The 1,153,433-nt window shown below is 39.2% G+C and overlaps 2 protein-coding genes, 5 long non-coding RNA genes, 1 other non-coding gene and 4 pseudogenes across 108 annotated transcripts, besides 52 other annotated features; 6 read left to right on the top strand and 6 right to left on the bottom strand.

The window, feature by feature from the left end:
- Window positions 114,867-115,368: an enhancer, noted in NCBI's record as "H3K4me1 hESC enhancer chr8:62906743-62907244 (GRCh37/hg19 assembly coordinates)". NCBI's record gives its function as "activates a minimal SCP1, AML or CMV promoter by ChIP-STARR-seq in primed H9 embryonic stem cells {active_cell/tissue: H9 hESC(primed)}" and the evidence as "EXISTENCE:reporter gene assay evidence [ECO:0000049][PMID:30033119]".
- Window positions 129,033-129,575: an enhancer, noted in NCBI's record as "OCT4 hESC enhancer chr8:62892536-62893078 (GRCh37/hg19 assembly coordinates)". NCBI's record gives its function as "activates a minimal SCP1, AML or CMV promoter by ChIP-STARR-seq in primed H9 embryonic stem cells {active_cell/tissue: H9 hESC(primed)}" and the evidence as "EXISTENCE:reporter gene assay evidence [ECO:0000049][PMID:30033119]".
- C1GALT1P3 (C1GALT1 pseudogene 3) lies at window positions 198,750-199,568 on the top strand (annotated as a pseudogene).
- LINC02155 (long intergenic non-protein coding RNA 2155) lies at window positions 215,346-219,713 on the bottom strand. The gene is made up of 4 exons (NR_149085.1): window positions 219,677-219,713; window positions 216,711-216,849; window positions 216,078-216,218; window positions 215,346-215,435 (listed from the first exon to the last, which is right to left on the bottom strand). It is a non-coding gene; the product is annotated as a long intergenic non-protein coding RNA 2155 (long non-coding RNA).
- Window positions 232,530-232,674: an enhancer, noted in NCBI's record as "145 bp enhancer 61 fragment used in the MPRA reporter construct; PK_construct_3919". NCBI's record gives its function as "activates an SV40 promoter by MPRA in HepG2 cells {active_cell/tissue: HepG2}" and the evidence as "EXISTENCE:reporter gene assay evidence [ECO:0000049][PMID:23512712]".
- Window positions 232,597-232,607: a transcriptional cis regulatory region, noted in NCBI's record as "NFE2L2 motif; enhancer activity is reduced when this motif is scrambled". NCBI's record gives its function as "necessary for full MPRA enhancer 61 activity {active_cell/tissue: HepG2}" and the evidence as "EXISTENCE:site-directed mutagenesis evidence [ECO:0005528][PMID:23512712]".
- On the bottom strand, window positions 247,298-324,505 carry LINC02842 (long intergenic non-protein coding RNA 2842). Of its 2 annotated transcripts, none has more exons than NR_187554.1 (5): window positions 324,396-324,505; window positions 284,020-284,214; window positions 274,556-274,679; window positions 256,776-256,893; window positions 247,298-247,814 (listed from the first exon to the last, which is right to left on the bottom strand). It is a non-coding gene; the product is annotated as a long intergenic non-protein coding RNA 2842 (long non-coding RNA). The 2 variants fall into 2 exon arrangements; NR_187553.1 differs by having other exon boundaries at window positions 247,298-247,782.
- Window positions 284,314-299,072, top strand: LOC105375871 (uncharacterized). 4 transcript variants are annotated; one of them, XR_928971.4, is made up of 4 exons: window positions 284,314-284,542; window positions 287,709-290,099; window positions 291,214-291,260; window positions 299,033-299,061. It is a non-coding gene; the product is annotated as an uncharacterized LOC105375871 (long non-coding RNA). The 4 variants fall into 4 exon arrangements; XR_928972.4 differs by lacking the exon at window positions 291,214-291,260 and having other exon boundaries at window positions 299,033-299,072; XR_928970.4 differs by lacking the exon at window positions 299,033-299,061 and having other exon boundaries at window positions 291,214-292,214.
- Window positions 341,846-341,990: an enhancer, noted in NCBI's record as "145 bp enhancer 71 fragment used in the MPRA reporter construct; PK_construct_5211". NCBI's record gives its function as "activates an SV40 promoter by MPRA in HepG2 cells {active_cell/tissue: HepG2}" and the evidence as "EXISTENCE:reporter gene assay evidence [ECO:0000049][PMID:23512712]".
- Window positions 341,912-341,925: a transcriptional cis regulatory region, noted in NCBI's record as "HNF1 motif; enhancer activity is reduced when this motif is scrambled". NCBI's record gives its function as "necessary for full MPRA enhancer 71 activity {active_cell/tissue: HepG2}" and the evidence as "EXISTENCE:site-directed mutagenesis evidence [ECO:0005528][PMID:23512712]".
- Window positions 348,576-349,775: an enhancer, noted in NCBI's record as "P300/CBP strongly-dependent group 1 enhancer chr8:62672336-62673535 (GRCh37/hg19 assembly coordinates)". NCBI's record gives its function as "activates an origin of replication core promoter dependent on BRD2, BRD4, P300/CBP, MED14 and CDK7 cofactors, with strong dependence on P300/CBP, by STARR-seq in HCT116 cells {active_cell/tissue: HCT116}" and the evidence as "EXISTENCE:reporter gene assay evidence [ECO:0000049][PMID:35650434]".
- Window positions 360,883-360,962: a silencer, noted in NCBI's record as "silent region_19237". NCBI's record gives its function as "represses an Ori minimal core promoter by ATAC-STARR-seq in GM12878 lymphoblastoid cells {active_cell/tissue: GM12878}" and the evidence as "EXISTENCE:reporter gene assay evidence [ECO:0000049][PMID:35858748]".
- Window positions 386,741-387,940: an enhancer, noted in NCBI's record as "P300/CBP strongly-dependent group 1 enhancer chr8:62634171-62635370 (GRCh37/hg19 assembly coordinates)". NCBI's record gives its function as "activates an origin of replication core promoter dependent on BRD2, BRD4, P300/CBP, MED14 and CDK7 cofactors, with strong dependence on P300/CBP, by STARR-seq in HCT116 cells {active_cell/tissue: HCT116}" and the evidence as "EXISTENCE:reporter gene assay evidence [ECO:0000049][PMID:35650434]".
- Window positions 386,741-388,330: a biological region, named in NCBI's record as "P300/CBP strongly-dependent group 1 enhancer GRCh37_chr8:62634171-62635370".
- Window positions 387,704-388,088: a CAGE cluster, noted in NCBI's record as "CAGE cluster; bidirectional CAGE region". NCBI's record gives the evidence for it as "EXISTENCE:cap analysis of gene expression evidence [ECO:0000309][PMID:24670763]".
- Window positions 387,734-388,330: an enhancer, noted in NCBI's record as "amplified fragment containing most of the chr8:62634023-62634407 (GRCh37) CAGE region". NCBI's record gives its function as "mid-level expression transcribed enhancer in HepG2 cells {active_cell/tissue: HepG2}" and the evidence as "EXISTENCE:reporter gene assay evidence [ECO:0000049][PMID:24670763]".
- Window positions 394,693-394,764, bottom strand: MIR4470 (microRNA 4470). The gene has a single exon (NR_039680.1). It is a non-coding gene; the product is annotated as a microRNA 4470 (primary transcript).
- Window positions 394,751-395,120: a silencer, noted in NCBI's record as "silent region_19236". NCBI's record gives its function as "represses an Ori minimal core promoter by ATAC-STARR-seq in GM12878 lymphoblastoid cells {active_cell/tissue: GM12878}" and the evidence as "EXISTENCE:reporter gene assay evidence [ECO:0000049][PMID:35858748]".
- Window positions 394,960-608,996, top strand: ASPH (aspartate beta-hydroxylase). 94 transcript variants are annotated; one of them, XM_017013420.2, is made up of 27 exons: window positions 394,960-395,283; window positions 425,364-425,513; window positions 427,069-427,113; window positions 428,516-428,584; window positions 455,892-455,984; window positions 458,428-458,502; window positions 462,674-462,802; window positions 464,920-464,952; window positions 465,551-465,607; window positions 466,119-466,166; window positions 466,632-466,664; window positions 471,192-471,230; window positions 471,549-471,605; window positions 475,825-475,869; window positions 490,533-490,574; window positions 525,523-525,608; window positions 532,694-532,780; window positions 542,234-542,384; window positions 546,672-546,808; window positions 553,530-553,628; window positions 556,432-556,521; window positions 561,344-561,481; window positions 583,440-583,575; window positions 591,429-591,520; window positions 591,891-592,024; window positions 599,479-599,559; window positions 606,043-608,996. In XM_017013420.2, exons 1-27 carry the CDS (start codon window positions 395,181-395,183, stop codon window positions 606,191-606,193), a joined length of 2,400 nt encoding a protein of 799 aa, XP_016868909.1. In that variant the 5' UTR covers window positions 394,960-395,180; the 3' UTR covers window positions 606,194-608,996. The 94 variants fall into 94 exon arrangements, with proteins under 94 accessions (XP_016868909.1, XP_016868908.1, NP_001400773.1 ...); XM_017013419.2 differs by having other exon boundaries at window positions 471,189-471,230; XM_017013427.2 differs by lacking the exon at window positions 394,960-395,283 and adding an exon at window positions 419,741-419,879.
- Window positions 395,161-395,590: a silencer, noted in NCBI's record as "silent region_19235". NCBI's record gives its function as "represses an Ori minimal core promoter by ATAC-STARR-seq in GM12878 lymphoblastoid cells {active_cell/tissue: GM12878}" and the evidence as "EXISTENCE:reporter gene assay evidence [ECO:0000049][PMID:35858748]".
- Window positions 472,891-472,990: an enhancer, noted in NCBI's record as "active region_27447". NCBI's record gives its function as "activates an Ori minimal core promoter by ATAC-STARR-seq in GM12878 lymphoblastoid cells {active_cell/tissue: GM12878}" and the evidence as "EXISTENCE:reporter gene assay evidence [ECO:0000049][PMID:35858748]".
- Window positions 473,071-473,240: an enhancer, noted in NCBI's record as "active region_27446". NCBI's record gives its function as "activates an Ori minimal core promoter by ATAC-STARR-seq in GM12878 lymphoblastoid cells {active_cell/tissue: GM12878}" and the evidence as "EXISTENCE:reporter gene assay evidence [ECO:0000049][PMID:35858748]".
- Window positions 473,321-473,570: an enhancer, noted in NCBI's record as "active region_27445". NCBI's record gives its function as "activates an Ori minimal core promoter by ATAC-STARR-seq in GM12878 lymphoblastoid cells {active_cell/tissue: GM12878}" and the evidence as "EXISTENCE:reporter gene assay evidence [ECO:0000049][PMID:35858748]".
- On the top strand, window positions 477,540-477,872 carry RN7SKP97 (RN7SK pseudogene 97; annotated as a pseudogene).
- On the bottom strand, window positions 529,647-531,408 carry KRT8P3 (keratin 8 pseudogene 3; annotated as a pseudogene).
- Window positions 607,923-1,144,704, bottom strand: CLVS1 (clavesin 1). 4 transcript variants are annotated; one of them, XM_024447079.2, is made up of 9 exons: window positions 1,144,191-1,144,704; window positions 1,143,315-1,143,382; window positions 977,692-977,782; window positions 817,098-817,234; window positions 809,270-809,875; window positions 732,773-732,947; window positions 655,301-655,411; window positions 651,010-651,245; window positions 607,923-610,097 (listed from the first exon to the last, which is right to left on the bottom strand). In XM_024447079.2, exons 5-9 carry the CDS (start codon window positions 809,722-809,724, stop codon window positions 610,010-610,012), a joined length of 1,065 nt encoding a protein of 354 aa, XP_024302847.1. In that variant the 5' UTR covers window positions 809,725-809,875; window positions 817,098-817,234; window positions 977,692-977,782; window positions 1,143,315-1,143,382; window positions 1,144,191-1,144,704; the 3' UTR covers window positions 607,923-610,009. The 4 variants fall into 4 exon arrangements, with proteins under 4 accessions (XP_024302847.1, XP_016868630.1, XP_016868631.1 ...); XM_017013141.2 differs by lacking the exons at window positions 817,098-817,234; window positions 1,143,315-1,143,382; window positions 1,144,191-1,144,704 and adding an exon at window positions 1,052,322-1,052,394; XM_017013142.3 differs by lacking the exons at window positions 977,692-977,782; window positions 1,143,315-1,143,382; window positions 1,144,191-1,144,704 and adding an exon at window positions 821,414-821,582.
- Window positions 629,107-629,300: a silencer, noted in NCBI's record as "fragment chr8:62392811-62393004 (GRCh37/hg19 assembly coordinates)". NCBI's record gives its function as "represses an EF-1alpha promoter that drives an FKBP-Casp9 reporter gene in an ReSE screen in HepG2 liver carcinoma cells {active_cell/tissue: HepG2}" and the evidence as "EXISTENCE:reporter gene assay evidence [ECO:0000049][PMID:32094911]".
- Window positions 640,528-640,822: an enhancer, noted in NCBI's record as "tiled region #11405; K562 Activating DNase unmatched - State 12:CtcfO". NCBI's record gives its function as "activates a minimal TATA promoter and a strong SV40 promoter by Sharpr-MPRA in K562 cells {active_cell/tissue: K562}" and the evidence as "EXISTENCE:reporter gene assay evidence [ECO:0000049][PMID:27701403]".
- Window positions 686,260-686,777: an enhancer, noted in NCBI's record as "NANOG hESC enhancer chr8:62335334-62335851 (GRCh37/hg19 assembly coordinates)". NCBI's record gives its function as "activates a minimal SCP1, AML or CMV promoter by ChIP-STARR-seq in naive H9 embryonic stem cells {active_cell/tissue: H9 hESC(naive)}" and the evidence as "EXISTENCE:reporter gene assay evidence [ECO:0000049][PMID:30033119]".
- Window positions 730,054-759,144, top strand: LOC105375870 (uncharacterized). Its single transcript, XR_928951.3, has 3 exons — window positions 730,054-730,130; window positions 756,552-756,617; window positions 758,371-759,144. It is a non-coding gene; the product is annotated as an uncharacterized LOC105375870 (long non-coding RNA).
- Window positions 742,075-742,591: an enhancer, noted in NCBI's record as "NANOG hESC enhancer chr8:62279520-62280036 (GRCh37/hg19 assembly coordinates)". NCBI's record gives its function as "activates a minimal SCP1, AML or CMV promoter by ChIP-STARR-seq in naive H9 embryonic stem cells {active_cell/tissue: H9 hESC(naive)}" and the evidence as "EXISTENCE:reporter gene assay evidence [ECO:0000049][PMID:30033119]".
- Window positions 835,179-835,799: an enhancer, noted in NCBI's record as "NANOG-H3K27ac-H3K4me1 hESC enhancer chr8:62186312-62186932 (GRCh37/hg19 assembly coordinates)". NCBI's record gives its function as "activates a minimal SCP1, AML or CMV promoter by ChIP-STARR-seq in naive H9 embryonic stem cells {active_cell/tissue: H9 hESC(naive)}" and the evidence as "EXISTENCE:reporter gene assay evidence [ECO:0000049][PMID:30033119]".
- Window positions 835,800-836,421: an enhancer, noted in NCBI's record as "NANOG-H3K27ac-H3K4me1 hESC enhancer chr8:62185690-62186311 (GRCh37/hg19 assembly coordinates)". NCBI's record gives its function as "activates a minimal SCP1, AML or CMV promoter by ChIP-STARR-seq in naive H9 embryonic stem cells {active_cell/tissue: H9 hESC(naive)}" and the evidence as "EXISTENCE:reporter gene assay evidence [ECO:0000049][PMID:30033119]".
- NPM1P6 (nucleophosmin 1 pseudogene 6) lies at window positions 906,007-907,217 on the bottom strand (annotated as a pseudogene).
- Window positions 945,627-946,128: an enhancer, noted in NCBI's record as "H3K27ac hESC enhancer chr8:62075983-62076484 (GRCh37/hg19 assembly coordinates)". NCBI's record gives its function as "activates a minimal SCP1, AML or CMV promoter by ChIP-STARR-seq in naive H9 embryonic stem cells {active_cell/tissue: H9 hESC(naive)}" and the evidence as "EXISTENCE:reporter gene assay evidence [ECO:0000049][PMID:30033119]".
- Window positions 969,931-970,090: a silencer, noted in NCBI's record as "silent region_19234". NCBI's record gives its function as "represses an Ori minimal core promoter by ATAC-STARR-seq in GM12878 lymphoblastoid cells {active_cell/tissue: GM12878}" and the evidence as "EXISTENCE:reporter gene assay evidence [ECO:0000049][PMID:35858748]".
- Window positions 970,531-970,670: an enhancer, noted in NCBI's record as "active region_27444". NCBI's record gives its function as "activates an Ori minimal core promoter by ATAC-STARR-seq in GM12878 lymphoblastoid cells {active_cell/tissue: GM12878}" and the evidence as "EXISTENCE:reporter gene assay evidence [ECO:0000049][PMID:35858748]".
- Window positions 983,827-984,006: an enhancer, noted in NCBI's record as "active region_27443". NCBI's record gives its function as "activates an Ori minimal core promoter by ATAC-STARR-seq in GM12878 lymphoblastoid cells {active_cell/tissue: GM12878}" and the evidence as "EXISTENCE:reporter gene assay evidence [ECO:0000049][PMID:35858748]".
- Window positions 984,347-984,396: an enhancer, noted in NCBI's record as "active region_27442". NCBI's record gives its function as "activates an Ori minimal core promoter by ATAC-STARR-seq in GM12878 lymphoblastoid cells {active_cell/tissue: GM12878}" and the evidence as "EXISTENCE:reporter gene assay evidence [ECO:0000049][PMID:35858748]".
- Window positions 984,417-984,466: an enhancer, noted in NCBI's record as "active region_27441". NCBI's record gives its function as "activates an Ori minimal core promoter by ATAC-STARR-seq in GM12878 lymphoblastoid cells {active_cell/tissue: GM12878}" and the evidence as "EXISTENCE:reporter gene assay evidence [ECO:0000049][PMID:35858748]".
- Window positions 986,584-986,753: an enhancer, noted in NCBI's record as "active region_27440". NCBI's record gives its function as "activates an Ori minimal core promoter by ATAC-STARR-seq in GM12878 lymphoblastoid cells {active_cell/tissue: GM12878}" and the evidence as "EXISTENCE:reporter gene assay evidence [ECO:0000049][PMID:35858748]".
- Window positions 988,465-989,096: an enhancer, noted in NCBI's record as "NANOG-H3K27ac-H3K4me1 hESC enhancer chr8:62033015-62033646 (GRCh37/hg19 assembly coordinates)". NCBI's record gives its function as "activates a minimal SCP1, AML or CMV promoter by ChIP-STARR-seq in naive H9 embryonic stem cells {active_cell/tissue: H9 hESC(naive)}" and the evidence as "EXISTENCE:reporter gene assay evidence [ECO:0000049][PMID:30033119]".
- Window positions 1,014,385-1,019,521: a meiotic recombination region, noted in NCBI's record as "this region was identified as a recombination hotspot within the HapMap CEU population". NCBI's record gives the evidence for it as "EXISTENCE:nucleotide sequencing assay evidence [ECO:0000219][PMID:20981099]".
- Window positions 1,015,305-1,016,747: a meiotic recombination region, noted in NCBI's record as "G2 sub-region meiotic double-strand break mapped by DNA meiotic recombinase 1 chromatin immunoprecipitation followed by single-stranded DNA enrichment and sequencing in the germ cells of some male individuals with the PRDM9 A/A, PRDM9 A/B and PRDM9 A/C genotypes". NCBI's record gives the evidence for it as "EXISTENCE:chromatin immunoprecipitation-seq evidence [ECO:0000229][PMID:25395542]".
- Window positions 1,015,442-1,016,642: a meiotic recombination region, noted in NCBI's record as "hotspot G2 sub-region crossovers mapped in sperm cells of males of European ancestry". NCBI's record gives the evidence for it as "EXISTENCE:DNA detection assay evidence [ECO:0005519][PMID:18650392]".
- Window positions 1,015,863-1,019,210: a meiotic recombination region, noted in NCBI's record as "this region was identified as a recombination hotspot within the HapMap YRI population". NCBI's record gives the evidence for it as "EXISTENCE:nucleotide sequencing assay evidence [ECO:0000219][PMID:20981099]".
- Window positions 1,017,581-1,019,015: a meiotic recombination region, noted in NCBI's record as "G1 sub-region meiotic double-strand break mapped by DNA meiotic recombinase 1 chromatin immunoprecipitation followed by single-stranded DNA enrichment and sequencing in the germ cells of some male individuals with the PRDM9 A/A and PRDM9 A/C genotypes". NCBI's record gives the evidence for it as "EXISTENCE:chromatin immunoprecipitation-seq evidence [ECO:0000229][PMID:25395542]".
- Window positions 1,017,682-1,018,981: a meiotic recombination region, noted in NCBI's record as "hotspot G1 sub-region, crossovers mapped in sperm cells of males of European ancestry". NCBI's record gives the evidence for it as "EXISTENCE:DNA detection assay evidence [ECO:0005519][PMID:18650392]".
- Window positions 1,030,868-1,031,541: an enhancer, noted in NCBI's record as "NANOG-H3K27ac-H3K4me1 hESC enhancer chr8:61990570-61991243 (GRCh37/hg19 assembly coordinates)". NCBI's record gives its function as "activates a minimal SCP1, AML or CMV promoter by ChIP-STARR-seq in naive H9 embryonic stem cells {active_cell/tissue: H9 hESC(naive)}" and the evidence as "EXISTENCE:reporter gene assay evidence [ECO:0000049][PMID:30033119]".
- Window positions 1,031,542-1,032,216: an enhancer, noted in NCBI's record as "NANOG-H3K27ac-H3K4me1 hESC enhancer chr8:61989895-61990569 (GRCh37/hg19 assembly coordinates)". NCBI's record gives its function as "activates a minimal SCP1, AML or CMV promoter by ChIP-STARR-seq in primed H9 embryonic stem cells {active_cell/tissue: H9 hESC(primed)}" and the evidence as "EXISTENCE:reporter gene assay evidence [ECO:0000049][PMID:30033119]".
- Window positions 1,032,731-1,032,971: a silencer, noted in NCBI's record as "fragment chr8:61989140-61989380 (GRCh37/hg19 assembly coordinates)". NCBI's record gives its function as "represses an EF-1alpha promoter that drives an FKBP-Casp9 reporter gene in an ReSE screen in phorbol 12-myristate 13-acetate-treated (for megakaryocytic differentiation) K562 erythroleukemia cells {active_cell/tissue: K562(+PMA)}" and the evidence as "EXISTENCE:reporter gene assay evidence [ECO:0000049][PMID:32094911]".
- Window positions 1,057,136-1,057,658: an enhancer, noted in NCBI's record as "H3K4me1 hESC enhancer chr8:61964453-61964975 (GRCh37/hg19 assembly coordinates)". NCBI's record gives its function as "activates a minimal SCP1, AML or CMV promoter by ChIP-STARR-seq in naive H9 embryonic stem cells {active_cell/tissue: H9 hESC(naive)}" and the evidence as "EXISTENCE:reporter gene assay evidence [ECO:0000049][PMID:30033119]".
- Window positions 1,085,771-1,085,820: a silencer, noted in NCBI's record as "silent region_19233". NCBI's record gives its function as "represses an Ori minimal core promoter by ATAC-STARR-seq in GM12878 lymphoblastoid cells {active_cell/tissue: GM12878}" and the evidence as "EXISTENCE:reporter gene assay evidence [ECO:0000049][PMID:35858748]".
- Window positions 1,090,939-1,092,138: an enhancer, noted in NCBI's record as "CDK7 strongly-dependent group 2 enhancer chr8:61929973-61931172 (GRCh37/hg19 assembly coordinates)". NCBI's record gives its function as "activates an origin of replication core promoter dependent on BRD2, BRD4, P300/CBP, MED14 and CDK7 cofactors, with strong dependence on CDK7, by STARR-seq in HCT116 cells {active_cell/tissue: HCT116}" and the evidence as "EXISTENCE:reporter gene assay evidence [ECO:0000049][PMID:35650434]".
- Window positions 1,095,643-1,096,352: an enhancer, noted in NCBI's record as "H3K4me1 hESC enhancer chr8:61925759-61926468 (GRCh37/hg19 assembly coordinates)". NCBI's record gives its function as "activates a minimal SCP1, AML or CMV promoter by ChIP-STARR-seq in primed H9 embryonic stem cells {active_cell/tissue: H9 hESC(primed)}" and the evidence as "EXISTENCE:reporter gene assay evidence [ECO:0000049][PMID:30033119]".
- Window positions 1,096,396-1,096,983: an enhancer, noted in NCBI's record as "OCT4-NANOG hESC enhancer chr8:61925128-61925715 (GRCh37/hg19 assembly coordinates)". NCBI's record gives its function as "activates a minimal SCP1, AML or CMV promoter by ChIP-STARR-seq in primed H9 embryonic stem cells {active_cell/tissue: H9 hESC(primed)}" and the evidence as "EXISTENCE:reporter gene assay evidence [ECO:0000049][PMID:30033119]".
- Window positions 1,104,748-1,105,042: an enhancer, noted in NCBI's record as "tiled region #12445; HepG2 Activating non-DNase unmatched - State 21:Repr, and K562 Activating DNase matched - State 5:Enh". NCBI's record gives its function as "activates a minimal TATA promoter and a strong SV40 promoter by Sharpr-MPRA in HepG2 and K562 cells {active_cell/tissue: HepG2 | K562}" and the evidence as "EXISTENCE:reporter gene assay evidence [ECO:0000049][PMID:27701403]".
- Window positions 1,105,059-1,105,128: an enhancer, noted in NCBI's record as "active region_27439". NCBI's record gives its function as "activates an Ori minimal core promoter by ATAC-STARR-seq in GM12878 lymphoblastoid cells {active_cell/tissue: GM12878}" and the evidence as "EXISTENCE:reporter gene assay evidence [ECO:0000049][PMID:35858748]".
- Window positions 1,109,937-1,110,006: an enhancer, noted in NCBI's record as "active region_27438". NCBI's record gives its function as "activates an Ori minimal core promoter by ATAC-STARR-seq in GM12878 lymphoblastoid cells {active_cell/tissue: GM12878}" and the evidence as "EXISTENCE:reporter gene assay evidence [ECO:0000049][PMID:35858748]".
- Window positions 1,110,247-1,110,356: an enhancer, noted in NCBI's record as "active region_27437". NCBI's record gives its function as "activates an Ori minimal core promoter by ATAC-STARR-seq in GM12878 lymphoblastoid cells {active_cell/tissue: GM12878}" and the evidence as "EXISTENCE:reporter gene assay evidence [ECO:0000049][PMID:35858748]".
- Window positions 1,129,787-1,129,846: an enhancer, noted in NCBI's record as "active region_27436". NCBI's record gives its function as "activates an Ori minimal core promoter by ATAC-STARR-seq in GM12878 lymphoblastoid cells {active_cell/tissue: GM12878}" and the evidence as "EXISTENCE:reporter gene assay evidence [ECO:0000049][PMID:35858748]".
- LOC100130298 (hCG1816373-like) lies at window positions 1,141,804-1,143,431 on the top strand. Its single transcript, NR_034003.1, has 2 exons — window positions 1,141,804-1,141,979; window positions 1,143,095-1,143,431. It is a non-coding gene; the product is annotated as an hCG1816373-like (long non-coding RNA).
- Window positions 1,142,113-1,142,172: an enhancer, noted in NCBI's record as "active region_27435". NCBI's record gives its function as "activates an Ori minimal core promoter by ATAC-STARR-seq in GM12878 lymphoblastoid cells {active_cell/tissue: GM12878}" and the evidence as "EXISTENCE:reporter gene assay evidence [ECO:0000049][PMID:35858748]".
- Window positions 1,142,233-1,142,282: an enhancer, noted in NCBI's record as "active region_27434". NCBI's record gives its function as "activates an Ori minimal core promoter by ATAC-STARR-seq in GM12878 lymphoblastoid cells {active_cell/tissue: GM12878}" and the evidence as "EXISTENCE:reporter gene assay evidence [ECO:0000049][PMID:35858748]".
- Window positions 1,144,705-1,153,433: the final 8,729 nt, after the last annotated feature.

Raw genomic sequence — 1,153,433 nt, 5'->3', positions numbered from 1 at the left:
TTGCCACCCACCCCACCTTCCCACTGTTCTTCAGAGTATGTTTTGTTCCTGGTCTACATATCCTGGCAATCCCTCTGTCCTCTGCAGGCATCCACCAGCAGTGGTCCTCAAACTTAAATCTGCAGCAAATTTCCCTGGAGGGCTTATTAGAACAGAGACTGCTGGGCCCACTCCTAGAGTTTCTGATTCAGTAGGTCTGGAACAGGGTCTGAGAATCTATCTCCCTTTCTTACATGATACCAGCTTATGCCGATTCTGCTGGTCAGGGAACATGCATTAAGAACCACTGCCCAAAGGCATACTTTGCATGTACTGCTCTTTTCTTTGTTGAGACTATTGCTGAAGACAATTCAGTAGGTCAGTGCCACACCCAAATCCTTTGTAGAGTCATGGGAGAATTTCTTAGGCACTCTACTTTCCACGGACACAGAGGATTCCAGGAACTGGTATTTTCCGTTTGCCTCCCCGTGGCTAGCCACTTTTTTTTGTATATTTGTTACTGCAACCTCTGCTGCAACTTGATGTCACTAAGGAAATGGGACCCAGGTCCCATGTACTTTTAGACTGTCTTCCACCTTTAAAAAATGTTGAAGGGATCTTTTATTCTCACCTCCTCCCATTGGGGCATTGACTGGAGGAAGAAGAAAGCAGATTACTTTTGTCCTCCGGAGCTAAATTCCTCCCTCCCATGGAGTTTCATCTTCTCTGAAGAAACTAAAAGTACAAAGATGGCAAGAAATTCATCCTTTCTAAAAATTTTTCCAACTTTTATTTTAGATACAGGGGGTACATATACAGGTTTGTTACATGAGAATATTGTATTATGCTGAGGTTTGGGGTACAGATCCTATCACCCAGGTAGTGAGCATAGTGTCCAGTAGGTAGCTTGACAAAACACACCCGACTTCCTTCCTCTCCTCTCTAGTAGTCTTCAGTGTCTATTGTTCCCATGTGTATGTCCAGTTGTGCTCAATGTTTAGCTTTCACTTGTAAGTGAGAATATGCGGTATTTGGTTTTCTGTTCCTTCATTAATTTGCTTAGTATTATGGCCTCCAACTGCATCCATGTTGTTACATAGAATATGATTGTATTCTTTTATATGGCTGCATAATATTAGATGAAGTATATGTATTATATTTTCTTTCCAATGGCCAATCCACCATTGATGGGCACCTAAGTTGACTCCTTGTCTTTGCTACTATGAATAGCACCACAATGAACATAGAGTGCATGTGTCTTTATGGTAGAATGATTTATTTTCTTTTGGGTATATACCCAGTAGTGGCACTGCTGGATCAACTGGTAGTTATATTTATAGTTCTTTGAAAATTCTAAAACCTGCTTTCTACAGGGACTGAACTAAATTACATTCCACCAGCAACATACAAGTGTTCTCTTTTCTCCAAAACCTTGCCAACATCTGTTATTTTTTGACATTTTAATAGCAGCCATTCTGACTGGTATGAGATAGTATCTCATCATAATTTTGATTTGCATCTTTCTGATGATTAGTGATGATGAGTATATTTTTCATGAGTTGATTGGCCACTTGTATGTCTTCTTTAGAGAAGTATCTATTCATGTCCTTTGCCCATCTTTAATGGAGTTATTTGTTTTTCTCTTGTTAATTTAAGTTCCTTATAGATTCTGGATGTTAAATCATTGTCAGATGGACAGTTTGTAAATAGCTTCTCCTGGTCTATAGGTTGTCTGTTTACTCTGTTGGTAATTTCTTTTTTCTCTGCAAAAGCTGTTCAGTTTAATTAGGTCCCAGTTGTCAATTTTGGTTTTTGTTGCAATTGCTTTCGGGGACTAATCCAAAAATTATTTGCCAGGGTCAATTAGGAAGGGCATTTCCCAGGTTTTCTTCTAGGATTTTTATAGTTTGCGGTTTTACATTTAAATCTTTAATCCTTGAGTTAATTTTTATATGTGGTGAAAGCTAGGGGTCCAGTTTCCTTCTTCTTATGGCTAGCCAATTATCCAAGAAGTATTTATTGAATAGGGAGTCATTTCCTCACTGCTTGTTTTTTGTTGGTTTTGTTGAAGAGCAGATGATTGTAGGTGTGCAGCTCCATTTCTGAGTTTTCTATTCTGTTTCATTGGTGTATGTGTCTATTTTTGTACCAGTACCCTGCTGTTTTGGTTATTGCAGATTTATAGTATAGTTTGAAGTCAGATAGTATGATATCTTTGACTTTGTTCTTCTTGCTTAGAATTGTTAAGTTATTTTGGGTTCTTTTTGGTCTCATATGAACTTTAGAATAGTTTTTTCCTAATTCCATGAAGAATGACATTGGTAGTTACACAGGAATGGCAATAAATCTGTAAATTCCTTTGGGAGTATAGCTGTTTCTACAATATTGCTTCTTCTAATCCATGAACATGGATTTTTTTCCCATTTATTTGTATTGTCTATGATTTCTTTCAGCAGCATTTTGTAGTTCTCTTTGTAGAGATCTTTCACCTCCGTGGTTAGATGTATTTCTCAGTATTTCATTTTCTTTGTGGCTGTTGTAAATGGGATTGTGTTCTTGATTTGACTCAGCCTGGATCCTGGATGTTAATGGTGTATAGAAATGCTACTGATTTTTGAACATTGTTTTTGCATCCTGAGACTTTACTAAATTCATTTATCAGTTGTAAGAACATTTTGGTGAAGTGTTTTGTGTTTTCTAGGTATAGAATCATACCATCTATAAAGATAGGTAGTTTGGCTTCTTCTTTTCCTATTTGGATTCCTTTAATTTCTTTGTCTTACCTGATTACTCTGGCAAAGACTTCCAGTACTATGTTGAGTAGGAGTGGTGACAGTAAGCACTCTTGCCTTTTTGCCCATTCAGTATGATGTTGGCTGTGGGTTTGTCATACACGGCTCTTATTATCTTGAGGTATGTTTCTTTGATGCCTACCTAGTCTTTTGAGGGTTTTTATCATCAAAGGATGGTAGATTTTATTGAATGTTTTTTCTGCATCTATTGAGATGATCATAAGGTTTTTGTTTTTAATCATGTTTGTATGGTAGATCATATTTATTGATTTGCATATGTTGAATCATCTTTGCATCCCAGGAATAAAGCCTACTTGATCATGTAGGCTTGGTAATTATGGTGTGCTGCTGAATTCAGTTTACTAGTATTTTGTTGAAGATTTTTGTGTCTACATTAATCAGGGATATCAGCCTGAAGTTTTCTTTTTTAATTGTGTCTCTGCCAGATTTTGGTATCAGGCTAATGCTGGCTTCATAGAAAGGGAGAAGCCCCACATCCCCAAGTGTTCAGAATGGTTTCAGTAGAATTGATACCAGTTCCTCTTTGTGCATCTGGTAGAATTTTGCTGTGAATCCATCTATTCCAGGGCTTTTTTGCTTGGTAAGTTTATTATTATTATTATTATTACTGATTCAATTTCTGAATTTGATATTGGTCTATTGGGAGTTTCAATCTCTTCCTGATTCAATCTTGGAAGATTTTCTGTTTCCAGACATTTATCCATTTCCTCTAGATTTTTTAAGTTGTGTGCATAGAGTTGTTCATAGTAGTCGCTGATGATCTCTTGTAGTTATATGGAATCAGTTGGAATGTCACCTTTGTCATTTTTTATTGCTCTTATTTGGATCTCCTGGGTGTTTTATTTTCCTTTGTTAATCTAGCTAGTGGTCTATCAATCTTATTTATTCTTTCAAAAAAATTATTGGTTTCACGTATCTTTTTTATGGATTTTTGTGTCTCAATTTCTTCTCTAATTTTAGTTATTTCTTTTCTTTTGCTAGCTTTGGGGTTGGTTTATTCTTTTCTTTCTAGCTCCTTTAGATATAATGTTTGTTGTTAATTTGAGATCTTTCTATTTTCTTGATGAAGACATTTAGTGCTATAAACTTTCCTTTTAACACTGCTTTAGCTGCATTCCAGAGATTTGGGTAAGTTGTGTCCTATTTTCATTAATTTCAAAGTATTTTTTGAATTCTGCCTCAATTTGGGGGTTTATCCAGGAGTTAATCAGGATCAACTTAATTTTCATGTATATTTGTAATTTTGAGATATCTTCTTGATACTGATATCCATTTTTATTGCATTGTGGTCTGAGTGTGGTTGACATGATTTCAATTTTTTTTAATTTGTTGAGATTGATTTATGACTGAGTATGTGGTTGATCTTAGAATATATTCTGTGTGCAGATGAAAGGAATGTATATGCTGTGTATGTTGGGTGGAGTGTTCAGTAGATGTCTATTAGGTGCAATTAGTCAAGTGTTGAGGTTAAGTCCAGAGTTTCTTTGTTAGTTTTCTGCCTTAGTGATCTGTCTAAGACTGTCAATGGGGTGTTGAAGTCTCCTACTATTAGTGTGTGACTGTCTAATTCTTTTCATACAGTAAGAAGAACTTGTTTTATGAATGTGGGTGTTCCAATGTTGGGTGTGTGTATGCTTAGAATAAGTCATTTTGTTGGATTGCACCCTTTATCATTATGTACTGCCCTTTTTGTTCTTCATAATTGTTATTGGTTTAAAGTTTGTTTTTATCTGATATAAGAATAGTGACTCTTGCTGTTTTTTGTTTGCATGGTACATCTTTCCCCATCCTTTTACTTTGAGCCTTTTGATATTGTTACATGTGAAATGGGTCTCTTGAAGAGATAAGATGGTTGGGTCTTGTCTTTTTATCCAGATTGTCACTAACGTCTTTTAAGTTGGGCATTTAGCCCATTTACATTCAGGGTTAGCAATGATATGTCAGATTTTGATTCTCTCATTGTGTTGTTAGCTGGTTGGTATGTAGAAATGATTATTTATCACAGACACTGTTGCTTTATAGTGTCTGTGAGCTATGTGCTTAAATGTGTTTTTGTGGTAGTAGGTGTTATTCTTTTAATTCCGTGTTTACCCCACTACTTTAACTTTGTTCCCATTTGCACCAAAAATACTTACTGGTGGCACTTGCAGCCACAGCGTTTACCCTGAGATAACTTTGCCAAAAGATCTCTCACTTTTATTACCATTTTTGCATCATTTTAATATATTGTCTTTGGAAACAAAATACATCATGCTATTTATAGCATTCTGTTTTTAGTAGTGGTATTTCCATTTACAACATATAGTAAATTCCAAATGCTGGAAATGTCAGATCCTAGAAAATGTAACATTCCTACATATGATGTTAACATTGTTCTTGAACAGTCATTGACCAAAGATGTATTTGATGAATCTGATTTTTTCTGAAGTAGATGATTCTGATGATTCAGATGATTCTGATGTTAGTTCTGTTTAGAAATAACTCCAAGAACAGTTTTTATATTGTATTTTCACATTGAAAATCAGTCAAATTTGCTTCAGCCTCAAAGAGCATGTTTATGTAAAATTAAATGAGCAGTGGCAGTGAGCGTCACATTTTTTTGTTGTTGTTTTTTCTTAACCAGAAAAGGGTTAGGGACTTCTTCTAAGGTTGGTCTAGTTGAAATGAATTCCCTCAGCATTTGCTTGTCTGAGAAGGAATGTATTTCTCCATCACTTAGGAAACTTAGACTGTTGAAACATAAAATTCTTGGTTGTAATTTCTTTTCTTTTTTTTTTTTATGTAGGCTGAAAATAGGCCCCCAGTCTCTTCTGGCTTGTAAGATTTCTGTTGAGAGTTCTGCTGCTAGCCTGATGGAGTTTCCTGTGTATGTGACCTGATGCTTTTCTCTACTGCCTTTAAGATTTTTTTTTTTATTTTGTGTTGACCTTGGTGAATCTTATGACTATGTGCCTTGGAGACAGTCATTTTGTTTAGTATCTAGTGCAGGTTCTCTGTATTTCTTGAATTTGTGTGTCAACCTCTCTAGCAAAATTAGGGAAATTTTCATGGACTATATCCTCATATATATTTTCCAAATTGTTTATTTCCCCTCCTCCTCTCTCAGAAATGCCAATGAATCATAGATATAGTCTCTATACAATAATCCTTTAATTATGTGAGGTTTTGGTCATTTTTTAAAATCATTTTTTTCTTTATTTTTATCTGAGTTGATTCAAAGCACTGGTCTTCAAGCTCTAAGATTCTGTCCTTGTTTATTATCCTGTTAATATTTAGATTGTATTATGAAATACTTGCAGTGAATTTTTTTAAGCTCTAGAAGTTCAGTTGGTTCTTACTTAAAATGACAATTTCATCTTTCAGCTCTTTGTTTTACTGTATTCCTTGGATTCCTTATATTGGGTTTCAACTTTCACCTCAATCTCAATGAACTTCCTTGTCATCCAGATTCTAAATTTTATGTCTGTCATTTCAGTCATTTCAGACTTGTTAAAAATCATTGCTGGGGAGCTAATGGACTCACTTGGAGGTAGGAGATACTTTGTCTTTTTGAATTGCCAGAGTTCTCTTTTGAATTGCTCATTTTTTCTCATCTGGGAGGGTCAGTGTTCCTTTAACTGTAGTGTAAGTTGAGTATAGTCAGTTGGCTTTCTTTCTGGATGTTTTCAAAGGGCCAAGGCTCTGTACGTGGTCTTTATTTGTGGCTGAATTATTGCCCTTGGTTTCATTGGAGGGTGTATTAGCAAAATATTTTTGATATTGTAGTTTGAGCTGTGGTCCAGTAGATGGAGACTAAGAGTAATGGCCAGTAGATACGCTCTTAGCCACGTGGCTCTCTTGTATTTCCTCATAGTAGCATGTGCTCTGTGATGCAGTGGGGAGAGAGATCTCTTCACCAAGTCCTTTCCTGGGCCTTGAAGGACCCCCTTCTGATTCCTGACACTGTTCCCGCATTTCTTTTATTAGGTGTTACAGGCCATGGGGCTCTCTCAAGCAGAGGCCTTGGCAGGGAGATAGGCCACACCCTTTCTGGACCAGCCCTGTGGAAAGATGCACACCCTGCTCTTGTACCAGCCCATGAACATGCATGTCTTACCCTTCTCAGTACTCTGAGAATGTGGGCTTCTTCCCCACTTGAGTGCCAGCAACAGATGTTGTCTCAGCACTCATAAGCTGCATGCCTCAGGCCTGGGACTCTAGGATCAGCTGTGGCTTTAATAGTTACAGACAAAAAGTAAACATAAAAGTCTATCACTGAGTCTGCTAGGACTTTTTATTGGGTTTGGTAATACATCACACCCTTTAGCTCCTACAGTATCAGCCGTGGCACATTTATACGGCAGAACTAATTGCTGGGTCTGTCCTGAGCAGTTTGTTTAGTTCAATAACACTAAGGAAGCTCTTGATGACCTGGAACTTATTGTCTTAGGAACCCCTTTATTAGCTTTATCTTTAACCATTAAACAACTAGTCAGGCATAAATGGAACATGGTATGGGAGAACTTTCAACTGGGTAACTAACTCCTCCTAGGAAAACACTTCACCCCTGCTGCCAGGAAACTATTCCCCAAAAGATAAGCTTCATATCTTCGTATTAGGAAAAGTTGACCAGGCAATAGCAAATTCCTCCCTCTGCTTTAAAAGCAGGGGAAAAAGGACCATACCTGGGAGATCTCAAATACTGTAACACCACACATGTAATCGCTGAAAGCTCAAAAGTTTGGAGAAAGAAAACGCTATAGGGAAGATCTAAGAAAATTGGAAGCCCTATATGGGGGCTTTTAGAATCTGGCCTTTCTTCCTGCTTTGGAAGTCCCAATGGGAATGGTAGGCTCTGGATAACTGCCTTGACACATGGTACTATGATGTAGAAAATAACACATAGGCTTCCCCAAGCATGTCCCTTCATGTAATTCCAGACCCTTGTATGATGTTTGCTAATACTAGTGGCCTGCAAATTTGTAGGCAAACAGGTGATGTCTGGGCTGTCATCCCCTGCCACAAGAATTATCTTAGATATTGGCCAGGACATATTGTGTCTCTAATCTTTCAAAACTCCATATGTCATGTGGGTCCTTCTCATTTAGCATGTAAAATTCCAAATGGCTTCGTGAGTGATTATCTGAGTATGGATATCCCTATCCCAAAGATGCTCCTATTATATACAAAAATAGAAAGCTTCTAAGAGATGAGAAAGATTTATCTGTGTTTTTCATAAGTAACAACTTAGAACTGTCCCTTTGAGGGACAGGGCTGTATTTCCTTTGTGGATTTTGGCTATACTTAATCTTCCCTGGTCACTGGAAGGGAACCTACACTATAGTAGCAGTGGTCCCAGATGTATTATTTTAAAATTCCACTAACATGGCAGCATCACCTGGGGACATCCCTAACTTAGGCTCTTTTCTAGAGAGTGCACTATCTCAGATACACTGAACAAAGATCTATTAGTTCCATGCCCTCACATGGAGATTTAACTGAAAGAGAAGACTGGGGAAGACATGCACATGACAATCCTATCTTAGAAAAGCCCTGGAAAGGGGATCTATAGCCAGAGGCCTTTTCTGGTTTGCTCATATTCTTCTCCTTGAAAGATCAGTACTTAATATTTCCATTATGATGCAACAAAGGTGGAAGGCAATGGTAGGAGCCATAGAAGCACAACAGTAATCTATAGACTCTTTAGCCTCAATAGTAGCACAAAATAGACAGGCCCTAGATTACCTTATGGCTGAAGTACGGGATACATGTGCACTTTTTTTTTTTTTTTTTTTTTTGAGACAGAGTCTCACTCTGTCACCCAGGCTGGAGTGCAGTGGTGCAATGTTGGCTCACTGCAACCTCCACCTCCTGGGTTCAAGCAATTCTGGTGTCTCAGCCTCCCAAGCAGCTGGGATTATAGGTGCCTGCCACCAAATCTCGTTAATTTTTGTATTTTTAGTAGAGATGATGTTTCACCATGTTGGCCAGGCTGGTCTTGAACTCCTGACCTCAAGTGATCCACCTGCTTGGCCTCCCAAAGTTCTGGGATTACAGGCGTGAGGCACCATGCCTCTAGCCCCAGGTGGCTACAATCCCTCCTTAATGGATTCCGGTCTTCTTTACAGTACTGGTTAGCTCCTTTATTAGTCCCCCTTTTGCTCATGTGTTTTCTACTAATATTTGGACCTTGTATACTCAATACAATAACTTGAATTGTTTCCTCTTACCTAGAAGCTATTAAAGTCCAAATGGTGCTGCAAATGGAAGCACACATGGATATGTCGTTCTTCTGAGGACCCTTAGATTGACCCCAGGAGGAAACCTAGTTGCTGTTCTCCACACAACGCCCCTCTCCAGCAGGAAGTATTTAGAAGAGTCATTGTTCAACACCCCCTAACAGCAGTTAGGGTTTCCACTCCTGAGGGGGGGAAATGATACAGGAGATAGAAAGAAATTATTTAGGCAGGTAGTGAGGGGAATAGGGTCATTGGCAGAACTTCCCTCTAACAAAAAGCAGCAGTAGAAATTACTTCTTTTCTATCAAAGAGAAGCCTGAAAGATCGAACCGCAAACATAGATAAGGAAGCTGGAAGCTTGCTCAAAGGGATGCTGGCAGCTGCACCAAACAATGGACTACCTGGGGCCAGGCATGTCCATCACGGGGCCTCCACGTTCTCTTTTTTGTTTTGTTAACATGTGTACAGTAAGAAATAAATGACCAACATGGAGTACCTCAGGCTGAAAACCCACTTGCATAATAAAAGATTGGGGTTGGGGCTGCCAGAGATTCATGCCCTATGCAGATGGCACACCTGGTCCTAACCATTTTTTCATGCCCTACGTAGATCAGACACCACCTCCCCACTAGCTCATCTATAAAATCCCCTGCATTTCACCATGGATTAGCAAACTATTATTTCCAGGACCCCTCTCTGTAGCAGAAAGTTATTCTCTTTCTTTTGCCTATTAAATTTCTTCTCTAACTTCATCCTTCGTGTGTGTCTGCACCCTTGATCTCCACAGCTGTGAGACCAGAACTTTGGGTGTCACCCCAGACAATGAGGCCACTTCAGCTTCATCTTCCAGACATGTGGGGTCAGGTTCCAGGTGCACTAGGGAATCCAAAGTGCCTCCAGGCTGCTGGAAACGTACCCAGATGGACTAAAGCACCAAGGCTGGGCAGCAGAGGCTGTGCTATGTACACACTTCTGTGGGTTGGCCAGGCAGGGGCCCTGGGAGAAGCAGTCAGGCAGTAGGGCCTGCAGAACAGACATGGTTCCACATGAAAGTTGGCCTCACTTTCTCCTGCCCCAGCAGTGATCTGGGGCTAGAGCTTTCTGGAGGACCTAGAGCTTCCTGAAGGAGCTCCCTGGAGGGAGATGGGGATCCCTGGGGGATTGACACCTGTGGCTGCACTTTGCAGAGCTGACACCTACATAAAGTTCCCCAACTCCAAGCTGGCTGAAACCTACTCTTCAGGCAGATCCCCTGCCAGACCAAATGTCCATGATAGATGTGGGGTCCCCTGTAGCTAGGATCCCAGAAGTCTGTGGCGAGAGTAGGCTGTCCCACAGTCCCTTCACTCACCCCTTCCTCAGGAGCCATTCAGGACTAGGAACCAGCCCCAGAATTTTTGTATCCTATGCAGAGTTCCCAGTTTTCTCCCTCTTCAGCTTCAGTGACTACATCACTTCTCCATCCACTCTCAGTGTTTTCTCTACAAAGATCTGTTCAAATTATGTTTCTCTACTCAAAATTTTGGTCTCTTTCAGTGGGAGTGACATGTCATAAGGTCCTAATCTCAAACTCCTTTCTTATAAGGAGTCAGTCATAAGGTCATAATCTCAAACTCCTTTCTTATATCATTATGCATTCTTCTCAAACATTTGTTCTTATTTTTTCATGCATTTAGCATTTTGGGGATTCGGAAATCTTTCTTCCAAGAAAAGCATAATTCCTAAGCTATTAAAATTGATGCTTAAAATGTTATCTGATATTGCATTTAAGGCCTATTTTACAGATTAAAAACTAAATTTACATTTTTAAGATTTTATATTATCTACTCCTGTGAAGGGATTAGCCTCAATTTTAAATCTAATTTTAATTATGAGAAATCCACAAGGGGTGGGAACAACTAAATCATCAGTTCTCTTTTAAAAAGTTAAAATTTCAAGATAATCAGCTTGCTTACATTTGGTTTGTATTTTTGTGGAATGCCATGTTTGCCATCTTTGTCCTTTTGGCCAAAATTTACTGATGCCCACCGAAGTAAAAAAAAAAAAAAAAAAAAAGTACCTCTATGGGCCATTGCTCAAATTTCTTTTGTCATTTTAAGAGTCATACTCAGGAGGTCTAATTATAAGGATGTGAAAGGTGTCATAATCCCTTCTCCAGAGATGACCACTTGGATGCTCAGGTTGCCATGCCTGTCATGCCTGAACAGAGGGCTCATGTTCAGATTCTCTCAGTTCTACCTTCAGATCTATTTTAGTCACTGAACAAAGAGCCTGAGGAAGCCAGAGCTTGGAGGTATTGCTTTTCAACAAAGTTACCCTGAATCTAATTTGGCTGCACTTTGTGTATTTAAAATATAAGCGTTGTCAGTTGAGCATAGACTATTATGTGAATTAATATATACATTTAAAAAATAATAAACAGGACTAAGATCTAGTGGAAAAATAAGCTAATCTGTCCACTGCCTACATTCTTTCTAATATAGGAAAATGACAGACCAAAGCTAACTGGACAGAGAATTAATAGCATGATCATGAGATGAGGAATGCTTACATAAGAAGAGACCTCAAGGTTACAGCGTTTCAAAAAAGTAATCTGTTGATAACTAAAACTCAAACAGCATATATTTGCATGTAAATAACCACAGCACATATACATGTATGTATATGTCTATATATATAATCATTTGTTTCCTTTTGTTCCCATTTGATTATATTAATAGCTACAACTCATTAAGTACTTACTATGCTTTAAGCCTTCAATGATGTGTCCTTTATATATTATGTGATATGATTTAGCTGTGTATTCACTCAAATCTCATCTTGAATTTTACCTCCCAAAATCCTCATACATCATGAGAGGGACCCAGGGAGACATAATTGAATCATAGGGGTGGGTTTTCCCATGCTGTTCTCATGATAGTTAATAAGTCTTATGAGATCCAGTGGTTTTACAAAGGGCAGTTCCTCTGCACATGCTCTCTTGCCTGCTACCATGTAAGACACGACTTTGCTCCTCCTTTGCCTTCTGCCATGATTGTGAGGCCTCCACAGTCATGTGGAACTATGACTCCATTAAACCTCGTTTTCTTTAGAAATTACCCTGTCTCAGATATTTCTTCATAGTAGTAAGAAAATGAACTAATACACTAAATTAGTACGAGTAGAATGGGGTATTGCTATTAAGATACCCCAAAATGTGGAAGCAACTTTGGAACTGGGTAACAGGCAGAGGTTGGAACAGTTTGAAGGGCTCACAAAAAGACAGGAAGATATGGAAAAATTTGGAGCTTCCTAGAAACTTGTTGAATGGTTCTGACCAAAAAATCCAGGCTGAGGTAATCTCAGATGGAGATGAGTAACTCATTGGGAATTGGAGCAAAGGTGATTCTTGCTATGCTTTAGCAAAGAGACTGGTGGCATTTTGCCCCTGCCCTAGAGATCTGTGGAACATTGAACTTGAGAGAAATGATTTTTTTTTTTGAGATGGAGTTTAGCTCTTGTTGCCCAGGCTGGAATGCAATGGCACTATCTCGGTTCACTGCAACCTCCGCCTCCCAGGATCAAGCGATTCTCCTGCCTCAGCCTCCCAAGTAGCTGCAATTACAGGCATGTGCCACCATACCCAGCTAATTTTGTATTTTGTTTTTTTTTTTTTAGTAGAGACAGGGTTTCTCCATGTTGGTCAGGCTGGCCTTGAACACCCGACCTTAGGTGATCCACCCTCCTCGGCCTCCCAAACTGTTGGGATTACAGGTGGGAGCCACAGCACCCGGCCTATGGAGATAAATGATTTAGGGTATCTGGAGGAAGAAATTTCTAGCAGCAAAGTGTTCAAGATGTGACTTGGGTGATCTTAAAAGCATTCAGTTTTATTCATTCACAAAGATATGGTTTGGAATTGGAACTTATGTTTAAAAGGAAAGCAGAGCATAAAAGTTTGGAAAATTTGCAGCCTGATGATACAATAGAAAAGAAAAACCCATTTTCTGGGGAGAAATTCAAGTCAGCTGCAGAAATTTGCCTAAGTATCAAGGAGCTGAATGTTAATTGCCAAGGCAATGGGAAAAATGTCTCTGGGGCATGTCAGAGGTCTTCACAGAAGCCCTTCTCATCACAGGCCCAGAGGCCAAAAAGGAAAAAATGGTTTTATGGGCCAGGTCCAACATCTTGCTGTTTTGTGCAGTCTCAGGAATTGGTGCCTTGCATCCTAGCCATGGCTAAAATGGGCCAACGTACAGGTCAGGCCATTGCTTCAGAGGGAGCAACCCCCAAGCCTTGGTGGCTTACATGTAGTGTTGGGCCTACAGGTGCCCAGAAGTCAAGAATTAAGGTTTGGAGATGTCCACCTAGATTTCAAATGCTGTATAGAAATATACAGATGTCCAGGCAGAGGTGTGCTACAGAGGAGGGACCCTCATAGAGAACCTCTGCTAGGGCAGTGTGGAAGGGAAATGTGGGGTGGGAGCCTCCACACAGAATCCCTGGGGCACTGCCTAGAGGAGCTGTGAGAAGAGGGCCACTATCCTCTAGACCCCAGAATGGTAGATCCATCAATAGCTTGCACCGTGCACCTGGAAAAGCTGCAAACACTCAAAGCCAGCCCATGAAAGCAGCCAGGAGTGGGGCTGTATCCTGCAAAGCCACAGAGCAGCCCAAGACCATGGGAACCCCCCTCTTACATTAGCACAAGCTGGATGTGAGGCATGGAGTCAAAGTGGATCATTTTGGAGATTTAAGTTTTAATGATTGCCCCACTGGATTTCAGACTTGCATGTGGCCTGTTGCCCCTTCATTTTAGCCAATTTCTCCCATTCAAAATGGGTGTATTTACCCAATGCCTGCACACCCATCATAACTTGGAAGTAACTAACTTACTTTTGATTTTACAGACTCATAGGCAGAAGGGAATTTCCTTGTCTCAGATGAGACTTTGGAGTGTGTACTGTTCGGTTAATATTGAAATGAGTTAAGACTTTGGGGGACTGTTGGGAAGGCATGATTGGTTTTGAAATGTAAGGACATGAGATTTGGGAGGGCCAGAGACAGAATGATATGGTTTGGCTGTGTCCTGACCCAAGTCTCATCTTAAATTTTAGCTCCCATAATCCTCATGTGTTGTGGCAGGGACCTAGTGGGAGGTAACTGAATCATGGGGTTAAGTTTTCTCATGCTGTTCTCATAATAGTGAATAAGTCTCATGAGATTTGATGGTTTTATAAAGGGCAGTTCCCCTGCACATGCTCTCTTGCCTGCCACCATGTAAGATATGCCTTGGTCTTCCTTTGCCTTCCACCATGATTGTGAGGCCTTCCCTGCCATGTGGAACTGTGAGTCCATTAAACCTCATTTTCTTTATGAATTACCCAGTCTAAGGTATTTCTTCATAGCAGTATGAAGTGCACTAATACATTATGTCTGTAAAGCAGAGATTATGATCCAAATTTTATAGATGAGGAAACTGAAACTCCAATGAGTAAAGTAAATTTTAGTCTGGAAAGTAGCTAATCATGGATTCATATCTAGATTTGTTTAAATTCAGAATTTTCATAACATTGTTAGTTAAGATTCTCCAATTTATCTATGGTTTTTTAAATTAAAACATGTATTCATTCAAATGTTCTAAATGTGATATGGTTTGGCTGTGTTCCAACCCAAATTTCATCTTGAATTGTAGTTCCCATAGTCCCTGCATGTCATGGGAGGGACTTGGTGGGAGGTAATTTAATCGTGGTGCGGTTACCCTCATGCTGTTCTTGCTATGGTGAGTTCTCACAAGAGCTGGTGGGGTTTGTTTTGTTTTGTTTTTTTGAGATGGAGTCTCACTCTGTCGCCAAGGCTAGAGTGCAATGGCATGATATCTGTTCACTGAAACCTCCCCCTCCCAGGTTCAAGTGATTCTCCTGCCTCAGCCTCCCAAGTAGCTGGGACTACAGGCATGCACCACCACACCTGGCTAATTTTTATATTTTTAGTACAGACAAGGTTTCACCTTGTTGGCCAGGCTGGTCTTGAACTCCTGACCTCAAGTGATTCACCTTCCTTGGTTTCCCAAAGTGCTGGGATCACAGGTGTGAGCCACTGTGCCCAGCTTATCTGATGGTTTTATAAGAGGCTTTTCCCCCCTTTGCTCAGCATTTCTCCTTCCTACAGACATGTGAAGGAAATGTTTGCTTCACCTTATGCAATGATTGTAAGTGTCCTGAGGCTTCCCCAGCCATGCTGAACTATGAGTCAATTAAACCTCTTTTCTTTATAAATTACCTTGTCCCAGGTATGTCTTTATTAGTAGTGTGAGAATGGACTAATACAAAATGCTAGTAGGATGTCATGGGAAATTGAAGAAATTACCCTCCAAGCCAAGAGAAAAGCCTAAGGCTAGAAGAGCCTCATATTTGAAGAGCACAGAGGCATCCAGTGTGACCTGAGTGTTCTGAATACAGAGGAAATAAATGGAGGCAGTCAGGGAGGTGGCTGGAATTAGATTGTGTAGGGCCGACATTGGATTTATTTTAAGTACAATAGGAAGCCACTGGAATGTGATAACCAGAGGCTTGATGTAATCTAGTCTAATCTATTAAAGGATTGCTGTCTAGTTCGTGATAAATGGAGCCATGACCTTGGTGTCAAGAAATTGTCCTTGATACCAGCAAGGCCAATTTGGAGGTTATTGCCATTCTGAGATGAGAAGCAGTAATGACTTGGTGTTTATTTGAGATAGAAAGCAAGTAAAATAGAAACATTTTCTGGTAGTAGAGGCAAGAAAACTTGGTGTTAATATTATCAAAGCAGATAATAAGAAATTGTTACTGGGTTGTAGTAATTATCTCACTGATATTTAAACCCTTGGGTTTATTGGACTGGGTGGCCGATGTTTGGGTAAGAAGGAAATGAGAAGTGTTTTTAATATGGGAGATACCTTAGCATATTTATAAACAAAAACAGTGATAAACAAGGACAAAGCTTGCACTTATGGTCACGGTGAAGTAACTGATACTGGCCGTGTTTTCTCTCCATTAACAACTAGAAATCTGGTTGCATACCCAAGAAGCTGGCTCTGATCCACACTAATAAAATTGTAAAAAATACAAGGCTTTAATGATTCTAGGATACCCAAAAGTAGTGTGGTCAAAGCAAAATCCAAAAGTCTTTTAAGGAAGACCAAAAATCTAACAATGTAGCATTCTCAAGTTTAAGTACAGAATTAAAAAATACTAGACGTGTGAAGAGCACAAAATAATATGACCCATAACTAGGAAAGACAGAGAAGGATAAATGATGGACAGGTTGCTGAGGAGCTAGGAGGACATTGGACCCTGAGCAGAGATGGAAGAATTAGCCTTAAAGATATGACATGAAAGATTAATAGATTCTTCCCTTCTACTAAAAGTAAAAGATTTAGAACAAATCACAATTAAGGCCAGTTGGCAGTAGTCAATTGGGATAGTTTCTTCATGACAGGATCTATATTTTTTCTATGAATCAGGTATTTGCTGACAGTGATTTGAATAATTACTCTAGGAATGGGGAGAGAGAATGGGCTCGGAAGTATAAGAAAATTGCCGGAGAATGCTGGTGTTCCATTTAAAGACTAGAAAAATAAATTCATAGAGGCACTGTTCTGCAGAGGCATAGGCTTTCCTCAAGTATGGAGAAGGAAATTGTGTGATTAGTCCAGAGTTGGGACATGGAGCCCCAGAGTAGAATAGGTCATTCTGTCAACACTGAAACCCAAGTGGAACTTCCATGGAAAGTAATACTATAAGCCAGCAAGAAAGTTTTTAGTATATAAGGGGCAAAGAAAGGAATAATAGAAATAGATATAAGAATTTAATGCAAATTGAAAATAAAAAAAAAGAAATGTAGATGATTAACAACAACAACAAAAAACTTTAACCAAAATGCTCAGCAAAAGTATTGATTTTTTTAAATTACAGATGGTTGTCTTTCTAGTCCTCTTTTCTTTATAAATGAAAGCTTAAAAAATACAGCAAAAATATTCTTATGGATCTAATGTTATGCTATCAAATTAAAAAGAGTATCTAAAATATTGTTATTTACTGAAATCATGAGATGTATCACTGTCTTATGTACATTTTTACATAAATAAATTATTTTGCACATGTACCCTGTGCCCTGAGAAAAACTGGACTTGGCAACTGATTATTTCTCTAAATCCCTTTATGAAACTCAGTAACAAGCATAAGTAATTAGTTATTTAATCTTAAATATAAATATTATGCAATATATCATATTATGAAAATCTAATAAATGTTAAATAGATATCATGGCTATTTTCTTGATAATATCCCCATAATATAATTATTTAAGTATAGTTTAAAATAACTAAATTTTATTCAATTATTTGGGAAAATAATCAAAAAAACACATAAGTTTTTTGCTGGGTTTGGAATTTTGGAAATTTTAAATATATTTTATTCTTTTTTAATCTGATTTATTTTTCATATATCTTTCAGCTAAAATCTAAGTCTTACTTTGATGTTTAAGAATGTAAGTATGTATTTTCAACAAAAGTTAAAAACAATTTTTTTTACATCAGCAATTTGCATTGCAATGCTGACATTGCTAGGTATTCAAGTTCATGATTCCTTGGAGAATGATATTTACATTTCTGCATCACTAATTAGACAATAGGAAATAGTTTGCATGAAGGCTTCATTAATGCAAAACAAACTCATCCTACTTTCGCATATTTTGTATTTATCTTACTTTCACATATTTTAATATTTATAACAATATGCCTTAAATTGTTCACATTTCAGTGTCAGTAAAATTGATAGGTGGAACAAGATTTGACTGTAAATAAACAAACAAGACATTCACAGTTTTTCACAGGCTAATCATTGGGGAATCACAGGTGTTTCTGTGATGAAAAGTACTGAATAGGGTACATACGCAAGGGGAACAATCACAGTAGACTTGATTGCTTGAGTACCAAATGTTGCTGTCTGGAGTAAGGACACAATTAATGTGGAATCAGTTTTCAATATGACATTTCATAGACATTTAAATATATTTCCCACAGGCAAATCTCATGGCCAAATAATTTGCAGGAGAAAAAAAGGACAGTTATTCTCACTATGTTCCATTTAACAAATAACACATTTTGCATCTACTCTGTGCCCAGCACTGTGCTAGGAGCAAAGAATATAAAGAAAATTTAAGACCCAGTGTCTTATTATAAAGCAATTACAGTTGTAGGAGCTTATGGACTAAATTTAAGCCAATTTGTACAACATAGGCAAATAATTTTTCATTCATTATGGTCTGCAAATTCAAAAATTAGAATAAAATTATTTGAGTTGTTTGATGAATACTTTTGTGAAGGTGGTCAAATCTGATTACACATTCCCAAAAAACTTTACACTGGGCCCTGAACTGTCTGAACTTCTTAATAGCGATCGTCATATTTAGTTTTGTGTTTGGCATATAATAATGATCTTCCTGCTTAATTTGTCTATGGCAAGGGCATCTTGCACATAGTAGAATATATATAAATTTGGCTAAACAAATGAACAAGAATTACTCAATATTGATGTTTTAAATTATTCTTCTGAGATATTGGTAGCATAATACAAAATGATTTTCTTATGTAAATGGAAGGCAAATTACAATGATCTGAGATAAAAAGTAATTACTAAGAGCCCTGGCTGGTATGAATGAATGGTTTGATTGAATCTGACTACTTTACCTTTCATGAAGCATAATTTAGCATATCTGCACCTGAATAGAAGAGAAAAAATTAAATCGATTTATTTCAAAGGGATAATTATGGAAGAGTTCACAACTGAAGTAGTCTCGCTAGTGGAAAAAAAAAATGTCTTCTGAAATTTGTGAAATGCTCAATATCTTGTGGAAGAGATAGTGTCATTTGACCCAGGATTTGCCTCTTTGACTAGCACTGAGCCATTGCATAATTCATTCAATGTGGGTCCTAACTGTTGGATTAAAAACTGTAGCAGGAATCCTCCATTCATCAGCAATCCTTTTATTTACCCCAGTTGTCACCTCACTGTTGTGTAGATGTGGCTTAGTTGTAGCCTGGGTTACTTCAGTTTCCATGTTTTGATCACTGTGTAACAGAGAGCATTACCTACTTAACACTCTTCCAGACCCCTCCAGTCTCTCATGATAAAGTCTATCCTTTTAACAAAGATTAGCTTTTTCTACCTTCCAGCCTCCACTCTGGTCCATGCTTCTCTTTACACAGCAATGCTGCCCCTCTTTCTGTGTCTCCAACAGACTCAGCTCCCTCTCAATTCTGGGTCTAGTCATTCCATAATCCACCTTTCGAGAAAACTCTTACTCATACTCTGCTGGTGGAATTTCTTGCTGTTCTTTGAGTGTCATTTTACATTATTTCCCTGAGGAGAAAGTGACCACAGGCTACAGATGGAAGACAGGTACTATGCCTACCTTAATGAATCCATACCAGTAGAAAAGAAAACTCTAGCCTGTAAATTTCATTCATTCTGTCAACCACTCACTCACTATTCAACAAATATCATGGATCATCTATTACATGTCAGACATTGTTCTAGAGATGGGAAATGCAAAAGCAAGGTAAGGCAAAGCTTCTTCCCCCCAAGGCTTACACACTTGTAATTAATAGTCAATTGAGACCTAAAGACAAAAGACAATTTCAGAAAGTGATGAAAACTACAAAGAAAATAAATCATGGGTTAGGAATAAGGATTCTTGGAGGAAATTTCCTCCAAGTTGGGTCCTATATAATGAAAAGGGGAAACCATGCCAAACTGTGAAGAAAGAGCATTCTAGTGAGAGGAAACTCAAGTGCAAAGCCCCAAGATGGGGTGAACTTAGCATATCCATGGGAAAATGAAAGACCAGTGTGCCCAGAAAATAGTGAAAAAAATGGAACATTATGGCTAATAAGAACTGAGCTTAGTCAGGAACCAAATCGTGTGACATATTGCATGCCACGGTTTGCAGTTGAATTTGACTTTAAATCCAAAAGGAAGCTTGAGGATCTGGAGTAGGGGAGGTTCCTATCCTTATTTAGGCTTTGGAAAGATTACACTTCAACTAATAAAATCTAGGAGGAACAAGAATAGCAGCAGAAATGATGATGGCTTGACCTAAAACTTAGAGTGATAATTGTTAGGATCCAGGATCTGATTTGAAAACTAGAGTCCTAGAGCCACCTGATAGTTTGAATGTAGAAGGAGAAAGAAAACGAAAAATTAATAAGTATTTATTAAAGTTGATTTTATTATATCCCTTTAACAGTGATTCAAAGAAGAATTTTAGATCACATCATGGTTTCTCAACCTCAGAATATAGATATTTTGATCTGCATAATTCTTTGTTGTAGGGACTGTCTTATGCTTTGTAGGATGTTTAGCAGCATGACTGGCCTCAATCTACTAGATACTAGTAGCACTCTTCATTTTGACAACCAACAGTCTCAACATTGCCAGATGTCCCCAGGGGCAAAGTCTTCCATGGTTGAGAAGCTCTGGATTAGATACATAAAATAATCCTTAATTTGTAATAATATTACAAATATTAGACAATATTTACCAAGGAAAGTAGTATTTTCTTTTCTGAAAACTTTCTGATGATAAGCATATTCTCTGAATGACTTTTTTGTAACTTTTTTGAATGAGAATCTCTTAAAATGCATTATTCAGCAATAAACATTTATTATTTTGTTTAGAGCAAGGAATCTGCATTAGACTGGAAATAAATCTTCCTATGCTGTTCACTATCTGGGGTTAGTGAAGATTTTAGTACAACGCTTCTCATGTTTTTTTTTTTTTTTTTTTTTACATGTAAAACCCTCAAAGCACTTAGATCAATGCCTGGCATATAGTAGGCACTCAATAAACAGTTGTTGCTGCTGTTGTTGTTGTTATAATTACCCAGTCAGAGAAAATTACTGTGATCTTTGGGGGAATTCCATAAAGAAAAATATTTTCTCCTCTCGAAGAATCATACCTGTACTCCCAATGAAATAACAGTAATATAAGAGCTAATTGGATTGACCGTGTTTTATTTCAGGGTCTCTGTCAGAATGAGATAAGTCACAGTAGAGAGTCTTATCTAGAGGCTGTTCTAGATCGGTCTCAGATGGATGAGGGACATTTCTGCCTATCCTCATTCCCTTTCTCTTCTCAGTTTAGAGACATTTCTACAGTAGGATGATTAGGAATGCAGTGGGTGGCTACTATCCCATGTCTTTGGAAGGCGTGTAGGATCTGAATCCTCTTCAGAGATAAGGGGTATGCAAAAGCTAAACAGTGACATTGATTAGTCTTTGAACTCACGATAGACTTAAGAGATGCATTTTTGTAGCAAATATCACAGTAAAAACTAGACTATTCACTTTATAACTCAAATGAGTCATGCGATCCAGTCTCAGAGCAGGGTTATGGCAAAGAAGACAGAGACGAACAACTGCAAACAACAAAATAGCTCAGGAAGGCCAGGTAAGGTGGCTCATGCCTGTAATCCCAGCACTTTGGGAGGCCAAGGTGGGTGGATCACTTGAGGTCAGTAGTTCAAGACCAGCCTGGCCAATATGGTGAAACCCCATCTCTACTAAAATACAAAAAATTAGCCGGACATGGTGTTACACTCCTGTAATCCCAGCTTCTTGGGAGGCTGAGGCAGGAGAATCGCTTGATCCTGGGAGGTGAAGGTTGCAGTGAGCTGCGATCATGCCATTGCACTCCAGCCTGGGCAACACAGTGAGACTTCATCTCAAAAAAAAAAAAAAAAAATTAGCTCAGGTATTCTTTCTGGTTTTCACTTGTAATGAATATAGACATAGTTCATATCAATACTTAACTATCTTTCCTTTCTTTTTCACATAAATCTCTTATACCTCACATCTTATATCTATCTCCTCCAAAGTTTCTTCCCCAGTCCAGTTCTACCCATCTCTTTTCTTCTAGTGTCCTCTCTCATTTTCAGTTTGCAACACAAAATTCAAAAGAATGAATTTTGTAAGTAAGAGAAAAAAAAAATAAGTAGGGAAGGCCAGTGTACTCACTGACGGACAAAAGGCAACAAAATATGGATGGATCATACATTAACGTATTTTGTCTAGTTTCAGCAGTATATGATTTTGCCACACTATTTCCTTCTTTCCTAAATTTATTCTCATGCCTTAGATTTATCATTTGTGTGTCAATTCAAGGATCAACTGGTACATTTATCCACTAAAATCCTAATACTTTCTCCACTTGCTCCATTGCCCTGGCTTTCCAGTGCTGTTCATCAGCCTCAGGTTAAGTAGCCTTTGTCCATTCACTTCAGGTCACACTGGCAAATTCTCTATGAGTTATGGGCCAAACGGTTTTAACACAAATTAAATTGCTAATATAAGTATGCTCAGGTTATGTTAATATTTGGTATAATTAAACTTATTTAATTTATCTATGTCTTCAACTACTCTAAAGACCCATCATTTTTGCCCTCTGCGTATGCTCATCTCCACCTCTATGCCATGATACTTATATGCTCTTCCTTAGCCAACCCCTTCATCATTTTTCTTCTATCTACCACAGTTTCACTGAGGTTTAAGGCTTAATTCAAGTATTTCCAATGATGCCTTCCTGTTCTGTTAATGCACACTAACTCCTCTATTCTAACAAATGAAGCATTCATAATTTATATTATACAAGATGTCACTTGACTATAAATTAGTTTGTACTAATTAGTAATTGTTTCTACTTTATAAGCCTCATTTCCTCCATAAGATTGCAAGATCTTTAATCAATGGGACTCATAAGAGTTCAACTAGAAAAGATTTATCTTAGTCACCACAAATAATAAATGTCATTTTGATGTCTTTCTTAGGGAAGGTATACTTATCCTCATTCCATGTCTCCTAATGCCTAGTACTTAAGTGGGTACATACAAGATACCCCAAACTACATGTTGACTTGACATGGCAAATATGTAAATAATTTTATTACTTATACTTTTAATAACGTAAAACATAACAAAAAAGAGGAATGGTGTACCCTACTAAAGATTGTATTTGCCTATAACATATGAACTGTGTATCTGAGATCTTAGTAGGCAGAGCTTTATATAATTTTCAAAAATACATTAAATTTTAAAGATTTTTAAAAAATTGATGCTGAAGACATTTTTCCTAATCAAGAAAAATGAAGCCAAAAGTTGCTCAAGGTAAAATTTAAGCAGTAGTTTTTAAACTTTGTCATGAATGAGAATCAATTGGAAAGGTTGGCAGATAAATTTCTGAGCCCATCCTCAAGAGTTTTTGATTCAATAGGCTCGGGCTGAAACCCAAGAATTTGCATTTCTAACAAGTTTTCTGGAGATACAGATGCTGCTGTCCCTAGAAACGCACTTTGAGAGCTGATGTGTGAAGCATTCCTCCCTCTAAAGAGAAAAGTCATCTCCTTCAGTCACACCACTGCCATGTTCGAAGAAGAAAGGCAAAAATATCCAAGGAGATACATATTCATGATCATTTCCTTCAAGGCAAGGTATTCAAACAAAGGGAGGCTAATTTTCTCAGAAAAACAGGAGAGAAGGTTGTTTTCACTGGCTAAAGAGTACTTATTAGAGTGACCAAGAGGCCTCAGCTTCATTTAAGTCTACCCAGATGTCCCCATTCCAAATCTTAGGGTCTCACACTTTCCCAATGATATCTTCACTTTCAGATAAAAAACTTGACAATACTTTCAATCCAACTTGTGTTGTAGCTCTGCAACTTTCACCATTAAAGTCTGTATTTGTTTTTCAGAAATATTATCCCTGTGGCTTCATAAATAAGAGATTCTTCTTGGGCTACTAAAGAAGCTCTGTGCTTTTCTGGTCATTAGATAAGAGGTTGCACAGTTGAGTTTGTCATTTTCTTGGAAAGAATCCAGTATAGTCAGAAAAATCCATCTCATGTAGCCATGTGTTGGAACTGGCTCATACCAGTTAGCAGAAAATGATACAAGCATCCCTTCTCATCTCCACGTTCAGTGGCATCACATTCATAGCTTGATATTGGCCATGGTGGGAATCTTTAGACCAAGGAAATTGGCCATGCCTACAAATAATGTTTCATTTTTTAAAAAAGTAATTAGTTGTTATATATTTACCAGCTTAAAACTGATTTCATGACACTATTTTTATCATCAACATTTCTATAATAAGACTAATCACAGAAACCCTATAGTCCTCAAGACCTCTACTTGAGAAGGCACTTCCTTGAAATTAACTACAGGTGATCACTCATCATTCTGCATCATCATAACTAATGGCATCACATTTCCCATTGGCAAGGAGCTGGGATTGTGCTTAAGCTCTGAGACATCATGAAGCCAATACCCAAGCCCAATCTTTGAGAAACCATTTCCTGGACCACTCTCAATAAAAATTTATAGATTAGTCAGCATCCAGTCAGGAGACTGGTATTACAGCAGTTATTTTAACAGAGAATTTTATAAAGTGAAGAAAGTCATTGGTAGCTTGATGGTGATGGCATTGAATCTATAAATTACCTTGGGCAGTATGGCCATTTTCACAATATTGATTCTTCCTACCCATGAACATGGAATGTTCTTCCATTTGTTTGTATCCTCTTTTATTTCATTGAGCAGTGGTTTGTAGTTCTCCTTGAAGAGGTCCTTCACGTCCCTTGTAAGTTGGATTCCTAGGTATTTTATTCTCTTTGAAGCAATTGTGAATGGGAGTTCACTCATGATTTGGCTGTTTGTCTGTTATTGGTGTATAAGAATGCTTGTGATTTTTGCACATTGATTTTGTATCCTGAGACTTTGCTGAAGTTGCCTATCAGCTTAAGGAGATTTGGGGCTGAGATGATGGGGTTTTCTAAATATACAATCATGTCATCTGCAAACAGGGACAATTTGACTTCCTCTTTTCCTAATTGAATACCCTTTATTTCCTTCTCCTGCCTGATTGCCCTCGCCAGAACTTCCAACACTATGTTGAATAGGAGTGGTGAGAGAGAGCATCCTTATCTTGTGCCAGTTTTCAAAGGGAATGCTTCCAGCTTTTGCCCATTCAGTATGATGGGAATTTTTAGATAATTACTGAGAATGGTTTTAGTAATACTTATATAGATGAATAGAATGCTGTGAAATTATAATCAAGAACATATAATCTGATGTCACATTTATTAATAAGCCTTGGTTTTGGGGGAGACTGTCTTTGATGAAAAATACATAAACATGTTTTTTGAGTCTTATTTTAATGTTTTGTCAAGAGCCAATATAATGAAACCTTGGACTGAAAAATGATTTCTGAAAAAAACCTGTGTCTTCCACCTAAGACTATTTGCATTAAATATTTCCGTAATATAGAACATATGTCTCCCTGATTACTGAAAATGGAATACTGCATTATTTATTTATTTATTTATTTGTTTATTTATTTATTTATTTTTGAAACGGAATCTTGTTCTGTCGCCCAGGCTAGAGTGCAGTGGCGCTATCTTGGCTCACTGCAACCTCTGCCTCCCAGGTTCAAGCGATTCTTCGGTCTCAGCCTATATAATTTAGACATAGTTAAATCTTGTGAAAAAATTATTTCAATTTCTACAATGTTTGGGTAGCTTTTGGCGATGTAGTTTTCCTATATTGACATCTAAATATGTATCTTTTGGGTTAAAAGTTTAAACAATAAAGCATTCATATTATCCCAGTTTTTAAACAACCACTAAATTAAAGATAAAGAAAATAAAAGAAAAAGAGCCCTGCATATATTTAAAAAACAGTATTTAAGGCACTAATTGAGTGAAAAGAACTGAAAAGAGATATTCAGGAATCTTTCTTTTTCAGATCAAAGCAAATATATTATTGCAGAGAAGTTTTAAAAAAGAATTTTGATGTCAAGTAGATCCACGTTTAAATTCTGGCTTTCCCATTTGCATGTTATGGACTTACTTAGGTGTTCTACTTAAATCTTCAAGTTTTTCTGTTGTTTTTTGTTTCCCTGTAAACTGGAAATAATACCTGGCTTCCAATGCACCATGTGCTGTATTTGTTACCTAGAATGTTCTTCTGTTCTTCATCAACCACTTCACCCGGTATCCTATAGTTTGCAGTTTTAGTATTACTTCTTCAGCAAAGTCTTCCCTTATCTCTTGAACTCATCCTTTACATCTTTGACCACAATGGGAATTAATTAAGGATGATTATTGTTTAATTTTTCTCCCCATCATTAGTCTGATTTTGAGAGCAAGGGTCACTTCTGTGTTGATAATGGCACCACCTTAGTAGATACTCAATATATGCCCATAGGATGAATGAATGAATATCTTATAAAGCACCTGACTAAAGGAGAAGCAAAAAAGTGTATTCATCACTTGTATTTCTATATTATAATTAATATAATTTACAGTGAAATTTTTAATAAAATCTGCCATAATGTTACTTTGTTCAGTGATTTTTCTTTGTTCTACAGAATTAGAAACTATAGGATAAACATCAAAGGGCAAATTTTATTACATCCTCAGGTGAATATGTTGGGTTTTATTTATCTGTAGTGATACATGGGAGACTTTAGAGCAGGAAGTTTCCCTTCCTACACAAGAAAAAAAATGCTGATATCCTCTTTTGTTTCTATTCAGAATTCAATAATTTTAAAGCAATCCATATTTGGCTGTACATATGATCATTAACACATGGCACATGATCCACTTAGCATGTTCATTCTCCTTGCCTGAATGGCTAGCAAACTTATCACAGAGGGTTAAAGGTCATAACACAAAGCATCCAGGTGGCCAAAGATCATCTTTGTTTCAAATTATACCTTTGTTCCAGCTCTCTGGAATTATGAAGGCCATTGTCAATTTGTTTGTGCCTGTGCAAATTGACCTGGCATCCACTTAGCCAGAGCAGTATTTGCAAAAGGACAGGTGACTATTCTTGCAAGACCACCTCCCTCAGGATCCTTGACTTTTACCACACAAAGGGTTTATATAAAAAAGTTGCACAGAAGGGTTAAATTTTCTCCTTGGCGGTGCCAGGATCACTGCCCTAATGAAGATTGAGGATAAATAATGTGAGCCTCTTTAAAAGTATTAGGATCCTGACATATGCAGCATTACTGAAAAGAAAGGAAGCACTGGTCACATACCAAGTGTTTTTTCCCTCAAAAAAGTCAAAAAAATTTATTGTAAAAATTTGAGAAAATATAGATAAACATAATGACACTATCCACTAATAACCATTGTCAATAGTGGTTTTTAGTACAGATCTGTTCAGACCTATTTGAGACGTGTGTGCATGTGTATGTGTAAACTTATAAATAAGTAGATTAAATTTAAGATCTTCTCTACTTCGTGGATATAAAATAAATATAAAATATGACTACTGTAATATTTTATGAACATCCTTCTATGGTATTATAAATTATTCTGTGATATAACTTTATTGATTATGTAATATTCTCATCTATTAAAAAAATAACCTAGTTGTTGGGAAAATTACATATTAACTCTATCATTGATCGTATCTACAGTTTTACTTCTTTACACATAAAACTCTGGTATTCTATATATATCTGCATATACAACTGATTATTTTATTGCAAAATAGTTCTGAAAGCATAATTTCTTAGTAAAATGTATACAAATCTTAAGTGATATTTGTGACATTCAAAAATGTTATGTATTCAAGGATACACATATTGCCATACTTGCATGCAAAATATTTACCAATTTCTACTCCTATTAGTGTTGCTAAAAGATAAACTTTAAACACATTAATTTCGTTTTATTACACTTTAAGTTCTAGGGTACATGTGCACAACATGCAAGTTTGTTACCTATATATAAATGTGCCATGTTGGTGTGCTGCACCCATTAACTCATCATTTACATTGGGTATATCTCTTAATGCTTTCCCTCCCCCCTCCCCCCACCCCACAACAGGCCCCAGTGTGTGATGTTCCCCTTCCTGTAAACACATTAATTTTAACAGAGTTTATTTGAACAATAAAAGGATTCATGAATTGGGCAGCATCCTGAATCAGTAGATGCTCATAGAGCTCCACCTAGCAATGTGGCAAGGCACTATTAATAGACAGAAAAAGGAAGTGACATATAAAAACAGCATGATTAGCATTTGCCTCACTGGGGAATGGTATGATGAGGCATTTGCCGTATGTGGACACAGTCTGACCAGTGGGCAGCATGTGATTGACTGAAGCTTGGCTACTGTGATTGGCTGAGCCTTGGTTCTTTGTTACAAGAATATACTCTTAAATTAGGGTACAGTTATGTACACAGGCAGCTTTGGGCCAAATTTAAGTTAATTTAACAATATGTATAAAGGGATCTGTTCCCTGGCACCCTCTCAAACACCAATTACTTAGCTTAACATTAAATACATTATGCTTCAGTGGTTCAAGGAAAATGTCCGATGCCCCAGGTCTTTGCTCTTTGCAAAAGCGGTCAGTTTGGGTAACATTGCCCCACCTGCTTTGAAATAGAATTTAATTTTTTGAGGCAACTGCCAAAGCATCCAAAGGACTTTCTCTTCGTGGATGTCTTTCTCCCTCTCTGAATTTGCCTGTGGATGTAGATCTTCTGAATTTCTCTGTTTCATAGCTAATATGTTGAATGGTACAATGTGTTTTATATTTATACAATTTATTGTTTACAATTACCTTATAACATAGCTACTATTACCCTCGGTTTTCAAATGGGAAAATGAGATGGAGTGAAGTTAATTACGTTATAGCTTATACGTTTTGCAGCTAGTAAGTGATAAAGCTGAGACTCGAACAAAGTCGGTTCAGACATTAAAACTTTTTACACTATTGGTGGAAATGTAAAATGGTGCAGCTGCTATAGAAAACATTTTAATGATTTCTCAAAAAATTAAAAATGAAATGACCATATGATCCAGCAATGCCGCTTCTGAAAATGTATCTGAAAGAATTGAAATCATGATCTCAAAGAGATATATTCATTCTCATGTTCATTACAGCATTTTTTACAATAGCCAATATATAAAAACAATTTAAATGTCCATTAACAGATAAATGAATAAAGAAAATGTGTTACATACTATAATGGAATATTATTCTGCCTAAAAAGGAGGGAAATCATGCCACATGTGACAATACGTATGAACCTGGAGAACATTATGCAAAGTGAAATAAATCAATCGAAGAACAAATACTGTATGATTCCATTTATATTAAAAAAAAAAAAGATAAACTCCTAGAAACAGAGAGTAGATTTGTGGTTGTCAGGGGCTAGGGAGAGGGGAAAATGGGGAGTTGCTATTTAATGAGTATAAAGTTTCAGTTATGAAAGATAAATAAATTCCATCAATCTTCTGTATAGCACTGTGAATATATTTAACACTGTATTGTACATGTAAAAATATGTTAAGAAGATACAGCACATGTTAAGTGTTCTTACCACAATTAGAAGAAAAACACATCAAAAAACTAAGCTGTTCTAGTCCCAGAATGTCTACTCTTCTGCTCTGTTACATGTCTACAGAAAAAAGGGGTGATGAGTGGGAATTTTATATTATTTATCTAGGAAGTTTTTATTTATATAAGTAGAAAATAATGAACTTACGTCACTAGTCAAAGATATACGCAGGTCAAAAAGTTTTTTTTTTTATTATACTTTAAGTTTTAGGGTGCATGTGCACAATGTGCAGGTTAGTTACATATGTATACATGTGCCATGCTGGTGTGCTGCACCCATTAACTCATCATTTAGCATTAGGTATATCTCCTAATGCTATCCTTCCCCCCTCCCCCCACCCCACAACAGTCCCCGGTGTGTGATGTTCCCCTTCCTGTGTCCATGTGTTCTCATTGTTCAATTCCCACCTATGAGTGAGAATATGTGGTGTTTGGTTTTTTGTTCTTGCGATAGTTTACTGAGAATGATGATTTCCAATTTCATCCATGTCCCTACAAAGGACATGAACTCGTCATTTTTTATGGCTGCCTAGTATTCCGTGGTGTATATGTGCCACATTTTCTTAATCCAATCTATCATTGTTGAACATTTGGGTTGGTTCCAAGTCTTTGCTATTGTGAATAGTGCCGCAATAAACATACGTGTGCATGTGTCTTTATAGCAGCATGATTTGTAGTCCTTTGGGTATATACCCAGTAATGGGATGGCTGGGTCAAATGGTATTTCTAGTTCTCGATCCCTGAGGAATCACCTCACTGACTTCCACAATGGTTGAACTAGTTTACAGTCCCACCAACAGTGTAAAAGTATTCCTATTTCTCCACATCCTCTCCAGCACCTGTTGTTTCCTGACTTTTTAATGATTGCCATTCTAACTGGTGTGAGATGGTATCTCAGTGTGGTTTTGATTTGCATTTCTCTGATGGCCAGTGATGGTGAGCATTTTTTCATGTGTTTTTTCGCTGCATAAATGTCTTCTTTTGAGAAGTGTCTGTTCATGAAAAATTGTCAATTGAACTGAGATTACAGAATGTTCAGTAGGGATATAATAAACGAGGTGAGCTTAAACTCAGTCTTGAATAATGAATGTGCTTACCAGGCAGGTGTGGTGCAGTGCCAATAGATTGACAAGGGCCTTTCAAATGGAAGGGCAGTTGAGCAAAAAGCATGAGGTGTGAAGCAGATGATTCACCCACTGTTGCAATTGCATATAGCTTACATTGACCTTATGGGGAGTGGCTGTCTAGTTGTTTGCCTTGCTTTTCTATGCCAGGCTAGAAGTAATGTTTTCTACTTCCTATGCATAGATTTCAAAGGCAGAGGTAAAGATTTTTTCCAATTGTCACTTAATGAAAATTTCCCAGGGAGAGACAGATTACTCCAGACAATTGTCTGGTAAATGAATGAATTCTGTGTACAAGTATATGGATTTCCAGTTTAAATTTTAAAAATCAGGAATGGAAATGTCTGTCCTTCATTTGATTTGGGTGTAGATCAAAGGAACACATTCTACTTTCTCTAAATGTTTTTAGAGTTACCAATTATGAAAAGTTTTTTTCTGAATAAGCCAACATTTTTATAAAATTTATTAGTATAACCACTTGAAACAGAATTATGAATGGACATAAATGCATCAAACAGTCTGTTCTTGCAGTTAAATATAGCTTACATATAATTTAAAATAATTTTTTTTAACCTGTGACAACCATATTTTATATGCCTGGGGTTATATTGAACTGATTTGTGCTAAATTGATTGAGACATAAAACTTAGAGTAAAGAAGCATGGCATTTGAACTTGTGAATTCTGAAATGTGAATGGTAAGAAAATGCTTAATTTCATGTATATAGGCCTATTGACAGATAGATTGAACGATAGCAAAATGAAATAAATGACATCTCTGTGTTTTCTCTACCTTCTGCTTTGGTCTGAAAAGCATCATTCCTGTAGTAATTGATATTATCATACTCAAACATAACAAAGCCTTTGAAAAACTACTCTGTTAACCTACAAAAAGGGGAATTTTTTTCTGCTGCCTTGTTAGCAATCAATGGTAACAAAGACAGTAAAAATGCCTTAGAGAATGCTTAATTATCTTTTTGAGGTCCTCTGAGAACAACAGAAAGAAAGGCTTATAAAAATGAGTTAATTAACTTGTCCTTAGAACTATGCTCATCCAACCAAAGTATAACTAAAATACAGTTAACTTGCTTTAAGGTATTGGATATATGAGAGTTGTTATGCAAGAAGAAGAAATTAAGCAATATAAAATATTTTAGAACCAACTAGCTACCTTACCTCAATTGGTTCCCTTAAAACCTCTATTTTAATAATTACTCCTTATTTTCTCTTTATCAATTGTTCTTTCTTAGAAGGTAGGCAAATTGCTCAAAATCATCCACACGAATGCACAAAAGTGATCTCTGTGTTACAAAGATACTCAGAAAAGCTAGACCATTTTGATGGTTATTTGCAAGTCTGAAATAATCACAAACTACTGAATAAATGTCCCTCTACATATTTTATTTAATTTCCCAACTCAGTATTGCTTTTTTAATAAAGGAAAACTCAGTCAAAGTCCTCTTAAATCATTTTGAGGGTCTTAAATTAAAAAAGTATGCGTTACTATAGAATTACTTTAGTGAACTACTTCTAAGTAAGAAGAAAGAATTATCCCCTAGAATACATTCCGTGACACTGATGTAAATTGAGGGCATACACTTCAAAATAGCCTAGGAAAGATATGTTACAGTGGGATAATTTTTTATTCCTTGTAATACTGCACATTATATTGTGTTATTCTATCTCTGATCTTTTCATGGGGAATAGCCTAACTGAATATTGACTCCAAAGATTAGATTATGTCTCAACATGACAAATGCAGCAATAAAACTATGAAAGAATGACTATTATGTTCTTTGCTATTGCTACTTAGAAGACTGCATGTGTTTTAGACTTTCTTGGCAGTCTTATCTCCACAGTGTTTTGTATTTGATCAAGGCTCAATACCAACCACTATAGAATCCCCTAAGTTTCATGTGATGGTTTGGTACACATGGAACTGGAGAATTAAATAGCTTTCAGTGAGAGACATGCAAGCTAACCACTACCCACTCTTACAGCAGAGTGGTACAATCCCAACTGGAATAAAACTTATAATATGATGGAAACCTTTATATTTTTGAGAGTTTAATAAATAGTAGTAGTACTGATTTCTACTTCCAGTAGGAGACAAAAAGATTAAGGAGGCTGCTCTTCTAAAATTTTTATAATGAGAATATGCAAGAAAAGCTGTAAAATCACAGGCAGCCTATTGGAATAACTGGTATCAAACTTTACCCCTTAGTATAAACAAGTAGTAAAACCATTTGAAACAATGTAAGAAACAGTTGATTTTATACATTAGACAACAGGCAGTGCAGGACTATAATCACTGAGAAAATTAAAGAAAACTAAGAAGTTTATAAATCACCTGAGGTTTTATGTAGAGGTACTTTTAGCATCAGAGTATAGAGTAGACCATGAAAGTTTTGCTGAATTATGGAGACAAAAGTTGCATTTTGATGGGGCCTGGAGCTGACTGTTTTAGGGCAGAGTATTGGAGAGAAGGCAATTATGCTGAGAAAGACATCCAAAAATCTGCGTAGAGTGCCACTTAAGTTTATTGCTGATCATTAATTTCTTCACATATAGAGTAAATACCTTGCAGCCAGGAAAAGACATATTCTGTGTTACAGCGAAACAATTACCAGAGCTCACCCACAGCTAGAGGATGTTCAGGTTACAACCTGCTATAATGGAGATGTTCAGGTTACAACCTGCTAGAAATGGAGATGGACACTCAAGGCATTCAGTAGAAAAACCAGGAGCACGATGCCTCAGCAATGAGATTAATCTATATTTAGAATATACCTAGTCCTTAATAACCCTTAAAAGTTTTAAAAAGAAGCTCCTAAAGGACTAAGCTGCTCTAAAAATAATTTGACTATCAAAATAAACTTCAAAATTTTTTAAAGAAAGGTAAAACCACTTAGTCAAAAATGTGATAGACAAACTAACCAGAATCCAATTAAAATGCATTAGAATTTGAAAAACACGAAAGTATTATCTATAGGTAGAAGAAATATAAGACTATAGAAATAACCAAATATGATAGAGAAGACAGAATCAAGTGAAAAGGACTCTAACATAGGAATTACAAACAAAAAATATTTTAGCCAAAAAAACAAGACAGGCAGAATTTATGAATATGAATAAAATATTACTTATAAACAAGAAAAATATAATAAGGAAATTGAAAAATCCTCAATATGCTTAACAGGTTATTAGATACTGATAAAAATGTTTGATAAACTTGAAGACATAGCAAAAATTAAACAAGTGGACATAAATAGATAGGTGGGTAGGTAGAGAGAGAGAGAGAGACAGAGAGAGAGAGATACACAGGGATAAAAACCACTTTAAAAACTAAACAAGACTGCAAACACCTATTGAAAAATATAAAACAGTCTAACAAATGTTTAATTAAAGTCCCCAAAATGAAAGAAAGCGAAAAATATTTGAAGAAATAATGACTTGATACTTTCAAAATTTGATACAACTACAACCTTAAATGCAACCACAAAGGGACAAAAATAAGACTTGATCCCAGACTCTTAATCAATGCAAAAACAAAAAACAAGCAAACAAACAAAAACCAGGAAACAATGAAATGGTATTAAAAAAACTTTTACATTTTAAACAAATTTTTTAAATAATTGTCAGCCTAGAGTTCTATGTCCAGCAAAAAACATCCTTCAACAATAAAGGCAAAATAAAGACATCTTCAGACAATGAATGAAATAAAACCTGGATAAATTTACACTGAGTGGAATTGCATTACAATATCTGCTGAAGCAAGTTATTGAGGCTGAATAAAAATAAGACATTTTGGATATACACAACTAATTAGGAGCACCAAAACTGGTAAATATGTAGATAATCATAAATATTTTCACTTTAAAAAATAAAATATAATTTAGAGTTTTAAAATAACAACAATAAATTGTGTGGTTTATAATACACGTAGAAGTAAAATGCATACAGAAAGGCAGGCATAATATGAGATAACGAAACTAAATTGGCAGGTAAATACATGAGAAGGTATCACATTATTTACAGATTGCTTACTATGTTAAAGGTACTGTTTTTAACTATAGTATTACCACTGCAAACATACAACACAAAAGACATCGTTACAAGGCAACAGAGTAGATGAAAAGGGATACTAAAAATAATCATGCATTTATAAGATAGAAGGAGAAACAAAGAAGACATTGGACAGAAATAAATAGCAAGATGGTAGATTTGAATTCTACCATACCAATAATTATGTTAAATATACAAGCTGTTTAAGTTAATTAAAGTTAAATTATACAAAACATCCGTTTCTAAGTTGCTCAAACCACATTTCAAGTGCTCAATAGATGCATGTGGCTTATGGCTGTGGTTTAAGACAGTGAAGATATAGAACAATTATATTATCATAGAAAGATCTATTGGACAATATTCTGAACACTTGAAGTAAAAGGCAGAGGTTACCACGCTGGGGAAAAACCAAGTCTAAACTACGTATCATGCAAGAAAAACACTTTTAGTATACAGACATATAAAGTTTAAAAGCAAAAGTATAGAAAAGATATACCATGCAAGCACTAATTCTACAAAAGTGGAAATGCCTGTGTTAATACCAAAGTGGAGTTCAGCAAAAAGAATAGCACCAGGGAAATGATGGATATAACATAATGATAAAAGTTTAGTTTTTTAATAATAAAGAAAAATAATGGTAAAAATGTATGCACCTAATAACAAAACTTCAAATTAAATGTTCAAAAATTGGCAACAAAAAGGAGAAATAGACAAATATACACACTTACAGTGGTAAGCTTTAACACTCCTGTCTTATTAACTGATAAAAAAAAGTAGACAGAAATATCATTGAGGATCTACAAGACCAGATATCACTGTCAACCAATTTGACCTAATTGACATTTATACAAACATTTTGTCTAGGGCAGAATTCATTTTTTTAAGTGCTCTTGGAACATTCATCAAGAAAGAACATACAAAGGCTATAAAATTACATCTGTATATTTGAAGGGATTGAAATCTTACAAATATGTAATCTAGTAACAATAGTACAAAATTAGAAATCAAAACAAAATAAAGATATTAGGAAATTAAATACTTCTAAATAAAACCTATTCAAAAGAAATCACAAAGAAATTGGAAAATACTTGAAGTAAAATGTAATCAAAGCAGCATAATTTGTGAGATATAGCTAAACAGTGATTAGAGAACTTTATAGCTTTAGTTGTGTACGTTAGAAGATGTTGCGGGAAGTCAGGGACCCCAAACGGAGGGACCAATTGAAGCCATGGCAGAAGAACATGGATTGTGAAGATTTCATGGACATTTATTAGTTCCCCAAATTAATACTTTTATAATTTCTCATGCCTGTCTTTACTGCAATCTCTAAACATAAATTGTAAAGATTTCATGGACACTTATCACTTCCCCAATCAATACCCTTGTGATTTCCTAAACCTGTCTTTAATCTCTTAATCCTATCATCTCCTAAGCCGAGGAGGATGTATGTCACCTCAGAACCCTGTGATAATTGCATTAACTGCACAAATTGTAGAGCATGTGTGTTTGAGCAATATGAAATCTGGGCACCTTGAAAAAAGAACAGGATAACAGCAATGTTTAGGGAACAAGAGAGATAACCTTAAACTCTCACCGCTGGTGAACCGGGCGGAACAGAGCCATATTTCTCTTCTTTCAAAAGCAAATGGGAGAAGTATGGCTGAATTCTTTTTCTCAGCAAGGAACATCCCTGGGAAAGAGAATACGCGCCTGGGGGTATAGGTCTATAGATGGCCCCCCTGGGCGTGCGCATCTTTTATGGTCTGTAGACCGTAGGGGTGAAATAGACCCCAGTCTCCCATATCGCTCCCAGGCTTATTAGGAAGAGGCAATTCCCGCCTAATAAATTTTGGTCAGACTGGTTGCTCTCAAAACCCTGTCTCCTGATAAGATGTTATCAATGACAATGGTGCCCAAAACTTCATTAGCAATTTTAATTTTGCCCCAGTCCTGTGGTCCTGTGATCTTTCCCTGCCTCCATTTGCCTTGTGATATTCTATTACCTTGTAAAGTACGTGATCTCTGTGACCCACGCCCTGTTCGCACACTCCCTCCCCTTTTGAAACTCCCTAATAAAAACTTGCTGGTTTTTGTGGCTTGTGGGGCATCACGGAACCTACCGACATGTGATGTCTCCCCCGGACGCCCAGCTTTAAAATTTCCCTCTTTTGTACTCTGTCCCTTTATTTCGCAAGCCGGCCGATGCTTAAGGAAAACAGAAAAGAACCTACGTGACTATTGGGGCAGGTTCCCCAATAAGAAATGAAGAAACTTTGGAATAAATGATGTAAATTTTCACTTTAAGCAGTTGGAAAAAAAGAGCAAGTAAATCTAATATAATTAGAAGGATAAAGAATAAAGAAAAAAGTCACATAAGGAGGGAATATTATAAACAATTTTATACAAACAAATATAACAAATAAAATAAAACAGTTACTTGTCTGCCAATGTTTTATAGAAGCATTATTCACAATAGCCAAATGGTGGAAACAACCTAAGCTTCCGTCAGTAGATCAACAGATAAACAAGATGTGTCATATACATCTTGCTTTGTGGAATATTATTTCACCATAAAAATAACAAAGTTCTAATACATGAATGAACCTTATACTGAATGAAATAAGCCAGGTAAAAAGGGCAAATATTGTTTGATTCCACTTACAGGAAGTAAGCAAATTCATACAGACAGAAAGCTAGTTAGAGGCTGGCAGAGACTGGGGAGAGGGGCAGTAAATAGGAAATTGTTGCTTAGGATAATGCAAAATTTGAGAAATAAATGTGGTGATGGTTGCATAACATTGTGAATGTAATTAATGCCTGTGAACTGTACACTTAAAGTGGTTAAAATGGTGTTATGTTTTATATGTACCACAATAAAAAATAGTTTTAAAAAGTGAAATATTTTTTGAAAACAAATTACCAAAACACACAGAAAGAAACAAAGAATTCTATATCCAAATGGCTTTATCAATTTGTATATTTAAGGAAGAAATAATATCTGTCTTACATAAACATTTTCAGGAAGTAGAAAAGAAAGTATTTTCCAATGCATTTCATGAGGACACCATTAAATTGTCATTAAAAAAAAATAGCCACCCAGCTAGGTATGAAGTAATATCTCATTGTGGCTTTGATTTGCATTTTTCTGGTAGACAATAGTTTTCCATTTCCTGGCCCTCTCCCCAGCCCCTGGTAGCCTCCAACCTACTTTCTGTATGTTAGTGACAGCAACCAGCTTTACATAACCTGTGTCCATTTGTATGTCTTTTTTGGAGAAATGTCTGTTCAAGTCCTTAGCCCATATTTAAATTGGATTACTCTCTTTTGTTATTAAGCTGCATCATTTCTTCAAATATCTTTGGATATTAAACCCTTCTTAGATGTAAGTTTTGCAAATATAGTCTCTCATTTCATAGGCTGTCTTTTGTCTTTCTGTTGTTTCCTTAAGGCCATTTGACTGTTACTGTTCTTAGTCAAGTTCTGTTTCCTTATTGATCTTCTGTCTGAGTGTTCTATTCAGGATTGAAAGTAAAGTATTGAAGTCTACTACTATGATTTCATTGCTGTGTACCTCTTCCTCCAGTTCTGTTAATGTTTTCTTTGTATATTTACGTGCTCTAAAGTTGGGTGCACATATATTTATAATTGTTATATCTTCCTGATGTATTAACCCTTTTTCATTGTGGAATATCCTTCTTTGTCTCTTGTGACAGTTTTGACTTAAACTTTATTTCATCTGCTATAAATATAGTGACCCCTACTCTCTTTTCAATCTCATTTGGAGGTAATATCTTTTTCTATGCCTTCATTTTCAGCCTATATGTGTCCTAACACCTAAAGAGAGGTTCATGGAGGCAGCATATAGCTTAATTCTGATTTTTTGTGGGTTTTTTAGCTATTCAACTACTCTTTGTCTTTTGATTAGAAAATATTTAAATTTTTATGGAAAAATATTTATTATTTACATTTTGTTAGTTGTTTTCATTTAGTCTTGTAGTTGTATTGTCTGCCTTTTTTTTCTCTTGTGTCTTCCTCTGTGTTCTGTTGGGTTTTTTTAATTGATGTGCTTTGATTCCTTTCTATGTTCTGTAGGGTTTTTTTCTGTGGTTATTTTGGTACTTACATAAGATATCATAACAGCCATGACACCTTACTTTTGATCACATGAAAAAATAACACTTTAACTCCTCCTTCTCTCATTTTATGTTGTCACAATTTGCATCTGTTCATATTATGTGCCTTTAAACATATTTTGTTAGTTATTTTAATAGTTTTTTCTTTTAGCTTTTGTATGTGAATCAAAAGTGATTTATCCACTGCCATTACAGAAAAATAATATTCTGCATTTTTCTAGATATATATACCTGTACCAAAAAGTTGCAAATTTTTTTATGCTATCGTGTTGCTGTATAGCACTCTTTAAGCTTAAAGAATTCCCTTTTGCATTTTTTGTAAACAAGTATAGTTGTGATGAATTCCCTCTGCTTTAGTTTGTCTGAGGAATTCTTTATCTTTCCTTTATTATTGAATGACAATTTTGTCGGGCATAGTAATTTTGGTGACAGTTTTTTTCTTACTGTACTTTGAATAAATCGTCCCTCTACCTTCTGGACTGTAAAGTTTCTGCTGAAAAAAATCTATTGATAGTATTGTGGAGTTTCCATTGTATCTAACCAGTCATTTTTCTCTCACTGCTTTCAAAATTCTCTCAGTCTTTGACTTTCAACAAGTTGATTATAATGTGTTTTGGTGTTGATTTTTATTTTTATTTTTTATTTGATGACTTTTGAGATTCTTGGATCTGGATGTTCATTTCCTTCTTCAGATGTATGAAGTTTTCATCCATTATTTCATGGAATAAGATCTCTGGTTCTTTCTCTTGTCTCTCTGAGATCCCCATAATATTTATATTGGTCCCCTTGTTGGTATTCCATAAGCCGCTAAAGCTTTCTTCACTCTTTTGCTTTTTTTTCTTTTGTTTCTCTAACTGAATCATTTTATAACTTTTCTTCAAATTTGCCAGTTCTTTCTTCTTCTTGATATAGTCTGCTCTTAAACATATCTGGTAAATTTTTCAGTTTAATTATTATATTTGTAAGCCTTCTAATTTCTGTTTGATATTTCTTACATATAAATTTTCTATATCTTTGTTGAAATCCTCCCTTTGTTCATGCATTCTTCTCTTGACTTCAGTGAACATCGTTATGAAAGTTATTTTGAATTCTCTGTCAAGTAAATCACATTACTTCATTTCATTAGAGCTAGTTTCTGGGGATTTATCTTACCCTTTTGTTTGAGGCATCTTCTCTTAATTCTTCATTTTTCTTGATTTTCTGTGATTATATAAAGCAAGCACCATTCCTGGTCTGCAATACTGGAATTCTACCATACACATAGTTCTATGTTTTTATTTTCTCTACAGGGGAAAGCTGAGAGTTGAACCTTTTTAACTGATTGTTCTGTACTCAGGAGAGGAAGAAGTTATTGTGTTTATAAGCCCAAGCCCAAGCTCCTATCTCCATTCTCCTCCAAGCTGGATACACCTGTCTGAGATTTAACACTGGGAGGACAGAGGTCAGTCCTCTGGGAAGCCCCGTTAGGAAAGTCAGGGCACTGGATGCACAGAAAAACTCCCTCTATCTTTTGGGAGAAGCTGCTAGCTTGGGAGCTCTTTCTGATCATATGGCACTGATTTGATAGGGGCAGGGACTCTGGTGCACGTGTGTCCCAAGTGAGTGGGAAAACTCAACCCCATGAATCAATTACCTCCCACTGGGTCCCTCCCACAACACATGAGGATTATGGGAGCTAAAATTCAAGATGAGATTTGTGTCAGGACACAGCCAAACCATATAATTCTCTCCCTGGCCCCTCCTAAATCTCATGTCCTCACTTTTCAAAACCAATCATGCCTTCCCAAAAGTCTCCCAAAGTCATAACTCATTCTAGCATTAACACAAAAGTCCAAGTCAAAAGTCTCATCTGAGAAAAGGCAAGTCCCTCTGGCTTGTGAGCCTGTAAAATCAAAATCAAGTTAGTTACTTCCTAGATACAATGGAGTAAAGGCATTGGGTAAATACACCCATTCCAAATGGGAGAAATTGGCCAAACAGAGGAGCGACGACAGGCTCTATGCAAGTTCAAAATCCAATGGGACAGTCATTAAACCTTATGGTTCCAAACGGATCTCCTTTGACTATATGTCTCACATCCAGGTCATGCTGATGCAAGAGATGGACTCCCATGGCCTTGGGTAGCTCTGCCCCTGTGACTTTGCAGGGTACAGCCCCACTCCCGGCAGCTGTCATGGGCTTCCACTGAGTGTCTGCAGCTTTTCCAGGCACATGGTGCAAGCTGTCAGTGTATCTACCATTCTGGGGTCTGGAGGATGGTAGTCCTCTTCTCACAGCTTCATTAGGCAGTACCCCAGTAGGGACTATTTCTTCTGCCAGATACCCAAAATCATTTCTCTCAAGTTCAAAGTTTCCCAGATCTCTAGGGCAGGGGCAAATATGCTGCCAGTCTCTTTGCATATCAAGAGTGACCTTTACTCCAGTTCCCAACAAGTTCCCCATCTCCATCGGAGACCACCTCTGCCTGGACTTCATCATCTATATCACTATCAGCATTATGGTTAAAGCCCTTCAACGAGTCTCTAGGATGTTCCAAACTTTCCCACATCTTCCTGCCTTCTGAGACTTCCAAGTCTCTAGGAAGTTCCAAACTTTCCCACAATTTCCTGTCTTCTTCTGAGACCTCCAAACTGTCCCAATCTCTGCCTGTTACCCAGTTCCAAAGTCATTTTCACATTTCCATGTATCTTTATAGCAGCACCCCACTCTCTGCAGTACGAATTTACTGTTTTAGTCCGTTCTCACACTGCTGCTAATAAAGGCATACCCGAGACTGGGTAATTTATAAAGGAAAGATGTTAATTGAATCACAGTTCAGCATGTCTGGGGAGGCCTCAGGAAGTTGATAATCATGGTACAAGGGGAAGCAAACATGTCCTTCTTCACATGGTAGCAGCAAGGAGGTGAATTAGTGCTCAGAAAAGGGGGAACCCCTTATAAAACCATCAGATCTTGTGAGAACTAACTCATCATCATGAGATCAGAATGGGGGAAATCATCCCCATTATTCAATTATCTCTACCTGGTCCTTCCCATGACACTTGGGGATTATGGAAACTACAATTCAAGGTGAGATTTGGGACACAGCCAAACCATATCATTGAATCTGGATTACATTGAGTCTGTAGATTGCTTTGGGCAGTATGGACATTTTAACAATACTGATTCTCCCAATCCATAAATATGGAATATTTTTCCATATGTTGGTATCCTCTTCAATTTCTTTCATCAGTGTTGTATAGTTTCATTATAAAGATCTGTCACATCTTTGGTTAATTCCTAGGTATTTAATTTTATGTGTATGTGTGCTTATCATAAATGAGATTACTTTTTAAATTTATTTTTCACATTGTTCACAGTTGGCATATAGGAATGCTACTGTTTTTTGTACATTGACTTTGCATCCTGTAACTTTACTGAACTTATTTATCAGTTCTAATAGTTTTCTTGTGGAGTTTTTAGGTTTTTCCAAATATAAGATTATATCACATGCAAACAAAGTTAATTTGACTTTTTCCTTTCCAAATTGGACACTCTTTGTATCTTTCTCTTGTCTGATTGCTCTACCTAGGACTTCCAGTATTATGTTGAATAATAGTGGTGACAATGAGCATTCTTGCAATACTCCAGATCATAGGGGAAAGGCTTTCAATTTTCTTCCTATTCAGTATGATACTAGCTGTGGGTCTGTCATATTTGGCTTTTATTATGTTGAGGTATGTTCCTTCTATACCGAGGTTTGTTTGTTTGTTTGTTTGTTTGAGATGGAGTCTCACTCTGTCACCAAGGCTGGAGTATAGTGGCACGATCTTGGCTCACTGCAACCTCTGCCTCCCGGGTTCAAGCAATTCTCTGCCTCAGCCTCCTGAGTAGCTGGGATTACAGGCACCCACCACCACGCCTGGCTACTTTTTTGTATTTTTAGTAGAGACAGGGTTTCACCATGTTGGCCAGTCTGGTCTTGAACTCCTGACCTTGTGATCCACCCGCCTCGGCCTCCCAAAGTGTTGGGATTACAGGCGTGAGCCACTGCATCCAGCCCTGAGTTTTTATGGTATTTATGATGAAGTGATGTTAAATTTTATCGAAAGTTTTTTTTAGCATCAAGTGAAATATCACATGATTTTTATCCTTCATTCTGTTCATATGATATATCACAATGATTGATTTGCATGTGTTAAACTGTCTTTGTATCCCAGGGATAAATGCCACTTAGCCCACTTAGTCATGATGAATGTTCTTCTCATGTATTGTTGGATTTGGTTTGGTAGTATTTTGTTAAGGGTTTTTGCATCAATATTCATCAGAGATATTGGCCTGTAGTTTTCTTTTTTTGATGTGTCTTTGTCTGGTTTTGGTATCAGGGTAATATTAGCCACATAGAATGAGTTTGGAAGTATCTCCCCTCTCCTATTTTTCTGAATAGTTTGAGTAGGGTTAGTATTAGTTCTTTAAATGTTTGGTAGAATTCATCAGTGAAGCTTTTAGGTCCCAGGCTTTTCTTTACTGGGAGATATTTTATTACAGCTTTGATCTCATTACTTGTTATTGGTCTGTTAAGGTTTTGGATTTCTTCCTGGTTCAATCTTGGTAGGTTGTACGTATTAGGGAATTTGTCTATTTCTTCTAGATTTTCAAATTTATTGACATATATTAATGGTTGCTCATAGCAGTCACTAATGATCCTTTGATTTCTATAGTATACATTATAATGTCTCCATTTTCATTTCTGATTTTATTTACTTCAATCTTATCAAAATTCTCAACTTAACACTATTTGCATAAACAAACAAGTAAAAAGAAAACTAATAAAAACTCTATAACTTAACTTCTTGGCTCTGCTTTTTAATGGCTTGCTGTTTATATTTATATCTACTTGTACTGACTATGTCTTAAAAAGTTATTATAGTTATTATTTTTTTATTTTTTTATTATACTTTCTGTTCTAGGGTACATGTGCACAACATGCAGGTTTGTTACGTATGTATACATGTGCCATGTTGGTGTGCTGCACCCATTAACTCGTCATTTACATTAGGTATATCTCCTAATGCTATCCCTCCCCCCTCTCCCCACCCCATGACAGGCCCCAGTGTGTGATGTTCCCACTCTGTGTCCAAGTGTTCTCATTGTTCAATTCCCACCTATGAGTGAGAACATGCGGTGTTTGGTTTTCTGTCCTTGCCATGGTTTGCTCAGAATTGATGTAGTCATTATTTTTTATTGGTTCATTGTTTAGTCTTTCTAGTTAGAATAAAAGTAGTTTGCACACCATACATACAGTGTTATAATATTCTGTGTTTTTTTATGTATTTACTATTACCGGTGAGTTTTGTACCTTCAGGCTCTTATTAATTGCTCATTAATGTCCTTTTCTTTCTGATTAAAGTACTCACTTTAGCATTTCTTGTAGGACAGGTATGGTATTGATGAAATCCCTCAGCTTTTATTTGCCTGGGAAAGTTTTTATTTTTCCTTCAAGAAAATATACTTTCCTTGAAGTATATTATCACCAAATATACTATTCTAGGGTAAAAGGTTTTTCCTTTAGCACTTTAAATATGTCCTGCCACTCCCTCCTGGCCTGTAAGGTTTCCACTCAAAAGTCTGCTGCCAGACTTATTCAAGCTTCATTGTATGCTATGTTTTCCTAATTTTTTTTTTTTCTACTTTCAGGATCCTTTCGTTATCCTTGACTTTGGGGAGTTTGATTATTAAATGCCCTTTAAATGTCTTCTAAATCTGCTTGGTGTACTACAACCTTCTTATACTTTAATGTAGATATTTGTTTCTATATTTGGAAAGTTTGCTGTTATTATTACTCTCAATAAACTTTCCACCCCTATCTCTTTCCTGCCTTCTCTTTAAGGTGAGTAACTGTCAGTTTTGCCCTTTTGAGGCTATTTTTTTTCATATCCTGTAGGTGAGCTTCATTGTTTTTTATTCTTTTTTTGTCTCCTCTGTGTATTTTCAAATTGCCTGTTTTCCAGCTCACTAATTCTTTCTTCTGCTTGATCAATTCTGCTATGAAAGGAGACTGATGCATTCTTCAGTGTCAGTTGCATTTTTCAGCTCCAGAATTTCTGCTTGATATTTTTAAGCATTGTAATCCTTTGTTAAATTTATCTGATAGAATTCTGAATTCCTTCTCTGTGTTATCTTGAATTTCTTTGAGTTTCCTCAACACAGCTATTTTGAATTCTCTGTCTGAAAGGTCACATATTTCAGTTTCTCCAGGACTTGTCCCTGGTACCTTTAGTTCCTTTGGTGAGGTCATGTTTTCCTGGATGGTCTTGATGCTAGTAGATGTTTTTTGGTGTCTGGGCATTGAAGAGTTATTTATTTATTGTAGTCTTTGCTATCTGGGTTTATTTGTAGCCATCCTTCTTGGGAAGGCTTTCTAGATATTTAAAAGCCCTTGGGTGTTGTGATCTAAACTGTATGTGCTTTAGGGGCACTCCAAGCCCAGTAACACTGTGGTTTTTGCAGACTTGTAGAAGTACAACTTGATGGTCTTGGACAAGATCTGGGAGAATTCTCTGGATTACCAGGCAGAGAGTCTTGTTCTCTTCCCTCACTTTCTCTCAAACATATAGACTCTCTCTCTCCTCTGACCACCTAAATCTGGGGATGGGATGACACAAGCACCCATGTGGCCACCACCATGAAGACTGTGCTGGGTCAGACCTGAAGTAAGCAAATCACTGGGTCTCACCCAAGGCCTTCTGTAACCACTCCCTGGCTACTCTATATGTTTGCTAAAATCTCTGGGGCTCTACAATCAGTAGGCCAGCTAGGTCTATGTTCTTCCTTTTAGGGTGGTGAGATCCCTCAGGCACTGGGTGGGTCCAGAAGTGCTGTCCTGGAGTGAGGGACTAGAGTTAAAAACCTTAGAAGTCTACTTGGTGTTCTATTGTACTGTGGGTGAGCTGGCACTCAGACCACAAGACACAGTTCCTTCCACTCTTTTCTAACTTTTCCAATGGCAGAGGAGCCTCCTATCATAGCCCTCACCAACCCTGGTCATAAGGAGTACTGTCAGACCACTGCCAATGTTCCCTTAAGGCCCAAGGGCTCTTCCATCAGCTTGCTGTGAATGCTGCCTGGCCCAGGACTCGCCCTTCAGACAGTGGGCTCCCTTCTGGCCCAGGAAAGATCCAGAAATGCCAGGTCCTGGGTTTGGGGACCCCAAGAGCAAGGTCCTGGGGTTCAGTACCCCAAGAGCCCACTTGGTGCTCCATCCCCCTGTGCTTGTGATGGCATCTAATGTATAAGACAAAATCCTCTTTACTTTACTCTTTGCTTTTCTCGAGCAGAAGGAGATTTGCCCTGCAGCCACCATAGCTGGTAATGTGCTGAGTCTCACCTGAAGCCAACAAGTCTTAGAGGCTCATCCAAGTTCCTCAATGTAGTACCTTGGTATCACTGCTGGTCCTTCAGGGCCCAAGGGCTCTTCAGTTAGCAGGTGATGAATGCTATCAGGACCGGGCCCTTTCCTTCAAGGCAGTGTATTCCCTTCTGCCCCAGGCCAGGGTGTGTCTAGAAATGTCATGTGAGAGCTATGGCCCGGAACAGAGGCCTCATGACTCTGACCAGTGCCCTATTCTCCTGTGACTGAACTGGTATCCTAGATGCAAGACAAAGTCCTCCCAACTCTTCCCTCTCCTCTCCTCTAGCAGAAGAAAGGGGTCTCTTTTGGAGCTGTGATCTGTGCAGCCTGGGGTGAGGGTGATGCCGTCTCCCTTTGCTGCCATAATTTGTGTCTCAGTATGTCATGTCTCCCCCTAACACCCCAACATGTGCTGTAGCCCCCTGTGGCAAGGTTTGCAGTCACTCAAGTTCCATTCAGTGAGATTGGTGATTCCCCTAGGGCTAGGGCTGGTTTAAATGCTCCCTCTGTTGGTGGGTGTCAGCTGAGTTTGGTCCGATTTTCCTTTCTGCTCTAATGGGACAGCACTGAGCTCAATGCCTCACAATTGCTGTATTCTCCCTCCTCCAGTGCCCAGAGAGGCTCTCACGCTGCTGCTGCCAGGGGGTGGGGGAAGGGTGGCATTGTGATTCAGGACTATTTTTCCTATCTCTTCAGTGCCTCTTTCAGGGATATAAAGTTAAATCTACATACTGTGAGTCCTCATCTGATTTTTGGTTCTCATGAAGGTTTTTTTCTGTGTAGATAGTTGTTAACTTGGTGTCCTATTAGGGGGATGATTGGTGGAGCTTTCCATCATCTTGCTCCACCTCTGAGATCTAGGGCTTTTATTTTTTTGGGAGATTTATTTTGTGCCTTTGATTGAGGCATATTTTTCTGTTTCTTTGTATGCCTTGTGCTTATTTGCTGAAATTTGGGCGTTTGAGAAAACAGTCATTTCTCCCAGCCTTTATAGGCTGCCTTCATGCAGGGAAGACCTTTACTAATAGGCCCAGCATAGAGGCCTTGAGTCTTCTTGAACCTTTTCTGGGGACATCTTCCCGGGCCTGTATGGGTGATTTAATTCCAGTATATATGACAGATTTTAAGTGTTTTGATTTCCGCAAGAATCTCACTTCTGCTTCTTCTTAGAAGCCTTAGGATTTCTACTTTGTTACTCTGCCTGTAATCTCTTGCCTCTTGGCCCTGTGAGACTGCCAATCCACTGTAGCCCTAACGTGCCATGGAGACTACTGCTGTTTTTAGTGTCTTCTAATGTGGCATCCAAGCCATGCCACCAATCCATCAGTACTAGGAGTCTTGTGAGACAGAAGCCAGTCTCTCAGGTAGCCCCCATACAAGCCAGAATGTTAAATGCATTTTCCACTCTTTTCTTTCCATATCAAGGGAGGAGCTGGGAGTTAGGTTGCTTCCACCCAATCACAGTGTACTGCACTCTGAAGGAATGGGGCAAATACAGGCAAAACGCCAGGTCATTTCCTACTGTTTAAATGCATTTTTATATTGATGTTAGCTGGGATCCTGCAGCTTCTTAACTGGTTTCTAGGGTTTTCCTAAGAGTATTTTGATCCACATATATTTTTATTAATTTTATGTCTTCGTGAGGAATAAGAGCCTGGAGCTTCCTAGTCCACCATCTTGCTGACCCACATTATTTTCCTATGCATCCTTATTTTCCTGTAAAATTACTACTGCTACTACTACTACTACTAGTACTAATGAGTTAGAAAGTTGAGTGGTACCATCATTAATTGTAAAATTTCAGAGAATAGAAAAGCTTTATAGCTTTCTCTTGGCACAGATTAAATACATTAAAATAAACAAATAAAAAAAGGCCATTAGGGGAAGGGTACATTTAAAGTGTTCAATAATACGTATAGAACAGTCACTCTAACAGGACTGCCTATAGGACTGTAATTTACCTTCATCCTTTGTACCATGAAAAAGTTTCTCTTGTATGGAAAAAAATTATAAAGAATTTAAACATACCTGTTTGGAGAAAGAAAACTTAGACCTGATTTTCCAAAATATCTTCATGTTTAAAATATATGTACAGCTTTGGTATATGTGTGAAATTTCTTAGTTGTGCAAATATATTTAGGTGTTTCATTCACTAATGGTCTTTACTTACCATTATAAATATGAAAAGACTAAAATGATTAACTGATTATTTTATTTCATTTCCAGAACATGTTTGAGATGCTGCAGGAATAAATTTACTTATATTACTGTACATTTCCATTGGTCCTAGGAGAGCACAAATTACTACCTCCCTTTATATAATCAGTACAATATTTGAAATATCAAAGTTAGTCCTTCACAATAATACATAATGACCAAAACATTGCCAGACTAACTATGTAAGTATGTACAAACTGAAAATAATTAAAATATCAGGAAGAAGATTTGGGTGAGTACATAATGGCACATCCACCAGGTGAGACAAATTTAGTAATCTAAAAAAGACTTTAGGAAAATATTATCTTTGGAAAATGCTATAAAAAGAGAAGAATGCAAGTAACATATACAACTAAGAGATTATCTATATAAGCCAAATAAAAGAAAACTAAAAACTTTATAAGAAAACTAACAACTCTATAACTCTTGGGAGTAAGTTACTTTTTTTTTTTTTTTTTGAGATGGAGTCTCTTTCTGTCACCCAGGCTAGAGTGCACTGGCATGATCTCGGCTCACTGCAACCTCTGCCTCCTGGGTTCAAGTGATTCTCCTGCCCCAGCCTCCCGAGCAGCTGGGATTACAGGCCTGTGCCACCACACCTGGCTAATTTTTGTATTTTTAGTAGAAATGGAGTTTCACCATGTTGGCCAGGCTGGTCTCGAACTCCTGACCTCAAGTGATCTACCGCCTCGGCCTCCAAAAGTGCTGGGATTACAGATGTGAGCCACCGCGCCCTGCTGGGAGTAAGTAACATATGTATAAGGGTATGTGGAATATGAGTCATTCTCTTTTTTTTTCTACTTTGCTGATTTTTACAATTTTCTACAGGAACATATCCTAATTACTTTTATAATACAAAAGTTTCTAAATTCGAAACATATTGTAGGTTCCAAGAGCAAAAGCACACTAAGAGCCAACGCAGTACATCTTACAAAAGTGGCTGCATCTGGGTCCACGTTCCCCATTCCCCCACTCAGCCATCCCACTCTGCCATTTCTCCCTTCCTGTCAGCCCCCTTATCTGTGCTTCTTTCTTAAACTTTCACATTTATCCTTGTATGTGTCTATGGATCCTATCTTTGTTTGCAGAAAATAATTAAATAAATTGTATTAACTATTTTGCAATTAATTTTTTCCAGAACAGTTTTAGATTTCAGAAAAAGTGAAGATATTACATACAGTTTCTAAAACACTCTGTATCTAGTTTATTTTATTTTTAACGTATATTAGTATGGCAATTTGTTAGAATTAATGAATAAATATTGATACATTATTATTAACTAAACTTCATGTTTGACTCAGATTTCCTTAGTTTTTACCTAATATCCTTTTTCTGTTCCAGGATCTCATCCAGGGACACCACATTATATTTCATCATCATTTCTCCTCTGGCTTATCTTGGCCATGACATTTCCTCAGACTTGTCTTGTTTTTGATGACACTGACAGTTTTGAGGAATTACTGGTCAAGTATTGTGTAGAATTTGTTTGATGTTTTTCTTACAACTAGACTGACAATAGGAGGAAGGCACAAAATTAAAGTATAATTTTTATTACATTGTTTCAAGGGTACATGTTAGCAACATGATTTATCATTGTTGATGCTGAGCTTGATCATTGGCTAATATAGTGTTTGTCAGGTGTCTCCAATGTAAACTCATTTTTTTCTGTCTTCCTTTACATATTACATTAATTAAAAGAAAGTCACTAATGTTCAGCACACACCAGAGTGGAGAGTTATGCTCCAGCCCCTCAAGTACAATTACATAAATTATTTGGAATTCTTCTGCATAGAAATCGATCTCCCTCTCATTTATTTATTTGTGTGTTTATTCATTCATCTATTCATTTATTTCAGTATAGACACTATGTGCTTCAAAATATTTTATCTTAGTCTGTGGCTTTTAATTTCATTCCCTTAATAATATTTTTCATAGACTAGAAGTTTTTTTGTTAATATTAATACAATTCAAATTATCCATTTTTCTTTCATGATTTGTGCTTTTGATGTTGTATGTTAACACTCATGGTGAAAACAAGGCCATGAGACTTCCTCCTATATTTTCTTCTATAAATTTTATAATAATTATAATATTATAATATAATACAATTATAAGTTTTATAATAATTAGGGTTACAACTCATATTTAATCCATTTTTGTGAAATATAAAGTCTATCTCTAGAATTTTTCTCTCTCTTTGAATATAGTCATCCTATTTTCCATCATCATTTGTTGATAAAACTACACTCCATTGAATTTCATATGTCTTACATAAAAAATAAGTTGATAATATTTGTGTGTATCTATTCCTTGGTCCTCTATTATTATCCATTTATTTTTGTGCTTATTTTTTTGCTAATATTATGCTGTCTTGATTTTAGTAGCTTTATAGTCTTGAAATTAGGTAGTGTAAATCCTCAACTTTTTTTCTGTAGTGCGTTAAATATTTCAGTTCTTTCACTTTTTATGTAACTTTTAGAATCAGTTTGTCAATATAAAAAATAGCTTGCTGGTAATTTGATTGAGATTATGTTGAATATATTTGATCAAGTTTGGAAGTATGGACACCATAAACAGCACTGAGTTTTCTAATCTATGAACACATTCTTAATTCATTTAGATAATGTTTTAATGTTTTTTCCAACAGATTTTGTAGTATTCCATGAATAGAACCTGTATAAATTTTGTTAGATTTATATCTAATATTTTATTATTTTGGTGCTACTGCAAAAGGTATTTAAAAAAATATTTCAAATTCCAATCATTCATTGTTGGTATATAGGAAAGAAATTTACTTTAGATGTTAACCTTTTATCATGGGATGTTGCTACACTTGCAATTAGATCCAGAAATTTTGTTGATTCTTTGGAGCTTTATACATAAATAATGATGCCATCTGTGAACAAAGACACTTTTATTTCTACTTTCCTAATCTGAGTATCTCTTCTTTATTTCTCTTACTTCAGTATCTTGGAATTCTAGTACAATGTAAAATAGGAGTGGTAACAAAGAACATTTCTTTCTCATCCCTAATCACAGCAGAAAAATATTTATTTTCTCATTATTAAGTACAATGTTGGTTGTAGTTTTTTTTTTTTTTCTTAAGAATGCTTTTTTATCGCCCAGCACGGTGGCTCATGCCTGTAATCCCAGCACTTTGGGAGGCCAAGGCGTGTGCATCACCTGAGGTCAGGAGTTCAAGACCAGCCTGGACAACATGGTGAAACCCCGTTTCTACTAAAAATATTAAAAAAATAGCTGGGCGTGGCGGCTGGCACCTGTAATCCCAGCTACTTGGGAGGCTGAGGCAAGAGAATCGCTTGAACCTGGGAGGTGGAGGCTGCAGTGAGCTGAGATCGCGCAATTAGACTCCAGCCTGGGCAACAAGAGTGAAACTCCACCTAAAAAAAACAAAACAAAAGAATTCTTTTTTATCAAACTGAGGATGCTTCACTCTATTCCTAGTTATCTGGAAGGTTTTACCATGAATAGATATTGAATATTGTCATAACATTTTCTGCATCATATGATGCAATCTGTAATTTTTCTTTTTGGTCCTGTTGATAGGTAAATTCTATTAATTAATTTTCAAATGTTGAACCAGCTTCACATAACGGTAATAAATTTCAATTCCTTTTATGCAATGTTAGATTCAACTTGCTAACATTTTATTGAGGAATTTTGTATCTATCTTCATGAGAGATACTGGTCTTCAGTTTTATTTCTTATATCTTTATCTGGCATTCATATTAGCATAATGGTAGATGGAATGAATTTGAAAGTGTTCCCTTTGCCTCTATTTTCTGGCTGAGATTGTGGAGAATTGATATCAATCCTTCCTTAACTATTTGGTAGAATTTAACAGTAAAACTATTTGCGCTTAGTGTTTTCTTTCTTTTTTGAAAGATTTTAAATTATTGATTCAATTTATGCAATAAATACACATCTATTCAGATCTATTTCTTTTTGTGTGCATTCTGGTAGTTTGTGTTTTTCAAGCACTTGGTCCATTGCATTTGTCAAGTTTAGGGGCATGGAGTTGTTTATAGTATTCCTTTATTATTTTTTAAAAATTCCGTAAGATTATTAATGCTAAACCCTCTTATATTTTTGTTATTGCCTGTGTCTTTTCTCCTTTTTTTTTTTTTTTTTTTTTTTGGTTAATCTAGCAAAGACTTACCATTTTTTTTTTTTTTTGGCCTTTCTTTTAAAGAACCAGATTTTGGGTTTATTGATTTTCTCTATTGCTTTTCTGTTTTTGTTTTCACTAATTTCTGCTTTAATTTTTAATACTTCTTTTCTTCTATCTGCTTTAAATGTAAATTGCTCTTCTTTCTACAGCTTTCTATGGTGGAAGTATAGATTATTGATTCCAGCATTTTTTCCTTTTCTGATTATGCATTTAATGCTATAAATTTCTCCCAAAGCATTGTTTTTGTAGCATCACACAAATTTTGACTAGTTGTTTTTTCATTTTAATTTACTTCAAAATATTTTGAAATTTTTTCGGAGACTATTTTGACTCATGTTAATTAGTTGCTTAAACTTCATATATCTGAAGCTATTTCTGCCATCTTTCTGTTATTGATATCTAGTTCAATTTCATAATGTTTTGAAAAGACACTTTGTATGATTTCTATTCTTTTAAATGTGTCAAGTATATTTTAAAGGTTTCTATTCTTTTAAATGTGTTAAGTATATGATCCAGAATCACATCTATCTTGGTGGATGTGTAAGACTGACAATATGTGTATTCTGCTGTTGTTCAAGAACATTGTGTACAAATATCAATTATGTTCATTTGATTCATTGTGTTATTCAGGTCAATTATATTTGTAAATATTTCTTGTCTGTTTTACCTTTCAATATGGAAAGTGTGGTATTTAAATCTCCAACTGGTATAATTAAATTGTCTATTTCTCCTTTCGCTTCTATCAGTTTTTGCCGCACATATTTTGACAATCTGCTGTTTGGTGCATACACATTTAGGATTGTTAGGCTTTTTTGGTGAATTGACACCTTTATCATTAGGCAATGCCACTCTTTAGCCCTGAAAATATCCCTTGTTCTGGAGTCTTATTCATCTTAAATTAATATAGCTACTCCAAATTCTTTAGATTGTTGTTATTGCAGAATGTTTTTCTCCATCTCTTTACTTTGAAACCCTCTGAAACTTTGTATTTCAAATGAGTTTCTTGAAAATATATAGTTGGGTCTTGTTTTTTATTATAGATTTCAATAATATGTCTTTTTTAAATTTTATTTATTTATTTATTTATTTATTTATTTGAGACAGAGTCTCACTCTGTTGCCCAGGCCCGAGTTCAAGCGATTCTCATGCCTCAGTTTCTGGAGTAGCTGGGACTACAGGAGTGCACCACTGCGCCCAGCTAATTTTTTGTATTTAGGGTAGAGACAGGGTTTCGCCATGTTGCCCAGGCTGGTCTCAAACTTCTGAGCTCAGGCAATCCACCCGCCTCGACCTTACAAAGTGCTGGGATTACAGACATGAGCCACCATGCCCAGCTGACAATATGTCTTTTAATTGGTGTTTTCAGATCATTAACTTTTAAGGAATTTTAAAAATACTTGGCTTAATAGTTTCTAACCTTCTATTCATTGCATTTGTTCTTTGATTTCCTCCTTTTGCCTACCTTCTCTGATTTTAACTGAGCATTTTTATGATCGAGCTTATCTCCTCTCAACATAACTTTACTTTTTTTTTTTACAATTTTTAATGGTTTTTTTCTTGAATTTGCAGTATCTATTAACACAAATCCATATTTGACATAAATAACACTGGGCTGCTTTACATATTACACAGATAACTTAGGATACTCCACATTCCTCCATCCCATCCCTTATTACATTGTTGCCATTTATTTTACTTTTCCACCTGCTGTAATCATCTAATACTCAGTCGTTATTTTTACTTTAAAAAATCTTTTAGATGAATTGAGAATTAGGGAAATATACTTTATTTTAGCTTCATTTATTATTTATTTGATGCTCTTTTTCAATGGAATTATTTGCGTTTCTGACTGTGTAATTTTCCTTCTTTCTGAAGGACTTCTTTTAACCACTTCTTGCAGACCAGGTCTATTTTAAAGAATTTCTTCTGTTTTTGTTCGTCTGAAAAAGCCTTTATTTCTCCCTTAATTTCAAAAGATAATTTCCCTGGATATAGAATTCTAGGAAGTAATTTTTTTCTTTCAACACTTGAAATAATTTACTCTCTTATTACTTGCATGGCTTCTACTGAGAAATCTGCTGAAATTTTCATTTATTTACTTATATTTTATTTACCGGGGTAAGTAGGTCTTCAGTGTGAGGTTTTGTTAATCTGGCTAGGAGTGCATGTTTACTACTTACTGTAGCCTTTGGAGTAAGAGATTTCATTTTCTCCACTGTCTTGATTTTTGTCTTCCTTGTTGCCTTTGGGCCTTCTCACAGACCCCTTCTTGGGTAGAATTTGCATCTTGCAGCTGAGCGAATTGCTACTGTTACTGTGTCTGAGTGCTGTCAGTGGGGTGATAATGCATCAAAATATCTTTGACAACATTTGCCTGAAAATACTCAGTACATCCTACTGAGAAGCATTTCACAATGCTGCAATGCTGGGAAGAGAAGCATTCTACAATCTTAAGCTTGAATCTCAGTCTTTTAGTAGGACTGTGTCACTGGGATGTGGCCTTCACTAGTGTGTCTTAGCTTTCCTGCCCCCTTTAGGTTAGATAGGAAAGCAAGGGCAGACTGGAGTTAGAGAAATGCCCTTTTCAGGTGGAGTAGTTATTGAGAATGTTTTGGTCATATTTTAAAATGGTTACTCATCCCTTCCCACTGCCTGACTTCACTTTAGGAAGTGCCACACAACCAACACCAGGAGTCCTTCTGCTGTGATAGATGATTGTGGCCATTGTGGAAAGGACAATGTTTGTTATGAAACTGTTGTTACTTGATGTTTCCAAGGTTTCCTATCTTTAGAATACCAGAGAAGGGCTGAGGCTGTGGGGACTAAAAACAGACTAGGGTGGCTGTGCTACAAAAATTAAACTGTTGGATAGCCCAAATTATATTGTAGAGGTAGACACAACCTTGTAGAACATACTAAGGAAGCTTATTGGGAAACTCTGGAAAGATTTTCAGTAAAAAAAGTGAGATCTTCCAATGTGCTATGGTCGAATGTGACCCAACAGTTGAAGAATATACAAGATTTTTATTCAAGGTCCACTATTTTTAAAGATGTATTCTCTTTCCACAAGGAAGGCTCTCTAAGTGCAATGCAGTATTCATAAACCTAGTAATAAGGCAGGAGTGCATTTGGAAAGACTATTAGGACAATTACCATGGAGATCCAACTGTCCTGTTAATATTATTTTGACTCCTTTCAGCCCAACCTCTTCAGTTCATAAAAAGACTAAACTTTGCAATGTTTGAGCATAAAATCAGCCCATATTAAAACACAAGCACCACTGCATGTCTATCCAATCTGTTTCCCTTGCAGTTCTTTTCATGCAGCTTTCAAACTGAAGAAAAATATATTCTGTATACAGAGTCTATCTCCCTCACCCCATACTATCTAGGTAAGACATGGAAGTCTCCATTCACTTCAGTCTAACTCAGAAACATTAACACTGGCTCTTATTCATACTGATTCAGATGTTGAATATACTGAGTATTTTCAGGCACATGTTGTCAAAAGATATTTTGTCACAGTTCTCTCATAAATTTGCATAAAACAATCATTGCTACTGAAAAAGAGGTACAGTTAACAAAGAAACAATTTGTGTTTGCCCTTCAAATCTGAAAATATACCTATATTAAGAAAGAATTGTTTCTTTACTGCATCAAAATGCTTTTAACATTTAAAAAGTACTTTTAGGTGGCTCATGCCGGTAATCCCAGCACTTTGGGAGGCGAAGGCGGGTGGATCACTTGAGGCCAGGAGTTCGAGACCAGCGTGGTCAACATGGAAAAACTCTGTCTCCACTAGAAATGCAAAAATTAGCCGAGCATGGTTGTGCATGCCTGTAGTCCCAGCTACTCAGGAGGCTGAGGCAGGAGAATTGCTTGAACCCAGGAGGTGGAGGTTGCAGTGAGCCAATATCACGCCACTGCACTCCAGCCTGGGTGACAGGGCGAGACTTTGTCTCAAAAAAAATAAAAATAAATTAAAAAAAAATTGTAAAAACATTCCAACAAAATTTTTGCATTTAATCTGAACACACACACACACACATGCACACACACACACACACAGATATTGTAGGTTTAGTTTCCAGATCACCACAATAAATTGAATATTGCAATAAAGTGAGGCACATGAATTTTTTTATTTCCCATTGCATATAAAAGTTATGCTTGCACTACACTGCAGCCTATTAAGTGTGCAATAGCATTATGTCTAAAAATAATGCATACATTGTTTACAAATATCTTATTGCTAAAAAATGCTAACAATCATCTGAGCCTTCAGTGAGTCATAGTCATTTTGCTGGTGGAGGGTCTTGCCTCAATACTGATGGCTGCTGACTGATCAGGGTGGTGGTTGCTGAAGGTTGGAATGGTGGTGACAACTTCTTAAAATAAGACAGTAATAAAGTTTGCCACCCTCATTGACTCTTTCTTCACAGAAAATTTCTATGTTATTTGCAATGCTGTTTGATAGCATTTTACCCACAGTAGAACTTCTCACAAAACTGGAGTCAATCCTCTCAAATCCAGCTACTGCTTTTTCAACTGAGTTTATATAATATTTTGAGTCCTTTGCTGTCATCTCAACAGTGTTCACAGCATCTTTGCCAGGAGTAGATTCCATTTCAAGAAACCACTTTCTTTGTTCATTTACAAGAAGTAACTCCTCATCCTTCAAATTTGATCATGAGATTAAAACAATTCAGTCTCATCTTCCGGCTCCATTTCTCATTCTGGTTCTCTTGTTATTTCTTTCACATCTGCAGTTACTTCCTCCACTGAAGTCTTGAACCCCTAAAAGGCATCCATGAGTACTGGAATTAACTTCATCTAAACTTCTGTTAATGTTGATATTTTGATATTCTCCACGAATCATGAATTTCTTTTTAATAAACAAATCTCTATGCTACTAGGTACAATAGCATGGAAATTGAGAGAACACCAAAGGTAAGACTCTAAAGAATCTATGTATAAATAACACATTATTGAATATTGACTGTTAAAGGTACAGAAATCATTTTCTATACAATTAACATTTTAGGAAGTCTGTATGATCTTGCGCCAAAAAGGAAAACTGCAGTTAACATGAAATTATGCAGAAAAATTTAGTTTCTATTGCTATGGTTTTAATCTCCAAATTAATTAGCATAGTTAACCTATAAAACCTCTGAAGGCCCACCCTACCAGAGCCCAGCCAAACTGCAGTTTTTCTTTAATGTAAGCCTATCTTTGTGTTCATTAAAATGCTTTCTGATATTGGTGATTTTTAAAGGCCTCTCAAACACTTCAAATCTGTGGATTTATGGAGCAGCATTAGCCAGCAGCCAGTTTCTATTCCCTGGCAGAGCTTTGAAACTGAATTGTGACAGAAGCATTCAACATTATCGGGGTAGTGGTTAGGGAAAGTCCAAATCTCTGCCAGTCCCAAATCCATTCAGTTGTCATTTCATTCAAGAGAATTAAATCGTTTACTGATTACACATGATAATAAATGGTACACAAATTTCTTTCCCATCTATAATTTTATCTGGTACCATTATTCAATTTAGATATATTGCGTAGGATGTGCCAACAATCATTTTTATAACCAATAATTCCATGATTTTGCTTGGGTAATCTCTTTTAATGGTGAACTTCAGGTCACAACAGTAACTATCAGTTCAACTACACCAAGGTTTCTGAAGACAATGGCTTCTCCACCCAAGCAGGTTATATTTAAATTCCAAATAGAACCTGGCATCACCCTGAAGGAATTCTAACTTCACACTGTTGGGGAAATTTACCAAGACAGCTTCAGAGTAGACTAACTTTACACAGCACATTTTTAAAAAAGACATTTATTCAGCATCATGATCGCCCTATTACATTTAGCAATCAACAGCGTGGGAGCAAAAAAAAATCGATCATAAATGTTTTTAATGGAATCTAGCACTAGCATGATGAATCTCTTCTGGAATTGAAGAGATTTAGGGACTACTCTGAATTAGGCTTTGGCTTAAGGGAATGCTATGATTGGTTTGATCTATCCAGACCACTAAAACTTTCTTCATATCAGCAACAGGTTGTTTTTCTTTCTTATCATTCATGTGCTTACTGGATTATCACATTTAATTTCCTTCAAAAACTTTCCTTTGAATTCACAACTTGACTAACTGGCACAAAAAGCCTACCTTTCAGCCTGTGTTGGCTTTCAACATGCCTTCCTCACTAAGCTTAATCATTTCTTGCTTCTTTTTTGTTTTTTTTTTTAGACAGAGTTTCACTCTTGTTGCCTCCCCAGGCTGGAGTGCAATGGCGTGATCTTGGCTGACTGCAACCTCCTCCTCCCAGGCTCAAGCAATTCTCCTGCCTCAGCATCCCAAGTAGCTGGGATTATAGGCATGTGCCACCACATCTGGCTAACTTTGTACTTTTAGTAGAGATGGGGTTTCACCATGTTGGTCAGGCTGGTCTCGAACTCCTGACCTCAGGTGATCCTCCCACCTCAAGTGAGAGAAGTCCAACTCCTCCTTTCACTTGAATACTTACAGGCCATGATAACATTATTAATTGACCTAGTTTTTATTTGCTACATATTAGTGAATGGGAGGATTGAGGAAAGGGAGAGGGACAGGGGAATAATAGCTGGTTGGTGGAGCAGTCAGAACACAAACAACATGTATGAAGTAAGTTCGCTGTCTTATATCTGCATGGCTACTGATGCTTCAAAACAATGACAGTAGTAACATCAAAGATCACTGATCACAGATCACCATAAGAGATACAATGATAATGGAAAAGTGTGAAATTTTAAGAGAATTATCAACATGTAACATAGACATTAGAAAAAAGGTGCCAGTGGACTTGCTTCATTCAGGGTTGCAGCAAATCTTCAATTTGTAAAAAATGCAGTGTCCATGAAGTACAATAAAGTAAAGTGATATAAGACAAGGTGTGCCTGTATATATAAACTTTCTCCTTTGCTGCCCCCCAATTCTCCTCTAAATGGCATATGATCTCTTTCCTTTCTTTTTCCCATGAAGCGAGAAGAAAACTGGGATAAAACTTATGCATCTGGTAAGTATTTAAAAGGTCACAAGAAGTCATAATTCTTACTGTAACAATTTTAATGGATAATTTTAAATGTCAGTTTAAAAAAAATTATTAGAAGTCTAAAGATGCAAATAATTTTAAATGAACCAAACTCCAGAGAGAAATCAGCACTACCTAGAAGAGAAGAAACTGCTAGTTAATTTTATGCCTGCAGTTATATCCTCTGTGGACAAAGGATATAATTTTCCATAGACAAGGAATGTTTATAATTTAAGGAGAAACTTTTAATGGACACATATTGGGGGGCAAGATAGATTCGATTCCAAAAAGTCCCAGAAAAAAAGTACATCATCATCTGTTCGCCAAGTCTTTCACAGACAGACTTTAAATACATGGAAGCATACTAAATATTGGAGCCAAACCAGAAGGCAAGGTAAGAACTCCTGAGTTGCATAATGCTGGACAGATGGTGGCTGGAGAATTCACCAGTAACCTCAAAATCTGCCTGTAAAGCATAAAAAGTTCTAGAGATTCTCATAATTCTTAAATACTAAGTCCTTCTGAAATTAGGAGTCCAGATCTCACCCCCAAAGGATTTGAAGCCAGGGGTAAACTCAAACACAAGCTGCAACCCATACCAGATCTAGTTCAATAAGAACTTAGATCAGGTCTGGCAGAAGAAGGGGCTTTCTCTGTTCCAAAATTATTTTATATATAAGATTCAACATACAATAAAACATAACATTATATGAGAAACAAAACAAAATGTAAATATCAGAAAACTATGACCAAAAAAGGTTATATAGCATAGAATCAAAACTGAACCAAGCATGAATTTTAACAGGCAAACACATTAATATAACTACTTTAAAGACACCTCAGAGATGTTGCCTGCATGACCTCCAATGCACTCACAGAACAAGAGGCAAAGGGTTCGATTCTCACTGGTTCAAAGTGCTTAAGCGCAAACTCTAATCAATTATTAACTAATTCCTCAGCTATACTAACCAAGAGTAATATCTAAGCTTCTAGGTTTACAAAAAAAACAAAAAACAAACAAAAAAAAACAAGAAAAGAAATAACTTAGCAGAGACATGAGTGGCTGCATATTAAATAGGAGACAGAATTAGTCCAGGCAAGGGTAAAAATAAAGAAAAAAATTAAGTAACAACAAAATAATCTCATTTGGGGAATCAGAATCTGTTATCCAAAATGTCATGTCTTATTTTCAACAGAAGAGAAGAAACAGGAAAGCACGCCTCATTGACATGGGGAAAAAAGCAGCAAGCAGAAACTATCTGTGAGGGATCTCAGATGTTGGACTTAGTACACAAAGAGTTCAAAGCATCCATTATAAATATATAGAACTAAAGCAAAGTGTATTTTTAACAATTAAAAGTAAGTATAATGACAATTACTTATTAAATAGAGAACATTAGTGTAAACATAGAAAGTATAATTACTATTACATATGTGTACATATATGAACACATATATGAATCCAATGGAAATTCAGTACAATCATTTAAATGAAAAAGACACTAGAGGAGCTCAACAGCAGATATGAACCATCAAAAAACAACAACAAAAACACACTGAACTTGAAGCTAGATGAATAGAGACTGTCGAGTCTGAAGAACAGAAAGAAAATTTAAGAAAATAAGCAGAGCTTTAGAGATCTGTTGGAACAATTAACATATTGATAAATACACAGTGGGAATCTTAGAAAGAGAAGAAAGGAGGCCGGGCGCGGTGGCTCACGCCTGTTATCCCAACACTTTGGGAGGCCGAGGCGGGCGGATCACGAGGTCAGGAGATCGAGACCATCCTGGTTAACACGGTGAAGCCCCGTCTCTACTAAAAATACAAAAAATTAGCTGGGTGTGGCGGCGGGCACCTGCAGTCCCAGCTACTCAGGAGGCTGAGGCAGGAGAATGGCGTGAACCCGGGAGGCAGAGCTTTCAGTGAGCCAAGATCACGCCACTGCACTCCAGCCTGGGCGACACAGCGAGACTCCGTCTCAAAAAAAAAAAAAAAGCAAAAAAAAAAAAAGAGAAGAAAGGAGAAAGAAGGAAGGAAAGACAGACAGAGAAATAAAACAAATAGTTTTTTTAAAAGCTAAAACACTTCCTAAATGTGAAGAAAAGCATTAATCTACACTTGTAAAAAGCTCAAGAGACTCCAAGTAGAATAATAGTCAGAGTCAAACATTTCAAATCTAAAGATTAAGAAACAATTCGGAAAGCACAAGAACAAGGCAACTGAATATGTACAAGAGAATCATAATAAGATTAATAGGTGACTTCTCTTGAGAAACAATGAGGAAAATAGAATGACATATTGAAGAGAATGACCTATTAAAAGAGCTGACAGGAAAAAACTGTCAATCAAGATTATTGTATTCAATAAAACTATCCTTTGATGATGAATAGAAATAAAGTTATTTCCAGGTAAACAAAGAGTGCATTGCTAACAGATCTGTCTTATAAGAAATGCTAAAGAAAGACCTTCAAGTCAAAGGAAATACAAGAGGGTAACTTGAGTCCACACAAAGAATTACATTTCACAGATAAAGGTAATTACCTAAGTATATTATCTATCTCTCTCTCTCTATATGTGTGTGTGTGTTTCCAAACTGATTTTTTAAAAATTACATAAAACAATATTCATAAACATTGCTGTGATGCACTTAAAACATATATGTCAATAATACCACAAAGGTAGAGGGAGGAAATGGAGCTATATAGAAGCAAATTTTCATATTATCATGGAATTAAGTTATTATTAATCTGAATTAGATTATAATGAATTAAGATCTCTTGAGGAAACATGAAGTAACTAAAAAATGTAGTTTAAAGAAACCAACAAAGGAATTAAAATGATATGCGAGAAAATAACACAAAAGAGAGGAGGAACAGAGAAACAAAAGAGACATGGGATATATAGAAAACAAATAGAAAAATGGTTGCAGTCAGTCAAACCATATCAATAATCACATTAAATGTAAATAGATTTTACGCTTAATGGTGAATGCTATCTCCTTAAGATCAGGAACAAGGCAAAGATGATCTCTGTCACCACACCTATTCAAAATAATACTGGAAGTCCTAGCCAATATAATAAGGCACATAGCCAATGAAATAAGTCAAATAAAAGTAAAATTAAAGAAAGGGAAAATAAAAGAAATGAGCACACAAATTGGAAAGGAAGCAATAAAACCTTCTTTATTTGCAAATTACATGATTATCTCTCTTGGAAACCATAAAGAATCTACACACAGACAAACAAACCAAGTTAAACTCCTAGAACTAACACGTGAGTAGCAAGGTCACAGGATACAGAGTTAAAATACAAAAGTCAATTATGTTCCTACATACCAACAAGAAAAAACAACACATCTTAAACTTTCACCAAAATATAATGAAGCATTTGTGTATAAATATAACAAAATGTGTGTAGGATCTGTGTGCTCAAAAGTATAAAACATTGAAGGAAGAATTCAAAGATGATCTAAACAAATGAAGAGAGATTTTGTGTTTATGGATTAGAAGGCTCCATATTATGAAGATGTCAGTTTTCCACAATCTGACCTGTAAACTTTTTTGATCAAAATCCCAGCAAAATATTTGGAGAGAATGTGGTTCTAAGATTTATACAGAAAGGCAAAGAAGTTAGAAGAGCTGAAATCATTCTGAGAAAGATGAATAAACTTAGAGGAGTTAAATTATCCAATTTCAAAATTGACCATAAATCTACAGTAATCAAGACAGTGTAATATTAGCAAAATAAGTACATAGATGAATGGAAAAGAATGGTGGTGGGTCCAAACATACACACACACACACACACACACACACACATACATTTTCAGCTTATTAACAGAGGCAAAGACAATTCAATGAAGAAATAATGGTCTTTCAAACAAACGGTGCTAGAACCATTAGATATCCACATGCAAAAATATAGACCTTGATACATACCTTACATCTTATACAAAAATTCACCCAAAATGGATCGTAGACCTAAATGCCAAACATAAAACTGTAAACTTGGAGGAAAAAAAGCATAAGAAAAATTGCGTAACTTTGAGTTTGACAATGAGTTTTTCAATATGATAAAAGCTCTACCCACAAAAGAAAATATTACTAAATTGCACTTAAACAAGATTTTTGCTTTTTGAAAGACATTGTTAAGAGATAAAAAAAACAAGTTAGCTGGGTGCAGAGGCTCCTGTAATCCCAGCATTTTGGGAGGCCCAGGCAGGCATATCACTTGAGCCCAGGAGTTCAAGACCAGCTGGGGCAGCATGGTAAAACCCCATTTCTACAAAAAAATACAAAAATTATCCGGGCATGATGGCACATGCCTGTAGCCCCAGCTACTCGGGAAGCAGAGATGGGGGGATCACTTGAGCCCAGGAGGTTGGGGCTGTAGTGAACCATGAACCCTCCACTGCACTCCAGCATGGATGACAAAGTGAGACTGTCTCAGAAAGAGACAAAAACAAAATCAAAACCAAGCTACAGATTAGAAGAAAACACTTGCAAAAAACATGTCTATAAAAAAGAACCTGTGCCCAGAATATATGAAAAACTCTTAAAAATTCAGTAATTGCTAAACAAATTAGAAATGTGTCAACAGTCTGAATAAACACTTAACAACATATGGATAAGCAAATGAATAGATGCTCAACATCATTTGTCATTAGGGTAACACAAAACTACAATGAAATATCACTACACACCTAATAGAATTGATAAAAATAATAATGAAAGACAATGCAAATTACTGGGGTGGGGGCGAGGGGTTGTAGGGCAACAGGAACTCTCACTGCTGGTGGGAATACAAAACAGTATTTGTACTACTGTATTTGTACATTGTGTCTATATTTAAGACAGTATTGTGTAGTTAAAATTTTGTTAAGAGAATAGATCTCATTTTGAGTGTTCTCACACAGTTTAAAAAATACTCATGTATCTGCTCACTTACCCAAAAACATATTACTGGAAGGATAAAACAGAAACTAAAGAGATTGATTGCTTAAGCGGGTAGGTGAGAAAGGAAAAAATGACAATTGATTATTAGAAGTGAAAAGGGGGCCGGATGCAGTGGCTCATGCCTGTAATCCCAACACTTTGGGAGGCCGAGGCAGGGGGATTGCACGAGCTCAGGGGTTCGAGACCAGCCTGGGCAACACGGTGAAACCCCCACCTCTACTAAAATACAAAAAAATTAGCCGGGCGTGGAGGCCTGCACCTGTCATCCTAGCTTACACGGGAGGCTGAGACAAGAGAATCACTTGAACCTGGGAGGCGAAAGTTGCAGTGAGCCGAGATTGTGCCACTGTACTCCAGCCTGGGCAACAGAGGGAGACTCCCTCTCACATATACGTATACAGTTGGTTCCAACTTATGATGGTTTGACTTAATAATTTTTCAACTTCATGATGGGCTTATAAGGAAGTAACCGCATGGTAAGTCGAGACGCATCTGTATGTAGCTTATAAGGAAGTAACTGCATGGTAAGTCGAGACGCATCTGTATGTAGCATGTGTGGGTGTTTGCGCATATGTGTGTCCACAAGCATATGCGCATGCAGGTAGAATATATTTCCTGGCTCTGTCCACTGAAAAGCACTAGGAGCAATTCCACCTTTGTTGGAATGATAAATCAGTTATATTATGGTCCAGATCTTGGTTTCTAAGTACAATTGTCCAATAAAAGGAGCCTGAGCTCCTTGGAGATCTAGTCAAGTCAGTTCTAGGGCTGGAGTGGGAATATGCAAGGCAAGCCTAGAACATCTTGTAATGCCAGCAAATAAGGAGGCACTTGAAGAAGCAAAGGCAATGGTCAAACATACACGGAAGCCAACTGGAGGGAGCTACCGTTGGCCAAAGCTGTAACAATGTAACCAATAAAATAAGTATGATTGTATTGTGTTATAACTCATAGAATCAAATAAATTTCGGTGAGTCAATAGATATTCACAGGAAATGAATAAATAATAAAATTGAGAATAGATATTTCTTCTTTACAAAAGAATTCCGATTGCAAAGTGTAGAAGAAATGAGGGAAATACAGAATTGTAAAATACAAAAATGAGGAAAATTTAAAATTAGGAAAATACCACAGTAATAATTGTTAGAGGCAAGATTCACATATGGATGCTAAAATCCATGGGGACAAATTTATAAAGAAACAAGATATTAGTATTATATTAAAATATTTCCCCATGACATTAATTACAAAAAAAAATAGTAACTTTAGAGTGGAGAAACCTAGCAGACATCTTCTTATCTTAGAGACTGAGGTTAACATCCCTATTAATAAGACATATGGACATCATGCAACACCTGACATGATTCACTGGGAAGAGCAAGCATCACTTCCGTGGTATTCTTGCCGAATACATAACCCCAGTATAATTATAAGAAAACATTAGACAAACTTAAATTGAAAGGCATTCTGAAAAATAACTGACCAGTACTCATAAAAAGTGTCAAAATCATGAAAGAAAAGGCGAGAATGAAGAACTGTAACAGATGGGAGGAGAATAAAGAGACAACAATTTATTGCATTCTAGGGTCCTGAATTTGATCCAGGAATAGAAAAAAGGAACATTAGGGGAAAAACTGATTGAATTTGAGTAATGCCTGTAGTTTAATTAATTGTTTTTTTTTTTCTTTTTTTTTTCCAATGTTAATTTCCATTCTGACAATTGGACCATGTTTATGTAAGTTGATAATATCAAAGGAAACTGGGTGAAGGGTGTATATGGAATTTCTGTACCATTCTGCAACTTTGGTATAAGTCTAAAACAGATCTTTTGGCTATAACATAGAAAGCTATGTAATAAATTAAATTTTAAAAGCAATTTCCAAAGTAGAATCTATAATGCAGTTGCTTCATGTATAAATAGAAAATTGACTTGAACAACCTGAGTTTGAAATGTGCAGATCCACTTATGTATGGACTTTTTTCTTCTCCCTCTGCCACTGCTGAGACAGTAAGACCAATCCCTTCTCTTTCTCCTCTTCTGTCTACTCAACATGATGATGATGAGGATAAAGAATGAAGATGAAAACTTTTATTATTATTCATTTTCATGTAATGAATAGTAAATATATGTTCACTTCTTTATAATTTTCTAAGATTTTATCTTCTCTAGCTTACTTTGTTATAAACATATAATATATAATACATATAACATAGATGTTTTCATGGACTGTTTATGTAATTGGTACAGCTTGTCAACAGTAGGCTATTAGTAGTTAAGTTCTGGGAGATTCAGATGTTATCTGGGGATCTTGGACTATATAGGGCCTCAGCACCCTTAACTTCTGAGTTCTTCAAGGATCAACTTCATATATACATTTATATATAAATGTATACACATACATTTATATGTAATGTATATTTATGTTTATATTAACATTGATATATGTATATAAAAACGCTGTAACATTATATTCTAAGTTGTTGATTGTTTTTTTCTTATTGGAATAGAAGAGTGGGTAACCAAAGAGGTCATATTTGGTCAATATTTATATATTTTATATTTTTCTCTCATGCTTGAGTTTTCGTAATAGGGATAGATTCATTTTGGACAAAACAATAAAGGTATTAGAGTTTTATAAAAAGGAGACATTTGAAAAATATGTGAGTAAAAGCCAACTTTAGAAACTAAACTTACTTTACCCATAGTCCATTAAATGCATGCCTGATTTCCCAAGCCATAGCTCCAGCCAGCCTGCTGCATTCTAATTTATATCCATGTTTGACTGGAAACATCAACAAATAAGGAAGGTATAAAATATTTAAAGCCCAGGCAGCACTTTGGACTGTCAGAATGATCTATTCACACATGCAGCACTGTGCCATGCTTTCCGGTCATTGTTGCCTATTTATGTTAGCTATAACTACAGTGCTCTTTCCTTGTATTCCATTTAGGACTGCCATAAAGCTAAGAATACACTTTGATACATACTTAAAGCTTATTTTATTCTCTGCTCTTCAGATCATATGCAAATGATTTAGAGTGGCAAATTATATTCTGTCAGGAATAATTTTTAAGTATTAAAACAGCTAGAAAATACTTTGCAATTTAAGGGAGAAAGCTACATTTCATGTTAAATTCCCCCTCCATGCTTATTTAAATCTTGCTGATGTCATGTCTTGCTGAGTTGTCAGAAAGAACTAAACTTGTGGTTATTCAAACTTCTAATGAGTCGCACAAGGTTTCTCAATTTCTGTATGGACCACAAGTAAAGACATCACTGCCCATGTGGTCCTTGTATTCCGGGACTGCCACCTGTCAATCATGCAGTGACATGACTTTGACTTAGTGCATCTCAAAAGGGATGGGTATACACAGTATCTTGAAACAGGATCTCCAGGAGATACAAAATAATGTAACTTTAATTTCAATCTTCTTTGCATTTAGATTTCTAGTGAGTTGGTATGCTTATGAGGTGTTTCATGCGGCAATTATATCTTGCTTTGGATTTCTGTATTTTTCAGTCCTTCCTTCATAGTTGTGTCTCACATCTGCCATGACACAATTTGGTAATTCATGAAGAAAGTCATGGTGCTTCAAATAAACTAAAGCTGTGAAACCATATTAGAGTGGCATAGTAATGTTTTCTCTAAAAATTTAATCTGTAAAATCACTCTCTTAACTAGAAAATTTATTGAATATATCATTATCTTCTTCAGTTCTGAAAAATGATTTTTTGGTATTGTGATTAATTAAAGCCCACTTATGCCTAGTGTTCCATTATTGGAACGCTAAGCATGTGGGAGTTATTTATATCCTCCTGCTCAAGGTCATCACCAAGGTCTGATTTTTCACTCATGCAAAAATTCAAAAAATTGCTAACTCTGGCATAAATGAGTTAATTTGAGTTAAGGAAGGTATTACTGGGCATTGAAAGTGCTAACTGGTTGTACCTGTTACAAAGGAATAATATATGGATTAGCAGGAACATAAGAAAAGTGATGTGCTAAAGATGAGTTCCTGGATAACCTCAATAAGTCAGCAAAAAAAAGTGCTATTTTAAGTTAGGAACAAACTTAATTTGAATCCCAGGGCTCCATGCCAAATCCATTACTATGACATGCTTTAAAAATGTAAATTTAAAGGATTTTTTATTTGGAAAACTGTTTAAGGATTTGGAAAACTTCTGGAGTACCTAGGTTCAACCAGAGTATTTCAAACTAAGAATGGGAATTTCTGAGGATTTTTACATTCAGGTTGTGGTTTTGACCTTTTTTGCTCCAAATTAGAGACTGACAAACTTTTTTTGCAAAGGGACAGAAGGTAAATATTTTAAGCTTTGTGGCACTATGGTTTCTGCCTCAACTGCTCACATCTGCCATGCAGAAGAGCAGCCATGAGTGATATACAAAGGAAGGGCACAGCTGTGTTCCAACAAAGCTTTGTTTACAAAAACAGGGAGCAGTCTAAATCGTCCCACAGAACATCACTTTGTATACCTTCCTAATAAAATACTGCTGAATCAGAAAAAAAATGTTTTAATGGACAGCAATGGAAAATTAATGGATATAAATGAAAGAATTATTTGCAAACTGAAAAAAAAACTATGTACAGTCATGTATCACTTAATGATAGGGATACATTCTGAGAAATGCATCTTTAGGTGATTTCATTACCCTGGGAACATCATAGAATGCACTTACACAAACCTAGATGATAGAACCTACTATACACCTAGGCTATATGGTATAGCCTATTGGTCCTAGGCTATTACTGTACTGGACAGCATATTACTGTACTGTATACTGTAGGCAATTGCAGCATATGGGAAGCAGTTGTGTATCGAAATACACCTAACATAGAAAAGGTACGGTAAAAGCACTACATAAGAGATAAAAATGATACAACTTAAAGGACATTTACCATGAATTGAGCTTGCAGGACTGGAAGTTGTTCTGGGTGAGTGAGTGAGTGAGTGAATGTGAAGGCCTAGGATGTTACTAGACATTACTGTAGACTTCAAAAGCAATGTATACTTAGGCTACAGTACATTTATTTAAAACTTTTTTCTTCAATATTAAATTAACATTAGATTACTGTAACTATGTTACTTTATAAACTTTTTATTTTTTTAACTTTTTGACTCTTATAATAACACTTAGTTTAAAACATAAGCATATTGTACAATTGTCCAAGATTATTTTCTTTATTTATCCCTTCTTTCTATATCCTTATTATACAAGCTTTTTTGATAAGAACATTTTACTTTTTTTATTTTCTAAACTATTTTGTTAAAAACTAAGACACAAACACATTATCCTAGGCCTACACAGGGTCAGGATCAGCAAGACATCACTAAGGGATAGGAAGCTTTCAGCTCCATTATCATCTTCTGGGACCACCATTGTATATGCAAACTCTTGTTGACATAAAGGTTTTTGTATGGTGCATGACTGTATATGCTTTATAAAAACATCTTTGAAGTCACATAATCTCCAAACTGATGACGTTACTAAAATAATTAAAGCATTCCACAGTTTATCTTTAGAAATAAAATGCAGACATTAGAAGTGATCTAGTATGACATGTATACATTACATTTAAGTTGTTAGCCATTCAGATGGTTAGACCTGCCCAGAGTCTCATAGGTAGTAAGAGCCAAGCTACAATCCAAATGTTATATCCTCTGCTCTTGTCCTCTTTGTATATAATAATGCTACCATTTAAATGTTAAACTAACAGCTTTGTGGTGTCTACAGAGTATCTTTGTGGTATCTACAGTATTTATACTTTCTGGCCTTTATGGTTAAACATCCAGGGAAATGTCAATTACATTGAAAGATGTGCACAAATGAATTAACAAAGCACTTTTGTGACTTAAGGAAGGCTGGCACTTTCCCTTTCACAAGTCTTTTCTCCAAAAATATAAAAAATACAACTCAAAACACACTAAAGACTATAGTTATTAAAGAGAACTGTCATTAAAGGTTAAGTATAATGATTAAAGAGAACAAATTACAAGCCTAATTCAAGTAAAGGATTTTGCCTCCCAGGTAATGTTTGTGTCCAAAGGCAAAGATACATAGAAGAAAAATGTAATATTATTAAACAAAGTAAAGCCAACTTTATGACTAAAAGCTGACTACCAAACTATGCCACAGGCTTGCCCACATTCAAGGGTAGAAGGAATAGAGTCTATTTCTTGATGGGGAGTGACAAGACCACATGGCAAAAAGGCACATGGGGTGAAGGATGTTACTGCAGCCACCTTTGGAAAATGCACGCTGCTACAATTCACATGCCTGAATACACAATTTAATTACTGCCACATGGTAACAGAGACACATTTGTGAATTATCTATCGTAACAATTTAAATCAATGGAAATCAAAATTTTCAAAAAAAGGAGGCTATCTTTCACATTTGAAAATGTAATGAGAATATTTTTAATAGAGTAATTTACCATGTAAAGATAAATTTTAGTTTCTTTTGAAAAATTTTTAATTTACATTGTATCCACTTGGGAAAAAATTAGGCAGATAAGATATAGTACATTCAAAGAGTAAAGAGAGAAGTTAACGCCCTACAGTGATTATCTTGAGAATATTTGAGGTCAAATTAATAGTACTCAATATTCTAAGTTTGTAATATGTCATTACATTGCCACTACTCTATCTATTGTCATCAATATAAAATCTTCATATTTGTTTTATAATTATATGCTTTAAATGTATAATTATTATAATTTAACCTCTTTATAAAGATCTAACAGCAAAGTATCATAACTATTTAAATGCATGTTAATCAGTAAGAAATTACTTAAGTAAAATAAGGAAATTAACACAAGGGTAGAAAATAAACTTCTGCAGAAGAATAATTTCAGAAACTATATCTCCAACAATAAATAATAAATGCAACTAATTTAAATATTTCTTCCTTCCCATTCAGATTTTAGATGTGGCCAGAATTGGTCCAATGCACATTTTTATTTGTTTATTTATTTTCTTAAATTTTTAATTTAGAGACAGGGTCTCCCTCTGGTTAGAGTGCAGTGGCCTGATCATAGCTCACTGCAGCCTTGAACTCTGGCTCAAGCAATCTTCCTGCCTCAGGCTTCCAAATACTTGGAGCTACAGGTTCATGCCATCATGCCCAGCTATTTTTATTATTATTATTATTTCTTGTAGAGATGGAGTCTCACTATGTTGCCCACAGGGGTTTTGTCCTTGTTTTGTTCACTATGCCTGGAAGTCAGGCTCTTGCTCCTCTCTCCCTAAGTTCCACAAAGGTCAGAGATTCTAGGTGGCACTTTCTTTGTACAACTTCCATATATGTATAAAAAACTGCATCACTTAAGGAAGGCTGACACTTTCCCTTTCACAAGTCTTTTCTCCAAAAACATAAAAAATACAACTCACAACACTCTAAAGGGAACACATATTTTCACAGAAAAATAATTGAGGCATTTATGACCATAATAAATAAATATTATGATTAAAAATGTTATAAGAACAAGGACCTGTGTAACAAACCTGCACATCCTGTATATCTACCCCTGAACTTAAAAGTTAAAGAAAAATATTAAAAAAAAAGGCTCTATCGATTATAAATCCCTATACGCATTTTAATATATGCTGAAATACTACTAAGTTGCAACTCCTTATTTAATCAGTGTATAGATTAAATACTGTATGTCAAAAATACAATTTTCTCTGTACTAAATCTAATCCACATTCAACCAGAAAGCTAAAATCAGCATTTAACATAAATTACCTGTTATTTCTATTGCTTCAAATCTATAAGAGTTTGGCAAAACTCTTACAGGAGTGTCATTAACAAGCTCCTAATGGAAGCTTGTGCTTAGATCTTCATTTTCAGTCACTTTCTTGGCAACAAGAAGATAGTGAAGATTCTCAAATGTGTTTCTCCCATGGAGAGAGGTGTTTTTTTTGTTCGTTTTTGTTTTTTGTTTTTGAGACGTAGTTTCATTCTTGTCACTCAGGCTGGAGTGCAATGGCGCAATCTCCACTCATTGCAATCTCCACCTCTTGGGTTCAAGGTATTCTCCTGCCTCAGACTCACAAGTAGATGGGATTACAGGCATACACCACCACATCCAGCTAATTTTTGTATTTTTAGTAGAAACAGAGTTTCACCATGTTGGCTAGGCTGGTCTCAAACTTCTGACCTTAGATGACCTACCCTCCTCGGCCTCCCAAAGTGCTGGGATTACAGGCGTGAGCCACCGCTCCTGGTCGAGAGAGTTTTTAAAAATAAAACTGACTCAAGATTTTTTTCTTTTCATACTTGCTTACTTAATTATTCAAGATCGCAGTACAGTCTCTTAGTGTTTTACTGGATTCCTGTGTTACTAAGAACTAGTTATGTGACTTCAGAAAAATCGTTATATGTATACACTTAATATCTGACATTTTCTTAACATATATTTGAGATAGCCTATAACCCTTAAGTTAATTGAACAGACAGAAATAAAAATAAGGACATTTTAAAAAGAGAAAGAAAACATGGTAACCAGGAAAGCGGCAATAATTGGCTGTCGGTTTTAGGGAGAAAAGTTTAACCCCTTGAGGTCTCAGTTTTCTCACATGGAGAGGTTGATTTATATCAGCAAAGGTGAGTAGATCCTCCTGTATGAGCCAAATCTGATTGGCCAGGAGAGGTTGCTGCACTGTTTTGTGGATGGTTCTGAGATCATCCATAGGCTCACCAATGTGGAATGCCCACATAATTCCATGAGGTCTGCCAAAGTCACAGCACCAGGAAGTGGCAACATGTGTGCCATTTATTGCCCATTTCTTGACAAGATTATGGCCATTAGGGATTTGTTTAAGTGTCTTCACTGTTTTTGCATAATTTCTCACTTGTAGTGACAAATTCTTTGCAAATAATAAAATATCATCTATTGTGCATACTCACTGACACCACTGGTTTGAATTAGTTTCAGTGAATGTATTCCCCTCATTGCTCTTTTTGGAGGTCTTCAGAAACTTGAGTGTGGTCTCTAATTTCATCCAGCTAGTGCCTTGCAGAGGAGGAAAATGTTAACCAAGTAATTGTACAAATAACTGTGTAATTGCTATTGTAATAAGCTCTACCAGGGAAGAGTATAATGCACAGCAAAACAGACCAGGCCTATTCCTGCAGGTCCAAGAATTGCTGCTGTACCTTACCAACTGGAGGTGGAGGACACAATATTTATTCTCTGACTCCACAGGTACTTCCTCCCCTGTGTGAAGTGTTAGTGAATATTTATTCTTTAACATATTTCAAGCTGCTATTAGCTTATCAGACATCTGCTTTATTGAAATACTGGACAATATTGTTTTATTGATTGTGTACCTACTGACAGTAACAATATGCAAGCATGCATTATTCTCATACCACTACAGCTTTAATAGTCTGAATGTAATACTGAAAATAATTTACTGCTGTATACGTATGGCAGTTTAGATGCTGCAATAGTTAGAGCTGCCAGGTTGGAAATGTACACAAATGAGTCATCTATAACCTTTGCAAAACTAAGCTGCTGTATCAAGATGCTAAGAGAGCCCAAGCTTCTAAAAAGCATCAATAATCTGATTACTCTTCGCAGCTAAAGTAAACGGAAACAGTTTTCTAAAATTAAAAACTAGAGTTTTTTACATTTCTTAGTATAGTTAATGAAAAGGAATGGATTAGGTTTTGCTAACAAGTTGACTTATTGCAATGTCTAGACCTTGCATCCTTCAGGTGATGTAAGATTTAAACATGAACTGAATGGTTTATAGGTATTCAGATACAGAAAATATTTATGCCAATAGCTTTTTGAATGAAGTTATCTAATATTTTATATTATGCAGGAAGTAGTCTTTGAACAATAGAGAATTTTCAAGAAACATTTTACATATGTAGTTTATTTTATTTATTCATTTTGGCTGCTAGGGAGCATTCCATTTAATTGATAAAATGGTTTTATTTATATTAACCCATGTCGGGGTGATTACCTTTTTTATAAACTTTTACACTCTTATATGCCATGCTGTGGTAAAAATTCTTGTATACATCTTGGGAACAACTAGTTTCTCTAGCATGGACACCAAGAAAACCTCAGAAATGAAGTTTAAAAAAATAGGTACAGTAGAACACAATTGAAATAAATTTTTATATTACTAAATTTTTTATAGTTATAGTTTTTATTGAAGAGAGTTAGCAAAGTGCATGGGAATGATTTATTCTAGCTTCAGGATGGCAGTCACCTTTGGGAGTGAAGGAGGGCAAAGGAATTAGGGTAAAGCTTAGCTGTATTCTTATCTTTTCTTCTTTAAAACTAATAAAACAAACAAGAAAAAGTGATAAATGTCTGTTTGATTTTGGTGGTAGCTATATAGGTGCCTGGTTTACTGCGGACTGTACTTTTCTATTTGCTTGAACATTTCATAATTGTAAAAAGCTTTAAACATGTTTAAACAAGTTTAAACAAATTTCTATAAAACATGTTTAGAGTACTCTATCAAACACAAAAATTCTGTATCTATTCTAAGTGCATTAGAGTCACAGATAAAAGGATCTATCAATGCACATATCTAATTGCCTCATATAAAAGAAGTTAGCTATAAGTTTTAAAATTGCAGCCATGAAAAAAAAATGACATACAACAGGAAGGTTTACATAATTAAAAAACTAAACAGCACTCTACAGTAAGTCCTCACTTAACAATGTGGATAGGTTGTTAGAAACTGACTTTAAGTAAAATGATATAATCAAACCAATTCTACCATAGGTTAATTGATATAAACAAAAGTTAAGTTCCTATGACATATTTCTGGTCACAAAAGCATCACAAAACTTCTAAATAAAGACGAGAAACACTTTTAATATTCAACATGAAAATAATTGTGAGCTATCCACCAATTTAAGAGACATTAACTTAAAAAGTAGATATTATTTACCCAATTTTTGGTGAAGCAGTGACAGCACTCATAGGGATGAGGGGTTAAGTTAGAAAATAAATGTTTACAAAGAAAAATTGTCAGGAGCACCTCCTTTTACCAAAAAGTTCAAAAACAATCACAAACATGGGAGGCTTGTGGAGTGCTTTCAGACTGCATCATTTATTGTCATGCATTTGTGTGATTAGCATAGACTTTACACATTTTTGCCTTACAATCATTTGTATTCATTCATTTATTCATTTTATAAGCTTCTTGTTCTAGCTCAGGGCTGGGTGACCAGAGTGTGTTTCTGCAGCCTAGGGCATGAGGTGGGAACCAGCCCTGAGCAGGACACTGTCCCATCAGGGTGCACTCACACCCACATCCCACTCACTCACACTGGGGCCATGTAGACACACCAATGAACCTTACAGGCACAACTTTGGGATGCAAGCTGAACCTGACCCAGGGAAAACCCATGTAGACATGTAGACATGAGGAGAACATGCAAACTCCTCACAGACAGTGGCCTGGCAGGAAATTGATTTTTTTGTCCCCATCAACATTATAATGAAGCAATGAAAAACAAAATGACTGTATTACAAGACCTGCTGTACTGTTGAGAATAGTATCCCCCTCAAACTCATGTCCACCTGGAACCTCAGAATGTGAGCTTGTTTGGAAATCAGGTCTTTGTGAATGTAATCAGTAAAGATTAGGTCATATTGGAATAGGATGGGCTTGAATTCCAAAGACTGGTATCCTTAAACAAAGAGAGCATGCACAGAGACACAGTTATACACAGAGTTAAACAGCCACGTCAAGATGGAGGCAGAAACTGGAGTGATGTAGCCACAAGTCAGGGAATGGCAAGGATTGCTGGCCACCATCAAAAGGTAGGAAGAGGCTAGACAGGGCTCTTCTCTGGAGCTGACAAAGGCAGCATCGATCTGTCAACACCTTCACTTGAATTTTCAGCCTCCAAACTGAGAGAATCAATTTCTGTTGTTAAAGCCACCAAGTTTGTAGTACTTTGTTACCGCAGCCATGGGAAATAAATACAGACTTTCTCCCTCAACTCTCTGGTGCTTGGGGCTGGGGAAGCACACGGGAATCCTCAGTGTCCAAGGGAATCAGGTAACAGACCCTGAGAGGTCCCCTCAACCACAATCCATCTCATTTCCAGGAGTAGTAGATTAAATTACAGTCAGCCCTCAACTGAGGTGAAAAGGAAGCTGTGTCTTTCACTTTACATTAAATCAGAAATGGCCCAGGGATAAAATAAAAATAGAATCAGAGCTCTTCTGGTGAGAAATGCACAGGAGGTCGGCTCATGAGGCAGAACACTCATGCAGTTGGATTGGATGTCATAAACCTGGATTTGAATTTTCAGGGACTCAGTTTCTTGAGTTTGAATATATTTTTGTGGAGATTTAATGAAAAAAACATGGGTAAAGATTTTGGCACCACAGTAAAAGATTCCTCCCACAACCATAAAAGCCAAAACAAAATTATAGATGAGATAGAGAGGAGATAAGCCAGTCTGGAATATTTATCTGAAGGTCTCTCTTAGAAGGATTCAAGAAAAACTCAATGTCGGTTGCTTCTTCTGAACTTGGGATGCAAAAATTATCATTCATGTTGTTGCTACTCAATGGATCCTGAGGACATTCCTCCAATTTTCAAGATAACCATTGCAAGTGGCTGGTATGTAATTTGCTTCAGTTATATAAGCTTACAGGAAGCCGGGCTGTTCAGATGCTGTCCCATAAAGTCATCCTCATTCATGTGTTGCCACTTGTGGGGCCCTAATAAATAAATAAGTTAACATAACCTGAAAACAAACCAGGCTGGCAGAACAGAGACTTAACCTGGTTTGCATCCCTTTTGTGTGGAAAAAAAACCACAGCCACTATGTTGCAACTCCAGAAATGGAAGGCAGGCAGGTTGCTAAGAACAGCAGAGCATTTCTTTTGGGCACCTTGAGAGAAAAGGACTGGCAGTTAAACATTACCCCAACATATTCTTAGCAAACAACACAAACTCACTTGCTCATCGTCCCTTCCAGCATGACCTTATAAAACTTCCCTCCAGCCCCTGACTCTTTGCAGACAGCCCCTTCTCTGCTGTGCTGCCCATTGCTTTCTTACAACCTATCTTTGTACTTTCTCTAATAAACCTGCCTTTGTTTATTCATGACTGTCTTGGTAAATTCCTTTACCACCCAAGACAATGCCAGCCCCAGCTAGTCACACCCAGGACACTACTGACCAGAAATACCCTGGTAGCTTTACCAAGGCAGAATTAGAGTGATGTCTTTCCTTGCTGGTATTTACAATGTAAGGCTCCTTTAATTTTTTTTTTAATCCCAATACAAATCTTCAAGTAGGCAATTTTGAAATTGAAAAAGAACCATTTAGGTAGGCATACTCTATCTGCTGATACTCTTGCTAACTGCTGCCCTTTAATTCTTCTATTGTTCAAATTAAATACCTTGCAGCCTTTCAGAAACTGTGAATCAAGTTGCCACATCTTCCTACTGCCAGAGCAGTTAATTAGCTCCTGGCAGATCTGAATGTCTGAGAAGATTGCAAGGAGGATTTATAATTGTCCACTGAAGTACACCAAATTACTTAGATGTCTTTTGCTCAGCATTTACAATTTCTACACCATTTAGATTTTCAGTTATCTGATAGAAAATAGAAAACTTTATTTGTTTCACATTCCTGATGGTGTCATCATCATAATTCTTTTAGCTGGATAAAAGGGAAACAAACGTTGGACCTTATTGAAGCAAAGAGCTCTAAACAAATCTGAAGACTTCTCTAAGGAAAGTTTATAGCACAACATTTATTCTGATTGTTACTGATAACTTGAAAGGGGCCAAATTTGAGGAATTTACTGAAAAAGCCTTCTTTGTATCCTTTGACAGCAAAATACAGATTATTATTTTTGTACTTATACTAACATTCATAAACCTCAACAGTTTTTGAACTTGACAGATAAGTTCTCTGATCATTTTTCCTCATACTTCTTCTCTGTGTATTATATGCCGATTAAATAGGACTTCTCATGATTTTTTTCTTTCAAATTATTTTCATCTTTAGCAGTCCAACTCAATTTTTGTCTCCTCTTGGATCCTTTCTGAACTTACTACTGCTTTTTCTTTTTAAACTCCTTTGAAATTCTGTGATGCGTAGCATATGCACTTGTCATTCATCACCTCTTATTTTCAAGCTAGTTTAGTATTACAGCCTCAGTCAGACTTCTCAGCTTATGGAAAATAGAAATAATGTCTTCCTGTTTTCTCCTAGGAATATGTTATTTTATTTTTCATAGGTGAGTTTAAAAAAATCCATCCTGTATTTCTTTTTGTTTTTTTTTTTTTGTTTTTTTATTTTTGTTTTTGTTTTTTGAGACAGAGTCTCGCTCTTTCTCCAGGCTGGAGTGCAGTGGCACAATCTCGGCTCACTGCAACCTCTGCCTCCTGGGTTCAAGCGATTCTTCTGTCTCAGCCTCCCGAGTAGCTGGGATTACAGGAACCCACCACCACGCCCTGCTAATTTTTGTATTATTAGTAGAGATGAGGTATCTCTATGAACGCCAAGCTAGTCTCGAACTCCTGACCTCGTGATCTGCCCACCTCGGCCTCCCAAAGTGCTAGGATTACAGTCATGAGCCACTGGGGCCTTTTTGGTTTTTTGGGTTTTTTTGACATGGAGTCTCACTGTCACCCAGGCCAGAGTGCAGTGTCCTGATCTCGGCTCACTGCAACTTCTGCCTCCCAGGTTCAAGCTATTCTCCTGCCTCAGCCTCCCATGTAGCTAGGACTATAGGAACGTGCCACCACACCTGGCTATTTTTTTCTATTTTTAATAGAGACAGGGTTTTACCTTGTTAACCAGGATAGTCTCGATCTCCTGACCTCATGATCTGCCCTCCTCGGCCTCCTAAAGTGCTGGGATTACAGGTGTGAGCCACCGTGCCTGGACACAATACTGTATTTCTAAAGGCCATCTATCTACCTAGAGTGAATTATGTTTCTTTTCTAAAAGGTGGAGGCTTTAAAAATCTTTTTCACTATTTATTTAGCCTAAACCCTTTAGTACTTCCTTGGGTCCTGTATCTGTCCATTGGTAGTCATGTTCAATTATCCATTAAAAATATTACAAATTGGAATCTAAAAGCAAATTATACTTTCTTTTTCTGTGTTATCTCTTGTGGGTATATTGGGTTGTGGACATACTGACTCTAGAGGCTGGGATCCTCTAGAGAAACCATATTTAAGGCACAGGGATCAGAAGGGAGACTTAGTGTCTAAAGAGAGAACCTGAAATATTAAGCAAAACAAAAAAGCAAGATAACTGAGATGATGACACAAATTTAATGGACACTAAAATGTGAGGTTTGAGCCCAGAAATCTTCATGTTTTACTAGAGTTGAAGAACTGCATCAACTCTTCTCCCTTCTAACCAAAGTTTCATTGCCTTTTACCTCTTTATTAGTCCTTAGAAACTCAGAAGTATTCTTATGGTAAGAACAATGTCACAGTAATTTCCTTGTGTGCTGAAGGCCCTATTGTGGAAAATCTCCAAGAAGCATAATGCATGTTGTGTTTATAAGGGTATGGGGGTACAATTGTTTGCCCTAGTTAAACTCAAGTTGATTTAAACAGAAAATATCATTCTAAAGAATATCAACGATAATGTAGCTTATTATTAATACCAAAGAGTTGCATAAAAATGTGGTCAAGAGCAATAGCTCTATGGTTTGATTCCCCCAGGCAAATTATGTTTCTGCCTTGTGTCTTACTGAGTAACTTAGATAAATGACCCAAACTCTTTGTGCCTCAATTTACTCAACTGTATTAATACATAACTGAAACACTATGTGACAATACAATAACTATAACAATACAAGGCTGCAATGAGACCTAAATGAAACAAATAAATAATGTGCTTGGACGTATGCCTGCCACATGGTAAGTACTCCATAAATATTTGTTACTATTATCATTGTAAATTATAATTATGAAATTGCCGATTAGATTTGCATCAGCAGCAATTTAAAGCATTGTGTTGCTCTGCATCAGCATCAAATAAGAAGGCACAAAATTTTAGGACCACTACCATGACACGTATTTCATGACTATTGAGCCTCTGAGGAATAGATTTATGAAAACACAGAGGGAAATATCAAGCGAGTAAATTACTCACTTTTTCTTTCAGATGAGAGAACAGAGAAGTCTCTGCATTTAAAAAGGAAAGGAATGACATCTGTATTTGTACTGTGTGTGCATTGCTGTTTAAGTGTGCAGATTTGTGTAGAGGTGTATGTTTCCCTAGTAGCTCTAAAAATACATGAAATGCTTCCCTCACTGCTCCCATTTGTTTCTTTTTGGCAATTTATATTTAACTTTTCTCTCTTTGTCCCTGTCTCCTTTCTCCTCTTTCATAAATAATATACTGCTTTTCTCTGTCATTCTAAAGGAGTCACGGGGACTTTAAATTGATACAGCTGTAAAGGAGGAAATGAGAGGCAAGGGAATACACTGTGACTTTAGGATGGAAAGATATGCAGTTTGACTGCAAAACGCAGAGACAGCTTTGATTGAGGTGAAACATAGGAAAAGTCCAAGAAGAATCAGAGGAAACCATTACAGATCTCCTGGGCAAAGGGAAAACTTAGAGGGGAAAATGTTTTTGCAGAGGGATGATGAGGAAACAGCTGATTAAGACAGAGAGTGTCAATCATGTGGGGAAATAGACACGGAACTGAGCCAGGTGGGAGTGCGGGCTCCTTGCAGGGCTGGAATGAGGGCAAGGTTGGGCTCAGATTTACATACTGATTCATACCCACGCACTCATGCACGCACATGCACATGAACACACACACATTTTAAGGGTCCTCTGAAAGTGGCAACCGCACATCCATGTTCCCCTGGCAGTGGGCAATGTGAACGGCATAGGCTATTCCCCAGTACCCATACATTAGACCTGATGGACTTTCCCTGAGCACCTCCACCTTGCCTTGTCCCTTCATGTTCTGTGGCTTTCCTGTTCATAGCCTCTGAAGGTGAGGAGCCTCAGCCTGGGTTCTGCCATCAGCAAGGACTCATTTCTTTGCTCTCTAAGGCTAACTGTTGCTCACATACTGGCCAGAAGCCAAAGAAACAATTTCCATGTGAATGGTATTTTAAGGCTATCACTTTCACACTCCTCAAACTCTAGTATTTTGGGTTTTGGAAGCAGCGCTGCATACAGACAAGGGTTCTGGCTTCATTTGCAACAGTGAGAGCTGCAGAAGGGCATCTTGGGGGCGGAGGGCATTTTTTTTTGAGGTTTCAGGAAGCACCACAGAGAAACGGAAGGTGAATTAATGGAATGCCGGAATTCTGTGGAGAAGCATGGAGCAGACCTGCGACATCCGATGAAATGTATACAAAGGAGAAGATTATGAAACTGACTGAAAATCGTCTATAAAGTCGGGAGTAAAAGGAATGACGTATGGGAACTGGGGGAGGAGAATGTCTCTTTAGTAAATCAGAGACTGAGAAACTACCAAAGAAAAGCTGTTAGTTTTGTTTGTATAACATGAATCTAGTCTAAGGGAATTAAACCAAAAAGAAATACATGATTCCTTTATATTTTAGTAGAAAATTCTAAAGAGAAAAAACTATGAAATACAAGCATTGTGCATTTCAATGTGCAAGCTCTAAAGAGAAAACTCTAAAATACAAGCATTGTGTAGGAAGGAATATGAACACTGACAAGAGGAAATGATAAAAGGAGAAAGAGTCTATGTTTCATTGCAGTCTGTGTGTAATACAATATGACAAAAGACAGGGAATAGGCTGGCTTTTGTGAACATAAGATCTCACTATATCTGAGACTTCTCACTATATCTGTATTCTGTAAGTGACATCGCTGCACAAGAGAGGAGATTGGGTAAGAAATAGGTCACAAAATATGTCTGCATGCTGTAAGTTTTTTGGGGAAAATACTAGGAAAAAATTAAATCTCACTAGAGGCAGTAAGTGAGAGTAAGTCCAAGACTAAGGTAATACATGATACTACAAAAGAAAAAGTCATACAATAGCCATTTTTCCAAGGAAGATATGAAATGGTCAATTAGCATATGAAAAGATTCTCAACATCATCAGTTGTCAGGGCAAACCACAATGAGATACCACTTCACACCTTCTAAGTAGGCTGGAATCCAATAGTCAAATAACAACATATTTTGATGAGAATGCAGAAAAAATGGAGCACTCATATATTGCTAGTGGAAATATAAAATGGCAAAACCATTTTGAAAAACTCTCTGGCCATTCCTCAAATAATTAAATATTGAATTATTGTCTGACCCAGCAATTCTACTCCTAGGTATATACCCAAGAGTAATGAAAACACATGTTCACATAAAGCCTTGTACATAAATGTTAAGCAGCCTTGTTCATCATGATAGTCAAAAGGTGGAAACAACCCAAATGTCCATCAATACACAACAATAATAAGCAAAATGTGGTATATCCATAAAATAGAATATTATTGACCATAAAAAGAATGAAGTATTAATGTATTCTATCACATGGATAAAACTTCAAAACACTATGCTGAGTTTTAAAAGTCAGCCACAAAAGATTAGATACTATATAACTCCATTAATATAAAAATGCAGAATGAGGAAATATACAGAAACAAAGTAAATTAGTGGTTGCTTATGGCTGATGGAAAAAATGAGGGCTTGTAGGGTAATAGCTAAAGGGTTGGGGTTTTCTTTTTCAGGTTGTGAAAATGTACTAAAATTGACTGGTGATGTTTGCACATATTTGTGAATATAGTAAAATCTGCTGAATTGTACACTTTAAATTAGGTGAATTGCGTGGTATGTAAATAATATCTCAATAAAACTCTGGTAAATAAATTAATAAATTACTATTAAATAAGTATTTAATTAATAATTGTGAAATAAATATTTAATTAATAAAGTATTATGAAATAGGTAAATAGAAAAAAATGAGGATAAGAAGACACTAAGATGTTTGAAAAAATAAGCTAAAAAATCTTTCCATTGTTTTTTGCAATCGATAATACAATTAAAGGGGCACACATCTCAACGCCAGCATTTGTGCATAAAGTAACAAGAACAGGAGCATTAAAATAAAAATGTAACCCATCAAAGTCTCCAGACCAGGATGGTTGTAGCTAGAAAACTCTTCTAAACATTTTTAAAAGACTCCTTAGCTAAGGAGTGAGGTCAGAAATAGAGATCAAATTGTATTCTATTAATTTTTAGCTTATCATTGAAGCTGTATGGAAGGAATATAATCACAAGTACAGAGCAGAATAGAAACAGAAAAAAGCTGATTACAGAATCCTAAGAACAGAAGTATTTAAGAGGCGGGATAAAGAAAAAAGCCAGCAAAGAAAGTTAAGAAAGCCAGACAGGTGGGCGAGCAGGCGAGAGTAGTACTAGGAGGCTATGAGAAGACTATCAAGAAGTGGAGTTTCAGCTTGTCTTATTAAAGGAAAAACAAAATCAGTGGATTGAGGTAGTCAGTAGAGTGAAGAGGACAGAAGGTTTTGGAAAGTCAGTACTGTGCTGAAGGACACAGTTATGCAGGGAAGGCAATTCATTGCATTATTAGCTCAGGGTCACGGTGTTTCTTAACTATATTTTTAAAAACTTTTTGAGATATTTAAAAAAATGCTGCCCAAATAATGTATTAGATATTTCAAGGGAGTACTAGGGAAACTTGAAATATTGCTCAAATTAAATTTAGAAGCAAGATTTACCTCTTGCACTGCTAACAAGAATGGGACATTTTGATCATTTGCATTGGATTTTTGACATGGAATCATTGACCTAAACCAATGAGAAAAGCAATATTCTTTATTACAGCTTCACAAAATGCCCTAGACCACACGAATGGAAAAGAGAGAAAGATGTTGTCAGTTCTATTCCTAGTACTGCTTTGCATTGTCTCAAGGCTTAGTAAACGGTGACTGGCAACAACTTCATCCCACATCCTTTCTCTGAGGAAAGTTTGTAAATTGGAAGACAGGAAGAGTGTGGTGGGTCATGTAAACCAGGGTTGATACAATTCTGAAATTTATCTTGCTGCTATTTAAATATCCAATGGTGCAGTGTAATGGTCTTCTAGATAAGGGACAACACTCTGGAAAAATCCAGTCATTTCATGCCGTCCAAGACTGAATCTCAGGAGCACTAACATCTTTTCTTTTTCTTTATTTCAATTGAACCAGTAGCCAGAATACCTCCATTCCCTGGCCTTGCCAGCTTAGAGAGTTCTCTATAGTTAATTATAATAAGAGCTTAATAACTTAAAATATCTTAAAGGTAATAATTATCCTCCTTATGCTGTGGACTCATCTGTGTGTTAGACAGTCACTTGGGGATGGGTATTGTAATCGGAGCAGGGCTGCAGCATCTGATGAGCTGGAGATTGGAGAGTGGGGTTTCTGATACACACATTTAGTTTCCAAGGTGACACAGAATGTGCTAAGGAATTGAAAAGATCTACGCCTCTCTTTTAAGCATAATAAACTCAGAACTACGGCAATCAGTCCAGGGGATGAAGGATAGCAATGGGCCACTCAGGGATGACAAGATGGCGAAAGGTTTGATGAGATGTGGCACACTGAGGCAATATATCCAATTTACAGAGGTTCCATTAATTTCTTTAGGAGTAATTTCTAGAACGTAAATCACCTTTTATAAAATGTTTAAAATGGCATATTGGTACTTTTTGAGGATACAACAGCATTTCATATTGTAATTCAAAGTAATGTTGCAAATATGAGGAGTCATGGTTAAATTTCCGTATGGCATTAATGTTTTTCTGCTAGTCTCATTAAAGTTCACTTTTTCAAGATCATGAGATATCTGTATTGTCAAATGTGATGACAAACATATATATTTCTAGCTCACTAATTTACAAAAAGCTGGAGGATGTGGATTATTCTGAAGTATTAATACTTGAATAATTCACAACCCCATTATTACTACACATCTTGTAAACCAATCACATTCTCTTGATATGTGCAGCACATCACTCTCTATAAAAGCTGCACTTAACTTATTTACAGTGTTTGGTCACTAGCCACACATGACTCAGGAGAATTGAGTTAGGCAGTAAATCAAGAGAATAACAACAACAACGAAAACAGTATATCTCTTGAGGGATCCTGGTAATATTAACAAATGTAAGAACTTCATTTTAGTAGCTGTGAGATTTCTAGGAAGGCACCTGAATCACTAAGGAATCCACCTTCAATTTTCAAGAGATTTATTGGCCCACTTCATTCTTGGCAATGTGCTATGAGAATTTTCATCTTTATTTGTATAACTTAAAGCATTGCATTTTTACACTGAAACTTTATAACATTTAAGCATTTAAGCTCCAATAAAATACAGTGATGTAATTATTCGTCAATAATCTATGTAAATGTAAGCTCAACCTCCTGAGAATCCAAAGTTATCACCTGTAAGTCATCCAGAAACTTCATCGTGTACTGTCCTCTTGCTTTTGGTCATACACAGAGAGCATCTACTCTTTGGAAAACCTATTCTTTTTTTAATATCTATTTTATTATACTTTACATTCTGAGACACATGTGTGGAACGTGCAGGTTTGTTAAATAGGTATACACATGCCATGGTGGTTTGCTGCAGCCATCAACCTGTCATCTACATTAGGTATTTCTCCTAATGCTATTCCTCCCCTAGCACTCCACCTCCAGACAGGCCTCGCTGTGTGATGTTCCCCTCCCTCTGTCCATGTGTTCTCATTGTTCAACTCCCACTTATGAGTGAGAACATGTGGTGTTTGGTTTTCTGTTCCTTTGTTAGTTTGCTGAGAATGATGGTTTCCAGCTTCATCCATGTCCCTCCAAAGGACAAAACTCTTCATTTTTTATGGCTGCATAGTATTCCATGGTGTATATGTGCCATATTTTCTTTATGCAGTCTATCATTGATGGGCATTTGGGTTGGTTCCAAATCTTTGCTATTGTGAATAGTGCTGCAATAACCATATGTGTGCATGTGTCTTTATAGTAGAATGATTTCTAATCATTTGGGTGTATACCCAGTAATGGGATTGCTGGGTCAAATGGTATTTCTGGTTCTAGATCCTTGAGGAATCACCACACTGTCTTCCACAATGATTGAACTAATTCACACTCCTACCAGCAGTGTAAAAGCGTTCCTACTTCTCCACATCCTCTCTAGCATCTGTTGTTTCCTGAATTTTTAATGATCGCCATTCTAACTGGAATGAGATGGTATCTCGGTTTTTATTTGCATTTCTCTACTGACCAATGATGAGCTTTTTTCATATGTTTGTTGGATACATAAATGCCTTCTTTTGATAAGTGTCTGTTCATATTCTGCTCCCACTTTTTGATGAGGTTGTTTGTTTGTTTCTTGTAAATTTGTTTAAGTTCCTTGTAGATTCTGGATATTAGCCCTTTGTCAGATGGACAGATTGCAAAAATTTTCTCCCATTCTGTAGGTTGCCTGTTCACTCTGATGATAGTTTCTTTTTCTGTGCAGAAGCTCTTTAGTTTAATTAGATCCCATTTGTCAATTTCGGCTTTTGTTGCCATTGCTTTTGGTGTTTTAGTCACGAAGTCTTTGCCCATGCCTATGTCCTGAATGGTATTAACTAGATTTTCTTCTAAGGTTTTCATGGTTTTAGGTCTTGACGTTTAAGTCTTTAATCCATCTTGAGTTAATTTTTGTATAAAGTGTAAGGAATGGATCTAGTTTCAGTTTTCTGCATATGGCTAGCCAGTTTTCCCAACACCATTTATTAAATAGGGAATCCTTTCCCCATTGCTTGTTTTTGTCAGGTTTTTCAAAGATCAGATAAGGTTGTAGATGTATGGCGTTATTTCTGAGGCCTCTGTTCTGTTCCGTTGGTCTATATATCTGTTTTGGTACCAGCACATTGCTGTTTTGGTTACTGTAGCCAAAACAGCATGGAAAACATATTCTTTTATGTGTTCTGAAGTTATTATTTTGTTATTCTGAGTAATTCTACCGCATCTGTCAAGGATAAGCTCAGATGTCACTTCCCCGGAAGTGACATCTAGATTTTTTCAATAATTGTCTCTAGCTCCTCCTATCTCCCAAAGCATATGCTTGTGCCTTTATTATAACACCTATCATTGCACATAATTATCTACTCCTCAACATACACTCACCAGACATCAAGTTCCTCAAGAACAGAGATTCCTTCTTGCCCATCGCTGTGTCCTTAGTACATACATGAGCATGGCACATTAATCCAATAATGTCTATTATAAATGAATGAATATGTGAGTTCATGACTCAAGAATGTCGTGTGCTGGAGACATTTTACAGAAGCTTTTAGGGGAAGTTACCAAAGTACGGTCCTATTATAACATGGAAGAAAATGAATTAAATAAAAAGATATAAGAATGATTAAAAGGGCTGCACTGGTAGTATAGATAGAACAGCATGCTACCATGAGCAAGACAGAAACTGTAGAAACTGATTTTTTTTTAAGTCCATCAGGCTGCATTGACTGGAGAGGCAGTATGGCTGGTGGGGCTAAGAACATAGGCTCTAGACTCAAATCCTTAGTTTTAATTGTGGCACTGCTATTTCCCAGCCAAGCTAAATTTTAACATAAGTCTCAGTCTCTTCTATAAAGCCAACCTCCTAATGTTTAGGGCATTATTAAAAAGATGAATGTCACATAAAGTGCTTTCTAAGGTGCCTGGCACATGCTAAGTGCTGAATTGTAGCTATTATTATTATACCTTTTATGTATGGTTTTTACTTCTATCCTATTGCTGCTCTTTTGAGTTTTCAAGGTAAACATGCTTCTCTGAGGCTTGAATAAATATTTGCATCCACAATCACTCAATTAAAAATGTGCTCTAAAATATTTCATCACTTATGTATTACACTGGGAGAGATACCAGCTAGACTAAAACTCTAATGATCTCTGATGTTCTTTGTAACCTTAGGCACACCTTGCTCTGTTTTTGTTATCTGGCAAATAGAGAGAAAAATTAAAACTTAACTATAGATAGGTTTTTAGAAATAGCAAATAGCAAAAATAATAATGAAGCACTTAATCTTTAAAGTGTCACAAGGTGGAATTGTATTTTATGACCTTTTATCAGAAAAAAAAAAAAAAAGCAAAACAAAATCAATAAACCCAGGGCATAATTCACTGAATTTAAAAGTGGTCTGAAAATATTATCTGAGGCAAACTGCAAATTGCAGCATTAGCACTACCCCTTTGTGAATATTGCCCAGGGCCATGGGTGAATAATTAATGCATTGGCCTCCATCAAAAGGTGACTGCAAAAGCAGGCATGGGATCAAGTACCACCTTCATTGTGGGCTAACTCAGTGACCCTGGACATGTTATCTAAGTCTTCAGATCCTCGGTTTCTTCTGTAACTTAGGGATAATCAACTCTCTTCCTACTACCTCAGAGATCTTTCAAGGATTAGAATGAGCATGGTACAAATAAACTTAAATGAATTATTGGCACTAAAAATAATAATAATAGAATGTCACTCACGTGCTTTCTTTTAGATAAGATAATGATGGAAAGCCCAGATGAAAATAGGATGAGATAAAGGCTTATCAATGGGGACTAGAACTTCCCTGAGAAGTTACAGTGAGAGGGACCACATTGGAAGATGACAAAATAAGCAATGATCAATTTAGCTATGTGGTGCTGGGCTCAATCACTAAATAGCAGATGTTCAGCAATGTATATCAGGTGATCCTAGAAGACAAGGGATGTCTCATTCTGCCAATCAAGCTATAAGGCTGTTGTCATGGTAAAGGCAGCATGTCGTTCAAAAGGAAGAGGTCTTGAAGGCTGGCACGTCTGAGTAGAAATCCTGCTAGGGAAATATCAGCTGCCTATTCTTGCTGAGTCTCAACATCTTTTAAAGTAAATTGGGGATATTAATACTTACCTTATGGGTGGTTATGAGAATCGAAGGACATAATGCACGTGCAGGGTCTAAGATATGGTAAGTTCGCACTGAAGTAAGCATAGCTTATTGTTAATCCTGTGAAACTGAGTATTGTCTATGCGCTGTTTCCTCATTGATTGCAGGAACTTCTTACTAGGAACATGCACAGGGCAGTAGGCTTCTTTACTAGTGCTCATCATCCTCTGCTGCCATCAGTCATGCATTCCTTGTTTGTTTGTTTTGTCACAAAAAGGAGGGAATGTTAAATATCTAAAAAATAACCCTTCAGGGGCCAGGCAGTGTGGCTGATGCCTGTAATCCCAGCACTTTGGGAGGCTGAGGCGGGTGGATCACTTGAGGTAAGGTGTTTGAGACCAGCATGGTCAACACTGTGAAACCCCATCTCCACTAAACATACAAAAATTAGCCAGGTGTGGTGGCACACGCCTGTAATATCAGCTACTTGAGAGACTGAGGCAGGAGAATTGCTTGAACCTGGGAGGTGGAGGTTGCAGTGAGCCGAGATCGTGCTACTATACTCCAACCTTAGCGACAGAGCAAGACTCTGTCATGAAAAAAAGAATAACCCTTCAGGGTAAGTTTCTCAGATCTGTTGACCTAATAATCCCTGATGTCATCATTACTATTGCTTTCATCTTTTATCACTTTTCAACTACTTGTTATTAATATAAAGTGTAATTAATATAATAGAAGAGGAAAGAGAGCCTCACCTCTGTTTTTCTTTCAAACTACCCACTTTAAATCTGAAAACTTTGCTTTTATGTTCACAGCAGAGTACCTTGTCAGCTTACTTTAAGTGGAATATATTTATGACAATAATAAAAATACCATTAAAAAACTATCCTTTAACGTGGATGGTAATGTTCTACTCACATTATATAACAGATGAAAATTTCACTTATATTTTCAAATTGAGATTTTTGTGAAAATAACCACCCATGTTAAAAAAAAAACCAATAATCTAGATAGAACCTAAATCATTTTCAAGGTATACTATTTTATATACCTAAAATCCTTGAATTAAAAAATGTAATTTTGATTTGTTATAAATTAAGTTTGTGAGGATTCATAGAGAATGCTTAGTTTATACAAAGCTATATGCTCAGGGAAAAACTAGACTTTCTTTTCCATTTCATATAGTGAACACTTGCTTTTGTACTACTAAGTACCCATGCCCATATCTTAGGCTAAAGCATCCTTATTGCCATTTGCCTTTTGAGCAATCACTCTTTTTGTGCAGGATGGTGGTAGTACCCAAATAAAGTGGTCAGTCATGGACCTTTGGTCTCAGTGTGGACATGTGGCCCATGGCAAACCAATTGGACTATGTCTCCTGCGATTTTGAAACATGAATAGATTAATGCCAATATAGAAAAAAAAACAATTGGAGCCAATTCATCTAAATGTTGGGGCCCAAGTTTAGTAAACCAGTGGCTCAATTGTTTCCCTAAGGATCCAGAATCTTTCCACTTTGTTTCTACAGTCACAGAGTGTAGACCCATCTTCTATAGCAGCCTCCTCTAATGGTCCCATGATGGCAGCTTGGATCCAGGTGTTACAAGACAATGTGATTCTACAGAGTGGTGATTCAGTCAGGGCTCACCTGGACAGCTCACCTCTATGATGGTGCCAGCTGAGCTTAGTCATGTGGTTAAATAAGTAAGTACACACCAGCAATAATTATGTGGCTCTATATTTTCAAATATTCTTATTTACATCACAAATCTATAAAAGTATCCCAAATACAATTTCTACTAATTTGCAGTTATGCCTTTTGAAGCTGCCTTTGTGTGCCAGAGTATTCTTTCAGTGACTTTTTTTGGAGCGATTTTGAAGGCAAGAGAAAAAAATATCTACTCAGCACTACTCAGAATTCCTTTAGTTTTATTTTCAGTTTCTCACCATACAGAATCCCCTCCAGCTAGAGCAGCTGTAACTAAAAGTCTGCTTGATGCTGCACTGGGGTTTTGCTTTCTCACTCTCCTGTGCCCACTTAGGTTTAAGATATGGGGCTCACCATTAAATGTTTTCTGAATTAGTAACTGAGAATAGATTAAATGAGGAAATGAAATTATTATGATGAGAGCATGGGAGAGTGGTTACCATAAACAACAAGAATATGGCCGGGCGTGGTGGCTCACGCCTGTAATCCCAGCACTTTGGGAGGCCGAGGCGGGCGGATCACGAGGTCAGGAGATCGAGACCATCCCGGCTAAAATGGTGAAACCCCGTCTCTACTAAAAATACAAAAAATTAGCCGGGCGTAGTGGCGGGCGCCTGTAGTCCCAGCTACTTGGGAGGCTGAGGCAGGAGAATGGCGTGAACCCGGGAGGCGGAGCTTGCAGTGAGCCGAGATCCCGCCACTGCACTCCAGCCTGGGCGACAGAGCGAGACTCCGTCTCAAAAAAAAAAAAAAAAAAAAAAAAAGAATATAATGGACATGACTCCAGCAAAAGAAAAGGGAATATATAGCTGAGATTATAACAGTGAGAGATGGCAGAATATGAGGTGCGTGTTAAAAATACGACTGTCTTGAGATCCATAAGATTTGGCTCTGAGAGTTGTGGGAATCTCTCAGGCGCACATTCTTGACAATAAACAATTGATGTTTCTGGTATTTTTTCTTTGTTATAAAATTTACTCAGTCGACACTATCTCTGGGAAGAATACATAAGAAATCGTCTCTGTTTTTGGTATACAATCTAGTAAGAAGCCTGTCAAGTATACAGACTTACAATCAGAAAGACCCAAAATTGTTTTTTAATCTAACTTGTTCATTTTATAAATAAAAAGACTGGAGTATAAAGAGGTTCAACAAGCCCATTATATATGTATGTATATATTTTTTTAATTTTTATTTTTATTTCAATCGTTTTTGGGTACATGAATAAGTGGTGATTTCTGAGATTTTAGTGTACCTGTCATCGGAGCAGTGTACACTATACCCAATATGTAGTCTTTTGTCCTTCACCACCCCCTCCCAACCTTCTCCCATGAGTCTCCAAAGTCCATTATATAAATCTTATGCCTTTGTGTCTCATAGCTGAGCTTCCACTTGTAAGAGAGAACATACGATATTCAGTTTTCCATTCCTGAGTTACTTCACTTAGAATAATGCTCACCTAAACCTCTGAACCCAATTGCTCCATCCACATTGCTGCAAAAGACACTATTTAATTCTTTTTTATGGCTGAGTAATACTCCACACATTTTCTTTATCCACTTGTTCGTTGATGGGCACTTAGCTTCGTCCCATATCTTTGCAGTTGTGAATTATGCTGCTATAGACATATGTGTGCATGTGTCTTTTTCATATAATGACTTCTTTTCCTTTGAGTAGATACCTAGTGGTGGGATTGTTGGATCAAATGGTAGTTCTATTCTTAATTATTTAAAGAATATCCATACTGTTTTCCATAATGGTTGTACTAATTTACATTCTTACCAACAGTGTAAAAGTGTTCCCTTTTTACCACATTCACACCAACATCTATTATTTTTTGACTTTTTGATTATAGTCGTTCTTGCAGGAGTAAGATGGTGTCTCATTGTGGTTTTAATTTGTATTTCCCTGATGATTAATGATGTTGAACATTTTTTCATGTGTTTGTTGGCTGTTTGTATATAGTTTGCATATATTTTTCTCACTGTTAGACCATAGTATTTTTAATACCATCCATTAATCACTTGTGATGTATTGCCTTAAGTCATTTACACACATTATACACACATTATCTTATTTAATACTCTCAACAATGTTTAGAAACAAGAGTCCCAATTTATGGATCGGGCAACTGAAATTCAGCAAGATTAATTAACTTCTCCAAGGTCACATAGCCATGCTGCTTATCAGCAATGGGGTCCAGCTCTGTTGACTCCCAGCCTAATACTCACTCTACAGTACTGATAACCAGTGCCTGAGCCTCTGAAACAGCCTAAATTGGGAATCTGGAGCCCAGTAACTAGGCAGAGAGGTTTAGGTGGCCTTTATGTGTACATTGTTTTATATGGTTATGTGGTTTTATTAAAAGTATCATGCACTATTAATTCAACAGCTTTTAATACTGTGCTTACTGCTTACAAATGTAAACACAAATGGAAAGACAAAAGTTATGAAGATACACCTAATGAAATAGGTCATCTTAAGCTAGAGCAGTAAGTGCATTCAAGTCAGCATGAAAAGCTGCCAAAATTCCTAATACAGCATAACCAGGCTGGGAGGGGGCAGGTGAGGGAGATTGAGATTACTCATTCTAATGATGCCAATTTCTATTTCTATCTCAATGATGTTGAAAGTGCAGAGTATTGAGACATGGCCAGAACGTCATATGAGGTCATTAGAGACTGACAGGGCTCCTCCAAAGTCACTAAAACTGTATGGGAAATAATGCCATTCATTGTCATTTCACCCACTGGCTCTGTCAGTGCAGTGCAATGAGTTCAGCAGAAAGCACCTCTGGCATTCCGTGTTCAAAGCTAGGACTAGTCATTGATTAATTCATGCATGCATTTATTCACCCTCATCATGATTGAGATCATATGGTTGGTAACTTGCAATTGTGGCAGAAAATATGGGAAGAGTTCTGAGAGACAACTAGGGATCCCCTTTCCAAGAAGAAAAGTTAAAATGTGTTGGGAACATAATTAGAGAAGATAAGACTCACTTTCGTTTTTGTTCTTTCTAGAGGTAGAAGTTTCATTTTTCTGTATTTTTATGTAATTAGTGTCCTAGCCAGAAATGTTCTATTTTTGTTCAGTGATCTCAGTTTCTGGCCTCTTTTCCAGGACAGCAATTCCTGGTATCTTAATAAGTACAATGGGATGGCTACACCCTGCTTAATGGATATGAGCTTTAGAGAATAATGTCATTTCTGAACACCTAACAAATTTCACAATTAAGAAGGTACTGAAGTTCAAGCTCTTATCAAAAAGACATTTTCCTAATCATAACGTTATTTGAGTTAGTAATCCAAGTAGTCTTTTTTTCTGATTTAAGACTCAAAGTCATTAATTTATTCTTATTTCTACCTGGTCTTGACATAATTCAAATATGTGAAATACTGTTGGACTACTATCACTGAAAACTACTATGTATGTGTGTTTGTGAATGTGTATATGAAATATTAAATATAGTATAGCATAATATACATAATACAGATTCAGAACATATCTAAATCTACTATATCATATATATGGCAGAGCATCTGTATTTATATTGACTATGATATATATTATATATTATAGTAGGTATAGATGTACTTTAATATATAATCATTTTAAAATTATTAGTAAAACATTGTTTAAGGAAGAAAAAAGTGACAAGTTTTAAAGAATGAACTAATACACATATAAATCCTGTTTTTAGTGTCAACTAGAAGGATTAGTAATAGTGAAAGGGTTGATTATATTTCTTTTCTGTTTCAGTAATAGAATTGAAGCAATCCTTTCAAAGTTATACTCAATACAATGTGTGGTACTTGGGTAGCTACCATAAGTACACTCTGAATTTCTTTCTCACTCATCTAACAGGAATTGCAAAGTTGTGCCTGCAGTTCATCAAGCAGCCTGATTGGAATAGATGCTCATTACAGGAAAAATCCTATCTGCTGATCCTAAATTCACTTCCTCTAAGACCCTGGTGGGTTCCAGATGGCTTCAATGGAGACTCCTGTCATCAGGAATTGTCTTTGTATTGTAAGAGACCTCTTCCAGTTTGTAGAGGATTCTAAATATCAAATACAGACCAAATATCATTTCTGATTAGAATACTCTGAGACATCAATTTGAACTTGAGCTAAAGTCTAACTGTCCTCCACCATGGACTGACGACTTTACTCTGACACTTCAGTTATGTCCAGGTATTCAGCCAGCCTAGGCTTATTGTCTATAAAAGCCTTTATATTAACCTTGGTAACTCTTTTGACATGCACTGCTTGAAGTGGTTGTGTGATTAACATGATAAGTGGCTAATGCCTTTTACTTGGCACAGTGAAGTTAAATTCTCTATTGTTGCTTGGTTACTTTTATTTGGTTTGTAGAATGGCGCCAGACACTCAGCGTGCTTTTTAATAAATATGTGTTGCTAGCTATCACTATTAAGTGATGTTGGGCAGTCACTAGGCTTTTTGATTAAATTGAATGTGAATAACATTTAGCCAAGATCAAATTTAGAATAATAATTGGTATATGTGCCATAATGGAGATCTATGGGTTTTGCCAAAGTAAGGGGATAGAAAGACAGTGAATCAAGGCTCTTTTTTCATGAGCATTGCAGAATTTTATGAAAAAATAGTTTACTGCTGCAGCCTCTAGTTTCTGACCTTATTTTACTCCATTTTAAACGCAGTGTTTCTATCATTTCATTCATTTTAATCCACAAATTCCCCATTGAAATACAAATTGTTCAACTTGGTCTCCAAGACAATCTCTTGATTGCTCTGCCCTGGACCCATTCTGAACTCTCCAACACACACACAAACACACACACAGAAATACAATCATAGTTCTATTTCATCATGTTGTTTCTAAAGGCCTCATCAGTTTTCACAGTCAATCTATTGTTTATATCATATACAGATGTGGAATCTGTTACCTGTCAGTTAGTGCTGCATAACAAACAACCTCAAAATCTCAGTGGCATATGATGATGAGCATTGATTTTTCCCTACTAATGTACTAGGTGGACAAGGAAGCTGGGCTTCAGGTTGCAGTCATGGGAGTGGGTCATTTCTATGTCTCTTATCTTGACTCTGGGACCATCAGGATAATTGGGATATTCTTCTCATGAAAATGGAAAAAGTACAAGACAGTAAGACCCACTGTGCAAGCTCATATCAAGCCTCCACTTGCATCACAACTAGAAATAACATATTGGCCAAAGAAAGTTACGTAGATAAGTCAAATTCAAAAGATGGGAGAGTACACTTGGCCTTTTATGGGCAGAAAGTATAAGGTAAAGGATGTAGATAAAGGGAGGCATGAAGGATTGTGTCCAATAACTCAGTCTACCACAAGTGATGAGATGATATGTGCCCTTTAACATACGCAACATACATTTGCTGCCATCTCTATCTACTAGGACTTAAAATTGCAGCTATAAATAAAAATGTGTCCAGGGAATGTGGCTAGAGCAGAAAGTTCCTCCTGCATATGACTTATTTAGCATCATGTGGGAAAAATTGTGATTTGCTTTGCCTAAACTTATGATAAAAGGAGAGATTAACATTTCTCTTAATTTTGAGAAAATGAAGAACAAATGTATCAGTAACCTTCTGGGTAAAAATGAGCGTTCCTTTATGTTGCCAATTAATACCACTGAACAAATGCCATGGATTTTCTATTTCCAACAAGACTGTAATTGTGAGATTGTAAGGAAGAAACCATTTTGACTTTATCTTGTATTATTTCCAAAATAGCCCAGATTTATGTTATAAATATAATATTCAAAATATTAAATATACTTCACACATGTTAGAATGGATAAATTTTTAAAATCTTAAAAATACCAAGCACTGTGAAGATACAGAATGAACAGAGCTCTCATACATTGCTAGTAGGGGTACAAAATGGTTCAGCCACTTTAGAAAACAGTTTCAGTTTTTTGTTTCATTCTGTTTTGTTTTTGAGATAGGGTCTTCCTCTGTCACCCAGGCTGGAGTGCAGTGGCACAATCACTGCTCACTGCAACCTTGACCTCCCTGGCTCAGGTGATCCTCCCACCTTAGCCTTCTGCCGGAGTAGCTGGGACTATAGGTGTGTGCAACCATACCTGGCTAATTTTGTGTGTGTGTGTGTGTGTGTGTGTGTGTGTGTGTGTAGATGGGATTTCACAATGTTGCCTAGGCTGGTCTTGAACTCCTGGGCGGAAGCAATTCACCTGCCTTAGCCTCCCAAAGTGATGGGATTACAGATACGAGCCCATCAGTTTCTTATGAAGTGAAGCACACATTCTAAGACATGGCAATCCCATTCCTAGAAATCCTTTGCTATTTTTATCTAGGATGGAACAAAATTTTTGTTTTGGGGACTTCCCTTTAGGGCTGCTGTGTTTGTTTTGCAATATTCTAATTTGCTCTTTCAATTTCTTCTCAAATTACTAGGCATTCTGTTTACTCATGTCTTTTTATATTCTCCTCATTTCCCATAATTTCAAAGTTGCTGATTCCAAAAATGTTGATAAATCTCTTCTTTTAGAGCCAAATTATCATATATTCTACTCACTCTGTTATGTCTAGTGATTATGCAAAATGCATAGTCTTGCTCTTGTGTGTACTGCTTGACATCAACTAGACCAAGAGCCTGTGACCCTTACAGATAGTCTTCTCAGGGTAGTTAATTCTTTTTTCACTGCTAGATATTTATTTTATAATCACTTATTTTAAAGATTGAATATAGAGATTCTTGTGGCAAACCTAAGCTACTGGTAGCCACTCTTTACTATCAAAATAAGTGCTTTTACATGTGCTCTTATAATACAATCATACGCTTGAGGAAACATCTTTAGTATTTCCTAATGGTATAAACATGCTAAACAGTGAGTCATGTCTGAGATACAGAATTTCTCACAGTGGATGCATTTTACATGCCAGAAAACTTAATCAGCTATGATGTTAAAGTTACGGAGGGTTCATGTTGTTCCAGTTTGCTGCGTTTGTCATTCAGCTGCCACACTGCTCTGTCTGCAGTTCACCACATCAGAGGCCATGTAGCTAGAGCCCAGGATTACACATCTTCTTTCATTTTCTCTCTCTCTCTTCCTCCTATTTTTGATATCTCTTTCACAGCTTCCTTTTTACACTTTAACACATCTTCGTTATAGCCAAAGAAAAACAAAAATCAAAATAATTTCAATAACTTCACTATAGTCAATAAGAAAGGAAAACAAATATCAAAACAATTAACATAAAACCTCATCACAATGTGCCCTATCCCCAGCTTCTTTTCCACCTCTATTTTTTATCACTGCCAAATATCACAAATAAAAAGCCTTTAGTTTTTTCCTGCATCTTCATCCCTCCATTCTCAGAAGAGCTGCTTCTGAGTTTTATAGTCTCTAATACGTAAATGCTGCTGTTCAGAGTCCCTGATTAATTTCTCCTCCCAGCATTAGGTGCCTTTTCCTGAATCTCATGCTCATGTGACTTTCTGCAGTATTGACACTGCTGATCACCGATTAATTTCTCCTCCCAGCATTAGGTGCCTTTTCCTGGATCTCATGCTCATGTGACTTTCTGCAGTATTGACACTGCTGATCACCCATTCCCTTTTGACCTACTACTTAATTTTAACCTCCTCATTCTAATTTCCTTGTTGAACAGCCTTCTCTATGGCCTCTTTTTCTCCACCTGCCTTATAGGTGTAACTTTCTCAAGGTTAAATTCTTGGTTTTCCCACACATGCTCCCCTTAGTGATTTCAGCCCCCAATATGCTTTCAACTTTCACCTCCCTTCAGATGGTTCAAATTCTGTTCTCCCAGCCTAGCTCTTCTCCTGGGCACCACGTCTGCATTTGCAACCTGCATCTGCATTTGCTGGATGGGGATGGTCCTCTTATACTTGACTCGGCATATTCAAAACAAAAGTGGACAGTGAGGAACTGTGCACAGAGCATGGCCTTTGGACTCTGACAAACCTGAGGGTTACAATTTTTCCTTGGCCACTTGTCCACTGTGTATTTATGGAAAAGATACTCAAATAGTATATGCAGCTATAATTTAGAGGAAAGTACCCTGCCTTACAGAGTTACAGGGAAGATTAAATACCTAACATACTACCTGAAATATGAGTGCCATTATATTTCAGGCAGTATGTTTGATAAAATAACTATTTAGCAGTCAAAAAGGAATAAAAGACCCTAAGAAGACTACCTGCAAGGGTCACAGGATTTTGGCCTAGTTGATGTCAAGCAGTATGCACAGTAACACCTGCGTGATAGTCTGTGTTATTCTGTGTTATTGTCTCCTTTCAATGGCTTTTCACTTGTTGGATCCCTCTGTCCTTAAATAGTCCCATTGCAGTCCCATCATGAATTCTTTTCACTGTTTATCTTCATATCCCCTTAGTGGCCTAGTCATCTTTTTTTTTTTTTTTTGAATTTTTATTTTTTCTTTGAATCCATATCTGTATTCTCTGTATCTTATTATCTAAACCTTCCAATTGTTTCTTCTGCTTTAAGTCTCTTATTTCTCCAAATCATCCATCATACTCCCATGTAAGTTATCTTCTTAAGGAATAACAACAATGCCTTTAGATTTTTCCTCATCTAGCTTCAGTGGCTCCTAACTGTGCAATTTAATGATCAAACTCTTAAGCCAGGGGTTCCCAATCCCTGAGCCACAGACTGGTACCGCTCCATGGCCTGTTAGGAACCAGGCTGCACCACAGGAGGTGAGTGGCGAGCCAGCCAGCATGACTGCCTGAGCTCCACCTCCTGTCAGATCAGCGGCAGCATTAGTTTTTCATAGGAGCCTGACCCCTATTGTAAACTGCACATGTGAGGGATCTAGGTTGCGTGCTCCTTAGAGGAATCTTAATGACTGATGATCTGAGGTGGAACAGTTCCATCCCAAAACCAACACCCCACCTCAATCCCTGGAAAAATTGTCTTCCATGAAACCATTCCCTGGTGCTAAAAAAGTTGGGGACCACTGTCTTAAGGTACCATTCACCATCCTTCTCAGTCTGATTTGTAGTTGCCTTTTTAGTTTTATCTCCTACTTTTTCTCCTTATAAAATCTCTGCTCGATAATTAACATGCCATGAATGCTCAAGACGCATCTTCCCTTCTCAATGTCTCTATTTCCTTAACAAATTCCAGCTAGACTCACCTGCTTCTTCCTCAGTGATCATGTAACATGTTGCTTGTACCTTTGCTAAATGTATTTTTTTCTTTCTCTCTTATGTTGTTGTTAGGTATGTGGGTTTCTTTCTTCACCACAGTTGAAGCTCACCGGAAGCAGCAATGACTATACAATGAAGCCAGTAAAATATAAATAAAAATGGAAAACTAGGATTGAGGAAAATAAATATGCCAACATTATGGCCCAATATGATTGTGATCATCGCCATTATTTCTTAGTAAACAAAATTTAATTATTTATTTTTTCATCCATTTCACAAATACATTTCACAAATGCCTTCCTTCCTTAAGTCCTGTACTATGTTAGATCCTTGAGACACAAATGTCAAGTTCATAGGGACTTAAGGTGGCAAGTTATGTACTTCAAATTTTTTCAAGAGGAAGATACAGATTATTCTTCAAAAAAGAAAAATTTCTCTCACTACTAATGTTTAAGAAAAGTTTATTGGGACCTTATGAAGAATCGAATAAAGTGATGGGCATGAGTCTCAACAATTTTCTCACAAAAATATAGATGCAAAGCTCCATAGAGAATCAAAAAGCAGTTTACCTCACTACATTACAAGTAACACGCAACAGCAACGGTGTCTTTGTTCATCAGCATCATAATCAAGTATAGCCAAACCCATTGACAACAGTAGCTTTGAAACATTACTCAAATTTGTTCTATACATTTTCTTAATAATTAGTACTAAGTGATTCTCAACTGTCAACTCCTATCACTGGCATGTCCCAATTTATTGTGTGGATTGTGACTGTAACTCCTAATTAAACATTCAAATGAGCAAACTCTATGAAATAAATCTGCACCCAGTTCTTGGAACAAAGAGTCTTATTCTTCCTTAAATTCATAGGTAATCATATAAATACATGTGTATCTTTAATTTAGGACACAAGCATTATTTTTCTTGACTTTTGATGTCAATCTTTGGAATCAGAAGAGAGCAGCTGGTGTGTTCTGCCTGTCTGTCAAGATTCTGTTTTCCTTTTAGTTATTATTGTATTCATTTCCTTCTGAGCTATCTCTTTTCATTTTTCTGCCTTTCCTCATCTGATGTGTAATGTATAATAGGTTGCAAGCATCTGTTCCATTTCTTTGCCCAAAGCAAAGTGAAACAATAATACTAATATCTATCAACAGTGGTTAGCTCTTAGATAAACAAGTGACTTTATTCTTGTGGTAAAATGTTTTTAGTTGTGAACATGCTGTTTATGTGATCTGCTGAATAAACATAATTAAAGAATATAAATGGTTAGTAAACATTGCTATTTTGAGTCCACTGGCTTCACTTTAGAAAATTTTAACAAACTTAAATATTGTGGATAAAAATCCAGTTAGATGAAGATTTTTTGACTTGAGACTTGAATGTGAACAAAGCATAAAATATTTTTCTGGATTATGAAATACTTACTGAGACGTATTAAAAACTCATTGAGTCACTGCCTCAGCAACTGTCTAGTTTTGTGCACATAGCAGAGACTCAGTAGATGCTTAATATCTAAATAGTAGAAGTATTTTCTACTCTCCTTTTCACTAGTCATCTTTATGTCCTTGCCAAGTGACAGATATGTTAAACAGGTAGAGATAATTGGCATTCTCAATTAGATTAATGCTTATTATTCCTGTTGTTCATGCCATTCTGGAGCTCATACCCCCACTAAGACACCAATTATTGCTCTATAGAGTACAGAATACTAGACTCTTTTCTGAATGCTGTTAGTGTTATCACCCTCCTCGATAATGTTAAAATTATACCCCACCACATTAGAACCATAAGCCTGATACTGGATTTCTTTTTTCTTTTGGTTGGGACAGGGATTGGCTACTAATTAGATGAAAGACAGTATTAATAGCATTCTTTCTTCCTTTACAATATTCTTATTTACACGTATATAATTGACACAAATTACTCAACAGATTAAAAACTTGATGTAATTTTCCAAAGTCATGATGTCTGTACTAGACTGTCCATACCAACTGTCAGAAAAGGAATAACTTGCAGAGAGACTCATGCAAAGAAATGGGAGGGCAGAGTGGTGATGAGAGTGAAGAGATCCCTTCACCTCATATGCTGGTGTCAAAAAATGCCAGGTTTCAGCTCAAAGGCGTAACAGTGTTAAAAAAAACATTCTGATGTGTACAAGACAGGCTCCACTGAGACAAACATCTCTGTTACAACTTCATTAATTGGATTATCTAAAGGAATGTGATATCTTATTACTTCCAGAGAACAATCTTTCATATATCCTGTTCCCTAAGAGGCCTCTCTTCAAATTCAAATAAGTCACATGATATTGAAGAACATGCCCTAGATTTCAATCCCAGCTCTACCAATTATTAGTGTTATTTTGGTTAATCATCAGCTGACTTTTTTATTTCAATAGTTATTGGGGAACGGGTGGTGATTAGAAAAGTTATTTAGCAGTGCGTTCTGAGATTTTGGTGCTATCAGTTATGATGTGACTTTCAACATGTCAGTCCATTTCATTTTTCACAAAATGGGAATACTCTCAGCCCTGCCAACTTAACTCAGTAGCTTTCTTCCTGCCCTTGGGTGTCCCTTCCATCATCTCACAAATGGGACTTAGCTTTTTGCTCTGAATAGTCTTTCAGAACAATGTAAGGTCAGGCATTCTGCAACATGTTTGCTCAATTTAACCTCTTCCCTGTTGCCAGTTTGCCTTGGGAGTCATTTTTCCTCTTGCTCCCCTCTTTCTTCCAACCTTTCAGGGTCTGATTTTCATGAGAAGCGAAGTTTCCCTTTGCTCCACATGTTGAATCCCAGTCACTCCCAAAGTGACCACAGCACCTGGAACACCAGCCTGAGACAATTCCCTAAGCACCTTGTTTGCTAATGAAGGCCAGTTAGACATGCCAGTTCCACAGATGTATTTGGAGAACCCAATGAGACAATGTGTTTACATATGCTTGTTAAATTCCGTAACATTAGCGGTAACCTTCCTACCCAGATTCAGTGATGTACACTGATTTGGCTTCCTCATCTTCTCTCATTCAGACCTTTACTAGGTTTTTAAAACACACACACACACACACACACACACACACACGTACAATCTATATTATTAATATATAATGTTTGCATGGCATATCATTTTCATCATTTCATTTCAAGCTACCTATGTTGTTGAATTTGAGGTGACCTTCTTGTAAACAGTATATAGTTAGTTCATGTTTTTTCATCCACTTTGCAAATCTCTTTGTCTTTTTACAGGTAAATTTAGATTATTTATATTTAAGGTAATTATTGATATGCTAGAGCTTAAGTCTGCCATTTAATTTTGTATTTTATGTTATTTCTCTCTGGTTTTTATTACTCTGTTTTCCTTTTCTTATCTTCCCAAGAGTTATTTAGAAATTATTTAGAATTCCATTTTGATTAATTTATATTTTGAATGCATCTGTTTGTGTCACTTTTATAGTTGTTTCACAGGGTATAACAATATACATACGTGGCATCACATTCTACTAGGAATCAACATTTTTTCACTTCATATAGAGAGCGGAAATCTAACTTTCTTTTAGGTTCCTTTGCTATGCTTCCAGTTAAATACCATTTTCTTGAGTATCAGATGGTGTGATAATTTTGATTCAGTTAGGTAATCAATTAATAAAACTCATGAAAGAAATTATAGTCTACTGTATGAACCCACTTGTGCTCCTTCTTCCTTCCTTATGCTCCCAGAATCTTTACTTTTAAAGATTCTCTCTGAAGACATTCCTTTGGCCAGTTTTTGAGGGTAGATTTGACAAATTCTTTTAGTTATTCTTTATCAGAGAATGCCTTTATTTCCCCTTTACTCCTTAGGAATAGTTTTGCCACATATATAGTTCACAGTTGACAGTTCTTATCTTAGCACTTGAAAAATGTGTCACTTCCATCTGGCCTTAATAGTTTCAGAAGAGAAATCCGCTATCACTTAAATTAGTGTAACCCCATGAGTAATGAGTCATTTCTTCTTGGCTGCATTCATGATTTTTCTTTGTCTTTTGTTTTTAAAAGTTTAATTATAATGTGTCTTGGCATGAATATTTTGGGTTTATTCTTTCCCAGATTTGCCCACCTTGAATCTGGAGGCTTGTGCCTTTTGCCAAGTTTGGAAAGTATGGAGCTTTTTTCTTAAATACTCTTTCAGCCCCAAACACTCTGTTTTTCCTTTTTTCTGAGATGCTGTATTAGTCCGTTTTTACACTGCTGATAAAGATATATCTGAGACTGGGAAGAAAAAGAGGTTTAATTTGACTTACAGCTCCACATGGCTAGGGAGATCTCATAATCATGGTGGAGGGTAAAAGGCACTTCTTACTTGGTGGCGGTGGCAGCAATAGAGAAATGAGGAAGAAGCAAAAGCAGAAACCCCTGATAAACCCATCAGATCTCAAGAGACTTATTCACTATCATGAGAATATCATGGGAAAGACTGGCCCCCAAGATTCAATTACCTCCCCCTGGATCCTTCCCACAACATGTGCAATTCTGGGAGATACAAATTAAGTTGAGATCTGGATGAGGACACAGCCAAACCATATTAGATCCTAATGATACAAAGGTTAGGTCTTTTGTTATTGTTCTATAGAGCTCTGAGACTCTTACTCATTTTGAGGGGTAAAACAGTTTATTTCTGTTTTTCAGATTGGGTAAATGTTATTGATTTTGAGAAGTGAAGCCAGGTGGACTTCCTGGGTCGAGCGTGGACTTGGAGAACTATTCTGTCTTACAAGAGGTTTGTAAAATGCACCAATCAGTGTTCTGTAAAAATGCACTAATCAGCACTCTGTAGCTAACTAGAGGTTTATACAATGGACCAATCAGCACCCTGTAAAATGGACCAATCAGCACTCTGTAAAATGGACCAATCAGCAGGACATGAGCAGGGACAAATAAGGGAATGAAAGCTGGCCACCCCAGCCTGCAGCAGCAACCCGCTCTGGCCCCCTTCCATGCTGTGGAAGCTTTGTTCTTTTGCTCTTCACAATAAATCTTGCTGCTGCTCACTCTTTGGGTCTGTGCCACCTTTAAGAGCTGTAACACTCACCGTGAAGGTCTGCGGCTTCATTCTTGAAGTCAGCGAGACCATGAACCCACCGGAAGGAACCAACTCCAGACACAATTTGACCTCAAGTTCACTGATTCTATCCTCTATAATTTCCACTGTACTATTGAGCTCCCAGTGAGGTTTTTTTTTTTTTTAAATTTTAATTATTTTGTTTTTTGTTCCATAATTCTTATTTAGGTCTTTTTTATAACATTTCTTTTTTGGGATTTTCTATCTTTTTGCTTCAAGAGAATTTATAAGTCAGTGTTGAAGCATTTTTATGTTTGCTTTAAAATTCTCATTAGATAATTCCAATACACGATTCATCTTGGCGTGAATTGATTGTATTTCTCTTTCAAGTTTGATTTTCCTGATTCTTGATATGATGGGTATTGTATCCTGCTCATTTTGTCTATTACATTAGGAGACTCTGAGTCTGATTTAAATCTCTTATTTTAGTAAGAGTCACCCTGTTTAGATGTATTATGTGGGTCTAGAGCTACTTTTAAATTTTCAGAACCTTTGTGGTGTCATTTTGGTCTGCTTGGATAATCTGCTGTCGCTGGGGCTCCCACTAGTCCTTCTTGTTAGTACTGCCTGAAGAGACAAAAAGGGTTTCCCTGGGCCAGGCAGCCTGATATCTCTCAGTGGGGAAGAGGAGTCTCAGGCCTGGTCCATAAACACCAGGAAGCTTCCCTGGTCTGATTGGTTGTTGGGGTGAAATCTGTCCTGCCACTGTTGCCTGTTCCACCCCCATGTCTTCCACTGGGGAGAGGAGAAAAGAGATTCCCGTGCTGTTAACTGTTAGTGGGGCTCTGATAATCGCCCGTTCTCGTGGTGCAGGGCTCCCCCACTGTTGTAGGAGGGACTTCCATTCAACCTGAGATATAATGAGTCTACTTGGGCTGCCTGCTGTTGCTAGGTTGTGGTGGGGAAGTGCCAAGCCAGATCATCTTTTTCCCTTTTTCTGATAGGTGTTCTTCCTTCAGTCTTGGTTCCAAAGCACGCTTTCTCTCTCCACCCTTGAGAGCTCTCCTTTGGTTTTCTCTTACATTATTTCCAGTGTTTATAGTTGTACTTACCAAGGATGTGCAGGGAGAAATGAGTCTATGCCATCTCATTATATCATACTAATCGAATTAGTTTTTCAAAAAGAATCTCTTCCTAATTCAGTTTTTCACTGAAGGCCCATGTATTGTTCACTCATAGTATGCAGAGTTCTACACTAGGTTTAGGGTGGCGGGGGTGGTGGTGCTTTCTACACCATTATCAGGCAATAGTTCCTACCCCTGGATTTTTTGTAATCTTATTGAGGGCAATGATGCCAACAAACAGGGACAGAAAAGTAAAGGAAACAAGTAAAATATAATAGTGGCAAATAACTATACATGTACAAAGTGATAGTGCACATGATAAACTTTATATGTAGGGGATGAAATATTGATCAAAGACAATAAAGGAAAGAATAGAATGAGAAAATTTAAGGAAGTTTTGCCACAATATTAAAATTAGGAGCAGAAAGACATTTAATAAGACATCTCCTTTTAAGTTTACATATCACTTTGTAGCTCATGCCCCAGGCTCTGCCTCACTTCATCAGAGTGAGCTTGAGTATCCACCATACCATCTGTCCTGGGAAAGGTCTTATCTGGTGAGATTTGTGGCTCTTGTTCATCACATCCTTTATCTGCCACTTTCATTTATGACTGTGCTTCTATGCACCCTTCCTTTATTGTCTATACTGTGTGTCCCTGATGGGACAAAAATCATCTGATGTTTGGTATTTTTGATTTATGGCCTATTAGTGAAATTCAGCAGTGATTGCACTTTCATATTTAAGTACATTAAGCATCCAAGGAATAGAGGCTAATATAATTACCAGGTTTCCATGAGACCTGGAACCATAATCACAAAATTCTTAAGTAGCTTTACCTGGTTCTTCTAATTTTGTTTCTTTTGAGAGAAATTTATTCCTTGCTGTAATTTTCCTAAGTATAACATTATCTATTTTCCTCTTTTACCAGTCTTATTCATATAGAGACATCTCTAGACATACCATTTGGACATTTCACTAACAGAATCATTATTTTTTATGGAGGAATTGCTATGGGTAAAGCATCGTGTTAAGTATTGGATATAACTTATACATGGATTCTGCCCTTATTTGTCTACCATCTAATAATGTTTGTCAGAATATTTACATAAATGCCTTTGTTTTAAGTATCCAAAGAGGAATTACACAAAAGAGTATTCAGGGGGAGAGAGAGATTCCTTTGGACTGGGTAGAGAAGTGAATATCTCAAAGCAGGACTGGCATTTATAATATGCCTTTCTGTATGTCAGGAAACAACAGATGCTGGAGAGGATGTGGAGAAATAGGAATGCTTTTATACTCTTGGTGGGAGTCTAAGTTAGTTCAACCATTGTGGAAGACAGTGTGGTGATTCCTTAAGGATCTAGAAACAGAAATACCATTTGACCCAGCAATCCCATTAGATATACCCAAAGGATTATAAATCACTCTACTATAAAGAAACATGCACATGTATGTTTGTTGCAGCACTGTTCACAATAGCAAAGACTTGGAACCAACCCAAATGCCCATCAATGATAGACCGCATAAAGAAAATGTGGCACGTATACACCATGGAATACTATGCAGCCATAAAAAATGAGTTCATGTCCTTTGCAGGGACTTGGATGAAGCTGGAAACCATCATTCTCAGCAAACTAACACAGGAACAGAAATCCAAACACCACATGTTCTCACTCGTAAGTGGGAGTTGAACAATGAGAACACATGTACACAGAGAGGGGAACATCACACACAGGGGCCTGTCAGGGAGTGAAGGGGAAGGAGAGGGAGAGCATTAGGACAAATACCTAATGCCTACAGGGCTTAAAACCTAGATGATGGGTTGATGGGTGCAGCAAACCACCAGGGCACATGTATACCTATGTAAAAAACCTGCACGTTCTGCACATGTATCCCAGAATTTAAAGTAAATTTTTTTTTAAAAAGAATGAAAGCTCAAACATTGCTATGGATCCTGAATATCAAAAAGACAATAAAGACATATTGTGAACAACTTTATTCCATTTAGTTCAACAGCTTAAATAAAACAGGCAAATTCTAGATAGATACAAATTTTTCAGACTCACTAATGAATAGAGAAATATGAATAGCTACATATCTATTAAACAATTGAATTCATAATGATAAACATTCTCATTCTGAAATTTTCAGGACCAGAGAGGTTTCTTGTTGAATATTCCTGGGAAGAAATAAATAATACCAATTCTTCACAAAATATTTTAAAAACATGGAGAAACATGTTCCTACTCATTTTAAGAGGTCAGTATTGCTGTGATATCAAAACATTGAGGAGATATTCTAAGAAAAGAAAATTATGGACAGTATCTTTCAAGGTTGTAGATGCAAAAATTCATAAGAAAATGTTAGCAAATCACATCTACTATTATTATGTATGTTAATAATTTGTGACTTTTTCAACAAATGGTACTAGGACAACTGGATATCCACGTGCAAAAGAATGAAGTTGGACCCTTACTTTATGCAATATATAAAACTCAGCTAAAAATTGAATAAAAGCTTAAATGTAAGAGATAATACTCTTAGAAGAAAGTATAGGGTTAAATCTGCATGACTTCAAATTTGGAAATGTATTTTTAGACATGACATCAATGTATAAACAACAGCAATTACAAAACAGATAACCATAAGAAATTAAAACTTTTTTCTTTTTTTTTAAGTTTTTTTTCTTTTATTATTATACTTTAAGTTGTAGGGTACATGTGCACATTGTGCAGGTTAGTTACATATGTATACATGTGCCATGCTGGTGCACTGCACCCACTAACTGGTCATCTAGCATTAGGTATATCTCCCAATGCTATCCCTCCCCCCTCCCCCGACCCCACAACAGTCCCCAGAGTGTGATGTTCCCCTTCCTGTGTCCATGTGATCTCATTGTTCAATTCCCACCTGTGAGTGAGAATATGCGGTGTTTGGTTTTTTGTTCTTGCGATAGTTTACTGAGAATGATGATTTCCAATTTCATCCATGTCCCTACAAAGGACATGAACTCATCATTTTTTATGGCTGCATAGTATTCCAAGGTGTATATGTGCCAAATTTTCTTAATCCAGTCTATCATTGTTGGACATTTGGGTTGGTTCCAAATCTTTGCTATTGTGAATAATGCCACAATAAACATACATGTGCATGTGTCTTTATAGCAGCATGATTTATAGTCCTTTGGGTATATACTCAGTAATGGGATGGCTGGGTCAAATGGTATTTCTAGTTCTAGATCCCTGAGGAATCGCCACACTGACTTCCACAATGGTTGAACTAGTTTACAGTCTCACCAACAGTGCAAAAGTGTTCCTATTTCTCCACATCCTCTCCAGCACCTGTTGTTTCCTGACTTTTTAATGATCACCATTCTAACTGTTGTCAGATGGTATCTCATTGTGGTTTTGATTTGCATTCCTCTGATGGCCAGTGATGATGAGCATTTTTTCATGTGTTTTTTCGCTGCATAAATGTCTTCTTTTGAGAAGTGTCTGTTCATGTCCTTTGCCCACTTTTTGACGGGGTTGTTTGTTTTTTTCTTGTAAATTTGTTTGAGTTCATTGTAGATTCTGGATATTAGCCCTTTGTCAGATGAGTAGGTTGCAAAAATTTTCTCCCATTTTGTAAGTTGCCTGTTCACTCTGATGGTAGTTTCTTTTGCTGTGCAGAAGCTCTTTAGTTTAATTAGATCCCATTTGTCAATTTTGTTTTTTGTTGCCATTAATTTTGGTGTTTTAGACATGAAGTCCTTGCCCATGCCTATGTCCTGAATGGTAATGCCTAGGTTTTCTTCTAGGGTTTTTATGGTTTTAGGTCTAATGTTTAAGTCTTTAATCCATCTTGAATTGATTTTTGTATAAGGTGTAAGGAAGGGATCCAGTTTCAGCTTTCTACATATGGCTAGCCAGTTTTCCCAGCACCATTTATTAAATAGGGAATCCTTTCCCTATTGCTTGTTTTTCTCAGGTTTGTCAAAGATAAGATAGTTGTAGAAATGCGACGTTATTTCTGAGGGCTCTGTTCTGTTCCATTGATCTATATCTCTGTTTTGGTACCACTACCATGCTGTTTTGGTTACTGTAGCCTTGTAGAGTAGTTTGAGGTCAGGTAGTGTGATGCCTCCAGCTTTGTTCTTTTGGCTTAGGATTGACTTGGCGATGCGGGCTCTTTTTTGGTTCCATATGAACATTAAAGTAGATTTTTCCAATTCTGTGAATAAAGTCATTGGTAGCTTGATGGGGATGGCATTAAATCTGTAAATTACCTTGGGCAGTATGGCCATTTTCACAATATTGATTCTTCCTACCCATGAGCATGGAATGTTCTTCCATTTGTTTGTATCCTCTTTTATTTCCTTGAGCAGTGGTTTGTAGTTCTCCTTGAAGAGGTCCTTCACATCCCTTGTAAGTTGGATTCCTAGGTATTTTATTCTCTTTGAAGCAATTGTGAATGGGAGTTCACTCATGATTTGGCTCTCTGTTTGTCTGTTGTTGGTGTATAAGAATGCTTGTGATTTTTGTACATCGATTTTGTATCCTGAGACTTTGCTGAAGTTGCTTATCAGCTTAAGGAGATTTTGGGCTGAGACAATGGGGTTTTCTAGATATATAATCATGTTGTCTGCAAACAGGGATAATTTGACTTCCTCTTTTCCTAATTGAATACCCTTTATTTCCTTCTCCTGCCTAATTGCCCTGGCCAGAACTTCCAACACTATATTGAATAGGAGTGGTGAGAGAGGGCATCCCTGTCTTGTGGCAGTTTTCAAAGGGAATGCTTCCAGTTTTTGCCCATTCAGTTTGATATTGGCTGTGGGTTTGTCATAGATAGCTCTTATTATTTTGAAATACGTCCCATCAATACCTAATTTATTGAGAGTTTTTAGCATGAAGGGTTGTTGAATTTTGTCAAAGGCCTTTTCTGCATCTATTGAGATAATCATGTGGTTTTTGTCTTTGGCTCTGTTTATATGCTGGATTACATTTATTGATTTGCGTATATTGAACCAGCCTTGCATCCCAGGGATGAAGCCCACTTGATCATGGTGGATAAGCTTTTTGATGTGCTGCTGGATTCGGTTTGCCAGTATTTTATTGAGGATTTTTGCATCAATGTTCATCAGGGATATTGGTCTAAAATTCTCTTTTTTTGTTGTGTCTCTGCCCAGCTTTGGTATCAGAATGATGCTGGCCTCATAAAATGAGTTAGGGAGGATTCCCTCTTTTTCTATTGATTGGAATAGTTTCAGAAGGAATGGTACCAGTTCCTCCTTGTACCTCTGGTAGAATTCGGCTGTGAATCCATCTGGTCCTGGACTCTTTTTGGTTGGTAAGCTATTGATTATTGCCACAATTTCAGATCCTGTTATTGGTCTATTCAGAGATTCAACTTCTTCCTGGTTTAGTCTTGGGAGAGTGTATGTGTCCAGGAATTTATCCATTTCTTCTAGATTTTCTAGTTTATTTGCATAGAGGTGTTTGTAGTATTCTCTGATGGTAGTTTGTATTTCTGTGGGATCGGTGGTGATATCCCCTTTATCATTTTTTATTGCGTCTATTTGATTCTTCTTTTTTTCTTTATCAGTCTTGCTAATGGTCTATCTATTTTGTTGATCCTTTCAAAAAACCAGCTCCTGGATTCATTAATTTTTTGAAGGGTTTTTTGTGTCTCTATTTCCTTCAGTTCTGCTCTGATTTTAGTTATTTCTTGCCTTCTGCTAGGTTTTGAATGTGTTTGCTCTTGCTTTTCTAGTTCTTTTAATTGTGATGTTAGGGTGTCAATTTTGGATCTTTCCTGCTTTCTCTTGTGGGCATTTAGTGCTATAAATTTCCCTCTACACACTGCTTTGAATGCGTCCCAGAGATTCTGGTATGTTGTGTCTTTGTTCTCGTTGGTTTCAAAGATCTTTATTTCTGCCTTCATTTCGTTATGTACCCTGTAGTCATTCAGGAGCAGGTTGTTCAACTTCCATGTAGTTGAGCGGTTTTGAGTGAGATTCTTAATCCTGAGTTCTAGTTTGATTGCACTGTGGTCTGAGAGATAGTTTGTTATAATTTCTGTTCTTTTACATTTGCTGAGGAGAGCTTTACTTCCAAGTATGTGGTCAATTTTGGAATAGGTGTGGTGTGGTGCTGAAAAAAAATGTATATTCTGTTGATTTGGGGTGGAGAGTTCTGTAGATGTCTATTAGGTCCACTTGGTGCAGAGCTGAGTTCAATTCCTGGGTATCCTTGTTGACTTTCTGTCTCGTTGATCTGTCTAATGTTGACAGTGGGGTGTTAAAGTCTCCCATTATTAATCTGTGGGAGCCTAAGTCTCTTTGTAGGTCACTCAGGACTTGCTTTATGAATCTGGGTGCTCCTGTGTTGGGTGCATATATATTTAGGATAGTTAGCTCTTCTTGTTGAATTGATCCCTTCACCATTATGTAATGGCCTTCTTTGTCTCTTTTGATCTTTGTTGGTTTAAAGTCTGTCTTATCAGAGACTAGGATTGCAACCCCTGCCTTTTTTCATTTTCCATTTGCTTGGTAGATTTTCCTCCATCCTTTTATTTTGAGCCTATGTGTGTCTCTGCACATGAGATGGGTTTCCTGAATACAGCACACTGATGGGTCTTGACTCTTTATCCAATTTGCCAGTCTGTGTCTTTTAATTGGAGCATTTAGTCCATTTACTTTTAAAGTTAATATTGTTATGTGTGAATTTGATCCTGTCATTATGATGTTAGCTGGTTATTTTGCTTGTTAGTTGATGCAGTTTCTTCCTAGTCTCGATGGTCTTTACATTTTGGCATGATTTTGCAGCGGCTGGTACCTGTTGTTCCTTTCCATGTTTAGCACTTCCTTCAGGAGCTCTTTTAGGGCAGGCCTGGTGGTGACAAAATCTCTCAGCATTTGCTTGTCTGTAAAGTATTTTATTTCTCCTTCACTTATGAAGCTTAGTTTGGCTGGATATGAAATTCTGGGTTGAAAATTCTTTTCCTTAAGAATGTTGAATATTGGCCCCTACTGTCTTCTGGCTTGTAGGGTTTCTGCTGAGAGATCCGATGTTAGTCTGATGGGTTTCCCTTTGAGGGTAACCCGACCTTTCTCTCTGGCTGCCCTTAACATTTTTTCCTTCATTTCAACTTTGGTGAATCTGATAATTACGTGTCTTGGAGTTGCTCTTCTCAAGGAGTATCTTTGTGGCGTTCTCTGTATTTCCTGAATCTGAACATTGGCCTGCCTTGCTAGATTGGGGAAGTTCTCCTGGATAATATCCTGCAGACTGTTTTCCAACTTGGTTCCATTCTCCCCGTCACTTTTAGGTACACCAATCAGACGTAGATTTGGTCTTTTCACATAGTCCCATATTTCTTGGAGGCTTTGCTCATTTCTTTTTATTCTTTTTTCTCTAAACTTCCCTTCTCGCTTCATTTCATTCATTTCATCTTCCATCACTGATACCCTTTCTTCCAGTTGATTGCATCGGCTCCTGAGGCCTCTGCATTCTTTACGTAGTTCTCGAGCCTTGGTTTTCAGCTCCATCAGCTCCTTTAAGCACTTATCTCTATTGGTTATTCTAGTTATATATTCTTTAAATTTTTTTCAAAGTTTTCAACTTCTTTGCCTTTGGTTTGAATGTCCTCCCGTAGCTCAGAGTAATTTGATCATCTGAAACCTTCTTCTCTCAGCTCGTCGAAGTCATTCTCCATCCAGCTTTGTTCCGTTGCTGGTGAGGAGCTGCGTTCCTTTGGAGGAGGAAAGGCGCTTTGCTTTTTAGAGTTTCCAGTTTTTCTATTCTGTTTTTCCCCCATCTTTGTGGTTTTATCTACTTTTGGTCTTTGATGATGGTGATGTACAGATGGGTTTTTGGTGTGGATGTTCTTTCTGTTTGTTAGTTTTCCTTCTAACAGAGAGGACCCTCAGCTGCAGGTCTGTTGGAGTACCCTGCCGTGTGAGGTGTCAGTGTGCCCCTGTTGGGGGGTGCCTCCCAGTTAGGCTGCTAGGGGGTCAGGGGTCAGGCACCCACTTGAGGAGGCAGTCTGCCCCTTCTCAGATCTCCAGCTGCATGCTGGGAGAACCAGTGATCTCTTCAAAGCTGTCAGACAGGGACATTTAAGTCTGCAGAGGTTACTGCTGTCTTTTTGTTTGTCTGTGCCCTGCCCTCAGTGGTGGAGCCTACAGAGGCAGGCAGGCCTCCTTGAGCTGTGGTGGGCTCCACCCAGCTAGAGCTTCCCGGCTGCTGTGTTTACCTAAGCAAGCCTGGGCAATGGTGGGCGCCCCTCGTCCAGCCTCGCTGCCGCCTTGCAGTTTGATCACAGACTGCTGTGCTAGCAATCAGCGAGACTCCGTGGGTGTAGGACCTTCCGAGCCAGGTGTGGGATATAATCTCGTGGTGCGCCGTTTTTTAAGCCCATGGGAAAAGTGCAGCATTCGGGTGGGAGTGACCCGATTTTCCAGGTGCTGTCCGTCACCCCTTTCTTTGACTAGGAAAGGGAACTCCCTGACCCCTTGTGCTTCCTGAGTGAGGCAATGCCTCTCTCTGCTTCGGCTCACGCAGTGCTGCGCACACCCACTGACCTGTGCCCACTGTCTGGCACTCCTAGTGAGATGAACCTGGTACCTCAGATGGAAATGCAGAAATCACCCGTCTTCTGCATTGCTCACGCTGGGAGCTGTAGACTGGAGCTGTTCCTATTCGGCCATCTTGGCTGCTCCCCTAAAACTTTTTTTCTTCAAGTGATACTATCAAAAACTTGAAAACATAACCGACAATATAGGAGAAAATATTTGTAAATCATGTATCTGATGGGGGACTTGTATCTAGGATATATAAAGAATTCTTATGAATGCAAATGCAAATCAAGACATCAATGAAACACCAATTCAGAAGCACTAGGATGACGACAATCAAAAAGACGTGATATTTCTGGTTCTAGATCCTTGAGGAATCGCCACACTGTCTTCCACTATGGTTGAACTAATTTACATTCCCACCAACAGTGTAAAAGCATTCCGATTTCTCCACATCCTTGCCAGCATCTGTTGTTTCCTGACTTTTTACTGATTGCCATTCTAACTGGTGTGAGATGGCATCTCATCGTGGTTTTGATTTGCATTTCTCTAATGACCAGTGATGATGAGCTTTTTTCATATGTTTGTTGGCTTCATAAATATCTTCTTTTGAGAAGTGTCTGTTCATATCCTTCACCCATTTTTTGATGGGGTTGTTTGTTTGTTTCTTGTAAATTTGTTTATGTTCCTTGTAGATTCTGGATATTAGACCTTGTCAGATAGATAGATTGCAAACATTTTCTCTCATTCTGTATGTTGCCTGTTCAGTCTGATGATAGTTTCTTTTGCTATGCAGAAACTCTTTAGTTTAATTATAACCCATTTGTCAATTTTGGCTTTTGTTGCCCTTGCTTTTGGTGTTTTAGTCATGAAGTCTTTGCCCATGCCTATGTCCTGAATGGTATTGCCTATGTTTTCTTCCAGGGTTTTTACTGTTTTAGGTCTTACATTTAAGTCTTTAATTCATCTTGAGAATTTTTGTGTAAGGTGTAAGGAGGGGGTCCAGTTTCTGTTTCCTGCATATGGCTAGCCAGTTTTCCCAACACCATTTATTAAATAGGGAATCCTTTCCCCATTGCTTGTTTTTGTCAGGTTTGTCAAAGATCAGATGGTTGTACATGTATGGCATTATTTATGAGGCACTGTTCTCTTCCACTCATCTATATATCTGTTTTGGTACCAATACCATGCTGTTTTGGTACCAATACCATGCTGTTTTGGTTACTGTAGCCTTGTAGTATAGGTTGAAGTCACATGGAATGATGCCTCCAGCTTTGTTCTTTTTGCTTAGGGTTATCTTGGCTATGTGAGCTCTTTTTGATTCCATATGAAATTTAAAGTAGTTTTTTCTAGTTCTGTGAAGAAAGTCAATGGTAGCTTGATGGGAATGCCATTGAATCTATAAATTACTTTGTCCATTTTCATGATATTGATTCTTCCTATCCATGAGCATGGATTGTTTTTCCATTTGTATCCTCTCTTATTTCATTGAGCAGTGGTTTGTAGTTCTCCTTGAAGAGGTCCTTCACATCCCTTGTAAGTTGTATTTTTAGGTATTTTATTCTTGGTAGCAGTTGTGAATGGGAGTTCATTCATGGTTTGGCTCTCTGTTTGTCTATTATTGGTGTATAAAAATGCTTGTGATTTTTGCACATTGATTTTGTATCCTGAGACTTTGCTGAAATTTCTTACCAGCTTAAGAAGATTTTGGGCTGAGACAATGGGGTTTTCTAAATATCCAATCATGTCATCTGCAAACAGAGACAATTTGACTTCCTCTCTTCCTGTTTGAATACCCTTTGTTTCTTCCTCTTCCCTGATTGCCCTAACTAGAACTTCCCATACTATGTTGAATAGGAGTGGTGAGAGAGGGCATCCTTGTCTTGTGCCGGTTTTCAAAGGGAATGTTTCCAGCTTTTGCCCATTTAGTATGATATTGGCTGTGGGTTTGTCATAAATAGCTCTTAATGTTTTGAGATACATTCCATCAATACCTAGTTTATTGAGAGTTTTTTAGCATGAAAGGGTGTTGAATTTTATTGAAGGCTTTTCTATGTCTGTTGAGATAATCATGTGGTTTTTGTCATTGGTTCTGTTTATTTGATGGATTATGTTTATTGATATGTGTCTGTTGAACCAGCTTTGCATCCCAGGTATGAAGCCAACTTGATCGTGGTTGATAAGGATTTTGATGTGCTGCTGGATTCGGTTTGCCAGTATTTTATTGAGGATTTTCACATCGATGTTCATCAGGGATATTGGCCTGAAATTTTCTTTTTTGTTGTGTCTCTGCCAGGTTTTGGTATCAGGATGATGCCGTCCTCATAAAATGAGTTAGGAAGGATTTCCTGTTTTTCTATTGTTTGGAATCATTTCAGAAGAAATGGTACCAGCTCCTCTTTGTATCTCTGGTAGAATTCGTCTATGAATCTGTCTGGTCCCGGAATCCCATAACAGGGTATGTACCCAAAGGATTATAAATCATTCTACTATAAAGACACATGCACACGTATGTTTATTCCAGCACTATTCACAATAGCAAAGACTTGGAACCAACCTGAATGTCCATCAATGATAGACTGGATAAAGAAAATGTGGCACATATACACCATGGAATAGTATGCAGCCATGAAAAATGATGAGTGCATGTCCTTTGCAGGGATATGGATGAAGCTGGAAACCATCATTCTCAGCAAACTAACACAGGAAAACACCACATGTTCTCACTCATAAGTGGGAGTTGAACAATGAGAACACATGGACACAGGGAGAGGAATATCACACAACAGGGCCTGTCGGGGAGTGGAGGGCTAGGGGAAGGATAGCATTAGGAGAAATACCTAATATGGATGACAGGTTGATGGGTGCAGCAAACCACCATGACATGTGTATACCTATGTAACAAACCTGCACGTTCTGCACAAAAAAAGACAGATGATTACAAATGTTGAGTATGTGGAATATCAGAAGTGTTTTACTTTGTGGGCCTGAATGTAAAATGATGCAGACACTTAGAAAAATACTCTGGTAATTTCTCAAATAGTAAACATAGAATTACCCTATGACCAAGCATTCCCACTTTTATGTGTATATTCAAGAGAAAATAATATATGTCTACACAAACACTTGTACACAACTGTTCATAACCACATTATTCATAATAGCCAAATGGTGGAAACAACCCAAATGTTCACCAACTGATTAATTGATAAATAAAAGGTGGCATATCTATACAATGGGGGTAATTTGCTACAACATGGATGAACCCTGGAAACATCATGCCAAGTGAAATAAGCCACTAATGAAAGACCACATATTATATGATTTACTATATGACATATTTAGAATAGGCAAATCAATAGAGACAGAAAATAGATGAATGATTACTTCTGTCTGGAGAGGTTGGGAGAATAGAAATAGTAACTAAACAGTACTGGCTTGCTTTTTGAGGCGGTAAAAATGTTGCCAAATAGACTGTGGTGATGGTTGCACAACCCAGTGAGTATACTAAAAACCACTAAACTGTACACTTTAGGTGAATTTTATAGCACATGAAGTTTATCTTATAAAGCTGGCATAGGAATAATAATGATTTTCCTAATGACTGAAAATACTGAGCAAACTTTTTATTCACTTATTTGCCATTCCTGCATCCTTTTTGGTGGAGTGTCTGTCCAAACCTTTAACCTATTTTCTTAATTGTGCGTTTTGTCTTCTATTATTGATTTGCAAGAATTTCATGTTCTTTGTTTATTGTAGATACAAGTTTATTATCACCTATACTCTTTTGCAAATATTTTCTCCCATTTGTGGCTTTTATTTCCTTTTATTAATAGTGCCTTTAATGAGAAAAAGCTTTAAATTATGAAATACAATTTATCATGTAAGACTTCTTGGCCTCTATAGTTGCATGGGCCAATTCTCATAATCAAACTTCTCTTGTATATCTATATATATTCTATTGGTTCTGTTTCTCTTAAAAATCCTAAGATATGTATAAACATATGCATATATGTGCATACATACATTTCATCCTATTTTTGTGTGCACATACATTTCCACAGACAGATAGGCTTAAAGACTTTAAGATTACAAACTTATAGATTTTTAAAAATCTTTAAGCCTATAAATATGTGTTTATAAATGTATGCACATATGTTTATACATGTATTTGTACACAAATACTATATTTGTATAAATGTATGTACAAATAGTTTCTATCCTTGATACACACATACATATGTACATGTATATATGCAGAGAAGACAGAAAACATTAAAACAAATAAAACAAAATACAAACAATTGTTGAATTTCCTAAATTGATTATTTTTAATTGACAAAAATTGTACGTATTTATTGTGTACGGCATATTTTGAAATATGTATAAATCATAGAATGGCTAAATCAAGCAAATTAACATGCGTATTACCTCACATAGTTACCATTTTTTGAGGGGACAATACTTAAAATCTACTCGCTTAGAGATTTTCAAGAATACAATATGTTGTTATTAGCTATAGTCACCGTGTTGTACAATAATCTCTTGACCTTATTCCTCCTATCTAACTGGAATTTCATACCCTTTGACCAACCTCTCCCCAACTTCCCCACTCCCAACCCCTGATCACCATCTTTGTACTCTATGCTTCTATGAGATCCACTTTGTTAGATTCTACATTTAAGTGAGATCTTTGTATGCCTGGCTTATTTCATTAACATGATGGCTTATTTTATTAACATGATGTCCTCCAGGTTCATCCATCTTGTCTCAAATGACAAGCCTTTTTTTAAAGGCTGATTAGTATTCCTCTGTGTATATATAACACATTTTCTTTATCCTTTCATCCATTGATGAACATTTAGGTTGATTCCATATTCTGGTTACTGTGAAGAGTGCTGCAATGAACATGGGAGAGCAGATATCTCTCCAACATACTAATTTCATTTCCTTTACAGATGCACTCATGAATGGGATTTCTGGATCATATGATAGTTCTATTTTTCATATTTTGAGGAACCTCCATACTGTTTTCCATAATGACTGTGCTAGTTTTTACCTTCCCACCAAGAGTGTGCAAGAGTCCCCTTTTCTCTACAATTGCTGAATTTGATTTAAAAATATGAGATTTCTTTGTGCTATATTCCAGGTTTCTATACATTTAAAATCATATCAAAGTTTTTAAAGTCTGATATAGATCCTAGACTTATATAGGAAGCAAAAGTCAATTATCTTGAGAATGGAGAAGACAGATTCACACACTGAAATCTATTCAGTAAGAAATAATGAACTATATAATATACATTTGTCTGAGTCCACTCAGGCTGCTATAACAAAATACCTGACACCAGGTAATTTATAAAGAACAGAAATGTATCTCTCACTGTTCTGGAGGCTGGGCATCCGAGGACAAGGCACTGGCAGCTTTAGTTTTCTGGCACGGGCTGCTCTCTGCTTCACAGTTGGAGGAAAGAACACCGTGTACTCACGTGATGAAAGGCAAAAGGGTAAGAGCACCAAAGAAATACCGTGTGAAGCCTTTTTTATAAGGACCCTTATAGTCCTTATAAGGAATTAACCTCATGACCGAATTACCTCCTAAAGGCCCCATCTCTTAATACTATGACAACAACCATTGTTTCAACACTTGCATTTTGGAGGGGACCCATTCAAACCATAGCAATGTTGCAACAGGATAAACCCCCAAAATCTTATGTTGTATGAAACAAACAGATGTAAAATTCATACTGTATGATTTCATTTATGTATGACTCAAGAACAGGTAAAATGAATTAACTTATGAAGATGAAAATTAGAAGTTTTTGCCTAAAGGGAATAGGGACTTAATGGCAAGACAGCATGAAGGAACATTCTGAGGTGATGAAAATATTCCATCCTCACAGGAATAGTGGTTACCCTGGTGTGTAAATTCATCAAAACATCAAATTGTATGCTAAAAATCTGTACATTTCAGTACACATGAATTTAATCTACTTTTTAAAAAGTCACTATACAATGTTCACAATTAAAAGCAGAAAGAGAGGACTGGGCGCGGTGGCTCATGCCTGTAATCCCAGCACTTTGGGAGGATGAGGTGGGTGGTTCACGAGGTCAGGAGATCGAGACCATCCTGGCTGACACAGTGAAACCCCGTCTTCACTAAAAATACAAAAAAAACTAGCCAGGCGGGGTGGCACGTGCCTGTAATCCCAGTTACTTGGGAGGCTGAGGCAGGAGAATAGCTTGAACCCAGGAGGAGGAGGTTGCAGTGAGCTGAGATTGCACCATTGCGCTCCAGCCTGGTGACAGAGAGAGACTCTGTCTAAAAAAGAGAAGAAGAAAAAAAAAGCAGAAAGAGAAAATTAAACATTAAACAGTTTTAGCCATGCTTTTGAGTTATTCGTGAAACTTCACCTTTATAACCTCAGGTAATGTTTCCCTAACCTGTGTTTAATTCTGATTATTGGCTTATTCTCAGCTCTATTCCGTGAGTTACCACTTTAAATACATTATTTGTAGTAGCACTAGCTACTTATATTAATAGCACAAGCTACTACTATATTCATAGGCAGACTAACTTTAAAAATTGCCTTTTAACTTTTCTAGCAGTCAGGAACTGATATTCTTAATCTCAATGCTTACTAGCTTTGGGATTTGGAAACAGCCTAACATGCTTGGACCACAGCTCTCCTGAGATTTAAGTAGGTCAGCTCTAGGATTATTTACAGTTTCCAATACTAATACTTAATTTCAACCTCAAAGTATCACGTGGAAAGTGTTCCTCTTAGAGTCTCAGTCATAATACTTCACGTAGACCATCATTCCTGAATAGAACATATACACACTAGGATTTTTGCATGAAAAAAATAAGTTGAATTCAACATTACTTCCCTTGAAGAGGTTCCAATACCCTTGTAGTTAAGGCTGCTGCAGTGTTAACACATTACAGACAGAAAAAGTAAAACATCGCTAGCATTACAAAATGTCTAGGAAGAGACAAAGAGGTAAGCTGACTTGCTGAAGTTCTCTAGATGATTCACTTACAGAACTGAGAGCAGAAATTTTGTATCTTCTGTTTGATTCCCTCTAGTGGTGTAGTGTCCTCTCAGAAGGGTCAGATTCAATGTTCAGATTCTTAGAAAGGTGTCATCATGAAAAACAAAACAAAACAAAAATATTCACATCAACAAGGAGCCACCTGTCACTCCACATTTTATTTTCTCTGCAGATTAGAATCTATACGAACACACCTATGATTCATGCATGTCACCCTAGAGGGAGCCACCTAGCATGTGCCTGGTGTCATGAAAGGACACTCTCAAGGAGATGTCCAAGGAGACAAACAGAAATCTTCTACACTTGGTGATGGAAGTGAATGTCTTCATGGAAGGCATGAAAAACTCCACATTGCTGTGGGTATCTCTGACTGATCAGCTTCCACCTGCCTGTGTGGGATTCTGATAATGGGCCTATTTTCAGGTCTAACCCACGATCTGTAACTTAAAAAAAAAAACTTTTCAAGATTATTCTGAATTTAATATTTTCATTTCCAGGCAGCTGTTTCCAAAATTACTGTCTGAGCTTTCAATTAGTCAGAAACTTGATATGAATTTAGCCTTTGAATCTCAAGACACAAGTCACAGACCTGTTCTTTTATGTCATAATTAGCATAGCTCTCTGCAGATAGGCCTAATTCTGGAAACCTTCCCAGACTAGCTATATATCCTGAGGAATTCAAAAATTCCTTTTTCAGTATTCTTTTATTCACATTGCATCTCCTGGTGTACCATTTTCAAATCTGGAACAAAAGATAAAGGAGAAACCTTGAAGACATTATGCTGAGTGAAATAAGACAGACCAAAGAGAACAAATAGTATATGATTCTGTTTAGATGAGGTACCTAGAATAGTGAAATACATAGAAACAAAAAGTAGAATAGTGGTTATCAGAAACTAGGAGAGAGGAAATGAGGAGTTACTGTTTAATGGGTTCAGAGTTTCAGTGTGGGATGATGAAAAAGTTCCAAATATACATTGTGGAGATGGTTGCACAACAATGCGAATGTAATTAATGCCACTGAACTATAAACTTAAATGATTAGAGTAATAAATTTTATGTTATGTACATTTTATCACAACAAAAGGGAAGAAATTTAAATTAGCTTATTCATATACATTAGCTGTCCCACTACCTTCGATTTGTAAAAAGCTGCTGATGGTGCTGCTTTGGGTGCTGCTGATGTTTGGGTAATTTTCATTGCGTGGCATCTTTACACTGCCAAGTTTATATGTAGAAATGTTTTTATCACTTACATAATAAAAAATGTTCATCAGGTAATATAATCAGTAGTGAAAATGTACACACGGGGCTCATACATTGCTAATGTGCTAAGAAGGTAGAAAATGAGCATAGACATGTCTTAAATCTCAAGAATTTGTATTACAAAGTTTCAAGAACACACCTTTCAAATATTCTATATATGACCAACCCATATGAAAACAAAAAATGCGTACGTGGAGAAAAAAATGTCATCTAAGATGTAGATCTTCACCCTCCCCATCACTGGTTAGAACCCTACTGGAAAATGATATATATTTCTAGATTATGGAACTGAAGAGGAGTGGAGATACATTCTAGAAAGATGAGAGGGTCATCACAGAGGTTTAAAAGTGTTTAAAGGTGTTTTTAAAGTTTTGGAAACAACATCCATGAGGACAAAATTGATTCAAATTCTTGTAGAACCAGCCACCTATAATCCCAGCTACTCGGGAGACTGACGTGGGCAGAGAGTTTGAAGCCAAAAGTTCAGGAACAGCCTGGTCAAGATAGCAACGTCCTGTCTCTTAAAATACTTAATTAAAAAATACGTAAGTTCATGTGGAAAGAGTACATGACATAAACATGGTTGGAGGAGTCCTTCTCTAATGCAAACAATAGCCAGACGCAGATAAATGGAGTTTGGCTCTAATGAGAGAGATTGTTTAGCTGTAAGAAAGGATTTCTCTCTATTCAGAATAGGAAGTCTCAAGAGCTCTGTCTCTGGAGCTCATCAAAATTAGGGGAAATGTGCTTCTGTCTGGGATGATTTAGTTGCAGCCCTTCCTGAGGGATGGGGGATTGCACCAATCTTCTCTCAGGGTCTCTTCCTGCTCTATGATTCTAGGATAACCCATGGGTAGAGAGGCCACACTACCAGCTGTTTTAAAATATTGTTAGGAAAGCAAATAGTTTGTGTGATTACATGACTAATGTTATAGAATTTGTTGATTTTTTTTGCTTGAAAATGTGCTGATAAACTGAGTAGTATCTTCACTATAAAAATGGGAAAACTCAGCTAGTAGGGAAATTCTTTTCGTAGAAACAATTGTACTCATATTTAATACACATTAAATTATACGTCTATCTTTGAGGGGCATACAAACACCCCATTTAAATGACCAGCAGAGAGCTTCTGAGGCCAGGGACACACTCATGTTAAATTAATTGCAGAGGGGGGTGCCCATGGACCACATTTATGAATAATTATCCTTTGCAAATGATTGGAAATAATCTATAGCATGGCTGAATTATGCACAAAAAGGATCATCTTAAGTTTGTACCTGGGTTGTAGTATCTCATTATTTACTCCATAATTTCTAGCAGTCAGGAACTGATATTCTTAATCTCAATGCTTACTAGCTTTGGGATTTGGAAACAGCCTAACATGCTTGGACCACAGCTCTCCTGAGATTTAAGTAGGTCAGCTCTAGGATTATTTACAGTTTCCAATACTAATACTTAATTTCAACCTCAAAGTATCACGTGGAAAGTGTTTGAGGAATGGGAGAAGGTAGAGGAGGATGAAGCAGACGAAGAGGCAGTTTCATAACTGGAGGAGAAGGTAATATCAGAAGAATCCTGGTAAACCTGTGAAGGCATGCCACGGGGCGAGCATCTCTTTATGTTCTGTTTTGCACATCAGTTTCTTGCTCTTTTTGAGAATATAATAGGCACTGGAACTAGCCTGAGTTATTTACATCAGAAGCTTTTCAACTTACAGTGTTCCCATAGTCTTGTGGCATGTAAGTCATTACAAAAGCATTTGTTCTCATTTATTTGTTCAGCCCATAATTTGTCTACTAATAATGTAATCTGTTTACCATTCAATTTAACCTGAGTGAGTAGCCAATTTCAAGATATTTTAGGTAAATTTATCTTTTGTTAGGTAAGTTATCAACATGTATAGGTCCCTATAGCAATACACATGGAAGATGATCTTTACATGTAACACAATTCAACATTTGGGTTCCCACACCTGCGATCACCCCTGGCATGTCAACATCATGTCCTTTGTAAATCCAGAGAGGACATAGAAGCACAATTGCTTCATAGGTACAATTTTGAATTTGTTCTACTAAAGTTTCAAACTTGCACAACTTAAATCTTTAATATTTAGGAAATACATCTTATGAGCATGTCACAAGTAATAGAACAAGATATGAAGTCAATAATTATGGAGCCATGAATGAGTAGCATTTGTGCTACATACGAATGGAAAGACACTTCAAAGAGCATCTGGTAGTGACCCACAGCCCACCCTACGTAATGACATTTGGTGAAGGAATTCTCTACCTTCAAAGAGTCCAATTGCAAGTGCCAATCATCTGTCTCTTCTTTGTATATAGAAATCTGAACTGTTGTCCTGAAAGAATATGATTCCTCAGAGTCTACTTACATAATCACAATGATGCCTCCTCTATTTGTCAAGACTGTAAACATAGACTTGCCAAGTCCCATTGGAAAGTTAGGCATATTACTTCACTTTCATGACCTTGGCACTTTTGAAGCTTAAAGCTATTTATTTGTGGAATTTGTTTCAACAGGAGTTTTACTGATGCTTTATCTAATTATTTTTAGTTTATTCATATTGGGCAGGGATATCAGAGAAATGATGTTAAGTATGTTTGTTATTGTATTCTATCAGGTGGTACACGTTTTTTTATGTGCACCTTTACTGATGGTGTGAGATCTGCCAGGGTCCACTGTAAAGTAACTTCCTTTCTCTATAATCAATAAGCATTTTGTAGTAGGTTAGTTTCATGTGTCAATGTGGCTAGGCTATAGTACCCAGGTATTTAATCAAATACTAATCTAGGTGTTGCTGTGAAGGTATTTCATAGATGTGGTTAACATCTAAAATCAGTTGACTTTAAGGAGATTACCTCACTAGTGTGGGTTGGACTCGTTCAATCAGGAGAAAGCCTTTTAGAGCAAAACTGTGGAAGAAGAAATTCAGCCTCAGGACTTATCGACTCCTGCCTGAATTTCCATCCCACTGACCTTCCCTGTGTGTTCTGTACTTCCCAGCCCACACAATCTAATGATCCAATTCCTTGAAATAAATCTCTTAATACATGTGTATAATATATTAGTAACAATTAATTATATATCTATTCCTTTAGTTCTGTTTCTTTGGAGAACCCTGATCTGACTGGTAGAGATTTGGATACTGGAAGTGATTTACAAGGAACAGAATCTTAGAGATGAGTTTTCTAAATTGGATCTGTGAAGGTACTTTGAGGTTATGAAATGTTCTGTTCCTCATCAAACTGTGAATTGATCCATTCCTTCATTTCTATCAATATGAATTCATGGTTTTCTAATTTACTGAATGGCTTATAGTATATTTTTGTAACAGTTTTATTGAGATATAATTCATATAGTGTACAATTCACCCACTTAAAGTATACAGTTCACTGGTTTTTAGTGTATTCATAGAATTGTGCAGCCATCTGAATATTTTCCTGGTCATAAAACAAAGTCCTGTACAACTTTAGCTTGCACTGTACCACATTCCCTCTTCTCATCGAGGCTTGGCAAACACTGATTGACTTTGTCTTTAGAGATTTGCCTTTTCCAGACGTTTTATATACATGAAGTCATATAATATGAAGTCTTTGTGACTGGCTTCTTTCACTTCACATTATGTTTTCAAGGTTCATCTGTATTGTAGCATGTATCACTGTGTTGCCAAATGCCAGGGGTTTGGCCTATGTCCAGCTGCTCGCCTCACAGAAAGCCAATCACTGAGACAATGAGTATTGGCAAGGAAGAAAGGCTTTAATGCGGGTGATGTCAGCTGGGAGACTGGAGACCAGTCTCAAACACATCTCCAAAACTGACTTAAGTTAGTGGTTTATATAGCAAAGAATTAGGAAGAGGTAAGAAGAGGAGTTGGTCAGTAGGCAGCAGGTGCATTTCATTGTCCGGATGTTGTGACCTGGGAAGGCTCAATTCATTGCTACTGTCTGGGAGCCCTGATGGTCGGTTTCTTGAGAAAGGAACTTACATAAAACAAATGTGTATTTCTCAAGTCTCAGTTCTATGGGAAAATTGGGCCAATTTCAACTTTATCACTCTTATTTATGTTCAAATGATATTTCATTGTATAGAAAATCACATTTTGTTTATCTTTTAATTACTTGATGGAAATTCAGGTTGTTTCACCTTTTGGCTACTATGGATAATGCTGCTAAAAACATTTGCATCTAAGTTTTTGTGTGGACATATGCTTCCAATTCTGTTGGGTATATGACTATGAGTGGTGTGTATATGCCTATGGTATTGGTGTGTAAAATGGTAACTGTACGTCTAACTTTCTGAGGACCTGCCAGACTGTTTTTCAAAGTGGCTCCATCATTTTATATTCCACAAGCAATGTGTGAGAATTACAATTTCTCCACATTCTCACCAACATTTTCTATTTCGGACCTTTTTATTATAGTCATTATTATACTCATCTTATAATTATAATGGAAATTAAAATACGGTATCTTGCGGTTTTTATTTGCATTTTCCTAATGACTAAAAGCATTGAGCATCTTTCATGCATCATTTATATCTTATTGGCCATTTGTATATTTTCCTTGAAGACTATCTATATAGATCATTAGCTCAATTTTTAATAGTTACTTGTCTTTGTTACTGATTTCTAAGAGTTTTTATATATTCTACATACAAGTCCCTCATAAGATGCTTGATTTGAAAATATCTTCTCCCATTCTGTGAGTTGTCTTTCTTTTTTCTGATAGCACCCATTTAAACACAAAAGCATTTCATATTTTTAAGCCCCAATTTGTATACTTTTTCTTTTGTTGTTTGTGCTTACTGTGTCAAAGCTAAAAACTCAATGCCAAATTTATGGTCCCAAAGATTTACTCCTATGTTTCCTTCTAAGAATTGTATAGTTTTAGTTCTTACATGAGGCCTTCAAGTTTGAGCCAATTTTTGTATTTTGCGTAAAATAAGGTTCAACTTCATATTTTTTGCATGTGGATATCCAGATGCCCCAGCATCACTTATTGAAACGTCTATTCTCCCTTTGTTGAATTGAATGGTGATGTCATAGAAAATGGTGGAGTTGGAAACTAGAAGAATCAGGGCCTTAACTGAACCAACCATTAAGCTGGAAAATCTTACAGAATCAACTTTTCTCGAACTCTTAAATCTAAACAAAAACTTACAGGTGAGTTTTTAATAAAGACAAAAAAAAAGAAAAAGACTGCTGAGTGTCACTGTGGCATTTCTGCTTACTTGTCTACCATCCATCATTCTCCAGTTCAGGAGTGGCTGGATGGACAGCAGCTGACATCACTGGTGAAAGTTGCTGGGGTGAAGGGGAGCAATGTAGATCTTATTTTCCAAAAGTTTTGGTTGTAAATTTTGACCTTTCTGGATATTCCCTGAAGGATTAGCATAGCCTGAATGGGACAAAGGAAAGTTTATCCTCTGGAGCAGCTGGAGCAGCTTTCCAAACATGGCAACATCCACAGTTGCCTGGGGCAAACAATGGCAGATTGGACAAGTATCAGACAGACTCAACAGGCTGGGAAGGAGGTTGAGGAGGAAAATTCTTGGGGGAATAAGGTATTTGAAGGGTTACTATGTACACCAGGGAAGCCAGAATGCAATGCACATAGGGCCAGATGTATGCTCAGAAAATACCTGAGAAGAGCATCAGCTTGCACCTCTGGCTAGTCTGTGAGTTCCATGCAAGCAGGAGGTGAAGCATAAAGCAGAGGTGTATGTAGCCTGGATTAGGGTTGAAGAAGTGCCACAAGTCAGAAGCAATCTGCAGACAGGGAGACAGATTTCTTTTGGTTGGCTGGCTGATTGGTTGGTTGGTTTTGTTTTCCTCCAGGCACTTAAGAAAATCTCTTTCAGCTGTTGGGTTACCGGCTGACATCTGAGGTCACAGAACAGAGGCTTCAGTGACTGCGCATGACAAAGAATACAGCTTTTGCAAAAATAGTTTGCAAAAGTCACTAAACAAATAGATGACTTCAGCCCTCAATCAACAACAGCAAACCTGAAGGAAGGGAAAATCTTATTTACGGAGTTACCTCATTATGATATTCAACATGTCTAGTTTTCAACAACAACAACAAAAAAATGCAAGGTGTAGAAATAGGAAAATACAGGCCATTCACAGGGGAGAAAAAAAGAAAGAAATGGAGAGAAGCTATTTTTTGACGAAGTCCAAGCACTGGATTTATAGAAAAGACTTTAAGTCAACCATAGTGTGAGGTGATTAGAAAATATCATTGGCAATAAACTTTTAATTATATGCTCAGTGTAAAACATTTGAAACTATTTTCATGAGACTGACAATGCCACCAACTCTACTTTTTATTTTTAACGAGTTCTTTTTCTAATTATTGTCTTATATTCAGTTTTGGAAACAAAGCCTTCAACTCTTCCCTTACTCCAGAGAAGGGATAAAGGATAGTTCTCTTAAAATTTGTGTTCTGCATTAGTCTAAAGGGCAATTTCATCTATGCTCTGATTACATAATTGAAAAAATATGAATTTGTAAAGAAAAAAATGGCAATGCTACCAGACCAGTGCAACTGTAAGTGCTGGCTTCTGGCCTGTGTGTGCACTAGTCCACAATGAGGTTAAAAAAAATTGAGAGTAAATGTTTAGAAAATTTTACAACAATTTCACAGAGTAGTTCTATGTCTGTTGGATATAATAATGAAAGACTTGGTGGTATTTCCAATGCTTTCCATTTCATTTGTCTACTCATTTACTTTTATTTTACTTTACAGAAGTACTGATCCACAACATATTTGGCAAAATTTTCTTAAAACTAGTCCTTTATTTAAAAACTAGCACTGTTTAAGACACACTGTGCCAAGCATATTTACCAAGGCTTCTGAATCAGCTTTTATTTGAGAGGAGAACAATTATTTCCTCTGGTACCAAAATACTTAGATCTCAACCCAAGGACAAAGCTGACAAACAATTAACTACATTGACAAAAAAAAAAAAAAAATCTCAAATTACTACAATCAGGAGTGAAACAGGGGACATGACTACCATTTGGGGGGCCCCCTTTTTCTTTCTCAGATAACCACTTTAGGTTTTTTTTATTCTCTCTGATTTTCTGTTATCTATTCTGTTTCTTGATGCTGTCATCTTGAGCTAATTTTTCTTCTATCTCGCTGCTTTGAATTTAGTTTGCTCTTCTTTTTCTAGTTTTAAGGTAGACAGGTTGTTGTTTGAGATTTTTTTTATTTTTTAAGGTAGGCTTTTAAAATTCTTAATGTCCAGCTGAGCATTGCTTTTGCTGTGTTCTATAAGTTTTAGTATGTTATGTTGTCATTTTCATTTATCTCAAAATATGTTCTAATTTCCCTTGTGATTTCTTCTTTGCCCCACTGGTTACCTAGGAGTTTGGTGTAATGTTCGCATATTTGTGAATTTTTCAAATTTCATTCTGTTATTGCCTTTTAATTTAGGTTCTTTGTGATTGGAGAGCGTACTCTGAATGATTTAAATCTATTTAGGTTTATCCTAATTTGTTTTGTGGCCGAACATATGGTCTGTGCTAGAAAATGTTTCATGTGCATATTATTAGAACACACATTCTGCTGTCCTTTCTGAAGTGATCTGTAGATGTGTTTAGGTCTAGCAGATATACAATACTATTCAAGTAACCTATTTTCTTGTTGATCTTATGTCTAGTTGTTCTTTACATCAATGAAAATGGGGTACAAAAGTTTCCAACTCTCATTGGAACTGTCATTTATCTCTTCAATTCTGTCAGTTTTGCTTCATGTATTTTGAGGTTCTGATGTTCAGTGCAGATGTTTATATTTGTGATGTCTTCTTGATGGATTATCCTTTTATCATTACATAATGTCACTTTGTCTCTCATAACAATTTTTATCTTAAAGTCTACTTTTTCTGACATTAGTATAGTCACTCAATTTCTTTTCTTTCTTTCTTTCTTTTTTTTTTAGATGGAGTTTAGCTGTTGTTGCCCAGGCTGGAGTGCAATGGCATGGTCTCGGCTCACTGCAACTTCAACTTTCGCCTTCCAGTTTGAAGCAATTCTCCTGCCTCAGCCTCCCAAGTAACTGGGATTACAGGCACCCAGCACCATGCCCAGCTGATTTTTGTATCTTTAGTAGAGACAGGGTTTCACCATGTTAGCCAGGCTGGTCTCAAACTCCTGACCTCAGGTGATCTGCCTGCTTCGGCCTCCCAAAGTGCTGGGATTACAGGCATGAGCCACTGCACCTGGCAACTCTATCTCTTTTTTTTTTTTTTTTTTTTTTTGGTTACTGTTTGTGTGAAATACCCTTTTCCATCCTTTGACTTTCAATCTCTTTGTGTTTTTGAACTAAAATTAGACTCTTACAGACGGCATATAGTTGGGTATTGTTTTGTAATTCATTCTGCCAATCTCTGCCTATTAAAGAGTCTAATATTAATTGATATATATCTAATGTAATCACTAATAAAGAACTTCTTTCTGCCTTTTGCTATACATTTTTCTATATGTCTTATCTTTTTTTCTCCTTGGTTTTTCCATTTTTCTCTTCTTTTGGTTAAATAGATATTTTTTAGTGAACTACTTTAATTCCTTTGTTATTTATTTTACTATATTTTCACATCATTTCATTTGTAGTTGCTCTGGAGATGAGAACTGACACCTTATTTTAGAACAATGAAGTGCAGACTAATATATTTTCCTCCCTATTGTTTATCTCACATTTCCCGCTTTTTTTCCTCCTCTGATTGTACTGGCCCAAACTTTCCAAATGTCATTAAATGAAAATAGTGATCACTGGTGCCTTTATTTTGTGCTAATCTTTTCTTTTTAAATGATAATCGTATCATAAGTTAGGTCTACCACAGAGAAGTGAAACATAGTGGGGCACCAGATAAGCACAAATCCCCTGCCTGGTGTAGAGTATGTGCTCATTAAACATTTTTGAAAAACTGATACTCTTTTCATGTGTGGTCTACTGCTATGATAGACCAAATTCAGTTCCTGACATTCTCCTCATCCTCACCTAATAACCACCCCCCACAAACATGCCAAACTTTTACCTGATTGTGCTTTTGTGTGTGTTTTGCAGTTTGAAATGTATTACTCTCTAATCTGCCTATGAAGATACCATTTATCCTTATAGGTAGTTTAACAGCAAATCCTTTTAAAAATATTACTGATTTCTCCCTTGAGAATGAGATTGCCTTTGTTGTTCCCTCTCATTAACCCAGAACACTTGTCTTGCTCATATTGCCTTGCACTATAAGGATATATTTAATTATCTGTTACATTGTAGTCTTTTGTATTGCAAGGATATGTTTGTCTTTTCCCCCCCTTTCTTCCTTAAAATTAAGGGATATATTTATACATCTTTTCTCCCAATTCATTAGTCAGCTACTTATGGGTAGAGATCAGGATATTTCCTGTATTTGTATCTTAAGCATAGTATCTATTCAATTGATGGGTGATAGATGTGTGTTGAACAAAGAAAGAAAGTGATGATTCTATTCATCATGTACTTCACAATGTAAAGAACCCAGAGATGGACTGAAGTGAATGACCAACAGTCATCTCATGGTTTGTTTTCCCAGGACATTGCAATGATGAAGCCTGATTCTGAAGTCTAGTTGGAGATGGGGAAGAAAGTTTAGCTAAAATAACCAGACCTCTGTACTCTTCTGCATCACCAACAGCACCCATTGCTGTAGTATGAATGCCGTGTGTAGGTGCACAAAACTCCATGCATGTAGGTCCTTGCTAAGTGCTATCATGACTGCCTAGTTCTCTCGGATTACAGTGAGGAAGCTGGGGATTAATATATCAATACTTGACATGTCTGGGTAATTATATTGTCATTAAAAAGCACTGTATAAGCCCCAACAGACACACTTTGTCATCTACATTCTTGGATTAGGAATGGCATGAGGCTCTGGTAAGCTAGTATGTATTCAGAGTGTCCATGTAAAATAAGACAATTGTTTAACATACCATACGTGGTCACACTGATTGTGGCTGGTTACTTGAAGAAGAAGGATGACTGCATACTACCAGGTAAGATAAGTAAAAAGACAAAGGCTTGGCGCAGAGAGGCAGAGTGCTCCATCTATGTCAAGGCTGTGATGTGCTTTCACTCAGCCTCTGCTGTCTTCCCTGGGCTAAGGCTTTGTAATTTGTGATTCAGCCCAAAAGACAACATCTATATTTAGACTAAAGACTCAGGGGGAAAACTACAACATAATGAATGTGTGCTTTATAAATTTGATGCTCTAATTATCTATGTTTCCATAGATCTTAATCTTTTAAAAAAGAATTAGTGTCCCTGTCAAGCAGGCTCAGGATTTTGCATTTGTTTAGTAATGATACAGTTTCGCATTGGATTTCTTCCTATCAGCATATACAGCAATATATTGTACAGCATATTTGGCAATATACTGTTTAACAGTACACTGTACTTTGTCTGATTACCTTATTGTTATCTATATTGAAATAGAAGAAAAAATAAAAATAAAACCATAGTTCTGTGGTCCAGCTCTGCCATGTGATTCCACCCTATGTAAGTTTCAAAATGTAGCCAAAATTTACGGGAATCTTCCCCACCAACATCTCTGTCTTCCTCCCCATTCTAGGTGAAGTTAACTACCTGGCTGAGGTGGTTGTTTTCAGGGACTAAGTAGGACAAACTTAACAGTTCACTCAATATTATTGCTAGGTATGGTCTTGACATCCTGGCATTACTGAGAGAATATTTGTAATCTAAATGATTTTACCTTCTGGTTCATTTATTCATTCACTCATTCCACAGAGATGTATGAGTGGCTCAATTTGATAGACATTTTTCAAAATCCTGTGGATACAGCAGGTCACAAAAGAAAAAAAAAAACACTCCTTCCTGGAGCGTGCATTCTTTTGAAGAAAGGCAGATAGTAAATCAAGTAAATGCATAAAATCTAATGATCTTGCACAGTATTATCAAAAATAGCAGGGAAAAGGATTAGAAGAAAGAGAGAGTTTGAAATAGTGGCTTGGCTTTATCTTCAATTGTTTGGTCAGGAAAAGTTCCAATGTGACTGAGACAATTGAATGATTAGTCAGTTAAAAACACCTAATTATCTCAAGCCAAAAAAACTAAATGTATTTTAATTATGAATAACATATGTTTGAAGGTTTTAACCCTTTCTTGGAAAGCAAGGCTCCAGTGAGATAGAATAAGATAAAGGATCCAGTTGGGCTTAGAGATTCTAAGTGTAGCCATGAAATTTAGACAAACTGTTTCATAGTTTTAACTAAGAAAAATTTAACTCCCATCCTCCTATCTTCCAAACCAGAGTTTCCTGGTGCCTGGATGAGGGGATTATTATTTGGCAGGCACATATTACAGGTGGAAGGCAGAATTCCCTCCATGTTGGGTTTTGATAGCTTTCCCTCTTAAGCCTATTAATATTATTGTCCTTTGTAGGTGGGATGGTGGCTTAATTCTAATTTCTAAAATTGACCTCACTTTTTCCTGAAAAATCTTTATCATTCGTTAGATAAAACTAGAAAGGTACTGGGGATAAAGTATATTTTCTTCATAGAAATGTGAACTATATCTGGATTTATTTAAGTCTTTTCCCTCCGGACTCAGAGTAAATGAAACTCCACCACCACGGAATTACAGAAAACAGAGTTGTGATAATAGTTATTCTTCAATATCATCCAGACTTGCAAGTTGTTAGACATGGAAAAAAACAGGCATCAGACTGGAATTGAGAACTGGCACACAATAAAGAGCATGCAGCTTGCAGAGGGCACTGCAAGTCCCCGGACTCTGATCCTCCCTGACTTCAGATGCATTATCACCAGGGCAACTTCGTGAAAATCACAAGAGTAGGCTGAGTTTCAGTGGACTACTGGTATTTGTGAAGATTGATACACAGATCTGGTGTAATCCCTAAACACGTCATATTTTCCCCTATTTCTCTTGGCCAATGGTCATGGTCATGAAATAAGGGCTGGCTTAATGAGAGAGTATATCAGAGTCAATTTAGCACCAATAAGAGCAAGCACCAGAAGCTGGCTCTGGGTTAAAGCCCAAGCACAATGTGGGCAGGACTGAACCGATGTCTTTGAAACATAGACTAGAAATGTCAGAAGGAAATACCATATGATGAATGCTAATAGACAGCATAGCTTTTCTGCTATTCTTAATGTTTCTCCCACAATTCTGTCTAGCTGTGTTCTAGAATAATGAGACCATGACTATCCATCCCTTTCCATTTTTATAATTTTGATCACAGTTAAATATGAGATTATTCAGCTTCTCATCGAGGTAGGCTAAATCCTCCGGTGAACTGTAAAACATAACACCCTTTCCTTATGCTTGATATCAAAGAGCTGAGCCCTTTATCTGATGTATTTAAGTTTCCAGATGGAGGACTCTGCCATCCCCTGTCTGGTAAAGGGTTTGTTCTTCATGGAAGAGTTTTATTAACATCCAAATTATTTTTCTTTCTTCATGGATAGTCTAGTTATCTAAATGTCACATAGATGGTTCCAAGGGAGAGTGCATAAACAGTTCCTTAGGCAAACAAGGTAAGTGAAACAACTCTACCCATAAGCATATATGTGTGTGTATGTATATAAGATTTTAACTTCACTTGTGTGCCTCTTTACTTCTGAGTAGCATCACTTATAAAATAAGGATAAGGCTCCCTTCACAGAGTCATTTCCACCACTCAGAGAGTCACTATGTGATTTCTCTATTCAGAATTGGTAGAACCAACAAATAAGCACTCAGTGGAATCTGTAAATTCTTTGTAGTACATGCGGCATCTCTACTTTTTTTTCTTTTGACATTTAAGTTTCCTTGTACCAGTATTAAATGTTTCAGAGACCTTTTGGCAGAATTTTTAAAAAGTGACCTTAAGTAATTTTTTAGTAATTTATAAATTAAAACTCATTTAAAATTACAATTTTGGTTTTATTACCTTTAAAAGTTAGGCTTGACAAGCTCTTTTCATGACAGACTATTAGCCTAAGTACAGAGATGTGGCATATCCTTATTGCTTTTACTCTTGGTTTTAAAAAAATATATCAGTGGCATAAACACCCAACACCATTTATTAAATACTATGTGCACGATGCAAGGTACCCTCTAGGCTGATGCAAAATTGTTATTTATATACAGTCCCTTCTCCCAAAGAGCTATCTCCATATTGCAGGTGATAGAACCTAATAAAGAGATTTACAGGATAATATAGGCTTTGGCTACATTTTTTGTAAAAATTAGATATGGGAATAGTAAAACAGTAGGAGACATTTGCCCTGAATGTTCTCCGTCCTCATCTGGCTTACAAGGAACTCTGGACGCAAACCTAAGAAAGCCTTGGAAAACATGTATCCAGGAAAAGCTTCTGTGGCCATAGATTTCCCCAGAACAATGTATTTAGCACTCTTGTAGCATTTGCCATTTCTTCATTTCTTCCCTTTTATTTTTGGCATTCATTTCGCCCAGGAGGCAGTTACATTTCAATTAGGCAACTTGCCTAGCTTCTCTGATGTTAGCCACAATGGCATTAGAACCCAGTTGGAGTATTCGTTACCTCCATTGCAAACAAAAACATCTCAGCCTAAACTCTGATACCTACCAGACTCTCATAATAACATGGATGTAATCTATTCACTCTGCCAGCATCACCGAGAACTTCTATTTTCCTTATGCTACACTCAGAGGGAGGGAAGCAAAAGACAGGCACATGATTACTAATAGACATGGCACTACATCATTTAGTTTGAGATTTTTATGGTAAGTACTCTGATAGCTCAGAAGAAAAACAACGAACAAAAGCTTTTACCTCTGACTTTACTTTGGAATGAATTCTGGGTAAGGGCATATTTCCAATGATGGCAAAATGCAAATACATCCTAGCAATTAGAAAGAACACTTTTTGTAACTTTTGTCATTGAATCAAGAGATATTCCAGAATTTCTGTAAAAGTTAAACACAAAACGATCTGCTTGGAAGAAAATGCTAAGTGACTTCTGAAATACATGTGCAGTTTTTATTTGGGATATATTAATAAGGTTCCCTAAAACTGCTTCATGTATAATTTATAGAATATGATCTATATTATACACTTATAATTTATATAATATAAACATATAAATAACATTAAAGTATATAAAATCATATATATATCTATAAATTTTTTTCTTTCTGTGTGAGGCAGCTGGGGATATTGATGGAAATTACTGAGGGTATAAAGAATTCCCCAAATCCACCCCTTGGTGTTGCTATTATGAATAAGGAGATACAAACTGAGTCTCAGGCTTTTGTTCAACAATTTTTAATACCCCAAATGAAAGAATGTTTCCAATCAAAACCAAATTATTCCCCAGTTTTACTTCTCAGGACATCTTGTCTTACTTTAACTTCTTCATTCTTGGCCCTTCTACCTAACTGAATCTCATTACACTTAGTAATGTTCTGATCCTTTGTCTCCTTTTATATCTTTAATACAACAGCGCTTTATATATCATATATAATATATGTAATGGGCAGTTCCACAGAGGCTGTTATAAATTCTTCAGGAATATAGGGAAACTATGGTGAAGAAATACAAGAGCTTTATCAAGTACAAATGGAACTGGTGGCTTTTAAAGTTGACTTGCTTTTTCCTGAACAACTTTGGTCAGATTTCTTTCTTAAAAATGCCCTGCTGAACTGGAATTTACAGAACCTTATGCAAGATACTGAATGTTCTACATTTCCTGGCACAACCTATGAGAAGTCAAGATCGGGGATGGAGCTGTGTCTTTTTTTGTGCCTGGCCTCACAGTGATGGCAACTGTGATTACTGCACAAACTCCCTGGAGTCCAGGGTCTCTGCCAGGAACTGCTTCCCTTGACAGAAAGCAGGTGCCAAGAACAGGGAAAGGGGCAGGAAAACAGAGCTCCAAGGAAGCTTGGAAAAATTATAGGTCTGGCTTGATCTGTAAACAAGTACTTTCCAAGAATAGTCCTTATTGCAGAATGGGTTGTATATTTTTCTCTTTCCTTGCTTATGTTGCTTTCTCCAAAATAGATTTAGAGTGGATATCAGGAGAGAAGCAGTTTCAGAATGAATGTTATTGTCATAAAGTTCACATTAGTTAGCTACAGCAACAAAAGTGATTCCTTTTGGATTTCTGCAGTGTGGAGTTATAAGGAAGTTTCTCTACTGCTAATTTCAAATAATTTATAGCACTATATATGGTTTCAACCATGGAGAGTTAAAATTAATGATGATTTCTCTGTCTTTTGTCATTAATATTCTTTTGTACAAACTCTTTGTAATACCTTGTTGCCTAGTGAAATTCTGTATTATCCAGCTTTTATAATTTGAACCAATAATAAGAAATAAAAGACAAAGAAGAAGGAAGAAGAAAAGGAGAAGGGAAAGGAGAGGGTATAGGACTTACTCACATGCACTTAAGAAGTCAATAAAATGTAAGACAGCATCTGCCTTTGTCATACCACACTTTATTCCATGTGACATGCTACACACTTACTATAAGGTCCATGAAAATTGAAATTTTATTCCCCTCCCTTAGCAGCTACAGCAATATTAGGCACAGAGAAGGATTTCAATAGATGTTTGTTGAAGGAATGGGTGAAACGGTAGCCTTTCCAGTTCTCCTGGCTTTTAAGCCTGATACACTCTACACACTACTTTTAGTCTTTGCCATCAAATGTATGTGTCATTTTCACAACGGTTTTTAAACCATCCCAACTGATCATCACTTCTTTTTATGTAGGAGTAAAAATTAGCCACACAATAAGGAAATATGGCACTGTGAGGATTAATTTCTTGTTTGAATAATTGAATCATCATGAGGAAATTTACAGGAACTATAAAACGTAAATATTAGATATTTGATTGAGAATCAAAGCAGGGAAGTTAAAATTTTGTATTGAAATAGATTTACTTCCAACATCTGAAAGGTTGAACTGTAAAACTGGCAGAAACAAGGGTAGTGATTTATTTCAGGTCCCCTACAACATGAAATTGGCTATCTGTCATAGATAGACTCTCACTAAAAATCACCAAGATCTGAGAAACATGTTGCACAGATGATTAAAAGCCTAAAGGATGATTTCTGACTGAATCACGTGAATATATCTGGGCAAACTGACACTCTGTAGCAAACTGACACTCTACTTCTCTCAGGAAGAAACATTCCAATGTGTATTGTTTACCAGTCAACCACATTCAAAATAAAGGCAACCAATGATCTAAAACTTGCTTCATTTTCTGTTTATAAATATTGAATCAACTTTAACATGTGAGTAGTAATGAATGATGTGCTCATGAGTAGTTTATAATATTTAACTGATTTTTAAACTTCTTATCAAATATACTTATGTAATTTAAAAATCAACCACTTCAACAATGCTTGTAAGAAATAATGTCAGCTCCTTACCCACATTTGTTCCTAATTCCTGCTCTCCAAAAGAAACCATTTATGAAATTTCTACTTAACCATTTTTACCTATAAAATGGCCATTTCAAACGACTAAATTTAATACTTTTACTGTGTATATGGCCAAGTCATAGGAAATGTCTGCTTGTTATTTAAACATGGAACTGTTTATTCAACATTGTTTTTAAGAAAAATTTGTATGTATAAATCTTGTTCATTCATTGTAGACTTTAGTATATCATATATGTATCCATTTTGCTATTGATAGACATTTGGGTTGTATTTATTATTTGTTTCTTTACAAACAGCACTGCTACAGTTTTATTCATGCATTCAGGTGTATATATTTTATAATTTTCCTAGGCTATATATTTAGAAATGGAATTTCTGGATCACAAGGTGTATGCATGTTCACCTTTACTCAATGTGGACGAGTCATTTCCAAAGGAGTTTTATCAATGTACTTTCCCAGTGGCAGTACAGAAATTTTCTGGTGGTCCGTTCCAAGATGGCCGAATAGGAACAGCTCCAGTCTGCAGCTCTCAGCGTGATCGACGCAGAAGATGAGTCATTTCTGCATTTCCAACTAAGGTACCTGGTTCATCTCACTGGGACTGGTTGGACAGTGTGTGCAGCCCACAGAGGGCGAGCTGAAGCAGGGCAGGGCATCACCTCACCCAGGAAGCACAAGGAGTCGAGGGATTTCCCTTTCCTAGCCAAGGGAAGCTGTGACAGACTGTACCTGGAAAAACGGGACACTCCCACCCAAATACTGTGCTTTTCCCAAGGACTTAGCAACTGGCAGACAAGGAGATTCTCTCCCGTGCCTGCCTTGGCAGGTTCCATGACCACAGAGCCTTGCTCACTGCTAGCACAGCAGTCTGAGATCAACCTGCAAGGTGACAGCCTGACTAGGGGAGGGGCATCCGCCATTGCTGAGGCTTGAGTTGGTAAACAAAGTGGCTGGGAAGCTTGAACTGGGTGGAGCCCATCGCAGCTCAGCAAGGCCTACTGCATATATGGACTCCATCTCTGTGGGCAGGACATAGCTGAAAAAGAGGCAGCAGACAACTTCTGCAGACTTAAACGTCCCTGTCTGACAGCTCTGAAGAGAGCAGTGGTTCTCCCAGTACAGTGTTTGAGCTCTGAGAAGAGACAGACAACTTCCTCAAGTGGGTCCCTGAGCCCTGTGTAGCATAACTGGGAGAAACTTCCCAGTAGGGGCCGACAGACACTTCATATAGGTGGGTGCCCCTCTGGGCCAAATTGTAAAGACCATCAATGCTATGAAGAAGCTGCATCAATTAACAGGCAAAATAACCAGCTAACATCATAATGACAGGATCAAATTCACACATAACAATATTAACCTTAAATGTAAATGGGCTAAATGCTCCAATTAAAAGACACGGACTGGCAAATTGGATAGAGTGAAGACCCAATAGTGTGCTGTATTCAGGAGACCCATCTCACATACAGAGACACACATAGGCTCAAAATAAAGGGATGGAGGAAGATCTACCAAGCAAGTGGAAAGCAAAAAAAAGCAGGGGTTGCAATTCTAGTCTCTAATAAAACAGACTTTAAACCAACAATGATCAAAAGAGACATAGAAGGCCATTACATAATGGTAAAGGGATCATTCAACAAGAAGTGGTAACAATCCTAAATATATATGCACCCAATACAGGAGCACCCAGATTCATAAAGCAAGTCCTTAGAGACCTACAAAGAGACTTAGACTTCCACACAATAGTAATGGGGGACTTTAACACCTCACTGTCATTATTAGACAGATCAAGGAGACAGAAGGTTAAGAAGGATATCCAGGACTTGAACTCAGCTCTGCACCAAGCAGACCTAATAGACATCTACAGAACTCTCTATGCCAAATACACATTCTTCTCAGCACCACATCACACTTGTTCTAAAATTGACCACATAATTGGAAGTAAAGCACTCCTCGGCAAATGTAAAAGAGAAATCACAATAAACTGTCTCTCAGACCACAGGGCAATCAAATTAGAACTCAGGAATAAGAAACTCACTCAAAACCATACAACTACATGGAAACTGAAAAACCTGCTCCTGAATGACTACTGGGTAAATAACGAAATGAAGGCAGAAATAAAGATGTTCTTTGAAACTGATGACAACAAGGAAACAAAGTGCCAGAATTTTTTGAGACACATTTAAAGCAGTGTGTAGAGGGAAATTTATAGCACTAAATGCCCACAAGAGAAAGCAGGAAAGTTCTAAAATCAACACCTTAACATCACAATTAAAAGAACTGGAGAAGCAAGAGCAAACGAATTCAAAGGCTAGCAGAAGGCAAGAGATAACTAAGATCAGAGCAGAACTGAAAGAGATAGAGACACACAAAAAAAAACCCTTCAAAAAATCAATGATTCCAGGAGCTGGTTTTTTGAAAAGATCAACAAAATAAACAGACTGCTAGCAAGACTAATAAAGAAGAAAAGAGAGAAGAATCAAATAGATGCAACAAAAAATGATAAAGGGGATATCACCACTGATCCCACAGAAATACAAACTATCATCAGAGAACACTATAAACACCTCTATGCAAATAAATTAAAAAATCTAGAAGAAAGGGATAAGTTCCTGGACACATACAACCTCCCAAGACTAAACCAGGAAGAAGTTGAATCTCTGAATAGACCAATAACAGGCTCTGAAAATGAGGCAATAATTAATAGCCTACCAACCAGAAAAAGTCCAGGACCAGATGGATTCACAGCCGAATTCTACCAGAGGTACAAAGAGAAACTGGTACCATTCCTTCTGAAACTATCCCAATCAATAGAAAAAGAGGGAATCCTCCCTAACTCATTTTATGAGGCCAGTATTATCCTGATACCAAAACCTGGCAGAGACAACAACAAAAAAAGAGAATTTTAGGCAAATATCCCTGATGAACATCAATGCAAAAATCCTCAGTAAAATACTGGCAAATCGAATCCAGCAGCACATCAAAAAGCTTATCCACCACAATCAAGTTGGCTTCATCCCTGGGATGCAAGGCTGGTTCAACATACACAAATCAATAAACATAATAAATCACATAAACAGAACCAATGACAAACACCACATGATTATCTCAATAGATGCAGAAAATGCCTTCATCAAATTTCAACAACCCTTCATGCTAAAAACTCTCAATAAACTAGGTACTGATGGAATGTATCTCAAAATAATAAGAGCTATCTATGACAAACCCACAGCCAATATCATACTGAATGGGCAAAAACTGGAAGCATTCCCTTTGAAAACTGGCACAAGACAGGGATGCCCTCTCTCACCACTCCTATTCAACATAGTGTTGGAAATTCTGCCCAGGGCAATCAGGCAGGAGAAAGAAGTAAAGTGTATTCAATTAGGAAAAGAGGAAGTCAAATTGTCCCTGCTTGCAGATGACATGATTGTATATTTAGAAAACCCCATCATCTCAGCCCAAAATCTCCCTAAGTTGATAAGCAACTTCAGCAAAGTCTCAGGATACAAAATCAATGTGCAAAAATCACAAGCATTACTGTACACCAAAAACAGACAGAGAGCCAAATCATGAGTGAATTCCCATTCACAATTGCTACAAAGAGAATAAAATACCTAGGAACCCAAATTACAAGGGATGTGAAGGACTTCCTCAAGGAGAACTAGAAACCACTGCTCAGCAAAATAAAAGAGGACACAAACAAATGGAAGAACATTCCATGCTCATGGATAGGAAGAATCAATATAGTGAAAATGGCCACACCGCCCAAGGTAATTTATAGATTCCATGCCATCCCCATCAAGCTACCAATGACTTTCTTCAAAGACTTGGAAAGAAACTACTTTAAATTTCATATGGAATCAAAAACAGCCTGCATTGCTAAGACAATCCTAAGCAAAAAGAACAAAGCTGGAGGCATCACGCTACCTGACTTCAAACTATACTACAACGCTACAGTAACAAAAACAGCATGGTACTGGTACCAAAACAGAGATATAGACCAATGGAACAGAACACAGGCCTCAGAAATAACACCACACATGTACAACTATATGATCTTTGACAAACCTGACAAAAACAAGCGATGGGGAAAGGATTACCTGTTTAATAAATGGTGCTGGGGAAACTGGCTAGCCATATGTAGAAAGCTGAAACTGGATCCATTCCTTACACCTTACACAAAAATTAATTCAAGATGGATTAAAGACTTAAATGTTAGACTTAAAACCATAAAAACCCTAGAAGAAAACCTAGGCAATACCATTCAGGTCATAGGCATAGGCAAGGACTTCATGACTAAAACACCAAAAGCAATGGAAACAAAAGTCAAAATAGACAAATGGGATCTAATGAAAGCAAAGAGCTGCTGCACAGCAAAAGAAACTACCATCAGAGTGAAAGGCAACCTATAGAATGGGAGAAATTTTTTCAATATACCTATCTGACAAAGAGCTAATATCCAGAATCTACAAAGAACTCAAAGAAATTTACAAGAAAAGAGAAAAAAAACATCAAAAAGTGAGCAAAGGATATGGGCAGACACTTTTCAAAAGAAGACATTTATGCAGCCAACAGACACATGAAAAAACGCTCATCATCACTGGTCATCAGAGAAATGCAAATCAAAACCAAAATGAGATACCATCTCATGCCAGTTAGAATGGTGATCATTAAAAAGTCAGGAAACTACAGATGCTCATGAGGATGTGGAGAAATAGGAACACTTTTACACTGTTGGTGGGAGTGTAAATTAGTTCAACCATTGTGGAAGACAGTGTAGCGGTTCCTCAAGGATCTAGAACTAGAAATATCATTTGACCCAGCAATCCCATTACTGGATATATAGCCAAAGGATTATAAATCATGCTGCTATAAAGACACATGCACACGTATGTTTATTGTGGCACTATTCACAATAGCAAAGACTTGGAACCAACCCAAATGTCCATCAACGATAGACTGGATTAAGAAAATGTGGCACATATACACCATGCAATACTATGCAGCCATAAAAAAAGGATGAGTCCATGTCCTTTGCAGGGACATGGATTAAGCTGGAAACTATTATTCTCAGCAAACTATCACGTGGACAGAAAACCAAACACCACATGTTCACACACCTAGGTGGGAACTGAACAATGAGAACACTTGGACACAGGGTGGTGAACATCACACACCGGGGCCTGTCGGGGGGTAGGGGGTCGGGGAGGGATAGCATTAGGAGAAATACCTAATGTAAATGACGAGTTGATGGGTGCAGCAAACCACCCATCATGTATACCTATGTATGGCACATGTATACCTATGTATCAAACCTGCACATTGTGCACATGTACCCTAGAACTTAAAGTATAATTTAAAAAAAAGAAATTTTCCTTTGCTATACATCCATAAGACTATGCCTGTAAATAAAAGTATAATAAGACATTAACAATAAATAATGTTCTTTTGATCCTTCGCTTTAAATCTTGAAAATGTTTGGTGTTGTCAGATGTCTTTTCCAAAATTGCTTATGTCAATTCTTCTACTTCACCACATGCCCATCTTCCCAAGAGATATCTGAGAATGCCAATTCCTGAGCTTTTCTGAGGTTCTGTGATGCAGGTTGAGTTACTTCTTTCTACAATGGCTGCTTTGATTCCAGTTTTCTCTGATCCATCATATCAGTTCCTGTTTGTCCTCCTCTTTCCAGCTTACCAAATTTGGTTGCTATCATCTTCACTTATATTTTGTCTTTGTGGATTTATACCTTTATTGATCTTTCAATTTTTTTTATTTTAGTGAAGTTTCAACCAGGAATTTAGATAAACTCATGTACTTATCAATATCTTTAACTGGAAGCTGTTTTACAGTGTTTTATTTGCATACACATCCATGTGTCTTGCAACTACTCAACTCTGTGTTACAGCACAAAGCAGCCATAGGCAATGTATAAATGAATGGGCATGGGTGTGCTTTAATAAGACATTATTTACAAAAACAGACAGGGAACTACATTTGGCCCACTAGTTATCTTTTTCTGACCTCTAATATAAATCAGGGGCTGGTTATCTCACATTGTGAATAGTACATGAAATATGTCCCCCAATATGCATTGCTTCCAGGACTTGTCTATGTTATACTCCCGCTAATAATATTATTGTGGGACTCTATAACTTACAAACAAAGATTTGAGAGATTTCCACAGCCCACTGTCAATCCCAACTTTTTCTGGGCATTGCAATCTGAATGGAGGCAGACTTGAAGAGGCTGATACAGCACATGGACTGCCTCCAAAAGCCAAAGTCAGTTGTATACTTGAACTAATGCGTAACTCAGGAACAGCAGCTAAAGCAGTATTGAGGATAGCTCTCTATAAACTTTTTTCAAACTTTCATATTTGGTTGTTTTCTAAGCAACAAGTTCATGTACACCACCAATTGTGTTTTTAATTACAGAATTTCAGGCCAGATGTAGTAGCTCACACCTGTAATCCCAACACTTTGAGAGCCGAAAATGGGAGGATTGCTTGTGACCAGGAGTTCAAGACCAGCTTGGACAACATAGCAAGGCATCTGTCTCTGTAAAAATTAGCCAGACATGATGGCAGGCACCTGTAGTCTTAGCTACTCAGGGAGCTGACGTGGAAGGATCGCTTCAGCCCAAGAGTTTGAGGCTGCAGTGAGTCTTGATAGCGCCACTGCCCTCTTGCTTTGTGGCCTGGGCCACAGAGCAAGACCCCATCTCAAAAAAATAATAATAATGAAACAAATTACAGAATTTTGAGAGAGGACATTGTAAACTAGAATTCTCTGCGTTATTTTTTGAGATGGAATATTTGTCATTTTCTTTCCATTTAAGTATAAACTTTAAGTGTGTGGGAAAATATTAAAAGAGGAAAATACCATTTCAGATCTTTAAGGCTTGGTGCACACTTAGCATTCCATGCCCAGGATTCTGACACGGGGTGTCACAAGAGCCAGAATAGCTTTAAATATTGAAAATGAGATTTACGCCAATGCAGTATATTGTTTTATACAAACAACAAATATTCTGTTTTCTAGTGTGTGGTGCCAGGGAGGAAATGAGTTTGCAGAGGCCTGGTGTAGCTCAGCTGATGTCATAGACTACTCTTTTCATCATTGATGTCTATGGTCTAAAGATGGATTCAAGGACTCACTTGAAGAAGACAGACAAGGAAGAATGAATGCTATGGTTTGAATGTGTCAGCTCTATAATTCAGGTGTTTCCAATGTGATAACATCAAGAGGTGGGGTCTTTAAGAGGTGATTAAGTCATGAGGGCTCCTCCCTGCTGCATGGGGTTAGTGACCTTTATAAATGGCTTGATGGAGGTAGTTCATCTCTCTTGCCCTTCCACCTTCTGCCATGTAAGGACATAGCAAAAAAGGCCCTCACCAGATGCCAGTGCCTGGGTCTTGGACGTATAGTGTAATATATTTATTACAAGATATTGGCTCACACTATTATGAAAGTTGAGAAGCCCCATGAATTGCCACCTGCAAGCAGGAGACCCAGGAAAGCCAGTGGTGTGGTTTGAAGGCTTGAGAGCCAGAGTGCCAGTGGCAGGAGAAGACTGATGATGTGTTAGCCCAATCATTTAGGTGGAGGGAGTGTGGATCCAAAATTCCTCTACCTTTGTGTTCTATTCAGGCCCTCAAGGGATTGGAGGATGCTCAACCGCACTCAGGGGGCCATCTGCTATACTCAGTCCACTAATTCAAATGCTCATGTCTTCAGGAAATCTCACAGGCAAACCTGGAATTAACATTTAACCAGCTGTCTTGGCATCCCATGGCCCAGTCAAGCTGACACATTAAAATTAACCATCACAGACTGGACACAGTATCTCACATCTGTAATCCCAGCACTTTGGGAGGCCAAGGTAGGTGGATCACTTGAGGTCAGGAGTTTGAGACCAGCCTGGCCAACATGGTGAAACCCGGTCTCTACCAAAAAAATACAAAGATTAGCTGGGCATAGTGGTGAGTGCCTGTAATCCCAGCTACTTGGGAAACTGAGGCAGGAGAATCCCTTGAACCTGGGAGGCGGAGGTTGCAGTGAACAAGATTGTGCCACTGTACTCCAGCCTGGGTGACAGAGTGGGACTCTGTCTCAAAAAAAAAAAATCACAATATAAAATGTGTGTATATGTATATATATATATATATATATATATATATATATATATATATATATGCATACATGTATACACACATACACATACAAAAACACTTGTACATATGTGTTTCTACTTTATGAATTTCCCAAAAGCAAAATAGCAATTCCAACTTCATTAAAAGATTATTTGTTAAGAAACAAATTTCACTGACATTTAGTAAAAATAAGGTTTCAACTTTGGGTGGCTTCAGCGGATGTCCAGGGCCTTCTTGCCCTACCTGGTCACTGATTCCTGGTCAAGCAGGTGCTCTCTCTACAGCCAAGAAGGAGAACTCAGGGAGTGGTACTCTAGTCATAAGGAGAAACACAAGTCTATATTCCTTGACCCTAGTGCCCAGAAAAGCTCTAATGTTTGATGCTGTTTTAAATTAGTTGAAGAGTTCCTGAGTACTAGCTCAATGATGATCTAAAAGAGTAAAATTGGTACTCCAATTACAGCAAGCAGAATCTTGTGGGGGCATAAGCTCTGCTTGGCTTCAGTCTGTGGGGTAGGTCAGGAGTCACTTTATTGATTGCTGTACAATTGGCATGGAAGGGAAATGAAGAGGTCTTCTGAGATGGCAGTTTTCAAATTTGTATATTATACGCATTATATATATATACACACACACACACACACATTGTGTGTGTGTAATCACCTGACATCCTGTTAAATGCAGATTCTCATTAACTGGGTCTGAGGTAGAATTCAACATTCTGCACTTCTCTGGTAATATTCCCTGGTAATGCTATGGTGCTGGGCTACAACCCACAATTAGAGAGGTGAAGCTATTTGGAACCAGTGGTCCAAGAGAATAATACATCCCTGTCCTATATCAATTACTGGGAGATCTCCCCTTGATCTCTTAAGCTGAGAATCACTTTTCTAGTTTTAAAGACAAACTTGTTAGTGGAAAAGCAGTATGAATATGTCAGCCTAGGCATTTGATGTGGCTGCCTTCTAGCTTTTGTGCATATGACTGTGTGTTTCAAGTGTTTGGAATCGGTTCTGCAGATACACAGATAATTGTGCCATTGTTTCAGAAAGATTATTATAGTTTCTGGATGCTGTAAAGCCTGGAACTATTTTTTGAAGTGATACTTTAAATTAGTTTAAGCTATTAAGTCATATGTATTATAGGACCTTGTGTTATAATCTCATAATTCTGTAGTGTCTTGTAATTTTTTCTTTATACTGCATATCATACTAAAGACAAATTTAAACAGTTGTCTTTTGCACTCACATATATTTTGAAGTTAAATTTATTATAACCATAAGCCCAATTTTTATAAAGTACATATTTGCATCTAAACTAAATTAATAAAATATAATATAAAAGAAGTAATATTATATTTATCACTTTTATATTCAGTCTCATGTTCCTGCAAATATTTACAAATTAGTTACTATGGACCAAGATTCATATTAGGAACTATACAAATACACAGGAATACAAAGATAAGTGAAAATGTTCCTTTTCTCATCCAGCATAGACAGATAATTTAACGAGTAAACACTGCATGTTGTAGTAAGTGTCATATCAGGGAAAGTGCAGAGCTATGAAACCACGTAGTTGGAACAACTTACTTAACTTGTTTCCAGCCTTTCCATTTCTACAAATTCTCTGGCACTAGATTTACTAGGTCCTTAAACATACTGACTATATTTATTTTAAAGTCCCTATCTGATCAATTATAGCATTCAGTGTATTTCTGAGTCAGTTTCTCTTTATTGGTTTATCACTTGACAGCAGGTTATTTTCCTTTTTAATATATTAATATTTCATAATTTTTATTGAAGGTCAGACATCATGTGAAAAGAGAGGTAGGAAAGCTGAATAATGTGAATATCTGAAATTGGGCATGCCTACTTTTCTTCCAGGTCCCTGGCGTGAGGAGCCGAATCAATCTAGAAGTTGAGCTGTGTTTTGGGGTGTTTGGGGTGTTTTATTGCCATTATTATCTTCAGTGTGTCAAAAACTTAACATTCTGATGATGGATTGTTGTGACCTTGGGCTTCATGCAGGGCCTGAGATGCTTGAAAGTATTTCTTAGTTTTGGTTTTCAGTGTGGCTTGAATGACTGTGACACGGAAGGGGCACTCCAGATGCCTTTGCATCTTCTTTACAACCAGTCAGCTGTTGCTTATCAGTTGGTGCTAGAATAGTGGTAAGAGGGAGGTGGGGATTCTTTGCTCTCATGGTTAAGTCCCAGACCCAGTTAAGCCCTGTGAGCCTGGGCCTTATGGGTATGGCTTTCTCAGCATCCTTTCTCCTACTTTCATAGGATGGCAAACCCTATGATGAGTCTTGAGAATTTCCTGCCTCCACCCAAAGGTATCAGATCTCTGCCTTATAAACTGTACTGGAAGCTGGATCTAAGGAGCCTCCCTGTCTGTCTTCCAGAGAAGGACAAGTTTTTCCTCTATTCCTCCTGGAGTAGATCCTTACTTGGCCTCTTGTTTCCTCTTTTAATGCCTCACTTAAAGGACATATATGTCCATATGTAATTTTTCTTCTTCATATATCTGCATATTCTCACATTTTTGACAGCACAGTAGAGATCTATTACTTTTATAAACAATACAATTAACTATTGACATATCTCTAGATGCCTAAAAAGGTCTGGCACCCCATGATTTGTGCAAAATACTTGCTTCCGCAATTCACATCCTGGAATATTGGATGGCAAAGTAAACTACAACTTCCCATCCCATGGATTTTCTTGAGAGAAAATGATAGCATCTTGAATTTGTTCAATGCCAGTAAAGTGATTTGAAGATGAAAACTGCTACATAAGTGCTAAGTATTGTTATTGATCATTAAGAATCACTCAACATAGCACAAGTGATTCTCTTCATTACTGGCATGAAAGTCATTTTCTCTAGGCAAAGGGTAAGGACTTACTCATAATATTGACATTTTAAAAAGTGTGTTACTAGGAGACATGGTGTGCTGGAAACACTTATCTTTCCTTTCATTTACGCCCTGATCTTGGAAATTTATATCTTGTGGAGTCAGACCTGCATTTATTTGTGTCAAATGCTAATGTTGCTATATTATAAATTTTACATGAAACTGCTGTATCAATGAAATTTTCAAGAAACAATGATTCATTTTAACAAGAATGTCTTTGGTGCAGGTAAGTTTTTGTGAACTGTTGGTCTACACAATACTGGATTGATGACAATGGAATCTGGAAAGGATGATGTTAACTCAGACAAATAATTTTAGGGTTGAGAGAGGAGAAAGGTGGGTATCGATTTTGCGTGGGTTGGTGTGGAGTTTTGCCATCTAGATTGATTGTCCTCTGTGTGTTTTATAGATATTCAATTGCTAATGATTACCTGCAAGGCAAGGATTACTGTTATACATATTTGACCGATAAACTAAAGCTGAGAGGTTGTTACTTGATGGTTGTCACACAGGAGATAAATTTCTAAAAAGTGCCATGTTACTCTACTGAAGGATAGGGAGATTTTGCTTTGCCCACCTTGGCGATTAGGATTAAGCTGAGGAAGTAAAGAGATCAAATGGGGCAAAGCCCTATCATTTCTAATTGCTTCCTATGTTATTTCTACCTCTGATAATGCGTTTATTTTGGAATTCAATCTTACTAAATAAAGAGCTTTTTGCTGCAGGATTTCAGTGTGGTATGATGGAAATGAAATAGGATCAAGACATTAAATTTCTATTCTTAGCTCTGTCTCCAATTAGTGACTGTTATTTTTTCTCATATACTCAGTAGGATAACAATATATTTCATACTTTTATTAGAATCGTATGAGATTAACAGATGTGGAAAAATTAAAGTGGTAAATTACTTCTTATCCATACTATCGCCTTGGAGCATTTCTTTAACACTTGGGTTTATTCCCTGACATATTGAGAAGTTGATGAAATAGTCATCACATGTTTCCTATGTTTTCATTATCACTCTGCCAGTGGATTGCTAAGTCAGTGCACAGTACACTTGAAAGAACCTTTCTGAGTGCATGTGTTGTACACGCCCTTCACATACAGTCTTTCAACTCCTCAGCCTCTGTAGATCTGTCTATTCACAATGAAGCATGTGCTTCTTGGCTGTCAACACAGCTGTGAATGGCCTTGTATTGATTCTCAGGTTGCAATCATTTTATTGTTTCTGCTTCTAGTCAGCAGGAAGAATAAGAATAAAAGGCAGCTCACTTTATTTACAAGAAAATTTAGTTTCCAAGAATAGGTTACTCCATTCTTAAGAAAAAACTTTCTTACTGTTTCAATTTGGACGAAGCTCATTCTACGAATTCATCCTAGGTAAGGATCCAGAAATATACTCTGTTTGGGGGAGTTTTAAAAGCTATTTAAGTAAAAATTGAATTTCATCAATATAAACAAAATACAATGCAAAGTACTATATTAGGCATTTAGGTGCGGCAAAGATTAATAAAAAGACTACTTTGAAGAGTGAGTGTGTGTAAGTGTGTGTGTGTGTGTGTGTTTAACTTGGACATAACATGGCACAGTAAGTCCATCTTCTGAGGAATTTGAAAAATTTACTGATTTATATCAAGGCAAATACATTGGTGTTCAATGAGGAAAGTCATTTGCTCCTTTGTGCTAGATGAGGAAATGCCTGACATTGTGAAAAGAGTTAAAAACGCCTTCCACTTGTGCTCACATGCATGATACAGCATAGAACTGTCAGCACCTCATACCCCTTGTTTGACAGGCTTTTATGTTGTTGAATGTGTAGGCACTTCCATTCTTTTCCCTCACTATAATGAAGTTTTTAATGTTTTTTCTGTAGGTTGATTCTCAATGTTACAAACCAATAATGGCATTAATTTTGTAATGACATAATATACTCAATGCAGAAGCAGGTAATAAGGTCACATTCCCCCTCCATGGTACCAACATCAAGACCCATGTGTCCACGTACTATACATTCATACACACTAAATTAGGACAATGTTAGCATGCTTTTTACGTGAATCACATCTTTCAAGTAACATTTGCCTTGGTTTCCTTTATTCTTTTCTTCCTCTTTTACTTTTCAATAATATTAATTTAATTTCATATTTTTATCTTGAAAAAATGAGACATATGTATTCTTCATTATATGCCTAATAACTTCTGGTTACTATGCATCCTACCTATCAAATAGGATCATTCCATTGTTCTTCTTTAAGGTCCTGCCTCCTGTTCAGACAAGTTGACTGACTGCTACACATTCAGCTTTTTAAAAAATTTCCTGGAGTGTCTAACTGCCCTCTTTTTATTGACCTCTGTGACTTTATTGTACCCTCCAATTCTTCAGCTGCCAACATCAGGAATTGGCAAACTTTTCCTGTATCAAGGCAGATAGCAAATAACTTTAGCCGTTGCAAGACATTCACTCTCTGTTGCTACTACTCAACCCTGTTGCTGTGTTACAAAAGTAGCCATAGACCATATGTAAATGATTGAGTGTGGCTGTATTCTAATAAAACTTGATTTATAAAAACAAGAGATGAGACAAATTTGGCCAATGGGCCATGGTTTGAAAACCTCTGGGGTACACTATTCTTTCATTTGCATGGAATCTGTGGTGTCATTCCTCTCAGATCCCTCTTTTCTTCTGCTCTCTCTAGAGTGGTTATTTCCTACTTGGCTTAATTACTGTTAACCAGTGGCTGATACTGACTGCTCTCCTGAGTTAGAGCCACTATTTTGTGAAGCTTGTATTTTCATTTCTCCTGACTTACTCCTTAATTGTTATGTCATCAGGTAATTAACCAATAAAAGTACACTTGTGATTTTTCTGATTCCTTAGTCTGGAATATCTTTATTTTGCGTTCATCTCTTGATTGGCAGTTTATCTAAATACCGAATTTCACGTTGAATATAGTTTTCCCTCAGAACTCTGACCACATTGCGGAGTCAGTGTCGAAGCACTCTGACAATCTTGCTGAAGAGAAGTCTGATGTTGGTCTAAATGTTAGTCCTTTATTTCTGTTTTGCTTTTTCGTCTGGGAAAATTTTAGAGCATTCTTCTTACTACAGGAATTGTGGAATAATATAAGGTTGTGTCTACATATGGGTCATTTTCATTCAGACTGTTCTTCACTCAGTAAAACATTTAAATCTAAAGTTAGTGTCCCTTTCTTTCCTAGAAAATCTGTTTTAATTATTTGGCCATTTCTTCTTATGTTTCCCTTTTATTTTGGGGATTTCTATTAGCAGAAAATGTACTTGATTATTGCTTTGTGTTTCTCATCAATTATCTTAAAATTTTGATCCCTTACTGTGTTGAGGATGATTTTTATAATATTAACTTCCAAATATCTGAATTGTTTATTTCAGCATATTTCTAGTGCCTAACAGTCCTTTTGCATTCTCCAACTCTCCATTTTGTACAGTACCCTTTTATTCTAATAAGGCTAAAATAGCTTTGTGGCACTCTCTGAAGATACCAGACACGCTGTAAAAAGTGACTTTGCATGACCTCTCTGCTTCCCCCAGAACTATGTGTGTCTCTGTGCACTTGGTCTTGCTCTTAGATCCCTCTTTTCTTCTGCTGTGCTCTAGACTGTCCTCCATTGACTGGTAAGCCTTGAGTGTTTGTTCATCACCACAATAGGGCAGTTGCCAAATAGAATGGGAAGTCAGCTTACACGGGCAGGCTGTGTTGTCTGGCATACCTGGCAACATAGGTGACTGAGTGTGCAAGAATCTGGTTATTACTATGGAGGGAGCTAAATATTTGAACAACTGAAGTTTATCTCCAGGATGCCTATTCATACACCAGACATACTGTCCATTATAGTTCTTATCATGTAGTTCATTCTGTTTGTGCACAGAAGAGTGTGTGTGTGTGTGTGTGTGGTGTGTATGTGTGTGTGACAGAGAGAGAGAGAGAGACAGAGACAGAGACAGAGAGCAGTGGGAGAAGTAGTAAAAGGAAATCTGTGGGATTCTGCATGCAGGTGAGGTGTGGAGAGAATTTTTATGGGCAGAGCATTAACTGAGTCTCCTGTCTCCAGCCAGGTTTTTCATGGCCAGCTTCTGTGGTCCTTCCTGTTTAGAATCTCTGACTCTTAAGGGTTCCTCTGGTCAGGTTTAATCACCTGTCAGCCCACTTCTATCTGCTCTGTTTTCAAGTTATTTGACATAATTTCTCATGTACATATAGGCACCCCTGTCATTCTCTTCACTGTTATCATAGTATAGCTTTTCAATTCCTACTTTAGTTTTTGGAGAGGGCCATGGAAGGAAAGGTTACAAACATACATTATCAACTTCAATATGAATCTAGAAACCCTGATTCACATTTTTAAGATTGAGGAAAGTCTTTATAGTTTATTCTTTCGTGATCAGTGTATTAAAATGCCGGTTTTCTATGCCTTTCAATTTATGAGATAAATGGAATCATTGGCCAATATCATGGATAAAATAGTTGTATCTCAGTAATAGCCTGTAAATGACAAAATCCATTTTGTCCTCCAAACTATCATCTAACCTAAAACCAGAAAATCATTAAGCTCATTCTGAACTGGTTCTGTAATCTGTTAATTTTGCATAAATATCCTACAGAAATGAGGGTCCAGAATCAGCATACCTCAAATATTAAACACAAACTTTCACTCCTCTCCTGTGGATCCAAATAGATTCTCAATAGTACATCAGAGGTTCAAGAAAAGAAAACAGCTGGAAGTTTTAAATCAATAGTCCTCCATTTATATGATAGAATCTGGGAATTATATTTTTCTTGAGCAAGTAGCAATACACTTATAACAGCCTTGGTGTTACTGTTAGCTTTTAAGTCTTACGAATTTGAATTTCAGAAAAAGCAATTTTGCAAATTATTCATGGCATAAATATACTCATGATTTTGGGAAATGAGTTTATCTGTAATAGCATGAATGTTTCATAATTCTTCTAGCATTTATGGGCACAAAAAAACTTATCTAAATTTCTACTATTTTCAGAATTATTTTTCTACGGTTTAAACTATTTGCTTTCCTTTCCAGCACAAGAAAATTTAAGACCCAAGAAATACATGTATTTGAAAGTTAGGAGAATATATGTATTTCAGGTACTTTTGTCCCAATAGTATTGAAGTTTATCTTCCCTTAGATGGTGATTATAGGATTTAATACAAGATAGATAGATATAGATAGATAGACAGTTTCTATCTATATATATACATATACACAGGCTATATTTATATACAGAGAGAGTGAGAGATGGATATAGATAGATTTTTAAATTTTGTGTCAGTCCATGACCTTGTTATATTCTAGATTATTTGAATGATACTGTGTCAGAGCTTGAAATATATGTTTATTAGAAATATTTGCTTGTCAGAAAATGTATAGAACAAGAAATCAATATTTGTTCATTGTTGATATGTAATCAGTTGATAAATTTACTGTCCTTTTGACAGTAAATTAAGCATACTGATTAACTCTACTTTGTATTATAACCATTTTTACAGAACTATTTGCAGTATATATTTCAAACTCCTTCTGAGCTAAGAGAGCTATAGGTATATATTTTAATTCCAATGTAATAAAATAATGTCATCACACAGGTTATAAAGTATAGAGATACTTTTGCTGGGAATCTGAATGAATAAGTGGTCTGAAAGATTTTAGAAGTTTTTTGTTTGTTTCCTTTTTGTTGTGTATAGTTTGTTTCTTAAAGTGCAGCACTCAAATATACTTTCAATAGATTTTATAGCAGCTATTATTATAGGTTTTCTTTGGCTAGTCTGCTTCTTGACATAATTCGCTTCCTTCAATTTCTATCATTTGGTTTCTTTTTATGTGTTAATTATTTTAGGAGTTCTTATTTCAAGCCACCTAAAATGTATATTAGGGTATTCATAGAATAGATAAATGGATGATAGATAGATGATTCATAGATAGATAGATAGATAATCTTCCTCAGTAAAGAATACAGATCTCCTAATAAGCGTCATTAATTTGTAGTCTGTCTCATTATATACTTTTTGTTTAACACCATAAAATGAAATGTTACTCATGCATTTTCTGACAGAACAGGTTATTGTGTTATTATCTGTTTGAAAACTTTACCTTAAACATTTTGTCCTACATGATAGCTTTAAAATATTGTTTCTTTTCAGAATGTGTTGCCTGCAGCTGCTCTTCAGGGATCTTTTTCTCTGAGCAGAGCACTTGTGTTTGTACCCTTGTGCCACACATAGATGGAGAAACAAATGGCTGTATTTTTAGTGTAGCGTTCCTGGGAACTAATTACAATCATAAGCAGAGAGAAACAGAGAATTGCAAGACTGCCCTTTCACTTACATTACTCTGATCATTTTGCTTTGTTATCATTTCTACACATCTTTCAATCTGTGGATGCAGGAGATGGTGACGAGTCAATAATTAGGAGGCACCCATGAAATGAATGTGCTTCTGGTGTGGTTGTCTTCAGGCATTTTTCTCTGTTCTCTTCTCTGCAGCTTACTGAAGGAGAATCTTAACCAAGGTAAATTCAGCTTGCTGGATGAAGGGCATTTCTTTTTGTCAAAGGAGATTAAAGCTATTCAAGCCAAACACCTGCCGCGCATATCTAGCAAAATACTTTGAGTGTCATTTTCACTTCTAATCTGTGGCTCATACTGCTATCAGTAGAGCTAATCATTGGTTCATTTTGTTGGAATATTATTTCATCAATGTAAATCTGATGAGGAGGGGGAATGCCTGAAATATGACATGTAGTCCCACTACAGCAGATGGGATTATAAAAATTATATATATATAATTAAAATGGTCTTTTTTACATGATTATAATCTTGTTGATCATCACTGAATTTGATGTAATTCAGTTGCATCATCATACACGATATATATAAATGCATACTTTAGCATATTCTCAATTGTTCAACAGTGTTGCATATACAATGAAAACAAGCTTACTGAAAACTCTTATGGCTCTGTGATTTTCACTTTAATATTTGAAAAGAATTTTACTTCCTCTAAGAGAAATTTTCCTGTAAGCGTTAGTTCTCAACAAAATGGGGTTCAAAGGAACTGCTTTCCACCAATTTTGCATTAGGACCCTTAGGCCATAGCAAGTAATAGAAAACTTTGCTTTTAATACATGGTTAGTACTCATCAAAATTGCCATTCTCGGGAAAACAATTAAAACCATGTGTATTTACTCATAGCAAGACAATAATGTGACTTTTTCTTCATGCAGTACTAAATATATTATTGCTAGCCTGAAGTTATTATTCAAATATCGTAAGCCAATCATTTTATCAAGCATAGTAGTATGTAAATTATGTTCTTCTAGATTTTCTATATGATTTTACCATCACTTATTCTTTCTCTTTGTGTAGATTTTTCTTTCTTCTTTTTTTGAGATGGAGTCTCACTCTGTCTCCCAGGCTAAAATGGAGTGACGTGATCTTGGCTCGCTGCAACCTCAACCTCCTGGGTTCAAGCAATTTTCCTGCTTCAGCCTCCTGAGTAGCTGGGATTACAAGGGCCCGCCACCACACCCAGCTAATTTTTGTATTTCTAGTAGAGACAGGGTTTCACCATGTTGATCAGGCTTGTCTCGAACTCCTGGCCTCAGGTGATCCACCCACATTGGCCTCCCAAAGTGGATTATGGGCGTGAGCCACCACGCCTGGCCCTCCTTTCTTTATGTAGACCAAGTTTCTGATATTTTCCTCCTGTCTGAGAAACATTTTTAACATTTCTTGCCCGGCAAGTCTGTTTTCATTAATTTCCTTCAGTTTTTTTTTTTTTTTTTCTAATCTGAGAAACATTTTCTTCATCATTTTTCAAAGACAATTTTACTGGATATAGAATTAAGGTTCATGTTTTTTTCTTTAACATCTTAAATGTTTTATTCGACTCTTGCTTACATGTTTTAGATGATAAGTCTGCCACTGGAGAGCTATTGGTGTGGTGACAAGGCATGAGGGAGGGTGAGTGTCTTACAATCTTCCAACTAAATCTGTCTTTTAGTAAGTCTGTGTCTCAGGCTTTCACAAGTGTTTCTCCAGTTGTATTAACCCCCGCTCCTCCCATCCCTTCATTTATATTGCCTAGTTCTTTTCCTGGGCTGCAGTGTTTCCAATCCATTTTCTTGGAGAACAGAACTTTGGTGGATGTGTTTTTTCACCTTACTAGACCCTAGAAGTCTGGAGAAGGTTGGAGTGGAGAGGAATCCTCTTGTCCCAGATGAGATAATGCTCTGGCAAAATTCTTTCCTCCATAGAAGGCTTTGCTATGGAGAAGGCTATGGGTATATTTCACAGTGGTTACTCCTTCCCACTCCCCACCCTTCAAGAGAGCCATAAAGGGATCTTTCTCAGATTCTTACATAAGAACCTGATGGGGTTCCTGTAGGAAAAGGCCACGGAAGCATGGGAGCCCTCAAGACTGTGGACCTATGCAGCTTCTCTCTCTCAAGTTATTTCACATTCAGCATCCAGCGATTCATCAGAATCAACATTAGAGGTCCTACTAGTTTATGGCTCCAGCAGCTTCTGCTCCAGGTAAACAGATTTCAGCTCTATCTCTCAGGATATGCCTGCCCCTCCAAATGTAAGGGTGGCAGTTTGTCCTGGAATCTCCATTTTCTGATTGGTTCAGTACAAGTTATTGATTTTCAGTTTGTAAAGCTTTTCCTTTTACAACAATGGGATGGATGATTTCCAATTTCTTTATATGTGGGAGCTGAAGCTAGAAGCCTCCTCAACCTATTTTTAAATTTCTACTTATATTAGCCAACTTTTCTATATCTCCAGAGTCAGGAGCTCTGGGTCATTTTTGCAGTTTTATGGTCCTTTAAAAATAAGTTATACCAGGAAAACTTCCACTTCAAAGTCAAAATGAGAAGTATGACATCAAATGCAATCAACTATGGGACTACACTTTCAGAAAAAATCATGAATGACAAAACAGAGGGAATGTAAATGAAATTGTGTGACTATCATGAGCTGCTGAGTGACTTATGATTACTGTAACCATTCATAAATATCACCCACATTGCATAATTCTATCATTGGGTAGATTATAAAATTACTTAAAGAAATACATTTAATCAATATAATATCTTTGTACTTTTATTTCCCTTAAAACTCATTTCTTATCACTGATAGAAAGCCATAATATAACTAGTGTGCCTATATAATGAATATTAAGGAATTAAGAATTTATGAACTTTTATAGTAAAGTAAATAGCAACTAGTGTATTTAATTGTGGTGACATTCTCCCAAGGAAGTTATCATTCTCAGTAATTCAAGCTTCTCTATAGTTAAGTTCTCTGTGGCAAAATTTATCTAAATCTAAAAGTGACTGGATTAGATGAGCTCTAAGATCTCCATCTGGGGCTAACCAGTGAAGTTAAAGCTAACCAATTGCGGTGGGCTGGGGGTAGGGAAATGGGGAGATGTGGGTCAAAGAATACAATGATGAATAAGTTTTAGGGATCTGATATACAGTATGAGAGGTGATGGGTATATTAACTAATTTTATTTTCATAATCATTACACAATTTATACAAATATCAAGTCATCATACTGCATGCTTTGAATATATGCAGTCGTTTTTGTCAATTAAATATTTTAAATAAAAAGGTGATTCCCTTAAAAAAAACCCACCAAATTAGTAATTATAGCATTTTCTAATACAAAGGAGCCATTAATAAAAACCATTTCATCTGTGGTGTCAACAGATTCATAAGCTGCTGAGTTTGATTAGAAGGGTTTCCATCATTATGGAAATCTGCTGTTAATTTATTCATCCTAATTCTATTCATTAAATTGTCATAGCTTTTTTAGTTAATATTTTTGGCCTCAGTTAATATTATGATTCACAGAAAGCACACTTTCTATTTTTATCAGATGAACCAAGAAAGTACACTATACTCACTTAAGACCACATCTCTGTTTTTAGAACTAGCCTACTATTAGGGGTATGGGAGTGTTGTCATTTACTATCTCTAGTCCTGACAGTTTACTAGCATAATTTATTTTGATTTTACGGGTGGCATGATAGAAAATTTGTATAATGTTATTTGTAACAAAATGAGAATACTCAGAAAACAGTAGTCAATTCAGCATTTAAAATAAAGTTATATCTTCAGGCCAATAAAACACTTTAAAAATAAATCGAATTTTATTGGCATGTACTACAAGTGGCAGAAACTATTGGTCTTTGAAATTTTAAAGATCCTATCAGACATTGTAAAGCTCACACTTTTCTGGGTGCCCTGTCTCTTTTTTTCTAGATTTAAACTTATTGACATTTTTATTATTGACTTGTTTCCAATAAATGCCTTTAATCGCCACATTTTTCTCCTCTCTTTTTATTTTATTTTTTTCTTATGTACAATGCGGACTGCCCTTTGCATCACCTGGAATGTTTTTATTATCTATTTTGATCTGGAAGTAGGTAACATTTCTATGGGTAGTTTATCATACTATTTATTATACTGTTGCTAAGTAGAAATATGTTTATAAATTATTATGCTTATACATTATTGTTTATATAATAATCAAAATAATATGATAAAAGAAATGCCCATTTAAATGCTAAATAATGAGTTTGGAAATATGTAAATATAATAAAGCTTCAAGACAATAGCCTTATGTTTTGGTTTTTTTATGCTGAAGTGGGAGTTGGTTTCTAATCTCTATACTTATAAAAGAATAACATCAGCATACCACAGCTCCAAATGACTAAAAAAAAATATTTTAAACATGCTTGTTATTGAAACAATAAAAGGAATTGACTAAGAATTTTAATGCAACAATACACATAGCAAATTGGTATCACAGATCATATGGCAATTCTGGAAAATGAATTATAACAAAGAATGGCATATGTACATATTGAAGTGGAACACTTATTTACGACCAGCTAAATGTTTTAGTGTGGTGACTCATCTTTCTAATTCCTGATTAGATGGCATAGCATTGTCAGGATGAACTCTTAGACAAGGGTTATATCAGTCTACCTAGAACAAATGTCAGAAGAGCACAGAATTGTTATTATAATTCCTGCAGAAACATTTTTTGATTGCCATCCAAATAGAAGAGCAGCTTGGGTTGAATTTTTATTTAAGTGATTTAAATATTTTCTTGTATACAGCATAATTTGTTATTGTAAAGAAGAATTTAAAACAGTATGATTAAATAAAAAGCCACATCTATTTTTTAAACTTCTCATTTGCAATTATAGTTTTCAAATGTATGCTGATGTTTAAGTCACTCTCAAAGCTCTCTGAGTACCACAAAGGACCTCTACTTGCCCTTGTGGTTTAGATCTTAGAAAATCTGCCTGGCTGTCTAAGATTTTTAAGGAATTTGTCTAACAAAGACTCCAGAGAGGCCTAATGTGTGGCAAAGGACATTTGATTCAGTCAAAGAGTAAGAAATCCCCAAGGATTTCCTCTAGTGCCTCTGGAGGTGGTTTCTATTTATTCTACCTTATAATCACTTTATAGTCAGAACCTGTTACTGTTTCTCACATCAATGAATTTGTGAGAGAACCAGACATGAAATTTCCCACACTAAGTTCTATACCTATAAACTAATATTTCTCTTTAATAGTGTGCTAGTATTTCAATAATTGCCCAACTATCTTCTATCACATGCAAGTTATAAAACAACTTCAGATTTTATAAATAAAATAATTATAAACATTGTTTTATGTTGTCCTTCAACTCATTTTGTGGGCTGTAATTTGAATTTACTTTATTTGCTTCCATTTAATGTGATGTGAAATCAATCATCGATTCGACTAGAGATGGCATTCCCTGTAGAATAAATACCCTGTTAACCTGTTTTCTGCTGCAATTAGGTTTTCCATTGTCACTCTCAGCTTCCCAGGAGGCTCTCCCTCTTCCAGCTCACTTCCTCAGTGCTTGAAAATCACATAAACACAGGGCCTTTGTCTATAGAAGACCCTAACTGAAGACTTGGTGATTTAAAAGGATGACCACAGCACATTATGAATAGAACGTGACTTGAGCATTAGACATCAGTGATCCTGGGCCATCTCCTCCACAGGGAATTTCTCATTTGCCATTTTTTTCCTCAAACGTTTCCATGTGCCACTATTTCAGAGGTCTCTTTCCTCGTTTCTCCATACATACCTGATTTCCGAGTTTTTTTCTTCTTCTTATCCGGACTGTGGAAAACAAAATTTCTGCCCCTATATATTGGAATAAAACAGTTCTTCATTTCTCTTGGTCTTGCCCTTAGCCAAAGATATATAAAAACAAAACATTCTACTCTACAGATGTGTTATGCCACATCTCCAGTAGGCAGAAGCAGCTGCATAGAGATTTTACTCATATATTTATCCCTCCTACTATATTTGAGTAAGTTTTGAAGTATTGTTCTTGATGACTTTTTTTGCATTCAGAAGACCTCTCTAATTAAGGAGGTCAGATATGCAAGATGCTTCCATACGTGATTTGACTTCCATTGATGATTTGGATAAAACTATCCAAAGAGAACTGCTATTAATATTTTGAAACATTTTATTTCATTTCTCTGGTTTTGATATCCTTTTTATTTTTTACTTTTTCACATTTAGCCTCCTGTTTGAAATTTCCAAATGACTTTCTTGTGGATCCAAATTTCAATCTGATTTTCTTCTCTTTTTTAAAAAATCTTGTATAGTATTTATTTTAGTATATATCTACTAGCAACAAATTTTTTCACTTTCATTTATCTAAAAATGTTTTAATTTTTCCTTATTTCTGAAGAAAATTTCACAAAATACAGAATTCTGAGATGGCAGAATTTTCTTTTAGCATTTCAAAGATGTTGCTCCATTGTGTTCTTGCCTTCACTGTTTCTGATAACATGACAACTGCTCTTATTAACAGTTTAACTGTATGTAATGCATTCTTTTTCTCTGAGCATTTTATTAAGGTACGTTTCCTTTATCTTCCTTTTGCAGCAGTTTATAATATAGCTAAGTGTGTTTACTGTATGTTTATCTTGCTTGGAAGTTTGTTTGACTTCTCTGATCTGTAAACTGGAGCATTTTACTAACTTTAAGAATTTTTTGCTATTATTAGTTTAATATGAAAAAAAATCTCTCTCTGGGATTCTAATTGCATATATGTCAGAATTTGAGGCACTAGCCTCTCCCTCTGCCCCCTCCCCATCTTTTTATCTCTAGGTTCTTTAGACTGGATAATGTCTACTAGTTTGTCTTCAAGGTCAGCATTGCTTGTTTCTGTAGTCTTCAATCTTTTCCTCAGCCTATCCAATTAATGTATCATTTCACATATTGCACTTTTCTGTTACAATTTCTAATTTTTATGTTTCCCATTTTTCTCGTGACATTCTCTATCTCTTCATTCATTATTATTTTATTATTCTTTCAGTCCTTGAACATATTCATAATATAGCATTTTAAAATCCTGGTCTGAAATGTTTGCACCACAAAAAAATAAATATGTAAGGTGATGAACTTGTTAACTAGCCTGATTTAAATGATTTCATAATTTATATGCATATATTGAAATATTGTATTGCTTTCCATAAATATATACAATTATTATTTGTCAATTCAAAATAAAATTCTTAAAAAGACAACACCAACAGACGACCAGCTTAAAAAAGTATAATAAATCAAGTGCTAGCCTATTAATGTTAGCATCTGAGTCATCTTGAGGTATTTTACTTTTTCCATAGTAGGCCATATTTTCTCACTTATTCGTGTATTTTTTTAACTTTTCATTGCATGCAGAACAGTGTTGATGATATATTATAGGGAGTTTAGATATGTTGCCCTGCTTTACAGGGGTGCTGAGTTGTGTTTTGGCAGGCAGTTAACTATTGGAAAATCCTTTGTTCTGTAAGTCTTGGTTTTACTCTTGGCTAGAAGAGATCTATTTCAGCCTTCAACTTAGTCCTGCAACATGGCTATTCCTTGAGAGCATGCTTCCTACTTCTAAGACATGTCCTTTCTGGAGTCTCAGATGAATGTCCAAGGTATTCAGTAAAGTCTTTCAACTCTGGATAAACCAGAATGCTAAATCTCCCAGTCTAGATCTCTAGTAACACTTCGTCTCTCAGCCCCAGAGAAGGTTATCTTTGCTACACTTCATAGAAAGCCATCTTGTGCACGTGCATGTGCATTGTAATGCTTGGCCACTAAAATGTTATGAATCTTCATGAAAACTTCTGCCGTCTCTTACTTATTCCTTCCCTCCCTTATTTTCAGTCTCTGTCACATAAATTTTCACCATGTCAAAAATCCAGTGTCTTAGTCCATTTTGTGTTGCTATAACAAAATACTGCAGATTGGGTGATTTAAAATGAATAGAAATGTATTGACTCACAGTTTTGTAGGCTGGGAAATCTAATATCAAGTTGCTGGCATCTGGCAAGGGCCTTCCTGCTGTGTCAACCCACGGTGGAAGAGTGGAAGGGAAAAGTCAAAGTGAGAGAGAGCAACAGATCAAACCTGCAGCCTTAAATCCTTTTATAATTTGTGTTAATCCATTTAGGAAGGTGGATCCCTCATGATCTAAACACATGCCATTTGACCTCGCCTCCCAACACTCTGGCAATGGGGATTAAGTTTCCAACACATAAATTTTAGAGAACACATTAACACCATGGCACTCAAAAACCCAACCATCTTCCTCCAATAAGTAACACTGGTCCATAGCAAGAAAGTGTCTCTGGTCAAAAAGCTAGGATGATCTATTTTGTGTATCACATTTTATATTTTCATGCTTTCAAGGATCAGATTGCTGATCTGCCTGATGTTTAATGCCTGAAAAGTTACTTTATATATTTTGTTATTTTACTGTTATTTTCATCAAAAGGACAATTCCAGTAGCAGTTTACTATGCCATGGCCAGAAGTGTCAGTCTTTTATTTTAAGTTGTTAAAACATTGTCATCATGTAGATATGATACATAATTCTCTTTTTTTGTCAATTATGTTCCCTCCAAAGTCACTGTAATAATTAATGAGATAATGAAAATCATTAGTTTTTTTGTTTAAATTTGTTTTACCTATTACAATTCCAGAACCGAAATTATGGACTTAAAAATATGTACATTTAAAAGGCTCATAATGCATTTTTACTAATTTTTTTCAAATAAAAAAATTGTGATGGTTTAAAAATACATGGACAAAGTCCCTGACACTTTCCTTTGAATGTTGACTACACTTAGTAACATGCTTCTAATAAATAGCATATTATGGAAGTGACTGTGTGTGACTTTCAAATTTAGCTCATAAAAGGCATTACAGGTTCCACTCTATTCTCTCAGATTACTGGCCCAGGGGGAGGTGAGACACCAGATAGTGAGGAACCTCAAGTAGCCCTATGAAGAAGCCCACATGGTAAGAAACTGAACTAGCCATGTGTGTAAACCATCTCAGAAGGCCCTCCAACTCTAGTAGGCTTTCACCCTCAACAAAATCCTGATTACAAATTCATGAGTGATCCCAAACCAACTAAACTGCTCCCAGTGTCCTGACCCATAGAAAATGCTGAGGTAGTAAATTTTAATTGATATTTGAAGTCACTAACTTTTGGGATAATTTGTGAGGCAGCAATAGGTAATCAATATAAATGGCATCATAGCAATATATAAATTGTCACACTGTCATTAACACTGTCTGATGTCATTTCTTACTTTTGATATTTTGGTAGTTAAAAAAATCTTTATTTTCAAGACTGGGTACTTCTATGATTATGTCTATAGTTGAAGATCTTCCTGTATACTTAATAAACAGCTCATTTTGTTTTTATATTTGCTATGTGTTTGTGTATTTTAACATATTTCCTTTGGCAATGTAGTATTTTGTTTGGTTTTGCTTGATTTCTTGGCAGTTTAATTTCACAACATGTTGTAAAACGAAGATTAAAATAGATGCTGCTAATAGTTAGGCAATCATATGAACAATATTTACTTAGCAATATTTCCATTGATTTGTCATTCATTTTAAATGATATACTAAGTTTTATAAGTCCTTTTTCTAAGGTACCCATTTGATTTCATTGATTTTTTTAATGATTATGTCAACAGTATTATTTATAATTATTTTAATTTTGTAAATGATGTTTTAATATATGATAAGGTTTACCTGTCTATATACTTCTTTCACTAAACTTACTGTTGTGTTTTCTATTTGCTTTTCCATACAATCTTTAGAGTAATGTTGCCAGTGTTCTAAAAGCACATATAAATATCTATGCTTTCATACATCCCATTCCACATTCTCTCCTTTCCATGTGATGTTGACAGTCCTCCATAGAGAATTGGATTTTATGCTCCCTCCTCTTGTATCTGGGCGTGGGGGACTGTGGCTATGGTGGAAGTGATATATGACTTCTGAGTTTAGGTTTAAAAGCCAATCAAGCTTCTTCCTGGTATTTCCTCTCTTTCTCTCTCTCTCTCTCCTTTCTTTTTTCAACATACGTATCTTGGAATCCCTGAGTCCACAGCTTAAGAGATCACATGGAGAGACATAAAAGATGAGAAAGATGCCCTGCTGTTTGGGTCTTTTCAACCTAAGTACCAGGTATATAAATAAAAAATAATCCCAGCCCCCAGTTCTCATGCCTCCCTACCTGATACTGACATGGAACAGAGACAAACTATACCCAGAGAGCCTTGCCCAGATTGCAGATTGAGAGAAAAATAAATATTGTTCTTATTCTAAACAACTAAGTTTTGGGGTGTCTTTTTATGTAACCATGGTACCCAAAGCATCCAACTTGTATTTTGTTTGGTGTTTATTATATTTACTTTTGCAATAATTAGGAAAAATTGACAGAAAGTTGTTTCATAGAACTCCAGAAAAAGCATTAGAGCAACTGTGTTGAATGCCCATGGGATATCATGTAAGGTGAGAACTAAACCAGTCACAGACACGATTGACATCTGCCCAATAGCCATTCTCCTTTTCTTCCTCGTTAAGAGAACTCTGATATTTTCAGATATTGGAGCTTTTCTATGTCACCTTGTTTTGCATAAAATGCTCATCCCTGGTGAACCACTGCAGATTCAGGGGATGAATCTGTCTTTGCTCAATTAATTATGGTCATCCTATTCCCTTTCCCTGCTTAGAAATGGTTGTATGATCCAAATCTGGCCAATGAGACATAATGTCAAGTTTGCCTAGGGAAGTTTTTAGGGATATTTTCTTAGCTAATAAAAATAGATAAAAGAAAGTGTTATCTCGTTATTTTTTTCCTGCTACTAGACACTGATGCGAATGAGGATATGATGGCTGGATCCACCTTGAGATATTGAGAAAATCACTCAATTGGGGGTAACAGAACAGAAAAACAGAAGGCATTATATTAAGGCATCCTTAATGTAACAGTACGTATTGAACCATAGAATTGAACAAACCCATGTCACTTACCTCCAGATTTTTTATCAAATGACACCATAAATTCCATATTATTTGAGAAGATGAATTTTACCGGGATTTTCTGTTGTTTACTGCTGAAAGCAACCTAATTGATAGAGGTGAGTTACTTCTTCATATTTCCTCCTAGTCAATTATTTACCACCCTGTATATTATTAGGATGAAGAGCAAGTTCTGTGTACTCTTACATTTCTACTGTTCATCCCAATGCCTAACACATAGCAGTCAACAATTTGTGGAATGATTATCACTACGTCCTTCTCCAACTCCAAGGTGATCTCATAGCATCTCCCAGCAATATGTCCATAATGCAGTATAGCATGCTGGTTAATGAATATGGTCTTGAGTCAGACATGCGTTTGAATCTCTTATCTGATATTTTCTAGCTTATCAATTTGATAAGAGTGTTACTTACTGTTTTTTGGCTCTTAAGTAAACCAGATCTCAATCACAAATAACTCTCATTTCAAAAGGAATTTTTAGTCACAAAATAAGAAGTCCAGAAGTAAGATGGTTGGATAATTCAGGGGTTCAATGGTCCAGGTTCGTTCTACTGTTTACACCCTTCCATATTCAGCAGAGCCTCTCCTTTGTCAGGCATAGTTCTAGGTGATCAAGAAATATCAGTAAAACAGACACAGAAGCCCTGCTTTTGTGGAATTTGCACTGTTGCCAGAGGGGAAAGCTATAAAGAGTATAATAGATTATAAAATATATAAATAATAAATAGATGATAATGTATAATAAATAATAAATATAATAAAAGAAAATCATATGGTACACTAAAAAGCAATGAGTTTTATGGGGAAAAATAGAACAGAGAATTGGAAGTTGGGGGGTGGCTTGAGGGCTTCATCTTGAGGTTCAATCATCTTCACAAGATGCTAATAGCAGATGTTGGTCTTACATCCACACAACATCCAAAGTCTTGAAGACAGAGCACAGATTTTTTTGTTTCTTTTAAAAAGGTAGACTATTTTCCCATAAGTAATGCAGCGAAAATATCCCTAACTGTTCCTTCAGAGATATGTGTCCATTCTCACCTCTCAATCAATCACAAGGGGGACAGAAGGACTGTGCCAGAGTGACATCGCTCAAAGTCAGACCCTGGGACTGGACAAGCACTGAGACTCTCTACATGTTCTCGTGCTTGAAAGAAATGTATATTCTTTGCAAGTTTATAGGGGAACAGTAAGGAGTGGCAATTGGGTATTTAAACAAAAGCACCCTCCATAGCAAATTACTCAGTCTTCTAAATCCTTAGTTTCTTTTCTACAAGATAGAGAAAATAATAGTATCCATTTAGTTGAGTTGCTGAGAAGATAAGATAATGCATAAAAAGTACTTAGTAAAGGACCCAGCATATTGTGAGGCTTTAATAAATGACAGTTATCATCATGGTCATTATTGCTGTTATTATTAACAGTCATCACAACACCCAGCAAATACTTTGGGGTATATATTAATTGTGATGCATTAAAGCAAAAGGGGAAAATGGAGGACTAAGTGACACATTAAATATATATAATGGTCCCTTTTGATAGAATCTCAGATCTGCACATTAACTTCAACACAGCTGTACCACTATTAATTACATTCTATGCTTTAACATGTAAATAGCTTTTTTAATATACGTCTACCATCAGATTCTCCTGGTATCCCTATTGCTCCCCGTAGGCATACTTTGGACATCTCTAGAAGTCTCCAAGACTGTTTTTCATGCTGCACTTTAAGATCAGCAGGGGTCCAGTGAAGTTATTGTTGCTTCCTTGGAAATAACATGACTTGGAATCATCTTCCTTCTGAATAATACATGCAGCACATAAATACGAAAGCTTCTTTCATCTGGCACATTTAAGATACCAAGAAATATATTGAAAATCCAAATCATATTTTTGTTTTCCTAAGGAATGAGTGTGACATTATTCTGTTATTTTGGTGATGACTAACATTATAGGCTAATTTTCTTTATTATTTACTTTTCTTGAGAGAAGTGGAACTTTTCCTCTGATCCCAGAGTGTTTTCAATGTTTCAAAATCTCCAAGTACTCAACATATGTACAATTATACATAAACAAACTTAGGCATAGAAATAGGACAGGTAAATGTGAAGAAATCTGTAGATTTATCTCACATTAATCATGAACTTAAATTAGCAACCTTCTAAAAGTAATGATAGAAAAAGAGGGCTTTCCTATCACATCACATATAGGTACTGATTGCCTACTGTGTATATGTTCTTTACATTTATATTTTTTGTTCTATTCTTACAGCAACCCTTTGAGGTGAATATTATTTTCCTTATTCTATGGAGAACTATGGTTCAAAGAGTCTAAGTAATGTGCTAAGAGGACACATTTAGTGAATAGAGGAAATAGACTTTATCCTGTCAACTTAAAAAAACACAATTTATGAATTTAGAAGAGGAGACTTTATTTCTGTCAACTTAAGATAATACAATTTATAAATTTAGAAGAGGAGACTTTATTTATCATAAAGAGTTGCAGCCTACAGCCATTCTGATAGGCTGGGAAGCATAGACTCTGACCAGAAGCTCAAAACAGATATTTCAAGGCAGGGGCAAAGGCAACAGGAATATGTTAAGTGGGGTGACCAAATATACATCTTCAATAAGCTACAGAAGGAGTCATGAATGTTTATGAAAGGAGAAACATGTACATGCACAATGGAGCTCCCTGTGTCTCTCTGTTCAAAAAACGGTGGTGATCTGAGGGCATTTTTGGCCTTCTGGTATCAAAAGGTAAAGCAGAAGACATGAAAACCCTCACTGTGCATTCTCTGTAGACTGGCCAGACAGTAGTGGTCAGTGGTCACTTATCAGGCAAAAAAGGATGGGTAGCATCAGGTGGTTGGTTGATATCAGTGGTGGAGTTTTTCAGAAAAGCTGGTTTCCATTAGGCCCTTAGGGAAGAAAGTCTAATTATGGTTAGCAAAGGAGGTAGTCTGACTCCCTCATCCCATAATGGCCAAGAATTCAGTTTTCGGGGTTATTCTGGGGTCTTCTTGCCTAAGAGATGGTTCATTCAGTCAGTTGGTGGGTTTAGAATTTCATTTTTAGTTTACAATTCCCAGGTCTTGACTATAAGATTTTTGCCTGATCCATCACATAGCTTAGTCCACAAATCATCTATATTATCAAATATGGGTTTTCAAGTATGTATTTTTCTTTTTTTCTGTTATGTACAATGTTTTGTGATCTTTTTCTATAGTGGCCTGATTTGCCATTGTTTTGAATCCGTAAACCAAAAAGTATCTGAGACAAATCTCAACCAGTTTAGAAGTTTATTTTTCCAAGGCTAGGGACATGCCCATGACACAGCCTCTGGAAATCCTGAGAATATGTGCCCAAGATGGTCAGGTTGCAGCCTGATTTTATAGATTTTAGGGAGGCATAAGACATCAATCAATACATGTAAAATGCACATTGGTTTGGTCTGGAAAGGCAGGACAACTCGAAGTGGAGGCTTCCAGGTCATAGGTGGATTCAAAGATATTCTGATGGCAATTGGTGAAAGAGTTTATCTACAGACCTGGAATCGAAATGTTTAGGTTGAAATAAGAGGTTGTGGAGACCAAGGTTCTTATTATGCAGGCAAAGCCTCCAGGTAGCAAGCTTCAGAGAGAATAGATTGTAAATGTTTCTTATCAGACTTAAAAATGTGCCAGACTCTTAGTTAATCCTCTCCTGCGTAAGGAAAAAGATCTAGAAAGGAAAGGAGATTCTCTATAGAATGTATTTCCTCCATAAGAGACAGCTTTGCAGGGCCATTTCAAAATATGCTGAAGAAACATATTTGCTTTTTATTTCTCTCAGGGCCGCTATCTGTCATTGGGTATCTTATTGCTACAAAGAGTCAGGTTTGTCCCTCTTAAGATTTCTGTTTTAATGTTAATGCTGATCAGTTGTGCCTGAATTCCAAAGGAAGAAGGGTATGATAAGGCATGTCCAACCCTCCTTCCCATCATAACCTGAACTCACGTTTTGAGTTAACTTTGGAATGCCCTTGGCCAAGAGGAGTCATCCATTCAGTTGGTTGGAGGCTTAGAATTTTATTTTTGGTTTCCAATTCTTTAAGAAAGTTAAGCAATTTTTCAAAGTACCAGCAATAGAACCTTATTTAGCTATTTTGACTTGACATCACTACCCATGAGAGCTCATTTTTCCCATGAAATATTTCACCTGTGTATTTCACCTGAGGAGTCAGGCAGGGTCAGTGAAATAATTCTTCTTTGTCAGGAATTCTTATACCTAGTTTAAATTCTTCCTCAGAGCATTGCTGGGAAAACATTTTGTCTAGCTCAAGATTTACCTTTTTTTTTTCTAATCTTCAATCTTTTTTGTGCCAGGAATGTAGGAAACCCCAAATCCCAGTTTCCTCCAGGTGGCTACAATATATCTATTACATTTAATAAACTATTTAATAATTTTTTTTACCTCACAGGTTTCTTTTTATTTTCAGATGGTGAAACTTAGGCAACCCTGCTTTGTATATTTTTATTATTATTTAAACATATACAACTAACTTAAATCTAGTAATTAGTTTTATCTTTTATAATTTACTTTTATCTTTTCTTTTGTATATTTTCTTCCTGCATGAGCAATCACTGAAAGAAATCTTGAACTTTTTTATTTTTGGAGTTCTGGAGGCTGCTAATACCTACATTCAAGAATAATGTCTCAAGGAAATAATCTGGACGCCTTTACCGAAATAGCATTCTAAAAACACAGCAAAGGCTATGCCTTATTTAGGATCTACAAGAATGGCATCTTCTTTAATAATCTAGTATCATTGTCAATTAGGCACTTTTTGGAGGATGAGGGGAATTTACCTAGGTTATTTAGGTTTATAAGCCTCTAGGCAATACTTCTACTTGTTTGTTAACCATATTGTCAATGCTCAACAAATAGTACAATTGGGCATTTTTTTAAATGCATAAACGCTTTTACATCAGTAGGGGAAAATGAAGCTCTGTATGTATTCTACTTTTCTGTTTTTATTCTCAAACACTGTTTGCAGAGCAGACTGAAAGAAGGGAGGTGATGGGGACAGACGTTTGTCTAGATTTGGAAGATCTCTATAATTAAATTCGACTTTGGGTCTTGATTGTAAAAAATCTAAAGTCCTATGGACAGTAGATGCTATGTTTTGTTGCTTCACAAAACTTTTCCAAGGGATGCAATTATATTTCAGAAAATGGAACAAGTCATCTTAGAGATATTTCTTATTCCAAAGACCTTAAAGTTTGAAGTGAATATAATTCCTGAAAAATTAAGTTCCAATATTCTCTCACTGATATGGTGACCTAATTTTTCCTTCTGCCTGTTTTCCACAATGAAGGAAATCTATGAAATTTGAAGCCTGTATTTTATTTATCATGATGTTTAATGCAAATACAAAGATTTGGGAATCTTTTCTCAGAAAATTTAGTTTACTGCGGGGTTATACAATCTAGTGACAAACAGAAACCATCTAAATTTTTAAGTAATCAATGTGGCTGATGTTTTATTAATAGCTGTTAATCAGAAATTTGTGTAACAACAATATGTCTCTCTTTGCAGACAAATAGGTTGCCAATAGGTTTTATTTTTGTCTTTTTTCAAAAGCAATTGGGTTTCCAAAAAGCAGTTGCTCTTTTAGAGTTGCTCTTTTAGAGTCACTGTATTGAGCAAGGTATGTGCAAAAATAAGCAAATATCTACGCAGAAATACATGGTTTCTGTTATTTTTCTTCTATATCGTATTATCCCTCCAATCAAATACGAGAAAACAATTTTTAAAGAAAAGTAAGTGTTTTACCTGTGTCATTCATTTATTTCATAGTTTCAATTCAGAAGTATAAATATGAAATGATCTTAGTTTCTCCAACAACTCACTCCCCAACTCTTCTGTATTGAATCCCCTTTTCTAATTCTTTAACACCTCATAATTCTGTACTAACTTTAACTGTTTGAACTGAGTTCTTAAAACTTGTTCTCATGTCTCCATCTCTGGTCAAAGAAAACCACACTTGTGACTTGTGGCTTGAAGGTTTTCTATCTTTCCCAGCCATTGACTTCCAGACTTTACTGCCTGAGTGTGGGAAGATATGGGCTGTGGTGGTCATCTCACCCTGCCAGAAAAAGCCGGGAGGAGGCTGGGAGGTGACCCTATTCTCATTCAACTTCTCCAGTGCCCCTGGGAGCCCTGCTGATACAATGGTCTCCAAATTTGCCCAGTTCTTGTACGTGCTTCTATAGAAACATTTCTTTCTCAATGAAGCTATACCTATTCTAATAAGTGAGAGTTAGTTGGGCCACAGATTGCGAACATTAAACCATTAAAGGTAGGTCATGGCTGCCAAACTTCAATGAAAGTAGTTTTGTGCTCCAGAGAAAACAGCTTGAATAGCTTCTAATGAAAAGTGTTGCTGTGCGTTTTAGAAGGAATTTCAAATATACGAGTGTAATTCTTGATGGAGCAATCTGAATATAAGGTCATTCTAGAACAATATGTAGAACAAATAGAACACCAGTAAATGCCATTAAGATCATGAATTATCTTGCTGTGATGTTAGTGCATTTCATGGATACAATCTCATGGTTGAGAAACTTCAATTAAGAGTAAAATCTGAATGATGAAGAATTTTAGGTGAGATTTGCAATGGTTCATAGATGATAAAAGAAAGCCTGATAAACAGATTTATTTGCATGTCATCTTTTTTGTAACTGAATAGCAATGTATGCCTCTGTGTAGTTTTACGCAATAAAACAGAATACTACTACACAATTAAATGATCTGAATGAACATTTTGTTGAAGTGTCTTGCAGGAACAGAGGAGCTTAAGATACAATTATGTAACACTACCTTCTGCGATGTTGTAAAGGAAAAAAAACCCTAAATTACTACAAAAATTTACCTCTGTAACTCCTTTTTTAAAAACTAGATATATCTTGTAGGTATATCTAAAAACTTTTCTCTTTGCACAGAGAAAGTTTATTGTTGATGTCATGAGAAATTATGGGTTAAATGCTTTGGAGTGACCTTGAACATGAGAGGCACTATAATGGTCATGCATTTGATTTATGATTTGACTGAGATGACCATGACAGGGTGCGACGAAGTGCCCTTAAGGTTAGCACAAGCATTCTAGATCCCTCACCCAAAAAGGATAAGTCTGAGACTTCAAGTTAAGCAGGATTATGGGGGAAAGCAAAGCAATTATATAAGGAAAGATGGAAAAAAAGATTGGTTGAGGCCAGCACAGCACACTTGGGCCAAAAGATAACCTTGAGAAGATAAGTAATTGATTAGGATAATAGAGAAGAAAGATGGGAGAGCCTGAGACCTTATATCTTTGTGGAGATATTACATTATCTCTAGTCTGCCTAATATTGAATTTATTTTATATGATAGAATATCTTTTAAGCCATTGTTTTGGGGCTTTTCTGTGATATATAACCCAGCCTAATGCAAACTGACACACAAATTTTAGTTTAGAACTTATGAGCATAGAAATTGGAACATAAGAATATACCAGATAGCTCTGTTCTCATGAAATTTTCTACACAATGGGAAACATAAGTAATAATAAATTTAAGTAATAATAATAATAGAATATAAAAATGTTATGATCAAGGACTTCCCTTAGAACTTTGAGCACATAGGGCAAGAGTGTTAAATACATCAAGATGAGCAAAGGTCTCCCTGAGGAAAACGTGATGGGTTTATGCATTACTGTGTTTAAGACAATACAGCCTTAATGTTTAATATTTAATGCTGATATTCACGTATTCGGACAATGTTCATGACCAATAACATGTGAGAAAAGCAGTTTGTTTTTCTATCAATTGCGATGAATTGTGTTCATCTGTCAATCACCATCAAACACTCCTTCTCCAGACTCTTTTTCTACATGCAGTTTATTTTTATTTTTATTTTTATTTTATTTTATTTTATTTTATTTTTTGAGACAGAGTCTCTCTCTGTCGCCCAGGCTGTAATGCAGTGGCGCCATCTTGGCTCACTGCAAGCTCCGCCTCCCGGGTTCACGCCATTCTCCCGCCTCAGCCTCCCGAGTAGCTGGGACTACAGGGGCCCGCCACGCCCGGCTAATTTTTGTATTTTTAGTAGAAACGGGGTTTCACCGTGTTAACCAGGATGGTCTTGATCTCCTGACCTCGGTATCTGCCCGCCTCAGCCTCCCAAAGTGCTGGGATTACAGGCGTGAGCCACCGCGCCCGGCCACTACATTCAGTTTATATTTGTGATTACACACTATCATAGATTACTGTCCTTAGAAGGTAGTCCTCCAGAAACACACTCTAAACAAAACTACTGAGTTTTGATGTTATAGACAAGAACAGCAGTAACATGCTTTCCTCCTGGGGTGCCTTTTGAGATGCCCGGAAATCATTTTTCCTAAGCACATATGGACAGATGTACTTTTCAAATACAAGACTCCTATATGGCACAAGTATATTAGTTTAGAGCCAGTGATGATTCAAAAAGTGCTTCAAGGAAGGATAAATATGCTTCCAGAAAATTCCCCTTTAAAAAGTATGCTTCTAGAAAAGAAAATGGCATTAAGAAATCTTTTTAGAACAAATACCATATCCCAAAGCTTATTTTAGGAATAAAAATTCTCTTTGGTTGTTTTAAGATATGATCTCATCTTTATGTCTAGAATAATGTGCAATGGGGTAATAGTACCATTTCATAATGGGCCATCTGATGTTTTAGTTTGTACATATAATTAATCATTTTTTGGTCTCCTGTAATTATAGAATTAATGGAAATAAAATTTCCTCTGTGTATTTAAAATACTAAAGGACATTAAAGCTATTAGTCCTACTTTACAGTAGCATACGACAATTAGTGTAGTGTAGTGAGCTGTGTTCACCTTTAACTGAAATACCGAGACAGAGGGTATAGTTATTTTTCCTGCTTACAGTTTTAATTTTACATCTGAATAAAATGGAAACAATCAGGTGACATATTTTTCTTCCCTATAAAAGAGAGAATTACAGTTCCCTAAAATCAATAGCTGTCAATCAAGGCCTAGACATAGTGTGATGTGCATGAATAATTAAAGACTGATTTGTTAACCGTGCAGAAGTGAAGTTAGCCATGCAAAGAGACACATTGTCAATTGCCAGCAATTTACTATGTTTTTGAAAACCGCAGGCAGCAATTTATAGAAAAGATTAGGCCAGTTACTGTACACATGTGACATTTTCTTGATTTAAGATGTCAATCTGAAAAGCTGTAAACTGACACCTGGAGTTTGGATTGAGGTTATAAAGTTTACAAAGAGCTGCTTTTTGCTGAAAATGTCTATGTTTCTGCTCTGGGAGACCCCTGAATGCACACCCCTGCTGGGGCTAACCATGTGTATGCAAATGAGCTCTGTCACAGAAGGGTGACACACCTTCTCTCGGGACCATTAAGTACCTACCTTTGCATCATTCACTGCTCAAATGCACTTGGCATCCATAAGAAAGCATGCCCAGGGGCTTTTATTTCTTAGGGCTGATATTATTAGAATGAAAGCACTATGAATGCATTTTAATAGTCCCAAACCATCCCAGCAGATATAGTTACTTTAATCTTGCATCAGGATTCCTATTTTTTAGTTGCTCTTATAAAGAATATGGTATGAGCAAAGTGGAACATCACCACTGAATAGCGCAGTAATAATTGCCGCAGGCAAGATCCACTGATGAGTGCTAAAATTAATGGGTCAGTCTTTAAGGAGAAACAGGTTATCTGTATAGCCTCAAAGTATCTTCCTCAAGATATTTATTAATTACTCTAATGGTTTTAACACATGTCCCCAGATTATTTGATATTCCCTTCTTCCAGAAGGTGAAACTTAATTCTACTTACTCTCCATGTTGCTGGATTTATTGACTTGCTTCCAAAGAATAGAGCATGTAAAGGGAAAATGGTAACTTTCCCATAGAGAAACCTGACATACGGCACTTTATCAAGGGGATCAAGATTAGCATCATCTAGAATAAGCCATGTTGATATCATGTACCCCCAATATAATGTGATGGGTAGAGGATTTCCCCTCTAAAATATCTTTCCCAAAATTCATAATGTCAGTCTAATCTAAGGAAAAAATCAGGAAAAAATCAGAAAGAAATCGAAATGAAAACATTCTACAAAGTATCTGTCCAGTATTCTTCAAAGTCTCTATGGCAAGTTCGTGAAAACCAGGGAAACACAAAAGATTGTCACAGATTGGAGGTGCGACAAAGTTGACTAAATGAAACTTGGTGTTCTGGGTTGAATTCTGGAACAACAACAACAAAAACAAAAATAGGCGTTAGTGAAAAAATTAGTGAAATACAAATAAAGTTTCTGGCTTAATTAATAGTAGCATGGATATGAAAGTTGCTAACATTAGAAGCTGGGTGAAGGATGTATGAGAATGCTCTGTACTATCTTTGTAACTTCTGTGTACATCTAAACAGTTTCAATACCAAAGGGTTTTTTTTTTTTAATTTAAAGAAAAAAATGATCAATGGATGATATGGGTTGAATTGTGTCTCCCCCAAAAGACATGTTGAGCCCTAACCCCCAATACCTCAGAATGTAAACTTATTTGGAAATAGTGTCTTTGCAGATGTAATTCGTTAGTAAGATGAGGTCATACTGGAGTAGGGTAAAGCCTTAATCCAGTATGGCTGGTGTCTTCATGAGAAGACACAGGCATGCAAGGGAAGAACACCACATGACATGGGAGGCAAAGACTGAAGTGCTGCGTCAGCAAGCCAAGAACACCAAGGACTGCCAGCCTCCACTAGAAGCGAGGGAGAAGAAAAAGGTTGCTTTCTTGCAGAATTCAGAGGGAGCACAACTCTGCTAAAACCGTGACTTTAGACTTTGGACTCCATAATTGTGAGATTGTTTTCTGTTGCTTTAAGCTGCCCTATCTGCTGCTTTGATGTAACTTTGTCACACTAGAAAAGTAGTACAATTGAAAACTAAACTTCTATCCACTATTTTTTCTTATTATAAGCCATTTAAATCTGTCTTTTATTGATATTGAAGTTAGAAACAAATTCTTTTCCCTTGAATTTTAGAGGAAACTACATAAAGCTACATTTCCAGTAAAAATTGTAAACTTCAACATGTCCTGAAAAATGGTGGCTACTCAAAGAGAATCTATGGGACAAAGATTCCATAATTCAAATGCAATGGTATATAGTGTGTGGTTGATAATTTCTCTGTGCTTTAGAAAAAAAAATAAACTTCGTGTATATTTCTAAATTTATTCTTAGTGTTTACATTAATTTATTAAACCCGTCAACATTTTCCTGGGAGTCCAAACTTTGTAAACCAGGGTTCTTCTTGTAATTCGTACTCTAAGATTGTGTATGCCAATCGTCATCATAAAATACAGGTTGAAGCTTTGTTTTCCATATGAGAAACTAGACAACATTTCCTTTTTGTTTAGCACTAAAATAAATCTGAAGAGTGATTCTAACATCTTCTTCTGTCTTACGCAGTTTGATATGTTTCCATCATTTTTCTCTATATTTTTTCTTAAAGGGGAGAAGAATGAAGACTTTAATAAATTATTTTCTTATTTTTTTATCTCAGATTTTCAAGGGTAAAATGTAAAATGGTAGAAGTCAACACTGAAGTGGTTTGTGAATAGAAATTATTATTAGACCGTTGCCCTGACTTAAGGATTTTTTTTTCTATTTCAATAAGTGGCGCTTTTTTTTTTCCCCGTTTCTAGTGGGGCTGGAAATGAGTGACTCTTGTTTGTTGAAAGCAAATCATCTAAGTTTACATTCCCCTGGACAATGTATAAGATGGATCATATCCCCAGATAAGTGAAGAGGCCCCAAACAGTTTCTCAGATTACAGGCATGAAGGCTACCAACAGTCAGGGAAGAGCAGGAGCTTAGGCTTCTGAGTCTCCTGACTCCAAGTCCTCACTCTACTGCCTACTAGCGGGTGACTGAGCAAGTTTTCTAACATCTCTGAGCCTCAATGTGTGATTCATTATTTGAAAGATAAAGTACATTACATACTAAACCTTTGTGGTTCTTGTCTGTCAATAGTTTATAAATGAATACTAAAATCATTTCAGAGGATATACATTCCTACTCGTCTTACTCTCCATGGACAATCTCTTTGATGATTTCTTCTGCGTTTTTATTTCTAATTTCACCTCTCACTATTTCAGGGAAATGAACTCCCTAATCAATGCTAGACTTTCTTCATCAGGAACCTCATATTTTCAGATGGAGATTTCACATACAAAAAGTCAAATCTATGTCTGTTCTGACTCTTCTCTGAAGTACCATATTTCTTGCAATGGACAAAATAATAATGTTTGAACTGCTTGTCATCAACAAAAATGAAGTGCACACTTACATCGTGTCCAGCCTTGCTGTGGACCTTCTTCCCTCTGCTGTTGGACAGTTTGAATAAGCTGTGAATTCCTTGAGAACAGAAACCCTGTCATTTTCACCTTTATTCCTAGGGCCTGAGAAAAGTGTATGTCTTAGTCCATTTGCACTGCTCTGAAGGAATACCTGAAGCTGGGTAATTTATAGAGAAAAGGGGTTTATTTGGCTCACAGTTCTGCAGACTGTACAAGAAGTATGACACTGTGCCTGCATCTGATGAAGCCCTCAGACTGCTTCCACAAGTGGTGAAAGGCAAAGGGTTGCCGGTGTGTGCAGATCTTTTTGACATACTTTTTTCTTTTCCTTTGGGTAGATGCCAAGATTTCAACACAAAACTTGGCAGAGCCAAATAAATTATATCCAAACCATAGCACTGCATAATATATAGTAGGTGATCAATAAATAGTTGTTGAATACATAAGTAAATGAATGATTGAAGAATGAAAGATTTTTTTCAGATTGGAAAGGTTACCTACAGTGGAAAGAGATGGGAAATCAAAGTAATAAGTGTTGTCACTAGTTGCCTGCCAGGCCCTTGCATGTATTATTTCTAATCTGTACAAGAGCCTCACTGGGTAGGCGTCAGTGGCTGCAGGAGAGAGGGACACTGCAGATAACAGAGAAGAATACTGAGCCGAAGGGCAGTCCATGCAATGCCTGGTACAGTCATGCCCATTGCCCCTTGGGAATGAAGCTGCCAAAAGCTCACCTCATCTTTGAGCACAGCTGCCATGCTCTCTGCCATGGACACCTTCAACAGCAGCCATGTGCTTGGAGGCTTCGGTGCCTAGCCCAGAGGCAGCCACACAGGGATACTGGCAGGCCCCCCCCGGGAGAAAGCCCACCAGACGTGCGCTTAGCTCCTGGAGGGGTTGAGAATATGGAGAGGACAGGCATCCTTCTAGGAGCCGCCTGTCATTCCTGGTGACCTCCACTCTTCTCTATTCCTTTATGTCTGAGAGAGCACAACTAATACAAGTAAGAGGGGCGGGAGGGCTTAGTATTCACTTTTGGAGTTGGGACTCTCATCCCTCTTCTCTCAAAATAAAAATGTAGGATGGATTAAGCTACCCATGTTCAACTTAACTGAAGTCAAGAACTTGGAATTACCTGTCTGTGCTTTCCTTCATCTCTCTAAAATAAAAGAGGTGACCCATGGTGGGAGACATGCCAGGGACAGTGGAGAGGGAAGGGACAAAGGTAGGAAGAAACAAGACCTGGACATCTTAGTTTTGTCAAACATCTTTCAAATTTCCTACAGGGGGAGTGAAAAAGAGACAGAAATGAAAGGATGAGCAAAATGAAAACACAAGCAAGAACCAAAGGGCTGCTCTAATGGCCTGTGACAGCATGACGAATATGTTAGGATGAAGGACACAGAGGAGGAAAAAGTAGAGAAAGGAGAAGAGGGAATGTGGAAGGAAGGACGAAAGAGGGAATCCCCAGTGTTGTTCTTTGTTGGAGACTCAGGGAGCCTAAAAGATAGAAAACTCAGAATTCAGATATAGATTACACAACTGGTGAGAAATCCTAGTTCAGTTTGGGAGGAATTTGTACTGCCTAAAATGTGGGAATCTTGGGAGGATAAAAATAATCCTTCTTCTCCATAGGACTAGATCTGAAGACGAAAGAAGAACATAAAGATGAGACTATCTTACAAAGATATTTAAACACTTTATATGCCTGGTAGGTTATATACCATGAAATTGTGCCATTGTGTCATCAGAGTTATATATAGTTTATTCTACATTAACTGTTATTCTAAGTTTTGCACAAATTGTTTTGTTTTTTTTTTAATTTACACATTTGAAGAAAATTTGAGGATACCAAAATACAAAGTTTGACATGTAGAGGCCAGTGTCACAGATTAGGGTACTCCCAGGTGGTGACCACAGGAACTTGCCTCTATCCAAAGAAGGTAGGGTAGTCTTAGATTTGGGAGCTGTCTTAGGATAATTTTATCATATTTGCACATATTAATATTTTAGTGATATGAATTGGAGATAAAATTGCTACAGAAATCACATGGTAGTGTGCATAAGTACACCCCAAAGGAAATAAGTGAGTAAAGTCCTATCCTCAGGTTAGTGTAAAATAGACCTACCTATACAATATCATATGCCCTGTATTCATTCTCTAGGGCTACTGTTACAAATCACCACAAACTGGGTGGCTTAAGACAATAGAAATTTATTCTTTCACAGTTCTGGAGGCCAAAAGTCTGAAATCAAGCTGTCAGCAAGGCCACACTCCTTCCAAAGTTTCTAAAAAATAGTCCATTCCTTGCCTCGTCCAGCTTCTGGCAGTTCCAGCCATTTCTTGGTCAATCTCTGCCTCCTCTCTGTGTCTTTATGTCTCAAATGTCTTCTGCCTTTCTCTCATAAGGGCACTTGTCACTGGATTTGGGGCCCATCTGGATATTCCAGGATGATCTCATCTCAGGGCCCTTAACCTAATAACATCTGCAGTGATCCTTTTTCCAAATATGGTCCCATTTACAGGTTCTGAGTGGAGAATCTTTGGGGAGTGGAAGCACCATTCAACCCACTACTTGTACCAAGTTAAGAATCCACCCAATCAATAAGGTGATGCAGAGTAAAAGGGTTTTTAGATTGCAACTTTTTAAATGTTGGTTTTTATTTTTTACTTTGTTTTCCTCTTAAGCACCAAAAAGTTGGAGGTTAGGAATTGTGACTGGGAATGCCAAGTTTTCAATTCTATTAATAGTCGACACATAGGCAGTACCCATTTCACAACTGTGACATATCTATCCCCCAAATATTCTATAGCAATATATCATCATGCGAGTTTCTTGAGAAAGTCTCAAGAAAAAGAAATACAGGATTTACGTATTTCAAAAATTCCAAAGACCTTAAATAATTTAGCCTCTAGGGTGACACGAGAACATCCCCGCACAAACCCTGACACACAGGTACCACCACCACCTGCATTGCCTACTACGATTCCCTGCTCAAGTAGGGCCAGAGTAAATAAATATCTTCCTACCTTCGAAAGATGAAATGTGCAGTAGCACAGACCAGCTTTTAAAATATAAATTTCTCAGAAATTTAGAAAAGTCACATCCTTAGCAGTTCTAAGAAAAATGTGTCAGCTTGAATATAAAACCCTCTCTTTGAAATTAATAAGACATTTGAGTACATGTAAATTGTAGCTGCCTATGTGACAGTATTTCAGTTGGTATCCATCAGTAACTCCATTGTCACTGATTGAATCATTTTTTCTCCTCCGGGGCCTTTCTCATACACTAGAATGCATTTATGAAAGTGTGGTTGACAAGTCCTAGAGAAATAAATTATTTATAAGTTTTCCAGTGCATTGATTTTTTAAATAGGAGGAAACCATGCTGTGGCGTAAATTCTGCTACAAAGAACTACATGACAGAACTAAGTATGTTTAATTAATCTTAAATTCATATAGTATAATGACAGTAAATCATTATCATTGTTGGTAAATTACACAATTGTTAGCAAATCTCACTGATGCATTTTGAGTAAGTGAAACACAGAACTATACACTCTCTATTTTTTTAAGAAAATTTGATTTGCAACGAAGTCTCTTCATTTTTAGAAATTTTATTTTTATACACACCAACAAAAATCAGGTTCTTTAAAAAAATTAAATAAAATTCAGTATATTATTGAGAAAACATTGTTTAAAGTTTATTATTCTAGTGAGGAATATCTTAATAACAAAATTAATAGCAGTTAAAGACAGACATAAAACAAATATTTCCCACTTTCATGGACTATATCTTTGAAGAGCATCCCTGAGGCTGTTCAAAGGCTTCCTAGCAATTGTCACCTCTCTGTTATATGACACAAGCAAGCTTTAGAGAGATGCCTGGTACACTGTGCAGTAGGACACACATGCAAATGAGATTCCAGTCTCAGCCAGCCTTTCTGGACTGGGTTATCCCTGCCTACATTCCACCATATCCCACCACACAGGAAAGCTCCAATAGGAAGACAGTAATAAGGTCACTGCTGGACAATGAAAATGAAGTCTGAAGTTTCCTGCCTAGAAAGGAAATAAAGAGCTCAATCGACTGGCAGATCCCACAGAAAGTGTTCTTCAGGGCTCCATTTAGCGCTTCAGAAAAAGGAAATTTCTGTGTCCACCTTTCTTGCCCTTTGAATTCTTATTAATTGAGGCTGGATGGACATCCAGGTCTTCCTAGTCCTATGAAGGGAATATAACTCCAAGAGTTCATGGTGAACCCATTCTCTAAGTCAGGATGTGTTGTGACAGTACAAAGAGTAGGATGGAAGGGGGCCTCCCAGAGGGTGAATCTCAAGGACTGGGGGAGTCACACTGGACTTAAGGGATCCAAAATCTTCTGTCTTGGGCAAGATGGTGAGAACCAGAAAGGGGACATAAGGAACAAGAATGCACAGTAGAATCTAAGTCTAGTTTTCTACAAGATAAAATATGCTAACTGCATTGTGTTGGCCCCTCAGCCCATGACAAATTATAAATGCTGTCCTAGTATACCTAGAAATGTACTTATAACAGTACATTTCAAAATTGCCAAGTACATTTCACTAACTACTGACAATACTATAATGTTTTTAAAAGGTAAGACACCACATAGAATAGTAATAAGTTCTGCCTTTTCGAAATTATGTAAAATCTCAGAAATAGGCTTTCCTCCAAATAAATGAGCCTAGAAAAGCTTCAAGTGATTGACTTATACTAAAAGGAGCTAAAATCTCATGAAAGAAAAGGGCCACATTAAGGTAAGTGTTTTTGGTAGTTATTATTGTTATTATACATGTAGAAATAGACATTCAAACAGGGAAAAGGTACAAAACAAAGAGTTAAAATTGCCTAGTCCTACTCCGCAGACACTGTTTTAATTCCGGTATTTATCCAGAATTATTGGATAATTCTAAATTGGTTATTTATCTCAGAAAAAAACACATATTTTAGAAGCTTATTAAGACCTTGAATCGTGTACAAAAAGGTATGGCATATTGTGTTACTTTTAGTATTTAAAATAGAATGAGGCTGGGTGTGGTGGCTCATGCATGTAATCCTAGCACTTTGGGAGGCTAAGGCAGGAGGATCACCTGAGGTCAGGAGTTCAAGACCATCCTGGCCAACATGGTGAAACCCCATCTCTACTAAAAATACATAAATTAGCTGGGCGTGGTGGTGGGTGCCTGTAATCCCAGCTACTCAGGAAGCTGAGGCATGAGAATCGCTTGAACCTGGAAGGTGGAGGTTGCAGTGAGCCGAGATCATACCACTGCACTCCAGCCTGGGCGACAGAGTGAGACTCCATCTCAAAAATACATAAATTAATTAATTAAATAAAATACAAAGAAAAAATAGAACAAAAGGTATCATGGGCACATAAAGGGCTTGGGAGCTTTTTAAACTCCTTTTAATATGGGTCAATCACTCGAAGCTTTTCAAGGCTGATTTATTTGGAGGAAAGCCTATTTCTGAGATTTTACATGATTTTGAAAAGACAGAATTTATTACTATTCTGTGTAGTATCTTACCTGTTAAAAACATCATAGTATCATCAGTAGTCAGTTAAATGTACTTGGCAGTTCTTTTGGACTGAATAAAACCTGCCATAAGTACATTTCTGGTCATTAGCATGGCGTTTATAATGTTTCATGGGCTAAGGGGTGCAGTGGTGCAATCATAGCTCACTGCACCCTCAAACTGCTGGGCTCAAGTCATCCTCCTGACTCAGCCTCTGGAATAACTGAATTATAGTCGTGCACCACCATGCCTGGCTGGCACATTAAGGTTTATAAAGTAATCATGGGTCAGAGAGGGGAATCATTTTACCAAACACAGAAACAAAAACAACACAAGTAAATAAACTTGGAATATCTCATCTGAAAGTTTTTCTCAAATTTATCACTTTTAAAAGCACTTTTCTCTTCCATTCTCCTTATGAATCTATGGCCATATACTTAGGTCTTCCTCACCAGGGAGTTACCTCCTGCATCCGGGCACTGAAGGTGAGAGGAGGATACCTGGAAATGAGAGAAACATAGAATTGGGCAGACACGGAGACCGCTAAGAGATGTGTCATAATATGTTAATTATTCCCACCTAGAATTTATTTGATGCAGAGCATCATCCTCTAAGTTGCCCAAGAGGACCCTCTGATCTGCAAGCGAGAGGGCCTGGTGAAATCCCAGAGCAGTAGATTGAATGAGTGGAGCAAGGCTTTAAGTGCCTGTGAATGCAGCTCTGATTGCCAAAAATGGCAACACCTGTGAATATTTCTGGTAGCTTCTTTTTCTCAAACCTGCCCCAAGTTAATGCTCACAACAAAAGGCAGCCCAATTTTAATTGTTCCACACCAGACTTCTTGTCAAATGCTTCTGATTCTACCCTCACTCCACAATCAAATGCTATCTAGCCATTTTTCCAAAAGTAGAACCACTTTTTACATAGAGATAATCAATCATCAGTCCCCACATAGTACAGCCTGAATAGTTCAGATTCCTGCAAATTTATATGAAGGAACTTGGGTGCCCTGCATTTTCCCCAAAGTCAACTCTATTCTCATTCTTAGTTCTCCTTTGAACCATCTTGATGTTGAGTGATCCCAACACTCTTGCCCCCTGTGACATAGCACTCTCGTACCAAAACTGGGCTTGCTTAGAAATTGGCCCTGGAGAAGTTAATGACTTTGTTCTCAGCAATGTGCTCTCTTAGCTGAAATCTCTTCACTATTCTGTCACCTCCAGAGGCAGGAAAAATGACTCAGTCAGACTTTCACACCATCCTAATGAAGATGGTATTTAAAATCAGGGGACCAGATGAGATCACCTGAGGCTTAAAAGTAGAAAAAAAAAAAAAAGAATTAAGGCTTGGGCCCTGGGAATTCTAACACATAAAAGCTGATCTGAGAAAGGAAACCAATGAAGGAGCTGAAAGAGACCTGGAGACAGGGAAGCCTGAGACAAGCCAGGAGGGCAGCGTCATGAAGAGAATAAAGCATTTCAAGAGGGAGGGGCCTTGTGAGCCAGGCCAGATACTACTAAGAATTCAAATAAGATAGAGAGGGAGAACTGACCATTGGTTCTGGCAGAATGGAAATCTCTGTTGTTTTTAATAACAGCCCGGCAATGCACAGGCCAGGAGAGAAGCTCCCTAACACTGTATGGAAGAAAGAAGGACCAGGAGGCCTTGGAGACTGAGCCTGGCGAATGCTCCCATTTTGCTGCCAAGGTAAACAGGAAAATCAAGTAGTAACTGAAGGAAGACCAAGAATCAAGGGAGCATTGGATTTTTGTTTCTGTTGTTTGAAATATAGAAAATGTTAAAATTAAAATGCATTTGTATGTCAATGGAAATGATCAGTTTGGGAGAAAAATGATTTTTTCAAGGGAGGGGAGCTAATTCCAGAGTATGGTCTCGAGTAGACTAAAATAGGTCCATCTAAAGCACAAGTGGAGGGATTCAGCTTAGGCAGGCACAGGAGCATTTACCAAAGTGAAAGAAGAGAATGTGTGTGCAGGAGGTGTACGGAATTAGATTTGGTGATTGGAAGATGCAGTGATGTTTCTATTCTTGTTGCTTTTATATTCTCAACGATGAATGAGATGATGTCAATAAATGAGAATGAGACAGGTATTTAGAGATTTTCAGCAGAGAAAAGAAGTTGTCGTTCTAGGGAATCTTCGTTGTAGTTACTAGAGAATGTTAATAGGATTGCTGGGCTACACTTCGCATCTCAGCAGAAATTTGTGATTTAAAAATAATGCAGCCTCTACATTTGGTCTCTAATTTGACCTTTATCTTCTTCTAAATAACTTTATTAATAACTATTTTCTATGTGTAAATCAAGTCTTCACAAATTGATTACAAGTTCCTCGAAGTCAAGGTGATGATAGTTCTTAGTATTATATCCAGGGCATATTTTAGTGTCCTGGCCAGTTAATATTGTTCTCATGAACATTTGTGAAATTTAACATTGAATAAACTGAATAAAATACTTCAGGAAATGCATCTAGCACTTCTCTTTGTCCTGTCCCTTGTTAACAAAAATGGTTATACAAATTCATTGTCATGTCTCTTGTGCACATACACAGAGCATGGGTTTTGGTTATGCCAGAGGCACTTGTGTCACCAAAGGAATCCAATGGATCCCTTCTGAGACCCCTGGAACAGGTTCAAGTTAGATATGTTATTTGCTTGTCGAACTTCTGGAGCATGAAGAAGCACCTGTATGGGTGTCAGTTTCCAGTTTACTTCCTTGGAACATTATATCAAAGTATGTCAAATTCTTTTCTAACTCTCAACAATATGGTAGAAAAAGCCATATATGGTAGACTTTGCCTTAGAAATGGAAAAAAACAGCTTCATCTTCCTAAGATGAAAAAAGTCCCCAAACAAGGTTATAAAATTATACTAAAGGTTCCACAAAAATATTTAAATGTTTAATGATTTTTAAATCAATCTTCATAAAGTGGAAACATATAGTACCATTGCATTTCTGCTAGGCAAATACTGACCTAAGATATAAGAAGGTTTTAATTTAAAAGTAATTGTTAGGCCAACTGACCCCTATTGAAAGGAGCTGCATTTGTCCACATGGATGGATCTTTGTAGCTAAGAAATACCTAATCACAATAACGAAAATGTTTTCAGTAATCTATTAACATTTTGTACCATGTCTGCAGGCTTGCAATAAATTGGTCTGAGGACAGCTGTCATTCAGGAAAATTTTATCTGTGTCACTTAAAGGCTATTTCTGGTACCATACTCCTAGGCACAGAAAAACTTTTCTAGGATAGATTAAGGCACAAATTCACGATCACTTTTGAACATGGAAATCACAAGAGTTATTTTCCTGAAAATACTTAGTGTGACTAATAATTGGAAACCTTTATATATGATTTTCCTCTTTGCTACAAATCCGACCCATTTCTTCAGTCTTTAAAGAATTATTTTCCACTTAATTATATGACATGTTATTCTAAGGTTGATGTAATCCCCTCGGTGTCTTTAAACTCATACGTGGAAATGCCTGGCAGCCACAGAGCAGGCCTTCCCTCCCTCCCTGTTGGTGGCCAGAAGTCTCATGATCATGTGTGGGAGGTTTCATAGGGGGCGCAATGTCATGATAGGCTTACAACCACACTGTGCTGTGAGGAAGACAACTTTTTAAAATAAGGGTAATTCAATTGTACTCTCAAAATCTTGAAAACTTTGAAAAGTATACAAAAGATTATAAGAAATTATAGAAGATAAGAAATTATAGAAAACAAGAAAAATTATAAGAAAGATCACCCAAAATATGACCCTGATGGCTGAGTGTCCCCCAGAGGTCACTGCTCCTCTCAGTCTCACCTTCACTAAGGGACTGTTTCCTTCTACATGTCACTAACCTCTCCCTCTTTCAGATCCAACGATGACAACCGCTGGCTGTTCTTCATGTCCCAGAACTAACCTGTGTGGTTCTTTATACCATCTCCCTACTTTCTAATTATTTCCTTTGTGCATGAAAACTACTTCAACATATCCTAATTTCAATGTGCCATCTGTTTCCTCTTGGGATCTCGACTGATACAAATGTCAAAGTTTTACATAATTGTTTTTACTAGGGAAAACTCAGGCCTGTTGGTCTTCAGATAGGAAATAAAAATGTTTTGTGTTTATTTCCTTGGTTGGAAAGTGGGTGGGTCAACAGCTAACTCCTTCAAAATGGCATCCGCAAACAAGTTTCTGTCATCTCTCTGACTCTGTTCCACTTACTAAACATTTGAGTTTCCTGCTCATAGAGCCTTTTGAAAGATTAAGTGAATCACACATTCACCTAATAAAGTCAGAGGATCACAGAAAACAAATATAAAACAGAAATGTCGGTCACTACTAAAAGCAAAATAATGGCTATGTATTGATTTTAAATATTGATCTTGCCTTTTACTTTCTGAATGATTTTATGACGTTTATTTTAAAATAGTTTCCCAGAAATCAATATAAATTTTAAAGGCCTTCATTCTGCCTTGTCCATGGCACCTAACACAGTATTAGGCATAGGCAGATGATTTATTTCCATAATTATACATGCAGTTGTCTACATATAGCTGTGTAGCTGTACATGAAGACTGCTATTCATAGCTTTATCATTTTTAAAAATTGTATTTTCAAATATTTCTCACTACATTGATTAAAATAACATCCAAAGGATAATTATGTGGTAAGTACTACTCATAGAAAGAGTCCTCCTTATTCTTTTGATTGTGAAACACTCATATAAGTCAAATCATAGCAGAATTTTATTGTCCCCAATAATAATTAGAAGTTGTGGGACAAGGGGAAGCTGTTCAGTATAGGAATAGAGCTTGGGTAGCTACTACTAAAAGCAATTCACCCCCTAATGATTTTGCAACATAACATTGAGTATCACAAGACCAGGGATAACTTCTTGGAAAAGCAGACAATGCAATTTTTTGAGGATGTTATTTGCTTCATACTTAGCAGGAACTCAACCTAAGTCCCTGTGTTTATCCAAAATTATTACTTTATATCTAACACCTTTTAAAGGAGAGAGAAACAGCTAAATTCTACCAAGTAATATGTGAATGACACTGTTTATTAATTTACATTTGATAAATATATTGAAGTCAGGATATTTTCTTAGAAGAAGGTGGTATCAGTAAAAAGAAAACCTGTTTTTTTAATGGCATCTTATTTAAATGTGAATGTGGATAACTATACTTAAAGTAATGAAGAGGCAAGGATATTGCCTACACTCACACACACACACACACAAATACACTCGTGTACACATATACACACATACACAGACACTTAGATCCAAGTTTTTCAAATATTTTTCCATATTAAAGATAAATGAATATACTGATTTGAGTATTTGTTAAATATGAAGCTGATATTGAAGCTCGAAGATTTACTTTTCTTTAGTAGATCTAGGGTCTAATTTAAAATGCATTACTACTGTCATATCTGGTTTAGTTTGGACAATTAGAGTTCTGTTGGAATTTTCACTCTATACTTCTATTTTGTGACCATAAGACCAATTTTGTGATATAAAACATCAGTAACTAAGATTTCTAAATGTGAAGGCTTGGACCAAAACAACTTTCAATAATCACATTTTCCATCTAGTCTAAAGCCATTTACATGTACACAAGAAATTAGCGTGATCATTTCCCAAGATGTTAGTGTTCTCCAAAGCTCTTTCTTGTTTTATAATTAATTCTTGAAAAGTATTACTTTAGAGTGAATTAAAAGATTTTTTTGGGATGAAACATCTTATCTGTTAAATACATTTTTTACAATTAAAACTAACCATAATAGAACAAAATAATGTAGCCATAGTTTAATAGTAGTTTATATTTAAAAATATACATTAATATGGCAACCTACCAATCTCAGTCTTTGGTTTCCTAATCAGTAGTCTCCAGAGAGGCCTTTTTAATTGTCCTCTACCACTCAGCATATATTCATTAATTTTCTACAATATGACTGGCATTGTGCTAGACCCAAGGCTACCAAGAAAAAGAACATGCAGTCCCCTGCTCTTGAAGTACTCCCAGTCCAAATGGGGGAGGGAAGTGAGTGAATCTGATCACAGAGGTATTTCCAAGAGCCATAGGTGCAGATCTGTGGAACTAGATTTGCCTAGAGAGATGAGATGGGGCAAGTTCATCAGAGGCACAACCGTTGACCTGTTGTTGAGCTAGAAGAGGCAGGTAAGTCTGGAGATTGAAGAAAACACTAATTTGTGTTATTTTTTTTATCTACTGCTCTATCCAAAGAGCTTTTTATTGTTGCAAAAGCCTAAAATTCAAAGTCATTTTTCTTATACTTTGGGGAAAGTAGTTATAGGAATTGTTGGCTGACGGGAGTTTTTTGATTATATGTCTCCTAGACAGTTTAATTTCGGAAGCCCAGATTAATTTAGAGGTATAAATAAAATAAAGCTTAGAAGATGATTTTCAGGGAATTAAGCCAACTCTTTGCATAATATATGAAAAACTTATTTACATTTAAAACTGGAAAACAGTGTACAAAATAAAGAATTGTGTCTGTCTTTTGGTGCCTTGGCCTCTTTTTTTTCATTGCCTTCCAAAATTCCCAACTGAGACATTTAAACACTAAAGAGAAAGCAATTCTAGGAGGTAATATGCTTAGACAATAAAAAATCTTTGCTGAGTACATAGTGCTTGCTCTAGACATAGAACTGACACATGGAAGTTCCTAAAGGGCAGACCACTCCTTGTGCCACCCAGCTCCTGCGGAACACCATGCTGAAAGTTAATTCATGTATTTCTAATGCTTAGAGTTTACAGTTATGGCTATAATGCTTATACAGCATTATATTTATCATTTCCAATGCACTTATTTATTAATTTTGATTTCTTTGAAAATTTATTAAATTTTCTAAATTTTCATTTTGTATAAGCCTTCAGTCTATTTCATAGTCCTATGAATCACTATAAGCAATTTCTGTTGAAGAGATGACAAATTATACATATAGCAACATATAAAATGGAAACAATGCATGTTCCCATATAAAGTAACAAAGAAGCACCCAAAAAGATCATAAAGAATAATGAGTCAAAAACTTTTCAAAAAGAACAGAAGATTAAACCTTGCCAATTTCAATCATGAAATAAAACCCAGAGAGCACTGTGACCAAACACAGCAATGATTGTTAACACTAAGAGACTCACATGTGTATGAATGCAATGTATTTCCTGGCAACATCTGCACAAGTGATAGACCACGCCCTGCCAGCAATCCATCCCAAATGTTCCATCACTCACTTCCTGTGAAATCAAGTCTTTAAAACTTCAAGACTGTGAGTTTTAAACTCTATATTTAGTCATATCCAGCATGCAAGCAGAAAACAGAAAATCTCTGAAAATGTAATTGCAATTACATTCATATCTTTGTGGTTTTATTTCTTAAAGAAGGTGATAATATATTCTACATTAGATGCCAATGTCATAAAAGTCATTAAAATGAGGCTGAGTGCAGTGGCTCACACCTATAATTCCAGCACTTTGGGAGGCCGAGGTGGGCAGATCACTAGGTCAAGAGATTGAGATCATCCTGGCTAACATGGTGAAACCCCATGTCTACTAAAAATACAAAAAATTAGCCAGGCATGGTGGCACATGCCTGTAGTCCCAGCTACTCAGGAGGCCGAGGCAGGATAATCGCTTGCACCCAGGAGGTGGAGGCTGCAGTGAGCCGAGATTGTGCCACTGCACTCCAGCTTGGCAATAGAGTGAGAGTCCATCTCAAAAAAAAAAGTCATTAAAATGCCATGTCCTATAATTTTGTTAAGGAGAGCTAATAACACAAACAAAGCAAGACTATGCACCTTCGTTTTTTGAAATTCAGAGAATTTGCTATCCAGGAAAAAAAAATAAGATTTTAAATGAGGGTTTTAAGTAAGTCCACTCACTGTGTCAGGTTCTGGGGAAGGCAATTTTAAGCATAGTGGATAGAGGCCTGCCTTTATACAAAAATGAAAAGGACAATTAAATAGCCTTTCTGATTAAATGGTAGAGTGCAGTGAGAGCAGACATACAGGTAGAGTGGGAGCCATGGTAAGAACCCTGGACCTGGACTGAGAAACAGATAGGGATCCAAAGGACGTTCTGGGGGAAGAGGCATTTAGGCTGAGGCCTGAAGAACAAGTATAAGTTAGCAAGGTGAAGAAGAGAAAGAAGACTATTTCAAGTAGAGGAAAAATAGACTCAGAGGTAAGAAAGATCCTGGGGTCATGAAAAAATAAAAATTCAGTAGGACTGGATTCTAGATGCATAAACAAGAAATATAGCTGGAAAGACATGCCAAAGTAAATACAATAAATAATATTTAAGAATAAGAGAAAATCTTTGAGAGGTGTGTTTTACAAGGATCGCTCTCTAAAGAACACACTGGAAAAATGCAGGAGAGACAGAAAAACAGCTTAAAGAGGTTGTCGTGATGGAGATGGAATAAAGATGGTGAGGCTGAGGTGGACTTACGAGATGGACATGCCAGGCCTGGTGAGAGATCGAATGTGCACAATGAGAAGTAAGAAGGAGCGAGGAGTCAGGCTTGATTCTCAGATATCCGATTCAGGCAACTTAGTGCACAACGATGTCATTCACAGATATGAAATGGCAAAACATGAGCAATTTGGGGCAGGCTGGGCGTAGAAATGTCCATGACTTAAATGTTAGGCATGTTGCAATTGAACACCTGTGAAGCATCTAAGAAGTGATGTCCACCAAGATCTGGATCCTTGGTTCTGGAGCTCAGGAAAGAAGCCTAGGATGGACATCTGGGAGTCCTCAATAACGGGAATCATGAGAGTCAATGAGATCTCCCCCGCAGAACATGGGTCATGAGGAAAAAGGAGGACCTGGAAAGTACCCCAACGAATGCCAAATTCGAGTGATGGGCAGAGAAGTCTTGTGTCATATAACAAGTTTGCCAGCAAGTAAAGCTTGAGGAAAAGCTGTGTCCTAACACCGTATTTCCGGTGGAAGTCTGGGAGAATTCAATGAGGGTGAAACAGAAGTTAAGGAAGGTGATGCACCTCCATGCTAGCCACAGCCCCACAGGATAAAGTGGCCAACTGCTACTTCACACAGGGCATCTCCAAAAAGGCCATACAAAGCCCATGAAACAGTTTTGGGTGTGTGGTTTCTGTTGTTGTTGTTGTTGTTGTTGTTGTTGTTGTTTCAGGGTAAGAAAGGGCAAACAATTTATCTGCTCACTTTTTCCAGTTTCCAGTTTCTTGCTGATCAAAGTTCAGTCCCTGTGTGTTAACACTGCATATTTCTAGGTTCCAAGCATTCCGTTACCTTGTTCTCTCAAGCAGCTGCTTGGAAAACCCGAGTTCCCAGGGGTTCACTGGGTTAAATGGGTCACTGGAGCTGCTGCCATTCCCCCATGGCAGGCCCCAGGCAGACTTTGCTGAAATCAGGTCCTTGTCCCCAGAAGACGCAAAAACAAGAGTAGGTGACAGGAGATGAAGCAATAGCAGGGGCAGCCAGGACTTTATAATCGCTGTCATGATGCAAGCCACCACTGGGCTTATCTAGTCTAAGATCAGTGTACGTTGCTGAGACTAAGGACGAAGGTTTTTCCAAACAAACCTGGTTACCAGTGTAAGAACTGTGAATCGTATATCCCGTAAGGAAGTCTGGCCTGGAGGGTGGATGAAAAATTAAGTAATGTCAAAGAAGGCAAAGAAAGAGTGTCTCATGGAGGAGTCATCTATGTCAAACATTTCTGATAAATCAAATAGGATAAAACCTGTAGTTAATTTTAATGCATGGTCCCTTCTTGTGGCAAGGCAATTAACATTTCCTGTGGGAAACTACACTTCTTTTACTCTGGGTCATGTGCTCTGAATTGAGTGTAATCTATCTAGTGGCCCCAGGATTGGAAGATGATCCCAACACAGCCATTACAAATTCATCTTCGTGGTCACAGGGAGGACGTGTACCAAGCCAGGTCAATGAGGCACAATTTCGTGACTTTTGCAAGAACAATTGGGAAAAAGCTATAAGCCTAGACTTTTCAATTGTGTAATGTAAATGTTCCTTTTTTCTCAAAGCCAGTTTTAGCTGGATTTCTGTCACTTGTAACTGAGAGATTCCTGATAATTATAAGGACAGAAAAGTGTCCAGTGGATTAAGCATTGGGGCACTAATGGCCTTGAGAGAACAGTTGCAGTGGTGCAATGCTGGAAGAAATCAAGGTTATTTTTTGTCCTTTTTCAACTCATCAGACGTAACTCACCTACTGGAAAAGCATTAAGAAGAATGACTTTAAAATGTTTAAAGTACCTGTACGAGAATGCAGAATTAACAGCCACATGTGTGTTCTGCTTTGTGTGTCTACACAATTGTCTTTTTGTTAACATCTGAGACATCACCTTTCAGGTCAGCGAGTGGGAATATCTCAACTGCTACTGGATTCCTGCTCCATCCACTGCAGTTTCACAAACCTAAGCCTGGGAAGTATTTCCTTTGTAAATAAAACCCTTCTTTAAGTATGCTAATTTGATCATTCCACCTCTTTCCTCTTGGGATCCTGACTGATTCAAATGTCAAACTTTCATATGTTAATATTTTAAAAAGATTTGAAATCACTATATTCTGGTTAAGGAGTAGGGCTAGTTTATTCTTCCTGTTTTTTTGTTTGTTTGTTTGTTTTATTTTCAAGGAAGCATTTGAAACAGCCAAATCCTTCAAAATGGTACTCTTAGACAACCAGAAGAATATATCACTATTCATCTGTCTGTCTTTCTAACTAATATCACCCATGTATACCCCAAAGTTCATTAAAGAGTCAGGTTTGTGATATTTAGGACTCTTTGTAGCATTAAATATATCAGATATTTACCTAGTAAAATCAGTGAAAAGGAAAACAATAGAGTGTATATTTTTGGTTATGGCTGAATACTAAATAATGGCTACATATTCATTTTTAAATATCAATTTGCCTTTTATTTTAAATAACATTTAATGGTTTTTCCCCAAAATAGTTACTTAGCAATTAATGTATATTTGGAAGGCCTTTATATTACATCATTTACACCACCTAGGACACTGCTAAGTACAGAATAGGTCAGTAATAACTGCTGGCTGATTAATTTGTTTGTATAATTAATTGTTTATACAGTCATCTACATTTAGTATTACAGTTGCATATGCAAGCAGGTCATCCTTACATACATTCCTCTGAAAAACATAAACATTTCTGCATTATCTTATTAGAAGGATGAAAATAACATCTAGAAATGGGCTGTGTGGCAAATACAACTTTGAGGAAAGGTCTTTAATTTGATCACCCTTCTTCCACTCCTATAATCAACTCAATTCACACATTTAAATAACTTAAGACCTAGAAATAATTTTCAGGCCTTAATCCAATCCAACTACCAATAAAGAAAAAAATCAGTTTAAAAGATTATATGTTTCCACATAAAAATGTTCTTATTAAACCTGTAATAGCTTTTTCTGAACATAAAACTGAAAGACCAAAGTTAATTTACACATTGCTAATGTTTATTAAAAGATATTGTAAAATCCATTCTTAACATACTTATCTATTTTTTTTAGGTTGATTTCTTTGGAAACCCACTCCATTTTTAAAATTCTCATTATGATCTAAGCCCATATTACATTTAATAACCCTAAAAATTGCCATCAGCAACTCCGATTCAACAGATGATAAACTTTACAGTTTTTACAGCTGTTACAGAGCAACAAAAGTAATGGAAATCATGTACAGAACCTCACACACATGCGTGAACACAAACGGACCATTAAAACTAGCGCTGCAGGCCGCAGCGCGGACGGGAGCTCTCAATGCAATCTCCGCAGGAGCCGCTGCAGTGAAGCTGCAGGGACCACCTGGGCACCCGAGCACCTGCAGCTTTGGAGAAAGCCGAGGGTCCTGGCTGCGTCGCCGCCCCAACTTCCCCCTCGAGGAGCCAGAGAGAACCACCCCTGTCCGAAATACACTCTAAAATGGCTTTGAACGGTTGGGGACGGTCCTTTAATCTTCCTCTGGATCACCAGTCGGATTTTTTTTTTCTTAGCTATTCAGTATTTTATTGGAAGAACAAGGTGACAGCTAGCCTAATATTATTAATAATTATTCTTTTTTTTTTTTTTGAAGGAGTTTTGCTCTGTCGCCAGGATGGAGTGCTGTGGCGCGATCTCGGCTCACTGCAATCTCCGCCTCCCGGGTTCAAGAGATTCCCCTGCCTCAGCCTCCCAAGTAGCTGGGACTACAGGCGTGTGCCAACACACTAGGCTAATTTTTTTGTATTTTAGTGGAGACGGGGTTTCACCATGTTGGCCAGGATTATCTCGGTCTCCTGACCTCGTGATCCACCTGCCTCGGCCTCCCCAAGTGCTGGGATTACAGGTGTGAGCCACCACTCCCTGCCCATTAATAATTATTCTTACGTGAGGCCTTCAGATGATACTGGGCAGAATCATCTAAAAAGACTGATGAAGTTGATTGCAAATGCTAGTCATCATAAATACCAGAACACAGGTGTCACTGACAAACTCTATCAAAAGATGAAAATTCTTTGCTGGATTATGACAGGACCTCAAAATCTAGAAAAAAAAGATCAGACGCATCAGAGATACATGGGCCCAGGGTTGCAATAAAGCGTTGTTTATGAGCTCAAAAGAAAATAAAGACTTCTCTACTGTGGGATTACACACCAAAGAAGACAGAAACCAACTGTCCTGGAAAATAGTTAAAGCTTTTCTATATGCTCATGACCATTATCTGGAATACATGGATTGGTTCATGAAAGCAGATGATGATATATGTATATATATCACATTGGACAACTTGAAATGGCTTCTCACAAACTATAACCCTGATGAATCCACTTACTTTGGGAAAAGATTTAAGCACTGCAGAAAACAGGACTACATGACTGGAGGAGCAGGATATGTACTGAGCAAAGAAGCCTCAAGGAGATTAATTGTTGTGGTCAAAACAAAAACGGGCACACCTGTGTCCTTCTCTGAATACATGGCACTGGGGAGATGCATGGACATTGTAAAGGTGGAACCAGAGGATTCCAGATATCACACTGGAAAAGAGACTTTTCATCCCTTTTTAGCAAAACAGCCATTAATTACAGATTTTCTACTAGAACCTTTTGTACTGGAAATATAACTATTATCCTTCTGTAGAGGATCCCAGTTGCTGTTCTGATTTTGCCATTTCTTTTCACTATGTTGATGCTACAGCTATATATGGGTTAGAATACCTCATTTATCATCTTTATCTTTATGGTTATTTATACAGATATCAACCTGCCTTACCTGAGGATCTGTTAAAGGAAATAAGCAAAGCAAACAAAAGAGAAGATCCAAAAGAAGACCTAAGAAACCCTCAAAAGACACACATGAGAAAACAAAGATAGCATGACTAACACTGCAGGGAGGAAAGGTCTTCCCATCTTTGAAGAGAACACTAGGGTCCCAGTGAGCAATTCTTCCTAAAGTGAACACTCCATATTATTAGAAAACTTCATAGGAGCGACTGTAAACTAAAGCATTAGCAGGAGCAGTGAAGTATGTTAAAATGTGTTTTTAATAGATAGATAGATAGATAGATAGATAGATAGATAGATAATTGATGGATATTATTACATTTTAAAACAATGGTCACATAGAGGAAGATTTTTTTTTGCCTTATTATATGAAATAGAAACACTGAGAAGATAAAGCTATTAAACTTGCTAAAAACTACACTGCACCAAGTTAGTAAAACACACGAGGCTGAACAAATTTGCCTTAATGAAAATTCTAGAAAGAAACATTTATGGTAGGTTGTTTTTTAAACTCAGAACATGAGCTTATATTGCAGTATGACATAAATGAGCCAAACTCTCCTCCATTCACACTGCTTTTGTCTTATGGAAATATCTGTGATTACTTATAAATGGCTGCATTTCTTCCAGAAAAAGGTGGAATAAGAATGCCTCTTGTCCTAAAATGCACTAATAAAATCACATTTTGAAATTATTGTGTCTTGACTATGTCATATATTTGTTTTGTTTTTTTTTATCTGCTTGTTTTGTTTTGTTTTTGAGACGGAGTCTTGCTGCTATGCCCAGGCTGGAGTGCAGTGGCACGATCTTGGCTCACTGCAACCTCCACCTCCCAGATTCAAGCAATTCTCCTGCCCCACCCCAGCCTCCCAAGCAGCTGGGATTATAGGCACCTGCCACCACGCCTGGCTAATTTTTGTATTTTTAGTAGAGACAGGGTTTCGCCATATTGGCCAGGCTGGTCTTGAACTTCTGACCCGCCTCAGCCTCCCAAAGTGCTGAGATTACAGGCATAAGCCACCGCGCCTAGCATATACTTGGTTTTAATTAGTGGTTAATCTTTTATCAGAATGAGTAATATTCACTGAGCCCCTGTGGTCTCTTTCGTACATATGTTTAACCAAGTCTCTTGAGTATCATTCTTATCCACTCATATTTCTTTACTCAAAGCATTAGTAGCCTTCTATAAATATGCATGTTAAAATGTTCTGTCCCAAATCTACTTGTTAATTACGGTTACAAATAAATAGTAAATGTAATGCTATTTTTTACATTCACGCATTCAATTCTTTTCTTTAATCAGTGCCACTCTCAAACTCCTAAGTGACATTTGATTGATTAATTGAAACACTTCCAACTACATAATTATATTTCAACTATCATCATGTTGAGAAGTGAGAACTTATTTGGGTCTTTCATGACTTGTTTAAAGTTATTTTTAAAATCCTTCCTTCTTAGTATCTACTGTGGCCATTAGTTATTTTGACAAAATAGTTTGAATGCAAGATTTTGACAAAATTTTATACAAAATGTGAGAAAATGTTGAACGCTTAAACAAACCAAGATAAATATCGGAAATAAAACGACCAAATACTTCAATGGCTATGAAAAATAGTAGGGAAGTTTCTCAAACAATTAGAAATAGAACTACTATATGATCCAGCAATTCTACTTCTGGGTAATTTATACAAAAGAATTTAAGTCTCAAACAGTTTTGAGACTCTGTCTCAAAAATAAACACACAAACAACCAAACAGACCAAACAGTCTTTCTATAAGACATTTAAAGTAATAGATGAAAAATCTCTCATATGTTTGTCATATTACTAATTTTAAATGGTTGAATGAATTGTATTCATTTGTCAAAACTTGTCAAAACCATGACCACTTTGGATGGCACATTTGAGAAAGAATATTCGTTTTAGTGACTAATGGTAGAATCCTTTCTCCACATGCTAAAAATATTCACCACTATTTACCTATTACATTTGTCATATTGTTTTCATGATGGTAACTTCCACCAAAATTTGTTAGGATTTGTTTCCATTTTTAACAACTCTTTACATTAATGTGGGCATCAATTTATTTATTTGTACTTATTTTTAACTGTATGTATTTTGACATAGTCAAGTCTTATAATAATTTCAGTTGACAACCCAAGTGCCCATGATGATAAATGGATAAACAAAATGTGGTGTATATGTACAAGGGAATATTATTTAATATTTTGCCTTAAAAGGGAAGATAATTCTGACATGTTATAGCATGGATAAACTTTGAGGACATTATGCTGAGTAAATCGAGCCAGTCACAAAAATATGACTAGTATATGATTCCACTTACATGAGGTATCTAAAGTCATTAAACTCACAGAAACAGAGAGTAGGATGGTTGTTACTAGGAATTTGGAGGGCAAGTAAAAGGGCAGTTGTTTAATGGGTGTAGAATTTCAGATTTACAAGATGAAAATGTTCTGGAGATCTCTTGTACAACAATGTGAATATGCGTTAACACTACTGAACTGTATGTACTCTTCGAAACGGTTGTGATGGTAAATTTTTTATGTCTTTTTTTTAACCCCTGACCCTCACTGCCAAACACACACAAGAATAAAAGCCAGAATTAAAATGCTCAGTGAGGTAGTTGCAAGCTAAACATGATTAGCATCCTCACAGGTGAAACTCTTTCAGTTACTAGAAGGTGAAAATGTAGTACCTATTTGACTTGAGTGCTTATTTTCTTCCACAAGAAACTGGTTCTATAAACTATTTCATGTTTTCCATCTTTAATGTTAATTTTTTAAAGTTGTAAATTAAAAAGTATAAAGTTATGCATTTTTACATTACATTTAAGCTTAATTAATATTATTTCCAGAAAATGGAAACAGCTGAAAATCACAGTGGACCTTTGTTATAATTAATCTAAACTATATATGAAAATTATTGATTTTTGTAGGAAAATGCCAAAATATAATGTTTGGTTGTTAAGGTCTTTTCTTAGACACATAAAAACCAAATATTCAACTAAATATATACAGCTTTCTATTTGAGTATTTTTATAGGTATCATTCCATTTTAACACATACAATAGCAAAAAATACCAAATTATTTATGAATAATAGTCTAAAGTTTGCTGATATTTACTCTTTGAAAATTAAGTTTTGCTAATAGATAACTGTAATAAAGTAGAATATTCATTAGTCATTCAAAATTATCTTCCAAAATACATTCACAAATATTTCCATCGATTTTACTGATCCTCTAAAGTTTCTAGAAAAAAAATGAAATTTCAATTCTCCTTTCATTTAGCAATAACATCCAAGTATGTCATAACAGAATAATTTACAGTCTTTCTATAAGATATTTAAAGTAATAGATGAAAAGTCTCTCATATGTTTGTCATATTACTAATTTTAAATGGTTGAATAAATTGTATTTATTTGTTGAAACTTGTCAAAACCATGACCACTTTGGATGGCACATTTGAGAAAGAATATTCATTTTAGTGACTAATGGTAGAATCCTTTCTTCACATGATAAAAATATTCACCACTATTTACCTATTATATTTGTTATATTGTTTTCATGATGGTAACTTCCACCAAAATTTGTTAGTATTTCCATTTTTAACAACTCTTTACATTAATGTAGACACCAATTTATTTATTTGTATTTATTTTTAACTGTAGGTGTACACAGTTTCTGTTAAACATCTAAAAATATCTTTAAACATATATACAGGAAGTTAATATGTGGGCAGCATCCTTGAGCAATTTGCTTGAGCTCTGCGTGCCCCCATTTCCTCTCCTGTAATTAGAGATAATAATGATACCCACCTCACAGGCTGTGTATGAGAATTATGAGCTAACATATGTAAGGATCTTAGAGCCCTATCTGGCCCACAGTAGGTACTCAATAAATATAAGCTTGTATTATTATGCTATTGCCCTCAGGTATAACTCATTTAAATTGAAAAACCTACTTTGATCAAATCAGATACTAAAGAAAATATTTTTTGCACTTCATATAACAATTAATAGCATTTATTGAGTGCCTACTGTATGCCAAGCATTATAGTTGGGCAAAATACCTTTATTTCTCTCAAAGTGGATATGACTTCATATTACAGATGAAGACTGAGGATCAGATGACTTGGGCAACTTGCCCCATGTTACAAAAGTGGAAAATAGCTGAACTAAGGTTCATACTTGAAACCCTGTATGTTTTTTTCAGCATGCCAGGCTTAGGGTTAGTCATACAGAATTATTTCCATCCTCATGTGTCATGCATATGGCATCAGACAAGGCCAGTGATAGTGAAATTAACCTGACAGATTTTCACATTGGTTCTCCAATTGTGATTTTCAAACTCTCACCTGGGCTTGTTCAAATGAAGATCTCAGAGACCCCAATTTCGGAAATTCTAGTTCTAGTATGGGGTGTATAGGTGCCTGCCAGATACCCGAGGTCAGTGGTTTTCAAAGTGTGGTTCCAACCAGCAGCAACAGCAAGAGCGTCAGGGAACTTGTTAGAAATGCGAATCTTTAGACTCCATGCCAGACTTAAAAAAAGCTCTAGAGACTGGTGCCGAAACCAGGGTATTAGCAAGCAGTCCAAGTGAGGCTTATTCTTGCTAAGGTTTGAGAGCCATTTCCCTGTGCAGTTCTGATGCAAAGAATCCTTGAACCACATTGAGGATTACTGACCATTAGGTTAGAAATTTTTCAAAGACGTAAAGCATGTTTTAAATCAATGCAGTATAAGATCACACTATATTAAATGTAAAATATTTTTGTTTTTTATTTTTTTATTTTTAGAGAAGGTGTCTTGCTCTGCCGCCAGCAGCATGATCATAGGACCCTACAGCCTCTAACTCCTAACTCCCAGACTCAAATGATTTTCCCACCTCAGCCTCCCGAGGAGCTAGGACTACAGGCACCCAGCTCTGTAAAAGACTTTGGAGATAATTTTACTTAAAGGGTAAGGGAACATTCATTTTGGCAAAATTATTTAACTTCTCATTTTTCCCCACGCTCTCAGTTGGTATGTTAATACTAACTCTGGAATGACTAATACTAGGGGCATCAGTAAAATCTATGTCTTGAAAGTTAGGAATTCCACATTGGGGCAAGAAGGGTGTTTTACAGCACTAAACACATATTAATTCATTAAAAGAATATATAAATGAGTTTCATCTAAAAATACCCACAGTTGTTAGATAAAAATTTAAACAGAGATAGCTGTAAGAACAATTTAAAATTAAAATTAAGAGGCTTATCTATTGATAAGAAAGGAAGAGACTTCTTCACTCTCTCTTTTCCTATAAAACATGTAATATTAAGCATTTTTTCTTTGTCTTGGAAATGTGTGAAAATCTTTCAAGAAGCTAAATAAGCCTCTTGCCAGCTTTTGACCCAGAAATGTTTTTCTCAAGGACCTAACAGCCATCTCTTTAAAATGTAAACATCAAGGGAGATGTTTATTCCTGTTTCTCAGTTTCTGTGCAAGAATGGGACCCCAACATCAGGTATGCACCCCACTCCCAGTTGCAAAACAACCTCCTTTCATAAAGATAGGAAAAATGAATTTTCCTTTGTATAAAACCAACTAACACAGATGATTACTCCAATTCCCAGGTTAATTTATGATGAACTATTTAATAAATGCTAGTCAAGTCCTCTTATTTGAGAACTAGTTATCGTGTACCTTGAAAATATGTATGTTATGGGTTGTATCTCACAGGCTATATAAAAGAGTGAGATTCCTTTCTGTTTTTGTAATCTCTTACTAGATTGCCTGTGATGCCCATCGCATTGTGATTTAATGCTTATTCAATAATAAAACTGTTTTCTTTCTCTACTACCATCAGGGAAAAGATTTGGGGGTTGGGAAAAGATTTTTCTTTTAATTAGTTATATTGCTCCCACATAGCAAAACCCTGTTTTGTAATATGCACGTTTTCTGCTAATTAATATTATCAATGAAAAAATTCATCACTTTCAAGAATCAGTTGACTTTCCTATACAACCTAATAAAGCAAATAAAAAAGCTACAAATCTCATGAAGCACAAAAAAACAAATTTCCTGATAGTAATATTTTTTTTATCATCTCTTGGACATAGAAGATATTTCTCACTTGTATACATAATTTTAGTGCGGTCTCAAGACAAAAGGCTTTTGCTGCCTTGTATTTTCTATTAACAATAGACTTGTATGTTCTAGTGAAAAGTACATACATTAAAAAGTAGGTTTTTGTCTCAGAGTTTGATTATTTACTGTCAAATACCTTGAGTTACTGAGGACATCTAGATACTGTAATAAAATTCAAAGTAAATTAGTGATATATATATTTAATATTTTAAAATGTGATAATTGGACTTTAGCATTGAATTTCCCAAGTGGTTATTTCAACTTGAGTAATATTTATTGAGTATTATTCATAATAAATTAAGTATAATTTTTCATTTCCATGAGCCTATTGTTACAGTAGGTAGTCAGGCCCACCTGAGCAGGGCGGGAAAGGGCACCCGCCACACACCAAGAATGTCAGGTAATGATCAGTTCATGGTCAGGCGAACTGTCTCTCTAAAGTAATAATTGGTCATAGCGGCACCGGGAAAGGCAGTCTCCTAATAGATGGAAAAACCTGAAACTGGTGACCAGCTTTCCGATAAGATCTCAGGAGTTGGGCGAGTAGGCTCAAGCATGTGCACTAAGAGGCAAAATGGCGGAATTTAACTGGTATATGACCTTACTCTAGGTACGCTCGACAGGTAAGGGAACATGTGAGCATGTGCACAATTTTTGTAAACACTATGCATGCGGCGCCTCCCAAGTGCTGGCAGGCCATTGCACATGCGGTCAGCCCACCCCAAGGGAAAAATCAGGGGAGAAGTAACGCAAGACCCCAGAAGTGTGCCCACGTATAAAACCCCAAATCAAAAGGTCAAACCGTGCACCTGACTCTCTCACGTTACCTGCTTCACCCTCTTCTATGTGTACTTTACTTCCTTTCATTCTTGCCCTAAAACTTTTAAATGAACTTTCACTCCTGCTTTAAATTTGCTTCAGTCTCTCATTCGGCCTTATGCGTCTCAGTCAAATTCTTTCTTCTGAGGAAGCAAAAAGTGATGTTGGGGCAGACCGATACGGATTTGGTACCATTAACATACTTGGATACCATGTGACTCAGATATGTCCCGTTGCTAACATATTTTGGTGCCACATGATTTAGATACATTCCACAGTGGGTAAGACACTTCTCTGCCTCACCTTCTTTGGCTGGAGGCGTTCAACCCCCGTATGTGGTTTTCCTTCTCCACTTCTGCTCTCCTGCTTACTAACCAGCCTTCAGATCGATTCCTCTCAGCCACAGGGGCTCTGCTCCCCCTGGCTCTGCCAGCTCCTAATGGCTTCCCATACACTTTTTGTCCCTGATATGCCCCAGGGCTAAGTTTTTCAGTGGCTTTTAAGCAGATTGTCTGCCTGAATAGGGCCTCACTCTGTGGCCCTTTAAGGACCCTATCTACTTGCTTTTTTTGAGTTACCACCCCTTTGGGAGGAGGGAAAATTCTTCCTTTGCCATTTATGAGTGCTTACCCCAAGCTCTAAGTCCTCTAGAGGTTACTACTTTAGATCAAAAGGGCAAATAAACATTGCCCTCTTGAATCCAAGGGCTGCTGTTTTTGTGAGCATAGGAAGGCTTTCCATGAGTATTCCTCTCACTTCCTCCTGTATCCTCCATTTGCCTAACCACTTCCATGCCCTTCTCAATATGCATCAAGACCTTCAAGCTCCTATTCAAATGGAGGGAAGTTCAGGCCCCTTGCAACAGCTAACTGAAAAACAGGCTTCTCGTCTAGTGAAAGAACGTGGGAAAAGGGAATCTGAGAAAGGAGATAATCATTTTGTTGCTAGAATGCTCTGAGCAAGAGTCACTACAAGGTCATGGAGACAAGGATAGAGGCCGGCCTATATCCTTACCTATATAGGTAAGGCCTGGAGACATACAGAGTTGTCTGCTATGGGTTGCATTTCTTAGGCTATGTAAAAGAGTGAGGTTCCTTTCTGTCTTTGTAATCTCTTACTGGATTGCCAGTGATGCCCATCAAATTCTGGTTTAATGCTTACTCAATAATAAAACTGTTCTTTTTCTCTATTATCTTCGGGGAGAGGATTGGGGATTGAGAAAAGATTTTGCTTTTCCTAACATAGCAAACCCCTGTTTTGTAATATGCAGATGTTTTCTAATAATTAATATTATCAATGAAAAAATTCATCATTTTCAAGAATCAGTTAACTGTCCTATGCAACCTAATAAAGCAAACAAGAAAAATCCAAATCTTATGGAGCTATGCTGGACAGAGTCAAACCTCATCTGCACTTCTGTCTAGTGTCCTAAGCTTGACTTCTAGTACATAGAGTCGCTTACTTACCATGTTTTTCATCAAAAGTAAAAGTCACTAAGAGTTAACAGTGCAACATGTACTTGAGACTACTGGAAAAACAGTTTTACATACAATGCATGTAAGGAAAGTAAAATATGCTTTGGTAAAAGATTTTAAGAAAGCATGGGAATGTGGATTTTTTGCTAAGTTTAGAGGTTTAAAGGATTGTTTTAAGTTAGGTAGGATAAAGCTGAAGGTTTAAGCAAGATGTGGAAGGTCTGTAAAAGATTAATCTTGTAAAAGAAATTCTATATGTAAACATATTGGCTACGGTTAAAGGGGTATTATTCAGTTTTTCTAAAATTGAACATTGGAATAAAAGCACAGCACCGTTTTCTTAGAGCCTTGTTCTGCTGGGTTTCTTTGTTTTTTGTTTTTTTTTTTGGAGATGGAGTTTTGCTCTGTTGCCCGGGCTGGAGTGCAATGGTATGATCTCAGCTCACTGCAACCTCCGCCTACTGGGTTCAAGTGATTCTCCTGCCTCAGCCTCCTGAGTAGCTAGGATTACAGGCATGCACCACTATGCCTGGCTAATTTTTGTATTTTTAGTAGAGTCGGGAGTTTGCCATGTTGGCCAGGCTGGTCTTGAACTCCTGAAATCAAGTGATCCTCCCACCTCGGCCTCCCAAAGTGCTGGGATTACAGGCATGAGCCACCATGCCTAGCCTTGGTCTGCTCTTTAACAGAAAATTGTAAAGGGTTACAAAAGGCTTAAGAGAATCTTACCTTATGGTCAAACTGATTAAGATTGGAAGATTTGTCTATAAAGTTTTATTAAGAACTGAGTTTGACATCAATAGTACACTAATGCAAAGGTCAAATCTGGCTTTCTTTAGACTGTTTTTATATAAATGTATTATTGGTATATGTTCTAAAGTTGTGCAAAACTTCTATAATTCTGATATGACTCAGTATACATTATCAGTAATAATTACAATTGTTATGTTAAATTATTGTGTATTAGAGAGGTAACAAATTTCCTTGTCAATTGTGTCTTTGACCGTGGCTGCCCTTAGATATTTGTCATCCATATGCCAATGTCTTGTTTTAATCCTCTTTAAAAGGTGGTTTTATAATCAGCTATAGGGTTAACTTCAGGTTTCTGATAACTTTGGAGATTGTGACATTAGAATAGAAGAAAAACTTTCTGGATTCTCGAGGAAAGTTGAAATGCTCATGAATATCAAGCAGAACAGGAGTTAATGGCATGGACTGAAGTAATAAAGACTGAAATAATCATTGTATGACTTTTTGTTTAAAATGTTGCTGATCCTTTGTGTGTTTTTCAGAGCCAAGAACACTTTTGAGCTATTTACAGCTTTTAACAAATCAGTAAAGTATACTCCCATACCCAAAATTTAAAGCATATTTGTTTCTCTCTACCTGATGTCTCCAGAATTTGGAAACTATTTGTGAGTATTCTTAAATTATGGCAATATAATTATTTGCATAAGTGCAATAACAATCTGTTTCCTTTTGCAATAGGACACAATTCAAGAAACTGGTTATTTTACCCAGGCTTTGACTGGCATGGTATAATTTCCTTTATGGAATCCAATTTGACTTACAGAGTGAATAAAAGCCCCTTGGGAAACCTAGCCTCATACCTTGTCTACACAGTTCCTGTACAGGGTCCTTGACCTGTGGTAAGTAAAGAATGTCACTTTCTGACAGGCCCAGAAGCCCCAGATTATCTTGGGACCCCAAGAGGAGAGGAATTTATCCTCTTTTTAAAGCTTTATGAAAGTCTGATCTAAGATGCCTTATGGAACAAAGTTCTATCAATGCCAGTTTAAAAAGGAGCCTATATGGCAAATAATTATTCTTGCTGCACAATCACAGGTTGTGCAGTGTGATTATTTATGCAAATAATCAGGCCAAGGAAATAAGACTAAAGCTTATTTTGCAAACAAATCAGTCCCATCATTATTTGTTTTTAATAAAAATGAGGACTGGAGAGAGAAAAATTATGTTTCAAAAACTATGGTACATTTATTATTAGATTCTAGTCTCGTGAGTTGTTTTTGAGTTTTTGTCTGCAATTTAGACTAACCCTGTTTATCCCTGTGAACCAACCAGTGATCACTGGCTGCAGCTCAGAACAAACAAAAGAGATAGGTAATGTAAAAATATAGATCTAGCTTTTCTTCCTCATCTAAGTTTTTGATTTACTAGACTATTTCTCTAACAACTTAAATCTTTTTGTTTGCAGTCCTCCTTTACTGCCTTCCTAATTAATTTCCATTTTCTACTCTTAATACTGCCTTCACAAGATTAATTTGAGTGATATTAGTATGATTAGAATTTGTCCAACCTACTGACAACTTTTTAACAATGAACTTTAGGTTTCACTGTGAGATTGAAACTAAAAAGATCTCTTAAGAAAAATGCCTGCTAAAATTTAGAACATTTGTCCTACCTTGACAATCTACCATTTTAAACTGATTCTAGATAGACAATCATTAAAAAATAGAGATTTCTCCTGCCTGCCTTTTCTTTTAAAAACCAAAATTTATTTGCTTCATGTATCTACTTCTTTATGTAGGTATTTAGAAATACACTTAAGGAAACTAGAGGGTAAGTCGTGGTTTCATTTATGCAAAATATAGCCTCTCTTGATTTTAAAAGTAGAGTTATAAATCAAAATTGAAACAAAAATTTATCACAGATTGGTATAAGAAATTTTACAAATTCTCCTTAGAGAAACCAAATCTAAAAACAGCTTTAGAGTTGAATTATGCTGTATTTCAACTCTCTTACCTCTGGTATTCAGTTTATATTAGTAAAATTTAAATAACTTTTCTAGACCCTGCAAATTAATGGTCTATATTAACCTAATACATTTTTAGAGAGAAATTTATCTTGCTGCTAAGCAGTGTGTTATACAACATGGTGAATGTTTACGTGTTGGAATTTTTTAATATGTAATTTTATAGCACCACAAATATTTTTTAAAGAGTCTGGAGACTTGCTCATTTTAAGAGAAAAAGTATTTTTTAGAAATGTTTTAAGTGTCTTTTGGCTGTTTTTAATCAACAAATTTAAACTACCATAGACTATTTAGCATGATAAAAATTTAATGCTACATGAATGAATCTTTAAAGTTATATTAGATTAGGCTAATCACACAAACAAAAAAATAAAATAAACTCCAAGAGAGACATGGTTGAAAATGCCTGCACTGTAAGTGTATACAAGGCTCCCTGTGCACAAGTGATAGTCCCCGGAAAGCAATAAAGATGAGTGTTTAGTCAACTCAATTGCAGTGAAATCGATTCTTAAACTGTAGGTTTTAAGCCATATATTTCAGAAAAACCAGAATGTAGAATGCAAAGCAGGAAACAGATCTTGAAATATGTAATAGGGATTTCATTCACATCCTTGTGCTCATATTTCTTAGAAGTTTAAGACACCTAGCTAAAAGTTTAGTGTCTTAAAAGTCATTATAATACCATCTCATATAATTCTGTAAGAAAAGCTGTTAAAAGACTCTGCAAAAGCAGGATAGCATATACTAGATTTGTGAACTTCCTGCAAGACAAAACTGCATGTTCTAGATTTGCCAAAATGTCAAGAAACAAGAACACTTATAAATGTGTTTATATATTAGATATATTTTTAAGCCAATCACTAGGCCAGGTTCTGAGAAAAGTGACCATGAACACAGTAGGCAAAGGCCTGACCTTATACGGAAATGAAAAGGATAATGAAACGGCCCCTCTGATTAAGTGCTGTAAAGTAATGAATGACAGCAGACATACAGGTGCAGTGGGAATCATGGCAAGAACTCCTGAACTGGACTGGAGGAATGGTTGGGATCCAGAAGGACTTCCTGGAGGAAGGGGAATGTAGGCTGATAGCTGAAGGATGAGTGTAAGTTAACAAGGTGAAGAGAAGAGGGAGGACTCTTTCAAGCAGAGGAAATAGCTTACGTGAAGACTTAGAGGTAAGAGAGAACATAGGGCCCCCGGCCCCCACAACTCAAAGTTCAACAGGGCTGGAACCTACACCCATTAGATTGTTGAGAGGCAAGCAATGAACCTGAAAATATATAGGTGGAAACTACAGGTGGAGCATACAAAGCAGACTACAAAACATCAAAAAATATTCACCTAAGGAGGACAAAAAGCCTTTAGAATTGATATTTCAAAGAGACTGCTATATGCATGATGGACTGGAGGAATGCAGGTGAGGTTAAGTGGATGGCTTGCAGAGGTTTGGTGGTGGAGACAGAATGAAGTTAATAAGGCTGGGGTGGATTTAGAGGTAGAATTGTCAAGGCCTGAAGAGAGACAGGTTATGCAGAGTGAGCAGTAGGAAAGAGTAAAGAATCAAGGTGATTCTCAGATGTCTGACTTAGACAGCTGGGTGCGTGGTGGTGCCAGTCACTAAGAAAAAAAAAAAAATCAAGGAAAGAGCAGTTTGAGTTTGGCATGTGGATAAGCTTTGTGCATGTTGAACTGGAGATACCTGTGAGCCTTCTAAGTAGTGATGTACAGAAACAGCTGAATCTGTGGATCTGGAGCTCAGGAGCAGAACCCAAAGGAGATGAAGATATGGGCATCATCAGATTATGGTTGGTGATTGAAATCTCAGGCATGAGTGATGCTCCCAAGAAAAATGTGTGCTGTGAGAAGATAGCTGACCTTGGAATAACCCTACAGAGCACTGTAAATGTGTGATGATCAGAGAAAGATGGTCCTGTGTCTAAGCCCAGACTTCCTATGGGGAGTGGTGGTGGGGCTGAGGGGTGTGCCATAGCAGGCAGTAAGAATAAGAGAAAAATAAAAGTGAGATAGGAAAGGCAGGAAATCAAATACATGGTGATGTGTTACATATTTTGCCACAGCCTCAAAAGAAACACAGTGTGGTGTTTTGGTTATGCAAGACATCTCCAAAGAGATTTTGTGTAACCACTGCCCTTGGAAATAGTCTCTTGGGCAGAGGAAGAGTGTGCAGTGTCTCTTCTGGCTCTCTCTTATTTGCTGCCTTTCATTGATCACTCCAGCTTCCTGTGCATTAGCTTTCCCGCATTTCTTGGTTGTGCTAACCAGCCCTTCTAGGCAGCCATCAAGAAAGCAGAAGCTTCTGTGGGAGTATTTAGCACTAATCCTGGTAGGAACTTCTAGTACTCCCTCCACAGTGGGCACAGCTGAGGCTTTCCAAAACTTAAATGCTGGGAGATCTGAGAGAGATGGCAGTGGGGAGAGATGCAGTCCTGGTGACAGGACCTGGAGTTTTGCAAATGATTAAATAATGTAGCTTTCATCTGGCCTCTCTAGCTAGGAGTCAAGGTGAATGGCTGAATCAATTTCTAAAATTACATAATGAATTTTTTAAAATGCAAAGTGAAATCAGGTCTAGTACATCCTGTAAGGAAAACTGAGAGGATAGAAAAGTGGAAGAAAGCAAAATGATGTCACAGATAGCAAGGAAAGAGTATGTCTACTGTTCCTGTCAAGTCAAACAAAATAAAAACTGTAGTAGATATGTATGGATTCCCATGCTTCTGAGAATGTAGCTTTCCTGTGGGGGAATAATGGCTCCTCTACTTTTAGTTCATTCAGTTTGGTTTGAGCAAACTCCACCCAATGGGTCTTACGGTGGCCCAGGTACAAGCATTCCACCTGTGAACCCCCAGCCACCCCACACACACTGAGCACAGTAGAGGCCTGTGAGTCAGTGAGGCCAATGGGACTCCATGCTAGGGATTTTGCTGGAACAACTGGTACACAGCTGGAAGTCTGGGAATTTCAAATTTTGTAAACCAATGAATAAATGTCCTTTCTTTGATTATACCAGTTTGAGTTGTTTTTTTTTTCTATTATTCTGCCATTTCTGTTCCTCCCAACTGCTACAGAGGCAGAGAAGTGTCCACTGGATTTAGTTACAGAGACGCTGTGGCCTCAGTGAGGATGGTGTCAGTGGAGTGGCGCTGGCAGAAATTGAGGTGATTCTGGCCAGGCACGGTGGCTCACACTTGTAATCCCAGCACTTTGGGAGGCCAAAGCTGGCAGATCACAAGGTCGGGAGTTCGAGACCAGCCTGGCCAACATGGCGAAACCCCATCTCTACTAAAAATACAAACATTACCCGGGCGTGGTGGTGGGTGCCTGTAATCCCAGCTACTCGGGAGGCTGAGGCAGGAGAATTGCTTGAACCCAGGAGGCAGAGGTTGCAGTGAGCTGAGATCGCACCACTGCACTCCAGCATGGATGACAGAGCAAGACTCCATCTCAAAAAAAAAAAAAAGAAGAAGAAGAAGAAGTTGGGGTGATTCTCACTACTGCTTTATCCTCTTTCTTCAACCCTTAAAATGTTGTTTTATCTACTTAAGAGGGGAGGACAATGATTAGAGAAGCAGAAATGACCAGCACAGACTGCATGTTACCTTTCTGCCTTTTGGTCTGGACCTCACCTGGCAGCTGGGGCTACCTCTTCCTGGGTGCCAAAGCACCTCCAGAACATAGCAGATGCCCATTAATTTTCAAAAGTTGCAAGGACTCAATCATAATGAAGAGGTTTGATCTGAATTTGTGTTTTTTTCAAGTGTCTAATTTTGTACCAGTTGCATAGATAACTTTTATTAAATACAAAAGATTCATTTGAGATGCCTGACCCACCTAGGCAAGGAGCAGCCCAGAGAAGGTACTAGATCTACAATTTCTACAGAAGACAGTGTCCTTCTGATGGCTGAAGAGGCTTATATTTTGGTCAAATTTTGAAAATCCGATTACTCTTAAGACTGTAGATGTAAAAATCTTCATATTAATTTTATGACTCATTCCTTCATCTCAACTCTTTTCCTTTAGGATGGCAAGAAATCTTTTACTCAAACCTCAGATTCCCCTCACAATATGTCTTGTATCTGCCCATTCTTTCCTATTCAAATCATATTCGCAGATTCAGGTGTTCATTAACTCTGGCCTAGAATAAAGAAACAACGTTCTAATTGGTCGTTGTGCCTCCAGTGCCTCCAGTCACTACCTGTTTTTATGCATCATTATACACATTACTAGTAGACTAATAATTGTATAATTTTATCAAATGTCTGAGCCTTGTTAAAGCAGAGGCACTGACCGTATACCTATAGAGTGTTTTTACTTGTGTTGTAGCATATATGATACCCAGTGTTTTATTACAATTAGTTGTAGACTATCTTAGATCATTTTGTGCTGCTATAACAGAATACCTAAGACGGAGTAATTGATAATGAACATAAATTTATTGGCTCACAGTTATGGGGGGCTGAGGAGTCCAAGATTGAGAGGCCAGTATCTGGCAAGGGCTTTCTTGCTGCAACATTCCATGGTGGAAGGGCACAAAGAGAGGGAGGAAAAGCAAGAAAGGGCCAAACACATTTACAACAAAACCCCTCTATAACAAAATCAATCCCAAGATAACAGCATTAATCCATTCAAGAGGGCAGAGCCCTCATGACCTAAGCACCTTTTAAAGGTCCCAACTCTCAACAGTATTGCATTGCATTAAACTATTGCATTGCACTACTGCATTAAAACTTAATCAGTTTTCTACACATGAACTTTTGAGGATACATTCAAATCATGGCATAGGTATTTGTGTCTTTATATTTATTTGTCAGTTTTCTTTAAAACATAGTAAATTTTTTGGAGGCTGCAGGATAATTCAATGAGCATCAACTCATGTATATGGCCAGAAGGCAATTAAGTGGAGATTTCCTTAAATGCTGGCATATGGCAGGTAGATATTGATTTCCAAGTTAGCTACTGGAAATGTGGTCTGAGACATGGCATCGGTTTACTTATTATTTACAGACTTGGTCAATATGGACCAAAATATCCGTCCTGTTTCTATATTTTTAATACATTCAATAATAATGTGATATAGAATTGATATGAGAACTAACAGTGATAACTAAAACATTCTTTTGGTGAATATTTTTTCTTTACCATGTACCTTTTTGCTTGGTATTTTTGCGGTATCTTGGTTGAGCCTTTATGCTTTTTCAAACTCAGAGAATATCTATAGTAAACAATCAAGTGCATATGTTTAAAATTAAAATGCTTTTGAATATATTTTCTGATTTCCCATCTGCACCTGCAAAAAAAATAAATTCTTTTCTGAAGGGAAAAGGAAATGTATTTACAAGGTTAATTTCTTGGGGGAAAAGTGGGGTTTTTAGAGCAACTTTAATTTATTTTTTTCTTCAATAAAATAAAACTAAAATAAAAAATAATTTAGTTTTTATTTTTCTTCAACTTACAGCTTATGATTTAATTTTATTCACATTTTATATTCAGATTTGCATGATAAAGAGATGCTATGTCATTTTTAAACACCTCTTCATCATCTGAAATGCTGAAGAAAGAGAACTAAGGAATAAAATAGAGAAAGGATTTTAAAAATCTCATATTGGATCAATTTCTCTAATCCTCTAATATTCAGCACTAATTAGCAGTGGCACATAACTGTGTTTCTTGTAGAAGGTTTGAAATGAGTATTTATCACAATTTTCAGATTTTCATCTTAGCTCAATAATGTCATCTCATCCCTTTTTTCTTTCTTTCTTTCTTTCTTAAATAGAATCACCTGTGTAATGGAAGTCGGGATCTTCAGTGTAAAGAATAAATATCCAAATTTTCTCTGAACAGAAGTCAGCATTAGCTTGGCTAGCATGTAATCCAAAAGCTCTCCTTTCAATTTTGATCCTGTAACTTTGTCAAAGACACTGCCAGACATATGTAGAACCAACATTACTGCCCAAGTGTGATAAAAGCTTTCTAGAAGGATAAGAAAAATTTCTCATCCAAAAATGTTAGGACACAAATAAAGCTCTAAAACCATCTTTTTCCCTTTTTGGTCAATCTATTTGCAAAATGTATCTGAGAACATTTAAAAGATGTGGGCTATTTGGAAGAATGAGCAGTGGCTCAGTGTGTGCCAAGCCCTTATTCCTTGTGTGGAGTTACCCCATAGAAGTGAGTGAATGTGAAGAATGGCACTACCATTTGGGAAGCAATTCCTATTTGCCACATCTCCACTAAGCACTTTACACACATTACTTTCTTATGTTATTCTTCCTAACACATTGAAGGATGACCATTGTACATTTTTTTAAGAGATGAAAATTGAATCACGGTTTCATTACAAGAAATTTAGGTCAAATGCAAAGGATCACAATTTAGAATATCTTCAGATTTTTCAAAAGTTAATGTAAAAGATAGCTGTGGAAAGATACTTTCAAAATTTGGCAGGCAAAATATCCCTTACTCAGATTACATACCCAGGCAAACTATGAATCAGGTGAGAACAGAATAAGGACATTTTCAAGCAAGAGTGGTAAAATGACAACAAAAATAAACAAAAGTCCCACCATTTCTTAAAAGGCTGTGGTCCAACAAAAAGATAAAATGGAAAAGGAAAAGAAAAGGAGAAACTTATGGGCTACAGAAAACAGAATATAGAAAAAAAAAAAAGGAAGATATTTCTCCACCCCTCTTGAATCTGGACTGGCTGTGATTGTCTTAGGACAATGAAATGGTGACAAAAGTAACACAAGTGGAAGCTTTGAAGGGTTTGCATGCTAGAGCTTCCTCCATACTGTTCGTAGGAGCCCTGCCATCTCGCTGTGTAGAAAAGTCTGAGCTTGACTGCCAGGTAATGAAAAACACATGGCCCAGTCATGGCCCCAATTAACCTGCCCAGCCAGTTAACTCCAAAAGCAAAGTTTTTAGCTCAAATGCACTCAGACACATGAGTGAATGCAACAAAAGACCAGCAAAAAACCACTTGGCTGAGCACAGCTCAAACTGCTGACCCACAAAATTGTAATAGTGATGGTTGTTTAAAGCAGCCACGTTTTGCAGTAGCTTTTATGCTAGAAGAGCTAACTGATAATAAAATTGGAAATCCAATGTGGCCTGCTATCAAAAGAAAACTTGAAATATATGTCACTGGCTTTGAGACCAGGCAACAGACAGAAGCTGAAAAAGCAGTGAAGAAGTTATTTGCAAAGTTTGGCAAATGGTGAGTGGAGTTCTACAGGAGCAAAACAATTGGCAGAACTTACAGCTGCAGCAACTCTGAAAAGTGCAAGCACCCAATACATTTTCAGATTTGCTAAGGAGACCACCAGCCAGAATCTTGAAAGTGCTATTTCAATTCTCTTATGATAAGAGGCAGGAAGAAAGAGATGAGTTAAAGAAAAAATTGTTTCATTTATATGCAGAATTTAGAAAGAATATAGAAGGCTCAGCATTTACTGGGTTAGAAAATAAAATCTCATGTTCTGCCTCTTCAATTAGTAAAACATTCTTAATGGTAAATATCAAATCAAAAGTGTGTCTGCAGGCCGGTGTGGTGGCTCACTGTAATCCCAGCACTTTGGGAGGCCAATGGGAGCGGATTACTGGAGGCCAGGAGTTCAAGACTAGTCTGGTGAAAGGGCTTCTTTTTTTTTGAGACAGAGTCTCGCTTTGTCTCCCAGGCTGGAGTGCAGTGGTGCCATCTCAGCTCACTGCAAGCTCCGCCTCCCAGGTTCACACCATTCTCCTGCCTCAGCCTCCCGAGTAGCTGGGACTACAGGCAAAAATACAAAAATTACCTGGGTGTGATGGCGGGCACCTGTAGTCCCAGCCACTTGGGAGGCTGAGGTATAAGAATCACTTGAACTCATGAGGCAGAAGTTGCAGTGAGCCAAGATCATGCTACTGCACTCCAGCTTGGGTGACAGAGTGAGACTCTGTCTCAAATAAATAAATAAATATAAATACAAGTGTGACTGAAAAGCCAATTGTAAGACCTCTAAAATATTTAGAGTAGTGCTAGAAATACCTTTCAACTAAATGAAAGGACTTCTGAGAAACTTATCGAAGCAAAAGAGCTACTACATTTGACCTAAAGGGACTGAAATTATTCACATTTCAGAAAGGATCTCTGAGATCCCAAAATTCCACTTGAAGAAAGCAGATTTAGACAGCTGCTCTCCTGCAAAATGGGCCTTTTTTTTTAATAAGGAGAAAATGACATTTCCCAAAAGGTACCATAAGCCCAAGAGATGGAGCCAACAGCCATGAATTAGCAATAGATTAGGAAGCCATTAATCTTGAATTAGCAATAGATTAGGAAGCAACAGATTGGAAGACCATTCCCAGGGAGCAGAAAAGCTCTAATTAAGGAACATCTGCTGCCAATAGAGCAAGGAATTTGGCATATTTATCTTGCAGGATTTCAAAATTCTTATGAACCAGTGAATGCCTGTTTTGATTGAGAGTGTCTATTATGGAATGTTATAACTATATGGTAGAGTATGGCACAGCATGATTTGTATGGGGTATCTATATGCATACAGAGAGTGTGTGTGGTAGGGAGCATATACCTTCTCTTAATTCATTAGTATCTGGATATAAAGGATGCATATCTGAGGGGGTACTGAGACCCTGGACTTTTGGGGGATCTAAATTAGGGAGCATTTCTTACAAGTGAGAGTAATATAAGTTATTGTGGCCAGAAAGTAGACTGTGGTAGATGGCAAAAATATCCACAATGCTTTGTACCTCTGCCATCAAATGTTGAATCTTCCTCTACCTCCATGGGTCTGGTCTGATCTTGTAACTTGTTTTGGCTAATGGAATACAAATAAATATTATGCAGGCAAATAATGGAAATAGTGCATGTGCATTGGGGATTCTTCTCTTGCTGCTTTTGAGTCTGCATGAAGAAATCTGAGCTAGACTACTGGTTAATCAGAAATGTGTGGTACAATCACCACCTTTGCCCCAGCTGAACCGTCAGCCCCAGGAAGCCCTAGAAGCTGAAACATCTAGCTGACAGGCAGCTACTGAAGATATATACATAAGTCAGAGATCTCAGAGAAAGCCAGCAAAAGAACCACCCAGCTGAGCCCAGACCAATTTGCTGATTCATGGGCCATAAGCTAAATAAATGACTGATCTGTGGTAATTTGTTACTTGATTGCTAACTGATAAACTCACCACACAGCAATTGGCTTATGAACCATTTATTCTACAGTTTAGAAAGTAACACATTACTCACTCACTCCTCTCCTTTATGCTTACTGGCAACACTTTAATTTGAACCTGCCCCAGTTTCAATGGGCATATTTTTAAGTGCCAGGATATACTGCATATTTATGCTGGAGCTTGTCTGTGGTTCTTCAATGCCTTTAAAATAAAAAGTAGTAATGCCTTGATAGGCAGATAAAAATTCAGAATCCAAATCTATTTGAAAGACAAATTTCCGTGTGTTCCCTCCTCTGTGAGGATATTCATCATTATTCCATCCCCTCACATCTGTTGTGCTTAAAAATCATTTCAATCTGTGTGGAATCTCTTTGACAATGGACTTCACTATGCCAAGATCACAAAATTAAATTAGTACTACAGCCAAGAGTTAACCTGAGGCGCATTCATTCCACTTAACCTCTCCATCCCTAGTGATTTACATAAATGTCTCTCCCACCCCCATGAGTGACAGTGACCTGTTTTGTGAGGCTCTGCCTTCATGCCACCTCCTGTTCTAATAATGGGAGGCTGGAGATACACAGACTTGGGTTTAGATATTTGCTCTGGCACTTACGTGTTTTGTGTCAGCATGATTATATGTACCTCATTATATTTTATAAGGATTAAATGAGATAATCCATGAGAAATACCTTAGGACCTTCCATGTATTAAACTCTCTATTTTTTTAAAAAAAAAATATTAATGTGACTGACAGGTACATAACACCTCTGCTTTTTCTGTCATTGTAACAAGGAGTTTATAAGGCTGAGGTGCTCCATCAGGGTTCATTGCACTGGATAAAGATGAGGGCTGCTTCTTGGTCATTGTGTAATCTCTTTAGCATATGCTATTATTTGGTTGAAGGGTGAGAACAGATTTGACCATGCAGTAGGTTGCATCCTCTCTGTGTAGCTGAACATAAGGGGGAGGTCTGCCTGTTTAGCTTACATGGAGCCATTCCTGAGAGAGCATCATGCTCTGGGAGGCAGCAGGGCTTTCTGGGTTGAGCACAGGAGCAGGAATCATGGGACTCGAGCTTCAAGCTGCCAAGTTTTAGTGCTAATTTGATCAGTGACCTTGTGCAAACCACTTCCCTCCTTTTCTTTTTATTAGAGAAAAATAATTGATCTGATGACCACATCACAAAGATGTAGTGAAGGTGAATGTAGACTATCTGGAGCAGCTTCAGAGGGAAAAACCACAGAGTGCATAATTAGTTTTATAATCTATAATTAACTCTATAAATAGTGAAGAGGTATCCACACCTGAATTATACAATTAAAAATTAGACTTTTATCTTTCTAAGGAAAATTAAGACCAATTACTTGGTAATATTAGTAGAGTTGACAAACTGAAAATAAAGATCATGGCCTGAACACAGCCTTAATGCATCTGGACTCTGTAGATAAGATGAGCTCCTAGAGGAGACTGTAACATGCACATCTGAAGGCAAATGATGGTCAGATAAACATCAGCAAGATGTTAGAATAGAATTCTCCAAAATTCATCCCACTGCAGAAACATCAATTTGAATCACTATCCATGCACAAAAATATCTTCACAAGGTCTAGGGAAATGAGGTGAGAGATTACACACCTAGGTATAGCATGAAAAAAAGAAGAGACAGAAGATACCCAACATTTGAAGGAAAGAGAGATAAGTTAGCACTGACCTTTGCTTCAGACCCCAACACTGGATCCACCCCAGTAAAACCCAGCACTGGGCATGCGCCCACAGCCCCAGGCTCTAGGTCAGTATCTGTAGACTGAGCATCCAAGCCTGCTCTTATGCCTTATGCCAGATCCCACAGCCTCAAGCTTCAGGCCTGCCTAGTAGACTCGGTCTCCATCTCCTTAATGCTGACCCTAGGCCAGCTCTCACATAGTAAGGTTCTAGGCCCAGCCTAGGCGATACCAGGCTAGCCCCAGCAGCCCTGGGCTCCAGACAACTCCAAGCCATGGGCTGGTCCCCATGATCCCAGCCTCCACAATCCTAGTCAACAGGCTGGCACCTATGGACCCAGCCAATAGGCCAGACCCTGCAGAAACAGAAAATAGGCCCATTCAGCACAAAACCAGACCCTGTGCCCCCAGGATTCAGGCATACCCTAGCACCAAGTCAACACTGCTGGCCTCTAATACCAGGTGGGCACCTGCAGATACAGTTTCCAGGCCTGCCCAGTGCCAGGCCAGTCCTCACAGACCCACTGTCCAGATTGGCCCCTGCAGCCTCACACATCAGCAGACCCAGTGTTCAGGATGGTCTTAGCAGACCCCAGGATTGATTGATCACCACAGACCCAGGCTGCAGGACTGCCCCTGTGTACCCAAGTTCTAGACTGGTTCCCAAGGACCCAGGACCAAGGCCAACACTTAAGGACCTAGCCTGCAGGCCAGCATTTGCAGATCCAGTCTCCAGGCCAGCACTAATGGACACAAGCTCCAGGTCAATCCCCACAACCCCATGCTACAGGCCAACCCCAGTGACTCCAGACACCAGGCAAGAACCTAAAATCCTAGGTTAGAGACCAGTCCATTTGGACCCACATTCTATGCCAGCTCCAGCACCAGGCCAGCCCAGGCCACAGGCCAGTCCCTGTGGCCCCTGACTTGAGAGGATTCAGAGGCCAGGCCTGCTCTAGGAGATCCAGGGCCCAAGCCCACCCAATACATCCAGTGCCAGGCTGGACCCTATGGACTGAGGCTCCAAGACCACCCCATGTGAAAGCAGGCTCCAAGCCAGCACATGTGGACTCAGGGCCCAGGTCCATTCCAGTGATCCCAGGCACTAGGCCCATCCCAGATCTTGGTCTGCCCCTGGAGACTCAGAATTAAGGCCCATCCCTGTACCAGTTTACTCCCTGTGAACCCAGGGTCCAGGCCATCCCCACACACTCAATTAACAGGTCCACCTTAGTGGATCCAGGCTTCAGCCTCAATTCTGCAGACTCAGACATCAGGCCACCCACCTGCTAAGTCAGGCTCAAGGTCAGCCTGATTGAGGACTCCAGCAGTAAACCCACCTTTGGACTATACCAGACAACCTGTTCAAAATCTCTGGGCAGGCTGACTGGTAAAGGGCTTTCCCAGACAAAGCCACTCTTCAAACACTGAAATAAGTCCCTGCTTCTTCCAAAAGTGTAGACATCAACATAAGGCAACAAGAAATATGAAAAACCAAGGAGACATAACACCACCAAAAGAACACAACAATCTCACAATAATTGACTCCAAAAGAAATGAAGATAAAAAAATGGCCTGATAGATAACTAAAAATAATTGTTTTAAGAAAGCTTAATAACCTGAAAAAAAATCAAACAATTAACTGAAATTAGAAAAAGAACAAATGACCAAAATAGGATATTTAACAGAGAGATTGAAATTATTTTTTAAAAAATTAAATAGAAATTCTGAAGCTGAAAAATACAATGAATGAAATTTTAAAATGCAATAGAGAGAATCAACAACAGAACTGATCAAGCAAAAGAAAGAATTTGGGAACATGAAAGATTGATTGAAAATATACAGTTAGAGGAGAAAAAAAGAATGAAAAAATGTGAAGAAAACTTATGGGATGTATAGGACAGCATCAAAAGGGCAAGTGTTATAGTAGTAAGAATATGTAAAAGAGAAAAGAAAGACAATGTAGAAACCTTTTTTAAAGAAATAAGAGTAGAAAACTTTCCAAATTTTGGAGAGGAATATAAATAGTACACTTATAGAAAGGTCAAAGTTCTCCAATCAAATTCAATCCAAACAAGACTATACAAAGTTTTAGTCAAGCTATCATGTTATAGTCAAGCTATCAAAAACCAAGGACAAAGAGAAAATCCTGAAAGCAATGAGAAAAATGATGCAAATAATATTTAATGAAGTTCCAGTAAAGTAGAACGTAAAATTTCTCAGGAGAGATCTTATAGGCCAGGAGAAAGTGCGATGACGTATACAAAGTGATGAAGTAAAAATAATAATTAAACTGCCAACTAAGAACACTATATCCAAAAATAAGATAAATTTCTTCTTCATTTCTTCTTCAGAGGAAGATCATGGCTCGAACACAGCCTTAATGCATCTGGACTCTGTAGTAAGATAAAGCTTCTGGTGGAGACTGTGACAGGCACATCTGATGGCAAAAGATGATCAGATAAACATCAGCAAGATGTTAGAATAGAATTCTTCAGATTTCATCCCACTGCAGAAATTTTAAAATGCAATAGAGAGGATCAAGAGCAGAACTTATCAAGCAAAAGAACCCATTTGCGAATTTGGAAGATTGAATGTCTTCTTCAGAAATGAAGAAGACATCAAAACTCCCACAAAAGCAAAAGCTATTTTCTCTAGCTGATTCAATTCCTCCTCACCAGCCACCACTTCTCTAGGCTGAGACCAAGAGGGTGAGGGAGACGTAAACTTAGCAGTCTCCCAGGTTATTTCAAGTAGTTTACTGTTGCAGAGTCTCACTCTAACAGACCTGTTCCTCCCAACTTCTACCCTCTTGATTGCCCATATGGCTGTTAGCTGTAGGAAAAGCTTCTTACCCTCCTGATATCAGGATGAAGAAAGGGATCTTAGGTCTCATAGGAGGTCTTGGGCTCATCTCTTCTGTATCAAGTCTTTGATCCTCACCGTCTGCTGACTATGTATGCTAAAACCTGGTTTATCTAGTCTTAACTAAGGCATTCTGCCTGTGCTCCCGCTCAAATCTTGGCTTTTGTAGCTCCAGATGTGTTTGCTCAGCCAGGCCACATTCCTGGGAGGCCAGCACCTTTCATGGCTGAGTAGGCCTCTTTCCAACTCTCATCACTATATTTCACCCAGCAAGGTAATTGTGTGAGCTTTAAGAGACCTGTCCATCAAACCTTCTATTCAGGGTCACTTTACTAGTGCCAAAAGGAGCCCGTCTAAAACTCCCCAGTGCTTAAACCATCCCTTCTCTCATAGGAAGCAGTAACTGATGATCCTTTCTATGCTACACAAGAGTCCAGACTGGATAAAGAGCACTTACGCTGTCCCCTCCTTGCCCAGACATACTGAGCTGCCATATTTACACACTATGGTTTCTGCAAATCATGACCTTGGCCCTCAGTCTTACCATAAAACTAATGAGAGATGGTAAAATATACCTTGGTTCTCAGAATTTCCCACAATGTTCTTAGCATTCCCAGACTTCATCTTTCCCATTCACTAGCCACGGCTGACTTTTACAACATTTTTCTCTATTTCTTTGAAATAAGTATTTCTTTGAGACGTACCAACCACTCCTAAACTAGTTGTAACATAATCCTTGTTTCCACTGTTTTTATTCTCTTTCCCCTTAAAATTCTTTTTCTTTACTACTTTCCTCACAAGAGTCATCGTTTCCTTCTACCCTTCAGGTGGACCTGGTATACAATAGTCTTAAAAGTCCACATATCCAGTCTTCAGATTGAAGAGTATACACACACAGCTAATATTTAATGGGCTGGGCTCTCTTCTTCATGCTGGAGATAGAGCAGTCAACAGAGCACTCAAAGCTCCTGCCTTCATAGAGCATGTCTTCTAGTAGATAACCAAACATGTATTTATTTTTATTGATCAAATAATGGAAATTATTATCCCCTACATTTCTGTAAAATGTGCTAAGCACTGAAAAACATGTGTACGTATGTTTGGAGGAATGCTCAGTAATGGATAACTCTTGCCTTCAAAGAATTTCTATATTCAACTATGGAAACCAGAAATAAATAGACTGATACACTGATAGATCCATAGATAAAGACAAAGGTATCAGAATTTTAATAGTTATGTGGAGCAATATGCAGGTGCCTAAAGGGAATTGCAATTAGTAGAAATAGAATGAGTTTCTGATATTTTGATACTTCCCTTCACTTCACTATACCCTATGTACACTATATTAGACACTATATACCTACATACTCCACTTTCCCTCCTTTTATAATGGATGAATTTCCTTTGTCCTTGTTTCAGGCCAGCTCCCTGACTTTTCTGATGGATTCCATTCTGTTACCGAGTCCAAGGCCATTGCTTCTATGATCATGGTCCGTCTTCATAAGTTATCTTTTTTTGTTTCTTTTTATTGCATTTCTGTGAGCACAGAAAAGCAACACGGTAGCTCCTATCTTAGACAAATAAACGACTTAATGTCAGAGTGTCACAGAATTCAGTCCTGGGTGCCCTTCTCTTACTACACTCAAGCCCAAAAGTGATTTTATCCAGCATTTGGTGTTGAATGCTGTCTATAGGTTGTTGACTCCAAAGCATGCATCTCTAAGCTCAGCTCTTCCCTGAGCTCTAGAGTTGGGCATCCTTATTTAGGTATCTCATAAGACAGCCGGAAATGAACATGTTCAAAATAGAATTTGTCATTTTTTTCCCACTGGCTCTCTCTTGGTGTATTAGGAGATTCTTGGTCAGAATTCCCATTGTTAGGATTAAAATCCTTTAATTTACACCATGTACTTAAATGCTGATTTTTTCCTTACCTGGGAAAAAGTTGAAAAGAACAAACTGTGACCTTTGATTAAAAGAAGATTCACCATAAAATAAATGAAGCTTAAGCTTCAGGTCACCACACTGCACAGGCCCTTTTCAAGGTGTTGGGAAGGTCCATGTGCTTTTGTAAAATTTCTAAGAGTCCAATATTTTAACTATGTTAGATTTAGAACTCTGTTGCATTGCATTCATACTTCCTCTTAGTAACATTTCCTCTCATGGCATGAGAGAAGGTGCTGGTCTATGGGGAAGTTGAGGTGGTGATACAATGATTGTGGTTGAATGGCATTTATTTATGTAGTTCACAGACATTTCTGAGTTCTGTTAAATTATTATGTTCTTTCAAGATAGAAATTACTTCCAGAATTTTTCCCCTTTGCCTGAAATACTCTTCGCCCTCATTATCTTACTGTCTTTCTCTAGCAAATTTCCTTTCCTGAAGGAGGTCTCCCCTGACAAGAATTACACAAGGGTTTCCCTCCCCTTACATTGTTTTATTTTTTTCATCACAGTATATCTATCACAAATAATAACACTCTTTTTTTGTTCAGTTTTGTCTCCTTCACTAGAAATTAAACTTCCAGAGGTCATGGTGTTTGTCTTTTTCCTTGGTATGTTCCCAATATTTTACAATCAGCCAAGCCTGAGTAAATAATTAATGAATGAACAAAATTATATCCTTAAGTATTTTATAGTGTAAATTTTAATAATTCCTAAAATAAAAACCTAGTGGAATAACTGGCAAGATGGCAAAATAGAAGTTTGCAGCTCTTATCTTCCCAACAAACATCAATTTCGACAACTATACAAGGATGAGAGTATTTTTGAGGGAGAATAGGAGGCCAGTAGAGAGATGCCAGCACCCTATAGGTGTCTATTCTAATCTATGAATAGACACATTGAAGAGGGTAAGAGAACAGTTTCACTATATCCTCATCACCCCTCCACCAAAGCAGCACAGCTCAGTGCTGTGCCAGGAGACCCTCTTTGCCTTTAATTTATCTCACAGGGGAAAGTGAGAGTATAATGAGCACCCTGTCTCCCTAGCCATTTGGGACACTACCGAGGAGGCCAACATCTGTCTTATCACACCCAGAAAACTGAGAGAATTGGGATTACTCAATAGTTTGCAGGCAGCTAGGAGAAGAAAAACTGAATAGGCACTCAGAGCAATGGAGCACAGAACTCAATAAAGTGTTGTGATTTTTACAAACCACTTCGCAAACTCCACCAAGAGTCCAGACCACCAACCTCATAACGCAGGTTAACTGCAGACCCCTAGGTGGTCCACATGTGTCCCTAGCACTCTACGTGCCCCTCCTTTTCATAAGCACCACCTTCTGTGCTCCCCTGAAGAAAGTACATGTGAGTCTACAAAAATCATACACAATACACAGACACCCAGATCAAACTCTACTTAACTCGGGAAAAGCATCTGACTTTGAACTCTTCAGGGCACTTCCCCAGGGGAAAAAAAAAAAAAAAAATGGCTTTGTGGGATGGAGATAAGGCATATGATACCAATACTTTCTCCCCAAAAGGGATAAAGAAAAATGGAGTGGGGCATCCACAGAAAAGATCTGAGAGACCCCCACAATGCCTAACTGGGATGACTGATGAAGATTTTTCACTCTCAAAGCCAGTCAGTAAAAACTGAATGAAGTGATTGTTTCTTGAAATGCAAAGAAGGCAACTCAAGATTTCAAGAAACAACAACAACAACAAAATTTCACATGACACCACCAAAGAAATGCAATAATGTTTTAATAACTGACCCCAAAGAAATATACATCTACAAATTACCTGACAAATAATTCAAAATAATGGCTTTAAGGAAGCTTAGCAAGCTCCAAGAGAACACAGACAACTCAGTGTTATCACCAAAACAATACACGAACAAATGAGACATTCAACTAATACATACAAATAAAAAAGATACGAACAGTAATTCTGGATCTGACGACTACAATGAATAGAATCCAAAATGGAGCAGAGAGCTTCAAAGGAAGCTTTCAAACATCTCAATACTAGCTCTTTACCCAATCAAGCAAAAGAAAAAAATCTATGAACTCAAAGACAGGTTACTTGAAATAATCCACTCAAATGAAAAAAAAAAATCGAAGAGTGTGGAAATAAAACCCTATGTGGTTTGTGGGATACCATCAAATGAACCAATGCATGTATTTGGAAATTCCAAGAAAGGAGCAGAAATCTTTTTTAAAGAAATAATGGCTAAAAAAATCTCAAACGCCCAGCTATTTTTTGTATTATTAGTAGAATCGGGGTTTCACCATGTTGGCCCAGCTGGTCTCAAGCTCCTGACCTCAGTTGATCTGCCCACCTCGGACTCCCAAAGTGCTGAGATTACAGGAATGAGCCACCATGCCTGACAGAGCTTTTTTTAAATCAGTATTTTGAATTCTTTATCTTGAATTTTGAAAATTTCTTTGTGATTAAGATTTATTGCTGGAAAATTATTGTATTCCTTTGGAGGTGTCATATTTTCTTGTTTTTCATGCTTCCTGTGTCCATACATTGATATCTGTGCATCTGGTGTAATAGTCAGTTTCCCTATTTTTTAATTTACTTTCATAGGGGAGGACTTCTTCCTAAAAAATGTATGCCCCACAAAAGACTTATTTCAGGGCTAATTCCATTTGCAAGCCCTCTGAATAGCCATCTCAAAATATGCTGAAGAAGGATATTTTGGCATGAAATATTTTTATTTCCTTCAACTTCATGACCTCATTTACATGTGGCATCTTAAGAAGTTAAACTCACAAAAGTTGACATTAAAATGGTGATTACCAGGAGCTGGGGCTTAAAAGGTGCAAAGTTCTTGATCTACCAGATCAATAAGACTATAGTTAATAATATTGTATTACATTCTTGAAATTTGCTAATATAATAGTTCTTACATGTTCTCACCACAAATAGGAAATTATAACTATGTGAGCTGAAGAATATATTTATTATTTTGATTTCTGTAATCATTTCATGATGATATACATATTAAAACTTCATGTTGTACAACTGAAATTTATATAATTTTATTTGTCAATTATACCTCAATAAAGCTGGAAATAAATATCTATTTGAAATTTGCAATAAAATACAGAAATTATATTTTCAAACTTACATATTAACTAGTTTGTGGGCTGTCAGAGAAGAACTTCAGACGAGAACTGTCTTACTTCCTGTCCTGTGTTATTTCTATCACTTGAGCTTCTTTCTCAGTAACATATTAAACAAAAATGTGTATATTAGAGATTCCATACATCTGTAAGATATCTAAACCAATAATTAAATTTATTGCTAAGTCAACACATGACCCTAATAGATATCGATATATGCAGTATAATTTGTTTAAAAATAAACATAGGAAAAGGAAGATGAGAGAATGGAGACTTTCAGTTTACTGTTATTTTTATTTTTTTAATTTTTAAATTAAAGGTACACAGCTGTTGATATCCATATTATTAATACCTATTTTTCAGTAAATCTACAGTTTCCTTTAATGTGTACATATAGTCATTATTTTTGTAGAATTGTTGTATAAAAGAAAAAAATAGTATAAGTGCCATAATTGTACATTACTTTTATACTCTATCTGCCTACAAATTTTAGATTGTGCTCCTCAATAGCAAGAAAGAGAAAAAGTTAAGAAGTGACATTTACTTTCTAACCTTAATCTTTAACTAATTCTATTTATGTCATAGTAGATTCTGAATTCATTTTAATGTAGCTATAATCTTTCTAAATTCATACTTTTTTATTTTAGGGAAATGTGTTGTCTTGTATATATTTTTGCAAAGACTATAATCATGCTGGCATGTACACAAACAAAACAAAAGATAGGGGAGAGAAAAGATACACATTGCAAAGCTATATCAAATGGCATAAGTGACTTCATGTTGTATTTTCCCTGGCTTCTTCTATTCCACCGGATGAATGACTGTCATTTTGCATTTATCAGTCTGAGGCAGTGACATGGTGAGGCCTGTATTGTGATGGATGAAACTGTCAGAACCTACCGAGTACTTAGATATTGCACCAGTGAATTATATTTACAAAGGGCTGCTTTATAGAAAAGTGTGATTGCTCTCTTCTATGACTATTCTTTGCGGTGTTAAGGATATGCACTCATAGTCAAAGAACAATGATGCATTTTCCCTTTTATCAACCTATCATCTCTTTTGTGCCTCTTAGCTATCATTGAAGCAAACCCCAAAGCTTTTGTCCATGAGCTTTTAGTCTAAGGATGAAATATTTTTTCTTCACTTAACTTCAAACAATCAATATAGCAAAGGCAAGGCACTTGGAAATCAAGTTTATCATGCCATATTTTGTAGATGGGAAGAATAAACCACCATAGCTGACTAGAAAACTAGCCTTATGAAGACTTGGAATAAATACACTGCCTCATTTTTTCTCAGTGTGCTATATCCAATAGAAGCATTTTTAATGAATAAACTAACTTCATCCATCTTGTCAAGGGTGGATTCAAGAAGTCTATCTTTTGCTCTTAGGATGGCTGTATGAGTGGCAGAATACGACACATACGCTTGCAATCTCAAGCTTTTTCCTCCTACTATATTCCAAGGAGTTACACAGCATGATCATCAATATTATCTCTAAGAAATTTCTTTCCCAATATTGTGCCTAGAAGAGTAGTGGCATTTTACACTTCAGTTGTATATTTATAGAAACATTTTAATCTTTTGACCAGCTTAAACAAAATGATAGTAATCATGTTGCTTACTCCTTTAACAACATATGTCTATAAGAAGAGCAACAAATTACTGTGAATCCTTGTACTACAGATAATATAGTTGCCAGTTGTGCCATTTTGTCTGGATAGAGTGCATGGTTCTTTCTAATATTACCCTGATTTCCTTTGGGAAGAGTAACTCTAAGTGTCTGCTTTTCACTGCAGAAGCACAAGCACAAATAAAACAGATCTTTTCTTTCCCTGCACATTTCCACTATTTGACCAAATGATCCCTACCTCCTGGGAATTTTCATCTTAACCAAGTTAGGTGGTGGGAGGGGGAGGTTGAAGGTATTTCATCATTCTTATAGACAGTGGGGATTCCTGCCCAGGCTGTTAATGGTTAGAGACGGTTATTGTGCTTCCTGTTTCCTGTTTCCTGTTATATGCTTGTATGTTTCCTTCTGTTTCTCTATTGGCTTCTTCCTGTATTCAAACCTGGTATGTTACTTCATATTAATTCTATGAGACCCCACATATGCGATCACACACACACACACACACACACACACCCCTACAAACACACACCAATATCCTTTCTCACAAGCAAATCCCTCTTGCTCAAGTCAGAGTTCATTTCTGGTTTTTGTGGCAAATAACCCTAACTGGTACTAAGTCATGATTCTAAATCTTATGGAAAAGTGGTAACCAAAATCCTAGTGGAATGTGTATTCGGCACAGTCTTCAAAAAGTGAATATTCACAGTTAAGTTTGTGAATAATGAAAGTGTGGTATGACAGGTGTTAGAGAGTACAAGAGTTCATGCAACATCTGAGAAATATAGTCATGTTTTCTTTGACACTTTCATTTTTATATAAACTGTTATAGTATGCTGCCTTCATTTTCAAAAATTTGAAATGTTGAATATGTGTGGTAAATATGTAGCAGGCTCAACCAAAATACATATTCTCTTAAATTCTTTTTTTCTCTTCTTTTCACTTCTTTTAGTAGTATTATAACACTTGTAGAATATCTTCTAAACTCTACTTCATTTTATAGAACTTGATTTATAAATAAATATCTTTTATCCTCTACTCATGGCCATAAAGTGTCAGGTAGAATGAGTTATACTCTTGAGACTAGGGCATTATGTTTCAAAATTAGCTGGAGTTGACCTTGCTTGTTCTAGTTTCTTTCCCTTACAGAACTTTGATCTTGTGTGCCTGAGAGCTATTGGATGAAGCAAGAAATGCTGACTCATGCTGAGTTGGCATGACATTAATGTATTATTCAGAAATTCAATTGATTTTAAAAAATTGAAAGGTTATTGGCCAAGAGGGCCAAGTACTTGCATCCTCTAAACACATTCTCCCCATATAAGCAAACTATAAGCACAGCAAAATTATTATCCAAATGTTGCCTTGTACATGTGGAACTGGGATGGGATGACCAGTTTTATGATTTAGATATTTGGTGACATCAAACTTTCAGAGGAAAATTCCTGCATCTTCTAAGCCTGGCCACCTTCTTTCTAGAACAAGGTTCAGGTAGGCACTGCTCAAGTGTGCCACAGTGACTCTATCTCTGCTTTTCTGAATAACTCATTTTTTAAATAAATATCTTCAATCAAATCTTTGGCACAGGAATTCTGTCAATTTGAAATATATTTGTATATTTTGGCCTATTATATATCAAAGCCAAACTAGTTGGGCAGAATCTTATTTTTTCTCTTATATACCATGTAAGCAGACTTTCTTACTAACATTTTCTTCTTAATTCATTAAGAGACTTATAACTAATTGATTGAGTGCCCACAGCTGGCAAAGTGTCAGACATTTGACCTGTATTATCTTACTTCAACATATGTGAGGCAAATAGTATGATTCTTAAGTTAGAGTAATGGAAACTTAAGCTCAAAGAGGTCGTGCAACTTGCTCAAGGTCAAATATCTAATTAGTAATAAACATAGGATTCAATATCATATTGCTATGAATTCAACACCAATGCCTTTTCAACATGTATTGACTAGGAGAACATATTAAGATGGGCTTTCTGTTCTCCTATTATTTCTAAAACTATTGCAGTGCCAAAGTCTTGATAGATGGAGAAAATTAAAATTCTTAATTGTGTTGATTATTATTGAAAGATGTTAGTTTATTATAGTATATATTTCCTTTGTGTCTGTATTGGGCAAGTCTCTGTGTTACATAGTGTAGAGTGAAAAACAAAACATATCATATTCTTAAGACAGGAAAATAAAAAAATGAAACTCAACAATATATAAGGAAGAGTGTTGTAAACTGAAAAGCACAGTAAAAATGTGAAATGATTTTTTAACTATCTGTAGCAATAGCCAACTAGTCATAACTACTAATCTTCCTGAAATTCTGTAAATTATAAAATATTTCACAATTCAACATTCTTTTTATGTATAAATAAATCAATATTTCCAAATTAACCTAATGGATATTGTTATGAAATGAATGTTATGTCCCTTCAAAATGCATATGCTGAAACTGCAACCCTCATTGTTGCTGTAGCTAGAGATAGGGCTTCTGTGAAAGTAATTAAGGTTAAATGAGTCATGAGAGTGACACCCTTATTCCACAGGATTAGAGGCCTTCTAAAAAGAGTTGCTTCGGAGCTCACTGTCTTTCAGCCATGGGAGAATATAGCAGGAAGGAAGCAGTCTTCAAGCAAAGAAAAGTGCCCGTGAAAGAAGAGCTGAACCCTGCTAGAATATTGATCTTGGACTTTCCAGCCTCCAGAACTGTGAGAAAATAAATTTATGTTGTTTAAACCATGTAATCTATAGTGTTTTGTTACAGTACCTTGAGCGACTAATACAGATATTAATGACTATAAAGTCAAATTTTATTGTACACCATAACTCTAACATTTTCGTTGACTCCTTTATTCTAGTGATCACTTTTATATCATACTAAAGTCAAATTATTTTTAAAATTCCCAAAGCATTATAGCTTGGTTTGGGTAGGCACTAGGAAAAATCAATTGCAGGCAGCCAGGCTTACAACATTTCCACCAGTGGTGGATCAGATGCCTACAACATCTCTGTGGGTAAACACTGAAGTCAGAGATCCTGAAAGGTTGCTGGGCTAGAACAGATGTGAACCTGAGCCAACAGCTATCGTTCCCCCTCCCTCACTCATAAAAAGCTGTGAGGTACACTTTCAGGACCACTAGGCAATGGTGATACAGGAGGTGATGGTGACCTGTAGGAAGTTCCCCATGGGAACAGGTGATCACATCATCTCAGCTTCATCAAATATACCTAGCATCATTAATAGACCACAATCAGAATTGTGCTTTTTACTTAGACCATTTTCAACCCAAATTGCTCTTCCTGTTCACTCAATAGGCATTTGCTGTGCAAGATGACACAGGAAATTGCTTTGTTGAAAAATCATCAGACTCAGACCCTCATGGTAAGGTGCTTTAAGTCTATTAGGTAATGGATATATACATCACAAATACAATACACAACAAAGAGTTAAAAATGTTGTAATTAGGGAGCACAGAGAAGGAAAGCCCAATGTGCATCAGAAATCACTTTCTCTGAACCTATTTGAGCAAATGTCACAGCCACTTTCCCACTCTCAGGGGCTGGGTTAATTTGAACATAAGATCAGTTCACAACATGGATTAAGTTCATTAGGTCATCACCATAGTCCATTTGGTATTGGGATGATTCTGTTCAAGATACTGCAGAAGGTTGTGTGCTTTGTACACTGACTAATGTGAAAAAGCCTCAGGACATTTCAAGAAAAATGCTCAAAAGAACACATTTTGTGCCTAATGCATTTCCTACATCTCACAGGTCCCAGGGTGCAGACTCAGTGACACTAATGGGAGCTTTTATCCCCCACTTCCACTGCACACCATACATTGCATTGGCAGGTGTAATGCTGAGTACATTTCTTGGGTAGTTACATTCAAACATACTTCTGGGGCTTGTTATTCTGTTTTTGTTTTTAAATGAAAAGAGAAATCGTTTGACATTTTTTTCTTTTGCCTTCTATAATAGCTTTATTTACTTTAAAGTATCCACAAACAAAAATTCCTTTTCTTGCTGCTATGGAAATTATACTCTGAACAAGCATCCCAAGCAGTAGAGAAGTCTCTCTGATATCTGCATGAGGGGAAAAATAGGGAGCTAACATTTACTAATTGCCTCTTATACACCAGTTTTAGTATCTTCACACAGGAAATATACTGACCAGGTCCTTTGGTTCTTAATCCTCTGTTTACAGTCTCTGGACTGGGACCTAAGACATGCCTTAGAGATTTTCCCCAAAATGACCCCTAGCTGACATGGCCTATGGTGCTGGCCTGTGCCTCCTTGACATAGCTGACCTAGGTCAATGTCTTAGTCTTTCTGTGCTCTTATAACAAAATATCTTAGACCAGCCAATATATGAATATAAGAAATTTATTTCTTACAGTCCTGGAGGCTGGGAAGTCCAAGGTCAAAGCGTCAGCAGGTTTGGTGTCTGATGAGGAACCAGTCTCTGCTTCCAAGATGGTGCCTTGAATGCCGGCACATGGCAGAAGAGACAGAAGGGCACAAGGGGCCTGGCCAGTGCCTCCCAACCCATTTATAAGTCACCAATCCCATTCATGAAGGTTCCACCCTCATGACTTAATCATCTCCTTAAGCCACTCCTCTTAATACTATCACATTGGGGCTTGAGCTTCAATGTGAATTTTGAAGAAGACACAAACATTCAAACCATAGCAGCCTCTGATTCACCTGACTTGCAGTATATGCCAGTCACATTCTTGACTATGATATCTCATAGCCTGAGGGATCAGACTGCAAATTTGCAACTAAACTGTGCCTTTGTCTGAGCAGTGTTATCAATTATTAGGTTAACACGAGCTCTATAATTTAAGTAGAAAAATATGAGCCTAATATGTATTTCTGTTATACGTTATGTACCACATGAACAAGACTTTGAGACAGAGATTTACTGCACTAAGTTGATTAGGAAATACATTCAGAATCAACACTCCTAAGAGAAAGAAGGAAGCAAAATTAGTCATAAAATATCTTAATTTTCTGTTGCTGCCATAACAGATTACCACAAACTTTGTAGCTTAAAACAAAACTCATTTCTAACCTTACCTGTAGTTTAGAAGTCCAACATGAGTCTCACTGAAGTGAAATCAAGATGTCTTCCAGGATCAGTTTCCTTCTGAAAACTAGGGGAGAATCCCTTTCTTTGCATTTTCCAGCTTCTAGAGATTTCCCACCTTGGTTCCTCTGCCTTTCCTCCATCTTCAAATCCAGGAATGACATGTTGAGTCTCTCTCAGGTTTTATCATTTTATCTCCTCTTCTGATTCCCTTTCACTTTTAAGAACTCACTTTTAAGATTACATTGGGTTTATACAGATAATCTAGGATGATATCCCTATCTTGAAGTCAGCTGATTAGCAGCCCTAATTCTATGTGCAACTTTAACTCCCCTTTTCCATTTAACTTCATATATTCACAGATTCAAGAGGTTAGGACATGAATATCTTTAGGTGACCATCATTCTACCTACCACAGAGAATTGGAAGTAAATTCAGTTATCCTGCAGAGAAGATGACCCTTTAGAGCCATCCTGAATTGGGACCAGGGTAACAGGTCTTCTTAGCCCTCATGGACTAGTCCCGGGTGTGGGCTGCTCCTGGGAAAATGACATAATCTTGGGTAAGGCCGCTCTTTTCATTGGATGACAGCCCCAGAGAGAGGGATGCATCTGAGAGCTGCTAGTCCTTGTGCCATCAGCAGTGAGGGAAAGAACATTTCTGCCTTGAATGGTACTGGGAGGAATTTGAATCCACACCACAGTTTCACTAAATTAATGTAAAATTTGTCTCCCCATCTATAATTATGTGGCTGTAAATTAATGACACTGGTGGTACATACTAATGATTTGCTGCAGATAATGTGTTACATCAATGCTTTACCATGCCTCAGCTAAGTTTCCAAAATAACTGCGCAAACTCTACCTCAGAGATTACGTAGAGTTGAGGATATTAATTGACTTAAAACTTCATCATTCAATGTACTTGTCTTAATATCAAAACACAACAAGTTTCTTGGTTATTTTCAAAAAGTTTCAAAGTCTTTTTCCAGGATTTTGAATATTTTATAATTGTGACATCACATAATTTGAGTAATCAAGGCTCTATTGTAAGTGATACTGAGACACTAAGAAGTGCAGAAAAATCTCTGTGCCTCTGATCCTCAGATTTCTCATCTCTAAAATAGACATGCTTTGGTTTTGAAATGTAATATATAACATCAATTCCCTATATAGTACCTGGAAAAATAATAGCTGCTCAATAAATTGCAGCTAAATTAATAGATCTTACTGTGGTATTGTCCCAATTTTTTGTCTGCTCAACTAAAATAATGTAACTTAGAGGACAAAATGCTGTGTTATCCACCATTTTATACTGAATTCTTAGCACAACATCTGGCATATACAGCTGCTTAATGTTTGGTGGTTGGCTGCTGATTGGTCAGGTAGCTAACTGAATGATTGAATGAATATCATTTCCATTCCTAATTCCTTAGCTTGGCATTTCCTTAAGGGCCTTTTATTACGTCTTCTCAGTAGGATTTTCTAAATTTATCTGCCATTGCTACCCAATACAAGCTCTTTGTTTCAGCTGGAATGGTGTCTTCACTTTCTCCAATCTAAAAGTATTGTCATTAAATCAGACTCCACCTCTTACATGGTATAGGTATCCCCTCTTTCCCTCCCCCGTTGCAACCCAATCCAGGTATCAAGGCCCAGATCAAGTCTCACCTTCCCATGAAGACTTCCCACTTCACCGTTCTTCCCAGAAGTTTACCAATTTTGAATTCTCATTTTCCTACACATCTCAAAACTAATTTTACACTTTTATATAATAACTTGTGTTGTTTGTGTTTTATCTTGTCGATCACATGACCTCAGATGCTTCTAAGCTCTTTTAGGGCAGGCAGTGCATCTCATATCATCTTTCATCCATTCTGTTATGTGTTTTTTTCATATTTTAACAACTCTCAAATCAGAATGCATTTTACAGTAAATGGCAGTATACAATTATTATAGGCTCAAATTGCAGTGAGTTCTTGTAGACAGTAGATGAGTTGCTTCTGTCAGAAACTATCAATTTGAAACCACTTTAAACTTAGAGTGTATACTCAGAACATACACTGTAAGTTCTGTTACACTTACAGTGTAACAGTGTAAAGCTAGCACTAGCTTTAAATTTTTAGATGAGATTTGTTTTCCCTCCCTCATCCAGTGCCGAGATTGAGACAGGTGACTTCTCTTGTCCTTTTCTGCTTGTCAGGTTTATTTCTTGTTTGCCCTTACACCAAGTATGTAGTAGTTGCCTCAGCTTAATGTGGGGTTTCCTGCCACACCCCCTATATGAAGTACTCTCTTTCTTGGTTGTAAATAAAATAATCATCCAGGTTACCAAATGAAGGCATCCTGGTCGACGACATGTAATACTAGTTTGTGTTTCTTAAATGCATGGCGCGGTGTTATTTGAAGATTAATATATGTGTACTCAGTTGAGTTAAAGTCACTCTGGATGCTCTTTGCTTTCTTATTCCACTACCTACTTCTCTGTCAAATCTAGCCCCTTTTACTAATTTAGTCATTTGGATATAAAGTAAGGGGCCAGAATTAGTATACAGTACTACAGGTTACTTTTACAGTCCTTGAAATCAGACCTCCTGGGTTTGTAGATTGGATTTTTGTGCTTTCTAGCTCTACTACTTCAGATATATAGCTTAATCCCTTTAAATCTCAATTTTCTGATTTGCAAAATGGGAGCGACAAGGATGAGGTGAAGATTAATTTAGAAACCCATGTAATGTGTTCAACCTAATTCCAGGGTCATTGTAATGCTCATTGATTATTAGTATATTTTTAGTCGAGTAATACATATAAATCCTCCTTGTATACCAAGATTTGACTGTGTCTCAGTCGGTGCCTCAGTATCTTCCTCCGAGTTGTGTGGTAGTAATGGTACTGACCTTCTAGGGCTGGTGTGAACAGTAAGTGGGATAATACATTCTGAATGCTTGGCACACTTCGTAGCACATGTGTTACACCTCTATGCGTTGTCTTCTATCCTCCCTACCACAGCCATATGAAACTGGTACTATTGTTACCCCCTAATTTATAGACCAGAGTCTAAATAAATTGTTTAAGTGAACACAATTAGTGTTGTCTCAGTAAGAAATCAAGCTCAGGTCTGTCTGAGATTAGAGTTTGATAGCTCCGTCTTTTACCATCTGCCAATGGAAAGTAACTGGGAAACGTGCCTTGCCATTTTAAGCTTTCCCCACTGCACAGACCCTAAATGTGCGCACTCTCTGTCAAACACGAACATAAAAGGAGGCATTGGAAGTGACATGGAGTCATTTTTCTAGCCGAGAAAAGGGTGATGTTAGAAATATGGTAGCAGTTAAAACTGAGAACATATGGATGTGATTTAACTGTGAATTTAGCAAGTCAAAGAAAATGAGAAAGCAATAAAGAGAAATTTTTAAGTAGAAATTTTTGTTTTCCCTGAGCTTTTATAACAAATGACTGATCAAATACCTCTTCACTCTGTCATCTCTACAGCCATGTCAATTGTGTGCAATAGCTGCATTTATCCATTTAAAGTGTCTTTTTATATTTTCAGTCATGATTAAAGTTTAGCAGACCTTCTTCAGTAAATGGTACTTTTCCTTCTTGATAAGATGATTTCTTTATCTGCTTAGCACCTTCTAATCTCACCAGAATGGAATAATTGCATGGAAATTTCTGTCCATCATGTCTTATCCTTAAGAATAGTAATGGAACATATTAGCAATTAACCTCTTAAAATTTATCAGGCAATAGGAAGCATTAAAAGATAATTAGTGAGTTGTCCAATCTCCTGAACTTCAAAATCAGTATAAAACCTTTAAAATGCCACATTGTAAAATAATCTTGAAGACTGCTATACTTTCCTACAGATAAATTGAGTTTTATATTTATAGAATTAATGGCTTTGAATTTGCATACTATTTCCTGTATAATTATATAGTAAACTCTAAATATAAGAACACTAGCTCACAGATAATTAGAGAATCTTATTTATCGAAGTTATTATTAACCACAAAATAAAGTTATTTTAGTGTATGAATAAGCTATTGTTTTCTGAAACTACAGGTTTATAATTTCATTCATTCACTGACCACATTTTGATTTAGCACCTAGGTTGTTCTAGGTAGTGGGACACAGCAATGAAAAAGACAGACAAGATCTCTATTCAAATGATGTCTATATTCTGGTGGTGGGATGCAGTCCTTCAACAGAACAATCAATAAGGAAAAATCAGATAACAAAAAATGTTCCCCAGAGAGTTAAAACAGAGAGAGGCCAGGTGGCAGCAGTCATGTTTTACATCTTTACTGACTGCCTGTTAGTACTATTGTGTGGAACCCTAAACAAAACCATAAACTGTGCCTTCCTGGAGCTTATAGTCTAGTCTAGCAGTTTTCTGTGTGTATAGAGGAAAAACATATGAGTGTAAAATGTCACATAAGAAAAATGTGAATAATTCTTAAAGAAAACAAATGTCTGAAAGATCACTTCAAAATGTGAGGAGAAGATGATGAGGTTTTATGGGAATAAAATGGTACTTCATGTGAATCTTGAAGGATGGGTAAGATTCCATAGGTGGATAATGATAAGGAAATGAGTAGAGATATTCAATGGAACCAATGAGAGTGAGCCAAGCAGTAGAGTAGAAGTGCTGGGGAGAAGGGCAGGGGTCTTGTTAGGTGAAGTACAGGGAGTGAGTGCAGATTTGTGGGATGTAGAGGGGCCACTGAAGAAGACATCTTAAAAATTGGTTTGCATTGTTCCACTTGACTGGATTGCCAGATATAAATTCCCACCTCCAAGTTCAAATACATAAAGGTTCAAATCAAATGATAGCTTCAATATATTCAACCACATTTATTAAGTGTCTAATCTATAACAGGCATATTTGTCAATGCTGGAAATGTGTCCTTGTCTTTTCTCAATTCCTTTAAGGATATACCTGTGATATTGCAATTATGCTTTGATATTATAATAGGCAAGGGGTCAGCACACTGTGTCTGTAAAGGGTGCGACATATCTCTAAATATTTTAGGCTTTGCAGGTCGTTTGTTCTCTGTCACAACTACTCAACTTCTTTGTCATATTATGAAAACAGCCACAGACAATACACAAATAAGTGTGTGTGGCTGTTTTCTAATAAAGCTTCATTTACGAAAGCAGGCAGTGGGCCCACCGACCTCTTAAATTGACTATAATCCTATGAATATAGAATTCCTGTGTGCTCACTTATTGTGGAGTGGATTTTATACAGTGGTCACTCAATTAAAATTAGAACAGAACAAATACTTGACAATACTTTATATCTTATAAGAAATCATTAACAGTCTCTTCCAAACTCAGTCTACCTACCCATAATAACCAATCACCAAATAGCTCATTAGATTAGTACATTGTCGATTCAGGTCATTTATTAAAATCTTCCAAATAACTAGACTGAATATTTTGTATCTCAAACATTTCCAACATGTTCACAATCATTATTAGTGTAACTGCATAGTAATTCAACTATTTATTCCCAAAATATCTTAAAATTATTTGACTAAAATGGTATGCTTTTTTAGTTGTTTATTTTCCCCCTATTAATTCAAACATTGAGAATTTTGGAAAATAATTAAGAGTTTACATTATCATGTCATCATAACATATGAATGTTTGCTTATACTATATTTAATGAATAGGTCAACATTCTAATTAATAATAGTGGTAAAGGATGGGAGACTGGGGTCAGGGCCAGAGAAACCAAGGTGATTTTTGAGGAAGCAGGGAAGATATCACTAGGAAGGGAGACCTCCCTGGAAGCCATAGTGAGTGATCCACTGGTTCAGATCTCTCAACCGGTTCAGAAGCTGTGCTGACCATTCAGGGCTGGGCAAGGACAAACAATCAGAAACTACAACGCCCAGGAAAACAGCTGAAAAGAGATCATCAGCCAGCACTGCAGGGGCCTCATAAAGCAGGCAGGTGAGTAGATTTGAGGAGTCAGGAAGAAGGGGATCTTGGCTACTGAGTCCGTTTTCAGCCAGCAATGAATGTAAGCGGATGCATGTGGCAGTGGTGATGGATAATAAAGACCAACTCTTAATGGGAAACACCCACCAACAACAGAAACAGCCTCCCTAGTGTTGTCAAGAGATGGTGGTTTCTTGAGGGAGTTGGCTATTGTCCTTTTTTTCTTTTCTCTTTAGGAAAAAAGCAACTTAGAAACACTTTGAGATCATGAGAAATTTCTCATATCCAAAACCAGGAGAGGGACAAAAGTGACATTCCACTGTGAATACATGCTCGTAACATGAATTTCTACAACAGTAATTTTCATTTTCTTCAATATTAAAAATCAACAGAGTTAAACATAGTGGTAATTTGAATCAAAATATAATTATAGCTAGGTGAGGTGGCTTGTACCAGTAATCCCATTGCTTTGGGAGGCTGAGGTAGGAGGGTCACTTGAGGCCAGGACTTCAAGATTGGCCTGGGCAACACAGCAAGAGTCCCCTCTCTTAAAAAAAAAATAAAGAAACAAAATAAAAAACAAATTAGTTAGGCATAATGTTGCATGCCTGTAACCCCAGCTAAGAGGCTGAGGTGGGAGGATTGCTTGAGCTAAGGAGTTGGAAGTTACAGTAAGCTATGATCGTGTCACCACACTCCAGCCTGGATATATATATATATATATATATACACACACAATAAATAAGGTGATATAATGATTATTTATATATCTCTCAATGCCTCTCTGCATAAAACTTTGATGATGTTTCTACACTATAAATTTTCAGAAAAGTAATTATAACTTTGATGAAATAAACTTTAGTGAAGAAAAATACACATATGATTTCTAAATGATTTATCTTTATTTAAACTGTATTTTTAAAGCACATAAAATGAGATGGTGACTGTGCTTATCAAAAAATAAGATCCAGTAAAAAAACTGGAAATGACTCAACGAGATCTAATAAAGACACTGGAAACGACTCACTGTCTTAAGCTAATTTTAAGGGCCTGAAAAAGTTAAAGAGGTTTTATAACTTCTTTGAGTCTCGATGGTAATGCAGATCTGTCTATAAATTTTTTTTAAATAGTGTGCCAGTAAGAAGACACAATATAAATTAAAACTTTTCAGACATTCTGTTGAAAATTCTTGGAATTAAAAGAAGTCAGTATGTGCTTACATTGTAGTTCAGATTCTTACTCTTAATTAAGAATTTAGTGTAGGTAAAAAGTTCAGTCTACATACTCATGTATGCTATAAAGGATATTTTTTCTCACATTCCTCCAGCAACACAATTTGCGTTTGAGAGATCTTATTAACTGAATGATTGAAGTTTAACCTTAAATTAGGGTCCTGCCCCATCACTTTCTCTAGGATGATACTATGTTATGTGGGTTTATGTGATGCCAAGACCTCAGATTGGAAGTGGGGGAAATACCGTGGAATCCATTGATGTTTTTGTGTTATCTATGGGCTAGCAGTCATCAGCACACCCTTCTCCCTTCTGGTCTTCAGCTATTTGATCATGCTGGGACTTTTCTATCCTATTACCTCTCTGCACCACTGTTGGCTCACCATGACAAGTTTGAGCCACTCTAGGGCCCATGGAAGATGTTCCCCTGCTCCTACACTGATTTCAGGACAATCTTCCTAAACATACTTTGTAAACATTTTTTTTCTTCCTACAACTTTGTGGCTATGGGATATCTTTGAGACCCTGCTAGATATTAGAGTGCTAGCCAGGGGAAGGGGACACAGATCTCCTCTCTGTCTTAGATTTTAATGATGGAGGGAGGACGCCCCTTCTTAGGCAAGTTGCTTGTAAGCTTTCTTCACTTTCTTCTTGGTTCATCCTTCCCTTCACCTGAAGAACCTGTATCTAGTCTTGGAATAGGAGGTTGGGATTAACATTTTGAGAAAAACAGTCTGGCTTTGTTCATCACATATCTTTCCATATTTTTTTTTGTCCATGTCTGGTTTTAAGCCAAAAGTATTGGCCTCTTTTTCTTTCTCTTCTGCTGGAGTCATCCCTTCTCTTAGGCATGGGTGTAACATAGAGAATAATAAATTTCCACAAATTTCCAGAATGAAAACATGTGGAGCCATGGAGCCATGCATGGCAGTTTATGCAATGAGGATCTTACTAGGGGTTGTTGAAAATCCGTATCAAACGAGAACAACTTTTGACCTACGATACTGCCATATATTAGGGGATCAAAAGGCACTGCCCTAGAGCATAGGCCAAATTATATTGAAGGCTTATTTTTTTTCTTAGTCTGTTTCATTGAGGTATAACTTATATACAACAAAATTCACCCTAAGTATAGATAAGTTTTGACACATGAATACAGTTATGTAACCACCACAACAATGAAGAGATACAGCATTTCTATGCCTCTAGGGCTTCTATGCAGTCAACCTCTCCCCCATCCCAGTCTGTGGTAACCACTGATTATATTTCTGACAATAGAGTTTTGCTTTTTCCCGGTTATATAAACAAGATGACACCATATATAGCCTGTGTGTCTGATGTATTTTACTCAGCAAAATGCTTTGAAATCTACTCATGTTGCTGAATGCATCAGTAATTTGTTCCTTTTTATTGGTAAGTAACGTTAACATTGAATGGATGTACCATAGTTGGTTTTTCATTCACCAGTTGAAGGACATTTGAGTGGTGTTTAGTGGTTGTTGATTATGAGTAAATCTGCTATAAAGATTCACATAGAGCTTTTTGTATAGAAATTTTTTTTCTTCTTGGGTAAAGACCTAGAAACAGAATTGTTGGTTTCTACGCTAAGTGTATGTTTAACTTTATAAGAGTCTGGCAAACTGGTTTGCAAAGTTGCTGATATCTCATCAGCAGTATGTGAGTTTTGCTCACCCTGCATCCTCGACCAGTCTTGGTATTGTCAGTCTTTTCAATTTTAACCTTTCCAGTGGGTGTACCATGATATCTTATTGTGGTTTTAATCTTCATTTTTCTAACAATAAATGCTCTTGGGCATCTCTTCATAGCTTATTTGCTATCTACATATCAACATTATATTTATATTTCCTCAATTCCATCACTTGTGATATTTCTGGCATATATTTACTTCTACATATGCTGTAAACCCCATAATACATTGTTACTAATTTTTGCTTTACATACTCAGTTATCTTATAAAGACATTAAAAGTAGAAAAGTTGTCATTTATATTTATTATCGTTTTTGCCATTAATATCTTGCTTTTCACCTAATAACTTTCTTTAATATATACTGTTGTGTAGTCTGCTGGCAATGAATGCTATCAGCTTTGATGAGGCAAAAAATTATTTACTTGTCTCAATATTTAAAAAGATATTTTTCTGAGTTCAGAGATCTGGGTTGATAGGATTATTTTTAGTCCCTTAAGTATGTTACTTTGTTGTCTTCTGCTTTACATAGTTTTTGAAGACATCTACTGTGTTCTTAATTTTGTTGTTCTGAATGTAAACTCTGCCTTATATCTATGGGGATTTTTGGAAAGAAGTGTGTTTTCTGTTTCAACCCCAGCAGAAACAGACCTCTGCTTTGTGTTAGTGTAGGATGCTGGCCCTCAACAACTTCCTTGACCTTTCCCCAAGGGTAGATGCCTTTTGCTTCTACCTCCTAAGTAGAAATGGAAATTGTTGTGGGTTCATCTAAATGGCCTTGGTTCTTGCTTTCTCCATGGCATTATTTCAGAACCTAATTTTAAAAACTTATTCGAGTTCCAAGACAGGTGAATTGTAAAGAAATACCATATGTTCCTTACTAAATTCCATGCCATTATAATATATTGTATTGGTTGTATATCTAAGCACATTAAATGAGATTTTAAGAGAAAGCTATACAGACAAGTGAAATTTTAAAGAGGTGAACATGTTGTAGATATTCCCCAAGGTTTCTCTGAGAGTAGCATCTTAATTTTCATTTTGTTAAATACAAAGTTAATATTGGCTTCAGTAACGGGCATAGACTTTACTAGCGGCAATTTAACCTTCGCCCTTCTTATCATTGTACCACTCTCCAACTACCCTTGCTGGTTATGATAACAATCATAGACCCTTTTCCAATAATCTTGCACTTGTTCTTTATGTAAATTTAAAAGTGGATAAAAGGCAGAGGCCTTTAAATCTGCATTTGTAATTTTAGCATTACTAAAGGCCAACACATCTCTTCAGAAACCACACTGTGATTATTGGATAGAGATTACCCCACATTACAATTTTCCCCTTTCATCTCTCTCCTAAAATAAAAAAATGGATTAGCTTCTAAGTAGTCTTTCTTCATTATTTTTTACCTTTTTTGGCTTGTGTCCTAGACTAAGGTGCATATTGTTACATATCTTACAATTTTATAAAATATCTCAAATTTAATTTCTTCTACATATCCATTAGAATGCACGTCATTGTAACTCCTAGAATACATTTTAAAGAAAAAAACATAGGGAACAGTCTTTATGTTTGTTTTTTAATGGCAAGAATGTAAGATTGGAGTGGGGTTGGTGGGTCTTTCCACATATTTACCATATCAATAAATGTTCTATCCTGGGAAAACTGAAGATTCTTCTAAAAAATTAGGGAATTTTAAATCATCTCCTAAGGGGCATGTTTTAACTTTGACAATTACATGACCCAACTTGACCAAGGGAAGAGGCGTTTTGAACTCCCTGTGATCCAGTTTGCCTTGTCTAAAAAACTGGATAATAGTTGTACCTACTGTATAGGTTTTATGCAGATTAAATGATATAATGTTTGTAAAATGTTCGACTGTGCCAAAAACATACTAAACACCAAATGGATGCTATCTATTTTTACTAAAATGGTAATGCAGAAGGAAAAGGATGTGAGCAGAAAGATAAACAAATCCACAAAATAAGAAATACTGGGCTATCTACGGTAGCCTCCCCCTTACCCGAAGTTTCACTTTCCACAGTTTGTTACCCACATACAACTGTAGTACAAATGTAGTCAACAGAAAATTCCAGAGATAATCCACTCACAAGTCGTATATTCTGTGCCATTCTTTGTAGCATGATGAACTCTCATTCTGCCCTGCCCCAGTGGCACTGGATGTGAATCCTCCCTTTTTCCAGAGTCTCCCCGCTGTAGATACTCCCCGTCCTTGGTCACTTAGTCACCAGCTGGGTTATCACATTGACTGTAGCGGCATTGCAGTGCTTGTGTTCAAGTAATCCTTATTTCACTTAATAATGGCCGCACAGTGCAAGAGTAGTGATGCTGGCGATTCTGATATGCCCAAAAGAAGCTGTCAAATCCTTCCTTCAAGTAAAAAGGTGAAAATTCTCCACTTACTACAGAAAGAAAATAAATCATAAGCTGAGGTTGCTAAGGTCTATGATAAGAACAAATGTTCTACCCATGAAATTGTGAAAAAGAATTTCAATTTGGTGCCTTCCACAGTTGCAGATATCCAGTATGGGTCTTGGAATGTATCCCCCACTGAAGGTAGGGAGGAACTACTGTTCTGAGAGGTTGGTGAAGAGCAGAGGGATTTCTGCCTTTACAAGGGGTTAATAAAGTACTCCCAAGAAGTGAGTAAGCTCCTACAGGAGACGACAAAGGTTTTATGGTAGAAGATGCAAATATCCTCTCAGCTATTCTGTCCTGGCTGTAATTTCTTCTATCATTTTTACAATGTACAACTGACTTATTTCAGCAAGACAATTCATTAGAGTATGAAATGAAACTATGTCATTGTTTTTCAGTAATGGCTGCCAATTTTACGATACTATGTTAAATATATCCATATGTACCTGGTTAGTGGACTCCCACTACTTAATCATAGTCAGAATCAAGAATATTTTAGTTATATTAGTTATTAAAGCTGTCATTTTGGATTCTAAACTCAGCTGTGTTCATTTTGAAATTTTAGTCTCGTGAGTTATTTCAAAGATATTGTGTCCATCCTGCATTTGCTCAAGAAGTAGAAGGAGGTTGTACTCCGGTTCTCACAGACTACTGCCCACCTTTTCCTGTCAATCGCTCTATTTTGAGTGTGGAGAGAGAAGGGGAAGCAGAGAACTGAGCAGACTCCATCCAGGAGGGTACAGTTCTCCCTTTGAATGGCCACAACCACCAGGTTCTGAAAATAAGCAATAGCATTTCTGTCTCATTCATGAGGGACTCATTATTCAGCGACTCTTGGTGGTCACTTCTAAGATTTGGCAACATCTTCCAACTGATCCTGCTAGCAGCCTCCCAGTGCATTATTTTTTTAAGTGTTTATTTTAAAATAATTTTATATTCGTATGCAGTTGTAAGAAATAATACAGATAGAGCTCATGTACTCTTTACCCACTTACCCAGTGGTAGCAACTTGCAAAATTATAGTACAATATCACAACCAGAATACAGGACATTGATATAATCAAGACATAGAACATTTCTATCACCACCCTCTCATGGTGCCCTTTTGTATTAATAGCAACACCAACTTACCTCCTGTCTCTACCACCTCAGCTACCCCAGGCAAACACAAATCTGTTACCCATCTCAATAATTCTATCACTTCACGAATGTTATATTATTTTATATAAGCATGCCAAAACAATTCAATGAGCACAGAATAGTCTTTTCAAAAAAAAGAGGCAGGAACAACTGGATATCCACCTGCAAAATGTTAAATGTAGACCACTTCTTTGCACCATGCTGACCTTGGTTGGTTAGCTATAAGATCAAAAAGCACAAGCAACAAAGAAAAACATATATAAATGAGGCTTCGTCAAAATCAAAACTTTGTGCTCCAAATCATACCACAAAGAAAGTGAAAATACAACCCACAAAACAGGAGATAATATTTTCAAGTAGTAGATCTGATAATATAATCCTGGTATCCAGAATATATAAACCTGATAGTAAAAAGACAAATAATTCAATTATAATGGGCAAAAACTCTTAATAGACAATTCTCCAAATAAGATTTGCAAATGGACAGTAAGAACATGAAAAATGCTCAACATCATTAGCCATTAGTTAAATCCATGTTGAAATCACAGAGAGATACCATTTCATATCCACTAGGGTGGCTATAAGAAAAAGACTGATAATAACAAGTGTGGATGAAAGTGTGGAGAAATTAGAGCCCTGTCACATTGCTGGTGGGATTATAAATAGTGCAGCCACGTTGGAAAACAGCTTGGCAGTTCCTCAAAAAGCGGACTATACTGTTACCATATTACCAAGAAATTCCTTATTGTGTACCCAAGGAAAATGGAAAAAATATATCCACACAAAAATTTGCACACAAATGTTTACAGCAACTTGCACACAAATATTCATAACAGCCAAAAAGTAAAAAGAACTCAAATGTCCATCAACTGATAAATGGATAAACAATATGTGATATATTCATAAAATGGAATATTATTTGCCAGAAACGTTCAATGGCATATGGATACATGCTACAAAAAGGATGAACCTTGAAAACCTCATGTTAAGTAAAAGAAGCCAGCCACGAAAGGCCATGCATATGATTCAATTTACATGACATGTGCGGAATAGGTAAATCTGTGGAGACAGAAAGCAGATTCGTGGTTTTCAGGGGCTGGGAGAAGAAAATTAGAATGACTTCTAATGGGTAAGGGGTTTCTTTATGAAGGGATGAAAATAATCTAAATTTAGATTTTGGCGATGGTTGCACAACTCTATGCTATACTAAAACCGTTGAATTCTATACTTTAGATGGGTGAATTTTGTGGTTTATGGATTTTATATAAAGATGTTAATTAAAATAATATTGTATAAATGGAATTACATATTATGTAACTATACAGGAATGACTTTTTACTCAGAATAATTCTGTAGAGCTTCATCCAAATTTTGCATGTATCAATACTTCATTTCTTTTTGTTACTGAATAGTACTCCATGCAAACCACTGATTATTTAACCATTCGCAAGCTGAAGGACATCTGGGTCATTTCTATTTTTGGCTCTTACAAATAAAGCTGCTATAAGCTTTTTTTTTCTGTGTGATTATAAACTTTAATTTCTCCAGGATAAATGCTAAGAAGTGTAATTGCTGAATCATATGGTAGCTCCATGTTTGGTTACTGAAGAAACTGTCAAAATCATTACCAGAGTAGCTGTACTATTTTTACATTGCCACAAGTAGTATATGCATAATCTAGTTCCTCTGCCTGCTCACTAGCATTTGGTTTTGTCACTCACTTTTATCTTAACGATTCTGATAAGTATGTGATGTTATCTCATTGTGGTTTTGTTGTACATTTTTTAAATGATTCGTGAGATTGCACATCTTTTCATGTGTATCCACCATTTTTATATCCTGTTTTATAAAATATCTCTTCAGGTTTTTTTTACCCATTTTCTAATCGGATTATTAATGACATGGTTTCTATGGTTGAATTTTAAAGTTCCCTATACATTCTAGATATTAATTCTTTGTGAAAAATATCATTTGCAAATATTTTCTCCCAGTCTGTAGCTTGTTTTTCATCCTGTTGAAGGGTATTTTGCAGAGCAAGAATGTTTAGTTTTGACTAATTACACTTTATCAATTTATTTTATATTAATAGACCATGCTTTTTCTGTTAAGTCTTAGAGCTCTTTGCCTACCTCTAGATCTTGAAAATTTTCTCTGAAGTTTTACTGTAAAACTTTTATATTTTTAAATTGTAGATGTATATAAACTATACATTTATTTATACATTGATATTATGAGTTAATCTTTCTATATGATGTGAAATATAGCTCAAAGTTTATATTTCTGCCTACAGATGTCCAATTGCTCCAGCACTATTTGTTGAAAGGCTATCTTTTCTACACCTTTGTGCTTTTCCACCTTGTCAAAAATCAGTTAGGCATGTTTGTGTGTGTTTATTTCTGGGTCCTTACTTTGTTCCATCAATCTATGTGTCTTATCTTTCTGCCAATATCACACAGTCATGGTTATTGTATACAATGTATTCTATATACATTGTATTTTATATAGAGAAAGCTATATAATTACTCTTCAAATTGAATGAAATGATTCTTCCAGCCATATTATTTGTCATGATTTTTGTTATTCTAGAACCCATATATCTCTATATAAATTGTAGAATAATTGTCTGTATCTAAAAAACATTTTGAGATTTGATAGTGATTTCACTAACTCTGTATGTCAATTTGAGGAGAACTGAGATCCTTACTAAGTTGAGTCTTTCAATCCATGAACATAGTACATCTCATTCATTTAGGTCTTTCTTGATTTCTTTAATCAGTGTTTTGTAGAGAATAAAATCTTGTATATGAGTTATTCAATTTCACTTAAGTATTTCATTTTTAGAGCAAGCATAAATGAAATCAATATTTAATTTCAAAGTCTATTTGTTTATTGGTAGTATTTAAAAATATAACTGATTTTTGTATATTTATCTTGTATCCTGTAACTTGCTGAATTTACCTATTATTTCTAGGAGCTTTTATGTAGATGCATTGGGATTTTCTACATAGACATTCATGCTATCCGCAAATAAAAATTGTATTTTTTCATTTCTGACCTTTTCTTGCCTTATTGCACTGGCTAGAACTTCTAGCATCATGTTGAATGAGAATGATGAGAGTAGCCATATGGTATTAAACCTCAATTTTAGAAGAAAAACATTGAGTTTTCACCACTATTTATTATGTTTCCCATAGGTATTTTATAGATGCCCTTTATAAAGATGAGGAAGTTCCCTTTATTTCTATTTTTCCAAGAGTTTGTAAAATCACAAATAGGTACTGAGTTTCATCAAATTTTTTTCTGCATTGATTGTGATATAATCATGTAATATTTCTTCTTTAGCTGGTTAATATGGTATATTTTGTTAAATAATTTTAAAACATTTCACAAGCCTTACATCCCTGGAATAATCCCACTTGGACCTGGTGTAAAACTTTTTATATATAGTTGACCCTTGAACAACACTCTCCCTTAATCCCTGTCAACCAGTTATTTTTGTTTACTGCTACATAGTTTTTCCTTTTCCAGATATTATATAGTTGGGGTTATACAGTACCTACTTTTTTCAATTTAGCTTATTTTACTTAGTAATATACTTAATAGGGTTCTCCATGTTTTTCATGGCTTGATGGCTTATAATGCTGAATAATATTTTATTGTATGAATTTGCTGCTGTTTATCCATTCACCTTCTAGAAAACATCTTGGTTGCTTCCAAGTTTGGGCAATTATAAATAAACATCAATGTGCAGGTTCTTGAGTGGACATAAGTTTTTAGTTTATTTGGGTAAATACCAAGGAGTATGGCAGCTGGGTTATATGCTAGAAGTATGTTTAGTTGTTTAGTTTAATCACCCTTTTTACAATTTTACTTTAATTTAACTGCAGTATTTTTAAGTGTATTTCTTTTTACATAATTTTTAGTAGTTGCACCAGGTATTACATTATAAAAAACTAGTGTCAAATGTATATTGGTGTATGAGTGAAGCATAAAAACTTACCCCTTTTTAAGTTATTTATCCTCGCCATTTAAAATTGTTTTAAATATTTCCTATACATATATTGAGAACCACATCAGAAAATATTATAATTTGTCTTCAACCAACAACCATAATTTAGAAGGGAAAGTACATTAAATTTAGCCATTTTTGCTGCCATTTCCTTATTCCTCCTTGATTTTATATTTCATTTGTTATTGTTTTCTTTCTGTTTAGAGAATTTTCTTTAAACATTCTTTTAGGATAGGTTTCCTGATGACAAATTCTTTAATTTTTTCTTTATCTGAGAATGCATTGGTGTCCCCTTCATTCTTGAAGGATAGCTCCACTTAATGTTGGATTCTGGACTGAAAGTTCTTTTCTTTCAGCACTTGAAAAATGTTGTGTCACAGCCTCCTGACCTTCATAGTTTCTGATAAGAAATCTTTGAGTTATTTTCCCCCATGTTTTTTCTCTCTTGCTGATTTCAAAATTTTTTCTCTGTTTTTATTTTTCAGAAGCTAATGTGTTTGTGTGGTTTCCTTGAGTTTATCTTATTTGATATGCACTCAGCTTCTTGAATCTACAGTACTTTGCTTTTGTCAAATTTTGGAAGTTTTCAGCCATTATTTGTTCAAGTATTTTATCAGCTCTGCTTTTTGGCTCCTCGCCTTCCAGAACTTCAGTGATACATAAGTTATACCTTTTGTTTTAGTCTCACAGGTCTCTGAGGCTCTGTTCATTTTTTTTTTTCAGTGTAATTTCCCTATTGTTCAGATTGTATAATGTCTATCGTTCTATCTTCAATTTCATTGATATTTTTCCTCTGTCCTCTCTATTCTGTTCTTTAGCCCATCCATTTGGTTTTTACTTCTTTTATTGAATATTTTTAGTTGAAGAATGTCCATGTGGGGCCGGGAATGGTGGCTCACACCTGTGATCCTGACATTCGGAAGGTCAAAGAGAAAGGGTCACTTGAGTCCAGGAGTTTGAGACTAGTCTAAGCAACGTAGGGAGATCCTGTCTCTACAAAAAAAATTTAAAAATTAGCCAGTGTGGTGGTGCATGCCTGTGATCCCAGCTACTTGGAAGTCTGAGATAGGAGGATCACTTGAGCCTGGGAAATCAAGGCTGCAGTGAGCCATAGTTGCACCACTATACTCCAGCCTGGGTGACACAGCAAGACCCTGTTTCAAAAATAATAACATAAACTAAAATATGGCCAGGCACAGTGGCTCATGCCTGTAATCCCAGCACTTTGGGAGGCCAAGGTGGACGGATCACCTGAGGTCAGGAGTTCGAGACCAGCCTGACCAACATGGTGAAACCTTGTCTCTACTAAAAATACAAAATTAGCTGGACGTGATGGTGCAGACCTGTAATCCCAGCTACTCGTGAGGCTGAGGCAGGAGATTCGTTTGAACTCAGGAGGCAGAGGTTGCAGTGAGCCAAGATCGCACCATTGCATTCCAGCCTGGGCAACAAGAGCAAAACTCCATCTCAAAAAAAATAAATTAATTAAAAACAAAAATAAAAAATATATAAGATAAAATAAAATAAAATATTTGGTTATTATCTCTTCTATTTTTTCTGAGACTTTCTATATTTTTCATTTCTTCGAATGTGCTTGCAAATGCTCATTGAAACATTTTTATGATGGATGCTTTAAACTATCAGATAATCTAATATTTGTCTTTCAGCGCTGACCTCTGTTGTCTTTTTTCATTCAATTTCTTTCCTGGTTCTTGATAATGATTAGTAATGTTTTTATTAAAACCTGAACATTGTTTACATTTTTATTAGATTTTAGATCTTATTTACACCTTCTGGTTTGGCTGTCTTCCTCTGACACCAGTCTGGGGTGAGAAGAGGAGGTACCACCTCATTACTGCCAATTGGGTAGAGAAGTCCAGGTTCCCCATAAACTTTCACTGACACCTGATGGGGAAAGCTCTTTGTTATTGCTAAGTGGAAGTGGAAATTCTGGTGTCTTACTGAGCCTTCACTTATACCTTCCTGGCTGGTGTGGGCTGGAGTGCTTCATTAGTGCTCCATACTTTGTCACCACTGACATCATGGGAGAGGTGTGACTTCCTTACTGCTGGGAAGTTGTGAAAATATTTACAGTAGGTCTTTTCTGAAACTACCTCAGTGGGAAAGTGAAGGGGTACCTTATTATTGCCAGGTGGGGGTAGAAATCCAAACTTCTCACATACACTGATCCTGTGGGAAAGGGGGAAGGGGCTCATTAATGCCAGGCACAGATGGCCTTATCTGACACCACCCTAACGGGACAGTTGGGACCCTTTGCTACAGCCTTGAAAAAGTAGAAATCTAGGCTCCCCACTCATGTTTGCTGACAAGGGTGGGGCGGGGCCACAATTCTTTCCGTGGTTTTTGGTTGAAGTAGTCACTATTTTCTAAAGGTTCTCTCTTGCTAGGCTGTCCCTCTCCTACTCCTTACATAAGCGAGAAAGAGCTTTTGTTAGGGCATTCTTCATCTAAACGTGTTGGTACTTCCGGAGTTCTGGCTTCTCCAGCCTCTAAACTGGTATATATAAAACAAAAAATAAAACCTAGGGAACTCACCAATGTGTTGTTTTTTAATCCAAAGTACCTACTTGGTCTGCTTTCTTCTCTCCAACATTCAGGGTATTTTTGCATTTATTTTATATTTAATGTCCAGGTTTTTAGCTGTACTTAGTAGAAAGAATTGGGAGAAGTATGTCTACTCCATTTTCCTGGAAGCATAAGTTTGTCTCCTATTGCCTTCTTTTGATTTACATAACTGGAGCTTCAATTCTCATGTGTTATTCACTATCAATGCATGGACTGCAGGTATATGTGGGCTCCACCTGACCTATCAAAAACCGAGAAGTCAAGGGTTGTTAAGAAAAATAATGAACATGGTTGTGGAGGACTATTCCCTTCTGAGCAGAATCCACCATACAAGTTTTCTCCAATGTTGTCTTCCATAATTCAGCAATATAGAGAGACATCAGCAATTCTGATAGCAGAGCAGGTAGTCATCTAAGGAATTTTTTCTTGTAGGCACATGGATGCCCTAAGGCAGGCATCTCATTCTTAAGTCTGGGGAAGTGTTCCCTTCCCCAATTCCAAGAATCTTGGCCTCTTGAAAAATGAGACTTCCTCTTCTTCTGAGTCATATTACTATTGTTGGTTGGAGAGATGTCACCTCACAGCAATGGAAGGAAAATCCCTAATCTGACACTTCTAGGAATGTAGAACCTGGGGCTACTTACTTAGCACCTTTGTTCTCAGGAGTGGAAAAAGATCACCTTCTGCATTTGACACTATCATGCTCAAATGCAAATTAAAGGCTGGGTTACCAAGTCCTGAACTTTTCTCTTCAGGAAACTCTGAAGTCTACATTGAGTTTTCCACTCAATACAGGCCTAGGTCTAGTATTAGAGAGACTTATGAGAACACAGCAGAAGGAAGAGCTTATAATATCCTTTCTGTATGAAAAATATATGACTTGAGCTTGCTAAAGCTTAAGGGAGTAAATTGGACTCATTAATGCTGGTACTCATATAAAGTATTGATATTCTCAAATTTTATGCCATTTAAGTTTGAAAAATCATTTTTAAAAGATTTCAATATTTGTTCTCCATAAGTATTAGCCACTCACCTATTCAATCTCATTAACTTTCTATTCCTCACAATTGAAGTAAATGAACTTAATAAGCAATAATTCTTTCTCCTGACTCACTAGCTTGTTCCTTTCTCTCTGGAATTAATAAATAACAATCATCATCAAGATTCTTCTTATTCAAGGAAGTTAGAAAATATTATTGTTATTGCTTACCCTTTCAGTTAATGTAGTGGTTTCATTTTTCCTAGGTTTTATTGGAATTTATGGTCACAGTAGTAGTCAAACACTATACCCAAGAGGTTTGAGATGATGATGGAATAATGAAGAATATCTGCAAAAATGTACATATGAATAGTTAACAAGTGAATGGAAATGACAAACACTGTGACACTATGATATTTAAATTATTAAGATATTCTCAAAATATTTTGCATATTATTTATTGTATAAACTTACAATCTCTCTTTTTCTAATTTTCCTTTCTCTAAATATTTTTCCATGAGTATATCCTGTATTCTTATTTATAATCTTTAAGAAGTAATTACATTAAAACGGAACTAATTGTGGTAATTTCTGTACCTCTTAAATGAAAAGTATGTGCTTTAAAAAGGAAATATAGAGGTGCTATCTCTTTCCCCAATTCCACTAAAATAAAAATATCTGTGGCATTCATGGGAAGCTTAAACAGAATAATTTTATGTATAGCTCCAAACTTGGGAACAGTAATAGAGAATGAGTGGAGGCAATCTTCCAAAATAAAAAGCCTATCCAAATAATTTGTGAATGTTGCCAAAATATAAAGATGGTGTTGTACAGATCAGTCTATGTAGAAAACTCTCATTGGAGAAACATATTTTGTTTTATTCAGTCAGCAGAAAATACAAGAAAAATTGTAGATTGACAGAAAAGAAAAATTATAGTTCACTTTTCAATTTTGGTTTGATGTAGAATCCAGGTGAATAAATATTCCACATAATACCGTATACATTTAAAAGATTAGGCTTCTGGTTTCAGTTGTAACACATAAAAAGCTTGGAAGTCATTAATCCCATCTTACAGTAAGAAAAAAAAAGCTAAAGACACTGAAAAATAAATTTCCCAAGGCCCTTCAGAAAATTGGCCTGATGACCTAAAACAGAGAAGCTGAGGCAAAATTAATATAAGTAGAGAGTTTATTTGGGCCAAATTTGAGAAATGCAACCCGGGAGAGTAGATTCAAGGTGCCCTGAACACACACTCCTATTAGCAGCAGTTACAAGCAGATTTTTAAAGGCAAAAAATGGGGGAACAGTGAGTGGGCTGATAGAAACTTGTTTGTTTCTCATTGGTATATAGAAAGTTGTTTCTTATTGGTTTATAGAAATAACACTTATTAATGATTGGCTATACATTCTTAAGCTACAGGGTATAGGTTAGAGTGTCCTGTGTGGCATTATTAAGGTAATTTATAGCTACTTGTAACAATAGCAAGCAGTTTCAAGAGAAGAATACGTAACTCAAAGTGGAGAGTAGGATGGGATTGCTGTTTCATCTTATTGTCTAGGCCTGATAACTAGTAGAACTTGCCTTCCTCAGATAAAAGCTCTTTTATTTTCTCATTTCCCTTTTTTGATCAAAAATCTTTATTCTTCAAAGAACTGATGATCAAAAGTTGAGTGTCAAAATGTCTGTCATTGCTGGGAAGATTCGTTGCTGAGTAGTGCTGTCAAAGTCACTGATCTATGGCTGCTGTCACTTGTTGAATTATACCTACTCATTTGAGTACTAAGAATTTAGTTTTTTCAGAAGAAGAAAAACAACAAGAAATAAATAATGTTTAAAAATTAAATAGAGGGGGGAGGAGCCAAGATGGCCGAATAGGAACAGCTCCGGTCTACAGCTCCCAGCATGAGCCACACAGAAGATGGGTGATTTCTGCATTTCCATCTGAGGTACCGGGTTCATCTCACTAGGGAGTGCCAGACAGGGGGCACAGGTCAGTGAGTGCAGTGCACTGTGCGTGAGCCAAAGCAGGGCGAGGCATTGCCTCACCTGGGAAGTGCAAGCGGTCAGGGAGTTCCCTTTCCTAGTCAAAGAAAGGAGTGACGTAAGGCACCTGGAAAATCGGGTCACTCCCACATGAATACTGCGCTTTTCCGACGGCCTTAAAAAACAGCGCACCAGGAGATTATATCCCACACCTGGCTCAGAGGGTCCTACACCCATGGAGTCTCACTGATTGCTAGCACGGCAGTCTAAGATCAAACTGCAAGGCAGCAGCGAGGCTGGGGGAGGGGGGCCCACAATTGCCCAGGCTTGCTTAGGTAAACAAAGCAGCCGGGAAGCTCTAACTGGGTGGAGCCCACCACAGCTCAAGGAGGCCTGCCTGCCTCTGTAGGCTCCACCTCTAGGGGCAGGGCACAGACAAACAAAAAGACAGCAGTAACCTCTGCAAACTTAAATGCCCCTGTCTGACAGCTTTGAAGAGAGCAGTGGTTCTCCCAGCACTCAGCTGGAGATCTGAGAACGGGCAGACTGCCTCCTCAAGTGGGTCCCTGACCCCTCACCCCTGAGCAGCCTAACTGGGAGGCACCCCCCAGCAGGGGCAGACTGACACCTCACACGGCTGGGTACTCCTCTGAGACAAAATTTCCAGAGGAACGATCAGACAGCAGCATTCACGGTTCACAAAAAACCACTGTTCTGCAGCCACCGCTGCTGATACCCAGGCAAACAGGGTCTGGAGTGGACCTCTAGCAAACTCCAACAGACCTGCAGCTGAGGGTCCTCTCTGTTAGAAGGAAAAATAAGAAACAGAAAGGACATCTACACCAAAAACCCATCTGTACATCACCATCATCAAAGACCAAAAGTAGATAAAACCACAAAGATGGGGAAAAAACAGAGCAGAAAAACTGGAAACTCTAAAAAGCAGAGCACCTCTCCTCCTCCAAAGGAACGCAATTCCTCACCAGCAACGGAACAAAGCTGGATGGAGAATGAGTTTGATGAGCTGAGAGAAGAAGCCTTCAGACGATCAAACTACTCCGAGCTACAGGAGGAAATTCAAACCAAAGTCAAAGAAGTTGAAAACTTTGAAAAAAATTTAGAAGAATGTATAACTAGAATAACCAATACAGAGAAGTGCTTAACGGAGCTGATGGAGCTGAAAGCCAAGGCTGGAGAACTACGCGAAGAATGCAGAAGACTCAAGAGCCGATGCGATCAACTGGAAGAAAGGGTATCAGTGATGGAAGATGAAATGAACGAAATGAAGCGAGAAGGGAAGTTTAGAGAAAAAGAATAAAAATGAAAGAACAAAGCCTCCAAGAAACATGGGACTATGTGAAAAGACCAAATCTACGTCTGATTGGTGTACCTGAAAGTGACGGGGAGAATGGAACCAAGTTGGAAAACACTCTGCAGGATATTATCCAGGAGAACTTCCCCAATCTAGCAAGGCAGGCCAACATTCAGATTCAGGAAATACAGAGAACGCCACAAAGATACTCCTCGAGAAGAGCAACTCCAAGACACATAATTGTCAGATTCACCAAAGTGGAAATGAAGGAAAAAATGTTAAAGGCAGCCAGAGAGAAAGGTCAGGTTACCCTCAAAGGGAAGCCCATCAGACTAACATCGGATCTCTTGGCAGAAACTCTACAAGCCAGAAGAGAGTGGGGGCCAATATTCAACATTCTTAAAGAAAAGAATTTTCAACCCAGAATTTCATATCCAGCCAAACTAAGCTTCATAAGTGAAGGAGAAATAAAATAATTTACAGACAAGCAAATGTTGAGAGATTTTGTCACCACCAGGCCTGCCCTAAAAGAGCTCCTGAAGGAAGCACTAAACATGGAAAGGAACAACTGGTACCAGCCCCTGCAAAATCATGCCAAAATGTAAAGACCATCGAGACAAGAAAGAAACTGCATCAACTAATGAGCAAAATAACCAGCTAACATCATAATGACAGGATCAAATTCACACATAACAATATTAACTTTAAATGTAAATGGACTAAATGCTCCAATTAAAAGACACAGACTGGCAAATTGGATAAAGAGTCAAGACCCATCAGTGTGCTGCATTCGGGAAACCCATCTCACGTGCAGAGACACACATAGGCTCAAAATAAAGGGATGGAGGAAGATCTACCAAGCAAATGGAAAACAAAAGAAAGGCAGGGGTTGCAATCCTAGTCTCTGATAAAACAGACTTTAAACCAACAAAGATCAAAAGAGACAAAGAAGGCCATTACATAATGGTAAAGGGATCAATTCAACAAGAAGAGCTAACTATCCTAAATATATATGCACCCAATACAGGAGCACCCAGATTCATAAGGCAAGTCCTGGGTGACCTACAAAGAGACTTAGACTCCCACACATTAATAATGGGAGACTTTAACACCCCACTGTCAACATTAGACAGATCAACGAGATAGAAAGTCAACAAGGATACCCAGGAATTGAACTCAGCTCTGCACCAAGCGGACCTAATAGACATCTACAGAACTCTCCACACCAAATCAACAGAATATACATTTTTTTCAGCACCACACCACACCTATTCCAAAATTGACCACATAGTTGGAAGTAAAGCTCTCCTCAGCAAATGTAAAAGAACAGAAATTATAACAAACTATCTCTCAGACCACAGTGCAATCAAACTAGAACTCAGGATTAAGAAACTCACTCAAAACTGCTCAACTACATGGAAACTGAACAACCTGCTCCTGAATGACTACTGGGTACATAACGAAATGAAGGCAGAAATAAAGATCTTCTTTGAAACCAACGAGAACAAAGACACAGCATACCAGAATCTCGGGGACACATTCAAAGCGGTGTGTAGAGGGAAATTTATAGCACTAAATGCCCACAAGAGAAAGCAGGAAAGATCTAAAATTGACACCTTAACATCACAATTAAAAGAACTAGAAAAGCAAGAGCAAACACATTCAAAAGCTAGCAGAAGGCAAAAAATAACTAAAATCAGAGCAGAACTGAAGGAAATAGAGACACAAAAAACCCTTCAAAAAATCAATGAATCCAGGTGCTGGTTTTTTGAAAAGATCAACAAAATTGATAGACTGCTAGCAAGACTAATAAAGAACAAAAGAGAGAAGAATCAAATAGACACAATAAAAAATGATAAAGGGGATATCACAACCGATCCCACAGAAATACAAACTACCATCAGAGAATACTACAAATACCTCTACACAAATAAACTAGAAAATCTAGAAGAAATGGATAAATTCCTCAACACATACACTCTCCCAAGACTAAACCAGGAAGAAGTTGAATCTCTGAATAAACCAATAACAGGATCTGAAATTGTGGCAATAATCAATAGCTTACCAACCAAAAAGAGTCCAGGACCAGATGGATTCACAGCCGAATTCTACCAAAGGTACAAGGAGGAACTGGTACTATTCCTTCTGAAACTATTCCAATCAATAGAAAAAGAGGGAATCCTCCCTAACTCATTTTATGAGGCCAGCATCATCCTGATACCAAAGCCAGGCAGAGACACAACCAAAAAAGAGAATTTTAGACCAATATCCTTGATGAACATTGATGCAAAAATCCTCAATAAAATACTGGCAAACCGAATCCAGCAGCACATCAAAAAGCTTATCCACCATGATCAAGTGGACTTCATCCCTGGGATGCAAGGCTGGTTCAATATACACAAATCAATAAATGTAATCCAGCATGTAAACAGAACCAAAGACAAAAACCACATGATTATCTCAATAGATGCAGAAAAGGCCTTTGACAAAATTCAACAACCCTTCATGCTACAAACTCTCAATAAATTAGGTATTGATGGGACGTATCTCAAAATAATAAGAGCTATCTATGACAAACCCACAGCCAATATCATACTGAATGGGCAAAAACTGGAAGCATTCCCTTTGAAAACGGGCACAAGACAGGAATGCCCTCTCTCACCACTCCTATTCGACATAGTGTTGGAAGTTCTGGCCAGGGCAATTAGGCAGGAGAAGGAAATAAAGGGTATTCAATTAGGAAAAGAGGAAGTCAAATTGTTCCTGTTTGCAGATGACATGATTGCATATCTAGAAAACCCCATTATCTCAGCCCAAAATCTCCTTAAGCTGATAAGCAACTTCAACAAAGTCTCAGGATACAAAATCAATGTACAAAAATCACAAGCATTCTTATACACCAATAACAGACAAACAGAGAGCCAAATCATGAGTGAACTCCCATTCACAATTGCTTCAAAGAGAATAAAATACCTAGGAATCCAACTTACAAGGGATGTGAAGGACCTCTTCAAGGAGAACTACAAACCACTGCTCAAGGAAATAAAAGAGGATACAAACAAATGGAAGAACATTCCCTGCTCATGGGTAGGAAGAATCAATATCGTGAAAATGGCCATACTGCCCAAGGTAATTTATAGATTCAATGCCATCCCCATCAAGCTACCAATGTCTTTCTTCACAGAATTGGAAAAAACTACTTTAAAGTTCATACAGAACCAAAAAAGAGCCCGCATCACCAAGTCAATCCTAAGCCAAAAGAACAAAGCTGGAGGCATCACACTACCTGACTTCAAACTATACTACAAGGCTACAGTAATCAAAACAGCATGGTACTTGTAACAAAACAGAGATATAGATGAATGGAACAGAACAGAGCCCTCAGAAATAATGCTGCATATCTACAACTATCTGATCTTTGACAAACCTGAGAAAAACAAGCAATGGGGAAAGGATTCCCTATTTAATAAATGGTGCTGGGAAAACTGGCTAGCCATATGTAGAAAGCTGAAACTGGATCCCTTCCTTACGCCTTACACAAAAATCAATTCAAGATGGATTAAAGACTTAAATGTTAGACCTAAAACCATAAAAAACCTAGAAGAAAACCTAGGCATTACCATTCAGGACATAGGCATGGGCAAGGATTTCATGTCTAAAACACCAAAAGCAATGGCAACAAAAGACAAAATTGACAAATGGGATCTAATTAAACTAAAGAGCTTCTGCACAGCAGAAGAAACTACCATCAGAGTGAACAGGCAACCTACAAAATGGGAGAAAATTTTCGCAACCTACTCATCTGACAAAGGGCTAATATCCAGAATCTACAATGAACTCAAACAAATTTACAAGAAAAAAACAAACAACCCCATCAAAAAGTAGGCAAAGGACATGAACAGACACTTCTCAAAAGAAGACATTTATGCAGCCAAAAAACACATGAAAAAATGCTCACCATCACTGGCCATCAGAGAAATGCAAATCAAAACCACAATGAGATACCATCTCACACCAGTTAGAATGGAAATCATTAAAAAGTCAGGAAACAACAGGTGCTGGAGAGGATGTGGAGAAATAGGAACACTTTTACACTGTTGGTGGGACTGTAAACTAATTCAACCATTGTGGAAGTCAGCATGGCAATTCCTCAGGGATCTAGAACCAGAAATACCATTTGACCCGGCCATCCCATTACTGGGTATATACCCAAAGAACTATAAATCATGCTGCTGTAAAGACACATGCACACGTATGTTTATTGCGGCATTATTCACAATAGCAAAGACTTGGAACCAACCCAAATGTCCAACAATGATAGATTGGATTAAGAAAATGTGGCACATATACACCATGAAATACTATGCAGCCATAAAAAATGATGAGTTCATGTCCTTTGTAGGGACATGGATGAAATTGGAAATCATCATTCTCAGTAAACTATTGCAAGGACAAAAAACCAAACACTGCATATTCTCACTTATAGGTGGGAATTGAACAATGAGATCACATGGACACAGGAAGAGGAACATCACACTCTGGGGACTGTTGTGGGGTGGGGGGAGGGGGAGGGATAGCATTGGGAGATATACCTAATGCTAGATGATGAGTTAGTGGGTGCAGCGCACCAGCATGGCACATGTATACATATGTCACTAACCTGCACATTGTGCACATGTACCCTAAAACTTAAAGTATAATAATAATAAAAAATAAAAAAATAAAAAATTAAATAGTAGAGACAGTGCACAATCAAAAGAGGATTTGTGTGCCACAACAACAACAACAAAATCTATTTCATCAGGGCATCAACTAAAACTGGGTTCTTTTATAAAGAAAATTAAACTGGGATCTTTTATAGAGATTTGTTGTTGCCAAGAAGTGATTCAGCATCTACTCCAAATTGTAGACAAATAATAAAACTCAAGAATAACAAACAAAGCTATAAGCTAACAATAGATGTACTATAACTTCCTTCTGAAACATACTTTTTTTCTTTTACCACTTCTCCATTTTTATCAAAGATGATCTTAGCAGGACCAATTTATTTGCAAAACAAGTTTTAGTCTTATTATACTTGGCCTCCTTATTTGCATAAAGTGCAACAAGAATACAGAATGGCCATATAGGTTATTTTAAAGTTGGCTTTGCTGGGACTTATTTCATAGGAAATTTCAGATGAGACTTTTAAAACCCTTGAGGCTAACCAAGTGAAAGACTTTTCATTAGACTGTCTGTAATACTTGTACAAATTGAGTGAATTCCTATCTTCTCAAGGTGCCAAAATAACTTGAGGATCCTGGGCCGGTCAGAAGATAACACTCTTTACCTACTGCAAGAATAGAAACTTTGTAAAGGAATCACGTAAACAAGGTACAGGCTGTTTATTGGCTCTGTAAACTCAACCTGCATTCCCCAAAGCAGTCTGGTCATATTTGAAAATATGCCATTCCAGTTAAAGCCTTGGTAAAATTACCAAGGAGGAGGTTTAATAGGCAGAAGAGAAGAGAAGAGAAAGAGAAACAGCCCAAATAAGAGGTCCAAATGGGACCAAGTAAGCCCAAATAAGACCAAAATGTGAGAGGTCAAAATTCAGGAGAACTGACCAGCGACAACTGGTGGGACTTCTGAAGACAAATGGTCATGCTGGTACCAAATGCCACATTCAGATGGTTGGGGTGGTCACTCTGAATCCTGCTGACTTATGCCAGATATGTCAACCTAAAAGGTATTGATAAAAAAGGGGGACTATAAAATCCAGCAAATTTGCCACCAGCCAGTCCATTCCACTAGGAGACCCCTCTCTATATAGACAGAGAGCTGTTTCTCTTTCTCTTCTCTTCCACCTATTAAACCTCCCTCCCTATTAAAAAAGAGTAAAACTCTGTAAAATATTTGGAGGGATTTATTCTGACCCAACTATGAGTGGCCAAAGCCTAAGGCACAGTCTCAAGAGGTCCTGAGAACATGTGCCCAAGGTGGTTGGGTTACAGCTTGATTTTATACATTTCAGGGGGCAGAAGTTACAGGCAGATATCAATCTATTCATGTAAGATGTACATTGGTTTGGTAAGGAAAGGCAGGAAAACCTGAAGCAGGGTAGGGGCATGCCTCCAGGTCATAAGTGGATTCAAAGATTTTTCTAACTGGCAATTGATTGAAAGAGTTAAGATATTATCCAAAGACCTAGAATCAACAGAAAGGAGTGTCTGGGTTGAGATAAGGGGTTGTGGAGACCATGGTTTTTATTATGTCAATGAAGCCTCCAGTTAGCAGGCTTCAGAGAGAATAGATGAAAAATGTCTTTTATCAGACCTAAAAATGTGTCAGACTCAGTTAAATCTGTCTTGCATCAAGAAACGATCTGAAAACAAAGGGAGATTCTCAATAGGATGTAGACGTTCCCCACAAGAGACAGCTTTGCAGTGCTATTTCAAAATATGTCAAAGGAATATATTTTAGAGTGAAATACTTCAATTTCTTTCAGAGCCTGCTACCTATCATATGATGCTATATTAGAGCCAGGTTGGAATTTGATATTTTGTGCTACAAAGAGTCTGTTTTGTCACTCTTAAGATCTCTGTTTTACTGTTAATGCTGGTTAATTGTGCCTGAATTCCAAAGGGAGGAGAGTGTAATGACGCATGTCCAACCTGTCCATGCCATTGTGGCCTGAACTAGTTTTCCAGTTTTACTCTGGAATGTCTTTGGCCAAAAGAAAGGATCCATTCCGTTGGTTAGGGGCTTTTAATTTCATTTTTGGTTTACAAAAGAAGAGGCTGAGGCAAAATTAATATAAGTAAGAAGAAATTTATTTGTGCAAATCTTGCCAATTGCAACCAAAGAACATACATTCAAGTTTCCCTGAATACACACTCCTATTAGCAGCAGTTACAAGTGGATTTTTAAAAGCCAAAAAAAAAAAAGAGGGAGAGAATGAGTGGGCTGATACAAGATTGTTTGCCAGGAATTCTTGTTGGTTTATAGAAATAATATTGATTAGTGATTGGCTATACATTCTTAAGCTATAGGGTGTGGTTTATAGTGTCCTGTATGGCATTATTAGGTTAATTTTTTTTTTATTTTATTTTTTTGAGATAGAGTCTCTCTCTGTCACACGGGCTGGAGTATAGTGGTGCAATCTTGGCTCACTGCAATCACTACCTCCCAGGTTCAAGCGATTCCCCTGCCTCAGCCTCCCAAGTAGCTGGGATTACAGGCGCACACCACTACACCTGGCTAATTTTTGTATTTTTAGTAAAGACGTGGTTTCACCATGTTGGCCAGGCTGGTCTCAAACTCCTCACCTCAGGTGATCTGCCCGCCTTGGCCTCTAAAGTGCTGGGATTACAGGCGTGAGCCACGGAGCCCAGCCTATTAGGTTAATTTATAGCTACTTGGGGCAATCAACCAGTTTCAAGAGATGAATACATAACTCAAGTGGGGGAGTAAGGTATGATTTGCTGTCTCATTTTAATCTCTCCCTGGGCCAGATCTTTAAAAGGACTTGCGTTCCTCAAATAGAAGTTCCTTTTTGCCTTCAGTTCACAGGGAAAATTGCCAGCCCAAAATCTGAAGAGACAACTGCATATAGGGAAGTGCAGTCAAGATCAGCTTATCTGGTTCAAATGCCAGTAGAGCCACAAGCTGGTAGGAACACTTAAACAATAACCTTGAGGAAGTGCTAGAAGTAAAATGTACACTAGTATGAGAGGGAGAGATTCCTGGTATCTAGAGCCTTAGGGGACCCCTTTTTCAAGGCTTTTACCTCTAGGAACCCCACCATGTTCTCATGCTGAAGAGCCAAGAAAAACCCTTCATGTTTCTGGCAGGAAGAGGATAAGGAAATAACCATTTTGGAATATTTCTAGAGCCTTCTCCATAGCAAAGTCCAATCCATACAGAAAAACTTTACGAAAGCCTCATCTGAGAGGAGAGAAGGGAAATAACCCAATTCCCGTACATTCCAGCCTTTCTATCTCACTTAAGGAGGAGAGAAACTAAGACTTGAGAAGTTATCAACTGAAGAAAGACAAGGTTCATAAACTTGGAAAGGAGAACTGTATTTCTCATAAAGGGCTGCAGCCTGCAGGTTGGCCATTCTGGCAGGTTGGTCATTCTGACAGGTTGGGAAGCATAGCCTCTATACTTCTCGGGAGGGGCAAAGGGAACAGAATTTTTGCTGAGTAGGGTTTCCAAATATACATATTTGATAAGCTATAGGAGTCATGAAGACTTATAAAAGGGGAAACATACACACCTGAGGCTGAGCTTGATGCTCCTTCATGGGTCCTGTGAAAACGTAGTGGCATTAGCATGATTCAAGGGTGTTTTCAGGCATCCAACATCAAAAGGTAAAGCAGAGGACATGAAAATCCTCATTGTGCAATCTCTGTAGTATGGCCAGAATGACTCTGTGGTCAATCGTTTCTTATCAGGCAAAAAGGAAGGGGCATCATCAGGTGGTTGGTTGATATCAGACGTGGAGTCTCTGGAAAGGGCTGGTTTCTGTTAGGTCTTTAGGGAAGAAGCCTGATCCTAATCATGTTGAGCTAGGGAGGAAGTGTAACAAGGTGTGTCTGACCCCTCCCATCCTGTCATGGCCAAGAACTGTTTTCAAGATTACTCTCAGGTTCCCTTAGCCAAGAGATGGCACATTCAGTTGATTGGGGGCTTAGAATTATGCTTTTATTTCTCAAGGTACACAGCCCAGGGACATAGGCACACTGAAAGGCTGAATTTACTCACAGAATTATAAAACACTTACCCTCCCCTTGCACCTTACCACCACATCAATGAGGCCTCAGTATAATATCAGGGGATCTCAGCTTTAAAAGCTACAAGATGCACACTGTAGGGGCTAAGGGATTCCCTTAGCCCTCTGAAGGATCACTGAAAAATCAACTTACAAAAGGCAGATTTATAGGAGAAACGGCATACAAATTTATTAACATGCATGGGGAGAACCACAGAGTGATTATCCCAATGCCCCACTGGGATACAGAAGCTTGTTTACCATCTTGAAATTGCAGAAGAAATGGGGGTTCAGCGCATGGCCATAAACAGGTGATGATGGTAAGTTAGGATATAGTGGCCACACAGGTTATGGAGTGGAAAGAGCAGGCCTGGCTAGCAAAGGCAGTTTTTTTATATTGATGAAATCTCATAGGCAGCAGCCCTCAGAGAGAATAGATGGGAAATGTTTCTTTCATAACTTTAAAGGTGTCAGACTCTCAGTTAATCTTTCCTAGAGCCAGACAAACAAGGGCCTCAGAGAAAGCCTGGCTGCATCAATGCTGATTCTCTACAGATGCAAATCTCCCCCATAAAAGACAGCTTTTCAGGGCTACTTCTGTTTGCAGGCCATATGAACAGTCAACTCAAAATATGTCAAAGAAGTATATCTTGAGGTTAAATATTTTGATTTCCATCAATATGCTATTTAGAAAGAGATTTTAGGGAAAACCCAAGAATACAAAGGAGGCAGAAAACAAGGATACTATAGGAAATTGAAATCTCTGACACCTGCAGCAGCAGCAAATATTAAATGCAACCCATCCCCCTAACAGATTAACATAAAACCTCACAGGAAAGGCCTATTCGCCTCAGTTCCCATTACCTCATACGTCATGTCTGGCTTTCAAGAAAAAAGTTGCAAGACATATCAAGGGCATTAAAAAAAAACAGTCTGAAGAGACAAAGCAAGCATCAGAACTAGACTCAGACAAGACCCAGATTTTGGATTTATCAAACAGGGAATGTAAGATAACTGTAATTATAATTAATATGCTAAGGACTCTAATGGAAGAAGTAGACAAAATGCAAGGACAAATGGGTAATGTAAGTAGAGAGGTAATGCAACAGTGAAGTAGTACTACATATCCATTAGAATGGCAAAAATCCAGGACACTGAGAATACCACATGCTGGCAAGGATTTGGAGCAATGAGGATTCTCATTCATTGCTGGTGGGAATGCAAAATGGTGCAGCCACTTTGAAAGACAGTGTTAACAAAAGACCATGGTATCTGCAGAGGAGAAAAGGAGAGTTTTATTTTCTTAAAAAAAAAAAAAAAAAAATCTGTGGACTGGGGAGATACAGCCCCCACTGTAAAATGAAAGCCTTCCCTGAGGGGGTGAGGTTAGAGAATGAGTGATGATAAAGGCAAAACTTGCAGGGCAGGAGAGAGGAGTCAGGGGAATGAGAACAGAATCTTGATTGGGGGACCTTTAAGTCCCAAATCACCAGTCTCTCTTAATTGGCTGATTCCAGATGGTCAGTCAGTTGGGACCAGGTGGTTTGTTTGAAGTAAGTTGGGGAATTTCCAGCTGTAGTCTATCTCAGCACTGCCAACAAGAACTGATTTGGCTTAATTGTAGAAAGGGAGGTCCTGTGACATGTTTACAACATTTTTCTGCGAGCACAGAATACATAACAGCTTCCTCACCCAGACATGGCCACCTCATTCTGTTTTAACTTTGATCACCTCAGTTAGCCACAGGGAGTCCATTCTGCCTGTTGGCTAGGAACATACTGTAACAGCAGTTCAACAGTTTCTTACAAAATTAAACTTACTCTTAGTACTAGATAAAGCAATCATGCTTTTGGATATTGATCCCAAAGGGGCTGAAAATGTATGTCCAACTCCAAACCTGCACATAGATGTTTACAGCAGTTTTATTAATTGCCAAAACTGGGAAGCAACCCAGATGTTGAAGAAAATTCAAATATTTCACCCTAAAATATATTTCCTTGAAGATAGATATTAAGAAAGGCTGAAGGTGCAAGAAGAAATGAAAAGTTGTCTTTTGTAGGGGAGATTTGCTTTGTAGAGATCTGCATTGATGCAGCCTGGCTTTTTCTGAGGCCTTTCCTTGTCTGGATCTAGGAATGATAAACTGAGAGTCTGACACCTTTAAGCAACTGAAAGAAACATTTACCATTTATTCTTTCTGAGGACTGCCATCTGTGAGAGTGTATTTACATAACGAGTCCACCTTTGCTAGCCAGGCCTTCTCTTCTCCCCCTCCCATAACCTATTTTGCCACCATAATCTGTTTCACGATAATCCAAGCCCCCATTCTTTCAGTAACCTCAAGATGGTATATAAGTTTCTGAACCGCACTGGGGCTTGAGGTAATCACTCTATGGTTCTCCTTTATGTGCATATTAATAAATTTGATTCCATTTTTCCTAATAATCTCCTTTTGTGAGTTGACTTTTCAGTGAACCTTCAGAGAGTGGAGGGGAAGTTTTCTTTGGCTCCTACAATGTCTTTTAGCAGGGGAATGAATGAGTTAACTCTGGTACATTGAGACAATGAAATATTATTTAGTGCTAAAAAGAAATGAGCATCAAACCATGAACAGACATAGAAGAAATGGAAATGCATATTACTAAGTGAAAGAAATCAATCTTAAAATGCTACATACTGTATGGTCTCAACTGTATGACATTCTGGAAAAGGCAAAACTGTGGCAACAGTAAAAATATAAGTGATTGCAAGGTACTAGGGGAAAGGGAGAGATAATAGGCAGAAGACAGGATATTTAGAGGAGTGAAACTATTCTGCATGACACTATAATAATGGATACATGTCATTACAGATTTGTCAGAACCCATAAAATGTACAACCCCAGAATGATCTTTAATGTCAACTGTGAACTTTTGGTGATATTGACCAGTGAAAGTCAACAAAAGTTTATTGACAGTAACAAATATACCACTTTGGACCAGGATATTGGTAGTGGGGAGGCTATGTATGTGTGGCAGTGAAGGGTATATGGGAATTCTCTGTCCTTGCTGTCTGATTTTGCTCTGAACCTAAATCTGCTTTTAAAAAATATCTCTATAAAAATTTGTTCAGGGAAACATAAAATGATATATTCAGAAACTCAGTCTATGTAAAGAAACCATCAAGAAAAGATAAATAATATGTAGAGGTAAAAGTAAATTCTCTTATGAGACTTCCTGTCAAACAACTTTGTATCAGCCCATTACTTGTTCCCTTTTGCATTTAAAAGCCTGCTTGTAACAAAGGTGACAGAGCACTCCCCAAGGCCACTTGGAAGTGGTCCCAGGCAGCTGTCCTCACTTTGGTTCAAGTATACTCTTCAAATTACATTTTATGCTTAGGCTTCTTTCTTTTAAGCTGACAAAAACAACATATTGCATGATTATATTATATGAATATGTGTAATTAATGACAGCAATTTTATAAGGAAGAGATGAATTGGGAAAACTCTGATAGATATCAGCACTACCTATGAAGCATTTTAGTATTAAGTGTACTTTGTTATAAATGTACATTGCAAACTCTAGTGCAACCACACAAAACATTCTTTAAAGAATTATAATATTGTGAATGGGGTGAGTAATTCTAACCCTGAGGATCTAAAATCAATTTCCATGGCTTAAAAGCCAAAGGGATGGCAGAATTTGGCCACAGCTCAGGATGCCAAGAGCTTTTACTTTTAGATGCCATAGTAGCTGGGCTCCCACTGGGTTCTTTTTACAGAACAAATGAATGACACAGCAGCCTCTGCTTCCCGTTTTTAAACTATGTTTGGCTTTAAAACTCTTAATGACAAGAAATAACCTCCTACAGCAAAATTGAGGGCTTGGTCGCCAGTTGGGTGAGGGCTCCTGTAGCTGGAGTGGGAGTGTGAGCTAGGCGCAGGATACCGCTGCTGGAGCTGGAGAGCAAACCCTGCCTAGACCGGAGTGTGAGCGGGATGTGCATTTTCCACCTGCTGGACTGGGCTGTGCTCACTGAGGACAGCTCCACCTTCTCCAGTGGCAGGGCTTAAGTGCAGCTGCCACAACCCCTCACACAAGTACTCTGTCTGGCTGAGGACTGCACCATCCCCAGCCCCCATGACCAGTGCCGACTCTCATCATTGAGGGCCTCAGCACAAGCCTGCCCAGCCCAGCCCAGCCTTGCCCCCCACCCTCCCTAGACAGAGCACACAGCCCAGGGTCCTGGGGATTGCTCAAGCCGCCAACTTGGGCACCTGATCACTCTTCCCAGGGGCCTGAGGTTGTTGCTCCTAAACTCCCAGTCGCTACCAACACAGCTGGCACCTACCCGCCAGTACCACCTGCGAACTTGCAGACTGGGCCACTCAGCCCATCTCAGTCACCACCAACATCAGTGCACACTGCTGCAGATCCAGAGAATCATCTCACCACTGCTGCAGACATTGCCCATGCCACACTGACTTCTGAGGGCCTAAGAACGTGCCCCCCTGCTCAGTCTACTGCTGCCACTGCCAGAATCCAAGCAAGCCACCTTGAAGCCCAAGAATTAGCCTGCTGATAGCTATCAACACAGGTGCCAGAATACACTGCCCTGGGACACAAAGATAGGCACACCCAGCCCACCACTGCCACCACTGGCCTGCAGACTGGCCCACTGGCATCACAGTACCCAGCACAGCTTTACCACAGCCTTCACTAAAACTGCCACCCAGCCCACTGAGGAAATCACAGGTACCACTAACACTGTTTACAGCCAAAGAAATCAGAGACTACACTACTGCATGTACCCAGAATCAAAGGGAAGTATGCCACCCAACTAACACCGAGATACATCTCCAGGAAAGAGTCTTATCAGATGTGCAAATGTCAACATAAGGACACATGAAACAGGAAACAAGGAAGTATGACACCTCCAAAGAAACACAATAATTTTCTAGCAATAAACCTTAATAAAAAAGAAATTTTCAGAATCCTAGCTAAAGAATTCAAAATATTGAGTTTAAAGAAGCCCAATGAGGTTCAAGAGAATTCTGAAAAACAACACAAAGAAATCAGAATAATAATTCAAGATATTAATAGGAAATTTACCAAGAAGATAGATTTTTTAAAGGAACCAAATAGAAATTCTACAGCTAGAAAATTCATTGAAGGAAATACAAAATACATTTGAGTCCTTCAACAATAGACTAGAAATGCATCAAAGTTAAGGAATTAACTGTGGAAACTATTTTAAAATGATCATAGTTGAGATAATTTCCAACTTTTTATATTTATTTAGTTTACCTACATATTTTTTATTCTTTTAATTTGAAATGACTTTTAAGTAACTTCTAAACTGGACAAAATTATATGTTCTTGACAAATGCACATTTTTTATGCTTTTATAACTTTTCTTACCAAAAATATATCTTGCTATTTTTATACACTCTGTATACAGAATTGTTTCTTTTATATCTAGTAGTTTTAATTACATATATTAACTACAATTTTAACTCTTAGTAACCCTAATTGCTTGTGAAAACCCTAGGAAGTAATTTTGAATTATTTTATAAAACTATTTGAAGATGAAAACCACTTTATAATTTTTTGAAAGCTATGCTTCTCACTTTTTTGTTTAACAGATCTAAACATATGTAGCTGTTCTATATCATGTGAAAATAAGATAACAACATATGTTAACCTGTATTTATGTTTAATAATTAATGTTTCAGTATTTTAACTTATTTAGAAATGACTCAGCCATTTTATGATTATCTATTACTTAATTTAACATAAGATGACTTTAAGATTATGAATTACTGAAAATAATTTTGAAACTATGACTACAGGTACCCTTCCTGTCTTCCCCAGTCATCCTGGATACCAAATAGCCATGTCTATGCCCAAGGATGCCTATAAAGGAAGAACTCAAAACAGAACTCCATGGAGCTTCAGAATCTAAGAGAAAACTTACCCACAATTCTCAGTTGCTTCGAGAGAACAATGGACACCCTGCGCCCGGTGGGTCCCAAGCCTGGTCACTCAATGCTCCTGGGGGTTGCTAGATGCCCCACTGCAGGTCCCACTTCTGATACCATCTGTTGGGGAATGATTTGCAAATTGAGCAGCCACCAGAATCAGAATAGGTTCAGAGAGACTCTGTGCTGCCACATGCTTGGAGGGGATTTATGACTAGGAAAAGGAAAGTGATGTACAGAAAGCAGAAGTGAGGTACAAAAACAACTGGATTGGTTACAGCTCAGTGTTTGCCTTATTTGAACCTGGTTGGAACAGTTGGCCACCTTTCATTGGCTGAAACTAGCTTATTGGTACAAGAGTACTTTACAGACTGTTTCCATATCTAGTTAAGTTACAGTTCACTATATACAGAGTAATGTAAAGGCTGAACTTGAAATCCATGAGGACACAGCTTTAGGCTAAACTTAATTTAACAAGACTATAAAGTGTTTGCACTAGAAAACAAAGCATATTTTGAGTAGCATTAGGGTAAACAAATGCCTGCAAATTTTACAGTATCTTACAGGAGGAGGTAGGGTACTTACCAGCAGCCCCAGTAGAAGGGGGAATTTGGTGAAGTAATTCCCTGGCACTTCTAGCCTAAGAAGCTGAGCTCCCAGAGGATCCCACAAAAGCCCTTGGAAAGAAAGGGCTTTTTCAGAAATACAGAACACACCCACCAGAATGATAGGATGATAGGGTTTGAGAAATATAGGAATCCATTGCCCAGCTTGATATTGATGTGGGCACACTGTGCCCACACGCAAAGCAAGAGAGTGAGTGATTCTGGAAACAGCACTCAGTCAATGACAGACGGACAGTGGTGGATGAATACCCAGCTTCTCATCTGCTCAGCGGCAAAACAGTGAGACATGTTCTACAGTGCCTCGCTTGGGTAGGTACATCACACATCCTCACCCTAATGTGTCATGACAAGGACTGAAGTGAAAGCTACACAATTTAAATGATTGGTGAGCAAGAACTATTCAAGGGCATAACACAAAAATAGTTTTGCCTGCTGTAACTGTACACATGATTTAAAAGACTTAAGCTTTCAGGACAAACATTATAGAGGATTTTAATTTCTTCCTAGATATACTTTTCAGCCATAAACTTTAAATAAACAAACTACTTGTTCGAGGAACCTAAAACCATTGGCAAAATGCATTACATTTGTGTTTTTTATATTTAATATATTTTCTTTATTAGTTTATATAAAATATACTACTTCCACTTCTACTTATAATTACATATCTTGTTAGAGCAACAGTTAAAAAAAATGTAGTAGATACAAGTAGTCTCCCCTAGCACCTAATCATCATCCAACATATCTACCTTTTTTTTCGTCTCCTGAAAGGTTATAATTTTCTCTCTCTTTGCCGCTGCTCAAGGTATCCCAGTTACATGCACAAAGTATATCTCTAGTGCTTATGAATATTTAAAAAGCCTCTGTGAGCTGAGCTGTGCAAACCCCAAAGCTTTTTGTTGATATAAAGTTAATATGAGTTTGAATGAGGATCTTTGGCCTCCTTTGCAATATATTTAGCCATGTTACAATAGTGATTGTAGGCCGGACACGGTGGCTCACGCCTGTAATCCCAGCATTTTGGGAGGCCGAGGCGGGCAGATCACTTGAGGTCAGGAGTTCCAGACCACCCTGGCCAACATGGTGAAACTCCGTCTCTACTAAAAATACAAAAAATTAGCCGGGTGTGGTGGCGGGCAGCCATAATCCCAGCTACTCAGGAGGCTGAGGCAGGAGAATCGCTTGAACTCGGGAGGCAGAGGTTGCAGTGAGCCAAGATTGTGCTACTGCACTACAGCTCAGGTGACAGAGCCAGACTTCGTCTCAAAAAAAAAAAATAAATAAAAAGTGAGTGTAGTGTCAAAGTGCTAATACAAAAAAAGAGTAACTTAGCTCTTTTTCCCCTCATTTTTCCAGTGTCTTTTCAAATAATAGTAATTTGTATGGCCAGCTTCCCTAGAAAACAAAGCCTGAGCAAATCTTCATAAGCCAAGATGTTTGAGAGGAGCTCAATCCCAGTGAAGCAGGAGTGAAGGGGAAATGCAGAAAGGCCGGGAAGGAGGGAGGGTGAACACAGAGAGTGCATGACTGGAGGACGGGACACATTTTGGTGACAAGTTGACTGTATCTTCAAACCGTCTATCTGAGGCATGATGCAAGAGTTATCTACGGAGGGTACCCACCGCTTCCAGCTCTCATTGGTCGAGCTCTCACAGGGGGCGGTAACGCCTCCCTTCCTCCAGTGCCAATCAGATCCTTCAGAGCCTCCAGTCTTTGCAGCCCTAAGGAAGCTTCCGCACAAGGCAGGAGTCCTGCAGAGCGACTAGCAGGGCGCATCAGGGAAGGCGCACGCAGGTTGGAGTGGCTGCCATGAGAAACCAGTGACGGCGCACGACTCTCTGGCCAAAAAGCGAGACTAGCGCCCCAGCCCCGGATGGTGAACCTACAGACTCCAGCACGGTGCTTGGCATAGGCCTATCTCCTGTATTCAATGGCACATTTACAACGCTTGTGAAGTTCATCTGTTAGTTACAGTGCATTGGCTCCACTTGGCGTGACCCACTACAGATGTTCAAACTTTTACGTGTTTTGAGACTAGGAAGAAATATGTTAATTTATAATTTAATTAAAATCAATAACTCATTCTTGAAAATTAATCTGAAGAAGTTCCATGAATTAGGAGAGGAGAGGAAATCTAAATAATTGACCGTAAGGAATTAGTTGAGTCAGTGATGATGCATCAACTTAAGGGACTCTTACCTCATTTTAAAAGGGCGATTAGTTTAAAATATTGCCATATGCTTTTGACATAATGTTAAATTTAAAAAGCGGAAGATGAAGCACCTTCCAATTGTGATTCAAAATTGCATTGGTCAGGAGAGTCAAAGTCACACCACAGTAAGAAACAATATGGTTACATAAACGGATACAACACACACTGGGGCCTTTGCAGGTGTATGGTGGGAGGAGGGAGAGGATCAGCAAAAACAGCTAATGGGTACTAGGTTTAATACCTGAGTGATAAAATAGTCTGTACAACAAATCCCCATGACACAAGTTTACCTATCTAGCAAACCTGCACTTGTACCCCTGAACTTAAAATTAAAAAAAAAAAAAAAAAAAAGAAACAACCAAAAAAATCCCAGCAGCTTAGGACAACAAGCCTTTGTTTATTGCACACACACATGCCAAGTAACCATATGACGTGATAGCTATGTTCAATGGCTTCACTATAGTAACCATTGTACTATCTACAGGAATCCCATAACCTCATGTTGTAAACCTCAAATATACACAATAACATTTATTTTTAAAAAGAAAAAGGAAGTCTCCTGCGTGTTCGGGAGGTTCTCCCAGACACTGTCCACACACATTGCCCATGATTCTTCCTGTTGGGTTGGAATCAGGTGGTGAATGGCACTGCTCCCTTAACCACCATGCTATCCAGTCACTAGAATTTCTGCCTATTCCTGCGAACACATGACTGTCCACAATCAGATAGCATCAGACATGTCAAGGTCAACCATCAGACAAACCAGCATTTAGAGGATAAGCAAAAGAACAGGGGACCCTGCCCTGGATGAGACTCACAGTGGTGCTGAGGGATGGAGGGAGTTTCTGCTCAGACAGCACAAGCACAACGGACACCGTAAGTCAGCCTGTCCTTGTCCGCTTCGACCCAGTGTGCTTACTGACACATACCTGGAGTGCCTGTTCATGTGCATAGCCCATCACCCTGACAGCACAACTACAATCTTTGGACTCCGTGTCATAGTTCATCTTGTGCTGTCAGTTTGGATCCCGGTGCTAATGTTACTCATGAGAGTCCAAGAAGGTTGAGTCCAAGACAATGGATGATAATCGCCCAACTTACTACAGCACAAACACTTTGTGGAAATGGGCACTTAACTGAAAATCTCTTATTCCAGCAAGAGAGGTCATATTTTCCATTTATTTTACAACACTTCTTCAGATCCTATGTGGAGGTCTGTTTTCCTAGAAAAGATCATTTATTCCAGTCATTTAGAACTAAAATTCAAAATCTGTGCACCCTTGGTTATTTAATATAGATAACGGGAAAAAAATCTGAGCATATTATGGGTTATTAAACACTAAAATGTGCTTCTGAAAAAAATTGCAGGATATCTTCATGTGAAATTCTTTGGTTCCCTATGGAGCCAGGGATCCTGACTAGTTGCTTCTTGAGGTGTTTCCCAAACCTGGGATGCTATGATAGGGGCCATAAAATCAATATGCTGAGTTGAAAAAGATTATATCTCAGCAGCTGGTGAAGAAAGCAAACCTAAAATATTTTAGATAAGCATTTATTGTTCACTAAATAAGTGTGCTGCCTTAGCAAAAGGAATTACCCAGACTGCAAAACTGCAACAAACTTGGAAAAACCTTTAAATATACAGAATATTTAATATATCATTTAATGTGAAAAAAACGAAGAAAGTCTTTCCTTAAAGGAAATATCAAATTTCTCTAATCACATTCTTGTTTAACAACAAGACTATAGTTTAAAAAAATTCAAAGGAATAGCACTAAATCCAAACTATAAAAGAATATTAATATATAAATTAAGTGGCACATATCATGCCATACAGTTTTTTAAAACGACATATAGTGTTTTTAGCCTGGGCACAGTGGCTCGCACCTATAATTCCAGCACTTTGGGAGGCTGGGGCAGGTAGATCACATGAGGTCAGGAGTTTGAGACCAGCCTGGGCAACATAGCAAGACCTTGTCTCTATTTTTTAAATCCAAAAATATTAGCCAGGCATGGTGGTGCACGCCTGTGGTCCCAGTTACTCAGGAGGCTGAGGTGGGAGGATCACTTGAGCCCAGGAGATGGAGGCTGCAGTGAGTTATGACAGTGCCATTGCACTTCATCTTGGGCAACAGAGTGAGACCCTGTCTCCAGTAAATAAATAAATAAATAACATATGGTGTTTTTACATTTCTTTATATTCATAGATAAAATATTCAAGCAATTATTTTTATGTGTGGGTTGTGTTCTAAAAGTCACAATGTATTTTTCCTGAAGAACAATGGTGTTTTTGAGGTCAGACTATCTTCCAAAAGTTCATTTAACTCAAAATATTATAGAAAGATAGTACATTTGCAAACAAAGTTAAAGTAGACTAAACAAAAGTTAAGTAATAAAGCAGACTGTCAAATTAACATACAAGAAACAGTAGCCTTCAATACAAAAAATAATCAGAAGATATAATGTATGAGAGAGCCCCATTTCCAGCAAGAAAATAAAATATAAAATACTTAAGAATGAGCTTAACAAGAAATTTGCAAAACCTCTATAAGGAAAACTTTAAAATACTCCTGAAGAAGATTTCAATAAACACAAAGACATCCTTTGCTCTTTGGGATAGGATGATTCAACCCATCATTAGTATATGAGTTCTTCCTCAGTTGATTTAGAAACTTAACATGATTAAAAATAAATAAATGACAGGCATTTTAATGGAGCTAGACCAGTCAATACTAAAATCAATAGGAAAAAATAAAATGTTAGAATAGTTATGACAACATTGAAAAATAAAAACCATAAGGAAGTGAAATCCTACCAGATACGAAAATAGACTTTGAAGCCTCTATAACTAAAGCAATGTGGTTCTGGCACCTGAATAGACTGACGGGCCAGTGGAATCAAATACAGAGTCCAGGAATTGATCCAAGAAAAAATGGGAATGTAATGTATGATGATGATGGTGTCTTACATTACTGGGGCAAAAAATTCAAAATAAGCCATTTGAGGACAGGGGCAGTAGTTCACATCTATAATTTCAGCACTTTGGGAGCCTTAAGCAGGAGGAACCCTTGAGCCCAGGAGTTCAAGACCAGCCTGGGCAATGTAACAAGACCTTTCCCCGCCAACAGCCTTCCCCATCTCTACAAAAAACAAACAAACAAACAAATTAGTTGGGCATGGTGGTATACAACTGTAGTCCTAACAGTTCAGGAGGCTGAGGTAGGAGGATCGGTTGAGCCCCCAGAGTTCAAGGCTGCAGGGAGCTATGATTATGTTACTGCACACCAGCCTGGGTGACAGAGAGAGAGCCTGACTCTAAAACAAGCAAAAACAAAGACATTTGAAAAAAAGATGAAATTGGATCCTTAACTTGCACCATACAAAATAAGAAATTCCAACTGACTTGAGAAATAATTGTTAAAAATGAAACCATGCAAGTACTAGAACACATGGAAGGGTTCTTCCATAACCCACCATGGATAAGGAAAGGTTCTATTCATTTATCAAATCTGGATGTGATAAAAGATAATAACAATATATTTAATTACATAAATATGTGGTTTTTATAGCTTATATGTATTCTATGTTATGTATAATTGTGTTAAAAAATAAATGATATTCAAATATATATTTTGCATTTCAGAAATATGTGATGGCAAACTGGGAGAAAATATTTGCAGCATGTATGTAGTAGGTGAAAAGCACTGTCTTTTGGTCTTAGGAACCCAGTTAAGGGATCTACTTGAGATTTAAGAAGCAAGAAATGGAATACCAGGCAAAAACAATAAAGTTGCACCAAGGTCTATATGGGATTGACAGCAAGACATTTTATCTGAGCCCTAGTCATTGTCCTGTGCATTCTGAACCAGGTAGGAACTAGAGTCTACATTTGGAAGGAACTGCAAATGAGTGCCAAGTGATCCAGTTGAAAAATTAGAGACATCAGCAATTCCATGAAGATGTCACCACCCTAAGTGTCAATAGAATCCCTGTTATAATAGTAGGATATTGACCCATGAGTTGGATAAAATTTGTTCATGACCTTATAATAAATGTTGCTGATTAAACCCCAGAGTTCCACTTGCCTTAATAACTGCCCTCTGGTTTTCATTCAATCCCCCTCCTCCTCCTACAAGTGCACTGTGCCCTATATCACTCAGTTCAGGCAAATACTCACCCATCTGCCTTTCTGCCTTTCCCAGGCCCAGCCATGTATGGTTATTTAGGTTGTGCAATCATAAATGAGCTTAAAAAAGTCTTTACTACAGATAAGTAGTACTGATAGATACGTTTCCAGCCTCTCATACAGTCCTGGTTGCGTGTATCAAACAGTTCTCTGTAAGAAGACACAAGCAAATCTCTTGGACCTTAGTTTGCTTTCTACAAAAAGATTCCTGTTATTTAATGCTAAGAAAAATCGTAAGTACTGAACTTATTTGATCATCAAATTGAAGATGTAATCTATTTACAGGGGTAACATTATTTTCCGTACTACTAGGAAGAAAAATAGCTATGAATTCAACAATAACATTTCCTTATTATTTTGAAACTTTAATTATATTTATTGAAATGTATTATTTAAGTTTAGACACAGATTTTTATCATATAGTACTTTTATGCATACATTAAAAGAAAAACATAAGTGAAATAAGTTGGTTAAAGTATTTCAAAGACTTCTTTGTATTTCCTACCCAACTATTCAGAATCCTATTTCAACACAAAGTTATCAGTGTCTGCTTTTCCACATACTGTGCCATTAACAGTATCAGTGATGTAGCACTTAAAACAATTCACAAAAATAGACTCATAGCCATAGGTTACTAGAGGATAAAAGTTGCTTCAATATAGCAAACCTGCACAAGTACCCCTGAAACTAAAATAAAAGAAAAATCTAAATGTTTACCATCACTTTGGCTATCTAAGAATGTATATAAATAAAGTTATCATTTCTTTAAAAAAAAAAAGCTGTTTCAATTTTGCTTTCTAGGTTCTCTTCTACTAGATTCCCCCTGAATGTGCAATTAACCTTCCTTTCTTATTCTTGGACACATTGACACATAATACTTTTCCATTTACTTTTAAATCCTATAAACCATTTCTATTGATGAGACAACTCTGCCCATTTTGAAAACATTAGGATTAGGCCATTAGTTTTTTGTTTGTTTGTTTGTTTGTTTGTTTGTTTTTGAGATGGGGTTTTACTGTTGTTGCCCAGGCTGGAGTGCAATGGCACGATCTCGGCTCACTGCAACCTCGGCCTCCTGGGTTCAAGCAATTTTCCTGCCTCAGCTTCCCTAGTACCTGGGATTACAGGTGCCCACCACCATGCCCAGCTAAATTTTTATATTTTTTGGTAGAAACGGGGTCTCACTATGTTGGCCAGGCTGGTCTTGAGCTCCTGACCTCAGACTATCCACCCGCCTCAGCCTCCCAAAGTGCTGAGATTACAGGCATGAGCCACCACGCCCAGTCTAGGCTGTTAGTTTTTAATAAAATGCCCACTGGGTAAGTTTTAGCCCGTGTCAAGAAGAACATGAAAGTTACCTATTTGAAGAAGGTTTAAAAAGTAAATACCCTCACTGTTTTGCCATTGACATCAAAATAACAAGTTTTTAAAAATGGCTACAATCTTTCTGAGTTTGTAGCAGTGGTTCACTTGGAGTCTCACACTGGTTTTTCTGGTCCTAAGAGTGGTGGTTTCCATACCCCACTCCCAGATGCTCCATGTTAGAACAGGTCTTCCCACTCTGCTGAAATAATGATAGTGTGTCTGTACTAAATGACAAGAACCCCTGTGGGACCTAGTGCTCATCTGACAGGTGTTCCCAGATCTCTAACCCCATATCTCTGCTGCTTATATTTCCCATCTAATTCTGGAAATTTACATGTGAGGAAGAGTAACTTTTGCTCTGGTCTATTGGGGATTTCTTATGAAGAACAGGTTGCTTTTTTTTTCAAAATTGTGTGATATCCCCATAGGCTTAGGTTAAATGAAAAGAATTTATGTAGCCATAATTGCTATCATATTTTCTAATATACTGTTTTATAAAAAGGTATGATTTACAAGTAAAAAGCCATATTAAGTCTCCAATAACAGTTTCCTAAGATTTCAAATGTCTGCATTCTTATAAACATTATACTGAGCACCTCATCATTTTCTCCCTGACATAATCTAATTTATCTCCCTTTAGACCACAGAAACCATCCTTTTCTCATTTTCCAAAGGTCTCTATGTTGTGAAACAATATCATTTATCTTGATCTTTCTCTGCCTTCTGGTCATTTTTAACACCATTAACGGCAACAGCTTCTGCAGAACCACTTTAACTCCTGCTTTCAAGTTTGTCACAAACCCCTCAGTTAGTTTCCTTAAATTTTCAGTGGAAGAGAATTTCCAATTCAGCACTCTGCTGATAACAAACACTGTGTCCTTGGCAGCCTGCATCTGACCCTGAGTGCCTTCATCTAAAGCAGTACAGTGTAGTTGGACTCTACTTGGAAACATATAGCTTAGCAGAGAAAGGACAAGGCATGGGGCCAGGCAGGACAGGATTCATTAGCTTTCTACTGCTGTGTAACAAATCACCACAACTTAATAGCTTAAAATAGCACACATTGGTTACCTTGCAGTTCCTGTGGATTTAAAGTCCAGACATGGCCTTAGCTGGGTCTTCTGTAAGCTGCAATCCAGGTGCCAGCCAGGATTGAATTCTCACCTGGAGGCTTGACTGGGGAAGGATCTAGTTTTAAGCTCACTCAAGTTAATAGAGTTCATTTCCTTGTAGCTGCAGGATTCATGGCAGCTTGTTCTTCAAAGCCTGCAAGCACACCAAGATTCTAGACTGAGTCAGCTGGTACTATGGAGTCTTCTATGACATCGCATAACAACCTATTACCTTTGTCATATTCTATTGGTTAGATACAAGTCACAGGTCCTACCCACATTGAAGAGGAGGGGAAAATAAGAGTGTAATGCCAGAAACAGGGATCATGTAGTATCACCTTAGGTTCAATATGTCACCATCACTCTCCTTACGTTCTCTTAGATTCCCAATTTTCTTATCAGTATTATCAGGGTATGACAGAATGATGGTCAGACATCTTTCATGAGTTCAGGCAGCACCATTTCTAATGAGCACTATTATGGTAAGTTTTACTTGTCAGCTTGATTAGGCTAAAACCTCAGTTATTCAACCTGGATCCCCATCTGGATGTTCTGTAAAGGCAATTAATAGACATGATGAAAGTTCATAATAAGTTGCCTTTCTGTAAGTGAGCTTGACTTAGAAAACCTGGGTAGCCTAATTCATTGTGTTAAAAGGCCTTAAGAGCAGTGCTGAGGGTTTCAGACAGAAGAAATTCTGCCTGTGGACAACAGGCTCAACTCATGCCCAGCAGTTCCAGTCTGCCTTTCCTGGTAGCTTTCCCTACAGATTTTAGAGGACATTGGTAATATGGCTCGGCTGTGTCCCCACCCAAATCTCATCTTGAATTGTAGTTCCAATAATACCCACATGTCATGGGAGTGACCAGGTGAAGGTAATTGAATTATGGGGGAGCTTTTCCCCATCCTGTTCTCGTGATAGTGAGTTCTCACAAGAGCTTATGGTTTTATAAGGGGCCTCCCCCTTTGCTTGGCTCTCATTCTTCTCTCTCCTGCCACCTTGTGAAGAAGATGTGTTTGCTTCCCCTTCTGCCATGATTGTAAGTTTCCTGAGGCCTCCCCAGTCCTGGGGAACTGTGAGTAAATTAAATCACTTTCATTGATAAATTACCCAATCTTGGGTATGTCCTTATAGCAGAGTGAGAATGGACTAATACAGTTGGCTTGCCCAGCCAGCCCCCACAATCATATAAGCCAATTACTCGTAATAAATATGTTAATATATATCTCCCACCATGTATATTTCTCTAGAGAACCCTAACTGATACAGATTTTGATACCGGAAGGGGTTCTAGAGCCAAATGAGTGAGTTTTCTGTATTGGTTCTGGGGTTTCTGAAATTGGTTCCCTAATATGGTTAGATTTAAAGACACCTATTGATCTATTCCAGTGGTAAAAAGGGCATTGGTAGTTCATGTCACAGTGTAACAATAGAGATATACAAAATATAGACACTGGATACTCTTAATCAAATACCTATGAAAGGTGAGATTTGGGTTATGGCGTATTTTCTACCTTAGAACATTTTAGTAAAACCAAAGAGTACAATGTGTTTGGCTGGTTATTCCTGATTGTACTAAAGAAAGTGGAGAAAGAATAGGATAAGCTCAGAGTTTCAAATTCTCAGTTCAATCTCTACATAAATAATCTGAAAGCTTCTTTGTCTGCCCTGAAAGAAACCTTTATCATCTGTAGCCCAGGGGCAAGAATTTCTGAAAACCAAATTCAGAGTCTAACCCTGTGAGTGGCTAAATTAAAATGCAAATTAGATTCTCAACATTGCAGGGTGTCTTTTGTTAAGCAGAGAGCTTTGACTGGGAAGGGAGGGGATCCTGAAAGTTTGAAGGGGGACATATGGGTAGATCACAATGAAGCTTAGTCTTCTTTGTCAAGAAGCAGCCTTTCTACACCCTGCCTGAGGAGATTAGCCTGAAGAAACTGTAATGGCTTTCCCTGAGGTAACTGCCGTGAAAGATACTGCTGATTCTCCTTAGGGCCCAAGGCCAGTACTCCTCTTTGCTTCTAGACCTATAATTAGACTCAACCACAGCAGGCCCCCAAGGGTGAGGTAGAAAATGTAAGCTGTGAGAAGGTGTGCCATATGAGAAAAGAACTGCACGATGTTTCCAGTTTATACAGACAGAAACCCGGGGAATTCATGTGGGAATGCATTGTAAGAATGTAAGATTGTAGTGGAAGAAATATAAAGTTGAATCTAGCCAAATTTCTTGATATGAACCACTAATCAAATATTTGGGTTAGCTTGAGTGGTTAGAAAAGGCTTGGTTTGGTTGGTGGGTTCACAGAAACATGAACCTGAAGGTGGCCTGTGCCAAATAATGCTGAATGTTAGAACTGACTTGTAACACTGTATCATAAGGTATCCAAAGGCTTAAGAAAAGTGGAATGTTCGAAAGATCATGTAAGAAAGATCTCCTCAACTGACCTGATAGGGTCCGTAAGACACAGTTTTCACCACAACTTTGAGAAATAGATTTTTGAAGGATGTCCCAGCCTCCTTGAAGAGCTCTCTCATCTCTCTTCAGGTCAGAAAGTACAGTGGGAACTGACATCATCAAAATGGGATCTCAGGCTGGCACAGTGGTTCACACATGTAATATCAGCACTTTGGGAGGCCAGGTGGGTGGATCACTTGAGGTCAGGAGTTTGAGACCAGCCTGGCCAACATGGTGAAACCCCGTCTCTACTAAAAATCCAAAAATTAGCCGGGCATGGTGGCAGGTGCCTATAATCCCCGCTCCTCGGGAGGCTGATGAAGGAGAATCGCTTGAACTCGGGAGGCGGAGGTTGCAGTGAGCCGAGATCGCACCACTTCACTCCAGCCTGGGCAACAGAGCAAGACTCCATCCCCATGCCGCAAAAAAAAAAAAAAAAAAAAAAAAAAAAAAAGGATCTCTAAGTGCAATGGGTATAACAATATCTCAGGGTGGCAGGGGCCAAGTGGTGGCTCTTCATTGCCTCAGACAAGGTGGGTGTGGCTACTGTAAAGGACAGCAGAGCCAAGGTAGTAGTAAAAAAATCTGATTCACCAAAACCCATGGGGTTTTCCAGTTTATCCTGATGTCCCTAGAAAAGGAATAGGGCTAGGCAAGTGGCTCACACTGTAATCCAAGCACTTTGGGAGGCCGAGGTGAGTGGATCACGTGAGGTCATGAGTTCGAGACCAGTCTGGCCAACATGGCGAAACCCCATCTCTACTAAAAATACAAAAATTAACCAGGCATAGTGGTGGGCACCTGTAATCCCAGCTACTTAGGTGGCTGAGGCAGGAGAATAGCTTGAATCCAGAAGGTGACAGTTGCAGTGAGCCAAGATAGCACCACTGCACTACAGCCTGCACCACAGAGTGAGACTTCATCTCACAAAAAAAAAAAAAGAAAAGAAAAGGAATAGATGGGCAGTCTACTAAATTAGTACTTGATCTATATTAGCAGAAGAGAGCTGTATCTAGTGAACAGAAGTCTAGCAGGAATCACCAAAACAGACAGACTGAGCTCCTTAACCCGTTTCCCAACTTGAGCTAATTTATAGACCCAGAACTCCTTGAATGAAAGGGAGGCTGGGTCCTTTTGAGGAGAATGCCTGGTACACGGTTAAAACTTTATATTGTTAATCTTTCTCTCTCAGCCTTCCACAAAGGAACTCATGGCCTGTTATCAAGGTGACTGTGCAATGAGGAAAAGAAAATGATGAAACTTTTGGAGAGTTACTGACTGAACACCAGCTGTGAATTGATACTAATTTCTGGAGACAAAACATGAGTTTGTCCACCAGTCAGTGTCAGAGCTTATGGAGGTCAGAAGATCAATGGAGTTTTAGCTTAGATCCATCTTATAGTGACCCAGTGGGTCGCCAAACCCATCCTGCAGTTACTTCTCCAGTTCCAGAATAAATAATTGGATAGAAATAGTCAGCAACTGGCAGAATTCCCATATTGGTTTACTGACCTCTAAAGCGAGAGCTATTATAGTAAGAAAATACCAAAAGGAAGCCAATAGAACTGCCTCTACTTTGAAAAATAGCAAATTAAAACCCATATCTTATTTCTGGATGGATTGCAAACATTAATGCCAACATCAGGATGCAGAGGTAACAATTCCCACCGCACCCTCACTCAACTTGCCTATTTGCCTGTGTGGAAAAGAGATGGATCTTGGAGAATAACAACAGATTATCCAGGAACAGAATCAAGTGAACTTAAATTGCAGTTGCTGTTTCAGATGTGATTTAATTGCTTGAGCAAATTAACACATCCCTTGGTACCTGGTGTGCAGCCATCGATTTGTCAAATGCTTTTTTCTTGATATCTGATAACATAGACAAGCAGAAGCAGTTTGTCTAGCTGGCAAGGCCACCGATAAACCTGCACTTGAACTCGCTTGAACTCGGGAGGCACTATCCTGCCTCTAGGGTATATCAACTCTCTAAACTTATATTTAGTCCATATAAATTAATTCAGCTAAAATTTAGTCCACAGGGACTTTGATTGCCTTTCCCTTCTACAAGATATCACACGGGCCTATTACAGACGAGTATTATGGCGATTGGACCTGCGAAGCAGGAAATAGCAACTGCTGTAGACGTAGTTGTAAGACAATTGCATGTCCAAGGATGAAAAATGAATCTAGAAAAATGCCACGGCCTTCTACTTCAGTGAAATTTCTGGGGGTCCAGTGGTGTACAGTAGGGCAAGATATCCCTTCTAAGATGAAGGATAAGTTGTTTCATCTGGCTTCTCCTACAACTGCAAAAGAAGCACAACACTTATAAGGCCTCTTTAAATTTTGGAGACAACATATTCTTTATTTGGGTATGGTACTCCAGCATTTACTGGGTGACTTGAAAAAACTGCTAGTTTTAACTGAGGTGTATAAAAAGAAAAGGCTCTGAAACAGGTCCAGTTTGCCGTGCAAACTGCTCTGCCACTTGGATCATATGATTCAGAAGATGCAATGGTGTTTGATGTGTCAGCAGCAGAAAGAGATATTGTTTGAAGACTTTTGCACACTTATGGGGAAATACAGTGGATGCCTTATATTTTGGAGCAAAGCCCTGAAATCCTCTGTGCGTTACTGCTCCCCTTTTGAGAAACAGTTTTTAGCTTGCTACCAAGCCTTAAACTGAACACTTAGCTATGGGCAACCAAGTAACCATATGACCAGAGCTTTCTCTCACATATTGGATGTTGTCTGTTCTACAAGCCATAAAGTTGGGAATGCACAAAAATATTGCATTATTGTATGTGGAAGTCCTATATATAAAATTAGGCTTAAGTAGGCCCTGGAGGCACAAGTTTAATCAGGAAGTGAGCCAAATATTCATGACCCCAATTCTTGCTGCACTACTTACTCTGTCTCCTAGTCTGCAGATATGGCCTTATAACCAGTTCCCTACAACTAGTTGACTGAGGAAGACAAAACTTGAGCTTGGTTTAGTGATGGTTCTGCACAATATGCAGACACTACCCAAAAGTGGATGGTTGAAGCACTATAGCCCATTGTGGACATTCCTGAAGACAGTGGAGAAGGAAAACCATCCCAGTGGGTGGAAATTTGAGTAGTGTACCCAGTTGTTTATTTACTCAGAAGGAGAAATGGCCAGAGGTTTAAGACTATATTAATTCATAGGCTATAGCCAATGGGTTGGCTGAAAGATCAGGAGCTTGGAAAAAACATTGTTGGAAAATTGCTGAGGTATGTGGATGGAGACCCTCTAAGTGGGCACCAAATCTGAAGATATCTATGTCTTATGTAAAGGCTCACCACGGGTTGCTTCACTAGAGGAGGGTTTTATTAATCAAGTGAATAGAATGATCCATCCCGTCAATACCAGTCAGCTTCATTTCCCAGCCATTCTTGTCATTACTCAATGGTGACAGTTACGCATGGGCTTACCCATGCATGGGCTCAGCACTATGTCTACTCACTAAGGCCAACCTTGCTATGGCCACTGTTGAGTGCCCAGTCTACCAGCAGAAGAGACCAACACTGAGTGCTTTATATGGACTCATTCGTTAAGGTAATCATCCAGGTAACCTAGTGGCAACTTAATTGCATTGGACCACTTCCACCATGATACAGGTGGTGGTTTTTTCTTAAAGAAATAGACACTTAGTCTGGATATGGATTTGCCTTTCCTGAATGCAATGTTTCTGCCAAAACTATGAGCTTACAGAATGATCATATTCCCTGCCATTCTGAAGCAGCTAGCTTGATAGAATGATGAAATAACATGGTGAAGACTCAGTTATAATAATAGTTGGGTGGAAATAAATTGAAAAACTGGGGCAGGGACTAGGACATCCTCCAGGATGCTGTATGTACTCTAAATTAATGTTCAATATATGCTGCTATTACTACCATAGTCATAATTCAAATAACCAAAATTGAAGGCAGGAAAATGGGAGTGGTTCCACTTACTATTAGCCCTAGTGTTTTACCAGCAATTTTTAAAAACATCTCTAAGACCTTCAGTTTTTCTAGTCTAGAGATTCTAGTTTTTAAGGAATAAATGGTTCTACCAGAAGACAAAACATGATCCCACTGAACTAGAAATTGAGACTGCCACACAAACAGTTTGGATTACTCATGCCTCTGAAAGAACAATAAAAGAATGAGGTTACTATATTTATTACAGTTTGGCCATGATAACCAAGGAAAAAATGGGCTTCTAGTACACAATGGAGGTAATGAAGAATATCTCTAGAACACAAAAGAGTCCTTGGGGAAACTCATAGTACTAGCATGTCTTGTAGTTAATGTCTATGGAAAAGTAACAGAAGTCAATTTAGGTAAGATTTCTAATGACCCAAACCCTTTAGGAATGAAGGTAGAATCACCCCCTCTGGCACAAAACCATGACCAGCTAAGATGCTTGTTGAGGGCAAAGGGAATATTGAATGGGTGTGGGAAAATATAGTATTATAGTGTAGTTATCAATATCAGCTAGGACCATATGATCAGTTGCAGAAATGAAGACTATAATAGTTATGAGTATTTTCCTTATTTTTTGTGAATGTTTGTTTTGAACTAAATATTTGTTTAGTTGTTGTGAACTAAATATATTTGCTTTCCTCTTATTCACTTGTTATCTAATATAAGACATAAGAATGATAACTAACTTTATATTACAGAAGAGTGAACATCACCCGAGGACTTTGCATTGTCTTCTGGGGAAAGGGTGAGCATGTTTTTGGTTGCATATGGGATAGTTTTGCCACAGACAGCAGAAGTATGTTCATGTTATTGTCTGTATTTGGAGATTGTGTATAAACTAAGGACATGTGTTTAAATGCCAAATTGACCCATAGTGAACTGTGATGAACAGTTTTTGTGTTAATCCCTAGTTATTCAATCAAACTTAATCTAGAGTGTTGCTGTCATTGAAGAATTTTGTAGATGTAGTAAAAGTCCGTAGTCAGTTGACTTTACGCAAGGAAACTTGACTTAGAAAACCTGGATAGATTGCTTCTCGGCCTTTTGGCTAAGATCAAGTGTAGAAAACCTGGGTGGGACTGATTAAATGTGTTTGAAAGGCCTTCAGGGCAGAGTTGAGGCTTTCCAGAAGGAGAAGAGATTCTGCCAGTGGGCAGCCATTCAATTCATGCCCAAGAGGTCCAGCCTGCCCTTCATTAGGGCTTGCCCTGCAGACTTCAGACTTGTCCAACCAACCCCACAATTGTGTAAGCCAGTCATTTGCAATAAATCTGTTTATATATCTCCCACTGGTTCTTTTTCTCTGGTTGAACACTAATTGATACAGGCACCATTCACACTGTGAATGGAAATATTGCGAGCTGAAAAGTGTACAAGATCTGGCCGTACTTTACTAGCTGGTTGATTTAATTTTGTTCAGTATTAAAATGAACCAAGTCTAAATATTTCAAATCCTCACATAAGGGCACACCACTTAGGGACAACAACCAATATCTAAACATTTCCAAAGTTTTGTTTCCTAAATAATTATTTTAACACCATGAATGTTTATTTGTGCAAGCATTATGCCCTCTAGTACCTCTTATTTTTGGTGATTTTTATTAAAACAGTACAGTGAAAGATGATACTTATCTGTATTATTTTCAGTTAAATAATTGTTTGAATTATATTATACTAAGAAAACTAGAGTAGAGAAAATAGAATTGGGAAAATAGAATTAATAGGTGAAATTTTTTTTTTAGATTCTATGTATTTTACAAAATAACTGACTGGAAAATTTTCTACCAATTTCCCTTCCCTCCAGCATTTTGCAAGACAGTCTGACTCATTCTATTTTCTATTTATTTTCTTCAGAGTAATTTCTCTTACATCTGTTTAACTTCTTGATATCGAAGCCTCTACCTTCCATGCTAATCTTCTGTCTTAAGTAAGACAACCTTCCATTGGGATTCAGTTCGTCAAGCGATTCCCATTACTGAGCCATGATTTTAACAACAGGTTCATAAATATCCGAAGATAATGTTGGTAAAGGTAAACCAGACAATTTTGAGTCTTGTAAATATGCTAAGAAGTACCAAGCCCTGTTAAGACATTTCCATTATAAAGGCTTCTCACTTCCCAATAAAATTACTCCCTCCCTTAGCCCAAAGACCCTCTCAAATAGCTGTGTTTGGTTCCTAAACTTAGAATGGTGGAGCTGAAGAAGGTTTTTCCTTCTCTATACTTTTTTACTGATCTTCTTGGATTTATTAATATAAATCTTTTCATAGCATCCTTTCTCTGAGGACTTTAATACTGATTTCTTATTTTGCAAAGCCATTACAAATTTGCTTTCTTCATACACCTGTTGGTTAGAGTTTCTGTGAGGATAAGTAGAGTGCACCTGGTGATGCTTTATTACTCCAATTCCCTTTAGATTTCATTTGGCATTGTTTTCTTTTAACATCACCCACACACAGGGTGAGTGAGCCAAGAATAATGTACACTTCCCTTTTATGTCCTAAAACCACACTTCCATATCATCTTTAGCATTTCTTATTGAATAGTGGTATTTGACCACAGCTATTAAGCCTTACTTCTTTTTATTTTCAGTGGGGTATTAACTAATGATTAACCTTTCCTATTTATTATTCAAAATGTTCACATTAAGCACAACCTGCTTAGTTCCACAGCCCAATAAATCAGTACCTGAACAACTTTTTATCTTTGTCTTATCATTCTGTTTTACCCTTTTCAATATTTAAATGCTTATTATAACTTGGGAATGCTGTGACAACATATAAGAAAGGTGCCCAAAAATACAGTGTTGTCATAGAGAAGAGGAACCCAGGCTTCCACAGATCTTCCATTTATGGAGTTGGAGATGATCTGAAGAGAGCTAATTTGGCCTTAAAAGCTGGCCCTGGTGCAGACAAGTTCAAGTCCCTAGGTGTCCGAAGGGCCCCAGGATTCCCAGTTCCATTTCTAGAGTTTGTCAGCTTTAGGACTTCCAACCAAGTAGCTACCAGTAGACAGGGACCCAGGTGAACAGGTGTTATTGCTCTAGATTCTAGGTATCCAAGTCTGGTTGGAGCATAGAAACAGGATGAAGTGAGGGCCACTGAAGGGCTGAACAAGGAACTGAGGTGGTAAATGAGTACACGAGAGCTCAGGATGAGCCTCTAAACAAAACCAGCCAGGGGCCTGTGCAGTGCCACTTCTCTAAATGAGGATCATTGGGAGAATGGGGTAGGGGCTGAGATTGGGCCTACATAAGTGAACGCTGATGCACCCACTTATGTGACTGTTGCAGAGAGAACAAGCCCATGTTCTGGAAAATACTACTCCTCAATCAGGCTTTAGATCTCAACTTAATTTGGAGGTAAGGATTTTGAAGGAGGAAGGAGTGAGGTACAAGGACAGGAAAATGGGATAAAAGAGATGGGTCTCAGGATTAGCTAAGAAATGGAGCCAGGCCCGAGATCATAACTGAAGACAAGTCAGAGAAACTGAGGAAGCAGAGGGAGGGGCAACAAAGCAGAAGTGACAATGCTCATCTTTACAACTCACCTTCATCTTCGATTCCAGCTTCCCAAAAGGATCACTAGGGGATTTAACATGTGATGTAAATTTAACCTCTTTGCTCACTTTTCTATCCCTGCCTTTTTGAATTCTTTGAAAGCATTCTTCTCTTTATAGTCACGCTGCTGAACCCTGGAGAGTCTGGTCATTTGGCATCTCACACCCCACTGAGCACTGGCTCTCTGAAAGATACCACATCAGGGCCTATGAGCAGGGCAGGAGAGGACAAAATATATAATATTGTTGTTCAAAGAGCTAAAATCAATTTACACCAATAAAATGTGCACACAAATAACAGTACGGATCAGCTTGTAAAATTTGCCATGTCCAAATTTAACTGATGAATTTGGTTACATGTGTGCCACTAAGAGTCACACCACTGTCTCAGGAAGAGTGGTCCCAGAGAATAGCAATCCTTCCCATCCAGACTGGACATGGAAAGGACATTGGTAATGCATGGCAATCTTAGTACTCTGGGCTGCAGAAACAACTATATCCATTGTCAGGGTCATAGCTGGTACAAAAGAAGGAAAATCTCTTCATTAATCAAATTACAATAGCTTTATTAGTTTTCTAGGGCTGCCACAACAAATTATCACAAACTAAGTGGCTTAAAATGACAGAAATTGACTCTCTCATAGTTCTGCAGGCCAAAACTCAAAAATCAGATGTCAGCAGGTTTGGTTCATTCTGGAAGCTCTAAGGGAGGATCTCCTCCATACTCTCCTAGCTTCTTCTGGTAGTTGTTGGTGAGCCTTTGAATAGCGTGACTTATAGACTCCTCACTCCAATCTCTGCCCCTGACTTCACATGGCCTCTCCTGTGTGTCTTTCTTTCTGCTCCTCTTCTTATAATGATACATGCCATTGGATTTACGGTCCACCCTGAATCCAAGATAATCTCATCTTGAGATTCTTAACCTAATTACATCTTCAAAGATCCTATTTCCAAATAAGATCACATTCATAGACACAGCAGGTTAGGGCTTAGATATATCTTCCTAGAGACCACCACTCAACCCACTACAATAGCCAAGCCTGCTTACCTCCACCATATTTTTACCTCATAGTAGAGAGGAAAGAAACCTAAAGCTTTAGAACAGAGGGGATTTGTTTTCTAAAATCTAAGCATCGGGAGGGAAATTATTGTTGAACCCAAGAGTATCGGGACCTTTGCAACTAAGTTTTGGCCACTGACAGCTACACTCTGGGAGCCTGCCAGATCTTAGCAGCATCTGTTACCTGTTTTAGAAAGCCCTGGAACGTGTGATATGTGATTGTTGTTTAAGAGATGCTATTGAAGTGGGACTGGCTAGCATAAAAGATGAGGTTTTAATTGAAGGTGCCTAACTGACTGGGGAGTGTTTATTATGTGCAGCCCCCACACTTGACGGGCCAGTGAAACAAGCATCAAAGATAACTTCGGGGTCTCTAAGAACTTACAAAGGGAGTAATTGGGGGAGGGAGGATTAAGCTAAGGGGCAGAATGAAAAATGTGCTCAGTGGAGAAGGGAATTTGGGAGAGTGGACAGGAGGAAAGAGATTTTCAATGAAGGATGCCCTCAGAATGAAATGAGTAGAAGATATAATGTGTTAGACATTCATACACTGGGACACTCAGACCTATGCACTGAGTGCTATTAGGTGTACTTTGCAAAGACATCAAGAAGAAGAAAGAAAGAGAAAGAAAGAAAGAAAGAAAGAAAGAAAGAAAGAAAGAAAGAAAGAAAGAAAGAAAGAAAGGAAGGAAGGAAGGAAGGAAGGAAGGAAGGAAGGAAGGAAGGAAGAGAAAGAAAGAAAGGAAGGAAGAAAGGAAGAAAGAAAAAGAAAGAAAGAAAGAAAGAAAGAGAGAGAGAAAGAAAGAAAGAAAAAGAAGGAAGGAAGGAAGGAAGGAAGGAAGGAAGGAAGGAAAGGAGGGAGGGAGGGAAGGAAGGAGGGAAAGAGGAAGGAAAGGAGGGAAGGAGGGAAGAAGGGAAGGAGGGAGGAAGGAAGGGTTAGTTCATTCTTTTTTTTGAGACGGAGTTTCACTCTTGTCGCCCAGGCTGGAGTGCAGTGGCACATCTCAGCTCACTGCAACCTCCTCCTCCCAGATTCAAGCAATTCTCCTGCCTCAGCCTCCGGAGTAGCTGGGATTACAGGCGCCCACTGCCACACCCAGCTAATTTTTTGTATGTTTAGTAGAGACTGGGTTTCGCCATGTTGGGCAGGCTGGTCTCGAACTCCTGACCTCAGGTGAGCCACCTGCCTCGGCCTCCCAAAGTGCTGGAATTACAGGCTTGAGCCACTGTGCCCGGCCAGTTCATTCTTCTCTGAGGGAAGCTCAGGTTTAAGACCAGAAATGAGACCAGAATTTATGATACTTGCTATTCCCCCTTGTCATATATTTACTTATATTAAAGACAGCACTGGCAGGGCACAATGGCTCACGCCTGTAATCCCAGCACTTTGAGGTTGCAGTGAGCCGAGATTGTGACACTGCACCCCAGCCTGGGGGACAGAGTGAGATCTGTCTCAAAAATTTAAAAACTAAAATAAAATAAAGAAAGCACTGAGGTGAACATTACCACTTGATGTGTTTTAGGTTCCTAAAGATTAACTATGGAAGGTGCAATGAAGAAAAATTCTAAGTAGCACTTTGTTCTGATTTCTGCCTCCCTGTAAGCTGGAGTTCTTCTTTACTGCAGCTCAGTGGCCATAGGCCCCCAGGGATTTAGAGAGAAGAGCATGACCCTCAAGACTCAGAGGTCATGGTAAAGGAACTGCTGAGGGACTAGAGTAAAAGAAAAGCTCCTCACTTGTTATCATATTGAGGGGGGATGATGAGTATGGTTGGAGAATGTGCTAAAAAATGTGTTCTTGGCAGGCATGTACACACACACACACATGCACACACACACACACACACACATCTTTTTCCTTCAGTTTAGAATTATGAGCTTGCCATTAGGATAAAAAATAAAGACAGAGGTGTGTCCCAAAGCAAAAATATGGAGAGTTTTTTCTTCCCTATCAGCAGCATCAGAAAGAGGGTGGAAGGCTGGGTGCAGTGGCTCACACCTGTAATTTCAAAACGTGGGAGGCCGAGGTGGGAGGATTGCTTGAGCCCAGGAGTTCAAAACCAGCCTGGGTAATATAGTGAGACTTTATCTCTACAACAAAATAAACAAAATTAGCCAGGCATGGTGGCCTGCTAATTCGGGAGGCTGAAGTGGGAGGATTGCTTGAGCTAGGGAGGTAGAGGTTGGAGTGAGCCAAAATCACACCGCTGCACTCCAGCCTGGGTGACAAAGTGAAACCCTGTCTCAAAAAAAAAAAAAGGGAAAGAAAGAAAAAAGAAAGAGGAACAAATGTGTGCCCTGTTCGTAGCCCCAGGATCTTCTCCACCCCAGGACTTTTATCCCCACCTCTAAACCCTGAGAAGAATCTTCATTTTCCTAGACAAAGAAGCATTCTATTTGTCTAGGTCTGGAAAGATCTTTAGACTAGAGGTTTAAAAAAAAGATGATGGATACTTTAAAGGGCAGCGTAAACAATAAAAACTATTAAAGGTCAATTGATCTGAGCTGTCTGGCAGGGAGAGCTTACAGACTCTCCACAAAGGGTGAGCTGGGCTGCAGTCCACAAAATGCCGGGTCAGAGCAAGCTGGAGATGACTGACAGGGAGAACTCTCCTGGGCTCAGAGTGTCTCAACGCCAGGAACCTCATTAGGACATCTTCCCTCCACACTGTGACTTGACACTTCTTTATCAAATGATTCTTCAGGTAAAGACCCTGGAATTTGAAAATGATTGACTACACTGGGCAACAGATATAATTGGAAATTCAAGAATATTTCCTTTATTAATCCTCTCTTTTAGAGGAGTGCAGTCTTCTTAAGGATCCATATGCTTGGAGTGTCATGTTAGACAAAACAGAAAACAACTTAGTGATTGCTCTCTAGAAATGTATGAACTAATAAAATTGAATGAAGAAAAAATATACATACTTTTTAAAGGGAAAAAGATGCTTTTATTTTTTTATTCAGTCTGGAAGTTATTTTCATATAAGGTAAGAAGTACATTTTATCTGCAGAGAAACTCTTTTCATCTGAACTTGACCCATGTTAACCTCATTGGTTATAGGGGGTCACAGGAATATGAAACCTCCCCATATGTTCTTTGGAATAGTTTCAACTTTAGTTTCATTGTTTAAAAGTTGTTCTTCTTTGTGCTTTTACTTCCTTTTAATATTCTTCCTGCTGCTATTTCCAAGTAGTTAATTTAACTGGCAGTGGATTAACTCACCTTGGCTAGCAATGGAACAATGAAAAATTTAACACAGTGTTTATTTATTCCTGTATGTGTGTGTGTGGTTGTACATATGGCACACTGGAATAAGTAAGGAAGCCGAACTTATTAAAGTGCAATTCATAAAATACATCCTTATAAGTGTGTCACAACCTGGATACTAAAATCCAGCAAGAATTTTGTTAATTCTACCTTGTTATAATTTATTTTTATTTGATTTTCAAGAGTTTTCTGAGACTGTAGGAAGTCATCATTGCTATTCTTGTACTTATAATTTTTATTATTAAGTAATATGAAAAAAGAGGAAGGGAAGAGAAAGGAACTGGGACAGTAAGCATAAGAAAAGGTGCATTGCCTATTTAGGCTAAAAGAATGCAGATTACTAATTATCATTCATTTGATTGTGAATGTTATATTTAAACTTTCCTCAAATGATTATTTGTATTGTGTGATATTATCAGGAAAATCTTTGGAATAAGTATTAAAAGTATGCTGTTTAAAACCTTAATTTTTAAGCTTTTAGGAAAGATGTTTCATTGTCAACAAATAGTGAATGTAGGTTAAAGCAATAATAATGATCATTCAAAAGACTCCATCAAAAACAGATATCTAAATATCTATGGTGCATAATACCAAGGCTTGTTTTTGAACTTTTCTTTTTTTTTGACAGGGAGTTTCACTTTTGTCACCCAGGCTGGGGAGCAATGGCGCGACCTCGGCTCACTGCAACCTCTGCCTCCCAGGTTCAAGCTATTCTCCTGCCTCAGCCTCCGGAGTAGCTGAGATTACAGGCGCACGCCACCACGCCCAGCTAATTTTTGTGTGTAGAGATGGGGTTTCACCATGTTGGCCAAATTGGTCTCAAACTCCGGACCTCAGATGATGACGCCCTCTTCGGCCTCTCAAAGTGCTGGGATTACAGGCGTGAGCCACCGCGCCGGCCTTTTTTGAATCTTTACGCAGCGTAAGACAGCAGCAGCTTAAGTTTGAGCGCTAATGGAAAACACATCTATTCTTTGCTGACCCCTAGTGTCCACAGCAAGTAAGCGTGGAATCTAAAAATCCCAAAGGAAAAACATGGCAGTTTGAGAAATGACATTTTGTTTCATTCAAAACAAGAAAGAAAGAAAAAATGCGTTCCAAAATAAAATAATTCACCTCCAGTAAATTATATAGTTAGCACAGAAACATACATAAAGAATGAAACAGATATTTTCAAATTCAGCTTCTGCTTTTGATAGAGGGTAAATCTGAGGAAGACTTTTCAGGGCTATGGAGCACAATCTGAATTGTTTTGTGGGAACCACTTCTTTCTCTCTGGCTACACTGGCCTCAAATCTGTTCTACAAGCATGTGAAGATAATCTTTGGGTTTTCAAATCCTTCCAGCACTACCCGACCACCACTCTGGGCAGCATCACCGCCATCACCAGGACCAACAGCCTTGTCGACATGACCACCCGCTGGGAGCAAGAAACAGGTGGTCTCCCCTCCATGAGGCTGTGAGGACAAATAAATGTTACCTAAGCAAAGTGAAAGAGACAGAGACAGGCACAGAATTCTTTCTTTCTTAGACCAATCAAAATCACACATTTTTGCTTCCCTTATGGTGAACTGAAGCAATCACTCAGTAATTGTCTGCCCTAACTACAGTTTACAAGGCTGTCTTTTTTTTTTTTTTTTTTTTTAAGACAGTGTCTCATTCTGTAGCCCAGGTTAGAGGAAGCTGAGGTTTAAGACAGCTTAAACCTCTACCCTGGGCAACAACTATGATCACAGTGGTGTTAACATAACTCACTGCAGCTTCAAATCCCTGGGCTTGAGCTATCCCCCTGCATCAGCCTTCCATGTAGCTGGGACTGCATGCACCTGTCACCACATCCGGCTTATTATTATTATTATTATTATTTTTTTTTAGAGACACAGTCTCTATGTTGCCCGGGCTGATCTCAAACTCCTAGCTTCAAGCCATCCTCCTCCCTCTGCCTCCCAAATGCTAGGATTACAGATGCGAGCCACTGCACCTGGCCTAAGGCTTTCCTTTTTGAGAGAGGGATCTTTACAATTCAGCCAATTAAGTTTTCTTCACCATTTTCTCTGCTTGTGGATAATCTCTTTTTGCAATTGGAAGCCCTCTGAGGGTTTACATGGAACATCACACCACGTGAAATTATCAACCACTAGGCTATATTTTTTCCATGGTTTCAAAAATAGAGAAAGAAAATGAAGCCTATTGTTCTTGCATGTTTGTTTGTTTAGGGTTTTTGTTTATTTTTTTCCCATAAGATAAGTAGCATCTATGATTTTCAGTCTCTTTGCTTCTTTGTACTTCATACCATCCTCCATTTAATTGCCACAATCTGAATTCCCATTTATTTATTTTTAAGATGGAGTTTTGCTCTTGCTGCCCAGGCTGGAGTGCAATGGTGATATCTGCACTCACTGCAACCTCTGCCTCCCAAGTTCAAGCGATTCTCTTGTCTCAGCCTCCTGAGTAGTTGGGATTACAGGCAAGCACCACCATGCCCGGCTAATTTTTTGTATTTTTAATAAAGATGGGGTTCCACCATGTTGGCCAGGCTGGTTTCGAACTCCTGACTTCAGGTGATCCACCCGCCTCAGCCTCCCAAAGTGCGGCAATTACAGGCATAAGCCACCACACCGGGCCATCACAATCTGAATTCTTAAAATACTCTTAATTCAAATATTTATTCTCTTCATTGGATGCCGAGTTCAGTCAGCTCATAGATGTTTTTCCAAAAGTGTTTGTCTGATTTTAAATCTTCAAATAAACCATTTTGTTTCTGAATTAATAAGAACATTTGTCCTAATTAATTTATCTAATTCTGAACCAAGATGTTGTCCCTTGGGTATTCTAGGATACGTTGAACCATGAATGTTCAGGTTGATTGTTTTATCATATGTCTATGTATTTATTGTCTCAATTACATGCAATTCTTTCTTTGGGAACTTTGATAAATGGCCCAAAGACATTCATGCTTGGAAATGGGAAAATTTTTAATGTCTTTCCTCTCTTGTGTGTTTGTCTAGTAGGATGGATATTTTGAATATAAAAACTGTTTTTAGAGGTAGTGGAAACGACTTTTAATTAAACTAAACTCTTCAAATATTTTGAAGGATATGTGTACATTTAAGTTTGTTTGCTGAGAAGTCTGTTTGTGTTTAGAAGTCTGCCAGGATCAAAAGAAGTAAATACAAGCTAAGAATAATCACTTCTAAGAGTAGACCTACTTCTCACACTGTGAACCACAGTGGTCTGGCCGCCCTGCCCCTGTCTTAAAATATTGTCACCTCTCCTGCCCAGCCCTCTGAACTTCCTGATCCCAGCATGCCCTTTAAGCCTATGGTCTAGCCCCCATCAATTTTGCAAGTTCCAATAACATTTTAATATATCCCTCTTTTTGCTAAGAGATTATTTTTGCTAATTGCATCCAAAAATCCTACCTGATACAGAAATTATTTCCAAAAAGTGAGGTGTAGGTAACAGGCTCCAAAGGGAATATGGAGAATTTGAATCTAGTCACCTGTCTAAGGTAAAGCAGAAAGCAATGAAATTCTCAATAATAACCCCAGGTGGGAATGCAGGACTTTACAAAGTAGCTACAAAACTAATTAAATTGTCACCTATGGTCCCCCCAAATCAAGTTCTTTTTAGGGTAAGGCTTTAGGTGGCTGCATTCCTGCTGACATGAAGAGTATAGAAAGCCGGGTGCAGTGGTTCACATCTGTAATCCTAGCACTTTGGGAGACTGAGATGAGAGGATCGCTTGAGCCCAAGAGTTTGAGACCAGCTGGGCAACGTAGCACAACCCTATCTCTAATAAATAAATAAATTAAATAGCCAGGCATGGTGGTGCACATCTGTAGTCCCAGCTGCTCAGGAAGCTGAGGGGGGAAGACTGCTTGAGCCCGGGGGGTCGAGGCTACAGTGAGCCATGATCATGCCACTGCATTCCAGCCTGGGCAACAAAGTGAGACACTGTCTCAAAAATAAAAAACAATAAATAAATAAATTCAAGGACTTTAGGCTATCAAAAGTCAAGTAGCAGCATTTAAGTAAAAGCAAAGTGGGCATGGTTATCCTGATAAGAACCAGGTAGCCACATGGTAATCACATGGTCTGAGCACAGTAATATCCATCACAAAACAGGGATTTTCTGGACCCAACAGAGATAAGCAGCCCAATAAGGTCCTGCTTTATTTGTATAGAAAAAAAAAAAACAGATCTGGTGAGCAGAATTCAGTCTACAGCAACCACAATAGAGAATTGTAGTCCTCATTCAATCCTTAGGGTTTAATTAATTCTTAAACAAAGAGGCCCTTGAATAAAGAGGAGACTGGGTACTCTTTGGGAAGAACTCTGCAGTTAAACCCCATTGTGTAATATATTTTGAAAGGATATCTGTAAAAGTTGTCAGAATTCCCACATTGACTCCTTCATCAATAGGTATTGTGGTAGAAAAGGTCAAGTGGAAGCCCTTGGAATTCTCATTCCCACTAAAAGCACATCAAAAACTCTCACATTCCCAGAAAAATCACAGGGATAGGGACATCAATAAAACTTCAATAATACCAGGGTGGTAATTTATCTCATTTCCATTTAATTTTCCAGTGCAGTACACCAAAGATAAATGGGTTTTTGAGAACGACAGTGAATTGTCCTAAACTTAATCAGATGATGACACAAATGAAAGCTGCTATTTCAGATTTTATCTCATTAAAGTAATCTACACAAACTCTAGTGCTTGGCATATAGCTATTTATCCTGAAAATATTAGCTTCTCTTTTGCACTAAATATAAACATTTCTAAACATTTTGCTTTCACCTGAAGAAACTTAAATTTAATTTACAGTTAGGTCTGCCTCCTATACTGATACAGGCCAGAGGAGACCTGTGCAGTGTTACGGGCCTCTCAGGGTGGGCTTAGAGGACAATGATGAAGTGAAACACTTTCACTGAGCAGAACTTTGAACAGCATACCTCAATGTCCACTTTTTCTAGAAGAGATGAATTGTTAATGTCTACATTAAATTATGAGAAATGGAAAACATTTGACCAGAGGGTCAAGGGCTTGGAAAAAGCAAGAAGAGAGGAATGATGACAAAGTGGCTTGGGGAAGGAGCACGTGATTAGACCTCTCAGAATGGGCCCAAGGTGTGAGAGTGTGAGAATATTTGTGTCTCATATGAATGCCTGCCAAAAGACCACTACTATATAGAAGGCTTTCATGAATCAAGTGGACAAAACTATTATTTCTATTAATTTCTTCTTCAATATTCCTCCCCACCTCACCTGTTTATTCAACAGACTCATGAAAGCAGTGGCCATGGGCAGAAGAACAGAGGACATAAATGGATCCATATCTTGCTTATCTGACCAGAGCCTCTGCCAAATATACAGCTTACCAGAAGTAGTGACTAACCTTGAACTCTTGATAAGATCTTGTGCTTCAAGGTAACTAAGCAGCTGCTTGGCAATTGTTTACATTGGACTCTTTCCACCATGAAATAGGGAGTCACTGGCAATAAATGGAATAAACACTTATTCTGGGTTTAGATTTGTTCTCCACACCTCTCACAACAGAGCCAACACCAGCATCTGCAGAATAACAAGTATCTGATACAGAAGTACAGTACTGGCCACAGCATTGCTTCTAAGAACTTCACTTTACAATGATAGAAATATGGCATGAACTAACACATGTGGAATTCATATGCACCTTCATTCTCCAGAAGTAGCTGGCTTTGTACAACCCTGTAATGATCTATCAAGTTCTTAGTCACAATGCTAGCTCTAGTTTTAAATGTTTGGTTCTCTCTCACAGGGTATAGAAAATTATCTGAACCAGTGAACATAATATGGTAATATAATGCTTTCTCCCATATCTAGAATATCCAGGTTCAGGAGCCAAGGAGTGGAAGTGGAGGTTGTACCACTAACAATTGCATCTAATCACGCTTTCACAAAATGTTTGCCTTCCATCCCAGAAACTCTGGGCTCTGCTGGTTTAGCGATTATAATATCTACTTGGGTTATCTATTTCTCCATATAAATCCTTCCCCAGTATATATTGGCTTTACAAATCAAGAACATTTACTTTTCTCATGAATGTGCTGTTTAGACTGGGCTTCTCAGGAATAGCAACAGCTGAAGAGGCCCAAAGGCTAAGCGCTGAAATCATCTGAAAGCCCGCTCACTCACACATCTGAACTCTCAACTGGGAAGACCCAAATAGCTGAGAACTGGAGTAGCTGGAACTCCTTGAGCATTTCTAGCTCTGCGCTCTCTCTACAAGATCACTCCTGCATGGTGGCTTCAGAATAGCTGGGCCTCTTTTATCAAGCCAAGCATGACATGTGCCTCTTCCAAGCATGTCTTGAGAAAGAGAGAAAGCCAGATGGAAGCTGTATTGCCTTTCATATCCAAGACTGAGAAGTCACACAGTGTTACTTCCCTGGGAGTCATGGCCCATTAAGATTCAAGGGAAGGGAACATAGACCCCCACATATTGATAGAGGACTATCAAAGTTACAAAATAAAATGAGCATGGGGGAGGGGATATATTTATGTGACCACTTTTGAAAACCCACTCTGTCAAAATATCCAATGGAGAGAGACTTCTACCAGGGACACCGCATAGTTCCACCAAACAAGAAGATGGAGCTGCCATTGACACTTGACCGTGTTAAGATCCTTATGCCACTGAAAAAACAAGTATGGGAGGGGTCAGCAATTGAGTAAAATTCTGAGTATAAAGGGGGAAAAGGTACAGTGATTATTGCACATTGAGCACAGGGAGAAGAGAAACCAGGGGAATCCTGGGATGCCTCATTGTACTGCCAGGTTTAAACACATAATTGAGTAGGAGGCATGGGCAGTCCTACGTGAGTGTAATCCACATGAATGCAGATACCTCAGGAATGAATGTTTGGGTCACTCCATTGTGAAAAAACCCATATAGACTAGCGGAGGTGAAGACTGAAGGCAAGAGGAACAGTGAATGAATAGTAAAGAAAGGACATAAAAACTAGCAGCAAAAGCCTTGTGATAAATTGTAGAAGCAGAGACTACACCCTCCTCTTATATTCCCTCCTTTTTATGTCATGACTATATTGATATTAATCATTTCTCTCTTCTTTTTTCAGTCTTTCAATATACATAACTTGTGGGTAGTTAACTTTGCAGTTTTGCATATAATTATCCTGGGATTATTCAGATCTGCCTGTAGGAACCAACTCGACTTTGGATCATTTCCTGTTAGTTGTGTGAGAGATGTCTCACTCTGCTAGGTGGAGATAAGTTTTAACGTATGAATATATTAAGATGGTGTGTATGGATGTTGGATGGGCAAATGTGAGGCCCACAGTGGTCACTGGTAAGTTTCTAGCTATCTATCACTCAACCACCCACTTCCTCCAGCATCACAAACTCCTCTGGGGAATTCTCCACCATGACAGTCCAGGGAAAGAAGTAGTAGCCTCCCATTGTGGAAGCCAGAATTGCTGATTCCATCTCTCTCTCTGGCTTACAGAAAATTGTATTCTTTGGCTGCAATTAAAGTGACTGAAGGAGGAGGAAACAGTTGGGAGTCTGATTCATAAGCTGACATCTGCTATGTGAACAAGGCTGAAGAGCATGTTGTTTAGTCCTCCAGAGCTCCCTGGGTTCTTGTCCTCTATTCAAGGCTTCTCCATTATCTGAAACCCTGATATATAATAATGTATTAGTCTGTTCTCACACTGCTAATAAAGATATACCCCAAACTGGGTAATTTATAAATAAAAGAGGTTTAATGGACTCACAGTTCCACATAGCTGGGGAAGCCTCACAATCATGGCAGAAGGCAAAGGAGAAGAAAAGGGATGCCTTACATGGTGGCAGGCAAGAGAGCTTGTGCAGGGGAACTCCCATTTATAAAACCATCAGATCTCGTGAGACTTATTCACTACCATGAGAACAGTACTGGGGAAATGTCTCCTATGATTAAATTATCTCCATCTGGCCCTGCCCTTGACATGTGGGGATTATTACAATTCAAGGTGAGATTTGGGTGGGAATGCAGCCAAGCCATATCAAATAATAAATTTGGTTTTCTGGCTAAAGAAAGTCAGACCTCAAGTTTGCTATTTACATATGTGGTCATTGGGGGGAAAAAATAAAGGATATATAGTATAATATTAATACTGATTATCTCTGTATTATGAATTAAGAGTAATATTAATTTTTCTCATACTTTTCTATGTAATAAACAGGAAAAAAGCAAATATTATTTTAAATTCAAAACTCAATTATTGAAACTAGGGCAAAATAAAGAAAATAATTCTCCTATGCCTATATAGGTGACAGGAAGATAGAAAGATAGATGTATAGATAGTTAGATAGACAGAGACAGAAAGATAGGAAATTTGGGCAACTTAAAATGAGCACTCTTATATGCTATTTAGAAGAAAAATCACCTCGCCATATAGTCTGAGGTTTTAGGTAGCCCGCAATATATTTGTTTGTTAAAAGACTTTTACTGCTCATTCAATGCGTAGTATAGTATGCTATTATGATAGAAGAAACTTGCTTAAAATGCTCTGTGATTATGGTAGAGAAAAATTTTTTCTTCGCCTATGCTGAGTAACCAATCAGTATTGTCAACTTGGATATATAATAGCTTTTTGCCAGTAACAAAATCATGAATGTGTCTGTAATATAAAAACTATGGAGAAACTTTGTATGTTTATTCTGTGATTTTCTTAGTAGATCAATCTCAAGTTTCCATATTTTGATGCATGGTTACTCCTCCCCCAAAAATATTTATATTTTGTGTAATTTGTTAAAATTTTATTTGGGTGTTTTAAAATTTTAATTTAAAAATACTCTTTGAGAAGAACCCAAATTTACTTAACCTTCAAACAACAATAAAATATGTTCTAAAAGGAGTTCAAATTTTCTTGTGAAAAAACTTAGGATCTTTTTATTTTAAAGATATAGCTTCTGTGAAAATGGAAAGGTACCTTTCTTCAGGCCAAGAAAGATGACGCAACGAGCACAACAGCCACTTTTATCACATGCAGAAGTTTCCAACCCCATGGGGTTCTTGTCACCAGACAGTGCCACCTGATGCATGGTGAGTGACAACAGGGTTATGGTAAGAAGCAAAATGAGAAAGAGGTATGTCCACAATACTTTATCTTGGAAGTAAGGAAAGAACTAGGTCTATTCCTCAATTTCTTCATTCCTCACAAAGTAAACAACATACTTTCTAAAACCTGTATTGTTAAACCAACTTTAGTGAGATACAATTTACATTCAATAAAGGGCCTTCATTTTAAGCATATAATTCAAAAAGTTTTAAAAATGTATATATCAGTGAATCCACCAACACAAAGAAGGTATGGAACATTTTCAGTACCCCAGAAAGTTTCTTATGACTCTTTCTAGTCAATATCCCCCCATCCTAGTATGCAGGCAAATCCTGAATTGTTTTCTGTTACTATACTAAAGTTTCAAATTAGAATTTAAATACTGAATGAGTAATAAGTAATTATATAAAGCCACTTCTGTGGAGGATGGTGGAAATTTGTTACCACTTACCTAAGAAACCAGTGTCCTAAAGTAATCCATGGAAATAGTTCCATCTTAATGTGCTCTATATTAGTGCTATCCAAGGTACCATTGCACAAATTATTTGTTACCAGTGCATTTCAAGATATGGAATTTAAAAGTAGAAGCTTAGAAATTTTTATGGCAATTTGACATTACTATGTCATCTACTCGCATGATCACCTTTGTTAGAAGTTCAATTCTATTGTATTTAATAAAAGTATTGGTCAGCAACAGGGTGGAAATTTTTAGAAATTTAAAAAATTTTTAAAAATCTAGAACTTCACTACAGTTAGAAAAACAGTCCATATGTACTCTCCATCTGCCCTGACCTCCAATAATTTAGTTTTCCTCCCTCTGTTCTTTAAGTAAAAGCTTTTAAAAGATACGCACTGAATTTGGAGCAGGAAATGAGCTAGAATATTAGTATTTGTCAAGATTTCTTATAATATATAAGTAGAGAAATAAATCCTTAATGATTTTTTTACATTTAAACCCAAATAAGTGTCCAAGCAGACTAAAAAGTCACTTATAAAAAAATACTGAGGAAATTGCTGCTGCCTGTTAGTTGATTTAAGCTAATGGTGCAAGTAGCCATTAGTTCAACTAACGGTAATGGACCTTCTGATGAATGATTTGGTGAAAATGTCCCAGATGCCTCCATTCTACAAAAAGCTCAGAAGAAGTAAAAATGGTATCTATTTTTAAATTAATGGTGAATAGATAATTAAAGTAAAAGCAATATATAAATATATTATTTAGCTATGACAACTAATAGATTATTCTTAAAATTTCTAATGTGTTCTGTCCTGTAAAATAATATAATAATAGTAATATTGACAAACGCATATAGTACTTATAATATGCCAGGCACTGTTCAAAATGATTGACATATTCTTTTCATTTAACCTTCATACCGACAATCTGAGGTAGTGAATATTATCCCCAGTTTACAGAAAAAGAAACTGAGAATAAAAAAGTTAAGTTGAGTCATCTTGCCCAAGGTTACACAGCTAGTCAGTAGACAAGCTGGGTTTTAAACCCAAGTACTAGGATTCTCAGGTGTATGTGCCCAACATCTATGTCTGTAGTCTCTTTGCTGTTGAGAAGCTTAACTTTCACCACAGAAGCCATTAAATGAGAGAGCTGGCAAAAAATAAGTAAATCAATGCTCTGTTCCACATATTTTCTAATGAATTGATCATATCATTTATTAAGTTAAAACACTGAGAATTAACTTCTTTTTCTTTCACAGGATATTTTCTCAGTTGCTTTTGCTAATCATGCTGGGATTATGTAATGATATAACAATCAATTAAAAATTAAATAAATAATAAGCCTCCAATCAATTTTCTTTTTTCTTTTTTCTTTATTTTTTTTTTTTGACAGGGTCTCACTGTTGCTCAGGCTGGAATGCAATGGCATGATCATGGCTTACTGCAGCCTTGACTTCGTGGACTCAAGCTATCCTCCTACCTCAGCTTCCTGAGTAGCTGGGACCACAAGCATGAACCACCACACCTGGCTAATTTTTTTTTTTTTTTTTTTAGAGCCGGTGTCTCCCTTTGTTGCCCAGGCTGTTGTCAAACTTCTGTGCTCAAGCAATCCTCCCACCTCAGCCTCTCAAAGTGCTGGGATTACAGGCATTAGCTAACAGACCCAGCAAACTGGTATTTCTAATAAGATTAAACAACTTATTATTTTTTTCTACTTAAATATTCATCTACTTTAAGTGCTACTAAGTTGTTATCAAGGTACTCTATATTGATAATGGCATAAAGTCTCATCCAGAAAAGAATGCTAATATCAGACTGCTGAAATTATGGTTTATATTTGATGGAGCAAAGGGTCAGTCCTACGACTGAATTTCTTCTCTTATTTTACAATATCTCTGGCTCCAAGCACCACAAACTATATATGCTTGGAGGACATTCTGGTTTATATCTTATATGATTAATATAAAATTACTCTGAATGTTAGTCATATTATAGAAGTTCTATGACTTGAATTTTTTAAGCCAGGAAGATTTTGAGGGAGTGGAGAACATTTAGATAATTCAGATTTCTTCATGATATATTCATTAAAATAGGACCAATTACTTCTGTAATGTATCTAAATGAGATGTTTCGCTTCTTGACATTGTATATATTGGTGTATTCATTTTCTATCAATCAGAAATTGGACTCAAAAATATCATTCAATCATATCAGCAACAAAGAAAGTATATCTTCCTACAGTTTTCCATAAAAACAAATGCCTCCCTTGCAAATTTTTAATTCCTGTAAAGTTAAAGCAGTCACTTAATAAAAAGAAAAGTATAGAACTTTACATTACATTTTTCTTAGGCTGGTGCGCAAGCTAATTTGTTAATTCTTTTATATACATAATTAAAATAACACAGATGCAAATTTTGAATTCAATTGAAAGTAAATTTGGAGGTTAAAAAATAAAAGATGATTTTAAATACCTATTGATTTCATTTGAAAAGCATCATTAGACATATACAAAATACAGTAATAATGTTAAGTATTATTTTCCACACATGGATTTTCTATCTGAAAATGACAAAACATAACATGCAAATTTCAAAACATTTCTATTGAAGGCATCAATAGAATGCTTGACAGAAGCAACCGGTGAATTTTTGTATACCAGATTAGTGACAGGTTAGTCTTGTAAACATCTTCCTCCTCTGACAATTAAAGATTTTCAGTTAGCAACTGAGCTGCTTGATGCTGGCTAGGGAGGAGTTTCTTCCATGGTACACAGAAATATCTCATGAAAACAATGCATGCTGAAACATGAGAACTTCTATGGAACGTGTCAGAAGTTGTTTGAAATATCACACACACTATTGAATATTTTAGCTCAGATGGCTTTTTGTTTGTTTGTTTGTTTGTTTGTTTGTTTTGTTTTGAGACGGAGTCTCACTCCATCACCCAGGCTGGAGTGCAGTGATGGAATCTCGGCTCACTGAAACCTCCGCCTCCCAGGTTCAGGCAATTCTCCTGCCTCAGCTTCCTGAGTAGCTGGAATTTTTGTATGTTTCGTAGAGATCTGGTTTCACCATGTTGGCTAGACTGGTTTTGAACTCCTGACCTCAAATGATCCACCACCTCGGCCTCCCAAAGTGCTGGGATTATAGGCATGAGCCACTGCACACAGCCACTCAGATGGGTTTTTTACACAAATGACAAAAGCATTTTATCTCACATTGCAGTTATCACCAAGTATGAAAGTATTAAGATGTTTAGGCATTTCTTTAAAAGAAAATCAATCATAATATTTGCTTCAATAAATTCTTCTGCTAAAATTTGCCTCTATGTATTTATTGACTGAATAACATGTGTCAACCAACGTGCTAGTTTATTGTACACAGAATGGTAAACAAGATATAATTCCTGTCTCCAAAGACCTGTCAGTAGAGAAGGACAAGTAAAAGGCTAAATATTTATAAGTTTTTTAATCATCTATACATACAAAATGTGAGTAAATGTGTCTATGAAAATATCAGCACATTATCTGAGTATCTTCTGTCTAGGAAAAACACTCAACAAAAGAATATTTTTCAGTTTTTATTGCATAAAAGTTATTTAAAAATTAAAACAAAAAAAGTAAGATTTTTAAAAGGTGGGCCAACAACAACAAAAACAAAAACATAAATGAGGTCTTGGGGGCAAGATGTCCACAAAGTTCTTGGAAAAGCTCTGACATATTCAGGGAGATCTAGAAAGTCACATGCATGTGTGAGGCTATGTGTATTTTCAGGAAAGACCTAAGACTGACTTAATATATCACTTTTCACTGACCCTTAGGGTCTTTGAAAACAGGAGTGAAGGCTAAGTTAAAGCTGTCAACTTCCATTTGAGGCATACTCTAACATACACACATACATGCATGCACACACACACACTCACTGAGAAACCCTTTGGAAAGGATAGGACACTTATTAGTTCAAAGCACTTAACCAACCTTCTGCCCAATTATTGGCTGACCACTAAGTTAACCAAGGAGAGATTTCAGTGGTTGCACATGATAAAGCTTACAGACTTTATTGAATTAGGCCAGAAAAGTCACTAAACAGTAAATAATGAAAACCAAAACAAAAGCAACAATGAAAAATTATGGTAAGTAAGGGGGGAGTCTGATTTTCAGAATTGCCACATAATGTTATTTTAAATGTCCAGCTTTAAACAAAGAATTATGAGGCATACGAAAACACAGCATGGCCCATGCACAATGGGGAAAAATGTATTCAATAGAAATATTGTGCAAGGAAGCCCAGATATTGGACTTACTAGACAAATGCTTAAAACCAGCTGTTACAAATACAGTCAAAAACTAGAAGAAACTGTGTCTAAAGAAATAAAAGGGAGTATATGAATAACCAAATTGAGACTATCAATAAAGATATAGAATTTTTTTAAAAAACGGGCCAAATAGAAATTCTAGACTTGAAAAGTACAATAAGTGATGTGTGAAATTCATAGGAGGGTCTCAGAAGCCGATGTAAGCTAGCAGAAGAAAGAATTAAGTAAACTTGAAGATAGATAAAGTCTGGAGAAATTTACAAAAATTAAGAGTACCCAGATACACATGGGATATTTTCAATATGCCAACACATGTATAATGTGAGTCTCAAAAGTAGAGGAGAGAAAGAAAGGAGCATAAAGAATAATTGAAGAAATAATGGCACCCTTTACAAATTTGATGAAAGTTTTATCTATGAATCTAAGAAGCTCAACAAACTTCAAGGAGGATAATCTCAAAGAAATCCACATGTACACACACTATAGTCAAACTGTCAAAACCTGGAAAGGAAAAAAAATCTTGAAAGCAGTGAGAAAAAAACAACTTATTACCTACAAAAAAATTCCCCAATAAGTTAACATTTGACTTATAATCAAAAACAACTGGAAGCCAAAAGGCAGTCACATGACATATTCAAAGTGCTGAAAGAAAAAGACCCTCAACCAAGAATCCTATATTCAACAAAACTATCCTTCAAAAATAAAGGAAAATGTAAGACATTTCCAGATAAACAAAAACCAAAAGAATTTTGTTGCTAGCAAACCTGGCCTAGAAAAAAAAAAAAAAAAGGCCATAGGGATTTCTTCAGGCTAAAATGAAAGAACATGATACAGTAAGCTGAAGCAACATGAAGAAATCAATAGCTCCAGTAAGTACCTACATAGGTAAAAATAAAAGACAATGTAAATGCATCTTTTGTTTTTAAGTCCTTTGTTCCCCTATCTGATGTAAAAGACAACTGCATAAAGCAATAATTACACAAGTGTGCTTGTCGGCTTACAATGTATAAAGATATAATTTACATGAGAAAATAGCAAAAAGGAGGAGGGAAGAAATAGAGTTAGACTGGAGTAAAGTTTTTGTATATTATTGAAATTTAGCTGATTTTATTATGCATTAGATTTTTTAAGCTAATCCGCTAATTGTAATACTAGGCACTAAGAAATAACTCAAAAAATTTAGCAAAATAAGAAAATTAAAATAGTGCAATAGAATAATGCATCTATTTAACACAAAACAGACAGTAATAGAAAAATATAAGGGCAAGAAAAAGATATAGGAAAGACAGCAAAATGGCTGTCATAAATCCTAATATATCAGTAATTATATCAAATGTAAATGAATTAACACTCCAATTAAAAGGCAGAGATTGGAAGATTGAATTTTTTTAAATGATACAACTACATACTGTCTAAAAGAGGTACACTTTAGATCCAAAAACACAAATAGTTTGAAAGCAAAATTTCTGAAAAAAAAATGTATCATCTAATCTAACCAAATGAAGGCTGGAGTGGCTATAATAATATCATACAAAAAGAAACACAAGATACTATGGAGCTATAAAAAGGAACGAGATCGTATTCTTTGCAAGGGCGTGGATGGAGCTGTAAGCCATCATCCTCAGCAAACTAACACAGGAACAGAAAACAAAACACCATATGTTCTCACTTATAAGTGGGAGCTGAACAATGAGAACACGTGAACACAGGGAGGGGAACAACACACACTGGGACCTGTTGGGGAGGCCGGGGAGAGGGAGACCATCAAGATAAACAGCTAATGCATGCTGGGCTTAATACCTAGGTGATGGGTAGATAGGTGCAGCAAACCACCACTGCATACATTTACCTGTGTAACAAAACTGCACATCTTGTACATATATCCCAAAACTTAAAACAAAATTTAATTTAAAAAAATTGCACTAGAGACAAAGAAGGACTTTTTATAATTATAAAGTGTCAATGTCCATCAAGAAGATATAGCACTTATAGACATATTAACAAAGTAAAATGCAACATATAGAATGGTAGAAAATATTTGCAAATCATAATTCCAATAAAAGTGTAGTTTCCAGAAAATACAAAGAATCCTCTCAACTTGCAATAAAAAGACAAATATCCAATTAAAAAATGGGCAAAGGATTTGCATAGTCATTTTTCCAAAAAAAGATATACATATAGATAATAAACACACAAAAAGATGATCAACAGCATTGGTCATTAGGGAAATGCAAATCGAAACCACAAGGAGATAGCCCTTCACACACACTAGAATGGCTAAAATCAAAAAGAAAGACAAGAACAAGTGTTAGAAAGAAGTCAGAGAAATTACAACCATCATACATTGCCGGTGTAAATGTAAAATGATGTAGATATTTTGGAAGACAGTTTGGCAAACGTTCAACAAGTTATTTATGGAATTTACTATATAACCCAGAAATTCTAATACTAGGTATATGCACGCACACAAAAAAATGAAAACAAGTGTCAAACAAAAACTTGAACAAGAATGTTCATAGGAGTAATACAATAGCCAAAATGTGGAAACAATATAAATTTCCATCGACCAATAAATGGATAAACAAAATGGGATGTATCCATGCAATGGAATATTATTCAACCATCAAAAGGAATGCAATACTGATACATGCAGCAACATGGATATACCTTGAAAAGACTATGCCAAGTGAAAGAAACCAGTCACAAAAGGCCACCTATTGTATAATTACATTGATATAAAATGTCCTCATATATATTATATCTGTGGAGGACTATCCACTTTTGTTCTAAAGAGAAGAAGTAGAGTTCCAAGTTACCCAGGAAAGACCTCCTCAAAAAAAGAGTTCAAAAACTATTGATTAAAAAGTCATAGCTACAAAATTGAGGAATCTTGATGACCCAATGTGTTTCATATTTCCACAGATATTTAAGGAGAGGCTTTACTTTACCCTCAGAAGTTTAGAAACCCTCCTTTTTTTTTTTTTTTTTTTTTTTTTTTTTTGAGACAGAGTCTTGCTCTGTCCCTCAGGCTGGAATGCAGTGGCATCATCTCGGCTCAATGCAAGCTCCGCCTCCTGGATTCATGCCGTTCTCCTGCCTCATCCTCTCGAGTAGCTGGGACTACAGGCGCCCGCCACCACACCTGGCTAATTTTTTGTATTTTTAGTAGAGACGGCGTTTCACCGTGTTAGCCAGGATGGTCTCGATCTCCTGACCTCGTGATCCACCCACCTCAGCCTCCCAAAGTGCTGGGATTACAGGCGTGAGCCACCGCGCCCGGCCTTAGAAACCCTTCTTAGGTACAGTCTCCATGTAACAGTTTCCTCAACTTCACAGGCACAGCCTTTGTGCCCTGGAAGACCATCCTCTTGAACATACGCCAAATTGTCTATGGAATGGTATTTCATATAGTGTGGAAAATGCTTGAAATATAAGCAAACTCTTTATCCTTATTATTAAAACATAAGCTTTAAAAAGAAGAGTTTTATAGTAAAGTTTTTACTACAGTTTATATAGTAAAAAGCCTATGAATTTGCTGACTGGGAAAGATTTTTTTAATTAAAACTATGAACATCTCAGGACCAACACAGGGCTGTTGAAATGTGGGAGTCATTGCCTAAAATCAGAATATCTCTGTTATAATTCTATTAATAGGGGAAACCTCAGCCAAGGTAGTTGGCCCTCTCAGACTCAGTTTTCTCTCTTGTGAAACTGAAGGTTTGAGCCTGAAATTTTCTTAGGTTTCTTTTACCTTCAATATTCTACGTCCCTGTGAATTTGGAGAATACCTCAAATCCTTGACAATTCAGGCAGTACATCATGTTATCCCAGGGTCTTAAATGAACCAGCGCACTGGGAGGAGACCATCCCCACATGACTCTTCTGTCCCTATCATCAGGGGTGAAAAGGCCTTACTGAGGGGGTACATCAGGCTTTCCCCAGAAGATTCCCTTCCATCCAAAGGGATGAAGATGGAAAATATACACTTCCTGCTCTACCAATAGGTATTAGAAGTCAAACAGGAGTCTCCTCCTTTAGACCTTCTACACCTCATCGAGACGAACAGGAAGCTGCTGAAATGCACACTTTTTTATCCTCCAATATCGTAGTCTCTGCCTTGATTATGCATTGGAATTAAACTCATGCCTTTTTTCTCTTTGTCACCCAAGGCTGGACTCCCAGTCATCCCTCAATCATCCACCAGCCCTTCGCTGATCCTTTTATTTCTTCTCTTCTCACCTTTCTCCATCTCAAATTCCAGAAATCCTTCTACTGTGCCTTTTAGAACTCCCCATCCATTATCTGCAAAATCCCTATATTCTTTTTTTTTTTTAATTTCAACTTTTATTTTAGATGCAGGGGATACATGTGCAGGTTTGTTGCATGGGTATATTGCACTCAGGTAGTGAGCATAGTACTGGATAGGTAGCTTAAACCCTTGCCTCTCCTTCCCTCCCACCCCAGTAGTCTGCAGTGTCTCTTGTTCCCATATTAATGTTCATGTCTGCTCAATGTATAGCTCCCACTTCCGAGTGAGAACATGCAGGACTTAGTTTTCTGTTCCTGTGTTAATTCACTTAAATCCCCCATATTTGTAACCTCATCTCTAAATCTTCATTTCACCTTCAGTGTAGAACAAAAAACTGGCTTTCCCTGAAAATATTACTTCTCCTGTAATCCTTCTAAGAATTACCTGTTTTTCTCCCACCAGCCTTATACAGTTCTACTCAGAGGTGGGAGGATATTCTTCTTGTTCCTCCTTCCCAGTTTTAAACCACTCTCCCTCCTTTTTCCCTGAAACACTCCAGCTTTGAAGATTATGTCATAAAATAACACCACTGTAACTCCTTATTTTTCCTGTCACCTATAGACCCCCTAGGAGCTCCCATCATTCTTCCTAGAATTGAGACTCTCTCCTGACTTCACTCTTAGAAGTTTTAGTCTACAACAGAGATGATCCTTACAACACTCCGATCCCTTGGTTTCTTGGTCTCCTCTTTACAACGGCCTTGTTCACCCACTGCATGCCATCTGCTCCCTCCTGTGGTGATATACTAGATCTGTCATTATCAGTAACTGCTAAACAAAATGACAGCCTCTGCTGAGACCTCAGTCTACAGCCTGAGACATAGAAGAAGAGAGCTGCCCTTCTTATCGACAAGAGCCCTTACGGCAACACTTAGGAATAAATGTCCACAAACATTGAGACACTGACCAACTCCACTTCCCCTACTTGGAAAATAAAAGATGGAGGACTTTTGGGTTTATACAGAGAAGCCCACAGGAAGATGAACATCAAGGCCTATTTGTATTATTTACACCATTCCTCTCTTAAATAAAATACATAGCCTGTCTAGTATCCACTCACATTCCCCACAAGTGCATTTGAATCAACAAACAAATATAAATAAATAAATAACCAGAAGACATGAGAGATCCCCCAATGTAAAGGACAAAAAGATTTTACAGCCAGTGCCCGCACCTCCTTCCCATAAAGTCAATTCTACTAAGCTGCGATGTCAACTTACTTTTTATTTTATTTTATTTTTTTATTTTTGAGACAAGGTCTCACTCTGTCACCTAGGCCGGAGTGCAGTGACACAATCCTGCTCTCCTCTCAGGTGATCCTCCCATTTCAGCCTTTGAAGTAGCAGGAACTACAGGTGCACGCCACCATGCCTGGCTAATTTTTTTTTATTTTTTATAGAGACAGGGGTCTCGCTATGTTGCCCAGTCTGGTCTCAAACTCCCGAGATCAAGCAATCCTCCCATCTCAGCCTCTTAAAGCACCAGGATTACAGGTGTGAGCCACCATGTCCAGCCATCAACTTACATTTTACAAACATTCTGTGTGAGAATGACTTAGTTGCTACCCTACAGTTATAATTTTCTAGCTTAGTTTAATTTAAATTCTGAATATGTTATTGTCAAAATGCAAGGGGTTTTGTTTACACTAGCAAAAGAGCACTGTTCACCAATGACAGGCTTAATGTTAAATTGGGCCCTATTTCTTTGCAGCAGTAAAGTAATCAAACAAGAATGCCATGCCTCTATTAAGCATTTACATTAGGACTGCCTAACTACACCAGGATTTGTTTGGGTAGCACTGGCAGATGTTCTGAAAGACTGTGAGAAAGGCAGCTGGGGCTTCACAGAAAGCAAACGCCCACCTAGGACCATTCTAACATTAGTGCAGGGAACCTGAGTGCTTGTGTGGAGCAAGACATGTGCTGGGTTCTTCTTAATATAATTCCCCACAGTAGATTTTCTGAGCACCTGCAATAGAGGTATTTGTTCTCCATCTGCCTCAGAAAAATATTGAAAGAATTCACAAAGAAAGCCGGGTGTCGTGGCTCACGCAGGTAATCCCAGCATTTTGGGAGGCTGAGGTGGGTGGATCACCTGAGGTCAAGAGTTGGAGACCAGCCTGGCCAACGTGGTAAAACCCTGTCTCTACTAAAAATATAAAAATTAGCCAGGAGTGATGGCCGGCGCCTGTAATCCCAGCTACTCAGGAGGCTGAGGCAGGAGAATCACTTGAACTCAGGAGGTGGAAGTTGCAGGGAGCCGAGATTAGGCCATTGTACTCCAGCCTGGGCGACAAGAGTGAAACTCCATCTCAAAATAAAAAAAAAAAAAATTCACAAAGAAAGTCCAGAAAACATTGAGTTTTTTTGCAATGAAGTGTTATGAAAATAGATTATTTAAATTATCAATGGGTTTTAATCTTATTTAAAAATTAGTAAATCCATTAGATTTTCATTGTGCCAGCTGACAGTGTATTTTCTGACTTTTTTACACAACACAAGGCATAAGATTTGAGAAACTATGAGATTCTGCTTGTTTTAAGCCCTGGTGGTTCATAGTTGAGTGTGAGGCAACCTGGCAGCCATATCAGTGTAACAAAGGACTGAGCAGACCCGGGCTCTGTTTTCTATGTTTCATCCCACACCGGCATGCTTGAAGGGGTAGTTGTGGGCCAGACAAGTGACAGATGGCACATTTGCACCAATCAGATTTGCCAGTGCAGGAGGTTCTCCTCTCACCGCCATACCCAGGAAACAGGCCATGGCTCCATGTCCATATGGGATCGCTCCAGGAGTGCAGGCTTTAGGGCACAATTATTTGGATGAACAGGTTTGGCCTTGACTCTGAGTTTGGGAAATGTCGTGGATAACCCACAATTGGCTTACTGTAGTTCTGAGTCATCACTGGACATTTCCTTTCTCTAGGAGATAGCCCAGGGCATTAAAACTACTTTCCACTATCAGCAGATCCTGGAAATAGCCCTGAGCCTCAGCTCTAGTTCCTCTCAGCTGCAGTCTGAAAGCAGCCTGCTTTTCCAGGACCCCAGAGAGAGACACACTCATCTGTGTCCCCCAAGGGTCTGTGCCCTGCAGACCTCGGTCTCATTTGTGGACCCTGTAGCAGCCCTGTGACTCAGGTCGAGCCCCTCTCAGCCATGGCTGAGGGCCAGCACTGCCTGCCCAGGGACCCACCCAGTGACCCAGAGCAAACCAATCCAGAAACCTGGAGGAAGCCACACCTATCCACATACCAGGTTATAGGACTGCCATCTACAGACTCAGAAGTAGACCCTCATTCAGCACCAGCCCTACTGGCCATGCTTCTGGGGGCAGCCCAGTCCACCCAGAGCCCAGACAGGATCCATGTTTGCTTGAGCCCGGGTAATAGGCTCACCTACCTTATACCTCACTATGCACTCAGTAGAAGCCACATGACCTAGCTCTAACCCTGCTCAACTGTGATCCCAGAGGAAATCTCAGAGTCAGCCTGGGGACCTAATAGAAGAGGGCCTTTATCTACAGAACCATCTATACAGACTGAAAGAGGTATTTGGTACTTGAAATGCATAGACAGCAACACAAACCTACACAGATCATATGATCCAGCAATCCCACTTCTGGGTATGTATCCACAGAAAACGAAATTAGTATGTTGAATTAATATCTGGTTTGATTCCATACCTTGGCTATTGTAAATAATGCTGCACTATTTACAAGAGCCAAGGTATGGAATCAAACTAAATGTTCATGAATTTATAAATGGATGAAGAAACTGTAGAATATTACTGGACCATAAAAAGGAAGAAAATCCTGTCATTTGCAACAACGTGGATGAAACTTGGGGACATTTATGGTAATTGGGATAAAAAAGTCACAGAAAAAAATGCTATATGGTCTCATTTATATGTGGAAATACTATATGATATCACTTATGTGTGGAATCTAAAAAAGTTGAACTCAGAGAAGCAGAGAGTAGAATGGTGGTTGTCAGGGGCTCAGGGATAGGGGAAATGGAGAGATGTTGGTCAAAGGGTACAAAGTTTGTTATAAGATGAATAAGTTCTGGCTGGGCGCGGTGGCTCACGCCTGTAATCCCAGCACTTTGGGAGGCCAAGGCGGGCAGATCACGAGGTCAGAAGATGGAGACCATCCTGGCTAACATGGTGAAACCCAGTCTCTACTAAAAATACAAAAAAATTAGCCGGGCGTGGTGGCACGTGCCTGTGCAGGAGAATTGCTTGAACCCCAGAGATGGAGGTTGCAGTGAGCCGAGCTTGCACCACTGCACTCCAGCCTAGATGACAGAGTGAGACTCTGTCTCAAAAAAAAAAAAAAAAAAAAAAAAAGATGAATAAGTTCTGGAAATCTAATGTACAATCTGGGAACTACAGTAAATAATACTGCCTTGTTTACTTGAAATTTGTAAGAGTAGATTTTAAGTGTCCTCACTGCATGCACGTATACACACACACACACGCATAGAAAAGGGTAACTATAGGTGGTGATGGTTACATTAATTAATGGTTGTGGCTATCATTATACAGGTACATGTATATCAAATCATCACATCGTGTACCTGAATATATATAACTTTTGTCAATTAAATTTTAAAAAACTACTTTCCACTAGAACCAAGAAATCCCAGCACTGACTCCTCCTTTCTTTAAACTCAGATTATTCCTGAAAAAAAAAGAAAAATTAATTTTATGTCTAGAACAATGAAATCATCCCTTATTGGTAGCTTTTGAAAACATCAGAGAATATAATCCTGCTTCTTCCAACCAACTTTACCATGTTGCTAGCTTTCTACTGCCACCCTTCTATCCTGTTATATCCTGTTGTATTTCTCCCCCTTCCTACCCCACCCATAGACTCACTGTTTACCTGATTTTATAGGAAATAAAAAGAAAATTCCTTTAAGATTACCTATAATCTTGGTCACCATAATATCCCCAGAATCTAGCACACTGCCAAGAAAATAACAGGTGCCTAATAAATGCTTACTGAATAAATTTTGAAAGGCCTATGTGACATCAAAAATAAGCATAAAGGACCAGGATAATCTATGTAACATAATGCATACCCCAAAAGAGATAAGCCATGTTAAGAAAAATATTCCCTGTGTTAAAGTGTTACAATGAGGATCCCCAATGAATCAGACCTCCCCATGTCCACACTCTTTCACAATGTGTGGTTGCTCTTCTTCCCATCAAAAGGTAGTCTATTGCTCTGCTGCCTTGAATCTGCCCTGACTCCAAATTTATTTGGCCAACAGAACATAAAATAAGGCATCCTATAAATCACAAAGCCTAGTCCTTCAAAGATTTGGCAGATTCTGCTCTTGCTCTCCTGGAAGCCTGCTACCAGTACATTGTGGAGAAGCTGACTCTAGCCTAGTGGAGGATGGGAGGCCTCATGGGGAGAACAAAGTGCCATAGTCAACAGCCGGTACCAACTGTCAGGCATGTAAGTGAGGCCAGCCTGGCCACCAGCTCCAGTCAAGCCATTCATGATATGCAGAAGAACCACTTAGAGTGCAAACCCACAGAATTATGAGAAAGAGTAAACCACTGTTGCCTTGTCAGAGGGCAGACACCCAGCAATGGAGCACTGAAACACTCTATCGTGTCCAGGTTGCCAGTACCTCTCCTCCCACCACAAATGCCTGAAGCCCAGTGTCCTTGTGAGTAGGATGCGGCTACTGTGTTAGGTTCAGAACATTCATCAGGCTCTCCCAACCAGCCACTGCTCACAATCCACTTGCTCTCATCCATTTTCCTAAAATTCTGTACCTTTTCCTTGAACCTGGATCCTCCCACTCTGTCTGGCTGTCTCAAGCCAACTGTTCCATGATCTACCTGATTTTCATCTGAAATTTCTCCCTATGGACCTCCCATTTATGTCACCCTCCTGGGCTCCAGAAAGTGCAGGCCATGGAGGACTGGCCCTCTTCATACACACCCATCGAAACTTTGAAACTTCCCATTGAACCTGACCAGATCCCTGGGACACACAATGCCCAGGACCCTGGCTCTTCAAGAAGGGGGCTCATATGAATATGTTAACTTGGGATATTTTGAAGGAAGAAAGAAGAAAAATGAGCTGTGGATAATGATAACTCACCTAGTGGAAAAATAATTGTGAAACATGATCTTGAACACAAAGCTATCCCCTCTTTCTATGTTCCCTTGGGGACTTTACTATTATTTGTACTAAATTCTTAACCTTTATATCTGCAAATGCTCAACAGTGATTTTTCAGGAAGCTTTTTACCAATTGATTATGCTGCTATTTATTATTCCAGGCATTTATTATTCTTGACTGTTTACTTGGTTCTGTAGTGATAGTTACAAGCCAAATGCCTTTTGACCTGGGTCTAGAGTTTTCTATGGTGACATTGTGTGCTCATTAGTTTTCTAGGAAAACTCTGGAAAGATAATTGTTTCAAGCTCTTTTTAGTACCAACAGTCATTATCTTGTTGGAATCCCAGCTGAAAATAACAAGAACCCCTTCCAGAGTTACACCACTCACCTGCCCCCTGGCCACTGCTACATAGGGTTGTCCTATTTGAATCTTTCACAGCATAATCACTGCACCTGCAGACTCAGCAGCTCTGCCAGTGGCAGCCCAATGTGGCAGGTGGCAGTGGCAATCCATTTGTTTGCTCTTCCTGGCCACTAGCTCTCTCTCCAGGCCATGGGCTCTTCCCAAATGTTCACTTGCAACCCAAGGTAAAGATTTAGGCTCTCAACCAAGCACTGACCTTTCCTTGAGTCTTACTCCTTGACTGCCACTCTCCTGAAGAGTGATGGAGGCTGTAAGTTTTCCTAGAAAAAAAATGACTCACTCATTGGCAATTATCTTCCTACAGAGATATCGTGCCTCTGTGCCAACAACAAAGGAAAGGGTGTGGCTCAATATTCACCAAATCTAAGTGCTTCTAGGAGAGTGCACATCTCCTTGTAGTTTAAATTTTGACATTATAATATTAAATAAATAACAATCCTTATGAGGACACCTGCAGGGATAAGCCACAGGGATGGTGCCAGTATAAACATATTTCCTTGGCTCTAAATTTTGGTGTTCTCTGTAAAAGTATGTCTGATTGTGCTATAATTAAGGACTAGGTAGGGGAGGAATGGGTGGGAGAAAATGAGAAAGGTGAGTTTCTCTCTCTTTCATAGTCCCAAGATTGGCACAGAGGAAGATGCTGTGATCTCTACCTGTCTGATGCCCATATTTGATCAAATCTGCTGTGAAGAGGAGGCACTGGGGCAAGGCACCAGGGAAAGTGAAGTGTAAGTCCCACCTAAGCAGATACACCTGGAGCATCTATCCCCAAAAAGGGGCTCCCATCCTCCAGGATGTTGACATTTTCTGGGATACTATAGGTGGGGTAAAGCAAAAATTGCATGAGTTTTAGAGTCAGAAAGACTTGGGTCCTCATTCACCTTCTGCTTCTGATTATAGGGCAGTGTTTTCATATTTACAATGTTACCTTGCAATGTGTTATGGGAATGGGAATTTAAAAATGCAAGTAAAGTGATAAAATATGGTAGCTATTATTGCATCTGTAAATCATTTTATGAACTAATCAGTTTGTGTTAAATATAATTCACAAAACTAAAATGCATCCTGTAATGATTTCTCCATGGCTTTTTTAGCTCTCTCAGGATCCTAAGATATTTTTCCAAAACACTTGCTCACCCAGCTTAGTTTATTAAAAAGATAAGTATCTAAAGCAAACTACACCATTATGTTACCCCAGAGCTTACTCTCAATACAAAAAAAAAAAGTTCTTACCTCCCAACCTGTGCAGTTGGTTGTCCACGACTCTACTTTCTTGAGAAAAGTGCTGCCAAAGGGACCCCAGGCCTCTATAGGCAGAGTCTGCTATGATCCAGGGATGCATTAAGGAGCAGACTCTGCTCTATGCTAAAGCTGGACACAAGGATAACTATGACCTCATAATGCTGAAGACCACTCCAGACTCTTCCTAAACTTCTAGATCTGATAACATTACAATAGTATTAACAACCACCACTGTGTTTTGAGCACTAAGTGTCAGGCATTCCAATAAAAGTTTTATGTTTATGAACTTTTGTTCTCTTAAGAGCCCTGTGAGATGTTACTACTCTTCTTTTATAGTTAGATAATTTACAGTTTAGATGAGTTAAACATCCAAGGCCACAGGGCTAGACAGTGTAAAGCCAGGAGTAAAATACAGGCTTTTAAGGCATTTTATTCATATTTTCTAAACTTTTTTTTCAGCAGTTAAAGCCTTTTATCTAAAGAGTACCCAGCTTCATAATAAATAGATTGACAAACCCAGCTGGTGTGGTTTAAGTCGTGTGTGGATGCTAAGAAATCCCCCACAGAACCCTGGGATCTGTAGAACAAAGTGAAAACCCCTCCCTCACCCTGGGATCTGTAAAACAAAGTGAAAATCACTTCCTCACTACGCCATCTCCAATGATGTGCATGGAAGTACTTGGAGGGGTATTAAATGCCACAAACTTCATAATGAAACATCTAAAGTAGCAGAAGTGCTGCAGTGTTGAGAGTCCAGCGGACTGGATGGTTTCCCACTAGCAGTTTAGTCAGAGCCTGCCCCTTCCCCTGCATTGGGTCAGACTATGGTGCCATTTCTAGTGATGACAGAAGGCCCTTTCATCTAGTCTACAAGAGAGGAAAAATGTGGATTATCCACAGAGATGGTTAATCTTATGTGTCCACTTGACTGGGTTAAAGGACACTCAGATGGCTGCCAAAACATTAGTTCTTGTGTCTATGAGGGTGCTTCTGGACAAGATAAGCATTTAGATTGGTGAGCTGAGTAGCACAGATGGCCCTCCCCAGTGTAGGTGGGCATTGTCAAATCTACAGAGGGCCTTATGAGAACAGAAAGGTGGAAGAAAGTTGAATTCTCTCTTTACCTCACTGCTTCAGCTGGGACATTAATATTTTCCTGCCCTCAGCCTTCCTGGTTCTCAGGCCGAAAGATCCAGACCATCATGGACTATCTACACACACACTAGTCTCCCCACAGAGCCGCTCCAGTGGTTTAACACAATAGGACCACCACCCAGAAGGAACGCAGACCCAGCTCATCACAAGCATCACTGCAGATTTCTAGTGTCCCTCGTGTAGCACTGAGTTGATGCTGCATTATTCAGCCCAGGCTTTTACTCAATATTGCCAACTTTTTACTTGACACTTCCATCATTCGTGGGTCTTAGTGGTCCATTTCAACCATTGCTTCCATTTTCACTGCTTTTCTTAACTTCAGCATTCCAACGTTTGATGTCAGAAATGGTCATTTTCTCAGAAGCTGGAATTTACAGATTACCTTTGAGAACTGTCAGTTTGCTGAAAAGTAGCTCTGATTCTCAGGGAAGTCCAAGAGGATTGAGCACTGTTTATTTGATAAGCATAGGAAAGTCCCTTCTCTGTGGTCTGGTAATTGGGTGTGTTTTACTGATTACTTTGTAGAGCTTTGTTGGCACTCATGGTTGTCAGCTTAGGAAAGCTGCTGACCCTGCCTTCTGCATCCTGAATGACAGAAGGCCAAATAGTGGTAAAGTGGTTTGAAGTCTAACAGTGCACACTTTTTAATATTTTTTTCTGTAATTCATTTGTTAAGGTGACCCAAACAAATCAGAGGTAAAAGATGTACAACTTTGAATAAAAACACATATGTTAGAAAAGAAATTAGAATGTATTTACAATTAAGCCCTATGTATGATACATATTACTGTATAACCTCTTTCTCGGGTTAAACAGTAATAGCCCTCAAACTGCTGAAACCAGTAACAGCTAAATGGAGCATTAGCTTTTACTATATTCAGGATGTATTACAGCTGGAAGATGTGGAGTGGAAATGTGTGCATACACACGGGTACAAATTTTAAAAGTGTACTTTTTGATCAGTGTAGTGCCTTTCTAAGATAGAACACATATCTAGCCTGTTACTAGATTGTTTGTCTTAACTTTTAAGCAATATCTCTTGGGAAATAGCAGGGCTTGTTTAAACATCATTTTCATGTACCTTAGCTGGGAATCATTCCAAAATGTTCCATTCTGCTTACCTGTAATCCACATTTGCTCTGTAAACAACCACGACTGCTTGCTTGAAAAATAAGCACCAACCTTGATTCTAAAGCAACCAAGGAAATTTTTCACATTAAAATATTAATAGAACTTCTAGGCTGGGTGCAGTGACTCACGCCTGTAATCCCAACAGTTTTAGGGGCCGAGGTGGACAGATCACTTGAGGTCAGGAGTTCCAGACCAGCCTGGCCAACATGGCGAAACCCTGTCTCTACAAAAAATACAAAAGTTAGCTCGGTGTGGTGGTGCACGCCTGTTACCCCAGCTACTCAGGAGGCTGAGGCAGGAGAATTGATTGAACCTGGGAGGCAGAGGTTGCAGTGAGCCGAGATTGTGCCACTGTGCTCCAGCCTGGGTGATAGAACGAGACTCCGTCTCAAAAATAAAAAATTTAATAGAATTTTTAAACTATTATTTTACTTTTTTGCTATTTTATAGATAGGTAATTTAAAGTAGGAAATACTGAAAAGAGAAAAACAACTTTAAGTTAAGAGAATTATTTTAGCAAGACAAATATATATATATATTTTTAAATTCCTAAAGTAATAATTCAGAGGATTAATATTTTTAAAATTACGATACATTTCACCTAGGATTTTTGTCATAGTTTGATGGATGGTTCTCCTATCACATTTAAAATTATTTAAGATATAAAATTAAAGGTTTAATGTGCATCTATACAAACTCCCAAAGAACAAACATATAGTCCTGGCAAGAAATTAGTCATTGCCTGAGAAGAGACCCAAGGAAACTTTGGAGGTGATAGGAATGTCCTATACCTTGATTGTGGGGGCGGTTTCATGGAAGTGTACGTTACTCAGAAGTCACTGAATTGTTTGCTTAAAAGAGGTAACTCTATTGACAGTAACTTATGCTTCCATAAAGATGGCTTTTTAAAAACCAAATGCACACGCATTTTAAGAATGTGTAGTTTAAGACAAGGCATATTTCTAACTCGATTTTTTGAGACTCATACATATAAACTTTAATATTAATGTCTCCAGGTTTTTCACATTTATTGTTTTCATTTTTTTATCTCTTTCTGTCGTGTTCCATTACTGACCTCTACTGAGCAGTAAGTAATTTTACAAGAAAATTTAAAAGTCCTATCTTAATAGGTTTCCTTCCTCCTAGTTATTGTTTCTCCACAAACGTATATTTTTATTTAAAAATCCTGCATCTAAGGAATACATTTCTATTAGAATGCCTAGTAGAGGAATCTGTAGGGTCAGGATAACCATGAGTCCACTGGAGGTGTTTTGTAGACTTACAGTGTATTTACCTTGGACCATAATCTGTGCAAATCTTTCTCCCATCTCTTTCTAAAGAACTTTAAATATTTACTACACTTTCAAAATATACGTCTTGTCTTCAAAAATACTGGATAGTTGCTGATTGCTGTTGGAGCAAATTACTCTACATTCCATGGCTCAAAACAATATCAATTTATAATTTTACAGTTCTGACTGTCAGCGGTCAGAAAGGAGTTTTACTATGCTAACATCTACATGTTGGCAGAGCTGCATTTCATAGTGGAAGTGCTAGGGGAGAAGCCATTTCTTTGCCTTTTCTAGCTTCTAGAGACTACCTGGTTTGTGGCCTCTTCCTGTATTTTCAAAGCACTTCACTCCAAGCTCTGTTTCCATTGTCACATAATCTCACTCTGACACTTCTGCCTCTCTCGTAAGCATCCATGGGATTACATTTGGCCTACTCGGGTAATCCAGGATAATCTTCTCACCCCAAAATCTTTAACTTAATCACATCTGCAAAGTCCCTTATTCCATGTAAGGCATCATACTTGCAGGTTTGGGGATTTGAACTTGGACATCTTCAGGAGATCATTCCACCTACCAAAGTATCCGAAAATAGATGGGCAAATAAATCTCTCTTTTTTAAAAATAAAATGGACTCAGCAACAGAAGTCAAACAACCCAATTAAAAATGGACAAAATATTTGAATACACATTTCTCTGAAGAAGTTACACAAATGAGCAGTGCATGAAAAGGTGCTCAGTGACAATTGTCAATAGAGAATGCAATTCAAAACCACAATGAGAGGCCACTTCACATCTACTAGGATGGCTATTTCCAAATAGTAATAATAGTAATAACAATAATAGAAAATAACAAGTGTTGACAAGAATGTGGCAAAATTGAAACCTTCATGCTTTGCTGATGGGAATGTAAAACAGAGCAGCCTCTGTGCAAAACAAGTTCGGTGATTTCTCAGCAAGTCACATATAGAATTACCACAAGACCTGACAATTTGACTTCTAGGTACATACCCAAAGGATTGAAAACCGGTGTTCAAACAAAATTTTATACAAGAATGTTCATAGCATCACTACTCACAATAGCAAAAAGTGAAAGCAACCCATGGCTCTCAGCTCTGGGAAGCCTTGTCATTTCATAAGTGACTTAAGCAATAAGGATATCTTTTGATAAAGTATTTGACCCTTTGACTTCAGTTACTAAAGTAGCTCCTGAATGATAAAAGTGAAAGAGTCTTCTGTGATTTACAGCAAGCCCTTTCAACACATCTGAGCTTATGTTAATAAGGCGATTTTTGAAAAACCCCTAGAAACCACAGGATGTGGGGCTGGTTGCCAGGGAAGCCAGTTCGGTGCCCAGAGGGCTGAAATTTTAAGACCACCTACCAACCTCCAGAGAGGGGAATGAGGCTGAAAGTAACTTGATCACCAATGACCAATGATTTAATCAGTAGTGTTCATGTAATAAAGATTCATATAAACCTAAAAGGACAGGATTTGGAGAGCTTCCAGAGAGCCCAACATATGGCAGTTTAGAAGAAAGTGAACAAGAACTTATCAATGTGCTGGGGAGGGTGACACTCCCCAGCTCCACAGTGACAGAAGTTCTGTGCTTGGGACCCTTCCAGGCCTCACCCTATGTAGCTCTTCATCTGGCTATTTACTTGCATCCTTTAAAATATCCTTTGTAACAAGCCGGTAAACATTAAGTAGGTGTTTCCCTGAGTTCTGTGAGCCTTTCCAGCAAATTAATCGAACCCAAAGAAGGATCCGTGAGACCCCAACTTAAAGCCAATCAGTCAGAAGTTGCAGATGCCTGGACTTGCAACATGTCTTGAAGTGGAGAGGCAGGAGGACTGACGCCTCCTCAACCTGTGGACTCTGAGGCTATCTCCAGGTAGATAGTGTCAGAATTGAATTGGAAGATACCTGAACACCCTACTGGTGTCTGCTAGATAACTGATTGCTTGATTTGTGGGGAGAAACTCCCCCAGATTTGGTCACCTAGGCTTCTGTGTTGATGATTGTTGTGGTGTAACAGCAGAGGAAAAAGTTTGAGTTTTTTCTAACATAATGGACAAACCTTAAAAAATATTACGCTAAGTGAAAGAAACCAATCACAAAGGGCCACATAATGTATAATTCCATTTATTTGAAACACCCAGAACAAGAAAATCAGAAAAAACAGAAAAAGGACTAAAGGTTACCAAAAGCTTGAGGGAGTAGGGAAAGGGGAGTCATTGCTCAATGGGTAAGAAGTTTCCATTTGCAGTAATAAAAAATTCTGCATCCAGTGAGCAGAGATTGCACCACTGCACTCCAGCGTGGGCGACAGGGCAAGATTCCGTCTCAAAAAACAAACAAACAAAAAAAAATTCTGCATCTAGATATTGGTAATGGTTGCTCAACATTGTGAATGTACTTAATGCCACTAAACGGTACATTTAAAAATAGTTAAAATAATAAATTTTGTGTTATGTATATTTTACCACAGTTTCAAAAACTAAATGGTAATGTTTCTTAATTCGTGTCTTTCAGAGTTCCTTCTTGTAAATACGTACATGCTGGTATTCTGTTGTTCTTACTCACTTAAAACGTTTCAAACCCTAAGTCATTCTTTTCTCCATCCTTAAGCAGAGTTTACTCAGCAACCTGTAGGTGGGACATGCATCAGTAAAATGGGCTCTTTCAGCTCCTAGACCTTTACATGAGCAGGCTTCAAAATCTGATTCCAACAGTAACACTCTGGATATTTTCTATTGTGAGTCATTAAATGTTTAAATGACATTCTGATGAAATATCTCAAATGAAAAGGAATGCAAATATTTGGCTAATAGGTAAATTTTTCAAGGTTAAGACTGTATAACTGGAGATAATTTTTTTATTTTTTTATTATACTTTAAGTTCTAGGGTACATGTGCACAATGTGAAGGTTTGTTACATATGTATACATGTGCCATGCTGCTGTGCTGCACCCATTAACTCGTCATTTACATTAGGTATATAACTGGAGATAATTTTAAGGAGTCTTTTTTCATTAGATGTAAGCAGTGGCTCTCAGCTGCCTTGGTAAGAATTGCCAGTCCAGCAAGCTGCACATGCAATGTTTGCCACTGCATGTCCTTCAGGATGCAAATGAAAAGCTACTCTTTGAAAATTTGGTCTTCAATCTGCAAGCAAAGTTTACAGATTATAAAGCTATGAGTATGTTTTATAAAGTGGATTCTGTGTGAGATGTACAGCTCAAAACTATTGTTATACTTTACACTTAGAATGCTTTTATGTGCTTATGCAAACCCAACTTACCAACAGGCTTCCTGAGTCTTTGACAGATAGGGGTGATTATCTCCATTTCAACAATGAGAAAGAACAGCAGGGAAAGTACTAACATTTGGTTCCTAACATCATAGCTAGACTACAAAAGAACCCTGCCTTATAATTTGTGAACATCAGCCCAGTTTGTTTTTGAAAGTAAAAGTTTCTAAAATAAAGTTTAGAAAATACTGAACTCTATGGCCCCCTTTGGAAGCTTAACCATTCATATAAGCATATTAAAGGCTCAGAGAATTCCTGCAACAGAGAAACTTGTTAAGTTTCACTTAGTCTAGCATTTGTTTGTTTCTAGAATTCATAATTACCAATAATACTGCTTGTGCATTACAGAAAGCTCATAGGAAATGTTTATCCTTGTGAAAGTTGTCAGCATCAAAAAGAAGTCATCAACATTAACAAGTCATTAATGTTAAAAAAAACTCTGACAAATAGAGCCAGGGAAGACCATGAAGAGAGGATTCTTATGCATATATGCTTGATAATGAGAAAGAGTCTGCAACAACCATAACTTTGCACAAATGCCATCACAACCTTATACAAAAGATCCTTCTGCAAGGACATCTGCCCAGCATCTGCCTGTCTAACCTCAGACTCATCCCTCTTGGCTTTGGTCTTTGTAGCCAAAGATAATGATTTCAAAACAGTTATCGAGTCCTCCTCATTTTTTCCTTTAAAAACTTTTGTCTTCCTTGGCCTCCCCGAATATGCACATCGTTTACTATGGCATGTGTGTTCCCATTACATTGCTGTATTCCAAATAAATATCTTTTCTTTTAGAAAGCCTCTTTCTGTTTGTAATCTAGGTTAACATACTTATTAGAGTTTCATATACACATTAGTATTTGTTTTTATCTTATCTTATAGTGTGCACTTATTTATTAGCCCCTAGACAGTAATGTTGTCTAGTGTAGTTTAGAACGCTGAAGCTCATCTTCTTACAGCTCCCAATGACGTGCTACCATGCTGCCAATTATGGTTGCAAACAGGTAAATTGCATTAATACTAAGTATAAAAATTATATTATCCTCAATTATGATTGCAAACAGGTGAATTGCATTAATGCTGAGTATAAGAATTATATTACCACTACTTATATATCTACTAGACAGAGCAGGTGTCTATAAATGCAAGTAAATGAACACATGCCCATTTTTCACAGGCTCCTCATTAGTTATACAATAAAGAGTGAAGAGACATGGCCAAAAAGCATGTGCTCACAATCATGTCACAGCCCAGGGGTTCTGCTGGGATAGGTGGCCGAGGAAGATGCCTGCCTCAGGACTGACCTACAGGGACTCCAGTAAAATAGATGGCTTAGGGAAGCCAGGGAGAAAAGAAGGTGCCTCCTCAATCCTCTACTGCAGCAATCGCTGAAGTTTTTCCATCTCAGCAAGATAGAGGCCTTACCCTGAACAGAGCAGGGTAAGGTCACCATCATTCTGACAGAGGCTGGCTGCAAATGGAGAGGATTGAGAGGTGTGTGTGCATGTGCTCGTGTGCGCATATGAACTCACAGGTGAGACATCAAACACACCTGTAACTCTACTCCTTACTCCTCTTAACCCATTCTCTATCATTTGTCTAATTAAAATCTAAAAATAATTGGTCACAGAAAAAAAAAATGACAACCTGTTAGACCATCTTTACTAGGTATAGCCAAGAAAAATGCTTTACTTGTTTACAGTTGTCTGAATAAAAAGAAATGTCCAGCTTTCTGACCTAACATCTGACAGTAGCAATTTGCTTCCCCCAAGGCTCATGCATGTAGAAATTAATATTGTAATAAAGAAAGGCATGTATAATATACACCGATAGATTTGTGCATTTAAACTGCATGGCAAGTTGGTATGAGCTGCTAAATAGCAACAAAAAATAAATAAATATTTTAAAGCTTGTGAAAGCATATATTCATGATAATCTGATTTTCTTTAAAATAGCTACGGCTCCCAAAAGGTGCTTCAGGATATGCCATGGTGCCACAATAGATTCACAAGGATTATTCATGATGTTTTAAATTTTCAGGGGAAACACAGAGCTACTCAACATCTGTTTGACATCCTGCAAAAGACTAGCTTGAGTTAGTTCACATTTTCAATATTACATTGTGCTACATTCCTTCAGATCCTATTATTGTCTTTGCAAAGCTATGTTTTCTTACTCATTGTTAATAAAAAGCAAATGTCTTGACAAAGATCAATGTAGAACAGAAAATGGGGGTGGCTGTTTCCAATCTGATTTCTGTCTCATTGCAGGTGCCACTCTGTCCTCCAGTCCCCATTGAAAACAGGAATCATTTCTTGTCTGTCTTTGTATGACATCCAGTAGGAATACAATGCCTTGCATACAGCAGGTGCTCCATAACTATTTGTGACATGGATTATTGGATAATGCAACAAAAACACATCACTACCCAGCAAAGTATTTACATTGTGTATACAACATTGATAAATGTATTTTTGAAAAGTGGGGCCTATTTGAAGGCGTCATGGGGGAATCCATTTTGCGCAAATGAGATGAAAAAGGAAAAATCCACCTAGTCTTTTCTGATCACTCTGAGATGTCATATAAGCCATGGGGTTCCCCAAACTGTTGAAATAATGTGTGCAAAGGAGTTTAGTAAGGGAATGGGAAAATGCATCACCAATAAACCACTCAAAGTTAAGAACAGAACCAAGTTTCTAAATGTTCCAAATGTTACGTGTCCCAGGAAAAAGACAGTGAGATGATATGCAGCCTTCTGGGGAAAGGAGATGGTATGAGGGTCACAGAGAACCCCCTGAAGGAAAAGGAAGGGAAGAGAACATTGTTAAAATTAAAATGTCAATCTGTGCCTGTGTGATTTCAGTAGCCAAGTCAGTTATGGGCAGGTGGAAGGAGTCGATTGCAGAGAGAGAAGCCTTGGCTGAGGCTGCCACAGTTAATGAGGGAAAAGAACTTGGCACAGATGGCCAGAGCCACTGAAGATGCAGCCTGGTTGAGACCCAGGAGGCAGGGAGGATCTGGCCTCACTGCTGCTATGGTCAGTGTTTCCCTAAATATGGTAAACAGATTGCTGTGGACATTATCGGACTTAGCTGGTACCGGGAATGTCCATTCATTGTAATGGCTAGGTATATATATTTCCATACATTTTAAATATATACCTAGCATCAGATGCACAATTTCACAATATTATTTCTAACCTGAGGCTGAAGTAGGTAAGCTTTGCTGTTGCTCAACTGGCACATCCTGCTTGGACTTCAGGCTGCCCCAATGCTGCCAGGGGCATCTGTTTGAACTCAGGAAGGTGGTAGGGGAATGTCAGACATTTGAACAACACTGCTTATAATCATGCCCCAAGAAACTGGCCAGAGCTTTTCACGAAATTTGAGGAGCTTTGTTACACTAATTATTTTAACATGCAATGCCTAATTTTGGGAGAAGGGAGTTTATTTGCTGATGAATCTGGGCAGGAGAATATTTGCTCGGAAAACTGTGAAAGATGTGAGTGAAATAAACATTCCATGTCCAGGAAAATGCAGGCTAGAGTCCACAAGATGTGAAATGAATGAAGAACTCATAGGTGTATATGGAAGTTATATCAGGATCCTGTGTAGTTTGAATATCTAATGTGGCATAAGTTCAATAGGAAAAAAACTTTCTTTAATCATGAATTGTACCATTTTATGTCTGATCTCTCTTTTTACCACAAGGAAGGGAAGAGTTTGCATTTATTAGGATAAGTTTATCATTCTAAAAGAATAATATAATAATTAAATTCAAGATAAAAATATTATTATATTTGTTTTCTTCCCTAAAGCACAATCTTCAGAAAGAACTTTAAAAGCATAATATTTTGTTATGATTTTCCCACACTAATTTTCAGCAATTTCCAAAGTATTTCCTGTTTTTGGTGCATAATCCACTTATACTCTCCTCAGGGAAAATGATGATCAAGGACTATTTCTTACTAAATGCTCTGGATTTATTCCAGTTTGTTTTGTAATAAAAAAAATTCTGGAATATATTAGTTGGTAGAAGTGAAGCAGGGGTAGTAAAACTAAAACATATGCCCCATGTAGAACATTTCAAAATGCCACCGAAGCAGAGATCAAAACAGAACGGAGTACTGTGAATTACTGAAAGCAACTGTGTGTGTGCGTGTGTGTGTGTGAGTAAAAGCATATATATAGAAAGAAAGAGAAATATCCCTACTCAATTTTTGAATGTGGATTGTCTTTTCATATTAGGAAGCAGTATTGATTTCAAATATTCTAATTTGCGGCAAAATGGTTTTCCCTAAGGAGAGGAAAACAATACAATAGAGCATTTGTTCATATGATGAATTACTATTTAATTAATAAGCCACAAATAAACCCTCCTCTGTGGATGCAGATGTGATTTATTAAGCACAAAGAAAATCATAACAATATTCCCAACTCCAAATCCAAATAAACGTGAAAATTAGGACCAGCAGCTAACTACAATGTTTATAAACTAACTTCCGAGTTCACTCAACAGTGCACTAGTGTGTAAATGAAAGCCACAAAACACAATAGAACCCATCATTGCCAGTGTTGGGAAGGGAGGCGTGTAGAAGTAATTAAAACACAGGTTAAAAGTACTTTGATTTAAAATGAAATTATAATGATGGTGGTAAGAGCTGAGAACGAAGAGATCACTGAGCGAGGTGGGGGGCAACTGGGAAGGCAACTGGAGGAAGCGGCATTTATTTGGACTCTGAGGACAAGCATGACTTCATACAGAGATAAGTAGGAATGGTAGAAACAAATTCTAGACAAAGGAGCCGCAATAAGCAAAGCAACAAAAATAGAAAAGCACGGCCTGAGCAGCCTCCAAGGAGTGATGCAATCAGTTTGGAAAAAGCCAGTGTATGTGAAGGCAATTATTCATAATGGTTAATATTGAGTACAAACTGTATGCCAGACAGGGTTGCAAATATTTTTTATATAGTGTCTTATTCAATCCTTGCCACAACCTTATGAGATGGGTACTATTTTTGTCGCAATGTTAAAATGAAGCAACTATGTGCAGTAAGGTTGTGAAAATTGCTTGAAGTTATTCAGCTGGGAAGAAGCAAAGCTAATGCTCAGACCCAGGAAATCTAACTTCAGAGCCTATATTCTTAACTAAAGCAGCATATTCTACCCCAAAATGAACTTCGCGCCTTCTGCTTAGTTGTGCTTCTACTCTTGGATTTTTTTTTATCTCAGTAAACAGTATTCCTTCCACCCAAGGTCTTATGGCAAAAATTGGTTGCCGTCCTTGACTCCTTCCTCCCCGTCACCTCCACATTCCATCCGTCTCATACCACGCCCAAATCTAGGCGTGTCTGATTCCCATATCCTTCTCAGGCCTCTCCTCTCTACCACCTCTGCCTTGCCTACAGTCTAGGTCACCCTTGTTGCACACCTGGGCTGCGAGGCCCCGCAGCCTCTAGTCTTGCTTACCTCAGAACCGTGGTTCTCTAAGTGCAGTCCCAGGATCAGCAGCTTCAGCTTCTCCTGGGAGCTTGTTAAAAATGCAGATTCTCGGCCGGGCACGGTGGCTCACGCCTGTAATCCCAGCACTTTGGGAGGCTGAGGCGGGCGGATCACCTGAGGTCAGGAGAGCAGCCTGCCCAACATGGCCAAACCCCGTCTCTACTAAAAAATACAAAAAATTAGCCAGGCATGGTGGCGGGCCCCTGTAATCCCAGCTACGTGGGAGGCTGAGGCAGGAGAATCGCTTGAACCCGGGAAGCGGAGCTTGCGGTGAGCCAAGACGGCAGCACTGCACTCCAGCCTGGGCCACAAGAGTGAAACCCCGTCTCAAAAAAAAAAATGGAGATTCTCAGGGTCTCCCCCAAACCTACTAGGAGAGGGAGTCCTGCAGTGGTGTTCTACAAAGCCCTCTGGAAGATTCTGACTCACACTCAAGTTTGAAAGCCACTGGCCCAAATCATTTATCCACACCGTACACACCGCAACCTGAGCACACATTCTAAGACGGAAAGTAGATCAAGCCCCTTCTTCTGTTGATCAGTTTTCACACATTTCCACTGACGTGTTCCTTCTTCAGAGAAATCAGCCTGGTCAATTTGTTGAAGTTCCCTGTGCATCCTCCTGTTGCCCCGACACTGCCCTACCAAATCACTCATCCTGCTTGACTTGAATTACTTCTCTGTGGATCTCTCTTTTATCTGCACACTTTACAAAGGCAGCTTGATCATCAATATATCCCCAGCACTTAATATAGAGGTTTTTACAGTATTTCCAAATCATTTGTGGAAAATATGGAGGGAGGGAGAAAGGATAACAAGGAGGAAATGACAGCAAAGGCCATATCCTGGAAAACCTGAATGTTTCCATTCAGGTTTGTATGTAAAAGTTAAAACTTCAGCGGATAATGGAAGTCATTGAAGTTTTCTGAGCTGAGAACCGGCATGGGGGATGGTTGTAGAGAACAAGGTTGAAGCTACCAAACCACAAGCAGATGACTCCTTGGGCTGTAGTGTGTGGAAAGACTGCGCAGTGTGAGGGCTGCCAGGACCAGCAGGGACATCCTCCAAGCAAAGGCAATGAGGGTCTGAAATGCAGAACAGGTTTTATAAAAAATGGAACAGAAATGGATTATTGTTACCTGGCTTTTGTTTAGCTGGCCAAAGCAATCCAGAGGTAATTCAACCCAGAAGATGCTTATGTTTCAAATCAAAGTGAATATAAATGGTGACACTGTTAACAAATAAAATGATAATATGGAAGGTAAACTGAATTCTCACTGAAGGGTTGATGAGCAGAGGGATGTATTGCATCCAAGGCGGCCATGTGCTATCTGGATGAAAATGTCTAGTGTAAATGTGAGAGTGGATGAAGGACAAAGAGAGACCTAAAGAAACAGGCTTGGGACGCATCTGTAGAGAGATCAGCATTGAAGCCACAAGTGACCTTGGGGCCTGAGACAACTGACAAAAAGCAATAACCTGTAAATCCATCAATTAAAAAATTCAGTAAAGTCAATAGTATCCCTTAACTGATTTCCACTCCTGAGAGTAACAATACTAAAGTGTTGTATGTACTGTGTAGGCTTCATTTGCTTATTTATATATAGCTCAATAAAGCTCCCACTGGAATATACTCTCTGTCTCAAAAATCCATATCCTTCAAATCCATTCTCTAACAACACTTAACAAATACTACTCAGAAATGAATTTCTTAACTCAGAAGCATGCAAACCTGTAAATATGGTGGTACAGAGGGAAATACATAAAACATCAATGTGCCAAATGTATAGGACTGTAGTACCTTATTAAAATGTAAAACTCTTAAACCCTACTCTCAAATAATGAAATGTCAATTTTTAATAAGAAAAATAATTATAAGTATTACATTAAGCATTTAAACCCTTCAGATAGCTGATCTGATATTCAATTGTGGCTGCTTTACCTTCTTATACATATTCAGAAAAAATACTTATACTAAGAAATCTATAAAAGCTTTCATGAATTTCATGTTTTTCAATAGAAGTAGAGGTACAAATATCCAATGAGGATATTCAGATCACTAAAGTGGACCCCACTCTGACAATTCGGAGAGTTGGCTAACACATCAGCCCTTTGGATAGTACAGACAAAGATTAAGAGAGAGTCTTTTTGTTCCATTCAGATAAAGAATCTCTAGATCTTTGACAAGATAGCATCAATGGGAATAGTAAACTTCAAAAGAAGAGTACTTATTTGTCCTACCATGTGATGAGTGGCTAATGTCTATCCTTCTCTTAGAATATAAATTTCATGAGGATGGTTCTGCATACCTTTTCTGTTGTATCTCCAGATGTTAGTAGAAATAAACAGAGTAAATGGTCAATATAAGTGGAATGAATGAATAAATAAATGAATGAAATCTCCCCATTCAAGCCTACTAAATCTCCCCATTCAAGCCTACTGTAAAAACCAGACCACCTCAGGCTATATTCAGGTACATAAGATATGTATTTTTTCTTTTTCTTTTTTTTTTTTTTTTTTTTTTTGAGACAGAGTCTTACTCTGTCACTCAAGCTGGAATGCAGTGGTGCGATCTCAGCTCACTATAACCTCCATCTCCCATGCTCAAGCAATCCTCCCACCCCAACCTCCCAAGTAGCTGGGACATGCCTGATGTGCCACCATGCCTGGCTAATTTTTTTTTTTTGAAGGGATGGGGTGTCGCCTGGTTGCCCAGGCTGGTCTTGAATTCCTGGGCTCAAACTATCCACCCACCTCGACCTCCCAAAATATTGGGATTATAGGCGTGAGCCACTGCACCTGGCCACATAAGGTGTATAAATATATATATATATATATGTGTGTATATATACATATATTTGAGAAGAGTCTTGCTCTTATTGCCCAGGCTGGAGTGCAGTGGCATGATCTTGGCTCACTGCAACCTTCACCTTCTGGGTTCCCAAGTTCCCGGGTTCAAGCGATTCTCCTGCCTCAGCCTCCCGAGTGAGTAGATGGGATTACAGGCATGTGCCACCATGCTTGACTAATTTTTTGTGTTTTTAGTAGAGATGGGGTTTTACTGTGTTGGCCAAGCTGGCCTTGAACTCCTGATCTCAGGTGATTTCCCCACCTTGGTCTCCCAAAGTGCTGGGATTACAGGGGTAAGCCATTGTGTCAGGCCCACGTAAGGTATATTTTTATTGGTTGCTTTTTACTTTCTTTATGCTTCATTCTAAATGGTAGGAAGAAACTTTCCTGGAAGCTTTTCCTCCTGGCCTAACATCACCAGGGAGCCCCACTTAGCCTTTGGAGAATAGCTTCTCAACAATTATTTGCAAAATTATTAAGTCACCCACTCCACATTATTTAAACATCTTACCAAAGCTCTCATTTATTTTTTCACTCCACTATTAATAGAGTATCACTGTTAGGAAAATACACAAAAGGTCTAAAAATTCTTTTTAGCAGAGCAAAAGGTGGGTTAAGTGTCAATTTTATCATGTTTATTTTAGGAAGATGAGAATGTTCCTATTTGAGTCCTATTAAAACTAACTTGGTGAAACTTTTCCTCAATAATCTGAGCAGCTTTTACATAAATTATATAAGAGGATTTCAAAAAGTTCATGAAAAAATGGAATTGAAAGAATAAAAATGTAAATGTTATTTCTTAACATAAGCTCCATCAAGTTCAAGACACTTTTGTAAGTGATGATACCAGCCACTTAGTCCGTCTCTAAAGAACTGAGGGGCCTGGGAATTTAACCATGTCCATGTGGCCTTTTTTACATTACTAATTGAACAAAAATGGATGCCCTCTGAGTATTTTTTAAGATCAGGAAAAAAAAGGAGACAGAAGGAGCCAAATCATGACTCTAAGGTGGATCCCTAATAATTTCCCAACAAAAATCCTGAAAAATTGCCCTTGTGTGATAGGAGGAATAAGCAGGAATATTGTTGCGGCAGAGAAGGACTTTCTGGTGAAGCTTTCCTGGGAATTTTTCTGCTATGGTTTTGACTAACATTTTCAAAACACTCTGGTCATAAGCAGGTGATATTTTTTCTCTGGCTCCCTAAAAAGTCAACAAGCAAAATGTCTTTAGCATCTCAAACAAACAAACAAACAAACAAACAAAAATGTTGCCATGGCCTTTGCTCTTGACCAATTCACTTTTTCTTTGACTGGACCACTGTGACCTCTTGGTAGCCATTGCTTTGATAGTGCTTTGTCTTCAGGATAGTACTGGTAGAGCCGTGTTTCATCTTCTGTTACAATTCTTTAATGAAATGTTTCAGGATCTTGATTCCACATGTTTAAAATTTCCATTGAAAGCTCTCCTCTTGTCTGTAGCTGATCTGGGCACAATGGTTCTGGCATCCATTGAGTGGAAAGTTTGCTCAACTTTAATTTTTCAGTCAGAATTGTGTAAGCTGAACCAATTGAGAAGCTTATGGTGTTGTCTATTGTTTGTGCTGTTAATTGTCAGTCTTCTTCAATTAGAGCAGAAACAAGATTAATTTTTTCCTCACAAATTGATGTGGATGGTCTGCTGCTGCAGACTTCATTTTCAACATTATCTTGTCCGTTATTAAGATGAGTTTCCCATTTGTAAATTGCTAATTTTGGGGGGACATTGTCCCCATAAACTTTTCACAAAGCAACTATGATTTCACCATTCTTCTTTCCAATCTTTATAAGCATAATGTTTGTTCTTGCTTTAATTTTAGCAAAATTCATCTTGCTCTGATAGGGGTTCTTTTCAAACTGATGTTTTATCTTTCTTAGTGTCCCAAACTATATCCTGTTCGGATATGCTATAACAAGTTAGTTCAAGTTCATTTTGGTGCAAAACAGTTTTAAACTCTGGGCATAATGTTCATTATAGCATATTCCACAAACTTTTTGAAGACCCCTTTTATATTTAAAAATATATGGCTATGTGCAATGTACACTTAAGTACATTTTATTTTCCCAACAATCATGTGAGAAAATAGAGATTTCCATTTTACAGATAAGCAAATTGAGGCTCCGAAGTATTTACTGACAAAGTTAACAGAACTAAAAAGGGGAGCAGATAAACAAACCCTAATCCATCTGCCCTTCCCACCAGGTGACTCTCAGGAAAAGTCTTTTTTCAACTATTAATATTTAACTCTTAAACCAAGAAAAGCATTCTTTCCACTACACTTCACTGCCTAGTCACTCATTAGGGTATTATAGAAGATAATTGCTGTGTATGAATGGATTAAATACTCACATGAGAGTTTCCCAGATATGGTTAAAAGCCACACAAGTCATCAATACTTATGCTTCAAATCACTTGAGCATATAAGTCATTTACTTGCATTTCAGAATGCACAGTTGTTGAATTGCTCCATCCACTTTATTTGTTTTGAAATTAACTTCTGTGTACTCTCGCATTGCTAATGCCTGTCCGTGACCTTTTAGGCTGATGCTGCCTTAAAAGAACTAGAAAAACTGCCTGCTCACTGCATTAGTCACCAACAGAAGAAAAATTCACCATTTCCAGCCCATCAAGGTTTTTAGATTACTTCAGCTGGACAAAGTCATCACACAAATATATCTTAGTCAAGTACTTACGAGGTTGGAAAAGAATCTTAGGTGAAGGAGAAGTTTCAAGTCTCTCACAGTCACAGATAATAAGAGTTTTAGGATCCTATATCTTCTCTAGCCAGCAGACTCTATGTTGTGTCTCCAGAGGTCACACTTACTGTGGAAGCTCCACCAGAAGCTGTTTGATACTGTGGAGAGAGAGGCATTCTCTTCTGGAAAGGATGCTACTTTGTAAGACATATTATTTGGAATCAGCATTTTTATTGTATCATAGTCTGCTTAAAAAATAGATCACATGTAACACCATATGGAACTAAATGAGAGTTGTTTGAATTGGGTCAGTTCATGGGTTCTGATGCAATGGACAGAGGGCCAGATTTGAAGTAAAGCCTGGATACAAACATAGCTCTTCCATTTATGCACTGGTAACTATAGGTGAGTCCTTCACTTTCTCTGATCCTCTTTCCTCATCAATAAAGTCAGGAATTTAACACAGGGAATTATTAACATGGCCTTCAGAGCTAATGCCTCATAAATTTATTATTTTAAGCATTATGAAATGAAATAGCATTCATAAAAGCAGCACAAACTGCTAAAAAAAAGGTTTGTTTATAACCATTTCATGAATTAATCAATATGAAACTCTCAAAAAGAAACACGTTTACACAATTTGTTTGAATTAATTCTCCATTTTGAAGGTAAAACTGAGTATTTATGGAATCACCCTGTTGATATTTCTTCTAAGATTTTCAAATGGGGTTGAAGAAAACCCAGCTTAAATTTCAAATGGGGTTGAAAAAAACCCAGCTTAAATGGGTAGCCTCCATTGTTCATTTATTTTATTGGGTTTATAAAAGTTGAAGACATGAAGGTAGAATGTTAGAAAGTAAAATCTCAATGTATCTATATTATAGCTGATCACCACTAAATTTTCAGACATCTAAAAAAACCTACTTCCTTCCTATATTACTTGACCACAAACAGTGTAATAAGCCTGATTTAAAGGCCCTTTCCCTCTAAAAGTATTATTTTCAATGTTCACCAAGACTGAGTTTTATGAGTAAAATTTTCTCCCCTCCAATGTCAAAGGAACTCAGTGGTAAGAGTATAAAGTGACTAAACAGTTTTAGCCCTATCCTTCTTATGAAATAGCTTTGTGACCTTAGGCTAATCACGTCACCTCTCTGAGCTTCCAAGTTCTAATTTTCTAACAATGAAGTGCCAGGGAGATGAGAATAAACAACTTCAACGGCCTTTCCATGCCCAAAGACACTGCAGCAGAGCCGTCTATGAATGACAGATGAAATGCCTTAGAGGTTGTTACAGACTGAATGTTTGTATTAGACAAAAATGTATATGCTGAAATCTTAACCCCCAATGTGGGGGCATTAGGAGGGGAGGCCATTAGGAGATTATTACGTCATCTTTGGTATTAGAAACCCGTAACATCATTTTCTTTAGGTCTCTTATATTCACAGAGTGTCCTCAATTTTGTCTTTCATTATCTTATTCATTATTTATTCACTTTTAAAAGTAATATAAAGATATTCTTGTATTTATGCATTTAAACATACATGAATATATAACTAAGCAAACAGATAATAAAATTATTAAGTTTAGCTCTAAAATGCAGTTAACTGTCAGCATGCTAAATTTTAAAATATATAGTATTTGCCTAATGGGATTTTCCATTTTAATAAATTATAATAATTCCTTTAAGAAGAAAACAGACAAAATATATTATCATCTTGTATACTCATTTGTCTTACTCTGTAATTATAGTACTTAGTGTCATCTCAAACATTTATATTAATTACCACCTTTAACTAATCAACTTTTGTTTTCCTGGCCACAAGGAAACTAGAAGCAATATCTACTTAGATTTTTTCCATGAGTACACATTTTATACTGCATTTTAATAAACTTGAGATAAACACATTCAGATATATATATAATTCAAAGGCATTCAAATGCCCTATTAGTCTGTAGTATTTTGTAAAGATTGGAAATGAGTAAAACCCAAAATAATGTTTCTTGAATGATATTTAAACATTTTATTTTTATTTAGAAATAGTTGTGGTATACATATACCTTTTATTAATTAGCTTAATTTTATATTAGTCTAAGGTCTTAAAGCTAACCAAAGATCCAGAAATTACAAAGTTTACCAACACATTAAGCCCTTATGATCTGTTAAATAAGTATTCACAATATTAAATATCTAAAAGACACTCACATTTACAATTTTATTGGACTAAATACAATTTTATATTTCTTAACTTTATATAAGTTGCAGATATAATAACACATTATTGGGGCCATAGAACTAACATAGAATATTTTCAAATTTTAATCATGAGAAATTATATTCAAATCTTGTCTTAACTAAATACTAGGTGAACGTTTTTTACATAGTAATAAGATCAGAGAAAAACATGTAGAGCCTTTGTAAGCTAAAATTTAATTACTCATATTTGGTAAAATAGTTCTTTTCTTAGTAGAAGTAAACCTCTATGAGATATATCAATAATTTATAATCTATCAATCTCCAAAGTTTTCTGAGAGAAGTTAAAAACGGAAGGAAAGAAAAGAAGAAATGAGAGGGAACTGGCTTCTAATATAAAATCATCTCTGTAAAAAGGCTACTTACCCTTCTTTCTGCAAGGAAAGGAAAAGCCTAGACACAAGAAAAACCATTTCTCTCTCATGTACACATCCACATGTACTCACACTCATACATACTTGCACACATACACTCTTACACACACATGCACATGCACATACATATTCACATACATAAAAACAGTCACACATGTGCACAGTACAAGAAGAAAAGAAGGGGTCTCCTATTTCAAGGTCATCTCTCTCTTAGACAAGGCAGAATCACCTCCTGAAGGTTTCTTTTCTTTTTTGTTCTAATGTGTATCTCTAATAGACAATCATGTTTATGTTACAATTTTCTCAAAGTGATCATTGCAATTTCAGTTTGACCATGGTGGAGTCATGACAGAGACATGCACTTAAATGAAAGCTTTAAGGGAGCAGGTGTTTGTCCCAGAGGGCCAAACACATTGAGTAGAGCCCATGAGAACTACAGCAGACAGTAAGAATGGGTCTTGTACCACTTCTTATCTCTAGCATATGGCCACAGAGCAGTCATCACTGATAAGAGGCCCAAGGAAACCCCCAACAGTGGGCAGAAGAAACTAAATAAAATATTTCTCAGGGATGCAAAGACAAGACAATGGAAATTTCTTACAAGTTTTTGAACAGTATCCCAAGCCAAAGTTTGTCAAAAAATTATCAGTCTCATGAGACTGAACTCGTCAGTCTTGGAGTGGTCTGAAAGACGGACTTCGAGAGCCCGTGTGGTCCCTCTCTCTAGACTTCCTCCTGCAGACTCACAGGAGAAAGGGAGGAGTGTGGACAGCAGGAAACAGGGAGGAAGTGTTGGTATTTAGGCAGGTTTTCACCATGAATAATAATTTTCAAATTTAATTATCTAAAGGAAGGATACTTAAAATGATTCCTCATTCCTAGGAGAAAAAATGAATTTATTTGAAAATCAACTCAAGCAAGAGCAAATAAGAAATCAGGAGATCAGACATAATCAGGGCCCTACCTATCTTACGGTTGGAGAGATTTCTGAGTGGAAGGCTCAGAGGCCCCAAGGTAGCACCCTCTCCTGAGTGAGGAGTCTTGAGCCTCAGCAGCAAGGGGGAATTTAGTGAATCTCAGTGGTAGTTTAAGTATTGTTGAGTACTGACTTCCCAAAATATCACCAGAAAAATCTGCTGCTCAAACAAAGCTAAGTTGGTTAGGCTTGCTGCAGTAAGGGAAAAGACTTCTTTGACAGCTTTAGTAGTGAATCAGAAGGGAGAAGTCAGGGGAGAATATTAATAGCATTTGGAGGGCAACTCTGAGTTGGATGATTTTCTGCAAAGCAAGACTCTAGTTGGGATTGGGAAATGTATGTCATAATATTTTTGAATGGGTAGCTGTAGTGAGGAGAGGGTCCTTAAAGGCTATTGATGAATAAGGAGTTTGAATCGGTTCACTGTCTTGTCTTTCAGGAGCCTTATTTCCAGGAGTAAGTAGCTACGTTGTTTTTGCCTGATCACAGTATTATTTAGCACATGAATGAAAACTTCATTAGTTTTGGTTTTCATAACATACAATGATATAGAGGTCACAAGTATGGGCTTTGGCGGTGTACAGCCGTTTTCAAATCCCAGCTCCTTAGTTTACTAGCTGTGTGCCTGGAGCCACTGAATCACCTATACTTAGTCTCAGTTCTTTCATCTGCCTAATTATGTCATGTATTTGTTGACCTATTTCTGACACTGTTTTCATCATAACATATGTATTGACAGTTTCAAACACTGTTTGCAATATTTTATTTAATCCTTTACAATAGCCCAATGAAAAAATACACTCAAGCCCTTTTGCTAGATGAGGAAACAAAAACAGAGAAACATAGAGGCTAAATAAATTTCCCATCAGGAGACAAGTAAGTGGGCAAGCCATGACTTGGCCCCTGGTAAACTCTGGAGATGTCACAGTGAATTGCTATGCTATATGGCCTCCTTCAGGCTCATTGGGAGGGTTGAATGAGAAATTCAATATGCAGCAGGTCTTGGAACAGTGCCATTTGTTCAACGTGGTTTTGTTATATGACTGGGCCCTGCAATAGGATGGCCTCCTGGCCAGGGTTAGGTCCCTCTTTGCACTCTGAGCTGTCAGAATAGGCTCTGGCCACCCGTGACCCTGAACTGCAATAATTGGGTAATTATCTTCCTTGTTTTTATTAACGTTTCTTAAATGTATGTATAGCTCACATTTATTTTAGCTTTAGTATTAGAAGTGTTTAGGGGGTCTTTATTTTGAAGATTGGTGAGGTCTTCGTGATGTTATAGAAACTTAACTCTTGTTTATATCAATTAGCCTGTGGGAAAATTGGTTTCATTATATGTCATGTTGCTTATAGCCAAAGTTTCCAAGAAACTATCTAGGACATTAAATGAGAACTTAACTGTGTAACACTTAGTCCCTGGCACATGATAAAGGGTCAATGTTAGCTGCTACTATTAAACTATTGAAATGAAAATTCAGTAATAGTGTAAAGTCAAGAAAAGAACAGGATGCAGAGAATGCTTATTTTCTGACTTAGAGATTTCTGAAGGTGCAAAGTGTAAAAGTCATGACTATTCTGTAAAAATAGAAGAAAAACTTTCCCCATAAAGTAAAAACTGGTAGCATCCAATATATTACAGTCCTTCTCATTGTACCAAGTGGTCAGAGATTACAAGGCTTACAGAAACTTTGTATTATGCACCCTCTTGCTGCCTCCACTGGTGAGACAGTCAAGTGTTAGTCTTCCAAGTTGAAATGGAAAATAGATCGTCTCCATGGAATATATCAGTATTTTCTCTTCATGTTAAGTCTTAGTTCCAAACCACCTCCCCGGACAGTCGGAAATCCCACTGGCTGGAGGAATAAATAAATTCCTTATCTTGTCAAGGAAGCTCCTCCCAAGCTACAAAAGTTGCAGACAGCAAAGGGATCAAGTGACCCCAGAGATGAAATCTGTGACTCTCTGGTGGAGCAACATGATAGTAATAAACAAAGGTTGAGTGCCTGCTGTATAAAGCAACCTCTGGAGTGCCTGATATCTACTAACTCTTTTAGCACCCACTCGACCCTGTGAGATGCGTATTACTTTATTGTATCTACCACTGTAAAAAAGAATGAACCAAGCTACAGCAATATTATGTTGCTTGCCCTGAGTCACACAGCTGAGTAAGTCACAGGAGTTTGTGCTCATAATGACTTTGCTATGCTGATGTTTGAACCTGGAACCATTCAGCAACCCTCCAGCTAATATGGCTCCATGCTCTACTTCTGGAAAAGCTGAGTTCCTGCAGCCTTGTCCTACATCACCCAAAAGAGCTGGAAAAGAATGCAGTGAGTTCCATTCTATTTGTTCCGAGAATAGGAAAGCCACATTGAAGCAATATCTTAAAGAGAAATCTATAGTTAGGAGTGATGAAGATTTGAAACAGATGTCAGCAGAAAGAAAAAGGGAGAGGCACCATGATAATTATACTCAGTGATGCTTTTTAAATGACATATATTCAGTTAAATATAGGGAGGTTTGCTGCTAGCCATATGAACAAAGCACAAGAGAATTCCTGGATCAAGGCAGACTTAAAGAGACATTGAAAAAAAAACAAAATTCAAAATTTTGACCTAGTGCAGGAAGAAGTGCAAGTACAGGGGAAGTGGAGGGAAGGAGTGGGGAGGCTGGCACAGAGATGGCACGGGCAGATACGAGCAGATTGACTCGCCAGGACTGTCATTGGGCCACCGCTCTTAGCAGGAATTTCACCATTGAATGACCTAATTATTGTCTTGGGAAAAACACAAGAGCTCCTGTCCATAACAGGATAACAGATGTATTTCAGTGGAGCACAGAATAGGCCGGATGGTGACTAGCAAGAATAAAAGCCCAAGTGGACTGAAGAATCCATCCAAGATATGGTCAGGACGGGCTTGTGGAAAACTTGTGCAATAATGAGAAGAAATGTTATTTGTCACTACCTTTTTTAGGCAGCTGTGTGGATAAACCTACTTTGGGGTAGGAGCTGAGCCTCAGGCCTGTGACCGCTAGAAGCCAGACTTGAAGCCAGGAAAGAGGCCGCTCTTCCCAGGAGTTGGGAGAATTTGACTTTGGTGTAGAATCCAAAAGGCGGGAGAGAGGGTTCCAGGGAGGAGCTGGGGGTGGAGGCTAAAAAAGGAGCCCTGGTTGCCAAAGCCAGGAGGTGACTTTACAGGAGAGCAGCAGTGACTAAGCCAGGAAGTGACTTTGCGGGAGAGCAGCAGTGACTAATTCAGGAGGTGACTTTGCGGAAGAGCAGCAGTGACTAAGCCAGGAGGTGACTTTGCGGGAAAGCTGCAGTGATTGTGAAGTTGTTCACATACAGGGGGTCATGGGACACCCTCTACGATCTCCCGTGGGAAATCCTCAGTAAGCACTCTCACTCTAGCAATAAGCACTCTCACTCTAGAAAGCCCTTTTGGTGCTTCCAGTCACATTGCCTGGCCCACGCTCGGTGAGAGCTCACATGCGCTTCTGGTCCTGGCCTTCTCAGACGCCACAGTAGCTGCCCACCCTGCAAAAGACCTGGAAGGGGAGGGGAGCCTGTGCCACAGCAGCCAGAGGATGAATGTCCTGTCATGAACAATTCCTGGGGGCACTATGTACATTTTGTAGAAGTCCTGCCAGAATGGAACCTTGCTGTCTACAGCAGCGACCTTGATAACACATCATTTGATTTTTCCTCCTTTTGTGACTCATGCTTCTGCTACCTCACCCTGGCTTCCTGAGATCACCTCCCAGATGAACTCCCTGCACTGAATTCTGGTCTCAGTTTGCTTTGGGGAGAACTCAAAACTAAGACATTCACCACTGTGTTTGTGTGAGCCAAATCTTCACATCATGAGCAGGCGCTATGTCTGCGTTCAGCCAGACAAACAGCAAACCAGCAACTGCCCACATGAATACAGTCCATGGACAAGAGGAGAGTGATAGCTGAGCGACTTTGGGACTTGCTGTCAAAGATACCTGTCTCCCTCTCTTTCATTCTCTTTACCTTTCCATCAGACTATGTGGCTGCCTCATTCCCCCGTGTCCTGCAAGCAAGGATATTAACTATACAAACAGTCCAGCTTAAAACAAAATGGGCAGAATATTTGAATAGACACTTCACAAAGGAAGACAAACAAATTACCAATAAGTGTGTTAACAATTCTTAACATCGTTAGTCATCAGGGAAGTGGAAATTAATACCACAAGGAGAAATCACTACACACTAAAGTGGCTAAAATGAAAAAGAGTAATGACATCAAATTCTAATCTGAGTATAGAGCAACTGTTGATGGAAATATAAGATGGTACAGCCACTTTGGATATAATAAAATGATGCAACCACTTTGGAAAAGTTTGGCAGCTTTATGTAAAACTAAGCAAATACCTTTGGCCCAGCAATTCCACTCAAGCAATCCTTCCCTAAAGAAATAAAAATATATATCCGCCAAAAGATTTGTACAAGAATGCTTCTAGCAGCTTTATTTATAATATAGGATTCAAATCCAGGTCTTTCTGGCTCCAAAGTTTGTTCTGTTAAGTATCATGATATATTGGTTTAAATAAATGGGGTCATAATCTTTGGAAAACAGTTTAGAAGTTTTACATAAAAATCAATAAAGGCCGGGCACAGTGGCTCATGCGTGTAATCCCAACGCTTTGGGAGGCTGAGGCAGGTGGATTGCTTGAGTCCAGGAGTTCAAGACTAGCCTGGGGTTTATGTGAGACCCTGTCTCTATGAAAAAAAACTTAGCCAGGGATAGTGGTGTGTGCCTGTGGTCCCAGCTACTCAGGAGGCTGAGGCAGGAGGATTGCTTGAGCCCAGGAGGTCAAGGCTGCAGTGAGCCATTATAGTGCCACTGCATTCCAGCCTGAGTGACAGAGCAAAACCCAGTCTCTTAAAAAAATTATTAAAAGTAAATAAACAGAAACAAAACAGACAAAAACTCAATAAACACTTTTGGCCTAGCAATTCCACTCAATAAGACTTCCCCAAAAGAAACGAAAACATATAACCCAAAAAATTCCTGGAGGCACTCTGTATGTTTTACAGAAGTCCTGCCATAATGGAACCTTGCTGTCTACAGCAGCAACCTTGATAACACATCATTTGATGGGAGACTGAGGCAGGTGGATTGCTTGAGTCCAGGAGTTCAAGACTAGCCTGGGATTTATGTGAGACCCTGTCTCTACGAAAAAAATAAAAATAAATAATATTACAAAATAATATTCATTGCAGCTTTATTTATAATAGAAAAAAAAGAAAGCAGTCCAGATATATACAAAGTAAGAGAATAGGTGAACAAACTCTAGCATATTTATATAAACTAATTATACTCAGCAATAAGAAGGAACAGTTACTCTCATATACAACATGGGCAAAATATGAAAACATGCTGAGTAAAAGGAGCCTTATAAAAAGAGAGCATACTGGATTTCACTTACATGAAGGTTCTAGGACAAAATAAACTGATCTATATACCTGAGAAAATGAAAACAAATGGTTGCCTTGTTGAGAGTGGGTAAGGACAATGGTTAACTAGGAAAGGATAAGGGAGAACTCTCTGGTGTGAAGAAAATTTCTGTATCTTGGGGTTTTGAGTTACATAGCTTTCTGAGTTTGTCAAACCTCATAGAATGGTACATTTAAAATTTGTGCATTTTATTCTCTGAATTTTACCTCAAAGAGAACAAAAAGAACTGTAAACAAATATTGAATTCTAATAAATGATACATTAACTAGATTACATATATTGATGATTAAGTATTTAGTAGGAAATATACTAATGTCTACCATAAAATGCATTAAGAGTGGATTAATGTGTGGCTAGAGAGGTGATGAATTAAAGGTAAAATGTGAATTATACAGTCTACAAGTTGGTGTATGGGCGCTCACTATCCTTTCAATTTTTTTTTTTTTTTTTTTGAGATGGTCTTTCTCTATTGCCCAGGCTGGAATGAAGTGTCACAATCATTGCTCACTGCAACCTCCAACTCCCTGGCTCAAGCCATTGTCCCACCTCAGCCTCCTGAGTAGCTGGGACCACAGGCACATGCCACTATGCCCAGCTAATTTTTGTATTTTTTGTAGAGACTGGGTTTCACCATATTGCCCAGGCTGGTCTCAAACTCCTGTACTGAAGCAATCCTCCCACCTCGGCCTCCCAAAGTGCTAGGATTACAGGCATGAGCCACCACAACCAGGTTCTTTCAGTTTTTTGATAGGCTTGAAATTTTTCATAATACAATGTTCAAAAACTCAGGAATGACAACAAAGAAAAAAAGAATGCTTGCTGTTATTGAGAAATTACTGTGTCATGCTCTCCGTTAACATCATAATATCTTGTTTTTAATCCTCTCAACATCCTGTGGGGTAGCTATTACTATCCCCATTGCCCTCAGAAGAAAACTTATGCCCAAAGAGGTGGAATTAACTTTTCCAGGATCCAATGGCAGAAAATAAAGTGATGCAACCACTTTGGAAAAGTTTGGCAGCATTACATAAAACTAGGCAAATACTTACTGACCAACAATTCCACTCAAGAAATCCTTCCCTAAAGAAATGAAAACATATATCCACCAAAAGATTTGTACAAGAGCACTTGTAGCAGCTTTATTTATAATATAGAATTCAAATCCAGGTCATTCTGACTCTAAAGTTTGTGCTGTTAACTATAGTGATATACTGGTTTAAATAAATGGGGACACAATCTCGACTCCCAAGCATCTCTCCTTTAGGTGGCCAGTCAGGTCTGTATTCATAAAAGAATGAGTTTATCTCTGCTTTGCCTGCCTCTGAATGTTTGTCTTAATCATGGCTCTCAGAGGTGCTAGGACACAAGGCTAAGGATAAAGAATAGGAGGCAAGGAGATGCGATGCCATCCACCAGCAAGCGGCGCCATGCAGCAGGGCAGCTGGGAAAGGCCAAGGAAGCAGAGGCAGCTGGGAAAGGCTGGCAGCAGGGCCCTGGAAGCCAAGCCAGAAAGGCCGTGAGTCCACACAGGGCAGCCAGCCAAAAGCTGCAGGACTGAGCCCAGAAGCAACTGCTCAAGGAAGATATTAGGCTCAGGCCAATCTGAAGCTTAGTAAGGCAAGAGGTCAGGACAGAAACAAAACAAAACAAAACAAAACAAAACAAAACAAAACACTTTACTTACAAACATTAGGGCTTAGTTATTGTTGTTTGTGTATAGATATATTTAAATATAAATGTGTGTGTATCCTATATGTATACATCATGTGTGAATACACACACAAACACACATACACACATACACACATACATATAGAATTTCTCCTTAGGGCCTAGTCTTGAGGACCAATTTTCCCACATATCCACTATTCAACCTTACTGAAACTCTCCATTGTACAATGCAGAAAGTAATAGTGCATGGTTTTGTGAAACCAAGTGAGGTAAGGAATACAGGGAGTCTCTGTATATTGAGAAAGAAAATTAATATTTTAGGTTTTGAAAGCACTGGGAATAACATTTTGGAACTATGTAAAAAGCAAGAACCAACACTAAGGAGATTTAACACTGAAACCACTTCCATTTCACCCTGCTTTTTGTGTGGCATGACAAAATGCTAGCTGAAGCTAACTTGGGACTTGCAAACAGGGACCCCTGTTTTTACCAACTGTGAAGACTTGGGCAAATAAATTACTCTCTTCTGCCTCAATTTCCTTCTCTGAAATAAGGATAATGATAGTTTCTAGCACTTAGACTTGTCATATTAAATAAGTTAACACATAGAGGTCCTGGCACAAAACAAGGAGTCTTTAGAGGCCAGTAGATAATATTAGTGATGTTGTTATTGTTGTGGTTGTTTTCGTTGGCCAATTGGAGACCTTGTCTGAGCTGTTAGGACTTAGAAGCTTCTGGTTAGTTACTCCTGCCCACCCTCTTCTGTCAGCCTTTCTGGCTCTATGTGTCTTTAACTAAACATACTCACAGTATGAAGTTGAAATGTGTGTGCATGTGTGCGTGTGCATGCATGTGTTTTAATTTGTGCATTACTTATTGCATAAATAATGTATTGCACAAATAATAATTTCTTGTTTCTAATTTTTACAGTGAGTTATAATTCTTCTATATTTCCCTATCCACTCACATTCACTTCCTTTTCCTCAACCTAACTCCCCTATCACTACCAAAGTCAAACAAACTGAATGTAGGTTACGCTGCCTTTTATTGTGAATTGCGTATCCTGGGTCAATAGCCTTCAGCAGAACAAAAACTTTTCCCATCTCTGAAACTTCTCATCTTTTGTTTCTATACCCCTTGCATTGCTAGGAAAATGGTATCGTTTTAAGGTTAATTTTTCTTGCAGGGATATTTAGAATGACCAAGTTTGACTAGATCTCAAAATCAACATCAATTTGACATTTAAAAAAAAATTTAAAAATAGAAGGAATATCAACAACTATTTAACAGCTAAATAGTCTATAATTGCAGAAAACATAGACATAATAGGCAGCATAAAATATTTAAAAATGTAGATTTGAAACCCTCACCTACCACTATTAGCTATGTGATAATGAGCAAGATACTTAACCTTTCTGAACCTCAGTTACCGTATCTATAAAAGGAGGATAGTAATATGTACCTCTTAGTGCTGTTGTGAAGATTAGATGAGATAATTACCTTGAAGTGCCAACTATACAGGCTGGCTTTGTGAAATACTAATAAATGATTTTAAGTCAAATGATTTTAACTTTGAATTATCACTTTTATACACATTTGAACTTTGAACAGTACCAAAGCTTTTCTAAAAATCTTTAATTCCTTAGATATGTGCAAAATGCAGGTAGTTTTGTCCTAAGCTATGTCAAGTGACCTATGGCCATGGGCTCTCTTGTTTATGTGTCTGACTCATTTTGAGCCCTATTATCATGCATGATCAAGAAGAAATCAAAGTACCCTTTATTTTTCTTTCTGAAACTTAATACAAACTGACAGACCGTAAGCAGCAATTTCTGCAACCTGTGTCTGTGCCAAGAAGTATACCAACCGCACCTCCTGACCTCCTTCTGACTGTTCACCATTTCTCTGGGAACCAAAACAAACTTTCTCCCCAACTCGCTCCCTTTTTTGCTTCTTTACCTTAGAAGATATAATAAAAATTGTCAAATTTCAAGGTTCCTATCAAAACATGTTACAGTACATTGTAGAATAAAAAAAAAGAAAGGGGGCAGAGAGGAAAGAGGGAGGAGGGGAAAGAAGGAAGGTGAGAGGGAGGGAAGGAGGAAGGAAGGAAGGAAGGAAGGAACGAACGAACGAACGAAGGAGCTCCTGCCTCCAAGAAGTAGCTGATAAGTAGGATCATCACAGAGTCTTCAGCAAGGGGTACGCAACTTGCAGAAAGGAGCTTAGCTGAAGATGAGTTGAGATTTTGGGGAAATAAGTGTACCCCTAGCTCCCTACCCCTACCCCTACCCCTACCCCTACCCCTACCCCTACCCCTACCCCTACCCCTATCCCTATCCCTATCCCTATCCCCACGGTCTCCCTCTCATGCGGAGCCGAAGCTGGACTGTACTGCTGCCATCTCGGCTCACTGCAACCTCCCTGCCTGATTCTCCTGCCTCAGCCTGCCGAGTGCCTGCGATTGCAGGCACGCGCCACCATTCCTGACTGGTTTTGGTGGAGACCGGGTTTCGCTGTGTTGGCCGGGCCGGTCTCCAGCCCCTAACCGCGAGTGATCCGCCAACCTCGGCCTCCCGAGGTGCCGGGATTGCATACGGAGTCTCGTTCACTCAGTGCTCAATGGTGCCCAGGCTGGAGTGCAGTGGCGTGATCTCGGCTCGCTACAACCTACACCTCCCAGCCGCCTGCCTTGGCCTCCCAAAGTGCCGAGATTGCAGCCTCTGCCCGGCCGCCACCCCGTCTGGGAAGTGAGGAGTGTCTCTGCCTGGCCGCCCATCGTCTGGGATGTGAGGAGCCCCTCTGCCTGGCTGCCCAGTCTGGAAAGTGAGGAGCGTCTCCACCCGGCCGCCATCCCATCTAGGAAGTGAGGAGCGCCTCTTCCCAGCCGCCATCACATCTAGGAAGTGAGGAGCGTCTCTGCCTGGCCGCCCATCGTCTGAGATGTGGGGAGCGCCTCTGCCCCGCCGCCCCATCTGGGATGTGAGGAGCGCCTCTGCCCGGCGAGACCCCATCTGGGAGGTGAGGAGCGTCTCTGCCCGGCCGCCCCGTCTGAGAAGTGAGGAGACCCTCTGCCTGGCAACCACCCCGTCTGAGAAGTGAGGAGCCCCTCCGCCCGGCAGCTGCCCCGTCTGAGAAGTGAGGAGCCTCTCCGCCCGGCAGCCACCCCATCTGGGAAGTGAGGAGCGTCTCCGCCCGGCAGCCACCCCATCCGGGAGGGAGGTGGGGGGGGGTCAGCCCCCCCGCCCGGCCAGCCGTGCCATCCGGGAGGGAGGTGGGGGGGTCAGCCCCCCGCCTGGCCAGCCGTGCCGTCCGGGAGGGAGGTGGGGGGGTCAGCCCCCCGCCCGGCCAGCCGCCCCGTCCGGGAGGTGAGGGGTGCCTCTGCCCGGCCGCCCCTACTGGGAAGTGAGGAGCCCCTCAGCCCGGCCAGCCACCCCGTCCGGGAGGGAGATGGGGGGGTCCCCCCCACCCGGCCAGCCGCCCCATCCGGGAGGGAGGTGGGGGGGTCAGCCCCCTGCCCGGCCAGCCTCCCTGTCCGGGAGGGAGGTGGGGGGGTCAGCCCTCTGCCCGGCCAGCCGCCCCGTCTGGGAGGTGAGGGGCGCCTCTGCCCGGCCGCCCCTACTGGGAAGTGAGGAGCCCCTCTGCCCGGCCAGCACCCCGTCCGGGAGGGAGGTGGGGGGGTCAGCCCCCCGCCCGGCCAGCCGCCCCGTCCGGGAGGTGAGGGGCGCCTCTGCCCGGCCGCCCCTACTGGGAAGTGAGGAACCCCTCTGCCCGGCCAGCCGCCCCGTCTGGGAGGGAGGTGGGGGTGTCAGCCCCCCGCCCGGCCAGCCGCCCCGTCCGGGAGGGAGGTGGGGGGGGTCAGCCCCCCCGCCCGGCCAGCCGCCCCGTCCGGGAGGGAGGTGGGGGGGGTCAGCCCCCCTGCCCGGCCAGCCGCCCCGTCCGGGAGGTGAGGGGCGCCTCTGCCCGGCCGCCCCTACTGGGAAGTGAGGAGCCCCTGTGCCCGGCCACCACCCCGTCTGGGAGGTGTGCCCAACAGCTCATTGAGAACGGGCCAGGATGACAATGGCGGCTTTGTGGAATAGAAAGGCGGGAAAGGTGGGGAAAAGATTGAGAAATCGGATGGTTGCCGTGTCTGTGTAGAAAGAAGTAGACATGGGAGACTTTTCATTTTGTTCTGCACTAAGAAAAATTCCTCTGCCTTGGGATCCTGTTGATCTGTGACCTTACCCCCAACCCTGTGCTCTCTGAAACATGTGCTGTGTCCACTCAGGGTTAAATGGATTAAGGGCGGTGCAAGATGTGCTTTGTTAAACAGATGCTTGAAGACAGCATGCTCGTTAAGAGTCATCACCAATCCCTAATCTCAAGTAATCAGGGACACAAACACTGCGGAAGGCCGCAGGGTCCTCTGCCTAGGAAAACCAGAGACCTTTGTTCACTTGTTTATCTGCTGACCTTCCCTCCACTATTGTCCCATGACCCTGCCAAATCCCCCTCTGTGAGAAACACCCAAGAATTATCAATAAAAAAATAAATTAAAAAAAAAAAAAAAGATAACACAGTAGAAAAAAAAAAAAAAACAATAAAAAAAAAAAAAGTGTACCCCTAAAATGAATCTAATTATTTAAATATTAGGTAGCTACTTAACTGGTCAAGTGGAGGAGAAATTTTCAGTCCAGTCATAGACTGGTAATTGTGAGAGCTTAGACAAATTTTATATGGTAGCTAGTAGTGGTGATGAAAACTGCCTTCATCAAATACTCTTTGCAGAATTTCTTTGGGAACTTAAAAAAAATGATTTCATTTTTTCAAAATTCAAAATGCTAAAGACAATTAGATTTTTAAAAAGTAAACCTTGAATGTCTCCTAATCTACTTCAAAACTCACATCTTTGGTGTCAAATGTCATGCCAAATCTAGCATTCAAGTTAAACACTGCATTCAGTATCATGATTGATGTTTTTACATGAAGAAGCTATGTGTCGTACCTGAAAATTTCTAAAAGCCAGTTATTCATTTTTATTACTGGAAGAGTAATTAGAATAGGGCTGCCAGACTTAGCAAATAAAAATACAGAACTCCAGTATTCCAAGATTTAAAGTTAACCAGGGACCCTGTATTTTATCTGGTGACCCTAAATCAGAGAACAATTGAAAATAAAAGAAAATTTTAAAAATTACAAAATTAAAATGCTGACAATCCATAGAAAAAGGCTAGGCAGGGGCTGGTATTAGTTTTATTGGTATAAGGAGATCAGTCTGAGGTAGACACTGAGATACTGCACCCTGATTCTGCAGATTGAAGAGTCCCAGGTAGAACCAGAGAAATTAGTTTTAATATTAAAAACAAATTAAGACTTAATATTTATAATTAATTTATAAATGCTTAAAAATGTATAAGGAAATAGCAGCAACCTATTAGAAATATGAGAAAAAGCTATGGAAATAAACTTCACAGAAAATTAAGTCCAAATGGCTAAGGAATATGAAAAAAAAAATGAGGAAATACAAAATAGTAACTGTGATATTGTTACAGCCATCAGGATGGCACTTTTATCCCATTAAAAATGTCTTTCAATAGGATTATATGAATCTATATTCACCTCAAGAATGTTTTTGTAAAAGATTATTTGAAAAGAACAAGGAGGGGTATCCAGTTCTAACCCTCACTGGTGTACTGTGATTCAATCCTGGCTCTAACCCCCTGAGCTAGCACAGACCCCACAAGGTAATGTCCTCCACATGCCAGTCCCCATTTCAGACACCAGCCACAAGTCCAGCAAGTCTTCCAGCCACCCTCAGTTTTGGCCAACTGACAAAAATTTGGGGTTTCACACAATCTCTCTCAGGTTCAATAGTTTGCTAGAACGACTCACAGAACTCAGGAATAGACTATATTTGTGATTCCCACTTGATTATAAAGGATGCAACTGTGAAACATAAATAAAGGGAAACATGGAGTACCTTCTGGGAGGGTCCCAAATGAAAAGTGTCCATGCCATCTCCTTTTGGAATCAGGGCATGTTGCCTGTCTGCCCAGTGATATGTTTACTGTCACTAAGCTTCCATGTTCAGTTTTTATTTGGGTCTTATTATGTAGGTGCAATTGATTAAATCATTGGCCACTTGAATGAACTCAATCTCCAGCTGTCTTCCTCTTCTTGGAAGTCAGGCAGCTAGAAGTCCCAACATGCTAACCTATGCTTGGTCTTTCTGGTGGCCAATGCTCCTCCTAAAGCTCTCTAAGGGCCTGCTTTGAGTCATCTCATTAGCATAAAGTCAGGTGTGACCCTGGGTCCCATGAATAACAAAGCCACTTCTATCACTCAGGAAACATCAAAGGTTGTCAAAGCACCACACCAGAAACCAGGGACAAAAAATCCCAGGCAAATTCTTTATTACACAGCTAGGAGTGCAGAAGGCAAGAAGAGGCTAGCAAGAATTTGAAAAGATAAAAGACACTAGATTTGTGTTTTATGAACTTGAGGTCATGAACCATTCATTAATCAGTTTTTAAAAAAAATTTTGTTTATTACTTAGTATAGAATATAACAACAGAAAAGAAGAGAATAGACCAGAGTATATCATGTATAGTAAGAATAAGTATTATTTTGTAAAATTTTAATATACAAATGGAGATGATAGATAGAGTCACTTAGACATAAACACACAGACCGGTACACAGACTTAGAGGCTTACAATGTAAAATGGATTTAAGATAAAAAATACACCACTGTCCATCAATAAATGAATGAATACAAAAATTAAAATGTGGTATATATATACAATGGAATACTATTCAGCTTTAAAAGGGAAGAAAACTCTGTTATTTGAGACAACATGCATGAACCTGGAGGACATTATGCTAAGTGAAATAAGCCAGGCATTGAAAGACAAATACTGCATAATCTTGCTTATATATGACATCTCAAAACATTGAACTTATAGAAGCAGAGAGTATAATGATGGTTACTAGAGCCTGGTTGGGGAGAGGTGATGAGGAAAAAGCACATGGTGGAAGGATACAAAGCTTTAGTGAGACAGAAGAAATACTTCTAGTGATCTATTGCACAACATGGTGACTATAGTTAATTATAATATATTGTATATTTCAAAATTGCTAAAAGGCCAGATTTTAAATATTCTCATTACAAAAAATAAGTAAATTAGCTGGATTTTATTACTGCACAATGTATACATATATCAAAACATCACATTGTACCTCATAAGTATATACAATGAATATTTGTCAATTAAAAATTAAATTAAATTAAAAATTAACAAAACGTTTAAGGCCAGTGCCCCAAGTGGACAGATAACATTTCTATTAAAATGTGACTTATGGTATTATTTATCCAAGTTTTCTTTAAATATCCAGTTACTATTAGGACTTCAGCAAACATTTTAAGTACCATGCAAGTTATCTGAAAATAGCTCATAGGAGGAATGGTGTTTATTTTCCTTGTTAAAGTAAACACTTACTATAGCATCTATGTTAAATTTTTGTCCTATCACCCAGTGACCTAGATGAAAGTTATAAATTTACCTTGCCATGTGGAAATGTAGCTACTAAGTCATCAGAATAAGAAACGGTCAGCCGGGAATTCTTCCAGGGAGGAGTTTCTATTAACTTATGGTGCTGATTTCCTATATTTACTGAATCCCTTTCATCATTGCTTGGTCTACAGGAAAATTAATTAATACATGTCAGGCCCATATTGGGCACTGGGGATGCAGCACTGCAAAGGCATATGTGGTATCTGCCAGATGCAAGTTCTATAAATAGAGGCACCAAATCTGGCCTAGGCAGTGAAAGAGGAAACAGTGGTTAAGCTGACATCTGAAGGTTGCCAAGTTAAGAGAGAAGTAGTGAGCCCTAAGATATTAATAAGAGAGAGTCAACGAAGCTGAAAGAACCTGAGTATAATCGGTGAGGTAAGTACAAAGGAGAAGGGAGCTAAGAGGTGAGGTCTAAGACATAGGCAGGAGCTAGATTTTTAAGAGTTTAAAAGTTGCTTTATGCATTTCAGACATTACTTAAAAGCTAGTTACTATAGAGTGATTAGACCTTTCCACTTGATAACTTTTCTAAACAGCACCAGAAAAGCAAGGTCTAGAATTCTTGCCAAAGCAAGGTCTAGAACTCTCCTTGACCTGGAGTTCCTAATGGATGAACATTCATAGTCTAGTGGAAGCTGGCCAGCCTCACTTTCAGAGGGAGAGCTCTAGGGGAGAAATTGAGAATATTCTGAAGACAGGCTTGGAGGATGCCTACAGAGTGGCTGGGCATTCTCTAAATAAGAGCCAAGGAGACCATTTAAATGAGGATGTGCAAAAAGGAAACAATAAGAGCAGAGAGCAGAAGAGGATAGAAAAACAAATTATATTTTAAAAGATACAGCAGTTGTCACTCTTTTTTTTCAAAATTTGATGTTTATCCTTTCAATTGCTGTCTGCTAAGTATATACACCAAAATTCAGCTGCAGCTTTCATTTTAGCACAGTATAATATTTAACGCATGGCTGATTCAATTAATTTAGGCTGAGGAATTGCAGCTTTAAAATGTCCTTTTTTCGGCTATTATAATAATAATATTAAAAAATGACCAACATTTGCAACTGAGTTATTTCTTAACACTGTAAAAATGGAATCCAGTACTCAGAGCAAGAGTAGTAAGTTCCCATATTTGACTTAAAATTAAGTTCCGTTTCCAAAATCTGAGAGAATAATTTACATTCTTTGCTTTCTTATATAGTTTTTTTGGTGAATTTTCAGATTTTAAAATAGACTTTGAGTTCTGAGGCTGTTCATTTTGCCTTCATACAGTTATTTATGTCATTCCTATCCCCATTCATTCTTTTCTATCTTTACAATGACATCCTATTTTCATTGTATCTTTACTTCAAAAGTTAGAAATAATTTTATACCTAGACAAATTCTTTCCTAAAAAATATTGTGCCATGTATATGACCCATTACTGAGTTATGTGGGACTCTTTTGATTACAAATGATAGAAACCCAGCTCAAATGTGTTTGAATGAAATAAAGGATATTTTATTGGTTCACATGCCTAAACCACATGTCGTTAGGGATGATGAGAACTAAAGACTAACACAATCTTTCAGATAGTTATAGCTACCTTTTATTTCTGATATTCCTTCTCTGCAGCTGCAGGTAGGTTTCTTCAGATGACAGGAACATGGCTGTCCTCTACTCACAGCATGCATCCTCATGCCTCTGTGCCAGCAAGGAGAGAGCACTCTTTTCCCAGATCAATTGTGAAAAAATCTCCCCAGGTGCTGTGGTTTGGATATGCTTTGTTTGGCCCCAGCAAGTGTCATGTTGAATTTTAATCCCCAGTATTGGAGGTGCGGCCTAATGGAAAATGTTTGCATCTTGGAGGTGTGTCCCTCGTGAATAGATTAGTGCCATTCACACGGGAGTGAGCTCTCACTCTTAGTTCCCATAACAACTGATGGTGGAAAAGAACTGATGGCACTTCATCTCTCTCTCTCTCTCTCTCTTCCTCTTCCTGGCCATGTAATCTCTGCACAGACCTGCTCCTATTCACTTCTGTCATGAGTGGAAGCAATCTGAGTTGCTTCCCAGATGCAGATGCTGGTGCCATGCTTCCTGTACAGCCTGCAGAGCTGTGAGCCAAATAAACGTCTTTAAAAATAAAAATAAATTATCCAGCCTCCAGTATTCCTTTATAGCAACACAAATGGACTGACACACGATGTAAGAGTTCTGATTGGGCTGACTTTGGTCATGTGACAACCTCTAGTTCAATCATTGTACATGAGGTGGCATACTGTGATTGGTGGCTGCCACTAGAACCATATGCATTGAAGGAATTCTTTGGAGAAAAAAAGGAGTTGTTTATATTATAAACCGAAAAACCTGTTTACTGACTATAAAAAATGTAAGTGGGAACATATTTTGTTTGAGAATAACAGACATTATTTTAAATGAAATGTATCAATTCCATCAAAAGCTCCCTTTGAAGTACCACAGTATACTGACATCATCTTTTTGTGTTTGTCTCTTCCACTGAACAGCAAATTCCCCAAAGAACCAATTATATGTTATTAAGATTTGTATTGATGGTGCCTAATTGCTATGGTTTGATTGTCCCTGCCAAAATTGATGTCGTTGAAATTTAATTGCCATTGTAACAGTGTTGAGTGGTGGGAACTTTGAGAGGCAATTAGGTCATGAGAGCTGCCCTCATGCCTTCATGCTATGCCCTTATGAATGCATTAAAGCCATTATCACAGGAGTGGAGTCCTAATAAAAAGTATGAGTTCGGCCCTATTTCCTCTGTCTGTCTCGTGTGCTCAATTGCCCTGCTGCCATGTCATAATGCAGCAGGAAGGCCCTCACCAGAGGCAGCCCCTGATCATGGAATTCCCAACCTCCAGAACAATGAGCAATAGATAAATCTCTTTTCTGTATAAATTCCTCACTCTGTGTTACTCTGTTGTAGCAACAGAAAATGGACTAATAAAGCCCAAACCACACCATTATGTAATATATTCATGTAACAAACCTGCATGTGTACCACCTGAATCTATAAAAATGTTTTTAAAAAAGAAAGAAAATGGATGAATACACTAACATTGTGCCTAGCACATAGCAGATAGTCAAGAAGTATTTATTGAACTGAGCAGTTTAATGTACATAAAAAGCATCTGCAGACAAGAAAAACAGCAGTATTAACCTATTCACAGCCATAACACTAGACATCCCCAAAACATACACATGGCCCTTCCTTTCTAATCTTCAAAGTTTTTTTTTTTAAATTGAAGAATAATGAGTAGTCTGGGGAAATTTTTGGTTATCCAACAAAGCTACTCATTATTCATCCCTTGTTATCAGATACATAGCTAGACCACATTTCTCAGGCTCCCTTATATTTTAAGTGTGGCCATGTGACGAAGTTCTCACAAGTTGAAGTTATATTTGTCACTTGTGGGCTGCCTCCTCAATATCCTACTTTCCTCCTTTATGTTTGCTGGAATCCAAAGTAATCAAACCTTAACCATGCAGATGATGACAATACTTTAGGGAATTGTGGAGCTCTAAAACAGAAAATGCCTGGATTGTGAAGTGACCACATGGAGCAGAGCTGAATCATGAAGCTAGAGCATCTGCCTTGGAGTTGTTAACATGAGAAAGAAAAAAAAAATCTTTTTTCTTGAAGCCCCTGGATTTTTGGGTCCCTTTGTTACAGCAGTTACCTTATCTTAACTGAACAAAAGTAAAAAGAATTTAAAAATAAGGACAAGCCAGAAGCTGGGAGGTAGGATTTAGATTGAAAATAAAAACAAATAGTAAGTAAGGAAAAAAATGGATTTTAAAATATAAGAAACTACATGGGGAGAAGTGAGTCTGTGTTGGAGCTGAGCAGTAAGGGAGGTTTCACATTTAAAGAAAGATTTTTGAAGCTGTAAAATGTGTAAGAGACAAAGATAAGTAGAGAAAGAGCCTTTTAAAGAATTTGTTACTTTTGATTGCGTTTTCTTTTGACTTATCTTAGACAATACAAATGTTTAATATATTTTAAAATCATTCTTGGCCCCCATGCTGGTATTAATTTAAATGTAATACTAAGTAAATGGACCAGCCCTAGAAATAGTCAAATTAAATCATCTTATACAAATTTTTTTTTTTTTTTTTTTTTTGAGACGGGGTCTTGCTCTGTCGTCTAGGCTGGAGTGCAGTGGTGTGATCTCGGCTCACTGCAACCTCCGCCTCCCGGGTTCAAGCTATTCTCCTGCCTCAGCCTCCCGAGTAGCTGGGATTACAGGCGCCAGCCACCACGCCCAGCTAATTTTTTGTATTTTTAGTAGAGACGAGGTTTCGCCATGTTGCCCAGGCTGGTTTCGAACTCCCGAGCTCAGGCAATCTGCCTGCCTCAGCCTCCCAAAGTGCTGGGATTACAAGCGTGAGCCACCGTGCCTGGCTCATCTTATACATATTTCTAAAAAATTGAATGAATACCGCCTCCCATTAGAATTTAGACTATCAAATTGTTTTTGAACTTTGAATTATTTCGTACTGGCAAAGAAAACTTTCATGCTAATTTTGAGGCAAAGTAAAGTCATACTGGTGTTGAACAAACATGTTTACCAATGTCTCCAGGTGTCCATCAGGCTGGAAAGTAATTTAGAACATGGGAATGGATACTACTGTATTTTTTTCATTGTCATTGATCAGTGTTCTTTTGCTTATTTTGCTTCAAATGTTTTAAAATTTTTCAAACTACCAAAAGTTGAAAAATAGTATGATAAATACCAATATGCCCTTCACCTAGATTCATTATTTGTTAACTTTTTGTTGCTGTTGTGTGCGTGCGCGCGCTCTCTCTCTCTTCTCCTCTCTCAAAGCTATTCTCCTATATTGTCTATGTTTTCTTCTAGATAAATTATGTTTTGCCTTTCCTAATTACATTTAAAAATCTGTCTGGCATAGATTTTTGTGTATAATGTGGTAGGGATCAATATTTATTTTTAAGTAATATACACATATTGCTTAAACATTGGTGCTGGATATCAAGCTATTTGGGGGACTACAAACCCACTCTTTTGTACTCTGCTTTGTGATGTCAGGGTGGGACTCAACAAACCCCGCATCTCCTTTGTCATACTGTGCTCTATGATGTCTCATGAGCAGGAGGCCCTAGAGGGAGACTAGAAGTTTGAGAAGGACCAGGCACATGCTCCTTCCTGTTCACTCTGTTAGGGTCACTCCAGCAAGGAGCTTAGGTACAGCAATGGTCTTGTTTACAATAGTAGTTGTTCTGGTTGCTAGTTTTTTCCATGCTCCCAATGCTAGCCTCATTGCACTCCTTCAGAGGAATCAGCACCAATCCTGTGGTACCCCTTCCTGTGAGGTCTAGGTCCCCACTGTGATGGGCCTTTCCTTCAAGCTCTTAGGTTCTAAGAATCACAAACTCTTCCTTTTGGACTATTAAATCCCAGCAGGGATAGCTGCTTTCTGCACACTATCTCTATTTTCTAACTGTGCCCATTTTGCTATTGCAGTTCTTTAACACTTGTTTACCACATTCCTACATTCAATTCTCTCTGCTGAAGGAAATGGTGTGATATCTGCTTTCTTCACTGGACCTTGACTGATACACTATCCAATGACCCAGCTTCATTTATTAAAAGATCATTTCTTGGCCCAGTGCGGTGGCTCATGCCTGTAATCCCAGCACTTTGGGAGGCTGAGGCGGGAGAATCACGAGGTCAGGAGATCGAGACAATCCTGGCTAACACGGTGAAACCCTGTCTCTACAAAAAAAATAGAAAAAATTAGCAGGGCATGGTGGCGGGTGCCTGTAGTCCCAGCTACTCGGGAGGCTGAGGCAGGAGAATGGCGTGAACCTGGGAGGTGGAACTTGCAGTGAGTGGCGCCACTGCACTCCAGCCTGGGAGACAGAGCGAGACTCCATCTCAAAAGGAAAAAATGAAACAAAACAAAACAAACAAACAAACAAAAAACAGATCGTTTCTTCTTTCAGTGTACTGCAATACTGTTTTGCACAATCAAAAGCCCACACATGGGTCGTTCTATTTTGTACTCGTTATAGTTCCATTGGTATATTTGTCCATCTCTATGCCAATTCCTTACTGTCTTTGTTACTGTTACTTAATAATGTATTTTGATATCTGGTAGTGTTAGTCTTCTTGTCTTGCTCATTTTCTTTAAGATTGGGTAGTAAGAGTGCCAGCTGTCAATCCTCTGGGGTCCCCTTCAGCTCTAGAGAACCACTTACCCAAGGTCACACCCTCCCTGAAGCAGCTGGCATCCACTGACTGAAAGATGCATGTATAAAGGCACAACCACTTCAGCCAGTGGAGGACATTCTGATGGGGGACACTCATTCCTGAGCTCCCTGCTAGATTGTCTGAGGTTTTGCAGGAACTCTACCACAGTTGGATGTCTCCTTTTTCCCATCCTGCTTCAGACCCTTCCTTTCACAGGTACTGATCTCCAGAAAACATATTGCTCCCCAATTCCCATGTCAGAATCTGCTTTGGGAGACCACAATCTACAAGACCTTATCTCAGACACCTGGTGCTCTCCTGGTTTTGATGCTAATAATGGAAGCCAATATCCTTGTCTACTAAGGTCTGCTTACTTACTGGGGTAAGGGGAAGTGGAACAAACCATGGTGAGATTTATGGTTGAACAAAGTTCGTCAACTCAGAATATGAAACATGGCTTTGCTACAAAGAACAGCAGTGTGAGACAAGGAAGGACTCAAGAGCTAATGGCTGGGGCCCACCATGTGGACCATAATACTCCAGTTCCTTCATAATACTGTTTTGGGACTTCTCTATTCTTCTCCCAAGCATTGTTTCCAGAGATTTATTTGTTTTTATTAGTTTCTTTTTCAGAGAACTAATTTTAAGTTTTATTGATAACTATCATGTTGTTGACAGCTTTGTCTTCCGTTTTATTGATTTCTGCTGTAATTTTTAATCATCTCTTCTATTCTGTTGAGTTTATTCTGTTGTTCATCGTTCAACTTCTTAAGATGGACAACTGGCTCATTCATTCTGATGATTAACTCTTTCTCTAACAGAAATATTTAAAGGTATGAATTTCCCTCAAACCATCATTTTTATAACAGTGTGGAAATACAGCATTTTAATTCCTCACTGTGTAAGCATAAGCTATACATAGCGACCTCCTTTGACAGAGTACATTATAGAAAGAGGGAGGAGGTGTGACTTCACAGAGGAGAACCTGACACTACTTTGCCCACATGATCAAGGTCAACACCAACAGGGATACATCCTGTTGACAGTTGTTACCATTAATGCAATGTGATGAGGACAGCACTTTAAATTTGTGATCTTTCTCTCAGAAAACCACAACTGCAGTCAAATCATGAAGATATGTCATAAAATTCCAATAGTGGGCATCTACAAAATATCTGACAAGTACTCCTCAAAATTGTCAAAATTAAGGAAAATCTGAGAAACTGTCATAGCCAACAGTAGCTTCAGGAGACATGATGACTAAATGTAATGTAGTGTCCTGAATAGGATCCTGGAACAGAAAAAGAACATTAGGGAAAAACTGAGAAAATCTGAATAAAGTATAAAGTTTAATAATAATAATGTATTAATATTGGTTCATCAATTGTGGCCAGTGTACCCTGCTAATATGTTAATAATAAAGGAAAATGGTGTAGGGTATGTGGGAATTCTCTGTACTGTCTTCCCATTATGTCTCTAAACCTAAAGCTGCTCTTAACACTATACACACACAGACACACACACACACGTTATTATTTGGTTCTAGGTATTTTTGAATTTCATTGTGATTTGCTCTTTAACCCATGTGTTATTAAACACAATGTGATTTTTAATTTCCAAATATTTGAGAATTGTTGATGTATCTTTTATTAACTTATCTTATTTGCATTGTACACAAAAATCATAGTTCATATAATATGTATATATTAAAATTTTTGAGGCTTTTTTATGGCTGAGTTATGATAAATTTCTATAAGTGTTTTTCTGTTTGCTGGAGAAATATGTGTATTCTATAACCTGTTAGAGGCAGAACTCCTAAAAGTTCACTCATTCAGACTTACTGTTTTAATTGTTAGCTCTTCTGTTTATTTGCTTATTTTTGTCTGCTCCAGCTTATTATGCTCCCATTGTGATAGGGAATTTGTCAACTTCTTCCAACTGGTGTATCAATTTTTACCTCATGTATTTTGAAAGTATTAGTAAGTTTTTAATGACTGGAACCTTTTATCATTATGCCGTTACGGTCTTAATTTGCATTAAAATCCCCATTACTATAAGTATACCAGCTATCTTTTTGGTTAGTTTCTTAATAACATGTAATTAATATCCTTTTCTTTCCACCTTTGTATCCAGTATGTTTATCCAGTCTTTTGTAAACAGCAAATATATGTCAATATTTGTTTTTTAACTGGTATGTTTTGTGCATTTACTTGTTTGTAATAACTGATATATATTTCTGTTTCTACCATATTTATGTATTATTTCAGTTTGTTCTCACTTTTTCTATGTCTCATTTTATGACCCAAAAGACAAGAACTTCAGCATGCTCTCACACCCCTTGGCCTATCCCTTACCCTAAATACTTTTCAGATTAATACCCCACAAACCTTCAGTTGTCACAGCAATCTGTAAAGACAACAAACATTATCAAAATAATCGATCATCTTTTCTTCACATGATCTCTTGCAAGTCTCCTAGATTTGTCTCTCTTTTAAAAATACTTCAAATGAAACTCTTTTCAATGAGGAGTTTTGCATGAGTAGGTGTCCAAAGATTTCTGTACGAGAGAATATTATTTTTCTAAAGCTTTCCATGCATGAGAATATTTTTTATGTCCCCATATTTGAATGACAGTTTGCCTGGATATAAAATTCTACTTCCTAAATTTTTTCCTTTTGTTTCAGAAAACACTACTCTATCCTCTGTAGTGATATAATTTTTGTTTTTTTTTATTTTTCTCTCTAAATATGTAGATTTTAGAATTTTTTCTTTGTTCTTGGTGTGACTAGATTTGACTATAAGGTGTGGACATTTTTCCTCATTTCTCCTCTTTAGTACTCTATGTGTCTCTTCAATCCAAGGTCTTTTTTTAACATTGATTCTGTGAAATTTATCTCAGTTATTTCTTCAATGATTTTTAAAAATATTTCATCCCCTTACTTTTTTTGTTTTTCTCTTTTTCTAGGACTGCTATTATTTAGAAGTGCTACTTCTCTCCTCTATATTCCATAACTTTTCTTTTATGTTTTTTATTTCTTTGCCTTGTCTTCCTTTCTGGGAAATTTTCCCAATGTGTTCTTCCAGTTTGCACATTTCTTCCTCAGCTGTATCCATTCCCTTACTCTTCACAATGGTGCATATTTTATTGAAAGTATAATTGTGGAAATATCAAATATGTCTGCTGGGTTCTTGTTTTTGTTTTCTTGTTCTTATTGCCAATATCTTTCTTTTATCTCATTTTTTTTTTGTATGTGCTTATCAGGCTATGTTGATATTCTTGGCCTATTGTTCTAAGAGTTCCACTTAGGCAAACTGTAACACAGCATGTTTTTCTTTTGAAGTGCAGCTCGAACGTCTTGTTATGTTGGTTGGTGAGCTGCTTTTTGCCCTGAATGTATAGGTTAGTGTGTCCGGCAAAACTCCAGAGAGCATGGCCCCATTGAGCTCAGAGGAGGAGGAGTGAATAGGCCCAGGATGGAGAGCCCCAACCCCCAAACCTTATCAATCAACCAGTGCTCCTGCCTCAGACCAGCTCCTCAGCTCCCACACTTTACCCTTACTGGCCCGCCCCCTTCACCCACTGCAAGCAGGATGACTGCAAGCCTGCAACGACTTTCAAGAGTAGAATTCACCATCGCAGGGGTATGGAAGAACTGGGGCGGAGAAAGCAGTGTCCAAAATCAGCCCCAACTTATTTTTCTCTGCTCCTCTTAAGCACAGAACTTCTGTGCTGCCCTGATTTTCTTTCAAAGGCCCTTAAATTAGGGCTCTAGGTTTCTGCAGATGTCCAGGTGGGCTCTGTCTGGCCCAAAGCAGTAGCAAGAAAAGCAAAATGTTCCTTCCGATTTCATCCTCCAGCTGCATCTCAGCTACCTTCTATGGTTCACCAAAGCTACTTCATACTCACATACTACCCCCGCTCTTCCCCACCCCTGGGGTTTCTCAAATTTTTCAGTGCTTTAGGTTTTCTAGCATTCTTCCAGGTTGATCTCATATGTGATATATAACAAAATCTGAGGTCTGGTAGGAACTGGAAACTGGTCACTCTAGCTCCTTAGCACATTGAAATTAAAAGCTTTCTTTTATGCCCAAGTACAATCTAACACTGCCTCCAGACCTGTCTGGTGCAGGCAGAAGAGGAAAAGGTGAGGTTAGGGAGAGAAGCCCCAGTGATTCCCAGCAGAGTGTTCTCAGCAGGAGAAGGAAATGATACTCTTTAATTGTAAGATAGCAAATTTCAAAGAGCTATTTGAGTAGAGTGCAGAAAACATACTTTTGAAAAGGAACAGTGTTTGCCCTGTAAAATTTTAAGAGCCTGTCATTATTCGGAGACATTTAACTTTCTCTAGTTACCAGGTGCACTACCTTATTTTAGAAGCAAACTTTCTTTTATAACAATACAGGCGTTTAGAAGGAATTTGGCACCACAGGTCTGCCACTTTGGGGATGCTTGGGCATCACCAGTTTACAGGGGCAGCGGAAGCCATGGCAGCCAGTGAAACATGAGAGGCTGATGGAGTAAGAGGCAGAGGAGGCAGATGCCAGAACAATGGTGGAACTCACTGAGGAGCAGTGAGAGAGAAGCAAGCAAAACCTCCAGCAGGAGGATTACAGAAGCCAGGGAAGTCAAGTTCTCCATGAAGAAAAGAGTAATACATGTCTAATGTCCTAGTCAGGTTAAGTGCAACCAGGAATGAGGTGTCCTTAATTTTAGGAGTAAGGAGGTTGTGGAGTTCAGAGTGTTGGAAAAAGAAACAAAATTTAACTATGGGTGAATTGATAGTGGAGGAGGCAGCAAGTGTGGGCAACTGTTTTAGGATATTTGATTGTAAAGAGGAGACAGAGGAATGGGCAGGGTTTTGTATATTAAAGAACTGAGCATGTTCAGACAAGTAAGTCAATGGTTCTCAACTGTGGCCACAAAGTAGCACCACCTGAGAAACTTAAAAAAAATACCTATGACTGGCCAGGCGTGGTGGCTCACGCCTGTAATCCCAGCACTTTGGGAGGCCAAGGCGGGTGGATCACTTGAGGTCAGGAGTTCAAGACCAGCCTGGCCAACACGGTGAAACCCCATCTCTACTAAAAATACAAAAATTAGCCAGGCGTGGTGACGCATGCCTCTAATCCCAGCTACTCAGGAGGCTGAGGAAGGAGAATGACTTGAACTCGGGAGGCGGAGGTCACGGTGAGCAGAGATCACGCCACTGCACTCCAACCTGGGCTCCGTCTTAAAAATAAAAAAATAAAAATACCTATGGCCAGACACTATTGATGGATATTCTGATTAAATTGGTCTAGAGTGAGGCCCAGGCATCACTACTTTTTTGGAAACTCCATAGGTGATTTCACTGCACAGCCAGATTTGGAACCACTAGTCCAAGGGAAGGACACAGGAGAGAGGGAGACAGAAAATATAAGAGGGAGAAATAATAATCACCATAAAAATGGCTCAAACAGGGGCAGAGGACTACAACTTAGCAGGAGAGCCATTATTTCTAATGGGAAAACAGAAAAGGAGGAAGGGGTGCTTTGGAAGTAGGTAAGTTTATGGCTGAGATATGGAAGGAAGCTGAAGAGTTCCCATCTGACAGCTTGTGTTTTCTCTGTAAAGTAGGAAGAAAAGCCATCAACGGAGGGGCAGGGGAGAATTTAGAGAGGAAAGTAAGGAGAGCAAAGAAGGGTTGGGATGGTTGAGTAAACTGAAAATAAAATCCCAAGCATCCCAATGACTGAACAGCCCCCATCTTGGCCAAGGGAGCCCAGAAAAAAAAAAAACATGAAAACTGAGTTCCAGCCCATGATGGAATGAGAGGTCAGACATGCTTCATTACGCCCATTCTCTTCTGGAATTTAGACATAAACACTGATCAGTATTCATGTTAAAATAGAGATTATAAAACAGATAAAATAGGATCTTCGTGGTAATAAGATATCAATTTATACAACAGTGAAGTAATCCCTTAAGTTAGCACCCTACACTTAAAGAATAAACTATGCTGTAACTGCCATAAGGTTTTTTTTCTCTCTCCAGCAGTGAAACAAGCAATAGCCTCAAGATAAGCAATATTAAAACAATTACAACTCATCCAGCTCATGGACACGGACTAACTAAACCCCTGTTCTACAGTCATAGCTACAGCTTTGATTGGACAACAGACTGATTTTAGTGACTTTCTCCTGATAAGAGACCATTGCCCTTGGACTGGTTCTGGCCACTTTACATGAGGCTGCACACCTGAGTGCCTTTGTGTCCTGAAAAGACTCTTTAATGTATAGAGTCTAACCATATCAATAAGAGTTAGTGTTTAAGGCTGGGCGTGGTGACTCATGCTTGTATTCCCAGCACTTTGGGAGGCTGAGGCAGGCAAATCACAAGGTCAGGAGTTCGAGACCAGCCTGGCCAATATGGTGAAACCCCATCTCTACTAAAAATACAAAAAATTAGCTGAGCGTAGTGGCAGGCACCTGTAATCCCAGCTACTCAGGAGGCTGAGGCAGGAGAACTGCTTGAACCTGGGAGGCAGAGGTTGCAGTGAACCAAGATCGTGCCACTGCACTCCAGCCCAGGCGACAGAGTGAGATTCCATCTCAAAAAAAAAAAAAAAAAAAAAAAAAAGAATTAATGTGCCTGTAAAAACAAGAATTAATGTGCCTGGGATTACTTCGCCAACACAGTAAAACCCCATCTCTACTAATGTTTAAGTGGGATATCTCTACCCCAAAGTAAACATGGGTCATATGTTACATGCATTTTTATTCAATATGCATGTGTCAGGACTACCTTCATGAATAATGCATAGTTTCTCCTGTAACCTGTCGAATATGCATGCTTCATCATAAAGCTCCTACCACAACCCCTCTTCCTTTGAAGCCCTGGCTCTGGTCTTTGCCTGAGGCACACTTCTCAGCCTGGCGACCTTGTAGGCTGTAACCCTTACAAGAAATAATGTCTCCTCTTCATCTCAAATTTATGAAGATCCTGTGATTTTTAAGTTGACAGTTGCTATAATAGGAGCCTGAAACAGAATTTCCACCTTTTTAAGTTGACAGTTGCTATAATAGGAGCCTGAAACAGAATTTCCACCATTGTGGAGAATCAATGGAAGACTATGGCAGAACCTGTCTATGAGGTTAGGTGGCCCTCTCTGGCAGTGGTAAGACAGCAGGTCTGTGCAGCCTGGCAAAGTGTGCAGTTATAGTTATGTTAGTTCATTATTGGGAGACTGGGGAATATGACCAAAAAATTGTCGATAAAGGAAGTCTCAGATGTGGATTGCAGGATCTGGGCAAAATAGAGAAGGAACTGATGAGGGAAGGGGGCTACTGGGAAGAAAATAGAAAGTTCAAGTGACTGGAAGGAATTGGTATGGTTGAAAAGTAATGTAGCAGGAGAAGCTGAGTGAGAAAAGAGGAAGACTAGAGTGTTGCAATCTGAAAGTAACGGTTAGAACTTGAGTCTTCAGATGTGGACAGGGCTGAATAATGACCGAGTCTGGGTATAGCCAAGGGTGTGCATGGCTGAAGCAAAATAGGAAAAATTAGGAAAAAAGCACCAGAACATCTATTCCATTTCCCCATAAATTTCAACAAAGTTTTCTGTATAATTATATATATATAGTATAATTATTTATGTATATATACTAGTGTATATGTAGATAGTTTATATAGTACATATTTATAATTAATTTGCCTAGCATGCCCAGTGTGTTTTTGAATACATTTTAAAAAGGAGGAAGAAAAAAAAACACATATGTATACATGAATAAAAAGAACTACATGAACAGAAACCCAAATATTCACAGTGAGATTGCACTTAATTTTTTCTCTTTCCTTTTCCAAATGTATAATTATCAAATAGTATTTCCATAATCATAAAAAGCAACACAATTTACATTTCAAAAGAAAATGATTTATACAAAATCAACTTTTGCTCTCTCAGAATATCTTAGTCTTTGAGGAAGTAATATTATGACCTACGGAACATATTGCAATGTATCAGTATAGAGTATCTAATGCAAACAGTAATTCCAGTGAGTCACTTTCTTTCCGGCTCATTTTAGTTATGAGATTGCAATCAGGCCCACTTATTCAAACTTACAAATATTTACTCTCAAGACAAGTTCCTTATGCTGATAATGTTGACTTACTAAATGCAAGCTGACATTGATATAGTACAAGACTTCCTTTTCTGAGGATTATGTATTGTATTGAGACAATTTCATAAAATAGCAAATGAAAAAAAACAGGGAACAGAAGTTCTTCTCTAACCACTCAATTTTTAATTTGCAGCCTCTCCACCAAACACACACATACAATTTTCTATTTGACTTTTCAAACTTAACTTTCCTCCTTTGCACTTATTAACATACTATCCATACCACTGGTGTGTGTGAAATCTGATACATACATTCATGTATCTCTGGTATATATTAAATCAGAAATTCTGATTTACTGGTTTGTGGTAGGACAAGCATTGCTATTTTTTAAAGCTTCCAGGGTGATTCTTGTGAGCAGCCAGTATTTTTATATAAGCAACTCAATTAAATCAAAGTCGAATGTTTGGAGCCCTGCTCCTTTGTTCCATGAATATCAAGACACTCTCGTCTGTTAACATTCCTGTCAGCTTTGATGTCCCAGCCATCCTGAATACTCAGTTATTCAGTTCCCAGCTCATCACCAACTAGTAGAATCCTTATATGCCTATCCTCAGTGTTTGCGTTTTTGTTTCTCCTTTGGGACGTGTAACTACACAAGCCAAATGAAAATGAGGAAAAGAATTTCCCATTTCTTAGGTACTTCAAAAAGACAAAATGAAAGAAATATTTTTGATAGAAAGTTGCACCTGCAACAAGTTGTAGAGGGCTGCTTTAAAAATGTTTAATGGTGGCCAGAGAGCCACGGCTGGCAAGACTGCAGAGGAGTGTTGCAATGCAGTTCATCAGAAATCAGAGGGCGACAGCTGGCAGAGCTTACAGGAGGCCGCCTTAAGGAAGTTCTCCAGGGATCAGGAAGCTGCTAAAGACAAAATCAACCCAGATGACATTTAACCATGCCGTGAAAAATCACTTTATCAACCAGCATCATTTTTTTTTTGCTTTTGAAATAATTGTAGATTTATAGAAAATTGCAAAGATAGTAATACAAAAAGTTCCCATGTCCCTTCCATCCAGTTTCCCCAAGTGGTTGCATCTTGTGTGAACACAGTACAACATCAAAACCAGGACGTTGACATTAGAAGATATGTGCATGTGTGTGTAGGTCTGTGTCACTTTTATCATATGTATATCATGTAACTATCACTGAAATTGAGATACAGAATTATTACATCATTTTTTCATCTCCCTGGGATAAATGCCCAGGAGTACAATTGCTATATCCTCCCGGTCATAGATGGATTTTTTATTTTATTTTATTTTATTTAGAGAGAGAGAGAGATGGTGTCTCCATTTGTCTCCCAGTCTGAAGTGCAGTGATCCAGCCCACTGTAATCTCAAACTCCTGGGCTCAAGCAATGTTCCTACCAGCCTCCCAAAGCACTGGGATTATCGGCATGAGCTACCTGATGCCTATAATCAGGACTGGACTGAACCTTTTAATCATTATGTCCCTTTCTGTCCCAGGTAATTTTCTTTACTTCTTTTTAATATCTACTTCTTGTGATTTCTAATGTTTACATGGAATACCATTTTCCATTCTTTTGAGTCTACTTATATTGTTATATTTGAACTGAACTTCTTATAGACCCTATGTAATTGGGTCATGTTTTAAAAGTTAAAACAATTAACAGGCTATATTTTGAGAGCAGGTTTAGATTTACAGGAAAAATTAAGCAGAAGTAAAGAATTCCGTACACCCTCCCTTTCCTAACTTCTCTATCTCCCCACAATGTCCTATTATTAGCATGTTGCATTAGCATGAAGCACTTGTTACAGTTTATAAACTGGTATTTATACATTATTATTAACTAAAGTCCATTATTAACTTTAGAGCTCCCTGTGTTGTACATTCCATGGGCTTTGACAAATGCATCATGTCATGTGGCCTGCCATTGTATTGTCATACAGAATAGTTTCACCATTCTAAAACTCTCCTGTGCTTCACGTGTTCTTTCCTTTCTCTCAAGCTCCTGGCAATCACTGATATTTTTACTACCTGTATGGAAAGCATAACCCACTTAACAACTTAAAAAACTAATAAAATTGAATAAGATTAGCTGAAAAATAACCAACACATTTCAATATTGGATCACATTTCAATAAACAAAATAAATAGAACAAATGATGTGTTCTTACTGAATGAATGAAAAAAGTGTCACCCTGTTTTAAACTCACTTTGAATTTGATGTAAATATTTTTGCTTAATGATTACCTTCTAAAACATGAATTAATATTTTTCTTTAATTGTCAGTAGTCTCTGTTTGCCAAATTCCACGTAGGCAATAGACATTTAAAATATGAAGATAGAGTATGTTCACTGGGCTCTAACATGTTACTGTTCATTATAACTTTATCTCAGGAAAAGGTGACTTTGCTACCTCTTGCATAATTTAAGTCTGTGCTGTTTTCAGCTACTGCTAATATTTTGTACAACTGAGAGTAAAATGTTTTATTATTCAAAATAAGCAATAGCCATATAAATGTGGTACATTCATCTTAAAAGTGATTGAAACTTTAATAAAAAGAGAAATCTTCAGGAATAATAGAATTTGTCTGCTTGTATAATACAAAGCAAAAGTTATTCATAGAAGTATGCAAATGCCACCCATCAGTCTCAGCAATCCTGAATCTTCAGTTTTTTTTAAGAGAATGTGATTATCTGTGAAGCCGGCTTTGTTTCATGGCTTAATTCTACCCATAGCTTCCTCTTCCCAGCTGTCTACATAAACCACTCCATCAGGAAGTATATCAATGTGCTCTGGGTATCCAATGGTGACAGGCCACATCCTGTACCCCCACGGGCTAGGGAAGCCTCTGGTAGCCACAGGAGAAGAAATGGAACTGGTACCTCTAAACAATCCACAAACCCTTCACCCACTTTCCAGTGCCTGCTTCTCCTAAACAACTAATTAGACAGGACACACCTTGTCCAGACAGTCATTATTTATTTATTCCATGAATATTTATTGAGTACCTACCTTCTATGCACTATGTATGTTTTAGGTGCTGGGGAAATGACAATGACCAAAACAAATTCTCTGTTCTAATGGAGTATATGTTTCCATGCTGAGATACAGATAATAAATAAATACTGAAGTAGAAAGATATACAAATATACACTATAATGCCATGGTGATAAACACCAGAGAGAAAAGTAAATCAGGTTGAGAAAGTAGAGATTGACAGAATGACAAGGTCATAGGTGTGTCAGGAAAGGCCTCTGTGTGTCCATGACCTCCAGACTCTAAGAACAGAGGAGAGAGGCCTTATGGATGTGTAGAAAAATAGGGTCCCAGGCAAATGCAAAAGCCCTGTGGTAGAAGCATATCTGTCACGTTCGAGAAAGCCCAAAAGCCAGTGTGGCTACACCAGAGTGAGCGAGCATGGGAGGACATAAAGTCAGAAAGGAATCCAAAGACTAGGTCACATATGGTTTTATAGGCCATGAACAGGATGTTTTCTTTTAAACACCACTTTCTTAGATATACCTTCTTGTCTACCATTTTATATTAGCCTCTCCTACTCATGCTTTATAAGAATATTTGATTTTGTTTTCTCCATAGGTTTTTACAATTAACTGGAAATTATATTGGACTTTGGACTTCTTCTAAATCAAGTAGAAAATGATTGAAGGCTTTTTGCTGTTTGCTAATTCTGACTTAGGCTTCCCGCCAATCACCGTGGATGCTGTGGGGAGGACGGTCTCTCAGAGGAATTACAGAAACTGGAAGATCATCCAGGACGCTCTTTTAGGAGATGGTGGCAGTTTAGGAAAGAGTAATTGTGATAGAGGTGAAAAGAAAAGAGGTGACTGTAATGTAGGATAAATTTTCCATTTAGAGCTGAAAAAAATTGCTGCAGAATTTAATGTGTGCTATAAGGAAAACAGCATCAAAGGAGAGGATGAGTTTCTGAGCCTGAGCATTTGCGTGAAAGGTGGGACCATTTCTAAAATGAAAACATTAAGCAGGGAGAAGGTCTATGGAGAGAAATCAAGAAACCACAATGCAGTGGATCCTTGACTTTAATGGTTTTTTTTGAGATAAATATAGGACCTTTAGGAATCTTTCAAATTCACACATATCCCCATAGCCTACAAGATTTGACATAAAATGCAGCCAACTGGCCTCTTCCTTTTTAGTCCCTTAAAGATCTCTCCCTTGCTCAGTGAGCAATTTTGGTGGTAGTCAGAGCACTGTCTGGAAATGGGGTCTCAAATATCTTTTTCTTAAAGGACCACATGGTAAACCCCTTTGGGGTATGACTCTGTCCACAGATAAATTTGGCATTATACTCTAACTCATCTAAACCTTTTCATTTTTAGCTAAGGACTCCTTTAGGTATTTCACTTCCATCATTAGCATTAGCAGCTTCTTTTTTGGCCACTTTTCAAGAAGAAATAGAGCTTGGTTCACCTTATGAACATTTCTGAATGTGAGACAATGACTCAGGATAAGGAAGCTAAGTCGAGGCAAGGTTCGTAAGTTAGCTATGAGGTTCTCTCTCTGGCTATGTAGGCCTTTCAGGAATATCAGCTTGCTTATTCCTGGAATATTCAACTGTATTTATTAATAAAATTTGAATTTATTTTGAGTTACAAACCAGGGAGTCTCACAAATGGTTGAAACCATTAATTTTAAATCATGAATGTCAATGACCTACTATCTGAATTGATCATATGAAGTTTTTGCTAGTTCGTTTTCCATGCTTGAGCTTATTGATGAAATTATGCTGTCTGAAATGCCTCTTCTCTGCCCTATGGTAATTCAAAGCTTCCCTTACCTAATTCATGGATTTATTAAGCACCTCAATATGGTTACAAATATCTTAGAGAGGCCATGTGTTCAAACAGAAACAGACAGACTTTGGTTCAGATCCCATCTTCCATTTACAATCTGTGTGACTTCTGAAACGTTGCTCACCCTCTCTGAGCATGTTTCTCCATCTTTCAGTGGGGCTAGTGACACCTAGTGAGGTGTTTGAAAATAGCCCAGAGTAAGTGCCTATGGTGGTCATGGGAGTGCACCCCTCAGACTGCCTTTGAAGGGTGCTTGCCTCGAGAAGCTCAGTTGGCCAATGACCCTGGCTGCCACGCCTTCAGATTTGTCCTGGCATTTACACCAAAGGCCACTGCTCCCACCCTAAGTATGGTGGCAGTAACAGACCTCAGCCATTTCTGCCCAGTATAGGACAGAGCTCTAACGATCACACTTTGCCAGAGTTTCCCATTGGCCTAGTTGAGGTTTTCTGTGAGCTCCTCTGAACCATCTATGGCTCCTCCTATCCAGTCCTCTTTCCTTTTCTTTCTCCATTTACAAGAATCAGGCTGCATCACAGGCCAAATATTCCCTCCCCTACTCCTGCTCCCTGCCCTTTCAGCCTTCTCAGGTGTTTCTCTTAATATACCTCTTACATGTCTGATTCTGTCTTGTCATCTGCCTCTCTCGGATCCTAACTGACATGCTGCCTTTAATGAAGACCAGTAGGACCTTGGGCAGGGTCTGGTCTCTGGAGGTAGGGTTCTTCAGCATTCTAGCATTTCTTCTCATCAGGACATAGAGCACATGTCCTCCCTGCAAGGTGTCACTTGTAAGTAGCCAGTTCAACATTAAGCATGTTTGCCCATTGCTGTTCCCATAAGAGCTCTTGACCTTTGACCTCTGGACTACATCCCATCATCTTTCCAGTATGGATTTTCCTGTGCTTTTCAGAATTCTTAATCCCACCTTTGTGCAGGGTCCATCATCATCCCTCCCCACAGCCATTTCAGCTCCCTGAATTTTGCAAGCTCTTGGAAATACATTTACAGCTGACCTCAGGAACTGGGTCCTAAGTCCCCTATGTTAGCTCTCAGGAAAACAAGAGCTCAAGTGTGCAAGCCCCTGCAAAGTCTCCAAGTTTGGGTAAGAATCATCAGGATCATGTGAAGGGGAAAGCTTGTGCACTAGCACCAGACTGCCAGGGTGCAGATCCTGAAGCTGCCATTTATCAGATGCGTGGCCTTGACTATTAGATGTGTGACTTTGAACATTTTTGGTGCCTCAGTTTACTTGTTCATCAAATTTAGATAACAATCACATCTATTTCATAGGGGTGAGGTGAGGATTGTGACAATAAACTCATGTAAAGCAAGCACTAGCGCCAGACACATAATAAATGCTCATTGCTCATTAATGTCTATTATTTATTTATTTATTTGAGACAGGTTCTTGCTCTGTTGCTGAAGATGGAGTGCAGTGGTGCAATCTCAGTTCACTGCAGCCTCTACCTCCTAGGCTCAAGTGATTCTTCCACCTAAGCCTTCTAAGTAGCTAAGACTACAGGCGCACACCATGACACTTGGCTAATTTTTGTTTATTTTTTGTAGAGACAGCGTCTCACTGTGTTGCCCAGGCTGGTCTCAAACATCTGGGCTCAAGTGATCCTCCCATGTTGGCCTCCCAGAGTGCTGGTATTACAGGTGTGAGCCACCATGCCCGGTGTCATTAATATCTATTTCCATCTATTTATATACATATGTAGATAATAAAATAGAACGAGAGCTCAACTGCAAGCCCTTGGAATGAATTCCAACTGTACATATGTACATAAATAGATGGATAACTAATCATAAAAAGGTTTTTTTCAGTAATAAGTAAAAAATGCAAGGCTGGGCATGGTGGCTTACTCCTGTAATCCCAGCACTTTGGGAGGCTGAGGCAGGAAGATCACCAGAGATCAGGAGCTCGAGACCAGCCTGGCCAACATGGAGAAACTCCATCTCTGCTAAAAATACAAAAATTAGTTGAGTGTGGTAGCATGTGCCTGTAGTCCCAGCTACTCAGGAGGCTGAGGCAGGAGAATCACTTGAACCCAGGGGGTGGAGGTTGCTGTGAGCTGAGATCACGCTGCTGCACTCCAGCCTGGGCAACAGAGCAAGACTCTGTCTAAAAAGCAAACAAACAAATATATAAGTAAAACTGCCTTTATGCATTTGATTTTTAAATAAGAATTTCGTTTTTTAGACAAAAAAATAAACTTGGGAGATTATATTTCCTGTTTCACAGTCACCCATATTAGAAAGTATAGTGCCTGAACATAAGTAATCCACTAAAAACAAATTAGCCCTTGTAATATCATCTCATACCAGTCAGAATGGCTATTATTAAAAAGTCAGAAAATAACAGATGTTGGTGAGGATGTAAATTATTACTCTCACAGTTGGTGAAAATGTAAATTATTACAACCCTTATGGAAAATAGTATAGAGATTTCTCAAAGAACTAAACATAGAACTATTATGCAATTCAGCAATCTCACTCAGGGGGTATCTAAACAAAGGAAGAGAAATCATTATTTCAAAAAGACACCTGCACTCTTATGTTTATCACAGCACTACTCACAATAGCAAAGATATTCAGTCAACCTAAGTGTTCATCAATGGATGACTGGATAAAGAAAATGTGGCATATATACACAATGGAATACTATTCGGCCATCAAAAAGAATGAAATCATGTCTTTTGCAATGACATGAATGGAACTGGAGGCCACTGTTTTAAGTGGAACAACTCAGAAACAGAAAGTCAAATCCCACATGTTCTCACTTATAAGTGGGAGCTAAATAATGTATACACATGGACATACAGTGTGGAATGACAGACACTGGAAACTTGGGAAGGTGGAAGGGTTCTTCGGGTTGAGAAATTACCTAATGGGTTCAATGTACATTATTCAAGTGATGGATACTCTAAAGGCTCAGACTTAAACAATACGTAATGTATCCATATAACAAGACTGTACTTGTACCCCTGACATTTACACAAATCAAAAATCAAAAAAACAAATTAGCCCTCATAAAACTATAATGGTTGAATGGAAGGAAGAACTGATTATAGAAAAAGAAAAGGAGAAAATATGAAGAGGAGAGAAGAGAAAGCTAAACAATAAATAAAATAATATTCAGGACCATGGAGTAAAGAGGAAGTGTCACTATAGAAGGAACAGTGGCCTGGCTATGAGTTTCTCAAGCTTTTCTAAAATTAGTGCCCTACTCATCCCCACAAGAAGCCTTTTAGATGTTTATTTTTTCATAATTGTCCTTCATCCCATGAAAATGTAATACTATAGATATACTACGTATCTGTTTATGTGCTATGGTTCTTTGGAGGTGCTATGGTTTGAATATTTTTGTCCTCTCCAAAAATCATGTTGAAACAGAATTGTCAACATGATAGTATTAAGACTTGGTGGCCGGGCACAGTGGCTCACTCCTGTAATCCCAGCACTTTGGGAGGCCGAGGTGGGCGGATCATGAGGTCAAGAGATCGATACCATCCTGGCCAACACGGTGAAACCCTGTCTCTACTAAAAATACAAAAATTAACTGGGTGTGGTGGAGTGCGCCTGTAATCCCAGCTACTTAGGAGGCTGAGGCAGGAGAATCAGTTGAACTAGGAGCCAGAGGTTGCAGTGAGCTGAGATCACGCCACTGCGCTCCAGCCTGGGTGTCAGAGCGAGACTCCATCTCAAAAAAAAAAAAAAAAAAAAAAAAAAAAAAATTGGGACCTTTAAGAACGAATTGAGTTACATGGGTGGAGCCCTCATGGATGGGATTCAGGTCCTCACAAAAGGGCTTGAGAGAATTGGTTCACTGTCTTTGGTTCTTCCCCTCTGGAGGATGCAGCAACAAGGCACCATCTTGGAAGCAGAGAGCAGCCCTCACTAGACACCTAACCTGCTGGCTCCTTGATCTTGGAATTCCCAGCTTCAGGAACTGTGAGCAATAAATCACTATTATTTATAAATTACCCAGTTTGTGGCATTTTGTTATAGCAGAATAAACAGACTGAGATAGGTGGTGGCCATTGTAAACTTTAATATTTTTCCCACGAGAACCAATTTTTACCTTAATGGGGTAATATCTCCGTTGCAGAAAATGCACACTGTAAGGTGACTTGAGTTCTAGTTCTGTGTTAACTGACTTTGCAACCTTTTGTAAGTCACTGTCGCTCTTTGGGATTCAATTTTTTCATTTGTAAAATGAAAATGTTTAACAACATGGTCTTGAAGACTCATTTACAACACTGGAATCCTAGGACTTTTATATGGTATTCATGGAGCCACTGTGGCTTACTCCTCCTGTAGTCCTTGCTCCCTCGTCTATGCCACCTTTGCAGGCAGAGGCAGAAGGTAGCACTGTGTATTGAGATCATTAGTTTGCATGCTAGTCTCCTTTCAAAACAACACAAACACTTGAAAACAAAGTTCACATGCATTTGTTATAGTACCTGGCAGGAAGCTAACACTCAAGCAATGTTTGTAGAAGGGACTATACAGTACATTCACAGGTTGAACTAGATGAAATTTTCAGTGTTAGATCTTTTTGACAGCAATTATATAGCCTAACTCATGTACCATGGAATTACATGGTACCTGCCCTGTACTATAGCTCTGGGGTCCCCAACTCCTGGGGCTGCAGACAGGTACTGGTCTGTGATCTGTTAGGGACTGGCTGCACAGCAGGAGGTAAGCTGTGAGCGAACTAGCATTACCGCCTGAGCGCCATCTCCTGTCAGATCAGCACAGGCATTAGATTCTCACAGGAGCACAAACCCTATTGTTAACTGCACATGAGAGGGATCTAGGTTGCGTGTTCCTTATGAGAATTTAATGCCTGATGATCTGAGGTGGAACAGTTTCATCCTGAAACAATCCCCTCGCACACCCACCCCATTCCACAAAACTGGTCCCTGGTGCCAAAAAGGTTGGGGAATGCTGCTATAGTTCACAGGGTACTGTCTGATATGTCAAGGGTCAAGAAATGTTTAAGGAAAGAAGGGAAGTTTACAGTAAAGGAGAAGGAAATATCAGAGAAGGCATACTGTTAAATTTTTATGTTTCTTCAAAAACTTCTCGTGACTCTAGCTGATTGTTTTCCCCTAGATCTAGCAGGATAGTTATTGAACTTGGTTAAAATTAAGTATGTAGTGATATTGCTATAGAAAAATTTAATGTCTTTATAGTATTAATTTAGGTCATAAAATTAAGAAGTAAACAATTGGTTACATTTTGTAAAGCACGTTATAGTTTCCAAGGAACTTTTCTTATTAATTATCACAGTGCAGTCTCCAGGAAAGTTTCATATTGTGTGAAAGGCAGTCAGACTGAGTAAATCCACCGCATCAGTAATAGAATCATTGTTATAACCACATTTATATTTTATGTAGAGATCTTGAGCATTCTCTTCACACTGTAGTTGATAGCATTCAAAGTGTCCTTGGATACAAGACAACTCATTTGCCACCCTCAGCCACTAGCCTTATGAATAGACTAAGAAAATGCAAAAGACCATTTCCAATAGCAGTTACCAAGGCTTAATATCATGGAACGTGAGGGGGGAGAATAAACCTTATCTTCTAGTGTGGATATTCTTAACCTTGGGCACATGATTCTCTAAAATTGTCTAGGAAACTTTATGGCTATGATAATATTTCTCATGATGGTCCATAGCTTTCATTAGATTATTAAAGACATAGGAATCCGTGATGACAAGCCACTATTAGCATATGAGACAAGTGATACAGTAGAAGCCAAGTGAGTTTCTTGGGGTTCCACAGTACAGCTAGTTAGAGGCAGAATCAGATTTCTGGCACTGTTAGTTAAATGCTATTTCTCTCTCTCTCTCTCTCTTTCTGATATTCAGAAGCCAAGACTTTCTAACCCCAATCAGGGAATAGTTATAACAATGTGTAACATAGAATATGAAAGAGTCTTGCACATGCCTGCCTAGTTTATACTGGGGACACAGCATTTAATTGGATCAATTAGCACTGCTTTAATTATACCATCTCAGAAGTAAAATATAGAGAAAATGAGTCATTTTTACAAGCAGAAAATTTGTTGTGCACTAAAATTTGAATAGAGCTGGTAATGCTACACGATTACAGATAAACACAAATATTCAGTTTCCTTGAAAATGGTTAGGCAGAGGAAACTTCATGAATTAAGAAATTGGGAGCAAATCTAATTTATAAACTGGAACAAGGAGATGGAGAAGAGAGAGGCCTTGGACCCCAAGATTCCCGAGCATGGGGAGAGCTCATCGGGGTGACAGAGGTTGAGTTGGAGTGAAAGTGCCATGTCCCTGTAGCTCTGCCCCCTGTCCCTTTAGAAGGAACGTATTGACAGTGGCAGTGGCCCCGAAGATGCACAGGATAAAGCGAGGAACTCTGGAATCCTTCTTGACAGTTCTAATTACATTTGGACTTCTGAGGGGGATGAGTTGGCAATAAGGAAGTAAGAATATGTGGAAGAAAGCCTAGGAAGAGTCAGGGACAGTGCGGGGAAGCCAGCTATCAGTCACTGCCATGAGACTATTACCTCATAAGTTGGGGAAATGGCACTTCCATCTTTTGGTTATTGTTCCAGCTTTTGGCCATTCAGAAAACAGTTGGAGAGTGTTCAGAGCAACCACAGAATCACGGCTTTGGAGACTGGTAATCTTTTCGGTGCAGGGAATATTGCAGAGAAGGTATCACAAAGGATCGTTACATTACCCACCACTGGCCCAAGGACCAGCTGACAATGTGGTAGGCCCTGTAAGGCTGGGAGGGGAACAGAAGGAGTAACATGAGGTTGTCATGCTGGCCCCCTATTAACTTCAGTAGGGAAGGCACCAGGTTCAAAGGCCGAAGAAGGGAACTGGAGCCGGCAAACAAGACATAGGGTTTATTAAGAGGACTTAATACAAGGGGTCCACTGGCAGTGCCCTGGGCAGGAGAACAACAACTGCTTATAAAAAAGCAAGTAGTTTATATAGCATTTTCACTTAGTACCCTCCCCCTAGCAACCTCTACTTGGCAACCTTCATTTAACCCAAAACAAAGGGCCTCCATCCCCTCTACAGCCTGCCTTCCACAGAATGGGCTAGAGGTTTAGATTTTGCTCATAGATAAGAAATGAATTTTCAGGTTGGCCACTCCCAGATTCCTTAGTTTGGAACTCTGAACACACATTCTTTTTAGATCATAGGGTTATTCTCAAGGTATGCTTAAGTTATGTTATTGCTGTCAGGTACAACTGCCATATAGCAATTCTCTCCTTAACTATCTTAAATTCTGATTACTACCTGCAGATGGTAGCAACTGCAAGAACCTCTTCTCCACTCCTGCTAGAATAACTGAAAAGAGGTATGCCCAGTCTGGAGTGAGGGCTTCTGAAATGGTTGCTGTGCTTGCCTTGCAGAAAACAGTGGGTCAGAGAGAGATGGAATTCTGTCAGTACAGCGTCCTTTGCAGGCCTTGGACTGTTGCCTATTGGTAATGTCACCCCACCCCCTACTCCCAGTTGTAAATTCCTTTGGCCAATATCTCTGGCTTGGTGCCTTACTTATTACAGAATTGTTATTCTGCAGGATCAGAGCCAGAGGCAGGCCAAATTTTTGCCAGTCATGCTGAACATGCCATCTTTCTACCCCAACAACTTGCATTTTCCCTGGGAGTCCTGAGAGTGGGGACAGGAGGAAGGAGGATTTTCTGTTGATTGGTGGGGATTCTTCTCAAGAATTACAGGACTTTTAACCCACCTTTTAGCCTCAACCAAGGAAAATGTTTTAATTCTGAGTCCACAGTATCTCCCAGGCCTTCATTGATGACAGGTCAGAGAAAAATGGCCAGAGGGTAAGAGACCTACAGGTGACTCTGAATTCTCTCCTTTTCTTTGTGCCCAACATGTGTCAAATGAGGTTTCCATCAAAGGCAGTTTGAAGGAGAAAAGCCATTAGAAAAGAGCAGAAGGGGCAGGGGGCAGAGGCATCCCACACACCTTTCCTTGGTGCTTGGCGGCAAAGGTTGATGAGGCATGAGGAGCACATAGTAGTGCTTAGTGATGACCGCTCCTCCCCTATGACCGCCTGTGTTATGAGTCAGCCTGCATGCGCAAGCAGGAATTAGACTTGAATAAGCATCATTCAGTGAGATTTGCTGTTTTTAATGTCTGCTCTTTCTCAGTAAGCAGAACCTTGAATTTGAGTCTAATTTGAGTCTAACCTTGAATTTGAGCAGACCTGAATTTGAGCCTAATGAGTCCACTTGGAGATCTTTAATACTTGAAATGATCCTTTTAACTCAAGACTTAACTTCCTTTTTTTAAGGATTAGATGAAATATAAACTGACAGTGTACAACAACTTATGTGAAATTTACCAAGTTCTTATTGTTCATGCACACATGTCCAACCAACTACAAATAAGATTGACCATAATTCTGGCATTAGATCCAACCTCTCCTAACTTGGAAATAGAAAACAACAAAAAGACCCAGTCAAACTTAGCTAATGGAACACATCTTTTTTTTTCTGCTGTCTCCCCTCCTAGTTTTATGTCATTCATAGATGATCTTCTCTGTCTTATGCTGTTCTGATTTGAAGTCACATCGATTTTGTGAAGCTATCATAATTGCAGAGAGTTGGCAGCCTATCTGTTTAACATTGGTTAGGTTTCACATTTTAAGTAGGTATTCCTTAAATGTAGTTCTTTATCTACGTCAAGCTACCATATTCCCTAAGTGATTACTGCACAGATCCATACAATGTTCATTTTCTTCCTATGCTTGCTTTTTGATTTCTTACTTCAGCTATTCACGGCTGCCTGCATTTGTATGATGGGATAAATGATAAATGGGCTATCTCTACCTATTTTTAAGAAAATAATCCTTTTCGGTCGAGTACTACTTGTAAAAAAGTACTACTTGTTACCCTTCTGTTAACAAGACATTGACTTTATATGTCTTCTTCCTTGTTACTGTCAAACATAAGCTCTCACCTGCAGCTGCCCAGTGTTTTAATGGCTAACCATTTCATACCAACACATACAGTTCTCACCAAAACTTCTGCAGCTGGAGAGGCACTGCAGGGCTGAAGGGCTAAACTAAGAGGGTGACGAGTAAAGAGTCTGGTGGCCCTCTGCGAGAAAGCACACCCTGGGCTGAGGAATAACAAACTCAAAGAGTCCGAGGTGAAAATGTTTACATAATTACTCCACTCTAGACACTGTCCTGCTCACCAGGGATATGGAATTGAGAATGTCAACAGTTCTTATGGTCTGTAGCCTGAACATAGTTTCCTTAATATTATTTGTAACTTAGTTTATTTTCACATAAGCCCAAGTGCTATATTGAGGTGTTCATATTTTATTTCTATTTTCTCAAATTTGGAAAAGAGAATATTAAAAAATCAATCTCTTGGGATACGTCTAATCAGCCAAACCTTCTATACTTAGGTTTTTAGACAATTGCTTTTATATGCATACCTTTTGGTAGCTGCATTACTCAATTCTTCTTTTGTATTGCAGTCAGAAAAACGAAGTGCAATACGTGTAGCTTAAAAAGTAGAAAAAACAGAATTTTGTATAATTTGTGAGACAGCTGCTTAGAAACAACTTCCACTAAATTTTACTTGATCAATATGCTTTCTGGGGCTAGGAGAAGTAGCTTTAGTAAACATCTAGGATATTGGTGCATGTCTCTAACTCAAACGGATTTGCCAAAAGAGAAATGACTTTGTTATTTGATGAAGTCAGTATTATAGCAGTTTCACCAAGAATGACAAAATATTCTGGACCACTTGTTTATTTGCCACAATATGTCGTGAAATAATTTTTTAAAGTAATGGATATTGTACTTCTTAAAGTAAAGAAATACTGTAGAATTTCAAATATATTAGTAGTGGTCTTTAGGTTAATAAAATATTGTTGCAATGATACACGGAGATCCTCTCTATTTTTTATGCTTGCAAGCTCTTTGGCAAAGTCTCTCAGGATTTTTTTTTTTTGGCATGAGCTGGTAATATTTGTCATGTGGTTATGAAATTGCAGAATAGAGTCAAGTCAGAATGATGACAGTGCAAAAAGGACTGTGTCAGTACTAATTTTATGTAGTGTATGTGTGATTTCCCGTCAACTGTCAAGAATTTAGGTTGACTAATTGATCCAGTTTTGCATATTGTAATAACACTATTTATTTTAAGGCAAATCCTTCTGATTTATATATTTAGATTTGATGACATTGGAGGATTCTAGAAGCTAGTTTCAGGATACTTTTCTTTAGATAAGGGACTTGTATCCAATGGAAGAGGCTGGTTATTTTCATGAAAGACAAAGAAATAATTACTTTACTTAGACACACACACATACACACACACACACACACACACTCTCTCTCTCTCACACGATCCTTGAAGCAAATACAGTTTAAGTAAAATTATTATCTTGCAAACAATTGAATTATTGAGATTTCTCCACATTTTTTCCTTTTTTCCTCTTACTTTCTAACTACTCCTAAATCACATTAATATGTCCTTTATATACTATGGAATTGCCATGACTGTAATTTCTTGTTATTCTCTAATGTTTGGCTTTTTCTCCATGTTTAAGTTTCTTTCTGGCATTAAGTTTGAGACTTAAGAAGAGTCAGTTAATTCCATCATTTCCCTGTGCTAGAAAACTCAAGAACTGGCAATAGCACTTACTTAGATGTTATTTGATAGAAAGGAACTTTGGCTCTAAGAAGTACCAATCTTGATAGGAAATTTAAAGAATTGAAAGGAAAAAGGAAATGATAGGTTTCTTAACTAATGTGACTTCAGATCATTTTACCATATCGTAACACAATAGTACTAACTCAAATCCATTTTAGACTGGATTTAAAATCACTTCTGCTCATATAAATTTATTCTATTTATTTATGATGTAGATATTAGTCAGGCTTATTTTTTCTAGATAATCTGAAGTCAAGCTGTTTGGTGAAAATGACAGTTCATTTACGTGTTGAGATATGACTCATATGAGGATAATTGCTTTGAAAACACTGAGTAGGGAATGCCTTCAAAATCCTCCTATACTTACCAATATCCTTTCGTTGCAACAAATTTCACTAATATAATATGAAAAACATATAAATGAATCATGACCAGTTGAAATTTATTGTTTTCCACTATGGTCTTACTATGGCAAATAAAGATGAGGAAATACTCAGTTCCAGTTTGCAATAATAAAACTTCACAGTAGGAAGATTGCATAAAAATGAGAGGCATTTTCTAGGAAGCAGGTTAAAGTGGAATTTTTAAAACGATGCTATAGTAGGTATAAGTAAGTCCAGAAATATTAATTTGGAAGGAATTTGACTGGAGGTTGTAAAGGGTCATCAGAATGGAAAAAAAAGAAGTAGGGCAAATCGTGTCCTCCAGTTCTCACTTGCAAATCCCACTGAAGGCAGTGGAAGGTTTATGGAAATACCTGAAAGACACATTTGACCTAGTTCAAAAGCTCTATTAAATTAGTATTTTAATAAATTGTCCTAGATAAGTCTTGTCTTTATGGTCCTTTTAACATTATTTCACCCATAGTTTGCTTGAAAATTACAGAAAAGAGGAAAAGCTAACAAGGGACATTTGACTTCTCCTTTAATTTAAAAGATACTAAGATACTTTGTCTTTTTCACAACCATGCTGAGAAAATGTCCTTTGTAAAGAAATATATGAATCCTAAGTAAGCTTTGCGTTTTTTGATGCCCATAATATGGGAAGTACAGACAGATATAAAATGTATAGTTCTGTTACTTAGCTTGAGGGAATTCAGTCCCTGAAATGAAACTGTGTCTAGAACTGATGGCATCTGATTTAAGTTTTATTCGATAATACTGAGCACATAAATGTTATCATAGTTGTTTCCTCAGGATACAAGAAAGCGCTAGGTAGCCTCTTTCTTTCTGTGATTCATATTTACTAAAACCTCTATTTTGGCCTGATATTGCCCAAGATACACAGCAATGTACCTTGTCAGGGGTACCAGATTTAGTTTCTGGAAATGCAGGAGCAAAGCATCACTTAATGGCATTTTGGAGTTAGCTATAAAACAAATTTGATTTCCTTAAAAAGATAGGCTTTGATAAGCACTTACCACTGGGTTTCAGACCTATCTTTGAAGGTAGGACCAAGGAGGCTTCCTGGAGACATCCATTAACCGAAAAGGGAGCCAGGTGAGACTTTCTCCACTCAAAACTATGTCTTATCCAGGAGGAATAATTTGGAGTATAGACTCTGGAGCCAGTCCAACCAAGTTCACATCCCTCCTCTATCACTTACTAGCTTTGTGACTGTCCCAGCCACTCCAGCTGTGGCTGAAAGGCTCCAACGTACAGCTCAGACTGTGGCTTCAGAAGGTGGAAGCTCCAAGCCTTGGCAACTTCCACGTGGTGTTGAGCCTATAGGTGCACAGAAGTCAAGAATTGAGGTTTGGGAACCTCCGCCTAGATTTCAGAAGATGTATGGAAACGCCTGGATGCCCAGGCAAAAGTTTGCTGCAGGGACAGGGCCCTCATGGAGAACCTCTGCTAGGGCAGTGCAGAAGGGAAATGTGGGGTCAGAGCCCCCACACAGAGTCCATACTGGGTCACTGCCTAGTGGAGCTGTGAGAAGACTGCTACCATCCTCTAGACCCCAGAATGGTAGATCCACTGACAGCTTGCACTGTGCACCTGGAAAAGCCGCAGACACTCAATATCAGCCCGTGAAAGCAGCTGGGAGGGAGGCTGTACCCTGCAAAGCCACAGGGATGCAGCTGCCCAAAACCATGGGAACCCACCTCTTGCATCAGAGTGACCTGGATATGAGACCTGGAGTCAAAGGAGATAATTCTGGAGCTTTAAAATTTGACTGCCCCACTCGAATTCAGACTTGCATGGGCCCTGTAACCCCGCTGTTTTGGCCAATTTCTCCCATTTGAAATGGCTGTATTTACCCAATACCTGTACCCTCATTGTATCTAAGAAGTAACTAGCTTACTTTTGATTTTACAGGCTCTTAGGTAGAAGGGACTTGCCTTGTCTCAGATGAGACTTTGGACTGTGGACTTTTGGGTTAATGCTGAAATGAGTTAAGGCTTTGGGGGACTGTTGGGAAAACATGATTGGTTCTGAAATGTGAGGGCATGAAATTTGGAGGGACTGGGGCAGAATGATATAGTTTGGCTGTGATCCCATTCAAATCTCAACATCAAATTGTATCTCTCAGAATTCCCATGTGTTTTGGGAAGAACCCAGAGGGAGGTAATTGAATCATGGGGGCCGGTCTTTCCTGTGCTATTCTCGTGATAGTGAATTAATTCTCATGAAACCTAATGGGTTTATTGGGGGTTTCTGCTTTTACTTCTTCCTCATTTTCTCTTGCCACCTCCATGTAAGAAGTGCCTTTCACCTCCTGCCATGATTCTGAGGCCTCCCCAGCCATGTGGAACTGTAACTCCAATTAAACCCCTTTTTCTTTCCAGTCTGGGATATGTCTTTATCTGCAGTGTGAAAACGGACTAATACAGTGACCCTACTTTGTTTTATCTCTCTGAGCTTCCAGTATCTAATTTCTTTAAAAAATTGATATGACTACAGGGTTTTGTGAGAATTTAAGGGTAAAAATATCTTTGGTGTGGGGGGTGGGGGGTGGCTAGAGCATTGTGTTTTGAAATTTAGCTCTCATTTTTATTTTATATGAAGCACCATCACTCAGATTTATTTCTTAATCCAGTTCTCCACCTCCTTCATTGAGATAATATAATAGAGGGTTGTAAGGGGGCCCTGAATGGGAGAAAGGATATATGGATGCAGAAGGAGATGCCACAAGATAAAAGCTGAGAGAGCTACTTCAATAAAAACTCTGTGAACTCTCCCCTCCCACCGTCTCTTGATAATAGCCTAACACTATTTGACAAAAGGTAAAGAAAGGCATTCTCTTTATTCTGCAACATGACCTTTGGGGGGTTTCTGTGCATCATCAGGGCAGGGTCAAGCAGCATCCAACCATCCACAGGTGAAAAGGCATGGGGCCGGGGGGAGGCGGGAGTGCTTCTGAAGGCGCGGGTGGGTGGGTTTGTGGGGCTGGAAAAGAGGAATGAAACCAGATGCCACAATGCAACTGCTCTCTCTGGTCCCTGAGCCCTCCTGAGACACTCCCAGGGGTTGCTACGAAACATGATCAAGAGCTGTGGGTTCAGCAATTGACAGAAATGTATCAAATCACTAAGCATTTCTTGCTTGCCTGTTACACATTGGGCATGGTGTTAGCAATGGTGACACAAAGATGATAAAGACGTCGCTGATCTCAAGTCCTTGTCTGGTTCAACCACGTGCCAAGACATTTTAATACTCTGTTGGGAATTCTCAGGCAGCACAGGCCCAGGCGTTAGCAAAGCAGCCAGGGATTTCAGACAGAGGGTGCCATCCAGGGTAAGAAAATGAACTTTTTGTGTCACATTTGCATTTTCATTCCTTAACTAAGAGTATCTGAAAATACTGATGGCACAAACGAACTAAATTCCTGCTTCAGCACCAAATGGATGAACTACTACGGTTTAAGCATTGAACTAGTCCTAATATCACCATTCCAGAAATGTCTTAGTATTAATCAGGACAAGAAATAGGGATCTCTTTCGCAAGAAGCGAGACTGCACTCCTTCCTTTCCTTGTATACGGAAAGGGGACAAAATCCACAGTGAAAGGCCTAGAAGCGGCGCACTCCGCCCACGGGCGGCCCACGTGTCCACCTATTCCGCACCGCGCCCTGTCCCATCCCTATGGAGCGGGGTCTGCCAACGCTCGCGAGAGCCCTCTCGGCTTCCACGTTTGCCACGTTCCAAAGGACCGAGACAAACTGGAAAGCCGAAAGAGGCTCGCGCTCACAGGCAGCTGCGTAGCGCCCGAACAGCCCTAAGTGAGCAGGGGCGGGGAGCGCGGCAGGGTACCGCCGCCTCGTAAGGGCCCTTGCGATTGGGTCCCAGGCGCCGTCACTCAGCCTTCCGGGGGCGGGGCGAGGCCGGGAAGGGGCGTGGCCGTCGGGCGGCGAGCCGCGCGCTCTCGCCCCGGGAGGGAGTCACAGGTTCGTACACGCGAGGCCGGGCGCGCGCAGCCGGCAGGCGGGTGAAGTCTTCCCAGGTGCTGCAGGCGGTGCTGAGGCACAGGGTCTGCTGCAGGAGCAGCGGCCCGAACCCGCTCCAGCGGCCCGCCGCCGCCAGCGGTTCCCGCGTCGCGTGTGTACCCCCGCGCACTGAAGGAGGTCCGCCAGCCCTCACCAGCCCCCGCGGACCGTGCAATGGCCCAGCGTAAGAATGCCAAGAGCAGCGGCAACAGCAGCAGCAGCGGCTCCGGCAGCGGTAGCACGAGTGCGGGCAGCAGCAGCCCCGGGGCCCGGAGAGGTCAGAGGCCCTGCGGGGCGGGGATCTGGGGCCTCGCCTCGGGGTAGGGAGCCGGCTGGCGCGGCGGACGCTGCGGGTGCATCTCCCCAGGTCCCACCGCGCGCCGCCTCCATCCCCCGCGACGCTCCTCCTTTAGGCGCGCGGGGCGGAGGCCGCATTCGGCGGGCCTGGCGGGCGGGCGAGGGGCCAGGCGGACCGGGGTCCGAGCCCTCGGGATGCTAGTCTCGGGGAGCCCCTTCCCAGCGGTTCCTTCACCTGCAGGGCGCAGCCGAGACAGAGGTTGCTGAACGACTGTTTCTTGGCTTTCCGTGGAATTGAACATGGGAGTAAGAGAACAATTTATCGTTTGCCTTGCGTGTTTTGGGGAGTTGAAAATGAGCCAAAGTCAGGGAAAGTGAGTTCCTGCCTAACCAGCAGCGTTTCAGAGCAACTCAAAGGAGGTGAAAATGGGGGCGCCGGGGGGCAGGGGGAGGGAAGAAGTTGGGAGTGATTTGAATGCTCTCAGAAATTATTTTAAATATTTTTGCTTGTATGTAGCTTTCTTAATATGCGTTGCAGTTGCCTTTAAAATAGAATGTCATGAAATACTGAACGAGCGTCTGTATTTTTACCACTTTTACTTAAAATAAAAATCGATTGGATATTCACCTTTCTCCTCGTCCGTGTGCATATCCAGCAGAGAGAACAGATTTTTAAATCTGTTTCGTCTCATATTTCAGTGATTCTTGGTTTCTTTTATACTTCCTTTGACTCATATTTGGGATATTGAAACTGCAATACACATGTGTATGGAATGTGAGCTGTAAACTTCACTTGAAGTGATTTAGACTCTTTGTTTTCTGAGATCTTCAGATCATGCATTCATAATATACCAAGAAAATGAATCAGCTATAGTCAAAGAAGTATTTTCTTTATAGCACTTGTCACTATCTGAACTTGTCTTATTACTTTCATGTGTGTTGTCTTTGGCTCATTCTCTCTGTATCCCCAGCTCCTAGAATGTTCCTTTCCCATAATAGGTGCTCAATAAATATTTGAGTAGTGAATGAATGAATGGATTTAAATGGGGAAAGTAGTGCATTAAATCCATTGCACAAATTTACATTCTAAGGACTAATATTTGTATTCTAAAAGTAAAGATGTAGACACAGTTTGAAGTTCAATGCAAGCATATTAATTCACCTTTGACATAAGTGAAAGTTTGTGTTCCTTTTTCACTTGTTCTTAAATGTCACTTACTTAAACCTGCAGAGGGATAGATTAATTGCCTCAGCCGACTGAGGCTACTCTTTTTTAACATCCCTAAATGAGAATGGGTTCTTCTCATTGTGCCTCTAAGGGCACTAAGCAGAGAAAGCTGATGAACAACTTTAATGTTAGTTGTTTTCAAAAGGTTTCTGTAGCTATTTGCCAGAGAAGCATGTCTTCGTTCCATTTCATTTTTGTGTTTATGAGGAGAGGGCTGATTGCATCTGAGGGAAGTCACTTTATATGGCCTCTTATTGGTGAGAACTAATACTGGGAAATGTGTCTCACGTTTCTAGACCTACCCCATAACTATTTGAAGCATTTTAACAGGCAAGAGATAGGTTTAGAAAATGCAGTAACTTAAATTAACTTCTCCTGACTTTCATAGTCAGGCATTTTAGAACAAACTCTGCCCATATTTGAGGATCTACAGCCTTTTAAGCATTTTACACGTTGATTCTCTAATAGTCATGAAACAGACATAGTATGTAAAAGAATATGTAAAAGGGAGGAATGCCCGTGATACGAAAACAAAAGTTGATATTGGAACCCTGCATGTGACGTAATGAGTATTCTTTATCCGCATATCCGCAACCTTTTCTTTTTTTTCTCCAGTAGATACTGAGTTCTTACTGTGTGCCAGATAGAAGGCACTGGGTATGGAAACCATTTCCTTCCATCACCCTAAACAGTTAAAGTACAGTGTCGTGTATAGTAGGCTGTACTCGAAAGATAAAGCCGGCTTTTCTTTTAATGCTGTTTACCTGGTCATTAAAGTACGGACGTTGTGCGAACCATTTCCTTCTACTGGGAAAATCAAAGACTTTTTAGCAGTGTCATACTGTGAGACCCATTTAGTTTCCTGCTCAAATCATACAGATGAGGAAATTAATGCCCAGAGAAGTTGCCGAGTTCATTGAAGGTTGTTTAGTTCATGGAAACTCAACTAATTACTGGAAGAACCGAGACTAAGAACCCAGGTTTTGTTATTCATTTTGCCATGCTTGAATTTTAGGTTCTCTAGTATGTAATTGGAGTTGAACTAGATTATCAAGTTTTCTTCTGGCTGTCTCCATGAGTACTACATTTAATTATTGGAGAAAACTATGCTTTTGTCCTATCACCAATTACATTTCCCTTGACAAAAATTCTATTTGAAACACTATTTGAAATTTTAGTTTGAGAAGAAGTATATGTGTTCAAATAGTACGTTTTTTGATATGTCTTACATTGAGAGTCAGAAAATGACGGCATTGGTCACATTAAACATTATTATTTCTTAAGTTGTTGTGTAAACGTATGGGGAAAAAAGAACCCAGTCATTTGAAACATGCATTTTAGGGAAAAGGTGATTTCTTTTTTTTTTCCTGGCCAAACTTTATCTTGGTGGTTTTTTTGCTGAAAAGTGATGTTTGGAAGCTGGAATTTGGGGAATTTATATCACAGATTTTTAAAGCAAGTGTCTGCTTTTTATTTTCTTCAGCTTAAGCTGAAAAATGATAAAATGGTTTTCTACAGAGTTCAATTTTACTTTTTTTTCAGTTTTACTCTTTATAATATAAAAGAAACATGAATAAATTAGACTTCCTACCTTTATTTTGCATATAGAACTGGACTTGCATGGCCAGTTGGGCCCAGGGGAAGCCTTTTTCAAATTTATTGATTTGAAAATAGTTTGACAAAGAAGGATCATGATGTCCTTTTGGGCTTATTTTGTAGACACTCGTATGTGTAATGTTTTCTGTTTGTTTGTTTAGTTTTTCCCTTTTGAGTATCACCCCTTAACTCCCTGTATCTCCTAGCAGCTTTCCATCTCCCTGTTTATTTTGTCTGGGTGTCCTGCTACTACATTAACTTTTGCCACTAGGTGTCACTGTAGAATATATCCCCCTTTTAGTTTGAAGCTTGGGGTTATGTAACAGCAGGTTTTAATTATTATTTAATCCGTCTGTATATACTCAAAACTATTGATAGATAAGCACTTAAAAACTCTTAGCTACTTTTTAACTCTCTCAAGGTGTCTCAGTAGATTGAGCAGCCTTTTTGTTTAGGCTTAATTAGAATGAAATATATTCCTGTACTGCCTGTAAAACATTAACAGCTTCATTTGATGAGTATTTGTCATTTAGAAACACACTTCTGAGTTTAGTTTAGCTTCCTTTTTCTTTCTACTTTGAGTGTCTCTTAGATTACTAAGTAACTGAGGGATTCAATACACTGCTGATTGCATTGTGGAGCCCTTGAATGAAGAGGCCCTAGCAAAATTTTCTTTCTTTAGCCAAAGACCATCAGAGCCAATTGCTTAATCCTCCATTACTCATTCTAAGATGAAAACATAGGAGGACCATAATTCTTCCACTGCAAGAACCGTCAGCTATTTTGTGTTCAGTTCAACAGCATTTTGTCCATCCTGACCAAATCATATGAAACCAAGCACTAAATAATGTTCTGAGGGAGTTTATGAACACATTTTCCAGAGACCAGTTAACCTCTGGTGGTCTGTGGAAGTGAAAGTTCTATATTTTGGACTATATTTTAGTCTTGCTTTAAAATAATCTGTCTCATAGAGATTATTAGAAAATGAATGTATGACATTTTCATTTTCAGCCAGTTATCAACAGAGGAACTTGGATAAAGGCTCATAGGGTCTATCCATCTTGTTGTTAGTTAATATCAGATACTTAGCCCCTGAGCTCTCTGGTTCCAATAGAAAAACCCTTTTCTCCAGAAAGCTAGTGCAGTTTGGGAGAAGGAATATGATGACCTGGATCATATCTGTGTAAGAATCAGAACCAAGAATCGCTAAAAATCTCTGTTCCCAGCCTCCTTAAATGTAAAGAATTATTATCTACTTTCTTTTCAGAGTTTTGATATCACTAATGCTGATTTCATATGGCTTTGTGTTTCTCAGTTGTTTCCGTTAAAGTACGTCTAATAGTAGGGGTGAGTGCAAAACTTTGGAGACTATAAAAGTGTAGATGTCATCAGGCCATTGCATGCTTTGACTTTTTTGATGATTTATTCTTATTTATTTATTTATTTTCATGTTCCATAGCATCTTTGTGTTAAGTAAAATGTATATTCTTGAGATAGAGTTTATACTATGCTTTGAGGACTGCTCGATACATTTCTCTCAGCTTCTGGAGGTGTAAGTATCCATTTGCACATCAACTTTCAAGTTGGTGATTTGCCCTTAATGGCTCAGAAATCTGTAACATTATTTTATCTTACCCAGGCTCAGATATATTTAGTCTTTTGAGGTAACTCCAGCCACTGTTTTAATATCATGAAAATATGCAGCTTAGTTTGTGGCTTGGATACTTCCATATCACCTCTAAATGGCTTGACTTCATTCTGTACCAAGGTACAAAAATGTTTTTCAAATGAACTTCTCTTTAATAAACCCTGTATGTACATATAACCTATGTACACCCCACCTAAACCTCCGGGGAAAAGCCTCAGCCATCTATCGGGAAATGTGGAGGTGCAAGGGCTGCTTGCTTCATTATCTGCTGCCAGTGTCTGCTCTGCACTGCACATGTGGGTGTGATGAGTTTCTCTGGTTCGGTCCTGCAGCTCTGGCCATTTTTATTAGAGGACTAAGGATTCAGGATGTTCTTTTCTTCCCTGTGTACCACTGTGGGAGTATAGTCTGGAGGCCAGTGCTTTAACTTTTTTTTAATTATACTTTCTTCTGGTACTGCTGGGAGCCAAGATGGTATTTTCTTGTTAGTCATTATTTTTAAAATTTTAGTATTTTATTCCCCTGATGTGAGGGATGCTTCAGGCTTTTGTCCTGCATTTGATCTTTGTTTTTCAGGGATGTGTCTTGGTTACCTTTGGCTGATGTGGTTATCTTTTAACGGCAAATCACTGAATGTAATTCAGTTCCTATCAAATTGGCCACAGCTGAGGACAAATTTGGTTTAGATAACCTATTAGACTCAAAGGAAATGTTGAGCTCCCTTGGTGAATAACTCTTTTTAAAAAGAAAATCATCTTTTGAAGGATCTGGGCTATTCGGCCCCCTGTGAGATTCAGGTCACTTGCCTAGTCATGTGACTGTCATCATCTGCCGTAGATACTATGTGTGCTCCAGAGCGGAGAGCATTGGTGAATTGACTTGGTTGAGGGGTGGGGGGCTGGGGGGTGGGAGTGGTTGCTGTCCAGTTATAGTCAGGTTTCCAAGGGCAGCCACTATCTCTGTACTTGGAGAAATGCCAGCACTTCTCTCCTACATGTGTGCCCACACGTTGAACCCAGTGACTCATCCTGTACTTAAGACCCCAAGGATCAGTCTTAAATTTAAAGTAGGAGAATATCCTTTGATAATTTTATTTCACAACCAGCATTGTTGTAACTGCCTTTTCTCATATTTTACATAGGTTTGACAGCCATTTCTACCATTCCATAGTGCAGAGTCACTATTATTTTGTTGTTCTATCCTGTCTGTAACTTCTTTTTCTTATTTATTATTCTTCTAATATACAGTTTTTGTCCCTATCTTTCACAGGCTGCTTTCAATTTCAATTTTCTTGGTATACTGGAAAGACTCTTTTGGTCTTAGTTTCACTTGTAAATTTTATTTAGGACACTTAATTTTTTGACTTACATAAACCTCAAAATCTGTGTTGTAAATATTTGTTGAAAGAATATCTAGCATTTAACTACTTTTCCATTCTTTGAATCAAGTCAATTTGTATAAGATGCTTGTCACTGAGTTTTTGTAAGTTGTTTCATGGATTTGCTTTTTGGCAGAGAGCTAGTTCTCTAACCTTTATAATAAAAATATTTCTGTGTATTGCTCTTTAAAATTGTATGTATTTGAAATAGTACATATTTAAGCCTATAAATAATTGTAGAGAGTAATGCAGTGGATGCCCATGTACTGACCATATAGGCGAAGAAATGAAACATTATCAGATTCCTAGATTTTCCTCTCCTGTGGTATTCCTTCCTAACCATTGTTAAACATTTTATGGTAGTCATTATCATAAATACAGGTATATATGCACAAAATAATATATAACATGTAGCACATACACATTATGTATCCACACATGTAAACTGTATCTATTATTAAATCAATGTATTTGAAAACTGCCCAGGAAGTATATCTATATCCCTATGTGTAGAAATATACCTATACACACACACACATATATGTATATATACTGTATAGCACGTATTAAAAGTTTTGTGAACAGGCTTCTACTTGGCATACTATTTTGACAGCATTTGTTTGAAATTCCTCCAAACTCCAGTTCTTTATTTTCACATATGTAGTTCTACACCATATGAATATGCCTTGCTTTTCATTTAGCCATCCTATCGCAGGCCACTTTTTTTCTTTCAAATAATGCTGCCCTGTACATGTATGTGCCTATCTCTCCCCATGCATACATGTCTGAGTGTTTTTCTAGGGCATAATCTGGAATTGGAATTGTGGGTCATAGAAAGTACACACATTAGACTTTACTGGATATTGCCATTTTTTAACCCCCAAGTGGTTGTATCAACTTACAGTTCTGCCCCTAATGAATAAGAGCTTGTTCTGTGCCATCATCACATTGTCAACATTTGGTGAAGTTTAATATTTGCCAGTTGAGTGGCTGTGAAGTAGTACTTGAGGGTTTAAACTTGCATTTTTCTAATTACTAGTGAAGTTACTGGTAAGAGTAGCCTTGTGTTTCCTCCTTTGAATTGCCTGTTCGTATATCTTGCCTATTCTTCTGTTTTTGTTTTGTATTTGTAGTATTGATAGGTAGATTTTTTTTTTTTAATATCCTGAACCTTTTGATTATTTTTGATAAAGGACTTCTCCTAGTCTGTGTTTACTCACATTTTCATTTTTTATGGTATACGTTGTTGAACAGAATTTTAAGATTTTAATATATTAATAGAATTTTTCCATTTTGTACTTTGTGGTTCACACCTTTATACTTTTTGTAAGACACATAACACAGATGTTATGAATTATTCTTGTATTTTCCTCTAAAAGATCTGAAACGTTGCTTTTTTACATTTAGATCTCTGAACCACCTGGTGTAGCATTTTATTGTATATTTTGTTATTAGGGATCTAATTCAGTATTGTTTTTTAAAAAGGGCCAATGAGAATGTCCTGTACTGTTAGTTGATTTGTCATCTTTTTACCGTAGTCTGCAGCATCACCTCTTGTGTATGAATACGTCGGGCTCTATTTTGTTCCAGGCATGTAGAAGCAACACCAAACTGAATTGCTCACTATAGCTTTGTAATGAGTCCACATATCTGATAGGGCATGTCCTTCTACCCTGCCTTTTTCACTATTGTGTTTGCTGCTTTGGGACCTTTCCTCATCCATTTCTCTAGATTTTAGAATCTGCTTATCAAATATGTTCATGAAAAATATTTGAGAATTTTTACTGGCATTGTATTGAATCTATAGAACAATTTGGGACAAATACAGATGTTTATAATACTGAATCTTCTTATACATGCACCTGGCCGGCTGGCCTGCTTTCTCTTCTTTCTTCTTTCTTTTTTCTTCTTTCTTCTTTCTTCTTCTTCTTCCTCTTCCTCCTTCTTCTTCTTCTTCTTCTTCTTCTTCTTTTTTTTTTTTTTTTTTTTTTTTTGAGTCATGACCTCGCTCTTTCACCCAGGCTGCAGTGCTGTGGCAGCCTTGACTTCCCAGGCTCCGGTGATCCTCCGACCTCAGCCTCCCTGGTAGCTGGGACTACAGGCATGCACCACCATGCCTGGCTAATTTTCTTATTTCTTGTACAGATGGGGTTTTGCCGTGTTGGCCTGTCTGCTCTCAAACTCCTGGGCTCAAGTGGTCTGCTCATCTCGACTTCCCAAAGTGCTGGGATTACAGGTGTGAGCCCTGCACCTGGCCTATAATTTCTTATGTATTTAAGTCTGACAATTTTTATAATCTTATTTGAAAGTCATATACATCTTTTATTAGATTAAGTCTGGGTACTTTGTATTTTAAAAAACATTTTCAATAGTATTTTTAAATTAACATTTTTTAATGAAACTTAAAAAATATGTATCCAAATTGAAAGAGTTCTGTAATGACTCCACCATGTAGATGCTACAGCGGTTAACATTTTGATAGATTTGCTTTGTCATGTCTATTAGTCAATCTTATTCTTTCATGCCTTTCGAAGTAAGTTGCAGGTATTAGTATATTTCACTTTCATAAACATTTACATGTGCCTGTAGCTAACTAGAGCTTAGCATTTGTTTTTTTTTCCCTCTGAGGTAAAATTTTCACGTAGTGAATTGCACAAATTTTAGTGTCTGATCTGAGGAGTTTTTATATCCATTTCTACCTTTGTAAAACAATAACCTATTAGGATAGAGAATATTTTCATCACCCTGTAAAGTTCTCTCAAGCCCCTTTCTTGCGTCCACCTCTGCCACCAGAGGCAGCCATTGTACTACATTTTTTGATCATAGATTAGTGTTTTCTATTCTAGAACTTCTTTTGCAAGTACTTTTTTTTGTAAAGTCTCCTTTCACTCAGCATAATATTTTTTAGTTCGTTTATGTTGTGTACACGGTCACTTGTTCCTTTTTATTGTCAAATAGTATTCCAGTGTCTGACTATAGCACAATTTTTTTTAAGCTTTTATTTTAGGTTCAGGGGTACATATACAGGTTTGTTATATGGGTAAATTGCATGTCACAGGGGTTTGGTGTACAGATAATTTTGTCACACAGGTAATAAGCTTAATACCTGCTGAGTAGCTTTTTTGATCTGCACCTTCCTCCCACCCTCCACCCTCAAGTAGGCCCCAGTGTCTGTTGTTCCCTTCTTTGTGTCCGTAGGTAGTCAATGTTTTGCTCCCACTTATAAATATTAATAAGAACATGGTTCTCTGTTCCTGTGTCAGTTTGCTTAGGATAGTGGCCTCCAGCTCCATTCGTGTTGTATAGCACAGTTTTTTAACCCCATCTTTTATTGGTGGACACTTGGGCTAGTTTTGGGTTATTATGAATAAAATTCTATGAATATTATAGAAGCCTTTTTTGACATATGTTTTTATTTCTCTTGAGCAAGAGAGGGATTACTGGGCTATAGGGTAGGTGTATGTTTAGTTTTATTAAGAAACTGTTCAACTCTTTTGCAGAGTAGTTGTACAATATATTTTATACTCCCACTAACCATGTGTGGAATTGGTTGTTCTACATATGTACCAACATTTGGTGGTGTCAGTCTTTTTAATTTTAGCCATTCTGGTGGGTATGCCGTGGCTTCTTACTGTAGTTTACATTTGCAATTCCCTGATGAATAATGATGTCAAGCACTTTTTCTTGTGCTTATTGGCTACACCCATTATCTTTAGTGAAGTTTCTTTTTTGCCCATTTCTAATTTTATTGTTTTTTGTTGCTGAGCGGTAATTCTTTATGTATTCTGGATAGAAGTTCTTTTCAGATATATATAGCACATATTTCTCCCAGTCTATAACTTACCTTTTTATTTTTTTATTTTTAATGCTGATATTTATTTTTTCTTTTCTGTTTTTGCTTTCTGTGTTCTAAGAAACTGCACATTCTCACGTCTCAAAGCTATCCTCTTTTATTTTCTTCTAGAAGTTTTATAGTTTCAGTTTTTATGTTTGTCTATGAGCATTTTCACATTAATTTTGAATTAGATTTATATTTTTCTATATGGAATTTCAGTTCTAGCACCATGTGTTGAAAAGACTTTGCTTTCATTATTGGATTGCTTTTGGTGCCTTTGTCAAAAAGCAAATGACAGTGTAAGTATAAATCTGTTTCTGAGCCCCTCTGTTTTTTTTTTTTTTTTTTTTTTTTTTTTTTTTTTTTTTTGAGACGGAGTCTCGCTCTGTCGCCCAGGCTGGAGTGCAGTGGCGGGATCTCGGCTCACTGCAAGCTCCGCCTCCCGGGTTCACGCCATTCTCCTGCCTCAGCCTCCCAAGTAGCTGGGACTACAGGCGCCCGCCACTACGCCCGGCTAATTTTTTGTATTTTTAGTAGAGACGGGGTTTCACCGTTTTAGCCGGGATGGTCTCGATCTCCTGACCTCGTGATCCGCCCGCCTCGGCCTCCCAAAGTCCCTCTGTTTTTTTGTTATCTGTTTGTCCTTATGCCTTTACTTTATCACAGAATCTTGATTACTCTAGCTATACAGTAAGTGTTAAAACTAGGTAGTGTAAATCCTCCTACTTTGTTGTTCCTTTTAAAATAGCTCTAAATAGTGTAGATACTTTGTGTATCCATATACATTTTAGAATCACCTTGTCAACTTCCACAGAATAAAGCATGCTAGGGTTTATGATTAGGATTGCATTGACTCCGTAGACCAACTTTGGGAGCATTAATCACAGTGATATTGCACATTCTAATTTATGATAGTGGTATATTTCTTCATTTGTTAGGTTTTTAGTTTCTTTCTGCCTTTTTTTTTGTAGATTTTGCTATGGAGCTCTTTTTACGCATTTTTCTGTTAAACATTTTTCTAAATATTTTGTATTTTTTGATGCTATTAGAAATCGTATTTTTAAAATTTCATTTTCCCATTATTTGCTGCTAGGATGTAGACATAGAACTGTTACATGCACCTTATATCATGTAGCTTTGCTAAATTCATTTCTTCTAGTAGTTTTTTTTAAGAAAATAGATTCTTTGGGATTTTCTATGTAAATATCATGAAGCCCATTAATAGAAACAGTCTTACTTCTTTTCCAGTCTTTTCTTGCCTTACTGCACTAATTAGGATTTCCAGTATCATGTTGAATACCAGTGATGAGAGTAGACATCCTGGCTTTGTTTCTGATTTTAGTGGCAAAGTATTTAGTATTTTACCATTAAGTAAGTAAAATATTAACTCAGGGTGTTTTGTAGATGCTTTTCATTGGATTGGGGAAATTTGTATTTCTAGGTTGAGAATTTTGTCAAATACTTTTTCTCACTCAAAGTCCCACTTGGTTGATTTGAATTGTCCTTTTTATATATTGCTTTATTTGCTAATATTTTGTCAGCAATTTTGCGTCTGTGTTTATGTTAGATGTGGGTCTGTAATTTCCTTCCTTTTTTCCTCTCCTCCTCTCCTATCCTCTCCCCCTGCTTCTCCTTCTCCTCTTACTTCCTTAAGAATTGTGATTAGTACGGAATATTTTCTCTGCACCTATTGATATTATATATTTGGTTTTTCTCCTTCCATACTTTAGATGGTAAATGATAACAATAGATGCTCTAATTTAAAACCATCCTTACATTTCTGGGAAGAATCCAGCGTGGTGGTTTTATATATTTTCAGTATTATTGGATTAGTTAATAGATCCATGAGTAAAACTGACCCGACATTTTCTTTCCTGGTTTTGTTATCAAGGTCATATTCTAGCTGCATAAATGAATTTAGGAAGATTTCTTCTTTTTCTGTTCTTTGGCATAGTTTGTATAGAAGTAGTTATTGGGGGGCTGGGCGCGGTGGGTCATGCCTGTAATCCCAGCACTTTGGGAGGCCAAGGCCGGTGGATCACAAGGTCAGGAGATCCAGACCATCCTGGCTAACACGGTGAAACCCCGTCTCTACTAAAAATACAAAAAAAATTAGCCGGGTGTGGTGGCGGGCACCTGTAGTACCAGCTACTCAGGAGGTTGAGGCAGGAGAATGGCGTGAACCCGGGAGGCGGAGCTTGCAGTGAGCCAAGATTGCACCACTGCACTCCAGGCTGGGCGACAGAGCGAGACTCTGTCAAAAAAAAAAAAAAAAAAAAAAAAGAAGTAGCTATTTGGTAAAACTCATTGGAACCTTTTTGTCATTTTACCCCAACACTGGGTGAGGTGTGGGTAGACATGAGGGGAAACTGCCTTTGCTTTTTAAATGTTTACAGGACTACTTAAAATTTCTGTGTCTTCTTGAGTTAGGTTTGCTATGTTATATTTTCTCTTGGTAGGTACATTTGAGTAAGTTATATTTTCTAAAACGTTTTCTGTCTTTGAAGTTTCAAACTTACTGGCAAAAAGTTGTGTATGGTTTTAGTGCTTCTTGTAAACAGAATATAGCTATTGTATGTCTAGTATTACCTTGTAATAAAATTCCATTTAAAATGACTAAATACTAAGTTTCTTTAAATTGTAACTATTTCAGCTACTAAGAATGTTTTGCTAAGTTTATTAAAGTAAAAATTCTTTATAAAATACATGGGATATTCTAACATCTGTGAGAAGGTAAGCCATTTAATACTGGTAATTTGGTTTAATTGACTTGATATGCTGCTCATTTTCCTCCTTAAATGGTAATAACTAGCAATAGGTACATTGGTTTGTTAAAAATTGAACTTTCTTCATGACTAAAATATAATGCTTATTTTCTTGAATCTTAAGATTTATTTGATTATTTGGTGGTTTCTAGCTGGTCCATCTGTTTAGTTGTAACCAGTAAATATACCTGGAGACCTAGGGAGCCTGGCATGGATCCAAACATAGCCCAATGTTTCAATCACATATTTGCTTTGTAACATTATTAAAATGAAATTAACTTATATGAAGGTGGAAAACTCTTAAGCCCCTTGTATTTATTTTATAGTTTTTTTCTAGAAGTAGTACACTATTTGTGTTAATAAGTACCCAAGCTAATTTTTAGAATTACCTTGTTATCAGTGAGACATTTAAGATGACTGGGTAGGATAGAGTAACATTGAGTAAGAGCACAGTTCACTAGCTTAAGTACTTTTACTGATTTGGAGTAAACTTGAAATAAACTATGTATGTTCAACACCTTCCTGCTCAGCTGGTCCTTCACCAGTGCCTTGTGGTCTTAGTGTGCTTTTAGCTTATGCTTATTCGTATTTTCAATGCCAGCTATTTCACATCTTCACCAACTTCAGCCAATATCTTACTATTTATCTTTCAGTTGTGGCAGACGGCAAACTACAGTGAGAAAAAAAGCAGAACAGTGGGGCCACCTCTGAGGCTGGGGATGGGGTGCAATGGAAATGGCCATGAGGGAATTTAAGCAGAAATATTGATGTTCTAGATCTTGATAGGGATCTGGGTTACATGTTGTATACACTTGTTAAATCTCAGGGAATGTATACTTAAAATTTATGCATTTCATTTTGTGTAAATTTCACTTTAAATAACTATAAAGAAATGTGTAACTATAGTTTATGATACTCATGCCGAATTATTTAGGAGATGTGTGCTGATGTCTACAGTTTACTTTGCAATGCATTATACAAACAAGGTGATGATGTAAAGGGATGAATAGGTATGCTACAAACAATATAATACCATGTTAATATTGTAGCGGAATCTAAGTGTTATGAATCCTTTCAGCTTTGTTGTGTTTTGCAAATTTTCATAGTAAAACATTGGGGAAATTCTTACGTTGTTTGTTTCCTGTGAAATAGCCATTTTTGTGGGTCAGAAACTGACAATTTCCTGTGGTTGAGCCCGACATATGGAAGCACATTTTGTAGCCATTTTATTGAGGCATCTTTATCTGCCTGGATGCTAACAGGAAATAGCTTCATTTTTCTCCATTCGTTGTGCACAGTTGGGATAGATTAATCTGTTTGCTCTTGGTAGCAGAGGATCTTGACCATCTTTGGGACAGAACTTAACATCTCAGTCACTCTTTTTAAAAGTCTGTCTGGATTAGAGCTGATCTCATTTTCGGTGCTTATGTTCCTGTCTCCCCTTTGCAGCAGGGCAGGAGGGGAAGGAGTGAGTGTGCTTTCCTGTGGTTTGCCTTTGGGGCTGTGCTGGGGAGGAAAAGGGGGTGAGGCCCCTCTCAGTCTCCTCTCTAAGTTGATAAGATTGACTGGCATGGTTATTCACAAGTGACAGGTGCTCAAACACTGCCCATGTGAGTTCTTTGAAAGGCCTGGTATGGACCCTCCCTGTGACACATGACTTGGTCCACCCTCAATCCCCTGGGCCTCCACTCCTGGCAGAATACTTCATCCCCCCTTGCTCTTGGGAGCCCATTGTGTGTCAGTCAGCCCTTTTGAGTGAGGTGCTGGCAAAATGGTACAAACGCTGGTACTTCCCTGCTGCCCTCTTGGATTTGTGGGAAGCTGACATTTTGCCTGGAGCTTGAGCTCCCTTGTAGCCGTCACCTTTCTCTGTAGCCGTCATTCCCCAGTTCCCTCTGCTGTTCAACTAGGCATAGGGTGGGCCATGGAGTCCGTTGCTTGAGTGGACATCCACTGGGGAATGAGAAGTCAATCTCCCTGCAGGCACCCTTGGTCTCTGACAGGCATTCTCCTGCAGAGAACTCTTGATATCTCTCTTAGAAATTTTTTAAGTTTTTATTATAAAATGGAATTTTTTTTCACAGTCTTGCAAGTAAACTATGTGCCTTCCTCTATAATACTGCTTTTTAAAAATTTTTCTTAGGATTTTCTAGGGTTGATAGAGTGAAACTCACAGTTAAGAGAAACTTTTTGATTTTTTTTTTCTCATTGCAACTGTCTGGTGATTTAATTTAAAGAGTCGAGATTTTGTGAATTAGAATAATGAATTTTTAGAATTAGAAGAGACATGAGATAATATACTTCATTTATTCATTATTTTTCATTTTACTGAGGCCCATGAAACAAGAAACTTACCTTGCAGTACCTGCAGTACCCCTCTCTCATTTGTCTTATGGCGAGGGATTTTTGGAATTTATAAACAAATATTTGTACCTTACCAAGTAGATTGAAATATGAGATTCACTATTCTACAGAAGTGTGGTTATTTAGCTTTTGGCAAAGTTGTGAAATTTTTACTGATCTGTATGTAGGAAAAGTCAGACTTCATGCTGTTAGGGTGAAGGCCGCTGTTAGGGCATCACCTGTTTATTCAGTTGATCATGTTTTCTGCAAGAAGTTAGGCAAACCATACAGTCTGAAGGAATAGTTCTCACAAGACTGCCCTCACTTCAGGCACCAGCTATAATTTTGGGGTCCCCAGGGTCCTCTGGAGATCACAACTGATATGGCATGTCCCAGCGCCCACTTGGTTAGGCTGTCCAGTGGCCAAAGCCCCCAGGCAAAGACACTGTTATCAGGCAGAACATTCCTGGGATCTGGAGACCCCACTGAAGTAACCAAGGGCAAAGACCAGACTTCTCTTTGGGTAAAGTTAATTGTTTATGCAATTTTTAGTTGCAGCCATTGTTGGTGTTTATTACTGTTACTCACTTTTATTATTAATTTATTTAGTAAGAGCTTGTTGGCCATCTGTGATATTGTGAAATATATATTTGGTCTTCTTCTTGTTTCCTGACATACATCTCCTAAAACCCTTGTGGTCTCCCAGAGTCTTAAGAGTGTCTTTCGCTAATAATTGACTGGCGGCTAACAGCCCCTAGATAGCTTCAGGATGGGTGCCGGTCACAGGAAAGACAAAGGCATCGTTAGAAGATTGGAACTTTCAGCCCCACCCCCAACCTCTGGGAGGAGAGAGGGGCTAAAAGTTAACTTGATCACTAGTGACCATTGATGTAATCAGTCATTCCTAAGTAATGAAGTGTCCATAAAAAACTAAAAAGATGGTTCCTGGAGCTTCCAGATAGCTGACAAAGATTAATAGAGGAGACAGTGTGCCCAAAGAGGGCATGACATGTGTTTAAGTTTAGCCTAAAGCTGCCTCCTTGCCTATTTCAAGTTCAGCCTAAAGGCTTTTCCATATGTAGTAAATCGTAACGTAACTAAATGAATAAACAGACTGTAACCTACCCTTGTATCAGTCACAGAATTTTAGTCAGTCACAGGGGTACAACTGTTCAAACTATATTCAAATATGGCAAACACTAAGCTGTAGCCAATCCAGCTGTTTCTGTGCCTTTTTCTGTCCATAAGTATTACCTGACCTTGTGGCAGCCCTGGAGTCTCTGAACTGCTTCTGGGTCCTGCCCAATTCAACAATTGTTCTTTGCTAAATTAAACTCTGTAAATTTAATTTGTCAGCCAGGTGTGGTGGCTCACACCTGTAATCCTAGCACTTTGGGAAGTGGAGGTGGGAGGACTGCTTGAAGCCAGGAGGAGTTCAAGACCAGCGTGGGCAACAAAGCAAGACTCTGTCTTTACAAGACATTTTTTTTTTTTCTAATTAGCTGCATATGGCGGTGCATGCCTGTGGTCCCAGCTACTCAGGAGGCTGAGGTGGGAGGATTGCATTCAAGGCTAGGAGTTCAAGGCTACAGTGAACTCTGATTGCACTACTGCACTCCAGCCCGGGAAACACAGTGAGACTCTGTCTAAATTAAAATCAAATAAAATAATTTTAATTTGGCCAAAGTTTTTCTTTAAACACATGGAAACTTGGCACTTCTTCCCACATACCTTGCCCTATGCATCTCTTCCATCTGGCTGTTCATCTGCATCCTGTGTAATATCCTTTATAATCAACTAGTAAATGTGTTTCTCTGAGTTCTGTGAACCCCTTTAGCGCATTAATCAAACTGGAGGAGGGGGTGTTGGGAACTCCGATTTATAGCCAGTTGGTCTGAAGTATAGGTGACAACCTACTACTTGTGACTGGCCTCAGAAGTAGAGACAGTCTTGTGAGACTGAGCCCTCAACCTGTGGGATCTGACACTATCTGCAAGTAGATAGTGTCAGAACTGAATTGAATTAGAGGACAGCCAGCTGGTGTCTACTGCAGAATTGATTGGCTGCAGAATTGATTGCTTACTTGCTGGTGAGGAGAAATCCCCACATGTTTTAGTGACCAGGGGCTGCAGGAATATTCTGTGTTGACTGTGGGGTGAGAGTACAGAAGGAGAAAATATAGAGTTTTCCCAATATCCTTATAATATCCCCAAGATGTATTATAATTCATAATTGTATCAACTGTTTTTTGACCTATGGTTTTCTACTAACTCAACTGTAAGACGTGTGTTTTATAATTTACAGGATTCTTCTGTGTATGCTGTGCTAATGAATTTTTGTAATCCCTCACTTTCCTCCCCATTTGCATCTGTAGGGCACTTTATTTTAAATGCTGGATTCTTTTGCTCCAGAAAGTGGGAACTGGTGGGGAGGAGGGCCATGGATCTTTTGCTGTCAAAATAGGTTAAAGTCAAAGAGTCTTCATGGACACAGCTGTAAACCAGTGTTAGTTGTCCATATTGGCAGTGTGTCCTTGTCTCATTGCCTTGAAATTTAGAGTTAAAGCAGGATTAAGCTTTTTTGTTTCTTAGTTTTGAAAAAATAACCTTTTTTATTCATTGTAATAACTTTTCTTTCACCACCTCAGAGTTTCTCAGTGGACATAGCTCATCTTCCTTTACACCTTTTGCTTCTCTCAGGCCAGTGAGAGACTGTCTTATTTTGAACACCATGCTAATAATTATCACCCACCCATGTGGACAATTGAATAGCTCAGAGGAATGCTTTTTTTTTTCTATGAGACCGTCTTCTCTATTGAGTGCTCTGTAGGGAGAAATAATTACGTTTGCAGAGCCGACTCATTAGGCCTGGCTTGAGGAACTAGCCTGTGAGGTTAACTACTATTTATATTGTGTTTTTATCTTCTTATCAGTGGTGTTTGGGTCCATCACAAATTCGTATGACAGGCATGGGTGGACCCATATTTTGATTCACATTCTCTGCTGCAGTAAATCGGTATTAGCACAGAGGTGTGGGCTAGGGCAGTAGCTCCTTAGCTGGGTATTCTAAAGGATAGTAAAGGTTCCAAAAATACCTGGAGGCTGATATAAATGGGTATTGCTGATATTTCACTTTCGTTTACTAATACTGATGAAAATGCAAGCAGCTTTCTCAATTTTGTTTTCCTAAGTTCTAAAACTCATGGCGCCCCTTGTCATTCTTCCAGCCATGGTGCCTTTCTACACAGGGACAGTCAAGAGAGCAGCATCTGGTGTTTGCCAGGACAGGTGGAGGAGGCTACAGAGCCTGTCCTACCTGGCCCCACTCATGTACAGCCCATGTGACAGTCATCCAAGATCAATCAGGGAGGAATTCACCTGAGATAGAACTGTGAAAACTTGGTGAAGGGACGAATCTGAGTCTGAAATCAGAGTCTAGAAACCACTGGGCTGCTTTCTGAATTTCTCTCTCTTAGCTATTTGTAGGTCTTTTCCTCTAGTGAATTAATTTTAGGATCATTAAATTCATGGAGATGGGGAAACCTGAAGTGACTTGACAGCCCAAACAACTAAGCAATAAGTTGCTCCCTTATTTCTAAAGTGTTAGCAGAAGAAGTTTGATTACTCATACCATATCAAGGATTTGGGAAGGAATGTATCCACTTATTTCACAAGTGATTATTTTATTGAGTTCCTAGTAGATAGATCCAAGGGAAGTGTACAGTAATGAACGTGGCAGATTCAGTTCCTTGTTGCATGAAACTTACATTCTGGAGGTGGAAAGAGATTAAGAAATCAGTTGTTGTATAGTTGTCTAAGTAGCAGTGTAATAACGTGGTAAAGAGGTGCACACTGCTGTGAGAGTAAGGGAAGTGAGGAAGGCTTCCTTGAGGAGGTGGTTTGTAAGCAGAGTGAGCTGGCAATAGCTGGGGTGTGGGGGTTGTATGTGATGGTGCAGCTTTGACATGGGAAAAGGGAAAAGTCTGGGCTGAGAGCCCGAGACAGGAAAGACCATGGTCAGGTATTTTGGGCAGGTGTCTAGGCAGCTAGGGGGGTGACACAACACTAAGACTGGAGCCACGGGCTGGGGCCCCATCACATGGAGCCTTCCTTGTAGGCCACATGGAAGATGTTGTATTTTATCTCGAAAGCAGTATTAAGACATTAAAGGATTTTTAACAGGTCAGTGCTATAATCAGATTTAAAAAATATTTTGTCTGCTGTATGGAGTAGAAAAGTGTATGCTAAGTTATTGAAATCACCTAGGAGATGATGATAACTTGGATTTTGATGATCACAGTTGAAAGAACGTTGGAACTTGAGACAGAGTTTCTCACTTTTTAATGTCATGGCACACGCAAATGCTTTTAAAAACTATGCTGTGGTAAATGGACAAGGGTGACCCAGGTGCTGAGGAGAATCCATATCTTGGCCTCGTTGTAATCACCCGTTTGCAACAGCCAGATGATAAACTCAATTTTGAGAGGTGAGTTTTTGGGACAAAAGTCAAGGATGAATCCTGGTGTTTTTGTCTAAGCAACTGGCTTCACAGAAGTGCTTCTGAGATTTAGGACACTGAACAGGAAAGGGGAAAGACCATGGTTTATTGTGTATATGCGGAATTTGAGGTTTTTGTAAGTCATTCAAATGGGATATTGAGTAGACACATGGTTGTGGAGCTCAAAGGAGAGAAAAAGGTAAGTCATGTAGATGATAGCTGAAGTGAACTAGAGAGGTGGCATAGGAACAAGTATTACAGAATTTTCACACTTAAAAATCAACTAGATGAGAGTGAGCTAGCAAAGGAGACTGAAAACTACGAAGTTTAAAGAGGTGTTAGGAGTGCCACAAGATTCTGAAGTCATGAGAGTCGAGGGAAGAGAGTGTGGAAGAAGGAGGGAGAGTTCTGCTGAGAGGGTCAAGTCAGATGAGGACTGAAAGTTTTGCGTTGGGTTTAATGACATGGAAATCATTGATGTGACATTAGAGCCACTATGCTGGAGCCGTGTGCAGAAACCAGATGGAAGCCTACAGGTTGTAAGGAGTGAGTGGGAGGTTAGAAAATGAAAACAGAGAAACAGCGGCTCTGTGGAGAATTTCATCTGTGATGGGAAGAGCAAGATGACATGGGGGCTAGCAGCGGGATGGAGGGAAACCTGGCAAAGGCAGTGAGGCTGGGGGAGAAGGGGCGAGAAGAGACAGTGCAGAGTGCGAGGTAGCTGAGGAGAAACTCGGAATGGATGCAGGCTAGGGCAGGTTTGTGTGCTGGGCATTGGGCACTCAGGATAGCTTCCTGCTGAGGGTTCTGTTTTCTCTGTGAAGTATGAGGCTATGGCAGTTTGAGTATGAGGAGGTAGGATACATTGGGGGCAGAGAAGTTTGACATAGTCATCATAAAGAATGGCAAGGTGAGTTTGTAGAGAATATGGGAGGGTGGCAGGCAGCACCGAGGCCCAGCTGAGGCTGGCTCTGCTGTGTTCAGTTCCTGATCTTGATTCCGTGAGCCCAGCTGCCCTTGCCTCTGTGGCGGGGGATACTTGTGTTCACCCAGGGAGGCAGTCACGGCAGTCCACGCAGTGAACTGATAGAGGAGCAACAAAGGCTCATGAGTCGCTGGAGTGATGTAAATGGTCAACTGTGGAGTCTAAGATGGCCACTGATGGATATGAAGGCAGGAGGTGAAGAGGGGATATGCAGGAAGCAGAAATAAGAGAACTACAGGATCCAAGAAGAAAATGTTGAGGAAACAAAGTGGAGATGTAGGAAGTTGTGATCAAAGAGTGAATGTTCCCATTCTGTGCGTCGTGTGGTGAGAGAACCTAAACCCTTGCATGTGGAGGTGGCCTTCCCCAGTGGTGGTGGCCGTGGGAGTCTGTCTAAGCAGGTTTGACTTGTGTCTGCAGAGTTGCATTTTGTTATTTGGTAATACTGGTTGTTTAGTGTTAGTTTGAAAATGTTATAATTCTCTCCTGTTAACTTTGGGTACGATGTGTAGATGAAAAAAAATTTGTTTTTGTTTTAAAGAATCATATTTTCACTATCTTGTGACACTTTACAGTCATTATGATGGAGCCAAAAAAGCAGAGCCTTCTTAGCAGGGTTACGGAATCTGTTAGGATGGCCGCTTGTGTCATCCAACAAGAAACAAGGTGTGAAGAGGAACATGAATTAGGTTGCGTTTATGATGAGGTCCATGGTAAGAATGTAAGAATGAGTGTTGGATATAAAATGGAGGCGAACAAGGTCTCTGGGGATGAAGAAATGAAGCAAAAAGCACCTGTCTAGCTGGCCACAGGGATAGACATTGAAATCACATGGTTACGGCTGGACTTGGGGTGTAGAAGACTTCCCTGAGCATGGGGTGGGAGTGGGAAAGTCACTGGAGGTGGTGGATGACAGCAATGAGGCACAGTGGAGGGTTGGATAATTAGATGTCATAGACCACAGAGGAGCAGGGAGCAGGGTTTTGTTGTTGATGTCATCGTTTTCTTTTTTTCTTTTTTTTTTTTCCTTCTGGTGGGTAAGGAAATGATGGTCTGGAAATTGGTAAAAGCAAGAACTACTTCCCTTCCTTGAGACCCTGAGAATTAGGGACCGCTGGTATAGTATTCTTTGTATGTGGTCCCTAGACCAGCAACATCAGATCATCTGGGACTTAGCAATGCCAATTCCAGGGTCCCACTCCAGACCTACAAAATCAGAAACTCTGGGGTTAAGGTCGGCATCATGTCTTAACAAGCCCTGTTTGACTCTGACGTGCTCAGAGTTTGAGAACCATTGCTGTAATGATAGCTGATCCGGGGTGAGGGGAAGGAAGTATTCAGTGCTGACTCATGAGAAGGCTGATGGATTTTCACCTGGAAGGTTTTTGGAGGGAGGTAGAACCCTCGACTCAGTGGGCATATGTCCTGGCTCCCCTGGTTGCGAGTGGCATTAGGCTGATACTAATGGTCTCAGAACACACGTTGGAAGTTTGGTCTTTGCTTAGACTTGGAGTTGCTATTAGTACCAGTAGCTGTTACAAGGAATAGTTAACTTAGTGTCATTTTAGTTGCGTTTGCTAAAGTTTTAAAAACATGATTTACTATATGCAAATTAAGTTTATTTTTAAACTTTTCATAAACATTCTCCATCATAAAAATGAATTGTCATTATAAGAGGCAGTTGTTCAGAATTCAGAATTTATTGTTCTTTAAAAAGTGTTATGATAGATTAAATGATATTTCAGAGGGTTTTCTCCTGATCTCCATATCTAAAATATCAGGTATGTCATTGTCATTGTGAACTGAGGAGGAAAGACATTTTTATCAAAATAACTATTCAATTATTGCAAAAGACAAAAGATTAACTAGAGGACTTGTGAAAGTGCTTGATAAAGATTTGTCAAGGAGAAATAATTGGAGCTGTGTTGAAGAAGTCTTGGGGTAAGGTATAATCACATTTTAATAGCTGTGATTCCTACAGTTTGACGTTTAGCTGTAGACATTCTGTAATTTGGAGTGGAGCTGACCTTGCACAGGCCAGTAAAGAGAGGAGAAGAAACCCTACCAGCTCCAGCAGTTGCAGGGGCAGATGGGATTATGAAACGAGCTCTAAATTGGGGGTAAGGTTATTTATGCACTAGTCACGATTGAATCAATAGAAGTTTGTTTCACTGATGACTCCAACAAATATTTGCATGCCTAGTTTGTGCGGAGACCCATTTTATAAGCAAGGAAATTCAGGCCTAGAAGTTTGATGACTTCCCCCAAATCAAATTTAATGGAGAAGCCGTGAAGCAAATCCAGGTGTCTAAGTATGAAAGCATACCAAGCTGCCTGCTGGATCAGTGTAGGGGTTTGGTTTCTAGTGGTCTCACCCATGGGGGTATCGTGTTGCTGTCATTCTCCCTCCAAAAACAACACAATGAAAGGAAGCTTCCAGAATATTTGTCTTAATAAATTTGTATGGTGACGAAATGGTGGGTCACCTTAACCCCTGTCAACAAGTGATTCATTATCATTTAACAATTTAGCAAGCACTAAGTTTAGTGGGACAGATCTTTGAAGAAAATAATGGGGGAAAGGACGCTTGGCCAGAGGGCACCTGAGACCATTTTGTTTAGTTGGCCATGATGTCTACCTACTTCACTCTGTCCTAAACCTGGACCATCAAATGTTGGTACCATAGGTTGCAGACTATGGTACCAACCTCTTAAGGCTTTATCTTACCATGCATTCAATAGTTTCACTGGACAGAAACTGATCTTCCCTTTGAGACTAGGCACACCATATTTACAAAGTGACATATCAAGAGTATATTGTTTGCTTTTGATAAAAACTGCCCCTAAAACAGGCATCTGAGGAAAGAATCCCTTCTATAATTTAGTGTTTTGTTCCTTTTTGGAACTAGTAAATATCAATAGTAGTAAGGTTAATAATACTAGAGTAACACCTCATTTATTTGATATTATAAAAGGATAGATAAAATATTGCTAATAATTTAATATTGTAGTTAACATTTAGCTTTGAATATATGTGTTTCAGTGTACACACACACACACACTCTCAGACGGATTTAATTTTTATGGCCCTTTTTGAAAAATTGATCTAGTGGTGTATTTTTTAAAAATGTGCATATCCTTTTAACAAGAATTTCATTTTTTCTTCCAGAAGAAATATTGGCAATATATTCTTGCCGTAAGCCACTGGAAATTACTAGTAGTATTCAAAGCTTTTAAATTTTTAATTTGCTTGTGAAGCTTTAAATTTGAGTGAAAAATTTAGTCTTATAAACAACTTAGAAAGGTTGCTGCCTGCTCTAGATACTATTTGTGCTAAATTAATTTAGTATACTAATCAGAACTCTAATGAATTCTGTGAACTGCTAATGTTAGATCAGTGAATAAATGGCTGATTTTATTTCCCAGAAGAGAATGTTTGGAGATGAGGTTGGGGAGAAGTTGAAAAAAAAAATCAGAATGTGGTTGTGTAATCTTTTCCTAGTTCCCTTTCAAGATGATCTTTCCCAGGTCATTATTCTTACTCCTGAAGATTTTTCTTTCCCTCTCCTCACCTCCCAGCCTTCCTTCTATTTCTTTCCTTCCCACCAGTCCTCTGTCCCTCCTTTTCTAGTGAAACATTTTATGTTGGTGCTTTATTTTTGCTGTTGGAGGAATTATTCCTGGGATGGTGTCTGTGAGTAAGAATTCTAGAGCATTGATTAATTTCTTACTATGTATGGTTTTGTTTCATTCAAGCAATCTAATGGTCTTTCCTTGTAGCCATTTTATTAGATTCTGAAGGGCCAAATCAAACTGTTTCTGGGCTTGGGGCCATATTTTATAGCAAGACTTGTTTGAGTTTTCAATGAATTGGTGCTTAAGCTAAAGCCGTTAAAGCCTGCTTCCAAGAAAACAAAACTGGCAGCACAGTTTGTTCCATTTCATTTTTTTTCAGCATGCTTGATTTTTTAGGGGTTGGAGTTAGCTAGGACCAACTGGGAAAAGAATCCCGTAAGTGGGAGAAAGGCTGTGGTGTTGTTAGGGAGTGCACTTCAGCCTAAGTGGTGATTAGCAGCATTTAGCCTCTAAAAATAACTGGTGAGCAGAGTTTGTAGTCAGGTCCAATTTCAGTTCTAGAGGCCCTTACAGTGCAGGGATTGGCCAGTCTCAAGCTCTGGTAGGCAAGTGCATGCAGTGTGCCTAAAACCTGCCAGCAGTACTTTTGAGTTTTTTTTTTTGTTTTGTTTTACTTTAGCATTTATTATTCATGGATTGAAGAAATCAAAATGGCTGAAGATAAAGGTATATTTTTGTTATTTAGGCTAAAAGTGGCTTTAGATCTAGCTGACAGCTTTTCACTTTATTTTCAGTGGTGCTCTGTTAAAATATTTTTGGCTAAGTGCTTTGACTGTACTGTCTACATTTTCTATTTTGAACTCCTGGAGATACTGACTTTTCATAGTAGCTGAATATTTCATTGAATAATCTGTCTTTAATCCGAATATGTTTTAGTGTCTTAATTTAGATGACCTTTTAGTATGTTGTACTACTGGAGGCTGCATTTTACAAATTTCAAAAAATGTACAAGCTCTCTTCTTATTCTTATAAGTTAATTACAATGAATTTAAAGAATTATCTATATTTAGATTTTATATAAAATTATAGGAGATATAAATTCAGTCTCATATTAATGAACAGACTTACCTGGTTCAAGCAAGGACTTACCATTTATGGAAAGTGACCTACTTTTATGTGAAGCAGACAATAAATGCAAAGAAAAAACACAAGGGTTTTATTTTGATTTTAAATTGACTCTTTAACTTTGAAGTATTCTTTAACTATGTATTGAATTTAATGTTTTGTATATATTTGCTTTTGCTTTACTTTGTAAATTAAGATAGTCTTTCCATTAATTGAAAGACTGCATTCACTCATTATGTTGAAGATTTATAAAAGAAAAGAATAGATGTATGAAAACTGCTTCTAACTCTCAGCTGTCTAATCAGCAACTGAAAGGATTCTTTGATTAGGATAGAGAATATAAGCATGTACTATGTGAATATTATTTGAATAATTGGTGAGAATGGGTCACTTGACTCGTCTGATAAAGTGCTTCATGTAGCCATGAAGAAGAATATGAGATATGTATCTGACTTTTAGTTCTTTTGGAAGACATTTCTCTCCTCTTGTGGATTAGGTAATCCATGTAGTTAGGAAAAATCAGCTGTTGCATCTGATGCACTTTTAACAGTTTTTGATTCCCAAAGGGTGACATTTTATAGCATGGAAAAATAATCAGTTTGATGAGTTGCTTGACAGTTTTTGTGTTTTTCAAAAAACTTTAAATGTGTAGAGTTTATGTGTAAATATGAAATTCCCAACATAATGCTAACTAAAACTTATAAATGATCTATAATTCAGTTAGTAGTAGGCCAGTGAAGTAGCTGGTGACTGTTCAAGTGCTGGGGTTCATCTTCTTGTCTCCCTTTCCTCAACCAAATAAATAAAACTACACATTGCCCTTCCCCCGGCTTTTGTTTTGGAGAGTCTTCATTTTGGACTGTTGCTTGCCATAGTAATTTCTGTGTTTGGTGGTATGTGGGAACATTTTCTGATTTGGAGGTCATGTACTTTTGATGGAATAACATGGGAAAAAATGAATCGCATCGTTCTTGCAGTATTCTTAAACCCCAGTAAAAATCCGCTTTGACTGATCCCAGAACTACAGGTTGAACATGAAGCCAGAAAATGAAATGAAGACTTAGATTTATTCTGATCTTAGAAAATAGGGACATCTACTAGATGTTCTTCCCAAATACCTTTGGAACAAGATACTGGTTTCAGATTTGCTTAGGGAGTTGTAAACCCTCTTAAGGGTTTGTCTTACCATGCGTTCATCAGTTTCATTGGACAGAAACTGATCTGCCCTTTGGGACTAGGCACAGCATATTTACCAAATGACATATCAAGAGTATATTGTTTGCTGTCGATAAAAACTGCCCCTAAAAAAGGTGTCTTAAAAAAGAATCCCTTCCATAACTTAGTATTTTGTTCCTTTGTGGAACTAGTAAATATCAACAGTAATAAGGTTAATAATACTAGAGTAACAGCTCATTTATTTGATATTAAAAAGGGATATATAAAATATTGCTGATAATATATTCTAGTTAAGAAACATTTAGCTTTTAAAGTGATAAATCTCTTTACTACAAACTACTTTGAATGAAAATCTTCCTAAGATTTATTATACATTTCTTCTATGTTTTAATGGCAGAATCAATGTGAAACCAGTTACTGTCTTGTACTGAAGATTATTTGAAGGACTGTCAGGGATTCTGCCTGAAAGTTTCATCATAAATGACTTCCCACCACTCAGCTTTTCTGACTTCCTGGGCCTGCTCTTGCTGAGAGATCTGTGCACTCGATAGGCTTTTCCTCTGTCACCACTCTGTTGCTTTGACTCATTGGGTTAGATTGTGTCTGAAATGTAGAGTTTTGTGCATAGAGCTAGAAAACTTAATTGAAGTTGTTAGAATCACATCTAAAATAAAAATGTAAACAAATTCTAGGTAAAGGTGTATTTTTTACTGTGTTTGGCTGTCTCCTTCCCATCTGAATCCCTTGCTGTTTTGGTGCATGCATTCATTTTTTAGAAAAAATATTTTGTCTACTTTTCCCTTATATTTAGTGTTACAGTCAATAACTTAAATGAGTATCACTGAGTTAACTTGGATAAATGATAATTTCCTTTTCAGAATCTCAGAAATTTTTCTCCTCCATTTCCCTTTAAGAGAGATAGAAATGGAGAAATGATTAAAATTTGAATTCAAACTATTACTTTGTTTTATTAGCTATTTCATTATAGACTTTTTAATTTTTTTTTTAAGAAAGGGTCTTGCTTTGTTGCCCAGGCTGGAGTATAATGGTGCAATCATAGCTCACTGCAGTATAGGCTTATTTTAAATAATATCATCTTGGGTATCTGTTTGGCCACATACTCATTATAAAAACTTAATTATTGGGTAAAATTATCTGATATTCATGTACTGAATAAAAATGTTGGATGAATGAAAAGATGAACTATATTTGTTTAGCCTTGCTGTTTTCCAGTTAATGAGGAAAAATACAAGAGACTGGTATCAGCTACAGAATGTTCAAGAGGACATAAGACAAGAACCCAGTTTTACTGAAGTTTTAGCATTCCTTTTGCCAAAAAAAAATTCAATTTGATTCTTAGAGGCAATAAGTAGCAAAGGCAGGAAATTCTTAGTCATTAGCTACTATAATTCCATATTTAGAGTATGTGGATATTTTGGAAGGTAGTATTTTTGTTAAACTTAGTGTTGTACGCAAATGGATTTGTACGCATATGTCTGTATGTTATATAGAAATAAGCGTTCTTTTTTGGATACAGTGTTAGAAAATAAGTCTTTCTGTTTATAAAAATGTAGTGAATTAGACATACAAAACTGTTTCTGAATCTGTGGTGCTTCCTGACCTCACAGAAGCTTACTCACTTTCGTAAATCTTTTTTTCTTCAAATTTTAGTAGTGGTTTAATTTGTATTTTTCTTTTTATATGCTTACAACACATAAAAATTTTGGAAACCACCATTTCCCTCTACCAACATTGCAGACATTCTCACCCAATCTTCTCCTGCTATGGCTGTGTTTCAGGTAATGATACCTATTTGAAGTTGATTTAATCTGCAACAATAGGATCTATGCCCAGCAAGTATTTTTATTTAATACATAAATTACGTTTTTATATAGCCAGCTTTTATATAGATCACATTAGAAACAAAGTTGATGGCCATTTGTCATTTGGTAAGCATACTTTATGAATTTACCATATTATTTACAACTCTGGTTCTGAGGGATCCATTAATATTTAAAGAATGTCAGAAAAAGGAATTACTTGACGTTTTAAGAATTACCCAGCACTTTGAGAGGCTGAGGTGGGCAGATCACTTGAGGTCAGGAGTTCAAGACCAGCCTGGCCAATATGGTGAAACCCTGTCTCTACTAAAAATACAAAAATTAGCCAGGCGTGGTGGCAGGTGCCTGTAATCCCAGTTACTCAGGAGGCTGAAGCAGGAGAATCCCTTGAACCGAGCCGAGATCATGCTAGTGCACTACAGCCTGGGTGACAGAGGGAGACCATGTCTCAAAAAAAAAAAAAAATTTATCTACATGTAGGCATGTAGATAAATATATGTATATGTTTGAGTGTACATATATATACTCAGATGGATTTAGTTTTTATGGCCCCTTTTGAAAAACTGATCTAGTGGTGTATTTTTAAAAAATGCATATATCCTTTTAACACAAAGAATTTCATTTTTTCTTCCAGAAGAATATATTGGCAATATATTCTTGACTTGAGCCGCTGGAAATTACTAATAGTATTCTGTAATTAGAACTGGACTTAGAAGTCAAAGGGCAAGTTCTAGATTAGAGCTAGTGGGGTTTTTTGAAATCGTGTAATTTGGCCCACTGATTAGAGATTAAGGAACTCAGAGCTGTAGAGATGAGAGTATGTTCTTAGTTCTACCCAACTTGTACTGGTGACTTTGGGAGAATCATTTCATGTTTCACTTATAAAACAGATAATTATTCCTGTCCTTCTTCCTGTTGGTTCTCACCCAGGAACTGCCCCTGAAGGGAACATGTGGAAATGTCTGGGGATGTTTTTTTTGTCATAAGCCTTGACAGCTCCTTGCCTTTGAGTCCAGGGGAAACCAGGGATGCCAGAAATCTTGCAATGTGAGGAACAGGTGCACAGGATGAAACATTGTCCTGCATAAACATCCAGAAATGCCCTCTGTAGAAATAGTGGCAGGACACCGTGAGGATCACCGGCAGCAAAGCACATGAAAGCACTTTGATGGCGACTCTACCTGCCACACAAATGGGAGACACCGCCCTGGCCTTCCATCATCTGTTTGATAAACTTTTCCTCTTCTCAGAAGGCATTTTGGGATATTATTTATTCTTTTTATTTATTAATATTGATATATGTATTATATTCCTTTTTATGGGAAATTTGAATATTGTATATCTTTTTAAGGGCAGTGTTGACTATTTTCTGTTAATATCAAATCATTTTTGTTTATTTTTGGCTGTAAGAAGAATATTTACAAAAGAATATAAGGTATATTAAGCATATCAAATGCGATAAATGACACTTTAGGTGGACAGCAGTTTACAAAGCTGTTTCCTGCAGTGAGACCAATTGTGAATGAGCCTTTTCCTGTTTCCTTAGGCCTCAACGGATCTTGTAAAGGAGTAGGAATGGATTGTGCTGTTTCACTTTTCTGTCCTTTTCTCTCTGGCTAAGAATATGGAATGGTTTAGGGGGAGATATTTTCTTCTGTGTGTTAACAGAGTTTTTAAGATTCTGCAGAAATGAAATGGGACGGAGAAAAGGATTTGGCTACATTTTTATGTGATTTCATTAAGTTGTTTATGTGCTCTGCCTTTGGAAAGAGGTAATATTCAGGTCATTTTGATGAGTAACTTGGATGGAATATACATATTATACTAAATCTTTAAAAAAATTCAGGAGTTTATTTCCTGCACTACTTCAAAGTTAGTGTTGCATCTAAACAATCTTTTCTGTTTTCAGAAATATTTTGTGTGACGTGTTTTGAGAATTTAACTGGAAACTGTTTTTGAAATGATCTATCATTGTACATAATCCCAAATTATTGGAGAAATAATTGTGAGAATAAGTGTTCAGTAAAATGTTTTCTTCTTATGATATCTTACATTTATTTCTAAACAGAGACAAAGCATGGAGGACACAAGAATGGGAGGAAAGGCGGACTCTCAGGAACTTCATTCTTCACGTGGTTTATGGTGATTGCATTGCTGGGCGTCTGGACATCTGTAGCTGTCGTTTGGTTTGATCTTGTTGACTATGAGGAAGTTCTAGGTAAGAATTTTGATATCCTTATGTGAATTTGTAAGAGAGTAAGTGACATCTCTTAGGAGTCTTGAATATTTGTTATCATCTTTCTGGTACTGGTAATTTCTATAGCCTTTCAGTGGTTCTCAATAGAGTGAGGCTGAAAGGGGATATGAAGAAGGTTACCTTGGAGTATTGTCTTTTGAACTCTTTAAATGTGACCTGTAGGTTTTTGAAAAAAGGCTTTATATTGTATGTCTGTCACACAGGGAGAAGTTTTATCAAACAGTACTCATTCTCACTATATGCAGTACTTTTTGATTTCTATTCAATTTTGTTATATTATAAATTTTAAAAATACTTGATCATGAGCCATTACATTTATTTAAGGACTTGCTAATGGATCATAACCACACAATATGCAAAACTCTTCCTTAGAGAGGGTTTTCAAAGTACACCCTTCTGTGTCTCTGTTGGGATGGGATGAGTACGTGTGCACACATATAGGTACTGGATGGGTGTGCTGAGATAGGCGTTTGTAGATATTATTGTGTGTGTGTAGGTGTGATCTGTGTGCTGTTCTGAGGAAGTTGCTGTGGTCCTTCTGATAGTGTCCTTTCTCCACCTTTTTCCTTTTCTGTAATCACTGAAGTTTTTCATGATTTTTTACATTAATGATTCTTTGTTATTTTTGGAGTCACATTCTCCTTCACTTCCCCAAAAATCTTTTTTTAAACTGAAATAAAATTCAATATTATATATATTTGAATGTGTACAATTCAGTTTTTTTTTACTATATTCATCATTTTATATACCCATCAGCATTATCTAGTTCCAGATTATTTTTGTTACCCCCTTCCCCTAAATACCCAAACTCTTCCTCTTTCCCTCTCCTGGGAAACACTAATCTACTTTCTGTGTCTGTGCTTTTGTTTATTCTGGGCATTTCATGTAATGGAACCATACATTATATGATCTTTTGTATCTGCCTTTTTGCACTTAGCATAATGTTTTTAAAGTTCAGTACTTCATTTTATGGCTGCATAATATTCCATCATATGGGCACACCACATTTTGGTTATCTGTTTATCAGTGATGGACATTTGGGTTGTTTCCACTTTTTGGCTGTTGTGAATAATGGTCCTCCTCTTTAGTAATCCAGTGAAAGATGTGGACCTGTCACTGGAAAAAATGCACACTTGTGTCTATGTACAATGTTGCATGGGTGATATCCCCTTGCATTGGACTTCCTGTGCTTCTGCTTTACTTGTCAAATTATAGACATATTTTTGGGGAGAAAGGGCAAACAAATTTTTGGCTGTAGGAATAACAAAATATGCTTATTTGTAATCTGTCTTTCATTGAAGTTTTTCATTTTCATTACTTTAAAGAAAGTGTCTCTGGATAGATTGACAGACCAACTGAGGGAGAATTTTAGTCTGGAGACAAATTTCTGAGTAGATCTATGCTTTGACTGACTTACAGTGATATGTTGTTAGGGAATGTATCTTAAAAGAGGACACTTTAAGTATTTGTACCTTTAAGCACAAATAACAGTTTTCATGTTTTTACATGCATGCAGCCAAAGCAAAGGACTTCCGTTATAACTTATCAGAGGTGCTTCAAGGTAGGCTATTGGAGTTGCATTTCAAGTCTACGTGTGTTACTCTCTAATGGCTCATCCTTTTTCTACTAATTTAATTATTATCTACATCAGAATATAAGTGATAGGACCAATTTCCCATTATGGGTTTGTCAGAAAGGGTAGTATTTTCTATCTTTTACTGTTTCTTGAATTCTGTACTCTGCATAGCCTTGATTAGTACTTTTTGTTTTCTTAGCAGTTGAAATAACATCCTTATCTCTTCTTTCATCATAATCATTTTAAATGTGTATGTGTTTGCTAAGTCAGACTTCTATATAGCAAGTTAACCATTTTCCTAGGTAGAGCAAGGGCTCTGGGGAGATAAAGATTGATCAGAACTAATCTGAGCCAAAATTTCTGCCTGTTCTTCTGTAATTTTTTAATGTACTTTGTGTTAAAGAAATGATAACAATTGCCAAAATTTTTTTTTAGTACTAATGCTGTATTTGAGAAAGCTGTTTAAAAAATTGCTGTACATTAACATTATTATGTTTCTCCACAGTCATTGTCCAATAATGAATTAGAATCATGTAGATTTTAGGATGCTTTTTTAGGGAGTTGAATATATTTGACTTTTTGAAATGCTAAACAAAATAACAGTGTTCCTTATGATAAAGCACTAAAGCCTAAAAACGTTTTCTGTTCATCAGGAGGAAAGGTTTTGGTAGTATTGTCTTCTCAGCATATCTGTTTTAAGCCCTTTTTTTCTTAGTATAGATTGCCTGTGCTGATTAAGTTAAGTAGAATAATCATAAGTTTTCCTTTATAATTTCCGAAGCCTCCAGTTTTATATACTTTATTTCCAGAATGATCTTTTATTTTTAAAGGTTAATTCATGATATTTCTGTTATAAGTCATCATTGTAAAATATAAAATTAATGATTTTTTAGTTTTTAGTACTTAGATTCTATGTTAATCTATTTACATTTGGTCTTTATTTGAGGCTTGGTTGTTTCTTTTGGTTCAGATATTGATAGTGTGATGAAATTTCATGCTTTAGAAACATTAAATTTCAAGTGACTTAGGAATGCATCAATATTATTTCATATATGCTAAAAACTTTACCAAGAATATTTTTAGCAGTATAATAAAAATTATTCTGAACTAATTAGATCAGGATGTTGTTCAATCTTTAAAGATAATGCTGTGTCAGTTTTATTTCATAGCATTTATTAGCTGAACATTTCCTGACTCTCTTAACTGAATTGCTCGCTATTTTTAGGTAAGATATTCATTTGACACTGCTTTGCAGGATTAAAAGAGCAAAGAATTGTATTAATTGGTAACATTTATGACTGAGTTGCATGACTTCACTAAGTTATAATACCTTATTAAATTTCTTTTCTTTTTTATTCCCATATCCATCATTTCTGCCCTATTATAGGAAAACTAGGAATCTATGATGCTGATGGTGATGGAGATTTTGATGTGGATGATGCCAAAGTTTTATTAGGCAAGTACACATTTTATGTTTTTTGTTAGTGGTGATAAAATGCTGGAAACAATTATTTTTGCTTTAATAATATCTATCTCAATAGTATATATCTTACAGGAGACTTTTCTCCCTTAAATCATATATTTCATTACTGTTAAAATTTTAAATGGCTTATTTTTCCACACTCTTTCATGTCAATTTACTTTTATCAATGAATAAGTGTATATCTCTTACACATATATCTTTTGATAAGTATAATAATTTCATGTGTGTTTCCAGATTTAAAGTACTTCTTATTCTGAACTTAGAATTTGAATAGATAATATCCTAGTCTGTTTTTAGATATGGTAATTATAGCCATTTTTCATTAACATTACACATTCACTTCCATTTCAAAATGTAAATTTCTACAGGCTTACATAAATTAATGATGAAATAAAAGTGATAATAAACATCTTAAAATGTCCCATGCATATTTTAACGGTAGCATTAAAATATGAACTCCTGGTCTTTTGACCCAGTGTCTTTATTTTGGAAGTCTTGGACCCTTCTCTTTCATTATCAGAATTACTTGTCTTTATCAGAGATGTTTCTTGTAATAAATAACAATGTGGTATTCCCTTATTTGTTTTAAAGTGCTGTCTTGCTGGAAAGAATGGTGTTAATTTCAATATGCAAATTTTATATAATCTGGCCTGGTGAGACTTCCTTTGCTTTTGTATGTAGCATAATATATGTTAAAACTTTTTATATAAGAGTCTTTAGAAAAATAATGGATATGGCATGATATTATACACTAAGCTTATAAAATAATGACCCAAACAAATTCTTCTTAGTTAACATTGTTTTGTGTATATTTATTAGATATGAAAACATGGTAGGATGCCACATCTGTAACTAGTGAAACTGCTTTTAGTAGATTAATTCCACCTCCTTATGAAATAAAGTTCCAAATATGAAAATAGAGTTTTAGTTGTGATTAAAGGTAATAAACCTTCCTAATGTTGACCTGTGTTGGTGTTTTTTGTTTTTTTTTTTTTTTTATTATTGCCCATTGGGAATTAGTGTTTGTGCATTGAAACTTATTATGAAATTTCTTTTCTTGTCTTAACTTTAATGAAATTTTCAATGTAGTCCTGTCATTGTGTATCTATATTTGAGTTTCTCTAAATATATTAAATCCTCAGATGACTATAATCTTAGGCATGTAAAAGAAACAAAATTATGTAGAACTTATCAGAATGATGTTAATTTGCTTGCCTATAAATGGTTTATTACTTCATTATATTACTTTAAATGACACATTCTGAATAGCAAAGCTTTTTATTTTAAAGATAAAATAAAATGTGGGCCAAGTTCCCTCATTTTTAGAAATAATATTACTCTCATCTACTGCATTTTATTGATTTTTATTTGTTTGTTTGTTTTTGCTTAAAACCAGCTATGTGGTCTGTCAGGAAATGCCATTAGAAATTAAAATGTGGTATTTCTTTGATAAAACACACTGATTTCTATAGCAAACTATTACCTTAACTTGATTTTTAGTGTATTTGAGATTTCAAAAGGTCATCCCCTTTAAGTTTTTTAACCTACCATTAAGAAGCTAATTAATTGTAACTTTGAATATTGCTGTTTGCAGGTATAGTGTGAGGAACTCATAAATTGTGCCATTTATAAGAATTATACACTTGGAGGTGGAACTAAATTTGGTGAATATCAAGGTTTATTTTGGTAACTTTACTAATAAATGCATAAAGACAGATCAGATAAAGCTACATAAATACTTTTTTACTCTTCCTGTACTAGTTTGCAGTTGGCTTGTGGCTTCAGTACAGATGAAACAAACCAAAGGTGAAATGTTAGGCTTACTTATCACCTCTAATCTTATTTCATAGCATTTGAGTTCTCTGCATGAAATGCAACCTTAACTTGAATTGAGTTTTATGACTGAAGTTCTTTTCTGGTTTGTGAGATTATTGTAGTTTAGTGGTGCCTCTGTTACTGGAAGGTTACTGCAAAGACAGCCTGGTGAAATTGTTGGGAGTACAGAGGCTTTAATGGGTTCTTTGAGGTCAGGTAGAGGTTATGGGGGGAGCACTACAGTGAGCATATACCCAAAATGAAGCCAGACTTCCAAGGTACGTTCTCACTGGAGAGGGAGCTTAATGGTAAAGTTTAAACTTTAAGGGTTTAGGTTTTAGATTAAGGCCCAGGAGATCCAAGGGGAAGGAGGAGGGTAGGAAATCAGAGATAAGAGGAGCTGTTGTCATCGCAGGTATAGTAATAATTAAGATATGTTAAACTTTCATAGGATTTTGCATTTATTTCATCAGTTTTTTTTTCTAGATTCTTAAATCTGCATATATCTAAATCTTATAAATTTGGGGAAATGTACACATTTACATGGTACATTTCACTCAATTTTAGAGTTTGGCTTTTCTTGTGAAATAGAATTAAATATATGTGAGTAAATCAAGACCCCTAACCATCATTAATTTTATTATTTGGTTATTTCTGGCCAAGGCCCTTCTGATTCTTTGAAAGCGTGCTAAGCCCATTTTTCTTCATTTACATACCTTCTTATTTTTGTGGCCAAATTAACTAAAATATAGGTATCTTTTGTTGTAGTTCAGATTATTGAAAACTACCTTGTTTGAAAATACATTCTTTAAAAACTTATTTTCCAAATAAAATCAACAGGAAAATGACCCAAGAACTAAATGATGCGAGGACTAAATCCTTAGAGTGACACCACCTAAGGATCATGTGGTTGTCCTTTTGTCCTATGGCTAGCACCTAGCTGGCATCGTATCAGGTATGGGTGGAAAGCAAAAGGGAAGCCAGTCAGCACTTGCTACATCCTGGAAAATCATTTGTAGACTGATAGATGCATGAGTGAGCTGATGGGAGGAGAAGACCAGATCTTGCCAAGCCAAAGGCATTCCCTTTGGTTGAGCCCTGTTCTTAGAGGTTCAGAAGGAATCACATGCCGAGAGTATATATTTTTCTCTCTGGACTAGTACTTTTGTCTTGAGAACCACAGGAAGGTTGCTTGGCTGGGTAAACAGTTTTGTTCAAATGCTTTTGCATATTCGTTGCATATGGTCATCTGTCATACTGAAGGATGGAAAAGTTTTATATGTAATACTTGGAAGTACTTATAATATATTGGCAAATGGAGAAAAGTAAAGATGTTTATACTAAATATGCAGCTATAGTGTTTTAAGGCAGGAAGAAGAAACTGTTATTCCCATAGGGACTTAGTTGGGATTATAGATCTTTGTTCACAGCATTTGTCTGCTGCTAAATTCAGTGAAAACATTCTAGGCTTGTCAAAAAGTAATTTAAATACCAACTGCAATTTGCGTTTTTCCTACCAAAAACATGAACAATGACATAATATAGTTCTTTTGAGTAAAGCAGAGAAAATTCACTATAATCTTTAAAACTTTTAAATTAGTTGTCGTCTTATCCTTTATCTGCCTATCTTGATTGCTGGTAGTTATACTACATGGAGACATTGTGTGTTGCCAAAGCCTTAAATGACTGAATTACGTGGTTCCAACCAGAAAAGCTCAGTGGTCATGGATGTTCACATTTCTTACAGTCAGAACACCCCACCCTGTTATTCCTCCTCAAAATTAAGGGCTTGGTATACAGCTTGGTAGATTCTGATACCTACTAGAGCTAAGAAACCTTTGCTACCCAGAGCCAGTTCTTCACAGGAAAAAAACAAATGATGAAAACAATATATACTTTGATTTATTTCTATCCTAAGGCCTGTTTGGGGTCCAATACTTAGTTGTAAGGGGTCTTAGCAATAGAAGCTAATTTCACAGGCCCATGGGGAGAGGAATTTGGAATGTTCCTATTGCAAGTGACCAGCTAAGGCCTTGATCACATTTCATATCGGTAGGCAAAGTGAATTATTATTAATAGCTGACTCTTGTCATTGGCCAGAATTACAGGACCATGAGTCAGTTGCCAGAGTTTTATAGAGCTACCACATTTAATAGTGTTAAAATTTAAGTGTTAAAATTATCTGAGTTACATAATTTGAGTGTATTTTTGCCCACCTATGGATGCTATAAATGGTAATACTGCTAATTATATTAACTCCAGAATTTCCTAAGTCAGCTCCAGGTCTTAAGTGGGGTGGTGGTGGGGGGAGGGGAGAAGTTTGAGGAAATAAACCTTTCTAGTTTGAATGAACAAATGAACGAATGTGTGTATAATCAACTCTCGATAAAATCTGGTTGGTAAATGAGCAAATCTGGAGGTTGTCAGAGTATATATCTTTTTTTCCCTGATACTGCTTTTACTCACTCTTCCTTTTACTGTCAACTGATTTTTCCATTACTGTCCATTGATTTTTGATGATAAAATTTTGTCTTTCAACTCAACACTCTAATGAGAGAAAGGTAAACCTGGGTAGGGGCTGGTAGGAGTGGTGAGGCTTGGTCAAATTGTGGCTTTCTTTTGACATTTGATTGAGAGTTGATTGTAAGGTGTGCATTTTAATGGACTTCTTTATTTTCCAAATACCGTTTCTGTAAACCTCTCTGACCTTGATGCACCTCGCTTTTGAGATCACCCTTCCTCCACTTCTTTTTTCCACCTAACTGCTCTCCTTATTTTCTCTCTCTCTTCCTTTATTCTTATGTAGGCCTGACCAAAGATGGCAGTAATGAAAATATTGATTCTCTTGAGGAAGTCCTTAATATTTTAGCAGAGGAAAGTTCAGATTGGTTTTATGGTTTCCTCTCATTTCTCTATGATATAATGACTCCTTTTGAAATGCTAGAAGAAGAAGAAGAAGAAAGCGAAACCGCAGATGGTGTTGATGGTACGTCACAGAATGAAGGGGTTCAGGGAAAGACTTGTGTCATATTGGATTTACATAACCAGTAACCTTGATTCAGGGACTGAAGTCATTGGCTAATGAACACCTGAAGCAGCCTCCTTTTTCTTTTCTTTCCTTGGCTTATGCAGGGCTTAATGTGCAGTGGGGTGGTTGTGATCTTACCGTGCAAGTCAACCATGTGATCTTGCCCAGTACAGCTACTAGCTAGTCCCTTGCTCGCTCAGCTCCCCCAACTTCTATTGAAGAAAATGGTACTCCTCATTCTTGTAGTCAGCTACAAAGTACACTGAAAATGATGTTCTTGGTGGTATAATTGGTTTCTGTATCGTTTTGTTTCAACTCATGTATTCACTGAACTAAATTTGGACACTTAACAGCAAATTGTGTTGTGGTTAACCCTTGATGCTTGTCTTTCTAACACACTATTAATTATGATGATTCTAATGGATTTCATTATAAAAATATTTCTGGCATGATTTTTAAGTTAAATGCTTCTCTGTTCTTTAACATGACTGATGTATAAAATGATGGTTCTTTACTAAGCTGATATTTTTTATTGTAATTTGTTTAGGTTTGTCAGATAGGTTCATACAAATTTCTATGTAAAATTCTGTGTTAATGGTGCTTTTAAAATAATTTAAAAATAACTCCATGTTTTTGCCTTAGAGTAAGTTAACTTACTGTTTTCAGATAGTAGCATGACATATTTCTGTCTGTGAAAGCAAAATTTATTTTAAATTTTATTTCCAAATATACATCCAGAGAAAGTAATTTGTATTTTTTTTAAAGTAGGCATATTACACAAGAGGGAACATGTGAATATGTATCTTAATGTTGTACATATTAAAATTATTCATCCTAAATAAGTCTTTTTCCATTTTTTCCTTCATTAACTTATTAATTGGATATTGATTTTGGCTTAGATGTAATGTGATTTTTAGAATTATAAACTTATTGAAGTGGTAATTCCATTTAGGGCAGTAAACTTTTCCCATTAGAAAGCCTTAAAAACATATTTGAATCAATTGCTTTAAAAATGAGTTTGCTTCAGTAGTAACCAAAACAGGTGTAGCAGCTATATACAAAATGCATTTCTTAAAATGAGATTTCATCAGTTTCCCCTCAAGCAAAGCTCTTCTAGGGATAAGGAAGATAAGGAAAGGGATGTTACTTTTTGAAGGAGTGATGTTCCGTGGTTTTAAATCTCTTCCAGCTTCTCTAGGATTTTGCTTAGTGTTAGTTTGTCAGAGAGCTAAAAATTTGAAAATGCTTGCACTTCCTCACGTTTTATTTAACTATAATTTCTACTTTTCAAATATTTCTTGTCTTCTATATCTAATCAAATTACTTTCAATAAGTGTATCATTCATCCATTTATTCTGAGGGGACTATGACAAATTTAAATTGTTATGAATTACTCTTGTAGGCTGTCATAATAACAGCCTGAAAGTAGCAGCCTCAAGTCAGCATGGGACATCCATTCCCTCTGCCCACCATTTACCTGTGTCAGCAAATACTGTCCAATTTGCTAATCTTATTAAAAAGCAAACATTCTGTAGCTACTTTTGGATGTGGATATACACACTGGACAATAATCTCTTAAAGTTTAAATGACTATTAAAGTGACTATTAAAGCTCTTGTTTGTCTTGCCTGCACTAATGGGCAAATATGTTTTATTCTGTTAATGCAGAAGATAGTCTGTTAAAGCTTCTGTTTCCAAATATTCAAGGACTTCAGTTAAGCTGTCACTTAGTAGCATGTTCTGCAACAAATGAGTATCATTCAGTAATGTTCCTTCTGAAAATTTATTCAATCTTTGTATTTATTGTGTCTTCTGCTTTCATACTTGGGTACTATGAAATATCAAAGTTTATTAGGTTTAAATTCTAAAGGAATCTTCAGCCCCACTCAATGAAATTCACCCAGCCTAATTTCCGGGATATACTTTTTAAAGGAATCTTATTTGTTAACGTGTTGTTACTACTAACACTAGAAGATATTCGATTAATTGATAAGAAGTAAATGATTAAATTTTGTGTTAAAAATATTTGAAATTACTAATTTTTCATCAGGCTTTATTTGCCCTACTAATGCATATTTTATGTACAGAAATTAATTATGCTTTATTTTTGTAAGTGAAAAACAAGAATGTGGGATAAAAATTTGCTACTTATTTTGTACCACCTCTCATTAGTTCCTCTGAAAGCCTCTGATGAAGGTGACACCCAGGTAGCTGACGAACCCCTGACTTCTGTGACTTCCGTCAACTTGTGCCTAAGGCTTGTGTGTGTGTGTGTGTGAGAGAGATAAAATAAAGGTATTTTATTTTATCTCTGCACTATAAACTGCACTATAAAGTATCTCAAAGCTGATCAAAATTACTTCACCTTAGTTTGATTTATTATGTATTGCTAAAATTCTTAATTTTCTAAGCGTGTATTTTCTGACTTTGTTTCATAATATAAGTCTTTTCCTACCTCATGTCTTTTAAACTTAAGAACTAAATTAAGGCAAAATCATATCCCATTAATTTGAATGTTTATATAGTTATGGAATTTTAAGTTATACTGTATTTACTTTACCTTTTCAGAGTTGAGAAACTCTGTGGAACAGGCTTCGTGTTGAGATATAGTGTTGTCTCCTCAGAGTCACTGTTCTGGCTTATTCGGATGTGCTGACATTTGTCCGATTGCAAAGACGCTGGGTTCTCCGGAGTTTGGCACGAAAACAAGACAGCAGCACTCTGGGGATTCTTTTCAGCCCTTTAGCTTCCTTCAGCCTGCCTTGCTTTGGGACATGAGTGGTGGGTATAAGTCAGTAGGGGAAGTGTCTTCTGGGTGCCAATTTTACCCAGTCCTGAGGCCTGGCTGTCAGCCTGCTGCCCTGGGGATCCTGCAGACGCCTCGGTGCTGAGGACATATGGAATAGTGGGCTGTCCTGCATTTTCATCTTGTCCTTGATTCTTTCTTTATTCTAGAAATTACCTCCCTGTCTTATAGAGCTGTATCCAGACATGAAAGAGGGACTATTTTCTGTTTGAATTATTTTTATTTAGTTAGATAGAACAGATTGTCTACCTTGATGTTTGTGACTTTGGATAATTATCAAAAAATTAGATCTAGCACAGCCAGTTATTCTTAATTTGGTCACTTGACAGTTAACTTTTTGGGAATTGATGCTCCATGACCCTTTCTAAATAATCCGCTGGGCTAGCTCCTTAAGTCTATAAAACATACAAGAAATTTTCTGTGATTTGGCTGTGGAATCTTTGATCACAATGCATATTTGGAATGCTTAAAGAAACTCAGTGACCCAGACTTTATTTTCATAAGTTAAATGATGGAACCAGTATTCAGAATTCACTGCCTTTGTTATTTGTTGAGATGACCCTGTAATACTTAGGAGTTAGATATTAAGTAGTTTGTGGACTCCTTGAAACTAGGAACCAGATCTTCGGTTTTATTTGAATTCTCCTTCAATGCTAAGCCTTGCATGTGATATTCATTAATATCATATGAATAATGTCATATGCTGGTGTGGGTCCTGAAGGATGAGGAGTTACTCCTTGCATAATAAAATACTGAGTTTTTTTTTTTTAAAAAAAACTGGTTTAAATAAGTGGTAAAATTATTGGACATATTTTTTGCAATAGAAATGACATTTTGAGTTTCTATAACAAACCTATGCTAACAAAAGTCTTCAGGTGACCTTTCCAATCTCCAATTTGTATTTGAATCTGCATTTTACCTTTTTTTCTCTGTCTCTGGATGTAATCCCTTTCTGCTTATTTAGTCTTTCAGTTTTCTTATGTTCTGATCCTCCGTTCCCCACTTACTGTAGAGGGTTGGTGGGTTTGTAGCTTTTTCTTCTTCTTTTTTTAATCTGTACTATATTATTACATCTATTTAAAAATAAAAAAGCAATTGGTGTAGTGTCCTGACATGCATTTTACTAAGAGTAGACATCCATTCTAGAGGAACAGTCTGTCTCGCTAACAGGATGGTTACTCAGACATTTAGGGCCTCTTTTTGCTATTTGTAGTCAATGTTGAAATGATTACGATGTTCCAGTATGGGACGGAGGAAGATGAGAAGGCTTACAGTGACTCACAGGTCTCACTAGAAATGGTGAGAGTGGCTGAAGTGACCTGAGTATGAAGTGATATCCAGACCAATTCTAGAGCTGTCTGAAAGTCTGAAGTAGCTACTTGTGTATCTGTAATGCAGCCAGTCTTCTAAAATCATGTCTATTGCATGTGGTGTAACCACAGATCTATCCATTGGCTTAATGGTTCAAACATTTTAATTTCATAGAGAACATTTGATTTTGAAAATGTAGAATAATGGCCTGAGGCAGTTGCCAAAATAGCATAAATTTCCTTTAGGCAACTCTCTTACGTTCTAAGGGAAGAATGTAAGATCTTTTTTCTAATTTCTGTATAAGAATTCCCAAATAGTTGCCAGAGCTATTAACTATCATCACTTTAAATACTTACATCAAAATAAGTATAAAAGGACGAAAAGAAAATAAATAGCATGGCAGTTGTTTTTCAGCATGTATTTTAAGCACATCCTAATGCTGCTTTGATTATTTCTTAAATTGGAATATATTCTATTAATTAAAAACAACTTTTGTCTGAATGGATTAAGAAATACCAAGATGTTTCCATTTTTGCTCGAATTGATAGAATTTTCTTCCTACTACTTGGAAACTATTTTTGAAGAGCCTTTGTGTTGTCATGAATTTTATTGATTAGTGGAATGTTCCCTTTTTTCTTTTTTTTCCCTAGACATTAGCTATGGTACTAAAGATAGAAAAGGAGAAAAGTAGTGCATGCTTGTGGCATTTTGGCACTGTAGGGAGAATCTACATCAACCAAAGTTGCAAATGATAAGAATTTAATTCTGTCAAGAATTAGGAAGAATAGAAAGGTGGGCCTTTCGTACCTGCCTTGTGGTTTTCCCTTAAGTCCACTTCTCTAATGCCCGCAAACTAATATTTTTTCCCCTCTACGTGCTGTCACTAATCTTGGATTACCACTGACCCCTTTCTCCATTACTGTATTTCCCATTGTTGCTGGGAAAAAAAAATCTGTTATAAAGTTACCTGTACTGAGCCTCTGTCGGGGGCATGCTGCTCCAACAGTTTCCCTTGTTAGCAGTCATTCTAAACTTTTCCACAACCTTCCTTCTTCCAGGGTCATTTTATTCCTCTGTAGAGATGATTTTGCTTTCTGCTTTCCTAAGATAATCTAGTGTGGCTTCATTCCATTATTTTCTTCTCTCTTCCCTTTACAACATTACTATCTCAGGATTTTTTTGAGCTATTGTTTCTTGTCTCATTCACTCACCTTTTTTTTTCAGACACTGCATCCTCTGGTTTCCAAAGCTAGCCCTTTCCCTTGAGCCTGTACATCCTCCTGACCTCATCACCTCTCTCCTGTTATGAACTTAGCTTCTTTTTCTTACAGACATGCCTGCGTTTCCTCGACCTTCAAAACAAAACCCGGATAAAATTCTTCAAACTTTTTCCTTTTCTGTTCCCCTCAGAATCTAGGGAAATTCCATGTATGATCAGTTTTCTTCTAAGGAAATGAGGAAGGCTGATGTGAGCACCCTAGATTTTTGGTCACCTTTCCTTCCACCTATGTTTTCTCATCACTGTGGCATGACTGCCTTCTCTACTGCTTGTAAAACTGTATTCTGAAGAACCTTAGAGGATATTTAGTAAGTAACATAATAAAATAGTGCCCTCATCCTAAACCTTTGTTCATGTCTTCCTTCCTAAAACTGATCATTTCACTTTAAAAAAAAAACAAACAAACACATTTCCTTTTTTAAAAAATTTAATTTCATTTTATTTTAAGTTCTGGGATACAAAAAAAAATTTTTTTTTCTTTACTCTCTTTTTGTTTCATTGTTACTTAGGGACTCTTGTTAACTGTTTTTGGTGGTATACTTTTTTCATGTCTATATACTTTTCTTCAGAAACTGAATGTAATAATTGTTTAAATTATTAGCTTGGTCCTTTTTATGTCAAAAATATTGAAAAATTATTGGCTATGTTTTTAAGTTCAGAAAAGCATAAGATGATCCTTTGGAGTTTTATATCATGCATTGCACTTTGTTCATGTGTTCATTTCTATCACTATAAGGATTTATACCCAAACCAAAAAAGTTTAAAATAAAGCACAGCACTGTTTATTTTTATATGTTTCACTAATCTGATGCTAATCTAATATTTTGGTTTATTCATGACAAAAGTTAACTCTAGTCTTTTCATCCATATAGCTCTTTTTACCTAGATCATAACAGTGGGGGTAGGGAGAGGGCAGTCTGGGTTTCCTCACTCTACGTTTTAATAGGAAAATCTGGTTCTGCTGTGGGAGAACATGTAGGAGTCAGGAGGGGAACATAGCGGTACTAGAAGTATATTTTAATGTTTTATGCTAATGTGTTTTACACCTTAGATACTACTCATATTTAAAAGTGGGTATTATGAGAATAGTTTTGATATTTTATTCTGAAATAAACTTTAGTGGAGAGTGATTGGAAATAGCACTCATTATTGCTGGGTTATACACTGTTTTTGGCAGAGGTTAGGAAAGAATCAAGTTTTGTCTGGGAAAAATAATTTTTAAACACATGGGAATAAGTACTGGTTATGGTTACCTATGTATTTCATATAAGTGGACAAATATAACCATGGTCACGTTTCCATTTTTATGTTGTCAGTGGTAAGAGATACTAATAACATTTTTGAAGAATATTGATATTTCAACCAAAATAAATTACCATTCTCGAATGGATGACCTCAATTGATAGATACAAATTGCTATCAATAGTGAAAGGGGAGGTTTGAACAATATAATAGAACAGACATCTAATACTGAAAGTAGAAGTTTTGAGAAACGTACAAAGTGGGTTTTACAATTTACAGCTGCAAAAATGTCAGATGGCTTTGGGGACTTTCTTGTGACCACACCTTAGACCTTCGTTCTTTAGTGACAGGCTAAAGGCCACCCTTCCTGAGGAGATGAACACTACATTGCACCTCCAACCCTAATGTGCCTAAGAAATGGATTGGAACTTTACAAAGTTTGCCAATACATAGCATAAACCAGCCTTTATGTGACTGAGAGAGAGAATTGGGAAGATCAGTTCATTGGGATGCTAAGTACAGCCTGGTTGGAATAAGAGTTAGAGGTATATTGTTAGAGACTCAAAAATAAATCTATTATCAGAACTTTCATTTGCCAAGAGAGGAAATAGAAAGCTATTGCAAAGTTTTTAGAGTGGGTGAAAAATGTAAAATGTATGTACATAATACTGTCATTCTTACTTGCTTGTATAATTTTTTAAAAGACAGTGCGAACTGGTGGAAGAGCAGTGATTGTTCAAACAGTAAAGATGAACTCTATCAAAATATGCTATCCTTTTTTGGATGGCAAGTGTGATTGAGTAGTGAAGTAAGGTCCTTGGTCCTTCACTCTAGTATTTTTAATTGATCATCTGTGACCCAAGCGGAAGTCTACCACTGAGTAGAAAATGCAATTTCCAGTGGCAATTAAGTATTTCTAATGCCAACAATTCTTAAAGATCTAAGCCAAATTGTGAAGTTGGTTAAATCATAGGCTGATTATAATGCATTTATATGTTAAAGATAGTGAAAGGAAAGCTTTAAAGTGACAAATAAGAGAGATATTGGAGTATTTTTTAATGATGAATTTAACTAACTTAACATATTTTATAGTGGCATTGATTTTACCTATTTAATAGACACTTATTTTTGAATTCCCTTAAATTTTCTGTTTATAACCTATTTTCATCTTGTAAATGTCAACAGAAGGACCCAGTGGGGTAGCCAAGAGAAAAACTAAGGCTAAAGGTATTTTCATTTTTTCAAATTAGCCTTGAGTGAATCAAGTTTAATGTTTGAAAATGCATGACATTTTCTGGGAATGTTAATATTGCTACTAATGCTAAACACTATTGCTTTTGGGTCTTGCTTGGGTGCAACTTAGGTTATAAGTAGTTTTATCAAGATTTCATCAAAGGATTTTCTGCTTCAAGCCTATAATTTTAAGTCATTATCTTTTCATGTTATCAAAGCTTTGTAATAGTCTTTAAATTAAGAATGTATATATTATACAAATATGTTATATTTGTTATGATGTATATATTAAATTTACATGTACACATCTTACCTTGTTCCCTAAAACCTTTCTTACTTTGATTTTTTTGAATTACTTTTGGGAAAAAAAGATGAAGTCTTCAGTAATTGTTTTTATTTCTCCAAAAGCTCTCATGACACTCTGTCTTAGAGCACAGTGAAAGCTAGTGTGATTCAAATGTGTAGTTTTCAGTAAAATGAAAACTTGGATGTAAATGTATAACCCTACATTACATTGACATAGAATTTACTGTGTTTGATATTTTAATTCATTAAAAATTATTGTCCGGGCACGGTGGCTCACGCCTGTAATCCCAGCCCTTTGGGAAGCTGAGGCGGGTGGATCACGAGGTCAGGAATTCGAGACTAGCCTGAGCAATATGGTGAAACCCTGTCTCAACTGAAAATACAAAAATTGGCTGGACTTGGTGGCAGGCACCTGTAATCCCACCTACTCAGGAGGCTGAGGCAGAAGAATCGCTTGAACCCGGGAGGCAGAGGTTGCAGTGAGCTGAGATTGTGCCATTGCACTCCAGCCTGGGCAACAGAGTGAGACTCTCAAAATAATAATAATAATAATAAATAAGTTATTATACCTGTCAGCCATTTGTAGACTAACAGCTCAGTATTACAGCCTGACTTTATATGCCAGTGGTTATTCTTGTTCATATGTTAGTAGTCATATTCTTTGTGGGTAGAGGCATGGGGGATGTGCATGCCTCTATATAAGCCTGTTTTTCTTTATAAGCCTGTGATATTCTTGTGGTCATTTCACGGGCTTGGCATATTGTTTGTAGTTTGTTTTTTTGGTGAAATATGAACAGATGAGACTTACTATGTGATTCACAGGGTTTTGTGATTTATATTTTAAGATCAGGAACTTTTAATGGTTTAACCTCCTATCTCTTCTGAATAATTTCTGGGGATGAAAACAATTTTCACCATCTTATTTTTATATAAATAATGATGAAACAAATGGACAATAAAATATTTTACTTCTTGATCTAGAGAAGCAAATTAAACATTAAAGACTGAATTTTTTAAAAGCAGTTTTCAGAATAAGACATGATAGCATTGCACATCCATTTTACACTTTTGCAATGCCAGTATCTATGTTACTGTCCAAACGCATTGAAGTAGAATGAAGACTCAGCATGATCCTGAATGAATACTATTCTGTATTCTTAAAAGACTGTAATAAGGTTTTTTAGGAAGAACTGAAGAATCTCCTGGTTGATCACCAGGAAATTCAGTTAATGGAGAAACCCTATGTGGTGTTTTTGTTTGTTAATCAAGATTTTATTAGACAGCCTAGAAAGACATAGTGCTTTTAGTGAGCACTGCAAATCTAATGCTCATTTTGAATACCATTTGTGCTATGTAAGTTTTATGTGATTTTGATGGGCAAAAACATCTTTCACATTTTATTATATTAAAGAAATATTTCATTTTCTTTGTTTCTGCTTAAATGTGGCATTGCTTCTGCTTAAATGTGGCATTGCAAACACCTTACCTTATGATTTCCTTATGAGAGTACAAACAGATGAAATTCAGAGCTTTTGCTAACTGCTTTATTACCATGTAAAGCAAGTTGAAAGCAATACCTTCCATGAGATTTGGAATTAGCTGTGTGTTTCATTTAATTGCTCTCTCAACCCAATGAACTAGAAGACGTGTGTTAGCTTGAGTTGCTCTACATGAATTAACAGGGAAACATACTTAAAGGAATACTGATTTCATGATGAATATAAGCAGAAAGAGAATTCTAATTTTTCCTTTTAAATACTACAGATAATGATTTAAAAATGTCATACACATGACAATTTTTTCCTAGTTAACTAATAAAATGAAATTATATTTAATTTTATTTACATATATTTGTCTTCAAAGAAGCACGTGTATTTTAAGGACATATGTTTTTGAGCTAAACATTTTAAATTATCTTTGTATATATTCTTACAAATTATGAAAAATTTGTTCTTACGTTGCCAGTGTTCCTTTAATTATAGTTACAAAGTGTGAGTTAATACTTTGTGCAAAGCACTGCCTTCGTGGTGCCCTCAATTTTATAATATTGCATGTTAATGTTTTAAGACAAGTCATACTATATTTCAAGATGGAAAATATGACAAGCTTCTAGCATTTTTTAATAGTTGATATTTGATAGAGATTTGCACCTATTTTTAGCCACCATAAAGACTAGTGAATTAAAGTAACTTTCTGAATGTGCATTTCCTGTGTGTGGAGAGATAAAAAGAGAATACCTTTTCACTAACTTCCTGTTCTGTGATTAAGAGATCCTGTCAATAAACATTTTTTCCTTTAATTGGAAAATCTGAAAGTTAAAGAACTCACTAAAGAAGAGCTCAAGAAGGAGAAAGAGAAACCTGAGTCAAGGAAGGAAAGTAAGAATGAAGAGAGAAAAAAGGGGAAGAAAGAGGATGTCCGAAAGGATAAGAAAATTGCTGATGCAGACCTATCCAGGAAGGAGTCTCCTAAGGGTAAAAAGGACAGAGAAAAAGAGAAAGTGGACCTAGAAAAAAGTGCTAAAACCAAGGAAAATAGGAAAAAATCAACAAATATGAAGGATGTTTCTAGTAAAATGGCATCCCGAGACAAAGATGACAGAAAGGAAAGTAGAAGTTCTACCAGATATGCACACTTAACAAAGGGAAATACCCAGAAAAGAAACGGCTAAAGCTCTGGCATCATCATCCCAGAACATGGTCATGTTCCAGATTGCAGTTTGTTACAAAAAAGCATGGAAAATGTAATATTGCTCTGATTGGTGAGGGTGTGTAAATTAGCCATTGAATGTATCATTGGTGCTTAGCAAGTAAATTACCTGAAATTTAAATATACCGTCTCATACTTCTAAATGTAAAAACATTTTAAAAATGTCATAGAATATGATGTAATAACTTCTATTTATTGATCATGTATTCAGATAAATGTATATGTATCATGAATTTTTATGGATTAATATATTGAATACTTTCATTGACGTTAAATAAGAATATTAAGATTTTAAATGTTATTTCTGTGCATAATGCCTTGTAACTTTTTCAAGTATGCTAAATACTCAGGGAGATGGATTTGCTCGTTGTTTTCTTCCCTCCTTCCCCTTCCTGCTTCCCTGTTTTTCTCTTTCGTGGACACCTCCCCAGGCTCATGTGCCACCACCTTCCCTCCTCTCCAGCCCTCCCAGCCCTCCCGCAGCCTTTCAGGGGGCCGTTCCTCAGGCTTTTCATGGGTTCTCCTTCCCCTTTTCCCTCTTATCTCCCCTTTTCTAGTCTCCCTCCCCAAGTCTTTTACTCTCTCCTTTCCTTCACTCCTCACCTCACCGCTGCCCCTCACTCCTGCATGCTTCTCACTCCTGACCTCCCTACAACAACCTCACCCTTCTCCCATCATCCAGTACATACTTAGTGCTTACCATGTGCCACATACACTGCTCCGAGAACTGTGGCCATAGCCATGAATAAAGGGGAGAATTGTATTTAGAAGAACAGTTTCAGAACACTTTTATTTATGATACCTTTATAGTCTTAGAATAACTATAGAAAGGTTTTAATTATTTCAGATTAGAATGTACTTTCATTTTATATCACACTTTTTTTCCATTATTTTGGTTGAATGGCATACATTTTTCATATTTGATTGTGTCATTATTATTTACCATTTCTAAGGAATTGCAAATGTAATCTCTTCACTAGAGATCAGAATTTAGCACCTTAGAAAACATTTAATATAAAAGTGAAGTTTTAGTGAGAAATTAATTCTACAAATGGTTTGTACTATTCTGTGCCTCAAATATTAAATATCTAATTGTGACTACTGTGAAATGCAGTTAGTTGATAATGATAAAATCTCTGTGGTAGCATTTTTGATTCTCTTAATGTTAACCTTATTAACAACAGAATCAAAAATGCTACCACTAAGATTTTATTTTTTAAAACATATTTATTTACTTTTTTATGAAGATCTTAAAAACGAGATTTTTGATCTAATTAAAGATATTTCAACTCAGAAATGAGTATGTTTAAGTGTAAATATTTCTAAATGTATTGTACACCTTTTTCTTAGGTTAACGCCTTTTACTATTTAAAGTCAAATACTTTACGACATTTAGTTGACAGAAACTTCAACTCAATAGAATTATACAACAGAGAAGAAATCCTAGAGAATATCTAATATCTCCAATATAATCCTGTTATTTTATTGCTTAAAAATTAAGGCCTGAAGATATTGTAACCTGATAACTTCGAGTTTTATGTTTTGATTAGTCAGGATTTTGCCATTTTTACACATTACAAGAACATTGTAAACCAAAAAGGGAATTCTACAGCTGCTTTGTTTGGCAGATACAGGGCACTAACTTCAGATGACTAGATCCCAAGTCTAGACCTGGAATCAGAGTTCTTTTTCCTCTTAGCTCACTTCCTAAGTCTTAACTGTGCTGGTTTCTGCCTGAGTTATTCTATTTGGAGATGCTACCACTTGATAACCAAGATGGCCCTCAGCAGGCTCCAGACCAGTCTCTAGTTTACCAATCCCAATGCAGATGGCTCTGGGAGAGATAATTCCAGTTGGCCTGGTTAGGCCTGGTGAACATCTGGGACCATTTTTGTAGTTGAGGATGGTGATTCTTCCCAGGCGCACACCTGTGCACAAAGCTTTGGAATGGGAGTTGAGTGGGTCCCACTCAAACTTCATCAAATGTAGGGCTTCTGGGACAAGAAAGTGAGGCTTTGAAAACTGGACAGAAGAAGAAGCAGAACATGTCCCCCAGGCATATGAAAGTTACACGATTCTCAAACCATATCCCCGTGTTAGATCTTTTCTCCTGAGATAAATGGAATGTTTTTTTAAAACTTATGTACAAAATTTTAAGTGCTGTCTTCACTAAAGATTTTTTGTTCTCTCTTGAAGAAGGGCAAACAATTATAAGTGAATTTGTTGAGAGCATTCTGGTAATTTTTACCTTAGTTTTTAAGTTCAATGGCTATGTGGCAGAAAATACATAAATACTAAATTCTAAACAAATGAGTGAAAATATTTTGGAATAACCTAATCATCAAAAGCACATAAGAATTGTCTATTGCTATTTAGTAAAGTACTTTGAAATGTTTTGGCTATCTCATTGATTTTTCCTTTGACTGTTAGCTCAAGAATTGAAACACCTCAACTAAAACATTTAAAGATCCTTTAAAAGCACTTGTAGACTAGAACTTGATTTATTTTTTCCCATCTCTCTTCTTTTCCCCTTCTCTTTTCTTTCTTTTTGTAAATGTTTCAACTAACTTTTATTGAAGTTGAAGTCACACTTTATCCAACTGCGTAATATTTAAGCTTCAACTAAAAACAAGCTTTCAGTCATGATTAGAGGGTTAAAATCATGCATTGCACTCTCAGTTTTACACTTTTTATTCAGTAGGTTGTTATTTCTGTATTGTTTGCTTCATATTGTTTTCTAAGTATAATTAAAACCAGAAAGGTTACCTTTTTAAATAAGCCAGCTACAACGGGACAAAAAATTCACAATACTAGGTAGTTGGGAGTCAGAAGCTGTTTTCGGGAAGACCTGAAAAGGGAAAATTAAGTACTAAAAATGTAAGTTTATTTTGCCATACCCCTAACAACATTTTATTTAAATTATATTGTGACTTGATTACAAATCTTTTAAATGACATTATTGGCATATTTTTCTTAAACTTTGTAAGAAAAAGATAACATTTCACATTTTAGTAGCAAAATCATTGTTAAGAGATAGTCAATTTTGTGAAAATATTTGAGTGCTAATCAATTTTTCCAGGATGATCTTCTATCCTTTAATATTTAGATACTTCCTTTTGAAGCACTTACATCATCATCAAATTTTTGGTCATTTGTTGTGTCATCTAATTTCTGTTTCATTTTCTAATGGCTTCGTATGTGAATGAATTTTAGTTATTCCTAACGTCATTGGTAGCCACTCTTTTGAATTTTTTTTTTAAACAAGTCTTTCAATTTTATTTTATAGGTAATTTGCATTGTATATAGATGATCGTCTCAAAATTTCACAATGAGAGACTGATGAAATTGACATAAATCAATCAGCATGAACACTTGAATTAATCCAGAGGACTACTTAAGTTAATTCTGTAGGTGGTTGCTTTATTGAGAATATTTTGTATTATGACCTGCTTAGCTATGCAAGTTTGTAACTTCAGAGGTCCTCATAATGATACTTGGATAATAAAGATTCCCCATAGACACTTCCATTGAAAAAGAAAAGAAGTAAACAAGTGTCATTTGTAATTTGAAATGTTTTAAGTTAACTGTCATGTTACTGTCCATGAAATGGATCTGGTGACTTAGGCTCTATCTCCTGACATTGATTTCTTTCTCCTGTGTCCTCAATTATTTCTTCTCCTGTTAATGCCCACTGGTAATAATTCTCAAAATCGATTGCTCAGAATATTCCATTGTAAAATGCACCTTGGAAATGGTTGTTTTCCTCATTTGTAAATTGAAGACAATGCCTATTCCTCAAGGTGGTTGTGAGAACCAGTCAATGTTGCATATGTGTAAACAGCCAGCACATGGTTGGGCATTCAGTTTCCCTTTATCATTGGTAGAATAAGAATAGTAATACTCAACCAAAACGTCTCAGTCAGGGGTTAAAAACTTGGAAGCACTGAAACTGTGCTTCCTATTCCTACTTAGGTCAACAGATTGCAAAACAAATATTTCAGTCCTTTATCCTTTGTAATGAATGTGTCTTTGTGAAATGAGTATAGTGGAGCCTGATTTATTCTATTGAGATCATTGAGGGGGCAAATGCAAATAATTATAAATGTTGCACATGAGTGAAGCCGTAAGAATGCTTAATTTTTAAAAGAATATTGTGACAACCTGAAAACACAAGATATGAAGGCTAGAAAAAAAGTTATGAAATAAACTATAGCCTTAAGTATATGGTACAATCGAGAAGCCTAATAACCAGCCTAATTGTGAAAAACTTATGTTTGTTTTGTATTCAGAACACATTTTTCCATAGATGAGATTTTATGGTCTTCAGAGATTTTTTTTTTACTCTGGTCCACAAAAATTGATTTAATTCTAATATCCATTTCTGCAACTCTCATTGTAACTATGTTTCTATGGAAAATGCATTTATCATTCTGCCTTGGGATATTAGGAATATATTTAGTTTTACTTCTGAATGTTCTCCAGAATTTCTTTGGTTACATCCATGGTGTTAAATCCATTCAGATACCTTACATGGACAAAAATCATGGATTGGCTCACATAATTGTAAAGCCCAGGAGTAGTTTTGGCTTTTTTCTTTTGTTATGCTGGATCTAGGTGCTTGAACAGTGTTCTCAACATCCATCTGTCTATGGACCCTCAGGAATGTTGGCTTTCTTCTCGGGCAGAGTCTCGTGTGCTCATCTTCAACCCTACTCCTTATGGGGTGGGAGATAAGAAAGCTGTGATTGGTGACACCCTGGGATATGTGAGTGCCCACTTTTAAACTGTTGGGTAAAGAAAAATTGGAGTCCTCTAAGGAAGTTAGTGTGTTTTTACCAGAAGGAGGAGGAATTGATGCACTGAAAGCAGGCAGATGATGGAGTTTGTTTCCCCTTTTTCTACCCATCCCATTCCTACTTCTCCCCCTGCCCAAATACAGAGAGGTGAATGGGATGGGCCAAAATAGGTATTTCAAAATAAGAAGCTGTGGAGCTAAACATTGGGTACTCATGGGCATAAAGATGGAAACAGGAGACACTAGAACTTCTAGAGAGGGGAGAGAGGGAGGGAGACAAGGGTTGAAAAACTAACTATTGGATACTATGCTCATTACCTGAGTGATGGAATCATTCATATTCTAAATTTCAATATCACGCAATATACCCATGCAGCAAACTTGCACGTGCTCCTTGAATCTAAATAGAAGTTGAAGTTATATTTAAAAATTAAAAAAAAAAAAGCTAGGGAGAAGAGAGAGATCTCATTCCAAACAATTATTGGTCAACAATAGTTTTAGACCATTGAAAGAATATAAGAGAATGTTGACTTGATAATAAATATTGCCATTTAGATGTCAGGTGATAAAGTTTATTTTGTTGTTAAGCTCTCTCCATTTTGCCCCATTCAGTTTAAAAGGAAAGTTTTTGTGTTTAGGAAACTAAAGGATGGGTGATATGTAGCAGACCCATAAGGTTATTTTCATGAAAAACCTAGCTTGGGCTAATCTGAAAGATTCCTCAATAACAGTCTTTGGTGTCTTATCCTTTCTTCTCCATTTGCCTAAGAATATAATTGTATAAGCTGGATGTTTATTCCTTGGCTATCGTTTTTACCTAGGAATCAATTTCTGCAAGAGCTCTGTAAGCCTTACAAAGCAGAAAGTCATCCATTTCTTTTTTCTTTGTTCTCATTTAGTGCCTCATTTGATTTCACTTTGTGTATCTATTTATTGCTCCATGTTAAGTCAGGTATGCATACATCATAGAAGTCTGCCTCTCATTTCCATCTTCTTTGCCTTATGTATCACTTCTCTTGTGTCCTATTAGAGGGAGATGATCTATGCTTAAAGCTGTTGGGTTATTTTTGATAATTATATAACACCAACATGCTGTGTCTATAGTTCCCATTTATTGATTCAACTAATATTTCTGAGTATCTACAGCATGCCGGGACTGGGCAAGGCATGGGGGATACAAGAGATTGAGGTGGCTGCAATCCCTCCAGTGAAATGCTGCAAAATAAGCAAGGGGCTGAGAGAGAAAGTAATGAGACTGAAACGATTGTCAGTACAGCCCACTAGTCCCTCTGCCTAGAACGTGCTCCTGAATGTGCTCCTGCTCTGTGTGGTGGGCTGCCTTTGTCTCTCCCACGGGACCCAGCCCAGTCATCACCTCTGCACTCAGACATCTCTGACCCTCCCAAGTGGCTGCATCCCACACACTCCAGTTATCGCACTCATCACCTTGCCTCATTCTTGGACTTTGCTGCCAGACTACGATTTATCTCGAGCACCTATCCTAGTAACTGACACTAATAGGCATTCATTGTTTGTTTATTGAATGGTGACTATACAAAATAAATTATCTAAAAATATTTCAGGTGTATATATACTGTTGAAGAATATTAGGAAGAAGAAAACCGTGTGTGTGTGTTTTTGAAGAACCCAAAAGATTGTTCAGTAATTGCAGTGTTTTAACTACCTTGGAAGTTACCTGTGACTGGCAGGGAGGGGGGTGTAAAGATTTTTTTTAGAAGAAATTAATGAAATGGTAAATTTTTGGAAAAATACTTATTTAAATTATCTCATTTAATTCTTAAAGCCCTTCTTAGGGGTCCTGTTTTGTCCCCTTTTTGCATTTGTGGAAACCAAAAAGTGTAGCTGTGGTTAACACTGAGATAGAATTCAAATGGAATTCAAAGGCATCCTCTTGTCCCAGGTGCCTGAACTTACACACCATGCTGAGTTGCATGTCCTTGAACTGTATTTTTCATGATGTTAAAGTGAGTCCACTCTCACCAGTCTTTGTTGAGTCCCTTCATTGGTGCTGAAACCAGGCTCTTGGGAACCTTATTGGCAGTGTTTAATTCTTTTGTAATTTATGTCTGTTTGAAATCTGTCTGTCCAGCTTGGGTTACTTGAAGATGCTTTGAATCTGGAATGGCTCTTACTGCATATCATGGGGCAGCTTTGAGTACCTGGTAGTCTCAGAATTTTGGTAAGTTCCGAGACTGCTGTTGGTATACTGAGGAAGATCTGTATTCACTGATTACACAAGCCAGGAGCGACAACGAGGATTAACGTGGTTACCTAGTATGCATGCCTTTCTGGTGTATTGATTTTCCAGAATATTTCTCAAATTTCATATACCTATGAGCCTTATTCTTGGGATAAATTGATTTATACTGCTAGACTCCTTGCAATTGAAACAGTACCACTTCTGAGCACTCACCCTGAGCACAGATAACCATAGCTGGAGTAACCTGGATTAGTAAGGACACGTTTTCTTTCATCTGTACACCTTTGAATTAGTAAACCAAAGATTAAAACACTAATTTTAAAAAACTTTTTAGCTTTTTAATGGGCTAGGTGTATGAAATTGTATGAAACAAAGTAAGTTTATAATTGTTTCCCAGGTTTTGTTGAGGGAGTGGCTTGCTTATAACTCTTAGGAGAAGTAAATCCTTTGTGTTCCCTCAAGTCACAGCCCTTGGATCCAGCATCCAGGGCCTTTCTGATATGCACACCTCTCTTGGTGCCTCAGTCACCTTTCTTTTCCTTGGTGCCAAATATGTGCCCAGTTGAGGAATTTCGTACAGTCACATGCCTCATGCTATCATTTTGGTTAAGGATGGACTGCATGTATGATAGTGGTCCCATAAGATCATAGTGTCATATTTATACTGTACCTTTTCTGTGTTTAGATACACAAACACTTTGTGTTACAATTGTCTACAGTATTCGGTACAGTACGTGCTGTACAGTTTTGTAGCCTGGGAACAATAGGATGTTGCATACAGTCTAGGTTTGTGGCAGGCTATACCTTCTAAGTTTGCCTGGGCACACTGCAATGTTCCCACAGTGGTAAAATTTCCTAATGGCACATTTCAACATGTATTTCCACACATTCCTCAGAATGTATCGCTGTTGTTAAGCAACACATGACTGAACTTGCAGTTCCCTACCCGAAACACACGTGTAACTTACATAGCCACATCCCTGATTTCCTTCAGGGTCTGTTCACATGTTATCAGTGAGTCCTTTTGCCAAAGTATTATGAATAGTCCCCACCCCCACTTTTCCCTAATGTGCTCCCTGTTCTGTGTCTTCCCCGTACTATCTGTCCCCATCCAATATACTCTAAATAGTTCATGTTTCTTATTTTTTAAGTTTCTCTCTCCCCCGGAAGGTAGGTGTGTTGTTTTCATTTACTGTAGAATAATGCCTTGAATTAATAGGTGCTAAATATTTGTTGAACGATTAAATACAACATACAATTTAGTAAGTTTACAACTACTGCATATTTATGGAAAGAAATATATTGATTCTTTCTCATTATGGGCAGCAGTGAATAAAGTAAGCTAATCCTGGGCTTGGGTATTTGTGTCACTCATATTTGCTATGAGTGGTTGATTTAAAGTGCTGATTTCATTTGCATTTCATAGCTTCATCTAATTTTAATTAAAATTGGAGGGGCAATTATATAGTGATTAAATGCAAATGTTTTATAATTTCCAAATTTATCTGATTAACCTAAAGAACTAAAACCAAGGTATGTTTTAAGGGAATTAATGTGTTTTCCAAATCATGTTGTGGCCATTGCTGTGGACTGGCAGTATCTATTCACCATACATAATGACTGGAAGGCGGCTGTGGACACCCTGTTCCTCTTGGCAGCACAGGAATGGAAGTGGGTCCCAGTCCTGATGATTAACACTGAAAAGGGAGACTGCTGGTAGCTTCTGGAAAAAATTTCCTCAAGCCTAAGAAAGAAGCAGAGCAAGAGATGCTCCTTTTGCTTCTGGACATCGCCTTGTCTGAAAAAGAAGCTTGCAGCTGGGGAGCTCTGATTGCCAGCCTGAGGGTGAAGCTTGACCTGCGATGCAGTCAGCCGCCTCCGCACTTCTTGTTTAGTTAGATGATAAATTTCCTTCCTACCCAACCATTATAAGCTGGCAGTTTGGTAACTGCAGCCCCAGGAACATCGAAACCGACACATCTCATGTCATAACCTAATTTTGAATATTTATTTCATTGCTACTTCATTGCCACTTGTACCTCATAATAAATCCATTTTTGAAAACCTTTCCTATGACTGAATTGAGCTTATATGCATTTACTTTTCTTGATTCATTTTCGCTTGCTTTTTCCCTCAAATTTTAGAACTAAAATGAGCTTGGGTGGCAAAAAGTTTTTTGGAAACACTGAAATAAAATCTTGTACGGCAAATTCTTCCATATGGGTTGTTAAAGCAATTATAGTCTAGAATGTGTTTTTGTTAAGTTTCAAAAAGTTTATAGAGGTCTAGAGGAGGAGATACAGTAATATGATCTCAGCTTCTTTGAAGTTTACAATTTTTTTTTGTACTGATTTCATATCTGGAAATAGCTATGACCAGGTATTAACAATTTTATAATACACCTTCCACTTTGGACAGGGTAAAATAATCAATATTTTTTGCTCTGTGCTTTTGCTTTCTCCTGTTTTTCCTATGTTTTGCAATTTCAATTTTAGAGACAAATAAGTTCAAGTTGGTTAGAGAAAGCTGACTCTCAGGGGCATTGTATGTCGGAATGTTGGTATACTAGTAGTATTTGAACACGTAGCATTATGACTTTTCAAATGAAACTTCAAAACTCATTAAGAATGGGGTTTTCAGGCAGTTTAGATCTTTATCGTTTGGTGAGAAAACATTTCATTGCTTGTATAACACACGGAACACAGTTTGAGAGCCTGCTAAAGTGGGGTCAGTGAAGGATGACCCTGTAATTTTTCATTCAGACAGATAGTTTTGAGAGTGAAATAATCTCAGGACAGCAGACATAAACTGGGAGTGTCTCAGGCAAACTAGACTTATGACACTGAAATGGTGGATGCTGGAGCAGAAATACGGATCTCTGGTACATAGGAGTAGAGAAGTACTAATGTGAGTCCCCTTCCCTCTTCTACTCAGCTACTGGAGTGCACCTAAGAAGCCCTGGCCCTGCAGGGAATCTCCACAGCCATTTAGACTTAGCAGAGTAGTCACACCACTGGGTGTATTCAGCCCTTCAACAAGTGTTCATTGAGCAATTGCTATGTGCCAAGTGTTAGCTGAGGTGCTGAGAGTGCAAAGATAAATTACTTGATTCTTGAGATTCTTAAGCTTTTTCCCATTCATTCAGCAGAACTTGGCAATGAATCATTCCATACCTGTTCCATTAACAGTTGAGGGATGTAAAAATGATTATTTAAATGGTAAAAGGGAGGGCAGCCCTAAATTTGAATTTGAAATGTGATGTCTTTTACTAGGCCTTCATCTCTACCCCCTCCTCCCTGAACTTGAACTACAATTAGGACCTGTGTATAATCCCTTTGCAGCCTGTCTTACAGTTAGAGGTAACTTAGGTATAGAACACAACTGTATGTGTTGGTGTCAGGTGTACTAGTGGTGAGTTTTGTGTGGAAATAGTGTTGCAAATGGTAACTAGAGGAAATGTAAGTGATGTGGCAGGGTCCTGTGTATCTGTCTCTGTTTCTTTTAAGATTTGGGAAGAGGAATGTGGGAGTATGTTTTTGTCCATAAAAGAAACATGAAGAGACATAGGAAAAATAATAAAAAAGAAGAGTAATACATCGAAATGAAAATTTTCCAGACCACATTAGTGTGCATACATGAGCTGCACAGAGCTGCTTAAGATTAGAATACTGCCCTTCACATCACCTTGACCTTCCTGCCGCAGGCTGTCCATGCACAGTGACTACTCTTGGTAGGAGATTCTTAATGAGGTCAGGAGGAGTCCAGGATCAGCAAACGGAATCTTTGAACTCTTGAATTTAGCTGTTTTCTAAATACTTGGATTTAATTGAGGACCTATTTTAATGTTCCACATACAAAATATCAAATAACTTCAAATAACTAAGTTAATATAATAGATTTTAGACTGGCCTTGACTTTAAAATCAGTTTCATGTTAACATACCCTGCTGTCTTATTAGGACTTGTAAAAGGGAGAAGAACTTTTAAATTTTCATATGTTTTAGCTGTTATAGAATAATATGATTACTTGTAGGGGTTTCCTTTAGATGATAATAAATAGTTATGTATGATTTCTTTTTCTTTTTAACTGTTTTTCAAGTAGAATAAATAATTATATAAGTGAAAACATCGAGTGTACCTGAATAACAGAAAATTCAAGTGCATTTTAGTTGCCTCATTGCTGAATTCAAACTGCAGGACTTAGGAATTAATCGCTTATGAAAACAAAAGGAGCTTGAACTCATATTGAACTTTTGGCAGGTTTAGACATGACTGTTTTAGAGATTCATGAACATTTAAACAATGATTTTGTTTTAATTTGAAGTGAAAAGCTAACTAAGACAAAGAGATATATTCAAGGCTCATGTGAAGTTGAAGAGCAAACTGTTTTCCTACCTCACTTTTTAAGCATACAATTTTAGAAACTATTAATTAGCAGCACTATTAATTAAATGTTTGAAAATATTATTTTTCCTGGTTTAATGTGACAGAAAACCCCACAAAAACTCAAGTTAACTTTGTGAATAAAAAAATGCAGGACTTAAAGAGAGATCTACTTCAGAGCCAGCAGTCCCGCCAGAAGAGGCTGAGCCACACACTGAGCCCGAGGAGCAGGTTCCTGTGGAGGCAGGTAAGCTTGTCCTCATCCTCGAGTCTCGCCCAGGTGTGCCAGAGCCTGACAGGTATCCGCATTTACAGAATCACGTTTTACCTGGAATTTGTTTCACATCATTTACAGAATAATTAACTACTTTTTTTCTCTTCTGAAATTATGTAGTATTTTTCTAGTAGAAATTGGAACAGGATAATTTTAATTTTTAAGATCAGCTCTAAGGCAGACAGTTGTTCTTTGTCCAAAACCACACATTTAGGAACGTCATGAACTGAATGTTGTTTCTTGATTCCAATTCCAGCACTACTGTACTATATTACCTTGAAAGTAAAAATACACACAATTCTACACTACTAGTGTTATCATTTGTCACGTGATTTAATAGAGTAGATCTAGTGGTTTCTCAGTCTTTTTTACATGAGGGTCTCGTTTATTTTAAAAGACTTCCCAAACCTCCCTGTGGGCATCTATGGAGCCTGTTTTGTGTCCACATGGGTTCATAAATCAAGCATCTCTGTAGTTACCCCAAAGCCTATGACTATAGGTAGGAAAGTCGTGAAATATTTTAATAAGTTAGTAAATCTAATACAGTCTCTAAATCTCTGGTTTTCTTATGCCACCTATTGAAAGTTTAAGGAATGACACTACATATTTACTGAAAACTTAAGTACTGAATCCAAATGGTACTTTGGCTGATTTTTTCACTGTGTGCTGAGGAATAATATTTGATTTTTTTTCCTTTAAGGCCAATATGTTGCTCTGAGTTTTGTTATTTGTTGAATTTTTAATCCTAGGACAATGTATTCTCTCTCATTCCTGTAGAATTGCTATGATCATACCATAGCTCCAGAATAGATAGTAACTTTTAAAAAGTTTTATAATTTAATGTGTGTTTGGATTTAGCACCTCAAATTTTACTTTGTACTAAAATAAAACCCCTCTTGACCCCCACATTTCTTTTTTCTGCCATCTAATCCCTCTCCCCTCTACAACAGCCACGATTTTGAAAGAAGAATCCACTATTACTTTTTTACCTTATTTTTCATTCATTTTTTTTAACCCATTACACTCCAGCTTCTGCATCTTCCAATCCCCTCCAGAGGAGAGAAGGAGTATTTGCAAAATTATGGAAAGTTGAAATGGCATGGAGTCCTCACTAAGTTCAAAGCCAGTGCTGGTAGCAGATGATTCTGGAGAAGTGTGTGAGGACTCAGTTGTGGAGGTATTATATTCTGCTCCTAGGAACTGAGACTTTCACCAGTTTGGGCAAAGATAGCCATTAAAGAGTGAGCAGAGTGCACCACCCTCCACTTCTAGTAACTCAGATTATATTCTCTTTGGATGGTGATTTCAGCAGTTATGAACCTGGGAATCCAGTTAGGAAGCTATCTTAGGCTTTGTGAGAGAGGATGGCGATTGGCAGACTCTATAATAGCACAAGACTACATATATAAATGGCTTGTGAAATATAAACATTTATTAAAAATAGGCATTTTTATGCTTTGGAAATGATTTTGTAGTGTGATTAGCATAGTAGATATTACATTTAAACTCTTTTCCTTCCTGAAGTCTAAATTAACTTTCTATTTTTTGTCATGGAAGATTAGCTCTTTGACAACAACCGATGTCACTGGCATTATCTCACATGACAGCATTTATGATACCAAGTGTAGTGCTACTTCTATTCACTGAACATAGATTATATTTATTAGAGAACTTAGTATCAATGTAGTTATAGCTTCTTGTTCATTGTGTGATGTTGCAGTTAAGTCTAATAATCTGATAAGCACCACAGTGTTTTTGGAATGTCATCATTTATGTTCACTTTTGTAATTCAATTTATTTGAATTTATGGATCTCAGTGTCAGATGTGGTTCTCCAAAGCTGAAAGGATTGTCAGTTACAATGTAAGGTTTTCTACTGACACTTCCTGACAAACCTGAGTGAGAGCAGTCGGCTACCTCTGAGTATTCAGTCCTCTCACCTGCAGGAGTGCCCTTTCTCCTCTCAGGGAAGATAGGTAATGGTTGACCAGATACTTCAATCTGTATTGACCTTGTCTTCCACATTTCTGTCTTTATTTCCAACTATTTCCCTTTATGAAAGCTTTGTTCTTCCCACTTTATTTTATCATTATTGCGAATTTTATTAATTAGAAACAAGTCATTTTGCTTTTAATAAGGCTCTTTTTTAAATACAAATCTGAGCCTGAGTTTTCTTTAAAAATCTTATTGAAAGTATTTTAATGCTTAAGTCTGTTGACAGAATAAAACAAATTTTACATATCTACCATGTTTGCCAACACAGAACAAAAAAATGTAAGCTGATAGAGAAGGCATGCAGAGTTGCTTAGTCAAATATATTCATTTTAATGTGTATGTACCAATGTCATATTTGAGTGTTAGGGGTCCATGTTGATGTTTGAGCTTTTCTACTTAGCTATGTTTTGCAATTATTTTAGAACCCCAGAATATCGAAGATGAAGCAAAAGAACAAATTCAGTCCCTTCTCCATGAAATGGTACACGCAGAACATGGTATGAATTAAAATCTGCTCTTTGTTTTGAGTTACTAAAATAACGCTTAGTTATGTAAAATGACTTGGACATTTGTTTTAAAATTTAAAGGTTAATTGGGTGTTTGTGTTTTTTAAAAAGTTTTTGAATTCAAAGTTAGATAGCAGGTGTTGTTTTTGAAATAGCACTAAACTTACTTTATTCTACTTCACCGTGGAGGAACTCACTGCATACATCTAAGAGAGAACTGGTGGGAATAAATGAGAATGAACAGATTGAAAACAGTGATCCATCAGGAACAGAAGGGGAGGATGGAGAGGAGGAAAGTGGGACACAGGCCCACGGTCGGGTTCATCCAGGTGTTGTGCTCCACCTCGATTTTGCTTCATGGTTGGCTGGTCACCACAACAAAAATGATGACACTTTTAATTACATAGGTTGCACTAAGCAGACAGGAAAAAAAACGTGAGAATGCAAAACATTTTCCCAGTACTTAAATTTAAAAATTTTTCATGGGGAGCTCTGTGTAGAGGATACTAAGTAATAACCCAGGAACTAACGTTTTAAGGTTTTATAAGGCTGCTTCTTGAAGCATCCCTTGATAAAAACAGAGATCGTGATCCCAAAACGTATCTCATGAAGGGATTGTGGAGTGGGCAGGATGTTCTGGAATCCTGATTCTCCTGATGCTTTGGTGTGATCCAAGGGTGGCCTAAAGGAAAATAAAATTACGTTTCTTAAAAACAAACAATGCCCTGTAGTTTAAACTGTTTTTTGCCAGTGGATGCTAGGGGTGTAGGAGCCTGTATGCCTTTATTTCTAGCTTCTTTGCAGCTCGGAAAGCCACTCATGGGCCTATATGAGCAAGTGCAGGCTTCCCCTTCCTCAAGCCTTCCTTCCCCACGGCACCCCAACTTTAACTTAACAGAAGGAAAATCCAATCTAAATAAATAAGTGATTTAAATATAATGGGGTAAGTGCTGTCATGGTAATAAAATATGGGAAGCTCTTCAGGTCTTACTCAGAAGGGGGGTCAGAAGAGGCTGGTGTAGACCTTCACCAGGCCAGTGCTGGTGGTGAGTGTTTTAAGCAGAAGGCATATCCCAGAGACAGGAAAGGACCTGAAAGTAGTTCAGAATGGCTGGCACGTGGAATATGTAGGTGGAGAGTCATGAGAAAAAGGATATTTTTTACTTGATTCTAAGAGTAACTGAAGCCATTGGGGAAGGTATTTAGGAGTGTTGTGCCTTCTGTCTGTAGCATGAAAAATGCATGGGGGGATGCAAGAGTGCAGCTGGGAGATTAGATGGAGGTTGTGCAGGTAACAGTGATTCAGGATGGTAGCAAACTTGCCTCAGCCAAAGGAGGGGATGGAGAGAAATAGAAAGAACCCTAAGATGTTTAGGTGGTGGGGGGTGGGCAGGCAGCCAAAAGAGGGAAGTAGTCAAGTCTAGCACCGTGTTCTGGCCACAGCCTCCTTCTTGGACTTGTTCTTTTCTTTAATCACATTTAGAAAATCACATTTATGGCCCATGGTTATAAATATTCTTTGTATGTTGATAACTTTTAAATATATAGCTGCAGCCCTCATTGCTCATCTAAACTCCAGGTTTACCTAACTGCATACTTGGCATCTCCATTTGGATGTCTTATGGGTGTTTCAGACTTAAAGAACTCATGATTCTTCCCACACCCCATAGCTCCTCCTCACCCCAGTTCTCCCCAGATTGCTTATGCTAGTCTTTTATATTTTAGTTAATGGTCCTCCTACCCTCTTACTTGCTTAACTTGAAAACTCGAGAGTTTTCTTTGATTTTTCTTCTCCCCTCACATCTAATCCATCAGCAAATCCTGTCAGCATTGCCCCAGCACTGATTTTGGCTCTCTAGGGCCTCGGTGTGACCGTGGCTTCTTGCCATGACTGTTGCAGTAGCACAGTAGCATCCAGCTGGGTCTCCCTGTTTCCATACTTGCTCCTCTATAACCTGTGCTTAATGTGGCCCAGCCAGTTGTGCCTTGTCTGATCCCAGCCTCTTTTTCCCCTTCAGTGACTTTTCTCTAGCCCAGCTGACCTCTCTTTTCCTTGTAATTGCCAAGCCTATCACTGCTTTAGCACCCCTGCACCTGGTATATCTTTTGCTGAGATGTGTTTCCCACCCCGCCCAATCACATCTTTCAGACTGAGCATAACCTCCCTGCCCCCATCATGGTGCATTCACAACTGGATTCAGGTCCTGTATCTGCCATTGATTAGCCATGTGGCTTTAGCACAGTTTTTCAAGTTCTTCATCTTTCAAAGTAGGATACCAGTACCTGCTTCACAGGGAGGATATAACAGCTGCAGAGGGCTTGGCCATGCCTAGAGTCTCATGACCCCTTAGGAAATTTTTCATGATGAGACTCAAAGATAGTGTTCAATGTTAGACTGGTTTCGCTACAGAAAACAGGAATACTTCCACTGAACAACCGCATACGAAAGCTAAATCCTGCTAGTGTAAAAATCATCAGATTTCACTGGATAGAATGAAAGAAGAATAAGGAAAGAGGAATATGATAAAAATAAAAAGAGAAGTAAAATTTGTAGCAGAAATTCAAATTGGTGATTTGCTGAATAGCAGAAAATCTAAAATGAGGAAAAACAGTATTGCAAGCTATGAGGAGAAGATAGAAAACAAATAGCATCAACATAAATAGGCCTGCCTGATTCTCTAACACCTGAGAGCATTGCCTTGCCACGCTAAAGGGAGAGTAACTAAGGAAGGCTTCTTGCAGTCTGGGCTGGGGTTGTGGGGTAGGGGGATTCAGTAGCAGTACAAATGACAATGTTGTTATTACTGTAATAATGGTGATAATGACACCTAAATACTTAGGGCCAGGCATTTTTCTAAGTGTTTTAATCTTCATAACAATGTTACAAATAGATATTATTCCCATTTTATGGGAGGGAAATCTGTGGCACAGGGTAGTTAAGTAATTTGCCCACAGTCACCCAGCTGGTATGGAAGAGCCTGAATCTACAGCCATGCATCCGGACCCCATACTCGTCCTAATCCCTGAGCTGCACTGCAAAGCCAAGTCCTGCCCATTCACTTTCTTTAGAGTATTATACACAGGAGATACTCTGCTGGAAGCCAGGTCAAGTTACATTGGGATGCAATACCCAGTCTTAACCATGTTGCAGTGGAATCATGCAACATGTCCAACCTCTACACAAAAGAAGCAGAGCAGTTCAATATATCATAGAAGTTAATCACAGAAGAGAAAGTGGGCATCTTTGCATAACTTGAAGCCTAATAGGAACATTTGAATGCATAGTATGATTCAGGTAAACCTGTGACCTAGCATATAATTTATTTTTATTTATTTTTAATTTAATTTAATTTATTTATTTATTTATTTTGAGACAGAGTCTCACTGTGTCACCCAGGCTGGAGTGCAGTGGCACCATCTTGGCTAACTGCAACTTCTGCCCCCCAGGTTCAAGCGATTCTCCTGCCTCAGCCTCCCAAGTAGCTGGGACTACAGGCACGTGCCACCATGCATGACTAATTTTTGTATTTTTAGTAGAGATGGGGTTTTACCATGTTGGCCAGGCTGGTCTTGAACTCCTGACCTCAAGTGATCTGCCTGCCTCAGCCTCCCAAAGTGCTGGGATTATAGGCGTGAGCTGCCATGCCTGGCCCTAGCATATAATTTAGATAGGTGGCTAGTCACTCTTTGCTATAGAATATTTGAATAGTCATTTAAAGTTGTTACCTGGAATTCTATGTCAATTCCCAGGAAAAGGCCATAGAGTAGCCTTTTCTTTGACCTGAGGATAATTGAAGAGGCAAATATATTAGTAATAATTATGAATTCATTTATTCATTCATCAAATATTTATTGAGTGCTTCCTTTAGCTAGACATGGCCCTAGGTGACTGGGAATATATAATGGATAAAATATATAAGCTTCCTGTCCTGATGTGTAACATCCTAATGAGAGGAAACCTGTCCCCCACCACATATACTTAGGCAGATTAGCACTTGGCCAGAGGAAGAAAATAGCTGTGGAGTGGACAATGGTGTCTTCAGCGGCCGAAAGGAGGGGCAGGGGAAGCCCCAGCAGCAGGAGCAGGTGTGTGGCAGCCCTTCACAAGGGGCTTTCATGTCTCAGTTGTATGTTGCCAGTGTCACTTTGTTCATTGTCATAGTTGAGGGAGAAGACTTGCAACAAGAAGATGGACCCACAGGAGAACCACAACAAGAGGATGATGAGTTTCTTATGGCGACTGATGTAGATGATAGATTTGAGACCCTGGAACCTGAAGTATCTCATGAAGGTAGAACACTTTTTTTTCAAGTTTTAGGATAAAATATAATCAATGACTTCTAATTACTGAAGTTTTTCTTAAACCCCTTTAAAACTGATATTTAACTTTTGCTTAGATTTTTAAAAGTTGAAGCTTAAAGCTTCAATTAAAGCAAATTTTTTCTTAAAATAGATACCTTGATTTTGGTTCAAAGCACTTTTCAGGGAAACTCAGAATATACAAATTTCTTATAAATAGTGAGTCAAATACTTGAGGAAACTAGTTTTACTATATTCTTCTGCTTAGGGTGCTATTTGTTAAATAAAATTCAAACAACTGATGAAATATTGGACTTGATAATCTATCACAGGCTCATGTTCACACATGAACTCTGTAATTACAGTGAGCAAAACACAATTCTTAGCTTCTGTACCAGGCATTGGCAAACTTTTTTTTGTAAATAGCCAGAGAGTAAATATTTCAGGTTTTCTGGATCGTACAGACTCTGTTCAGCTACTCAACTCTGCCATCACAGCGTAAAAGCAGCCTTTGATAGTTCCTAAGTGGGTCAGTGTAGCTGTGTTTTTATACAACTTATTTGTAAAATCCTACCCAACATGGCTGGTAAGTGCAGCGGCTTGAACACAGCTCACTCCAGCCTTGACCTCCCATGCTCAAGCAGTCCTCTCACCTCAGCCTCTCAAGTAGCTGGAACCACAGGCATATGCTACCATGCCCTGCCAATTTTTAAATTTTTTATAGTGGCAAGGTCTCCTTATGTTGCCCAAGCTGGTCTCAAACTCCTGGCCTCAAGCAATTCTCCTGCCTCAGCTTTCCAAAGTGTTGGGATTGCAGGCATGAGCCATTGTGTGTCCAGTTAGCAAACACTTTTTAAAAGCATAAAAATGAAAAGTAGTTTATCTACTTTGCACAATACTAAATATTTTGGAAAATTACTTTAGCAGCAGGTAGCTCCTACTTTATGAGTACATGTATTTCCAAAAACTTATATCCATGCCTATTGTTTAGAACAGGAAATGCACTTTCCCATAAAAATATGGGATGGTTTGGTTTTCAAAAGAATTGTATATAATGCATAATTTTCTGTGAAAAATACAAGCACACAATCCTTTTGAACATCTATATGATTTATTTTTGCTGCATTACACATTGAAAATAAGCACTTATAGACTACCTTCAGAACTTTATGCCTTTAGTAATCATTTATGTCATGATTTCTTTGGGACAAGGTTTCCAGTTTCTGAGTAGGGATACTGATAAAATGATTTCCACATTTCCTGTTGCTTCTTCTCTCCAGTCTTTGGCCTAAATGGCTCAGTAAGATTGACAGTTGCTCAGAATTTTTCTATCTACATGCTGCTTATACAACAAATTTCAGTTAAGATGCTGAAATAAACAGAAGCATGAGGAATTTGATATTCTTAAAGTTAGGAGTCACAGATTGGGAGTAGGAAGAAACACTTTTAAGAAGTTCACAAATTGCAGAAACCTTACTTTCTGATCTCATCTTTAATTAGGACATAGATGCAGTTTGAACTTAAAAGTTGGTTGTTAAAAGTCTTCAGAAAATAAAAATATTTATTCTTTATATATGCATTAAATAAAATTAGCAAGGTCATAAGTGTGGTGACGGACAGATAGCTCTTCTGCTATCTGGGGTGTATGGGTTAAGTGTTCAACACATTTACCCTTCAGCTCCCTAAGGGTATAAAGCCTCTTCAGCTGTTTTTCTCTGTTCCCATCCATAGTTGCTGTACTTTCGCTCTAGAAAATGGTAGGACAGGTCGAGGAGATAGCACATTCTAGTGGGTTGTGAAGTGGATTAGAAATGAACGGCTTTCCTGGTCTGGCCTGTGTCACTCTAAGTTGTCCTCTCTCTTTAGTCCAGGGGGTGGTGGTTGTCAGCCTTGTGGGGATGAGTGGACTGAGAAGGAGAATGTGTGAGACATCCCACAGTGTACTTCTAGTGAAATATAAAAGTGTTAAGCAGACTTTTAATTGATAGTCCCATTTTTTAATTTTTTAAATAAAATTAATGATAAGCATAGATTCAGAGTACATATACGGGATATATACATACCATTTTGTAAAAGCAGTAAATATCAATCTAATTTTTTTTTTTCCAGAAACCGAGCATAGTTACCACGTGGAAGAGACAGGTGAGATTTTAATTTAATTCTGTTCTTAATTAGAGTGAGTCTTCCTTTAAAAGGGCATCATAAAATACATAATATCTATTATTAATGATATATTTAAATTAATATATGCAAGATATGCAATTAATAATTTTATTACGTCTTATATTTATGGTATTTCTTTGTGAATATACTTTTTTGTGTTTTGATGCCTAGTTCCTGAGGATAAATTTTCAGTAGGATTACTAGTTCAAAAGATACAATTGAATTGCATGTTTTGTACCTTTCAATTACAGAGTCAACGAAAGGTCTAAATCATGTTTTGTCACATGCCAGCGCCCTTAAAGGGCATGGCCACAGGAGGTGGGCGCATCATCTGTCAGCACTTTACTGTTTTGCGGTTTGAGTGTAAACCAGTTGATGACAGGCCCCCCTTACTCATCTTTGCATTTGGCATTTAACACACTTAATACCTATTTGTTTCAGGAGTGAACATGTTTGAATATCATTATGACTTGATTTTGCATTTCAATCATAACTAGAAATTGTGTCTTTCTGGTTTCGAATATTACATGTATTCCTTATTTGAGACGTAATTTCCTAATTATTCCATAATTTATAGTTTCACAAGACTGTAATCAGGATATGGAAGAGATGATGTCTGAGCAGGAAAATCCAGGTTTGTAAATGTTAAAATTATTGATATGTGTTTTCTGATTGAGGCAGTGGCCAAGGCCGTTTTATTCCAGGGTTAACAATTGTGATTCAACACAGAGATCCCTGTATGGTATTTATAATCACTTTTGATTGGTCAGATGTTTATAGAAATGTCTGAATATAGTTTAATACTACATAGAGGGATGAGAGAAAAAGGAGACGTATTTTTCAAACCACTGTTGAGACTTTGGTCTTTGTAGGTAAGGTGCTGGAAAGAATATTTGAAAATTGAAGGGGCAGTATGATGTACTATAAAGTCATTCTGGGTACAAATCCCATTTCTACTCTTTCCTATCTTTTTGACTTAGGCATCAAATTGTGGAACGTTATTCAGCTTAAATTTTATTAAATGATAATGAAAACATCTATCTGGCAAAGTTGTGAAGATAATTAATTTATGAATCTCCTAGAATGCTGTCTGGCAATGTGTTTGGTTTTTTCCTGTTTGGCAAAGGTGTGTTTTTGTTTTTTAGATTCCAGTGAACCAGTAGTAGAAGATGAAAGATTGCACCATGATACAGGTATTAGATGAGCATTTTCATTAGATTTAAAATATTACCTTAGATTTTTCAATCACATGCTGTGTTTACATGGTGATTTTTCTTTTAAAGGCATCAAAGAAGTAATTTCGACATCTAATGCATGAGATTTTGTTTTATAACAAAGTTAGACTGTTATAAGAATATCAGGCTTTCATATTTCACCTCATCAACTAACCATTCCATAACAAAACAGGATGTCAAATTTTAATGCTGTTTTTGTGTATCAAATTCCTCTGTGCCAATTTGAGAAATTTTAATGAAAATAATTTACCTGCCTTTTAATTGCTTTTGGGCAGAGGCATTTATTATTGACTGAGCAGACATTAATATTTGAAGGAGTAGAGTTCTGTGTTTACGATTAAGTAGTATTTTGTTTTAACTGAACAATTGTATAGAATGACTCAGTTAATACTTATTTTGCTTTTATTCTCTTTTTTTTTTCAGATGATGTAACATACCAAGTCTATGAGGAACAAGGTTTGCAAATGCTTTCTTTTTTTTTTTTTTCTTTTTTTTTTTGAGATGGAGTTTCGCTCTTGTTGCCCAGGCTGCAGTGCAGTGGCACAATCTTGGCCCACTACAACCTCCGCCTCCTGGGTACAAGCGATTCTCTTGCCTCAGCCTCCTGAGTAGCTGGGATTACAGGCATGTGCCACCACGCTTAGCTAATTTTGTATTTTTAGTATTTTAGGGTTTATCTCAAACTCCCGATCTCAGGTGATCCTCCCGCCTTGGCCTCCCAAAGTGCTAGGACTACAGGCATGAGCCACTGCGCCCGGCCTGCAAATGCTTTCTAACCTTAAGCCACCTTCTTGTTTTAAAATATACCTATAGTTTGACTACAAGATGTGGAACATTATGCTTTAAACTATAAACTTTGCAACTTAAAACATCCAGATGAACGGTAGCGTTCAAAGAATTCACTTGGGGAGACTGTTTACCCATTCCACGGCTTCTGCCATTGCCTAAATAATTTCTTAAACTCTTTACAAGTTGCCTTAGGAGGCAGTTACAGTCATTCAAGAAAACCAATCTCAGTACTTTATAGTTGTGTCTCTTTTGACTAAAATATGCATGAACAACTACTTTAGCCGGAGTTAAATTGCTCTAGCTGCTTCTACAGGTTAATCCCACTCTCAAAGATGACTGATTTGTCACCTTGGGGAAGGTTAAGAAGCACTGTGTTCCAGGCTTAAAGGCAGTATGGAGAAAACAGTTCTGGCAAATTTGTGGCATCAGCAGCATCTGATTCAGTTTAGGCCTGTACCTCCCTCCTCTTGTGTCCAAGCATTGCATAGACTATTGTGTTGAACTCCATGAAGTAGATTTTATTTTCCCTGCTTCCCAGAGGACAGAAATAAGGTTCTGACATTATAAATAAGCTGCCCAAGAATGTATGGCTAAGAAGTAATAGAACCAATAATATATCCTTTTTATTCCATTATCCTCAAAGATGATTATGTAGAAAGAGAGAAGTCAGTTGGGTATAACTTTATGTGTAAAGCAAGAACGATGAAGAAATACATCGTAATTGAGTTGGTGGATATGGAGGACTTTCTATGTTCTAGATGGTTTTAGGGCCTGGAATTCAATTATGAGTAACATAGGGTCCCTCCTTTCAAGGAGTTTACAGTGTCATGATAGATAGTGAATCACAATTGAAGAAAATTAGGAGTGTTTATAAATATGAATCATATTTATATGATGATTTAAGATTTGAGACCCTACCAAGTTCATCATCTATAGTGGCTATTTCTAATGGGATATGAATGACACCATGGGAAAAATCCTAGGTTGTGTCTTTAAGGTACTGATAATTTTTATGAAAAGTTAAAGAATTTGGACCTGATGTGTTCACAGGAAGATTTGGGGCCGAGGGAAGGTTGGGGAATAATTTGGTCTTGAGATTGCACTTAGATTTTCTTTCCAATCTTGAATTTGAAGGAGAAAATAGGAATTTATAAATACAAGTTGCATGTAATGATGGGATTTGAGATATTTTCCTCATTTCTACTGATCATTATAATGTTTTTAAAAATATAAAGAACATGTTTGGAATGCAATTTGAAGACTAAATCTAGAGGAATTTAAATTCAAACTCATAAGAAGTATAAAATTAGATACCATGCGAAAAGAATGTTATATGTTTTCATAGGGCAGAGTATCATAATAAATGTAATTTAAAATGTTAGCAAAAGGCAGTAAATATAACCTAAGAGATTGACATGATTTGGTAAGCTACTTTGGATTTCTTTGTTATATAGAACATAAACTGTTTCAAACAAATAGATCTAATTGAACAGTGTATTATTCACTATATGCTAAAACAATACCTTTGTGAAAATTCAGGAATCAGAGCAGAGAAACCAAGTAACTGACATGTAAGTGAAGCTGTAAGTAGGGTGAAAACAAAACCACATTTCAATGGGAGAATAGAATATATTCTGTATGAAACTTGCAAACCCCAGAACATACACTTCGATAGAACTATAGTAGGAACCAGCTTCTACATCAAAGATAACCTAGAAATCATCATGCCTACATTGGACAAACCTGGGAAGTGACAGTATGGCCTTACCATGTAATTGACTTATTTATTCATACACTGTTTAGTGTCTTCGGTCTGAAACACAGGACACTGGAGCAGTTCTAGTGAAGAACACCCATGGTTCCTGTTCTCATGGATCTTATATTTTAGTAGGGTAGTAGAAATTAAACAAGCAATTTCACTGTAGTTTTCATTTCCAGTTGTGATAAGTGCTAGGAAGAACAAGTACAGTGGTAACAAGAATATGTAATCAAGAGACCTTACCTAGTTTGTGGATGAGGCAGGGCCTTCCTGAAGTTTGAGCTGAAGGTGAGAACAATTGACAAGGCAAGGAGAAAGGTGACTGGAGAGTCGTATGAGGTCTCTGACGTGAACTTGCAAGAGTAAGGCTGAGGTGGTGAAATGGGCTGGGTTCAGAGGATGCCTGTGAGCAAGATCAAGGACGTTCATCTTCACCTTTGAGCACTGCCAAGTCAGATCTGCATTTTGAAAAGATTGATCGGTCTGGCATGCAACAAACAGACTGGAGAGACAAGAGTCAATACAGGGAGAACAGTTAAGTTAGCTGTAATCATCCAAATTGGGTCTTTCCGTGCATCACATCTCTCTCTGTCTGAAGGAACCAAAGGAGATGAGTTTCAAGAAAGGGATGTTCAGTGGTGCCCTGCGCTACTGAGAACCATGTGAGATGAGTGCTGAAAACCTGCCCTGATCTGGCGCTGCAGTGGCCTCAACGGGTGACTTTAGCTGGAACTGTTTCAGTGGACGGATAGGACAGATATGATAGTTTAAACCAAGGGTGGTGGCAATGATGGAGGAGGGAAGTGGGCAAAGTTGAGAAATGCTTAGAAGGTAAAATTGGCAGGTCTTCATGCATGGGTGTAGCTGGGGGGAGACAACAAGGTGCCAAGAGCCACATACACTCTTCTGCTTCTGCAGCCTGGTGACAGGGGGTGCTCTTTTCCTAACGTGGGAGAGACTGGAGTCAAGCACGGGGCAGGGGCTCATGAGTCCAGTTCTTTACATGATGATAGTGAGATTTCTTTGAGGCATCTGAGAGGAGAGATCAAATGAGCCATTTGGTGGTGTTTGACTCTCAGAAGAGAAGTCTACTTCGTGATTGTGAGTGTGGGAACCATCAGAGTAGTTACGTGGTCATCAGGACCAAGCTCTGAGATCCCTTAAGGAGAGCAGATTGAGGGAGACATGAGGTGGTTCTATGGCTGGACTTTGAAGAAAGCCAGCATTTAAGGACGGCTAAGAAAAAGATGAAGTGAAAAAGAAGATTGAGTGGGAGAAACGAAAAACCAAAGGGGAGAGTATGGTCACCCTGAAGTCCAGGGGCAACAGTGTTTGGAGAAGAATGGTGTTGCTAAAAATATAGCGAGGGCTGGCGAGTGTCCATCATATCAAATGAGGCACTGGAGGGGGTCTCAGCAGGAGCCTTTTCAGGGATGGGGTCAGGGTCTGAAGACAGGCGGGAGTGAGTTGAGGGGAGAGGAAGAGATGAGCCATGAGATGTAAATGACTGAAGAAATTAGATTGTTCAATGGAAGAAAGAGAGGGTGACGAGAAGCAAGCTTAAGAAAGAGTGGTATTGCATTTTTAAGTTCTTAGAAGCTTGAGCATGTTTAAATGCTGACACTGCTCAGGGCAACAGAGTGAGCACACATTCACTGCTCCTTCATCTTTCAAATGCCCCAAAAGGACAAAACGACCTATTAAACATTGTTCCCTGCTGTACCCCAATACTGAGAGTGTCTGAAAGATAGTAGGTGCTCAATAATTTTTCTTTATTAAATGAATAAGAAAGAATAAACTTACAACCATGCTGGGAAAAAGAAGGATGTTTTCTTGTAGTGTGCCAGAAAATTGGAGGTATTTTGGAAGATCAGGTTGACTGAGGAAGCTTTGAGCCACTGGGCCCTGGAGAGGCCTGTGTGGAGATGAGACTTCCTTGCAGCAGAGCAGAGAAGAAGCACTGAGCCTCATGCCAGCAAATGAGGGAGGCAAGGGCAGCACGCCCTAATTAGGGTGGGGAACGCTTCATTCTCAGGGGCTGGCGGCAGAGGTGTTTGGCCCCAGGTTAGAGGTCTGAGAATTGTTTCCTAAACAAAGCAGGGAATCTGCCCATGAACACCAGGATCCAGTTGATTCCCAGGGTACAGCTTCGGCTAATTCAAAACCTCCACCACAGACATGAAGAAAATTTTAAAAAGGTAGTAAAATTTTAAAAAGGTAGTAAAAAGTGGCTGCCCTGGAATTAGAATCCAGGCCTGTTTTACCCTAGACCAAACTCTTCTCCACCCTACTCTCTAGTCGGCTGTTTCCCAGTGACTGAACCTTGCAGGTTCAAAGATGCATAAGGCATTGTCTCTGCCCTTAAAGCATGTTGTCAGTTTTTGTGTTACAATGAAAGTTACGGGATTTTGTTTCTGTTTTTTTTTTTTTAGCAGTATATGAACCTCTAGAAAATGAAGGGATAGAAATCACAGGTAAGTTTTTTCTGTAAGCACATATTTTCTGCAAGTCAGCTTTCCCTGTATTTTGTTAAAACTCCTACCTGTGGAACAAAGAGTCAGTGTAGAAAAAATGCAAGACATTTTCAAGTCAGTAAGAAAATAATTGAGTATCAAAATTAAAGTTAATATTCTAATATAAATACTCTGCAGAAGACCCAGTTTAAAAAGAGTCAAATTTAGCAATCTGAGTGGACACGAGTTAATTTAGGAATCTGAATGAAGGCGAGTGAATGTAAGATGTGTCACTGGTCAGCAACATGTAATGGATTCTGATTTTATTCTTTATTTTAGAAGTAACTGCTCCCCCTGAGGATAATCCTGTAGAAGATTCACAGGTAATTGTAGAAGGTAAGATAAATTTATGGAAGTGGTTTTACCTTCCATATGAGAATTGTGTTTGTTTATTCAGTTATTTATCGAACATTTCCTACTTGCTGTCTATACAGTGCATAGGAGCTAGGAGTACAAGAGGGAAGAAAACACAGAGTCCTCTTTTCATTGGGGCTGGCATTCCAGTGGCCAAACAGATAATAAATAACGGAATTAAGGATTATGAGAAGTACAATGATAGTGATAAAAACAGGCTACTGTAACAGCAAACAATTGATGAGGGTGTGGAGGGCTACCCTGAGTAGCAGCAGGTTACCACCCCTGAGGGGTGATCTGGTGAGAAGGGCATAGCTATGGGCAGAGACGGGTTGAAAGATGGGTCTTTATGTCATGACTCACCTGGGAAAACAAAACAAATTTTTTTTTTTTTGGTGGTGGAGAACTGAAGGGATGGTTTCTGAAAAACAAAAATAATTGCATGTATTAAACAGTGGCGCTTCAATAGAACTTAGATTTAAATACAGTTCTTAGTTAGCATTTTACAGTTATTTCACATATATTATTTCAGTTGCTCCTCGTAGTAGGCACTGAGAAACAGGGAGCGTGGAGATCTTTGTACTTATTTTGCAAATGAAGACCTGAAGCTGGAGTGAGGTCAGGTGACTGGCTAGCCCTAGGTTTCATAGCTGTAAGTGACCAAGGGGATATTCGACCCAAGACTGGGACCTGTGGGTGACTCTGCGTGGGGGTGTGAAGGTGTGAGGGAATGGGGTCTCTGCTTTAACAACCATAAGTTGCCAGGGGGAGCATGTAAGAGGGAGAATTTTGCTCTTACAATTACTCTTAAAATTTAGGAGCAGCTAATTGTCACCTTTCAGATTAAATGTTACTGCTTTTGAGCTTGGTTAGGCAGAAAGGAAAATGGAATGGTGCAGTTGACTGAAATGGGGGGAGATAGGTATAAGGGAATCGGGGAGGCTAAAATTGCTGTCTGTGTCCGCTTAGCTGCTGCGAGAGACCCCTGTACAGGCACTCTGGGCCCTTGTGTAAAGGCAGGATCCATCTCTGTGTGGCAAGGCTGAATTGAGTTGAGATTTTTTCCCACCTTGTGTTACTCAGTTCTCTATGAGGGATATTAATGTTCTGAAGAATATTACTGAGTCTATATGTTTATTTGGTGAGAATCAGAAGATGGAAACCCATAATCTCTGGGCAGAACTTTCTCCAACCTACCCTACATACGGTTTATAGAAAAGAACTATGCAATTTGACCCTACCTTTCTTGGTTTAGAAATAGTTTTTTCCTAAGACTTTTCAGTATTTTGATATGTTGACAGAGGACATAGCAGAGGCTGCTAAGGGAGTTTCCTGTCCTGGGCAGTGAGGCACCTGGCTATGCACCTGCCACCCATCCTGCAGCTTCTGTGCTGGGCTCCTGTAGTGCCTGAGTGGACAGTGAGGGGAGCTTATCTCTCACAGCAACCAACCTTGTTTTCCCTGTCTCCTCTTCTCTTGGCCGGTTGTATCAATATATACTTGGATTCCCAGACCAGAAACATGGAACTCGTTTTTGAGTCCTCTCTCCCTCTGTCTCTATAGCTAATCCCAAGACCTGTTAATAGACTCCCTAAACATTTCTTAAATCCATTTTTTTCTCCATAGCTCTTGTATAGCCCCTTGTCTGGCTCAGCCCTTTCTCATCTTCCTAGATAATAGCAGTAGTCTGCTAGCTAGACATCTTGATTCTGTTCTTGTCCCCTCCAAACCCATCTTTCACATACTGTTAGGATGATCTGTCCAAAAGTATAGCTCTCATTGTATCAGCCCTGTGTTTAAACCCTTCTGTTATTCTCCATCTGTGTCAGTAAAGTTACTTTCAGTTGCAGATAATAGAAAACGAAACTCAAACTGGCTTAAGCAATAAAGAGATAGGTACAGATCAGTCAGGGCCTTGCAAGGCCTACTAAGGCTTTTTGGATTATATTCTAGGCACAGTGTGAATTATGAAAATTCTTAAGATATAGCATAATCTGATTTTTGTTTTAGATGTGAAAGTGAATTACTTTCACTAGATTGAATGGAGCAAGAACGGAAGCAGAGCGAAACACCCTGTTAGGAAAATATTGTGTACTAATCCAAGGAAGTGATTGTGGTAGCCTGAAATAAGATCATGGCAGTGGGAATGGAGGGGAAAGTGTTGAACTCGAGATATATTTTAGAATTAAAATTAATTGACCTTCCTGATGGTTGTGAAGCAAAGATGAGGAATAAAGGGGGTCTTTTATTTGGTTTCAGTAACTATTAGATGATGGGGCCATTTATAGAGAAGAAAACTATTATTAGAATGTATTAGGTTGGTGCAAAAGTAATAGCAAAACCCACAATTACTTTTGCACCAACCTTATAGAAGAAACTGGTTTAGGAGAGAAAATAAAACGCCCCAGATCAGACATTTTAACTCTGGGAGTTATGTGATATATCCAAGTGAAAGTATCAAGTGGGGGGTTGAATATGCCAACCTGAGCTAGTTGGGTGAGTTTTAAGATGAATATAAACATTTGGGAGCCATTGTCGTAGAGATGGTATTAAATCCATGGAAACTGATGTGATCATTTTGGAAGCAAGTGGAGAGACGATAAAGAGGCATGCCCAGGACTGAGCTCTAAGAATCTAATATTGTGAGGTTGGGTGGAAGGTGAACAGCCATTGTGTGAGGAGGAAAGCCAGTGGAGAAGTAGAGAAGGGAAAATGTGAATATGTTTCATGTTGTTGTTGAGTGGCCCAGGAATTTCAGGACTGAGAAGTTATCAGTTGCATTTGGCCACGTAGAGATTGTGAGTGATCTTACCAAAAGCCATTTGAGTAAATTAGGGGAAGAGAAAGCCATACAGAATGAAGTGGGTTCAAAAAGACCTGGAGTAAGGAAAAGTAGGCTATAAAATAGGTAACCCAGATTGTGCTGATAGAATTAATTCACGGTTTACTTTTTAGAAATCATGTTATTACATCATATACCAGAAGAAATTTCATATGAGTTTGTTGAATGTATATTTTTTGTAATAAATTTAGATGAAAATTTAACTTGCAATAATAATAAGGCTTTCTTAGTATAACATCAGTGTTGGAAATAACAAAAGCAGCAACTAATACTTTATGATGTACAATATTTTGAGCGTAGAATAACAAAAGTAAAAGAAATTCTGAGAAAAATATTGGCAAAGTTGATAAAGTGTTAATATGTCTCCAAATAATTAAGAACAAAATAAACAGGCAAACCTATTAAAAGCCAGTCACAACATAGCTATTCAATAGTCACTGTACTGCTGTTATAAGAAGAAAATATTGCCAGATACTAACAGTGGTTAGTGGGAATGGGTGTGATTTTTGTTGCTGTTTTCAATTACTTTTATGTGAAATATTTCCAAATATTCTGTTTTGAGCATGTGTCATTTTTTATAATTAGAAGCAAATTAATGCAAGAAGAAAAATTATTAAAATAGCTCCATAAGTGTTTTCTGTTTTAGAAAATACTGTTAAAAAAATCTTTCTTTTGGCCAAAGATTGTTAACAATTCTTAAGGACCAAAAGGAATGTTGATATAATCTTATCTCTAGGTTAAGGTAATGTTAAATGGGTTGCTAGGTTTGAAGATATTAATATGTGATGTAATTTCATGGAGCAAATCAGATCACTATGTCTTTAAATCACTGGGTGGGGACATCTACCATCTCTTTAATTGTAACTGGGTTGAAGCAACCAAGGAAAAAGACAGGATATTAAACATTCACATCCATATCTTTGACTAGTCTCAGAATATATTATCTGGAATATTAGTTTTCTAAAACAACTTCATGAAGGATAGTGTTTGATGTTAAAGAAGAAATAAGATACTTTAAGTGTCTTTCCACAGCTCTCTTATCAAATCTGATGCAAAATTGTGGTGAAAGCATAAGTTTTAGTCCATAGCTCCTTTGCTGGGCAGTGGAGTTTGAGGTTAGTCGGGCAGGTACTATAAAACCTGCTGTGCTGAACCGTTGAGAAATACACAACATTTTGCTAAGTTGTAGCTGATCATTCTTTGTTGTGAGGGTATAGAAGCCTAATGTTTTTATTAAAATTTCAATTGAATTGTTTAAAAAATCTATGAAAAGTATCATCATTACTTAAATCTGGCAACGCATATTTTAAACACTGATCAGCAATATGTAACAGATTATAACTTTATTATTTATTTTAGAAGTAAGCATTTTTCCTGTGGAAGAACAGCAGGAAGTACCACCAGGTATGACATTTTGTATGTTGTATTTTCCTCTTTTGTTATCCTTAAAAATCCTGTTAATATTACCAATAGCTTTATAATGAATCTACGAAGGATAAAAATTTTGAGAGAGATTAACTGTACCTTAATTTAGAATTTTTCTGTTTTGATCAGTTCAACCAAAGTAATGGAAAATGCACATCAGATTCAGTGCAGTACATATCTGCTGAGCTAGAATTTGAGGAGCATTAATGATCATATGATTTTGCCATTATAGATGGTGGTAGTAGTGGAAGTTAGAGTTTTTTTGTTTTCCTCTTTGATTGACAGGCTATTTGATGGAGAATATGGAATCAGAATTGCCTTGGGATGAAAGTTGAATAGTGTATAAATTGTGACATTACTCCTCTTCCTCTCCATTCCCCATCTCTCCTGAGAGCATCTTTAGTGCTTTGTGACAGTCCAGGCTGCCCAGTGCTTGTCAGTGTCCCAGGGTGTTTCCTTTTAGTTCACTGCATTACATACTTTTCCCTGTTTTTTCCTACTTTCCTCTACCTGAGCCCTCTTGTCACCAGTTAATATAAAGAATGGTAACAGCATTTCCACCAAAGCCTATGCTTTCAAATGCATTTTAGAGATGGCATAAACTATACCTGCAACCAGAAGTGAGTTTATAAACCTCGTACTCTCATAGTGGGAAAGAATGTTCTATCAAACAGGATTTGGAAAATCCTACCTCTTTCCCAAGTGTATTTCTTCTCATTTCTGCATTTTATTTTTGTGTCATATTTATTTGTTCAACCTTTACTTATATTTTCTACATTTTAACATGAATTTTGTAGCAGTGATGTGCATTCCTATTACTGATTTTGGTAGAACTAATTGTGCCTGCCAAAATTTATTAAATACTAAATTTCAATTTTCTTTCTTTAATGATAAAAAAGGATAAAATAATCAAAGAATATATTTAGTTATATGTGGGATGCCTTAGGTTTTGATAGTTGTCCTGCCATGTACATTAATAATAATTATCTGCAGAAACAAATATTTGATTAAGAGAATGGAATTGTTGGTATTATAATATGAATGAGAAAAGCAGTCCATGGAGAAATTGACCTTTTACATGATGACTACTAGGCAGTGTGTATTTGTGTTTAAAATACTTGGACAGGGCAAGGGCAGCTGATATTTATGTCCTTCTGCTGGTTTCCTTTTCATTTTTGAATACTGCTTCACAGAGTACCCTGTTTGTATCAAAGAGGCAGGACCAGTTACAGAATTAGCATTTTGATGACTATTCCATGACTTAACAGAAAATTATTTTATATTCCTAAAAATAATGTTTGTACAAATTAATATATTTCTAGTTATAGTTCATATTTTAAAATACTGATCTAATTTTTGTGAAGATATGAAAGATAATATTTTTCAGACCAAAAATTTCTATACTTTTAACATTTTATAACTGAACCCAATAGTTTATTTGGAATGTAAATATGAAACACCAAGTTTCTGAGGTGATGGAATAAGGTGCTTTTTTAGATTTTTAAGAACCAAAGCACATACAAATGAAGATCTGATTAATATGCATAGTTCCCGACCTATAATAAGCTCCCAGTAAGTTTTGGCTATGACTATTGTTTAGTAATTAATTAGCCTGATCTTAGAGGTAGATCAAGATCTACCTCTGTGATGGATGTGAGGGCCATCTGGCTGTGACATCTGTCACCCCATTGATCATCAGGGTTGATTCAACTGATCTGGCTGGCCAGGCAGGTGTCCCCTTCATCCCTCTCCACTCCATGTGCATCCCTCCCAAAGCTGCATGCTCAGTTGACGAGCATGACCGTCCCCGATACAGGAGGACCAGTCTTCAGTCAAGGGTATATGAGTAGCACCCCTGCTGGAACCTCCAAACAAGATCAAGAGAAGCTACATTCTGAAAGACCTCATGGAGAAGTTGTAACCTGTAACTTGGTACCATAAAAATTTGAATGATCCACTGCATTGTTGTAGTTTGACCCTGCCAGAAGAGGATGTAAGGCTGAGAGTCAGCAATACAGTCATGTGTCACTTAATGACAAGGCTACAGACTGAGAGTGTGTCGTTAGGTGACTTTGTCCACGTATGAACATCATAGAGTAGCCTACTACACATCTAGGCTATATGGTACAGCATATTGCTTATAGACTACAAACCTGTACAGCATGTTACTGTACTGAATACCATAGGCAGTTATAATGCAATGGTATATATTTGTGTATGAAAACATACCTAAACGTAGACAAAGTATGGTAAAAATATGGTATAGAAAATTAAATAAAAAGATATACCTGTATAGGGCACTTCATGAGTAGAGCTTACAGCACTGGAATTTGCTCTGAGTGAATCAGCAAGTGAGTGGTGAGTGAATGTGAAAGCCTAGGACATTACTGTACCCTACTGTAGATTTTATAAACACTGTACACTTGGGCTACAGTAAATTTATTAAAATTTTTCTTTAATAATTAACCTTGGTTTACTGTAATTTTTTTAAATTTGTAAACCTAATTTTTAAAAACTTTTTGATGATTTTGTAATAAAAATTAGTTTAAAACACAAACATATCATATAGCCATACAAAAATGTTCTTATATCCTTATTTTATAAGCATTTTTATTTTCAATTTTTTTAACTTTTTAAACTTTTTTGTAAAAAACTAAGACACAGACAGACATATTAGCTTAGGCCTGCAGGATCATCAATATCACTGTCTTCCACCGCCACATCTTGTCCCATTGAAAGGTCTTCATGTGTAATAACAGGCATAGAGTTGTCATCTCCTATGATAACAATGACTTCTGGATACCTCCTGAAGGACCTGCCTGAGGCTGTTTTACAGTAAACTTTTTTTTAACAAGTAAGAATATAGTCTAAAAGAACCGTAAAAGTATAGGAGAGTAAAACCATTAACAGTCCTTTATTATCATTGTCATATATTATGTATTGTGCATAATTGTATGTGGTTTGCTTTAATACAGCTGGCAGTGCAGTAGATTTGTTTACACCAGCATCACCACACACATGAGTAATGTGTTGTGCTGGGACGTTATGAAAGCTAAGATGCATCTAGACAATAGGAATTTTCATTATCAAATGGGACCACCATCATATATTTGATCTATCCAAAACATTGCTACATGACACATGGCCGTATTTTTAACCATTGCACTTGGTTTTCTTATTTTCTATAAGTCTTAAGTCTTACTCTTAGTCCTACCACATGTTACAATTTTTTTATTATTCACTTGTGCAATCTTCATAAATCTGTATTTGTGGTATTTTTGCACAGTCTAATTTTGCATCTGATTGTAGGAACACTAATTATAGGGCCTACCTCCTTGCCATTTTTCAATCTTTAAAATTCTTTTATTCAGTGGAAGACTCAAATTGAGGACTTCTGCAAAGTGCTGAATATTAGTTCACTTTTTCTTTTCCCTTGGAACCTAATTGACGATTGATTTGCCTTCTCTGATTATCCTAATACTAAGTTATACAGTCTTAATATAGCTTATTAAAGTTCATAATAATGTAACTATCAATGTGCTAATCCCAAGTGGCATTATCACCATTGCCTCCATCTAAAGTAGGGAACAGTGAATTTCATGTTTATTAAGCATTATGTAGGCGCTCTGCTAAGCACGTTCTGTGGATTGACCTTTAATAGTTCTAAGACCCCAAGAGGTAGATATGCCATTACCTCCATTTTACAGATGAGAACACTGAGGCACAGCAAGGCCAAGTAACCTTCCCCAGGTCACAGAGCTGACAAGTGGTAGAAATCGGATTGATCCTTGCATTCTGGCTCCAGAGTCCACACTGTCAGCTGCCGTTTTTCAAAGGATTTTAAATAAATGAAGACGTGACAGCTGAGAGATTTGAGAGCAGTTTTGGTGTGGTAAAATCAGATGTGTTATATATTCTTCAGCATCTTTCTCTTAATCTGCATTAGTTCATCACATAGGCCTCAGGAATGTCAAAGGTTGAGTTATGATGTATAGTAGAAAAGTAAGTTGTCCAGTAGTTTGCATTCTGCCTTCTTTCTTGCATATTTATAAATTTGTAAGTGCTGTGCACGTGGATTCTTGGCAAGCATGTGGAAGCTTAAGCTTAAGATTTGATTTTTCTGATATTATAGGCCAATCACTTTGGATATTAGATTTTTAAGATTGATTTTGGAATTTCTCATCCATTAGCAGGTTTTCACCTTTCTCCTTAAACTCATAGTTTTCCTTGAAATCATACAGCATATTTGTAGCAATCTGACAGCATAAATATACACAACACAAATGGAACGACTTATGAAGGAATTACTTGTGAAAGCTCATTGGAGTAAAATTTCCTCTCAAACAATACTTTAGGTCATATGACTGAGTCTATTAACTATTTTTCTGTTATACCCTGCCAGAAAAGAATTTTAAAAGTTAGTTTATGTTTTGTGTAACCATGTTCTTCAGAATGCAGGTATGTGAGCATCATGGTTTCTGGGTAATTCTGCTGCTCCTGTCTTTGAAAATGGAGATACCACTTGCAGCTTATCCCACTGCTGAGTATTCCAGCATTGGTAGTGGTTTCACTCCATTGCATCCATCCAGAACTTTCACACAGGCCTCCCCATTACCCAGCATTTTTTAACATTGATCAATAAGGCCTATAACCAGATTTAGGCTAGCAACACCAGAGGTCTGGGGGCAAGGGTGGAAATTGACTTTACATTCTTAGTAGCTAATATTCCATAAGTGCTTTATATATATATTGTTGTTATTGATCATCTATTCAAAAAATATATATTGAGCAGCTGCTGTGGTATAGGCTCTGTGCTGGCCAGTGAAGATACATGATTGACAATGTTGTGCTTGCTTGGTTCACAGTCCTGTGGGTACATGGTGGAGTAAAATAAGTACAATTAATTTCTCAGAGCTGTGCACAGCAACACACAGAAGGAGAGATAACTCACCCAGCTTCAGAGGGGTGGGACAGAGAATGAGGTTAGCCTCCCAGATGTCCTTGTGCTAGTTTTAGCTGTTTTCAGGTGTTGATAAAAGCTCCAGGAGCTGGCAGGAGGAGAGCAGAGGAAGCTAGAGCTTACAAAGCACAAAGGCCATGACAGCATGCCAGACGGGTGAAAGAGGACAGGGGAAATGTAGGCAAGTGTCTCTTCTCAGAGGATGTTATATACTATGTTTAAAAGTGTTGATCTGCTGGGCACAGTGGTTCACGCATGTAGTGTCAGCACTTTGGGGTGCCAAGGTGGGAGGATTGCTTGAGCTCAGGAGTTTGAGACCAGCCTGGGCAACATAGTGAGACCCCATCTCTTAAAAAAAAAAAAAAAAAAAAAAAAAAAGCCGGGCTTGGTGTCACGTGCCTGTAGTCCTAGCTACTCAGAAGGCTGAGGTGGAAGAATTCCTTGAGTCCAGGAGGTCAAAGCTGCAGTAGGCTATGATCGCACCACTGCACTCTAGCCTGTGTGACAGATTGAGACCCTGTCTCAAAAAATAAAAGTTTGGATCTTTGCCTAAAAATGACAAGAAGTCACTGAAAAAATCCAAGCAGAGGAGTCATATGATCTAATCTCAATTTGAGAAGTTAGTCCAGCAAGGAGGTAGAGACTAGTAAGAAGCAGCTACCGTAGGCTAAGCCAAAAATGGTGGGAGCTTGGCTGCAGTAGAATGAATGGAAAGGTGCCTGATTTCATGGAAACTGGAGCTGGAAATAATTTGATGGGGGAGGGAGAGGAGTCCACGTTCCTACATTTCTGGCTTGAGTCCTTGTGAATGAATGGCAGAATGTTAATGGAGATAGAGAAGGCAGGAAGAAATGGAGAGTAGCAGAAGAGATGACGGTCCTGGTTTTGGAGATGTGGGATTTGCACCATAACCACTTCTGAATGGGGTCTTCAGACATTTATTGGAATTGTTCAAAATTGTAGTAGAACTTTTAGTTTATTTGCCTTTTTATAAATACTCATTGTTATACTTTGAACAACTTTCCATTTTCCCAGGGTACTTCTGAAATGTATCTTCCTCTCAAATCAAAGTCCAGAAAATTGTTGAATGCCAAGAGAATCTAAAACTCATTTAAATAAACTTTTTCTATTGGGGTATAATTTATACATGTGGAAATGCTCAAATGTTGAATTTTTCCATGCATATATACTCGTACCCGTTACTCAGATCAAGATAAAACGACGTAAAGCTTTTAACACCCCAGAAATGTCTCCCTCTTCCTACCTCTGAGTCATACCCCAACCAGAGGTAACCACTCTTGTGAACTGGATCATCGTAGATTAGTTTTGTCTGCTCTTGAATTTAAGATCCATAAACACACACATTTGTTTTTGCAACTTGTTTCTGTTCTACATCTTGTCTGTGGTTTCATCCACCTTGTTAAGTGTAGTCATTTGCTCTTATTCATAACTATTTCCTACAGTTTTTAATCACTGTTAATGGACACAATGAGTTTTTTTCCCTCAATTGTTGACTATGAAGAAAGCTGCTATGAATATTTTTGTAATGTCTTTTTGGGGAAATAGAAGCATTCATTTATGTTGGGTATGTAAAGGTATATATAGAATGTCTAGTTGTTCCCAAACAATTCCACTTACATAAAAAGTTTTGGTTGCACATGTGTAGATAGATAGATAGAAATTCTTAGGAAAGTAGGAAGGAAGAAAGGAAATATTGGGATCCAGCTTTAAAAATTATATCAAGATTTTGCAGGGCCTTTCTGTGCACCACCTCCTTTTCTAGTTTAATTGTAACACAAATCCAATTCTGTGATAGTAAAACAAATCAGATACTAAAGTTAAGAATGAAAAAAAAAATTGTAAAAAGTTGGATAGGAATGAATTTTACTTCTTTTAAAATACTTATATACTTTTATTGTCAACCATTTATGTTATTTTAATTTTCAAAGCAATATATTTTAATTTTTAATTTTTTAAAATTTATTTTAATTTAAAATTTATTTTAATTTTTAAAGCAATATATTTTAAATGCAGCTTATAGTGTCCAGTTGATCCTTGAAACTGCTTCTTGTATTTATTTTTCAAATACCATACTAGATTTCTGTTTCTTTTTAATAGAGTGAAAATATTGAAGAAAGAAATTTAATGCTGTGTTTCTTAAAAGATTGAGATTATTCAGTTCAGTTTTAATTCTCAAGTGCTCGAAAGAACCTGAGATTTTCATCAGCAGCTTTGCAAGCCATCCCCAGGGGCTTCTTTCGGTAGTTGATTATTCTGTTACCAAGTTGTCCTTAAAAACAAACACCAAAAAAAAAAAATTACTTTGTTGGTGGGTTTTTTAAAAAGTAGAATGAAAATGAAGCAGTTTCACAGTCTGTGTCTGGTTGGTCCTTTAATTTAGATTTCCCCTTATTTTTGCAGATACTTAAAGCTTCAAAAAGACTGCCCCTACCACCACAGGAGGACCAGCCTAACCATACGCTCCAAAAGATGGCTGTGATAGATCTTGTGAAGCAATTACTGAGCAGATCAAGATCTTTGGGAAGGAACACTAAAGATGTTTTGAATGAATTATAGTCCACTGGCATTTTAGTGTATTTTTTTTTCTTTTTAGAAACACACATTTCTAAAAATGTCATGTTACATTCCTGCATGTCCCTTTTGATAGCATTAGTGGATCCATTGGATTTCTTTTTTCTTTTTGTGAGACAGCTTTTAGTCTTACCTGAATTTATGTGTGTTTTTCCGACAGTGGTTAATAATTATATTGGTGATGTAGCAGCAATTGTGTTGGCAGGGTTTTCATATATTATTAGTAATTAACACTAACTGTTGGACTGACTTGTGTACACTGTGTTAAACATGATTTAAAAGCTATTAAGAGTACTTTGTGTTAGCACTCTTAAAAACGCTAACAGAGATCATCATTAGCTGTGAAGATTTGAGTTGTATATACCTGCACTGATATTCTTATCAAAAATTTCTACATTAGCTTTAAGTGTTCAGATTAACACTTTTGAAATTTTTGTAGCTTTTAGCTGATTAATTAGAAAAATTTAATATTTCAGTGAAAGTTTTAAATTATCATTTATTTATTTTTTTAAATGAGAGGGGAAAGCTGAAATTCCTTGTTAAGACACAAGGAAAAAGAATGGCCCTACTATTATCATGCAAAAATGCTTTGTTGGCACCTCAGATTAATCATATAATAGCTATAGTCTCTTCAGCATTTGTTTAAATTTTAGAAAACCTGTATAAATTACTGGTGCATAACTTAAAGATTATTCTGCCTTTGGCTAATTGAGTAATTCCCCTCCAGCACTAGAGACCGCTCAGTGCTCTTACTAGATGAACTCAGTAACGCCTTGAGCTGGGTTGATTGAGGATGTGTGAAAAGCTCACAGAGCCCGATGCCTGCTGCTATTTCACGGCAATGAGCCTTTTTCTTTCTACACTGAAGATTTTCTTCTTATTTAATGTGGTTTATTTTGGGCTCAGAAATAATTGCTCTGTTGAAAATAATCCTTTGTCAGAAAAGAAGGTAGCTACCACATCATTTTGAAAGGACCATGAGCAACTATAAGCAAAGCCATAAGAAGTGGTTTGATCGATATATTAGGGGTAGCTCTTGATTTTGTTAACATTAAGATAAGGTGACTTTTTCCCCCTGCTTTTAGGATTAAAATCAAAGATACTTCTATATTTTTATCACTATAGATCATAGTTATTATACAATGTAGTGAGTCCTGCATGGGTACTCGATGTGTAATGAAACCTGAAATAATAAGATAATAAGAAAAGCAATAATTTTCTAAAGCTGTGCTGTCGGTGATACAGAGATGATACTCAAATTATAATAAAACTCTTCATTTTGTGAATTATAGAAGCTACTTTTTATAAAGCCATATTTTTTTAGGGAAACTAAGGAGTGACATAGAACTGATGAATGAGTAAAAGTAAGTTTTGCTGGATTTTTGTAGAACTCTGGACGTTGAGGATTCATTATGCTGTGGTTAACTTTAAATATTTTTGAATTCCAAATATCTGAATTAATGAGCCTTGTCTTTACAAATATGTGCCATTGTGCAACATCGGTGGATTTTCTAAAAATAATGTAAATGTCTTCTATTAAATGTTGAGTGCAATAAAATACAGAAGAATTCTCTATATTGTCATTATTTTTGAAGTATAAGGTATTTTTAATTTGTTACATAATAAAATCAGTTCATTTTATCCTTACTAGTATTTTAGAAGATTATAGCATTTTTGATAACTAAAATCACAAAGGAATACCTTCAGCCAGTTAACGTATTTCTAACAGATAATGCTTATTTTGCATTTACTATCATGCTACATTGCCAGGAAGCAAGATTAAAATTAAATAGCCCCTGCAGCCATCCTTTGTAGATTTTGTCCTGCACCTAGAAGTTTTGATTATTCCCTGGACAGCCTGCTCCACCTTTTTTCCCCAAATTTTTAATTTTTGTGAGTATATAATAGATGTATAAATTTGACTATATGAGATATTTCGATACAGATATAGAAAATGTACAATAAATTATTGTTGGCTATAGTAACTCTGTTTTGCTATCAAATACTAGATCTTATTCATTGTATATAACTATATTTTTGTACCCATTAACCATCTTCACCTCCTGCTCCCCTCTCCCCTCACTACCCTTCCCAACCTCTGGTAACCATCCTTCTACCCTCTACCTCTGTGAGTTCAATTGTTTTAATTTTTAGCACCCACAAATTAGTGAGAACATGTGATGTTTATCTTTCTGTGCCTGGCTTATTTCACCTAACATAATGACCTCCAGTTCCATCCATGTTGTTTCAAATGGCAGGATCTTATTCTTTTTTATGGCTGAGTAGTACTCCATTATATATGTACCACATTTTCTTCATTCGTCTGTTGACAGACCCTTAAGTTGATTCCAAAGCTTAGCTATTGTAAATAGTGCAATAAACATGAGAGTGCGTAAATTTCTTCAATATACTAATTTCTTTTCTTTTGGATATATACCTAGCAGTGGGATTGCTAAGAGAAAACAATGGGGAAATTGTCCAGGACTTTGGTCTAGGCAATGATTTCTTGAGTAATACCCCAAAAGCACAGGCAACCAAAGCAAAAATGGAAAAATGGGATCACATTAAGTTACAAAGCTTCTGTACAGCAAAGGAAACAACAAAGTAAAGTGATAACCCACAGAATACATCAAAATATTTGCAAACTACCCATCTGTCAAGGGATTAATAATGAGAATATATAAGGAGCTCAGACAACTTCATAGGGAAAAATCTAATAACCTGATTTTTAAAATGGGCAAGAGATCTGAATTCTCAAAAGAAGACATAAAAATGGCAAAACAGGTATACGAAAAGGTGCTCAACATCCTTGATCATCAGAAATGCAAATCAAAACTACCTTGAGATATCTCACCTGAGTTAAAATGACTTTTATCAAAAGACAGCAGTAATGAATGCTGGTGAGCATGTGGAGAAAGAGGAACCCTCATGCACTGTTAGTGGGAGTGTAAATTAGTACAACCACTAGGAGGTTCCTCAAAAGACTGAAAATAGAACTACTGCCCCACCTTATATATCACTTTTTAATGGGAGGATATTAATTTCATCGTGAGTGGATGGAAGGGCAGAAATGGATATGGAAAGTTCTCTTTTCCATTTCCAGTCTTCATTCTCTGGACAGAAAAGGAGAACTAAATAAGGAAGAAGCCCCTGGGGTTCTAGAACAGGTTGTTTTTAGCCCCAGCATGTCCAGAAGAAACAAAAATAAACACTAATGGTAAGCAGACCCACTTTTATTGAATGCACCCACTCTGCGGAGTACTGTGTGCACATGTCAGGGAGCTGAGTTTTCTCAGCAGATAAGTATTACTTCTGCCTGCAAGTGAGCAAAGCCAAGGTCAGAGAGGTGGGGTGCCTGCTGGCCCGAGGTGACACACCAGTATCCAGAGCAACTCTCCGGCAGCTGGTGCAAGGTGGAAGCCATTGGAGGGAGGCCAAAGAGCAGGCAGGAAGATGGTTAGGCAACTAACTAGTAATAGGTGATGGTGATACAGCATGAGCTAAGGAAGTGCTAGTAGAGAAGGAGACTGGAAAGCTGTGACGTGAGGACTGGTCAGTCTGGGTGCTTAGGGAGAGAGCAGTCTCATGTCCTGGTGCAGGGAAAGAACAGATGCCAGTGTGGTAATGCACTCAGAGGGATGAACAGGCCTGGGTGGAAATTCACTTTGAATGTACCTTGAGTCCAGCAAGAACTGCTCAGCTGGCAGATTAGCGCAGTGGCTGGAACACGAGTACAGTATATCTGTTTTTTGTTTGTTTATTTTTGAGACGGAGTCTCAGAGTCTCGCCCTGTCACCAGACTGGAGTGCAGTGGTGCAATCTCGGCTCACTATAAGCTCTGCCTCCCGGATTCAAGCGATTCTCCTGCCTCAGCCTACCGAGTAGCTGGGACTACAGGCACGTGCCACCACGCCCAGCTAATTTTTGTATTTTTAGTAGAGACAGGGTTTCACCATGTTGGCCAGGATGGTCTCGATCTCTTGACCTTGTGATCTGCCCGCCTCGGCCTCCCAAACTGCTGGGATTACAGGCATGAGCCACTGTGCCTGGCTGAGTACAGTATATCTGAATCCACCAAAGCGATTTGCTTTAGTGGTTGCATGACAATATTTAAAGATCAATATCCCATTCTTTTTAGTAAGGTGTTTATTGTTCTGACAAAATATTTAAAGGAGAAAAAACGTTAAGACAGGTAAAGAGTAGTGTAACATCTTTTTTTTCTGAATACGAATATTTAAAGACTAAATATGAGTTACATGTGAGCTTGTACTTTTGTAATTTTCAGGGATGGGCTGAGCATATAGCTCCCTTTAGTTAATGAATTCCCCATTACTGGGATATAGAGTGTGATTAAAGTAGTATTTTATGGAATATAGTCTCTGAAATTGGTTTTGTTTGTTTTGTAATCCTACACAAGATTCTTTAGCCTCTCTATGCCTCAGTTGCCTTATTTGTAAAATTATAACTACCTCCTATGAATGATGAGAAGTTTAAATGGGATAGTCTGTGTTAAGTGCTTAGAACAATGCCTGTATATAATACGTGCTCAAGTCATTTTCCTCTTTGGCACAGTGAGGTTCATATGAGGTCTCCCAGAGAAGCATAGGTACAGAGAATAAAGCAAAGTATCACTTCATTATTATCTTTGCAGAGTGCTAGTGGGGTAAGCTGAATCTCACAGAAAGCTCCTTTACCTAAGCTAAATTTAAGCAATAAAACTTGTAGAGCCTAAAACGTATTCTCTGTGTATTTTCTTTTCTTTTCTTTTCTTTTCTTTTTTTTTTTTTGCTCAAGTTGCAGTAATTTATGTATAACAATATAAAACTAATGCAAAGTATTACTATTATCTCTGTGTATTTTCTCCATATCCGAAATGAGTCTCAGAACTCAGCTTCTTGATGTGAGGTGAAGGACAGAAGAGGACAAGAATGAGAATAAGAGAGCTTTTGGCCTGGGGCCTGGAATGATCTGGTCCAGGCTTTAGGTCAGACTGCCAACCCCCTTTTAGATACAGCATGGGAAGTTGAAGAAAGATGGTGGCCCTTGTTTCTGGGCATATGTCCAACCACACTCACCCTCCACGTTCCTGGGAGGACGTGAGTCTAAAGGACATGAGGAGACCCGGCCAGGGCCCTCCCACATCGGGATCAGCACCTTCCACTTCTATATGGAATGTGACCAGTTCAAACCACTCCTCCTTCCTTATTTCCCTCCCAAGAGTGGGAAGATCTGTGGAGAGCCCTAAACTCCCCTTCATGACCAGCACCCACCTGTTCTATCTAGTCCAGTTAGAAACTTGCATTTTACGCTTGATTTTTCTAATCACATTAGCCTTATGCAATGACTGGGGGATGTGGAGGGTTGCAGTGTTCCTGCAGGTACTGCTGATCCCACTAGGAAGAGCTCCTTCAGGACTGGAATTTTTTATGCTTTTCTTCATTGCTGTATCTCCGATGACTACAAATGTGCCAGACATTAGTAGGTGCTCAGTTAATATTTGCTGAATGAATGGTATTGAATAGTCTAGTTCAGCTACCTAACTTTATAATAAGGAGGCTATAGTTAAAGAGATCGGAAATTCTAGAACATTCTACCAAGACCTACATGTCCTTAAAAAAAAAAAAAAGTCCTGCATTATTCTTGCAGCACTGCGCAGGAGGTATGTGCTGTAAACCCTATAAAATCAATCAACTCTTTGCAAAAGTCAAGACTGGCACTTCTCTTTGAAGAAAGGTACACAGTGGTTCAGTGGAAAAAAAGTATGCTTTGGAATTATGTAAACTGCTGGCCTTGATAGCTTTGGGGACTCTAATTTCTCAGCCATCTATTTTCTCCTATGCACAAAGAGGGAGGTAAGACCTTCTCCACAGGGTGTGAGAAGACAAGAGAATTCATAAATGATGTGCTTAGCACTTAGCCTGGCACGCTAGATTTCAAAGTTAGTTTTCCTTTCTTCCTCTTATGTAGAGTCTCAAAGGAGCAAGAACACTTGACTTATAAAAATCCCTTCCCTGCATTAAAACCAGCCTCAGATTTACTTTTCATCTCCCCAAATTGAAATGTTTTATATGAATGAATGTGGGAAACTCCAGACCAACAAATTGAGTGATCTGTGTCAATGTTCACTTGACCGCATCCCTGATCTCACCGACATCCTCTTGCAGCTTCTGTGGGAGAGGACAGAGTCTGGTTTTTTATCAATCTCCCAGACTCTGCCTTGTTCCCTCTCCAACCTATGTGCATACGACCGTATTCCTAGAAATACACAAAGAACAGATAAGTTCCTACTAGGGCTGTAATCAAGTGATTGCCGTGAAAATTAACTAGATCCTAATTTACCTTACACAGTAGTCCTGATGTGGAGTTACAGGTGCAGAAATGAGGTTAAAAACACATGGTCAGCTCATATGCTGTTGTTTTCCATGTGAGGGGTGGATGTTCTCTGGCTAGTCTAGGCTGTTGGTGGGTGTCACTGTCCTAGGTAATTCTATTTGTGGGAGAGACACTGACTGTGATTTACTTAGTGCATCTGACACAGGTGGGGTCTTGGGTTCATCTCTGGCTTCTCATCTGGGCTTCAGCACAAGCTCCCCCAATGGATCATCTGTGTATATGTGAAGTCCTTAGAGTAGCAGACTAATATTCCAAGCAGTGTGACATGCTGCATTCCTTTAAAGCACATGATGTCAATTGTTCAAGTAGTTTTCTGGTTTTAAGAGACAATAACAATATTGAACAAGCTTTAATGATGGCTTCTCCCCATCCACATGTCTTTGTACCTTAGAGACACTTGGAGTTGATGTACATCACCCACTCCAACTCTCTTATCTTATAGACAAGGAGTACTTAGCCTGGTGCCTAGTCAGTGCTTGGTGACTTTTAGTATAAGTAATTGAAATATGCCCAAATCTTGATCTTTTCTAATGAACTTCATGTGTAATGAATTCAGGATTTAGGAAAATTGAATTGTATGCTCAGATATATTTTTCTTTGATTATACTTATTGAATTCATTTAAATATTGTCCTATATTTTGAGATACTGAATGGTGACTTGCATAGTACTTACTATGTTTTGTCTTTAATTTTCAGAAACAAATAGAAAAACAGATGATCCAGAACAAAAAGCAAAAGGTGAGATTGTCAAATAAACAGCCTTTAAAATATACATGGGGAAAAGAATAACATGATTTTATGTTCCATCCAAGAATAACATGATTTTATGTCACTAATTAAAAGAATTTGCTCCTGGGTTTGTTATTTCAATGATTTATCAAAGAACACTTATTAATATTTTACATAAACATTAAGAGCCAAAGCACAGAAAGAGGTTGCCCAGCTTCTAATTCTAGTTTTGACATTTGCACTCTTGCGTCCTTGGGAAAAATACTTAACTTTTGTGCCTCAGTTTTCTCTTCTGTAACGTAGGAATAATAAGAGTACCAACTTCTGAAGGCTGTGTTTCCATGATAGTAATAAAATGAAAATATACGTAAAGTGCTTAAAGCAATAGCTAACATAGAAAGCACTTAGGATATATTAAATATCATTTATTGTTGATATGTCAACAACTGTACTAGGTATAGGAATCCAAAGATTCCTAGAACATGATATCTTTTTCAAGGAACTCTGAATTGTTGGAAAGATATACAAACAAAGTTACAGCTATGCAGAAAGAATTATTTCTGCCTGCCAAAAGTTTATTACAAAGTTTATTACAAAGAGTTAAAAAATTATATGGATGATCATAGAATAGTGGCTATTTTTAGTATCAGTTGAATGATATGATCTTTAATAATTGAATATTATTACAATTTCAGGAATGCTTTTAATTTAATTTGTAGTGATGAAAGCAGTATCTACATATGTATCTTGTACATAACGTGCATAAGATCTTACTTAGTGTGCAAATGATACTTGGTGAGCATGTGGAATTGCTGGCCTCTGGCTGTAATTTCACAGCCCACAAGTTGAGAAGTAGGCCTTTAATTCATGAAAACTTTTCTAACTAGTTGTTTTTAATTTTTGTCAAAGTAGTACAAGGATATAGTTTAAAAAGTTGAGGTTTATAATGAATAGCAGCAGTCCTCTTCCCTACTACTTCATATCCCCAAGTCTCACTCCTAACTTTCTTTTAGCTGTTTCTTTCTTTCTTTCTTTCTTTTTTTTTTTTTTTTTTGAGATGGCGTCTCACTATGTCACCCAGGCTGGAGTGCAGTGGCATGATCTCGGCTCACTGCAACCTCCTCCTCCCTGGTTCAAGCAATTCTCCTGCCTCAGCCTCCCGAGTAGCTGGGATTACAGACACATGCCACCACGCCAACTAATTTTTGTATTTTTTAAGTAGAGACAGGGTTTCACCATGTTGGCCAGGCTGGTCTCAAACTCCTGGCCTTGTTGTAATCCTCCCACCTCGGCCTCCCAAAGTGCTGAGGTTACAGGCATGAACCACCGTGCCTGGCCTTAGCTGTTTCTTTCTAGTACTTAGTTATGCATTTCTAAATAATTTGTATAATGCTGCAGTTTTCTCCTTAATATCAGAAACCGTTGGCTGACTCTGTTTTATAGATCGGTGAGATTAGCTCGATCATCATACTCTCACAAGCTCTCCGCTGCCTTACTTCCTGGATCTTCCGATATATTTAGGACATAACTATAAATAAGATAGCGATACCTGCTAATGAGAAAACACAAGGCAAGAAGGGGCAAATCAGCAGCTTTTGATAGAGTTGATCACTTCCTGTCCTTCAAACACTCCCTTCACATGGCTTGCTGGATACATTCTCTTGGTCTTTCTCCTGCTCTCTACTGTTTGCTTTTCTCAGGCTCTTTGGATGGATGTTTCTCATCTCCTTGACCATTAATCACCGGAGTGCCCCAGACTTAGTCCTCGGAGCATTTCCCCATATACACGCACTCTCTTAATGATCTCATCTAATCTCATGGCTTTAAATGCCTCTGTATGCCACAGATTGCCAAATTTACTCACAGCCTGGGTCTTTTGCCTGCACTCTAGACTGGTGTGTCCAGCTGTCTACATGTTGTCTGCCTGATAACTTCAATGTGTTGGATGTGTAATAATCACTTCAAACTTAACAAGTCTAAAACCGACTCCTGATCTTTCCCCCTCAAAACACACTTCATCCCCTTAAAATTAGTGTGCCAACTACATGCCAGGAATTGTTCTAGACAAGTGGTTGCAGGTGAGAGCAAGACAGACCAGGTTCCTGTTTCAGGGAACTCACATCCCAGTAGGGAGACCAGCAGTACACACACAGACTGAAATTGTGGTAAGAGTTCTGAGGAAACAAAGCAGGAGAGCATGCCGTAGGCAGAAGGGGTGGTGAATTAGGGAAGAAGGTGTCCCAGGAGGTTAGGGAAACCTAAGCACTCTGAGCAGAGGAACAGTTTGTACAAAAGTCCTGAGACAAGAGAGAAGGGCCCAAGAAGCTGGAGCACCTGAACAAGCCTAGAGTGTGTAAGATACAGTTAGAGAAAGTCAAAGACTAGACCACAGTGGGAGTCTGGACTTTTCTTCATGCTGTGGACACCGTACCCAGCCCATGCACATCTGTGTACCAAACAGAGCCCTTTCTCATTTACACATTGACTGGTTTGCTTCTGGGAGGTTCACTATAATGCATTCTTACAAAGAGAGGGACAGGGAGTCCGAATGGTGGGCATGGCTTGTTGCAGATAAACAGAAACACTTGCAAACCTGCCCCAAATCTGCTGCTCACAGGGCAGTTGCAATTGTGAGCTCCTCATATCTCTGCCTCTCATGCTCCAGACCTCCCATTCTAGTCTTAGCAGCCCGTACCTTCCCCTGCACTGTCGGGTATCCTCGGTGCACAGGTCTGACCTCCAGGGATGCTGATCCTAAAGGGGGTTTGCCAGGGAAGTGTAGAGGCTGGAACCTCTGGAACCTGCAAAGAAAATCATTGCAACGGCTTCTGTTGACTGGTTTGTCACTCTCCCCCCATTTAAAATTAGCACTTTAGATCAGTACCAACCAAAATATGTTTGTAACTAAAGTATTTTATTAAGGGGGAAATGCAGGAATAGACAGAATTAAAAGAAATAATGAATCAATGTCATCACAGATTTATTAAAAATCTATTGGAGCAAATTGTGAGCTGTGGAAATTCCATGTATTTTTTATTCAAATCGATTCATATGATACTGTTATCTGGTAAGGAAAAGGGAAAGGGAAACATTATGTAAACATTACATATCCAGAATATGTAGTAAAAAAATGGAATGGCCTTCACTCATCAGACTTTAGTTTCATAATAACAGAAACTGAAATTTTTTTAAGGCAAAATAGGCCCTCATTTGCAGACATCTGTTACTTGAGTCAAATCAGATTATTTTTATGTTTTAGATAAAATTGCGATATCAGTTTCTCCCCACTGGATGTCATCTTTTCCCACATATTCCATAGCCCATGGTCACAAAATGTGTGAACTACAAAATAATCCAATACAAAAATGGCTTGTTAAATGTCAAATTCAAACAGTCATTCGTGTTCATCCATTTATTGAGTACATAGTGAGTACTTATGATGTCCAGGCTCTGTTTTAGGCACTGGGCCCAAAACAGTCAATAAAACAGTTGCAGCTCTCATTGTACTTGCTTTTTAGTGTGTATAGGGGAGAGAGTGGGGCTGGATATGTAGTTTTAAAAAATTAAAATATAAGAGGCAGTGTGAAGTGTGAAAAGGAATATAAGACAGGAAAGGAAAACAGAATGAGCAGGAGGTGTTGCTGTGTAATAGGCCTCTTGGATGGTGACATTTAAGCAGAGATTTGAAGAGGCAAGGGCAGGAGTTGCACCGGCGTCTGGGAGAAGAGTTCCGAGACTTGGGGAGCATTCTCATGGTCCTCAGGGCATGTGTGCTTAGCATGTTTGAGGCCTAACAAGGAGGCGATTGCTGGTAAAGAAGGTATGAGGGGAGAGTGCAGGAGTGCATGAGACCAGAGTGGTCAAGGGTTCAAATCACATAGGCTTTCGAAGACAAAAGTAAGAACTTGTGTATTACCTCCAGTGAGATGGCCATTGGGAGATTCTGGGCAGAAGATGGATATGATTGCATTATATTTTCAAAGGCTCATTCTGGCCATAGGGGTGCAAGACTGGAAGCAGGGAAACCAATTAGGAGACTATTGCAGTGGTCCAGGCAAGACATGATGATGACCAGGATTACGATGTAGAGTAGAAGTGGTGAGTGCTGGTTAGATTCTACATATATTTGGATATAAAGTTAGTAGGGTTTGATAATGGGTGGAATAATGGAGTGAGAGAGGTCAAATATGGATCTATGGCCAGGCACAGTGGCTAATGCCTATAATCTCAGCACTTTGGAAGGCCAAGGGGAGGATCACTTGAGGCCAAGAGTTTGAGGCCAGCCTGGGCCACATAGTGAGATGCTGTCTCAACAAACAACAACAACAACAACAACAACAAAAACCCAACACGTAGCCAGGCATGGTAGCATGCGCCTGTAGTCCCAGCTACTCGGGAGTCTGAGGTAGGAGGATCGATGCTGCAGTGAACTATGATCATGCCACTGCACTCCAGTCTGGGCAACAGAGCAAGATCCTGACTCAAGGGAAAAGAATTCACTCTAACCTTTAAAAGCTGTACTTTGACAAATTCACTGAACACAAAAATGTGCAATATGTTCTTGATTTAGTATATTATCAAAGGTCAGTTATCAGTTGGGATTTGTGAGCCTTTAAAGAAATTTGAAGAGCAAAGGAAATGTGTTTTTTCTTGTGTGTATCTATGTGTGCACGTGGGTGGGTGGGTGTTAGATAAAACTGTATTTGTATTGTGGACTTTTCCTAAAATTTTTTATTTAGACTTATACTTAATATCTTATTAAATTATTCATTACAATTAAGAATATGTTTAAACAGTATTTACATGTCTTTAAAACACTTAAAGATTTCCTGGGTACTATTTGTATTTTTTTTTAAAGTCATAATCAGGGCCCTAACAAAACACCAGATGGCGCTAGAAAACAAATCACATTTACACTAACAGAAATCACATCTGCAAAGCAACTTAAAGAAAGGTGGAGATGGCTGTATTACAGCCAGTAAATCAGCTTGGTGCAACTAGTACTTCATATGGATAGTTCTTAGTTTTCTGTGATCATAAAGAAAATAGAACAGACGTAGCTAATAATCAAGTGTCATTCAGTTTTCTTATTTAAAAAATCTTCAGTGAAGTTTTCCTTGTGATTCTTATAACTGTATATAACATATTTGAACAAAGTTCTCTATTGCTTTGATGATAAAAAAATAAACTTCTTAGTGCAGCACATGACGCATCTCAGGATATAGCCCCTGCTTATGGCCTCCCTGTGTTCAAAATGCTCTTCCTAATCGCTCCACTTCCCTTTTATCACTCCCATTTCTTAAAACTGAGCTTAGATGTTCTGTCTTTCAGGAAGCCTTCTCTGACTGCACTCCCATCTCCTACCCCAGACCAGAAAGTGTGTTTCTCTTTTTGTTCCCAAGATGCCTTGTGCTTACAGATTTTTTATTAGCACATATTTTGAATTTTCCTTTTAATTTCTAGACAAAAAGCTTATTAAGAGTAGGAACCATGACCAACCCTTATCCCCTTATATTAATCAGAGTTTACAGAGTTCTCCAGAGAAACAAAACCAACAGGATGGTGTATGTGTATAGATATAGAAATAGATAGAGATTTATTTTAAGGAATTGGCTTACGTGATTGTAGAGGCTGGCCAGTCCAAAATCCGCAGAGCAGAGTTAATGTTGCAGCTTGAGTCTGGAGGCAGAATTACTTTTCCTTGGAAGGAGATAAGACTTTTTCTTAAGGCCTTCATCTGATTGGATCAGGACTACTCATATTATGGAGAGTAATCTGCTTTACTCAAAGTCTACTGATTTAAATGTTAATCTCACCAAAAATACCTTCTCAGCAACATCCAGACATGTTCAACCAAATATCTGGGTACCATGGCTTAGCCAAGTAGACAAATATAATTAACCATCACACTATTCTAGTGGTGCTTAACCATAGATAGTGGGTGCTGAATAAATAGTTGTAGTATGAAAAAAATGTGACTAACCCCCTTCCCTTTCATTCTTGCCCCTTCATCTGATAGTGATATTATAAGATGCATATAGCCTGAATGGTGGGCAGGAAGAATTATAAACAGAAAAGTCAAACTATGAATTAACTTTAAGTGTCTACAAATATACTTGCTACATTTCAAGTTATTTTCAGATGGGTTCTTGTTTAAGCCTTACCCATCAATCTTATGAGTTAAGCATTTTTCAGCTACCATTTCTTCATTTTTTAAATCTTCTTTCTCACTCCCCTACTTCTGTGCCTATAATTAAATGTATATTGGATTGCTTGAAAATGTCCCACAGGTCTATGAAACTTTGTTTATTTTTAGTCTGGGCATGATGGCTCATGCCTGTTATTCCAGCAATTTGGGAGGCCGAGGTGGGTGGATTACCTGAGGTCACGAGTTCAAGACCAGCCTGGCCAACATGGTGAAACCCCTTCTCTACTAAAAATACAAAAATTAGCCAGGTGGTGGTGTGTGCCTGTAATCCCAGCTACTTGGGAGGCTGAGGTGGGAGGATCACTTGAGCTCCAAAGGCAGAGGTTGCCATGAGCTGAAATCACACCACTGCCCTCAAGCCTGGGTGACAGAGCAAGACTTTGGCTCAAAAAAAAAAAAAAAAACTTTGTTCATTTCTTAATCATTTTTTCCCATTGGATTGCATGCTTTATATTATTATATCTTCAAGTCCAGTGATTCTTTCTTCTGCCATTTCAAATCTGTGTTGAGCTCATCTAGTAAAGTTTTCATTTTAGCTACTGTTCTTTCCAACTCTAGATCTCGAACTGCTTCTTTTTTGTAGTTTCCATTTCACTATTAAGATTCCATGTCTGTTTACTCATTAATACTATGTTTTTCTTTAATTCTTTGTACTTATTTATGATCAACAATTTGAAGTATTTTTCTAATAAACCCAATATTTGGGCACAATGGCAGGCAGCTGCAGTTGGCTCCTTTTTTTTTTTTTCCTGAGACTGGGTCAGGTGATTCCTATTTTTTTTGCATATCTAGTAGTTTTTGGTTGAAAACTGGATTGTGTATGTAATTTGTTATATCAACTTTGGAATTTGTTTTGGTCTTTCTGAGGACTGTTGGTGTGTGGTAGACAGTTAACTTGGCTGGACTCAAATTGAAAAATCTGACTCTCCAACAGTGTAAAGCAGCTAATATCTCTGCTCAGGATTTTTGGCTTTTAATTGCTGTGTTTAAAGTCTGGTCAGAAAGGGTGGCGGTGTCTTGTGCCTTCAGAGTTTACTTGTTTGCCAAAGATTTGAGTAGAATTCATACTCAGATTTTGAGACTTGCTTCTGGAATTTCCCCTTGCTTCTGGGATTCACTATCTAAATTTCAGTTGCCTGGCCAACCCCAAGTTCTGCCCTCTTACACCTCAAGCCAGTAGAACTTTTATCTCCTCTATTGGGAAATGCACTCAAGCAAAACATAACGACTTGTACTTTCATCAGAAGCTGCTCTTTCCGGAGGTAGATTTTTATAGTAGTCAGCCTCGAAGGCAGCCTCCAGTGATTCTTGCCTCCTGGCATTCATGCCTCTGTGTAGTTCTCTGTCTATTGAATAAAGCTGACCTGTGTGGCCGAAAGAATATTGCAGAAATGACAGAGTGTGACTTCCAAGGCTAACTCATAAAAAATGTTGCAGTTTTTACCATAATCCCTTTTAATCGCTCACTCTGGAGGAAACGAGCTCCTGCATTATGAGAGTATACAAGAAGCTGTGTCCATATAGCAAAAAACTTGGGAAATACAATAAATGTTTATGGCTGTTGCAAGGTGCTGAAGTTGGGGATGATTTGTTTTTGAAGTCATTATAGCTAATCCATCGCCCTCAAATTTCTGCTAGCTTTTTCACCAGGCTCCCTGGGGCTACCCATGAAGGTGGCAACTAAGTCAGCCAGGGATGCTTTGGCTTGTGAGCTTGGGAAGTATGAAGTGTGGTCCTTTCCTTTAAAAATTTATTCATTCATCTTATTGAGATGAGAACTGTAGTGCCTGGCTGCAAAGACACCATGAAGTTGCAATCATTCAGTCTCTGAGGGTCCATTCCATTGATGCACATGGGCTTGATCAAGCCATCACCGCCTTGAACTTAATTACTGCATGGTTAGCCTAGTTAGATCTGTCTTTGTCTTTTTGCTGCCCACTGGAGATGCTTTAGCCTTGTCTTTAGCAGTCCTGAAACACTAGGTATTCCTCATTGACAACAGCCTGCCTAGATGTTGCAGCACAGGCTGGTGGTTCAGTTCCAGCTAACCACTATGCCTAGTAATTTTTCCATGTTGTTGAAGAGCAATGTAGCAATAGCATAATAAACCAACTCAAGGAAAAGCTTTGAAAAAACAGTCTCCCGTCCACCCTTGCAGCTGTGAAAAGAGATTATGAGATAACTGCTCTTAAAGATTTATTGTAGTCATTACATTCAACAGCTACAGTAGTTTTAGTGGTTCCTAAAATACACCAGCAGTTATTGTCTGATTACTTCCACAGATAAGTTAATTATACAAGATTTCTGACTCTCATACAAGTCTGATTTAGAGAGAAGTTTAATTATGGCAATTTTAGTGATTGAAATAAGCTCAGCATATATCATCAGTCTTAGCAAGTATAGTAGAGGTTTTTAGCTGTGTTAAAATACACATTCTCTTTGTTTTTATTTTTCATTTCATGATTTCTAACCATAGTGTAGTACATGTGATAATTTAGGACACCTGTTTTCACCAGAGTGCATCTTCAGTCAAACACACCACAGGACAACAATAGCAAATTCTTCATTATCATTAAAATCCCATTCTAATGCTGCCCATGGAGCACTCCACATTTTACAAAGCTAATTTGTATAATGATTGTGACAATGTGAGCAGGAAAGTAAAATACTTTTCTTAAGGAAAAAAAAATCAGGTATTGGTATGTTTTAAAATGACTGTTAAGATTGTAATTTTTTTAATGATGGAAGATGTGACACTCCTTCAAATCAGGCAATGCACTTCATTGTTTATGAACACATTGTCTATTTCTATACTGAGGCAAATTAAAGATTAACTTTAACCACATATGCTTAAATTAACTTAAAATTAAGCTTTCAAAAAATGTGCCATAAAAAGACAGTGCTGTGAGTAGTTGAATATATTCATTTATTTAAACAAGACTTCAAATTGGTGAGTACATTAGTTTGAAAAATGCTTTACTGAAAATTACCTTAGTCTGAGCCCTGCAGACCTCTTCCCCATAGCACTTTTCATTCTTCTAATATAATGGTAGGTCCAGTGGCATTTGGAGCAGTAGTTCCTGCGATATTTTTATATTTTTCACTTAAAAATCAAATATATATTGACAATAGGAAAATATTAATAATGGTGAAAATAAATCAAATTCTGTTTTAATTTGAGTGATTTTATTACATCCTGCCTGGGAAGCCAGTCTACCGCCTTTCCTTAACACTATGAATGTCAGTCATGCCTTTCCTCTTTGCTGCAATGTTCTTTCTTCTTCCTCTTCATCCATTGGGATCCACCCCACAGTCCTTTGCTGCTACCATGCCCGGTCAGCAGTGACAGAGATGTGGGTGAGCATGGAATGAAGATTAGGCATCTCACAGGCAGTGTCTGGAGACCACGCGGGAGGCAGCAGGCAAATCTGTCTCAGAAATACGGAGAAACCTAGCCTCATAGGGATTCTGGAACAGACCACAAGTAAAGCTGCCAGCAGAGGATGTTTGCTAACAGAAAGCAGGATTTCCACGTGGAGGGGTAGCATTGGATCCTCAAAGTACTGGAATAGCACAGAAAGCCCCGTCGCTAGCCCTGCCACGTCGTTAGGAGCTGGTCCAGGATGAAGGTAGCAGGGCATGAGCTCAGTGCCAGGAGAGCAGCCGCACTCGTGGTGTATCACCTGCCATAATGCTTTTATCTAACTTCCCCTTTCCTCCTCGCCCTCCATCTAGAGCACCTGAAGCTAATGTACGGATAATTAACTGCTATTGAAACCAGTGATGCACCCAAACAAAACTAGGTTCTCCTTAGGCACCACTGTATACTGTAGCATTTCCCACCCCTACCTGCCTGCTCGTCTAACCCAGCTCTGTGTCACTGCTGGCCAGGCACAGTGAGAGCAAAGGACTGCAGGATGGATCCCAGTGGATGAAGAGGAAGAAGAAAGTGCGGTAGAATCACATGGGGGAGAGTTCAGACAGTGCCCTGGGTCCCACCCTCAACTATTCTGATTTCATCACTCTAGGTGCAATAATTCTCATGTGTAGTCATGGTTGAGAAGTGTTAGTTAAGATACGCTGCTGACCTAGTCAGTCTGGTCTGTGTATCAGGCCCATCTTAACTAAAAATTTTTATTGGTATCACCTGATTCAGAAATCATTTTTTGACAATATTTGAATCCGATTTGAAGGGGTTTTTTAATAAAATATAAAGCCAACAAAAGGATCGTTTGAGAAAAGCTGAACCTGTAGTATGAAAAAAAATTTTAAGTTTATTAAACAGCTATTTTAAAGATAACCATATGAGCCACAAATGGTAAGCAAACCTAGCTGTACTGAGGAGCTGAGGAAACCTTGCAGTGCTTCCTTCTCATGGCGTGGACAGAATACTGAGCTTGGTAGTTGAGGCAGCTGTTACTGCCTGAATCTTGGCGGAGACCCTTTTCATCTCATGACCCATGTTCTATCTCATCGGCAGACTCTCACCTCACTCAGCTCCATTCCTTTAGCAAACCGTGCAAATTTTAATCAGGACTAAAAGACTACTTTTAACAAATTCTCAGTTGCCCTCTATACATGCTCAAACTTCAGATATGAAAGAACAAGATTTTTATCAATGATATTTTCAAAGGTCTAGCTTTTTCTGATGCCGTCAGTTACTACTGCATTGATGCCAGCAAGTGCTAGAAGAAAGGTGAGCCTTTCCCAGTGCTGCAAATATGTTGCCTGGGAAAGACAGCAACTGCCTCTGGCCTAGGACTGGAGAGACCCACTTGACCACTGTCTCAAGTCCCCCATCCTCCTTCCTGCTCCTGCTGTCCTCATTCTCCACCCTGATTTCAGCAGCTGAGAGTAGACACTATCCTCTTTGAGATTTTTGCTGCTTAACTATTTGAGGCAACTAATTAAATCCTCATCATGTATGTGGGGACATGTCATTTACTGAACAAATATTGCTGTATAGGATGACGATGTTTGAGGGAAAACATAACCCTAATAATAAATGGCAGATGCATTCCACTTCGTTTGTTCACTTTCTGCAAAGGGACTTAGCTGTGCTTTGTACTCAGAAGGTACTCAGCATTTCCTGGGTCATTGCCATAGACCGATTCATGGGTCTCTCATGCCAGAAAGAATGTTGTTTTTTTTTTTCCTTTAACTCTTATTATTAAAGTAATAAGAAAACATTACTGAGGGCATAACAGTACTTCTTTCATGGTTCCCCTCCTAAATTATTTACTACTAGATATGTTAACCACTTAAGGTGAATATATAGCACTTTATGTTGCGAATTCTAAACTCATTTCAAATTATAAATACATTTGTTGAGTTGGTCATGGTAGAATAAGAGAACACTGATTTTTGCCTTTGAGTTCATTTTTAAAAGTCAGCGTGTATGGATGAACGGAGTAGGAGAAAGAATTATATATATTCCGACACACTTTCATTTACAGAGGACTCATTTGCGTCTGGTGAAAGCCAGGCGGCTTGCACCATGTCCTGGGACTTCAGCCATCCTTTCATGTGTTGACCCTTCTTAAAGAATGGAAGGGGGAACTGAATAAAGAAGATAACAGCTTCTAGCTAAGAAGGATGATGCATTAGTTTGCCAAATATATAGGCTCCTTTTGTGTGCTATGCTCTGTGGAGCGCTCTGAAAGCAAAGCAAGTAACTACAATGTAAAGAGGTAGAGACTATGAACAAAATGCTGTGGGAACACCAAGGAGGAAATGACACACTGCTGGCAGGAGATGGAAAGCAACTGGAGTCTTCATGGAGCGATGACATTTGAGCTGGTCCTCAAGTAGTGGGTGAGGATTACATCCATGCAAGAGCCCTGTGAACCCAGATACTGAAGTATGTCTAATGACAAGGATGATAAGTTGATATGGAAAAAAAATCACAGGTGTTTCTGCTCACAGCAAGCCCAGCAGTACTCCAAGAGCAGTACTTAACTTGGGTGTCATGGGCTATGCTCTCTATACAGAAGATTACATTAGAGTCTTGTCTTAAAAACCCTTTTTGGGAAAATTATCATAATTCATTTTTTTCTAATATCCAATGACTTTTACGCTTTTGCTACTTTGATTCATCAGTACGTTGATGATACCTTCTCCTCTTTGTCCCATTCCTGCTTCATGATAATTTAATGAAATTAAAGTAATGGATTTAATTAGCACCTACATCTATGATTATATGTATATATTATTTATCTGAAACCTTTGGGGTGGGCCAGCTACCACAATTAAAATATCAACTTGATTCAAGTTGTGTGAAGCACACTTTAAACTTGAAATAAAAGTGAATAAAATCTATTTATACAGTGTGATGCCTTTAATTGATACCCTTTATATAAAAGCCAAGGTTTGATAAAGTTGTGTTTCAGGTAATAACCTTGATTTTTATGCTTCATTGAAATTTGGCTCCTCTCCCCCAAGGATCACTGACTTCCTTGTGCATTTATATCATCATAGTAGTGATGTTATTACTAATGTCATTCAGCTAGTCATAGGGTGGAAGTAGCATTAATTGCAAATTATAGCTTCAACATAAAACCAATGAACTTGGGTGAGCATTTAATTTCTGGGCCTTGTCACTTTGATTCATACTGCGTCTTTGCCTTTTAACTGCTGCTGTGAGCATACATGTGCATTCTCTGCAGTATATTTTTTCATGGCACTTCCAGACAGTCCTAAGAGTCAAGCAGTATAGGACCCAGCAGGGTATGTGTTGTTGCGCCATTAATTGCATACCTCTGCGCCTTCTGAGGAAGGAGGCCAGAGGCAGATTGTCTTTCACCCCCTGAGAAGTATGATAATAGCTTGACAGTGCTCTTACTGGAGTATTTCTCTGTGATTATTAAATACAAGTGAAGAGACTTGTTAGAAAGAGAGAAAAATGAGGAATATTTTAAAATTGCCTTTTAGATTAATAGTATCAAACACACTTAGTGCATTGGTACTAGCGTCATGGAAATACACAAGAGGTTTCCATTCTTGGTCAGTCTGAGTTTGGGGTTTGATCTGGTGTGTTTTTAGATTAAAGTGTGTGGCTAAATGTGATGCTGGAGGTCAAGGCTCTTATGAGCCCTGTTCTTTTGTCTGCTTCAGCTTTTGAGTAGCTATTATTATCATTTTATCAGTGAGCATTTTCCTTATAGGCATATGAATTCCTCTTACTAGTGTGAAATCACTTATTTAATTCTAGAAAATTCTTGCAGTACAGTAGAAAGGGTTCTTGACTAGGAGTGTTAATCAGCTTTACCAATTCTTATTTGCTATTTCATCTTGAACAAGTCTCCTGGCCTCTCTGAGCTTTTTCTCCCATGTATAAAACATGGAGATAATTCTACCTGCACTCCTGCATTTTTCGTGCAGGTCAGATGGCCATTTGGCTTTGTCGCTGGTGTCATGCTATACAGATATGAGCAACTATTATCATTACTTTCCCTCCAGTGATTACTTTGTATAAAATGCATGTTATCCCTAAGTCCAAATGCAATAGAAGAGTAATCTGATATTGCTTGTGTATGTTCCTTTTCTAAGAGGCTCTTAATGACTGTGATAAACTTTATCCACATGACATTCCAATGTCTTTAAGTGCAAGAGAAAGGTGGTTATTCTTCAGGGATATTTTTCTAGGAAGTGTTTATATGTGAAAACAAACATCTACAAGTTGAATAAGTTATGAGAATATTGGAAAGCTATTTGAGGAATGCTTGTAGTGGCAACTCATTAAAGCGTTAAGTTATGCTTTCCTTCTACCTTGGGTGTTACAGCTTTATTAACACTGAGTTTGAAAACAGCTAACAAAAAAAGCTAAATGCTTAAGGGATTTATTATAAAATTCAATAGTGCCATTAATTTCCATGTATGCTTTAAATTGCTGGGAAAAAGTAATGTATTCAGCAAAGAAGCAAGTTCCTGCTTCCTCCCCTGAGTCTGCCTGATTGTGCAATTGGTCTCTCATTCTTTAATTAAACTTGTCCAAAGATAGGATCCGCTAAAATGTTTACTGTATAAATAGTTTTCATTCCCAGTGTGCAAGTTTAAAACCATGGTAAAAAGTTTGTCATCTGTTAACAACCAAAACATGTGGTGTGCTGTTGCATAAAAATAAACTGCACATTATTCATAAAAGGGATCACAACATGTATCACATCTTTGGGGCTGACAATAATCTGTGATGTTTTGGAATGTCACCTCCTTCTAAGTGACAGTATGCTCAGTAGTGCATTATGTTAAAAAACATGATCGTCTATAATTGTAATAAAAATAATTCATGTATTGTTATTCAAGTGAAATTGATTTATCTGAATGTCAGTGTTACTGATAAGAAATTATAATTTTTAATTTTTTCTTTGATATTTTCAAATCTAAATTTTCCTGAGTTTTATTTTCAAGTCTTTTTTTCCTCCCTAAAATTTAACCATTTAATTTAGCCAGGAATTTAACCATTTCTCTCTCTTTCTGTACTACCATTGCCTCGGCCCTGTGACATCTCAGGCTTGTATATCACATCCAGGGAGTCTTCTTGCCTCTAGTTTTTGCCTTTCTGCATATATGTACCTACCACAAGAGAAAGTTCTTGAAAGACAGGATTCATATGCTCACTCATTGAAGCCATCAGAAATACCACATTGTCTGTGGAGCAAAGTCAAAATTCCTCAGAATTTTGTTCAAGGCACCCCATAATCTGGCTGTAAGCCACCTGTTTAGCCTTGGCCCTAACTATCCATGTCCCTGTACTTTATAGAATTCCACAAGATTTTTCACAAATCCCTGAACATACCTTTTTCACATTTATATGTACATACTTTCCCATTTCTTTGAAATATTTTTCGCTGTCTACCTCATTCCAAATTAGATCTGTGCCTCAAGAGTCAGTTCTAATGTTCTGTCATTCCTTAATTCTTTCCTTGTTTTTCCAATTAGTGGTAATCCTTTGCTTCTTTCTGTTCCCAGAGCATTTTGTAATTCTTACTTTGCATGATCATTTTCAGTCTTTTATTCTAGTCATTAATTTACTTCCCCCCTACCACTTTCTAATGTGTGAAGTACTTGGGGATAGGGATTGTCTTGTTTATCTTTGTGTCCCCACACTAGTTAGCATAATACCTGTGAGGCACTCAATAAATACGTGTCAAAATGGTTTGAAAATGGTCACACATTGTGTTCTGGAGAATCCAATAAGCAAACTAATGCAATGGAAAAATTTAGACAAACAGGTCAGAGCAGATTGTCATATTCCACATAGGATTTTTTTTTCTATGTAGCAGTAGTTATGGATGTCCTAAAATGATTTTGGCCCTTTCCTATTCAGTATTTCTTAATGGACAAGAGTGGACATTAATAGACATTAATATCTCACAAGATTCTGCAGGAAGTTCTGATTTGTTTCACACAAAACGAATTGCTGTCTTTGGACCTTGTTTAGGTCCCATTTCAAATTAACAAACTCTATAAATTTTTAAGACAATCAGGGAAATGTAAACACTGATTATTCAGTGAAAGTATCCAACTATGATATTCAGAAATTATTGTGAATTTCTTTTCTCTTTTTTTTTTTTTTTTTTTTTTTTTTTGAGACAAGTCTCACTCTGTCACCCAGGCTGGAGTGCAGTGGTGCGATCTCGGCTCACTGCAATCTCCACCTCCCAGGCTCAAGCGATTCTCCTGCCTCAGCCTCCCAAGCAGCTGGGATTATAGGCACTGACCACCATACCTGGCTAATTTTTGCATTTTTAGTAGAAATGGGGTTTCACCATGTTGGCCAGACTGGTCTCGAACTCCTGACCCCAAGTGATCTGCCCGCCTTTGCCTCCCAAAGTGCTGGGATTACAGGCATGAGCCACCACGCCCAGCTGTGAATTTCTTTTTAGATATGGTAACAGTATTGTGGTTATATTTTTATATGTTTATTATAACAACTTCACTGAGGTATAGTTAATATACAATAGACTTCACCTAAAGCATACAGTTTGATAAGTTTTGCCATGTATGAAACTGTAAAACCCTCACCAAAATCAAGATAATGACCATATCCAGTGATCCCAAGTTTCCTGGTGCTGCTCTGTGACTTCTCCTGGATGTTCTTCCTCTGTGCCCCTCCCCAACCCCAGGCAGCCACTGATCCACTTAAGGTCCCTACGCATTAGTTTACATTTCCCAGATTCAGTGGCTGGAACCTCCAGTAAAATGCCAAGAAGTTATGCATGGACATCTTTGTCTTTTTCTTGATCTTGGGGGCAGGAGAGGGTAGAATTCAGTCTGTTACCGTTTAGTATTGTTAGCTTTAGATTTTTCATAGATGCTCATTCTCAGATTGAGAAAGTTTCCTATGTCTACACTGCTTAAAGTTTTTTTTCAGGAATTGGTTTTAGATTTAGTCAAAGGCTGTTCTATTGTCTAATGAAATGATCATATTTTTTTCATTTTTGTGTATAATATAAATTGCACTGATTAATTCTAGATGTTAAAACAACTATACATTAATACATTTCTGAGATAAAACTCATGATGCATTATTCCTTATATATCTTGTTGGATTTGATTTGCTAACATTTTGATAAGAAGTTTTTTACATCTGTGTTCATGAGGGATACCAGTTAGTAGTTTTCTTTTCATGTAGTATCTTTTTCTGATTTTGGTTTCATAATAATGCAGACCCCACAGAAGGAGTTGGGAAACAACCCCTTCTCTTTAAGAATTTATGTATGATTTCTTTATTACATATTTGATAGAATTCACTAGTGAAGGTGACTGGGCCTAGTATTTTGTGTTTGGAAAGTTTTTAACCATAAGCTTTATTTATTTGACTGATACAAGATATTCAGGTTATTTGTTTATTCTTAAGTAACCTTGGGTAGTTTGTGTCTTTCAAGAATTGTGTTCATTTCATCTAATTTGTTGAGTTAATTGACATAACATTGTTTATAATATTTATTGTTTAATAATTATAGAATCTGTAATGATATCACCTGACTCATTCATGATGTTGGCTATTTATGTTTATTTGTGTCTTCTCTCTTTTTCTTGATCGGTCTGGTGGAGTATCAATTTTAGTTAACTTCTCTCAAAATCAGCTTTATTTTTATTATCTTCCTCTGGTATTTTCTTGCTTTCTAAATTATCAATATGTACCTTGATCTTTATTATTTCCTTTCTTCCACTTATTTTAGGTTTAATTTGCTGTTCCTTTTTGAGGTTTTTTTTTTTTCTCTCTCTCTCTTTTTTTGAGATGGAGTCTCACTCTGTCACCCAGGCTGGAGTGCACTGGCGCAATCTTGGCTCACTGCAACCTCCGCCTCCTGGGTTCAAGCAATTCTCTGCTTCAGCCTCCTGAGTAGCTGGGATTACAGGCACCCGCCACCACGCCTGGCTAATTTTTGTATTTTTAGTAGAGACGAGGTTTCACGATGTTGGCCAGGCTGGTCTTGAGCTCCTGACCTCGTGATCCACCTGCCTCAGCCTCCCACTTACAAAGGTGTGTATTTTACTATTGTTGCAGGGAGTCTAGAAAAGTCATTTAGGTCAAGTTGCTTCATACCACTGTTCAAATCTTCTATATCCTTGCTGATGTTCTCTCTGCTTGTCCTATTAATTACTGATGGAGGGCTACCAAAGCCTCTGATGGAATTGTGGATTTTTCTATTCTCTTTAAAGTTCTGTCAGGTTTTGTTTCATGGATTTTAAAGTTCTGTAACTAGGGGAATGAACATTTAGATTATTATGTTCTCTTAATGAATTGATTTATTTATCGTTATGAAATAATCCCCTTTATCATTGAGAATATTCTTTGGTCTGAAATCTGCTTTGATATTCACACAGGCAGGCACTTCAGCTCTTTTTTATTGTCCTTTTTATTAGAATGATATGCCATTTTCTACTCATTTGCTTTTAACGTATTTGTCTTTATATTTGAAGTGTATTTATTGAGTTACCACATAGCTGGCTCTTACTTTTTTATCCAAGCTGAAATTGTTTGGCATTTAATTGGGAGTATTTATATTTAATGTGATTATTGCTATGATTAGATTTAGATCTATTATCTTGCTGTATGTTTTCTATTTTTCATATTTCTTCTTTGTTCCAATTTTCCTCTTTTACCTTCTTGGCTAAATTTATTCTTAGGTTTTTTTTGTAGCTATTATAAACAGGATTACTTTCTTGATTTCTTTTCAGCTTGTTTGCTATGGTGTATAGAAATGCTACTGATTTTTGCATATTGATTTTGTATCCTGTAACTTTACTGAATTTGTTTATCAAGTCTAAAAGTTTTCTGGTAGAGTCTTTAGATTTTTTTCTATATAAGATCATGTTTTCTGCAAACAGGACAATTTGACTTCCTCTTTTCCAATTTGGGTGACTTTTATTTCTTTTTCTTGCCCTTTTGCTCTGGCTTGGACCTCCAATACTATGTTAAACAAGAGCAGTGAAAGTAAACACCTTTTTCTTATTTCAGTTCTTAGAGGAAAGGCTTTCTGCTTTTCTCCACTCACTGTGATGTTAGCTGTGGGTTTGTCATACATGGCCTTTATTATGTTGAGGTATATTCCTTCTATGCCTAATTTGTTCAGAAGTGTGTTGTATTTTATCAAATGCGTTTTCTGCAACTATTGAGATGATCATATGGTTTTTGTCCTATCGATGTATTTTTTTTTATTTTCATATGTTGAACCATCCTTGCATTCATGGGATAAATCACACTTGATCATGGTCTGTTATTTTTTAGATGGGTTGTTGGATTCACTTTGCTAATATTTTATTAGGGATTTTCGTATCAGGAATATCAGTGTGTATTTTTTTGTTGTTCTTGTTGTCGTTGTTGTGTCCTGTTTGGCTTTAGTATCAGGGCAATGCTGTCCTGGTAGAATGAGCTAGGAAGAATTCCCTTCTCTTCAATTTTTTGGAATAGTTTGAGAATTGGTGTTAGTTCTTTAAAAGTTTGGTGAAATTCAACAGTAATGCTATGTGGTCCTAGGCTTTTCTTTGTTGGGAGATTTCTGATTCAGTCTCATTACTTGTTATTGATCTGTTCAGGGTTTCTGTTTCTTCCTAGTTCAATCTTGGTGGTTGTATGTGTTTAGGAATTTATCCATTTCCTCTAGGGTTTTCAATTTGTTAGTGTATGATTGTTCATAATAGTCTCTGATGATCCTTCGTAGTTCTGTGGCATCAGTTAAAATGTCTCATTTTTATTTCTGATTTTATTTATTTGGGTCTTCTCTCCTTTTTTTTCTTAGTCATTCTAGCTAGTATTTTATCAATTTTGTTTTTCTTTTCTTTTTTTTTTTTTGACTTTTTTAATATACTTTAAGTTCTAGGGTACATGTGCACAACGTGCAGGTTTGTTACATATGTATACATGTGCCGTGTTGCTGTGCTGCACCCATTAACTCGTCATTTACACTAGGTATATCTCCTAATGCTATCCCTCCTCACTCCCCCGACCCCACAACAGGCCCCGGTGTGTGATGTTCCCCTTCCTGTGTCCAAGTGTTCTCATTGTTCAATTCCCATCTATGAATGAGAACATGTGTTGTTTGGTTTTTTGTCCTTGAAAAACCAACTTTTCATTTCATTGAACTTTTGTAATTTTTTTTTAGTCCCTATTTTGTTTAGTTTTTCTCTGATCTTTATTGTTTGTTTCTTTCTACTAGTTTTAGGTTTGGCTTTTTCTTGATCTTCTAGTTCTTTGAGGCATGTCATTAGGTTGTTTATTTGAAATCTTTCTACATTTTTGTTGTAGGTGTTTAGTGCTTATAAACTTCCTTCTTAGCACTACTGTATCTCATGGGTTTTGGTATGTTGTGTTTCTATTTTGATTGCTTCAAGTAGTTTTTTAAAAATTTCCTTCTTAATTTTTTCATTGACTCAGTGGCCATTCAGGAGCATGTTGTTTAATTTTCATGTATTTGTAAAATTTCCGAAGTTTCTCTCCTTACTGCATTTTTAGTTTTATTTCATTGTGTTCTGGAAGATACCTGATATGATTTCAATTTTTTAAAATTTGTCAAGACATGTTCTGTGGCCTAACATATGGTCTACCTGGAGAATGTTCCAAGTGCTGACAAGAAGAAGAGTGTGTACTCCGTAGCTGTTGGATATGATGCTCTGTAAATGTCTGTTAAGTCCATTTGGTCTAAAAGTGCAGTTTAAATCCAGTGTTTATTTTGTTGGTTTTCTGTCTAGCTGATCTGTCCAATACTCAGAGTGGGGTGTTGAACTTGCCAACTATTATTGTATTAGAGTCTGTCTCTTCCTTTAGAGATAATAATATTTGCTTTATATATCTGGATGCATATATATGTGGAATTATGTCCTCTTGAAGAATTGATCCCTTTATCATTATATAATGACCTTCTTTGTTTCTTTTTTATAGTTTTTCATGTGAAGTTTGTTTTATCTGATAATAAAATAGCTACTCCTGCTCACTTTTGGTTTGTATTTGCCTGCATATCTTTTTCTGTCTTTCTATTTGCCTGCATATCTTTTTCTGTCTTTTTGCTTTTAGTTTATATGTGTTTCAGGTGAAATGAGTTTCTTGTAGGCAGAATATAGTTGTGGTATGTGTTTTTATCAGTTTATCCAGATTATATCTTTTAAGTAAGAATTTAATTTGTTTATATTCAAGGTTACTATTGATAGGTGAGGACTTATTCCTGTCATTTTGTTAATTGTTTTCTTGTTTTCCTTTTGTTGTTGTTGTATATTTTTTGCTCCTTTATCGTCTGTTGTTTATCATGCAGTTTGGTAGTTTTCTGTACTGGTAACATTTGACTCTTGTTTTCTCATTTGTCTGTCTGCTCTACTAGTGAGTTTTATACTTTGTTTATACTTTGGTGTGTTTTCATGGTGGCAGATATTGTCCTTTTCCTTCCAGATATAGGACCCTCTTAGGCATTTCTTGTAGGGCTGGCTTAGTGGTGATAAATTCTGTCAGTTTTTGCTTAAGAAAGACTTTATTCCTCCTTCATTTTTGAAGGATAGCTTTGCTGGATCTGGTATCTTAGCTGGCAATTTTTTTTCTTTCAGCTCTTTGAAAATGTCATTTTATTCTCTTCTGGCCTGAAAGATTTCTGCTGAGAAATATGCTGTTATTCTAATGGGAATTCCATTTTAAATAACTTGATTCTTTTGCTGTTTTTATAATTTTCTCTTTGTCTTTCACTTTTGACAGTTTTACTGTAATGTAACTTGGAGAAGACCATTTTGTTTCAATTTATTTGGGGATCTTTGAGCTTCTCATATTTGGATGTCTATATTTCTTGCAAGCTTTGAGAAGTTTGAAAGCTATTATTTCATTAAATAAGTTTTCTTTGCCTCTGTTCATATCCATAAATTAGGACATTTGGTTATTTGGTTGATTTATGGTGTCACATATATTATGTAATAATCTTTTCTTTTCTTTCCTTTCTTTTCTTGAGACAGGGTCTTGCCATGTTGCCCACACTGATCTTGAACTCCTGAGCTCAAGCGATGCATATGCCTCAGCCTCCCAAAGTGCTGGGATTACAGACATGAGCCACCATGCCTGACCATGCCAGGCCCCTTCATTGTTTTTTTTTTTTTTTTTTTCCTGACTGGATTATTTCAAGTGATCTATCTTCTGGTTCTGAAATTTTTCCTTCTATTCAATCTAGTCTATTGTTGATGGTGATGGTCTTGATTTTATTTTTGATTTCACTCATTGAATTCTTTAGTTCCCGGTTGAGTTCTTTTAAATGGTATCTATCTCTCTATTGAATTTTTCTTTCAGATCATAAATTATTTTCTTAATTTTTTTGTGTCATTTATCTCTGTTCTCATATATCTCACTGAGTTTCTTTAGTATTATTATTCTGATTCTTTTTCTGATATTTCATAATTTCCTTTTCATCAGAAGCTGTTGCTGGAAAATTATTGCGTTCCCTTGGAAGTGTCATGTCTTCTTCCTTTTTTTGTCTTCATTTGTCCTTACCTTTGATATCTGCACATTTGGTATAACAGTCACTTCTTCCAATTTTGTGAATTGGCTTTCATAGGAAAGACTTTTTTGCTGTAGAAGTATCTATAATGCTGGTTGTGTAGAGCACTTTGTCTTTGATTCTGGGCTGGCGCAGTAGTGTAGTCTCAGTATGATTTCCTTGGCTGTGTTCAGCATCAGTGGTGTCTGTGATTTCCTCAGTGGTTTAGCTGTGAATTTTAGTGGAGGCTGTGGTGAGGCTCTGCTGGGGACTGGGATGCCAGGTGGGCTGGTCCTTGGGCATGCCCGTCTGTGGGCCCCTAGGCAGTGTACATGGGCACTGATGGTAGTGGGTCCAGGAGAGCAGACCTTTGGGCCTTCAGAAGGCTTACTTGGTTACCAGCAGTGGCTGCAGTGGGCAGGCAGGTCCTCAGGCACCTAGGCAGCATGTGTGGTATTGGCCATGGCAGTAGCAGTAGCAGGCCAACCCTCAGGCTCTCAAGTGTCATGTGCAGGTACCTAGGTCCCCAGGTAGGGTGTACAAGTGGTTGCTTGCAGTAGAGGTGGCAGGCTGGCTGGGCCCATCCTCAGGCCCCTGGAAGGCATGCACAGGTGCCAGTGGTGGCAGATGGGGTGGGTCAATCCCTAGGCCCCTGGAACATGTGTGTAAGCATTGGTGGTGGCGGGCCAGGTGAACCAATCTCCAGGTTCCCAGACAACATGCACAGGGAGTAGCAGGAGTGGTACCAGGTAGGACACACTTGTTCTCACACTGCCTGACAGTGCACATGAGTGCAGGCTGCATTGAGGGGTGGGGCACGGGGCAATCCTTACACATCCAGATGGCACACTGGGGCATCAGTGACAGTGGGGGTGGGTGGGGTGGATCTATCTTCAGATCCCCAGACAGCATGCATGGGTGCCTGCAGTGACAGGCTGAGTGGGCCGATTCCCAGGCTTCCAGATGATATGCTTAGGTGCCAACAGCTATGGCAGTAAACCAGGTGGCCCTGTTTTTAGGCCCCTGAATGGCAGGTGCCAGTGGCAGCAGGTGGGGCAGGCTTATTATTGGGCTTCCTGATGGTGCATCCAGGCCATTCTTATTTTTATTTCCCTGTGTGTGACATGTCTATTCTCTCTGTCTGCTTTTATGATCCTTATTTTATCACTGGTTTGAGGAATGTGATCCCTATCTCTCAGAGATCACTGACCTTTATTACCTGATATACAGTTTCTCACAAGCCATTGTTTCATAGATAATATGGAAATATTTAGAAATTTTACCAAGTTTACTCTCAACCTTAGTATTTGAAGATAATGTCCTCCTCTTTATTGTTATTTTTCACTACCTCTGTTTCAGAAAGGCAATGGCTTTGTTTTTCAATATATCAAATAATAGATTTACATCCCTGTTACTGATCTATAATCTCATTTGTCTGTAATGAGAAACCTCCCATTGAAACATGTATTTTCTCTATTGGGTAATACATCAGAAATAGTTTGTCACTTCATCATCCTGCTATTGCTCAAGTAAACTTAACTATTTCTTACTCCCCAGAGACCAGGATCTTCACAGTTGGGTATTTGTTGAAAGTTTGTGGTCATCCTGTCATGCCTACCACCTCTACTATAAAGCAAGATTAATCAATTTTGTAATGTCAGGTTTTCATTCTTATAGCATATGGAGAAACTCTAAAGACACTCTTGGGGTTTCTCTCATTGTGATTTTCAAGTTGTGTTTAAAGATATCCACTCTGTTTTGGTGAAATCTCAGATGATATCTAAAAAATATGAATTCCATGTAATTTATTTCTTAAAAGTTATAATAGTGAAAACCAGTCAATATCAGTTCTGAACAAACATCGGTCAAACATAGATCCTGCTGACATCTAAACAATCAAATGAAAAATAAGATAGTTCAGACATAGGATTAAAAATACTGAAATTATTCATTCATATAATATATACAATAGTCCTTCCTTGTCCATATGGGATACTTTCCAAGAACCCTTGGTGGATACCTAAAACTATGAATAGTACCAAACCTATATATACTATATTTTTTCCTATACATACACACTATGACAAAACTTAATCTATAAATTAGTCACAGTAAGAGATTAACAACAATCACTGATAATAAAATAGAAACATTATAACAATATACTGTAATAAAAGTTATATGAATGTGGTCTCCCTCTCAAAATACCTTATTGTATTGTATTCAGCTATTTTGGGACTATTGTAGACCATCTGTAACTGACACTGTGAAAAGCAAAACCGTGGATAAAAGGGGATTCCTGTACTAATCTTTACATGTAGCTGAGATGTTGCAGAGCAAAATCACCTGTAGCAATTTTTTTGGTATTGGGGTTTGGGAACATCTGTTTTGTTTCAGGTCCTTCAGGAGACACTGATGCAAGCTGGGCTTAGAAATTATTATTTCATTTGACATCACTGGGAAATCAGTATTTCATAGAAACAATTATTTAAAGATGATGTTAGATAACTTTAAGCATCATTTAAGCAAAATTAATAAATTCGGGTGATATTTTCTAAAGCATTTTAAAATCATTTCCCCATTTAAAAAATGTGTTGTGCAAATAATTTAACATTCCCTGGTGACTGGAGACTATAATTCTGATTTTAATGAACATCAGTTACTGTATCATGCAGTGATGCTTTTGGGGACTGTTAAAGTGTTTGGCACCATTTATGTCTACACAGTTTAACCCATGTTGCAGTGCTATTGGAGCTGGGTTTATTTCAGGTTTATTTCTGGTTTCTGACTTTCTTACTTTCAGTCTGTCAGCTTGTATCCGCTGCTGAGTATATACCTGCTTCAAACAACCCTCACTCCATCTTGTTAGTTTGTTACCTATAATAACTTAAGGGCTAGAGAAACAGAACACCAAGATTATTAGAATTTTATCTAAAATAACATTTGAGGAAGGTGGCTATTCTCTCATGGAACGTGTGCGTGGGGATAAAATTCAGTGTCTGGCACTGCTGTTGGTGAGGCTGCGGACTGCTTTGGCACTGAAGGGTTTTCTGTTATGTCTAGAAAACACATCACTTAGCATCTCTAAAATTTCTAATTTAACATATGGGGTCACATCTGTTAAAGGATTATTACTCTAGAAGGGGAGTGATGTATAATTTATAAAAATAACCCTATGGGAAGGCAGCCAACTACATGTAATAAACTGGAATACTTGCTGTCTCCATTGAATGCTCCCAGCAGAATCTCACATTAGTTTAGTAGAGGGAGCAGATGAAAACAATTGCCCTTTATATACTATTTACTGGGTTGTATAAGTTAGCATCTCTCAGTGAAAAATATTTGTTAACTGTTTGGTTTAAGCTTTGAATATTGACCTCCTGCTGGTATATAGTTGATAATTAATTCTGAAAAAACAGAAGTCCATTATTCTTAGCTGTAGGAGGCAAGAAAGAGTGTGCCATCCTTGGTAAGAGAGTCTTTCAAGAGTTGCCCAAATTTACTTCTTCTTCTGGTAATACCTATAGAGTAGATCGTGTTAGAGAAAAAAAGCCTCAGAAGGGGCTATTTTTGGATCAAACACATTAGCTTTTCTTTCTCACATGGTGATAATACAAACAAAGGCTCCTGCCAGAAGCACCTCCATGGCTGTCTGCATATTGGGTTTCTCAACAGCAAATAGCATGTCTCTCAATATGAGAGCAGATTTATTTCAGACCCCAGTGTGAGGCATCACAGTAGGGAATACCTTGCACAATTCCCACTTTTAAATGAAAGAGAAAATAACTGAGGGCGCCTACCCACATCCCCCGCCTGTAGGAACACTCGTAGATTCAGGTTTGCTTTTCCTGTGATTAGCAGATAACGTTTCATCAAAAATCCTAACATGGGATTCTTGAATTCTTGAATGTTTTCTTCTTTTTTACCCTTTGCCTTAATTTATAGATTTACCTCACTGTCAAGACAAATGTAGAGTGATGTTTCTTTTATTGAAATCTATCAGTGATTTTAAAAAGAAAAGCAGAATTAGCTTCCAATCCTAATAAAGGAAGATTAAAATAAGCAGGGGTCCTATCTTGGGTTAACTGTTAATTGCTATGAATAATATTGCAGTAAGGTTGCTTTATGTGATGACTTTGAAACTTCACACCACATCTCAGTCAGATACAGAGCACCTTTTTCTTTAATATCTTATTTTGGTCTTACTTTTCCTTCCCTTAAATTGTTTTGCTTTTTAGATTATTTTTCATCAAATTCCACCTTTGAATAACCATAGCCAAAAGCAGTATTTAATATTTTATGTGATTCTGCTTAAAAACACATACTAGAGTTTGGGAAGCAGGGGAAGTTTAGCATGGCCTCAAAGCTCTTTAATCCTTTGTTGACTTGAAATCCAAACTGAATGCAGGTATAGTGTGATAAAGTTATTAGTTGCCCAAAATCTCTGCCAGGGAAATGTCTGATCATAGAGAAAATCTGATCTTTTTAAAAAATTAACTGCTTAAACATTTATTAATAAGAGTCAGGCACATTTCCCACTTAATTAAGCATAGAATTTTAAAGTAACTAAAAATAAGATACTGTAGATGAAAGTCATAATTAACATTTATATGAGGTTTTATGCTCCATGACTTTCCTTTACTGTAGTAGGAAGGAGGTCAGATATTATCCCCATTTCGTGGATGAAAAAACAAAGGCTCAACAAAATTAAGCAAGCTGCCTCAGAAGTAGCGGAACTGAAGCTCACAGACTGGCCTTCAGGCTTGTACTCTGTGGTCCTTCTACCAAGCCAGGATGTGTCTGTGTAATGTCTAAATGCTACGTCTTGAGACACAAAATGAAGGAAAATTACTATGGTTATTTAACTGCCTTTATCCTTACAGACAAGTAATACAAAGTTCAGCTACTTCCTTTACACAAATAATACTTATACTAATACTTAATTCCACTGTGTCATCACCCTTAAAACTCTTAGGAACACCCTAATTTCTTGACTTCTGAGCCAGATGCCAAAGATATAGCAAAATGGTTAAGAGTACAGACATTGGAGTCTACTGGAGAGAACCCGAAGCTTCAGTCTCGGTGCCTACTGTTTACAGTTTGTGCAGCTTGGGTGAGTCACACATGTCTAGAAGGCTTAAGTGCTCCATAAATGTCAGCTGTTATTATCAGCACAGAATTGGCTAAGGCATTAAGCAGTGACTCAGAACATAATAGCAAGCTGCTTTGGGAAGTTTTTGTTATTCTAAAATTAGCGAGACCTTGCAATCCAAGAATTTACTGTTAGTTGTGCCTTGTATTCTGCCATGTGTGTCCCCATTTGCTCAATATACTGAAAAACCTACATGGAATAAGATGTAGAATAAATGTTAGTGTTCCCTACAAGATCTTCAGTGGGGATTATGGTACAAGTATCTTGCTTTTTTTTTTTTTTAATCTTCCTCTTCGGGCCCCTCCATTATTGACCATTGAAACTTTTTGGATTTGAACTCTATAAAGCAAGCAACTCTCAGGTAATTTTCTATATTGGTTGTTTATAATTTTCTCATTTTTTAAAAGACAGCTGATATGCCCAATTACAAATTCACATTGCCATATCCCCTTCTACAGTGTCTTGCTTCATTCATGCCTGCATGCATTCATGCCTTTAGAAACATGAAAAATTGTTGAGGATTTCCTATAGGACAGGCCATATGCCAAATGCTGTTTTGTAAATTATAAGTAACACAGTTCAGAAATTAACAATCCAGCAAGGGAGGAAGGTGGGAGTGAGGGGGGAGAGTTTGAGCGAGCACTGTGTATATACCGCCAGCATGAACACAGCCTGAAGAGTTTACTATTTCTAGAAATAGTAATGAGTATAGTAGTAATAGTAATAGAATGTTATATGACCATAGGAGAGATTATTTTCTGCCTAAAGATGCCTTAAACTTGATAGAAGAAATGACATTTAAACGAGGTCTCAAAAGTTAAAATATAGAATATTCTTTGGTAGAAATAAAGGAAAGGGTTTTCCAGGAAGATAAAACACCATGAGAAAAACCACAGAAGTGTCAATGTTCATGCCATATTCGAGAGTCTATATAAAGGAAATTAATAGAAGAGGAAAATGGAGATTAGGGGCCAATTTGTGAAAGGCAAAAGCTGGTTCAAGGAAATGCAACTGTGCAAGAGCTCAAGATGCACATTATTTTCCTTGAATAAGTATAGCATTTCAGATGGGCTAGTGGGAGAAATTCATACACACACACACACACACACACACACACACACACACAGAGTTAAATTAAGGTCCGTATTTAATCAGCCATACAAAATTGTATCAGAAGCAAAATGGCAGCCCAGGGCAGGGGCAGATGCTATGTCCCTTTGCATGGCTTCCCTGGCCATCTAGAGTCCTTCACTGGTGCAGATGGGAGCCACAGTTTTCCACTCTCTGTCTTGCATGTTTTCAAAAACCCAGTTCTTGCTATGCCACTGCCCTTTTGTAGTCAGTGTGTATACCCTCTCTCGAAAAACCTTATACTCCCAGAGCAAGCACTCTGGACTCTACTGGCTTTTGAAGCAGGCTCAGCATCAATAAAGTTCCTTCTTCAGACACGGGGAGAAAGCAAGTCAGTGTCTGGGATCCCTGAGCAATATCTACACCTTCAGCTTCCCAAAATTCTAGAAAGCTGAAATTCTTATTGTAAGAAAATTTATGTGTTATGGCACCAAACCCTAGTATCCAAGCAGGAGAGGAATTTTAGCCTTTCACATTAAAAACAAAACAAAAAAACCAAAAAACAAACAAAAAAACCTAACAATAAAGGTTCAAATTCCTGATTGTGATTGAGTTACAAAATAAATACTCTCTCCTCTGGCCAGAATGCTACCTCTCCCTGGGTATACAGAAGTTTTTAGTTTCCCCAAGAAGGCTCCCCTCCCAAATAGATTAGTACCACTCCTCATTCATCCTATAATTGCACATATTCCTCTAACTATTAGTTATTCATGTATGTCTTCCCCAAAAGACTATAACCTCCTTAAGAAAGATCCCGTTGAATTCTGAGAACCTCACACAATTTTTGGAAAACGGGCACTTTAACAAATTCTTGAGTGAATAAACAAGCCGGTGAACAAGATGGGCCCTAATCCACAGTCCTAGGTCTCCCTCCACTGTGGGCAGAGTGACATGCTGAGGAACGGCCAGTGTTTTGATGTAGTTCAAGAGTAGGGTGCTTGGAAGGCTGGTGGCTGGTAAGGAAGAGGGCAGTCTGGAGTAGAAGAGGTAGCTGGGATGTTAAATACAAAAATATTCCAATGTCATTGAGGGCCTAGCTAGGTCTAGATTCGCATGTTGGGTTTTTTCCTTTTTGTGTGCAGGTAAGTGTGTCTTAAACATGGGTGAGTGAATTACCTCCCAAAAGATTTTTGGAGAGTTTCAAACTAAATTTAATTTCATTTTTGAAAAGGATGCTGTTTTTATTCCCAAGTGTTTCTCATACTATTACACCTACACAGTAAGAGTCTTCACTGAGAATCATGGAGCTTATCTCTGCCTTGTAACTTTTTTTGTTAAAAGTCAGGTTCATTAAGAAGGAATTTACATACAGTAAAATTTACCTTTTATAGTGTGTATTCTATGATGCATATACATCTAGATACAGCTTTTATCCACCACAACTAACTTACAGAACTTTGCAACCCCCTAAATTATTTTGTGCCCTTGTAGTCATCCCCTTTTCCCACCACAGCCTCTGAAGCCACTTACCTGTTTTCTGTAGCTGCAGTTTTCAGTTTTCCAGAATGCTATCTAAATGGAATTAGTCAGTAGCCTTTTGGACTAGGCCACTTTCACTTAACATAATGCATTTAAAATTCATCCATATTGTTGCAGGTACTGGTGTTATTGCTGAGTAGTATTTCATTTTTTGGATATACCACAGATTGTTTTCATTCACCAGTTGATGGACATCGGGTTTTCTCTACGTTGGGGCTGTTGTGAACAACCCTGTGGTGAATATTTGCATGCAAGTCTTTGTGTACGTCTTCATGATTTATGTTTTCATTTTTCTTGGGTCCGTAATTAGGAGCAGGATTGCTAGGAGGGCATCCCAGTGAATTTAATTTCTATTTTTTATGTTCTGGGGATCTATGGGTGTATTTTCAGCAATGTAATGACATGAATAAATAGTGTTTCAAAAATAACCTGAGAACAAGGTAGAACATGGGAACAGACTCGAGTCAGGGAGACTAGTTAGGAAATTGTTGCTTTTCAAAATATACCTTGTAGGAGAAATTGCTGTTTTCTTCACTGTCTTCAGTGGAATGGGTATAGGACATAGAGTAATGTGAAGATTCTGTGTCTGTTTTTATTGATGATCAACTTCTCCCCATGGACTGTAGTATAAAAACATCTTCCATGAACTAAGTGGAAATGAAAAGGAGTCAACGTAATTTTTATAATCTACAAATGCATCACTAGTGTTTTCCTCCTGCCTTCAGCTATCCTTTTATTTTCCTTCTTTTCCATTTTGTTTGCTCTTAATATTTCAACCACAGCCTGGCAAGGGAAGTAAGGATTTGAAATGTAAGTGTTCCTTTTTCTTTTCTTCTTTGTGCTTTTGAAAAAGGGCCAAACACTTGTAATGGCAGTGATTTAAAAACAAAACAAAACTTTAATTTATATATAGCATAGATAGCTTTCTCCTAAACCATTTTGAAAGATCCAAATTCAACAAAATTAATAATTCTTTCTAGTACCTTATAGGTGTACTTTAAAAGATTATGAACATAATTTAAATACTGAAAATTAGAAGCACAGGACTTTTGAGTTCAAAGAGACCTTAAGAGAAGCAGCCCACATCACCCATTTCTTACCCATGGGTAAGAAAGCTGAGGCCCAGAGTGCTGGAGAGAGTTCGCCAGGGTCCCATCACCAGCCTGAATGAGGACTCATTTTTTCTACAGGTAGAACATGTGCCTCCCCAGAATGAGAAGAAAGAGTGAGTCTGTGGTTTTTAGCAGTTGGGAAAATTGCCTCAGGCTTTCTGTGTACTTAAAAATAAAAATAGGATAAAATTTGAATTTCAAAGACAGGTACAATAGTTAGAAGCTATCAAATATGAAGATATATGAAAAGATAGAACATGGTGGCATGCTGTGAGATTTTTAATATTTTGTCTATTTTAGTGCTGTTATTGAAATATCGTGACACTAAGATACAGCATTGCTCATTAACAAGCATATAATTTTGCTGTTACACTGTTTTGGATGTCCTAAACTGCTAGTTTTTAGTTTCTTTTAAATAAATATTATTTTAACTTGAATTTTATAACACAAGAGACATGTTGGGGAAAACCAGTGATGCCCACAGTGAAACTGTCTACTCAGCTGCACACCAGGCTTTTCTGGAGGTCTCACTGTCATTCTGTTGATAGACACTTCTACAAAAGCAAAATGAACAATTGGGAGACATAAGTCTGTGCTGAGATGACAAGGCATGAGCTCCTACTACCATCAATCTGTGTCACAGAGAAATGTCTATTCATTTTCCATATCAGCATATATGGTAACATATAATGGCATGCAGTTTAAAGCTCATTATTCACTGTTTTTTCAGTCTCTGCCTTAGACACATATAGCTTTCAACATTACAGGGATTAGGGTTTCTGGGAGGAGAGAGAAGGAAAGTCAAATAAATATAATAGAAGATCATAGCAAACAAATGTGTAAGTAATTAAAAGATGATCAGAGTGTCAGCTTTATTACTTGATGAAAGTTGAATTAAAAGAGGGGGTTTGGATAATCAGGAATAACAGATTTCTTAACACTGAGCCCCAGAATTGGACATACCCACTGCTCCAGACAGCATGGAACAGCCTTAGTTCTTCCATGTGAGAGCCTCTCTTGCAGTTCCGCTCAGCACGAATGTTCTCAGAAGGTCAGCTCAGCTCAGCTCAGTGTGCATGCTCTTGAGAGGTAGGGAAGGAGTGAAACTGAACTTCAAGTTCCTTCTACCAACTCAGCAAGTGGATTAAGTCATATCACCTCCCCTGTAGGGAGAGGTAGGAGACTAAGTATTTTGGAGAATCTTCCCTCTTCTTGGGAAACACGAAATAAGTATCCACTTCTTTCCATGTGGGTGAGAGAGTGGAGGGGTCAAGGTAACTAACCCTTTTGGAACCTCAGTGGTCTTCTCCGTGTAGTTAAATTCCCTGTGTTCAGGAAGTTGAGAAAATAAAAGGTATCTATGTATAGTGTGTGGCCGGGCGACTGGCGCAGAGTGAGTGCTAAAAAGACAGTAGTGATTCCATTCCATCTTCCTTAGGATGATTCCATGTGCTCTTCTTTGCCCTTATTTTGGTTGTGTTTTATAACCAAGTTTCTGATTTGGACAATTGGGTGTCATTCTCTGCAATAAAGTCAATATGAAAAAGAATAGATGTGTGAGGAATAGCAAATTCTATTTTTTATTTACTGAGTTTGAGGTATGTGTCAATAGGTGCTTGGATTTATAATTTTCGTGATGCAGGAGAAAATGAACTAGTTGGTTTGTAGCTCAGCTGGAAATTAAGTAGTTAAAGCCGCTAAAGAGACTGAAGACTGACCCTGAAGAATATAACATCCCAAGGAGCAGCAGGGAGAAGGAGTTACAGAGGCAATAAAGAGAAATTCAAGAGGCTAGAGAATAAGGAAGAACACTGGGAGAGTGGGCAACATAAAAGTCAAGGAAAGGGATCATCTAGGAAGGAGGAGGGCATCAACTGTGTCAAATGTTGCAAAAGGGCCAGGTAAAATAGGAAGAAACAGAACAAATAGATTTGCAGAAAGCCGTAGCCATTATTATAATAGCTCTCAGGTACTGAGCACTTACTGTATGCCAAGCACTGTGTTAAATGCTTCATATACTATCCTGATTTAACCCTCAAAAACACCCCTAATTTTATAGAGGAGGTAAGTGAGACCCAGAAAAGTTTAGTGCCAGCTTGGCTTAGGTCACAGAGCTTGGAGGTGACAGAGCTGGGACTCAGACCCCTGCCATCGATGCTTAACCACACAGCCTTCCCTCCTCTGGCAGACTTGCTTCTGCCCACGTGGTGGGTGAGGAAGCCAAAGTGCTGACAGGAAAGGTGACAAAGAGGTGCCCCCCAGGGGAGGGGAGGGAGCGTGGCAAGTAGAGGAGGGTAGGCTGGTTTGTTTGTTTGCTGTAAGATGGCAGAAACTTTGGCATTATTTAACGCATTATTAAATTCCCACCAGGGGGCACACGAGAGATGCTGAGAGTGAATAGACATTCAGAAGGCACAAGACAGGTGTGTGTGTTGGCGGAGAGGGGACCTTAGAAAGAACAGCCCGTCTTCCTTTGTGACAAGATAGGGAAGAAGCTATTAACGTCTGTAGGTTTATTGTCAGAAAATTGAGGAAGTTCTCTTCTGATTGTTTTAATTCGTCTCTATCCCTCCCGCTTTGCCCCCTTCCCTGCCACCACTCCCCTTCTCCAGAACATTCTGCTTACCCTTCAAGCTTCCACTCTTGTCACTTGGGGCTTCTGAGAAGTGCTCTGCATCCATCCACTCTGCAGGCACTGCCAGTTGTGCACCAGCAGGACTGGCCCTCTCACCTGCTGGGTGTGCCTTGCCTTCGGGAGGAGGGCTCCTGTTTGCTGGGTGCTGAGGTTGTGCACAGAGCCAAAAACTGTTTGCTAAGTAAGCAATGGATTGATGCTTACATAAACAGATTCAGCCTGCTTTTAAGACACGGTACCACCCTGCAAGAGTTAGGACTAAGATAAGCGCGTGAAGGATTATAACAAAACCCCTAGTGGGGAAGGACCACAAAACAGAGATACGCAGGGTGCAGTGGACTTAAAGACGCACACAGTGGAGCAGGGAACTGAGTACTGTGTGGGTGATTTCAGGAGAAACTTTATAAGGAGCGTGGTTTTGAACTTATTGTTGAAGGATAGGCACGTTTTTCACAGAAGAAGATAAAGAACAGGCTTTTTATTTAAATGAGGTAGCATAAGAAATGGCACAGGTTGGGCACAGTGGCTCATGCCTATAACCCCAGCACCTTGGGAGGCCAAGGCAGGAGGATCGCTTGAGGCCAGGAGTTCAAGACCAGCCTGGGTGACATAGTGAGACTCTGTTTCTACAGAAAAAAAAAAAGAAAAAAAGAAGAAAGAAAGAAAAAGAAAGAAAGAAAGAAAGAAGGAAAGAAAGAAAGAAGAAAAAGAAAGAAAGAGAAGAAATGGCACAAAAAGCTTATTTGGGGATCATGGGGCAGTCTATTTTGGCTGAAGTATGGAACATAGCTGGGGTGGTCAGTCCAGGATGCACTGGAAGGACCTTGAATGCTAAACGAAGAAATTCTGTTTTATTTGACTTCCTTGAGAGGAGCCTTCCATTTTCATCTTTATCTGTATCAGAAAAAGTTGTGGACATATTCAAAAAAACTATTTTAAACAATCTTTTGGACATAGCCAAGAAGTAGATTATGAGAGTTTAGGAGTCATACCCACCATTTACATCCCAGAAACCAAGCCAGTATCCTGGAGAGTTTCAGTATACTATCCACCCACTCTCCCAAGAACACATTGTAGCAGATAGGTAAGGGCTGCATTGCCTTCCTTGGCAGTCACTGACTTCATCACACCATCTAGGGGAGGAAATGGAAGGCGAGCCTGCAGTGTGCCTTCTCCTGCAGGTCTTTGGTGGAGACCAGCATCAGGTTTCCCACTACTTGTAAATTGTTATGCTTAATAACTATTTCTAGTCAAAAAACGTTAAAAATAAAAATCTCTTTTTTCTTTCAGTTAAGAAAAAGAAGCCTAAACTTTTAAATAAATTTGATAAGACTATTAAAGCTGAACTTGATGCTGCAGAAAAACTCCGTAAAAGGGTAGGTTGATATTTTTTGTGCAATGGTTTTGTTGTTAAATAAACTCAGGCATTACTCTTGATTTGTTAAAAAAAAAAAAAATAGTAAGTGTAAAAGAAACAACAGTTGAATAGAGTGGATTTTTCCCCAGGCACATGAACATTCCACATGAAATGAATCAGATGGAAGAGAATTGCTACCACATGGCCAAAGAGAAATAGAACTTTCCTTCAGGCCAGCCGATGCGGGTGTCAGCCTACCTCCATCACATTCTAGTTATGCAGCTTTGGGGAAACCACTTGGCTCTTCTGGGCGTTAGTTTTCTTACAGACATGATAATGATAAATATTCTTTCTACCTCCTAATTGAGTTTTTTAAAGATCAATTTAAAGATCAAATGAGAATTTTTTTTTTTTTTTTTTTGGACAGAGCCTCCACCCAGGCTGAAGTGCAGTGGCACAGTCTCGGCTAACTGGAACCTCTGCTTCCTGAGTTTAAGCAGTTCTCCTCCTGAGTAGCTGGGATTACAGATGCTCACCACCATGCCTGGCTAATTTTTGTATTTTTAGTAGAGACAGGGTTTCACCATGTTGCCCAGGCTGGTCTTGAACTCCTGACCTCAAGTGATCCACCCGTCTCAGCCTCCGAAAGTGCTGGGATTACAGGCGTGAGCCATAAGTGAGATTAAAATAATAATAATAATAATAATAATAACACTGTCAAGTATCATAGAAGTGCAAGTTTTTAATTTTATAGCTCCTTGATGCAAAAAGAAAAACTAGGTCAGTCCATTACTCAGGATAGTAATTGGTAGATGAAATGACATTCTTCTTACTTAGGGTTAACCTCATGCACCTCCAGTTTTCAGGGTACCTTATTTATATTTTAATTTGTCGATATATTTGAAATATTACTTGCATTTCTTTATAGATATTACAATTTTGAGAACAATAAATTGAAACTGGATTTAAGTTATTCGTTCCCTTACCTTGGTCATATCATCTAATCATCGGGTGCAAAAATATTTATTATAATGTATTTAATCATATCTTCAATTAATCATCTCCTTGTTTTTGGCGGAAATTTGTTTCTCTACTCTGCACTTGAATGTAGACTCTGTAATGTTCATTAGTTTTCCTGTAATAGGCTTTTTAATCAGTAGACATTGGCTGCAATAATAAAGGAACAAGTGGGCTTTAAGTAAACAAACAACAATAAAAACACTGGTTAGGAACTAAAATGGGACAAGAATGTACGTCCGCATGTTTATTGAAAGTGTACCAATGAGCATAAAGGCTTTTGGAACTGGCATTAGGTGAGGCTCCAAAGCCAAGGTTTGCCAATAAAAATAGAGTAACTCCACAGAATATTGCAGCAAAGTCATTGTTCACTTCCCTTAAATCTAACCACGTGGAATGATTCCTACTTTCTGATAGTAAACAAGAAAGTTAACTGTCTTGTTTAACTTTATGAAGTGAAGCCATCTACTGTTTGTGGTCAGTTTGTATTTCTTAATAGAATTGAAGCAATAATCTTTTTCTGCCACCTCCTTTGGCAACCTCCACTTTCTCTATACTAAATGTCATATATAAAAATGGGAGTGCCTATTGCACAGGTGACTTTTGGTGTAAAAAACATATGAGCAGCTTTAGAGAAGGATTTTAATGTAATTATATGAATGATAAAGGAGGGCTCAGTTATGGGGTATTCTGCAGTGTTGCTCCTTTGGAGAAGTTATATTTTTCTCAAGGAGCATCTTGAATTTATACCAGGGAAATAAAAGAGGAAGAAGTAGCCCCATATACAATTCTTGCTTCTGAAACAACAGGAAGCTATGTTATTGACTGACTCATCAACATAATTCAGTCTTTTAGGGTTGTTTTTATGGCTAGTATTTTCAGAGGATGCACCTTAGTGCACTGGACCAGCCGAGGCCAACTAACACACACTCCACACAGAGCCAGTGCAGCCTCAGTTCATGCCTTAGGCTCAAGGACTATGTTACATGAAAGTATGTGTTCGCTTTTTATCCCCCCAGAAAAGTATAGATCAGATTATATTCCAATCCTCTATTTTAAAAAATAATAATATTTATTATTTAAAATGCTTTCCTACCTCTGGAAAAAGGGTTTGAAATGATATACTGAAATATATTTGCTTATTTGTTGGAATCACTTATTATTACAGCATTGTAAGTGATTTTTGAAAAGGTGGGGAGGGAGTAAAGAAAATGTAATCAAATACCTGAAAGTTCACACCACTGGCTCTAAACCATGCTAGGAATGAAGTCAACAATTCCTCGAGGGACAACATGGAAAACAGAATCAGAAGATAAGATTAATATTGTTCATCAGAAGAGCTGTTCTGCTCCAAGTCCAGAGAGAAACATTTGGCTGTAGATCTTCATAAAAGGTATACTGATGGATGCAAAACTTCCTACTTCCCCACTGACATCATACCAGTGGATTATTCTACCATGCAGCTGCAGGAATGTATCTTATTATCCTTCCGCACAGCCCATTGGCCTCATGTCAACACAGTGTGGCCTACGTCCATGTCTCTCCCATGAACTGTCTTGGTCCTAGGAGAACATTATAAGCTATGTTGAGGAACAGATCATTTTCAGGCAATTCTTCAAACATTTTGTGTCTTGCAGCTGAGTTTTTAAATTAGAATTGAGCAATAGTGTTTGGAGCTATACAAAAACTTAGGGAAGGGAAATTCTTTCAGACTAAAAGCAAACACATTTACTTTGCCAGCCAACTGAAGTGAAAGCAAGGCTGATGGCCCCTCAGGAAAGTCACAGAGCCTCTGTCTTGCAGGGATTCAAAGGATGCTGCAGACAGAGCCAAAATATCCCATTATTTTAACAGCCTTGACAGTGTCAAGCAGGAATATCTCACCTTATCAAATTTGTTATGAACATTGTTATTCTTATGTTTTAAGTCTGATATTAGTACATTTAGCACAATTATCATTGAAATAGCTTTGACAGTTGCAATTTAAGTTGCATGGGGTGCATACTAGGCTGAAAATAGACCCCCAAAAGATATGTGTCTGGAACCTGTAAATGTTATGTTATTTGGGAAAAGGATCTTTGCAGATGTGATTAAGGACATTGAGATAGAGAGATTATCCTGGATTATCCAGTTGGGCCTTAAATGCAATCATGTTTCCTCATAAGAGAGGGACAGAGGGAAATTTGATGCCGACAAAATAAAAAGTAGCACATACAGAGGAGAAAGAAAGCAGTATGAAGACAGAATTGGATATTGGAGTGATCCATCCACAAATCAAGAAATACTGGGAATAGACAAGGACAAATATTCCCGTAAAACCTCTGGATAGAGCACAGCCCTGCCACCATCTTGATTTCATCCCAGAGAAACTAATTCTGGAAATCTGTTCTGCAAAACTGCGAGAGAACAAAGTTCTCTTATTTTAAGCCATCAAGTTTGTGGTAGTTTGTTACAGAGGCCATCGAAGAGTAACACAGATTTCAATACTGGGCCTGCAGGTACACAGAAGTCAGGAATTGAGGTTTGGGAACCTCTGCCTAGATTTCAGAGGACGTGTATTGAATTGCCTGGATGTCCAAGCAAAAGTTTGCTGTACGGGTGGAGCCCTCATGGAGAACCTCTGCTAGGGCAGCGTAGAAGGGAAATGTGGGGTTGGATCCCCCACATAGAGTCCCCACTGGGGCACTGCCTAGTGGAGTTGTGAGAAGACGGCCACCATCCTGCAGGCCCCAGAATGGTAGATCCACCAACAGCTTGTACTGTGTGCCTGGAAAAGCCGCAGATACCTAAGACCAGCCCATGAAAGCAGCTGGGAGGGGGACTGTACCCTGCAAAGCCACAGGGGTGGAGCTGCCCAAGACCATGAGAGCCCACCACTTGTATCAGCATGACCTGGATGTGAGACATGGAGTCAAAGGAGATGATTTCAGAGCTTTAAAATTTAATGACTGCCACACTGGATTTTAGACTTGCATGGAACTTGAAGCCCCTTTGTTTTGGCGAATTTCTCCCATTTTTTTTTTTTTTTTTTTTTTTGACATTGGCAGAGCTAGCTGAGGTTTTATTTTGGACCAAAAAAAAGCAATTGAATTGTTTTGTAGCTGGAGGCATGGGCAAGGGGGGTCCCCAGGTAGTAAACTCCCCAGGTGGGCTGAGGGCTAGGGCTGAGCCTCAGGTGGGTCTCCTGTTCCCAGTGCTACCCTGAATAGTGGCCTCCTTCTCAGGCTCTGGGGCAGCGCAGGAGGGGTAGGCTGGGAGGGGCTGCCACAGCTGTTCACTTGGGCAGGATGTCAGAGGACTCGGACACCAGCTTCCCATCACATGTCTCGATCTTCTTCACAACCACGGCCCTGGAGGAACTGGTGCGGCTGAGGGAGCTGGAGCCTGCGCCAGAGCCAAAGCTGGAGCCCAGGCCGTAGCTGAGGCCGGGGCTTGTGAGGCCCCCATAGGCCGAGCTCAGACCACCTGCATAGCCGCTGGTGGTCTTCGTATGAATACTCATGTTCTGCATCCCAGACTTCAGCCGGCTCTCTTTGCCCTCCAGCAGCTTCCTGTAGGTGGCGATCTCGATGTCCAGGGCCAGCTTGACGTTCATCAGCTCCTGGTACTCACGCAGCTGCCGTGCCATGTCCTGCTTGGCCCGCTGCAGGGCAGCCTCCAGCTCGGACAACTTGGCGTTGGCATCCTTAATGGCCAGCTCTCCACGCTGCTCGGCATCTGCAATGGCGGCCTCCAGGGAAGCCCTCTGGCCTTTGAGGCCCTCAATCTCAGCCTGGAGCTGGCTGATGTTCCAGTTCATCTCAGAGATCTCAGTCTTTGTGCGCCACAGGTCATCCCCGTGCTTCCCAGCCAGACTCTGCAGCTCCTCATACTTGATCTGGTACATGCTCTCAGCCTCAGCCCGTCTTTGGTTGGCAATATCCTCGTACTGTGCCTTGACCTCAGCAATGATGCTGTCCATGTCCAGGGAGCGGCTGTTGTCCATGGACAGCACCACAGATGTGTCCGAGATCTGGGACTGCAGCTCCCGGATCTCCTTTTCGTACAGCTGCCTGAGGAAGTTGATCTCGTCAGTCAGCCCTTCCAGGCGAGACTCCAGCTCTACCTTGTTCATGTAAGCTTCATCCACATCCTTCTTGATGAGGACAAATTCATTCTCCATCTCTGTATGCTTATTGATCTCATCCTCATACTTGTTCTTGAAGTCCTCCACCAGCCTCTGCATGTTGCCAAGCTCCGCCTCCAGCTTCAGCTTCTCCTGGCCCAGAGTCTCCAGCTGCCGCCTAAGGTTGTTGATGTAGCTCTCGAACATGTTGTCCATGTTGCTCCGAGCCATCTTCTGCTGCTGCAGGAGGCTCCACTTGGTCTCCAGCATCTTGTTCTGCTGCTCCAGGAACCGTACCTTGTCTGTGAAGGAGGCAAACTTGTTGTTGAGGGTCTTGATCTGCTCCTTCTCCTGGGTGCACACAGCCTGGATGTTGGGGTCCACCTCCAGGACAAGGGGGCTCAGTAGGCTCTGGTTGACCATGACTGCGGTGATGCCTCCCATGCCGCTGGCCCCACTATAGCCGCCTCCCAGGCCACCCCGAAAGCTGCTGCTGCCCACTCAGGAGAAGCTCGAGGAGCTGATGTGGGCACCGGGCCCACTCGTGTAGGAGCGGCTGCTGAAGGCCCGGGGGCCAGAGGTGGACACCTTGTAGGACTTCTGGATCACCCTGATGGACATGGTGGAGGCAGGAGTGGAGGCAGGCGGGCCGAACCAGGCGGAGATCCTAGAAGGAGCGGAGAAGCTGCTTCTTGGTCCAATTTCTCCCATTTTGAATGGGAGCATTTATCCAATACCTGTACCCCCATTGTATCTTAGAAGTAACTGATTTGCTTTTGATTTTACAGGCTTCTAAGTGGATGGGACTTGCCTTGTCTCAGATGAGACTTTGGACTTTGACTTTGGGTTTATGCTGGAATGAGTTAAACTTTTGTGGGACTGTTGTAAAGGCATGATTGTGTTTTGAAATGTGAGGACATGAGAATTGGGAGGGATCAGGGGTGGAATGATATGGTTTCACTGTGTCCCCACCCAAGTCCCATCTCAAATTGTAATCCCCATAATCCCCATGTGCCTAGAGAGACACCTGGTGGAAGGTGATTGGATCAAGGGGGCAGTTTCCCCCATGCCGTTCTCATGATAGTAAGTTCTCATGAGATCTGATGGTTTTATAAGGGGATCTTCCCCCTTCGCTCCTCACTCTTCTCTCTCTTGCCACCATGTCAGGAGGGTCCTTGATTCCTCTTTGCCTTCTGCCACAATCGCAAGTTTCCTTAGGCCTCCCCAGCCACGTGGAACTGTGATTCAGTTAAACCTCTTTCCTTTATAAATTATCCAGTCTCAGGTATTTTTTATAGCAGTGTGAAAACAGACTAATACAATATTCGAGAACATGGTAGAACCTGTACTTATATTGAGGGAAAATTCAATTTCTTTAGCAAAACCACATATTACATCATTTATCAGGTGTCTTGTCTTTTTTTTTTTTTTTTTTTTTTTTGCGAGATTGGGCATCCTTGCCATTTTCTTTTTTTTTTGTCATTTTATTATTTATTTATGTTTTTATTATTATACTTTAAGTTCTATGGTACATGTGCACCATGTGCAGGTTTGTTACATATGTATACAGTATACATGTGCCATGTTGATGTGGTGCACCCGTTCACCCGTCATGTACATTAGGTATATCTCCTAATGCTAGCCCTCCTCCATCCCCCCACCCCACGACAGGCCCTGGTGTGTGATGTTCCCCACCCTGTGTCCAAGTGTTCTCATTGTTCAATTCCCATCTATGAGTGAGAACATGCGATGTTTGGTTTTCTGTCCTTCTGTCTTTTTAAAAATGAAGTAAATATGTGTTCATTACTAGTTTTCTGTTTGCCTTAATATAGCTTTTTTTAAAATCTTAGATAAAACTATCTTTACACTCAGGATGGAATCTAGGAAACTCTGACAAAACCACTTGCTGAATATTAAATAACAATATTGATTGATTATTCATTTTAATTTATTTTATTTATGTAATTTTGTCTTTCTAACAGGGAAAAATTGAGGAAGCAGTGAATGCATTTAAAGAACTAGTACGCAAATACCCTCAGAGTCCACGAGCAAGATATGGGAAGGCGCAGGTATTCTGAGACCCTTCTCCTTAGGACACTTTTTTGATGTTCATGTGTTTTGTGTGATTGAATTTTTTACTCCTCACTATTTTCCCTTTCTAATTTCTCTACAGAATCAGTTTCTCATGTATATGCATAAGCAAGAAATACAATTATCACTATTGCATGCTGCTGAATTTAGTAACATTTTTTTCTGCTCCCCCTCCATATGACTTCTCTCTGGCTTTGAAAAGAAAATAAACAGTAACACTTTTGTCATTGATTTACCATCCCCTCATGTCCCATTCCATCTAATCCCACCATACAGTGTTCACTTGAGGCTCCTCAGAGCTTTCAGACTCTCAGTTTTATAACTGGAGGTTGCAAGTATGCTTAGGAAAGACCTTTCTAAAATATAAAGTGGAACATACTTTGATGTCTCTATAGTTTTTTCCAACGGACTCATTTCTTAGCAGCTACCTTTATCCTCATCTCCCACCGTCTCCTTTCTTATCTGGCTTTTTCTAGTTTCCAACTCCTTTCATGAAGCATGTCCCCTTTCACCTGTAACTGCATAAACCCACTGTATGTCAGTGTTTTAGGCCCTGGGAATGTCTGTTTTGCATTCTTTTATGAGATGGTTAGTCAGGTGCAGCTACAAGAGGTCTCACAGGACAGGATTAGGAAAAAGCAAGTTTATTATGCTCACAGAGACAGGAGGCCCAGCATGCCAAACAGGGCTACATGGGAAAGACTCAAGGTGATCAGGGGATGGTAGGCAAGAACGAGGGGAAGGTTTGGCCATAGCCTTTATTGAGGTTTCCATGGAAGAGGCAAAGTAGGGCAGGGTGAACAGTTTAGGACTGGCTGGTTTGAATAATTTCAGCCTACAGCGGTGGTACCTTTTGCCTACAGAGGTGGTACCTTTTGCCTATAGGGGTGGTACCTGGCCCTGAGATGATTAAAGTCGAGGAGGCGTGGCTCTGGATTGGTTAATTTGCATATCAAAAGCTTTCTCCTGGCTGAGCACTGGCCAGCTCAGAATTGTCTAGCTCAGGGCAGTCTCTCCCTAGCCAGAGAGGTTTTTTTAAGATGTCAAAACATCATAATATACAGAAAATTTAAAAATAATTACAATACAATACAGTGAACATTCTTGTGGATTCCAGTGGAAGATTTTTTTAATTATTAACAAATATTTGGTGAAAGCCCACTGTGTGCTAGGCCCTGTTCTAAGCATTAGAGATACAGCCATCAGTAGAACATATTTTAAAAGCCCTAGCACTTACAGAGTTTCCATTGTAAAGGGGAAGACAATGCATAAGACAAGTAAGTCCAATGTATATGCTTTCTAGGGCTAAGTGCTAAGCAGAGGAAAAAGAAAACAGAGAACAGCCAACAGACATGTGAGGGGGTCGACGTGGTATGAAAGGTGGCAGGGAAAGGTCTCATCAAGGAGGTGACATTTGAGCAAAGCCCTGAAAGTCTTTATAAATAAATATGTACTTAAAGAACATTATAAAGTATTAAGAATAAATATGTTAGATCATCTTACCTAATAAGACATGCTGTAAAGAAAATAAGAAAATGTAATGGAATGAAGAGCATACCTATTAAGATTTTTTTGGCTGCAGGTAACATGACTGAAAGAATGGGGCAGACAGCGCTTTGGACAAGTTGGGCAGGAAAGGTCTCTCTGGGGAGACAACATGTGGCTGAGATGTGAGGAGGTTATATTACTAGCAGGAGCTATCCAGGCAAGAGAAAGCAGCAAGTCAAAGGCTTTGAGGCAGGAAAACAATCTTGGGATAAGCCTGAGGAAAGAAAGAAGGGCATGCTGGGGCAGGGAAGCAAGGATCAAGGAGGCTGTGACCTTGCAGATTTTATTCTACACGTGCTGAGAAGCCATGGGAGGGTTTGTTTGTTTTTTTGGGTTTTGTTTATTTGTTTGTTTGTTTTTATACTTTAAGTTCTGGGATACATGTGCAGAACATGGAGGTTTGTTACATAGGTATACACGTGCCATGGTGGTTTGCTGCACCCATCAACCCATCACCTATGTTAGGTATTTCTCCTAATGCTATCCCTCCCCTAGCCCCCCACCCGACAGGCCGCGGTGTGTGATGTTGCCCTCCCTGTGTCCATGTGTTCTCATTGTTCAACTCCCACTTATGAGTGAGAACATGTGGTATTTGGTTTTCTGTTCCTGTGTTAGTTTGCTGAGAATGATGGTTTCCAGCTTCATCCACGTCCCTGTAAAAGACGTGAACTCATCCGTTTTTATGGCTGCATAGTATTCCATGGTGTATATGTGCCACATTTTCTTTATCCAGTCTATCATTGATGGGCATTTGGGTTGGTTCCAAGTCTTTGCTATTGTGAATGGTGCCACAATAAACAGATGTGTGCATGTGTCTTTATAGTAGAATGATTTATAATCCTTTGGGTATATACCCAGTAATGGGATTGCTGGGTCAAATGGTATTTCTTGTTCTAGATCCTTGAGGAATTACCACACTGTCTTCCACAATGGTCGAACTAATTTATGCTCCCACCAACAATGTAAAAGCATTCCTATTTTTCCACATCTTCTCTATAATCTGTTGTTTCCTGACTTTTTAATGATCGCCATTCTAACTGGCGTGAGATGGTATCTCATTCTGGTTTTGATTTGCATTTCTCTAATGACCAGTGATGATGAGCTTTATTTCACGTTTGTTGGCCACATAAATGTCTTCTTTTGAGAAGTGTCTGTTCATATCCTTTGTCCACTTTTTGATGGGGTTGTTTGTTTTTTTCTTGTAAATTTGTTTAAGTTCATTGTAGATTCTGGATATTAGCTCTTTGTCAGACAGGTAGATTGCAAAAATTTTCTCCCATTCTGTAGGTTGCCTGTTCACTTTGATGATAGTTTCTTTTGCTGTGCAGAAGCTCTTTAGTTTAATTCGATCCTATTTGTCAATTTTGGCTTTTGTTACCATTGCTTTTGGTGTCTTAGTCATGAAGTCTTTGCCCATGCCTGTATCCTGAATGGTATTGCCTAGATTTTCTTCTCGGGTTTTTATGGTTTTAGGCCTTACATTGAAGTCTTTAATTTTTGTATAAGGTATAAGGAAAGGGTCCAGTTTCAGTTTTCTGCATATGGCTAGCCAGTTTTCCCAATACCATTTATTAAATAGGGAATCCTTTCCCCATTGCTTGTTTTTGTCAGGTTTGTTAAAGATCAGATGGTTGTAGATGTGTGATGTTATTTCTGAGGCCTCTGTTCTGTTCCATTGGTCTATATATCTGTTTTGGTACCAGTACAATGCTGTTTTGGTTACTATAGCCTTGTAGTGTAGTTTGAAGTCAGGTAGTGTGATGCCTCCAAGCTTTGTTCTTTTTGCTTAGGATTGTCTTGGCTATATGGCTCTTTTTTGGTTCCATATGAAATTTAAAGTAGGTTTTTTCTAATGCTGTGAAGAAAGTCAATTGTAGCTTGATGGGGATAGCATTTAATCTATAAATTACTTTGGGCACTATGGCCATTTTCACGATATTGATTCTTCCTATCCATGAGCATGGAATGTTTTTCCATTTGTTTGTGTCCTCTCTGATTTCCTTGAGCAGTGGTTTGTAGTTCTCCTTGAAGAGGTCCTTCACATCCTTTGTAAGTTGTATTCCTAGGTGTTGAATTCTCTTTGAAGCAATCGTGAACGGGAGTTCACTCATGATTTGGCTCTCTGCTTGTCTATTATTGGTATATAGGAATGCTTGTGATTTTTGCACATTGATTTTGTATCCTGAGACTTTGCTGAAGTTGCTTATCAGCTTAAGGAGTTTTAGGGGTGAGACGATGGGGTTTTCTAAATATACAATCATGTCATCTGCAAACAGAGACAATTTGACTTCCTCTCTTTCTATTTGAATACGCTTTATTTCTTTCTCTTGCCTGATTACCCTGGCCAGAACTTCCAATACTACGTCGAATAGGAGTGGTGAGAGAGGGCCTCCTTGTGCCAACAGTCTGGTTGTTTTTTGTAAAGTTTGCTTTGGTTACTGAGTGGAAAATGGATTATGGAGGCAAAAGTAGATGCAAAAAGAATAGAAGGCTATTGCAAGTGTACACAAGAGATGCTGGTGGCTTGGACTGCGTTCACGGCCATGGAGATGAGGGAAGTGGGCAGTTGGTGGAGCTGAAAGGACTTGAGGATGGATTAGATGTAAAAACATCAGAGGAAGAGGACTCAAGGCTGACCCCTGAGTTTTTGGTTCGGCCAGCTGAGTGGAGGATAATGCCAGTTACTGACCAGGAAGAGCAAGTCTGGAGTGATGCAGAAGTCAAGAGTTCAAGAGTTTGCTGTTGGTCTTATTAAGTGTGTGATGCCTATGAGACATTCAGGTGGACATGTCAAGTAGACCATTGGATTCACAGAGCCTGGAACTTGGAGGAAAAGCCAGGGCAGGATATCAAAATATGCCAGGAAGTAAAGCTCCAACAGCTCTGCCTAGAGGTCAAGATTGTCAACCCTGCTGGGAAATGGTAGATTCAGAGTGCAGAAATTTTCCAGACAGAGGAGATGCTGACAGCACCCCTATGGAGAAGGTCCATGCAGACATTTGTACAGGACACACACAGGAACTAACTCAGCTGTAGATAAAACAAGTGAATTTTGTTCTGAACTGAAGATGGTGACCACTTGAGATCCAGATGCTCAGTATCTTCTTATATCTCCATTAAAAAGTAATTAATATATTTTTTATTAATTCGATTTTAATTAGATTTGTGAAAAATTGATTCAAATAAATTCCTCTTGTCCATGGTACAGACCAGCTTTAGCAGACAGCAACTGTATGATTTTTATAAATTAGTTTGGTCAGTAATTCTCTGAAATTGCTAAATCATTTTGCTATTAAGTAAGAGAGAGTGTGTTTGTTACCAAAAAGATCATGCCTATTCAAATAAGTAGTGTTTTTTATCACTAGTATTAAGTCATTTCATTAAGAGAAGCATATTAACTAGAGAGAGAAATGGTTTATGCAAATGCTAATTTAATTATGGCAAAAATGTTTTATACCTTAGAAGTTTTCCTTATATGTAATATTAATTGTGAGTACCAAAGTCTAAGTAAATGAAATGCTCTTGAAACAGTGTGATTGTTATATTTACAGTCAGCCCTCTGAATCCTCATGTTCCATATCCATGGATTCAACCAACCACAGATTGAAAATATTCAGAAAAAAAATAAAAAATAACACTTCAACAATTAAAATAATACGAATAAAAATGATACAATATAACAACTATTTACATAGAAGTTACATTGTATTGGGTATAATAAGTAATCTAGTGATGATTTAAATTATACAGGAGGATATGGATAGGCAATATGCAAATACTATACCATTTTATATCAGGAACCTGAGCATCTGCAGACTGAGGTATTGCAGTGCGGCAGTGATGGTGGTGGTCTTGGAACTAATCTCCAGTATATAACTAAGGATGACTGTATATCCTTATGTCACAGTAGAAAATTGAGATTTAGGCTTCAAGCAATATCTTTTATCTCTATGCTATTATGCTTCAATGTGTTATTGCTATTAATATTAATGTGGCATACAGCAAAATTTAGCCATGGTAAATTAAATTTTAATAGAGTAATTTAAAGGAAACTTCAAGTTCATAGTAGTTTTAAAAATAAAAATTCAACAGAAGATGGGTTTTATAGGAAGAAATTATGACTTTCATTCTTTGTTAGCAGATTAAACAATTACTTTGGAATATTCCAACAAATTTTTAAAATTTTGCAACATTAAGTCATATATAAACTATAGTATCTCTCATTTCTAAAGTAGCACTGATATTGTCTTTTTCTTCATATCACCAAAATTAATTTTGATCAAGTTCCCTGAACATTGGACACAAAATATTAAAATATAAACTCAATTCACTTTATTATCTTTCACAAACCATTAATGCCTTTGAGGCAGAAAATGACACATCTCATAGGAAGATTGGTTGGGTGAATTAGTTAGAGTCAACAAAAGGCTTTGCGATGTTAACATCCTGTAACAAATATTCAGTTTCAGTTTAGCTTGTTTTATCTACAGATGCTACACTGATAAAAATCAATCTGCAGACTTTTCAGTGCAAGTGCCTATCAGTTTTATTCAAGAGCTTATAAAGAATTATGTGCCATTTTAGTAGTGATATTTTTCCAATTCTGCAAGTTGTAAATGTTAATACTTCATTAAAACAAAGGGCCCTGGGGCACCAGAGAGGGGACAAGGCATACAGATTATACTATCTCTCTCCCTTTTCAGATTGAGTTTAAAGATGTTTATTCCAATCTCAATAAAGAAGGATTATCTTGGTAGGCATTTGTCCTCCCACTAATGCTACAGAGACCTCCAGTTCCAGGATCTTTTTGGGCACTCTGTAGGTTCAAAATGAAGAGAGTGAACCACAGATGGTTTACAATTTACAATGTCTTTTCTTAACAATTTTTCAACTTTATAATGGTGTGAAAGTGATACATATTCAGTAGAAACTGTACTTCAGTATCATATCCAATAAATTACATGAGATATTCAACATTTTATTATAAAATAGGCTATATGCTAGGTAATTTTGCACAAATGTAGGCTGATTAAGTTTTCTGAGCACATTTAATATAGGCTCTGCTAAGCTATGATGTTCAGTAGGTTATCTGTATTAAATACATTTTGACTTACGACGTTTTCAGCTTACCATGAGGTGTAAACCCGTCGAAAGTCAGTGAACATCTGTAGATGGTTTTGAAAGGACTCTCAGGTCTAGAACTCTGTGTTTTGCAAAGTTATCTATCAACATTCATATTCTGGGGAGTTAACTCACTATAACAAAACTCACAAGGAGCTGATACCTATACAGAAGAGCCAGTATATGAATATATGATAGAAGGCCATGCCAGCATCATGATCAGTGTGGGTCATTGACACTGGACTTTCTCTCCTGGTAGATAAGACTATTCTGGAGAACATTTACAGACTTCCAAAGATAGTGAATGGTCTGGAGCATATCTCCATTTAGCAAGGGTGAATTTCCTTTTCTAATCTAGAGATTTTTATCCTACCAAGTTTTCTTTCTCATAAATCTGTCCACTTCCATCACTTTAATTCTAGTTCTCATCATCTTGGGTAATTTATCCTAATCAGTTCATATTATCAAGTTATTTCATTGATGTCTTATTTTGTGAAAAAAAATCCCATAGTTGTCTTATTTTGTCAATTTGTGCTGATTCTTAGGTTTGTTTGTTTGTTTGTTCTTTACTTTGGGATATGGGAGGGATGGGTCATTTTCTTACTGTGCCCTCAAATTATGGAGCGATACTTTATTTTGATTCTGCATACATCTATATATTAACTACAGCACACATTTTAACAACATAAACATGTTTAAATATTCTGAGAAAAAAAAATATATGCTACTTTTAGCATCTAGCCAGAATCATTTTTCCTCGAATAATAGGCTTCAGATTGTAGCCTCCTAAATCTGATGAGATATTGATGACATTTTACACATTCTCCTCTCTCTTCCTGACTCCAGTATTTTACTCTCCATTCTCAGTTTCCAGCTAAGAATGTTGATTCTTTTTTCGTTAAGAAAATAGAAATATCCAGACAATTTCCACCTGATGCTGCTACTTTGCTAACAGCCATCCTCTACCTGTGCCTGTATGTTCTGCCTTCCCTCCTGTTAGCACAGATGGACTATTCTGGTCCCTGTTCCTCTCTCACCTGCTGAAGGACATCCCTCTAATTTTTGTGTCTCCTTCTGTATCATCAGATTTTCCCTCTCTACTGAGTCTCTTGCATCTCCTTGGAAGCATGCTGTACTATGTCCCATCCTTAAAGAACTCCCCTTGTCTGCACATTACCCTCTGCCAGCTGGCTCATTTTTCTGCTCCCCTTTACAGTGAAACTCTTCAAAAGAGTTATCTCCACCTCCTTCCATCTCATGTTCTCTTGAACCTGCAGTACTGTGGTGCTCCCTCCTTTTTGCTGCTCCTCCCTTGTTATCCTGATCTCTAATGACCTTTAAACATTGGAGTTCTTTAGGATTCAGTTCTTGGACCGCTTCTTTTCTCTGTCTACACTCTCGACTGCTTCTAGCTTCCTAGCTTTACATACCATCTTCATCCTTGATGATTCCCACACTTAACTTCTCTTACTCTGACCTCCCTCCTGAACTTCAGACTCATATATGCCCCTTCCTGGTCAGTAACTCCATTTGGATATCTTATAGACATTTTAGGTTTAATATGTCCAAAACAAATCTCCTGATTCTATACTGCCCCCAAACTTGCTTTTGCCCTTTCTTCCCATTCTCAAGGAATGACGGTTCATCCAGTAATCACTGAAGCCCAAACCTTGTTCATTCATGGTTTTTCTCTCTCCCCCTTTCTCACACCCTACATTTAGACAATCAGCAAATCTGTTGGCTCTGACCTTCAAAATGTATCTATAATCTGACCACTTGTTACCACTTCCATTACTGCTACCTTAGTCCAAGCCATAACCATCCCACACCTGGATTCCTGCTGGAGTGTTCTGCCTCTCCCAGCTTCTCAGTCTGTTCTCCATACGGCTGCCACCATGATCCCTTCAATACATACATCAGATCATTTCAAAAGCCCCCATTGTCTTCCCGTCTCACTTTGTGTACTAGAATTGTCAATATCTTGCCAGGCCCTACTTTACCTCATGGCCTCCATTGGTCTTCCCTTTCCTCCCCTCCACTGCACTGGCCTGTCCTCGATTCCTCACTCCTACCTCCAAGCCTTTGCTCTTGCTCTTTTCCCTGCCTAGAATGCTACTCCCCAAGGTATCTTCATAATTTGCTCCCTCTCTTCTTTCAGGCCCTCCCCAATTATCCTGATTAAATTAGCAACTCCTTACCATTCCTACCCAGCACTCCTAAGCCTGCTTTGTTTTTATCCACAGCACTTATGGCTGTTAGACACATAGTACCTTTATTTGTTTATTATATTTGCCACCTTTCCAAAATGGATGCAAAGTAGAAGCAAAAAGGGCTTTGTCAGTTTTGTTCAATATGCCTGCCACATTTGTAGAAGAGTGCCTCTTTCCCAGAAAACAGTTGTTAAATGAACGAATGCATACACGAATAAATTAATGAAAGAACGGGAACTTGGGCTGGAGACCTGCCTATATAATGTTAGTGTGTAATAGGACGTACATCTCCATCAGCCCCAGCGTGTATTAGTCCTGCATTTATGACATTCTTTCTTGTCTTTAGTAACAAACTTTACCTTGTATTATTAAAATAGTGTGTTGATTTTCTATCTTTTGTTAGTTTTTTTTATCTCTTGATAAGGAGAAAAGGCTAACGTGTCTTACATTTCTTTTAAAGCATGTCCAAAAGTTAACTTTTTATGAATATTTTGGGTAATTACAAACACAGCTAGTCATGGGACATTTATCCAGTCTGGGGACTTCTTCTAGTGTGAGGATGATTTGGCTGAGAAGAGGAGAAGTAATGAGGTGCTACGTGGAGCCATCGAGACCTACCAAGAGGTGGCCAGCCTACCTGATGTCCCTGCAGACCTGCTGAAGCTGAGTTTGAAGCGTCGCTCAGACAGGCAACAATTTCTAGGTAAGATGCAATCAAAGGTAATTCAGTAGGAAATGGCATATGTTTTATCTTGAAGAAGCTGAAGAGTGTATTCTTCTCTTAGAAGAATTACGTGGGAGAAAACCTGAGTTTTACAACTGATTTCAAGTAATGTGTCTGTCCTAGGCTCACCATCTCTAAAACTGAAATTGTAATCCTAATCTTAATAGAGGCATGCCTCACAGATACTGTGGGTTTGGTTCCAGACCATCAGAATAAAGAGAGTTACACAAATTTTTTGATTTCCCAGGGTATCTAAAAGTTGTATTTATACTATGTCATAGTGTCTTAAGTGTGAAATAACATTATGGTTTAAAAGACAATGTCCAAGCCTTAATTTAAAAATATGTTATTGCTAAAAAATGCTAACGATAATCTGAGCCTTCAGTGAGTTGTAATCCTTTTGCTGATGGAGGGTCTTGCCTCAATGTTAATAGCCAGTGACTGATCAGGGTGGTGGTTGCTGAAGGTTGGGGTGACTGAGGCAATTTCTTAAAATAAGGCAACAATGAAGTTTGCTGCATTGATTGACTCTTCCTTTCAGGAAAGATTTATCTGTAGTTTGAAGTGCTGTTTGACAGTATTTTGCCTACAGAACTTTTTTCAAAATTGGAGTCAATCCTCTCAAACCCTGCCACTGCCTTATCAACAAAGTTTATGGAATATTCTAAATCCTTTGTTGCCATTTCAACGATGTTCACTGCATCTTCACCAGGAGTACATTCAGTCTCAAGAAACCACTTTCTTTGCTCATCTGTAAGAAGCAACTACTCATCTATTAAAGTTTGATCATGAGATTGCAGCAAATCAGTCACATCTTTAGGATCCACTTCTAATTCTAGTTATCTTGCTATTTCCACATCTGTAGTTACTTCCTCCACTGAAGTCTTGAACCCCTCAAAGTCATTAATGAGGGTTGGAAGCAACTTCCTCCCCAAACTCCTGTTAGTTTTTATATTGTGACATTTAAATAAAATGTATTTATTAAATAATAGAACTTAAAAGTCTAAATTACTCCTTGATCCATGAACTGCAGAATGGATGTTGTGTTAGCAGGCATGAGAACACCATTCACCTCCTTATACATCTCCATCAGAGTTCTTGGTGACTAGGTGCTTATCAGTGAGCAGTAATATTTTGAAGGGAATCTTTTTTAAGGACTCAACAGTGGGCTTAAAATATTCAACAAACCATGCTAGATGTCCTATCATCCAGACTTTGTTTTCCCATTTATAGAGCACAAGTAGAGTAGATTTAGCATAATTTTTAAGGGCCCCAGGTTTTTCAAAATCGTAAGTGAGCACTGGCTTCAACTTAAAGTCTCCAGCTGCATTAGCTCCTAACAACACAGTAGGTGTATCCTCAAAACTTTGAAAGCAGGCATTGACTTCTCCTCTCTCACTATGAAAGTCCTGATGGCATCTTCTTCCAATAGACAGTGATTTTGTCTACATAGAAAATTTGCTGTTTAGTGTAGATCACTTCATCAGTGATCTTAGCTGTTTAGTGTAGATCACTTCATCAATGATCTTAGCTAGATCTTCTGGAAACTTGCTACAGCTTCTACATTAGCACTTGCTACTTCATCTTACACTTTTATCTTATGGAGATGTTTTCTTCCCTTAAATTTCATGAACAAATCTCTGCTAGCTCTCTTCTCCCTCTTTCTTCCCATTTTATGATAGCTTGTATAATTTGCCTAAGGAATCATAGCTAATAGATTAATAGGTCTGGAATAAAAAACTCTTCCTGTGATACCAAATTCTTTTCTTCCTTAACTATAGCAAAATGATTCATGGAGGTTGAAATTATCTGTGGAAATTTTGTATAAATGAATAATAGCTGTTTCTGGTACTCTAAAAAAAATTTACTGGTAAGATTTGACCCTATATCAAGGAAAATGCTAGAAAAAAAAACATGAAGTAAATTTGCAAATACTTTGAAAAGAACATCATATCATATATCATCAGATTTAGGAGGCTACAATCTAAAGACTATCATTTGAGGAAAAATGATACCAGCTAGATGCTAAAAGTAGCATACATAATATAGAACATCATATACCATCCTCTGGACTGACCCAGGTTCCCAGTACCAAAGGCAAGTAAGACTAGCTGTTAGCTAACTTCACGATAACCAGGCTTACAATTCTCTTCCCATAACAGATCATCAGTCAACATGGAGGGAAGGAGCTAAGCTATGAGTCACTGCCAAGGCAGGTGCTCGGCTGGCAAGATAGTTACATGGACAGATTATTAATGTCACTTAGGGGAGGCTCCTATAGATTAGAGTCAAGGCCCAATGGACCCTCCTATCAGTTTTCCGAGGATTAGAATGAAGAGGAGTTGTATCACTTTTGTAGATAAATAAAATAGGACTAAAGTCCATGTGATGATTAAAAATGATAAGAAATGGTCAGTTAGACTAATATTCATAGGGACCAGTGCAGCAGAACAAAAACATGCAGCACAAATTCAGCACAGAAAAGGCAGGGCCGGGACTCCAGAGAGGCAATGCGGGCACTCGCCATGGACGCAGAATCAGCATTACTGCCCGGACGCAGTGGCTCACGCCTGTAATCCCAGCACTTTGGGAAGCCAAGATGGGCAGATCACCTGAGGTCAGGAGTTCCAGACCTGCCTGGCCAACATGGTGAAACCTGGTCTCTACTGAAAATACAAAAATTAGCCGGGCATAGTGGCGGGCACCTGTAATCCCAGCTACTCAAGAGGCTGAGGCAGGAGAATCACTTGAACCCGGAAGGCAGAGATTGCAGTGAGCCGAGATCATGCCACTGCACTCCAGCCTGGGCGACAGAGCAAGACTCCATCTCAAAAAAAAAAAAAAAAAAAGAATCAGCATTACTGAGTTTTCCTCTTGCCTCAGTCTCCACTATGGCTCTGCTTAGCACTGTTTAGTGATTCTGTCACTAAAGTGTTAACATTTTCTTCATCATGAATGTTTTACATTAATATTGATTTTTTAAAAGGATGCATTAAACTAGCCTTCACATCAAAATTATGAACTTTTTTGGCATCCTCTGAAATCTAACTCTGAGTGCCTCTCTGGCCTCACCCTGTCCTCGGCCCTGGGAAGGTGACTGCCTCTTCCACAGCAATCCATCAGCATTTGAATGTAGTCCTCTCAGAATGTCCTTGAGAATAAAGCAAGTTCACTCGAGGAGGCTCTGAGGCAAATGGAGACAGAAGATTTTAGTGAAAATGACATGGTGGTGAAGTTGGTCACAACACAACAGGGTTCCCAGATGCAGAGTGGAAGGGATGGGGAGCAGATGGCTGCAAGGAGGAGTTTGTGTCCATGCTTTTGTTGTGGATAATAGGAGATTTCTAGAAGAAAGTGTGAGCCTAGGTGGGCAGATAGGGGGAAGGAAAGGTATAGAAAAGGAAGCCCAGATTTGTTAGTGAGGAAATGACTAGGGTTCTGGTTGGAATATGATTGGCTGGTAATGGGGCATAGGCCGTCGGATGAGTTGGTGATGCTTTATGGCAGATGGTTTGGCAGTGGAATATACAGCTGCTTTAGCGTACTGACACTCCCATCACTCTCCTAGATTGTGGGCAACTAAGCCCTTTAGATAATTCATGGCTTTTTTCGTTGATGCTAGTCCTCTTTTTGCACATGTTCTTTTATACAGATAATTGAAGCTGGGTTTTTTCATGATTCATGCGTGCAAAGTATGCCTTTGTCCACGAGAGGGCCCCATAATACTGGATGATGTATCATTTGCTCCATGACTAGGTCATTACCTAGAGATGAGTACACTTGTCATTCATAGGGGATGTGTCAGCAGTTAGGTACTGTCCTATGTACTTTGGTGCCTTTTCGAATTGCATACAGGGTGCTAGACCCTGAAGTTAGTTAAGACTTTTTATTGCTTATCCCCTATTCATAAAGTTAATAAACCAAAAAGATTTCAGCAGAACTTTTTTTTTTAACGAGGAATTGTTAACTAAGTTTTTCTTGAGAAGGAATTTAACATAAAATGGTAAACATTGCTGAATGTAAAAAATGAGAATGTCTTTAGATGTTTATAATCAATACCATATTCAGTATCTACTTATGGCAGTTATTAATACCATTGCAACTACATTATGAAATCCTACTAGGTACTTAGTAAACCACTAATAAAGCCAGATTTGAGCTGGTTCTCAGGCTCTGGTGAATAGTCTCTCATGACTTACATTCTCAATACAAAAGTGTACATAATCTGTTTTTATTTCTATTTTTTTTAAATTCCCACCTACTCAGGTCATATGAGAGGTTCCCTGCTTACCCTGCAGAGATTAGTTCAACTATTTCCCAATGATACTTCCTTAAAAAATGACCTTGGCGTGGGATACCTCTTGATAGGAGATAATGACAATGCAAAGAAAGTTTATGAAGAGGTAAGCATCAATCTTGTATTAACTACGTCAAATTAAGTTCTAAGGCTATTTGCAAATTACATTTATTATACCCAGTCTCTCTTTATTTTAAATTAAGTTAAAAAGCATGTAAGTATTATTATAGTTAACATATTCTAAACTATGTTTTAACATTGCTTTTCTTCCTAGATCAGAAGATTTTTAAATCTTAGTTAACACTTAGTACATTAAAGCCTTCAACTTATAATTGTGATTCTTTTAAAACTTCATATTTATCTTTCCATACATAGTCTTTCTAAAATTGTTCTTCATGACAGGAAGAAGAATTTAAGTTCCTGTGAATGTTACACACACACACACACACACACACACACAGACACACTTTCCTTTTTTTTTTTTTTTTTTTGGCAGAAGTATGGTCTAGAGAGAGGCTATATAGAACAGGGGCCTTTCAAGCATGTGACATAAATTACTTTTCAGCAGGGCACTGACTCTTCAAATCCTCTGGCAAGGATACCTTTCAAAGGATTTCTACTTTATAACAGATGTTGATAGATAACCTCTAAGTCACAAGTAACTAGAAAATCTAGAGAAATGTGACTTCTTTAGGCAGTGGAGGAATTCATTTGGTACAGAATGAACAGGATGCCCAATGAATTTTGAAGATGGAGAAAGTTAGCGCCTCTGTAAAAGAAAGATGAACATGTTTACTTGTTATTCTTTAATTTAGGCCCTTTGATCAATGGTTTTCAAGCTGGTGAAGTCTACATCAATATGCTACCACTCAGTGATAGTATGATTTCTGCTACAGTTTTGTTTTGCTTTTGTTTTTGTTTTTGACACGTGGTCTCACTCTGTTGCCCAGACTGGAGTGTAATGACATGATATAGCTCACCTCAACATCCATGTCCCGGACTCAAGCAATCCTCCTGCTTCAGCCTCTTAAGTAGCTGGGACTACAGGCACATGCCACCATGCCCAGCTAAATTTTAAAAAATTCTTTAGTGATGGTGAGGTCTTCCTATGATATCCAGGCTGGATTCAAATTCCTGGCCACAAGTGACCCTCCTGCCTCAGGCCTCCCAAATAGCTGGGATTACAGGCACAAGTCATCTCACCCTACTCCTTTTACAGTATTTTTTAAATGCCATCAAGAACAGCAGTTTCATACTCTGGTAGGGACTGGGTCTATCCTCAAAGCGGTACTTTCCTCTGTGTATTGCTATTATTGTGTAATGAAAATCATTGAATTGTGAAGCAGTTGTCTTTTTACCTTTCTCATAATTTTTATATTTTCTGAGAGAACAGAAATAAGACCTTTGCTTTTATAACATCACTAATAGCTACACAGGGTGGATTGAACCTTTAATGTTGACAATGTGTGCCATTTACTAAAGACCTATTCCAGGTCATAAATTAATTCCATGTGGAACATTGCATTTGTTAATGGCCAACACATAACACTCAATGCCCTGTCTTACAGAGTATGGTTAAGAGAAGCATCATATACCTCAGTGAATCAGGGTCTGTGAATGTAAGAATTGTGAAGCTATAACAAACATATCCATTAGTTTGTCACTGTCAGAGGCCACAAAAATGGAACTTGTAGAATTCCTAACTTCCTTCCTCCCTCCCTCCCTCCCTCCCTCCCTCCCTCCCTCCCTCTCTCCCTCCCTCCCTCCCTCCCTCTCTCCCTTCCTTCGTTCCTTCCTTCTTCCCTTCCTTCCCTTACTCCTCATTCCCTTCCTTCCTTGTAGAATTCTTCCCTATTTTCTTTCTTCTGTCCCTCTACCCCTCCCTCTCTCGCTTCCTACCTTCCTGCACCCTTTCCTCCTTCTTTCTTTCCATCTAAAAAACATTCTGAAGTGTTGACTGGGTGCAAGCACGTTTGAGGTTAGGGCAGGATCTGACAGCATACTGGTTTCTCTAATACACTGTGGATTTGTCCTTCCTCACCTTTTTAAAACCTCCCTTCAGGATATTCATCCCTTTACCTGACGCTAAATCTCAGATATGTGAAACATTTTACTTCATCCCGAAAAATAAAATTTACCTGTTGTTTATACATTTTATATCATAATCTCATCTGAATATGCATAATAGGATGCAGAAAGTCTAAAATATAAGGATATTATTCAATTGAATGAGTTTTTTTTTTAAAGCATGAATAGACTGAAAATATGTGTGGGGGTCGCCTTTTTTCCGGTCCTCTCACTTTTAAGTTAATAAGCTATTATCTAATGGAGTCTCTTTCATTAACCAAGGTTTTTCTTGATATGTTTATGTTAAAGATCATTTTTAGAAAACAGACATTGTAATTTTATATTTTTCTTCATGTTAATTTTTACTTTTGAGTACATTTATAAAAATCATTGATATTTTTATTTTTCCAGCTTTTTGCTGCTTTTAGTTGCAACAAAGAAACTGGCTTTAAAATGGTGTGACATCATTTGCTCCAGTCTGTGGCTTTTTGCGGCCCCTCCTGGGATTCTCTTGCAAGTTGGCAACATTAGCAGCTGCCCAGGTGTTACAGTGGGGAGTTTCATGCCACTCCTGACTCACCCGCCACTGCTCACGTATACCCATTCACTCAGCCAACACACATCTATTAAAACCCATACACACTAGCTAGAGAAACAGTAGTTCATGAAACACACGCAGAATGTGCCCACATGAAGTTTATAATCTGGTACCAAATCACGAATTTGTGTTCATTTTAACTTCTGATTAACTTTCAAATCCCTTCCCTTTGTAACCAAAGCACCCGTCATCTCTTGCCTGAGCAGGGACAGGTTTATCCTGTCCTAGCTTGCTCCCCCCCCCAACCCTCACCAACACTAAAACACAACCCTGATCATCTCCCTCGGCTTTAAATCTTCTGTGGTTCTCATTTCCTGCAGCAGTGGTCTTCAAACATGCTTGATGGCGGCCCTTCCAGACTAAAATGTTCAAGCAAATGCCTGAGATATGTTTATGTACTTATATGTTATGTGTACATGTATGTACCCACATAATATTATGTATATATATATGCACTAATATACATGTGCATTACAAAAGGTACATACCCCAAAACAATTTTTAAGATGATGTCAAATATAAAATTCTATTTAACTGCCAGAAAATCTTTTAACTCTTGCTGAAAAATTAATATTTATGATTTTATGATTATATAACTTTTTAAAATCCCAGGAATGTATCACGCAAAGAGTTTGTACTGGGGATAGAAATGTCGGCTGTATGAGGTTGTGGTTGTTTTTGTCTGTGCTTTGTGTTTGTGTATGGATGTGTGTGTTTTATAGAGAGAGAGAAAGAGAGAGACAATCTGTCTAATATTACATTTGGCCCTTGAACAACACAGGGGTTAGGGATGCTAACCTCCTGGGCAGTTGAAAATCCATGTGCACATTTTGACTCCCCAAAAACTTAACTACTGATAGTCTGCTGTTGACCAGAAGCCACCGGGTAGCATAAACAGTCGATTAACGCATATTTTGTATATGTACTATATGTTATATTCTTATAATGAAGTAAGCTAGAGAAAAGAACATGTTATTTTAAAAAGCATATAATTGGATTATTTGTAACACAAAGGATAAATGTCTGAGGGGCTGGATACCCCATCTTCCATGATGTAATTAGTATGCATAGTATGCCTGTATCAAAATATCTCATGTACCCCATAAATACATACACCTACTATGTACCTACAAAAATTAAAAAATTAGAAAAAGAAACTGTAAAAGCCATAAGGAAGAGAAAATATATTTGCTATTCATTAAGAGGAAGTGGATGATTAAAGTTTGCATCCTCACTGTTTTCACCTTAACTAGGCCGAGGAAGAGGAGGAGGATGAGGGGGAGTTGGTCTTGTCTCAGGGGCAGCAGAGGCGGAAGATAATCCATGCATTTCAAACCAATGTTGTTCAAAGGGCAACTGTAGCCTCAATCTGGGTTTTTTAGAAATCTCATAAAACCACTTGTCATTTTCTGAGGGTTTGTTGATTACAACTAGATAATACAACCTGCATGTCCATTACACATTCGCATATAAACTGCAGTGAGCATGGTACCCACGCACAAAGAAGCAAGCAGGGAGGGCAGCACTGTCAGCTGCCCTGGGGCCTGAGCCCTGAACCTCGCCTCCTGACAGTGTTTTTCCTGAATGGGACACATGGCTGTCCACCGTGCAGATCACAGTAGAGCCACAGAGCTTGTTTCACACTATTTGAGAGACAGATACAAGTAGAAGTGTATGTAATTTTTTTCTACTCCCCAGGAGATTACCTTGTACTTGATACTAAACAGGACCCTTTGTGATTTAATTTGACTTCTGCCTTTTCTCCAGTCTCTTCTGCTATCACCTTTTGTTCATAATTTAACAACATTCTCTTTTGCTTTTCCTGGCCCACTATCCCTTTCTACTCACTTTCTAATATACCTTGAATGCCTTTTCCTCCATCATCCCACACTTCCTTTTCCTGGTGAACTCCTATTTATCCCTAAATACCTTTCAGAGCTTGGCCCCACCCACACTCATCCTAGAGTGAGCCAGGTGCCCCTCTTATATAACCCCTGCATGCTTCGTGCCTATCTATAGCTACATTTACCATCTTGCATTGTCTACTTCTAAATTTGTCTACTTCTAAATCTGTCTCCCTCACTTGAGTGAGAGCCCCCTGAGAAAAGAGAGTATATCTCATTTATCTTTCTATGCCCAGGGCCTGGAAGAGTTCTGTGTGTTCTAAGATGTCTAGTAAATCAATAAATTTGTTAATTACTTGAGATAATGGCTGTGTGCCTGCAGTAGGCAGAAATGTCATCTGTGTAGCTGTAATAATTATGATAATCCCTCCATGGTTATGCTGGCAGAATCATCATCTGTGTCAATTTAGTTCAATGCCAGAGGTATTTATTGAGCTCCTGCTCAATGTCTAGCTTGGGAACAGTACTGTGGAAACTGCAGAGAAGCAGGATCTGGGCTTTCAGAGGTCTAGTTAGGGAGGAAAGCCCAGCATGTACTCATCTGAGCATTTAGTACAGGTTTCTCGGGCACCTGAATGCTATGCTATGCATAACAGGCAGTGGGGATGAGCAATGAGCAAAACAGACAAAATCCCTGTAGAGCTTGCATCTTAGTGGGAGAAATAAAAGTATACTAGGTCAGACGGTGATAAGTGCTATGAAGAAAAGTGAGACAAGGTAAAGAAGTTGGAGAGTGACTAGGGATGGAGGGGGTTCAGTTTTAGTAATGCGGGTAATGGTCAGGGGTAGGCTTCACGGAGGTAAGGGAGCTTGCTGTGGGGATGTCTGGCGGAAGAGTCTGAGCCAGAGGGATACTGTGAATGCAAAGACCCTGAGGCAGGGGTATCTTTGGCTTGCTGTGGAGCAGCAAGAAGTCCAACATGCCTCAGAGGCTTGGCTGGGAGGGGCAGGGGCAGGAGAGGAGGCCAGAGCAATGGAGAGGCCCAGCCAAGGGAGGCCTTGGGGGTGGTTCCAGGAACCCTATCTTGCACTCACTCTGAGTGCAATGCAGCAGAGGAGGGTTGAGATCTGACCTAGGATTTAGCAAGCGGAGAGTGGACTACACAGGGTCAGGGCCATGTGTGCAGAGGATCTGCAGTGAGGAGGCTCCTGTAAGAAGATATAGAGAGATGATGAGACACCTCTCTTGGGTCAGGGTAGCAGTGGTGAAGGAAGTGACACATGGTATGTTTCTGAATATATTTTGAAGGTAGTGTTGGCCAGATTTGCTAATCGATGAGGTTCAGGACAAGATGCAAGCTGAAAATGCTACAGCATCTGCAGTGTGTGTTGTGTGGGCCCCCCGAGGGCCTGGTGTCCCCTGCGTGTACACTTGATCCTTCTGTGTAACCCCATTGTAGTCCTACTGTGGCTGTGACTTCCCTTTTTCTACTCAGTCTCAAGGATGGAGAGAAGAGATGGGAGATGCATCTTTCCCTACATGCACATGCACCGACTCAAACCTTCTCCATCCTTCTCTTTTGTTCCATAAATTAGTTTGTCTAAGTAGCTTTTCAAGTTGAATGTTGTTGTTCTGGTTTCTCACTATTAATATTTAATTTAGAGGCACTTTGCATAATTTATCTTTAAATCATAATGAATGCATATAATAATAAACAGTGATGTGATTTATATGAAATATTTACCTGGGTTTTATCACAGAATATTGGATTTGCTCACCACTTTATCTTCAGGGCTTAAAATGGTCTGGGCACTCAAGAAGTTTTCTGTTGAATGAATGGATTGTGATGTATTACAAATGCAAATCTAAATTTTCTCTTAATTAAGGCAATGTATAAAGCTTGTATATGAAGTGATGTCTAATAACCATTCAGAATTGTCTTCAAGTATAGCAAATTTAAAGCCATTTTCCCTTGATCACTAAAAAATATTGAAGTCATATCAATTGAGAGATATTTTGCTGATTTGCATTGTTAAAGTGATGCTTTAACGGTTATTGCCTTTTCATTCATTTCTTCATTCTTGAAGAACCATTGTGTAAATGTGCAAAGCATATTGAGTTGAGAGGAAATGGAGCCATTTAAGCTTAATGATATTGCCATGAGACAAAGTACTATGGTGTTTTCAGCTGTAACATCATAATCCAATCCAAGTACAACAAAGCTAATTAAAACTGGTTTTGACAGTCATCTGTAGAATTTTCTAAGCAATCACCTATGTTTTCTTTGAGTTATGTTCTGTGTTTTCTTTGAGTTTAGGTGCTGAGTGTGACACCTAATGATGGCTTTGCTAAAGTCCATTATGGCTTCATCCTGAAGGCACAGAACAAAATTGCTGAGAGCATCCCATATTTAAAGGTAATGCTCACTGCTTCTCCTCTCCTTTCATCTTTCAAGTCCTTCGAGTTATTGGGACACACTTGCTTATTCCTTGTAGATTGATTGCATGCACTGCTGAGTATTTTCATCCTCAGGATGTCCACCCTCAGACCATGACATTCATAAGCAGCGTGGGCCTCCACTGTAACCAAAAGTGTCAGATGTCAGGATACCAACCACTTGAGCAGAGATGATTTGGAAAATATTTTATTTTAAAATTTATAAAACTGAAGTTGTTATTAGTTTTTAAATAAATGGCAAAGGCAGACAAAATTAGTGATACTTTAAATATTTTTAAATAAAGACAATAGGCCGGGTGTGGTGGCTCATGCCTGTAATCCCAGCACTTTGGGTGGCCAAGGTGGGTGGTCACCTGAGGTCAGGAGTTCGAGACCAGCCTGGCCAACATGGTGAATCCCTGTCTCTACTAAAAATACAAAAATGAGCCTGGTGTGGTGGTGTGCACCTGTAATCCCAGCTACTTGGGAGGCTGAAGCATGAGAATCACTTGAACCCAGGAGACGTTGGAGAAGTCTGGAGAACCCAGGAGAACCCTGGAGAAGTTGCACACCAGCCTGGGCAACAGAGTGAAACTGTGTCTCAAAAAATTAATAAATAAATAAATAAAATATATATATACACATATGTATTAAATATAGACAATGCATTATATGTTCCTTTTACAAGTTAATTATATATTTACTGTACTCAGAATAGTACTCTTAACTACCCACACAAAGTTAGGTAACAAATACTGGCTGAAAAGGTCATTGCTCAAAATATTCAAATTAAAATATGCCTTTTTTCTCATATCTAATTAAATCCTCATCAATTCAGCAGAATCACAGGTGGTGTAGACCAGGGCTTCCCAGTAGAATTTTCTGCTGTGGGCCAGGTGCAGTGGCTCCCACCTGTAAGCCCAACACTTTTGGAGACCAAGGTGGGAGAATCACTTGAGGATAAGAGTTTGAGACCAGCCTAGGCAACCTAGTGAGATTCCCATCTCTACAGAAAATTCTAAAAATCAACCAGATGTGGTGGCACATGCCTGTGGTCCCAGCTACTCAGGCCCAGGAGGTCGAGGCTGCATTGAGCTGTGAATGCATTACTGCCCTCCAGCGTGAGCGACAGACTGAGACCCTGTCTCTAAAAAATGTGTATAATATTAAAAAAACAAACAAACAAAAAAAACAGAGCAAGACCCAGTCTCTAAAAAAAAAGAATTTTCTACTGTGATGGAAATGTTTTTTATCTGTGTTCTCCAATATGATGGCCACTGGCCACATGTGGCCATTGAGCACCTGAAATGTGGCCACTGGGACTGAGGAAGTGAATTTTTCATTTTATTTTAATTTAGCAGTAATGTGTGGCTAGCAGCTACCATATTGGACATAGCTAATTAGATAGCTGTAGGCTTTTTTTTTAAGTATCAATATATTCCACTTTTATGATCTCTTTCTTTCACATGACTTAAATCAGAGATCCCAAATAGTAACCCACTGATTGCAAATAGCTTGCATGTTTTATTTGGCTGGCATGGTTCTATTAAAAACCATTTTAATTGCTTGCCTTATTTGAGAATCTGAGCATTTTTATATAATTATGCAGACTTCTAGTTTCTCTTGAAACGTCATATCTGGCTCACTTCCCTGCACACAGACAAGCAGTGATCCCCCCTTGGGATGGGGCTGTCCCTGGACCCCTGTCAAGCACTTCATATTTCCTGCCAGGGCCCTGTGGGCATGTGGGTTTCTGTGATTTAAAGTGTCTCCTTACATTTCCTTTGACATAGGATGGCTTACTGGTACTCTGCCTGCTTCAGAGATAGGGAAAGCAAGAGCTGGCCTGGTCAGTTATCAAGCAAGGACACTTGAGTGTTGGTCAATTAGAAGCCCTCGCCACAGCTCCCTTCCTCTCCTGAGTGATGATGCCTTTCCCATTCTATCGTGCAGCTTGCTCATTTCCAACATTATGTAAATACAATTTCTTCCTAGTGAAAGATAATAGGCTTCTTGTGAAGAGGCCTCAAGGATGCAGATTTTTAGAAAGAAGTCCTTGACATTTACATATTTTTAACTTTTGTCCTTCTGCTTTTCTAAACGCATTCTGTTGCTTTAATATTTTCTCTTTTCTCTTTGTGGGGACGGGAATGGGGTTCATCAATCTCAATTTCAGTCCTTGTGTGAGAAATCAGAGAATTAGGTAAATGTTTTAGAATAGGGATTTGTTTAATAAAAATTACATTTTTAAAGATTCAAATTGGCTTTAATTCTCCTGTATGTTTTGTAAAAAAAAAAAAAATCATTAAAAGGTAAGGACACATTTGTTTTGAATGGAAAGAAATAATGCTCGCAGTTGGACTGCCATCACTTCAAACATGAGCAGTTAAACATTTTGGTTTAGGAATAAAAAGCCTCTAGATGACATATGGTCAGATTTGGAGAGCAAAATAAATGTAAGAGCTATCCAGCCAGAGAAATTCTTCAAAATATTGAAATATGATTGTTCCCACACAGAAGGTACACAAAGTATCATACTAATTTTGTGGGCCATTCCACAGTGAATTAATGATGAATGCATTGTTAAATTTAGCTTTATGACCTCCTTTTGTTTTGGCATTGCAAATGTTGACCAGTAACCTCATTCCCAAAGTTTAATATGGAGATATATTTTTCTGGTTTTTAGGTTTTCATACGATGTGCCATAAGAAAAGCTATGTAAATCAATTAATGGAATCTGGTATTTAATTATTTTACCCATACTAACACTGTCCTTTCTACAGGAAGGAATAGAATCCGGAGATCCTGGCACTGATGATGGGAGATTTTATTTCCACCTGGGGGATGCCATGCAGAGGGTTGGGAACAAAGAGGTAATGGGTATATGAATTTCTGATTCTCTCTAACAGAGGATGGAGTTGGGAGAATAATTATTTCTAGGAAAGTTAGAATTCAAAAAATATTTTGAGTGTGAACTTTCGAAAGCAGTGATATAAACTATTTAGTTACTTAAACTATCTTTGGAACAACCCAACAACTCCAGCTTAACCCTTTAAAGAATTTTTGGGATTTGGCTTTTATAGTTTCTTTCAAGAAATCAGCTAAGTAATCACAAAAGCAATCTCTAAGTTGGTACATGTCTGTGTATGTTTTTGTCTGTGTGTATCTGTGTGTGTGTGTCTGTGTGTGTACAGAGAGATAGAAATTGCCTTGGAAAAGTATTTTTTAAATTTTGAAATGAAGAGATGTCACTGAAATAATTTAAATTTTTAGAAATATTTTAACAGTTTGACTAGATTCATTTTTGTTTTATTTTGGACTTTTAAAAGTAGTTCTTTTTAGAATGAAGTCTTTATCAGCTGATTCCTAATCACACAGATCCTAATGGTTAGTTGTGTAACTTATCCTCTGAAATATTTAATACCAAGTTTAAGACGAACATTGTGGTGATAGTAATGATAGGGATTGACACAAAAAATGTAGTAGCTAAAAAAGTTCCATGTTTCCTTTGTAATGGTTACCTTTTTCTGAGTACAGTGTCTGCTTCTATAACCATAACATTGTCTCATTAATCATGACATCGCATGCTATAAATTTCAAAACTCTGTCACAGTCTACCATGATTTACGATTTATGCAGCCCTGCTGGATGGCAAAGCCCTCCTTTCCTGTCCTGCTTTATTGCAGGGGTGAGAGCTGGGCTCTCCTTAGAGTCAGTGGATAAAAGGGTAAAGTGAGACACTGAATCTTTGTAACCATTGCATCCCATGTATGTAATAAAGTGACATCTAAGGATAATACAGCTTCAGGTTTCTAAAATTAGTAAGAACATGGAATCATCTGGGGAATTGAGGGTTCAGAGAAGTGAAGGGGTTTGTGATAACGTAATTGTCTGCTAGGAACATGAACCAATCTGGAGGTACTAGAGGTTCAGATAATTGACAATTTTTGATTTATACATGTCTATTTATCTGTACCTTTCCCCCTCTAACCTACCAGTCAACTGAAATGGAATGAGATATTAGAATTAAAGAGAAAGATGGGAGAAGAAATTGCTGATTAGTAGTCCTTTTTGCATCGCATTTTTCTTTTAGATGTAATCACTCAGAACTCCTTTGAATGAGAGGGATAAGAAAGATTTTGCTACAACATCTAACACTGGATAAATGTTCATGTCTGACTACTGTAAATGTAATCATCACTAATTAATTTATCTTTGAACATTTCAGAGTCCAGGGCAAAGACAGATGAAAGAAGCCTATGATTTATCTCACATCTTAGATGAAAACAGCCGTTACTTCAAGGGCAAAAAGTTCATTACTATACACTTGTTAAGGGCTTGGGATTTGAACGTATGGGACTGTTCTACCAACTTAATTATCATGAATATGCAAAGAACAGCACAGTTCTTGAATTTAAAAAGTTCAGAAGGATTCGTTCTTACAGGAGAACAGAAACAAACCTGTAGAAACTCCATGTTAGTATATTCCCAGCATTAGGTGTTGAGTCTGACTTGGCTGTCGTGCTCTGAGTTTGCATGTCAGGAAGTAAACACCTTTCACGTTTTTATGCCTAGAGCACTGCTCCAACTCTGAAAGAGGATGGATCTGCAAAAAGCAAAGCCACAGCCTCTGTGCTGCAGAGACTGACAAGAAAATGGGTTGTGAGGAAAATTTTTCTAAGTGGTCCGTTTAGTATGGGCAGGAAGACGGGGGACAAACCATGAGGGTCTGCAGCAATTCAGATAGCAGTTCTCGGTATTCCCATAACTTCCAAATCCACGTTCTAGCTAGATTTAGTCTCCTTCTCCAAGTCCCCATTCTCATGTCTACTGCCAGCTCAGTGTCCCACACGATGGCACAGAGACAACTTACTTGTCTTTCTCTAAACCGTTTTTCCTCCTAGGTTCCTTCTCTCATTCAATGATATTCCCGTCTTCCCAGGATCAAGATTTGAGTGAGCTTGAGCTCCTCCCTCTCCTCCTTACTCCAGTCTAGTCAGGGCCAGCTATGGAGATCTGGTTTTCTCATGTTTTTGGCATCCCCCTCACCCTCCCTCTTGCTCAGTCAGTGCTAACTCCTGTCTTTGTCAACTGCGTCCTCAATGATAGCTGTGAGAACCTGGATGTTGTTTCTTGCTTGGTCTCAGTTTATTTCAAGCCACCCTATGCTCAAAAAGCCTACCATGCAAAATAACATAACATTCTGTTTGCACGCGATAGCATTTACAATCCTTAGGCAAGTTGCAGCCAGCTCTTCTCACCAGAAGTGTGTCTCTCAGGCCTCACTGGACAGTGGGCTCCAGGCAGAACATACCCCAGCTGGGGCCACTTATGACAGCCCATTCCACAGATGTGGCCTGGGCTTTTCTGGGATCCAGTCATCTGACATACTTTCTGTCTCTGTCTCTCTCTCTCTCTCTCTCTCTTTCTCTTATGTGTGTGTGTGTGTGTGTGTGTGTGTATGTACATGTGCATAAAAACCATACATAGCAACGATTGGAAGAAAGTAGAGACAACATTGATATAAAATATATTTAACTTCTTAAATGTGGCCCAGGGGCTCTTACTGCCCCTGTGTCCCAGGGCCTCCTACTGTCTATTTTAATATTCCTAATTGCTGATTAGACAGGAAAATTGCTGATCAGACAGGAAATAGTAGAGAAATTTTCAGGGGATTCTAACTTGATCTTTGATTTTATAGCAATTTTTTATTGTAAAGTAGTTTAGGTTTTTTTTAAAAAGCACTCTAGCTGAATTCATTGGGTCCCCTGTGTCACATATTATTAAAGGTGATTTTTAAAAATTTCTGATATATCACTTTCACAATTTTGTTTCTCCTAAAATTTATATGACAGGAGAGTGAAAAATTGAGTCCTACTTGATGCAGGATTACTTACTTTGAGTGTCAGAAAAGACCTTATAGATAGTTTAAACATGCTGTTGTAACTTGCCCAGACATCTAGCATGTCGAGGGCTAATTAAAGGCCGGAACTAAAATCTAAGGCTTCCAACTCTTGAACTACAGCTATAATGTTTGCTGTTTTTATTTTTCTACAATAACTTCTTTTCTCACTATTCTAGCAATACACTTTATCCTTAAAATGAATTGTGATGACTCAAAAATGGACTGTCAGATTTTTGAAAAAACAATCTGTTGTCCTTAGTATTATTGTTCACTTTTGCCCTGAAAAGCATAGGAAGTAAAATCCTAAATTTTAGTTGGACAAAAATAACCACAATAGTCAAATTAATTTCAGAGATATATGCTATTTTTTAAAAAAATTAGATAACAATTAGCCATTTTAACTTTCTAGTTTTTAAAGGAATTCTGGCTACAACTTACATGTATTGTAAGGAAAATATTTAAGAATGATTTGTATATGCATTCTTAGTTTCAGATATTAATAAAAAAGATAACTAAATAAGAAAATCATTTTTCATAGTGTTTGCTAAATGATATAAATAGGAGGAGAGTAGAATAAGTTGCCAGGAGCCCCAAATGCTAGTTCAGAAGATTTAGCCTTTATAAACCTTAGTTTCAACATTTGTAAAATGGAGATATTTGGGGTTATTGGAAAAATCAAATGAGATAACACATTCAAAGAAAGTAGTCAATGTAAAGTGTTACTGAAAATATGAGGTGATATTGCTATCCCCCTTCAGTCTCCTAATGAGGGAAAATTTGAAAAGTTAACATTTTTTACATCTAAAGTGTATCTGGTGATTTACAAAGAAGATATTCAAGTTACTATGAAATGCTTATTTTTATTTATCAAAAATACATTTGAATTATCTCTGTAAAAGTAATCATTAGATCAGGTTTGCAGTAGTGGAGGGGATAATATTAAGTGTACCATTAGAAAGCCTTCCATTCAAAAGACAATGGAACATGCATGGTGCAGGAAGTGGGCAGGGCTCCTTGGAGAGCATATGGTGAGGGCATCATTTAAAGGAGCCATAAAGAGCGTCATGCTCCGTAGCCAGCTGTCCCTGAAAAGGCTAGTCTTGGAGGCAAGTAGTATCATGTTGCAGCTAGCCTAAAGCCACACATGTTATCCCTTATGGCAGAAAAAAATATATATTATGAACAAAAATTCCTTCTTTAAAAATCTAAAATGGGCTATCACTGTATTTATTGCCCACTCAGAATAATTTTTCCCTTCTGTCTACTTAATTTAATGGAGGGTTTGCACTCTGACGCCTTGGTGTGACCTTCTTAAATGTGGACATGGAAAGTACATGTGAAAAGAAGCTGCTTTTATTTTAGCATTCTGATTCAGTAAATGCAAATATCTTTGAAGAAATTATTAAAATCATAATCTTTTTCTAATGGAAATAGAAAATAGAAAAGGCCCTTTGGTGTCTTATTTATTCATTCAAAAAATAAGTGCTCGACTCCCTGCTGGACACTCGAGGGAGACCAAAATGTGTAGGGCATGAATCCACTATCCAGAGAGACTGCAGCCTAAGGGGGAAAAGAAAATGTACATGTTCATTATACAAATAGGTCATAATCAGAAACCCAGTGAAATAACAATATTTTCACCAGATTTCAACAGATTTGAGTACCTAGCAGTAAGCTCTTTATTTAAATGTGTCAAAGTAATACCTTATTTTTAATGTTTTCAATTTTAAAATTAATAAAAATGCTCTGTTGAAGGAACAGTTTGGAGCACATTCTTTCTGTTCCTTCAGGCATATAAGTGGTATGAGCTTGGGCACAAGAGAGGACACTTTGCATCTGTCTGGCAACGCTCACTCTACAATGTGAATGGACTGAAAGCACAGCCTTGGTGGACCCCAAAAGAAACGGGCTACACAGAGTTAGTAAAGGTAAGTATAACTTAGACATCATCCTCACCAGATCTTTGTCTATTTCCTCCTCAAAATCAGAAAATGTTTATCATAAAAAGGAATGTCAGGGAAGAGATAGATTTTATTTCTAGTGACATTTGCAAAATATAATGGAAAAAGAATTGTCATCTCATTAACCAAAAGTTTCATTTAGATGATGAAGGGAATTTGTGCGGAACTTAGGAGTTCTCAACCTTTTTGGCCTTAGGACCCTCTTATACTCTTAAAAATTATTGACTACCCCAAGGAATGTGGCTTACATCTACCAATATAATCATTAGACATTAAAAGTGAAAGAAAATTATATATATATTTATGAATTATTTAAAAATAATAACCTCATAACATGTCAGTATAAATAACTTTTTAAAAAAATTATATTTTCAAAACAGAAAATGTAGTGAGAAGATTGGAATTGTTTTGTATTTTTACAAATCTTTTTAGAGTCTGGATTAATAGACAACAGGAGAATCCTCACATGTGCTTCACACATGTACCTGTTAGAGCTGTGATGTCCTACCTCATGTAGCTTCTGGAAAACTCTACTGTGTGCCCAGAAAAGAATGAAAAGAGCACATAATATCTTTGTATTATTAAGAAAGTAGTTTTGATCTTGCAGAGCCCCTAAAAGGGTCTAGAGAACTCTCAGATGTCCTTGAAACACACTTTGAGAACCACTGGCCCTGCAACTATGGAGAGAAAACGCAGTTATAAATATTGTTAGAAAATGCTGTGGCAGAAAATGTTGTAGCATTTGGAGAAACTAAGTGATTCTAAATAGCTATAAAAATAATTGGAAGGTTTTATATTAGTAGGTTAAACCTGAACTTTAACGGTCTCTACTTGGTGACTTTGGTAGGGACTGGTCAGAAGTTTACTTTTGCTTTGGTAAGCCCCCTCTTCTTAGACAGTCATAAAATGAGACTCACAGTTAATTAACTCATAGTTCCAATCATGTTGTTTTCTACTCAAAATGTAAAAACTTCATGTATCTTACAGGTTAGATGGCTTCAGGGTTTTGACCTCAGACTCTAATTGCTATTTGTACATGGTTTATATAAGAAAATATATTCTGATGTTCAAACAATTGATTTTACATGTGCAAGAAGCAGGGATGAAGAGGAAGAGTGACAAAATATTGATAATGTTAGAATCTGGCTGATGGATATGTGGAGGTTTGTCATACTGTTCTTTCTTCCTTTAGGTATATGTTGAAATTTTTCATAATTTTTCTTTTAAGTAACATCTAAAATAAACTGTATCTATAAGACTTACAAGACTTCACTGATTAATTTGGTCTACTTGGGGAAAAGAGGTTTTCATGTACTTAGATTATGTCTTACTTGACTGTGTTTATTCTGTATGTCATTATAAAAGCATACTTTATAATCTTCATAATCCAATTGTAAAATAGGCTGCCATTGGTTAGCCTTTGAATATTTTATAGCTCAGGGAACCATGGCATGGTGACAATTAATACAGATTGATTTTTTAAAGTTCCATATCCAGATTAGAAATAGCACAAGAACAACATCTTCCTTGATAGGTCGGCTACATTTAGCACTGTCGGGTTTTTTTGTTTTGTTTTGTTTTTGTCAAATTTCACCCTCCCTCAGATTGGATCCCATCGAACTCTTCTGATTCTGCTTTACTATCTTTTATTCATGATCTCTTTGTGAGTTCATTTCTCTACTGTACCTTTTGGGATCCTTTCAAATTCAAAACACGGAAATGCAATTCAAACCTGGCTTAAACAACAAGAAATGTTACTGATTGACATAGCTGGAAGCCTAGCAGTAGGGCAGACTTCGGGGCAGTATAATCAAGGGAAGATGTTCTTGGCTCTGCACTTCCTCCTTGGTCAGCTTTGTCCTTGTGCTGGCTGACTGCAGGATGGCTGCCAGCAGCCACTGGAAGAGAGGGGGAGAGAGTGACATTGCTGAGCTACCACCCCAGCCGTAAATGGCCTTCTGGAAACCTCCTGGCAGACCCTCTTCTATTGGTGGGAACCATGTCTCATGGGCACTCACAGTTACAAGGGAGTCTGAAACACCAGATGGCTGGCAACAGTCTGAGGCAGCCAGCTTCCAGGAGGAGAGAGGGTGTACCTCTCTATCATCTAAGGACCAGTAATCTTTCCTTTCAGTCTTATTGAGCCAATTTAAGTCAGATTTCCACTCTAGATGAATTACTGGCAGGGGGATATGAGATTATTCTTAAACCAACAGATCAAACCCTACAGCCAGAAAAGGATTAGTTTCCTCTAAATCAAATAAATGGTTTATCTGGAGGAAGGTGGACGCTCAAAGTCAGACTTTTGTTAAGAAGAAAGAAGCATGATTGATTGTGTGAAGGCAGTCTACTATGGGCTGACATGGACCCAAACATTGTTCTTTGCTTTCTTTTCTCTTTTTCTTGCCATTCATTTTCTAAGAAATCTTCTCCACTGTGGTTTAACTGCTGTGAAAATTCTACCAAAGCTATGTTCCCCAAATGGACTTCTCACTCTTTCTATTCTATGTTCAGCTCTATTAAAACATTAACATTCGGTGTGAACATTAACTCACCACGTAACCCCTTGGTTAATATCGTTTTCCAGCTTTCCAGTTTTGGTCAGTGTCTTAGTAGTCCATTTAAGCTGCTGTAACAAAATGCCATAAACTCGGTGGCTTATAAACAATAGAAATTTACTTTGAGGAAGTCCAAGACTAAGGTGTTAGCAGATTCAGTGTCTGGTGAAGGCCTGCTTCCTGGTTTGTAGATGGTGCTTTCTTGTTGTGTCTTCACATGATGGAAAAGAGAAGGCAGCTCTCTGAGGCTTTTTTTATAAGGACAATAATCTTACTTGCCTAAATCACCTCCCAAAGGCCCCACTTCCTAACACCATCACATTAGTGATTAGATTTCAACATATGAATTTGGGGGACACAAACGTTCAGACCACAGCAGTCAGTGATTCAGCTTTAGTCTGCCTTTATCTCTTACCACTGCCCTTTACCATCCTCATTCCAGACAAAATTCTTCCAACAGACCTTCCCATACGGTAGCCCTCTTTCCTGGAGGACTCTTTCTTTACCTCTTTCTGTTTTCCTTCTCTCATATATCCTTCACAGCCAATTCCTTTTTATCCTTCAGATGTTAGAGAAATTGTCACTTCTTCTAGGAATATCAGTCCTTTGCATAAAGCCAAAAGCCCTTTATACTTTCTTTTTAAATAGCACACTATATTCTAAAGTCTCTTAGTTCTCTGAGATTGTGTCTTCTAAGATGACAGGGACCATGTCTCTAATACATGATGGGTTCTCAAAAATTAGGTTCATTGTATGACCTTCTATAAACTTTCTTTTCTCTAGTTTTTTCATAAATATGTTAGAAGCTCCAGGGATTTAAAAATGTTACTACTGAGCATTTCTTACATATAAGAAGTTGCAACAGTTGGTATCCTTGGTTTTTCCTGAATGTGAGGAAAATTCTCCCTTACTGCACTGCACCAGGAGAGGAAGGCCTAGAGAGAAAGAAAATTATCTCTACCTGCTATTTTAGGAGCAAGGGACAAAGGTATTCATTTTCTTGAAATTGTTACTGCTTAAGAAAGAAGGATATTTAGAATGTTCTCAGTTCCTGATGAAACCTCAAGCATTTAATTGCTTATAAAACATTGTGTAATGAGGCAGAACATCAGAATGGCAGAGGGAATGTCTTCATAAATCTACCCCTCCACAAAAGCACTGAGAAAAATTGTTAAAATCAACTTCTTTAGAACTCTGTACATTAGCAAAGACATACAACAATTAGAGGAATATTTATTGAAGGAAAAAGTGCTGAACCTGAATAAGAATAGCAGGGTTTGTGGGGTGGTAATTTTAACTGCTCCCAACCATTCTTCCCCAGTTCCAGGGTAGCCTTGAAAACTGGCAATCTCAAAACACTAGAGCAGTGAAAACCATAGCTTTCCAGGCACTAGTGGGGCCACATCACATTTTTAGTACCTCACAAATTTCCATACCCAGAGCATTGTCACCATTTTAAACCTCTCTCTTTCTACCTGGAAAGCTGCATTCTCAGGACATTGTTGTTATTTGTCCTCACTTGCAAGAAAAGCTCTATTCCCAGGCTATTAGTCAAAACAATTATTGGCAGGTATTTTTTTTAACATTACAAGTGCCCAGAGCAACTACAGGTAAGGCTACAGGCAATAGAGATTTCACAAAATTAATCCAGAAAGTCAGTAAACAAACAAATAGTGACAACGATAACAAAAATGAACAACAACGAATTTTATGAGAGGGACCGAACTGATTTCCAGAATTGCCACATTGTATTATCTAAAAACTGTCCAGTTTCAACAAAAATTATATGACACACAAAGAAATAGGAAAGTATATACATGCACAGAAAAGCATGCAGTCAATAGAAACTGCCTGTGAGGGGCCCTGATGCTGAACTTACTAAACAAAGGCTTCAAGTCAGCTATCGTCAGTATGTTTTAATAACTAAAGAAAACTATGTCTAAAGACTTAAAAGAAATTATTACAATGACGTCTCCCCAAATAGAGAATTCCAATGAAGAGACAGAAATTATAAAAAAGAACTAAACAGATAATCTGGAGTCATAAAGTACAATATCTTAAGTTAAAAAACTCACTAGGGGGGCTCAACACCAGATTTAAGCTGGTAAAAGAAATAATCAACAAATTTGGAAATAGGTTCTTTAAGATTATCCATGCTAAGGAACAGAAGAAAAAGAGAATGAAGAAAACAACCTATGGAGCACGATCAAGTGTACCAGCATATGCATAATGGAATCCTCAGGGGAAGAAAGAGAGGTGGCAGAAGGACTGTTTGAAAAAATAATGGCCAGAAATCCTCCAGATTAGATAAAAAGCATTAATCTACACATCTGAGAAGCTCAATGAATTATAAGGAGGATAAACTCAGAAACATACCTAGACACATCACAGTCAAATTGCCAAATTTAAAATTTATTTTCACTTTCATTTTATTTTTTCAAATTCTAATCTCAAATTGACAATCAAATAAAATGAGATTCTTGAAAGCACACAGAGAAAGAGGACTTATTGCACAAAAGGAACCTTCCTTTTAAGATGAACAGCCAACTTGTCATCAGAAACCATAGAGGAGAGAAGGCAATGAATGACATTCAAATACTGAAAGGAAAAGACTGCCAACCAAGAATTCTATATCTAGCAAAATTAAGACATTTCCAGATATATAAAAACTGGGAGAAGTTAATGCTAGCCAATATTTCTTGCTCTACAATAGATATTAAAGGCAGTTCTTTAGATTGACATAAAAAGATACCAGATGGTAATACAAATCCACATGAAGAAAAAAAAAGAGCATCACTAAAGATAGTGGGTAAACATAAAAGGGATAATATATGTGTTTTTATTAGTTTTTTCTTCTATCTTATTCCAAAACCAATGCATAAAGCAATAAATGTAATATGTATTGTTTGTGGACTTATAGCATAGAAAGATGTAATTTGTATGATAATAGTGCAAAGGAGGAAGGGGAAAAGATTTATGTTGGAGCAAAATTTCTGTATGCCCTTGAAATTATGTTAGCAATAAATTGAAATTGATTGTTTTAATTAAAGGTATTAATTCTAGTGCCCAGGGCAACCACTAAGAAAATAACTCAAAAAAGTAGGGTAAAATTAACAACAAGGTAATTAAATGGCACACTAGTAAATATCTATCTGTTGTAAAGGAAGGCAGTAATGGAGGAACAGAGGAACAACAACAGCAACAAAAAGGACATTAAAAATGAATAACAAGATGGCAGACTTTATCAGCAATTACATTAAATGTAAGGACATGAAATACTGCAATCAAAAAGTACAGATTAACAAAATAGATTTTTAAAAAGTGATCCAATTCAGGTCCACATGAAACATTAACCAGGAAAGACTATACACTAGGCCATAAAACAAGCCCCAACAAATTTAGAAGCACTGAAATCATACAAAGCATGTTTACTGACCACAAAGGAATGAAATTAGGAACCATCAACTAAAAGCTCTCCTTGTCCTCAAAATCTGTTTGCTTGCCAGTACCCCACTACTGCTGTCAAAGTTACTGACTTCTGCTTATATATCTTGTGTCCTTTTCCTTTTTGATATCAAGTATTTTATTAAAATTCTTATTTCCTTGGGCTTTTTTCTTTCAGCCCTGCCTGTCTTAAACTCTGCTTTATTTAAGAAGAAAAGCAAGATCAGAGTGTGAATCATAGAATTCTCAGTGCATGGAATCTCAGTGTGTGTGGCATCTCATGGTTACAACTCCATGCTGTGTGATTGTACTTTGAGAACTATATTTGCAGGAATGTTAATTTATGACTTAAAAAAAAAGTAACGTCAGGATGACCACTTGACAGTAGTGACTGTGACATTAAGAGAGCTGCTGTGTGCAGAAACCCAGAGTTCATTGACCGTTTAGTTGACAGACCCTGGAACATCAAGATATTCTTCTATTGTAATTTTCAAATTACAGAATTGAATATTATGAGTCATGGAACATCACCCAAGTATTGACGTCTTAAAGTGGAAACCCTCTAGATTTAGTAGCTGCAACATTTGGCCAAAATACTTTTAGAATAATTACCCAGATTTTGGCCCTTGAGTGACTTTTAACTACCATGAATAGGGCATTTCCCTTTTTTTTTAGACGGAGTCTCACTCTGTTGCCCAGGCTGGAGTGCAGTGGCGCAATCTCAGCTCGCTGCAAGCTCCGCCTCGCGGGTTCACGCTATTCTCCTGCCTTAGCCTCCCAAGTAGCTGGGACTACAGGTGCCCACCACCATGCCCGGCTAATTTTTTTTTTAATATGAATTATATCTTTACTCTTATAAAAGTCATGTTGAATAAATAAATTCTATCTTTTAAAATACAAAACCATTATATTGCCTTAACTCTAATTTTTTGTATTTTTTAGTAGAGACGGGGTTTCCCCTTGTTAACCAGGATGGTCTCGATCTCCTGACCTCGTGATCCGCCCACCTCGGCCTTCCAAAGTGCTGGGATTACAGGTGTGAGCCACCGTGCCCGGCCTCTCATTTCCCTTTCTTAATTTTTTTTTCAATTCTTATTTTTAAAATTATAAAGATGGCGTTTCACCATGATGCCCAGGCTGGTTTAGAACTCCTGAGCTCAAGCGATCCACCCACCTCCGCCTCCTAAAGTGCTAGGATTACAGGCATGAACCACTGCGCCTGGCCTGATAGCACATTTTCATTCAACTTACTTCTTGCTCTACATTACAGTGAGAGATAGAGTGCAGTTTTCCTGAAGGCAGGGGACAGTGCTCAGTAAAATGCATCATATGTGTTTTCCCCTTTGGTTGAATTTCTGTATGCCCTTGAAATTATGTTAGCATTAAACTGAAATAGTCCATTCTTGCATCGCTATAAAGAAATACCTGAGACTGGTATTAGTCCATTCTTGCATTGCTATAAAGAAATACCTGAGACTGGGTAGTTTATAAAGAAAAAAGGTTTAATTGGCTCACGGTTCTGCAGGCTGTATAGGAAGCATGGTGGCATCTGCTTCTAGGGAGGCCACAGGAAGCTTTCAATCACAGGACGCTTACATGGCAGCATGAACAGGAGCAAGAGAGCTGGGGCAGGTGAGGTGTTACATACATGTAAACGACCAGATCTCCAAGAACTCATTCACTATCACGAGGACAGTACCAAGAGCGATGGTACTGAACCGTTGATGAGAAATCACCCCCATGGTCCAATCTCCTCCCACCAGGCCCCACCTCTAACACTGAGGATTACAATTAACATGAGATTATGAGATTTGGATGGGGACATACATCCAAACAATATCACCCCTCATTGTGTAAATATAATTTGGCAGCTCTAGCACTAGGAGTGTGGAGAGGCTATTCAACTCAAGGAAAACATTAGTGAAAAATATTCCAGTAGAGTTTTCTCTTTTCAGCTTATTTTCCTTAAAATTGAGTAGGTTGTTGCCCAAATCACAACTATCAAAGCACCAAGTGCCTTGGGCTTATTTAACATAGAAATTGAAACAAAAATGGATTAAAATCTTTGCTAGGGTAAAAATAGAAAAGATGTCCTATAGTTAGAGAAAAGCCATTAAAGCTTAAGAGTTTTGCTCTTCCCTTTTCGGGATTAACTATTTGATCCACACTAATTTAGATGTAAACACACATTCATAGAAAACACTATAGTAACATTGAAAATAAACAACCAATAGCAACTCAAAACTGTTAGAGTAGGTAGCTCGTCAGGCATAAGCAGCGCAGGAGAGGGACAGACACACACACACACACACACACACACACACACACACACACACCCCAGAAGTGTTAGGTGACCATCACATGATGGTCAGGCGGTTGTTAACTTTTCTCTAAAGTAATAATTGGTCACAGCCGGCACCAGGGAAAGGCAGTCTCCTAATAGATAGAAAACACCTGAAACTGATCAGCAGCTTCCCAGTAAGGTCTCAGGAGTGGGGAGAAGTAACGCAAGATCCTGGAAGTATAACCCCAAGCCGAGAGGTCAAGCAGGGCATTTGATCTCTCAGCCTGCTTGGCCCTCATCCAGGTGTGCTTTCCTTCCTTCCTTTCTTTACTGTTCTAAAGCTTTTTAACAAACTTTCACTCCTGCTCTAAAATTTGCCTCGGTCTCTCCTGCTTTATGCCCCTCAGTCGAATTCATCCTTCTGAGGAGGAAAGAATTGAGGTTGCTGCAGACCCATACAGAAAACTACCGCTGATAACAAAAACTATAATTTTAAATATATATATATTTTGAGATGGAGTCTCACTCTGTCGCCCAGTCTGGGGTGCAGTGGAGTGATCTTGGTTCACTGCAACCTCCGCCCTCCGGGTTCAAGCGATTCTCATGCCTCTACCTCCCAAGTGGCTGGGATTACAGGCGCCTGCCACCACGCCTGGCTAATTTTTGTATTTTTAGTAGAGACGGGTTTCACCATGTTGGCCAAGCTGGTCTCAAACTCCGGACCTCAGGTGATCCGTCTACCTTGGCCTCCTAAAGTGCTGGAATTACAGGCATGAGCCACCACACCTGGCCTAAAATATATTTTTTGTATTTGTTTCTCCTGCTGTCTAACTCTGCATTCATCACTGAGAAAAAGGAAAACTGCATTCTTTTCCCAGTTTTTCAGCGCAGCTGCTTGGATATAAACACATCCAAACAGCATCATAAATAAGTTTTGTGATCCAAAATAGCATCATATATAAGTTTGCCTTTCTTCATATTGTAGTTTTATTACAGCTGGAAGAGTGCCCAGTAATATTTTGCCAGTGATGTGACATAGTGCATTGGAATGATTGATTAGAATAGCACTCTGTCACTTTCCTTCACACTGTGGCTTTTATTAATTAAGAAATCCATTGTGTATGAATGACTTCGCCTAGACAAAAATAAGACTTACACAGCACTAAATTAGTGGTTCAGCATTTCTTTCTTTGTAATTAAATACTTGAATGTTTTCACTGGACTGCTTTTGAAATGAAATAATTTGAGAAAGCAAAAATGTCAGATTTATAGTGGAATTAAGCTGTAAATTAAGAGGATTAATAATTTATATAATTTACTTTTATGTAAAAGTAAATATAGTATCAAGAAGTACTGAAAGCAATTTCTTAAGATTAACATAATAGCTTAGTCTTATCTTTCTAAATCAAACTTTAAACTGTTTGGGTTTCGATGACACTTTCACTGAAGATGTCAACAAAACAACAATTGGAGTGTGGAGTTTGATAATTACATGATTTAACGGTGAACTTTTTAAAAGGGCTCCATAATTAGAAACAGATTTGTTTTGCTGTCAGCTCTGACACTTTGGGCAAGTCCTTTTACCCATCTGAGCCTGTTTTTTTGTTGTTTTTTGTTTTTTTATCTCTAAATTCAAAATAATTACCTCAGCTCCTCTTCTCCCGTGACGTTTTGGTAAGGCTTAAAACACAAAACAAAATGAAGCCTTCCATCATGGATGTTCCTGTGTGCTATTTAGATATGAGCCCTTAATAAGAGTCCACACGGCTGAGGCTATAGGGTGGCCTATGATGCCAATTATGGCAGCAGAGCAAAGGAACACAGTGTTTTATATTCTTTGAGTTATTTCATACAAAGAGGCTTTTTTTTTCTGAAAGCAAAATCAGTGAGTTTTTATTATTTGTCAATGTGGGAGAAAAAAAAAGACCTACAAATTGGCTTTCTCTCTGACCCTCTTTGGGAACTTACAGCACAACGTTTGATATTTCAGAATAATTGCAAACTATACCTCTAGGTTGGTACTCCATTTGGGGTTCTAAAATGTCTAATTCAGTAGGTCATGATTTGTCTCAATATGCTACACAGATAGATGTCTTAAATATGCATATGCCCTTTGGGAGGCTGAGGCAGGAGGATCACTTGAGGCCAGAAGTAAGAACCAGCCTGGGCAACATAGCAAGACCTGTTGCTACAAAATAATAATAATAATAATAAATTAGCCAGGCATGGTGGTGTGCACCTGTAGTCCCAACTATTTGGGATGCTGAGGCAGGAAGATTTCTTGAGCCCAGAGGTTTGAAGCTGGAGTGAGTTATGATTGTGCCACTGCCCTCCAGCCTGGGTAACAGATCAAGACCCTGTCTCTTAGAAAAAATGTGCATATGCACATACACATTATAGGCAATTTGTTTATCTCTTTGTCAAGAAATTTGTTGCTTATATACACATAAAGTTTCAGCTGCCTGAGATTAGTGACTGTGGGGCTGCTACTCTAGCATCACTCAGGATGTCCCTTAGTGCACTGTTTCCAGCTGGTAGGTGGGACATGAAGTCAGCTCCCCATCTTCCCTTTACCTTCTCTGACTGATAGGGCGGACTGGCTTCCCTGCCTGTCTGAGCCAATATATGAGGAATATGGTTCTCCTCTGCCATCTGAGTCCTTGAAGCCCTCAGGCTGGTTGTTTGTCCTGGCAACCTGGATTATCTTTTCTCCTTCCTCTCAGGTGAAGCAATCCTTTTTCTCTCACTCACTAGAACGAGCAAAAGTCATTTCTCCAAGACTCTCCTGTCACCCCAGTGCTAGCTAGGTGCCTCATGTTATCCTTTTCCTTCAGCAAGGATGATGAGAGGCTGAATTCACAGTCAGTAGCCAGACTATATGTAAAAATAGAATTTTGACCCACAACCTGCAGTAACCTGCCCAGGAAACCAATCCCTTATCTATGATAAACAGCCCAGGAAACCAGCATGCTATAAGTCAGACTTGCAGGAAGCCAGACTTCTGTATCTAGTAACAATCCAGGGAGCTACACAATCAATTCTGTAACAATCAGAATAGCCCCAAATAGCCAGGATTTGATTAATAACTGAAGGCTTCCCTGAATTTTGTCCACAGTTCCAACGTAAGCCCAACCAGAGAGAGCCAAATATGCACCCTCCTCTAATCACATAGGATGTCCTGCTTCTAGTTAGCCACTTCTAGCTTCCTTAGGCCAACAGCCCCCACTCAGAGCATGCCTGAAGCCTTCTCTTCCTATTATAAAGCTTTCCTACTCCTCTGCCTGCCTTTAGAGTGTCTGCCAAAACACAAGTGACAGTGGCTGACTCCCTTGCTGTAGCAAGCTTAGAATAAATAGGCTTTGCATTTCTCACTTCATTGACTTTTATTTCCACAATAAGAAATGTCACCTGTTGGTTGGGTGCGGTGGCTCACGCCTGTAATCACAGCACTTTGGGAGGCTGAGGTGGGCAGATCATGAGGTCAGGAGATCGAGACCATCCTGGCTAACATGGTGAAACCCCATCTCTACTAAAAATACAAAAAATTAGCCAGGCATGGTGGCGGGCACCTGTAATCCCAGCTACTTGGGAGGCTGAGGCAGGAGAATTGCTTGAACCTGCGAGGCAGAGGTTGCAGCAAGCCAAGAGCATGCCACTACACTCCAGCCTGGGTGACAGAGTGAGACTCTTGTCTCAAAAAAAAAAAAAAAAAAAGTCACCTGTTTTCTTTTATCTGTATATTCACACTTGAAAAACAAGGAGATCTAATCAAAGTGTATTAGGACCAGTGAGAGATTACACTTTAATGCTAGTAATTTCCTTAGCGGTGTTGTTAGAAGTATTGCAAAGAGAATTTGCTGCAATAGCATTACAGTCCCATGGTGTTTGATGTAATAACCTCGTCTCAGCACCCAGGGGGATCCCCGCCATCCTGGGATGTTGTTTCTAAGGCAGATTACACTGCTACTCGTCTTATCATGTTTAGAGTATAGGCATGTTTTGACTAAAATTTAAGCAAGCTGATTTTATCTCTTAAAAATAAGATACATAATTCCTCAAATAATAACTAATGACAAGCATATTCTTAACCAATTAGATAAAATTTAGTACACAGTATACTAATGCACCATTGTTATCAATTCATTCTAACTCCAATTTAATACACAGACTTTGCCAAGAATAGCCTTTCACAGCATCCCTTTCCTCAATTTAGAGTCAGAAACTTTCAAGGAATGTATAAAACTCTGGGACTTTTCTCAATTTCCAGTGTCTGTTTTCTCGATGCCTCTTTTTCTTAACAGCTAGTCACAAACAGTTACTAACCTAATCTTGCTTATGTTACACTGAACCCTAAGAGTTGTTTTGTTCACATGTTAAAAACAGCTCTTCCTGCATTTCTTCAAAACTGTGTTTTATTTTGCTCCTGCGAATTTACCTTTTCCTATGTTGATGTGAATATATTCTTGATCCCCTTCCATCTGCTGTTTGCTTTTGTAGCTAGAGCTTTTTCAAACTTGAAGCTATATAAGTGTTATGGGCTGAACTGTTGCTTCCCACAATTCCTACTCTGAAATTCTACTCCCCACGACCTCAGAATGTGACTGTATTAAGAGACTGTGTTTGGGTCTTTAAAGAGATAGTGAAGTTAAAAAGAGGCCATTAGGGTGGACCGTAGTCCAATTTGATTGGTGTCCTTATAAGAAGAGGAACTTTGGAAACAAAGAGAGACACCCAGGATGCATGTCCGCCAAGGAAATGCCACATGCAGACAGTGAGAAGTTGGCCCTCTGTAAGCCCAGGAGAGAGCCCTCGAAAGAAACCAAACTTGCTGACCTTGGTCTTGAACTTCTAGCCTCCAGAACTGTGAGAACAGAAATTTCTGTTGTTTAAACCACCCAGTGATACTTTGTTATGGCTGCCCTTGCAAATTACCATTAGTGACTTTCCTTCGTAAATCCCGTTACTGAAATGTGTACTAACTGCCTCAGCAAAAACTTTTCTCGGAATGGTCCTATTTTCCCACATACAAGAAAATATTTAAAGCTCAGACCAATTATGATTGATTAGAACAAAATTAAAATGGTTTAGGTCAAACCTCAAGTATCACTTGTATCATCATCTGAGTGTGTCATGGGATTGAGGATATACTAACTAAGTGATGCAAGGAAAGTGTATAGGCCAAGAGGCAAAAAGAAACCAGGTCAACAAGAAATCAATATATGGATTAGCAGAGTTTGATTCAAAATGTAAAATATGCTGATACTTTTTTTTTTACTTTCTACTGCATATCTCTAGCATGTGGAATATCATTACTTTGAGTTTGATGATCTCTTAAAAACGAATTTGAAAGACTAATAAGGGGTTTTGCCGGCTAATAGGATTTTCTTTCTAAGCATCACTAGATGGTTGGATTACATATTACAAGATTTGACTAGTCTAGGAGAAAAGGAGGTAAAAGTAAAGAAAGAAAATTCAATTATTAGAGATATATAGAAAATATGAGTGGGCTGGGCATGGTGGCTCACGCCTGTAATCCCAGCACTTTGGGAGGCCAAGGCGGGCGGATCACCTGAGGTAGGGCATTCAAGACCAGCCTGACCAACATGGAGAAACCCCATCTCTATTAAAAATACAAAATTAGCTGGGCATGGTGGTGCATGCCTGTAATCCCAGCTACACAGGAGGCTGAGGCAGGAGAATTACTTGATCCCGGGAGGCAGAGGTTGTGGTGAGCCGAGATCGCGCCATTGTACTCTAGCCTGGGCAACAAGAGCAAAACTCTGTCTCAAAAAAATAAAGAGTCAAGAAGGATTAAACAAACTGAGCACATGCATTTAATAGCACCCCCCACCTGAAACCTCACTTAAATGACAATACAAGAATAAAATGGCACAAATTGTATTTTTTAAAGGGAGACAATAGCAGATGAACAGTGTCAGCGTGTAATTTTGAAAGTGGAAAACAGAAGTAGATGATTTGGCAGATCTAAGACAGCAGAAACTGTAGCAATTACAGAGAAGCTTCCAAAGAAGAAATTCAAGGCACCTGGTACTACAGCAATTCAAGAAACTGCATGGCCTCAGAGAATAGACTTATCTACGCTGACATTTTAGGATCCCCAATTAAAAAACAAACAAACTGGCTTGACAATGCACCCAACATGGAGGCCTGTCAGACACAGGCTCTGCCCTTTCACAAGATGTCCAATTGTAGTCTCAATTTTATAGGACTGACAGCCAAGGATCACGAAACATTAAGGAGATTTTTAACACGAAAGATGAACAAAACAAAAAGAATGATGTAGCTTGTGGGAAATCGAGAAAATGTAGGGAACAAAAGAAAAACAAAATAATACCTCTAATATACTCAGAGCAATAAGAGAAGATGTGTATCTGTAAAACAAGTATGGGATACTGTAAAAAGGAAGAATTGAAGACCCAGAAAGGGCTCTCAGAAATTAAAAAGTGTGATTTGCAGAAATAAGAATTTAAAGCAGTATTAGAAGCTAAGTTAAGGAAATCTCCCAGAAGGAAAAACAAAAAGGCAAAGATGGAAGATAGAAAACATAGGATGATTAGAGGCTCAATTTAACATAGCTGACATTCAGATAAAAAGAGTTCCAGGGAGAATAGGCAAAAAAAAAAAAAGAAGAAGAAATGAAGAAATGAATAATATTAGAAGATAGTTCAGAATAGAAAAAATGTGAGTTTTCAGGTTGAAGGGTGCCACTGAGTACCCTGCCTTTACATTAAGGCATATTGCCATGAAATTTCAAGAAACAGGAAAGAAAGAGAAGGTCTTAAAATCCTCATCATCATCATAGCTATACTTGCATATAGTGCAAGCACTTTTCACACATTTAATTCTTAAAGGGCCTCTTGAGAAAAGCTTTATAAACTAAGGCACAGAGATAAGTAATTTGCCCCAAATCACACAGCAAATAAGTGGCAGAGTCAGATCTCCAAACATGCAGTCTGGCTCCAAATTTTATACCCCTAAACACTATACTATCCTGACTCCTATAAAGCTTCTAGAGAAGGAAGGATAGGAAGAGGGAGAATCTAAAAGTCATCAGGTTTCCAACAGCAACACTAAAAGTTATAATGTAATGGACTAATCCTTTCAAAATTATAAAAAGACATTCCTCTTGGCAATAATTTTGTGGATATGACATGGAAAGCACAGACAACAAAAGCAAAAATGAACAAGTGGGACTACAGCAAACTAAAAAGTTTCTGCACAGCAAAAGAAACAATAAAATGAAAAAGCAATCTATGGAACAGGAGAAAGTATTTGCAAACCATATATCTGATAAGGGGTTAATAACCAAAATATAGAAGGAACTAATGCAACTCAATGGCAAAAAAACTGAATAACCCAATTTAAAAATTGGCAAAGGGCCTAAGTAGACATTTTTTCAAAGACCTGCAAATGGCCAACAGGTATATGAAAATGTGCTCAACATCACTATTCATCAGAGAAATGCGAATCAAAAGGACAGTGAGATATCACCTCATACCTGTTAGGATGGCTATTATGAAAAAAATGAGGTAACAAGTGTTGATGAGGATGCAAAGAAAAGGGAACACATGTACACTGTTGGTGGAAATGTAAATTGGTGCCATAATGGAAAACCATGTGGAGGTTCCTCAAAAAATTAAAAATAGAATTATTATACAATTCAACAGTCCTACTCTAATTATATATCTAATGGAAATGAAGTCAGTAACTCAAAGAGGTATCTGCACCCCCGTGTTTATTACAGCATTATTTACTATAGTCAAGATATGGAAACAACCTGAATGTCTATCAACAGGCAAATGAAGAAAAACTTTAGTATATAAACACAATGGGATATTATTCAGCCTTTAAAAAGAAGGATATCCTGCCACATGCAACAACATGAATGAATCTGGAGGACATTATGCTAAGTGAAGTAAGCCAGATATAGAAAGACAAACACTGTATGATATCACTTATATGTGGCATCTAAAAAAGTCAAACTCATAGAAGCAGAGAATAGAGCAGTGGTTGCCTGGGAGTGGGGAGTGGGAGAAATGGGGACATGTTGGTTGAAGAGTACAAACTTTCAGTTATAAGATGTATATCAACTCATTGATATATATTGCCCTTTGCCTTGTTCACTTTGAATATATTCAATCTCTGTCAACTATACATTTTTAAAATAAAAATAGTATCACACTAGATAACAAGAAAAAAATTATAAAACAAAATTATTTACTAACTAAATAAATTTACAACCTAAATACCTAACCATACACACTCAAACCTTCAATCAGGTATAAGAGCTTGAGACACTTTCAGAATTCAATTTTACCTGTGGTGTGTCCTTCCTCAGGAATAACTAGAATCCAGTAATTAGGGAGCCCAGTACCAGGCAGAGGCCAAGGGGAGTTCCATGGCCATCATCATCTAGCAAATTCAGACAGTAACTGATCCAGATCAGAGCAAGGCAAATGGCTGCGGGAGGGTTATCTTCAGAAAAAGAGAAAAAGCAAGAAAGTAATCAATTTATAATGTTTTTGGCAAAAGGTAGAATAAAAGCATCAAGGGATTTAATAGCACTCTTTCAGAGTTAGTGAAGAAATAGTATGAAGTGCATTACAAAATAAAGCCAATGAAAAGGGGACAGAAAAAAAATGCTGCATGTGACATGAAGTGTAATCATTACAACTCAAGTATGAATGATACCTGATTGTCATACTATTATAAAACCTGAATGTGAATTTGCACTGATATGAAAGATTTGTGAAATTAACTGTATTACAAGGATGGAGAAGGAAGACATTAAATTGTTTAATTGTTAACCTTCTATAATAGATGAGTGATAATGCCTCAAATTAATAAATCAAGAATAGCAATATAACAGGCTATTTAGATATAAGCAGGTTAACAACAGAAGAAATATTTTAAATAATTAGCCGGGAGTTATACTGAGGATTGGGGAAGAGTTGGAGAAGAGACTGCAATTCTCATTATAAGACCTGTAGTAATATTTGACTTTAAAAAATGTGTATTTTTTAATTGAACAAAAACATTAGTAAGAAAAATAGTTAAATAAAAATGAGTTAGGCTTTAGTTTGCTTCTCAAAAGAAAGACTTTCTGCAGGAAGTCAATTTTAAGAGAAGATTTTAAAAATAGGACTTAATTTGATGTTACAGAGAAAAGTACAGCATCCAGGTGGCATGAGCAGGCTGTCTGGGGAGATGAGGAAACTGCTCCTAACTGGATGCAGGTCTGGGATTCAGGAGAGCTGGGGCAGGATGTGGGATTCATGAGGTCAGAACTGGGAAGGCCATTTATAGATGCCTAGAGTGAAAAATATAGCTAAGGTGTAACTGGTGAGGCACATGCTGAGATGGCTTTATGAAGCCATGTGCTGCCGTAGAAAGAATCAAACCTGTGCTTTCTAAAGTCTCTTTTGCCACAAGAAGAAATGGGAATTAGAAACTGGTGTCTTTCGGGCAACCAACTGAATACTGATGCAATTAGTTTCTCTTTCAGTTTTATGAAATAGATGAGTTTAGAGTCAAGGGAGTAATATTTCAGAAGAGGCTTTTAAAAATGTAGGCATTGCCTGCTGTTTGTGAGCCTTCAGGTTTTCTGTTGGAATTTCCTAAAAACTGGATTATTTGCCATTGAAGACAAGTGGGTGGTATTAGTGTAGAGAAAATTCATATTCTCTCTCCCTCTCCCTCTCTTCTGCACACACATACGCTGATATGGTCTGAATGTTTGTGTCTCCCCCACATTCATCTATTGAAATTTGACTCCCAAGGTGATAGTATTAAGAGGTGGGGCTTTGGGTGATGATTATGCCTTAAGGGCAAAACATTCATGAATGAGATTAGTGCCCTTACAAAAGAGTCCCCAGAGAGTTTGGTTGTCCCATCCACCATTTGTCGAGGCAGCTAGAAGGTACCATCTATGAACCAGAAAGTGGCCCTCACCAGAATTGAATCTGCCTACATCTTGAGTTTGAACTTCTCATACTCCAGAACTGTGGGAAATAAATATCTGTTATTTATAATCTACCCAGTTTATGGTATTTTGTTTTTGTCCTGAATAGACATACACATGCCGAGTGTAATTAGGATTGATCTTTAATTTCCTCTAACCATGTGAATATTATATTACGTGATTCCTTGGTTTGTGCTTAAAAACAGCATTCTTAGGTCCCATCCCGGATTTCCCCCCAGTGCCCCTAAAGGCCCCTGGTTTGTCTTTCCAAAGTTGGAAAACGCCTTCAAACACATGTCATCAGGTTTAACTGGTGGGATTTTTTGGTTCCCTCAGTTTTCCCCATTTGCCAAAGATGTTGAACTGTCTTGGTGGCATGCCCTCTGCAGGGCGCTCACCAGGGAGCATGTTGCTCTCTAAGCACCTTGCAAGTGCTCCTGACCAGTACCCACAGTCACAGGTACCCAGTAAATCTCTGAGACCAGGAGGCTGGGGTACCTCGCAATTGCTCTTTTGCTCGAGGGGAGCAGGGCCCCTTGAGTCCACTGCAGCCTGAAATCCCTGTGCCTAAATGTGACCTTCTCTAATTGAGGAGGAGATAGTACAGAGGGGTTTTGGCACCACCTGTGCTGACCACCAGACTGTGGGATTTAGGCTCATTAACCACACAAGGAGTCATTTCATCATCCCTAAACTGAAGAAATTTCAGCTAGATTAACAGTATGGTTCCTTCCCAATGTAAAATTCTGTAAGAAAGTATTGAACTCAAAAGAGAAAATAAGCGACTGTTTTATAATCAAAATGGACTAGATAGTACTGAGTTAGTAGTACTAGTTAGGACTGAGAATGTCTGGTGGCATATTAGGGCATGTGTTCAGAGAGACCCTTCTGCACCAGTTTGCCCCTTTTGAGCACGAGTCTGTCATCCAGTACATGTGTGCCACATATAACAAGGAAAAGCCAAAACATTTCTTAAAAAATTATTACTATTCACGAAAAGTACCTTGGCAACACTTCCCAGGGGAGGCTGTGGGTGAAGGGGCAGGAAGGGCAATGTTTCATATATAAAAGATAGTCTATTCTTAAGTAAAAAATGTTAAATTATATTGAGTGATGCAATCACTTTAACATTTTTCCCTAGGGCTTTGTGCCCTATTTTTAGTAACAAAAGATCAGCTGTTTCCAACCATGCCCCTAAATCAGCTTTAAAGAAATAAAAGAATCTTCTAAAATATCAGGAGGGAATAAAGGAATAGGTTGTCCTTATAAGGCACCAATAACCTCATTTGAAAAGTAATTTTATGTGTTAGAGGAGCAATTCTTCCCTTGTCTGTGTGTCAATTTAACAAGAATGTAACAGATTTATCTAGCAACTTAAACAAGTGACAATATCCAGAGTGAGTGTTGGCAATTGAGGTGCATTTGGGAAGATGTGAACATACAGCGAAATCCTAGGGTGCATTTTTTTCTTTTCCATGGTCTTGGGGTTTTTTACAAAATGGTTGTATGCTCTCAATCTGTGGATCTGACAAAGTAAGGGCTTTTGAATGTCTCTTTATTGAAATGCGATCTTTGCCCTGTTCTTCATGAACTGCCCACTTGGGATGAAGTAATATGGAACCTAGTTGGTGGAACAGAGCCCTAAACATGGATAAATGACCAGGACAACGCCAAGCTGGGCAATGGTAGTAGCAGGTGTAGATGTGGTCAAACTATGCCCCCAGTTGGCAAACAAGATGAACTCCCTCTGGCTCAAAAGTTAAAAGCAGAACTAAGAGGCCATGTCAAGGTGAGGAGGCAGTCACGCTCTCTGTGTCCTTGGAAGGTGTTTCAGAATTTGTTTTTCTGCAACCAAGTCAAAGAACAGTTTTTGAAAACAACTACAACTGGAAATTCCTCCATCTGACCACCAACAAGACCACCTAGCACCAACAAGCCAACCAACCACCTGGAACCAGCCAATTAACCACCAGAGACTGGTGATCTGGGGCTGAAAGGCCATCCAGCCAACATTCTTCCTTGCTCCCAACACTCCTCACCTGCCCTGCCCTGCAGTTTTGGCCTTTGTCATCTCCTTCCCCCCGCCACCCTTCCTGGGAGTGTACTTTCCAAAGCTGCATCTCCCTAATCTGCAGATTGCTTTTGAAAAATAAAGTTCTCCTTTGGCCTCCCCACATCTCATTGGTCTTCCGTTAACAATATTAACACAAATTAATGCATACATATCATAAAATTATAAAATCAACCAAAATCTCTTTCTTGCCCTAGAATATTTTAATAGCTAGTGTTTTCATGTGATATAAAAAGTATTCCCTTGTTTGGCTGGGGCTGGCACCATGTTTCCACATAAATCTCTGTCTATATCACAGCCTTCTGGCTCTGCAGCCATCCTGATTCCATATCACCTTCTTATGTGGAATCATGAGTTTATAAAGCAGGACTTGGTAAAAAGACACTCTACACATTATCTCGTGCTTTGCTCTAACCAATAATTGATCATTTTGCTTGACCAATTCAAATGATAGAGAACCATGATTTACAAAGAAACTCAATCAATCTTTAGAATATTCTACTGGTTTTCCATTTTTCCATAAAAATCTGTTTTTTGGTTTGTAACCTATTAGTTCTAGTCCCATGCTCTTGAGTCACTGAAAATAGATCTGCCCCTGATTCTTGTTGAAATCAGCTAACATGTTCCTCCCTGTCCATGAATCTATATACTCAACTATTTCATCCATTTCTCATAGAACACAGAAATGATTGAAATTATTAACATTTCAAAATTCTGGTGTATCTGTACAGCTTTGTCTCTGTCCTGAAGTAGGAAAGCTGTTTTTATGCTTGTCTCCTGATGGAAATCCATCTTAGTTTGCTGCTCAGATCCTCACCTTTGCCTTCTCCCCTACCCACCCTACTGTCCCCCACCTCCCACTCCTAATCAACACCCAGTGTGATGGTGCAGATTGCCCAGAGGATCTTCCACAGGATCTACCGTCACCTGCCCCTCCACTCCTAGTCTCTACTGGTCATAAGCTCCCTTTCTGGCAGGGGCTAAGGCTCCCTCACAAATGAGAAGTCAAGGAAATATTTTTGTTTGGCTGAATTCTAAACACTAGTGCATTTATTTGTTTTGGTTTGCTGTTAATGTTATATATCAAAAATCCTCCAGTGGATACTCTTCTGATATGTTGAATGTTTAACTTATATTGACCATCTTTAATGGCATCTTTGTGAGGAACTCTGTTGAAAGGTGAAATTACGTCTGTGATTTCTGTTCCAGTTTAGAGGCTGGAGTGTCACATGGAAGTTATTACAGTGTACTGATGTAATCTGATCAACAAGATCAGTACTCTTCTTAGGTTGTGGTTTCAAAAAAAAGTCTTTAGGCAAAACAGATTGTGGAGAGGGTTATTCTGTGAAGTTTCTAGGAGTTATTGAAATTGTTATGTTATAAAAACTTTTGGTTTGGAAAAGTCATGAGATTTGGGGTTTTTATAGCTGTGACAAGAAGTCCCAGAGGAAATTGAAATATAAGCAATCTAGATAAGGCAAAGAATTAGTTCCTTTCTGAGACGAACCTCAAAAAAAACAAGAGTCATTATGAGGTGCTCCACCAGGCCCTTTTTCAGTCCAGTAAAGCCAGAATCTTCCCTCTAGTCTTTAGAAAGAAACTGGAAGTTAATCCGAGATGAAGGCCTTGCAGTGATGGATAAAGCCAAAGGTCTCTTCCTGCCTGAGGATGAAAACCTGAGGGAAAAAGGGGACTGGAGCCAGTTCACGCTGTGGCAGCAAGGTGAGTTTCTGACTTCTAGATGGTTCTCTGCAGCCCAAACCTGATGGGAAGTGGGTACTGACAAGAGTCTTCTGGTGATGCTTCCCAGAGCTGGGATTCCCAGGCTTAAACGAGGGGCCCAAAAAAACCTAGATTTTTGAAATCCATTCATTGTTTTTGAAAACTACATCTGAGCCCTTATTTGTATGTGTCCAGGTATATTGCTGTGTGTGTATATCCATGTGTGTATTTGGATAAATATTCATGAATAGTGTTCTGATTTTTCTGGTCTTTCCTGTTGAATGATGTGTTACTGACTGTAACCCTACTGTGTAGGCATAACTGAAAAATCTAGCAGGTGTTATCAGTGTATTAGAAAGTTATGTCCCTGAGCATCATTTGCTCCTATAAAATGGAGGTGACGTTGCATGGCAAAATGATATCAACACGGATGATGGTAAAAATGGTAACACACCAGCTGGTAAAAATGGTAACACACCAGAGTGACAAGACAATAATAACTGCTGTCTCAGCTCTTCAGGAATAGGAAGTGGCTCATACTGAACTTCATATTTTTTTAGCTTAACCCAGGTACAGGCACACATATGGAGCTCCAGCGTGTGTGTATGTGTGTGTGTGTGCGTGTGTGTGTGTTTTCAGTGAATTGATATATTCATCTATCTTTAAAATGAGGAGCATTTAAGACTCCAATTTTCTCCTTGAAAAGTGGAGTTAGCCTGGATTAACAATAACTATATAAAAGTAAATTTATTTTGAAGACTAAACAGCACGTGCTGCATATCTTCAGCTACAGAAAACAAATTCAGATTGTAATATGCATCTAATTTACACTAAAGGACAAATAAGGACAGTGGTTTATCTCAATTATGCTTTCAGAATGGTTTCTATGTAAGAATAAGAGGAACTACTTTAGTAATGTTTTCAGGGATACTTCCATCTAAAGAGAGAGAACCATAAAGAAAAGTGTCTATCCACTTTTTGCCAACAAGAATTTTTTAAATGGAGCTATACAATCCATATTTGGGCAATATGCTAATTTACCTCTGACATGTCACTAAGATGAGTCCATTCTATTGGCACTTATGTGTTCACCTTGTACTTTGATTCCATTAACATCCTTATGCATCACAGAACCTACTGGGCCTCCTAGAGCAATGCTTCAGAATAGCAGGCATCCTAGCACTAATTTCTAGAAACTGTAGTTTCTGCCAAAAAAAAAAAAAAGTATTTGATAAAATTAATATGCAAAGTATTATAGGATATAAAAAGCATTAAGCAAGAAAGAAAATAAATTATGGAGTCAATAATGTTGTTGGAGGTAACATTTTGTCTTCTACATTTTCACATAGGTGGAATATACCTGATTTTCCATGAACTACTTAACTTCTTAGAATGTGTTTTACTTTCTTAGTATCTTTGTTAAATTCTTATTCCCATTGAATGGAATTTACATGTTCTTTCTTTCTCTTTCTTACATGTGATAGAATTGTGTCTACCCTGTTGTTTAAAAAACTCATAAAATTATTTCTCACTTACATGATTATGATTATATTTTCTAATTCCTGAATTTGTATTTTCTCTTCCTTCTCCTGTTCTTTTTTGTTTTGTTTTATTTTTCTTTTAAATATTTTGATTGGAATTCCTTAGTAAATTTATTTTCATTCTTTCTTATTAATAATAGCATTTAAAGCTATGCACTGACCTACAGTTACAGGTTTGGATGTATTCCCTACACTGTAATATATGGTATTTTTACCTGAGTTATTTTCAAAAAAAGACTGCATTTCTGCCCTGGTTTCCACATTGACTTAAAATGATCTATATGTATATGTGCCTGTGTGTGATTGAGCATGTGTTTTCCAATCTGTTGTAGTTGCTTCAACATTGATTGATTGATTGGCAGGATCTTGCTCTCTTGCCCAGGTTGGCGTGCAATGGTGCAATCCTAGCTCATTACAGCTCCAACTCCTGGCCTCAAGCAATTCTCCTCCCAAGTAGCTAGGACTACATGTGTGCGTCTACATACCTGGCTAATTTTTAAATGTTTTTATAGAGATAGGGTCTCACTATATTGCCCAGGCTGGTCTTGAACTCCTTGGCTTCAAGTGACCCTCTTACCTTGGCCTCCCAAAATGCTGAGATTACAGGTATAAGCCACTCCACTCAGCCTGCTTCAAATTTTAAAACTGAATTTCTAGTTTTATTTTATTGTCATAAAGGGATAAAATTCACATAGTTTCCCTTTTAGGAAGATTTTTTAAAGTTCTTTATGGTCTTTGGTTTGTGATTCCATGCTTCTAGTGGGGGAATCCAGTAACTATTTTCTAGAAACAAATTCATAGTTTAAAGAATAAATTTGGGGCTCGGTGTGGTGGCTCATGACTGTAATCCCAACACTTTGGGAGGCCGAGGCAGGCAGATCATTTGAGGTCAGGAGTTCAAGACAAGCTTGACCAACACGGTGAAACCCCATCTCTGCCAAAAAGACAAAAAATTAGCTGGGCATAGTGGCACGTGCCTGTAATTCCAGCTACTCGGGAGGCTGAGGTAGGAGAATCACTTGAACCCAGGAGGCAGAGATTGCAGTGAGCCGAGATCATGCCACTGCACTCCAGCCTGGGCAACAGAGCGAGACTGTCAAAAAAAAAAAAAAAAAGAAAGAAAGAAAGAAAATAATAAGTGTGATGGCAAGTACTATCGTAGCTTATGCTGAAGCAGGATGGCATCCATGTCAGGTGCTGTGGTTCAGAAATAGAGGAGAAGAATTCTGGAGTGGAAGGGACAGGGGCGGACGTCATAGGGAGGGAGGTGAGTGACCAGTTTGCTTAGCCACATTGAGAACTCAGATTCAGAGAAAAAGGTGATGAATATCTGGCTCAGTAAAGATTTAGCCGTTGTCTAGTTAGCAAATCATGCTGCTGGGTAGTCGAATGCCTAAGGCTGATGCTGGAAGTTTTGGGAAGTAAAATTACGGTAGGTCTCTTCTATGGACTGAACTGTGTACCCCGCAAAATTCATATGTTGAAGCCCTAACCCCCAGTGTGACTGTATTTGGTGATAGGGCCTTTAAGGAGATAGTTAAGATTAAATGAGGTCATAAGGATGAGGCCCTGACCCAATATAACTGATTCCCTGATAAGAAGCGGAAGAAACACTGGGTGTGTTAGTCTGTTCTCACACTGCTATGAAGAAACACTAGGTAATTTATACCAAAAAGAGGTTTAATTGACACATAATTCCACATGACTGGGGAGGCCTCAGGAAACTTACAATCATGGTGGAAGGCACCTCTTCACAGGACAGCAGGAGAGAGAATAAGTACCAAGTGAAGGGGGAAGCCCCTTATAAAACCATCAGATCTCGTGAGAACTAACTCACTATCATGAGAACAGGATGGGGAAAACCACCCCCATGATTCAGTTATCTCCACCTGGTCCCTCCCATGACACATGGGGATTATGGGAACTATAATTCAAGATGAGATTTGGGTGGGGATGCAGCCAAACCATATCACTAGGGATGAGAAAATGACGTGTGAGGACACAAGAAGAAGGTGGCCACCTAGGAGCCAAGAAAAGAGGCCTCAGGAGAAACCAAGCCTGGCCACACCTTAATTTTGGACTTTCAGCCTCCAGAACTGTGAGAAAATACACTTCTGTTGTTTAAGCCACTCAGTCTGTGGTATTTGCTTGTGGCAGCCCTAGCGAACTGATACAGTATCCAAGTAGTTTCATTAGGACTGAACTATGTTTTTTTAAAGGACTGGCTTTTTAGAGTTGAAGGAAAAAACCAGAATCAGCAAATATAAATAATGATTTTGTTCCCCAAAAATAACTTTTTAAATTGTTATGTGAATATTATGGAACGTCTATTTTGCTCTTATCTTAATAAGTGCCACCAACAGTGATTAAAATATGCCACACATGTGCAGTCATTTTTTTCTTCCAGAGCCCATGGGAAAGGTGCTAACTGACCCCAACAGCCTTTCTGAATAAGCTGAGGCTGAACCTCTAAGTCCTTCTCAACGCAGTGTTCTAGGTGGCTGCTAGCAACTGATCAGAATTGTCATGCAAGATGGAACCTGTTGTTGCCCCAGAAGCAGAGCCTTGAAATTTATAAAAGATACAACCCAGGATATCAGTTCCATGAATAGCCCTCACAAAGTATATTCATGTGTAAGAAGTGATAAATTTAAATGATTCTTCCAGATTTGCATTGGCTGTTAGATCTCTTTCTAGAGCTATTTTCCCAAAGAAGCAAGGTTTATTACTTCTTGAGGGTTAGTTTAACGCTGGTGAGAAATAATCAAACGACAACAAAGCCACAGTGAGTTGCAGATGCTGGGCATTCCTCTTCAGGCTGAGTTAACTGGTTTGCTCCTGCACAGCTGCCTTCTAACTTACAATGCAACAAAATGAGAAATTATGCTTTAAAGCATAGGCTTTGGAAACCAACAATCCTAGGTTAGAGTCCTGGATGCACCGCTTGTTAGCTGTGTGATGTGTGCATGTCCCTGAATCTCTGAGCTTCAAATCCCTCATCTGAAAAATGGCAAATAGTGCCTCAAGTATGGGGTTGTTACTAGGATCAGTGAGCACTAGATGAAAGACTTGGCACAGTTATCCAATATATGATAGTAATATTATATTTTTATGGTCTAACAATAGCACATGATGTAATAACAGTAGTGGAGAGGTGGTCTCTGGTCTGGTTAAGAGCATGAACACTGGGTCCAGTCTGGCTGAATTGAAATTCCTGCTCTGCTGTTCGCTATGTGACCCCTCTGTGGCTCAATTGCCTTTCTATAAAATACAACACTAATTGAGCCTTCTTATGACATGTTGTAGACATCAAATGAGGCACTCTCATCATGCAGAGTGGTTCCTGGCCTGTCGTGAGCATCAAGGAACTGCCGTTGCATTCCTTGGACCCTCATGATCAGACGTGAAGAGTTAAAATGACCAGTGACAGTGCATGAATGCCCAGAGTCTACTGCACAGAGAATCTGGGTTTACAGACCAGAAAGATAAATGTGTCTAAAGAGCTAGAGGTGTTCTCTAATTCCTTGAAAATCTCAGGGACACAACCCATTTGGTTACCCATTCATCACCTGTCATTCAGGTAAGGCACATCTGTTCTCCAGGTAGCACATGCTCAGCCACCTGGTGCTTGTGAGAACTCCAGGCCACCTATGGTTGTTCCCCAAGCCACCAGTTTCACTTAACTGCTGCCTGGACAGCACAGAGCTCAGAATTGGGGACTCCTGCCAAGCAGCCCCAGGCCCTGCATACCAGAAGACTTGGAAAGCCCAGGCTCAAAAACACTTTACGGTGACTCGTAGGTTTATGTAATATTCACCCAAACTGACATTTATTGTTCATTTGGGGAACTCCATTAATAACTAAAAATAGCAATTAACATTTTATTCAATTAAGAGCCAAAAAGGTTACTTAGAAAAAGCTAAGTTGTTTTCTAAAACATTGAGCTCCATTTGATTGGGGTGAATACCTTTTAGTTGCGTTTTTTGTAACTCTTATTTTATTCTCAGTATGTGATTATCTTAGGACACAATTAACATTAATTAAATAAAATTAAACTCAGCTTTAGATGTAGCAGTCTCTTTTAGGAATCTTGAATAGGGAATTAAAATGTCTCTGACTTTTAAAAATCCCATTGTTTTACTCCCCCGTTAGAGCAGATGACATTGTGTACATTCTGAGCACATCTTCCCTAATAAGCAGGGGCTTTATAGAGTGTAAAGAAATTTGCATAGTTCAGGATACTTAAATGACATGTCCCAGAATCTGTGCTCTTGACAGTTAATCATAGAATATGTCCCCTCTCAAAGACGCCTTCTTCATTTAAATCCTATTCTTTATCATCATATAAAGGATGATCTGGATATGGAAAAGACATTGAAGTCCAATAAAAATAGTGTTTTGGCAACTAATATAGTCCTAGAAATGCATTTCTAAGTTAGAAATATAATATAAGCTATTTTCCTTCTTTAGGGGATGTATTAGTTTCCTGTGGCTGGTGTAACAAATTACCACAAAACTTAATAGCTTAAAACACAGACACATTTATTATCTTATAGTTCTAGAGGTCAGAAGTCTACAATAGATCACACTGAGCTAAAATACAAGTGTCACCAGGGCTGTATTCCCTCTGGAGTCTCCAGCTTCTAGAGGCTGCCCACATTCCCCGGCTTGTGGCCCCCTTCCATCTTCAGAGCCAGCAGTGGCCAGTCAAGTCTTTCTCATACTGTATCACTCTGACACTTACTCATCTGCCTCCTCCCACATTTAAGGATGCTGTGATTACCTTGGGCCCATCCAGGTAATCTTGGATAATCTCCCTATTTTAATGTGAGCTGATAAGAAATCTCAGTGCCACTTACAGCCTTAATTCCCTCTTGCATGAAAGACAACATATTCACAGGTTATGGGATGAGGGTATGGACATCTTTTGGGAGCTAACTATTATTTTTCCTGTCACAGGGGAAAAAATAAGTACAGTTGGCCTTTGAACAACGTGAATTTGAATGTTATGGGTCCGCTTATGTAAGAATTTTTGTCAATATATTGGAAATTTTTTTGAGATTTGTGGCAATCTGAAAAAAATTTGCAGATGAACCTTATAGCCTGGAAATATTTTTTAAAATTAAGAAAAATTAGGTATGTCATGAATGCATGAAATATATATAGGTACTAATCTATTGTATCATTTACTATATATATACAAATCTATTATAAAGAAATAAAATTTATCAACATATGCATGGAAGCACTTACAGACCATACATAGCACCATTCATAGTCAAGAGAAATGTAAACAAACATGAAGATGCAGTGTTAAATCATAACTCCATTAAATTAACTGTAGTACAGATTATACTACTGTAATAATTTCATAGCTGCTTCCTGTTGCTATTCGGCAAGCTCAAGTGTTTTCAGTATCTGCTTAAAATACCATGTGATACTGTCGTCTCCATGTGAGCAGTTCCTCTCTCTGGTAAATTGCATATCACGGTGAAAAGTGGTCTCTTATGGTTCTTGTGTATTTTTCCTTGTGTTTAATGCAATGCTGCAAACCTCGAATAACACCATGGGACCTATACAAAGAGCAACTAATGATGATGGACACGCTGCCAAGAAGCAGAGAAAAGTCATGACCCTACAAGAAAAAGTTGAATTGATTGATATGTACTGTAGATTAAGGTCTGTACCTGTAGTTGCAGGCCATTTCAGACATTCAATTCATCTTGTAAACAGATGATGTAAACTTATGGTATCGATAAAATACCGTACAGTACTGTAAAAGTATTTTCTCTTCCTTATTATTTTCTTAATACCATTTTCTTTTTTTCAGCTTACTTTAGTGTAAGACTATAGTATAGAATACATATAACATACAAAATATGTTAATCAACTATTTATGATATAGGGTAAGGCTTCCAGTCAACAGTAGGCTATTAGTTGTTAAGTTTTTGGGGAGTCAAAACTTAACATGCATGGAGGATCGAAGCCCCTAATCCCTGTGTTATTCAAGGTCAAAGGCCTTTAACCTGTGTCTTGTCTGTTAGACATTCTTAGTCAAATAGTCCAACACCGAGTGAAGAATTTGGATCCCTGCTCTGCCAGTCACTACCTATTGGAGCAAGACACGTCTTCTTTATTGATAAATTTTTATTTATTTCCAATAAGCCTTTTGCATTCCTACTTCATCTTCTCATGTTTACTCAATCTTCTCATTCCTGCAGTGAGGATGACATATAGCTCTCACCTCATCTAAATGGGATAAGTTTAAGCTTTACTGTGATTTGTTTCCAACAATTATGTTATTTATTCTAGGAAGAAGAAATGAAAATGCCTGCAAAGGAGCTCCTAAAACCTGTACCTTACTAGAAAAGTTCCCCGAGACAACAGGATGCAGAAGAGGACAGGTACCAAGAGTGTCGTGCTGGGGAGAATACAATTAATTGTTAGGAATAAGGGCGTGTTGACCTTTACAAAGAAATGGTTGTTTCCTTTGGCCCAATGAATGCCTCTTTTTACATGCCCTTTTTACTGAAACATAATTTTATGTGGTTGACGTCAGAATTGAGGGTGGAAAATGTTCAGTGTTTATAGCTTTGTGGAAAATGTGAGTGCTTATTTTTAGTTCCTTCACAAAGAAATAAGACTTGAATATAAATATTAAATCTTACAAAGGCTCTAATCCAAACTGACAGTAATTTTGTACTGTCACCTTAACTTAGCAGTTCCTCCACACCTTGATAAATGGCTGAATGGAGTGTCATGTTTTCTATGCAGATCAAATATTCCATCATGCACCCCGGGACTCACGTGTGGCCGCACACAGGGCCCACAAACTGCAGGCTCCGAATGCACCTGGGCTTGGTGATTCCCAAGGAAGGCTGCAAGATTCGATGTGCCAACGAGACCAAGTATGGGTCCTCTGTTATCCGTCATATCCGTCACCTCAGAGGATGAGAGTTTGTTACAACACAGTTGTGTTCCTTTGGATTACTTATCTTCTTTTGTAGCTGAAGTAGACTGGAGCAAAGTGATATTAATCCAAACTCTTAAGTCTATATCCCTTCTTGGTGCTTTCTATTAGCCTGGAGACATTGCCCAGCTCTAGGGCTGCCCTCCTCCATTATTTCTCGGCAGAGTACTTATCTAGTTGAGGAGCTGCCTTGTTTCTCTCTCTGGGTAGACAGATGTGCATTCAGAGTCAGCCAACATGCATTGAGCCCTGCAGATGTTATGCATTGTGCTTCCTGCTTTGCAACTTGACTTATTCATGACTACAAGAAGTACCCCTAACTGAAGAACTCACCCCATGATATTTATACGTTTTGATATAGAGGAGATGGTATGGTGCAATGGAAGCTGGCTGCCTTTTTCAAATCCCAGCTCTAACACCTAACCTGTGTAACCTTGGCTAGTTACTTAATCCCTTCAAACATCAGCCTTCTTGCTTATAAAATTGGCAGTGATAACATCTACTTTGCAGGGTTGTTGTATGGATTAACTGGAATAATGCCTATAAGGTGCTCAGTCCATGTTCTGGTATCAGTCGGGACGTGATGAATGTTAGATCTCCTCTCCCTCCCTTGCGTGTTACTTTCCTAATCCTGACATGTTTATTCATGATCTTTTGAACAAACCATACTTGCTCTGGCTTCTGTACCTATGATGCTGATAATCTCTGTCCCTAGAATGCCCGTCTTTTCACCTGTCCAAAATAAACCTATTACTAAGATCCAATTTAGTTTTATAAAAATAGAACCTCTCAGAGTATATATCCTCAGTAATCCCATTCCTATCTTCTATTACTCTTTATTCATTAATATATATTACCCTTATCTCCATAGCAAGCTGTATGTAAGCTCCTGGAGATCAGAAAGCAAGTTATTGTTGTCTTACACATTTCTTATTGTTCTTAGTAGAGGTCTGAGTGGAGGATGAGTGTTCAGGGGTCTGCAGAATTGTCTATTTGATTATTGGCAGATAACTGCCCTGGGCAGCCCATGGTGCTGTGGGAAATTCAGAGATGACTCAGAAGGGGCCGTCCTCTTCTGAGGACACCTAGCAAGGTGTGTCTGCTCAGGAAGATAACACAAGATTGAAGGCCACCGTGGTCATAGAAGAGGTACTACAGATGGCCTCTCTACAGATAAGCTAAAAATACTACAGATGGCTCCATGAGCAGGAGCCTCACCTGCTCACAGACACTCAACTTGCAGAGTGGTGGTTTTTAAAGACAAGAAGGATTCGGACATTGAAAGCTAAAGAGGGGTATTCTGGAACAGTATCCATTAAAGGCACAGAGGCCAAAAATTATGGCCACATATGAAGAATATTGAATAATAATTCAGCAGCCAGCAGTGTATGGTACATAAAGAATAAGGTTGCAAAGTGAAAGAGTCTTTTAGAAACTAAATCATAGGAGGCTTTGAATCCCAAACTAATGGGATCAGACCTTTGTTAGGAAGTTACTGTGGAACCCATGGGTGAATCCTATGGGGACAGTGGGAAGAACAATTAGCAGGCTGTCACAGCAGCCCACCCAAAAGATAAACAGAGCTGGAATTGGGATGCTGGAAAGAAATGGAGACTAGAGAGCAGATGCAAGAGGTGACTCTTGAATGTGTGATACAGGAATGGGGCATCCAAGATGCTGCTGCAATTGCAGTCTTTGGACAGTGGAGGGTGGCGATGCTTGAGCAAACCTTGGGAATTTGGGAGGCATGAGGCAAGTTCAAGGAAAGGAAGATGAATTTAGTGCTTATGTATTTTATTTAGTTGCTATTGGAACACACTTGTAGAACCATCCAGGAGGTGGCTGGAAATAGAGACCTGGCACTCAGGGGAGAAGGTAAGTCTAGAGATAAAGATTTGAGAGTCAGACTTATCAGGAACTTCTAGAGGAAGCTTGAGACAATCGAAGGATGACAGAAATGAAAAGGTTCCATGAAAACATCTGTATTTAGAAGACGGAAGGAGGAAGGAGAACCAAGAAGGAAATGGGGCAAGAAAGGCAAAATCGGGTAGACCAGGAGGAGGAATCAGGGATCACTGGACAGGCAGAAGTTTCTTCAGGCATGGAATGAATCTTGTCTTACACTGGGAACTCGGTTTGGGTCTTCAGGGTCTCTCTGCCAAAGTGAAAAGGAGCAGGGACACATTGGAGGATGCAAGGAATTCAGAGAGGAGGTTGGAGAATGCTGGAGCAGGCAGAGATTGACAAGGTAACTCCTTGGAGATCACATGAGAGCATGAGGCAGTGGAGATGGAGAAGAGCACCCAGCCTCATGCCTCAGTGCTTCTTAGGCTTTTACAGCCTATTTGTTCTTTCACCAGCTCACTTGCTCTCTCCCTCACCTCCTACCTCCTATTTTTTCTCTCTCCCTCCCTCCCTCCCTTCTTTCCTTCCTCCTCCCTCCCTTCTTTCCTTTCTGCCTGCCTGCCTCCCTCTCTCCCTCCCTCCTTCCCTCCCTGTCCACCCGCCTCCTGCCTCCCTGCCTTCCTGCCTTCCTCCTTCTCTTCTATATTCTGCTTGTAGATACTTGGAACAAAATCACTAGAGAAAAATCCACTTAGGACCAGGCAAGGTGGTTCATGCCTATAATCCCAGAACTTTGGGTGCCCAAGGCAGGAGGATTGCTTGAGGCCAGGAGTTCAAGACCAGCCTGAGCAACACAGTAAGACCCTGTCTCCACAAAAACAAGTTTTTTTGTTTTTGTTTTGTTTTGTTTTTGAGACAGAGTCTCGCTCTGTCGCCCAGGCTGGAGTACAATGGGGCGATCTCGGCTCACTGCAAGCTCTGCCTCCCAGGTTCACACTATTTTCCTGCCTCAGCCTCCCAAGTAGCTGGGACTACAGGCACCCGCCACCACACCTGGCTAATTTTCTGTATTTTTAGTAGAGACGGGGTTTCACCGTGTTAGCCAGGATGGTCTCGATCTCCTGACCTTGTGATCTGCCTGGGCCTCCCAAAATTCTGGGATTACAGGCATGAGCCACCACGCTCAGCCACAGAAACAACTTTTAAAAAATTGCCCAGGAGTTCAAGGCTGCAGTGAGCTGTGATTACACCACTGCACTCCAGCCTGGGTGACAGCAAGACCCTGTCTAAAATTAAAAAAAAAAAAAATCTACTTAGGCATAGGCAGGGAGAGGAAGAGAGATGGAACTGAGCCTAGTCTTCAGTAGCCTGATGCAGAAAGAGAAAGCCAAGATTGGAAGAATGGGTGTGGCAGCCAAGAATGGGAGCAGGTGGATGGTGCCAGGAGGCTTAGCACAAAGTCACAGAGGGCTTAAGATGCATGTTGGGCATGGTGGCATGGGCCTCCAGTGGCTGAGGCAGGAGGATCACCAGAGCCCAGAAGTTTGAGGCTGCAGTGAGCCATGACTGCGCCACTGCACTCCAACAAACATAGTGAGACCCCATCTCTTTAAAAAAACAAAAAAACAAATGCAGGAGTGATGCTGGGAGACCTGCCTCAGGAGCACATTTGTAGGTGCATTCCCCACCCCAGGCTCCCAGCAAACACCTTGTGTCCATGCTTGATAAAGAAAACAACCACCAACCCCTCCCCTAAAGCTTAAAACATAATTAGGTTAACCATCTTCACCTAGCAGAGGCAGAGGAGGGTTAGAAGGACCACTCCAGCCTACTCAGAGGGGGGTCTTGAATGAGAATATTAACTTGGCAGCCCCTCAGTTTCTGCTGAGGTAAAACACAACCTACTTTGTGTGACAGGATGGAGCTGCTGATAATAATAATTTGCAGACGATGTATTTTGCAAATCCACAGTGATTATTTAAAAGTGCTTGCAACTCACCTGCCTATTGTTGGGCCAGGGAGACTGCAATGCTTCTGTCCTCTCCTCCCTGAAGAGTTGCTGAGCACAGGGGTCCTTCTGCCTCACCATGACTGCTGGTCAGCAGCCCTTCTCCACGTTCTTTTTATTTTACCAGCTTTATGTTGTGTTACATTCTCATCCTTAATATTTCTTAATTCAAGGGTGGTTGAGTTGGGCTTAGCACTTCATTACAAAATAGTGCTTTTCATAAGAGAAATGGGTCAATTAAAGTGCTGTGCAATGCTTCCAGTGAAAAGAGCTAGAAATCTGATAGTAGACAGTTTATAAACTCTGAGGACAGAAAGAGTCTAGTATGAAATCTGGAAGTTCTGTGCTATGATTGTAGAAGTACTTTTGGCATGGAAAGAAAAACACACATGCCAAGAAATCAGTTTCCTTGTGCTAGCCAAAGGCAGCAATTTTTCAGACTGTCTCAACTTCTAAAAGAGGAGGTTATCTGTAGCAATTTGTACATTGTTCTTTTCAGGTATTAATAATCGGATTAAGATTTCCACCAGTGTGTATACTGTTTAAATATTCCATCCCTGCAAAGCGTAGCATAGCTCTCTGAGGATGAACTGGCAGGTATGCAGCCCTTACCACTGTAAATGAAATTATTATTTCAAATTAATAAATGCCTTCTGATTAGAAAACTGATACACGTCCCTCACACATAATTTGTATAACACAGAGAAGCTCAATAAAAATGTATTGTTTTATCCCAATACCCAGAGCTATTGCCAGGTGCTTCTCAATGTCTATATATGTGTATTGATGATAATGATGATAGTAATAATATACATTGTTCCAAAATTATATCTGTGTCAAACACAGCTCTAAGCACTCTACATACGTTAACTGATTCATGCTTATGGCAATCCTGTATAATTAGGATTATTAAAATTCCTGTTTTACAGTGGAGGAGACTGAAGTATAAAGATAAGTAACTTGCCTGAGGCTGACATTTATATATGTTTCCTAAGGCTGCCACAACAAATTATCACAAACTGAATGACTTACAACAACAGAAATGTATTATTTCGTGGTTCTGGAGGCCAAAGTATAAAATTAGGGTGTTGGCAGGGTTGTTCCTTCTGGAGGCTCTAAGGGAGAATCTGTTCCCCTGTCCTAGCTTCTGGCTGCTGGCAGCCCTTGGTGTTCTTTGGTTTATAGACACGTCACTTCAGTCCCTGCCTCTGTGTTCACATTGCTTTCTCCCTGAGTCTTCTCCTCTTTTCTTTTCTAAGAACATTTATCATTGGATTTAGGGCCTACCCTAATCCAGGTTGATCTCATCTCAAAATCCTTAACTTAATTCAATCTGCAAAGATCTTTTTTCCAAATCAGGTGATAGTCTCAGGTTCCAGATGGATCTATCGTTTTTAGCAGGGAAGGGGGACAGGGCGGCTTATGGGGACATTCAGCCCACTACAATATTAGTAGTGGGTTCAGTCCCAGGCATTCTGGCTTGAAAGTTTGTGTTCTAGACATGATCACATAGCCTTGCTTGGGCTTTTTGGATTTTGTTGTAGTTTATAAAATTAGGATCATGCTGTACTTATAAGGTGATCACTTCAAATGCTGGGTTTTGTTTCCAGACAAGTAGAGAAAGCAGCTGGGAGTTTCCCTTTCTGGGCCTTCTGTTCATGTCACCTCAGGGGGACCATGCTTTGTGGTCTGTAAAATAAGCTCGTTAGAGCCGGGTGTGGTGGCTCACACCTGTAATCCCAGTACTTTGGGAAGCCGAGGCAGGCGGATCACTTGAGGTCAGGAGTTCAAGACCAGCCTGACCAACATGGTGAAACCCAGTCTCTACTAAAAATACAAAAATTAGCCGGGCATGGTGGCTAATGCCTGTAATCCCAGCTACTTGGGAGGCTGAAGCAGGAGAATCACTTGAATAATGGAGGTGGAGGTTGCAGTGAGCTGAGATCACACCATTGAACTCCAGCCTGGGTGACAAGAGTGAAACTTCATCTCAAAAAGAAAGATAAGCTCATTAGCAATTTTGATCCGGAGCTGAGTAAACCTGAGTCAGGGGATAAACATGTCCCCAGCAAGTGGGAATTAATTATTATACTCAGGAGGTGGCTGAGTTTGTGAGCTTTGAATGATCCCAGAGAGAAATTCATTCTTCTGAATCTCCAAGGGCATTCCACAATGTGCTGGAACTGTGCTAAGAGAAGGAACCGTGACCTTGGAGCTCTCCTGCAGATTCAGCATTATTGCCTGCCAATTACTAGCCTGAAATGTTGAACAAGACTGATAGGTTGTCAGGAAAGCACACATCTACATTAGCGTCACTTAGCGACAGACTGAAAAAATGAATTGGCAATCAATCATTTAATCCTATAGAATTCTATATTGCTGTAGAAATAATGGCCTTCCTCCATAGACCTCAAGTATTTTATAACATATATTTTCATTCATTTCTCAAGGTTCCAATTAGGAAGATTGTGTGAAAGTCATGCTAAAATATTAACAGTAAGAGAGACTTAATTTTTTTAATTCATCATGAATTCCTCATAGACAATAATTGTTTAGTTTTCATAAAGTGTCCAAGGAGATAATTTTAAGACTGTCTTAAAATTTTTGAATCACATGTGGAAGCTGCAATTTACCAAATCATTTAGAGCCAAATATTTTCATCCCTCCTTTCTCCTTTTTTTACTATTCTCCCTGAAATCATAAACCTTCTGTTCCACAAGATATTCTCCCATCTTCATCTGCATTGCAGTGTGACCTTATCCACAGGTCATCACTGAAGCCTGCCCATCTAGGACAAAAAGGACAGTTTTTAACCAGATAGGATGTTTTCCTGAAGGTTTGTTGTTGAATAGTAACATTTTTTCCTCTTCTTTCATTTGAGCAACTTGGTGAGTTAAACACATCCATACCATGTCTTGACCCCTGCTCTGTGACCCAATGGTGTGTCTGTGGCTGTTCCTACACATGAGTACATAGAAAGTGCACACATACATTTCTCTACCTCCACAGGGAATGGCATTTCCCATATGGAAAATGGATTATGTTCCAAACATTTGTTTGTTGAACCGATTGGTGAAAAGGTGGGATCCATTTTTCTCTGGCAATAGTAAATGATGTGTGGTGGTTTCTAGGTCAGCTCCCAGAAGCTTTTTAACTAATAATCTTTATTAATAGGGCTCTAGAACCAGTGACTATTTATAGTAATGTTTCTGCAGGAAAAAATGCATCCTGAGCTTTTATTTCAGATTTTAGTGTTATGTATCTTCATAAAAACATATTCAGAACATTGAAGTCTCATGACTTGGGTTCAAATCCTGGCTTTCCCTCTTGTAAAGAGTAACTCTATACAACTTACATAACCTCATTAAGCCTCAATATCCCCATCTGTATATTAGGAAGAGTAAAAGTATGTCTTTGTATGGTTTTGAGTATTAAAGTAATCCATATGAATGCACTCAGAACTGTATTTATAAAGTGTTGTGTGGTAAATGCACTCAGTATATTTGAGCTTTTATTATCCTCCTGTCTGATTGCTGCAGAAATGGAGACTTCTGTCCTTACGTTCCAGGGAGTGAGATCAAGCACTCTCATAACACTGGAGGTGGTGCTTACAGCCTGGAGTGAGTACTTTGACAGCGATGGGGGAAGGGACTTTAAGGAGTTAGGAAGGAGGAGTGAAATAGGAGCTGGTCATGTGGGCCAGGGCAGGTGAAGGAATGGTACAGATAGGGGCGTGATTTGATAGGCCTGGAGCTGGGAGGGACCCTGGAGAAGGGAGGTGTGACAAGAATGCAGCAGAGACCCTCCCCCCCTACTCACATCTCTCCTTTTTCTCTCTGTGCCCCTACCCTGGAACTGGAGAGGTAGGGGAAAGGAGGAAGGCATCCCATCTCTACAGCCCTATTGTCAGAGGCATTTGAACCAGAGCAGCTCCATCTTGAATAGGGGCTGGGTAAAATGAGGCTGAGACCTACTGGGCTGCATTCCCAGATGGTTAAGGCATTCTAAGTCACAGGATGAGATAGGAGGTCAGCCAAAGATACAGGTCATACAGACCTTGCTGATAAAACAGGTTGCAGTAAAGAAGCCGGCTAAAACCCACCAAAACCAAGATGACCATGAGAGTGACCTCTGGTCGTCCTCACTGCTACACTCCCACCAGCGCCTTGACAGTTTACAGATGCCATGGCAATGTCAGGAGATTACCCTATGTGATCTAAAAATGGGAGACATGAATAATCCATTCCTTGTTTAGCAGATAATCAAGAAATAACCATAGAAATGGGCAACCAGCAGCCTATGGAGTAGCCATTGGAGTATCCATTCTTTTATTCCTTTACATTCTTAATAAACTTGCTTTCACTTTACTCCATGGACTCGCCCTGAATTCTTTCTTGTTTGAGATCCAAGAACCCTCTTTTGGGCTCTGGATCAGGGCTCCTTTCCAGTAACACTATGACTTTTTCTTTCCCTTTTCCCCTTCTTTTTCCTCCTCCTTCAGTGCCTTCATCTGAGTTACAAACCCCTTAAATACTGGTGACCTGGAACTAAGAGGAGGAAGGCAGAAGTTGTTTGTGTGTGTTAGAAGGGGAGAGAGAGAAGAAGAAGTGTGACAATGCAGTTTTACGTTTTGCTTACAGTGTGTGCCATCCCAGGGCTTTCAATGGAGTCTGAACTGGGGAATTTCAGTAGATCAGAATGAGTAAGAGCTGTGTCAAATATTCTTATTGACACAGTAAGAGCTGTGTCAAATATCCTTATTCCTGAGCTCTCTGACCCTTTTCTGTTTTCAACTCAGCCTGTTTCATGCCTTGCAGGCCACCTCAGCATGTCATCTACAGACACTAAGAATGTCTCTTGACCATGGTCTTAAGTCAATGTGTTGGGCTGTAATGACTTTCTGCTTCTGCCACAGAATCACAGTGTCACTGCAGACATCTGAACCTGTTTCCATGTGATTCCTTTGCGTGAAAATCACAGTCATGTCCTTTGCCTATCTCAGAACATTTTAGCAAAGATAGCTAAGATATTATCTATAAAATTTGTAGGTAGAAGACTCTATAAGCACCTAGTATCATTACTTAGCCTTATTAATATCAATGGTAATTCTGTGACCAAATTATAGTTATTAAATATGCACTGCCACCATTTTATCATTATCATTATTTATAATTATAATAATTTGAGAAGTTGACAGATTATGGAATACTGTTTTATCTTAGGACGAGATATTCTTATATCTTTTGACAACCCAGAGAGAGACTTTCTTCTCTTAGTGGTAAGAAATTCTAACAGAAGGCCAGGAACAGTGGCTCACACCTGTAATCCCAACTCTTTGAGAGGCCAAAGCAGGAGAATTGTTTGAGCCCAGGAGTTGGAGAGCAGCCTGGGCAACATGGGGAAACCCCATCTCTACAAAAAAATCCAAAAATTAGCTGGATGTGGTGGCACATACCTGTAGTCCTAGGTACTCGGGAGACTGAGGTGGGAGGATCACCTGAGCCTGGGAGGCGGAGGCTGCATTGAGCTGTGATGGTGCCACCACACTCCAGCCTGGGTGACAGAGCAAATCCTGTCTTGAAAAAAATAAAGGGTTAGGTGGGAGGAGAGAAAGAGAGAGAGGAAGGGAAGGAGGAAGTTCCAACAGTGAGCCAAGCTTCCAGGGATGGAGAGCAGTGCCCACCCCCAATGCTGCTTCTCTGGGTCCTTAGACAAGGCTGTAACAGTACTTCCAGGCAGACCTCTGTCACAGGCCGCTCTGAAGATTGTTTCTCCAAAGGGCTGATTGTATGTCGTAATTCGAGTGTAACTTAATCTTATTTGATGGAGCTTTGTTCACAAAGCAAGTGGCCTGAAAACTAGTTCTTTGCATTCTAATGAGAGTCTTTGGTTTTCAGTCAGAAGCGATTTGACATCTTTATGCTCCTCTCCCTTTGTTGTGGAAAAAAAACATCCTTTCCCAAGCATGTGATACATCTCGAATTTAACCTGGAGTCACTTAAGTCTGGACATGGCTTGTAGGATGTTTTATTGTTCTTCATTTTCCCCTTTTAGGTGAATCGTGACTACAGTTTTAGTCATTCTATCTCTAATAACTGATTGAAAGACACCATTTTTTTAAGAATTCAGAAGAAATCTACATTAAAAAATCTACATTATGTTATTGACTATCTTTGCTATTTTCTGGGGAAATGTATGAAAGAAAGTGGAAGGGCAAATAAGTCCGACAGCACTCACTTTCCCCATAGAGTTTTATGACCCTGAAACAGGCCAATTAACAACCCTTTGGTATACCTCCCCAAATTTCTTATTTATACAATTGGTTAATTAATGGTTTACACTGATCTGTATTGTACTTAATGTATCTGGAAAGCTGCAAGCCTGTGGTTCTTAAGTTCTACTTTTATATGCACTGATGTTCCATGAGTGACCAGCGTGTTCCGGTGCTAATAACTTTTCCCAGTTCTCAGGAATTTAATTTAATGAATGGAATGCTTAAGGCCTTTTTCCCAGAAAACAATTCTAGATCTTTGGCTTTGTTATACGTATCATAATCTAGTGAAAAATGTCATTTTGTGTGGGCTAGAATTTTCTATTCAGTTATTTTAATTACTTCTAGTGTTTTAAGTAGTTTCCAGGTTCTCTGCCACCCAAAAAACTTTGAAAATCACTTGTCATTGCTGTACAAACTACATTTCACAGATGCTCTGAAGATGTTTTTATATCTCATCTCCCTTGGAAGTTTTTAGTTGTCTCAAAGGAAGGCAGACAACATCATAAAGAGTGATGCATATGTCATTTTTGATAACATACCACTTCCCAACATTTCACCTCTGTCTTTTATCTTTTCCCTATTTTTCTTTATATTTTCATTTTTCTGTCATTAATTGAATATCTACTATTGCCAATCATATGCTAATCCTCACATCAATTATGCCGATGAAGACACAAAGAATCAATTATGCTAAGTAGCTCACCTTAGGTCCCATAAGTAATAAATGCCAAGGTCAAGAGGATTCCCCTCAAAGACCATAAATTTCCATCTTCCTGTATTGCTTCTTTCTTTCTCCTCTACCACATGCTCTCCTTTGCCTTTCCCTTTTTTCTCTATTTAATTGTAGTAAAATACACATAACAAAATTTACCATATTATCCATTTTTAGGTGTGCAGTTTAGTGACATTAAGTACATCCATATTGTATAACCATCAACATGATCTATCCTCAAAACTCTTTCTAACTTGCAAAACTGAAACTATACCCATTAAATAACTCCCATTCCCGTCCTCCCACCGGCCACTGGCAACCACTCTTCTCCTTTCTCTCTCTGTGAATTTAACTACTAGTCTAGGACCTCAGATGTGTAGAATCAACTAGTAATTATCTTTTTGTGTCTGGCTTATTTTACTTGACATAATGTCCTCTGAGTTCATACATGTTGTAGCATGTGTCAAAATTTCCTTCCTTTTTAAGGCTGAATTAATATTCCATTGTATGTGTATACCACATTTTGTTTGTCTGTTCATTCACTGATAGATACGTGGGTGGCTCTCACCTTCTAGCTGTTGTGAATAGTGCTGCTGTGAACATAGGTGCACTGCCTTTCATTTTGAGTACACTTCCTCCCTCATCTTCTACATAAATTATAGGCTCGTTTGTGGTACCCACTGACATTGCTTAATCCCGGTGACAACACTGAGACCTAGAAAATGCCTGCCTAACTGTGGAAGCTGTGGACTGTTTCACTGATTTTTCTTGTCAGCGTATTTCCCCGCCTTGGTTTTGCCTTTCTTCTCAAGTTAGATTTTGCATGGTAATGAATGCATATTCTGTCATTTTCTCCTAAGTCCATAGATTTCTGTCTTTTGCTACCCTTGATGGAACTCCAATGGAACTCTAAAAACCTTCAGAGGAGTTGTAGAAGAGCCAATCAACATGTGTGTGTTGAATGCAAGAGATGAGGCAAGGTGTATTAGTCCGTTTTCATGCAGCTGATAAAGACATACCTGAGACTGAGAAGAAAAAGAAGTTTAATTGCACTTACAGTTCCACATGGCTGGGGAGGACTCAGAATCATGGTGGGAGGCAAAAGGCACTTCTTTTTTTTTTTTTTTTTTTTTGAGATGGAGTCTTGCTCTGTCACTCAGTCTGGAGCACAGTGGCATGATCTCAGCTCACTGCAACCTCTGCCTCCCAGGTTCAAGCAATTTCCTGCCTCAGCCTCCTGAGTAGCTGGGATTACAGGCATGCGCTACCACGCCTGGCTAATTTTTGTATTTTTAGTGGAGATGGGGGTTTCACCATGTTGGCCAGGCTGGCCTCGAACCCCTGACCTTGTGATCCACTGTCCTCAGCCTCCCAAAGTGCTGAGATTACAGGCGTGAGCCACCGCATCCAGCTGAAAGGCACTTCTTACCTGGTGGCGGCAAGAGAAAATAAGGAAGATGCAAAAGCGGGAACCCCTGATGAAACCATCAGATCTCATGATACTTATTCACTATGATGAGGACAGTATGGGGGAAGCTGCCCCCATGATTCAAATTATCTCTCATCGGGTCCTTCCCACAGCATGTGGGAATTATGGGAGTACAATTCAAGATGAGATTTGGGTGGGGACACATCCAAACCATATCACGAAGTGTATGAGATAGCACACTGGGTGGAGGTGGGAGGGTGGGTAGTAGAAGTAGAGGTTCAGTTCCCAACTTCAGTGAACTTTCAACTTGCAAATACTCAGTACTTTATCTGTTAGTTTACATAACTTGGAAATTTTATTATCAGACTTATTCAGTATGTCAGTTATTTTCCACTGGAATGATTTTTGCTCCTGCTCCCACCCTGGACATTTGGCAATGACTAGAGATGTTTCTGGTTGTCACAACTATGGCAAAAACTACAATTACTTTTGCACCAACCTCATGGTATAGGGAATGCTACTGCCATACAGTGGGTGGAGGTCAGGGGTGCCGCTAAATATCTCATAGTGCATGGAACAGCCCCTACAACAGAGAATGATCCAGCCTAGATGTCAGTAGTACCACGGTTGTGAAGCCCTGCAATATATGTAGTATTGCTCAGTTTATATTAGTTAATCACCTGATATGGAACATAAAAATTCACCACTAGTTTTCGCACAGAAAACCTCTTTATGATAATATAGTAACTTGAAATCAAGCTAGCATTTCCCATGCTATAATAGTCATTATTTGCTAATCCAGGATGTAAAATTTTGAAGGCTTAAGTGGCATTTTAGTATCTAAGGAAAATTTTCTAGCAAAAATTTTATTTTAAAAACATAACTTGGTATTTAATATATTGGCAGTTAATATCTATTTTTAAAATAAGGAACCATCAGTGTCCCTCATAAACTCTCTTTGGATTTGAAAAGCATTGTGTTACTGCCTCCTGTATGTTTCTCTCTTAATAGACTAACACTATATTTAGATCGCAGTCCCTATACAGATATCTTATGAGGTAAAGTTGGAAGCTCTATAGGGTGTTTTGCAGCATTGATTTAAAATATCCCATGGATAACCCACTTGCATAGAAGATGATACTAAAAATATAAACAAAATTTATTCCCAATCTGCCCATTTTCTTCAGCTGGAATACTAGCTAGGAAACTCCTAATTTAGTTTTCTGCTTTATGGTACTGTGTTTAAGCAGATTCCTTTCTTCCATAAAATGAAACTTGAACAAGTGGAGTGAGCTGAAAAGACAATTGATTGGAAGTGTCTTGAGAGGCATAGAGATGCCTGAGACCCAGTCACTGCCCATATGTCTAAACCAGAATAATTGCAAGACATGTAATAATATACAGAATAATTGCAAGGCATGTAATGAGACCAATATGTCTTCATCACAAATCCTCTGTTGTTTGTACATCTCCAGCACTGAGCAATGAAAACTGATGTTCATAGCAAGATTTCTGAAATTCTTTCCTAATCATCAAGGGAAGAATAAACTTGGGCTTGATGTTCTAGTTATTTGGTTATGTCCCAAAGGTTGTTACCAAAGGTAGTTCTCGCACATGGACAGGAATCGATCCTCAGACATCTGAACCACACAAAACTATATTCAGGAATCCTTGTCTTTCTGCTGCAGGACCTGGGAGGAAGGCAAGGTGCTCATCTTTGATGACTCCTTTGAGCACGAGGTATGGCAGGATGCCTCATCTTTCCGGCTGATATTCATCGTGGATGTGTGGCATCCGGAACTGACACCACAGCAGAGACGCAGCCTTCCAGCAATTTAGCATGAATTCATGCAAGCTTGGGAAACTCTGGAGAGAGGCTGCCTTTCTGGTTCCATCTCCTTGGGTGTGAGGATAGAATTTCGAACACCAAGAGTCAATTCCCTTGACTTGCAGCCCGAGTAATTCAAAGCCTCCTCCTAGGGTCAGAAGACACTAAAGGGAATATTTGCCTCGCTGCAATTCATTTAGGAAACACCCTGCTGTGTGTCATCTCATGACAGCACTGGTCTTCTGCCAGTATTTAAGGTGAACATTTGATAGCTTCTACCTTACCAGCCAAAGATATTTTTTCCACATAGAATAGGTCTAATTCAATGTATAATGAGAACATATGTAGAAACTGTGAATGGATTGCTTTAGTTTGTAATTTTTCTATGCAGTTATATTTTTCTAGTGTAGCTAGACTATTTTGTCATCATGTACCACTACATTTTTGTTTATTTTAATGACAAGCTGTATAAATGCTTTACTTCTAGCTATTTAATGGTAGCATTACTGGGGAACTCAGACTTCCCTCTTTTAATTCTTCTTAGTAAAAGATACTCATGAAAAAAGCAGTTTTATTTTCCTAACAAAAAAGAAAGAGCTCATTATGTCAGTGTCTATGAACTGTACCCATCCCAACTCTCAAATCGTTTGGTTTTTTTTATCTTGATTGAGATCCTCTTCTCACTATGCTAGTGGTGGAGATATTGACAAAATCCTATTTCTTTCAAAGAGGAACTTTTCACACCGAAAAAAGAGCATGGAATTATTTTATATTGTTATAAAAATCCCAGATGCAAATTTTTTTAATGCCAATTATTAGAGCTTCTGGGGAAAAAGTATAGTTCACGGAAATAAAACTATGTTCTTTCAGGGTTGGGTGGATAGGTGGCTGCTAGGGTGTCTGGCTCCTGGCGGCTTTGCCATCCATGAGGCAAGGGCTGGGAACACAGTGTCTTTGCCTATGGTAGATCCATGTGAATGTCAGGAAGCCAGCTCTTCAGTCTTGGAGATGATTTCTGCTACAATTCTGTAGAAAGATTAAGGATGGCAGAGTAAAAGGTTACCAAGAATGCCAGGATGTTTTTCTTGGGCGTAGGAGGTCCAGATTACTTTCCTTTTTGATGAAAGAGTTTGGAAGACTGTCCCATCTCTCTGGCTTGAGAAATCTCTGCCATTTTAAACATCACTGTGAAATAGCAATTATTATCATCTGTATTTAGTTTTAACATTACCCACAACATAGAAATAATAGGTAAAAATCGTCTTGCCTACTCATTCCAAAGATGATCAAGTCATTAATCTAGCAAAGTATTCATGTATCAGATTTTGTATATTTTGAATCAAAGCTAACTAGGAATGTTAGATATAAGAATGTAATGATATTCATGCACTGAATTCTAAGCCAATATGAACAAAAATGCTGCATGAATGGCACATATAGGTCACCAAAGTTCATTCACAGGTAGAAAAAACTTGTGCTTTCTTTTCCATCTAAAAACAAAAGGAGACTTTCTTTATCTCATTTAAAGAACAGCTCTTTGAAATTGAAATTGACCCTTTTTGCTTGACCTTAAGGAGATTAGCTTCCAGTAGATGAGTTTGCAAAATACTTTTCCTGTTCTTTTGTTTTGCTGGTATTGAAAACATCCCACTAAATCAGATGAAGAGGCATGGGAGGAAAAATATCCAAATTAATTACTAAAATCGAGAAGAGAAGGCAAACTCTTGAAAAGTAAAAAGGTGTTTGTGACCTTCAGTATTTATTGAACAGAGGAAATAACTGACAAGGGCAATACAATTCAATGTTCATGTAGTAACATTCATGTCACTTGTTGAATTTGGTTCTCATATGTATATTGCATACACATAAATTCAAACTATAAGTCGTCATTTTTGAGCCATCATCTTACATTCATGTAATGAAATTATGGAAGAGAGTAAAAACTAGCTCTTAACTTAGTAAATATAATATGGTATTTAAAATCAGGTCACTACAGTAAGGTTCTAAGTATTGCCAATTGAAAAGCTAGAAATGGTATTACTGTTGCAAAGTGTTGTCAATAATTGACTCCAATAGCATTGTAAATACTTGTATCCCACAACTATTTTAAACCCAAGCAATAAAATGGATTTTCTAATTCACTTCAATTCTTTATTTCTCTTACCTATCTATGTCTTGGTACATAAGAAAAGTGTTTCCATCACTGCATTGGTAGAATTATTTCAGTGTTATTATTTTTGTGATTTCGTATGTCTACACAAAAATGAATTAGTTTAATTTATATTGTGATACAGTTGTTTGAGAAATATTTTTAATTCTGTTTCAACTTTATTTCTCCAAGTGTATAATATAAAAATTACTTCTGTTATTGTTCTCTACCAATAGGGGAAAAAATTAAAACATTAGATCCATTGAGAAAGAGATGATGTAATAAATAATTAAGATTAGTAATAATATTATCAGGGGTGATTATGACCAGTTGAATAATCTCTTTCCCTTGAATTATTTAGCTAACAAATTAACTCTCCCAAATATTTAAAATAATGTAAAATCATATTTTACTGCCCATTATTAACTAAAATATTTTTGTTTGACTTTGAGCACCAACTGGTAATACTAATAAATACCCATGTCATGCAGATGGCTGGGCGAATAAGAGATGTCTAAAAATATGCACTGGTCTTGGAAAACATGGCACAAGTAAGGATATCATATATGATGTCTGTTTATTTTATGTCTGATTTCTTTTGAATGAGTAGTTGGGGACTCCATTTCTAAGGAGACTAGGTAAATAAAATGACCTTTGACATTTCATCCTGCATTTCTAGTCTTCTCTTACTTCAGTACTTGCATATTTAGCCATCCATATGGGTCATGCTCCATGATTGAATATTTACCCTCTCAGCAACAACCATGGTCTTTCTCCACATCTTTAATGGTTGCAGGAGGGTTGTGGGGGCAAGGGTAAATGGTTTGATAGCACTTTTCTTTGCTGTAGTGACCCAGTTGAGGCAACTGGAATGGATTCATTAATCACTGACATGTGATTTTCATGAGACATCTCCTCTGCAGACACATGCTGCACTAATGGGCTTTTGAGCTGCCTGTGGTAACTCACATTGCTCAGATGAAATAATCGTATTTCACGTCCATGTGTCTTCCTTTAACGTCAGCTCATGACAGTCAGCTAGTGACCTGACAAGAGATGTGACATCAAAATAATTTTTTGCAGGATATCATCAAAATAAGCAAACTTTGCAAATACCCAGACCTATGAGAACATGCTCTTAGGCTGAACAATTCGATGCTGGTGATGAGGTCAAAGGAAATAATTCAGTAAGAATGGAAATTACTGGAGATACTATTGTCTCAGGGCTTTGTACTACATGAAACTTGACAGTGGTGTCTGTACAGTTTAACTCTGATACATTTACTTGGAAATGCACTTAATTTTCAAAAACTGGAGAGGGTCCCTGTGTGATACCTCAGAAAAATTCTTGTCCTAATGCAGTGTGTCCATCAAATTTAGTCTTTATTTTTTCAATTTACTACAATAAATATGAAAGGAGGGAGAATCTTTTTTACATAAATGCCTTGCATCATCCTCCAGTCCCCTCACTGGGGGAAAAAAAAAGCATCTCTCAAGTCTTTGTCCAACTTTGGCTGCTCAGACCGATGGCTGGTGACAGTCACTGCAGGGGTTCAGGAGTGGAGGACCTTGTGTCAAGCAGAACACACGTGTCTGCATGGGTCAGTTGTGCATGTGCTTCCTGGGTGGCTGATACCACTGAAGGCCAGTGTGCAGGAGCATTGGGGTGACTCAGGGTTCAGTCCAGAGCCAGGAGTGGCTGGGTGTTCTCATTCTCTCCCTTCTCCTCATGTTTCAGGGTCCCAGCTTCTACCACAGACTGAGATCTAACAAGAGGGGAGGGAAAAAGACAGAATTACAAACAATTCATGGTGACAATTTTGGAACCTTTGAAGACATCCGGATTTTATATTTCTCTTTTTAATAGACACTCAAAAATTAACTGGGTGCAGTGGCACATGCCAGTAGTCCCAGCTATTCAGGAGGCTGAGGTGGGAGGATCGCTTGAGTCCAGGAGTTTGAGGCTGCAGTGAGCCATATTGTGCCACTGCACTCCAGCCTGGGTGACAGAGGTAGACCCTGTCTCCAAAATAAAAATAAGAAATAAAGACACTCAAAATAACTACATAATATATTCCCTTTCGTATCTCTGTTTTTCTTACTTCTTTTGCTTGCTAAACCACATTTTTACGGCAAAAAAGCATTTTGGAGTACTGGAATAATCTTTGCAGTGATCTCTTCTCTTGGTAAAAGGGACATATGTATTCTAGCCACACTCTGCCCCAGCATCTAAATATTCTGTGTACCTTCAGATATATAAAGTTTGTTGAATTTTTAATGTTTTAGTGTACCTTTTAAACCTTTTGTCTCTCAGAGTCATTGGAAACTACCATGCATGATGTTAAGACCATGAATCAGATGGTAAAGTTAGACTCTGTCCCTTACTGGCTGGGAAGCTTGGGGGAGTTCTTAAAACTCTCTGGACCTTGATTCTCTCACCTGTATACTAGAAGTATTACCTACTTCCCACAGTTGTTGATAAAGACGACTACAACTAATAATATGCATAGAGCATTTGGCATGGAATTATAGTTAAAACTTATGAAGCACTCTTATGACCAACCACTATTGCAATACTAGTAATGATCATTAGTTTTTGATGTGTCCTTTTATACTGGAGTAATAATGATTTTTTTCTAAGAAGTTTATAATATGAATTAAACCAAATTATTTTCCAGCTTACAGAGAAAAGGTTATAAAAAGAGCTACGCAGTAGATATTTAATAAATGTTCACAACTAAAAACAAATTATCATGAAAATGGTTAAATTGTTCAAATAAGTAAAACTTACATATATGTGCAGTAAATTGTTAACTCGGTAGACCTGGGGTGCCCAAACCCTACACATTACAAGTTTTCAAGACTGGCCTTTGGCTCCTCTGAGCCCTTAGAGTAGTCTACCTGATAAGGAGATCTTTGTATATCTGAGACCTGACTTCATGCCAAGTAGTTTATGCTAACAGTGTGATTTATAGTGCATGCTTGGTTTTGTATGTCTGGGCTTTAGGTCACACTGTATCAGTTTGACCCTTTTAAGGCAGTAAGAGTGTCAGAGGTGCTTGAACCAGAGCAACTCCATCTTAAATAGGGGCTGGGTAAAATAAGGCTAAAGCCTGCTGAGATGCATTCCCAGAAGGTTAAGGCATTCTTAGTCACAGAATGAGATAGGAGGTTAGCAAAAGATACAGATCATAAAGTCCTTGCTGATAAAACACGTTGTAGTAAAAAAGCCAGACAAAACCCACCGAAACCAAGACGGCGATGAGAGTGATTTCCAGCCATCTTCACTGCTACACTCCCACCAGCACCATGACAGTTTACAGATGCCATAGCAACATCAGGAAGTTAACCTATATGGTCTAAAAAGCGGAGGCATGAATAATCTACCCCTTGCTTAGCATATAATCAAGAAATAACCGTAAGAATGGGCAACCAGCAGCCCTCAGAGCTGCTCTTTCTATGGTGTAGACATTCTTTTATTCCTTTACTTTCTTAATAAACTTGCTTTCACTTTACTCTATGGACTTCCCCTGAATTCTTTCTTGCATGAGATCCAAGAACCCCTCTCTTGGGGTCTGAATTGGGACCACTTTCTGGTAACATCTTTCTGATGAACCATGAAGGGACAATACTGAGGAAACCCCTGACCCAAAGACTAACTTTGAGTAAGTAAGTGGTGGGGCCTGGTAACAAGAGGGAATGGTGGAAGGCTGAGGACTGAGCTGTTAAGGTCAGTCACAAAGGTACTGCATGCCCATGAGACTGACACCCCCCCCCCAATAAAAACCTGGACACCAGGGCACAGATGAACCTCCTTGGTTGACAACACTTTGCAGATGTTGTCACACATCATTGCTAAGAGAATTAAGTTCTGTTCATGTGATTTTACTGGAAGGACAACTGGAAACTTACAGCTGGTCCTTCCTGGACTCCTCCTTATGCATGGCTTTCCATTCCTGATTGCAATCTATATCCTTTTCTGTAGTAAACCACAACTGTCAGTCTTAACAACTTTTCTGTGTCCTGTGGGTCTTTCTAGTAAGTTAGGAAGACATTATCAAAATTATCAAATACAGAAAAGGGTGGTCTTGAGGACCCCCTCAACACAACATACTAAAACACTATGTTTGTGCATGGTATTGTTCTAAGAAGTTCTTGACCTATATTAGCTTATTTCATTTTCATAACCCATAGTTGTATATTAACATGTATTTACATTGACATATATTAACATTTCATTTTCACAACCCTTAGTTTTTTCCATCTAAAAAACTAAGGGACTGAGAAGTCATATGATGTATAGAAGGCAACACAAATAGAAAGTGGAGATGTTGACAGGTTTATTACCAACCCACAGTTCCTGGGTATACCAAAGGCCACAGAAGCGTTTAGCTAAAACATCGAGTGTTCCTTCCACCTCACCATAAAAATCACTGTTGTTTTGCCTAAGATTCCTGTCTCCTTTCAAGATATGTATGTACTGTAGAAAGGATAAAATTAAGAAATCAAGAAGCAAATCAGTACAAGTGTCTCAAAAAAATTTATTTCTACTGTAACTATCAATCCATTCAAACAGTCCAACCTTATATACCAAGCTGAACCTTTGAAAGCAAAATGGACTCATGGACTCACTTATTGCTGGGATAGGGCAGAGGAAGGAAGCTCTAGGTTGTAGTTTAGCCCCAGCCCCCTAACACATTTCCAGTGCATTTTTCTCTTTGTTTTAGTTTAAGGCCCAGTGTGCATGTGGGGAAGGGAGAAGTGTAGGTTTGTACGAGGAACAGGAAAGCAGAAAATCCAGAGGCATTAAAACAAACAGCAAGCATGAAGACAACCAAGAGAGCACAACCAGAGACACAGGCCAACCTCCCTCCAGCACCTTGGACAGCTGCCTTCCTGCTTTGACCTACGGACCCTGTGGAAAAGGAAAATACTGATGGCCATCTACTTTTACAGACCTTAAACTCCATTTACCTTCTGTCATATGACTTCACTTTATTTCACAACATGGCATGAGAACCACAGCCACAGAGTTAGAGGGAAACAGTGACTCATCTAGACCAACCTGATAGGAAATCTTCAGTAAGGAGTTGTGCAGCCTCTTCTTGAACATAACTAACTTGAGGAACCTGCTCCTCCATGCCCCTAAACAGTCAACTCAGCTAGAAAATTCTTCCTTACATTGAACTCAGCTCTGCCCTTTCTAAACTTCTATGTACAATTTCTGATTCTTTCTCCTGGAGCCACCAGAGTAGACACAAGTACCTTTTAGCCCTCCCACACCTGCCCAGCCAAGGCTAGCCAGATTCCTCTTGTGCCAAGGTTTCTAAAACTGGCCACCTTAGCACTATCCTGTATCTCTTCATCAACTAGCTGGGTTGCCCATAGACTCCTGGTGTGACCTCAGAATAAAATAATTGCTTCACTTTCTTGATTTTTGGTTTGTTTTTTGCTCTGTTTGCTTCTGTTGAGGCAATTTAGAGTTGCATTAGCCTTTCTGGCACTGATACAACACAACCAAAGGGAAATCTGGCTGTATTTACACATGCTGCCATGCTGCTGTTAACAATTTCTCTCCCATCTCAAAGGTACATGGTTGGGTATTAAATTTCATTTTCTTGAATTTGCCTCATGTTTCCAATCTATCTCCATCCTTTTGGATCTTGAAATTTGTTACCCATCCAAATGATTATCTGGGACTTTTGTGTCTTGGATCTGTTTCAAAACTTCCCCTTTCCCTGTTTTGGGAGCCACTATGAAAAGAAAATCAAATTCTCAAATAATGAGTTTTTTAAAAATCACTTATTCACACACTCACACTAAGAAAGATTTGTGAACATCTGCTGTATGCAACGGACTATGAGCAATGTGCCAAAACCTTTATGCTTTTGTGGAAACACTGCTTCAGTTATCCAGCCATAGACCCACAAACAGACTTAAAATCATTGTGACAGGCACCCCCATTACCCAGTCAGAGGAGAGGCAGTTTTGGGGAGGGAAGGTGTTAGACATGAAAGGAAAGGAATGAAGAAAAAAATTATCTTTCACACATTATTCATAGTTCTTATTCAGGTAGCCAACTTTCACTTCCCCCTCCACATTGAGTCAAATTGGGATCTACATGATTTCTTCTAATAGATGTACTGGCAGCACAGACCCAGAATGCAGGCTCTCTTAACTCTGCCAATAAACTGTGTGCCATGGTTGAATGGTGAGTAGCAATAAGACAACTCTGAGATAGTGAGGCCGAGGAACCAAACATAACTTTTTATTTTCCTGGTTTACATTTTCCCTGAGTGAGAAGATGACCATACAGTCTTTTTACTTTCAGCATGACATAATTCTAGTTACCTGGTCACACAATAAACATTTGATATAAGTAGCACATTATGTTATGAAGTATTTTAAATTCACTGGAAAAAATTAGAAAGTAAATGTTGCTTTTCAAAACCTCTAGAAAAAAAGAAATAAAGCCAAGAGATACAACCTTTTAAATCTTGCCCTCAGTATATTTGGCTGATTCAAAATGCTCTCAGGGAAGACCAATCAACTGCTCACTGAAACATGTCTCCACCACTTCTGAACAGAGTGCTTAGGAATTCTGCACTTAGTACATTAACTATCGAGAAGCCACTTGCTTTGAGGCTTTGTTGTCCAGATCACTCTTGGTGGTAATCTCTTCATTCGGTGGCTTTGTCTTCTCACAAGAAGCTTAACATGTCTGCTAAAACAAACATTTCTCTTGGGTTCTCTTTCCAACACTGAAAGCCAGCTTAACCCCAAGGTCAGGCAGGGGAGTGATTTGAGTTATTTCAGCCATCATTATCTCAGTGGTGTAGTAGGCAACTCTAACAAGGCTTCATTCTAGCCTAGATAGCCACTTTTTGTTTTCCTGCTATTCTCTCTCTCTCCACCCTCCTTTATTCTACCCTCCCTTACTTCACCATCTCCCTTTCTCTCTTTCCCCTTTCTTCCCCAAAATTGGAACTTTCCCCACTTCATTAAGCATCTATGGCTGTGGTTTAATTTTTACTGATTCTAGTTGTGATCAATGCTCATGAAGAACGAGATGAAAATGGAAAATGTTGGCCATGATTCAGTCCATTCTGCACAGACCTACAACTGGACTGAGAGTTCTGCTCTCAGGTCTACTTTTATGTTCAAAAATTTATTTAGCTACCTTATCTCAACAGCTAACACTCACCTTTTCTTCTTCTTACTAATGCCCTGCATTGCCTTCTTGAGCTATGTGGACCCCAACAAAGGGACAGGAATGCTGCTCTCCAACCCCAGGCATTCACCAAGAGTCATAGAGCACCCAGCTACAAGGAACCTCAGGAGTGATTCAGTCAAACCTGCATTTGAATCAGGTTCTACCCATCTGTTTTCCAGGACCAACATCATCATTCCATAAGGAACTATTCCACAGTACCAGCTTTCTTTCTTAAAGTCAACAACAAACTTGGTTTTATGGAATAACACAGAATTGCCTAATAGTGAGCCTATGTAAAGGCTTCTAAACAGGAAGAAATAAGTTTTTATAAAGGTGTCTTCAAATAATTCTAAGTAATTCTGCTCAGATTTTTCCCCCAAATAACTTTAAGTATCAAGGAAATTCCCCAGAGAAGCTCTGGCCTGGGCTTGAAGAATGATGGGTCCATCACTTGCTTTGTGATCTTGGGTGAATTCGGCCTCCTCATGTGTAAAAATGAAGATAGGATAGTGGCCACATCGTGGGTGCTGGGGATGATGAGGATTAGATAAATTAAGGTGTGGAAAGTGTTTAGCTCTGTGTCAGCTGGGTATACACATTTATTCTTTTTAGCTCTTATTATTCTTCTCTATTTGCAGATAAGAAAATTAAGGTCCAGAAATATTGATTGATATTCATTTGCAAATTTAGCCACAAAGCATGAATCAAACTCAAAATTTCCATGGCACCACTAAAAGACTTACAAGAGACAATTGTGTGTACTGACACATTATGTAATGTGATTAATAAATGAAAAACTAACATTTCAAAATGGATGAAGTCTAGTATTTTAAAAAATCAAAATAATTGATAAAATAATTTCACATAAAAGCTAACCTTATTACCTTACTTAATATCTTTAAATTTTTAGAAGTAACACAGAAATTTCCATCTGCTTAATAATTATTTATGTAGCTTCAGTGCAATATAGTTATGGTTGTTTTCAACTGTGTAAAGCTACGACGTTTCTTTCTACTATAATGCATTCGATAGTGACCTTGATAAGGAGTCTTAAGGAATATTTGTAGGACATGTATTCTTCTGTTCAGCTACCAAACTCTTCATAATCAGAATCATCCTAGCAGGCAAAATGATTGTGCTCACTGGGAACAATTAATGTTTACTGAACCCGATAAATAATTTTTTTAAGAGAAGCCTAAGCAGCAAATCTTTTCCCTATCAAAGTAAACAAAATAATAAGTAAACCTCTCTCTGCTTTGACAATAAAATTTTCCACAATTTACTGAACTGGAAATATAAGAAAACCAGTCCAAAAAAATAAATATTCTATTATTTTGAAGCAAACTATTTTTAGAGTGAGCCAAATATTCAATTCCCAGCTCTTGCCTATATGTACTATAACTCATGTATCATGTATTTCTACCAAAATGCAGTGGGCTTGGACATTGACTGCCCATCTTGTAACAAAGAAGAAAGACCCCCCCAAAAAAACATGTGCACCTTCAGAAAGGATGGAAGTGCGTGGCTTTCATGAAGAGCTGCACTGTCCGGTATACAGCCCTGACCACAAGAGGCTACTGAGGACTTGAACTTGGGCAAGGTTGAATGAAGATGGACTGTAAAAGGTAATGTACACACCAAATTTTAATGACTTTTAGTACCAAAAAAATGTAAACTATCTCATTAATATTTATTTAACTCACGCAGTGAAATTATACACTAGGTGGATACATTAGGTTAAAGAAGACATTAAAATTAATTTCACCTGTTTCTCTGTATTTTTGTAACATGTCTATTAGACAACTCAAAATTACATATGTGACTCACGTTTTTCCATTGGATAGCATTGGTCTGGAGCCTCATTTACTCCATTATGCTTGTGGCTGAACCTAGAATAATCTAGTAATCCTTACTTAGAAATCTATAGTCATGTTAAAGAGTTTTGGTGACAACATCAGTGTCTGTCATCACTAGCACTCGCTGTTCTAAACCCTTTCCATGTATTAGCTCATTTAGTTCTCAAACTGACACTCACAAAACCCTCCTCCTGCCCCCATGATAGGAGACCCATGTCCTTAGTATCACTGTTGTTATTTAAATTCTAACTGGAAAGAAACTTTAGGTTAGACTCCATTCACCTGTTATCATTTAGATAAAAGTGAAATTGTACTTGTAATTTTATCTCAAAATAAATAAATAATATGAATAAAACTCGAGGAAGTAACAATCATCTGTGCTTTTTCCATTTGTAAGTGTTCATGCTATTTTGTTTAGCCAAAATATTATTTCTCCTGCTTTTTTGATCAGGCTAACTCCACCTAGTTTTAAGGACACCTGAAGAACAGTTAGCATTCTTAGCTCTTTAATATTAGTTTCCCTCTTCTGTGAGGTTACAGCATCCAGGGAAATTGCTATTGCAACATGTAGTGCAATATAAAGAAAGTTTGAATTTAATCTCTCTTAATAAATTATGCATTTCTTATTTAAAAAGCTTCAGGAAGTAATATAAACTACTTAAAAAATAAGTTCTTTTTGAAGTTGTTATAGCAAAATTAACATTAACTTTATGACTGCAGATGACTGGCTGCTCATGATAAGGGCCCTCTGAGAGGTAGATAAACTAAGAGCACTGGGCTATGGTTTGGGCACCTCTTCTTGTCACTCATGTCACTAACTTGCTGTGCCAGTATGAAGCAGTTCACACAGCTACTCTGATCCCATGTAAAACAATGATCTTGAACAAGATCACATTTTTTAGCCACAAGTTTCTGTGCATACTACTAGACTGGACTACAATCACCAATTGTTCTTGAAAATAATTAGATTTTATTTTTCAAAATTCTACAATTCACACTTTAAGTTAATTTGTTCAAATAGTCTAACTCTTCTCTATCTCAACATTTGCTTTAACTTCCTTCTAGAAAAGCCTAGAAAGTCTCAAAATTACAGAAGTTTGGCCTTTCCTAAAGTTAGGATGTGCCCAATACATTTAGGCTTCATGAGTCAAAATAATTTCTTTCTTTCTTTTTTTTTTCTTTTTTTTTTTGGAGATGGAGTCTGGCTCTGTTGCCCAGGCTGGAGTGCAGTGGTGCGATCTCGGCTCACTGTAACCTCTGCCTTCCAGGTTCAAGCTATTCTCCTGCTTCAGCCTCAAGTAGAGTAGCTGGGATTACAGGCACCCGCCACCACGCTCAGCTAATTTTGTATTTTTAGTAGAGACGGGGTTTCACCATGTTGGCCAGGCTGGTCCTGAACTCCTGACCTCAAGTGATCCACCCACCTCAGCCTCCCAAAGTGCTGGGATTACAGACATGAGCCAAAGCCGATTTACCTACTTTTTTTTTTTTTTTTGAGACGGATCTCGCTCTGTCACCCAGGCTGGAGTGCAGTGGTGTGATCTCGGCTCACTGCAGTCTCCGCCCCTGGATTCTCCTGCCTCAGCTTCCCGAGTAGCTGGGACTACAGGCATGCGCTACCACGCTCAGCTAATTTTTTGTATTTTTAGTAGAGATGGGGTTTCACCGTGTTGGCCAGGATGGTCTCAATCTCTTGACCTGGTGATGCACAGGCCTCAGCCTCCCAAAGTGCTGAGATTACAGGCGTGAGCCACAGAGCCCGGCCCAATTTACCTTTTATAAATGTTTTTCATTTCCATAAATTTCTTTCCTTCTTTTTTTTTTTTTTGAGACGGAGTTTTGCTTTTGTTGCCCAGGATGGAGTGCAGTGGCGCAATCTTGGCTCACTGCAACCTCTGCCTCTCAGGTTCAAAGCATCAAAGCATTCTCCTGCCTCAACCAACCGAGTAGCTGGGACTACAGGAGTGCACCACCACATCCAGGTAATTTTTTATTTTTAGTAGAGATGGGGTTTCACCATGTTGGCCAGGCTAGTCTTGAACTCCCGATCTCAAGTGATCCACCCACCTTGGCCTCCCAAAGTGCTGGGATTACAGGTGTGAGCCACTGTGCCCAGCCTGACTTCCATAAATTTCTAAACGTTAAATTGAGAGCTGCCACGTGCTACTTAATAGCCATTTGCCTGTGTCCTTGTTAAAAACGTTTTAGTTTCTTTAAAGTATTGTATTGCTACAAGTAGTCTGCCCTCAGGTTGCAATTTCCTGCTGCAGAGAGTAGCTCCTACCAAGCTCTTTTAAGTCTGAATTGTAATCACCAAGCATATTCCAGATGTGCACCACAATTCTAAGCAGCACTCAGTAACCCTTGTTTGACATATCGAAATCAGTCTGATACCATTTTGGAAAAGATGATTTCAATATACACTTTATTTGGATGTTTTAAGAAATATCTACAGGAGTGTTTCGTATCTCCACAGCTGTTCTTCATCATCATCATCAACAACCATTTGTTGAACACTTACTACATGCCAGGTTCTGCACTAAGTATTTCGTCGCATTATCTTTATTTAATCTTCACGACAATCTTCATCTGTCATGGTTGTAGTGTAAAAAATAAAAACAAATCAATCAATCAATAAATAAATCTTCACAATAATCTAAGCTGGGTATTGTTAATTCCATTTTGCAAATCAGGAAACTGAGCCTCCAAGAAGGTAATGAATATGTGCAAGATTCCACAGTAAGTTGTGGAACTAGAACGGGAACCCAGATCTGATTCTACAGTCCACATTCTTAAGCACTATCTCTTGTGCTATACTGTACAAAAAATACCTATAACTTGGTAAGAAACCAAAGGGCATAAACATGCATATTCACATTAGTAAATGTTAATATTGAAGTTCTCATAGAACCATTTCTCTCATTGATGTTAATGAATCCAATAGTTTACATTAATCAGCTGTTAATTTATAAAATGTTTGTTTTAGGCGCAGCAAATGAAATAAAAAATAGATCATTATTGAGAAAAAAGTTTTCTAAGAATGTATAGGTTATAGAATCGTACTTTATCCCTAATCACCAGCAGGGTATTATTTAATAATACTTCAAGATCCTGTCTTCTAAATGTACTGCATTCACCCAAATATCTGGCAGCATCTATAAAGAACTGCAATCCATCAACACTGAACATTGATGAGAGTAGAGAAAGGGAGTGGATTAGACTTAACTGAGAACACAGTTCAGCTGCCAGAAGACACACCCATCCTGGAACTTGCAGATGGGGAGGAAGGAATGGGAGAAGGGAGCCAGGGAAGGCCACCGTGGAAACTGGCAGCCGCAGCTGGACACTCTGCTTAATTTACCTACAAAAGGGCTTATTGCTCTTTATGAAACTATGCATTCCTGCCATATTAGCTAACTCATCTCAGTTTTTCATCTGTAAAATGAGGATAAATGATTGCCATATTCTCCACAGGGCCATGAAAGATAAAAGATACAATAAAGTGCTTGGAGCTCTTTGAAGGAGAAATTATTTAAATTAGAAGTGTTTATCATTTTACAACACTTCCTAGAGTATCATATTTCTGAGCATAAACTATTGATACTCTGCCATATCTGATAACAGAGATAGCCATATTTACCCACTTGAAGAAAATCAAGGAAAATACAAAAGACTGAGAAAATAGATATGGAGCAGTGGATTATTTATATTATAAAGTTATTCTTAATTTTACTGAGCAATTCAACAAAAAAATTCCGTTAAACAGAGTCACCCTCATAGCTTGAAGTGTGAGAGCATTCAAGGTCATAACTAGCTTGCGTTGTGCCCAAATCCTTTACAGGAACCCCAGGTATCAGCATGAGATGTATAGAAGCCTTAGAGTTTCAAAATTCTATGCGTATAGGTTTATTGACTTTTGAGGAGTGGAATGCGCTACTACATACGTTTTTGGTGTGGGTTCAGGTGTTCTGAGATGGTCAGAAGGAGTGTTAAATCCATGCATTTCAATCACGTGGATATTTCTGGAAGCTTTTTTACTACTACCAATCATAACAGAAAATGACTACAGGTGCTTACACCACCCGCTTTGAACAGTCATCTTCCATTAGAATTAGACTGGCACAAAGAGCTGCCAGTCAGTTTCACAGCATCCCTAATTATCATACTCCCTCTAAAGCTGGGGTGCACATGCTCAGTGCAGTTACTTTGGTAGAACAAACTGTGGTGTTCTGAAGCAGGTAGAAAAATGCCAGAAGTTGGCAATGGCTGACGAAATGTTGATGACTCATTCCCTCTGCAGGATGAGTTTGAAAAGGATGGCTAGTGTTACCGGTAAAAAGTAGGTTTCATAATTATGTTTTTTTAGTCAAATGACAGTATATTAGTGGATCTTCTTTGGCATTGCCAGATTAGCCTAAATATAAATTTTCTTCTTGTATATCTGTATCCTCCCCACTAGGGATGGGGTTTGGGGAACAGTGCAGTGCACGAAAATTGTGATGGAGGAATTTGCTTTTCAACTGTCTTAAAGACAGGATGGAATTTGGGCTGCCACGAATGAGAACATACATCCAAAATAGTAGTTTAAGCAAAAGTGAATCCCCAAAAAAGATACTCTATAAACCACTGAAGAATGAATGAGTGAATACACAAATAGTGTGAGAACACGATGTAGGAGACAGCATTTTACTTAGAATAAAAATAACTGAATTTAAAATATTTTGCCACCTACTAGCTCTGTGATCTGAGGTAAGTTATTTAACTGCTCTGTGCCTCAGCCACTTCATCTATAAAATGTGGATAATAACCTATCTATTCTTATCTAGTTTAAATATATTTTTTAAATCTATATTTTTTATTTAAATTCTCAAAACTTGAATGGCTCAGTTTTCAAGAACCCCCAGAACAAGTCCAGGGAACATCCATATTGCAGTCTGAAATGTGGGAAACGACTACACTCTAGGGCCTTGCCACTCATACTGTGGTCCCTGGGCCCTCAGCAGGGGCAGAGCCTGGGAGCTGGTTAGAAATGCAGATTCTCAGACCCAGCCCAGATCTACTAAATCAGAATCTGTATTTTAACAAGATCTCGGTGCTTTGTATGCTCATTAAAATTTTCAAAGCTTTGCTCTAGAGCTAGCAACAACTCACACATAGGTAGGAAACACTCCAAGTGAATTGGAATAGTATCTTAATCAAATCAACAAATATTTCTCAATCCCTTATTAGCACCAGGCATTAGTTTAGGTGCTGGGCCACAGGACTGCACTAATCAGATAAGCCTCAGCATACACAGTTGGTGGGGGCTGATAGAGACAATGAACACATAGGCAAACAGGAAATTTTGGAAAGGGTAAGTGCAAATGAATCAGGGTGGCAGGGAAAGGGGTGATGATACTTTAGTGAGGATGTACCTCCACCAAGAGGAGTCTCCAGCAATGTGATGCACCTGTAGCAGGACCAGTTATTCCTCCTCATTCTTTCACCTGGAGCAAGAATTCAACGCTTCCTTTCTGCTATTGATCCACACTTACCTCCTCAACTCCTCCATTTTCAACACTACACTTCATTATTCAACTGCAAAGATGTATTCTATCCACAGTTTAAGGTACGTGAAGGATTATTGAGATTCAGTTTGAATCATTGTTTTACATTGGTTCAAATTAAAGGTTAATTTCAAAATAACGTAAAAGTCAGATTTTACAGTAATACCTCCAGGTCAGTAGCCTGAACTATGATTTTAGTCAAACACCAAAGACTAACTAGATGAGTTCTTGTAAGAATAGTTCTACTAACATTGTCCCTCTTTGCCCATTAATTCCTTCATTTATTCTTCATTAATAGAATCCGTACTGGACATTTATTTTTGGCCTGACTCTGAGCAAGGCATGAGAAAAAAAACTAAGCAAAAAGCAAACATGCCACCTGTCCCATTGAGTACCTCTTTCAAAGCTGAGCTCCTTGTCTGTGTTCTTGTTCCCATTCCCTCTGACCCCACTGGAGGCATCACTCTCCCATTTATTTTATTTATTTATTTATTTATTTATTTATTTTAATTATACTTTAAGTTGTAGGGTACATGTGCACAACGTGCAGGTTAGTTACATATGTATACATGTGCCATGTTGGTATGCAGCACCCATTAACTCGTCATTTACATTAGGTATAACTCCTAATGCTATCCCTCCCCACTGCCCCCACCCCACGAAAGGCCCCAGTGTGTGATGTTCCCCACCACCCATGTCCAAGTGTTCTCATTGTTTAATTCCCACCTATGAGTGAGAACATGTGGTGTTTGGTTTTCTGTCCTTGCAATAGTTTGCTCAGAATGATGGTTTCTAGCTTCATCCATGTTCCTACAAAGGACATGAACTCATCATTTTTTATGGCTGCATAGTATTCCATGGTGTATATGTGCCACATTTTCTTAATCCAATCTATCATTGGTGGACATTTGGATTGGTTCTAAGTCTTTGCTATTGTGAATAGTGCTGCAATAAACATACGTGTGCATGTGTCTTTATAGCAGTATGATTTATAATCCTTTGGGTATATTCCCAGTAATGGGATGGCTGGGTCAAATGGTATTTCCAGTTCTAGATCATCAAAGAATCGCCACACTGCCTTCCACAATGGTTGAACTAGTTCACAGTCCCACCAACAGTGTAAAAGCATTCCTATTTCTCCACATCCTTTCTAGCACCTGTTGTTTCCTGACTTTTTAATGATCGCCATTCTAACTGGTGTGAGATGGTATCTCATTGTGGTTTTGATTTGCATTTCTCTGATGGCCAGTGATGATGAGCATTTTTTCATGTGTCTGTTGACTGCATAAATGTCTTCTTTTGAGAAGTGTCTGTTCATATCCTTTGTCCACTTTTTGATGGGGTTGTTTGTTTTTTTCTTGTAAATTTGTTTGAGTTCATTGTAGATTCTGGATATTAGCCTTTTGTCAGATGAGTAGGTTGCGAAAATTTTCTCCCATTTTGTGGGTTGCCTGTTCACTCTGATGGTAGTTTCTTTTGCTGTGCAGAAGCTCTTTAGTTTAATTAGATACCATTTGTCAATTTTGGCTTTTGTTGCCATTGCTTTTGGTGTTTTAGTCAAGAAGTCCTTGCCCATGCCTATGTCCTGAATGGTAATGCCTAGGTTTTCTTCTAGGGTTTTTATGGTTTTAGGTCTACCATTTAAGTCTTTAATCCATCTTGAATTAATTTTTGTATAAGGTGTAAGGAAGGGATCCAGTTTCAGCTTTCTACATATGGCTAGCCAGTTTTCCCAGCACCATTTATTAAATAGGGAATCCTTTCCCCATTGCTTGTTTTTGTCAGGTTTGTCAAAGATCAGGTGGTTGTAGATGTGTGGTATTATTTCCAAGGGCTCTGTTCTGTTCCATTGGTCTATATCTCTGTTTTGGTACCAGTACCATGCTGTTTTGGTTACTGTAGCCTTGTAGTATAGTTTGAAGTCAGGTAGCGTGATGCCTCCAGCTTTGTTCTTTTGGGTTAGGATTGTCTTGGCAATGTGGTCTCTTTTTTGGTTCCATATGAACTTTAAAGTAGTTTTTTCCAATTCTGTGAAGAAAGTCATTGGTAGCTTGATGGGGATGGCGTTGAATCTGTAAATTACCTTGGGCAGTATGGCCATTTTCATGATATTGATTCTTCCTACCCATGAGCATGGAATGTTCCTCCATTTGTTTGTATCCTCTTTTATTTCATTGAGCAGTGGTTTGTAGTTCTCCTTGAATAAGTCCTTCACATCCCTTGTAAGTTGGATTCCTAGGTATTTTATTCTCTTTGAAGCAATTGTGAATGGGAGTTCACTCATGATTTGGCTCTCTGTTTGTCTGTTATTGGTGTACAGGAATGCTTGTGATTTTTGCATGTTGATTTTGTATCCTGAGACTTTGCTGAAGTTGCTTATCAACTTAAGGAGATTTAGGGCTGAGATGATGGGGTTTTCTAAATATAAAATCATGTCATGTGCAAACAGGAACAATTTGACTTCCTCTTTTCCTAATTTAATACCCTATATTTCTTTCTCTTGCCTGATTGCTCTGGCCAGAACTTCCAACAGTAGGTTGAATAGGAGTGGTGAGAGAGGGCATCCCTGTCTTGTGCCAGTTTTCAAAGGGAATGCTTCCAGTTCTTGTCCATTCAGTATGATATTGGCTGTGGGTTTTTCATAAATAGCTCATATTTTGAGATACTCCCATCAATACCTAATTTATTGAGAGTTTTCAGCATGAAGGTTGTTGAATTTTGTCGGAGCCTTTTCTGCATCTATTGAGATAATCATGTGGTTTTTGTCTTTGGTTCTGTTTATATGATGGATTACGTTTATTGATTTGCATATGTTGAACCAGCCTTGCATCCCAGGGATGAAGCACACTTGATCATGGTGGATAAGCTCTTTGATGTGCTGCTGCATTCAGTTTGCCAGTATTTTATTGAGGATTTTTGCATCAATGTTCATCAAGGATATTGGTCTAAAATTCTCTTTTTTTGTTGTGTCTCTGCCAGGCTTTGGTATCAGGATGATGTTGGCTTCATAAAATGTGTTAGGGAGAGGAAATATTCCCTCTGTTTCTATTGATTGGAATAGTTTCAGAAGGAGTGGTACCAGCTCCTCTTTGTACCTCTGGTAGAATTCAGCTGTGAATCCGTCTGGTCCTGGACTTTTTTTGGTTGGTAGGCTATTAATTATTGCATCAATTTCAGAACCTATTATTGGTGTATTCAGGGATTCAACTTCTTCCTGGTTTAGCCTCAGGAGGGTGTATGTGTCCAGAAATTTATCCATTTCTTCTAGATTTTCTAGTTTAATTGTGTAGAGGTGTTTATAGTATTCTCTGATGGTAATTTGTATTTCTGTGGGATTGGTGGTGATATCCTTTTTGTCATTTTTTATTGCATCTATTTGATTCTTCTCTCTTTTCTTCTTTATTAGTCTTGCTAGTGGTCTATCAATTTTGTTGATCTTTTCAAAAAACCAGCTCCTGGATTCATTGATTTTTTGAAGGATCTTTTGTGTCTCTATCGCCTTCAGTTCTGCTCTGATCTTAGTTATTTCTTGCCTTCTGCTAGCTTTTGAATGTGTTTGCTCTTGCTTCTCTAGTTCTTTTAATTGTGATGTTAGGATGTCAATTTTAGATCTTTCCTGCTTTCTCTTGTGGGCATTTAGTGCTATAAATTTCCCTCTACACACTGCTTTAAATGTGTCCCAGAGATTCTGGTATGTTGTGTCTTTGTTCTCATTGGTTTCAAAGAACATCTTTATTTCTGCCTTCATTTCGTTATATACCCAGTAGTCATTTAGGAGCAGGTTCCTCAGTTTCCATGTAATTGAGTGGCTTTGAGTGAGTTTCTTAATCCTGAGTTCTAGGTTGATTGCACTGTGGTCTGAGAGACAGTTTGTTATAATTTCTAGATTTGGTCTTTTCACATAGTCCCATACCTCTTGGAGGCTTTGTTCATTTCTTTTTATTCTTTCTTCTCTAAATTTCTCTTCTCACTTCATTTCATTCATTTGATCTTCAATCACTAATACCCTTTCTTCCAGTTGATCAAATCAGCTACTGAAGCTTGTGCATGTGTCGTGTAGTTCTTGTGCCATGGTTTTCAGCTCCATTAGGTCATTTAAGGACTTCTCTACACTGTTTATTCTAGTTAGCCATTCGTCTAATCTTTTTTCAAGGTTTTTAGCTTCTTTGCAATGGGTTCGAACATCCTCCTTTAGCTCGGAGAAGTTTGTTATTATGGATTATCTGAAGCCTTCTTCTCTCAACTCATCAAAGTCATTCTCCATCCAGCTTTGTTCCATTGCTGGTGAGGAGCTGCATTCCTTTGGAGGAGAAGAGGCACTCTGATTTTTAGAATTTTCCTCTTTTCTGCTCTGGTTTCTCCCTATCTTTGTGGTTTTACCTACCTTTGGTCTTTGATGTTGGTGACGTACAGATGGGGTTTTGGTGTGGATGTCCTTTCTGTTTGTTAGTTTTCCTTCTAACAGTCAGGACCCTCAGCTGCAGATCTGTTGGAGTTTGCTGGAGGTCCACTCCAGACCCTGTTTGTCTGGGTATTACCAGTGGAGGCTGCACAATAGCAAATATTGCAGAACAGCAGATGTTGCTGCCTGATCCTTCCTCTGGAAGCTTCGTCTCAGAGGGGCACCTAGCTGTATGAGGTGTCAGTCGGCCCCTACTGGGAGATGTCTCCCAGTTAGACTACTCAGGGGTCAGGGACCCACTTGAGGAGGCAGACTGTCCACTCTCAGATCTCCAACTCCATGCTGGGAGAACCACTCCTCTCTTCAAAGCTGTCAGACAGGGACATTTAAGTCTGCAGAAGTTTCTGCTGCATTTTATTCAGCTATACCCTGCCCCCAGAGGTGGAATCTACAGAGGGAGGCAGGCTTCCTTGAGCTGCGGTGGGCTCCACCCAGTTAGAGCTTCCCAGCCTCTTTGTTTACCTACTCAAGCCTCAGCAATGACAGACGCCCCTCTCCCAGCCTCGCTGCCACCTTGCAGTTTGATCTCAGACTGCTGTGCTAGCAGTGAGTGAGGCTCTGTGGGTGTGGGACCCTCCAAGCCAGGCATGGAATATAATCTCCTGGTGTGCCATTTGCTAAGGCCGTTGGAAAAGCGTAGTATTAGGGTAGGAGTTTCCAGATTTTCCAGGTACGATCTGTCACGTCTTCCCTTTGCTGGGAAAGGGAATCCTCTGACCCCTTGCGCTTCCTGGGTGAGGTGATGCCCCACTCTATTCTGTGGGCTGCACCCACTGTCTGACAAGCCCCAGTGAGATGAACCTAGTACTTCAGTTGGAAATGCAGAAATCACCCATCTTCTGCGTCGCTCACACTGGGAGCTGCAGACTGGAGCTGCTCATATTTAGCCATCTTGGAACCTCCCCCTATTTTATTTTTTATACACCAAATTGCAGAGCTAGGGCTCAGGGAGATGGACAGCTGCACATTTTCCATTAGCTCATATTAGTCAGTAACTGGTAATGTGTCTACCTCCTTACTCAGCCCTCACAGGTCAACAACACCTATGTCCCCTTATGTGTGAAGCCTGTCCTAGTTTCCTTTCCTTTCCTCTAAACCAAGAATGCATAATCAGGCACTTCAGTCTTTCTCTTGGCCATACACTGAGCTCCTTTAATCAAATCCCAGCTCTGGATGACTCCAACAATATTCCTCTTCCATGTCAGCTTCAGAGCAGCTGAGAAGTGCGGATCACACTACCCAAGAATAGAGAGGTCACTGTAAACTCATTATTACCCCTCCTACCAACACTTAAAACAGCATTCCACGTTCAATGTTTCCCCCAAGGCAATTTCAAGCCCATGCACGTCTGTATCATCTTACCTAAAAACCCTTCTGTACCCTAGTCTAATCTCACTCTTAAGACTTGCCCTGAGGGTGGAGCCAAGATGGATGAATAGGAACAGCTCCAGTCTACAGCTCCCAGCAGAAGCGACGCAGAAGATGGGTGATTTCTGCATTACCAACTGAGGTACCGGGTTCATCTCACTGGGGAGTGCCGGACAGTGGGTGCAGGACAGTGGGTGCAGCACACCATGCATGAGCCAAAGCAGGGTGAGGCATCACCTCACCTGGGAAGTGCAAGGGGTCAAGGAATTCCCTTTCCTAGTCAAAGAAAGGGGTGACAGACGGCACCAGGAAAATCAGGTCACTCCCACCCTAATACTGCGCTTTTCCAATGGGCTTAACAAACGGCACACCAAGAGATTATATCCTGCACCTGGCTCGGAGCATCCTACGCCCACGGAGCCTTGCTCATTGCTAGCACAGCAGTCTGAGATCAAACTGCAAGGCGGCAGCGAGGCTGGGGGAGGGGTGCCTGCCATTAACAAGGCTTGAGTAGGTAAACAAAGCAGCCGGGAAGCTCGAACTGGGTGGAGCCCACCACAGCTCAAGGAGGCCTGCCTGCCTCTGTAGGCTCCACCTCTGGGGGCAGGGCACAGACAAACAAAAGGCAGCAATAACCTCTGCAGACTCAAATGTCCCCGTCTGACAGCTTTGAAGAGAGTAGTGGTTCTCCCAGCACACAGCTTGAGATCTGAGAACGGGCAGACTGCCTCCTCAAATGGGTCCCTGACCCCTGAGTAGCCTAACGGGGAGGCACCCTCCAGTAGGGGAGGACTGACACGTCACACGGCCGGGTACTCCTCTGAGACAAAACTTCCAGGGGAATGATCAGGCAGCAGCATTTGCGGTTCACCAATATCCGCTGTTCTGCAGCCACCGCTGCTGATACCCAGGCAAACAGGGTCTGGAGTGGACTTCCAGCAAACTCCAACAGACCTGCAGCTGAGGGTCCTGACTGTTAGAAGGAAAACTAACAAACAGAAAGGACATCCACACCAAAAACCTATCTGTACATCACCGACATCAAAAACCAAAGGTAGATAAAACCACAAAGATGGGGAAAAAACAGAGCAGAAAAACCGGAAACTCTAAAAATCACAGCACCTCTCCTCCTCCAAAGGAATGCAGCTCCTCACCAGCAACGGAACAAAGCTGGATGGAGAATGACTTTGACGAGTTGAGAGAAGAAGGCTTCAGAAGATCAACTACTCCGAGCTAAAGGAGGAAGTTAGAACCAATGGCAAAGAAGTTAAAAACCTTGAAAAAAAAATTAGACGAATGGCTAACTAGAATGACCTATGCAGAGAAGTCCTTAAAGGACCTGATGGAGCTGAAAACCAAGGCACGAGAACTATGTGATGAATGCACAAGCCTCAGTAGCTGATGCGATCAACTGGAAGAAAGGGTATCAGCGATGAAAAATGAAATGAATGAAATGAAGCAAGAAGAGAAGTTTAGAGAAAAAAGAATAAAAAAAGAAATGAACAAAGCCTCCAAGAAGTATGGGACTATGTGAAAAGACCAAATCTACATCTGATTGGTGTACCTGAAAGTGATGGAGAGAATGGAACCAAGTTGGAAAACACTCTTCAGAATATTATCCAGGAGAACTTCTGCAATATAGCGAGGCAGGCCAACGTTCAAATTCAGGAAATAGAGAGAATGCCACAAAGATACTCCACGAGAAGAGCAACTCAAAGACACATAATTGTCAGATTCACCAAAGTTGAAATGAAGGAAAAAATGTTAAGGGCAGCCAGAGAGAAAGGTTGGGTTACCCACAAAGGGAAGCCCATCAGACTAACAGCGGATCTCTTGGCAGAAACTATACAAGCCAGAAGAGAGTGGGGGCCAATATTCAACATTCTTAAAGGAAAGAATTTTCAACCCAGAATTTCAATGACAGGATCAAATTCACACATAACAATATTAACCTTAAATGTAAATGGGCTAAATGCTCCAATTAAAAGACACAGACTGGCAAATTGGATAAAGAGTCAAGACCTATCAGTGTGCTGTATTTAGGAGACCCATCTCACATGCAGAGACAAACATAGGCTCAAAATAAAGGGCTGGAGGAAGATCTACTAAGCAAATGGAAAACAAAAAAAGGCAGGGGTTGCAATCCTAGTCTCTGATAAAACAGACTTTAAACCAACAAAGATCAAAAGAGACATAGAAGGCCATTACATAATGGTAAAGGGATCAATTCAACAAGAAGAACTAACTATCCTAAATATATATGTACCCAATACAGGAGCACCCAGATTCATAAAGCAAGTCCTTAGAGACCTACAAAGAGACTTAGACTCCCACACAATAATAATGGGAGACTTCAACACCCCACTGTCAACATTAGACAGATCATCAAGACAGAAAGTTAACAAGGATATCCAGGAATTGAACTCAGCTCTGAACCAAGTGGACCTAATAGACATCTACAGAACTCTCCACCCCAAATCAACAGAATATACATTCTTCTCAGCACCACACCACACCTATTCCAAAATTGACCACATAGTTGGAAGTACAGCACTCCTCAGCAAATGTAAAAGAACAGAAATTATAACAAACTGTCTCTCAGACCACAGTGCAATCAAACTAGAACTCAGGATTAAGAAACTCACTCAAAACCGCTCAACTACATGGAAACTGAAAAACCTGCTCCTGAATGACTGCAGGGTACATAACGAAATGAAGGCAGAAGTAAAGATGTTCTTTGAAACCAGTGAGAACAAAGACATAACACACCAGAATCTCATTCAAAGCAGTGTGTAGAGGGACACATTCAAAGCAGTGTGTAGAGGGAAATTTATAGCACTAAATGCCCACAAAAGAAAGCAGAAAAGATCTAAAATTGACACCCTAACATCACAATTAAAAGAACTAGAGAAGCAAGAGCTAACACATTCAAAAGCTAGCAGAAGGCAAGAAATAACTAAGATCAGAGCAGAAATGAAGGACATAGAGACACAAAAAACCCTTCAAAAAATCAATGAATCCAGGAGCTGGTTTTTTGAAAAGATCGACAAAATTGATAGACCACTAGCAAGACTAATAAAGAAGAAAAGAGAGAAGAATCAAATAGACACAATAAAAAATGACAAAGGGGATATCACCACTGATCCCACAGAAATACAAACTACCATCAGAGAATACTATAAACACCTCTATGCAAATAAACTAGAAAATCTAGAAGAAATGGATAAATTTCTGGACACATACACCCTCCCAAGACTAAACCAGGAAGAAGTTGAATCTCTGTATAGACCAATAACAGGCTCTGAATTGAGGCAATAATTAATAGCATAGCAACCAAAAGAAGTCCAGGACCAGATGGATTCACAGGTCAATTCTACCAGAGGTACAAGGAGGAGCTGGTACCATTCCTTCTGAAACTATTCCAATCAATAGGAAAAGAAGGAATCCTCCCTAACTCATTTTATGAAGCCAACATCATCCTGATACCAAAGCCTGGCAGAGACACAACAAAAAAAAAGAGAATTTTAGACCAATATCCTTGATGAACATCGTTGCAAAAGTCCTCAATAAAATACTGGAAAACCGAATCCAGCAGCACATCAAAAAGCTTATCCACCATGATCAAGTGTGCTTCATCCGTGGGATGCAAGGCTGGTTCAACATACAAAAATCAATAAACGTAATCCATCATATAAACAGAACCAAAGACAAAAACCACATGATTATCTCAATAGATGCAGAAAAGGCCTTTGATAAAATTCAACAACCTTCATGCTAGAAACTCTCAATAAATTAGGTATTGATGGGATGTATCTCAAAATAATAAGAGCTATCTATGACACACCCACAGCCAATATCATACTCAATGGACAAAAACTGGAAGCATTCCCTTTGAAAACTGGCACAAGACAGGGATGCCGTCTCCCACCACTCCTATTCAACATAGTGTTGGAGGTTCTGGCCAGGGCAATCAGGCAGGAGAAGAAAATAAAGGGTATTCAATTAGGAAAAGAAGAAGTCAAATTGTCCCTGTTTGAAGATGACATGATTGTATATCTAGAAAACCCCATCGTCTCAGCCCAAAATCTCCTTAAGTTGATAAGCAACTTCAGCAAAGTCTCAGGATACAAAGTCAATGTGCAAAAATCACAAGCATTCTTATATACCAATAATAGACAAACAGAGAGCCAAATCATGAGTGAACTCCCATTCACAATTGCTTCAAAGAGAATAAAATACCTAGGAATCCAACTTACAAGGGATGTGAAGGACTTATTCAAGGAGAACTACAAACCACTGCTCAATGAAATAAAAGAGGATACAAACAAATGGAAGAACATTCCATGCTCATGGGTAGGAAGAATCAATATCATGAAAATGGCCATACTGCCCAAGGTAATTTACAGATTCAACGCCATCCCCATCAAGCTACCAATGACTTTCTTCACAGAATTGGAAAAAACTACTTTAAAGTTCATATGGAACCCAAAAAGAGCCCACATTGCCAAGTCAATCCTAAGCCAAAAGAACAAAGTTGGAGGCATCACGCTACCTGACTTCAAACTATGCTACAAGGCTACAGTAACCAAATCAGCATGGTCCTGGTACCAAAACAGAGATATAGATCAATGGAACAGAACAGAGCCCTCAGAAATAATGTCACATATCTACAACTATCTGATCTTTGACAAACCTGAGAAAAACAAGCAATGGGGAAAAGATTCCCTATTTAATAAATGGTGCTGGGAAAACTGGCTAGCCATATGTAGAAAGCTGAAACTGGATCCCTTCCTTACACCTTATACAAAAATTAATTCAAGATGGATTAAAGACTTAAATGGTAGACCTAAAACCATAAAAACCCTAGAAGAAAACCTAGGCAATACTATTCAGGACATACACATGGGCAAGGACTTCTTGACTAAAACACCAAAAGCAATGGCAACAAAAGACAAAATTGACAAATGGTATCTAATTAAACTAAAGAGCTTCTGCACAGCAAAAGAAACTACCATCAGAGTGAACAGGCAACCTACAGAATGGGAGAAAAGTTTTGCAACCTACTCATCTGACAAAGGGCTAATATCCAGAATCTACAATGAACTCAAACAAATTTACAAGAAAAAAACAAACAACCCCATCAAAAAGTGGACAAAGGATATGAACAGACACTTCTCAAAAGAAGACATTTATGCAGCCAAAAAACACATGAAAAAATGCTCATCATCACTGACTGTCAGAGAAATGTAAATCAAAACCACAATGAGATACCATCTCACACCAGTTAGAATGGCGATCATTAAAAAGTCAGGAAACAACAGGTGCTGGAGAGGGTGTGGAGAAATAGGAAGACTTTTACACTGTTGGTGGGACTCTAAACTAGTTCAACCATTGTGGAAGCTGGTGTGGCGATTCCTCAGGGATCTAGAACTAGAAATACCATTTGACCCAGCCATCCCATTACTGGGTATATACCCAAAGTATATAAATCATGCTGCTATAAAGACACATGCACACGCATGTTTATTGCGGCACTATTCACAATAGCAAAGACTTGGAACCAACCCAAATGTCCAGCAATGATAGACTGGATTAAGAAAATGTGGCACATATACACCATGGAATACTATGCAGCCATAAAAAATGATGAGTTCATGTCCTTTGTAGGGACATGGATGAAGCTGGAAACCATCATTCTCAGCAAAGTATCACAAGGACAAAAAACCAAACCCTGCATGTTCTCACTCATAGGTGGGAATTGAACAATGAGAACACATGGACACAGGAAGGGGAACATCACACACTGGGGCCTGTTGTGGGGTGAGGGCAGTGGGGAGGGATAGCATTAGGAGATATACCTAATGCTAAATGACGAGTTAACGGGTGCAGCACACCAACATGGCACATGTATACATATGTAACAAACCTGCACGTTGTGCATATGTACAATAAAACTTAAAGTATATATATAAAAAAAAAGACTTGCCCTGCTTCACTGGGAAAATAGAGTCCTCGGGAACTTCTCAGCTTTGGGGTGCCACATGCACAGGTGCCTGATTACTGTAAAGAGAGCTTCTTGCTCTTAGAAAAGCAACAACTTCCTCCACTCAGGCTCGGGGTCCTAACCAATCTCACCTGCTTGGTGTTATCAATTGTTCCCTCTCCTACACCTTCCAATTCTCCCTCTTTACTGGATCTTTGCTATTAGCATTGAGATATCCTAGTGTTCCCATTTTCAACAAAAGAAGAAGAAGATGAAGAGGAAGACAAAGTCAGAAAATAGAAGAAAATAGAAAAACAACAAAAAAGCCTTCTGGATCTTTACATGCCTCTCCAGATACAAATATCTTCCCCATCTCTCCCTCTGCTCACATCCTACCTACTTCTGAGCCCGCTGCATCTTCATAACCACCCATGTGACTCCACCACAGCTCTTGTGAAGGCTTCCTATGACTTTCAAGTCATTATGTCCAATGGATACCTTTAAATCTTCACCTTACTTGGCTTCTCAGAAGCAGTAAATAGAGTTGATGACTCCACCCTTCCTGAAATCCTTTCTGTTCCTTTGGCTTCTGCAACACCACATCTAGTTTACCTCCTACCATTCTCCATGTTGGAGAATGGTGTCTTGCGCTGTATGACATTCAAATACTGAACTTCCTCTCAGCTCAAACCTAGGCACTCATTCTTCTTTTCTTTCTACAAGCTCTCTCTGAGAGTTCTCCTCCATTCCCATGGCTTGCATTTGCCTCTTTATGCCTTTGAGTTCCTGATTTTTCCCACTCCAGAATTTTCTCCTGAGCTTTAGAACAGGAGAAACATGTTCTAAACAGCCTACATGACTACTCTAACCAGATACCACACAAGCCCTCTCATTAATCATGTCCAACACTGAATTCACAATCATCTCCCCAGTCAGCACTGCTTCCAGAGTTCCTTATCTTGGGAAAAGGGTCTGCTTTCCATTCAGCAGCATTGCATCTTTTACATATGCAAAAGACCTCTGGTCATTCCTGAAGCATCTTACCTTCATCCCAATATCCACTTGATCATCAGATCTTGTTTATTCTATTCACTAAACATTTTTGAGTCATCTTCTTCTCTGTACCTCCACGCTCAGCACTCCAATCCAGGCTACAATGATCTCCTACATGCACCATTACTGTAGTCTCATACAGCCTTCTTTTACTACTCTCTCCACCTCCAATTTGTTCTCCTCACAACAGAGTGAAAATTTTAATAAACTTATCTATTCATTGCACTCATTTGCAAAAACTTTTCTGAAACTGTCCATTGCTTATAGGACAAAGTCCGATATTCATATCTGCCCTATGCAGCTCTGCACGGTGGGCCCCTGTGCATCACCCCCGTCATTTTCCCCCTCGCTTTCTGCTCTCCAATGTTTCTGGTCTTTTTTTTTTTTTTTTTTTTTTTAAATTCCGTGAATTTCAGATGTCATCAATTGTAGGACATGTCTTCATTTCAGGGATTTTTAATGTGATGGAAAATGCATCTTATAATTAATCAGTAAAACACAGTAGTTCCTGACACTGGTCCTTCCAAATGCAGGGTGTTTGCTCTGAATCCCACCCCCATGCCTCCCTTTTTGCTTGGGGTACTTTTCTCATATTCCAGTTTTCAGCTTATATGTGACTTCCTCAGGAAAGTGCTTCCAGAATTCCACCCAAGACTAGGTTAGGATCCTCCTCGTTACACACCTGTATCCTCATGGTACACTTTAACTTTTCAAAGCACTTATGGTGACCATGAAACAGCTGTTTGTATGGGTAATGTGTTTAAAGTCTGTCCCCCTTCATAGACCACAGACTCAGAGACACTGCAGGGGCAGTGTCCGCCAGGTTAACCACTCTGTCTTCAGCAGATAACACCTGCACTGACTTCCTTTAATCCTCACAGCACAATAATAAGGTAGATCTATTATTATCTCCTTTCTAGAGAGGAAAAGTAGGCCACAGAGAGGTAGCTACTCAGGTCACACAGCTATTAATTTGAACGCATAAAATCTGATTACTGATTCTGTTCTCTTAATTGCCCTCTATCCTACTTGTGTATAATGTATACTCAATGATTATTGAATGAATGAATAAAATTTTTAAAAATTATTTTAAATGTTAATTGTTAATGGAAATTCAAAAACTGGGAGAAGTAATGAGACTAAGGAGTTGGTTACTGATAACCTTAGAGACAATTTCAAATTCTAATGAAACATTGATTACAAAGACCATGTCTTATTCCTTTATGGATGGTTGATGATATCTTCCTCATCACTCTACAAAATAGAGTGTTCCTCACAGCATTTACTGTTACACGATTTTTCCTTTCTTCTCTCCTTCTTTTGTTGTTTCCTTCCTCTCTCTTTTTTGTTTCCCTCCTTCTCCTCCCCCCATGTCTTTTTTACCTTCTTTCCTTCCCTCCCCTCTCCAGAAACTATGTCATGAGCACCTATTATATACTAGGGAATAAGTGAGGCACAGTGGCAAATAAAAGAGCATCATCCCCACCCTTGGGAAACATATGATCTTCAGAAAGGAGATATAATACATAGGTAAACCAATAAATACATAATTATAGAATTGTGGTCCCTGTTAAGACAGAAACAGAATTCAGTGATAGAGACTAGCAGATGGGAAGAGAGGGGCATGGGGAGGGGGACAAGCGCCCTTGAGAGGAGTGGAGGTATAAACTGCACCCAATGAATGAGGAGCTGACTTGAGCAAGGGGAGGAGCATGCTGGAGCAGGGCTGTCCTGGAGCAAGTACAAGCCCTGGGATGCAGAAGGAGTGGATGGAAGCCAGTGTGATGGGGGCTGTGTGTGCCCGGGAGGGGCCTGCAGGAGGCCAGGGGAAGGCTTTGGAGGGAGTTAGGCGGAGAAGCATCATTATGACTTCAAAAATTACACTCAAGACCACAGGGATAACAGTTTAGATTTGAGGGCTGGAGCAAAAGGAGCAACACTAATAAAGACCCAACAAAAATGTAATTGTCCTCCAGGCCAGGGGGCAGGCTCAGACTGGGAGGGGACTGGCAAGTGGGGAATGAGGGCTCCTGTAACCACAAAGCCCTCTTGGCTGACCAGGAGGAAGGGAGGTAGGGGTGCTGTGCTGCTAATTCCTCCCTCTTCTTGGCTTTGCTTTCTGTGGCCCGCTCCCAACGTGCTTGGCCATGCTCTGGGTGCAGGGCTCCAAGGGTACAAAAGCCTTGTATTGACCCTATGCAAAAACTAAGGCAAAGAAGAGGGAAAGAGGCAGTATAAGTCTGACTTCTAATCAGGAACTCAAGGCCCCTCCTTTCAAGCCACCATGCATAATCATTACCTGCTTCTCTACTAGGGAGTTAGGATTTTTCATTTTTAGTGAGAAAACTTTTATTTGGAAAGAAATCAAAACCGTGACAAAATGGCAAGCCTTCTACACAACGCTGGGAAGGAAAGAAAGGTAATAGCCATCATGCTGTTTTTCTGTGGTGCTCTGCAGTTGACTTTCTCACTCTGCTGCCTTCTGACCCTAACAGCAAGCCGGGAGCTCTTGCACATGTTACATCCACTCTGTAGTCAAGGAAGCTGAGACTCAGCAAGGTTACATGGCCTGCCCAAGGTATTATAAATAACCAGTATAAGAAAATGACCAGATAGGAAAATGAAGACACATAGAAAGGAAAAGACCAGTGTAATCATGGCCTCAAAGTCACAAGGCTGAAACAAGCCAGCAAGATCAGGATGCTGGGCTGTGTACGTGGAGCCCTGGAGGCCTATCATGAACAGCCACAGTGCACAGTGAGGGCGCTTGTTGGTGCTGATCACCATGACAACAGGAACCCTGAGAGGTGCGTTCTAAGTGGGGCTGTGAAGGAGTTTCCAATGAAATGCTCGAAGCTCCGCAATGCTCATTTATGGGCTTGATATAAAACTCTAATACCACCATTTGAACATCTTAAGCTCAGCTGATATCTACAACAAAGTTTGCCTAAACCTAAAAAGAAATTCAACCATGGTATGCAAGCTGCACAGTGTTTTTAAGAAAATATTGCAGAGAGACTTCTACCATATATTATGTCAAATATTTGTTTTCATTCATATGCTCATTACGGCTCCTAAGACAGATTCATTGCTGGCTAGATGTTAGGCACAAACAGCATCAGCTTAATTGGAATTGGGCAGAATGGTTGTCTACCAACAGCAATATGTCACAAGAAATAAATATTCCTTGTCATTCTTGCCTAGGCTATATCTCCCTTTCCAAATAATTGCATCTGAGCATGGTGCTTCAGCAAACAGGCATGTTTTTCAGAACATAACACAGTGAGTAATCAAACAGTTCATTTTTGAAACTACACCAGGCAGTTTATTCACATCCGTTCATTTCCTTCTAATTCAACTCTATTTCTTTTGTCTGCCAGTAGCTTAGAACTCTTTATCTAATAATTTTTCACATCATTCTTTAAGAGAAAACATGCCCCTGTACCCAACATTTTAACTAGCCCCATTCATTCTCTTATTAACTAAATTCATTATATAGATTTTCTTTCACTCCAATGTTACACAGCTGTACAGGTTGTGCTTGTAAGGAGATGGTCCTTTCATTTATGCCACAGAAAAGAAAGCTGTATGTAAGCAGGACATCTATCTCGGCCAGATGTACAAGTAATGGTGAGGCTATGCAGCTATTTTTCTTCAATCTTTAAGAAATGTTAACAAATTCCTATTGGCATCTGTGGAACACTCCAGTATCCAATAACCAGCATTAAACACTGGGAATTTATGGCTTACCTTAGAAGTATTTGCTTCTAGAAGTGATGATACATCTCAGGCATTAGCTGCTTGAGTAGCAGTGAGACGCCAAAACTAAGAAGTTCAATCACATTTAATTTGGACATCAGACAAAGGCAATTTAGAGGACAGTGGAGACTGCGGATCATTCATTAAGAAATGATGCATTATATAGTGTTGTTGAATGGAACAGCCATATGGAACATCTGTTCCCAAGCCATGAAGTAAAATAGACTCCTTGCCCTGGCTGCTCAGAAGACAACGGTCCTCCTGTTCCCACACTGCCAACCCTTATTCTTTTCATATAGATGGTATTTCATGATGATGTATTACCTCTGCTGGAAATGAGTAGTTATCCAGCAAATGCACAAATTCACCCTATAAAAAGAGGACAACATGCTCAAAGATCACCAAGGTCACAGCTAATTCTATTGACAGCTGAAAACAGTTAAGGTGACTTTTACTACCCAGGCAGGGGCCAAGTGGGGAAACATGGCCTAAAATTTCCTTCTGGCTCAGAAATTTGAATTTAATCCGGGCATTCTCAGCCTGCCACCCACCCCCAAGATCAGATGGCTCACCGTGTCATTATGACATCTCAATTCTTCCATGCGGGATCTAGGAGGGGTATTTACAGAACATAAGGATGAAGGTATTTGGCCATAAGAATCAGAAGTAGGTCTTCTATGGCATATGTCATGCCAATTTAGGAAGTCAGCGCAGAATTAATAACTAAAATGTTATGTTTGTGATCTGCACAGATGGTGTAATATTGTCACTTTTTGCATGGAGGTGCTTTGCTGACACTGGTCTTTTGATTCCATGAAACACAGGAGCCTGTGATCTCAGCCCAGAGAAAATGCTCAGTAAATATTTGTTGAGTGGTCATGGCCAGGATAGGCTGGCCATTGCTCTCTCCTGGGATTCTGCCCACATTAGAAGACCTCTGCATGATTCTTCGAGGTCACTCCACCTCTGCTTTTCCTCAGACTGTTTGGCCTGGGTGGCTGTGCTGCTGTGTCACAGGCAGAGGGCAGCACCTCGTGGGGTGTGGTATCGCTCCATTCAGCTCACTGGCCACAAAAGGGAAGCTAACATGTGCTTTTCTGCCCCTGGTAGTTTCTGGAATTCCGATAAGCGGTGGCTCCACTGTCATCAGACTGTGAGTTTCTCTTTCAGTGCTGAGACATGAATGTTTATTTGGTAAGTCCATGAGCTGAATGAGGCTGAAATAGCACATAGTAACTACCTTTTTTTTTTTTTTTTTTTTTTTAGTACTTTTACTTATATGGCTGGGATATCAGACTGAGCTCAGGTTGAAATGCAGATGATTTTGCACCAGGGAGGGGCCTCCAGGAAACAAAGAGGATAAAAATTGTCAGTCAAGATTCAGCTTAGTTAGGTTCCATGAACTTAAATTGCTCCTAACTTTCCATTTCAATCACTGGAGTAGCATTTTCTATACTCTAGTCTCTGAGAGACAAATGTGCAGTGAGATGCTAACAGCTGTTCTACCCAAAAAGAATCCTAGGACAAGATATGTTTGGCGATGCAGCTTTTTTCCTTGTAGAACTTCTCAGTACCTTAGCTATGATAATGAGAGAAACAACAAACAAACATTTTTTAAAATCTTAGTACCACTGTGAAAAGGACACATCTATGCACCATACACTTATATTTTTTAAACTAAAATATTAGCTATGTAAGGAACATATGCTACGTGCAAGACACTAGGCTTTTGGAAAAGCAAACAGCACAGAAAAATCCCCAAGACTCAAAGTTGGGGGCCTTGAGCTTTCATCCCAGCCATTTCACATAAGCAGTAATGAGCAAAAGGTTTGTTTTACATTGTTGTTAATATTCCATAAAACTTTATAGAAATTTCACATTTACCCTCTCTGAGATTAAAATTTAAATTAAATCTAAAATATGTTTGTGTTTATTAAAATTCAGTATCTTAGGATAATTCTGTGAATTAACACTGATTACACTGAATTTGTGATTATTTAACAAATGCAATGTTTTCGGTAGCCAGCGTCTTTCACTGCACACACATACCCTGTGGGGGACAGAAGAGGTCCTTAGTGGTGGAAAGTCTGACGATCCCTAAATGACATCTAAGGACTTCCTCCAGATCTAAACTTTCAAAAGCCGCTAATAAGAAGAATAATAAAATGTATTCTATATAAACTTTTTGTGGAGAATGTTTACCCTGCAAACAGAGGCTTCTGCAATGTGGTACAGCCAAGATGAACCCATTCAAGCTCAATGAGAGGACAGCCTAAAATCCCCACTTTCTCCCCCTGCTGGCCATGGCAGGAACTACCTGCCATTCCTGTATGGTGGGGATATACAGTTTCGATATGGTCCGTACCTCTTCTTTGGGAAACCACTGCCCCTTCCTATAATAATCCTGTTTCGTCCAGGATTTGTACCCGTGCCTGTCCACCAGAATGAACACACTTCTCATTCCTGGAAATCAAACGCACCCTCTCCCTGGCCATGGTGATGGGTTCAGAGGCAGGACAAAGCCTGGCTTTTCAGAGTCCCCCCTTTTATTTTTGCCAAGAAATACCGGGAAAGATGCTCTTTGTTTCCTTGAGATCATCAGGTCCATTGTTAATAGCCGCTGTCAGGACTGGCTAAGAATAAATGAAACAAATGAAAGGACGCGTCTGAGAACAATTGTGATATCTAACCTGCTGCAAGGGCACCCGCCATCACTTATCCTTCTGCGTGTTGCATCTAATGAGCACTGTCCCCAGAACTCTCTACCTTTGGATCAATCTGCATTTAGATGGATTCAGCTCCAGGGAATGGCTGAAGTTTCTTACCCTCAATCAAAATCACAGGACAAAATTTACATGAGGTTTATCACCAGTAATCTTTTAACAATTATATATATATGTACATGTATATCTGTGTGTATACATACAGATACATATATTTGAAGACCTCTCAAAGTGGCTCATCCTTCACCAGTAGTTACATCATGATAGTGTTTCTGTGTGTGCACACGTGCCTTTTAAATAATATCTATAGGCCAGGTGCGGTGGCTCACACCTATAATCCCAGCACTTTAGGAGGCTGAGGCAGGTGGATCACCTGAGATCAGGAGTTCGAGACCAGCTTGGCCAGCATGGTGAAACCCCATCTCTACTAAAAATACAAAAAATTAGCTGAGTGTGGTGGTGGGCACCTGTAATCCCAGCTACTCGGGAGGCTGAGGCAGCAGAATCACTTGAACCCGGGAGGTGGAGGTTGCAGTGAGCTGAGATCGTGCCACTGCACTCCAGCCTGGGCAACAAGAGCAAAACTCCATCTCAAAAAAATAATAATAAAATAACAATAATATCTATAGCCATTTTAATTACTTTATCAGCAATAAAGGCAAGAACCAGAAAGTAATTGCTTTATATGGCCTAACAATTAAAGGTCACAAACTCTACATGCTGATTAAAAAATAATGCAGAAATTTCCTGGCAGAAATTTCCGGCCTACACCCCTGAATAAGCCTGTGTGTAGCAGGACTGTTGGTTTCCAGCCCTAAGCCACTCTTTCTTCCTTTTTCTCCAACAAAACTCCTTTCATTTAGGCATTATGATCTCCTGTGAGAGTCAGAAATCAGCCCCTGCCTGAGAAGTCTCCAGTTGTGCTGGACACAGTGGAGAGAACCTGGTTCTTGTGGCCATTACTGAGTCCCTAGAATAACACTCCTGCAGTCACCTGTCTTCAAGATGTCTCCTGTGAAATAATGCATTTTCCTCATAGTTTAAAGCAGTTCATTTGGGTTTTCTTCTTTCTTGCAGTGAAAATAATCATAACTAATACAAAGCTTATTTACTATTCTTTGTTGGACAGTTTTAATGTTGGGTTACCTATTCTCCAAGCCTAAAACATATTCAAGGAGTAAATTAGGTAGGAGAAAGTGAGGTGCTTCACACATACACTCCTAAGAACAGAAAACAGCTGATGATGTGGGAGCAAAGAAGTGGACTTCTGAAAAATAAAATAAAATAAGGAATAAGGCCAGGCATGGTGGCTCACGCCTGTAATCCCAGCACTTTGGGAGACTGTGGCAGGTGGATCATGAGAGTCAAGAGATCGAGACCATCCTGGTCAACATGGTGAAACCCTGTCTCTATTAAAAATACAAAAAAATTAGCTGGGCGTGGTGGTGCATACCTGTAGTCCCAGCTACTTGGGAGGCTGAGGCAGGAGGGTCAGTTGAACCCGGGAGGCGGAGATTGCAGTGAGCCGAGATCATACCACTGCTCTCCAGCCTGGCAACAGAACGAGACTCTGTCCCAAACAACAATAACAACAACAAGAAAAAACAGGAATAAAAAGTTAAAAATATAAAACTCAGGGTCATTTAGTACCAGAGCAGAGAATGCCACACACCTCAAAAGCCCACCATGGCATTATTGTATTAAAGAGCAGAACAATATTGAAATAATTCATTTAGAGGAATTTCCAGCTAAACCAATCATTATTTTGTTTTTTCTACATAAGGGTTGAGCTACAATTATCCAAAGAAAAAAAACAAGAGCTCATTAGAACCAGTCATTCACTGAGAGTTCCGGGAGTCTTGGCTTTTACTCTACGTGGATACCAGAAAGCATGGGTCGAGAGTGCTTTGGAACACAGTGGCCATCTGTGCCCAAAAGCCAGATTACGAAAAGTGATTGGGTCCCAAGGTCGGTGCACAAAGCCCACTTGAATCCAAATGGACCTGAAGCATGTAGGGAACTATGGGGGTCGGGTAACGGGGTTATGAAAATAGATGATGTGAACCTACTGGAGATTACAGTGCTGTTCAGAGGGCAGACCTATGTCATCTTACTCAGAATAAGCAAGTGCTTTTTAACAAGGCCACACCACAGGGAACACGCTGCCCAGAAAGGTGCCTGCCTGTCTCTAGACGGTGCAAGCGGAGGCTGGTTGATGTTCTGTGCTGGAGAACAGACCTCTCTGTCAGGTGAGAGACTGGAAGAGATGACCTGTAAGGTCTCTTCCAATTCTGTTCCCAATTTTTGCACATCCATGTGGGTTCTGAGTGGTCAAAAAGACAGTGAATAGTGGCTGCTCTGTTCCTCATCAGTGAGGTGCCTTACAGGAGATATACGCCAACAGCAGGGCTGATCCCTCCTCTCCAGTCTCTGCCCATCCTGCCACTGCCTGAAATCTCCGGACAAGCGTTCAAGGAAGTCATCACAAAGGGCAGCAGCAGTGGGCAGGACATCCTTGTGGCCATGGTGGGGAAAATGAAGTGTGTGCACACTTGCTAGCTTCTCCTGCTAGCTAGTCTTGAATTTTGGCTCCCGTATGTAATGAAATGCAATACTCCTCCAAACCCTGGGTCAGCCAAACCTTCCACATGGAGGCTTCTCTGAGAGTCTTCCTGGACAAAATTAGTGATTCTTCCTCAGAACGCTGTAGCAGCATCTTGCTCCTCCTTTGTAGTGCCTCTCACATTCTACATTATAGTTATTTGGGGCACGTTTTCTCTTTCCTACCTGGATGAAAGATTCTACAAGCAAGAACCATGAGAGCCTTGTTAAAGACAGGGGGTTGGGGGAGGAATTGGCTCTTTCTATCTGAAAGCCAACTAATCAGTTTTGAAGCAATTAGACAAGTGTACCACGGATGGGTTTTGGAGCTAATAATATTCATTCAACATTAATATTAATTCATTCACATATAGGCATACTTTGTTTTACTGTGCTTCACGTCATTGCCCTTTGCAGATATTGTACTTTGTACACCTTGAAGGCTTGTGGTAATGTTGCATTCAGCAAGTCTATTGGCACCATTTTTCCAACAGCATGACTCACTTTGTGTCTCTGTATTACATTTTGGTTATTCTCACAATATTTCAAATTTTTTTTTTTTTTTTTTGAGACAGAGTCTCGCTTTGTTGCCCAGGCTGGAGTGCAGTAGTGCAGTCAGTGGCGTGATCTTGACTCATTGCTACAACCTCCACCCGCCCAGGTTCAAGCAATTCTCCTACCTCAGCCTCCTGAGTAGCTAGGACTATAGGCACCCACCGCAAAACCTGGCTAATTTTTTTTTGTATTTTTTTAGTAGATACGGGGTTTCACCATGTTGCCCAGGATGATCTTGAACTCCCGAGCTCAGACAATTCTCCTGCCTCGGTCTCCCAAAGTGGTAGGATTACAGGCTTGAGCCACTGCACCCGGCCCAAACTTTTTATTATTCTTATATCTGCTATGGTGATCTGTGATAAAAAAATTTGTGATGTTACTATTGTAATTGTTTTGGGGGTACCGTGAAATGTGCTCCTATAAGACAATATACTTAATTGATAAATGGTGTGTGTTTTCTGACTGCTTCACAGATCAAATGTTCTCTCATTTTTCTCCTTCTTCTTGGGCCTCGCTATTCCTTGAGACACAACAGTATTGCAACTAGGTTAATTAATAACCTTACAATGGCTTCTAAGTGTTTAAGTGAAAGGAAGAGTTGCACGTCTCTCATTTTAAACCAAAAGCTAGACATGATTAAGCTTGGGGAGGAAGGCACACTGAAAGCTCAGAAAGTCTGAAAGCTAGGCCTCTTGCATGAAACAGTTAACCAAGTTGTGAATGCAAAGGAGCATTAAAAGTGCTACTTCAGTGAACACACAAATGCTAAGAAAGTGCAACAACCTTATTGCTGATATGGAGAAAGTTTTAGAGGTCTGAATAGATGATCAAACCAGCCGCAACATTTCCTTAAGCCAAAGCCTAATTCAGAGCAAGATCCTAACTCTCTTCAATTTCATGAAGGTTGAGAGAGGTGAGGAAGCTGTAGAAGAAAAATTGGAAGCTAGCAGAGGTTGGTTCATGAGGCTTAAGGAAAGAAACTGTCTCCACAACATAAAAGTGCAAAGTAAAGCAGCAAGTGATGATATAGAAGATGAAGCAAGCTATCCAGAAGATCTAGGAAAGATCATTGATGAAGCTGGCTACACTAAACAACAGATTTCCAATGACAAAACAGCCTTCTATTGGAAGAATAGACTTCTTCCATCTAGGACTTTCATAACTAGAGAGGAGAGTCAAAGCCTGGATTCAAAGCCTCAAAGGACAGGCTGACTTTCTTGTTAGGCGCTAATGCAGCTGGTGACTTTAGGTTGAAGCCAATGCTCATTTACCATTCTAAACATCCTAGGACCTTTAAGAATTATGTTAAATCTACTCTCCCTGTGCACTATAAATAGAACAATGAAGCTTGAATGACAGTATATCTGTTTATAGCACGGTTTACAGAGTATTTTAAGTCTACTGACGAGACTTACTGCTCAGAAAAAAAGATCCCTTTCAAAATATTAGTGCTTATTGACAGTGCTCCTGGTTACCCAAGAGCTCTGGTGGATATGTACAAGGAGGTGAAGGTTGTTTTCATGCCCAGCACAACATCCATTCTGCAGTCCATGACTTTCACATCTTATTACTTAAGAAATACATTTCAGCTCAGGAGGCTGAGGCATGAGAATTGCTTGAACGTGGGAGGCAGAGGTTGCAGTGAGATGAGATCATGCCATTGCACTCCAGCCTGTGTGACAGAGCAAGACTCCAGTCTCAAAAAAACAAAACAAAACAAAACAAACAAACAAACAAAAACATTTCATAAGACTATAGCTACCATAGATAGTGATTTGTCTGATGGATCTGGACAAAGTAAATTGAAAACTTCTTGGAAAGGATTCACCATTCTGGATGCCATTCTAGAACATTCAAGATTCATGGGAGGAGGTCAAAATATCCACATTAACAGGACTTTGGAAGAAGTTGAGCCCAACCGTCATGAATGTTACTCCTCCTTTTCCATAGCCAAACATCTATAGGATAGAGCCAGTTTTCCTCTGATTTGGCATTAGTTCTGGCTCTCATCTTCCCAACTAAGTCTCTGCATCAGCCTTCTAGTGGCTTTTAGTCTCTGATGCACAAACCATTTCCTCGCTAATCCCATGATCCTTATAAAACCCAGATCTTATTATGTCATTTCTCTGCTTAACTATGAATGTTGAGGAAATAAAGATGAAAACAAAATGACATGGCGTTTTCCCATCATAAGATTATCATTAAAATTAAAGTCTGGTCATATCAAGCATTTTTCCAGGGTATGGAGAAGAAGGTTCTCATAGACAGCTGGGAGTATCAATTGGTGTCATTTGGAGGGCTTTTGAACAGTGTGAACTAAAACTTTAAAGGCACATACCCACCAACTACAGGGTTCTGAGTCTACTCAGAGGAACCTTCCTAAGAAAATGAAGGAGGTATACCAAAGACATTTATTGAATCTTGTTTAGAAAAGGAAAACCTCAAAAACCCAAATGCAAAGCAATGAGGAGATGGATAAACTGTGGTATATCCATGTTCTAAAATGGCATGCAGTATTAAACACATGGTCTATGAGGGGTCTTCACAAAGTTCATGGAAAACGCATATTATAAAAAATTATGCATGGAGTTCAAAAAATTTTTGTACCAAAATAAACTTGTGCTAACTTGTTATAGCATGTCTGAACACAATCTAGTTTGAGGCACTAAGAAGATAAGACATCAGAAACATCAGGTTTGACAAGAACCTCTATCAGAGCAACATGAGTTCTGCTAAAATTGAAGCAAGAACAAACATCAAATTTATGGTGAAGGTTGAGTAAAAACATTGTGAAATCACTGATGCTTTACAAAAAGTTAATGGGGACAATACCCCAAAGAAATCAGCAGTTTCCAATTGGATAACTCATTTTAGGAAGGGACAAGACAATGTTGATGGTGAAGCCCTCAGTTGTGGACATCAATTCATGTCAATTTTACATCATTTTGCCAGGAAAAAATTTGTCTTGTTCATGCCCTAATTTATCTTGTTCATGGACCAACCACTAACAGCACAAACAATAGCCAACACCACAGACACCTCAACTGGTTCAGCTTACACAATTCTGACTGAAAAATTAAAGTTGAGCAAACTTTCCACTTGGGTGCCAAAACCATTGTGCTCAAATCAGGAACAGACAAGAGCAGAACTTTCGATGGAAATTTTAAACATGTGGGATCAAGATTCTGAAGCATTTCTTTGAAGAACTGTAATAGGAGATGAAACGGTTTTACCAGTGCAATCCTGAAATCAAAGCACAGGCAAAGCAATGGTTACCAAGAGGTGGCAGTGCTCTAGTCAAAGCAAAAGTGGGCCAGTCAAGAGCAAAGGTCTTGGCAACAGTTCTTTGGGCTGGTCCAAGCATTTTGCTTGCTGACTTTCTGAAGGGCCAAAGAACAACAATATCTGCTTATCATGAGAGTGTTTTGAGAAAGTTAGCCAAAGCTTTAGCTGAAAAATTCCTGGGAAATCTTTCCCAGAGAGTCCTTCTGCACCATGACAATGTTCCTGCTCACTTCTCTCATCAAACATGGGCAATTTTATGAGAGTTTCAATAGGAAATTATTAGGCAACTACCTTTCAGTCCTGATTTGGCTCCTTCTGACTTCTTTTTGTTTTCTAATCTTAGTAATATTTCAAGGGCATCCATTTTTGTTCATCTAATGTAAAAAAGACTACATTGACATGGCTAAGTTCCTAGGACCCTCAGTTATTTAGGGATAAACTAAATGGCTGGTATTGTCACTCACAAAACTGTCTTGAACTTGATGGAACTTAGGCTGAAAAATAAGGTGTTTGTATATATACTTAATATGTATACACACATATATGAACTGATGTCCTTGAGCTATATAAGTTTATATTTTGAATTTTTATCTTTAATCTTATTTTTCCACAAATATTTTCAAGCCTCTTCATATGTCTAAATATACTGACGTGGAAAAACGTTTCATAACAATATGCTATGGGCTGAAGTCTTCCTCATCCCCAAGTTCATATGTTGAAGTACCTCAGAATATGACTATATTTGGATATATGACTTTTAAAGAAGCAATTAAGGTAAAACGAGGTTCTATGGGTGGGTCATAATTCAATACGACTGGTGTCCTTATAAGAAAAGGAGGTTAGGATAGAGGCAGACACACACAGAAGGAAAACCGTGTAAGGACGCATGGAGAAGGCAGCCATGTGCAAGCCAAGGAGAGAGGCCTCAGGAGAAACCAACCTTGCCAACACCTTGATCTTGCCCTTCCAACCTTCAGAACTGTAAGAAAATAAATTTCTGTTGTTTAAACCACCCAGTCTGTAGTAACTTATTACAGCAGCCCTAGAAATTATACAATATTAGATGTTTTTTATGGGTGTGTATAGATGTATGTGATGTATGGAAAACAGAATTACAAGGGCCCACCTCTACAGTGGTTACCATTTGGGAGGAAATGGGATTGAGACTGAGATTGAGAATAGTGGCTGAAGGGGATTTTAGTCTTAAAAAATCAGGTTTCACATCTTATGTTCTCACCGATGGGTGAGCTAAGCTATAAGGATGCAAAGATGTAAGAATACAATGGACTTTGGGGACTTGGGGGGAAGAGTAGGAGGGGGGCGAGGGATAAAAGACAACATATATGGTGCAGTGTATACTGCTCGGATGACGGGTGCACCAGGATCTCACAAATCACCACTAAAGAGCTCACCCATGTAACTGAATACCACCTGTACCCCAATAACTTATGGAAAAATAAAATAAAATTTTAAAAATCAGGTTTTAATTTTTATAATGAGAAAATACTCATTTATCAATCTTTTTAATCCCTCTTTTATGGCACTCCATTGACTACAGTATGCAATGGTCTTCACCACTTGGATCCAACTGTTTTTGGAGCTTTATTTCATGTCCAGTCCCATCTCCCACCCTTGCACGCCTTTTTACCACACTAGATTATTCCATCACTCTAATACCTACATGCCTCAGTCTGTCCACTCTGCTTGGATTGCTATATGCCATTTCCCAAGCCTCGGTTGCTGGTCTCCAGAGCTCAGACTGAATGTCGCCTGCTTTATAAATATGCTGCAAAAGTCTTACTTGGAAGATTCCCTGAGGCATACTTCTCTGTTCTTTTGACATCTTATTCTCATTTGTACCTCTTGTCCCTAATCAGTGCTGCAGCCCAGTAAATTCTCAATAAATGGTTCCAAATAAATGAATGATAGGAACATTTTTTAGCAGGTTGTTTTTCCACCTAGTGTATCTCAAAGGTCCAACATTTTATTCTGTGTGTATTAACAAACACCCTGAAGACCAGGGCTATAATTGTGGCATGAGTGAAGTCCTAGCCTTTAACTATTCCTTTGATACAATGGGGACAACTATAGTGCTGGGCCAGCCAAGCCCCATTTGTTTTCAGTTTTAGTGAAATCAGCTGAGAATGCATTGCAATTTATTTTATTCAAGTTCTCTGCCCATAAAGGTCTTTAATTAATAATTCACAATAGGTCCAAATAAAAAATTCCATTGACCTCTGACTGGGGGGGGGGCTCTGATAACCCAGGCCTTACCTTTTCATCAGCTTGGGTGAGCATTCTCTCTCCAGATTCGAGGACGTATGCTTCACGTGCATTGCATTATAGGATGTGTGAGTATAGTCATTTTCATCGCTGTAGTCGGGACCGAGTAACGTCCGGGCCCAAGTTCCCATGTCATAAGGAGGAAGAGTTCCTCCAAATTCAGAGGGCAAAAATTCAGGGTGTATTAGCTGGTGAAGGCTGTTTAAATTGTTTCCATGCAGGAAAATCTGTAAAGAAAACAAAAAGTAATTAGCAATACAAAATCCAAAACATACGACCAAAGATTTCATCTAATACACAATTTAGCCATGACAAATTGGATGCACTGCTGGTGATCACAGTGTTTAAAGAGGCATTGATTTTGTGACTGTAGCTTAGTCTTCATAAAATGTTAATTTATTGCTTAGAAAAGGGGCTGAATTAATAGTCATTAAAAATGAAGTTTATGAACAGATTGAGCATTACTTGGCTGTGGGCCAAATTTACACATACAGTCATCTCCTAATTATCCCTGCTGGTAAAAGGAGTGATGGTGCAGACCACCTGAAACCCCAGCTATTGCTGGATCTCCAGACTGCTCTGCTCTCCCATCTGTGTGCTCTCACCCAGTCCTCCAGATCCTTCCCCCCTTCCCTGGCCTAGACAAAGTTGCAGCTTCTTCCTAATTCGCCCTGGTGATAACTGCCTATTCTGCTTCTTTCCAACCACCCTCTAATTAATTCTTCAGTATCTGCTGACTGCCGACTTCTGTTTTTGTTTGTTTGTTTGTTTTTCTGATATGTTCATTTACGTCTTGTTTCCCCACGGGGGAAAATATCTAGAGAAAAAGTTGGTGTTTTCTTACTCCTTTAAAATGCTTCTTAGCTCCTAGGGTGATGTGGGCACAAGGTAGAAGAAAATCAATTCTTATTTAATGGAATCAAAAACCACAGCCTGAGAAGTTATCGTGAGATATTTTTGCTGCAATTTTCCATTTTTGTCTGGATTGGGGACATAGTGATAAAAACTGGTCAAGCAGGAGAGAAGGCACACCTCCAAGTTACAATTATTTCCAGACAAATCTACAAAGTGGATGAGACATGAATAGATAATTAGCACTGACTACAATTTAGGAGTTGACTCTGAAAGGTGACTTAAAGTCCATCCATGTACTGATGTCAGTTCCCACACTTCTTCATGTTGCAGGCATAAAGTAATTATGTGTAACACATAAGGTGCACCCAAGTATAGGATCATCAGGTATACACACATGCATGCACATATACATACAGTATAACCATGATGAAATATAAACGTGGGCCACGTGCAGTGGCTTGTGCCTGTAATCCCAGCACTTTGAGAGGCTGAGGAGGGCAGATCACCTGAGGTCAGGAGTTCGAGACCAGCCTGGCCAACATGTTGAAACCCTGTCTCTACTAAAAATACAAAATTAGCTGGGCATGGTGGGGCACGCCTGTAATCCCAGCTACTCAGGAGGCTGGAGAAGGAGAATCACTTGAACCCAGGAGGCGGAGGTTGCAGTGGGCTGAGATCACGCCACTGCACTCCAGCCTGGGCAACAGAACAAGACTCCAACTCGGGAAAAAAAAAATCTATATGTATTTTTTTTTTTTTTTGAGACGGAGTCTTGCTCTGTTGCCCAAGCTGGAGTGCAGTGGTGCAATCTCGGCTCACTGCAAGCTCCCCCTCCCAGGTTCATGCCGTTCTCCTGCCTCAGCCTCCTCAGTAGCTGGGATTACAGGCACCTGCCACCACGCCCAGCTAATTTTTTTGTATTTTTTAGTACAGACGGGGTTTCACCGTGATAGCCAGGATGGTCTCGATCTCCTGACCTCGTGATCCGCATGCCTCGGCCTCCCAAAGTGCTGGGATTACAGGCGTGAGCCACCGCGCCCAGCCTATATGTGATTTTTAAAATACTTACATAGAGGACCTCAATAATAAACACTTGCTACCTTGTTCTATTGTATTGATTTTAACTCATGATGTAATGACATCATTTAAAGATGAAGGGGACAAGAAGTGCTAATTCTTCAGAAAACTACTGGAGAACTTCAGAAAGTATATCAAAATATCAAAATTTCTGATATTGCACTTGAGTATGACTGAATTTTAATAAGAATTATTTCTTTTGAAGAAAGTCACTTTTCTGGCTTTTATAAAACTTTTCAGAGGGTTTGTATATGAAACATGCTGGAGCGAAATATCAGCCCTGGTGTTTAGAGAAAACATTTGTACCCCTCCACCCAACATGTCCAGTTTTTGAAAGACAAAGAGTGCCATTAAAGGTGACCTTCCCTTCTGGGGGTCTTGTGGAATGGAGGAATGCAGAAGGAGGAGGCTGGACCCTCTACCTCTTAGAATCTATCCTGTGCCCAAAGCTCCAAAAATGCCCACCTATGGCATGGCAGCAAGTGTCCACCGTGGGAGGAATTCTCTCTCGCTCCAACCTGAATAGAAGAATAAGTTGCTGGAAAGCCTGAAGCCATGTTGAGAACAGTCCTAGAACACTTCTCTGTTCTTAGCACTGTCCTGAGCCCCAGATGGGTTTTAAAACATTTCTGTCTTGTGATCCCAGTGAGTTCTAATTCCTGGTTTCAAACTTGTTTGAGAACAGGGAAATTACCCCTGCTCTACCCCATTGCAATGCTCTCTAAAGGACCTGGAAGCATCTGAGATCTAGGAGTTAGAAACCCTGCAGAGTGTGGGAGGTGGCGGGGAATCCCTCACATTATCAGTCCCTCCTGAATACTCAGAGCTATTCCCTAGTGTCAGGCACCCTGGGTGTCAGGAAAAGGTGTTGTAGGATTACCCTAGCCAGGTTCCCATAAGGAGTGGTGTTCCTGACCCAGGAGGTAGCTGAAAATAGAAAGTCTCAAAGATAAGACTGTAGCATTATTCATAATAGCCAAGATATGGATACAACCTAAGTGTCCATTAACAGATAAATGGATATATACCGAGAGGAATACTATGCAGTCTTAAAGAAGAATGAAATCCTGTCATTTTCAACAATGTGGATGAACCTAAAGAACAATTATATTAACAAAAATAAGCCAGACACAGAAAAACAAATACTGCATGATCACACTTATATGTGGAATCTAAATAAGTTGAAATCATAGAAGTATAGAATAGAAGGGTGGTTGCCAGGAGCTGAGAGTAGGGGGAAATGGAGAGACACTGGAAAAAGAGGACAAAGTTTCAGTTATATAGGATGAGAATAGATTTTGGAGACCTAATGTACAGTATGGATACTGTAATAAGTAATAATATTGTATTGTTTATTTGAAATTGGCTGAGTAGATCTTAAGTGTTCTCACCACACACACACACACACACACACACACACACAAATCATAATTATAGGAGGTGATAGATGTGTTAATAGCTTGATTGTGGTAATCATTTCACAATGCATAGGTATATAAAAACATCACATTGAACACCTTAAATATATCCAATATTTAGTTGTCAATTATACCTTAATAACACTGGGAAAAAAAGAAAAGAGAGCTAAATGGTAAAGATAAATAAAAGTCAACAAGTCTCATGATGTACCAACTGCATCATGATACATGTTTTCATTAGCTGTCTCATTAGATTTCCCCAACAACTCTGTGATGTGGGTGTTAGATTCCGCAATTTATAAATGAGAAAATTGAGATTCAGAGTGGTTAAGGAATGTTCAGTTACTCAGCTCATCAAAATGCCATGAAAAAGCCCAACTCTGATTGATGGAAAAAGCTGGCTTCCCAAGTGTTATCAATTGATATAATTAAGGCTGTAAAAGCCTTCCTCATAAGAGCAGTGTTATTTCCAAAGAAGAATGCTTTTCCAGCTTTACAGGTGATGCAGTTAGCAGTTATCACCCAAAGTTATGGGAGGAAGAAAAATTGTAATCATTCTTCATAGCACTAATACATTTGCAGAACAAAATGCTAGCTACTAAAACATTTTATGAACAGGAAAGCTGCTGGACCCAGTATCTCCCATAAGAATTTACAGTAACATGGGCATCTGGTATTTGCATGCCTTCAAAGTTTCTTTTGGTTTGTCACTGGGACTCCGAAAATAACCCAGTTCTACTGAATTATTAATTAAACCCAGGCCATTTGCAAACTCCAGCTGAGGCTTAAATGCTTAGGGGCTGTAGAAAAACCACAGTGAAAGATAAAGAGAGAAAGAGAGAAAAAGGGGGGAAAGGAGAGAGGAGGGGAGAGAGAAAATAGAAGCACCAAAATTGTACCAGGAATTTACATGATGCATTTGTTTTCATTACCCGTTTCCTGGTCTTGTCTTTAAGAAATGGCTTGATGAGTGTGTAGAGGGCATGAATGTACCAGGGCTGGTTGACAAAGTGGACTCCTCCAAAGCGGGCAGGAAAGCTGTCCTGGGGCAGAAAGAGAGAAATGCACACCGATTAGTAAGCACACCTTGTTAGACTGGACCAGCAGGACCAATGCCCCAAAGAACAACCTGTTTTTCCTGCCTGGTAGAAGCTCTAGCTTCAGGATGAGGAGAGGAAGAAAACACACTCACTTCCTAATTGTTAAGGATGTCTTTATTCCCCTTGTCTCCCTTCTCTCCCTTTGACTCCATGCATAACTTTAAAATTGTGCATGGGTTCCAGGCCTGTCTTTTTCAAATCACAGTTACATGACCTTCTACTTGGCACAGAAGCTCATGCAGCCTGAGGAGTGAGGGGAATCTGAATTCTTCATTGCGTTAGGTAACGAAGGCTTACAGGCTCTCAGCACAAGATCTCTCTCTTTATCCTCATTTCCACTCTCCCGCTCCCACCCTCTCCACCGGCTTAATCATGACAGTAACTGAACTTTCTGGGTGAGTGAGTGCTGGCTGTGTAGGAAGTAGTTGCAAAAGGATTTCAAAGGCTCTTAGGAGATGGAGCTCTGTGGAATCAACCAAATGCTAACAAGGTTATAACAACTTTTTCACACATTGCAGTACTAGCTCCAGTGCACCCTGGGGCACATAGTAGATCCTAGGGAAAAGATACTTGTTGATTAATGGGCTAGCTGATTCCGCTAGTTGAGGGAATATGAGCACCCTTTTCTGCAGATCAACCTATTTCGTAAATAATAGGAAGTAAGAGCATTTAAGAAAAACGATTCCAAATTTAGAATCCAGATCAGGGCATTAGAATCCAGATCAGCTTATGTTTTAGATGCTAGGAAGCTGCTCTCGGTGCTAATTAGATCTACAGAACAGGGGACCATGGCCAGAAAGTCTGAGCTAGTCTTATAAGACCAGGTCCCGAGATCTCCCAATGAATGGCTTCAGCAGATTGGGTTCATCTCAGTTAATAGAATTAAAAAAGAAGGAATCTCTAAACGCTGTATGAATCGTCAAGTTTGCTATCAATTTCATTGCCACAAACATCTTTGTATGTACCCTAAAACTTAAAGTATAATAAAAAAAAAAATGTTAGCAAGATGAGATGAAAGCCGAGGGAGTCTGGCTGGCGGAGGAAATGGTTCAGCAGCGAGCTGCTCCCTGCGGGTATATGAGATGCCTCACCCGGGTCGTTTTTAGTAACAAGGAAAAAAGGTTATTAACTTTTTTTCAGAGCCCTTTGAGTCTACAGGATCCCCAGGCATCTTCCATGCCAAGACCTAGTTTCCAGTGTGAGTACATGAAACTGCACTTAAGGGTTGCCATTTGAAAAACTTTAAAAATAATTTTTTCCTCTACCTAGACATTTTAGAGTAGAAAGGTGCTAAATATTTTGAAGGCTAAACTGGACAATATCAGTAAAAGGCCTTTGCCTTCAGAATATGTATATATGTTTTGTTTTGTTTCTTTTATTTTCAAAAACTTAACAGAACAAGTGTAGGGCTAGAGAGATCATTTACACTAACTTGCTATTCCAAAACTAATTGAAGAAATGTAAAGATTCTTAATAAGGTTATCTTTTTTCCTCCAGGTATAGTTTAGGATCTAAAAGTTTTTTGGTTCCTTAAAAAAAGAGACCATTCCCGAAAGTGTTTCCTTTATAATAAGCGCTATTCACTATCATCACTTCTTTTGGCTCCTTTTAACTTCTTATTTAGAAGTAGAATTCATTATTTCACATACTAAATGTGGTTCTGAGGGGTGACAGAAGAAGAATAAGAAACAAGCATTTATTTATAAAACCAGGGCTTCACTATCTTTTTAATGGGACCAATAAGAGGTTTATTTCTATTGATGGTGTGTTATATAGTTCTAGGTTACTGAAGTGGAACTCTAAATAATACTTGACAGTAGGCAAAGTTGCAAAATATTAACCTTTTAAAATATCTAGACATTCTTAGTTTTAGTTTATGAAGCCTCAATCATCAAAGACATCAAAAACTATCTTCTGATTGTGTCAGGGGAGGTTGAAAGAAAAATTACAGTGCTGAGACTCTGTAATTACTCTCTATATTATCCCTGGTTGATGATTCTGCCAGATTGAAGGCATGGGCTTTCATTGATCTGACTCAAGTCATCCAGTGAATATGTGCAGACAAACACATGTGAACCCTGTGTCTAGAAGTTCTGAGCTTGCACCAGAATAGAAACAGAATCATTTTTATTCAGGTACTTCCTATACAAGTCACATGAAAGGCCTTCTGTCTGATAAAGGCAATGTGCAGATGTTCTGGGTCTTCTTGAATGAGCCCAGCCATGCTACTCTCTGTTCTCTCTCTCTCTCTCTCTCTCTCTCTCTCTCTCTGTGTGTGTGTGTGTTTTGTACAGAGGGGAAGGTGAGGGAAGGGAAAATCAGCAAACACACCCCTCTCATGGTCAACACATCATTATTGGTTGCCTCTTGCCTGATCACATCCGCCAACTGCAGACAAAAGGGAAGTTGTCAGTCACACAAAAGTCTCCCAGAACCCCAAGAGGCCTACCGCCCTCCTGGAAGAGCATTTCTTAAGGGCTAGAGCAGATGTATCTCAAGATCATAGGCCTTGGTTCAATGACAGTGTAACACTTTGTCTTTCAGTGTTCTTGGAGACTAAAGAGCATCATGCACCAACATACTCTAAGTTCAAGAAAATGGCATTAATCCTGTACATTTATACCTTTGTCAATAAAATATAACATCATTTTAAATTTTAAACATATTCAAATCATAAAAATGTGTCTGCCCCCCAGTTTAAGTTAATTTTGTTTCCTTATTATAAACTATACACATTCTACAAAAGTAAAAAATAGATAAAAACATTATTTGAAAAAATACAAAATATGAGAAGATAAGAAAAAAGAAAAGAAAAAGCCCCTATAATCCTACTGCCAAAGACACACTCTTACTATTTTCTATTATTCAGGATGGGTTATGTAATGTTATAGTAACAAATAACCCCTGCTTTTTTTTTAATCATTTTAAACAGTAAAGATTGATTCTTTGTTAACATTAAATGTCTTGCTTGATTTTTGTCTTTCCTGATTAATTTCCTGCTCACACTAAATGTCCTGCCCTGCTTGATTTGCCTGCAGCCAGAGATGCAGCCTCCTCCATCTGGAGCAGTGCTGCTTGACATAGCCCAGGAAAACCACATGGAAGAATCATACCTAAGCTCTTAAAGCTGGCTCCGAAAGTGACATGCTTCATCTGCCGTATTTTAAAGGTCAAACTCATGCCTGGCTTCCAGGGGATCAGAAAGTAAAATCTACCATGTTTCCAGTAAGAAAAGGACCAAAAGTATTGGTGAATAGCAGTAATAATTACCCAAACTCTGCCAAACCTTCACTTCTCTTTTTTTCTGTCCTTTTTAAATGTGATCATTTTTTAATTGAATGTAATAACTATTTTTGATGGCCTACAGTATGTCTCACTTAATGCATTGAAAAATACAAATATAGAGTCTTCAGGGCAGTGGGGACAACTGAAAACAGCAATTATATAATGATATGTTTAGTGTATTCAATTCTTGCCTTAACAATTAGTTCACGTCTTGCACGTCTTCAATTCAGCACATATTTATGAGTATCTACTACATGACGAACAGTTGGCATATTCTTTAAAGTGTACTTTAGTGACCAGGGCCCTCTGTGATTTTTATCCCCTTTCTTGCCTTCTCTAACCAGTTCTACTCACATCCTACACTGCTGAGGTTAGTAGCTTTCATTTTATGGCAATATCATTTTATGGTGATTTCATTTTATGTAAAGTTGCAACCTCTCAAAAAAATGAAGCCTGTAAACCTTAGATAAGCATAAGTTTTTTTTGCTTTTTAAAAAACTTATTATTTGATTCAAAGTTCCATTTAATTCATAGTCTCAAATGCCACAGCAAAGGAAGAGTTGTGGTAAGTTTACCCTCAGTTAGGTGGTGCAGCCCAACTTTACTCAATTTTTAGACTCCATTTAAGGCTGCTTCATTCTCTTCTTCTAATGTTTTATGTTTTCAAATTTAAAACACATCACTCTTCCCATAGAGCCTCTGAGATGAGAGCATAATACCATGATCTAGCAAAAAGGTGTCCTCTTGAGGGGTCTCACAGCCACTCTTCTGCTGCAACAATGGAGTTCTGCATGTACAGTGGTAACTGAAGGTCCCAAGTGTATTTCAAGATTTTCTCATAAAATATGATTATTAATTTCCTCCTTGTGCAAAGATGAAGTAGTCATACATTCCCCTATTTCTTTGGCTAAGTACAACTAAGACCTGGATAGTGTGTATAAAATAAACATATGAAGACTTCAAAGGTGGAGAGAAGAAGACAAATCAGCTAGGGACTCTGAGATCAAGGAAGGACACAATAGAGAGTTTCCCAGAATTCCTTTTATTTAGCTCTATGTATCAAAGTCTTGGGACAGAAGAAGGCAGTACCTGGAAAAACCAACTGGTGCAGACAACAAATAAATCAATAAAAAGCAACTAAAAAAAAGGCTGCTCTTTAATGAAATGACTAGTAACAGGCAGTCTAGCAAAATAGATAATATTTAGATAGTAGCTGCTCTATGCCAGTCAAACATCACAGGAAAAAACTGTGGTCCCTTCCTAACCATGCTAGCAAAGTCTGAGTGGGCAGCCTGATCTTCACCCTAGCAAGGCTGTAACAAGATGCATAACATCCCTGCCAGAGTAATGTTATAGAAGGCCAAGTAGAGAGCCAGAACTTTTATTCTTCCTAGCCAATAATGAGACCCTATTTCACACTGGCAGTGTCAGTGGAGACCATGTGGGTAAACTGGACTTCCTCCCCCACCTGTCAGTAATGAGAATCCCTTCCCTTTCTCCACTGATGGTGTTGGAAGGGGACTAATTGACAGTCAAGACTTTAATCATTGTCCAGTGTTAATGAAACCACTACCACCACAGTGTCAGTGGAGACCATGTGGGGAGCCAGAACTCCCACTCCTGCCCACCAGTAATGAGGAGGCCCTCCCTACTTGGGTGTCAACAGAGGCTGAGTGAGGAACATGGACTTCTACCTCTACTTGGTAATGATGAGGCAGCACACCCCACTTTCACTGCCAGAGTGGTGTCAAAAAAAAAAGCCAGCTAAAACAAAAGGTTTACATTAGATCCAGAGTTTCAGGACATAATACAGAAATGTCCAGATTTTAAAAAATCACTCTTTATACCAAGAATCAGAAAGATCTCAAATTAAATAAAAAATGACAGTCAATAGAGGACAACACCAGATGACAGAGGTGTTAGCATTATCTGACAAAGATTTTAATTTAGCCATCACGAACAATGTTTCAACAGCAATTATGAACATGTATGATGCAGATGAAAAAGTAGTTTTAGAAAGGAAATAGGAATTGATAGCAAATAAATATAAAATAGAAAAAAGAACCATATGGATTTTTTTTTTTTTTGAGAGAGAGGGTCTCACTATGTTGCCCAGGCTGGTCTCAGACTCCCGGCCTCAAGTGATCCTTTTGCCTCAGCCTCCCAAATTCCTGGGATTACAGGCATGAGCCACTGTGCCTGGCTCATCTGGAAATTTCAAACTGAAAAATAACTTAAAAAGTCCAATAAAAAGCTTAGCAGATGGGCTGAACATCAGAAAAGAAGTGACAGAAGAAAGAATCAGTGAACTGAAAGATAGAAAAAAATAGGAATTACTTAACCTGAACTACAGAGAGAAAATAGACTAAATGAATGAAGAAACCTTCCTTTTTGGGGTCTATAACAAAAAAATCTAAAATTTGTGTCATTGGAGTCCTTAAAAGGAAGGAGAGAGATCGAGGCTGGAAAAGTACTTAAGAAAATAATGGCTGAAAACTTCCATAATTTAGAAAGAAACATAAACCTACAGATTCAAGAAGCTGAGTGAATACCAAACAGTATGAACTCAAATAAATTGATGCCAAGACATATCATAATTATATTTTTGAAAGCTCAAGACAGAATATTGAAGGTATACAGAAAAAAAAACAATATATTGACTCTTGAGGAAAACAAATGAAATAACAACAGATTTCTCATTAGACACCATGGAAGCCAGAAGAAGATGTAAAATATTTTTCAGGTACTGAAAAAAAGGAACTGTCAACCCAGAATTCTAGTAAAAATGCTCTTCAAGAATCAAGAGAAATCAAGAAATTCTCAGGTTAAGGAAAACTAAGCAAATTTGTTGCCAGTAGATTTATTCTAAAAGCATAGCTCAGTTCTCCTAAACAGGAAGGAAATTATAAAATAACCTTTCCACAAACAGAAAGGAAATGATAAGAGAATTTTCGAATCATCAGGAAGGAAGAATACAGTAAGAAAACTATAGGTAAGTACTATGGGTTTTTCTTTTCCTCTTGAGTTTTCTAAATTGTCTTTGATAGTTGAAGTAAAAATTATGATACTCTGATGTGGTTCAAAGATGTATGTAGGGGAGGAAATATTTAAGACAATTATATTATAAATTAGTGAGGAAAAAGGGATGGTAAGTTTTCCATACTTCACTTGAACTGGTGAAATGACAACATAAAAGACTATAAGTTATGAATGCATGACATAATACCTAGAACAATCACTAAAAAAACTACATGAAAAGATATATTTAATAATACTATAGATAAATAAAAACAATTTGAAAAGGAAGTACAAGTAACCCAGAAGAAGGCAGGAAAGACAAAATAGAGAAAGGCAGAACAGAAAGAACAAATAGAAAAAAAAATTAGAATGGCATACTTAAGCTCTAACATAACAATAATTAATTTAAATATAAATGATCTAAGTATACCAATTAAAAGAGATTAGCATAGTAAATTAAAAAACATGATCTGCTATATATGCTGTCCATAAGAAACTCACTCCAAATATAAATATATAGGCTGCAACATATGCAAAGCAAAAGCTAGTAGAACTGGAAAAAGAAATAGACAAATCCACAATTATTGTTGGGGACTTGAATATCACTCTCTCAACAACTGATAATCTTTTAGACAGAAAATCAGCAAGGATATAGAAGAACTCAACATCATTAATCAGCAGAAGTCAATTGATATTTATAAGATACTTCACCCCAAAACAGAAGAATATACTTTGTTTTTCAAGTGCACATAGAACATACACAAAGATAAACAATACCTAAGTCATAAAACAAACCTCAACAAATTTAAAACCAGTGAAATAATACAGATTATTCTGTTTATAATGGAATCAAACTAGAAATCAATAATAGATAAGAGGAAAATCTTTGATCACTTGGAAACTACACAACACAGTTCTAAATAACCCATGGATGGGCCAAAAAAAAAAAAAACCTTCAAAAGAAATTTTAAAATACATGGAACTGAATGAAAATGAAAGTAAAGCACTATGGTTTGAATGTTTTTTTCTCCCTTGAAACTCATGTTGAAACTTACTCCTTAATGTGGCAGTACCGAGAGGTGGGGACAGTATTGAGAAGTGATTGGGTCATGAGGGCTCTGTTCTCATGAATGAATAAAACCATTTGTAGACCAATGGATTAATGAGTTATCAAGGGAGTAGGACCGGTGGCTTTCTAAGAAGAGGAAGAGAGATTTGAACTACCATGCTCAGCCCACTCAACATGAACTGCCCTATGCCACTCTGGGATGTTACATAGTCCCCACCAGCAAGAAGGCCCTCAACAGATACAACCTCTCAACTTTGGACTTCTCAGCCTCCATAATGGTAAGAAATACATGCCTTTTCTTTATAAATTACCCAGTTTCAGGCATATTGTTATAACAACAGAAAACAGATCAAGACATAGGACATATCAAAATTTGTGGGACACAGCTAAGGCACTGTTGACAGGGAAATTTGTAGCATTAAATACATATTTCTTTATTAAACAGAAAAGTCTTGAATCAATAATCTAAGCCCCTACCCCAAGAACTTGGAAAGAGAAGAGCAAAATAAAGCCAAAGTAAGCATAAAAAGAAAATAATAAAGGTAAGAGCAGAAACTGATAAAATTAAAAATAGAAAAATAATAAAATCTATGAAACAAAGAGCTGATTCATTGAAAAGATCAATAAAATTAACAAACTATTAGCAAGTTTGACAAGGGAACAAAAAAAGAAGTCACAAATTACCAACATTAGGAATGAAATAGGGCATACTACTATAGACCCTGCAGACACCAAAAGGATAAGCCGGGAATACTATAAAGAACTCTACATGCACATATTTAACAACTTAGAGGAAACAGATCAATTTCTCATAAAATATAAACTACTTCTCCAATATGAAAGGTAATTTGAATAGCCCTATAACTGTTAAGAAAATTAAATGTGTGATTTATAAATCTACCAAGAATAAAAGTTCTGGCTCAAATGATTTTACTAGGAGATTCCACTGAACTTTTACAGAAGAATTAACACTAATTTTACAGAGTCTCTTTCAGAAAATAGAAGTGAAGGTAACACTTTCCAGTTGGTTTATGAAGCTAGTATTACCTTTGTCTTAGTCTGTTTTGCTAGAAATACCTGAGATCAAACAAATTATAAAAAAAAGGAGGTTTATTTGGCTGATGGTTCTGCAAGCTACATAAGAAACATGGTGCCAGCATCTGCTTCTGGTGAGGGCTTCAGGGAGCTTCCACTCATGGCTGAAGGTGAAGGGGAGCAGGTATGTAGAGATCACATGGCAGGAAGTGAGAGAGAGAGGGGAGGGAGGTGCTAGGCTCTTTATAAGAATCAGATCTCCCAGGAACTAGAGTGAGAAGTCATTACCATGAGGACCAAGCAGTTCATGAAGGATCCACCCCCATGACCCACTAGGCTCTGCCTCCATCAATTTGGAGTGGACAAATATCCAAATTATATCAATCCTTATGTACCCAAACAAGATAAAAACAGAATGAAACAATAAAATTATAGATCAATATCATTCATGAATACAGATGTAAGAACTCTTAATGAAATATTAGCATGTAGACTTCAACAATATATAAAAAAGAATTAGACACTATGATCAAATTGAGTTTATTCCAGAGATGCAAGGCTAACTTATATTATAGAAATCAATGTAATTGTATTAATCATGTTTTCTAGTTTCTATATTTAATGCTTTGACATCTGAGGTCTTCTGGACCAGGGAGGAGCTGCCCCAACTAGTTGATTCCCAGAGATAACAAATGACTAGCCTGGGAGCTCCCCTTTCATATGCAAACTGACCAATCTAGCACCCATACTTCCAACCACCTCCTTTGGGCTCCTATGCTCTGGGCCACTATTCCCTTACCCTAATCACCCCAGGGTCAGTTACTAGACAACTAGCAACAACACCTACCCACAAGGGTCCACCAAAATGATTCAGACTAGCCAATCAATCCTAAACTTGCTGAGACTTCATTCCCAGCCTTACCCATTCTTTCCTATGAAAATCACAATAAAGGCTCTTGCCCAAGTTCTCTACTCACTCCGCTGCCTCCTGACTAACCTCGGGGCTTTCCCATGTGACTCCATTCTGTAGTGTGGAATGCTCCCTGTTTCTAGGGATCTGTGAGTGTAACAAACTTATCATAGCAGTTACTCCATGTCTGCCTGTCTTACTGTATCTGATTAAAACAAATTCCTGGTACTTTCGCAATAGTAATTCATCATATTAACAAGCCAAAGAAGAAAAGTCATGTGATCATATCTACTGATACATAAAAAGACTTTGGCAAAATTCAACACTGATTCATGTTAAAAATGCTCAGAAAAATAGAATTGGAGAGGAACCTTCTAAACGTGATTTTAAAACATCTGCCAAAAACCTGTATCTAATGTTATACTTTATGGTGAAAAACTGAATGTTTTTCCCCAACAACAGGAACAAGACAAGTGTATCTGATCTCATCACTCTTATTCAACACATGCTGGAAGCTCCAGTTACAGCAATAAGACAAGAAAAGAAACCAAAATGCTTACAGATTAAAAAGGAAAAAATATAGCTGTCTCGATTTGCAGATAACATGACTGTCTACATTAAAAAATCCCAAGGAATCTATAAAAGTACCTTTCCTATAGCTAACTAATGAGTTTATCAATGTTGCAGGATTTAAGATAAATATAAAAAAATTATATTTCTCTATACCAACAATAAATATGAAGACACCAAAATTAAAAATACATTACTATATATAATTGCTCAAAATATTAAATACTTAAGTGTAAATCTAACAAAACATATTTAGAATTTGTATGCTGAAAATTACACATTTCTGATGAAAGAAGTAAAAAAAGATCCACCTAAATGGAAGACATATGTTTGTAGATTTTAAGATAATATATATGTTAATTCCCCTCAAATTGGTAAACAGGTTTAATGCAACATCCATCAAAATCCAAGTAAGAATTTTATTTTTGCAGATATTGATAGAATTATTTAAAAATTTTTATGGAAAACATAGGCCCTGGAATAGTTAAAATAATTTTGAAAAAGAATAAAGTGGAAGGAATTATTCTACCAAATTTCAAGGTTTATCATGTAGTTATAGCAATCAAGACTGGGTGGTATTTGTGGAGGAAAAGATATATAGATTAAGGGAACAGAATAGAGGACCCAAGAATAGAATCACACAAATGCTCAAGTGGTTTTTGACTAAGGTATAAAAGCACTCCAGTGGCATAAAGATAGTTTTCAACAAATGGTGCTGGAGCAATAGGACATCCACAGAGAAAACAAAAAACAAAAAAATACCTGACTTAACCTTCACACCTCATACAAAATTGATTCAAAAATTAACTCATGAATTTAAATGCAATAAAACCATAAAACTTTTAGAAAGAAAGAAACATAGGAAATAATCTTCAATATCTAGGACTGGCAAGAGGTTCTTAGACTTGCCTCCAAAAGCATGATCCATAAAACAAGTAAAAAGACAATAAGTTGGTTACTGCAAAAATTAAAAACTTGCTCTGTGAAAGCTCATGCGAAGTAGATGAAAGCAAAAACTGTAGACTGAGATAACGTATTTGCAAATTACATTCCAACAAAGGACAAGTATCTAGAATATATAATAAGCTCTCAAATATAACAGTATTGAAACAAGAAATCCAATGAGAATATGAGCAAAAACATGCCAGAAAATTTTACCAAAGAAAATATAAGATGTCAAATAAGTACATGAGAAGATATTTCACATCATTAACCATTAGTGAAAGGCAAGTTAAAACCACAATGAGATATCACACTACAAATCCATCAGAATGGCTTAAAAAAATAGTGACACCTCCGGCCAGGCACAGTGGCTCATGCCTTATAATCCCAGCACTTCAGGAGGCCAACGCGGGCGGATCACGAGGTCAGGAGTTTGAGACCAGTCTGGCCAATATGGTGAAACCCCATCTGTATTAAAAATACAAAAACTAGTCAGGGGTGGTGGCGTGTGCCTGTAATCCCAGCTACTCAGGAGGCTGAGGCAGGAGAATCACTTGAATCCGGGAGGTGGAGGTTGTGGTGAGCCAAGATCGCGCCACTGCACTCCAGCCTGGACAACAGAACAAGACTCCATCTCAAAAAAAGTGACACCTCCAAATGCTGGTGAGGATGTGGACAAGCTGGATTGCTCATACAATGATAGAAGTGTAATATGGTATAGGAACTCTGGAAGATAATATGGCAGTTTTCTAAAAACCAAAACATACAATGACCATATGACCCAGCAATTGTACTCCTGCGCATTTATTTCAGAGAAATAAAAACTTATGTTTACACAAAAACTGGTACAAAGACACTCACAGCAGCTCTATTTGTAATAAAAAGTGGAAACAACTCACATGTCCCTTAATAAAAGAATGGTTAAGCAAACTGGTACAGCCAGACCATGGAACACTGCTTGGCAATAAAAAAGAACAAACTGTCGATATCTACAACAACCTGGGTGAATCTCTGGAGAATTTTGCTGAGTAAAAAGGGAAATCCCCCCAAAATTACATACTCTATGATTCCATTTATATGACATTATTGAAATGATGAAATCATTATTGAAATGATGAAATTATAGAAACAGAACAGATTAGTGATTGCCAGGGGCTGAGTAGGTGGGGTTGAGGGAAGTGAGTGTGCCTATAAAAGGGTAACATGGGCCATCCTTGCAATGATGGAATGTTCTGTACCTTGATATACAAAAGAAGGATGGTCTTTTCTGCCTTACATGGAATGTTAAAAAAGAAACCAAAAAGTGCCATGATAAATTGCGAGGCACAAGATACATTTCAGTACATTCAGTCTCAGAATCTCTTGATTTTCTTTAGGAGTCTCAGACAGTGTTAAGTGATTCTTGCAATCCATTAGAAATGCACTTCATTTTTTAATGGGCACTTCGTTTGTACTTCATTTTCACACTGGCACTATACAAGCATCACTCAACTGCCTTGTTTTGTGTTCAATCAGAGTTCAGGAGCAACATAATATAGGCAAAAGTATTCCCTCTCTCTCTTCAACAATCAGATACAGATGTCACCCGTGGCCGTTGGCTCAGTTTCTGCTGGATAATGAAGGATTAACTAGTGCCATTTTCTAAGATTTGTAATGCTTGCAGGCTAACATACCTCACAACAAGGTTCAAAACATACCTGAACTCAATATCACCTTGCCTTGGGAAGCTTCTTTCACATTGGCTGCCCTTTATAACTCTCATCTCTCCTTATCTCTTCTTATTGCCCTTATGTGAAAACTAAAATGAGACCCCTCCAAGTTGCAAATACAACGAACTCCCTCCATCTACTAAGATTCCTCTGAGAAACAAATGTGGAGAAGAAAAGGGAGAAGATGACACAGGCGCTGACTTTGAAATCTTCTGTCTCCTTCCCTTTAGTGTAAGGGAGGACCGTCTTTCAGGGCTTGGGCGGAGGAGTCCTTCAGTCACATACCTGCATGCATGCAGATCTGCAGGTGGTATAAGCACACAGCATGAAGTTAGGCTTTATCTATTCAGTTCATGCATGCCCTACCAATGACATCCATTTCCCACATAGAAGAAGACAGGTTAAAAACATTTTCAGCAGCATAAGTGGGTTTCATCGATGCAAAAGAGTCTTCTAAGAATACTATATTTTATGGTGATGGGTTTCTCTTATACCGTGTGACAGTCATTAGTGAGGAAGTCACATATCCACCTATTTGAAAGAAAATGAAGTGCTCATGCAATAGCAGTTACACACCAAATGCTCTTTTTGTTATATTAACACAAGAGAGCAAACATAAGAGAGAAGAGAATGCACTCATTAGAAAAGAAACTGGGCAACCACTCCGTATCTTAATAGGCAATGGATTTTCTTAGAATATATGTTCCTAGAAGGCACTGTTGATGTCCGAGAAGCTGTACCAACCCAGTGTTCCTTTGAGGTTAGGAGGGGTCTAGGTTTTTTCTGCAGGTTCATATCAGAGCACACTAGAAGATAAAGTTTTCTAAGCAGATCTTAGAACAGTTCTAACTCTTTGGCAATTGTCCTAACCATATTAAGCAAAACTGGCATCTGCAAAACTAGCCCAGATCAGCAGATCAAGCACAGAAGCTTTCCTAGCTGCAACCTAAACAATATTCCCTAATTGTCCCTTTTATATTCAACAATTCAAATAAGATCATGGTGTCTCTTGGAGAAGGAAGAATGACGGAAGGAACATGGAAGTCATTTGAAGCAAACATCTTTGGCAAATGGTAAATTTGAACCACACAAATATCTTTAGTCTGTAAGGAAGTTTGCAATAAACAAGTCTAATAACATTTTAAAGTCTTAACAGATATAATTTAAGAGAAAACCTTAAAAGCAGTTTACATAATTTAATAGCTAAGAATTACTGGACAGTTAGTATGCATCAGGAACTGTGCTAAGCACTTTTATATGTGTTGTCTCATGTAATGCTCTTGATAACATTATAGAGGTTCTATTATTATATTATCTATATTCAATAATTCAACAAGTAGTTATTGAGCTCTTGCTTTGAGTAAAATGCAGGAGGTGCAGCAATATACAAGACACATTCCTTGTCTTCAATTAGTTCATCTACTAGTGAGAGAGATGGAGAAAGACAATGCTTTATTTGAGGGAAAGAGAAGATGCAGAGTTTAGATTCTGTTATTTATGGTAGTTCCTTAGGGAAGAGCTAATAAATTGCTTAGATAACCAGACATGAAGACAAAGGGAAGGCTGAATGTCCTGCAGACGGCAGATGAAAAAGCCTTATGTGAAAGAGCTAGCAAAAGATTGATGGTGAAGAAATATATTTGACTATGTTTGAGCGTCTTTAAGAGTTGGTCCCTACATGTTTCTTAGTCCCATTTTTTTCTAATCATAAATTTATAGATAATCTCTATTAAAAAAACACACAAAAGAAGGGAGGGGTGAAAGGAGAGAGGGAAGTGATAGGTGAAAAATTATCTCATGGTACAAACCTGTCAAATTTCTGCCAAGGCAACAGACAATGTGACTATACATTTAAAGAACATACTGATTACAGTTATCTGCCTCATTCCTGGTAGGAAATCCTTTAGTATGAAGAAACTAAGATAATCTCAATTGCTTCTTTTACTTTCTGCTTAATAGAGCTCAAGTGGGAGAATTTTATCCTTTCCTTGTTTTGGCAATCCTGTTGCTGCCCAGGTGAGATGAGTGAGGAGGTAAACCACTGCTAGAGCTGGGAGGAGAGAAGGAGTGAAATGCAAATCCACCTAGCCTGCATTCTCAATCAGCAGAACTGAGTTCAAACAATGGAAACTTAATTTGCCATAAAAATCACTTCCAACTTCTCTAACCACAGTGACCTTAAAAAGGGTTTATGTTTGACTATTAAATACCAAATACATTATGGTTAGTACAAAATACTTCATTCAAGTTTCCCTGAGGGCCCCTAAGTGGTTAACAGATGATGATTGCTCATTATTTAAAAGCCATTTGATGGAGAAACTCAGATCACTTGAATCGCTGATTTGCAGAGGAAATCGATGCCAGAAGTGACAGTATGCTTCATATGATGCAACCTGCCAGTTAGTGCTTAAACTCATAAGATCATGGTGTCTCTTGGAGAAGGAAGCATGATGGAAGGAACACGGAAGTCATTCAAAGCAACATCTTTGGCAAGTGGTAAATTTGAATCACACAAATATCTTTAGTGTGTAACGAAGTTTGCAATAAGCAAGTATAATAACATTTTAAAGTCTTAACAGATACAATTTAAGAGAAAACCTTAAAAGCAGTATAGATAATTTAATAGCTAAGAATTACTGGTCACTTAGTATGCATCAGGAACTATGTTAAGCACTTTTATACATATTATCTCACGCAACACTCTTGACAATATTATAAAGGTTGCAATATTATATTATCTATATTATCCCATTTTACAGGCGAGGAAACATAACTTTACTTAGAATGATTAAAAACTTGTCCAAATACCATCTCATGTCAGTCAGAATGGCAATTCTTAAAAATTCAAGAAACAGCAGATGCTGGCGAGGTTGTAGAGAAATAGGAACGCTTTTACCCAGTTGGTGGGAATGTAAATTAGTTCAACCATTGTGGAAAACAGTGTGGCGATTTCTCAAAGATTTAGAACCAGAAATACCATTTGACTCAGTAATCCCATTACTGGGTATATACCCAAAGGAATATATATCATTCCATTATAAAGATACACGTACTTGTATGTTCACTGCAGCACTATTCACAATAGCAAAGACATGGAATCAACCCAAATGCCCATCAATGATAGACTGGATAAAGAAAATGTGGTACATATACACAATGCAATATTATGCAGCCCTAAAAAGTAATGAGATAATGTCCTTTGCAGGGACATGGATGGAGGTGGAAGTCATTATCCTCAACAAACTAACCCAGGAACAGGAAACCAAACACCACATGTTCTCACTTATAAGTGGGAGCTGAACAATGAGAACACATAGACGCAGGGAGGGGACCAACACACACTGGTGCCTGTTGGGGGAGGTTGGGGGTGCGAGCAGAGAGCATCAGGAAAAATAGCTAATGCATGCTGGGCTTAATACCTAGGTGATGGGTTGATAGGTGAACTGTGGCACACATATACCCATGTAACAAACCTGCATATTGTGCACATGTACCCCATAACTTAAAATTAAACAAAATTAAATTAAATTTAAAACTTGTCCAAGTTCACACATCAATTCAGAGGCCGAGTGGAATTTGAATCCAGGCCTGTCAGATCTTACAGTTCAACGTCTTATTTCCTCTACTATATTTCTGTACTATTGGCTTATTTAAATTCTACACATCAGTAAAATTTGAACTGTTGACCATCTTCATGTGGGACTTTAAGGATGCATATGCTTACTAATTCAAACAAAGCAATAAATATTTCATAAACTCCCATCTCAAATCCAAGTTAAAATTCCTATTCTTGTTTCAGCTGCATGTGTTTGACTTGACTTTGACAAGAGAATCATGATTTGAAAATGTTGTCATTTAAAGAAAGTTAAAGTTGTTATTGGAACAGAATGAACAAGTATTCTTAGTAATCACTCTGAAAGTATAAAAAATGAACTTGCATATCTCCATATTGGTCCTGCCTTATTAGGAAGCATTGTACTTATTATAAATTGCCTTATTCTGTAGGAGATTTTAGTCAGCTATAAATTTTCTTCTATTTGCATACATTTCCTCCCCTAATTGCTAAGTATACATTGCTTCTCCATACTAAATACTATCAATAACCTATCTGCAAAATAAACAGTACGGAGGATTCTTTTAAGACAGAGTTAGACAAAGTCATTAAATTTGTTTGTGGTTTCTTCTGAAGGTAGCTTCAAGAGATTACCTGAAAACTTTATTTGCATAATAAAATAACCCTTGTTCACAGTACAGTTCCACCCCTCACCTTTCCAGTGACTTTTTCATCCCATTCAATTTCCAAAGAGAATCATTTACAAATGAAGGGATTACAAGTTGTCACCACACCCAGAGAGCTTAGCCATGCTCCTGGGAAGAACGAACAAGTGTTGGAGAACTGCATGACCTTATAGCAAAGGAAAAGGAGCAGTACCACAAAGGAATTTAATGATTTTTGTCTAAACTTACCTTGATAGACCCCTCCCTACTGTTTATTTATAAACTATTATCTGTTCTTTGGGCTCATTCATTTCCCCTGAAAATCATTTACTACCCCTACAATTTCCCTACTTCCCTTCCCCTTGTGAAGAGGGTATTTAAACCTCAAGCATCTGGCCTTTCTTTGAGTCTCATATTTTATATGGCCCCTGTGCTTATGCATGTTAGTAAATTTGTATGCCTTTTCTCCTATTAATCTATCTATTGTCAGTTCATTCCAGCCAACCTTCAAAGAGGGCAGAAGGGAAGCTTTTCCTGCACCCCTACAGGAGTTGTCAGCTTGTAGATGATATGTAATGCCTTAAGTTTGGTGATGTCTCCCAAGAAATTAGTGGAGATAGAGAAGAAAGGAGATCTGAGGACTGAGCCCTTGGTCTTGCCAGTGTTTTAAGGGCAGAAATATGAGAAGAATCCAGGACAGATACCTGAGGGGTGGTGACTAATGGAAGAACAAATGTGGTGTACTAGAGGCCAAGGAAAGGGAGCATTTTCAGAGTATCTCAGAATTTTTGCAAGGGACATGGTGATCAATGGTGTTGAATGCTCCTGAGAGGCTGAATAAGATGCAGGCTGAGAAGTGTCCTTAGAATATGGCCATGTGACGGTCGTTGACATTGACAAGAGCAGTTGCAGTGATGTAGTTGGAGCAAAAGCCTGACCGGAATGTGCTGAAGAGAGAATACAAGATGGCAAGTGCAGCTAAATATTTTGATGACTTTTACAGTAAAAGGGAAGGTAGAAACTGAAGAGGCATGTGGTATTCAGAGAGAAGTGGTTCTTGTTTTGTTTTGTTTTAAGATGAGATACATTGCAGTGCATTTATGAGCTGGTGGGAATGACCCAGTAGAGAGGAAATAATTGATTATGCAAGTGAGAGGGCTGACTTTTTTCAAGGATGAGGTCCTTGAATAAGGAAGTGGACTGGGCTCTAGTACAGGCTATTTTGTAGGCTGTCTAAATTATGAGCTGACATTATATGAGAAAGCAGGCTGCAAAATGTGTAGATAATTACACACTTGTGAAAACATGTAAAAATATTTGAAACCTTTAAAATACACATAAAATATTAAGTGTTTATTTGTGGATGTTACAAATAGGGTGACTTTATATTCTAATTTTTTTTTCTGCAATGAACAATTGTTTCTCTTACAATCAGGGGAAAGATGAATTCAAGAATTTATGAAACTTGCCAATCCTGAGTAATTATTAATGGTTTTGATCTCCTTCTTAAAAATTGACTGTAAAATGACAATAATAAAAATAAAATTTTCTGCCTTTATTTTATATTCCTTACATCTTTATCTGTACAAGACAGTAGTCCTCAGTTATTTCACAGTGTTGCTCTGAATTGCAAATGATAAACACTTTGTGGTGGTGCATCAGAAAGTACATACATATGTGAAGCATTTTTTTTTTTTTTTTTACTATCACAATCATTTCACTATTAACTAATGTGCTACCCCTTTTAAGCCACCTAAATCTTAGGACCATTAAAATATTAAAATGAACTTAATAGAAGAATCATGCTCTAGTAACTGCCTACCTTGTAATAGAAGTTCAAATGTTTATGGAATTGAATTGAATTGTGCCGAAGAATGAAAATATTCAAGAAATCATACTGACTATGGCCCTAAGGAGATTTTTTAAAGACAAAATTCTAACTCACTACAAATGGCTAAAATCTTTTAAGAATGCAAGTCTCCAAAGAGAAGGAAGCAGAAGTGCTTCCTAAAATTAAAGTAAAAAAAAATAGCTCCTGAGGGCTGACTCCTTATTTTCTGCTGCTTTTGATTGTTTTTCCCTTTCAGGGCCTGGGGCCTCACTCTGCTGCATAATTGCTAAACCTAGGATCCATATTTCAAGTCTCTGTCTCTTCTGCTTCCCACCAACCTTCTCATGGGGGTATTTCGTATTAAGGAGTGAGCTCTGATTTTTTATCTTGCCCAAATTCCTACCTAAGGGATCTAGGGAGTCATGCCCTACAAACCATACATTCTCATCAGATAGGTTTTATTTGACCCTATATATTGTGACTTACTTTTCAATCTGACTCTGGCATAACATTGTGACACAAGGAAAAAATATTTAGACCCAAAATATATTTCCTTGCCATATCTTGATATTGCCCTGCAAAGTCTCTTGTGGGAAAAATCCACATTCTATAGAGAATCCCCTTCCCTCTTTGTTTTCCTTCCTTTCTCTCTAGACCCGGGAGATAATCAACTGAGAACCAGGCACCCTTTTAGGTCCAATGATAAGAAACAGTTTACAACCTGTGCTCTCTGTGAAGTCTGCTATCTGAGAGATTCCTCTGCATAATAAAACTTGGTCCCCACAATCCTTTATCTTAGCCTGAGCATTCCTTTCCATTAATCTCAGCTCTTCAGATAAACTCAACCAACTGCCAACCAGAAAATGTTCAAATTTATTTATAGCCTGGAAGCCCCCCTCTTTGAGTTGTCCCGCTTTTCTGAGCCAAATCAATGTATTTCTTAAATGTATTTGATTGATGTCTCATGCCTCCTCCCTAAAATATATAAAACTAAGCTATACCCCAACCACCTTGGGCACATGTTCTTAGGACTTCCTGAGGGCTGTGTCACAGGCCATGGTCACTCATATTTGGCTCAGAATAAATCTCTTCAAATATTTTACAGAGTTTGACTCTTTTCGTTGACAGTTGGCGCTCACTGTTTATTCTCAAGCCATGTTCATTCCCTTTACTATCTCTTAAATGCTTTTTCTTTACATGTAACTTTAGATGTGGCCTTCTAAATTCTGTGTCTGAATTTCAATACCAGTTTCATTACTGGTTTCTTTACCTTCCTGCACTTCCCAAGAAATGTTGCTAAAATTTGGGTCTGGGGACCTTGATGAAAACCCTCCAGTGACTTCCCAACACCTTACTTTAAGTAAAACTTGTAATTCCCTGGAAGAGATTAAAAGCCCTGATAATCTGACTTCTGTTTACTTCAGCTTCATGTCCTGCAGCCACACAGTAGCCCTCCAGGATCCTACCAGACTTCACCCAATTCTGACTGCTTTGTGCCTCTCGCTTTGCCTGGAAGGCCCCTCTTCTAGCCCATCTACAACTTTTTTTTTTTTTTAATGAATGATATGTTTTATTTATTTTTTGAGACAGTGTCTTGCTCTGTCACCTAGGCTGGAGTGCAGTGGCACAATCTTGGCTCACTGCAACCTCCACTTCCTGGGTTTAAGCAATTCTCCTGCCTCGGCCTCCCAGGTAGCCAGGACTACAGGTGCCAGCCACCACACCTGGCTAATTTTTGTATTTTTGGTAGAGGTAGGGTTTCACCATGTTGGCCAGGCTCGTCCCATTTCCAACTTCTACTTGCCCTTCAAACCTGGTCAGGGGCCACATCCTCCCAGCTTGCCCACCTGACTCGAAGCCCACAGAGTCAGACGCTCCTGGTATGCCTGCTCCAGGGCACCGTGTAAGCATCTCCATCAGAGGAGTTATTGAAGATAATTATAATTATCTATTTAGTTCTCTTGAGAAAGAAATAAATAGAATCTCAGGACTTCCAAACTCACCATGCCAAAGGTAAAGTTAAGCTTGGGCACTGAGTCAGGCAAACAAACAACAACAAATCTGACTTCCTTTTGTTCACAAACAGGTAGCTGTAATTTCACATCTTTACTTTATTGTATGTAAAATGTAGATTTACTGAGAGCCCGAGACAATGTATAATTGACTTCTCCACCTACTCTTTTCATGTGTAAAATACAGATTCACTGAACACTAATAACAAGCCTTACAAGAATGCAACCACTGGTCTGGCCCAATGGCTCAAGCCTGTAATCCCAGCACTTTGGGAGGCCAATGTGGGTGGATCACTTGGACCCAGGAGTTTGAGACCAGCCTGGGCAACATGGTGAAACACCTTCTCTACAAAAAATACAAAAGTTAGCCAGGTGTGGTGGCATGTGCCTATAGTCCTAGTTACTCAAGAGGCTGAAGTGAGAGGATCACCTGAACCTGGGAGGTTGAGGCTGTGGGGAACTGTGATTGTGCCACTGCACTCCAGCCTGGGTGACAGAGTGAGCACTGGCCTCATTGCCTACCCTCCTCCCCTTTTTTCCTTTCCTCGTTCCCCTCCTACTTGCTCTTTCCTCTTTAAATTTTGAAGTCCTCAAAACTCTCTTTGGAAAAAGCACAGGACACAGATCCTACTGCGGCTTGTGTTTCTTTTTCTTCAACCTACATCCTCAACCTGGGCAGAATAAACCTCTGAATTGATTGAGATCTGCCTCGGTCACTTTTCGGTTTATACTTTGTTGTCTCAAACTACTGAGTCAAGTATAAGATTTTTGTTATATCTATTTATATAACAGATATTTATATTAGTTTGCTGGCATTATCATAAGAAAGTACCACAGACTCGATGGTTTAAACAAGGGAAATTTCTCTTCCCACAGTTGTGGAGGCTGGAAGTTCAAGACCAAGGCAGAGGCAGGGCCAGTTTCTTCCGAGGCCTCTCTCCTTTGCTTGCAGATGGCTGTCTGTTTCCAGCATCTTCACATGAACTTCCCTCTGTACATGTCTATGTCCTAATCTCCTCTTGTTATAACGACACCAATCATGTTGAATTAGGGTCCATCCTAATGACTTCGTTTTACCTTAATTACCTCTTTAAAGACCCTATCTCCACATATAGTCACATTCTAAGGTACTGAAGGTTAGGGCTTCAACAGACGAATTTGGGGGGTAACAATTCGTCCCATAATAGTGTTAAGTGAATGATGATTTCATGGGATCCAGCAAAGATTTTACCCCTTGATAATAGGTGAGGTCTAGTCCAAGAATTTAGTTCTAATGCTAATTCAAATCATTTGAAAGAGATCTCACACTTCCTCATTCGAATTTGGTTGTCTCATGCTTTATATAGCTGTTTTCATCCATTCTAAGGCATACTTTTTTATAACATAGATGAGCATTGCACATTGAAAACAAAACCTACAAGGCTCAGCTGAAAGATATGCATTGGCCAAACCCAGAGCTGGAAGCACAGAGGAAACCAAATACTTGTCTTTGAAGATAGACAGCATGTGACAAAAAGATATTGGTGAAATATTTTCTACATTTCACTAAAAAGGATGTCCTGGCAATGAATACAGAACCTGGCACACAGTAGGTACTCAATAATTATTTAAGTGAAGAAACAAATTAACCATGTGGGAAAACACAGAAATTTTCTGGCACGGATAGTTTGAATTTACCATTGCTTTATGTAACCTATATATCGAGTGCCTGCTCTAGCCAGGTAGACTCCTAAAATTTCAGGACCTGGGGATACGTCAAAGAACAAAAGAGATTAAAAAGTCCCTGCCTTCAAGGAGCTTATACTCTAGTTTGAAGAGAGAGATAATAAACAAATTAAAAAGTAGAATAAAAAAGAATGAAAGAAAAAAAGAAAATGCCAGAACACGCTACCCTGGAAAATGAACAAGGTAGAAGGCTAGAGGTTGGGGAAGGGATTTGAATTTTAAAAGCTGGCTAGGTAGCAGGTAGCTATGTGGTCAGTCAGCCATGCCGCCATGATTGAAGAAAGAAGAGACTAAACTAGTATTTCCCATAGTAAGTGCTGCACAGTATTGATGCTGAAGGGTTTCCACATACAAAAAAGAATTCCAGGTTAAACACTTCATACACGGCCTCCTCTTGGGAGACAAAGGGATATGTCTGTAGACTTAATTAATGCCTTTGAGAAAGTCTCTTACACAAGAAATCTGTTGAACGTTGTTTAATACATTGTTTCCCAAGTGTTCCCCACCATGAGACCCATTTTTGGAAGGTTATCTATTAGCCAAAAAGAAAGAAAGAAAAAAAAAGTTCTAGAAAATCCACATGAGGAAGTTTTGGACTTACTGACTTCTCTATGTAAGTGAGAAAAGAATGTATTTCAGGTATCAGATCTATCAGAATTGAGATGGTGATGTGACAGTTTAAATATTGTTGAATACTATTTTAAGCAATCTATTATGAAAGTCATACAGTTCTAGGGAGCAAGCATGCGAGTTTAGTAGTTATTTTGTCTCCTTTTTAAAATTAGAACTGCATTTTAGTCATTTGAAATCTCTATTATTCATATTTCACCCAGCTTGCCGTCATCTTCATGTCCTGAAAGAGAAGCCCACTGATTTCTTGCTAGAAGAAAATAAGAACAGAAGAACTGAACCTCCTGAGGAGTCAGTCTGTATTCCACTCCATGTCCTTGATCTGAGATCCTGCAAAACAAGTGCACTGTCCATTAGAGTTTCAATGGCGCCCATATTTGTCTGAGATTAGGGCACAGCATAACACATTGGCACACACTGAACCCTAATTTGATATTGTCCTGAGAGCAGGACCTGGCAGTAGCAGAGCACATAAAGACAGCTTGTAAATCACTGGAACCTGGGACCCCAGAGAAGAGCCAGCCTGGGTTCCTCTGATCCTAAGCAAGGCGCCTCATGGAGTTGGGAGTCATTTCACACGTGCAGAAAATATTGCTTTTCACTGCCTAGATTTGAGTTTGCTGATTTGCTGGAAGGGAAAAGATGACTTGGACATGGAAGACAAGTAAGTGCCCTTGGGGGGAATTTTATTTCCCCCTCCTTTCTGAAAAATTATCTCATATACCTCTTTCTGCTCCATTGTCCTCCATGCTGGATGGGCCCAGAGTGCTTTGTAACCACTTACTCCACTATGTAAAGAAAATGCTTGCTAAATCATACAACTACCACATGGTTCCATAAAATTTAAACTTTGACTTAAGCAACTCTAGAGAACCGATGCATCTGTAATCTATGATTCATAAAGGTGTCTGCAAAAGATTTTTGATAGGTATATAGACTTTGCAACAGTCTTGACACACTTATTTGTGTATTTCATTGGTCTGAGTGTTGTTTTAAGGGCACAACTTAAAAAAAGTGCACTGGCTTCCTAGTAAATGTAAATCAGTACAAGTATTTGAGTAATTTTTGTTATGAAAAGGGAAGCTTACATTCATAGTTAAAAACAAAGGAAAGCAAATAGGATAGAAATGGTTCCAGAGAAAACAGCAGCTCATGCTAAAATTCTACTGTTTGTGCTTTTAACTTAGCTACAAGAAGCTTTGGGAATTTAAGGGCCAAAAGAGAGAAAATTATTACTAATAAAATCATGTATTTTTGACTTGAGAAAATTTACCACCATTATTATATTACACCTTGGGAAAAGTGGCTTTCATGCTTTTTATTAGTAACACAAATTCTTATAAGTATTTTATACCACCAAAAGCCACTATATTTGTTGAAAATTATACAATTAAGCTATTCTATTTCAGATTAGAGGCTTTAAGTATTAGCTATGATCTTTCAGAAATGCTTTTGGATATAATGATTCCAAACATACACATGGCTATGGTTTGAATGTGTCTCCCAAAGTTCATGTGTTAGATACTTAATCCCCAATACAACGACATTGAGAGGTGGGAACTTTAAGAGGTGATTAGATCTGGAGGACTCTGCCATCATGAATGAATTAATGCCAATATTGCAGGAGTGGGCTCATGATAAAAAGATGAATTTTACAATTTTAACCCTTTCCTTTCTCTTGCAGGCTTTTTTTTTTTTTTTTTTTTTTTTAAGACAGAGTCTCACTGTGTCACCTAGGCTAGAGTGCAGCGGCACAATCTCAGCTCACAGCAACCTCTACCTCCCAGGTTCAAGCGATTCTCCTGCCTCAGCCTCCCATGTAGCTGAGATTACAGGCATGAGCAACCACGCCCAGCTAATTTTTGTATTTTTAGTAGAGACAGGGTTTCACCATGTTGGCCAGGCTGGTCTTGAACTCCTGACCTTGTGATCCACCTACCTCGGCCTCCCAAAGTGCTGGGATTACAGGCATGAGCCACCGCACCCAGCTGCAGGCAGGCTTTTTTGCCCTTCCACCATGGAATGACACATCAAGAAGATCCTTGCCAGATGCCAGCGCCCTGATATGGGACTTCTCAACCTCTGGAACTGTAAACCAAATAAATTTCTACCGTGTATAAATTACCCAGTCTCAGGTATTCTGCTATGACAACACAAACAAACTAAGACACACATACACATACTTACATGTGTATATACTTAATATGTGTATGTATGTGTGTGTGAGTGACCCTTGAATAACGCGGGTTTTAATTGTGGGGTTCTTTTATACACAGATTCTTTTCAACCAGTTGTGGATCAATATCTGTGGGATGCAAAACCTGCTTATGGGGAAGGCCAACTTTTCTTGTACAAAGGTTCTGCAGGGCCCACTGTGGGATTTAAGTATGCACAGATTTAGGTATATGTGGAGGTCCTGGGACCAATCCCTGGCATATAATGGGGGTTGACTATATTTCTCTGCAGGATAACATCATCAGGGAGCACTTCAATCCGCTGTAAGGGGAGGAATGTGCCTTTTTCTATCAGCACAATTCAAATCTGCTATCCTAGCCACATGCCCTCCATGAAGCACTTTCTTAAGAAATGAGAAATCCAATACTTAAAGGGAACAATTCTCAGAAGGTACACATTTCCTAGGTTCTTATTCTGGAGGTTGTAATGCCATCATCCTTTCTTACTTAGTTTCATGTTACTATTTTATTATTAGCCATTGTATTGTGATTGAATATTTGCTCAAGATAAAAGTTTTATTTTGCTCTTTCTCTCCTTTCTTTACACACACACATACACACAAGCATTTCACAGACTTCAGCACACAGTTGACACATGTCAATATTTTTTATATTTTCTTTCTTAGTTATCAATGGGCATCCTAAATTCAGCTAAATGCATTCAAATTTACAAAAGAAAATAATGCAAAAGCCGCCTTCTAAGCAGGTGGACTCAGTTGTGACTTATGGGGTGTTATCTTAGGGACGACTACAAATCTCCACCTCTTCTGAAACTGGCAAATGCATCATGAAACATTCATCCCTTTGTCATAGAGCTTTATCTCCTGTTAAAATAAAGACAGCACTATCAGGGTAACACTCCAATTGTTTTAATTTAATTATTTCCTAGGAGCAGATTTGGAGTGTGTTTTGGGTTTTGTGTTATTGGTGCATATCGTGTGTGTGTCTGTGTGCCAGGGGCGGAGGAAGGAACATTGATGAATGTTTGTAGGGCTCTCCGGAGAAGGAGGCCTGCAATGGAAGGCACAAAGGTGCCAACTGCTAGTTTTTTCTGCTTCACAATTTCAACTAGCTCCATCCTAACAGTGTTACCAAAAAGGATATATTTATGGAAATCTTTGAGAATGTGACATCACATTGTAGGCACAAACATTTTTGCTGCTACTTATAAGTGGTTTGGGTCAAATAACTTAACCTCTCTGAGCCCAGTTTCCTCCTGGTAGGATTCTGCAGGTGACTGTGAGGATTCAGTAGATGAATGTATAAAATCCACAGCACCCCCAAAATGGAGAGCAAGACTCCTTACCAGCCCTGGCAGAGTCTCCCCATTTCTCAATTTAATTGCACTTGTCATAAGGACAAACATTCATATTCCAATACTGCAGTATTGATCATCTTTCCCTATACAACTGCTGTTTACTGTTTCCCCTCCCCATCCTCTCACTTTCTAAAGGGGAGAGATTCATTCTCTTGCTCATCGGGTTGGGTCCAGGCTTATTTTGCGGCACAGACTTGGGATAATGACTGAACGAGGGAATAAAGGAAGCTAGCAAGGCTAACTCAGTCTGCCACTGAGAAAAAGGGAAGGGGGAGATACCAAGAAAGCAGGTGCTGGAAGGTATGGGGAGAGATGTGGGAACTGGAGAGTGATAGGCTGCAGAGTAAAAAGGGGTACAAGAAGTTGAGAGGACAAAGATGATTTATTTTATGAAGTGTTGCTGTTGAGTGAGTTACATCTCCTTTAAAGTTCTTTAAGAGATGCAAACAAAACTCTAATCAACTTTTAAATGAATTTTAGTGGTTGGATTGTACTTGAAATGTTTTGTGAACACCATACTCCATGGGTACTTGAAGTGTATTTGGATTATGAGTTGTCTGGTTTACATAATTAGCACTTTAAATGATACTATTTTGCTCTCTCATTGTTTCAAATGTATGTGTGCTGTCTTTTTAGCTAGTCAGAAAGCTGCTAACAACTGCCTTTTAATTTATTTATTCACATGACAAATACTAAGGGCCTGTGTACCAGGCTCTGTGTAAAACTCTATCCTGCCCATGAGGAGCTCACAGCCTATGGAAAAAAGACAGCAAACCCAACATCCTTCACCTTCACCCCATGTGGTCAATGTAGTGATAAAAATGAAGATACAGGATAAGCACAGAAGAGGGTTGCTGTCTTCAAACACCTAGCACAGAGCCAGGCATATGACAGGTCCTCAAACACCAGGCAAATCCAGTGGTAGACGGTACTAGGACCGCAGACCAAAAGCAGGGATTCAGCAATACCAGTTGGCAGGGGCCCGATCCTCCACTGAATACTGTCAGAAAATGGGGGTCAGGAGAAAAGGTGATTCAACCTATGGCTTTCTACTGACAACTAAACCAACTCCTATCAATCGTCATACATAAATGGCATGAAGACACACTACGAGGTGACAGTGTTGGGATGGGGCAGAGACACAGAAACATCTGACACAAGCTATCTATTTGGGAAAATAAGACAAATACAGGATACAATTAGTAAATATTATAAGCCCATATGCAGTGATGCACACAATCGTGAGCTAGAAGTAACAAGGTACTGCAGGAATTGTCTGTTAGGTAAGCCTTTCCCACATCAAAGAATTTGTGCAACAGAATACTCAAAATAATGACTTGAGTATATTAAGGTAAAACTATGGACCACCCAGTGGAAGGCACATGTGCACAGGAATGAGGAATTGGTGCTCACTGGCCACATCTGGTCAGTTTCCCCTGAAAGGGATTAGAATAGGGGCGGAGTGTGAGATGGAAGCGTGCCAGGCTTCTTCATTTATATTCCTTGTGGTCTCTTCTGATTGGAGCCAGGTTCTAACTCTGGATAAACTTGTAGGCCACAGGCATAATCTGCATCCCTATAAGAGTGTAATTACAGCTCTAAAGGGTGAGATACATCAGATGATGGTATTCTAGTAACTTAATGCTCTAACTTCATGCAAAATGGTGTTGTATCTGATCTTACAGCAATCAAGCACAGAAATGAGACATAGTCCCTGTAGTCTGAGCTTTCCTCAAGAAAGAACAGCATGTGACATGTGGAACTGTCTACTCTCCCTCACTTTTATGCCCCAGACACTATTCAGTCAATATTTGTAGAGCTAATGAGTAAGTGAGTGGCATAGGAGTGATAAATGACCACACCAGAAAAGTCCACTGCTTATTCTAATTACAAAAAAATATTAAACAAAGCCTTTAAGATAATTTTCCCAATTGGGATATAGCTAAATGGGGCTAGGGGAGGGGAGTACTGGGGGTGACTGCTAATGGTCACAGGTTTTCTTACTGGGTTGATGAAACATTCTGGAATTAGATAGTGGTAATGGTTGCAATACTCTGTGAATACACTAAAAGCCATTGAATTGTGCACTTTAAATGGGTGAATTTTGTGGCATGTGAATTATGTCTAAATAAAACTTATTTTTTTTAAAAAAATCACTGTTGAGATACATATTGATGAGATACATTAGAACTTGAGAATCCAAAATACAGATCCTTGTGCATAGTATAATGAATTAGATTTATTCTTGAAAATAAGGGGATTAACATCCTACCCAATGAAAACAATAATCTTAGAATAGAGAAAAACATTATTCTTTTGAAATGCAAAGTACCTTAAACAGAAGATCTGAATGCAAATGAGCATGGGCTTATTAAAAATATTTTGTGTATCAGAGGATTGGTAGATGGGCTACAGGTTCATCTGGTCTTTCATCCAACAAACATTTATTGATAAATTTGAGTAGTAGTACAGGTCGAGTATTCCTTAGCCAAAATGCTTGGGACCTGAAGTGTTGCAGATTTCAAATCTTTTCAAATTTTGGAATATTTACATTACATACTGGTTCAGCATTCCTAATCTGGAAATCCAAAATCCTAAATTCTCCAATGAGCATATACTTTGAGCATCATGTCAGTGCTCTATTCTTAATATCCTTGTGGATAAATAACTCATAGCAAGGAGAAAGAGATAATTTTATTTGCATTGCATAAAAGGTAGGGATGTAATCTTCAAGATTCATTATTATAATCTTCTGTGTACATTTCCTTTTTGTGAATAGTCCCAACTTCAGAAAACCCATATTTTGACAGAATAACTGGAATGCACAGCAAATTCTTAGCTACCTTTACCTAATAAGACCCATTGTACCTGGGAATATTGGAGACAAAAAGATAGAGTAACTGTGTAGTCTCCCTTGAACAGGATACAATTTGGTGGGGGAAAGACATCAGAAAAAAAGAACTAAAGCACTATTATACGTGCTCTAATTGTGATATTTGTGTACCAGTAAATTTAGAAGAAAAGTACAATTTTATAAGTAATAAAGGCAAGTCTACATAGACTACTACTTAGTTAATAAAGCTTCTACTGTTACATGGTAATAAATTATCTGCAAATTATAACTTATTTATAGAAGTTAGTCTAAGCTAGTTTGACATCTATGTGTTTGTGTTTATGGTTCTTTGCTGCTGAACATGTAGAACAAACAAATTAGGAATTAGTCTTTCATTGTAGTGCTGTGTGCTGAAGAGTAGCCATTTATCAAGGAAAATTCTATGCTTTTCTCACAACCCTCAGCACCCTGAAGGCTTTGCTCCATGGAAAGTGTAAGACCTTTGTGAAATCCAAGCATTCACTGAGAGGCACTAATGAAGCAAATAATGGCAGACAATTTAAGAACACAGGTGAATGATTATAGTGGACAACTTTGGGAAAAAATACAGGAGCTAATGAGTGAACTTGCTAACAGGTTTATCTGTGTATAGTGCAATGTCACAGGTGGCCCTGTACTGTATGCGTGTGTGCATGTTTGTGTGCGTGTGCAAGGGAAGAGAGATGAAGATAGAGGTTATAAATTGTGTTCTGAAGCCTCAAATAATAATGTCATAAAATGTTGATATATGTTTCCATGTCTCGGCAAATTACTATTTCTAAATTACATACCTTTGCCACATACAGAAAAATATTATTCTCATATTTGCATATTAACCATTTTCATCCTTTAATGTTGCTCAAGTTACATTTCCACCTTAGTTCAGTCCATTCATACCTGAGAGACACTAGGGTGTGTGTGCGTGCATTGGTGGCCAATAAGTAGACTTTATAATATACTAAGAATCTGCATAAAATCTATGTGGGCAGTACCCATATGCCCATTTTGTAGAATTTGGAGCACAGATATAACATTTTCAATTTTTCCATACAGGTTTATACTTGTACACTTATTTTTTGACACATCCTTGGTGAGATTTAGGGCGCTCTTCATTACCAGGCATTCTCTTACTGAATAAACGTTTCTAAGCACAATTATGCAACACTGACAAGGTTTCACTTTGAAAGGTATTTTATAACTAAGTGAGAAAAGGAAAGCAGGTGTCCCCTGTAGAAAGAAATCCCTATATAATATTTCTATGCTCGGCCTGTCCTAGAAAAGAGGTGAAAGTCATAATGATTTGTTTTGAGTAAGCTAATGAGCATCATTAGTTGGAAGTGTTCTGTAAATTAAATAATTCTCTACATGGCCTGGCTTAAGGAATGCTTTAATTTTTAGTGTCACTAAACTCTGCTAATGTTAAAGCAGTGGGAACTTCATATGAATATCAGGATTACATGAGGCACTAAAGAAATAAGTACCTAGTTCTGATGCCACAGACTGGGAAAAAGCCCAGGGGTTGAGGTGGGGGCAGTTGACTAATAGGGAAGTGACCTCGGCAGGAAGGGTCAGAGGAGGAGGGGTGGGACAGTGCAAGGTGCATTGGGCTCATTCTGACAATGCTTTGAGATGCACTTTGATCCTTGTAGCTTCCCATTAAGAACAATCAGTGGACCCTGAAGTCTAATAGCAGTCCATTCATCTTCCAAAAGACTCCCTCCTGGTCACTCAGCTCTCTGTAGGAGGGATTTCCCACCCGGAGCACAGTCCACCGGGGAAGGGGCTTATCTCTTTTCTTTTTTAGGTGCCTGCTGTTGTTTCACTAACTCAAGAGGGTAGACCAGGGAACACAGCTATCAGCAGGTTTCCTCTGCTTTTACTCTTTCGGTTAGTCTTCCAGAGCACAAACAACTGATCCTGGGGTTTAAAGAGTCTGTTCAGTTAAGAAGTTTCCCTATATGATTATTTCATAAAGTGATTCATATTTCAAAAGTGATTTCATACTTTTATTCCATCACTTGTTTTCCTCCATATTCTAGGTAACCCTATTCAAATACTATATGGTTCCTCACTGGAACTTCTACGGTTTGTGTTTTCAGGTGGAAAGCTAAGCACTAGGTATACATTAGGCCTTAAAAGAAAACAGCTGAAGCAATTGGACAAAATGATGGAGACTAATAGGAGGAAAGCTTAATTAAGGATAATTTTTTATCAAGGCAAATAACATTGATTCATTTTCTCTTCTTTGTGCACGGACTATGATCTTTAATTATTTATTTATTTGTCCTGTTTTCCTCTCCTCTGGATCCCATTCCCCATGATGGAGACATCACACATGCTTCACGTGCTGCAGACCCAGCACTCAACTCAACATCAGGAACTAGAGAGGACTTGGTAAATAGTCACTAAATGACTGAGTTCACGTTATGTTAGCAGATGTGTAATCTCCAATTTCACACATGTATGTATATGCCCATTGACATTAGGTCAGACTATTCAGAGATCCTTTAAGTTTTTTTTCTTGCTTCTAATTAGAAAGTTGAATGTAATCCACTCTACTTTTGAGGGCCTTTAAAACTGGAGAAAAAATGTTCTTCAAAAAAAAAAAAATCAACCTGGCAAAAGGAATCACACTCAGAACTGAGGTAGAATCATCCAGTTCACACTATTTTCCAAGCAAGAAAATCTTCTTTGATTATTTGAACAGTTTCCTGACTAAAGCCCAATATTTTCAGATGTGGGTCTGATGTTTCAATTCACGTGTTCACAGCAGGAAGTAGTGCTGTAAGATCCTCATCCCATGAAGGAGTCTGCTTTAGCTGGATCTTTCCATTTCACTACAGAATGAAGGTTCCTAGCACGACCACAGAGAGGTGAAGTAGCAATTGGCTCTCTCTTCACATTTCACTACAAGCATTGGCTTCCAACATGAAAAGGCAGCAACAGCATGTCATTGTTTTATTTCCAGAGAAGGAGATGGAAATTGATTGAGGGGCTGTGAAGTTGGTCCTATAAGGAAGTGGAACACATACAGAAACCTGTTCAGCTGGACACCACATCCGGCAGAGTTGAGCCTGCCTGCTGTGCACTTAGGAATGGTATAGCTGGGTTAATGATAAATTGAAAAATTTAGTCCCTTTCACAGTGCTAGGGCATTGTAGTTAGCTTAGATTGGAAACAACCTGAGTTCAGCTCAGGAGTGATAGGGATTGCTTTCATCAGAATCAGCCAGATGTGGGCTACCCTGTAGGTGGAGGATGGCTCTATTGCTGGAGAAACACCCCACACATGTACCACCCTCTGAGAGGACCCGAGTGGACTTATAGCTCTAGTGTATCGTTGCTTTATTTTTGTCTTTATTCTGCAGGGCATTGCTTTATATACTCCTCACCAGGCCCACTTTGCTGCACCATGACAATCATCGTTTGCTGAGTGATGCTTGTGGTGGTACAGCTGTGCATTTACAGCCCCTCAGTCCATGATTTGAGCAGTGGCATCCAGCTGGAGTACTCTGAGGGGTTCGGTTCTAGGCATCTACTTTCAATGTTTCAAAGAGTCTGCCTCAGAATGGAACTTTTATCCCAACCAAAGCACCAACCACCTCTAATGCACCTCAAAAGCAAAAACAACCCTACATTTGATGCTAGTTTTAAATTTCTATTTCTCTCAACTTGCATACTCAGTTGCATATTTTTGTTTGTTTTTGATTTTTGTTTGTTTCTTTGTTTGTTTTTGAGATGGACTTTCATTCTTGTTGCCCAGGCTGGAATGCAGTGGTGCGATCTCGGCTCACTGCAACCTCTGCCTCCTGGGTTCAAGTGATTCTCCTGCCTCAGCCTCCCAAGGGTAGCTGGGATTACAGGTGCCCGCCACCATGCCCAGCTAATTTTTGTATTTTCAGTAGAGATGGCGTTTCACCATGTTGGGCAGGCTGGTCTCAAACTCCTGACTTCAGGTGATCCGCCCGCCTCAGCCTACCGAAGTGCTGGAATTACAGGTGTGACCACCGTGCCTGGCCGCATATGTTTTTGAGTATTCAATATAAACATAAATTAATGATTAATAGACATCATTCCTAAAATAATGACTTTTTTTTCTATTTTTGAGATGGAATCTCGCTCTGTTGCCCAGGCTGGAGTGCAGTGGTGCGATCTCGGCTCACTGCAACCTCCGCCTCCCGGGTTCAAGCGATTCTTTTGCCTCAGCCTCCCGAGTAGCTCGGACTACAGGCAGGAGACACTATGCCCAGCTAATTTTTGTATTTTTGGTACAGACAGGGTTTCACCATATTGGCCAGGCAGTCTGGTCTCGAACTCCTGACCTCATGATCTGCCTGCCTCAGCCTCCCAAAGTGCTGGGATTACAGGCGTGAGCCACCGCACCCGGCCAACAATGTTTTTTTAAAGGCTTGTTTTTCAACCTTTACTGGGTATTTACCATATGTCAGACCGTCTGTCACATGCTTTTTGTAGCAACCCTATGAAAGGCAATATATTATCAGTTCCGTTGTATGAGTGAGAAAATTGAGTCACAGAGAGGTTAACTAACCTACCCTAAGACCTACAAACTTTGGAGTCAGAATTTGAATGCAGGCAGTCTGACTCAGGAATTCCTATGTTGAGTATGAGTTCCATGAAATAAAAGGGAGGAAAGTTATTGAAAGATATTAGATAATAATAATCAGTTTTAAAGGTTCCAGACTTGTATAAATAACAGGTAGGTTACTTGCTCTTTACCATAAAGCCAATATTCACAAGCTTATTTAATAATGCTAATAGGTGAACAGCAAATATCAAGGGGTTAGGAAATTATTCTTAGAAACTCTAGTTTAGAAGTCAGTCTTGGACCCTTTGGATGTCATGTCTTTGACAGGCAGTTTGCAGATATGCAGTTAAGTTTAACAGGAGCAGTGCAGAAGCATCTGGAATCAGGACGCTATGCCAGGAAAGCCTGAGAGCCTACAGAGACCTAAAGAAAGAAAAAGAGAATAACTAAGGTATTCAGCTCCTAGAGTCAGCTGCTTTCAGAGGCAGGTTTCCCTGAGGAGGTTTCCAAAGCAGTATGTTAAACTGTATTAATGTCAAAAGGTAAAGGAGAAGCCTGGTTTCCAGTTCAGCTCTGGAGTTCCCTTGGCTGGTGAAACAAGTACAGGTCCCCTGCCATCAGCCTTCAGCATGTCAGCAATTTTTTGCATTGCTTATTCAAATGCATCTTCAACTCTCTTGGAAAAAATTCCCCATTTTCCCTCATTATTTTCTTTCTCATTTTCACCACAACACCTTTTAAATATTTTTTTTTTTTTTTTTTTTGAGACGGAGTCTTGCTCTGTCACCCAGGCTGGAGTGCAGTGGCGTGATCTCGGCTCACTGCAACTTTCGCCTCCTGGGTTCAAGCGATTCTCCTGCCGCAGCCTCCTGAGTAGCTGGGATTACAGGCAGCTGCCACCATGCCCAGCTAATTTTCGTATTTTTAGTAGAGATGGGGTTTCACCACATTAGTCAGGCTGGTCTTGAATTCCTGACCTCATGATCCATTCGCCTCGGCTTCCTACAGTGCTGGGATTACAGACATGAGACACCACGCCCAGCCAATAAATGATTTTTATTTGTGGCCTTGTTTGTGCCTTCATTTGTTCTTTTCAAAGCTCACTGATTTATTCATTAATTCATCCAACACCTCTCCCATCTCATCCCATATTTATTGGCCACTTTGTGCCAGGCCAGTGTACTTGGTTCTAGGGCCAAACATGGACAATGTGTTCCTGGCACGCTTCTTCCCCAGCCCCTGGGTCCTCACATTGTTGGCACTGATGCAGCCTCCATCCAGGGCAGGCATATGTGGCAATTTTGCATTCTCTGCAACAGCATTACTGACTTACTCGTGTTCAATCAACTCTCACTCATTCCTTCACTCAGCTGCTCTCTTGTTGATGTTAGGGAGAGTAAGTTGAGTGACCTAATTCCAAGCTACCTGATCATCTTGTAAGCTTCAAAGAGTGGTGACTACAATTTATCAAGCTCTTTCATGAGTCTCATTTCATATGCTCCTCAAAACAACAATATATTGAGTGGGAAAAAATCTAATTTCAGAATAATGTATATATTGTGGGTATTATTTGGTAAAAATGAAATTCCACCATATTTATTTATCTATGTTTGTATGAGTATGGAGAAAGGGTAGAAGAATATACATTAGTAATAGAATGTGTATTGCCTATAGCAGAAGAGTGGTAATGGAGGGGGTAAGGGAGAAAATTGTCTTTGCTTTTATTTGGCTTTGTTAGGTAACAGGTGTTAGCACCTGATTCATTAGGTAAAAAAAGCATGCATTATTTCTGCAATTTAAGTAATAACAAATAGTTGGTTTTTTTTGAGTTGGGGTCTCATTATGTTGCCCAGGCTGGTCACAAACTCGTGGGTTCAAGCGATCCTCCTGCCTCAGCCTCCTCAGCAAGGATTACAGTTGCACACCAACATGCCTGACTCTAATATAAATTTTACATTAAAAAAATTAATAATCCTATGAGGTTGAGACCAGCAATTCCTCATTTTTATGGTTGAAGAAACTGAACCTGGGGGAAAGCCAGTATCTGCTCAGGTGACAGGGGCAGTAGCAGGCAGAGCCGGGCTCCCTTCCAGATCTTCTGGTTGAGAGCAAGATTTCTGCCCCTGGCAGCTGTATCCTTTCTGTAGAACAAGCACATTGCAACTTATTAGGATTTAGGGCAGTGTACCAAAGCAACATGAAATGCTCTGGGACCAGGGGATAAGACATTTTGACTGAAAGGACTGACTGTACACCTGTTGGCTCTAAGAGTGAGGACAGCCACCAGGTGGAAGACACCAAGGTCTTTATAACCCTTTCAAGGTTTCTCCTTCTGAATCCAGATCCCCTGAGAGCTCATGGCTATCATCAGATGGCTCTCAGGCCACAGCACCCAGCTCTGGCACAAGGAAGTAGGTTAAGGGTGACTCTTATTTGTAGGTATGGATAATTTTGCATTGTGAGTACCTAGTTGGAAGATGCCATAAGATATTTTCTGACCTGATTCTCTGTTTTGAATAGCTTTTTATATTTTATGCCAGTAAAAATTAATTTATATACTGAGGAGTCTTTACTTTCTCCATGGAAGGCTCTTTGAAAAGAGGAGTGATTTTATAGTGGTGACATCCCACAGTGGTCAAAGAAATTCAGTGCACCTGTAGTTGGGCAGGTAAGCAGCCAGAAAACTTTGGCACTTCAAGCAGTCTTGCCAGAACACCAGAAAGTCCAACAGGTGGAGCAAAATTAAACTTTTACGTGGTTCAATTTCTGCTTTGTATCACATTCAAAGAAAAAAACGTCTGGGAGAAAAAAATATAGCATAGATTCAGATGTATTCCATGTTTCTTAAATACAGTGTTGTATTTAGTGCTTTTCACAAGTGGCCGGAGTGGAGGATGCAGATGCTTTCTTAATGTTAAGCTGAATTTCTTAATTTCATGTTTAGAGATCATTGTCTTTCTCCTCCTCATTCCATGCCCTGCAGCAACTCCCAAGCAAGATTTCTCTTCTCTCTCCAGCCCATGGTCTCCCCTTGACACTCATCCTGCCTGTCTTCCCCATCTCTTTTGTCATTCTCTGTCTCCTTATGCCAAGTATGCCCTCAGATCATTTTCTCCTTCTCCATTCCTGTGTCACCACTGCTGTCAATTACCTCCCTTGCTACACAGTGAGAAGTGGCTTCCACTGGGCTTGCTATTCTCTTAAGAATCAACTTCACGCTGCCTTGGCCAAATCCCTCTTCCACCCTCTCAAACTCTCTAGAATTCTGGCTGACGGAACTTTTCATCTCACAAGACTAAATTTCATCTTTAAAGCCCAAGGTATAGAACCATAATCTGGTAGATTACGGTAAATAATCAAAGAAAAGTGGAGCTGCTTCAGCTGGCAACTGCATCAAGGAAGGTTTCCATGGTTGCTCAGGTTACCCCTTTTCCATTCTTGCATTACTAGGTGGAAGCTCTGTCCATTGATTGCACATGTTTTGTCCAAGCAGGCCTGGGGGAAGCTACTTGCCTGAGGGGTCAGTGAAGGTTTGTTCCTGCATAGATGGGCTCATTGTAATCACATTAACTCTCAGCACTTCTTGGGTGTTTCTCTTGCTCTTTTTGATGGAGCTAATGCCCATTATACAGAGATGTGAGACTCAATAGGGTGTTTTACATCAGTGTTTCATATTTTGCAAGACAGCAAAAATAGAGAAGAATGAAGGCCTTGAACATAGTGACAGATCCTCTTGGGATGAACCAATACAAAATTCATTATTTTCCCCACCTATTGTTCTAGTATTTATTCTAGGCATGGGAATATGTATGTATGTATGTATGTATGTATGTATGTATGTATGTATGTATGTATCTAGCTAGCTAGCTAGCTAGCTATCTTGTTCAACTAATGCTTTCTAGGAAACCATTGTTGAAATCTAGGGAAAAAATGGTAATAGAAAAATATCACTATTGCAAATAGATGTATAATTCTCAAATTCCATAAATTAAGCAAAACAGGAAGATTGTTATTTATTTTCTTCTTTTACAAGTCCCATAACCTTGTCATGTAAGCACATGTCTCCACATCTGCAGGTGGCTAGGATTCCTCTTAGCTCTAGTCCAAGTGTTGTCTGGGAACCCCCAGTCAGCCCACACATAGCAGGAAAGCATCCATGCACGTATGCTTTGGATGAGTGTTACAGAGGATTCACCAGGCTTTGTTTTGTGCTGGTCAGGTTCTAGTGCAGGGGTCTCCAAACTTTTTGTTAGTGTGTATTCATGCACAAATTAATGTATGGATAAAAATCAATGGAGATAGGAAATAAAATTTTTCTTCCTATCCGTCAGTGGATCATCTTGTGCACCATTTGGGATCACTAGTCTGTTCCCTTGTTAATTACACATGTGCAATTAACTTCATCTCTTCAATGAAGAGGGTAGGTGGCCAGTCATTGGAAACATTGTGCATGTGTGAAAGCAAACAGCATGGAGCATTTACCGGCACCCGTGGAAGATGCTGCTCTAAGGCCCCTGGAATACTACAGTTCTGCTAACATCCTGGAAGCTCTGTGATCCCATGAGCAGTTGCCCAGGAATTTTTGATGACAAGGAGGGGAGAATCTATGGAACAGTTGATTATTTTGATGTGTTTGAATAAAGTTTTTTACCTTTAGATGGCTTAGCCATAATCATTTGAAAGACAATTGAGAATGTCCTAGTGTCATTTTTTCTGCTTACAGATTTTACCCCATTTTACTAGATAATATCCCACCACAAGTTGATTACTGCAAAATGAAGAGATTGGGATTGTGACAGCAGTACAGCCCTAGATGCTGTGACCTCCAGGGCAGGTGCCCCAGCTTCTAGCATGGGGCTATGCTGGGTGGCCACCTGGGCCACCACTCAGAGGCTGCCCCCTTTGCTCCTACCCTCAGGGAAGTGTTAGGCAGAAATGAATAACACAAAAAGTGGGTCCAATGTGAAGTAACGAAGCCTGTGAGAGTAGAGAAAAACAGAGAGAAGTGTTTTGAGGGGAAAAGGTCTCAGAATACAGATGAGGCAAGAGCCAGCGAGCATAATTAAGCCAAAAGCCTTGGGCCTTTGCCCAGAGCAGCATTGCAATCGCTCGGTTTTTTGGACTGGGAAACCTCGGTTAACTATTCCCATTTCCCAACCTCAAATGGCTCCTAACTACTGCCACTCTGTGGCTTACAATGAAGTAAGGAGAATAAGTTAAACTTTATGAATCTATAAAATATGTTAATAAATTGCCTGTTAAGTAGGTAATTGTCCCTGGCTGGAAAACCTAGAGCAGAGGCAGGTGCTGTGAGGATGAGAAGCACATTTGACATCTCATCTGTCCAAGCAGGCCTGGGGGAAGCTACCTGACTGAGAGGATCAGTGAGGGTTTGTGCCTGCACAGATGGGCTCATTTTAATCATATTAACTCTCAACACCTTGAGGGTGTTTCTCTTTCTCTTCATCTGTGGACTTCAGCTTTCCTTAGTTGATTATAGGTTGGTAACAGTAAAGACAAAGGTAAGAAGAGCTGGTCCCTTATAACAGTCTGGGAGACTCTGACCTACTCGCAGCCCCAGCCAAAACAGAGGGCATTTCTCAATCTCTTGGAGAAACAACTCAGAGACCTGGCAGGTCACAATACATCTTTGTTTATCAAAGATACCTCATTCTGTCCCCACTTTGTGCCATTAAAAAATCTCAGCTCAATATAAGTAGAAAAAAAGAATGGAAAAATATGAAAAAAAAAAAACAATTTCGGTAAATTCCAAGTGAAGCTGCAGTGCCCTTTTCTGTCTTCTTCATCTTTAATAACCTATTTATTGTTGAAAATCCCCTGGCATATCCAACTTCAGCCACGGAGACTTTCTTAATTCTAATCACACCAACTCTCACGTTATGCATTCCATTCTCAGAATTTCATAGCAACTTGGGAATGCCTTTATTATCATACACTCAGTTTTCTTTGTAATTATTTGTTCATATATCTATCTTTCTTACAAGGGTGTGAGCCACTTTGGGGCAGGAAGCCAGATTTATTTTTCCCTCCCCTCATTTAATTTTATTTCATGTTGTTCTTATTACCATTTTTGGGCACACACCATACTCACATCCCAATATCTGTTGATTGTCTAGGTCCTCCAGGCTAATTTATTAATCAGTTGTCTGAAACTAGAAATGCAGTTCCCTGTAAGTTCAGTGCCCAGAATAGCAATCACATTTCTGGAATCATCAGTAACTCCCTGAAAATATATATTTGGGATTAAGGAGGCACCTGTGCATTAGCCATTGTAGGGTAAATGCCTCTGGTGGCAGTACCTTGAACGTATCCTTAGAATGGCCCTGCATGGCAGACACACCTGAATGTTAGTCCAAGCTAGAGAATCTGGGAGTAGCCAACCCACAGATTTGTTCCTTGTCTATGAGGAACACCTGAGCCCCCAGTCCATCCCATGAAACACAAGCCATACAAGGAATTGAAGCCTTGAGTTTTGGGTTACATGAAGGTTGCCAGATGGAGGTTGTTAAGGGGAGGGTGTTAAGGGAAAATACTATATAAACTGCATGCTGTTTGTAATCAGTTGCAGTTTTTCTGCCCGGCCTGCCACCACTGGACTGTAGGTAAGGGGACGATCGTGTCCATCCCACTGCTGCTGGATCATTTCTGTAATTAATGCGGTTCTCCTGTCCAGCCCACCATCTCTGGACTCTTTCCCCTGTATGTAAGCCTTGAATAAAACCCCATGTCTCATTAGCTGGCTCTGGGTCTCTTCTTTGGCCTCTTGAATCTGGTACCTTTCCTGCTGAAGTTAATAGGGGTTCAGGACAACAGCCATGAATAACCAAAAACAACTGTATTGCAATACTAATGGAATATAATATATTCTTTGTATTTTGTGAATATTACTGTAGCATATGAGTTGCCCATAAAATAAATCTTCTACCAGGGGTTTCAAATAGAACTCAAATGGGACTGGGATATAGATCTTGGGCTGGGCTCCACCCTCTCAGTACTAAGTGAAATGCTACTTCTCCAGACTCGCTAATTTCAAAGGCCTCAACAAAATAACAAGTTGTTTACCACAGCACTTAGGGATCATTCATACATAGATTAAATCAAAATATTAAATCCAAAAATGCACCAAAGCTTCTAAACATAAGTCAGGAAGGCAAAAATTGAAGAGGAAATAAGCATCCATTATTAGCGTGGGGGAAAAACTAGTATAATCAAAGGAGAATGAAGATTTGCAATTTAGTGACCTCTATGGTGATTCTGATAGGAAGGTTTAGGAAAAGCTAACAAATTTAGAGCTTCTTAATACCAGTTCTTGACTCATTAGCTGACATTCAAGGTCCTCTAAAAAGGTAACTCAAACCCAGGTCTTAGCCTAATTTCTCACTACCTCCCCTTCTGTGTGGTTTAGTCTTAGCTAAACTGGCTCCTGTTGTTCCTGGAACACGTGTGTCTGCTGGGACTGTTGTTACATTACCAGTGGAGGTGCAACGGCAGAGAAGCAGGAGGCTGCCCCATCTCCGGTTGTTACAAGATGCACTGCCAGCATACCTGAGAGCACGTGAGCTGTGCACAAGTAAGGAAGATTCTTGAATGCCATGGAATGCCTCCCAGCCCCACCCCTACCAGTAATCCCTTCTTATAGCCACAGTAGATACCTATACAGAGCTTCTGACATAATTCAACCTATTTTCTGAGGTCTGAGTGAAAGCCTGAGTCAAATCCTCCTCCTCCCAAAGTCTCCACTGAGACCCCCACAACATGTGGTCATTTGTTTTTTTCAAACCTTCACAGTACTTTGTTTTTGCTTTTTCTTTGATTTGGTCCTGTCCCTGTGTTTCTGTGGTTGTCAGTACATATCTCATAGTATGTGTGCTCTTTTTTAACATTTAACGTTTTTATTAGAAATAATGAAAAATGTATGTCTTAATTACTGGTATATATATTCACATCCTCCACCAAATCATCACTTTCTGTAAGGATGGAACTTTGCCTTTCCCATCATTTTATCCCCAGGACCTAGTGTGGTGTGAATGCTGAAGAAATATTTGCTAATGTGTGTTAAGATGATCACTGCTAGGAAGAGGCCAGGCCTCCATCCACTGGCCAGCCCTGGCCTTCACCCTGTCTCAGTGAAGGCTTCCCTGCCCCTTGGGCCTTTTTCCCGGTTTCCAGCACGGAGTACTTGGCCCACCTCCACCCTCACAGTATGTTATAGGAAGGGATGAGGGTGACCCTCAGATACCCAAAATGCCCAAGGTGGGTTGTGGTGGGTGCTGGATTTGCATCTTCTGATCCAAATGCCCAGGCCACTCCCAGACTCTGAAGCACCACATGGGGCGACATCTCTGCTGCATGACAGCCCTGAACTAGGGACTGAGAAGAGAAGGAAGGTGACCCACCATGGGAGGCCTCAGGATGAAAGGCCAGGGCTCATCCAGTAAAGGAGGTTTGCCAGGGCTCCCACTCCTGTGACCTGTGACCACAAATGTGACAGGACTATCCCTCTTTAGAAGTACCCACAGAGAAAATGCTGTCAGTGCCTGAGGTTCTTAAAAATGACTACAATATTACTAGTCCTGGAGAGCTGCTGCCTCGGCATAGGGTTTTTGAAGTTTTCTTCCTGTGTGTTTAATTTATTTCTCTATCTTATCCCCCTTCTCTCTCTCTGCTCCTGCAGTCTCTTCTCTATCTTCTCTCTCTCCTTCTCTCTATCCCACCCAGCCTCTGTCTCCACTGCTCAGAAAGGGGAGGAAACATAGAGCCTTGCTTCTGTGTTAATTTCTCTAGCTGTCAGGGGCTTACCTGTCACTTCACAGCACAGGGCCAGGGTGGGCAGAGGCTGCCTTGCAGACAGGAGGAATTCAGTGCTTTGCTCAAAGCCAAGCAACAACCTCTGGAACCTGAACAACGACTTTTTTATTTTTTCTTTTTCCTTATGTCCTTTATGTTTATTTCTCCTACACACATTCTTGGAAGCATATATTTCTATAGTGAATCTACAAAAACTTAATGATTATTTGCTCTCCAGAACAACTTGTAGGATTTGGATCCAACAGCCTAGAATGCAGATATAGGTCCCCCACATGTGGAAGCTTTAAAAAGCACTGCATTTGTCCATCTGACAAATAGGAGGAGAGCACAAGCGTAGGAGGAGAACAAGGTTCTCAGTGCCCACAAATGTCAGTTTTAATAATGAAATTTGTCTGGATGTGGTGGCTCACACCTGTAATCCCAGCACTTTGGGAGGCTAAGGCAGGCGGATCACTTGAGGTCAGGAGTTCAAGACCAGCCTGGCCAACATGGTGAAATCCCCTCTGTACTAAAAATACAAAAATCAGCTGGTTGTGGTGGTTCACGCCTGTAGTCCCAGCTACTCGGGAGGCTGAGGCAGGAGAATTGCTTGAACCCAGGAGGCGGAGGCTGCAGTGAGCCAAGATTATGCCACTGCACTCCAGCCGGGGTGACAGAGCAAGATTCTGTCTCAAAACAATAAAAAATAAAAAAGGAAAAAGAAAAAGAAAGAAAGCAATCTGATGGAGTGGAGAGTGGGGCGGGTATGCAGAGAATAGAAGTAGAGCGAAGAAGGCTGTTCTGATGGAGGCCAAAAGGCTTCTGACCCAAGAAATTGCACAATGGGCTTTGGATAATCAACTCTATTTCTATTCACAGCAGATGGATTTGTATTATGTAGAATTATGTAAAGAAAGTCGATCTACCGGATGTTACAACTTATTTTTAAACCTCAATAATTAAAGCAGCATGGTATCTCTACATGAATAGACACAAGTATATATGGCATATGATGGAGATGGAAAGTATAATCAGAAGGGGGAAAATAAACGTTTCCATAAATTGTGTTGGAACGACTAGGCAGTCTCCTAGGAAACAAAAACAAAAACAAAAACAAAACATCTCACACTGTACAGTATGATAAACTGCAAATGGATAAAGAATTTAAGTGTAAAATGAAGCTATATAATTTTAGGAGAAAATCCAGAAGCTATGTAAGACTGATAAATACTACAACAAAATATCCTTTTACCTAGCAAAAACAAAGAAAAAAAAAAAAAAAAAAACCTCTGCAAGTAAAGCCAGGACAAATGAAAGAAAATTGAGAAACATTTGCAATTCATAGCACAAAAAGTGAATCTCCTTAATATAAGTTAAGAAAAACATAATAAAAAGATGGGAAAGGGATATTAGTAAAAAATTAGCAAAACAAAAACTACAAATTCCACTTAAACATGAAAAAATGATCCATCTCAATCATAATTAGAGAAATGCAAAATAAAATTTCACTGTGACATTTTTCATCTATCAGGTTGTCAAAAATCTAAGAGTGTAAGGAAACATTCTATTGGGTAAGTAGACATTCTCATACATGATTGGCAGTAGAGGATACTTTAGCGCACCGTCCCCCCAACCATGGACTTACCCAAATTGCAAACGGATAATTTTAATTTACACAAAAATCCCTCTTCTGAGAACTTGTAGATAATTGTACATGTGCAAAATGATGTTATGAACAAACATTCACTGCTGCATTGGTTGTAGTAGCAAAAGGGTGGAATTAGACTAAATATCCATTTATAAAGGACTGTGTTTAACAAATTGTGGTACATTTATTTAATGGGATACTATGCACATTCAAAAGAAATAAGGAGGGAGTTCTCTATGGGCTGATGGGAAAGATTTCCATTCTCTGAAATACTATGCTGAAATCCTTAAGACATACTGTTTAAATAATAAGGCAAAGTGTACAGCACTATATATAATATGAAATCTTGTATAAAAAAGAGGAGAAATAACAATATATACTTCTGTTTATGTAACACAAATAAACAAAGACAAAGAAACTAATAAAAAGTTACCCTTGTGGAAAAGAAGGATGGAAATGAAGTAGAAACATTTTGCTGACTACCTCTTTATATCATTTTGATTTATATGCCTTGTGAATGGATTACCTATTCAAAAATGTTTATATATTATATGTGTCAGTCATATTGAAATATGTCTGATTTTAATAGTCTCACCAAATTGTCCTTTTTAAGAAAATCAAAACAAAACTCAAAATGGTTTTTTATAAATTACCCTGTCTCTTTTTCTTTTCTGTTCCCCTTAGGGCTTTTAAGCCTGATATATTTCTTCCTTTGACTTAGAGAAGAAGATTAATAACGATGCTGATGAGTGGCCTGAGGATTTGAGGTGTTCTGTCAACAATATGGAGACCATCGTTTCCCCATAAACTCTAGGTATCTATCTTTGAGATGCCAACTTTTCTTAATGCACTGAGTGTTTTACTCTATAGATCACTGTTCTCAACCTGCTAATAACACTCAAGTATATCAACAGCTGTCATGTTTCAGCCCAAGAGTGACTGAAGGTAAAAGGTAATGTGTCTCCCCAAGATGACTAGCACTGGGAGTTCCAGGTATTTTAACCCTGGCCTTGACTATAAATTGCTCTTACAGGCTAGAGCTTACTTTCTTCACTTATAAACAGTGGTTTATAAATTGTTTGATTTAATACTGCTTCCATGTAAAATATAAGAACTCCTAAATACAGCTAAGTAGATAAAACCAAGTCTAATTTGCTAGAGGCACACAAAACCCAGTCCCCTGGCCTGGTGGGTTGATTTCCAGGTCTGGAGAAAAGAAGTAGATCATATTCTAACATCATGTAGTAAAGACTTGGGGCAGGTGAGTTGGGCAGCTAGGGGAAGGAGAAAGCTTCCACTTGCCTGTCTTTTCAATCGAATCTCTTTTAACTATTTTTCTAAAGGCCTTTGCACTTGCCTTTTCCCCTGTCTTGAAGTTCCACCCTGGTTCTTTGCATGTCTGCCTTCCTCATGTCATTTAGGGCTAAGCTCAAATTTCACCTCTTGAGATGTACTTCTATTGCTTCCTTACATCCTCTTGTTTTGTCTTCTTGCTATCACTAATCTCTGAAATGGTCTCATTCATTCATTTGCTTACTTGTTTATCATTTATTGTCCCTTTTCTCCCTACCGCCCAATGGACCGTAAACTCCAGAAGGGCAGGGCCCTGTCTATCTTGCCTCCCACCTGTTTGAAGTGCCTGGACCGGTGTCTGACTTTTGTAAATACTAGTAAGACCTTTGTAAATACTAATATAAAGAAGTGGAATATCAGGGCTCAGATCTGATGAGTTTTGTACACAAAACTTAGCAAATGAAAAACACTTAACAAATCCTCATCCAGTGAATAAGTACATTTAAGTCGTCTCTCCATTAGACATGAATGTTGTCTTTTGAAACACTTGAACTGGCAAAGAAAAGACTCTGGCTTGGCCCTTACTTCTTGTTGATCACCCTTTTCTACCACACTTAATACAATTATTGAGATCCCTGAAATTCAGAATTAAAAAAGAATTCTCTCATATTTTTAGTATTGTTTAAAAGCTTCAATATGCATTATAAGGCATATTTAACTTAAACGGCTTATTTAATTACTTATTTATTGAACATTCAATTTCTTTCTTGAGAATCAGTGGAACTTGTACTAAAGTGAATCTATTTTTCCTCCAATAATTGATTTAAAAATCAGTTGCACAAAATTCGTTGTCACCCACAATGAAATGTTTCTTTACCTGCTTTATTTTAATTTTCAAATGTCATTTTTATAAGTGTGAAAATAGGTTTTATAATTGTATAAACTAGAGTTTATTGATGTGTTGATTTAGCAAATCCTAACCACAAGATTACATTTACAATATTAATAGTCTGTTAGGCATAATTACATTTGAAAATACTAATATCTGTGCTTTTTAATGAGGTTTAACATCCCTTTTTAGAAATAACACTTTCCTTCTTGAACACATGTCCTCTTCTGATGAGGGGAAATTACAGATGATGGACCAGGCTTTGAAAGGATGAATAAATATCTACCGTGTGTTTAGGTATGTTCTAGCCATGGTGCTGAGTATTCTTCATATGTTAGGCATCAACCAAATGTTCTCTGGAGTTTTCTGCCCAGCACTCAGCCTATGAGGAATTCCCCTTGTGGGATTATTATGTGCGATGTAATGTACACCATGAGATGATCCCTTAGGTAGCTAAATCCCTTTGATCTGTGTCTAAGATAAATCTTATCCTATTAAAATGATCACTAATTATAATGAAGTTCAATATACCTAGTAAAATCCTTAAAACTACTGAATCTTGTCCTTCAGAGAATTTTTGATTAGACAATTTTACCTAGAAAGAATTTTATGTCGGCCTGGCGCGGCAGCTCGCACCTGTAATCCCAGCACTTTGGGAGGTTGAGGTGGGTGGATTGCCTGAGCGCAGGAGTTTGAGACCAGCCTGGGCAACACAGTGAAACCCCATCTCTACTAAAAATACAAAAAATTAGCCGGGAGAGGTGGCGTGCACCTGTAGTCCCAGCTACTCGGGAGGCTGAGGCAGGAGAATTGCTTGAACCTGGGAGGAGGAGGTTGCAGTGAGCCGAGACTGTGCCACTGCACACCAGCCTGGGTGACAGAGCAAGACTCCATCCCCCCCCCCACAAAAAAAACAAATCTATGTCAAACCTCCTGGAATCATGTGAATTAATCAGAAACTAGCTTACATTTTCTTCCTTCCATTCCTATGATTATACATTAAATATTTTTGCCTTGGAATTTTATGATAATGATTATGGCTTAAAAATCACTTTTTAGATTAAAGGAGCTGGAACGCAACTTATTGCTAGCCTATGTAGTGAATTAGTTTAAAAAGAAGAGCTTTCTTGAAGTACAGAGGAGGTAAAGTAATGGGTCATGAACTTATTTTTATCACTATTTCTTTTCTTCTCTAAATTCACTGATCTGTTCTGACAGGTATTGTTTTGTAGAATGGTTTGGAGTTTACGTGAGGAATGTATTGAATGGTTGAAATATCTAAACTGGGAGAAGTAATGGAAATTGAAGAGAAATTACTGCTTTTAGCTCAGACACAATTGAGCAATGAGTTACAATTTGGCCTCCATCTTACTTACAAACAGGACATAGTTAGGAGCTTTAATGCTGTAGAGTGTTTGGCTGATAAAATGGACTCTCATACGTTTCAGAGGGAAGTGTGAATTATTTAGGTGGACCTTACTTGCAAGGCAATTTGTTAATACATGTCAGGCACCTTAAAGTATTTTTATAGACTTTGACTCAAGAATTTGAAGTACACAAAAATTAGTATATGCAAAGAAATTTCTATATAGCAGTCATTCTTAAATTGTGGTCTGCCATCTGCAGGGATCCATGAGACCACTTTAGAGGTGCCACAGGGTCAAAACTATCTTCATAATGATATTGAGTTATCTGCCATTTTCACTGTGTGGTCATTTGCACCAGTGGTGCAATATAAATTAAGACAGTGGCACCTGACTATGCTAGATCTCATCTTCCACAGTGCCTTGCCCCAGGAGCAAAAAAAAAAAAAAAAAAAGTCAGTTCCACTTATCAGTGTATTGATAAATTAGTAAAACACAGTAACATTATTAAATTTTGGCCCTTGACTACCCATCTTTATTTATTATGTTTTGTAGAGGGGCCCTGTTATGTTACTTAGGCAGGTCTCAAACTTCTGAGCTCAAGTGATCCTCCTGCCTTGGCCTCTCAAAGTGCTGAGATTACAGGTGTGAGCTGCTGCACCTGGCCAGAATACACATATTTTTAATATTCTGTCGAAGAAATGGGAAGTACACATGAAGCACTTCTCCTGTACACTAAGTATGATTGTTGTCTTGCAGAAATGCCCTTGTGTAATGGCTTGAATTGGGAGCTGAACTAGCTGCTTTTTACACTTAAACACCATTTCAATGTGAAAGAATGACTAAAGGGCAAACTAAGGATAATCAGACTTGGGTTTGTGGCAGATGTTTTCTCCAATGAACAAACTGACCCAGTTACTTTAAGAAAAACAAGTAATGGAGTTTTTAAATGAGCTAATGGACATACGACTCTATCAATCAGAGCAGTTAGGACTAGAGACAAGACTAGGATAGTGCCTAATAGAATTATTTTAAATGAATTGGTGCATATATTCACTACCCCCCAGAGAGTTCTGCATAACATTCAAACATACTCAGCAGTGCATTGTTGGTGACTCAAGCAGCAGCTGTTTCCCCTGAGCCCACATTGAGTGGAGCCACAGTTGGTTCTGGTGGCCAGCTCTCAGTCAGTGTTAACTGGTTGCTGTCAGCTACTCAGTCCCTCCCATCCTCTTTGCTAGATCTGGGGATCGAGCTTGACATAGAATCTCCTCCTCTGTAAACCATGGTGTTCATCTTGGGGCCCTTGTGGGAATGCTGAGCCCAGCATTTTGCTGACAGGTCTCTGAAGGGATGAGTACCAAATTCCTGAAGTTCTTATACCTAAGGTGCAGTAAGAGATTTCACTCTTCCATCCTCAAACAATATGCAACTGGCCTGGACAAATTCCCTCCCTGCAAATCCACCAGCCATTTCCCTCTCTTTAATTTATTCCTAAAAACCTGGTCTTTTATCTACCTTCGAGTTCCAATGTTTCCTCCTTAGCAGCTTTAAGGGGCTTTGCGTCTTGTCACTTGGTAGTCACTGTTTTGAAAAACTGTTTCCTACAATCTTTCCAGCAATGTTAGCTCTTACAATGTGAAATAATTGTACTGGATCTTTCACCTATTCATTATAGACAAAGATTTTACTTTTGAAAAAAAGTTCCCATGGGTATTGAAATGAAAATATGATCAAGAGGTGTGTGTATCAAATATAACTTATTCTTTGAATAAACATTTATTCAGCTTTCACTAATGAATCTTTGGGATAGATAAAAATAAAAATATAAGGTCTTTGCCCTCAAGAAACATACAATCCCAGGAGGCTGAGAGAAAAGTAAATGAATAGACTCACAGAATACTCTGGACAGTGTTGAGATAGAAATGTCAACTCTGGCTGCAGAGGGCTTGGAAAGAAGCTCCAAGCTGACCAATTGGCAAGGGATGCTTTTCCAGAGGAGCCTGACCTTCAAGGTCCCCCAAAATATGGCCCTAAGTCACCCATCCATATTTATCCGCCAGCAGCTCCATAAGAATCCTCACTCCAGGCAGGGTTCTGCTCACACTCACAAACTCACTCTGCTTATTCCCATTCTATGGGTCTTGCTTCGATTATTCATTATGTCTGGAATTCTCTCACAACACCATCTGTAGCCAAATAGCTCCTACTGTTCAATGCCCACTTCATTTCCTGAAGCCTTCTTGATCACACAGCCAACTCTTCTGCTTTCTCGAAGCAGCATTTCCCATTTCCTTGGGAAGCATTAAGTAGATATCCTTTCTACATGTTTTCGTGGAATCCTGTGCCAAGCTCTGTTTTAGTACATACAAATCCAACTGCTGAAGTCTTCCACTTGGAATATTTAATGTTTACAATGTGCAAAACTGAACTCCTGATCTCCCTGGGTCCATCCCCAGTCATTTTTACCTGAAGTCTTCACTCTTGTCCCCATCCTTTTCCAGTCTCCTAAGTAGTAGCCTCACTAAAATTCTGAATGCATCTTCAGCTCCTCTCATTTTTAAATATCACACATCCAATTCCAGTGGCTCAATTTTTAAATATATCCGGAATTTGTTGTCTTCCCACCACTTTCACTGTTTCCATCCCAATCTCAGCCACTAAAATAATCTCAAAACTAGCTTATTGCAATGGTTTCCTAACTGGTTTCCCTGCATCTCCTCTTGTACCTATGTCTATTCTTCACAAGCAGCCAGAGTAATCTGTTTAAAACACAAATTGGATTGCATCATCCTTCAGCCCAGAGCCCTCCAACTGTTTCCACTTTACTAAAACTGAATTCTTCCCAAGGCTGACAGGGCCTCCCACTCTCTGACCCATCCCATACCGCTATTCCCAGTCACTTTACTTTAGAACTAGAGCTTCCTTGCTATTCTGTGAATACTCTATGCATGATTCCATCCCAAGGCATTGCCCTGACTGTTTCTTCTATCTGGAACATTTTTCCCTCAATAGCTGTGTGGCCAACAACCTTTCTTCTTCCAAGTCTTGACTCCAATGTCACCTCAATAAGGCCAACCACAATGACCCTACTTTAAATTGCAACCCACTCTTATTCATACCCTAGTAGTTTCAATCACCCTAACCTGTTTTTTTAATAGTACTTATCATGTTTTAGCATTATATATGCACATGCCTGCATGCACGCATGCAAGCACGCACACACACTCAAACTACATTGTTTTTTTGTCTGCCTCTCCCCAGTGTATGTATGCACAATGTATCCTTTATCTGGGCAGACATTTTGGTCTTTTTTATTCATAGCTATATTCACAGCACTGCTAGGATAGATTCTGTGATAGTTTTCAACAAGAATTTGCTGAATAAATAATAAGTTATAGATTAAGTTGCACCACTCCCTTAGTAGACTACAAATTCCTTGAGCACATGGATTCTGAATCATTCAACATTATATACTCACCATCTAGCCCAGTACCTAGAATATTGTTAGCACACAATAATTGTTAACAAACGAGTCACTCCATCCACTGAACTACTGTCTATACTGTTCATTTTAGTATTTAATTATCTGTTTTTAATATCTCATTGAATCGTGTGTGTACGTTAACCGGTTGGTGAAACTTGGTTTATTGTGATCTCGGGCCACAGCTCTCACTTGTTTTGTATGTGAACCTGGCTGATTACTTAACATATGTCCTGCCATATTTTCTGAGTTGAATAGAATATATAATAACTGGTATTGGGGATTGTGGGTGAGGAGTATAAGGATCCCTAGGAAGATATGTCATAGAGCATTATTTCCAGGAATAGAGACAAACAAGTTCTGTGAGAACTCTAGCTTCCCACATCTTTTTTTTTGCTTGACATGCCTTTTAATTTGCCAATCATTTTTCCCCAAATTTACATTCCAGAGGCCCTAGAACAACTCCATTTGCCCTTAGGGTCTCTTGCTTTTTATGGCTGCTAAGAATTTTAGAATTGTGTCAGTATTTTTATTAATTTATGTATGCTTAATTAAAACATGGCATAAATCTCAACATTCATCCATCTGTCTGTCCATCAATTTACCGAGTGGGTTCCAGGCCTTGTGAATAAAAGATACCTAAGATTTCTTATAGGCCCTTGCCTATAAGAAATTTACTCTACTTGAAGAGGCAGAAACTTAAATCAACAATGCAGAGCAGTAAGTTTAATTCTAGCATGAAAATATGTGCATTATGTTATGAGAATACATAAGAGGGGAGCTTAAGCCAGATCTAGTGCATTTACATATTTTTTGAAATTACCAGCACTTGAGCTGTGCCTTGAAGTACAATTAGGAGGTGAAGAGTAGAGATAAAACAGAAGGAGCTTCCAGCTTTGTTCTTTTTACTTAGGATTGTCGTGGTTGGCTATTTGAGTTCTTTTTTGGTTCCATATGAATTTTAAAATAGTTTTTTTCTAAAACTGTGAAGAATGTCAATGGTAGTTTCATGGGAATAGTATTGAATCTATAAATTGCCTTGGGCAGTATGGCCATCTTCACAATATTTATTCTTCCTATCCATGAGCATGGAACATTTTTCCATTTGTTTGTGCCGCCTCTGATTTCTTTGAGCAGTGGTTTGTAGTTCACCTTGAAGAAGTCCTTCATTTCCCTATTTAAAGATTTTAAAATAAGGTGGTGGTGATTAACTGAACAAATGTGGGATAGAAGGAAACTTCTTCAAAACGATACAAGACATCTATGAAAACCCCACAACTAACCTCACACTTAATTATGAAAGACTGAAGGCTTTTCACATAAAATCAGGAGAAAGACAAGAATGTCTATTCTCACTACCTCTGTTCAACATTGTTCTCTCCAGGGCATTTAAGCAAGAAAAAATAAATAAGTAAAATGTATCCAGATTGGGAAAGAAAAAGTAAAATTATTTGTTTTCAGTTGACACAATCTAGTATGTATAAAATCCTCAGGAATCCAATTTTAAAAATGATTAGTACTAATAAGTCAATTCAGCAAAGTTTCAGGATAAAATATTAGTATACAAAAATCAAGTGTATTTCAATACACTAGCAATGAAGAATCCAAAAATAAAATTAACAAATTAATTTTATCTAAAATATCAAAAAGATACCAAAACTGGCAGAGAGAAAACAAAAAAGAAAACTTCAGGCCAATATCCTTGATAAATATCATTGCAAAAATCCTCAACAAAATACTGGCAAACTGAATCCCACAGCCCATCAAAAAGCTTATCTACCACAATCAAGTAGGCTTCATCCCTGGATGGAAGGTTAGTTCAACATATGCAAATCAATAAATGTGATTCATCACATAAACAGAACTAAAGACAAAAACCATGTGATTATCTCAATCGACACAGAAAAGGCCTTCGATAAAATTCAACATCGTTTCATGTTAACAACTCTCAATAAACTAGGTATTGAAGAAACATCCCTCAAAATAATAAGAGCCATATATGAAAAAGCCACAGCCAGTAGCATACTGAATGGGCAAAAGCTGGAAGCATACCCCTTGAAAGTTGGCACAAGACAAGGATGCACTCTCTCATCACTCCTCGTCAACATTGAATTGAAAGTTCAGGGCAGGGCAATCAGGCAAGAGAAAGAAATAAAGCATATTCAAACAGGAAGAGAAGAAGCCAAACTATCTTTGTTTGAAGATGACATAATCTTATATCTAGAAAATGCCATCATCTCATCCCAGAAGCTTCTTAAGCTGATAAGCAACTTCACCAAAATCTCAGGATACAAAATCAGTGTGCAGAAATCACTAACATTCCTATACACCAACAACAGGCAAGTTGAGAGCCACATCATGAATGAACTCAATTCACAATTGCCACAAAAAGAATGAAATGCGAAGAATACAGCTAACAAGGGAAGTGAAGGACCTCTTCAAGGACAGGTACAAATCACTGCTCAAAGAAATCTGAGTTTACTCAAACAGATGGAAAAACATTCCATGCTCATGGATAGAAAGAATCAATATTGTGAAAATGGCCACACTGCCCAAAGCAATTTATAGATTCAATACTATACCCATGAAACTACCATTGACATTCTTCACAGAATTAGAAAAAATTATTTTAAAATTCATATGGAAGCAAAAAATGCCCAAATAGCCAAGACAATCCTAAGCAAAAAGAGCAAAGCTGGAGGCATCATGCCACCCAACTTCAAACTATACTGCAAGGCTGCAGTAACTAAAACAACATTGTAATGGCACAAGAACAGACACATAGAGCAATGGAACATAATAGACATCCCAGAAATATGACTGCACACCTACAACCATCTGATCTTTGACAAACTTGACAAAGACAAGCAATGGGGAAAGGATTCCCTATTTAATAAATGGTGCTGGGAGAACTGGCTAGCCATATGCAGAAAATGGAAATTGAACCCATTCCTTACACCATATACAAAAATCAACTCAAGATGCACTGAAGACTTAAATGTAAAACCCAAAACTATAAAAACCCTAGAAGAAAATATAGGCAATACCATTCAGGACATAGGCACAGGCAAAGATTTCATGATGAAAATGCCAGATGCAATTGCAACAAAAGCAAAAATTGACAAATGGGATCTAATTAAAAAGCTTCTGCACAGCAAAAGAAATTATCATCAGAGTAAACAGACAACCTGCAGAATGGGATAAAATTTTTGTAATCTATCCATCTGACAAAGGTCCAGCATTTACAAGGAACTTACACAAATTTACAAGAAAAAAGAAAACAACCCCATTAAAAAGTCAGCAAAGGACATGCACAGAGAAGACATGTCTTCTCAAAAGAAGACATACATGTGGCCAACAAACACATGAAAAACAGCTTAACATCACTGATCATTAGAGAAGTGCAAATCAAATCCACAATGAGATACCAGAATGGCTATTATTAAAAAGTCAAGAAACGACAGAAGCTGGCGAGGTTGTGGAGAAAAAGGAACACTTTTACACTGTTAGTGGGAGTGTAAATTAGTTCAACCATTGTGGAAGAGACTTTAGAGATTCCTCAAAGATCTAGAGGCAGAAGCACCATTTGATCCAGTAATTCTTTTACTGGGTATATACCCAAAGGAATGTAAATCATTGTATTATAAAGATACATTCACGTGTATGTTCACTGCAGCACTATTCCCAATAGCAAAGACACGGAATCAACCTAAATGCCCATCAATGATAGACTGGATAAAGAAAATGTAGTACATATGCACCATGGAATATTATGCAGCCATAAAAAGGAATAAGATCATGTCCTTTGCAGGGACATGGATGGAGCTGGAAGCCATTATCCTCAGCAAACTAACACAAGAACAGAAAACCATATACCACATGTTCTCATTTTTAGGTGGGAGCTGAATAATGAGAACATGTGAATACAAGTGGGGAACAACATACTGGGGCCTGTCGGAGGGTTAGTTAGGGGAGGAGGGAGAGCATCTGGAAGAATAGTTAATAGATGCTGGGTTTAATACCCAGGTGATGAGATGATCTGTGCAGCAAACCACCATGGCACACGTTTATCTATGTAACAAGTCTATACATCCTGCACATGTACCCCTGAACTAAAAATAAAAGTTGAAAATAAAAAATCAAAAACAATAAAATACCTACAAATAAATTTAACAAAAGAAATGCAAGACTTAGGCTGGGCATGGTGGCTCACGTCTGCAATCCCAGCACTTTGGGAGGCCGAGGCAGGTGGATCACATGAGTTCAGGAGTTACTGACCAGCCTGAGCAATGTGGTGAAACCCGGTCTCTACCAAAAACACAAAAATTTACCAGGCATTGTGGTGCATACCTGTGGTTACAGCTACTTGGGAGGCTGAGGTGGAAGGCTTGCTGGAACCTGGGAAGTCAAGGCTGCAGTGAGCCATGATCACACCACTACATTCCACCCTGGGTGACAAAGCAAGACTCTGTCTCAAAAAAAAAAAAAAAAAAGTAAAGCTTATAAAACAAACAGTATAAAACATTATTAAATGAAATTAAAGATCTAAATAAATGGAAAGACTTAATATTAAGATGGCAGTACTCCCCAAGTAGGTCTAGAGAGTCAATGCAGTCTCTATCCAAATCCAAGCTCCTTTTTTGTGCAAAAATTGACAAGCTAATCCTTAAATTCATATGAAAATGCAAGGGGCTGGATAACCCAAACAATCTTGAAATATAAAAATAAAGCTGGGTGACTAACATTTTCTGATTTGAAACTTATTGCAAAGCTATAATAATCAAGACAGTGTTGTATTAACACACAACAGACATATAGACTGATGGGATAAAATTGAGGGACCAGAAATAAACCCTTACATTTATGGTCAATTGATTTCCAACAAAGGAAACAATACTATTCAATGAGAAATGAATAGTCTTCAAAAAATGATGATGGGAGAAGTGGATATCTTCCTGCAAAAGAATAAAGTTGGAGCCCTACTTTACACCATACACAAAAGTCATCTCAAAATAGATTATAGATCTAAATGTAAAACTCTTAGAAAAAACATAGGCGTCAATCATCTTGACTTTGGGGTAGGCAATGGTTTCTTGGATATGACACCAATAAGCACTAGCAACAACAAAATACATAAATTGAACTTCATGAAAATTGAAACCTTTATGCCTTAAGAGATTCTGTTAATAAAGTAAAAAGACAACCTACAGAATGAGAGAAAATATTTGATCTTACCAGGGAATTATATGCAGACATGTTTCTCTTATAACTCCAAAATTAAAAAAATTAAAAGTTGGCACAAGATTTGAACAAATGATTCTCCAAAAAAGATATTAAAATGGCCAAGAAGCACATGAAAACATCTTCAATATCATTAGTCATTAGGAAAGTGCAAAGCAAAACCACAATGAGATACTGTTTCATATCAACAAATATGGCTGTAATTTAAAAAAACAAGAACAAAAATGGACAATAACCAGGGCTGGCAAAGATGTAGAGAAATTGGAGCTCTCACACATTGTTGGTGGAAATATAAAATGGCACAGTCACTTTGGAAAATGGTTTGACAGTTTCTCAAAATGTTAAATATAGAGTTATCATATGATCCAGCAATTTTATTCCTAGATATATAACCAAGCAAAATGAAAACAAATGTCTATACAAAAATATGTACAGGGATGTACATAGCAGGATTATTCATGATAGCCTGCAGTGGAAACAACCAAAATAGCCATTAACTGACAAATGAATAAAAAAGTTTGGTATAGATATGCAATGAAATATTTGGCAATGAAAAGGAATGATGTTGTGGCACATGCTATACCTGGAATCACCTTGAAAACATTATGCTGAGAGAAAGAAGCCAGTTACAAAGGACCGCATATTGTATGATTCCATTTATGCGAAATGTCCAGAATCAGTAAATCTGTAGAAACAGAAAGTAGACTAGTGGTTGCCTGTATCTCTGTAAAAGCAGAGAGTAATAAACGGAGAATGATTGTTAGTGGTTATGAAGTGTTTTTGGGGGTAATGAAAATGTTCTAAATTAAATTGTGATGATGGTTACACAACGGTGAATATACCAAAAAGCACTAACTGTGCACTTTACATCAGTGTCTTACATGGCATATGAATTATATCTCAAGCTGTTTAATACAAAGTAAATTAAATTTTAAAAATATAACTTTGTGACCAACAGAAAGATAAAAGGAAAAATACACCAAAAGATGAACTATGGTTCTCTCTGTGCTGAGGAATTATGGTTGATTTTTATTTTTTTCTTCATAGTTTTTGGAATTTTGAAAAATGCTGTAACAATTTTTTATTACTTTTTATTTTTTAAACTTACAATTTAAAATATGTATTCAAATTACAGTAAAAGGAAATGGTGTATATTAAAAGACAGATTTGATTTTTAGAAAGAGGAATATGAAAACTTGTGAATGAATTAAAGCAAACCTAGACAAGGCAGAAAGAAAAGTTAGGAAAACTGTTTTGTCCTCTGGCAAACAACTAATGAAGTCCCAAATCAAAGCAGTGGCTCTAGGGATAAAGTGAAAAGGATGGAACGTTTTAAAATATTAAGGAAGATCACCAATTATGTACATAAAAAGAATAAATTCATGAATTCAGTCCGAGTTTCCATTTGGGATAAGTGGGTGAATGGTGGAACCTATCAATACCTTAGAAATAACTGACAAGTGTGGGAAAATATATATATTACTTCAAAATCAATTTTTATTTAAGGAGAAAATAGTCTTAAAGCACAGGTTGAGAGTCAAAATATCTTACCTTGAAAACCCACTCCTGAAGTTTATGATGACGTTTCTAGTTGTGTCACTAACTAGCTTTGTAATGTTGAACAAAACACTTTGATTCTTCATTGAGAATTTGTATAAGAAGGTGCTCTAAAACAGTGAGTGTAAAAGAGTAGTCCCTGGCCCAACCACATTAGCATCATCACATGGGAATCTGATAAAAATGCAGACTCTTAGACCCCACCCCAACACTACAGAATCAGAAACTCCATGTGTGGGCCCAGCAATCTTTTAATATTTATTTTTTATTCATTTGTTATGAATTGACAATAATTGTGTATATTTATGGGGTAATATGTTATTTTTGATCTATGTGTAAATTATAGAATGATTCAATCAAGCTAATTAACATATCCATCACCTCAATGATTTATCATTTTTGTGTGTGTGTGGTGAGAATGTTAAAAGCCTATTAGCAATTTTGAAATATACGATACATTATTATTAACTGTGTTCACCATGCAGTGCAAGAGATCACTAAAACTTATTCCTCCAGTCTAGCTGAAACTTTGTACCCTTTGGTCAACCTTTCCCCTTTCTCCATTCCTCCCCCTCTCCCCCAGCCTCTGGTAACCACCTTTCTAGTTTCTGCATCTATGAAATTGCCTTTTTGAGTTTCCACATGTGACTTCATATGATATTTGTCTTTCTGTCCCTGGCTTATTTCCTTTAGATAATGTCCTTCAGTTCCATCCATGTTGTCATGAATGACATTTCCTTCTTTTTGAAGGCTGCATAGTATTCCATTTGTGTCTATATACCAAATTTCTGATAAGAGGCCTGTATCTAAAATATATAAGGAACTCAAGCAACGCCATAGCAAGAAAACAATTGGTAAAAAATGGGGCAAAGGATTTGGACAGACATTTCTCAAAAGAAGAGATATGAATGGCCAACAGATATATGACAAAATGCTCAACATCTCTATTCATTAGGAAAATGCAAATTAAAACCACAATGAGATATTACCTCATACCTGTTAGAATGTCTATTATCAAAATGATGAATGATAAGTGTTGGTGAGGATGTGGAGAAAAGGAAACACTTGTACATTGTTGGTGGGAATGTAAATTGGTACAGCCATTATGGAAAAGAGTATGACAGTTCCTCAAAAAAACTAAAAAGAGAGCCCTGCATGCTGGCTGCTTGGACATAAACTCAGTGCTGCTGGCGAGGTATGGAAGGAGTGAAACTGACCTCGCTGGCTGCATGGGAGCTGGGTGAGGCCTGTCACCGCTGGCTTTCCCCAACTTCCCTGATGACCTGTATGACACAGTAGAGGCAGCCATAATTTTCCCTGGAATATAACTCTGATAACCTGAGAACCCCCGCCAATCCCCCACAGTGGCTGCAGCAAGCCCCACCCCAGGAGAGTCTGAGTTCAGACCCACCTAACCCTGCCCCGACCTGATGGTTTTTCTCTACATGCTCTTCTAGCTGAAGACAAAAGACATAAACTCAGGAGCTCTATGGCCCAGCCCATCACCTAAGGAACCTGAATACTTATCCTGGCCAACATAAGGCAAGCTTACATCCCCCTTCTACTACCACAACTGGTGCTCTCTTGAAAGTGCCACCTCCTGGGCCAACCAACTCAAGCAACTGATAACAGAACAATCCTGCTGCAAGGAGGGAGAAAACAACCGCCTGCATTCCATTGCATTGTATTTTTAGAGGAGATAGTGTTTCACCATGTTGGCAAGGCTGGTCTAGAACTCCTGCCCTCAAGTGATCCACCTGCCTCGGCCACCCAAAGTGCTGGGATTAGAGGCGTGAGCCACCGTGCCAGGCTATCATTCTAATCATAAGTGAGGGATAAGATTTTAAGAGGTAAAAGGGTAGGGTGATTGGCAATACTACAGGCTGAGGTACCAGTGGGAATGCAGAAATTGCATTGCAGGCAATTCCATTGCCTGCAACATCCTGGCTAACCAGAGGTTCTGAGCAGGTGACAACTTCCCTGCTAGCATAACCATCATTTGAGAAAACCAGTGCACTAAACAAAACTATAACCAAGGACTCCCACAGAGTCCACTTCACTCCCCTGCCACCTCCACTGGAGCAGGTGCTGGTATTCATGGCTGGGAGTCCTGAAAATGGATCACATCACAGGACTCTTTGCAGACATTCTCCAGCACCAGTCAGGAGCCTAGTAGCCCCAAAGGGTGGCTAGACCCAGAAGGGAAATAACATTGATTGCAGTCTGGCTCTCAGGAAGCCCCATCCCTAGGGGAAATGAAAGGGCACAATATCAAGGGATCACCCCATGGGAAAAAAAGAATATGGACAGCAGCCCTTGAGTTCCAGATCTTTCCACTGAAACAGTCTACCCAAATGAGAAGGAACCAGAAAAGTAATTCTGGTAATATTACACAACAAGGTTCAATAACACTACCAAAAGACCACACTAGCTCTCCAGCAGTGTTTACAAACCAAGAAGAAATCTCTTAATCGCCAGATAAAGAATTCAGAAGGTTGATTATTAAGCTACTCAAGAAGGTACCAGAGAAAGGTGAAAACCGACTTAAAGAGATTTTTTTTTTAAATACAGGATATGAATGAAAAAATCTTCGAAGAAATATATATAATAAAGAAAAGACAATCACAACTTCTAGAAATGAAAGACATACTTAGAGAAATACAAAATACACTCGAAAGTTTCAACAATAGAATTCAGCCGGGTGTGGTGGCTCATGCCTGTAATCCCAGCACTTTGGGAGGCCGAGGTGGGCAGATCACCTGAGGCCAGGAGTTGGAGATCAGCCTGACCAACATGGAGAAACCCGTCTCCACTAAATATACAAAATTAGCTGGGCGTGGTGGCACCTGCCTGTAATCCCAGCTACTCAGGAGGCTGAGGCAGGAGAATCGCTTGAACCCAGGAGGCGGAGGTTGCAGTGAGCCGAGATAGCACAATTGCACTCCAGCCTGGGCAACAAGAGCAAAACTCTTTCTCAAAAAATAAAAAGAAAAGAAAAAGAATTAAACAATGATTTAAAATATATGTTTTTTTTGAGACAGAGTCTTGCTCTGTCACCCAGGCTGGAGTGCAGTGGTGCAATCTCGGCTCTCAGGTTCAAGCAATTCTCCTGCCTCAGGCTCCTGAGTAGCTGGGATTACAGCCGTGTGGCACCAAGCCCAGCTAGTTTTCTTGTATTTTTAGAGGAGATGGTGTTTCACCATGTTGGCAAGGCTGGTCCAGAACTCCTGCCCTCAAGTGATCCACCTGCCTCGGCCACCCAAAGTGCTGGGATTACAGGTGTGAGCCACCGTGCCAGGCTATCATTCTAATCATAAGTGAGGGATAAGATTTTAAGAGGTAAAAGGGTAGGGTGATTGGCAATACTACAGGCTGAGGTACCAGTGGGAATGCAGAAATGGGACTTCATAATTTTATAATTTATAGTTGATTTGTAATCAGAGAAAATCAGATAACTGGAGCAGGGAAGAGGGCACCATTAGTCAGCACCAATCAACAAACTTAGATGAGTTGAGTAGGCCAATTTAGAAATTTTTTTTTTTCCTGAGATGGGGTCTCACTTTCTCGCCCAGGCTGGAGTGCAGTGGTGCAATCATAGCTCACTGCAGCCTCCAACTCCTTGTCTCAAGAGATCCTCCTGCTTCAGTCTCCTGAGTAGCTGGGACTATAGACCTGCACCACCATGCCCAACTAATTTTTAAAATTTTTTGTGTAAAGATGGAGTCTCGCCATCTTGCCCAGGCTAGGACAGCTCTCAAATACTGAATATTAGATTTACGCTCAAAGTTGATTATTTTCCCTATGTATGTATTATACTTGGGCTAATGGAGTTATTATATAAACTTAAAGAAATGCAAGCATTATAGAACAAAACCACAAGAACAATCAAGAAATTGAACTTTGTACCAAAGTACTTAATGATAACATGCTCTGACCTGAGAAAAGAATTGCAGGATATTTCATGTTTTAGCTCTATCAAGATGTCATTTCTTTTATAGCTTCTGAGCTATAAAACTGGGTCTTCTCTATAGATTCTCTTTTAGAACAAACTTTCCCCTTCCAAAGTCTTGAAATCTACTTTAATGCTGCCCTATACTCTTTTTATTAAAGGAATATCTTAATTAAATCCTCATTCAGTTAGTGAAAAAAGTCATTCATAATTTCTTCCAAATCCTTAATGAGTCTACAGATTAGGGCATTAAGGATTACTCCTCTCAACAAATGACATTTCAGTTGAGCTGGCATTAGCTTAATCTTCTTGGTTATTTCACATTGTTAATATTATCCATTAAACATCTTTAAATTACTAAAATCCAGTCTATTATTAAGGCAGAAAAAAATCATTTTTATGACTATGTACTTTAGAATTCTCAGTAGTAAAGGTATTTTCCAAACTCTTCAGTCCAGCTTTTGAGCCCTGCAACAACTACCCCTGTGTCTGGCTTACCCACCTCATTTTTCCTTTTCTTCCAGGTGGTCCCAAAGAAACATCAAGTTAATCTTCATCCCATCCTGGGAGTATGACCAGCTGGTTCCTCCACCTATACTGCTAACAATTCTGGCACATGGTAAGTTGAATAAATAGTTGCTGAATTGAAGTAAGTCTCATCTTTCCATCCTCTGCAAATTCGCATTACTCATACTTACCAAAGATTGGCTGACATTTCTCACAGAATGAGTTCAATGAATAACTAGCTCTGGCATCACTGTCCTTCTGAATAGGTCCTCAGCATTGATTTTATCCATCTTCTAAAATGCATTTCAGGATGTGTTATCCAATAACCAGTATTAGGACAAATCAAAATACATAGAGAAATAGTTAACTTAGATTTCTTCCTCACATCTCTTCAAATATAAATTCCAGATAGACTAAAATGTTAAAATACAAAAAAAAAAAAAATCTAAGTCTAGAAGAAAACACTAGTGAGTTTTATATAACATTTGGGATAAAGACTTGCTATAGCAAAGGCAGTTTAACAGACTTGATTATATAAGCTTTTTTAACTGCTTTTAAAAAGAACAGCAAAAATAAACACTTGTAAATTTAAGTTATGAAAAATATTTGTGATGAGATAAAATGTTAATTTCCTTGAGTAACAAAAATATCTTACAAATTTGTAATAAAACAAGAGTTTTAAAACCCCAATCAAAAATGGCTAAAGTACATTAACAGGCAATACACAGAAAAGAGAATACAAACATTTAATAGACGTATGGCAAATTGTCCCACCTCACTAGTAATCAAAGCAAACTGAAACAAAAAGATGCTATGCAGTGTAGGCATTGTGGAGAGGCTACAAGTAACAAAAACTTGTGTTTGGTACCCAGTGTTGGTTTGGGTTCAGGAAACAGACTTTCTCATACATTGCTGGTGAATATTAAAAAGCCCTTCTGCAGAGCATTTTCAAGATGCTCTTCACCTCCAGAAGTTTATCCTAAGGAGTTAACTCCTGTGGCCAAAAATTTAGCTAAAGAATTCTTCATGTCATCATTTCACACAATACTGAAAGCACTGGGAACAATCTAAACATTCAACAGTTGGGAATTGGTTAATACATGATCATATAACTAAACAATGATGTAGTCGTTGTAAACAATGAAGTAAAATATTAAAAGGGCTAGAAAGCTGTTTACTGTAAAGTGAAAAGAGCAGATGCCCAGGTTTAAAATGTTTATTTCTGAGTAGAATTGGGTATAATTTGCACTTTCTCATTTTTATTTATCAGAATTAGCAGTATTTAAAGGAAAAAATCTTTTTACAGTGAGCATGTGTAAGGAACTCCCAAGAATAGGACTTTTCAAGCTGAAGTTGAGTTTAGACAATATTATGGATTTCAACCTCCAGGCATTTACAACATGTATTATTCTTCCATTTTGGGAAATCTAAAAGGCAAACCTTCAAAGGGCTCTTTCTTGGTCATATGGAAACTATTTTTATTATAAAATGACTTTTTTACTCTCGTAAACCCTCAAAAAATTAGTATTAATAATTTCTGGAGCTTCCAAGATATACAAATGACCAAAGGTTTATCTCTTAAGCTGTACATTTTTATACCATATTATAGCTACTTTAGATGAACATCTCTCTAATATTTTATGCACTTCCGTGCTGGCTTCAGTAATGCTTGTTGAATATGACTGAGACTCTTCCAGATAGCTCAAGATCATGGCTGTGCATGTCATATCTGATTCTATGATATGCCAGTGCTCTCAGAGCTACTAAGATACGTGACTCTAAATGGCCTCAGTCATAGTGCTTTCTAGCTTCAGTTGCAAAATTTTATGTTATTCGTGTTTCTTCCCTGGCTGTCAGCTGTTATTTGTCTTTTTTTTTTTCCTTTTTTGAGATGGAGTCGCCCAGGCTGGAGTGCAGGGGTGCAGTCTTGGCTCACTGCAACCTCCACCTTCCAGGTTCAAGCAAGAGCCTCCTGCCTCAGCCTGCCGAGTAGCTGGGACTACAGGCATGTGCCACCACATCTGGCTAATTTTTTTTGTATTTTTAGAAGAGACTAGGTTTCACCGTGTTAGCCAGGATGGTCTCCATCTCCTGACCTTGTGACCCACCCGCCTCGGCCTCCCAAAGGGCTGGGATTACAGGTGTGAGCCACTGCACTTGGCCCTGTTATTTCTTGATATTGTCTATATGCTAATGTGGGTTAGCCTCTCAACCCAAATTCTTCATTGAGACTTCTAGTATGTGGTGAGGTTGGAAACTACATGACCAAATCAGCAAGAATTATGTGTAAAATTAGAATAAACAGTCTCTAAGGGAAGTTTGAGGGGTTTTCTTAAGAATAAAGTGTGTACATTATGTTAAGTGCCAGGCACAGAAAATAAAACACCGCATGTTCTCACTCATATGCAGAAGCTTAAAATGTTGATCTTAAAAACGTTGATCTCATAGAAGGAAAAAGTAGAACAGAGGATATTAGAGGCTAGGGAGGGTTGGGGGAAGCAGGGGAATGGGAGAAATTTGTTCAAGGGTACAAAATTTATTGCCAGATAGGGGGAATAAGTTCTAGTGTTCTATAGCACTGTTAAGATCACTATAGCTAACAATAATATATATTTTCAAATAGCTAGAAGAGAGGATATTGAATGTTCCCAACACAAAGAAATGACAAATGTTTGAGATACTGATATGCTAATTAGCCTGATCTCATCTCTATACATTGTACGGATTGAGACATCACTATGTACCCCATAAATATTTATAATTACTATGTGTCAAGTTAAAAAATAAATAATAAAAAAGATATAACAAAAAAAGAATGAAGTGCGCAGGCTTAATGCATCCATTTTATGACACTTATTTGATGCTGCATATCCTATATTTTAGGAGATACAACTGCTGTATAATTAAGTTCCACAAAGACAATGTGCTACTGCATTTTTTAGGCTCAAAATTTTCAAGAATAATTTATTTAATAAATTCTAAATATAGACATTAATCGTTTCAGATCTTTTATAAAAATATTACAAACAGATATGATATCAAGGTGTTGTCATACTGACCACTTATGTCATGGTGTTCCTGTCTGAATCAACCAAAAAAAAATGATTGATTCAGATAGGAACACCATGACATAAGTGGTCAGTCACTTCTTTTTGTATAAACTGTACTGCAGCAAAGCTGATCTATGGTTTTGAAAGTCAAGATAGTGACTACCATTGGGGTCAATCACTGGTACATAGTATCTCTGGGTCACAGTTACTATTTTTTCTTGATCTGCATTTGGTTTACTAGATGCTTTTACTTGCTGAAAAGTCACTGAGCTACACACTTATGATTTGGGTAGTTCTCTCAATGTACCTTACTCGTCAAAAGAGTTTTTACACAAAAATTAAGTCCTTTGAAATATAAAAATCCAGCAATCCCCCTCCTCGGTATCTACCCACAGGAAAAGAAGTCGTTATACAGAAAAGATACTTACACATTCATGTTTATAGCAGCACAATTTGCAATTGCAAAAATATGGAATCAGCCCAAATGTCCTTCAATCAACAAGTGGATAAAGAAAATGTGATATATGTATACCATGGAATACTCAACCACAGAAAGGAACAAACTAATGGCATTAGCAGCAACCTGGATGGAATTAAAGACCATTATTCTAAGTGAACTAACTCAGGAATGGAAAGCCAAACATCGTATGCTCTCACTCATAAATGTGAGCTAAGCTATCAGGATGCAAAGGCATGAGAATGACATGGTGAACTTTGGGGACTCAGAGGGAAGTTTAGGAGGGGGTTGTGTGATAAAAGACTACCCATTGGGTACAGTGTACACTGCTCGGGTGATGGGTGCACCAAAATCTCAGAAATCACCACTAAAGAACTTATTCATGTAGCCAAACACCACTTGTTCCCCAAAAACCTATTGAAATTTAAAAAAAAAAAAAAAAAAAAAGGAACTGTACAGTGGAATTTTGTCTTTGGGCTATAAAGGGCTAACAATTCTTGGGTTTTTTTGTTTTTGTTTTTGTTTTTGAGATGGAGTCTTGCTCAGCCACCCAGCCTGGAGTGCAGTGGCATGATCTTGGCTCACTGCAACCACCATCTCCCGGGTTCAAGCAATTCTCCCATTTCAGCCTCCAGAGTAGCTGGGATTACGAGCACCCTCCATCATGACCGGCTAATTTTTGTATTTTAGTAGAGATGGAGTTTCACCATGTTGGCCAGGCTGGTCTTGAACTCCTGACCTCAGGTGATCTGCCCACTTCGGCCTCCCAAAGTGCTAGGATTATAGGCATGAGCCACCACGCCCAGTCTTACTAGTTTCTTAGCAACAAATGTTCTTCTTTGGTGAATTTGGACTATATGTTACCACTTATTTATTCAAACAAAGTACACTTTCTCCCATGGTGGAACACAACAAAAAGTCCAAGGTCTTTAGTTGGCCTCAAAGGCAATTAAAATTTTATTGGAAATTGATGTTTGATTGTTTCAATCAATCTTTTTCATATTCTTATTTTGAAGTGATGGTTTGTTGCTCTCCTGCTCCACTTAATGAAAGGGGTGTAGGGAGGATCAAATAAGATAATGTTTGTGAAAGTATTTTAAGTGCCAGACTAATAGGTTACCATCACTGCTATCATCATCATGATCATCATTACCATCATCAGCAGCATCCTTGTATTTACCGTAGACTAGAAAAAATGAGCTTGAGATAGTTGTCATTCCCTATGGTTATTTTGCTTATTTCTAATATCATGAACACTAGACTTATATCATGAACACTAGACTTATATCATGAACACTAGACTGCCTCCTGAGCTAGAAATTCCCACATCAGAGAGGGCCAATATGTGGCAGGATTGCCTGGGTACCATCCACACTGAAGGAAAATCATGAATCAGTCATAGTACTCTTTTTCAGCTGAGCATGGCATTTGCATCAGAATTCTTCTCAATACTGCATTCTAATTGTTTAAATTTGATATGTGAGAGCAAACCTATTTCCCATCCTGACCTAGGCTCTAAGGCTATTTCTGTATAGGTAAAATTACAGATTCATAGCATTAGAAGATGAGAAGGGTTGTAAAGATTTATGAAGTCCGGGGTTTATCAAGCGTGGTCCTTCAGCCACCTACAGCATCATCTGGGAATTTGTTGAAAATGCAAATTCTTACCCTCACACCCCAAACTACTGAATCAGACACTCCAAAGTTAGGATTCTAGAATCAAGGTTTTAACAAGTTCTCCAGTGATTCTGGGAGTTATAAAGTATGAGAACCACTGCTGCAGTCCAATCCCCTCAGTTCTTGCTCATAAAGAATCTCAGGTCTCCAGGTGTCAAGCAATTTTCCCAAGCCTATCCATGGAATTAGTTGCCTAACAGAAACAATAACCAACTTTCCAATTTCCGGGTGATGTATTGGACAGTAAGTTAAAAAATGCAACAAAAAAGTCCCTCAAATGTCTACCTCCTTAAGTTTCTAATTGGAAATGCTTGTCATTGCCTGGCATCTTTTGGGGACTACCCCCCAACATTTTAGTCTCTATGGTTCAGGTGTAGAACCTTGGGTGGGCTCAAGATCTCATTTAGCCAGAGCACCCCTCAATCCCCTCACTCCTGCCAAGAACACAGACGACGCAGACACTAGAGGTCACGTATACCTGAAACTTTCAGTCTTCACTGTTACATTATGAAAAAATCCTGACTGAAAATAAAGTCAGTACAGAGAAAAGTGAGACTGAGAGATGGACAGAAAAAAGTGATAGTTTTCATGACATTGTTTCAACTTCAACTCTGGTCTAGCTCAGCCTGGAAGATACAGAGAATTGTCCTGTTATGTAAATGCCCTCCTCTCCTCTTTTTTTTCACTAATTCTTTTGCAAGGGCATTATTTTTAACACCTGTAGTTTAATCACCAGAGAGTGTGGGCTGTGCAGGGCAAGGTTCTCCACAGAGTTTCTTTCCAACAGAGTCCCTTCAAGAATGCCAAATGCTGCTTTAACTCTGATGCTAGCTCCCCTAGAACACTGACAGGACTAGAAACTTGTAATAGTCTCTATTTCTGCTAATATATTACATAGTGTATTCAGAACAGAGTCCCTGGACAGCCATATCACACTTCATTTTATAATAATGAGAGGCAGAGATCTCTTCTTTGGTGCACTGAGAAATATTAATGTGGAACTAAACAATTCACAGAGGCCAGTCCTTTGTCAAGATCAATCTCCCCCAGCTATTTGAAGACCCTTAATATATTCTTCTCGTGAAAATCTTGCCCAACGGAAAGTATGATGGAATACTTCTTCCACCACCATGCTCCTGCTCCCTTTCCTCCGGTTTCCTCTATGCCCCCACCACCTGTGGTTTGTGGACACATTTCTTAGCAGAGTTATCTTCCTTTCTCTACCCCACTTCAACCCAGAGCTCTCTAGATGACACCCCCACCACTGCACTGCCATGGTTTCTTTCCAAAGCCCCAGTTCCTTAGTTTCTGTCCTGATTCTTCTCACAGCTTCCTGTCCCGATCTCCCCATTGTCCCGATCTCCCCATTCTCCAGCTTCTCATCTAACTTGTTCATGATGTATTGCTCTTCACTTGGGTTCTTTTCTCAGTCACTGCTTCTCCCTCCCTAGGTTTTTTCTGAATGGTCTTTTCTTTCCTCTGATTTCAAGTACCACCAAATCTATGGATCCATCCTAAACCTCTTTCTCTTCCTTCAGCTCAGATTTAAGGTAAATGATGAAGATATCCACAGTATCTTAAATTCAGCATATCTAACCCCTAAAAAATGCTCAATACCTCCCACACCTGCCCGTTCCTGTCTGCACGATATCACCAGTCGGCATCACCATTCACCCTTCACCTTAGCTTCACATCTGACCTTCATCCTTAACTCCTCCTCCACCACTTCCCACGCAGCCAACCCTCAACCATTGCCTTATCTTTCTTCCTATGTGGTTATTGAATCCCTTTTATCACTCCTAGTTCAGATGCTTATCATTTCTTATGTAAATTATTGCAGTTGACTTTTAATTGGTTCTCCTGCCTCTAACCCCTCCCTGCTCATAGCCACCAAATTAATCCCATGTGAAATATAAATCTGTGTTGCCATCTTGCTTCCATATGTCCAGTGGCTCTCTAAGTCTGCAGGAAGAGAACAAACTCCTTAGCATGGTGCAGGGGCAAACAAGCTCCTTGCCTGGTGCCTGTGCATTCCAAAAAAATTAAATTAATTCTGTTTCTCTCTCCTACTGAGCTGTGTCTCTGTCTTTGTCTGTATTCTCTCCACTGTCTGTAAGCACTTCTTGCATCTTCACTTACTATTCCACGCTTACCTGCTAAGTATCAGCTGAGGCCTGGCCTTGCCCAGGATGCCATTCCTAACTCCACATGGCTAGATTGGATTCCTCCTCTGGGATTTTATTAGCTTGGTACATGTCTCTTTTTCCAAATATTTTAAAGAAATCATTTCTTTGTAAGTCCACCTCTGCTTTGAACTATGACCTTCCTGAGAAGAGGAACTGCATCTGTTTATCTTTGTGACTGGCTGGAAGTAACAGCTTAGTGACTGCTTCCTAAATGGATGAATCAGAGGGCTGGTGAGGTTTATAATGCATGGGAGTCTGAAAACACCATTTATCAAAAGTACACCAAAGATAAACTCATTTAAATGGCACTATTTAAAATGGGCCATACTGAGCCTGCCATCAGAATCACCAGAGTGTCATTAGCCCTAATTATCTTCCTGAGTTTAATTGATACTTAATAAGGTAGAGCATTGGAGGAGATATTTATTCCTCTAATATTCATATCATAACATAATGCACTCTTGCAAATTCAAAATTACAGCTTTGTGACCTGAGGAGGTAAAACATAGTTTGCCTAGAGGAAAAGTGTCCTTCAAGCATCACCAGAGTGTTTAGAAAACATGAATTAAAAAACTTCTTGACAAAATGCAAATATCCTTCTCCTTCCATCTGTTCTATCTAACATTCTTTAATACATGAAAACTGTAAAAATTAATAAAAGATGCTATAAATGTTACTGCTGAAGAGAGTCCTACAGGATGAAAGAGGTGCATTTCAGCCTCATTAATCACCACACTGCAAAGGCATTGGGAAAGGATTCATCCCTCAATTGTCAGGTGATAATTAAAATGATCACACCACATGAACAGAAAGAAAAAGTGCCTCCAGTGTCACTGCGTGGGCAGGTGACACCAATCTCGCCCTAAGTCATTACCTATAGTGAGCAGAAATAAGGAACTCTCTTGTTTAGGGCCAGTGAACAGGCTGGTAAGGTCTAATTTTCAGAGATCCAAATTACAGCGCTGGGGCAATTGAGAGTGATTTCATTTAAATGAGTGCACTAGAGCCACATGGGCCCACAGACAAGGGCTGCCCTCTTCATTCTTTCAACAACACTCTAACATTGAGTAGCCACTGGCTGTCTACCAGGCATGTTGCATGTACTATTTGATTTTCACCATAAACCTCTGAGGAGGGTACTGACACCACATTTCACAAATGAGGAAACCGAGACCCAGAAAGTGAATGATTTGCCTGAGGTCTTTGAGGGGCATAGCCAAGACTGAAGCCCAGACAGTGGGCTCTACTCTCACCCACACCAAAGTGTGGTTTGTACCAGCAGCAGCAGCATCTCCTGGAAGTGTGTGTGAAGTGTAAATTCTTGGGCTCTGCTCTAGATCTATGGAATCAGAAACTCTGGGAGTGGGGTCAGCACTGTGGGTTGTAACTAACCCTCCAGGGGCATCTGCGGTGCTTAAAGTTGATATCCATCACGTTCTACTATAATACCATGTGTTAGGGCAGGGCTTCTCAAACTTTAATATGCATGCAAATCACCCGAAGGACTTGTTGAAATACAGCTCTGATTCAGTATGTCTGGGGCAGGGCCTGAAAATCTGCATTTCTAACCAGCTCTCAGTTCTGCTGGTAGTGCTGGTTTGTGGACTACACCTGGAGAAGTAAGGCCCTAGACTGACTGTAAGCACCTGGAAGCCAGGTTGGCTTTTTTCCCTGCTGTACTCCTGTTTAGAAGACTAGCTGACCCATATTTTATGTTGGATGAATACACCACGAGTCAGGATGTCTGCATATCTGATGTATGGACTGCAGAATTGGTGTGAATATATTAATATTGCTAACTTGAAATGCATCTGCCCAATCTGACTGTCAAAATTACTAATCACAATATGATCAATCATTGATACTCATGAACTACCATTGCCCATTGATGTGACAGACTTTTCATCGTTCTAATCTTTTGAGTGAATATGGCACTTTGGATTTGCCAAAGAGAAGTGAACATATCATGTTTTGGAAAAGGGGGCAGGCTGTGGGAAGGAAGCCAGAGAGAATAAACCAAGGTTTGAGGAGTATTAAAAAAGAGATGCCAAAGAGCTAAAAACAGAATTACCATTCAACCCAGCAATCTCATTACTGGGTAAATACCCAAAAGAATATAAATCATTCTACCACAAAGGCACATGCATGCATATGTTCATCACAGCCCTATCACAATAGCAAAGACATGGAATCAACCTAGATGCTCATCAACAGTGGACTGGGTGAAGAAAATGTGATAAATATACACTATGGAATAGTATGCAGCTGTAAAAAAAGAATGAAATCCTGTCCTTTGCAGCAACATGGATGCAAATGGAGGCCATAATTTTAAGCAAACTAACGTAGGAACAAAAAATCAAATACCTCACATTCTCACTTATAAGTAGGAGCTAAACACTGAGTACACATAGACACAAAGAAGGGAATAATAGACACCAGGACCTACTTAAAGTTGGAGGGTAGAAGGAGGGCGAGGAACAAAAAACTACCTATTGAGTATTATGCTCACTACCTGGGTAATGAAATAATCTGTACACCAAACCTCAGCAACGTACAGTTTACCCACGTAACAGAACTGCACATGTACCCCATGAGCCTAAAATAAAAGTTGAAAGGAAAAAAACGTAATTCTCGTAACACAAAAAAATAATTAAATAAATAAAGGACACTAGGGAGATAGGTGATTTGCAGTTGGCTAAGCCTCTGAGCATTGCTCCATGTTCCATCCTACCTGGACTAAAAGTTAGAAAGTCATCATTTAGGGTCAAAAAAAGAAAAGAGTTGGAAAAGCAACGGACCTCCTTTTCTACTAAAGTGGCTCAAAACTGTTGGAAGAAGTTGAATCAAAGTTGATATAAATGTCATAAAAAACATCTTTAACAGAAAAAAAAAAGGTCACACAATAAACCTTGAATAAAGAGTTAAGGAACGCACCAAGTGTTCAGAATGGCTAGACCATAATGACATGAGCATGAAAATGAGAAAAAAACAAAAAATAGATAGCTTTCTGGATCTCTTCCAGAAAGTGAAAAATACACTTCTCTAAATCCGTAACAAATATCTGGGTCCTTCAAGGAATCAAATATTTTTAAATAGCCTACAGGACACAAGACTGTAACTCTTCCTAAGTGAAACACTTGAGGAAGGTAGCTCTTGAAGTATCTGGGTTGGCTGAACATTGATAAACACAGTACATTGATTGTAATCACTGGGCTGCAGTGATTTATAAAAAATAATTCCAAAAATTGATTTTGGACATGTCACAAAGCTCAAGAACAAGACGTCTCATTCTGCCAGAAATCCCCAGCAGAACTGAGAATAACGCTGAGCTGTATTAAAATGGTAGCATAAATATTACTTTGTTTGATTAAAATTTAAACAAATTGTAATGAACAGATACAACGGCTCTTTTAGACTTTATATTGACCACATTTAAAGATCAAACAGCCCAGCAGGAGTATATGACTTTCAAGCACTCTCAAAATTAGTATTTTGACTAAGATTTTTTGAACTAATATTTATAGAATATTTATGTAACTGGGGCAACTTAATATTCTAAACAATGACAATTCTTCAAAGCATTGCTCTAAAAGGAGGAATTTATAATACATACACGATTAACATTTCATGACTGGCTGATACAAGATAAATTTTGATGTAAAAATCTGATGATCCCTAAAGAGAGGCCTTCAATATGATTGTTATAATGACTCATTAATAAGCCTGTGAAGGGCATAACCAAGCTCCATGCACATGCCATTTTTTAATGATTATGGTCAGAAGTAGTATTAATTACTTTTTTAAAGCACAGAAATACAACTGGTAGACCAAAATAGAACACTGTCCCCTGCTTGCTAGCCCAGTGCCCATCACTTCTATAGTACCTAGAATCACATCCACTTTGGAGTCTATTGGGAATGTGAGTAATCCAGAAAACACAGGTATATATCCTGATTCAGAATAATAGAAGCTCCTTGATGTTACATTGCAATGGCTTTTCCAAAAGATATTCCAAACATCTTTTGCTTATTACAGATGCTCTGATATGCTGCCCAGCCACTGAGAGGGCTGCCAGAAAGTCCTCAGATAACAGCTCCCTTTGGAACCTCTAGCTGAAGAGAACCACTTTGCCCAAGTTTACTACCTTTTCCTAGGACAGCCAGCACACAGTGACTGAGCGCTGTGTGCATCCCTGCCTGTTAAGTCAAACTGCAAATGCTCATTCCGGCTTCAGAATGTCCGAGGCTTCACTGGAGATGACTGAATCCCAGCTTAATTTCTCCTACTGTCCAACTTTCTTCTGTAGTAGCTTCCCCAACAGGTGTGGACCCAAAGAGCACTACCTAATAAATCTTTGGCATGTTAGTCACATCATAGTCTGCTCCCCAGAGAACTCAAAGTGTAACAATTAGTAGTCAACAACCCAACGTGTAGCAATTACTAATCAAAGTTCTCCTTCAACAACTGTCTTTATGGAGAACTAGGAACCATGGTAATAGGACTAAAGCTCCAGGTTCTGGAACCATGCTGTGATGCAACGTGCAGGATTGACCCAGAATGACCTTAAATTCTCACTGCCTAAAGATTGGGCTGTCTGGGAGGGGCCCAACCACCTTGTCCCTGCAGGAGGTATTGTATTACCCATTTGGTGGTGGAGATGGGGGAGGGTGGGGAAAGGGGGGGAGGGTTTCATAACCCAAGGCCCAAAATTCTCCAGAGGTTGAGAAGCAGGTAATCCTAGACAAATGCTATAAACAAACAGCTGAAATCCCAAACCAGATGGCCTAGCACCAAATTGGACTGCTTATTTCCCCTGACAAGGCCACTTTCTCACACCTACTCTAGAAAAGGCGGGATGGCAGAGAGAGCAAGTTCTCTGCACTGGAACACAGGATCTCCCTCCCTCACAACCTCCCACATGTCCAAAGGATGGCTGGCTTCTTCAGGTCTCTCTGAGGGTGCATGGGAGGAAGGAAGCATGTGGCTTTTCTCTCATTGATGCTGGCTGCATGTGGCTTTTCCTTTCCCTATTAAAGTCTGCCAGTGGTGTTGGAATTTATCTTGAATTTTTGTGGCTAACAAATGGACACCTGTATTGGGCCCTCCTTGCACAGTACTGCTGACCACAAAGGAATGAACTCTGCTTAGTACCACTTACGGCTTTTTCAAGACATCAGAGGGGTTAATGGCTACCTGAAAAAAGTTGCTAGGAGAGCCAGTGGTAGATTGACCGGGGCATCTGAATATCCCAAAACCAGAGAGCAGATAGCCTGAAGTGAGAAGTTTTAAGTAGCTGGGCAGAGTTGACCATCCACTGTGGGCAAGAGCAGAATTGTCTTCAGTAGCCCTGAGTGCTTCCTCAGCATGGCCAAGTCAACAAGCTAAAAAGCATGGGATGGTGGAGCCCCTATCCTTGATGAAGGAACTGTACCCCAGCTCAGCTCCCCAGGGACCATGGGCTTCCTCTCCATGATAGGTGGGCTGTTCCTTAACCAAAGCCATAGGACATTATGAAATTCGTCTTGGACCCTGGCGTGTGACAACTGAAGGCCCAAATGGGACCCAAGTTGCCCCTCCAAAGGTCTTCTAGTATTTCCCACAAGAATAGCTTTGATTTATATATAGCATTACCTTTTAAAACACATTCGCATGGATTAATTCAGTAAGATCTCAGTAGGTTCACATCAATGTATTGAACTTTTCAAGGGACGTATTAAGTAATCCATACATTTTCAGGGAGAAAAATTGGATCATAGGGTTGGATAAAGGACATTTTTCTTACTGATTTAAGAAAAAAAATGTATAAAGGGCTAGAACTTGAATCACAGTTACTTGCACATGTAATAAATTATCTTTTTTAAAAAAGGTAAGATTACATGCAGCTTGTACAGAAATTCCTAGAGATATGGTCAGCATAATTTAAGCGCATGATATAAGCCCTGAAGCTTACTTTAAAACTTCCTTTGATAAAAGCTTTAAAGAGAGAGAGATCAGATGTTCAGAGGCTTAGGTGAGAGGAGGTTGGAGAAAAGGAGTTAGAGCTAAGAGGAAGTGACTGATGGAAAAGAACACAGAAGTCTATGATTAGGCAAGGCAGGATGCTCCATGTAGTCTGTACATTCAAAAGCAATTTTACAAATGTCCCCCAAATACACTACCCAGGACAATGTGGCATCCCTGGAACAATGTGGACTTGCTGTTTCTTTTCTGAAATGCCTGCCCTACTTCTCCTCCTCTGGGAAATAGGATACATTTCAATAAAATAAGATCCATTCAATAAATACATGCTTATCAGAGGCCCACTAGGTGCCAGATATTTGCTGGGGGCCAAATAGGAAGAAGTCATAATGTAAGAAACAGACCCACCAATTATTGCAGTGGAGTGTAATGGATGATTGAAATGGGTCCTAGTCTTGCACTTTGAAGAGCATGAGTAATGACTACTTGATCTGAGAATGTCATATTTTGCTATATACATAGCTGCCTATAACTGCCGTCTATGGGGAGAGGGTCACTCCATAGAGTTAATCTGCCTATGAAATTAAGAAGGGACAGAAGTTTTATCTATACTGATTCAAAATGTCTCCAAACTATGCCCTTAATTTGTTATAGTAATAGTAATTTGTAATAATGTGTCACCAGAAAGCTAAGCAGCATTGCCTTTCTGAGTTACTTCTCATAGAATCCCAGATCCTTAGAAAGTAGAAAGAACCCTAAAGACTAACCATTCTACCCTCCATGTAGCCCAAAAACCTCTTCTCCAAAATCCTCATAAGTGGTCATACAAACAGGAGGTAATTTCATCTGCTTCCTTTGTTTGCACTGAAGTGATCCACTTAAGCGCAAGCTCGGTAGCACGTGACACTCTTGGAAGTAGTGATCTGCAGGGTGCATTTCTGGGGCACAAAAATGCTTCTGAAAGCCCCATGCCACCCCTGTATATGACATGATCATAAAGCAGATGTTTCCTAGTTTTAATTTTTGTGAACTCTCTGATGGATTAAGCCGAACATCTTGGAGCTTTATTCATTATTGCTACAGAGGATAATTTGTGCCTGGGGTAACAGTAATTTGGAGTTATTAATGAAAATGAAAGTTAATTTTAAAAAGCATCTAAAACTCTGGCTGAGGCAAAAACATGGAGTACTCAGATGAATTTAATCCAAGTTTCCTTTTTCCACTCCAAAGGATAAATATTACTTTGGTTGCGATAATTTTTTAAAAAGTATGTTGCCACACATGGTCTTGTATTGCGCATTCATTGAACATACCTGCAACCCTTCAATGGCCAGTTTAAGGATTGAAGGTGTCAGTTTGGAGGCTTGTTTGAAGGAAAAATTACTCCAGTCTATAATTAAAATGAAGCCATTTATCTGAAGCTCCGGATCTTCGATTAGGACTTCCAATGACAGCAGGATGGCACGAAGGATGTCTGTGAAGGAGTTCCTGCAGCCAGAGCAGAAAGGAGAGCTGTGTGTGAATATGAGCAGGTGATAGCATGTTGCGTGCAACAGTGCTGGCCTCCGCATGCCACTGCTCCATGAACCCCGCCTGGAGGGTCACACTGGCGTCCTGTACCCAAAGGGACTGAAAATACATTTGCTAAACTTCACAGCCATAATGCTTCAAGACTTGCAGGTTGGACACCTCCCTTGGCTCTGCACCCCAAACTTAATGAGATGTCCCTCTTCTGTGTTCCTGTGGCTTTCCATACTCTGCTTCCTCCACAGCCCCAATTGCATTTTGTTGAAATGCATCCCTTACCCATCTTTCTCCCTCACAGAGCTCTGATGTCCTTGAGGGTAGGGATTGCGCCATAATCATAGTTGTTTCCCCAGTACAATGAATCATTGCTGAACAAATGAGGTGAGGCCTCAATCAGAGGTGTTTATTTTGATGAAAGCTCTTTTATTTCCTTTATGTTTAAAAAATCCTGCTAAGAATGTAGAAACATTCATGCCATTGATGCTATTTTTTAGCTTCAACTCTTGGATAGAGAAAAATAAAACAGGAAGTATGACTTATTTTCAGTGAAGGTCTACAGAGTGTGATTTGGGAGGGAATTCGCTTTGAGTACATCAGTAACTATGACAACAGGCAGACCTGAATACAAACTAGAATGACAGCTCTCCAGTTCTGTGTGTATTCCTCCACATCATATATGCCCATTTGCCACGTGATTTTTGTTTTAAATAATTTTCAGACATGAAGAAGTGATGGCAAATTCACTCTATTTCACTCAGTAAATTATCTGAGCTATAAATCTAAGATCTTAGAGGATCTCTAGATTCAGTGTTTTTCTTTGGTGAGCAGGAAAATATGAGCTTGGATGGCAAGTGATGGCAAAATCTGCTACTCCCCCTAAGTTTTCCTTAAAATCAGAAGCCAAGTCCTCTTGTGAAATCAGTGTGAAACAATCAGAATCTTGAGCATTCCAATCTGGTTCAAAGCCAATGACTCCAGATTAGAAATCAGGAAATCTGTGATAAAAATGTAAGCCAGGGCCAGGCGGTGGCTAAAGCCTGTAATCCCAGGACTTTTAGAGGCCGAAGCAGGCAGATCACCTGATGTCAGGAGATTGAGACCAGCCTGGCCAACATGGTGAAACCCCGTCTCGACTAAAAATACAAAAATTAGCTGGGCGTGGTGGCGGGCACCTGTAATCCCAGCTACTTGGGAGGCTGAGGCAGGAGAATCGCTTGAACCCAGGAGGTGAAGGTTGCAGTGAGCTGAGATCGCGCCATTGCACTCCAGCCTGGGAGTTGCAGCCAGCCTCTGTCTCATAAAAAAAAAAAAAAAAAAATGCAAGCCACTAAGAATATACTAAATGCCTGGTAGAAACTCAGTGTTATGCCTATGCTTAAAGTTATAAATTAGAATGTCCTATTTCTACTTTCAAAGGACTCTTATTTTAGTTGGGGAGGGGTGGTAGATTAGCAACATGAAAGGAATCAATACAATTTGAGTAGTCAGGGAAGAGTTTATGGAGGGATGAAGGCTCGGGATAATCTTGAAGAATGGATAGGAATTTTATGGATAATTGGGAAAAGGGGGAGCAAGACTTTTTCAGGAGAGAGAAGTGACACAGATAAAAAATAAAGATATTAGCCCATTCTGTTTCTGTATAGTTCTTCTTACTAAAAATCATTTCCTTATATTAAGCCAAAATTTTCCTCCTTCAAATCCACCCAGTGGGGGTAGTTCTGCTATATAGAAAAAACCCTCAAGTCTCCCCACACCACACACTTTCAACTATCTAAGCATGGTGGTCATGATACCCTACATAATCTCTAGATTAAAAAAAATTGTAACTTTAACCTTTTCTCATAGAAAATGGTGCTTAATACTCTTTTTGTCATTATGGTTTCCTTTCAGATATATTCCCTTTTAATTTTTAGAGATGTCCTATTCCTGTTGTTGTAGAATAGGTTTTCATTGGGACTTTGTGTGCTTTTGTTTTTCCTTTCACATCAAAACAATTATCCAAAGACCCAAGTCTTTTTCAGAGATACAGCTTTGTATTGGAAGCAAACATTGATTTAAGAGGAACAAGGGAGCAAAGATTATGAATTTAGGCAATTCCAAATGGAAATGCCCAATTGGTAAACCGGAAATGATCATTAGGGCATCAGGGAGTCTGAGCCGAGATAAGCTTTCTTAGGAAGAGCATAAACACAGAGAAAGTCAGGATGGAAAGGTTAAGCCTAAGGTAAAGCTTACATACAGCACTGAGGTTGAAGGAGGAAGAATTAAATAATAAAAGGGGAGAGGATCAAGGTTCTGTTAAAAAAGAAAAAGAAGAAGAAGAGAATGTTTCAAGAAGCAAGGGTATGACAGATTGCATTACTGTGTTACTGACACCAATTCTTCACTTATCCCTGTATCCACACACTAGCTATGGCCTCCTTGAGGATACAGTGTATTTTTTGTCCCTTGTTCATGTGACTTGATTTGACAGTAAACATTATTGTAACTTTAACCACTGGCACCATGACAGGATGCCAATTCCAAGCCTAGCTCTCAAGAGACTTCAGATGTTACCACTGTTCTCTTGCCCTTCTACCGTTGCTATAGTAAAAAATATGCGACAGCCAGCATGCTGAACTGTGAACAAGGGTGAAAGACACACAGACCAGTGACTCCCCAGCCAACTAGCAGGTTTTCATTAGAAGTAGTGCTACCTAGTTGAACCCAGCCTAGATAAACTGCAGCTACCCACAGGTGCATAAGCAGCAATAAATGATTGCTTTCTTAAGCCACAGAGTTTTGAGATGGTTTGTTACATAGCAATAGCTATCCAACACCAAAAGGTAGTTAACAAAGTCAAATGAAGAAAAAAGATCAAGGAGAATAGGAAGGAGAAAGGACCATTGAATTTCACAGCAAATACTCTTTTGGGGGTTGTGGGAGAGCACTTTTAGTTGAATGGTGAAGATAGAAATAATTAACTTTGAAGATCTTAAGCAAATTACTTAATCTCTATCTCATTTTACTCCTTTAACTACAAGCTGGCACATCTTTTCAACACATATCCACACTTACCCACTCCAAGAGAAAATACTGAGCTCTGCCTGGAAACCATTCTATGCATTTTGGAGACCACAACCTTTATTGCAGCACAGGCACTGGCAGTGAAGGAAATGTTATGTTCCTGGGATGATCCCAGGAGAAAAGTAAAAGGTTTATGGACTTCATTACAGTTTCCAAATGTTTGAATGCTTTACTTTTCCAGAGAAACTGGGCAGGCAGGAAAGAGTTGCACGGACTGTGTCTTGAGTCATGAAGCTTTGCCAGTGTGGAGGAGTGTAAGCCTACCTCTTACCTTAGCTGCAGTCATTACCTTGATTTCCTTAGTTCTTGGCTTCCTTGTATGAATTTCCTCGTTGTTTTCCTCTTCGCTTTTTATAACACCCTTTGACTTCTGGACTCCTAGCTTTTTAAAATTTAAAATGGCTATCAGACTTAATAATTTATGTAGATACTCCACCCTCAAAAACATGGAGCATAACTCCCCACTCCATAAGTGAGCTGAGCATTGTGGCTTCCTTCAAAGAGTACAGTATAGAAAGAGGAAGAAGAGTTACTGTACAGTGGAGAAACACTACCTTAGCCAGGTGATCCAGCTCAACCTAGCCAGTGATACATCATGTTGACTGTATTTATTCTTCCTAAGGTGATGAAAATGGCACTTGACCTCTATGATCTTCCTCCCAAATAAATATAACCCAAGAGTAATCATGAGAAAAACATTAGACAAATTCCAATTGAGGGACATTCTACAAAATACCTGACAGGTACTGCTCAAAATTGTCAAGTTTATCAAAAAACAATGAAAGTCTGAGAAACTGTCACAGCCAAGAGGAGCCTAAAGAAACATAAAGACTAAAGGTAATGTAGGATCTTGGGTGGGATCCTGGGACAGAAAAAGAACATTAAGTAAAAACTAAAAAAAAAAAAATCCAAATAACGTATGGACATTAATGAATAACGTATTAATAATGGTTCATTAGTCGTAACAGTAACACTGTACTACTATAAGCTGAAAATAATAGACGAAATTAGAAGGCAGGACATAGGGGAAGTCTCTGTACTGTCTTCACAGTAATTGTGTAAATCTAACATTGTTGTAAATAAAAAGTTTATTTTTAAAAAATAAATGCCTTCTAGAGTTTATAATCTGCCAGAGTAAATCTTCATAAATATTCTAACAAGGATCCTAAGCAAACCAAAATGGTCATAAGCAGTTCACCTACTTTATGCAAATTGCAGAAATGAGAAGAGAAGACATTTCTAGAGTTTCTTCATTCTACCAAATCATTTACATTTATATATGGTTTTACTCCAAAAACTCAGGGGGAAATTTTTTTTGATTTATTTTATTGCCTGCAATCACAATTCTATCAGAGTATTTTAGCACTTGTATCAAAATGAACTAACATGACAAATGGATATTTACATTTCTTCCACCCTTTTCTATAATTTGCATAGCATTTATACAGTCAGTTATGGATATTAGTTTTGAATTAATTATAAGTTCAAATGTGATAATGTATGTGAGAGGACTATGTGAACTGCAAATTGCCAGTGAAATGTAGAGAACTCTATTAGCAGAAAATAGAAAACTTAAATTTTTTCCCCATAAAGGATTTTATACAAGTTAGGACTTAGTAAATGTTTATCTACAGGGGTTTCATCATTATACTGTGAGCAGTTAGAGATTATGAATAGTGACTCATTTTTAGGTTCTACTGTTGTATATACGAGTTAAGCACCTGAGGCTTTAAAACCTAAGTCAACAGCACCATACAAATGAAATACAAAATAGTGGAAATTAGTAAGTTCTTACCAATGAGAAAGTATTCAAATTTCAAAACATGGCCCATTTGTGCTTTGAGTTTTTAGTGGAGATTCCAGAACTTGATCCCAGTGCTAGACTCATAAGAAAAATAAGGCTATAAGTGATCAGATAACCATGTAAAGATATGATGGAGTTGAAGGAGACATTTTTTTTTAGAAGGAATAGGAGGCAGCCTCTTAGTCAATTCTGAAATCACAGGGCATATTCCTGTACTAATTTTTTGTGCTGCAGCAAGACATCTATTACAGACAACCCACAAAGTGGGAGAAAATATTTGCAAACTATGCAACTAATAAAGGACTAATATCCAGAATCTACAAGGAACTCCAACAAATAAGCAAGAAAAAGACAAATAATTCCATCAAAATGTGGGCTAAAGACGTGAATAGACACTTCTCAAAAGAAGATATACAAAGGGCCAACAAACATATGAAAAAATGCTCAACATCACCAATTATCAGGGAAAGACAAATCAAAACCACAATGCAATACCTAAACTTACTCCTGCAAGAATGGCCATAATCAAAAAAATAATAGTTGTTGGCATGGATGTGGTGAAAAGGGAACGCTTTTACACTGCTGGTGGGAATGTAAACTAGTACAACCACTATGGAAAACAGCATGAAGATTCCTTAAAGAAATAAAAGTAGATCTACCATTTGATCCAGCAATCCCACTGAGTATCTACTCAGAGGAAAAGAAGTCATTATAAGAAAAAGACACTTGCTCATGCATGTTTATAGTGGGATAATTTGCAATTTCAAAAATATGGAATCAGCCCAAATGTCCATCAATCAACGAGTAAATAAAGAAAATGTAGTATGCCATGGAATACTACCCAAACATAAAAAGGAATGAAATAATGGCATTCACAGCAACCTGAATGGAGTTGGAGACCATTATTCTAAGTGAAGTAACGTGGGAATGGAAAGCCAAACATCATATCTTCTCACTTAGAAGTGGGAGCTAAGCTATGAGGATGCAAAGGTATAAGAATGATACAGTGGCCGGGCGCGTGGCTCACACCTGGAATCCCAGCACTTTGGGAGGCCTAGGCGGGCGGATCACGAGGTCAGGAGATCAAGACCATCTTGGCTAACACGGTGAAACCCCATCTCTACTAAAAATACAAAAAATTAGCCTGACGTGGCGTCGGGCACCTGTAATGCCAGCTACTCAGGAGGCTAAGGCAGCAGAATGGCATGAACCCAGGAGGCGGAGCTTGCAGTGAGCCGAGATCGTGCCACTGCACTCCAGCCTGGGTGACAGAATGAGAGTCTGTCTCAAAAAAAAAAAAGAATGATACAGTGGACTTTGGAGACTTGGGGGGAAGGATAGGAGGGGAATGAGAAATAAAAGGGTACACATTGGGTACAGTGTACACTGTTCAGGTGACAGGTGCACCAAAATCTACTAAAGAACTTATCCATGTAACCGAACACCACCTGTTCCCCCAAAACTTTATTGAAATAAAAACAAAAAATAAAATTTTTTTTATAAAAAAACTCTTTGCCCAGTTCTGTCTTTAAACCTCTTGACATCACACTTAATATGATGATTTGACTTTGGAAATTTCTTAAGGTCCACCACAAACCACAAAGTGGTTTTGCAGATGATTTTTGCCAAATATCTATGTCTTGGTTATAGGTGCAAAACATTGCATCCCACCACATGTCTTCCTCTCTTCATCTCATTTGAAACTTCTTCCAAAATTACTTCCTAAAATAACTATGATGTGGTTCTTACAGTTTCAGAGTGTGCTTTGCCTTTCCTCTGATAATGATGTCTAAGCCAAGGTGGAGAGGCAAATGTGCTCCTTCTGTACATCTGCTGATGTATTTTGACCTCTAGACTGGGGAAAAATCCTCCTTTGGCAAACTGGCAAAAGGGCCTGTACTTGAGAAAGGTGATTGGGCTTAACACTGTGGATCTGCCACTCACCAAACATGCAACCATCCATACAAACTGAAGTTCAGCAATGGACAATTTCCTGTTTCTTACACTTGTAGGGTTATCGCTAGCACTATCCAAAATAATACGTGTGAAGGAGCCTCCTATCCCAACAGGAGGCAGTATTTGTATTTACATGAATTATAGAGATATCCCTCTTAGTCACTGTTTTCATGAAGATGATAGTAGCAGGACAATAGGGAGTGTGCAAATTTTAATTGTTTTGTTTCCAGGTGAGCTTATTTTCTCCTCTTCTAGGCCTGTGGGTCTTTGAAAAACTGTCTAAAATGGGAATTCACGTGAGACACTCTCTTAAATGGTTTGTAATAACTCTTACATAATTCAGGTTTTAGCTGAATGTGTGCCATCATGCTCCTAAGCAAATAAATCCTTATTTCTCAGTGAGGTAATCAAGGAGAAAGAAAAAAAATTGTGTTCTGAAAATATGAGATTCAAGAAGTGTGCTAATGAAAAATGTTTGGCTTTGCTCTAGTAGAATTAATATTAGCAAAATGTTGTATTAAATTTACTACCCTGAATCTTGGCTGGAAACTTAAATTAGACAATCACTTTTCTCAGCAAAATTGGTCACAAAGAGAACAGAAGCCTGGATTTAACTCCATCTCACATAACTTGATGAGGCTCATATTCTCAAGAAGAAAAAGGAAGGATGGAAGGGAAGAAGAGAAAAGCGAAAAGGAAGAAAGACGGGGAGAGAAAGAAGAGGGGAGGGAGGGAGAGGGAGAAGAAAAGAACAAAAGGAAAGGAAAGGAAAGAAAAAATCCTGCAAGCAAATTTTCATCTCTTTGAATTTTATCTTATTTCAATCAGTACTGGAAACTTTTGGAATTGTGTTAGCATAAGAATATAATTCTCTGAAATACCAGAATAATGAGTTGTCTAACTTATTATTAATTGTAATTCAAGAATACTTGGCATTCAAAGCCTCAGCATCAGATTTTTAGAAATAATGTATTGAATACTATTATATTCAAACATCTGATAACACACAGGTGGAGTTTTAGACAGGGAGCCAGCTACATTATTTCATCTGCTTCTGAATTTTTGGTTCAGTTCAGTTCACAGATGCTTGACTAAGAATAGTGTTTATTTTATAAAAACAGCTAGAGTCATTGCAAATGTGTGTCTCTCTAGCAAGTATGGCAACAATATATGGAGAGAGTTTGGGGACTGTCATCCTCTGCCCCAGTCCACCCCTATCTGACCAATGCTACTGAGGACAAAACACAAAGGGTAATGTTCTTGTCCAAGAACAAGGCCCTGACTTTGAAATAGTATAGAGAATATTGGACAAACACAGTGAAGACAATATTCTCTCAAGTACAGCATGGAAATAAGAGCCCGTGTTTCTCCAGACCACTCCTGGCAGGCCTATCCATCTCTGGATATAGACACTAGAGTGCAAAGCATTCATATCCACCACTTAAAATGACACTGAAACTAAAGCTTTTAAATTCCAATCTGCCTGGATATTTTTTCATTTGTGTTTCTGCGGAGAAATAGAGTATGTATCACTGTGTGTGTGCATGTGCAATAACTCACCATTTACAGTTAATTTCCCTAGATGTTGTCTTCCCTCTAGTTCTTTGATTTAAATAAAGCAGTGGTTTGAATAAATAAAAACCAACATTTTATCACATTTGGTCCAGGTGCTTCTGTATTCTCTCAAGAATTGAAGAGAATGAAATCAGCATCAAATGCATCTATTTCTTCACTTCAAAATTTAATGCAATTTCTTACTATTCGATGTCTTCTTTTAAAACTGTTGAAGTACCTGCAACTGCAATAAGGAGTCAGGAGGCATTTGTACAAAGATTTAATGATTCTGTACGTTGTGGAAGACACAAAGAGAAAAAAGTAATTTTACTTTCCTGCCAGTAGATGGAAATCAGTAGGAGACAGTAAAATATATGTACATGGGAGGCAATGAGGATTTAGAGTTCGGCAGAGTCTGATTTAAATCCCAGCTGTCCTATGTAAGGTTAGCAAGTAACTTAATCTCTGTGTGGTTTCATTCCCTCATCTGTAGGAGGAGGATCACAGCACCTACACCTCACTGGTAATGATGAAGTGCAGAGTGCACATAAAGCCTTAGCAGCTCATGGTAATGCACAGAAAGTGCTGATGGTCATGGTAGTCTCATTATTACCTGAGTAAATATGACATGAAGGAGAAAGTAACAGGGGTTGCAAAGTGCTTGGGAATTACAAGAAGGAGAGATCACTTATGATTGGGGAGTTTTGGAAAGTCTTCCACTGGGTCATGAGAAATGGGGAGGTTTGGACACTAGACATAGAAGGGAAAGGGCAGAAGGAGCCACATAAACAATAGTAAGAGCTTAGCGTGTAGACACCATGTATTGAAGGAATGCAAAGTTTTCCTGTGCAATGGGGCAAATGAAAAGGAAGGTAAAAATAAGATCAGAAATGTGATTGTGATTCATCTCATTCTGCTTGGTGGGAGAACTGCTGACTGTTATGCTGATGAAGGAAATGATGGCTTCTGTGCCTCAGGGAGATTTGGGCTGGCAGCAGGAACTATGTGCATCAAAGGCAGGGGACTGGAGTCGAGCAGCTCCATTAAAGGGAAGTGATGCAATACACTGGGTGAGAGTTGAATGGAAATAATAGAGATGTGGGAGGAACCATGAAGGATAGTAGCCAGGACTTAGGTACCAATTAGATATGGGTGTGAAGAGAGGAAGGACTGAAGGAACTAAGTCAGGTAGGAGGTGAGTCAGAGGTGCTGTAGTTGTGACTAGTTCTTACATAGTAGGAATCAGCACCCAGCACAGTATCACACAATATTAATATTAACATTACTTGATATCAGGGCTGTCAAGGGTTACTCAGAAGTATATGGGCTGGTAGTGTCTACCAAATGTGATAAAATACCACCATGAGCAGGTGCCACGTCTGCAGAAGAGAATATTTCCTGTCCTATTTATAACAAAGGAATGCTTGCACTGCTAGTCTAGACCATCAGCTCCAACCAAGCTGGGGGTTTGATGCATTTGCCTTTGAATCCCTGGCAATCACCAGTACCTATACATAGTAGATGCTCAGCAAATGTTTCTTAGCGAAAGAAGGAAGGTAGGCATGGTGCCAACTTGCCTTGACCAACACTGAGATCACTAGTGGTTGAATTTCCTTACTCTTCAAAGTTTCTCATGCTCATTGCTGACGTCTGATGTGTGTCCTTAAGTATTTTCTATTATGACTCATGCTTATAGAGAACAATGTATTACTGAGCACCTTGGGTCCAAGAGGAGGAAAGGAAACAGATTTGATTCTGGTTTAGGAGAGGGCCATGCCTGCATTCACATAAGGTTAATGTAGTGTGAATGCAGTCAGTGATAAAATGCAGTCAAGAACAGTGAATAACAAATGCTAGATGGATGCTTACAAACAGGAAGGCTTGTATACCATGAGACTCTTAGCCATTGGGAAAGATCTGGTCCTCAAACACCACTTTAAGACAGCCCAAAATATAAATGGGGAAGGGTTTATTTCATGTAGCTCTCTGGATAGAGATTGCACCAGGGCCCATAGAGAGCAGCAGCAGAAGAAAGCAGAAGAAATTAAAAACAAAACAAAAAATGATCCCAATGGAAGTGAGCTATGATCTTCCCATCTATTACTAAACAAATATAAAAAATTAATTTCATGCTTGTCTATTCTAGTAAATCCCTTGGCTGAGGATCTGCAGAAAAGTAAAAACTAGGAAGAGTTTCAAGAATGCAAATAAGCACTTAATACAGCTAAATTAGCATTGGTTTAAGCACTTCCGTTTTGGCCATTCTATTTTCAGTCAAGGTTTACACCAGGGTTTTTCTACATCCACAAACCAAAAGCAGGCAGTAGGTCACCAGATGTCTCAGCCTTCCTGTCTAATGACATAGAGTGATTTCACAATTCATGATGGACAACACACACACACACACACGCACACACACACACACACACACCCTGTAAACTGGCATCTTCTAAAATCACAAACATATGACTTCGGAGATGATTCTTTAATTATTCCATGAAGATTTCTTGAGCACTAGGCATGGAGCTAGGATCATATCAGCCTACTCAGAGCCACAAACAGCAAAATCTCCCCGACATGAGTGAATTAAGTAAGATGGTCACATTACTCCTACTTCCAATGAAACTCAATTGACATTTATAGATTTTTTTTTTTTTTGACATGGTGTTTCACTCTTGTCACCTAGGCTGGAGTGCAGTGGTGCAATCCCAACTCACTGCAACCTCTGCCCCCAGGGTTCAAGCTATTCTCCTGCCTCAGCCTCCCGAGTAGCCGGGATTACAGGCACCCACCACCACACCCAGCTAATTTTTATATTTTTGGTAGAGACGGGGTTTCACCATGTTGGCCAGGCTGATCTCCAACTCCTGACCCAGGTGATCCGCCCGCCTCGGCCTCCCAAAGTACTGGGATTACAGACGTGAGCCAACGCACCTGGCCAACATTTATAGATCTTGCATTGGGTTCATGGAAATGTGCTAGTCACTACCTGAAATAGAATATTCTTTCTCCTGAACCTGACTCTTATAACCATAAAATCACTTTTGGGATAAGAAATTGGATAATATGATGAGGCTTTTTAAAAGAAAAATATCTATCCTTTGGTACTACATTGCTTTGAATGATTTTACACTCCTGAGCTCCTTCCCTCTCAATGATATTCTGCAGTCACTCTTGCAATCAAGAGGTACCTTTCTGAAATCATAAACTCTGATAACAGTGTGCAAGGCAACTTGAATTAAATAGTGAATTAGTAAAGCAACTCTGTATGTATTGCTTTTCATGGGAAGCACACCTGTAACTTGAGTTAGAAGTATACAGCATCTCATAATTTTAATTAACTCAGGAAATTGCCTACTCCAATGAAAACTCCAAACCTCCGTATTTAATAAAGAGATCAATACATTCTACAAGGATAACATGCTTTTACAACCAAGGGAAGCCTTAAGCCTCTAAAATTAGTTGCCTATAATGAGCAATCTGAACCCTGAAAAATATGGCTAATTCACACCTAATAGAAATGGATTGAACTTAGAGAATCTGTAGTCTGATTTAAGTTTTAAAAGTTGGTTTATCCTTTCTCATTTTACAAATTCTATCCTTCTTAATCATAAGAAACTTAAACAGAGGCAGGCAATCAAATTCATGAAATATTAAAAGGAATGAGCTGTAGGAAATTATTATGTAACTGAAAGAAAAGTCTTATCTTTATAGGTAATACATTCAAGGCAGTTTTGATAGAAATGCAACTTGTTGGCTGTTTTGCAGGCTGGTATTCTTCTATGTGGGTATCATCCTTCAACAGTTTATCTTCCTCAAGACACATCATTGTTATGAGATTCTTGGAGCTATCAGGATATAAGGCTGCTGTGACTTCCACAGCTCTGAGGTGCAGGAACACCCTGACCACTGACTACACTATTTCTGAGTTTTGGCACCAATAAGGCAAGGCTGATGGAAAGAACTCTTGGTCTTGACCAACTCCTGTAATGCCTAGTGGTGGCTAACAAGTAACAATAATGATAGGTGGCTTGATCATCCTTCAAAACCAGGTTAAATATATTCCCCTGAGGAGAAAAGCTTTCTGCAAATGCTACCAACACTTCTTCTAGAAGTGAGTATGTGATTAACTTGGGCAGAAAAGTCCCCTTTGGAGGTTTCCAAAGTCATTTGGAGCCTAGAGCACTGTAAATATGAGAGTTAATTGGCAGGACCAGATGTGTCAGGATAGAGATGTGGGAGTTCTTAGGATTTTTCTAGAGAAGGGCCCACAGACACACCCATGGCGCCCCTGCCTAGCCCAAGTCAGGTAGGTCACAGAGACTAAAGAGTGGCCTCACCCTCTCCCTGACTCTCTTCATAAACCAGTGGGCTGAGAGCTCTATTGGACCTACTTTTGTTCCCTGGTCAGAACACAGGCTCCAGCCTAATTCTAAGAATCAGAAACAAACAAAAGATAGCATTTAATAAGTTCACAAAAGAACAAACATAGGAACATGGGGTCAACATAGTTCATTTAGCAACAATAACAACAAAATCCAATGGACTGGTTGACTTTTCCTATCCAAAGTTCTGTGTGTTTGGAGAGTTAATTTTGCTCTACCAGGTAACATTACCCACAGAAGCTCTGATGCCTCACTGGGAAATTATTTTATGAAAGTGGTGAAAGAAAACATTGGTTTCTTTTCCTTAATTACATCCCGAATTATCACTTGGAAATTCTCTAAGCAATCAGAGCCAGTGGTTATTATTTATCACTGCCACTTAACAGTAGCTACACTGCAGGAGATACTGTAAAACATCAGCGTACATTCCCTTCAAAGTGGGTCCAAAATATCCTACACTCTGAATAGCAAACAGAATTTGGAAAATGCGTTAAATATGTATATAGACACAATTTACATATTTTAAATTCTCACACAAGGAGAAAATACATTTTAGGATTTAGGATTTTGCTGGAGAAGGATGTCAGTGCCTATATTTATCTTAACAAAATCTCAGGGATTGTTCTCAATAGAGAAACCCTTGAGAAGACTGCTTAGAAAGATCAGCAGTTTAATTTCCAAAGGGGAAAAGAGGAAAAAATGTGAATGCTCAGCCCCTGGAAAGTTCTATCTGAAATTTTACCTCCTGCTTTAATCCTTGCCTGCTACAAGTTGATGACCCGTTACCTATCTTTTTTCCATTAACTAAGTTACAAGGAGCGCTTTCCTAGTTCTGGCTCATATAGAACCTTCCCAGAGAAAAGAGCTGTCTCTTTCACCCACATTCAGAAATCGGGAGTCTTACTTACCCACCTACATAATTCTTTGAACCCTGAGGCAACATATAAATATTGTAAGTAATTGCTGACTGCAGCAAGCTGAAGTATCAGGAAAGCTTGGGGAGAGAGTGAATTAAGATGGAGGCTGGTTCTTCCAGATGGATTTGCAATTCAGATAGAATCAGGCAAGGAGAGCTAACAGGAATCTTTGTAATTAATAGTGATCTTCAACTGGAGGTAAATTCACCTCCTTTCCAATTGGGGGACCTCTGAAAATGTAAGTGGGACTTCATTACTGGTTTTCAGAATATTTAGAGAATACTACCAGCATTTATTGGGCAGAGGGCAGTAATTATAAATATCCTGCAATGTGCAATATAACCCCCAGAATAATATACCATCCAAATGGTAGTAACCTCTTTCTGTCATATAATGAAACTCAGATCTGGAAGGGCTCAGTGAAACCAGATGAACAGTTATGTGTACAGTGGGTACAAGGTTCCCGACTCCTAGGTCCAGTGTGCTTGACATGTCTGTGAGACTTACAGAACATTCAAAGAAAGAAATGACTGTAAGGGGAGACTGACCAATGTATGAAATGAGGAATATTCTTTCCTCTTCTTCCCTACCTAGAACATTCTTTCCCTTCTCCACTTTGGGCTGACTCTTTCTCATCTTTCAGGTCTTGGCCAAATGTCCCATTCTTAGGGAGACCTTCCTACCACAGGAAGTCACAGAGTATTGACAATGACTCCCATCTTGACCAAACTCTGAGCCCTTTTCCTGAGTAGGCCTCATGCTTGGCCCGTGTTCTCAGCCTTCAAAGCCCAGTTTTAGCAAAGAACTCTGCTAAGCCAATTTGTTGAGAATCCCCTTACCCTTGATATTAATCAAGTTCCTCTTTTTCCTCACTCTGTCCTTGACACCTGACTACGTTTCTCCTAGTAATTTTTCATCAACAGCCTCACTCTGCCTGTGGCTACAAATTCTCATTTGTTCCTATTGTATTTGGAGTTGTGTTCAGTCTCTGTACCCTATTACAGTAGCCTTTACTTCCTATTGCAACACACTTGAGCAAAGTCTTTACTGTCATTTTAAGGTGTCCAGTATATACCATTTCTTTTATAATATTAATAAATGAATATATATCACATGCATATATTCCAAACATGAGTGATCTGGATAGCTGTTTCCACATGGGATAGTTGGCCTGAAAGTAGGGATAGAAACATGGTGGATGAGATAAAGGAACTCCTAATAAGGTGAATGCAATCAAGACTGGGTTTTTCCTTCTAAAATAAGACCCTGAAGAACTCTCTCTGTACAGCCAGAGATGGGCTATGGGGAAGACTTATTGCATCCATTTGACCTAATGAGCTTTCTCTGCAGCCAAGGCAGACAGTTGTGTCAAACTATGAGACAGGGAAAAGTAAGTCTCTAAAAGGCTTGGAGAATGTCCTTTGAGGTATTTAATTTACAAAGGAGACAACCTAGCATCTTGGGATTATGTGGACAAAATGAAAGCTGGGATACTATTGAGTAGGGCAGACTCTTTCAGTTATTATTCCATGCTTACAGGACACATTCATTTTTTACTAATCTGTGCATTCTTCCCTGACACATTAGTCATCATTGAAAGCTTGAAGACATCTGATATGATTTGGATCTGTGTCCCCACCAAATCTCATGTTGAATTGTAATCCCAATTGTTGGAGGTGGGGCCTGGTGGGAGGTGATTGTATCATGGGGGCAGAGTTCTCATTAATGGGTTAGCACCTTCCCCTTGGTGGTGTCCTGGTGATAAAGAGTAAGTGACTTATAGTGAGATCTGCTTGTTTAAAAGTGTGTAGCACCCCCTCCCCCTTTTCTCTCTTCCTTCTGCCCCTGCCATGTAAGATGTGCCTGCTTTCCTTTCACCTTCCACCATGATTGTAAGTTTCCTGAGGCCTCTGGAGAAGCAGCAGCCACTATTTCCTGTACAGCCTGCAGAACTATGAACCAATTCAACCTTTTTTTTAAATAAATTATCTAGTCTCAGATATTTCTTTATAGAAGTACAAGGATGGACTAATACAACATCTCTTAGAGAAAATCAACTATAGCATTTATTGCTTATTATTTAAGCAAGTCGTCACAAATTCTTCAAGAATCAGTGAAAGAGCTTGTGTTTATTATTCCACATCGGTGCTATAAATGGCATCTCACATATTCTTTCTTATGCCTAATGCAAAGTTGTCAAGAAGAAAACATCATACTTTAAAAACAAAAACAAAAACTTCAGACTAATCTTGAAATCTAACAAAACAGAAACTTCTTCTGAATTTATGTAGCTCCAGTAAGTTGGACAAAGCCATCTCAGAAGAGCACAGAGCTTATTCATTTACAAGCCAAAAGACAGTTTGTTCCAGCTAAATTTTACTTGGGCTGGCCTCTCTTAGAAGAAGGTAATATTTGTGTTTTTGATTGATTGATTGATTGATTGGCAATTCTGTTTTAAATGCATGCATACAAAATGTTTGTTCAACCAGATTTTTATCACTGACTATGGGATGCTTTCCATAGTCAGAGGATTTCTGGGTTGGAAATGGAGAAAGGGGACTTCTAGAATCATCTAGGTCCCAAATAAAACCCTGCTTTAGTTTTTTTTGGGTTTTTTAAAGGTGATTAGAAAGCATTTTCTTGCCAGTCACTCACGGCAAATCCTGGTCTCTGGGAAGACCAGGAAGGCCTGTTAATGCAGTGGGAAAGGTGTGTTCTTCTAACTGAAGATCCTAAGTGGTCTCTTAAGTGTTTTTTCCTCCAGATCTCAATGCACAGAGTACTACCCACTTCCACTCAAGTCTGCCCTTTCCCAAACTCCCTGCGGGCCTGCCTACAATGGCTCTGTAGAGTTGCAAGTTGCTTCAGAGGCTGGGATGTGTGTTATCCCTGTTCAGTGCAGGGCCATGCCGATAGCAGGTGCTAGGTAATCCCAAAGAGCTCCAGATACAGGATTCAGCAGCTGGCAACTCAAATGCCTAGGAACGCCAGGCAGGACATGTGAGTGAATGAAGCAGGCCAAGGGGACACAGGCCCACCAGTTTGCTACTCATCTGCAAAAAAACATCTAATTGGGGAAAAGGAAACCAGGTTTTCCCATAGGTTAACTATATACACTTAAACAAATTATATAACTTCTTCAAGATCCCAGTTGACTATTAGTAAAATGCAGTCATATTTATACTAGGTTCAGAGCTCTTACACCTAAATTGATTTTAAGTCTTTTCTGGCCAGGCATGGTGGCTCACACCTGTAATCCCAGGACTTTGGGAGGCCGAGGCAGGTGGATCACCCAAGGCCAGGAGTTCAAGACCAGCCTGGCCAACATGGTGAAACCCCATCTCTACTAAAAATACAAAAATTAGCCGGGCATGATGGCACTTGCCTATCACCCCAGCTTCTCAGGAGGCTGAGGCAGGAGAATCACTTGAACCTGTGAAGCAGAGGTTTCAGTGAGCCAAGGTCGCACCATTGCACTCCAGCCTGGGGGTCGCAGCAAGACTCTGTCTCAAAAAAAGAAAAAAAAAAAGTCTTTTCTAGCATCATTAAACAGAGACACATCTTTATATTCACATTTTAGAAATGAGCAATTTCTCTCTCCTCCAATTCTTTAGCAGATACCAACTTAAAAAGGTCTGAAAACTTAAACATACGTGGTGGACATAATCCAGTTACAGGAACCTAACTCTTTGAGCTAGTGTGGTTGGTAACTTAGTTCTGTGAATGATGAGGGCTTAATTTGTAAATAGCAGTCATAATAAACCGTAATCAGCAAACAAAAACATTTCTCAAGGCAAAATTTAGAACCATTTCTTTTGTATCAACAAGATAATTTCAGGAAACAGAAATCTATAAAAGAAATATGACTATAAGAAAGAATATAACTGAGAATGGATTAAACTTTAAATTATAATAATACAAATTTTCAAGGCAGCATGAAAATATGCTGAGATAGCTGCGTATGCTTCCATAACTTAAAAGAAAAACAGAAAAAATATACATTTAAATATACTTAAATAAGAACAAGTACAAAAGGAAAAGGTTTCATAAGGCCTTCTATACATTTGGGTGGACAACTTAAATCTATGTGCCTGATGTATCCAACACCCAGCCTCATAGTGTCTTGATCACTTGAGTTATATTCTAACATTCTATTGCTCTTTCTCTAATACTCTGTTTGGGTGGCCTCTCTTCTGGGCATACTCAGACCTCAATAGTGAAGATGGGTTCTCAATCCTCTGTTCCCAAAGCTGTTTTTTGTTTGTTTGTTTGTTTGTTTTAATTTAGTGTGAGCATATGTGTTGGCCCAAATCTTTATAATCATGTTCACCACTGTACCTTGGAAAAGAATGATGATGCTATGCCTGGAATTCTGATCAAATGTGGGACTTACCCTTGGATAAGACATACTGATTGGGCAGTTCAGAGAGATAGAATAAAATCGACTAAGCCTGAGCAGATAGACTTTGGAAAGATACAGAGGAAAGTCACATATGACTAAATATGCATAATGGGAAAACTAACAAGGCTTGCACACAGTGTGTGTGTTTGCACACAGTGTACAATATAATTATATGTTGATTTTACTTGCTGGAAATGACTAACATAGGAAAGGAGGTAGGTGAGGGTCAAACAAATAACATTTTACAAACATTTAAAGAAGTCAGTACTTTATCTTCTTTCCTACTTTATTGGGTCCAGAAGGTGAAGAAGTCTTTAAATTACTGTTTGAAAGATCCAGATTGGAAGAAAAATGTGGTGGCACTTCATCGTGTCAGTAAGTTACTGAAAGATTGTGAATCAATTCTCTGGTGACTTTAAGAAACAGGATTTTAGGGCTGTTCCAAATCCTTCATCTTTATACATAAGAAAAACTGAGACTGAGAGGACACAGCTAATAAATATCAGAGTCAAGATTTGAACTTCCTGTCTGAATATCACAGTGGGAAGGGATCTGAAAGATCATCAATCCCGGTCAGACAGCAGAATCTGTTTCCAGCAACTTTTTATTAAGAAAATGTCCCGGTGGCCAGGCTTGGTGGCTCACACCAGTAATCCCAGCACTTTGGGAAGCCAGGGATGGTGGATCACCTGAGGTCAGCAGTTGAAGACCAGCTTGGCCAACAGAGTTGAAGACCAGCTTGGCCAACAGAGTTGAAGACCAGCTTGGCCAACATGCTGAAACCCTGTCTCTACTAAAAATACAAAAAATTAGCCAGACATGGTGGCAGGCACCTGTAATCCCAGCTACTTGGGAGGCTGAGGCATGAGAATCTCTTGAACCTAGGAGGGGAAGGTTGCAGTGAGCCGAGATCGCACCATTGCTCTCCAGCTTGGGCAACAAGAGCAAAACTCCATCTCAAAAAAAAAAAAAAAAAAAAAAAAAAAAGAAAAGAAAAAGGAAAGAAAAAGAAGGAAAAAAAAACGTCCTGGCAAACAGAAAAGTTGAAAAAATACTGCAGTGATATACTTACCATTTGATTCAACAATTGTCATCATTTTGCATGGTTGTTTTATCTATCCTCTATGCATATGTATGCATCAATATAGGTACAGTTAATAGTAAGCTGAAAGAAAGTTCCATAGATCGTTGACTTTAAAAAAATGATTTCCATGCCATGTGCCCTGTAGAATGTCTTAAATTTTGGCTTAGCCTATTGTTTTCTCTTGATGCCATTTAACTTCATGAGTGAACTCCCATTCACAATTGCTTCAAAGAGAATAAAATACCTAGGAATCCAACTTACAAGGGATGTGAAGGATCTCTTCAAGGAGAACTACAAACCACTGCTCAAGGAAATAAAAGAGGACACAAACAAATGGAAGAACATTCCATGCTCATAGGTAGGAAGAATCAATATCATGAAAATGGCCATACTGCCCAAGGTAATTTGTAGATTCAAGGCCATCCCCATCAAGCTACCAATGACTTTCTTCACAGAATTGGAAAAAACTACTTTAAAGTTCATATGGAACCAAAAAAGAGCCCGCATTGCCAAGTCAATCCCAAGCCAAAAGAACAAAGCTGGAGGCATCACGCTACCTGACTTCAAACTATATTACAAGGCTACAGTAACAAAACAGCATGGTACTGGTACCAAAACAGAGATATAGATCAATGGAACAGAACAGAGCCCTCAGAAATAATGCCGCACATCTACAACTATCTGACTTTTGACAAACCTGAGAAAAACAAACAATGGGGAAAGGATTCCCTATTTAATAAATGGTGCTGGGAAAACTGGCTAACCATATGTAGAAAGCTGAAACTGGATCCCTTCCTTACACCTTATACAAAAATTAATTCAAGATGGATTAAAGACTTAAACGTTAGACCTAAAACCATAAAAACCCTAGAAGAAAACCTAGGCATTACCATTCAGGACATAGGCATGAGCAAGGACTTCATGTCTAAAACACCAAAAGCAATGGCAACAAAAGCCAAAATTGACAAATGGGATCTAATTAAACAAAAGAGCTTCTGCATAGCAAAAGAAACTACCATCAGAGTGAACAGGCAACCTACAAAATGGGAGAAAATTTTCACAACCTACTCATCTGACAAAGGGCTAATATCAAGAATCTACAACGAACTCAAACAAATTTACAAGAAAAAAACAAACAACCCCATCAAAAACTGGGTGAAGGATATGAACAGACACTTCTCAAAAGAAGACATTTATGCAGCCAAAAAACACATGAAAAAATGCTCATCATCACTGGCCATCAGAGAAATGCAAATCAAAATCACAATGAGATACCATCTCACACCAGTTAGAATGGCAATCGTTAAAAAGTCAGGAAACAACAGGTGCTGGAGAGGATGTGGAGAAATAGGAACACTTTTACACTGTTGGTGGGACTGTAAACTAGTTCAATCATTGTGGAAGTCAGTGTGGCGATTCCTCAGGGATCTAGAAGTAGAAATACCATTTGACTCAGCCATCCCATTACTGGGTATACACCCAAAGGTCTATAAATCATGCTGCTATAAAAACACATGCACACGTATGTTTATTGCGGCACTATTCACAATAGCAAAAACTTGGAACCAACCCAAATGTCCAACAATGATAGACTGGATTAAGAAAATGTGGCACATATACACCATGGAATACTATGCAGCCATAAAAAATGATGACTTCATGTCCTTTGTAGGGACATGGATGAAATTGGAAATCATCATTCTCAGTAAACTATCACAAGAACAAGAAGCAAACACCTCATATTCTCACTCATAGGTGGGAATTGAACAATGAGAACACATGGACACAGGAAAGGGAACATCAGGCTCTGGGGACTGTTGTGGGGTGGGGGAAGAGGGGAGAGATAGCTTTAGGAGATATACCTAATGCTAAATGACGAGTTAATGGGTGCAGCACACCAGCATGGCACATGTATACATATGTAACTAACCTGCACATTGTGCACATGTACCCTAAAACTTTAAGTATAATAATAATAAAAAAAAGAAAAAGACCATAGTAAAAAACAAACCACCACGCTGTGTGCTTCTGTTTTTCTCGTTTGTTTCTTCCAACTGATTTTGAATTGACAAATAAAAATTTTATATATTTATGGTGTAAAAAAAAAAAGAAACTTCTTCCTCTTAAACTGGAGTGAGGTACACAAGCTTGGTTGGATTCAGGCTAAATATTTCTGGAAGATTGTTTTCTAGATGATGTGCCAATAGAGTTGAATTCAGTACCAATTCTGACCAATTGATGTTGCTGCAAGAGCTCTAGCTGATAAAGTCAAGTGCTATATCATAGCTCAGCAGAAAGTGGTGACAAGATAAATTTGTTTTGGGCGTAGGTGGGAGTGGAACCAACTTCATAGTTAGGAGAAACAGGGAAGAACAGAATACTTTTTAAATTGAGGTAACTGTAGATTCAGATGCAGTTGTAATAATTTGTTTGTATGTGTGCATGTGTATATGTTTATTTAGTTCTATACAATTTTATCTGACGTACATTGGTGTATTCACCAAGCCAGTCAAGATACTAAACAGATCCATCCCAACAAAGACCCTACATGTTGCCCTTTTATAACTCTCTCCTCCCATTCCCTAAAACCTGTAATCACTGATCTGTTCTTCATTTCTAAAATTTTGTCATTTCGAAAATGTTATAGAAATTGAATGTTATATAATGTTTAGGGATTAGCATTTTTAGTCAACATAATTACATGAAGATTCATCAAAGTTGTTACATATATAAATAGTTCATTCCTTTTATTGTTGAGTAGTAATCAATGGTATGGATGTACCAGTTTTTTTAGCCATTTTACCTGTTGCTAGACATCTGTGCTGATTTTGGGTTTTGGCTATTACAAACAAAGGTGCTGTGAACATTTGTGTATAGGCTTTTTTGTGAATATAGGTTTTTATTTATCTGAGATAAATGCCCGAGAGTGTAATTTCTGGTCTGTATGGTAATCCCATGTACAGTTTTTTTTCAGTTTTTTAAAGAAACTACCAAATTGCTTTCCAGAAAGATGACACTATTTTACATTTTCACTGGCAATCTTGATGAGTAATCCAGTTTCCTTATATCCTCAACAACAGTTGGTGTTTCTGCTATTATAATTTTTATTTTAGGTATTCTGGTAGGCGTGTATCTCATTGTGGTCTTGATTGGCGTTTCCCTAATAACTAGTGATGTCGAATAGGCTTCATCAAGTGAGCTAGAAGAGAACATGCAAGCTTGTTGTTAATTCTTCTTAAAATATTTGTAAAATTCTCCAGTGGAAGCACGTGGGCCCAGAAGTGTCTTTTTCAAGAGTTTTAAATTTATGAATTCAACGAATTTGAAGGCTATAGGGCTAGTCAGATTATCTATTTCACCTTGATTGAGTTTTCACGTTGTGTAGTTTTTAAGGAATTGTTTCATATTTTCTAAGTTATTGACTTTATGAGGATAAAGTTGTTCATAATATTCCTTCATTTTCCTTTTCATGGCTGTAGGATCTGTAGTGATATCACCTACTTCATTTCCAATATTGCTAATTTGTGTTTTCTCTCTTTTTATTATTGTCAGTCTAGCTAGAGGTTTATCAATTTTGTTGATTTTTTTTTAAAGGGCCAACTTTTTGCATGGATTTTCTATTTGTTTTCCTAATTTCACTTTCATGGATTTTTGTTCTTTCTTTATTTTTTTTTTTATTCTGCTTGCTTTGGGTTTATTTTGTTTCATTCTTCCTTAGTTTCTTGAAGTAGAACAGATTTTTGACTTGAGACCTTTCCTTATTCCTAATATCAACATCTCATATTGTTTCCCATTCAGCTCTGTCTTATCTGCATCTCATATATGTGGATATGCTGCGTTTTCATTTTCATTTAGTTGGACATAATTTTTAAATTTTCCTTTGAGGCTTCTTTTTTGATCTATAAATCATTTAGAAGTAAATTTTCCTTTGAGGCTTCTTCTTTGATCTATAGATTATTTAGAAGTGTATGTTTAATTTCCATGTCTTCTGAGATTTTTGTGTTTTCTTTCTGTTATTGATTAATAGTTTGATTCCATTATGGTCAGACAAAACACTTAGTATGATTTCATTTATTTTAATTTGTTAAGGTTTACTTTATGACTTCAGGTACAGTCTATCTTGATGAATGTTCCACAGGCACTTTAAAAAATGTGTACCTTGCTGTTGTTGTGTGATGTGTTCTATAAATGTCAATTAGATCCTGTTGGTTGATTGCGTTGTTCAAATCTTCTGTCTAAGTTCTATCAGTTGCTGAGGGTGGGGAGGTTGAGGTCCCCAACTATAATTGCAGTTTTATCTACTCCTCTTTTAAGCACTATCAGTTTTTGCTGTATGTATTGTGAGACTTTTTATGTATGCACACATTTAAGAAACAGTCATCTCTCAATATCCACAGGAAATTGGTTCCAGGATTCCTGAGGATATCAGAATCTGTGGCTGCTCAAGTCTCGTATACAAAATGGTATAGTATTTACATATAACCTACTTTCTTATATACTTTAAATCATTTCTAGATTACTTATAATACTTAATGCTATGTAAATGCTATGTGAATGTTATGCCGTGTTGGTGTTTTTATTTGTATTATTTTTTATTGTTGTATTGTTATTTTTTATTGCTTTTTTGTTCAAATGTTTTTGATCCACCATTTGTTGAATCTGTGGATGCAGAACCCATGGAGGGCTGACTTATTTATGTCTTCTTAATGGATTGATCCATTTATCATTATGCAATTTCCTTCATTATCTATGGTAGTTTCCTTTCCTCTGAAGACTACCTTATCCGAATACAGCCATGTCTATTTTTTTAAATCCATCTTTGCATGATATATCTTTTTACTTTCAGTCTACGTTAATGAATTTCAACTGATTTTCTTGTAAAATATTGTTGAAGCTTGATTTCTTAATCCACTGCTAATCTCTGTCTCTTAGACTACTGGCATTTGGCATAATTATTTTTATGTTATGGCTTAAGTCCACCATTTTATTAATTCTTTTCTATTTATTCCCTCTGATGATCATTCCTCTGTTTCTGTTTTCTTCTGAGATGTTTCTGTTTTCTTCCTTTCCTTTGAGTTACTTAAACATCTTAGGATTCTGTCTTGACTTATTTAGAGTGTTTTTGGGTATACCTCTTTACATGATATTCATAGTGATTGCTCTAGGCATTACAGTATACATATGAGACATAATAGGTACAGTATCAACATTTTACCTTTTCCAATGAAGTATAGAAGCTTCATTACCATTAAAGTCCCTGTACTTTTCCCTCTTTTAAATATCACTGTCTTGAATAGCAGATGGTGTTAGAATTTGTGTTTCAATCATCAAATATGATTTATAAAACTCATGAGATAAAAGATAGTTTATTATATGCACATGTTTCTACTCTTCCTCTTGTTCCTTCTTCCTGATATTTCAAGATTCTTTCTTCTATCTTTTACTTTCCATTTAAAGAAATTTCTTTGCCGGCTTTTAAGGGTAGGTCTGCTAGGAACAAATTCTTTTAGTTTTTTCTTATCTAAGAATATCTTTATTTCTTCTTTATTTCTGAAGAATAGTCTCACCAGATATAGAAGTCACAGTTGACAGCTATTTTCTTTAAGCTATTGAAAAATGTTGTACCTCCTCCTTCTGCTTCCATGGTTTCAGATGAAAATTCAGTGTCACTTGAATTGGTGTTCCTCTGCATGTGATGTGTTCTTTCTCTCTGACTGCCTTCTAGATATTTCCTTTGTCTTTTGTTTATAAGTGTGTGATTATGATGTGTGTTCCTTTGTTTTATCCTGTTTGGGATTTGTTCAACTTTTGGGATCTGTAAGTTTGTATTTTTTTTTAACCAAATTTGGGAAGTTTTCAGCCATTACTTATTCAAATACTCTTTCATTCCACTCCCTCTTTTCCCTCTGGAATGCTGATCCTATGAATATTGGATCTTATGACATTGTCCCACAGGAGCCTGAGTCTCTATTCAGTTACTTTTCCAGTATATTTTCTCTCTGTTCATATTGGGTAAATTCTATTGATCTGTCCTTAAACCTAGTGGCTTTATCATTTTTGTCTCCACTCTATTATTGAACCTATCATTTCAAGTTTAAAATGACACTTTAAAATTTTTATTTTGTTAAATTTTTTCAGTTCCATAATTTCCACTTGGTTCTTTTTTATAACTTCTATTCCTTTACTGAGATTTTCTAATATTTTATTTGTTTCCAGAGAATTTGTAATCAACTGCTGAAGCATTTATATGGTCCTATTTAGAACATCCTGGGATGCTCCTACTATGTGGGATCTTTTGGAGAAAAAAATCCATACCTGAGCAAGTGGAGAGAAGGGACCAGATTCAGAGGATACCCATAAAATGATCTGCAAGGGAAAACAAGTTTCTGACCAAGCACGGTTACAACCACATCTTCCTGGGACAAATGAGGACATGTATCAATTCCTCACCAACCTTCCATACACCCCAGGCTTACCTAGGAACTGCCTTCAGCACACCATGTCTACCAGAGTGGCGGTATATAATCACTATTCAACTCCACAGCCAGAGAGAGGTGCAGAAGCCATCACAGGAAATGACTAGATGCCCCTGAGCTCTCTGTTGCTGCTGCCGTGCGGGTGACTGGGAATCACATAGTTAACTAAAAGCTTTTACTCAGCTTAATTTCCTCTACTCTACATGATAATTGCTCTGTTCATTTTCGCTTTACCTTTAAATTCAGGGCACATGCACAAAGACATAATGGTGTAAGAGTGGAAAAGAGAAGATGTATTTTCTAAGCTGCCTGCAGTCTGACAATTGTTTGAATGTGTGTGTACATTTAACAAGATGGTAGATTACAGCATTACCTTATCTTCAGGGTAAAACTGCCATTCAGGATCCAAAAATCTCCTAATGGTTTATTGAAATGGTTCCCTCTTGCAATGCATCATCACAGTAGTTTATGATAAGGAGAAAAGTATGTTCTGATACAAATCAAATAATGCCAAATACAAAGAGTTGTAAGAGAAATAGCTCACTTGGGAGATAGAGAGAATTGAAGAAAATGTATTGGGTGAGAGACGCTAACTAGACCTCTGGAAAGAGAAGTCAGCAATGACCCAAATGGGATACTTGATTCTCTTCAGTGGTCAAAAACCCTCAGGAGAAGGATAAATAGGTATTTATTATTTGGTATAGGACATGATATTTTGAAATACCTATATATTATGTAATGGTTAAATTGAGCTAATAAAATAAACATGTATAAACATCTAACAAGCATGTACAATGTGTTGTATAACAGATATCTTGGACTTATCCCTTTTATCTAACTGAAATTCTATATCCTTTGACCAACATATATTAATGCTATGGTTTAATGCTTTTTAGTTAATTTAATACTCCATACATGTATTAGTCTATCCAAGAGATAAAATTAAACCTTCCTGAAAAAAATTCTTACATGGCAAAGACAGCATGTGCCTCGGTGATGCAGTTCAGGGGTTATTTGCATGGAACTTAAAAGACACAAGCTGGTAGTGCACACTTACACTGTGTTTGGGGAGTGCTAGAGAGCCAGGAGGCAATCCTTTACCAACCAGCAATCCCTTCTGTGTGAAACTTCCATTTATGAAGCCTTATTCTGGATTACTATTTCTGACTTTTGGCGTTTCCAAACCAGGGGAGTATGGGAGTTTGGGATCAAGAACATTAGAATTGCAAAGTAATTCAGATTGTTTCTTACTGATTCCAAACAGAAAATTAAGAAGGTTCTGAACATTAAGATGGAAGATCAAACAGAAAAATGAAAAAATAAAACCTAAAAAACAAAAACAAAAAAACCTTCCTGGTATGTTTCCTGTACCATCTGCCCACCCAAACCTGGTCCTCTCACTGTTCCCCACCTCAGGGGATGGCACCACCCCAAGCACAGGTTTTCATGCAGAAATCTGAGAGGTGTCCTTGACCCTCTTTTCCCTCCTCCTCCTCTCACCCATATCCAATCAGTGGCCCAACTCTGTTGGTTTTATATCCTGATAGCTTTTCATTTTTTTCTTTTGAAAAATTATTATTTTTTAATTGACAACTACAAATTATAGGGGAAAAGCTCCATGAAATGAGTCTGGGCAATAATTTTTTTAATGAAATTCCAAAAGCACAAGCAAGAAAAGGGAAAAAGACAAGTGCTATTATCTCAAACTAAAAAGCTTCTGCACAGCCAAGGAGACAATGAACAGAGTGAAAAGACAACTTACAGAATGGGAGAAAATACTTGCAAACCATACATCTAACAAAGGGTGAAAATCCAAAATATATAAGGAACTCAAACAACTTAATAGCAAGAAAACAACCCAATTAAATGGGCAAAGGACCTGAATAAACATTTCTCAAAAGGAGACATACAAATGGCCGACAGATACATGAAAAGGTGCTCAACATCACTAATCATCAGGGAAATAAAAATTAAAACCACAATGTAATATTACTTCATACCTTCTAGGACAAGTATTATCAAAAATATGAAAAATGACAAGTGTTAGCAAGGATATGGAGAAAAGGGAACACTTGTATACTGTTGGTGAGAATGTACATTAGTACAACCATTATGAAAAACAGTACAAAAGTTCCTCAAAAAGTTAAAAATGGAACTACCACATGATCCAGCAATCCCATCTCTGGGTATATAGTCAAAGGACATGAAATCAGTATGTCGAAGAGATACCTGCACTCCCACGTTCACTGAGGCAATATTCGCAATAGCCAAAATATGAAATCAACCTAAATGTCCATCAGTAGATAAACTGATAAAGAAAATGAGGCATATCTACACAAGGAAATACTATTCAGCCATAAAAAGTAGGAAATCCTGTCATTTGCAACAATATGAATGAACCTGAAGGACGTTATGATAAGTTATTATTATTATTATTTTTTATTATACTTTAAGTTCTAGGGTACATGTGCACAACGTGCAGGTTTGTTACATATGTATACATGTGCCATGTTGGTGTGCTGCACCCATTAACTCATCATTTACATTAGGTATATCTCCTAATGCTATCCCTCCCCCCTCCCCCCACTCCATGACAGGCCCCAGTGTGTGATGTTCCCCTTCCTGTGTCCAAGTGTTCTCATTGTTCAATTCCCACCTATGATTGAGAACATTTTGCTAAGTTAAATAAGCAGACACAGAAAGACAAATATTGCATGATATCACATATATGTAGAACATAAAAAAGCCAAACTCATGGAAGCAGAGAGTAATATAGTGGAAACCAGGGATTTGGGGACAATGGTTGCGTTTGGGGAGATGTTGGTTAAAGGATTCAAATTTTCAGTTTCATAGGAATAATAAAGTCAGGAGTCTATTATACAACATGCTGACTATAGTTAATAACAATGTATTGTACATTGAAAATCGCTGAGAGTCGATTTTGTGTTCTAATCACAAAAAGACAAGTAGGTGAGGCAATGCATATGTTAATGGAAAGAATATGGAGAAAAGGGAACCCTTGTACATTGCTGGTGGGAATGTAAATTGGTACAGCCATTATGGAAAACAGTAGGTAGGGTCCTTAAAAAATTAAAAATAGAACTATCATATGATTCAGCAATCCCACCTCTGAGTATATAGCCAAAGGATATGAAATCAGTATGTCAAAGAAATACTTGCACTACCAAGTCCCATGTTAATTAGCTCAATTTGGCTATTCCACAATGTATACTTCAGGATATATATATATATATATATATATATATATATATATATATATATATATATATATATAATGGAATGGCCAAATTGAGCTAATAAAATAAACATGTATAAACATCTAACAAACATGTACAACATGTTGTATAACAGATAATCTTGAATTTATCCCTTTTATCTAGCTGAAATTCTATATCCTTTGACCAACATATATTAATATCCCCAGCCCCCCACATGCCAACCCCTGGTAACCATCACTCTACTCTCTGCTCCTTTGAGTACAATTTCTTAGAATTCACAGGTAAGTGAGATTGTGCAGTGACAGCTTTCAATGTGTCAGGTCTCGTTTCCACCATCACCTCTCTAATTCAGTCATCTTCATCTCTGCAGGAAGTAGCGTCAGGACTGGTCTCTCCTGAATTCAGGTTTGCAATCCTCCACTCCTTGCAGTCTGACAAGCAGAGAGAATTTCTTCAGAGACAAAACTGCTGAGATGCTCCTTGGCTGAAAGCCTCCATGGCCTGCTACTGCTATTTCTTAGGATGACCTACAAGGCTCAGCATGTCTGTGCCTTCATCTCAGGCAACTAGGGGTCCCCTCTTGGTGCTGCCAAAGCCCTCTCTTGTGATTCATGCTCCTTAGAGTTAGTTGTACAACATGGGGGATTATTCTCTACTCAAACTCTTGTTTTTTAGCTTCATTACCCTTCTTAAGCTCTCTTAATATGCGATGTCTTTTACCACTTGCAGTCATCTGCACAGGCTGTTTTCTCTTGGTCCAGAACAACCCTTGCTCTTTTAGATGGAGATCTTAACTATCTGCCTCAGAGTAGATCTGCAACAATTGCTTTCCATTCATTGGCACCCTGTTCTCTCTGAACATTGATCACATTTGTGCTTACACAGTTAGATGAGACATTATTTGTGTGACTGTCTCTGCCATTAGATGGAAACCCATGATTGCAGGACTATGATCTGCCATGCTCTTGGCACCATGCCTTACACAGGGAGGGGCTCAGTGTTTGTCAAATGAATACTTTATCTGGGGGAAAAAAGTCAAAACTAGTTTACAAGGAGGCATCAGGGAAGGATAATATTGATGGTTTCCTAGTGAGAAGGGATAACAAACAGAAATTAATTGTGTGCTGCCTTTTAATTAGATACATGTAAAAGGTCATCATTAGGACTGGCTGGGAATCTTTATTATTATATTGTAGCGAGCGCAACATATCTATAAGGCTTTAAGGGTCCCCAGAAGACTCCCATCCCTGTTATTTTCTCACCCGATTTAGTTTCCTCAACTGCGACCTCTGCTTCTCTGTGTGAAGTCTCCTTGCTCTTTCAGACCAAGGAGACTTTCAGACCAAGAGAAGAGTCTGTGCAAATGTCTGCAGCAGTGCTTCTCAGCCCTGGCTTCACCTCTGGGGAGTTTTTCTAAGACACTAATGCCCTTGCTTTACCCCCTGAAATTCTGATGTAATCGTTTAGAGTGAGTCGCAGGCACCCTGGGTTAAGAAACGCTGACTGACATTCTATACCATTTGCGAATAACTCTTCAGGGAAATGCCCAATACAGGAAAATTGGAAGTTCATTTATTTATTTACTTATTTATTTTTGGGACTGGATGGACAAAGATTTACCTTTTAGTCCATTAGGCCAATATACTTCTTAAAGTAACTCAGAAGAGAGATAAATGCACTCTCTCGAATAAACAATTAAAATAATTAAAAATCACATATAGGTTTGGTGCAGCAGCATCACTCTTGAGCTGGCTGAGTTCCCTGAAATATCTGTCCCCACAAGTCAAGCTAAGCCTTCTCCTGAGCCTCTCCCCAAGGGATCCTGCCAGCCACAAGATCTCATTTCTCTGACACCTGCTGCCACCATCTACAGCCCTCTCCAGGTAGGAATAGAAGCTGTTCAGTCACCTTTCCTCTTCTCTACCTCTTTCTTTCCCCCATCTCTTCCCTTTTCAAAGACTATTCTTTCCCTAAAACAACTGAGTAATAGCAACACATGTTGTCAAACCAAACACACACACACACACACACACACACACACACATACACACACACACACACCCCTAGAGGCTCCAATCAAGGAAGAAAGAAAAGAGCAGGCACCATATTCGAGGGAACATCAAGTCATCCAAATGTAATTAGGAGTTTCTTTCTCAGCCAGGACTTTTAATTGTTGCTTCTGCTCCTGAGCACCCATCTGCTTTTAGAAAAGGGTGTCCTCTGCATCCGTGAGCTTTCCAAATGCCCTTCAGCCTATCAGAGCGTCCTACTACATTGCACTTGTCGTATTGGGATTCTTGAATATTGAAAATGTCAGCCCAGCCTTTGCTTTGAGAATGAAAATAAAAAAGTAAATGTGATTTTATAAGGAGTTTTCATAAGAGTTATTGTCAATAATGGGAAAATATTGTCCCAAAGATTATAATAAAGGAAAATGAGTAGCAAGTGTATGGGGCCTACTGCCTTGAGAAACCAAGTGGAACTTGCCTCATCTTGGCTCTTGTGGATAGGCAATCAGGGGCCAATGCTCCTCAGTAGAAATGCACTCTCAAATGTAGCTTAACAGAGGATTTGTTTTTATTAAAACCTTGAACATAAAGATAGTTTAGAAAATTGCCACTAAAGAGGCATCGAGAAGGAGGTGTAGCAGCAGATGAGCAAATCCAAGCCAACGAAATCCACATTTGCCTTTTGGTAACACAGTAGGTCACACAAATATAATTTTCCATTTTATCCAGTCTATGTGGTACTTTTCCACTTTCTTTGGAATTACACCTTTTTTTTTTTTCTGGCCAGTCCCCAAATAGTATGCTTTCTGCAAAACTTCAATTTAAAATGGTTTTAATATTACTACTTACCAAAGAAGCAAGTCCCATGGCTACAGTTAAGGCAAGTATGGGAACCAAGAAAAAAAATAAAATTAGCTCCTTCAAAAAGGGAAAAAGTACGATCTCAGTTCCTAGTTGGATATTCATTTATTCATGTACTTATGAAGTACCCCATTATATGCGGGTCCTCTGCTCCATGCTTGGACAGCTGAGATTAGGGACAGCTGCACAAACTCCAGTCTATACAGCCACATGCCAGAATTGAGGGCTGAGCAGATTGCTAAAGAGTCATGGAAGAGGGAGAGGTTATCCAGTAGAACCAGATTACTCCATTCCCTGGAGCTGTCTAACCCTGCCATTTTGAGCTAAGCCTCTTGCCCTGCCTGGTCCTACTGAATTAAAGAGGTATTAATCTTGCATTGTTCTCTCTCGACAGTCATTGAGATGTGTGGGAGCTCTAGAGCCAGACAGTGGAATCTGGATGTTGGATCTGAATTTATCAGCTCTAGGCCGAGTGCGGTGGCTCATGGCTGTAATCTCAGCACTTTGGGAGGCTGATGTGGGTGGATCACCTGAGGTCAGGAGTTCAAGACCAACCTGACTAATATGGAAAAAGTAAAATGAATTTATTAGCTCTGATTTGGTCAAACTTTCTTTTTTTTCTTTTTTTAATTTCTCTGTGTCTCAAGTTCCTCACCTGCATGATTGAAATGATAGTGCCAAATCCATACAATTTTTGTGAAAAAATTGATGCCTTCAAGAGAACTCAGAACAGGGCCTACCATTAAGTGCCCAATAAATATTAGCAATTATTATTGCACATATTGGTCCTTTGGCATAGGACCATATTCTATTTTAGATTAAGAATGTGTGTATATGTATGTATGTATATCATGTTCAACAAACTCCTTTAAGACAGAAAATAGATTTTATTTTTCTTCATACCGTTAGCCTAGCACTAAGATTTAAAGTGGATTAAGGATGATGACAGCAGAAATGTTTTATTTTATACAGCATTTTCTTTTTAGGATGTTATCGGGGTATTGATATTTCCTCAAACATATCACCAAAATGAAAAATTTTGCCTCTAAGAGGTGTCCCCTGAGGATTTCACTTTGGAGAATCAGAGGAACGTGGTGAGAACTTCGATATTCAGCATTAATTTTGCAACTGGCTCCAAGACCCAGTCCTGAGCTCTCGTTGCCCAGACTGTTGACTTTAGGCTAACATTTTTGTGTCTTAGGTTTCTAATCCTCCTCTTTGTTTTTGGATGCTTCTCTTCATTACTCAGATTTGCTTAAAAGAGCATGACACCAAATTATGTAGTACAAGTACATTGTCTTTAGCTCTGGAGATGCCATCCTGAAAATTCCTGGGAACTCTCAGCAGTAACTGAATCATACTGTCACAGACCATTGCAACAACGTCCCACTGGTTTTTAAATGACTGATCTTTCAACATACTATTATTTCATCTATATTCTTTAGACTTGTTCTAAAGGTGGATCTACCTCACCACTAGCCACCTACAACCATAATAAAATTTGCATTCTAATACTTAGCTAGAACTTCAGCCAATAAACATCCCCATATATTTTTATCTTTTGAAAAACAAACATTTTGCTATAAATCCAAAGATAACCAGAAAATCAGAATGGGCAAGGGCTGGGCAATTGGAAGAAAGTGCTTTTATGTATTTTAACAGAATCATGCTGTACCAGCTAATGCTAAATAAAATATACCCAAAGTTACTTTGAAGTCATATTTGTTTTGTTAAATTGAGTGGAACAGTGAAGTCTCCATCGAGTGTAGAGATACGAAAATCACTCCAATGTTAATACCTGAAAACAGGTGGCATTTAAAAAATTCAGACTTTTTAAATGTTGTGTCCATGTTTCTCCCTCTACTTTTCATTCTTCTCCCAACTGTGATTTCCTTTGATCATTTTGGTGCCCAACACATCTCCTCTTTTGGATATTGTTCTATCCTTTCAAAGTTAAATTATAACACATTATAATTACATTATGGCTTGAAAAGTCCGTCCAGCACACAGTTGATCTCCTAAAGGCCTCAGAATGTCCTCCTTCCAAATTTGCTGCTCTAGGATGCCAGAGTTCTTTTCTAAATGGCTGCATGTGATGTGCACGGCAGCCTTTCCGAGGCACCACATAATTGCAATTTGTTATAATTGAGGTTTGAAAAGGGGCAATAAATATCGCTCATGTTTTTCGCCAAAGGTTAACTGGATTCCGTATGCCAATGGCTGTGCCAGATGCAGGCCCAGCACAAGCACGGAGAGAACAGCTGCTACTTTCAAGCTCACCACTGGGAGATCAAGAAGAAAACCAAGGACACATAGTGCGAAAAGCGGAATGGCGCGCAAGATAGAGAGCAAGGCAGACAAGCGCTTCTCAGGGAGCTCTGTGTAGAGCGGATATAGGCAACAAGTGTCAGAATTCCATTTCTTTGCTTTAGCCATCGAGGAGCTCAGAGTCCTGTCCTCCTTCCATTACCATCCCCCCTTTTCAGGGCTCTGCTGAACTCTTGTTCTCCTTTCTCTCTATCCTCCCACCAGGCCAATGATGCAATTAAAAGGAGCCTAAGCCGGCTCTGGTTGGGGAGATGTTTCTCATCCTCTAAAGGAGGCTGAATGGAGTCAGGGTGAGGCTGAGCAGGAGGAGGGTCTTGAAAAGCAGATCCCCACTAGGACACTTCAAAGAAGAGAGAAGAGCAAGAGTCACCCGCTTTACCACATGTGCACCTACCAGAGAGATTTGGGCAAACTTCCTAGTGTTTTCCTTGTGAACACCCTTCAGGAATTTGTGATGTTCAGAGATGGCTAGCTAAAGTTCAGAAATTCTATTACTTTCCATCGGAAAGCCAAGTAACACATTTTCATGACTTTTTGAACCCGCCACTCTTAAAATGCACAGCACTAAAAGCCCCTGGAGGAAATGGCAGTGATTTCAGCATCCATTCAAAATGAAGACAGCAGCTGTTTTTATTCAGGGGTATTCACACCTTCAGCCTTGCAAAATTCCCTTAAAAGCCATCAGTTAGATTCCAGTGGCTCTATCCCAATCTGTTAGTACAACCCTGGCTTTCACCTCCACCTTTAAAAGATAGAAAATACTGTGAGACTGTCTCCTACATGTATCTTTTTTGTCTGAAACAAAATCCTCAACCCCAGGGGAAATGTCCATCTTAGTGACTGCTCAAAACAAATCAGCTTGGATTGCCGTTCACGGAGGTGTGCATTCCCAGGAAGACAGGGCCCACCAGAATGAAGAAACCGGATGGTGGGTGTCAAGCTGATTAGGGTTCTCTGATGTTTGAGGAAGTGGACATGGACGTGAGTTCCTGGCCCTTAAGCTGTGCCTATGATTTGGGACATGCATATTCACAAGTGTCCCCAAAAGAGAAAGAACAGCCAGCTGTGAACACATTGTACGTGTGGAAAATGGACCGCAGAGGACAATGAGCGCTCTTCTGCAGGCCAGAGAATGCCTCCATTCATTTGTGGGTTTTAACACAGGTCTATTATCTTTAACAGCTTCATGCTGCCGTCCAATTTCAGTCCCAGTGCAATTTTCAGACCCAGTTCCCTCCAGACAGAATGACGGACTTACCAACATGTGAAACAGGATTCATTTTGTTGTGGTGGCTGGAAATGACAAACACTGAAATGATCACGAAGCCAAAAAGGAGATATTTTCTATTGTTTCCCTACGAGGCATAATTTATTCTTTTCAGTGCATTAAAGGTATGTTTTTATCGACAATACTTTTAAGAGAAAGCTATTATCTTCAGTGCTTGCATCCTGCCTGTGATGTTTGCACTGAGCTGACAGCATGGCTACTGAGTTATAAAACAAAACAAAGCAAAAACCAGGAAATACAAATTGTCTTCACATTCCCAAAACTGCCAATCTGAAAACATTCCACCCACCCCAGGGTTTAAAAATTATTGAACCAATTAAAAAGAGAGAGGAATTAATCAGAACCAAAATTTCCTTTTGCTTTCAAACAATATAATATTGAAATTCATTCCAATTAGAAATGTATCTAACACTGGTACAGCCATCATGGAAAACAATATGGAGGGTCCTCAAAAAAATTAAAAATAGAACTACCACATGACCCAGCCATCCTACTACTGGGCATATAGCCAAAGACATGCAGTCAGTATGTTGAAATGGTATCTGCATTCTGTGTTCATTGCAGCATTATTCACAATAGCCAAGACATGGAATCAACTTGCGTCCATCAATGGATGAATGAATTTTTTAAATGTGGTATATATATATATATGAATACTATTCAGCCTTAAAAAGAAGGAAATCCTGTCATATGCAACATCATAGATGAACCTGGAAGACATTGTATTAAGTGAAATAAGCAGACACAGAAAGACAAATGCCGCATGATCTCACTCATATGTGAAACCTAAAGAGGTGGAACTCACAGAAGTAGACAGTAGAAGGGCAGCTACCAGGGGCTGGAGGACTGGGGAGATGTTGGTCAAAGGACACAAAATTTCAGTTAGGCAGGATGAATAAGTTCAAGAGATCTATTGTGCATCATGGTGACTATAGTTAGTAACAATGTATTGTATACTTGAAAATTGCCAAGAAAGTAGATTTTAAGAGTTCTCACCATAAAAACTACATGTGCGAGGTAATGTTTATGTTAACTTTCTCCTCTCCTAACTTTCTGGCAATGCAGGGTTCTTTCCCTTTCTCTCTTTCTTTCTTTTCTTTCTTTTTCTTTCTTTCCTTTCTTTTTCTTTCTTTCTTTTTCTTTTTTCTTTCCTTCCTTTTTTCTTTCTTTTCCTTTCTTTCTTTTTCTTCCTTTCTTTCATTTTCTCTTTTTCACTTTCTTTCTCTTTCTTTCTCTCACTCCCTTTACCCCTCTCTTTCTTTTATCTTTCTTTCACTCTCTTTCTTTCCCTCCCTCCCTTTCTCCCTCCCTCCTTCTCTTTCTCTATTTCTTTTTTCTATTTCTTTTTCTTCCTTCCTTCCTTTCTCGCTCTTTCTTTCCCTCCTTTCCTTCCTCTCTTTTTTCTCTTTCTTGTTTTCTTTCCTTCCCTCTCTTTCTCCCTCCCTCCTTCTCTCTTTCTCTCTCCCTCCTTCCCTCTTTCTCTCTTTCTCTCTCTCCCTCTCTTTCCTTCTCTCAGGTCATCAGCTTGCCTGAGGGTTACTCTCCTGCATACCTGCTTGCTGATGAGATATAGGCCAAACATTTCAATTTGGTAGAGTACCTCTCAATTATGTCCAGGGGTCCCCTTGGGCACAGGTGAGTAATTGGTTCTGTCAGTGCCCCATAAGGGACATGGGTGACCTTCAAAGACACAGGACAGCTCACAGGCCCAGCTCTGGGCTGGGCCACTTGCATGCCTCTCACAGCTGCTAAATGCCCATAGGTAGTCAAGCTCCACTTGGTTCTTAATTGCTTGAATATAAAGATCTCTCCCACCTTAAGCAAAATTCCAAGCGTATTAAAACCTGACTCCTAGACCTCTGCCTTGAGGCTCTGTCCATGTGGCCCTGCCCACCATGCAAGGGACTGGGATTGCTGGGGAATGGGGGATGGGACGGGGCAGGCAAGGGGTCGGATATGTGTTCTCACTCGACCACCATGCTTCTCCTGTTTCCTCTTACAGAGGATGAGGGAAGGGCAGAGGACCCCCACAATAGCAGCTCATGCTGGCCTCCCCTGACACTACCAGAGGCTGCAGGCATAGTGCCCTGGCCCACCAGTCTTTATGAGTCATCTCCCATCTTCCCCTCTCCAACCTCAAAGCATCCTCAGCCTCCTCAAAAGAAGCACACACACACACACACAGGCACACACTCACATGCATACACACACACACACACACACACACACACAGTGTTCCCTTTGGTGGCCAAGCCTACTGACCTGAGAGAGCCAGGAAGGGAGGGGCTGTAAATTAGTCCATGCGTTGCCACTGGGCCTGAGCTCCCCTGCAAGCAAGGAAGGACCTCCCTGGGGCAGAGGCTGAGAGGAAGAGCCTCCCCGGGGCAGAGGTGTGACAGCTGAGCCAGAGCCAGGGGGCAGGGGAAGGTTGGGGGGTCCCTCGGCGTGTTTGTCAGCCCTGACCTCAGTGTGGGAGAACTGTGTGTGGCTCCCACACCAGAAAGGAGAGAGACACCGGGCCAGCTGCTCCTTTGAGAATCTGCTGCATATGGAGGAGCATGATTTTTGGAATGAGCATATGGTTTTGGAACCCAAAAATGTGTGCTGCGATCCTGATACCCTTATTGCGTAAGTACAGACTATTGCCTGTGCTAGTGAGCCTTAAAGTGTGGTCTCCTGATCATGGCAGCGTTAGCATCACCTGGGAATTTATTAGAAATGCAGGTTCTCAGACTCCACCCTGTGCCTACGGAGTCAGAAACTCTGGGGGTGAGGCCCAGAAATGTTTGGTTTTAAGGAGGTTTTCAGGTAACTGTGGTCTACATTTAAGTTTAGGAGATTACTGGTCAATTTAAAAGTGCCTATTACAATATCTGAAATGGTAAATGCGTGGCAAATGACAGCCTCTTTTTTTTTCCATTTTCCTATTCTGAAATAAAGAAGCATAGAGTTTTAAAAAATTGCTCAAACCTATAACAATTCAGTTTAACTGAAATATTTGCAGAAATGGAGGCTCTGTGTCTGGCATTGTAGGGACACAAAATAAAGTGAGAGAAGATGGATCGCGCTGGGCTCCAAGTGTGACATTGAGGGTCCAGACCTTTTCCTGAGGACATAAAGACTGAACATTGTTGAAACTGCTCCATATCAGGGTGCCAAGTCTCAAGGTATTCTGCAGGTTACCTGTCTGGAAGCGAGGAGATCATGTGGAAGTGAGGAGATCATTTAAAAGTCAGTTTTTCCACTAACCATTTGTATAGTCTTAGGCAAACCACTTTCTGTAATCTTTGTTTTCTTTATTGTCATTTTAGAATGAGATCTATAAAGAAGATGTTTTCTAGTCCTCTGCATGATGTGGTAGAACAAGTCAGTTCCTGATGTCACCCAAATCAGAATCTAGACCCCCGCCCTGCCACACTCCCTTAGCTGTTTGACCTTGGGTGAATTACTTCATGATTCTGGTGTTCAGTTTCCTCCTTTTGAAAATAAAAATCACGATAGCCACCCTCACACATTTGTTTTGCAGATTAAATGGTTGTATGGGAAGACACATAAACAGCCCACATCACAAATTGCAATTGGTTGGATCTGGTGGGGCCGATCTGGAAGGCAGAACACAGCAGAGGAAATCTCTCAAACTCGGCAGGTGTCTCGGTTGTGCTTTTGGAAGGGCGGAAATCCTGGAGGGGCAGTCACTCTAAAGCAAGCCATTCAGCTGCTGCGCAAGTCAGGGAGAGGGACTGTCCAGTGCTGGGCAGTGGGAGAGCCTTAGCCAGGAACCAGGAACCAAGAACTAGGCTCCAAGTTCATCGGGCAATTATAGGGTAAATATGAACTGAAAGTATACAGAGAAACCGGAGGCTAAGAGGGCAAAAACAAGGCCCTTGGAACTACCTCACAGGGAAATTATTTCATAACTCACCCACTTGTGGCACAAGATACGTGAAATATCAGCAGACTTGCTTGGGACTGCCCTAAAACATAGGTAGGGCCGAACCTGCCCTTAAAAGTGTTTACTACTTTGGTCTAAAAAAGGATTGGTGTAGACAGAGAGTAGGAGCTTGGTTTCCCTGATCTTGTAGTCAACGTGGAAATCTGGGTGATGCAATTGATCATCTTTGTCAGTTACCGTAGTCAAGCATTCAGTCTGAGAAATGAAAGCTGAGAAAGCCCCAAAATTTTTACCCTGGAACAATGAATTTCCCACAAAAACCAGTACTGAATTTACCTTATGTTTCCCAATTGGCTCTTTTTGCCATAACCTATTCCCTCTGTAGTTTTGGATACAGAAGAGGTTTTATTTTTTTGTTTGTTTGTTTTATTTTTTCCTGTTTATTTATTACTGGCAGATGACACTCATTTTTTGCCCTTTCTTAGATACCTATATTTGCACCACCTACCTTAGTCAAACTTTATGTATTTTCACATGCACAGGCTTTTTCTATCTTTACCTTGCTTTTTTCTAGGCTATTCTTTATTTTTAAGGTATTTGGCTCCTTTTCTTTCCCATTCTGTTGGATTATTATTGTTATTGTTGTTGTTGACTAGCTTCTGTAAGTCTCCTCTTTCTGCTTTGGCCTCTTTCCTCCTTTTATGCACATGTTTTCTCTCACAGAGACCTCTGTGGATCCCATAAGAGGTGCCTCCCAGTACCAGGGAGGGTTCTGCTCACTTCTATTGTACCACCCAGGGTGCCGGGCAGAGGTTTCTCTGGTGGTGAGGACCCTTTGTGCAGGAAGAAGCATGATGCCAAACTCGAAGCCACTGAAACACTGCCAGGCTGCAGTCTGGCTCTGCATTTAGGACATGTTGTGTTTTACTATCCTCTATATTTGGAAGAAGACATTTGCTTCCCTCTTGTTACAAGTGCTATAGCGTTTTAGAAGTTAAAATAAAAGTCACAGTGATCAAGAAATAACAAAGCAGACCCCCATTACTCCTGAGAAGGAAATGTGAATCTCAAATTAGGTTAAATCCTGCATGTTCTCAAGGAGGATATATGGTGAGACTGTATCCTGAAGGAAATTTGAATGGCGTCATAGCAACTCCTAGGGGTTGCTGTGGGTCCTGCAGTTTCCCAACCCAGGTTAGCAGCGTAGAGTGGGAATGAGGGTTCAGCAGAGACCCGTCCTCTTGCTTTTCTCAGCGAATTCTATTCGCTGAGAGTCTGTGCCTTTACCCTCAGGCAGCCATTCCTCTATTCCCTGACTCTTGTCTCCCAACCTGTGAGCCTCCAAAAGTGTCCCTCACCCAGCATATTTTATGTCACTGCTGATTAAATTCTGATGAACAAGTAGGTTTTCCTCCAGCAAGGAACTCAGGCCTAAACACAAAGTGCAGGGAACACGTGCCCCATCTGGGATGCTTTGATATCTGCTCCCCTAGCTTTTATACTCTGTTTGCAGTGCAAGAAAAAAAATTGGTTTTGCAGTGGTCTGCTTCTGAAAAAGAATAAAGCAGGAGTTTGACACTTTTTGATGCTAGAAGACAATATATACCTTAAATTGGAAAATACACTGTAGATAAATTCTTATATGTCATCTAGATTTTTACTAGATGTTTACAAATAGACTCCTACTCTGAAGAAAATTGTCACAACAGCCCTAAGGAGGAAAATCTCTCATCAGAAAAGGCTGTTTCTCCCTCATCCACTTGTGCATAAGCTTGGGTACACAATGCTTACAGAGCACCTTGGTTTTGATGATCTTCGGTGATATTTTCTGGTTTTGAAACTGCCTTTGCAAAATTATGACAGACAGTGAAAGAGATCTAACTTAACCGACTCCATCTTGCTTCTAACCTCCAAGCTGTCCTTGTTCATTCCTGGGTAGAGGCTGAACTAACTTTGGGAGAAACTTAGTTTATACTTTAAACAAAGAAGGTAAAAGTCCTTTCCCAAAGCAGTCCTCCTTCTTGTCGAGGACTAGATTGCCTTTGTAGAACTAACATTCACCACAAGATTAGAAATTATGGTTTGGGAGTCATGCAGCTGGAGGCTACAGATTCTGACTCTCCCTAAACTACTTCTAAAATCAGTGCTTCCAATATTTTGCAGACTCTGCACTTGATGGATCAGCTGGCATCATCCAGATCAATAAACTGGCTCACTTGATCTTGGCCCCCAACCCAGGAACTGACTCAGCGCAAGAAGACTGCTCCAACTCCCTATGATTTCATCTCTGACCAATCGGCACTCCTGGCTCACTGGTTTCCCCCTACCTACCAAATTATCCTTAAAACCTGTGCTCCCCTCCCAAATGCTCAGAGAGACTGATTTGAGTAATAATAAAACTCTGGTCTCCTGCACAGCCAGCTCTGCGTGAATTACTCTTTCTCTATTGCAATTCCCCTGTCTTGATGAATCGGCTCTGTCTAGGCAGCTGGCAAGGTGAACCCCTTGGGCAGTTACAGTTTGGCCCAAATGGTGTGTTCCCACCTGGACAGATCCCAGCCATCCATTAAGACCCAGCTCAGCTGCCCACCCCTCCCCTCAGTGGAAAGTGCCTCTCCTCTGTATCACCATGGCAACCTATATATTTATTTGTCCCACCACTTACTACATTGTAGGGAAATACTTCACTAGTTTTCTCTCATGTTAGCCTCTTTGCTTTCCTGGAATAGCTGTCTTGCTTACTCATATGGACAGTGTTAAATTTACCTGATTCCTATGATCCTGAAAACAGCAAAGGCGGAGAAATCCCTTGCCCTTTGTGTTCCAAGAACCAGCTGACTGCAAAGAATCGCTCTTCCCATAGGACTTAGAGAAGACACAGAGGCCCTCTTGCTTGTCTAGGACAAGACCAGACACAGACCCTCCAAATTTCCATTCTTTGCCTTATAAATGGTTAGCTAAACTTCTCGTCCCCACTGATCAATACCCACTGATCAGTCAGAATGAAATGCTTGTTAACCAAATTTGTTTAAGAGTGTCTCCTTCCTCCTGGCCCCTGAACTTAGGCCCCTACTCAGCCGCTGGCTGGCATCAGAGCTACTATCCAATCATGCCTCTCTCTCATCCCACTTCTCACACCCGGTTCTTCTAATCTCATTGATTCCTCCCTATAAGAAAATCTAAATCAACCTAAATGTCCATCAGTGATAGACTGCATAAAGAAAATGTGGTACATATACACTATGGAATACTACACAGACATAAAAAGAACAAGATCATGTCTTTTGCAGGGACATGGATGGAGCTGGAGGCCATTATCCCCAGCAAACTAACACAAACAGAAAACCAAATACCACATGTTCTCACTTCTACATGGGAGCTAAATGCTGAGAACACATGGACACATGGAGGAGAACAGCACACACTGGGGTCTATTGGAGGGTGGAGGTTGGGAGGAGGGAGAGGATCAAAAAAAAATAACAAATGGATACTAGGCTTAATACCTGGGTGATGAAATAACCTGACACCCCCATGACACAAGTTTACCTAGGAAACAAACCTACACACGTAGCCCTGAACTTAAAATAAAAGTTAAAAATAAAAGCAAACCCTTTTTGCCTAATCCTTGAGAGTTTACAGATCTTGTGTTCCCAGAGTTCTCCCCATTGCGACATTTCCTGTCCTCTACTTGCTCTAATCCTTTTGAATGGTCTCTCCTTACTAATCCAGATTGGTTTTTAGTTGACAGTATATTTATTCTCACATAGTAATAAGCACTTGGTACAAATTTGAAACTGCTTAGTTTTGTCATTTTTGAAACTCAATGTTTCTAATTTCCCAGACTTTTCTTTCTGTTTTATTTTTCCTGCAGGCTGCAGTTATTCTTATACTAGTCACATCCTCTACTATTCTTGAAATCTTTATAGGACCCTATAAAGATCTGTGGCCTGTAAAGATTTAACAACTGTCACAATTCACTGACTGAGCTTTGATACGTAAAGGAGTTTTCTGGTTGTAGGTACTTCTTACTATGGTGTTTACCTATTTGCCACTGGGTATGTAAAAACTTTATTAAACTTTCAAATTTCTCCATAGTTTTGCTTATTCTTACCCTAACTGAAAGGATATTTTTGAACGTTTTTGCTTCCTAAGCAATGTAATAAAAACAAAATCAGTAAATGCATATGAAAAGAAGTGGAAAAAACTTTGATGGCATTAAAGATAATTCATATAGCCATTTTAAATGCTAACTCACATCGTCAAGAACAGAATCATGGGAAAATGGAAACAAAACATATGAACGAAACTAAATAAAGGTTGGTAGAGATTCTCTTTATACATGAAGATGGAAGATGAAGCTTGGGAGTTTAGGTCAGGCACGGTGGCTCAAGCCTGTAATCCCAGCACTTTGGCAGGCCAAGGCGAGTGGATTACCTGAGGTCAGGAGTTCAAGACCAGCCTGGCCAATATGGTGAAACACCGTCTTTACTAAAAACCTACCCGGGCATGGTGGTGCATGCCTGTAATCCCAGTTACTCACTCGGGAGGCTGAGGCAGAAGCGCTTGAACCCAGGAGGCAGAGGTTGCAGTGAGCCAAGATCGCACCACTGCACTCCAGCCTGGGCAACAGAGAGAGACTCTGTCTCAAAAAAATTAAAAAAGAAATTGTGAGTTTATCTCCTCTTCATTTAAAACTCCATTTACATAAGAGTAAAGGAATCTTTTAATGCATAAACTTAGGGAACAAAGAGAAATATGAGATGATAGCAGATTAGAAGTATCAACAAATTTCGGAAGTTGGCAAGCTGATAGACAAATAGTCACTGTCGTAACAGTCCAGAGAAAGTAAGCCAGCAAAAAGCAAGTCAATTTGCACCACAAACTCCTAGAAATGCCCAGGAGGTAGAGTCCCTCTGAAGGCAGAGACAAGCAACTAACACAAGGGGAGTCCATGGAAGGGTTTAAAGGAGCAGCGCAACACCCAGATCCCACCCAGCAGAAGAGGAAGAATCTACTGTCTGAGGGTGCTGGAAAAGAGAGGCTTCAGGATGCCAAGTACAGCAAAGGTCAAGGCTAAGGAGCCAAATCCAGCTAAATGAAAGTCTACATCCCAAACTGAGAAACCACCTGCTCCCTTCCCTCACTCAGCCCCCAGAAAGCTGGCAGCCACCTTTTCCCTCAGTTAAGAGATTGGGGGTACTTTTCTCAGAGGATGAAGACCTATAGATACTAACACTTGGAGGCACTCCAATGCAAAGCTAGCGTGCTGCCCTGCCATGCCACCATGAACCTCAAGAGTTGGCAGAACCCTCACATGCGGACAGAACTTCCACACGGAATTTTAGTGCACCCCATCCAAGGGATGATTTGTCAGCCAGGAATCAGTGACACATGAGAAAACTTTCCAACCTAGGGAGAACAAACAAGCTTACAGGAAAAGAAGGAGAAGAAGAAGGAGGAGGAGGAGGAGGAGGAGGAGGAAGAGGAGGAGGAGGAGGAGAAGAAGAAGAAGAAGCTGGAGGAAATGAGAAAATGTAGAAAAAGGAATTATAATTAAAATCCTCAGAGATATAATAGAAGACACTGCATCTGTGGGGGAAAAGCAGGATAGGATGTTATTGACAACCATAGCCAAAAAAGTACACTTAGAGAGGAAGTGTTATGCCCTATGTGAAAAGTGCAGAGAAGGACAGGACGATCATGTTGAGGAAATCTCCTGAAGATAGAACAAAAAGACAAACCAAAATTGGCAAGAAAAGAGTTTTTTTTTTTTAATTGGGAAGGCAATTCCAGGAAATCAAACATTCAAATAACAAAAGTTAAAAATAATAATAATAATAATAAAGCCCAGGGAAAATGGAGGAGGGAATTTCACAAAGAAATAAAGTAAGAAAGTCCTTTGGATGAAAGAACATGATTTTTCAGACTGAATGGGCTCATAGAGTGCTCAACTGAGTAAATAAAAAAGACCCAGACCAAACACAGCAATATGAATTACAGAACACCAGGAAATGTTTCCTGGGAAAGGCTCCAGAAAAAAACAGATTCACATTCTGTGTGAAGGACCAAGGATTAAAATATCATTGGAAGTAATGACAATATTGGAAGCTTAACAAAAATGAGAAATGCCTCCAAAATTCTGAAGAAAAGCAATTTCCAACCTACAAATTTGATACCAAGCTTAGTGTGAGGACACCATACAATGTTTTTCTTTTTCTTTTTTTGAGACAGGATCTTGTTCTGGATCCTGGCTGGAGTGCAGTGGCATAATTATATCTCACTGCAGCCTCTAACTCCTGGGCCCAAGTGATCCTCCCACTTCAACCTCTTGAGTAGCTACAGGAACATGCCACCATGCCTAGCTAATTTTTTTTTTTTTTTGAAATGGGGCTTCAGTATGTTGCCCAGGCTGGTCTTGAACTCCCAGGCTCAAACAATCCTCCTGGCTTAGCCCCCCACAGTGCTGGGATTGCAGGCACGAGACACCAAGCCCAGTCCAGCACCACACAATGTTTTTCAACCTGCAGTGTATCTCAAGACAAATCAAGAAAGAAGATGCCATGGGATCCAGAAAATAGCAGAGACAACACAGAGGAGAAACAAATCAAAAGGGATTCCGAAAAAGATGAAGAAGAGAAGTGATGTACATCTGTACAGCAGGGCTGGTGGATTTGGATGACTGTAAAAGGAGAGACTTCTCTAACTAAAGATATTAGTCAGTGTGTTTGACCAAACTGAGAGGAGATTTAGTCCCATCACTGCTGAAGGTGAATTAATCTTTAGTGCACACACACTGGTCCCTTACATTGGAAGGCCGGGTAAGGAGTGAGAAGACCTCCAGCCTGCAGCCCATGCTATCCAAATGGGGCATGTATTTTCTAACGTCCCCCATTAGAATACAACAATAATTCCTTTCTCCTCTTTTCTTTTACCTGGGGTCCCACACTCTTATTTGGAGTTCTTTCTAAATTTTCTGCCATGTGTCCCCTTCCAACTATTTCCTGGACTTGCACGAGAACCCTCATGGTAAAGCTCCTTTCTTTACCATGAGGTTTCTTGCACAAGTCCGTGGACACTGTAACAGCAGCTGCTCCTTGGTCAGTCCTCAGCCTTGGAGTCCTCAGCCTTGGAGATGGTACACACAGAAGCACCACCTAGCTTTGCAAGAAGGGACCGGGAAGGGGAATTGGGATCATCTGGGCAGGGAATTCTGGGGTCCTGGGTTTCAAAAGCAATGTCTAGAAAGGTAGAGTGGTACCAGCTGCAGGTGGGCATGTCTCCCTCCCTCCCCACCATGGGTATCTTGCTGCATGGAGAAAGCTGAGGCTAGGGGAAAGCTAAAGGGAATCCTCTAAACTTTAGAGTCTAAAGCTAATGGCAAGGACAAGGGGCCCTTGTCCCCCAGGTCAATAGGCAGTACTGGGTGCATAGAGCAGTCAAGAAATTCTTATTAAAGCAATTACTAACTGAAGGGATGGCAAAAGGTTATATAGGGAAGGGAATGTCATCATAGGTTTTTACTTAAAGGAACATTTAAAATGTAATGAGTTTTTTAATGTGACTCAACTATAAATAATATTTACAAAGTGATCATAATATAAATGACAAATATTGATTTAGCTTCAAATTGTGATTTAACTATTTGTTTTTGTTTCTTTTATTGATACATAATAGATGTACTTTATTTAGGTACAAGTGCTAATTTGATACATTCATATAATAAAATCAAGGTAATTGGGGCATCCATCACCTTAAATCTCTCTCTTTTCTTTATGCTAGGAAGATTTGAATTATTATCTTCCAGCTATTTTGAAATGTCCAACTGATTAACATTAGCTGTAGTCACACTGCTGATCTATTGAATACCAGGTTGATTTAACTCTTTGGAAAGGCTGGAAAGAGGGGAAATTTATGTTCAAGGTGGGATCAAACTTTCATAGTAGGATTATTAACTAATAGCTAAAACTAAAATAATCAACAAATAGCAGTATGTGCATGCTATTTCAAAATATGCAAGTAAATGCTAGAAGATACAGTTAGGCCAGTGAAAATTATTTGCCCATGAGCAAGGAGATGAGAGAGAGAGAGAGAGAGAGAGAGATGAGGAGGGGTAGGAAGATGCTGCCTACTCTCTAAAGGTTTTTATTATTTGACTTTCAAAATGACTTACATTATTATCTTGATAAAAATTAAATTAAAAGAAAGAAGATTATTAGGGAAAGTGAGAAAAAACAGAAAATATAGAAATGTTAAAGAGGGGAAGAAACTATTTAAATGCAAATAAAGACAAGATAAAAGTACAAGAATGCAGAGATCTAACTTGCAGACACAATAATAAAAATTCCATGTTAGACATGGTATGCCATTCAGCAAAGCTTCTGTGGGTTGCCATTCATAATTTTATTGACTTAATTTATTCCCCTCAACATCCCTCTGAGTTAGTCTCTTGGTAACATTTTTCAACTGTCCAGTGTAAATAGAGTGCAGGATGAGGATAGAGGGGAGTTAATAACAAAAGACAAATCTTTGCTTCCAGGGGACTTCCCTCCTGCTGAGAGACAACCAACGTAAGTGGGAAAACATGAAAACACAGATGAGAGAAATCTATCTAAGGCAGAGAAGAAATGAACATGCATGCTAGAGGGCTTGTAAGGCATCTGGGAATTTTCTGTCTGGAGCAGGCTTTATGGAAGTAATCGATTTGTATGATGCTTTGAATGAAGAAAGAAATGACAGTTCTTTGATGAGGATAAGGGAAGTGATTAAAAAAAAAAAGACTGGGCAAGGCAAGGTGAAAGGGGACAGCTGGTAATATATGCTAAGGGGCTAGGGCAGCCTGCCCACCTTGACCAAGCTGTAGCTGGCCCATGTAAATCCTGCCCATCCTGTGTGTCCAAGTTGACCCTCACCTTTCAATTCAAGCTCAAGCTCCACCTAAGCCACAAAACATACCCCATTAGAAAACACAACAATAATTCCTCTCTCCTCTTTTCCTTTAGCTGGGATCCCACACTCTTATTTTGGGTTCTTTCTAAATTTTCTGCCACGTGTCCCTATCCAGCTATTCCCTGGATCAGAAGGCAGCAAAAGCATGGCCTGTGACACTGAATTTGAGTTGGAATCCCTGCTTCACCCGTTTACTACAGCTATGGTCTCAGGCAAGTTCATGAAACTCCCAGAGCCTATTCCCCTACCCAAGAATTGGGCATAACAATTGCCTAACTTACAGTGTGCTTGGATGAAAGGAAGATAACATGTAAAATGCAACTGGCAAAGAGTAGGCATGCAAAAACATGGTAGCTGCTGTGATTACAAATATTATTATTTATGTAAATATTTCTTTAATTAAACAATGCATGTCTTTAGAGTAGGGACTTTTACTTTTTCCCTCCTCAGGGTCCTAATGCCAGGCACATGGTGGATATTATTGAATCCATACAGATTGATCAACCAGAGAAGGCCACTGCACAGTCTGTTGCATAGAGAAGGAGAAATCCATGCTACTAATAATGTGAGGGGTCTTAAATGTTGATAGGTTGGGGTAAGCCACTGAGTCTAGTCCTGACACAGGTACAAGGACACTTAGGTGTAGAGTCAGTGGCCTTGTGACACCTCTTGAAATGAGGAAGAGAAAAATGCATTTGAACACATCTGAAAAACATTTACTTTCAATGTGCACACAGGAATCAAATCATATGAAAAAGTTGAAACTTTTGAGTCATAGTTGAAATTTGAACTTGAATCTCCATTTGATTTAATTCAGCAAATATTGAGGGCCAACTAAATGTAATGATCTGAACTAGTGACGGGAAAGTAGATAATATGTAGACGTTGCCTTTAAAGCACCTATTTAGAAGAGAAAATATTTATATTCAAATAATAGTACTAAAAGTAATTTGAAATTTCTTATTCACTGTTTTATCCATAATAAGTAAAAATATCAAATGAGATTCTGTAAACAATAGAGCATTATCATGACAATTAGAACACTAATATGTCAATATCTATAGGTGTTTATGCTCAACACCAAAGATACTTTAAATTGTTAGAATTTAAAATCATTTAGATTACTTCAAGAAAAAATGTATTGCAATATATATGTAAACAATGCTTTGTTTTCACTAAAGAGAAAAAATTGGCCCTATTCCTAAAGGATTCACTTTTAATTCTCTCATGCTGTCTACATTCCTTAATGGTTTCATGTATGTAGACATATATGGCCAGATATATTCATATGTGTGAATCTTCCAGCATAAAGAGATCTACTTTAGCTCACTCTTAATGATAGCCTGAATATTATATTCATGAGAGTTGTCAAATCGAAAATCCTTTAGCTGAACTGAAACATGTTTTTACGGTTTTTGAGAATTAAAAGATAAAATCAGCATTTTTCTGGCTACATTTATAATGTGGAGTGAAATCCTCCTACATCATCAGAAGAAAATGCCTTTGAAAGTATCTGAATGTTAAGTCTATTTCATATAGAACATCAGATTTGGAATTATTGACCTCAATTATTCTTTTGTTCTCCTTCACTTCAATAAATATCGATTATAGTACTTATTTATGTTAGATGATCTGCTTTATGCCATAGAGAATACAAAAACTAAGAGGATTTGGTTTCTGTGGTACATTGTTTAATGGTCACAAATTCCTCCCATCTCAGGCGACATGTTCCTCTGTACTGCGATTATGCTGCACCTCCTACCCAGAGGTAGAGGCTTCTTGCACCTCTTCAAACCAGGCTGGTTATGCAGCTTTCTTTGACAAATAGAATGTGGTACCAGGAATCTGTGAGTTCCAGAGTCCACTTCAAGAGACCTCACAACTTTTGCCCTTTCTCTCTTGGAACTCTGTGGCCACTATACTGTATAGAAGACCAAGATCAAAGACTACCTGAAGCTCTCCATCTCTTGCAGGTAAGCTAAGCTAAGCTCAACTAACAGCTGACTCTACACCTAAATGCAATCGAATGAGTGAACCCACCAAAAGTCAGGAAAGAACCAGGCACTCAAGTCACATAATCATGAGAAATAATGAACCACTGTTATTTTAAGCCACTAAGTTTTGATGTAGCTTGCTATTCAAAAGTACACAACAGACCCAAATGGGTACCTTTGTTGTAACAAAGACTTAAAACATATGACATTGGTTTTAGTTCTGTGTTGCAAATGAAGGCTGAAAGGCAGTGAAAAGACTATTAGTAAAAGCTGGAAGAGCAGTACGGAAATCTCTATGGGCTGGGGAAATCTCTAAGGCTGGGGAAAGGCAACTCGTGTCATGAAGTGGTGGTACATTTGCAAGAGTGTTTTCTGAGATAATGTAGAGCATGGCAAGTGTACCTAATAAACTTGTGGATCGGCAGAAAGTGGAAAGCATTATTTGGCACATTTTTCTATGTATGATAAATTATGTTAGGGTGAGATGAACTATAAATAGGAAATTCTTCAGTTTGTTAGTATACTTTAGAGGAGGGGTATAAGGCCAGGACTTGTTGGGTTGGAAAATAAAACTCTTTCATATAGTCAGTTTCTCCTGATAGCAAACAATTATCGATGTATGAGATGGTCCTAACACAAACATCAAATCACAGCTATGGTTGCTGGACTTTGTTAAAACTTCAGAAAGCTTTTAGATGGTGCCCAGTAGATGCTATCAGCTAGATAAAAGAACATCTGAGAAACTCAAGGTGTTGCCACACAGCAGCTATCCACCTAAAATACAGAGAAGTCTATCTCAAAACAAGAATAGATGTGGCTTATGGTGCATGGCATGAACAATGGAAGACTCATAGGAAACTCACAATGTTTTTAAGAGAGTCACAATGATAAAAACACTAATAGCTTGGAACAAAATAGACTGCTAGTCCAAAATGCAAAGAGCCTTCTGGGCCTTCAATGTTCTATAGAACACTACTCAGCTGCAAACATAGGTTATTTCTCTTATTGAGGTAAAATTGACAAAGTTGTACATATTAAAGGTGTACAGATGATAATTTGATATACGTATACATTGTGAAATGATTACCACAATCAAGTTACCTAACATGTTCACATCCTCACATAGTTACTGTGTGTGTGTATGTGTGTGTGTGTGTGTATGTGTGTGTACATAGGTTATTTCTTAAGGAAAAGAAAAGATGTCTCAGAGGGGAGAACCAGGAGCCCAGAGGACAGAACAAATTGCCAAGGAGAATAATAAACCAGGAAACCACTTCAAAAATGCAGAAACAAGCTCCTATCAAAGAACATTTTCTGTCCCTAAAGTAGGCAATATGGCCCAGTTGGACTTCAAAATTGTTGAGAGCTAGGAGCTGCTGTGTGCTTCCTCTTCTTCCTTATTGTGAGCAGAAGTGCCTATTGCAATTATCCATGCCATGGTATGTTGGGTGTATGGGCAGATGGCTTGACATTTTAGTCCACAAATCTCTAGATAAAGAATTACTGTTCTCTGCTTGTACACTGTTGGTAGGAGTGTAAATTAATTCAGCCATTGTGGAAGACAGTGTGGCAATTTCTCAAAGACCTAGAGGCAGAAATACAATTCAACCCAGCAATATCCATTCCTCATCTCCATATGAGACCACCTCAGCCTGGAACTTATTGTTCATATCACTATCAACATTTTTGTCAAAGCCATTCAACAAATCTCTAGGAGGTTCCAAACTTTCCCACATTTTCCTGTATTCTTCTGAGCCCTCCAAACTGTTCCAACCTCTACCTGCTACTCAGTTCCAAAGTCACTTCCACATTTTTTGGTATCTTTTTAGAACCACCCCACTCCTGGTACCAATTTACTGTATTAGTTCATTTTCATGCTGCTGATAAAGACATACCCAAGACTGGGAAGAAAAGGATGTTTAATTGGACTTACAGTTCCACATGTCTGGGGAGGCCTCAGAATCATGGTGGGAGGTGAAAGGCAGTTCTTCCAGGGTGGCAGCAAGAGAAAATGAGAAGGATGCAAAAGCAGAAACCCCTGATAAAACCATCCAATCTCATGAGACTTATTCACCACCATGAGAAAAGTATAGGGGAAACTGCCCCCATGATTAAAATTATCTCCCACCAGGTCCCTCCCCTAATACATGGGAATTATGGGAGCACAATTCAAGAAAAGATTTGGGTGGGGACACAGTGCCAAACCACATTAATACCCAAAGGAATATAAATCATTATATTATAAAGAAACATGCACATGTATGTTCATTGCAGCACTATTCAGAATAACAAAGAAATAGAATCAACCTAAATGCCAATCAATGATAGACTGGATGAAGAAAATGTGGTACATTTACACTGTGGAATACTATTCAGCCACAAAAAAGAATGAGATCATGTCCTTTGCAGGGACACAGATAGAGCTGGAGGTCATTATCCTTGGCAAACTAACACAAGGACAGAAAACAAAACACTGCATGTTCTGACTTATAAGTGGGAGCTTATAGACACGTAGAGGGAAAAACACACACTAGGGACTATTGGAGAGTGGAGTGCAGGAGGAGAGAGAGGGCCAGAAAACTGACTAATGGGTACTAGGCTTAATACCTGGGTGATGAAATAATCTGTACAACAAACCCCCATGACACAAGTTTACCTATGTAACAAAGCTACACTTGTAACCCTGAACTTAAAATAAAAGTTGAAAAAAAAAAGAGTTACTGCTCTCAAGACACTGCACCAGAGAAGCCTTGTCCACTTCTGGATCTGATGCAAAACATGGCCTTTGAGCTTGACACCGAAAATTGAGGTGAGACTTTTGGTGGAATGTGACTATATTTTGCATATGAGAGAAGTGTGAATTATTTTGGGCAAAGGATAGATCTTGAAACAATAAAAGACTCAACAATTTCTTTCAACCTACATGTTCCTCTGCAATGTTACTTTGCAATTCCTCCCTCAAGAGGTGGAATGGACTTCCTTACCCCTTGTATCTGGACAGGTCTTGTGATGTGCTTTCGTCAACAGGATGGAGTAGGAGTGACACTGCAGGAGCTGTGACCTCAAGCGGCCTCAAAGCTTCTGCTTTTGCCCTCTTGAAGAACTGCCCTGAGAATCCTAACCCTAAAGAAACCTGGGCTGAAAGAGAAGCCTGGCCATCCCACCTATTCCAGCTGAGCTCAGTACTTAAATGACACTCTCCCTGCTCCCAAATTAATGCATCACATGAGTGGGCTTCCAGAAAAAGCCACCTGGTCAACATACAGAATCATAAGAAATAGGAAAGGCAAGCAATAATATGTAGCAATGCATAGCTGAGACAGTTCGTGTTCCTTAGGTGCCTATAAAGTATTAGGAGAGAGAAAATACACACTTCCTTAAGGATACATTTAAGGATGATTATTCGGAGTACCACAAGAGACATAGCAGTAAAATTTGGGAGGTTCAAAGTAAGGGAGACTAAATTTTGTTTGGAAAGACTGGTGAATATTTATATTTAAGATAATTTTTAAACTGAATCTTGAAAAGTGTTTTAGGTAAAGGAAGAACGAGCAGAAATCTTCAGTTTTCTTGCAGTAATTTATTAATTAATTGATTAATTGAGATGAGAAGAGTACTGCTTCCAAAAAGAGCAAGAGTAGGCTGAGGAAGATGGGAAGAATCATTCTAACTTATGAATAGTCCATTCCTGTTTCCAGAAAGTAAGAGCTGCCCTATCTTTCCATTTCAGTTAACAACAAACTTCTCTATATTTATTACTTAATAAGAGAAAGTGAGTAAAACCCTCTTTGGGTGAGCTGCTAGAATTTTGACACCACCGATGGCACTGGAAGTCCCTAAGGTTTACTACTTAAGCAAACTCTAGGCACCCAGAGCAAACACACAGGGGCAGTTGTGCAGGAGAGAGATGACATTCCAGTTACTTATCATTCCATCTCTCATCCCTCATGTGAGGCTCAGAATCTTTGGAAGGATGACACCAATTTATAGTCAATGTGCACTTTTCCTTTCTTATGTCTATCAGAACTTGAAAGAGCTTGCCAAGGATCCACATCAGTCTCCAAAGGGATCTACCATATTTCCATTCTACATGCCTGTAATGAATATTAGAGAAGAACACATCTGTTTCTGTAAATATATGCAAACAGAAAATAAATCCCTGGATATTTACTCACACTGAAGAATTTAGTCATTCATCCAATACATATTTAATGAGCACCTACTCTGTGCCAGGGGATGTTTAGGGTACTTGGTTATATCAGGGAACAGAACATACAAAGATCTCTATTCTCCTTCTGGGAATTTATATTCTAGTGGAGCTAGGGTACAGGTGAAAGAAAGACAACCATAAAAAAATAGGTTAAACAAACTACTAAATATACAATGTTTTAGAAACTGATAGATGTATGGAAAAGAAAAAATAGCATCAGGGGAATCTGGAGTACAAGTAGGAAGAGGGATTGCAATGCTAACTTGAGTGGTCAAGGTAAGTCTCACTGAGAATACGACAGCAGAGCAAAAACTTGAAGGAGAGAAGATTGAAGATATATCTCCCTCTAAAGTAGATTTCTTATAAGAAACAAGAGAAAATATTTGAAAATAAAATAAAATTTACTAATTTATCATTTTTTAAATAATCCCAGAGGATATGACATCTCTGGAACTTTAAGAAGCTGATGTGAAGAGGGTCACCCTGGTAGGAGGAACTGCATAGACCTGTATAGCACTACTGCTGAACAAGAGTAACAAGAGAGTCATCAGCCGAAGCAATATGGGAAATGTTGGCTGAAACAAAGAAATGCTCTAGGTAGAGAATGTAGAGTTTGCATTATGTTCCAAGAAAACAAAATGTCAGAATAACAACCATTCCCACGCATATGCAGTGGGAATTTTTCAGGATCTGAAAAGAAAAAAGAGGAAGAAGAAGAATAGGAGAGAATCTTATAGGCATCCAGAAGAAAAAAAAATCAGATCACCCAGAAAAAAAAATCCACATCAAAATCAGGTTGTTCTCAGACTCCTCAGCAAGTGAAAGTGCTGGGAGGCAAGCTAGCAAACCACCGCAGAACTTCTGTGGATAAAGCCTGAGAGCCTGTGCCCCATCAGCTCACCCTTCACATGGGAAAACAACACAAGCAGGTCCTCAGCTACTGAAGCATGCAGAATTCTCCTGCCAAGGCAAGCCCCTGAATAAGCCACTGAAAAATCTACACTGGGACAATGAAAAACACATCAAACATTTCCAGAATGGGAAAATCTTGGTGGAAAAACAGACATTGAGCAGAAAAATGAATAAGTTGCAGAGATGGGTTTAAATGTTTGTTTTAAGCATGTTTTAAATGGTTATAAAATTGATTACAATAGTTTTTTTTAAGTGAATGAAAAGATCACTTTTATTTTTAAGTTAATAGAAAACAAATGATGGCATCCATAACACAGAGTAAGTAAAGGAAAAACTAGTATAAAGGGAAACAGTATCATACTTCTTATCTTCCACAAGAGATGGTCTGAGGTTTGTGTTCCCCAACCCCCAAATTCAAAAGTTCAAATTCTAACCCCCAAGGTGATGGAATTAGAAGGTGGAGCCTTTGGAAAAAGATTAGCTCATGAGGGCTCTAGAGCAATCAGTGCCCTTATAAAAGAGGCCCTAGAGAACTTGTTTTCTCCTACTACCATGTGAGGACACAGTTAGAAGGTACCATCTATGAACCAGGAGACAGGCCCTCGCCAGACACTGAATCTGTTAGTACCTTGATCTTGGACTTCCCAGCCTCCAGAACTGTGAGAAATACATTTCTGTTGTTTAGATGCTAGTTTATGGTATTTTGTAATAGAAACCCAAATGAACTAATTCAAATGGTTTTAAAACTACTAATTTTGTATTTACTGTAAGAGTTAATTTAGTACAGATCTAGGATTGTCTTTGAAAAATCTAAGTTAACCAGTATTGTCATTGAAAGCACAAAGCTTATCTTTTTTTTTTAACAAACTTATCTTTTAGAATATTGCCAGAAAAATAGCAAATAAAAATAAAATGTATACAGCAAAAATGAACAAACAAAAAGCACATAAATAGCAAAAAGAAAAAATCTTTAAACAGTAACATCATCCACAACAATTATAACTTATAAAAATGTGTATAAAACAAAATACAGAAAAGCTTGAAACAAGGTGATCAAAGGCAGAGCAGATAACTCTACAAAAAAGAGCTGTATGTAGAGACAGAATGTTAATATCTGATAAGTCAGAATCATTAGAAGGATAAATGGCATAATTTTATATGGATAGAAACTATAATAAATGCTGGATACATAAAGAAGAGTATAGTACTTAAGGAAGCAAACCTACCGAGAAATTGATAAAAATGCAGTTACATTAGAAGAATTTGACACACTGTTATCAGCTTATGACAGACCATATGCAAAAATAATTAAAGGCATAACTTTTTTATTAAGATAGAGAACAAATTTATCAACCTTTCAGATGATATGATTGTATGTTTGAGACTCAAGAAAATGAAAGAAAAAAGGTGAATAAATATAAGGTAAATATGCAAAAATACATTTATTTTTCTATATTAGAAATCCTGCTTAAGGTGGCAGCATAAGCTAATGCCATAAAGCATTAACCTTTCCCCAATCAAACAGAAATGTGGAATAAATATACATTTAAAAGTGTTAATTGGAGTCAAAACTAAGAAATCTCCAGGAGTCACAAATAAGCAGGACTCATCAGAGGAATGAGGGTCTTGAAGCCTTATGGAGCAAATTAACCAGATCTACCTCTCAGGAGTTAGGGCTTTAACACTTCCATAGTGATGAGATGGAAGTCAAGGCCTTGGGACTGAAACTAAAACTGGTCTCCCCACATAAAATGAGGAGCTGGAAGTGAGGAATCCTAGTTGTAACAGGAGTGAAGAGAACATTGCCTTCCTGTCTTTGGGCATGACACAGAATGGGGCTTTCATCTAGGTCCATGGGGGGAAATAATGAGCCAAAACCAAAAATTAATCCTTAACCTTCCCTAATTGGTGCAATACCCAATATCTGGTATAGAAATCCTTGCATAAGGAAGCAATATAAAAATGGGTACAGAATTAGTGAGGCCACAGAAAGGTAATAGGGCTGCTCTAACAGCAGAGGACTCACTTAGAGACTCTGTAGAAGATCATTCCCACCACAATGAGCTTATGACAAAAACCACAAACAACATGACAAAATTAAATGCCATGGTAGAGTCAACAACCAAAAGAGGTAGAGAAATTACATCCAGGACTATAGCTAATTGAATAATCTGGAAGAAAATTTAAAATATGTATGTTTAAAATATTCAAAGATAAAAAATAGAATATTTTAGATAAAAATAAAGCATTATGAAAAATAGTATTAAAATATTCAAATAGAAATTATAAGAATAAAAACTATAGACACTGAATTAAAAACAGATGAGACTTAGGTCAGGTACAGGTACTCATGCCTGTAATTCCAGCTCTTTAGGAGGCCAAAGCAGAAGGCTCTTCAGAGCCCAGGGCTTCAAGACCAGCCTCAGCAACATAACAAGACCCCCATCATCTCTTAAAACAAACAAACAAACAAAAAGGACCAGATATGGCTTAAAAGAAAATTAGGGAACTGGAGTACAGAACTGGGAGAGAATGAAGAGGAGATGAAGAGGTTTTCCCAAATGCTGTACTGGAAGACAAAAACTTAGAAAATATGAAAGAAAAATTAAAAGTCTTGAAAATAGAATGAGAAGTTCTGGCAACAGACAAATGGGAATTTCATATGAAGATAGAAATAATAAAAGGGAGGCAATAAAGAGATAAAAGATAATTTTCTAGAACTACAGAAATGCATGAGTCCTGAGATTGAAAATCTGAGCATATGACTATAAACTCTTCCAAGAGTACTTCAGGTCCTTGAAAACAGAACTTCTCCCTTGTTCAGCTCTGTATTCCTGGTATCTAGGAAACATCTGGCATGCAGTATATGTTCAATAAGTATTTGTTGAAAGAATACATAAAATGAGTGAAACAGCATATCAAGTGTCAGGCAGGATTAAAAAACAATGATATCAAAAACATCTTAACACAACTACAGAACACCACAAACAAGTGAAAAAGTTAAAGCCACTAGAGAGAAAAACCAGATTACTATGAAGAAACAGCAATTAGACTGACAACACGCTTTCTAAAGCAAACAGAATGCAATTAATTAACATCTTCAGAGAGTTCAAGGAAAATAATTTTAATTTATAACTAAATACACGCTGACATAATTTAAGCAAAAAGGAGAAATGACATTTTCAAGCATACACAGGTTGTTAAGAGAGTTTACTAGCTACAGTCCCTTACTTCAGTAGGAAGGGAAATGAACCCACAAAGGGGAGTCGGGTGCAAGGCTTCATAGTGGGCAAAGACACAGGTAAAACACCTTGATAAATTTGCACAGGCTTTCATTGCAAGTAATAACAAACAATAATAGTAACCATGGTGTTGAATAATGATACAATGGTAACAATAGACAGCAGGCAGTGATTTTTAAAGATAGGAGAGTTCAGAGTCAAGCTGAAGCATTTTTATTCGGGATGAGAACAGAGAAATTGATTTTGGACATTTTAAGCAAAATATACTGCTAAGCATCTATATTAACATTTTGGAAATAACATGTAAAATATAGAAATAGATAACTTCTAAACCAGAAGAGAAAGTGGAGAAGTGAAGAAAAAAGTAATACTTGTTCAGACCAACAGCGGTGCTAAGGAGAAATGGGTGCTCTCATAGACTGCTGGTGGAAATAGAGATGGAACAACATTTCTGGAAAACTGCATGGACCAAGAGCCCTGAACATTTTTATTGCTCATTAATTCCACTTCTTGGAATTAATCCTAGGGGATAAAAATTGAAGATGTGGGAGAATATCCATATATAAAGACATTTATATTGGTGAAAAATTGGAAATAGCCTAATGCCCAGGATTGAATTTTAAACTATCATGAGGACTCCTCCCCTCAGGAAAGGGAGTAAGGTCATTGTAAAAGTGGCTTCCCCCAGCATTTGACTCACTTGCCTATCTGCTTTCTGCCATGTGAGGACACAACATTCCTGCCCTCTGGAAGCAGCAGCAACAGGACACCATCTTGGAAGCAGAGAATAACCCTCACCAGACAACGTAACTTGTCAGCCCCTTGATCTTAGGCTTCCCAGGCTCCAGAACTCTGAGAAATAAGTTTCTGTTGTTTATAAATTACCAAGCCCCAGGTATTTTGTTATAGTAGCACACAAGTGAACTAAGACAACATTTAGTAACCTAATGAAGTGACCACAATATAATTTTAAGTGAAAAAAAATCAGAATAATAAAAATAGTTGACCTTTATTGAGTGCTAATAAGGGGCCAAACATTTTTATGGACTTTTACTTGTATTAGCTCCTTTAATTCTCAATACAACCCTTAGAGGTAGATACTATTATCTTTATTTTATAGGTGAGAAAATTGAGGCACAGAGTGTTTAAATTAACTTGTCTAGGCTCAAGCAATGGGAAAGTGATGGAGCCCTGACTCACACCCAGATAATCTAGCCACAGGCACCTGAGCTCTCATCACAGTGCTGTCCCATCTAGATTCAGAAAGCTATACACAGTGGATGCTCAATTGTATGTGTATGTGTGAGAGAGCAAAATATATCTTAATTCTCAGTGTAAACTGTGGTTCCATCTAAGTGATGAGATAATTTTTAATGTCCTTACACTTCCTTTATTTTCATTATTTTCTTCTATGAGAATGCTTAGTCTTACAATCATGCAACACTTCATAGTTAGGATACAGCAATCAATTCATTTGAAGGTCATTCTGTAATACTATCCCAATAGGATATTTGCCTCCCCAGTATGCCACAGAATTATACTCTTGAGTTAACAAGTAGAAAGAGAATATAATATGGTGATTCTTAAACTTCTTCGGGTTGTGAAGCTCTTAAGAATCTGATAGAAGCTGGGTATCTCCTCTTCCACCAAATGCACGTGTCTACATTTCAACAGATTCATGTATTCGCAGTAGCCAATTGTAGAGCAAAGGTCAGTATCCTCGGGTTAAGAATAAACCAGGTGTTTGGGTTGGTTCCAAGTTTTTGCTAATGTGAATAGTGCTGCAATAAACATACGTGTGCATATGGCTTTGTAGTAGAATGATTTATAATCCTTTGGGTATATACCCAATAATGGGATTGCTGGGTCAAACGGATAGACTGGATAAAGAAAACGTGACACATATACACCATAGAATACTATGCAGCCATAAAAAAGGATGAGTTCATGCCCTTTGGAGGGACATGAATGAAGCTGGAAACCATCATTCTTAGCAAACTAACATAGGAACAGAAAACCAAACACACATGTTCTCATCCATAAGTGGGAGTTGAACAATGAGAACACATGGACACAGGGAGGGGACCATCACACACCCGGGCCTATTGGGGAGTTGGGGGCTAGGGGAGGGATAGCATTAGGAGAAATACCTAATGTAGATGATGGGTTGATGGGTGCAGCAAACCACCATGACACATATATACCTATGTAACAAACCTGCACTTTCTGCACATGTATCCCAGAACTTAAAGTATATATATAAAAAAAGAATAAACCAGGTTAAGGGGTGCCACTTATTCAACAGCTTCAACCATGTAGACCACTGCAGAGTTGAGGGAAGAAAGTACGACCCATGTTTCCCTCCCCCACTATGATGTTGTAGAGCTGGTGACCCTTGTCAATGTCCCTGCCCTTGTCCCTATCTGTGAGTATCTGGGTACTGGAGGGACCAAAGCAGTATAAATATGAAAATTGTGGCCATGGTGGCAGGATCACAGTCATGTATATCACGATGACCACCCTGAAAATAAGCAGGAGGTAGCTCAGATGAGGGCACCAAAGGGAATGGGCCCAGTGGCAACACTATTTGGATTTTCACTACCTTAGAGTAAGTATGGAAGGAAGACAAGGAAGGTACTAAAAGGTAAACAGAAAGATAGGTTACTTTATCTCTCCCCCTCCCCAATACATCCTTGCTCAAAGACAAAGCCTTATCTTTAATAGCTCAAAAAGTCTAAAAATGAAAATACAAAGGACTGACACCACTTTGGTAAAAATGGGTTTTAGTTCAAGTTCAAATGAAGATACAAGTCTCTTTCTGTTAGTTTGGGGAGAGTATTAGAGAGAAGAAAAGTACAAATATCAGAGACGGACATAGTACATGAATCCAAGGTTGGAGAAACCTTGGAAGAAAAACTGCCTAGGTTTTCCGTTTTGTACAGCCCCAAACAGATGCTGCAGTGGAAGATACTTCATGCTTGCCTGCTGGTCCATTGGGCACAACTACATTTCCAAGCATACCGATGAGATGTTATAAAATTCATGCACGGCTACAGATCATTTACTTTATTTATTGGGATTCCCCATGGTTTCTCACCTATAACACATAATTCAACAAGCTCAGTTTTCTGGCTTCCTAATCTACAGGAAATTAGAAAGAGAGGAGTTTTCAAAGCAGGCTCATTAACAGCAAGTTGAATTAACAGCTAAAAGGAGAAAGAAGTAACAACAACAACAAAAAAGATATTAGAAAGACTTATAAAACATGGCAGTATGGGTCATGTAGCTGGGAACAGAGCTCTTCATAATTCTCTAAGAATCTTCATCAGGATGGTTGGTTCACAGCCCAGGGTATAATCATTTAAATTCACTCTAGTCACCATGCGTCATGAAGAAAGTATTAATTCAACAAGGGAAGAGAGTACGGAATACATTCCAAGGTTAGCTTCCTCATTTTTATTTTATTTTATTTTTGCTTTTTCAAGTTCTTAAGTTCTTTTGTATGCTTGTGTGTTTTGAACCAGCCCTAAATAAAATAAAATTTTAAAACTGGCCTTTAAAATGTAGACCTCAACGACTTGGAAATTTAATTTTTCTGGAATGCACTCTTCTCTTACAAAGATTTAAAGTAAATGAGGCATTACAGTATTATTTCAGAAAACTTTAGAGATCAAATATCAAAGTGAAATACCCTACCCATGGTGGTGTGATATACTAATCAAGATGCATACTATAAAATTATAGGACGGACTAACTCCTCGGAAAATCATGAGATTCACCAGAATCTACACGACCCTGTCAGGGAAAGGGGACACTGAGTACAAAAAAGCCATTCACAAAGCTTCCCTTCCCCAAGCTCTCCATGGAAAAGCAGCATCCTGAACAGTGGAGATTTCTGTAACGTCGAAGCCTTTCTTAACTCTGTCTTGTGCACAATGACACACAAAGAATATAAAATTTGTGAGTTGAGAGAAAGCGATGAGTCATCTGCTTGCACATCCTTACTATCAGAAGAGGAAGTTGGCACCCGGAGCTCAAGTCACATAGCGGACACAGCCCCTGCCGAGCCCATGACTCCCAGGTGGTGCCCTTGCTCCCACTGCTGCCTCGACGATGTGCTCTCTCTCTCCATTAGGCCATGCTGTGGATCAGTAGGCAAGGGCTAGGCAGGAGCATCCTAGTCTCTTCCTCCCTCATTCTCAAGTTCAATTGCACACAACTCCAGTCAACTCAACAGGAATGCTGTTGTTGGGAAGAGTCTAGAAAGAGTCTCCCTGGTTTGGGCTTTTCATTGTTTCAGATTTCTCCCCACAAGTCAGGCAGCCAACAGGACACCACTGCCCCCTGCACTGTACTCATGGATACCAAGGAGAAAAGACACAGTTCCCTGTCTCCAGGAGCTTCCAGGAAGCACGAGAAAGTGTAAGGTAAAGAGGAGCATCCCTTGCCATGGCTGAGGCAGCATTGATCCCTCCTGTGTTCTTTCCTAAATGACTGGCATGCTCATATCTATTCCAATCCTTTGTGTGAATATGAGCTTGGAAAGATGAGCAGAACTTGATTTGTCCTTAGGATAAAGCCCAAATTCCTCCATTCCCAGCCTCAGCCCACCTCCTCAGCCTCAACTGTCACTATGTGGGTCCTTATTTTCTGTGCTCACTGGAATCAACTGAGGTTTCCCCAGCTTGGCAAGCTCTTTCTTCTAGACCCTTACATGGTGTGCCCTTTTGTCTCAAGCAGTCTCCCTCACACTCCCTTCCCTTCACCTGCTCACTCTTACTTCTCCTTAAAGCTAGACAAGACCTGCAGGATGATTCCTCTGAGGTCCCAGCTTCCCCGCTGGGTTTGAGGCCTCTTCTCATGTAGGGCCATTTTCCCCACATTATAAGAATGAAGACTGAATGGGAGGAACTGTATACGCGAAGGTGGGAAGAGCTGTGATGCAGGAGGAGCAGAAGGGGAGAGTGGGGAGAATTGTTTGACTCAAGTGGAAGATGACCTTTGGATAAGGAAAGTAATGCTGAATGATTAAGGTTTTATGTGCCAAAATGTATGGCAAAGAGACTGAACCAATTTTATTAGGAAGCCATGAAGATTCTTTAGTAAGAACTTTGCAACAAATTGTGAGTCATCAGAGATTAAGTGGCACAATCCCTGACAGCAGGCCCCAAACATAATTAGGCAGCATGAAGAAGGAGAGAGAGATCAAAGCACTAACGAGCTTTGCGATTTTGTCGAGATTAAATACCCTGTATTTAAAATGAGAATAACAACATCTCCTTCATAAATTGTCCTGAGGATTAAATGAAACCACATGCTCAGGGAGGTGCTCAATGCCTGGGAGCATTATTAACATTAACAATCTGTAATCCAGAAAGGCACTGCTGTTATTTATGGGAAAGCCATATTTGAAATTAGATCTGGAGATACTTATCAGGGACTATTGGAGATAGGGAAGAAATAGTAGCAAAGAGAAGAGAAAAATGGTGAGAAACAGAAAGAATGTGCAAAGAAAAAACAACACATCACTTTAAAACCTTCACAACAAAATTTACCCTGTCTTTACTTTCTTATCTGACGTTATATTTTGCAGGATAGTGGCAATAACTTCTACTGCTTTATAGAACACTCACAATAAATGGCTTTGGAGCTTGATTTACAACTGGAGCGAAGCATGGGCACTTAATCTTTCCCAGTGGCTGTTTAAGGTTCTGTATATCACTGTTCTGAGTGATTATCTGGGAACCATATCGAAAGGGCGGGGGAGCTGGCAGGTGGTTATAGAGGTGAGGCTCTGGGCACAGGAATTGGGGGTTGGAGTTTGGGCTTGTGCCAGGGGCTTTCCTTCTCGGCTCTACAGTATCTTCCTTATGGGGACAAAACTTGCTTTCCTGGCTTGTTGAGAACTGGGGAAAGCAATGAATAGCCCAGAAGAGCTTCAGTGCAAGAAAAGGCCTCATAACTTGCAATGCATTCATTCAGGAAGCCAGCTATGCTTATTACAAAATCCAACAGTGAATGTAGCATACAGGCAACATTGTGTTTTTAAAACGCCCTTTCTACATGCCCTCTTTTACTGACACTGACCTTTGGAAGAGCAAACATAGGTCATGCTCCTGGATTGCAGCACAATTTCAAATCAACTAATTGAGTGAGCTTAGCATTGGCTGCCTTCACTGGGACTTGCTTTGAGAAGGAAGAAGTTATTCTTAGGCCCTTGGACTTCTAGCCATCAGAGGAGACTTTTTTATCTATGAGCTAATGAATGTTATGTCTTTTTAACTTCTGAGTTTATAAGTGAGAATTTCAGAGGAGCAGCTGGCCTGGAAAGATATGCTGTCAATAAAACCTTGTTCTCCAGGTCAGTACAGCCCCCTCACTGCAAGCCCACACTGCCTTTGTAACGACATTTTCGGAGCCCTGTAATGGCTGACATCTTCCTGGTGGGCAGCCACCCGGGCACGCAGGGATGTACACTGTTGTGTTATCTCTGAGCCGAGACCCAACTGCTCTCCCATCCAATCTGTGGGAAAGATGGCTTCTAACAGACAAGTTTGTAAGGTCCTGAGTGCAATCGTAAGGGCACGTTGATGGTGGGCAGAAAGCAGCTGAGCCCTGGATGAAGTGGAATTAGAGAGTGAGTGGTAGAGTATATCTGACAAGGAGATTGTTAGAGGGAGAAGGGAGAATAAAAGAAATATTCAAAGAACTATTTGGTTGACACACATGGCACACCATACACACATGCAGTGGGTCGAGGAAGCCGGAATCAAGGCACATTATAAACTCTCCTAACTTCATCCCTCATCAATCAACAGCTTTTCAGAAGCACACAGCAGAGACATATTGTATTTTATCAGCTCTTTACACTGAATGAGAAATCATATCTTGAGCATTTTAGGCTCTGGATTAGGTCAAAATAGGAAAACCACCTCACTTATGGAAGAAAGGAAATGACTATCTGCCTGTCTGACCTCTTCTTCTCTAGTACCTCATTTCGTCCTCACAGTTCTACAGAATACATATTATTACCAAACAAAGGAGAAAAACAAGGGTAAAAGGAGTACAAATCTTGCCAAGGTCACAACACTGGTAGCAGCTGAGCTGAGATTCTGTTTGCCAACAGAAAGTCTCTATATGAACACTCATTTCAATGCAAGGCAGAAATGATGCCTTCAATCGCTATCTTAAATCAGGCTTAGATTAGGACCAAATTTTGTAAAACATTTCAAGCAATATCCAGTGTCCTTTGCTGGGCTGGAATTAAAAGAAAAATCAAAGTTGTTTTTGTCATCACTGTTCCTATTGTCAGATAATTAGGGCAGACATTGGGTAAGGATTTTGAACATTTGGTTCGCTAGGTTTCTGTGAGATTGAAGTATGTGGCAACAGGATTTGTCTTTTGGGCTATGAGGTCCTTTCAAAGTATTTTGAGACCTCAAGTGACAAGTGAAGTCTTGCTTACTGATAGCTCATGGAGACCTGTCGTTAATGTCTGATTTTGCAGCCCCCAGATTTGGTGAATGAGTTCCAGTGATAAGTGATAAGCTGTGCAGCACAGTGTTTTAACTGAGAAATTAGGTCTGAGATCTTGCCAGGTTTAGCCACTTGCCAGCTGTATGACCTTGGACAGATCACCTAACCTCTCTGAGCCTCAATTTCATCATCTGCAAAATATGGCTATTAGTAGTGCTTACGTAAGAGCATTACTGCCTCAGTAAGCACTCAATATTGTTTGCTTTTATGGTTGTAATAACTGTCCTTCTCTTCAGTTTATGTTTACTCATTCTCAAACTCAAAAGAAAAATTGATCATCACCAGAAAGATTCAGGAAATGTTTTGGTGGGAAGGGCAGACAGTTAAACCTTTTCTTGGGTTTCTCTTAATAGGCTTTGGGGGCAGGGTTACCTCATGACCCTGGTGAGAAGCCTAACATCTCCCTGGCTTGCCTCCTCCCTTCTTTCCTCACCAATATTCACCATGGATACATTAGAAATCTTCCCCTTTCATGCTACAAGTTCTTATAACTGAGGACAATCAAACCGAATGAGGCACAGACCTCCCGCTACTTGTAAAAAGCTCTTTAACACTCTTGCAAAAGCCAAAGGCAAACCTCAATCAGTGGGCTTATTTATAGTTTGAAGAGTTATATCCCACCTACGGCCTCGGGGTTTTAATCAGAAGAAGGAACCTGCTTAATGCTCATCTCCCACTGCCAAATCACACCACAGAGCTGTGGGGGCTTTTGCAATGTTAGCCCTTTAGAGACTGCCACAGGTCAGCAGTGACTGGTAACATTTGAAGAAGCTGCTGTCTTCAGCGTATCCATCAAATAAATTACTGCAAGGCGTGAGGGGACAAGAAACAGCTGAACACCTTCCCAGAAACAAGGGCAAGTGGAAAAGCACCTGTCCTCTAAGAACAAACAGATTTGGGGTGTTTTTCTACATGAGAAAGTAAATATGACAGTGTCTTCATGTTCACAATCGTGAAGGAAAGAAGGTCAAATATCCTAGTAACATTCATTTTTTCATCATTTAATGCCTGAGGGGTTTGGAGGTGAGAGAACTGCTGTGAGATGTCATTCTGAGATCATGAGTTCAGAACAGGAATGCAACCTTGGAACCTTCAGGAAACACACAAGGACAGATGACTGTAACCATTTAGTATGTGTATTACAGAGTGCATGAAGGAATGGAGACTCGGATTCATTCCATTAAAGCGTAACAAGCCTCGTCAATTGGTCAGCACCCCTTTCACTTTCAAACTGAACCAACAAGTCCCTCTCCACTTTCTTTCTTCCCACTCACATCGAGGACTGAATAGGCCCTGGATGTTGAGACTTCAGAATCATCTCGACTTCTGGTGGACCCAACTTCTAATGCACACGCATCACTGCCTGAGTCCCATTCGAATACACACGGAATGGCTGCGTTGTTTACATTGAGCCACCCTCTACCTCTTGGCTGGGAGAGGGACTTGAAGAAAGAATGTAGAAACAAACTTGAATTTAGACCCTTGGGCTACTTTGCCACTTAACAGCATACCGGTGATTCAGCTTTTGATTGAAAAAGACTTTGGAAACTGAGTGCAGGGTCGGAATGAGATCATAAGTAGGACTTAGTGGGAAAGCATAGTCCTTATGTGCAGACAGACTAGGGAATAATTCCATCACTGTTACATAGTACCCATGTACAAACATAGATCCTTGTGGGACTACGGCAGGCCTTAGAAATAGTGTATACAAAACACTTGGCACAAAAGCACCTAACAACTGGTAGTTATTGATGCTGATATTAAGATGTTTCTAGACAGTCTCCATCGAGGGCTCTCCAGGTGGGCCCCAGCTCCCCTAAGGGTGCTGGAAATATGGAGGTCTTCTGGGTTATCACAGTGCCCGGAAGAGGGGATGCTAAGCATTTCATGGTGCTTAATACGGTTCTACCGGATAACATTGAGCAGCTCCCCCTGCTGACTGTGCTCTTTCTAAGAAGCACTAAGCCCAGACTGCCGATCCCCTCCACCGTGACTCATGGCGCGCATGCACATGCTCATTCTCCGCCAAGAAACCCACTTGCAGTCTTTCAGAAGCTCCATGGATATTTTGAAACATCTAACCACTCAGGGGCTGAGTGACTGGCTTCAGATGCCTTTGGGATGAGCTTGTAATTGGAAGCTCTGAGTCTGAGCCAAGTTTTCCCATTGATGAGTCATATTGCTTCTTGACTAGAAAGTGTCTTCTCCTCCTGAAACTATTTTTATGTCATTAGTAACTTAGTGATACTGAAACTGCCAAATGGTTATGAGCATTAAATAAGAAAACGTACATGGAAATGCTTGAGGACCATAAAGACTATGCAGCTGAAGAGTCTATATATGTGCAGTATTATGTACTGTACTATAACTGACCAGCAGCCAACTTAAGGTTCTTCCTCTGAGAAATCTGATTGGTCTGAGCAGTGCTGCTCTGAGCCAAGTTGGAGCCTGAAGCCAAAGGAAAATCAATAATACTGATCCTGCCTTCTTTAAAAATTTGATATTTTAGGAACAGAAAGTCAAATATTACATGTTCTCTCTTATAAATGGGAGCTAAATAATATGTACACATGGATATGGAATGTGGAATAATAGACATTGGAGACTCCATAAGGTGGGAGTGTGGGAGGGGGAGGGGAAGCAAGAAATTACCTATTGGGTGCAATGTACACCATTCAAGGGGTGGTTACACTGAAAGCCCAGAATTTGCTACTAAACAATATAACCATGTAACAAAACTGCACTTGTACCCCCTAAATCTATCAAAATAAAAAAAATCTAGCAATAAAAGGCAAATGTAAGCATGCTTTCTTTACAAAGTAAATAAATAAAATTTGGATATTTTGTTCATAAAGAATTTTTTTGCATTGTGGGTTTTTAAAATATTTTATTACAATATTATTTATTTAATTACTGAGTTTCTTGGTGCCCCCTTAAATTTTGCCCTATCCCTCACCTTTACAACCCTGAGTCTGAGGTCCTTCCTCATACTTCTTCATCTTCAATCCAACCTTTCGGCCCTTGCTCTGTATTCTGGGGAGAAAGAACCTCCTGGATCCTTGGCCTTCTTACAATGACTCTAATCAAATTGTTTACCAACTTTCTTTCCTCTCTAGTAAATTACCCTAACTTAACTCATCCTTAAAGTGCCTCTTCTTCCTTAAGGAACCAATTTTTCATCTAGTTTTCAACCTGGTTGCTGATTTCTGAGCTTTTAATTATGAGAAACAAACAATACACTGACAAAAGAATCTTCAGTGTAATTTTATATATTATGACTTGCAATGCATTTCCACTGTTTTTTCCCCATCAAGGTTCTTGGGGACCATAGCTGGTCTACACAACACTAATGGATACTATTATAGTGTATTCTGGGGCTTTTATTATCTGGATTCACCAACAACCCCCCATTCATTTCTTATATCTTGAGAATATAATAAACATAATAGGTAGGATCACTAAAACAAGGTGACTTCTCAGAGCTTCTCAACCACAACTGAACTATCTCAGAGGTCTTTGCAGAGGACCGTCTGCACTTATGTACCCATAGTGCATACCGCTAAGGGTTCTCAGCTGTATTTTTGTATACTTTTCTAGTTGGAGGAAACCTGGTAATGGCCTCAAATGCTGCAGCCTTTAGAGGGTACATCTTGTAGATGCTGACAAAGATATGGAGAAAGGGGAACCCTCATACATTGTTGGAGGGGATGTAAATTAGAACAGCTACTATGGAGAACAGTATGGAGGTTCCTCAACAAACACAAACTAGAATGTTCACATGATCCAGTAATTTCACTACTGGGTATATAGCCAAAAGAAATTGATCAATATATTAAAGAGAAATCTACACTCCCATGTTTATGGCAATGCTATTAACAATAGCCAGCATATGGAATTAACCTGAGTGCTCATCATCAGATGAATGGGTAAAGACAATGTGGTATACAGCAAAAGAAACTATCAACAGAGTAAACAGACAACCTACAGAATGAGAGAAAATTCTTGCATGTAATGCATCCCACAACGGTCTAATATCCATCATCTGTAAGGAACTTAAACAAATTTACAAGGAAAAAACAAACAACCCCACAGAAAAGTGGGCAAGAACATGAACAGACACCTCTAAAAAGAAGACATTTATGTGGCCAACAATTGTATGAAAAAAGGCTCAACATCACTGATCATTAGAGAAATGCAAATCAAAACCACAGTGAGGTACCATCTCATACCAGTCAGAATGGCTATTATTAAAGTCAAAAAATAACAGATGATGGTGAAGTTGTGGAAAGAAAAGAATGCTTATACACTGTTGGTGAAACTGTAAATTAGTTCAAAGATTGTGGAAAACAGTGTCACAGTTCCTCAAAGACCTGAAGACAGAAATACCACTTGACCCAGTAATCCTATTACTGGATATATACCCGAAGGAATATAAATCATTCTGTTAAAGACACATGCACGTGTATGTTCATTGCAGCACTATTCACAGTAGCAAAGACATGGAATCAACCTAGATGCCCATCACTGATAGACTGGATATACACCATGAAATACTATGCAGCCACAAAAAAGAGTGAGATAATGTCCTTTGCAGGGACATGGATGGAGCTGGAAGCCATTATCCTTAGCAAACTAATACAAGAACAAAAAACCAAATACCACATTTCCTCACTCATAAGTGAGAGCTAAATGTTGAGAACACATGGACACATAAAGGGGAACAATAAACACTGGGGCCTTTCAGAGGGTAGAGAGTGGGAGGAGGGAGGGCCAAGAAAACTAACTAATGAATACTAGGCTTAATACCTGGGTGATGAAATAATCTGTACAAAAAAAACCCCATGACACAAGTTTACCTACGTAACAAACCTGCACATGTACCTGAACTTAAAAGTTAAAAAAGAGAAAATAGAGTTTATATACATACAACAAAATATTATTCAGCCATAAAAAGAATGAATTCTGTCCTTTGCAGCAACATGGATGGAACTGAAGGCCATTATGTTACGTGAAATAATTCAGGCACAGAAAGACAAATATTTCATGTTCTCACTCACATGCAGGAGGTAAAAATGTGAATCTCATGAAGATAGAGAGTAGATTGGTGGTTAATCAGAGAGGGGAAGGGGAGTGGGAAGGGAGGATGAAGGGGGAACAAAGAATATAAACGTAGGTACTGCCACTGAACTGTACGCTAAAAAATGGAAAAGATATTAAATTATATATATATATATTTTACCTCAATAACAAATTATTACAAAAGACAGTACATCTTTTGACCCAGTATCCTAGGTATTTGCCTGATTTGATTTTTTTTCTTAAGAAACAATTCCCATTTACTGAGCACCAACTGGTACTCACCTATGACCCTCATCACCCCTACTGTACAGGTGAGAAACTGAGGGTAATAAGGATTTAAGCAACTTGCTCAAGACCCCATGGCAGGTTAGGAGGAGCCAGGATTGGAAGCTGGCCATCGGGGTTCAGAGTTTGTGCACTTCATCACTTTTCTATTTGGCCTTTGGACACCACCAAAAAGGGCAATTGTGATTAATTCTTGCAACAGCCCCATATGCCAGATATCTGTTTCCACTTGATACAATTGAGACCCTAAAAAGTAAAATTACTTGACCAATTTTAACCTTTTTTTCCTTTTAACTGAGTGAAATCCAGAAAAAAAACCGATGTGTCCCTTTATGCTCAGTTTTTCTTCTCCAGCACTGGGGCATTCATGGCAAACTGGGCTTATGACCAAGTGCAAGCCTGCAGCTTAGAAAGAAGCAAGAAATGAATTTGTTTTTCATCAGATCTTAAAGGGGCAAATGGTGAATTATTGCCAATGCTGATACGAGTTTAGGTGGGAAAAATCAGAGGGCTCATCGACCAGCAGTGTCCCCTAGGTCTCCGTTACATACCAAGCTGGGGAGCTGGGATAAAAACTCTGCTCACTCTGGGAGGGCCAAGTTCATTTTTTGTATAAATACATGCGAGCTGATTGAATCCATCTGGTTTTGGTTCGGCCTGGCAGCCTCAAAAAATGAAGAAGTCAGTTAGCTCTCTGCTGAGGTCCAATGCCCAGGCAAGGCCAGTTTATGCTCAGGTAGCCCAGGCACTGCCTATGCCTCGGTTGCCATGTTGAACCCAAGCAGGCAGAGACTGGCATGAGCCCTCACGGGATAGTGTTTCCCATTGCTCACTGTTCTGAGCTTTTGTCCATGTGTCTGGGTCCAGATGAATGAGATTTACACTGTCTTAATAAATATTCATAACCATTTTAATCTTAGTAAACCCTTCACATGAGATATTCAAATGACTTCCCAGTCATCTCAGGCCCCTGGTGAGAATGAAGTCATTTCCTTGCAAAGCTGTGTCAGCCTTTCCAGGCCTTTTGGGCCCCACAGGGCTGGGTCTGTGTGAAAGGAAACACATATGGGGAGAAAGCAAACAGGTGCTTAGGATGGGCATGCCGTAGTTCACATTCATTGCCCCATTCCAATTTTCAAATATTGTACTCCAGCCCCTGGTTGCAATTCATTTTACCATCTGTCCTCTATTACTTTTTACATAGAATCTTTCATAGTATTAGTGATAATACTAGAAGCTAATATCTAGAGTGCTTACCGTGTATCAAACAACAAGCTGTGTTTTTTCAGTGCGTTATGTCATTCAATCCTCCCAACCATACTGTTAGATAGACATCACTCTCATTCCCAACTTACAGATGAGAAAACTGAGTTTCAGGGAGGTTGCTTGTCGAAAGTTATATAACCAGTAAACAACATGACAATATCTAAATTCAAACGGAGGCTTGTTTGCATCGAATATTTGGCTGCCAATGGAATAGCCTTGTCATTACAACCTTTTTATTAAAACCATAATGGTCTGGGACAAATAATATTGCACAGTTTGAAAAATGTGGAGTGGGAGAGTGCAAAAAGAGATTACTTTGAAAAGTCTAGTGAATTAGGAGACCATAAAGTGAATTTTTAAGTCCCTTCCCATCCATAGGATCAGGCTGAATAAGCTTCACATTCATGAGCCATTAGAGCTGGCAGGTATCTCAGGAATTACATAGTTCAAACTTCTTATTTTACACAAGAGAGAATTGAGAAATAGAGAGGTGAAGTAATTTGTTTGAGGTTATCATAATCATAAACATTTGGATTATTTACTAAGAGATTTGTTTCCTCTTCTTAACAACATACTTTGGGATATACATGGACCAAATCCTAACACAAAATAAAATATTTTACCATGGCTGATTTCTTTATGTGTGTGTCCCCATTTACTGATGTTCTCTACCTCATCTGTCTTAGCAGATGGAAGTTCTAGAACACTGAAAACAACTAAGCATAAATGAAGTCAGCACAATTATTGATATGGTTTGGCTCCATGTCCCCAACCAAATCTCATGTTGAGTTGCAATCCTCAGTCTTGGAGGTGGGGCCTGGTGGGAGGTGATTGGATCAAGGGGGTGGTTTCTAAAGGTTAAGCACCATCACCCTAGTGCTGTCTGGTGACAGAATTCTCAGGAGATCTGATCGTTTAAAAGTGTGTGGCACCTTTCCCTCACTCTCTCTCTCCTGCTCCACTATGTGAAGATGTGCCTGCCTCCCCTTCACCTTCTGCCATGATTATAAGTTTCCTGAGGCCTCCCTCGCAATGCTTTCTATACAGCCTGCAGAACTGTGAGTCAATTAAACCTCTTTCCTTCATAAATTACCCAGTCTCAGGTAGTTCCTTATAGCAATGCAAGAATGGACTAATACAATTATTCTCCAGAATTATCAATACTTTCCTATTTCAAAATCCAAAATGTTAATGTGCCATTTTTGGGAGGACAGCTGTTGCCTCTAGTTTACACTGATGTCCTGCACCAATGAATTGTGTATCTCAGAAAGAATTATTCTATTGCAGTTGGAGTGAGCCATCTATATGTTTGCACCATTGCTAAGCATCCAGCTGAACAATGGGGTCCTAACCGGCAGGGATTGTATGTTCTCATCGCTGTCCTCAGTGCCCTAAGACAAGCTCTGGCACAAAGTCTATACTCACTGAATGTTGAGTGAATGATAAAGATGAATGAATCATAAGACCTAAAAATCTGTCTCATCAGTGAAGCAATGTAGTGAGAGACTCATCATTAATTATGTTAATTATGATATGATATATGATATGTTATTCCATATCATTACAGAATAACAGAGTAGAAACACGGAAAGGTAGCCCAGGCCCAGGTGGAGTCCTGACCAAATTCTAGACTGATAGTGTTGAAATATGCAAATACCTTTCCAAGATTAGACAGCCCCACCCCAAATTATCAACCACAAAACAGCCAGTGATTACCAAGTTGCCCTACACTGTTATCATCTTGAAGAGGAAGAGTAGTGACATGAGGAAGTGAAGAGGCACTTTAGAAATTCCTTTTAATGGTTATGGGGGTTGATATATTTTTAGGTTAAACCCATGTCTCCCCGTGAAACATAAGAATGTTAATGATTATATCTCTGTGAAAGCTCAATTCATAGGTAATGTTTTGGAAATTGATTCATTATTCTTTCTCATTCAACATTCATTGGATATTGCGCCATGCACCAAAGACATAAACATGAAAAAGGCATGATCTCCTGCCCTCAAGGAACCTGCAGTCGTGGGAGGAGGAGTAAGAATACACAAAGTATACACACAATTACAATGAAGTCGGGTTAAGACAACTGGCTCTCACATCAGACTACCATTGCCCAACTCCCACTCCGTATTCACTAGTTGTGTAACATGAGTGAGCTCCTTAACTTCTAAAAGCCTTATGTCATCAAAGGTAAAAGAGGGGTCATAGTACTAATATCTACCATGCAAAGTTCTCAGGTGGGTTAAATGAGGTAATATATATTTATGCTTAGCAGAGCTTGTCATTAATATTCAAAATGTTAGCTATGATAACGGTAGCTGTTACACTTCCATTGTAACTGCATTAGTAGAAACATAAACAGAGGTGGGGCGCCTGAGAAAACAGGGTTGGGAGGGAAGTAGAAGAAGACTACCTTCCTCCAGGACCATAAAGATGCATCAGTAGGCAAATTTTGTTGTTGGAGTTGGATGATTGGAGTTGGGATAGGGGATGGCTGTCTCTCCTTTGGGTGTCTGACAGGTCAAGTCCAAAGGGTTGGAGGTATTTAAAAAGCTTAACTGTTCAAGGCAAGGCTTATAGTCCCAACCAGCTGGACCAGAGGATGTGAAGAAGGTCAGAAGATGAAGCAGAGCAGGAAATGCAGAAGGCGGATCATAAGAACCTTACTTTATTTCGATAGCTTTGCAGGTCATTGAAGAACTTTAATCAGGGAAGTGATGTAACAGAATTTTGGAAGGGTCACCCTGGCTACGGTGTAACCTAGAATGACTCAGAAGAGATAAGACTAGAGGCAGAGATACTAGCTAAGAAGCTGTTGCAACAATGAAAGAAGAAATGATGAGAACCTAAACTAAGGCAATACTAATAGAAGCAAAGAGAAGGGAAGAGATTTCACAAGTTTATAAGAAGAAAGTGGTAGGACTTGAAAGTTAATTGGATGTAAAGACCAAAGCAAGGGGCAGTCAAGGATGGCTCCTGGATTTCTGGCTTGAGAGACTAGGTGGATGAAAGAGCAGGTAGAATGAGAAAGATGATGCTTTCAGTTTGGGATAGGTCAAGTTTTGGGTCCCTTATAGGTCTTTCAGGGAGAAATGTCTAGCAGGGATTTGGATAGAAATGTCTGGCACTCAGGAGAAATAGAGGTAATTCAAGTCATGGAGAGGATCCAAGAAATTATTTTATGCATTGAAAATACTTGATATTAAGCCATCTACTAACTCCATTTTTGTTTTCTTATTAAAGATGAGAACACCAAAGACAGAATATATGGTTCTTCTAGAAGATCCACTTTCAATTTTACTAAAGTGAATGACCCACTTTGATGAAAAGAATAATGACTTCTAAGGTCTCTTACAACTCTAATGTTACAATTCTATTGTTCCATCTGGAATTGCCTTTTGAAGACAGCACACCTGTGGCCTAAAACTTCCTTGGTGAACATGTGAAATATTTTTTAATGAAAGCCCATTACATATAAAGCCATACAACCCCAAACATGCAGTGATAATGCTTATAGCAAAGAAAAACCAAGTAAAGACACTATCTACATTTACCTACTCTGATCCCAATTGGCTGCAAACAGCAAAAGAATCTTCCTGCCGTAATGGTCTCGGTTTTCCAGCACCCCGGGGAACCCATCGATCAGAGCCCTCTTAATGCCGGGATCATCTGCCTTGAAGTTTTTGAACATGTCCAGGTTTAGCTGGCGGTACTGGAAATACTGAGCCAGGAGTCTAAAGGCATCCGCTTGGTGAAACTTCCTGGCTCGGAGAAATCTCAGGATGAAGGCATCATCTGTACGTAAAAATCCAATGTCAGGCCTGGTGATGATCATGTCCCTGACTTGCTGAATATCCTGATGTAAAACATCGGGGTTTTCATTCAGTTCCAGGCGAGCTTTCTCTATAGTCTCTGGACTGAGTCCAGCCTGTAAATGGGTCATCTTGGCCAAATCTCCGTTCCAAGTGTTTAACTTCTGATATTTTGGAAGAAGAGAGACTGGTCCCATTCACCTGATGGTCTGCTGAAACTGTGGCCCATTCAACAGTGTTTTACTACCAGGCTGCCCCGGAACAGACAAATAGAGGGTCTTCTTTCACATTCAGGCCCTATGTGGTGGTGTTCATCCAAAACAGAAGCAAAACTGAGGCCATTGCTTACTGAAAAACAAATACACACAAAAGAAACAGAAGAGAGATGATACAAAGAAAGTCTGGGCAAATTAATTGGAGCTTAGATAGAAAAACAGTATATTAGGCTGTGGGTCTGATTAGATTAGGTGTCCAAAGAACAAATGATAAATTATCCTTAAAATGGAGTATTGAGCAAAAGTTGATTATAGACAACTTGAAAATCTAACATGCAAATATTTGAAATATGTTTGGGAACGTTTCAGTTCCATTGACTAGTTAACGTAATAGTGCTTGATCAGATTAGCAATAGCATGCACTTTTATTAATTACCTTAAGAAACAGTGAGAGGAGAGAATGATACTTCTCTGTGACAGCATGCTTTATGGGACCACTCACAGGCCTGGATATGGCAGAGAAATTATAGCTATGGTAAAATTTTGCTTCCCATTGGCCTCTTTTCTCAAACAGAAGTATCTTTCACAGAAATAACCCTTCCCCCACTTTCTTAAAGCCAGCCATTTGCATCTTAACTATAAAATACTTCCCCTATTTTAACCCCGCCAGTGTTCATGACTCACAGGAGTCCTCCACCAGTATGTGTGAAGAGTGGGGGTGGGGACAGGCCTATGGCTGAAAACTTGACCTCCAATAATCAAATTCAACAATGGGCAAGGAGGCTCACAGGGACATTTGCAAATGGCTTTATTATTTGCATTTGCCATTCTTTTACTAGGAAAGCAGAGGGACTTGAGACTCTTGGTTGGCTCCCTACCCAACCCAATGTCCATATGGGCTTAAAAATCCTTCCATTGTATATAACCTGCCTGTTTTCCTAAGATGCTGTTTTACTTATGATAATGATATTTTAATCCCCTCAGATACATCCTTTATGATTTCTCCACCAAAATGGTATACAGAGGAACACCCATACTGTTTCCATCTTATTTTAAATGTAAATGCTTAAACTCTTGCAGACATCTGTTTGGTCTAACCTGGAAGTTTCCAAAATCAGAAGACACACTAAATATAAATAAACTTAGAGGCATTTATTTTTCCTAGCTTTCTTAAGTCAATCTTATCTGCAGTAAGAGGCAGAATATTTACTCCCAATCTAATCATTATTGGTAATGCTTTCTCATACAAAATTACTTAAATGATGATTGCTCTGCTTAATTTAGGACTAACAGTAATTTCTTAAGAGAGACAATCATCTCACATATTTCTACTTTATATGTCTTTGGATACGGAGGAGATAAAAAAAAGTAACTGGTATTCATTTTCAAGACAACAGAATAATAAAAATAATTTTATTTATAAAATATCGGCTTTGCAAAATAACTTGTAAGAAAATAGCATTTATCTCTGTGATGTTCTCTAAGAAACAGAAGAGTCTTACTTCTCACTAATTTTGAGGACTCATAACAGTAAAGGAAAATAGTATTACAAACTCTTCCCAGAATTGTAAGAAGTTTCAAAATCTATCTAGCTCAATGCCCACCTGATGTTAAAATTCCTTCTCCAAAAGCCCTTTCAGAAAGCAGCCTTACCCAATGTCTTCCTTCTCCAGTTCTTCCCTACACTCATTGCAATCTATCTGTGACATGCTGCTGAAACTATTCACACTGATCAATGACACGGATGATGATTTAACTTATTATCCAAACTTATGCACTACAAGGTGTTAATAATAACGATACTAGAACAACAGGTTCCAAGCAAACTCAGACAGATGGTCACTCTACTAATAGATATCATTTTTGTTACTACATCCAATAAACAAACTTTAGCATCTACTGTGCTGTGAGCAGCTACTGTAGGTGAGCTTTCTCAATATTTGATGTTGATTACATCATCCTTCTTAGACCTCCTTCTCCCATTTTACCATTCTTTTCTGTAACTCCATTTACCCTTGATTTGTCACCTAGCCCTTTGTCCCTCTCTACTCCATCTTCTCCTTCTGTGCTCACACCTTCAATGCTAGTGTTCTCTAAGATCCTGCCCCCATGATCTGCCATCTACAACATCAGTCCGTAGCTCCTTTCAGATCTTCAGACTGCACATTCTACAGCCTACTGAACATCTCCACTTACTTGACTCACAGACAACACAAACTCGATCTGTTCAAAACTAAACTAATCATAGTTCCTTATCCTGAATTTGCTCCTCCGTCTTTGTCTTTTAGTGAATGACATCATCTTCCATGCAGTTTCCCACGCTAGAAACCTGGGAGTCAACTATTATTCCACTCTCCCTCTTATCGCCCACTATCAGGCAATCACTTCCATAATATTTTTCAAACTTTCCCAGTTATTTCCATCCCCATGATCACCGTCTTTGTTTAGACTGCATCACTACTCATCTGTTTAGTCCTGTGACATTCTCCCTATTGATACGCTTGCTGCCAGTCCGTTCTCTGCATTTCAACCTATTCTCTATATTACAGTTGAAATATGCTCATGTCACTCCTTGATTAATATCCATCATTAGCATCTAGTTGTCCCAGGATAAAGTATAAAACTATGTAACATGATTTCAAGGCCTTTCATCTTCTGGTCTCTTTACTCTCCAGATTTATTGTCTGGCCATGCAGCCATCGGCAGCTTCTTCTCACCTTTGTGTGCCTTGGTAAAAGCTGCACTCTCTCTGTCTAGAATAACCACTGATTGACTCCTCTTTGCCCTTCAGAAGTAAACTTGAAACTCATTTCCGCAGGAAACCCTTCCTGGCCTTCAGAAGTCAAAGCAGTCCCACACAATATTCTACTGCCATTTTCCTTTCTCTCTCTTTATCCAGAACACCTTACAGAGAAGGCCTGGATTTAATTCATCTGTGTATCCCTGATACAGGGTGTGGCCAAAAGAGTCAGCTCCATGGGCAGAGCGACTTCATTGCATTCACCACCACATCCTCAGTGCCTCATACAGTGCCTGCGATGAAGTAGATGCTCAGTAAATAGACCTAGAATACATGAATAAAGAAAGTAGTCAAAATGTTTGAATGAGTGAATAAGTGTTTCAGTACCTCCAGGACAGTTTATCCTTAAATGAGATGTTGTGGCTGATTGATTAATGTCCTTCCTCATCTACAAAGTATTTTTTTTCCTGGAGAATTTAGCCTAAGCACATTGTGCTTCAGATTCTCACCTCCCTAAAGCAAGCATGCCAGGTAATGTTCACAGTTCCAAGCCATGGAGCACAGTGCTTAAAGCACAAGGCACAGGCATGACTTATTCCCTACAGAAGATTTAAAGCATGGGGCAAGTTACTTACCTTACAGTTCAGGGAACTCAACAATGTTTCTGAGATAATTTACTATGGGTTCAAAAGGAAAGTTGAGGTTGCATTTTTCATGGCCTGCTTCCACATATAGCTATGCCTCCAATCTATAATATGTGAAATAAATTTGCTTCAATCTATATCTTTATTCTGTGCTCAGCACACAGTAGAAGCTTCTGGGGAGAATGCTTAAGCCAGGGTCACTGGGTTTCATAACTTAGGATAACATAGATATTTTCCATTAAAGGCAAATTCTTCATACCAGAAGTCTGAATAGACTGCTACTTAAATAACAACTTCAATTGATAATATTTAAGGCACTAGAAAGGCTGTATGAAGAATGTTCACCAGGATATAGCATTTTCATTTGACTATAATCTTTTGTTCACATAAAGGACTTGGTTCTCATTCAACTTTTCCAAATTATAAATGGATACATTGAACTTGTACAACATGAAGAAGTGGAAATGGTTTTCTGTGCTGGCAATATTAATAATAATAGTGCTTATTATTTATTATAGGTATTTATTATGTTCTAGGCATTTGCAGATTCTCTTTTTATAGACTACAGTATTTAATCCTCAGAACAACTGTATGAAATGAGTATATTATTGTCCTCATTTTTCAAATGAGGAAACTAAGGCACAGAGAGGTTAAATGATTGCCCCAAATTACACAGACACTAAGAGGCAGAAACTGGATTCAGCCAAAACTAATCTTTCTCTGAACCCATGCTCTTTACTGTTATGCTGCCCTGTCTCTTATGTGTAGCAGAGAGATTTTATTATTTATGATTTAAGACCTATGTGACCATCTGCAAGTTTCAGAACCTCACTCTGGTTCCCTAAAATTCCTTTCAAACTTACCATTCTATGAGCCTAAATATACCAGTGGATGAACAGATATTCTTGGGTGGCCTAATACTCTGCCTTACAGATGTCCAGTTGCCATCTTTTCCTCCTTCCTTCATTGGAAGATGACTGGTGCTGTTCAAAATCTAGCTGTCTCTGCCTTTTCCAGCATTCACTAATTTTTGCTCTTCCTTTAGGTATTTTCCTTTGGCAGAAATGACAGATCAAAGATAACAGATCTTGTCATTCTCTTTGAAGGATTGATTGCCATGCCTAGCAGAATGCCAAGCATGGTGTCAGCACTGAAATGTGCTTGATGATCAAACAGGCCAGTTTAGGCAGATTCATGTAAGCCTCAGAGGCCATCTCCCTGCAATGTGGTTTAGTCCCAAATGATTCTGTATTTGACACCATTTCAAATGCATGGAGAGTAATTCACAAACATTCTCCGGCAAGGCCAAGGTGGAGGATACCTCCTTTCACTCCAATCCACACCTTTTCCAGTGAGCCAGAAAATTAGGTAATGGTATTTTTGTATGAGAGGGAGAAAAGAAGAGTATCCATACTATGATATTTAAAATAATGTTATCTGTAGATTCTAGTTGTATATTTCATCTCAAGTTTACATTAGAAAAAAATCCTTTTGTATTTCCTCATACAGAATTTAGTATTAGGAAAGTACATCTACAAACATACACTGTATTCCTTACGAATCAAAGAGTTTAAGCATAAAAATATTTTCAGAAAACTATGATAATTCAAATGAAATCAATTTGGTAATTTTATGATCTATTATTCTCATTTATTTATTTTATTATAATCTTCAGAAACACATACAATATATCAGGAAAAGGTCAGAATTATATCAGCAATGTCTCATCTAAAAATATGTATATGTATGTGTGTACGTAGTATTTCAAAGCATTTTATATCAATTATCTTTTTTCTTTGTTACAGGGATCCTGCAATAGACAGAAGAAAGATAATTCCCTGGGAAGTGCTGAGGTAAAATTCTGTGAAATAATGTTGGTAAAACTGCTTGTGAAAGGAAAAGATCTACTTTACTTTAACTGTAAATTCTTGTTGATATTATAATTATGCTGTATCCAGGTAAATATTCGGGGTACATAACAGCTAAGTCAGATAATGAGCTTGTTTTAAAGTTGGAAAACCAACAAATATTCATGGAGTACTTATTAGATGCCAAGGTCTTTGATATTATATAGTCTAATTTCCACAGCAATCCTTAAAGGTAGGTTATTACTATTAGATGAAAAGATGAATCTGAGATTTAGATATGGCTGAAAGAACAAAGATTTGCACTCAAACCTACTTTACCCACGTTTTGTCCAAGACTCTGCTCTCCAAGTAGGTGCCTTGTTTAACATCACTCTGAGTACCGGTGCCCTCACACTCAACTACACTCACATAATAGACACACATCCACACCCTGTCAGTCCTAAAGGACATCATTTAAGGGGTGTTGTAAAACTGCCCAAATTTGGGGAGGAAATAGAATATTGTTGTCATGATCAGAAAGATAAAATCTGTAAAGCCTAAATATTATTTGAAATATAAGAACATCAATAACTGCTGAACAACACTTCAAATTTGCATGGCTTCTGGGTGTTCTTAGTAATACAAAGAACAGTTTTTAAGTACACATAAATTTAAATTAATACAAATATAAAATAAGAAACAATAGCCATATTTGTTTTGTGGGTTTCTTTCATAAGAAAAGGATGAAAAATTAATACCGGTGACAACACTTTGTACAGAAAGTCTAACCAACTAACTCATCCATTGGTATGTGTGAATTTTTGTTTCCAAATTTTTAATATATATTGAATTGGGTTAACCCTTATAGCTCTTTACCTTGCTAAAAACTTACTTCAAATTTTTAAATTGAATATGAATTTTTACCTAGGAATACCAAAAGAAATTTTTATACTGAATGAAATAAAAATAGATGCTGCTGATATATCTAAGCCAAAACTGAAAATCATAGTGACCAAAAATATTTCTTTTTAAGTGTAACTCTATTTGAAATCTTTCTTGAAAGATAATACACTCCCTTACAGCCTATTTAGCCTATATTTAAATCTCAGAGGCTGGTTGGTTACATGTTCCATGGTGCTGACCAGAAGGAGTCTTTTTTCTGATGGATGAATTTTCAGATTGGCCATTATGGTTTGTAGGACTTCTGCATGAGTACTGGCTAAGGAACATCAGACCTGTGGGTAAAAAGTGACCCTGAATTCATTGACTTTCTTTAAATGTTAGCCAACTTACAGATATAAACTATCTGTACTAGGGGCAGGGAGAGTAGTCTACAAGGATAGAGAGGAGACTCTGAATTATCTGAAAGCATAACGTGACCAGAATTTAGCCCATGCTACACAGTTCACCTTTCACCACCTTTAGCTTAGTCCTAGCCTAGGACTAACTCTTGCCACATAAATACTCATTGTGTAGACTCCCTTGGCTCCCTTTAAAACAGCAAAGAAGCACACAATCATTTGCTCCCATTTGGTCCTGCTCTCAAGAAATGTTAAAAGTAGATTGGAATGAGCTCCATCAGAGTAGAGACACTGAAAACTTTTGTAACCAAAATAGATGCCAGGTCAGAATTAGAACAGACTGCAACTCAGGGAAGAAGGACCTATGTGACAGAGGATTCTAGAACCATTTTGCAGTTTTCTTTGGGGCAAATAATGCAAGGAGTTGAGGGGAATGCCAACTTATAAAGTATGAGATTTTTGTTCCTCCTCACTGTGTTTGGTAGAAAAAGTCTTTAATTGAAGTAGCATTTACCTTACACCTCAATGTATCTTAAACAAAGTTAATATATAGGGAAATAATTGTTGAGTCATAGAATATTAGACTGGAATGTTTCGTAGGCTATTCAACTATCCCCATAAGAAGTCATTGGCAGTTGATACCCCAATTTTTAAAACAGATTAGTTGTGCTTCCTAGGGGTATCAATGGGAAGAGAAAGGAAAACAAACAAACAAACAAAAACCTTGACCCTTCTGTCTTCAAAGGGAAAGAGTATTTCTCTAAGAATAGATTCTCTTTTTTAAGGAAGAGGACCTAAAGGAGATAAGAAAGGTAGGACTCACCCAAAAACGGCCATTAACTCTATTTGCCCCCTTTTCCACTAATTGTTTTCCCAGCAGATCCATGTAACCGTGACCCTTCTTCTGGATGTGATTGCACAGACAATGGCAGCAGTGGGAATCACAGCTAAGAAAACTGCCTGGGAAAAGTAAAACACATCAGCAAGCTTAAGGGTGAGGTGGGAGGAAAGAGGCTATTTTTATAACTTTCTCCTCAATTAGAAATAGAATTTCTGAGCTCTTATTTCTTCAGAACATGGAGTGGTTTTTGTTTCATTTTAGAATGGGTCTTATTATTTAATAGTCAGACGTAAAAGTGAGAATATTAAAAAAAAAAAAACTTTTCTTTGCCCTGGCTTCTCAAAGGGTGGTCCATGCATCAGCAGTGGCAGCAGAACCCAGGACCTTGTTAGTGACACAGCATGTCAGGACTCACTTAGACCTACTGAACAGGTAACAGAATCCCCAGGCAATTTGTATGCAAATTAATGTTTGAGAAAAGCTGGTCCAGAGGATTTATAACGACCCAGAGGGGTTGAGAGGTAGGTTAATTGCCTCTGAGGCTAGAACTCATGCTGTCTGTGGACAGCCCTAATGCACTGTCCAGGAGGAACATAAAAGTACCCACAATGTGTTCTTTACCTATGGAGCAATGGCACTCATAATAGTTTATCAGATCACCCTGTTAATTACTCTCACTATGTTTGCATGCTCTATATATCAACCACAAAAGAAGGAAGAGAGGAAGGCAGGGAAATTTAGAGAGAGGGAGGGAAAGGAGGAGGGAAGAAGAGAAAAAAGGAAAGAGTGAAAGATCTCATGGGTTTTGTTTATTTTGTTTTAATTTGACCACATATTAAGAAGTTTTTATGTACAGATCCTGTAATTTAACACGCCCCCCTACAACATGCTATTCCCAGGCCCATAACTTCTCTCCTACTTCCTCCAAAACTATAAAATAATGAACAATTGAATAAGCTATGTAAATGACACACAAATATATGGAACTTTGTCTAAGACCTTTGATACTATTTTAAGGAGCATAGATAGAAAAGGAGTCATCAGTGGTCTGCACAACATTTAGGAACAGATTTGGCTACAAGCATCCTAGAAACAAGAACAGATCATCTCAAACACATGTGGAGAAATTTCTGCTGGCTCAGAAATTATCAAGCACAAAAGCTCACAGGAAATTAGCCTACCACACAGGGAACTTTCTCTGATACTCCCTGTCACAGAACAGGTGCATAAAGGGACAGAGCCTAGGGCAACCTGACCTGAGAAGGTATAATAAAGGGCTATGGGAGGCATCAGACTTAGGGAAGAAAAATGAACTTATTATCTCAATAAATGGAAGCTTTTTATGGGGCAGGGGATGTTTGGCCAGTTCATTTTCAATCCATAAAGAATCAAGCAAAAGAATATAAACTTCCCTTAAACTAAGAAAAACTTAGATTGGCAATTAAGCATAAGTTTCAATAAAGAGACATACATCAGTTAGAGGTTGCAGACTTGTCAAAATTCACACTGTGGACCTTCTTTTGAAACAACTTTATTCCAGTGATATCTGGATAAAATTAACAATAATCAAAACAAGCAATATTTGGGAGAAGGTTGAAAAGAAGGTCTCTCTTGGCAATGTTGAGGACATATTTCTGGACTGATTGCATATAGTCAAGCTTCATATTTTGTATACTCATTCTGCTGTGCTGCCTCCTCTGTCTAAGTCACTGTGTAACAGGAAGAGTAGAGAAGATCAAAGTCAGCCTGGATCCATTTACTAAGGATGGAAGTCTCTGCTATCAGGGAGTACGTCAAGTTGTGAATAGACTTCTTAGGGATAATAAAGTGCCTCTCTTTGTAAAACCTTCAGAAGTGAGCAGACACTACCAATTCTGAAAAGTTCAAGATTTTGCCTTTTGGGAAATGAAAGACCTTCCAGCTGTCTACTCCATGATTCTAAAATGATGCACTCTTCTATGAGCATGTCTACAAAAATATATGATGACACTCGGCTGGAAAACATTTTCTCTTCACCTTTAAATCCATTATAAAAATGAGTAATTTCTGTTACTGAAAATATTTTTTAAAGGCAAAATAGCTCTCAATAGAAAAGATTTAAGTAAGGAAGCCAGGATACATCATTCTATAAAAATTAATAAGCTCAGCATAACATTTCAGTCAAGAAAAGTCATTGCTTACAGACAGATGCCTGTAAATCTCACTGAAGCAGCATGTTTTAAAATTTCCCCAGCCCCAGGAGATTGTATTAAGCAGAGGAAGACAGAAGCTCTAGAGGCACTGGATTCCTGGACTGCGTTTCTGGTGTGAAGCAGCTAGAATTGGCAATATGTACACTCTTAAAAATTTTCTGAGCTGAACCATTCTTTACAGACAGAAAAGGGAGTTTTAAGAATCTCCTTTCTCAGGGACTTTTAAGAGGTCTTGGTTACTGTGGATATTACCAAGCCAAGGACATTATGTGGATGACCAAATTTTCTTCTATAAAATCCATTTCACCACATATTTTACTAGTTTTCTTGCTTGGGATCCAAAAGTGAATGAATTTTAGAGGCAGGTGGAATTATGTCTATATAATTAGTGGCAGTAATTAACTTTTGACACAATGCGACTATTTCTCATTCTCAAAGAGACTTAAGTATGAATTTTCCTCAGAACTTCTTCCGCAAGATACATATTTGTGACTGTCTTTATTTTCGACAATGCCTCTAATGGTGAGCAAGCTGGTTTAGATGAAACGTGCTGCAATGTCTTTAAGAGGCAGAATAAATACACAACGACAATTTTAAAATCAAGCTTTTCTGTGCTCTGGTTTAAACTTTCTTATCATGTGTGACCTATTATTCCCATTTAAATAATCTCGTTTTTAATTAAGATGTTAATTTCATAAGAAAATAACTTGTCAAAAAATCCCAATGCTTTACTGTTCAGTAAAAATCAATTAAATGAACACCCAGCAAGACATTTTTATTGATGACAGGCTCAGGCACTTATTTTCTGGTGCTTGTTAGCTCTTATAAAACAGATAATCCTGGCTAAATCAAATAGGGACTATGACTTGGGCTTAGACTTTCAGGTTCAAATTAATCAGACATTTGAAAGGTGTTCCAACTTCCCTTCAGCTGAGATAGAAAATGATAGCACTCTAAAAGCAGAGCCTGGCAGAATGGAGTTACATAAAATGCCTTTTCAATTTTTGCATTCTATTACCCTTTACTATTATAGGAAAATGGTGTTATCACCTGATTACTGAGAAAGCACACAAAAATCTCGCCTTCCAAATCTGAGCCAGTCCTTGACTGGTGACAAACAAAGCAAGGCCATCTGGTCTGAATATCATTACTACTTTTGCCATTTGGGCAAGGGATCTATCTTCTTTGCTTCAAAGAGAGGTTTAAGATTGGAAAATAGAAATGAAATAAGTAGACAGGAAGAAACATTGGAACAAATAGTTCATTCGAATGAGAGCCCCCTTTCTTAAGTTACAATCATTACCATCATTTTTATTTTTATTCTTGCCAGAGTTAACCTTTAGGGTCCCTATTTTACAAAACATTTTAGTGAAAAAAGAAGAAAAAACTTAATTCTGGAGTTTCTGCATTAAACACTTAGGAAAGGAAACGGACGTGTGGGTGAATATGAGTCATCGGTCACCCCCACCCTGCTTCCTGGTGATTCTCCATTGGAAAACCAGAAACACAGGTTGAGCTTACATTTCTGTTTTTCTGGAATCACATTATGCCCTAGGCCATGTTAATTTCCTCAACTAAACAGACCCTAATCTGCTGAAAGGCAGCTGGCTAACTGCTGGTGTCTGGCAAGTGCCCCATCTGTCCCCGTGCCTGGGGTCTCTCCCTCCTGCCTTCACTTTCCCTTTCTCGCAAACAGGCGTCTCTCTTTGTTTTCAGGGGTTTGTTCACCTGAACTTTCCTTCCTATGCCTGTCAACTTGAGCTCTTTCCCTCTGCCCTGCGGACCTCGGGCTTTGTCTAAGTGGCAAGACACAGTTGTGTGACTATAGTTACCGCGCTGGTGATGGTGGCTATGATGACGGTGATGGTGGAGATGGGGGTGCTGATGTGTAAGGGGGCGCAGGCTGAGCGGGCGCCGGGAGGAGGATGGACCGCGGAGGCGGCGGGGAGCGGGGTGCGGTGCGGGAGGGATGGAGTGCAGAGGGATTGCAGATGGGAGCTGTCCACATACCGAAGTGCTGAAACGCCGCAGCCATGGCATCGAAAGAGCGGGGGAAAGGCGGGGAGGCTCGGCAAATACAGAGGGGAGAAAAAAGGTAACAAATACCTTCACACGGCCGCCCAGCCTTGCTTTGGGAATGTATTTCTGCAGGTGTCCTCGCTGCTGAACTGGGTGGGTGAGATCCCCTATTCTGGCAGGTTCGGGCTCAGATTTCTCTAGAAAGCTGTGAATGAGAGCTCGGGCTCCACAAGGGGCTGTGATTTTGGTAGGAGGCGTGTGCGCCCGATTCTCTGTCCTTCTATACGGAGCCTAGCTTTCCCCTGGGTCCTAAATGCCTCCGTACCACAACCCTCCCTGGTTCCGTTGAGACGTACCAATAATTATTTGTAATTTTGTTAACATCTGGGACAAAAAGTACCAGCGTCATCACTCCCCACACAACATTAAAAATAGAATATTTCAAACGGATTAATGAAAGCGCAAAAGCAGATGTGTGTGTCTGTGTGTGTGTGTGTAAATTTGACAGGTAAGAAAGTATCACAAACCTATGGGAATTATTTTACTAACAAATGGTATTAAGAAAATGAACTATTTGAAAAGACTCAAATCAAAGTCTTTTCACCAAAATAAATTACACATAGATGTTTTTATCAAAAACATAAAATTTAAAAATATAACTAGAAGAACAGAAATATTTTACCGATCTCAGGATAGGAAAGGTTTTCTAAGCACAAGAGGAATAGAAGACATAAAAAAGAAAAAGATCGGTAAGTTTGAGTGCATAAAAACACTCCTGAATGTCAGAATATAAAAAAAGTAAATACAAATTACCACTTTAAAAAATTGCAGCAAGTAGATGTTTCATACACAAAGTATCACATATAAGAGAAACACTAACAGCCTTTTAGAAAAAAAGGAGGAATGTTAAATGACAAAGAATTTATAGAAGAAATGGGGATGCATAATAAACACATTTTTTTAATATCAACCTCGCCAGTAAATGAAAATATGCAGTTTAATATGGCAGTTTGGGCTGAAGTTTTAAATATGCATGTCTTATATTGTTGGAATAATAGTGAGAAAGCATAACATTTTTAAAAATCTATTTCACAATGTATATCCAGTGTCATAAATATACATGGCATTTAGATCCAGTAATTTCACTTCTCGTACCTTATGCTAGGGATATATTCAGATATGCAAAGATTTATGTGTATAAATTTCATTTACGATCATAGAAATTGTCAAAAAATAAAAAAGCATTAATTTTTATATAGCCTGTAATGTTTATAGCTATTAAAACATATTTTTGAAAACTGTTTAAGGCCAAAAAAGAAATACTTGCAAAGTGTTAAGTGAAGGAAAGCAAGATATCAAATACAGCATTCCCATTAGTTAGATCACTATGGGTAAATTTTCTTTTTGCCAAGATAACTTGATTTTCTTACTTGTATTTGCTTAAAGTTTTCACATTTACTAAAAGGTTAGAAAACTTATTAAATATTTTAAAGTAATCTTTCTATCATGTATTTCAAAGACTTTAAAGTCATCAGAATTCTTCCAACTCTAACATAGTATTATATATTTACTTATTTGTTTAGTCATTCTCTCTGATGGAATGTAAGTACCATGTGGCAGATAATTTGTGTGTTTGTTCACTACTGCTTCCCAAGCACTTACAAGTATGCCTGGAACAACATAGCTTATACATTCCCAGAACGAGAGAATCCACATCTGGAAATGATGTAGCAATAAGACAACCATCTAAAACTTAGAGATTCAAAATTGAGAAATGGTTGCAGCAAGCGAAGGAATTTTTGGAGATGGGTTGGGTGTGATATATGGGTGGTAAGTTCTATGCTCTATGGCTCCATAGGGGCTAAGATATTTTTGATAACCACTGGAGCAGATTATTGCAGAAATATTGGCTGATCATCTAATATCCTGAGGCTTGCCCACACTTTCCAGCCCTATTACATATGGGCAGGGCCATGAGCTTACTCTGGCCATGGGCTATGACAATTCCTTACTTAGTCCCCAGGTGACTAAGTAGAACACAGTCTCACTTAGCCCCCTCTTCATTTCAAATTTCCATTCCCACTGTGAACAAAGAAGAAGCCACAGTTATGGGAAGTCACTGGGGCTGCAGAGTTAATTTGTTCTTCTAGCATTACCTAGCCTATCCTGACTAATTCAAACTCAAACTTAAAAAAAAAATGGCCTGCACATTAGATCATAGAAATATTAATGACAGCGTCTTATGTGCTAAAAAAAAAAAAAAAAACTACAGGGAAAACAAAATATGATCCAGTTAACTAGAATATTCTTCCTTCTACAATTTGACCTTATTCCTCACACATTTTCTTGGCTCTTAAACATCCATGCTAGTCACATGTTCAACAATGTGCTGTTTCACCCTTGTAAAATCATCCTGACATCTCCTTCATAAATATAGGTATTTCTCTGGGTATTAAGCCCATTATTCCTGGACTCTCAACTTCAGTGCACCCTCACGTGGATAGAGTCTTTACCTGTCACTGGTCAACACACACAAGGCACTCCCCCTGTACTCAAACCTACATCACAGCAAACCCAACATTAACAGTGCCCTTTAAAGGAGTACAGAAGTGAGTACTGAGTTGGGCGTGCCAGGAGCGAGGTCAGGCAGCATAAAAGATGCTTATAAGCAGGCCGGGCCTTCACCCTTGTCATTGACTGTTTATGCACAAAGGGGTTCATTGAGGAATCCTGGTAAACAAATATGTAGGCAGCTTCCATGTGCGGAGCTGAAATGGAGGTCAAGCAGAGTGTGCAAAACATCAGCACAATGTCAATCAGGGTAAGTGAAGGAAAGGAACTTCCTGAATGATTATATTCTAATCTGTTCTGTGCAAAGGACCTATATGCTTATCAAAGTAGCCCAGTTTCCTTTGCAATGACATTAAAAAGTGTAAAATCAAATTAAGTTCACATCTAGCCAATTTCCCAAGTAAGGCAGTTGCAAATAAGTATTTACAAACAGGATAAGGCATTCTTTACAATATTTTGAAACACATTCCTGGGGGATGTGCTAGTTTTGGGCCTACTTTCTTCCCATAGATGATTGGAAGTCCAAGGCTTATTTTAATTCTGTAAGGCTCCACAGACTTTTTTTTTAGTCCAATCTCATAGTTTCCTTGGAAGTATAACTGTCTGAAGACCTTAGAGGCGCAACTTCCATCTGACTTAATCAATTCCCTATTCCAGTAGCCACACCATAGGTCTTTAGAGGCACAGAGCTTAGATCTGCTATATTTATTTGCTTTTTCACTTCTATATCTTTCATAATGTATGTGAGTCTCTCTGGAGTAGTAAGTAGTAAGGCCAGATCATTTACCTGATCTCTTCTTTGAGACATTCTAAACCACTGAGAGATTTTAAGTAGACATGAAGGTCACACCCTTAATCTTATTCTTGGCATAAATATTTAGTTTTAACAGACTTTGCCTCAAATGCTTACTTAATTTTACCTCTTTCTTTTGGGAGCAAAATGTATTGGCTTTTCCAACATGGCAAGACCTTGGAATTATGGAAATATTTGTTCTTCTTTATTTGCACTTTAATAACCAGGCTTTTCTTTGTTTATTATCTTGCAAAAGCAGCAAGTAATAACCAAGACACACTACCGACACTTTGGTCTTTACCCACTTCTCACTAAAAATGTGAATTAAGTACACAATCTTTTTGTATGATTGACACATAATAGTTGTATACATTTATGGGGTACAATATGATGTTTTGATACGTATATTCATTGTGTAATGACAAAATTAGGGTAATTAGTACATTTATCACCTTAAACATTTACTTTTTCCTTTGTGATGAGAACATTCAATAACCTCTTTTCTAGCTATTTTGAAATATACAGTACATTACTGTTAACCCTAGTCATTCTGCTATAGCAGTGGAACACCAGAACTTATTCATCCTCTCTAACAGTAATTTTGTATCTGTGGCCAGTATCTCATTACCCTCCCTCTGTCCTGCCCTCTCCATCCTGTGGTAACCACTATTCTACTTTCTACTTCTATGACAACAACACTTTAGATTCCACAGATGACTGAGACCATGAGATATTTTTCTTTCTCTATCTGACTTATGTCACTTAACATAATGTCCTTCAGGTTTATCTATGTTGCCACAAATGTCAGGATTTCATTCTTTGTTACAGGTAAATAGTATTCCATTGTGTATATATACTACTTTTAAAAACACTTACACTTAGGCCGATTCCATATATTGGAATATATTGGAATAACTTACTTCTAAGTTATTGCAGGTGACCATTTTGCCAAATGTTTTATGACTGCACAACACAAATTGCTGTTTCCCACCTTTGATATCAGCTTCCTAACCATGTGTTGCCAACCACCAGGTCAACACTACACAATTTATTTTTTAATTCAGCACTTCACTTCCAGGACATGATAGGCTGTGCTTCAATAATAAATAAACCCAAAGATCTCAGAGGCTTGATACAATGAAGTTTAATTTCTCAGGCTAGTGGTTCAATGCTTTGTTGGCAGGGAGATGAGGTATAGGGCAACAGAAGATCTCTACTCCACAAATTCAGACTCAGGAAAGTTCTATCATTTTGAAAGCTATCATGGTGGGGGAAATGTATACATGAGAACTCTCACTCACTCCTAGAAGTGGTGTACATCATTCTACTCATAACCCATTGACCAGTATAAGAAATTTGGTCCTACTTGACTGCATGGAGCTGGAAAAGGTGGCAGTATTTGATGTGTAGTAGACTTTCAAGAGGAAGTACAAACTCAAGCATATTTCTGCAAGAATTGAGAGACTAAAAGCAAAGATCTAATGCTGCATCATTGTATACTGATACTCATCCCAGAGGACAATTGCATAGCATCAAACAGCAGGAAGTGTTCAAGGTTGGAAATTCTTGACAAAAAGGAAGAGTAAAGTAATTCAACCTGTAATGAATGTCTACAGTGAACCAAATAGGGTGGCATAACCACTGTTATCAAAATGATCAGTTCTATAACTTAAAAGAGCTCATTAACTGATATTAGAAAGGCTGAGGAAGGAGCATGGAAGTTGGAGAGAGAATATTTTCATTCAAATCTTATTTAGCTGCGGGATCTCAGATGAATTGCTACAGTAAAGACATGTTTTCTATCTGACCAGTACTCCTCTGGAGGAACTCTCCTTCCCCCGTTATCCAATATTCCTGTCCAGACTATATCATGGAAGGCACTTGACATTTTGATCACTCATTGCTGCACAGCATCACTGGGTAGGAGGGAATGAAGCCAGGGAGTGTTTGGAGATCTATGAAAACAGAGTACTATAGTTTCCATTTCCTATCCCAAGTTTTTTGTTCCTGCAACTTTTCATTCAATTATCTGAGCCACACTATGTGTTAGTCCCTTTCAGGTTGCAGGAAATAGATCCATACTTCATTTACTTTATCAGATGGGAACTTATTATAAGGATACACAATTTATAGTAATAATAATAGCTAAAACTTATTAATCTTTCCCCATGTATAAGCATTACTGCAAGAACTTTTCAAGCAATATGGCATTGAATCCTCACAGCAATTAACATGAGGGAGTACTTGTATTGTTCCCATTTTTCCAGGAAAACTGACTCATAAAGAAATTAAGTAACATGCCTGAATTATTTGGGCAGCTGGGATTGTAATCCATGTCCGCTTGTTCTCAAGGTCAATGCTCCAACCCACTGTTCTGCTATATTATCTGCATCCCAGAAGGATTAGGCTATCAGGCCTCTTGGAGAACTAAAAGTTGTCATAACTCAATGCCAGCTCCTGTGATCTTGTAACCAGGTTCTACTGTGGCATCTCCAACCATTTCCCCTGCTTCTACCAGCTGCTTCTTCTTCTCTTCTTCCCTCTACCTCATGATCCCTCCTTAATTATGGCCTCTGCTACTCAAGCCTTCTGCCTACTGCCACTTCGCTCTGCAACTTTCCCCATTCTGTCTTCTACTTACTGAGATTCTTTTTGTATGTTGCATTCAAACTTTCTTAGAACCACAATCTGTTTGGTTTATTTAGTCATTATCAGGTGAAGAGTAGTCCGCTCAGTTAAGATGCTTTCATAGGCAGCATAATAGGCCTCCCATTGCTAGTAGCCTTTTGCTCAGCACCAACCTTTGTTCTAATTAGTTGTGGCTAGGGTGATGGTGGAGGTGACATGATTATAATGAAACACCCATGGGCACTTTTCTCAAAAGGCATTGCAAAAGGTGTACAGAACTTCATGGCGTGTTAGTTATTTGTTGCTATATGAAGATCTTTGCAGTTTTTAAGACTGAAATTGGCAAGCCAGTCACTTGGACATGTTCCTAGGATTTGAGATATAGGAGTAGTATATTTATGTGGCTGGAGTGTCCAAAATGATCTCGAGTCAGAAGGGCAGGTTGGGATACAGGAGATAAGTGGATACCTTGAAGATGCAGAGTATAGCAAGAGGGCCTTGGATATTTAGTGGGATGAGGTAGGAAATGCAAATGCGGCAGAAATACAGAAAGAGATGAACCAGTAAATGGAAGGGCACTCTCTGTACTAGTGTGTTAGGGTTGCCACGACAAAATACCCTACCTTTGTTGACTTAAACAACATAAATTTATTTTCTAACAATTCTGGAGGTTAGAAGCCTCAGATCAGGGTGCCAGCAGGATTGGTTTCTAATGAGGGCTCTCTCCTTGTTTTGCAGATGGCTACCTTCTTACTGTGTCCTCACATGGTCTTCTCTGTTTATGCACATTCCTAATGTCTCTTTCTCTTCTTATGAGGATATCAGTCCTATTACATTAGGGCCCCACCCTTATGACCTCATTTAACCTTAATTACTTCCTTAGAGGCCCCATTTCCAAGTATCATCACATTGAGGTTTAGAGCTTCAGCATATGAATTTGGGGGACATAATTAAGTCCATAATACCCCCAAATGTGTTTCCCTACCCTTTAGGTGATGAACAGCCCTGCACTCATCCTTCTCACACAGCTTAACAACTGATGAAGACTTTCAATATATCTCATTTCAGGAATGAAGGAAAAATTACATTTCTTTGAAGTTTTCTGGAGATTTTTGCAATGATGCTGTTGATTCTGCTCAAAGGATAACTATGTAGAATAAATGTAGCAAATTCAAGTTTCTGAGTATAGATTTGAGGAGGATTGTCTCCAACACTGAAAAGTACATGCATTTCTCAAATGAGATGTAATGCCATTTGGGGAAAAAGACTATGAAGATGTGTATGTGCACATTAATAAGTTAATGATCTCCAAGCGTGGTGGCTCAGGTCTGCAGTCTGAGCACTTTGGGAGGCCTAGGTGGGTGGATTGCTTGAGCTCAGGAGTTCAAGACCATGTGATGCAACATAGTGAGACCTCATCTCTACAAAAAATACACAAAAAAAATAATTAATGATCACTTATGAGGGCTAAAGTTGTTTTGAAGAATATGATAATATCCCAAGACTTCCTCTTTTCTTGAGCTATTACATTCACAAATAAGGGACTTTGTTGCCATGAATAAGGCAAAGGCCCACGGAAATGTATATCTAGTTTCTTTACAAAAATACTTTATTGACATATGTTAATGCAGATATTTAATGGTCTTACTATTTTAATTATTTTCCTTTTCAATTTCAATGTAAATTCATAAAGAGTTTAAGTAACATGCCTAAATTATTTGAGCAGCTGGGATTGTAACCCACATCTGCCTGTTTCCAAGGTCAATTCTCTGAACCACTATTCTATTATACAATGAGAATCCCAGAAGGACTGAGCTATCAGGCCTTTTGGAGCACTAAAAGTTGTCATATTTCAATGTCAGCTCCTGTGCTGTTGTAATCAGGTTCTATCATGGCATCTCCCACCATTTCCCCTGCTAATACCAGTTGCTTCTTTTTCTCTTCTTCTCATAAAACTTACCATAAACTTCTAATAACATTTATAAAACTTATGATAAAATAACTCATCAATACCAAATATCAGTAGCCTGATTTTTAATGGATTCAGCAGAAATTCGACATCATTTTGAATTCCAAAAGAACAAATTTATCTAATGTAGAAGATAAACAGTAGCAAGTGAGTATTTAATTAGGTTTGTTACTTACTATCCATCTAATTTAAAAATGTACTCTTTTACCCCTATGCTTTGAATAATATGAATAACAATGTGTACAGAAAATATTTGTTATGCTGATTTTTTATCTTATTTAAAATAAGATATTTAAAGTTCACACTCTTTTATTCATGTAATTTTATACCTCCATGACAAATACTATCATATTAGATGAAGTCTCATTTCTCCTAATGACAATTAATCAATTTCAAAGTTAGTATTATTTCTGAATTCACATTAACCTTACCAAAAATTTTATTCAGACTCTGAAACTGGATAAAATATTTACTAGGTTTTAAAATCATTTTAACATATTATATAGTTGTATTCATAAATAATTATTAAGCCAATCAAACATCCAACTTACATGTATATCCTATAACACTGATATCTCAAATTACATTCTTGTGATGTAGTTCAAGTTTACATCCTTCTGGCCTCCCAAAGCTTCAGTGGATATCTTAATAGGGCATCAGAGGGGAGTTATGGTTTGGCAAATGAATGCTACAAATCATGTCTGAATGCATTCCAGCTGCTATGAGTTCCTCTTTCTGCAAAATTTGAATGCAGTTATTCAAATTTTGTGGAATTATTACTGCAGGTCTTTTTAGCTACTACAAGAGTTTGGTTTTAACATTTGTAACTTGCAAGTCAGTACTCTGAGAGATCATTAGAAAAAGAGGGAATTGGTCTTTGGGAATAGGAAAGAAAATATAAAGCAAGAGGCAGAGAGGGGCAGAGTTCTTTCATGAAGACTTGGGAGAGATGAGAAAACTAAGACACCTCTGGCCAAGAATGGCCTTCGCCTCACTGCCTGATGGGAAGCTGGAGCTGGGATGCAAAATAAGAGCCAGCTCTGAGTAGGTGCTTGTCATGACATCACCAAGCACAGCTGTGTTGTAAGGAGGAGGAAAGCTGGGGCAGGGATATACACTTCAGGTCTTTTTATACCTCAGATTTTTCCATTCATACCTCAAAAGCTAAGTCAGTCCAAAGGCGAGGCCCCGGCTCCCACACCCTAAAATCTAGAGCTGCAGTTTGATTGGCCCACTATGGCTAATGACTCTCTCAGCCACATGCCATCTCTGGTAACGGTTCTATGCAGGTGGTGCCAGCCTGTCAGTGAGGATGCCTGATCCATTGCTGTGGCCTCTGTCCCAAGCTTGTGCTGTCAATGCACCAGTGCTCACCACCAGCTCGGCCCAGAGGCCCCAGGAGCATGGGAGTAGGAAGGCAACAACTATCCTCATGTCCCAAGGCAAAGCCACCCTCAGTGATTCCAAGATAAACACCTCTTCTGAGGGAGACCCACTGAGTCATTCTAAAGGGCACAGCCCTAAACTGGAGGGTGTGCATTGGAGGAAAGAAGTTACCTTCAATTATTTCAAGGCTCCTGTTTCACTAAGAAAAATATATTTTATCTATATCTATATCTACATCTATACACACACACATTAATCCCTGATGACATTCACTAACACATATAACCAAATAAGTTTGTGTTATTAACACTAGCAGAGATCTTGGAAAGTTATGTCCAACACCTCCAAGTTATAACATCAGAAAAATTTTGAATATCTGCTTTGAAAACAAGACATGGGAGGAAAATCCTCAAAAAAAGGAAACACATCTATACGAGGATCCTTTTAAAATTGTAGAGGAAGATGGGCCTAAACATTTTCTAGCAATCCAAGACTGGTAAACAGAAATTAGTGTTACAGTAAACTTATGCTATTTAAAGAGATGTTCAATGGCATAGTGCTTCCTTAGCTTACTGGAGTATTTTTATATCTTTATTTAGTAGATGTAAAAAGTTTCAAGAGAGAAAAGGCCTTCTGTTTTTGCTCACCACTATGTTTATTGTGGGAGATCAGAATATACCTTCCTGAAATATGAAGGACTGTTGAGCTGAAGACAATTAAAAAGAAGCAGATGCAGGAATGCTCTCGGCCCCCACAATTTGCCTAAAATTAGGGCATAGATTTACAGTGACAATAGGTATCTACTCCCCACTCACCTGCCAAACCACCATTAGAAAGAACAAAAGTTAACCACTGAGGGCAGCTTTAGACCCTTCTAGGACTGGACATGATACCAGAGGACTCTACATTAACAAGCTTTACTAACTAACTTTTACCTGCTAGTTATTTGCCTTCCCACTAGTTGCTGCACACAGAGACTCAAAGTCCTTTTTTTTTGTCTTGTCACTTCTCTAAAGTACTGTTCTTTGTCGAAGATGATATATAAGCTGGAATTCAAATACATGCTAATAAACTTCTGTTTCTCTCTCATTAATCTGTCTTTCGTGTCAGGGGTTAATTCCAATTGAGAATCTACGGACGTTATTATCAACAAATATTTGTTGAAAGGATGAGTTTACTTGAGACTTCAGTAATTCCCTGTAATCTTGTTTTCCCCATAAGAACTTTATTTCTTCCCTACCCCCCCAAGCATTTGTTGGGAAGAACAAATGAGGCCATATATATAAAGCACCTAGCAGGCCTAGCTTTAACATTTATGGGAGCTGAAAGTAGTAATAGAGTAAAGACAGAGCCTCCCCTATACTCACCCATAGACCATCCCTTCTGTCTTCACCTGTGTCTTTGTCCTGCATTACTGGGGGCTTCAGATCTGTGTGCGGACGTCATACACAACAAAGCTCATCTGACCTGACCCCGAACCAGTAGCTCAGGCACCCTCAGGAAGCAGGACCTTATGCAGAAGTCCACACAAGCCCTGAATGCAGGTTTGGGGACAATTTGTGCAGAAGATCCTTGCATCCTGGTCCTTGGAACATGGGAGTGTGGTATAGACTCCAGATATCCATCAGCTGTGCACCTTGAGCTCCTCATCCTAGGAAAATGCTATGCACAGGGTGAGGGCAAAAGCTTCATTCTTTAGCCTAAAGGTAGTGCTTGGTGCTTAGAACATGCCTGGTATACTAAGTGCTATATCAGTGGAGAGAAAGAGAGAATGTGGCTCTGGAGTCAGCAAGACTTGACTCCAATCAGACTGAGTAGGTCAAAAGCTATAAAATAAAAAGATATTGATAAAGAATTTACCAGTAGGAGCAACAGCTCTCCTAAACATCAAGAGGTGTTAAAAGGGTAAGGAACAAGGCATCAAAGGAAAAATTTGACAGAGAGAACAATAGCAGCCACTGTGCTCGGATCTATTTGGGACATTGGACTGAAGCCAGCTTCTCTTCCTTTAAGGGCACCATCCCATACATAACTTGTCCTCCCTGACCCTCCCAGTTCAACCATTAGGTCACTTTTCTGTTTTTACATAATAACTAACATTTGAATCTTTAAAAACAAAAAAGTAAGATTTTTCATAAACACCTATTATCTTGTATCATTTTATTCATTTTTTTCTTTCAGTAATAGAATACTTACTGTGTTAAGTGCTAGGAATGCAAACCTGATTAAGACATAATCATTTGTCATTGAGGTGCATAGAGCCAAAAGAAGGAGCTGAATATGTGAGCAAATAATTATAGTGCAATCTGATAAGTGCTGCCTATGGAAAAATGCCGTGGAGCACTGAGGAGGTTTAAAAACTGAGTCTAGTTTAATTAAGATCTAAAAACAAACAAGAGAATGTTGCCAGAAGTACAACTTTACTGGTGCATGAATGCAAGGGTTTCTTGAGCAATCTTTCTAACTCATATACACCTTCCGCTGGGACTGTTTGGGATTATCCCTAGAAGAGAAAAACCAGAACAAGCAAAGGGGAAAAGAAAAATATATTCCAAGTTCATTGACCACACAGGGAATAAGAAATAAGAAGGGAAGGGAAGAAATTGAAAATAGAGTGTAAACTAATGTGGGTGGATATTGATGGCAACTGGTTGGACCAAGAATGACAGGAGAGTGTTTTCTAATTACCAATCTGGATTTTGTCCTTCATTTTGTGGGCACCTTCCCTGCTGATTGCTAATGGCTTAATCCAAGTATCTTAGAAAATCCCAAGCATAGGTTTCTTAATGGATGTTCAGTTCTGAGTCAGAAAGTGCAAGAAATCCAGAATTTCACAAACGAAACCTTTTTTTCCCCTTTAATGCTTAGATGATGTAGCAGTGACTCTCAATTAACCACATTAATGGCAACTTAAATTAAGAAATACCACTGCCTCTTATGCAAAACCATATGATCTTCTTAAAATGAAGTCCTGTTGACATAAAGAAATATTGCACGAGCAACATGACGGCTAAGAGAGAATAATTTCTAAACCTGTCATAGGGTCTTATTTATTTGAATTCAGTGGTTTGTTCTTTTGAGGGATGAATGGCATTGTAAAGGTAAGACCTTTGAGAGACTAACTTTAAGCTTATAGAAAGAAATGCTATAATCAAATTGGTTTTTATTGGTTGTTTTCTTCATTGCGCGAAATGAGCAATAAATTTAGCCTGTGGGGGGATTGAACTCAAGATCACAACTCAGCTTTCTCCCTTAGCTCTGTCAAATTCTTCAACCTTTCGAACTAAGCTTCCTTTTTACTATTCCTTCCAACATACTTTTGTTGTTTCACAAATATATGAAGTGTTATATTAACGACCTAAATTTTTAGTTTGTTCTGACTTTAATCTCTCCAATAAATACAACCATGTATGCAGTGGAAATGATGCAAGATGGGTAATTAGGATATTTGGGAGGTAAACTGTGTGTGAAACATATTGCTAACCAGTTACCTTGAATAAATTACTTAACTCACAGTTTTCTCATTTCCTTATTGATAAAAACTGGGCCACAGATTTAAATGCATCTAGGTGCCAGGCAGGTAGCATAAATTCATAAATGGGGTCAGGAATAAGGCAGCAGTAATGGTGGGGCATGTGGTAGACTGAAGATCAGTTTGTATTTCTTAAAGAAATTCAAAATAAAAACTAAAAAAATAAAAATAAAAGCAATCTGTAGGCCAGGCCAAGCCCAGAGGTCTCCTGTTTGCAATCTCTGGGTTCGATAATATTTTTCTTCCACTCCAATTATAATAATTTATAGCCTTTTGTCTTTCTTTTTTTAATTTTTGGCTTGAAGTCAAAATTTCCCAGCATCTGAGCAATTTATATTCCTGATTGCAAATTGGGCACCTTTAAAAACTTCATTAATTCTTTGCATCACCAGAGAGCCTTCCCATAAATTATTTATTTAGTTGGACTCTTTATGTATTACTCAATGATTGCAGTCTTTAAAGCTGTCTGACAACCCTATTTGTACTTGGAGAAATGGACAGAGTTGTAACATGAATTATGAAGACATAAGAAACTACAAGTGTTAATCAATTTAAGAAAGTAGCACCAAATTTCAAGTAACTCCATCTAAACAAAAAGGATGTGTTTTAAATCAGTTTTAAGCTACTCAAATTTAAAAATAGCCAGCGATTGTGTGCTCCTTTGCCATGATGTATCTTCAAAATGAAGATGAATTTTGGGGACCTGAACATCAATCTTGGTGTGATGAAAGAGAGAAGTAGCAATTTTCCTGATTTGATGAAAACATCTCAGATTCGCTACATGTTTAGAGACATAAGGTACAAATGGTAATGAACTCACTAATCAGAATTTGGTTAAGATGCAGGGGGAGAAGAAAGCAACAAGATAAAAATTCAAAAGAATTAAGTACATCCTTGGTTAAGTGATTCACCAGGGTAGAGAAATGGCCTTATCAATAACTATCAAGAAGATTTAAGCTCAGGGAAATAGAGCTAATTTCCACTAGAATAAGTGAGTATATTCAGCATCAATGCAGGGAATATAAAAAGTCAAAGAAATATTTAATCTAGTCCAAGCAGATGGCAACAGAATGAAATAGATTCCCTAAAATAGCACTGAAAGAATGAATATTACAGCATCTTTTAATCACCCAATGGCTCACAGCACAATGCTGGGCACAGTGAAGGTGTTCAATAAATTACTGTTGATTGCCTAATACCATGTGAAATGTTTAAAATATTCTGAATGTTATTTTTAAGAAATTTTAGCCAGAATAATTAGCCATTTCTGATACTTACATATTCAGAATGACTCTCTTATCTCCCTACAGCTGGCATCAAGACTTTTATATTGGAGGAGCCAAGATGGCCGAATAGGAACAGCTCCGGTCTACAGCTCCCAGCGTGAGCGACGCAGAAGAGGGTGATTTCTGCATTTCCATCTGAGGTACCGGGTTCATCTCACTAGAGAGTGCCAGACAGTGGGTGCAGGTCAGTGGGTGCGCGCACCGTGCGCGACCCGAAGCAGGGCGAGGCATTGCCTCACTCGGGAAGCGCAAGGAGTCAGGGAGTTCCCTTTCCGAGTCAAAGAAAGGGGTGATGGGCAGCACCTGGAAAATCGGGTCACTCCCACCCGAATACTGCGCTTTTCTGATGGGCTTAAAACACGGCGCACCACGAGATTATATCCCACACCTGGCTCGGAGGGTCCTACGCCCACGGAGTCTCGCTGATTGCTAGCACAGCAGTCTGAGATCAAACTGCAAGGTGGCAGCAAGGCTGGGGGAGGGGCGCCCGCCATTGCCCGGGCTTGATTAGGTAAACAAAGCAGCTGGGAAGCTCCAACTGGGCGGAGCCCACCACAGCTCAAGGAGGCCTGCCTGCCTCTGTAGGCTCCACCTCTGGGGGCAGGGCACAGACAAACAAAAAGACAGCAGTAACCTCTGCAGACTTAAATGTCCCTCTCTGACAGCTTTGAAGAGAGCAGTGGTTCTCCCAGCACGCAGCTGGAGATCTGAGAACGGGCAGACTGCCTCCTCAAGTGGGTCCCTGAACCCTGACCCCCGAGCAACCTAACTGGGAGGCACCCCCCAGCAGGGGCAGACTGACACCTCACACGGCAGGGTATTCCAACAGACCTGCAGCTGAGGGTCCTGTCTGTTAGAAGGAAAACTAACAAACAGAAAGGACATCCACACCAAAAACCCATCTGTACATCACCATCATCAAAGACCAAAAGTAGATAAAACCACAAAGATGGGGAAAAAACAGAACAGAAAAACTGGAAACTCTAAAAAGCAGAGCGCCTCTGCTCCAAAGGAACGCAGTTCCTCACCAGCAACGGAACAAAGCTGGATGGAGAATGACTTTGACGAGCTGAGAGAAGAAGGCTTCAGACGATCAAATTACTCTGAGCTACGGGAGGACATTCAAACCAAAGGCAAAGAAGTTGAAAACTTTGAAAAAAATTTAGAAGAATGTATAACTAGAATAACCAATACAGACAAGTGCTTAAAGGAGCTGACGGAGCTGAAAACCAAGGCTCGAGAACTACGTGAAGAATGCAGAAGCCTCAGGAGCCGATGTGATCAACTGGAAGAAAGGGTATCAGTGATGGAAGATGAAATGAATGAAATGAAGTGAGAAGGGAAGTTTAGAGAAAAAAGAATAAAAAGAAATGAGCAAAGCCTCCAAGAAATATGGGACTACGTGAAAAGACCAAATCTACGTCTGATTGGTGTACCTGAAAGTGATGGGGAGAATGGAACCAAGTTGGAAAGCACTCTGCAGGATATTATCCAGGAGAACTTCCCCAATCTAGCAAGGCAGGCCAACGTTCAGATTCAGGAAATACAGAGAACACCACAAAGATACTCCTCAAGAAGAGCAACTCCAAGACACATAATTGTCAGATTCACCAAAGTTGAAATGAAGGAAAAAATGTTAAGGGCAGCCAGAGAGAAAGGTCGGGTTACCCTCAAAGGGAAGCCCATCAGACTAACAGCGGATCTCTCAGCAGAAAACCTACAAGCCAGAAGAGAGCGGGGGCCAATATTCAACATTCTTAAAGACAAGAATTTTCAACCCAGAATTTCATATGCAGCCAAACTAAGCTTCATAAGTGAAGGAGAAATAAAATCCTTTACAGACAAGCAAATGCTGAGAGATTTTGTCACCACCAGGCCTGCCCTAAAAGAGCTCCTGAAGGAAGCGCTAAACATGGAAAGGAACAACCAGTACCAGCCGCTGCAAAATCATGCCAAAATGTAAAGACCATCGAGACTAGGAAGAAACTGCATCAACTAACGAGCAAAATAACCAGCTAACATCATAATGACAGGATCAAATTCACACATAACAATATTAACTTTAAATGTAAATGGACTAAATGCTCCAATTAAAAGACACAGACAGACCCATCAGTGTGCTGTATTCAGGAAACCCATCTCACGTGCAGAGACACACACAGGCTCAAAATAAAAGGATGGAGGAAGATCTACCAAGCAAATGGAAAACAAAAAAAGGCAGGGGTTGCAATCCTAGTCTCTGATAAAACAGACTTTAAACCAACAAAGATTAAAAGAGACAAAGAAGGCCATTACATAATGGTAAAGGGATCAATTCAACAAGAAGAGCTAACTATCCTAAATATATATGCACCCAATACAGGAGCACCCAGATTCATAAAGCAAGTCCTTAGAGACCTACAAAGAGACTTAGACTCCCACACAATAATAATGGGAGACTTCAACACCCCACTGTCAACATTAGACACATCAACGAGACAGAAAGTCAACAAGGATACCCAGGAATTGAACTCAGCTATGCACCAAGCAGACCTAATAGACATCTACAGAACTCTCCACCCCAAATCAACAGAATATACATTTTTTTCAGCACCACACCACACCTATTCCAAAATTGACCACATACTTGGAAGTAAAGCTCTCCTCAGCAAATATAAAAGAACAGAAATTATAACAAACTATCTCTCAGACCACAGTGCAATCAAACTAGAACTCAGGATTAAGAATCTCACTCAAAACCGCTCAACTCCATGGAAACTGAACAACCTGCTCCTGAATGACTACTGGGTACATAACGAAATGAAGGCAGAAATAAAGATGTTCTTTGAAACCAACAAGAACAAAGACACAACATACCAGAATCTCTGGGACGCATTCAAAGCAGTGTGTAGAGGGAAATTTATAGCACTAAATGCCCACAAGAGAAAGCAGGAAAGATCCAAAATTGACACCCTAACATCACAATTAAAAGAACTAGAAAAGCAAGAGCAAACACATTCAAAAGCTAGCAGAAGGCAAGAAATAACTAAAATCAGAGCAGAACTGAAGGAAATAGAGACACAAAAAACCCTTCAAAAAATTAATGAATCCAGGAGCTGGTTTTTTGACAGGATCAACAAAATTGATAGACCGCTAGCAAGACTAATAAAGAAAAAAAGAGAGAAGAATCTAATAGATGCAATAAAAAATGATAAAGGGGATATCACCACCGATCCCACAGAAATACAAACTACCATCAGAGAATACTACAAACATCTCTACGCAAATAAACTAGAAAATCTAGAAGAAATGGATAAATTCCTCGACACATACACTCTCCCAAGAGTAAACCAGGAAGAAGTTGAATCTCTGAATAGACCAATAACAGGATCTGAAATTATGGCAATAATCCATAGCTTACCAACCAAAAAGAGTCCAGGAACAGATGGATTCACAGCTGAATTCTACCAGAGGTACAAGGAGAAACTGGTACCATTCCTTCTGAAACTATTCCAATAAATAGAAAAAGAGGGAATCCTCCCTAACTCATTTTATGAGGCCAGCAGCATTCTGATACCAAAGCCAGGCAGAGACACAACAAAAAAAGGGAATTTTAGACCAATATCCTTGATGAACATTGATGCAAAAATCCTCAATAAAATACTGGCAAAATGAATCCAGCAGCACATCAAAAAGCTTATCCACAATAATCCAGTGGGCTTCATCCCTTGGATGCAAGGCTGGTTCAATATACGCAAATCAATAAATCTAATCCAGCATATAAACAGAGCCAAAGACAAAAACCACATGATTATCTCAATAGATGCAGAAAAAGCCTTTGACAAAATTCAACAACCCTTCATGCTAAAAACTCTCAATAAATTAGGTACTGATGGGACGTATTTCAAAATAATAAGAGCTATCTACGACAAACCCACAGCCAATATCATACTGAATGGGCAAAAACTGGAAGCATTGCCTTTGAAAACTGGCACAAGAGAGGGATGCCCTCTCTCACCACTCCTATTCAACATAGTGTTGGAAGTTCTGGCCAGGGCAATTAGGCAGGAGAAGGAAATAAAGGGTATTCAATTAGGAAAAGAGGAAGTCAAATTGTCCCTGTTTGCAGACGACATGATTGTATATCTAGAAAACCCCATTGTCTCAGCCCAAAATCTCCTTAAGCTGATAAGCAACTTCAGCAAAGTCTCAGGATACAAAATCAATGTACAAAAATCACAAGCATTCTTATACACCAGCAACAGACAGAGAGCCAAATCATGAGTGAACTCCCATTCACAATTGCTTCAAAGAGAATAAAATACCTAGGAATCCAACTTACAAGGGATGTGAAGGACCTCTTCAAGGAGAACTACAAACCACTGCTCAAGGAAATAAAAGAGGATACAAACAAATGGAAGAACATTCCACGCTCATGGGTAGGAAGAATCAATATCGTGAAAATGGCCATACTGCCCAAGGTAATTTACAGATTCAATGCCATCCCCATCAAGCTACCAATGCCTTTCTTCACAGAATTGGAAAAAACTACTTTAAAGTTCATATGGAACCAAAAAAGAGTCCGCATCGCCAAGTCAATCCTAAGCCAAAAGAACAAAGCTGGAGGCATCACACTACCTGACTTCAAACTATACTACAAGGCTACAGTAACCAAAACAGCATGGTACTGGTACCAAAATAGAGATATAGACGAATGGAACAGAACAGAGCCCTCAGAAATAATACCACACATCTACAACTATCTGATCTTTGACAAACCAGACAAAAACAAGAAATGGGAGAGGATTCCCTATTTAACTAATGGTGGTGGGAAAACTGGCTAGCCATATGTGGAAAGCTGAAACTGGATCCCTTCCTTACACCTTATACAAAAATCAATTCAAGATGGATTAAAGACTTAAACGTTAGACCTAAAACCATAAAAACCCTAGAAGAAAACCTAGGCATTACCATTCAGGACATAGGCATGGGCAAGGACTTCATGTCTATAACACCAAAAGCAATGGCAACAAAAGACAAAATTGACAAATGGGATCTAATTAAACTAAAGAGCTTCTGCACAGCAAAAGAAACTACCATCAGAGTGAACAGGCAACCTACAAAATGGGAGAAAATTTTCACAACCTACTCATCTGACAAAGGGCTAATATCCAGAATCTACAATGAACTCAAACAAATTTACAAGAAAAAAACAAACAACCCCATCAAAAAGTGGGTGAAGGACATGAACAGACACTTCTCAAAAGAAGACATTTATGCAGCCAAAAAACACATGAAAAAATGCTCATCATCACTGGCCATCAGAGAAATGCAAATCAAAACCACAATGAGATACCATCTCACACCAGTTAGAATGGCAATCACTAAAAAGTCAGGAAACAACAGGTGCTGGAGAGGATGTGGAGAAATAGGAACACTTTTACACTGTTGGTGGGACTGTAAACTAGTTCAACCATTGTGGAAGTCAGTGTGGCGATTCCTCAGGGATCTAGAACTGGAAATACCATTTGACCCAGCCATCCCATTACTGGGTATATACCCAAAGGACTATAAATCATGCTGCTATAAATACACATGCACACGTATGTTTATTGCGGCATTATTCACCATAGCAAAGACTTGGAACCAACCCAAATGTCCAACAATGATAGACTGGATTAAGAAAATGTGGCACATATACACCATGGAATACTATGCAGCCATAAAAAATGATGAGTTCATGTCCTTTGTAGGGACATGGATGAAATTGGAAAACATCATTCTCAGTACACTATCACAAGAACAAAAAACCAAACACCGCATATTCTCACTCATAGGTGGGAATTGAACAATGAGATCACATGGACACAGGAAGGGGAATATCACACTCCGGGGACTGTTGTGGGGTGGGGGGAGGGGGGTGGGATAGCACTGGGAGATATACCTAATGCTAGATGATGAGTTAGTGGGTGCAGTGCACCAGCATGGCACATGTATACATATGTAACTAACCTGCACAATGTGCACATGTACCCTAAAATTTAAAGTATAATAAAAATAAAAAAAAAAGACTTTTATATTGTGTTGAGTATCCAGCAGGGCCCATGAATGGCAAAGTCTCCTCCTCTGATCGATCCATCAATAAAGAGTTAATTAATAGCCTTTTTCATGCTCGACTTTGAAAAAGATTTCTTAATAGCAGTGAGCTGAATTTTCTTAAATAAATTAACTCAAAATGACAATATAGTTACAATAAATTAAAGCCTATTTTATGAGTTTTGAAACATAATCATGCTAACTGCGGAAGCTTACATTTGTTATATATATAAACAGGCAATAAACCCAAATTAGCTATGTACCTCAGTCATGATTATCATTTAATATATTTGCAGTTGAGAAGGATGCTTAGATTAGTCACAAGAAGAGGAAAATCTGAACTGGTATGGAAAGTTGTTTGCTTTTTAAATCACAGCTGTTTAAGCAGGATTTGGGAAATACGAATGGGTCTATCTTTCAAGGCTGAAGATAATTTTCCCTATAAAATTATAGTTGGCTAAATACTCCATGCTCAAAAAACAGAGGCTAAATGTGACTGATATAAAACAAAGAAAACTTTAAAAATAGTTGACGGATATAGATGTGTGTATGTATTGGAGATGGAGAATGGATTTATGGCTTATTTTATTCTATTTTGTTTCTGTGCATCTTAATTTTTAAATACAGCCAGGAACACAACACAAATTTAGATACAAGATTTATAAAATTATAAATACATAATTGAAAAATGAAAAACTTAAAAAATAATAATAATAATACCCTTTGATTACATGGATAGTTAGTCTCCATAAATACAAAGACATGCCCCCACACTACGCTTATCTTTCTTGCTGGTGGTATGCTGTGAAGGACTGAGTGGGTAACAGGGAAACTGAAATCTGCAGATGATCAGAACATGCATTTCTTTCTGCAAGTGAATAAAATGAAATGAGATAATAGGTTAATGGCAATTTTATTTCTACCATCAGGCACCCATTCTGGGCTTGAATGCCTTGTCTCTCCTGAGATTCTGTCTCTGCATCCTGCAGCCAGTTCAAAGTGAAACTGCCTCTGTGTGGCTCCACAGTGTTGGGATTTCAACAACAAGCATTGGGATTCACCAGGCATACGGGTTGACAAAAAAGAGCTACAATATTTTGGCTAGAATCCCAAATAGCAATCTATTTTTAGTCCATAACAAATATCCATTAGCTATCTATCATGAGCCAGGCACCTTTTAGACACTGGGGACTGTCAAATAAAAAAACAAATCTGGATTTATTAAGAGAGACTTTATTTGAAAAGATTATTGGAAGAGGGGAAAAGAACCATTGCATAGGGAGAGTGAAGCTATTGCCACAGGGACAACACTGATCTGTAATCATCTCAAGGGTTATGCAAAAAGGGCTTTTCTTTTACAGGAAGGAGCAAAGAGGCTAGGAAAAACATGTGTAGAGAAATAGGATGAAAGAGGATTTCAACAGGATCCAAATAGATGTGGAGAAATAGGATGAAAGGGTGGCATGATTGGATGATAGGTCCAAGAATGTTTTACCCAGAGGCCAACCTAGTCTCTGGGGCTGTCTGCTGGCTCAAGCAGAATGTGAGCCAAAGTTCTTTGGCCTGGGGGAAGAAAAGGATATTAACCAAATCTGGTTAACAAGCATTTTGTTCCAATTGATCAGTGGGGATTGGCCAGTGGGGAAAAGCAGTTCAGCTATGCATTTATGAGGCAGAAAAAAAAAAAAAAAAGAAAGAAAATTTGGAGGGTTTGTGTCTGGCATTGTCACAAGTAAACAAGGGAGGTCATCTGTTAATCTTATCAAAGATAAGGATGGGGAAGGATGGTTCTTTTAAAGTAAGCTGTTTCCCAGGACACAAAGGGTAAAGGGATTTCTCAACTTCTGCTGTCCTTCAGGATCATAGAAATCAGGTAAATTTTAACATTGTCAGGACATAGCAACAAAACAGACAGGCTCTCATCTGACATTTCATGGGGAGACGAACAGGAAGCCTTAGACCTGTCCATTGCTAGAACTCAGATCCTGCTAAGAGCCAGGAATAAACCCAGATGGAATAACAATGGCAGGCAATGGCTGGTGAGGGGGCTTCTCTGTGGAGACACAGGAAGATCTCTTGGAAGGGGTGACAACTGAGTTGAGAAATAATTGGTGCACAGGAGCAATCATGGCATGCTAGCTCATTCTGAATGTGGTAGAGAGAAGCCATAAGATGGGAAAGAAGGCAGGACCTGAGTGGCTGTGGCCCAGCAGGCCTGGTGAGGGGCCCAGATGCTGGCTGCTCTGTAGTAACAGAGGGTAAGTGGAGCAGGCAACAAGTTAGGAAGTATCCAGGACTTCAACAGAGAAGGAATTACAGTCTGGACAGGGGCTGCGATAATGGAATAGTGAGAAGTGGTCAAATTTAGAGTATATTTTGGAAGCAGAGCTGACAACATTTGCTAGTGAAACCTAGGTGTTGTGGGAAAATCATAACAATAGCAACAAGCCTCTCATAGAATTGACGATGTGTTAGGCACTAAATTGAGTGCTTTACATTTAAACTTCACAAAATTTCAAAGAAATAGGTAGTATTATTATCCTCACTTTACAGATTAAAAATGGAGATATAGATTATGCCCATTTATAGTTAAGGAAACTGAAGTAAAGAAAGATTAAGTAACTGATCCAAAGTCACCAAGCTAATAAGCAGCAGACCTGGGATTTGAACACTTGGCAGACTTCCATGCAGAGTCCAGCATGAATGTTTCTCATAATTTGGGCCTGAACCAGCGGGTGAATGGTAATGCCATCTGTTAAGATAAATAAGCCTTGATGGGAAGTAGATTTGAGGAGCAGAGAGTAGCTCAGTATAGGCCATGTTAATTTTCTAATGCCTATCATACATCCATGTGATAATGTTGAAAATTTAATTGGATGTATGTTTGGAGGTCATGAGGAGTCAGGACCTCCCCTTATGGACCTGTGGGACCCCAAGCATGGAAATAAAGGAAAATCTTGAGTTCCTTCAAGGGAAACTCCAGGCACCTAGCTAGCTCTGAGAAGTAAATAAACAACTTGATAAGCAAGAAATAGTAGCTTAAAACAATAGCCAATGAAGCTAGAATCACGGGCTAGCTGGTTTCCTATAGAAACTAAAGATAACCCCACAACGTATGTCTCTGAGTTGTTTTTCAGAAACCCCAATTCCCACCAACTTCAGATCTCCATTCCTACCAACTTCAGCTCTGCTGGTATGTGGACATCAGAGAAGGGGGAACTGGAAACTGAACTCTGACCATATCATTCTGTGTTCTAAATGTCTTCCTGAGGGGCCTGGAGGAAGTTACACTCACAAGCCAGAGCTAACATTCTTTTCTGCTGACCCCAAATTTTAAAATAAAGCTTCTCTTCCTTAACCAATTGCAATTCAAAAAATCTTTGAATCTGACTACGGTCTGTAAGCCTCCACTTCAAGATATCCTGCCCTTTTAGGGCGAAACCAATGTGTAACCTTGATGTATTGATTTACGATTTTGCCTGTAACTTCTGCTTTCCTGAAATTTACTCCTGCTGTTAAAAGACACTTACCTGTAAGCTACTGGGGAGGTCAGGACTCAAGCATTAGCTGCTTGATCCTCCTTGCTTGGCACCCTGAAAATAAATGCCTTCCATTTTTCCCACTGCAATCTTCGGTGTGCATATCTGGTATTACTGCACCAGGTGAGCAGACCCCATTTCATATCGTTAAACTCAGAGAAAGTTCCAATTTGGAGCTAGAACATTCAGCGTCTTCAAGCATATAGACGGCATTTAACATCGTGGGATTGAATGAGATCACCCAGAGAGATACAGAGGGAAGAAAAAGACAAGATCTGCAACCAGCTAATGTCAGAGGCTCAAGTGCCAGCTTGAGCCTCTATTATAGGTTCTCTTCATTTTGGCATGAGGGTATCTGTTCTGATACCTCCTTTTCACACTGTTTCAGCTTGAAGAGAAATTTTTGAAAGTCCACTGAAAGTTCATTTGCAATTATTTCAGGTAGTCTCTCTCTTTGTAAACAGAAACTCTCACACTCAATCTCTGCGACAATTACCACTTCCTCAACCCAAGATGCTTGTTTAGTGCCAGAACCCTAGACTGCTTGAAAGGAACACGTTGCAGTTTACTAAATGCTTTCATATCTACCATCTCATTTGATCTTCATAACCATCCCATGGCATAAGCATGGTACTGGCAATGATAACCCTTAATGAGGAAGGTCTAATGCTTAGAGAGACTAAATAGCTTGCCTAAGGCTCTATTATTAAGCAGCAGGACTCAAACCCATATCTTGTGATACCAATTCCTATGATCTTTCTGCAATGCCATGCCTGCTCAGGACACCTAGTATGCTGCATTATAGTGTTTGCAAATTCCATTCACTTCATCAAAAAAAGAAAAAGTAGAAATGCAAATATTTAACTTTCTCCTACTAGCCAAAATGTCTAAAGGTTGATACTGTTGAATCTCAGTACATCATGGATTATAAATAAGAGCCGACGAAAGGAGTTAGACAGGAACTGAGCAGCCTTCCAACACTTGCTGAAGGAGAGCTACCCAGTGGGGCTTCATTATTTTGCTAAACATGAATTCTCAAAGCATGAAACACATTTTCATATGTAAATACAAAACTATATTCAAAAGTCAACTGAAAATCAACTGTGCATTTTTAAACCACAATTGTATATTTGTGTTATTACAAATAATTGATAATTTATATTCAAAGAAAAGCATGGGGGTAAAAAATAGCAACATATAAAACCCAGACCCCATCCTCTGCTGGGGAAATGGCAGGGAGTTTTAGCAGAAATCTTAAGTAAATTATTGTAAACATGGAGAGGTTTTCAGTACCTTGTGCCAATCAAGCTGAATACTTAGCCGGGGACATCTTTGGGTCATTTTTCATCTATCAAGTTTCCCAGGGAGGTGACTCTTTCTGGCTCCTGCTCTTTCGAATGCCAGCTGATTCAATCACTAAAAATTACATTCATCTTCCTGCCCTGAGACAATGTGGCACAGCAGGTTTAACTAAATTGCCCATAAGATCATCTTAAATCACGGGCAGCTTCCCCCAACAACCCTCAGTTCTAGTGTCTACATCAGGAGCAGATGCGTAGTGCCTCAGGCTCCTAGAGCAACGAGTGCTGTTTGCTGCTGTAGCTCTGAATCTCCTGGTAGACCTCAGGCAAGAAAGGGCAAGTCAACTGTAAAGAACAGGGAGGGTGGGAGCATCCTGAACGCCTGCCACCCTGTCACTGTGCACTCTGCCTGCAACCTGGGAGGCAAGAAGTGATGTGTCAAGGGAAAACTCATCCAAATATGAGCTGGGTGTTGGTCAGCAGAGGGAGGATGCCTAATCTCTATCTTTCCAGGTGCTGAAGTCAAAGACAAGTTTAGCACATGTGCTTTCCTTGAAGTGGTACAATTCCTCTTTTCAGAATAAGTAATAAAAAACCTTCTCAATTCTTATCAGATGGGCCTGGAGACTCTACTTTTTTTTGAGATAGTGTCTCACTATGTTGCCCAGGCTAGTCTTGAACTTCTCAGCTCAAGCAATCCTCCTACTTCTGCCTGCTGAGTATCTGAGATTATAGACACTGTGCCTGGAAGGACTATACGTTTGATGAGTGGACTCTGTTCTATTGGAGAGACAAGCAGCATCGTATGACATGTTTTAAAAATACAAGACAGCCAAGCACAATCACTCACATCTGTAATCCCCACTAGTCCAGAGGTTGAGGCAGGAGGATCACTGGAGCTCAGAAGTTCAAGAGCAGCCTGGGCAACACAGTGAGACCCCATCTGAAAAAAATTGTTTTTTAATTAGCCAGGCACGGTGGCCATGTGCCTGTACTGTCCACTACATGAGAGACTGAAATGAGAAGAGATCACTTCAGATCATTTAAGGCTGCAGTGAGCTATGATTGCAACATTGCATTCCAACCTGAGCAACAGAAGAAGACCCTGTCTCCAAAAAATACACACACACACACACACACACACACACACACACACACACACACACACACGCAGCAATGAGAATTGCTGCCAAATGGTAGAAGAAAGAAAAGAAGCAGTGATTCAATGCAAGAAGAGTGGGTACCTTGCCTGAAGAACATGCAGCATGGAGTCCTCACTGTCTTAATGCTTTCAGGCTTCTGTAGCAGAATACCATAGACTCAGTGGCTTATCAACAATACAGATTTATTTCTCACAGTTTTCAAGGCTACAAAGTCCAAGATCAAGACATCAGCAGATTCAGGTTCTTATGAGGGCCCCTTCCTGGTTCACAGATGGCTCCTTCTAACTGGTTTCTAACATGAGAAGGGACCAGGGAGCTATTTGGGGTCTCTTTTATAAGATCACTAATCACATTCCTGAGGGCTCTACCCTCCTGATATAATCACCTCCCCAAAGCTCCACCTCCTAATACTATCACATTGAGAGTTAGGACTTCAACCTATAAATGTGGGGTGGGGTGGGGCGACAAAAACATTCCATCTCTGGCACTCACACTCAGTCTCCAGGACTTTGTGTCTTTCTGGATTTGTAGAGTGGGTGGCAAATGGCAATGTCTAACAGGGGACCCTCTTGCACTCAACACTAACCCTGAACTATATCTTTTCTTCACTCCTGTTAGTTCTGAAATTAACTTTGTTAGTCAAAGGATAGTAAACCCATTTGAGATTATAAAATAATGTTGCTTAACCAGTGTTTCACAACTGCTTTCACATGAAGACACTCAGAACAAATGACAGCATTTACAAGGCACAGCAAGGTAAAGGGATGGGGCTGGTCAAGGGTCATCCCTCTGGACCAGGGCTCCCTAGCCACTTATGGGAAGCAGTATTGGAACACACATCAGTTAGAAGCTCTGACCTAGATCACAGAGCTCAAGCCACAGATGCTTGATTCTTTGATGACAGGTAAAGATATAAAACTAACTTTTACAATATTATCAGGTGTCTCTTTAAAATATAGATTCTGAGGTCTAACACTCCCACCCAAACCTACTGAATCCAAATTTCAAGGGGTTAGGGAAACCCGGGAATTTGAATTGAAACAAGCTCCTTGTATCATTCTCAAGCACACCAAGTTTGCAAAGCTTTGTGTTTCTGTGTCTGCATTCTGAACACCATTACAACTTCCTCAGCATGGTTATCTACTCCCCCTTGACTCACTTTCTGGATCAGGCTGCTTCCTTGTTTCCTCTGGGGAGCTGACCCTTATCAAGTTAGGGTAACAGAAAATGGAAACCGGACAAAAGACTCAGCACAGGACTTGGGCCCTAGGAGCCTGTCAATATGTTCGGGCTGGACCAGGCAGGACCACTTTTCTTTATCTCCTCCTTTTATAAGCAAGACCTGAAGTCCCTGAAGATCAGATGCCCCTCCCAGATGCCCACTCCAGATCCTATTAACCAATATTTTATCCAGAGTGTTAGAGAAAGAAATGATGGAGCCCTGGTATGGAGAGGTGGAGAGGAGATGGAGAGAGGGGTAAATGTACTTCTTCCTATTCAGTGGCTGTGTATGAAGAAGAGGGAGAACAGATGTCTGCTAGCAGCCTAAGGAAAAATGTTTTGTTCCTTCCTTTGGACTATGTGTTTGCTGTTTGCTTTATCACTACTCATCCGTTTTATTTGCAAACAAATGGTCTTTCAGATGTCCCTGCACTTTCAGATGTTATAGACGTAGTTAAGGGCACCACTATTAATTTAAATAAGCAAGCTTGAGCACTTTCTCTAACTCTCTGGCCATTAATATCCCTGTTTAAAAAAGGAAGAGAATGGACTGAATGGCATGCAAATAAGCAAAGTATAGCATGTAAGTGCTCTGAAGAGAACCAAGAAGGAACCAGAATAGAGTAATAAAGAAAGGTAACTGCCATCCTACGTTACATGACGGAGGGAGATGGCAGGGAAGGAGGTGACATTTAAACTGAAAGCAAAGGGGGAGAAATCAGATATGGGGGTTATGCATTCTAGGCAGAGGCAACACGTGTGAAGGGAGCAATCAGCGGGCTCTGGAGTTACTGCAGGGCTATGCCACGTGACTGGATAAAGGAGGAAATGTAAGGTGGTGCTGCAGACTCTCCTGCAAGCCTGGTGCGGCAGCAGGGGGAGCTGGGGCCTGAGTACCCTCTGCATGCAGGGATATACCCACAGCTGCAGCTGAGGCAGCCTGCCACACCGCCAATATCCTGCTCCGCGTCTGCTCTTAACCATAAATACCCATGAAATTCTTCACAATGTTCAGTGCTTCAGAGAGCCCAACCAGCACCAGTTTTCAAATTCTGAACTAGAAGGTGGCTTTGAATGCATAGATGCTGCTGCATGTGCCGTGCTATTGAAATCTCTCTCCTTATGATGCATATGAGCAACATGCTGCCTACATCATCTCGTTCTTTTATTACCAGATCTTCGATTTTGTCCTAAAAGCCTTGGCTGCAGTTACTGCCATAGTTAATCAAACTCTACACAGGACTGCATATGATAGATGCCTTGCAATAATTTCCCAGCAAGGAAAATATCATGTTAGTGATTCCTGCCTAAATAGCATTGACTGGACATTTAAGGACTACCTGACCTGCTGTGTTTTGGGAATTTCTACTGATATGTCAAGGTCAGGAACCCCTCTGACATCTCAGCTTATATACGAGTGAATGTACCATGGTGCAATAATTGTCATAAAATGGGAGCTCTGTGAATGGAGCTAGGAGGAAACCCCTATCACCTTTCATGTCAGCCCTCAGCCAAATGGAAACCCCACCCAGGAAAAACAGCTTGACTTTCCAAGTATCTAAGCACTAGCTATTGTATTTCATTTTTTAGATGTGCTCGCTGGAGTTACTTGCTAATGATATGCCTCAGTTTCTAAACAGAGATGATATATTAAATCACTTTGTAGGTGATTTTTAACACATGTTCCTGCTACAATACTGTGGTAGTTTGACCATAGAATTCTTTCCTAAGCTTTACTTAGGAATCTGTAATAATGCAATTTTTTAGACATTGGAACTTTTTAATGTTTTGTATCTATTAGGATACAGTTAGGGAACATGTATCACCCTCCTCCTCTCTGTTTACTCTATACCTTTGGAATGTATAAAATAAAACCAAAGCTAGGCACTGTTTTTCCCTAAAACATTCTGTTGTGCAGAATATGCACTTATAGGAACAAGAATGTTAATTATGTTAATTATGTAATCATTGTACTAGACGAGTAGATGGAAGTTCTAATCTAAGTATACAGAAATTCACTTACAACTCCCTTTTATGACATAAACTTAGTGGCGATTTTGAATTCACTCACAAAGGATGTTCTCCGTGGTTTAGGTGAAAGCCATTCAGCAGCCCTGGGTAAAGAGAGCAATAAATAACCTGTTCTGGAGTCTCGGATAAGATGCCTGGGTCACAGAGGTGAGAACTGATTCTGCTGGTGCAACTAACTTGCACTTTGTTAGATGCTTCTGTCTCCTGGTCCCCTCCCTCCACTGGGCTGCCTTTATTAGTACTTGACTCAAGCCTGATTCAGAAAGGTCCTCCTGATATGCATTTGCTCAATGATATGAAATAAAATTTTCTTCTCCTCCCCTCACAAGATGTATGGCACTGCTTTGCACTCTCTGGGACATAGAATAAAAAATAATCTTTTAAAATATAAAATAGTCAATCTTTTGGAAAACTGAGACAGGTTGCTTTCTTGCTGAATGCTATTATCTTGACTACTTGGATGCCAAGGAATTTTTACACATGCAGTAGCTCAAAAATCTGCAGATACATTTCTTGTTCATTATCAAAATCACTGTCAGTAAAGGCTTTTGCTATTAAAATGAGATTTGCCTCCATCTAAATTAAAAAAGGCAAGAGCGTTTGTGCAACAGAGATATGGCCCATGGGAGCAGAGAAGAGAAGATTGGCTGGGTCTGCCCTATTAGGAGGTTTCACTGATGGCTTTCCTTCATGCATTTCTTTCTTCCTTTTGTCTTGCCTTTCCCCCTGCTCCTGGCTCTCTCAGTGGTAGTAGTCACTACCACCACCACCATCATCATCACCACCACCATTGACATTAATAGCCACCAATACATATTTTGTAAACTAGCAATGCATAGCAAGTCTCCTATTCTAGAGAAACAAGACACATAAATAAAATATATATGGTCATTCAGGGCAGCATGAGCCAATGAGTGGCACAGAGGCATATTTATTTTCTCAACTCCAAATTTAAGTTAATATATCTCTTTATAAACATATCAATGAAGCCCAGCCTACTTATTTTTTTAAATTAGGTCCTGGGTTCCTTTTGCCAGTTTCTTCCTCTTAATTATTCAGCTTTTTCTAGCTAAGTCTCCCAACCCTCATCCCTTTAACTTTGGAAAAATACTCAGTAAGCCCACTGTAACGTGGTTACAGATCTTACTGGTTTTTCAGCCTTTGCTCTGCAATGGTACATAGAAAATCTTACCACTCCGTCTTTAAAAGCAGACAGGAGCATTTCCAAAGTTAATTTTAGAGGACAGAGAATTGAAGGCATTGAAAATCATTCACCTAGCCTTTTCAAGTATGCTTGAATCATATATAATTTAAGTGTTTCTGGTCTTGAGTTAAAACATATTTAAAACTTAATAAAATCTTAAAAGTCAAGATTTTTAAATGTGTAGCTTTGCTGAATATAGATCAAATTTGTAGGAAGTCAAGGCCTGAACGTCATCAGTTTAATGGGTGACAGAACAGCAAAAGGGATTTTATCAGTATTTGGTTGCTGCAAAAGAAAAGTCTTGTCTACTCAATTAGCACTGGGACAGAAAATGAAAGTGATGCTGCTAACGCATTTGTTAGCATTATCCCCACAATCTGGGTTTTGTTTAAATCAAATGGTGCAGCTATAATTGATTTTACCCCATTATAAAATGTATGTGTTATGATCGATCAAAGCCATCTTTTTGGTGTTGTTTCAGGGGAAAAATAATGTTGAACATTAGGAAAATGTTTCATTTGCATGGGAAACATCACCCCAAAACTATACAGTATAATACCTTACAGGTCTTATAAACTTATACCTCCAGTAAGGAAATCAATAACAATAATGTAAAAGTAATTAAGAAGCTCTGGATTCTAAAACTTGCCTTCTTTAAGCCAACAGAAGCTCTGCATGACATGGCAAGGCTCTAGTGATTTATTTGGTTTGAAATTTTCTAAAATTGCTTCCTTCACTTGTCACCTCACAATTCTCATAAGCAAAATGCATAAAAACCACAATTAATAACAATGGTCAGAACAAAGTTACCTGTGCTAGTAATTTGCCATTTGATTCCTATAAAGAGTAGGTTAGTTTTTAAAATAATATTTTTTTTTTTTGTTTTTGAGATAAAGAGTAGGTTAGTTTTTAAAATAATATTTTTTTGTTTTTGTTTTTGAGATAAAGAGTAGGTTAGTTTTTAAAATAATATTTTGTTTTCTTTTGTTTTGTTTTGTTTTGTTTTTTGTTTTTGAGACGGAGTCTCGCTCTGTCATCCAGGCTGGAGTGCAGTGGCACGATCTCGGCTCACTGCAAGCTCCGCCTCCTGGGTTCACGCCATTCTCCTGCCTCAGCCTTTCAAGTAGCTGGGACTACAGGTGTCTGCCACCACGCCCGGCTAATTTTTGTATTTTTAGTACAGACAGGGTTTCACCCTGTTAGCCAGGATGGTCTTGATCTCCTGACATCGTGATCTGCCCGCTTCGGCCTCCCAAGGTGCTGGGATTACAGGCGTGAGCCACCGCGCCTGGCTAAAATAATATTTTAAAACATTGTATGTTCCACATACCTGAGGTACCTTTAGTAGTCAAATTCATACAGAAAGAGAGTAAAATGGTGGTTACTAGGGGCTAGGAGGATGGGGGAATTGGGAGTTATTGTTTTATGGGAATAGGGTTTCAGTTTGTGATAATGAAAAGCTCTGGAGACAGATGGTAGTGATGATTGTGCAACAATGTAAATGTTCTGAATGCCACTGAAATATACACTTAAAATGGTTACAATGGTAAATCTTATGTTATATATATATTTTATCATATAAAAAATAAAACTCAAATAATATTTTTGTTATTCAAAGCACTAATATGTAATTCATGTGAAGGAAAGTTGAATTACGCATTCCTTAAGCCAAAGATGATACTTTGATTTCAAAAGTATACATCTTCTCCTCATTCAGTAAGGCCTACTTCTTATAGTAGGTTCAAGTTTCAGAGTTTTTTTAAATTATGGCAAATCTTTTGGTTGTTTTGACAGATAGTACAAAACGTGCTGCCCTAGAGATTTATTTGACCTCTCTTCCTCCTCTATTGTGTTGCTTGAAAAGATGTGCCTTGGAACCAAACATGAGACCTTTTTGTGCTTAGAAATCTACTTGCAGGATAGGAATGATGATAATGAGAAGCTCATAAAGGAGATAGAATAACACTTATTGATGGCTGAAATTATGTTATACCTTTGCTTACTGGTTTATTTTCGCTCCTTCACCTCTCCACACACACATACAGACAAGAATTCGACTTCTGCTGGCACTGAGGTTTTGTCTGTAGTGTTTCCTGCTATAACCTCAGCACTTAGCAAGTTTCTTAGATGATTAGTAAACATTTGCTGATTGAATGAATAACGGAAGAAGCTTAAAGAGAAGTCTGGTAATGTGAAGGTACCAGAATTCTCTCAAAAGATCAGATGTTTAGTGTCTGCTTTAGCATTACTGTTAATTCAGTCAGGCCACCTCAAGCACTCACCCCAACACTCTGGAAATCAATATTCTTCTTTTAAAAGGAATTCCAAGTTTCTTCCCACTGAAATATTCTGTGATCTCATCCTGTCTTCCATAAAACTTTATAATTATAGTTTTACAAGGTAGTGTCATCTCATTGAATCCCCAGAATGTTACAACCCTACCTAAAAAAATATACAAAAAACCACAAATAGGGGGGTGAAGCCAAGATGGCCGAATAGGAACAGCTCCAGTCTACAGCTCCCAGTGTCAGTGATGCAGAAGACGAATGATTTCTGCATTTCCAACTGAGGTACTGGGTGCATCTCACTGGGGATTGTCGGAGAGTGGGTGCAGTGCACCAAGTCTGAGCCAAAGGAGGCTGAGGCATCACCTCACCCGGGAAGTTCAAGGGGTTGGGGAATTCCCTTTTCTAGCCAAGGAAAGGGGTGACAGAGGGCACCTGGAAAATCGGGTCAGTCCCACCCTAATACTGCACTTTTCCAGTGGTCTTAGCAAGCAGCACACCAGGAGATTATATCCCGTGCCTGGCTCAGAGGGTCCTATGCCCACGGAACCTCACTCATTACTAGCACAGCAGTCTGAGATCAAACTGCAAGGTGGCAGTGAGGCTGGGGGAGGGGTGCCCGCCATTGCTGAGGCTTGAGTAGGTAAACAAAGTGGCTGGGAAGCTCAAACTGGGTACAGCCCACCACAGCTCAAGAAGGCCTGCCTGCCTCTGTAGACTCCACTTCTGGGGGCAGGGCATAGCCAAACAAAAGGCAGCAGAAACCTCTGCAGACTTAAATGTCCCTGTCTGACAGCTTTGAAGAGAGTAGTGGATCTCCCAGCACGCAGCTTGAGATATGAGAACGGACAGACTGCCTCCTCAAGTGGGTCCCTGACCCCTGAGTAGCCTAACTGGGAGGCACCCCCCAGTAGGGGCAGACTGACACCTCACACAGCCGGGTACTCCTCTGAGACAAAACTTCCAGAGGAAAGATCAGGCAGCAACATTTGCTGTTCACCAATATCCGCTGTTCTGCAGCCACCGCTGCTGATACCCAGGCAAACAGGGTCTGGAGTGGACCTCCAGCAAACTCCAACAGATGTGCAGCTGAGGGTCCTGACTGTTAGAAGGAAAACAAACAAACAGAAAGGACATCCACACCAAAATCCCATCTGTACGTCACCATCATCAAAGACCAAAGGTAGATAAAACCACAAAGATGGGGAAAAAACAAAGCAGAAAAACTGAAAATTCTAAAAATCAGAGCGCCTCTCCGCCTCCAAAGGAATGCAGCTCCTCACCAGCAACGGAACAAAGCTGGATGGAGAATGACTTTGACGAGTTGAGAGAAGAAGGCTTCAGACAATCAAACTACTCCGAGCTAAAGAAGGAAGTTCGAACCCATGGCAAAGAGGTTAAAACCTTGAAAAAAGATAAGACAAATGGCTAACTAGAATAACCAATGCAGAGAAGTGCTTAAAGGACCTGATGGAGCTGAAAACCATGGCACAAGAACTACGTGACGAATGCATAAGCCTCAGTAGCTGATTTGATCAACTGGAAGAAAGGGTATCAGTGATGGAAGATCAAATGAATTAAATGAAGCAAGAAGAGAAGTTTAGAGAAAAAATAATAAAAAGAAATGAACAAAGCCTCCAAGAAATATGGTACTATGTGAAAAGACCAAATCTACGTCTGATTGGTGTACCTGAAAGTGACAGGGAGAATGGAACCAAGTTGGAAAACACTCTGCAGGATATTATCCAGGAGAACTTCCCCAATCTAGAAAGGCAGGCCAACATTCAAATTCAGGAAATACAGAGAATGCCACAAAGTTACTCCTCGAGAAGAGCAACTCCAAGACGTATAATTGTCAGATTCACCAAAGTTGAAATGAAGGAAAAAATGTTAAAGGCAGCCAGAGAGAAAGGTCAGGTTACCCATAAAGGGAAGTCCATCAGACTAACAGCTGATCTCTTGGCAAAAACTCTACAAGCCAGAAGAGAGTGGGGGCCAATTCTCAACATTCTTAAAGAAAAGAATTTTCAACCCAAAATTTCATATCCAGCCAAACTAAGCTTCATAAGTGAAGGAGAAATAAAATACTTTTCAGACAAGCAAATGCTGAGAGATTTTGTCACCACCAGGCCTGCCCTAAAAGAGCTCCTGAAGGAAGCACTAAACATGGAAAGGAAAAACCAGTACCAGCCACTATAAAAACATGCCAAATTGTAAAGACCATTGAGGCTAGGAAGAAACTGCATCAACTAACAAGCAAAATAACCAGCTAACATCAAAATGACAGGATCAAATTCACACACAACAATATTAACCTTAAATGTAAATGTGATAAAATGCCCCAGTTAAAAGATACAGACTGGCAAATTGGATAAAGAGCCAAGACCCATCAGTGTGCTGTATTCAGGAGACCCATCTCACGTTTAAAGACACACATAGGCTCAAAATAAAGGGATGGAGAAATATTTACCAAGCAAATGGAAAGCAAAAGAAAAAGCAGGAGTTGCGATTGTAATCTCTGATAAAACAGGCTTTAAATCAACAAAGATCAAAGGAGACAAAGAAGGGCATTACATAATGGTAAAGGGACCAATTCAGCAGGAAGAGCTAATTATCCTAAATATATATGCACCCAATACAGGAGCACCCAGATTCATAAAGCAAGTTCTTAGAGACCTACAAAGAGACTTAGACTCCCACACAATAATAGTGGGAGATTTTAACACCCCACTGTCAATATTAGAGAGATCAATGAGACAGAAAATTAACAAGGATATTCAGGACTTGAACTCAGGTCTGGACCAAGCAGACCTAATAGACATCTGAAGAACTCTCCACCCCAAATCAACAGAATATACATTCTTCTCAGCACCTCATCATGCTTATTCTAAAATTGACTGGATAATTGGAAGTAAAACACTCCTCAGCAAATACAAAAGAATGGAAATCATAACAAACAGTCTCTCAGACCACAGTGCAATCAAATTAGAACTCAGTACTAAGAAACTCACTCAAAACCACAAAACTACATGGAAACTGAACAACCTGCTCCTGAATGACTACTGGGTAAATAACAAAATGAAGGCAGAAATAAAGACATTCCTTGAAACTGATGAGAATGAAGACACAATGTACCAGAATCTCTGGGACACATTTAAAGCAGTGTGTAGAGGGAAATTTATAGCACTAAATGACCACAAGAGAAAGCAGGCAAGATCTAAAACTGACACCCTAACATCACAATTAAAAGAACTAGAGAAGCAACAGCAAACAAATTCAAAAATTAGCAGAAGACAAAAAATAACTAAGATCAGAGCAGAACTGAAGGAGATAGAGACACACAAAAAAACCCTTCAAAAAATCAATGAATTCAGAAGCTGGTTTTTTGAAAAGATCAACAAAATAGATAGACTGCTAGCAAGAATAATAAAGAAGAAAAGAGAGAAGGATCAAATAGATACAATAAAAAATTATATAGGGGATATCACCACTGATCCCAGAGAAATACAAACTACCATCAGAGAATACTATAAACACCTCTATGCAAATAAACTAGAAAACATAGAAGAAATGGATAAATTCCTAAACACATACACTCTCCCAAGTTGAAACCAGGAAGAAGTCAAATTCCTGAATAGACCTATAACAAGTTCTGAAATTGAGGCAGTAATTAATAGCCTACCAACCAAAAAAAGCCCAGGACCAGACAGATTTATAGCCCAATTCTACCAGAGGTACAAAGAGGAGCTGGTACCATTCCTTCTGAAACTATTCCAAACAATAGAAAAACAGGGAATCCTCCCTAACTCATTTTGTGAGGCCAGTATCATCCTAATACCAAAGCCTGGCAGAGACACCACAAAAAAACAAAATTTCACGCCAATATCCCTGATGAACATAGATGCGAAAATCCTCAATAAAATACTGGCAAAGCAAATCCAGCGGTACATCAAAAACTTATCCACATGATGAAGTTGGCTTCATACCTGGGATGCAAGGCTGGTTCAACATACACAAATCAATAAACATAACCCATCACATAAACAGAACCAATGACAAAAACCACATGATTATCTCAATAGATGCAGAAAAGGCCTTAGACAAAATTTAACAGCCCTTCATACTAAAAACTCTCAATAAACTAGGTATCAATGGAACGTATCTGAAAATAATAAGAGTTATTTATGACAAACCCACAGCCAATATCATACTGAATGGGCAAAAACTGGAAGCATTCCCTTTGAAAACTGGCACAAGACAAGGATGCCCTCTCTCACCACTCCTATTCAACACAGTATTGGAAGTTCTGGCCAGGGCAATCAGGTAAGAGAAAGAAATAAAAGTATTCAAACAGGAAGAGAGGAAGACAAATTGTCTCTGTTTGCAGATGACATGATTGTATATTTAGAAAACCCCATCCTCTCAGCCCTAAATCTCCTTAAGCTGATAAGCAACTTCAGCAGTCTCAGGATACAAAATCAATGTGCAAAAATCACATGCATTCCTTTACACCAATAACAGACAAACAGAGAGCCAAATCATGAGTGAATTCCCATTCACAATTGCTATTAAGAGAATAAAATACCTAGGAATACAACTTACAAGGGATGTGAAGGACCTCTTCAAGTAGAACTACAAAACACTGCTCAAGGAAATAAGAAAGGACACAAACAAATGGAAAAACATTCCATGCTCATGGATGAGAAGAACCAATATCATGAAAATGGCCATACTGCCCAGAGTAATTTATGATTCAATGCTATCCCCATCAAGCTACCACTGACTTTCTTCACAGAATTGGAAAAAACTACTTTAAACTTCATATGGAACCAAAAAAGAGCCCACATTGCCAAGATAATCCTAAGCCAAAAGAACAAAGCTGAAGGCATCATGCTACCTGACTTCAAACTATACTACAAGGCAACAGTAACCAAAACAGCATGGTACTGATACCAAAATAGAGATATAGACCAATGGAACAGAACAGAAGCCTCAGAAATAACACCACACATCTACAACCATCTGATCTTTGACAAACCTGACATAAACAAACAATGGGGAAAAGATTCCCTATTGAATAGATGGTGTTGGGAAAAATGGCTAGCCCTATGCAGAAAACGGAAACTGGACCCTTTCCTTACACCTTATACAAAAAAATCAACCCAAGATAGATTAAAGACTTAAATGTAAGACTTAAAACCATAAAAATCCTAGAAGAAAACCTGGGCAATACCCTACAGGACATAGGCATGGGCAAATACTTCATGTCTAAAATACCAAAAACAATGGCAACAGGAGCCAAAATTGACAAATGGGATCGAATTAAACTAAAGAGCTTCTCCATAGCAAAAGAAACTATCATCAGAGTGAACAGGCAACCTACAGAATGGGAGAAAATTTTTGCAATGTATACATCTGACAAAGGGTTAATATCCAGAATCTACAAAGAACTTAAACAAATTTACAGGAAAAAAACAACCCCATCAAAAACTGGGCAAAGGATATGAACAGACTCATCTCAAAAGAAGACATTTATGCAGCCAACAAACATGAAAAAATGCTCACCATCACTGGTCATTAGAGAAATGCAAATCAAAATCACAATGAGATACCATCTCACACCAGTTAGAATGGCAATCATTAAAAAGTCAGGAAATAATAGATGCTGGAGAGGATGTGGAGAAATAGGAATGCTTTTACACTGTTGGTGGGAGTGTAAATTAGTTCAACCATTGTGGAAGACAGTGTGGTGATTCCTCAAGGATCCAGAACTAGAAATACCATCTGACCCAGCAATCCCATTACTGGGTATATATCCAAAGGATTATAAATCATTCTACTATAAAGACACATGCATGTGTATGTTTATTGCAGCACTATTCACAATAGCAAAGACTTGGAACCAACCCAAATGTCCATCAGTGATAGACCGGATAAAGAAAATGTGGCACATATACACCAAGGAATACTATACGGCCATAATAAAGGATGGGTTCATGTCCTTTGCAGGGACATGGAGGAAGCTGGAAACCATAATTCTCAGCAAATTAACACTGGGACAGAAAACCCAGTGTTTGCATCACATGTTCTCACTCATAAGTGAGATTTGAACAATGAGAACACATGGACACAGGAAGGAGAACATCACACACTGGGGCCTGTCAGGGGGTGGGGGACTTGGGGAAGAATAGCATTAGGAGAAATATCTAACGTAGGTGACAGGTTGATGGGTGCAGCAAACCACCATGGCACGTGTATCTCTATGTAACAAAACTGCACATTCTGCACATGTACCTCACAACTTAAAGTATAAAAAAAAGAAGTGCATTTCATATAGCTCATAGTTGACGATCCCTCATTAACCTCATATGTATGATTAGCATAAATGTATTACATGCCCTAATAAAATCACACAATCAGATTATCCTACAGCAGGTTGTGGGTTTTAATAAATAAGAGAGGACTTCTGGGTGTCTTAGAGGCACAATATGAAGGTGTGATTGGAGATCATTTTATCTATTTGCACTCTAAGCATTGTCTACAGACTGAATAAAATATAACTTACATTGTACATACTGTCATATATATATATATATAAATGACTTGGTGATTAAAAAAATGTATTCAAAATCTCAAAAAAGTATTTTTAACCAAACCGACAGCCCAATCAGAAAGGCAATCCCATTCACAATTGCCACACACACACAAAAAAAACTAGGAATACAGCTAACAAGGGAAGTGAAAGATCTCTACAATGAGAATTATAAAACATTGCTCAAAGAAATCAGAGAACAAACAAACAAATGGAAAAGCATCCCAGGCTCATGGATAGGAAGAATCAATATCATTAAAATAGCTATATTGTCCAAAGGCAATTTACAGATTCAATGTTATTCCTATCAAAGTACCAGTGACATTCTTCACAGAACTAGAAAATATTATTTTAAAATTTATATGGAACCAAAAAAGAAAAGCCAAATAACCAAGGCAATCCTATGCAAAAAGAACAAAGCTGGAAGAATCATGTTACCCAACTTCAAACTATACTACAAGGCTACAGTGACCAAAACAGCATGGTACTAATACCAAAACAGGCACATAAACCAATTTAACAGAATAGAAAGTCCAGAAATAAGGCTACACATCTACAGCCATCCAATCTTTGACAAAGCTGACAAAAACAAGCAATGAAGAAATGACTACCTATTAAATAAATGGGACTGGGATAACTGGCTAGCCTTATGCAGAAGATTGAAACTGGACCCCCTTCCTTACACCATATACAAAAATCAATTCAAGATGGATTAAAGACTTCAGTGTAAAACCCAAAATGTTAAAAACCCTGGAAGGCAACCTAGGCACTCCCATCCTGGACCTAGGAATAAGCAAAATTTCATGACAAAAACACCAGAAACAATGGCAACAAAAGCAAATTTGACAAATGGGATCTAATTAAACTTAAGAACTTCTGCACAGCAAAAGAAACTATCAACAGACAGTCTACAGAATGGGAGAAAATTTTTGCAAACTATGCATCTGACAAAGGTCTAATATCCAGCACCTATAAGGAACTTAAACAAATGTATAAGAGAAAACAACCCTATTAAAAAGTGGGCAAAGGACATGAACAGACACTTCTCAAAAGAAGACATACATGTGGCCAAGAAGAATATTTAAAAAGCTCAATAGCACTGATCATTAGAGAAATGCAAATAAAAACCACAGTGAAATACCATCTCACACCAGTCAGAACGGCTATTATTAAAAAGTCAAAAAATAGTAGACGCTGATGAGGTTACAGAGAAAATGGAACCCTTATACACTGTTGGTGGGAGTGTAAATTAAATCAACTATTGTGGAATCAGTATGTCTCTTAGCCCTCAAAGAGCTAAAAGCAGAACTACCATTTGACACAGCAATCCCATTACTGGATATATACCCAGAAGAATATAAATCATTCTGCCATAAAGACACATGCACACAAGTGTTCACTGCAGCACTCTTCATGATATCAAAGACATGGAATCAACCTAAATGCTCATCAATGACAGACTGGATAAAGAAAATGTGGTGTATACACACCATGGAATATTATGTATCCATAAAAAATAATTAGATCATGTGTTTTGATGGAGCTAGAGGCTATCATTCTTAGCACACTAAGGCAGGAACACAAAATCAAATACTGCATGTTCTCACTTATAAGTGGGAGCTAAATGATGAGAACTTATGAACACAAAGAAGGAAACAACAGACACTGGGGTCTGCTTGAGTGGGGAGGGTGGGAAGAGGGAGAGGAGCAGAAAAGAGAACTACTGGATACTGAGATTAATACCTGGGTGATATAATAATATGTACAACAAACCCCCATGACATGTAGTTATCTATGTAACAAACTTTCACAGGTACGCCCAAACCTAAAATAAATTTTTTTAAAAAAAGAAAGAAAATAACTACCAAGCTAGAGAGAACATGTATGCAGTCAAAAATGGGAGAAAAATGAAAACATTTTCTGACAAACAAAAACTGGAAGAGTTTTCAACCCAAATTATTTTTATTAAGAATTTTTTTAAGACACTAAGAGCCATTGTTCTACTATAAAGAAAAGGACTGCAGATAGAAGAATTTCAAGAAAAAGCTAAGGACAATTGAAAGGGTAAATATATGGATAAGTCTAAGTAATTATTGAGTATGCCATGCAATAATAATGCCTTTTGAGATTTTACACGTAGAACTAAAATATATAACAATAATGTAAAAGTTGGGAAGGAAGGCCTGGTGCAGTGGCTCACACCTGTAATCCCAGCACTTTGGGAGGCCGAGGCAGGTGTATCACTTGAGGTCAGGAGTTCGAGACCAGCCTGACCAACATGGTGCAACCCCATCTCTACTAAAAATGCAAAAATTAGGCAGGCATGGTGGTGGACGCCTATAATCCCAGCTACTTGGGAGGCTGAGGCAGGAGAATCGCTTGAACCTGGGAGGCAGAGGTTCCAGTGAGCCGAGATCACACTCCAGCCTGGTGACAGAGTGAGACTCCGTCTCAAAAAAAAAAAAAAAAAAAAAAAAAAAAAGTTGGGAAGGAAGAGAAAAAGGGTTTAAAGATGTTAATGTCCTGCCTCGTCTTGGAAGAGATAAATTACTCATTTATCTTAAAACATATAAGACAGTGCTGGGTGCAGTAGCTCACACCTATAATCCCAAAACTTTGGGAGGCAAAGACAGGAGGATCATATGACGTCAGGAGTTCGAGACCAGTCTGGGCAACATAGTGAGACTCAGTCTCTCCAAAAAAATTTTTTTTTAATTAACTGGGTGTAATGGTACATATCTGTAGTCCCAGCTACTTGGAGACTGAAAAGGGAGGATCCCTTGAGCCCAGCAGGTCAAGGTGTCAATGACCGATGATCACAACACTGCCCTCCTGCCCTCCAGCCATCCCTAAGATAATAATAAAATGGTGTATAGCTACCAAGCTAATAATGAGGAAAGAAATAAAATTTTTAAAGTAATAAACTTAAAAAAAGCCAAAAGGTATAATTTATATATATGTATATATATATCCATTCATATATATAATGAAACAGGATAGAGGGTAAATAGTAAGATATAAGATGCTGATGATATAAGATGTTTGCCCCAGTATATCTGTAATTATATACAATATAAATGGACAAAAGACGACTATAAAATATAAAAGATGTCAGATTTAATGTTAAAATAATACAACTATATGCTTCTTATGAAAGACAGATCTGGCCGGGTGCAGTGGCTCACACCTGTAATCCCAGCACTTTAGGAGGCCCAGGCAGGCAGATCACAAGTTCAGGAGATTGAGGCCATCCTGGCCAACATGGTGAAACCCCATCTCTACTAAAATACAAAAAAAAAATTACCCAGGCATGGTGGCGCATGCCTATGTTCCCAGCTACTCGGGAGGCTGAGGCAGGGGAATTGTTTGAACTCAGGAGGCAGAGGTTGCAGTGAGCTGAGATCACCTACCAACAGAGCAAGACTCTGTCAAAGAAAAAAAAAAGACAGCTCTAATATGTAAGGAGACTTCAAAGTTGAAAGTGGAAGGATGAAAAACAATACACCACAAAAATGCTAATCAAAAGGAAGCCAGTATAACTGTACTAATATATGCCAAAGTAGTCATCAGGATAAATATTGTTAAAAGTAAAAAGTGGCATTTCATATGAGAAAAGGCTGGATATACCAGAAAGATATAAAAATTCTGATTATTTATGCATGTAATTACATAACCTAAAATATATGTAAAGAAATTCTTGACAGGATTGTAGAAAAAAGTGAATAAATACACAATCATATGGAAACTTTTAAAAATCAATAGACTTTTTGCAGTTTTGTTACAATGTAGTAAAAAAAATTTTTAATGAATAAATAAAAATTTTAAAAGATTAAAATCAATAAATTTTTAAGAGCAGTTTTAGGTTTACAGAAAAATTGAGCAGAAAATACAGAGTTCCCCTATACCCCCATACACACATGCCACACACAAAATAACCACTATTATTAATGTCTTGCATTCATGTGGCTCATTTTTTACAATTAATGAGCCAATATGGCATTATCACTAATTAAAGTGCATAGTTTATATTGGGGTTCCTTTTTGGTGTTGTATAAGTTTTCATTATGGACATTTTAACAAATCTCTCTCAGCAACTAATAAAACAAGGCATGCAAAATATTAGTACAGCTACAGAAGAACTGAACAACATTAAAACTTGACTTAACTGTCATATGTAGAGCACTACATCCAACAACTTCAGAAACATATTGTTTTGAATGTACAGGTAACATTTACAAAAATTAATCACACATTTGGCCATAAAACAAGACAACTTTCTAATAATTTTTTTATGGAGAGTATGCTTTCTGTCCAAAGTGCAATTAAGAAATAAATCAGTAACAAAACCTTTTTATTAATCCCATATATTTGGGAATTAATAAATATATTTAAATAACTTATGGATCACAGAAGAAATAAAAAAGAAAATTTAAAAGTATTTTGAACTAAAGGATTAAAAAAAAAATGCAATGCCCTATACTGCACTGCCCCCTACTGTCTCCATCCTCTGGTCATCTCTGCATGAAAGCTAAAACAAGCAGTCATTTGGTTCGACCTCAGCTGGGATGTTTGCCCTGGGTGACAAATTTTTCACCACTCTGTGCGTTCTATGAATGACCACAAAAGCATAACAAGTATTGATTTGGGGATACAAATAAATTTTGGTGAATTCGAAAATATGGAAACCACAAATAATGAGGATCAGCTATATTAGAAAAGAAGATCTTAAAAATGTATGAGTAAAGTATCCGTCTCAAAAAGCTGAAGAAGAAACAGCAAATTAAACCCAAAGAAAACACAAGGAAGCTAACAGTGAAAGAGCAGATATTAATGAAACAGATAAACCATACAGTAGACATAAATAGCTAATAATTGGTTTCTTAAAAGGCTAAAATAATTGATAACCCCTTAGTGATACTGCTTGACAGGGAGAAGCCTTAAATAATATCAAGAACAAAAAAAGAAACATCACTACAGATCCTACAGACATTAAAAAATCACCAGAATACAATATGAATACATTTATGCCAACAAATTTATCACCTTGGATGAAATAGATAAATCAGAAAAACTAACCAGAAGTTACTCATGTTTCTGGCTTTTTGTGAGGGCAGTCACAGTCACGGTGACAGTGATAGACAACTAAAGCCCCAATAGAAAAACCTGCATATTTCAGGCTGGAGAAACCAGATGGGGAGCCTGGGGCAACCAGGATGATCAAAGAATGAGGAGGGACTCCTGTAAAGGACACTCTAGATGAATACCAGTCTGTATATAAATTCTGCCCAAGCCTCTGCCTGGCCCTTGAATCATGCATGTGTGAATCAGCCTAAAAGAAACCTGATATATGTTAATACATTCCACTATAGTAACGATCTTACTGTATATATGTATCTTATAACATCATGTTAAATATGTACAATACTTTTTTAAAAAAAGAAGAGCAGTCTCATCTTAGATCTGAACCACCCATTGCTGGCATGAGAAAATTTGCCATATAAGTCTATCCAAATTAATTTCCTGAATAAATTAAATGAATACTCTTCTGAGCAATATGACAGAACCCAGAACAGTAAGACAAAATGAAAAACAACATTCACAAGATCCAGATACAATTCAAAATTTCTCCACATGAGAAAAGCAAGGAAAATGAAGCCTATTGTTAAAGGAAAAGACAACAAATGATAACTCTGAGATGAACTAGACTAGTGTTATCAGTCTAAGGATTTTAATGCACCCATTATTACTATGCTCAAAGAGGTCAATTTTAATATGTTCACAATGAAAGAAAGGAAAGGTCAGCAAAGAAATAGAAAATACATTTTATTTTGTTTTATTTTTATCTATTTTTTTTTTTGAGGCAGGGTCCTGCTCTGCTGCCCAGGCTGGAGTTCAAAGACATAATCACAGCTCACTGCAGCTCACTCAATGCCCCAGGCTCAAGCAATCCTCCTGCCTCAGCCAGAATGAGTATCTGGGACTACAGGCATGTGTCACCATGTCTGGTTAATTTTTTATTTTTTGTAGAGATGAGGTTTTGCCATGTTGCCCTGGCTGGTCTTGAACTTCTGGGATCAAGTGATCCTCCCGCCTCGGCCTTCCAGAGTGCTAGGATTACAAGCATCAGCCACCATGCCTGGCCTTAGAAAATATATTTTAAACATGGAAATTCTAAAAGTAAAAAGGAGAATACCTGAAAATTTAAAATCCATGAGATATTCAAAGAGCAGGAAAGAGATGAAACAAGAATCAGAGAACGTGAAGGTAAATGTACAGAAACAATTCAATCTGAAAATGAAGGAGAAAAAAGATTGGAAAAATACACAGAGACTCAGAAATATGTGGAGTAATTTTTAAAATCTACCATGAATAACTGAAGTCTCAAAATGAGCAGAGAGAAAGAATGGGGCCAGAAGAAATTTGAAGAAATAATAACTGAAAATATCTAAAATTTAATGAAACATACAAATTTACAGATTCAAGAAGCTCAGCAAGCCTTAGACAAGATTATATTTGAAGAAAACCATGCCTGATCATATCATAGCTAAACTGCTAAAAACTCAAGATGGGTAGAAAATCTTTAAAGAAGCCAGAACAAAAAAAAAAGTATTACATACAGGGAAATAACAATTCAACAATGACTGCACGTTTAGAAAAAATAGAGACCACAGAGACTGTAAAAATACGTTTAAAGCACTGGAGAAATGAAACAACAACTGTGAAGCCAGAAATCTATACCCAGTGAAAATATCCTTCAGGAATGAAGGCCAACTAAATCAGACTAAAAGGAGTCATCACCAGCAGATGCACTACAAGAAATGTGAAAGAAATTTCTTCTGGAAGAACTGAAATAATTCCCAAAGGAAACTCAGATCTTAGAAATAAAAGGACTCGGAAATGGTAAATATTTGCATAATCATAAATGTTGGTTTTCCTCTTTCGTATGATATACGCTCATTTTAAAGCAAAAATTTCAACACAGTCTTGCAAGGTTCCCAATGTATGTGGATGTAGTACAAATGAAAATTATACCATAAAAAATGGTGGAGAGAAGGTAAATAAACCTGTAAGCCTACTTTTATCTTTGTATTTTGCATTTTTTTAATTTTTATACTTTTTACATGAAGTGGTACAATCTTTAACCCTAAGTGAACTGTGAAAAGTTAAGATTATATATTGGAATATATATTCTCCCCAAAGCAATCATTAAAAAAAGTTAGCAAACTGAATTCAACAGCATTTAGTAAAGATAATATATTATGACAAACTTGACTTATCTCAGAAATGCAAGGATGGTTGAAAATTTGAAAATCTATCTAATTCATCTCGTGAATTAAAAACATCAAATAATCACCTTAATTGATGCAGAAAAAGCATTGGCTACAATTCAAATTCATTCATAAGAATTCATAATAAACTATGAATTGAAGATGTCTTTAAATCTGATAAAGGATATTGCTATAGACTAAATGTTTGTATACCTCCAAAATGCATATGGTAAATCCTGACACCCAATGTGATGGTGACAGAAAGTGGGGCTTTTGCTAGGTGACTGCCATGTAAGGATGACTGTCTGTGAACAAGGAAGCAGCCCTCACAAGACACCAAATCTGCCAGTGTCTTGATCTTAGACTTCCCAGCCTCCAGAACTGTGAGAAATAAATTTCTGTTTATGAGCCACCCAGTCTATGGTAGTTTGTTATAGCAGCTTGTATGGATGAAGATAGTTCTCTATTTTAAAAAAAAAAAAAAAAACCTACAGCAAACATCATTCATTTTAGAATTCTGAGAGTTTTACCCGTGAGATCAAGGCAAAGGCAAAAAAGCCCACTATTGCCACTTCTATTTAATGTTGCACTGTAGATTTTAGCCAGTGCAGTAAGATGGGGGTGGGAGCATACAGGTGAAAAAAATAATAATAAAAGTGTTAGTATTTGCAGATAACATACTACAGTGCACACAAATCAAAAACAAACCAACAACACATTTACCATTGGAATCAATATGTGAAACTAGCAAAGTAGCCAATTAAGGTGAATGTAGGCACTGGGAGCACAATTGTGAATAAAATAGACAAAGATCTTGCCTTTACTGCAGCATAAATTTTTGTGGCTAAACAAATAGACATGTACAAATAAATCAGCGTGTTTCACATAGAAATTGTTTGACAAAATGGACTCAAAGTGATGTACAGAGGGTGACCAATTGCTGGGCAGAGGGCTATTGTGGAGTCACAGGAAGGAGGAAGCCCTGGGAAGTTATGTGTGAAGGGAAGTCCAGGCACTGACACTAGATGAGGCCCTAAGTCAGGAATGAACTCCGCCTGTTGAAGAAACAGGAAAATGGTCAATGAGAGTTGAGCACAGAGAGCACGGGGGAGAACGGAGGTGAGAGAAGAAAAGACCAGGTCTAGTGATGCATGCAGGGAGTTTGCTTTTATTCTAATGGTGGTGGGAAGTTGTGGAGAGTTTAAGCAGAAAAAAAGCAGCGCTATAACCTCTCCAATGTAATCTCATCTCTACCTCTCATTGTTTATTGATCTTGTTTTCTTCTACTGAAAATGGATTTTCCCTGTATGGTGGAAAGACTTGGCTACATTAAAAACAAATCCCAGTTGTATAAGAAGTGAGTTCGTCTAGTGGCTTACTGGGGAAAAGCACTGTGCTTGACGGAAGGGGTGTGAACTAAGTCTATGGCTCTGCAGCCTCCTGGGTTTGTACCCAGGGCATGGTACCCACCCCTCTGAGTCTCACGGCCTTTATTTTCCAAACAAGGAGATAACAAGGGTCTCAATCTCACAGGACTGGTATACATGTTAAAAAATACATATTGCGTGAAAGCTTATCATAAAAACTGGCTCAGAGGAAGCACTTTCAAAAATGAGTTTTTGTATTGAAAAAATAATTACTTTTTGAGACAGGGTCTCCCTCTGTTGCCCAGGCTGGAGTGCAGTGGTGTAATCTTGGCTCACTTGCAGCCTCGACCTCTCAGCCTCAGGCAATCCTCCCACCCCAGCCTCCCAAGTAGCTGGGACTCCAGGCACAAGCCACCATGCCCAGCTAATTTTTAAATTGTTTTGTAGATACAGGGGTCTTACCACGTTGCCCAGGTGGGGTCTCGAATTCTTGGGCTCAAGAAATCCTCCCAGCTCGGCCTCCCAAAGTGCTAGGATTACAGGCGTGAGCCACCACACCTGGTTAAAAAAATAATATATTAAAAGACTAAAAAAAATACCTATATTAGAACATAATTGATCTCCAGATAAGGCGTGGCTTTCTAAGCACAACAACAATAAAAGAAATCACAAAAGAAATATGCAGAAATTCTACATGTGATTCCACCAACGTTAAGCAATGTCTCTGCAGGGTTGATATGTCCAGTTGTATAGATTCTACAATGTACAACCCTAGGGGGCAATAGTACATTTGTGTAAAATGGTAACAAATAAAATTACAGAGGGGATTAAACAAATTAAACAAAAAAATTAAACAAAGCAGTTAATAGCATGCTATTTAAGGAGTTATTTAAAAAGGTATAGTTTTTTGTTTTGAAACAAAAATTAGATACCATTTTTCAACTGTCCAAGTGGCAAAGGTAAAATGCTGAAGTGGCAGAGATGGACACTGTTATATCTGCTGGAAGTGCTGGAGTGTGAATTGGTTTGCTTCTTCCTGAAAGAAACTTGGCAGAATGTATCAAGACCACTAACACATATGTATCTTTAAACAAGAGAATTTTCCTTCTCAGCATGTAGGAGTTTACTTTACAGAAATAGTCCTGGGTATGGACCAAGATTGATGTTTAAAGATATCCATTAGAGTGAAAAATTAGAAACTACCTCAATAGCTCCAATAGCAGATTGATTAAATAAATTATCTTCATTTGATGGAATCTTCTTAAAGAATATTTAATAGCACGAAAAATTGCACACAGTAAAATATTAAGTAAAGTATAAAAAAATTTTGTTCAAACCAAGAGTGGTATGATGCCAATTGGCAGAGTGTAATTGTTGGAAGCAGAAAGAGCTTGCAAGTGTGGGTGGGCCCTCTACCTGTCACTTGAATTGAGAAGCAGAGAAAATCTATCCATCTGGAGAACAGAATGAAGCCATTCGCCAAGGGAAGCAGAGATTCCCTGGTTTACCAGCAGCTCAGGCCCAGAACAGCCATCCTCTTTGCTTCAGGAGTCGCACCACAGCCTTCTAATAACTTATCTCTTTGTGGGGGAAAAAGAAAAGGAGGGAAGGAAGGCAGGAGGGGAGGAGAGGGACAGTCAGAAGAAAGAAAGGAGAACAGTGGAGGGTAGTAAGCAGGGGAGGGAAAGAGAGGGAAGGGGAGGCAAGGAAAAGGGAAGGAAGAGGAAAAATGGACAGAAGGAAGGCTAGAGGGAGGAAAGGAAGGAAGGAACAAAAACTGCAGCCGAAGGTCCTGAGTGTTAGAATTATAGGTAATTTTTGTTTCTCTTTTTAAAATATTTACAGCATAGTCTCAAATGATCTCATAGCTTCTTTATTTCTTAAATAAGAAAGTAGATCTTCTATAGGACCCCCTGCTGTGTCAGGAAGAGGTGTGGGGCAGGGTAGGAGGAACTCTACAAATTAGGCCTTCTTAGACCAAATCAGACTCTCAGACCAAACCAGTAATTAAACTGTCTCTTTAGCTAATTCAGCCTCGGCTTGGATGCCTCAGTATTCACAGTTCTGCCCTCTCCCAGTCTCCTCTTATGGGAGCACCTGGATGGATACAACATTGTGGCTTACATGACCCTAAGGCAGCAGAAAGCCCACCACACATCCTCTGGGCTCCCTGTGTCTCTGAACCCCCGTGGATTTGGAGAAAACAAAAGGCCCCAACCTTTCTTGGTCTGACCATCTCCACATGTTGCAGATTCATAGGTAGTACACAGGCCTTTGCTTATCTGTGGGCCCTCCTCACACCTCTCCAGCCTCTGTAGCATCCCATCAAACCCCTGCCTTCTGGAGAGTGTGCTGTGCCATGACCTATCCCAAGGTCCTAGAATTTTTGTCAAACTTGGAGGATAATTCACTTTACCTCTCTAGACCGCAATATGCTCAGCTCTTAGGTTAGTAATTGAGGAAGTTTGGAGAAACAACCTCTGAGGTCCCTTTCAGCTCAATGGCTTCAAGATTCTCAAAGTAGAGAAGAACTTTTCTTCATGAACTTCCTCCTCTTATTTTTCCTCTTTTTCCAGTCTTGCTCTATCACCTTGGCTGGGGTGCAATGGTGCAATCATAGCTCACTGCCACCTCAAACTCCTGGGCTCATGGGATCCTCCTGCCTCAGCCTCCTGGGTAGCTGGGACTACAGGTACGTACCACCATGCCTGGCCTCCTTTTTTTTTCTTTTCCTATTTTGCCCTTACAGGCACTACCAACAACCTTCTTGAAATGGACTCTATCACAGTGACCAGTAGCTTGCTACCTTGGCCAGCTATGCTGAAAATAGGAGTCATCCTGTGGTTTGACTTTAGTTCACTGGACTTCTCTTGGGTTTAATAATAAAGGTCCAGCTAATTTTAAAAATCCCCCTTTGTCTTACTGATCATCCTCCCCTGGTTATATTTCTCTTTGGGACGTCACATAAAGAATCAATCGATTTATCTTGAAGACAGGATTTAAGTGTTTCTGAGCCAAATTGTTTATGAAGCCATATTAATAACACAACTTTGTTCCTTAATGAATTGCACTCTATTCTGCCATCCACCAGCATTGTAGGCAGTCAGAGGTGCAGATGTTGGCTCCCTGACCTCTCGCATCCCAAGTGCAGCTCTTCCATTGGAGCTAATTCCCTGCGCCAGCTCTGTGACCTGGGGAAGCGACTCAGCTCTCTTGACCATAATTTCCTCATTTGTAAAATGAGGTCGGTGAACTCCATGATCTCTACAGTCTTTTCCATTTAGAAACATGTAATCCTTCTTGTTTGTGTAAATGAAGCCCAGCTGAATCTAGGCCCTGGGGAGCTATTAAAGAGCCTAGCAGGTGTTGAGCATGGGGAGGAGAGATGGGCTTTCACAAAAAGAAAAAGGCTGCCCACCCAGGAACAGTGCTGCTGCTGCTGCATTTGTAAAATTTTACTCTCAACTCCAGAGCTCTGTTGTTGGTTAGACTTCTGGGTCCCAGGGGGACGTCTGAGCAAGCGAGCAACAGACTGTCTCAGAAATGTCAGCATGCCCCACTGCAGGCTTCATCTTGGAAGGAGTCCTTTTCAGGGCCTGCTGCTACTGGAAATTAACATCTAGCAGGTAGGTTTCACTCCGGACCCCATGATGTACGAGCTGAACACGTTCATCTTTAATTGGCACTGTCATCACATCTACTGCCTCTCTGAGCCACTGTGTAAATATCGGTCTCATACCCTTTGTGGCTCTCATTCACTCCTCTGGCTTCAGGTGTTGTGCCCATATCTCATGCCCTTAGCCAATGCACTGTTCTTTCTCTACCCTTGGCCCTGGCAGTGTCTTGCCTCATTTTAGCATCAAATCAGCACAGCCAAGATGAATGGAAGGAAGCTCGCCTCAGAATCTATGGCACAGCCAACTCATTACTGGCAGACTTTGCTTTCTCACCAAGGGTGGAAAGCAGTCCAGGAGGATCACAAAGGACCCTCACAGCAATAGCAACTCTCAACAGATTGGACCCCAGCCTCCAATTTCATGGGTCTGAAACCTGACAGCCCAGTAGTGTCAGGTCATCTAACCATGTGCCAGATGTTACACTGCTCTTGTCCACAGGGCTCCCAGCTTGGAGATGAGGACTAATAACACAGAAGTAAAGTCTCAAATGATCTTGGCCCTAATGATCTCTATCTCTAGCAACAAGAAGTGGCTTGTACATTCTGTCTTAACCTCAGAACAGAGGGTGTGCTGGGGAACAAGGCATTCATATATTAACCTTCCACTCAAATCACCTGATGTTTGTGAGTTCCACCCTCCTTACAAATGCAGACTTCCTTCCTTGATATATCAGGCAAGGAAAAGGATTGTGTACAGACAAACAGAAAACTCTCCTTTCCCCTACTAGTCTCTACTTTCTAGACAATCTTGCCTTCAAAATGTTTAATTGTTTTAGTTGAAAGACATGTTCAGAAGCTTTAAGAAAATGAAGTGGCAAGTTGGGCTAAATTTGAATAAAACAAAAAACTATTCTACAAAATGTGACCTCTCAAGTTCCATTTTCTTGAGCTTTAATTGTAGTTATTTGTAGTTATTGATAATAGCACAGTACTAGGTAAGTGCATCTGTGATTTGAAATTCTTGCCTCCTGAAACCACTTTTTTTAAAGCATTTCCATGTAGCTCACTGGAGTCCTCTGCAATTTGCCAGAGCATTGCAGTGGAATCACCCTCAGGCATGGGTACTTTCTCTGGTCACTTTTGGGACAATCACAGCTCCTCAGGCAGCTAGGACAGTTTTGTGTTCTGCTCACATGCTTGTGTTTTGACCTTTGAAGTCTTTACTCCACAATCTAACCAGCAATTGCTTAAAGGAAAGCAGAGTCATTGAGATGCTCTCTCCACAAATTCTTAGTGCCTTCAGCTATGCCCAGTTCCCTAGACTGCCTATTTAAGTGGCTACTAGGTTCGTCTGTGAGCTGCAGTTAGACCAGTCAGAAAAAGCATCACTCATCTCACTTTGTTTGGGATGACAATGATCATTCCAAAGTTGCCTAGAACTGTATGTCCCATACAAAGAAGACAGCCTGCTCCGTAGAGATGCAGGGTAGAAGCTAACCATAGCAGCCATTCTGTCCATTCTATTTTTTTTAAAGACCTAACTGTGAAAACCAGCATAATTACACCAGTTATGCTGAGGCCTGTGAGCTCTGAGCATCCCCATTTTTCTGCGGAGATCCATATCTGCTAGGCTGGGAAAGACTTAGTGCCACACAAAGGATAGTGGTTAACTTCAACACCAGTGGCTGGGGACTGAACCTGGGGTCTGCCATTGTCCGCCTGCGTGATCTTGGGCAAGTTATGCACACACCTAAGCTTCAGGTTTCTCATATGAAAATTGGATAATCCAATTCCCTCATCTCCTAGGGTGGACCTGAGGGTGCAACGGGATAGCGTGTAGAAAGCCCAGAAAGTCTCAATATGTGCCTCATCTTGATTGGATCTCCCTGGCTCATTGTGACCGGATATATGCACTTCTAGTTGTCCTCAACATGAGAAAAAGGACGTGTCTTTCTGTGTTGTGTACCCTGAACTTCTGTCACAGAATCTGGCATATAAAAAGCACTCCGGAAATGTAAGCTATTGTGATTCATGAGAAATGTATCAAGGGGATACAGCCTCCTGTGCCATGCTGACACAGCAGAACAAGTGACGTCAGGCACTGGTCGAACCAGGCTGTTTCTCTCACATGAATACGCACGCACACAGTCCAGCCAAGCCAAGGACAAGATCCAGTCCACCCTCATTCTCTACCCCCTGGCCACAGCAGACTTCTGCCCCTGGGCTGGTACCCCCTAACGCCGGTGGTCTGTGGTGGGCCTCCAGGATTTACCAGGAAGCTGGCCCCCCTACCCTCCTACCCTTGCCACTGCCACCTCAGCCCCTCCCATCATCCCTTCCCAAGTAGGGCAGGGAAAGAAGAAAAGAGTATCACTTCCTCCAGGGCAAAGACTCACCATCCAATCATTTCCTCTCTCTTTGAGGGACTCCTCACCAAAAGAAAGAGAGAGAGAGCGAGTCTCCAAGAAAACCAAGCCAAACACTGGATGTGCGGAGACAAGAGGCTGGGTTCCCATTCCCCGGGATGAGGTCAGCCTGGGGCAGCCTCATGCAGCCCACGTGCTGATTCACCCACCAGGCAGAGAATGGAGTGTGTGGCAACCCAAAGCCCATGCATCAAGGATGTACGCTTGTCTCCTTGGGCTCCACGGACACTGTGCCTGTCACAGGCCCTTTTCCCAGCCAGGAGGGCAGGCTGCAGGAGAGGAGACCTGGCAGTGAGAGGCCAGGGGGCACCAGCCCAGAGACATGGCTCTGGAGGCAGAATGGGAAGGAGTCTGGTTCTAGGAGTAGGGAATTAAGCCAGAAGCAGTTTGAAATCTTAAACTAGATCTGACTGACGTGGACTTTTTTTTTTCTTTTTCTTTTTCTTTCTTTTTTTTTTTTTTTGATACAGAGTCTGTCTTTTAAGTAACCAAATGTTACAAAAAGCTACGGGTTCTTTCTGAGACTTCACTATGGCAAGAGAAAGGAGAAAGAGTTGATAGAGAATGGCTGACAACAATGGTGAAGAGAAACATAAATCCATTCCCTGTTTGTACCTCACTGAATATCATACATTGAAATAACAATTATCCTCCAATTCCGAGGTCCTCACAAGGCAAGGGTGTTCAGAATGTGTCGATGCCCTGAAAATTCTCATTTACCTATTGGAACACAAAATTACACACTCTTGCTTAACTTGTCTGGTAGATAAACATTTATTTCCTAATACTTCTCAATTATTACTGAGGGAGAAGGATGGGTACAATTTCCTCTTAAGTGATGTCCTTTTGAAGGTTCAAACTGTCAAATGTTCATATGCCTGTTAAGGTGTTTGTCATTTGATTAATAAATAATGAGTTTTTGAAAAGTGTTAACACAATTACTATCTTCTTCAGATATGCTTAAAAAACATATTTTACCCTCTACTAAATTTTATATGGTTATATGGTTTTTATGTATTATTTTCCAAAGATTCTAGGAAACAGATGAAAAGTGAAGAAAATTCCAAACATCAATGAGGAGTTAAAGAGATGTTCAAATGTGGTTAATTTTAATGCAAAATGTTGAGATAAAGCATGAGTAATACTGTTGCCGTTTGTCCAACTAGTCCCACCTTTCCTAGAGCAGATAGAATGATATTGTCAGACAGTTGCCAAGGTAACTGCATGATGCTGGGTCAAAAAGTCCAAGGCAGAGGATATTCAAATATGGAAATTGGGGGTGTGGGAGTTGTTCAGTAAGTTTCTAGATTTATGAATATCCATATATTAAGAAGACTATGGAGCATTTTATGGCAACCTCTTTCTCACATCACCACATGCAGATCTGATCAGTTTCTATTTAGTAAAATATTTTATGGAGATGAATCCCTCAAAGGAAGGAAACTAGTTTGGAGATTTGGGGAGTTACATAAGATTTTATTTTGAGCCTGGTTTCTTACTCAAAAAGATCCACAAACTTTCCATATTCACAAAAGTCCCAAACGTGGCCTCCCAAATAAGAAACAGACCTCTTGCATGTAGCTAACTGGAGGTCTCCTGTGCAAACTGTACCTTAACACTATCCTAAAACTTTCCTCGGCCAGGCGCGGTGGCTCACGCCTGTAATACCAGCACTTTGGGAGGCTGAGGCGGGCGGATCACGAGGTCAGGAGATCGAGACCGTCCTGGCTAACATGGTGAAACCCCGTCTCTACTAAAAGTATACAAAAAATTAGCCGGGCATGGTTGCAGGTGCCTGTAGTCCCAGCTACGTGGGAGGCTGAGGTAGGAGAATGGCCTGAACCCGGGAGGTGGAGCTTGCAGTGAGCCAAGATCATGCCACTACATTCCAGCCTGGGCAACAGAGCGAGACTCCATCTCACAAAAAAAAAAAAAAAAAAAAAAAAAAACCACAACTTTCCTCAGGGCTCCTTCTCTGGCTGCTCCTTTGAGCACTAGGATCTAAGCATCCAATGTTACTTCAGCAAAATACATGCATAGAGGGCACTGTGCCCACCTCCCCAACATCCACCCTTGCCCCCCACTCCTGCATTGTGTAGCATGGGTAAGGTTCGACTGAAAGTGATCCCAACTTCCTTGCTAGGGATGGGTCCCTACTGGTCTACACCAAACTTCAGCCCATGCTGGCGTTACCCAGATAATTTATTCAGGCAATTCCCTGTCCTCCCCCATTCCCAGTTTCAGATTCTGTTGTCTGGGACAGGGCCTGAGGATTCGTATTTCCGGCAAGTTTCCAGGTGATCCTGTTTCTACTGGGATTTCTGTTATTTGCCATCCATAATATCTTAAATAATACAATAGGTGAATTCCAAAAATGTTCTTTATACTTAGGAGGTGAAACTCTCCTTGTGCCAGGGAGGTGGGTGGGAGGAAGGGACAAGGGGAGTGGATTTGCTTTAGAGCAGTGGGTCTCAACCTTGACTGCACATCAGAATCACCTAGAGAGCTTTTAAAAAATACAGAGACCTACCCTGACACTCAGAAAATTCTAGTTTCATAGATTCATTCAACTGAAATTCTATTACAACTCCCCACATGATTCTAATGGGTATCCAGAGCTGAAAATCACTGCTCTGTAAAATAAGAGATGTTTCCTAATATTAGAGTGTGTGTGTGTGTGTGTGTGCAAGCACAGGTGCCTATATGCATGGGTTTTGCAGGAAGAGACTGGAGGGTGTTTAACCTGAACTTTTGCTGCTTTTATAATGGCAGCAGACTCTCTCATGGGTATTGGCCTGGCTGGCTCATGGATTCAAACAGCTTTTAGGATAGTCAGCCTCCCTGAGTCGTGCATCCCCAAATAGACAACATTGTCCAGTTTTGCATACTACTATAAACTAAAGATTTGTATGCCTCTAAGATACACATGTTGAAACCTAATCCCCAAGGTGATGGTATTAGGAGGTGGGGCTCTGGGAGGTGATTAGGTCATAAGGGCAGAACCCTCATGAATAGGATTAGTACTCTCTTAAAGTACACCCCAGAGAGCCCCCTTGCCCTCTCCACTATGTGAGCACACATCAAAAAGGTGACATTTATGAACCAGTAAGCAGGCCCTCACCAGACACCAAGTCTGCCAGTGTCTTGATCTTGGACTTCCCAGCATTTGAAACTGTGAGAAATAAATTTCTGTTGTTTGTAAGCCACCTAGTTTATGGTATTTTTGTTATAGCAGCCCAAATAGAACAAGACACATGCTAAGCCAAGGGGCTAATCCTGCTCAGCTCAAGTAGGAAGCTTGAGTGATGAGCAGGAAAGGGGGAAGTAAAGAAAAAACAGCAAATTATAAAGTACACAATTAAGGTTAATTTAAATAAAAGCAATATTTGCCTTACACATAAGATCAATACACTTTAGACTTGAATAATTATAGCTAAAAAGATACTTCTTGTGCTCCAGCCACAATACTTATTGCCATTTTTAGTGCTTATGTCTATTACCTAATTAATTCCTCTTAATAAGCTTCAAAAATATGCTACTTTTATCATTATCATTTTATAGATGAGACCACTGAAGCTCAGAGAGGTTAGTCACGGGCCCAGTATCTCACAGCCAAGAATGGGAGAGCTAGGATCTAGAACTGGGCAGTCCAAGGTCTGTGAGATCAACCACTGTGCTACATCCTGTCCCTCTGTTCGTATTAACATTTAAGATATTTAACTTATTGGCCCTCACAAAGAAAAGTAGAAACAGGCTACACGGTAGTCTGCATCAGGGTTCAGCAAAACAGCCTTGAAGAACTTCATCTGTGACCACTCCCCTCAACCTTAGTTTATTCCTCCCTCTCACTTATCTTCCCTTTTAGTCTAACACTCCTTCCCCGACCCTGAGGCCCCTCACCATAGTGTAAGGATCATTGGTAACAGAGAGCTTCTCAGATCTTAGAGAGAAAGGTCCCTTTCAGATAGCTCAGCATTTTTCTCCTAGCTGATGTGAACGTCAAATAAGAGTACTCTAGGTGAAGGCTGTTAGAAATGTGCCTGGCTCAGCTGGGTGCGGTGGCTCAGGCCTGTAATCCCACTCTTTGGGAGGCCAAGGTGGGCAGATCACTTGAGGTCAGGAGTTTGAGAGCCTGGTCACCATGGCGAAACCTTCTCTCTACCAAAATACAAAAATTAACCAGGCATGGTGGCAGACACCTGTAATCCCAGCTACTTGGAAGACCGAGGCAGGAAAATCGCTTCAACCCAGGAGGCAGAGGTTGCAGTGAGCCAAGATTGCGCCACTGCACCCAGCCTGGGCGACAGAGCGAGACTCTATCTCAGAAGAAATAAACATGCCTGGCACAAGGTAAATGCTCCATGACTCAGGCGTTTCTTGAATCCAGGGCTTTTCTTCAAGGATGAGAGAACTCTCCCTCTGCCAATGTGGTGCAGTGTCATGCATGGGGGCTTTTGTTTCAGACTCACAGTGGCTTAAATCCCACCTTCTGCCTTCAGCAAGCTACTTTGTCATTCCGAGCCTCCAATTTGCTGTCTAGAGAGTGGGGCTAACAATAGGATTCAGGAATTAGTTGTGAGGAATGAATGGGAACAGAGGTAAAGCATTTGGCATGAGCAAGTGGTCAGTAAGGGCCAGGGACATTGCTTTGAATGTAAATCTCACAAGAGGAGGAACACTGTTTTGTTCTCTATTTCTACTGGCAGTGCCTGGCATAGAAGAGGTACTCAATAAAGATTTCTGAAGGAATTAATGAGTGAGTAGATGAGACAAACCACTTAGCTGTTGAGCTTTAACTTACTCATTGAAATTCAGGGAAACTTGACCTAAATAGACATTTCTCAAGACAGTCAAATGACCAAGAGGTAAATGAAAAGTGCGCAACATCATCAATCATCAAAAAAGATGTAAGGTAAGTGTTGGGATGATGTGGGATGTGGAGAAAAGGGTGTCTTTGCACACTGTTGGTGGAAATGTAAATTACTATAGCTATTATGGAAAACAGCATGGTGGTTCCTTTAAAAATAGAACTACCACATGACTCAGCAATCCCACTGCTGGATATATATATATCCGAAAGAAATGAAAACAGTATGTTGAAGAAATGTCTGCACACTTATGCTATTGTTGTGGCATTATTCACAATAGCCAAGAGAAGGACTCAAACTGAGTGTCTACCAATGAATAAATGCATTAAAAATGTGGTACATGTACACAGTGGAATACTATTCAGCCTTAAAAAAGGAAAGTCTGTTACTTGCAAAAACACAGATGAACCTGGAGGACATTATATTAAGTGAAATAAGCCAGGCAGAGAAAGACAAATACAGTGTGATCTCATTTACATGTGGAGTGTAAAAAAGTAGAACTCATAAAAACAAAGATTACATGAAATATTCTACACTTTATGATAAAATAGGCTCTGTGATAGATGATTTAACCCAGCTATAGGCTGCTTTATAAGTGTTCTCAGCATGTTTAAGGTAAGCTAGGCTAAGCTATGATGTTTGGTAGGTTAGGTATATTAAATCCATTTTCAACTTACATATTCAGCTTATGAGGGGTTTATCTGAATCTAACCCCATCATAAGTTGAAGAGCATCTGTATATGGTATGCTTGAAAATTGCTAAGAGAGCAGATTTTAAGTGTTCTCAACACACACAAAAATGATAAGTACTTTAGGTGAGGCATGTGTTAAATAGCTTGATTTAGCTATTCCATAATGTATCCATATTTCAAAGCATATTGTCTACTATAAATATATATTTTTTACTTGTCAATTAAAAATTTTTTAAATAAAATCAAATTTTAAAATGGATCATAAGAAATTACTAGAAAAATGAAACAAAAAGACATACCAAAAATTCAGGAAACCTAAAAACAGGCTTTCTCAGAAAAAGTCACTTCTCTTTGGAACTTAGCACAGAATCCCACAGACTCCACTTTCTAAGGGCACTCGTTTTTTGTCTTCACATCACTTCCGGTATTGTATTCTACGTACTTTATTTTCAAACAGGAAACACTTCCTCTTCACACCAGGCTTCACTCTCTTTCTCCTTGCTGCTCCATTATTCAATGAATTACTTGGTTGACTAACAGTATTTTTTTGTCTGGGCCTTCACAGCTTTAGCATTGAAAGTCCTGTGCCCAGGAAAACCCCTCACATCACCCTACTGGGCACCCAGACATCTGTGACTGTAAAAACTTAACTTTTGGGTATCAATTATTCCAATATAAAGTATCTCCAAATGACACTCCTTCTTTTGCAACTGACCTTTGACAGAGAGCGAGATGAGCCTTCTCTCTCACTGTCTCCATTTAAACATGATCACAACAGCAAAAAGGTAAACATGAGAATAACTATGTCACATTTATGGGAAATAACTACAAATTTATTGGCAGATTTAAAACAAGAATTATATGAAAACAGTGACTCATGTCCCTTCAAAGTATTTCTTTTTAAGTTGGATTATTTAAACAGGAGAGAATGTGACAAAATGCTTATAATGAGGCAAATAGCAGCAAGTTCTCATGAAAATGTAATGGTGTGGTTTCAGCTCAGGGTACATCAAAGGACTGCTGGAAATGTGATTATATAGCTTCCCAGAATCAGATTTTACAGCTATGTACCTGATCAGAAATATTATAAGACCTCAACATATTAAAAAAAAAAAAAAGCATTTCTCGCCTAATCCTTGAAGAGCTAATTCCTCACATCCAAAAGGACTTCATTCTTAATGAGAATTAATTCAAAATAGCACTGCTGGTCTATGGTAGAATCAGTCTACTTTGCTCATTTATTAGGACACATCTACACTGCTAAGGACACATGCAAACATTGTCCACCTATTGACAATACAGCTTTGTCTTGTAGTGTGCCTTCCAACTACTCGGATCTTATTATCAGTTAGAATCAGCCCTCGATATAATGTTGAACTATTTCTGAAAAGCTAAACTTAACACTGAAGCTGAACAAAAAAAAAAAAAAAAACATGTTTTCGTAATATAGCAGGTGTTCTTCATATAATTCTGAAACCCTGGATCATCAGAAAGGAACTCTTATTCATTCAAATTACTTTCTAAAGGGAGACTGTCATTACTGCAGCTGCACCATCCTCTTTAGATCCCATTGCCTTCCGATGTCCTCGCTGGATGGGTGTGAGTTATCACTGCTGACACCAAATAGCAACCAGTTATCTTTCCCCCCAGTTTGACCCTCTTCCCTCCCCAGCCTCAGTGTTAAGAAGCTGAGGCCAGTGAACAGAAGATGATTTTGATCTTAAATCATTATAAGGAAGATTCCAAGATTATTCTTCATTCACTCGAAATTTTATTGATTTCAAGGGCAAATAGTTCAGTCACAAATGCTGCTCCAAGAAAACATCAAGATACAAAGTGGAGGATTTAATACTTCTTCACTACTCAGGTTCCACAAAGTCAGCTATGCACAAAATTAAAGTGCTCATGTGAGAAAAATACCTTATAGTTTTAAGGGCCAAGGCTGAAGTTGGAAAACTTTTAGTGTCTGAAAAGTTTGTTTTAATTTTTTAAAAAAATTTCATTAGTGTCTTGCAAGCAAGAACGCAGTCAATTTTCTGAAACAATTTTTAATAATACCTTTGAACAATAAATTGTGGGCTGACTTTCCTTTAAAAAGTGACATTTATTATTCACTAATTAATTCAGTGATCTTGAAAAGAGCCAGTAGGTTTTATAAAACTAATGATATGACCAGCTTGTGCTTTTTTGTTTCTGGAGCACATTAATTTTACTTCAGTATGCATCTCTGCTCCATTTGCAACACTTCTAATACTGAAACAAGCACAATGATTATGTTCACTGTAGTCAAAGTTAGGTGGTATCGTCCATGCATCTCAAACTGGAAATTCAGAATTTGTTTTTTCTTCTTAAAAAGCTTACATAAAATGTCTTGACAAATAAGCAAAGATGACTTTGCCATGGTAACATTAGAAACTCAACAGTTACACCATCTTTCCTGGTATAATTGGAAGTAGTGGACATACTTTGTTCAGTGCACTACATTTAGCAGTTGCTACCCAGGAGGAAGCACTACCATGAAAGGCAGATGCAACCTGGGGATTAATGACAGCACAGGAGTTGCCAATAAACTGAGTTGAAGCCCAAATTCTATTAATTCCAACTAATCATTTTCCCTGGGTGGTACTGTCCAGGTAAGTGGCTCAGACCATTGTACATTGTGCAAATTGCCTGAAATACACATGCTGGCTTATAGAATGCATTTTCTTTCCACCATTTGAATTGTGCCTTCTGCACAGGAAAAAATAAAGTAGGATTTTTTTTCTTCTTATTCAAGTATCATACTAATGGTTCATATCCTGTAAAACCAGTAAAGGTAACTATGATATGAATTTAGAAAAATCCCTTTGGAGCTGAAACTGTTCAGATTTGAGAATCCAGTGGAAAAATCTCATTTTCAAATCTTAACAAGTTCAGAGCATTGAAATAAGGCTGCAAATAATCACACTTAAAAATAACAAAGTATGATTTTTAAAGCTTGTTTTTCAGGATTTCATAAGTATAAAAGGTGGTTGACCATAATTAATAATAACCATCTACTATGCATAAAGAAACTTTTACATTCTTTTTTTTCTTATTATTTTATTTTATTTTTTGAGACAGAGTCTCAGTCAGTTGCCCAGGCTGTAGTATAATGGTACTATCTCAGCTCACTGCAACCTCCACCTCTAGGGTTCAAGTGATTCTCCTGCCTCAGCCTCCCAAGTAGCTGGGACTACAGGCATATGACATCATACCCAGGCTAATTTTTGTATTTTTAGTAGAAATGGGGCTTCACCATGTTGGTCGGGCTGGTCTCAAACTCCTGAACTCAAGCGATCCACCCGCCTCAGCCTCCCAAAGTGCTGGGATTACAGGCATGAGCCACCATGCCTGGCCACATTTATATTTTTAAATTTCCATTTTCCAAACTATGAAATTACTTTGGTAAAACACAAATATATCATTCATTTCTATTTCTCTAAAAGCTACAAAAGAGAATTCGTGGTGCACTTAGAGGGTTAGAAATTCTCCCATTATTATTGTGAGAGAGTCTGAGCCTCTTTGTAGGTCTCTAAGAACTTGTCTTATGAATCTTGGTGCTCCTGTATTGGGTGCATATATATTTAGGATAGTTAGCTCTTTCTGTTGAATCGATTCCTTTACCATTATGTAATGCCCTTGTTTGTCTTTTTTGATCTTTGTTGGTTTAAAGTCTCTTTTGTCAGAGACTAGGATTGCAATCAAAGTGCTTTGTTAAATGGGTCCTGCTCCCTATGCCACCCAACGGGGTGAGACCCCCCAACAGGGGTTGTCAGACACCTTATACAGGAACGATCCTACTGGCATCAGCTTGGTGCCCCTCGAAGTCGGGTCCCAGAAGAAGGAGCAGTCACTCATCTTTGCTGTTCTCTAGCCTTCTTGAGTGACATCTCCAGACACGGAAGTGAATCAGATGAATAGGGCCTGAAGTGAACCCCCAGCAAACTGCAGCAGCCCTACAGAAGAGAGGCCTGACTATTGAAAGAAAAGCAAACAAGCAGAAAATGACAACAGCATCAACAACAACAAAAGGCCCTCACAAAAGCCCCATCCAAGAGTCAGCAGTCTCAAAGACCAAAACTAGACAAACTCACGAAGTTGAGAAAGAATCAATGAAAAAATGCTGAAAACCCAAAAGGCCAGAGTGCCTCTTTCCTCCAGATGATCACAACATCTCTCCATTAAGGGGGCAGAACTGGACGGAGGAGGAGATAGATGAATTGACAGAGGTAGGCTTTAGAAGATGGTTAATAAAAATCTATGCTGAGCTAAAGGCACATGGTCTAACACAAGGCAAAGAAGTAAGAACCTTGATAAAAGGTTAGGGGAATTGCTAACCAGAATAACCAGTTTAAAGAGGAACATAAATGACCTAATGGAGCTGAAAAACATAGCACGAGAACTTCGTGAAGCATACATAAGTATTAACCAAATCAACCAAGCAGAACAAAGGATATCAGAGTTTGAAGACCACCTCACTGAAATAAGACATGCAGACAAGAATAGAGAAAAAAGAATCTAAAGGAATGAGCAAAGCCTCCAAGAAATATGGGACTATGTAAACAGAGCAAACCAACAATTGATTGAAAGAGTTGGAGAGAATGGAAACAAGATGGAAAACACACTTCACGATATTATCCAGGAGAACTTCCCCAACTTAGCAAGACAGGCCAACATGCAAATTCAGGAAATACAGAGAACACCATTAAGATACTCCATGAGAAGATCAACCTCAAGACACATAATCATCAGATTCTCCAAGTTTGAAATGGAGGAAAAAATGTTAAGAGCAGCCAGAGAAAAAGGCCAGGTCACCTACAAAGGAAAGCCCATCAGAGTAACAGTGGATCTCTCAACAGAAACCCTACAAGCCAGAAGAGAGTGAGGGCCAATATTCGACATTCTTAAAGAAAATAATTTTCAACCTAGAAGTTCATATCCAGTGAAACTAGGCTTCATAAGTGAAGGGGAAATAAAATCCTTTCCAGACAAGCAAATGCTGAGAGATTTCATCACCACCAGGCCTGCCCTGCAAGAACTCCTGAAAGAAGCACTAAATGTAGAAAAGAAAAACCGGTACCAGACACTGCAAAAACACACCAAAATATAAAGACCAATGACACTATGAAGAAACAGCACCAACTAGTGTGCAAAATAACCAAATAGCATCTTGATGACAGGATCAAATTCATACATAACAGTACAAACCTTAAATGTAAATGGGCTAAATTCTCCAATTAAAAGACACAGACTGGCAAATTGGATAAGGAGTCAAGACCTATCAGTGTGCTGTATTCAGGAGGCCCATCTTATGTGCAAAGACACACACAGGCTCAAATTAAAGGAATTGAGGAAAACTTACCAAAGAAATGGAAAGAAAAAAAAAGCAGGTCTTTTTTTTTGCAATCCTAGTCTCTGACAAAACAGACTTTAAACCAACAAAGATAAAAAAAAAAAAAAGACAAAAAAGGGCATTACATAATGGTAAAGGAATCAATTCAACAAAAAGAGCTAACTATCCTAAATATATATGCACTCAATACAAGAGCACCAAGTTCTTAGAGACCTACAAAGAGATTTACACTCCCCCACCATAATAGTGGGAGACTGTTAACACCCCACTGTCAGTATTAGACAGATCAACAAGACAGAAAACTAACAAGGATATTCAGGACTTGAACTCAACTCTGCATCAAGTGGACCTAGTAGATGTCTACCGAACTCTCTACCCCAAATCAACAGAATATACATTCTTCTCCATGCCACATGGCCCTTACTCTAAAATCGACCACATAATTGGAAGTAAAAGACGCCTCAGCACATGCAAAAGAACTGAAATCATAACAAGCAGTCTCTCAGACCACAGTGCAATCAAATTAGAACTCAGGATTAAGAAACTCACTCATAGAAACTCATGGAAATTGAACAACCTGCTCCTGAATAAAATGATTCCTGGGTAAATAATTAAGGCAGAAATCAAGAAATTCTTTGAAATTCATGAGAAAAAAGAGACAACATACCAGAATCTCTGGGACACAGCTAAGGCAGTATTAAGAGAGAAATTTATAACACTAAATGCCCATATCAGAAAGCCAGAAAAATCTCAAATTGACACCCTAACATCACAATTAAAAAAACTAGAGAGGCAAGAGCAAACAAATCCAAAAGGTAGCAAAAGACAAGAAATAACTAAGATCAGAGAAGAGTTGAAGGACATAGAGACAGAAAAAAACCCTCCAAAATATCAACGAACCAGGAGCTGGTTTTTAAAGAAAAATAACAAAATAGATAGATCATTAGCTAGGTTAATAAAGAAGAAAAGAGAGAAAAATCAAATAGACACAATAAAAAATGATAAAGCAGATATCACCACTGACAAAGAAATACAAACTACCATCAGAGAGTACTATAAACACCTCTACGCAAATAAACTAGAAAACCTAGAAGAAATGGATAAATTCCTCAATACAAACATACTACCAAGACTAAATTGGGAGGAAGTCAAATCTCTGAATAGACCAATAACAAGCTCTGAAATTGAGGCAATAATTGACAACCTACCAACCAAAAAAATCCCAGGATTAGATGGATTCACAGCTGAATTCTACCAGAGGTACAAAGACAAGCTGGTACCATTGGTTCTGAAACTATTCCAAACAATTGAAAAGCAGGGACTCCTCCATCACTCATTTTATGAAGCCAGCATCATCCTGATACCAAAACTGGGAAGAGACACAACAAAAAGAGGACACTTCAGGCCAATATCCTTGATGAATGTCGATGCAAAAATCCTCAATAAAATATTGGCAAACTGAATCCAGCAGCACATTGAAAATCTTACCCACTGTGATTGAGTCAGCTTCATCCCTGGGATCAAGGCTTATTCAACATACACAAATCAATAAATGTAATCCATCACATAAACAGAACCAAAGACAAAAACCACATGATTATCTCAATAGATGCAGAAGAAGGCCTCTGATAAAATTCAACATCCCTTCAGGTTAAAAACTCTCAATGGACTAGGTATTGATGGAATATATCTCAAAATAATAGGATCTATTTATGACAAACCCACAGCCAATATCATACTGAATGGGCAAAAGCTGGAAGCATTCCCTTTGCAAACCGGCACAAGAAAAGGATGCCCTCTTTCACCACTCCTGTTCAACATAGAATTGGAAGTGCTGGCCAGGGCAACCAGGCAAGAAAGAGAAATAAAGCATACTCAAATAGGAAGAGAGGAAGTCAAGTTGTCTCTGTTTCCAGATGACATGATTTTATATTTAGAAAACCCCATCATCTCAGCCCAAAAACTTCTTGAACTGATAAGCAACTTCAGCGAAGTCTCAGGATACAAAATAAATGTGCAAAATCTCAAGCATTCCTTTACACCAATAATAGGCAAGCAGAGAGCTAAATCATGAACGAATTCCCATTCACAAGCACTACACTAGAGAATAAAATAAGCACTACAAAGAGAATAAAATACCTAGGAATACGGCTAACAAGGGACGTGAATAACTTCTTCAAGGAGAACTACAAATCAATGCTCAAGGAAATAAGAGAGGACAGAAACAAATGGAAAAACATTCCATGCTCATGGATAGGAAGAATCAATATCATGAAAATGGCCATACTGCCCAAAGCAATTTACAGATCCAATTCTATTCCCATCAAACTACCACTGACATTCTTCACAGAATTAGAAAAAACTATCTTAAATTTCATATAAAATAAAAAAAAAAACCTGTATAGCCAAGACAATCCTAAGCAAAAAGAACCAAGCTGAAGGCATCACGCTACCTGACTTCAAACTATATTACAAGGCTACAGTAATCAAAACAGCATGGTACTGGTACCAAAACAGACATATAAACAAATGGAGCAGAACAGAGACCTCAGAAATAACACCACTCATCTACAACTATCTGATCTTCAACAATCCTAACAAAAACAAGCCATTGGAAAAGAATCTCCTATTCAGTAAATGGTGCTGGGAAAATTGGCTAGCTATATGAAGAAAACTGAAACCGGACCCCTTCCTTACACCTTATACAAAAATTAACTCAAGATGGATTAAAAACTTAAATGTAAAACTCAAAGCCATAAAAATCCTGGAAGAAAACTTAGGCAATACCTTTTAGGATGTAGGCATGGACAAAGACTTCATGACAAAAATGCCAAAAGTAACTGCAACAAAAGCCAAGATTGACAAATGGGATCTAATTAAACTAAAGAGCTTCTGCACAGCAAAAGAAATTATCATCAGAGTGAGCAGGCAACCTACAGAATGGGAGAAATGCAATGGGAGATTTTGCAATTTACCCATCTGACAAAGGTCTAATATCCAGAATTTACAAGGAACTTAAACATATTTATAAGAAAAAAACAAACAATCCCATAAAAAGTGGGCAAAGGATATGAACAAACTCTTCTCAAAAGAAGACATTTACATGGCCAACAAACATATGAAAAAAAGCTCAACATCACTGATTATCAGAGAAATGCAAATCAAAACCACAATGAGATACCATCTCACGTGAGTCAGAATGACGATTATTAAAAAGTCAGGAAACAATAGATCCTGGCAAGGCTGTGGAGGAATAGGAACACCTTTACACTGTTGGTGGTAATGTAAATTAGTTCAACCATCGTGGAAGACAGTATGACAATTCCTCAAGGATCTAGAACCAGAAATATCATTTGACCCAGCAATCCCATTACTGGGTATATACCCAAAGGAATATAAATCACTCTACTATAAAGACACATACACACATATGTTTATTGCAGCACTATTTAAAATAGCAAAGCCATGGAAACAAACCAAATGCCCATCAATGATAGACTGGATAAGAAAAATGTGGTACATATACACCATGGACTACTATGCAGCTGTAAAAGGGAATGAGATCATGTTCTTTGCAGGGATATGGATGAAGCTGGAAGCCATCATCCTCAGCAAACTAACACAGGAACAGAAAATCAAACACCACATGTTCTCACTCATAAGTGGGAGTTGAACAATGAGAACTCACGGACACAGAGACGAGAACAACACATACCAAGGCCTGTTGGTGGGGGGAAGTGAGAGAAAGGAACTTGGAGGACAGGTCAATAGGTGCAGCAAACTATCATGGTACATGTATACCTATGTAACAGACCTGCATGTTCTGCGCATGTATCCCATTTTTTCTAAAAGAAGAAATAAAGAAAGAAAAAAGAAAAAGAATTAATAAGACCTACTAAAAAAATAAAAAATAAATGACTGCAGCCATCAGCTAAGCTTCCCACTACTCTGTCCTTCAGTGACCTCAGAGATCCTATGAACACCTCTGTCTGAGCATTAGCCACATTTTAGTGAGCTTCTTTGTCTACCTTCATCTCCTCCCAACAATTGTGAGTACCTTGAGCTCAGTTGTTTCCTCTTGTTTTGTTTTATTTGAGACGAAGTTTCACTCTTGTTGCCCAGGCTGTAGTGCAATGGCACGATCTCAGCTCACTACAGCCTCCACCTCCCGGGTTCAAGCGGTTATCCTGCCTCAGTCTCCCTAGTGGCTGGGATTAGAAGTTCCTCTGACTACTCCCAGCTTTTTTTTTTTTTTTTTGTATTTTTACTAGAGATGGAGTTTCACCATGTTAGCCAGGCTGGTCTCGAACTCCTGACCTCAAGCTGTCCACCCGCCTCAGCCTCCCAAAGTGCTGAGACTACAGGCGTCATCCACCATGCCTGGCCTTGTTGTTTTTTTTTTATTGACATATAATAATTATACATATTCATGGAGTACATAGTAATGTTTCAATACATATAATGTGTGGTAATCAGATCAGGGTAATTTTGTATCCTTTAACAAATTTCTTCCTATTCCTCTCCTTTCCTCCTATCCTTCCCAGCCTCTAGTATATTCTGTTCTACTTTTTACTTCTATGAAATCAATTTCTTTTTGCTTCCACGTATAAGTGAGAACATGTGGTGTTTAACTTTCTCTTCCTGGCTTATTTCACTTAACATAATCTCCTCCATTCCTTCCATGTTGATGTGAATAACAGGATTTCATTCTTTTTTATGGCTGAGTAGTATTCCATGGTATACATACACCACATTTTCTTTAATGATTCATCTGTTTTTGGACACCCAGGTTGACTCCATATTGTGACTATTTTTGAATACAGCTACAATAAACATGGAGGTGCAGATGTCTCTTTGATATTATGATTTCATTTCTTTTGGATAAATTCCCAGTAGTGATATTGCTGGATCATCTGGTATTTCTATTGGTAGTTTTTTCAGAAACCTCTATACTGTTCTCCATAGTGGCTGTTCTAGTTTACATTCCCACCAACAATGTATGAGTCCCCGTTTCTCCATATCATCACCAGCATTTGTTATTTTTTGTCTTTTTGATAATAGTCATCCTAACTGGGGTGAAATGATACTTTACTGTGGTTTTGATTTGCATTTCCCTGATGATTAATTATGTCAAGTTTTTCTTCATATATTTGTTAGCCATTTGCATGTCTTCTTTTGAGAAACATTGATTCATATCATTTGTCCATTTTTTAAATTGGGGTTTTTTGCTGTTGAGATGTTTGAGTTCCTTGTATATTCTGGATATTAATCCCCTGCTGTATAAGTAGTTTACAAATATTTTCTCCCACTCTGTGGGTTGTCTATTCACTCTGTTGATTGTTTCCTTTTGCTGTGCAGAAGTATTTTAGTTTGGTATAATCAACTACTTTGACTACTTTTGCTTTTGTTGCCTGTGCTTTTGAGGTCTTAATCATGAAATCTTTTCCTAGGCCAGTTTTTATGAAGTCTAGTATCAAGCCCACAGTTTAGAACATAATACACGTTTAATTGAAGTGTGTTGAACTGAACCATGAGGTTAATATATTCAATATTCTAAAGGAGGAGCTAAATGGCAAGTTGAGACATACCTTTGATCCAAAATACAATATCCATAGCATTGACATTTTAGAAGAGCTTGAACATTTGTTGCAAGCTACTTTCCCTCCTCCTTCTCCCCTTAAAGTTAGCTAGTCTGTTAAATAAAAAGTCACAATCTGCACTATAGCCCCTTTCATTTGGCCCCTCCCATTCTCTTCTTGTGGTTCATGGTGTTTACTATCTCAGTGAATGAGGAATATCTGCAACTCCAACTTTCTATTCTGTAAGTATAAGAGATCTTTTATAAATCAAAACAAAATCCACCTATAGTTATGAGATGCTATGTATCACAACACTTGGAAAATTGAAGGAAAATCATGAAAAAGTCTCAGAAAGGATAATGAAAAATTTTAGAGGAGCTGAGATTTCAATAAATTTTGGTTCATTAAAATTGTATTTTAGAAAAGAGAAGATGGAAAATTTAGACCTAGATGAGTGATGAGCAAACTTTTCACGTGTAATGGAGAACTTAGAAAGACTAAAAATGCTTAAATCTGTGCATTTGTTTCACCCTTCAGAAGGAAAATATATGTATAATGGCCCAGGAATTGAATGATATGTTTTCAAAGACTATATACTGACATAAAAAAAGAACACCAATAAGAAATCTGCCCAAATTTCACATGGTCAGAAACTATCTGCTAGGCTATCGGGATCCAAACTAATGTTTAGCTCTGAGGCAGAGGCTGAACTCTGCTCAGCTGTCTCCTTGCTTTGCACAGGTTGAGGGGCCAGATCATAATGGAAACAGAAAACTGTGGGTTCAAATCCTTGTTATAGCTACAATATTTTTTCACTGCCCTGGATAAAATACTATTACTAAACTGTCATCTTATAATCCTGCTTCCAAGGTAATGAAATAAATCTGGTTCCTCCATCTTCCTCCTCTCAGATAAGCCCCTCTTCTCTGTTCAAACGCACAGACACATTGGAGTGCCTATGATGCAAAGCTTAGCCACTGAAACAGCATCTTCATCTTTCTGAGGAAGCTGAAAGACAAATACTAGCAAGGTCTGCTAAACTCCTTCCTTCAGACAGACTAGAGGGTGGATGGAGCTCAACAGATATATCTCAAGAGCACTCTGTGGCTTCCAGAGCATGTTTTTGGCTAGCAAGACTTTGGGGATCTTCCAACTTATTCTTAAGGATTCTAGTCTCTCAATCATATTCCCTCAGCATCCAGTTTTTGCCATGTGACAGTGAGCTCTTAACGATTTCAACAGTAAGGAGCCTGTGCCAATATTTCATCTATTATCCTGTGAGAGAAGCCAGTGTACAATTCAGATGGCAACACTATTTATTAAGAGAACTCTAAATTCACGATGACCATAAAGAAATCTCAATCCCCAAGGCAGTCTAGGAGAGGAGAAAGTGAAGGCAAGCGGATATTTTCTCCCCTTTCTCCTCCCACCCTGCCTGTTGGTTAATCTGCCCTATATAAGATAACTCCTTTCACAAACCAGGATTGGGTTTCCACTGCTCAGTTGCTGTGTTCACACCTTGGAAAGGATCCAAGAAATGGATTGAACAAGGGGTGGAATGACCCAGGGGCGGTAGGAGATGGGAATCCATTTACCCAAGGTCAGCTTCCTGAGTAGCAACAGCACTCGGTCTGGAAAACAACAAAGCTCTCCTATTGTCAATTAAATTCCACCTCCCTTGGCAGTGACTTTGAAACCTTTACATGGATGAATAAAATGGCACACAGAAAACACACACACACACACACACACACACACACACACACACACACACACATTTTCAATTTCAGGGCCATAATTCCGAGTTCAATACCATTGAATGCAAAGGAGGAAATATGGGGCTTCAAAGTTCTAGCTAGTAGGATCCTGTTTATAGATTGATGAAAATTAAAGTGCAAACTTGATTTTTCTCCATAATCATAGTAAAAAAAAGACATCCGTTAAACTTTACCTTCAATCACTGGAAAACAAGCTAGCTCATGAGGTTGACCCAATATAATAAGCAGCTTGAATTCATAGGCTATCAAGCTCAGGTACACAGTGACTTTAGTACAATTACTCACCTCTTGAGCTATTTTTATGTACATTCCCACTGACCATGTGCCATGTGGCCAGAGCAGTAAATTTAATGCTACTTTTATATAGCCCATTATAAAAGTATAATTATACTTTTATATAGCCCATTTAAAGTGACTGCTAGGATATTTAATACAGCTTAAAAATAAACTACTAAACTTTAAGTCTGATTTTTCTGACTAAGTTCTTTGAATACCTGACATCCTCATCCTGTGCCAAAACATTATCCCATCCCTCCATCCCATCTTTGACCATAAAACTTCAGAAGATAAGTGGTTAGGGTTGGAATGGGGCTATCTGCTGTACAAATTTCTTTAAAAAAATAATAAAAGGCACTTGAAAAGCTAAATACTTACTTTATGTTACACAATAGGAATTACAGCTAAAACATTTTCAATGTGAAAATGGTTATTCAGGTCCAGGAGCTCAATTTTGCCAGCACACACAAGTATGAGAGGTATTCAAAATGAGCCATCCTATACATGCTCATAAGACAGATGCATTAACCAGAATGCCAGTTAAACTCACAGTGGGAAACAGAGCTGCCAAGTGGGCCAGAATTCTCATGATATATGGTCAATGCATTCTTTGCCCATAAGGACAGAGACATGGATCAAATTATAACCATAAAGTTACCCCAGGCATCTGAAATCAGGTGCAAAAAGTTGGACGGATGCCTGAGTTTGCTAAGGCTGCCATAACAAATCACCACAAACTGGGCAGCTTAAGCAAGAAAAATTATTTTCTCACAGTTCTGGAGGTAAGATGTCGAAGATCAAGATGTCAACAGGTTTGTTTCTTCTGAGGCCTCTCTTCATGGCCTTTAGATGGCTGCCTTCTCCCTGTGTCTTCACATGACCTTCCCTGTGTGCATATCTATGTCTATTGGGGAACCTGCCCCGATAGTCACATAGGTTCTTTTCTATTTTCCTTAAGCGTCAGCCAGCTTGAGAAATAAAGGGACAGAGTACAAAAGAGAGAAATTTTAAAGCTGGGCGTCTGGGGGAGACATCACATGTTGGTAGGTTCCATGATGCCCCACAAGCCGCAAAAACCAGCAAGTTTTTATTAGGGACTTTCAAAAGGGGAGGGAGTGTGTGAATAGGTGTGGGTCACAGACATCAAGTACTTTACAAGGTAATAGAATATCACAAGGCAAGTGGAGGCAGGGCGAGATCACAGGACCACAGGACCGAGGTGAAATTAAAATTGCTAATGAAGTTTCAGGCACCATTGTCATTGATAACATCTTATCAGGAGATAGGGTTTTGAGAGCAACCGGTCTGACCAAAATTATTAGGTGGGAATTTCCTCTTCCTAACAAGCCTGGGAGCGCTATGGGAGACTGGGGTCTATTTCACCCCTGCAGTCTCAACCATAAGAGACGGGCACACCTTGAGTGGGGGGGCATTTATAGGCCTATATCTCCAGGCACATATTCTCTTTCCCAGGGATGTTTCTTGCTGAGAAAAAGAGTTCAGCGATATTTCTCCCATTTGCTTTTGAAAGAAGAGAAATATGGCTCTGTTCCACCCGGCTCACCGGTGGTCAGAGTTTAAGGTTATCTCTCTTATTCCCTGAACAATTGCTGTTATCCTGTTCTTTTTTCAAAGTGCCCAGATTTAATATTGCTCAAACACACATGCTCTACAATTTGTGCAATTAATGCAATTGTTACAGGGTCCTGAGGCAACATACATCCTCCTCAGCTGACAGGATTAAGAGATTAAAGTAAAGACGGGTGTAGGAAATCACAAGGGTATTGATTGGGGAAGTGATAAGTGTCCATGAAATCTTTACAATTTATGTTTAGAGATTGCAGTAAAGACAGGCATAAGAAATTATAAAAGTACTAATCTGGGGAACTAATAAATGCCCATGAAATCTTCACAATGCACATTCTTCTACCATGGCTTCAGCCGGTCCCTCCATTTGGGGTCCCTGACTTCCCGCAACATCTGTCCTAATTCTTCTTCTTAAGAGGACACTAGGCTGGGCACAGTGGCTCATGCCTGTAACCCCAGCACTTTGGGAGGTTGAGGCGGGGATCACCTGAGGTCAGGCAAACCAGTCCTTTCCAGAGATTAGCAGCAGTCAAAGAGCAGAGGCTCCCTGGAAGGAATGCTTAGAACATGAGAACAGACCTGGAAGCTGGGAGTGAAGCAAGTGGACACATTTCAGTAACTGGGAACCTAAACTGAGCCTTGAATATCCCCAAGGGGTGACACTAAACCAAGAAGCTCAGAGCAGGTAAGAGCCTCCTTTTCCCTGGTCCAGATACCCCCGGGGATGGGAGAAGGTGCCACCTACACCCTAATATTAAATGCTACCTGGGAGTGGTGAGGGATAGTGGGACCAAAATGTAGGTCTAGGATGAGCTGGAAGAAGCCACTAACCTAACCGGTGGGCTTGGTCAGATCCTTAATTAATCTCTTAAGCAGGTGTTTCCAAGCTTCACCTGTCCCCGACACTGGCACTGCCAGAGGATGATGGAGGGCACTAGGGAAGCAGGCAGTCAGGCACCACTACATACACCTGCTGTTCCCCTGAGGTTTACTTCCTGCCCCACCTGCTTCATCTCCAAGGCGCCTCCCTGCTGGCAGCAGCCCGGCTGAGGAGTGTCCATTCAGCTCCCCATCTTCTGTCTTCCCTAGAACTTCACCTTATTCACACCCGCTCTGTGGCCTTAAGGAATTTTAGCTCTGTCTTTTCTCTCCATTGACACCACCACCTTAGCTCCTATCACTGTGACAACCACGTGACTGGACTTCCTGCTTCTATCTTTCCAATCCCTTCCTCCCTCTTCCTCCAAAATCATTTCCCCAACATCCACACCTTACCATGTGTATTCCCCCACACAAGCCTTTCAATGGCTCCTCTGTGTCGTCAGGATCTCTTGGGACCAACTGGGCAGCGCCAGCCTCAGTACCCTGGGCTCCTCACTTCACGCTCTGGAGTCCAGCCCCCGCTGCATCTGCTGAGGCATCTGGGGTTTCTCCTGCACACTCCTGACGCTAGGTTTTGTCCCTGATGCTCCCTCTCTGAAATGTCCCCCGCCACCTCACTGCCTACCTCTGTTGCCGTTTGATCCGCACTCTTCCTTCTGAACCCTGTTCAGACACTACCTCCCTGGGAAAGCTTTCTGGGAGTTCCTCCCCAGACGCTGCAGCCCTGGTGGTTCCCAAGTAGAGCATGGAACTGGAGGGCGGAGAGGCTGCTTCTGCTATCAGCCTCTGTGTGAGTTTCTTATGGCTACTGCGACAAACTGCAAGCTCAGTGGCTTAAAACAACACGAATTTATTATCTCCTGTTCTGGGGGTGGGAAGTCTGATACAGGTTTCACTGAGCCAAAATTAATGTGTCAGCACAACCATACTCCCCCCAGAGGATCGAGGGCCAAATCTGTCACTTGCCTTTTCCAGCTTCCAGAGGCCACCTGCCTTCCTTCACTTGTGGCCCCTTCCTTCCCTTTCAAAGCCAGCCGCAGAGGCTCTGCATCTCCCTCTGATGCCACCTCCCTCTGCTTCAAAGCTCTTTTCTCTGACTTTGACCTTTCTGCTTCCCTCCTATAATAAGAACCCCTATATTGGGCCCATCCATGTATTCTAGGATAACCTCCCTGGCTCAAGATCCATAATTGAATCACATCTGCAAAGTAAGAGGAAACATAGCCAGTCTCGGCTTAAGATGCAGATGTCTTTGGGGGGCCATAATTCTGCCTAGCACAGCTGCCTTCAAAGCAAGAAGCAGATTTGTACTTGCAACCATTGCCTGGCACACAGTGAGTGGCAAATCATGAACGACTCATGAGAAGTTAAGCTCAAAGACTTGCCCTCCAGTGGATCTTTTCCTTCATCCCACAAACATTTCAGAACTATCTCATTCCGAAGGAAGAGGAGGAGGAGAGGGGGAGGCAGAGGAAAAGGAGAGGAGGAGAAGCAGGAAGAACAGGAGGAGAAGGAAGAGTAGGGGGAGGAGGAGGAGGTAAAGGGGGAAGGAAGAGAAGGGAAAGAAGGAGAAGGAGGGGGAAGAGAAGAAGGAGGGAGAGGAAGGAAAGGGGAAGAGAAGGAAGAGGGAGAAGGAGGAGCAAAATACAAAAGACTCCTCATTGGATTCTCGGAATCTCTAGGGACTATCTATTTTTTCACTTAGTGTTTTGAAAAATCATCCCACCTTCACTCCTCAGCCCATTGTATATGACCCCCACATTTCTCACCACCACCCCTGACTGAAACTGTTCAGAAGGTCCCCCACGATTCGTACATTGGCCACGTTCTGGTCTTCACTTCCTGGATCTCTTCACTGCATTGTACATGGTTGACCACTTGGCATTTCTTTAAGCCCTCCATCCCTTTGGCTTTCCTCTACTTTACTCTCCCCTTGCTCTCTTCATCCCTTCCTGATGGCATCTTCCAGATTCCTTTTTTTTTTGGTAGGAAGTCTCCCTCTCTTCCCTAAAATGTAGCTGTTCCTCCAGGCTCTTTCTTTGACACACTGATTCTCCTACTCTACAAGCTGTCCCTGGGTGATAGCATTTATTTCTCTATGTCGTGGAATCCCCAATCTATACATCCAGTCCTAGTGTTACCTGTAGTAGTTTTCTATGCTGTGAACAAATATAGCAGCATACATTTATTATCTTACGGTGTCCATAGTTCAGGAGTCCAGGCAGGACTTATTTCTCCTCGGGTGCAAGTCTAGATATTACATAAGCTATATTCCCTTCCAGAGCCCAGAGTTCTCTTCCAAGCTCACAAGGTTGTTTGCAGAATTTAGCTCCTTTCAGCTGTAGCACTCAGGCCCATGACTTCTTGCTAATTGTCAACCACATTAGCAGCTGGAAGCTCCACAGTTCCCTGCCATGTGGCCCTCTCACAGGCCCTCTCATGACATGGCAGCTAATTTATTTAAAGGCAGCAGGGAAGTCATCTTAGTCTGCTTCTACTGCCATAACAAAACACCTGAGACTGGGTAATTTATCAATGACAGAAATTTATTTCTCACAGTTCTGAGGCCTGGGGGTCCAAGACCAAGACATCGGCAGTTTCAGTGTCCGGTGAGGGCTGTTCCTCAATACAGTCCCCTCTTATATGTCCTCACATGGCAGGAAAGTGGGAGAAATAGGAGAGTACTCCTTTCTACCTCCTCCATAAGAACACTAACCCAGTCATTAGGGCAAGCCCTTAACTACTTCCCAAAAGATTCCACCTCTTAATACTATCACCTTGACATTTAGTTCCAACATGGGAATTTTAGAGTGACACATACATTCAAACATAACAGGAGTGTCTCACTTTGAGTGTTTACTTTCAGGGAAGACCTGATCCTGCTTTAAAGATCTTACCTGATTAGGGCAGGCCCACCCATGATAATCTTTCTTTTGATGAAGTCAGAGTCAATTTATTAGAGAATTTACTGTAGTTACATTTGCAAAATTCCTATACCTTTAGTGTAATCAAATCATGGGAGTTACATCCCATCACTTTTGCCATACTCTATCGGTTAGAAGCAAGTTATGAGTTACTCCCCCAATCCCCACCACAAAAACACACTCAAAAGATTGTACAAGGATATTGGTGGCATCTTTGAATTCTGCCTACCACACTGACCTTGAAATTCATCTATTTAATTGGCTATCTGAGACATCACAGGCATTGACATCCATGTGCAAAAGTAAGCCAATCACCTTTTCCTTAAATCTTCTCTTTCCTCCTCTCTTCAGAGGCTCAGTTAACTTTAACCCAGTTGCTCAAGTCGAAAAACATGGCCATCATCATGGACTCATTTCTTCTCACCACTCATTCAGACAACACAAAGTCAAACTGGTCTCTTCTTCTGTCTCTATTGCCTCTGCCTCAATCAGGCAATGGTCATCTTTTACCCTGGACAACTATAGTACATAGTCTTTAAGCAGGTCACCGTGCTTATGGTCTTGCCTGCCCAACTCCACACTATAGCCAATGTTCTATCATAGTTCAGTTTATCTCTTTTTGTAGTTGTGCAAAATGTAAAAATGTGACAATGAGCATTTTCTATGAGAATGAAATAAAACTCTCTAAGTTGGAGGCAATTCAGCCTGGGCAGCCAACACTGCAGCCTCCAAACCAAGAAAACAAGCTTAGCCCCACAGCTGGGTGCCCAAAGATTGGCCCCTGAGCCTGCCTTACACATCCATGATTCAGTCTATTCATTTTGCATCTTCCTTAAAGTTCTAGTTTTTCCTACTTTGAAAATATGGTCAATGTTTGTGCAGAAAGGTTGATATTTTAGCAATGGAGAGATTTATTAAAATAGCTTCTAAATTTAGGAAAACTGGCTTTCCTAGTAAGGACTTACTTTCCAGTGTGAGGACTTACACTGCCCTATCAACTGGCTAGTTTTTGTGTAATCACTTTGTGTCTTTTACACTATTTTTAATGGGATTATACCCCTGCCCACAGCTGTGTCTTAGGAATCCAAGAGGATTTATGAGGAAACAACTCCAATCCTGTTAGAAAAGGCCAGGTGTGCTGGCTCACACCTGTAATCCCAGTGCTTTGGGAGGCCGAGGTGGGCAGATCACAAGGTCAAGAGATCGAGATCATCCTGGCCAACATGGTGAAACCCCATCTCTACCAAAAATACAAAAATTAGCTGGGCGTGGTGGCGCGTGCCTGTAGTCCCAGCTACTTAGGAGGCTGAGGCAGTAGAATCACTTGAACCTGGAGGCAGAGGTTACAGTGAGCTGAGATCATGCCACTACACTCTAGCCTGGCGACAGAGTGAGACTCCATCTCAAAAAAAAAGAAAAAAAAATGGGGTGCAGTCAATCTAGTAAATTATTTTTCTTATCCAGCAGATATGTTCTGATAATTTTTATAATCTGTTGAATTTAACATTCAAACACTGCAAAATATTTTAGTATCTAAAATGTGAAATCTACCTCAGCTTTGCAATTTTTTAAAGCTGATTTCTTAAACTATTGCAGCTCTTGCCAGGAAAGACTAAGAATGTAATATTTTTCTGATTTATCTGCTATTTTGTCAGAGCCCTTTCTTCAAAATTAATCATCTGGATACCTTGCTCCAAAGTCTATGAAAGATAGGGTCTTTAAGAAATTCTGCCATACAGTTGAAACTAAATCAGCATGTGTGCCTGGAAAAAATCTATCATTTTGTGAAACTAATAAATAACCTCCCTTAGCAAGTGTTCTGGTGATGGATCACAGAGAAAAATTACTTCATCTATCAGTGTGCAATAAAATATTTGAAGGCATTTCTGTTTTCTGACTTTGCATTTTCACTTCCATTGTAAGACCAAGACTCGTTGAGAAAAGGTGATGACAATGGAGCTAAATTTCCTGAATTTCCTGCTGGCTGTGGCCGCTAAGCCCACCATTTGCTCCTCGCTTTTATCTACCTGCAATAATCAGGGTGTATCCCATGGCTAACACAGCTTCTTGAAATATCAGTCAGAAATCTTTCCAAGGACTTCCAGTGTCTGAAAAGCCAGGTAAACTGGGCTGCCTGAGAAGCCTGAGTGATTTTTCAATCTTCACCTGCCCTCCCTGTGAACAAAGTTAGAGCTGAAAATCGTGGTTGAAAAAATTAAACCTTTCCCCGAGATGTACTGTGCAGCCAGGAACCACGTGAAATTACCAACCAACTACATTATAATCATTTCCCCCTTACCAAAACCCAATATGCAAATGGGAAACTGAGGCTTAGAGTGGAATATCTGTGGCCACACACCTGGAATATTTTCAGCCACAGAAAACCATAGACTTTTCTGTAAAATTGTGGTACGATGTTGAGCTCTATCTGCAGACAATGAAACTGCATATATATTGGTCACAAGAATGTAAAAATTGTGCATGCACACAGCAGAGACTGAAGGAGGACTTAAAAAGATAAAAAGAGTCTGAAAAGAGTCTGTGAATTAGGATGCTGGGGTCACCTCTGCACTTCACTTGAGCCCAGGCACCTCTGCACTTTACTTGAGCCCATGCACCTTTGCACATCCCTGGAACCCATGCACCGCTGCAAATCCCTGGAGCCCATGCACCTCTGCACATTCCTGGAGCCCATGCACCTCTGCACATCACTGGAGCCCGTGCATCTCTGAACTTCACTTGAGCCCATGCACCTCTGAACTTCACTTAAGCCCATGCACAGCATGGCTCAGAAGCAACTTCACTGTTGAGTCTTCAGATTCCCTCCCTCTGCAGTTAGAATTACTTTTTCCTTCTCTTTGCTTCTACAGTGGTTTGTTTATATTAATATTTGCGATGCTAAGGCATTTTGTATCTCCCCTATTAGACAGCAGGCTCCCTCAGTACAAAGATGCTTCGTGAGCTCTTTCATTCATTCATCAAATGTCTCCTGACTGATAGAGATGGGCCAGGCCTTGTGTTAGAACCAGAGAAAGATGTGAAGAAAGCATATACAGCTGTTCCATCATTGACCTCAGAATCTACTAGGAAGAAAATTATTCAATAATTAATGAAAATTAGGATAGATGCCGGGCGCACTGGCTCATGCCTGTAATCCCAGCACTTTGGGAGGCCGAGGCGGGTGGATCACAAGGTCAGGAGATCGAGACCATCCTGGCTAACAAGGTGAAACCCCTTCTCTACTAAAAATACAAAAATTAGCTGGGCGTGGTGGCAGGCGCCTGTAGTCCCAGCTACTCGGGAGGCTGAGGCAGGAGAATGGCGTGAACCCTGGAGGCGGAGCTTGCAGTGAGCCGAGATCGTGCCACTGCACTCCAGCCTGGGCAACAGAGCGAGACTCCATCTCAAAAAAAAAAAAAAAAGAAAGAAAAAAAGAAAAGAAAATTAAGATAAATGCTGTAAGGCAGTACATAACAAGGGAGTCTAATCTGGCTTAGAGAGTTAAGGAAGGCTTCCCAGTGGAAGTGATATTTATTTAAGCCCTCAATGCTGAATAAAATATTAATTAGTAGAGACTGGAGATTTCTCCAGACAGAAAAAACTGATATCCCTGTACTTTTAGTCATTCTATTCATTACCATACACACCACCTCCTGCTCCAAACCTACTGCACACTTCCTTGCCTATACACAGTCCTGAATATATACTCATTGGATTAATGACGTTAGTGGGGATATTACTCTGCCAAATTGCCTCAAGTTCTGATGGTATGGGTTAGGGTTTTAACAAAGATAACCAGTTTTAAGAAAGACAACATCTGAGCAAAGATATTTAACAGTATTCTCAGGATACTGTTAAATACTATTTGGTAAATGGTAGGTGATCATTCAAATTTGCTGAATAGAATGAAAATGAACTAGAAAAGTACTGACCTGGGAATTTATTAATTCTGCTACTTATACGCTTGACAGATACTTACTTTATTGAGCACTTATTATATGCTGGAAAATTTTGCTAACTAGACATATTCTACACTCTTTTGAGCTTACAGGCTAATGAAAGAGACAGAACTAGTCAAGTAACTATCAAAAAAGTATAAAATTACATCTAAAAATATAAACAATTTAGTAGAGATCAGTGAGTTTAAAGAACTTTAGCAAATAAAAAAAATTTTAAGTTTAGTGTTAAGAACATTCTTCTCTCACACCCAAGAGGATGAATATTATTTTTAAAAAATAATTACATGTGTTGATGAGGAGGTGGAGGAATGAGAACCTTTGTGCATTGCTGGTGGGAGTGTAAAATAATATAATCATTTTGAAAACTAGATGGTGGTTGCTCAAAAAATTAAACATGGAATTACCATATGATTCAGCAAGTCCACTTCTGGAAGTATACCCAAAGGCAGCATACATAGAAAGCATGGACTCCAAAAGATATTGCACATCATGTTCATAGCAGCATTATCTGCATAGACAATAGATAAAAGCAACCCAAGTATCCACTGATGAGTCAATAGATAAACAAAATGTAGCATACATGTACAAAGGAGTATTTATTTAAAAGAAAGGAAATTCTGACACATGCTGCAACATTCACGAACACTGAAGTCTTTATGCAACACGAAAGGACAAATACTGTATGATTCCATTGATGTGAGACAGAAAGTAGAGTGGTGGTTGCCAGGAGTGAGGGGGAGAGGGGAATAGGGAGTAGGGAGTTCTTGTTTAATGTACAGAATGTCAATTTGGAAAGATGAAAAACTTGTGGAGATGAACAGTGGTGATCATTGCACAAAAATGGGAACGGACTTAATGCCACAGAACTGTAAACTTAAAAATGGTTAACATGGTACATTTTATGTTGTGTATATTTAACCACAATTTTTAAATATTTTTTTAAAATTTTTAAACAGCATTCTCATAATTAGGTTTATGAATTCCCTTGTGATGTATGAATTCTTGAAACCTGGCAGATTTTTCCATTCTTCCCACTGATGAAACAATTCTATCCATCTCTAAAATTTCTTTTGTAAGCAATGATTCTTTATGAAAAGTTCAACCATTTCTAATGGCTTAAACAACAGATTTTGAAACACATACATCCTCAAATGGCAGTTTACAAATTTGACACCCACAAACTATTCCAATTTTGCTTTTTGGTGGGGGAATGGGTATGGATTTTGCCTATTTTTTAGTGGCAAAAGCTCTTGAAGAAAGCAAAGGAATTACACTAAGTACTGTTGGTGATCTATTAGTGGAATAACCTGACCTGTGAGAGCTTAATGAAGCTGGATTCCCATTTATAGTGTAATCTGCTTTAATAGAAAAGTAGCTATACAAAGCAATTTGTAGCACTTAACATTTATTTTGTTCTATGAAATTCTTTTATTTTTAATGAGGAAATAATGTACTTAATGTCATTTACAGAATGTTTAGGAAGTCTCATTATGCTTTTCCTACATTTAACATTTTCAGGCAGAAACAGTCAAGTTCTATAGGCATGCTAAAACGTCCTTAGCATTAAGTACATTTTTAATAGTGTGAGCAATTTGCATTTATAGCCCCTGAAAATTCTGCTTGGATATTTATCTAGCAGAAAACAATCACAAATCCAATAATTTGCTTCCTGAAACCCCATCAATTTTCACTTCAATGCAAAAGCAGTCTCTCTGTACTTTATTTTGCTTTTTAAAATCAATCTTTGCCCAAGAACATAGGCACCATGGAGTTTGGTTAGCAAGAACCAACAAAATAATTATGATACTCTTTTCTCATTGTCTGTCAATAAGTTCTTCAGTCATTATAGGTCTCTGTGCAAAGCTCTTCCACCTATGATCAGGTTATGCTGAGCAAATCCAGCAGGAGCACAGGTCTGTGAAAAGAGCACCAGTTTTGATGCCAAGAAACCAGAATTCAAATCCCAGCCCCACTGAGAGTGGAATCTTGAGAAATTAATTGACTCTTCTTGACCTCATTCCTGTCATCTGAAAAATGGGCCAATATCTTCTACATGGCAGGATGATTTTAAGAGTTTAATAACTCATATGAAGGTAACTACCACCTAGCAGTTGCTTCATAAATATTGGTTGAATCTTTCTGTAGAGCTGTTTAAGTCATCATTAGATCATTCACATTGCATTTACAATAAACCCTACTGTGTGCCTTGCTTTCCACTGGGGATTAAACTTCTCATATGAGATGCTAGCAATCTGTGTAAGGGGCAAGTAGAAATAACATCCAAGGATGTTCAGAAAGCAAGAGAAGCTGTAAGATAATCAATTGGAAGTTGAGTGGGACAAGCTCCAAGTGTCAAACAGTTCCATGTGAGCTTGACCTGCATGGGACATGTAAAAAATAAAGGTTCCTCTTCAAAGACTTTCCTCCCCATTTGATTAGAAATAAATAGTAACTTATCCTACAAGCAACATTTATTTAAAGACCTGTGCTACCATTCTTTTTTTTTTTTACTTTATTAAAATACTGAGTTTTATTTCACAGGTATATTTTTGTCTCCCCACGATTTCCATGTCTGACCACCGCTACTACTGTGTCCTATCATAACATTCCATACATACTTAAAACCAAGCAAAGGGTGGAGTTCCATCTTTAAAAACTAAACAGGCATTTTGGACAACACATTCTTGGCAATAGAACCTGGACAACATTTATCAAACACGGTAGGGAAAGTTCTCACTCTGCATTATAAAAAGGACAGCCAGATATCAACTGTTACAGAAATGAAATAAGACGGAAAATTTTTAACAAATTGTTTAAACTATTTTCTTAAAGAGACTTCCTCCACTGCCAGAGATCTTGAATAGCCTCTTGGTCAGTCATCCGGAAGCAATTCTTCACGTAATTGATGAACTTGGCTTCCACTTTGGGAAGAGAACCACCTTTTTCTATACTTGCTTGCATTTTTGCTTTAATGTCTTTTACAGAACTAGGTCCTTTTGGTGTTTTAGGAGTTTTTTTCCTGTTTTTTGAAAGATTCTTGTCCTTTTGATCTTGGTGTTGATGGTTTTGAGTCTTTTCCATTCTGATTTGACTTTTGTGCATTTTTGGCTGGAGTATCTTGTATAGATTGCTTCACTGGCACTTTTTCTTCAGCTTCCTCATTAAAATCATCATCATCATCTTCATCATCATCATCTTCTTCATCATCATCATCATCTTCATCAGCAGCAAGTTTTACTTTTTTCTGTGGAAGCTTGCTACTACCTCCGAGGGCAGATCGCTTTCCAGATATACTTAAGAGTTTCACATCCTCCTCCTCTTCATCTTCTGACTCTGCATCTTCCTCCACAGCTACTAAGTGCTGTCCACTAATATGCACTGGCCCTGAACCACACTTCAACCTTAAGACTACTGGTGGTGTTGTTTCAAAGCCCCCAAGGGAAACCGTTGGCTGTACAGACATTTTCAAAGTTGCCAGTGTTACTTTAATTGGGCTGCCTTCGTAATTCATTGCCTCTGCTTCAACAATGTGCAATTCATCCTTTGCACCAGCCCCTAAACTGACCGTTCTTAAAGACAACTGGCGCTCATTTTCATCATTATCCACCTTAAAGTGACAATCTTTGTCAGCCTTTAGTTCACAACCAAAAAGATAGTTCTGGGGCCTCAGGGAGCTCATGTCCACGTCCATCAGATCTTCCATCGGGAGGCAGCACGCACTTAGGTAGGAGAGAAGGCGGACGAAGATAAACGAATGCTGCTCCAGAGAACAGCCACACAGGATGGAATCACACCAGGGGACATTCTTAAATATCTGCTAGCCATGATAAAGAAATCAATGTACTTTATGTTCTTAGCTCCTACAACTTAGCCTAAATATTTGCCCTGGCATGCTTATAATGGTCCAAGCAAGCATTAGGACATAACCTGTTCCTCTTCCTTATTTAAAGGTGTTTTTACCTTTCTCAGCATTCCACAAGTTACTTCCTCCTTCCTTTGTTTTCCTCTACCTTTGCCTCTTTTAAAAAGTTCTAAGTTGCTAGCCAATCGGGTCAAATACAGAATGTTAGATCCCATTCCAGCCGATGGAAACCAGACACAGCAGTAGGGTGGATCTGTCAGGTTATAAATGACCCTGTCTCCTTTGTTTGGTGTACTCTCATGGCAAAACTGCTGGCGAGTGTACCCTTTCTGCAGAAAGTATAAAAATGGCCTTGCTGAGTAAATTAAATTTATGTTCTAGTGCTATTTCTTTACGGCAGTGGGGAACAAGCATTTCAAACAGACACTTGTTAGAGGAAGAGGGATTTAGGAGGCACCAACCTTCTAGAACAACTGGGATTCGAATTGTCAGGAAACAGAATAAAGGGCAATAAATGTAATAATTAAAACACAGAACTTTTAAAAACATGAACTCTTTGGCCCATCACATTACTGACCATAAACATAACTTTTCTCATGACCAAATCAGCCTTTTATTTATGCTAGAAAGAAAGGTTTGAACATGTCCTGCCTCCTCTAATCAACCATAGCTGTCCTACGAAAGAAACAATCATTTTCTTTCTCTTTAGATTTCCTTTGGTCTTCTTTTGCTTTTTGTTTTTGTTTTTTATCAAAAAGACACTGGATTTGTAGACAGATCTGAGTTTGAGTCCTGATTCTGCCCTTGCTCAGAAGCTTCGGGAAATGCATTTCCCCTTCTTCATACTAACTTTTCTTACTTGCCACTGCACAAAACTGGCCTATGTACTGTGTTGCTATCACTAAGTTGGCTGGGCCTCCTGAGCTTCCTTCCATCTGTAAGGTTAGCTAACCCATCATGATTATCTTATTCCTTAAAAGCAATAAGTTCCTGACCCTTAGATGATAAGAGATACATGGTTCTATTACAAAACTTTTTTGTTTGATTTATCAAAATTATTGGATGAATTTATTTCATTCTGCTGGAATTGCTTTGTGTGTGTGTGAGTTATAGGGGCAAATGATTGAAAAGAAGGTCAAGGAAAGGATTGCAATTTAGTAAATTTCACCATGAAAGGATTGCAATTTAGTAAATTTCACCATGATCGGTTATGGCTAACAATATCTTGAAAACATTTTCCAACCCCAAAATCATATGGTACATGGCCAAATGTTAAATTACAATTCAACCTCAGTAGGAAACAAATATATAATTTTAAAAATCAACAATCAATAAGAGTAAAACAAAAAAAGATAAAAACCAAAAAATTCAGATTCACTAATGAAGAAATAAATGAAATAATTATGTTGCCTATTGAATTGACAAAGCTTAAAAAAGTGATGATAACTAGTCCTGGCATAATTGTGGCACAAATGATATCTCACATCATTAGTAAAAGACAAATTGGTAAATCTTTCTGAAGGGCAATAAGGCAAAATTTTCATTAATGTGCATTCCTTTGGACCAGCAATCTCACTTTACAAAACTTGCTCAAAATAAATAAGTTGAAAAATACTCAAAGATGTATGTCCATGGATGTTCACAGCAGGTTTTATATTAATAAAACATTTTTAACAAATTAAGTATTCACCAATAGAAAACAGAGTACATATACAGATACCACCTGCATATGGAACGATGCATTGTGTAGTCATTACTAATGGTAAGTGTAGGCTGGCCGTGGTGGCCCACGCCTGTAATCCCAGCACTCTGGGAGGCTGAAGCAGGCAGATCACCTGAAGTCAGGAGTTTGACACCAGCCTGGCAAACATGGTGAAACCCCATCTCTATTAAAACTACAAAAAAAATTAGCCGGCATGGTGGCAGGCACCTATAATCCCAGCTACTTGGGAGGCTGAGGTGGGAGAATTGCTTGAACTCAGGAGATGGAGGTTGCAGTGAGCCGAGATCGCACCACTGCACCCCAGCCTGGGCAACAAGAATGAAACTCCATCTCAAAAAATAAAAAATAAATGTGCACTTGTTTTTTCCATGGAAAATTTTCACAATATATTAATGATGTAACATTGCAGTGATAGTTTTATTAACTCCCGAGTGTTTATATTTTTCCTCCTTTACAACTTACTAAAGAGAAGGTTGTCCTTGCCTGCTCAATGCCTCACCACCCCTTTCAGTCCTCAACAGAGCACCCTTCACTTTCTCAACAAGGTCCCTTATCTTTGGTTACATAGACTAGAGAATGGTAAACTAATAATGGACACTAACCCACAAAGGTAAAATATGAGGGGGAAGACTTAGCAGAGAAAGCAAGTTTCTCTACATAAAAAGGTGGAAAGTGGGATGAGACAAAGCCCCTTTGGGAATGAGCAAGACATTGGATCATGTGGCATATCTTCAGCAGCTTTGTATACAAACAAAGCAAAACAACACAAAACACCTGAAGAAAAGAGGAAGAGGTTGTGCTAGTTTACATTCCCACCAGCAGTGATAAACATTCCCTTTTTACCACATCCATTTAAACAAACCTCTATTGTTTTCTGATTTTTGGGCCATTCTGGCTGGAGTAAGGTGGTATCTTATTGTGGATTTAATTTGCATTTCCCTAATAATTAGTGATATTGAGCATTTTTTCCAATGTTTGATGGTCATTTGTATATTTTCTTTTGAGAAATGTCTGTTCATATTGTTTGCCCAATTTTTAATGGAATTATTTGTATTTTTTTTCTAATTTGTTTGAGTTCCTTATAGATTCTGGATATTAGTCCTTTGCTTGGAGATATAGTTGGCAAATATCTTCTCCCATTCTTTAGGTTGTCTGTTTACCCTGTTGATTATTTCTTCTGCTGTGCAGAGCTTTTTAGTTTAATTATGTCTCATTTATTTATTTTTGGCTTTGTTACATTTGATTTTGGAGTCTTAGTCATAAATCCTTTGCCCAGGCCAATGTCTGGAAGAGTTTTTCTTAGGTTTTTCAATGTGGAAAACAGTATGAAGATTTCTCAAAGAACTAAAAATAGGCCTACCATTTGATCCAGCAATCCCACTACGGAGTATCTGCCCAAAGGAAAATAGGTCATTATACCAAAAAGACCCTTGCATATGAGTGTTTATTGCAGCAGAATTCACAATTGTAAAGATATAGAATTAACCTAAGTGCCCGTCAACCAATAAGTGGATAAAGAAAATGTAGTACATATACATCACAGAATACTACTCACCCTTGGAAAAGAATGAAATAATGTCTTTTGAAACTACTTGGTTGGAATTGGAGGCCATTATCCTAAGTGAAGTAACTCAGGAATCGAAAACCAAATACAGGATGTTCTCACTTATAAGTGGGGACTAACATATGGGTATGCAAAGACATACAGAGTGGTATAATGGACTTTGGAGACTTAGAAGAAGGGAGGAGGGAAGGCGGGTGAGGGATGAAAAATATCTATTGGGGCCCGGCATGAGATAAGTGGCTCACGCCTGTTATCTCAGCACTTTGGGAGGCCGAGGCGGGTGGATCACTTGAGGTCAGGACTTTGAGACCAGCCTGGCCAACATGGTGAAACACCATCTCTACTAAAAATACAAAAATTAGACAGGCATGGTGGTGCACACCTATAGTCCCAGCTACTTGGAAGGCTGACGCAGGAGAATCGCTCGAACCCAGGATGTAGAGGTTGCAGTGAACCAAGATCGTGCCACTGCAATCCAGCCTGGGTGAAAGAGTGAGACTCCCTCTCAAAAAAGAAGAAAAAGTATCTATTGGGTACAATGTATACTATTCAGGTGACAGGTACAATAAAAACCCAGATTTCATTTCTATACAATTCATCCGTGTAATCAAAAACCACTTATACCCCTAAAGCTATTGAAATTTAAATATTAAAAACAAAAGGAAGGGACTTTCAAGAGCATAATTGTGGGTTGTATATTAGATTTCCATTAATATAATACCTCTCAAGAAACAAAAGGACAGGGCAAAGAAAGATGGCAGAATAGAAGCCTACATCATTTGTACCTCTGGAAGGAACACCAAATTTTAACAACTATCTGCACACAGAATAGCACCATCACAAGAACCAAAAATCAGGTGAACAATCATAGCACCTGGCTTTAACTTCATATCATGGAAAGAGGCATTGAGGAGGGTCAGAGAGACTGCATTGAATTGCAGATGCCACCCCTCCCCTATCCCCAGCAATGGCTGTGTAGCAGGAAGAGTCTGTGCACTTTGGGGAGGGAGAGAACAGTGACTATAGGACTTTACATTGAACTCGGTGCTGCCCTTTCACAGTGGAGAGTAAAGCCATACTGGGTATGAATGAAACTGTGGCTTATGCCTGTAATCCCAGCACTTTGGGAGGCCGAGGTAGGTGGATCACTTGAGGTCAGGAGTTCCAGACCAGCCTGGCCAACATGGCCAAATCCCATCTCTGCTAAAAATACAAAAATTAGCGGGGTGTGGGGGCAGGCGCTTGTAATCCAAGCTACTTGGGAGGCTGAGGCAGGAGAATCGCTTGAACCCAGGAGGTGGAGGTTGCAGTGAGCCAAGATAGCACTACTGTACTCCAGCCTGGGCAACAGAGTGAGACTCTGTCTCAAAAACAAACAAACAAACAAACAACAACAACAACAACAAACTGGAGGAATCACATTACCTGACTTCAAATTATACTATAGAGCTACAGTATACAGTAATCAAAACAGCATGGTACTTGCATAAAAACAGACACATAGACCAATGGAACAGAATTGAGAACCCAGAAACAAACCCAAGAGAACCCAGAAACAAATCCATATGTCTACAGTGAATTCATTTTCGACAAAGGGGCCAAGAACATACACTGGGGAGAAGACAGTCTCTTCAATACATGGTGCTGGGAAAACTGAATATCAATATGCAGAAGAGTGGAACTAGACTCCTATATCTCACCATATACAAAAATCAAATAAAAATGGATTAAAGACTTAAAATTAAGACCTCAAGCTATGAAACTACTGCTAATACCATTCTTGATGCATAGGAGAGAACTCAATGCATTATACAACGGATGCCTCATGCCTGAGGACATTAGGGCTTAATTCTTTTCTGAAACCCCTGATTGAGAAAGGTTGCTAGAGTGCTGTCTACATGGATGAAGCAGGTGAAACCAACACTGTGTCTTCATTTCAGCACATGGAAAAGAGATAGAGCCCGGGAGAGGGCAAGTGATTTTTAAAAGTGGTACAGAAGTTGCACACATCACTTCCAATCACATTGCATTGTTGAAGAATTGGCCACACTTAGCTGCAAGGAAGACTGAGAAACATGTTCTCTAGTTAGATGGCCACATGCCTAAATAAAATTTATGAAGATGTTATTACTAAAAGAGCAAAGGGGGAAATGTCTGTCTGCCTCCTAAATGCCTCCTAAATGACCTAAATACAGCAATCCACAAACACGTTTGTTCCTCCATTGTCCCTGACTGTAGCCACCATACACTCAAGCTGGAGATAATGTCTGCTCTTATGAAGCTTATCTCTGGCAGTAGGGTAGGGGAAACAGGTAAGAACAAGTAACCCTGACAATATCCTTCAAGACACCAAGTTCAACTGTGCCTAAGCCAACCCTGGGCTTCCAAAATACATGAATAAACACATTCCATTTTTTTTTAATTAAGCCAATATTGGTTGGGTTTCCACCTTTTGCAACAAAATGAGTCCTGACTAAAGATCAGCTCTATAGGCTTCTAGAATAAAATTGTGATCTCAACCAGCATTTTATTGTAAGTTAGGTACAGTACCAAGAAGCTTTCAAACATCTCTTTTAATCTGTATCACAACACCCTATTACTCATATGGCACATGTCACATAGTATTTTACATTTTTGCATAATATTTTACCTGTTTAGAGCCCATCTCTTTAATAGAAGAGAAATTCTATGGTGAGAAAGACCTTGTCTCTATCCTCAGGGTCTAACACAGAGCTCCTGGCACATAATAGTTGTTCAATAAATATTTGTTAAATGAACAAATGAATTCATGACTCTAAAGTCTATGCTTTTAATTCTTCTAGAATGTTTCCTTTCTAACATAATAACCATCCTATTTTGAAGATTTGGAATTATCTTATCCAGTCTACTCATCTAGTAGAAAAAGAAGCTGAAACCCAAAGCTCATATGTAGTTTTTCCAAAGACACAAAACAACTCTGTAAGATAGTGTCTATAGAAATGATTGTACACAGATGTTTTAATTACATACTTGTAAATAAAGTGATTTGTCTGAAATTACTGACTTCCTACTTTTACTTTTTATTACTGTGGCCATTCACATTTACAAGTCTCACCATTTCTGTGTCATTTCTACCTTTCCCAGTCATTAACTTCCTCATAATCATCATCTTCACTTTTCCCCCTTTTTTAAATTCAAGGACCATTCTGTTCTATCAATAAATTTTGAAATAAATAATTTCTCATATATTTTCATCTGATACTTCCAAACTTTCAGGAGCTCATATTGCATGAATCTAATGAAAAGCTAATTTTTTTATGATATGGCAGTCATTTATGATTTAAGATAATCCTTAATTCTAAGTAAAATATAATTGAGAAAAAAATACACTTTCCTTTTGAATAAGCACATCATAGGGAAAAAAAAAGCCAGGACTACAAACTAAGCAAGCACCAGCTGTTTGTTTTACATGATAAGTACTCACTACAATATATTAAGTAAGAAAAAGTATGTAAAATACTTTATTAGTAAGAATAACTTTTAAAAGTGGGAGAAAATGTAATTCTGCAGTGATTCAGCTTTTAATTCCTGATTTGGATCATTTGGAATCTCTCTCTCTCTCTCTCCCCCAATCTCTGTCTCCCACCCTTCCTGATTTCACCAGAGGTTTGTCAATTTTATCAGTCTTTAAAAAAACTTTTGACTTTGTTGATTCTCTGTTTTATATTTTATTAATTTTTGCTCTTGTTATTTGCTCCACTACTTACTTGTATATTTTTCTCTCCTTTTTCTAACATCATCATCAAATTTCAGCCTTTCCTCTTTTCTAATTAATTCATTTAAAGCTATGATTTGTATCTAGCTTTAGCTGTATCCCGCATGTTTTGATATATAATATTTTCATTATCATTCTGTTCAAAATACTTTCTCATTTGTATTCTGATTCTCTTTTGATTGTCAGTTGAAGTGTATTTTAAAATTTCAAAACATATAAGAATTTTCTAATTTTCAATTTGCTACTGGTGTTGTGGTCAAAGAACATACTTAATAAAATACTTAATATACTTAATACAGTATTTGAAATTTATAAATTTTTGTTTTAGCATGACATTTGGTTGTTTTTAAAAAATGTTTCATATGAGCCTCAAAAGATTATAAATTCTGCATTTCTTCAAAAGGATATGAATTTTTATATATCTAAATATGAATTTATATACATAAATACATATATATTGTTGTGTTATTGAAATCTTAAATAACTTTACTAATTTTTCTGACTTTCCCATCAACTTTTGAAAGATGTATGTTAAAATTTCCCATCATGATATTTATTTATCTATTTCCCTTTGGGGAAAGGAGGCCTATATACATAGAAACATAAAATCTTAAAATTGCTAAATTCTCATGTTGAATTAAACCTTTTATCATTGTGCACTATCCCAATTCATTTCTAGTAATGCACCAACTTAATGTCTAATTTGTCTGACATTGATATATCAGCCATTACTCAAAAGAAAATGCAAAATAATGCCAGGGTTTTTTGGTTAGTATTTGGCTAACATACATTTCTTTCGTCTTTGGCTTTTGGTCTTTCCTTAACCTTAATTTTTAGATGTGCATTTTTTCAACAGCATATAAATGGTTTTTGTCTTTTATCCAAGCTGACAATCTTTATATTTTAACTGGAGCATCTAGTCATTTACATTTAATAGAATTACTGGTACATTAGGATAAATGTACCATTTTATTCTATGCTATCCATTTGTGGTGTTTGCTTTATCATGCCTTCTTCCTTTTCTTCTTTGAATCAAACATGTATTTTCATTACATTGCTTCCCCACTATGACTTTGAAATGAATACCCTCTTTCTCTTATATAGTATTTATCTATCCATTAAAACATATATATGAAACTTTCACAAATTGTAAAAATAATTAATAACTTTAATCCAAGACATTACAAGTACTTAGAATGGATTCCTTTCATTTACTTATGTTCCAATTTATATGCTACTGATACGTGTTTTATCGTTTTAATCCCTCAAGACATTAATACTATTGTTTAGCACAATGTTTGCTTAAATTTACCCAAATATTTAACACTTCCTAAGCCTTTCCTTTCTTTTTGCATTTTAGACTTTCTATTAGAGTGTGTTTTTCTTCTGCTTGGGTGTATCTTGTAGAATTTCTTTTAGTAGGGTTCCATAGGTGTCAAAATCTCTTTTTGTCTGAAAATGACATTATTTTACCTTCATTCTTGATAGTTTTGTAGAAAACTTTGTAGAAAATTTTAGTTGGCGGTTGTTTTCTTACAGTACACTGAAAACATTTCCTCGTCTTCTGACTTTTGTTGTTAAGACTACTGTCATTTCTGTGACATTGCTTTGAAGAGTTTTTCTTTTTTTTTTATTATACTTTAAGTTCTAGGGCACATGTGCACAACGTGGAGGTTTGTTACATATGTATACATGTGCCATGTTGGTGTGCTGCACCCATTAACTTGTCATTTACATTAGGTATATCTCCTAATGCTATCCCTCCCCCTCTCCCCGCCCTACGACAGGCCCAGGTGTGTGATGTTCCCCTTCCTGTGTCCAAGTGTTCTCATTGTTCCATTCCCACCTATGAGTGAGAACATGTGGTGTTTGGATTTTTGTCCGTGTGACAGTTTGCTGAGAATGATGGTTTCCAGCTTCAACCATGTCCCTACAAAGGACATGAGCTCACCCTTTTTTATGGCTGCATAGTATTCCATGGTGTATATGTGCCACATTTTCTTAATCCAGTCTATCATTGATGGACATTTGGGTTGGTTCCAAGTCTTTGCTATTGTGAATAGTGCCGCAGTAAACATACGTGTGAATGTGTCTTTATAGCAGCATGATTTATAATCCTTCGGGTATATACCCAGTAATAGGATGGCTGGGTCAAATGGTATTTCTAGTTCTAGATCCTTGAGGAATTGCCACACTGTCTTCCACAATGGTTGAACCAGTTTACAGTTCCACCAACAGTGTAAAAGTGTTCCTATTTCTCCACGTCCTCTCCAGCACCTGCTGTTTCCTGACTTTTTAATGATCGCCATTCTAACTGGTGTGACATGGTATCTCATTGTCGTTTTGATTTGCATTTCTCTGATGGCCAGTGATGATGAGCATTTTTTCATGTGTCTGTTGGCTGCATAAATGTCTTATTTTGAGAAGAGTCTGTTCATATCCTTTGCCCACTTTTTGATGGGGTTGTTTGTTTTTTTCTTGTAAATTTGTTTGAGTTCTTTGTAGATTCTGGATATTAGCCCTTTGTCAGATGAGCAGATTGCAAAAATTTTCTCCCATTCTGTAGGTTGCCTGTTCACTCTGATGGTAGTTTCTTTTGCTGTGCAGAAGCTCTTTAATTAGATCGTATTTGACAATATTAGCTTTTGTTGCCATTGCTTTTATGTTTTAGTCTTGAAATCCTTGCCCATGCCTCTGGCCTGAATGGTATTGCCTGGTTTTCTTCTAGGGTTTTTATGGTTTTAGGTTTAACGTTTAAGTCTTTAATTCATCCTGAATTAATTTTTGTATAAGGTGTAAGGAAGGGATCCAGTTTCAGCTTTCTACATATGTCTAGCCAGTTTTCCCACCACCATTAGTTAAATAGGGAATCCTCTCCCATTTCTTGTTTTTGTCCAGTTTGTCAAAGATCAGATAGTTGTAGATGTGTGGTATTATTTCTGAGGGCTCTGTTCTGTTCCATTGGTCTATATCTCTATTTTGGTACCAGTACCATGCTGTTTTGGTTACTGTAGCCTTGTAGTATAGTTTGAAGTCAGGTAGCGTGATGCCTCCAGCTTTGTTCTTTTGGCTTAGGATTGTCTTGGCAATGCAGGCTCTTTTTTGGTTCCATATGAACTTTAAAGTAGATTTTTCCAATTCTGTGAAGAAAGTTATTGGTAGCTTGATGGGGATGGCATTAAATCTGTAAATTACATTGGGCAGTATGGCCATTTTCACAATATTGATTCTTCCTATCCATGAGCATGGAATGTTCTTCCATTTGTTTGTGTCCTCTTTTATTTTGTGGAGCAGTGGTTTGTAGTTCTCCTTGAAGAGGTCCTTCACATCCCTTGTAAGTTGGATTCCTAGGTATTTTATTCTCTTTGAAGCAAGTGTGAATGGGAGTTCACTCATGATTTGGCTCTCTGTTTGTCTGTTATTGGTGTATAAGAATGCTTGTGATTTTTGCACATTGATTTTTTTATCCTGAGACTTTGCCAAAGTTGCCTATCAGCTTAAGGAGATTTTGGGCTGAGATGATGGGATTTTCTAAATATACAATCATGTCATCTGCAAACAGGGACAATTTGACTTCCTCTTTTCCTAACTGAATATCCTTTATTTCTTTCTCCTGCCTAATTGCCCTGGCCAGAACTTTCAACACTGTGTTGAATAGGAGTTGTGAGAGAGCACATCCCTGTCTTGCACCAGTTTTCAAAGGGAATGCTTCCAGTTTTTGTCCATTCAGTATGATATTGACTGTGGGTTTGTCATAAATAGCTCTTATTATTTTGAGATACATCCATCAATGCCTAATTTATTGAGAGTTTTTAGCATGAAGCGCTGTTGAATTTTGTCAAAGGCCTTTTCTGCATCTATTGAGATAATCATGTGGTTTTTGTCTTTGGTTCTGTTTACATGCTGGATTACGTTTATTGATTTGCATATGTTGAACCAGCCTTGCATCCCAGGGATGAAGCCCACTTGATCATGGTGGATAAGCTTTTTGATGTATTGCTGGATTCAGTTTTCCGGTATTTTATTGAGGATTTTTGCATCGATGTTCATCAGGGATATTGGTCTAAAATTCTCTTTTTTTTGTTGTGTCTCTGCCAGGCTTTGGTATCAGGATGATGCTGGCCTCATAAAATGAGTTAGGGAGGATTCCCTCTTTTTCTATTGATTGGAATAGTTTCAGAGGGAATGGTACCAGCTCTTCGTTGTACCTCTGGTAGAATTCAGCTGTGAATCCATCTGGTCCTAGACTTTTTTTGATTGGTAAGCTATTAATTATTGCCTCAATTTCAGAGCCTGTTACTGGTCTATGCAGGGATTCAACTTCTTCCTTGTTTAGTCTTGGGAGAGTGTATGTGTCCAGGAATTTATGCATTTCTTCTAGATTTTCTAGTTTATTTGCATAGAGGGCTTTATAGTATTATCTGATGGTAGTTTGTATTTCTGTGGGATCAGTGGTGATATCTCCTTTATGATTTTTTATTGTGTGTATTTGATTCTTCTCTCTTTTCTTCTTTAATAGTCTTGCTAGAGGTCTATCAATTTTGTTGATCTTTTCAAAAAACCAGCTCCTGGATTCATTGATTTTTTGAAGGGATGTTTGTGTCCCCAACTCCTTCAGTTCTCCTCTGATCTTAGTTATTTCTTGTCTTCTGCTAGCTTTTGAATGTGTTTGCTCTTGCTTCCCTAGTTCTTTCAATTGTGATGTTAGGGTGTCAATTTTAGATCTTTTGTGCTTTCTCTTGTGGGCATTTAGTGCTATAAATTTCCCTCTACACACTGCTTTAAATGTGTCCCAGAGATTATGGTATGTTGTGTGTTTGTTCTCATTGGTTTCAAAGAACATCTTTATTTCTGCCTTCATTTTGTTATGTATCCAGTAGTCATTCAGGAGCAGATTGTTCAGTTTCCATGTAGTTGAGCAGTTTGGAGTGAGTTTCTTAATCCTGAGTTCTAGTTTGATCGCACTGTGGTCTGAGAGACAGTTTGTTATAATTTCTCTTCTTTTATATTCGCTGAGGAGTGCTTTACTTCCAACTATGTGGTCAATTTTAGAATAAGTGCAATGTGGTGCTGAGAAGAATGTATATTCTGTTGATTTGGGGTGGAGACTTCTGTAGATGTCTATTAGATCTGCTTGGTGCAGAGCTGAGTTCAATTCCTGGATATCCTTGTTAACTTTCTGTCTCTTTGGTCTGTCTAATGTTGACAGTGGGGTGTTAAAGTCTCCCATTATTATTGTGTGGGAGTCTAAGTCTCTTCGTAGGTCTCTAAGGACTTGCTTTATGAAACTGGGTGCTCCTGTATTGGGTGCATAGATATTTAGGATAGTTAGCTCTTCTTGTTGAATTGATCCCTTTACCATTATGTAATGGACTTCTTTGTCTCTTTTGATCTTTGTTGATTTAAAGTCTGTTTTATCCAAGACTAGGATTGCAACCCCTGCCTTTTTTTGTTTTCCATTGGCTTGGTAGATCTTCCTCCATCCCTTTATTTTGAGCCTATGTGTGTCTCTGCACATGAGATGAGTCTCCTGAATACAGCACACTGATGGGTCTTGACTCTTTATCCAATTTGCTAGGCTGTGTCTTTTAATTGGAGCATTTAGTCCATTTACATTTAAGGTTATATTGTTATGTGTGAATTTGATCCTGTCATTATGATGTTAGCTGGTTATTTTGCTCATTAGTTGATGCAGCTTCTTCCTAGCATCCATGGTCTTTAGAATTTGGCCTGTTTTTGCAGTGGCTGGTACCGGTTGTTCCTTTCCATGTTTAGTGCTTCCTTCAGGAGCTCTTGTAGAGCAGGCCTGGTGGTGACAAAATCTCTCAGCATTTGCTTGTCTGTAAAGGATTTTATTTCTCCTTCACTTATGAAGCTTAGTTTGGCTGGATATGAAATTCTGGGTTGAAAATTCTTCTCTTTAAGAATGTTGAATATTGGCCCCCACTCTCTTCTGGCTTGTAGAGTTTCTGCCAAGTGATCCACTGTTAGTCTGATGGGCTTCCCTTTGTGGGTAACCCAACCTTTCTCTCTGGCTGCCCTTAATATATTTTCCTTCATTTCAACTTTGGTGAATCTGACAGTTACGTGTCTTGGAGTTGCTCTTCTCGAGGAGTATGTTTCTTTGTCTCTATTTCTCTATAGTTTTGCTACAATATATCTAAATGTATAATTCTTTTAATTTATCCTGCTTAGGATTTCTTGGTATTCTGCAAATGTAATTTATCATCTTTCATCTGCTTTGAGTAGTCTTAATAATTATTTTTTAAATATTACCTATATCCCATTCCTTTTCTTCTTAAAGGGAAATTCTAAAGCATTCTAAAGAATTACAGAGCATTTCTGTTAAATATAAATTATTTTTCTGAATTGAATGCTCCATAACTTACCTTCTTTCATGTTTTTCCTCTTTTTATTCCTCCATGCTATGCTACATACATGAAATTTTCTTCTGATTAGTCTTCCAGTTCATTAATATTCCCTTTAGCTATGCCTATTGTTTAACATGTTATAAAGGTTCTAATTTTAGCAATTTTAATTTTTATATTGATATCCCTTTTAACATTACCTATATCCTGCAGATGGCCTTCAAATTCTTCTCTAATTTGTTTAAGAATAATACTAGTTTCAAGTTTTTCTCTAATTTATTTAAGCATAATCTGTTTTTGATCATTTTAGTTAATAAGGTCTTTTTCTCTATCTGTCTGTTGTCTGTTATTAGGTTGTCCCTAATGTGTTCTGATTTTTTTGTATGCCTGGCTATCTTTGTGGTCATTATGCCTTAAAAGTTATTTGTATGAATACTCTGTGGTCTAGAATGAATGTCCTTTCTCCAAAGAGCACTTGTCTGCTTCTGCCCCATGCCTGCTGAACTAACATTATCAGGAACAACTTAATTTAAATTCAAGATTTGCAGTTTTATTCAAGCCTGAATGATTTGACTTGGTCTTCAATGCCATGAGAGGTTTAGTCTACATCCAATTCACTATCATAATAAGAGTAGAGTTTTTCAAATTCTCAGCTAATTTTTCAGCTACATTACCTATCTTAATGCAAGTCTGGTTTTACTTCTGTCCTCACATCTCATAAAGCCATCAAAACAAAAGTTCAAATTTGTCAGTCTCAGTGAATTACCTCAGGACTAGCTTCCAGATGCTCATGCAATTTTTCTGCGTTGCTGTTCTCTTGCAATGTTAACTTAGTACTTTCTCAGCTCTATAATATATCTATGAAGACGTGAATATATCCTATTATATCCTATATTCTAAAGAATAAATATTAATAAATAAATATTACATATATGTGTGTACATGTATGTATACATATATAATCAATTATATATAATCTATGTATAAGATTTTATACATAGATCTTATATATAATTATTTTATAAGTTTAAAAAATAAATTATCATATATTTAATATATTCATTTTAGCTGTTTTTACTGAGACAGCTGGTCCAAGCAACCAAGCCTGACATTGCTGGAAATAGAATATATCTGGCATATCTGGCAAAGTCTAAAGGAAGGAGAGAAGCAGGGTTCAAAATCCTGGCCTTCTGGGCAAACTGTCAAACTTGTCTGTACTTTGGTTACTAAATAAGTTTGTTGTAAAGATTGAGTGAGATGAGTAATGTACCATATACATCACAATGTCTGGCATAGAATAGTTGCCTTTTTCCTTTTATTATCACATTAAATGACTTGATTTGAAGGCTTTTTAATGGGGGAAGGTCAGCACATGTTTTGTGAGAGCAAATGTTGGGTAAAAGGAAAGGTTTGAGGTGGTAAGCTGTGTGAAAATCAAAGACAATAAGGAAATGAGGTTGCTGAAAACAAATTTTTATTACTTTGAGCTATAATAAATATGGGATATCTAGCATGCTTAAATGAATGGTAATTTTATTTCCTTTTGTCTGCCTGTATAATTAATTTCTGTCTTTATGACCCAGTTCAAATGTCACCTCAAACCCAAAATGCTCATTGAATGGATGAGAGTCTTTTCTGTGGAAAAAAAAATATTGCAATGCCTTGGAAAATGTTTGGAAACACTCATCGCTGTATAATTTCCCTCAGTTTTATACTTTAGGCTTCCATTTCATGTTGCCAGCTATAAAAGAAATAAGTTTAGCTGTGTAGTACAACATAGCAGGATCTGAGTAAACCAAGATTGGTCTTGAACTTTCCCCACTCTCAGACCTACCCACCTTTAGCATTCCAGAGCAATGAGGCTATTTTTAAATCTCTCAGGGAAGGTGCTACAATTTTTCTCAGTCCAACTGCCCTTTCTGTCCAAAATCCTTCCTCACATGTCAGTTCACTCCTTTCTGAAACTACAGAGCTAGATGAAACATGTTTGGAGTTTTACATTTTTAAAAGTCCAATTGCTAGACTCTCAAGGTTATTTTAAGGCATCTGTTGTAACTATTTTCAATTACAGAGTCTCTTTTTCTCTCTCCCTCTCTCCCTCCCTTCCTCTCTCCCTCCCTTCTTTTGTCTTCTCTTTCTTTCCTTCTTCAAATAGTTATAGTGCCCATTCTTCATTGTTCTCGTATATACTTTCCACCTAGCAAAACCACAAGGGTGGGTCATGGGAGGAAAGGCAGTTTGATTGGCCCTGATTCCAAAAGAGCATTTATCTGTCACTTTCTTCCCTCTCTCATCCCTTCAAGTTCACACATCCCAATGCATCCTGAGACACTTGGCCTCACCTGTCTTTCCTTCTCAATGTTTGCAGTGCTTCAGGTATGCAGAGAAGGAATGAAAATTGCACCTTCTCTTGAGGGGGGCTGCAACTGCATTACATTTTTATTTCATTATGTGCCCCTGACCAGCTACAGAGATATGACATCAGTTTATTCAGCTGAAAGTTTTAATCTTGCAGAAAGTAAATGCCAGCTGCAGACAGCACCTTTTTCCCATTTGCCCTTACTTGATTTTCTTCTTCAATTCCAAGCACATTTATGGTAATAAGTTAACCTATCTGCGTACTCTCTGTGACCCTTTTCCCCACAGGCCATGCAGTGTTGGCATGAGATGTCAGAGAGACATAAATTCTTGTTACAGAGATTTCTAGTGGAAGGTAGGAAGCATCCTCCCCTACCCCTGTTAGCCCTGAAGAACAGCCTTGCTTACTCTGTCCTTATCTCCATGGCGTATACAGAACCGGGTTATGGCTGTCATATTTCAAGTGGCAACTAGGGAGGAAACAAGATTTGGAAACATGGCAGTAATACCAACGGCTAACATTTGTATAGCCTTTACACCTTGCAAAAGGCTTTTGTATTTGCCCATTAAATTATCATGGTCCTTCTGGAAGCTAGGTGTTTTTATTTTGATTGTCATTTTACAAATGAAGAAACTGAGCCCTGAAAAGATATTACTAATAGCCTAAGACTATACCACAAGTAAATGACTGTCTGGTTGCCAAAACCAAGATTTCTGGCTCCAGAACCCAAAGTCTTAGTATTTAAATACTAAAATATATACATATGCTTTGTTCTAATGTGTAGAATTCCTAATAATTTATTATTTTAAAAAGTCAGAAATATACATAAAGTTTATTTACAGAAATTTTCAGTACAATGTGGAAATGTGATATAGCTACAAGCTAACATTTAAAAATAGAAGATAATGTAAAAAATATTAGGCTGCATTTGTAAGACGTGATACAGTATAGCCATTAAAACTGAATTCTTAACTGAGAGTGGTGGTTCATGCCTATAATTCCAGGACTTTTGGAGGCCGAGGCGGGAGGATAGCTTGAAGCCAGGAGTTGAAGACCAGCCTGGGCAACATGGCAAAACCCCAACTGTACAAAAAAATGCAAAAAAAAAAAAAAAATTAGCCGGGCATGGTGGTGTGTGCTTGTAATCCTAGCTACTTGAGAGGTTGAGGTAGGAGGATCCCTTGAGCCCAGGGGTCAACGCTTCAGACAGCGTAACGCTGCCACTGCACTCTAGCCTGGCTGATGGAGCAAGATCTTGTCACAAAAAACAAAAACAAAAACTATACTCTCTAATGGCATTTAAGCATAATTGTTATATACCATTAAATAAAAATTAAAATAGATTACAAATCTATACATAGTATGATTCCAATTTTGGAAAATATGTGTCTAGAAAAAAACCTAAAACCATTATATACACACATGTAAACATAAATATACACACATATATTCACGAAAATATTGTAGGTAGTATTTTCTTATTCTTCTGTGAACTTTAAAAATTATATGTTATGAATGCATATTAATTTTATCAGCAAAGAAAAACAATAAAATGATTTTTCAAATGTTTATCAGATAATACCATTCTTTCTGAGTACTTCCTTACTCCTCTAGGGATCTATTTATTCTAACGGTCTGCTATCACTTGCATTTGTGGATATTTTGTATACCCCAGCTGTGCAAAATCCTCCCCTCTTCTCTCTCACCCAGGTAACTTCCTGGCATCTTTTGTTTGGCGGTGGGATGGTGGGGTGCAGGGAAAGATAATGAGGAAATTCAGTTTCCGTTTTGCTGGCTCTCCAGCCTACCGTTTTCTCTCTAGGCAGCTGATCCCCAGTGAAGACAGTCTAGTGCCCCACAGGGAGGGCTGAGGCTCCTGCCACTGCTTCTCCGCTACAGCCTTCCCTTAACCCCTTGCACCCCACATAAAACGAATTGAAGTTTGCTTCTGTGCCATTTCAGAGGATCTACTGTGCCTCCCACGCCTGGTAGAAGCAGTGCTGTGAGTGAGGCTAGGTCTTTTTCTTGTACATATATTGCCTCATCCTCACTGCATAGGAAGAAAGTCCTGACAGGATTAAGCCTTTGGAAAGTTGATATCTGCACAAATGCTCACTTTCTCCTCTCCTTCATGTCCATCCTCTTACCCTAGACTCCTACTTCCAATGCCTCGGTTGGGTGTCCTGACTCCCCGCTCTCCATGCGAGGAAGAGGTTCCTTCCACTCCTTGATCCTTCTTCTTGTTTTCTACAAACTACCAAGTTTCTCAAGTTTGGGCTGGAGGCTAATGAAATTTTTCCTTTGGTTAGTTGAAAGGGGTCAAGTAGGTTCTGGCATTATTAAGGGGTCAGCAGGGGGTTGTCAGTGCTCCTTATTCCAGTTCAATCTCCCCACCTGGAAGCTGTAGCTGATTTTCTTGGAAGTTGCCTAGGAAGCTGGCACACTTCCCTACAGCAGACATTACTTTTTCCGAAACAACACGTTATATTCTTATATGAGGAAAACACATCTTCCCATTAGCATGTCTTTTATTATACCCTAACGTTGCTCTGCTAAGGGTCATCTGATTTTGTCCTGAGCTTGTCATATGCATCAAGAAAGATAGCTGTGAGTGGCTTCTACTTACTCATTCGGGGTGGGGGAGTATTAGATTCAATTAAGTTTTCTCTAATATTCAAATCTCTTCCTTAATAGAGTGAGAAATAGGAGTTGCAAATGCTAAGAGGAAGAAAACATCCTTATTTCTGAAGGTCTGATTCTGCCTGAGGCTTCTTCCTTGGGGGCTATTAGTGTGGCTTCTCTGTGGGATCTGCCAACCTTTCTCTATCAGGTAGGACTTGCTGCATAACAAACCACCCCAAAATTCAGCTGCGTGTAACAACACCATTTATTCACCTCCGCTCTCAGGATGCAGAGAAGAGATAAAAAAAATTAACTGTCTGACAAAGAGTTGGTTGAGATAACAAATATGACAGGAAACTCAGGACAAATTTACAATGTCATCTGATCATCATTAAAAGCCAATAGTGAAAATTCAGAGGATATACTTACAGTTACATAATCTTTAATTAATAGAAGAGTCTTACTTTTTTAAATTTTTATTTTACTTTAAGTTCTGGGATACATGTGCAGCACATGCAGGTTTGTTACACAGGTAAACGTGTGCCATGGTGGTTTGCTGAACCTATGAACCCATCATCTAGGTTTTAAGCCCCTCATGCATTAGCTATTTGTCCTGATGCTCTCCCTCCACTTGTGCCTGCCCCCCTCCGCCCTGCCCACAGGCCCTGGTGTGTGTTGTTCCCCTCCCTGTGCCCATGTGTTCTCATTGTTCAACTCCCACTTATGAGTGAGAACATGCGATGTTTGGTTTTCTGTTCCTGTGTTAGTTTGCTGAGGATGATGGCTTCCAGCTTCATCCATGTCCCTGCAAAGGACATGATCTCATTCCTTTTTATGACTGCATTGTATTTCGTGGTGTATATGTACCACATTTTTTTATCCAGTCTATCATTGATGGGCATTAGGGTTGGTTCCATGTCATTGCTATTGTAAATAGTGCTGCAATAAACATACATGTGCATGTATCTTTATAGTAGAATAACTTATAATCCTTTGGGTATATACCTGGTAATGGGATTGCTGGGTCAAATGATATTTCTAGTTCAAGATCCTTGAGGAATAGCCACACTATCTTCCACAATGATTGAACTAATTTACATTCCACAGCCTCGTCAGCATCTGTTGTTTCTTGACTTTTTAATAATCGTCATTGTGACTGACGTGAGACGGTATCTCGCTGGGGTTTTGATTTGCATTTCTCTAATGATCAGTGATGTTGAGCTTTTTTTCATGTTTGTTAGCCACATAAATGTCTTCTTTGAGAAGAGTCTGTTCATATTCTTTGCCCACTTTTGGATGGGGTTGTTTGTTTTTTTCTCATAAATTTGTTTAAGGTCCTTGTAGATTCTGGATATTAGACCTTTGTCAGATGGGTAGATTGCAAAAATTTTCTCTCATTCTGTAGGTTGCCTTTTCACTCTGATGATAGTTTCTTTTGCTGTGCAGAAGCTCTTTAGTTTAATTATATCCCATTTGTCAATTTTACCTTTTGTTGCAGTTGCTTTTGGCGTTTTCATCATGAAATCTTTGCCCATGCCCATGTCCTGAATGGTATTGCCTGGGTTTTCTTCTAGGGTTTTTATGGTTTTGGGTTTTGCATTTAAGTCTTTAATCCATCTTGAGTTAATTTTTGTATAAGGTGTAAGGAAGGGGTCCAGTTTTCATTTTCTGCATATGGCTAGGCAGTTTTCCCAGCACTATTTATTAAAAAGGGAATCATTTCCCCCAGCATTATTTATTAAATAGGGAATCCTTTCCCCATTGCTTGTTTTTGTCAGGTTTGTCAAAGATCAGATGGTTGGGCAGGACACGGTGGCTCACGCCTGTAATCCCAGCACTTTGGGAGGCTGAGGCGGGTGGATCACGAGGTCAGGAGATCGAGACCATCCTGGCTAACACAGTGAAACCCCATCTCTACTAAAAAATACAAAAAAATTAGCCGGGCACAGTGGCGGGCACCTGTAGTCCCAGCTACTCGGGAGGCTGAGGCAGGAGAATGGCAGGATCCTGGGAGGTGGAGTTTGCAGTGAGCAGAGATCACGCCACTGCACTCCAGCCTGGGAGACAGAGCGAGACTCCATCTCAAAAAAAAAAAAAAAAAAAAGATCAGATGGTTGTAGATGTGTGGTATAATTTCTGGGGTCTCTGTTCTGTCCATTGCTCTATATGTCTGTTTTGGTACCAGTACCACGCTGTTTTGGTTACTGTAGGCTTATAGTATAGTTTGAAGTCAGGTAGCATGATGCCTTCAACTTTCTTCTTTTTGCTTAGAATTGTCTTGGCTATACAGGTTCTTTTTTGGTTTTATATGAAATTTAAAATAGTTCTTTCTAATTCTGTGAAGAACATCAATGATAGTCTGATTGGAATAGCATTGAATTGATAAATTACTTTGGACAATATGGCCATTTTCATGATATTGATTCTTTCTATCCAAGAGGATGGAATGTTTTTCCATTTGTTTGTGTTCTCTCTTATTTCCTTGAGCAGTGGTTTGTAGTTCTTGAAGAGGCCTTTTATGTCCCTTGTTAGCTGTATTCCTAGATATTTTATTTTCTTTGCAGCAATTGTAAATGGGAGATCACTCATGATTTGGCTGTCTGCTTGTCTATTGTTGGTGTATAGGAATACTTGTGATTTCTGCACATTGATTTTGTATCCTGAGACTTTGCCGAAGTTGCTTATCAACTTAAGGAGTATTTGGGCTGAGACTATGGAGTTTTCCCAATATAGAATCATGTCATCTGCAGAGATAATTTGACTTCCTCTCTTCCTATTCAAATACATTTATTTCTTTCTCTTGCCTTATTGCCCTGGCCAGAACTTCCAATGTTATGTTGAATAGGAGTGGTGAGAGGGGACATCCTTGTCCTGTGCTGGTTTTCAAAGGGAATGCTTCCAGGTTTTACCCATTCAGTATGATATTGGCTGTTGGTTTGTCATAAACAGCTCTTATTATTTTGAGATATGTTCCATCAATATGTAGTTTATTGAGAGTTTTTAATATGAAGCGATGTTGAATTTTATCAAAGGCCTTTTTTGCATCTATTGAGATAATCATATGGTTTCTGTCTTTGGTTCGTTTATGTGATGGATTACGTTTATTGATTTGCATATGTTGAACCAGACTTGCGTCACAGGGATGAAACCATCTTGATCATGGTGAATAAGCTTTTTGATGTACTTCTGGATTAGATTTGCCAGTATTTTATTGAGGATTTTTGCATTGATGTTCATCAAGGATATTGGCCTGAAGTTTTATTTTTTTGTTGTCTCTTTGTCAGGTTATGGTATCAGGATGATGCTGGCTTCATAAAATTAGTGATGGAGGAATCTCTCCTTTTCAATTTTTTGCAGTAGTTTCAGTAGGAATGGTACCAGCTCTTCTTTGTATCTCCAGTAGAGTTTGGCTGTGAATCCACCTGGTCCTGGGCTTTTTTAGTGGGTAGGCTATTAATTACTGCCTCAATTTCAGAATTTGTTATTAGTCTGTTCAGGGATTTGACTTCTTCCTAGTTTAGTCTTGGGAGGGTGTATGTGTCCAGGATTTTATCCATTTCTTCTAGATTTTCTAGTTTATTTGCATAGAGGTGTTTATAGTATTCTCTGATGGCAGTTTGTATTTCTCTGGGGTCAGTTATGATATCCCCTTTATCATTTTTTATTGTGTCCATTTGATTCTTCTCTCTCTTCTTCTTTATTAGTCTACCTAGTGGTCTATCTATTTTGTTAATTTTTTCAAAAAACCAGCTCCCGGATTCATTGATTTTTTGGAGGGTTTCTCATGTTTCTATTTCCTTCAGGACTGCTTTGATCTTAGTTATTTCTTGTCTTCTGCTAACTTTTGGATTTGTTTGCTCTTGCCTCTCTAGTTCTTTTAATTATGAAGTTAGGGTGTTGATTTGAGATCTTTCTAGCTTTCTGATGTGGGCATTTAGTGTTATAAATTTCCTCTTAACCCTGCTTTATCTGTCTCAGAGATTCTGGTATATTGCCTCTTTGTTCTCATTGGTTTCCAAGAACGTCTTGATTTCTAACTTAATTTCATTATTCACCCAGGAGTCCTTCAGGAGCAGGTTGTTCAATTTCCATGTAGTTGTGTGGTTTTGAGTAAGTTTCTTAATCCTGAGTTCTAATTTGATTGCACTGTGGTCTGAGACACTGTTTGTTATTATTTCAGTTCTTTTGCATTTGCTGAGAAGTATTTTGCTTCCAATTATGTGGTTGATTTTAGAATAAGTTCCATGTGGCACTGAGAAGAATGTATATTCTCTTGATTTGGGGTGGAGAGTTCTGTAGATATCTATTAAGTCGACTTTATCCAGAGCTGAGTTCAAGTCCTGAATATCCTTGTTAACTTTCTGTCTTGTTGATCTGTCTAATATTGACAGTGGGGTGTTAAAGTCTCCCACTATTATGGTGGGGGAGTCTAAGTCTCTCTGTAGGTCTCTAAGAACTTGTTTTATGAATCTTGGTGCTCCTGTATTGGATGCATATATATTTAGGATAGCTCTTCTTGTTGAATTGATTCCTTTACCATTATGTAATGCCCTTCTTTGTCTTTTCTGATCTTTGTTGGTTTAAAGTCTGTTTTTCCATAAATTAGGATTGCAACCCCTGCTTTTTTTTCTTTCCATTTGCTTGCCAAATTTTCCTCTATCCCTTTATTTTGAGCCTATGTGTGTCTTTGCATGTGAGATGGGTTTCTAAAACACAGCACACCAATGGGTCTTGACCCTTTATCCAATTTGCCAGTCTTTCTCTTTTAATTGGAGCATTTAGCCTATTTACATTTAAGGTTAGTATTCTTTTGTGTGAATTTGATCCTTTCATCATGATGCTAGCTGGTTATTTTGCACATTAGTTGATGCAGTTTATTCATAGTGTCATTGGTTTTTATATTTTGGTGTGTTTTTGCAGTGGTGGATACTGGTTTTTCCTTTCCATATTTAGTGATTTTTTTCAGGAGCTCTTGCAAGCCAGACCTGGTGGTGATGAAATCCCTCAGCATTTGCTTGTCTGGAAAGGATTTTATTTCTTTGGCTTATGAAGCTTAGTTTGTCCGGATATGAAATTCTGTGTTGAAAATTCTTTTCTTTAAGAATGTTGAATATTGGCCCTCACTCTCTTCTGGCTTGTAGGGTTTCTGCTGACAGATCTGCTGTTACTCTGATGGGCTTCCCTTTGTAGGTGACCTGGCCTTTCTCTCGGGCTGCCCTTAACATTTTTTCCTTCATTTCAACCGTGGAGAATCTGATGATTATGTGTCTTGGCGTGGATCTTCTCGTGGAATATCTTAGTGTTGTTCTCTGTATTTCCTGAATTTGAATGTTGGCCTGTCTTACTAGGTTGGGGAAGTTCTCCTGGATAATACCCTGAAGTGTGTTTTCCAGCTTGGTTCTATTCTTCCCATCTCTTGCAGTTACTCCAATCAATCATAGGTTTGGTCTTTTTACATAGCCCCAAATTTCTTGGTGGTTTTGTTCATTCATTTTTATTCTTTTTCTCTAATTTTGTCTGCCTGCTTTATTTCAGCAGGATAGTCTTCAATCTCTGATATTCTTTCTTCCACTTGATCTACTCAGCTATTGATACTTGCGTATGCTTCAAGATGTTCTTGTGCTGTGTTTTTCAGCTCCATGAGGTCATTTATGTTCCTCTCTAAACTGATTATTCTAGTTAGCAGCTCCTGTAACCTTTTATCAAGGTTCTTAGCTTCTTTGCGTTGAGTTAGAGCATGTTCCTTTACCTTGGCAGAATTTTTTTATTACCCACCTTCTGAAGCCTACTTCTGTCAATTCGTCCATCTCATTCTCCATACAGTTCTGCACCCTTACTGGAGAGGTGTAGTGATTATTTGGAGGAGAAGAGGCACTCTGGCCTTTTGGGTTTTCAGCATTTTTTCATTGATTCTTTCTCATCTTCAAGAGTTTGTCTAGTCGATCTTTGAGGCTGCTGACCCTTGGATGAGGTTTTTGTGGGGACTTTTTTTTTTTTTTGATGCTGTTGTTGTTTCTTTCCGTTGTGTTTGTTTTTCTTTCAATAGTCAGGTCCCTCTTCTGTAGGGCTGTGCAGTTTGCTAGGGGTTCCCTTCTGTCCCTATTCTTCTGGTTCACTCCCATGCCTGGAGATGTCACTTGAGGAGGCTGGGGAACAGCAAAAATGGGTGCCTGCTCCTTCCTCTGGAATCTCTGACCTTGAGGGGCGCCAACTTGATGCCAGTAGGAAAGCTCCTGTATAGGGTGTCTGACAACCCCTGTTGGAGGGTCTCACCCAGTTGGGTGGCATAGGAAGCAGGACCCATTTAACAAAGCACTTTGATTGTCCCTCGGTGGAGAGGGTGTGCCGCACTGGGGGGAATCTTACTCGTCTGGGCTGATGGATTCCTCAGAGCTAGCAGAAGGAAAGACTAATTATGCTGGTCCATGGAGACTATGGCCACCCCTCCTGCTAGTGGCTCAGGCCCAGTGAGATCAGAGTTCTGACCCTGAGCCCCTGGCTGCAGTTGAAGTTCCTGCAGGGAGGCCCTGCCCAGTGAGGAGAAATGGGCCAGTGTCCGGCCTGAAGAGGCACTCTGGCCACAGTCTGCCACAGCCGGTGTGTTGGGCTGTGGGGAATACCTCTTGGGACCAAGAGGTCCATTATCCTTGGCTCCAGCAGGGGAAAAGTGTTGCCTGGAGCCATAGAAATGGCTGCCGCCATTCCTTTGCCCCCCCGCCCCGCCCCCTCGCCACTCCGGGAGCTTAGTGTGTTAGGCAGCTAGCAGCCCCAGTGTTGGCTGCCACACCTCCCGCAAGGAACTCAGATGGCTTAGACAGCAGGCAGCTGGGCTGTGGTGCTGGCCACCACTCCCCCTGGGAACTCAGCAGACTTAGGCAGATTCTAGTCAAGTGGCTGTTCTGAATCTGAGTGGCTCCGTGATTGGGATCCTAGGCTCCAATGGTGTGGGCTCATGAGTGGGATCTTTCAATCTGTGGGTTGCACAGATCCGTGGAAAAGGCACGGTTTCCCAGGCTGGGTAGCAAGCTAACTTATCACCTCCCTTGGCTGAGGGGTGAGGGCTCCCCCGCCTCATGTGGCTCTCCCGTGGGCTGCCGCACAACACTGCTCTTCCTTCCTCTCCATGGGTCATGCCAGCCACCTAGTCAGTCCTGAGACAGAACCTGGATACTTGGTTGCCAGTGCAGGATTCGCACACTCTTTTGATTCTTTTCAATGTGAGCCTCTGACCACCACTGCTTCTAGTCAGCCATCTTGGTCCTGCCCCCTCTTCTTTTAAAATTTAAAAAAAAAAATCATAATCATACTTGATAGTAGCTATACTTTTAATACCTACTTATTAACAAAATTCACAAGAGTAACTTGGACTGGACTCAGCTGGGCAGAAATTCTGCTCTTGGGTGGGCCTTGTCAATCTTGGCTGGGCTTGTTTATGAGTCCGGGGTTAGTGTGTGAGCCAGGTGGAGCTGACTGGCTTATGAAAGCCTCAGGTGGAATGACTGGGATGTCTCTCATTCTCCAGCAGCCTCTCCCAGGTGGGTTCACATAGCAATAAGGTCTGAGAGCAATAAGAGGGCAACCCCAGATGTTCAAGCACATCCTATATCTCTGCTTGAATTGTATTTGCTACTGTCCCACTGACCAGAAAAAAACAAAACAGCACCACAGATCCAAACCCAGTATGAGAGAGCACTTTCAAAGGGAATGAATAAAGAGAGACATTAAAATTGAGGTTATTGCTGCAATTGCCCTTAACTCTGTAAAGGAACTATATGTCTCTCCATCTAGAGTGTGTTTGGTCTGGAGAAAGTTGGCAAGTCAGGAAGTACTCTGGAAAGGGATGGCAACAACTTCTTGCCCCCTTACAAGTTTGGGGCATGGGCATTGATTAGGCAGATGTTGAGCTGAGATGGCACTCTCTCCTACAGTATCAGTTTCCTAAAGCTGCTGTAACAAATCACAAATGGGAAAGCTTACAACAGAGATTTTTCATCTCACAATTTGAAGGCTAGAAGTCTGAGAATGTCAGCAGGGCCATGTTCCCTCTTAGGGTCTAGGGGATCATACTTTCTCACTTCTCCTAGCTTCTGGTGGTTGCTGGCAATCCTTGGCATTCCTTGGCTTATGGCAGCACAGCTCCAATTTCTGCGTCTGTATACCCATGGCCTTCTTCCCTGTGCCTTTAAATCTCTCTCTTCTTATAAGGACACTAGTCATCCACTTTAATCCAGGGTGACGTCATCTTAACTTGATAATATCTGCAAAACCTTATTTCCAAATAAGGTCACATTTAAGGTATCTTAGTCCATTCAGGCTTCTATAACAAAATACCATTAACTGGATGGCCTATAAACAACAAACATTTATTTCTTACAGTTCTGGAGGCTGGGAAGTCCAAGGTCAAGGTGCCAACAGATTCAGGGTCTGATGAAGGCTTGTTCCCTGGTTCATAGATGGTGCCTTCTCACTGTGTCCTCACATGATAGAAGCACAAGTCAGCTCTCTGGGGCTTCTTTTATAAGGGCACTAATCCCATTCATGAGGGCTCTATTCTCATGACCTCATCACTTCCCAAAGGCCTCACTTTCTAACACCATCACATTGAGATTAGGTTTTAACATATGAATTTTGGGGGCTACAAATATTCAGACCATAGCAAATAAATACTTGAATTAAAATCTCAATATGTTTCTTTTGGAGAAATACAGTTCAACTCACAACACCTATCTATGACTTACTAAGTAGAGTCACTATTAGACCTCAACATCCTAGGACTTGCAAGCCAGAAGCAACCAAAAAAATTCAAACATAAGATAATAAAACTGAATTTCTTGAGTCCTAGGTCTCCGCTCTTAGGTTAACAACAAACAGCTCTTATAGACAGAAAATAGAAGACCTTTTGACCCTCAAAACTCTACCCTTATAGAATAGAGTAATGATAAGGGAAGCTGACGGGGGGGATAAAAATTTCAATACATTTCACCATGTCATTTTGCATTTACTCTCTTCCTACCTTCATGAGGGTTCAGTCTTTCCAATTAAATTGTAAGTTCTTGAAGCCAGGTACAATTTTCCACTTGTAAATATAAATGAACCCTTAATCATTGAGGAATTAACATTCATGACTTTATTCTCAATCAAGCCCTAAAATTCATGAGGCACAGTAATTTATAATGGTCAAAAAGTCATTCTGAATTCCAACAAAAAATACTGGTTGGGGAACAATTTACTTAGCTAGAGAGTTCTAGCTGGTCACACAGTGTATTTTTAACTTTGCACATTATCATTTTTTCCTTAGAAGTTGAATTTTGGTCTTTAAAATATATGGTTTTTGTTTGTTTGTTTGTTTGTTTGTTTGTTTGTTTTTTGAGACAGTCTCACTCTGTTGCCCAGGCTGGAGTACAATGACATGATCTTAGCTCACTGCAACCTCTGCCTCCCAGGTTCAAGTGATTCTCCTTCCTCTTATGACTTAACTTTTTGAATACACAGAATACAGTTTTAGTGTCCTTGACTGCTAATTCTAACATCTGTGTGGTTTGCAGACAGTTTTCATTGATTTGACCTTATAGGTTGTATTTTCCTGCTTTTTTGTTTGCCTGGAAATTTTGGGGAGGTGCTAAACATTGTGAATATTACCATGTTGAGTGATATTTTTTGTTTCATTCTAAATATTCTTGAGCTCTTTTCTAGAGTGAAATTAAGTTACTTGAAAACTATTGTATTGTTTCAGATCTTGCTTTTGATATTTGTCAGACAGGACTAGAGCAGTATTCATTCTCTGGCTAATTATCCCATTACAGATACAAGAAACTGCCAATCAGCACTCTAACCAATGCCCCACGAATCTTGTCATTTTCCAGTTTAACTGGCAAAAATAACCCATATTTTCAGTTGTGCATAAATATCAGACACTATTACCTCTAATCCTTTCAGTTGGTTCTATCCCCAGACTCAGGTAGTTTCCTCACATGCATGTGCTGATCAGTATTCGGCTGAATACTTGAGGGGACCCTCTGAACATATCCAAAGTTTCCTCTATACACAATTCTGTTTCCTCTAGTACACTGGCCTGCAAACTCCAATCACCTGAGTTTCATTTGACATAGCCTGAGCTCCCCTTTTCTCTTAGCCTGTAAACTCTCTAGGCAATATGCTGTGATAATCATAGGGTCTCCTTCCCCTGAATGATCTTTGGGTCAACAATAAAATCAAGATGGAAATGTTAAAATTCTTTGAACTAAACAATAACAGTGACAGAACCAATCAATACCACTGGGATACAGCAAAAGCGGTGCTAAGAGGAAAGTTCACAGCATTAAATGCCTACATCCAAAAGTCTGAAAGAGCACAAATAGATGATCTAAGTTCACACCTCAAGAAACTAGAGAAACAAGAACAAACCAAACCCAAACCAAGACCACATTGATCTCCACAAATTTCTAAAATTAATATTTAATGTAATGATTGATATGCACTAAAAAATAAAAGAGTGATTCATTCAGTCAGAACAAGTCACTTCAATCTAACTTCATTTTCTTTAACACAGCATTAATAGGTTGATATTCCAGGGGAATGCTTACTTATATCTCTGAATTGCACCAAAGCCACTAATACCCTATCTACTTGTGTGTGTGCATATGAAAATGTTAACCAGATAATAATTAAAGAAGGAACTGAAAAGATGCCAATAAGATGCCATTGTAGAGGGAAAGTACTGAATGCGCACTTGACACATGAGGCAGAATTTTCCTAGTTTGCCACAAAACCTGTTCACTATTCTTACTGGACACACAAGCCAGAATATAATTCCCAGCCTCCATTGAAGATAAACCCATGTAACTTAGTTCTAGCCAGTGGAATATGAGAAGTGATTTGTGCCACTTTCAAGTCTGGAGCAAAGAAATGCCTCATGGAAAAATCCTCCATGCTTTTTATTTTTCCATCACCTGAAGAAGACAAGGGTAGCAACCACAGAAGGCACACACTAAAGATGGGAGAGCCACAGATGGAAAGTACTAGGTCCCTGACTTCCTTTGGAGGAGACTGCTCACTAGTTAGGAACACTGTTTTTGTGCTTATGTGAAAATACGATAAATTTTCATTGTGTTGAGACATTGCACATTTTAAAGATTCGTATGGCAGCAGTTGAAGATACCCTCTGTAATGAAGCCTCTAAATTTGGTGCTTTGCTGTTCACATTTTTATAAAATAATTGGATCAAAATAAAATCTCATGAGTAATATTAATTTTTTAAAACTCTTGAATTGTTCATGTTATTTATTATTTTATTTTTTCTACTTTTAAAATAATACATGTGCATTACATATTTTGCAAAATTGTTGCTCCTTGCAAAGAGAAAGAAAAGTGAGAAAGAGAAAATAACAATTTTCTGTCATAAAACACTCAATGATAGCTATAGTTAATTCCACAAGTTGTCTCAAAGTCACTTCAAACTCAATTTATTCAACACCAAACTAAGGACCTTTCCCCCAAATAAAGTCTTCTTTTGATGTTTCCTACTTGGCTGAATAACAATATCCTCCCTCCAACAGCATGAGCCAAAAACCTCTAAGTGCCCTCCTCAAATGCCTTTTATGTAACCTGGAAGAATACGTAACATAGACAAAAGATGCAGTGGTTAACGAAACAACAATATATTGATACGTTGAAGTGATGGATGAAGTCTAATAATCCTATTTCAAGACAGTTTGGGATTGGGAAGAGTCACAGTACAGATGGACTAGGCAGAGGAATATGTGATTAGCAAGAGTTTGGAGGTGAATTTGACCTTTCATTCTCTGAGGATTCGCTTTTGTCATTCTCCACAGTCTTCCTGATAAAATCCAACCCTGAGTCCAGCTCAGAATCTATGTCTTGCACCAAGCCTGCTTGATTTCCACGCTTGCTTGACTTCCACACCACAGTAACCTGACTTTAGCTCAAAGTAATTTCTTTCTTACAAAAGTATTTCTCGTCCATATCGTTCATGTGGTGCCTGTTTTTAGCCATACACTATTTTTTATTTTTTAATGTGGATATACTTAGCTGTCCCAGCTAAAATTAAAGATGTATAGCTCTTAAGAGATAAGGAATGTGGCTTTTATCCCCTTGTGCACTCAGCATCTAATACATTGCCTGTTTCTTAGCATGCTTATTTTAAAAAGAGGAAAGAACAAATCCTGTTGACTTATTTCATTTTATATTGCCCTCTGCTACTGTCAGCGAAGCCATATGGAGAGTTGGAGTGAACAAAGAGACCCTTTGTGAAACTTCCCACCTCCTTATTGAACAGAAGGCAAATGACCAGGTTTCCAAAGTAGGTTATTTACATTCTGATCACTTCCTGAAATGTCTGTAAGACCAAGATTTACAAGGTAAGATTTCAGTTATATTCCAAAGATATGAATAACCCCTGCTGTGATTATTTCTCATTTAAAAGAAAAAAAATCCACTTAAATTGGCCCTCCTCCAACATACTTTTTATACTGATTAATTTCTCTCCAGTATTGACCTGCTGATCTCTTGAACATTCAAATTCACTATCTATTTCAATGACAATCTATTAACTTGATTTTTGTATTGACCACAGGACCTGGAAAATGTTTTCGAATTTGCTGATCTGCTCAAAGATGATTGTGCATATATACTGAAATTTGAGCCATGGAATTTAAAACTAACAAAATGAGGACTAACAGAAAGCTGCGAAACTCATTCCTGGCCTGACACCTGGGCAGTTAAATGGAAACTTGTGAAAAAAAGAAAAAGAAAAAAAAACCTACTAATATCTAAAGAGTCATATGTTTTACTCAAAAATCTTTTACCAAAAATAAACATAAAAGGACAGAAAGTAAGGAAGATGTTAACCATTTCCAATTTTCTCTACTCCTTTTCAAAAACACTGTATTTTCTGTTGTTCTGGTGTTATACAATATGGTAAATCAAGACATGCTCTTGTGTGTATATTTATTTACCAGTGTAGAAAGAACTCTATTCTTTAAGGAGGAAAATCATGCTATGATGCTTTTAATAATCATAGTTTTGGAATACTTGCTATTATCAAATATGGTGCTAAGTAGATTATGCCATGAGGTTCTCACATCAGTTCTAAAATAGGCATTATTCTCCGTTTTTCCAGTAAGGATGTCAAGGCTCAGAGAGGATGCTTGGATCACCCAGGGTTATTCAGGAAATATGAGGACTAAGGTTCAAACCTGGGTCAGCCTGATTGCAAGGTCAAAATTTTAAGGGCCACGTTGCCTCAAATATGGCACCATATAAGGAATTCTTCACAGTGATTTGTCATACATGTTAGTTGTAATTGGCATTTCTGGTTATCATTGTTACTGGCTTACAATGACAGTGTTGAGAATCTAAATATATACCCTTTAACTCAGAGTGAGTGCCCAATATTAGAGGCAGAGAGACAGAGGCAGAAAGACAGGCAGAGTGGAGAACGGAAAGAGAGGGGGAGAAAGTGAGAGAGAGGGACAGAGACAGACAGATAGACACAAGCTGATGCTGTGGGAAGAGAGATGGTTCTGAAATCTAGCTGACACAGCTTCAGGACCTGGCTCACCACATAGTAGCCAGTGTAATGCCCAACAAATGAAATCAACTATCTTATCGGTAAAATGGTGTGAATAATTATTGCTTCTATTGGGGGATAATGGTATGCTCATTATCTTGATTGTGGGATGATTTCACTTGTGTGTGTATATGTGTGTATATATATATATGTATATGTCAAAATTTACAAATGTACACTTTAAATGTGTGCAGCTTATTATATATTAATTATACTTCAATAAAAGTACCACAATAATAAGTAGCTTCTGTATCATTAGGAAGCATGAGAAGTAGAGTAAATGTATACTTAGGTGCCCACATAAAAGTGAAGATAATTTTTCCTTCCCCTTTGAAGACTTGAGTCTGTTAAACAAACTGACAATAGACAAATTAACAGGAGAAAAGGCATACAAACTTACTCATGTGTACATAGCCATGGGAGTCTCACAAATATGAGACTCACAGAAAGCCCAGATGGTTGAGGCTTAAACACCATCTTTATAGGGGAGAGGGAAAGGTGGGGTGTAAGCAATTTTGAGAGGTAGTAAATAATTTTAGGGGAATTAACTGAGCCCAAATAACAGACAACGGCCTGGGACAAAATATTTCTGAGTTCTTCGGGGCAGTGGTAAGAAAGAGTGGGATGGAACTTTGCTATGAACAAAGGTTGTCTTATTATGTAGATAAAGTCTCTCAGGTCATTTTTTGGAGTTGTCCTTAGAAGAATAAATGAACAGCCTGTCTGAGCACAGACAATGACTTTTGATCTTTTTTTTCCTGGCAGTTGATTATTTTCTGGCTATTTGATAAGATTTCTAGGGAGGGGCTTTTAAGACAGCTGTATTTTTTGGGGAAATAATTGTTCTTCAGTTAGGTAAAGGAACTTTTAGAAAGAGCCTCTCCCTGTGCTTGGTGGGCACAAAAAGGTAAGGTTAAAAAGTCTTTGGTTCTGAGGCAGCTTCTATGGTCTTCCAATTTCCTTTAATTGAAAGTATGCCAAAGCACCATACTTTGGGGTATCAGTCTCTGTGCCCTGCCATACCCCTGTCTGAAACTTCCCTAGAAGTTTCACACACACTAAAAGCTGAACTGGTGGCTGGAGAGACAGAATTTGAGTTAGAAGCTAAGTGGCAAAGGATACCACTAAACCCATCTCCCAACCCTGGCCAATCCAATTGAACAGTTGTAGCTCATTTAAGGAGACAGTAGGACTTTCGTCAAGGCTAGGTCTCAATATGGTGCAAGTACACAGGTATTTAATAAGAGACTTGTCTATGGAAGCAAAAGAAAATTAAAAGTTGACGTCTGGAGCAGTATATAATCTAGTCTGCAACTGGACGGCAGTCAGCTGAGAATATTTTTAAATCTGGTCTGAAGCATCTTTAGTTGGAGCAGGGTATGCAGTAGCAATCTGACAGAGTATCCTGGTGTGCAGGCTAAATGTCATAAAGGCTGTCAATATACAAGCCATCACAATGATTTCTCTGGAGTTTATTTATTAGGTTGACTAGCTTCAGCTTGCAGAGCTTCAAAACACAGTTTTTAATTTTTTGTGATTCCAAGTCAGCCGAGTGAGAGAAAATTTGGAAACATTAGTTTGGAGATTTGCAGCCAGACGTTGGAAGAAACAAAAATAATTTAATATTTAGTCCAGATTGTACATAAATAATAAAATCTCAAAAACAATGAACTAGGATCTAATAACAGGTATGCTATAGGTTTTTCTAAAATATAATTATTTTCTCTACATTGCTACCAAAGATAAATCATAGCAAGTTTAATTTACTTGTAAAATTAGTTTTGTTATACTTGGCCTGACCATTTACATAAGTCTAGCAAGACTAGTGACTGATTAGGCTCTTTTTAAGTCTGCTTTGTTGGAATTTTTAATAAAGAATGTTAGATTATTCTTTTAAAAGCCTGTCAAGGCTAGAAAGCTAGGGCAAGGAGTCACCATTGAATTATGGCTGTAAAACATATAGACTTGGCTCAATGAAGAAGAAACAAGACCCCAAAAAGAGGGCTAGTGGCACCTTTTCTGTGTTTCTTAGGGGATCTCAGGGTTGTTAGAAGTCTCCTTTAGATCTCTTTATGTGGTAGTCATGTTACAGGAAAGGGGTCCCGATCCAAACCCCAAGAGGGTTCTTCGATCTCTCACAAGAAAGAATTCAGGGTGAGTCCATAGAGTAAGGTGAAAGCAAGTTTTCCAGGAAAGTAAAGGAATAAAGAATGGCTGCTTCATAGACAGAGCAGCCCTGGGGGCCGCTGGTTGCCTGTTTTTATGGATATTTCTTGATGAAATGCTAAACGAGGGGTGGATTATTCATGTCTCCCCTTTTTAGACTATATAGGATAACTTTCTGACATTGCCATGGCATTTGTAAACTGTCTAGGCGCTGGTGGGAGTGTAGCAGTGAGGACAACCAGTGGTCACTCTCATGGTCATCTTGGTTTTGGTGGGTTTTAGCCGGCTTCTTTACTACAACCTGTTTTATCAGCAAGGTCTTTATAACCTGCGACTTTTTGCTGACCTCCTATCTCATCCTGTGACTTAGAATACCTTAACCATCTGGGATTGCAGCCCAGTAAGTTTCAGCCTCATTTTACCCAGGTCCTATTCAAGACGGAGTTGCTGTAGTTCAAACGCCTCTGACAGAACTCTGATGTTTCCTCACAGTAATTTTTATCCACTGACACTAAATAGAGAAGGTAGAGGCTTGAAGGGTACACATTAAAAATTAAAGGAAGCTGGACCGGGCACGGTGGCTCACACCTGTAATCCCAGCACTTTGGGAGGCCGAGGCGGGTGGATCACCTGAAGTTAGGATTTCGAGACCAGCCTGACCAACATGGAGAAACCCCGTCTCTACTAAAAATATAAAAAAAATTATCCGAGCCTGGTGGCACCTACTCTGGAGGCTGAGGCAGGAGAATGGCTTGAACTCGGGAGGCGAAGGTTGCGGTGAGCAGAGATCATGCCATTGCACTCCAGCCTGGGCAACAACAGTGAAACTCTGTCTCAAAAAAAAAAAAAAAAAATTAAAGGAAGCTGGATGGAAGATTGAAGGTAAAAAGGAGATAGAAGGAGCAGAAGCAAATAAAAGAACAAGACTCAGGGGAACCAGATTGAGAAGATCTTCAGTTTCCCAAAAGTCTAATAAAATTTTACATTATCTTTGGCAAAATTTATGCCATCAAGAAAGGAAGCAAATGTATTTAAATTTATTGATTAAATTAAAATAAATTAATAAATTTATTAATTTAAAAAATGGTGTTTCAGTTGACTAAGAAAAAAGTTATGGAAAAAACAGGATCCAAAGAAGAAAGTTCTTAAAGAAAAAAGAAAAAAAAGAAAAAAATTATGACCTAAGCATTACCTTTTAATTAGGCGACTTTTGACCATAGAACTTTTTAAATTTCTTAAGCTATTTTATTACCAGGTTTTAGCTGGGCAAACAGTAGAAATTCCTGTTTCCCGGCTCTTTGCATTGAAATTTGCATTTTAAAGGGGGTAGTTTCTTAGGTAAGACTGAGGAAAGAGTTTACACCTCAAAAGGCACAGAGAAATAATACAAGTGGTTAGTGGCTTAGGGTAATTACTAATCAAAAAAATTTTTTTTAGCATAAAGTTCTCTTTTACCTCAGAGAAGGGAGAAAGCAAACAAACAATTGAAACAAAAAAAAAAGCTTTTATTACGTTCCAAATATAAACAGAAATTTAAAATTTTAAATTTATGTCTCAAATGACATAAGGCTGAAACAAATAAGCACATGAGACCAAAATAAATAACGGCTTTCAGGTCGGGCACGGTGGCTCACACGTGTAATCCCAGCACTTCGGGAGGCTGAGGCAGGAGGATCACCTGAGGTTAGAAATTTGAGACCAAAAAAATTGTGGGCAACATGGTGAAATCCCGTCTGTACTAAAAATACAAAAATTACCTGGGCATGATGGCGGGTGCCTGTAATCCCAGGTACTTGGGAGGATGAGGCAGGAGAATCACTTGAACCCAGGAGGCAGAGGTTGCAGTGAGCCGAGATCGTGCCACTGCACTCCAGCCTGGGTGACAGTGCAAGACTCTGTCTCAAAAAAAAAAAAATAAAATAAATAAGGGCTTTTAAGCAAGGCCTATAAAGAGGGAGAAAAGACGCAGCCCTTTCAAACCTGTAGCATTCCAAAGGCAGGCAAAAAAAAAAAAAACGCTTAGATGCTTAGCCACAAAAATATGTAACCCACGTTCTTGCCTTGCTATATTTTGGGAGCTCCCAACCTGTGGTTGGCCACATGCACACAAAAGGCTGATAACATGTATGTTTCCATTGATGGAAAATCAGAAGAGACAAGTAGTCCATTTGAAAAATAGAAAATCAAAAGCTATTGTCAACAAAAAGAGTCAAACTCTGTAAGTTATTTGAAGAGATTTATTCTGAGCCAAATATGAGTGACCATGGCCCGTGACACAGCCCTCAGGAGGTCCTGAGAACATGTGCCCAAGGTGGTCGGGGTGCAGGTTAGTTTTATACATTTTAGCATTTTAGGGAGGCATGAGACAGCAATCAAATACATTTAAGAAATACAAAGGCAGTGATATTGAGAGACAGGACAAGCTGGATTTCCTAGGCTGACTAAGAATCCCTAAGCCTAGTTGGGAAGGTGACCGCATCCACCTTTAAACACAGAGCTTGCAACTTAGCTCACACCCAACCAATCAGAGAGCTCACTAAAATACTAATTAGGCAAAAACAGGAAGTAAAGAAATAGCCAATCATCTATTGCCTGAGAGCACAGCAGGAGGGACAAGGATCAGGATATAAACCCAGGCATTCGAGCTGGCAAGGGCAACCCCCTTTGGGTCCCCTCCCCTTGTATGGGAGCTCTGTTTTCACTCTATTTCACTCTATTAAATCTTGCAACTGCACTCTTCTGGTCCGTGTTTGTTAGGGCTCGAGCTGAGCTTTCGCTTGTGGTCCACCCCTGCTGTTTTGCCACTGTCGCAGACCCGCCGCTGACTTCCATTCTTCCGGATCCAGCAGGGTGTCTGCTATGCTCCTTATCCAAGGAGGTGCCCGTTGCCACTCCCGATGGGGCTAAAGGCTTGCCATTGTTCCTGCACGGCTAAGTGCCTGGGTTTGTCCTAATCGAGCTGAACACTAGTCACTGGGTTCCACAGTTCTCTTCCGTGACCCACGGCTTCTAATAGAGCTATAACACTCACTGCATGGCCCAAGATTCCATTCCTTGGAATCCGTGAGACCAAGAACCCCAGGTCAGAGAACATGAGGCTCACCACCATCTTGGAAGCTCTGTGAGCAAGGACCCCTGGTAATAATATGGCTCCAATGACTGGAGGAACATCAGGGTTCTTGGTCTCACACGGGTTTGGATAAAATGACATGGACACACATGGAGTGGTTTTAAAGTGCGAAAAGTTTAGTAGGCAAGAAAGAAGGAAGGAAGAAAAACAGCTCCCCCATACAGACACAGAAAGAGGGGGGATTCCAACAAAGAGAAAACCTCGTGTGTGGGGGGAGAAGTAGCTGCTTATATGAGAAGGTTGGAGGAGGTGGTGTCTGATTTGCATAGGGCTCAGGGGATTGGTTTGACCAGGCATGTCATTCATGTAGCCTGGGCGGGGGGGACTTGCCCTCCCACTCTAGCCTTTTAATATGCAAATTCAGGGCGCCATGATGTTCTGCACACATGGGGATATGTGGGGGCGGCCATGTTGTCAGACAGATGTTGGGGCAAGGGCAAGAAGACAGCGGGAATCGCAATGTTTGGGTGGACACAGTTTCTAATGGCCTGTATTTGCATACCAAAGCTTGCCAGCCCAGCTTTAAGAGCCAGGGCTTTCCTGCTAGACAAGAAACATTTCTGGAGCTGCTTTAAAAGAAAAATAACTTCCCAAGGACCCTTTTCCTCCCTATCTGTCTAAAATAATTTCTTAATAACTCCTATAATAGCAATGAGAGACAGGACTAGCTGGATTTCCTAGGCCGACTAAGAATTCCTACGCCTAGTTGGGGAAGGTGACCGCACCCATCTTTAAACACAGGCCTTTAACTCAGTTCACGCCAGACAAATCAGGTAGTAAAGAGGGCTCACTAAAATACCAATTAGGCTAAAAACAGGAGGTAAAGAAATAATCAAATCATCTATCGCCTGAGAGCACAGGGGGAGGGACAATGATTGGGATATAAACCCCACGCATTCGAGCCGGGAGTGGGCAACCCCCTTTGGGTCCCCTCCCATTGTATGGGAGCTTTGTTTTCACTCTGTTAAATCTTGCAGCTGCACACTCTTCTGGTCCGTGTTTGTTCCAGCTTGAGCTGAGCTTTTGCTCAGCTGTTTGCCGCCATGGCAGACACGCCATTGACTTCCACCCCTCCAGATCTGTGTCTGCTGCGTTTCTGATCCAGCAAGGCGCCCATTGGTACTCCCCAACGGCCTAAAGGCTTGCTATTGTTCCTGCAAGGCTAAGTGCCCGGGTTCGTCCTAATAGAGCTGAACACTAGTTGCTGGGTTCCACGGTTCTCTTCCACAACCCACGGCTTCTGACAGAGCTATAACACACACTGCATGGCCCAAGGTTCCATTCCTTGGAATCTGTGAGGCCAAGAACCCCAGGTTACAGAGCAAAAGGCTTGCTGCCATCTTGGGAGCAGCCCACCACCATCTTGGGAGCTCTAAGAACAAAGACTCACCCGTAACAAATACACATAAGGCAACGGCTTGGAGGGAGAGCTTTCTGAGATCGTTTTTTTACATATAGAGTCTTTCTAAGTCAAAAGATCCATTATCTGTCATTGACAATTAGGGTCCCCAATGGTGTACTTATTTTTGTACTGACGTAATCTAATAAACCTCTTCAAGGAAAGACTAGGATGTAATTTTTTTAAGTTTAGAATAAAATTTTTCATCAAGGTAAGAAGCATTCCCAAAGAAGGTGTGGAAGAGGCAGCTCCCATGATACCCAAAAATTCACTCCCGGAAATAGACTAAAGAAGCCAAAAGATCCTGTTGACACAGATGGTTAAGGCTGGTGTCTGTGCAGTGTCTCTGGTCTCCTTATGAATATGTGGACACATGGACAGATGGGGGTGCCTTCAGTCACAGACTCACCAACCTATGAGTCCAGGCAGGGTTTTCTGGGGTTGGACTTTCCTAGGACTAACAAGGCAACAAAGCCTGAAATGACAGAAAGCCCCATGGGTGAGACTTCTTATTAAGACAAATGCCCCTGTGAGTTTGGCACTTTGGAAAAGAGAGTATTACTTAATAATTTTACGTGTCATGGGTTACCAGGCCTTTCAGACTGGCCATCTGATGTGATCTAATAACCATGCCCCCAGCTGGCAGGCAAGCAGAGAGAGTGTTTTCACTTGGCCCCAAAAGCCAGGCTCTCGAGATATAAAACAAGACAAAAGGCTAGCTCAAACAACAGGTTTATAAGGGCCTTAGGCCCATGTTGTACCCAATAGTTTTCTTCTTTGTGACAAACAACACAGAAAGATAGAGACAAAGGAAAACAAAGGCCATTTCTGGAAGCAAAAGGATCAGATAAGATGAGTGCTCATACTAAAAATACACTGGAGTTGCTATACCCAAGGACCAGTCCATACAAATGCTTTTCCCCTATTAATCTAAATTTTGATAGGAAAGAGAGAAAATAGTGTGTTTTGCCATTCATTCAACTGGAATTCATAGACAGAGAACGAGGAGTCTGACTGGTAAGAAATTCTTCCCATTTTTGCTGGTTTTTCAGTCCTAGTTTCTCTCAACTGCAGATTCCAAAGGAGCAAGAGTGGTTTTGGTATCCTGCCAGCTATGCCAAATCTATGAGGCCAAGACAATTTTCCCTCACTCCCTGAAGGTTCATGTCTGCTACACAAACTGACAATAAACAGACTAATAGGAGAAAAAGCATACAAATTTATTAACACACAAGTGTCTGCAGGAGTCCTGCAAATATGGGATTCAAAGAAAGGCCACTTGGTTGTGGCTAAACTATCTTCTTCATAGGGGAGAAGAAAATGAGGGGAATATAGGCAATTTTGAAGGGTAGTGAACAATTCTGAGTGATTGAATGAGCTTAAAGACCATGCAATGGCCTGGGACAAAGTTTCTCCAAGCTCTGGGAAAGACGGCAAGAAGGTAAGAGAGTGATCTTTCAAACAGCTCTTGCTATTATCCAAACATTTGCATATTATCTTCATCAACACTACGTTTTTTTTTTTTGTCAAAAAGTAGTTGTAACTATAGAATTATATTTCCTTGCAGTTTTTCTCCAGCTTTATTGAGGTATAATTGTCAGGTAAAAGTTGTATATATTTAAGGTGTACAATGTGGTGTTTTGATATACATAGACAGTTTAAAAATGCTTATTAAGCTAATCAACATAGCCATCACCTCACATATTTATTTTTTTGCGATGAGAACATTTAAAACCTATTCCGGTAGTGATTGCCAAGTATAAATATGGTACTATTGACAACAGTCATGATGCTATGCATCAGATCTCTAGAACTTATTCATTCTGCATAACTAAAATTGTGTACCCTTTGACCAACATCTTTTCTTCCCTAACCCCAGCCCTGTGAAATACCATTCTCCTCTCTGCTTCTATGAATTCCACTTTTTTAGACTCCACATATGAGTGAGGTCCTGTAGTATTTGTCTTTCTATGTCTGGCTCATTTTACTTAGCATAAAATCCTAGATGTTCATCCATGTTTTCAAAAATGACGGAATTTTCTTCTTTTTTAAGGCTGAATAGTATTCAACATTTGCCTCATACATTCATCCATTGATGAACACTTAGGTCAAACCCATGTTGTCACTATCGTAAATAATGCTGCAATGAACGTGGGAGTGCAGATGTCTCTTTACATACTGATTTCAATTTTTTTGGGATATAGCCAGAAGTAAAATTGTTGAGTTATATGGTAATTTCTAGTTTTCTGCGGTGCCTCCATAGTGTTTCCCATAATAAGTGTACAAATTTACATACCAACTGTGTACAAGGGTTCACTTCTCTCTACATCCTCACCAACACTTGTTATATTTTGTCTTTTTGATAACCCTTCTAACAGGTGTGTGTTGATACTTCATTGTGGCTTTGCTTTGCATTTTCCTGATAATTAGTGATGTTCAGCATTTTTCATATACCTGTTTGCCATTTATTTATTTTCTTTGGAGAAATGCCTATTCCGCTCCTTGGTCTATTTTTTAATATGGTTATTTATTTTCTTACTATTGGGTTATTTGGGTCACTTATATATCTTGGATATTAAAAACTCATGAGACATATGGTTTGCAAATATTTTCTCCTCTTCTACGAGAGTATTCTTGCTAAACTGACAGCAGGATTTTTTCTAAGACTGGGTTATGCAGACCTGGCTAGAACAGGGGCAAGGTTGAGGCCTAGTCAAGAAAAAGACTCAGAGAAGCCTGGATAAAGTTTTGTCAAGTAAAGGGTGTTTGTCAATTCCATCCTCTAAATATTTAACTGGACTCAACAAATCCCTGCTGAAAAGTAAATGCCCACCAAAAAAAGTCATTTATTTCTGTCATTTATACCTGGCTACTAATTAATCTCAGGAAAAAAAAAATCTCTTAACAAGAAGAGGTAATTTAGAAATTTAGAAGCACAATCTTTGGAAAAGGGTAGGTGGGGATACTCTAAGGCCCTGAGGGTAGAGATGTAAGCAAGTCTTCTCTCCTTTTTCCATTTTCCTTCTGCTCCTGCAGTCTTGACTGCAAGTTCCCCTGGGCTGCCAGAGTTGGCAGGCATTAGGAAGGCCCTGGTAGAATTGTTTTTGTTTCGGGAGGATGCTTGTTTTGTTTTGTTTACTAAATATAGATTCCTTCACATAGTAAGGAATCATAATGGGTAAAAGAAAAGCTAAACAAGCAAATGTTCCTCATGAATCAGATACTGATTTCAGTCATTTTTAATGGCTTATTGACTTAATATTGGTACTGATTTCAAAGATTGTACAATTAATTTCTACTATCAATATGTATGTAAAAATTTAAGGTTAGAATTCAGCTAAATCTTATAAGTTGTACAAACAGGGCTCTTCCATCCTCATCTGAAGACCTAATCTGTCCTCTGTTTCTTCAGCAGAGAAGCTCAGGCCAGAGAAGAAATGGAAATGCAGCACCCCTCAGCTCCACTTACAGTGAGCAGCAAGATCAAAAGTTTATCCTCAAGAAGTGTCAGCCACTTCTATCTGCAAAAGTCTAAGCCTGGGTGGAGAAGAACTATAAATACTTCTGAAGGCCTCCCACAAATTGCTGGAGAATGCACAGGAAAATCAAGGTGATTCTAACCACTCTGAATTCCTTTCCTGGGTGTAGACAATGGTTTGATGTCTCCTTGCTCTTGCACCCTTGGTGTTTTGTTCAGGACGTAGCTCACTTTCTTTCTGTTACACACATGACAAAGCTCCAGAGAGATGTCACGGCAGCCATTCTCTCTCCTGACAATAAATTAAAGGTATGAAGGTTTGACTTTCTCTAACTGATTTAGGTCCATGACTTGACTCATGACATTTCATATTCTCAGTGAGTTATTTCGTTCATGATAAATGATTTGAGTGCCTGAAAAAGAGCCACCCCAGTAGGATGGACTAGATAGCTCAGGAGGCTGAGGAAATAAAAGTGCTTTTCTCTGTTTCAAATCCAATTTGATTAATGGAGACAAAAGGCTGTTATTTTAAAGCTGCTCACCAGGAGGGAAGGAGTACATCTCCCCCATATCCAGCAGTTTTTGCAAAGTTTTTCCTTTGGTACAATCCACTTCAGCATCCTTTCTCAGCATTATCTTCTTGAGCATGCCTTTGCAGCTTGTCCTAAATCATGCCAGCCCCAGGAGTAACTAGCAAAAGTAGGAAGAGAAGTTTAAGGCAGATGAGGTAGGTTAAGGTAGAAAAGAAGGCCCCTCCAGAAGAACATGCATTCAACAAGTATTTACTTAGCATCTCCTAAACATGTGGTTCTGCCCAACAATGTCACTTGTAAGCACAACCAAGGAACATAAAGAAATCCATTTTCAGCCATTGCATGGCTCATCGCTGTAATCAATCCCAGCACTTTGGGAGGCTGAGGCAGGAGAATCACTTGAGCCCAGGAGTTTGAGACCAGCCTGGGCAATAAAGTGACACCCCCATCTCTACCAAAAAAAAAGTGTTTTTAATTATAGCATGGTGGCTCATGCCTGTAGTCCCAGCTATAATTAGCAGAGCATGGTGGCCCATGCCTGTAGTCCTAGCTACTCTGGAGGCTGAAGTGGGAGGATCACTTGGGCCCAGGAGGTTGAGGTGGCAGTGAGCCACTGTACTGCAACCTGGCAATACAGCAAGACCTTGTCTTTAAAAAAATTAAAAATTTAAAAGATCTACATTTTAAAAAGAAAAGAGAATTATTTTATTACTGTATATCATGTCCACATGCTGTGGCAAATTTTTTTTTTTATTATTCTTACCATTGTCATTTAGTGTTTTGGAATCCATTTCAAGTGAGATCTTTCCTTAGTCTCCTTTCTTTTCTACTCTTGACCCTACCCTCACTCCTAGTCTCATTTTGCTGCTGTCCCTTCTGGTTAAGCCTGTGAGAGCTGCTTTATCCTAGTAACCCAGGCCACCTGAGCCCCCTCATTATGCACTGCTCTATCTTCTGCTGGGACCACTTACAAGACAATCAAAGCTACCAATTTCACTACCAATGATCATTTGGCATTCTTTTGGCTGTGATTTTTATTTTACCTTTCTTTTCTTTAAATTGAGGTTTAATTTGTACACACTGAGTGCTCAGATCTTAAATGTACTGTCCAATCAGTCTTAACACGTACACATCAAATGGTGAGCACTTCCATTGAGCTGGAGAGTGTCTCCACCCCTTCCCAGTCTGTTCCTCCAGAAATAGCCACTGATCTGATTTTCATCACCGTGGAACATTGTTTTGCCCCATTTCGAATCTTATATGAGTAGAATCACACATTATGTAGTTTAGGGATGGGGGATCTGGCTTCTTTCACTCAGCATAATGTTTTTGAGATTCATCTATATTGTTGCCTACATCAATAGTTTGTTCCTTTTTATTTCTGGGTAATATTTCATCACCTGAATAGATGATAGTTTATCCATTCCATTGATAGGTATGCAGGATGTCTCCAGTTTGGGGCTACTGTGTATAATAAGGCTGCTATAACATCCTTCACATGTTGTTTTCATTCTTCTTGGATAAATACATAGGTCATAGGCTGGATGTATGTTTAACTTTTTTAAATTGCTAAACATGGTATACCATTTTACACTCCCACTGGCAATGTATGGAAGTTCTGATTGGCTCATATTCTTTCTCATTTTAGCCATTATAGTGGGTGTGTAGTTGCATCTCATTATGGCTTTAATTTGCATTTCTTAAATGATATTATTTGATTTTCATGTGTTTACTGCCATTTGTATATCATTTTTTGAGAAGTGTTTAGGTCCATTGCCCATTTTTTATTTTGTTGTCTTTTTTATTATTGAGTTGTAGGAGTTCTTTATATACTAGATAAAAGCCATTTGTCATATATATGTGTTGTGAATTATTTTTCCCAGTCTGTGAATTGACTATCAATTTCTTGATGCTTTTTATTAATGCACAGAGATTTTTAATTGTGATAGCCTAAACAATTAATGTTCGCTCTTTTTAATAATTTATGGGTTTGGGTACTCTCTAGGAAATTTGTACAGATATATAGGGTTAGCTTCAAAGTTATAAAGCTAACCCTATATTTTATTCCAGTAGCTTTATCGTTTTAGCTTTTTTATTTAGGTCTGTGATTCATCTTCAGTTGATTCTTGTGTATGGCTAGATAAGTCAAACATCTTGATTTTTCTATATGAATATTCAGTTATCTCAGCACAATTAGTTGAAGAGATTTTCCTTTCCCTGTAAATCGTTTTAGTGCATCTGTTAAAAATCATTTAATTGCCTATGTGTGGACTTAGCCTTACTTTTATGTGTTTTATGCAAAAAAAAGAGCCTACCCTTAGCAGGGGTCAGAATCCAGAGTTCAGCTTAGGGAGGTAACTGACACAAGCTAGAGTGCCTTTATACCTGAGGCCTGATTTCTATACCACTTTTTCAGGCTCTCATAGGTTTAGGAAAACCTAAGGAAATACATTCAAAAGAGCTTTTGGCATTGATGAAGTGTGAAGTCAAAATTCATTGTTTTCCTTCTGCAATCAAAAAAGAATTGCCCAAGGTGCTTCGTAGATCTCTGCAATGTGGGACCCCCTTGATTATAAATGCAGAGTCATTGACTCCCATCTCTAGAAAATTGCTTGGAAACTTCATCAGTGCTACAGCACTGGACAGATACATTGAGAGTTTTTTATGCTGCCCTAAATCAAAATTAAGGAGTAAGTGGCCTGACCAATTTTTATTTTCCTATTTCCCCTTCATAAACTCTACAGTGATTTTTATCACAGGTAAGTTGACATTTTGGGAATAATATTTTTTAAAACCCATGGCAGATATAACTTTTTGAAGGTTTGTTTAAAAATTTTCCTTCCAATTATTACTGTTATTTATCAAAATCATAGTGTAGTAATCTTTTAAATATATATTGAGTGCTTGGTAATGGAAAAGAAACTCAAAAAGAAACAAAACAAAACACACAGATACACATCCTCTATAAATTGTATTGACTTTTGAGAATTTTCTTGTATAGGAAAGTTCGGACTTTTCCTGTGAAAATTTAAGTCTGAGTCTATTGAAATAAACTGACAAAAGACAGACTAATAGAAAAAAAAGGTATACAAATTTATTAACATGCACATGGACACACGAGCCATATCCGAAGTGTGAGACTCACAGGAGGGACCAGATGGTTGAGGTTTTTATATTATCCTGAGGTTACAGAATGAATAGGGGCATAGAGCTTCTCGGGGGAGGTGGAGACCCAGGTGATGGGAGGGTGAGGGTAGGAAAGCCAGCAAAGGCTTTTTTTTTTTTTTTTTTTTGAGATGGAATCTCTCTCTGTAGCCCAGGCTGGAAATGCAATGGCGCCATTTTGAATTACTGCAACCTCCACCTTCCGGGTTCAAGCGATCCTCCTGCCTCAGCCTACTGAGTAGCTGGGATTACAAGCACCCACCACCACGCCCAGCTAATTTTTGTACTTTTAGTAGAGACAGAGTTTCACCATTTTGGCCAGGCTGGTCTCAAACTCCTGAACCTCAGGTGATCCACCTACCTCAGCCTCCCAAAATGCTGAGATTACAGGCGTGAGCCATTATGGGCCAGGCCCACAACAGGCTATCTTGTTTACAGATGACATCCCTCAGGGAGGAGCTCTCAGAAAGAACAGATGAGTGCCTGGGGTAACAGTTTCTCTGTGGGACCTTTAAGGTGTCAGGCTTTTAGTCTCCTTTTCTTGTGAGTTCATCTTTCCTAGATCTGGATAAAGAGAGCCTCAGAGAAAGCCTGGCTATTTATTTTACCCATGTGGATTTTCTCTACAGATGCAAATCTCCCCCACAAAAGACAATTTTTTCATAGCTATTCCTGTGGTTTGCAGCCCGTCTAAATAGGCTTATCAAAATATGCCAAAGATGTATATTTTGGGGTTAAGTACCGTGGTTTCCTTCACTCAAAAGTCTTATTCTGAAATTAAAAAAAAAATTGTTCCTACTGGCATGAAATAAGTTAAGGTTTAGAGAACATTTGAATAATCACCATTAAAAGGCTAATCAGAGCTTTATCCCAAAGCATAAGAGGATTTCAGTGATTGAAGCACAGATTCCTGGTGTTACCTTCATAAGGAGATATTGTAGTACTAATTAATAGTTGCCATCCTTTTGGCAGACTCAGGATAGAGGAAGGCAATGCAGGCAAGCCGGGGCATTTTCTTGCGGGTTGTTTGTCAAATAGTGCAGAAAATCCTGCATTGGGGAAACAGTCCTTGTAGATACTTGCAAGTAATCAAGACAATGTAGAGGTGCTATGCGTATCCTTTAGGAGAGAGATCCTGGAGGGTTTTCCAAATATATGACACCCAACACACTCACGACCCACAATACGCACTTATCCTTCATGTACTTAACATGCAGTTTGCTCGAAATTTTATATTTCCTGTTTCTGACAACATCTGTGTGGGCCTGCTCAGCCCAAAGCTCCAGAGCCTGCGACTCTCCTTCACCTTCTAGGCACCTGTGCAACCACGCACACACAAACACATGCACACACGCACACACACCTACTCACATGGGCCTGCTGAGCCCTTTTAATGGATGTGAGAATAATTAGCATCAGCTGGCCTGGACAGCTCATGCTTTCTCTGTTTTTCACATTCTTTTTCTTCCCTCCACAGCTGAATTTACAAAGAAATGATCAATAACAATAGCTAAGATTTGTTGAATGTTGACTCTATGCTATGAATAATGAACTCCACAGTTAAGTTATTTACAGTTCTCAAGGAGATAGATCTCCTCAAATTATCACAGCCATCCTCTAAGGAAAGTTTTATTATTATTATCTTGCAGATAAAGAAACTGAGGCTCAGTGTCCACATTCAATAACTTGCCCATGGCTACAGAGCTAATTAATCCTGAACTTGAACAAAGGATTGTCAGACTTCACTGTTGGCTCCTAACTAAGATGCATTCTCAAGTCCGTGGCAAACTCTCTGATGTTGCTTTGGGTTTTGTTTATTTTGTTTTCTTTTTTGTTATATCGAACCATCCATTAAAACAGAACATTTTTTTCTTCCCACTCCCTATCAAAAAATGGTATACTGCCTTCATAAGCTTGGTAGCTACTATTTATGTCATGATTGTTTCTGATTTTTGAATTGAAATGTTTTGTAGAGAAAAGATGTTACCTCCACTGCATTTGATTTTGTAGCTGAATAGAGCCACTTTCATTCAGAGCTTCATTCAGAGCAGACAAAAATCAACGTCTGCCTGCCTAAAACATAAAATACCATGCTCCACCAGCAAAAAACAAACAAACAAACAAAAAAAAACAAAAAAAGCATCTTGGGTTTCATATTAATAGTGTGAACAGTGGAGGATAGCAAAGCCAAAGCAAGACCAAACTACAGAAAAGAAGCAACAAAAGCAGGAACAGTGCTGAGCCTCTTGTAATTGCTGCCTTGGGTTTCCTTTTGCCGCTCTCTTCTTTGTGGGGAAGAAGAAAGTGGTGTCTGATTTATAGGATTTTTTGTCCAGCTCCCAGATATTCACTCTTAAAAACCTAGGGATGTAGCTAAAAATGGATTCTGAAGGACTTGGAAAGGACAAGTTATTTTCCACATCTAAACCTCATCCAATTGTATTGGTGCAATTTTGCTTGAAAATGCCCCCAGGACACCAGTTTCAGGCCTGCCAGGTGGCCTAAGTTCATCCCTTCCTCCAATATCCCTGAGACTACCTGAGACCCAGGACAAGCACTGGAACCATCATTTTGCAGGGACAGATGGCAGCGAACACTGTAAGCAGGGCACAGAGTTTCTAGGCAACCCCCATCTCCTTTCCCAGCCCTGAGACCACGAGGCACCTTCCCTTGGGCTGACTCAGAGCCCTGAGTGTGGGCTGTGCTGGGTCCCAGTCTCTCAGCTCCCCGACCGTGGCACAAACCTGCTCTCCCGCTTCCCTTTATTCTTATTGGAGGATTTTATTTTCCTGCTTACCTTGCCAGATGCCAAAAACAAAACAAAGCAGCACTTCTTATTTTCTTCACACCATTGACCCTGGAGAAATCCCTTGCCCACAGCCACCATCTGGGAGAGCCATTTCTTTCTTCTAACCTGTAAACATTTTCACAAGGCCTCCAAAGGCAAGCATTTGGCACACCATCGTGACTGCTTTCCTGCGAACATTGAGATTTCAAATTTTAATTGCAGCTTCTTGATTAGGCATCAAAAGTCCATATTTGAGCATTTGAACTGGCAATTCTAAAATGCAAATCTGTCCATTTCAAGTCCTTATTTACGATGTCTCAAATACTGAATTTGTTATTACTCATTTTGAAAATTTGCTTGTGCTCTGCATAGAGAAAATAATTTGATGGTTAGTACTATTTATCCCTGGTCTTCTTCTTTTTTTCCTTTTTATTTTTTTGAGACAGGGTCTCGCTCTGTTACCCAGGCTGGAGTGCAGCCCCCCTCAGCCTCCGGAGTGGCTGGGACTACAGGTTTGTGCCACCATGCCCAGCTAATTTTTTGTGTGTATTTTGTAGAGACCAACTTCACCATGTTGCCCAGGGCTGGTCTCGAATTCCTCAGGTTATCCGCCCACCTTCTGAAAGTGTTTGGATTACAGGTGTGAGGCACTGCACTTGACCTATTCCTAATCTACTACTCACCATTTTCAGATACCTGTAGTGCTATGCATGTGACTCTCCAAAATTCATATATTGAACCCCTAACCCCCAACGTGATAGTATTTTGAGGCAGCGCCTTTAGGAGATGCTGGGGATTGAATGTTTATATCCCCTCCAAAATTTAGTTAAAATGTAATCCCCAATGCAACAGTACTGAGAAGTGGGGCCTTTGAGAGGTGCTATGCCCTGAGAGCCCCACTCTCATGGATGGGATCAGTGCCTTATGGAAGGACTGAAGGGACGGGACCTAGCTAAATGCTTTTGCCCTTCTGCCTACCACCATGTGAAGACACAATATTGACCCTTTCTGCCTTGTGAGGACGTGGTGATAAGGCGCCATCTTGGAAGAAGAAAGCAGCTTTCTCCATACAAACGAACCCACCGGAGCCTTGATCTTGGACTTTCCAGCCTCCAGAACTATGAGAAATAAATTTCTATTATTTATGAATTCCCCATGCAGTGGTATTTTGTTATAGCAGTACAAACGGGCTGAGACAGGAGGTAGTTAGGTTCAGATGAAGGCCTGAGGGTAGGGCCCTAATGATGGGATCCATGCCCATACAAGAAGAGATACAAGAGCAATCTTGTGCTCTCCCTCTGCCATGTGAAGACATAACAAGAAAGCAGCCATCTGCAAACCAGGAAGTGAGCCCTCATTGCACCCCAAATCTGCTGGCACCTTGATCTTGGCATCCTGGGCTCCAGAATTGTGAGAAATAAATGTTTGTTGTTTAAGCCACTCAGCCTATGGTAATTTGTTGTAGCAGCCTGAGCTAAGACATATAGATAGATAATCTTAACCCACACCAGCCAATAGAAGAAGAAATAGAAAAGAAAGCTGGGGGCGGGGGGCAAAATATCCTCCTCCATGGCATGCCCAGCAGGTGGAGAGAAGAGCAAAGGTTAGGATGTTTATCTGACGTCTGCCTTCCTCTAAAGCTCTCAAACTCATTACTTCAACTTTCATAAACTAGGACCCTAAAGACCTCAGATCAGAAATTCAGCAAGGAAGGGGCCTTATATTTGACTGGATCACCCCTAGCAAGGGAAAAAGACATGAATTAGAAACTACTTCTTTCAGGAAATATTTGCGAGCCACTTGTTAGATGCTAGGCACTGTGCAAGGCCCTGGGTGAACCAGCAGGGTCCCTCTTGAACTCTGCACATCCAAAGTTGGACTCATCACTTCTCCCCTGCCCCTGTGAAAGGCACACCTGGGGCCCGGGTGCTCCCATCCCTCACTGCCTCCTACTGTCCCCTGCTTTGATATCCTGTCATTCACAAAAACACACAGCTCTCCTTAGGGCCCTATTCTCACTTTAAGAAGTCTTTGGGGGTACTAGAAACAGAAATAAGGCTGATCTAGCCTCCATAAAACTGCCTCTTTCTAGGCATGGGGTCTTGAAAGAGTAATTCAACCCCACTAAGCCCTAGTGTTCTCATGACTAAAATGGGGAGAATATATACTTCATAGGGTTATTGCGAATATTAACAAGATAACGTAATTAAGAATAGAGCCCAAGGGCCTATAAATAAATATTTCAATATTCAGTAAATATTAGTTTAACCATTTGGACCCTTTTCCATTTTGTTTATTGCAATATCTTCTGAAGAGCCCCCTTGACTTCAGTACCTACCTTTCAAATTCCACCAAGCTGCTAAACTGTTATCTCAGAAGCTTGGCTCTCACCTCTCTTCCCCTCTCATTGCCTTTCTGTTGCCTATAAGTAGATACGAGAGTTTGTGCCTGTCTTGCCACTGGTAGCTCATGCATTCATTGAAATTCTTTTTCTTGCAAGTGACAAATCTAAACTGCTCAAACATAGTCTGGGGGTGCACTGGCTCCCACATCTGGCTTATACAGGCCCCCAGAATGTCCCTGGCTCTCTCTGGTTCCATTTGAGGTTGTGCTTTGGTTTGTGGCCAACTCACCTGCTGCAGGTAGCTTTTTGCTTGTGGCCAGGAACGATGACTTTCAGGGGTCTAGATGCTCATCCTCCCAGCATAGCAACCTCTGTGAAAAGTGGACTCATCACTCGCAATGTCTACGTATCAACTCCAGGAACCAGCTCACACTGGGCCAGTTCGAGCCACAGCTTCAAGTGAAACCACAGAAAAGAGGGAGTGGCCATGATGTACCAAAGGGTGGATGCTACCTAGGCAAGGAACACACATGCACACACCAGCTGGGATTCCTTGACACAGCTACTGCTGTCTCACCCCTGAAGCAGTAGAGGAAGCTCTGCTGGACTGCTGATCTGCATTGTGGGCAGGGGGCCAAGCTCCCAACATGGTCTGCATGGGAGGGGAGGAGGGCTGGGGGTGGAATCAAAGCCAGGCTTCCCAAACGCCCCCGACCCCCATAGAAACTGGATGTGGGGGTGAGGTGTGGAGAATGAGACAAAGGCCAGTCTCCCCTAGCATCTGGTCTCAGGAGACTAAGCTTAGAGAAATGTGGAAAGGAATAGATAAGTCACCAAAAGCTGCCCAAGCGTCTGGTCAACCATGGGAAGTCCTAAGCGCCATGCCCCTGGCTCTCTGTGTAGCTTTCCTTTGGCAAGCTCAGTGCCTTCCCCTGCTGGACCAGAAGTGAGGCATTCCTGGGCTTGGAGAAGAGCAAAACTGGAATGTGGGAAACTAAATCATGTCTTTTAAGGGTTCTCATCTCACTGACAAAGGATTTCCTGGCCTGCACCAGGTCGAGTCCATCCCCTTGCAGGAGAGTCACACACACACACACACACACACACACCTTTCTCAAATGAGAAAACTGAAACAAAAAGTTAAAATTGACTTTCCCAAAGCTACTCAGAAGTGGGATTTTCAGCCTTGTGATAGTGACAGATTCTGAGCACAGTCACATTCTCACCTCTTCCCCTCACCCGCAGCTATGTGCTTCCTTAATAAGCAGAATCCACATGGCTTAGCTGATAAGGCTTGATGTTATAGAATGTTGAATTCCTAAAAAGGATGGCAAATTTTAAGTATAAAATATATTTTTAGCTTAATCTCAAGGTCAGAATAAATTGTAGGGGTCATTGAATCTATTTCACCTTCTAGTTTTGGGCTACAATACTCTCTTTGAAAATATCCAGTTAGAGGGACTGTCTCCAGAAAGAGCTGGCTCAAATGCCAGATGCAATTATTAGAACATCCCACCTCATGTTAAGTTCAAATGAGTCTCCCACAACTCTATCCACTGCTTCTACTTTTCTGCATTGGAATTCACTGATACTCTCTTTTTTTCTGTTGTCTTTTTTCTTTTTCTTTTTGTTTTGTTTTTTGTTTTTTTTTTTTTTTTTGAGACAGAGTCTCGTTCTGTCGCCTAGGCTGGAGTACAGTGGCGTGATCTTGGCCCACTGAAACCTCCACCTTCCGGGTTCAAGTGATTCCCCTGCTTCAGCCTCCCAGGTAGCTGGGATTACAGACATGCACCACCACACCTGGTTAATTTTTGTATTTTTAGTAGAGATGGGGTTTTGCCATGTTGGCCAGGCTGGTCTCAAACCCCTGACCTCAGGTGATCCACCCACCTCAGCCTCCCAAAGTGCTGGGATTACAGGCATGAGCCATTGCGCCTGGCTGATTCTATCTCTTTCTTTGTTTCCTTCCTTTCTTCTTCCTCTCCTCTCTTTCTTTCAACTATTTTTTTAGTAAGTAACTACTGTGTGCAATGTATTGGCTTGGGCACCTGGGATACAGCATTGAACAAGAAAGACAAGGCCCTTGCTTCATGGAGATTATATTTTAGTGGATTTTTTTTAATAAGAAAACAACCAAAAAAAATTTCAACTTATGCTAAGTGTTTATAGCAGAAATTAAATGGGAGTGTGCCTGGGAGGGGCTGCTTTTTATGGGGACCATAAATGGGTCCTCTGAGCCTCTGAGAAAGTGAGATTTGAGCTGCAATTGGAATGTTCCTGGAATCACACAACATATTTCCAGTCCTCTTTCTGCAAGTGACTCTTGCTATGTTTGAACCCAGATATCACGACACACGTACACATGTGTCGGCACACACACATCAGTCTTCTTTTCTCTTGGTTGAACATCTATATTCCTCAGTCATTTCAATCATATACACCTGTTTAGCAATGTCTCTCTGAAAATGCACTCTTCAAAGTGGGATAGAGCAGTCTAGATTTGGTCTGGCTGTCACAGGAAAGATGGGCCCATCAGAGAGCTCCCTTGCTCTGGACACCACACTGGTATCAACTGTGCTTCTAAATCTCAAATTCCAAAGCTGCAAAAGCCTGGAGGAACCTGTATCTTGTTAGCTCTCCATTATTAATCTCTCAGCCAACTAAAAATGGCATCTATCCATCACATGCTACCGCAAAACCTCATCACGAGTAGCCTCTCACTGTATCAATGAGAGTGGGGAGGGGCAGGCAAGGGTAGGAGCCTTGTGTGGACTTTTTTCTATTGAGGCCATCTGGCCACCTGTTTAATATTGTTCTTTTGTACTGTGGATGTTGTCATTTAGGATTTTAACTGTCCTTCCATATGTCACCACAGATTTGATAAGCATGCCACCCACCTCCACATCTGTGTTGTGATAAAAGCATCTCCCAGGCTGGGACAGAGAAAGAATATGAGTATTCAAGCAGTTACTGATCCAGCTAACAATATTACGAGACAGTCCACATAAGTGAGAAATATGCAAGACATCTTGCTGAAATTCAAGTACACCATATACATTCATTCAGGACCCAAAGAATAAAGAAAGGTTGTCAGTGTGACAGGACATCCTTAAGAACCAATGCTGAATTTGAGAGATCACTGCTCCTGACTTGGAGTACTCAAAAACTCCCGTTTAAAACTATGTTCTAAATATGTGTTCTGAAATATTGCCTAAACTATACATAGGCTCACCAGTTCAGAATACACGGTTTTGATTTTTCTCATTTGAAAATTCTGTCTTTACTATAAGGCCCCTGGATCATGCTCCAAGACCCCTCAGGGGTTCCTGACAGCGTCATTGCAATTGAATATATAAGTTTTTTTTCTCACTTTCCTATGATACAACCCAGTTTGGCCAGAGACTTAAAAATGTATAAACCATAACAGACTCACTTTTATAAGCATTGATCTAATGCTGAGTTCCTTTTATGGTAGTCAATGCTATCATTTCCAATAAAATTCTTATCCCTGAGAAATATTTAAATGGAAAACAGGAATTAAGCAAGTTCCATTTGTTTTTGCCTTTTCCTATGTTACTTTTGTTTTTCATACCTTTTATTTGAGGATATGGAGACATTTTCAGAGGGTAAAGCAGAAAGTGATAGAAAAGAAACCCACACAAGAATTAAATAGAGTTACACCTATCTAGGATATTTTGAAAACTGAATTTCTAAATGCATAGGTGCCCAGTATAACTACTATGCCCAGAAATGTCTTTGTGGCTCAGATGACATTCTCTTTTACACCCGGGTTTTTTCAATTACTATGTATTCCCCTAGTTGATCTGAACTAGTTCCACAGTTGCAATATCCACCTCTCCTAACTTCCAAGAAATAGAACTGCCATCAAAACAAGTGAAAAATCTCTTGGCTGTTCTGTTTCATTGAGTGAGGCTTCAAGCTGAGGTCTGGATATTTAAAGACCTTGCTCATGACTAGGTCTTTCCCCAAGCCAGCTTGAGGTTTGCACTGGAAACACGTGATTCCCTTTCTCCCTCAGGCTGAAGCATCAACAAGGACTTTCAATGCCCAGTCTGTTCACCTGCTCTGAAAAGCTCTCCATCTTATAAAGGGGACACCCCCAGTAGAAGGAGGTCCTATTTCAGCTGCTCTTTGTCAAGGGTTGCTATTGCCCTGATCTGCTCGATTTGGCCCCCAGGAGAGTCACCTCACTTGCAGGTTGAGCATACATACCTAGTTCAGATATGTTGCCAAAACAATACCTAAAGGGTGTCTTTAACTAAAGACTGTATGAAGACCCCACCACCATGCTGATGATATGAATTCACATCACACCATGCCATGACATAAACGCTGTATACAAGTCACAGTGTGAACATTTATTTACATGTGTATGGATGCAGACAGATAGAGCAAACTACAGATAAAGTTAAGTGAGGCAGCTGGTGAAGCTCAGCCAGCATGGCTGGGGACACCCCCAATCCAATAATGCTCCTCGCCATTTGTCCTGTTCTTCTTTGCTGATTCTGTGCCATATGTTATTAGGCCAAGAACTAATATCTTATCTGCTGAAATGTGATCCATCAGGAACAGTTTTTCTAATATGAATATTATTTTATTTCACCATGCTACATGGTTCCCTAAATGTCACTCACAAATCTGTGGTGCCACTGTAGGGAATGTGAGTCCTCTCTGATGAGAGGGCATTGCAGGATGCCTTCCATGGGCCTGGGCACAGATTTCATGGAGAGCACCCCCATTTCCAGGGGGATCCTCCCTCATTACTCAGAGTCCTTTCTTGGGGATTGTGTCCTGCCTTCCAGTATCAATTGGAACCCCTTCCTCCTTTTCTATGGCAGCTAGAACCCCATTTAATCCTTACTAAATAGGGGTTAAACTTGGAATATTAGGTTCATAGGTTTATGCTAAGATACTTATTTCCTTGACTTAGAGTGACATACTTCCCTCTTTTAAAAAAGTGTATTTCACATGTGAATTCAGCTAATAACAAGCTGAAGTCCTGTGCATTTAATTTTTTTTTCCTGTGAAGCCACATGCTGCAAGAAAAGTAAGATTTTGGAACTGATGTTGATGGTGATGACAGCCTCCAGATACAAACAACCAAAGAGGGCACTGCTGCCACTCACCATGAGAAACAAAGGAGGACACATTTTCTGACTGCACAGCAATGCAATAGGTCTGAGAAACATGCTGGGATAGAAGGAAACTGGTCTTAAATCTGAAGCCTTCCAGTAACCCACAGAAGAAATTTCCTCTGATTACTTAATCTTTCTGTGCCTCCGTTTCCTCACCCAGAACTGGGAATTTGTAACACTTACGTGACAGAATTATGATGAGATCAAATGCATGGAGAAGAGGCATGCTAGTGGCCACCTTGGATACTGTGAGTGCCCCACAAAGAGACGACATCATAACTGCCCATATCCACTGACCACAATCGTTTCCAGCAGCCGTGGGTGCCTGTGTGACTTGCCCGAGGGGAGGGGTTGGTAACTGAAAAGCCTGGAGACACTGCATAAATGTCTTCTTTTGAGAACAAAAGCCAAAATTGACAAATCAGATCTAATAAACTAAAAAGCTTCTGCACAGCAGACACTGGAGACACTGATGCAGCAGGAGGGGGAAGGACAGGCAAGATGCCCCCAAGGACCTGGCCTGGCTCCTCCTCCTCTTGTTTCATCTTCAAAGCTATCAGCTTAAACCTAGTTTTGAAATGTAAACAGTACAACGGGTCTTTGTACCTACCATATTTGAAGAGTCACCTTTTATTCTTTCAGAAAACCAATCACACTCCAACCCCAACGTTTTTATTTCAGTGTATGTGTTAACGGCTGTTGTGATATCACGGTTCTTGTCTTTTTACTGTAAAAAAATTAAAGAAGTGTCTGTTCATATCCTTCGCCCACTTTTTCATGGGATTGTTTGTTTTTTCTTGTAAATTTGTTTAAGCTCCTTGTAGATTCTGGATATTAGCCCTTTGTCAGATGGATACATTGCAAAAATTTTCTCTCATTCTGTAGGTTGCCTTTTCATGCTGATAATAGTTTCTTTTGCTGTGCAGAAGCTTTTTAGTTTATTAGATCTCATTTGTCAATTTTGGCTTTTGTTCTCAAAAGAAGACATTTATGCAGCCAACAAACATATGGAAAAAAGCTCATTGGCCGGGTGCGGTGGCTCACACCTGTAATCCCAGCACTTTGGGAGGCCAAGGTGAATGGATCACCTGAGGTCAGGAGTTCGAGACCTGCCTGACCAACATGGTGAAACCCTGTCTCTACTAAAAAGACCAAAAATTAGCTGGGTGTGGCAGCGGGCACCTGTAATCCCAGCTACTGGGGAGGCTGGGGCAGAAGAATCACCTGAACCCAGGAAGCGGAGGATTATTGGTCATTAGAGAAATGCAAATCAAAAGCACAATGAGATACCATCTCACGCCAGTTAGAATAGCGATCATTAAAATTCAGGAAACAACAGATGCTGAACAGGATGTGGAGATATAGGAATGCTTTTACACTGTTGGTGGGAGTGTAAATTAGTTCAACCATTGTGGAAGACAGTGTGGCGATTCCTCAAGGATCTAGAACCAGAAATACCATTTGACCCAGAAATCCCATTACTGGGTATATACCCAAAGGATTATACATCATTCTACTATAAAGATACATGCACACATATGTTATTGCAGCACTATTCACAAAGTGAATAGCAAAGACTTGGAACCAACCCAAATGCCCATCAATGATAGGCTGGATAAAGAAAATGTGGCACATATACACCATGGAATACTATACAGCCATAAAAAAGGATGAGTTAATGTCCTTTGCAGGGACATGGATGAAGCTGGAAAGCATCATTCTCAGCAAACTAACACAAGAACAGAAAACCAAACACCGCATGTTCTCACTCATAAAGCGGGAGTCGAACAATTAGAACAAATGGACACAGGGAGGGGAACATCACACACCGGGGCCTGTTGGGGGCTGGAGGTCTAGGAGGAGGATAGCATTAGGAGAAATACCTAAGGTAGGTGATGGGTTGATGGGTGCAGCAAACCACCATGGGATGTGTATACCTATGTAACAAACCTGCACGTTCTGCACATGTATCCCAGAACTTAAAGTATATATATATGTATATATATACAATAAAGCAAAGTTGAGAATGGATATTAATAATAGCTGAAGAGAAAACAATTTAACTCATCTAGTTTAGGTAATTCAAACAAGAATGCTATTAATTTGCTTCCTTCAATAAGATGTTTCATCTCTCCATCTTAATTTGCTTGGGTGGTTAATCCCATATTTCTCATTTTAATATGAGAATATTATATGTATATATATTATGTATATATAATATATACATATTATATATGTGAATTTAAATATGAGAATATTATGTATATATAATATGTACATATTATATATAATATATTCATATTATATATATGAATTTAAATAAGAGCACAGCAAAGAAGATCCAGCATAGAGTAATTTATTGTAAAATAAAAATAACATTTTTAAAATTAGGTGCAGAATAGACAGTACACTCTGAGAGAGAGAATTCAGGGCAGGCTGCTCATAAAAGGATGAGACAGCAAAGACTGGCACTAGGGAGACTCTCTTTATGGGAGTCCTACATGATTATTCATAAGGGGGTGGGAATAGGTGTTTGCTACTAGTAAGCATGTTCTGGGTGGTTCTCTGAGTGCACACACACAGTAGCTGTACATGCTTGCTCATATGTCACAAGTCTCATTAGCATCTTAAATCTCCACCCAGAATGAGCAGTTTGAGGACAGGTAAAATCAAAGTGCGCATGCTTTCTGCAGGGGAAATTCCCTGCTGAAGATAGCCTTGCTTGAATGAGCTGGACCACAGTGCGAATCCTGGGGCTTATTGTGTTGACTGTACGGTCACCACAGTTGCTGCACCACAAGGACAGGGTTACTTCCTTGACTCTACCTGTCTAGCCTCAAGTGTATTTTTAAAAGTATATTTTATCCAAAATTAAGATTATGGTTTCTGATTTGTCTGGTGGATGTGGTAGGTTGTTTTCCCTTCTTTGTTTCTGTTTCAGGATTTCAATCTAATTTGAATCTAATTCGAATCTAAAGATTATGATCACATACAAAGCAAAGTTGAGAATGGATAATATCAATAGCTGAAGAGAAAACAATTTAACTCATCTAGTTCAGGTAATTCAAACAAGAATGCTATTAATTTGCTTCCTTCAATAGGATGTTTCATCTTTCCATCTTAATTTGCTTGGGTGGTTAATCCTATATTTCTCATTTTAATAGCAAGTATGTCCATTCACAAGTGTCGAAGAGGTTTGAAAGCTGGGTTCACTTGCTCTATGAAAATATCACCAGATCAGAACAACCAGAAAGGAGCAATCCCTCCTGGCATTACAGAAGGTGTGTATCTGTTTCCCCCTCCTCCCCTCTAATCTGAGCTGTACTCTCATAAATTAAAGTTGACAAGACAAGCATGAGAAGCCTGTTTTGCTCAGGTTCAGTGGCTCCCCAGAAGGCCAGGACTCAATGTAAGAGGCAGAAAGGCTACAAAAAAGAAAGGTGACATATTTGCCAAGCAGTCTGGTAGCCTCAACTTGATATGCTTTATCTGTGATGGCAAGAGGCGGGCATTGTTTCTTCCTTTCCCTTTTTTCCTAGTGATGCTTCTCAATCAGCCAGTGAGACTTAAGTGAGGCCCACTTACTCATGGCAAGGCCAACGTCCCAATTGTATTAGTCCATTTTCACATTGCTATAAAGAACTACCTGAGACTGGGTAATTTATAAAGGAAAGAGGTTTAATTAACTCACAGTTCCACATGGCTGGGGAGGCCTCAGGAAACTTGCAATCATGGTGGAAGGCGAAGGGGAAGCAGGGCACATCTTACATGGCAGCAAGAAAGAGACAGAGAGGGAATGTGCCACATTTTAAACCATTAGAGCTCATGAGAACTCACTCACTATCACGAGAACAGCATGGGGGAAACCACCCCCATGATCCAATCATCTCCCACCACGTCGCTCCCTCACATGTGAGATTACAATTTGACATGAGATTTGGGTGCAGACACAGAGCTAAACCATATCACTGGCTATTGTGAGAGTTACAAAGAGGGTCTGCACAAGTTTATAATCCAGAGGTGAGGCCTGTGCACAAGAAAAACTGTGCTGTATAAGAAACTTCTGAAAAACAGCAATGCCTAGCCAGAAGAAAAGATTAAGGGAAGATGGACACCTACAAATCTGGAGTATTTCAGAAAACAGAATCAGGGCCAATAGAGCCCTGCTCAAAATAAAAACAGACTCTCTAAGGCCATCATATGGTAGACGGGGCTGACTCTGGAACTACGTCACCAGCAGAGACTGGCCAACAACCTGTCCTATGCTGGGGAGTGGAGGCAAATATCAGACATATCAAAAATTATCAAGTGAAATGTGGAATCAGATGAGCAAAATCTTGTCCAATCCTGATATTCTGTACAAAAGTTAATTAAAATAAGTGAATAAGTGAAGTATTATTTGTGACTTGGGCTTCACAAAAGAGCCTTGTGAGAGTAAGTGGTACTCAACTCATACAATACCTATTTTTATGTATTCATCTCCAGGAAAAGTGTAGCAGGGATGGAGAGAAAGAGAGAGAGAATTAATGTTCATTGTTGGCCTATAGGCCCATATGTAAAATATATATATATATACATAAGCCAATATATTGGTCAATGGAGCCAGTATTCAACTTACAGATAAATATAGAAATAAATATGTGTGTGTATGCACATAACATACACACACACAAGACACACATATATTCCATTTGCCAAATGCTGTAACTTTTTTTAAGTGAGCTTGTATACAACTGAGGTTATAAGGTAGGCTCCATTTGTCTCAATGTTTATTTTATGGCCTTTCGACCATGCAAAGTGGGAGAAGGACAAGAAAGAAAAGAAAAAGGAGGAGGAGAAGCAGGAAGAGGATGAAAAAAGGGAAGTTAATATGGAGGACCTAGAGGGCTGCAGACATTTTATACACATTATTTTGCTTTATATGTATTTGCATTCAAGGTGAGTGAACCATTATTACACCCATTTAGATGAGTTCAGATGAGCGCAGATAAGTGAAATAATAAAATTAGTAAAAGGCAGAGCTGTGTTTCAGACCCAGTTCCGTCTGATCACAAATCTCTGCTCTTTCCTCACCACTCCCTTAGTAACAAGGAGAGAGGTGCCTGACTCAGTTAAGGTCCCACAACTGTAATACGTCACCACTGACATGTTTAAACAACAGGATTTTTTTCCAAGAAATTTTAATTTAAAAAAAATTACGGTGGCTCACGCCTGTAATCCCAGTACTTTGGGAGATCGAGGCGGGCGGATCACGAGGTCAGGAGATCGAGACCATCCTGGCTAACACGGTGAAACCCCATCTCTACTAAAAATACAAAAAAAAAATTTAGCCGGGCATGGTGGCAGGCGCCTTAGTCCCAGCTGCTCGGGAGGCTGAGGCAGGAGAATGGCATGAACCTGGGAGGCGGAGCTTCCAGTGAGCCGAGATCGCGCCACTGCGCTCCAGCCTGGGCGACACAGCGAGACTCCGTCTCGAAAAAATAAAAACAAATAAAAAATAAAATAAAATAATAAAAAAATTAAAGTATATATTCCTAAATATGCTTTGGGTTCTCCAACTAGTTACAAGCATTTCCTTTGCTGGTGCCAGGTAGGAATTTGACTCAACCAGCCAAGTGTATCACTTCTAATAGGACGGAAGAAATGCTTCCCTTCACTCCAAATCTCTTAGCGGAAGTTAATTTATGGTCTTCATGATCATCAAATGAGACGGCTTTCATTTACACCAAGACCATGAGTGCGGGTGAAATTGGGGCTTTGAGGGTAACCATCCAGAGGAAACAATCAATACTATCTGTAAAGAAATAAAGCACGCTGGGGAACAGCAAAGATTCAGCTTTTGCAGCAGCAAGGAACCTTCGCCCAAGGATAAAATCATTATTTAATGGGTCTGAAGGAAGGAGATCTCACAGTGACCGCCTCCTGCTAACCCAGCCCTCCCAGCTCGCTTGCTGCTCTCTTTCTGGTCTCCATGGAATGCGCCCTTCTAGAAGGACTTAACTTGGGCAGCTTGGGGTCCGTGGCGGAGACGCACCTCGGCTGCTTCCTGCAAGAGCTCCGCTGAGGGCCAGTTCAGACTCTGGAACGTGGCTCAGCCTCCACAGTGTGGAGGCAGGAAATGGAGACAAAAAGACTCCCTCCCTTCTGGCCAAATAGAGAGGATCCAGGACCAGGTGTAGCCTCGTGCTGCGCCCAGGAATCTGCGACGGCACAAGAGGGAGCCGGGAAGGAGAATGGCGGGGCCGCAGAGGGTCAACTGAGACCGTGAAGGACAAAGAAAACTCCAAACATCCCCCCCAGCCCTCCTGATAAACAGAACCGACGCGGAAGCGGACCCCGACCACCGAGGGGAAGCACGATCCTGGCAGCCCTCTCTCGCGCCCTCCCCGTGCCTCCCCCTGAGGCCGGGATGTCGCCTTCCACCTGGCCCCAGCAGGCTGGAAATACGCCTGCGCCCTCCCTTCTGCACGGGCCCTGGGTCCTTAGCCCCCGCCCCCGGCCTCCGCTCGGTCCCCTGACGCCCCTCCCGCTGCTGGCAGCGCCACCACTTTCTGCCCTGGGGAGGTCCCCGGCTCCTGCCCGCAGACAAAGCCATCTTAAAGCGCGGAGAAGGTGACATCGGCAGATAAGATGCTAATTGACAACTCATTTTCATTCTGCCGAACAGAATTGTTTCATTTTTCACTCCTATCACCTGCTCATTTTCGGCAGCCCACACCCGGCAGAAAGGGTTCCCGGGGGAGTCGCTTGAAAGGTTGGAGCCGCCACGGAGCTGGGGTCCTGCGGTTCCGCTGCCCCCGCGGCGCCTCGCGGGCGCTCCCTCGTTCGTGTCTCAATGCTGCCCTCTGCTGGCAGCCGGCGCCACCGGCGGCGCCAGGCGATGAGCCCCTCACTGCCCGCGTGCGTTTTGAGGAGGGCAGAGCGCTCGGGCAAAGGCAGAGGTCAAGGGCGGCGTAGCAGCAACTCGCCTCCTTTGAGGGCATCCTGGAGAGGCAAGGATGTTCAGCTGTCTTCCCGCAGCGCGGGTGCTTCTAGCAGTTCTCAAAGCTTCAGTGCAACAAGAGCAAGGAGAAGCCATTGTCGCGGACGACTTTCCTCTCCTGCAAGAGATCTGGTTTGGAACAAAGATGTGTGTGAGGCAGAGATATTGTATTTACAATCGGGAAAGAGCGAGCCAACACCTGGTAGTACAAAGGCCAGACCTGGGGTGAATGCAAGATTTCCAGCTTCAGGGTCCAAGGACAAACTACCCTTTCCCCATGAGATGTGACGCCCAGCTCTATGGGGCACTCCCAGAGATAACTCAGCCCTTCCTGGGAGCCTGCTGCTCTCCCCCTTCTCTGGCTCGGTCCATGATACCACTCTTCAGACCACTGCCAGCGCTGGACTCCTGGGGACCCACTGGACCCCTATCCCCCCACCCTTACCCCATGTTCATTCATTCCTGCTTCTGATCAACCTCCCTGCCCCCCGTCTCCCCTTCCCAAGCCCATCCTCCCCTCCGTGCTAGAGGGAGCTACATTAAATGATTCAATTACAGTGAAACGCTTAAAACAGTGCCTGGCACGTGGTAAGCACTCAAGACATTTTAGCTAGACATTTAGTTAAGTCTGATCAGCCACTCCCTGTCCCTGCCCAATGGACACTTATAGGGGCTGCCCATTCATTGGATAAAATTAGCAGGCCACAGCCTAACTCAGCCTTATCTTCAAACATTATCTCAAACTGTACAGAGGAACAATGTAATTTTCTGGGGTTCTCAGGAACACACCCTGTGTGTCTTATCTCTGTTGTTGGTAATACTGGCTCCTTAGCTAACAGGCCATCTCATGACCTCTTCACCTATTTAATTGTCTTTTGAGACTCAAACCTTCCTGAAGGCATCCTCCTTTCCTGACGGGCACACTCTACCCATCTTGTTGACTTATGCCTCCTCTTCTGCATTCCCCAAATACTCTATTCTTCATTATAACTTTCTGAGTCTGTCTACTCTCCAGGTCTGAGTTTCTTGACTTGCAAGACTATCTCATTCATCTTTCCTTCCCCTGTAACCAGCACAGTACCTGGCTCTTGTAAGTCAGACCCTCCACCCGTTCACTGCATGAATGAATGAATGGAGGCAGGAGAGAACGCATCCATGAGAGGAGATCCCAGAAGCACCTATCAGCCCCAAGGTGCACCTTCTCCATACACCTGCCAGCAGGAGAGTCCTGTGGCTTAATCAGCTCCTTTGCAGACTGGAAAGGGCAAAGCAGTGAGCACCTGGGAGGCCTTGCCCTGTCAAGTTCAGCAGGATCATCAATTTCTTTAATTAGATGGTAATGGCAACATCGAGCCTGGCTATGTTGGAAAGGGGAGGTTATTATTGGAGGAGGAAAGGAAAGTAATTCTGAAGACTTGAGGACATAGCAGAGAAACAGTCTGGCAAGAGTGTAAGACTTGCGACTCAGGAGGGCAACATGAAGACGCTCGGCACTTGAGGAAAGGAGACTGGGGAAGTATAATAGATGGCTTAGAGGAGAGGAAAATCAACTGAGTATGTTTTATGTATCAAGTGCTTCTTACATCCCTTCTACACCTCATGACAACTGAAGAAGACAAGTATTATCCCCATTTTCTAAATGGAAAAACAGGTGCTCAGATGGATTTGGTCCCATATCTAAGGTCACACAGCTACCAAGTGATAGCACCAAGATTCAAACTCAGGTTCCGTGACTTCCAAGCCCATGTTTTCTCCCTCCATGAATGTTTACTCTGCTGTGAGAAGTAAAGCAAAAGTACCTGGCACCAGCAGGTACTCACCTCCTACCTCTGAGGAAAGTGATTCAGACTTTCCTAAGGTCATTTCCCCCTCCATCTTAACTGGGAGTCCTGGTGGATTTCTGTGTCTCTGAAATGCACCCCATTAAATGTCTTCTATTATGCAGCACGCTGCATAGCTCTTAGCCCAGTGAAGCCCTAGATAGAGTAAGAATCCATTATCGAAGAGCTTCATTTTCCATTTTATATAGAAGACACCCGCTTTCGTACACCCCATTGTACTTGAAGAAGTGGGATGCTTCCTCATTGATCACATTCTCTTCCATGACACCACACTTCATCAGGAGCCAGTGGGATTATACAGCTGTGACTAAAGAGATCTAAATCAATCATCACAATTTCCAGAAAAGAAACCAGAACTCACAAATCACTGCCCTTTGTTTTCTTAACATTTATTTTAACTTCCGGGCTACATGTGCATAGGTTTGTTACATAGGTAAGCTTGTGTCATGGGGTTTTGCTGTACAGATTATTCCATCACCCAGGTATTAAGTCTAGTGTCCATTAGTTACTTTTCCTGATCCTCTCCCTCCTCCCACACTCCACCCTCCAAAAGGCCCCGGTGTGTGTTGTTCCCTTCTATGTGTCCATGTGTGTTCTCATCATTTAGCACCCACATGTAAGTGAGAACATGTGATATTTTGTTTTCTGTTCCTGCATTAGTTTGCTAAGGATAATGGCCTCCAGCTCCATCCATGTCCCTGCAAAGGACATGATCTTATTCTTTTTTATGGCTGCATAATATTCTGTGGTGTCTGTGTACCACATTTTCTTTATCCGGTCTATCATTGATGGGCATTTAGGTTGATGCCATGTCTTTGCAACTGGAAAATCACAGCACTTTGATGTTTCAGGAAAACCCAAACCTGTGTTTCAACTTCTATCACAAAATCATGTTGTTGCAGTGAGGCTGTGAACCAAGTGTTTAAAGGTAAGAATTTCAGTGTGTCAGTTTCAGCAGGGAAATCACATCTCCAGCCTCCCTTGACCTCAAGATCCACTGAATTCCACGTGCATCCAATATGACCCTCCAGTGATACTCTTCCCTGCAACAGTTAGAAACTGCAGTCCAGGAACAATGGTTCTCAAACCTTAGTGTACATCACAGTCATTCGGAAGGCCTATTAAAAATACAGACTGTGGGCTTCCACAGTCACCAGAGTTTCTCATCCAGGAAGTCTGGAGAAATCTGAGACTTTGGATTTCTAACCAATTCCCAAGTGATGCTGATGTGGCTTGTGCCAGGTCCATGCTTCCAGAGCGGCTGCTCTAGAGCAGTCATCACCACAGAGAGTCAGCCGGAGAGCCCGAGAGGGCACAGGCCCAGCGGGGAGCCCTCTCTGAATATCCTACAGGCTTCATCTTTTAACATATGGTAGTCACCAAGGCGAATGCATCTCTACTAGAGGCTCTTTTCTTTTGTGAGGTGCATTTTTAGCACACCATCTTCAAGCTTCTACTCACCGATTCTGCACGGCAAAAGATGCTAAAGACCCCCAGATCAGATAGGATTCATATGGCTCAAGTGACAGAAAGCCAGGCTCCAACTGACTTCAGAAAAATAAAAACAAATATATTGGTTCCAGAAGTGAGGTGTCCAGTCTTGGCTTCAGCAGGGCTCACATGATGTCATCTGACCTGATTTCTCCTTCTCAATCTCTCCTTTCTCTTGCTCTTATTCCTACTCTCTCTCTTCTCTCCCTTACTCCCTCATCAAACCTTCTTCACTTGGGTGTAAAGATGGTCACGGAAGCCACAGGCCTGGAAAAACCCTACATTAAAATCATCCCAGCACAATCTCATGGCTCCTCATTGCTTCTCATTGACCCACATAGAATCAAGCGCTCAGCCCTGAACCAACTCCTACAGGCGGGAAAAAGCAATGCTGTGGATAGGCCTAAATCAAGTGCTCCACTCTTGTTCCCCAGACAAGTCACAGGGGCTTGGAAGGGGACGAGGGTACTAACAACAGGTCTTGCCAAGCCATCAGGCACCACCACCATGTGTAGTCACCAAGTCCGAAGGCTGCCTTTCAGCCCAGATCTCTCCTGGCTGCCATATAGCATTTTCCTCTCTTCTGCTTGGAAGTCTTTTCTCTTTTTGGCTTTCTAGATCAGATACTTTCCTTGAACTGTTCCTGTTTCCATCTCCTTTTTAGGATTTTCCTCTTGTGCCACTCAAAGCCTTGTGTGTGCCATGGATTTTTCCTTATGCCTCATCTCAGTCATGCCTTTTCCATGAGCTGTACCATCCATTCTCTTGCTCTTCAATACCACCCTAAATCTGTGAATTCCCAAGTCTGTATCTCTATCTGTGGTCAGCAGGATAAAACTACCCACCCCCCCAGCAAAGATGTCTATGTCCTAATTTCCAGAACTTGTAATCGAGTTGTGTTACATAGCAGAGGGGAATTAAGGTAGCTAATGAAATTAAGGCTGTGCATCAACTAGCCTGAGATGGGGAGATTTTCCTGGATTACCTGGGTGGGCTCAGTGTAACCACAAGGGTCCTTAAATGTGGAAGAGGAGGCAGAAGAGTGAGTGTCAGAATCACTGTGATGGGAGGAAGACTCAATCCTCATTTCTGGCTTTAAAGATGGAGAAGGAGCTGCAAGTGTAGGAATTCAGGCAGCCTCTGGGACTGCAAAAAGGCAAGAGAATGGATTCTCCCCTAGAGCCTCCAGAAAGGCCCTGCTGACTCCCTGTTCCTATGTTCCAATGCAACTTTATAAACACTGACATTTGGATTTCATAAAATTATTACATGACATGAGATATTCTTTTGATTTGTTTTTTAACATTTAGAATTTTAAAAATTATTCTTAGCTCACTGGCCAAACAAAAACAGGTGACGGGTCAGATCTGGCCATTAGGTACAGGCCTGCTGACCCCACCCTAGAGCCACACTCAGCAAGGCCAGATGCTCAGGCTTCGAGGCGCACCTGGCAATTGGGCCCCACTGAGGCACTGGAGGGCGGGGGTCTTCCATCTCATCCTCTGTACTAAGCATGTGCTGAGCAGAGTGGAGTGATCAACACTTTTTAAACTGTCTATTTCTTTCTCTGTGTCTCTCTGTTTGCTGACTGTGTGTCCTTAAATTTGAGTAAATGAATTATGTGAATGACAGGGGGCTCCACTATACACCCAGCTGCCTGCTGGACATCTCCACCTGAACATCTCATAAACATCTCAAATGCACTGGGTCTAAAACTAACTCCATTGAGCTCATTCTCTCTTTCTTTTTCCTCCCAACCTCTCATACCCAACCACTCTCAATCAAAAACAAAAAACCTTCTCCTATATACCTTACCCTGGTTGTTAGCACCACAATTCACTCTGTCACCCAATTTGGAGCTCTAGAGCTATATTTCCCTTTTCTGCCTCATATTTCCCAGGAACCGTGAGATCCTGTTGTGTCCACCTCTTGAGTATATCACAGAAGTGCCCTTGAACTACCCCAGGGCCAGTGCCTTCATCCCAGGCTTCATCACCAAGACTCTTAAGCACAATGACCTCCTAAAACTGACCTTGCAAATCCCAATCTTTCCCCTTCCCAATCCTTCCGATGTGTTTTGGCAGTGTAGCGTCCTCTGGCAGAGATACACAGCTATGACTGCCTTGCTGTCCAACCTCAAGCCCCTCAAGGTGCCGTTTCATTCACAGGATGACTTCTCAGCTCCTCAATGTGACACAAAAGGTCCTTTGATCTGGCCCCTACCTGACTGCCAGCTGCCACTGCTCCCAGCTCACCTCCATAAACAGCCCTAAGGAGCTACTTACAACTTCCATGTGTTATTCCACACAGCCATGCCTTTGTTATGCCACGGCTTCTTCCTGGACTTCCATACCCCTTTGTCATCTTGGCTACTCTATACCCACTCTTCAAGGCCCCACTCAGCCATCATATCTCCTGGGGAGATTTCCCTGCCCTGCCTCCTCTACCCTCCTGTGCAGAATTGACGACCCCCTCGTCTGTGCCCCCTTCCTATCTTTTACAGCTGTCTATTGTGGCCATGTGTTGAACTCCATTGACATTGTTTGCTTTCCCATCTGCCTTCCCTACAGGCTAACTCCTTGAGGGTAATGTCCCCTGGTGTCCCCCACCAGGCAGAGCATCTGGCCCTTGGTTGATGCTTCCCAGATGCATTTCCAGACTTTGCAGTGGAAGCATGCTGGTTGCTATAGGACTCAGGTGCTGGAAGATAGTATTGCTCCAATTCAGAATCTCACTGCTTTTCACCATGAAAAGACTAGAGCTGCTCAGGCCTCCAGGCCAGACCCTGTGAGGCCCACCCCACAAAAGCTTCCTCCCACACCTGGCACAGAGCAGCAATGATGGTACCTCATCCCTTTTAGGGGAAACCAAATGCCCCCTCCACTAATGGCAGGCTGCGTGCATCCTAAGCCACCCCTGTAGTGTTGCTTTACTTACGGGAGTCAGGCATTGTGTCCCAGCAGCGACACTGGGGAACTTCCCCCACTTCATCACTCTGCAGCTCACTGGGCCCTGCATCCCGCTTTTTAGAACATCTGAAGCTTCATGCGGAAGCCTCGTCACTACAGAATCCCAGGAGACAGGCTGTTCTCTAGTAAAACCCAACAAATAGCCCTGAACTGTGCCACACAGAAGGGGAAATGCCATCAGATGCTGACATCTGTGATGGAAAGAAGGACAAAAGACAGGGATTCTCTTTTCTCTTTTATGGAACTGCTTCTTGGGGGCAGGTATCTGACAGACCCTGAAGCCTGCCCCATTCAGCCAGTCTCAGCATTCAGCCACAGTAGAACCTCCTGCCCAAAGCCTCAGCCCGCGTTGTCCCCAGGACTATGTCTCTCCAGCCCCGGGTGCTTTCTGGAAAAGCCTTTCCCGCCAGGCCTGGCATGCACAGCTCCTGTGCCCCCTCATCTCCAGGATTCCCCTGCCGCAACCCCAGCATCGGTTTTCACCACCAGCAGCTGATCCCGGCTCAGCCTGTGGGCTCCCTCCCAAAGAGACCTCAGGCAACAAGACTCGGTCAGTTTAGGGTTGAGCTTAAAGTTAAGGAATCACAGAGCCCTTGGTGCAAGCTCATTTTGCAGGTCCAGCCTCGTTGTTTCTCTGAGCAGGTGCTATTGGCATTTTGTGAGAGGTACCAGCCTTTAAGACTTTTATGTGTGAGTGTCCATGTACCGTGGCTCACTTGGCACCCTTGATGACCTCCCAGGAAGTGCCAGAGGCACCCCACCCAGTCGCTGTGGCAATCCAATGGCCCCTTCCCATACCCACAGGTCTCCTGAGTGTTAGGGGAAGAGCCTCCATTAATAGCCAGCTTCAGGAAATCCCCGAGCACTGAAGTTTATGCAGTTTTCAAAAACACCAGGTCATATTTACTCACCTTTTTCCTGGCTGATAAAAAGTCCGGTCCACGATGAAAATAAATTCCCAGAGCCTTCATTCTCCTCATCTTCCATTCCCTTGATTAGGCCCTTGAATTAAAAAGAAAAAAAAAAGTCTGGATTTTAAAAAACAGCACTCACTTAAATCTTATTACTTGAGTAGCGATGGTTAAAGAAAAAAAAAAAAACTGGCCCCTAGAAAAGGAAGTTCTTTGCATTAAGTAAATGCCCTTTGCTAAGCAATATTTCTTCTCTGCCAGCAACAAAGTTTTGGGGGTCATGTTTTCCTGTGTAATAACCAAGAACAACTTCTCCCAGTTCCCTTTTCTTCCCTACCTTCCAGCCAAAGGCCCGTCCTTCCTCACCTTTCAGTGAGTCACACTCCCACTACACAGACAGAAACGCTCAAACACAATGTACTCCCAGCCCAATATTGTCCCTCAGCCCCAAGCAGTTCATATAATTTGCCAATTGACTCCGCAAACTCTTCATATATGTGCATTAATTTTCACCTGCATAACCACTGCATAATTCGCACCTTCATCACCTTACATCTGACCCACTCCAGTCATCTTTTCTCTGTCTTGAATCCATTCTCCTCATTCCTAAAATGCATATGTGCTCAGGGCAGACATCTTTTGTCTCAAAATCCTTTGTGAATCCATGGTTTCAGTGATAATGTCCTACCCAGGGCATAGGGAAGAGTCTCCCTAGGGGACAATGTTGGCTGGTAAGAGGCTCACATTAGGGTGGTGACCAGCCACTGAGGCTCAGGCACATGATCCTCGTGTAGAACTATCTCCAGATATGCAGATGAGCACATAGAAAAATAACCTCGAAGTAGAAAAGAGCCCGTGACATCCATGTCTAAAATGGGGGCTCAAACCAAATACTCCTCTAAAATCCTGCCTCACTGTATGAATGATTAGTGATATTTTTATGAGTTGATGAGTCTGGAATTTTAGAACTATCTTAGGCCTCTGCACTGGCATCAATTTTGTAGTGAAAGAAAGGGGTCCAGGGAAGCCCTAAGGAGCCTCTGGCAGCAATCTTCCAGCTTTCTGAGCCCACCCAGTGTTTTTTCCACCAACAGTAGAGGGGTGTGGGGTTACTATCATCTGTACATTTCAAACATGTGACTGGAAGCCTCTTAATACTCTTCAGAAAACATTTGCCTTCTGTCACTAAATCAGTCAATTATTTGAATATATGCCTTTTAACTAAATTATATGTACAAACAAAACAAAACAAAACAAAGCAAAACAAATGTTATTCTAATTATATTTTAGAAACATATTTTCTCACCCAAGATACCAAGTTATAATTCATTCTGTTGGCTTCTAATCTGTCTGGCTTAAAAGCTCTTTTGAGTGATGACAGATAGGTGAACTAATTCGTTATATATCCATTCATTCATTTTGTCTCTTTATTAACTGTCCATAAAATGCTTGGCATGAATTGGGTCAATGTGGTATGCACAAGGGCTCCATACTGCTCAGGAGATGTCACGGAATATATTGACCTGTGGTGGAACTTTACAGTAGATGTGTGCTTTTTAACTCCTTTTTTTAAATTATTTTTATATTTATTTATTTATTTATTTATTTATTTATTTATTTTTTGAGACAGAGTCTCACTCTGTCTCCCACGCTAGAGTGCAGTGGCATGATTTCAGCTCACTGCAACCTCCACCTCCCAGGCTCAAGCAATTCTCCTGCCTCAGCCTCCCAAGTAGCTGGGACTACAGGCACGTGCCATCACACCTGGCTAATTTTTGTATTTTTAGTAGAGATGGGGTTTCACCATGTTAGCCAGGCTAGTCTCAAACTCCTGGCCTCAAGTGATCCACCTTCCTCAGCCTCCCAAAGTGCTGGGATTACAGGCATGAGCCACCACACCTGGCCTTAACTCTTGAATCAATTGATCAATCAGGATTACAGAAACAAGGCATGCCTTTAGATTCAAATCTAAAGAATATATTAACATTGTCTTAGAGAGGTGTGCTGCTTTTAAAATATGTCTGCAAATTCTTTGACACCCATGTCACTGAGAGGTAAAGTTAACCTCCAAGGTGATGATACTAAGAGATGGGGCCATTAAAAGGTAGCCAGATCACAGGGCAAAGCCTTCACTGATGGGATTAGTGCCCTCATAAAAGAGGCCTCAGGGAGCTTGGTCTTCCCTTCCACCATGCAAGGACACAGCAAGAAGACACCATCTATGAACCAGAAAGTGGCCTTATTGGACACAGAATCTGTCAATTCCTTGATCTTGGACTTCCCAGCCTCTAGAAATAAAAATAAATAAATAAATCTCTGTTGTTTATAAGCTATCTAGACTATAGCAGTTAGTTATAGCAGCCCAAATGGACTAAGAAAGATACTCCTACATGTTTACATTTTGAAAAAAGACAGATTTAAAGAAGAAGCAGTAAATGCAGGTTTAGCCCATGGGGAAGCCTGACCATCCCTCTGGTAGCACTACACAGAGAACCAGGAGCTCTACTTCATAGCTGCACAGCAGGTGCCCAAATCAGTGTACTCTAATCACTACACAACCTAAGCAGACAAACTTCACTCAACCACAGGAAAAGTTTCCACTCTGCCTTTCTTTCTCCAAAACAGATAATGTGATAAATCACTGTTAAATTATCTAGCCAACAGCAACCATGAGTTACTCTTCACATAGTTCCATTTAGCTACAGACAATTCCATCTCTTTGTGCGACTGTGGTGTACCTTGCAACAGTGAATCAGCTGAGGGTTGATGTTCTAAGGAAACCTGATGTGCTTCTGAAATGAGATCTTCTCAGTGTGGAAATAAGACTCGGTGAACACCATGCTGGAACAGTATCAAATGCAATAAAAAAGAAATCACTCACTAAAGCATTAAGAATTCCAATAACAGGAGAGAAACACTATGCAGTAGGGGGAACAGTGGAATCACTCTAAAGAGTGAGAAAAGAAACTCTAAGACTGTAAGTTTATCTCTATTCCCAAAACAAACTGAGATCAGATCCACTCTTGTGACAGTAAGAAAACAGGTAGATGGAGAGCCTTGATATAAGAAGTGTCTAAACCAGCAACACAGTTTTCAGGGGGCAGGGCTGAGAATGAAAAGCAAGAGACATACTGCAAAAATGCAAAGGCATCTTCACATGGAGAGGTACCTTCACGTATTGAATGTCAAACCTGACCCAAGCATTGAACCAGGCTGAGAAGCACCAGGGTAGGATGAAAGAGCACAGGGACTGATGTCACACTTGGTGGCCCCTGTGTCCTGCTCTCCCCTGGACCCTGGATTTCATGCCATGTTACATGACTTATCAAATCAGGGCTTCTCATTGCAGGAGCTTGCAGTAAGATAAAACGATTGTTAGAAAGAAAAAGATGTAAAGAAAGGAACCCTACACATGGAGAAAAAAATTCCAGAAAAAGCATAGGTGATGAAGATCAACTGAATAGACCCATCTGTGGCCAGTTCTGACTGTCAAAGAGTCTGAGGTAATATATTTGAAAGCATCCAAATGATGATGAAAAGTAAAACATAACCCACATGACTGGAGCAATTTAGGCCTTACCCCTCCTTGCTGCAGGGACTTCCTGGAAACAAGTGAGATCACAGTAACTTTCAGATTGGATGTACTTATGCATAAGTCTTGGTATCATGACTGGAAAATAGCTTTAGAGATATTAGATTTACATGGTCACATACAGAAAGAACTCAAAAACTCAGATATTTGGCTATGCTGACATCAAAAGTCATGTTTAAAAAATAGTAAAATCAATCAACTGAACACTCCATGGCAGCTGGTTAATGAGTTTTCAAAATAACCATTTTTACCCACTATGGTTGCTTTCAACATCATCTCTGTGTTTTTAAAATCCATCCAACAAGCATTGCCTTTTAGCCCTGCTGGCAGTCGCCTGAAGAGCAGGTGTCTGTCATCTTAACTACTAATTGGAATGGTTCTCCAATAATGAGAGTTAATTCTGCAAAATAGAATGCTAGTAGTATTTGTCTTACATGGTTTATAGACAGACTGTGTACCTAGAAAAAAGAATGAGGAGAGGGAATATCTGTCTAGACTTTGCAAGGGTGCTGTTTGAAAATGAATATCCAACTGGAATATGTGATGAAAGAAAAATATATATATTCAAAGATATATCTTATCAGTTAATCAATTCAGCTCAAAATACTCAGTGTGTTACCAAATATCTGTACAATACTTCCTAAGAAATCAGGCATATTCCAGTTAAAAATGTACTGTACATATAAAATTATGTTGTTTTTCCCCACTGTATAGGTACTTTTTTTCTGAGGCTTAAAAAAATGCTTGAGGCTGGGCACCAGTGGCTCATGTCTGTAATCCCAGCACTTTGGGAGGCCAAGGCGGATGGATTACCTGAGGTCAGGAGTTCATAGACCAGCCTGACCAACATGGTGAAACCTCGTCTCTACTAAAAATACAAAATTAGCCCAGCATGGTGGCGCACACCTGTAATCCCAGCTACTCTACTCAGGAGGCTGAGGCAGAAGAATGGCTTCAACCCGGAAGCAAGAGGTTTCAGTGAGCTGAGATCACATCATTTCACTCCAGCCTGGGCAACAAGAGCGAAACTCCATCTCAAAAAAAAAAAAAAAGCTTGATCTCAGCCAAAGGCCAAGAAGCAATTCTGAGGCTTAATTCAAAGTTGATTCCATATCTTGTTAAAAACTAAGAATGACAACTCTGATTGCTAAAGCTTTATGTTTACCCAGCACAGTTACTAACTCACGCTTTTTGGTTCCTTTGGAAAATTCCTATACTGTGGGAAAGTCACTGTGCCCCTTCCAAGACCATGAGCAGCCCCATCTCACACTGCAGGAAGGTAAAAGACCCAGGCCAATTGAGGAACATCAGAAACACAGAAATTGGTTGACGATGGATATTTGACTCAAGCTGGGTTAGAGTCTTCTGTGCTACTTAAGGGAATACCATTTTTTCTCTTTTTGGATCATGTCAATCCAAGATTTGTCAGCAATGTAGAGAGAGGTTGTGTAAAGCAGGAGAGAATAAGTCCAACATGCAAACAAAAGACACAGAAACAAGCTGAGCTGAGAAATGAGAGGAAGGAGAGTGAACATGACAACACTGTTTGAACACTTGGATTCAGCTGTGCAAAGAAGAGAAATTTTCCCGGACTTTAAATACAATGAGTCAACAAATCCTTGGTGCTTAAGGTAGTTTGAGTTGGGTTTCTGCCTCTTACAATGCAAAGACTGATTAGTATAACTTGCCTTATTATTTTACTTTAAAGCTTCTTTAATATTATCAGTTCCATTGGATACAAAACTATACAATTTATAAGCCCAATTTTGTGAAACAATAATGTATATACTAAATCTAGTTGTAACAATAGCAAGCATTTATTGACCATTTACTACGTGCCAGGCAAGATGCTAACCCAGGCAATGGAACCCCAGACCCTGATGGTTAACCACCAAACCCAGTTGCCTTCCGCTTTCTTTGATTTGGTAGCAGACGCACTCAGTACATGTCTGCTTTCTCCACAGTGCAGTGGCACCCACAATTGTGGCTGGTATGGGAGATGGGGTGAGAGCTGGGTGGGAGGACAGGTCAGGCCATGAGGTAGCTGGACCGAGAGTCAGACAGTGTGTGTGTGCATGCATGTGTGTGTGTGCATATGTGTGTAAAGAGAAGAGAGAAGTGAGAATGTGCTATAGTAGTCACAAGAGTGGCAGGGCATACCTCCAGAAGGCTCACAGTGGGGCTGTAAGTAGAGCTTAGAGAGCCTAGAGTCAAAGGGGTGACTTCCATTTCTTTGTATATTTATCATGCATTTGTCATTCTTCCACAATCAACTATATTACATTTGGAATCAGAAAAAAAAAAATGTCCTTAAAAAAGGCTCTATTCCGTTTATCAAACCAACGAGGCTGTTTTCCGTTAATTGTTGTTTTAATATGAATTAAGAGCATTTATATAATATTGAAAAATCAAACTAAAATACATTATGTGTCATTGTATTTCATTTTGTGTGTCTCATAGCTATGCCGTCCTATTAATCTCTCTGGTATATTTGCATATGTCTTTTTAAAATTCCCTCATAGAAAACCTTTCTGTGTACTAAGTGGGAACTTGCTCTGACCCTGAAATAAAACAGTGGAGTTCTTCAGATTAGAAAATCCCTTTGGACTGAATTTAAACAATAGTTGAAAGTTTGTTGCCTGGCTGTTTATTTTAAATCCCCCAAGTATGAGAGTCCATTTGCATCTATTGTGGGACCTACTGTTCCTTTGATCTTGGGTTTTAAAGGTGTTGGGAATCACCAATGTCTTTTTCAGTCAGTTTGAGCTAAGTGAGAAAAGAAATATTATCTGGAAGAGAAAGACCAAAATGAGGAACTGAACTTATGTCTTTTTTTAGTTTTTGTTTTAGTTTTGAGTAACCCCTTATGGGTAAAGCTGCTTTGTTCAGCTCTCTGCACCTAGCCCCCCACAACCTGTCCTGCTCTCCCACAGAGCCTTCCCCCTGACCCCCAAACCATCCATAGCTGTGAGCACTGCTGCGCCATGGAGGACACAAACAAATACTTGGTGCTTCTGCAACCAAAGCGAGGAAAGGGGAAGGCTGCATGGTTTAGTGGTTAAACAGGAGGGTTCTGGGGTTCTAATGCCTGGGGTAGAACCTTGAGATTGTCATTTTGAGTGTATCCTTGAGCAAAGTGTGTCATCTCGGAAGGCCTCAATTTCCTTATCAATTTAGATAATAAGAGTAACTACCAAAGAGGTGAACTAGAGAGACAGGATGAAATGTCTCTCAAGCACTCAGCCCAGTACCCAGCCCATAGGAAATGCTCATGATTGTTGGCTACCATTATGAGCCAAGTGCTTTTACAACATGTCTCACTCTCCTCTCTCACCTGTGCTGATGTTTCCCACTCCTCTTACCCCAAAGTAGACCTGATCACACCATCCCACCCTCACTGGCACATGAGGCACTGATCACACTTCAGGACGTTTATGGCATTTACGTGGGTGTCTCTCCATTACAGCAAAACCCATGACAGCAAGGACTAGGTCTGATTTGTCTTTGTCTTTCTGCACCCAATGCCCCACATCTAGGAGACATTCACAATTTTTAAAGGAATGAGTGGATGGATGCACTGCCATCTCCCAGATGAGGAGTTTGAGGCTCATCAGCCATAAGTGACTTCTGCAAGGTTACAAGCCAGTAAGTACCAAAGTCTGGGGCTTTCATTAAAGGGTCTGAAGGAACAACGATAATACATTGTGGTTTAGTAAATAGTCAAGAAAATAGATCAGATCAACTAGAGAGGGGACAAGACACAGGAGCTACTAAAAATAAAAAAAACATTGATCAGCATAAAACAATAGCGTGCTCTGTTTCTAAGAAATGACGGCCTTGCCTGGACAGGTATGAACCAGCTTTAAAACACAAAAATGCAATCAAGTCCAGTCAAACAAGTTGACCACTTTGGAAACTATTCATCTTGTTCAGTAACAAATCCTGGAATCTCATATGAAGTAGTTTGCTTATTTTTTTCAGACCTCCTAAGTGTCATTGTTTGGTTATATATATTCCTCGCTTTAATTCGACTCGTGGTTTTAAAACTCAACCACACTGGATTTTGCAGTGTTGTTCTTTTGCAAGGATTTGAACATGAAGTATAATCACACAGGAACAGTGATCTGCTCATTTCCAAAACCATGGGTAACTTACTAAAGTTTCAGCAAATTTTAAAATGATTGATTTTCATCCATTTCTTTTTTTTAAGATAGATAAATTTTGCTTTGAAAGTAGGAGTCTTTTTGTCTCTGTGCCTTTGTTGTGCAAGAACAAAACATTTTAAACCCTTCTTTAAGAATCAAACTGAAGTCCTGTCTTGCTTCTATTTATGTTTGGTACTAAAAGAAAGGAAAGAAGCAATAGCATCCTCCTCGCCATGCTCCAACTCTCTTTTTGTCTGCTTTGATGATCAGACTGTTGCAAAGAAAATGCTGGACTGCAGAGTAAACACAGGGTTTGAAGCCCAGTGGAAGCCAATGCCAGCCTGGCTGAGTGAGCAGGGGTCACCTCCATTCCACAAGGCCATTCCTCCACAGGCTTTAGTCCATGCACACCGACTGACCTGAAATGTACAAAACTCCACAAAAGAATGACCCAAATCAGCATAGCATACATTGGTGAGTCCCTCCCCAAATTTTTGGAGCAAAGTTTCCTACTAAGTTAATAATGAAGAAAAAAATATTTATAGTTATTTTGAAACCTTGGGGAAAAAATTAGGATTTTAAAATTTTCTCCAAAACATTCTTGATTAAAAGGAAAATTTGGAGAACAATTTGAACTATGTTTACCACATATAATTTTTAGCTTAGTAGCATACAAACGTATTTATAACTTCTTTTTCCCCAGGTCATAAAATGTTTTACTCTAAATCAGGAAAGAGTAACTTAAAATAGCCACAACGTTACTGATTGAATTGACTTATAAATGTTGTGTTGTTTTCTAGAAAGGGAGATATAAACTATGAGACTTTTATTATTATTATTATTATTATTATTTTGAGACAGAGTTTCACTCTTGTTTCCCAGGCTGGAGTGCAATGGTGCGATCTCGGCTCAGCGCAACCTCCGCCTCCCGAGTTCAAGTGATTCTCCTGCCTCAGCCTCCTGAGTAGCTGGGATTACAGGCATGTACCACCACCCCCGGCTAATTTTGTATCTTTAGTAGAGATGGGTTTTCTCCATGCTGGTCAGGCTGGTCTTGAACTCCCGACCTCAGGTGATCCACCTGCCTTGGCCTCCCAAAGTGCTGGGATTACAGGTGTGAGCCACCGTGCCTGGCCACTATGAGACTTTTTAAAGCAGTAGATAACTCTTTTGTTTTTACCAGTTTATAAAAAGCATGCAGAAACATGAAAACTGAAGAAACCACGAACATTAAGAGTGAACGCAGAAAATCACATTTTCTGTACTTGAAGCCGTCAGAGTTGAGTGTCCTTTTTCAGCAAAGGAGCCAGAGAGCTGGGAAAGGATTGAAGCTGGTCAAAAGCACCTTGGTCTTTTGGTATTATCCACACCTGTTTCTTTTCTGAACTAACCCCTGGGCAGTTGCAGCCTCCTCTGGTGTTAATGATTTATCACTTTCATGATGCTCTGAAAAGTCAAATGATTAACTTCACACTTTTGTGTAGTCTTTCACTTCTTGCTTGCTGTTTTCTTGTGTGTGTGTGTGTGTGTGTGTGTGTGTGTGTGTGTGTGTGTTTTCTTAATATAGGCTGATGTCATTCACACGTTGTAGGACATTGATAAATAGGATTCAGCATAAAGTAAGGTGAGCCAAAAGCTGAGATTGCAAAGACTTGCCAGTAGGTCACCAGAAAGATGTGTTTGACAGATTTCCTGGCAATCTATATCCCTGGCCCGAGTACCTGGAAATAATCTGAATTTTGCAACAATTGTAAGGATCCTGAGTATGAGGCTTGAATTATTTACTATCCTGCTCAGCAATAACATTATTTATGTAGTTACTACCGGGTCCTGCATCCAAAAAGTTTATGGTTGCAGAAGCATATGACAAAAATGTACCAGTATCTGTATTATAGTCTTTCTTTCTTCTTATCTTGCTCTGTACTTATAAGCAGAGGCAGCTTGAGAGTAACTAAATCAGCTGCTTTTACCTGGGTCATTTCTGTAAGTTGTGTCTACCAACAGATCCAGATATTGCTGAAGAAAGTGGCTTTAGATCCTTCTGGGGGTTTTATAGTTAAATCCAGAAGAAATGTTCACCAAATCCAGTGGTGGTGGTGTTTAATCTACAGGTATTGTAATGCGCCAGTGGATTCTAATTCTTTACCTCCCACTGTGTTGAGTCCTCCTGTTGTATTTCAGGGTCTTTATTTTGCTGGCACTTTTTTTCTCGAAGGAAACACTTCCAATATGAATAGTTTTCACACATTCATGCAGCTTTTTATTCCTCTAGGACTCTTTCGAGAATTTCTATTCTGTGCTATCTTAAGCAAGTGTGAGCCATAGAATGTACATCCAACTGCATTAATGTCTGTGTGTGTGTGGGTGTGTTTCTGTTATGAACTGTCCTGCTGTTTTTGTGTATACTTTGCTTTGACAGTCAGCAAAGAACATACTTGAAATGTTCAGCATCTCTCTTTGATTTCACAGGCCACAATATCTGTTCACTCAGAATTTGATTCTTCTGCAAAAACCTGATGGATTGAGACACAAATTCTGTATGATAATTTTATTTCCCAGAACATTTTTATATCCATCTGTGAGTGTCACAAGACAAACATGTTTCAATGATTCTTCCTGGAATATATTCCAATACACGCAAACAGATACACGCATTCACATACACACACACACAAACACACACACAGAGTAAATCCAATAGTTGAAAAAATAAGAGTTGCCGGTGAATAAGGAGCCAAGATGGCCGAATAGGAACAGCTCTGGTCTACAGCTCCCAGCGTGAGCGACGCAGAAGACGGTGATTTCTGCATTTCCATCTGAGGTACCGGGTTCATCTCACTAGGGAGTGCCAGACAGTGGGTGCAGGTCAGTGGGTGCGCGCACCGTGAGCGAGCCGAAGCAGGGCGAGGCATTGCCTCACTTTGGAAGCGCAAGGGGTCAGGGAGTTCCCTTTCCGAGTCAAAGAAAGGGGTGACTGACGGCACCTGGAAAATCGGGTCACTCCCACCCGAATACTGCGCTTTTCCCACGGGCTTAAAAAACGGCGCACCACGAGATTATACCCCGCACCTGGCTTGGAGGGTCCTACGCCCACGGAGTCTCGCTGATTGCTAGCACAGCAGTCTGAGATCAAACTACAAGGCGGCAGCGAGGCTGGGGGAGGGGCACCCGCCATTGCCCAGGCTTGCTTAGGTAAACAAAGCAGCCAGGAAGCTGGAAATGGGTGGAGCCTACCACAGATCAAGGAGGCCTGCCTGCCTCTGTAGGCTCCACCTCTGGGGGCAGGGCACAGACAAACAAAAAGACAGCAGTAACCTCTGCAGACTTAAATGTCCCTCTCTGACAGCTTTGAAGAGAGCAGTGGTTCTCCCAGCACGCAGCTGGAGATCTGAGAACGGGCAGACTGCCTCCTCAAGTGGGTCCCTGACCCCTGACCCCTGAGCAGCCTAACTGGGAGGCACCCCCCAGCAGGGGCAGACTGACACCTCACACGGCAGGGTATTCCAACAGACCTGCAGCTGAGGGTCCTGTCTGTTAGAAGGAAAACTAACAAACACAAAGGACATCCACACCAAAAACCCATCTGTACATCACCATCATCAAAGACCAAAAGTAGATAAAACCACAAAGATGGGGAAAAAACAGAACAGAAAAACTGGAAACTCTAAAATGCAGAGCGCCTCTCCTCCTCCAAAGGAACGCAGTTCCTCACCAGCAACGGAACAAAGCTGGATGGAGAATGACTTTGACGAGCTGAGAGAAGAAGGCTTCAGACGATCAAATTACTCTGAGCTACGGGAGGACATTCAAACCAAAGGCAAAGAAGTTGAAAACTTTGAAAAAAATTTAGAAGAATGTATAACTAGAATAACCAATACAGACAAGTGCTTAAAGGAGCTGATGGAGCTGAAAACCAAGGCTCGAGAACTACGTGAAGAATGCAGAAGCCTCAGGAGCCGATGCGATCAACTGGAAGAAAGGGTATCAGCGATGGAAGATGAAATGAATGAAATGAAGCGAGAAGGGAAGTTTAGAGAAAAAAGAATAAAAAGAAACGAGCAAAGCCTGCAAGAAATATGGAACTATGTGAAAAGACCAAATCTACGTCTGATTGGTGTACCTGAAAGTGATGGGGAGAATGGAACCAAGTTGGAAAACACTCTGCAGGATATTATCCAGGAGAACTTCCCCAATCTAGCAAGGCAGGCCAACATTCAAATTCAGGAAATACAGAGAACGCCACAAAGATACTCCTCGAGAAGAGCAACTCCAAGACACATAATTGTCAGATTCACCAAAGTTGAAATGAAGGAAAAAATGTTAAGGGCAGCCAGAGAGAAAGGTCGGGTTACCCTCAAAGGGAAGCCCATCAGACTAACAGCGGATCTCTCAGCAGAAACCCTACAAGCCAGAAGAGAGTGGGGGCCAATATTCAACATTCTTAAAGACAAGAATTTTCAACCCAGAATTTCATATCCAGCCAAACTAAGCTTCATAAGCGAAGGAGAAATCAAATACTTTACAGACAAGCAAATGCTGAGAGATTTTGTCACCACCAGGCCTGCCCTAAAAGAGCTCCTGAAGGAAGCGCTAAACATGGAAAGGAACAACCAGTACCAGCCGCTGCAAAATCATGCCAAAATGTAAAGACCATCGAGACTAGGAAGAAACTGCATCAACTAACGAGCAAAATAACCAGCTAACATCATAATGACAGGATCAAATTCACACATAACAATATTAACTTTAAATGTAAATGGACTAAATGCTCCAATTAAAAGACACAGACTGGCAAATGGGATAAAGAGTCAAGACCCATCAGTGTGCTGTATTCAGGAAACCCATCTCACGTGCAGAGACACACATAGGCTCAAAATAAAAGGATGGAGGAAGATCTACCAAGCAAATGGAAAACAAATAAAGGCAGGGGTTGCCATCCTAGTCTCTGATAAAAGAGACTTTAAACCAACAAAGATCAAAAGAGACAAAGAAGGCCATTACATAATGGTAAAGGGATCAATTCAACAAGAAGAGCTAACTATCCTAAATATATATGCACCCAATACAGGAGCACCCAAATTCATAAAGCAAGTCCTGAGTGATCTGCAAAGAGACTTAGACTCCCACACATTAATAATGGGAGACTTTAACACCCCACTGTCAACATTAGACAGATCAACGAGACAGAAAGTCAACAAGGATACCCAGGAATTGAACTCAGCTCTGCACCAAGCGGACCTAATAGACATCCACAGAACTCTCCACCCCAAATCAACAGAATATACATTTTTTTCAGCACCACACCACACCTCTTCCAAAACTGACCACATAGTTGGAAGTAAAGCTCTCCTCAGCAAATATAAAAGAACAGAAATTATAACAAACTATCTCTCAGACCACAGTGCAATCAAACTAGAACTCAGGATTAAGAATCTCACTCAAAACCGCTCAACTCCATGGAAACTGAACAACCTGCTCCTGAATGACTACTGGGTACATAACGAAATGAAGGCAGAAATAAAGATGTTCTTTGAAACCAATGAGAACAAAGACACAACATACCAGAATCTCTGGGACGCATTCAAAGCAGTGTGTAGAGGGAAATTTATAGCACTAAATGCCCACAAGAGAAAGCAGGAAAGATGCAAAATTGACACCCTAACATCACAATTAAAAGAACTAGAAAAGCAGAGCAAACACATTCAAAAGCTAGCAGAAGGCAAGAAATAACTAAGATCAGAGCAGAACTGAAGGAAATAGAGACACAAAAAACCCTTCAAAAAATTAATGAACCCAGGAGCTGGTGTTTTGAAAGGATCAACAAAACTGATAGACCGCTAGCAAGACTAATAAAGAAAAAAAGAGAGAAGAATCTAATAGACGCAATAAAAAATGATAAAGGGGATATCACCACCGATCCCACAGAAATACCAACTACCATCAGAGAATACTACAAACACCTCTACGCAAATAAACTAGAAAATCTAGAAGAAATGGATAAATTCCTCGACACATACACTCTCCCAAGACTAAACCAGGAAGAAGTTGAATCTCTGAATAGACCAATAACAGGATCTGAAATTGTGGCAATAATCCATAGCTTACCAACCAAAAAGAGTCCAGGACCAGATGGATTCACAGCCGAAGTCTACCAGAGGTACAAGGAGGAACTGGTACCATTCCTTCTGAAACTATTCCAATCAATAGAAAAAGAGGGAATCCTCCCTAACTCATTTTATGAAGCCAGCATCATTCTGATACCAAAGCCAGGCAGAGACACAACAAAAAAAGAGAATTTTAGACCAATATCCTTGATGAACATTGATGCAAAAATCCTCAATAAAATACTGGCACTCCGAATCCAGCAGCACATCAAAAAGCTTATCCACCATGATCAAGTGGGCTTCATCCCTGGGATGCAAGGCTGGTTCAATATACGCAAATCAATAAATCTAATCCAGCATATAAACAGAGCCAAAGACAAAAACCACATGATTATCTCAATAGATGCAGAAAAAGCCTTTGACAAAATTCAACAACCCTTCATGCTAAAAACTCTCAATAAATTAGGTATTGATGGGATGTATTTCAAAATAATAAGAGCTATCTATGACAAACCCACAGCCAATATCATACTGAATGGGCAAAAACTGGAAGCATTCCCTTTGAAAACTGGCGCAAGACAGGGATGCCCTCTCTCACCACTCCTATTCAACATAGTGTTGAAAGTTCTGGCCAGGGCAATTAGGCAGGAGAAGGAAATAAAGGGTATTCAATTAGGAAAAGAGGAAGTCAAATTGTCCCTGTTTGCAGATGACATGATTGTATATCTAGAAAACCCCATTGTCTCAGCCCAAAATCTCCTTAAGCTGATAAGCAACTTCAGCAAAGTCTCAGGATACAAAATCAATGTACAAAAATCACAAGCATTCTTATACACCAACAACAGACAAACAGAGAGCCAAATCATGAGTGAACTCCCATTCACAATTGCTTCAAAGAGAATCAAATACCTAGGAATCCAACTTACAAGGGATGTGAAGGACCTCTTCAAGGAGAACTACAAACCACTGCTCAAGGAAATAAAAGAGGATACAAACAAATGGAAGAACATTCCATGCTCATGGGTAGGAAGAATCAATATTGTGAAAATGGCCATACTGCCCAAGGTGATTTACAGATTCAATGCCATCCCCATCAAGCTACCAATGCCTTTCTTCACAGAATTGGAAAAAACTACTTTAAAGTTCATATGGAACCAAAAAAGAGCCCGCATCGCCAAGTCAATCCTAAGCCAAAAGAACAAAGCTGGAGGCATCACACTACCTGACTTCAAACTATACTACAAGGCTACAGTAACCAAAACAGCATGGTACTGGTACCAAAACAGAGATATAGATCAATGGAACAGAACAGAGCCCTCAGAAATAACGCCGCATATCTACAACTATCTGATCTTTGACAAACCTGAGAAAAACAAGCAATGGGGAAAGGATTCCCTATTTAATAAATGGTGCTGGGAAAATTGGCTAGCCATATGTAGAAAGCTAAAACTGGATCCCTTTGTTACACCTTATACAAAAATCAATTCAAGATGGATTAAAGACTTAAATGTTAGACCTAAAACCATAAAAACCCTAGAAGAAAACCTAGGCATTACCTTTCAGAACATAGGCATGGGCAAGGACTTCCTGTCTAAAACGCCAAAAGCAATGGCAACAAAAGCCAAAATTGACAAATGGGATCTAATTAAACTAAAGAGCTTCTGCACAGCAAAAGAAACCACCATCAGAGTGAACAGGCAACCAAATGGGAGAAAATTTTCGCAACCTACTCATCTGACAAAGGGCTAATATCCAGAATCTACAATGAACTCAAACAAATTTACAAGAAAAAAACAAACAACCCCATCAAAAAGTGGGCAAAGGACATGAACAGACACTTCTCAAAAGAAGACATTTATGCAGCCAAAAACACATGAAAAAATGCTCATCATCACTGGCCATCAGAGAAATGCAAATCAAAACCACAATGAGATACCATCTCACACCAGTTAGAATGGTGATCATTAAAAAGTCAGGAAACAACAGGTGCTGGAGAGGATGTGGAGAAATAGGAACACTTTTACACTGTTGGTGGGACTGTAAACTAGTTCAACCATTGTGGAAGTCAGTGTGGCGATTCCTCAGGGATCTAGAACTGGAAATACCATTTGACCCAGCCATCCCATTACTGGGTATATACCCAAAGGACTATAAATCATGCTGCTATAAAGACACATGCACACGTATGTTTATTGCGGCATTATTCACCATAGCAAAGACTTGGAACCAACCCAAATGTCCAACACTGATAGACTGGATTAAGAAAATGTGGCACATATACACCATGGAATACTATGCAGCCATAAAAAATGATGAGTTCATGTCCTTTGTAGGGACATGGATGAAATTGGAAAACATCATTCTCAGTACACTATCGCAAGAACAAAAAACCAAACACCGCATATTCTCACTCATAGGTGGGAATTGAACAATGAGAACACATGGACACAGGAAGGGGAATATCACACTGGGGACTGTTGTGGGGTCGGGGGAGTGGGGAGGGATAGCATGGGGAGATATACCTAATGCTAGATGACGAGTTAGTGGGTGCAGTGCACCAGCATGGCACTTGTATACATATGTAACTAACCTGCACAATGTGCACATGTACCCTAAAACTTAAAGTATAATAAAAATAAATAAATAAATAAATAAAAATAAAAATAAAAATAAAATAAAAAAAATAAGAGTTGCCATTTTTTTAAATCCTTACTATTTGCTAGACATTGTACTAAATGCCTTGCATACAATATCTCATTTTGTTTCACAATAACAGTGAGAAATGGTTATTATCAGCTTTGTTTTGCTCATGAGAATACTATGATTTAGAGCAATTTGTCCAAAGTTGTATGTGGTAAGTAGCAGAACTGAATTTTGAGCCTAGGGCTCTGTCTTGCTAAAATTTTTGCCCTTGAACACTATGCTTTAATGTCCCCTCTACAAAGAGATGGCTCAAAAAATGTCTGCTGGGGAAAAAGTTATACAATCACTTTTGGAACTTACAAAAGTCCAGCTTCTATGCACCTTCAGTGATTGAAAATGACAACGCAGAAAATTGTATGGTACTTCTCAGAGCTTCAAGAGCTTTTTCTGATCTTCCAGTGCCATCTTATACTAACATGAAGACACTGGAAGCTTTTTGTTGTTATATTTGTTTTGTTTGGGTTTTCAAAAAAATAGAAGGAGAGTAGTATGTACTCAGTGACTTGAGAATGTAAGTATAGAAACAAAAGATGAAACCTGAGATTTGAGAAGGCTAAAATAAAGATTTCTATTCACTTTCATTAGATGTTTATAAGATATTTAATATATCAAGAATTCTTCTGGCCATTCTAGAACTCTTGGTAAATACCTGTTTCACTTGCAATGATGTTTTTTTAAACTCAGAATGATGTACTAGGTGATAGCTTCACCATCTTGCTCAAAGGGGAAGAAATGTAGTGTAGCAGCTAGCTGGATGATAAACATTAATTTGTCAGTATAATAAACTACTGATAGTGTAGTTGTACTTTCTTCTTTTGAACCATTAAAGGCAAGAGTGGTTTTATCTAGGAATCTGGTCTTTCATTACATCGTTTCTGTTAAAGTCACTACCTGAGAGCATTTGTCTAGAAGACTAGCTAGCTCAAAATTTTTAGGGTTTTCTGGGCAATTTGCTGTAGATGATGCTTTACTGAATTTTCATCAAGATCCTTTGCTGTTTAGTTTTATATCTATGGGTGGGATTGACCCACCAAGGGACTTAGTAAAGCAAGTGAATCTTTTGTATGAGTAAAGCAACTATAGTCTGCCACCTGTTGTAAAGCCTGAAAACTAAGGATGATTTTTGCATTTTAAATGATTGAAAGAAACACAAGAAGAATAATATTTCACAACATGAAAACTATCTGAAATTCAAATTTCAATGTCCATAATAAAGTTTTACTAGAACACAGCCATTATCATTCATTTACATATCATCTGTGGTTGCTTTTGCAAGACAAGGACAGAGTTGAGTAGTTGATACAGGGCCACAAGGCCTAAAGTATTTACTACCTGGCCCTTTGCACAAAAGTCAGCTGTCGTCTGATGTAAAGAATATACCCAGGGCCAGGTGCAGTGGCTCAGCCTGCAATCCCAAGACTTTGGGAGGCCAAGGCAAGAGGAGGGTTGCCTGAGCCAGGGATTTGAGACCAGCCTGGGCAACACAGTGGCACCCCGTCTCTACAAAAAAATATTAATTAGCTGGGCATGGTGGCACACACTCACCACACCTGGCTAACTTACCAGCCAGGACCCAGGGTAGGATAGGACTGATGGGCGGGTGTCAGTGCAGGTGCCGTAAGCAGAGCCATCCTTTCCAGGTGACACTGCATGGCATGGCTGCTAACCCTGAAACTTGCATTCTTGAAAAACTTCCCTGGGTCCAACTTGTTTTTCAGTCTTTTGCCTCTTTTGCATAGAAGGAGTGAACTATGGGCAGCTGGGTTACTTCCTGGATAATGCAACAAGAAGCCAGCTTCCTGCAGATGTATTACCAAGTTCAGGTCTAAAGCAGGCTTCTCCCACATGGCTCTGCTCACCACCACACACCTCAAAAGTAACTAGGTTGGTAACTAGTATCTTCCTTCCTTTTGCTCCCCATGTGGTTGGACCCATCTGCACCACTCAAAACATGATGCTTGTTTCATCTGGACATTCTCTAGGACTCAGCAGCCTGTGGGTTTATAGCAGGTCACTTTTACAACATTAACCCAATTTTCTATTTTTGCGCTGCTGTTCTCAAAAACTTCCATTACCCTGCATCACCCCACAACTCCCCGCCCCATGTATTTCTGAAAGTCCCCACTGATGTCCCCATGTGCCCAAGGGCCAAATTACCAGCTCAGTCACCAGGAGTGCCCACCTTGTTTCTCTGCAGTTCTGCTTCTCACATAGGGACCCTCAGGCTGCCTCTGTAGATAACCACAGTGAGGGCCGCCTCCTGTCCCACAGTTTCCAATGCTCCAGATGCCATAGCAATACAGCAGTCAATGCAGAAGTGATAGTTGGGAGGAGATATCCTCCCAAATTGCAGTACTGTCTGCACCAAGCATCGAAAACTTTCCACATGTGTTCAGAGCTTCCCAGAGGTTCCTGCAAAAATAGCTGATTCATTTATCACTTATTTGAAGATTGGCATGATTGTTCCAATCTTTTACAGATTGGAATAAAATCTTTATTTTACAGACTAAAAAAAAAGGAAACTACAGAGAAGAGCAATGTCATCTGCTGGTGGCACAAGGACCCAAACCCAATCCTGAAGCTTACAGGTCCTTTTGCTTCTCCAGTCTGAGGTTCAATCAAGGCTCCTCCTCTCAGACCTTTTAGAATCTATCTTACTGATCTCTGCTCTACATCTACTGGAATAGTGAGGCAACAAGTACCTTACTTCTAATCTCTTATAAAAATACATATCCAGTATTCACTTACAGGCTTTAATTGGCTAATTATTTCAAATCTTTAAGGAAAAAGTAATCTCGCTGCCTATTGAATTATTCCAAACTTGTAAAAATGTGGAAAGTTTCACAATTATCTGATCAACATAGCAGAGCTCTGATACAAAATCTTAGAAATGCTGAAAAGGAGAGAAAATGATAGGCCAATAGAAATGGCCTCATCTACAGTAGAAATACATGAAATTTTACATTAAATGTCAGCAAATTTAATGTAGCGTACATTAGTGAGACTAATACACCATGATCAAGTAGGCCTTATTCTATAACTTTACATATGGTCAGAGGAAAATAATATGAACCTCTCTCTCTCTCTGTCTCTGTGCGTGTGTGTGTGTGTGTGTGTGTGTGTGTGTGTGTGTGTGTAGCACGGAGAACTTTAAAATAATAACAGCGATTATGATAGGTGGTGGGAATGCAGATCATGCTTATTTCTTTTGCTTCCCTGCAACAGTCATTTGAAATAAAAGATCTTATTCACAACTTTAGTTAACTATTCATATTCCTTTGTTTAGCAAACAAAAATTAAATACTTAGGGGATATTCAACAAGAATTCTACAGTACCGATTTGAAAAAAACTTTGCTGAAGTTTACTAAAAGAAGATTATTAAAAGAAGACTGTGAATTGGAGAGATCTTCTGGAAAAATTAAATGCCAATTTTCTGCAAAACTCTATAAATTTAATACAACTTCAATTAAAATTTCAATGAAATATTTTAAAATCTATAAAAATGATGAACTTTTTGATAGAAGGACTATATAATAGCCAATTTTTTTAAAGAAGGGTAATAAAGAAAGCCTTGTTCTCCTATATTCAAAATATGTTTTAAAGCCACAGAAATTTAAACAGTATACTAATAGCAGAGAGCTAGGCAGAAAGATTTACAGAACAGAAGACCAGAAAGAGGCCCACATTTAAACAAATATGTGATAGAGATAGCATCCCAACCAATATGGAAATGATCCATAAATATAGATGGAACTACTTGCTAACTAAAATAAGTTTCAATTGAATTAAAGTTTAAATGTGAAAGATTAAATCACAAATTGATGCTGATTTCAGTTTCCTTTCCATTCCCAATTATTTTGTCCCAAATCTGAAGGATAATTTAGCATGTCAGCCTGTACCAAAAGTACAAACCAAGAAGATACCAAAGAAAATATTGACTCATCATTTTGGGAAAATGACACCCTTCTCTTCCTCCTTTTGGAGGAAGAAGACCATCTTGTTTTTGCAATCAACTGTCATTTAAAAGGGGACTCATAATCTGATAAAATAGTTTGATTTTTTATGTTTGTGAATTTTCTAATATTTTGCACAGTGAAAGCCGTATATCAATATCTGAAAACACTCTCTTAAGCGTCATTGCATTTTTTCAGGAATTCCTACTTTTTTCAGGAATCCCTACTGTATTCCACTACTGCAAACAGTATGAAGGTTCCTCAAAAAATTAAACATTTAGTTACCATACGATCCAGCAATCCAATCTCTGGGTATATACACAAAAAATGAGAAAGTGGATCTTAAAGAGATAGTTGCATACCATATTCATAGCAACATTATCCACAATAGCCAAGAAGTAGAAACAACCCAAATATCCATCACCAGATGTATAGGTATACAAAATGTGGTCTACACATGCAAGGTAATATTATTCCATCTTAAAAAGGAAGGAAATTCTGACTACAACATGGATGAACATTGAGGACATTATGGTAAGTGAAATAAGCCAGTCACGAAAAGACTAATACTGTATGATTCTAGTTATGTGAGATAATTCAAGTAGTCAAATTTCTCGAGACAGAAGGTAGAGTGGTGGTTGCCAGGGGGTAGGGGAGGCAGGAAATGGAGATCTGTAGTTTAGTGGGTACAGAGTGTCAGTTTTGCAAGGTGAAAAAGTTCTACACTAGACTTTGGTTGCACAACAGTGTGAATATACTTACTACTGATCTGTACATTCAGAAGTGGTTAAGATGGTACATTTTATGTTGCATAGTTTTTACCACAATTAAATTAAAAAACTTTTTTTTTTAAATCCCACTTTTTAAAAGATCTTCACAATGTCTTAATCATAGGAAAGGGGGAAAATCCACATTCATGGATTGCTGCCTTAGACTAGGTTTCAATCTAAGACAAAACTGGAGATGAGGATTCCATGGAATAATTGAGGAAGCCGTCTCAAAAAGGAAGAGAGGGAAGGGAGAGAGCAAGGGAAGAATTCTGGCAGGATGTGGTCTTGTCTGGAGTCTAGCTACAGCCTGGGTTGTCAGGGCAGCTCCCTAACAGCACACAGAATTTACCCCTACTTGAGAAAAGGCAGCCAATGTTTTCTGCACCTGCCAGGCAGTCAGGGTTACAGGCCGACCCCACTGGTGGTGGGAGGGGGATTAATTTCCCAAGTGAGACAGCTCCGATTCAGCCAAGGCCTCAATAGAAGGGGGCAACCGTGCACCATTAGCAGCCAACGCTCAGGGCAGCTGGGAGTCAGCGCACAGGCCCAGAGGAGGGGATGAAGTGAGGCTAATGTCTTAGTCTGTTTTCTGTTTCATAAACTACCTGGCACTGGGTAATTTATAAGAAATGAAATTTATTTCTTACAGTCCTGGAGCCTAGGAAGTCCAAGGTTGATGGGGCGCATCTTCTTGCTGGTGGGGATTGTCTGTGGAGTCCTGGGGCAGTGCAGGGCATCTCACAGTGAGGGAGCTGAGAGTGCTAACGTACTATCTCAGGCCTCTCCTCCTCTTCTTATAAAACCACCAGTTCCTCTCCCATGATAAACCATTAATCCCTTAACCCGTAATCCATTAATCCATGAATAGATTCATTCATTCATGAAGGCAGAGCCCTCATGATCCAATCGCCTCTTCAGAGCCCCACCTCTCAACACTGACCCTTTGGGGATTAAGTTTCTACCTGAGTTTTGGAGGGCACATGCAAACCATAGCAGCTACAGTTGCCATTTGAACTGAATTTGAACTTCAGATGACCAACAAATAATTTTTTAGTATAAATATGCCCAAAGCAATATTTATACTGAAGTATTTAAATTTATAAATATTTATGTTATTATATATTCTATTGTGTAATATATTTGGTTATATTTATGTATTGTATTATAGCTAAAAAGCATTTGTCCTTCATCTGAAATTCTGATTTAACCGGGTGTGCTGGATTTTTAGGTGCTAAATTTGGTGACCCTAAGTGGGACCTCAACACCATCTGCTCCAACAGTTCACAGGTGCCAGGGCCTTTGATGGAAATTACTTCATTTAGACTTTGGAACAACTGTTTAAGAGTAATATTTTCCTTACATTGCAAATGAAAAAAAAAGGAAGTGCACACAGAAGTAACTGGAAGAAGCAGAATGTGGATACGAGTATGACCCCAACCCCAGCCAGAATGCATAGCAGCCTCTACAAGCCCCTCCAAATGGAACCCCTCAAATCCCTCTCCCCGATCACACCAGCTCCTCAGCCAGCATTTAGTCAAGTGTGAGAAACTCCAAGTAGAAAATTATATATGTGAATCCCAACGGGGATGGGAAAAATCCCTCCTCACCCCTTTCCCTCCATCTGGCATCTGGCCAAGTAAAATGCTCTCTGTTGCTTGCAGGGAAAGCTGTTGTCCTGCTTAAGGCAATGTGACTTAGAACCAACAGAGCACAATCTTAAACATGAGGGCTGAACTGAGAATACCCTCAGGCCCCTGACTCAGTGGGGCTGTCTGTCTCAGTAAAGAAAAGAGATCCTTCTGAAATGTTAAAACCAGACTTAGGGCTAAGCTTTGTAATCACAGATAGAGGGGGATATAAATATGAGTGAAACTTTGAGTGAGAAGTTTGTAACTGGAAGAAACAATAAAGTCAGGATGAAATACCAACCCTTGGATTAGTATTCATATTTAGCGTGGTTGGGTCTTAAGAGATCTCTTGGAAGCCCTAACAGACTGACTTAGGCTTACCCATGGAAGTATTACATAATAATATATGTCTCTTTCATCCTTCCTTCCAAGTGTAGTTAAGGATGCACATATTATCTCAGGGTGTATATACATATAGAAAAAGAGTGAAACAGAGATTGGAATAGATTAAAACAGAGATCTATGGAGCCATTTAGAGCTTTTGGATACCAGAATTGCAAAATCGACTAGTTGTCAACAATAATGAATGGCATAGAAAAGTGCCTATTAAACATCACTCATTTCATTGTACAAGGGAAACCTAGCTGTTACCATATATTTGCAACTAATATTGCAGATTTTTGTTGCACTAAATATAGGACCCATGAGGGCAGAGATTTTTTTTTTATGGTTTTTTTTTTTTTTTTTGAGACGGAGTCTTGCTCTGTCACCCAGGCTGCAGTGCAGTGGCATGATCTTGGCCCACTGCAGGGACTACAGGCATGCACCACCACGCCTGGCTAAATTTTTTTGTATTTTTAGTAGAGATGGGGTTTCACCATGTTGGCCAGGCTGGTCTCGAACTCCTGGCCTCAAATGACCTGCCCACCTCGACCTCCCAAAGTGCTGGGATTACAGGCGTGAGCCACTGTGCCTGGCTATTTTTATGGTTTTCTCTGATGAATCCGAAGTGTCTAGAATAGTGCCTGATGTAAACACTCAATAAATATTTGTTGAATGAATTAACTTTCAGCTGATAAATAACCAGAGAACATAAAAATATGTTGGTTCACAATTTCACCAAATCCAAAGGAAAATCCAATAATTTGAATTCTGAAAACTGCAAGGAATGAGGGAAATATTTTTAAAGCAGCTCAGGTGACATTTTAGTTCAATTCAGCAAACAAAGGTGCTGTGCTTAGTAACGCAATGGGGAGACACAGATGAAGCAGCGATGCTCATCTTCACGGAGAACCAGCTGCCATCTCCAGGTTAGTCCTTGCTATGGTCTGAATGTTTGTCCTCCCAAAATTCTTATGCTGAAACCTAACACCCAAGGTGATGGTATTAAGAAGTAGGCATTTTGGGGGCAGTGATTAGGTCATGGGGGCTCCACCCTCATGAAGGGCATTAGTGCCTTCTAAAAGAGGCTTAAGGGAGCTTGTTCTCCATTTCCACCAATGTGAAGATACAGCTAGAAGATGCCATCTATAAGGAACAGGACCTCATCAGACAATGAATTTGCTGATACCTTGATCTTGGACTTGCCAGCCTCTGGAACTGTGAGCAGTAAATTTCTGTTGTTTATAATTTTCCAGTGTAAGGTATTTTGTTACAGCAGTCCAAACCAACTAAAAGGGTCTCCTAGACTAAGAACATTATTCAGTTCGATTTGGCAGTGAGAAGGAAGATTTCAGACATGAGTTCTTGTCCAGCCTTTAGATAGAACACGTCTCACTCTCTCTAATTCGCAAACCAATCCTTATAGTTTCAAATTGTCCTGGTTTGTGTCAAGTCTGCTTTCTCAGTCAGAGTAATGAGGACATAAAATGAATGGAAGTGTCTAAAATCCATCAGGATCATTTATGGGAGAGAGGAGAATGGCAGTTCACCTGCTTCCACACAGCCCTCCAAAACCACCTTTTATGGAATTTGGAACTGTCATGGCCTGAGCACTCCCAGCAGGCAAGTTGTCACATGGAACCTCATAACTGTATGTTCACCCTTTCCTGGTTCATTCATTCATTCCACCCAGCACTGAGCACCTGGCCCTCTGCTTGCCCGCCTCCAGAGATGGTAAGCCCCATCTTTTGGTCTCAATATATTGGTAAGAGCCTCCAGGCAAAGTTGGGCTGACTCTTATCTAGAAGCTTCACAGTACCTGGGAGTTTACCCAGTAAAATTTCCATAGTTGTGTCATTCTTCTGAATGCAGGGGAACAAAATCCAGGCATCTCCGTGGGTTTCCATGTAGCTGGTCCAAGCCACCTGCACCTGGGCTGTTTGTCAACTTGCCAAAGGCTCAAAGGCACAGCACCCTCCACCGCCTGCGCGGAGGTGCCAGCAACTCCTCCTGTGGCGTACTGGGCAGGCCCGGACTCCGTGCTCATTTTCCTCTCTCTAATCCTCCTACACCTTATTGTTTGCTGCCCCACCGTCCAGCTTGTGTATGAAAGCCTGTTCCAGGATTGTTTTTCCGTCCCAGCTTCCAAAATGCGCCTTAGCTTTCATTCTACGTTTCTTTAAATATCGAGTTTTCATTCCTGTGCTCCATCTCTTCAACGTTGTTGGAAATCTTTTATTTGGCTGATAAAATCAACAGCGAGCCATCCACCTGTAGTTGGTGTGTGCTTGTGTGTTGTTTTGTTTCCTGTTTGTTTTTTAGAGAATTCCATGTATGGCCTTCTCCTACCACTTTGATATTCTGGCACTGGCTTCATGCTTTAAAATACAGTTCAATTAAACAAACCTGAACTGAGAGCCTACAAAGGGCTCCTCCACCTCTTCCAGGGAAGGAGCAAAGGGAGGAAGTCGAGGAGGAAGACGTGGCGGAATCTGCTCACAGTCTAGTAGGGTAGTCAGGCAAATAACTATAGCATGATAGGAAACATGCTGTAGTACACAGGAACACACAAGTGCTGATGGCACAGCAAAGGAAGACAGAACTACAACCGGCTTCTGGCTTCCAAGGGATCCCTGGAGGCAGACAGACGCAGGGCGGGCATGAGCGGGAGAACAACTAAAACTGGAGCGGTTGTGTTCAACGGGTCCAATTTGGGCTGTGACGGGTTGCAGTCCATGACAAGTTTGTCCTTTATCCTATAGCTGCTGATTCCTAAGTTTGGGGAGTAGGAGGATCCCTTTTTAAAGTAAAAAAAAAAAATGTTCAGAGACCTCCTACCCTAACATGATTGCACTTTTAATGTCCTATAATTAAGAAAATATGTATGAAAAGAGAATACAATGATACATGCCTTGAAATTAATTTACTTATTTACAAATGACAGTCTCTACAAGTATTTGTGAGGCCTTATTCAGGGCACAGAGAGTACCTGGCGTGTGGAAGGCCCCATGTCCCTGGCCATGCACTGCCCTTGGCCCCATTCTCCACTCCCACAGCCTGAGGAACCTGAGACCTAAGAGCTGAGAATCATTAATGCTTACCTCACCGGGGTTTTAAGTAGGCAGAGTGAGACGAGTTTTATGCTTAAAGAAGTTCTCTCTGATAGGTTGAAAAAATGGACTAGATAAGAAAGAACCTGGGGTCAGAGAAATCAGTTAGAAAGCTATTAAATCCCAATAATAGAAGCTTTATGTGAAATTGTGTGTGTGTGCATGTATGTGTATGTGTGTAAGCTATAACCAATAGTTTTATATGTACTTCTAAGTGATTCAAGTTTGTTTTTCAAATTCAATTCACTCTTTTTCTCCTATAAATACTGATGAACACTACTTTAAGAAAGTCTATATTTAAAAATATCTCAAATATAGTTAGTCTTTTAAATTAAAACAGATGTGGCTGGGGGCAGTGGCTCATGCCTGTAATTCCAGCACTTTGGGAGGGTGAGGCAGGTGGATCACCTGAGGTCAGGAGTTCAAGACCAGCCTGGCCAACATAGTGAAACCCTGTCTCTACTAAAAATATAAAAAATTAGCTGGGTGTGGTGGTGGGTGCCTGTAATCTCAGCTACTTGGGAGGCTGAGGCAGGAGAATTGCTTGAACCCAGGAGTCGGAGGTTGCAGTGAGCCGAGATCATACCATTGCACTCCAGCCTGGGCAACAGAGCGAGACTCTGTCTAAATAAATAAAAAAATAAAGTAAAACAAATGTAAGCCAGCACAGTGGTACACAGTGTAGTCCCAGCTACTTGGTAGACTGAGACAGGAGGATCACTGGAGCCCTGGAGTTTCAGGCCAACTTGTGCCTCAGAGCAAGACCTGGTCTCTAAAACAGTCAATTTAAAAATAATAAGATTTTAACATTTTGATCCAATCCTTGATTTTTCCTTCAAAAAACCCATATGCTTTTGATTTGGGAAAAAAATGTATTATAAAAAATAAGCCAACTTTTCAAATGATGTGAATGGGTTCATGATTCTTAAAGATTACTAAAACTAATCAAGCATTAAGATATAACAATATACATCTTTCATAACTTGGGTGAATTTTTCTCCTACTTTATCAAAATCACATCTGTTGGAGTTAAGGACTACAAGAAATTACCCTGGATTTCCCATCACTTCTGGCTACTGCAAGAGAGACATACACGCTACCTATATATCTCTGCAGCACATCAATTTAAATCTGTTGGAACAACTTTTTAACCCTCATTTCAGCTCAAGGTCTTTGAAGTTGACCAAATGATGAATCTAGCCTGATTTCTTGTTTGTATGAACCAGGTTTCTTCTTTTGCTGTCTGTAGCTCAGGTTTTCATTCTCTATAGTAAGAAGCTTTTAAGGAAAGCTTTTTTATTCTAGGATTTTGCAAGGATGATTTTGCTCTTCAAAGAAGAACAATGAGCTAAATTTGCTTATTTTCATGCCTGCTGAAATCCAAATGTCCAGTAGATTGTTAATCACTTTCTGAATACAGGAAACATGCAAAGTGAACAACAGATAAAAGTATCAGATTTTATGATACATGTTGGTTATCTATTGTATCATGACCCTGAATACCAAAAAGCCAAAGACTTTGTAGTTAGTGTTTTGTTAAGCTTCCAGATGAGGGATGATACATTAGAATCTATTCTTTACTCATAAATCCCCACCCATCCAGGCAAGAATAGACCCCTAATGTTTGCATTCTTTTAAGCAAGCCCTTGCCTAAAGTTCACCCCTTCCTGAAATTCAGCTCAAGTGTTCAGCACATGTCGACCCTGCAGTAATGAATTGGCACAAGCCTAATTCTTATGATGATTAATGAAGCTCCTCAGATGCAGCCTATTATTTCATCCAAAGTTAAAACAGTGATTCGTCATTAATCACTGAAAGAAATGGGCTCAATGATTCATAATTCTAAACCAGCCCATTTCCTTAAGGTCCTGTTTTCCTTTTGTTATTCCAGAAGTGTCACAGTTCATAGCTATGTGCTGTCTGCATTCTGATATGCACTTTTTCTGATTAATTTTCTTCAAAAAGTCATGGACCCCAAAGATATTTACTTATAACCCCAAAACCTCTGAAGATTCATCCTTCTTTCAGATGCTCATCTTTTTCTAGATCAAACTACTCTCAGTTTATCCAGTTTAAAATATGCACCCTCACCCAGAGACTGAACAAGTTAATCATAAATCAATAATCTTCATGCCTACTTTTGGTCCTTGGCAAACAGCAGCATTTGGAGTAGGGCCATTTAGATTTAAATGGTTGGTTGCCTTTTCACTGCTATCCCTCATTTACACCTAGATCTTCACCAGTGGCCAAGGAAGAGCAGCAACTCAAACAGTGCTTCACCCTCCCAGTCCTGGCTCAAAGTCATTTCAGGTCCACTAGCAAAGAAAAGTATTGCTGCTTTCTACATGGGACCTTGTGTTACATCATTTGCCAACCTGGTGCTATTTTCTTTAAAGCTGTCCGCCTTACATAAAAAAAATTTGATATTCTTCTACCTTCCATAAATGAAATGAAAGCCTTCACTATGATCTACTATCATTGCCTACCTTTCCCGGTGGCAAGAAGATCACCCATAAAAACTAACAGCTTCACTCCTGTCACTACTGCCTTCATAGAGCTCAGGGAGGTTGCCTTCAGCCTGAGAGCTGCCTTTTTGTTTTCTCTATCCTTTTCCTTCTCCTCCTCCTCCAACTGCTCTTTCCTCTTCTATTTCCTCTTTCTCTTTCCTCTCACTTCTCTTTCTTTTCCCTGTCTCTTTTCCTTTTTCCTATATTCATAAGTTTTGCCCCTTATGGCCTGGCAGTAGATCCCAGCATGATACCTCAGCCCCATGATAGCAGTTAGGAGTGAAGAACTTGTGAGGGTCATGGAGCTTTTTACTATGGTCTATAGTACCCTCTCAAGAAGTTATAATTTTCAGCCAGGGCAACTAGGCAAAAACACAAAATAATAGGCAGCCAGATTGAAAATGAGGAAGTCAAACCATCTCTATTCACAGATGATATGATCTGGTACATAGAAATCCCTAAGAAAGCCATTTTTAGAACTATTAGAACTAATTAGTTCAACAAGGTTGCAGGATGCAAGATAAATATACAAAAATCAATTGTATTTCTATACAGTAGCAATGAACCAACCAAAATTAAATTAAGAAAACAATTTTTTTTACAATTGCATAAACAATAATAAAATACTTAGAAATAAAATTAACAAAATATGGGTAAAACTTATACCGTGAAAAACTATAAAACATTGTTGACATAAATTATGAAAGAACTAAATAAATGAAAAGACATCCCATATTCATGAATTGGAAGACAAAGACTATTGTTAAGATAGCAACACTCCTTCAGCTGATCTACAGATTTAACGCAATCTCCAGCTCAAAAATCCCATCTGGCTTCTTTAAAGAAATTTGACAAGCTGATCCCAAAATTTATATGAAAATTCAAGGGACTCAGAATAGTCAAAACTGTCTTGAAAAGAAAAAACCAAGTTGGAAAACTCACATTTCCCAATTTCAAAACTTATTACAAAGCTACATTAATCAAAACAGTGTGGTACTGTGGTACATATTGATCAACGAAATATATCGAGAGTCTTGAAATAAGCCCTCACATTTATGATACTTGATTTTTCACAAGGACCTCAAGACTAAATGATAAAAGAATAGTCTTTCAATAAGTGGTGCTGGAACAACTGAATATCTACATGAAAAAAAAAAAACTTGGACTCCTACTCACACCATATTTAAAACGTTAACTCAAAATGTAATAAAAATATAAATGTAGAGCTTAAAAACATATAAAACTTGTAGATAAACCTAAGGGTAAATATTTGTGCCTTGGATTAGCCAATGGTTTCTTAAAATGACACCAAAAGCAAATAAATAAATAAATAAACCAGACATCATCAAAGTTAAAAACTTTTACATTTCAAAAGCACCACACAGAAAGTGAAAAGACAACCCACAGAATGGGATAAAAATTTTGCAAATAGGTATCTGATAAAGAATTTGTATCATGAATACATATAAAGAACTATTAAAACTCAACAATAATAAGACAAACTAAATTTTTTTAAATGAGCAAGGAATCTGAATAGACATTTTTCCAGAGAAGATATACAAACACATGTAAGACATACAAACATCTATACAGAGAAGATATACAAACACAATAAGCACATAAAAAGATGCTCAACATCATTAACCATCAAAGAAATGCAAACTAAAATGACAATGAGATACCACTTTACATCCACAAGGATGGCTAGAATCAAAAAGTATTGGCGAAGATGTGGATAAATTAAAATCCTCATATTCTACTGGTGAGAATATAAAATAGTGCAGTCACTTTAGAAAAAGTCTTGCAGTTCTTCAAATGTTTAAATGTATATTTAAACGTATGGTCATGTTACTATATGATCCAGCAATTCCACTTCTTAGGTAAATACCAAGAACGATGAAACATTTGTACATAAAAATATGTGAACACAAGTGTCCATATCAGGATTATTCATAATAGTAAAAAATGAAAACAACCAATGTGTCTGTCAACTGATAAATGGATAAATAGAATGTATTATATCCATACAATAGAGTATTATTCAACAATACCAAAAAAAATGAAGTACTGATACATGCTACACCATGGATCAACCTTCAAAATATTATGTTAAGTAAAGGAAGCCAGTCAAAAGGACCATCTATCCATATTAAATGTCCAAAATAGGCAAATCCACAGAGATAGAAAATAGAATTGTGGTTCCCTAGGGTTGTGGGAGAGGGTGCTAGGTGGGAACAGCACCTAGTGGATTGGGAACGATGGCTAAGGACTATGAAGTTTCCTCTTGGGGTGACGAAAATGTTCTAAAGTTGATTGTGGTGAATGATTACACAAATCTGTGAATATACTAAAAGCCATTGATTATATACTTAAATGGGTGAATTGATTATGTGAATTATATCTCAATTAAGCTGTTTTTGAAAAAAGAAGGGAAGAACAATTTTTAAAAGTCTTGAAAGTCGTGTTCAAGGCAAATTGTGACTTGAAAGTTATGTTCCTTCAAAGCTTTTGTGGGGAAGACAAAGAAGCTTCAAAGAGTATCCAAAAAATGTCTGGGCATTATTCGAAGTTCTAATGTAATTTCTAGTGCTGGGACTTATTCACTAATTTAGACCACTCACTAGCTTTATTTGTATTATTTTTGTCTGCTATAAAATACTGATTAATAAAATAGTGATTAACAGCTCAAAGGGTCAATGCCTCATAATGCATTGAATGTCATGATCATTGTCATTGGTACCCATTGTCCTAATCATGCAAGTTGTCCTGCCTAATAAAAATATTAAGTTCATCTTTTTAGTTAAATTCTGTTACCCTAAGAAAATACCTTGAAAGGAGCCTTTGGTCATGGATAAAATAGATTAATCATCAGTCATCCACACACATGCAGTGGAATTCAATGGCATTAACACCTTTGGAGAGTGAAAAGGGAGGTGGAAGATGGTGTTTCCCATGTTTCATAAATGTCCCTAATTCTAGCATTCTAATTTATCACCCTCTTTTCTTTGGATTTCTATTGTGCTTATTGTCTGTGTTCCGAAGTAGCTGTAACTATATATCCGATTATATTGCTACTTGTATTTTTAAGTATATTCTGTATTTCTAAACAGATTACAATTTGCCTGAGGATTGGAATCATTTCTGATGTGTGTTTATATCCCCAGTAGCCTGAATATTAGTTTGCCCACATTAGAAGTTCAGTAAATACTTGCTGCTGCTGTAAATGATGATGTCAATCACAATAAACTTTCAACAGATAACCCTCAAAAGTTTAGTCCCAGAGACCTGCTCGCCAAACTCTCTCATTCTTTGGACCCTCCCTCCCTCTATGTAGTCTTTCAGAGATACTTTTAGAAAGATTTCTCTCAGCCATTCAAGCAAATTCACCCTGACTACACTTTGTAAATATCTCCACAATCACTCATGACTGTATATAATATTTGTTCACTTGTTTATACTCCTGCAAGATGAGTATTACATCTTATTCACCTTACAATTACTTAAATCCAGCCAATGACTGTCATATAATAAATACTCGAAAAATATTTGTTAAATAAATAAATGAATCATTAAAAAAAAGACAAAGGTCCAAGAAGAGTCCTGGCTTCCCATTGAATTTGCTACTCTACCTCTCCAGCCGCTCTCCAGAGCCCTTTGACCCCATCCCAGGCCTTCAGTGGCTCCGCAAACATTAACTCTCCTTTTGGATGCCCACCAGATCACACCACTGCCCCTCCCCTCCTCTGACTCCACTAAAACGACAATGACGTCCATGTGAAACTAGCCTGCATTCAAGTGAAACCAAGGAGAAAACATTGTTTGTCAAACTTAAAAGACAGATGTTAGCTCTTCTCAGTTATGAACTGAATCCTAACCCTTATGAAGTTCAAGTTTCATTTCTGCTTGGCCAAATGGAATTTCCTGATTCTATGTAAGAGAAGTTTAAGGGTCTATATTAAAAGATGCTGAGGACTAGGAAGGCTCTAAGTGATTACCCTATTTTGTTTTAGTGATCAATATACAAATCTCTTTCCCCTTAAAGAGCATAGGCTTTACATTTCAATAAAAAAACTTTTTTTTGCTTCATTTTTGGCAAACTGTTCAGTATATTGAAGCACATGATATGCAGAAAACAGGTAGAGACAATTCCCAAGACCCAAATGTTACTAGGTTTTGCTCCTAGGAGGAAGGAAGGTTCAGAGAGGCAGACTGGGGGTGGATATGAGTAGGCTCTGTTCTCTACCCAACTCTGACTCATACAACCCTAAGGAAGTTGCTGAAATCCTCTGTGCCTCTATGTCCCTGTCTGGTAAATGGGTTAATCATCTTGCCTCCAATCCACCTCCCAGGAGTGTTGCAAGGATTAATGAGCTAATAATGCTTGAAGAGCACTTTGAGCTTTGGATGAAAGTGATACCTAAGAACAAAGTGTGATGGTTATTATGCATAATTAAAAGCTCTAGCAGAAATGTTGGTCTGAGTTAACCCTGAATGCCACAACAATCAGAACTCAGATATAGCAGAGAACCAGTATGCAAATATATATATATATATATATATATATCAGTTTCCCTAAAAGGGAATTTTAATCTGATTTCATGGTTCCCCTAAATAAACCTGTTTCCTGAGCAGAGCCCTCCTAATCACTGTGAGTAAATGCATAGTTCCATTAACACTCTGAGGTGATGAGTATTGTCCCAACCCAGGGTTTATGTAAACCATGAGGGCGATCCTCACCTACCACAATATGAGCTGTTTCTCTGCGCTCTCTCTCCCTTGCTCGCTCTCTTTCTCTGTCTCTTTTAGAAAGACAGAGTCTCGCTCTGTCACTCAGGCTGGAGTGCAGTGGTGCGATCACAGCTCACTGCAGCCTCATACTCCTGGGATCAAGCAATCCTTCTGCCACAACTTCCCAAATAGCTAGGACTTACAGGTGTACGACATCATACCTGGATAATTTTTTTTAAATTTTTTTGTAGAGACAGAGTATCACAATGTTGCCCAGGCTGGCACAATGTGAGCTCTTTTAAAATAGCCTTTCTGGAAGAACTTTTAGGGATATCAACAAGATCCACTGCCCCCAAGCCATTCTTCCACATGATTGTAGATTATAGAAGTTCCCTTAATAGAAACAAAATCCTTTTCAAATTACAGAGAAGAGTCAAAGCACAAATACTGCTCAGGGTGGTAAAGCATAGTCGTTAGCCTGCAAATTAAGTCTACACCAACATAGATAATAGCAGATCCCACCCTCCACCCAGCACAGGTACCTTGAAGTTAATAGTGGAGATGAGGTTTTCCAAAATAAGAGGGACTTGGTGCCAAGATGAGAGACTCAAATCCAAAGCCAGACACAGCCTCCTTCACAATTTCACATGTACTATAGTCTGTAAAGCAGAGAACTCTCTCTTCTTCCACCACAAAATAGCCTGTGCTCACACCACTCTAGAGAAATGCAGAAGCAACACGTCCTAGAAACTCTCACGAGTGAAACAGCAACCTGTGCTGTCTTTGCTAGTTTCTGAGGGCAAAAAGGCACAGTACTGTGAGAACTCATAAAATAGCATCATGCTCACTCACCATACTTCTCCCAAATGACCATATACACTGAGTTTTTATTTATTATTTGTTTATTTTTTAATTAATTAATTAATTTAATTTTTTTATTTTTTTTTGAGATGGAGTCTCACTCTGTTACCCTGGCTGGAGAGCAGTGGTGCGATCTCGGCTCACTGCAAGCTCTGCCTCCTGGGTTATTTATTTATTTTTAATAGAGGTGGGATCTCCCTATGTTGCCCAGGCTGATCTCAAACTCCTGGCCTCAGTGATCCTCCTGCAGGAGGATCTCAAAGTGCTGGGATTACATGCATGAGCCACCACGCCCAGCCTATGCTGTGTTTTTAATAGTGGGTTTAGAGACCTTTAACTGTGTAAAGTGCTCTTTTTGCTACTCAAGTTGATGTCTGAGGGTGGAGATAATAGAACGCAGCGTTCACAGAATCCTGCAGGATCCATGCATTTCTGCTACAGATGCTGAAAAACAATACGATGCTAGTGGAGAGGACAACAGTGAATTGTCACATCCAGAGAAGCAAGTGGCCAGTTAGTTGGGGTGAGGGGTAGGAATCACGTCTATGAGGTGAGGCAAAGGAAGCATGCTAAAGGGCCAAACCCTGGGAGCTGTGATGACCGTCTTCATAAATGTGAAATGCTATCCTGTGAGAGAGGGAATCTGCTTTCTCTTCACCATTCCAAAACACAGATCCAGGCTCACTCACTTAGAGTGAGAAGCATTATTGACTCATGTTCTGGTATAAGAGGGGGGAAAAACTGAATAGAAGTCTGAAGTGTTTGCATTACTAGTTCAGACATTGAGTCTCGCAAATTATTTTCTCCAGGCTTCGCTTTAAATATTTACATCCTATTTTAATATTTACTATATGAGTCTTAGAGAATCTGGAGATTCACTATAAAGAATCATTTTTCCTACAGAATATGGGGTTTTCTTTTTGTATTCTAAAACAAAATCAAGAAATTCAAACAAATACATATCCTGATTTTTAGAATCATATGGAGAAGAGGGTAGGAAAGAAAAGCAGTAAAATATGAGTTCCAGGCAGGAAATAAGACAGAAAGCAGAGGACCAGAGGATGCAGTCGCCCTTGCGCAAACCCACTCTCTCCTGTAGGTGGCAGCATTTATTTATAGCTGTTGCATCCACAAGTCAATGGCGGCTGGAGGGCGAGCGGGTTGAGTGAGTTTGAGTTGAGCTGTTTCAATTTTCAGAACATCGAGCATAATCAATTAAAATTTTAATATCATTAGGTAAGTGCCTTTGCTAGAAAAAAAAATACGTGGAATTCAGTTCTGCCTGACAAAAGGGGAAGTGGCCTATTGATTATACTCAAGGTCATAGCCAATCAAGACTTGCCAGCACGATCACATTTCCTTACCTCCTGCAGACATTGACTCTTCTCTGTTTCCTCTGTTGAAATCTATATGGATGCAATAAAAACTGTTGTTTACTATTCTTTTTTGATTCCCGGGTAGTTTTTAGGAAGAAATTGATGAAGAAGTAGCTAATGCTATGAACTGTATCTGCAGCTGAAATCAGGAAACTGGGCTGATGTTGCTTTTTCATGAACTACATAAAAAAAGATATCTGACTAACAGGATAAACGTCTTAAGGCATTAAAAATAAAAATCCCAGCGTGCCTTGAAACACCAAACATCCTGATCCCTATGCTTGGGGTCTTTGTTTTGATGTGTTGATGTGAAACCCTACCATAGACCAGAAAACAGAGTGAGAGCAAGTCTTCTGGAAAACTCTAAATACATAGTTGTGTAAGATCCTCTCGGGCAAGCTTTCTCAACCAGTAGATCAGGATCAACCAGTAGGTCGCTGGCCTACCTGGGGTTGGCCAAGAAGGGCTGCAGGCACCCTTCCCGCTCAGCTGGGTTTCCATGGGACACTGCCTACCCAGCACCTCCTAGGCGCGCCCTGTGTGGACTTTCCTGCCCCAGTCCCTCACCTCTCACCCATGGTCTCAACGTTTGGAAAAATAAGAAATGCTCCACTTCTTTGAGAGACTGCCAGCCCTGCCCCTGCTCTGGGGTCAGAAAGCCCCACTCATGGGGGATTTCCAAACCTTATTGTTTGTTTGATTTCCTGAAACCTACCTCCTGCCCCTAAAAAACCAAGAGCTATTTTGCATAGTTGGTTTTTCTTCTTTAATTGAAGAAAAATTGACTAAGTTTTGTTTTGAAAAATTCACAGCTCACCTAGAGATAACTAGGTAGGGCGAGTTCAGTTCTCAGAGTGGCTTCTTTCAAAATTTGGCAGTAAATATGTTATGAATATGAAAGGAGATAGAGACTTAATCAGTATTTAAAAACACATCCTTCCCAAATATTAACTAATGCCTAAATATATTACTAAATGCTAAATATTACAAAGTATTAACTAATGGCTAAATATACATAACAAAGAATAATCATGGGGTTTACATTGAAAACATAGCTTCTATAGTCAGGTTGCCCAAGGGTGTAGCTTGGGAAAGTTACTGTGTTAGTCTGCTAGGGCTGCCAAGACCAAGCACCACTGATCGGGTGGGTAAGAACAGGAGTTTATTTCCTCACAGTTCTGGAGGCTGGAAGTCCAAGATCAAGGTGTCAGCAGGTTTCATTTATCTGAGGCCTCTCTCCTTGGCTTGGAGATGAATGTTTTTTTCCTGTGCCCTCAGCAGAACTTCCCTTGGTTTGTGTGTCTGTGTCCTAATCTACAAGGACGCCAGTCAAGTTGGATAAGAGCTCACTCATACAACTTCATTTTTACCTTGATTACCTCCTTAAAGACTGTCTTTAAATACAGTCACACTCTAAGGTACTGGGGTTTGGGCTTCAACGTGTGAATTTGGTGAGGGAGACACAATTCAGTACATAACAGTTACCCAACCTCATGAGCCACAATTTGCCTCATGCATAAAAAGGAGAAGATAATATTAATAGCCTTGGAGTTTTTCTAAGGATAAACTGATACAATGTCACGAAGCATTCAGAACTGTATAGAGCTCAGGGATTCCTAGCTGTGGTCTTCATCATCATCAATGAGGCAGCATTCAGAGGACAGTACACATGAGCACCCCCAGCGTCAGTGCCCCGAGTCCTTGCATTAGAACCATAGTGGTGGGAGGACAGGCAAGAGAAATAAGAGAGATGAAAACATGATTTCCACACCCACCTCCCGCTTCCCAAGCACTGGTATCTCAGAGCAGGAATTGCTGGGGCCACAGGCGAGTCCAGCAGAAGAGAGTCCATTCACAGGTCTGACTTCAAAAACTTGAATCAAACTTGGGCTCAGAATAAAGGGAAGAAAAGAGAGATGCATTTTCCTCTCCTCAAACAAGCGCCTGGCTGTGCACAGTGAGCCCGAGGCTCACGGAGCTGGTGATGGGGCAGAGAATAAGCCAGGCCAAATGACCGAAAACCCCATGGCTCCCAGGCACATTGTCTGGGATGAAGTTTTAAATTCAGACCTCTGCTGGCAGAGACAAAGACTGGCCTGTCTGTCCCTGCTTCTCCAGGGAAAACAGCACAGCCATTAACCCAGTCACCATAGTAGTTGTGACACCTGATGCTGGCATTGCAGCGAGCTGCTGAAAAAGCATAGCTAAGGTAGCTGAAGAGAGCTGGACGCACACATAAATGCAGTGATTTCTTGCTGGGGGGAGGGGTCCAAGAAAAAGCAGCTAAGCATGTGTGTTCCAGAAAGAAAAGTCAACGAAGATCAGCTTAGTGCCTCACTATTTTCCCCTTCACCAAGCCTTTTCACTAGTGCTTGCTTTTAATTTATGACATGCAGCACTAAAGGGACTGTCTATAGATTTAACACTGACATTTCCTTCATGCAGTAATCCTCTGAATCCCATTTGCTGTAAATTTCTGCAGAATGACAGGAAAATGACTTTTGGGGTTTTTTTGTAAGCACATTATAATGAGCAATCTTTTTCCAGCATTTGGGAAAAACCTGAATGACCCACACAGTTTTTGGACCCCCACACTCACCTCACTTGGCCTGAGTCCAGGAAGAATTCTATAGCCATAGAGGCTGCATTACAAATTGTTGCACTAGCCATTGTTATGAAAAGTGCTTAAGGAGAATGGCTCTAATCATATGATTTTTCCCACACAAACAACTCAAGGTATATAGGGGACACAGTTTTGTGTGGCTTGGTATGTCTATTTTGATTGAGTCAGTCCTTTTTCCATTATATTGGTATACATCATAAAGATGTATATAGCTGTCATATACACAGTAAGGTATAAGCAGAAGAAAATTTATTCCCTACCACCTAATAACAAGCTTTTGAGAATACACAAGAAGAAAGAAAAGGAAAGGAGTCAGATGTTTTAGAACCAGGAGTTTACCTACTGAGCCCTTCCCATTTTGCGGTGAGGAGCTAAGGTGCTTCTTTCTTTCCTCCCCCATGTTGTCTGGGATGTGTCTCGTCCTTGCACTGCTCTATCCATGGCCATAATCCCTGCCGTGGCCCAGTTTCCAATCCCAGTGATACCACTTGGGAAGCAGAATAATGGCCTCCCAATATGTTCAAGTCCTAGTCCCTGAAAACTGTGAATATGTTATGACACATGGGAAAGGGGAATTAAGATTGCAGATGGAATTAGGGTCACTCATTGGCTGATGTCAAAATAGGAAACATCATCATGGATTATTCAGGTAATCGCAAAGGTCTTTAAATGTAGAAGAGGAGTCAGAAGAATCCGTCTCTGAGTGATGTGATATGAAGCACATTTAACCTGTGAATCCTGGCCCTGGAAATGGAGAAGGGGCCATGAGCCAAGGCAACCTCTCAAGGCTGGAAAAGGAAAGAAAACAGATTATCTCCTAAAGCTTCCAGAGAAGAAGGAAACTTTGCAAACACCTAGATTTTAGCCCAGGGAGACCCATTTTGGACTTCTGATCTCCAGAGCTATAAGACAGTAAATTTGTGTTGTTATAAGCCACTGCGTTTATGGTGACTTTACAGCAGCGGGAGATGATGAACGCTCCACCTCTTCCTATGAGGCTTCAAGCACTGAGTGTGGAAGCAGAGTCCTGCTGTTGCCAATCTGTAGAAGTCTCCCCACTGTCCTTGATTGCCTACAGGTTGTCCATCACATGTATAACCTACATGCCTGGTTTCCTGACTGCACTGTTACTGATACAGGGACATAAACACCAACTGGTAATTAATGGAAAAAGTTCAAATGCAAAGGGGAAAAAAGCTAACTTATAAGTTAGTTGGCTTCACAACATAGATATTACCATGTCTAAACATAATTTTCAAATGGAAATCATTAACAATTATTTTCTAATTAAATAATTCACATCCATACATTAAGTGTAAATGAGTTAAATGCCACCCATTGGCATCTCTGATCAATCAAAAGAAGAAAGTAAACATGAGGATGAAGACCAAAAAATTTCTTAACTCCCTAAAATTGGAATCTCACACATTTTTCTTGTGTCTTGCCAGGTCTGCCCAAACTTGTCCTGAATAACCAGCCCCATCAAAGACACACCTCACAAGTTTTAACCATGGCATTATTTTCCTATCAGGATTTTATAAGAATATTAATACTGTGACCTTTCTGACATTTTGGCAAAGGTAATTTTATGTGTCATTGTTAGTTTTTTTCCTAAAAAGGCCTTAAGTCTTCCAGAGAGAGGTTTTTTATTTAGTAGGGTTAGTTTAGATATTTAGTAAAAGCTGAAGTATTATAATCCAGGTAGTATCTGCTAAATTAGAGAACATTTGTTTTATAAAGGGCTTTCGATAACTCAAGTTCTTTTTTGTAGTTTGTTTAAAAATATTATTTTGTTTGAGAAAAAAATAGATTCACCAGTTATAATGAAATAGTCCACCTAGGAAAAAGAAATCTGCTCCCTCATTCATTTTCACACAATGGCTCTAGCTAAAGTTTTTGAATATAAAAGAGCATGTCAGGACCCTGGCCCAACAGAGAATGTGTATTCGTTTCCTACTGTTGCTATGACAAATTCCCACAAACTTAGTGTTTTAAAACAACAAAACATGTTGTCTTAGAGTCTTAGAGGTCAGAAGAGCAAAATGAGTCCTCTATGGCTAAAATCAAGGTGTCACAGGACTGCTTATTTCTGAAGGCCCTGGGGGAAATCTGTTCTTTGTCTCTTTCGCCTTCTAGAGGCTGCTGACATGCCTTGGCTCCTGGCCACATCGCTCAGATCTCTGCTTTGCATGGCCTTCTCCTCTGTGCTTCACTCCTCCTGCATCCCTCCTGTAAGGACCATTGTGATTACCTCAGGCCCACCTCGATAACCCAGGCTAATCTCCCATGGCAAGATCCTTAATTTAATCACGTCTGCAAAGTCCCTTTTGCCATGTGAGGTAACGGGCACAGGTTCTGGGGATTAGGGTGCAAATGTATTGGTGGGGGGGCATGGGTCATTAATCAGTCTACCACAGTCTACCCTCTGATCCTTAAAGATTCACGCACATTCCCCATTTCAAGGTCCCCCAACATCTTAACTCATTACAGCTTCAAGTCCAAAATCTCAGTCTTCTCATCAGCTCAAAAGTCCCAAATCTTATCATCTAAATCGGGTACAGATGAATCTGCATATAATCCATCCTAGAGGAAAATTCTTCTCTGTCTCTAGACCTGTGAAATTAGGAAACAAGTTTTATGCTCCAAAAACACAATAGTGGGATATGCATAGCAAAATTGTTATAGACATTGCTGTTCAAAACAGGTGAAAATGAAAAGAAAAAAGGAGTCTCTGGTCCCCACCAACTTCCAAATGCAACCAGGCAAACTCCATTGCATTTCAGGGCCTGGGAATGATTCTCTGTGGCTCTTGGCTCACGGATCCACCCTTGGAATCACGCTTTTTTTTTTAAAGGGTAGCACATGTTTGCAGCTGAGTCATTTTGTAAGCCTGTTTTCTGCCTATCGAATTTTGGGAGTCCAACAGGCTTCTTTCCTTCTATCCTCTCTTGTCCTGTTCAGTGCAAGCAGGCTGTGCTTCTGCTGGTGTAACATTCTCAAAAACCTGTGGGCCATTATTCAGCCTGACACAGACAGCGTGGACAGGATAATTAATAAAGGGAAGTACACGTGACTTCTGAAGGATGGACTTGACTGTGTTATAAAGCACTGTGGACACAGAACACAATCATTCAAAGTTCTTAAATGTGTGTTTAAGGTACGTCAGGTCTCTAAATCTCAAGTTACCTGCTAGGACATGATATTATCTGAAAGATCTTTCAACTGTGATATATCTCCTTACAGGAAAAAGTTGAATGAGTACTAAAAAGTAAAACTGTGGTGCCCAGAGGATGCTGAAGACTACTAAAGAATAATCAAAGAAAGGAGGGGGCTGCTCAAATAACAGCAGGAGGTATTAGGGAGAACTTCTTCATAGGCAACCAAATTAGCATTAGATGGTAAATGAAGTCATGGAACCTGCTTCCTGGGAGATTTTTTTTAACAATAAACAAACAAAACAAAACATGGTCTCACTCTGTCACCCAGGCTTGAGTGCAGTGGCAAAATCAGCTCACCTGAGCCTTGGATTCCTGGGCTCGAGCAACCCTCCTGCCTCAGCCTCCCAAAGTAGCTAGGACTGCAGGTACATGCCCCATGCCCAGCTAGTCTTTTTTATTTTTTTGTAGAGATAAGAGTCTTGCTATGTTGCCCAGGCTAGTCTCATACCACTGGCCTCAAGCATTTCTCCTGCCTCAGCCTCCCAAAGCCCTGGGATTACAGGTGTGAACCGCCATGCCCAGCCTGGTAGATTCTTCATAACTTCTTTTGAAAGTGATAGCTCCAAGGACCTTATTTCCTGAGTTAGAGTTCTCGTTGCTGGCAAGTTGAACACTAAAGAAGCAGTAATCAAACCATCATTTCACTTCCCATCCACTGACCCAGCTATAGGAAAAAAATAATAAACCAGGTAGAGACTCCAGCATGTGTGGTCAGCAGGGTACCAGAGGTCTGCTCTGGCAGGAAGAGTCACATCATGGGACCACATATGTCCCAGAACCTACAGCACCATTTCTGGAAAATCAAGTCGACTTTGTTCTAGAATAATTTGTCATACATTTTGGTAAATCATTTGTTATTTGCAGTATAAATTAGAGACAGAGTGTTCCATCTATCTGCCTTTCCATTTGATTTCTGCAATTCCAATTTGGTTAAATTATAGAAATTGATTAATTTAGAGCAATGAAAAATAGGGTTATTAGCCATTACAAAAATGCAAGTTAAAACCACAATGAGATAGCATGTTAAACCTGCTAGATTGGCAAATATTTTAAAAGTCTAGGCCGGGCCCGGTGGCTCACACCTGTAATCCAGCACTTCGGGAGGACGAGGCGGGCAGATCACGAGGTCAGGAGATTGAGACCATCCTGGCTAACATGGTGAAACCCCGTCTCTACCAAAAATACAAAAAAATTAGCCAGGCGTAGTGGCAGGCGCCTGTAGTCCCAGCTACTTGGGAGGCTGAGGCAGGAGAATGGCGTGAACCCAGGAGGCGGAGCTTGCAGTGAGCCGAGATCTCTCCACTGCACTCCAGCCTGGGCGACAGAGCGAGACTCCATCTCAAAAAAAAAAAGAAAAAGAAAAGAAAAGAAAAAAAAAAGCTTGACCATATCAAGTGATGCCTGGGATGTGTAAAAATGGACATTTCTAAAATGGGATGGAGGGGCAGAATTTGATTCAACTAATTTGGAAAAGGATTTGGTAGAAATTAAAAAGTGATACTCTAAACCCAGCAATCCCACTCTTAGGAATATACCCTGAGCAAACCCTTGCATACATGCCCTTTTAAAAATGTTTAAAGCACTGTGGCATATAACAGAAAAATGCCAGTAATCCAAGTATCTATTAACGGAAAATTGATAATTACATTGCTCCTTTTTTTTTTTTTTTTTTTGAGACAGTCTCGCTCTGTTACCTTGGCTGGAGTGCAGTGGCACGATCTCAGCTCACTTCAACCTCCGCCTCCCAGGTTCAAGTGATTCTCCTGCCTCAGCCTCACAAGTAGCTGGGATTACAGGTGAGCGTCACCATGCCTGGCTAATTTTTTGTATTTTAAATAGAGATGTGGTTTCACCATGTTGGCCAGGCTGGTCTCGAACTCCTGACCTCAAGTGATCTGCCCACCTCGGTCTCCCAAAGTACTGGGATTACAAGCGTGAGCCATCGTGCCCGGCCAATTACATTGCTACATTATTCACACAGTGGGGCACTATACAGCAGTAGATAACAAACAAATATATCTGCATGCTTCAATATGGATGAATCAGTGAAGCACACAATTAATTGAAAAATGCATACATATAGTTTGATGTCATTTAATAAAGTTCAAGTCAAGCAAACAAAACATGTTGTAGAATCCTAATATGTATAATAGAATTGTGAACAACAGAAGGCAATGAAAATAAACCAAATATCAAGATATTGATTAACGGGGAGCAGGACAAAAGATAGGATTGGGGAAGCCCACAGGGAACTTTAAGGGTTTTAGGCATTTCTATTTCTTCAGTCAAATGGTGGATTCATGGGGTTTATTAAATAATTTACATGTATATTACATATTTTAAGTGTACCCAGCATTCAAGATAAAGTTTTAAGACTCTCCCACCATCCTTTTAAAATTAGTTTATTGGGGAACACTTCCCTTCCCACCCCTGGATTAAAATGCTGGCAGGCCCATGACTTTGCTGGTCATTTCTACATGGTAGATATTCCTACAGTCATCTTATTTGACTGAAATCAGAAATTAGGGCATCTTCAACGTTCATCCAATGTTGAGATCTGTTTCCCTCACTTCCTCCCACCAGGCACGTCACAGTATGCCACCTAGGTTCTACTCCTCTTCTCTACACTTCCCTCCACAGCCAACCCCTGCAGCTCCTAACAAATCCTCCTCTGAGTTGGAGCATGAGGAGGGGGGAGAGGAAAGAAACAGAATGACCTCACTTGATGGAGAAAATCATAAGCTGATTTTGAGCTTACTGGACATGGCAAATTCTAGACCTGACTCCCTCAAGGATCCCTTTGGGGGTCTCTGCAAGAACTCAACAGTGACAGCCATGTGGTACGCCATGCATTTCCCTCCATTGCCTCAATGCCCCCTCTTCCCAGTTTCCCAGTGGTCCACTGCACAGGGATTCTGCTGGACCACTGATAGACCATAGCCCTCTGGCCTGTGCAATCCACATCTGCTCCACAGGAAACATTCATGTCTCCTTGTCCCAACTTCATTCTCTCTTGTCCTGTCCAGAACAGCTCACTGGCCCAGCCTGCTTTCCTTCTTGATTTCGGAGCTGGAGGATGGAGTTCAGGCTTGCATGTGCTAGAAGGTCCTCACCCTGGGAGTTAGCACCCAGGGCCATTGGACAGGTCTGTCCTGTTTAGCCCTGTACCTCATGCTGCTTCTCCTCAATGGCATTATACCAGCACAGCAACTATCATGAGTACGCAACAACTTTTGACCTCATTTATGAAATGGGGAGAATATTACCTGCTTCACTGAGGCAAGCATCATCTGGATACAGGGGTGAAAGCACCACACGAATACAACTTGCCTTTACTGTTAGGATTATAGTTCCTCCTTGACTACCTTGGAGATTATGTTCCAGAAAATAACCGTAGGAGACAGGATCAAGGTCTCTTAGAAAATAACACAGAATTAAAGAGAAAATAAAATATAATTGAAAGGTCACAGGAATTCATAGAAGGTGATTGCTACTAAAACATTAATAAATGTTATATTTGGGTAATGTTTTTCAAATGCCAACTTGAAAAAAAAAAGTAACCCATTTCCTGAATAATCTTCTTTAGCTATTCAGAAAATATTGCTACTACGTATGGTCTAGGGTAGAGTTACCCCATAAAATACAAGAAACCAGTTAATTTGAACTTCAGATAAACCATGAATATTGCTTTAGTATAAGTATGTTCTTTGCAATATTTGGAAAATGTTTGTGCAGAAAACTATTCGTTGCTTGACTGAAATTCAGATGTCACTGGGTGTCCTGTATTTTTATTTGCTAAATCTGGCAACCTTAGTCTAAGGAGGAAGTTTCTTTTACAACTTTTATGTTATGCAAATTGAGTCTCCTAGGTTTTCAAGTCAGACTTCACTGACTCATAAGGTCATGCATTTTATTTATTTATTTATTTATTTTTGAGACAGAGTCTCACTCTGGCTCCCAGGCTGGAGTGCAATAGCGAAATCTTGGCTCACTGCAACCTCTGCCTCCCGGGTTCAAGCAATTCTACTGCCTCAGCCTCCTGAGTAGCTGGGATTACAGTCACACACCACCACAACAAGCTAATTTTTTTTTTTTTTTTTTTTTTTTTTTTTTTTTTTTTTTTTTGAGAGGGAGTCTCGCTCTGTCGCCCAGGCTGGAGTGCAGTGGCGTGATCTCGGCTCACTGCAAGCTCCGCCTCCACGGTTCACGCCATTCTGCTGCATCAGCCTCCCGAGCAGCTGGGACTACAGGCGCCCGCCAACGCGCCCGCCACCATACCCGGCTAATTTTTTTGTATTTTTAGTAGAGGTGGGGTTTCACCGTGTTAGCCAGGATGGTCTCAATCTCCTGACCTCGTGATCCGCCCGCCTCGGCCTCCCAAAGAGTGCTGGGATTACAGGTGTGAGCCACTGTGCCCTTTTTTTTTTTTTTTGGTAGGGATGGGGTTTCACCATTTTGGCCAGGCTGGTCTCGAATTCCTGACCTCAAGTGACCCACCTGCCTCGGCCTCCGAAAGTGCTGGGATTACAGGCATGAGCCACCGCACTCCGCCAGGTCATGCATTTCATTGTTACATTCTCCTTTGTTTCTTTTCCACAAATCTCAGTAAAATGTGCAACTGCCTGAACTTTTGCTTGGGGCTTTTTTTCTCCTTATATCTAGTCTTCTAATCATAGATTGAGAGGCTGTTATTGATTTGTTTGTTTAATAAACATTGAGAGGTTGTCGGGGATGCAATGATGAGAGAGAAGAGACATGATTTCTACCGTCATGAAGATTGGGGTCTAGCGAAGGAGACAAGTATTAACCAATAATGCCATGCCATAGACCTACTTACATGTTTTGGGACAGCGGAAAAGTAATAATTGTTGTTGTACTATTTCATTAAGAACTTTGAAATAAGTCACACATATTTATTACAAGGCTATGGATTTTCAGCCTCCGGATAGTATACAGAAATAAAACAGTGACATTATTCAACCCTCTTAGAATCATGGTTGGCAAAACTGACTGGCAGGACATTGCTCCCTTCCAAATACCTGCATCATTTCTCATATTTTCCCAGGTTTCTTCAAGTTGCTGCTCAATCCCTTTCAACGTTTTGCTAATATAGCAGTTCTGATGTATTTTTTCATTCCACTAATTCCCTTTCCTGGCAAAACATTTTCCTGGTATTGACATACCAATTTTTGTACTATTATGTGAAAACAAGATATCTATGACTTTCTACTCTAAGACATCTTATACCTGGCTAGTTTCATTCCCATTCCAATAAACTGAAAACTTGGAAAATACTTGAATGCCTCACCTGTTTCATCAGCCTCTTCTATCTCTACCCCCAATGACTAGGTTTTGGGGAGACAGTTTCAAACTTTTAGATCAGTATTGGGATTTCTCTGCAGCTTGTCTCTTCTATTTCAAGAAACTTTCACAGGTTTTTACATTACACATCCCAAGACAATCTTTCATTATCCACTTACATTTAAATTTCACATATCTAAATATATATGCAAGGTTTGTAGCTTACAGCTCTTTCCACTTCTCATTGTCTTCCCCCATCTCAGAGTTTCCCAACCTTGGCACGATTGACCTTTTGGGCAAAATAAATCTTTGTTGTGAGGAGCTATCCTGTGCCTTGCAGGATGTTTAGCAGCATCTCTGGCTTCTACTCACTAGCTAGTAGTAGAACTCTCTCCTCCATTGCTCCAATTGTGACAATCAAAAATATTGCCAAATTCTGAAGGGGAAAGAGGACAACACGGGAGGGGAGGGCAAAATCACCCCTGGTTGAGAACTCCCCACCTTAAAGTCTCTATTCTTTTTCCACCTGATGTTGGTTTTCTTCAGGTGGGTTATATTACAAGTTGTCTAGTTGTCCAGGTTTGCCTGTGACTAAATGGTTCTCCAGGAGGTAGAATTTTCAGTGCTAAAATAGATAAAATAATAGGAAAACCAGAACAAATTTTAATGGACGATATAGTCTTCAATCCTTGAAAATTCACCAATATCTTTTATTCTGCCAGGTAAGTGTTATCTTGTCTGGTATTGAATTCTCAATCTTAGTCCTATCTTCTCAGTAGCCTAAGGATGTTATTATTTACCCCATTTTCTAGCATAAAGGGGAATACATTTTAAAAAATTCAGTCTAGTCTGATTGTGACCCTTTCTTAGTAATTTGTTCTTCCCAGCTGGGAACTTGTAAGATGTTATTTTTATCATTAGGGGTCAGGAAATTTACCAGAATATAGTAAATGTACATCTTTATTTCGCCCCACCCAATCAATCCCACCAGGAATTCATTTAATTCTCTCAAACTCCAGACTCATAAATTTCTTCAACGCAGGAAAATTTTCTTCTACCATGTACTCAATTATTCTTTCCTCCATCTCCATCTTTTTTCTTCTTCTGAAATTTCTTTAATCCATGTATCAGGTTTCATAGATCTATATACTCTGTTTTTTTCACTATTTGCTACTCAGTAATGGCCATTTTCTCCTTTAATTTACCTACCAATTTTCCAATGTTAAATAACATCCTGGGTTTGTTATCCCAGAAAATGTTTTCGGTACTGCACTTGAATCTCCCTAAGGCTCCTATTCTGTTCACGTTGATGCCTGTCTTCTCCCGTTGCTCAGTTTCATTAGGGTCCAGGTCTCAGTCTTTGTGTTCTCCCTGCCTCTGGCTCCCAAACCCCCTCAGTTGGGCTGCTCTTCTCCTTTGTACACTGGCCCTCAGGTACAACTCCTGGAACTCCTTGAATGGTGGAAGATGCAGTCATATTTTCCCAGGCGGCCCACTGGCTGCTAGGTCCCTGGCAAGGCACCAAGTTGATGCCTCTCTGCTCTCTGGCCTTCTCACACTCATCCAGCCTAAAAGTAGAGAAAGTGGGAACCCCTTTATTCAGGACCACCATGGCACCTTGGGAGGCAGAGGAGAGTGGCACGTATAGTTACCGAGTCCAGTGTTACACTCTCCCTTTTATTTTCCCTTCATTTTTTCCTTCTCAAATGATCTTCCTTTCTTTACATAGATTCTGTTTTCCTACTTACAACATTTTCCTTCTTTCTGAAGAATTTATTTTCACACTTCTTGAAACATAGGTTGACTGGTGACAAACCTCCTTAATGTTTGTTTGTCTGAGAACGTCTTTATTTCTTCTTCTTTTTTTTTATGTTTAAGACAGGGTCTTTCTCTGTCGCCCAGAGGCTCAAGCATCTCATCTCACCCTCCTTAGTAGCTGAGACTACAGGCATGTGCAACCATGCCAGACTAATTTCTTGTAGAGATGGGGTTTCATCATGTTGCCCAGGCTGCTCTTGAACTCCTGAGCTCAAACAATCCTCCCACCTCAGCCTCCCAAAGTGCTGGGATTACAGGCATGAGCAACTGCACCTGGCCTATCCCTTCCTTTTGAAGGACAATCTCTCCAGACACAGAATTCTAGGTTAGTGTGTCCTTTCTTTCAATACTTTAAATATTTCACTCCACTCTCACATACATGGGTTCTGAAGAGAACTATGATGTGATTCTTATCTTCTCTAGGTAAGGTATTTCCCCACCCTCCTACCACCAGCTTCTTTCAAGATTTTTCTGTTTGTCTTTGATTTTCTGCAGTTTAAATATTATCTACCAAGGCACAGTTTTTTGTTGTTGTTGTTGTTTTTGTTTGTTTGTTTGTTTCTTTGTTTTGGTATTTTTCCTGATTCATGCTCTCTGAGCTGCCTGGATCTGTGATTTGGCATCTATCATTAATTTTAGAAAATTCTCAGTCATTATTCCCTCAAATATTTTTTCTCTTCCTTTTTCTTTTTCTTTTCTTTCTAGTATTTCCATTACGTATTACATCTTTTGTAATTGTCCTACAACTCTTACATATACTGTGCCTTTTTAAATCTTTTTCTCTTTGCATGGTTTTGCAAGTTTCTATTGACATTTCTTTAAGCGCACTGACTTTTTTCCTTGGCCATGTCCAGTGTATTGAAGCTCATCAAAGACATTATTTCTGTTGAATTTTTTTTTATTGCTAGTATTTCCATTTGATTCTTAGAGTTTCCATCTCTATGCTTACCTTACCCATCCATTCTTGCATGTTGTTCACTTTTTCAATTAGAGCCCTTACCGTATTAATTGTCTTGAATTTCCACTGTGATAATTCCAACATCTCTGCCATATATAAGTCTGGTTCTAATGCTTGCTTTGTCTTTTGAAACTGTGCTTTTGTCGTTTAGTATGACTTGTAATTTTTTATTGAAAGCTGAATGGGATGTACTGGGTAAAAGGAACCCAATACTGGTTCTCATAGAGGTTTCTGCTCCTGGGTTTCTGCTTCAGTGAGCTGTGATTTTCTGTAACTTCCTGTCTGTCTCTCTAATTTGGGAAAAAATGGTTTGTCCTATGACCCAACTCTCTCATGGATCTAGAAAGAGTTGTTGATTTTCAGTTTGTTAAGTTTTTTCTTGCTGTGACTGTGGAAGGGATGACTTCTAATTTTCTTATACACCAGACTGGAAGCCAGAAGTTCTTTATTCTGTTTATAACATCATCACCAACATGCCCATCTCTGGAGACCAGGATACAATTTATTTTATTTTTCTCACCAAGGCTCTTCTCACTAACTCCAGGTTCTCATAAGGGTCCCAGGAGAAAAATCCTGCAGCAATCCTCCCTAACTGAATCAGTCAGAGGTGGGGCCATCCTTACCCCCTGTAGCTCTTAACATGCTTGTTGGCCTCAGCAAGCTTCGGCTCAGGATAGGGGTATGTGCTTGGGGGAAGCTTGGACACACTTATGTTGCCATCTCCCAAGAACTTTCTTAATCCAGTTGCACCCAATTGATTGCCAAATCATGTACATTCTGCCTCTTTTTCTTACTGCCACCAGCCCAGCCCAGGCCCTCATTCCTTCTGCTCTCTCTTCTTCAGAGGGCACTCTATCAGCTCTCTGCAGATCTCTTCCCAAGCAACTCAGTCCAGTCCTAGCAGCAAAGCACAACTTGGATCATTTCAGTGCCTCCTCAGAAACCTTCAGTGTCTTCCCAATTCTTTCCAAATTAAATACAACATTCCTAGTCCTAACACTTAAGACCAATTTTTAATCTTAATTCTCATTGATCTCCTACTCCCAACCAAACTAAGATTGTAGACATTTTCTGAACACTCAGCCATTTCTTATTCCATACATTTGTGTTATCATTTCAGTTCCGCCACCCAAAATGCTTTCTCAGTTGCTGAATTCTTATCTATTCTTCAAACACCACCTCTTTTATGAATCTTTTCTCATCCTTACAGCCAAGCGCTAACTCTTGCTGGCTCACTTCCTCTCTCCTTTGTGAACTTCCAGGCCACTTTCACTTCCAGCATTTATCAATCTTTTATTAAAGGATTGCTGTCTTTTGGGCATCTATCTTTTCTACCTATGATATTTCTAGTTCTGTAAGGACAGAGTCTGTACCTACTAATCTCCATATTCTTCCAAAACAATCAGCACAATGCTTTGCAAACAATAGTTACTCAACAAATATATCTTTAATTTAACCAAAAGCAAGTTATTTTAAGAAGGCAATCCGTGGGTTTTAGCCCATTCATTATGGTTTTGATGTATTGAATAAAGTAGATTACAGTATATCCTTGACATTCACAAAGGAAATAAATGAATCCCAAGTGCTAGAACTCAGAGATTTTCATAGTTGTTTTAAAATCGCCCTTTATTGTTAAAGGGGGATTCTGTCAGTATCTATGTGTTTACCAACTCTCCACATGAAAACTACATTATTTTCTATCTTTCTTTAACTTTTATCTTTTAAGTGATGACTGTTTTACCCAAAGAAGCAAAGTTTGTATCACCTCATGAATATTATTATACATATGTTGGCAATACATAACCAGGGGAGCTACTGGTGACCAAGTAGACTTGTAATATATAGTGTTTTTTTATCGTTCCAAAATGACTAATTACTATAAATTATGCACCTTAAGCCACTTTTGTTTTGTTTTGTTACAAATAGTGACCACCACAAATGTTAAGTCCTTACTGTTAATAGAAAATACTATATTAAGAAGAATATTCACGATATTTGCTACTTTCCATAGATAAAATTTAGTGCCCACAATAAATTATTCTGAGTTTGAAGTATTACCCCCATGCATCCATTCATTTCTTCCTCCACCTCTTTAGAAACAACACAGCTTCAATAATAATCAGCATCAATATTCTTAGCCACTAGGGTAAGGTAAACTTTTTCTACTGACTTCTTTTTATTGTGATGAAATAGACATTACACAAAATTTACCATTAGTAACATTTAGCACATTCACGATACTGTGAAACCATCACTGCTGTCTAGTTCCAGATCTATTGACGTGTTTTTTTTTTCCTAATGGCTTTTTGCTAAAATAAATTGGGACTACTTTCTAAAATGTAAGCAGCTATTAATTTTGAAGAGGTAGATGTTTTAAATCTCTGACCTTCATCAGCTTTTGTAACTCAAACAAATAAACAGCCCTCAAAAAGCATCACAGTCTGGTCCCTCTGTTAGTCTATGCAGGGCACGCTGAAAGTCACAGGTAATTGAGATTCATTTGACTTGGGAGGACCAGGCAGCAACATGGTTTCTAGCTCCTGGCAGTATGTTCCTGGAACTCCAACAAACCTGAATGAGGCACAGGAGACCCAAGACCTTGGCACATTTTCACCTAAGCCAACTCACACCATTAAACCTCAGTTAGGAAATATCAATAACTTCCAAAAAGTGGATTGCAGTTTAACATATTACCAGCTGTCAGCACCTCCGGAACTAAATTGAATGGCCAGGGAATTGAGATATGAAAAGTAAAGAAAGAAATCACACGGGCCTCCCTTAATATCATATGTGACATATCCCTTCAGCCTCACCAAACCACCCCTCCCCTGAAGAGGGAATAAAACATAAAGAGTAAAAACAAAAGGTTTTGTTTTGCTTTGTTTTTAAAGAAAGAAAGACAGTGCAATTATAAAATTCCAGAAGTATAAAGCTGATGTCTCAAACACCACTACTCTTTTTACTCTTATATTTTATAATCTAAACCAGACGGTTTTTGAGTTTTCCCCCAATAACGTCTTTCAGAGAAAGACGTTTTGATGTTTTGGTCTTGGCGTGTTTTTGATCTTAAATTATTTCTACCTATTTTTTTCTCAACATTCACAAATGTTGTTCTTGGAAAATTCTACAAATAAATATACTCTCACTGGGATAATTTGACTTTTCAGCTAACCATTTTAACATTGAACATTATATAATAAGGTAATAGTTTTTAAACACTGGAATTTAATTTAAAAATGAATTTATATAACTTCATTGTTGCAATGATATCCAATTCTTTGAAAATGATTAGGGAAACATCATTAGCCATGGAGAGCTAATAGGCAAACTCAAAAGGAGTCTCTCAAGATACAGAAGAAAGCCTTGAGGCTTCCACACTGGTGGATTTTGTTGACTAACACCCCAAAAATAAGAGAAGGAACATTAGTGGACTCAAAAGTGTCCCCCAAACTTGTTAGATTTATTATTAGAGTAAAAATCCAATCCGTTTCAGAATGAATTAGATGAAGGCTTCTGAGATTTCACATTGAATCTTAGCTTTACAGGCATTCCAGGCTCATAGAAAACCCAACAGCAATACAAATCAAGATGGCCATGAAAATAGATGTAAGCTGCAACTAGAATTTCCACACTTCTGACCAAGACATTGAAATGTCACCATGCCTGCCCTCCCACCCTGGATTGATTGCTGAAGTTGGCAGATAAACAAACACACACTCTAAGTAGCCAGGTGTCCCCGTCCAAATCAGTCCCAATTTAGCAAATAAAAGTAATCACCTGGCCCTCGTCACATCACACAAGCGGGCAATTCCGCTGTGTGTGTCAAGGTCACACAGACAGGTTAACATAATCACACTGCAGAATGCAGAACAAATAAAGCTCTCTCCTTCCCACAGCCCATACCACACAGCTTCTTTTATCAGCTGCCTCATGCGCCCCGGAGACACACAGCCCTAGCACGCAGACAGGCCTGCCTCGGATCCTGACCCAGGGAAGCCTGCACTGGGGCTCTGTTTAAAACTTCAGATCAGCGCTCCCCTCGGCTTCCTCCGCCCCAGTACTACTTGCTAAGACAATGGGACAGCAGGGGAGGTCTGATCCCAAGTCAAGCCAGCTCAGTCTATCTCAAGAACACAAAAGCCACCCGAGGAGCCGGAGCCCCCTTCCTGCCCAGTGCATGGCAACGCAGCAGCTCACACATCACGAGGCTTGCAGAGCAGCGGGCCCCCACCAAAATCCTCGCAGATGGCTCCGGCATGGCCTCGGGCCCACTCATGGGCAGCCCTGTGCTCCTCCCAGTGCTGGGAGGGAGCAGAGCATTTCCTCTCTTTCTCTTCTCCTTCAAGCACCTATTTAAAAATCCTGGTCTGCTGGCACAAGCTTTTCGAGTATTTCATTTGACCAACACAGTGAAACCTCGTCTCTAATAAAAATACAAAAATTAGCCAAGCATAGTAGTGCACGCTTGTAATCCCAGCTACTTGGGAGGCTGAGGCAAGAGAATCACTTGAACCCAGGAAGCAGAGGTTGTGGTGAGCCGAGATCGCGCCACTGCGCTCCAGCCTGGGCCACAGAGTGAGACTCCGTCTCAATAATAATAATAATAATAATAATAATAATAATAATAATAATAATAATAATACTTTTAGAGGGTCCCTTGACTTTAAGAGCTTAGGAAGAGTTGAATGATATCACTTTCAAGAAAATTAGATCGGCTGGGCGCAGTGGCTCACGCCTGTAATCCCAGCACTTTGGGAGGCCGAGGCGGGTGGATCACGGGGTCAGGAGATCCAGACCATCCTGGCTAACAGGGTGAAACCCGTCTCTACTAAAAATACAAAAAATTAGCGGGTGTGGTGGCAGGCGCCTGTAGTCCCAGCTACTCGGGAGGCTGAGGCAGGAGAATGGCGTGAACTCTGGAGGCGGAGCTTGCAGTGAGCCGAGATCGCGCCACTGCACTCCAGCATGGGCGACAAAGCAAGATTCCGTCAAAAAAAAAAGATAAAGAAAATTAGATCATACGGTTTCTAAGCTAAGTCCTGACCCAAGCCCTGTATTTCAAGGACCAAATGTAAAATATAAAACGGGAGTCCCATTCTCAGAACAAAGCCTCAGACCACGCCTCAGGGAAACGCAGATCATCCGCAACAGGCACAGAATGGCTGAGCCGGGGACTTGCAGGGAGGAAAAGGGTAATATGGGAAATATACCATTGCATTAAATGGGTGCAGGGACTCTGGCCTTTGGTGTAGGGACTCTGGCCTTCTTCCAGTGCAGCACATTAAAACCAATATCAGGGGTGGTGCAGCAGGAGCTGCAGAGATGACTCGTTCTCCTGACAAATAGCCACCCAAACAGTTGGCAAACTGCCCTGCTCCACCCATCCTGGTGATCTTACCACAAATGGAAGCATCTGGCACATTCATCATCTTCTCTGGGGCATGAATGAATGCTTAGGCTGTAGATAATTTAGCAGGAATATATGTGTGTATTATCATGCAGATAGGACAATTATATCATAATAGAAATGGAACCCGAATCGTCTTTGCCTGACTTTTGATCCTGCCAGCACTGCAGAAAAACACTCCCTGATATGTTAGATAGTCAGGAAATGGAAGCACAGAAGGAGAGAGAGATTACAGGCTACTCAGTACATTTGCTAACACGTGCTGTGATCTTAGCCCTTTCTTGTGAATATCTGATTTCACAGGGAAAAGGAAAAGGCTAAGGAGAGACAAAGAGGTCCCCACCCAGCATGCATGCGTTTTTTTCCATACCAATGTGTAACTGAAAAATAAACATAATCATAAACTGTAAATAGGGGAAAAGCATAGAACAGACCAAATGCTACAAAATGGTTCTTTTAAAAGGGAGAGAGAGGAGGAAAGGAAGAGAGACAGAGAAGGAGGGAGGGAGAGAGAAAGAATAAATAAATGAAAGAAGAAAGACATTTGTAAAACTGACTTTTGCTACAGTATTGTAACAAATGGGTAACTTTCTTTTGAGTCATGCCAGGTTACACACCTTGTTTCATTTCATGATGAGTTTATACATAGATAGACACAGGGAGAGATAAATTATTTTCTAATTTAGATTTTAAACTCAGTAAAGGCAGGGACCCTGTATTCCTTATTTCATTCCACAGCATCAACTCTTGGTAGAAAAACTAATATTAATTTTTCTAATCTAACTGGACAGGAGATGGAAGATGTAAGGGAAGAAGGAAGGAGGCTGGATAGGATGTGTGAGAAAAAGTTAGTCTCAGCTTGAACTAATAGAGCAGTGAAAGGGAGGAGGCAAAGGCAGCACAGTGGTACCAGCCTTGTATCAGCCACACTGCATGGGCAATCAGGGTGCTGCTGGGCCAAGACAGAGGAGGAAACGTAAAAGGGGGAAGGTGAAAAAGGGTGTAAGAGATCTGAGGGAAATCAGTGCCCAACCAGTCATTCATATTTATCAGACAATCATAATTAGGTGCTTATAATTCAGGAAATACTTTTACTTGCATCATGCCTGGAGTAGTTTCCATCTTAGTTTAAGGTTAGAGAGGTGTCACCAATGTAAAAGGTACTTCATTTTAATTTGGATCCATTTCATGCATTTAGGGAAATGTAACAGCCCTCTTAGCACAGCTCAGATCCTCCCCTTTCAGCCTTTGCAGATGTTGGAGCTTTGTCAACACTGGAGGGTGCTTATGGTTTTTTATCCAGATAAACTTGGGGGTGCTTGCTGATCTGTCATAATCCTTTTGAACTTTTGGTCCTGTTTTGGATCAACCCATTGCTCTTTCAGCTGTAGAGAAATGAATGGCCTCTGGGGAGAATGATCTCCACACACCTCTTTCATTTGCTGCTGACTGCTACGTGAAAATAGCCACCTGCCACCGTCTAGCATCCCACCGGCCCCTTCCCCTTGAGCAGTCCACAGTGCCCCCCATTCCTCAAGCATTGAGGCTGCTGGAAAGTCCTTCCCTTCAGCCTGGGTCACGGATGGCATGCTGCCTTCGGAAGAGGTGTAAGTAAAGATTAGAGCAGGATCATAGAAACTGTGTATGCCCGCCTGAACAACAGGAAAAAGAAATCAAAAAGCATTTAAAAGGGGGGGGAGGATGATTTTCTATTTCAAAAGTGTGCTTCCCCCCAGATTCTCTGAGATCAGATAAAACATTTAGAAGCCCTCTCTATTCATCCAAGCTGGGAGTAGTCTTTCATTTCTGTTAATTCCAAGGGTATGTATTCATTTAACATTTGTTAAATGCCTACTAAGTGTCAGGCACTTTATATTCATCTTTGTTTTTACAAACAATCCTGCAAGGTAATATTATTGTCTACACTGCCCCCACCATCCACCCACTCCCACAATCATCATTTTAAGATGGGAAAGCTGAGGTAAAACAGAATAAGTAACTTGGTAATGACCATGCTGCTAGTACACAAAGTATCCAGGTTCAAATCCAGGTCAGGATCAGATCACAGATCTTACTCATCTACAAAAGCAAAGACATAGGTTGAGCTTTCTGCCTCACAGGTCTCATGGTCTAATGAAAAGAGAGATTTTATTTGCATATATACATATATATACACATATATATATACACATATACTTATATATATATAACATATATATACACATATACTTATATATATATAACATATATATATACACATATACTTATATATATATAACATATATATATACACATATACTTATATATATATATATACACACACACACATATTTAAATTTGAGACAGGGTCTCGCTCTGTTGACCATGCTGGAATGCAGTGATGGGATCATGGTTCACTGCAGCTTCTACCTCCCTGGCTCAATCAGTCCTCTCACCTCAGCCTCCCAAGTAGCTGGGACTACAGGCATGCACCACCACACCCAGCTAATTTTTGCATTTTTTGCAGAGACAAGATTTAGCTACGTTGTGCAGGCTGGTCTCAAACTCCTAGGCTCAAGCCATGCTTCCGCCTTGGCCTCCCAAAGTGCTCAGATTACAGGTGTGAGCCACCATGCCTGGCCTTACATATTTATTTTTAGTTATAATTTTTTTTTTTTTTTTTTTTTTGAGACGGAGTCTCACTGTTGCCCAGGCTGGAGTGCAGTGGCGCGATCTTGGCTCACTGCAGGCTCCGCCCCACTGGTTCACGCCATTCTCCTGCCTCAGCATCCCGAGTAGCTGGGACTACAGGCGCCCGCCACCTAGCCCGGCTAATTTTTTGTATTTTTAGTAGAGACGGGGTTTCACCGTGTTAGCCAGGATGGTCTCGATCTCCTGACCTCGTGATCCGCCTGCCTCGGCCTCCCAAAGTGCTGGGATTACAGGTGTGAGCCACTGCGCCCGGCCTTTAGTTATAATTTTTTATAACAGTACTGTATTAGACTATGGGCTCATGAAAAGCAAACTCTATGCTTAGTAATATCTATCGTTAGATATGATAGATATTATTTAAGTTATAATAAATTATATTATTATTATAGCAAAGCAAATGGTACTGCCCACTAAACACTCAGTAAGTGGGTGATGAACAGGTATGCAAATGGGGAAAGAATAAGTGAATGAACAAACAGATTCTACAAAGAATCACTGCCCACTTTCGAAGAGACAAGTCTCATTTGTGGCTTTGTTGGTTTCCTTACAAACATATCTTCATGACAACATATCTCCATGCGTTTAAAATGTAGTCATGGTTTTAGAAGCTATTAGAAAAAGCCAATGAAAGGAAATCTGACAGCGTATGGTTTGTAGAGGCCTAAAGCTACGAACATTTTACACCACTGAATACAGTAATGTCCACAAGGCAAAGAAATTATGGTAAGAACAAGCAATATAGATAATTGTTCTAGTATCCAAGTAGATTGTAATTTTTTTTTCTGAAGAGATTTAGAAGCAGAAGATATGTATCTGATTCTTCCTAAACTTGACAAGCATTTAATTAGCAAATGAACTAGAACTTAGAAGGAGTGTAGTAAGAAATTTTTACTTCAGAATTGAAACCCAACACTATACTGCTCCCATTCCTTATCATAAATATAATAAGTGTAAAAATCAGACAAAAACAGCTCAACCCAGAGAAAGTGTTAAAACTACTGGTAATATAATATGATGAACAGAGGATAGCCACATACAAAAAAAGATTATAGATTTCAATGGAGGAAAGCCTTATCATTTCACTTGGAACTTATTATTCCATTTCACTGAGTTAGATTTTCCCAGAGACTTGAGATATTTAACCTAAAGGCAATAGCTAAGCAATTCTATTTGGAAAATGGTTTGTTCTCTAGCAAACATATACTTATGGTTCATGGTGTTATTTTATTTTATGTGAGAGTGTGAGCTGGGAAGTGGGATTTCATTCATTACATGAGCACCATAATCAAACCCCCATTGGTGTTATAAGTGAGAAGCAATGAATGGACCCATTAGCTGTGTTTACATTGGTTTTCTAAACTTTAATGCTGTAAATCAAATTTTTGTTAGTGTAATTTGCTAACTAACAAATGCATCTGTTTAGAATGCATCTTTCGTTGCTTTTCTTTTAAGTAAGGTTTGTTTTGGATGCATGCTTGGAATAAGAGAATTACCATACCAAATATTCAACCAAGATGAGCCATTAAAATATATAAGGTCTATAAATTAAAGTGTCATCCTTCAAACATCTTTAACCAAGAGAAATAAGAGGGGGTCTTAGGAAACTGTCAAAGGAATATTTACTTTTCATATTTTACACTAGAAACATGGATCTGGAATGCATCTTCATGGATGAGTGTTGAAGCTCTATAAGGGGATAAGATTAACAAAGAAAAATGCCACAGAGCGGGGAAGTGGACAGAGGACAGAGGCCTCAAGAAAATCTCTCCAGCTGGGTGTTGAAGGCAGCGGGTGAAGCTGAGGAAAGCAAAGGAGGAGCCAGGAAAGCTGGAGATGAACCGAGACGTGCAGCAGACAGATCACATGGAGAAAAGCATCCATCACTCTGGGCTTTGGGACTTCAGAGACTAGAAAGAGGTGGCCATTCACCCGCATCTAAGCAAGCCAGCGCAACATCTTTCCATGACTCAGATGCCTCCCTTGACACTTTGATGTGCCCTCACAGGGGCTCTCTTTCAACAGGCTGAATGAGGAAATAAGAGTGGCAGGGTGTGATTTGTGTGTGTGTGTGTGAAATTAAACAAAAGCACTGACAACAGAAACCACACCCTCTAAACTGGTTTTCTTTCTTAAAGATGTGTCAGTACACCTTGAAAGCTGACTTTCAAAGTCAACTTGTATGTGCATTTGCATGTACTTAAAGGAAAATGTCTTATTACCTAGCAGTCTACAGTCAGAATAAAACTCAAGAAAGTGTTACAAAGATATGTGACTGGGTAGGAAAAGGGCAGGTGAAATTTGGCGTAAGATACCATGGTATGCTAAAGAATGTCCCCCCACAACCAAAGGTATCCATATGCTCATCTGCAGAAGTTGTGTGTGTCACTTTATATGCCAAAGGGACTCTGCAGATGTGATTAAATTCAGGAACTTGAGCTGGGGAGATTATTGTGAACCATCTAGGTAGACCCTAAATGTTATTATGATGTCCTTATAAGAGAGAGGCCAAGGGAGATCTGACTGCATAGGAGGAAGTAGGAGACATGATTATGGAAGCAAGAGGTTAACGTGATGCCAGGAAGGGGCCACAAGCCTAGGAATGCTGGTGGCTTCCAGTAGCTACAAAAGTCAGGGAAACTGATCCTGCCCTACAGCCTCCAGAAGGCACCAGCCCTGCTGACACCTTGATTTCGGCACCCAATAAAAATGTTTTCAGACTTCTGGCTTCAGACCTGTCAGATACTTTCTTACAGCAGCAACAAGAAATGAACACACTTTGGAAAAATGTCTCCATTTGTAGCAAAACATGCAGTTGCATACTTTTCTCTGGTAAAGACGCGTTGGCCTCATAAATGGACTTTCCTCCAGGGTAGGCCTTTCTCTTTTTACTGCTGCTTCCACTGCATAGAACTGGGCTCACAGAATCTGCCCAAAACGTACTTAGTTACAGGTCAAGAGCGGATGTTGGTTCTGTAGACAGGAGCAGGAAGGTTTGAAAGAGGCTTAATGAAGGTGGGCAAGAGAGAAGAGGGTGCACCTACAGAAACTGTCTACATAGATCAAAGAGGAAGGACCCCAACCAGAGAACACTGTTTGAGACTCATAGGTGCTCCTTCAAGTCTCTATTTCTTTTTTATGTTAGAGACACAGGGTCTCACTCTGTCACCCAGGATGGGGTGCAGTAGTGGTGCAATCATGGCTCACTGTAGCCTTGATCTCCTGGGCTCAAGCAACCCTCCCACCTCAGCCTCCTGAGTAACTGGGACTACAGGTGTACACCACTGTGCCTGGATAATTTTTTAATTTTGTGTAGAGATGGGGTCTCCCAATGTTCCCCAGCCTAATTTTGAATTCCTGGGCTCAAGTGATCCTCCTGCCTTGGCCTCCCAGAGTACTGGGATTACAGGCATGAGCCACCACACCCTGCCAGGCCTCTGAATTGAGGAGCATTTCCTCACGTCAGCAAGAAGAGGGGTGGAAGATGGGAAAACAATAGGAAATTCTTGAAGACTTGAGGCAATGTGCTGCTTTATTGAAAAATGTCATCAAAATGCTGGTTGCCCTTAGGAACAGTATTGGCAATAAAACAAAAAGGATAACTTTCATAAAATCACAATATAATCCTCCTCGGAATCATGACTGTAGCCCAGCAAGCAAGCCTCAATGGTGGGCCAATGTTCTAGAAGGCCCTGAGGATAAAGCTAAAATAAGAGGAGTGCATGTGATATGAGAGACGCACACAAAACACAGAAAATATCCCATAGGAAGCTTGCAGAGATAGGAAAGTAAGCCATAGGCAGAAGGCAGAACCCTGAGGACAGGGCCTCAGGGGCAGGCAGAACACGAGGCAGCCAAGGGGAGATAAAAGGAGCCATTCAAGAAAAACCTGGAGAGGCCAGGCACTGTGGCTCACGCCTGGAATCCCAGCACTTTTGGAGGCCGAGGCGGGTGGATCACAGGAAGTCAGGAGTTTGAGACCAACGTGGCCAACATGGCAAAACCCTGTCTCTACTAAAAATACAAAAATTAGCCAGGCATGGTGGTGCATGCCTGCAGCTACTTGAGAGGCTGAGGCACGAGAATCACTTGAGGAGAATCACCCGGGAGGCAGAGGCTATAGTAAGCCAAGATCGCGCCACTGCACTCCAGCATGGGAGATAGAGCGAGACTCTGTCTCAAAAAATAAATAAATAAAATAAAATAAAAAGAAAGAAAAAAAGGAAAGCCTCAAGAATGTGGTGGGGAAGTCAGAGGACTTGCAAGAGCAACACTGGCAGAAGGAACAGATAAGGATGGGGCAGATGTTGACAGTGGTAATGAGGGTATAGTGTTGGGAGCAGAACTGAGAACAGTAAGTGAACTAGGTGAGAGGAAGCAGAAACACAAGGCAAGGTGCATGAGATGCAGAGGAAGACACAAGCCCAGCCACAGGGTCAAGATGTCTCAAGCACTGATGTGTCCTATCTGCTATAAGATGCACCAAAGAAAGTGTGACTGCTGATAAATACTCAAGTATGCAAATAATTTACTTTCAAAAGGAAGGAAGGGAAAACAGAGGAAGGAAGGAAGGAAGGAAGAGAGAGAGAAAGAAGGAAAGGAAAAAGTAGAAAGATTTAGTGTCGCTCTTACTGATGTGATTTCTCAAAATGTTGGAAAGCGAGGAAGTCGGAGCTGGTGCACTGGGAATGGCCTATGACCTACATTGTAAAAAGAATTCTGGCTGGGCGCGGTGGCTCATGCCTGTAATCCCAGCACTTTGGGAGGCTGAGGCAGGTGGATCACTTGAGGTCAGGAGTTCGAGAGCAGGCTGACCAACATGGTGAAAGCCAGTCTCTACTAAAAAATTACAAAATTAGCCAAGCATGATGGTGCGCACCTATAATTCCAACTACTTGGGAGGCTGAGGCAGGAGAATCACTTGAACTTGGAAGGCGGAAGTTGCAGTGAGCCGAGATCGTGCCACTGCACTCCAGCCTGGACAACAAGAATGAAACTCCATCTAAAAAAAAAAGAATTCCTCAGTCTGCACTGTGGAAGAGGGACAAATGGAAATGCAAGACAGAGTCTCAGGCTGGAGTAGAAATCTAGAAAAGGAACATTAGTGGGAGACCCTTCCTAGGCAGAGGGGGCATCGGTAGGAAGAGAAGGAACAATTCGAGAGACCCCGGGAGGTGTGTGTGTGGGGAGCAGATGAAGGAAGGGGCACAGGACAAGAGGATGCAAACCCTGGGAGAGCCAGAAAGTGTGGCAAGGAGGCCACCTTATCTCCCCTGGCTGGAGGCCTGGCTTGCAGCAGGGACATGGGTGTAGGTAAATTGTAGAAGACTGGGAAATTACCAGAAAGCACACTGATGACCTCAGCATCCCCAATGACTCATGAGATGAGGGTATCTGCTGAGAATGAGGGGAGCAGGAATTGAGAATGGGTCTTGAGAGGAGTCGGGGGAGGCTATAAATATCTCCTAATTCATCAGCCCTAAGGGGTAGGTATGTGACTCTTCTGAACACCCTGCAAGCTTGAGGGCCACCAGTTAGAGGTTCCTACGCACCCAGCACAGTGCCAGCTGCTGTGTGTGTCTCTCCTTCTTGAGGAGATATGATTAGTGGGCCTAACTCACACAGCTCTCCCGCCCTGGAGTCTTAGCCATAGTGAAACTGTGTTAAGGCCTTGAAGAAGCTGTTGATTCTGAAGTGGTAGCTTTTTGATATGTGTATGTGTATGTATGTATATATATACATATATATATATATATATACACATACATACATATATATATATATATATACATATACACATATATATTCTTTTAATTGGAGACAGAGTCTCGCTCTGTCACCCAGGCTGGAGTGCAGTGGTGCAATCAGGGCTCAGTGCAGCCTCGATCTTCTGGGGTCAAGTAATCTTCCCGCATCAGCCTCCCTAGGAGCTAGCCACCACACCTGCTAATTTTTTTTAAAATTTTTTATAGAGACAAGGTCTCTCTCTCTCTCTCTCTCAATATCAAGTTTCGTTTTAGATTTAGGGGGTACATGTGCAGGTTTGTTCCCTGGGTATATGTGTGATGCTGAGGTTTGGGGTATGGTTGATCCCATCACCCAGGTAGTGAACATAGTACCCAATAGTTGGTTTTACAGCCCTTGACCCCCACTTTCCCTCCCCCTTCTAGTAGTCCCCAGTGTTTATTGCTGCTATCTTTATGTCTATAAGTACCCAAAGTTTAGCTTCCACTTATAAGGGAGAACATGTAGTATTTGGTTTTCTGTTCCTGTATTAATTCACTTAGGATATGGTCTCTCTATGTTGTCCAGGCTGGCCTTGAACTCCTGGCCTCAGGCAATCCTCCCACCTTGGCCTCCCAAAGCACTGGGATTAAAGGCATGAGCCTCTGTGCCAGGACCTGAAGTGTTAGCTTTTTAAAAAATAGTTTGAACTATTGTGGATTTTTTGCTTGTGCTCTCATAGCTATGGCTCGTACTTATAATTATATATTATTAATATATCATTATAATAATGATCATTATAATAATATATCAACTAATAATATATAATATATCCTTATAAGTATATATACTCACATATATAATTATATAATACAATTATATATGTACACACACATTATATATACACCCACATATATAATTTAGCAACCATTTATTTAATATATATTTGTCGAGCACACTCCATGTGCCAAGAACTACGTCAGAGACTGAAGAGACAAAAGTAGATGAAGTGTCTGCCATTATGGAATTAACAGTCTGATAATTAATACAAAAAGATATTCAAACTAATGTAAAATTACAATACAATTAGTGCTATAAAAATCAATGAGAAAGTGCAGTCAATACAGGTCAGGGTGTAGGAGAAATTATTTCATCCCCCCTCATGTCACAGATCAACGTGTTAATGTCCTTCTCGTGACCCATTCCTTTCAAGGTTGAACATCATTGCCCTCCCCCCCCATTTATGGCTCCTGACTCAGGACTGTGCACACAGCACGTGCTCAGTGTGTGTTTGATGACTAGACTGCAGTCATGGAATGCTCATCAGCCGTGTTAGTTATGACAGCCGTGTGTGGCACCAGCCTGGCTTTTGCAGAAAAACTACAGATGGACATGTATGGAAATAATGGAACACTCCCAACTTTCTGGCTAATTTGGCAGGAACAACACACAGATACCACTGCGTGGACACTTTCCCCTGAAATGTTGTGTGTCATTGACATTTTTCATTTTTAAAAAGCATGAATTGCGATGTTCTTCACATTACTGTACATTGAGAATGTGTACACTTGCTTCCCCTTGTTTTTCAGGGCAACCTCCGTTGACCCACAGGGGCATTCTGGAGAATGATGCTCATGCCCCAGGGACTGTGGAGTAGAAATGTATTGGGAGGAGGTGGGGTAGAGAAGGACACAGGTAGAGGAGCAAACGGAAAAGCCATTTTATAGCCATCAATCTAGGAACACTAGCACTTTTTCTTTTTTTCTTGAGACAGGGTCTTGCCCAGTCCCTCAAGCTGGAGTGCAGTGGTAAATCATAGCTCACTGCAGCCTCAACCTCCCCAGGCTCAAGCAATCCTCCCACCTCAGCCCTCCAAGTAGCTAGGACTACAGGCACACACCATCACACCTGGCTAATTTTAAAATTATTTCTGTAGACACAGGGTTTCACCATGTTGCCCGGGCTGGTCTCAAACTGCTGGGCTCAAGCAATCCACCTGCCTTGGCCTCCCAAAGTGTTGGGATTACAGGTGTGAGCCATCATGCCTGGCCACTAACACTTTTTAAAAAATATAATGAACACATGAACATATTCTCTTGGTAAACTCTGAAAACAATATAGATGATACAACACAAAGTTACCCTCCACTTTTACCCCCTTACGTCCTTCCCAACTGCACTGTGTAAATACACTCCTGATCTTCATACATATGTTTAGAAATATGTCCACATAAAAAAGACTGTTTTTATCATAAATGTGATCATGCTGTATGTTATGTTCCAGGTCTCACTTTTTACTTAACAATGTATTTTGAGGATTATTCCATGTCACAACATGCTATGTGTATTGATCTACTGCCTGGTATTTCATAATCTATTAATCATTTTTATACTGATGAATGTTTAAGTCATCTCCAATTTTACCAACAAAAAAGCTTTGCACTACACAACCCACAAATTTTTCACCAAAAGATACCAATCTAACTAGACTGCCTTATTTGCAATGTGTTCCACACCAAAGAATTTACTCCATATATTATACCCTTACTTAGCTTTCTGAGAAAGCTTGCCTATTGCTTCTTACAGCTGCAAAATAAAATATACTCTAGTTAAAATAAGACAAAAAACAAATTTTCTTAACTCATTTTGTTCAAGAGATTAAAAAAATAGGAGCAACATAATAGGATCAGTGATTCAGTGATGTCTCTTACTATACACAACTGAAAATGTGTCTGCTCCTTAGTTTCAACCCCTACTGCTCCTGACTCAATTCAGACTCCCTTCACCTTTTATGTGGGTTACAGCAGAAACCTTTATTTGTGCCCCTCTCAAATACATCCAGAGCAGTACAGTCGGCCCTCTGTATCCATAGGTACCACTTACATGGATTCAACCAAGCAAGCATCAAAAAATTCAGGGAAAAAAAAAGATGATTGTATCTGTACTGAACATACACAGACTTTTTTCTTGTCATTTTTCCCTAGAAAATACAATATAACAACTATTTACATTATCTAATACATTGTGTTAGGTATTATAAGGAATCTGGAAGTAATTTAAAGTATACGGGAGGACGTACATAGGTTAAATGCAAATACCACATCGTTTACATAAGGGACTTGAGCATCTGTGGATTTTAGTATCCTTGCGGGTGTCCTGGAACCAATTGCCCACAGATACTGAGGGACAACTGTATTTCTAAACTACAAATCTGATCAGCCTGATGGCAGGAACATATTAGTCCTTTAAAAAATGTTAGTAATGGCTGGGCGCAGTGGCTCATGCCTGTAATCCCAGCAATTTGGGAGGCCAAGGCGTGCGGATCACCTGAGGTCAGGAGTTCGAGACCAGCCTGGCCAACTTGGTGAAACCCTGTCTCTACTAAAAATATAAAAAATTAGCCAGGCGTGGTGGCGGGCACCTGTAGTCCCAGCTACTCGGGAGGCTGAGGCAAGAGAATGGTGTGAACCCGGGAGGCAGAGCTTGCAGTGAGCCAAGATCATGCCACTGTACTCCAGCCTGGGTGACAGAGAAAGACTCCATCTCAAAAAAAAAAAATTAGCTGGACGTGGTGGCAGGCACCTGTAATCCCAGCTACTCAGGAGGCTGAGGCAGAAGAATCGTTTGAACCCACAGGGCAGAGGTTGCAGTGAGCTGAGATCGTGCCCCTGCACTCCAGCCTGGGCAACAAGACTGAATCTCTGTCTCAAAAAAAAAAAAAAAAAAAATGGGCAAAGAACTTGAATAGACATTTCTCCAAAGAAGATACTCAGATAGCTGAGAAGCACATGGAAAGATGCTCAACAGCACTAGTCATTAGGAAAACGCAAATCAAAACCTCAATGAAATGCTACATCACACCACCAGGGCAACTAGAATCAAAATGTGTAGGCAAAGTTGTGAAGAAATTGGAATCCTCGTACTTCATTGTTGAAGCATAAAATGGTGCAGCGTCTGTGAAAAACAGTCTGTTGCTCAAAAAGTTAAATGTAGAATTACTATATGATCCAGCAATTCCACTCCTAGGTATATACCCAAAGAAATTGAAAGCAGGCACTCAAAAAGATATTTGTACACCATTATTCATAGCAGCATTGGTCCCAGTAATCAAAAGGCAGAAAAAATCCAAATGTCTGCCAAGAGGTGGATGGGTAAACAAAATGTGGTGTATCCATAGAATAGAATATCATGCACCTTAAAAACGAATGAAATTCTGACACATGCTACAACATGGTGAAACCTGAAGACATTATGTTAAGTTAAACTAGCCAGACACAAAAGGACAAATATTGTATAATTCCTCTTATATGAGATACCTAGAATAGGCAAATTCATAGAGACAGAAAGTAGAAGAGAGGATACCAGAGGCTGGGGAATGGAGAAATGAGGTTATTGGTTAATGGGTACAGAGTTCCTACTAGGGACAATGAAAAAGTTCTGAAAACATAGGGGGGATGATTGTGCGGCATTGTAAATAGAACTAATGCCACTGAGTTATAGACTTCAAATGGTTAAAATGGTAATTTTATGTTATGTATCTTATACAATTAAAAAGCTCAAAAAATAAAGCTTGAGAACGTTTTTAAATTATTGGTTATGAATGTTGGAATGAATGCTGCCTTTCTCCTTCAAACCCTTCAATGGCTCCATTTTCTCAGATCAAATCCCTCACCTCCACTAGGCTTTACCTGTACTGGGTCCTGCCGTATTCTCCTGTGTCCATCCTTCTTGAAGCCTGTGCCCCAGCCAGGCCAAACAGCTTGCAATGTTCCTGTCCTGTGTCGCTTCTAGATGTCTCTGCGCTTGACGTGCACAGGTCCCTGTCTCTGTAATGCTATTCTCAACACCACCCTCCAGCTGGAAAATACCTTCTCATGCACCTCAGCTTAGCCTCCTCCAGAGAACTTTTACCAACAGCCATTTCACCCCTCACCCCCCACCAGGAAAATGACTGTTCTCTCTCTCTCTCTATCTCTCTCTCTCTCTCTCTCTCTCTCTCTCTCTCGCTTCCTCACTTTCTCCTGTGTAGATCATTATCATGGCTAATATAACATTCAATGCACTCGTTTATTTATAGGTCTGTCTTCCTGTTCTGCACCAGGGGAGCGAGAGCAAAGCCTTTGTCTTACTTACGTAGCATGGTTTTAAGATCTCTGGCTCTAGTTGTGTGACCTTGAGCAAGATATTTAACCTTTTTTAGGCCTAAGTTTTATCTTTCAAACAATGGGAATAATAATAGTTTCGATGTCATAGTTATGAGGAATAAATGACATAATGCATATAAAGTGCTTTAGCAGAGAGTCTGATACACAATAAACAATAAAATATTTAAAGAAAGGAAATGCATAGCAATCACATAATAACATAGTATTGGGTAATTTCATAGTAACTAACAATTGTTCAGTGGTTAAGAGGGTTGAACATCTAAAGTCAGGAGTTTGTAAGAAGAATGAATAACCTAATCGCAGACATTTATTTAGAAAGACATATGGAGAAGCTGAATGACTGGAAGAAAGAACAACATAAGGGCACTTCTTTTGGCCCGTGGACCATAATGCAGTCAAAATGCTTCTAGAGACTTCACAACTTTCAAGTTTCTGCCGTAAACTCTACTCCATCCAGAACCAGCCAGATCCTGCCATAGACTTCCTTATCGCTCAATACCATAGTCCTCTCAGAAAATAAAACAAAAGCAAGCCCTCAATGAAAACAGGTAAGAAAGGCTTATTGCAATAGGCTTCAAGACCAAAGCAGTGGAGGATCTTCCTATTTTAAGGAACGTAGGGTGGTCTTCCTACTGACTGTAGAGAAACTCTGGAGTAAGTTTTCTATACTGACGTAGTTACATCAACATTTTGGCAAACTGCCTTTGCTCCTAGAGATTAAATCAGTAAGTAACCCTGTCTCTACGCCTGGCTTTGGGTGTAAATTCTTATTTTATGTGAGTAGACACTGGTTATTTCAAGGTGTGCAGCTGGCTTGTGCAGTAGACACACACTCATTATTTCTTAGAAGGCAAAACTCACTGCAGTGAACATTTCCAGTATCCTCCTGGTAACTGTACAGGATTTTCATGCAGTCACATTAAGCTGACTCCATGGAGTAGCATCCCAGGGGTGGAGTTTTGACCCAGGTCTAAGCCATCAGCAAGTCTCATTTCCCTGTCCAGTGATGTTCATAGTTCATACGTGACCTAGTCAGAAGCAACGAGGCACAATGACATTTTTTCACTGCATCTTTTGAAAAAGAAACTATGACCTAAAACATAAGATAATGAATGGGTTCACAGAGACCCTTCCAGTTTCCATAAAACTCAGGGATGAAATAAACATAATAGAAGGCAAAACAAAGAAATAAAGATAAAAATGCCCAGGTGCTACGGATATGCTGGAGCCCTGAATGGAGCTATACCTCAAGCTCGCCCTCCTCTTTTCAGCTTCTGTGAGTCAATAAATTCCTTTTTTGACTAAGCCAGTTTGGGTTGGGTTTTTCTGTAACTGCAACTAGATAATCCCCCTGGCATTTGTGAAAGCCACCCTTCCCAAACAGGAGCTCCACATTCTGATTCCGTAAAAAAGATAACCGGTTTATCTAGAGAACTCCCATGTGAGCGAATCAGGGCATATTCAAGAGGCTCAGTGTCTGGGTAAGGAAATCCCTCCTTTGGGGATGCCTGTGGTTCTTATTTCTGTGTGGGCCAGGAAACTCCTATAAATTTTACCTGTTGTCACATTTTCTTTTCAAACATTAGTGCTACTTCATGGGGAGGAGCCGGAAACAGAGGTGGAGAAGGGAAAGCATGAGGCAAAATATGAATGATTGTGCAGGAAGCAATACAGCTGATGGCCTGGTAGCAAAGGACTGGCATATGGGTACGTGCGGTGCGAATTCATGGCAGAGGAACTAATCAGGCAATGTTATCTGATCTGGAACAGCAAGAAAAAGAAAGAGCCTCTTTCCTTTACCCCTGGTTTGATATGGCTGAAACCTCTTACCAAGGTGTCAAGCTGGCATTGGAAGAATCCAATAAGAAACCGTGACTTCAGCTTGTGTAAAAGTCGGGAACTGGGTTCTAAATTGTTTGCCAGTGATCAGCTGTCACTTTGTGATCACTGTGAAGCTGGAGTTCTGTTTTATAAAATCCAGGACAGGTTCTGGATTGAAAACAAAAGCCAAACATGTTGATGCTTGAATATAAAGAGGCAGGGAGTGACACAGGTTCCTCTGAGTAACAGAGTCTGGTCATCAAGTCTGCAGCTGAGGAGGCTATAAAAACACAACCTGAGTGTGTGAAGTTATTTCTCCCATGAAAAGAAAACTCCTAAAGCAATACTCTGAATAGTCCAAGTCTGAAGCTGCTCCCATGAAAGGCAGCAGAGTTTGTAGGAATGGGGCTCAGATTTTGTTATCAGGCCTGGTTTCAAACCCTGCTTCCATCTCTAGCTGGCTCTGTGGCCTCGGGCACGTTTGTTAACCTATCTGGATCAGTTTTCTCATCTGTAAACCTCAATTTATTTCTTGAAAGAAGTAAATTAGTTGAATTATATGAAGTCTGGTAGAGTCCATGCCCCGATAATAACTCAAATAAATGGAAACTACATGATACCACTTAACCTGGAAAGACTAGTACTGAATATAAGGGGTGGGAAGGGGCGCTGTGGGCACTTAGACATTGAGACCTGTTCTCATTTCACAGGTTGAGGGGTTAAAGTGCAGTTCATGTTAATGTGATTTTCTGCAGAACATTAAGAGAAAAATACCAATTTAAAGCCAAATTTCTGCATTTTTTTCAGGTTCCTCTAAGCTCAACAAAATCCCTAAACTGCTGAATGATCAGCTCTGTAACTTCAGACTGGCTAGATATGAGCCAAAATCCAAAGATTTTCACTGGACCATCATTTCCTCAAGAGCAAAGGTTGGGTTTTATTCCTCTTTGCAGGCTGATTACATAGAACAGTACCTGATTGGGTGCTCAAGAAATGTTTATTTTATTCTATAGAAAAATGAATTCATCCTCAGGCCCACCTAAAGTCCTGCTGGAAAGTGCTCCAAGTAAGAAGGAAGGAGGAAGAAGGAATGTCTTTCTTGTTGTTATTAATTAGGGTAAGGACTAAGCTGCTAAGGACGAAAAAGACACTCCAAAACTTTTTTAAAAGATAGAGGATTATTCCTCTATCATGCTACAGCCCAAAGGTGAGTGATCCTACTGCCAAGGTCATTCCGGAATCGCCAGGGCACTGTCCTCACCAGCATGATCAAAGCTGTATCATTCACTTGAGGGCATGAAAGAGAGGTTAGAGAAGCACACACACTATTTCAAGGACTGAAGGCAGAAGTAGCATACTTCACATCTGCCCTTCTACTCACATTGTGTGAGTAAGAACTTGGTCACATGGGCATACCACTTGGCAAGGGAGGCTGCAGAATAAATATACGTTCACTATTTTTTTTTTTTGAGATGGAGTTCCGCTCTGTTGCCCTGGCTGGAGTGCCTTGGTGTGATCTCGGCTCACTGCAACCTCCGCCTCCCAGGTTCCAGTGATTCTCCTGCCTCAGCCTCCCGAGTAGCTGGGATCAGAGGCACACGTCACCACATCCGGCTAATTTTTTCTATTTTTAGTAGACATGGGGTTTCACCACATTGGCAGGCTGGTCTCAAACTCCTTACCTCAGGTGATCCACTTGCCTTGGCCTCCCAAAGTGCTGGGACACATTCACTATTAAGGGAATTAAGGACAAGCCTCGTGCTATTTTCAAGATATGTGTATATATATATATATATATATATATGTATGTATGTATGTATATGTGTGTGTATATATATATATGATATAGGTCTTGCATCCAGAATGTATAAAGAACACTCAACACTCAGGAATAAAAAAACCAAACATTCAAAAATAGTGGACAGATTTGAACTTATACCAAGAAAGACAGACAGATAACAAATAAGCATGTGAAAAGATACTCAGCATCATTCATCATTAGTCATTCTGGAAATGCAAGCTACTACAACACATCTACTAGAAGGACTGAAATTACAAAGACTGGTCACATCAATTTTTGGCTAAGGTATGGAGGAACTAGAACTCTCATATGTTGCTAATGTATGAATAAAAAAATGGCACAATCAAATAGAAAACAGTGGTCAGTTTCTCAAAAAGTTAAGTGTACAGCTGCTGTTTGACCCAGGCTTTCTACCCCTGGATATCTACCCAACAAAAAAGAAAGCACATGTCCACACAAAGTCTCAGACATGGATGTTCATTGAAGCTCTATTTGTAATATTAAAAGCTCAGAAACAGCTAAATGTCCATTGAAAGATGAGCAGATAAACAAACTGTATAATATCTATATAATAAAATATGACTCATTCATTAAAAGGAATGAACTTTTGAAACACACCAAGAACATGGATGAATCTCAGAATAATTACACCAACTGAAAGAAGCCAGGACAAAAAAAGAATATACACTATATAATTCCATTTATATCAAATTCTAGAAAATGCAGCTATTATAACAGAAAACAGATCAAAGAAGGGACAAGGCAAGGAGAGACAGAAGCAAAGGGGATCAGGATAGTACACGAGAAAACTGTTTGAAATGATGAATATATTCACTATCTTGACAGTAGTGATGATTGCATGGTAGTATGGCATATGTCAAAATTAGAAAACTGTACACTTTCCACATTTGTGGTGTATTGTATGTTAATTCCACCTCAATTTAAAAAGTACATGCCCTCCATTTTTATGGATAATGGGGAGAACAGATTTTGGTGGTCAGTCAGAAGTAACTTCCACATATGGTATCTTTTTGATATTTTGCTATTAAGTTTTGTGAAATTCTGGACCAGAAAAAGAGAGACCATAAAAGAAAGGTTCCTGTCAAGAAAGAGCATGATCTGTAGCTGTAGCCCCAGCTTCTGGCTCCTGTGCCTCTGAAACACCAGCCACGTCTCCATCTCTGGTCTTGATCCATGCAGTAAACACATCCTGTCCTGCACAATCCCATCAAACCCCCTCAATAATTTACACTGCCAACTGCCAATGACTTTGCACACCAGCCTCAGCCCTGCCTGCCAAAATGCACCTGTCATAAGCTCACCAGCAGGATGCCCCACTACAGTTCAGCCTGCTGAACAAGTTTCTAGCTAGGTCGACGCTTTGGTCATATACTATATGTCTAGCTAGGTTGTACACTTTGACTGACATTCTCAACAGAAAAGTTATTGTGTCTGTTTTCCATAGAAACTTTCTTAAAGCGCCTCCCCAGATTTATCATTAGCCTCAATGGGACCTTTTCTCCCAACACTCCTTCAAAAGACATTTTCGAGTCTAAGCCCTTTTGCAGCTGTCATGCTCCTTCCTTACAGCACAGCCCACGAGGTTGGGTGATGCTTTGGAATCTTTCTAGGTGAAAGGCTGAAATATATAAAGGCATCATAAAAGAACTCTAGAGGGCTTGAGCAGGATTATTCTAAGAATTTTATCCACCCACTTCAAGCAATTTCTTCTGTTGATCTTTAGGATTACGACTGAAACAGCCAAGGCTTTTGCTGATTTATCCCAGAATATCATCCTGGTTGCTGCACAGTTGTGCAGTATCACAAATGCAAAGGTTTTTTTTTTTCTTCTGACTGGCTCAGAGTGGGATACCAGAACTAAGTACAAAATAAGCCTATATAAGAATGAGAAGATTTAAGGATTATAATTGATTCTCATAAACTTAGCTCAGGAGAACTGGTGGAAGTGATTTTCATCTTCCTCCAACATGTACTCAGGCATGGCCTAAGAAACAGAGAGTACAAACCCACCCTTCATTTAGAGGCCAAATTTTCCTTGGATGGGGTGTGTGTGTGTGTGTGTGTGTGTGTGTGTGTGTGTGTGTGTGTGTGAAGTGTGCTAAGCTTAGCCAGGCTCAATCAATAGAAATTGTGCTAACTGGAGTAGATAGCTGTTTATGAATCAAGAAAATACATGAGAGAAGAGGTGAAGCATAGAAAATGCCAGAGGTTAGCTAAGTTGACTTACACTGGAACAATGAGACGTGGGCTGTCCTCTTGACTGAAGGCCTTACCTCTTGGGTTCTTGGAGCAGAACTAGCAAAAACAAACTGCAGAAAAGCCTTTTCTGCAGCCAGAATTCTTAGTAGGCAGTCATGTGGGGGTAATTGTGCCTTTGTCTGGCTCCTACTCCCCCCTCACCCTCAGACCCTCTGATTTCTGCCTGAATGGAAAGAACCGTTGCTGCAGTTGGGTCTTCGTGGAGTCTGTGGTGTGGGGGAGGAGAGGTAGCTCCACTAGCAGAGGCACCACCATTCTGACAAAGGCCCTGGCGCTTTACCTTTCCTTGAGCGGAGCAAAGCAGGAAGGAAGCCGGTAGGGATTGCTTGTCTAGCTGTCAGGCACTGTGCTCTGTGATTTCTCCTTCAATATCTAACTTAACCCTTCAAGGTCCCAAGAGATGGGAAGTGTTAATCTGATTTTGCACAGATTAAGGAATCAAGAAGAATAATTTAAGGAATAATTTAACCTGAGGAAGGTTAAATAAGTTGCCAGAACTTCACAGCTGCAATGTGGTGGGCTTGAGATTTGTGTCAACATCAGCCCAAGGAAAGGAGGTGATTCACAGGTGTGGAGAGAGCAGGGTGGTCTATGTGAAGTCTAATGTCCTGAATTATGAGTCAGGCACTCGCTGATATGAAGGTGTTAGAGAGAGGGAGAAAGAAAGAGAGAGTAATCATGATCTTGTTTGCCTCAGACCACTAGAACATTTTGGTGTGAAGCCTGTCACTTTCCAATGATTTACAAGAAAACAGGGTCAAATAGACTTCTTTTGCTATAGACTCCATGTAGCTTTTCTGAGATATTATTGGAGACCAAGATGTTAAGATGTTTACTTCCATTCTAGAAATCAATGAGATAAAAATAGAGAAGCAAAACTGAATAGCAAAAAAGGGGAAATTAACCAAATTTACTCCGTTTTTTGGGACCTACCCCAATTAGTATTTTTAAATACCTTTGGTGTAAGAACTTGGCCACTGTTGGAGTCAAAAGCCTCTTGACTATGGCCACAGGAGGCAGAAACTACTGCCTCTTTACCCAGACCCTGGGCACATGGCCAAATGATACTTCCCAACCTCCCTTACAGGGAGGTGTGACCATGGTCCAACGTCAGTCCTACACTGGTCAGTGTGAAATAAGCAGAGCTGATAAGTCTGCACCAATCCCAAGTGTGCACCATAAAGCCCTGTGTAGTCCTCATGAGCTTTTCTCCCCCCAGCCAACCAGAATGAGACTCCTGGAACTGTGCTGGGAGCCACATGTTAAGCGTGGTGGAGCCACGCATGTAAGGAGTCCAGGCCTCTGAACCATATCATGGAGGAGAGCTGCCCAGCCAGAATGACTGGCCTTGGAGAGTTACACGGGCAAGATACATGCTTTTAGTATGGAAAGCTGCTAGGATGTGAGGACTTTTCTATTGTAGTAGTTTACACTCCCTTGACCAATATACCAGAGGCTTGGTTCTGCTCACTTCATAGAGATCATGAGTCTAAAAACACAACAGCCAGAAGAACAAAACCACTCTCAACAGAAGGGAAGGCCTGTCTGCTTCTACGTCTCCACAATATTTCTCTCTTGCAATTTGTGTCCCATCTACAGAAAATATGGAAAGGGCTTGGGAAACATTTGCTTTATGTGATTTAGAAAGGAGAATTCAATTATGGCACCAAGAATATACCTCACTGAAGGGTAAATTCATGAAGTAGAATATTCCTTTTCAGACTGATTATGGGGAAGACCAAAGTAAATTAGCAAAAAGGGTGAATGATACGGTTTTTATGTAGTTTTATTGCAGTAAATTAAAAATAGGCTAAACAACCACGGCCTGCCAGAAATCTTGGAAGACCTGCTTTTGTGACTATAGAAGATTGATGTGTACCTGGCTTATTTGGGTGCAACGTGACATTTTAAAGTGCTTGAGGGTGTTTAAGACGGTTTTTCTCTTAAACACTTTAAATTCACCCTTCCTACAAATATGTTTAGTCTAGTAATATGCACTATCTGTAATTATCTGAGCAGCAAGTAAATTTCGTTTTAGCTTCTGTCAAATGCTACAAATTCAAACTGTGTGGCACTTCATTTAATGAAGTTTTTTGAGTTGGTATCATTTCTATTCCATGATGAGAGTAAACTATATGATTGGAAGGAAGTCTCAACCACAGTTAGATAATGAAAGGGTTGGTGTGAAACATATGTCTTCTCCAACAACAAAAGAAACCCTGAAATAGAAGCAAGCAATGAGGTAATGATTTTGGACAAAAGGGATTTATACCAAGTCCTTTGGTGCATAGATATTCCAAGGCTCTATGAGGCCTTGATTGGTTTATTCAGTGTGGGTAGCTAGAAATGATCACTGGAGCATATTTTATCCTTATCGGTGTGCAGGGTGAGAAGCTCAGAGCTCTTCCCATGGGTGACTCATGCATTTATTTGCCCAGGTATAGGAGAGAGATGAGGAAGCCTGAATAACCTGTTTATCTGCACGTGGACCCAAAGAATAGTACAAAGTACTTTCCTTTTTAACACACCGAGAAGACACCCAAAGGTGGCAGACTGGATTTCTAAAGCCAAAAGCCAGCACGAATGGGCCTGTGCACCAAGTATCTTTAAGACGCTGCCATTTGTGTGTGGCTGGCCCTTTAAATAACAGCTCCAGGCCAGAGAAACATCATCTGGCAGGATTAGTCAGTTTGTTTTAGCAACCGCTTCCCCTACCCTGGTCTCCCATTACTTGGTCTGCTTTCCCCAGATGCTGACCCTGTCACCCTCCAAGCCTGCAGCAGTTCCCTGCTTGGCTGTCATAAGGTCCTGGGGAACTCCCAGTACTGATCCCTGGCAGCCCACAGGATGCCACCTCTTGGGTCACGGGTGGAATCTGATATCCTCACCCAGCTTCTCTGGTCGCAACCCTACCTTGCCCCAGATTCCAGGCCTGCGTCAGAGGCTGCTGCAGGAGGAGATAGGGAGCTGACCCTGTTTGGTCGTGCCCAGGGCGGCAGCTTTCCCCAGGCAATTGCGGCAGCTAAAAATAGTCCTGAATCCAGGGGTTGCTCCGTAAGGTTTCATGTAGGAGGCTGCACTCCCACTATTGAGGAAGCGCCTCCCACTATTGAGCAGCTGGCGTCAGAGAAATCTCCTTCAATTGGCTAGGACATTTTGGATGAAAGAGAGAGGAGATTGATTCAAACCAGCTTCAAGTAGAGAATTTATTGTCTAGGAAATGAAATATGGAAGTCCAAGAGAGCAGCAGGCCTTGGGCAGGACTGGAGCCAGAATAGCCTCAAATGCTATTGTCAGGGATCTTTCTCTCTCCAAGGAATGGTGAGTCCACCCGACAGGTAGGATGTCTGCTAGTGGCCAAGATTTGCATCCTAACACTTAGCAACTCCAGAGAAAGGAGCCAATATTTCCTGACAGCTCCAGGACGGAATGTTCAAAGAGAACCCTAATTGGCCCAGCCTGGGCCACATGCTTATCTCTAAACCAATATCACTGTGTCCAGAGAGAATTCTAATTGGCCCAGCTTGAGCCACATGTCCCGTCTCTGAACCAATCTCTGTGACCAGGGGAGGAGCTCCCTGTAAGCCAGACCTGGGCCACATGCTCATCTCTGTTGCTAAAGCTAGGGGCCAGGATCCTCAGTCCAATAAATGAATTTTCCATGCAGAAAATGGGGCTTAACAATAGCCCCCACTTTGCTATGCCCAACTGTCGTTTTAGACCTTATCATAGTTGACATGGATAACCACTCCCTCCTCCTTGAAACACTACATCTACCTTGCAGCACACAGCATTGGTTTTCCTCTTATCTGGGCCTTTCGTTCCCAGCTTTCTCTCCTCTTCCTCACTCCAACCTCCTCATGCTGGAGGCCCCAGTGCTCAGCCTTTGACGTCTCTCTCTTCTAGCCTCTACCTGCACTCCAGTGGTAATCTCATTGCATCCTGCAACCTTAAATACCATCTACTTGCTGTGGGCACCCAAATTATACTGTCCTGTCATGCACTGCAGACTCCACCCCTCCATTTAGTGACCTACAGGTGTCTGAAATGAACACATTCAGCCCTGAGCTCCTGGTCGACCCCACTCCTTGCCATTAAACATAGCTCCTTTCCTGCAGTTGCTCAGGCCAAGAATCTCAAAAACATACTTGTCTCCACTCTTTCTCTGACATGCCACATCCAGGCCATCAGTAAATCACGTCAATCCACGTTTACATCTAGAGTCCAGCCATTTCTTACCACCTCCACCATCACCAACCTGGGCCAAGTCGTGTAATGTCTCATCTGTGTGATCACAGCCGCCTCCCAGCCAGGCACCCTTCAGTGCCCTGGTCCTCTTTTGGTGTTCTCTCATGTCAACGGTCTGAATGAACCTGTCAGCATGGCCAGAGAATGACTTCCTCTTGTCAAAGCCCTGAAGTGGCCCTCAACTCACTCAGAGGGAAACTCTCACAGCAGCCCTCAGAGCCCCACGCCACCTGCTCTTGGCCACCCATCCCCATTATTTCTCCAGAGTGATCTCCTAGCCTGCCCCTCCCTCAGCTCAGGTCACATGGGCTTCCTGGTCAGCCCTCTTGCTCACCAGCACGATTATACCTCAGGGCATTTGCATGTGCCATTCCCTCTGCCTATAGTCCTCTTTTCCCAGATCTCGGCATGACTCCCTCCCTAGTCCTCTTTTCCCAGATCTCGGCATGACTCCCTCCCTGGGTCTTTCAGATTGTCACTTAAATTTCCCTTTCAGTGAGGCCCCCTCTGATTTCCCTGTCTAACCCTGCAAACCCCATCCTCAATCTGGGGATTCCTGTCGCCCTTCATGGTTTTATTTTTTCCCATCCTAGTGGGTACTTTCTACTACACATATTCATTTTATTTTAAACATCGTTTTACTTATTTAGTTAGTTAGGTTTTCAAAATGTTTTAGCTTATTTATTTTGGTCCTCTTCTATTTCCCCAGCACTGGGTGCCACAGGGGGAGGTGGAGTTGTTATGTGTTCAATGCTATAACCTCCACACCTAAGGATAGCTTGCAATGACTGATGAATGAATTAAACGGAGTGGCTTTCTCAGTCTTCCAATCTGTCTCCCACGGGGTGCGGTGACCTCAATCCCCCTTGCCCATCCCAGCCTCTGAGTCCCCCTCACTGATGGTTCCCCAGGCAGGGACCAGGAGGCAACACAGGGTCACAGCCCAGGCCAAGGCCATGGCCGGATGGCACAGTCCAGCCAGCAAAGGTGAGGTCAGACTCCAGAGGGTGGACAGGAGGCCTGGGCAACAGGAAAAATGTGGGTGGGATATCACATTCTGGGAGTGGGATGGGGCCCAGCGTGGGTGGCTGGGCAGGGCCCAGCAGTGGGGATGGCCTGGCAGCTGCAGTTGGGGGGCACTCCATGGCCACTGTCCTCAGTTGGGCCAGCACGGCCAGATGCCAGGTCCAAGCAGGGCAAATGAGGGAACAGAAAACATGAGACTCACTGAGGTCAAAATGGATGGGAACCAAGAAAGACACCCAGTCAGCTCAGCCACAGAGGCAGGCAAACTGCTGCCCCTTCCAGACAGGGCTGGCATGAGCTCTTTGCGGATGTGGGGCTTTCCCTGCAGGCCAGTGGCTCTCCATGCCTTTCGTTTGGCAGGCTGTGCCTCTGTGGGCGGGACCCCAACAACTGGTTCTGACAAGCCCAGGAGGGCATCCTCCCCTGGCCTGACACACATCCCCAAGGGGAACCTGGTGCAGAATGCAGCCGGTGCCTCCCCCAGGTACAGCCAGGCTCCCAGCTTAGAGGGGACCCCATTTTCCCAACTCCCCTACACCCGAAGCAATTTTTCTAGCTTTATAAAATTTAGAGGTGCCTTAGCAACCCTCAAGTCCAATGTCCTCCTTTTATCTGTCAGAAACCTGAGGCCCAGAGGGTTGAGTGGGTTGCCCAAACCTCCCAGCTGGCAACAGCCATGCAGGGTAGATGCTCAGCTTAGAGCTCTTTGCACAGCACCATGCTGTGGAAGTAGCTTCCATTTCAGAGTTGGCTCATCACAGACCAGGCCTGGGTGCTTTACCTGGGAATTAGAGCTCTCTAATGTTCTAGGAATCTGCAACGTGACAGGTGAGATAATGAAGCCATGCTGCAGAGGAGCCTGTTTATTTCACCCCTTGCTCTTGTCTCTGCTCCCCATTTCATGATGGGATCAGAGGAGGTCACTCCTCAGTCGGATGGAAATCTCTGCCCTCCCAAGCTGCTCACTTGCTCTAAGCTCATTATCTGACTGGCTCATACTTTCCCAGGGGTGGCAGGGAAGAGGAAAGGTAATTAAGTGTTTTGCTTAAATGGCCTTTTCAGTTGACAGAAATAGCTGCCCAGAGATACGGTGGCTCTCCTTCCCAATTCTCTCCCTGCCACCGCTGGGCTGCAGGCCACAGACAGGTGCCAAAGGCGAGGAAGGAAACCAATGACGAAGCTAAGGCCAGATGGATGAGTGGCTGCTGCCCTCTCCCAGGTAATCTCAAAAGTGGATCATCTGTAGGCAGATAAAAGGGAAGAGTGAAATGTCCCTCCCTGAGGACCCTCTGTGTGCCCAGGTCAGCCCTCTCTATGCATGGAGACTGCCTGATACGTGTGTGCACATGGGCCCTGGGCTGCTGGTGGCCGAGGGACCAGAGACAAGAGCCAGGGCTTTCTTCCTGCCTTGTGTGACTCTCTGTTGGCCCAGCACACTGTGTCCTAGTCAAATCATTGGTGATGTTTAATGTCCTTTTCCAGCCCAGAGCACTCACTGCTGCTAGAGAATGCAGTGTTTGAGAGAAATGATACTACCACATAGAGTCCTCGTAGATTGGGGGACAAAGTGGGAGATGCAAGCAAAGCACAAGGGTGCATCTCCCCCAGACAGAAAGAATGAAGAGATGAGTCAACAACCTCCTCAGACAAGCAGGCAAAATATGCATTTCCACATATCGAAGAATTTGGATGCAAATGGCATCATTATAAAAACATACAAGGAGGTAGGGAAAGGAAGGATGAACACAGTAAAAAAAATTAAAGACATGAATGGGAATTTTTGAGATTGGAAGCCACTGATGAGGCTGTAAAAGGGTGCTTAAATCAGACTCCAAAGAGTTAAGTCCAGTCTTAGCTAACAGCACCTGCTGTAAGTCCAGTGCGCATTCAGCAGTATTGTGTTAAAGACAATAGCAGCCTTATTACAACAGAGAGCACCGTATACATTAGTGCCCACACAATGTCACCTGTCTGTGAATTCAGCAGAATTTTGTTCACAGAATAATACAGGATTGCCATTGTTGCAGCTTAGAACTATACATTCATTAATAGAAACACAGTTTCAGCGCCGCTTCTATGCACACTAAGTCCTAAAAAAAAGACTCATTATGGAATGTGGCCCCAAAGCCAGTAATGGCGGTCATTATGAGAATGTGCATGAAAACCAAAGGATCTATAATTATTTTTACATTTTTCCTAGTATCATCAGTGATCCTTTAAATTGTACACCTTTCTTGGTGTAATCATGTGTCTTTGCGGCCTCTATCTATGTGTCTTTGGGGCTTCTATCTAAAATTTCACTGCAAATTTAAAAATTGCAGAAGATAGTCCCAGTAGAAAGTTTTTTGACTACCATTTTGTTTCCAACTGGACCTCAGATTGTGGTAAAGGTGACTTTCCTATCGTTTAATGATATACTAAATTTAACCAAATCAAATTGATGAAGTTCTTCATAATTTATCATTGGAACAAACACCCTAAATGCATTCTCTCTGTATATTGGTTGAGACAGTTTGAACTGGCCACCAAAACTGGAGAAAGGGAGATAAATTGATATATGCAAGAAAATTCAATGGAGAAAAAAATGATTTGGTCAGACTTGTGTTTATTGCTATAGAGATCCCTAATCTTGCCCATGTCCAGTTCTCCCCTCTTCTTGTGGGCGGGCCATGTGACAAGCTCCAGCCTGTGAAATGGCAGTGAGAGGGCCATGATTGTTTCTGGACTGTTGTAGAAAAGTGTGTGCCACTGTAACCCCATCTCTTCCCTTCCTATAATGTCCTTGTGAAAATTCAGCAGGCTATACATTACAGTTTACTTTCAGTGTATGCATTATGCTTAAATAAAATATGCAAAAGTAAGAGGTGTCCCTGAATAAATTTTGTCCTCTAAGGAACCCTTCAGTCCTCAAAATTCTGGACCCTTCTGGTGGCTCCATTCACCAGGGTATTTAATTTTTTATGGGATGATTTAAAGAATGCCTACTCTCCAGGACAGAGGACCAAAGGAAAAAGGATATCAGAGCCTCAGTCAAAGATTCAGGTGCATAGGATTGATGGAGGGAGTGCCTTACAGAAAAAAACAGTGAGGGAGGGGAAGAGGGAAGGATGGCAGGGGAGGGGAGAGAGCAGGGCAAGGCTGCTGTCTCAGGTAGAGTCTAGCCTTGTCCTGGTCCATGGTGGGAGGTTGGGGGAGCTCCATAGCATAAACAGAACTGCAGAGTGATCTTCTCCACCACTACCACCACTGCTTGATGCAAAAGGTCCTGCCTTCTATACCTCTATATCAGTTGGTCATTGCCTCTGGACCCTCCTAACCTGGAGAGACAGCTTGAATTTGCTGGGCAAAGCTGCTCCCATCAGCTGAGGGAAATTTGGGGGAGAAGGAAAGACTTGCTAGCTGTTAGCTACTGGCACACACAGCATCTGGGGCATTCAGCCCAGGAAAGTGGATTCAAGTGGTACCTGCTGCAACCCACCCTTTGCCTGTTAATTTCCACTTTCTCCTCACACTGAGTTCACTCCATGCAGGCATGGCTTCTGCGGGATTCTGTGTCATGATTCTTAAGGAGCTTACAAGAGCACTGTCAGTGAGATGAACTTCAGCTCCTTGCTGCAGTTGGTCCAAGGCCATCACTGATAGTTACCATGCCCTGCTCTGCCACACATTATAGATTCCCTTCACTCTTGGTCAGCACCTCTGTAGTTCTAGGTGACTTTCGTGCAGGATCTGAGCCCTTGTTACCTTTCTTGACCAACTATGTTTACTGTATTTGTCCAACTGCAATTTAAACTGAGCCTAGGAGCACCAAGAACCACCACAGAGGTGCATCAAAACCCCAAACATGCGCCTCCCTTTTCCTGTGTGTAGCAGCAGTCCAACTGCCTCATGATGATCAGGATCAATTGTTCCTCTAATATAGTACATTTTTCTTCTTTGTGTGTGTCATTAATGGATGATGAATTTTTTTTATTTTATTATTATTATACTTTAAGTTTTAGGGTATATGTGCACAATGTGCAAGTTAGTTACATATGTATACATGTGCCATGCTGGTGTGCTGCACCCATTAACTCGTCATTTAGCATTAGGTATATCTCCTAATGCTATCCCTCCCCGCTCCCCGCAACCCACAACAGTCCCCAGAGTGTGATGTTCCCCTTCCTGTGTCCATGTGTTCTCATTGTTCAATTCCCACCTATGAGTGAGAACATGCGGTGTTTGGTTTTTTGTCCTTGTGATGGTATACTGAGAATGATGATTTCCAATTTCATCCATGTCCCTACAAAGGACATGAACTCATCATTTTTTATGGCTGCATAGTATTCCATGGTGTATATGTGCCCCTTTTTCTTAATCCAGTCTATCATTGTTGGACATTTGGGTTGGTTCCAAGTCTTTGCTATTGTGAATAGTGCCGCAATAAACATACATGTGCATGTGTCTTTATAGTCCTTTGGGTATATACCCAGTAATGGGATGGCTGGGTCAAATGGTATTTCTAGTTTTAGATCCCTGAGGAATCGCCACACTGACTTCCACAATGGTTGAACTAGTTTACAGTTCCACAAACAGTGTAAAATTGTTCCTATTTCTCCACATCCTCTCCAGCAACTGTTGTTTCCTGACTTTTTAATGGTCGCCATTCTAACTGTTGTGAGATGGTATCTCATTGTGGTTTTGATTTGCATTTCTCTGATGGCCAGTGATGGTGAGCATTTTTTCATGTGTTTTTTGGCTGCATAAATGTCTTCTTTTGAGAAGTGTCTGTTCATGTCCTTCGCCCACTTTTCGATGGGGTTGTTTGTTTTTTTCTTGTAAATTTGTCAAAAACTGGAAGCATTCCCTTTGAAAACTGGCGCAAGACAGGGATGCCCTCTCTCACCACTCCTATTCAACATAGTGTTGGAAGTTCTGGCCAGGGCAATTAGGCAGGAGAAGGAAATAAAGGGTATTCAATTAGGAAAAGAGGAAGTCAAATTGCCCCTGTTTGCAGATGACGTGATTGTATATCTAGAAAACCCCATTGTCTCAGCCCAAAATCTCCTTAAGCTGATAAGCAACTTCAGCAAAGTCTCAGGATACAAAATCAATGTACAAAAATCACAAGCATTCTTATACACCAATAACAGACAAACAGAGAGCCAAATCATGAGTGAACTCCCATTCACAATTGCTTCAAAGAGAATAAAATACCTAGGAATCCAACTTACAAGGGACGTGAAGGACCTCTTCAAGGAGAACTGCAGACCACTGCTCAATGAAATAAAAGAGGATACAAACAAATGGAAGAACATTCCATGCTCATGGGTAGGAAGAATCAATATCGTGAAAATGGCCATACTGCCCAAGGTAATTTATAGATTCAATGACATCCCCATCAAGCTACCAATGACTTTCTTCACAGAATTTGAAAAAACTACTTTAAAGTTCGTATGGAACCAAAAAAGAGCCTGCATCACTAAGTCAATCCTAAGCCAAAAGAACAAAGCTGGAGGCATCACACTACCTGACTTCAAACTATACTACAAGGCTACAGTAACCAAAACAGCATGGTACTGGTACCAAAACAGAGATATAGATCAATGGAACAGAACAGAGGCCTCAGAAATAATGCCGCATATCTACAACTATCAGATCTTTGACAAACCTGAGAAAAACAAGCAATGGGGAAAGGATTCCCTATTTAATAAATGGTGCTGGGAAAACTGGCTAGCCATATGTAGAAAGCTGAAACTGGATCCCTTCCTTACACCTTATACAAAAATCAATTCAAGATGGATTAAAGACTTAAACATTAGACCTAAAACCATAAAAACCCTAGAAGAAAACCTAGGCATTACCATTCAGGACATAGGCATGGGCAAGGACTTCATGTCTAAAACACCAAAAGCAATGGCAACAAAAGCCAAAATTAACAAATGGGATCTAATTAAACTAAAGAGCTTCTGCACAGCAAAAGAAACTACCATCAGAGTGTACAGGCAACCTACAAAATGGGAGAAAATTTTCTCAACCTACTCATCTGACAAAGGGCTAATATCCAGAATCTATAGTACATTTCTCTATGCCTGGTTGTCTATTAGCGTAAAAAGACCAAAGTGGCCAGAGGCACAGCCATGTCTTTACATTCCCTAGGACCCTGACTATGTTCTTTCATGGAAGCAGCCACCTCCAAGAACCAGGTTACCTAAAATTGTGTGGGTGGAATATACGAATTTCCTCAGTCAGTCATGATGACAGAAATGATGAACAAAGCCACTTCTACTTCCTGGAACCATGTTTTCTACGTCTAGGTATATTAGCTACAATGGCATTAGTTCTAAAAGTTTACTGCATTCTAAAGTAGTCCCTCATCCACTTGGGGTGCCGTACTCAAGAAGGTGATTCAACTGCTTCTTTAGGAGGCTTTTCCACTATTCTTTCAGGTTGGCAACTTCTAAATGGTGTGGCATGGGGTAGAATAGGTAGATCCCATGGTTGTCTGCACACTGCCACACTTCCTTTGCCATAAAGTTTGTCTTCAGTCCAAAGAGATGTTATAGGTGATCCCTTGTCAGTGAAGCAGACACTCTGTGGGCCCTTGGATAATGAGATGGTCAAGGTCTTGTGGGCAGGAAAGATAAAGCCATATCCAGAATATGTCTCAGTCTCAGTGAGTGAATCACTATTCTAACCAGGGTGAGAAGAGGCTTCTGGAATAAATTTGCCACATACATCTTGCTGATCAGCTTCAGGATCTTAGCTTTTTTGAGCTTACAAATCTGATGTTTAGCAGCAGCAGTAGTTTAATCAGCCCTGGTGAGAGGAAGTTCTTGCTGCTGGGCTCATGCATAGCCTCTGTTTCTGCCTTCATGATGGCTCCACTCATGAGCCCATTGATCATGCCCTGGGGAAGCCAAGGACAGAGGCTGGCATCCACTGGCCAATCCATCCCATCTGTTTGGTTGTTTGTACTTTTGCTGCAGTGGCTCTTGTTGTGCATTTACATGCAATCCAAAGATCACACTTTAGGACCACTCCCATAGGTCTGTCCACATAACTCTTCTCCAAAATTTTTTGTTCCTCTTTTTCTATGCCCCTTAAAAATGAGTTGAGTCACTTCCCCAGAACCCATGCATATTCTTACCTAATCCTCTTCTCTTTCTATACAAAGTTGATGGCCAGAGGCAGTACTGGTGTGAGACTCTACCGATTGAAGGATTTTGCACCCCAATGTCTTTCAAGACCACAAGAGGGGCTATAGTGCAGCAATAGTCCATTTTCAGCTCATGTCAATATGCTCAGCTATTGTGTGCCAAGCTTGGTTTTTCTCCTCCTTCAACTGGTCTCATAAGAAGTCCCCTATGTGGCAATAGGTGTGAGATGAGGGAAAGACATCAGTGCAAAGTAGTAGATCATGTGGAGGTCTGGGCCACCTGTTCATGTAGCTTATTTGTATCCTCTGGACCTGCTCAAGCCCAATCCAGGATGTGCCACTTTCATTTTACAACAGATTGTTGCTGGGCCTGCCTGACCTCATATCTTGGTGGGGCTGATTATACCCAGTTCATGATTGGCATGTGGTCAATTGATATTACGTGTTTGGATGTTCTGTCTCTACAAGTGCCCAATAGCATGTCAAGAAATATTTTTCACGTGGCATACAGCACTCTGCCGCAGATAGTGTGACCCTGCCCCAGAACCACAGGTTCTATGCTGTAACTCCTTTGGGGGCTTTCCAGAGCTGTTACTCAACATCCCATTCTACCCAGATACCTCTAGGACCATGGCATCTGCTGGATCATATAGTCTAAACAGCAGAAATACCTGTAATATAAGGAATTTTCTTGCTTCAGGTCCAACTCCAAAGTAGCATCCTTCCATGTCACTTGATAAATGAATCAGAAATATTCTCAAGTACAGAATATACTGCCTTCAAAACCCAAAAAGAGCTAACAATTATGCATCTTTCTGAGTAGAAGTGGCTGCAAAGTATTCATTTATTCCTTACTTTCTTCCTTACTAAGAATAAGGTACTTGTTACTTACTTTAGAGGGCCTGCTGACATGCCCCAGACCCCTGGACCACCTATAACCTTCCCTAATGTAGCAGACCCCTGAATTTTTGGCAAGTTTACCTCCCACTCTCTGAAGAATTTATCTTACTAAGGCATCTAGAGTACCTATCATTAGTGGAACAATGTTCTGCAGAATGCCCAGTCAATCCAGGTCCTTTCAGGCTATCTTGTGACAGAGAGCAGAATCAACATATACCTGGGACTAGATCATTACTGTGTACTGTTGTCCATCCCAGTTAAATGCTAATTTCTTCTGTTCTTCCTACCTTATGGGAAAGAATGCATTTGCCAGATCAATAACTGCATCCCCCATACTTGAGGCTGTGATAATCTGCCCTAGTAAAGAGAGCCCATCTGACAAAGCAGCTGTAATTGGAGCCATTACTTGGTTGTTTGTAATAGTTCATTGTCATCTGCTATGATCCATCTGGTTTTGTCAGAACCAGACTGATGATTAAGATAAAAGCCACTACCTCTGCGTCATGTGTCAGTTAGTGTAGCACTTAGCCTCTGCCATTCTTTCCAGGATACCATGCTGCTTTTGATTAACTACCCTGATATGGGAAGGCAGTTTCAGGAGCCTCCATTTGGCTTTTCCTATGACAATAGCTTTTACTCCAAGGTCAGGAAGAAATATGAGGATTCTGCCAAGGTAAGTATGTTCTTACCTAGTATGTATTCAGGAATTTGGGAAGTGACCATCTGTTGGTCTGCGGACCTGGGAGACCCACCATCTCATGATGGCTCAGGGCCATGGCTCCATTGATTACTTGCCCCATAAAGCCCTCCTCTAACAGGGACATGATGATGGTGCTTTGGGTTGGGAGGAATCAACATCAACTCAGACCTATAACCAACAGCTTTTGAACAAGCTGGACATAACCTATTCCCAAGGGTTACCCAAGTAAACACCCATATGTGCCTTTAAAGGAGAACTGAGGAATTCCTACAGTATACATTTGCCTCAGTGTTGCAGAATCCTTCCTTACTGGGACTTGACCCTCAACTAATGGGCTCCACGTCTGAGAACTGGTTCATGTTTGGAATTTAGGCAACAGATCATGAGTTTCCACTGGGACCTTCCCTTCTATTCTCTTCTTCATTCTTGTTCCCTTCCAATGCCATATTTATAAAGTAATAACCTATAATGGCTGCTATAGCTGTAAGGATGAAAAAGATACAGTCCCTGACCTCCTGAAAATTTTTTCTGCCACCTTGTTATGATCTGAATGTTTCTATCTCCCCAGAATTCATATGATGAAATCCCCCAATGTGATAGTATTGGGAGGTGGGCAATAACAGAGTGAAAAGACACTGTCTACTAACCAAAGAGTGGGCCCTCACCAGATACCAAATCTGCCTTGTTCTTGAACTTCCCAGGCTCCAAAATTGTGAGAAACAAATTTCACATACATTGTTTATAAGCCACCTAGTTCCTGATAATTTGTTTTCACGGCCTGAATGGACTAAGAAGGTCTTCTCCTGATGACTTCCTCTTAACGTCACAGGCTGAAATACAAGAATATGAAGATAGAGAATATTGTGGATTCTCAGGGGCTAACATATTTGAAAGCAAAATTGACAACAATAATAATGGTTAATATTGAGGAATTACCATGTATTCTAAATGCTTTACCCAAATTATTTTATTTAATCCTCATGACCTTATGAGAGAGTTCTCCTCATTTTGTGGATGAGAAAACTCATTCTTAGAGAAGTGGCCAAAGTTTGAATTGCCTCCTTAAGGTTATTTATGACCAAAAAAATTAGGAAGCAATCAACAGCAAGAAAGGGATTCAAGCTGGTTGGAGCTTTGACCAGAGGAGGTCCAAGTTAACAAAACTCTTAATTTGCAGAGTACCCATCAAGAAATTTTTTTTCTCGTATAATTCAATGACAGGGGGTTCAAAACTCAAGAGATTAAGTTTCCGCAGCCCAGTATGGATGACAGAGTCAGACCTTCTCTCAAAAAACAAAAAACAGGAAGTCCTATCCAGGCAAGAGAAAGAAATACAAGGTATCCAAATAGAAAAAGAAGTCAAATCATCTCTCTTCACTAATGATATGATTCTCTACCTAGAAAACCCTAAAGACTCTGCCAAAATGCTCCTAGACCTGATAAATGACTTCAGTAAAGTGTCAGGATACAAAATCAATGCACAAAAATGGGCAGCATTTCTAATATATGTGCTGCCGAAGCGAGCACAGAGTAGCATTTATATACACTGATAACATTCAAGCAGAGAGCCAAATCAGGAATGCAATCCCACTTACAATAGCCACACACAAAAATAAAATATCCAGGAATACAGCTAACCAAGGAGGTAAAAGATCTCTACAAGAACTACAAAACACTGCTGAAAGAAATCAGCGATGACATAAACAAATGGGAAAACATTCCATGATCATGGATTGGAAGAATTAATATTATTAAAATGGTCATACTGCTCAAAACAATGTATAGATTCAACATTATTCCTATCAAGATACTAACACCATTTTTCACAGTATTAGAAAAGAAACTATTCTAATATTCATTTGGAACCAAAAAAAAAGCCTGAATAACCAAGGCAATCCTAAGCAACATAGCTGGAGGCATTACATTGTCTGACTTGAAATTATACTATAAGGCTACAATAACCAAAACAGCATGGTACTGGTACAAAAACAGACATATAGACCAATGGAACAAAACAGATAACCCAGAAATAAAGTAATACACCTACACCAAATGATCTTTAACAAAGTTGACAAAAATATGCAATAAGAAAAGGACTCCATATTCAATAAATAGTGCTGAGATAGCTGGCTAGCCATATGCAAAAGAATGAAACTGAACCCCTACCTTTCACCATATACAAAAATTAACTCAAGATGGATTAAAGATTTAAATTTAAGACCTCAAATTACAAAACCCATAGAAAAAAAAAACTAGGAAATACCATTCTGGAAGTCAGCTTTGGCAAAGAATTTATGACCAAGTCCTCAAGAGCAATTGCAACAACAAAAAATATTGACAAGTGGGACTTAATTAAACTAAACAGCTTTTGCACGGTGAAAGAAACTATCAACAGAGTAAGCAGATAACCCAGAGAATGGGAGAAAATATTTTCAAACTCTGCATGCAACAAAGGTCTAATATCCACAATCTGTGTGGAACTCAAAACAACTCAACAAGATAACCCCACTGAAAAGTAAGCAAAGGACATGAACCAACACTTCTCAAAAGAAGACATACAAGAGGCCAACAAACATATGAAAAAAATGCTCATCATCACTAATTGTCAGAGAAATGCAAATCAAAGCCACAATGAGATACCATCTCACACCAGTCAGAATGGCTATTACTAAAATGATAAAAAATAACAGAGGCTGGCAATACTGCAAAGAAAAGGAAAATGCTTATAACACTGTTTGTGCAGATGTAAATTAGTTCAGCCACTGTGGAAAGCAGTTTGGAGATTTCTCAAAGAACTAAAAACAGAACTACCATTCAACCCAGTAATCCCATTACTGGGTATATGCCCAAAGGAAAATAAATTGTTCTACACATGCATGAATATGTTCATCACAGCACTATTCACAATTGCAAAGATATGCAATCAATCCAGGTGCACATCAATGGTGAACTGAATAAAGAAAACGTGGTACATATACACTATGGAATACTATGCAGACATTAAAAAGAATGAAATTATGTCCTTTGCAGAAATATGGATGTAGCTGGAGGTCATGATGCTAAGCAAATCAATGTAGGAATGGAAAACCAAGTACTGCATGTTCTCACTTATAAGTGGGAGCTAAACATTGGGTACATATGGACACAAAAAGGGGACCAGCTGACACTGAGGACTACTAGAAGGAGTGAGGCGGAGAGGGTCAAGGGCTGAAAAACCACCTATCCGATATTATGTTCATTACCTGAGTGATGGGATCATTTGTACCCGAAACCTCAGGATCATGCAATATGCTCATGTAACAAACCTGTACATGTACCCCCTGAATCTAAAATAAAAGTCAAAATTAGGCTGGGCTCAGTGGTTCATGCCTGTAATCTCAGTACTTTGGGAGGCCCAGGTGAGAGGATGGCTTCAGCCCAGGAATTCAAAATCAGCCTGGGCAACATAGGGGGACCCTGTCTCCACAAAAAATAAAAAATTAGACAGGCGTGGTGGTGCATGCCTGTGGTTCCAGCTACTCAGGAGGCTGAGGCAGGAGGATCACTTGAGCAGGAGGTGGAGGCTGCAGTGAGCTGTGATCACGCCGCTGCACTCCAGCCTGGGTGACAGACCAAGACCCTGCCTCTGAAAAAAAAAAGTTCAAATTATTAAAAAGAAAAAAAGAAATTAAGTCACTTGATTCAACAATTAACCGGTGGAAACCCTTGCCATGTACTGAGCCTTCAGAAAGAAACCACCATGCTACCTGAAGGAGCCTGTGTGCTCTGGACAGGTAGTGAGCCACAGAAGGCCCCATAGCTTGACTGTACAGTGTGTTTCAAATTGCGGGGCTCAACCCATTAGTGAATCATGGCACTTTAGTAGGTTTGGGCTAGCATTTTTAAAAATGAAATAGAACATAATTAAAGAGAATATTATAGATTAGAAGATACTAGAATGCGTCTCTTGGAGTAAGTAATAAATGTTGTTTTGTGAAAATTTGTTAATTCAGATGAAGTAAAATATATTTCTTATTGTCCTAGTCCTCAAAAAGGACTGCATATAACACATATAAAAATACACTAACAACAATAAACAAAATAGGCCAGCCTCAGACCAAGAGGCAAAGTCGGCACTGAGTTAGCATTATGTGAGAAAAAATTGAATGACTAAAACAAAAGTGTGTTCCTTGGCTATCTGAGACTAATATAAATATTTTCATATCCTAAGGGATCATATTAATAAAAAAAAATGTGGGTGACATTACATCAGCAACAGTAACAGCAAAGAGCTTAACCTATTTAAGTTTTCAGTGAAATAGGTTCATCCTATCTCAGAGACATCTAGTACAGACAGGTGTTCGTGAGTGTCCGGAGTCACTTCATATCACAAAAGGACCTTCGGTTCACATGCGCTGAGCACTCATTTCTCTATAAAGTGGGTCCGAGGAAATGGCTTTGATGAACAGGCCTGAGAAGACACATGCACGTTCACAATGAGGACCGGGGAGGCTGACATGGGCTTGAGATAGAAGTTTCCAAAACTGATGTCATTTTTTGTTCTCACTTTACATCCTTGTAGTTTGCTATTTGTGTTGGCTTCCTGGAAATCCAGAATCTTTTCCTTAGCAATCCATTCCACAATATAAAATTGCCTGACTTAAGACTTATTCCATTCTGGGACAAATAAATACATATTTGGGACACAGTGAGATATCACATATATATATACGTGTATATATATATATGTCATATATATATATATATATACAAACGACAGGAGGAAATGTGTAAGCTTTAGAGCACATTTCACCAAGGAAGGGCTCTGTCTGAGTGATGCTCCATATTGAAACAGCACCCTCCTTCCTCTCATATGGGAAACACCAGCAAAGATTTTTTGTTATGAACTCCCTGGGGACCCAGACCCTAAAACAGGACTGGGTTGGGAGCCACGGAAGCAGAAGGATATTCATGCTTCTATCCACTCCTGAGATGCTTCAGTTCCAAGGTTACAAAGCATGTGTCAATAGCAGGCAACTTTATGCTTGATTCATAAACCAAGACTGAGCTGCAGGAATGTCAGGAGCTCAAGTCACACTCAGCAACTAGGAGCACAGTCAGAACTGATCTACAGAGTGGGGGACAGTCCAGGTGTGTTACCCAGAACTCTCCTGTGCTGTGCTCTCACCCAGAAAGTTCTTACCTCCCACTCTGCACTGCCCTGGTTTCTTCTCATCCTCAGGCCTCAGCACAAAGATCCCCTTGTGAGAAAGCCCCTCCCTGACCACCCTGCCAGAGCAAGGTCACCCAGCCAGAGCTCTCTCAGTGCGTCCTGCTGTTTCCTTCACAGCACTGGCTGCCATGAATAATGATAAATGCCAACTGGTGTGTTTGCCTGTTTCCTATTTGCCTCCCTGGTGACTGAAGTTCTCTGACAGCTCTGGGGTTTGCCCTGGACACCAGCACCTGGCACTCGGAGATAGCGAGTGTTTGTTGAAGTAGTAAAGGGTGTCTCTATAAAATTGAAATCTTGTTACCTACTGTTAAGCAAGTGTTCTGCTATCAAATTTGAAGAGATTGTCATTATCAAAATCCTAAGTGCTTACGTAGACCCACATTCATGGCAGCACTATTCACAATAGCTGAATGGTGGAAACAACACGCATGTCCATCAATGGATGAATGGATCTTTAAAATGTGGCACATAAATACAAGGGGATATTATGCGGCCTTAAAATGGAAGGAAATCCAGTCACTTCCTGCAACATGGCTGAACCTTGAGGACATTATGCTAAGCAAAATAAGCCAGTCACAAATGATGAATAATGTATGATTCCACTGATTCCAGGTACCTGGAGCGGTCAAATTGATAAAGATAGAAAGTAAGAATGGCAGTCCCCAGGAGCTGTGGGGAGGAGGGAGTGAGGAGTTGTTGTTTAATGGGTACAGAGATTCAGTACCCATTAATTGTGCAAAAATGTAAGTGGACTTTAGACCATTGAGCTGAGCTGAACACTTAAAATGGTTAAGATGGTAAATTTCATGTCTATTTTGACACAATTTTTACAATAAAATCTAATAATATTAAGTGTTAATTACCACGCAAATGAATGTTTTTAGTTTCATGGCAGTACCTGTATAAACACTGATGTAGAAATACTGAAAATGTGAGTCACATACTAAATGAAAGTTTTGTATTCTAGCTGTAATTTAGTGGAGCTTTCATATTTCCTCTTTTCTGGTCAGAGAGGCCCATCATGTCACCCCACATCTCACCCACGATGGGTGTTTAGAAATACTCCTCGAATGGATGGCTGGAGAACACTCAAGAAGAAAGGCAGAATGATAAGCTGTGTTAAATTCTTGTATCTTGTACTTCTGAAAGAAGAGTTTCACTCCCAAAGATTAAAAAGTCATATCATAATCTTAATGGCAAACGTTAGCAAGGTGGCTACTACCATTGCCCACATTTTACAGGAAAGATAATTGAGACATAGAGGGATCCGTGTCTTGCTTAAAAGCACATAGCTAGAACTTGTCAGCACAGGCATGCAAACCAGATCTCATGTTCTTAACCAATAAACTCTACCAGTTCTCTGGAAGGAAGGAGGGAGAGGGAAGAGGAGGGGGAGGAGAGGACAATAAGCTTCAAGTTCAGCTTCTTAAAATTTAAAAGTCAAGCCATAGTCAACGATTTGGCCCCCTTTAATGCACACCTTTTAATACAAACAACTCAGTGGTGGGCCTCCGATCTTCCTCAATCCAAGTCTGAGTGCTACCAAGTGAAGTCACCTCTTGTTTCCCAGGTTGCTGCCCCACCTGCAGCTGCCACAGAGCCTGGCCAGAGGTCTCACAAGGCACAGTGCCTCACTCACCCTTCCTGTGACAGAGCATAACTTCCCTTAACACTCCACAGTTTCCAGAAGGCTGCATTGTTCTCGAATCCCATTTTTGAGTTTCAGAAGACCTCATTTCCTCTGGCTATTCTTTCTCTTTCCTTGGTAGGTAGGGGAACGAAATCAACTCTCCCATTCTCCTTTGCTCTAGTTCACTGTCTCCTTTACATTTAAAGTGGTAAGACAACCTACAATGCCAATACAAATGCTTTAATGCTACAGGAGCAAAGCCAGAATGTAAGTGTGGTGTAGATTGTGGTGGAGGCCGTGGTGGCAGGAGTGGGAAATGAGGAGGGAAGTGGAGAAAGAAGCTATAGGAAAGAAAGTCTGTGGAGGCTGTGCCTGAACAGTATCAACCTACCCAGAGCAAAATGCATCAGGTGCACGCAAAAGTGTCATTGATTTGAAATTTATTCAGATAAATATGTTTTTATTATGGATGTCAAGTTAAACCAGTTTGTATGTCAGGATAATGTTTAGAAACAGCAATTTGAAGAGGAAAAAGAAAGGATTTGAGGAGGGGAAGATTTACATTCACTAGCACTTTACTCCCTTTAAGACATAACGTATCATCATTGTTGAGGTGTCTGCCTGGTCTTTCTTCTTTAAACAAGTCTGAAGAAGACTTCCTGTGCCTAAGAGAAATGGTACTTGTGTTTCTCTGGGCAGACACCTGCAGCTTTGTGCTGGTGTTTAGATTACACTAAACAGAGCTTCCTTTTTCCCCTCTCTGAATCCTGGCCATGCCCGGACAATGCAGACCAGCTCTCTGTAACGGTGAGACACGTCAGACGCCCGGGGCCGGCCACAAGAACCCAGCCCATTGCACATCTACTCTTTAGGATCAGATTCAAATTGCTGGCAATCTCTCTCGGCCTTTGAGGCTGCAAAATCCTAAAGTTACTCTTTGGTGTCTTCTCATCATTTTACCAGTCGACTTTGTGAAAACAAAAACAAAAAGAAAATAACATAGAACATCAGACTGGAAAATGATTTTTGAGCTCTCAGGAATGATGTAGCTTTAGTGAATGAGAAATTTCAGACTCTCCCCTCAAACCCTCCCCATAATTGTATTGAGGTCAGGGTAGAAAACTAGAAGCTGCAGATCTCAAAAAAAAAAAAAAGAAAAAAGAAAAGAAAAGAAAAGAAAGAAAAATGAAAGAGCAGCAATCTCAAGTTTTATTTTGCTTGATACAATTTGCACCTCTATTTTGAACCCTAAACACAAATTTCAGGATATCAAAAAACATATGATAAGCTAATTTTTGAATAATACAGATATTCAAGTAATATACTCAATGTTTTTCTTCACCCTCAAGGACGCTTTTCTGATGAAGTATTGATTAAACTTAAAGGATTAGGCCCCAGTTGTGAATCTGAGAAAGGAGACTGTATCTATGATCCAGAACATCTGGAAACACGGGAAAGTTGTTTATTATAGTTTGATCTGATGTATCCTGATTTTCTGGATCCCTGTAATCTCTCTCTGTTTTCAAGTCCTCTGCTTCCTTCTTGTAAACACTGTATTGGCATTCCCTTGGAAAATACTGGATACCATTTTCACCGCCATTGCAAGTAAAATAAAATCTCACTCAGAGTTTTACTCAAAGTTGTTCCTGGCTTTTGCAATAGTGCTGAAGTGGAAGTTCACCAAATTACATAAGCAAGATCCTGAGAGAATTGGTAAAACTTCTGCATGATTTCATTTACACGTGGAATGTAAAGCAATCGAATGCATACAAGCAGAGAGGGGAATGGTGATTACAGAGGCTCGGGGAGGGATGGGGAGTTGTTGGTCAAATGGTACAAAGTTTCAGCTAGACAAAAGAAATGAGTTTTTTGAGATATATTGCACAGCATGGCAACTATTGTTAATAATATACTGTATATTTCAAAATAGTTAAAACAGTAAATTTCAAAGTTTGCACCACAAAAAAAAAATGATAAGTATTTGAGGTGATGGACATGTTAATTAGCTTGATTTAATCATTCTACACTGTATACATATATTATAACATTACATTTTCATTAACATATACAATTATAATTTGTCAATTAAAAATAAATAAATAAATAAATGAAATGAAATAGGTAAAACTTCTTAACCTGTTAGTTGGTGGCTCATGGGTGTCCAAGTGTTGACAGTCACATCCAGTTTCTCAAGCTGTAGAAAAGGACGTGCTGGCTTCTGAGGCCTGGAGCTGCGGGCCCAGGGTGAAAATTGAGGTGACCCTGGCCCCTAGCCTCTCCCCTTGAACTTGTGGATGGATCTGGTCCTGGCCTCTCCCGCTGAACTTGTGGATGATCAAGCAGATCTGGCAGAGCCAATGCTGCCAGAAGAGCTGGCAAAGGACTTTTCTCAATGTCATGACCAAGCCGGAGTCTCTAAGACCATGGTTATTCACAGGGTGTTATTGTCCATTCCAGAGTTTAAACATCAGTCTCTCTTGTTTCTCAATATAAATGTCATATGTTCTAAGACTTGACTCATCTGTCAGGGTTGGTGCAGCCCTGACTTGCAGCAGGAAACATAGACTCTCCTTCAGCAGCCTGAGAGAGCTCCTTGCTTGAGCAGTGGCCAGGGACACAGACCCCTCTAAAGGCAGAAGTGCCCCCCCAGCCAGGTGGTTACATCTGAGCTGTTCTGCCCAAAAGCTCCCAGGCTGTTCCAGACCATGGCCAGTCGAGGGCAATTCCCCGGGAGTGGCACAAGTCCGTGGAGGCAGGAGAGTGAGAAAGGGCCCACCCACACTCCCCCCTGACTGAGGGAGACAGGTTTCCCCCCTCACCCAGTAAGAGATTCCGTGTGAGGGGCTGTTTCTCTGGACCTTTGCCCTGTTCCTCCCCAGCCCTGTGACTTGCTCTGGATAATGGGATGACAGCGGACTTCATGCAAGCAAAGGACTTGTGACTGCTTGCTTTTCTGCATTTCTGTCATCCTTGGGAGAAGAACAAGCCAGGCTGCCCTGCTACCCCAGGAGGAGGGGAAAGACACCAGGCCAGAACCATTTCCAGCTGGAGTGCAGGTCCTTAGACTTAGAAGAGCTAAGCAGTGGCTATTGGTTTTTTGGGGTTTTGTTGTTGTTGTTGTTTTGTTTTGAGACACAGATGTGCACCACCACACTTGGCTACATCTTTCTTTCTTTCTTTTTCTTTCTTTCTTTCTTTCTTTCTTTCTTTCTTTCCTTTCTTCCTTCCTTCTTTCTTTCTATCTTTCTTTCTTTCCTTCCTTCCTTCCTTCTTTCTTTCTATCTTTCTTTCTTTTTCTTTCTTTCTTTCTTTCTTTCTTTCTTTCTTTCTTTCTTTCTTTCTTTCTTTCCTTCCTTCCTTCCTTCCTTCCTTCCTTCCTTGTTTCTTTTGACAGGGTCTCACTATGTTGTCCAAGCTGGTCTCAAACTCCTGGTCTCAAACTCTAGAGTTTTGAGAAATTTTACAGATAGTATTTTGAAGCATAGCTTGGCAATACTTCCTATTGGATTTTCCCATGGGGGCTCATTTTTACCAGCTTCATTGCAACTCTACCTATGAATAGAAGAAATTTTGAAGCCAGAAAGCACTGGAAGAAGAAATAAATATTATTTTACCTATTACCTGCTCTTCCTCTGTGGTTTCCCATACCTGAATCTCATGTGTTGGATGTTTAAATGGAAGAGGCGCTTCACAGAGAGAGAAGCAGTCCTCTGGCTTCATTCAAGGTCCTGTTTTTCTTTATAGCTTAGAGGCCTGGATATTCCCTGAAGCCCCCAAGGCCTAACTGGTAATAGAGGTCTCCTGTCGATGGCCATCAGCTCCCTGGCCAGCACCATTTTAGGGCTGGGCTGCTTTACATGCATTACTCACATAGGAGGATAGGCATTGCTTCCAAAAAGGACTCTGACACACAGAGATTATCAAAGGCAAGGCAGCAAAACCATAGCGAAGTGGCAGTTTGTTAGCGTGTCCATTCTCTGCCTTGTAGCTTAGACTGGGTGTGAGAAAGCAGAAGGAGGTGCTCCAATCATGAAGACCACAGGGGCAGGAATATTTTAACACAAGACTCAGCTCTGAAGCCCCAGGCCCCTTCCTGCTCCTGTCACCCCTGGTGCCCTGCCTGTCCCCAGGGCACAGTCTCTCCTCTCAGGATAGAAGCAGCTCTTTCCAAGAGTAGAGTTTGGTTATCGTTGGTGCTGCTACACTTCCCAGGCCCAGGCTCTACCCGCTGGGCCAGCTATTTCTGGCTGGGTTGTACAACCTGTTCCCACACTGCCATCTAACACTCAATATCTCTGAACTTACATGAAGATCCTGTTTCTTTGTCTGAAAACCAAAACTGCTACCATTATATTGCCCCCATATTTTATCTTATTTTTTCCCTTGAGTCCTTTTATCCAATCCAGAAAATTCTCAGTTCTCTATCTTCTTTATTGTAAAATCTTAATGTTGTAACTTCTCCCCCACCCCGCCCCATTTTTCCCTTTTATTTAAAACATATGCCAATTTGTGTTTTCTTGCTTCCGCTATATTTTGCTGCTCCTGAAACCCCACATGGTCCACAGAGGACATCGTTGGTAAAAGCCACTCATCGCCTTGTCCCCATTCTGTATTGAATTATTATTTATGCCACTCACGCTACTACACTTCAAGTTTTTCGATGGCCAGGAACTTTGCAATTTGTTTATTTCCTCTGCCGTGCAGTTCTGTGTTCATTTACTACTCCAAACAGAGAATAATGAAGGAATAACAATGTGAACCCCAAAGGAATAAAACGATGCTTTTCTTAAAAGGCACAGAGGAAAATGGAGGCATTGTAAATTACTCTGGTGCTTTTCACTTTTACAGTGCCACAGAAATTGCCCTTTTAGCATTTTGCTCTGGTTGAGTCTTGGTGTGGAGACAGACAGAGCTGGAGGTGGGGAACGGAGGCAGGTTAGCTCTTGGGTGGGGAACGGTTCGCTGCCGGGGAAGATGGCACCAGGAAGCCCATACGAAGGGCTCTGCAAGCACCACCCTGCAGGTGGGTTTCCTGATGACCTGGCACCATGCCAGGTGTTGTGCTGAGGGTGGCAGAGCAGGTGTGTGTCCTCTACTTCCCTGAGACTCTTCTGTCCAAATCCCCCTTTCCCAAGCCTTTTGTCTTCAGCCTGGAGATAGGCTGCCCAGGCACCAGGCCTGGCATTCTCTTCAGTTCTGTTCTTCTTGCAGAATCTTCCTTTCCTTCCTCTCACCAAAATTCTTTTCCATCAACTATAATAGCTTCAATGTACTCAGTTGCCCAGAGCTTCATAGACTCAGAGCTAATATATTCTGGAGGTTCAATAAATTGTCTCACTTAATCCTCACAACAACACTGCACTGAAATAGGTATTTTTATTATCTTCATTTTACAAATGAGGAAAGCGAAGCCCTAAGAGAGTTCATAACTCATCCAAATTTACAAACTCAGCTGTGATTTGGTCCCAGGTGGCCTGACTCCCAAACCTACACCTTTCTACTGTTCTGCCTGTCTCCCTCGTGGTGGCTGACCTCAGCAAAGTATTTAGGAATATAAGGAATTTTAGGTAGTAAAAAAGTCATCCTTTTAGGCAGGGATTTTCTCAGCACCTTGGAAACCCTGATGCCTGGCACATAATATGGGCTCAATAAATACTGGTTGGATGAATAAATGACCACAGCCACCTGTCCACAGCCACCTTCTCGGCACAAACTGCATTGCTGGGCAGATTCCTGTCCCAGTGTTACAATGTCACAATCATCTATTAATAGAAGCCTGAAGGAGACTGAGCTTTGCCCAGTATTAACCAGTGCTACACTGCAGGGTCTGAACACAGAGTGTGTAGAATATGCCCATGTGTGCAAAGATGCAGTCGCCTTTATTTCCCTATAACCAAACAATTATCTCTCTAGCCCCCATCTCCATTAATGTTGCAAAATGTAGTCTTGCCAGTTCATAACTTCATCGATTCTAGATTTGTTTTTCAAACATTTTAGGATAGATTCAGCTGATTCAGGATTTGCGCCCCCCCACCCCGCTGCCACCTTCTCTTTCCCTTCTCTCCTGCAGTGATCTAAGTTCCATGGAGAGAAACAGTTCTTCTGTTTAACACTAAAATTATTTCTGAATTAAATGTTTTAAAGCCCTCTTCCTACTTCTATTGAGTGTTCTGGTCTGATTCCCAGAGCCTTACCAGTGAGGCTCGTGTGGTCAACACATGGCCATCCCCACCAGGGTGTGCCTAGTCCACTGGCTGCCAAATGGCAGCATCAGCCCACAGGGTGCAGAGGCCGGCTGGGCCAGAGCTTCACGGAGGCCTCCAGTGGCGCCTGGGACTCTTGCAGGGATGCCTGAGATGCAACACACCTCGACTTTTCTACATAAGGGATGGCTGTAGGGCGGCCTTTCCTCCCAGAAAACTGTCACAGATCCTGACGCAACGTGTAGGAGCTATAAAATCACCCTGATGGAGCCAAGCAGGAACTAAAGCCACCCAAGACCTGCATCCTTGTTGTGTACCTCCCATTTTAGTTTAGGGAACTAATACGCCCCAATGTTTCTGTGACTTAACACAATTGAAATTTGTTTCTCCTAGGGGAGGGATAGCATTAGGAGAAATACCTAACGTAGACCTTGGGTTGATGGGTGCAGCAAACCACCATGACACTTGTATACCTATGTAACAAACTGCACTTTCTGCACATGTACCCCATAACTTAAATATAATAAAAAAATTAATAAAAAAAAAAAGAAATTTGTTTCTCAGGTGGAAAGCAGCCCATCGCCTGGGCTCCCTGTTAGCAGGTCCCATTCGTCTCGAGGTTCTACCATCCCTGGGCAGAAAGGGGTTAAGGAAGCAGAAAAGGAAGGCCTGATTCTCAAACCCTCGATGAGAAGGGGCAGCCTCTCTCCCACTCACCTGCTCACATCCCAGAAGCTGCATCTCTGCCCCGCCTCCCTCTGTTCTTCTCCCACAGTTGACCCAGTTTTCTGGGATGGCTGCAGGGAACTCGCAGTAAACCAGACTTTGGCAGGAGACCATGCCTCACCGACACCAGGTGGAACCTCACGGCTGCCGGAAAGCCAAGTGATGGTGACAAATAAACCTGGGTTAGAGTCCTCAACCCTCCTCTCACATGCTAGGTAACCTTGCACTTGTTACTCAACTTGTGTGGACTGTTTGCAAAATAGAGTTACCATCTCCCTCAGGGAGTTGTATGAAGACACACATATGACATTCAGCACAACATTTGGCTTGTGTTACTTGCTTAATAAACATTAGCTATTATGTTTATTGTTGTCTCCTAGTCAGATTGCTTAGAAACAAGAACCCTAGGCTGGGGATTTACAGATGTGTGTTCTTGGGGAAGTCCCTTGACTTCTCTGCATTCCAGCACAAACCTATCCAAAATGAGAGAGTTTTACAAAATGCCCTTGTAGGCCAGAGGAAGCTCCAGCAGACAGTAAGAATATGGCAGCAGACAGCAAGGATAAGAAGATCCACCAAAGGAGTTGGCTCTCTGTGCTCCAAGCAGAACCTCAGCTGGAGAATCTTTGCAAGTTCTTTGTTCACCGAGTCCTAGTGGTTTGCTTGGGATCATCAGCATTTCATTGGTAACAGTTTGCTAAGGAGACTGTGGCAACAACCCATCCCCATAGAAGGGCCCAGTGACCACCATAGCCACTGTCAGCTTATCTGAGCCAGCACAGCCAACATGGCCCTTCCCATACCCAACCAGAAGGAAACTCACATTGAAAGGCCCAGGAACCTACCCAATTAAGTTTGAGGTGACCTGACACCTCAGCAGTGGCCAGGGCATTTGCTACTACTCTCAATACTTTAATGCCTAGAATTCTAAATGTCCTGTCGTGGCTAATTTATTGGGTATTCATTGTAATTATCTCACTTGTAATGAATTCATTTGGTATTAATTTCGATGTCACATGTACAGTACTTTCATAAGAATTACCGTATGATTCAGCATTAATTAATCTATCTTTAAAGTGAAATGTTAACAATCAATTCATATTACTCGGATCCTTAAACCACTGGGAGAGCCTTTATTATAATCGTTATTATTTATGAACGGTGCAAGATATTTTCTAATATGTGCATTCACAGATTCCTCCCGACATCCCCTTCCACTATCTATACATCACTGCTGCCTTGCCAAATAGATTTGTCTAATCAATACCTCAGTGTCCTTATCTTTAAAGATGTCACCTTGTGTTTGCAGCTGTTAGCCCATCATTACACGTAGATTTCTGAGCTGCTTCTGAAGCAGGGAAATGTATCATATTTTTACACCACATTCATCTCAAGGACCATTCAGATAGGAAAAACATCGGGATCTTTTCTATTAAACCATGAAAATATTCTCTTGATTGCTTAATGCACCTTATCACAGAGTGGTCGATTCACCAATAAACAAAATCATGTTTCTAAGTGAGAACATTAGAATGAGATTACCTTGAGGAAAATGATATTCTTAAATCATGTGACATCATGTGAGTATATTTAGTATATCGCCTCAAATATCCTGATGACAAGTGAAAAATGAAAAATAATGCAGATGTTTGTCATCTTCTAACCAGACACTGGATATTGAAAATACACAGCCCATCAGTTCTCTGATGCAAATGGGGAGGGGGAGAGACAAAACACACCAATGCTAGAGAATAACACTCAGTAAGGAAGCATGAAGTGGTAAATCATTGTAGTGCTGACACTTCTTGAACTTGACCTTAAAGACTTCAAGAGCAAAAGAGAGTTATTTTTAAATGGGTCAGGCCATGAACTTAATTTATGCAGGGTCTTGAGATATGAACCCCAAGCAAAGATGACATACATATATAATTTTGAATTAGACAGCTCATTTTATTAATTTCCTTAATTCCACTCCAATTTTTGACATTGTCTAGCCCTCCAGTATTTAATTCCCAAATCCCCAGAGCAAATGCCTTAGGTCCACTGAATTCATTTTTATTCCATAAAGGTGGGGTGTATATATGTATAAAACACAATATAACACAGGGCGAGAATAGTTTATCATAAAATACAGGATCCATTTTAATGCACATTCTTGTTGGCTTTTATCAGGAAGACAGTGTGAGCCTCCTCAAGATACTGTTTGTCTCACTCTTGGGGGATGACAGTATGATGTATATGATCCATCATGTTCATTTCCTTCATGCATTCTTCGCCCTATTGGGATAGGCATGAGATGATGGTAATCATATGAAAACTCAACATGATTGTTTATTGCTGAAGGTTTACTTAAGTCTGTCACCATGACCTGTATCCATTAGTAATCCTGCAGGTTCTTAAAGGGACACTGCATTGATGGAAACAGCTGCAACGATGGAAAGACTAATCACGCAAGTTTCATAAAGAGGATTTGTTGATGAGGCCTCAATTTTCAAGTGCACAAGCAGAAAGCTCTCACCTGAGCCTTCTGTCTGGGTGGCATAGACAGGTGTGGTAATACCTCTGGAGTTAAATTTGCAGGTCCACAGAGTTTAACTCTGTTCCAAATCATGTTAAGGAGTTGCAAAAGAGGTGCACAAAACCCTATGTTCTTCAAGTGTTAGCTTCTCACCAGGAAAGTGCTTTTTGTGTCCAGGTACATGAAGCTAAATAGAAGACAAGTTATTTCTATGATTAGCCATGGTTTACACATGGCAGTAGCGCTCCACAGACTTCAGTACTACCTTATGGTTTGCGGAGGATTCAGCAGCTAAGTTGGGCAGGGCCAGGCTGGAATCTTCCAAGGGCCTCGTTTAATGCACCATCAAGGAATTCCCAAAGCACACCACATCTCCCTGCCTGCAGGCTCTTCTAAATAATGGAAGTTATTTTGGAATATCAAAATATATGGATGACTGAATTAATTCCCTCACCTCAGCTAGGGCTGGGGTTGCCATAACAAAGCGTCACAGACTGTGTGACTTAAACAGCAGACATTTATTGTCTCACAGTTCTGAAGGCTGGAAGTCCAAAATCAAGGTGTAGGCAAGGTTGGTTCCTCTTGAGAACTGTGAGAGAAAGACCATTCCAGGCCTCTCTCCTTGGCTTTAGATGGCTGTCTGCTTTCTGTGTCTTCTCATGAAGAGGGTCTTCCCTCTGCTCGTGTCTGTATCTAAATTTCCTCCTCTTATAAGAACACTCACCATATTGGATAAAGCCCATCCTAATAACCTTATTCTAACTTAAGTACCTCTATAAAGACCCTGTCTCCAAACACAGTCTCATTCTGAGGTACTGGGCATTAGAACTTCAACATGTGAATTGGAGGGGTAGCAGGGGGAGGGAAGGGGGGTGGGACATTCAGCCTGGAACATCTTCCTGGAGGTGTTTTGGTTTCAGATAGCACAATCTTAGGGTGATTTTGTTTCTGTTTTTCTCCATAAACAAGTAAGACAAACAGATTAAGGATTAAGTTTGGGAATGCTAGCTCTTGCCTGTGTTTCTTGGCCAACTCCTTTAAACCACCAAACAAATTATTGTATTAGGCTAGAGCTAGAAAGTCATTGTTCTAAGAAAGACAGACCAGGATGAGGTGGGTAACTCCAGGACAGGCACTGGATCAGCACGTTGGCAGGGAGGCTTGCAAACCCTGACAAGAATGCAGGTTGATCCACACTATGACAAATCTATAACAAAAGTGACCCTGATGATAAAAATGCAAAAACAACATGAACAACAAGGCCAGGATATTTCGAAGGGTTTGCCTTCAGTTAACAAGTGAAGAAAAGATGATTTCACCTCGAACTTCAACAGCCTAGCAAAAGAGTCTCTGATCTTTCCTCACACCACTGAACAACAAGGAGGAAGGCTCTCTGGAGGTCCTTTAAGAATTGGATTTTCTTTGGTAAATGCAGTCTCAGAAAAAAGACCTTCTAGCATGATTCACTCTGTTCCTCTTAAGTCAAATGGAGGATGTTACTTAGTTTTGACTCTTGCTTGAAGAGTAGAATGATCTTAAAATCTCCAGAGATTTGTAACCTAACACATGCAAAATAAATATAAATTGTGTGATTTTGCTTCCAGTCTGGCAACTTTTTTCTTACATTTCTTTTCTGCACAAACATCTGAAGAAAATGCCTGGAAACTATAGAGTGATGGTATAAGGTAGAGAGAGAGGTTTACTTTTAAGGAAAGGGAAGGAGAACTCCTTTTGAAAAATGCTTTAACGCCTGGGCATGGTGGCTCATGCCTGTAATCCCAGCACTTGGAGGCCGAGGCAGGAGTATCACCTGAGGTCAGGAGTTCAAGACCAGCTTGGCAAACATGGTGAAACCCCATCTCCACTAAAAATACAAAAAATTAGCCGGGCGTGGTGGCACATACCTCTAATCCCAGCTACTCAGGAGGATGAGGCAAGAGAATTGCTTGAACCCGGGAAGCAGAGGTTGCAGTGAGCAGAGATCACGCCACTGCACTGCAGCCTGGGTGACAGCAAGACTCTGTCTAAAAAAAAAAAAGAAAGAAAAAAAAGAAAAGAAAAACAGAAAGAAAAATGCATTAACAACACTAAATCATGGGACTCAGTGAAGTTAGTTTAATTTCTAAGAGAAAGTTGTACCATCTCATTTGAACTTATTAATGGCAGAGTGGACTTATCACCACAGTCCTCCTGGGAAAGCAAAAAAAGACCATACTAAACTCAGCAAAAAGCTTAAAACACCATCTGTTGCTATGTTGAAACACTTGACTGGGGGGAGAGAGAGAGGAGACAGCTGATCAGTTGGAAGGCACTTTCAGACACACATATCCATGCTGAGCACTCTGTTTAGAAGCTTAGAGAAGAAAAGGAATTTCTTGGATGCCCTGTTGGGATGCTCGGATTATGATATTACTTGAAAATGTGAGCAAACTTCTAAGTGTCACACTCATGGAACTTTACTGAAGCAAGATAGATCAAACAAAGGTGCCAGAGAGGTTTGAATTAGGGAATAGTTTAACTTTGCTTTGAAGGGATTTCCTTCCTTCAACACACACTGCCATTGTCTGATGGTTGTTTATTTGCTAAACTACAATCAAATTAAGCGTAAATGGAAACCTGCCACTAAGAAAACCAATGGCTTGCCATTGCCCCCACCACACCAGAATTCAACTCCTTTTCAGAAATGTTAAAGGGAAAAGATTTCCCTGGAAGTAAAATACTTTTTAAAAACATAACACATGACAAAATTTATCATTGTCTTTCCCTGGGGGACTTTTTGGCATCAGCAGCTACTGTGCCTAAACATCCAGTGTCCTCGTCTAACAGGAATGTGCGAGAGCAGAGAAAGGCTTTGAGTCATGCAGGAATGGCTTCCCAGATACGCCGGGACACAGCAGTTTAATTGGATGTCTGGGCTTTTATAAAGAAGAACGGGAGGCGCGGAACACCACCACCACACGTGTCAGCTTTGCAGCAGAAGAAAAACTCCTCCAGCCTCAGCAGCCAGTCTCTCCGGCTTCTCCCTGCGACTTCAGGCGGACCCCCAGTGACCGAGACCAAAGAAGCTGTGAGCACAGCGGCTGAGAGCTCTGTCCTGTCTCTGATGTTTTCAGGGCCAGCGCGCTGGGCCGTCCTGGCTCCCTGGGCCTCTCCCCCACCCTGGGGCCGGCGCGCAGCCTCCCGGCGGCCGTGCAGAAAACAGCCGGTAGATGGCGCTCCGAGCTGCGACTCACCGGGCCCGCCACGAGCGCTGCGGATGGCGCAGGCGAGGATCCTGATTCATAAAAAACATAAATCCTACTTGATGAACAATAATAATAAAGGAAATTGACTACTGGGCACCATAGAGATGAATTTTTAAAGCCCCGAAATCAAGTTATTTGATATTATTTAATTTAACTTACTAAATTTGAATAACTGTGGGATGTAATGGTGCATGGCAGGGCATTTAGGTTTTATCGCTTCTAAATGTTTCTCTTTAGGGCGATTGCACGCCGCTGCATGGTCGCCAGAGAACTCTGTCCCCGTCTCCAAGCTGTGTAAACAAATTGAGGACAGAATAATTACACATTGGGAGAAAGGCAGGGAAAATCTATTGAGGGCACAGAGAGCCCAGCTACAAAATGTCCCCTCTTTCAGCTAATAAACTACCTCTAAAGTACGCAAACATCCATGTTAAAGAATTTGTTAATATAAGCACAGCAACCAAGCCTATGCTAAGCACTTTCCAGGTGCTTCTTGTAGTAGTATCCTCATCTCCTAGTAAAACAAATACTATCTATAATATTTATTTTCCTCCCTAAATTTTTTAACTGATGAAAGTACATTTTTAGTAGCTTCCAAACTGACAAATTCGGGCGCTGCAACATTTAGAAACTTTGCTCATCCCTTGATCAAAGAAAAATTTTCTGCAAGCAGCTATAAAAAGTCCTTTTATTAAAATGCAGCCGTCACATTCTCCTCAGTGTAGCTCCGGCGCACACATTATGTGTTTGCACAGATGCGTGTGTATATTTGCATAAACAGAGGGAGGTGCACACACACGTATTAATTCAGATATCGAGGCGTGCGTATACATATACGGGTATATATATGCTGTCTGTGTACCACTCTCTATTGTTTTCAGCGTAACTGATTTTGGCACCAGCTCTTTAGCACTTTGGAAGGGCCTTCATTAGCACTGGGATAGTATCCAAAAAGAATCCAGAAAAATCAACACATGGCTGCTCTTGTTCTCACGATAAATGACAGCTTTCCTGGAAAACAACAACAGTCAAGAAGCAAAACAAAAACCAAAAAGCAACAAGAGTAGCAATAACATGAATAGAGGAAGTCAGACATCACTAACTTGGATTTTTTTAAATGTATTTATTTATTCAATTTTTTACAACTGTCTTCTTTGCCACTAAGCTTTCAGGTACTTTCACACAATTAAAAATATAAATAACAAAGGTCTATTAGGAACCTAGGGAAAAAACCACAATCATGCAGGCTTGTGTCTCCTTGTCGATACAAATATGCTAGAGATCAGTGTGGCATAAGCTGCTCGTTAAACTATACCAGCTCCCAAAATGAAGCAATCATCTACAACTCCTTGGAATCAGACTTCTGAAAAGAAGAGCTTTTCTTGGAAAACAGAATCTCCCTAATTACCTGAAAGTCTCCTCTTGAAACCATTAGTAGGAAGTCTTGGGTTATTCAGATGCCGTGAGGATGTGCAGGGAAATCGGTCATGTCTAAACTCGTAAAAAACCCAGTAGCATCCAGTGTGTGTGCGTGTGAATGTGCTCTGACACTCATGCCTTAAGAGGTGAATAATAAATCACACTTTGAAGAAAAGCAGTAACTAAACTATAGAAGACTTTGACTTAAAGGGTTAATGTCTAACACAGGAACAGAAAACAAAATACCACATGTTCTCACTTATAAGTGGCATCTAAGCATTGGGTACACATGGCCATAAAGATGGGAACAGTAGACACTGGGGACTACTGGGGGTAGGGGCCAGTAAGAAAGAGGGGAAAGGGCTGAAAAACTATAATAACTATTGGATACTATACTCACTACTTGGGTGACAGGGTTATTCATAACTCAAAACTCAGTATCATGCGATATACCCATGTAACAAACCTATACATGTACCCCCTGAATCTAAAATAAAAGGTAAAATTATTTTTAAAATAACATAAAATAGAAAAATTAATTCCTTTGCACTTCAGCTGTCAAAACAACCATGGAGGCCGGGTGCGCTCATGCGGTAATCCCAGCACTTTGGGAGGCGAAGGCAGGTGGATCACCTGAGGTCAAGAGTTCGAGACCACCCTGGTCAACATGGTGAAACCCCGTCTCTACTAAAAATACAAAAAAAAAAAAAAAATTAGCCAGTCATGGTAGTGTGTGCCTGTAGTCACAGCTACATGGGAGGCTGAGGCAAGGGAATCGCTTGAACCCGGGAGGTGGAGGTTGCAGTAAACTGAGATCGCGCCATTGCACTCCAGCCTGGGCGACAGGGCGGGACTCCATCTCAAAAACAAACAAACAAACAAACAAAACACAACCGTGGAAATCTAACGTATGTGGCCCTTTAAGGCTAGCAGCTCTGCCCAGGAGACCAGCCATCCAAGGAGAAAACCCCACCGAATCTCATGAAAAGAGAAGTTATTGTGCCCGACTCCTCCATTGGCCCTTGGCCTTCTCTTTCCTCAGTTTCTCAGTCAGATTTTCTCATTTAGAGCTGTTTATATTGCAGGCTCTTGAAAGTTCTCAAGAGAAGTGGGAAAAGGAACAGGAAAGGAGTGAAATGATTTTTTTAAAGGGGGGAAGCAAGTGTGTAGAATTTCTAGAGACATGCTTCAGAACAGGAAAAAGTGTGTGCAGCATGGGCTAGGAGAGCCTTTATAGAGAGCCCTCCATCATGCTGGTGGGGTAGGTGTTAAGGAGAAGATAGTTGGACATGGGTAGGTGGCAACAGAAGCATGTGAAAGAGCCAAATCCTAAACTTCAGATATCCTAGAGTGTGGCTCTGGAGTAATTCAAAATACAGGAACAGTCTGAGATTATTGATAACAGCAGAGAGGAAGCAAAGCATCTCTAAATTCATTCATCCATTGCACAAGTAGATATGAAGTGCCTTTGATGTGACAGACACCATGTTAAGCATGAGGCATGCAAAAGTAAGCAAGCTATGTCTTCTCAATGCCTTCCATGCTGAGAAACATGCTGCCATGTTGTCCAACTTCAGACTGAATCAATTCACAAAACCTTCTAACTCAGGAGGCAGGGGTTAAAAACCTGGTAAATCTGTGGGCTGAGAGGAAGTTGAGCCCCAAAGCTGAGTATTCCTAAAGTGCCACGTGCTTGGCCAGCACCTTAAACTGTCTTGGAGTTGGCTGCATGCTAAATTCACACCCTCCCTCTCAGGGGCTAAGCTGTTATTCCAAACTATAGCTGAAGTATCTGTTGACAACAGTTCAACCTTAGAAGTGGCTCAATTTCAGCCTATTGCTGATCATTATTATGAATAAGCTAACACAATCTCATGTTTGACAGAATTGTCTCTCTCTCCAATAAGGGCCAGAAAGCCGACTGAAATGTTTCCAAAAAGGGAAGAGATTCCAAGTAGAACTGAGGCTACTTCTCAAAAGCCTATTCAATAATCCTTCTCTCTTTCGTTTCCCCCAAAATGAGAATAGAAGCAGACTGGTGTTTGGCAGGGAGACCAATGTCAACACTCTCTATATTTACTTATTTATTGGCAGTTTGGAAGGCAGCCACCATTTATGGTCCTTCATTCCCAAATAGAGGCAGTGATGGTTCCTGCCAACAACGTCTCTAAGCCACCTGACTGGCCTCTCTCTGCACAAGCCAAGAGGAGAATGAGTCCAGGCCATTCATTGTTGGCCACCATGTTTATAATACAGCTAACGTGGCCTCTACTCTAAATGAACCCAACTGCAGATGACAGTGGGCTGCAAGCTCCCTGAAATTGTTTAGCTCTCACAGAAGCAAGGCTTGGAAAGGCAGAATCTGACTGTATCCATACCCAACCACATCATCCCACTCCAGTTAAGCTTGTATTGGTGTTCTGCTTGGAAGGTACAATTGCAGGATGATGTAAAGACCTTAGAGAGGGTCCCAAAAGGTTCCATGTCTACATGGATGATGATATGTTTGGGAAAATTGTCCCTCTGAGAAAAGGCCAAATAAATGGAGATTTGCTTTAGTGGAGCAAAGAGCAAAAGCTAAGATGAGGATATGGGAGCTTAAGACATTCTAGAATGATAATGGGAGAGTGAGACTCTCTCTTAATGAGAGTAAACAGCTGGTCTCAACTTCCAGCAAAGCTAGAATAAGATAAATTAGAACATTCTAGAGCTGATAGGACCTTAGTGATTGTTGAGTTTGACCCTTTCATTTGACACAGGATGAAGTTTATTTTTTTTAGGAAAATATTCTGGATGAGAAGTAGGTCTCCTGAGTCTAAATGGAGTGTGAGATTCTCACAAGTGGCTGACACCAGGCCAGGAGGATCAGTTTAGACATCATTAGAATCACAAACATTACCAAAGGTGTGCGTGCCTCAGGTTAAGTTCTAGACTGAGGTAAGTGAGTTCGTTCAGCCAGGAACACAGCATACTCCTTGCCAGGAGTTGAGAGATCTCCTGAATCTTTACGATGGGAGAAGACGACTCTCCATGGACTGCCTACTCTCATGCTTTAGAAGCCCAGCTGACTTTTAAAATAGGGCACAGGCCAAGTTCAGTCAATCTAAGGCATAGGAGAGTACAGTTTTACTAAATGCTAGAAGGAGCCTAGTTATGAAATCCAGAGAGGCTTCTAGAGAAGCAGCTCAGCCGCAGCTTCCCAGGTTGTCCATGCTTATAGGCAATTTCACGGGAAGCAGGTTGTGGACACACCATGTAAGTCACTAAAGCTCAGTTGGCCTCCACCACGGCTGCAGCATGAAATTTCCTGTTTGCTCCACAACCTCTGAATTCAGAGCAAAATTGCCACCAGCTGTGCTCTTGACTAACTTTCTTTCTTCTATTGCAAGTGAGGAGCAAAACATTGTAGACAATAACATGAATGGAGGTAAATGTAGAAAACCCCTTTTCCACTGAGTTAGTCAAGGCTGCCAAAGTCAAAGTCAACCAAGCCACTTGCTGAGATGCCGCCTGATCTCAAAGATGATCCTCCATAGCCCAGTAGATGGAATGATGAGACTAGACTGGAGCTCCAGAAAACGTACAATCAAGATATAATTGTGTCTATAGGAGAAATGTGACCTGAAATGTTTCAGCAGTTTATACATTAATCAGTGTTACACAAATGAGGTAAGTGGCATGATTTCAGTTCCTGAAACACTTTGCCCCCTTTTCACTCTATCTCTTTGCACACACTGTTCCCTCTGCCATCCCCAACCCATCTCCCATCTCCACTGGGTCAACTTCTGCTCATCTTTCAAAACTCAAAGCAAATGTCATTTTCTTAGTGAAGTCTTCCAATGTTCCCAAAGCAGAATTAGGCACTCCCTCCCTGTAATTCTAGATATAAAATATTAGATTTGTGTATATTTGAAACTTATCACATTAAATTATAAGCGACAGTAAGGAGGAGAGAAAATAACACGAAATTTGGAGTCATAGAAAAGAGACCCCATATCCCAACTCCTACATTTCCAAGCTCTTGTCCAAGAGCAAATTACTCACCCCTCCTGACTCAGTAAAATTCCATTCATCAAATAGGGGTGATAATGCATACGTTAGAAAATTCTTGCCAATGATGTGAGATTGACGAATAAAGCTCCCACACTCTGCCTGACTCACAGTCAATAACCAGTCCTCTCCCCTTCCTTTTTTCATCTTCCCTCCAAAGGCAAAAACAGGTTTTTCATCTTTCTGCCCTCAACATTGAGCATAAAACATTGAACACAGTAGGGATTTAATACATGCAACCATGCAGTGAAGTTGATCACTAAGGACGTATTGGGGCTAGATTTTAATTCATAGAATGTCAGGCCCAGAAAGAGCCCTAAACTGATGGCATTCAACCAGGTGATCAATACAGAGGAAGTTCAGAGGCAGTCAGTAGTGGGGCCCAGAGGAGCCCCCCCAGCCCTGATCTCAGACCAGGGTTCCTCACCCTCTCTCACAGCCAGTGCATGCTCACCTGCTTCTAAAGGTTGCAAACTGGAGCCTGAATGGCCTTTCTGGGGATACTTTTCAGCTGGCCTCTTTGTCCCTGGACCTGGAGGCCAGCACCAGTCCTTGTGGCAGCTTTCCTATGAATCCTGTCCAGCTATTAGTGGTTAAGGGCAATTTCTCATCATCTACACTAATACGGCTTCATTCAAATTGGAAATGATAGATGATTAACAGGCACGAGAAAACATGTTGTGCTACATTCAGAAAGGATGCAAATGACAAAAACATGTTGCCTTCTGGACAGGCAGGGAAATGGCGTATAGCAGAACGCACCCGGCTTCTTGCACCTCCGTGTCTGGCTAGACGGTTTTATGGCATTTAGCAGCACTGTGCGAAGGCACCCACGGCATACCATAATTCTCACAAAACAGCGTTTTCATGTGCTAATGGCAACCGAATCAGAGACACATGGATTTAATTTCCTTCAAAATACCCACGGGTATAAAAATCAATGCAGGAAAGCCATTTGGCTAACTCTATTTGGGGCTTTTCTGAGCCCAAAAATTGTGAGAAATTGTTGGAAATGGCTGCTGAGCCCAAAAATCCCACCAGGCTCGGCTCTCCCCCAGTGCAGCCCTGGCCTAATGTGATGCGAAGCCCCGGCTGTCTTTTTGGAGAGAAGCAGGTGCTTGCTGTGTGGTACCTTACCGGCTGCCATCTCTACAGATTTCCTGCTTTGTGCTATTAGTTCATTTGCTCAGCCGCTCCCACCACATTGCCGTAAGGGAGATCTCATTTTGGCAGCAGATCGGGATCCCTGCCTGAAAGTTGATAGAGGTTGAGCTATTTGCAGAAATAATGCTTTCCAGACGTACTAAACAGTACCCCTCTTTCCAGATGGAGTGGCATTAGTGTTGCTTCCAGCCATTTCCTCACCTTCTGGTATACTTGTCAGTTCTCCCATATGCACCACAAGCCTTCTGTATTCTGGGGAGTCTCGGAAAACTGCTCAGACCCTCAGCTTCTCACCACTTGCATGCACAAATGCAAGCACACACACATTTACGCAGCTTCCACTCTTATGTATGCACATGCAGTTTTCTTCCCCCACCCCCTGGGAGTCCACTTAGATTTTGCCAGAGTGATAATCACTGAAAGTGATAGTTTAGCTGCTCAGGGAATTAGACAGGCATGAATACATGAGACATCAGAGTAAAGTCCCTAGGTTTGGTGGATGTTCCCACTGTCAGTAGTCATCAGTGACATTGTCATTTACATTGTCTTTTGGTGGCCTCTAGTCATAATGTCAGACAGAGCCCTTGGTGAAGGGGCTGCTCCCCCACCCAAGATAAACCTCTTAAGAGTGGGATTAAGCCCGTTTGTGTTATGACCCATAAGACACTTTGGGTCGTGGGGCCTCCACAGCATCACATCCATGTGCTACAGGTTGAGTACCCCTTACCCAAAATGCTTGAGACCAGAAGTACTTTGCATTTCTGGGTTTTGGGATTTTGGAATACTTGCACATACAGAATGAGATATCTTGGGGATGAGACCCAAGTCTAAACACAAGATGTTTTTATGGTTCATATACATCTTATACACATAGCCTGAAGGTAATTTTATACAATATTTGTACTAATTTTGTGCCTGAAACAAAGATTGTGTACACTGAGCCATCAGAAAGCAAAGGTGTCACTATGTCATGTTGGCACTCAGAAAGTTTTGGATTTTGGAGCATTTCAGATTTGGCATTTTCAAATTAGGCATGCTCAACCTGTATTTCCTTATTGAGTAACCACCCAGCTCACCATATTTTATTGATTCTGGTGGTCTAATCATACTCAGGCCAGTCTTAGGGGTCAGATGAAGCTTTGGGCTGGAAGCTTTGGGCTGGAAGCTTTGGGATGGAAGTGGTGGAAGGCCGGTTGGAAGCCATCACATTTTTCTACCAATAAGCTCTCCTTTGGTTGGCCATCCCATTTTATATTCTAATTCCCTCCCGAAGCTATGAGGTCCATTTTGAGGGAACAAAAGGTAGGGGAGGGGAATGGTTTCTGTGTGTCCAACCCCTGCCCCACCCTTTTGCTCTGCTTTCTCAATTTGACTCACTTTTCTCCCACGTGTGTTCAGGATGGTGAAGCTCTTCCAGAAATCTAAGATCTGTCCTGTTGCTGCTGTCACAGAAGAAAGAACACATGACTCAGAGTGGATGAGGTAGTTTGGATCAGCTTCTGAAGAAAGCCTGACATTGGACCCTCTGAACACTACTACACACTGTGCAAGTCACATTGAGCAGCTGAGCCCAACTACTAAACACTATTAAAACAAGATAAATCCATTTAACAAATACAAACCATTGGATATAACAGATAACCTTCCTCTTCAGCTCAACTCTTCAATTACTACTCAGAATCAGTATATTCTGTGTGACTGCAAACAAGTTACTTAGCCTCTCTGTCCCTCAATTGCCTCAACTATAAAGTGGGGCTAATACTAGTAAATACCTCATAGGTTTGCTGTAAGGATTAAATGAGATAAGGCCTGTAAAGCACCTACTACAAGCTTGAAGCGCAGCCAGTGGTCACTATGTGTAGGCTTATAGCCAAACCACAAATGTTCTTTCTACCTCCAGGAAAACTTATTTCCTGCTACCTTCCATGCTTTTTGGGACCAAAAAGACCTTGGGTCTCAGCCTGGCAATTGCCACTGGCAGATTTGGTATTTCTAACACTTCTGGGTCATTGTGGCCATTGGCCTTCTTGTCCTTGCCCTGTGAACAGAGTCACTGATGGTCAGGCCATCACAGAGGAGCTACTTCTTCTAGAAAGGCACTCTCCTGGTCACCTTAAGGAACGCTTCATACCTTCCAGCCTCATTTATTGATCCCCACATCTATTGAGCCTGCCAGAATGACAGAGATAAGATTATTTTGCAGTTGTTTTGCCCAACTATGCTGTGTCCTTCCAATTAGGAAAAAGTGACCTTTGCAATCAAATAATTACCTCATTTACTCCACTGTGCATCATCCTACCTTTGTCAAGTCTTCATAAGCCTTAAATCTTCCTTATTCAAAGCTTTACAGTTTTGCCACACATTTCTTAAAAGCCCCACGCTTTTTTCTCTGATCAGTCAAAACACATAAAAACAACTAAAGACTTCTCACAAGTTACAGTAATTTCTTTAAACATTTCAAAGTGCATGTTGTTGCTTGACTGATGTGTACGTACAGTTGAAATCACCTATTTCATATTCATTTTCTTGATGCCCATACTCCTTTAATTCCTAGAAGTCCCAAAGAGCAAAATATCACCCTCCCTGATTCTTTCTGCTACTGCCGTTGATAAAAGGAAATGAAATGTATGAGTCACCACCCATCAACTCAGGCTTCCGATTACATTTGGAGACATGCTCATTAAAGCAGGTATGGGGTGCAGAGTAGAAAGGAGGAGTTTCCACGTAGCCCATGGTGATGGGAGTAACAAGTTGATCAGCGTGGCACACCAGCTCCACAAGGGGGAATATCTTAAACAATTCCATCAACACTGATTTACTTTAACCAAGTGATATTTTAATGAGCCAACCTCCATGCTCCCTGGATGACATGACTTCTCAAACTAAGAGACCACGCCACCTTTACAAGAAAGAAAAAAAAAAAAAAAAAAACACTAAAAAGTCAGAGAGTTGACACTTGCAGATGAGTCTAATTCCCTTTGTCCTGTGGATATGCACCGTGTTGGGAGAACTCCAAGTGCATCGAGCTGATTTTTGCTGTCATCAGAACTGACCCTCAGTCCCCCAGGAGGCCCGAGGCCTGTCTGCTACAATGACAGGGACAAGAGCCAAGCTTCAGCTCGGGGTCCTCAGATGTGCAGCACAACAGGCTGCGTCCAACCTTGGCGAGGGCAGCTGGATCACATGAATTTTTAAAAGTAACACAACTGATGGTGGGAGGAGGGGTCATGGAATATATTCTTACTTTTTCCCCCTGTGAAATCCCCATGGAGGAAATCCATGGACCAGCATGTTGATTTTGGCATCGGCACACACAGTGCCTCTGTTCTGAAGATGAGCTGACACGTGCAGATTTGCAGATCAGCCATTTCAAAAGGTTAATTAAATATTACCATTGTTTTCCAAGCTATCAATGTATGATCTTTTATTTCTTCATGCAGAAGGCTTCACCCCACTCAAAAATCAGGGTTTGAATTTGTTTTCCAGTCCCTTCCCCTTTTGAAAATCTGGAAAGAAAATGACCAAAGGACCGAGAGAGAGAAAGAGAGCATGAGAGGGGAGAGATGCAGAGACTCCCAGGCCAGAGGCAAAATGCAGCTGGGAGCTGGGGAAGGAGACTGGGCCAGCATTGTCTGAGGTACAGCCCTGAAACACATTCTCAGCCACAGCTGGGGACCAGAGCCATGTCATTCAAAGAAGGCTCTATATGGAGGCTGGGAAGGAGCCCCCTGCTCTCTCCATCTTTATTTATTTGTGGCATAATTGGCTGTGTTGGGGCTCAGGAACGTTGCAAGTCTTGGCCTCCAGTGGTTATGGGGGAGGGTCAGGATGTGGACCACCGAATGGCCAGGAAGGACCGAGGCAGGAAAACAGCCCACTTGGCAATGTCTGTCTGTCCCCTGCCATCTCCAAATGACATGGTTCTCTCCCTGCCTGGGATGTCCTGATGTTGGTAGCAGGAGGGCCTCAGTGCAAATGGGAGAGGGATTCCAAGATGGACGGCAAGGGATAATAAGGCAGAGGTCAGGGAGAGGACAAGTTTCCCTCCGGCAGGAAGTGCCACCCTCTGTGACTGCAGTTTACAAGAATCCTGAGCCACGATGAGCACAGCAGTCTGCAGGAAATCTCTGCAGACAACCCATCTTCTAGGGCAAGCAGGACATGTTTTGTTTGCAAAGTAATAATGCCTCCCTAGATGTGAGGAGGAAGAAGCTAGCCCACAGTGTAATGAATGAAAAACAAAGGAGCGGGGTGAAGACAGGTGATGATGGAGGCAGTGGGAGCTGGCACAGATGGAAAGAGCGGGGGAGCACAGCACCAAGCCTGGTCATGGATGAAGCTGGACGAGGACTCACACAGTGCTGCACAGGACACCTACCCCTAAACATTGGCCCTCCCCATTCCACCCATATACATGTCATGCACGCTGAAATGTCAGCCTCTGAGGGCTACATGTCAGTACAACACGACACTCACAAGTACAGACTCTGCTGTCAGAAGATCCAGGTTCAAAGCCCATCTCCATCACTCTCGGGCTGTATCTCCTTCACAGTTCTCATTTCCTAATGTTTCCATTTCTCATTTGCAAAATGGAAATAAATATTGCTACACTATAGCATTGGGAAAAATGATATAATGAAAACAAAATGTATGTAAGGTACTAAGGTGCCCAGTATATAGCAAATGTTCTTTAAATGGGAGGAAAGAGAGAGAGTGCAAAAGAGCTTGGGTGAGCGAGAAGGTGGGCAGTGTGGTCAGGACAGGTTGTGGGGTGGAAGGAAGTTAGAGGGAAGGGTACTGGGGGAGGAGAAGACTCCAGATAGAGGAAGAGGAAATGCAAGAGTGGGAGGGAAGAAAACAGGAAGGGGAAAGCTGGACATCTTTGCTCTCCAGAGCCATCTGCTAAGAAGCCTCCCAGGATGTGCAGGGTCCAGCATCCCTGGGTGAGCGGATTCTGGGTGAGCATCTGCCCTAGCGCTGTCTCCCTTGGCTAAAAGGTGTGCCTTGCCACACTGGCCTTCTCCACTCAGAGCTGAGCCCCTGCATGGGCGTGAGGCTTGGCAGTGACCAGGCAGGCGGGAATGGAAGACACTGAAGGTAAACAGACGCAGATCGCCATTCACTCAAACACAGTCACTGCTTTCCCATCATTCCCCAACACCCAATTACTTTGTTACAGTCTTCTACATTTAAGCTTTGTTTTTTCAACAATAACATGGCACCGAAATTGGTCACCACACTCATAATGGAATATTAAAAACTGAGACATGGGCTGGGCAAGGTGGTTCACGCCTGTAATCCCAGCACTTTGGGACTCCGAGGTGGGTGAATCACGAGGTCAGGCATTCGAGACCAGCCTGGTCAACAGAGTGAAACCCCATCTCTACTAAAAATACAAAAATTAGCCAAGTGTGGTGGCAGGCCCCTGTAATCCCAGCTATTCGAGAGGCTGAGGCAGGGGAATCGCTTGAACCCAAGAGGTGGATGTTGCAGTGAGCCGACACCATGCCATTGCACTCCAGCCTGGGTGACAGAGTGAGACTCCACCTCAAAAAATAAATAAATAAATAAATAAAGACATGATGCATCAGGCTACCTGCAATACGATAAAATGGGTCAAAGCACAGGCAAAATAACCCCATCATTAGAAAAATTTTTTAACGTGTTTTCTAAATTAGAGAAGAGAGGAGTACCACAGAGTTAACTATTATTTCCTGAGACAGTAAGAATTGGGAATTTACTTCTTTTTAAGAGATAGGGTCTCACTATGTTGATCAGGCTGGAACTCAGTGGCACAATCATAGCTCACTGCAGCCTCAAACTCGTGGGTTCAAGAGACCCTCCTGCCTCAGCTTCCCCCAGTAGCTGGACTACGGTAATTTCGTCTGCACAAGCGAAAACCATGAAGAAGTAGAAAGGACAAGCGCATGCATGGTCTCTGCAGATCAAAGTGTAGGGTCTCCCATTACAGCGGTGACGGGACAGGCGTGGAAGGAAAAGCATGTAACAGATACGGGGGACTCTTAGCTGAATTGGTGCGAACCAAGTGTGTCCTTCCGCCTAACGTGTGCCGGGCCCTGCATGAAATGTAGGGATGCACCGCAGAAGCCCCAGCCAGGCGCTGCGCTGCTTCTCACATAGTTTACATCATAGCACAGAACAAAGACCCAGAGAGTTGACAAACAATGACAGGAACAATGACAGGAACCTGAGAGGATTGTGCCAGAGAGTAAGCAGTATGCAGGCAGGCCAGCCTGGGGCCAGGAGAGCTGGTAGAAAGTCCATTCTGGGCAGAGAGACCAGCTGCTTTAAGTAGAGCAGGTATGGTGGATACTCATAGAATTGCCTGTTTAGTGTAATTAACCACCCCCTCATCTCCACCATTAACAAATGGGCAACAGTAAGGACATAATCTGGCCCACTCTTTAATTGATGTGAGGGTAGACAGAACCTCAGCTCCCTGGCTCTAGGTCAATTGGTCCAGGAGCAGACTAGGTTTGCCAAACTTGGCAAATAAAAATACAGGCCATCCAGTTAAATTTGAATTTCAGATAAACAATGAATAACTTTTTAGTATAAGTGTATCCCATACAACTTTTGGAACATACTTATAACTTTAAAATGATGAGTTGCTTCTGTGAAATTCTAATGCATCCGGTTGTCCTGTATTTTATCTATCAACCTTACTCATGACCTGGACTGGGCCCTCAAGAGAGTGCTTTCTGCAGGATGCAATTAAAAGACAAACGAGTCTGCCTCTCTCAGGGGAGGACAGTGCAAGATATTTTCTGTCACATGAAGAAGGCCAACCTACCAAGGGAGAAAATTAGAGGAAGTCAGAAGTCAGCAACAAGCAGAGGTGAATGGAGCAAGAGTAGGCAACATTTGGGGCCAGGTTCAAGTCTTTTCCCTGCCCTTCCTACCACCTTAGTGATTCTGCTGTCTATTTACTGATTCCCTACTCCCTCCCCATTCCCATCCCAGCCCCAGCTCCTGTGGTCAAGGGAGCAAGGAGAGGCATTTGAATTCATCAGCTCAATGGTAATAATATCAAGCAAATGCACCTTTGGCACAATAAGGCCAGGGTTGCTGTGTTGTATGGTACATGGTCAAAGCCGTTTCTTATATAGACAAGATGAGGTATTTTTCCACAGGAAGTTAATCCTCAAGATAGTGAATTATGTTTGATTTCAGAAACTTAAAGAGAACACAAGCCAGCGTTGAAACACACACCTTTCTCCCACCCCATCGGCAGTGTCTCTGCAAACCAAGTGCAAAAGCTCACTGATAGCTCATAGGATACCTAAAGTGCCTAAAATTTGCATGACAAAATATATATAACAAGTAAGAGACATTGGGTTCATGCCCCATAAAGAGGTCCTACAGACCAATAAGAAAAACACAATTGGCAACTGCCAAAATCGGGCAAGGGGGTATTTGCAAAAGAAATAAAAATTTCTAATAAATATATGAAAAAAGTTCAACCTCATTAATAAGCAAGTATATATAAACAAAAACATCAAAATACTCTTTTTAGACTCTTCAACTGGCAAATTAAGAATATCAATTTGCCAGGCACAGTGACTCACACCTGTAATCCCAGCACTTGGCGAGGCCGAGGCGAGTAGATCACTTGAGCCCAGGAGTTCGAGACCAGCCTGAGCAACACAGGGAGACCCTGTATCTACAAAAAATTAAAAGATTAGCCTGGTGTGTTGGCATGTGCCTGTGGTCCCAGCTACTCAGGAGGCTACGTGGGAGAATCGCTTGAGCCTGGGAGGGCGAGGCACTGCATTCCAGGCTATACAACAGAATGAGACTCTATCTCAGAAAAAAAAAAAAAAATTTTTAAGAGTGTCAATTTTACTGAATGCTGGCAAGAGCACAATAGAATGTATACTCTCTTATACTAATGGTATGTGTAACCCTAATATGCATATAAATTAGATAAAATAATAAATGGCAAAGAGCCTAACAGAAAAAATGACCAAAGGGATTGAATAGCCAATTCACATAAGAGGTGCAAGTGGTCAAAAGAGATTAGGTATAGATATAGATTCAGATATGGAAATTTATATTTAAATAAATGCTCCCCATCACACCCAGGGAAGATCAAAGTAAAACAAAATACTAGTTTTGTTTTACTAGGCCAAGATACTTGTCTTGTCTTATGACATCATGAGTCCTGATAACTTCTATTCCTGGGAAGCATTTGGGGAAATAGCCAGTCTTTCACAAACTTCATAGGAGTAAATATTCCTGCAGCATTTTTGCAGGGTAACTCAGCAATATCAGTTACAAGGACCTGAAATCTCTAACATCTCTGTTTCTTCCTTGAAGATAGAAAACTATTGTTTACTCTCCTCCTCTTAAAAGTGAATGCCCGCCTGCTGTGGTGGCACATGACTGTAGTCCAAGCTACTTGGGGAAGCTGAGGCAGGAGAGTCACTTGAACCCATGAGTTTGAGGCTGCAGTGAGCTATGATTGTGCCACTGCTTTCCAGCCTGGCCAACATAGTGAGATCCTAGCTCTTAAAAAAAAAAAAAAAAAAGTAAATCCCCAATTCTTACTGTCTCAGGAAATAATAGTTACTCCGTGGTACTCCTCTCTTCTCTAATTTAGAAAACACATTTTTTAGAAAAATTTTCTAACAGTGGGGTTATTTTGCCTGTGTTTTGATCCATTTTATCTCTACTGAAGGCAGCTTGATGAATCATGTCTCATTTTTAGTATTCCCTTATGAGTGTGGTGACCAATTTGGGTGCCATATTATTGTTGAAAAAAACAAAGCTTAAATGTGGAGGACTGTAACAAAGTAATTGCGCGTTCAGGGATGATGGCAAAACAGTGACTGTGTTTGAGTAGATGACGATCTGCGTCCTGCGCATCCAAGTTGCCCTACTAATAAATGGCCCATTCCTCCTCTTTCTTCCTTGGAATTCTTCCCACTGACCCATCAACTAAGCACATATTCCCTCCTTCAAGATTTCCTTCGTTCCTGGGCAGGAGTCCCTGTGCTTGGAATCCTGCCCCATCCCATCCCGTCAAGCTGTCTCCTGCAATCATTCTTGCAGCTCCTGAAATCCTGCTTCCTCCACAAAGCCCTCCCCAGCTGAGAGCAAAGTGATTTTCCTCCAGCTTCCCACCTGTTCCGAGCGCATGGCCCTGCCACACTGCTCCTTCCCTCCCCCTTCCGTTGTCTGTACCCAGGGGCGGTGCGCTTAACGACGTCCTGTCCACTAAATGGCCACTGTGTCCTGCACGTCCTTTTCTGTGCCGGTTTGTGTCCACAGTGGCAGGTGCCCGTGTTTATAAATGTGCTTTGCTTCTATCAGCAATGCGGGAGTAGCGTGGTGGCTGCTTGCGTTCTCAGGAGATGACCTTACAGAGCATCACCAAGTTCAAAGTTCCATGGCTTGGTAAACCAGGCTTGCATTTAGGGTCAGGTTGGCTCTCTGGGAGACTTACTGGAATCTTTCTATGCCTGTCTCAGGTTTCCTTAGGATAAAGTGATGCTGATTTAACTGGCAAAATCTGAAAACTAAACTAACGATAGTGACTTTAGTGCAACCAAGAACTTGACTTTTTAAGTGGTTAAAAATACTACAAATAGCCAAATCTAAATATTAGAATCCACCCTCCCACAATTCTATTTTCCTCTTCCATGGTTCAGTAACACTTCAATTGAACTGAATTCCACAGCATTAGCAATCTGGTATCTGCTACTATAAAACATCTTCACTTGCTAAAATAGATGAAAAGTTTTCTTTTAAATCCTTTGTCCGATCTCATATCTAAACACGACTAAAATTAATTTCACACTATTTTCACCTTTGGGGAAAATGCTTGCTTTTACAGCCTTCTCCTAATGTCAAAACAAAAGTTTCCTTTTACTTCTCAGAATCTCAAGATCCTTTTCTGATAAAGAGAAAAACAAATGCGCTGGAATTAAGTCCTGCATTATACATTACTGAATCAAACCAGGAACTTCAGCTTCCAGGAACTGGTAGTGCTAATGTTAACAGGCAGCATGAAACAGAAGAATGCAGGAATCACCCAATTTTCTCACTCACTTATTTCACCTTTGTTTCCTAAAGTGTTGTATAGATATTTGAAAGCCATATTTTGAATCCTTTACAGTTTAAGGTGAGATACAAAGGCATTTTTTACATTATTATATATAATTACATTCTGTAGTTAGCAGCACTACAGAAGGGCAAAGGATTTTCCCTCCTCCTCTGTCAGGGAACAAGAGAAACAGAGCAGGCTCAGGCTTCAAACCTGTGGTCCTTGTGAGTGATGTTTTTCTGTTTTATATAGACACCGACAAAAATATCCCAAGGAGTCCAAACGGTGATATACAATCAATTATAGATGCTAGAAAATGGAAGCACATTGCACGTTAGCATTTCTGCCTTCTAATAAAGCAGTGGGGATGGGATGCCCTTCTTCATCTGTCTGCTCAGGATCATTTGTTTCTTCACACCCACTGTGTCGTGGGTCACCTGCCCAGGACCGCAGCAGACAGACGGTAAAGGCAGGTGAGTGGCCGCTGACTGCTGAACCCTGCTTCCCTCCTCCTCGGGCCATCTGATCTGGTCCAGCGGCATCCTTGAGAGTAAGAAGAGATGAGGAATGGTTCTCCTTTCAATGGCAAGGAGAGGCCAGGAGAAACTACAGGTCCTAGTCTCTGCAGAACCATCAAGGGCTCCCTCCCTCCCACACCAAGCAGACAATACCTTTCCCAAATCCAGAAGATCAGCAATAATTGATTTGGCTTCTGGCCATTACCCTTCTGATGCAAAAGCAACAGCACAGTTCACTAGCTCTTTCCGATTTGTCCCTTCCCTCCCTTCAAGTGACTCCTCACATCTGATTAAAATCGGTAATGTGCTAGTCCTGGAGAGAAGAGGCGCTATTTATTTCTGTCAAGTTCTGCTTGGAAGGTTTGAGGCTTCCTCCTACCAGACATTTCACTAGTAAACAGAAAAGTCACCCATATTGTCATGCTTGCCCTGACCTGCAAGCTAGTGAACAATAAATCTTAATTATAGTTAAATGCCAAAATCTGCAAAGAATGAGGCAGCACTAGTCAACTGTGAATTGGTCCGACTCCCCCGCCTCGGCTGGGGTGCAGCTGCAGGAATACATAAATTAGTTTGTGATTTGTTTGTGCCGGAACAATCAGTCGAGGCTGTTTCTTGAGAGCATTTCCAGTATCAGTGGGCACACTGGCATTCATCCTATTGCCATGTCAGATGCAGGTGGCATCTGGGAAGTTTTATTTTAAAGGACTTTCAGCATTATGCTCGGGTTAATAAGAAAGCGCTATTTTTAAATATCTCGGCAGTTTTCCAAAGTAGCGCTCAGCCTCCTGACATCTGCTCCGTCCATACTTGTTACCTTTGGGTTTATTCGGAGAAGCGTTGAATAACCTTTTTGTTAGCAATCTCCTTTTTGCACCGTGCAGGGCCACTGGAGTTGGAGGCAGGCGTCCATGTGGGGGCTTTTTTTTCTTTTCTTTTCTTTTTTCCCTGCTGCTGTAAAGCTCATGTGCTCCTTGGTATTCAAGCATTTGCTTGTCATAATGCTAAAAAAAAAAGCCACCCTGTTGTTCCCTTGAATGCTAAAAAAAAAAAGCCACCCTGTTGTTCCCTTGCCTGGGTCCCCTTGACGTATTCGCACCCATATGAGAGAATGAGAAAGGTGATTGCTGACATAACTCTGTTTAATGGCTTCAGGCTGTTCTATCAATTTTGAGACTGACAGGAGTTCGGAGATGAAACTTGGAAGGATGGAGTTTGGGCTGCTCCATGCTGGATCCCATGAATCAATCCGCAATCTACTCATGTTATTTTAGATGCAGATCCTGTTGTCACTGGGAGTCAGTCATCTGCAAGATGCCCCTATCGGGCAGTTTTCTAAATAATAAGGCTGGCATGGATTCCCAGCTTCTGGACTCAGCAGAGTGCAATGACAGACATTGGGATGAAATGGCATTTCATTAATTACCAGGTGGATGTGTATATCGGTAAGAAGGAGGGTTTTGTTTTGTTTTGTCTTGTTTTGTTTTAAACAAAAAACAAACAAACAAAAAACACCTTTCCCGACAGATATGGGAGATGGGAGTTGGGGAGGGGGTTACAAAATAGGCAGCTTTCTGATGTCCTTTTTAAGAAAAATGAAAGGGGAAGCTTTATTTGGTACTTGAATGGCAGGTAACCCTCACCGCGGGGCCCAGGCAGAGGCCTCCCTTCCTGCCCCAGGGTGCGTTACGGGTGCATCCCAGCTCCCCCGCAGCCCTGCTGCCGGCTCCTCCAGGCCCGCGCAGGCCCCACCCTGTCGCCAGCTTCCTGTTTGTGTCGCTGCTTTGTTGCTTCCTGGCGGTCACTCTGAGCCTGCCCTTCTGCAGAGCCTCCATCCTGGGGACTGGCTCTCTTTCCAGCTCTCTCTTGTGCTAGCAAATCTGTCTGTGCCACAGTCTAAACCTTACATTTTTAAAGACCAGGCCTGGTCCTGGAGTCTGAACTGAGCCTTCAGTCAGGGCTGGCCTCTCACATGGCTCTGGCTTTCTGGGGACCTTTCTCCCAAGAGCTGGCTCAATGCATTCTTATGGATGCTTCCTCACCTGGCTGCCTGCATTCCTTTGAGGAAGGGACAAGAGTTGTTTCCTCCCTTTACAGGCTGAGAAAGAAGCCTGGAGAGACTGCAGATTGAAGTGGTCCTGGGGAAGAACAGAATGAGCTCCCAGTCTACTCACCCAAGTTATATAAAGGAGCATCCGCTAACATTGAAACACCCACCCGAGGCTTTCTACCACGTGCAAAGCACTTTATATGTGCTATTGCATTTAATCCACATAAGCACCTTGCCAGGTCGGCATTATTAGCCTTATTTTAAACCATGGAAACTGAGGCTCACAGAACTTATTATGCGTTTGTCTGAATCGACTCCTCTCTCTCTTCAGGTACCTGGGAGCTTCCCCAGGGACACTCTTACCTCATTCAGATCCCTGCTCAAATGCCACCCCCTCAAATGAGGCTCAAATGATAGATTGCTTTGTCTGAAACAGCACTGCATTACCTCCTGACCCCTTACCTTGTCTTTATCTTTCTTTTGAGAATTTTTCACCACCTAATATTGTGTATCTATATTTACTTGTGCTAGTTTGTGTATGAGGTCAGAAACTTCATCTGTTTTGCTCACTGCTGTATTCTCCTGGTACATGGCAGGTATGTCATACATATCTGTTAAGTGAATGAACGAATGGATAGATGAATAAATAAGGCTGCATGTCTTTCCATCTTAAAGCCAAAACAGTCATAATGTTTGGTCAGAATGCCAGAAATGACAGGTAACAATCTCTCCCAGATATGGAAACCTGGGCACAAGACGGACCAGTTCAGGATTCTACCATAAGGCACTGGTAGATCTAGAGCTAAACCATCAAATTCTGTGACTAACAAACTGAGTCATTGCCAGTTATCCTTGCAGTGGCTTCCTGCACCCCAGAAATTGTGGCTGGGAGCTGCTTTATTAAGCTTCTCAGAGATATCTTCCTGCATACTACCAAACTCTTGCCTAGACCTCGCTCACTTGACTTCCAACATGTTGGTGGCTCCTGACAGGCCAAAGGTGGTGAGCCTGTTGAGTTGACCCCTGTGTTGTTCTGAGAAAAATCACAGTAACCCTTACTGCCTTCCCTCTATCCACTCCCCAGAACCATACTTTTTCTTTTAAGTCAAAAAACATAATTCCTATGTTCTCTCTAATCCTTGAAAGTGACCCCTTCCAGTGTTGGGGGACATGCAGTGACAACCTCATGCTTAGAAGATCCAAGAGGAAATGTTTGGAGCAGGACCCAACCAGAGACCCCCCAGAGCAAGTCCCTCTAGAAGTTACTCAAGTGTAACAGAATTTTCTCAGAAACCGCTCTCTCTATCTACCTATCTGTCTGCCTTTTAACTGTGTACCTCTGAGCTGCAGAGAGCCAGCAAGGGAAGAGGACAGCATATTTGCAAGTCCACTCTTGGGCTCTGCTTCTGGGCCCAGGAAAGACACACCTGCAAAAGCAAAATGTAAGGCAGCAGATTTGATATGCTAGACTAGACCAAGACACAAAACCCCAAGGCCCTGCCTTCTTATTTCCTTTTCTACCAGACCCTCCACCATATATGATCCTTTTAGCAAGGAAAACTTAATAGAGAAGAACTCAAAAAGAAGACTGACTCTTAAGATGAATGCTTTCTCTCTTTCCCAACCATGGTGGCCCACAAGGAGGCAACTCAAACTTTATTGCAGATGGTAAGTATAGGGGGCTCACAAATGTGTAAGGCATGATTTTCTACTTCAAGGAAATGAGCATCTTGGATTAAACAAGCATACAGGCTGGGTGCAGTGGCTCACACATAATCCCAGCAGTTTGGGAGGCCGAGGCAGGTGGATCATGAGGTCAGGGGTTCAAGATCAGCCTGGCCAACATGGTGAAACCCCGTCTCTACTAAAAAATACAAAAAAAATTTAGCCGGGCATGGTGGCAGGCACCTGTAATCCCAGCTACTCAGGAGGCTGAGGGAGGAGAATCGCTTGAACCTGGGGGCAGAGGCTGCAGTGAGCCAAGATCATGCCACTTCACTCTAGCCTTGGCAAAAGAGCAAAACTCTGTCAAAAAAAAAAAAAAAAAAAAAACAAGCAAGCATACAGGAACTAGAATACATGTTAAAGTGGATTGATCAGCTGGGTGCAGTTGCTCTTGTCTGTAATCCCAGTACTTTGGGAGGCCAAGGTGAGAGGATCCCTTGAGCCCAGGAGTTCAAGACCAGCCTGAGCAACATGGCAAAACCCCATGCCTACAAAAAAAAATACAAAAATTAGCCAGGCATGGTAACATATGCCTGTAGTCCCAGCTACTCAGGAGGGTGAGGTAGAAGGATTGCTAGAGCCTGAGAGGCGGAGGCTGCAGTGAACCAAGATTGCACCACTGCACTCCAGCCTGGGCAACAGAGCAAGACCCTGTCTCAAAAAAAAAAAGTGGGTTGATTGAAGGCACAACATGCTTTAAAGAGGGTTCAAAAGAAAGGAGAAATTACAGTCGACAGATTGAGAGAGTCAGGAAAGATTTCATGAAAGTGGCTTCTGAGACAAATCTTGAAGGAATGGTGGGATTTCAATAGGCAACGATGGTGTAAAGGAAGAATGTCCCAGCAGTGCAGAGCCAGAGGGGCAAAGCACTGCGGGTTGGGGAAAAGTAGTTGAGTTTAGCCGGAGCTTGGGATACATGCCAAGGAATGAAAGAAGATAAAGCTGCAAAGGAATTAGGATGCAGAAAGCCAGTCAAAGGAGTTTGCACTTGATTTAAAAGGCAAAGGGGAGTGGTCCATCCATACAATGGGAAACTACTCTGCAGTAAGACAAGGATTTGTCATTTGATTCAAATTTAATTCAGCTCTAAAGACTAATATTTGATTCAGTTATTAGAAAACTGTAAGGTGTGTTTGGACAACTTGGTTTGCGAATCTTCTCTTTCACCTGTAAATCTTATGAAAGCAAAATACAGATTAAGTATGTAATCTCCACATTGAGATGTGCTGTAACTGGTGAAACACACACTGGATGCTGAAGCTCAGTATGAAGAAAGGATAGAAAATATCTTAGTCATCATTCTGATGTGGATTGTGTTTTGAAATGATAGCATTTTGGATCTCTTGGGTTAAATAAAAATGTTATGGGAGCCAGGCATGGCAGTGTGCACCTGTAGTCCCAGCTACTCGGAAGGCTGAAGCAGGAAGATCACTTGAGCCCAGGAGTTCAAGTGAGACCAGCCTGAGCAATACAGCAAGACCCTAACTCAAAAATAAGACCAAAAAATACAATGAAATGGAAACAGCAAAAGGCGCCACAGGGGAGTCATTGAAGGTTTTTGAGCTGGGAAGTTACTTGATGAGAGATGCTCTAAAATAATAATGATAATAACTTTAAGGGGGTGTGTGAGGTAGACTGCAAGTTGGGGAGACTACAGACAAGAAAGTCCATTGAAAGGTGTTTTTAATGGCTGCACCAGGAAGAACCTGACTGAGTCAGAGGCTCAGAGATTTGAACTCCACTCCCCAAATATGGTTCAGAAGTGGACTCCCTGATGCTCCCACTGGGCTAACACCAACCCTCAATCACTTGCCAAATACCTCACAACTAGGAAAGTTCTGGGTTCTACTGGGAGGGTTCAGTCACTGTGAAGGGTCAAAGGTCACCCTGATGAAGGACCCTGGACCAAACCTGACCCCTGGCTTGACTTGCAGGAAAACCCCACAAGGTTTGTTATTACATATTGAGCTGGAATTTACCATTGGAAATTCAGCCTTTGTCACAAGCATGAGGAGAACTGTTTTGCATTAGATGACATTTTCAAAATGGTGTGAAAAATCTTTGACGTTTTTATTAGAAAATCTATAAAGCCCAAACAAATGGTTTCATGCTGCTTTGCCTCATTCTTCATAGGTTCATCGGCAATCCATCATCCCTCTCACGTCTCCTGTGCCCTCCCACTCCCCTTGAACCCGTCAGCAGCAACATCTTGCCCATGAACAAAAGAACTACTCAGAGAAGCCCTTTCAACCTTAGCTGTCCTTTGCCTCTCAACTTTTACCCCTTAAATCAACTACAATCATTCCATGTTCACTGGCTCCCTTCCTGAGAGAAACAGTGTTGTCACCTCCTTCCAGAAATCCTTTCCTTTTTGTCTCATGACACTGAATTACAGAAGCTTCACTTGCCCTCTCTTCAGTTAGAGATGGGACTCTCTTTCTCTGGTCTCTTTTATGTTTGCTTTAACTTCCAATTTGAACCAAATCATTGGATTCAGAGCAAATCAGTGAATACTGTCTCTCCTGAGAAAATTGTTAGTCTCTTCCTAAGATTGCCATTTTGAATAAAGAACTCCTGTATCTTGAATTTCAAATAAGGTGACCTGCCTCAGGCTTCAGATGCAGCTCTTCCTCACTTTCAACTCTAACCCATCCAAGCCAACTCCATCTGTCTGATTATTATGCAACTTCCTGCCTATCCCTTCAGCCTCCCTAAAACAGACAACAGAAAGTTGTTAGACTTTCTCTTACCCGCTTTCACCCAGTCGTTTCTCCCCTGTGAACCTTTCTCCCTGTACCTCCCTCCCACCCATCAGCACAGTAGCTGGTACTCCAGGTGTTCACAGCAAGAGTACTGCTATACAGCCATTGGACACTGCCACTCTCTTCCGCCATTTTTGAGTGAGTCTGATGCCTTTGCCAACACTATCACCATTTGGTTCTTTCTTACCTTCTCCACCTAGCTCCCTCTTGCTTTATTAATCATCTTTTATCTATTTTCTGTTTTATACTGCTTACTTATTCAAACAAATTTGTTAGGTGATCACAGTTGGCCAGGTGGTATGTTGGCATGGATTTGGGGTTGTGGGGCTTTAATGTTTTCATTTAATTCTCACAATATCCTTGTGAGGTAGGCAGGGTGGAGATGATCACTGGCTCCATTTTACAGATGGTAAATCTCTTTAATAAAGCTTCCCAGTTCATAAAGTGCAGAGGTCAGAGCCAGGTCTTCTGCCCCCAGAGAGCAATGCCTTTCTACCATACCCCACTGTTTCACTTCCTCATCAAATACTATTCCATGTTCTCATTCTGATTTCTGGCCTGTCACACCTCTCCCCAGGCCTCTGCTCAGTTCAGCTTTACCCAGGTCGCTTCCTCTTCTCTTGGCTCTCTGCCCATGTTCCTTTGCACAGTAACTGCCAGCCAGTAGTAGCACTGCACGCTAAGCTGAAGGGAATTAACCAGCTAGAAGTCTTGCTCCGTCTTAGAGCTAAACACCCTGGTTTGGCTCTGAGCTGGCTTTAGAGTGAGATTTGGATCTCAAATGCTATCACTAGTCCTCTCCCACCCTGCACTCCATCCTCTGTCGCCTCGATCCCACACATGCCCATCACACCCCAAGACACTGGCCCTCAATGGCAGGACTGTCTCCTGGGTTCTCAAACCACTCTGGGCTGTAAAACCTGGGAGGCTCATCTCTGTGCTTCTTTTTTTCTCATCCTCAATGTGTTTTGTAGCACTCCCTGGGGGCAAATAAATACTGAAAAAAGAAAAAGAAGAAAGAAAATCCCAGCAGACAGAGTCCGGCAGCCCAAGCCACTTTACCTGCAACTCAGCTGACACTGGGTGAGATGCTCAGCAAACCTCTACTACAGGTGCAGGGAAAAGCTGCAAAAAATACAAATACAAATACACTGCTTTGCTGTGGATTCTTCCTTTTTAAATTGAGACTTTCAGGGTCATATTTATTCCCCTCCAAAGACCCGGAACAAACCCAAATAGCAGAAAATGCAGCATTGCTCTAAAAGGCACAAATTAGCCAGAGGCAGGGGGTGGGGGAAGTAAATGGAATTCCTACAGTACCCCCAAGCTCAGCAGGAATTCTTTTTGTCCCCTAATCCATCTCCTGTGTCACCAAGTGTGATGGTAGCCAAACAGGCAGGGAGGCTCTCATGGCCACAGAGAAGACAGGACGCCCCCACCCTCACCCCTTACCCCTCACCACCAGGGCAAACACTTCATATGAAACTTAAGTCGGGTATTCCGGTGTGACATTGTGGCAGTGGAATCAAGGTCAAATAAGTTCACTGAATAAGGCTGAGGGGGCTGAAGTGGCAGATGATAGTGGGATAGGCAGGAAGTAGGTAGGGTGTGGGTAAGGACTTGCCAGCCAGCCCTCCAGCATTGACTCAGCACCCCTCCTTTCCCTCTGCATGTCCTGCTCTCAAATCGCTGCCAACTACCAGCCCCAGCACTGTCAGTAAAAGAGTGGGACGAGGCACTTTTCTCCTTTTGTCTTACATCCTCCTTGAGGGAGCACTCAACTACGAGTCCACACATGGGTTCCTTTCTTCTGAGAGACAACGGGCAAATCACAAACTCAGTGCATCTGTTTTTCTTAAAAAGAGGAAGATGACGCCTTCCTTCCAACCTGTTCCCAACCTTCCCACCGTCCTCCACAAACACACACATACACACAAACACACACACACACACACACAAGCACCTTAAGGACTAGAAAGAGTCCCAAGAGGGCTATGACCTTTTTGAGTGAACTCCACTTGAATCTTAGAACATTAGTTATTCAAGGTGATCCTGTACTGTTTAAAAGAAAAAAGTCTTAGGCTCTTCTCAGCTCAAGAGAGAGCTGCACTGCAGCCTGAGTGATGGTGGCAGCCTCACCTTTCGTTGGTGGCACAGCTTCTAGGGAGGGTGGAGAGCATGCCTCGACCTGCACTTGGCTGGCTTCGTTCATCACCACAGGAAGCCATTCCCTTCCCAGAAAGGCAGCCAGGGACTCATTCCTGATAGCGACATAGGAGAGTTCATGACAGATGGAGACTGTGAACCCTTGTGGTCAGCCACCCTCCCCCTATTTGACTCCATTCTAATCAGCATAGATTTAACAATGTGTACAACCTTTATATGTGTATATATATGATTTGTATCTGATCTATAAATATATGTGCATGCATATAGATGCTAAATATGTATATAGTTGGCTGGTCTGTGTATTTGTTCTCAGCACACACTCCAGATGCTGAGGCTGTGTTGTGCTGTAAACCTGTATTTTAGGCAAGGATGTCCTACAGTCATTTCTAGATGCTAATTGCGACAGCTCCCAGGATTCCCAGCATGTCTGCCGGCTCTCTGAAAGCTCTTTGAGGGCTTCTCATCATTAGAATTCCCCGAGTTTTCGCTCCTTCCTTACAAGCCATCTGGCCTCTCCGCACTGCAGCTGCAGTCCACCATCCCCCGCCACACACACCTGAGCCTTTGACATCCCCCACCTGAAGCAAATCCATCCATCAAGAAAATCAAAAATTGCAACCAGGAATATTTTTTCCCAAAATCCAAATTTAAATTTTTTTTATTTTAAACCTCTATTAGGTTTCAGATCTTTTTTTTTTAATTTCATTATTTATACTCTTGAAATATACATTGCTGTGTACTAAGGTGGGGACGGGGGTGAGGGTGGGAATCTACCTCCATTTAATCATGTAGTCCAATTAGCTGAGGCCTCTTGCCTCAGTGGTGTGCCTCTTGAACATTATAATTGTCATTAACTAAAAGAGCAGAGAAGGTCAGGATGTAGAGGCCTTGGAGAGTCAGAGGTTGCAGGCAATCGCGCAGGGCTTGAAAGCCTCTGTGTGCTTCTCTCCTGAAGAAGGGTAGGTGCCAATGAGCAAGTCCTTGCTCACAGTCATTAACCTCAGCTAGAGGGACATTTTGAGTGACAGAGAGCCACCAGAGCACCACACAAAGGAATACATAACTGGTGGTGGCATTCGTCACCTGGGAACCTGGGAACAAGAAGAAAGAGAATAGAGGCCCAATAGCAGTCTCAGCTACCGTTCTGAAACTGTCCAAGGTGGGCCTGGTGGTAGAGGGTCCAAGAGAATGATCCAGCTAAAAGAGAAATTTCCACTTTTCTTATATCTGGAACCAAGTAGCTCCTTCTCCCACTGTCTTCATTCTCTTGTTGTTGTGATAGCTGCTGTTGGCTTGCTTTTGTTTTAATTGAAGAGATACTGAAAAGCCATTTTGTAAAGATATTGCATGCAACCCAAATGGCTCAGGCAGACTTTCCTTTATTCATAAGATGCCAACTGTGAGCTCGTGCTCCAGTGACACAGGGCATGTGACCAGTAAAAGCAAAATCCAGACAAAAGAGATGATGTCATAATAACCCTAATAATATGTAGGCTAAGGAGATTTACCAAATAGATTTTTCCATTCAATAGCATTGCAGCCAAAAAAGAATTTTTTTTTTATTATACTTTAAGTTTTAGGGTACATGTGCACATTGTGCAGGTTAGTTACATATGTATACATGTGCCATGCTGGTGCGCTGCACCCACTAACTCGTCATCTAGCATTAGGTATATCTCCCAATGCTATCCCTCCCCCCTACCCCCACTCCACAACAGTTCCCAGAGTGTGATATTCCCCTTCCTGTGTCCATGTGATCTCATTGTTCAATTCCCACCTATGAGTGAGAATATGCGGTGTTTGGTTTTTTGTTCTTGTGATAGTTTACTGAGAACGATGATTTCCAATTTCATCCATGTCCCTGCAAAGGACATGAACTCATCATTTTTTATGGCTTCATAGTATTCCATGGTGTCTATGTGCCACATTTTCTTAATCCAGTCTATCATTGTTGGACATTTGGGTTGGTTCCAAGTCTTTGCTATTGTGAATAATGCCGCAATAAACATACGTGTGCGTGTGTCTTTATAGCAGCATGATTTATAGTCCTTTGGGTATATACCCAGTAATGGGATGGCTGGGTCAAATGGTATTTCTAGTTCTAGATCCCTGAGGAATCGCCACTCTGACTTCCACAATGGTTGAACTAGTTGACAGTCCCACCAACAGTGCAAAAGTGTTCCTATTTCTCCACACCCTCTCCAGCACCTGTTGTTTCCTGACTTTTTAATGATCACCATTCTAACTGGTGTGAGATGGTATCTCATTGTGGTTTTGATTTGCATTTCTCTGATGGCCAGTGATGGTGAGCATTTTTTCATGTGTTTTTTGGCTGCATAAATGTCTTCTTTTAAGAAGTGTCTGTTCATGTCCTTCGCCCACTTTTTGATGGGGTTGTTTGTTTTTTTCTTGTAAATTTGTTTGAGTTCATTGTAGATTCTGGATATTAGCCCTTTGTCAGATGAGTAGGTTGCAAAAATTTTCTCCCATTTTGTAGGTTGCCTGTTCACTCTGATGGTAGTTTCTTTTGCTATGCAGAAGCTCTTTCATTTAATTAGATGCCATTTGTCAATTTTGTCTTTTGTTGCCATTGCTTGGTGTTTTAGACATGAAGTCCTTGCCCATGCCTATGTCCTGAATGGTAATGCCTAGGTTTTCTTCTAGGGTTTTTATGGTTTTAGGTCTAACGTTTAAGTCTTTAATCCATCTTGAATTGATTTTTGTATAAGATGTAAGGAAGGGATCCAGTTTCAGCTTTCTACATATGGCTAGCCAGTTTTCCCAGCACCATTTATTAAATAGGGAATCCTTTCCCCATTGCTTGTTTTTCTCAGGTTTGTCAAAGATCAGATAGTTGTAGATATGCAGCGTTATTTCTGAGGGCTCTGTTCTGTTCCATTGATCTATATCTCTGTTTTGGTACCAGTACCATGCTGTTTTGGTTACTGTAGCCTCAAGCTACCAATGCCTTTCTTCTCAGAATTGGAAAAAACTACTTTAAAGTTCATATGGAACCAAAAAAGAGCCCGCATTGCCAAGTCAATCCTAAGCCAAAATAAATTTTTTTAATGTCATCAGCTCACCACTCATTTACCCCTTGCCAGTGGTAGCCCATCAGGTAGAGAGGCATTGTTGTAAGAGATCTGCCCTGTGAAACAGAAGAAAATAGGGCCTGACTGCTAATTCAGCCAAGTCAGAGTAGCAGCTTCATCCTCCTTCACAGACCACAGGTTTGCTTAGCAAAACACAGTGCGGGGACATGCATCAATATTTTTAACTGCTGTTTACCAAATGCTTGCTTTATGCCAAGTTTTAACATACAGTTTCTGGTTCAACCCTTTGTTATGTTATGTCCCCCTCAAATTTATATATTGAAGTCCTAACCCCCTCAGAGTGTGACTGTATTTGGAGATAGGGCTTTTAAAGAGATAACTGTGTTAAAACAAGGTCATTAGGGTGGGTCCTCATCCAATACAACTGGTGTCCTTATAAGAAGAAATTAGGACACAGACATACACAGAGGAAGGACCACGTGAAGATACAGGGAGAAGATGGCCATCTGCAAGCCAAGGAGAGAGGCCTCAGGAGACACCAATGCTGCTGACACCTTGACCTTGGACTTCCAGCCTTCAAAACTGTGAAGAAACACATTTCTGCTGTTTAAGCCACCTGGTCTATGGCACGTCATAATGGTAGCCCTCGCAGACTAATGCACCTTCCCAACAGCCTACATATTCAGTTTAGGAGCAAGGACAGAAAGGCTCCATGACAGAAAGGAACTAGTTCAGAATCTCAAAATCACAAGGGGCCAGAGAAAGAATAAAAACACATCTTCTGACTTTCACTCCATGGCCTTGAAAAGAAAATGGCATCTCCCAGCTCCCTAAAGACAGGAGAAGCACTGGACAAAAACTTGCCTGCCCCAGGGACAGGCAGGCATCACCTTAAACCTGCCACCCGATGGTAGCTCTAGAGAAATGGTTGATGGGGGAGGTCAGTAAGAGGCGGTGCTAGCCGCTGTGCAATGGGTCACGTTAGGGCTGACCCATCTTGGCTATTCAGGAGGAGCTGCCTTTCCACCAGGCTGGGAGGCAGTCAGAGGGGCCAACTATCAAGCAGCTTATGTGGTTAGGGCTCCCCTGAGGGTTTCCTGTGTATTAAACCAGATCATCCTCACCACAGCCCACTGGGCTCAGGATGGTTGTTATGCCCATCTAATAGATGAGAAGCCTGAGGCACAGAGGTGAAGCGATTGGCTCAGAGACACCAGCCAGCAAGAGAAGCACAGATGAGAACACAGTGGGGCCCACAGGTTTCCTTCCCACTGTCTGAAACCACTTCTAGAGTGCCCGGTGCTAGAGCCAAATTCCACACTGGAGACGTGACAGAAATGAAGCATAGAGCCATTCCACACTGGCAGTATAGACATTAACTGAGACTAGATTGTGTAGGGTGGGGAGAGGCTGAAAGTCTCTCTTCACAGTTCCAGAAATGTATTGAGATCTAGAGAGCAAGCTGGGCTGGGGGCAGCCCCTCCCACCAATCAGTGGTGACCGTCATCATCTGTACACCACTTGTGGTGGAAATGACAGACAGAACAAATTAAAGCAAGAACAAGCCCCACTGTTTTCCAGGTGTTAGGGCTCTTTCTCATCCCTTCATGGCCACATCAGGAGGCTGATAAGGAGGTAGCTTTTTAGTGCTCCAGCCCCCTTTCTTCTTCCTCACAGTAAAAGCAAGATTCAAGGAAACGAATGACCTGCTGGCAATCCAGGCCCTGACAGGGCTCCTCCACTGAGTTTCACTGTCCTTCCATGACCTTCCCTAATGCCCTCCAGACCACCTCCCCTTCCTTCACTGCTGCTCTTTCCTCTGAAACACTTCTCAAATTCACCTCCCACTTCTCCCTGCCTCACGGGTCATGTCTTGCTCTTCTTAATTTGCCTAAGCCTGACAAGATCTTTAGTTCTTAAATCTCCAGACTTTTAGAATCCTCAAAAAGCAATCGAGTTTACTCAGGAAAAAAAAATGCTTGTAGATACCTCCATGGAGCTTTTGTGCAGTTGCCAGAGCTTCACTGACCTCCCAAACAGGGACACTCTCTAAGAACCCCTATCCTAGTTGTTTCCTTTTCCTTTTGAATAAACTCCTGAAGGTTTTTTCTCTCCAGTACAAATGTTTGTCTCCATTACATTGATTCGAGGGAGACCTCTGCTTCAGATGGCTCCTCTTGTTTACGTCTCATCCACGTCTTTCTGATCATTCCAGCAGTCTTTCTCTTTCTTTGCTTCTCAGGGAAACTCCGTCTCCTCCTGAAGTCTATGTATCATGCACAGGCAAAATGATCTTCTCTTTATTTCCTATAACTGCAGCTCCCTCTCCTAAGCATTCTATATTAAACTCCACTCAATACGAAGCTTGGAAATAGGTGATAGAACACAGGAAAAAAAACGAGACATAACTGTGCTCTCATGGAGTTTACAGATGAGTAAAAAATATAAAGTCAGACAATTCTTACAAATTGGACATATTACCTTACCAGAAGAGACATGGGCCATTCTTTGAGAGCATATAGTAAAGGGACTTAAGCAAGGAGCTGACTGGGCCCAGGGGATGGCATGGGAAGGCTGCTCTGAGAAAGTGGCATCTCAACAGGAACCTAAAGAAGCAGCAGGAGGCCAGGTGTGGTGGCTCACGCCTGTAATCCCAGCACCTTGGGAGGCCAAGGCGGGTGGATCACTTGAGATCAGGAGTTCAAGACCAGCCCGGCCAACATGGTGAAACCCCGTCTCTACTTAAAAATACAAAAATTAGCTGGGTGCAGTGACACACTCCTATAATCCCAACTCCTCAGGTGGCTGAGGCAAAAGAATCTCTTGAACCCGGGAGATGGAGGTTACAGTGAGCCCAGATCATGCCACTGCACTCCAGCCTGGGCAACGGAACAAGACTCCATATCAAAAAAAAAAAAAAAAAAAAGAGTGGGGCTTGATCAGGCCAAAGGGTGAAAGAGAACAAGCCAAGCAGAGGTCCTGGTTTGTTGAATTCCACATTAGAGGGAGCATGGCAGAGCTCAGAGTCTCAGAGTCCAGCATTGGGGAGCTCAGAGCTCAAGGGCTGACAGGCACGAGACAAGAGGACACAGAAGCAGACTGTGGCCGTCCTGAAAAGCCAGGAAAAGGACTTCTGATTATATACCAAGGGTAATAGGATCTGGATCTGATAAGGATCTGCTGTGAGGAAGGAGATGAGAGTATTTTTCACTTTAAATTTGTGAATATGCAACACATTCACATGTTTTCCAAAACCAGAAAGTATAAAAGCTATTCAGTACAAAGTATTTTCTGGCTTGGTTCTCCTCTCTCCTAAATAGATAACAATTTTTCAGTTTTACATGTGCCCTTTCTGCCTATACACATATGACTAGAGCAAACAAGACTAGAGATTTTTTTTCCTCTTTACCTATACAAAAAGTAGCATACCATGCACAGTGTTCTGTAACTTCAATTTTTTTTTGTGCTAGCTCTTGACTATTTTGCATGTTGTTGACTTATGTCTTGTAGTAGTATTATTATTGTTATTATTAATATTACTTAGCTTTTCACCAATGTAGGTCTTTCCTTTCCTACCAGATGGTAAGCTTCTGGGAAACAAAAGCTGCATCTTACTCAATTTTGCATAAGATAGGTATTCAGTAAAAAAATCTGTTAATTAGTTGGGCACGTTGGCTCATGCCTGTAATCTCAGCACTTTGGAGGCCAAGGCAGGTGGATCACTTGAGGTCAGGAGTTCAAGACCAGCCTGGCCAACATGGTGAAAACCCGTCTCTGCTAAAATGCAAAAATAAATTAGCCAAGCGTGGTGGTGGGTGCCTGTAATCCCAGCTATTCGGGAGGCTGAGACAGGAGAATCGCTTGAAACCAGGAGGCGGAGCTTGCAGTGAGCCAAGATTATGCCACTGCACTCCAGTCTGGGTGATAGAATGAGACTCTGTCTCAAAAAAAAAAAAACAAAAAAAACCCTGTTAATTAATATAGGTGATGAATAAGCATCTTTGTTGAAAACATCAGTTACTATTAAAAAGAACAAATGGTTCATCTATCCTATTCTCTCAAATTTTTTACTTTTAATTTTGCCACTTTTCCAACATTCACCAGAGTAGACATAATAGACTCCTGGGTACTCATCCCAGCTTCAACAAATTTCCACATTTTGGTGATCTTGATCCTTGCCCATCCCCACCACCCATCCACCCTGGGGAAGAAGAGGCTGAGGTATTTTAGTACAAATGCAAGACATCATGTCATTTTATCTGTAAATACCCAAACGAGCACCTCTAATGGATAAAGGCTTTGTTTTAATAACATAAACGTGTGCCATCAAAATTAACAGCAGTTCTTTAGCAGCATCTATTGTCCAGACCATAATCAGACCTCCCTGATTTTGGCAAAACTGTCTTTACACAGTTAGCTTGTTGGAATTAGCAGGAGCCACACAAATCCACCGATGATACCTGAACATTGTGTTCATAGTTCTTAGTTCTCTCTCATTCCATCGTTTCCTCCTCCTGCTTTTTTTTTTTTTTTTTTTTTTTTTTTGGAGATGGAGTCTTGCTCTGTCACCCAGGCTGGAGAGCAGTGACGCGATCTCGGCTCACTGCAACCTCCACCTCCTGGGTTCAAGCGATTCTCCTGCCTCAGCCTCCATAGTAGCTGGGACTACAGGTGCCTGCCAACACACCAGGCTAATTTTTTGTATTTTTAGTAAAGATGGGGTTTCACCGTGTTAGCCAGGATGGTCTCGATCTCCTGACCTCATGATCCGCCCGCCTCGGCCTCCCAAAGTGCTGGTATTACAGGCATGAGTCACCGCACCCAGCCTCCTCTGCCTCTTTTATGCCATAGATTTAGTAGAGAAACCAAGTCATCTGTCCTGAACACTGTCCACATTCTGCACTTAGTTGACTGCTTTCTTGCAGTATCATATAACTTGTTTTCTATTGCCCAGGTTTTCCTGAAAACTGGCAAGATTTGTTTTGAAAATTTTTTCTTAGCCGCTTTGTGGAGATTTGATTATACAGTGGGATAGTGGACATTGAAACGCCCACATTACTTGCCCTGGCACAAGATAGTAGCCCCCAGACTAGAGCAATAGCACATAGCTTCAGGGGTCACGTAGACAAAGAAATGGGCCAATTCAAGAAATGTTTAGGAGGTGGAATCAACAACACTTGTGGACTAAGTGGAAAGGAGTGTGTTTCCAATGCTCTGTTAAGAATCTGCACTTTGGGAGGCCGAGGTGGGTGGATCGCCTGTCAGGAATTCAAGACCAGCCTGACTAACATGGTGAAACTCCATCTCTACTAAATATAAAAAATTAGCTGGGCATGGTGGCACATGCCTGCAATCCCAGCTACTTGGGAGGCTGAGGCAGGAGAATCGCTTGAACCCGGGAGGTGGAGATTGCAGTGAGCCGAGATCACGCCATTGCACTCCAGCCTGGGCAACAAGAGCAAAATTCCATCTCAAAACAAAAGAAAACAAAAAAAAAGAATCTGGGGCTAGGGCAGTGGCTCACGCCTGTAATCCCAACACTTTGGGAGGCCAAAGCAGGAGGATCATTTGAGCTCAGGCAAGGCCAGCCTGGGCAACATAGGGAGACCCCCATCTCTACTAAAAAAAAATTGTTTGTAATTAGCTGGCATGGTGGCCCACACCTGTAGTCTCACCTACTTGGGAGGCTGAAGCAGGAGGATCATTTGAGGCTGGGAGATCAAGGCTGTGGTGAACTTTGATCATGCCACTGCACTCCAGCCTGGATGACAGAGCAAGACTCTGTTGCAAAAAAGAATCTGAACCTCTATAAGACAAACCAAAAAAGCTACTTTCTCCTGGAAAAAACATTTACATGTTTCCCTACATTCTTTTCACAATTATCATTTATGGCAAGTTTTAAGGCATACAAAGTTGTAGTAGTATTGTTGGTGTTAAATTTTATTGCTGTGGCTTTAAAACATAAACAAAAAAAAATTCCTTCTTAAGTAGTTGGAAATTGTAATCATACTCTTGGGAATAGATTTTACTGCTATGGATACTGTAAAGCACAAAGATAATAAATTTAAATTACAGAATTAGTATTGAGAATAAATTTTATTGCTCTGGCTAGCACATTAAGAAGTAGAATTCATAACTCTTTTTTTTTTCAGCAGCTGTTTTACATAGAATGACTCTGGTTCTGGTGTGCAGGGAATATCAAAGGTCACCGGCATCACAGGTCATATGTCCTAATGAGGAACCCGGGCCCACGGGAGCAGCTTGATTCTTACAGGTTGTCTGGGAGCTGGAGAGAAGCTGTCCCAGGCACCAGTATCTGGCAGGTGGGAAGACTGGGAAGACTACCTGCACCTCCTCTTCTCAGCATTGAGGAGAGGTCATCTGGGTTGCTACTAACTTCTCCCCCAACCACTCGCATGGAGATGTCTCTGCACCCCCCAGTCTCTACAGGGTCCTTTTTTGAAAAGCTCTCCAGTTCAAGAATGGAGTTGGGTTTTGGTGTTGGATGGTCTTTCTCTTAGTGAACATTCTCTGCTCACTCTGCATCCATCTCAGTGAGGGGACAGCCACACACTCAAACAGGAATCAGAAGTCATTCTTGGCTCTCCTCTCCCTCACATCTGCCATTCACCAGCCCTGCAAATCCTACCTTCCCAGATGTCTCTCAGATTCCTGGCTCACTCCCCACCCCATTTCAGACTACCTTCATCTCTCACTAGCACTTTTATTATTTGTTAAGTTTTTTTAAGAGATTTGGTCTTGCTCTATCACCAGGCTGGAGGGCATGATCATGGTTCACTGTAGTCTTGAACTCCTGGCTCAAGCAATCCTCCTGCCTCAGCCTCTGAGTAGCTGGGACTACAGGCTCGAGCCACCACACTGGCTCTCATTGGCACTTTTATTACATCCTCTTTCCTCCATGCTTATCATGATAATGATGACCATTGTTACTGGGCATGAATGAAGTGTCAGGAACTGTGCTCAGTGCCTGATATCAGTATCTCATTTAACCCTCATAACATCCCTGTAAAGTAAGGATACATTTTTTTCATAAATGAGGAAATGGAGGTTCAGAGGTTAACTATTGAAAGATATCATTTATTTTTTTAAATCAGCAGGCCCAAGCAGAAAGTAAATCTTAGATCCTTTCCTATTCTTCAGTGACTCCCTGCTATCATTCCTTCTTTCCTTCCTTCCTTCCTCCAACAAACAGGCAACTTAGCATAAAACTCAAGAGCACTGCCAATCTCTCCAGACTCAACCATCACAACTCAAGTAACCGTAGCTCTCACAGAGTGACTGGTAGTTCTTGGGATGTCATTTGCTATTGTCTGCAATGTAACCCATTTCCATTTCATTTTCTAGCTTCTATTTATCCTTCAAGATTTATTTTAGACATCATTTCCATCAGGAAGCCACTCTTAACTATGCACTTCCAGACACATGAGCATGCACACACACAAAGCTGGGTATGTGGCTCCCCTCCCGGCTCCTCCAGTACCCTGGGCATCTCCCTATCACAGCGCTCATCACGTTCCATTGTAATCATCTGCTTTGTCTTAGAAATGCCTCTGGACTGTCATTTGCCTGAGAGCAGGGACTGTGTCTTCTGTCTGAACTCCCAGAATCTGATACCTAGCACACAGTGGCTACTCAATGGCAGCTTACTGAATGAATGCATGAGCAAATGAATAGGTTAAACTACAGTGAACTCAACAGCAATGATGAGTACAATGACACATAAGCCTTTCTAGTCTCAAAGAAATATCAAGTCATGCCTCTTATTCAGTTTGAGGAATGATACTACTATATTGTTTCAAATTCAATCTGCAATTACCCACCTGTTCTCATTCTAATGCCCAGTACGATGTTACCCATAAGCTTATGGCAGGATATAATTGATGGAGGATAAGCAGTTCCTTTCAGTGCCCTTTAGTGAGTGCATGAAAAATAGCACCTTAGCAAGCATATACATAAATGTTGGGAGTAATGTTTACCATGTTAACAACAAATTTGGAACGCTTCAGGTAGTTAAAGAAATCAGAAGGTTACATAAATTCTAATCTTCCGCAGTTCCAGAGTTGGCTCAATTCCTGCGAGCTTTTTGTTTGAGAGAAAACTCCTAAGTTCTTAAGTTATGTGAAGCTCTTTGCTTTGCAAATGGTCCCCACTGAGGTCATAAACTCCAAAAGTCAAAGAGTATGGAATTCGGGAATATAGAGAGTGGGAGAAGCTGACACAAGCCAGGCCTCTGACCCTGGCTGTTCATGGCTGGTTCCTGCCTCTGTTTCTGTTTCCATAGAAACAGCCATCCGATCAGCAAAAATAAGTTCAAGATTCTTCACTTTGTTTTCCTTTCTTCTTCCTTGGAGATAACTACTCAAGGTTTTGTTAATTAGAGAAAATGGGCTTGTGGCTGAAATTTAGAATCTTTTCAAAGTTTAACATTCTAGTAGAAACAAAGTGGCAAGTCTATCTGCACACTGGCCTGCCCCTGTGACAGCTGTCCATCCTTATCTAGGAAGAGGTTTTCATAACCTTTGCATCTACAATCGTCTTCCAAGTTACTTACAGCAGTTGGATAACCTTTATGACTGCACACATTGCTGGGTATTCAGGATGGTCCCTATCAAACTGAGATGAATGTGTTCCATAATGTCTGTTTTTATTACATTAGTCTGGGAAGATGAAATCAAAAGGACTACTTTCAACAAAAATGTCCTGTGTCGACAGTTCAATACTCTTTCTACAGGCCCTGGTGATTGCCCTTATTGTATGCCGGATAAAGGCTAAACGTGCAGCTACCTGCTAGTTTGACAAAGCTGTTCTCTCGCCAGCAGGTTGCTCAGGCTTTTTTTTTTTTTTTTTCACAGCAGCCCTCTAATTCCACCAAACCCACTGGATTAACAAAAACCTGAAAGTAAAATAGCACAAAATGATATCCCTGCATGAGCTACTATTATACTTTGCAACCTACAATTACACGGGTTCAATCTAAATGCCCCAAAACATTATTTCATTAATTCAAGCCATTTCAGAACTGGTAAATATTTTCTTTTCTTGGGTTTTTTATTATTACTCTGTTTCAGCAGAGAATTATGAGGCAGGCAAAGGCCACCTGAACGAGCGTAGTGTGGAGCCAACTGCACAGAGTCAAGATGACAGGAAAGGGAGGGGCTGGCACAAGGATGGGAACCAGAGTGGACAAAGTCCATTTGGAGGGAAAAAGAGAAACAATGAGCAGAAAGAGAGAAAGAGATCAAAGAGGAGGACCAGTGGCGATCAAGGTGGAGCTCTCAGGCTGGTAGATTGAGGTCATCTATTGCCCGTGGCTGGTGCCAGTTATCCCGACAGCAGGGTCTGGCACAGCTGTGTGCCGTGGACATTGGGCATGCACAGAAGCTGGGGACTCACAGCGGATTGAAAGCCCCATGTTGGAGGTGTCCTGAGGTCTCTGAGTCGAACCTTTTAAAGAGATTTCCTCCCGTGACAGAATCCTTGGACCAATATAGATGCACAGTGTGTAGTTAATTGACTTTCTGAGAGAAGAAAAAATAGCCTTAACATTCTTAGTTGGTCCGAAATCTTCCTTCTGTAAAATAGCTTTCAGGGTTGGAAAAGAGGATTTGGAGAGGACTTCGCTTGGGCAAAGGGTGCAAATGAACTCATGTGTATGGGTGGGCAGCGCTGTGTTGAGAGGCTTACAGAACACTTACAGACTATTTCTCCACCACTGATTCATTCCAGAGGCAGCAAGGGGGTTAAGAGGAGGGATTTGGGAAAGAAAGGAACCTCTATTCCAGGAGCAGCTCTGTCACTTCCTAGCTGTGACCTAGGGGAAGTTATTTAACTTCTGAAGCCACCATTTCCTCATCTACAAGAAGAAAATAAAAATAGCACCTACCTCATAGAGTCCCTAGGAAAATTAAATGTGATGATCTGGGTACCATGCTTAGCACACTGCTGGGCACATATTTGACCTTGGATGAAAGGTAGTATTAGTTGAAGCATTTTTAATGGTGTGAATAGAACTAGACTTTATGGGCCAGGCACGGTGGCTCACGCCTGAAATCCTAGCACTTTGGGAGGCTGAGGTGGATGGATCACCTGAGGTCAGGAGTTCGAGACCAGCCTGGCCAACATGGTGAAACCCCATGTCTGGTAAAAATACAAAAATTAGCGGAGCATGGTGGCGGACGCCTGTAATCTCAGATCTCAGCTACTCAGGAGGCTGAGGCTGGAGAATCACTTGAACCTGGGAGGCAAAGATTGCAGTGAGCTGAGATCCCGCCATTGCACTCCAGCCTGGGTGACAAAAGCGGAATTCTGTCTCAAAAAAAAAAGAAAAAAAAAAAAGAAGAGGAAAAAAAGAAAAAAAACTAGACCTTTTGACTCTTTGTAAGTGAGGACAAGCAGTTAAAGACAATAGGGTCTTAATTCTCATTAGCAAATACTGGGACAAGAAGCTACACACAGGTGGAAAGCAGGTGCTGGAATGAGAAAGATATCCTAGGGAGAAAGTGATTCCTCCAGGGTCATCCTCACCACCCTTTCCCATTGGTGAGGAAGGAGCAGGGGAGGGAGGGACCCAGGAGGTGCTGGGGGCAGGGTCAGGGTACAGGCTAGGCTGGGGCTGCAGCCAACCCAACTGGCTGGAATGCAGGTCAAGCCAGAAGTTCTCCTTTCCAAAAAGGAAAATCCTTCTTCTGGAAAATGTTCATGTTCTGAACCTCAGGGCAGGGCAGGTGTTGGTGGGGGCTGTGGGAGGGTAGCTCTACCAGGAAAAGGAAGACCTGCCCAAAAGTCCTACCAGGCTTTAGGAGGAAGTGGGGGTCTCTGGTTATTGTTCAGGCAGAGATGAACTGCCAGCTGCAGCTCATGGTCATTGTGCTTCCACGGATTTCACACTGTGTGCACAATTACGTAACAGCAGACAACACAGCAAAGGTGCCAATTCCCTCTGCCAAGGCACCTGGATATGCTTCTTTCCTGGGACTGGGTGCAGCACTCAGACATCATAAACCTTGATGCTCCCTCCCTTCTCCCTGCAAAACCTCACTGAGCTTCCAGAGTCTTCCCTGGGGGCACCTCACACCCTATCCTTTGGATGGAGAAATAATTCCTTGCTGGTTAGTGTCTAGGACAGATGATCATTGAAAACCTCTGTGGCAGCAAAGGCTTTTTGAAAATGCTGGCTCCTTGGTTCCCTTGCCCTCCCTGGCTGCTGGGGAGGGAAACCAGCTGCATCCCGGAAAACAATTCCACTCAACAAACAATGCAGTGCCCCGAATACTCATAATGAGGTCTGGTTCAAATGTTGGCACACATACAACATATTAATTAAAATAACGTGCATGATAAATAATATTGAGATCCAAAGCACAGAACTCCTCTGAAATCGCAGTTGGTAATTATGTGAGCGCCTGCTAACACACACTCAGAATTCCAGTGTTGCTTATGTGACAAAATTAGTCTCAGAGAGGTGACCTTGAGAGGTGTCTTGTGTGAGCATCCTCCTGCTCATAGACTGTACGATGTTTAAATATCCCCGGAAACAGAGTATCCATCCTAATTTTCAAGCCCTCAGGGAAGAAATTCCTTAAGAGACCTCAATAATTCAATTTAATAATAATTATATGAGTACCAGCTAGCGTAAGTCTTTCTGCTTAGCCCTGGGGATGGGGTAGGCAGAGCATGATTCAGTTTGGGGTGTGGGGGGTTTGTTTGTTTTTTGAATCAAGTTCTTACTCTGTCACCCAGGCTAAGTACAGTGGATGTGACTGTGGTTCACTGCAGCCTTAAACTCCTTGTCTCAAGCCATCCTCCCGTCTCAGCCTCCTGAGTCACTGGGGATTACAGGCATGAGCCACCATGCCCAGCATCACATTTTCAAGGAGTAGTAACTGGTTATTGGGTAATATCTGTCCCAGACAGGAAGTTCTTCTAGATGCCTCACCTAGATCTTTCAGGCTGCAGTTAAAAACCTCACTGCCACTTATTTAGTCAAGGATTCCAGTTCTAAGGCTTCTAGGGTCTTTATTAGGTATCAGGGGCTGGGGGCAGTGGTGACAATAGGCAAGTGTCCTAGAACTTCCACTCACCACCAAGATCCTGACCTAAAGGTTCTCACCAATTCCAGCACAGTGAGGCAATTATATGCTGTCTACTTTACATAGGCCTTTTAAAGGATTACCAAATTTGACATTTATTGGCCCAGTTAGTACAGAAATCTAACTGAGAAAGGAAGAGACCCTATTATCTTGATTCCAAAATCATTTTCTATTTGTGCTTCAGTCAACATTCCAGCATCTGGTTAAATGTATTTAATTTCATTCCCTCAACAATAACCCACGTACCACACCAGTGACCACAACTTTGGTGTCCCAGCTCCTAAATTCTATTAGTGTTCAGAAAGCCTCTTGGTTTCAACATAATGTTCAATCAGTGCAAAGAAATTAATTAAATTAAAATTATTTTTATTGTGATTTAATTAGCTTGATTTAATTACTTTGTTCACTGACTGAGCATTCTGTTGTTACGGCCAGACCCTTGCTCTCATTCGTGGCATGAATGTTCCCACAGAATTACACATTTTCTCTGTTCAGCCATTGGAGCAGGCTGGCGGAGTTTGCCAGAAACTCATGATTTATCACAATCAGCATCATCACAAATTATAGGAAGCATCCAGCAAAATGATAACTTCTAAATGAAGTGTCTGAAAGCAGGTCACACCACCAGCCTTGGCTGTTAATCTGTCATATTTCACAGTCAGCCTGACACCCCATCTAATTCGTCGCGCCTCCTGCTTCGCAGGGTGCCCTCATGAGGGGTCCCGCTCTTGCACAGGCCTCCATCCTTACAAACACCAAGTCTTGCCATCCTCGGCCTCCCGGCAGACAGGACTCCACACCCACCCTGGCCGCTCAAGCTGCTGTTCCTCTGTACTTTCTGCCACTCAGAGGTTCATGAACTAAAATTTAGCATCTCCTCCAATTATGAATATAGAACAAACCACAGAGCATCAGCAAACCCCAGATCTTAGCCACCAGGGAACACCAGATATTTGCACAATGACATTGCAGTTACTATAACTATCCTGGAACACTGTCTACTATCTTCATGCCTGCAAAGCAACAGCGAGTATGAGTCCCCTCCGTGGACAACACGTGATCCCCACGTTTCTTCCTGCAGGCCACTCCACACAGTTCAGTGTGCTGAGTCAAGCTGAGCAGCAGCCTGTTTTGAAACATGCTGATATCTTTCACAAATAAAATCATCTTTAACTTGCCTGTATGTGAAATGCACCATCTTGATTCATGTGCTCAAAGCTACATAAATTCATTTTCTTATGTTCTAGCATCTGTATTTCAATATATTTGGCTTGTGGCATACTCCTATGTATTTTATTGTGTGATTTAAAACCATTGTTCTGAGAAGGAATCCATAGGCTTTGCCAGATGGCTCTAACAGTAGGGACCTAAGTTTTTTGTTCCTGTGTTAATTTCCTGTGGCTGCTGCAACTATTACTACAAACTTGGTGGCTTCAAACAACAGAAATATATTCTCTTAAATTCAACATCAGCATCACTGGGCTGAAATTAAGGGCCCTCCTCCATTTGGAGGCTCTAGAGAAGCCATCCCCAGCCTCTTCCAGCTGCTGGTGGTTTCTGCATCCCTCCCCCTGTGGCCGTGTCACTCCAGTCTCCGCCTCTGTACCCACATGGCCTCCTCCTCTTCTGTGTGTCCTCTCCCTCTGCCTCTCTCTTATGAGGGTGCTTTCTTGAGTCTTTTTGATGGGCATTTAAGGTCCATCAAAAGGATGATCTCATCTCAAGGTCCTTAATTTAATCACATCTGCAAAGACCCTTTCTCTTTTTCTTTTTTTGAGATGGGGTCTCACTCTGTCACCCAGGCTGGAGTGCAGTGGTGCAATCACGGCTCACTGCAACCTCCACCTCCCGAGTTCAAGCAATTTCTCATGCCTCAGCCTCCCCAGTAGCAGGGATTACAGGCATGTGCCACCATACCAGCTAATTTTTGTATTTTTAGTGGAGGCGAGGTTTCACCATGTTGGCCAAGCTGGTCTCAAAATCCTGACCTCAGGTGATCCGCCAGCCTTGGCCACCCAAAGTGCTGGGATTACAGGTGTGAGCTATCCCACCCGGCCCCTTTTTCCAAATAAAGTAACATTTATGTGTTCCAGGAATTAGAACCTGATATCTTTGGGGCCAGCATTGAACCCACTACCGTTTCTATGCTTAATTCTTTATTGACCATACAATTCTAGCCCTGAGTCTTATGACATAGAGACATAAAATGCTTTCAAAGATGTGACAAGATTGATACCAAATTAAATTAAATACACATCCATGCCAAAGCCCATTAAAATAATTAGTTAAGGATTGAGGTAATGGTTAAAGAAAAGGCAAAGCCTTATAAGTTTTCCCCAAGACCTAGAAGAGGACACAGGACTGTTTGTTTGCCTCTAGATGAATAAAATACACGCTTTGCAAACCTGGCCATTAGAACTTGTGCAGTTCTTGAGCCCTGAAGATCTCACAGGGCTTGGGTCAGCAGTTCTACTTCTCCCTCCTAAGCCTCTCATCCTGCCCCAAGGGTGTTGTATTTATGTCTTCTACAAAGTGTTGAATGAGGAACTTACGCTGTTGACCAGAAGTGAAAAAGGGCAGAGATCATGTCTTTTTCAATTAAATAGAACAAGAGGAAGTAAGTGTTAACTTCGACCTGATAGTGATTAGAACAAAATCCCTATAGTAAAGTGCACTGGACCAGAGTTTATTTTCCAAAAGAGTTCTACAATCACCTCTTCTGGACCTCATGAAAAGGGTGCATGGGTTGAACCCAGGCAGGCTGACAGTGTGACAACCTCTCCCTAGAAATCAGACCTGCCTTCCCACCCCAGCTACAACTCTTCTTGTGTAATTTTATTCACAAAACTGTCTTTCTAAGCACCACTTCCTCACCTGGGGTTGGTGGACCATGTGGGCTCCTTAAATGCAGGACTCGCTCTTATTTTTCTGTGTGCAGATTTGAGCACATTGCCTGGCACACACACAAAACCCTCAATACACAGTTGTTTACTTCAGTTGAATGTCTGCCTTACCTAACTCAAGACTCAAAGCAGATACCGGGAGGGATGCCTCTAGAGATAATTCTGAAACTCTCCATTAGACAGGAGGAATCAGTATTGCTGCAGATGTTGTTGCTCTTCTACTAAGTCATTTCTCAAGGTTCCCTCCAGCCATGTGATATTTTTGTCTCTTTTAAAATTAGCCTCAGAGAGTGCTCATCTGTGCTGGAAATGAGTAGAAAGAGGTCTTGGTTACACAGACTCTTCAATTCAGAGGGCAGGCCCCATCGAGGGGAGCTGTGTGCAAACCTTGATGCTCATCTTCTGACTGGAAGGGACCTTTGAGACTGTCTAGTTCAACAACCCCCCTTTATAGATAAGAAAACAGAGTTGTTCAATGTCACCTGGCTTGCTAGCACAAATAACTCAGGCAACTAGAACCCAGTCCTACTGGCTTCTAGTCCAATGCTCTCTCCACTCTGTTATGTTCTTTCTTTAACATAAGGTCTACACTTGGCCTTGTAAAACTAGCTCAATGTGCTACCTCACAGCTAAATTTTTCAAGTTGTCAAAATATAGAGTATGTAGGTGACTCCTCTCACACAGGCTGGATTGTGAGAATCCACTAATAAAACCATTAGAAGATATTCTGAAACAGTTTGGAATGGTTTTAGTTTGCTTGATTTTATAGTGTTATAGTGTACCATTTTTATTCCTTTCTTTCCCTGTATTTTTTTAGTTATTTCTTTTTTTTTTTTTTTTTTTTTTTTGAGATGGAGTCTCGCTCTGTCACACAGGCTGGAGTGCAGTGGTCTGGGCTCACTGCAACCTCCACCTCCCGTGTTCAAGCAATTCTCCTGCCTCAGCCTCCTGAGTATCTGGCATTACAGGCAGGTGCCATCACCCCTGGCTAATTTTTGCATTTTTAGTAGAGACGGGGTTTCACCATGTTGGCCAGGATGGTCTCAAAATCCCAATCTCAGGTGATCCGCCTGCCTCGGCCTTCCAAAGTGCTGGGATTACAGGCATGAGCCACTGCACCTGGCCTTTTTTAGTTATTTCTTAGTGGTTACCTTGGGATTACAATTAACATCTTAAACTTATTACAACCTAGTTTCAACAAACCAACTTAATTTCAATAATATACAAATATTCTGCTCATATATATTTCCATTCTTCCTTGTTTATATTGTTTTTCTCACAGATTACACCTGTATACATTGCATGCCCATTAACATATAATCATTGTTTTATGCATTTGCCTATTCAATTATCTAGGAAAAGAAAAGAAGATACATACCATATCAAAAGCATGATGTTGGACTTCATATTTACCTATGTAGCTACCTTAGCCAGTGCTCTTTCTTTTTCTTATGGCTTCAATTTACTATTAATATCTACTGTCCTTTCTTTTCAGCCTGAAAGATTCCCTTTAACATTTCTGTACCAGGCCTACTGGTAATGAGCTCCCTCAGCTTTTGTTTATCTGGAAATATTTAGTTTTCCCTTTATTCTTAAAAGATAGTTTTGCTAGATATACAATTCTTGGTTTCCAGTTTTTTCTTCCAGGACTTTACATAAGGAATTCTGGTCTCCATGATTCCTGAGGAGCAATTGGCTGTTAATCTTATTGCAAATTCCTTGTACAGAACAAGTTGCTTTTCTCTTGTTGCTTTCAAAGTTCTCTCTTTGTCTTTGGTTTCAAGAATTTGACTATAATGTGTCTCTGTGTAGATTTCTTTGAGTTTATGCCTCTTGGAGTTCATTGAACTTCTTGGATTTATGTATTCATGTATTTCCTCAGATTAGGAAAGTTTTCAGCCATTATTTATTCAAATATTTCTTTCTTCTACATCTGGAAATCCTAATTTGTATGTTGGTGTGTTTAATGATACCCAACACATCACTCATACTCAGTTCATTTTTCTTCATTCTTTTTTCTTTCTGCTCCTTAGACTGGATAGTCTCAATTGTCTCAAGTTCATTTTGCCTGCTCAGATCTGCCGTTGAGCACCTCTGGTGAGTTTTTCATTTTAGTTTTTGCACTTTTCAACTTTTCTATTTGGTTCCTTTTTATAATTTCTATCTCTTTGTTGATATTCTCATTTTGTTCATACATTATTTTTCTGATTTCCTTTGTTCCTTTGGCATGGTTTTCTTTAACTGATTTCACATATTTAAGACTGTCGATTTACTGTCTTTGACTAATCATTCCTGTGTCTCAGATTCCTCAGGGATGATTTCTGTCAAATTATTTTTTTCCTGTGAATGAACCATATTTTCCTATTTCTTTGTATATTTTGTATTTTTGTTGTTAGCAACTGAATATTTTGAGTGTTATGTTATGGTAACTCCAGAGATTTAATTCTCCCACATCTCAGGAATTGCCAAATCTTGCTTTTGGAGGACTAGGGTCAACCATTTTGAACTTTTCTAAACAAATTTTGCAATTGTATATTACTTGTTTTTTGTGGTCAGTGAAGTTTCTGCTCCATTGCCTCTGCAGTCAGCCAATGACTGACAGATATTTCCAGACTGTCTACCTCCCAAAAGTGTCTGAGGGTTTGGAGGAGTGAAACTAGCAGGTAGGGAATAGATCCTGTCTCTTTAAATCCCCTCGGGAGCTGCTTTAGCCCATGGGGGTTGAAACAATGGCCAACCTCTGTGCCAGCCCCTCCACAATCAAAAGCAGTGATCAGCAATCAAAACACACAACCCCAATTTTTGGAGGATAAAGTTTCTATTGCCCCACTGGGCGGCAGAAAGCCGCATCAGGAATGCATACCACCGCCCCCATGGCAAGCAGATGCAGGGCTAGGGGATGAGGGCGGTAGCCACTGCTAGACAAACAGCTGAAATTCACTGAAAATTGCCAGTCTCTTTATCAAGCTCTCACCTGAATGTTCAATTGTTCTATTAGACTTCAGAGTTCCAAAATAGTTGATTCAGACCGTTCCTAGCTGATGCTCAAGTCCTAAATTCCTAGAGCTTCCTACTCCACCGTCTTCCCATGACATTACCCAGTAGTGCTTAATTTTGATTTAGAAACAAGATAGACAGCAGGGCTGGTGGCAAACACCTGTAGTCCCAGCTACTCAGGAGGCTGAGGCAGGAAAATTGCTTGAGCCCAAGAGGTGGAGGCTGCAGTGAGCCATGATTATGCCACTGCACTCCAGCCTGAGCAACAGAGTGAGAACTTGTCTCTAAAAAAAAAAAAGAAAGAAAGAAAAGAAACAAGATAGAGAAAGTAATTATTAATTCCAAGTTCAAAGTACATGTTTTCCCAAACATGAAAAAGCATTTTTTCAATGTGGGTCATCACTTTTTCATAGTCTCTCATCAGGGATTAAACAACCCAGTGACTTTTGTCTGCCATCTTTAAGTCACAGATATTCTTTAAAAATTCCTTTAGGAGGCAGGAAAAGTATGAAATATGCTGGTAACTTGAATTGAAAAAAAATTTAAAGCTAGAAGGTCAGAATTGAAAGATCAAAGTGATGGCACTCAATGAGGTACCTCTTCTAGGGAATCAAAAGAGAAAACGAGTTTTCAAAATTAAGGAAAGTTTGATCAAGAGAAACATTGGGTCTCAGGGCAGAGAAGCCCCCGGCCTCCTTGTACTTATTGTATGTACTCTTCACTTAGCTCTTGGCTCCTGGTGGCTTGTGGTATCTCCATCTTATGGTCCTCCTTGACCATTTAACTTTCACATCATTTAAGTTCTGCTGGGACATGGGTTCTTTACTCCAGCACAACTAGCTCCCTCTTAAGAACAATAATTATTTCTTAAATATTATAATTAATGTGAAAGAGGAAGAAGACAATGCAGGAAGAGGGGGTGAGGAAGGATGTCTTAGTTTTCTAGAGCTGTCATAAAAAATTAACACGAACTTGGCAGCTCAAAACAAGAAATTATGTTCTCACAGTTTTAGAGACCAGAAGTCCAAAATTAAGGTGTCAGCAGGGCCATGGTCCCTTTGAAGCTCCAGATACTGCCTTGCCTCTTCCTGCATCTGGGGGCTCCAGGAAATTTTTGTCTTGTGGCAGCATAACTCCAACCTCTGCCTCCATCTTCACCTGACCTGTTCCTCTGTGTGTCTGTGTGTCTGTTTGCCAGTTCCAGTCTCTGACTGATAGGGATATCAGTCGTTGGATTTAGACCCACCCTAAAACCAAGATAATCTCATCTCAAGATCCTATACTTAAATGCCACTACAAAACCCTAGTTTTTAAAAATAATAACAAACACTTGCTTTCCCAGACATGCAATTTTGTCTTGCATCAGTGCCATGAAGTAGGCAACATTAGTGCTCTTTTACAAAGAGTGAAATGGGGCTCAAAAAAATAATGCAGGATTATGCAGGCATTCAACTGTGGCACTGGGAATCAGACACAGGTTCTAAATCCTGTGCTTTTTTCTCTCATCTATGATGTCTTCCCTCTTACTCCTGCTATTTCCTTTTCCTCCTTTTTCCCCATTCCAAGGGCACTCACAGGGTTAGGATATGCACCCATTACCCTATGATCCATGGTTCTCAGCACTCTGAGTACCAAAACCATCGAGGGAGCTTTTCTCAAAGCTGATGACTGGGTTCCAGTCCAAGCCACTCAAATCATAACCTCTGAGGGTGTGCCCTGGACATCAGCAATTCATCCAAGCCCCTCCAGCTGATCCTCATGTGCAGCCAGGATTGAGAGCTACTGCTGTAGATGTTTGTCTCTCTTCTAAGCCATAACAAATAAAATATTCACTCTTTCAAATATCATCAAATTTTTGAAGCAATTCTTTTTTTTTTTTTTTGAGATGGAGTCTTGCTCTATTGCCCAGGCTGGAGTGCAGTGGCGTGATCTCGGCTCACTGCAAGCTCCGCCTCCCGGGTTCATGCCATTCTCTTTGGAGCAATTCTTAATAAACCAGTTGACTAAAACCAAAAACAAAGTGGCCAATGACACTTAAGCTGACATGTTTAGTGTCCCTCCCTTCCCAAATTCCACTGAAAGAATCAGAGAGTCATACTAAGTGGGGAGAAAACTGTATCACATCAAGGTAAAATAAGCATGGTATCAATGGGCTAGAAACTTTGAGGAAGTCAATGTTTGTGTAATTTGGTGCCTGTGAAGGGATGGATCAAAGTACTGACAGCCCTGTTCAATACTCACAAAGGAAGTACCCTGTGGGAATCAAGTAGGTGATTCCCCAAAGATCTGGGAAGTTCTCAAACTTGAAATGGAAGAGGATGGGACTCTGGAGGGTGGCAAATGAGAGCAGTTTGGCAGCTCCACCAGGGCTTCACAAACAGAGCTGCTGGCCTCCGGGAGGGACTCGTGGAGGCAGGGGACTTGGGGAGTGCCCCCATCTCACCTCCCCACAGAGGCTTAAAAAAAACTATTTGAAAAAAAGCAGTGAATTCCTCAGGGAAAACTGCCTTCCAACAACTTCTCCCAGCTGAATATATCCCTACACAAGGAAAATAAAACTGCCAAATAAATAAAAACATAAAATTTCCCCTTTGGGAGTAAGAGAACAGGAACCAACACAATCACTGACAAAACCATCTCAAGTCTCCAAACTGAATAAATATAGATCTCCTTCCAAAGGAAAAAGCAAATCAAAAGAATAAAAATAAAATTACAGATCATCTTGTTACAGTGGGCAGCTAGTCAGACATGAACAGGACAGGAGAGGGCCGCCACCCTCCACCTCCCCCACCCAGGAGAGTCAGGTGACCATCAGGTGATAGGAAACACCTGAAACTGGCGATCAGCAGCTTCCCAGTAAGATCTCAGGAGCTGGGCGAGTGAGCTCGAGCATGAGCATTATGAGGCAAAAGAGTTTAACTGGTATATGTCCTTCCGGGGGCATTCCATGGGAAAAGGGATGCAAGACAGCAGAAGCATGCCAACATATAAAACCCCAAGTCAAAAGGCAACCCCACACTTGACCTGCAAGATGCTCCCTTGGCCCTCTTCCAGCTGTACTTTACTTTCTTTTCATTCCTGCTTTAAAGCTTTTTAATAAATGTTCACTCCTGCTCTAAAACTTGCTTCGGTCTCTTCTTCTGCCTTATGCCCCTCAGTTGAATTCTTTCTTCTGAGGAGGCAAGAATTGAGGTTGCTACAGACCCATACAGATTAGCCACCAGTAACTCAGATACCCATCATCAATGACAATATGAAAAGATCAAGTACACAAACAGAAAAAAATTTTGGAAACTCATAGCAAATGTTTATCTCTGAAATATACCTATTTCCAAAAGCAGAAGGTAAGTTTAACACAACCTTTAATTTTGTATAAGGAGAAAACAATTGATAAATATTCCTACCCAATGAAAATCATGCTCACTAAACATTTTTTTAAATCAACTTTAACTTGCGCAGTGTGACAGCTTAGATTTTTCTAAAGATGGCCAATCTTTCAACCCACATGCTCATTTGCAACGGGTCCTTTCTCTTCCAACCCAAGGAGGAATCTCTTTCTTCATACCCTTGAATCTGGACAGACCCCCATGACTTCTCTGACCAACAGAAGCAACACTGTGCCAGCTCTGGGCATAGCCCTCAACCACCCCAGCACTGGCAGCATTCGCCTCCTGTCCACTGGAAGTCAGTAGCTGGAAGTCAGAACCCAATGGGTTCATCTTGTCCACTGCCCAAACACAGCTGATTTATCAAGATGAGGAATTGCAATAGAGAGAGTTTAATACACATAGAGCCAGCTAAAAGGGAAATCAGAGTTTTATTACTATTCAAATCTGCCTCCCTGAATTTTTGGAGGCTAGAGTTTTTCAAGGATTGCTTGATGGGCATGGGGCTAGTGAAGAGGAAATGCTGATTGATTGGGGCTGCAATCATAGTGTTGTGGAAAACAGTCCTCCTGCACTGAGTCCACTTATGGGTGGGGGCCACAAAGGAGTTGCTGGTCCAGGTAGGGCCATCTGGTCATCAAAAATGCAAAAGCCTGAAAAGACATCTCAAAAGGCCAACCTTAGGTCTACAATAATAATGTTATTTACAGGAATAATTGGAGAAGTTGCTAATCTCGCGACCTCCAGAATAATGGCTGGTAATCACTTAACTATACCTATATCTTAAGGGAATTCAGGCCCCTCTCATCCTCCTAACCTGGTGTCTTTTCATGAGTTTTAAAATTAATAAACTTATTAATTTTAAGTTTTTAAGTTTAGTTTGAAGAGGGCTATTATTACTTAAACTATGCACTAAATTTTTCCCAGAGTTAGTTTGGCCCATGCCCAGGAATGACCATGGGTACTTTGGAGGTTAAAGGCAAGATGGAGTTGGTCAGATCTCCTTCACTGTCATAATTTTTTCACTGTTATGATTTTTGCAAAGGCAGTTTCATGACCACACTGAGACCACCATGCTGTGAGAAGCCCAAGTCACACAGAGAGGCCCTAATGGGTGAGACAGCATAGAGAGAGAGAGAGAAAGACAGTTACAAAGACAGAGACAGAGAGGCCAAGGCACACCAGACATGAGAATGACAAAGCCAGCATAGAAGTGAACCCTCCATCCCAGCTGCACCAGTTGAGGCCACGTGATCAGACCCACCACCCAGCCGAGCTTACCAAATTCCTGACCCTAAGAATCATGAGCAAATACAATTGCTTGCAAGCCATAATGTTTTGGGGTAGTTTGTTACACAAAAATAGAAAACTGACAGAGGCAGCCAGTAGCAGCCTGGGGTATCTTAAAGAGAAACGGGGGAAGGTGGGGGTGGGGGTGATGTATACTTCCTGAATGTTGAAATCCCAAACTGTCTTCTCGATTCAGTTCTCAGAATGCTGGCAGCCAAGGTATTACCCTCTGGGCAGGAGACTGGCAAATTCTCCTCTGGGAAATATGAACAGCTCTAGAAGACCTAAAGCAACTCACTCAGGGATTCCTCACAGCCACCCTGCTGAGAGGCTCATTTTCACAGGACCCCAGCTATAGGCAGGCAACCCCCATGCCAATAAACATGTGTAAACAACCCAGGTTTACTCTGCACCTCTGGAAGCCTTTATCATGAAAGAGAGAGACCAAATACACAGAAAAAAAGGGGATTTGGAAGAAACAGACACTATGCAGGCAAGAGAAAAGTTAAAATCAAAGTGAGCATTACTGTCCTTGGGGACAAAGATGTGGAAGATACTGCACCCACAAAACAAAGAAGAGCAGGATGCTATTAAAAAGGAAAAGTAGGCCGGGCACAGTGGCTCTCATCTGTAATCCCAGCACTTCGGAAGGCCAAGGCAGGAGGATGGCTTGAGCCCAGGAGCTCCAGGCCAGCCTGGGCAACATGGCGAAACCCTATCGCTACAAAAAATACAGAAAAATTAGCTGGGTGTGGTGGTGGGCGCATGTAGTCCCAGCTACTCGCAAGGCTGAGGTGGGAGGATCACCTGAGCTAAGGAGGTCGAGGTTGCAGTGAGCTGTGATTGTGCCACCTGCACTCCAGCATGGGTGACAGAGTCAGACTCTGTCTCAAAAAAAAAAAAAAAAAAAAAAGGAAAAGTCATCAAAGAACAAAAAAAAAAAGTTGCTAGATTGTTAGACATTTAAAATATAATAATATAAATAAATAACTCAGCTGAAGAGATGGAAGATAAGTTGAGGAAACGTTTTAGAAAGAGGAGCAAAGGACTGAGATGGAAAATAAAAGAGAAAAGATAAAAAAATTAGAAGACCAGTGCAGACTAACAATTATCTGTTTCATCCAAATAATAGAGTTCCAAAGAGAGAGAACTAAAGAAATAGAGGGGATGAAATCACCAATAAAATAATTCAAGGAAATTTCCCAGAATTGAATGGCATGACATATACCAAGTCACATCATCATGAAAGTTCACAGCATTGGTGAGAAAAAGAAGATTCTGCAAGAGGGAATGGAGATTTCAAAGGAAAGGTCATGTACAGAGGTTAAGAAGTCAAATGACTTAGAACTTCTCAACAGCAATACAGGGAGATAGAAGACATGGGTGCAATGCCTTCCAAATTCAGAGAAATTATTTGCATCCTGGACTCACCTACCCAAACTGTGCATCAAGGGCACGTGATTTTCACACAAATTTTCAGACACATAAGGTTGCAAAAAATTAACCTCCCACACGCTTTTCTTAGGAAACTGCAGAACATGTTTCATAAAACAAAGGAATTAACCAAGGAGGAAGAAATGAGATCCAGGAAACAGGCTTCAACACAGTAGAACAATAAAGGAAATTCCCAGGACATTAGTGAAGAGGGATCTCAGGATGACCAGCAGCCGGTCCTGAGGAGAGCTCAGCAGAGGGCTCCAGGGCAGACCTCTCAGAAGATGAGGAGACAGAATGGCGGATGTGAATCCGCATCTCAAGAGAAGATCCAGATCACAGGCATAGAATCAGAGTTGAAAAGTGCATGGAAAACCAAATAAATAAGCCAAGAACAACTTTAATCCAGAGCAGCCCTCCCCAGCAGAACCAGAATGTGAGCTCCATGTGTAATTTTAAATGTTTTATAATCACATTTTTTAAAAGAACTCAAATTCATTTTAATAATACAGTTGCTCCTTGACGTATCGGGGGAGGCGACTTTGATATATCGGGTTCCAGGACCCCCTCAAATACCAATATCCATGAAAGCTCAAGCCCCTTATATAAAATGGTATAGTAATTGCATAGAACCCATGCACATCCTGTTGTATATTTTAAATCATCTCTAGATTACTTATAATATCTAATGCAATGTAAAGGCTCTATAGATAGTTGTTATACTGTATTGCTTTTTTATTTGTTTTATTTTTAATTTTTTTCTTGAATATTTTTGATCCTAGGTTGGTTAATTCATGGATGCTGAATCCATGGACAGGGAGGGCTGACTGTGTGTTATATTTAATTCAATATATCCAAAATATGTCAACATAAAACCAATAAGAACTAAAAATAAAATCCTAACAGCCCCCGCCCCTGCCAACTGACTGAACTGACCCCCTCTTGGCCAAGGGGATCCCAGAGAAACCTTAAAAACTGAGTTCCTGGCCATGATGGGATAGGACGTCAAACACGTATAACCCCTTTCTTTTACGGTTTAGACACAACCACTGACAAGCATTAATATTAAAACAGAGATCGTAAGGCTGACATAACAGACGCTTTGTGGCAGTAAGATACCGAATTGGAAACAGAACCTAAGGCTATGCTAGGCAAGGGTTAAGTCATGCACCCCTACACTTAAAGAGTATACTATGTCCTAAGGGCTACAGGGTTTTTATTTTTCTCTGGCAGCCAAACAAGCAGTGGCCCTGAGATAAGCAATATTGAAACAACTGCAGCTCACCAGCCACCAGACACTGCCTGACTAACCCCCAACCCCTGTTCCACAGCCATAACTACAGCTTTGATTGGACAAGAGCCTTATTTCAGTAACTTTCTCCTGATAAGAGACCACTGACTATAGACTGGTTCTGGCTGGATTACAGAGGCTGTACACTGAGTGCCTTGGTGTCCCTGCTTCACCTTTTGACGTATAGAGCTTGATTGTGATACACTTCATTGTTGTCTCCACCACAAGGTGAACATGGCTTGTATGTAATATACATGTTTGTTCAGAACACATGCATTAGGACCCCCTTTGTGAACATCCATAGCACCATGCCTGGCCTCCTAGTTTTCTTTTTCTTTTATTTTTTTTTATTTTATTTATTTATTTTTTTTGAAACAGGGTCTTGTCCTATTACCTAGGCTGGAGTGCAGTGGCATGACTGCAGCTCACTGCAGCCTTAACCTGCCAGGCTCAAGTGATTCTCCCACCTCAGCCTCCCAAGTAGCTGGGACTACAGGCACATGCCCCCACACTCAGCTAATTTTTGTATTTTTTGTAGAGATGGGGTTTTGCCATGTTGCCCAGGCTGGTCTCGAACCCCTGGCCTCAAGTGATCTGCCCACCTCAGCCTCCCAAAGTGCTGGGATTATAGGTGTGCACCACCATACCAGCCCCAGTTTTCCTAACAAACATAACAATATTAGTTATTGTTAATAATATTGATTAAACTCATACAGGTTATAAATTTGATTTTTTTTTTTTTTTTGAAACGGAGTCTTGTTCTGTGGCCAGGCTGGAGTGCAGTGGGGCAATGTCAGCTCACTGCAACCTCTGCCTCCCGGGTTCAAGCGATTCTCCTGCCTCAGCCTCCCTAGTAGCTGGGACTACAGGCGCACACCACCATGCCAAGCTAATTTTTTGTATTTTAGTAGAGACAGGGTTTCACCATGTTGGTCAGGCTGGTCTCGAACTCCCGACCTCAGGTGATCCGCCGGCCTCGGCCTCGGCCTCCCAAAGTGCTGCGATTACGGGCGTGAGCCACTGCGCCCGGCCTTGCACAGTGGGTCACACCTATCAGCCCCGCAATTTGGGAGGTCAAGGTGGGAGGTCACTTGACCCCAGGAGTTTGAGACCAGCCTGAGCAACATAGTGAGACACCATCCCACAAAAAAATACGTAACAATTCGCCAGGGGCAGGCCTGTGGTCCCAGCGACTTGGGGGACTGAGGTGGGAGAATCGCTTGGGCCCGAGAATTTGATGCTGCAGTAAGCAGAGATCACACCACTGCACTCCAGCCTGGGCGACAGAACAAGACCCTGTCTCTAAATAAATAAATTAAATTAAATGATCTCTGGAAGATTAGTCCACGGGTGTGTGGAGAATTTTCTAGAAAATACTATCAATGTAGGATTGTCACTTTAAAACGTCACCCGCTCTCATTGGTCCGTGGATAGAGCAATTAGGCAAAGCTAGGAGGCAGCCCTGAGTACTCATAAGAGGAAAAAGAAAGCAAAAGGGATGCCGGTGGTGGCAGATGCTTCCTCCTGGCCAAATCCCAAATCCCACCCTCAGCACCCACACCCTGAGCAGTGGGCAGGAGAGGCCTGAAAACGTCTGTACAAATGGCTTCCGAGAAGCCCTGGAGATAAAGGAGCCAGAGGCAGCCACACATGGTTCCCAGAAGCTGAATGCTGCGCAGACGACAGGGTAAGTATGCACTGCACCCTGCTTCACCCACACCTCAAGCCGTCCCCTTCTGCTGGGGTCTGGCTACTGCACTCGTGGTCCCCTTGGTAGCTTCACGATTTATGTCTCTATGCGGCTTCCGTTCCCCTTCCCTCTGCCAAGCCAGTACCACCATCCTTCACCGCCCAGTGCAGAGCTTCTTTCTCCAGTGAGTTTTCTCTGACCACTCCTGTCCTCACCAGCCATCTTTGTTTTTAATTCTCATGCACCTCTTTGTGTATGTCTTACACAGTTTGGGCATTCATTATATGCTATTTTAAATTGCATGCTCTTGTTTCATATGTAAGTTCCAATCTGCATGGTAACAAGGACAATACCCTATGCTCTTGCATGTTCCATCAGACCTAGCGCAGGACTACATCCATAGTATAGGTTTAAAGAGTATTTGATGGTTGATTATTGACAGTGAGATTTCATATGCATTTATGCATTTCTGTGATACTTTTTATCACAGAAACTATGGTATGTTATAGATATGTAGATAGATGAGAAAGAGACAAAGAGAATTTCCATTTCCATAGATAGGAATTTAGTGCAAAACTGAGTTGTTTCTTCAGTTCATGGCATGTTAATTATCATAACTGGGCATTTTAAACCCCCTCTATTCTTTAATTTTATTTGAATTTTTTCCCTCTAACCTTGATCCCCATGGCATGTCTCCTTCCTCTCTCTCCACCCAATGTCATGTATAAGAAATTTGTGCCTGGAAACGTAAAAATACAATATTGTGTGTATGTGTATGCTTCTGTTAACATTATTAAAATGACACCATGCTATAAATACTGTCCTATTTCTTACATGTTCATTCAACAGTCTTGCTAAAGATTTGTGTTCATTCATTACTTCAGCTGCTGCATGGTATTCCAGCATAAGCTCCCACCACATTTTCTCTATTCCCCAAATGATGGGTACCTAAGTTCCCTCCAACTCCCTGGGACCCAGAAAGATATGTAGGACATCTTTACTATGTTTATTTCCACATGAATCTGTGCAAGAGTTTCTCTGGCATATATTGGGATGCTGGGTCATGGCATATGCAAATATATAATTTGGCTATAATTTACCTTGTTCTCCAGAATGACTTCACCCATCCTGCTTCCACCCGCCATAGCAGTGACCAAAGCAGCACTGGGACCACAGCTGAGCACCTCAGAAGATAAGTCCTGGGGTGATTCTTGTCATCTCCGTGAAAAGGAGAAGACAAAAAGGCAGAGGCTGCTGCTTGAGGATCCCTTCACCTGGGCTGCATAGCTCACCCATGCTGACCAACTTCCCCATTTCAAGCTTCAGACTCACAGCCGCGCTAGTTAGGGTACCACTTGTTCAGACAGCTGTTTTCATTCACATCTCCAAAGGTCCTCTACCTTAGAAGAAGAAAGAAAGAGGGAAAGAGAAATAAAAGAGATTAATTAAGAACACTGGGGCCAGGCGCAGTGGCTCACACCTGTAATCCCAGCACTTTGGGAGGCTGAGGCAGGCGGATCACCTGAGGTCAGGAGTTGGAGACCAGCCTGGCCAACGTGGCAAAACCCCATCTCTACTAAAAATACAAAACTTAGCCAGGCATGGTGGTGGGTACCTGTAATCCCAGTTACTTTGGAGGCTGAGGCAGGAGGATGGCTTGAACCTGGGAGGCAGAGGTTGCAGTGAGCCGAGATCATGCCATTGCACTCCAGCCTGAGTGACAAGAGACTCTGTCTCAAAAATAAAAACAAAAAACAAAAAAACAAAATCACACACATCTGAACCCGCAGTTTCATAAATGGTAAATAAAAATGCCATGCACCACGAATCAGAAATAACGTGGCTCTGGGTTGGCGTCTCTCCCCCACCAACCAGGGAACGAATGCACCCCTTCGCCAGGGGCAGCAGAGAGAGGTGGCTCTGTCTTCCTGCCTGCATCCTCCTGTTTCATCATCCAGGTTCTGTGTGGCCCAGCGGCCTGGGGCTCTTTTGTTTGCCCCCTCCCTGCCCTCCATCAGGGGTGCCTAATGGGGCTCCCGAGTGCTCTTCCACTGTCATCTATCCCCCTCCTTTGTGTCCTGAGCCCTCCACGAGCTCATGTGTGAGCTTGAAGATCAGACACCACAGACACTCTTCCCCACTCTGCCTCAGCTGCCAAACCCGGAGAAGGAAGGACGGATCAGACACCAAGACAGAAAAACAGAGTACCTGAGAAAGGCAGAGAGCTGTCTCCTGCCTCAGCCCCCAGAGGCCCGTGTGCCCCTCACTTCCCTCCTTTGATTCCCACCATCTGGGGTCTACCTCTGAATTGACAAACTCTTGCTCGGTCACATCTGGTTCAAGAGAAAGAAACAAGGAGTTTGGAAACCTAAACTAATAGGCAGCACTTGGCACGCACAATAGAAGCAGCTGCTGTTTATAGCCCTTTTTAAGGGTGGCCTCAGGCCGGACCTCACACTTCCCTCCCTGTGGGGCATTGTTTTACACAGAGCATCTGCAACCTCACAATCTTGCAACTCAAAAAAAAAGAAAAAGAAAATTCATGCATCCCATGAATCTATGAAGCTATAACAAATTCTCTTTCCTGGGAAAACTTCCCAGGCCTGCTCCTATTTCCCTCTCAGAGTAAGGCAGGTCCATATGGTTCCTAATGCCTCAATTTCTCTATCCATTAAGTGGGAATATAAAATCAGCCAGTCAGCTATCCAGTTAAAATGCTATCCCGGCCAGGCGCGGTGGCTCATACCTGTAATCCCAGCACTTTGGGAGACCGAGGCGGGCAGATCATGAGGTCAGGAGATCAAGACCGTTCTGGCTAACACGGTGAAACCCCGTCTCTACTAAAAATACAAAAAAAAAAAAAAATTAGCCCGGTGTGGTGGCAGGTGCCTGTAGTCACAGCTACTTGGGAGGCTGAGGCAGGAGAATGGCGTGAACCCGGGAGGCGGAGCTTGCAGTGAGCTGAGATCGCACCACTGCACTCCAGCCTGGGCGAAAGAGAGAGACTCCATCTCAAAAAAAAAAAAAAAAAAAAATGCTATCCCATGAAGGCTTTTCCTAAATAACAGCCTACGAAGTTTGAAACACTTCCAATGTCTAAACTGGGGGAAAAAATCAGCATGAATTCAGGTTGTCAGTTCAAGACTAATACCACATTGCAGAAGAGGCAAGTAGCAAGGCCCATCCTGCTTGGTATTGTGATCCATGCCTCTTTTCTGACCCCAGGGTTTCTTTCCCCTGGTCTTGTACCCATAGAAACAAGCGTGGACTTGGCAGGCAGGAGGAATCATCAGACTCCATCAGCACCCTTCCAATCCCCATCCTTGATTTCAGACACCTGAGCAGGCTCCATTGGGCAAGGTGGCGCCTAATTACCTCCCTTCTGTTTTTTTCCTCCTCTCCTCTCTTGCCTTCTTCCCTCCCCACCCCCTCAGAGGACAGCCTTTCCAAGAAATAACACACACACGCACACCTGGCACGGTGAGATAGGGAAGCTCACCATGGATACCGGGCTACCATTCCCACTCCGGCAGCGGCTCCTGGGAATAAGTAACTATCTCTAGAATGCTAGAAACTCCAGATGTGCACCGACTAGTGCCTTGAGACCCAGCATCCCTGTCTCATTATGCATATTTTTTTCCACAAGTTTCATATATGCATATCAAGCTTTCAGAAGGGGAAAAAATTGGAAATGGTAATCTTCCTTTTATTATGCTACCACATGCCAGCCCCGAACAGCTGTGCACACACAACATGTTGGACTGGACATGAAATATAGCCCACGACCATTTTTTAAGCATTCATTCCCAGGACTTACAAAACACATTTACTTGGAGGGAGGTCACACAGTCTTCCTTCTGCATAAAAAGGTGGCTTTGAAATAGGTACAGCCATCTGGAAACAGCCTCCTCTGCTATTGATATGTAAAATGCACATATTACACCATCTTGCTCAGGAGCATGCAGCAGGAGGCTGAGACACACACAGGCCGTAATTGTTTAAATATACAGGCCTCTGGGTCTCTGCAGGGCTTACCTTGCTCTGAAAAACCATTTGCCAGCAGCGTAGGTGACTCTGAACAGGCCGGGGAGGCAATTTGCTCACAGGGGCATTCATCTGTGTGCAGGAGGACTGTCCTAGAGCCCAGGTTTGAGAGAAATTTTTTCAACACTCCACTGCTGCTCCAAGCTTGCTAATAAGAATGTCTCAGGTGCATGACTAAAAGTAGGCAGCAAACACACTATCAAAATAATGACCCCAGCTCTTTTGCTCATTATAGCCAAGCATTTGCCTCTCACCCCAAGAAGACTAAGATCCCACTCTTAAGAATGGGTTTTGTTCCACATTTACAGACCAGGAGCAACGAGTCCTATATTCCTCACTGATCTCCACGTAGTCAGGGGGATGACTGACTCCGTCAGTTTACTAACATTTGCTCCTTAAAATTAGCATCCTCCCCCTCAGGAGTATTTTCATTGCCAGAGCTTTTCCAAATACATTTTTTTTTTTTTTTGAGGTGGAGTCTCACTCTGTTGTCCAGGCTGGAGTGCAGTGATGTGATCTCAACTCACTGCAACCTCTGCCTCCTGGGTTCAAACAATTCTCCTGCCTCAGCCTCCTGAGTAGCTGGGACTACAGGCACCCATCGCGACAATGGGCTAATTTTTGTATTTTTAGTAGAGACGGGGTTGCACCATGTTGGCCAGGCTGTTCTTGAACTCCTGACCTCAGATGATCCACCGCCCCCTTGGCCTCCCAAAGTGCTGGGATTACAGGCGCGAGCCACTGCACCCAGCCCCCAAATAAATTCTTGACCTCTGGAGGTATTTAATTTTTGTGTTGTTTCTGCCATTTTTGTTTCCTAAACTTGTTTTTTAATCTTTGCCTTTTTTCTAAATATAAATATGTAAGGTAGCTAAATTTAAATATATATATATATATTAGCTAAATCAGCACCTAAAATTTAAAATGACTAGCCAAAGGGTACCAAGTTTCAGTGAGACAGGATGACTAAGTTCTGGAGGTCTATTGGACAGCATGATGACTATAGTTAATCGTATTGTATTGTATCCTTAAAAATTGCTAAGAGGGTAGATCTTCAATGTTCTCACCCCACACTCACAAAACGATAACGACATGAGGCAATGGCTATGTTAATTAACTTCACTCTGGTCATCACTTCACAAGGTATACATATATCAAAACACGATGTTGTACACCGTAAATATATACAATTTTTAATTGTCAATTATACCTTAATAAAGGTGGAAAAATTTTAATTGTATCCCAAAGAAATCTTAGAAAAAATACAGAGCTCTGAAGTAACTCAAAAGGTTAAGCAGTTAAATGTACAAATAGAGCTCCTGTTACACAGAGAGAGGAGAGGGGAGAGAGAGGGGGGAGAGAGAGGGAGGGAGGGAGGGAGTGAGGGGGAGAGAGGGAGAGCCTGTTGGAAGGAGGAGGCCACTGTAGGTCAGCCTGTCCTTTACATTGTGAAGAGTTTGAAAGAGGCTAATAAACCCAGCAGCCTATGGCAAAGGTAATTTATTTTATATTCCTAGTCATCACATGCAATATTTTTTTGCAGGGGGAGAGCAAATATAATTCAAAGAAAGTGATAAACAATAAAAACAGTACCTAGTGATGCTTCCACCCCCGTTCTGAGACTGTGCCTTCCTAGTCCCTTTTGTGGTGCGTTTCACAGCCTGTTTGCACACCACCATCTTGGAGGCTCCTACCTGACAGGCTGAGATGCTGGGAGTCAGTAGCCCTTCTTGGAGGCGACAAAAATCACATGAGATAACTAACTTCCAGGTGTGGGCACACACATGTCTGCACCGGCACCTCCCAGCCCCAGCCCCTGGAAAACACATCTTCTTGGCTCCCAATCGGACCCCTGCTGGGAATAATTACTAAGTGGACAGATCTCCACCTGGTGGATTCCCTGAGTCCACGTGGAGGACAGCTTCTCCTGGGCTCGAAGTGAGAGGCTGAGCCTGCTCCACTCCCAGCTTGCACTCGCTACATTCTACATGGATGAGGTCACGGGACTGCAGATGAGGTAACAGTGCAGCCTGCCCAAGAGCTGTAAGAGGTTACCATATGACGAGTCGTGTAAACACAGCGAGGTCCCCGTGGGGCCTGAGGACAGCTGGACTCTGCTCCTGGCTGCAGAGTGATGGGAGCTGCGGGACTCCAGGAGACTGTCTGCACTCTTAAAAGAGCCAAATTACTGCCTAAGCTCATGTCACACCTACCCGGACATCAGTCTCCCAGCCTCAGTTGAGAGCAAGATTCCTGCAAGAGGAGGGCTGGCTGGCCCTGTGGAAGGTGTGCATGAGGGCATGCATGTATAAATGACACAGCCCCATGAAAGAAAAGCTTTCCCAGGCAGAAAGACACTGCACTGAGGCCCATACAGCACTCTGCAAGTATAGTGCTCCACCTCTCTTCACTCACCCGGTGGAGGTGGGTCCACCTTTCTAACATCTAGACACACCTCCTAATAGTCTCTAAGTTAGAAACGTGCTTGGGAAACAAGCATTTTTTTAAAAATCAATAAAGAAATTCACATATTAAAGATCTTCTAAACAACTATAGAATGACAGATGCATTTCCACAGGTGGAACAGTCCTGCTCAATGGTTCCAGGGTCCTGTATTTCTCAAGGTCAGAATGTTCTTTCCAGGGTCAAATTGGATTAACTAAATTTGGCATCTATCTCATGTATTCCTTATTTATTTCTTTTATACTGAGCCCTACCAGGTACCCAACACTGTAGAAATCCCTGGGAATGTTGTAGAAAACAGAAGGTAACATGCTAACAGACAGTCTAGGAATGCTTACAATAGAGGGGCACATGTGTCATGGAGGGGAAATGTGGGAGCCACAGAGGCAGAGGGCATGGGGAGGCCATCCAGAGAACCTTATTAAGTTGAGACCAGATCAAGAGAGTCACAGTAAGAGTCACAGCAGCAGTGGAGAGGCTAGCTAACATTCACAAGGGGTTAGGGGTTTCTCAGTCCTGGGTGTTACAGGGCACATCACACACCTTGTAACGATTCTGTGAAGTGAGGTCACTGTGATCCCCATTTTACAGATGCTCATGGAGCTTACCAGAAGTTAAGTAACTTGCCTGAGGAAGTAGTAGAATCAGGATTTGAACCAAGAGGGTGAGACCCCAGAGCCTGCACTCCAGAATCACTCCACCCCAAACACTATCAAACGGCCACAAAAACAAGCAGACTCTCATAGCCACGCATGGGGCTGGTGCCCTACCAGCAACAGAGGCAGCTGGGTAGGCAGGCAGGCAGGGAGGGGAGACCCTGGCAGAGGAGAGCTAGATGATGGGGAGGGTATTTTATGTGTGTGTGTATATGTGTGTGTGTGCATGAGTGTGCATACACATGTGTGCATAAGATTGAAAGACAGAGAGATTTTGCAAGCATACCAAAGAATTTGAAATTTCTCCTAAGGGTCATGGCAAATTGTTTGCTATGGGTTGAATGCGACCCAAAAGTTCACGTGTTGGAAACTTAATCCCCAATGTGACAGTGTTGGGAAGTAGGGCCTAAAGGGAGGTGTTTAGGTCATGAATAGATTAATGCCATTATACAAATGGGAGTGGGTGCACTCTCTTGTGCTCTGGCCCTTCCACCATGAAATGACACAGCAAGAAGGGCCTCACCAGATGCCAGCACCTTGATCTTGGACTTCTCAGCCTCTAGAATTGTGAGCCAATAAATTTCTGCTCACTATAAATTACCCACTCTCAGATATTCTGTTATAGGAGCACAAAACAGACTAAGACATCATTGAAGTACTTTAGGCACATTAACAAGATGTTCAGACTTGTTTGAAACATGGCTCTGGCTGCCATGTGGAAAATGGGTTGGAGAGCAGTGAAGGGTGTGTTTGCAATAATTCAACTGAGGGATGATGGCCAGGATTGAAAAGGAGTGGTGAGTACACTACCAACACAGGAAGTCAAGCTCTATGCAGGAGGTAGAATCTGCAGGTCTTGGTCATGGATTGGACCTGAAGTGGTGTGAGGGTGAGAGAAGAAGGAAGGTGGAAGAGGGAGAAAGATGTTTTCTGATGGAGCTGCAGGATGCTGGAAGAAGATCAGGTTTGGAGGTGCCCATTAGGCACTCAGACATGCAGATCTGAAGCTCAAGAACAAGATCTGGTCTGAAGATAGAGATTTAGGAGTCATCAATATGACCTTATTGCTCAATGAGAACCTTGTTCCTTAATGAGACAAAAACATCACTAATACCCCATTCCTTTAACTTGCATTTTTTGTGATGCTATAGAAAGGCACACTCTCCCCCACTGGAATACAAGCTACATGAGGACAAGGATTTTTTTCTCTTGTTCTCCTCTTATTTCCCAGTGCATGACATATGGGACATAGAAAATGATCCATAAATATTGTAGAATAAAAGAACTAAAGGAAAATGCTTTCTAAAATAAACATGTAAAAATGATACAAGAAGAGTTTTAAAAGTTTTAAAGCATACCCAGAAATTGAAGATTTAAATTCTCCCTCAAACCTTTGCCCCTCAGACCCACCACATAAGATGAGGAGATAATCGTCCCTGGGGCTCATCATTCTCCCATCCTTGGTCACCTGTGTGCTCACTTCTACAGCATCAAGATTTATAACTATATTTGTCCATATGCTGTATTGTTTATAACTATATTTGGGTCTTTATTGTTTTGTTAGCATAGATTGACTCTAAAACTTTGAACTTGGAAACCACATCTATAATACTACCTTTATTGCATAAATATCATCTACTGCAGTGCTTAGGAGTGTGCTTTTTCTCATAGGAAAGTCAGTACATAACACACACACGAATGGTAACAATTAGAAGTAATGGATACATTAATTGGCTTCATTGTGGTGGCCATTTCACGATGTATACATGTATCAAAACATCAAGTCATACATCTTAAGTATATACAATTTTATGTCAATATCTTAATAAAGCTGTTTTTAAAAAACCTCAATATAGTAACCATACCATATATCACTAAGCCTGTACTGTCTATAGAAAGAAGTACCAGACATCAAGATCAAATACTTTCTGTTTAATTAAATTAAATCAACTGCTGTCATGCCACATTTCAGCTTACTTCATATTTAAACTATAAATTTCTTCTGAATATTTATTTTTCCCACGATTGCCATTACCTTACTATTTTCTGATTAACAGAAGACATATGTCCCCATCTTATCATGAAAATCTCCCAGGTTCTTCATTATATCAGGTGTGCCATGTAATCCCCTTTCTCATTCAACCCATTCTTGGGCCCTCAGCTCTCCTGTTCTAATTTGGACCAATTGTTTCCTAAGACTGCTGCACAGCTGTCATCCCCGGGCTCCTTTTCATTGCACTCCTAGGCTAGTCCCACTGTTTCTCAGATTCTCATTTTCTTTTTTCGTTGAGACCTTTTCGTTTCAATTTTGCTATGCCGTATCTCAGCCACACTCACATTCTCTCTGACTTCTGAAAATACCAAAAATGTTCCCCTCCCCTGCCTCAGATCTTTCCATAGCTTGTTCCTTTATATCATTCAAGTCAGGTTTAAATGTTGCCTCCTCATCCAGCCCTCTATCCATCTAAAACAACAACAATAAAAAAAAAAAAAACCTGTTTGTCATTCCCTATTAAAACAACTTCTTTCATCTTCAACATAACACTCTCATTATCTAATATTTTTATAATTTTATTCGTGGTTTTTTTTTTTTTTTTTTTAAGACAGAGTTTCATTTTCGTTGCCCAGGCTGGAGTGCAATGGTGCGATCTCGGCTCACTGCAACCTCCACCTCCCAGGTTCCAGCGATTCTCCTGCCTCAACCTCCCGAGTAGCTGGGATTACAGGCATGTGTGACCACACCCAGCTAATTTTTGTATTTTTAGTAGAGATGGGGTTTCTCCATGTTGGTCAGGCTTGTTTCAAACCCCCAACCTCAGGTGACCCACCCGCCTTGGCCTCCCAAAGTGCTGGGATTATAGGCATGAGCCACCGCACCTGGCCTATTTATTTTATGTCCCTTTCAATTAAAATACCAAGTCCAGGCTGGGCGCGGTGGCTCATGCCTGTAATCCCAGTACTTTGGGAGGCCGAGGCGGGCAGATCAGGAGGTCAGCAGATCGAGACCATCCTGGCTAACACAGTGAAACCCCATCTCTACTAAAAATATAAAAAATTAGCCAGGCGCGGTGGTGGGCACCTGTAGTCCCAGCTACTCGGGAGGCTGAGGCAGGAAAATGGCGTGAACCTGGGAGGCGGAGCTTGCAGTGAGCCGAGATCGTGCCACTGCACTCCAGCCTGGGTGACAGAGCAAGACTCCGTCTCAAAAAAAGAAAAAAAAAAAAAAAAAATACGAAGTCCAAGAGAGCAGGTTTTTTTTTTTTTTTTTTTTTTTTTGGTTGTTTCCACCTGTGAATTCTAGGCCGTAAGACAGTAAGAGACATATAAAAGAGGTTCAATGAACACAACTGAAAAGGCTCTCAGATGGCCACATTCACACACAATACCCAAGTCTCTTCTATGTATCCTCTGAGATGACAGAAGGGAGGTCAGAATCTTAGTATCTCTATTCTGAAATCTTGCTACCCTGAGACCATAAGCTCTCAGAGAGAAGAGTAGCTATAAATTGGTGTGACAGGATGCTAAAGGACTAGAGAAGATGCTTAAAGAAAAACAGATGGTTGTCATTTAGCTAATTGTTAGGTTTTGTTTAGCTAAGAGGGTATGTAAGCCAAAAGAAAGAGAGAAATTGTTGGGTTTTGCTAGTAGAACTATTTGTTTTTAAAATCCCTCCCTTGCAAAGCATTAAAATGCTGGATACATTGCAATATTAAGTGAATTGGTTAACTCTCAAGATAATAAGGGAAATCCCCAGAAACATAAAGTAAGACAAAACAAAATAAGCCATGAGCAAAAAAGTAAGAAAATCAGGAGTCAGGGCTAGTTAGGAAACAAAGGCAATATCAGGATTCTAGAGCAGTGTTGGCAAGCTACAGCACACAGGCCAACCACCTGTTTTTGTAAATAAAGTTTTATTGGCACATAGCCATGCCCATTCATCTATGTATGGTCAGTGACTGCTTTTGTGCTGCAACAGCAGAGTTAAGTAGTTGCAGCAGAGACCATATGGCTCACAGGCCTAAAATATTTACCACCTTACCCGTTCTGAAAACTTTTAATAGTTGTTCAGGGAAATGAAGTCTTTTGGGCCTGTACAAAGAAAACGAGAAACCCGAGACTCACATATAGTTTAGATCTTCAAAGGGACACACCCTCCAGGGAAAAAGTGGACTAGAAAAAAAAAAAAAAACTGTTGGTAAAACAATCCAGAGGGAAATCTACCTTCACCACAGCTTCAAGTAAAAAATATTATTAATAATAGTAATAGTAATAATAATAATAAAAACAA

Source organism: Homo sapiens, chromosome 8, assembly GCF_000001405.40.
Source record: "Homo sapiens chromosome 8, GRCh38.p14 Primary Assembly".
NCBI lineage: Eukaryota > Metazoa > Chordata > Mammalia > Primates > Hominidae > Homo > Homo sapiens.
Note: the sequence above shows the minus strand (reverse complement) of the source record. Positions and strands in the feature narration are given on the sequence as shown.

Bases quoted from the DNA above. Each gene is read 5' to 3' on its own strand.
- ASPH (XM_017013419.2), top strand. From the start codon at position 395,181: ATGGCCCAGCGTAAGAATGCCAAGAGCAGCGGCAACAGCAGCAGCAGC. The intron at 395,284-425,363 runs GTCAGAGGCCCT...ATTTCTAAACAG, and splicing joins CAGCCCCGGGGCCCGGAGAG to AGACAAAGCATGGAGGACAC. The intron at 490,575-525,522 runs GTGAGATTGTCA...TTTTTCTTTCAG, and splicing joins TCCAGAACAAAAAGCAAAAG to TTAAGAAAAAGAAGCCTAAA.
- CLVS1 (XM_024447079.2), bottom strand. From the start codon at position 809,724: ATGGGACCAGTCTCTCTTCTTCCAAAATATCAGAAGTTAAACACTTGG. The intron at 732,948-809,269 runs GTAAATGTAGAT...CTCTGGCTGCAG, and splicing joins GCCAATTGGGATCAGAGTAG to GAACTCCTTCACAGACATCC. The intron at 655,412-732,772 runs GTATGTTCAATG...TTTCTGCCCCAG, and splicing joins TGGCCATTGAAGGGTTGCAG to GACAGCTTTCCTGCCCGCTT.